Below are 1,153,433 nucleotides of genomic sequence, written 5' to 3'. Positions count from 1 at the left end.
CTAAATTTCTTGTGCATTTCTTTTTTCTGCCTATTGTTTTCTCTTGATTTTCAGTCAGTTCTTGTCTGTGTGACTGATTGTTTTTTTACAGAATGCCAGATACTATGGGAGAAAATTGAAGAGCTACTTTGAGGCTTGGAGATTATTATCTTCTTCCATATATAATTACTTTTCTTTCTAAGAGAAAGCTTTAGCCATTGAGTAATCAAACTGACTTATAGCTGGGCTTTAAATGCAATTATCCATTATACAAGTTGATGGAGAAATGTGTCCCCAAAAAGTAAGAGTTGAAAGGAATTAGCTGTTTAAAGAAAAGTTACACCTATTTGGGGCAGAATAATCAGTGACATTTTCATGAAGGAGGTGGGATTTGAATGGGCTGTGTATGAATAGTTAGGAGTTTGACATGTATACCTTAGATCAATAGACTAAACAACAGGATAAGAGGCAATGAGTTAGAAAAGGGACCTCAAAAAGTACTTTTGAGGTTGATCTAATGTATTCAAACACATACAGAAACAGCTATTTTATATCATTTGTTTTTTTATAGATACGCTGAGATCATTCTTAGAAACAAATATGCTTTATTGTAAACAAGTGAGAAATAAGAAATAGTGGTTTTCTGATTTTTCTCTTTCAATGCTGGATATTTTATAATATTGCCATTCCTAATTTGAAGAATATTGCTACCATTCTTTAGGCATTATCTCAGAGTGGAAATTTTCTTTCCTTTTAACAATGTACATGTGAATTTAAATGTTAACTATTCTAATCATACCAAAGCTTTTTCTCAAAAACTGATAATTTTTTTTTTTATGGAACCTAAATCCTCAGAACACATTCAATAAAATAACATTAGTCAACTTTTCCTTCACAGCTCAGAATCTTATCGGTAAAATGGGAATTTAATGATTCATGTATTATTCATTCAACAAATGTTAACAAAGTAACTTTATGCACTTTGCAAGTAACATAATAGAACTTCCACTGGAGGTTATTGTGAGAAACAAAGAAAATAATTATATACAGCACTTGCCTCAATGACTGGCATTAAAGGCATAATAAATGTCACAATTATTTTATTGTTAGCCATTTTTATATTTAGGGGTTTATCTGATGATTTATTTTTAAAGTTCATGGGAGTTCAGTAAAGAGAAATGAAGATATTTTCTGTGTTGATCTTCTTGAATAATTTAAGAATATTAAATTACAACACTTCTGTACCAAATGCTTACCACACATATGTGCACACACACATTTCTTCTCCCTGTGCCTCCACATCATACTTTTTTTTCTGAATGTCTAGGATGGCAAACATATCATGCACTTTGCCATAATGAGTGGTGCTTTGTAGGAAATACCTTTCTTTCTTTGCTTAAGTACGGAAAAGTATTTTATGAGATGATAAAAATGTGGAGGTTTTATTTACTTCGACCTTTTGTTTGTTAAAGGATACTCATCATCTCAGGTTCATGTTACCCACCTAGGTCTTATTATCCCAGATTAGTTCCTGATATATAAGGTTAATGCTCTATCTGGAAATGTATACTTCAGATGTTTTGTATACTTTATCCCCTTTCTAAGTTTCTCATTCTTATTTGACCAAAAGATTACTTTCATTTCATTTCAGAGGTATCTCTTTTATTTTTCCTTAACAAAGACAGCTGGAATTTTTTCATACTGGCAAAAGATTTCAGACAGTACTGAACAAAAGCCCTGGTGAGACACACCAGAGTGCCCTTCTAATCTGTTTCCCCCGAGAAAACGAGGGTGTCCTTAGCTTTAGGAAAGGTTTATTGCAATTTTTTTTCTGTAATGGTCTCCTGAAGATAATTTAACAGAAAATAAAAGTGTAAAATTTCATTTAAAATTCTTAATCCTTGACATAGTTATGTCACTCTATATTTTAGGTCTAGGAGGTGACAGACTTTTATTTCACATTTGAGATATCGGTGGCTCAGAGATAATCCAAGATTTAAGCTGATTTCAAGTAAAAAAATGTACTGATTTCCTACTACATGGGAAGTATTGTGATGTGCTCTGTGGGAGACAGAAGAACTTACAGATCTGGTCCTGGCCCTGTGGGAACTCAGAGCTTCAGGAAAGTGTGTTGGTTAATAATACTTAGCCTCTCAGTGCCAATACTACTCGTCTACACTTTTTCTGTGATGCTTACACTGGGCTGTGCAAACCATGTTCCTGCTTTGCCTGCAGCTTCCCTGCCAGTTCTGCTAATAAGGAGAGCTAGCGAAACATTAGAAGCTGCGTTCCATACTGTGCTGTTCTCTGCTCCTGTCCGTCCATCCCAACAGTCTATTCCGGCAGGGGCGGTTGATACCACGCTCCAGTTTTCTCTCTTCACTGCAGCAGCAACCTCACTGTGCTCCCTGAGGAACAGCGGTCGGACCCCGCCCCTCCTCACCGGTCTGGGTGCCACAGTTTCCTCCTCTGAGCTACTGAGCTCTCAGCCCAGCCGGGCAGCATCTCCTTGAAAGAGGTCTGGGTCTGTGCTCGAGGAAGGGAGTCACCTCCAAGTTACAGTGTTTTAAAAACTCTTGCCTCTTCTCATTTTTGACTTCATCTCCAGGGATGGTAGCTGCTTCCTATGGGAAATAGCTCTTTATTATTTCAATGTTTCTTGTTTTGCCTTTTCAATCTTCTAATATTGTGTAATCAATGATTCATATAATTTTTTCTGTTGAAACAATTGGTATATTGGACTCTGATTGATAGAGAACAATAGACACTCATAGAAATGATTCTAATATCACCAATGGAGGGTGTTATATAACAGATTATAACATATAATGGAAATAAAAGGAAAAAAGACAATTTCATGACTACTTAATAATCCAGGAGAGGTATCTAAGAAGACTTTAGGTTTGAACTGGGCTTGATGCATGCAAATGTGTTAAGCAGGTGTGAGGCTTGTAGGATGAAGACCAGGCCTTCCACAGGCAAGAAAGCATATGATTCTTTAAAACTGGTATGAAGTGTCCCAGGATGACTGTTCTATGAAGATGTAAGAAGGTGTGAGAAATTACTAGATGATAAGATTTTAAAAAGCATCACGGTGCCAACTCGTTGATCTTAATGTTAGGCTAAGGAACTGGACATATCTTGCATTCAGTAGAAGGCCATCCTTGCTTTTGTGACAGAGTCCCATGTCCCTGTCTATAATTTATAGTGTATCCAACATTCATGGATTGAACATTGAAGAGCTGGACTTCAGAAGCTTCTTGAAGAGAGCATTATATTAGTTTAGGGAACAGACAATAGTTTAAAACAGTAGCAGCAGTATAAGCAGGGCTGGTGGCATGAAAATAACAATACTAACCAAGCTCACTGAACTTTTGAAATAAATATGAGTAAAAATTTTTTGAAAAAGCTGTTTAGTACTATGGAATAATAAAAGTAAACATGGTATTCATAATCAATATATCATATAATTCAAAGCCTTTTTTGCTGTTCCTAACTTTCAGTCTGTTTTCCTTAATAATTTTCTTTCATTGGTCGGTGAACGTTGATTTTATTTTTATTCATTTGTTTTTCTTTAGTTTGAAGCTTCAGGCCAATAATTATGAACTCATAGTGGAATATTTAAAATAACAATAATCAACATGAAAGTCACATCTGAGGAGACAGCTGCAGGGAGGGCCCAGAGGGAGAGTCAGAGGTGAGGTACAATCTTCTTCCTCCACTGACTTGGTGTCTTCCCTCCAGCAAATACAGTTGGGCCTTATGCCCTGTGTATAAAGTAGGTATATTAATAACTATGTCTGTACCTTGGTTTCTTGGGAGTTTGGGGAACTTACTAATGCCTGTAGGACTATCACTATTTTCTACAAGAAGTGTATTATTTTCTTCCTTAGGAACTAAAGAGTAAACAATAAAATTATAGCATCTAATGCCATTAAAGTAGGCTGACTTATGTTGGGTTATCTTTGCACAAACTTCTCAAGAAATGGAAAGAAAAATGAAACAAAACACTTCTCCCACAAAAAAGAAATATGAACCAGCACACATACATTATTTTTAAAGTCTAGTTGAATTTTGTCTTTGTTGCATTCCTGTCATGAAGTGACAATCTCAAGATTGGAAGGAATTTAAAAGCCACCTAGAATTATTGGCTAGCATCCACCTCCCCTCACTGCAGCATTCTTTCCAACTGGTCAACTACACTTTGCAATCTTCTCGTTAAGAGAGTCCCCCCCAGGCTTCTCATTCTATTTTGAAACACAAGCAAAAGGTAGTTTGTAAAACAACCTATTTGACTTTTTTAAGTGTCCACTTTTCTTGATAGTTCTATCACCTGTAATCGAAAGTAAATGTAATTCCTCTCCTATTTGAGGGCTTTCAAGTCTTTAAATGATAATTTTCATGTCCCCTTCCATTTCCTTCACCCATTATACAGCTGGTATTGTTTCTTAGCTCTTTTATAACTATGTCTTTCACCAAAGGCCATGTGATGTTTTCCACGAATCTCTTACTATTTGGTATAAGACACAGGTGTCATACAGGAGTTGTATCCTTTATTCTAGCATCGAACATACATTGAAAGCCCTCTTGGTACAGGGTGATACTCACAATTGCATAGTAAATAGTCTTAAAAAGTAATGCACTTACCCATATGACCTTAATAGGACTCTGCTTCTTGCCGTCAAATTCCTAAACTCACATTGTCCTTCACTTCCTTCATAATGGAGAATATTTGAGGCCTCTCTTTTGGACCTTGTTGCCTTTGCAGCACATGCACCCTGTATAGCTCCCGTGCTGATCCTCTCCAATGAGTCTGAGCCTCATTTACGTGTACTGCTTCCCATTCTTCTGAGGTATGTACCCACCTGTGGCCCTGGTGGTCATTCACGATACTTGGATATTTGTGGACTCCTCTGTAATTGTGAAATCCCACAAAATCTTATCACAATCAGAATACATGTAAATTTCATGAGGGAAAAATCATAGTACACTTCTTTCATTGCCATCTTTTCTTGTCCCTGTTACCAACACTGGACCCTCCCTCCTCCTTCCACCTATACACACCCTCTCCCTTACAGCCCCATGGATTTTGCTACTGAAAAAAATGACTTTTTGTCCATCCTGGAGGCTTTTTTTTGTACATGGCTGTGGCAATGACAGCCATTGGCCAGTCTTCAACCTCATTTCTTCCCTGGTAGCTGGACATTTGGATACAGGTGATGCTCCATGCCCCAGCCTGCCACATAATTAGTCTGTGCTCCTGTAACCAGCGCAGTGCTCGCTAATGAAATGAGAGTAGATGTTATATGTGCTACTTTCTAGATTAGATGTATGGCTTCCTTAAGGCTGGTCGGTCACCATGTAGGTTCCCCGCCTGTCCCTTAGAACAGCCATTCAGGACCCAGATGTGTGCTCTTTAGGGCCACACCCAGTGTCACAGTAGCACATCTGTGTGTCACTAACCTTTCTGTCTCTTGTGCTTTGAAAAAAATGCTATCAACTTTTTTCATAGCACTATAAAGGAAGTAGTCACTATATGTTGTACAAGCATCAGTGAACATACGTAAAATAAAAGGTTACATAATCATTATAAAAAAAAGTTCCTCCCTGCTCTTTTCCCTCCCTTTGCAGAATGACAATGATGATGATGTGAGAAGACGCATATTCCAAACAGCAAAGCTTCAGTCAACTTAGGTCCACGATGACCATGTAGAGCAAAGTTTCCTTTTCTCCCTGACCCTGGGCATCACCATGAAGTGTTAAGAAGAAGGGGGAGGGAGTTCTTCTATGTTACTATGTTGAAACCTTTATACTCCCACTTGGAGTGTCTACTTCCGATGATGAGGCCAATCTCAGTGGCAGTCCTTGTGGGGCAAACTTGTTTCACTGCACAGCACCGCAGGGAAAACTACCAGTGAGCTGAAACTATAGCATTTCCCACTTACCTGATTGGACCCTCTTAACATGCTCAGGAAATGTAGATTATTGATCTGGAAGGAAACATCAAGTTTAGTTGTTTTAAAAGTTTTAAGCAACAGAAACCTTTCTTCAAATGACATTACGTTGAACCCTATATGAAGAATGGCTAAAGCTAAGACATTAATGACTGAAGCAGTATGAAGTGAGGATGTTGGGAGTGCACGGGTCCAGAAAGGGGCAACAGTGTTCTTTCCTTCAGTAGTCTCCACCACGGTGTCCCCTGGGGCACTTCTGTAGACCCTCTAGGTCTCTAAAAAATGGCTGTTCACAGCACACTTAAAGAGTGGCTAACTGAGGTTGTGAGGCTCAGTTTTATGAGACAAACTGAATTGGTTTTGTAACACACTTGAATTATTCTGCCTTTGTGTTATTACCTATACTTTACCCCTTGCCTGGAATGCCCTTCTCTTAGTCTCTTCATTTTGTAATGTTAACCATATATCAAAGTTCATGTCCATTGAAGTCTGTGTTAGTTTCTGTGCTGCCATAGAAGTTGCCACAAATTTAGAGGCTAAAGCAATCCAAAATTTAATGTCACGGTTCTGTAGGTAAGAAGTCTTGCTGGGCTTAGCTGGGTCCTCAGCTCCAGGTTTCACAAAGCCAAAACCAAGGTGTTGGCAGGGCTGTGATCAACACTCGAATCTCTGGGGAAGAATCTACTTCCAAATTCATACAAGTTGTTGGTAGAATTCATTTTCTTGAGGCTACAGGGCTGAGGTCTCCATTTCCTTAGTGCCTGTCAGCTGGGTGCTAATTTTTGCTGCTAGAAGCCACCCACGTTCATCATGTTCATGTCGCCCCCTCCAGCAATGGTGGGCTGTCCCTCATACTTCAGATGTCTTTGACTACCCCTTCTGCTGCTTCTCTTTGGACTTCCTCTCCTGCCCTCATCTGGGAGAAAGCTCTACTTTTAATATTTCATGTGTTTACATTGAGCCCACTTGGATAGCCCCAAATAATCTCCTAATTTAATGTTAACTGATGAGCAACCTTAATTACATCTGCAAAGTCTCTTTTGTTCATATACTATGACGCATGATACAAAGGGAGGTGTCATGGGGCCACAATCCTGTCTACCACAAAGCCTTTCCTGAAAACCATCCGAAGTGAGCTCGTCTGCATGAGAAACTGCATATGCCTTAGTATCTCCTGCAGTGCTCTTATGTTAAAGTCATTTATGTCATTGCCTTAATTCTCTTCTTTATTTGTAAGGCCTTTCTGTTGATGGTTACTCAAATTCTTCATCCCTTTAGTATCTGACAGATCTGGCACACTAAGGAAATTGCATGAATCGAATTGGATAACATAAGTTATTATATTATAAATGTTAGGAAGAAAAGGACTTGACTTGGTGTCGCAGGGAAGGTCAGATACAGTGAGATGAGAAACCAAAGCCAAGAAAGCAAAGTAAGTTTTACTGCCCTCTGCATGGAGTACCAGAGCAGGCCTGCCTAAGGTGAGACACACCCGATGCTCATTCTGAGGCTTCTTTTATGTGGTTTTGGCTGGGCGGAGAGGGCCATGATTGACAGCTCTTAGCTCTCTAGGCCCATTCGGACTGTTGAAATGAGGACCTGGGCTGTGCTGTGCCTGTGCCTCTAATGTTTATTATCTGGGGAGACGCTGGATATTTCCTGAGTCACTCTTGGACCTTGTGGCCCCATGTGATTAACTCTGAGTCATTTCTGGCTCTCTGGAACTATGTGATCAACTCCTTGAGTCATTTTTTGGGGTTCCCTCTCTCCTTTTCATTCCGCTCATTTCTGTCTTTCTTCCTAACAATAAAGGCACAAATGGGGCTAGAACCAGAGCTAGAACAGGACTCTCAGCCCAGCCTTTTCTCTGCAATGATAAACTTTTCTCTCAAACTTGATTGTGCCTTGCTCCTTTGTCTCAAGCTCGTCTACATAAACAGTGTTTTGTCTGTATATACAAATGCTAAGCACAGCACAGTGGCATTTCCTTTGATAGTTAAGGAGAGACAGAATATAAGAGGAAACATGGGTATGTGACACTTTTCACAAGTTCCAACCCGCACCTCTACCCCAAAATTGGACATCATCAATAGCCATAGATTTTTTTTTATTACATTTTAAGGAAACATCGGGTTTTTTTCAATAAAAGAATATATTGGCTCATGTAATAGCCTTTAAAAATCTTGATTTATCTCTAATCAGGGCTGAGCAATCTGGTACTCTCTTCCATTAAAAGCCTCAGTGAGCAGCCATATTCAAGTCTCAACAAGCCCCAATATGTTTCTTAGATACCTCCTTAATTTACCAACCTGACTTTAGCCTAAGGCCTTTTTTTTTCTCTTTTCTTTTTTAGTTGCTATCCTGCTGAGGTCCTATTTGTACATTCTAGAGGAGATTTATCATTGTGATGGAACGATTCTGCTCCCATGTGTGCCTGACACTATAAACATACAAAATATAACAAGTTGGTCTTCTGGGACTGAAAAAAGTCGGTAGAGGGGTGTACAGAAATGAAAATCATAGCTTACTCCTCTTCTGTATGAGAGAGCACATCTACAATCTTTCCACGCTATGGGCATAGCTCGGAGATAATGAGGTTCAGTTACAGACCATCACAATAAGGCAAATATTGCAATAAAGTGGGTCAAATGAAATTTCTGTTTTCCCAGTGCATAAAAGTCATGTTAACACTATATTGGAGTTGGTTATGTCTGCAATAACACTATTTCTAAAAAATGTATATACATTAACTTACAAAATTATTTTGCTAAAGAAATGCTCACCATCCTCTGAGCTTTCAGCAAGTGTAATCATTTTGCTATTGGAGGGTCTTGCCAAGGTATTGATGGCTGCTAACTGATCAGGGTGGTTGGGGTGAGTGTGGCAATTGTTTAAAATAAGACAACAGTGAAGCTTCTGTATCGATTGACTCTTTCCTTCATGAACAGTTTCTCTGCATGTGATGGGTGCTATGTGATAGTATTTTACCCACAGCAGAACTTTTCTCAAACTTAGTGTCAGTCCTTTCAAACCCTGCTATTGTTTTATCAACTAACTTTGTGCAGTATTCTAAATCCTTTGTTTTCATTCCAGCGATCTTCATTGCATCTTTACCAGGAGTAGATTCTATACCAAGAAACCCCCGCTTTTTTTTAGCTCATTCATAAGAAGCAACTTACCACACAAGTTGTACCATAAGATTGCAGCAATTCAGTCACATCTCCAGGCTCCACTTCTAATTCTAGTTCTCTTCCTATTTCCAACATATTTGCAGTTCCTTCCTCCACTGAAGTCATGAACCCTTCAAAGTCATCCATAAGGGTTGGAATCAATGTCATCTAAACCTCTATGAATGTTGATGTTTTGACCTCTTCCCATTAATCACTGGTGTTCTTAATCGCATCTAGAATGGCAAATCCTTTTCAGTAGTTTTTCAATTTATTTTACACAGATCCATCAGAGGAATCACTATCTATGGCAGCTATGGTCTTACAAAATGTACTTCTTAGATAATAACACTTGAAAGTTGAAATGACTACTCGATCCATGGGCTGCACAAATAGACATATGTTTACAGATATGAAAACAACAATAATCTCATTGTGCATATCTGTTAGTGCTTTTGGGTGACCAGGCACATTGTCAATGAACAGTAATATTTTGAAAGAAATCATTTTTTTTCTGAGCAGTTGTCTCAATAGTGGGCTTAAAATATTCAGTAAACCATGCTGTAAACAGATGTCCTGTCATCTAGGTTTTGTTGTTCCTTTTTTAGAGCTCAGGCAGAGTAGATTTAGCATGTTTCTGAAAGGCCCTAGGATTTTTGAATGATAACTGGCTTCAAGTGAAAGTCACCCACTACATTAGCCCCTAACAAGAGAGTCAGCATGTTCTTTGAAGCTTTTAAAACTAGGCATAGACTCTCTAGCCATGAAAGTCCTAGATGGCATGAAAGTCTAGATAGAAGGCTGTTTTACCTACTTTGAAAATCTGTTGTTTAGTGTAGCCATCTTCATTATTCATCTTAGCTAGATCTTCCAGATAATTTGCTGCAGGTTCTACTTCAGCACTCGCTGCTTCACTTCACATTTTATATTATAGAAATGGCTTCTTTCCTTAAACCTCTTGGATCAACCTCTGCTAGCTTCAAAGTTTCCTTCTGCAGCTTCCTCACCTCTCTCAGCCTTCATAGAATTGAAGAGCATTAGGGCCTTGCTCTGGATTAGGCTTTTGCTTAAGGAAAAGTTATGGCTGGTTCAATTGCTTATTCAGACCAGTAAAATTTTCCTCATATCAGCAGTAAGTCTATTTGGATTTCTTATCATTTGTGTGTTCACTGAAGTAACACTTTGAATTTCCTTGCAGAATTTTGCTTTCACAACCTGGCAAACTCTCAGGTTCAGGAGGCCTAGCCTTCAGCCCATTTAGGCTCTCGCCATTAAGCTTCTGCACCTCTGTTGTGTTCAGCTGTATTTTCTTCCTCTTATCTTCTGTCTCTTTTCCTCTCCCCACCTCATGCCTTCTTCCTGCTGGCCTCCTTTTATCTTTCTTTCCCTTTCTCAAATTATCCTTCCAGGTTTTCATAATAAATTTATATTTTGTAAAAGGATTTTGTTGTACCAGGTTTTGCATCCTCTGTGAATCTGACTGGCTTTTACTTTCCTCTCCAAAATCAGGTTTTTCTTCTCGAACATCTCTCCCCATCATGTCCAGTCACTGTTTGGTTTTGGCAACTGCCTAAGCTTAATCATTTCTAGCTCTTGATTGAAAATGAGAGATGTGTGGCTCTTCCTTTCACTTGAACACTTAGAGGTCATTTCATAGTTGGCCTGATTTCAATATTGTCCTGTTTTAGGGAATAGGAAGGCCTGAGGAGAGGGAGAGAGACAGGGGAATGCCAGTCAGAGGAGCAGTCAGAACACACACACCATTTATTGATTAAGTTTGTCATCTTATATGGGCACAGTCTGTGGCACCCCAAAACAACTTCAGCAGTATTGTCAAAGATCACTGGTCACAGGTCACTATAAATTATATCGTAATATTGAAACAGTTTGAAATATTGTGAGAATTACCAAAATGTGACACAGAGACATGAAGTGGGCAGATGCTGCTGGAAAACAGTGCTGATAGGTTTGTGGACACAGGGTTATCACAAATCTCTTTCAGTTTGTTAAAAAGGCTGTATGTGGGAAGCACAATAAAATGAGGCATCCCTGCAGCTACAACAGCAGTGTGTTATCCAAACCTTGAACCAGAATCAGAAGACATGAATTCCAGCATTGGCTCTGCAACCCTCTTCCTATTGACCTTTGGTAAATTACATACTCTCTCAGCCCCACTCACCTTAGTCACAGTGAAAAACACACATGCCTTCCTTGTTTGGGGTTCTTTTGAAAATGAGTGCACTTTGTGAGTTATAAAGAATAATACAAATTATTACCAAGATTATAGCCAAATCCATTTTAAGTGTACATAAACAGGAAAGAATCATCATCACCACCATCATCCCTCCTTTTCCAGAGAAGACTTAAGAACAGGTGGGCTCCAACACTGGCTTGAGGTTCGAGTCCAAAGGTTAGCATTTAACAGGCCACAGTTCTCATTAGATTCATTAATTCCTTGCCACTGCCCAAGCCAGACTGTTTCTCTACAAAATTATTACCAGTAGAACAGAATGTGCATTTTAATTGTAATTGCTCTGCATTTTGTCAGATATAAATGAAGAGCTTTTTTACTGACTTTTCCAAAATTATCTTAATTTTTAAAATATGCTAATTTTCATCACATCTTAATATTTCAACTCTCACCATACCCAGTGTTCAAGACTCCTGATTAATCTGTTGATGAAATTTGCCTCTGAGGATGATTTCTAGCATCTGCCATGTCTTTACTTACTTATTCACTAATGGGAAGAAGGATACAGTTTTGACTTCTATTGCCTTAATCTGGGACAGGTGTTAAACTAGAGCAGGCCAACTGTAAAACCTTTCTTCATTTCCACACCAAAGAAGTACACATTTTAAAAAATTATTATGATCAGTCTTATTTATATGATATCCCTTTAAAAGATAATGACTTTTTCTTTATAAGCAAACACACAGACAAAAGCTACCTGAAAAAAAAAAAAGCTACCTGAAAGGATTTTCTGCAAAATAATTCAGCCACCCAAGTGAGAGGTCACTGAGAAAAGGACAAATGGCAAGTGGGCTAAAAGTGAAACAAAATTGTCCAGCAGTTGATAATTGATGAAACTGGGGGGTTTCAATCTACTTTTTTACATTTGAAATTTTTCATAATTGATGCCAGATCAATCCATTTTATAAGAAAAGTTAAGAAACATACAAAAAATATATTGATATTATTATGGAGTATAAATACTTGATCTGAAGCATATCTGTCATGTTTACCAACATGGAAGTATTTTTAGCAGTTTTAAGTTGCATCCAGATGGAAAAACCACTTAATATTTTGATAGATTTAATAAATGATAAAGATCTTCAGTACAATTAAGTACTTTAAGGTTGACATCTAGTCCTACATCTAGATATTTCAGCTCAGAAATTGTCTTGATCTGTGACCTAACTTTGTGCTGGTATTTGGATGTGAATATAATTTTCCCCTTGTGAAGTCCATGTTCATTAAGGTTTTTATATGCTATTTGGAACTTTTGCTGCTCAAAATGTATCATATAATTTAAGCTACTAATAAATCGAGATGACCTGTTTTGGTTTCTGGGCTTAGAATTTAATAACATTTTATCTTTACTTTAAGACATTTCTTTTTTTGCATGGGTGATAAAAATAATTTCAAAAACATACATTTAACTAGCTGCAATGTTTTTATTAAAGAAGATATTGGGAATTTTGACAGGTGTTATTTTATAGTCTCTTTTTCAGAGTCACATTGATCCATCTTTTCCCGTGTCCTTTCCTCTAACTTTCACATCAATTCTTTTGCAAACTGACGACAATCAACAGTTCTACGTGTGCTGTAATAAATTCTCAAATAAAAGAATAAGCAGAATTGGAAGAATCATTCTTCAGGATAAATAGAAAGTGTCAGTGCTTAACAATCTTGACAGGGTATATGAAATGCCTTGGGAGACAGTGTGCCCAGAAGGAAAGCTCAAATTTGGTTGTCACATAATGTACTATACAAGGTTACAGCCAGATATTTTGTATAACTGTATCAGTGATATACTAACCACCTCAAAGAGACACAGATTAAGCATTATCAAAGTGCTTTTTATATCAATTTTTTTGCCTGAAGTTTTTTCAGGAAGAAAACATTAAAAAAATAAAAGTCAGAAAGTTTATAAGAAATTTTATTTTATGTGAGAAATGTCCCATATTTATCTCTTTCCTTTCATACAAAAATGTGTAATAACCACATATTGTGGCAGGCAGATAATGGTCTGTTGTGTTGTTAAATTTTTTTTTGAGATTTACTAAGAATAAAAATTATTCAGAATATTTGTGGCTGAGTTACGGCATAATTCGAATGGTTTTGTGTACTAAAAACTCATGATTTGCATGACAAAGCTCAAACACATCTCTTAATACCACAGGGAATCTGTCCCTACTAGAAGCTGATGGTCAAACAGTGACCTAAGCCAGTTACAGAAGCTGCTTCTGGGACTGAAGGCAGGATGTGCCTCATGTCAAAGGAGTATGTCTTAGCTAAAATTCTGAGAATGCTCAGCTCAACAGGAATCTAATATTACTGACAACTCAAAATAGGCTGACTATCTTCAAATGAAAGATACGTATTTGAGTTGCCAAGCTACCATATTTGGGTAAAAACACAAACTATCCTGGGACAAAAATGAAGAGAAGATGAGTGAATTGGACTCTGGCTATTAAGTTGATGTTCAAGACCTTCCTAGGACTCCATAACTGATTTATTCATTCATCCATTTATCCATTCAGAATGCAGACTAAAGGAGAGGCAAAATTTCTGATTCTGATCATGTTCAGGTCAAACAAGGAAGGCAAAGGGCAGAGCTATAACTGAGAAAAGAAAGAAAGGGAGAAGGAGACAGGGAGAGTGGAGGGGGAGAGAAAGACTTAAAAATGGTAAATCTTTAGTGTAGTAAAGAAACTGTACTGGAAGCAAAAGAAAAATAACCCTTGTCTTATGTATGTAGTCATACCAGATTTTGCGATTTAATTCCTCAACAAAAATATAGCCATCACACCATCCATGAATTTAATTTATGAACTGCCTTCAGAGCTTACAGAAGATGCAACTCCACCATTCAAAGATGATTTCAAGCTCTTTTCCTCCCATTTAAAAAAAAAACTTTTCAATAGGTTATTGTAGTTAATTCATAATGTACTATTTTAAATAAACTACACTGATCTATATTGATTATAAACTTCTAGGTCTTGCAAGTCTATTAGTTGGATACAAAATTATAAATTGTCTTGTGTGGCTCAGGGGAAAGAAATAACTACAAGTGGAATTCAGTTTAATGTGCGGATAGCTTTCTAAGACTGTAGTTGTCTGGCACAGAAATGATCTACCTTGGAACCAATGGGGCCACAGCCATTAGAGTCGTTCATCCAGATTGGAAAATGACTTAACAGTATGTTGTTAGAATTCTACTATGGTACAGGAGGTTCCTTTCTTCTGATGTCTCATCAATAATTTCGTGGTTGTCTAACATTTGGAAAATTGTCACAACCACAATTACAATGTAAAATGTAACACTGTAATACCAGTTTATAACACAGTATTCTGCTTACTAATACAAAAAGTAGCACCAGAGCTTTTAATCATAAGCTTCTACCAGTTCAACCCGGTTTGTTCTGATTTTGAAGATTTAAGGTCCTCAAAGAAAGCTAAATATATTTGACGTTAATTAGAAACCTGATTAAAATCTAAGAATTTCTAATGCCTAAATAAAAGTTAAAAAGTCCTACTCATCCCAATTTGTCTTCTAAGAAGCTAAATGGTCCACAGGAGTTTACATTTGGATATGATGTATATGACAATCCAATTTCCGTATCTTATTGTGAATAAGGGACACTGATTACAAAATCTAAATCCAGTGGAGATTGCCCATGAAGGAGACATATAAAATTATATACTGTACCTTTAAACCAGGACCCAAGGCCCAGAATTATTGTTGACTTCAAAACTTTCTGAGTGAAAGGGATCAATATTCAATTTCAACAAGATAATGCAATACCTTGGTGGGGGGGAACATGTTTATCAGAAAGTTTCCAAAGGATAAGATTTTGGGATATGGAATCAAACCTTGAGAATTCAAACAGCCAGAGAGATTTTGGGAGACTGTTGCTGGATTAAAGACAACTTCACTGAACTAACTGATGGCCCTGAAGGCTACCAGAACATTTTGAGTTCCCTAGTCTCTCCTATAATAGTGGAGACATTAAATACCCAGCTGCAGAATACTGACAGCCAGGTCACAAATGAATTGCCTCTTGAAATGAAATGCAGGGCCATTCTTTATTATAGGAAGCCAGATTCTTCCTTCTGTGATTCCAAATATAAAATTAAAGAAAGGACAATGATTTGGCTGACATTTTAAAATGACTTTAAAACATTTCAAATGAAATTGGACATCTTTACGGTAATGTTAAATAAATTATATGAGGTAAGGAATAATGGGCTTAAATAATTTTTAGATTTATGGGGAGGGAAAGATGTTTGCAGCAAGCTTCTTTGGTCAAGATTCACAAAAGGGAACCACAGTTTAAAAATCAGCCACAAGATCTAGAATTTCTGTCTTGGAAGGGACTTGAGAGATTGGTTGGTCCATTTTTCCATCTAGTGCCATATTCACCACAGAATACTGATATGCTGATGATAAATTTCTATTGTCAATGATATAGAGCTTTCTAAGCCCCTGAACAGTGGTTTGACCTTTATGAATCTTTGATTTTTATGCAGCTTTGATCAAATCTATCTTTCTAGAACTTTTACCCATTGTTTATAACTTTAGAATTAGTCTCATGTATTCAATCCAATGCCTCTTCTACATGCTAATCTTTCTATTTTTGTCAGTGCCAAGAATCCTCAGTCTATTCAGCTCTTCATCACGTACTTTTGTCTGCCTCTCATCACACTGGTAGATTTCCTTAGGACCCTTTCTAGTTATTAGCATCCTCTTTAAAGAAGGCTAGCCATAATTTAATGCAACACTCTAACCAGTACAGAGTAAATTATGTTTTAATCCCAACATTCTAGATCTCAGAGCTACATGAAAGTGACCATATACCACTTGAAACAGAGAAGATACACTGGGTTCAAACAAATCTCTTACTGTTTCTTTCCTCGGCACACAGCTAGACTACATTTCTCAGACTCCTGTGCAGTTAGGTAGAACTATGTGCCTCAGATCTGACCAATGAAATATGTGTAGAGTCATAAATTCGCATTTAGGTCTGAACTAAATACAGTTGAAACTATTCTCATGAGATTTTCTTTGCTCTCTCCCTTTGTCCCTGTCTCTTGGTTTAATGGAAAGCATTCAGTAGAGCCCTCAGAGGCCCAGTGGGATGGCAAAGCTATCAAATGAATGATTCTACATCCTTGAATAAAGTATTGCAGAAGTGACTCCACAATGCACTGACCACCCTCCTTAGACTGTTGAAGGAGCAAGGAATATATATTTTTGTAGGTGAATTTGGTATTTAACCTTATATTAGTTTCAAGTGTACAACGTAATAACTCGATATTTGTATACACTACAAAGAAGTCACTACAATAAGACTAGCTAACACCCAGCACCATACAGTTGATCCCCTTTATCCATTTTGCCCACCCCTAACCTCCTTCCCCTCTGATGACTATCAATCTATTCTCTATATGTATGAATTTGGTTTGCTCATTTTGTTTTATTTCAGACTCGATGTATAAATGAAATCATATGGTATCTTTCTCTGTCACACTTATTTCCTTTAGCATAACATCCTCAAGGTCCAACCATGTTGTCACAAATAGCAAGATTTCCTTCTTTTTATGGTTGAGCAGTATTCTGACATAATATCATATGTAATGGATATATTAGATAAACCGTTTTTTTTGTCCTTTCATCCATCCATTTCTGGATACTCAGGTTGTTTCCATGTCTTGATATTGTAAACAATGCTGCAGTTAACACAGGCGTGCATATATCTTTTCAGATTAGTGTTTTCATTGTCTTCAGTTAGGTATCCAGAAGTGGGATTGCTGGATCATATGGTAATTCTATTTTTAATTCTTTGAGGGCCTTCCATACTTTTTTCCATAGTGGCTGCAGAGGAATACACTTTTATTATGTTAAGCTACTCAGAATTTGGATAAGCTTATGAAAATCAAACTCAGATGGTCTCAGTAGAGAGACCACATGCTAACATATCTGATAGGGTAATAAAACCTAGGAAATAATTATGACAGCACTTGGAGTGATACGTTAATTAAGAAACTTTTTTTTATTATGGTATCACTGATATACACTCTTACGAAGGTTTCACATGAAAAACAGTGTGGTTACTACATTCACCCATATTATCAAGTCCCCCCATTCCCCATTGAAGTTACTGTCCATCAGGGTAGTAAGATGCCACAGAGTCACTCCTTGTCTTCTCGGTGCTACACTCTCTTCCCTGTGACCCCACACACACACACTTCACCTCTCCTTGTTGAATCTCTCAAGAGATAAGAATAAATCATGCCTAATCCCAAATGTTAGAAGAGTGGTGTCATCAACATTTTGGGTGTCATGACACACTTTCTAATTAATACTAGAACTTGTGCAGCACACAATTGAAGGTGTTAACAGACCCAAATCAGCACCAAACAAGTCAGCAGTTATTACGATACAATTACTAAAAAAAAAACAAACCAACAGTCTGTGTCTACAAAAGCTGTGTCAGTCACCGTACACTTTACTTATCTACTCCTCAATATCGTACCATTATTTGAATAAATTTCCTTATTACGCTCAAGCCCACCACCTTAAAATGATTCATATTTTGGTAAGCTGATCTTTCTTTAGTGCCCGAGTACCAGCTTCACTTGTGTTCTGTTCCCTACTCATTGGTTATAGGACACTTGTTGGCATGGTCTGCTAAGAACCACATTCTGTATGATAAATATTAAATCAGTTTTATTAAGTTGCAAAAATGAATTTTGCATGTTGATCTACATTTGCCACAACACTTGAGAAGGGTTTGGCATGCAATAATGTACCATAGCACACCTAACCTACTGAGAACCAACCAACTGCACTGTTGGGTATCTTTTTCTTCTAAGTTTTTTTCTAAGAATGAACAATTTTAAAAGATTTGTATTTCTGTCTTTTTATTGAATAAGTTTATTTTTGCCCTGTGTTTGTAGTAATGTGAAGTAGACCCTGTATAATAGGTATGCCAATATGATAAAATTTGGCAGTTACATATATGTACATCTACATATGTTTTAAGTATGCATGCACATACACATTGTTCAAATGAGACAAGTAGAATGACCATAATGTTATTGCTTTGTAACAGATGATTTCAACTAACTTCCATGATGTTTGGATAAATTGATGGTCGACCATACACTCTCCCAGGAGTGGAAGAGTTAATTTCAGCTGGCAGCCAGCTCAGCCAGGTGCTATATCCACCCCATTAGTAATGTTCTACATGATTCCAGCAGTCTCAAGAATCATTCCAACTGTCTCACATCCTAGAAATGCATTTGACCTATTCAGGCAGCTGTCTGTCTTTGATGGATTAATACTGAAATCAAGGTCCTCAAAGATCTTCAGTATTACATCTCACTACACTTGGCTGCATTGCATCATGCATCTTATCCATTCAGTCCACTCCCATGCCCAATCCACATCAAATTACTCATGCTTCAGGCCATCTCCGTCCACCTCCATGCTTTGGCTTCTGCTTATAACTGCTTAGAATGCCCTCCCCCGTGCTGCTTTATGAAGTTCTGTTGACTTTTCAGTGCCAGCACAAATGTCTACTCTTTTGTGAATTCTTATTTCTTCCCCCCAGTTAGAAATAATTCTTAGATTTTTGTTCCTTCACTTTCCTTTGTTTGTGTAGCTATTACAGCAGGACTTATAGTAGACTTTCCTGTGCCAGTTTATCATACTTACTGGACCACAACCTGCACAGAAAGAAGTGTCACATTTCATTCTTCTTATGTGGCCCGAAGGAGTTGTATATATTGTGCTCAATATATGTATAATGAAGCAAGTGAATGCCTCGACAATTGTGTGTCTGAATGTGTGTTTGGAGGAATTTTCAGATTCTATTTTGGAATTATTTTAAAATCTCAAGAAGAAGACACAAAAACAAGTCTCAATTTATTTTTAAAAATGATTTAGATGGACTGAAAAAAACTGACTTTATTTTTTTTTGACATTAAGTTTCTTCTTTAAAAAAATAGATGGAAATGCATCTGTGTCAATGCTTACTTAATAAGATCTCAATCTGGAATTCCAGGATTACCAGAAAAATGTTTAAACTGAAATAGTAGGAACATAAAAAAACACAAAATCTCTTCTTTAGATTTTTATTGGGAAATATTTTCATTGTAATAGTTAATTCTGGGATTCAAATGTTTAAGACCCAAGCTTCATGGTAATATTCCTTCATATTCTTTCTCACTTTGCATCATTACAAATTTTTGTGTAGATTTAGGAAAGGTTAGTTGTTACAATTAGAGGATAATCCAATCATAATAGTTATATTTGAGTAAAACTTCCTCTCATATTCCTGATTCAGTGAGAATGATATACTAAAAGCAAAAGAGCCTCCGGGTGAAATAGTTTGAATTTAATGTAATTGAATGGAAAATAGATGAAAAATTTATAATAGACATTTTGTATTTAAATGTGCCTTTCACTATCAATGGTCACTTAGGTTGCTTCCATACTGCAGCTATTATAAATAATGCTACAATATACATCTTTTTGAATTACCCTAATTCTTCAGGTAAATACCCAGAAGTGGAATTTCTGGGTCATATGGTAGTTCTAGTTTTAATTTTTTGAGGAACTTATGTTTTCGATTGTGGCTGTACCAATTTACCTTCCCACCAATGGTACATGAGGGTCCTGTTTCTCCACATCCTTGCCAACACTTGTTATTTCCTGTCTTTCTGAGTTAGCCTTTCTGACTGGTGTGAGGTGAAATCTCATGTGGCTTTAATTTTCGAATTCCCTGATAACTGTTAAACATCTATTTTCATGTGTCTGCTGGCCATCTCTATGTTTTTTGGAAAAATAAGATGTGGCACATATACACAATGGAATAATAGCCATAAAAAATAATGAAATCTTGTCTTTTGTAACAACATAAATGGACCTAGAGGGTATTATACTAAGTAAGATAAGTCAGAGAAAGACAAATACCATACAATTCCACTTATACATGGAATCTAAAACAAACAAACAAACAGAAATAGACTTAAAAATATAGAGAACAAACTGGTGGTTGCAGTCTAGGAGGGCCTTGGGGTGACAGGCAAGATAGGTAAAGGAGGTAAGAATTACAAACATTGAATTATAAAATAAATGTTGCAGGAATGCGAAATACAGCATAAGAAATGTAGTCAGTAATATTGTTATAGCTTTGTATGGTGACACACGGTAACTACACTTATTATGGTAGGCATGCTATAATGCATACAATTATTGAATCACTGTGTTGTATACCTGAAACCAGTAGTATATAAAATATGCCTCAATAAAAGAAATTAAATGTTCTTTCCAAGTTGCAAATTATAGCTACTCAAGCAATTACAAAAGAATGTAACAAAAAGTGAAAAAGCATATAATGTGAGAAAATGGTGTCTATGAGCTTGAAAATGAAGAGAATGTTAAATACTAATTAAAATAAGTTATTAATTAAAAAATATGTTAATTCAAGTACATCATGCTTACTTTAGTATCTGAAAATCGTTTACATACACACTGATGTTTATTTCATGAGTGAAATGGTCATTCTTTAAAAATAAATGACATGTATGAGAAGCATTTAATACTAAAAATAATCTCAAAAACATGTTTCCCATATTTAAAAATGTATCATTGTTACAGGAATTTTTCTTAAGTTTGGATTCCCTCAAAAACTGACTTTGAGATAGGATTTGAGATAGGATAGCACGTAGTTTATTTGCAAGGTCATCCCAGGAAGCACTGAAGAGCATGAGGATTCTGCAGAAACAGTGGGAAAGCTGACAAAGAATGCAGCTGGGGCTCCGTTTCTCTGGGACCCATGGAGACGTTATGTGAAACATCTCGGAAGGGTTCCACTGAAAGGCAAATATTCTGGGGCATTTATCCACCAGCCTGGTATCAAATTTCCTGGGTATCAAATTTCCAGGGAAGCTGAGCATGTTCTAGTGGCCAGACAGTGCCTTCAGCAGGAAGTTGTCCTGTTTGCGGGGGTACTAGAGTAAAACAACCCCAAAAGAAAAAACTGAACCATCAGGCACTAAAGTGAAAGAATGATTTTTTTCAGTACCTCTGCTAGCTAAAAAGAAACAGAATATTACTTCTGTGAGAACATCTGATCCACCATATGATCTATATTATAAAATTAGGCTTAAGAGCACATTGAGATGAGATGCCCATAAATGACATATTCCTTGATCTTAACAGGAGAAAGATGCCTATATACACATGTGTTTTCAATGTACACTATTTGTCTTTGGTTGACATGTTTCCTACATTTATCTTTTTCCTTACTATCTTTTGTTTCGAGTGCATCTTCCTACACTAATTATTTGGAGCATATTTATTTAATTCTACAATTATCTATATGCCTTTATTATGTGTTGGGCAATGCTTTGTGGATGCTAGGGATATAGGACAAATAAGTCATAATCCCTGTCTTAAAGAAAACATAATTCACAGGACAGATTTACAGTTCGCACCACATAAAATAAAACATTGGAGGGGTACATAACATGTGTTGTAGGAACGTGGGTGGGGGTCGGTATCTAAACCTGACTGGAGATTAACCAAAGATTCACAGAAGAAGTAGTGTTTCTTTTGGACCATGAAAAATAGGGGAGACTTCAATGCACAGACATAGGGTCAGGATAGGGATGTATCAAGGAGAGTAAACAGACTAAGTCAGATCATGGAGTGCTCATAGTGCACAGACTTTTGCAGAGAATGGGAGGCTTGGGAATGGTTGGTATATAGCATATTCATTGAGGTGGAGAGATACTATCCAGAAAATATTGGTTGAGTTTAGACTGGGAACGACTCACAAGAACTCACAAGACATTGTATTATTCTGTTTAGAACTCACAAATTCATTCTCTTAGCTGTGGTGAGAAATAAAATGTTTTGAGTAAATAAATCACAGGATCAATGGTATATGAAGAGAAGCAATTACGTAACTACTCCTCACGGAAATCACTCATACATGGATATGCCAATTGGGCAGGTGATTAGAGAGAAGAATTTAGAAACAGGTAGATTTATGCCCAAAATATGTAGGCTGCTGGAGTTAACCATGTTAGAGACAAAAGGATCCCAAACTACCACAGTAGCAATGGGAATAAAAGAGGAATGCCATTTCAGAGTACAAACTGCCAGCCACTTATGTCACAGCAGTGGATATAAAGGCAGCTAACACAGTGCACATTGTTGGTGCTCTGACACATTCCCCGAGTCCCGTGCCAGATCTGTGTGCTCTTACCGAGGCCCCACTCACCTTTGCACTCTCTTCTTTCTTTGAAGAACAGCAGAGGGTCCAAAATGCCTGAAAATGTCCAAATGATCCCTGTAGGATCACCTTAAAAATAACTGACTGTTAAGACAGTAGGAAAGGCTATCTTCCCTGCCTCAAACGGACCAACACTGAACGATGATTTACCATCTGCACTCCTGCGTGGGAATAAGGTGAGCTGGTATTTTGCCTGAAACGGCATCCTGGCTTGACCTTTCTGTTTTCTCTTTGTTGCTTCTCCCATGCCCCTACTCCTTCTATTTCTGGGACTCTTCCTTAAGAAATCACTTGCAAATGGAATCCTCATCACAGTGGCTCTTTCTGGGATTCTCATCTGAACAGGTTTTGAGATGGAAGGTTGTGATGCATCAGCTAATGTAGGGAACATGAATTCTAAACCTTCGACTCACTTCATTTGAGACTCCAAAGAACATAGCTCATTTAGTTTATGTTAGTGGAAAGAAGCTAATTACCTCCTGTTGGAATCTGAAGTAAAAGGTAAATAAGCAAAGGAGCTACTGAAATAACATGGTCAAAACTGAAAGAAAACAGACGAGTTGGGAAGGAATGGGAAAACCGTGAGATGGGAGAGGACTATGGCCAACCAGAGCTACATTCTGACCTGGTTTCAGCCTTTATTCTCTCTCGCACTGAATTTTCCTGAGAGCTTTGCAATTCCCTCCTCTCTGAAAGGGGGACATTGTGCATCAGTGCTTCCTACTGACGACCCTGGGTCCTCCTCCCTCAGAAGAGTGATTCTGTAGTCTGAGGGCGAAATGCGAGCACCTGAACTTCCTTTCCTAGCTTTATTGAGGAATAAATGATAAATAAATTGCAGGATATTTAAACTCTACAACATGATTATTTGGTATACTGTATATTGTGAAAGGATTCCCCCCATTGAGTTAATTAATATGTCCGTCACCTCACTTAAGACACTGAAGAAGTATTTATTCACAGTTGAGGTACTAAAGGAATTAATGGGCCACGAGTTCTCAAAGTGTGGGCCCTAGAATGGCAACATAAGTCTGTAAATTTTCATCGCCACCACAGACCTAGTGAATGAGAGAAGGCAGCAACCTGGGGAGGGGACAACAATCTGTGTTTAATAAGCACTCCTGGTAGTTTTGAAGAATTCTAAAGTTTGAGAACCACTGTAAATAGATGAATTCAATAACGATGTCTGTATTTTCAGATTTTACTTGGAAAAGAAGTTTCATATATGCGAATTTTTCACAGGGCAAAAACTTACTCAATTCTAAAGTGTGAAAAGACTGGGGCCTGGGAAGTAGAACTGGGTACAAATCTCAGCTTCTCCACATTAACAGTGTGTTCTTGTTGAAATCACAATCTTTGTGCATTTTACAATGTAAAAAAAAATCTATAAAACATATAAATAATTGTGGATAAAATGAAAGTTCCTGTGGCCAGGATTCTCACCTGGCCCTGGTTGGTTAGCTCACTATACACGTGTAGGCAATACATTGCTATTGACTCTGTATAGAGAGCTCTAGTCAGCGCTCTGGGTGTCATGGTGGCACCACTGCAAGGCCTCAGGAGAGCAGAGCGGAGGCTGTAGTGGTGGCAGCGCCGAGGACAGAGACTGGGGTGGCTGTGCAGGCATAGAGGCCCAGGGGCAGAGACCAGCTTGCTGAATGAAGTCTCGCTCTGAATGAATGGGATTTTAGTGATTGACCTGCCACTGTGATTGCAGGGGTTGAAACCCATTGGCAAGACAATAATATATAGAAAAGATGACAGTTTACCATAATGTCTGGCCCATGATAAATACTTAGTAAATGACAATTTGTTTTCTTTGGAAAAAACCCTTATTTTAATCTGTGTGAATAATTGCATTTCTGAAGTATTTCACATTATTTATAGTCTTATAAAAGGTCCTACTGATATTGAACTCTAAGTCACAAAATTATATTATTTATATCAGTCTATAAATATATTTTAAATAGAAATAATTTTAAAATACAGAATGAATAATACTTGTTCTCAAGAATGGAAATCGGCACTGAGTTTTAGAGAATGTTTTTGAGAAAACTGAGAGATACTGTTAAAGAAATAATACAGTAATTTTTCAAATATCCAAGACAGTTGGAATATGAGTTCCAAATAATTTTGTAGATAGCTCAAGTTTATCTATATGACATTAAAAGAAATGAAGTAAGAAAGGAAGGCCAACCAGTGCATTTCAATATAAAATTATCTAATATGGATCATCCCATTTTAGATATTCATTGAGTCCTTGAAGAGATGACATTGTAATTGAAGATTTGGGGTAGTATTAATTTCATGCCTTTTTAGGGCTTTCTGAGGAATATACGTTAGTCTTTTTCCTTTTCCATATGGGCCCAATTGTTCTACCCTTTGATTCTTTACAGCTACCACTTTAAAATACCTGCACCTTTGCAATCAAACTATCACATTTTATTCATTCTCTTATTAGCAAATTCAGTCTAATAATCTGTTTCTAAACCTTTATGAGCTGGGAAACCAAATACAGTAATTAAGACTTTTAACATTGCATGTAAAATAAAAGTGAAATATTTCTAATTGAGAGTCCAAGAGGATCTCCACCCCATAAAATTCACTGGCTGTAGAATATGAACTGTGTGAAAACTAAACTTGTCCCACTGGCTCTAGTTAATTTTTAAGTATAAATTTTTTCTAAGTTTTTTATTTCTTTTAAATTTTTATCTCTAAGTCTATAACCTAACATAGAGACTTGCTGTGGATAAAGTGAAGATTCGTATGGCCAGGAATCTCACCTGGCCCTGGTCAGCCAGCTCACTATGCACGTGTGGGCAATATGTTGTTATTGACTCTATATAAAGAGCTCTGCCCAGTGCTCTGGGCAACACGGTGGTTTGGTCACACGGCTGCATGGCTCCAGAAGAGCAGAGACAAGATTGGAGTGGTGGCACCACCGAGGACAGAGACTGAGATGGCTGTTGGGGCAGAAAGGCCCAGAGGCAGAGACTGGCTTGCAGACTACAGACTCACTTTGAGTGGACTGGATTCTAGTAACTGACCTGCCACTGTGGGAATACAGTTCGGTATAACCCTTTCACCCCAAGAACATTCTACTGCCATTTCTATGGTCTTATTGCATCCATGGTGAACTTGTCCAGGGCTGAGACCCATTGGCAAGACACTTGCATAGAACATGCAGCCTGTAAGTATGATCAAAACTGAAGAGAAATGACTTCTATCTTGGTTGAATGTGTATGTTTGTATATATGTGTCCATGACAAAAATAATTTTTTAAATCATAGATTTAGTAATATCTAACCAAGTTTATATTTCCATAACAGAGTAATGATAAAATATTAATCTTCACCCTTATCACATCTTAATGTACTTGATGGTCACTGAGTGCTAGAACAACCCGAGGGTCAGAAACCACCGTGCCTTTCACTGTACAGTCACTGCACTTCAGGCCCTATGTATGAGCACTTGTCTCATAGGGCCATTCATTGTATAAGTCTCATCACTGAAGTGAGAGTTCCTGGAGGGCAGAAATTGTTTCATTCATTTTACTTTTACAGTATCTATTTAATGTTGAAGAAAGGAAGGTAAAAAAAAATTAAATGGTTATAATAAAGGTATAAGCATAATGGAGGGAATAATAAATGTCACCTTGCATAGAGAAATAGAAATAGAGAAGACTTCTCAGGGGTGGCATATTCAAATTGGTTCTTGAAAGTTGAATTATAGTTTGATAGGCAAAGAAAAAAAGAACATTGCAGGTGCAGTAAAGTTCCTTCAGATGGGTTTAAAGGATAGTATTCTACAGACTCATAAACTGATTATATAATTTTATGTGTTTATACATTTGCTCCCAAGATTAGGGACCACAGTTTTCACTGTACTCTTAAAGTTGTCAGTGTCACAACAAAAAGTTAAGAACTACTGAGGCTGAGAGAAGATGAACAAAGAATGGGTCAGTCACAGCATAATTAAGGAGTAAAACCTTGTTATAACTGTACTGTGCTCACTCTGTACTTTAAAATCTGGAAAATCAGGAGTTCAATTTTTCTTCTGAGAAATAATAGAATTTTCTTATACTTCTGAACTCAATACAAACTAGCATTTGTAAATGCCAATGCCTAATATGTTATTAAATACAACTAAAGTACAGTCCAGAGGGAAGGAGGGTAAAAACCCAGTCATTCATTCAAAACTGTCCATTTATTGATTCACAGCAACTCTTTGAAGTTTTTTCGTGGTCTGATTTTCAATTCTCTAATTCTTAAACTGCAGGATTTTAAAGTTTGATTGTTTCCAACTGACACCTGGTGTCCTTCCCTGTAGTAGAGAACATCTGGTTGCCTACAGTAATCCCAGCAGTAAATGCCAAGCCAAAGATGAGGCTATAGAACACCGTGTTTAGAGAGTAAGATCCTCATTTTAACAGTCGAAATTGTTCCTGCAGTTGAAGATGGGAGTGATTACTATGCTGATTGCAATTTAGACTGGCTTTGCTTTTAATTTGTTTGTTTTGTTTTCCTTACAGTCAAACACTACTTAGATCTCTTCTTTATGCAACCCATTAAATCACTCAGAAATTATATAATCCACCACAAATCTTATAAGGAGTAGTGTGCTAGTGGGAACAGCCTCTTTCATATAAAGGTCTCTCCCAGGAATGGTCTGCTGAGTTATCTGGTAGACCAGTTATACCCCTTATATAACAATTTGGGACAGGCATCAGGCTTATATTTTCAGTAATGTTTTCACAAATTGGAAAGTCCTGTTCACTTGTTTAGCAAATTTGGGAGAAAGCTTCACTTTTAGCCTCATATAGCCCTCACCCATACAAATGTCTTATATAATTTCTTCTTGCTGGGCAAACTAAGATAACTGTAGTAGTGAGACAGACTAAAGGGGAGAAATAATGAATGTAGTAATGATGACCTTGTATACTTACAGCCGTTTGCAGTTTACAGAATACCTTCACAGAGAGTGATACACTAGAAAAAGGATAGATTTGGATTCAGAAAAATCTGCATTTGATTAGTGGTTCTAGAGGTTACTAGTGATGTAATATAATAACTACTTTGTAAGCTTCAGTGTTGTTGCCTTTATAAAGAGGGTCATCATCCCCATCAGCATTTTAGGGAGAACTGGTTGGAATTAAAGGAGACATGGCAAATAAAAACATTGGTAAGCAATGAGTGCTCTACTGAAGTTAAAATCAGTTACTGAAGGGACTATAACTTCTCATTTAACAAAGATGGAAATTTTAAAAATTGCATACTTATCATGATATTTTATTTTAAAGAGGCAATATTAAGAGAGTAAGATAAACATCATTTTGGTAAGGTTGATATCATGAAAATATAGCTCAGTGTGGGAAAAAGGAAAATTTAAGAGTGCAAAAATTATATAGGAGTTAGGGGTCCTGCACTGAAGAAAAAGTGAGACAGAACTATAGAATGAGTGGAGAAGTAATTCTTAATACACAAATATCTCTCAATGGGATCAGGGGATAAGGTTTGCCCGAAGCCTTCTCTGTGGCTGTCAAGGTGTGAAGGATAAAATTAGTAACCTCATTTGCTAGACATTCTTATTTTCTAAGGTTGAACTAAGTACTTACAAATAAAAGTGCCAGAGATAGGGAAAAAATAAAGAGAAGTGGAATATGGTTGATTTACAAGACTCTGAAAGAATTTTATATTATTGGAAAAAACATCCAAAACTTGGAAACAAGGCAAAATAGGATTGTATGTATTTTCATTGTAATACCTAACAGGATTTCCTAGAAATTAACTATCTAGGAGCCTGTCCCTTTGATTAGGCCCAGATTCTGAGAAGTTACCTGCCAATTATTTTTTTATTTTTTTATTTTTTGAGAGGGCATCTCTCATATTTATTGATCAAATGGTTGTTAACAACAATAAAATTCAGTATAGGGGGGTCAACGCTCAATGTACAATCATTAATCCATCTCAAGCCTAATTCTCGTCAGTCTCCAATCTTCTGAAGCATAACGAACAAGTTCTTACATGGTGAACGAATTCTTACATAGTGAATAAATTCTTACATGGTGAACAGTACAAGGGCATTCATCACAGAAACTTTCGGTTTTGATCACGCATTATGACCTATAAACAATCAGGTCAAATATGAATATTCGTTTGATTTTTGTACTTGATTTATATGTTGATCCCACATTTCTCCTATTGTTATTATTATTTTTATTTTTAATAAAATGCTGAAGTGGTAGGTAGATGCAAGATAAAGGTAGAAAACATAGTTTAGTGCTGTAAGAAGGCAAATGTAGATGATCAGATGATCAGGTGTGTGCCTATGGACTAAGTATTAATCCAGGCTAGACAAGGGCAGCAAGACATCCACGGATGCAGAAGATTTCTCTCAAAGCAGGGGGGGTTAGGTTCTGAGCCTCACCTCTGTTGATCCCCAAATTCTCACCTGATGGCCCCCCTGCGACTGTGCCTGTCTTAGGTTGTTCCTCCCTTGAGGAATCTTACCCGTCTCTGGCTAACCAGTCATCTTCCGGGGACATACAGGGAAATGTAAAGTTGGTAAGTGAGAGAGAAGCCATATTGTTTGCAAAGGTTAGCTTTTTTACTTCTTTGCAGATTTATGCCTTGTGGCTTCTATGCCCAGCACTTGTCTCGAGGTATCTTTACCACCTGGAGGAATTATGATACTCGGTAAATTCAATATGAGGCACAGATTCTATATAACGGTTGTAATTAGGAAGAAAGAAGAAAAGCTACAGATGTAGCATATGGAAGGAAACATGGATTGATTATTTCTTTGACATATCTTATTGTAGAGTACCTTAAGTATGTATAGGTTTTAAACTACTAACTAATTTGCACACACATATTAACATAATAGGAATACGGTGACATAAACAAAGCAGACCTATAATTACCATCCATCTCCAGTGAAGCCAAGAAAACCATTTAGGCACCCTAGGCATTTGTGAAAATTTATCTATGATATGATGGATATTGTCCAACTGTACTTGAACCATCAGACAAATTAAAGCAGCCCATTTCTGGGATCTGTTCACATCCCATATGTTCTTTTAACATAGATAGTCTATAGTCATGAGATTTTGGAGTGCTACAACTTGCACCCCTCCCAACTCCTGGTTGAGTTCCAACAGTACAGATTCGGTCAAATTCGTTGTCTCACTGTATGCACATGCCAGCCTAGACATCTCCCTCCTCATTCCTATGGCAAGTCCAGGAGACGGTGGGCTGGATGCAGCCACAACCGCAGCATCGTCTGGATCCCTGTAGAGGCTTTTTGATGATCATCCCCCGGCACGAGTCCTCCAGAGAGTGCTGATGCCGGAAGCTCCTCCTCATATCGTATCTTAGTTCATTTTCTGGGTATCCAAGCTAGGCCTTGATCTTCTGCATAGAAACAAACAGACCCTTTGCCCACACTTTGACATGCCCTCTATACCACTGTGCAGAACTCATTGGAGGTCAGCACACAGTAACTGCTTTTTTTTTTTTTTTTTAATTAAGAGAAAGGAATATTATCAGAAAAGAGTACCTCCATAGCTGATCATCTGACACCCTTTAAGTGATCAACATTAAGGATATTTAAAGCATGCGTTGATCTTTGATTTACCAATAGTTTTATCCTGTTAAGGAGTAATCCCCCTTTTCTTTCTTTCTTTCTTTTTTTTTTTTAATTTTTAATTTTTAATGCCAATTATTTTTTTAATCAGGTAGAAATACAAATAAGTTCTTCCCTTTAGAAAAGATAACTCCATACATTTTATTGCCCTTTAGGACTCCAACTTAGCATGACTTTCCCAACAGACTATATAAATCTCTGTTCCTCAAATGCTCTTTGAACCATGCTTTTATTTGTGAATCAATCTGTAACACACATTACTCCAAATTTATATGTCACATATTAAATTTTTTTAAAAATGACATTTTATATGTTTTTCCTAAAATTCAAGAACATGACAACAAATTTGGCAAGTCTGTGATTTTAATAGACTTTGTCATGTATTTTGCATTTACATAGCATAATTTTACCAACTCTTTTCCCTAACCTCATTGTCTTGACTATTGATAAGCAGTACCATTATTCACATGTGGTATGAAGTATTGCAGAAAAAGTTTGAAAATTTTGATGATGTTAAATTTTAAGCATCACAAAGAATATATGCATCAGAGAAGAAATTAGGTTTTTTTACCATATGGTAAAGTAATAAAATTTACAAACTCCCTTCTCAAATCCAAGTCTAGGATACACTAAAGATTTAAAATGGATTCGGTATAAATCTAATAACCTAATTTTTAAAAACAGTAGAGAAACCCTTGAATTGACAACAGTTGGTTCTCAGTTATTGCTGGAGGTGTAGTTGGAGAAGGTCTGAGGTAAGTTAGAAAGGCCCCAGACAGGAGGATTCGCAGAGGAGAGTGAGCTATGGCATTGCCTTTTGGAGAGAATAGAGAGCTAGAAGTTGGTAGTAACTATTGATAAATGTTTCAGTTACTGTTCTCCTGAAAGAGAAAATGAAGTTTCTCTTGAGAAATAGAGCAGGTGTCCTCCCTCTCTTTTCTCTCTATTGCCTCACAAGGGTATCAGAGAGCAGACTTATTACCATTTCTTGATTATTATTATCCTGGATATAGAAGAAACAATACATATGTTGGTTTCTAATTTAAACCATATAACAAGTCTTGAACGACATTACTCCAGCCCTACAAGGTGGCATTCCCTATCTGGCACCACAACTGTGGGTCTTCAAAAGGCCATTGCAGTTTTCTGTCAGGCCAGCAGTTTCAGGATAGTGGGAAATGTGGTAAGACTAATAAATTTCATAAGCATGACCTCATTGTCTTACTTTATTTGCTGTCAGATGAGTTTTGGTTTAGAGTCAATGCAGTGTGGAAAAGCATGAGAGTAAATAAGACATCCCATAAATCCACTGATAATGGTTTTGGCAGAAGCGTTGTGGGCAGGGAAAGTATATCCATATTCATAGTAAGTGCCTATTCCAGAGAAGATCAAAGACTGAAAGCTTCTTGATGGAAGTAGTCTTACATAATTATTCTGACACCAGGTGGCTGGCTGGGGAATGGTGCCATATCATTCCTTCAGAATTGGTTAATTTTGTTGGCATGTGAGGCATTTACTTAGAAGTGGCTGAAGCTAGATCAGTCTTAGTGAGTGGAAGTCTGTATTGCTAAGCTCAGGCAAAACCTCCATCTATGCCAGTGTGACCACCTTATCATGAGTCCTTGAGCAAAGGCAAGTTAGGTAAGTTACATATAACTACAGAATATGTCATGTTAACTACCTTTTTTTAAATCTAACTACCTTATTTTTAAGATCCTTTTTTACAAGTTGCTTTTTGATAAGAATCCACATGGGCATGAATTTCTTCAAACCCTGTGTTCATTCAAAAGTTCCATTTTTATACTTCATTTGTAGATCTTTTAACTAATTTCCCCATTGTGTTTCTTCTAAGTTCCTAACCATCAGCCAAACTATTAGCCACCACCTACTATTCAATGTAAATCCATGTCTCTAGCCTTTCAAGCAAAATACAAAATCTTGTGCATTGCTCAGTTTTGTACCTATTATTCTCATCTTGATCAATTGATGTAAAATAATTGCAATAAAAATCCAGCAAATTGTTTTGTGGATATTGACAAGCTGGTTCTAAAGCTTATATGGAAAGGCAAAGGACCCAGAATTCATAACACATTACTGGAAAAGGAGAACATCAGAGAACTGATACTAAGTGACTTAAATACTTATTACAAAGCTGCATTAATCAAGACAACATGGTATAGGTGAAAGACCAAACAAATAGGTCAATGCCACACAACTGAGAGTACAGGAATAGGCCCACAAATATAATCAATTGTTATATGATAAAAGAAGAAAAGCAATACAAAGGAGGAAGGATAGTCTTTTCAACAAATGGTGCTGGAAATTCCACATGCAAAAATTGTATCCTGAGGCTGACCTTCTACCTTTCACAAAAACTAACTGCAAGTTGATCACAGACCTAAATATAAAATGTAAAGTGATAAAAGTATAGAAGATAACACAGAGAAAATCTAGGTAACATTGGGTTTGGTGATATGTTTTCAGGTTCTACATCAAAGTATAATCCTTGAAAAAAATTTATAATTTCAATTTCATTAAAAATGGCTCAGCTCCATAAAAGATAGTATTAATAGAAAAAAGGCAAGTCATAGACTGGGAGGAAATCTGCAAAACAAATGTGTAATAGAGGACTGGCACCTAAACTATTCAAAGAACTTGTAAAACAGTAAAAAAATAGGCAAGATATCTGAAGAGACATGTTACCAAAGAAGATATACAGATGGCAAATAGGCATACCAAAAGGTGTTCAGTATCGTATGTGTCTTAGTTTAGGATGCTAAAATAAAGTATCATAGACTGGGTGGCTTACAAACATATAGATTTATTTTCCACAGTTCTGGAGGCTGAAGTCTGAAATTAAGGTTCTAGTAAAGATAAATTTTGGTGAGAATCCTCTTTCAGGTTGGAGATTCCTAAATTCTCAAAAAGCAGAAATCAGAGTAAGGAAGGCTTTTATGACTCTTACAAGGGCACTAATCCCATTCATGAGGGCTCCACCCTTGTTAACTCATCTAATCCTCATTACCTTCCGAAGGCCATATCTACCAATACCATTACATTGTGGTGTAGGCCTTCAGCATATGAATTTTATGGAGCCACAAACATTCAGTCCATAGCAATATGTAATTAGGGAATTGCAAATGAAAACAATGACTCCTACATACCTTTTAGAATGGCTAAAATCCAAAACACAGACAATAACAAATTCTGGAAAGGATATGGAGCAACAGGAACCCTCACTCATTGATGAAAATGCAGAATGGCACAATTACTGTGAAAGACAGTTTGGCAGTTTCTTACAAGCCAAATGTCGTCTCAACATATGATCCAGCCATCACCCTCCTAGGTATTTACTCAAATGAGCTGGCAATGTCTGTCCACACAAAAACCTGCACTTAAATGTTTATAACAACTTTATTCATAACTTACAAAATTAGAAGCAAGCAAAATGTTCTTCAAAAAGTGAATAGGTACACAAACTGGTACATCCATACAATGGAATATTATTCAATGATAAAATGAGTTACCAAGTCAAGAAAAGACATGGAGGAACTTTAAATGTGTTTTGAGGAGTCCATCTCCAGCCCAAAATCCTATGTGTTATCTTTCAATTTTTATCATAAACAATTACAAAGCTCTTATCCCTCAGGCCTGCTGAGGGAAAGCCACTCTCCCCACACCAGACTTAATACACAGTCTAAAGGGAGATGTAGTCAAAGAATCAGTACCTCCCCACCCCTGACCCTCGCTGGCTGTGCGTGCATAACTGCATTCCTAGCCCAAAGGCCTCAATTTGGAGACCTGCTTATAAGGTGCCTTATAAGGACCTGCAAAGATCTTTCTCAGGTACCTCTGTCATGACCACCTTATTGGAGGATCTTGAGACATTTTTCTCCACTCTGACTTGAAGTTCAGTACTTTTCCACTCCTAGACTTTTTTTCCCCTGCCTCCACCAGGTTCATTAAACAGCAGGAGGCTTTTGTTCAGGGCTCCCTCGGTAGATTTTTCCATCTGCACTGATACATTTGACCTTCCTCTGGCACAATTTCTTCAGGAAAAATGGAATTTTGAGGGAATTTGTGCTTTTTTTCTGGGTGGATTCTCCCTTCTCCATTGTAGTACATGATAAAATGCTTGACTCTCACTTTCTTTTTGGGTCTTTATCTTAACGGACCATTTTAACACCTGACAGCTCAGCTCTCTCCAGCTCAGCTCCTGCTTAGTAAAAGAAGCCTGTCTGAAAGGCTACATACATACTATGTAATTCCAACTGTAATACATTCTGGAACAGGCAAAAACTATAGAGACAGGAAAGTATCTGTGGTTTTTCTGGGATTCAAAGTAATGGGGGGAATAGGTAATCAGGGGATTTTTAAGGCAATGAAACTGTTCAATATAATATTGTAATGATGGATACATGACGTTATGCATTTGTCAAACCTGTGGAAGTGTTTAACACAGATCAACCTTCATTTAAACTATGATAGGCTTAGTTAAAAAAATGTATCAATATTGGTTCATCAAATAACAAATTTACCACACAAATGTGAGATGTTAATAATAGGGTTAACTGAGCAGGGTGAGGGGCAGGAGGAAAATCATTACCTGGAAAACTGTACTATCTCCTCCATTTTCTATAAACCTAAAACTGCTCCAAATATTGTCTGCTAATATTTTTTAAAAAGTATGTTCACTTGGAGAACTTTCCTTTAGGGCTGTTCTTCAGGGACACTGGTGGGACTATAGTGCTAGAGGTGCTTTCACAATTAAAATTCTTCTTCCTGTCATAGGTCATAGAGAATTCCCCTTGAGACCACAGATACCGGTTATGAGTGAAGAGGTCTGGGACATGAGCACAGGCATGGGCATCTCTGCTGTACGTTCACGAAACTTACGTTTTTAGAACTTTCTCAAGCTTCGCATATATGTACCCTTCTATTGGACGATGGAATGGTACTGTGTACATTCAATTTTATGGCTTAATAGGTCAGAAAATACCCGATTCCTATGGAGCATCCCAGGGTACATGGTAACTTGTTGGCCTGTGATGAAGTATTCTAAGTAAATACTGTAATAAGCCAAAAGCTGTTTTTCAAAATAGGTTATCTGTACAGAATTGTATAGCTTTTCTCTGTACCTCAAGGTCTCTGCTATGATTCACCTATAAATACCTGTGAAATAATCCATACCTCATCCATATCAGCCAGACAGTTCAAGAACTATGAGATTCATGGGGTCAAGTGATCTAACTTGACTCTTACTTTAATTTTGGGTCTTTGTCTTAACTGACCAACTGGCAAAACAACTTGCATGGCAATTTGGATGTATTGCAGATATTTTTCCTGTTCTGTGCTCTAACCAAAACTGGAAGCTTTTCAGATTATTCATTTTATTAGAACATTAAGTGGTATGCCCAAATGATATATTTCTGGCTCCAAAATCCTAAAAAGGTTATTAGGTATTATACCATGTTCTTACTTGCCAGATACAGGAACTTGTCTTTCACCTTGGAAGGGATGTCATTTTCTTTTCCCTTTTATTCTTTTTTATTGAAGTATAGTAGATATAAAATACTATGTTGATTTCAAGTACACCTCATAGTGATTGGACAGTTATCTACATTATTATGCTCACCCCAACTAGTGTAGTTCCTATGGGTTAGCATAGAAAGATGTTATAGAACTATTGACTATATTCTCTCTGCTGTACTTTAATCCCCATGCGTAATTTTTATTATGATTGAGATTTTGTGCCTCTTTATCATCTTTACCTATTTTACCCACACACCCCAACCCCTTCCCCATGTTAACCACCAATCACTTTTCAGTGTCAAAGAGTCTACTGCTATTTTGTTCATTTTGTTTTGTTTTGTTTTTACAGACCACATAAAGGAAAATATCTTTGCCTGGCTTATTTCACTGAGCATAATAACCTCTAGGTCCCTCCATGTTGTTGGAAATGGCAGGATTTCTTTCTTTTTATGGCTGAATAATATTCCATTGTGTATATGTACTTCCAAATTTTCCTTATCCATTCATCTACTGATGGACACTTTGGTGGCTTACATAGCTTGGCTATTGTAAGAAATATAGCAGTAAACATAGGGATGCATATATCTTTTTGATCAGAGATTTTGTTTTTCTTTGGGAAATTCATAGAAGTGGAATTATGGGGTCATATGGTATTTCTGTTTTTATTTTTTGAGGAACCTCCTTACTGCTTTCCATAGTGGCTGTACCAATTTACATTCCCACTAACAGTGTAGGAGGGTTCCCTTTTCTCCACATCCTTGCCAATACTTGTTATTTGGGGAGGGAATATCTTGATCACTGTGTTCCTTCAAATTTCACCAATATGAAAGGCCCCTGAATTTTTCTGAAATTTATTTTCAAGTGGCCAGTTAATCTGCTGAAGAAACTGTGTCCTGTTCGGGGCTCAATATTGGCCTCTGTTGCTGACAGGTTGAATATTTTGAGACAAATGTCACTAAATGTGCCTTGTAAATACAAGTGCATACTGGTGGGCCTATGTGTAGCTTTGGTCTCTGTCACTGTGGCCACTCCATCCATTTGAACATCAATTAGGCCAGCTTTGGGGTGGCTAGTGACAAATGTTGGATGACATCAGCTGGGAAAATCATTTTACCCACTTGCTTATGGTGGGTATTAAGAGATAATGAGGAAATTTTACTTTTCATGCTCATCCTCTTGAGTCTACCCACACGCCCTACCCCTGACTTCCTTGTCACTGATCACCCAGTCCATTTCCTTCCAGCTCTCCAGCAGATGACCAGGCTATTGGTGACCACCCATGAGCTTAAGTATATTTTCATTTTAATCTGCTTTCGTGTCTATACAAAATAAATAAGTAGATGTACTACTACAGTTCTGCCCCTTGGAAGTTGCATCCATTTTTGACTTGCAACCATGTACTGAACTAAAGCATCTGGAAACTGAGATTGGGTGCTTCCCTCCTCTTTCAGCTGCTCCCACTATGACACTACTAATTTTGTGCAAGTCCTGCTGCTATTTATGGTTTTCTGTTTATTTTTATTCTAGGTTTTCATAGGATATTCTGACCTCGAGATTGTAAAAAGTGCTGTTCATGGTTTTTTTTTTTTTTACTTTTGCTAAACTATTTGTACTTCTTGGTTTTCAGGAAGTGTTTAGCATATGCAAGTACTATAGTGATGGTATAGTCACATTGCTATTTATTTTTATTTTGCCAGAATCCATAAAAAAAGAAAGAAGTGGAAGTGATTGGTGTTCAATTGCTCGGTAGTTATATTGAAGGCAATTATAGTATAAGTGATGGCTTTATAAGGCTAGAATCATTTTAGAAATGTTTATATCATCTATGAATTGTTATGGAGCTTTAGTGTCCCTACTTCTCTACTGAAAATGTATAACCTGTACACAGTACCGAGTATTTCTTCCTAACTACTTATGTGGTCAAATATAAATGACTATCAGAAGAAAATTCTTCATTTACTTCTCTAGACAAGAGGGCAATTTATTGCTGAGATTTTCAGATTACCAATTTTATAGTGCAGATACTTTTGAGAAAGCTTAGATATCTCTAACATCATTTACAAAGCAATTGCATGTTAAATGAAATTCAGACAGTAAATAGAATGTATTCCAAATGTGAATATCTCACTTAACACTATCATTGACTTGTTTTAAATTTTAAAAAAAGGCATTCGGTTTCATTTGAAATTTCATAAGAATTCTTTATTGCTTTCTTACAAGGTGAATGTTACAGATATTTTACCAGGAGTCATTTATTTTCAAATTACATCATTCAGAGCAGGTTTCATGGAAATCCTTCCATTAATTTGTATAAGCAAAGGTGGAGTCCATTTTGCAGAAAGTGGAAGAATGAATAGGATAGGAGGAAATGAAACAGAGTATTAGGTATTCCTCTTAGAGGCTCCAAAAGAGAAAAACAAGGCAGTAGCAAGTGCTGACTTTCTGTGAAGGTTATGACTTTAAACTCCGAGACCAACATTTGCATGGATCTCTGTAGTACAGGGCGTCACTGAGAGGTGTGGAAAATTTCATGGAACCATTTCCATGTAAGAACCGTTGATAAATTCCCAAAGAGATCTTAGAAGAAAAGGCCTAAATAATCAAGTCCTTGTTCATTTGCAGATATTCTGTTTTTCATAATAAACATTGACTTGTGCCTAAACATGTATTTGTAATTTTCTATTTTCTTCTTCTTAAAGAGGCCCCACAAACTCTAATGAGTTTGAAACCTCACAAAATCTAGATCCATCCAACAGTGGTAGAATATAGGCATTTGTTTTGGAGAAATTCTTTTAGAATGGTAGAAATGTGATCATATTTGATAAATTAAAAAGAACTAGAAAGTTGGAAATTGTTGAAGACTCAAAAGAAAAGGAAGTGGTGGGACTTGAATATTTAACAGGCAGGGAGAAATGAAATACAGGATAAATACAAGGATTGGTGTTTGATAAAAGGAAAGATACCATTTCTTCTTGATAAATATTCTTTGTTTGACCAAACTTTAGTTAGGCCACTGAACCTTCTCTTAGGCTTATGTGCATTTACTTCTAAAACACAGTTTTAGCTGGAATCCTACTAGGCCAGTTTAACCAGAACACCCCCATTCTCAACTGCTCACCCTCTGTATATGATGGGATTTCTCATTCTGAACCCTCCCCACCCCGTGATGTTTGATCACCCTGGCCTGTCTTCAGCAAAGATTCCTGTTAGTATACAGAATACTCCTTTACCCATGATGTAATTTTTTCTTAGCAGTATTCCAGCCAACAACTCCTCAACCTGTTCCTTCATTATAAATTTTACTTTGTCCATGCTGTGTTGAGAGTTGAGCCCACTCTCTCTCTCTCTCTCTCTCTATTATAAAACCCCGTTGCAGTGGCCCCTTTACTATCATGATGGTCCTGAATAAACTCTGTCTTACCATCTTTAACAAGTGTCACTTACTATTTTTTTCTTTAACTCTGTAAAACTCACTAAAAGGGGGTAAGGAATTATTGGGGCAAAGGTAAGATAATTCATGGAGTGAGAGTGGATAGGGAGAAGAGGACAGAAAAGAATGTAAATTGAGGAGATTAATGTTAAAATGTATCTTGAAGATCATTCTATCTGTTTTTCATATTTTTAAAAGATGTGAAACTCCAACTCAGCTGGCCCCAGTAAATTAAGATTGTTGTTAACAGTGTATCCCCTGGCATGACTGCCTTTTTTAACAAAACAAGAAAAGAAATATTTATAGAAGTAAACAGTACCTTCTACAAAGAACTGAGGATGTGTTATCATTAATAATTAAGAACCAGAAATGCATTATTGGAAAATATCTTTGTTAGGATTAGTAAATGTGACTGTGCCACTTCATCTTTTTCTCAAGTGCTTACAATCTTTATAATTAATCAGACATTATTTCAGCAGAAGCTTGAAGTAGAATCTTATTAATTTTATTATCTACAGATACACAGAGGAACCATCCATGTACTGGCTGATGAGGCTCTCTGCAGTTGTGGTGTGTTAGAAGGAACACTGGACTTGAAGGTAGATATTCACTTTGGAGTCACAGATAAGCTATATACCTCTTTGTACAGTGAGTGTAAGTTTCTTTTTAAACGTCTCCAAATTTTAGAGGATAAATGATATATACACCTGCCTACCTCAAACAATATTAAGAGATTATTTGTTATTTACATTATGAGAAAAATCAGTGATAGCAGCTCTTAAATAAAAAAATTAAAACAACCAGAAAAAAAAAACAGGCCACTAAAATTTATAGTATATCAAAAAATCCTATGACAGGGCTGTAGGGAATTGGAACAACATATTTTTGAAATATCTGTGCTTTGACTAGTTTTGTTTAGATGGTTTCCTTTCAGGGTAGGAGATTTAAGCACTATCAATATCTGATATTTATAATATTAGAGATCTGACTCATTGTTTTTATGGAAGGATTTGTATTTGAGACTTCCCAATTACCTTGGCTATGCTTCAGTTTTAATATCTGCACAATGAAGATTCTTATCAAAACTATCTCAAATGAATAAATAGCCACCACCAAAGACAAACATGCCATTCTGTGTTTGAATGTTTTCCTGGCAAGTTCTGAAGTATTGTCCATATTGATGTTTATGAAATAAGGGAAACGAGCCATACAAATAAATAAATCAAAGTGCCTTATAAAAGCCTTGCATGGAGGGATGAGAAAGGCTGATGTAAACATTCGACCATGGTATACCGTGTTGCTTTGGACAACACTAATGAAAAACGAACAAGAACACTGAACATAGAACTTCTAAAGCTGCTAAAATTTCAGCACGTATAGAATTATTTCCTGAGCTATAATGCATATTAAATTGAAACTTTTGAAATGCAACCATGCCGAAGGCCCACTAGACATCAGCCAACCTTTGTGCCTGGATTCCAACCATTTAAAAAAATATTTAAGATATTACTCAAGGACGATAGTACTATTTGTTGGAATTGGCAATATGCAGTACCCAAAACAAGTACCCAGCCAAAACTAACATAAAGTTTTCTAAAAAAAAATAGATATGCCTATCAACATGTGACAAAAATGGTCAGAAAGGCTGCTCTCCTTCCCGATACCTACCACTTTTCCCTCTCATTTCTCTTCTAAGGTACCATGCTTGCTACTACTCAATCTGTGTTCCAAGAATATTTGTATTAGATGCCTTGGACATTCCTAGTCTCATCCTGTGGAAAGCGGGGTTTCCCTGAAGGTACTCCACCAAGTGTGTCTTTACTTTTTGCTGTCTCTGGGAACTCACTCCAGGAATACAAGTGGACCTCAGAAGTGGGAGAGACTGAAAAATTCCCAGGGCATCCCTGGACCCGTTGTGGACAGGAGCCAGTGAATATTGATTGTTCAGGCAGAATATTCTAGGAGGCATTTCTCAGAAGGTCCAGCCAGAAACAACTCCTTTTGCCCACAATGATGACCTCAATACTTAATATTTATGTTCTTCTTCCTCATTTCCTGCCTCACTTTTCCAGGAATCCCACTCTGGCTCTTTAAGACCATCTTGAAAATAAACAATGCATCACAAATCTGTTTCTCTGGCTCTGCTTTGGTGGAAAACCAAGGTAACAGAGGATCTTTGAAATACATAATTATGATTTTGGCCTTCCTTTTAAAGCCTTCAATGGCTTATCATTTCCCATGGCATATAGTCCAGGCTCCCTAGTGTGTGCATATAAAGTCTTTGAAGGCATAGGCCTTGCCTAATGAGCTTGTCTTTTCTGTCACAGTTGATCCTCAAAGACTACACTACCTTGGAATACTGGATTGCTAACATGCCTCATTATGCATATTGTTTCAAGCATCCACTCTTTGCAATTGCTTTTCACTGCAGTGTTTCCCCTACCTTCTGGAAAAGTCCTACATGGCCTCTTTTGTTTGGCCTTCCCTTACCCTTCTGATACAATATCTCCCTTACTCCTTTGTGTCTCCAGAGAATTCTTGCACACACCACAGTCCTGTTTATCTAATGCACTTGTGTATGCCTTTGTTTCCTCTTCTTAGCTCTACCAAAGACTGATGCTTTATTCCATTTTTTCATTCCAATGCACTCTGCAGTGTCTAATTCATAAAAGGAAGTTGTGTTTATGATCAGTCACATTGATTGTATGGTCAGCAAAGGTTAATCAGTAAGTTTCACTCAGTCACCTGTTTAGTGAATCAGTGTTCTACTTCCTGTTGATGTGACTAGTCTCATTTTCAAATTTGCCCAGTGGACCCTTGAGCAGATTTTAGCATCTTCTTCAGTAACTCCCGAGATGTAGTCATCCTGGATGATAGCAGGTTATGGCCATATTATCCTTGTCTAAGTAGGGCTTCATTGTTTACATAATTAGATGCTAATTGTACATGCCAGTTTGTAAGTGCTATATGAGTCTGGTACACTGCTTATTGAATATAGGCAAGTGGAGTGATCTCTTAAGGGAATTAATTTTAGCATTAGAATGAACATAATTAAAATTTAACTGATTTATGACACTGTTGCAATCTTCACTTTTATTTGAATTTTTTGTCATCATAGAGGTATTTTCCACATATAAAATAATGGGAGCAAATGAATTTCGAATTCACAGGCTTAAGGTTTGTGATGAGATGAGATGATATGACAGAGGCTCAGAGAATTATTCTAAACAGAGGTGTTTTTTTTTCTTTTTTATTATCAGAAAGATAACTTAGGGACAGAATGCATTCATTTTATTGGTTTAAGTAACATGTGGCAGAGTTGGACGTCAATGAGTGGCGAGTGGAAGCTGAGAGAGTTGGAATAACATGTAAGAATTCACTAACCTTTGTAAATCACTTTGATCTTAAGATATGAGCCAAACAGATCATAAAATATCGATAGGAAATTCCATTTTAAGTTGTTTCCAATTATAGGATTCTCCCCAAGAAGCTGTTAGTAAATTCAGAAGTTAGATATTCTGAAGTTTCCACCTTTCAGATGCAAATAGGCTTATTTTATTTAAAGTAACCTAAGTAATTTTAAAAATAATCAGATTGGAAAATTGCTCAATTTTTTTGGTGATTAAAGTTTGGGTGAATTTTCTAAATTAACATTAAAAATAATATACCTACATGCATGTTCATATATGTGTGTGTGTGTGTATATATATACACACACATTCTTTAATGTTATAATATTAAAGAACATTTGATTGTTTCCATTTTAGACTATAACAAATGGTACTGTTGTAAACAATGATTTACCTGTCTCTTGGTGCTCATACATATGCACATTTTTTTTTTAGTTTTTTTGCCCAAGGGTAGAATTGCTTGGTTAGAGGGTATATTATACCAAATGTATTGTCCTAAAACAAAAATAATTTATAATTTCACACAATTTCAGTTAATTAGGAATCCAAGAGCAGTTTAGCTGTGTATTCCTGGATCAAGCATATTTCATAAGACTGTAGTCAGAATGTTGGCCATGAATGCAGTGATCTGAAGGCTTGCTGTGTAAATCTTAGTGGTGTTATTTTTATTTATTTTTTTTAACTGTTTCATTTATTTTAGGTCCCTTGCATTTCTTTATACATTTTACCAATTTTGACAAGGACTTCATTGAATCTATAGAAAAATTGAACAGATTAGAATATTGAATCTTCAGTTCCATCATCATATGTCTGTATTTGCTTAGGATTTATTTGTTTTCTCAATAATATTTTATAATTTTGTATGATATATAGAAATGAAATTAGTTTGTTACATTAAGTTTATACCTAGCAAATTTAATTTATTAATTCTACTAATATATCTATAGATTATTTTGGATTTTCTATCAATAAAATTATTTTTTCTGTGAGAAATGGCAGTTATATTTCTTCCTTTCATATACTTATGATTTTATAAATACTTTAATAAACATTCATATCCTTTTCAGTTTATAGTTGCACTGCCTAGGATAATACAATGCTGCATTAAGAACAGTGGTTGTCAACATCCCTGTTATGTGTCTGTAATGTGTAAGACTTTTGATATGGTATCATTAAATGGGATATTTGTTATAGCTTTATTTTTCAGGATTCCCTGTGTCAAAGGAAATTCACTTATATCCCTGGTTGTCTAAATTTTTTTTATGATGATTTTAAATGTTATAACATGCTTCTCTTCACTTATTAAGATGACCATGATTTTCTCCCTTTTGAAAGTAAATGTGATTTATATTAATAATTCAGCATTATTTGGAATAAAAATAATTTGGTGGTAGTGTATTATTTTTATATAACACTGCTGAATACTATTTGATATTATTTTGCAAATTATTTTTTGCATTTATGCTCAAGAGAAATTAGTTTGAATTTTTTTTTTCCCTGAAGAGCCCTTGTCGGGTTTTAGTATCAAGGTCATGCTGGTCTCACAAGGTGAAAAACAGGAAATGTGTTCAGTCTTTTCTATTCTCTAGAATTGATTTTTTAATTATTTATGTTGTCACTTTCTTAAATATTTAGAAGAATTCATCAGTTAATATGTGAGGCTGAGGTTTTCATTTGGGGAAAGATTTTAAATATATGATAAATTAACGATTAGCAAGATTTTCTGCTTACTTGCTTCAGTTATGGTAATTGCTTAATTAGTATTTATTTATTTATTTTTAGTTTGATTCATAATGAAATATTTGGTTAGAATTTAAAAATCTTCCTTTTGTGATTTCATTTTTCTGGTGTATGCTTTTTTTTCTTTTTATTTATTTATTTATTTATTTATTATTCATTTTATTATTATTAATCTACAATTACATTATGGTTACTAGACTCCCCCCTTCACCAAGTCTCCCTCCACAAATCCATTACGGTCACTGTTCATCAGCATAGTAAGATGCTGTAGACTCACTACTTGTGTAAAGGAAACCAACTATATGGAAAACATGACCAAATATTTTAAAAAGCACATTTGTGGTAATTATAGATATAGCTGTGTCACTTTATATGTATATCAGGAGATAAACAATGTAAATATCAAGAGATAAATCTTACCCTTAAACCTTAGCAGGTAGAAGAGATCACCCTGAAGTGTGATAAAGGCTGTATTAACATAGTTCATTGAAAAGAACTCTGGGAACACAGATAAGAGTGGCATTCATTCTAACTTAAAGATTTCTGAAAGGCTCTTGAAGTAGAAGTATGTTGGCTATTACCTTTCTGAAATCCCTTCTGCTAGAGTCATTGAAGTCCTCAACGTGCAGGTTACCCTACCCAGTTCTTCAGTTAGCAGTCTAGGAAACATGAGTAGTCTCAGAAGTCTTAGTTTTATTAAGCTATGAGGCATGGTATCTGATGGGCTGATCATATCCATCCAGTCGAGATTGTTCTGGGTTTGGGCTAGATTATAATTTTAGTAAGACTCAGTCCAACTCTTATGCAAACCTTTTTGCAGACAGGCCTACTGGATTTTGGACCCAGAAAATGTGAGGTCTCATCTCCTAATCCCTGAAAAAGTACAGGAGCTTTAGTTCTTCCACTCAGAGATTTTCAGTTTATTTCTTTAGTCTCTTTTCTCACATAACTTGTTTTGTCTAATTTCTTGAGAGGAAGATGGGCCAAGTACTTATGCTTCCTCTAACTTGAATTTCTCTTTCACACAGTCAAGTTCTTCGGCCATGGACGAGCCCAATCTGTGGTCTAGCTGGAATTAGGAAATAAGCCAGAGAAGAAAACACTGGGGTTATTCATTTTACAAGGGCTCATTCTTTGTGAAACCTGGTACAACTAGTCCTTGCTCCTAAAATGCGCCAAAGCTCTAAAACTGTAGTTCTTGTGATTTATTCCCTTGGTTTATTCACCATCAGTGCTGGTCTGCCCTGACCTCTACCATCCTGAGCAGATGGGGGTCTCTGCCATGCACTCTCTGCACGTTTGCCTGCCTTCCTGGGCTGCCCTTTGCCTACTTAGAAACCTAAGGCCTCTGGAAGCAATTTTTAAAAGTAAGCTTTTCATAGCAGTTAGGCAACAGTTACCTCATAAATAAAGAACTGAGTTAGGTGACTTTGGTAGGTCCTGTCCTCAAGAAGGTTATCACTGCAGATTCCCCCTGAGGATATTTTTATGTTTATATGAGTCTATCAGTGGGACTCCTTTCCTGGCACTTTTTTTTTTTTTCGGTGACATCTGGTGTGTTGTTTATGTAGATTGCATATACTCTATTCTTGAACAATGTATATTTACTATTTTGATATTGTTTTATTAATATATTTTCCAATTCAGAGACCACTCACTTGGCAGTTGCTTTGATGAACTGAAAACTTTACAGTCTCTTTATTTGATTTCTATTAGATCTTACCAAATTTATTTCTGGTTGTGGGTTATTTGCCTTCTGGGCTTAAATGTATTTATATGGTTCTTTTTGTCTCCATGTACAATTTACTAAAGATGTTGAAGTCAAGTCATTGAACTCTCTGAAGTCTGTCTTCTCTACTGTTTTGTATGATATTCTCCTGATTAGGCAAAGAGGTTTTTTGATGTTCAGTGTTTTCATTTGAATTATTGTATAAAAAGGATAATTCTCTACATTAGAAATTCCTTTAAGTGGTAAGTAATCAGTGCTTGCCAATACCTTTTTTAGCATTTGAAGTCATTGGAGTGGCAGAAAAAAATATTTAACCTTAATATGCTTAGATTCTGCCACCTTATCAAGGGATACATTTTTGTCTTTGTCTACAAAGGGTTTGGTAGATAGAACTGGAACTTAGTAATAAAGATTGGTTAACATGCATGTCAATTAATTTTCAGATCTTTTGAAGCAGGATCAGCAACTGAAGTTAATATAAGGCCTAGACAGAGAATCTAAATTTAATAACAAGACCAGATAAAATGTCAGAGAGGCAGCAGTGATTGCTGGGGGCTGTGGAAAACTGTTGCATCTATGATCTTTTTTTATTGGGGACAGCATCATTTGATTTTCACTAACTTGTGTCTGTCTAGAATTGCAGATCTACTATTAAATATCTTTCTAAGATTTTAAAGATATTTCTTTAAAATGTATTTCTGAGATTTTCCTAAGAAGCCATATTTTTGTGTGATAGCTCCTGATTGTTTTTAAGAAATGGGCTCAGCTAACACACACACATACACACACACATATGTATTTGCTGGTTTGGAATAACCCGTGGGGTACTAGCTGGATTCTTCTGATTTGAAATGGCTTTATTAACTTTGAGTTTATTTAATCAGGGTGAGGAGATCTGGCATAGTTGAAAATTTGTTCTGCTATGTGTATGTTTATAATTAATCATAATTTTGCTTTTGAAAGCCCAAAAGTCTTATAATTTTGGATGAATTTTTGTGTTGATTACAATTTTCTTGTTATTGTAACTAATAGAACTTCTTAAGACCTTTCTATTTTCAACCCTATTCACTCATTCAGTAGATATTCAATGAATAATCTTGTATGAAAGCACTGGTCTATGTGATAGAGATACATTGTGAACAAAAGAGATAGTCCTACCTTTATTAGTATTTACAAGTGAATTTAGTTATTAAAATATATTTTTAAATATGCTACATAATTAAAGTAGGTTTTTTCCCTTGAGGCATTTTTTCAACATGAAAGTATTAAAACTCATTAATGTTATACATACAAAAAAATCTGAGAAGAGCTTCTGAAGATCTAGAATTAAGTGGAGAATTGGAAAATACTTGATAACTTTAGTTTTACCCTGTTTTGGTGAATCTATTTCTACATCTAAAAGCCCATGTGTGTAACTAAAATGAATATTGTCTAAATCTTGAATATCCCAGATATTGTTGAAAAGTACACAGGTTTTTTAAAACATATTTTCATATACATATTGCCTAAAGAGAGTTTCTCTAACTATGGCAAAATGTTGCCTCTCTGGAGGATTAAGACATTTGCTGAAATAGGTATTTTAAAGAGCTAGAGGCGAACTAACATAATTTCCTTTCTATCTTCCTCATAGATAAGATTTTATTCATCTCTGATATAATTTAAGGGGGATAGAATATCAGGGCTTAATGGCATTTACAATTCTCTTTTTTTTTTGAGAGGGCATCTCTCATGTTTATTGATCAAATGATTGTTAACAACAATAAAATTCTGTATAGGGGAGTCAATGTTCAATGTACAATCCTTAATCCATCTCAAGCCTAATTCTCGTCAGTCTCCAATCTTCTGAAGCATAACAAACAAGTTCTTACATGGTGAACGAATTCTTACATAGTGAGTAAGTTCTTACGTGGTGAACAGTACAAGGGCAGTCATCACAGAAACTTTCGGTTTTGATCATGCAATATGACCTATAAACAATCAGGTCAAATATGAATAGTCGCTTGATTTTTATATTGATTTATATGTGGATCCCACATTTCTCCCTTTATTATTATTATTTTTTTATTTTTAATAAAATGCTGAAGTGGTAGGTAGATGCAAGATAAAGGTAGAAAACATAGTTTAGTGTTGTAAGAGAGCAATTGTAGATGATCATGTGTATGCCTGTAGACTATGTGCTAATCCGAGCTAACAAGGGCAATAAAACATCCACGGATGCAGAAGCTTTCTCTCAAAACAGGGTGGGGTGAGGATCTAAGCTTCACCACTGTTCCCCGATTTCTCACCTGATGGCTCCCCTGTGACTGTACCTGTCTTAGGTTGTTCCTCCCTTGAGGAATCTTACCTGTCTCTGGCTAACCAGTCATCTTCTGGGGCCATACAGGGAAATGTAAAGTTGGTAACTGAGACAGAAGCCATATTGTTTGAAGAGGTTAGCTTTTTACTTCTTTGCAGATTTATGCCCTGTGGCTTCTATGCCCAGCATTTGTCTTGAGGTATCTTTACCACTTGGAGGAATTATGATACTCGGTAAATTCGATATGAGGTCCGAATTCTATTTAAGGGTTGTAATTAGGAAGGAAGAAGAAAAGCTATAGAGGTAGCAGATGGAAGAAAACATGGGAGGACTGATTATTTCTTTGACATATCTTCTTGTAGAGTAACTTAAGCATGTATAGGTTTTAACTACTAATTAAATTGCACACACACATTAACATAATAGGAATACAGTTTCATAACCAAAGCAGATCTATAATTACCAGCCATCTCCAGTGAAGCCAAGAAAACCATTTAGGCACCCTAGGCATTTGTGAAAATTTGTCTATGACGTGATGGATATTGTCCAACTGTACTTGAACAGTCTGAGAGAAATCAGACAAATTAGAACAACCCATTCCTGGGAACTGTTCACATCCCATATGTTCTTTTACCAGTAGATAGTCTGTAGTTGTAAGATTTTGGAGTGCTACAACTTGCACTTCTCCTAATTCTTGGTTGAGTTCCAACAGTATAGATCCAGTCAAATTTGTTGTTTTACTGTATGCACAGGCCAGCTTAGATACCTCCTTCTTCATTCCAATGGCAAGTCCAGGAACCGGTGGGATGAATGCAGCTACAACTGCAGCATTGTCTGGATCTTTGTTGAGGTTTTTTGATGATCATCTTCTGGTATGAGTCTTCCAGAGAGTGCTGATGTTGGAAGTTCTTCTTCATATCGTATCTTAGTTCATTTTCTGGGTAGCCAAATTAGGCTTTGATCCTCTGTATAAACACAAACAGACCCTTTGCCCACACTTTGATATGCCCTTTATCCCATTGTGTAGAACTCATTGGAGGTCACCACATAGAAACTGCTTTTTTTTTTTGTTATCATTAATCTACACTTACATGATGAATATAATGTTTACTAGGCTCTCTCCTATACCAGGTCCCCCCTATAAACCCCTTTAAAGTCACTGTCAATCAGCATAGCAAAATGTTGTAGAATCACTACTTGTCTTTTCTGTGTTTTACAGCCCTCCCCTTTCTCCCACCCCCCCATGCATGCCAATCTTAATATCCCCCTTCTTCTTCCCCCCCTTTATCCATCCCTACCCACCCATCCTCCCCAGTCCCTTTCCCTTTGGTACCTGTTAGTTCATTCTTGGGTTTTGTGATTCCGCTGCTGTTTTGTTCCTTCAGTTTTTCCTTTGTTCTTATACTCCACAGATGAGTGAAATCATTTGGTATTTCTCTTTCTCTGCTTGGCTTATTTCGCTGAGCATAATACCCTCCAACTCCATCCATGTTGCTGCAAATGGTAGGATTTGCCCTTTTCATATGGCTGAGTAGTATTCCATTGTGTATATGTACCACATCTTTATCCATTCATCTATCGATGGACATTTAGGTTGCTTCCAATTCTTGGCTATTGTAAATAGTGCTGAGATAAACATAGGGGTGCATCTGTCTTTCTCAAACTTGATTGCTGCATTCTTAGGGTAAATTCCTAGGAGTGGAATTCCTGGGTCAAATAGTAAGTCTGTTTTGAGCATTTTGATGTACCTCCACACTGATTTCCACAATGGTTGAACTAATTTACATTCCCACCAGCAGTGTAGGAGGGTTCCCCTTTCTCCACAGCCTCACCAACATTTGTTGTTGCCTGTCTTTTGGATGGCAGCCATCCTTACTGGTGTGAGGTGATACCTCATTGTAGTTTTAATTTGCATTTCTCTGATAACTAGCGATGTGGAGCATCTTTTCATGTGTCTGTTGGCCATCTGTATTTCCTTTTTAGAGAACTGTCTGTTCAGTTCCTCTGCCCATTTTTTAATTGGGTTATTTGTTTTTTGTTTGTTGAGGCGTGTGAGCTCTTTATATATTCTGGATGTCAAGCCTTTATCGGATCTGTCATTTTCAAATATATTCCCCCATACCGTAGGGTTCCTTTTTGTTCTATTGATGGTGTCCTTTGCTGTACAGAATCTTTTCAGCTTGATATAGTCCCACTTGGTCATTTTTGCTTTTGTTTCCCTTGCCCTGGGAGATATGTTCATGAAGAAGTCACTCATGTTTATGTCTAAGAGGTTTTTGCCTATGTTTTTTTCTTAGAGTTTTATGGTTTCATGACTTACATTCAGGTCTTTGATCCATTTTGAATTTACTTTTGTGTATGGGGTTAGACAATGGTCCAGTTTCATTCTCCTATATGTAGCTGTCCAGTTTTGCCAGCACCATCTGTTGAAGAGACTGTCATTTCGCCATTGTATGTCCATGGCTCCTTTATCAAATATTAATTGACCATATATGTTTGGGTTCATGTCTGGAGTCTCTAATGTGTTCCACTGGTCTGTGGCTCTGTTCTTGTGCCAGTACCAAATTGTCTTGATTACTATGGCTTTATAGTAGAGCTTGAAGTTGGGGAGTGAGATCCCCCCTACTTTATTCTTCTTTCTCAGGATTGCTTTGGCTATTCGGGGTCTTTGGTGTTTCCATATGAATTTTTGAATTATTTGTTCCAGTTCCTTGAAGAATGTTGCTGGTAATTTGATAGGGATTGCATCGAATCTGTATATTGCTTTGGGCAGGATGGCCATTTTGACAATATTAAATCTTCCTAGCCACGAGAATGGGATGAGTTTCCATTTGTTAGTGTCCCCTTTAATTACTCTTAGGAGTGACTTGTAGTTTTCAGGGTATAGGTCTTTCACTTCTTTGGTTAGGTTTATTCCTAGGTATTTTATTCTTTTTGATGCAATTGTGAATGGAATTGTTTTCCTGATTTCTCTTTCTATTGGTTCATTGTTAGTGTATAGGAAAACTACAGATTACTGTGTGTTAATTTTGTATCCTGCACCTTTGCTGTATTCTGATATCAGTTCTAGTAGTTTTGGAGTGGAGTCTTTAGGGTTTTTTATGTACAATATCATATCATCTGCAAATAGTGACAGTTTAACTTCTTCTTTACCAATTTGGATTCCTTGTATTTCTTCGTTTTGTCTCATTGCCATGGCTAGGACCTCTAGTACTATGTTAAATAACAGTGGGGAGAGTGGGCATCCCTGTCTGGTTCTCAATCTCAGGGGAAATGCTTTCAGCTTCTCGCTGTTCAGTATAATGCTGTCTGTGGGTTTATCATATATGGCCTTAATTATGTTGAGGTACTTGCCCTCTATTCCCATTTTGCAGAGAGTTTTTATCATGAATGGATGTTGAATTTGTCAATTGCTTTTTCAGCATCTATGGAGATGTTCATGTGGTTTTTGTCTTTCTTTTTGTTGATGTGGTGGATGATGTTGATGAATTTTCGAATGTTGTACCATCCTTGCATCCCTGGGATGAATCCCACTTGCTCATGGTGTATGATCCTTTTGATATGCTGTTGAATTCTGTTTGGTAATATTTTATTGAGTATTTTTGCATCTACATTCATCAGGGATATTGGTCTGTAATTTTCTTTTTTGGTGGGGTCTTTGCCTGGTTTTGGTATTAGGGTGATGTTGGCTTCATAGAATGAGTTTGGGAGTATTCCCTCCTCTTCTATTTTTTGGAACACTTTAAGGAGAATGGGTATTATGTCTGAAAAAATTCCGAGGTAAATCCATCTGGCCCAGGGGTTTTGTTCTTGGGTAGTTTTTTGATTACCATTTCAATTTCTTTGCTCGTAATTGGTTTGTTTAACTTTTGTGTCTCTTCCTTGGTCAGTCTTGGGAGGTTGTATTTTTCTAGGAAGTTGTCCATTTCTTCTAGGTTTTCCAGCTTGTTGGCATATAGGTTTTCATAGTAGTCTTTAATAATTCTTTGTATTTCTGTGGAGTCTGTCGTGATTTTTCCGTTCTCATTTCTGATTCTGTTGATTTGTGTTGATTCTCTTTTTCTCTTAATAAGTTTGGCCAGAGGCTTATCTATTTTGTTTATTTTCTCAAAGAACCAGCTCTTGGTTTCATTGATTTTTGCTATTGTTTTATTCTTCTCAATTTTGTTTATTTCTTCCCTGATCTTTATTATGTCCCTTCTTCTGCTGACTTTAGGCCTCATTTGTTCTTCTTTTTCCAGTTTCAATAATTGTGATGTTAGACTATTCATTTGGGATTGTTCTTCCTTCTTCAAGTGTGCCTGGATTGCTATATACTTTCCTCTTAAGACTACTTTTGCTGCGTCCCACAGAAGTTGGGGCCTTGTGTTGTTGTTGTCATTTGTTTCTATATATTCCTTGATCTCTATTTTGATTTGTTCATTGACCCATTGATTATTTAGTAGCATGTTGTTAAGCCTCCATGTGTTTGTGAGCCTTTTTGTTTTCTTTGTAGAATTTATTTCTAGTTTTATGCCTTTGTGGTCTGAAAAGTTGGTTGGTAGAATTTCAATATTTTAGAATTTACTGAGGCTCTTTTTGTGAGCTAGTATGTGGTCTATTCTGGAGAATGTTCCATGTGCACTTGAGAAGAATGTATATCCTGTTGCTTTTGGATGTAGACTTCTATAGATGTCTATAAGGTCCATCTGTTCTAGTGTGTTGTTCAGTGCCTCTGTGTCCTTACTTATTTTCTGCCCAGTGGATCTATCCTTTGGGGTGAGTGGTGTGTTGATGTCTCCTAAAATGAATGCATTGCAGTCTATTTCCGTCTTTAGTTCTTTTAGTATTTGCTTCACATATGCTGGTGCTCCTGTATTGGGTGCATATATATTTAGAATGGTTATATCCTCTTGTTGGACTGAGCCCTTTATCATTATGTAGTGTCCTTCTTTATCTCTTGTTACTTTCTTTGTTTTGAAGTCTATTTTGTCTGATATTAGTACTGCAACCCCTGCTTTCTTCTCACTGTTGTTTGCCTGAAATATGTTTTTCCATCCCTTGACTTTTTGTCTGTGCATGTCTTTGGGTTTAAGGTGAGTTTCTTGTAAGCAGCATATAGATGGGTCTTGCTTTTTTATCCATTCTATTACTCTGTGTCTTTTGATTGGTGCATTAAGTCCATTTACATTTAGGGTGGCTATTGAGAGATATGTACTTATTGCCATTGCAGGCTTTAAATTCATGGTTACCAAAGGTTCAGGGTTAGCCTCTTTATTATCTTACTGCCTAACTTAGCTTGCTTATTGAGCTGTTATATACACTGTCTGGAGATTCTTTTCTTCTCTCCCTTCTTATTCCTCCTCCTCCATTCTTCATATGTTGTGTGTTTTGTTCTGTGCTCTTTTTAGGAGTGCTCCCATCTAGAGCAGTCCCTGTAAGATGCCCTGTAGAGGTGGTTTGTGGGAAGCAAATTCCCTCAGCTTTTGCTTGTCTGGGAATTGTTTAATCCCGCCATCATATTTAAATGATAGTCATGCTGGATACAGTATCCTTGGTTCAAGTCCCTTCTGTTTCATTGCATTAAGTATATCATGCCATTCTCTTCTGGCCTGTAGGGTTTCTGTCGAGAAGTCTGATGTTAGCCTGATGGGTTTTCCTTTATAGGTGACCTTTTTCTCTCTAGCTGCCTTTCAAACTCTCTCCTTGTCCTTGATCCTTGCCATTTTAATTATTATGTGTCTTGGTGTTGTCCTCCTTGGATCCTTTCTGTTGGGGGTTCTGTGTATTTCTGTGGTCTGTTTGATTATTTCCTCCCCCAGTTTGGGGAAGTTTTCAGCAATTATTTCTTCAAAGACACTTTCTATCACTTTTCCTCTCTCTTCTTCTTCTGGTACCCCTATAATACGAATATTGTTCCTTTTGGATTGGTCACATAGTTCTCTTAGTATTGTTTCGTTCCTGGAGATCCTTTTATCTCTCTCTATGTCAGCTTCTATATGTTCCTGTTCTCTGGTTTCTGTTCCTTCAATGGCCTCTTGCATCTTATCCATTCTGCTTATAAATCCTTCCAGGGTTTGTTTCACTTCTGTGATCTCCTTCCTGGCATCTGTGATCTCCCTCCGGGCTTCATCCCTTAGCTCTTGCATATTTCTCTGCATCTCTGTCAGCATGTTTATGATTTTTATTTTGAATTCTTTTTCAGGAAGGCTGGTTAGTTCTATCTCCTTCTCAGGTGTTGACTCTGTGATCTTTGTCTGCCGGTAGTTTTGCCTTTTCATGGTGATAGAGATAGTTTGCAGAGCTGGTACGAGTGACAGCTGGAAGAGCTTTCCTTCTTGTTGGTTTGTGGCCTTCCTCTCCTGGGAGAATAGTGACCTCTAGTGGCTTGTGCTGGGCAGCTGTGTGCAGACAGGGCTTCTGCTTCCTGCCCGGCTGCTATGGAGTTTATCTCTGCTGTTGCTGTGGGCATGGCCTGGCTCAGGCCACTGCTCCAAAATGGTGGAGCCCCGTTGGAGGGGGAGTGGCCGGGAGGCTATTTATCTCCATAAGGGGCTTCTGTGCTCCCTGCTGCCCAGGGAGTTAGAGTGCCCAGAGAACCCGAGATTCCCTGCCTCTGGTCTAAGTGTCCTGCCCTGCCCCTTTAAGACTTCCAAAAAGCACTATCCAAACCAAAACAACAGCAACAACAACAACAACAACAACAAAATTACATAAATAGTTTTTTTAAAAAAAGAAAAAAGCACAATTTTCTTTGTCCTCAGGTGCCAGTCTCAGGCACCTGCTCACTGGTCTTGCTTCCCTGTTTCCCTAGTATTGGGGTCCCTGTCCCTTTAAGACTTCCAAAAAGCACTCGTCAAAAAAAAAAAAAAAAAAAAAAAAACAATGGCCGCTCCCGTTTCTTTGTTCTCCAGCGTCGGCCTCAGGTACCCGCTCACCAGTCCTGCTGCCCTGTTTCCCTAGTATCCAGGACCCCACGCATGCACTGTGTCTGCGCTCTGGTCCGGAACCCTGGGGCTGGGTGTTCAGCAGTCCTGGGCTCCTTCTCTCTCCCGCTCCAACTCTTCTCCTCTTGCTGGGAGCTGGGGGGAGGGGCACTCGGGTCCCACCGGGCCGGGGCTTGTATCTTACCCCCTTTGCTAGGTGCTGGGTTCTCACAGGTGTGGATGTGTTCTGGTTGTCCTGTGTCCTCTGGTCTCTATTTTAGGAAGAGTTGTCTTTGTTATATTTTCATAGATATATGTGGTTTTGGGAGGAGATTTCTGCTGCTCTACTCACGCCACCATCTTCCTTCGCAGTCTCTCGGCATTTACAATTTTTATTTATACAGACAAGCAACTTGGTCACTGTTCTACATATCCATATGCTCTGTGCTTTTGGTAATGGCCCTGTTATTTCAAAGCAAAGCAGTCAGGCTCAGAAATTCCATCTGTTCTAATAGCAAAATGCCATCTTCCATAACAATGAGTTGCCCTGGGATAGTTTTTCTGGCTAGTGGTTTGTTCCAAGGCAAAAAACTTGGCAAAAGTTACCGAGGGTGTTGATTTCAATGGTGAGGAAAATAAAGGTTGAGTCTGTCACTGCCTCTTATATAATGTTAGACACAGTATTGAAAGGCTTTCAGATGAAACTTCATGAGTTATAAAACTTAGAATAAACATACTGAGGAGATGGATCCACTATGTGATTCTAGGCAGCACTGAGTTAGGAAACAGGCACTGGAGTGTAAGTAAGGTACTTTGATGTTCTTTTCCTGAATCTGCCAATTATGTTTTGTGTATCCTTGCATAAACATCATTTTTAAGACCAAGACTGTCTATGTCATTTATAGGCCCAGTGCAAAATAAGAATGCAGGACTCCACATTCAACAATCCTTAGCAGTTTTAAGATGGCAACAGCAAAGTGTTAAACCCAAGTCATTTTAACAGAAGAGTGTTAAACCCTTCTAAGCACAGGACCCTGTGACACTGCACAGGACCACGAAGCTGGCCCTGCTTAAAATGTATGGTTTTTATATATGTAATCACTGTGGCTTAACATACCTAGCATGGGCTGTAGAACTTTTATGAGGCTCAAGACAGATGTGGGTACATTTGTAAATTACAAAACACAATGCAAATATAAAGAATTGCCATGGTTTCCTCTTCAGTTTATCTAGATAATCCACAGGAACATACTACTCACTCACGTGTGTGTGTGTTAGATTATTATCCACCATTTTCTTCTAGATATCATTAGCTGATTTAAAAATAATCACAATACATTCTGTAGGAGATTTTTCTTAAAAGCCAAATGTATTTCAAAATATAGAATGATCGTGTGTGTGTGTGTGTGTGTGTGTGTGTGTGTGTGTGTTTATATAGATCTAAAGGTCAAAAGAGAGATGTGAGCTTGAATGCAATGCTCATGTCATGGAAAATAGTGAGATCATTAAGGGGAGAATAAGTGACTGACTGACAGAATAGCTAATAAATATCTTGTTCCAAAAGATTTTGAGGGGGATAATAGTAAATAAGCATATGATAGAGAAACAAAATAAACGAAGGATTGCACTGGGATTACTTCTGATTTTCTGTGATATCTATTACCATTCTGAAACAATGCCACACCCGTAAAAGTGATGGTTTTATAAAAGATAAAGGGTGTTGGGCAGAAATCATATCATGTGTAAAATAAATCTAGTGACATTTGTCTTTCCTTAAATATCTTGATGGTATAGGGTATATTTTTTTCTCCTGTTTTTAATATCATTAGTTATCTAAGTTATCTAAACAGGAAAGTATAAGTTTGAAACACAGATTAAAACGAAATGAAGAACTGTGAAAAAAACTATCCATTTTTACATATACTTCCTTTAGAAATGACCAAATATCTGATTATTTTACTCTAGATCCTATAAATGTCTCAGCAGTAGTACAATAGTAAACTTCCTCCTGTTTGCAATCTTTTCACTGGTTAGTGGATCCGGCAAACTGCCTCCTGACTAAGCTTTATGCTGCCCAGGTCTGCTCAACCCAAACTTAATTTAAAGCTTGCTTTATTGGCCTACAGATAAATCCAAGATTGCTTTTAAGGCCCTCAGACTCTGTCCTGCTTAGCTTTCTTCATCTTGCGCTATTTTCACTCTCTTACTTCTCATTCCAGTGCCACTGAACTACTTACAATTCCTCAAACATTTCACATACCTTCTAGTCCCTAGGCCTTTGCATATGATATCCTTCTGCTCAGAATATTATGTTCCATTTCTCCAACCAGCAAACTACCTTTCCTTTAAAGCTTACACAAATGTTTCCTCTGTAGTTAAGTCTGCACTGAGTTTTCAAAGGAGAGTAGCTCCTATAGTTTTCATGATAATTGTACTAATACCATCTGTTACTAGTCAGGTTTGGTGTGGAAACAAACCACCCAATCCCTCGTTCTTATGAAAGACAAGAAATTTATTTCTTGCCCATATTTTGTGAGGGCTGAGAATCATCTGTAATTCTGCACCAGGCAGCAGTCAGTTGTCTGACTCCTTGTCTTCTTCCTTTAAGTTTCAGATAGTCGTTTTTTTTCCATGAGGAGATTGACAATAGGCCTGGTAACAGAAAATTCAAGTTGGGTCACTTTTGAATAGGTGTACTCAGTGAAGGCCTTTCTGAATAGGTGATTTTTAAAGCCAATGTCTTAATGAAAAGGAGAAGCCACCTTTATGAATATGGAAGAGAAAAGCATTCCAGGCAGAGGTAATAACAAATATAAGCTCTTTAAAACAGGGACCAGCCTAGAATGCATCACTACAGAGGAGTGGGATGAGGAGAGTGAAGAGACAAAGTAGAACAGGTAATCAAGGACCACCTCTCTCTCTCTCTTTTTTTAAATTAGAAGATTTTATATTTTACACTACTTGTGATGGAAAGTCATTGGATGGTTTTAAGCACGTGCGATGATCAATGTTTTTGAAAGGACACTGTCTGCTGGATAGTGAAGGTTTTACTGTGGGACCAGAGGACAGCGAAAATGGAGAAGCAGGGAGAAAGCAGTCAGGAAGCTATTGCAATAATCCAGGCAAGAGAGGATCATGGCTTATGTGAGGTGGTGGCAGCGGGTCTAGAGCACATGAGGAAGGGCGGAACCTTGGTAAGAGCAGGAACATTTCATCTTCCTAACGGGGAAGAGGATGACATGGAGAACTTCCCTTACCAATTGCTCATTCTTTCATAATGAAGTATGTGACAACTCTCTTAATCAGGGGATTCCTTCAAAATAGAAATCTGAGGAAAGAGAAGACATGAAATATTTGGGGGAGTAAGAAAAAAAAAGGCTTAAGAAAGCACACCAGAACCACCAGGCAATGTTAAAGACTTGCCTGAGATTTGTCGTCAGGAATGTGCAGTGAAACAGGGCAACTTGGTTTTGTTTTTTCATTCATCAATGTCCAGTTTTCCTGGAACTGATGAATAGTTAAATTTAACTACCATCTTAGGTTTTCCAAGCTTGTCCAACAGCGGAAGGAAAGGCAACAGAGCTATTTGCAAAGTGTTTGCAATTCTGAATTACATATTCTAAGAAAGGAAGAAAGTGATTAAAGAGGGTGAACAACAGTGAGGTGTCTTAGTGCATTCACGCAGTTTACCAAAAATACTATGAACTGGGAGGCTTGTAAACAACTTACATTTACTTCTCAAAGTTCTGGGCTTTGGAAAGTCCAAGGTCATGGCAGATTCCATGTCTGCTTAAGGCCAGCTTCCTTCCTGATGGCCGTCTTCTCACTGTGATCCTCAAATGGTGAGAGGGAGGAAGAGAGCTTTCTCGGGACCTTTTCATAAAGGTGCTAATCCCACACACAACTGTTCTGTCCTCATCCCTTAATCCCCTCCCAAAGGCCCCTCTTTCTCCTGCCATCACCCTGGGGGTTAAGATTCCAGCACATGAATTTTGGGGAGGATGCAAACATTCAGTTTATGGCATGAAGAAATGGTAGGATTAAACTGATTGAAGGTCTCAATGGAATTTTTAAAAATTTCAAAAAATGCTATAAAGGTGAGCATGAAGCCTAGAAGGTGTGGGTCTCAGTGTAGAAGGTATGAATCTGAGATTTTTCAAATAGTGAAGCTATTATTAGTAATCCTGAGGTTTTAAGTGTTACCAAAGGACTAGGTGGCAGAGGGTATAAAAAATTATTGGAGATTAGGAGGTTTAGGAACACAGAGACTAAAGTTTTGAATATTGAAAATCATATGTAGTGATAGAAATGAAAATGATAAATCATAAACTAAAGCCATCTCAGTGGATGAAGAGAATTGTAAGGTGAAAGTGACCCTGGGGAGCAGCAGCTAAAGTCTGACTGCATTTGCTTTAAGGAAGCTGAGGAGAAAAGACTTTGCAAACAGTTTTGCAGCAGGATAGGGAATGGAAGAGAACACAGATTTTTGTCTAGACCCTGAGGCACATGAAACTTAAACAATATTCCCTCCAAAGAACTGCATGGAAAATAATGATATTGGGGGAATGTTTTACAGGTCATGAATTCAAGAGATAAAGTGCAAATGTTCGGGAGGGAAAAATACTTGTGGATAACAAAGTCAGAGAAGTCAATGAATAAATAATCCCAAGAGTAGGATTGCAGTGATGATAATTCTGAAGAATAGATACTTTCAAGTATATAGATACTGAAGGATTTGGGTGTCTGACCATGAATGAGGTGACAAGGGAATCTGTGCAAATAGGAGGCAAACTATCTAGCATATCAGTCTGTAGATTTCTAGAACTGACAAAAATTTAGATAGTTTTTTCCCCCCCACCATTTTAGAGGACTCATCTGCTTCTATAACATTCCAGTATATGTCTAATTGTTTCCTAATGTGAAGCTCAGGATGCTTCTGGAGGCATCTTATAGATTTTTCTGAATATTTGTAAAGAAGAGTTTCTATTAATTGAGGGTTTTTTTGAATGTTCTAGTTAATGCATCTAATCTTAGATGCTGAAAATAATAATTTAGGATGCCTGAGATCCTCCACATCATTAACCTGGACTCTGCTATAACTTTCATGATTTCTAAACATAGAGACCCCCTTAAGTCAAGCAGCTGATTTAGAAGACAGCTGGGTCTATTAAACACTTGCAGTTGCATTTCAATAACTCTCAATTTCTAAAACAAAGGGTTTCTACAAATTCTAGATGGTTTTCAGTGTGTTTTATTTGTAAAGATTATTTTTTAAATTTTGAAATATTTCAAACATATAGAAAAGCATGGAAAATAACATGGAAAAGATATGTGTATGTAGGTTCCTCCCTAGATTTAGCAACTATTAACATTTTGCCTTATTTGCCTCAAATTTCTCTTTTTAATAAGATATTTTAGGTATAGATGAATACTCCCCATTCTTTCCCTCAACTTTATTGAGATATAATTGATATAATATCATGAAAGTTTAAGGTGCACTTTGTGATGAATTGATACACGTATATATTGCAAAATATTTACTGCAATAAGGTTAGTTAACACATTCTTCACTTCAAATAACTACCATTTTGTTATTGTTGTTATGGTGAGAACATTAAAACTCTGCACTCATAGCAACTTTCAACTATACAACTCAGTGTTATTAACTATAGTCACCATGCTATACTTTAGATCCCCAGAATGTATTAATCTTTTAACGGAATGTTTCTACCCTTTGACTCATATCTTCCCAGTGCCTTAACCCTGAGCCCTTGGCAACCACCATTCTGCTCTCCATGAGTTCAATGGTTTTAGATTCTACATGTGAGTGAGATCATACAAAGTTTGTCTTTCTCAGTCTCACTTATTTCACTTAGCATAATGCTCTTAATGTCTATCTATCTTGTCACAAATGGCAGGGTATCCTTCTTTTTTATGGCTCAATAATATTCCATTGTTTTTGTATACTACATTTTCTTTATCCATTCATCTGTCAGTGAAGACTTAGGTTGTTTCCATATGTTGACTATTGTAAATAATGCTGCAATGAACCTGTAAGTGCTGATGTCTCCTTGAGATAATGATTTCATTTCCTTTGGGTATATGTTTAGAAGTGGGACTGCTGGATCATATTGTAGTTCTATTTTTAACTTTTTGAAGAATCTGCTTACTCTTTTCATAGTGGCTGCTCCAATTTACATTCCCACCAACAGGGCACCAGAGCTCCCTTTTCTCCATATCCTCTCCACATTTGCTCTCTCTTGTCTTTTTGGTCACAGCTTTTCTAACGGGTGTGAGATGACATCTCATCACGGTTTTGATTTGCAGTTCCCTGATGATTAGTAATGTTGAGCATGTTTTCAAGTATCTGTTGCCCATTTGTATGTCTTCTCTTGAGAAATATCTATTCAAACCCTCTGCCTGTCTTTTAATTAGATTGTTTCTATGTTATTGAGTTGTATAAATTATTTATATATGTTGGATTTTAACCCCTTATCAAATATATGTTTTTGCAAATATTTTCTCCCATTCTGTAGTTGTCTTTTCATTTTGCTGTTTTTGTGCTATGCAGAAGTCTCTTAGTTTTATGTAGGTCCACTTGTTAATTTTTGCTTCTGATTCTTGTGCTTTTGGTGTCATACATATTCAAAGAATCATTGCCAAGACTGATATCAAGGAGCACTTACTCGATGCATTCTTCTAGGACTTTAAATTTTTGAGTTTTACATTTAAGTCCTCAATCCATGTCAGGTTAATTTTTGTGAGTGGTGTAAAATAGTGTTCCAATTTCATTCTTTTGCATGTGAATATCCAGTTTTCCCAACATTTCTTAAAGAGACTGTCCTTTCCCTATTAAGTATTCTTGGCTGCCCTGTCAAATATTAGTTGAACATAGGTTTATTTTTGGACTCTCAATTCTGTTCCACCAGTCTATTTGTCTGTTTTATGTCAGTACCATACTCTTTTGATTACTATAGTTTTGCAATATAGTTCGAAATCAGGAAGTATGATGTCTCCAGCTTAGTTCTTATTCCAGATTGCTTTGGCTAGTCAAGATTTTGTGGTTTTATAAGAATTATTAAAATGCTCACAATTGGATAGTTTTTTTTTTCATATATGTGAAAAATTGAGCTACCATATGGTCCAGCATTCTTCTTCTGGGTATTTTTTCCCAAAGAAAATGAAAACACTAATTCAAAAAGGTATTACCCCCATGTTCACTGCAGCATTATTTACAGTAGCCAGGGTGTAGAAATAATGTAGGTGTCCATCCATGGATGAATGGATAAAGAAAACACACACACACACATGAATATTATTCAGCCATAAAAGAGAATAAAATCTTACCATTTGCACCAATATGGATGGACCTTCAGGGCATTATGGTAAGTGAGATAAGTCAGACAAAGAAAGACAAATACCATATGATCACATGCATATGTCAAAACTAAATAAACAAGACCATAGATACAGAGAACGGATGGGTGGTTGCTAGTGGCAGGGGTGGAGGGTGAATGAAATGCATGAAAGGCACAAGCTCCCAGTTATAAAATAAGTCATGGGGATATAATGTACAGCATGATGACTACAGTTAATAATACTATATTGCATATTTGAAGGTTGCTAAGAGAATAAACCTTAAAAGTTCTCATCACAAAAAAAAATTCTAACTATGTATGTTAACCAGACTTCTGTGGTGATCATTTTGCAAAGTATACAAATATTGAATCATTATGTTGTATACCTGAGACTTACATAATGTTGTAGACTATACCTCAAAATAAATTATGAGAGTCACACAGAAGCAAAAAATATATGGAGAGGACAGAATCTGGGAAAATATTTTTTGATAGCCAAATATGACTAAGCAGTCCTACAAATAAGTAAGAAGTGCAATACAACTCCATTGGGGAAATTTCAAAAGATATAAATTGGCAGTTCACAGATTAAAAAAAAAACACAAAAACTAAAAGGCATGAGATAAGTTGTTCCAAAATCAATAATAACCAGAAAAATCCAAATTAAAACTATAATGGAAAGCCATTTCCCCTATTAGATTAATAAAAATTAGAAGATAATCAATATTGTTGATTATAGTAATGTCAATATTGTTGGGGGAATAAAATCCTTCATTAGAGACTAAGGTAGGCTTTCTGGTGAAGAATACTATCTCAGCAAAGTTCAGGGGCATACACTTTGACATTGCAATTCTGTTCTTACAGAGGTCCAAAAAGGGACATGTCCAAAAACGTTTTTCATGTCTTCATCCATGATGGTGATGCAGAGGTGAAGATTTAAGGCAATCTTTCTATCTATCATTCAGTGACCAGAGAGATAAAGCAGAGTGGATATTGACCAAGAGTATTATGCAGCAGTTAAGAGCAAAAGGTTAGCATAGCATAGCAAAGAGTTATTGGAAACATAAAGCTTGAAAAAATTTCAGTTGTATATAACACCACTTAACATATGCTTTCTGAGCATAAAAAACAAGAAAAAAGATTCAAATTAAATAAGATTGCCTATAGAGTACAGTAAGTGTGGGTCATGTTATAGGGATAAAGGAAGTGAGTAGATAAATTATTGTAAAGATCAGTGATGAGAAGTTACCATAAAGTGAATAGTGTAATTGACTCACCCCTCTAAAGCTGCAGTTTTCCCAAAAGTATTCATTGTACCCTTCTGAAATCACACACAAAAAAGTCTAATTCTTCCACACAACTGTCTTAATAGTATGTGGTCTTCTCTTTACTCACCTATGATTTCTTCAACTCCCATTGTTATTCCCTTGGCATGGTTTCTAGACTCTTTACTCTTCTGGAAAGTCTTCTTCTGCTCACGCCATCTTTCAGCATCTCTTTTGTACCTTGGCATCCAGAACTGTATGTAATTGCCAGGTGGAAATGGGCCAACAGTAATATGCTTGTCTAGACACTTTAAATCTATTAAGGCAAGAGTTCTTACTCTTCTTATTGTTTACTCAACCCTTTTTATGGATTTTCGTTTCTTTCATTATTGCTTATTTCATACATTTTAACTTCTTGAGTGCACATAATTTGTTTTCTTTGTTTTTTTTCACACTTTCCTTCTTCTTGTCATATGCCAAACACTGTCTTAGATTCTGGGGCCTGAGAAATGACTAAGGTGCAACTCAGCCCTGGATGTAGTACAGAGGGTGTTTCCCCTGAAAGAGTGCAAGAGTCAGGCTTATTTGGTATAATTGCCTAATCCAATTTTTTATGTTTGCTAAGGAGCTACAGCAGTATCATTTCTCACCCCCACTGCTATTTTAATCAGCCATTATTCTTTCTGAAATTTCTGTGAAATCAATAGACTCTCTGAAGCACCATTCTTCTTGATATGAAAACAAATTAATCTCTACTCCTCATGAAAGTGTTAAGATTTATCTCCAGAAAGTTATCTGCCAATATCATTTTAATGTACTAGAGAGATCTTCTAAATTAGAAACTATTGGATTTTTCTTTCCATGTACTTTATTTGTTAAGGAAAGCAATTCTGTAAAGACATGAAAAACTTAGAAGATAAGTTATAATTTTGTGAATTGCATAATTCATGTTCAGAATCATAGATGCAAGGGCAGGAAAGTACTTTAGACACAGTTCACAGATAGCATTAACAGATATGATAAGTAAGGCCATTTTTTTATGTGCTCAACCATAATTTGCACATATTTTCCTCCAAAAGCTAATTTTGCATACATGTACAGGCAAGCATAGACACAAACTTCTCCCAAGTGTAAATATGCCTGAACATGAATAGATGTATTTGTACTACCTTGATTTCCCATCCATCTTCCCCGAACTTATTGACACTAGCACTCAACCTTATCTCCTTCACTCCATTCTCCAAGAAAGCAGGGTTTAAGGTACCTTTAAAAACCAATTTTCTGAATATCAACCTCTCCTGATATTTACAAGGTTCTTGTTCCACCTGTTATCTCCTTCTTCTCCTTTACCTCCAAGCCCTTTCCCCACTGGTTTTCCTTTGACTATACCAGTCAAGGGTTTTCCTTTTCCAGCCAAAAAACCATAATCTTTTTGAACCTGTGTCTTCTCCCTACTCACCCCACCCCCACCCCAGCATGTAGTCATCATCTTTTCTCTCTTGCTTTTTCTGGCCATGCCTACATTTTGTATTACTAGTAAATTTCCCCCACCATTCCACAGCCCACTGGTAGCTTTTACAAAACTATTCCATTGAAACAAACAGCTTTCATTATGTCAATAATGGCCTCCCAGGTGCAAAATTCAATGAATACCCTCTAATCCTTGTCCTTGGTAGTACTTGACACTACTGACCAATTTTTCTCTCCTAAAACTTATTCCTCTGTTGAGTTCAGTAGGACCCTGCTTTCTCAATTTCTTTATTAACTATTCCGTCTAAGCCCTTGTCGCTGGATTTTCTTCCTCTGCCTACCTTAGTATCCTTCAGAGGGATTTTCCATTTTCTATGCTTTTTTCACTTCTCTTCCACTTAATAGTTTTAATCAGGATCTGTGTATAAATAACTTGAGTCTGTAAGTTTATTCCTGATGTTCCTCCAAGATTTACACACGTACACCTTAACGCCTACTGCATATTTCTACCTGAAAACCCCCAAAGACATATCCAGTTCAGAGTATTCAAATTGTCAATAAACCCCTTATCCTTTATCAAAAACTTGTTTTCTACCATAATTCCCATATAAATTATTAGTGCCACCTAGTACTCCAAACTTAAAACCTGGAAATATTCTTTAACATTTACTGTTTTAATCCCTTACCTCTATATCAAAACATTTACTCATTCTTATCAAGTTCATGTTCCCCATTTCTCTTTAATATATTTAATTTGTCTCCATTTCCACTGCCTTAGTTCACAACTTCTTATTCCTCCAAAAATGTGCTTATATTTCTAATACCACTTGTTTTAAAATGTTGCAGTTTTGTGTTTAAGGGTCTTTCTTTCCTTACCTTGGCCCCATTGAGCTGTCACTGGAGGCAAGTTTCTTACCATCCTGGGAAATCTCTCCCAGGTCTTCTTTCCTATCCCAAGTACTGCTAAGGTCTTATCATGCTCATGGCTAGAATCTTCTCCATTTTTTGATATTGGTAACAAAGCACAATTTTAAAACATTTTAAGCTAAGTGTCACACAAAGTCCTATAGCATTTAAATATTATATGTAATTAGTATATTAAAAAAATCTTATATTCAGACTTTCTAAATTCATAATTCTAATTAACCTTCACATTAATGTTTGAATAATTTATTTATATTCAGCTTGTGTTGTTCTTCTTTTTAGGTGTAATAAAGAAATGGTTTGGAATCTTAATTGCCTTCTACTTCAGAAGCAGATCTCCACAGTCATGACTCAGGATGCATTTTGACATTGCTTCCACAAAAGGGACAGCAACAGGATGACAGGAGACAGATCTTCTCCTGGCTTCTAAAATATACATTCTCTGAAACAATGGGCTGTGGCTCTGACACAGACAAACCCATATTATCATTTATTCAGAAACATACTATCCATGTCAGGAAGAAACTGTGTAAAAAACACTAATTACAATTGTAAGGCTGCATTCTGGAGACAATTAACACATTCACTGGGGTATATATTTTACATCAAATACCAGATGGGATAAAATGAGATGCCTTGCAATTTGAGGAAACGGTAAAAGTCTTAAGAGTGAGAAACTGTCACTTTATATGGTCTTTCTTTAGAAGACATCTTAGGAGAAAAAAAAAAGAAAAAGAAAAGAAACGTAAATATAAGCAAGTAAAGTAAGTCTCTAGGTAGATCATTTGAACAGGTAGGAAGAAAAGAACGATGAAATCTCTGCTTTATTCCAATGTAGTTATAGCATACTTCCCTTTTCTGAGGTCGCAGCTATAAAAGTAAAAATAATGTGAATTGGCAATTACATGTATATAATATAAAATATTATTTTCTTGTCATCCCCAAAGCAGACCCGTAGACAGTGCAGATGTTAGTTGCCCCTGTGTTTGAAGGGAGAAATGGAGCCTCAGGGAAATTGGGTGCCTCTATTAAAGTCAAACAGCTTGTAACTGATAGAACTGCAACTTCCTTTCAGACCTTCTGACTCCAAATTCCTTGCTCTTGTTCTTTCTGTTGAGCGATAGAGGCCGAGTAACAGTTCTCCTCTAGGCTTCGCACTCTAAAGAAAATTTAGCCTCATAAGTATTTTTCATGCCAAGGAATAGCAAAGGTCAGCCCACTCAGTGTGTTCTGTTGATCTGACCTGTCAGCCTATTGCCTCCATGCTTCCAAATCTAAGGGAGCTTGACCATAAATAAATCAATAAATGACCAGAAATAAATCCTAAACAAGGCTTACCCAAGAATGGCTTCTCTGGAACTCTGAAGGTGCTGAGGCAGGCGATTACAGAGGAAGCTCCTGCTCTGCTGAAATGATGCCCTCATTTATTATTATTAAAATAAATCTTCATGATTTATTTGAAATAATTTGTCTCATTGACACCAGCAGAAAATAGTTTACGTGCCACCCTAAAAACGTTCACAGCAACTGTTCCTTCCTCTTTTCTTTTAAATTAAGCTGCTTATTTAATGTGTCCCTAGGTTTTGGTTGAATGCCATTATGGATGAGCCCATGTTGGAGTTCATCCCTCTTCCAGGTGCTTTTTATTTCATGAGTCTCCAGGGGATGCAAAATGAGTCTGTGGCAAATATGACTCTGCTTCTACCAGTATGTAGAGCCCTGAAAGTCAAGGCAAGAAACTCCCAAACTAAGGTGCGCCTTCTGGAGTATTGAACTTATTATATACATTTACAACCCACATACTCTTTTTGCTCCAATTTCCCTGCTAAGATTTCGCATCCCCTTTTCAAATGCTGTCCTGCACTTGAAATTCACTAAGTTGCTGCTTTCTCTTGAAGCAATCCCGCATTGCCCCTGCTGTGAGCCATCATTCTCTGGTCTACACACCTACACTACACAAACCCTATATATAAGAGAATATGCTTATCACTTCTTGTGTGTGCTTTTCCTCTACTATCTTGATTGATTTACACTTGTAATTTCTATAGTAGTCAGCCCAGTATCATGCAAATTGTATGAATGAAAATGAGAAATGATACCATGCTTTTAGAAAATATGACTATTGCCTTGAATCTCAATTCACCTCACTGATTACTGTCTATTTTTAGTGATGAGATTCGTGATGGATTAATGAGTACTTTCTTGGCAGGTAGAGGTATTGCTTTCCACATCTGTTAGAGAGGACTACACATTTAAGAAAGGCAGAATAAGAGGCAGAAGTATTTGACTGGTATTGGAGGCACAAAATCATACCCTGCAACTCTTCTGGGTGTATGGTACGCCCAGCAAATAAACTGCTTGCTGTTAGCCCACCCTACCATGTGGACTTGCAACTTTGTGATTTGTGCCTACCAGTAACTCTGAGTGACAGTTCCTTTCGCCTTGGATGCAGTGATTTTTCAATTTTGAGACTCAGTTTATGTGTTACCTCCTATGCCAAGTCCGCCCTAATTCCTGAGAGTTAAAGAGTTGAACCTGTAAGTGCTGTCAGAGCACTCTGGAGGTACTGCTATTATAAAATTGTTACATTGTTTTATATACCTTTTGGTGTGCATGCCTGTAACTTCTTTTAGATTTGGTTGCTCTGGGAGAGGAATCCTATGTAATGCCGGGCTTCTCCATAGTACCTGACACAAAATTAATACTCAGTAACTACTTAATAGATTGATGATTTTTTAATACCAAAGTATTTATCATCTTTATAGGCAAATTAATTTACTAGACATTGATAGAATATTTTTTAAAAATATTCAAACATGGCCAAGTTCTATAAAAGCATCTATAGAGGGACAAGGGATATAAGGACGGAAGGAATAACTGGAGCAGGAACCTGAGTTGTGCCTCAAAATATGAGAATTTCCATGGACAAAGAAGTTAGTGGTGAGGAGAGTGGTAGGTGAGACAGGACATTCCAAACTGGGAGAAAGCAGGTTATCATAGGAAGCTTTCCTGAACAGAATTAAAGGTAAACTCTATTACATGTAAATAAAATGGCATGACTTTAAAGGAAACAATGCATAATAGATTAAGTTAGATTAAAATGAGAGACAACCCTCTGTGAGTTCAAACGTGTTTCCTGTAGTTTGAAATTAACTTAATGTACAAAAATTCAGACAAGTTGTCAAGGAAAAGAGAATAGCATTGGAATGGCATCTTTTAACCTCTCGTATTTAAAACTGCACTAGCTGGGCATACAATTACACTTTGCATGAATTTATGTTATTATTTATACCCATAATTCAGATTCATGATTAGAGCTTAAATTGAATATCTGCATTGGGAACTGTGATGCAAGCTCGACTTCATGTTTGAAACCCTGTCTAAGGTGGGCACCTCTGTGAAGGGCAGGAAGGAGCCTCCCTTAACTCTAGTATTTCAACTGAATTGAGATTCTTCAAATTGAGCCCCGCTCTGGTTTCCTAGAAAACATGAGTCCATGACATGGCCAGGAAGCAATAAAGGATGTAGGTTAAGCTCGTTGGGCAGAGTTTCTAGTGGTTGCACAGGAAAATACCAGTCTGTTTCCTGTATCAGCTCCAAAATGTCCCACCCAAGTTCTTCCATGAATATTACAGTGTAAAAGAGTCTCACAAGCACTGTAGAGAAGTGACCTCTAGCACTTTTACTGAAATGCTGTTACTCAGATTTCTAGTCATCAAATGACAAAGGAGCTGTTTGAAAAGAATGGATGTGGCGGGAGGGGGATCTTTAGAAACTGACACATGGATGTATCAAAAACAATTGGCAAACTGTTTGGCCTTGACCCACTGGAGAGACTACAGAAAGGGTCCTGGAATACACAGAAAGGCAGAGTAGAACTTTATTACATTGTGTGTATAGAGAATACATCGGTGGAAGGAGTCAAAGAGTGACTGAAGTGAGTGGTGGGGCTAGAAAAGGTGGGACATTGGAGGAAGACAGCAGTAAGGCTAGTGACGAGCAGCCACTAGACTCTGTTTCACTAAAGGGCCTCTCAAGAAGCCAGTCTCAACCACTGTTTTCAAGCGCACCTGGGGTATGCCAGAATTTGTTACCAATAAAATACCATGGTTGTTAAATGATTAATTTGTAAATAAAATAAATATAATATTATTCTTACAATAACATCACACTAAAAATTGTGCTTTCCAGTAGGGTTTCTAGAATGAAGGAGAAGTTGCAGCACTGTATCTGGAATACCACTTTATCTATACTAATGGTTCTCAAAGTGTTGTCTAAAGATCAGCAACATTTCCACCAACTGGAAACGTGTTAGAAATGCAAAGTCTCATGCAGACATAATGAATCGGCAAGTTTGGGAATGGAGGTCAGCAATCTATGTTCTGATAAACCCTCCAGGCAGTCCTAATGTGCACTACAGTGTTTGAGAACCACTGATCTATAAGCCTATAGATTGCTTAATGTTGACATACTTTTAATATTGACATGTGCACAAAGCATATATATTAATTCATACCAAAATTCTTTTTACAGTCCAGTCATATTTTTTTCAGTGTATTTTATTTATTTATTCATTCATTCATTCATTCATTCATTTTATCATTAATCTACAATTACATGAAGAACATTATGGTTTCTAGACTCCCCCCCCTCACCAAGTCCCCCCCCACAAACCACATTACAGTCACTGTCCATCAGTGTAGTAAGATGCTGTAGACTCACTACTTGTCTTCACTGTGTTGCACATCCCTCCCTATGCCCCCCCCACATTATACATGCCAATTGTAAGGCCCCCTTTCTTTTTCCCCGCCCTTATCCCTCCCTTCCCACCCATCCTCCCCAGTCCCTTTCCCTTTGGTAACTGTTAGTCCATTCTTGGGTTCTGTGATTCCGCCGCTGTTTTGTTCCTTCAGTTTTTCTTTGTTCTTATGCTCCACAGATGAGTGAAATCATTTGGTACTTGTCTTTCTCCACCTGGCTTATTTCACAGAGCATAATACCCTCTAGCTCCATCTATGTTGTTGCAAATGGTAGGATCTGTTTTTTTCTTATGGTTGAGTAATACTCCATTGGGTATATGTACCACATCTTCTTTATCCATTCATCTACTGATGGACACTTAGGTTGCTTCCATTTCTTGGCTATTGTAAATAGTGCTGCGATAAACATAGGGGTATACCTGTCTTTTTGAAACTGGAATGCTGCATTCTTAGGGTAAATTCCTAGAAGTGGAATTCCTGGGTCAAATGGTACTTCTATTTTGAGCCTTTGGGGGAACCTCCATACCACTTTCCACAATGGTTGAACTAATTCGCATTCCCACCAGCAGTGTAGGAGGGTTCCCCTTTCTCTGCAACCTCGCCAACATTTGTTGTTGTTTGTCTTTTGGATGGTGGTGATCCTTACTGGTGTGAGGTGATATCTCATTGTGGTTTTAATTTGCATTTCTCTAATGACTAGCGATGTGGAGCATCTTTTCATGTGTCTGTTGGCCATCTGAATTTCTTCTTTGGAGAACTGTCTGTTCAGCTCCTCTGCCCATTTTTTAATTGGATTATTTGCTTTTTGTTTGTTGAGGTGCGTGAGCTCTTTATATATTTTGGATGTCAACCTTTTATCGGATCTGTCATTTATGAATATATTTCCCATACTGTAGGGTACCTTTTTGTTCTATTGATGGTGTCCTTTGCTGTACAGAAGCTTTTCAGCTTGATATAGTCCCACTTGTTCATTTTTGCTTTTGTTTCCCTTGCCCGGGGAGATAAGTTCATGAAGAAGTCACTAATGTTTATGTCCAAGAGATTTTTGCCTATGTTTTTTTCTAAGAGTTTTATGGTTTCATGACTTACATTCAGGTCTTTGATCCATTTTGAATTTACTTTTCTGTATGGGGTTAGACAGTGATCCAGTTTCATTCTCTTATATGTAGCTGTCCAGTTTTTCCAGCACCATCTGTTGGAGAGACTGTCATCTCCCCATTGTATGTCCATGGCTCCTTTATCATATATTAATTGACCATAAATGTTTGGGTTAATATCTGGGGTCTCTATTCTGTTCCACTGGTCTGTGGCTTTGTTCTTGTGCCAGTACCAAACTATCTTGATTACTGTGGCTTTGTAGTAGAGCTAGTTGGGGAGCCAGATCCCCCCACTTTATTCTTCCTTCTCAGGATTGCTTTGGTTATTTGGGGTCTTTAGTGTTTCCATATGAATTTTTGAACTATTTGTTCTAGTTTGTTGAAGAATGTTGTTGGTAATTTGATAGGGATTGCATCAAATCTGTATATTGCTTTGGGCAGGATGACCATTTTGATTATATTAATTCTTCCTAGCCAAGAGCACAGGATGAGTTTCCATTTGTTATTGTCCTCTTTAATTTCTCTCACAAGTGTCTTATAGTTTTCAGGGTATAGGTCTTTCACTTCCTTGGTAAGGTTTATTCCTAAGTATTTTATTCTTTTTGATGCAATTGTGAATGAAATTATTTTCCTGATTTCTCTATTAGTTCATTGTTAGTGAAAAGGAAAGCCACAGCTTTCTGTGTGTTAATTTTGTATCCTGCAACTTTGCTGTATTCCAATATCAGTTCTAGTAGTTTTGGAGTGGAGTCTTTAGGGTTTTTTATGTACAATATCATGTCATCTGCAAATAGTGACAATTTCACTTCTTTTTTACCAATTTGGATTCCTTGTATTTATTTGTTTTGTCTAATTGCCGTGGCTAGGACCTCCAGTACTATGTTGAATAACAGTGGGGAGAGTGGGCATCCCTGCCTTGTTCCCAATCTCAGAGGAAAAGCTTTCAGCTTTTCACTGTTCAGTATGATGTTGGCTGGGGTTTATCATATATGGCATTTATTATGTTGAGATACTTGCCCTCTATACCCATTTTGTTGGGAATTTTTATCATGATTGGATGTTGAATTTTATCGAATGCTTTTTCAGCATCTATGGAGATGATCATGTGGTTTTTGTCCTCCCTTTTGTTGATGTGGTGGATGATGTTGATGGATTTTCAAATGTTGTACCATCCTTGCATCCCTGTGATGAATCCCACTTGCTCATGGTGTATGATCCTTTTGACGTATTTTTGAATTCGATTTGCTAATATTTTGTTGAGTATTTTTGCATCTATGTTCATCAGGGATATTGGTCTGTAATTTTCATTTTTGGTGGGGTCTTTGCCTGGTTTTGGTATTAGGATGATGTTGGCTTCATAGAATGAGTTTGGGAGTATTTCCTCCTCTTCTGTTTTTTGGAGAACTTTAAGGAGAATGGGAATTATGTCTTCTCTGATTAGGATGATGTTGGCTTCATAGAATGAGTTTGGGAGTATTTCCTCCTCTTCTGTTTTTTGGAGAACTTTAAGGAGAATGGGAATTATGTCTTCTCTGTATGTCTGATAAAATTCCGAGGTAAATCCATCTGGCCTAGAGGTTTCGTTCTTTGGTAGTTTTTTGATTACCATTTCAATTTCTTTGCTGGTAATTGGTTTGTTTAAATTTTGTGTTTCTTCCTTGGTCAGTCTTGGAAGGTTGTATTCTTCTAGGAGGTTGTCCATTTCTTCTAGGTTTTCCAGCTTCTTAGCATATAGGTTTTCATAGTATTCTCTAATAATTCTTTGTAATTCTTTTGGGTCCGTCATGATGTTTCCTTTCTCGTTTCTGATTCTGTTGATGTGTGTTGATTCTCTTTTTTTCTTAATAAGTCTGGCTAGAGGCTTATCTATTTTGTATATTTTCTCAAAGAACCAGCTCTTGGTTTCATTGATTTTTTTTATTGTTTTATTCTTCTCAATTTTATTTATTTCTTCTCTGATCTTTTTTATGTCCCTCCTTCTGCTGACTTTAGGCCTCATTTGTTCTTCTTTTTCCAATTTTAATAATTGTGACATTAGACTATTCATTTGGTTTTGTTCTTCCTTCTTCAAGTGTGCCTGGATCGCTATATACTTTCCTCTTAAGACTGCTTTCTCTGCGTCCCACAGAAGTTGGGGCTTTGTGTTGTTATTGTCATTTATTTCCATATATTGCTGAATCTCCATTTTAATTTGGTTGCTGATCCATTGACTATTTAGGAGCATGTTGTTTAAGCCTCCATGTGTTTGTGATCCTTTTTGCTTTCTTTGTACAATTTATTTCTAGTTTTACACCTTTGTGATCTGAAAAGTTGGTTGGTAGGATTTCAATCTTTTTGAATTTACTGAGGCTCTTTTTGTGGCCTAGTATGTGGTCTATTCTGGAGAATGTTCCATGTGCACTTGAGAAGAATGTGTATCCTGTTGCTTTTGGGTGTGGAGTTCTATAGATGTCTATTAGGTCCATCTGTTCTAGGGTGTTGTTCAGTGCCTCTGTGTCCTTACTTATTTTCTTTCTGGTGGATCTGTCCTTTGGAGTGAATGGTGTGTTGAAGTCTCCTAAAGTGAATGTATTGCATACTATTTCCTCCTTTAATTCTGTTAGTATTTCTTTCACATATGCTGATGCTCCTGTGTTGGGTGCATATATATTTGTGATGGTTATATCCTCTTGTTGGACTGAGCCCTTTATCATTATGTAATGTCCTTCTTTATTTCTTGTTACATTCTTTGTTTTGAAGTCTATTTTGTCTGCTCCTAGTACTGCAACCCCTGCTTTCTTCTCGCTGTTGTTTGCCTGAAATATGTTTTTTCATCCCTTGACTTTTAGTCTGTGCATGTCTTTGGGTTTGAGGTGAGTCTCTTGTAAGCTGCATATAGATGGGTCTTGTTTTTTTATCCATTCAGTGACTCTACGTCTTTTGATTGGTGCATTCAGTTCATTTACATTTAGGGTGATTATCGATAGGTATGTACTTATTGCCATTTCAGGCTTTAGATTCATGGTTACCATAGGTTCCAGGTTACTTTCCTTACTATCTAAGAGTCTAACTGAACTCACTTAGTATGCTGTTACAAACACAATCTAAAGTTTCTTTTGTATTTCTCCTCCTTTTTCTTCTTCCTTCATTCTTTATATATTAGATATCAAATTCTGTACTTTTTGTCTATCCCTTTATTGACTTTAAGGATAGTTAATTTAATTTTGCATTTACTTCGTAATTAGCTGTTCTACTTTCTTTACTGTGGTTTTATTATCTCTGGTGACAGCTATTCAACCTTAGGAACACTTCCATCTATAGCAGTCCCTCCAAAATAGACTGTAGAGATGGTTTGTGGGAGGTAAATTCTCTCAGCTTTTGCTTATCTGGAAATTGTTTAATCCCTCCTTCAAATTTAAATGATACTATTGCCGGATAAAGTAATCTTGATTCCAGGCCCTTCTGCTTCATGGCATTAAATGCATCATGCCACTCCCTTCTGGCCTGTAAGGTTTCTGCAGAGAAGTCTGATGTTAGCCTGATGGGCTTTCCTTTGTATGTGATCTTATTTCTCTCTCTGGCTTCTTTTTACAGTCTGTCTTTATCTTTGATCTTTTCCATTTTAATTACTATGTGTCTTGGTGTTGTCTTTCTTGGGTCCCTTGTGTTGGGAGACCTGTGGATCTCCATGGCCTAACAGACTATGTCCTTCCCCAGATTGGGGAAGTTTTCAGCAACTACCTCCTCAAAGACACTTTCTATCCCTTTCTCTCTCTCTTCTCCTTCTGGTATTCCTATAATGCAAATATTGTTCTGCTTGGATTGGTCACACAGTTCTCTCAATATTCTTTCATTCTTAGAGATCCTTTTTTCTCTCTGTGCCTCAGCTTCTTTGTATTCCTCTTCTCTAGTTTCTATTTCATTTATTGTCTCCTCCACAGTATCCAACCTGCTTTTAATACCCTCCATCATGCTCTTCAATGATTGGATCTCTGACCTGAATTCATTCCTGAGTTCTTGGATGTCTTTCTGTACCTCCATTAGAATGTTGATGATTTTTATTTTGAACTCCTTTTCAGGAAGAGTCACGAGGTCCATATCATTTAAATCTTTCTCAGGAGTTGTATTAATAATTTTACTCTGGACAAGGTTCCTTTGGCTGTTCATGTTTGTATATGGCGCCCTCTAGTGTCCAGAAGCTGTAGGCTCCAGAGCTGCTCAGCCCCTGAAGCAATGTCGGGGGTCGCAGGGGAGCGGTACTGGTGCCTGGGGGGAGGAAAGAGCTGTTCCCCACCTCCCAGCTGCTGTGCCTGTCTCCACTGCCTGAGCTGGTGGGCCAGTCAGTCACACAGGTATAAGTTTTTGTCCCAGAGCAGCTGGATGTGGATCCCTGCTTTCCACAAGTGGCCAGAATCCCAGTCTCCCCAGGAACTCTGCCTATATTAACTTTCCAACCCGGTAGTCATGCGAGTCTCTTGAAACCACCATGAAATGTAGCTTTGTGCTCCCAGAGCAGATCTCCAGAACTAGGTATTCAGCCGTCCCAAGCCTTCCACTCCCTCCCTGCTTTGTTTCTCTTCCTCCCTCCGGTGAGCTGGGGTGGGGGAAGGGCTCGGGTCCTGCAGAGCCACAGCTCTAGTACGCTACGGGTTCACTGAGGTCTGCTCTTTTCTCCAGGTGTGTGCAGCCTGGCGCCATACTCTTTCCTGTTGCTCTCTCAGGATTAGTTGTGCCAATTAAATTTTCTAATTGTATCCAGTTTTAGGAGGAAGCCTCTGTCTCTACTCTCACGCTGCCATCTTTAATCCATCTCCTGTTTCAGTGTATTTTATGTGCAACATGATCAGTTTTATTTCTCTGAAAAATTGCCTTGTGCATCTTAAAACTCTGGATAAACCCATGTAGACACCATTCTCTTTCTGTGGAAATGCTAGGAGTCCACTGCCCTTTTCTTTGCTGAAGTGAGCCATTGGAAAGCAAGAGAAGGGATGTAGCAATCATAGTTTTCTTGGACACTTATCACACTGAAACCTGAAAGATGATTTGCCATTAATAATCCTAATGGCATTAGAGGCCCAGATTTTACAGCCTCCTTTACCAACTCCAGAAATCCAGCTCTTCCATGAACAAAGACATGAAATGAAAAAGCATTAGCTTTTTTATGCCAAACTTCCAAATAAAATTTAAAAAATAAAGTCTCAGGGCAACCTGAAACTTACTTCAATTATAAAACCAGTTTTTACCGCTTCCAAGCAACTGCATAAAGCCAAAGTCTGATTAAAACTGAAAAATACTATGACCTAAAAAATTGAGCATGCAAGCATAACTCTGTGTATGTGTATGCAGTAATACACAAGAGCAAACACACTTAAAATGCCATAAAAGTTTCCTGTGGGTATACTGTGCTAAATGAAGTCAAAGGCTAAATGAATCTAGTCCCCAAGAGTTACATATAATTGGGAAATCTGCAGTGTATCACTGCAGTTAGAAAATAGTTATTTTAAAATTTGCCTATTCAAAGTCTCCTGACTGTGTGCATGTAAATCCCATTAAAGTTCATAGATGTTGCACATACAATCAGTGAGAGACATGCAGCCCCCTAATGTTTTCTCTAATGAACTCTGGCTCAGCAGGTAGGGAGTAATAATTACACAGCACAGAATCTGTCTCAGATTGTTTTCTCAGCTTATGACTATCTGATAACTGTGCAACACAGTGTATACCTTCTGTTTGAAGATGAGGGCTGGGATATTTTTACAAAATGAAATTTAAACATGGAGCTAAGTTCCTAGCTAATTTGTGGTCAAAGGATATGAATTGATAATTCTTCCAAAGGAAAAACAAACAGTAAGTTGGTATTTAAAGTAAAATTAAATTAAATTAAAAAAATAGTAATAGATTCCTTTTCATAACAGGAAAGATGTGATAAAATCAAATTTAGTTATGGCTACAGAGATACCACCATACATTTTTCCTGGGTAAATTTGATAAAAACTTGGTTTTCCTTAAGGAGAATATTCTGGCAATGTTTCAATGAAACCTGCAAAGTATTTTACATCTTCCATCTAGAAATTCACAGTCAGTAATTAATCCTAAATAAAATAATTTTAAAAAATTAAATAAAGATATGTATTGTGGTGACATTTTGGCTGTATCTACTTGATACAGCCTGATCACTTTCTCTTGGAGTATTTCTTCTATTGAAGCATAATAGAAAAACATGGAAAAATAAGGAGTATAAAATGCAATTAATTGTTAATAAACTGAATACACAAATATAATCAGCACCCATGTTAAGACACAAAACATTACAAGCACCCGAGAAGCTCCTCTCATTTCCCCTTCCAATGACAACACTGCACAAGATTAACAACTATTTTGACTTCTGACATAGAGAGCTTTTAGGTTGTTTTTAATTTCCTATGAATGAAATCATATGCTCTCTTATATCCAGCCTCTTTTCTCCACATTTTCTACATAAGAACAATTATGTTGTTGTAACTAACTGAGAATTATGCTTTTCATGGCTATATAGTGCATGAATACTCAATAATGTCGATGAGCTTTTCAACAAAGAGTGCTGTCCTAGTATTCACATGCACTTAAAAATAATGTAATAATGTAAATGCAGATGCACATTTTTGTTGGAAACATTTAAGCATGGAATTTCTGGACTATATGGGATCAAACAGGTCTCCAAAGTGTTACTCAAATTATACTTCTAACCTGCAGTGCACAAGATTTCCAGTTGTTCATAACCTGACTAAACTTTTTAGTATTATTTCCTTTTAAAAATTAGTCTATTTCAGTAGTTATATAGTTACTGTATTGCATTTGGGCTTTAATTTTCATTTCCTTTATGACTAAATGTTGAGCATCTTTCCATTTGGCTATCTTCTTTACTAAAATGACTTTCAAGGCTTTGCTCATTTTCCTGTTGGGTTGTCAGTCATTTTTACATTGTTTTGTTTTATATATTCTAGAGATAGTACCTCTGTCACATATATATGTATTGGAAATATTTCTCCCACCTTATGCCTTCCCTTCTCATTCTCTTACAGTGCTTTTTAATGACATATGGTCTTATTTTTAATTTGTCTATTTCATCTATTTTTTTTGTCTACCAGTTTTTGTGTGTCTTCTTTATGAAAACCTATCTCAATTCATCAATAAATTCTCCTGTGTTTTCTTCCAAAAGCTTCATCTTTATATTTTTATTGTAAACTTATCTATCATAAGTTAATATTTGTGTTGGCACAAGGTATTGAATTGTCCCAATATTGCTTACTAAGAATCACCTTTCCCCCACTTTACTATAGGGTTGCCTTTGTGATAAATTAGGTGACAAATATATGTCTGGACTCTTTTTTTTTTTGTCTACCTATTCTTTACCAATATAATACTATCATTATAGCTTTGTAATAAGCATTGATATTTGTTAATTTGGCTTCAAAATTATCTTGTAATTTTCTGATGTTTGCATTTCCACATAAATTTAGAATCAGTTTTTAATCACTCCCCACTAGTTACTAACTGGGGATTTTGTGTTTCTGATTGATACTGTATTTTTAATCTATGTATCAATTTGTGGAAAATTGAAATTTTTATTAATTGTATCTTCCAATCACTGAATATGGTATTTCATTACATTTCTTCAAGTTTTCTTTCACTTTTGTCTGCCATTTTGTAATTTTCTGGTAAGAGTCTTGCATATCCTTTGTTAGGTGATTCCCAAGTATTTTTTATGCCATTTTAAATAGCATCCATTTTTATATATTTTTTAAATGTTGTCACTGTACATTAACACAATTAATTTCAATTGACTTTGTGTGTAGCAATCTTACTAAATCCATTTAACAATTCTAATACTTAGTTTGCAGAATTTTTAGATTTTTTTCCATGCAGAACAGTCATCTGCACATAATGACAATATTTTTTCTTTTTCCATGCTTATACCTTTTATTCCATTTTTTCTAAATGCAGTCACTAGGATCTCCAGTAAATATTAAAAAATAAAGCTTATAGCAGGCATTATTGTCTGTGAGAAAAACTTTCAATAATTCATCATTAATATTATGCCTGCTATATGATATTTTTTTTTTTTTTTTTTTTTTGAGAGGGCATCTCTCATATTTATTGATCAAATGGTTGTTAACAACAATAAAATTCAGTATAGGGGGGTCAATGCTCAATGTACAATCATTAATCCATCTCAAGCCTAATTCTCGTCAGTCTCCAATCTTCTGAAGCATAATGAACAAGTTCTTACATGGTGAACGAATTCTTACAGAGTGAATAAATTCTTACATGGTGAACAGTACAAGGGCATTCATCACAGAAACTTTCGGTTTTGATCATGCAATATGACCTATAAACCATCAGGTCAAATATGAATATTCATTTGATTTTTGTACTTGATTTATATGTTGATCCCACATTTCTCCTATTATTATTATTATTTTTATTTTTAATAAAATGCTGAAGTGGTAGGTAGATGCAAGATAAAGGTAGAAAACATAGTTTAGTGCTGTAAGAAGGCAAATGTAGATGATCAGATGATCAGGTGTGTGCCTATGGAGTAAGTATTAATCCAGGCTAGACAAGGGCAGCAAGACATCCACGGATGCAGAAGATTTCTCTCAAAGCAGGGGGGGTGAGGTTCTGAGCCTCACCTCTGTTGATCCCCAAATTCTCACCTGATGGCCCCCCTGCGACTGTGCCTGTCTTAGGTTGTTCCTCCCTTGAGGAATCTTACCCGTCTCTGGCTAACCAGTCATCTTCCGGGGCCATACAGGGAAATGTAAAGTTGGTAAGTGAGAGAGAAGCCATATTGTTTGCAAAGGTTAGCTTTTTACTTCTTTGCAGATTTATGCCCTGTGGCTTCTATGCCCAGCACTTGTCTCGAGGTATCTTTACCACCTGGAGGAATTATGATACTCGGTAAATTCGATATGAGGCACGAATTCTATTTAAGGTTTGTAATTAGAAAGGAAGAAGAAAAGCTATAGATGTAGCATATGAAGGAAACTTGGGAGGATTGATTATTTCTTTGACATATCTTCTTGTATAGTACCTTAAGTATGTATAGGTTTTAAACTACTAACTAATTTGCACACACATATTAACATAATAGGAATACGGTGACATAAACAAAGCAAATCTATAATTACCAGAAATCTCCAGTGAAGCCAAGAAAACCATTTAGGCACCCTAGGCATTTGTGAAAATTTATCTATGATATGATGGATATTTTCCAACTGTACTTGAACCATCAGACAAATTAAAGCAGCCCATTTCTGGGATCTGTTCACATCCCATATGTTCTTTTAACCATAGATAGTCTATAGTCATGAGATTTTGGGGTGCTACAACTTGCACCCCTCCCAACTCCTGGTTGAGTTCCAACAGTACAGATCCAGTCAAATTCGTTGTCTCACTGTATGCACATGCCAGCCTAGACATCTCCCTCCTCCTTCTTATGGCAAGTCCAGGAGACGGTGGGCTGGATGCAGCCACAACCGCAGCATCGTCCGGATCCCTGTGGAGGCTTTTTGATGATCATCCCCCGGCACGAGTCCTCCAGAGAGTGCTGATGCCGGAAGCTCCTCCTCATATCGTATCTTATTTCATTTTCTGGGTATCCAAGCTAGGCCTTGATCTTCTGCGTAGAAACAAACAGACCCTTTGCCCACACTTTGACATGCCCTCTATACCACTGTGCAGAACTCATTGGAGGTCAGCACACAGTAACTGCTTTTTTTTTTTTTTTTTAATTAAGAGAAAGGAATATTATCAGAAAAGAGTACCTCCATAGCTGATCATCTGACACCCTTTAAGTGATCAACATTAAGGATATTTAAAGCATGCGTTGATCTTTGATTTACCAATAGTTTTATCCTGTTAACGAGTAATCCCCCTTTTCTTTCTTTCTTTCTTTCTTTCTTTTTTTTTTTTTTTTAATTTTTAATCTACCCTTACATGAAGAATACTATGTTTACAATGCTCTCCCCTATATCAGGTCCCCCCTAACAACCCCATTACGGTTACTGTCCATCAGCTTAGCAAAATGTGGTAGAGTCACTACTTGTCCTCTCTGTGTTGTGCAGCCCACCCTCCCCTTGCTCCCTCCCCCCCATGCATGCTAATCTTAATACCCCCCTTCTTCTTCCCCCCCCTTATCCCTCCCTGCCCACCCATCCTCCCCAGTTCCTTTCCCTTTGGTACCTGTTAGTCCATTTTTGGGTTCTGTAATTCTGCTGCTGCTTTGTTCCTTCAGTTTTTCCTTTGTTCCTATACTCCTCAGATGAGTGAAATCATTTAGTATTTCTCTTTCTCCGCTTGGCTTATTTCACTGAGCATAATACTCTCCAGCTCCATCCATGTTGCTGCAAATGGTTGGATTTTTCCACTTCTTATGGCTGAGTAGTATTCCATTGTGTATATGTACCACATCTTCTTTATCCATTCATCTACAGATGGACATTTAGGTTGCTTCCAATTCTTGGCTATTGTAAATAGTGCTGCGATAAACATAGGAGTGCATCTGTCTTTCTCAAACTTGATTGCTGCGTTCTTAGGGTAAATTCCTAGGAGTGGAATTCCTGGGTCAAATGGTAGGTCTGTTTTGAGCATTTTGATGCACCTCCATACTGCTTTCCACAATGGTTGAACTAATTTACATTCCCACCAGCAGTGTAGGAGGGTTCCCCTTTCTCCACAGCCTCGCCAACATTTGTTGTTGTTTGTCTTTTGGATGGCAGCTATCCTTACTGGTGTGAGGTGATACCTCATTGTAGTTTTAATTTGCATTTCTCTGATAATTAGCGATGTGGAGCATCTTTTCATGTGTCTCTTGGCCATCTGTATTTCTTTTTTGGAGAACTGTCTGTTCAGTTCCTCTGCCCATTTTTTAATTGGGTTATTTGTTTTTTGTTTGTTGAGGCGTGTGAGCTCTTTATATATTCTGGATGTCAAGCCTTTATCAGATCTGTCATTTTCAAATATATTCTCCCATACTGTAGGGTTCCTTTTTGTTCTATTGATGGTGTCTTTCGCTGTACAGAAGCTTTTCAGCTTAATGTAGTCCCACTTGCTCATTTTTGCTGTTGTTTTCCTTGCCCGGGGAGATATGTTCAAGAAGAGATCACTCATGTTTATGTCTAAGAGGTTTTTGCCTATGTTTTTTTCCAAGAGTTTAATGGTTTCGTGACTTACATTCAGGTCTTTGATCCATTTTGAGTTTACCTTTGTATATGGGGTTAGACAATGGTCCAGTTTCATTCTCCTACATGTAGCTGTCCAGTTTTGCCAGCACCATCTGTTGAAGAGACTGTCATTTTGCCATTGTATGTCCATGGCTCCTTTATCAAATATTAATTGACCATATATGTTTGGGTTAATTTCTGGGGTCTCTAATCTGTTCCACTGGTCTGTGGCTCTGTTCTTGTGCCAGTACCAAATTGTCTTGATTACTATGGCTTTGTAGTAGAGCTTGAAGTTGGGGAGTGAGATCCCCCCTACTTTATTCTTCTTTTTCAGGATTGCTTTGGCTATTCGGGGTCTTTGGTGTCTCCATATGAATTTTTGAATTATTTGTTCCAATTCATTGAAGAATGTTGCTGGTAATTTGAGAGGGATTGCATCAAATTTGTATATTGCTTTCGGCAGGATGGCCATTTTGACGACATTAATTCTTCCTAGCCATGAGCATGGGATGAGTTTCCATTTATTAGTGTCCCCTTTAATTTCTCTTAAGAGTGACTTGTAGTTTTCAGAGTATAAGTCTTTCACTTCCTTGGTTAGGTTTATTCCTAGGTATTTTATTCTTTTTGATGCAATGGTGAATGGAATTGTTTTCCTGATTTCTCTTTCTATTGATTCATTGTTAGTGTATAGGAAAGCTACAGATTTCTGTGTGTTAATTTTGTATCCTGCAACTTTGCTGTATTCCGATATCAGTTCTAGTAGTTTTGGAGTGGAATCTCTAGGGTTTTTTATATACAGTATCATATCCTCTGCAAATAGTGACAGTTTAACTTCTTCTTTACCAATCTGGATTCCTTGTATTTCTTTGTTTTGTCTGATTGCCGTGGCTAGGACCTCCAGTACTATGTTAAATAACAGTGGGGAGAGTGGGCATCCCTGTCTGGTTCCCGATCTCAGAGGAAATGCTTTCAGCTTCTCGCTGTTCAGTATAATGCTGGCTGTGGGTTTATCATATATGGCCTTTATTATGTTGAGGTACTTGCCCTCTATTCCCATTTTGCTGAGAGTTTTTATCATGAATGGATGTTGAATTTTGTCAAATGCTTTTTCAGCATCTATGGAGATGATCATGTGGTTTTTGTCTTTCTTTTTGTTGATGTGGTGGATGATGTTGATGGATTTTCGAATGTTGTACCATCCTTGCATCCCTGGGATGAACCCCACTTGGTCATGGTGTATGATCCTTTTGATATACTGTTGAATTCTGTTTGCTAATATTTTATTGAGTATTTTTGCATCTACATTCATCAGGGATATTGGTCTGTAATTTTCTTTTTTGGTGGGGTCTTTTCCTGGTTTTGGTATTAGGGTGATGTTGGCTTCATAGAATGAGTTTGGGAGTATTCCCTCTTCTTCTATTTTGTGGAACACTTTAAGGAGAATGGGTATTATGTCTTCTCTGTGTGTCTGATAAAATTCCGAGGTAAATCCGTCTGGCCCCGGGGTTTTGTTCTTGGGTAGTTTTTTGATTACTGTTTCAATTTCTTTGCTTGTAATTGGTTTGTTTAACTTTTGTGTTTCTTCCTTGGTCAGTCTTGGGAGGTTGTATTTTTCTAGGAAGTTGTCCATTTCTTCTAGGTTTTCCAGCTTGTTGGCATATAGGTTTTCATAGTAGTCTTTAATAATTCTTTGTATTTCTGTGGAGTCTGTCGTGATTTTTCCATTCTCATTTCTGATTATGTTGATTTGTGTTGACTCTCTTTTTCTCTTAATAAGTTGGGCTAGAGGCTTATCTATTTTGTTTATTTTCTCAAAGAACCAGCTCTTGGTTTCGTTGATTTTTGCTATTGTTTTATTCTTCTCAATTTTGTTTATTTCTTCTCTGATCTTTATTATGTCCCTCCTTCTGCTGACTTTAGGCCTCATTTGTTCTTCTTTTTCCAGTTTTAATAATTGTGATGTTAGACTATTCATTTGGGATTGTTCTTCCTTCTTCAAGTGTGCCTGGATTGCTATATACTTTCCTCTTAAGACTGCTTTCGCTGCATCCCACAGAAGTTGGGGCTTAGTGTTGTTGTTGTCATTTGTTTCTATATATTCCTTGATCTCTATTTTGATTTGTTCATTGATCCATTGATTATTTAGTAGCATGTTGTTAAGCCTCCATGTGTTTGTGAGCCTTTTTGTTTTCTTTGTAGAATTTATTTCTACTTTCATACCTTTGTGGTCTGAAAAATTGGTTGGTAGAATTTCAATATTGTGGAATTTACTGAGGCTCTTTTTGTGAGCTAGTATGTGGTCTATTCTGGAGAATGTTCCATGTGCACTTGAGAAGAATGTATATCCTGTTGCTTTTGGATGTAAAGTTCTATAGATGTCTATTAGGTCCATCTGTTCTAGTGTGTTGTTCAGTGCCTGTGTGTCTTTACTTATTTTCTGCCCGGTGGATCTATCCTTTGGGGTGAGTGGTGTGTTGAAGTCTCCTACAATGAATGCATTGCAGTCTATTTCCCTCTTTAGTTCTGTTAGTATTTGCTTCACATATGCTGGTGCTCCTGTATTGGGTGCATATATATTTAGAATGGTTATATCCTCTTGTTGGACTGAGCCCTTTATCATTATGTAGTGGCCTTCTTTATCTCTTGTTACTTTCTTTGTTTTGAAGTCTATTTTGTCTGATATTAGTACTGCAACCCCTGCTTTCTTCTCACTGTTGTTTGCCTGAAATATGTTTTTCCATCCCTTGACTTTTAGTCTATGCTTATCTTTGGGTTTAAGGTGAGTTTCTTGTAAGCAGCATATAGATGGGTCTTGCTTTTTTATCCATTCTATTACTCTATGTCTTTTGATTGGTGCATTAAGTCCATTTACATTTAGGGTGACTATTGAAAGATATGTACTTATTGCCATTGCAGGCTTTAGATTCGTGGTTACCAAAGGTTCAAGGTTAGCTTCTTTAGTATCTTACTGCCTAACTTAGCTCGCTTATTGAGCTGTTATATACACTGTCTGGAGAGTCTTTTCTTCTCTCCCTTCTTATTCCTCCTCCTCCATTCTTCATATGTTGTGTGTTTTGTTCTGTGCTCTTTTTAGGGGTGCTCCCATCTAGAGCAGTCCCTGTAGGATGCCCTGTAGAGGTGGTTTGTGGGAAGCAAATTCCCTCAGCTTTTGCTTGTCTGGGAATTGTTTAATCCCACCATCACATTTAAATGATAGTCGTGCTGGATACAGTATCCTTGGTTCAAGGCCCTTCTGTTTCATTGCATTAAGTATATCATGCCATTCTCTTCTGGCCTGTAGGGTTTCTGTTGAGAAGTCTGATGTTAGCCTGATTGGTTTTCCTTTATAGGTGACCTTTTTCTCTCTAGCTGCCTTTAAAACTCTTTCCTTGTCCTTGATCCTTGCCATTTTAATTATTATGTGTCTTGGTGTTGTCCTCCTTGGATCCTTTCTGTTGGGGGTTCTGTATAATTCCATGGTCTGTTCGATTATTTCCTCCCCCAGTTTGGGGAAGTTTTCAGCAATTATTTCTTCAAAGACACTTTCTATCCCTTTTCCTCTTTCTTCCTCTTCTGGTATCCCTATAATACGAATGTTTTTCCTTTTGTATTGGTCACATATTTCTCTTAGTGTTGTTTCATTCCTGGAGATCCTTTTATCTCTCTCTCTGTCAGCTTCTATACGTTCCTGTTCTCTGGCTTCTATTCCTTCAATGGCCTCTTGCATCTTATCCATTCTGCTTATAAATCCTTCCAGGGATTGTTTCACTTCTGTGATCTCTTTCCTGACATCTGTGATCTCCTTCCGGACTTCATCCCACTGCTCTTGCATTTTTCTCTGCATCTCATCCCACTGCTCTTGCATTTTTCTCTGCATCTCATCCCATTGCTCTTGCATTTTTTTCTGCATCTCTGTCAGCATGTTCATGATTTTTATTTTGAATTCTTTTTCAGGAGGACTAGTTAGGTCTGTCTCCTTCTCAGGTGTTGTCTCTGTGATCTTTGTCTGCCTGTAGTTTTGCCTTTTCATGGTGATAGAGATAGTTTGCAGAGCTGGTACAAGTGACCGCTGGAAGAGCTTCCCTTCTTGTTGGTTTGTAGCCTTTTCCTGGGAGAATAGCGACCTCTAGTGGCTTGTGCTGGGCAGCTGTGCGCAGACAGGGCTTCTGCTTCCTGCCCAGTTGCTTTGGGGTTTATCTCCGCTGTTACTGTGGGCTTGGCCTGGCTGGGGCTGTTCCTCCAAAATGGTGGAGCCCCGTTGGAGGGGGAGCAGCCAGGAGACTATTTATCTCCGTAAGGGGCCTCTGTGCTCCCTGCTGCCCAGGGGGTTAGAGTGCCCAGAGATCCCCAGATTCCCTGCTTCTGGTCTAAGTGACCTGTCCTGCCCCTTTAAGATTTCCAAAAAGCACTCTCCAAACCAAAACAACAACATCAACAATGAGAGAGGGAACAGAAAGAAAGAGAAAAAAAAAAAAGGAAAAAAAAGGAAAAAACAAGCGATTTTTTTTTTTTTTTTTTTTTTTGTCCTCAGGTGCCGGTCCCAGGCACCCGCTCACTGGTCCTGCTGCCCTGTCTCCCTAGCACCAGGGTCCCTGTCCTTTCAAGGCTTCCAAAAAGCACCCACCCACCGGTCCCGCAGGGAAGGAACGCTCAGTATTCTTTGTCCTCAGGCACTGGTCCCACGCACCCGCTCACCAGTCCCGCCGCCCTGCCTCCCTAGCACCGGGGTCCCTGTCCCTTCAAGGCTTCCAAAAAGCACTCGGCAAAAAGAGAGAAAAAAAAGGGGAAAAACGTGCGATTTCTTCCGTCCTCAGGTGCTGGTCTCAGGCACCCACCCACCGGTCCCACAGGGAAAAATGCGGGATATTCTTTGTCCTCAGGTGCCGGTCCCAGGCACCCGCTCACCAGTCCCGCCGCCCTGCCTCCCTAGCACCGGGGTCCCTGTCCCTTTTAGGCTTCCAAAAAGCACTCGCAGAAAAGAGAAAAAAAAAAGGGGAAAAACGCGCGATTTCCTCTGTCCTCAAGTGCCGGTCTCAGGCACCCACCCACCGGTCCCGCAGGGAAAAACGGGGGATATTCTTTGTCCTCAGGCGCCGGTCCCAGCCACCCGCTCACCAGTCCCGCCACCGTGCCTCCCTAGCACTGGGGTCCCCGTCCCTTCAAGGCTTCCAAAAAGCACTCGCCCAAAAGAGAAAAAAAAAAAAAAAAGGGGAAAAACGCGCGACCTCCTCCGTCCTCAGGCACCGGTCTCAGGCACCCGCCCCCAGGTCTCGCAGGGAGAAACGCGGGATATTCTTTGTCCTCCGGCACCGTTCCCAGGCACCTCCTCACCGGTCCCGCCACCCTGCCTCCCCAGCAACGGGGGCCCATCCCTCTAAGGCTTCCAAAAAGCGCTCGCCAAAAAAAAAACCGCTCCGGTTTCTCTCCACCCGCCGGGAGCCGGGGGGAGGGGCGCTCGGGTCCCGCCGGGCCGGGGCTTGTATCTTACCCCCTTCACAAGGCGCTGGGTTCTTGCAGGTATGGATGTGGTCTGGATGTTGTCCTGTGTCCTGTGGTCTCTATTTTAGGAAGATTTTTCTTTGTTATATTTTCATAGCTCTATGTGTTTTTGGGAGGAGATTTCCACTGCTCTACTCACGCCGCCATCTTGGCTCCGCCCCCTGCTATATGATGTTTTTAAGATTCTCTTCACAAATCAATGTAATTGCTTTTTTATTTTTAATTAGCAAAATTATTTGTCATGATTACATAAAGTTAACTTCCACTAATACATAATTTTCAAGAATGCAATATATAGTGTAACCTCTCTTTTGGCAGGTTTCTAAGTGTGTGAAAAACAAAAAAACTGAAGTGAATAAAATTGTGAATTTATGAAATCATAAAGATAAGACTTCTCTCATACTCTATCATTAATATCTTAATGGTCTAGAGAATATGTTCCTGTTTATACCTGTAGAGATCATTTTATTAACTTCAGTTGCACCAGTGTTATTTTACTCATGATTTTTCTAATTCTTACTACTTAAAGTATTTAGGTATTTTTTCCAATGTGTTTTTGATTTATCAGCATTGAAATGAGGATCTCACTGACTATTTTTTTCATAGAATAAAATGGCAAATTTTATTTTCACTACAAGTGTGGTAAATCTGCTTAAAGCAGGTAAAAGAAAATCTAAGTAAGACATCCAGTCAGACATTTTGGAGTCATGAAAACAAAACTTATGCACTGCAGGCATTTTTTAAAAAATTGACTTAATAAACAGATAATTTTGTTGTCCCAGATGTAACCTAAATTGATTAGTGCCATGAGATTTAGCATTTTTTCTCTAAAGTAATTTAAAGCTTAGTGTTCACCAGCATATAAACTTGCTATATTGGTTCTTTTTTGTATACTTTATAATTTATCATTTAATTCAAATGACTCAAATTTCAATGAAATTCCAATTTACTGTGACCTTACTTTGGTGATTTTCAAAATTACTTTGGCCTCATGCCAGTCTAAAAATGCTTACAAGGGACAGATTTTTTCTTCTCAGCACACTAAGGATAAGAAAAATCATTTGTTGATAGATTTTAAATCAAGAAAACAGTACAACTTTATAGTATCTGGATTCCTTTATATTATCTAATTTTATAGATGGAATTACAAAGTACCAAAGAGACCAAATGACCGCTGCAAGGTCATAAAATTTGTAACAGTCTTTATTTGATTTACCAAACTGATGACATTGAGATTTGTTTTCCAAAATTCTACACTATAATAAGATGAGGAGGCTTGAATTTGCAAAACCTGAGAATGCTGATGTTTCAAGATAAAGAACAGTACAAATGTTAATTACAATCCCAGATTCAGGACTTGAACTGTAGTTATTGCTTCCACAGATGTGTACATATATGCAAATACATATAATCATAAAATTAATTAAAATCATGTGTTAGAAGGGGACAATGGAAGGATGGAAATGTGGAAAGAAATGATGGATTTTATATTGAAATAAGTTGTAGTATAGAAACATCTAAGCCTCTTTTCTAGTCTATTTTAATTCAGTGACATAATTACAAAAGTATATCTTCTTTTCATTGGCTTTTACAAAATATGTATACATCTCTGTGCTAACAGAAAAATATTCACTCTAACATCCTGCTTTTCACTTAGGTGGATTTCAAAGGTGTACTGTCCTAACTCAGTTGTAAAAAAAAAAGAATCTTGAAATTTTAATTATTCAGGATCAAAGCAATGGGTTTTGGGAAAAGAATGAGGTTTGATGCGATATTAGACAATCAGCAGATCAAACATTAATAAGTATTTGAATGTTTTTATTACATATTACATTACAATATTTCAATAGGAATCTTTCTGCTATCCCTCCACATTAATAAGGACCAGTTAGTTGACTTAACGCTGAAAGCATTTTCCTATTGAAGTAGTGTCCAATATTATGAAATAGGAGCTTGCATTATCTGACACTGATAACAGTGACAAAACATTCCAAAACAAGTCTCATACAACCTAAGTATTCTTACAAGTTTCTTTCATCCTGTCCTTGCTCACATCCTGTCCTGTCCATTATTCTAATGTGAGCACTGATTGGACGATCATCTCATAGTAGTCATGTTCATATGTTCATAGTCAAGTACCAGAAGATGAAAATTTGCCAGTAGGACCAACCATCAAAATTATACCAAGTCCAAATTTTCAACTATAACACATGGACTCTCAACTCTATTCTTATATCTATATGTTCAAGAAATATGATGGTCATTTAATTAAATTATATACCTAAGATTAGTTATTTTTAACTGAAATTCAATAGGTATGAGAATAATCAAAAGTGACTGCAATATATCACTTTGGTTGTTTTGTGTTTTCTTAAATTCTGGATTTGATGGTCTAGATCCATCTAGCATTATCTTTTAGACCATCCAATACACACCATAGTACATCAAAAGTTTTATTTTAGAAGGACATGAAGTTAGAGTTATAATAAAGCCCATTAATAATCTTTTTAGAACATTTCTAGAGAAGATAATCATTTAATAGTTGATGTGAATATTTGTGTATCTGCTAAAATCTTCACATTTATTTTGGATATTTTTTAAACAATTTCTTCACTGACTCTGACTCCATTCTTTTTTTAAGTGATCATTAGCATTAAACTCTCTCCTGAGATGATCTGATAATTGATTTCATATAAAGATATTAAAATTCTGACCAATAATAAAATTCTGCTAATGAATTAATGTGACCAAGGTGCCAATTTCTCAATCGTTCAATGCAAATTCTATCCATTGACTTCCACTAGGTCTTATGACTTAATAATATAGAAATGTTTATATGTACACATATAATAACTATGGTGGGAGACATTGTTTAGAATGTTAAATTGTCATCAATATTTTAAAGCCTAATAGAAAGTGATTAATTTTGCCAAGAAATATTGGAAGCTGAGAGGTACCATTAAACTTGAAAGTAAACTTGACAATAAATCTGGTCAAGAAAAAGAAATCAGAGGAGAAAATATTTTCAAATCATTTATCTATGAGGGTCCATAATATATAAAGAACTCAACACAAAAAGACAAATAACCTAATTAAAAGATGTGCAAAGGATTAGAATAGATATTTTTCTAAAGAAGATTAAAAAACTGCCAATAAATACATGAAAAAATGCTCAGTCTTATTACCCCCTGGGGAAAAACTACAATGGGATGCCACTTCACACTCACTAGGAAGATAATAATAAAAGAGATGGATAATAATAAGTGTTGGGAAGGACATGGAGAAATTGGAACCATCAAACATTGCTGGTCAGATTGAGAAATGGCACAGCCACTGTGGAAAACGGTTCGGAAATTCTTTAAGGAGTTACAGTATAACCCAACAATTTCACTCCTGTATAAACCCAAGAGAAATGAAAAGGTTATGTCCACACAAATGTTTATAGCATCATTAATCATAATAGCTCAAAAGTGGAAAAAACTGAAATGCCCACTAACTGATAAATGGATAAACAAAATGGGCTTTATATCCATTCTATAAACTATTACTCAGCCACAAAAAGGAATGAAGTACAGCTACATTCTACAATATGGATGTACCTTGAAAACAAGATGTTAAGTGAAAGAAGCCAGATACAACAGGCCACATATTGTACTACCTTCTTTTTATAAAACATTAAGAATAGGCAAATCTATACACATAGAAGGTAGATTAAAGTTTTCTTGTGACTTGGGAGGGAGGTGAATGGGTAGTAATGACAAATGGGTACATATTTTTTTATGGGTGATGAAAATATTCTGGAATTAGTGGTGATTGTTCAACTTTGTGAGTACTAAAATACCCTGAATCATGCACCTATACAGAGTGAATATTACATCTGAAAATTATATCTTAAAAAAATCTTTAGAAGTAGATGATAAGGTGACTTGATACACATCCCAAATATTTGAACATAGAGCTGAAAACAGTTTACATGATCTAAGAAATAGTGAATATATCTGAATAAAATCCTCATGTAAACATGAAATCTAACTTAGAAAGTCCCACTGTTTAAGCAGAAATGGTAAGCAAATCTTATAATCCAGAAGCTGTATCACATGTTTCTTCTGAACAGGAAGTAGTTCTATAATTCTCTAGCTTGGCAGGAATTCCTGATTAAAATAAAATTGGCTCTATTGATCTCTTATGTTAAATGTTCACTACATTTTGGATCTCTGGAAAATAAATCATGTATTTATTTTTCAATGAAACCAACTAAGAAGTAAATGTTTATTCTAATCTTCAAACTCACTCAAACTGAGAGCATTGAGCTAAGTAGTAAGAACACATCAGATTTTGCCCCATTAAACTTTTAAGAATCTTAGATGGAGTAAGCCAAGACGGCAACATGGGAGTGTCCTGGCTTTCTCTCCTCCCAAGGACACATTGAATGTGCAGCTACACAAAGCAATTCCTTCTGAAAGAAATCAAGAAACTAGCTGAGTAACTCCTACACATAGCAAGAACGAGAAAATACCCACATCAAAACATAAAGGCAAGACTGAATTGTGAAGAAATAGAAAATCTGTACAGACCAATTACTAATAAGGAGATTGAATTGATAATCAAAAAACTCTCAACAAAACCCAGGACAAGAGGGTTTCACTGGTGAATTCTGCCAAACATTCAAATAATTGATACCAATTATTTGCAAACTCTTCCAAAATATAGAAGAGGCAGGGACGCTTCCAATTGCATTTTGTGAGGCCAGCATTACCTTGATACCCAAACCTGACAAGGACACTACAAATAATGAAAACTATAGGCCACTATCCCTAATGAACATAGAGGCAAAAATCCTCAACAAAATACTAGCAATACAATCAATACGAACAAATCAATTATTGTGATATAACACATTAACAAAATGAAGTACAAAAATTTTATGATCATCTCAGTAAGTGCAGAAAAAGTGTTTGACAAAATTCAACATCCACTCATGACAAAAAAAAAAACTCTCAACAAACTGAGTACAGCAGGGACAGACTTCAACACAATAAAGTCCATATATGTGACAAACCCATGGATAATATAACACTCAACTTTTTTTTCTGAAATCAGGAACGAGACAATGATGTCCAGTCTCACCACTTTTATTCCACATAGTACTGGAAGTCCTTGCCAGAGCAATTAAGCAAGAGAAATAAATAAATAAAAGGCATCTGTATCAGAAAGGAAGAAGTAAAGTTGTTTCTGTAGATGACATGATATTATATAAGGAAAATTTTAAAACCTTTACAAAAAAACATTAGAACTAATGAAAAAATTCAGTAGTTTCAAGATACAGAATCTATGTACAAAAATCATTTGCATTTCTATACATTAAAATGAACTATCCAAAATAAAAATTAAGAAAATCCCATCTACCATTTACAATTGCATTAATATTTGGGATAAAATATCTGGGAATAAATTTAACCAAGAAAAGATCTGTACATTGATAACTATAAAACATTGATGAAATAAGTTGAAAAAAGAAAACAAATTCATGGAAAGATATTCCATGCTCATGGGTTGAAAGAATTGTATTTTTTAAATGCCCAAACTGCCCAAAGAAATCTACAAATCTGATGCAATCCCTATCAAAATACCAATGGCAGTTTTAACAGAAATAAAAAATAAATCCTAAAATGTGTATTGAAACACAAAAGACCCCAAATAGCCAAAGCAATCTTGAGAAAGAAGAACAAAGCTGGAGACATCACATTTCCTGATTTCAAGCTATAGTAATCAAAGTAGTATGGTATTGGAATAAAAACAGACATATAGATCAATGGAACTGAATAGAAAGCCCAGAAAAAATCCATGCACATAATATCAATTAATTTATGACAAAAAAAAGCCAAAAATATACAACAGGGAAAGGACAGTCTCTTCAACAAATGGTGTTGGGAAAACTGGACAACTACATGCAAAAGAATGAAGCTGCATTCCTGTATTGCACCATACCAGAAAAAATCAACTTAAAATGGATTAAAGGCTGAACAGAATACCTGAAACTAAAACTCCTAGAAGACACCTTGGGTGTCAGCTCCTCTACAGTGGTCTTGGCAATGATTTTTTGGATATGACACCAATAGCAAAAGCAACAAAAGCCAAAATCAGTAAGTGGGGCTACATCAACTTTCTGCACAGCAAACAAATCCATCAAAGAAAAAAAGAAAAAGAAAAGAAAAAAAACCTGTGGAACCTAGGTAACCTACGGAATGGGAGAAATTATTTGCAAATCACATATCTAATAAGGGACTACTATCTAAAATTTTTAAGGAACTCACATAACTGAATTGCCAGAAAGCAAAATAACCTGATGTTTTTAAATGGGAAAAGGATTCAGTAGACATTTTTTTTCTAAAAAAGATATACAGATGGCCAACAGGTACATGAAAAGGTGCTCAACAAACATCAATAAATACTCAGGCAAATGCAAAACAAAACCACAAAGAGATGTCACCTCACATGTGATAAAATACCTATTTCTGGAAAGATAAGACAAGAGATAACAAATGTTGGTAAGAATGTGAAGAAAAGGGAACCCTTGTACACTGTTGGTGGGAATGTAAATTGGTGTAGCCACTATGGAGAACATTATAGTTTCCATAAAAACATTAAAAACAGAGCTATCCATCAACTCTACTTCTAGGTGTATATTTTTTTAAATGAAACCATTATTTTGAAGAAATAACTGTACTTGTATGTTCATTGTAGCATTACTCACAACATCCTAAGTGTCTGTGAATGGATGAATGGATAAAAAAATGTATAATGGAATATTATGTAGCTTTAAGAAAGGAGATCCTGCCATTTGCAGCAGGCAAACCCGGAGGGCATTATGCTGAGTATAATTATTGATATGCTAAGTGAAGACAAAAGACATATACATAGACATATACATATCATTGTTATGCAGTATCTTAAAAAAAAAAGAGAAGGAAAGAAAAAATCAAACTCACAGAAACAGAACAAAGAGTAGAAAAGTGGTTGCCAGGGCATAGAGAGTTGGAGCAGATAGGGAGAGGCTGGTCAAAGAGTACAAACTTTTAGTAATAAGATAAGTAAGTTCTGAGGATCTAATGTCTAGCATGGTAATTATAGGTTAATAACAGTGTATAGCATAATTAAAATTTGTTAAGAGAGTAGAACTTATATATTCTTACACACAAAAAAATTTGGGAGGCGAAAAGCATATTAATTAACTTGATATGGGAAATGATTTCACAATATCTTTGTATACCAAAGCATCATGCTGTACATTTTAAATATCATACAATTTGTCTATTGTACCTTGGTAAGGCTTGGGGGGAAGAAGCCTGTCCTCAATTTTTAAGGTTCTCTACAAAGCCATATATACAATAAATGTGGATAGGTTTTGCAGCAATTTAAATTAGCTGAGGAATAATGGCTGCATGGCATTTTATGCAACCTTTTCTAGTACAACTGTAAGATTTGGGACTGTGTAAAACTAATGGAACCCAGAGACACGAGCCCACAGCACCCTGGTCTGGTAAGCATAAGCAATCCCCTTGACAAAAGTGGACTCTGACTTGGTAGAAAACTTGAAACATTTCTTAAGAATTACCTAGTACTCACCTATCCTTTTAAAACTATCCAACCTCCACATTGGCACTTGAATTTTCTTTTGGGAATACAAATCTGATCATTGCAGAATAAATGCAGAACAGATCAAATCCAGAGAAGATTATCAGCTTTATATTATTTAGTTCCCACCTCTTATGTTGCTACACTAAGAGCCCTGGGCTCCTAGCAACAAGGCTCCTTCTTTTTCCTGGTTTTTCTTTCTCCTTTGAGCCCATGAGGCTTGAAGCTAACTCTCCTGCCAGAGAAGCCCAGGGGCTGGCTGTGTTGACCAGTTCACTGCTAAACCATGGGACAGCGGCTCTCTTGAGCCCTCTGTAGTTCTCTGTATCTAGTCCTCTAGTGAAAGCAGGGATTTTTTTTTTTTTTATCTGATCGAAGTTTTAAGTTCTAACATTTTGGTCTGAACTTAATGGGGAGAAAACTGTCTCACCCTCTATGCCCAATAAGAAACACTCTGTGTGATAAAAGTGACCTTACTAGAATACTGGGGCTCAGGTCCAAGCCTAGCTATTAAGAAAGTCTTGGTTTATTTATTAGCATTTGTTTCCTTTGTATATTTCTCTCCTTCAGGAAGTTTAGAGGAAAACAGGCTTGATGCAGGACAGACCTAGCACCTCCAGTGCCCCTTCTCTAGTAGTATTTAAATACTTAGGATCGTTGTATAGGGTGTCCTGATTCACTCAATAGCCAACACAGGCACTTTATAAATGCTGTATTGGAATGTTCTTCTCCCCTCTATCCAAGTGGAAAGCTACTCTTCTTTCTTCAAACATTAAATTACATGTACCTTCTCTGGGTGTCTCCCAGGAGAAAATGAGTTTCCCAGCAGCCTATCCAAAATGACATTTTAGCATTTGTTTAATAGTATTTTAGCGGTTTGCCTATATAGCTGTCTATCTCACTAAACTGCAGCTTTCATGAAGGGAGGAACTATTTCCTATACATCTCTAAATTCTCAATGACATAACTTACTGCATTTAGCAAAAAGCTTACCAAATGGTGGATAGTAAATAGTTTTGAATATGAAGTGTACATTTAAAAAAAAGAACAGATAAGTTGATTGAATGTTTAAGTGAGATGAGTCCAATTTCTAAACATAGCATTGCAATCAGAGCTACGGAGAGACGCAAGAGATGGACTTTCGAAAATTCAAACTCTTCTGTTTGCTTGTCAGTATCTATCCTGTTTCATTTTAAAGCCTATCTCCCACTATTCCTTTATATTCAAGCCCTACGACTGTATTTGCTTTTTTCTGTACACGCCCCCAAGTTTTGCTTCTGTGGTTTAGTTCATGCTTTCCCTTAAAATGCTTTCCCAAAATCTGATGCATTTTCCGGGCATTTCAAAGGCATTTTCCCTATAATTCCCTTGTTCCCTTCACCACCATACACAGCAAATGAGTAACATTTATATTTCATCCAAAATAACACTTTGAAATTTTTTGTAAAACATTTTACTTACTTACTCTTTTTTGCACTGTAGTCATTTGTAGTATTCACTGTGAAAGGACACACAAATGTCATTTGTGTATGTCTCTTAGCTTGCCTACTGCAAGGTAAATTCTAAACACCATTCGCTTCGTATCTGCATCCTTTATGGCCTAGGAACATAGGATGTATTAAGTAATTTTTATGAAATTTAATTCATGCAGCAGCCTATGTTGTGAGTCCTAAATAAAATACAAATTGACTATGTGATCTTGGTGAGTCATTTTTTTTTCCTGTGTAGGCTTTTATTATTCTCATTTGTAAATCAATAATATTGAATTCAAATGCTTTTAATGCTTCTTCAGTCTCTAATCTTCAAATATTTTTTTCAGCTATAAAAAGCATTGCATATCTTTCCTTTTTTAGTCTAAGATTGGAGTGTAAGTGTAGATGATGTACCATCTCCATATTATCTGAATTATTTTTCTATGACTGGGTCTGCCCTATAAAGATAAATTATTATTTTAACATTTAGCTATGAGTACCATGAACATTTGAGCAGCAGAAATAAATCAGCATAGAAACAAAGCTAAAACAGGCAGAATCAGATTACTTTTGTGAATAACAATAATGCTACAGAAAAAAAAATGGACCCTTTCCAGTGCTGCTTCTGTTTTCATTAGCATGATTGATTAATGACTTTTTGGGTGTTAATATTTTAAATAATTTTCATTTTTCATTAAAGGAGAAAGATGAATTTTGCTCAGCATATGAGTCTACGAATGATAGAAAATCACAGATCAATTAGTTTAGTCCCATGTTTCTTGACCTGTGTTGGTCTGTGACCTTGACAATTTTTGTTAATGACCTAATATATCCATTTTTACAAGGGATGATATTTGCTACTCTTATAGTCCCTGAATATTAGATTTAATTACATAAGGCAAAGAAGATTAAAACATCATAATGGAAAATATTCCTTTTAAAAGACACTGCTAATTCAGAAGGGAGTTGGCCCCCTAAATAAACTTAGGGGCTTTTTTTGCTGCTACTCTGAGCAACATTAATAACACAGTGTGAATCAATGCCTATCACTGCCCTTTCCATGCTCTTCAATCTGTATTTCTATACTTCTATTTGAAAATGATCATACGCATCCTCTGCCATCCCCTAATGCACCTCAAGAAATAAATAACTTTTTCTTAGGCCCGTATCTGCAATAGTTTATTGTAGTCAATGTCTGCTACTTCAGGCAATTCACCGATCAATATAAATATTAGTGGAGTCCTTTTCTTAACCTTCCCTGTTTTCCCAAGAACATGTAGCTAAAGATCTTAGAGTGGCAACTCAGTAGTTATTTGCTGAATTGAATCACTTTTAGATTGATGGATTTAAATACTGAAAGCTTTTAATTAATATGGAGGCAGATTCTTTTTCTTAACAGCTGATGAAGCAAACAAGCTTACTTGAAATTCACAAAGGCTTAAAATCTGCTGTCTATAAATCACCCAAAGTCATCTGAAGTACAAAATCCCCTCAGATTTATTGGTGTCTGTGAATAGGAGATGGAGCATGTAGAAGAGGGTGAGGAAAACCATTTACCTTCAGAACAGTGAAAATAAAAGAAAGGAATCCTGGGACTTTCTAAAATGGAAACTGTCAGAGATATTAATGATCCACTTTTTGTATCTGAGATTGAGTTCTCAAAGTGTGGTGCTTGGTGCAGCAGCATATGCCCCACCCCTAATCCTGTTGAATAGAAATTGCCGGACAGAAGCCCAGCCGTCTGTGCTTACAAGCCCATCAAATGACCATGATGCAGTTAAAGTTTGAGAACCTTTGTCCTAAGTCATAGAGATAGTCAGGACTTGAACCTAGACATCCAAGGCCAGGGAATTTAAAGAGATGAAACAAAAAATACACTATGCAATGTTATGTGCCACCTGAACTTGTGCTTTCTAAGTGGTAACTCTCCATGAAGCATTCCTGGAGATATGCATTTTAAATAGATCATTTAGAAAAAAAAAACTATTACTCTAAGCTCTATGGTCTGTGTGTTATTGGGAAAGTGACTTTTTTATTTTCCCAGAATAAATTATTGGTCCTGTTTCTTATGCCTCCCTGTATCCACCCTATGCCATGGCCTCATGGTGGACAAAGAGAGCTTCTCTGCTCCTTGACTGTAGCCTTGGCTACATGAATTGCTTTAACTAAGAGAATGCAGGTAGAAGTAAAGGTGTGCTACTTACAAAAATAGGCCTCAAGATACATATTTGGGTTTGCCTGATTTCTTCTGTTTCTGCCCCTGTTGTGAGAGGAACACGTTCAGTTCACCTGACGGTTAATGTAATCGTGTCAAGCTTAGCTGCTCTGCTCACCTACTGATAGCTGATAAGCAGAGTCAGGATACCCGCCACCATGTGAAGCAGAAATAGGTCAGCCAAGCTTCAGCCAGCCCTGAGATCTGTTATAACCTCTTGGGATTTTATGATTATTTAGCAGAGAAGGCTATCCAATAAACCCAGTTAGAGAAACTAGAGAGACAAGACAATGATTTTCAAAATATCTCTCATGTCTAACTTTCACTAACTATGAAATGGCCTTTAAATGGTGAATTTAGACATTCTTGTAGAAGGTAAATAAGATGATCAGCATGTAATAGAGATATTTTAGGGCACATCAACCTGCATGGTTACTGTCATAACACGCTATAAAGTTGGGTATGTTTATAATAGTAAAAATAAAGTCTAACTTCAAATATTATTAATATGGATTCTACTTTCTAAATCAGGAACATCAATATGTTTGAAAGGGTATACTGGATCTTTTTAAATGGAAATAAAAATATATGAATACTAAGCACAGTTCAGAAAATGTAATAATTTAATTCTTTATTATAATAATAGATCTGTCATAGTATATGCCCAAGGCAGTCGGTAGATGGCTGTAACAAGGGAAAATATTATTACGCTAGCAATTTCTCCAATTTGGCTCTTGTTTGTTTTATCAGAACATAATAACTGTTATTTGCTGTTTGTATTTAAATTTTTTTTAATTCTTGAACTTTCATAGGGAAGGGTGGGTAGGAATAGTTTTTCTAGCTTTGTAGCTCTTAGAGCTCTTAGTTGACCATATTAAAAATAAGGCAAGGACTCCCATTTTCTAAGATTTTACTACTCTGTGTCTCTTCCCTGCTTTTGTCTTCATCTACTTGAGGTTGTTACACATTTTTGTTCTTTGGTCAGTTACTATGTTGAATTGCATTGTTTCATTATCTGGTGTTATATCAATTTTACATTCCTAGGGTATATTACATGCTGTCATATTGTGTTGTACATTTTAATTATTTATTGGGTTCAGTTTTCCAATACTTTATTGAGAATTTCAGTGTATACATTCCTGAGTGTATATGGCCTGGAAGTGTCTTTTCTTGGAATGTCTTTTCTTCTATCAGCTTGCATTAAAACGCTGTAGTTTTTTAGCCTGTATTTACTTTTAGAATAACTTAGTCTCAGTAGTGTAGTATTTAATATGGGAAAAAGATATACTGGCATAGTTTTACATACAGTAACTTTTCTGTGAATAAAACAATATTATTACTTAAAAATAAGAATTTTCAAAATTATCACATCTTTATCCATTTATCATCTTTGCCATTGAACCATAGTTTGTAATGTTATACAGAGCTTCGATTATCTCCTATTTGTTTCAAATTGTTGAATTGCCACTTTGATTTTTTTATCCCCAGCAGAATGAGTTTGATGGTTGGTTGGTTGATTTGTTCATTGGTTGGCATTCCTTGAGAGAAAAAATGGTTTTCAAGCTGTATATAGTGAAGTTGTGCAGAAAAAAAAAAATTCCAATAAGAAGCCATTTTATTTATAAGGAGAAATCACTGTATCAGAAAATGACAGTGGTCTAAATCCTTCTGATCAATGAACTTTCACTGAGGATAGACATATAAGGGGGTACATTCTAATCAGAAGTTACATAGATGTGCAGGGAATTAGAACATTGTCAATTTGGTAACCTGAATTTGGAGTATCTCATTATTAATTTGTTCCTGCTAGTGATTAGAAATATTTCAAAGTGTTTTCTTCAACTCTGTTGAACACAGCCAAGTGTGAATCTCCCCACTAAACAGACAGACTCCCTTTGGACAGCAGAGGTGTTTTAGTCCAGTGACCAGTTGCCTTGTCTCTGAAGAGTATTTGGATAGACACTGCTTATATTTGCTTCAATAACTCCTTTTTATAGATTGTGTGACTAAGAAAGACTCCCTCTGAATCACAATTTTTATTTAGATATACCTAATATGTTAAAGATTACATATTCTACTGCACTGAGAAAAATCTTGTCTTTTCCAAATGGCTTTATACTTCCATAGACCTACAGTGAGATTCATTAGATGGTACAGTATCTTTTCAATTCTCAGACAAATAAACTTATTTTCCACATCTTCAAATTTTCAGAAAGACATCATATAATACCATATTCTTAAGGGTAGTTATCAGTAGTATATTCCTTTAAATTTTCTTATAAAATTGTGGCACAGAGAAGAAGTATTTAATGAATAGTGCTGAGCAAATTGTTAAGCTACTTGAAAAAATATGAATCTAGAGCTTAGTTAAATGCATTCACTAAAAATATTCCAAATGAATTAAAGAGATAAACACAACCAAATGAACAACAAACAAAATGTATAGACAGGTTTGTTTTGTTGCAAATGACGAAATCAACATTGGCCAACATAAAAATGCTTATCAGATATTGTCAAATTTAGAGGAAAAATGGATCCCCAGGTCTTGGGTAGGGCTGAACCTGGGAGAGCTGCAAATTTCTGTCAGGAACTCTTGAATGATCTCATTGGAACACTACAGCAAAGTCATTCAACTCCCCTCTCCTTTTATTTGCACATCATTCTGCTCAAAGTTCATATTCTATTGAGAAGTAATTGAGCATGTTTGACTTTGGTTTGGATACTCTTTTTGAGGTCAGCAACTTAACTGAATGAATACATTCTCTGCTGCTCCCATGTTCTAATTTACCAGTTGTAACTCTGGTGGGAAAATATTTTCCCAGCCAGGGGAAATATACCTTTGAAACCAAAATCAGTCAAAGAGAGAAATAAAGTGGGAGAAACCCATTTATTGCCTATAGTTGTCCACTTCTGCTTGCTGGTGTCTCTCGCAATCCAGCTGCCAAAAAAGACCCCACCCAACCTCTCTGGTCCATATGTGTCCTTGCTCCCCCTTGTAATTACCCGTTGATATGGATATGAACTACTTCTCTCCACCCCTCAGAAACACCTATGATATGGAGATGAACTAAGGCCAGGCGAGAGATTCTGAAAATAATGCAATTTTACCCACCTCCCACACCTCCAGAAATCTCACATCACAATCTACTTGCTCACCATCTTCCACAATGGCCCCTGTGTGAGAAAATACTAGAGCACTGTAACCAAATTAATAACATACAATAACAACAACAATGAAATCATGATAATCCTCAAGCAGGAGGATTCAGCTGAATTCAAAGTCCTGTGCAGATGTAGTCCAGTGCTCACCCATTCCACAGGCAGCTGGTATCGCAACAGGTAGGGAGTTCAGAGCAATCATCACAAGGCAGCTGCAGCCAGGGGGCGCGTCCAGGCCACAGGGACTGTAGAAGGAAATAACCTGAAGGGCGATAAGATGCATATTTTATTGATACCAACATAGGCAAATTTGGCTGGTTTTTTTCTCAGGCACATCTAAAAGTTGCAACTTTCGACTTCATATACAGCAAAGTTTTCTGCCACTACTGGACACCAGGTATTAACTAGTTACCCAATGTCTATAGTTAGTTGTTGCTCAGAGGCTCCAAATTGTACTTCTCTCTATGATACTTTTATTTTCATTCATGGCCAAAGACTAAGGAAGATACAGTAGATGGACTAGTCATTTAGGCACAATAATCGTACCATCCCCCATATGGCTTTAAGTTAGTTCTGGCTTTTTTAGTTACATAAGATTTATCTATGTGACCTTGGCTTTTTAAATTTTGGAGACCATTGTATAGCATCCCCTTGAGAAGATGGTTTAAAAAAACAAGTAATTAATCAATTTGCAGGAATATTACCTCTTATTCAGTTCCGATATGAGAGACAAGTGACATCAGCCACAGAGGTATAAAGCAAAACCATGTGTCGCAAGACAGAGTAGAGTCTCAGTTACCAGTCAAGCCCACTTTCAATGCAGAACCACAGTGTTTGAAGTTTGTAGCTACACAACCACTGTCAGAGAAAGGGGAAGTGCGCTCAAGTGGATTTCCTCCCAGATACAGGACACACATAATGCCAACATGAAACTGTTGCTGAAAAATTTCTCCCACAGATCATGGGTGCCTGGTATGACTGGCAGATTGGTGGGGTTGAAAAAAGATTTGCTTTGTCAACTGTTCTTTCCACAACTACTCTTGAGTCTCTGCTCTAGTAGCTGAAAAAAATAACAAGAACTTAAATTGCCTAGTGCCTTGGCTTCTGGGAACACTTCACTTTGGAATATGACTCAGGGATAAATATTGGTTTGTTTCTGAAATGATATAAGTTTGAGGCTGATAGGGTAAAATTTTAGATGCCTCCTTAACTTTTGGACTACTTAAAACCTGGATACAGAATCTAAAACGGTTTATAAGAACCTGTGTAATTCAAAATAATTATGGTGGACGATGGCCAGTTTTCAGTGATAAAGAAGACCAAACTGTGATTAGGCATCAGAGAGAAATGATTTTGATGAAATTGATGGTAAAAGGAGTTTGAAAGTTTATTTTCCTCAGACTTCAGTTCACAAAAGCAAGGATATTTGTCTTTAAGAGCTTTAGACTTTGATTTCTCTGAACTTTGAATCATAAATCAAAGTCATCTGAGTTATTTTGGTACTTAAATTTCTCCCTGGGAATTTGGTAATGGGAGTAGTTGTTATTTATAATTAAGGTTTCTTGATGGTAGTAGTTTGATGCATCCTTGTATTGTTCCTTTTTAAATTGGGGCTAGATATGTGATTTGTCCATGTGGTATTTGCAAATATGACATAAAGGCTTTAAAAATGCCTGCATATTGAGGCTAGCACCCCTTCTCTCTCAATCTTTCTCTCAGAACCCAGGCCTCTCGGTGAAGAAGCTCAGACTAGACTACAGGAGACACACAACCCAGCTGACAGCAGGCACCAACTGCCACACATGCCAGTAATGTTGAAAGATAAATTGCCTGTTAGTTGACCCAGAGAAAACAGAAATTTCCAACTGGAGATAACTCAATTAGCATAATCTCTGGCTTTTCTCTGTATGTTTACTTACTTTACTTAGGGAGAGTAGAGTGATTTACATGATTGGTAAACATCAGAAAAATAGGACATGTTTGACTCAACTCCAACATGCTTTCTCTCCAGAAATCAGCCTGACACAAGAAGCACAAATTTCCCCTTGTTCCTCCTGAGGAAGTTCATATCCTATGTGGACAGCTTGCACTGGTCCACCATAACCTGGGACTAGATGGGGATTTCTTGCATAATTCTGACATTCCATTAGCAGGGTCTTTTATTTTTCACACTAAGTTATGTTCTCTGATAATGTACAAAAATTAGTTCGAATTAATAGAGATACTTGAAAAAAAATCAGAGGGGTATTGTAAAAGCCTAAATCTGTAAGGTGAAAATCACATCGAGCCTCAGCTTTAGATCTCATATTAGAAGAAAAATACCAGATCCCTAAACTCAAATGTGAGCCTCTATTAACATTTAAAATATCTATAATTTTGAAAAATGCATTACAGAAAAATTTTCTGCACAAAGTAATCATGATGTACACAAAAATATGTGTATAAGTCAGTGTCATTTTAATAATAACCACAATAGGGGAAAATTAGAAGCCATCAAAATGCACATACTTAGGAAACTGTAAATAAATTATAGTACCTAAGTTGCAATACATCCATGTCATGATCTCCATATGGCAATTTTAAATAATGAGTTAGATCTGTGTATATCAGAATTTTTAAAAAACTGTATTAAGTTAAAAATATTATTTATTATTATTTTAAAGAACACTGTCATTATTTGCTACAACATGATTACATATGTTGAAATTAAATGAGAAAATATTGGAATTAAAAAAATAAATGTGCTAAGTTTATTTACATTCAGTTCACAGAAATCAAATGTGTATTTTATATCAGTGAAACACAAATATAAAATGAAATTTTAAACATATTTAAATGACATAAAAAATACCAAATATCTAGGAGTAAATCTGACAACACCCAAGACCTTCACGAAGAAACCTTCAAAATACTATTAGGAAAAGTTAAAGATTACCTAAGTAAATGGAAAGATATACCATATTTATGAATTGAACACTATGTATAAGTAATATTGCCAGTTCTTACCACATTGTTACTACCTACATTATTGTTGAAGAGACACCAGATTGAATGCAATCCCCAACAAACCCCAGATTTTTTTTTGGTAGAGATATATGTTAAGATGATTTTAATTGGTTTTGAAGCATAAAGTTTTCAAAGGAGCAAAGAAACTTTGAAGAAAAATTAAGCTGAGAGTTTATAATACTATATATCATAGTCTAAATATAACTACATAGTAGAAAGTTAATGTAATTAAGACATAGATAAAACTAAATAGAGAATACAGAGACTCCCATTTCAAGTCATCTGATTTATGACAAAGGTGGCACTGAAATTCAGTAAAGAGAGGATGGTGTTTTCATTAAATTATGCTAGGCGAATTAAATATCCAAAAAGAATAAAATTAATATTTACTCCATACTTTACACTAATATACAGAATTTCAATTCCACATAAATTGACAGACTATAGATGTAAATGTAAACATTTATGGGAAAAACTCTTAAAAGGATAAAGAAAACTTCCTCATAAACTTAATGTGGGCAAGATATCTCAAACACACACAAAAATTACTCATCAACAGAAAAAAGATTAATTTCAGCAAAATAAAGTTAGAAGTTTCTAGTCAGAAGAAGACACTATTAAGAGAATGAAAAAGCAAGCCACAGATTAGGATATTTATAATACCTGTAGTCAACAAATGCCTTGTATCACGAATATTAGAACTCTTAAAAGTCAGTAAGGAAATGACAAACAATCCAACTGGAAAATGGACAAAAGTGAGCATCGAGCTAAATACTATGGAGACTGGCAAAATCTTAAGTTTTTCTGAAAATACTTCCAACATTCTTCATATTCTTTAATCCTTATTATGAATATCTTTAAAAGTGTTTTAACAAAAATATTAAACTTAGTATCATTTTAAAAAACCTGTTAGCCTCTAATAAATATTCTAACACTGGGAAACACCAGAACACATAATTAGCTACTATTCTAATAACATAATATTCAGATCTCCCAGCTTTAAGACTTACTATAAAAATTCAATAATGAAGACGGTGTAGTTTGGGTGAAGGAAAAGACAAATATGTCAGTGTAACAGCCCAGATATAAGCTCCCGTGAATATAGTCAACTGATCTTTGACAGAGGACCAAAGGCAACACAACAGAGCGAAGGGAGCCTCTTTCACAAATGGTGCAGGAACAACTGGACATCCACATGCAAAAAAAAAAAAAAAAAAAAAAAGAGAATCTGGACAGACCTCACACACTTGACAAAAATTAACTCAAAATGGATCATGACCTAAATATAAAACATAAAATTATAAAACCCTTACAATATACGAAAGATCCATATGACCTTGGATAGGGCAATGATTTTTTTTTGATTCAACATAAAGGCATAATCCATGAAAGAAATAATAGATAAGCTGAACTTAATTAATATTACAAACTTGAGCTCTGTGCAAGACACGGTCAAAAGAATAAGACGAGCCACAGACCTGGAGAGAGTATTTGCAGAAGACGCTTCTGATAAAGGACTGTTATCCAAAATATACAAAGGACTCTTAAAACTCGAAAATAAAACAGACAACTGGGTTTTAAAAATAAGCCAAATTCTTAACAGATACTTCACTGAAGAAAGTCACACAGATGGCAAATAAACACATGAACAGATGCTCCACATCGTATGTTATCAGGGAAATGCAAATGAAAACAGCAAGGAGATCCTACTACACAACCTATTCAAATTTGAAGCACTAACACGTGAAGTGCTGTCAAGGATGTATGGCAACGGGATGTCTCATTCATTACAGTGGGAGTGCAAACTGGTTTAGCTACTCTGGAAAACACAGTTTTTGATAAAACTAAACATATTCTTACCATGTAATTCAGCAATCATGTTCCTTGGTATTTATCAAAAGGAGAAAAAGTTTATGTTGACACAAAAACCTGCACATGGGTGTTTATTATAGCAGCTTTATTTATACTTGCCAAAGTTTGAAAGCAACCAAGATGTAAGTAAATGGGTAAATAAACTATGGTGCATCCACTGTGAGATGTTATCAGCACTCAAATGCAATGAATTATCAAGCCATGAAAAGACACCAAGGAACCTTAAATGCATGATACTATGTAAAGGAAGCCAATATAGAAAGGCTACATACTGTGTGATTTCAACTATATGACATTCCTGAAAAGGCAAAACTATGGAGACAGCATGATACCATAATGATGGATATATGCCATTGTATATATGTCCAAACCCATAGGATGGTACAACACCAAGAGTGAGTTGTAATGTAAACTATGGGTTTTGGGTAATTTAATATGCCAGTATAGCATCATCAGTTGTAACACATGTACCTGTCTAGTGAAGATACTGATAATGGGGGATGCTATTTCTTTGTGAGGTTAGGGGTTATGTGGGAAATCTCTGTACCTTTCCCTCAGTTTTTCTGTAAACCTATAACAGCTCTAAAGTAGTCTAAACCTTTTAAAAAATGTCTACTCTGTCACAAACAGAATAATAAACCTGTAATTCTCAAATCTTTTCTCCCTACACTCACAATGCTCTATTCTCACCCTTTTTTTCCTTGTGCTGTTAGTACTCTGTCAACAAATGACCTATTCTGACATTTTCCATGTATTAGATAATAGGGTCATTGGGGCTGGAGAATCTCTTTGGCATTCATTTGAGACACCAGGGACACAATTAAGTCCCCATCACTTGAAAGTTCACCTAACTCAAGCCTATTGTTTTGAACTAAGGTATCAACTTCGTTATTTTTACAGGCTGACATGAGAAGCTCTTTAGAGTTTTCAAGCCTTAAGAATGAAAATTGCCCCACAATGAGCTCAAGGAAATTATATTCCTTTTTTACAAAGGTATCTATAATTATTTATGGAGAATAAATAAATATATGTCAGTGAAAAATATGACAAGATACTTGGAAAATTTTCTAAAATTTTACAATTTCTGCATTCACCCAGGGCACTCATACAAATGTCTAGTGAGGGTCTGCTAGGAAGGAGGAAGATTCATACAAAGGAGAATTCAGTCAGCCCATTCCCTAACTTTCAGTTCGTTGGGTGGGGCAAAAAATACATTTACATAATTTATTACAACTGCTTTAAAAGAACTGCACGACAAGGAAGAATTAAATATATGGTATAATCATGCTGTGCTATTGATGAGAAAGCATTTCTGATTCCTTGAGCTACTGTAGCATGTAAGCTAACGTGACTCCTCAGTGTCTAGGCATCAAGATACTGGAATCTGAGGTAGTCCTGGGCTTCCTCATCTAAGACTGTCTCACATGTTAGGTTTTCTAAGGCTGTAGCAAACCTACCTCAAGCTCTATTATTTGGTTCACTAGAAATAATAATTTGTTATAATAATTAAAATACAATTTTAGTAAGGTACTAAGCATTTTATATTTTTTATTTCATTTAATTCTCACAATAGACCTTCAAGATAGTTATTAATATTATCACTTCAACTTTATAGAAGATAAAATGAGAGTTAGGGAGGTTAAGGTACTTGTGAAAAATTACACAAGTTCAAAAGGTGTGTCGAGAATACATGCCCAGCAGCTGCCAGAGTCCCTGTGCTTCCCCAGGCCAGTCCTCTCCACTCTGTACTCCAGCGTGTGGGTCTCACATTCATGCTGGATACCTTCCTCCACCTCCCAGCCATTCTCCCCACCGCTCCCTTTATCCTGTAGAGAGGAAGCCTGTGGTGCTAAGAGCACAGACTTAAAATATAGACACACTAGGATCCAAATTCCTTGTTGTCTCACCCAGCAAGGAATTTTTTTTTTTGAGTGATGGAGGTAAATAATCTTTACTTTGCATGTTATTGTGAGGATTAAATGAGAAAATATATATTATGGACATGTAATCAAAAGGATATTGTGAGCTCTGTTTCCTTAATATACCTGAGCTTCTCAGTTCTGGGTCTTTTCTTCTCCTTTCTCCCTGGAAGATATTTCCAATCAAGTAATTTATCAAAACAGTCCCTATGTGGAAAACATTTTAAGTTATCAAAATCTTGACCATCCTTCAAATTCCAACTTGACTTTCCTCCCTCTGTGACTCCGTGACCCGTCTCTGCCTTGTCACTGAGGAATGAACATTCCTTCTGATGCACTGGTACCTATTCTTACCACTTACATAGTTTGCCTTGTATGAAATGTATGAGCTCATGGAGAGCTGAGGCCTTAGCTTTTATCATTTTGTCCTCCTTGCTCTCTTCACCAGAGCTTCGCATGGCAATTGGTTTAGAATAGATGTTCCATAGAGGTTTACTGAAGTGAGTTGTTTGGTCTTAAATCATTGGAAGTTGATATTGTAGGAAGATACATCCAAATTAAGATGCTCTTATCCGTATGGAAACTGTAGCTAACAGAACGAATTGTTAGAAGACAGTTCTTTAATTCGGCCATCTCTCTCACTTTGTGGATTTTAACAGTACAGAGGAACCTTGTTTATATTATCTTAGTATCCATCTTCACTGCTGTTATAGTCTGTGTAGAGGGAAAAGGGCATCAACAATAAGACCATTTACACAAAATAAGGCCTAACCTTGTTATGACCTACTCATCAGTCATTATTCTGAGTATTCCACAGAGTCATCCTGTCCTTCACAAAATGTGATTATGCAGCCTGTGGTCTTCTTAATATTATTTTCACTTTCAATATTTACTAAGCAATGCTACTAAATGTTTTCTTTGAAATGTGTGTGTGTGTGTGTGTGTGTGTGTGTGTGTGTGTGTGTGTGTGTTTGTACACGTGCATGCCTGGAGGACGTTAATGTGATCATTTCTGAAGGTTTATATAAAATATTCATAATATTTATTTAGTAAGGCTTTAAGTTTACTTAATATTGTAAAAGTTATGTGACCGGAAATCATATAGCAACCTACTTAAAATTCTGTAGAGAAAACAATCCAGTATCAGAGAGAGAGACACGCAATTAAACAGTGTTTGGGACGGATTGACATAAAAGGCTTTACACCCTCTTATCTCCATGTTTTCAGCCCCATTTCTCAGGATTTCTTCACATGAACCCCATGCTCCAAGTTAACTGCAATCCTCATGACTACTAGTTTTCCCGCCTGGGGCCTCAGAACACACAGAATGTCTGCTGCTGTCAAAAATTTTAAATCTCAAGGCCCAGTTCATTGCTTGAAATCCTCAGAAATAATTATAATTTAGGTCCTCTTCCCATAGCACTCTAAATCTCCCTTATTATGTCTCTTATAATAATAATAGTAAAGTTCTAGGCACTTTCAACTGACTGTCATTTAATACTTGCATTGACCCTACAAGGAATGTACTCTGATTCCGTTTATTTCCAATGAGAGAGCTGAGGGCGAGAAAGGTAAAATAACTTGCCCAGTGGTGCCCATGTTGTGATGAGCAGAGTTGGGCTCCAACCCTGGAACATCTGTCTCTGGAGACCAAAAAGTTAACACTATGTTCTACTAATATCCTTATAGTTTTACTGTGATCAATATATTTTATCCCTGCTACTAAACTCTGTGTTGTCCTGCAACAGAACCTCTGTTTTATTTTATTTGTTCTTTATATGTAAGTAATAAGTATTCTTAATTTATGTATAAATAATATGTATTCTTCATAATAAATTGTAACTTCATATTTCCTCTTGTCTCTCAAAGAATGCAAGGGAAAACAGGGATAAAATAAAGGAAATGATTCATTTGACAGTGGTTCCCAAGTAATTACATATTAAATGTATAAGTCGAATTGGAAAAATAAATGAATAAGTAAAGGAACTGTTGATTAGATCACAGACAGAATTCACAGTTCCTATAGTTGCCAGATGGCAGCCTACTCATTGCTATTAATTTATTATATTAAGTGTGTATTAGCATAATTAGAAATTTAATTTTTGAAAAGATTAAAAAGAGCAGAAAATACTCTAAAAAACAGAGTCAGAACATGCTAGCTAAACCTTGTTGAAATGAAACTTTACTCAAATGGGCAAATATATACATTTACTATACAAGTATTCAAATGACATTATGATATTATGTAGAGCATTTTAATTTGAAGAATTATGGAAAGTCAGAATTATAATAATAGAAGCATATCATAGGCTAAGATGTTGATTTTTTTTTACACCATACACATTGGCATAAATAATTTGGAGAAAGTTTATCTGAGGATATAAAAAATAAAAATGTGAAAAGATAAATAGAAAATGAACAATGATAAGAGAAAGAAATCAATATCCTTTACAGGTCATCATCTGAATATTTCGGTGTTCTGTACAAAAATAAGAACATGGCAAGCTATATGGATTTTTATCACAAAAGAAGTAACTTATCAATGCTTCAAGAAAAAGAAGTTAGTAGAACTAAATACTAAAATAGAAACTATTTGATATGTTATATAATTGATTTTTGAGAGTAAAAAATCTCGAGTAAAAATTTACAACAAATCCAAAATCTGACAATATGAAGATTTTTTAATGATTTCTTGTAAGACTGAAGAATACAAACAAAATTTCTCAGTTAAGGCTTCTACACGAACTGTGAACTGAGGGGAAGAAGGGAACGTGTTCCAAATATTAAACATACAGGATTTTATCATGTAATTTGAATCAAATTTAAACTTAGAATGTGTAGAAAAGAGAAGATCACTTCACCAATTTTCTCCAAATATCACAGTTCTCATTTCAGCTTTTATTAGAAATTTCCCAATTTATGCTCAATTAATCCTTTAGTCATCTTATCTTCTCCAACCAATATCTTATATTCCATACAAAAATACTTGCAATTGTCTAAATAGTCTTGTTATTTCCATGCTGCATGCTCATTTACATGGTTGTTTTTATGGAAGAAATGCCCATTGTCTACTATTGTCCTGTGGAATATTAATTACAGTCTCTGAAAATGTCTCTGGTACATGGATAAAATCAATTTGTTTATATATCTTAATGATGACCATTAAGGTAATTGCTTTCCTATTGGTTTCCTTGAAATGATCTGTATACCCAGGGGCATGTTGAACAAATGAATCAATTTCAGCTCATCAATAATTGAACAAATAGTAGAATGAATTATTAAGGAAGACTGGGCATAATATTAATCTTTGAAATGAATGTTAGGTAAAACTGAATGGTTCAGGAAAATGGATATAGTATGATACATTTGATGATAAAACTGAAAATACTAACTCATTTCTTGTTTTAGAATATGACCTTTGGATATGACTTTCAGAGTAATCTAAGGAAGTTACACGTTTCTGAGTCTTCTCCCTCAAGTTCCTCCATTTCTTGTAATATTCCATTCACCATATGTCTACTAAATTCCTTCTACATGTCATATACTCTACGTAGAAGAATCCCCCAGGCCACACCAAGGCATAATATGAGTGAAGGATAATTTTATAATCTACCAGATATAGCGGGTAGGTCAACATATTTGCTGATTATTTAGTCTAACCATTAACTTGATAAATCTTTTAAAAATATTTCTGAACAACCAAAAATAATTAGACTATCAGCACTATACTCCAAAGTTTGTTAGAGGATGATTGCCATAGAATCCCCATATGTCTCCCAACAGAAAAACAAAACTGAGAAATCCAAAGGCGTATACAAGACTGTTAGAAGCTAGCAACAACTCCCGTCTCCCGGAGTTCTTGCCTGTAAACACCACAAGAAAGGCAAAACAAAATAAATGAAATGAGGGGATACATAGAGAGAAGAGTTTCTTTAGGTGGCTTGAAAATGTTTAGTGAGTGCATCTGTTTAGTTATTTCCTTTGCTTTGCTAACCTTTACCTTTAGAAGCATTTCTCCTTTAAGTCAATCTCTGAAATAACCATTTTATTGATAGGTTGTTATCCTCCTCCCCAGGGTCTGCATGCACACAAGTTTGGACAAAGCTGTAGTGCACATAGAGATTAATAGGTTTTACTGCTCATCCTCTCCCTGGGGTATCCTGATGATTAGGGCTGTGGGGTAACTGCTTCAAGTGTGTAAAAGCACTTTTAAGAGATGAGTGCTATTCACTCACAGCAGATGTTCCATAAATGAAGGAGCTTGAGGGAGAAGACTCAGAAACATGTTACATCCTCAGATTATTCTGAAGGTCATATTTTTAAAAAATTACTATTTAGAGGATCCTCTAAATAAACTGGTTGGGTCTGACATTTTAAGGTTTACATTTAAGATTAATGTCAGAAATATGTTAATAATTATATTAATATCATTTTTTTACAAACATTGTAAGTAGCTTTCTACAAAGAAATCTTCAGGTTTCTCATTAGTTGTTTTTAATTATATTTAAAGTATACATAGTATAGCTAAAAAAACAGCTAACAATTCATAGATGTCAATATGTGCCAGATTCCAAGAGAACATAAAATTTGTGTATGTGTGCATATTGTTATAACTGTTTATAAGTGTTTTCCATAAGCAGTGTTTATATTATTTATAATTACATAAATAAATAAGCCTTACAGATAAAGAAGCCAAAAAAGAAAATGATGCCCTTAATAGAGAATCCAGTTGGTATAGACAATATTTCTTTAATTTACACTTTACAGAACCCTAAATGTTATGGTAGAAGGAACTTCTGACTCTGCATTTAATAGTAAAAACAGATAATACGAGACCCCAAATGGCAAAGGCTGAATATCAATCAATCATCAGGTCCAGCTCTAATAAAATCAATGCTTCATGTGCCTGTATTGTGCCTGTATCTACCTTCCCAAATACCTCTTTCCATACAAATAATAGTATCCTTTCATTTTATGGATTTGCATAACTTCTTTCATTTATTCCCCAGAACAGATTTTAAAAATAATTCCAGTTATCAACACATAAGAAATGGCAGTATTACTTTTCACAGGTTTTTTTTCACCAATTTTATAAGTATTCACAGCACATTCTAAGCCACCTAGTTTATATAATTTCAAGGTATCTTAATTTATGAATGTGTTCTAATCACTAGATGCTTATGAATATACTTAAGGGTAAAGAATAGCTTCATTAGTCTTAATCTTATTGTGGAAATGCCTTAAAAAGAGTCACCATTCCTTTGTCATTTCCACTGCATGTGGTCAGAAAACACTTAGACCAAACTTCTCTTCCACCCTCCACTCTAACTTTCCTATCCTATCGAATGGCAGAAGTTGTGAAGGCAAGTGTTTTGTCTGTTACCTTTAAGTCAAGCTGTTAAGAGTTCTGTATCCTCTTCGCTCAGCTGTGTGCTATCCTGAGGCAGTCTGAGAAACGGAAGTAACAAATAAACAGGGTGGAGAGTTATGTACCATCATTAGAATTTTCACATATGTTTCAGTCCTTCAGTGACAATTCTGTGAAAAGCAAGACAGTTCCAAAAGCAGCAGCAGGCTGCAGAACATTCGTTTGCTTCCCCAAAATGTATTGACTAAAATTTTACAGGAACTTGTTTGGTATTTGGGGGAAGGCTTTCCAGTCAATAACAAATGCCTGTAACGAAGATCAAATCTGGAGCTTGAGGATCTGCATGAAATGTTTTCCTACAAACAGAAATTCCTGTTGCTGGAGTGAATAAGCTGTGTTTATTTATACCTTGGCCACGAACATTTTGAAAGCTGCAGATTCAGCATTGACATATGGTGCATCCAAAAGGCCTTAAAACATATTTTTTCATTTTTTGTTTTAACATAGATGTGTCTTGTCTTTTTCTCACTGTTCATGCTGCTAGAGGCTGCAGTGAGTTTGCAGAATCTTAAAATAAAAATCTGATAAAATACTACTGTTTAGAAGTTCCTGTAATACTGTATTCTGTCTACTACTTCTGGAAATATGATTCAAATGAGAAGGTACATGGTTTAATATATACCTGCATCCCTCAGTAGTAAATAAATTTAAATTCCACACTTTTTTGCTAGTTTGAAACTCCCACACACTGTCCTAGTTCCTCTCTTGTAAATACGTAGGAACAGTAATTTTGAGATAGCTATTCCACTGAGATCTCAGATTATCAGAGGGTCAAATCTGGACTGCTATTACTGCTATTAATCTTCCTCTCTTGTTGACAGCATTCCTCCTGGCAGTCTCCAAATCCTGCAGATACACTGTAGTTCAATCACCCAAAGTGAGTTTCAATTTTAAAAATACATCTTTTTAGTGCAATGGAAGACTGTACTCTAATTTAGGGTGGAAGAGTGCAAGCCATTTTGTATGAGGTCATTTCAAATGGAAATCATTGTCAAAGTGGGAAGTCTTTTCTTCAGCTCCAAGAAACATCTTTATTTTTATGGCTACCATATCTCAACATACCAACTTCCCATTTTATCCATTTGACAAGTTTTAGTGTTGTCATGAAAAGCAGCAAGTCATCCTGAAATTGCAGAAAACATACTAGATTGGATAAAGACTACTCTACCTCAAAGTGGTTAGTAATCTATCTACCCTGATTTTTTTTGTTATTTAGTTGCTCATTTTATTTCAAAGAGAGTTTCATTGAATTATAGCATGTTAGACTGGAAAAGAATATTGAGGGCATCACACTACCAGTGAGAAAATAGACACATAGACTTGGAGTCCTTCGGCCAAAGGCAATTGGAGAATGTGGCTTTTTGTCATTAAACAGTGCAACATATATGCCTGTGATCTAAATAATTTCTAGACTTTAAACAACAATAAAACTGCTATTATGCAACTAACAAAGGCACTCAAATATCTTTGTTCCAATTGTCTCATTGTTTGCAGTTTTCCTAAATTATACACCTAATCCTGTATCCTTAGTCATTCTTAAACATCTTCACATTCTGTGGTCTGTGTCATTCTTGAATTTCAAAAAGCTAGTGCCTTTTTGGATTTTGGCATCATGAATAAACAAACCAATTTTTTTTTAAATCTCTCTTTTATTAGGGAAGGAACAGAGAGATTTAGTGATGGTATACTATTTTAGGATTTTTGATATACGTTTCAATCCTAGTTCAGCCACTTTCTAGCAATTTCCATGTAGAAGCAGCACACTATAAAAAGCAATAATTTGAGAGGAATTTATTATTATTATTTTTTATTATAATTCTTGATCCCTCAGTAAATATGTGAAACCCTCATTATCCCTGTTGATATTATTTTTAAATGATAATAATGATAACACTTCCCTTACCACATTTTTGAAGATTAAAGGAGTTAGTGAATTTAAAAACCCTTGGAAATATTTGCATCTATATTCTTAAAGCCAATATTCTGAAGTTTGAGTTAAGAATTTCACATAGTTTCTCAATTTTTCTATTATTTTCTTTCAAAGACTCTTTATTTTAATGCCTATTTCATATGTCAGGCACTAATGAGTTAGAGGATACTGAATTGAATAAAACATGGTTTCTACTCTCAAAAAGGGTATAATCTATACTTCTCAATGAGAGATATTTAAACAAATATGCAGTGTTAAATAAATAATTTCAGCAGGTTGCTACAAAAAGAATGTGTTGTAATCATGTGAATAAAACAATGTGACTGTTCTTTATTAATGTGTACTCATCACTTTCTATGCCAGATATAATACTAACCAAGTAGTATTCCTAATAACAGTAATGTTCCCCATTTTGCAAACAAAGATACTAAAGACTGTATAATTAGGCTCATACTAAGAGGTGATAGAACTTATCCAAAATCATACAGCATGTATATGGCAGAGGTAAGATTGAAATGAGCATAGCCTTATTCAAAAGCCTGCATACACAGATATCTTTGGTGAAAAAGACTGGTTGGAGCTAGTTTGTATAAATTGTTCATTGAGTCTTATATTAGGAAATTTAAATTTATTATTAGTTAAGGAATACAATATACAATATGATTTTCTTGTTCTGTGCTGTGATCAAGTTAAGGTTCAAATTTTGGAGATCAGAGATTGCATATAAAGCTATTCCAACAGAGAATTTAAAAACAGGAAATATTGTCAAAGGTAATGAAGCTACAAAGAAAGTATACATTCAGTTAATGAATTTTTCATAATGAGTACAGATTCATGTTGTAGTAGTGTTTCCCTGAAGTGTTTTTATTTTTTTTAACAAAATAAGATGACTTCAGGTGGGTTTTTTTTTCAAATTTTAACCAAAGTAATTGTGGGGAACTTAGAAGTTCCTATGGCCAGGATCCTCACCTGACCCTAAACTACTTGACGATGTAATTGTCCTACCGCTAGGCTAATTCTCCCACACCTGTTGGTAATGAGCTATTATTGACAGAGTCACTATATAAAGAACTCTACCCAGTGCTCTGGGCAGAGGCAGAGATGGAGGTGAATTATTGACCTGCAGACAGCTGAATGTGACATGATTCAAGTGCTTGAACTACCTCTGGGAGAATAGAGCCAGGTATAAACCCTTTCAGCCCAAGAACATTCCTTTATCATTTCTCGATCTCACTAAATCCATAGTAAACTTGTCTGGGGCCCAAACCTTCAGGAAAGATAGTAATTAACTCAGATAACTTTTAAAATCAAGTATTACAAAAGGGCTCATAGAAAAGCATTAATTCCCTGCCCTACTGGGTATTGTCACTTGTCTTGCTACTCACATGAACTTTTAGGCCTGAATGTTAGTTTTATTCTGTTTCTTGATTTAAAAGTACTGTCTCTTAACTAAGAGGTAAGGATTTACCTTACTTGTGCTACCACCCTATCTCTTTAGGTGTAGTAGATATCTTCCTATTCTAAATTTCTTCTCATATGAACACTTGGATAACATACCTAAACCTCAGTTTTTCCCTTTCAAAATCCATAGACTCCCCACTTGTTTCCCAGTCCAAGATACCCAAGTGGATCTCCATTAGTAAGCAACTGCATGGCACTTTCCAAGGCCTCTTAGCATTTATTTTTATATTCTTAGAGTGATTAATATTTACATTCTACTTTGAAACCATAACTACCTTTCAATATTCGACTAAAATCTACATCTAAAAATGGACAACCAATCCACATTATTTATATTATCTGGTAATTTAAATATTTTTCACTAAAAAGCCAAGCTTTATGGTAGAATTATCTTCCTTCTCCTCAGATGCAAAGTCACAATCCCTGTACTTTTCAGTTCTTACCACCAAATTTCATAAGAGTCTCCTGATTTATACTGTGTTAGTTGCCTTGAGCTCATTCATAAGTTTCCCTAAGCTAGCTCTAGGGTGTTCTAGGTGATTATGAAGAGAAGGACAATAGTTTACTTTTTAAAGATTTTCAATTAAACCACCTGTTTTCACTACCACTTTGCCACCATTATCTGGCTCATTGGTCTGCTCTAAGTCCAGAGCCTCACTATTGCTCAGTGGAGTAGACTAATTTTCAGTCTATAGTTCATCCTGGATACAGTCCATCTTTCACATTTCTCTGCTACTTATCAATCAAAATTTTTTCCATCTTTATTTTGTCTACTGAAATATACACTGAAATCTTTTATTTACCATTTCTCTCACTGTTGTTTTTATTTTAATAATTTTCTTTTATTTTAAGGCACAAAGAATAATACATGCACTAAGCTCACCATAATGAATCAGAACTAGTGTTAAATTTTTGATTAATTGAAGACACTTCTCCTATTCCTGCTTTTTTCATTTACAGCTTCCCCAATTTTTGCTTGTTCTGTAATTGAAATTTCCTTGGATGACTAATCCACAGAATGTCAGAGTTCCTTCAAATAATATTGCTATAAAATAAGAGAAAAATAAGGAATGCTTATAGTTTTCCATTGCTTCTCAGAGAGAAGCAGTAGTCTTTCCCCATTCTCTTTCTCTTCTTACACTATAAGGTATCCGAAGACTCACATGAGCCATAATGCTTGCAGTCTCCCTTTTAAATAGAATTTACTTTTAGAGCACTTTTCTTAGGAGATAAAATAGAATTTATTTTTAGAGCAGGTCCACATTAAAACTAAGCAATAATTACAGTACAATCTATGCTCTACCCCCACAGGCATAGGCTTTCCCACTATCAACGTTCTCCCCAGAGTGATACATCTGTTAAGATCAACAAGCCAACATTGGCACATCATAATCACCCAAAGCCCATAGTTACATTGGTATTCACTTGTACATGCTAAGAGTTTGGACAAATATATAATGACATGTATCCATCATTATGATATCATACAGAGTATTTTCACTGCCCTAAGAATCCTTTGTGCTCTGCCTATTCATCCCTGTACCAACCTCCCCATCCCAACTGATCTTCTTACTATCTTCATTTTGCTTTTTCCAAAATGTCAGTTTGTTGGAACCATATAGTTTGTAGCCTTTTTAGATTGGCTTCTTTTACTTGATAAGGTGCATTTAAGGTTCTTTCATGTCTTTTCATAGGTTAGTATCTCATTTCTTTTCAGTGCTGAATAATATTTCATTGTCTGGGTGTACAGCAGTTTATTTCCCCTACTGAAGGACATTTTGACTGCTTCCAAGTTTTGGCAATATGAATAAAACTGCTGTAAACAACCATGTGAAGGTTTATAATATTTGCAGCTTTTCCTTTGACATAAATCACTCAATATATGAACATTTGTTATGGAAAATGTTTCCAGGCTCTGAAGATAACAAACCAATAATGCTAAGATATATTTGTTTGAAAAGCACGGGCTTGGAATATCCTACATATGGAAATAAAGATATTTTCATGGCCTCCTTCAGCCATGAAGTGAAATTTTCACAATTCTTTCAAGGAAAACCTAGCAAAAGAGTTCAAAGGAGTATGTATTAGCCCCATTGGTACCACTGGAAAATAGCCGAAGTAGTTGTCTTACCAAAAAAGCCAAACTCATCCAAATTGAAAAACTCAAGGCTAGGTGATCTCTCCGCCAGTGTCTCCTTGAATGCATTCTGTTGGCTACTGAGCCTTTTGATCAATGCTTCAGCTACAGGCTGGCCATTCCATTTCACATTTTCATCTATTGTCCTTGGTCCATTTCCTTTGGGTTTGGGGACCCTCATTTACCGTCACTTAACCAAGTGGGTATTGTAATACCCCAATTGTGTGACTGAAAAAAATGATTCGCTTTTATTATGTTTCCACTGTGTATATAGATTTTGTATAACTTTTCATACTTGCTTCTGTAGGATATACTTAGAAGATAATTGGGTATAAAACCTGACATCTGCATAGTGTCCTTAAATTCCTCAAAACAGTGGCATAGGGTTCCTCCCTTTTCCTATGGTAATATTTCTAACTCTAATTGGTTGTGTCAGTCTACCTCATTCCTTATAGGTCTTCCAGTAAAATTTGGTCTTGGAAACACCTTTAAGATCCCATCCAGCTGTAAAATCCAAGACTTTCCATAAGTGTCAATTGCTTTCCAATGAGTGGCATCACAGTATTTTACCACTGAATTTTTTGGATGTGGATAGCTATTTCTCTTTACATTGTCTAAAAATAGTTGTAAAGTAAAATAATAAATAATTCATCTTTCATCTCTTTCAAACATGGAATACCTAGATCCATAATCTTATATCTGATCTTGCTTCTTTGTTGAACAGTAATTACCGACTGTTAATCAGAGCTCTATCCATAAAATCTAGCTTCTTTGCATGACTGAGCTAAAAGAGCTGTTTTAATATTGTGAAAAGGAAAAGAGAACGGTAACCTCAGCTCTCAGGACTTACTTGTTATTATTATACTTAACTTCTCTCAAAATGTTATTGATTCAGGCTGGGAGACCTTGAGATTACAGAGGTTCCTTTCAGCTCAAGACAAACTATTTATGTTCCAACTGAGAACAGTGAGTTTCTGGATGAAATTAAAACATGCTCCACTGAATGGAATTCTCCTCCTTGCTACTTTTGAGAAAGTCTTTTAAATATCTTATAGATGAGTACACATAATCCTATAATACCAATAGATTGATGTGTTAATATCTACTCAAAGAAATATATAAAGTCCCCTAAATGGGATCTTTCTACCCAGGAACAAAGGAAGACCTAAACTGATTATAAGACTGAATTACATATTTTTTTATAAGCACAAACAGGATTTTTAAGGGTTACTATGTTGGAAATTTTTTTCTCTAGTGTTATTCCTCCTTTAAGACTGTTCATTTGAAACACATGTGTATGAGAGTGACTATCATATACAGATGAAATTCTTACCTTAAATGCCTTGATATCATTCTTGTCTTCACTAGTTTTTAAGTGCATTGCAATGTATTTTTTAAATAATTTAAAGGTTCAAATTATCCCTACAATAATTTTATTCTACTTGTATTCCAATCTCTTTTACTTGAGTGAGAGACAAAGAGATGAAACACTAATAAATTCACTCATCCTATGGAATTGGTTAGAATTGAGTACATCACTTAGTAAAAGAGTAATATAAATGTATTAAATGGTATAGCATTATATACATTGATTTCATATTTGAACCCCCTTTATAGATGAGAAAAGGGGATTAAAAGAGGTTTGTTGAAGACTCCCAGTTAGTCGGGCTTCAAAATTAATTTTCTTAATTTTAAATACAATGAATCTCCTCTAGATGTTAATTGTTCTCACTCAAAACATGCAATGCTGATATTGCAATGACTGGAGGGCAATATCATTTCTAAGTGATTTTTTAAAAATAAACATAAAATATAAATACCATATTTCTTATAAACTAAGAGTTTTAATTTGTGGGTATTATTTATAATTGTATGAAACACTTCCTAAAAAAAATAAGTGATGAAATTTAATAAGAACATTATAGAGATGTCCCCCAAATTATTTTCCTAGTAAAGTATACAGCTTTTTTTTACATAAAAATTGTCCTTGATCCTAAATACCCTATTATCTTGAGCTCAATATGATATACAAAGGAACATTATTCCATTCATTGCATTTCTGAGGGTCATCCTTTTGAGAGAAATGAGTATCTTTAATTAACTCCTTGATTGAGAAGTGCTTGTTTGAGTCTATACAGGCTTTCACTCCAACACAAATGTTAGTAGCATTCTGGAAAAGTTAGAATAACAATTCTAAACTTGGGAGTACATATGGAGGCAGCATGGATATAAGCTGTTAATTCTTCAACTTTACTGCCCCCATTTGATGTTTGTTCTCTGAAAGTTAGGTCCCCTCTCCTTTCATCCTTGTTGGGTTGCATGATAGAATACTACTGGGCCAACAACACCTTTCATCACCAAAACCTTATTGAGAGCATGGGTTTTATTTTACTTAGTTTTTACTTGCTAAAGTACTATGAACAAATGTGAATGTAAATTATTCACATAAATTTGTCTGGAATCCAAAAGAGATTTATCTACCTTTGGACCTGATCCTGTTGGGGTATTCCAGACTTAGATCATTTTTTGAGCTTGCTGTCTTTTCAAGACAAAGTGAAGGGAATCACCAGGAACTATACCATCTTTCTTCCATGCAAGTTGACCCCATGCATTCTCAGCTGATTAATGAGTATCTTATTTTGATGGTTTCTGTCTTCTTATAAGCCAAATGTTTCTCTTTATTACCAATTACTCTGAGTTTTTTCTATGCAAGAGGATGATAACATTAAATGTTTTCCTCAAGGTTACATGGGGAGAATTTTTTTTATTCAAATTAATCTATGTCCTATTACCCCTGGAAAATGCAAACTAACTAAACAAAAGGAGATATTATAATAGCCTCTATACTGATTTGCTTTCCTTCCAGCTTCTTCTTTAGCTAATACATCTTAAATTTCCTGAAATGTTACATTGCATGTGTTAATATCCTGCAACAAAATCTTTGAGGCCTGCTCAGTATATATAAAATCAAGCCCCAAATTACAAGTTTGGCTTTGCAGGCTCCCTGGTTTGTATATGGTCTCTTGGATATTTCCCCATTCTTATCTAAATTCCTCAAAGACAGAAATTTAAAACCTCATTATTATTCATGTAAACATATTTAACTTAAGATTTTGCACTACAGATACGAATGCTCTTCATTTGCCATTTTCATATAAATAAAAACAATATCCTTCCTCAAAGAGTAATAATACCTTGTTGATTAGACATGGTGCTCATTCTGAAGTAGCTTAAGACAGGCATCTTCTAGCTCAGGAACTTGAACTTAACTATTCTTTGGAATCAGTTGGATAACAAGTAAATGGTCAAGGATATGGTCTAGTTTTGTGTATTTTCAATGTGTGCTTAAAAAGAGTAGTGCTGTCATGACAGTCATAAATTTGTCTATTATACAATGAGAGAGAGCACCATTCATTTTTATTTAATGAACGTTTCTTCTTTTAAAGTGGTGTAAGAAATTGAATACACAACCACATTTGGTGACTCTGTATTCTGAAGTTATCATGGCAGTGTCTAATATATATCAACTTCTTTCTGTTGATCAAACTGTTAACAGTTTTGGTATCCTTACCAAAATTCTTGTTTGCTTATTTTATCAGTTACTGGGAAAGATGTGTTAAAACTCTCCACTGTGATTTATGTTTCCTCTTGTAATCTTATCAATTTTGACTTATTTATTTTGAGGCTATGTTATTAAGAGTTTACCAATTTAAACCTGTTACATCTTTCTGAAGATTAGTCTTTGTCATTATGAAATGATTCTCTTTATATTTAAATACATTTTTTCTTGAAGCCTATTATTCAATCTTAATACAGTCTATCAACTTTCCCTTAGTTATTATTCACCTGGGAAGATTTTCTCTATGTTTTGTTTCTTACTCCTTCAGTGAACTTATGTATTACCTTTTTATAAATAGCATTTACTTAGAGTTTGAATTTGTTTGCAGTCCAATATAACAATTTCTTAATGATAAACAAAATATTTCCATTTCCAATTATTGCAAGGACATATTTTGGGGTTTATATCTATTCCCTTATTCTGTGTTTCTTTTGTATACTGCATTTCATTTCCTTTCTTTCCTTGTCTTTTTTATATTTTCTGATTGATCATTTTAACCTTATTGTTCCCATTGTTTACTATAATGGTTTGGAATTTATGCATTTACTAATCATGCAGTAGTACTCCAGGTATTTTAACATTTATAATTCATTTACCAATGTATAAAATTAATCTTCCCAACAATATAAAGACTTAGGACACTTTCATTTGCCCTCACTCCTGACCTACTATTGTACATTTTCATTCTGGTAAGTTTTAATACCTAAAAAAACATTGTTTTCTGCAGTCAGTATGCATTTACTTTTGTCTTCATATTTACCATTTGTTTGAGATTCACTTCTTGTTACATCCCAGGTCATATATCTAAGTGTGGATATTGTTTATTTATCATGCATGGAACTGGCTAGAATCCTTGAAGCTGTAGATTAAATTCTTTAGTCAATTCATGAAAATGCTTAGCCAGTTTCCTTTGACTTTGTTCTAATCTCTATCTTATTTGCTTTCAAAACTCTGATAAAAATGTTTTAGATTTCTCTCTCTTAACCTGTAACATCTTTCATTTTATTTCTGTCTATGTGAAACCAATTTACCAATTGTTTCTTTAGCTCTGTCAGATCTCCTATTCAATTCTTTCTGTTGAATTCTATTTGGGGTTTATTGGAGTTTTCTCATCCCTGGAAATTCTAGTGCTTAGTCATTATTTACTAATTTTCTATAAACTTATCATTGCTTCTATATTTACAAACTTGGTAAATACAGATCATTACTTGGGCCTATCCATGTGAAACACTTTTGGGGTTTGTTTTATTTATGGTATGTGTTTTCCTGTGTGCTTAGTTATATTTTACTCTGTTGCTTATTTTGCTAGAGTATATGTATGGAACTACTTAGAAACCTAGTAATCTTCAAAGTTCAATTGGGTTTTCATTCTCAAGCAGCCTAGAAGCACTGGCAGTCCCTCTGACACTTTAAACATATTGACTTTTTTCTTTCCAGACCATCTAGGTTTTGTGAATTTGAGTTGGCTGAACTTGTATGGGCAACATCCCAGCAATAGGTAGGTAAGTTTTATTTTTCCCCTTTGCTCTGTTGGGTTCCAAGGCCACTTTCCTCACATTCTGTTGTAACTGGGCTGGGGCAAGGTAATAGTTGACTGATCTTGAAGCCTTTGGATTCCCAGCTGTACCTAACAGTGTGCTTAGGGGTTCCCCATTGTGGGCCAGCTTCCCAAAGGATGAAACTCATGCTCTTCAGCTGAAGACCCAAATTCAAAAGGTTATTGAGTACTCTGCCTACCTCTAGTGTTATATCTTCATCACTATCTTACCCCCAAAATTCCTATGCTGACTTGGAACACCTTCTCATTTGAAAATCCTGTAATTCTGTAAGTAATCTGAACTCTGCTATGAGCCTTTGAAAGGTATGGAAACTTGGACTCTAGGAGTTGAAGGGAACTTTACAGTTCTTTTAGCAAAATGATTTAAGATTTTTACATTTATTTAAGGTTCCAGGCATGCATGTTTTAATTTTCCACAAATGTCAAAGAGCATCTCAAAAGTCGAGGGCTTTTCTCTTTCATCTCTGTTCTCATTCGTAGGGTGATTGGCGTGCAGCCTCCACATATTTTTATTTATTTAAATTCAGTAGTCTGAACTTCCTAAAAATATATTTCCATTGATTGAGAAGGTGAATACATCAAAGTAAATTTCAAAAGGCCTGAATATGTCACAATTAGCTTTTAAGAAGTTTGCTTTAATTAGCAAAACTGCAGAGGTAATTTGACATTTACTTTAATCAGAGAGAATGGTACTCTTAAAGTTGGTTCTGTATTTATCTCTAACACTTGGAAAGAACTCATCCAAATATTTCTAAATTTCCATCTTGTGGACACAGTCTGTTTTTATTTATGTGGCCCTCCCCTGTATATTCCCCTACATGTTGCAATATAACCCAAAATACACACATACACACAAAGAGACCATTTTGATTAAAATCAAGAAAAAGAATTCTATCTGGGTCAAACTTGTTATTTCAGAGAAAATGAAAATTTTCTTAAAGTGAAAATGTAAATGAGAGAGAGCATAGGTATGCAGGCTGAAGTTTACAGACTTAAAATTCTAATGCCAGTAATTTGTGTCCCCTAAGATAAATGACAAATCTGCCTCAACAAGCAGGGAATTGGAATACCATGGGGTGTTTTAAGAATAATGAATAAAAATTAGGTAACAATTTTTGTTTGCACAGTATTATGTAAATGCTGAAATATACAAATAAGTATTATCTGAAGATAATATACATTTAATGATATACCCTGAATATTTTTTACCAATTTATAACTTTTGCCTCCTGGGCAAATAAGATATGATAAAAATTTCCACCAGATGCATGGCTCACTTGAGAAGAAGTCTTGCAGTAGGGAACATCTGTGAAATTGCCTGTTTGAATTGTATTGACTTTCAGAAGTTGAGAGAAACATCTGACCTTTGAAGAACTTATCCTAATGGGATATTTAGAGGGATGTTCCATGAAGTCAGTAAAAATCAATACCAAAGTCCACTGCAGTTCCTTTTCTCTCCCACGACAGCCTATTTCTAAGTGTGAGAGGAGGATACAATGATGACTAGGCCCCCAGTGAGATTGCTAATCTCAATTCTCAAGATACGCTTCGAATTTTATTTTACCTTGCTTTAGGGATTTTTAATCTACCATGAGTATTAGTGATCTTTAATGCTTTATATCTGCCAGAGGATGAATCATTTGGCTTACACCTTGACAACTGAGAGTTGCTAGTAAATTTAGTCTGTACTTTAGGAAAAGTAAAAAAAATCAGTTAAACCCACTTAAAGTGATTAGATTTAAATTAATATATGTATTCTGTCACTTTTTAATTAAATGCTTTATTTTTTGGGTCCCAAAAGGCAACAATTATAGAATAGGTCTTAAAATCCTATAGCCACAATAGCCAGCTCATCTTCAGATAATTGATTAATGATGACAATATGCATGAAATAACATTCTGAATAAAAATTTAGCACTTAGTTTTGTGTGTATGTGTGTTGACTTGGTTTCCAACTTCCTTTCTTCCTTATCTGACTTTAAGTTTTCAATCCAGAGAAGTTGAAAAGCCTAATCACCTGGGACAGTTAAATATCAGACTTCACTCTCCACTTGGAATCACCTGAATGTGGTCTTGTACCCATCCTGGGAGAGACACCTAGACAAATCTTGTCCTTAGGAGCTGCAGGGCTAAGAGAGGAAACATGACTATGACACAAGTCTGAAAGTGATAACCACCACATACATACACAAATGTTCTGCAAATGTTTTGAGAGTTCTCACTTTTAGGGGCAACTTAAGAGTGGTTTCAAATACTTATAAGAGGAAAGATAGAATAGGTAGTACTTTGCAGGTAGACTAAGTAGCGTGAAAAATCCATAGACTAGAAAAACGCAGTTTGTAAAGGCAACACATGTGCTCAGATTTTAGGTGGAGAGTAGTGCCTAGGGAAATTAGTGAAAAGTTAGCCCAGAAAGCGGAATTTCTCTGTTATTCTGATAAATTGAGAAGTGTTATTTCTTTTCTGTACTTAAAATTTATGAAAGAAACAAAGCTTGTGAACTCTGACTCTTTAGAAGGTAAGAAGGTAATCATAACAGAATTCCCCCTTTTTTCTCTTAAAGGATAGCCTTGATAAGAATACTCCTCAATATTTTTAATATCTATGTTTTTAAGAGTTTCTCCAGAACAAGAAGAGCAGAGGATATTTTAGTATCAATCAGAACATTAAATACAAATGTTGGAGCTGTGGAGCTCAAGAATCTCCCATGAGAGGTGGAGCCCATGAATGTCTGCTGTGGGGTTAACGTTAGGCCTTGGCATCAAAGAAGGGAACATTTGGAATTGACTGGCACAAGGCAGATTGTTCAGGGAAATCCTGTACCTGGGACGGGAGAATGTCACAGCTGGCCTACTTTTGGTTTTCAGACTGAGCAACCTGTCTATTATTTCATCCATGTCCAAGGGGAACATTATGGGGGCTGGGGCTGGGTGAGCACAAGGAGGTAGTGGGCTGCTCACAGGTAACTGTCGGCAGCAAACTTCATGCTGTTATTTTTGACTCTAGTGAAAACTGTTGAATTTAGGATGAAAAGGAAATAGATTTGGATGCCAACCTCAGCTTAAGTTTGAATGACAGACCCGCTCCTTGCTATGTGGCCTTGAGCAAACCCAATGAATCTTGTGGGCTTCAGTTTCCTCACATTTCAAACAGGGATAATAATTCCTGACCTATTCCTCTCAAATGGAATTGTGTCAGACAAGATAGCAGGTGTGGAGGAACTTGAAAATTTTGAGATGCTATGATATATATAATTCGGTTCCGGTTACTTCAGTGGAAACTTGTATGTGAATGTGAGGGGCATCTCAACAAGGACCTGTGTGATTATGATGTGGGCAAGTTTCTTAAATTTTGTGCTTCAGTTTCCTCAGCTATAAAATGGAAATCATATTATCAACCTCTGGGGCTATTGGAATTGTATTGATTAGAAATTATACAGTGCTTATAATTGTACCATGTACATAATAAGCTCCAATAAGTTAAATATATACATACGTGCATAGCTAGGTAGGTAGGTAAGTAGTTAGATAGGTGTGTTTCCAGAAGGGTATAGAATAGGGAAACTTCAGTTACAATTAGGAGCTTATGAGATCAGACAGATGGGAAATGCAGGATTCGCCTCTGTTTCCTCTGTGCTTCATCTTCAGCTTAATTTTCCTCTCTACCTTTTAGAACCCTCATTCCTTTCTTCTTCTGGTTTATTACTTTTCTAGGCTTCTATGTTTTTCTTTCTCCATTTCAAGGAGGTGACTCAATTGAGATCAGTAGCTAAAAGAGCATATTTAACTACAGGGGGTCCTCCAACATGTCTTCAATAACTAAAGAGATTTAATTCACTTTTCATTTGATAAGGTTCACTGTAAATTTGTTCTAGATACAACAACCACTATTCACTGAAGTGAAATTTCCCTGAAATAAACATTTCTGGGCTGCTTTTCTGTCTGCCCTTTTTCTTTTTCTTGTCTGTTTTTAAATTTTTAATCCAGAGTAGTAAAAATATCCTAACCACCTGTGTCAGTTAAATATGAGACCTCACTCTTCTCTTGGAATCACCTGAATGTGGTCTTGTCCAAACCCTGGGAGAGACACCTAGACAATGCTCTCATCCATGCTAAAATGCAAGAAAAGAGTCATCTTTCTGGCCTGTTCAGACAAAATTAAAGTTTTCACTAAATTTCCATTATATCACCAAAACTAAGTATTGAATAGATAAACTCATTTTACTATCCATACTCTGGTTTAAGCTCCCGTTGCATCTTTATAGTTAATCAAAAATGACTTAATGTCTCATTTATGGGTATAAGGAATGTCAATGTTATCAAGACTATTCAAATTCCCGGTAGGGAATTGCAAATTACTCCTTCTTTCCCATGTCTGCAATGACTTGTCAGAATATGTCCCTAGTGGACCCAACAGATGAGACACAGGGTGAAATGCATATGTCTTTTGATGACTTAGTAATAAAAGAATAGTCTCCTTTGCCCCTCTTCCTTCTTACACTGACCTTGATACAAAATTATATGTGCTAAAATTAATACTTTAGTACTGTAGGTTGATAACCAACTAGAATGTTTTTCATTTAAAATATGTGGAAAATAGGTGAAAATGCAAAGAGATTTCAAATCTAAAACCTGCCATTTTTAAGCATCAACAAAGCAATAAATTTTAAATCAGTATTCTGGGCAAATTCTCTTCATGCTTTAATAACAAATATTTTGTGCAAGGCCTTTGGAAAACTTCCAGCCCATCTGTTTCTACACAGTTGTTATCGACCATGATTTTCTATCAAATTTATCACAAGTCTATCTTTCTGAAAGAAGCCCATTTGATGTAAATACCACATAATATAGAAATTAATGACTTCAGTTGTCTTTATAGTTAATCAAAAATGACTTAATGTCTCATTTATGGGTTTAAGGAATGTCTTTGTTGTGGTTTTTTTTTTTAGGACTTTTTGGTTAATTAGGAGAAGCCTGTACTTTTGCAACAGAATATTTCAGAAAATAAGCTCATATTTTAGTGTGACTGCATGAGAAATATTGACCCCTAACTGCAATACCAGATTTGTGTAATCTTGGTCAAAAACCACAGTTTATGTAACTACTACTTAATTATTATATAAGATTCAACAAAACATTTAAATGTACTAAAGTAAACATTTTCATAGTCTCTTTCTAATTAATCTTGGTCTGTCTCCCTCTCATTTTACTATCCATACTCTGGTTTAAGCTTCAGTTGCAGCTCATGCCAATGGTTGAGACTACTTCCTAAGTAGATTCTGTCTTCCAAAGCCCACACAACATGCTTCTGTTAGGATAATCATCGTAAACCATAACCTCTGCTCATATCTCCCCAGGTACAAATAACTTCAAACTTCCATTTGCCAATAGTGCAAGATTCCATCTCCTTGACCTGATTTTAAAGTTACTGCTTTATTGCAAACAGACTGGACTATTCAGTTATGTAAACATCTCCTTTACGTACATGTTTTAGTGCCTTTCTTTAATAATGGAATTGCTTGCTTTTTATCTCCCTTATCTTCCAGTCCCCCCACTTTTTTATGATGAAATCCTACCTAATTATCAAGTGATAATATTCAAGTACCACTTTTATGACAACTTTTTAGGTGATTCTCCTCTCCTTACAACTTATGATATACTTTTTTTTCACCTTATATTACATAAGCTTTATTTTACTTTCCTCATGCTATGTGGAATGTTTTGTGTTATGGTTATTTGTGTTGTAGACCATGAAATTCTGGAGGACAGAAATCTGTCTTAATTGTTTTCATATAAAAACACAGTATCATGAAGCACAGTGTTCATTTAATTGTTCATCTGTTAAGCATGTGTTGAGAGCCTCTTGAGTCACCTACCTATGGTGGACTATGGAACTATAAAGATTTGCACCATAGAATAAGGTTAGGTAGCCTATGTGATAAGGATTCATAGGTTCTGAAATTGGATAATCATGGCCTGAAAGCCTGATTCTGCTACTTGATATCTGTTTGCATTAGAGGTCCCACTTGCAGTCTTGTGAAGAGATTTGGAAATAACAATCAGATATTGTCAATATTTATTGGAGTATTCTATTTAAAACTTCTACTATTTAGTTATTAAATGAAAATTACATCCTTTCTTTTTTCAGTCTCAGACTGCACGCAGCTTGTCCATGGAGACACAGTCAGATACATTTAGGAAATAAGATGATAACTAGCATCATCTCACAACATGATTTTGGAATCCGAGAAATGGAATTTTTCGCAATTCTTCTCTAGATCAGAGAAGGCTTTACAGTGAGTTAAGCTTTACTAGATGATTAAGAGTTTACAAGATAGTGGGGCTATGTTCCAGGCATGGGTAGAAGATAGGGTGATCTACCATTCATATACAGAGAAAAACTTTTAACAAGTTAGTGTAGAAAGAAAATAAAGACATTTAGAGGACTGAAACTACAAATTCTGTACATCGAGAACAGAGTTCTATAATTCAGAGGAACAGAAGGCTCACAGGATGGAGCAGCCAGCTGGTGGAAGAAAGAGGTGTACACTTCATGTGTGTCTGTTTGTTTGGGGATATATTAAGTTATTTTATACACACTTTCATTTATTATTTTTAATTACAATTATAAAACATGTACAATATTCAAACACAAAAATATATAAATGAAAATTGAGCTCCCATCTCACATATGCACACTCCTCACAAGTAACCACTGTTATCCATTTAATGTTTCATACCAGAACTTTTCTAAGTACATACACATGTATAGTCTATGTATAAGAGGGTTTTCCCCCCACTCTTAGTTTGTTAAAAGTGTCTATAAACAGGTACTATAAGTATTTTTTCAACTTGCTTTTGTCACTTAAAGTTTCATAGAGATTCATTTATATTAGCCCACAAAAAACTACCTCATTCTTTCAAAAAAATGTTGTTATAGTATATATGTATGATAACATATTTCTTATCTGTGGACATTTTAGGATATTTCTAATTTTCACCAGTATCAAAGTGCTTCTTTTAGTGTTTCTTATAATATATGTTATAAGTACGTATATATCTAACATCTTTGCACTAGTATCAATATTATTGTAGTGGGAATTTCTAGATGTAAAATTCTGTTGGATTAAAGTTATTGAATTTAACAGATAATGCCAAAATGCTTCTGTTATGCACCTCCCCCACCCCATTTCATATGTTGAAATCCTAATCCCCATGTGGCAGTATTAGAAGGTAAGGCCTTTGGGAAGTAATAGGTCAGGAGGGTGGAGCCCTCATGAATGGGATTAATACTCTTACAGAAAAAACAGAGAGTTTGGTCGTCTTTCTCCCTCTTCTCTCCACCATGTGAGGATGCAAGGAGAAGATGGCCATCTGCAAACTAGGAAGTGGGTTCTTACAAAACACAGGATTTGCTGGCACCTTCATCTTGAACTTCCAAGACTCTAGAACTGAGAAATACATGACTGTTGTTTAAGCCATCCAATCTACGATAATTTGTTATAGCAGCCCAAACTAGCCAAGACACCCTCCAGAAATATTATATGCATACTATCTAAAATCTCACAAAAGTGCCCATTTTCACACATTTGAAATAATCAGTATTTTAAATACATGAAATTATGAAACATGAAAGTAGTGTATTTAATTTTATTTTCCCATTTCATTGTGAACTTGAACATTTTCTTGGCATTTATTGACATATTTTAAAAATTGATTCATAACCTGTGCAAACTTTTCTATTGCATTGACTCTTTCTTTGTCCCTATTAATTCTGTGTTAGGTAAGCCTTTGTCTATTACATGTACTGTATATATTTACATCCTGGTTCTCTTTTGTCCTTCAGATTTGATTATTGTATCTTTTACTTTGTGTAAATTTTGTTTTTCATTTTTCAACTAAGAGAAATCTGTCAAAATTTAGCCTTACAGTTTCTTGTTTAAGATTTTCCCAACTCCAAGATTATAAAAATATCCTCACAGATATCTGAAACAAAAAGAGCATCTTAAAAACATTTTTATGCTTTCGTCTCTGAGACAACTGAATAGATAAAAAGTACAATACATACATTAAAATATACCATGTTTAATGCAAATACCAAATATTTACCTCTTATAACTACAAACTGTAATGGATAATTCCCAAATAAAGTGAATGTAGAAATAATTAAAAGGAAGACAAGAATAAGCATATTCTCCAGGCACCATAGAGCACATTCAAAAGTGTGTGGGCTATAGTTCCTGCAGCCCAACTTATGTTGTCTTAATTGAAACAGCAGAATCTGGGATGCACATGTGGTCATGAAAATCCCAAGGGCCACATTCCACATTGATGATTGGCAGAGGCAAGAATCTACAAGCTAAACTGCTCTGATAAGCAATCTTTGCAGGAACCAGATTTAACTGTAGCAATGTAGAGGAAAAACAGTGGGTTTAATTAACTTTGCTGTTATTAATGACAGTCAGCTAAAGAGATGCAAACTAAGTCACATGTTTAAAAAAGATACAGAGGCTTTATAAGAAACGACTTCTACATATATGAAAGGTGGAAATATGGAATACTGATGCAGTGAGGAAATACAGTGATAGAATTGGTGAGAGAAATTAGTGAGAATTGGTGAGAATTGGTGAGAAAATTGATGATGAGAAATAATTATAAATGAACAAGGATTCATTATACGAGGGGTTCTCTTTTCTCCATATCCTTACCAACACTTGTTTTTTTTTTTTCCTTTTGTAATATTCAATCTGACATTGTGGAGGTGGTATGTCATTGTGGTTTTGATTTGCATTTCCCTGATGATTACTGATATTGAGCATCTTTTCAGATGTCTGTTAGCCAATGGTATGTCTTCTTTGGAAAAGTGTCAATTTGAGTTCTCTGCCCATTTTTTAATTATTTGGGTTTTTTAAAAATATTAAATTGTGTAAGTTCTTTATATATTTTGGATGTAACTCCCTATCAGATGCATGATTTCCAAGTATCTTCTTCTATTCAGTAGGTTGCTTTTATTGATGGCTTCCCTCACCGCCCAAAGGTTTTTAGTTTGAAATAATCCCATTTGTTTATTTCAACTGTTGTTGTCCCTGTCTGAGGAAGCCCCAAAAATATTGCTAAGACTGACATCAAAGAGCTTACTGCCTATACTTTCTTCTAGTTTTATGGGTGTCAGATCTTATATTCAAGTAATTCCCTTTGTATCTATCTGTATATATGATGTAAGACAGTGGTCCAGTTTCATTCTTTGGCATGTAGCTGCCCAGTTTTCCCAAAACCATTTATTGAAAGACTGTCTTTCTTATTGAAGAGACTCACCTCTTTTGTCATAGGTTAATTAACCATATATGCATGCATTTATTTCTAGGATCTCTATTCTGTTCTGTTGATCTGTGTCTATTTTCATGCCAGTGCCATACCATTTTGATTACTGTAGCTTTGTTGTATTGTTTGAAATCAGGGAGTGTAAAACCTACAGCTTTGTTCTCCTCTCTCAACATTGCTTTGGCTATTTGGAGTTTTGTGTTTCCATTCAAATTTTAGGATTCTCTGTTCTATTTCTGTGGAAAATACCATTGGTATTTTGATAGGGATTGCATTGAATCTGTACTTTGGGTGGTATGGGCAATTTAGCAGTATTTTTCCAATTCATGAGCATGGAATATCTTATTATTTCTTTGTTTCATCTTCAATTAATTTCATCAATGTCTTAAGGTTTTCAGAGTAAAGGTTTTTCATGCCCTTGGTTAAATTTATTTCTAGGTATTTTATTCTTTTTGATGAAATTATAAATGGACCTGATAGCTCATTATTAGTGTACAGGAACACAACTAATTTCTGTGTATTAGTTTTGTACCCTGTGACCTGACTGAATTCGTTTATTCATTCTAATAATTTTTTGGTGAAGTCTTTAGACTTTTCTATATATAGTATCATGTCATCTTTATTTTTAATTAATAGACTTTATTTTTAAATAGTTTTAGATTTACAGGAAAATTGAGTCGACAGTACAGAGAGCTCCCATATCAACATCCTCACCCCCAGACACACATACAGCTCCCTCTATTATTAACATTTTTCATTAGTGTAGTAGATTTGTTATAAGTAATAAACCCATACAACAAATGAAAAAATACATTATTAAATAAATCCATAGTTTATTTTAATGTGTATTCTTTGTGTTGTACAGTTCAATGGGTTTTGACACATATATATCATCATGGATTTACCATGTTCCCTCAGTTCAGATATTCTGCAAGCTTTGCCTTGGTTCGCCCTCCCTGTGCCACGTCCGGGAAGCTTCTACAAGGTGTAAGCTGCGGAACTCATAGGCTGTCCCAGGAATTACTGTCCTTAATTGCCTGGTGTCCAGTGTCTTGAAAACTGTCATTTTACATATTTGTCTGTTTTTTAGATTGTTTCTGGTAGGTAGGTAAATCAGCTTTCTGATGGTTCATCATGTCTGGGAGTAGACAATTCTTTGCCTCCGTTTTTAAATTGCTGTTTCCATTCTTCTCCATTAAAAAAAAAAACTCTTTAATTTATTCCTCTTTTTATACCTTAAAGGAAGGGTTGGCCACGTCCTTTTTTGATACCTGTATATATTTCAGCTCAGTGACATTTTCAGTTCACCTGAGATGTTAACATTTCTATGACCATAAATCAATTACTTAATCCCTTATTTTAATCTGCAAGTAAAAATGATAATGCTATTGGGATGTTATGGACTCACATAATACCAGCAGCACTAAAATTATTCCAGAGGGAAAATGTTTTTCTTCAGTTATCTTTTTTTTTAAACATTGTACTGGAGGGACATTGTACTGATTTTTTAATATATTCACAAAATTATCATATTCTCCAAATAATCCTAGATGTAAGACTCAACAAATCTAGTATTACTTTATATTAAATAGTAAACTAGATTTATAGAGATTTCTAGGTTATGTGACCAGGGAATTTAGTAGATATCTGCTCTTGGTTCTTTCAAAATGCATGTCAAAAGAAACAAAGGAAGAAAGAGCAACAGAGCTATAAACTAAATATGGAAGAAAACATATGCTGAAATCCAGAGGGACTTTACCCTAATTACATTAATTATGAGGGAAAGTTTAGAAATGCTATCATAAACTAGTAACCATATGTTCCATCTTCTGATAGAAAATAGTAGGGACAGCATCAAAGAAGTCAGAAAAAAAATCATTAAACTCTATTGTTGTATTTCTGGAATGGAAAGGCTTAACTAACCTGGGAATACTCTGCAGATCTTTAATTGCACAGAAACTCTAATGAGCTAATTGTAGCCAGGGAGTCTCATTTTCCCATCTATCTCCCCTTAAACCCCATCATCCTCTCTTTTAAAATCCCAGTAGAGATTACAGCTATAGGGATTTCAACTATTCAAACAATGATGAGCAGTTGTACAATGATTCTCTGAACATAGAACTTGGGAAAAAAAATCTTGTAAACTGGGTCATTGACAGGAAGAATTATAAAAGTAAGGCATACCAAGAAATAAAGTTTAGGCCCTGAGTGCAAGTTACAAACATCTTCTCTTACACCCTATTCCGTTTGCAAGCTACATTTGTTTTTGATACTTCTTATCTTCTCTCTGTCACTATTTCTTAATTTAATAAGGATATTGAAATTAATGAAATTAAATGAAAAAAATGTGAAAAGTTTAGCACAGGATAGTGTATATAGTAAACATTCAGTAAATTAAATTATAGTCATTTTCATCATTACCACCACCACCATCATCATCATGTCCTTTATATTGTATATAAAAAAATGAACTTAATAGTGACTCTATAGCATCTTACTATGCTGATGGACAGTGACTGCAATGGGGTGTGTGGTGGGGACTTGTTAATGGGGGGAATCTAGTAACCACAATGTTGCTCATGTGATTGTATATTAATGATACCAAAACAAAAAATGAACTTAGCAAGAGAAAGAACATCATGCAAGCTAAAACAGAGGACACTGAGTGGAAAGCCCTAGCTAATATGTAGAATGTGCAATTCACCTGAACAGTTTGGTCCACATATCTTCCTCAGAAACTTGTCATAACTGCACAGTTCCAGATATCTCCTCTAAAAAGATATGGCTAACAATGTGATTAAGAAATTTAGTTAAATTTAACAACCATTCCTTATTGAAATGCTAAGTGAATTGAAAATAGAAAGATATTTTCTTCCTATAATAAAGAATGTATGTCATTCTGAAATCCAGTAGCCAGTATTACACTTAACAAACATTGGTGGTACACCCTTCAGTCTGGAAGAGAAAGCAGTAAGACAAATAAATAAGGGCTCTCACTACTGGAAAGAGAGAGACATGATCCTCATTTTCCAATAATTTCTTTCATATCAAGATCCTAAAATTCCCTCTGAGAAGACTTTGGAATTGATAAAGGACATAAATATTATACTCATTTAAACCAAAATAATCCCTGGTGTACTCACTTCTGAAAATAAATTTTCTTGCCTGAACAAAAAGAAAATGTAAACTAATTTTCCCCAAGGTGAGGAAACATATTCTAAGCATGATACTAGTGTGAGAATCAGCAAGGATAAAATGCAAATATTTTGATAAATTAAAAATAATTGAAATCTGTCATCATAAAATAAAAACCTAAATGACAAATTCTAAAGTGGAAGAAATATTGCAAAACGTACTGCACTACAGTTATATTTCTTGATAATTAAGTAGTAGTGGAAATTCATAAGAATAAAAAATCATCCCTTTATGTCAGTGAGAAAGACATGGATTTCTGGTTTATAAAAATGTTCTGTTAATACATACATGAAAATAATAGTAATCAAAATAATTGAAAGTTAAAGTAAGAAAATAATTTTTACTTAGGATATTAGCAAAATATTATAAAATATATATATATTAATGTTCACAAGGGTATGCCATTAGAACAACACTCATTTTTATATCTGGCAAGCAGTTATTGTATTATATCTTTTGCATACAGCATATTTATAGAAATTATATCACTACATTGAATATTTGCAACATCCTTATGAAAGTATTAGCATCACTTTACAATAAATAAATAAATAAATAAATAAATAGAAACACACAGAGTGATTAAGAACCTATCCAAACGTGCAGTTTGCTGAAGTAAATTGAGGCTTTAATTCATGTGATCTGATTTAAGATTCCACCTAGTTAATCACAGCACTGCTGAAAATTAACACAAACTTTTCTGATAAGTGATTTAATCACATGCTATCAAAGATCTTAAAAATACATATTCTTTAATATCTTAATTTAGTGTCTAGATTTATGAGCCAAGTATTTAAAAAATAACAAAAGCTTATGCATAGAGATGACTAACATATCATTAAGTGAAAACAAAATGAATATCTAATATTAGTAATTAAGTAAATGATGATACACAATTTATGAAATATTCAATCTTCAGTGTCTTAATACAAATTTTCATATCACAAAAAAATGTTTGTGATAAATATATGGCAAAATTAAAAATAAAAATGATGCAAGAAAGTATGTCATGAGAGCAAAATTCAGAATAATTGTTATCTTAGATGAAGAGAGGAATTTATAATATCCTATTTAAGTTGAAAATTGGGTACAGGTTCTTCACCTCACTGTTATTATGTATAACTCTCACCAATACTATATTCATTTATATTTATTAGATGTCTTATAAAACAGTTTCAAGACAAAAATGCAGTATAAAGTGATACATTACATATGATAAAAATTTGAGTATTTTTTAATGCCCTATTAAAAACAGACAAAAATGGTCCAAAATTTTCATGAGATTTTTTTGGTAATGTTACAATGGTTCTCATTGTTCTGTGACTCAGTTTACCTGCCCAATTATTTATATTGAATGTGTCATATTTCCAGCTCCTGAGAATGGCAACTAGCCTCTTATTAAAAACAATGAAAAGTTCTGAAAAAGCCACAAAGAGCTAAAAATACAGGAAAAGATGACCAAGCTGGAACCTAAGAGAAAGGGAGAGACTAAAATGGTAGGTTGAGGACATAAGCTGCTTTTGCACTAAGGACATTATTTAACATGACAGGAAATTGACTTTTGTAGTAGGAAGGACAGAGGCCAAAGCCCAAGATCTACTAAAATTGGGGAATCTGATAGGGGATCCCCTAAGCAACAAACTATATGCCTTCAGAAAAAAACAACAAAAAATTCCAACCCATCTCCCAGCTACACGGCATCATGGAGGCTTGCGTTGGCTCCTATGTGTCACCTAATTTCTAGAAAAATTATATGACTTTTTCAAGGTAAAGGAAAAAGTCAGGAGCAAAACATTTTGTGGAACTCAAGTCTTAATCCTAATTCTATTTGCACTAACCCAAATTGTGGAAAATTGAAGATTATTTTATGGCAAAACATTTTGTTGAACTCAAGTTTTAATCCTAATTCTATTTGCACTAACCCAAATTGTGGAAAACTGAAGATTATTTTATGGCTGTTTATTTTGTTATTTCATGTTTCCTACAATGGCGTTTCCACCTGTTCCAGATGGATAGAACTGAGGCCCAAAGCTGAAATAATGTCCTCAAAAAACACATAATTGGATGCTTGTGAAAGAATGCAATAATGACAAGGGTGTCATTAATCATAGTGGCACCTGGATGTTTTTTCCTACCTACTTCCTTGTATAATAAGTATGGTCTTCTATCTCTGACAAAGAGGATTTTAAAAATATTTCATAAACCAAAGAATATCTTTCTAAACTAGGAAAGAATTGTGTATAATGAAATCCCATAGCATCCTCCTAGCTATCCAGCTATGAATGTCTTTTCTCAAATTTCAGGTCTACTATAGGTTATATTTCCCTCATTATAATAGACATGGTCTGAACCTAAAAAAAAAAAAAAGGTAGGGTAATACACCTGTAATGACTCATACATTATTACTTTAGAATGATTGACATGTATTAGATACCTGAAGTGATCAAAACGCCATAGTTCATAGCCCTCTCCAGTTAAGCCAATAGTTCTAATGGAAGGGAGGAGACAGGTGGGATTTCCCAGAAGAAATCTGACAATGCATTGAGACATTTTTGGATATCATAACTGGGGATATGACCTTGGCAGAGGCCACGGCTGTCAATGCACAAGCTAGGCCCCCTACAACAAAGAGTTATCTGGTCAGATATGTCATCAGTGCTGGAAGTGAAGAAACCCCACTTCTGATTGACTTTGTCACTGATCATTTCCTACATGCTAAAATTAAATAGAAGTCATTCTAGGATGATTTTGTTCTATTTCACTTGTTGCCAAGTCCATGTGTTTTCCTGTGGAGAAACTTCCCTAGAATCATCTTTTTGCCAAACCTTGGTCTCTTTCCTTACCCCATATTCTCCACTTGTCACAGGAAGAGAGGGATTTTCTGATTAGCAAATTTGGAGGAAGGTAATGAACATGCTTCTTTCAGCTCTATCTTCTCTTCTTTCTGCGAGACAGATTGCTCACAAATGCGTCCCCCATTTCTCCACATCTGGTTACCCAGCGCACAGGAGGGAGGCCTAAAGTTATCTAGTCATGCCAGTGACCCAGTGGGTAAGATTGATTCAAATACAGTAAGCTGATTGGCTGTACTCTGACTAAATCACAATTCCCAGCCATTAAGCATACTTATTGATTTAAGTTTAACCTGTACAACCTGCATCTGAAATCTACACTCCAATTTGGAACAATCACGATTCCCCTATATGCTTTATACATGCTCATCAGAAAGTGAATATAGTGTAAATTTAGACTCTTTCATATGACCATAGGCCAGTGACTTAAGCTAGCTCTCTATGCCTCTATTTTCTCATTTATAATAAAGGACTAATTGTCCCTCGATTTCTTTGTCACAGGATAATTATAAGAATTTAAAATATATATAGGAATGCTGTGTCAAGTTAATGCAAATGTTAGATGCTAATAACAATAAAGAAATATACATAGCACAAATGTATATACACAGTACTTGGACTATAATTGTCAATGATTGACAAGATCCCTTATAATTTTCTACATTTAATTTGCAAGAGGTTAATACTAACTTAAGATTGAATTCTAGCATTTATAATCATGTCATAAGTTTCGTGTTACATTAACTTTTTATCTTCTACTTTTAACAGAAAAGTGAAAAATTATAAATTGTCAGTGTTTATTAAGTGTGCTTTTATAGGGTTCATGTAGATTTGGAAGTTAATACTTCCTTTATGATGAATGATTCTGGGAGCCTTGAGCATTCACACATCAGTGCAGTGAATGATAACATCCTTTTATTTGCATAATGCTTTTTCTCTGAGAGCTCAACACACTTTACATATTACAAAATCATGCAAATTGATACTTACATATAAACTCAAAAAATAAGTACAATCAAGCAAAAATGTTAAGGAAGAAAATGGGCTGACAGCAATATTGTAACTTTTTCAGTCACAATGATAGCTGATAACTAGAAAGTAACTACTCTAGGCCACGAATTGAAGGGATGGGGGTCTTCAAATCTTCCCAATACCCATAAAAGTTAGTTACTATTATCCCATTGTCTCCATTCACAGAAGAATGAACTAGAATCTGAGAAGTTGTGTGATATGTTTAAGGCTTTCTAGCTACCAAATAATGACCCTAGATTTCATATCCCTCATGCATTACTCCATCACCCTCATGCATGTCCATAGGGATGCTAAATCTGTTAGGTTACACCTTCTGTTCTCCAAAGCTGTACCTAGAATGTACCCATAGGGTCTTTCAGCTTTGTAACTTCAATAATCAAAATTTCAACATATGTCAGCAAATGTCTCCATATCCCAGACAGAAGAGTTGAAGTCCAAAAAAAGGAGAAAAGGATGGAGCGAGAGAGGAAGAAAAAACTGTCATATATGAAAAGAACTCTACCTCATGGGAGACAGTCTTTTTGGTAACACTCAGCCAAAAGCATATTAATTCCTGCCTCAAGACCAGGAAATTAAAAACAGGTGTATCATCCCATATTTCTTTTACTTTTTTGGAAGCTATATAACACCTTCATAAGTCTTTCATAAAAAGAGTGTTGCCAGAGCTTCTTGGCCAGTTAAAGATATTTTCATTTGAGGGGGATACATCTCCTGAATTTGCAACATTGATCCAAATTTGTACAGACCTGTATAAGAGTTATTAAGAAGAAAGAATTGGAATAATAGAAATGCAGCTGATGAATTCTTGTATCTGTGGCAGAAAGACTTTCTTATGAAAGAACTTCGAGTAAATTCTGACCAAAACCTTGGGAACTATCCACAATAGTGAATCACAAAAGGATATAACTAGTCTGATGTGGGATATTGTGATAAACAGAGGGAGCAAAAAAGAAACAGAAACAAAAAAGACTGAACAATAACCATGAGAAATCAGTACTCTAACAAATTTAAACACAGGGCCTATTTACTGAGGTTGGGCTGATCATCAATAATAAAACCATATTATAGTATGGTTGAGTATTATTTATAAATGTATCTGTTATTATTGTAGATGGGTTCAGTCATTGGCTTAAAACTTATCTATAATTCCTTCCCATTCTTCTGATAGCTTTACATGTAGCAACCTCTTTAGATTTCTAAGAGAAACTAGAACAAGCGCACCCACATTTTAATCAGAGTCACAGTGTCTACATGAGGCAGACTCTAGGTCTGCATCCCAGGCACAGGATGGAGTCTCTGAAAGCAGATGCTAAGTCAGAGATTGAGGTGTAAGATGTTTTAAGGATCAATACTTGTGAAGGAAGGTGAAGGACTCAGGACTGAGTAGAGGAAGAAGTTAAACTGACATGCACATGAGATAAAGCCTGGCCAGTCTAGCAGGGAATTCTGAAGAATGGTTACCTTAGAATTTTCTCTGATGGGACCGAAGTGGCTGAGCCTTTCTACCAATTATGCATGTGGGTGGTCCAGGAAGGGTGAGACCTCAGGTAAGGCAGGAATCTATAGTAAAGGTAGACACTTACGGGAGTTGACAGCTGACCCCCTTGATGGGCAGCAGGTCCTTCCTTAAAGGGCTCTCCATAGAGTGCCATGCAGAACCATATTAGAGAGAGGCAGAAGGAAAATGTCACGGTATTTATCCTATTTTTATTGAAATGTTAATATTTGGTATATAATTTATTTTTGCATTAATTTTGACTTTAAAAAAGCATTACATTAAAGTATTTATCTTGGTCATCAAAATTTTTGGATTCCCCTTAGATTTTGCAACCCTACACTAAGCCCTACTTCGTTGTCTACCACAGTCCTTAGAGAAAGAGATGAAAAAGATATATCATTCCATGTGTTTTCTCTTCCAGGAAGCATTTTGTCTTCCAGAAACTTTCGATCCAATAGGAATGTAATCAACAGTTTGTTATAATAGAAAACCATGTTGAACAGAAACTCAAAAAAATGTTGATATCCTAATTCTATTGGCTGTGTGATACAAATCATTCTTCCTCCTGCGCAGATTTCCTGTGATACCTATACCACCAGCAGTCATTGCACCTGAGATAATTTAAAAGAGATAGATGCCATATGGTTTAAAGAATATTAGGGAATTTTATTGGCCATATAACATCTACCATATTAATAGATGTCAGGCAAGGGGCTGATATAAGCCTGACTGAGAAATAAAAATATTCACAAAGATTTTAGAAGTACCAATATCAGAATAATCTCTAGATACTCTCAAATTCCATGCAGTACGTCATCAGGCCAACTCATTTAATGAAAGTAGCAAGAATTTTCTAGTGCCATTATTTCTAGAACCTTTTCTATTTGAATACAACATGATTTTCAAACCCACACTTTTAACAACATATTTTAAAGCATGTAGAGACATTTGTTCCTATGAGGAAGAATGGATATTTGAGATAAAATGATTTTGAAACACCTCACAATCCAGGTTCCCTTATCAAGAAAGGCTACCTTTATCTTTTGTACCCTAGTCTCTACTAAAGCTTATCTTATGAGGCTAGAGTTAGAAAAGATGTCACCTGGAAGAAGGAAACCCCTAGCTTGTCTCTCCGATACACTAAGAAGAATTATGAGTATACAAAAAGAAACAAGAAAGAGAAAAATGCGATCTTCTGCTTAAGAGATTGTGGGAGAAGAAAGGACTCCATTTTATCAGTAAAATGAGGTTTCATTTTATCAGTGGGTAAGGCAGGTCTGCCTGTCTTCCATCTGCAGGGCAAAGTTCTGAGGAGAGAAACATGTTGGAGATTCTGATGGGAATACTGAAGGCAGAGCGGTCTCTGAAAAGAAACCACCACACTTCAGTCTGAGGCCAACCTGGAGCAACCCCAGCCAACTGTCCCCTGTGGCATGCACTGTTAGGACAGAGAGAGGACTTCTTTTTGGCTTTCTCAATAGTGTGATCAACTGTCCTGGTTTTCGCATTTAGCATTGAACTTCCCACTTCCTGGGAAATTCTTTAGGTCCAGGCCAAGCAAGATAGTTGGTCCTTATTCCCCAAACCACACTCATTTTCTCTGTATAGAAAGGATCCAAGATCCCTGTGTTCCCCTGGGAGTCTGGTGCACAGATTATAGCGATTTTTAATAGCACTTGTGCTTGCACGGAGTAGACCATGAGAGTGAAGAGTGAGGAAATACACGGCAATATATTGGCATGGACAGTTTAGGCTGCAAGATGGGGCATGTGGCAGACATACATAAGTTATGGGGCACTTACAAGAGCCCAGATGAGACTAAATCAGATAGGTAGAAGCAGCAAGCTGTCTACGACAAAAGAAAATAGATCAGAAGTTGTGCCATTGAGAGCCATGAGCTGCCAGTGCCAGCAGCCTTAACAGTAAGCCCACTAATGAAGAACACCCATTGTTAAGAGAATCTGGAAGTTTCCATGCCGATACAGACTTGATGGGCACACCCTTTCTGCACTCCATGTTCTTCAATGTACACTTCTTTTTTTAACTGGAATGTAGATGGGATTTCTGGTGCTACAGCAGTTATATTGATGTCAGCAGGGTCAGTAAACTAGAACGTGACAGCCAAATCTGGCACATCACCTGTCTTTGTAAATAAAACTTTTTTGGAACACAGTCACATTCTTTCATTTGCTATTGTCTCTGGCTACTTTCACACTACAAGGTCAAAGTTAAGCAATGGCAGCAGAGATGTTATGGCTCACGAAGGATAAATATTTATTCTCTGGCCCTTTACAGAGAAAAGTTTGCCAGCCCATGTACTAAGGATTCCAGAGCAAGAAGAGAAAGGGAATTTGAATCCCTGATGTCATCCTTAAATACCTATATAACCGGTGGTTGCCTTTTTTAGAGTTTTGATTGTTTTTAAGTAAGATAAACATTAAGCCTTATTTATACAAACCAGGCTAGCAGGTTGTATTACTTATAGCTGAGGCATTAGTTAATATATCTCCCTACAAACATTCTGAGCTACTGGAACACTAGCTATTATGCAGATCTTCAGAGAAAAACAGATACAGAGGTAAAATGATTTGTCTAAGCTCATGCAGCTATGTATTTGGTAGAGTCACTTCTATAGCCAAGAATATAGGTCCCCAGGTCAGAACACCATGTACATGCATTGCAATATATTTTTTTTGGCAAAATCTTGGGAAATACATCATCATTTTAAAGAAGTTACAAATAAAAACAAAGAAAATGATCATAGTGATGACAAGTTTTTGGAAGAGATAGTACTATAGATGCTTGAACATAAACACAAGAATATGCCTATTTTTAATTACATAAGATATAAGATCGAAGTATAAAAATAATGAAGACTGGATATGAAAAGGTGCAAGGTCTGGGGAATTTATACAATGAAATAGAGCACATATTTTTTTGAGAGTTTAATTTGTGCCAGGGATTTTTACAAAGAAGCATTATTTAGTTCTTAAAAGAGCTCATGTAATAGGGCATAATTTTTATGCCTCTTTACCCATCAGCAATCTGAGACTCAAACAATTGGAAAGATTTGGTTAAAGTCGCACAACTAGTTGAGAGTGAAGCTCAAATTAGAGTTCTTGTTGCTAATAGGTCATGTTTTTCTTGCTGCAGCTGTCTGGCTCTCTCTGGCTCCATCTCTCTGCCTCTGTCTGCCTCTGGCTCTGTTTCAAGTACAGCATGGTGTCAGACAGAACGGAGTGGACATGTCTAGGGGAGCTGGGTCTTTGCTGGCTGCTTCACTTCTAGATCCTTTCTCCTCCCGGGAGCTACAACTTCTTTAGAGTCTTGCCTTCCTAGGCAGTAATGTTCAACATGTCTCTGAATCAGAATCATCAGTATCGCTAGAAACTTGTTAGAAATGCAAATTCCTGTGCCTACCAGATTAGAGTATCAGAAAAGCTAGAGATCCCAGCCCAGAAATCTCTGGCATAAAAGCCTTCAGGTGATTCTGATGGAGTAAATGTTGCACCCTTGGGCACTGTATCCAGAGCACTCCTACTTCTCTGAGGTCCCAGCTGAACATCACTCTCACATGTAAAGCATTCTTAGAAAAGAAGGACGTAGCCTGTTTTAAATTGTTACTAACCTGGAGAATTTGATTTTAACAGAAGGTTCTGGGATCTGGATATATAATAAATGCACTGAATAAATCAACTAAGGAAGGGAAGAAGACTCTCCAAGATGTGATACAAAATATATATATATATTCCAGTGAGTTTGGTGGAGGTTGATAAGACTGAGTAAGCTACCTACACGCTGTGATAGGGGAGAGACAGAGTTCTTAAATCTGGACAAATGGTGATGGTGGCCTGAGGGTGGAAATGCTGACTTTGAGATTTGGTCATGCAGTCATTTCAAAAATAAAATTTTATTTAATGTGTACTAAGTTCTGGCCAATATACCAGTGAACCAAAAATAGCACTGGTGACTTCATAGAGCTTATATACTAGGAGAGGAAATAGAGTTTGATGAAATGATATGTGAGCACAGACCTAACTGCGGTGGGAATGAGCTATGCAAGTATCTAAGGAATGAACATTCTAAGCAGAGGAATAGCAAGGGTGAGACATTGTAGTGAGAATGTTTATAGATCAGCAAGGTCAGGATGATGAGAATGAAATGAGGAAGGGAAAGCATCTGCGAGATGAGGTAGCAAGACTTTTCAAAAGAAAGATGAAGGATTTTGGATTTTGTTCAAGTGTGATGAAGAGTCATTGGAAGTTTGAGATCAAAGGGTGACAGGCTCTAATTGACCTTTAAAAAGGATTCCTATTCCTCTGGGTGCTGTGGGAAGGATAGCCAGAGGGTGGGAAGGTGGGCTGAGGAAGAATGTTGTACGTGTAGACATGAGTAGAACACTTAAGAGACCAATGCAGTGATCCAGGTGGCCCAATGTGAGATGATGAGAGTAGAGGAGTGTAACTCCAGGGGAAAAATCCCGGGGCAAAATATCTCTAAAACCGAAATCAGTGAAAGGGAGAAATAAAGTTAAGAAACCCGTTTATTTCATACAAGCAGTCATTCTGTCTCTCTTGAGCAGGCCACAGCAGAAGAGAGCTCCACCCAATCTCTCTGGTCCAGATAAGCCCTTACCAGCCCTTGTCATTACTTCTTGATATGTGTAGATGCACTAATTCTCTTCAACCCTTGGAAACACCTATTGATATGCAGATGAACCAAAGCCAGGAAAGAGGTTCTGGAAATATTGCAATTTTACCCACAAGGAGGAGACATGCCATTGCAATTGGGTTATTTGAACACAGCGATGTATTTGTTGATGGTTTAGAGGTCAGTGTCAGAGAAATTGGGTTGAGAGAATTGCCTTGAAGATGTTTGGCCTGAGAAGCTGGGCCTCACAGTGGAATGCCATTTCCTGGGTCAGGAAAACCTGAATGAGATGCAGGCTTCTGGTGAGAAAAGATGACAAGAACCTAGACATCTTTTTTGGTAGAATATGCATAGTGATATCCAGAAAGGCACAGAGTCTGGAGCTCAGAGGAGAGCTTCTGCAACCTTGAGAATCCCTGGCATATAAATGGCAAAGGCCAAATAACTTCTCACGGGGAGAGATGGGGAGTGAAACTAGAAAAGGCTTTCCGATGCCTAAGCAAAAAAATAAAGTAAAAAGAGATGACAGCATGTGAAAAGCAAGAATGTGTGGTACCACACAATCCAAGGACACAAGGTTTTGAGAAGGGTTGATTAATAGTGGCATATACAGCCCAACAGGTCAAGCAAACTCCAACTGAAAAGACTTACTGGTTAAAGAGACATAGATGTCTTTCCTAATGACTATTTTGTTGTGGTGGTAGGACAGACAAATCAAGTTAGAGCTGTTTGCTAAGGGAGGAAGGAAGGAAAGATAGAGAAAGATAAAATGAAACTAGAACGCTTGCATCTTATTTTTCTTTAAACAACAATACAGAAATTTTGACAGGATATACAAAGCAGTTAATATTTTAAGGGAAAATGTATTTTAGGAAGAAAAGCAAGATACACTATACACTACAATTTGGATCATGTATTATTATTATTCATTTGCAGCCGCCTCCCAATTATATTTTCAAGGGGTATATATGCCCATGTTTTTACTGATTTTGTAAAAAAATAAAATTCTTTGAGGAAGGCTTTATTTAATAACCTAGGAGAATACCCATGTAAGCTCAGTTTTCTCATTTGTAAAATAGGGTTAATTTAAAACTACTCAATCTGTTGTGTGTATTAAATTCAAAAATCCATTCAAATCCAGAGCATAGAGCTTGAGCCATATTAGGCACTTGATAAATTCTAGCTGTAGTTATTTCATATTATCATTAGTATTTGTTAGCCTTCTTTCCTTGTTTCTGCCTCTCCCCTAGGACTATTAATTATGCATATGCTGTTGGTTTATTCACTGGCCATATCTTACATTTCATCTTTTACAGAAATTTGTCCTTTTTCTATTGATCTGATGGAGTTTCAAGTTTGTGAGCTCCATCATTGATTTGATACTTGCAGTGAAGTTTCATATTCTGCTCTTTGATTTTTCAGTTTCCTTTCCATCTTTGCTCCTGTCCATCATTTCTATCTCTATTTTCATCAGTCTAATTTCCCCTATGACTTTCAGGTCCATCAGCACAGAAGTAATGTCTTCTTCAATTCTGATGAAGATCTTAAAACAGATCCTTGACGTTTCCTCTGGGATCCCTCAGTAGCACATCTTCACAAGTGATGTTATTCTTTTGAACCTCCTGGCTGCTGTGTTTGCTCTCTTATTCTTTAGGTTTTCTATTAAAGTACGTAATGACTTTTTAAGGTTTTTTTTCCTACTCATCTTCAAAAAAAATGCCAGGCCTTTCATGTCACTGGACAACGATTCTCTCAGCTCTCTTAGGAGGCAGTGTAACCTTCCTCAGATCCTTAGCTGAGGAAAAAGCTGATGTGCACAGCTTCAGCATTTCAGCTGACTCTCACCCAACAATCTGAGGTAGCATTTTTCTCTCTCTCCTTCTGGATGGTTCTTCATTAATCTTAATTGATGGAACACGTGAAAAGCACAGTTCCTAGCAAGCATTGCTGCTTGGGGCCTGCTCATTTCTGTTGACATGTATGGCATTTTTCTTGTAAGGATTATCCCTCCCGGGTGCCACATGCCACCTCCTGACTCCAGATTCAGAGACAGAGTATGCAAATGCACCATAGGTGGCTGTATATAAAAATAGAACTCTGACCCACAACCTACAGTGACCAGTCCCCAAAGTCAAACTACTCTTTCTAGGAATCAATCCAGGAAGGCAGACTGCTGTCTGTAACAACCAATCCAAGAAACTGAATAACCCCCACTGCAAGCAGCCCCATGTGACCAGAACTTGATTAATAACTGAGAGCTTTCTTAATATTTGCTCTCACTTCCAATTTAGGGTCCAAGAAAGCCAAATATATCACCTAACCAACCACACAGACTTCTAGTCAGCCAGCCTACAGCTTCTGTACGCCAACAGTGTCCCAGTCAGAGCAGACCTGAGGCCTTTCCTGTTTCCACTATCAAGCTTCCCACTGCTCTGCCTGCTTTTGAGTCTCTGCCAAACACAAATGTTGGTGAATGACTCCCTTGCTGTAGTAAGCTCTGAATAAATAGCTTTTACTGGCTCTCATTTGAGTAGTCTTCATTTCTTTTCATACTAACGGCCCCGATGAATTCTGGGCTATATAGCTTCTACCTACATAGATAAGTATAAAGCAATTAATATTATAAGAAAAATGTATTTTAGGAAGAAAAGCAAGATACACTATACACTACAATTTGGATCATGTATTATTATTATTCATTCGCAGCTGCCTCCCAATTACACTGTTTGCTTTCTTATCGGTTTTAGTTTCCAAGATTTTTTTTGTCTTCATGCCTATCTCAACGAGTTGTGAGAGGGTGCTTGATTCTGGTAGTTACACCAGGAATAGCCATGCTACTCTTTGCAGGTATATTTTATTATGACACAAGTCTGACACACTAAATTCAAGGTTAATAAAATATTTCCCAATATGACAACTTTAACTATCTTTTCAAATACCACCCCCCCACACTGTTTCAGTGATTAATGAATCCCACTATCCAGATCATGTTGTTTTTTTTAATGTTTGCTCTCAAATGTACCCATATTTTAGATGACATTATTATTTTCCTTGGATTAACCATAAACTGATTCACTGAACCCCTTGACTGTCTAATAAATCTTCTGATTAATAGGATACCTTCTAATTCTTCAAAAAAATGTTTATCTCCCACATTATGCTGCTAATAGCTTTGTGGCTTTCATTAAAAAAAGTGAGGGCCTAGCACTCAACACATCCTTAAGAGAAGAAAGACATCAGCGATTTAAAAGCAATGAATAGGTCTTCTTTTAGTTCTATCAACTGAGAGAAGTTAAATTTCACAACTTGTGTTTGCTGTATGAGTAGTCTGTTTTTCTCTTACCTGCTTTTCACCTCTGCACACAGCCTCATGTCCTTGCGAGTAATTCAGAGTGACTCTTTGCTATTCCTGGTAATTTAGCCTTGTTTTTCTATTGCATACTCCAAAGCTCAGTGTGAGACATTTATCCTACTTCATCATGACAGTGTAGATGCCAAAAGGTACCGTGTAGAGTGACAGTGCAGCAAAGATCTGGCCTTGGTGACGAGAACCCTTGGTCCTTTGTTTTCCTGTTCAACTTCCACTGCATGTGCCCCTTTGATATCTTAATGGTTCCTTCAATAAGTTTACTGCTTTAAATTATCACTTTGCATTCTGTGCCAATCTAACATTATTTTTCTTTTTAGCCAAATCTCACAAATTTATTACTATAAATTTAACTATTTAAAGTTGATAGGATGATTTCTACATCTTTAATATTTATAGATTAATTCTGTATAGTTCATTTAAATCAATTGAACTCAAATTCATTTAAATGATGTTTACACATTATGTGCAGCTTTTGTCTTTAAGGATTCCAGGGAGACATACCTCCTATTTGAGTTGACCCTCAACACTGACTCAGAGAACAGCCTTCTCTAAAGCACATAGCTAGTTTAGGGTCAGCTACTTGAGCATCATGCTATGTCCTCTATCATTTGATTCCTTCCTCAGTGTTCTTTCTTCTACCAAACAAGGATACAGAACAGAAGTATTCATTTACTAAGCAATGATAGTTGAGTCACTGAACTCTTCATAATAATTACTGGCAATGCAAACTTAAATAATAATTATTGTCAGTGCCTGCTATGTGCCAGGCACTGTGCTGAAGAGTTGATGTCTCATAGTGCCTCCATGAAGAACTTACCAGTAATTATCTCCATTTGACAAAAGAAAAAGCTGACTCATCAAATACTGAAAGGATTTCTCAGGGCCACATAACTTTCAGTCCAAGTTCTTATTTTAAATGGGGTGTTACTTCTTTGATGATTCTTTAACAATTTCCATAATTGACAAAAGTCACATGTAAATTGTATTTCTTAAGCTTTATTTCTTATGTAAAAGTGTTCAAATAAAGTAGAAAGAAGAATGGGAAGGAGAGATGGCCTTGCATTCATGTACTATATATTTTCAAATGAATCACTTTAAATTCATCTAATATTTCTCTGTAGAAAGGATTGAAAGGTAAATCACAAAACATCTCACAATTCAGATCAATATACTCTAGGAAACAAGGTTGGCTGCCCCCAGCATCTCTTATGAGGACTCTGTATTGCTTCCCCATCACTTAAGCTCTGTGGACTTAATATCTTTGTTTCTGGAGGCAAGTTACTTAGATTCCATGATCCTCCATGTCTTCATCTGTTTAATAGAGATACTTAAAGGATTGTGAAGATGAAGATCATGGCTATAAAGTGCTTAGCGAAGTGCCCAGCACCTACTAAACTGTCCATAAATAGTAGCTACCAGCTGTAGAAGGCAAAGGATTGGCAGCCCATTCCTTTGCTTTATGTGATTTCTTCTCTACCACCATTTTATTGTGAGATGAAGGTGAAGATCTGAGTCAATATCTAGCATGGTATATCACAGAAGACACTAAGATGAGGGAAAAGAGGTCTGATTCTTATGCCAAGTTTTCTGCTAACACTGTATGACACTGGGAACATTACTAGGCCTCTTCATGCTCAAATTCACCTTTATGGAAAAATTAGGTAGGTACTAATGAACTGACACCAATTATCTGGTACTCGGCCAATACCACAGGTTAAGGGCACAGTCAGTCCCCCTCACTGCAAACACCAACCACAACTCTGGGAGTCATTAGACCATCCTTACTTCTGACCAGCTGGCTAAAAATTTAGGGGCCCCCGCTACACCCTCAGGTTTAATAGTATCTCACAGAATTTAGGAAAGCATTATACTTAAGATTATAACTTTATTATAGAAGAAAAGTATACACATCAGAATCAAAGGGAGAGATGCATAAGACAAGATCTGGGAGGCCCTTAAATGCAAAGGTTCCCATGTCCCCAAGGTCACACTACCCTCCAACACATTGATGTGTGACAATACCCAGAGTATTGCTAACCAGGATACCCACCTGAGTTTTGGTACCCAAAATTTTCTTGGTGTTTTGTTATGTAAGTATGATTGATTCAGTCATTGGCCACACAGTTGAACTCAGTCTCTAGTCCCCTCCCAGAGACTGGCCTGCTATAACGTGACTCAAAGTCCCAACCCTTCAATCACATGGCTGGTCTTCCTGGTATGACCAGCTCCCATCCTGAGTCATTTCCTTAGCAGAATTTATCTAGAAGCCCACTGTGAGCACCTTTTTAGTATAAACTATGAGATGTGGCCTGGAGGGTTCACCACGAATAATAAAGACATCCGGAAATTCTGAGGATTTGCAGGTTACCACCTAGGAAGTGGAGACAAAGGCCAGCCAATTCCTTTGCTACACGTGGGTGATATAAAGTATGCTCATTCTACTTCCTAACTCACGCACATGATCTTGAAAGAGTCTAGGAATTATTTTCATGAAATAATCAAAAAAAGAAAAGCAAAAGGAAGTGTGTATGAAGAAGAGCTCGGTACTACGTGTTGTCTTTCACAAAGTGGGCACAGAGGGAAAAAAATGACTTTGGCATCAGAACCATACTCTGGCTGAAAAAAAAGTGGCTGGAGAAACGGGCAGTGAATTAATGTGTCCAGTAGCTTATTGGTCCATTATTTTAATTTTACCTACATTCCATTATTAACTAATTAATCAGTCATATTCATAATACTATATGTTACAGACCTTTTAATTGTACACTAAAGGCCTTAGAACTACAGTATTGTGAGACTTGGTTGCCCCGCCTTTCATTCCTAAATCTTATTATCCAACCCCTTTCCCACACAAAGGTTATTGGGCATTAATATAATTTTCCACATATTAGACAAAAAATGACAACACAACATGCAAAACTTAAACACATTGCTTTGTTTGTGAGCCATTTCTGAAAGACTACAACCTGTTGCAAGAAAGTAAATATTTTAAGCATATCATTGTAACTTACTTCTTACCTCATACAGTCGTATAATAAAACATCAGACTCACTACTCTTTATTAACAAAAGATGTCTTCTCTCCTTTTCCTCCCAAGCAGATAGGTAGAATATCACCCAGTTTTAAGTGTGTATGTGTGTGTGTGTGTGTGTGTGTGTGTGTGTGTGTGTGTAGGACTATGTTCTTTGTAATAAGAACTGATTAAGATTGAAGGAAGAACATCTTTCACTGAGATGATTAATTAAAATGGAATGCTCTCACATACGTATAACCATGTGTGGTTACTTGTACAAAAGTGCAAGAGATTAATGTTCTCTGTACTTTTTCTTGTGACAGAATGATCTTCAGATATATACTCAACAGCTTTTTAAACATCAGTTTGCAGGTTAATAAACTCCTATTTTTGAAGAGAAAATATTCCTCAGATATAATGTAGAATAAAATAAAACTATATCCTCAGATTCCCCTTTTCAATCATTCATTTAGCCAATAAGTAGCCAGGCTAAATTAGATGAGGCCTTAAGAACAGAGATACAGAATCTCTTGTTCTCCTGGCACTCACCAGGTGTTGATGAAGTAGGGATGTTCTGTGATTGACGTAAGTCAGTTTGATGATGTTCTCATGTTCTATGAGGCATTTGACCGTAAGGATCCCACTCATATATCCCTCTTATTTGAGCCAGCATAGAATCACAGAGGTATATGATACAGAATGTTCTGAGAGTTTGGGGTGGACTAAGAGACTTATTCTGCCTATGTGCTGTGAGAAAATCCTTCACAGAGGAGTGTCATTTGAGGTGAATCTTGAAGGATGATCAGTCATTGTCTAAGCTAAGCAAGAGATGAAGCCTGTTTCAGTGAGCAGGAACTTGTAAGTAACATGAACATAAGACATTAAGGAATGAGCTATCAGATAAATACAGGGAAAGGAGATAAACTGGACAACCAGACACTAGCAGGGGTTGAGTTTAGATAACTCCTGCCTGAGGGAAGATGGAGAAATGGAAAGAGAATACCAGTGATAGAGAAAAGTCTCTGCTACTAATTAGCTGCAGGACTCACATGCCAGATTGCTCAGGACTTCCATCTCAGGTGAGCCCCTCCCACGAGCCGCCTCTGGAGCTTTCATGTGAGTGACCTACAGCTGCCCAGCAGTGAGTTCATTGAGTCGACAGTGACTGTAATGAAGCACCAGGCAGACACTTCCCTTCCTTCTACGTCTCTCTGTTTATTCCTACTTCATCGCCTCATCCAGTTACTCTCTCTCCAGGTTTACTTTGGACTCTCTTGTTTCTGGACACAATTTGTTCTCCTCCTTGGAATGCTCTGTTCACCTTGTATCACAAAGTCAACTTTTTAAACCATAACTCTCTTGAAAGCCTTTCTAAACTATTCAAGCTGAAATTAATGTTTCCCTCTCCTTCCATTTGTGCATCTATTTCAACAGCTTATTTTCAACCTTATGTCACACTTAGCATGTGTTTTCCCCATAGATGATAAACCCTTCAAGGGCAGTCACCATATTTGGATTCTTAATAGTCTCTACAACCATGTATGGCACATAATGGATACACAATATTCATTTGGTCGATAGAACTTAAATTGCAGAATAGTTTTAATAAAATGGCCAAAACAGAAATCAGCTATAATATGATTTTTTCTGTACATGTGAGATGACCATTCATAACATATATTAAGCTTTCTAAAATCTAGACTTTTACCCAAAATAGAAAACATGCTATCAGTCAATTGGAGACAAAATATTCAGGTACACTCTTATCTTTTTTTGGCACTTCAAGCTATAAATTCATTTTCTATCTTCAAAGCCATAAACTATGTTCTTTGATAACCAATCCAACCAGAAAGTCTTACTATACAATTTTAAACTCTTTGTTTAATGTACCTAGATAAGTTATTGCTTTATGAGCTATAGCCTATTAACAGGCATTCATATTGAGCATCTTCTTTTGCATAAAACATTCCTGAGGAAATAGAATTACGGCAACATTACTATTGAAGCAGCAAGGAAATTTATCACTTGAGAAAGGGAAAATTCTATACTACCTACATTCCTTGACATGACTTTTAACCAGTTAACAACTTCTTTAGCAAACTGGTTTCCCCATCTGTTTTTTTTTCCTTCATATAGGGTGTTTAAAAATATATGCAACCCTTGCTTTCTATTTCTTACTTTAATCATGTTCATAAGTGAACCTGACCTTTCTGTCTTCAGTTTCCTTTATTTAATGTGGTGATGAGTTATCCTTACTATTTGGTTTAGCAATTATATGGGAGATATACTTTTTAGAGACAGATATAGATTGTTTGCTGTTTAAGTCAAAATTACAGGCACCAATGATATAGTAATTTATAGATCTACCAAGTTAAATTATCTTCAAAATGACGAGTTGTCCCACAAATAAAAGTCAGTTATAATCATCATGAGATGATCCCAATGTTTTTATTCTCTTGATTTATACAACCCATTTTTGTATCATTCTCTGCTCCCCAAGAAACCACCATGAAAACCAGTCTTCTAGGAGAACACTCCATTATTCTCAAAGCCACGGTTATGTTTGGCCCCGTATAGAAGTAGAAAGAATGTCCTCTTTCAAAAGATGAGTCAGTTTTTGTCTTTGGACTAGGAAATAATGCTCTTTTTGCCCAGACTTACAAACTATTTTATGAAGTTTTATTCTTCAGCTTCAAAACTAATATTTTTTCTTTCTAGAGCATTAAATCCATTTGGGGTGGGAGACAAAACCTTTATGAACTTTCCTTTTATTCTCCTCTCTCCCTTCTTTTGCCTTTGGACTAGGTCAGATGAAGGTGGAAAAGTAGAAGCTTACTCTCTTCTCAGTTTTTAGGCCTCAAAACCAAAAGCCCTGCCATGTGTCAACTCAGTTTGGGCTCCTCTGGAACCTCTGCGAGTGGAAATTCTTACTGTTTTCATAACTGTTTATTTAAAAGAATGTCTCCAAATTGCCATGCACATGACATTTGGACTCTAAGTCCTTTGAACAACCATATTCCACATCTTCTAAGAATTGACTATATCTAATAGGCAGGATGTCCAGAATTATATTTAATGGCTAATAGAGCTAAATTTTAACTTTTGTTAGGTAAAAACAGCATAGGAGCCACCTAGTCAGTGACCTTACTTCTGGAGACTTTACCCCTCTTCAAAACAGCTTTGACCCCAAGTTAAAAAAATTAGATCATGAAGACAGGCAATTGTTTTCACAGTGTCTTGCCTACTATTCTTAAGCTCTTATTCAAAGACTTATACAATTACTGGCAATTATACAGCAATGAAAATATATCATACATGGAGTCACAAGGCTTTGGTTCAACTTGTATAATTAAAACTTACTGGCTGTTTGGAGTTCTGAAATGTGATCTACTTATCTGAGCTCCTAAGTACTTGTTTGTAAAGTATAGATAATATCTACCATGCAGATTTGCTCTAATAGTTAAATGAAATCATGTATATTAGAGTAATTTATAAATTGTGAACTGCCAAATGAAAGTAATTTTCCTCAATATAAAATATACATTCTTGATTTACTTGGTCACCTGTTTCTCAGCTTACAAAAGACAAAGGCAGGAAACAAGAAGAAAATGAGAGCAATAGCAATATTCTTAGTGGAAAGCAACTTATTATGAAAGAAATGCCAGCTGACCACTCAATATGAGAGGAGAAGTTGTTAAGGGCATCAAGGGTAAATTATATTGCTCTATGATAGCGTAAGGGATGTTCAACAATGATAACCCAAGGTAAGCAAAAAATAGACAAATGGCCTGTGCTATAGAAAATAACAAAGGGAATTATACATTTTCAAAAAGCTTTTTTAAAAAGAAAATTTTAGAGTACAAACTTGAACTATCTGGAAAATTCAATTATGTGACTCTAAATGCATTGGAATAAATGATGTCTTGTCTTGTTGAGTCTGGTTCCTGGTGATAAGTCACCTTTTAAAACTTCTCACAAGAGGACAGTTTTAGTTTCATTAAAATCATAATCATTTATGGAATATATGGTCATTGATATTGTCTTCCTTGTTAGAAATTATTTCCTTATGCCACATAGAAGTGAATTTGTTGGACAGATTTAAGGTCTAGGGGAGGAAAAAAGAGATAACAATAGAGAAATGAGCCTACTCTATCTATTTCTCACTTTAGTTAATGTGGCCTTCTTCATTTTTATCTGATATATTTTAGTGAATCATGATAGTTACCCTTATGGCCAGATGAAACACCATAGCTTAAAGAAGACTTATTTTAGAATGAACCTAGAAGTTGGTTCATCCCACCAGAGAGAAATTAACATATCAGCACAGTTATTCTAATATTAATAAATACTTGTCAGAACTGAAATAATCCCCCTTTGTGCTTAATAGTCAGTAGGGTGTGTGTGTGTGTGTGTGTGTGTGTGTGTGTGTGTTCATAATAAATGGCTAAAATCATTTTTAAAAGAGGTTTACTATGTAAACGTTTTTCAAGTTTGTTTTCAAGGCAGATAGTTAAAAGTCCTCTGATAGAAGACTTCTTAAACAATGGACCATAGTGTCAAAATATTAGAAACTTAGGGGAACTGAATATAAAATATAATAGAGGAATAATAGGAGGAAATTTGGGGGAAAATAAAAAGGGGACTTATAACTAGGTCATTTAGAAGTTTGAGTATCTGGCTATAGCACTGAAATTATATTATCAAAATGAAACTATTGAGAGATTTTGAGCAAAGTCAAAGCAACCTCCTGTTAGTATCGTTGGAACCGTAACCAGGTGGCTTACATGGATTAGACTGAGAAGATCTGGGAGAAATGGAAAACTGGATGGAGCTCTTCAGTTTCCCAAAGAAGCAATGGTATCTTCTTTAGAGAAATAGCTGATGAAATAGAAAGCAAATGATAAATCTCCCTGTCTCTCCATTTCCATTACAGTTGCCAAAATTTGGCAACAGATTAGATATCAGACTCTGGGGAGGTGACAAAGCCAAAGATTACATCAATATTTCAAGAATGGATGACTGGAAATGGTAACTCCATTGCAGTTTAGAGCTACCCACATTTAAAACCTTATGACTTAAATATGGAATGTATGATTTCCAAAGAGCTACAAGGTAAATGTCATTCTTATAATATGATCATATTGATTATTTCCAAGGCATTTATATGCATTCCTTGCAATATGCATTTGTTTGAACCCATCAGCCTCTAATGATGAAATTAGGGTATAAAATGACATGCATAGTACATGTATTAATTGTAGCTTAAAACCTCTGATACCCTACCCAACAAAAATAGTGCAGTTTTAGTGGTGCAAATTCATTTTCAGAAATACATATACCCATTGTTATTGTTTATATATCACTTATAAATGTGAGTGTGATGTGAAAGATTTCATAGCAGCATTTAAAATAGCATCTGTCAGGTTATTTGAATATCATATTTCTCTATTATTTCTTTGATCACATGTTTATTTCACATTGCAATCACAAGATTTTTGTTTTCCTCTTCGGTACAGTGCTCTTTTGTGATGCCTTGCCCTGCTTTTGTCTTCTTTTCCTTTACAACTGAGTAACTGAAACATCAGACTTGAGAGCAAAGGAAAAATAAGGGTGTGTTTTGGGACCCATGGGTTGCCAATTCTCTTTAAAGCAATTACCCTAAGGATCTGTTCTATGGTTCTGTCAGGTGAGAATAAAGAACCTCAGGCTTGTGGAAGCTTTTAGAAATATTAGGTCACTAATAGAAAAATAATTAGAACTGTCCAAAAAATTAAAAGCCTGCATTTTGAGGCAGTAAATTGCAAAAGAGTGTGATTAAAAAACCTTTTAGTGTGGATGTGCTTAATTTATTATTTGGAGGCTGTTGTTAGTTGGAAGCACATAGAAATATCAGCAGAATCAAAGAATCTTGATTTGAAATCTGCTCCAATGCCAGATAGTGTAAGATCTTGGGGAAGTCACTTACCCTGCAAGAACCTGTTTCTGCAAAATGTAATCTTAAAAATATCAAATATGAAAATAAAAATTAAATTGTTAAATCACTAATGGATATGGAAGTAAAAGTGTTAAAAGGATATTTTTCCAAACAAGAAAGGCATTGAATTAGTTTCTCTAAAGAATACTAAGATCAAAAATATATCAGAGTAAATTAAATACATACCCATACATATACATTCAGATACATCTGTACATATACACAAACACTATTTATTAAAAGCTAAAAATAATGTTATTTCATCAAAAGTTATGTGGAGAGTGAAAAGGCAATCACACACTGGGAAAGACATGTGTAGTACAAATATCTGGAAAGTAATTATATACAACTATATACACATTGTAAAGTATACAGCTATACTTTATATGCATTTATATGTAAGTACTGAAAAGTATGTAGACTTTACATATATACATATATATCATACTATATATAATTATATATAATTGTAAAGTATATATAATTGTAAAGTATATATACTTCATATTTATATGTAAAGTACTGGAAAGTACTTTATATATAACTATATATAAAGATCTTTTTCAGATTGTTAAATATAAAGCCACAATCCATGTTATAGAAAGAGCAAATGATCTGAATAAGTATATCACAAAAGAGGATATTCAAGTCCAATATGTATTAAGAAGTCTTTAGTCTTACTATTTATTATTTAATTATTCATTAAAACACAATTAGATACCAATAGGTGCCCAGTAGAAAAACTAATTTAGAAAAAAACTAACAATACTAAGTGTTGGTGAGGATGTAGAACAACTGGTGGGAATGTATATTGATAGAAGCATACTACAAAATTGCTTGGCAACATCTATTAAAGTTAATTATATGCTAACCCCATGACCCAGCAATTCTACTGGAGAACATTTTCAAGGGAAGAGTATATATTTTCATGAAAAGACATGAAAAGGATATTATGAATATCCTTTCATAAAGGATAAACTGGAAGTTTTATTTTTAATTGCCTCAAAGTAAAAAACAATCCACACATCTATCTAAAAAAGAACAGATTGGATATAATCATATAATGCATATATAATATGTTATAATCTATGCAAAAAAATAGTGAACTACTGTAACAAATATATTAACCTCACAGATTAATAATGAGAAAACGAGGCTGAATACAAAACATTATGATTCCATTTATTTGAATTTTAAGGGTAGACAAGAGTGAGAATTTCCCCTGTGACTATAAAGTACAAACTTGTAAAAGACAATTGCCCTCAGCCTGACAATAAGAACAAGCCAGATACGTAACAAAATTATAGGTTTTTTTAATCCCCCCCAGAAAACAGAGGATACGAAGAAACCTAAGTGAATTGAATTCCAAAGTAAAAAGCTTTATCTAGGAGCAAAGAGACCTATGGCTGCTTTCATCCCTTGCAGAGTAGAAGGAAGAGAAGACGACATGCCTTAATCGGGAATTCAGAAGAACAAAACAAATATTTTAGCAAACGATTAATAGGCAGGCATAGCCTGGTATGGTGGAACAAGAAGCTAAAGAGCCTTGTCGCAATGCTGGTTTGTACATATTTGCTGCTCTTTCTCAGTAAGGCTGTTCCTTGCCACAGGAATGTGGGGGCAGGCCAGAGAGCTAGGAGATCGCTAGGAAAGGCACAGCACAGTCTCTCTAGCCTGTGTCAGCAGTTTGCTGGAGGCTAAGTAAAGAGTAGGCAATCTCAGTCACTCTGCATCTTCACTAAACTCACTTCCATTCAAAAACTAAGATGGGACAGAAAACCTGAGGAAATGTGTGTGAAGCACTCTGGGCCTTCCTGTGATGCACTGAGGCAGTGCTCTGAAGACTGGTAGAGGGGCAGAAGGGAGTAGAGTTATCTGCACAGGTCCACAGAGCTTGAGGCAGAACTAAAGAACCAAGACAAGTCCAAAAGCCCAGAAAGATTGTCATCCAGGCTTTAATGCAGAGATATTCCCCCAACAGAAAGCTGGTGCCTAGGGTGTAAAGAAAAAGTGATCTCTGGAATTTTACCAATCCTAAGGCTGGTTAAAGGGAATGACTTATATAAGATACTTCCAAAGTTAAGTATTATTCTTGAAGAAATTTTTAAATAAAATACTCCCAAAGTAAAGTCTTACTCTCAAAGTCTCAATTAAAATACTTTCAAAATATGTGAAGCCAATGGCAAACTACATATTAGCAGAGCTGTAGAAAAGCTCAGACTAGATCAGCTACAGATTTTATTAGACTGCACACTAGCCCTATAATAGAATAAGGGGTATCACCTTTGGGGAAAGGGGTGGCGGTGATTATTTACTTGTAGCTCTAATGTTTTCTTGTACAAAATGTTCAACATAAAATTAAAAACTAGGAAATACAAGAGGAAGCAAGGAAATCTGACCATGGTCAGGAGAGGAAATAATCAATTGAAGTCAACTCAAAAAATGGTCTAGAAATTTGGCTGGCAAATAGGAGCCTGCAGGATCTAAATTTCTGAGGCAGGGTATCTTTTTCATACAGAAGGAATGTGGCTCCAAGAAGAGAGGGCTTGTCGTTTCTTTCTTTCTGCTTTCAGTACTTGGTCCTCAATTTAGTGAGGACACAGAATTGGGTACTTTCTAACCAAAGGACCAAAAAGGCGAATACAGTGTTTCCAAGGTCCCTAAGACCACTTTTAAGTTTCAATGATACACGAGGAGGACTCCCAGGACTCAGCATACAGGTGCACTCATGGCTATGATGTGTTGTAACAAAAGGATGCTAAGCAAGATCAGTAAAGGAAAAACACATGGGTAAAATCAGGAGGCCACCGAGTGTAAGATTCTAAGAGTCCTGTCCCAGTACAGCACACAGGACGTGCTTACTTCCCTCAGCAAAGAGTTACAGAAACATGTTTGAAATGTCTGCCAGGGAAGCTCACTAGAGACTTGGTTCCCGTGGATTTTGCTGGGGGCTGGTCACGTAAGCACTCTCGGCCTAGCATGTACTGAACTTCCAGAGCCCCAGAAGGAAAGCAGTTGTTTAGCATAAACTATGTTGTCTTAATGATAAATTTAATCCCAGTGAGCCATTCTTTTCAGGGAATAATGACAACTCTCTTGAAATCCAAGTTCTAAGATGTGAGCAGGACCACCTTTGAAAGCAAACCATTCTGAAAATAGCAAGATGCCATGTTAACTCCTTCCTGAAGTTCCAGAAAATAGAAAATAGAAAAGACTGTGGTTATTGCAGAGAGGGAGGATCTTTGGAAAGCAATCCAATCAGTTGTGTACAAACTCCTGGATTTGCTCTTAATCTGTACATATGTGAATCATATCCTAATCAGCATACCTGATACTTAGAAAACTGAACCAGCCTATCCAAACTGACTTCTAAAAAGTGAACATGCAGGAGAGATTTGAACAGCATTGCAAAAGTTTGAAAGCTGAACTATCAGAACCACATATAAGAGAAGATTGTTTGGAACATGGACATGAAGTTAGCCAGGGTAATTGCTGAAACAAAAATATGAACATACTCCATGGTATTTTAGCAATACCCAGAGTCATATAACTCAATGTTCAAAAAGTCCAGGAGAGAAAAAAAAAAGTACCCAGCATGTGAAGAACCACAAAAATATCAACTGGAAGGTGAAAATAGAATCAATAAACACCAACACTGAAATGATGCAGATTTTAGATTTTCCAACAAAGACTAAAAAACAGCTGCTAAAAAAATGGTTGAATGAGCAATTGCAAATGCATTTAAAACCAAAGTTAAAATAGAAGTTATTAAATAAATAGAATATATAAAAATTCAAACAGAAATTTCAAAATAGAAAAATACAGTAAACAAAATACAAAAATTTCCCAAAATGACTAAATAGCACAATGGAGATGAGAGAAGCAAGAGTCAGTATGATGATTAATTTTATGTATAGACATGGATGGGCTACATTACCCATATATTTGATTCAACATAATTTTGGATGTTTGAGTGATATTTACATTTAAATTGGTGGACTTTGAGTGAAGCAGATTTCCCTTCTTCATGTGAGTGAGGCTTATCCAAACAGTTGAGGATTTGAATAGAACAAAAGGCTGACTTCCCCCAAAGAGAAAAAGGGAATTCAGCCAGCAGACGGCCTTAAGATTTCAACTGCAATATTAGCTATTACTAGTCTCCAGCCTGACTGCTTTCAGAGTCAGACTACAACTTTTGGTCGTCCAGCCAATGAGTTACCACCATCAGATTTTCGATTCAATAAGACTCCACAATCAATCATGTAAACCAGTTCCTTAGAACAAACCTCTTCCTATGTATATACGTTGTATATGTTGTGTTTCTTTGGAGAACCTTAACACAATTAATAAAAACTTGAAGATAAATGAATGATAATTACCCAATCAGAACAACAGAGGGGGAAAAAAAGATTGAGAAAATGAATACATCAAAGGACATTATCAACAAAGTAAAATGATTATTAATTAATTCCTTCTAAAATCTTCTCTGATCCCAACTTAATAAAAAAAATACATAAGGCAAATACAGGCCTATAATCTGTGTAGATCTGAAAATTTGCCCTCATTCATGGCTCCCTCCAAATTCCACATTCAGTTTACCACGAAATGTTCCTGGACACAGTAGTGAGGCAGAGTAAAAGTTGTATTTAAAGTTATGCACTTAAAGAGAGAAAAAATGTGGGCAACTTCAAAGAGAGGCACTCCCTGAAAGGTTAAGAAAAAGTTTTATTTAAGGTTATTAAGGTTATTTCAGGTTAGAAAGTGCAGGTGACCTCAGAAAGAGGCCCTGAAAGGTTTAAGTTTTATTTAAAGAGGGAAAGTACACACTCAGAGAAAGGGGAGTGTGGGCTACCTTAGAGAAGAGGTACTCTGAAAGACTGGGAGTTCCCCCTTTTGAGGATTTTTCAGGAATGTGACAAAGGGCTGGGGGTGTGGACTTGTCAAGTGGTTCCAAGATGTTTATCTTTGATGAGAGACATCAAGTCTCTCCTATTATCAAGTCCTTTAGTGTGATTCTGAAAAATCAACACAAGAAATTTACTGCTCTGATTCCTTCCCAGGATAGCAGCTTCCCTCTGGAAGCATGTCAATCAAGACCACCTGCTCTGCCCCCAAGGTAGGCTGAGTTATTATCTGTTTGCTTAAGAGTACATTAAGAATCTTGCTTCTTAACTTCCTGGGTTTTAAAATGCAATCCTGGGGGCATACAAGATGGCAGCATGAGAGGTGAACAGAGAACTCCTCCCAAAACCACATATAGTATGAAAATATAGTTAATACAAATAATCCTAAAACAGCAACAGGAAAGAAGTCTGCACCAGACTGCATACACCTGGAGAACAGAGCAGACCTCAGGAAACAGGGAAACGTACCAAGGCCTTGATCCGGTGGGACCCAAGCCCTTCCTGCACCCTAGCTCACTGAAGGGAAGAAGAGAAATGGAGTGGGAAGGTGGTGGAAGCCTAGGACTGCTGAACACCCAGCCCTGGAGATCTGCTTTGGAGCACAAACCTAAACTGTGTGGAGCTCTGGAGGTTGGGGAGGTTGGGGAGCTGGGACAGGTGGAATGGTTGAGAGACTGAGATTCTGGCCATTTGTGGAGGATGAGGATCCACATCCAGCTGCTCTGGGACAAAGGAAAGGTATGCAGTCTGAGAGGCTTTCTAGCAGCGAGAGAGCTGCTGAAGGGGCAGGGACTGCATGGAGCTTGCTGCATGGGAGAATGGATAGCTGGACAAGGTTGTCTGGGCATGCTCTGCCCAGCAGGTTGGGAACTATGAGGAACTTCAGGTGGTCCATCCCCCTGGCTGGCTACTCAGCTCTGAGGTCCCCCACTGTGACACACAGCCTGCTGCACCTACCTCCTAGCCTGCCAGCAGCAGCTCACAAACTGGCAATCACTGTGCTGGCATCAGGCCAGCCAGAGGGAGGCCCTGCCTACAAAAGCTAGAGACACAAAGCACAGAGGCTTGCACACATTTGCTCAGCACACTGGCTCTTTCACTGGAGACAGGCACTGCAGCCAGGAAGCAGGAAACAGCTCTTTTCTCCCACCATGCACCAGTGTCACTCCCCTGAGACTACCAATCTCACTCCAGGGGCTAAGCAGCTCCAGATACTGGAGCTTCTGGACACTAGAGGGTGCCACATAGATATAAGAAATGTCAAAGGAACCTGGTTCAGACCTAAATCTCACAAACCCCAGAAAAATGGCCAAATGAAACTGAAATCACCAATCTTCCTGAAAGAGAGTTCAAAATAAAAATCATAAACATGCTTTTCTGTACCAAAGGTACAGAAAAATATTCAAGAACTGAGGAACGAATATAAGATGGAGATTCAATCATTAAGAAATACCACATCTGAAATGAAGCATACAATGGAGTGATTTAAAAGCAGATTAGATGTAGTAGAAGAGACTGTAAATGGAATAGAAATAAGGGAAGAGGAATACAAAGAAGCTGAGGCACAGAGAGAAAAAAGATCTCTAAGAATGAAAGAATATTGAGAGAACTATGTGACCAATCCAAATGGAACAATATTCACATTATAGGGGTACCAGAAGAAGCAGAGAGAGAAAAGGGTTAGAAGGTGTCATTGAGGAGGTAATTGCTAAAAACTTCCCCAATCTGGGGAAGGAGATAGTCCCTCAGGCCATGGAGATGCACAGATTTCCCAACACAAGGGACCCAAGGAAGACAACATCAAGACATATAATAATTAAAATGGCAAAGACAGACTTTTAAAAGCAGCTAGAGAGAAAAAAGATCACATACGAAGGAAAGCCCATCAGGCTATCATCAGATTTCTCAACAGAAACCTTACAGGCTAGAAGGGAGTGGCATGATATATTTAATGCAATGAAAAAGAAGGGCCTCAAACCAAGAATACTTTACCCAGCAAGGTTATCATTTAAATTTGAAGGAGGAATTAAATAATTTCCAGATAAGCAAAAGCTGAGAGAATTTACCTCCCACGAACCACCTCTACAGTGCGTTTTGGAGGGACTGCTATAGATGGAAATATTCCTACGGCTAAATAGCTGTCACCAGGGGAAATAAAATCACAGCAAAGTAGAACAATTAATTATTAATTGTATGTACAATTAATGCATGGAAAATCAAATCAACCACCCCCAAATTCAATCAAGGGATAGACAAAGAGTATAGAATATGATACGTAATATATAAAGGATAGAGGAGGAAGGTAAAGGAGGGAAAAAAAGAACCTTTAAGTTATGTTTGTAATAGCATACTAAGTGAGTTAAATTAGAGTGTTAGATTGTAAGAGAATTACCCTTGAACCTTTGCAACCATGAATCTAAAGCCTGCAATACCAATAAGTATATACCTATCGATAATCACCCTAAATGTAAATGGTCTGAATGTACCAATCAAAAGCCACAGAGTCACTGAATGGATAAAAAAATAAGACCCATCTATATGCTGCCTACAAGAGACTCACTTCAAACCCAAAGACATACACAGACTGAAAGTAAAGGGATGGAAAAAGATATTTTATGCAACTAATAGGGAGAAAAAAGCAGGAGTTGCAGTACTTGTATCAGACAAAATAGACATCAAAACAAAATAAGTCACAAGAAACAAAGAAGGACATTACATAATGATAAAGGGGTCAGTCCAACAAGAGGATATAACTATTATAAATATCTATGCACCCAACACAGGATGACCTACATATGTGAAACAAATACTAACAGAATTAAAGGGGGGAAATAGAATGCAATGCATTCATTTTAGGAGACTTCAACACACCACTCACTCCAAAGGACAGATCAACCAGACAGATAATAGGTAAGGAGACAGAGTCACTGAACAACACATTAGAACAGATGAAACTAACAGACATCTACAAAACACTTCATCCAAAAGGAACAGGATACACATTCTTCTCAAGTGCACATGGAATAGTTTCAAGAATAGATCATATACTAGGCCACAAAAAGAGCCTCAGTAAATTCAAAAAGATTGAAATTGTACCAACCAGCTTCTCAGATCACAAAGCTAAGGGACTACAGGTTGCAGATCATTTGATAAGGGGCTGGAAGAGGAAAAGATAGCATTTAGGTTAAGTTAAAGAATAAACTGGGCCTTTTAGGAGGCTAATGTAATCTTACAATGGCATGATCTAATTAATACAATGAAGACATGGGCTATGTGCTCAGACACTTTTCTTTATCTGAGGAATATTTGGACATTCGAAGTTACTCCTGGCCTTTGGAGCTTCAACTGATTAACTCATTAACTGTGGGAATTTTTTTGGCTCTCTGGTGTTAACTGGTTAACTCTTTGTGTCCCTTTTAGTGGATTTTACTGGCATTATTCTTTCTCCACCCTGATCATATCTATTTTCCTGTGTAACAGAATGACATACGTCAGTGCATAGAGGTGTGATACACACACATACATGGTAGACTCCTTCCCCTCTTACCACTTATACCAAAATAAAAGGATTTTCCTACTCTATCCTAAGCACATCTCTTTATCTCTTTGCATATTGTTTCTCCTACTTCAGCAAAGAGGCAAAGGGCCCAGTTAAAAATCAGTGATCAAAATCTCATCATATTTCAGTGGCACTTCTATTTTAACACAGTGAATTTCCTTCAATGAAATGGATGAACTGAAAAAATTGAATGACTATCAGATATTCCACTTTCAAAGGACTTAAAAGAAACTTAGAGTAACAAAGTTCTGACTTCTAAAAATTTGAGCACTAGAATAAATATTTCCTTTATTCATATAAATTGTTAAGTGCATGACAGTTTGTGGTAGGAATGAAGGAAAGAAGGAAGAGGAGAATAGTAATGCAATACTATTCTGTTGTTGGTTCCTGAGGGAGGGCCCTCTAGCAGATGGTGGAAGCTTGAAGGGTCTATTGTGTCCTTTTAGCACATTGTATACCACCCAAAACATAAACAAGGTAGAAATCCTGAAATCCAAATACTCTGTTGGTGAAATTTCATGCCACCAGAGACAATCTTAGGCCAGATTACTCTGCTAGTCTCAGATTCTCAATTTTGGGAGTGTGCCTGTTGGAAGTTGGAATCTTATTAAACAAAAGTATGGCAGGAAAATGTGATTATATGAATGTAAAAACTATACCAAAAATTTGTAGGACTCACTTTCTGTCATGCAACCCCAACAATTCCTTATCTTTAGGGCTTTATGAGATACAAAGGCTTTCATCATCCATTATCTTATTTGTGCTTCACAATATTTCTATGATGTATGAAAGATTTATATTGTCAAGTTTGTTCTATCAAAAAGGAAGAGATAACTAGTGAAACTATTAGGCAGAAAGACAGATATGAGCAGGATGAAAAGGGGGTGAAACCCACCAAGAACTCAGAGAGTTCATCAGATAAAGCCAGAAAGCTGAAAACACTCATAGTTAATGCCCTTTGGAATGTGAGTTCAGTCCACATGCTCTTATTCCAGCTGACCTTGAGACTTGCTCTAGCTAATGCAGGTGAGATAGGGCAAAGACATAAGACATGCATTATGATTAATTTTCCTAAAAATGCTGAGATTTGAATAATAGAGTGGGAACAACAAGGACTTATCTTGAGGCTAGGAGCAGAGAGTTGGGGGGTTAGCTTCCTAACATATTCTTTGGTAATCAGACAATTTGTCCTAAGGCAGGGCAAGCAGTCTTAACTGATGTGTTCCCAGTACTTGGGAGTGGCCACTATCTTGAAAAGGAACAAAAAGTTTGTCCTATACAGAATTACCGAGAGAAATGACTACAGACAATGACACCAGTGATAGACATCATGAAACTGCCTGACAAGCCTATGCCCCCCAACCCTTTACCTTTATCCTATTCTTGAAACTCCTTAAAAGACAGAATCCCAGATTTTAGGGGCTCCTCCTTTCTGAGGTTGCCCACACTTGTCTTTCTTCAAATGTTTCACTCTGTTATACTCCAGATAAGTAGGGAGGGGCTTCTGAGAGCTCTGATTTGGGCTTGCAAGTTCCCATCACCTGGGTGACCCAGAGGAGACTGCATCTATGATCATGCTCCTTAAAACCCTGCCTGAAGATCTCTTTGCCTTTGGGAAGTTTTCAGAACATGATCTCACCACATCCGGTGCTCTGTGGCTTCCCCAGCTCCTGGGGTGGTGGGGTTTAGTTCCCGTGCTGTGCAGATTCAAGTGGACACTGGACACCAGGTGGCACTGGCTTTAATAGTTGGCAAGGGATTATGCTCTGTGCCAAGCAGTAGTTCAATGAGCTTCCCTTTCCTCCCTCTGTTTTTCTTTCTGCTCTGTTTTATTCAAGTAAACCTGCCTTTGTCTATCTTGACTCTAGCCCACTCCTCCCTTGGAGTGTAATCAGAGAAACCTGACTTTTTCTACCTTGACTCTAGCCTGCTCCTCCTTTGGAGTGTATTTGAATAAAACTTCCATTCTGCGTCACTACTGTGTCTCTGCCCTTCACTTCTTTGTTGCAGTGGAAACAAGAACTGAGAACAAACTCAACAAACTCAAAACCCCAACAAAACTGAGTGATTTGGCCAAAGCTGTGGAAGTAGAAAGTGTTAAAATGAGTAAAGGAAACCCCATTTAAAATGGATTGAGGAAGCCCTGGAGGAGGAGCTTTCACCCACATGTCTCTGCTTCAGCCTGTATAACCAACAGGAAGAAGGAAAATAAAATTAAGTTGACAAGAGAAGACATTTTTCACATGGCAATTTTATCTCCTGCTATTAAGAAAAAGAAGGAAGATCCCTCCCTGTCACATTAACACATTACACATTAACACATTAACACATTAACTATTGTTAACACATTAACAATAGTTTGCAGCCAATGAGAAACCACCACAACCTTGAACTTTTGTTCAGAACAACACTCCCCAATTTCCTCTTCGAACCTAATAAAAACTAACCTTCCCTTTATCTCTTCAGTCTTGCCTGTGGTTTGCCACAGTTTGCTTGCTCTGAGTTCCAATGCCTCTGCTATTACCAAATACATTCATTTTACTAGTAAAACAGTTGGTTATTTTAGTTTTTAGGTTGACAAGAGTATTGAAGCCATAATTCTAACCCAATTCTATGAATATTGGTTCAACCTTTGGGAAGTACTCAGAACATGATCTCCCAACAGTATGTTGATTAAGTTTGATACATGAAGAATCAGCAAATCTTCTCTCAACAGTACAGTGAAAAATAGCTCAACAAACCCCAAAATACATATGCAACACAAGTGGGAATAGTCCAATAAAAATCTTAAGACTTTCAGTTGCCCCCTCAAATCTCTTTGTGGCCACAATTATCCTCAAGCCATTTTATTTTTTTTTCTCTTATTCCACATGTACAGCTGTCTTTCTCTCTGCCAGGATAAAACTCAGACATTCCCCAGATTTAACTGTGAGGTATTCAACCCAGGGCTTGTCCCTAAGCAGCAGGACCATGGCTTCATCTTTCAGTAAGACAGCAGGGATCTTCTTTCATCTCACTCTACTTGTTCAAAAGTCTAGAAACTGGAGATAAAGAATAAAAGGACAGACAAAAAGTAATCTCTCCTCCTATTTTCCCTTACCACCAGCTACAGTTTTCTGATTTGTTTCAACCTCTTTGTGCCACATGAAGGCATAGAAACTTCAACAAGACACGTAGTAGTAGTACAGGGGCAGGGGGCGCTTTTAAGCTTTATGATTTGTGCTGGTTTGGCATTTCCCAGAGGCATTCCTTTGGGGATCAGATACTTACCAAAAAGCCTGTATGCCCCACAGGGAAATCGGATGACTGAGCAGAACAAAGCTAAGTTTCAAAAGCTCATGTATCACTTTGGGGAAATCAAAATTTCTCGTGAAACTCTTCAGTCTGGAGCTTAGACTTAAGACAAGTCAGTTCAAACCCTACATTATAATCCTTGACTGACTCCTTTGGCATAGCAGTTGGTTTTAACATTTCTTGATAAGTAAAATATTGTTCTACAACATGGACACAGAAAATTGCCATTTCAAAAACCAGTCTTTGGCAATCTTGTTAGAACTTCATGATGACTGTTTTCTTTTTTGTGGTTACCATCTGTCAAACTTAATCACAAAGCCATAGTTCTCAATGGCAGCTAGTGCAGGCTTGGTATATATTTAACCACAAATACCTTTTAGAACTCTAGTTCAGTGATAACAGCCCTGGGCCGTTTCATCTTTCAAAAAAGTCCATCAGAAAATAAGTAAATAAGTGAAAGCAATAGTCAATGATAAATAAATGTATATTTATAAGAGCTGTTCCAATTCTTAAATTATATTGTTTTGTGAAACTATAGACATTATGGGTTTAGATACAGTATTGTGAATAAAAAAACTTCTACTTTAGACAAATTACTTAAGTTCAAATTTTTCATCAAATATTTCAGTAGCCTTTGGTGGGTCAGAACACATTTCTGTTTTCTATTTTACTCATCTGAAAAATTATATATGAAGCTAATTTTATTATAACTTAAATTCCTAAAAAACTTCTTGTAAGAACTGAATAAGAAAATTGATGTGAGTGGCTCTTCAGTGTTGTAAAGGGCTGTTTCAATGTATGGATATCTACTTGTTAGTTTAAGGCTCAAGGCCATGAAAAATTAGAATTTAAGCACCTGAAGAGGGAGGAGGGTGGAGTAATAGAACTTCAGGCTGATGTTATAAGCCAGAGTGCCTAAGTTAGTAAAAGCATGGTTTTGTGTCAGACATGATGAATGGTGCCAAGAAGTAAGTATGTAATGTCAAGTATAATGAAGTGGCAGGCAAAATGACAAGTGGCAAACAAAATGATAAGTTGGTGTCAGATCATGTAGTACCTCAGATGTGGTGCTCTTAGCCAACCCCAGATTTTTATATCACTAAGCCCAAGGATTACTTAAGGGCATGAGGTACTTCTCCATATTTGCAAAGGGCTGAAGAAATCAGACTGCTCTCAGGACATCTTTAACACATAGCTCATTGTATCCCATTCTAGGCTGACCATATTTGTGTCCCCTATTCCTGATATAAAGAGAAGCCCATAGGTAAGTGCTTAGTATAATTGTGAGTAAGCACAAAGATTATGTTTTTTTTAATGAAGAAAGTTGCAATGACCTTACCTACTGAATTAAAATTTGTATTTGACCACAATAGAAATAGTGTAAATTATGCATCAATTAACACTGTTAAAACTTATTTGTCTATATAACTGCTAAATTATTAAAAGGTAGCATGAGCATTGATATTGTATGCCAAACTAGGATAGCTCCCCAGAAGGGTAAAATATTATATGTAGAAGCTAAATCAGCATTAATATTTAAGGAATATTAGTATGTTATGAAAAAGGAGAAAATGCTCCTTGCAAATACCTTAATATTGAAATATGTTATTCTAGATTAACATATTTGTCAAGTGAATATAATTACTATGGCAGAATCAATACTAATAAGCAAAAGTTCTCTGAAACATTTTAAAATATGAAGACAAGCTAAGCTTTTCAGAAAAAAACAATTATTTTTTAGAATAGGACAATAGAAAAAATCTTGATGTTTCATTAATATTTAATTGTGGTTCCAAAATAATTGCCCTTTAATTACAGAATAATAGGTATTATTTAAAGAAAATATAATGCCTATACTTGATATAGAAAAATAAGATTAGGTAAGAATATAATTTCTTCAATTATGATGACAGACTATGCTTTTTATAGTATAGGACAAAAGAGATGATGTACAATGTTCTTAAAATTAAATATGCTTCTTTATGAGTTCTAGATTAATACTAAGAAAATACTGCAAATATTTTAACAAAATAATCCTGAAAATATTTTTACTAATATTTAACAAAGAAATTCTCAATTCTTACTAATATCAAATACAAAAGAGCAAGATAAAAAAATTCATAAATATTAAATGAAATATGTCCTCATATTTATGAAATAATTAAAAACCATCAATAAGGCATCACATTAACAGGAAAATTAATTTATAATTGTAGCATATCTTAATTTGAATAAAATAATTTTATCATATATAGTTGGTTATAATATTATTTGTAATTTTTTTACTTGTATTATTTCTAACCCACATTTAATCTCTTTGAGTGGACTACCAAAAAGTCTAGAATTAAATATAAAAATACTGATAGACATCCTGTTAGATAATTTTGAGTAAAATGTTCTGCTAAGGTAAGCTGTAAGCATTATAGGAAAATATTCCACATTAGTCAGAATCAGGTAGCCCAAGATGTGGTAACAAGCAAACTGAAATCACATTGATTTAATACAGCAAAGTTTATTTCACACTGAGTCAAAGTCTTTTAAAAGCCAAGTTTCTCTTAAGGGCAGCTCTCTTCTAAAAGTTACTCAAGAACCTAACCTAATTATGATTACTACCTGTTAGCCAGATGTAGTCACATGACCCACCAAAACAAAGAGTGGAAGTACAGCCTTTTGTTTACCCAGGACAGAGAAGAAAATAGGACATTAAGGAGCACTGGAAGTATTAAACACACCTCCCAACATGTTCTTTCCCCTTGCTTTGCCTTTTGTGATAATTTCTGTTCCCTATTGTTACCCAAACGATGCTTTCATACTACAAGATAATGTCTCAAGTTTTGGCTTCCTCATTACCCTGAATGCAATATAAGAGTAGAAGTTCTCATAACTAAATTTTCCTACAGCAATAAATGCTGACATAAGAGTTGGTGTATGATTATAATTAATAATATTAGCACCAACAGTTTGTCTTTTTCTACTTATTGAGTATATACCAAATGCTGGTCTGATAAAGACTGTTGTTTAGTTTATAATGCAAATCCATGTCATACATACTATTATCCCTATTTTAGAAATCAAAAAATTGATGTAGAGATGAGTAAAGACACCAATGTCACTTGGCCAATATGTGAGCAAACTGTGATTTGATCTTGGGTCTATTTGACTGCAAAGGTTGTGCTCCTCTTACTACACAAAACTTGCCATTGCTTTTCTAGTCCTCTCATGACCTTCCTCCACCATCAAATGAGCATGAAGTATAAATTCTTCTGGAAATTTGACCAAAACTACAATCTACAAAAGGAAAATTCAATACATTAGACCTTGTTAAAAATAAAAAATTTTAAAAACTTTTGCTCAGTTAAAGAGTATGTGAAGAAGATAAAAAAGAATATCTATGGATTGGAAAAACGTTTGCCAGCCACAGATCTGACAAGGATAAAGTACATAGGATATATAAAATATTGTCATAACTCAACATTTTATAATAATAATAATTTCTATTCAAAACTGGGTGAAAGATGAATAGAATGTCACAAAAGAAGCTATATAAATTCATAGAAAGATATCAAATAAGCTCAAGAAAAAATGTTTGACATATCACTACAAACCTATCAGAATAGCTAAAATAAAAAATAGTGACACCATCAAATGCTGCTGAGGATATGGAAAAACTAGATCATGTATACATTGCTAGTGGGAACTTAAAATCGTACAGCCACTCTAGAAAATAGTTTAATTCATCTAAGAAACAGAACAAAAGACCTAAATATACAATGGACAACTTTCAAACAACCCAACAATTGCATGCTTGATCATTTATCCTGGAGAAATGAAAACATAAATTCATATCAAAACCTGTACACACAGGCTCACAGAATATTTGAAATAGCCAAAACATTGAAACAATATGGATATCCTTCAGTGAATGAGTGGTTAAACAAATGTGGTATGTTGAATAATATGGTCAGAGGTACTGAGTCATTGGCCATGGCTAATGGTTTGAATTAATGGCCAGGCACATAGAAGAAATAAGATTGAAGATTATTGATAAAGAGGATTGGAAAAGAGATAAGAGCCAAAGGTCTTAGTATTCGTGCCTCATGCAAATACTTACCAAAAAAGACCCTTCTGCTCTAGAGTTAGAAAATGTGATAATAGTATTGTGGTTACAGTGAGTCCCTTTCCTCATTAACTCTGGTGTTTGCTCAAAGGGCTCATGAAAAAAGTGGGTATGAAGTCAGGGAAAGAGGTTGAATACTAACTCAACAACACAGACTTCATTTCATGAAGGTGAGGATACTATTGATGGTCCAGTTTGGCAGAATAATATAAAAATGTTAAACTCACAATAAGCTAGGGGGACTAGCAAGATGCTGGTGTGAAGTTGAGTATGATGGCCTGTTTCCAACATGGAAGGGGCCATGATTTGTCCTCACTTTAATAGATACTGGTATTAGGTTTGCTTTCTCACTGCTTAACCTCTATGTTTCTGACAGCAACACTAGGACTTAATTAATTCACTAGAGAAAGAAAGAAAAGCTGAAATAACTGAACATTGCTTCTGAACACAATTATATCAGAAGTAATATGATGAGCTTATGTTCATGATCATGGATATCTTACCATGTATCCAATCATACTGAAGCTTCTAGCATATAGGATGTGGAACTGCTTATTGAAGATGCAATTAGGGAACAAACTGGAAGGCATCACCATGAAAAGTTAAGGTGTTTTCTTTCAGAATGTGGTCCACTGATTAAACTAGTAGCTATTACATATACTGTCTGTGTCTCACATGGCCAGAATGTATGAGTAAAAAACTAAAGAGTTGAGATGCAAGTGGTATTCATTAATTTTTTTCCTCCTTAATGATGGGCTTTGCTGGCTTAGTGATCTTAATGCACAAGAAATAGATTTTTTTGTAGAAAGGGTCAACGATAATGACTTCAATTAATTCCAAGTTGACCTAGACACCAGTTATTTCAGGCTCCACTTATTACTGAATGCACAGGTAGAAAAGGAAAAAAAAAGACTGCTGCTACAGCAATTGATCCTGATTATCAAGGTGTGGGTGGCGGTGGGGGGAATGTTTGGTGCTACATGGTGCAAGTAGGAAGGAATTTGACTGAAATGCAAGAGATCCTCTGAAGGAACTCTTTATGTCTTCTATGTTCAGGGATAAAGATGATAGCAACCCCAAATAAGCAGAAGCCATGGATTTAGGAAATCTCCCTAGGTAAATACCCTGTCCCCTACCAGGTAAAGATGAGGTACTGACCAAGAGCAAAAGGGTAAGGAATGGTCGGTGCTGTAGGAAGGCAGCTGTCTGTGAATAGCAAGCACAATATTGGGACTGTAGACACAAAAGATGACTAGAAACTGACTAACTCTTTTCCTGTGTCATATAGATATTCACGGATAATGTTACCGTCTCCCCATACATTAAATACAGTAGCTTACAGTAGCTCTTTTAATAGATAATCCATAAATGAATCATGAAGTAGCTCAGTGAGTTAACACAATAAAGTTCTATTCTTTATTTGCACTGTCAGATACCTATGTTCTGTGCCAGGCAGCGCTCTTACTTGGCAGCTTTCCTCCCACCAGAGACCCAAGAGTGCAAGCAGTGTCCATCTCGAGGCTCTAACCATTAAGGGACTTGAAAGTTCTACTGTCCTCACCTAACCCACAGATGGGTAAAGAGCACGGGAAATTGGAAGATTCTGTACCTCACACTTATATAGTTCAGTCTTCATGGATAATCACACATAGTGTTTATCAAACCTGCTGAGAAGCAGAGGCAGTGCTATTTGTTTCTTAGGTGGCTTTCCTGGAGCTCTGAGCATGATGGACTATAAACATCAAGTGACTGCGACGGTGCACTGCTGTGACAGTCCCCTAGTGTTCCCCTTGGACGTGTGTTTCCTGGGCACGCTGCTCGTAGATATTTAGCATCTCAGCCTGGTCCTTGGCCCACACAAGTTTTCTCTTGCTACCTCATAGGCTCCAAGACAAATCTCTTCCTGCTCAAAGTAGTGGTGTGAGTTCTGTTGTTTGCAGTTAAGAGCTCTGAATAATTCATGTCTCAAATAGTGAACTAGTGGTGGTTCAGGGAAAGCAGTATTTTCAAGGGGTGGAATTTTCTTATAATTTTTTACATCAGATTCAGATTTGTTGTAACTGAAATCCCAGTTATTAGTGTCAATAAAAGAAAAAAAAGGATGAGGGACAAAAGATCACTCTCTTGTCAAGCAAGTATTATTTGAGAGAGGCAGTGTCCACTTTCCTCATGAATGTCAGATGTGCTCTTTTCTACTGTTTTTATAGTAACCTCTGACTGTCACTCCCTCTATTTATCTTCTAGCTTTCAAATTGTTTTCCCCTCAACACAGATTGCTATAAAAATCAAAGTTCTTTTTATCACAACTAGGTTTTATCATGAGTAAATTCTTTGGTATAGTACACATGCTGTGAGTCCAAGTTTTCTATTTTATTTTAATTCATAGAATGATATAACTGGAAAGAGCTTTAGAAATTACTAATTCAATTTCCTCAAATTATAGAAACACTGAAACCTAGAGAGAGAACATTAATTGCAATGATAGGTAAAGCTTAGCTCCAAATCGCAATCTCTTGGCATCTTACTCAATGACTTTTCAGTGTCCCTCTTAAATCAGAGGTTTTTATCACAACAGTTATTGCTCTGTAATTCCCCCATCATGGATCTCATATTATAATCCATATTCTCTCAAAGGCACAGAATCTAAGATTAATAAGTAATGCCAAGTTAAGTACTTCTGTGTTAAAAATGTATTATACCAAATAGTTGTTAAAATACTACTCACTCAAAAGTTGTACCCTATTTTGGCTTAGGTTGTGATATTTTGAATTCTAAATTTCCCTTACCCCATTAAATCCCCTCTTCAAATACCATTTTCCTTGCATTCTCACTGTTATAATTAAATTGTGTCAGTATAAAGATGCAAATTTTCCCACTAAATTAATTAGTCTCCATAATATGTTTTTAAAACATATTTAATGTATTCCTAGGAGTGATTTTGGTTATACTTTGCTGACAGACATCAGGGTCTATCATGCATAGCTAATTCCAGAGACATATTAATTGTCCCACTTAAGTAGCATACCCAGATACATCAATATTCTTCTCCTCAGAAAATTGCTGTTTTCATGGAGGCTATGTATTAATATGCTTTTTCTCAGAACATGAATTCCTGCCCTGGTCTATGCATTGGCAATTGAGTGATACAACAAATATATTTAAATACGAATCAAGTAATAGAGGTAGTAGAGCTCACCACATTTTAATATAGTTAGAAACCATTAGAATCACAAAACTCAAGTTGAAAGATTAATAATGAACAAAACCAGCCCTTTTCCTGGAGATTCATTGGCACATAATCCAATCCCATTTCATCCTCTTGACTCCAAAATGCTTGGCTTTTATACAAAAACACTGTCTTCAAATGAAAATACACTAGAAAACCAAGTATGTGAAAGAAGCCCGCGCAGAGTCGCTCTGGTCGAAGTGCCTGCCTGGCTTGAGCCCTCTCTCCTCATGTCCCGCGCTGAATCTGGGTGATGCTCAGAGGAACTCCGAGGACTCCAAAGAGCAGTTTGAAGTCACAGAAAACTTGAGAATGAATGGCAATTTAGAGATAATCTTGTCTAGACTTAGAAAAATAAAATAAAATATTCTGCTTGAATTAGAGCAAATAAAGTCAGCCAAGGACATCTAAGTCACCAGTGATTGTAGCGCCCCCTTCCGGTGCCCTCTCTGACAGTAGAGGCATTCCTGAACTGCATGGTCCAGAGGAATTCTTTTTATTAATGACACTGCATGGAATTTGGATACATGCCCTAGCATATTTGATATTTATATTCAAACATTAGTCACTTGCGGTTTCACCTCATCATTCTTCTATTAAGTATTTACTGAGAAGTAGAGTAAGATTTTAATTAGGGAAACATCAGAGAGTCACAAACAGATTAGATTCCATTCATATTGCTGCTAAAAAAGTACTTGTTCATTGGATGATAAATGCTAACACCAGAAAGAAAGAACCACTGGAAGTCCTACAAGCAAATCTTTTCATAGTCCTTGGTCATCCATACGACCACACCATGTTTTAAAAGTTTTTTACAAATTCATCATTTTGAGTGAGATTCATGGACACTTTAGCCAAGCAAGTAAATCCTTGCAACATTCAGATAACCATCAATTTGAACGTCTCAGTGAACTGTCTGGTTGCTTGGATTCCTGTTGTCACAGTTATCTAGAAACCCAAAGTGTCCTTTGCTTCTGCAGAATTAATTTGCCTTCCCCCCCACATGGTGTCACTTCACCCTCTGAGTGAGGACTAGTCTATACAGACTTGGCTAACAATCCAGACTTTGGCTGAAAGCAACATGAGGAGCTTTGCATAAGTACTAAAGAGACTCATGCTCAAGCCAAATTCTCTGTTGATTCATATTTCCCAACTCTAGTGAAAGAGCTCCTTTTTTTTTTTCTTTGAGAAGGCATCTCTCATATTTATTGATCAAATGGTTGTTAACAACAATAAAATTCTGTATAGGGGAGTCAATGCTCAATGCACAATCATTAATCCACCCCAAGCCTAATTCTTGTCAGTCTCCGATCTTCTGAAGCATAACAAACAAGTTCTTACATGGTGAACAGTACAAGGGCATTCATCACAGAAACTTTCGGTTTTGATCACACATTATGAACTATAAACAATCAGGTCAAATATGAATATTCGTTTGATTTTTATACTTGATTTATATGTGAATCCCACATTTCTCCCTTATTATTATTATTTTTTTAAAATAAAATGCTGAAGTGGTAGGTAGATGCAAGATAAAGGTAGAAAACATAGTTTAGTGTTGTAAGAGGGCAAATGTAGATGATCAGGTCTGTGCCTATCGGCTAAGCATTAATCCAAGCTAGACAAGGGCAACAAAACATCCACAGATGCAGAAGATTTCTCTCAAAACAGGGGGGGTGAGGTTCTAAGCCTCACCTCTGTTGATCCCCAATTTGAAAGAGCTCCTTCTTATTTCGAGAACACGAACTCAGATAAGTGGACTCTTAATTCATTTCCATGTGTCTGGATCCCCATGATAATAAACTGCCTCTTTTCCCAAGCTCCCCCTTCAGTATTTAGGCCCCATGTCCAGCCCTAAGGCATGCCAGGAACTGGGACTGTTCCCTATATAAAAGTGTTAGATATGCCTCAGAAGGAAAATCCACAGTGTCAGAATTTTATAAGGAAATAATGAAAATAATGTTCTGGCAGAGAATTTGTATATCTGAGGCTAGGAAACCTGGTTATTGTTCACAGAAGGCCAAGACAAACACAGTTCCCAGGCTCAGACACATTTAAGGAGACCCCGAGCTATAATCATCTCTGCCACTAGCAGCCTCAGCACCCTTATCTGCTGATTCCAAGGGTTCCAAAGGCCCAATTGCAGTGTCTCTGAAGCTCTCTTGATTTGTTTATTGCTGTAATCCGAAGAATATAGCCCAAAATATAGTTTATGAACAGCACTCAAAACATTTAGTTTATGAATGGCACTCAACACAAATTTTGTTGAGTATGAAAGGCCACCAATTTTGGGTTTAATATAAAAGTTTGTATTAAAAAAAACTTTTAACTGCTTGACTATTCCTGTTTTGCCTCCACCAATTTATAGCAGTTAATCTGTAAGCCTCACAGTAATTGAAGACCTTATCTATTGTATTCACCATTGCTTCCTTGCACATAGCATATGGTTAATACATATTATTAGGTGAATGACACTTTCCTAAGCCTTTCTATGCTTCTTCCCTCAGGAGTTACAGCCACTTACTGGTTTTCAGTTTCAACCTCTAAGGTTTAAATATGTAATTATAATATTGCTTATTGTCTTTTACCAAATCTCCTGAAACAGTCTCTTAATTGAATGAAACACTTCAACTAAGCATTCTCCTAAGAAACATTATACCAATATTATGTGAGTAAATAAAGATAATATGTAACTAGGACATGATCTCAGCTTTGTAAATAAGCATAGATTTTTTTTTAATGGGAAAAAGAAGCCAGAATGTCAGCAATGATTGCCTCTGGATAGTTAGATTATGCATAGTTTCCTTCTGACATCCATGTAATTTTACAATCAGAAAAAGAAACAAAAACATTTTACATAAAAGAAATTGAGAATTAATACATTTGATTCTCTTACAATTTTCCCCATAAGCCATTATCATTTTCCCACTTTCTCCTATAAGCTGCCATGGTCCTTAGGAAAAGAAAGTTTTGCCTATAATACTCAGAATATATTAAAGTATCTCATATGACTGTCTGAATAAAGGAGTGGTGACAAGCAAATGTCAGATGGGCTCATTTCTCTAACCATAATGTGCTAACTCTACATATAATTTCCAAGTTGAGACCCTCATCAATGTATGGTGATAAAAAACACAAATACTGGAGCCAGAAGGCTTGGACTTTATGAGTCTGACGCTTCCTAACAATGTAGCTTAAGGCAGATCCCTTCACCTTTCCAAGCCTTATTTCTGCATCTGTAAAGATATGTTTTTCAGAACTTCACATCATGAGAGATTACATTTGTTGTTAAACTGTTCTGTACCCTGGAAAAGTCAGACAAAATAAAGTATTATCTATTTAAATCATTTTTCTTCTAGGACTACTTTACCCAAAACTCTTAAATATCATTCCCTAAGCCTCTAAATTTTGGTCCAAATGATCCCTTTTCATAAATATACATTACAATACCATATTTTGAATACAAGAAATTACAAAAGTGTGCTTTTCCTGCAAGGAGCAATTGCCTTTTGTGAGTTCTCTCTCTCTCTCTCCTTTTCCTTGCTGTGGAATGAGGGTGTATCATCTAAACCTACAAGATGACATCCATAAACACAGACAAAACATTTGTTTAAGATGAAGGGCTGCATCCTACAAGTAAACTTCCCAATAAAGTAGGTTCCTGGAAGGTCTATATTGCTATAATATATCTTAATTGATCACCATCAGCATGTCATTTTAATGGCCTCATTATTCTAACCTTCCCCTGTTTGGGAATCTGAATTTTAAGAACATACTTCACAAAGCAGCTTTCACAAATACATTCAGTGTTAGTGCGACTGCTTGGCTGCTTTTATTGCCAATCCTGTTTTCACACAGGCATTACATTATTTGTAGAAAATGTTTTAATACTAATAATAAGACATAATAATTGTACTTAATCAATATTGAATTATTTTTATACTGTCACTTGACATTCAAACTGTTACCATGATTTTGATTGTATGGAGATCTGAGTATATTATCTCCTGAGCTCTTTGTAGAGAACTATAGTTATTAAGGTTGAGATAGTAAGAAAAAGTGAAGAATTCATTTCTCTTTTCCTATTTCAGACATAAGCCTACAAAACTAAAGCTGTGAGAGCTCTTCATGGTTATCCTTCTATTTCACACTTTGTCCCAGTACTGAAGTGCCTTCAACTGCATCTCAGATGGGGCCATGTCTTGAATATGTTTTTTTTAATATTCCCTGGAATGGAGTGCACATGCACATCAAGGAAGTCTGTTCTCTGATAGCTGCATCTAATTCCCTCACTCAAAGACTGAGCGCCCTCTGATATAAAGCTGTGAAGGAGGACAGATTAGATGAATCAAGGCATTTGCTGCCCAGAAAGTACCAAAGGATGACTTTAGTACCCTATTATAGTTCCAATCATACTCTACTACATAATGCGGTACTAACCTTTCCTCTGGAGTATAAATTTCATGAGAGTTAAGTATGTTTTAGTAATTTTCATACCCAACACTGAATAAATATTAGTTAATAAAGGAATAACAAATGAATAGGATTCAATAAAATATGCCTTGTTTAGATATCTCCTTTATACTGAACCGAAATAAAATTGCCCTTTAACTTGAACATAACTAGACCAGGTTTAACTTCTGAAACTACCCAGCATGAGCATAACCCATCTTTCCAAGGCCATTTTCTAGTGACCATAGATAGCTTCTAAAACACCCTCATCTTCTACAAACTATCTTCTGGCCCTTTATCCCTGCCCCATACATAATGAATTACTGACTCTTTACCTAATGATTATCCTTCTCTGAACGCATTTTAATTTGTCCACATCCCGACTTACCAAGGAATAAAAAATATGGGAGAGCATTTAGATGTTTTTCTCCAAACAAAAAGAATAATTTATCTACAAACTTAAAAATGTGTGTTTACCTGGGAAAGTCACCTAAAAATTGAAAATAAAAGAGGTCTCAATTTCAGGGGGAAAAAAAAATTAAGTTGGAAAACATAGGTCTTTTTCCTCAATTTAACATGGGTTATTTATTCTCCACTCTTGACTTGTTGGTTAACAAAGTCTACATCCCTAAATTCCAGTTCCATGCATTTCCTCCCATTTAGACAAATGAAGGGTACTTATAATGATTGAGTTGATTGTTGGCCTTGAACTCCATTAATTTGCAGACATATGTTTAATCCTCACTAAAATTTGGTTTCTTGGGGCCAGAAGAGTTTAGTGGTATTTCAGTGTGACACTCTAATGAAACAGTGGCATGTGTAACTGTTATTATCATCATTTACAAATTTGTTCCAAGCTAAGTCCGATAGAACTGTAAATGTACAGCCACTGAACCCAGTATCATAAATCATATCAGCAACAGGCCAGGCCACTTCATTCACTCATCCTGTAGCTCCACCTTTATCTCTACTGAGCCATCCTTTCTCTATGAAATCTCTTCTTACCTCCTCTCAAAGGTAATAGATTTTCCTTTTGTATATGACCTCTCCGTAAGATAAATAATCAAGCTTATAGATTGATAAATTACAAAAAAAATTCATGATCTATATGAGGAATATTGTTTTGCTTTGCAATGGGATAAGAAAAGTTAATTGACTGTGTAGAGAAGATTATACAAGTAGCTAAACAGTGCGTTTCTTAGAAAGATTGATGATACTAAGGTTATGTAATTTTTGGTTTTGTTTTGGAAGTTTTGCTATGGAGTCTATAGTTTCTTCTTCTTTCACTGCTATGGGAAACTAAGAGGACAGGGTGACTAGAATGTTTCCTTTACATTGAAGCACTGAATGCTGATAAGTAGTCATTATATTTACTTAGGTGCCAGAAGAGTTTAGTGGGATTTCAGTGTGAAACTCTAATGAAAACAGTGGCATGTATAATTGTTATTATCATCGTTTTTCCAAGCTAAGTCTGATAGAACTGTAAATGTGCAGCCACTGAGTATTTACAATACTCATTTATGGATGTATAAAAACATTGTTTTATAAATATGTTCCATAAACTCATTCTCTTTTTCTTCTCCATATGCAATAGGAGGCAATAAATTTCAAAAAAAAAAAGAGATCAACTTTGCTCAGGGAACTATGGGTGTATAATTTTTACAAAGACAGAAGTGTGGCTTAATAGATCCTTGCCTGCCACATTTAAAAATGAGTGTGACTTACAGGGAAATGGGAAATGAAAAAAGGAAAGGTGATAAGTAAATTTTATCATAACAATCCAAATAAGGAAAACAGATCAAAGTTTTTCAAATGAGGCATTTTTAATGCAAAAAAGACCAGTACTGAGAATACCATCCTTTACACATGAAAACAAAATCCAAGATACATTAAGTAATAAAACTCAAACTTCATAGGTGCACATTTCTATAGAGAATGATTCAGAAGCTGTGACAGAAGATCTAAGTTGTTCTGTTTCTCAATCATAGATGATTTCGATCCACTGTTAAAAATAAAGTCAATTCACATGAATCTATAAAATAATCCTGATTGTTAAAATGCATGCTAATATTTGTATTACAAAGGTTCTAGGAGAAGATTATTTCTTATTGAGATCGAGCTTTGAGAAAAGGAAAGCTTTTATCTCCCATAGTTTGACTAATATCTCCTTTTTCTCCATAATATATCCTTCAAATCCTCTTCACTCTTCAATAAATAAAGTATGTGAAAGAATCAAAGTGCTGTCAGTTAATCCATGTTGACCCAACCCACCTCAGAGAGATTAATTAAGAATTACAATTACAGGTGTGGGTAGTGGATGTTTGTTGTTTTAGACTGCCATAATCTTTCCCTCTTCTTGTTGATAAATGCATCTTAATTTTTGTGTAAGGAAACACCTCTACCACACTGTATGTGATTTTGGAGGCAAGGTCAACAAATGGACCCCCTCCTTGATAGGGAGAAGGTCTCCTGACAAAGCTGGGTCCACCAGCCCTTCCAAAGGATTGCTCTGTTATATTTTTCTTTTTGAGTGTTGGTTATTCAATTTTTCCTTTGATTTTTTTAAAGACTGCCCACCATATTACTACTAAATTATTTTTTAGTCTAACTACAGTGGGTTTCTGTTTCTTACAGTTTAGCTTATATACTATCTATTGTAACTAATATGTAACTGATTTAGTTAGAAAAGTAGTTATGTGGGTAAAACACAAATTAACTCTTAGAATATGAATCCAAATCCAGTATCTGGTATAAGGACACTGTTTGTATAGCACTATTGGTAGGAAATGATAAGATCATGATTACTGTTAAAATTTCCTCTATTCAACCCAATTTAAATAACATTTTCTTTCAAGTATAGAAATACATGAAGGATGAAAACACTGACCACTGAACCCTACTGCTCCCTGACAGACATAACAGATGCCTGTCTCTGAACCTAGTGCAACCATTCCTATTACTAGCCAAGAGGTCCTGAATTCTTGGCTGCTGATTCACAAAGCATGAATCTGGAGATTAATGAATCAGCTTCTGGCAATGGAACTTCCTCATCTCTGCAATTACCTTGACACATCTTTCCATATAGATCCCCCAAACACTCTGCAGGCTGAAGTGTGTTCTGTAGAGGTCAAAATAATTTATATCCGAATAGTGTCATAGAAAAGGGAAAAAAGGAAACTTATCAGGCAAATTCCACCACAAAACTGTCTAAAACTGTTGGTGCAAATTTTTCACTTCAAAGGTAGAGATGAATTATTTGCTAAAAAGATTAAAAGCATCTCAAATATATTCAAAGTTAAATTCCATAGTTTCTCAATCCCCACTTTTCTCAAGGAAAAGGGGTTTTAAAGAATTCAAGGTATTTTAAAGACTTGGAAATTCCTCTACTGCTTACAGACTCCGTCTAAGATGAGACAGCCAGGAAAAAAATAAAGGATCTAGACACCCCTGAATTCCATCCCCACTTCTGATCTTTCTTACCAAGGATCCATGTCCTTTTCTGTTATATTAGTCCATTTTTGTTCTTTTTGCCTTGACTGGCATTTATTAATTATGGGCAGTATAGGGAGAGTAACGACTTCCCTTATTCTTGGTACTAGAAGAATCCTATATGTAGCACAGAAAAGCTCATGAATATCACTTTTATACCAAGTTTGTTCTGCTTTGGCACACTAGTTAATTTTTTTTTCTACCAACATTCAACTGATGATATCCTGGTCATGTAGTGACAGAATACAGAACTTGTCAGGCGTTTCAACCATCCAAGTGGAGCACAAGTAAAAGCAAAGTAGAGGTATAGTCGATGAATATTGTCCCCATCCTAAACAGAAAGGAAAAATACACAATTCTCTTTAAAAAAACTTGGATTTCTTAAAGCATATCATCAACTATTCACTCAGGTCTTTAAGAAAACTGAGATCCTTCCAAGAGCCAGAATATGAAATCTCCACAGGCATCTGTTTATGAGATCCAGTCTGGATGATAAAGGTTGGAGGATTGTGAGTGTTGTAAGCCTTCAAGATTCTTTATAACATGTAAATTTTAGTGCAATGTAAACCTAGGAATATTATTTATAATCATTCAGTACTATGAAAAGTTCAGAAAAGTGTGTATTGCAATAGTATCCCATCAGAATGTATACAAATTTCTTTCATAATACCAAAGGAAGTACAAATTTTGATCCTTGTGTCCTAGGCCCCCATACATTCTTCAGATGGAAGAAGTAAATGAACAGGGAAGAACAGATCAACAATGCATTCTTATCAACAAGTTACATACGTTATCATAGATTCTCTGGGAAAGTTCATGAGTCATTTCTAAGAAGGATGCGGAGAGACTGCTCTCACCAACAATCTGCAAAGCAATAGCCTCTCACAATAATTCAAGTGTGTTCCATGAAGGGTTACCCATAGTTTCATAATACATGTTAGTAATAATGTGTGAAGGAGTTTGGGGCTCCAGGGTACATGTGGATGAAAACTTCTGCTTTACACACATGCTAACCTCTTGAAGGTATGGATGGCAGGCTTCCTTCTTCCCTCTTGTTCAGGTCTTTGAAGGTGGTGGGAGACCTAACCTAGGGATCAATGCTCTTCCCATATTGAACCTCCACAAGGCATTAGTGGATAAATTTGAATGATTTGGAAATCAATTTTAATCTCTCATATATCCATACTCTACTAAATGTCAGATACTATTTGACATTAATATCCTTGAGGATTAATAATTGAATATAGATCATTTTTTTCATAGCTATCTTTCTTCTTAGAATTTCTTCCTTTTGTCTGCTATTATTATTCTTTGGAAGTATCTAAGTCCCCAATTCCAAAGGGTGACCTGAAAAACAGCGCTCTCTTTTTGAGCAAGCATGAAGATTGTCCTAAGAGATTCCCCATGGAGCCTCCTTGTGGTATCTCATTTTCCTAAAGGTAAGATCAGATGAGATCCTGAGTGGATGCCTCAATCAAACTGGAGATTTAATTATACGACCTTAAAGCAATTTCCTATGCAGGGATTCTATGCCTTTATGAACTTACTCCTAATCATCTTTTACAAGGTCAATTAACTTCACCTTTTTCTGTATTTGCCAGCTGGCAGCAGTCTGTATGACCTTGACCACAGTGGGCCTGACTGAGTGATAAAGAGTTCAGTATTGCCAAAAACTGGAAATATAGTTGACAGTGCATAGCTTATTGAAGCTGAAGGAGCAGTGTCATTTCTGTCCTGGAGGGCAAGCACATTAAAACATATAGGCTAATCCATGGACTCACAGAGCCCTACTAATCCTCGCAAATCATAAACTGCTTTGCAAATTTTATCATGAACTTGCAAAACTGGTTTGCAGCTCTCTAAAAATCACAGATTCACCGAAATGTTTGGATAGAGGACCTAATAAGGTCATTCACTAACAGTGTTCCTTACCTTATCTCTAGTCAGCTTTCCTTAAAGCATTTCTGACAGAGAAGATTCTCTTAGTCTCAAATTTCTCAGGGGTAAGGCAATCCCTAAACTCTTTTGTAGTCCATTCCTTTTCTTAAAATACCTCAAAGCATAGATATGCTTCTTTTTGCTAACTTGCACCTCTATTAAATAAAAATGAATTTCTTAAAAAATTAAATATGACAACAGCCCATGGGATTAGAAGAAAAAGTAAATTCCATGTGGAAAACTGATCAAAACAATATATTAAGCCATATCCACCATTTTTATCTCAATTCTTGTTTTAAACACTTGAAATTTTGGTGTGATAGAACTTTATCCACATTGCACGTAAAGCTCTTTATATTTGGTCCCTGGCTATCTTTCCAGCCTTATTGCCCACTATACCACTTTTATTTCTATCACTATTCAGGCCAGTGTATTGATGGTATCTGAAGTTACCATCTTTTATTTCTCAATCTAGAAAACTAACATTGTTCCTTAAGACACACTTTCTCCCTTGTAACTCTTTCTTGATCTCACTACAATCCTCTTTGCCTAAATTATGTCCAAACACAGTCTTTTTTATATATTCATCTGGAATAGAATATACCACAAACATATGGTTAGTTCATATATATTCCTCTGGTATTAGGTCTACTCTCCTTCAATTTAAGAATCAGATCTTATTTTCTTTGGTATCATTAGTGTCTGGCAAATCATTTGTCCTCAAAAACACTAGCTAAACATTAAGAGTGTGTTTCTTTTAGTTATGGAACTAAAAGGAGTATTAATTTGATATGTTGTAAATACTCTTCTAAGAGTTTTCAATATCATTCAAGTTTCTCTAAAGCACTTAGATTCAGTGATGATGCCATGATATGAAACATTTAAGAAGGAGAGAACAGCACAATAATAAGAATTTTAGTCTCCTTTTTCTCTCTGATGGAAAAACAGATGGCTCAGTAGATAAAAAGAGCAATTAACATTAAGTGATTAAAAATATTCCATAGTTAAAGTTAAAATAATTAACTTTGACATGACATATAATATCTAGAGAAAACTCTTTTACTATACATGTTGTATTACTAATATAAAAAGTTTTAGAAATAGAAATTACAGTTTTTAATCCTGGGTCATATTTTTATCTTCTGTAGTACTCAAAAATGCTTTAGAACTGAAAGATGTATGGGTGAATGTCTCATGTAGGCATCAATTTAAATATGTCTTTCATATTGTGATATAGTGCATTACAAGAACTTCAGGACCCAGTGTTCTTTGATATATAAAGGTAAGAATGACTTCTCTAAATGTTTAGGGGTTATAATTATCACAAAACTTCACCTTCTACATTGAATAAATATTTTATAATATTATACATTTCTGAAGTTTTTTTTTTAACCAAAGTAAGTTGATTTCTCCTAAGATGTATTTAAGTCAACAAACAATCCAGGCAAAGATAAGTGAGTAAGAAAACTGAAGCTTACAGAGAGGTTACTGTGGTTTGCTCATAGATCACACTGGTCGTACATAGAGCTGTGCTTTGAAATTGAGTCTCCTAACTCTGTGCCTGATGCACATACTGCCATACATCATAGCTACCACTGCAGCTAGGGTATAAAGTTAGGATTTAATTTCAACAATAGAGAAAGAAATCTGAATTTCTTGTTTCAGCTCTGATACATAAAGGACTTGAGAGATGTTTCTCCTATTCCTATAAAAACAAATAGTTTTAGACAAACTAAAATCAGTTACTTTTCTTAGACAAGAATTGAGGTCACAGGCATTACCTCAAATTCTGGAAAGACAGGCATATCCAGAGATATAACCATGATCTGTTTGTTTGGAGCAAATACCACTGAAGACATGAACTGCTAAGAACACTTAAACGGCAATTTTGATGAATTGCTGGAGGCTGAGTGTGGACTAACTTGAGTGTGAGAATATCTTTGGGGCCACAGTCTTAGTGAATTCCCCATACTTTCATGCATTTTACCTCTAGGAACCCCACAAATTCTCAAATGAAGAGCCAATAAAAATTCTTTCCCAGTTTTGTCATGAGAAAGTAACCATTTTGAAATACACATAAGATATTCTCCATACCAAGGCCTATGCTCCCCAATGGTAAATACTAGTTTAACAATATCAACAATGACTTTAAAAGGAAATGGTCCATATATACCAATTAAATACAAAGACTACCAGAATGGATTAAAAAAAGAAAAAGACCAAACTATTTTTTGTCTATAAGAAGTTTTATATAGTAAAAACACAGGTAAAAAGTAAAGAGATAAGGAAAAATATGCCATGCTAACAATAATCAAAAGAAAGAAAAAGATCACTTCGGAGCAAGAAAAACTATCATGGATAACAAGGAGTATTGCATAATAATAAAGGTGTCAATTATCAAAGAAGATGTAACAGCTCTTAACATATATGCACCTAACAACAGGGCATCAAAATATTTGAAACAAAAATTGATATGCAATGAGAAAAACTTGAATGGCAGGAGAAATAGACAACTCCACTAATATAGTTGAAGACTTCAACATATCTCTACCAGTAATTGATAGTGTATCAAGCAAAAAATCAGCAAAGATATAGTTGAACTGAATAAACTAACAAACAACTTTATCTAACTGACATTCATAGAGAAAGAATCATCAGCCATCCTAGTAGAAGTATGAGATTGGGATAACTCATGTACCTCACCTTGCTGGTGTGAAGAAATACTAAGAGTGTATGTGTGTGTGTCTAGTCCTACACCTGGCATAAAATTAAAACAAAGTATGGATTAGTCAATATTTATTTAATCTGAATTTTTATTCTGATGCTTCATCTGGATTTATTGTTTAAAAGGTATTCTTTGTATTTTTATAGAAGTGATCCTATTTTCTGGTGCCACACTACTTATTGACAGGATTTATTGCTGTTACATGTCCAGAATTTAAAACAGTCACTGATTCATTCAGAGGCTGCTGATTAAACCCTTATACCTGCAGGAAGTTCCCACTGTTGTCTAGACCTGTTATATATATAGGCCATGCACGCTGAGTACTCTGCTCATCTGCCCTGTGGTTTTAGGTTGGACTCTCCATTTTTCCACTTAGACTGGGCTTCACCGTGACCCAGTAAATGTATCCAGCTCCAAACTCTCTCCTGCCCTTGCACCCCAAGCCTTCCATGCTTCATTATTTCATTCAAATTACTCTTTTACCACAATTAATAATTTTTAAATTAAAACAATTAAAAATCTTAGTGAGAGCCACTTTATCCAAAATTCTGTGACCCAAAAACTAGTGACCTTATTGGTCCACTTTGGACTGACAACTATATACACTACTGAAGTCAGGATAACTCAGGATAACCTATTATGTTTTCAGTATCCTCGTAGAATGCATTCCCTCTAAAGGTACATGAACAAGTTTCTCCATTTTATGCCATTTCCAACAGCAAGAGAAAAATCAAGAAAGTGAAATTTTAGTCCAACATCAATTATTCAGGACACTATTAAATTGCATTAGAACCAAAGAGAACATCATTTAAAATCTACACTATAAAGGGAAACTCAGGATATGTTGTCACATACTTATGACCTGCAATTTATCTCCTTGTTAGTATGAAGGAGTTGGATTGAATAAACAAAATCTATCCATTGGCCTGAAAAGGAGAAAACTGTTCCCTTTATTTTATATTTTCTTTACCAGCACATAAAACATGAAAGCCATATTCATGGGCTTTGGAATAAGACAAACTTGGAATCTTAAGTTTCTTATCCTCTCTAAACCTCAATTTTCTTATCTATAAAATATGAATATAAACTTATTGATGTTATAGGGTTCTTGTGTGAAGTAAGCAAAATAGCTCATGTAAAATATGTAGTCAGTGACTAGCACACAGGAAGCTCTCCATAGGTATCAGCTGTCTCACCATTTTCCACTCAGGAACCCAAGGCCCCAAGGTTAGAGTCCCTTTGTTACATCAACTCTGGGTGTGAATCAGATTGGCATCTGCTGCCCACAGGCATATCTGGCTGAGTAAAAACTATTCATGTTATTATATCTGCACTGTCAGTGCACATCTCTCCCCACTTCAGCTTCACTCTGCTGGCCCTGTGACTCCTCTGTGACACTAATTCCTACCCTATCCCCAAAGGCAGCTGAGATAGCCCTGCTACCATGACAGGAACAAGAACAGCAATCTTCCCCATCACTGCATCTTGTGTGTCTAGATTCCAGGCTTGAGGGCAGCTCAGATAACTTGGTAAGTTTCTTGGTGTCCGGCCTTGCTTCTCATCATGGAGCACCTAACATTCTCTACATGTAAATAAGCATTTTCTCAGAACATTGTTCTTACTTGTATCAGAGCCTTAAGATTCTTCTTTTGCAAACCAGACTAAAACATGGCATAATACTTCTGTTAATTAGAAGAAAATAAAACAGTTCTTCCCCTATGGCAAGGAGTATATTACTAGATGTTAATATAACTGGGATACTCTGGAAAAAGAAAATCCTTACTGCAATTGCCAAAGCTAAAGTTAACCATGATACTGATGGAGCTTTTTCCCATAATCTGGAAGCCTTCAAAACCTGAAGCTGTGTATTTCAAAGTTCACTGTGCATTTTAAAAAACCACCTGACTGTATTTATTGAAATGTATTAAACAAAAAGTTATTTATTGGCAATGGGTGTCAGACACAGAGCAGGTTCAGTTCTCAACAAATATTTCTTAATTGGTTGGACCACACAACTACTGGCACACTTGAGTATATTTTTATTATGTTTCTATGCTATGTAAAGCTGTTTGAGGTGCTTGAAGGGATATAAGAAAAATTAAGTGTCTGCTCTTACAACCTAGATCTAAACGTTAGTTCCACCACTAACTACTGTTAGTTTTAATTTTCCTATCAGCGTTTGCTCTAAAATCATAGAGCACTTTTTTTTTATTATAGCTATTTCTTATGCTACAAAGGGAACTAATACCATATCCCGGGCCTGTATAGGGGACCTTATCTGCTCCATACCTGACTCAAAACTGATACCTTCTATGTTACCAGGAAAAAGGACCTCAGCGGTATTCCCAAATATGAAAAATTCTATCTCTAGAACCCAAAAAGCCCTATAAGAGAGTATGCTTTCTTCTCAGTGGTAGGAGCTGCAAGATAAATTAATTTGTCCTTTACCTATTATTTATGGGCTGTCTCATTAGGCCGTCAGCACCAGAAATAGACAAACTGCAGGCCATGGGCCAAATCTAGCCTGCTGCCTGTTTTTGTGAGCAAAGTTTCATTTTTACATAGCTATGACCATTCACTTATGGATTATCTATAGCAGTTTTAATGCTACAATGGCAAAGTTGAATAGTTGTGCATCAAAGCTTAAAATATTTACTATCTGATCGTTTGCTGGAAAAATTTTCCAAGAGCTTCTCTAAGCCTCTGAACACTTCATAATTTGTCTAATCTGGCAGAAACCTGCATTTTTATAGGGTTTACATCCACATATTCCACCAAGCCTCTAACATACTTATCAAATTCTGCTCATCTAGCCTGATTAAATAAGTTTATAATTTGGCAAGGATAGCTCTGACTTTCAACTTCATCTTAAATTAACAATTAATCACATTTAGACTTCCGTGGTGTTTCTCCAATTCATGAATATGACCTAGCAATAGCCATCCAATTCCTAGTCCTTTATTGACCATTTTCTCTGTACCTCTTGGTCAATTAATGTGTTGTAACAGAGAAGCATTCTCATCCATTGGCAGGCTTTTCCAGTTGCCCACCAATGAACCTCTGGACAATTGCACTGCTGCAGCAGGCCAGGGCTGTCAGTTCTCCACCTACTCCCAGGATGCAACTCCTAGTTCCACTTTCGTGTCTGCCACATTGTCCTATACCTGGTACCCACTGTTTTAAATTGGATTCCTCAGAAAAGAAGGCAGTTTACATTCAACAGACATTTCTAGTGTGTGCCCTAAAAATCAACCCCCAGAGGTAAGACAGCAAGACTGGGAAGAGGGGAGATTTGAATGGTGCTGCAGTCACTGTGGTGGCCTCAGCTGATCACACAAGGAATTCTGGCACTGGAGCTGGATGGGCCCTTCAGTAAGACCCAGACTGAGACACAGGAGCCAGGTTTTTGCCCTTCCATATCAGTCAGTTTTGGACTTGGTGTCCCTCAAGGAGTGGGCTATAAGCTGGAGTAAGTCAGCTCTTTTTGGTCCAGAGTGATTCTTAGAGAAGAGTACACTTGTGAACTATCCACTACAAGGACGGCCTCAGAAAAATCTTCAAAGTGTAATTAGTGTAATTTCAGTTGTGAGATTGTACCAGGTCAATAGCAACAAAAGCTACTGGTTAAAGGCCCTTGCAGTGGCTTCCTTGGAAATGGTTTTGCATGCAGGGCCTCATATATATTGCTGATAAGAAACTCTGGAAGATGGTTTGATGGCTTCTTTAGAAAAACTAAACTTGCACGTAACACCCAGCAATGGAATCCTTGGTCATTTATACCAAAGAAATGTACATTCATATTCACACAAGAACCTGTAAAAAAGCATGCATAACAGCTTTATTTATTATAGCCAAAAAATAAACCCAGATATTTTTCAAGGAATGAATATTTAAACAAGAGTTGGGATATACATGCTATTGAATATTACTCAGCAATAAAAAAGGAACAAACTATTGAGTGGATCTTTATGGGAAATGAAAAAAAAGCCAGTCTCAAAACATTACATACTGTTTGATTCCATTTATATTACATTCTTGTAATGACAAAAGAGAACTGATAGTAGTGGCCACAGCTAAGTTTGGGGGAGAAGAAGGGAGTTGGCTACAGCTATAAAACAGTGGCTTGAGGGATCCTTGTGAGGGAAATGTTTGCTCTCCTGACTGTGGTAATACACACAAATGTGTGACATCTAAGTAAGAGGAATGTATTGTATTAGTGCTTATTTTCTGGTTACGATATTGTACATAGTAATGTAAGGAGTCACCATTGGGGGAAACTGGTGAAGAGTGTACAGGATAGGATCTCTCTGTATAATTTTTACAATTGCATGTGCATCTACAGTTATCTCAAAATAGAAAGTCTCAAAGAGCATCTTGTGATATTTTTTATATCCTAGAAAATATTCAAGGGGAAGTTTTAACAAACCCATAGTGTGGAAGCATCTTCCAAGTGTTTTTGTTGTCCTTAGTGGTGCTTGCTCATGTGACTGAGCTCTCGCGGGCCAGGCTTGCACTCACCAGGTCTGGCCTAGGCTTTATGGTCTACATGACAGGGAACTCATATATTGTCTGGGCAGAGGAGTGAACAGTAAGAAAATCTAAGAGTTCTCTCCGTGTAGAGGCAAAACAGAAGCATGGGGCAGCAGGAAGGATTAGAGTCTTATGACCTATGTTGACTTGTTTACTTATCTCTCCAATATTTGTTTCAAAGTAAGGCAAAACCCTTAAAAGGCTTATGTCTGGGCATAAATTTAATCCTCATGTTATAATTGGTACTTTACAAACATAGACAGATACTGTAGCGTCTTCAAGAGGAGGGCAGATGATTTCAGCCAAAACCCAATTGAATGTGAATTACCAGAAGGATCTAAGAATATTTTGTTTATTTTGCAAAAAGAAGATCCTCCTGAGGAGGATTAAATTATTTTTGTAAATCCTCAAGATTCAGAATTACACCTCCAGAAGCAAATGACAAGGAGAAGTATTTCAATTCAGTATAAGGAAGAACATTACTGCCCAAAATGGCCTCAGAGCATTATGGGTCTCCTCAGTGCCTGATGGATTCAAGCAGGAAATGGATGGCTGTTAGAGAAGTGGAATGGGTGTTATATTTAATAATCTTCTAAATTCCCTTTATATTGTTTGTAATGTATTTAGAATAATTGAAGGAATCATATTCAATGAAAAGAATTTACTTAAAATTCCTAAAGTAGAAAATAATTTTGGTACAAATTTCAGTTGGTAGTTTTCGATGCAACTGTTTTCTACCCAACTAAAGTGAAATAATCTGTTACCACAGCTTTTCTGTGTGCTGGACAGATTTTTTTTCTTTAAATAAGAATGGAAAGAATAATTTGAATTTTGTCATCGCTTGGGTTTAGAATACCAACTACATTCATTATCCAGTTTTCTATTTTTCTTCACAATGTAAAAGCAACAATTACATTTAATTCATTAATATATAATCTCATCATTGTGATTTAAAATTGTCATTTTTTTCCATCTGTCTCCCCTTGAGGAAGAAAGACTCTTTATTACCCTCTAATATTCTGGGGTAATATTCTGACTCTTTTGAAAGTAAATTTAGATTTGGTTGATGAAAAAAGATAAACCTTTACAGGAAAATGTTATTGCATTTATTTTTAAAATTGGAGAAACATAACATCTCTCAACAATATGCAATTGCATTTTATTTGTAACATATATAAACACATATTGAACAGTAACAGCAGGTATATCCAAGAATGATCAAAATAAGTATTTGCCCCATGAACTGTACAGATCAAAAAGCACACTAATTTTAGATTCACAGAACTGAATTATATTTTTAAAAATCTAGGTAGCAATTACTTATGGTATTTTTAAACAGTGCATGTAATACTGTGTACTAACTACTCTGGTTAAGAAATAATATATTAGTAAAATAGCTGAAGGCCACTGAAGGTAATTCACATTCAATTGGGTTTTGGCTGAAATCATCTGTCCTCCTCTTGAAGACGCTATAGTATCTGTCTATGTTTGTAAAGTACCAATTATAACATGAGGATTAAATTTATGCCCAGACATAAGCCTTTTAAGGGTTTTGCCTTACAATTAAATCCACAGCCCTGTCATTACATGTAACTGTATCATTCTCCTTCCCAGTCAGGAGATCATTATCATGAGTTTGGTTGTTAGTGTTCAGAAAAGATTTTATCTTTTAGAATACAGCCTAATTACCAAATTGAAAACATAACAACTCTTCCCAGAAGTAATATGTTAATTGGTTCAGCAACATGTTGACTTTGCATTTTGACTGATTATTTCAAAGGGAAGTCAGTGCATGGGATGGTTGTGTTTCCGGTGGGCGGTGGTTAATAAAATATCCAGATCTTTGGCTTGAGGCAGGGACCAGCTGTCCAAATTAATATGAAATTCACAGGCCCAGCACCTGACATAAGTGAGACTGAGAGGAAGGAGAAAGTTTAATGGAAACTGAAAGTAAATCCCATTGCCCCTGTACTGGGCTTTTTCATACAGTAACTATTCCCAGCTGCATCATTATGATGACTTTCTAAACAGTGAATTTGGCCCCTTAGGGTTCTTTTGTGGGGAGAAGGAGGAGGCAAGTTGAGACTGTGCATCATATTTTTACTCTATTGACAGGAGACCAATTTTTTTGATTGCTACATTATATAAAAGTAATTACAATTAAATTCATTTAATACTGAATGCAAATAAAATCTTCAGATAACTGAAATTATTTTAAATTTATTTGGTTTGATTTCATGTTAGCTGGGAGAAAAAATCATTTAAACTTAATCTTTAAAATAAAATAATGGGTTATAATTGTATCTGTATGTTCAAGAGAGACTACAAGTCTCTAATAGCTGAAAACCCCACAATTTAGATCCTTGCTAATCGAAGTGTGTTGCTTAGACTTCCAGCATCAGCATCTCCTGTGTGCTTTTCAGAAATGCAGAATCTCAGGCCCCACCCCCAGACTTGATGAATCAGACCTTTCATTTTAATAAAATTCCCAGGTGATTCAAATGGACATTAATGTTTTAAAATCACTATGATTTCTGATTTAGGCCATAAAATAAACTGCATCTCTTTAGCTGGTTTGAAGAACTACTTTAAGATTTTATTTTGCTGGGACCCTAGACCCCATGGACAAGGTATTATGCCACAACATGAAATGGTTTAGAACTGCAGGGGGTCTTTGAAACCATCTTAGCCAATCCTTCTTTTTTTATTGATTAGGAATCTGAATGCTCAAAAGATGAAATGGCAAGTTCAAGGTCATGCAGCTACTGCAGAACTGAAATGCAAGCTCAGAAATCTTTGCTTCCAACTCAAATGTAGAAGGAAAATCAAACTCGCGTGAAAATAGTAAGGAAAATTTGAATAATTTTTACAGATATACCAGAAAGAGAAGGATAATGTCTGACTGTCACTTTGGCCTACAGAAATACATGCATCTGTTTGTCTTTTTGTTTTCTCAATTTATACAGTAAGTGGGACAAGTTGTCATCTGTACCCAGAAGCAAATAAATTTAGAGTAATTTCAGTTATCTGAAGATTTTATTTGCATTCAGAATTAAATAAATTTAATTGTAATTACTTTTTATATAATGTAGCAATTTAAAAAGATGGACTGGTCTCCTGTCGATAGAGTAAAAATACGATGCACTGTCTCAACTAGCCTCCTCCTTATCCCCACAAAAGAACCCCAAGGTGCCAAGTTCACTCACTTTAATTTACAATTAAATTTCTCTTTATTCTAGAACCTCTCTTTTGCTAGTTCTGCTCATCTTGACCACTTGTCTTCTAGCAGTCATTTTAAATCCAATTTGTTCATCTGATGTCGGATGCGCTCACTAAATATACACACTTTTTGGGGACAATAGATTGCCAGCGACAACAGAAAAAGCCCCATTACAGGGTCTGAGAGCAAGGAAGAGTGGCCATGGAGTTTCTTTTGCAATGGTGGACAGTTAGCAGTTAGTTTGACCCTGGGCAGTCAGAGGCACGCTGGGTAAGCCCGGACCCCTGACTGCAGTTAAAGCCACACCCTGTTAACAGGGGGCGGATCTCCAACCTTACAAGCCAAAGAGTGAGTGTGCTGAGCTACTCAGGCATCTCACAGTCATGCCACAGGGGCTGTTTTACATGCTCATCTGCACAATATGCTGATCAAGCTATACAGGCAGTGGAAATTTTATTTAAAATATTTATGAAAATAAAAAATAGATAAAATAGATGCAGTTCTTAAAATGTATTATGCTAGAATTTTAAATTCTCTTGAGCATCTAAATCACACTTTATCAGTCAGTTATTGATGAAGATGGTTAAATAGCACCCTAACGTCTGAATGAGCTATGACTCTGGAGTTTTACCACTGGTCAACTTCACTACCTTACCTCCTAAGAGATTAAGATACCAGAGGATATAGAGATGAAGGGGAGGAGGGGGACAGGGAAGCCGACTTTCCGAGTTGAAAATATTCAGGCTCTATCTTCCAGACATAGGCATCAGACTTCTCTTCCCTTTTCCACCTACCCCTCTGTCCTTGGTGAGCTCATCTAGTCCCAAAGCTTTCAATACCATCTTAAGAGGGAAGACTCCCCAGTGTGCATCTCAGTTTGGACGTCACCCCTGAGCTCCATGTTTCAACACTCTTCTACATCTATATCTTCACTTGGTTAATTGGTGTCTCAAACTTAATGTGTCCTAAATGGACTTCTGATTTTTTCAAAACCTCCCTTTCAGGCATCTCCAAAAATGCTCCCCATTCTCAAGAAAGGCATCCTCAGCCTATCAGTTGCTTAGGCCAAAAACACTTGAGATTGGCCTTGATGTCCCACTTTCTCTAGAATTGCATCTACTGTCTCTCCTGATGAGATAATCACCATCTGTCCACTTGCCACCCCAGGCCAGCTGCCATCATCTCCTCACCCTGGGGTGAGAAGGAGGTTGACGAAGAAAAAAGGATAAAATAGAATGAGAAAAGAGAAAAAAGAAGTGCAGAGAAAAGAGAGATGAAAGCCACAACATTTAACCTGATTTTAAGTTTAAATAAACATGCTGATATGCAACTAAATTATGTATTTCTGTTCCTGACATCCTCTAACATTGATTTTTTTACATTGATATGTCCCATTCTATGCTTTTAAAAAATGATTTCTGAATATTATATTCCTCTTTCCCAGCACTCCAGTGAATACCAAGAATAAAAGATGGGTAAAGTAGCTGCAAGGGTATATGTATATGTAAGAAGCTCAGCACTATACCACACATTTGATAGCAAATGTATTTACTGAAAATAAATAAATGACAAAAATTCTTGAGCAACCTGGGTGTGCAACATGCACACAACACACCACAGAATATTTTTCAGCTGTAAGTGTGCCAGGTTCCTAGTATGTCCTTTAGTCCTCTGTATTTATTAAACCTTTCCATCCTACCTCAGTTAAAATAGAATCTCTTATCTACCCTCACTTTCTGTCTCTGGGATGCTACCAGCCAAAGAGTGCAGCTGTTTTTTGATGACTCTACAGCTAGTACACAAAATGCATTGTAACATCAGTGACATAGACTCTGTCTCAGATAGACCTAGGAGGAAATATAAAACCTTCTTGTGGACATTGTTTTGTTACTTTTCTTCTGTTTTAGTTTTTTTGTTGTTGTTTATCCATAAACTCATTTTTATTCTCCAGAATATAGATAGCTCCTTTTTTTCCTCTAGAACATAGATGACAATGCAGTTTTCAGAATGAAGGCTTGTAACATAAATGAAAATGCATTACTACAGAGGACTTCTGGTTCTAGGGATGGGGAAGAGAAAGCCAGAAATGTTCCACAAACAAACTAGGTACGTGCTAAAAATATAGCCAACATCCTTTTATAGGCATAGCTGGGGGTTTTGCAAGAAAGAGAAATCCCATGTGATGAAAAATACAGGGGTACCTGGTACCAAGGCAGGGAACTGATGAGCTGAAGCTGCCCTGCCCGAGAGGCGCTGTGGGCCTAATAGCACCGGGGCCTGGACTCCGACAGCCACACGTGTGGGGCAGAGGAGGCCATGGGCCCCACACAAAATAAAGGCTCAGAAATGAGAATTCCCTACATCATCCCTGGATTCATACCTGCCTGACCATTTCATAGAACAGTAATCTAAGAAAAATTGCTTGTTTCTAACCAGGTTTGGAGTGATAAAAATTTATCTCTTAAGATTTTATAGCCAGGGACCTGTGCCTCATGCTTATTTAACATAGTAATAAACGCACACACACGAAACATAAATTCAGGCTAGTGATTACCCCAACAACAGAAAGACAAGAAGGTAAGAAACTTAGTTGGATATGTACTTTTAAAAAATGTCTTAAAACTCGTGTTAGTTAAAGAGGGAGGTAAAGAGCATCTCAAGCAGAACAATCGTATGCAAAGGCTCTGTGGGAGGATGAAGCAGGGCATGTTTGGGGATCAAATGAGGTCCAGTGAAGAGGGAGGTAAGGAAGCAGGAGAAAGAATTGGAGAAACTGGAGGTAGATGAAATGTGAGACAATGCAAACAAACAACTGCAAATAAGCAGAGTTGTGCAGAGTGAGCAAATTTAAGAATTGACACAGTTGTCTATTGCTAATTATTAAAGGCTTTTTAATGGGTTGCTGTATTTTGCAAAGCGAAAGATCATCTTCCTATTATTTTCAACACATCTATGGCAAAGGACTACATTCATATCAGTATAATTTAACTCAAACACTAGGTCTTTGAGCTAGGATTAATACTATGTATAGTTACTGGTGAATTTTCTAGACTTAATCTTGTGTTGAACAGGTTGGATACTTTGGTATGTAGGATGCCTCCTGTAACTATGGCCATTTCTTGATTCCCCCAAACCTGGGGGAAAGTAAATATGGTCCTTTATATGGCTAAAAAGACTTTGAAGATGGAATTGAGTATATTGAGCTGGAAGGTTATCCTGGGTTATCCAGGTGAGTCCAGTGTAATTACAAGGTTCTTTGTAGGAAGGAAACACGGTAGGTAGAGTCCGAGGAGGTGTGACCATGGAAGTAGAGGTTGTAGTGACACTGCCACTAAGCAAAGAATATGGACAGACTAGAAGCTGAGAAAGACAAAGAACTGATTCTCCCCTAGAAGCTCCAGAAAGAACAAGTCTGCTGACCATTTTAGGTTTCTGACCTCAAGAACTGGAAGGCAGTAACTTTGTGTTATTTTAAGGCACTAAATTTGTGGAAATTTATTATGACAGCCATAGAAACCTAATACAAACTAAATCTAGCACAAACTAAATGAAGACATAAGGGTAAAGTAATGCAAAGAGTTTGTAATAGGTAATATTGACAATGACATGCAACTCCACAATTAACACAATTCACTGATAGAGAGCTATGCTGTCATGTACATTAGTCACTACCCATATGTGGCAGTTCAGCACTTGAACTGCCACTACCCCTAATTGAGATGAGCTAAAAGTATAAAATACATAGTGGATTTAAGAATCTTAGTATGAAAACAGAATGTAAAATAATAATTTTATATTGATTATATGTTGAAATTGTAATAGTTTGGATAGATTGAGTTAAATATGTTATTAAAATGGGTTTTACCAGTTTCTTTTTACTTTTGTAATGAGACTACTAGGACATTTAAATTACATATGTGATTATCATTATTTTTCTCTTGGATAATGCTAATACGGATATTTCCACAAGAGCTCCCCAATTAGACATCTCCACATATTTAGAACTTCTATAAACTGAAAGCCAAACTCAAAATTAAATACTGCAGATACTTAACAGATGTTATTAAACATATAAGCTTATGTGTAGTATATAAATATGTGCTAGTGCAGGATATTTTTCACAGATACTGAAATCACCAAGTAACCTTCAAGTAATTTCTATGATATTCCTATTAGTATCAATTTTGAAGTCTGATGTTCTTTGAAATATTGTTATAAAGCTTGGCTTTTCAATCTCACCTTTTATTTTATTTCACTGGATATGGCATTATTTTTCCCTTTCTCAAGTTAAATGAACCTCCATTGGATTGGAATAATGTATCTAAAGAATAAAGAATGGTTTTGTTCATCTTTGCATATACTTTGCATCAATTTTAATAATGATCTGTGTCACATATATGGCAAGAGAATAAATTGAGCACCAGCATAAATCAATGAAATTAATCTGTTAACTGGATAGAAAAATATTAATAGTTGTGAATTTTAACAAGTTCCTTAGAATTCTGAATTTTTAAATAAACCTTCACCAGTTGGAATATTTCTAAAGATATATTTCATAATTACTTAAAGCTTATTATAATCAGCTTAGGTTATTCTTGATGCTTAGTAAATTCTGTTATTCACTTAAGTAAAGTATAAATGCTTCCCCACCACCACCAAAAAAAACCCCATCAGGATTTGGTAATTATGTTGTATATCTTTATTTTTGACTCTGAATCATCCAAAAAAAATGAAATGATATCAAAGGTAAAGTGAGAAATTATGACTGCAAACAAATCATAATTACAACCTTGAATAAATGAGAGGTGGATCTGAAAGTCATTTCCCTGGCAGCCCATTTGTCGATTAAATTTATCTCATCTGTGAAAGTGTGGCGCCACAATTCTCATTATTCATGTAATGTACAAGGTTTCATTCTAAGTGCCATGTCTATCTCCTCTGCACTTATTCCAAATGCATTTAAAGGGCAATTGTTCTTAAAGGATAACTTAAATCAGCTTTCAAGTTCTATTTTCATTTGGAAAATCAGCTTAGAATCTAAATATCTTTTATTCACAAAATAAGTCCAGCAAAAATGATTGCACCACATTTGAAGTGTATGTCATACTTGAAATATTTATAAAATTTAGTCCTGTTGAAGTACAAAAGAAACCTCGCTCTCTTGTTTAGTAAACACCCCAGATATTCTGGCTTGCCTCTATCATAACCAGTAATCTGCTATAGAGCAAAATTGGTCCATAGACCAAAAGAAAATTTTTGAGATGCTCAAGACAGTTTTGCTTCTGTTTGTTTATTGTTTTTAATGGATAGGCACATAATAAATTGCAAGTTTTTTATACCAGGTCTAGTGAATAGATTAATAGTGTAACAAATAAGAGTATATTATTAAAATGAGGATAATTTATATATTAAAAAAGACATAGAGCCAATGGCTAAATTGGGGAGCATCATGGTTGTAAAGGGATTGCAGAAAAAGAGGGGCACATACAGGAAATAAGGAGAAAGCAGCCAAGGGATAGAAAAGAGCCCAGATAGGGAGAGTTGAGTCACAGAAGCCAAGAAAGCCCAACAGCATAACTTATGAAGGTGAATGTGGGCAAATGCGACAAAACCATCAAGTAGATCAGGATTAAAAAGGGTCTATTGGATACAGAAATTTGAAGATCTCTAGTGGTCTTACTGAGAGCAATTTTTGTTGGAAGTGAAAAGGAAATTAATATAGAATCTTGAAAAGTTTCAAGAGAATGTTTGTTGTTTATAATTTGTATAATGCATATTTATCTATATGAAGATTATTATGCTGATTTCCAAAATCATGGGAGACAAAAAGGAAAAGAACTATTGCTCCAGTTTTCACTCTCTACTTCTCTCCCATTTTCCTTGCAGAAAGTCATTCCAAAAAAAATATCATTGAGCTAGCAATAACTCAATATATTTCAATCCATTTTGGATTCCTCTGCTCCCCTTCCTGCCATCAACCTGCTCCAAAATAAGGGAGAAATGGCAAATTTGACATGGGAGGGTTAAGATGGTTCTATATTGGAATAGGTGGAATTAATGGAGGGATCTGTTTTCTAGGAACACTGTAGGTTGTAAACAGCTTTATGAAAACTCAACAGTTAAGAGACTTCAAGAATACTGAATTGGAGGAAATAATCAACTTAAAACATTTTAAAATGTATTTTTTGTTTCATCCATTGAAATAACTTAGAAACAAAGACATCTGTAGCAGTGAGCATCCCTTGGCAGATCTTGGTTTCTAAATGCCATCTCTATGTGAAGGAACAAGGCCAAAAAGGTGTCTTCTCCCAGACAACATTCAGGTGATGTGGAGATAGCTTACTTCACCGGAAAGAAGGGGGGTGCCCCAAAGGGATGTACCAAAGGGATACAGAAGCCAGCTGGACAGAGCTCCTTTTGAGGACATTTCGGAAAAGTTTAATGTCAAACAATTACTAACTTCAATTAATTAATTATAAAATACTGAGCAAATAAACATCAAGAATGGAGATAGTTAAAAAGAGAAGAAAAAAAGGAACTAATTTGCAATCAAGGGAGTGGACTATTTTAGCAAGACTTTATTCTGAAAAATTGCAATTAAGAGCATTTGTTTTATCTTTATATGAAGAAATTAGTTCTTCCTCATTTGATGACAAAAAGCTATTTATACAAGAATGCTAGCAAATACATGATTTACAATTTTAAAAGCACAATTTTGCATGGATCATCAATTGTTATAGCCATTGAGGATAAAAGTTGTTGCAAACAGTGCAAAAAAATCATCCCTTTTTCTATACAGGCTTCAAAAGTGTGTGTGTGTGTTTGTTGTGTGTATCTTTATAATGTAAAGACCTGTTCACTTAAAGGAATGATTAAATTTAACATGACCAGTAGTGAGGACTGAAATTGTGCTTTCTAATTATGACACAATATAAAGTACACAACCTCATCAATGAAGTCATTTTGCCCAATGTGTTTAACCCAAACAGAATGAAGACTGTAGACCTAATTCTCAGTTTACTGAAAACACAGGGGATATAAAAACAAAGTAATGACATAGTGAAAGAACAATTAGATAAATATGAGATAAGAGAAATTGTAAAAAAAAGCTGTTCTGGTCACTGGGAAAGTCAATGTCATGGCTTTGAATGTGAGGTAATTCTTCTTAATTAAAAGATACATAATAACCAAGAACAGTGTTTGAGACTTGACAATATTCTAATTTGGAGACAAAAAAGGTAACAGAAATACTTGGGACTCATGGAAAATTTCAATATGTTCTCGGTAATAAATAATATTGTGGAAATAAAATTTTTTTTAGGTTTGACATTGAAACTGTGGTTTTTATAGTAGAGTGCCCTTTTACTTAGGAAATTCATGTTTCAGTCCTTAGGGATATACTGCCTTAATGTCAGCAACAACTTTTCTGTATATTAGAAAAAAATTATAATAAAAAATTGGAGAAATGAATTTAAAATAATTGCTGGCAATTCTTAAATGTATATCCCCAGTCCAAATTGCTCACTGAGCTTCAGAGGCATGTTAACTACCTTTCTAAGATCCTAATAGTCATCTCCAACTTTCCATGACCAAACATAAACTCCTGATCTTTCCTTTCAAAATGTATCCATCTGCAGTCTTCTACATCTCAGATGACAGAAATTCCACCCTTCCTGTTGCTTATGCCAAAACCTTAGAACACATCTTTAACAGCATTTCTTCTCTCAAACTCCACATACAACATGTCAGGAAATCCCGTTGGCTCTACAATGAAAATACATTCAGAATCTGACTACTTCTCATCACCTCCACTGCTATTTCTCTTGCCCAAGTCACTATCTAATCTCTCACTCAGATTCCTAGAATAGCCTCCTAACTGCCTTGTTTCCATTCGTTGCCAATTTACAGGCTGTTCCTAACTCAACATTCAGAGTGATCCGTGTCAGTGTTCAGTATTCCTGGGACAGCAGCGAAGTGCTTCCATCTCAAACATGATACCTTGACATGTTTTTGCTATTTTCATAACCGATGAGGAGGGAAAAAAAGTCCAACAAAAGCATCTTTTCGGTTGTAATGTCAGAGTTCCTCTCATGTGCCATTGGCCAAAATTTGCTCACATGATCATAATTAGCAGTAAGATAGACTAGGAAACATAGTCTGTTGTTTGATATTAATGAGCCTACCTAAAAATTAGATTATCTGTTTCCAAAAGAAAGCATGGAAATTGTATACTAGAGGGATTCAGAATTTTCCCTAGTTCCAATCCAGTCTCCTAAGTATCCATGAGGTTATTGCATCCAACCCCAAATCCAGGATTTTATAATGCACAGCCCTCTTGATCACACCGGTGTTTGGCTCTTCAAATTCAAGTGCTCTGTTAACTAAATGACAAGATACCTGTTTCCCTAATCCTCGTATATATTGATAGAAAAGGAACACGTGACTGTAATAATATAAGCACCCAGAAAAGGGAAAGAATGGGAAACACAGAGTAGCCAGTGTTCCATAGCAGTTATAAAAGCTTGATAAATATCACAGACTCCCTCCCCAGCCTGTGTGGTACGTTACCTGTCTGGCTCCCCCTGGTTTCTACCTTCTGCAAAGAGCTGCTTTATCCATAGTTGACAATGGTCTCTGCTTATGGGACAATCTTGTCCTTTATCTTGTGTGACCAAATCTGAAGTAGGATGAGTTGGAGAGTGTCCTTTTTGGGGACTTGGTAGCTTTCACAGCCTACTTTCTGCCTGTGAAGCTCTGGTGGTTCAAGGGTCACTCCGGGGAATCAAACACGAACTCTGTTGCCGGAGAGTCTTGTGGTTCCATTGACAATTCCCCCCAGGGGTTAGCAGATGTCTGGTCTCTGCATCTAGTCCGCACACACAGAGGCAGCCCACCAAGAATCTCAACAGGTCATTATTGCTAAACTGCCATCCTTCTCTTTTCCTTATTCACTTTTATGGTATGTCCATCTCCTTTAGGCTGAAAATTAAAAACAACTGAAATAACAGAAAGACAGTGGATGCCTTTGATCTTATCGTTACATCTGGATAACCCTGGACATCATCTTATCTCTTAGTGTGTGAGGCACAGATATAATTAAGTGTTTTTAAGTAAGAAAGACTTCAGATTTCTGACTTTTCATCACTTTAGCTTTCTAGACCCTCTAAATTCTTTAGAGTGCTCTTCTGAAGTCCACCTCCACATGAAACCTGGTCATTTCCTGGTTATGTCCATTTCCTTCTTGCAGTCACTTGCTACAAACATAACAAGCAGCCAACATACAGAATCATTCTGAATTCAAAGTATTATCTGTAGTAATAAAGAGTGACTCAACTTTAGGGGTCTAGATTCTGTTCAAAATCGTATGAAACATTAGCTGTCATTGTAAAGTCATTGCCAACCTTGAAAAAGAGAGATGGATAAAGGACACATCCCTGGGAAAAAAAGGGAGAATCCAGCCTTGGGCATGAAAGTGGAGAAAAATAAAAGACTGGTAGAAAAGAGCTAGGAGAGGATGGAAGGGAAGAAGCATTCACTTGAGGATAAAATAATAAGTGAAAAATGATAGTGTCTCAATACCTCAGAGAAACAGGTAAAATTCAGAAGGGATAATTACTGTGCCTGTACATAGCAATGGACATGGGGTAACATACGTCCAAGGATGGGTGAATTGAAGGCTCAGTGGGTGAAGTGGGCGTCACAGTGAAGATTTCATTATCTAGACCAAACTAGTCTTACCTTTTGTTGTGTTGCCTCACCCGGATCTGCCTCTCAGGGTCCAGGCACACAGTGTTACCGCTGGTAGAAGATGTGTTGATTGTCAGGAGTTCACAACTCTGTCCTTCAGCAGACCGTCCTTGCTCTGATGGAGCTGCCAAAATCCACAAGCCTTCCCTAAAGGCAGCCCTCTTTGAATAACCACTTGTTGCCAGAATACAAAGTCAGAATGTTTGCCTATATTTGGGATGATACTTGGAGCTCCCCTCCTCCCCAGAGCCGCTCCTCCTGCACCCCAGGAGTAGATGGGACATCACAGGCTGACTTCTCCCTAGTTAATACTGCTCTTCTCACTCCCATGCTGCTGCTGTTTCTCATCTAACTACTGCCTCTCCCATGTTATGGAGCCCTGAAAATGGGTGAGCTTTACAGTGACAATCCAGTAATACTCTTTTAAGAATCTCACACTATTCTATGGTTTAATGTATTTTCAAGGCCATAGCTTACCAACAGATTAGGTTCTGGCCATAACTGCATTAGTCTTCATCAGTTTGCAAGAATTTATAGAATTCTAAAGTGTTATACATCCAAGTGCAAAATCTTCTTAATTTTATATTTAACAGATGAAGAATCTTAGCTCACTTAGGTGATACTCATATCACTTACTTGCTTAGATGTTTCTCTTTCTCTGTTCTCATCTGAGAGGGTAGGATCCTAAGTCATTGTCATATCCCCAATTTCTCTAGTACTTTGCATGCAGTAGTTGCTTAAAAAAATATTTGTTCATGGAACTTAGAAAAGCTTGGTGAAGTACTAAAATTAATCAAAATTGGGGAGCCATCTACATTCCTCTTTTTAAGTTATTTTCAATATCCAATTAGTTGTTAGCATTTGAAATTCTAATGCCTGTTCTTATAATTTATACCTCCCTCATACTTTATGTTGCTACTGCTTTAATAAAGATCCTCATCATTTTACATAAAAAATACTAAAATAGCCTCCTAACTGCTTACTTAATTCATCCTTTCCAATGTAACCAGAGAGGTCATTCTAAAATGAATAAACAAATGAGCAAAGAAATAATAAGGAAGTATAACGTCCCTACTTCACGTGCTTCCCATGAAGGCAAAAGTCCTTGTCAAAATTTCAATCCCCTTAACAGTGTGATCTCTGCCTACATCTCTACCCAATAGGTGCCACCTGTACAGGAGTCACGCCAACTACCTTCATCCCAAAGGAAGTACTTTCCTACTGAAATATTGTTCCCTTTGCTAGGAGTCCTCCTCTTTGGATTTTTCATTTAATTTCTAATCATCCTTACATTGAACTATCACCTCTTTAAAGGAACATTCTATGGATTTCTTTCCTTTGCCATACAGAGATTTAAAATGTCTTTTATAATGCTCTAGCTTCCTGAAAGATTAAATAGTGTGTTTCACAGTTCATAAGAAGCAATACTCTCAAATTTGGAGAAAACAATGAAGAAAAGAGAAAACCTTCCAGTTTCAGGTAAAGACACTTGTATTGGAAAGCTTTTTGGAGAGGTGGGAACTCAGAAACTTTAGAACAAAATGTAAACACATATATTAAAGAAAAAGTATTTGGTGTAGTACAAATGTTATGGGCTTCAAATTAGTTTCCTGCCCTCTCTCCTTTTATGTACATTCAGTCAGTTTTCATTACTCAGAGTGGTTATATTCTATAAAGTTGCAGCAAGCACTGAATTAGCAAAAACTGAACCATTGCTTCTAGGGAAAATATACAGCCTTAAGTTCTTGTGCACCCCGGTCACATTTTTGTCAACCCATCAATACATAACCTTTTTTTATATGTGTTTCTCTTTTAAAGACACCTTATTTAATATATTGTTGCTTCAGTCATGTTGAACTTACTATACCTCATGCATGAATGACGCTTATCTTCAAGGCAGCTTATAACACATTTATGCTCTTCTAAAGGCACATTGCAGCCTTCTTGCACTAGGCACATGAGACTGCACACCAGCACTACACTTGGGAGGCTATTTTAACAGTGAAATCACCAACAAAAGCACAAAATGCAAAAGCAGTGACAGTCAACAGACCAAGGAAAGGACACTTGTGTCTGATAGGCAAAACGAGAAGGCAGAATGTTGCTGTGTTCTACCTCAGCTAGGAACGTGGATGTTAGGCGACTCAAATTTTTGCTGTTCTTCTCTGTCTGAGAATGACCACCTATGAGCCGTGAGGATCTGTTTGGGGTTACAAATAAATTTTAGTGAATAGGCAAACTTGCAAATGCAGAATAGGTAAATAATGAGGACTGATTCTATCCAAGTCTCATCTGGGAGGACCTAGAAGAGAAATGGAGAATTGTCCTATCTTCTTTATTAACAAGCAGTGTTATTCCAAACTATAAAATACATTTGTTTGTTTGTTTTCTGGAAAGCTCAAGTGTGTTATGTGGAGATTATCCGAAGCAGGGCGGGGGATCTAGAGGGGAGTAAATATTCGTGAAGATGAACCTCGTCTCCCACAGGAGCACTTGCTGTTCTGCTGCTTGCAGTGAAAATGGCTGCTGCTGCCTGAATTTTCTCATAGCAAGTCTTCCTTTTCTCTTAATGCACCAATTCTTCTTTCATTTGCTCTAATCTCCTTTGAGAAATACCCTTTATTTCTATAGCTGTTTCTTTTTTAATTAAAGTGAGCCTAAAAAAACACTCTCATTTCTCCTTTAAAAATGTAGTATTGAATTTTAAAAAATATATCATTCTATGATTTTTATGTACCAAAATCCCATTTCTTCTCTTCTACACTTCCGTAGAGTGTCAATAAGTGGTGGTTACTCCCTCATGACTGATGTTCTTTCTGTCCTTCACTTCAGTGACAAAAATGAAAGGTCATCTCCTCCCTCAGATGGAACACTTGTCTCCCAATGTACTGGAAAAGAACCTTCCTACATGGCCTCACTGGATTTTCCTGTTCAGAGGTTAGCCTGGCACAGCTGAAGCCCACATGCTATCAACCACATGCTATCAATTCTCTGCAGAGAATTAGAGGCCCTATAATAACGGACAGCCAGGCCTCCTTAGAAGGAAGCATTCATGCAGGCTGATTTGCTGTCTGCTTTAGATCCTGGTAGCGTGAGGTAATTTACACCCTGTCGTTTCCAAACTGATTTGGAGACATTCTTCACTTGTCATCAATGACAGCACAATATAGTGTTTTTCTACTCTCCAGCATTTGGTTTCAATTTCCTGCAATCTCTGAAGGGAAAGGGCAATGCCTAAGTTTAAAAAAGAGAAAAAGCATAACATTGATGCTTCATTAATGTTGGCGGTAGTGAAGACAGTAGGAAAGTGAGGGAGGGAGTTGAGGAAATGCAGGAGCAGGAGGGTCAGCAGTGTCAGAGGCCATTGAAAAAAATAAGGACAACAAGGAATGGAAAGATTTTTGATTTGACAAGTAGGGTATTCATAAGGAAGGAGCAATAGTAGAATTGAGAAATGGTAGCCAAATTGCAAGGTTTAAAAAGTGAATGGGATAAGTTTCAGTAAAGATGGTATACTGAACACGTGTCTGATTCACTCTCTCCTGAAACCCCACTAAAACCCAAATCCCACTGAAATGTCAAATACCTTTTAAGACATTCATCTACAAGGATGGGGAGAATGGGAGCAGAGATGTCCGTAATAAACATGGCGATGCTAGAAAGCAGATGAAAGGGAGATGACTGACCTGCCGTGCTGAGACTGCAGAGGGAAGAATCAAGAACCAACTTGGGGAATGGACAGCAGCACATCACCTTGGGCGTGGTGGTGAACTCAAGTATGAGCTGTTGGGGACAGGGGGTGCTGGTGATCCCCTCTCCAGGAGTTCCATCTAGGAAGCCAGTTGTTTCTCAAATAGCTTACAACTGTCTCCTCTATTTTAACCCACCTCTGAGCAGAAGATGACAGGTTTAGCCCCTGAAGTGAATAGGTCTATCAGTCAAGGTTCAGACAGAGGAGCAGAGTGACTCTGTTATGTGATTAGGTGTGTGTCATAGGAATTAGACTTTACACAACTGTGGGAGTTGCTGGAGAATCAGGGAAATCATCACTTAGTTCAGCATGTCCAACAGCAAAGCGAACCAGCAGAGAGGGGGCTCATGGAGAAGTGAGCTGGAAGCTATTGCTTCTAGGGAGCCACTGGCAGTGGGCTGGCGGGGTCCACATGGTGAACACGTAGGAAGAAAAACTGGATGTGGAGCTCAGAGGAGTGAGGGCAAGTGGGAACCAGCCAACCCCTCAATGTCTGTCTGACTTATTAACTATGAAAAGAGCTTCAGTGTGTTTGCTAAGTGATGCTTCACTCCATCCTTTGGCTAAATCTAACCTGGAACAATACAGGGAAAGAGATTCTAGTAAATACATTTCCCAGCTTAATCAGCTTGACCGTGGAGGACATCTGGACTGACGAGCTCCAAACACAGTGGAAGCTTATGTAGCTTATACAAACAGGGATCAAAAATGATGCATGGAAAAGGCTGACCTTCTTCTCCCACTCCCCAAACACACACAATTAAGCCTTTACTGTCCAGACTAGAGATAGGAAGGTCCTCTCATGGAATCAGACTCCCAACAGAAGAAAAGCCTAAGATTTTCACCCTCAGGAATTCCCTAACAAATGACTCACCCAAGTCACATTACAGGGAAACTGCCTGTTTCACTCTTTGTCTTAACAGTCAGTTAAGACCCATCTACTTGCTCAGAGTTGCTAGTCAAATTTTTAGTTCACAAGCCTCTCAACTATGAAGAAACAAACACAATCACTAGATACCTGAGGAAAGCCTCTAACATAGAAGAAGTCCCAAACAATAGACGAAATAAAACAATTTAGAGGACACTGAAACCATTCAGAGAAAAAGAAAAAAATTTATAGTATCATTGATATTGTCAAAGAAATAAGACATTATATGGCATTCCTCAAACAATACTAGGATACTTTGAAAAAGGATATGTCATAAAACAAAAAATATCATGCAAAAATTTAATATGAGAAGCAAAATTTAAAAGACAATAGAATCTTTGTAAGATGAGGTTGAAGGTATCTCAAGAAAGTAGTCTCAAAATGATAAAGTAGAGCCGAAAAACAATGAAATCACTGAAAATTTTTCCAAAACTGGGTAAGATCTAATCAAATTATAATAAATCTCTACTGGGAGAATGATAACATGGAAGTTTATAAATATTTTTGGAGATGTGGAGTGGAGAGAAAGCTAAATTTTCATTTTTATAGTGTGGTGTCAATAGAGAATGCTCAAATCTAAAAAAAATGAAGTAGTGATACAACCATGGTATTTGAAGATACTAAAATATTCAGAGATATGAAAGTACATATAAAAAAGTTCATTGAAAGTGGTTATTTCTGAAAAAGGAGAAATGGGGAAGAAGGGTCTGAGGATCACTCTTTGTCTTAACAAGTCTGGTAAAATTAGTGACTGTGGCCTGACCACATGCTTAATTTATAAAATTCAACTTAAGAAAAGTGAACAGGTAGTGAGGAAGCAGATGTGTCAGACTTAATTTGATCTAAATAGGAAATATATTGATATGGGAATTGTGACAAGGAAGGGCGTGGGGGATGCGGGAGTAATAGGGAGATGTGTGATTATTGGTAGCTGTGGGACAGCAATGAGGAAAGAAGAAGAGAATGATTCCACAGGAGAAAGGACAATTATGGATGGATGTACTCAAGAGTTCTTGGGGAATTCAAAGCACACAAAAAAAGCTTATCTTTGAAAGATGAGAGACAAAATCTCCTGAGAACAAAGTAAAAGAAGAGAGAGATGTCAAATAAAAATCTGACGTAAAGAAGGAGATCCTTCTCTCAGAAGACCCTGAAGCAGTCATTCCAAAAGGTGAAGGAGCACATTATTGATGATGGAGGTATACACGTTGTCTGAGTACTCTGATCATAGGGCGCTGATGTGACCGTATATTGTGTCTCTATATTTTGAGGTAGACATATCATGTTCAAAAGAACAATTTATCATAAAACATATCCTTAAAAATTAATACAAGAGCACAGAGAAGACAAGTAGTGACGCTACAGCATCTTACTATGCTGATGGACAGTGACTGTAATGGGGTATGTAGTGGGGCCTTGATATTAAGGGGGAATGTAGTAACCACAATGTTGCTCATGTGAAACCTGAGCATAAGATTATATATCAATGATACCTTAATAGAAAAAATTAATACAAGTATGTGTATGTTTCTTTTTCCAGAAATCATGCAGAAATCAAGTGAGTGACATCTTTAAAGTGATAAAGAAAAAAAGAAATCTGTCAAACTGCAATGCCATACCAACAAAATTATTTTACAAGAATGAAGAAAAAATACTTTCTATAGAAAAACAACAGCCTCGAAATTTATGGCTAGTAAACATAACCTATAAGATATAAAAGAATCAAATACCTTCAAGGAACTCTGTATTCTTTTATTGGAAAATAATATTGAGAATCCATCCGTCTCACTATGTTCCATACTTTAGCAGAATTATATACAGAATATAGAAATGGACACTGAAGATGCCATTATTTGAAATGTTTATTTTTTCAAAATCTGTCACTCTGCTGTATGTCTAAACTAATATGATACTGTATACCAACTAGAATCCAATAAAAAAATGAGCACACACACACATACAAAATCTGCCTTTAATATTCCACTTTAACTAAAAAAAAGTATTTATTTGGAAAAGCAAATTTTGTCTCACTCTTAGAGTGTTTATGGAATATGCACGTGAATTATGCCAGCTGTGTACCTGAATGCAAAAGGAGCATGAATAATCGTACAACTGTGGCAGCATTCCCACTAACCCCAGAAACCACATTAGCCAAACCACTAGAGCTCAGTAGGCTTTCTAACAGGACTGTTTGTCTCAAAGAAGTTCAAAGTGACCTTGCTAATTGCTGAGTCTGTAAATAAGCAATTATTGAATTACAAAGCAAAGAGACTACAAAGTCTCCCTAGATTGAAAACAATATTAACATAGAAGAAAATTTGTTCCTTGCCACATACCCATTCCCTCCTGAAAATACCACCTAAGTGCCAACATCTTAGTAGAGATAAGACAGAAAGTACTATTGTTTGTCTGGTACTTTACAAATATAATTGCAAAGTGGGGACTTCCACCCATAAGAAATTACTCTCAACCATATAATTAACATGTTTGGTTGTAAGGAGGATTAAATGCATGTTGGACTCAGAACTACTCAGGGAAGAACACCGAGGAGACCACACAACCAAGAGCCAGGGACACATGCCTGGCTAAGGATGAAGTTTAATCATGACAGAGAATGCCCTTCCCTCACTTTCAGGCTTGTACATATTAAGTAACAAGTCACTTGCTAGTGCCAGGTCTTCTGGGAGGCACAACAAGCAAGGATCATGAACACCAAATACACACACACACACACTCCTGTAGCATACTGTGTTTGAATGGCTGGAAACAAAAAAAAAATAGAGAAATCTAGAAGACATGAAAAAAAAAGATACATTATCAAAGAGAAACAAAGATAAGAGTGATAGCAGACCTCTTTTTCCAGAAATCATGCAGAAATCAAGCGAATGACATCTTTAAAGTGATAAAAAAAATAAGAAATCTGTCAAACTACAATGCCATACCAACAAAATTATTTTACAAGAATGAAGAAAAAATACTTACTTTAGAAAACAACAGCCTTGGAATTTTTGGCTAGTAAACATAACCTTTAAGATAAAAGAAGAATTTATTCAGGCAGAGAAAATATGATACACGCAGAAACATGGACCAAAAAAGAGATACAGAGAACTAAAAATTGAATGAAGGTAATATAAAATTTTATTATTTCTTTTATTTAACTTCTTTAAAATATAACTGACAGTTGAAAGTAAAAATTGGTACCACTCTATTTAGTGTTTATGGCATATGTAGAAGACATAAAAGCAATGACACAGTGAATAGATCAGAGGCAATGAGAATATATACTTACAAAACAAGCCAAACAACAGATTATCATTTGAACATAGACTTAGATTTTATATATATACCCTAGTTCTGTCCTCTGGGAGGACCTAGAAGCAGGGACATCCATTAATAATAATACCTGGCACACACATCTTTGATTCTTAATATTATTTTCCAATAAAAGAATACAGAGTTCCTTGAAGGTATTTGATTCTAGGTCTGGGGCAGTAAAAGTACAAGATTAGCTTGAAGCATCTAGTGATGCCAGAGAAAGAAAGAAAGAAAAAGAAGAAAGAAAGGAAGAAGAAAGGAGGAAAGGAAGGAAGGAGGGGGGAGGGAGGGAGGGAAGGAAGGAAGGAAGAAAGAGAGAAAGAAGAAGAGAAAGAAGGAGAAACAGAAAGAGAGAAAGGAGAGAGAGATCAAGAGAGAGAGATTGAGAGAGAGAGAGGAAGGAAGGAAGGAAGGAAGGAAGGGAGAGAGGATGGAGGCATGTTGGGAAGTGTGCTGGAGCCACCTGAGTTGACACTGGTCAAATCTGGCACAAGTTGAGCAACACAAAAAATAACTGTCACATGGGATGATAATGCAAAGAAGGAAAAGAAATATGCATGATTCCATGCTGATGTAAACAAATGATTAAATAAATACCAGAAGGAGAAGTAGTACTGAGTCTCTTCCTTATAGAAGAATTTCCATTAGTAACATAGAATAAAAGAGGGAAATAGAAAATCACCATTAGGATCATCGCAGTACCAACCGCTGCAGGAGAGGCCCATAGAACACTGGAATGAGTAAATTAAAGGTGATGTAGAAACATGACATTTGTATAATCTCAATGTGCCTCATCCTAAATACTTATTAAGCATAATGAAAAGTAATAACAAGTTACCTAGCAGACATCACTGTACTCAAGTTGTCGATGTTAATAAAACCTGTAATAAAATATATTGGTACACTAAGAAGGGCACATTACCTCAGTGGTCATTTTGCCCACTCAGTCTAGTCTTGAGAAAATATCAAATAACACCAAATTGAGGAACATTCTCCAAAATATCTGACCGGAACTCTTCAAAAGTGGTGAGATTATGAAAGAGAAGGAAAGATTGAGAAAGTGTCACAGATGGGAGAACACTAACATAAGACATAAATAAAAAATGGATGTGGGATCCAGGACTTGATTTTGGAACAGAAAAAGGCCCAGTGGTGGACAAACTGATGACACTCAAGTAAAGCCTGTGATTTAAGTAATATTCACTCAATGTTGATACCTTTTTTCGAAACTGTATTATGATTACATAGGATATTAACATTAGGAGATGCTTGTAAAGGGTAATAGGAACTCCCTGTACTAATGTTGTAACTCCTACAGGTCTAAAATGATTTCAAATGAGGCAGGAGAGAAAGACAAACACTATGATTTTTGTATGTGGAATTTAAAAAACAGAACAAATGAACAAGCAAAACAGGAACAGACTCAGAGACACAGCTGCCAGAGGAAAGGGGGTGGAAGGAACAGGAAAAATAGGTGAAAGGGGTGAAGAAGTACAAACTTCTAGCTATAAAACAAATAAGTCACAAAGATGTAATGTACAGCAAAGGGAAGATAGTCAATAATATTGTAATAACTTTGTATGGTGACAGATGGTAACTAGACCCATTCAGGTGACCATTTCAAAATGTACAAAAATATAAAACCACTTGAAACTAAAATTATACTGTATGTCCATTAGAAACCGATACAAAATAAAATAAAATAAAATAATTTCAGAATGAAAACTTTTAAAAATGCCCATTCTTTCTCCAGATCCTATTGTATCTGCTGACCTGGGTCTTAGGCCTGGGCATCAGGATATTTTCTAACACTCACCCTGCCCCCTGTTGATTCTAATATCAGTGTTGACTGTACTGATTTAAAGGGGTTAAAAAACGAAGGGAAAGTGAGAAAATAATATAAAAGAGTCAAAAATAAATGAGCAAAATAAATAGCAATTTACTTATATTTGCCAGAAATTTTATATATATAAAATATGTTTATATAAAACTGTTTATTTTTGTTTCAGCAGGATTACTGATGTTATTATCAAAAGGGAATTAGACAAAAGAATAACTCGGTAATTGATATAGACAAAATGTTTCTGTTTCTTTATATTTTTTGCTTCTTTCAAAAACTATTTATAATTGCTCATTTTACAAACAGGAGTAATAAATTTAAAAGCTATGAAGAAAAATGTGTCTTCTGAGTGATTCTTAGCCACTTTACGTTTTGAGGACTTGGGCTCTGGAGCAGCTAATGTATCTGAGTGTCAGTGGGATATTGCCAGACAGCGCATGAGGACTTAGGCTGAAGAACTGAAATAACCCAACTTCTGTGTGACTTCTGGAATACTAAGACCCCCAACTTAACATATGCACAACTCTTTCAACTCTTTTCAAACCCTTTTAAAATTTCTTTGGGAAACTCACCTCATTTTTGGATTGCATTAAGTTACTAGAAAACAAAGCCAATACCCATGACTCCTTTCTATTCCTATCTACTTGACCCTTGAACCCAGGCCTTGAAACATCTCCATTTAAATTAGCTGTCACTTGGAGAATGGAGGACAAGAGTTGATGAGAAGAAAAGTTCAGGGCAGTCCTTAGCTTTTATATTGATTCAGTCACCCAAGGACCTCAAGTACAATAATGTAGACATATAAATCAGAAACTTTTATAAAATAAATTCGGGATCTTCTCACTTACTTCTCTGAGTCCCAAATCAGTATAATAAACACTTTGTAGACTTGCCAAGGTCACCTCACAGAAGTGTTTTGGTTTAAAGAAAATGAAACATTAAAAATGGGTGCTTTCTTATGAAAATGAAGCAGTCCAACCTCTCTGAACCCACTGGATCTCATGGTAAAATTCAGCCAGATACGTTATTAGCTACAGTCTAAATCACTCCATTTACCTTGCATTAGGGACCTTTTATTAATTTATATTATTTGCCTGGTCTTTATAGCTATATGAGTTTATCTTCAGGAAAGAGCATTCCTTGTTGATGAAAATGGTATATTGGCTAAAACAAAAATACTTAAGTAACTAACATAACGGTAAAGATCTTAGGATAAATTAAGTCAGAGAAATGAGTAAAGAGAGCTAATAATCTCTGAGCACCAAAATGTGGTAGGAATCGTGCTAAGTACATTTATTATTTTATTCCATTTACTATTTGCAATGATATGCACAGGTATTATTCATCCCACTTTATAGATGAGTTTTAGAGGGGAGAGAGCATATGCCCACTGGGACAGACACAAAGATGGCAACTCCTCATTCTCTCTGTCAGACATGGACATGGCCAATGCGAAGGATGAAAGGAGGAAACTGGGGAATCAAACTGAATGGCCTTCAGCTGCCATGTGCTGGGACATCTTGTTATAAGTGTTTGGGATGTTTTGTTCTCTAATGTATTATATTTAATCAGAATACTGAGCAGGACCACTGTATCCTGAAAGAGTCAGCACACTACAACCTAAACCTAAAATACTGATAATGGCCATCATAAGACTGCAAAACCAGAAGGAATTTAGGAAGCCGTTGGTCCAGTCATCTCCAAACCTTCTATGTTTGGAATGGAAGTAATCCAGAGAACGTTTTACCCAGAAGCCCCACATTTTGAGCAGATAACTATAGGGCTGCACTAGCTGCAGTGAGGTGGGCTCTAAGCCACTGTCCCTTCTTTGGTGACTTCTACCCAGGAGGCTGCTGGTGTGCATGTAACAGAAACATGGGAAAAAGGAAAGGAGACAAGATAAAAAATTCCTAAACCTTCCCTTTTCTGAAGAGGAAATTCAAAGTCTAAGGTTATACAGAAACTCAGTGACCATACTGGAAAATGAGGGAACTCGGGCCAAAACTGAGGCATTGCATCAGCCTGGGAGACTGCAAAAATAGTGACCAGGACCCCATCAAAACCTCAAATAACTTCAGCCCACAGAAAATGCCACAGCTGAAAAATCGTTCTTCCCTTCCACATTCAGTTTTATTTAGAAGATGATCTGTAGGACTTGGTGGTTAGGCTTCAGAACCGGCATTGAATGGACTGGTGGCCAGGGAACAACTGTGCTTTGAAGTTTCTGTTGATTCCAGGTCCTTCATCTGTACAAAAGGGCCAGTAATCCCTGCCCTACCAACCTCACAGGGCTGTGCGGAGACATAACTGGTTTTTCAATCTAGGAAGCTAAAGGAAAGGGAAATCCACCTTACTATTTTTTGATGGTTAAAGTTCTGTAGTTTGGCAATGTACTGTCAGCATCACCGCAGTGGGCTGAGCACGACTAGCAGCTATGATGTTGTCATCTCTGGCTATCACTGTTTTAATTTTCAGCCTGCATGTTTAGTGGTTCCTTTTTCAAAAGCCAATAATAAAATTAAGTGATCAGAACCCTTGACGCACCATGTTATTCTTTCAGAAGCCCCACTATTTCTGCCACCTTGAAAATTGCATTGACGCTTCCAAAAAACCTGGCCTGGCCAGTCCTTCCTCTGTGGTCTTGTTACAAAGCAGCAGGCCTGGGGCTGTTTGACGGGCCCAGAGGCAGCCTGGCTCTTCACAGCAGAGAGGTGCCTGTCAGCCCCGCCGCGCCAGGGCTCTGCTGCTCCCGCCCCGCGGCCCTCCGCTCCCGGGCAGCTGGAACCGGAGGCTGGAAGCTACTCCCTGGCACCTGGCTGTTTGGTCCGCCGCCCAGGACAACCCCAACTGAATCATGGCTCAGCAGTAGCTTTTCTCCAGAAAGGTCTAAGCAAGAGAAAAGAAAAGGCCATTCTGACCTCTGACCTACCTCCCCACCCTCCTGTAGAATGTTCCTTCTGATGGTTTTCCCATGTTAAGTAGGTGGTAGCAGAGTGAACATGTAAAGGAGGTTAGTGAATCCCTTCAGTCCTGGTCCTCCGACCCTTGAATTTAGAAAAGAACTGTACTACTCTGGAGAAGGCGAGGAGACAGGTTTGCTCCGGTGCTGCTGAATTAACCACAATAACATAAACGCATTACGCTTACCACCTGAACTTCTAAGGAAAAAAGGGAGTGCCAGGACTGATGGCGCAGCCACATTATCCTGGCCCAGGCTGCACCCGAGACTGGAGGTTGCCCAGTGGTGACCTGACTTCTCTTGTTCCTCCTGTCTCTCCCCCTGTCCCTCCTCCACTGATTAATTTTCTCCCCATTGCAACATGTCAACTGCTTGAAAACCACTTAGGTCAACACACAGGTTCGCGTGGATGTCAAGGCAAGTGCGCTGTGTGACCAGCTGTCCTAGGGCAGCCCGGGCCATCTAATCACAGACACCTCATGCTTGGCACACGGGGCGGTTGGGGAAGCAGCAGAAGTGCTCCAGGCCAAGGGCTGGAAGCTGCAGGTGGTACACAGCCCGTTCTTGTCTTTCCGGCTCTGCGAGGTCACCACTTGCCCTTGGAGAGTGCTAGTAACAACTGCATATAGCTGGTCCTTCTCTTTCCACTTTTCACTGCTACTTGTACTGTTTTTTCTCTTTTTTTTTCCCTTCACATTAATTTTTCTCTGAGCACTTTCTTAATTTACCTCCACCCTTCCACTTCTTTGCTCTTATTTTTCATTCCTTTTCTTTTTGTTTGCCAAAATAATTTATTATTTCTTCCCAAGTACACTTCCCTCCACTCAGTCGTCTGCCTTCCATCATGTGACGTAACGATATCTTAGTTCTTCACTTCTTTGCCCTCAAATTTTATTTAAAGAATTTTTTTCTGTAAGCGTATGTTTGCTCTTTTTTGGCTCCAGTTTTTGCTTTTGTCTCCAGAATAAGTGTTCACTCACCTGTCAATAGGCCAATGTGGACAAATATAAGGCACATTACCAATTATTTCACAACAGTGAAAGAACAGATAGTGGCCACTGTTAACGAAAGCTTCCGAGTCAGCTGTCCTCCCCATAGCATTAACTCTGCACTCCTAATCTTTTCTGATAAGCATGCCTTACAGGGAGATAAGAGAAATCAAAGGCTGCTTTTTCAGCCCTGTAGTTTTGAAGTTGGCTAGTGTAGCTCCTGGTTAGATGCCATTCTAACTCCCTTCCAGATAAAAACGTCTGAATCTCAAAATCAAATATTTCCTCACTGTTCCCTCAGGCTGCATTGTCAAACCCTCTGGCTGACTGAAACACCAAGCTTCACATCGTAAAACAAAATCTTTTCACCATTGAAGGATCAATGAACATTTTACCTGGAGAATATGTGTGGTTTGTGGATATGAGCAAATACCACAGCCAGGGCAGCCTTTCCCTTGATGCATTGTCTGCTCCCAGAAAAGATTAATGTGCATGAATATTTATGGAGTGAATCATATTTTGTCATAGTATGGCACTGTAACTGTGGAAGCCTAATATAAAGGTGAAAGAGGATTAGAGGCCAAATTTAAATATCATAGCATGCAATTTTAAAAAGGCTGGCTTTGATAATTTGCAATCAGTATATATTATTTCTCTCATACCAAAGCCCACAAAAAACTCAATCAAGATAATCTACACTTTCTTTGGGCATTCATTAAAGATACACAGTAAAACAAATCATTCCTTTACTTGCTACTTCATCAAGAATTCATTCTAGCTCCAGGAAACAAGGGCAAGTTAGATAACTTAAATAATAATTCCTGGAAGACTGTCAAATATACAATATGAATAGTATACATCATATATATATGAATGTTCATATTATTTATATTTATTTATAATAAGTAAATATATAAATATATTTTTATTAAATTTATTTAGTATGTATTATTTATTTTTATTAAAATAAATGAGTATATAAGTAATATTTATTATAATTTATATTATTTATATATAAATGTTTTACATTACTTGTAAACACTAAGGCCATAAATAGGTAAAGCCAATCACCCAAAGGCCCTAACTACAAAGCAAGCTCTCATAAGACATTGTGAGATAATCACACAAATTATATATTGACAAAGAACTTTGAGAAACAACATTTCTAGGGAAACATGAGGAGGATTTAAGTGTAGCAACAAAGCGAAAGCAGGAAGCAAGCAGCATGATTAATCTTTTCTTCTTAAGCATCACAGCTTTTTGTTTCCCCCAAATGGTCTCAGGGCCACCCACACTTATTAAATCAATACCAGCTTAAAAGAAAGCTGTTAATATCTTTAACGTTCCATTTTCTTCTAACCATGATTTCATTAATTCATTTATTTCTTCATTTGAGACAGGTGAAAATGGTGCTTGTTAGGAGGTTTTTAAAATAGTCCAGCAAGACCTGATGAAATGAAGACAGCTGCAGCAAACACACCAGGTGGAGAGAGCACAAAATAGAGAAGAAACTGTAGAATCAGAACTTGATGTTACATGAATTGTGGAGGGAGATGGGAAAGGGGAGAGTGACTCCTCAGTTTCTAGTTAGAGACCTGGAAGGATGATGTTTTGCAATAGTTGTTTAGTTTTGTAATGAACTTTAAATCTTAGAACAGTTTTAGACTTACAGGAAAATAGCAAAGATAGTTCAGAGCTCCCGTGCACCCACACTCAGTTTCCTCTATTATTAATAGCTTCCATTAGTATGGCATATGGATTAGAACTACTGAACAAATAATGATAATTTATTAATAGCTAAAATTCATGCTTTCTTCAGATTTCCTTAGTTTTTATTCCATGCCCTTTTTCTGTTCCAGTATTCGATGTGGGATACAAGGTTACAATTATTTATTAGATCCCCTTACGCTCCTTGTGGCTGTAGCAATTAATCAGTCTTGCCTTGTTTTTGATGACTTGACAGCTTTGAAATGTACTGAGATCAGGAGTTTTGCAGCATGTCTCTCAGTTAGGATTTGTCTAATGTTTTGTCATGATTAGACACTGGGGTTATGGGATTTTTTGAAAGGTAGAGAACTAAGGAAATACATCATTTACATCATATTATACCAAGAGTACATCTTATCGACGTGTTTATCGCTGTAATCAAGTAACCCAGTTGATTACTGGGAAGAAGTAGTGTTTTGTCAGGTTTCTCCACTCTATTAGGACACCCAGCCCCCAGTGCTGTAGCCCTTAGGAGGAGGAGTAACCAGCGTTACTACATAAATTATTTGGACCTCTGCATGGCAGATCTGTCTATTCTCTGCCATGCATTTATTTTTATTCAATCATTTATTTATATCAGTATGTACCCACAAACATTAATTGTGTACTTTGGGTTGTAATCTAATACTACTATAAAATAGTGTTTTTTGCTTAACTTATTGCAGATTTGGCCATTGGAAGTCCTCTCAGGTGATTCTTCCGGCACACCACTACCATTGTTTTGTTTTGTTTTGTTTTGTTTTGTTTTGTTTCTGAGCACTCCTTTGTTGTTGGCATTACAAGTTGCTCCAGATTCATCTTGTGTGTATCCTGCCCCAATTCTAGAATCAGCATTTCTCTAAGGAGCCCTGGCTCCTTTCACTGGATAATGGTATCAGTGATCAGACAGGGCACCAGTTGTACTCATTGCTCCTGTAGGGGATCTTTGCTTTAGGTCAGCTGACCCAGCAAGGAGTTATATGTGTGCTCTAACCTTCTATATACACAACCTACAAACACCTGTTTAAAATGTGTGCCTACATTAAGTTAAACGTAAGATTATTCTGATATTTCTATGACTGATCACCACATGGATCATTCTGTTCTCCTCTCATTGGTTATCTGTACCCTCTCCTCAAATAGTGAAAAATCTGGCTTTTACCATCTACCATCATTTACATAATCATTTCCAGTATAATCGATAGTCATTTCCAAATTGACAACCCATGTCCCCATGAGAAACAACTTTATCTAGAATATAGTCATGTTCAGTTTCTTGTGCTTTTAGTTTTACAGACTCCTCATTTCTGAAGTTACTTAAGTCAACACTTCTCCCCACCCCCCATTATTTTCAGTGGGGTTGATTCACACATTTTTAATACAGGTAGATTGTTTTGTAACATTCTGCATTATATCCTGGCATATTCCAATGTCCTAAATATTTTTTTATATTTGCATATATTAAGGTTCACTGCATGTAAATTTCTATGGGTTTGGACAAATGTGCAGTGTCATGTATGAACCAAAACACTATCACTCAGAATAGATTCACCACCCTAAAAGATACTCTGTGTTTCACCTGTTCCATCCTCCCCACTTCTCTGAGCCTCTGCAATCAGTCTCTATAGTTTACCATCTCTATACCATCTCTACAGTTTTATTTTTTCCAGAATGAGATGTAGTCTTTATTAAACAATTTGTAACCTTTTTTAGACTAACTTCTTACATTTAGCTATATGCATTACAATTCCTCCAAATGTTGTTTTGTTCATATTTTCTTGCTTACTATTCTCTGAGCTTCCTTGAACTGTGATTTGGTGTCTGTATTTATTTTGGGAAGTTCTCAGCGATGATTATTTCAAATATTTTCTGCTCTTTTTTCTCTTTCATTTCTTTCTAATACTTAAATTATTCATGTTATGCCTATTAAAATAATCTGGGAGTTTATGAATGTTCTGTTTTTAGTGTTTTTTGTTTTTGTTTTTCATTCCTTTTTCTCTTTACCCTTCAGTTTGGGAAGTTTTTACTGGCATGTCGTCAGGCTCACTGATTCTTTCCTGAAATGTTTCAAGTCTACTGATGAGTACATCAAAGAAATTCTTCATTTCTATTGTATTGGTTTTAATTTCTAGCATTTCCTTTTGATTTTTTGCTGAAGTCCTCAGCTCTCTGCTTGCATTACCCACCTGTTCTTGTACATTGTCTACTATTTTCATTAGCCCCCTTAACATATTAGTCATAGTGATCTTACATTCCCTGTCTGGTAATTCCAACATCTCTATCATGTCTGAATCTGGGTTTAATGACTGCTTTGTCTCTGCACACTGTGTTTCTTCTTACCTCTCAGCATCCCTTGCAATATGTTACAGAAACCTAAACATGCAATGCTGGGTAATAGATAAATAGGCCTTAGTGTTAGAGTTTATGTTAAGCTGGCTACGAGCTGGGTTGTGTTTAATGTTTCCATTAATGTTTCTAAAGTTGTAAGCGTCAGTGATTTCAAATTCGTCTACTGTCGTTATTTTTGTTTCCCTCTTGGCTCTGGGCTTGCTGATGTACTCCTTAGACACAGCCTGCACCATGAAACCCTTGCAACTGTATTCACTGTTGTTATACTGGAGCCCTATTTGGTGATAAAGTGTGAGAGAAGGGACGTGTTCTATAATTTTAGGATTAAATCCAGGTGGGCCTGTTTTTAGGGCTGTGACAATCACAAATGTCAATCCAGTGATATCATTTTCTTCCCCTTAGAGGAAGTAAGAAGGTTAGAGGGAGCTGGAGTAGGAGAAATGTCCTTGCCCAAGGCAGGATAAGGTCCTGATAAAATCTCTACTTCTGGAGGGTAGGTATTTGTTATGAAAAATGTTCTGGACTTATTACACAATAATTATTTTTACCTCCCCTTTGCCAGAAAAGTTCACCTTAAGCATCTTATGGCTATAAACCCATAAATGTGTGTCCCTTACCACAACTGTCTTACTTTCATGTTAGTCCTCATTCAATTTCCAGCAATTTGTCAAAGTTAATGGTTAAATGTTCTGACCAGTTTATGGCACCATGTCTTTCCACCACTATCCCTCCTTCTTTGCTATGAGATACTGTATTGGTTCAGGCTGCTGTAACAAAAAAAGACCATGGACTAGGAGGCTTAAATGACATTTATTTTTCAGTTCTGGAGACTGGACATCCAAGATCAGTTGCGAATATAGTTGGGTGTCTGGAAAAGGCCCTCTTCTAGCTTTCTAATTGTATCCTCACATGGCAGGGAGAGGGTGCTCTAGTTTCTCTTTCTTCTCATAAGGCCTCTAATCCCATCATGAGGGCTCCACCCTCATGACCTCATCTAAACCTACTTACCTCCCAAAGGCCCCACCTCCTAATACATCCCATTCAGAGTTAGGGTTTCAATATATGAAGTTTGAGGGGACTCGAAAATATAGTCCATAACAGATAGTTCACCCAGAACTATTCCATTAAAACATTGTTCTTAATAATCTCCAGTGAGAATCAGCATGATGTAAAGGAAAGAAGACTAGAATTACATGTTAGAACTGAATTCTAGTTCTGACCTGAACACTTAGTCTATTAGACATTAGACAAATTATTTCCTATGGGACTTGGTACTTTTTCTCTAGTAAAGGGACATATTTATAAGATTCTGAGTAACTATATCAGTATAAAAAAAGGCTACTGGAGAGTAAATGAGGATAAAAAATATCCTAGAGAGCAAGCCTGGATTTATAATTAAACACAAATCTCTGTATAATGAACATTAAAAATATGGAAAGGGAATGGTGGTTATTTTGAAACACAAGAAAATAAACACTCTTTTCTCATGTTTTTCACTTCATTCTTTTGTTTTCCTAATATTCATTTTACTACAATAATAATGCTCTTCCCCTTTTAGACCCTGTTGAAAACTGTCTAGTTAATAACTGAAAAATACTATTCCAACAATAGTGAATTTAAAGTGTATGATAATGAATGTGACTTAAAGGCAATACAATAATACCCAAATAAAATAATCTCTATTATATATATTTTCCAGCTTTATAGGTTTATGTCATCCTGATTTTGTAAGAGTACAATCAGGATGTTTAAGTAAGTTTAGTAAAGTCATATTATACAAGATCAATAATCAAAATTCAACTGTATTTCTATGTACTGTGACAAATTTCAACCAAGAAAACAATACTATTTCCAATAGCATCAAAAGTATGAAATGCTCAAAAAAATTTAACAAAATATGTGGAAGGCATCTATGCTAAAACTATACACATTACTCAGAGTAATTAAAGACCTAAATAAATGGTGAATATACCATGTATGCAGATTTGAACACCTAATACTGTCAAGATGGTAATTCTCCCCACATTTGTCTATAGATTCAATCTAAATCCAATCAAAATCTCAGTAGAATTTTAAGAATTTGACAAGTTGATTCCTATATTTATTAGGAAATCTTAATGTTCTTGGGTAAGCAAAATAATTTTGCAAAAATAGGAGACTTGCACTGCTTTATTACAAAATTTACTATAAAGCTGTAGTCACCAAGTCAGGGCTGTGTTGAAGAAAAGGTGAACTTACAGGTCAATTAAATGGAATAAAGATTTACATACATAGCCAAAAAAAGATGTACATATGACCAAGAAGCAAATATAGATTCTTAATATTATTAGGAGTTATGGAAACGTAAATCAAAACCCTAATGCAATACCACGGCACATCCACTTGAATGTCTAAAAAAGTGACTGACAAGAGCAAATGTTTGAGAAAATATAGAGCAACTGAAACTCTGGTACACTGCTGGAAGGAATGCAGAAGCCTAGAGAGACTTTTCTAGGAGAAAACAGTTTGGAAGTCTCTTATATAATTACTTATGTATTCCTATATAACCCAGCAATTCCACTCATAGGTATTGGATTTAATCAAGAAAAATGAAATCACATGTCCACATGAAGAATTGATTTCAAACACTTATGCAGCTTTACTCATATTAACCAAAACCTGAAAAATAATCAAATTTCCATCAACAAATAAATGAGTAAAAAAAATTATCATACACCCATACTTCACTATATAAAGAACCAACCATTGGTTCATGAGACAACATGGAAAAATCTCAAAAGGATTATGCTAAGTGAAAGAAGCCACACTCAAAAGGCTACATGCTATTCATATAACATTCTGGAAAAAACAAAATTATGAGACAGCCAGCTGCTGAAGGTGGATATGGTGAGTGCCTGAAAAGGGGCCCAGGGAAATCTGAGGGCTCTGTGTAAATGTTCTAATTGAATCTGAACTGTGATGATGGTTATCCTACTGTACACATCTGTCAAACTCACTGAAAAACTCAAAATGGATAAGCATTACTGTATGCAAATTATACCTAAAAAAAGCTGATTTAAAATTCTTACGATGATAATTTCAAATTTCTTTTCTCACTTTTGAGCAAAAGGCATGGTGTGATAAAAAGAACAATGGGTTTGCAGTCAGAGGGAAAAGGAAGAGAATATGGAAGAAAGTAGAAAGACAATGTATATGAAGCCCCTACTATAGTAAAGACATTAATGAGATTTTTCATGTTTACTCATCAATTTTCACAACATCTCTTTTACAAATGAAGAAAGAATTAAGAGTTTTTAAAATTAATTTACATAAAGCCATTACATCAGGAATTTGAACTCGAGGTCTAGTGTGCTTCTAGAGTTTGTATTCTGGACAATTCTACACATTGTATCTCTTACCCTGTAAAACAGACTGCCAGACCCAGCTCTAACCCTCATCCTCTGTGAAAATGTTTACATGTCACATAATCTCTCTAAGCATATTTTACTGTCTGCAAAATGAAGTAAAAAATATTTCCTAAATTTACAAAGTTGCTGTAAGAAACAAAAAAATTCATGCCTGTGATAGTGCTTTATAAACACTGTAAACTATTAAACACGATTGCTATGATTACAATTTTTCATTTTCTCCCTATTATGAATTATTGGAATTTAAATCCTGAACCTCATTACTCACTAAATTAATGAATGCTCAGGTCACTGGTTATATCAGAAAACACTATCAGGATTCAAAATTTTAACATAGTCAGAGAACAGCCCTGCCAGATTAAGCAAGGGTTATTTAGCAAACTCTTAAGTTCAGCCCTGTAATCAAAATGCAGAGCCATTGGAAAAAGAATAAGGCAGGTCAAATACTTCCCCCCATGAAAACACAGAACCAGGACCCAAGAATAATTCAGCTGTTAGAGGCATGTGGCTCTGCATGGATAATAGTCCACTCCTGGCAGCAGTGTCTGGAAGAATTTGTCAATACGGTTGTACTTCTCTTACTTTATTTACCTGAATCAAAAGGTAAAACCTGCATACATTTATCACCACATCAGCTCATCTGGAAATGAAATGGAAAATGTCAATAGATCTCAGAAAAAAAATAACTGCCTGCAAAAATCTTGCCATTTGGTTATGTTATTAAGGGTTTGCCTGTCATTGGTTACACATTTACAATCACAACACTGAAAAATAAATTTGAAAATCTAATAGTGATGATGAACATCAGTCTGCAGCGAATACAAACAAGGACCAAAGGGCCCATCTGTGGTGCTGATTTGGCAGTTTGCTCTTTCTTTTGCCTATAGAATTGTACTATCTCAACACCCATTGGCGATGGCATCTTTCATGTTCCCTGAAGCTTGACTAAACTTCAGACTACCTTCTTCCTGACTGTAGACCCTCACCTCTTTTTTTAGAGCATTTACTTTAGAAAACTTGCCATTGTAAATTCTTTCTCTGCCTCTTTGAGATGTGGAACATCTACCAGCCTCTTTCCCTTGAGATACAATCTTCAAGAAAGATAGGGTGTCTGTCTCCCAGTCTCTGTGGGGAAGATAGGAGCCTAGCTTCAATAAGTTCCAATTAGCAAACACAGATGGCTTAATCATATTGACCAATCTCTCCCCTACAGTCCTCCAGTACTTTTCCATTAGTGTACTGCGTCATTTAAAAATCCTCCTGCCCTTTTTTCAGTGGAATTGAGCTCAGTCTCTCTCCCCTTATTGCAATGACTTTGACACCTATTGCAACAGTTTCAAATAAAGTCTCCCTTGCCATTTTAACAAGTATCCAGTGCAATTTTTCTTTATCAACATACATATATGAACTATGTATAAAAATGTGCAACCATGCAAAGCATTTCAGTTTGCAAAGTGATTTTGATCTCATATATTATTGCAGCACTGTAAGACAAAGTTGTTATTCCTCTGTTCAAGAAAATACAGCTAATATTCATAGAACTTAATTCTTGGCTCATGTTACAATGATTAGTTAAGGGATCTAAAACTTGAATCCAGAGCATTTATGTCCAGGTCTAATGCTTTTCCACCTGTACCTCACTAACAGTTTTGCTCCGAGAAACATCTCAGCAACTTTATGTTCTGCAAAAATATGCAGATATTTTACTAAAATATCAAGACTTCTTGAGGCAGCAGGAGGATGAATTTTGAAATCTCCTGAGAGCAGGACTCATTTAGTGGTCTAATAAGGCTGAATAGAAAAATAGATGACATTGTTTTCGTATCATAGCAATGTTAAAACCAGGTTTAACATCCATGATAATGGCATCATACTTAATTTTAAATTAATATAAGTATCTGTGTTCTATTACATTGCATCGTACACACCACTTTGTAGCCTCATGGCGACTTTAAGTAGAAAAAGCCATCAGCCTTTTATTCGAACATAACAAGAGCTAAGATTTAAGTATGTTTCCATTAAAAATGTTTAAACAGTATATACCTTCCTTATGCAATACCTTCTTCACTGTTCCTTAAATAATGAAAAGCACAAGAGTTTGAAAAATATAATTTGTCTTGTTCTATCTCTTCCTCCATTCCCTACTGAATCCTCAAAGTAGAATTAGTTAAACCATGATTTTCTTGGGAAGTTCTAACCTTGATAATAAATGACTATGGAACTGCTGAAGCATGGTGTGCTAGTCTTTATCATGCTGTATGTGCAGTACCAGAGCTGTTTGAATAATTATGAGATTATCTGCCAGTTCATGAAGAAGACTAGGAGACAGACACAGAAAACGAAGGCTATATGATCAGCATCTATAATTAAGTAAAATGACTATCACATCTTTTGTCTCTGGCTTGAATGTTGGAACTTTAGACACTGACATAATGGAAAATAAACCCAAAACCTTCATTTTGGTAATTTGAACAGAATCCATGCTGAGAAAAGTACTGAAATGGACTATTTAGGAAAAATACAAATATACACACATACATTGGTACATAAAAACATTAAGCTGCCTTCAGACATATCCCAAGAATTGAGTATTCAGTCTAATAAAGTATTCTGATTATTTCAGAGTAATTGCATATGCCAGATCTAGGTTGAATATTTTTCAAATAGAAATGCTTTCCTTTTGACTTTTAACTTAGTTTGCATAATATTTTCCCTTAGAAGCTACTATGAGGTTTCTCAGTACCATAGGGTCAAACATCCAAAGCATTTGTCATTTGTTCAAAAAATGTGCAAAATTAATAGGAAGATTAAAGATTGCTATGGCATATTGATGTCATGCTTTTTGGTATACAGTTATCATAACTGGTAATTCCAGTCATTTCAAAGATCACTGTGAAAGTCTTTAGAAAAAATCAAGATAAGTTACATTTAAACCTGGGAAATCACAGCTTGAACTGTTATCAGAAATCCTGCGAGACAGGGTGCTTTAGCAATGAAGCTGCTAATTCAAAGAGATAATAGCTTCTGAGAGCATGACTCTTGTCTTATTTATCTCTTTATTTCACCAAATTGCTTAGCATGAGGCCTCATATAAAGTAAATGGCCAGTAAATGTTAAGTTGACAGTGTTAGACTTTTAAAGTCAGGAATTTTTCATCTAAATATAAGGTTGAAGTGTTGAGTAAGTCTAGTATCAGCAGGCATTTGCTTGCTAAACAATAAATGCCCATTTGACTTTGTATAGAAATTATTGTCCACTTTGCTGAATTTCTGCAAACACCTCCAACAGATTCCTTCTTATATATTGCAGTTCTCATAGCAGCAGGGCCTCCGTGGCATGTCAGATATTTAGGAGGTTTAGGACTTCACCTATGGTAATTACAGAAGGTATTTCGTGCTTTGCTTCAATCCTTCAAATGAAAAGGGCAAAGCTGAACTCATTACCAAAATACCAATACAAGATGTTCTCGAACTCACTCTCCCTGACCAATGCACATGTACCTGCTTCTGTGACCCCTGAGCAAAACTTCTGGTTGCTCCATCCAGTTAAAGTCTGCACGTACCAAAAAACTGAGGATCTCTGGGTACATTTCTAATATGCAGATTTTTAGGGGCTCAAGAGAACAGACATTCTATAGTAAATTCCTGCAGAGTTGGGAAAAAAACATGAATAAATTTCTCAAGTTGAATAAAATATATACGTAAAACTAGATGAAAGAAAGCCATCAGAAGAGCTTCAGAACAAATCTCATTCATGCATTTTTTATAAGAATGCCAAATATCCCTTGAATCAGTAATTCTATAGAAATCATCATTAGGGGACCTGTTGGCATTTCTCTTCTGCCTCAGATTTTAAAGCACAAAAGCTCTTGAAAAGGAGGGGATGGAAAAGGAATCAACTTCTAGGTTGAGTTAGGAGGGTTGGGAAAAAAATAGAGTTATTGCCTCATTTTTATTTGTAAATTTCTCTTCTTCATGAAGATGATATTAACATTTTTTTAATTCTACTTTTTAACTAGATAGAGATACCCTTACTTTTGTCAGTGACTGAACCAATAAATGCCTTTCTCTGTCATCAGCTGAAATGTACTTGTTTGAAGATGGTGTGAGAGAAGCCTCAGCTCAATAATGTCCTAGATGATTACTGATGTTCAGGCACCAGCTGTGCTAAACAACCTTTTCTTTTACTGGGACAATTTATTCCCCCCATGCCATCATCTCCTGCAGTTCAAGAGAAGGTGTATTTTATTTCAAAGGATGAAAAAGAGGGAAAAGATCTACAGATATGCATAAACTTTCAAATGATCACTTCTTTGGAGCAATAAAAAAATCTATTGCCTAGAAAAATGTCAAGTTTATTAACATATTTACATTTCAATCATAATAGAAAAGTAATTAAAGTAGGGAGACATGTTACCACGTTAAATCTGTTTTAACATTTGGCTTAGCAAAAGAAAAGAATAGTGGTTCCGTACTCTGGCTTTGTCATGACTCTGAGGGATTTTCTCCTTGGTAAACTCAGTTATTAACCTCTAATTTACTTCAATTAGATACCAAGAAGGAAGTGTAGGAGGTGAGCTTCAGGTACACATTGTATCTGTTGATGTCAGGAGTTCCTCCAACCAATCCTTTATAAATCTAGAGATTCATGTGATTGTGGAGTTGTATATCTCAACATAATTCTGGTTTCCCTTTTTTTCTTACCTACTATCCAATGTTCTTAAGATCTAATAAGGTGGGAAAAACAAGATTTTTATTGCTATAAGTGACCTGAATTGTATGATTTTTATCTTCTTTTTTAGAAGTAGTGGTAATAAACCATGGACAAATCCTACCTCTGTTCCTAGGACTATGGAGATGAATACAATCATTGGAAGCAAGCAGCCATTTGTTTTCACATTTAGTGTTCTGAAACCTTTCTCACACCGTTCATTTTTTGGAATGCCCTATTACAATCTTTGGAAATCTGTGCTCAAATTAGGGCAGGCCCTGAATGATTTAAAATTTGATAACTATGAGAAAGAAGATACTGGTTTCCTAGACTTGCCATAAAAAAGCACCACAATTTGGGTGCCTTAAAATAATATGAATTTCTCTCACAGTTCTGAGGATTAGATGTCTAAGATCAAGGTGTCCAGAGGGCCATCCTTTCTCTGAGACTCTGAGTAGAATTCTTCCTTGCCTTTTCCTATATTTTAGTGGTGACTGTAGATTCTTGGCATTCATTAGCTTGCAGCTACATCATTCCAATCTCTTCCTATTGTTTTTGGGCATTTTCCCTGTGTGTCTGTGACTTTTCAGGGCATTTTCTTCTTATAAGAATGCAGATCTTATTGGACTAGGGTCCACCCTAATGACCTCATCTTAACTTGATTATACCTGCCAAGACCTCATTTCCAAATAAAGACACATTCATAGGTACTAGGATTAAGACTTTAATAATTCTGTTAGGGAGATAGGACTCAACCTATAACAAGGGATTTTATTAAGCATATCATTAACATAGGCATTAGATATTGTTTTTCATATTTAAATTTCCCAAACTGCTTAGAATAATGCTTTGAACATAGTAGGATATTAAAATTCATGTTAATTTGAATGTAATTGAATTTTATACCCATGGTGACATAGCTTCATTGTATTTCCATTACATTACAGAATAAAGCACTAACTTAAAAAAAAGATGTCTGGTCCTAGTGATGACTCTAACAATCCAGTCAGATGAAAGGGATTTTTCTGGAAATCACAGTTAATTTCCTATTAAATTGAGCCTAAACTGTTGGAGTCAGGAAATTCTAGACTGTATTTCTCTGCAATTTTCTTTAGTTCCCAAATCAGTATTTCACCTATAGAGGCTCTCTTTATTTTCTTGTCATAGCTATGGAAACAAGAATTTGCTGCTAACATATAAAAGTTACCTAAGTTGCCAAATGAGAAGCCACTTACTTGGGTTTTGAAACAAGCTTGGCCGACTATCTAGACCTTTATTTTGGAGAACTCTGTGGAGGATTTTCTCATGGGTGGAACTAGAGGGTATTATGCTCAGTGAAATAAGCCAGGCGGAGAAAGACAAGTACCAAATGATTTCACTTATCTGTGGAGTATAAGAACAAAGCAATAACTGAAGGAACAAAACAGCAGCAGAATCACAGAACCCACAAATGGACTAACAGTTACCAAAGGGAAAGAAACTGGTGGGGGTGGGTGGGAAGGGAGAGAGAAGGAGAATAAGGGGCATTATGATTAGCACACACAATGTGGTGGTGGGTCACAGGGAAGGCAATATAGCACAGAGAACACAAGTAGTGACTCTATAGCATCTTACTATGCTGATGGACAGTGACTGTAATGGGGTATGTGGTGGGGACTTGAGAATGGGGGGAATCTAGTAACCACAATGTTGCTCATGTGATTGTATATTAATGATACCAAAAAAAAGTCTGAAAAAATAAACACATATTAAGAACATATATATTCACCACCCACTCTAAGTAGTCTTAAATCTTAAATTATATGAATATAAATATGTGAGGATTAAACTCCATATTTTCTGTTTTATACCTACTAATATGTGCAAAAGATTATTTTTCTGGATTGTGTAATAATAATGATATTTGTGATAATGCCCTTGATGAGTAAATAAGATTTTAATTCTATTTTATAATTTTAGTCCTAGAACTTGGGAATTCTGATTCTCAAGCCAGGATGTCTTGACAAGGTGGCATACTGAGGCTTAATTATTAGCTTTAGTGCTACATGCATGTTTATTATGTCTCAATTATTTTTAAAATATATTTTTGTTTGTTGCTACTTCTCACTTCAGTAGAGAAATCATCTGTCTTGTCTAACCACTCACCAATCCTTCTGCAATAGCAAGTGTCCATCACATTTATCACATGTAAACCCATACTTGACTGATGCCTGAAAGTTTTTCAAACTAAGGTCTGGCTTTAGTAAATTTTTACTTAATAAACCAATTAAGCTGTACTCATTATAATCCCTGGAGGGTTATCGGCCAAGACAATGTTCTTACAGCTAAATTGTCTACTTGAAATATGTTCATTCTGTCTGAAATTGCAATTGAAGCATTTTGCTGTTGCAGACCAGCACAACTTGGATAGGATTTGGATTCATCTAACAACTTGGGAGACAGATGGTATTAAAAAGGTACAGATGTAGCAGCTTGCATTGATTGTTAATATGCCCCTTTTTTGTTGTCCTTAGCATTTGCATCAGCAAATGAAACACCTATTTTGCTAACGTCGATGCATATTAAATTGATTCAATTCAGAGAGAAAAAACATAAGGCAATAACTAAAAAGTTGGGCCATTTCTGCTGCAGGGAGGAAATTTTCCAAAAGAAATGCTTCATTTTAGAAAGCATCATTGTATCATTACTCATGAATTCACAGTTATTTATCCAATAAATAATTTTAGCACCTGTCGTGGTGGACACCATGGTAGTCACTTTGAGAGGGTATATTTGTTAAGCCATGATTCCTGCTCTTAGAAAACCTCTTAAATAGAAAATGGATAATGAATGGGAAAACAAATTAAAAAGTGGGAAAAGCCATAAGAAATAAAATGTTATCAAAATTCAGACTTGAGAGAGACTCTCTGTAGCCAAATTAATGGGAAAACTAGTATTTGAAATAGAACTTGAATACCAGGTTGGATTCAATAAATAGACATGGAAGGTAGACAGATGTTGCAGTAATTGGAAACCTACAAAGACTAGAAATAAAGCAAAATGGAAGGAAAAGCAACTTTCTAGACCAAAGATAAATTGGGAAGTTTGATAGTTTTGAACAATGATTAAAAGGTCTGAACTTTATTCACTAAGCAATAGTAACCCATTTAATTTTTTAGAGTAGAAGAAGGTTATGTATAACAAGGTTTATTTAAAAATGGTATATGGGATAGTTCAAAGGAACAAGGAGCCTAAGGCTGAGAGATTTTAGACTCTGAAATTGTCTAGGACAAAAATGAAAACAAATGAAATTAAAGATAGAGTCAAGATAAGTCTAAAGAAAAAAAATTATGGGTCTGAATGATTGATTAAAAGGGGTCAAAGTTGAAATGACACAACGTGGTGGAGAAGGGTTGTGAGACAAGGAAGACCCAGAGCTACAGCCTAGGGGACAGGAAAAGAGCTACTGTCCAACCAAAATAAAAAATCAGCTGGAGGCCCTGGTGGTAGAAGGAATGTGTGAAATATTTTGAACAGCACTGTTCGATCAAAATATGTGATCTCATATTAATTTAAAATATGCCAGTACCCACATTCAAAAAAATAAAAATAAATAGGTAAGATTAATTTTCATAACATAATTTATGCAACCCAATGTATCTAAAATGTTTCAACATGCCATCAAAATAGAAATTATTAAGTATCATATATTAGCTTTTGTACAAACTGATGTGTATCATATAATTATTGCACATCTCAATTAATAGTAGGCACACTTCAAATGCTCAACAACCACATTTGGCTATTGAGTACCATTTGGGACAGATGAGCACTTTCAGAAACTTCATTGGAAAACATCCAAAAAGTTGAATTGAATGGAAAGTTGTCACCATGGATTGATTCATTTATATGGTGATGATTGATAAGATAGAAATCCGTAAAACCATTAAAAGTTTGAGGATACCATAGGCACATTCTTAGTAAGTATCCAAATTTCTATGCACAGGGTGAGTAAGAGGAGTGACTGGAGAATAAAAAATTTATTGAATAGGACAAGAAGAAACAACACAAGGAAGGGTCATGGAAGCCAAAGGGAATGGGGTATTTAAGAATTGAAAAGTGCAGAACAGTCAACTGATAAACATTACAAGGAATAAAGAGAATGAAAATTGGAAAACAACAGTAAAAAAAAACCAAAAACAATAATTTACCTGTATATTGTGCTTGGCAAGAGCAAGTCTAGTAGTAATTCCCAGTCACCTGACAGGAGTGTTTTGGAAGAATATAGACAGATTGAAGCAAATCATATTACCTGACTTCCAAAATCCAGTCTACAAATCTACAGTAACAAGTGAGGAAGGTAGGATGCAAAAGTGAAGGCCTGAGTGTGAGCTGAGGTCTTGGAGACAGGAAGTCAATGCTATTCCAAGTTGTTCAGTAGTAAAAATAGAAGGCTATTGTAATATTGTCAGCATCTATTAGAAATGAAGTTTTGCTGTGCATTGTTTGTTTAAGTCTGTTAGAGACATGAACATTTCAATAGGTAAAGGGACCAGGAAAGAATACAGATACAAGGGCGGAAAAAAAGAATAGAGGGAGAAAGCTGTCCTAAAGTAGAGGCATATTTCTTTCTCTTCTCAAGATAGGGGGAGAAAGCTTAATGGATGTATAAAAATATGTGTAAAACACAATGAAAAGAAGAGGTAACTAAAATAAGTTCCAATGGCTTTGAGCTTTCCCTCGTACAAGGCAGACAATCATTTGTACAAAATGTAGATACAGCAATAAGACTTTCATGGAAGTGGAAAAACTTTTCCATGGACTAGAGAGTCAATGGAGGAAAAAGGAAACACTGGGAAAGTAGCTGTAATATAACAGCATGAGTTTGCAGTGAAGTCAATTAGCAGCTTTATGAATTTCTTCATTTGCTTTTAGTTATAGATTTGGGAAATAGCCAAATTTGGCAGTTGACATGGCAGAAATTCATGAGGACTAGGGATTGACTGATTAATTAATTAATTAATTAATTTTAAAAAAAAGTTTGATACAAATATTCTGTGCACCTAGTATGTCCAAGACATAATGCTGGCTAGCTGAAATGCAGCAGTAAACAAGATATAGTTCCTGCCCTCATGGATCTTTCAAAACCTGAAGAGGCAGAATTACAAATATGTAGGCAAACACAGTATATTGTGCTGAGTGTTAGAATAGTGCACATGCACAGGGTGTTGTACAGCACATGTGAGTCCTGCAACGCTGACATGGAAAATTTCCTAAAGACAGCTAAACTGTGATTAACAAAGAATGAAGATGTATATGGGAAAAGCTCAAAAGAAAAAGTGAGACCAGAGTATTAAATGTGTCATCAATATATGAGGGAGGCTCCAGTATTTATTGAGGGTTTACTTTAGGCCCAGTTCTTTATGCCAAATTATGGCCAATAAACTCTATTTCTTTTGAGTTCAAAATATCAACATCTATGCTTTTAAAAACAAGACATCTATCAAGCAACTGAAGTTATATATTACTTATGTGATTAAAGTTGCATTTAATCAGAACCTACTAAAACAGACAGTGCTTAATAATTATCAGGTGGAAATATGGATCCTTGACTTCTCTCATACACCTACTTCTGATATGATTTCATTTGAAAATTCACAAAATTCTTTTGAATATACCTTCACAATGTATCCAGAATCCAGCCACTTATCACCTCCACTGCTACCAAGCTGACTCAAGCCACCATCAGTTCTTACCTTACCATGCAATAGATTTTTAGCTGGTGCCAAGGTGCAAAGCTTTGCCCTCCCCTTAACAGGTCAACCAGAGTCATCTTTGAGAATATGTCAGGTGTGTCACTCCTCGGCTTAAAATCTTCCACTAGTGACCTATTTTACACATATTAAAATTAAACTCTTCCAAAGGTTTTCAATATTCAATAGATCCTGCTCTAACCTATCTGGCGTCATCTTCTAATACTCTTCTCCCCCATTCTGACCTTCCCTCAGCCATAATAGCCTTCTTGCCATTCTACACGTTATCTAGACACACTCTGTTCCTTCAGTGATGCCTGAACTACCTGTATTTAAACTACAAATTACCCTCAAAACCTTCCTCTACTCACATACCAGCTCCTAATTCTCTCAGCTTTATTTTTTCCACTTAGCACCTTTTAACATATTTCACAATTGACCTGTTCATTATGTTTGATATCTAGTGTCTATCTTCCCTCATTAGAAAATAAGCTTCCCAAAGAAGTTATGTATCCAAGTACCTGGCAAAATGACTTCTTACGGCACATGATCCATAAATATTTATTGACTAAAATAATATTTACATTCAGTTGAACACAAATACTTTTTCCATAAATGTGCATACAATTTCATGTTCATGATGATGCCCTGTTGGTATAGAATTATGTACAGCACTGTCCCTGAACATGCCAATGATCTTAAGTAGTCTGACTTACATGTGGTGTAGCATTTAAATGATTATGTTGAGAGTATAGGCAGGAGGTTATAATCTTATTTCAATGAAGAGGAAAAATCTGTTTATGTAAAAATTACCACTGTAAACTATGTTGAGAATAATTCAGGTGTGTACAACATCAGGACTAGGAATTTAATCAGAATTTGCAAATTGTGACTCGGTAAGCATCTGTTCTGTGCCAGGAGCCAGGTTTGAAAATCAGAGGATTGAAGTGACCAACAAAAGTGTCTCTAACATCAAAGAAATTTATATTTCAAAGGGTAGAGAGGGTGTTGTCTGAGGAAATGATCCAATGGGAATAGCAGTAGAGATTCAGCTAAAATAGAAAAATTTGTAAAAACAGCAAGTTTGAAAGCTATCAAGGCTAGGCATCTTAGAAAACTTTTCTACTTACTGGTAGTGTACTTAGCTTGATTATCCATCCAAGAACGGTAGGCAAAAAAAGGTCAGCTGCTCTGTAAATTATATTTCTGGGTTGTGTACAACAAGGAAGCTTGGAATGGGTGCATTATGAATCCCTTGGCAATTAAAACGCATGCTGTAGCAGAAGCAGCCTCGTTTTCCCTTTCTGGGGCCTTCAGCTTCTCTGCCCTAAAGTCATTCTGTGTTCATCCCTCTCCCTGCTGCCTGAATGCTAATCACAATAATACTAATAATATAACAATAAAACTAGTATCGACAACAATAATAAAAATGTGACTTAGAAACATCTATGGTTTCTTGTATGTAGAAAGGGAATAAGATATTGTCAACAAATCCGTCATCTTTATCTTATCCTATATGGTCCCTTTCTGTGAGCTTCCATCCTGCCATATCCACTATGACTTGATTAGATTTTTCTTTCTGACTCTTCAAGTGGATTCCTTTTTATTTAAACAATATATATATCATCCATTTTTATCATCCATTGATTTTCATATATATAACATATATATAGTTTTTATGTTTTTAACTCTCAATTATTTTATCACTTTAAATCTATTTGTCTATATCTATTTAGACATTAAAAGCCAAACCATCTTGCTTTCATTTGATTCATCTCTATTGTAGCTATGTATACAGAGTCTCAGAAGTCTGATAAAGGTCATCTAGTATAATTCCTTCAGTTTCCAAATGAGGAAACAAATATGAAGAATGTTAAGTAATTTACCTAAAATCAATCAAGATATTTGGGAAAAAGTCAAGTTGAGCAAAAAATATACAAATATCCAATTTTTGTTATATTATTGTTCTTTTTTAACAAAATTTACCATTAGAGAAAATTAAATATAAATTTAACAGCAGAGGAAACACTTCATTCAAATAATCTAAAATGCTTAGATTTAAAGGCTCGTTTATTTATTTATTTAATTTATTGCAAGAATATTTTTCTCTTTCAACAATTCCCTTTCTGCACATTGTAGGCTAACACAAAGCTATGCTACAATTTTGCAAGAATACCTGATTATAGTTTTTCTCAGAGATATCCATTATTCCTGTGCCAAGAACAATCTATTTCAAAATAATATGCAAAATAGTCATCTGTTTACCATAGTTTCTTCTCCCTTCTCTTTGCACTTGAATGGATTTCAAGATTAGTAACTTGAAGAATGATAGTCTTGATAAATGTTTTCCTCAATACAAGAATTCTTCAAACACATCTTAAAAGAGCAATCAATATTCATTGCTCAAAATCAGAATTATTTAACCTTTACATGATGAATCCAATCACCCTTCCACCTTTCCCTTTATCATTTATAAAATGCTGGAATGGTATATCACTTAGTCAAAATAAATTTGAAATGGAGGTTTCTTACAAAATGTATGAGTAAGAAAGAGATTACTACACATCACCACGTTATGAAATGAAAATATGTGAACAGCCTCTGTGTACTATGTAGATCAGCTGTAAACACACAGGCCAGAAACCCAGGATTGCAAGCTCTTCTGCATTGTAAGGTCTGTAACTTGATCCTCAGTCAGAGACCACACATTTAACTTTAGGCAAATGCCTCAAAAATGAATACCTTTTCCATAGGTCTCATGGTGGTGGAAGAAGAGAATTTTATAAATTTGAACAACTGTGGGACAACAGAAATAAATGGCCTTGGAATCAAGTGACCCATCTTTCAGCCTTGACTTTGCCAACTAATTAGCTGGAAGGACACAGTAAACTAATTTATTTATCTATTCATTGTATCATGCCTTCAGATACTCATTAAATACCTATTAGCATATAGCATGTGCTACACACCACACTAGGTGCTAACAATACACTGATAAACAAATAGGGGCCACATTATTATGTGCAAGGACTGCCTATAGCTGTAGGAAGCTCTTTGAATTTTAACCACTCTGAGATAGGAAATTATTGAAACTTTTCAGCAGGGGAGTAATTGATTTAGTTTATCTTTTCTAAAGATCACACTTTATTCAATACACTATGGACTCTTATAGATTTAAGAGTGAAAGCAATTCCAGAACCATTTTCACAATTATTACCTTACTGGAATATGCAAAGAAGGCAGGGAGGTGATTATCAGACATCCTCTTATTGAAGGAACTGAAATTTTCTGAGAGAGAGTGCTCAGTTTATGGATATATGCTGATGAGCGACTGAGCAAAAGCCAGAGAACAGTTTATTGGTTCCTCCACTACAGCACAGCTGCATTTTCGTAGGCAGCTATGCATATATTCATTCAGCCAGTCACTGTATGCTTTAAGCCCTTTCACATAATCAATCTCACAATGTATTAAAGTGTCCTAGTTCCATCTTGGAGGAGTAAAGCCACACATTGTTACTGGGTTAAAGACCACTATTTCCCAGTGGATGGATTTGTACTTGAACTATTTTTCCTCCTATTAGGATCTTCAGCCAGATTGAAATTTCAGAACCATCTTTGGCTCTATCGTGGCTCTAGTCACCTAAGCACAAGAACCTCTAGAAATCTTTCCTGTCTATTTTAGACTCTTACTAGTTAATTTTTGAATTATCTAGGGTTATCTAGTCTCCCTATTATCTTATTTCATTCAGTGTACAAAAGTTTAGCTCTCTGTAGGTTTCTTACACCCTGGTACCAGGTCTGGAGAATCAGTTATCAAGAAATCTACCGAGCAGGAGCTGTGTGTAAAGAAATGGATTTAGAGCAGCACAGCTAAATATACTTAAATGCTTCCTAAGGAAGTATCACCCACAATGCATTAAGCTCCTGGAGGAGTCAGAAGGGCAAGTTTCAAAGAAAAGTAAGGTTTGATTTGGCTCTTAAAGCATCTTTCTTTTTTTTTTTCACCTCTTAACAGCAGTTTCTACAATTAAATTCACAAAATACAGTTCTGATCACGGCAAAAACGTTTACCATTCAATAAAGTCCAGTCCATACAATAGTATCCAAAGTCCTTGATGTGATGGTACCCCTGCCACCGGTTCCACCATGGGGTTTCTCAGTGTAGAGTAACACACCGCGCTTCAAGCCCAAGATTATTTTAGATGGGTAGGCCTTTTAATATTAATAGTTTCAGATAAATTTGATGTTATTAGGAAAAATGTCACTAGTATATTGAGCTCAAATGCTTAGAACAATTTTAACTTGAAAATAAAAATCATTAGAAAGTTAGTTAAGTAAAAAGTAAATAATGGTATGTTGATATATTTGGGCAAGCAAAAATGTGAATGTCTTTAATCACTAGGCCCTGAAAAACACCATTATAAAGGATAGTCCTAGGATATTCGCTATCCAGCAACACCACATATAATACTTCAAGCAACCTTGAGCATATCTTGCATTTTCATAACCCCATGTCCTTGTGCAGGCCATTTTTTCTGTCTAGAATTCTGATTTCCTCTACTCAGTTATCACCTCCTTTTCCAACATCTGGTGTATGTCTTTATTATGGCAGTTTATATACATTCTATAGTGCATTAAAATAATTTTGGGTATAGTTGTCATTTCTGCAGTGCTAGGAACTCTGAGAGGAAGGCTTACGAGGAATGCATCTCTTCTCTGATTGTACTGAGCAGAGAGCCTGTCTCACACGTCTCAATGAGTGAATGAATGTGAAAGTACAGTGTGGGTGTTCAGTTACAATCTGCTGAATTGAATTGATTAGGCCACTGAAAGATTTAGCTCCTTCAAGGTCTCCATTGTTAAATGTCACCTCAGACTTTTAGACAACAATGATGAATCATGGCTTCTGAAAAACCGTATCTAAAATAAGCATCTGTTGCCTGGGAACAGAGCAAGTCCTGTGGCGCTTTTATAGATTATTTTATCAAATTTGCTCATGTCAACAAGAAACCCCTATGAGTACAGGACAGAAAAAGTTACAGGACAGAAAAAGTGAAAAAAAAGCAAAGGGAAATGATCATAATCATAATTTGTATAGAATTTAACCAGTTCCATACTCATTCTTCATCACTGGATCATTTTATCCATTATAGATACTATCATTGTTGGTGATGGTATTATTATCAATTTAAATCATTTTTATTTACTTAAAATAAATTCATATTTTATTATTATATTATATATAAGTGAAATGTTGTTTATTTAAAATTAATTAATTATTATATTTATTATTTTCATATCCCATTGAAATGACATAGAATAAAGTGAAATTACAGAACTAATCTGCCTTCTTGCCTTTCTGCCTTCTTTTTTGTGTGGATTTTAACTTTTTATTTTATTGTATTAACTCACAAATCATAATTGATTTAGGTCAGGTTTTTATCAGAATGAAGACTAGTCTTAAACACAGGTGAGATACTCTTTCTGTTCATAAAGATGTCCCATCAGCTTTTCCATTTGACTAAACATTACTGTAATTCACTAAAGGAAATTAACTTCTACAATCATTTTAAAGTTAGTTTTTAAATTATCCTCTTTAGATATGTGTTTGAATTATATACACACTATGTATGCCTATCACCTTTAATAAACAGATTTGGATATGAGCTGGAAAATCATTTTGAGGACTAAAGTCTAATTCTAAGCACTTGATGTGTATTAGTGTCTACTTTTTTTTTCTAAAGCCAGTTAGTGAAGAAAAGTTGCAGGACATTTCATAGGGTATGTGTGTAATATTCTTTTCTTTATCCTACTCTGCCCTAATGAAAGTTTCATTGAACTGAATAAGTTTCTTCTAAGCCAAATGGTCAAAGGGATCAGGAGCTAAAGGAGACTCCATTAGTTAGAAGGAAAGTGCTCAGAGGAAAAACTGTTGCTTTTTTTTTTTTTTTAACTAAAAGGAGGAAAAATTACCCTTAAGTACTATATCAGTCAGGAGACAATCCAGGAAGTAGAAACAGTAGGAGTACTATGGAGTAAAGGCTTCACTATAGGAGTTGTATATTACACAGCTGTGGGAGAAGCTAGAGATCAATGTTTAAAATGTAGCAGCTAAAGATCAGGGTGCAGTTGCTAAGCTGCCCTCTTGAAGCGCTGGCAATGACGGACAAGTTAGGGTGTGCATGGGAATCTGGGAAGCCAGGCTGGCCCACACATTGGTGTGGTACCATGACAGGAGCTGCTGGGAACGTCTATGCAATGCTGTGAGCCTAGAGTCGCAGTTGGTCAGCAGGGCCAGCACTCAGAAAGTACTGGACACAAAGCAGGGGTCAGTGAGGACACACTGAAACACAACAGCCCCTCTATGTCTATTTCTCAATGCATCTAATTAATATGACCTTCAGAGATGAGTGACTCCTGCTTCACTTCTGCTGTTAAGATCCATGCAAATTTTGATTTTGGTCACCAGTGACTTGGAAGCACACAGGAAAGAAATCTTGGAAAATGTAATTCCAGCCAAATTGACTCTGAAAAAACAAAAGTCACAGACTTTTTAAATCCAAGTTTCTTTGAAGCATTAATTAGTATATCAAAGTCATCAAGTGAATAGAATATGTGTTCCAGATAGATTTTGATTCTAAAATATTTTGAGTAAAGCCTGATTTCTAAGGAGAAGAGAAATTATGACTAAAAAGTATTTTAGTTACTAAATTGAATATAATTGACAATATTTAGTAATCAGAGAGGAAGACTGATATCAACATCTCACATTTATATCAATATAACAAGAATCCATAGTAAGCAAGAAACCATGGTTATAAAAAACAATTGTTTGACTGATCTAATAGGTTAGTTTTCTCAGTTTGTCACATTTGGGTTAATCCTAATTACAGTTCAATTTATCGGCAACCAAGGACCAGCCTTTACCAGGGAGCAGATTTTTGAATTTCCACCATGAAAATCAAAAACAAATGACCCCTAGAACAGCCAGAATTGCAAGATGAAACTTATCCAACAGCAGGAAGTGGCAATGTCATTCATCTGGATTAGTACCACATACTGAGTAATTTTTATTCTCTCATATCTTAACGTAGAAAATTAAAATGCTCTTTAAGCCAGGTGTCAGGCCACTGAATATAAAAACACTAAATGGAGAGTTTGATTTAAGAAAATGTTCAAGAAATCTCAAGAACAGGCAGCACAGGTGGGGTGCTCCAAAAGGGAGCCAGGCAGCTTGGCTGACACAATCACTAATCACTTTGCCTTTACATGGAAAGGAAATCAGGAGTGCAGCAAAAGAATCCCTCAGCTATATAGTACCACCCAAAGGACGCTTTCTTGAGGATCGAAATGCTGTATAGGATGATTAAATGTGGTTTACACAGACAGACTTAATTTCTAATGTCCCTTTTTAACCAGTGCTATGATGTAGCATGGCCAGATTGTAGGTGTAGTCTAGGTACTAACACACAGATTTCCAGAATCTGGCACCAGTCTACACTACCATCAGCAGTTAATATTTCATGATATCTTCAGAAATGGGAAACTGTTCGTGACCAAAAATTCTAGAATACATGGATATTTTGGAACATGAATATCCTCCATACTGTAATGATTACATCTCCTTTGAGCTATAATCTATTTAAATGTTGGACTTTCATGAGCTCAGTTAGGCTAGGGTCCAGGACTGTCCCTGGCTGTCAATGAGACCTTTATTTAGCAAGTCACTTTCTCTTTCTGATCTTTCCATTCTTTCATTCATTTAATCAGTGATGCATCCATTCAAGCAGTACTAATTGAACACAAACAATGTACCCAGTTTATAACTGAATGCCCTGACATAAATGTTTGTTCACCAGAAAGGGAGCCCCCCTGTAAGTGCTATGATGATAAGAGTCAATCTTTTCCGCCATTCTTGCTCTCAGAAAACTCTTGGAGATTCAGGGACATCTTCCCTGAGAAAGATAAATTTAATGTGAGACCTGAAAGGGATTGATTACTCTAAAAAGCAGGAAGAAGAGATAATTTTTGGGTTGAGGATAGCGAGAGTACAATGGACATGGGGAAAAGATCCCCTGAGCCAGGACCCAGTGACAAAAAAAAAAAAAAAGGTGCCACAGGGCAAAGAGAGAAACGGCGGCATTCACATGAGGCTCAGAGGACCAGAAAGGCAGTGCCAGTCTATGTTGGGTACAGCAGGACTTGAAAAGCATTTGGATTACAGAAAAATATGTATGGATAGTATGGGAATGTTCATATATTCGATGAGGTAGAGTGAGAACTCCCGTGATCTCTTCTAACCCTTTCATTCTGTTTCTTTTAAATCTGTACTTCTGATTAGGCCACTACTAGCCACACATGACTACCAAGCCCTTGTAGCATAGCTAGTCTGACCTGAGATGTACTGCAGGTGAAAAGTACACACCAGATTTCAAAGTCCTAACATAAAAAAGATAAACTATCTTATCAATAATTCTTATATTGATTTTATATTGAATTATAATGTTTTAGATATATTGGGTAATACATATTGTATTATAGAATCTATTTATTTTCTTTTTACCTTTTTAATATAGCTATTAGAAAATTTAAAATCATTGGGGTTCTCATTATTTATGAGACAATGCTCTTCTAAATCATTTCCTTCCTGAGTAACCATAGAATGCTGAAGATTCAAGTGAAGATGCTGCTTTCAGAAAGGGGGAATTTTCTTTCTACTAAATCTGGACCCTACAGAAGGTTACATTTAGCCCTGAGATGATCTCACCCAGAATTCCAGGCAAAAACATCTAACTAGATTATATGCTGGACAAACTTCAGGAGAGTTGTTTAGATGATTATGTGGGAGTTAAAAAATATGCACATATCCCATTATATATCAACAAGAAACGTGCTCAGAGAAACTCCCACACACCACTTAGAATACTGGCTTAAATTTTTCCACCAGTAAAGAAACTTTGAATAAAGGAGGGGGGTAGAAACTAGCAGTAGTGCAATGAATACCACATACTGTGGTTAAATGGCAGGATTGTTCTGCAAGGAATAAATTTTTCATGAGTGTTCTTTAAAAAATGCCTTGCCAAGGTTTTTTTTCCTTTGATATGGCCAGCTAACAAAACTTCTTATTGAAATCTTATGATTTGTGTTTTGCATATCTGAAACAATTTGAAGAGCACTTATTAAACTCAGTTTTGTGGCAACTTAGCTAAACATACTTTATTTCTGACCTTCAAGGATCTCAAAGCCCATAGAAGAGATTGTTACACAAAGAACAAAACGGGGAAAAGCTGCAGTCAAATTATACCTAAAGGTGCAAGATGACACAATTCTGTGTGAGAGGAAGCATATTATTTACCTATATTGTCTATATTTTTCTTAAAAACTGGATGACTAGACTTATAATTCATAAAACCTTTAGCTATTTAAGAAAAAACTGTCTCAAATGAGTTAAATATAGGAACTCACCCTTAATTTGAATAAATTAGTATTTTCTTTAGAGCACCTGTCAAGAGTAAAGTATACGTGTGTTTTCACTGGCATTTTATATTTCATAATTAATATGTTAGTATTAGAAAAAATAATTTTTCACCAATCATTTTGAGTCTCTGTAAAAGGTATTTGCAGACTTCCCTTGTTGGTGTGACACTAACATGATTATGCATACAGAGTCATTGATTTGCAGAAAAAATGGACCATGAACGACAGCCACTGCAGATACGCTCCTCAGTGCCCTACTTACCCCAAGCCACAACGGTAGATTTTGCTGGGGAAAAGGACGCTGGGCATTTTGACTCTACATTTTCTATAGGTGGCCAGTTTTTATGTTTCTTTTGACAAACTTTGGAAGTGAAGGGTCATTTTATTCCAAGTTTCTAAATCTGAATCAGTAGACTAAACGGAAAGGATGAAATTAACTATTTATATCTTATTTTTTAAAATAGTCTTTCAAAACCCATATTTTGAAAGTCATACAATGTCACATTTTACATTGAGGTAGCTACTATCTTTGATGCAGCCAATTTACTTTTTTTTTTTTCAAATCATATAGGATTGGTAAAGTACTGGAATATTTGATATTTGATTTCCATTTCTCCTGGGTTTTGCATTTTTATATGGTACCAAGCCTTTGAGGGGAAAGGGAAAGATATTCAGCAAACTAAATGGGTAGGATAATTAAAATATAAATAAGTATCATTACATTTTCAGAGTTTTAAAGAATATCAGGAGTCCAATCTGTATAAGATGGAGTAAATAACAGTCACTCTATGTTCTGCACTGAATAAAATCTGCATAGAATACACAGAGAAGCTATTTGAGGACTCTGAAAAGTAACAGGCAAATTGAATTACTGATGAATTGGTGGTGACTTTACCATTTTTTTCCCCTCCAATATCCCCTAGCCAGAGAGCTCAGGAGAAGCTGTCTAAAACTGGCTCCAGGAGCAGGAAAATGAACTCAGACTGTCAGAGAGAATGTGGAACTACCCTATTGTATTCCCTCTCTTTTTTCTGTTCTCCCATGGCTGAGCTCCTAAGCAATTCTATGATTTAATGGGAGCCAACAGTAGCTAGCGCTCCGAGCAAGGGACTCTTCTCTATCTTCAGCAGAGGAGTTGTAGTTCTAAGAGGGTATCAACCACTATTGTTTTTTATCTTGCTTGTTCTTCCATTGTTTAGCTTGGGATGTGGGCACCCTTTAGAAGTGCACTGCAGAGCAGGAAAACTGAAATCCCAGCTTTCTAGAGGAAAGATAAAATAGAGAAGCCCCAAAGAACCAGAAAATACTGCGCAGTCAAGGAGAGGAAGGAACTCAGGAAATCAACCTCACCAATTGTTTGAAAGCTGGACTCATTCCCAAACTGGGCACACATGTGGATCCTATTTAACATACAAAAGACCTGAATAGATACACCATTGTCCATGTCCAAACCTGGCCACTAGGTGGCATCTACATTGGGCAGATACAAAGCTTTGAAAAGTATACTGGCACTGAACTGCACACACATGTGACTATTAGAAGTTCAGGTCTGAACCTTGCAAGTTTTCTTACAAAAACAAAAATGTCAACTCTCTTTTAGGATTTAAAGAAGACCCAGAGTTTCATGACATAATATTTTAAGTGTCCAGGAAAAATTTAAAAATTACTTGGCATACAAGAAAGTCTTAGTTGCATGGGAAAAGACAGTTAACAGACAACAATAGTGAGATGACAAAGATGTTGGAATTATCTGACTCTTGAAACCAAAGGAAAAATAGAAAGAGATGAATAAAAAGAGTTGTAAGAAAGAACCAAATGGAAATTTTAGAACTAAACACAATAACCAAAAAAGAAAACAAACAAAAAAGCAGACACCTCCCTTGACCAGCTCTGTAGCAGCATAGAGATGAGAGAGGAATCAATGAATTTGAAGATAAATCTATAAAAATTATTCAATCTTAACAACAGAGAAAGAGAAAAAAAATAGCTTGAAAAAGCAAGAAGAGCCTTAGAGATATTAGTGGGAAAATAACAACAACAAAACCCCAGCACCTATGTCATCAGAGCCTTAGAAGAAGAGAAAAAGTGCAGTGCAGAAAAAAATGTCATAAAATAATGTCTGAAAAAAACCCCAAATTTGATAAAAGAACTAAACCTACAAATTCATGAAGTTCAGTGGATGCCAAACAGGATAAACACAAATCCACATCCAGACATCAAAATCAAACCGTGGAAAATTAAAGGGAAATTTAAAAAATTCTGAAAGTACCCTGAAAGAAAGAGAAAAATGACACATTGCTAATAGGAGAACAACGGTGGAGACCAGAAGGAAGTGACACCACAGCTTAAAGTGCTGAAAGAGAGGAACTGTCAACTCGGAATTCTATACCCAGTGAACTCACACTTTAGGGATAAAGGTGAAATACAACCACTTTCAAAGGAAGGAAAACTAAGGGAATTTATTGTCTGCAGACCTGCAATAAAGAAATTGCCAAAGGAAGCTTTTTGAACCGAAAGGAAATAATATCAAAAGGAAACTTGGAACATTAGGAACAAAGAAAGAACAAAAAAAAGGACAAACATCTGAGTACATATGATTGATTATTCTGTTCTTGAGTTTTTAAAAATGTTTTGTAGGTTGAAAGCAAAAATGTTAAGATAGACATGTATGTATATGAAACATATACATACATGTCTATCTTAACATTTATATATGTAACATATATATATATGTAACATAAAGGGAGTAGCTGAAGGGCCTTACGTGCTTGTAAGGTTTCTACATTTCATCCATAGTGGTACAATTTTAAGTCTAATAGGCTGTAAAAAGTTAAAAGTGTGTACTGTAATCCATTGGGAAACCACCAAATAATGCAAAAAGTCAGGAAAGGGGAAACAGAGAAATGAAAAACAGTAGGTTAACAGAAAGCAAGTAATAAATTAGTAACCCTAAATCCAAACATGTCAATGATTACCTTAAATGAATGGTCAAAACATACTTATTCAAAGACAGAAATTCAGGATGGATAAGGAATATTAGGCAATCAAATTAATCCCTGCTTTGTAAACTATCCCCATTTTACAATGAGAAACATATTTAGAGGGGAAATAAATTGCTCAAGATCCTACACCAACTAGATTCAGGTGAGAATTTTTCTCACTCCCTATGTATAACTACCTATTAGTTTACCAAATACTCTATTCCAGCCCTCTAGGGTGTCGCTGAGATAAATAATAATAATAGTAGAATACTAGGGACAGCTAGGCTGCATCCTGTCAGGCCTGAATCTGAGTTCATTGGAATATGTCACTAGGACATCCATTGGAAAAACCACTAACCACCCAAGGAGAGAGTCAAACATAGATTAATTGGCTACAAGCCCTATAGAGATCTTACAAGGTCTGACCCAATTTCTGGTCTCCTTCTGTTGGAAAACAAAACAAAGGAGTACATTCCAGCGGGCTTTTTTTGAGAAGGGCTGGCTGGCATTCTGACCGAGGCAGAAAAGTGAGCAGATATCCAGGCATATTCTCTCTTTGCACACTCCTTGTGTTTAGCAGGTTCTGAACACTGGAACTCAGGGTGATCTGAAGTAAATTACAAACTCTTCCTTTCTCATGATTGGGACAGGTCAAGGAGGCTTATGAGCCTTGATAAGCTGTGTTTCTGTTAGAAAAGGTAATGGCAAGAACTGGAGAGATACAGGGTCAAAAAGCTTAAATGGTAAAATACAGAAACAAACACCACCGAGTTCCGCAACTTTGCTGAATAGACACGGAGCACTCTTCTTGCTTGTAACATGGCCAGTCAGTGTACGTGCAACAAAGGGAGAGTCACGTGTTGCCTCTTGCTTTCTGGGGTACAGTGCTGGGCAGAGAATAAAATATCAGGGGTGACTGTTTTGTTGCAGAGGACAATGTGCTCTGAGTGAGAGTGTGAAGAAGCCTGTTGTGACTTAATTCTGTCCTGGAATTGATGGTCTGATCCAAGAGAATATATCAGACAGACAACCATACTGAGACATCTCATAGTCAGCACCACACTGTTGGAGGAAAGTGAACTTCTTTCCAAGTAACAGAAGCCTGTCTCAGCATGCTTACCCTAAACAAAATGGAGTTGTGAGCCATGACAACAGAGGTAAGGAATAAAGCCGGTTTTCTGGAAAGGTCCAGGTACTTTATGGATGCCCTTGGTGACTTTGGGGACTACTATTTCATGACACCAGCCACACTTACTGACCTTATTCAGATCCAAATATCTTGTGCAGGAAGTAAGCACCCATTTTGTGGGGCTGTTTAAGCAGACATCCCTCTGGACTCAGACATAAGTAACTGTCCTTCAATCTACTGCAAATATATAGGCAAGAGTTTAATATAAGGAAATGCTCCTTGTCAAGAAATCTCTAAATATACAACTACACCCTATCTAGAAGATAAGGCAGAATGCGAGAATATGGCAGGGACATAGCCGTGACTTGGCATCTAGTATCAACTGCTTTTCAAGTTGTCTAAGCCTTGTCAAAAGGGAGTCTTTTTGTAACCCTTGTGGATATTTATAACCCACAATCTGTCTGGGAATCCAGATGCATCCAGCCTTGCCTTGAATAGGTACTTAGTAAATAGCAGCTATGTTCTTTTAGGTCATTTAGAGAATTAGTTCATTAGTTCATGCACAATCCTTACAGATGAGAATCACCAGTCTTCAAACCAGTAACATCAGGATTTCTAGGGGTGGGGTGCGAGGTGATGCAATCAAGATATAGACCCACTGAACTGAACTGAATTGGTCCCTTTGTTTCCTTAAATAAATGGAGAAGGCCTGAAAATCAAATCACCTCAGCATTTTGACTGATGATCTAATCGTTGGAGTCCTTCACCAGGAAGACAACAGACACATCCTCTTGACCAGACCCAGGCAATGGATGGGGGAAGCAGGAAGAAGCTCTGAAACTGCTTTTAAACCAAGTTCCAGAAAATTACATACTCTGTGCCAGAGGAGTAGGCTGCAAGTCCACAATTATACTGAGTATATTCTGACAGGCCACAGTCATTTGTTGAAAGGCAGGTCAGAAACAGCTCTTGCATGTAAGGTGGAGAGTGGGTTAGTTAAGAGGGGCAATGTCACCCTTGTCTGTAATTCCAAGCTTAGTTTGCATGTGTGCTGAGATGTGCCATCAGCCAATCTGATAATAGTGTGAGTGAGATTGTATCTTGGCGAGACCATTAAGTAGGGGTATTGTGATAGATGTTCTCCTGTTTAACCAGATAACATGTTGAGCCAAGAGAATGTTAGTTCATTCTAGGACCATCTGGCCAAGGGAAATAACTACTCAAAATATTAGAGAAAAAAATGTAAAGTAGTTCAGAGCTAAGTCAGTCACCCAAATAGTGTGACAATCTGGAAATGCAAAGGAATAAAAAGATGAAGAGACAAAAATGGGGTTGAGAGAAACAAGCCAAAGAATAGTGTAATTCATGTCTTGAAGACCTCCTCTTACAGTGTTCTCCTTGTTTATATCTGGGTGCTTTTCTGGGTAGAGGACATATTTTTGAAGACCACAAACTGCTGTGGAATGATAGGGTTAATACATGAGGATATATATAAGAAATATAGCACATTAATTAAGATATGTTTTTTTCTAGATAAGCTTATCAAAAAGGGTTAGAAAAATATGACAGTACTGATATTACTTTAAATAATTGTGAGTTCATGCTCAGAGAATGCATATTAATTTCAAATAAAGTATATTTTCTTCTCTGCAAAAAACAAAGCTGCAAGTCAGTGGAAAATCAAGAGAATTTTATGAAAAAGGGTCACCCATGGATTTGATGCCACCCACTTGTCACTCCTAGGCAAAGATACAAAAAACATCTCAGGCCCTCAAACCTTCAGAAATGTACCAGTTTACGAACTTTGAGAGTGTGCACTAGAACGCAGCAAGTTGTCTCAGAAAAAAAAATTTAATAGAAATTTGAAGAGATCTGAAAATCATTATCGAAACATGTAAGTAAAAAATTTAAATTATAGAATAAAAATGAAATCAGTGAGAAACCAATAATTGATAAGTCTAATTAATGTAATTATTTGGGGGTGCTAATTAGCAGAGAGAAAAGAGAGAAAATGTAACAAAATCATGTGTCTTCTGTAAAAGCACAAATTGCCTAGGATTTAAGACCTTGCATCTGAATGATCTTCTACAGCTTCACCCCAGGTAAGTCAGGTGAGATGAAGTGCATTGTGGTTAATCCCTGAAAACAGATTCAACATTAAGTAAGTATTCATTATTAATCATTGAATGGGAATCTACAGTGTGTCTGGAGAATTCTGAGCATGTGTCTATTGGAGTTTACACTTCTCCAAGACTTAATCAGATTAGAATTATTCTTATTAGTTTATTAATAATCCTCCATCTTGAGTCAGAGAAGAAAAGGTGAAAAATATATTTAGGTGTTTTAATAGAAATGAGCTTGAATGTTAAAAAGTTTGATGTTGTCAAAAAAATAAATTCAATCTTAATGTAATATTATTACAATATCAAGAATGAGGGGATGTCTGGACCAGCTAGATTAATATCAGGAATACCACGTTGGGTTGTGCACTCCAAGTTACTGGAGTTTATTCTAAGTAAAATAAACAGAATGGTAAAAAAACCCAAAATACTTAAAATATTTGAAAATATGTCACATGAGAATAAAGAGAACAGAAAGAAATGACAAAGATCTTCAAATACCATGTGGCTTTCTAGTAGGTGGAGGATTAAATTGACATTGAATAGCCCTAGGAGTGAAATTTGAAAAAATGGTTAGCTACAGCACAAGATACTTCTTATTAGGAAGAACATTATAAAACCAGTGTTGCCCACCAGTAGAATAAGCCACTTTTATAGATTAATATATTTATCAGCAAAATGTTTAAATATGTGCTATAATCTGTAGAAAAATTCAAGAATGAATGTATATTTCTCTCAGGTGATTTTGAAGTCCCAAATAGCCCTGAGTTTTAAGATCTGGAGTGATTGGTGATATTTTGAGAAGCATTTTCTAATGGCCTAATCCTGGCAGTTTTTTTATGCATATGAAAAGTAAAAATGATATAAACTAAATGATCTAAATTCTGATTTACAATAGCCAAGCTGCATTTTCTAGTCCTCTCTGTAACAGTCACCTAAAAGCATTTCCAGATATATTTATTGTCAAATGTACTGCTTTTCTTTAAAATTGTAGCTGTTTCTATCTTCCTCAGTGACCTACACAGTGCCTTTGCATAGCAGGCATTTAATAATGGTTGAGGAATTCAGTCTTCAATGCCTTCTCCTACGGTTTATGGCAGTAGCTTAAATTAATCAATATTTGCATTTTCTCTTGTCAGTTTTTAGAAAATCCAGTGAGCTGTGATTGGAAATATATTCATTAACAGAAAATGGAAATTTGCCAGTTTTGTTACTCACATTCATTTTCATTCCGTTTTAATAAATGGACTCTGAATTTCATCCAGTTATTCACCTTGATCTATGCAGACCTGCATTTTTAAGGAAGTACATCCAAACACAAGTCTAAGAACCTGGTTAACTTAGTTAACCCACCTCAAATTCCTGGCCACAGTGGTTCATTTAAGTATGGACACACGATCCAAATTGGGCCAAGGAGATTTAAGTTATCTTTCTGGGGGATTGTAAGAGAAAATAGATGGTACATATATATGGTGCCTTCGGCTTGCAAAAGAATATCTGACTCCAAGGAGGTTATTATACATGGAGGTGGGCCGAGCAGAGTGAACCAGACAAATCAAGCTTCTGTGCGATGCTATGAACCTCTAGAGGCAGTGCCATTTGGTTTGAGATTCTATGCTGAGCAACCAGAAGCATCCTAACACACAGAGTCTCTAACAAATCCAAAGAGCACATTGACAAAACTTTGAATGACTTTTCATTTTTACTAATCTCAATTCAGTTATTTTACCCACACCCTCCTCTGAGCCTTATTTCCTTTCATTTACAAGGATTTCCCAAGTGAGTCATATTTTCCCTGTCTCCATAATTTTTCTTCAAATTATTTCCTCTACTCAAGGAGCCCCTTGTCTTCTCTAATTACTAAGTGGATATCCTCTTTGCAACCTGTTTTCCCTCTAGGCTCCATTGTTGCATCATCATTATAGAAAATCTTAATGACATACGTATTGTAACACTTACTTTCAGGTGTTATTTATTTATGTCTCTGCTTTTCTTGGGATTTTTTTGAGACTGAAATTTAGTTGATCCCTAAAGTCAATCAAGTCTCTAGTTAGTAAGTTATGGATAAATGAATAAATGTATGTGCTGTAGTTCTTAATCCTCAAAAAGGAAGATGTTAGGTTTACCACAAGCGCCTTCTTAGAAAGTACTTTTTGCCTTTGACTTAGTGTTCAATAAAAATTTGACCTATTCCCCAAACATAAATCCATTTCTGATCTTTTTTATAAGATACAGCATGTTTTCAGTAATACATTATAGGATAAACATATTTTTAAAAAGGAGAGACTTCCCAAAGAAGTTTAATGTTAAAAAAAGTGCAAGTATTTTGTCTACATGCATGAGCTTCTCAAGATTTTAATTGCTTTTTACTTCAATAAGGTTGTGATGTATAAACAATTTACAAATCTGATCTCAAAAAAACAATGATTTGAATAATCCGTGCTTTAATGCAAAAATGAAACATTAATTTGCTTAGTTTCTCATACAACATGTTTATTAAACATTTCAGTGTCAATAATTTCTTAAAATTGTAACATTCAACCTTGTAATGGAGGCTAATACCAATTCTATTCATGGGACTATATTTTGGACTTTGAACAACTTTAAATAAAATGAATGCCTCTGTCTTTAAGTTGTGCTTGGAGCAAAGTCAAAAAAATACATTAATTCATTATTTCCAACTAATAGAACATCTAATGATGCAATTTTTATTATGACATTTTAATGCAATTATCACATTGTTGAATGTATTTTTGCTTCTGTTTTTTACTGAAGTTCAATATATCATTTCTGAACATTTCCAGTTTTCACTTAATTTATTTAAATGTTGAATTTTTACCTGGTCTCCAGGAAAAGTCTTTTAAAATAAAGATCTGTATTTAGCATCCTTTACCTATCCTCAACCATAAATTTTCATTATGATATGACTTATGGAATCAGTATCAGGAAGTATAGCTTTTAATATGACTTTTTAGAAAGAAAAAATACTTCTGCATCAAAGTATTTTTTCAGTGATCTGGAATCACTGAAATTCTGAGGAGCATTTGCTTTGTGTATTGTTTCCACCTGTTTCTTTTATTATAAAGTGGCGATTTATACTATCATTAGAAATATACATTTATATATAAAGTTTTGCATTCAAATCTCTTTATTTTTGACTACGACTGAAGACCACAAATCAAATAAAAACTCTATATATTCTTATTTCAGAAGCATATGTATATATACACATATATATTTGTAGAACAATCCACTGTTTTAAATGTGATTCTGATTTTAAAAAATGCTATTTACAATTTTATGACAGAGAAATAATCTCAGCCTTTTATGATATTAAAATGAGCAGAGAATTTTTGTTTGAATATGTTTCATCTTGTGCAGATGAAATTAAGCAGTATCATGGAAAACCTTCTCAGTGCAAGGCCTTGTAGACTAAGTCATGAAGGTGGAATAGCAGATTTGCTATTTCTGGGTCTGTGTTAAAAAAAAAAAATTACTGTTGATGTAGTCATGCTTCTTCACCAAGAAACCAGTGGTCCCAAAGTAGGACCTTCAAACTTTACAATACACAACAAGTCATTCCTCATACTTTACTTTTGTCTTAATATTCTCTTAGTAGTGGCCCCACAGGACCACAAATCTATACATAAATAACCCCTATGCACAGCATTGTCATTTTCTTAAATAGAAGAATTCTTCTAAAAAAACTATCTGGATTAGAATGAGGCCCATAAAGTATCACAATTTACATCAAATTGATGTCTATTGTGCTAATCCGTAGTGGCTAAAAATGTGCTAAGAAATTCATATGTAAAATTCAAAACCCAAACTATTACTGTGACCAAGAATAGGCTGGCTTGCTGTCCTCCAGGTTCCTGACTCACAAAAGTCTTTGAATCAGCAAATGGAACTTCAGCACCATTTTGTTTCTATACCTCAAATTCTAACCTGAAAATCAAGTAAGGTATATTGACCAGAAAATTATTTTGTGAAAGTCTCAGAATTCTGTTTTCCTTCTTAATTCCACTGATTTTGAAACATGTTACAATAAGGACTCTTAGAATAAACATGTCTTAACTTATATGTACATAGTCAATTACAAAGCTTTACTAAAAGTCATGTTTTTCCTGAGAATATCCCAATGAATTTTTTTTAAAAAAAGCTTATTTCACTTATAGGAGAACAAGTGATGGATGAACTGAGACCCAGAAATTGGAATGATGAAAATCAAACTAGTGGATCCTTTTACTTGGAATAAACCTGAATAACAAATTATTGAAACTGGCTTGTATTTTTGAAGGAAATAGGATTACTTATATGTTTATATTTGTTAATTTTATTAAAACCTAGACAGTGAGTATTGATTTTTTCTAGTAAAGGTTTTATGTACTTAAAAAGTAAGCAGCAGTTAAACAAACGTTCACCCTGTGCTCTAAAACACAGCTTTTTCAGGTTAATGCATCAAAGAAATATGAGGTTTCCAATTTAGCTTCTAAAATTAATTGTAAATATGGCAAAGGTAATTTCCAAAAACATTTTACTGTGGTGTACATTTGCTTAAATGATATGGAGAAAAACAATACACAAATTTGGGCGGCTAGAACTCTTGTTTCTTAAATGCTATTAGGAAAAAGACAAATGTGAGTCTAGATAATAAATGACGGACAGACACTGAAAAGATGAAGAATTCTGTTGCAGATTCACATCTCTCTTATATTTAACCAGGTTAGATGTGCTTTGTCATGAAATCATCAGTGCAATCGATAACAATTTGTGAAATGGTATATGTGTCACGGATGAGTCTGGCGTGTGTATGTGGCATGTGTATGTGTGTGTGTATATGAGTTTCACCACAAAAATCTCAGGTCATTTCATGCTAAATGAGCCTACAACCCATTTTGTGGAAGCCTCTTTTTTATCTTTACAAAGAAAACAAGGTTTTGTGCTTGGGATTTGTTTGGTCCTGGAAGTGACAGGTGCGTTTATAATCAAGTTGAATCAAGAGTGACAAGGAGAAAAAAATAGATTTGTATATTTTTTTACAAGGATGTTCTTTTCTTAGAATAGCAACATTCCTTTTCTTTTAAATTTAAAAGTCTTTGTTACTTTCTAAATATTCTAGTTAAGCAAACATCTCTTGCAAATATTTTGTCTAGATGCATAACTTTTACTCTTGCAACTGATTAGTCAAAGTACTCCATTTCATTTTCTGCTAACCTCCTGATAACAAAAATAGAATACTTGGTGAAGGACACCAACCACTACTGAAGAATAATGATTGTGTAGAGTGAGAAAAACTACACTGACTTTGAAGAGTACAGCAACCAGTGGCAAGATCATTGAAGTGAGGGCCAAGAGCTTCTGCAAAGTGTATATATCTTAGGGAGTCATATTTGGAACAATACATGCTGGACAGTAGAGCTATAGGAGAAGTAACATGCTAAGTCTTCTCATTGATAATATCCATAAATCTGCATACATTTTTTAACATTCTGTTTTATTTTGTTTTAATTTGGATGTCTCTACACCATTCCTGATTTGTAAAACTAAGTATATCTATTTCTTCCAAGGCAAATGTATAATGTTCATTTCTTTCCTTGTAGTTTTCTAATACTTTACCCTGCCTAATTGTGCATTTGCCTAGTCTTTACACTGAGTTTTTGTTTTTCTTGAGTACTTTAAGCTGCTCACACAACCTTGTATACTGGGGCGATAGCGGTTAATTCCATATTGTTTCTTTATGCCCCTTGTAAATTCAGCATATTCCAAGTTCCTCTCTCTGTTCTAAGAGACAGACTTATTGTTCAACTGACTGACAAGTGAGTTTATACAGCAACAAACAAGACATTAGCTTCGTAAGACAGTAAGTTAGGAATTTCACAGCCATCCCAGTTTCTTGGCAGAGTCTGGAATATGCTATACACATAAAACTCAGGTAAAGCACCAAAGGCAAATGCAATTTTCTTTAACCAATTTCCTAGGACTTATTTCCTTATGTAAAACCCCTCATCCTTCCTTCCTGCCACAAGAGATGGTATAAAACTCCCCAAGAGAGCTAGACACATACCTACACTCTCAAAGGTGTGCTCAAGTACAAAATCTGACTAAATGGTAACAGAAGCATTACTGTCCATCACTGCCCACGCAGGACAGTGACAACTCCCAGAAGTTACTTTAGCCTTAGGGAATCACTTTTCTTCCTGAATGACTAAAAAAACGAGATCCTAGATTAATACCTTTGATAAAAATATGATATTCTCCTAGGAGAATCTGAACCTCTTTCTAAGAAGGAGTAAAATCAGCTAAACCCATGAGATTCAACATAAGACTGTGTTTTACATTAAAGCACTATTAAATAACCTCAAGAATAAAATTTCAAAGTTTTCTTGATGTTAAATGATTCCTGGCTTATACCTTACAGGCATTAGAAGAATCTGTAAGTCATACATATTCAATAGTCAATATCATGGTTAAAAAAAAAAAAGTCCAGAAACAAGGATGTCAGTTCCAGATGCCCAAAGGGGAAAAAAATTCAAAACAAACCACACATCCCAACATTATCCAGAACTTAAGCTATTTAGCGTATTACATTGATTTGTGAGTCCAAATCTTTAAAATCCTTCTCTTTTAAGGTAACAACTTTATTTCCAATCAATTATAGTTATGTCTTCATTATAATTAGCCCTCTATTAACAACAACACAGTTTATTTTAATATCTGTGGAGTCTTGATTTATTTTTTCCCCCTGCTTTTAAAACTGCTCTAATCTTTGTTCATGTGCATTTTCTACCACATTGCAACAGGCAAGCTTTGGTTAAAATTTCTTGTCCTACACAAAGGAAGATTTTGAGTGCGGAATCTTAGCCACTAGGTCCTGGGTCGCCCTTTTATTTTCCTTTCCTTGGGTGGATTTACTGGAAGGAAACGGGTCAAAGGGCAGGGGGAGAAAGGGAAGGAATGCGAGAGGGACAGAGGGAAGAGTTCTCAGCTATGCTGAATCCTGATTCACGACTTTGCCTCCATTCATGGTTGGTGTTCCAGAACTTTTCCTCGAACGCCCTTGTTTTTCTCCAATTTCATGCAGCGATGGCTCTCTGTACATACACACTGGAAGGGAAAATTACATCAATTACTTATTACAGTAGTGGACATCAGTTTGAATGTCCATCTCAAATTCTATTTTATCATATTCTTCACTGTCATCATGAGCTCTTCTCCCGACTGTGAAAAAATGTTTTAACTTGATAACATACTTAGTGGTTACACGTGGCTCTCTTCCAGTTCTATCAGTCACAACCTTTTAAGGCTTCGTGAACTGCAGGCCTATGAGTGGTTTCTGTTCTCTTATAGATAAGGTTTGAGTCTTTACTGCCTACTTACCTACATAACAGGATTTCCTCTAGAGTTAGAGGATACACTGGTAGTATAAGGATAGAAATAGATACTTTGTTTTTTAGTCTTCAATTTAGTTTGGGTAGGAAATAAAATCCTTACCTGCTGCCTAGTCTTTACATTACTACAAGAAATATGACATTGTTGTATTAGATTGAGTTTAAACAAAGAGTTTAATCTTATGGACACCAAGTTATGAATGTACAGGGAAATCTATTCATTCACTATCTTTATCTAGGAATAGTCTATGTTGATAAGACAGGAATACAGCCAGTCAGATTAGTCAAGAAGAATCAGTCAAACTGAATACCTCTTCATGGACCCAGAAGAAATGGTTGGCAGCATTTGAAACTTTAATGAGTGGTCTGATGCCTTGCAAATGCAGTCTTAATAACAAACCTAGCTGAAGCACCACTATCAGTCAGACTTGTTGCTTATTTAATATATACAATATCTAATATACTCCAAGTACCGTGATTCTGACTGCAGTCGCAAGGCGGGGTCCACCCGGTCAAGCTAACCGACATTGTGAGAGGGGTCATTCTCTTGTTTTGTGGGAACCTTAGTTTAGCACTTAAAAAGACTGAACAACAAATGACAAATCAAGAATTACCAATTCCACATGTGAGAATCACATACACTTTACTGCAGTAAAAATTAATCACAATTTATACAGCTACTAGTACTAGAGTTTGGAGTTCTGGTTTGATTTCCAATCACATGCCATGAAGCCATCAGGGGAAACCTTTGAGAAATATGTCTAGAGAACTGTGTCGGTTCTGATCTTCAATACTTACATAAATTCTCTTAACTCCTAAAGTGTGCTTCTCAAGTCATTCCCATCCCATGCAAGTTAAGTTTTTCTCTTTTTAATAATCAGGTCCTTCGTGGTACCTAAGTATCTTCAATGTACGCCCATCTCTTGAAGTAGTTCAAAGTACAATGAGATTTAAGAAAGGGGCTTTTCTATGACTTGATGTTACAGTATGCTATTATTTCATTAGGAATAGATTTACTTTGCTTTAGGGGGCTCTACATTAAAAAAAATATCTTTGTTCTTGAATATTTTCTTATTGCACCCTCTGTTTTATGCATACTGGCCCATTACATCTCTAAGAGCAGTTTGATATTCTAACTCTTTTCATGAGGAGTAATTTCTAAACTGAGAATAAAGAACAAAACAACAAAAAAGCCAACTCCCTATTTTTCTTATTCTCCCATCTCTCTAATCCTGTTTTACCAGAAACTCACTGCCCATATAACAATTGCAAACAAGTCCTCTGATTTAGGCAACTTGGATGTTACTATCTAACCATAATCATAGCTAATATTAATTGAGCACTTACTATCTGCACTTTCTACACACTAAGATTATTTTAAATGACCCTGAGAGGTAGATACTTTTATTGGTCCCTTTTGCAGGGACCTTGTGTGCTACATTTGTGATACAGATTTTATGTTCAGTGGACATGATTTAGTTATTAGCTAGCATTTGGTATGGAATTGATTTCTGTGTTTCCTTCTGATTTTGTTTACATTATTTTTCCAACACATTTTCAAGAATTTTGGGTGTCCTGATGATGCAATACTTGAATGATAATAACATTACTTCTCTTTCATCTGGCTCTTCTGTTCTTGATCACATTGCTTTTCCTCTTTCCTCTTTAAAGGAGGAAAAAAATTACTTGCTTTATTTCATCCAACAGGATATTTTTTAGATAAACATCATCTTTCCTCTACACATGTGGTACCATAATAGTTTTAGATAAATAGTGAAAGGTGATAATGTTCTGAAAATGGAAGCACTTCCCTTTGGTTCTTTAGTATCCTTTCTTCAAATCAGGTTTTCTTCCTATTTTCCCTCTATTCTGATACATGTTTCAATTTCTTCCTCTTCTACCCTTTCCCCTCTCCCCACCTCTTCTTCTTCTACTGGATGTTTCTTTTTCTCATGACTTTTCTTGATCTGTAGTATCTTGACACGGAAGGATTCACCCCAGCTTCCAGAATAAAAATGAAGGAGAAAGATTTGAGGAGAGATTATTCTTCCTCATGTGCAGACACAGGGCAAGCTCAGGTTTCTAGTAAAGCAGCCCAAGTCATGCATCACTTTAAGACACACATTCACTAGGAATCGCTAGTTCAACCCTTTAATGTGAGCAGAACATGCCTGTATGGTGAACAGTAATCACTCGGTGACTCCCCCTAAGTCATTTTCACAGCTGCCTAAAATACACTGGCTGTATTTCCATAAAAAGCTCTGCAGTCCTAGTATCACTAATAAAATGCTACATTTGGTCATAACATGGCCATAAGCTACCAACTTTGTAATAATATATGGCATTTTTTGTTTTATTTTCATATGCAAGATTGTGCTATGAGAAAAGAGAAATATATCAGTGGACTTTGAAGTCTCATTAAAAATAAAATCCATCCTCTCTTTGTAAGATTAGGTATGGGTCTTTCCAGGGCAGGCTTTCCATTTGGTATTTTTCTGATATATTATTTTCACTGTCATCTCTGTCACAAACGCAGTTATCAGCATATACAGGCATTCCTAGCCATGATAATAGCTCAAATTCCCTATTTGTCACTTTTGACACTCAACTATCACTTTTATGTTAGTTATCAGAAATTTCTCTTAGAAAACTTAAACAAAAATAAGGCCACTACTACAAGTAGGAAAAAAGTGAAATCTCAGAAATTGCTGTCACTTATAAATCTGACAACTCTAATAAACAAGGCACCAGGCACCATCCTACAGTACTCTCCTCTGCAGCAGCATTGTCCACCTAATCATAGCTAATATTAATTGAGCACTTACTAAATATCTGCACTTTTCATATACTGAGATGATTTTAAGTGACCCCAAAGGGTAGACACTTTCAGTGGTCCTTTTTTGCAGTCATGGCAAATGAAGACCAACAACGGTAATTTGTTCAAAGTAGTACCCTGATTCAGGGCAGAATCAGAATCCGAGCGCAGGTGTGCCTGACTCCAGGGCTCCTGCTCTGAGCTTGTCATCAGAGAGTTTAATGTGTCTGGAGAAAAACATAAAACTTTATTGACTAGTCTCAAGACAAAATATCGACCATAACCTTAGCACGTTGTGGAATCCTACTACATTTCTCTATCCAATCTCCTCTCCCATTCTTCCCAAGTGACTAGTCTGTTCTTGCTCTTTCCTCCTCAAACTTCCAGCACCACCCCTCAAACCCTCCTCGGGCTCAGGTAGTAAGTGCTTGCTTTTTACTCTTTTCTTTCCTCTTTTCTAATTCTGTCTTCCAAATGGGGCAGTATAACTCCAGTTTCTGATAAAGCTCATAAATGACACTATAAAAGAACCCCCATCCTGTATCAGTTTCCATAAAAGAAGAATGAAATATGACTCATCTTTTACTACTACCAATTTAATTGAATTTTCCTTGGCCCTCTCTAATTTCCAAGAAGTGGAAAGGTTAGATTGCTCTGTGAGTTAATGTACCATTAAAGATATTTAATTGTCTTAATAGCAGATCATGGAAGGGTGTGAGCAATTAACATGAAGCAATTTCACACCTTAATTAATGTCACATGGAATTCCTTTGGAGCTGTAGGAGAATTTGAGGTGCTGGTTCAGCAGCCATGTATTATTGCCAAACGAATGCACCCAGTGTGCTGGAAGTATTTATTATAAAGAGTTAAGAGACTTTGTGAGCAAAAAGTTCTCTTATCTTCATTTATAAAAAGATCAGAAGTAACATTTGTGTGCAAAGGACAGAGAGATGTGGGAGGATAATGTGTCTGGGAAAGGTAGAAGAGTTTAGAATTAAAGACGAAATTCGAAGCCAGGATAAAGCTGCTGTGAGTGAGCTGCCTCGGGCTGGAGGAAGAAGGTGTCACAGGCTGACAGAGATCCACACGACAGAGATTGAGAGTTGCAGCCATTCTCTGTTCTGTAATCAAAATAACCAGGGGCATCAGATGTACTTTTTGCTCCATCTTTCTGTTTTTGACTTTTAGTAGGGTTGGGTCCAAAAGAGGACTTTGGAAGACAACTATTTAGTTCTCTTTCCAGTTAGTTAAAATAAAAGTACCATCCCTAGTATCCTCCCTATTGGAGCATTATGATGTCCAGATTCCTGATCTGTTCAGTTCCTTGGTATCTCATTATCTAGCTTTGGAAGAGATTATTTTCCCTAAATTCAATTTTTGTTGTCTCTAATCCTTTATCCAATACCACACCTCACAGCATTTCTCCAGTACATAACTCAGTGACACAGAGACCGGTTTCCAAGGGAAAATGGAAAAGACACTTTGCACTGATCTGACAGACTTAAGAAATCCAACTTTCATACAGTGTCGAATCTTCACATTATTCCTATGAAACAGATGCTATTTATAATCTTCATCTTTAGGGATGATTGATGTTGAAGAAGGTAAATTATTTTCTCAAAATTACACAGCAAATCATTGGCAGAATTTGTGTCAGAAGAATGACATTTATTTCTCCTTGGTTAATTCCTTTCTATTAGGTTACCACTTCTCCATGATCAGGGTAGTACAATAACTGGTATTACCTCTAGTAATTCCATATAATAATTTAACCCAGAACTCAAGGGCAACCATATGAATAGCAATAGGAAATGTAAAAATGTAACACGTTTCATGTTTTTGATTCCATGGTACCAGAGTGACAACTTACTTTTTATTAGATTAAGTTTAGCTCAGTATACTGATAACAATGATTTGAATAAATGTAAATAATTAATTGCCTAAGGTCAGATTTGACCAAAATAAGCCTAGAAACACCAAATTCAATTTAGAACACTGAGTCTCAAACCAGGTTGCCATCAGAGTCACTTGGACAATAAAATCAGAACATTTTAGAAATTTGATCTGAGAATTTGTTGCTCTTAAAAATACAGATGGTTCTGAGGCTGATGTTTAGGAAACACTGATGTACATTATACTGTTGGGACATAAATCAGCTTCTACTAGCTTAAAGCAACGGTTCTAACAGGGAAAATGGACCATTTGTAACCCCCTCACAGGTGTGTATGTATGTTTGATGTGAAGATATGTTAGTTTTATCTACCCACTAGAAAATAAATTGGTGAAAATTGGTAAATGTTCCAAGTTTAATATTTCTGTAGCAATGGACCTCAATTGATATTTACTAATTTTACTTTAGAAACGTTTCTCTCCCCAGAATTAAGTTCTTGAAAATTAAATTTTTACAAGTGCACACATTTTTTTCAGGGGGAAGGAATGGGTGTTTGAACAGCCAACCACCTGCAGGAGCTGAGTAATGAGCTTCTTGAAGGAGGAGGGAGGAGAAAAGGAGGAGATAGTATCTTGTTCTTTGTTAAAGAGTGTCTGGCTGCTGTATTTGAAGCTAAAGGGGGAGGTCACCACCAAGACAACTTAAGTCTGGGGGAGTTACCTATCTGTGGTGGGAACAATGCTCTGAAAGGGCAAAACTGGGAACTGTGAAGCCTGCACCGTTGTCTTATATTCCAGGGGAGGGGACTCGTGGAAGTAAAGGTTGATATGCAGTGCACATAGTAATGGGTTTAAATACCAAGTCCATCCATCTGCCTGAATAGATGCCCTTGCAACCCCTCATTAACACCTCCTGTGTTCTAAACACAGGATGGAGGATGGAGAATGAGGCTGTGAAGAAAAAGTGGCTGGTAGTTAATTATTATCATGCAATCAGTGCAGGCCTTAAAGGTCTTCAAACTGACAGAGCTTAATTTTGGGAATCCTGACATTCGAAATGGTATCACCATCAGGACTGGGGAGAAGCCAGCACTATCTGAAAAGCAAAACAAAAACAAAGCAAACCTTCTCTGACTTTTTTGCATAAGGGGCCAGTTCCCTTCACAGGGGAGGGAGGCATTTATGTCTGTAGTACTGGACTCTGTTGGTAACAGTAATGGGTGGCTTACAGGTTTACAAAAATTCCTTTAAAAACTAAAAATAATTAATAATCTTTTTGGTTAACCAGCAACCTGGCTAAACTCTTATGAAGCTAGCAATTTCTTTCTTTTCCAAAAATGTCTTCTAGTTATGTGCTTTATACGTGGCCTATGGAAAAAAAAATATCAAAAACTTCACGGCTAAAATACCTTTCATCCTATCCCTCTCAAAAAAAAAAATCACAATTCACTCATTATGTGAACAGCTCATAAAGTTGTATTCTGTTCATTCAAAAACTTAATGAAGGAAATGTGTTCAGATTCATTTAATATGTAAATCCTATCCTAATCTAGGAAGGAACATGGTTTTACAATAAAGAACTTATAAAAACTGTGTGAAATGGCACTGTCAAAGAACTTTAGGAATCACCAGGTCTAAATTGTTCTTTAACCAAGTAGGAAATAAAGCCTATTAAAATTAATCAGAAAAGAATGATGTATTCTTACCTAGTTTCTTGCCTTGTTTACACATAGCATTCCCTAACCTATCTGATCATCTACCAATAGAAACTTATTTCATCATATCATGCATACCTATCTCAGTTCTGCATGGTTAAGAACTAGTTTACTCTTCAGGTTGCATCATGATGTAACATTTCTACTTTGCTAAAACTGATCTTTCTGAGTATTAGCATAGCCACAGGCTTACTTCAGAGCAAGGGCAGTCCAACGTAGGGGTTAGGTGCATAGCCACTGGCACTAGGCTTCTTACACTGCAGTCTCAGGTCTCTATCTGTGATCTTGGACAGATTATTTAATTACTTCAAATATTAATTTCCTCATCTACAACATGAAAATAACAACATAGGGTTGTTCTGAGGTTTAACAAAGATAATGTGTGCAACCTTCCTAGCAAATGATAAATTGAAAAATTGTATATAGAAGTAGTAAGACTAGTAATAGAGTAATGATAGTGGTAACAAGAGTAGTTTTGGGATCCTGGCAGGGAGAAAGAAGGTCTCACTGCAGAGTAGGATAATGCCTAATAAAGCCTTAAGTGTACATACCTTTGACAATAAGGGTAACCTGTAAAAATCATTTAATAACAAAAAATATAACTGCATGCAGAATTATTGGGGATCACAAAGTAATAGCAAGGTGCAAATGAGGTGTATGAGGACTGACCAGTTTCATGTGTATCAGTTGCAATAAAAGAACATGAATCTGAAATGGCCCCTATATCTAAAAAGAAGTCTATTTTAGATTTAAAAAAGGAAAGAAGCAATTAGGAGGCATTTATCCTAGAGCATTTACTAAGGTCCTACTATGCTACATTGAGATCACATCTCAGATCTAAAACTAGCCAATCATACCAGTCTCTACAGAGATTAAGTACTATATTGCTCAAGTCAGAATACCTTGGTTTGAATTCTGCCTCTGCCACTTACAAGCTGTGTGATTTGGGACAAATTAATGTCTCTGTGCTCCATTTTCCACATTTATAAAATGGGGAGAATACTAATCTACTTCATAGAAATGGAATGAAAGAAAATAAGAGAGGCTATAATTGAAATATGCTCAGCACAATACCTGTACAAAATAGGCAGTTATAAAACTGTTGGCTAGTGTTGTTTTAAAAAGCGAACCCCCTAAAACAAAAGGCAAAGACGTTTCTGGGGAATTAAAAGGTCTTTGGTCTGAAACCAATTAAGTTTTGTTTTCATCTTTGGAAGAGAGTCTCATCATATTCTAAATACTTCACACACAGGTTTTCATTTCCATAATCTAAAGTTAGACAAAGAGCCTTGGAAGTAAATCCAAGTATAAGTGAATCTGATTCACAATGCACTTAATTTTTTTTTCCAAAACAAAACGAAAATCATTCTAAAGCATCAGTAAAAACAAGAAATAAAAACAAAACCATCAACCAAAAGCTGCCAGCGAGACATCTAAGGAAATCAGAGCTATTCTGAAGTTGAGACGATGGTTGGGCTAAAGAAGCTCTACATTGTCTCAGTCCCATTCTACCGTTTTCCCAAAATAACTGAAAATTTATTTGGTATTTAGCCATGCAGAAGAAAGACTACATTCCTAGACTACTCTGCATAGAAGTGTGCCCACCTTACTGGGCTGGGGGATGTGGTATCAAACGGCAGCTAGTGGGGATGATCTTGCCCACAATACTGACCCTGGTTCGCCTCCACCTGTTTCGTGCCTTCCTGGGCCCCATGACTGCAGTGAGGGTGCTGGTGGGCTCACGAGGATGGTGGCAGACCAGGGGCTGCTATGCCCAGCTTTGCTCATGGTGCAGTGCACAGGCACACAGCACACTACTGAGAGTGGCACTCAGGTAAGCAGCCCCTAGACAGCAGGTTTCCAGATTTGGTTTGGGAACAAATAAAACTTTGTATAATTAAACTGCTCTTAACATGGGTTTTGTGTTATATCAGCCAAACCTAATTCTAGCACATACAACTAGGAATGTCTAGTTGCCTCTTTCCACACTGGCATTAAAGTGCAGCAATAAATGTAGAATTAAGGCATCTCTGGAACCAGGAACATGGTCATATGGACCCAAAAGGAACCTGACTAGCCAAAGTGCAGATAGCAGTCATGATTAGCGGTATTTATTTTTTTTGTTTTTTGTTTTTGTGAGGGGGCAGAGGTAAGTATGGAATGCATTATTCATAAAAAGAATAAAAATGCACATGGACTTTTTTCCTTGTCCTTTATGCTTTTCTAAATTTTCCAAAAATTGTTAAAGGGCATATACTACTTTTATTACAATAAAAACTCAAACACATAAAAATGATGCAATAGTATTAATAATTAACTCTTCCACACCTAGCATATTCTTGTCTGCCTAATCCTCATCCCTCATCTCAAATGGTCTGAACCTGGGCTAGCCTGGAAGGTATGTTTAAGTAAGCAGTTTTTCAACATATTCCACCTTTGGTGGAAGTGATAGCTTTTTTCCTAAATTCCAATATGACTTACAGCAATGTGTAATATATCACTTTGTACATTATACTATTGTCATTCATAAACATATTTCATATCTCCAAGAATATTACGAAGTCATCTAGAGTATATAGCTCTTCTTTGTCTTTATGCTAACCATTCATTAATTCACACATTCACTTATTCAATTGACAACTGATTAGGTAACATCTCTCTCTGATATGCCAGATAATTATACAAAACACAAGGAGATACAAGGAAAAATAAAGCATATTATGTGCACCCAAAAAGTAAGAGGACAGAGTGGAAAATAGGTAAATTTAATACAATATGATAATTTCTAGGGGAGAGAAATGTATCCAATAATAAGGTGACAGCATATTTGATTCTACATGAAGGAAATTAAGGAAGACCTTGCAGAAATATTGACTCTTGAATTCATTCTTTACAAGAACTAACAGGCATTTTCCAGGCACATGAGTGGATGGAAACTGTGGGGCAAAGAGGATAAAACAAATGACAAGAGGTCTCAAACAGTTAAAATATATTACAAGAAGGAAAAGTTCAGTTTTATGTGGTTAATAGCACAGGGTCGGGGGGGGAGCCTTGAGAGGGACTAGGAGCTCTGAATGTCACATTTCCCCCTACGTTAACAAATGTCTGTTGACTATTATGGTCACTATACCCTGCAGCAGGCATTGTGTCCCTACACTGGTTGACCTGACCCCACCTTATAGACACTGAGGCTAAATCACAGAATTGCTGTACATTGCCTCAATTTTCTCATTTCCTCAAAGAAGCTGAACTAATGTTTTCAGTGATTATAATGTGACTTTTAGAGAATTTTACATTGATAAATATCCAGACCACTGCTGCTTTCTCAGCCTGTATTAAAAAGCTTGACCGCATACAGTAAATGTGGTCACCTCAGTGTTACATTTTCATCCTACCTAAGGAACAAATTGACAAAAACGGGTTTGTTCAGCATAAAATTATTCTGCTGACCAATTTGAAATAAGTGAACATTATATTGAATGATCAAGGGAGAAGTTATAGGTTCATTGAGGATAAAATTTAATACTATAAAATATTTATTAATCACAGTAAATAGCATACTAGTTTTTCTTTAAAAATACAAAGAAAAATTAATACATCATACTGCTAGATTTGCTCACAAAGATGTAGAGATCAGGATATAAATATATTTCTATAAGCTTTTTGCAAACCTTAAAGGTCTGCTATGTGTTATTGGTTTTTCAAGAGGATAGGCTGAGAAATTAAATCATGTTCAACAGAGAAGGAAATTACATTCCAACTGGTAACTATCACTATTTTTCTACTTTCAGGAATTTTCTAGCTTCTATAGTGAAGCAGTTTTTTTTCATAAATGCCAAATATTTGTAATAGAATTTCTTTGCCTTTTGACAGAAAGAGGTACTATTACATTGTCTGACTTTGTTCTGATCTGTTGTAGTTCAAGTAAACTCTACTAAGCAAAGGGACAAGGAGAATTGGCATCAACATACAGATCGGAGCTTAAAGAAAAGAAGTTCATATCATACCTTCAATAGGTTTTGGTACAAAATGTGATGAGGGCTTGGTTTTCTTCACTCTGTTCCCTTTCATAATTTGACCTTCCTTATTGAGTCCCAGAAACCACGCTCGGCCTGATTCTTGCTGACGGTACAGTGTGGAAGAATAAATCACATAGTAGTTTTCAAACACAGATTCTTTAAATTTGCACTCTGGAGTGAACACATCCTGCAGAAAAAGAAAAAAAGTATAGACAAAGAAAGAAAGGATTTGAAAATGAATCAGCAAATGTTTTAAACCAATGAGCCCCAAATACAGGTCTTCTGGTAAGAACAAATGTGAGGCAATTGCATACAATTTCTATTATCACTTGGTTAGAAAGATTCATCATACAAAATCAAGAAACAAGATTTCCTTTCTTGTTTAACAACTTATACTCCACAGAACACAACTGCTCAGGCTTGAATCACTCATTGGGCTAATATTTTAAGACTGTGCCCAGGTACAAACTCTGATCCCAATAAAATGGTTTGTAAGTTTAAGAGATTGGCCATTATGCATTTTAGTGGACCTTGGCATATAGAAGGTATCTCTGGGAATCAAAATCAAACACAAGCACAGCTACACAGGCTCACTGGATGTTCAGAAGGGATTATCCTGTATGTATACAAGTCTGTTACCACCAAGTATGTTCCACAGAGTCCCCAGAACCTCTTGCTTAATGTTAGTAACTTCCCCTTTAATTTCTTTGAAACTTTTTTTAACTTATAATCAAAATCTCAGGTAAAAATACCCAGGACTAAGAAGGAGAAAAAATATTACCATTACACTGTATGATTTTTCAATGAAACAGAATGTTTTAGTTCAAGAAAGAAATTTAAGAATCTTCAGCTTTAACTTCATCATTTGATAAGTAAAACAAGCAAAAGGTTATATGATTAATTCAAGTTACATTAAAAGAAAACAAACAAAACCACATCAATACCAGAACTCACATTTATTACTTTACAGTCACTGCCTGGTAAGCTCATGTTTGCTGCCTGACTCTTGTTTAGTGGCATACAATGAGTTTCTAATCAATCCAATAAAGTCAAATCTTAATGTTTTAAATGAACTAAATGTATTTCACATGAATAAGAAAATCTCCCCCTTCAGAGATCAGCAGAAGAAAAACAAATGTGATAACATCTTCTTCAGCTACAATAAGAACTGTACATGCAAAGATATTCACAGTCACTGTGTCTCCTCTATACAGTGAAAGAATCTCTTCCTTGTAACTCTTCCAATGCAAGATGATACAATGCAGTTACATGTAGAGTTAAGTTACTGGGGAATGTGAGACTAAAGCTGGCTGAAACCATTTTACTTGTTGATACTCCAAGACTAATCCCCAGCCTCACTTGCAGAGAGCTACAATAATACACTGCTAGTAGGAATGTAAATAATGCAGCAGTTGTAGAAAATAGTTTGGCAGTTCTGCAAAGCCTAAACATACAGTTGCCATATGATTCAGCAATTCTACTTCTAGGTGTATACCTAGAAGAAATGAAAACCTATGTCCACACAGAAACTTGCACACAGATGTTCACAGAAGTATTATTCATAATGTGGAAATAATTCAAACATCTATCAATGGCTGAATGTATAAACAAATTCTGCTTATATATATAAGTGGACTATTATTCGGGCATGAAAAAGAATGCAGTATTGATTCATGTAACAACACAGATGAATCTCAAAAATATGCTAAATGATAGAGGCCAGATACAATAGGCCACATATAAATGATTCCATTTAACCAAGCCTGTTTTTTGATGCCACACTGAATCAAGGTAAGCCATCATAAAAAACTACATCTGCCAGTCTACTAGGTATAATTACTATGCTGTCTTCTATACATGAGAAAAATGACTGTTTTATTTAATAAATGGTGGACTCCTAGGTTTCTGTTTAGTTTCACAATTATTTAGTTTCCTCCTCAAACACGAAAGATCTGGGATATTAGGCAGGGGCTGAAGTCCTGGGGGCCTGGACCAGGAATAGCATTAATTGGATTGGGCCTTGAATTTCTGAGTTGCAAATGGGGATCCCATATACATGCTGAGTAGCATCCAGGTCCTACTCAGAAATGAAAAGTCAAGTGGAGCATCCCATTTCATAGCATTGCAGAGGTGCTAGGCAGAATCAGAATCCTGAAATAAGGCAACTAATAATACCTAGCTAGAACAAAACATTTCAAAAGGAAAAAATAGCAGATGCTTAGTAGAGGCACTTCCGTGGGATATAGGGAGCCTCCTAGAAATGGGAAAGGAAACCTTAAGAACCCTGGGCCAGCTTGGACATTCATTCAAAGAGTAACAATTACAATTATCTACACAATCTTAATTTTAATATGGAGTTGAGCATCAAAGAATTTACAAATACTTGCTATTATCACTCTTTTTAGCATAGTGAGAAATCAAGAGTCCTTAATTTGCAGTAAGGAAGACCAGGTTTTGCTTCAGATCTATACTAGCTATGGACTTTGGGTAAGTAGTTAAACTTCTTTTGAGCTTCAGATTTTCAACTAAATTGAATTATCTTAAGGAAAACAAGATGATGGATATGGAAGCACATTATGAACTTTTAGAATTAACAAAAACTCCAACTCATTATTAATCTTAAGTTTTTTTCTTACAGCAAGAAAATTACAATAAATCATGTAAATCGATACTTAATTTTGTGTTTTTGTCATTGATGTTTATATCTGCTTCAATATCTAGGGCCCCATGACGTAAATTAAACTTCATCCTACACAGATTGTTTTTTCTATAGCTCAAACAAATTACACATATACATATACATGTTTTAAAAAATCATGTAACACTTTTGGCAAAGACTTGGGCAATCATATATATCCTTGGAGGTTCTGAGGTTATAAAAACTGTGTTTAAAATTACAATAAATCTAATGCATAAAGGTGACAGGCAGGCTTGGAGCCAAAAGTGATAAAATCCTAGACTATCTTAATCAAGTACACATAATGAAAGCAAAGTAAATAACTTGTATAATAAGGAGACTGTTTTTTTCCTTTTGAAAGACTAACCAGTGAGCATGTTGCATCTCATTAACTATATCTGTTTATATGTATAATCCTGTGTTCTCAGTTCAATGTAGATACAGAGCAAGCCACAGAATGTTTGTTGATGAAGTAGAATTTGCAGATATGTGAAATGCTAGGTATATTTTTCATATTTATCACTCTCAAATCTTTCCAAATCTGAGATTTGTTCAACTTAATCTTGATTTCAGTGGAATCTGAATATGGCTCGGTTTTCAAATTATTCTGAGTACTCATTTAACAACATGTGCACAATAATTTTTTCGTCATTGTTCCAGCATCGTGTCACCAATTCTTCATGGAGATGTCATTAGGTCACCAATTCCTTTTCACATTCTAAATACCTGTTCACAACAGCCTGAGCCTGGGAAGTTGAGAACACCCACCCATTTCAAATCAGAGGATGAGAGAGTGCTGCAACACCACCTAAGCCTACGGTGACAACCCAGGACCCCTACCAGGCCCTGCCCATCCATCTGATTCCAGTCTGTTTGCTCTAGAATTCTCTCTGATCCCCAGCTTCACAGTTTCACACTCTACCTTGATCTCTACCTTGATCCCTCCCTCATAGTGAACTTTTTCACGACTCCTCTCTGTGCTTAGATCCCCGATATCCTACACATTCTGGCTTCTTTCCTCCAGTCTCAAGGTCGGTTATTGCTCAGTATGAGACCTTTCTTCCTTGGCTAGCCTCTAGCTGTGCCAACCCTGGCCCTTCTCACCCCCACTTGAATAGCACTCTTCTTTAGATAAAAATATCATGAAGAACAAGGAGAAAGAAATTTAGGGATTTTGATGACTATATGGATAAAGGATTATATTTTTCATGACTGACTGTCATTGCCAACAGTGTTTTCATCTCATACTAATTCCTTGGCATGCCCACACTTCCTAGCCTTCCAATTGTACTTTATTCAGGTTATTCTCTCTACCTCTCTCTCCAATAGGACCATGACAAATGCTCTTCTCGGTCATTACAGGAAACTGTGAACCTTCCTTCATTCAGCTTCAAATAGCATTTGCTCTTTTGTTTTAGTATCTTCAGCGCTCTGCCTTGTATCAGGAGAATTTTTCTTGCTCTCTTCTACACACTGTGAGCTTTGACTCACAAAAACATTTTCCTCATCAGTGCTTATTAGGAAGCCCAGCACATTTAGCATTCAATTTATATTTTGTTGGAGTACATAATAAAAATATTTTAAGTTAAGGAAAGGGCAAAAACTGTAAGTCAGAAGTGAGTGACAGTACTGACTGTTTCTTTAGTTGTATATGATCTTGGATGTGTTGTTTAATTTTGATGACGTTTTGTTTTATCATCCATAAAGTGGGAACAAAAGTCCTCACATCAAAAATTTTGGCAAAGACACTTGTGATCTGCCTCCTTAGAAAATTTCAAGTATATAATACAACGCAGTTGGTCATAGTCACATCATCATACATTAGCTCTTCTGACCTTATTAATCTTGCATACATCCCCTCTGACCAATATCTCCCCATTTTCCCCTTCCCCAGTCCCTGGTAACTATCATTCTACTCTCTGCTTCTATGAGTTTGACTGTTTTAGATTCCATATAAAAGTAAGGTTAAGCAGTGTTTATCTTTCTGCATTTGGTTCAGTTCACTGAGCATGATGTCCACCAGGTTCACCCATGTTGTCACAAATGGCAGTATTTACTTCTTTTTTAAGGTTGAGTAATATTCCAATATACGTATTACATTTTTTAAATCCATCATCCTCCAACAAACACTTAAGCTGTTTCCATATCTTGGCTATTGTGAATAATGCTGAAATGAACATCACAGTGCAGATATTCCTTCAAGATCCTAATTTCTTTTTCTTTGGATATATCCCCAAGTGGGATTCTACGCTGTAAGGTAGTGTTATTACCACACACAATAAGGTAGTATATAAGGTGATAGATATGTTAGTATGTTTGTGATTAATATTTTACAATGTATATATATATTAAATCATCAAGTCATGTACCTTAAATAGATACAATTCTTAATTGTCAACTATATCTCACTAAAGCTGGGAAAAAACCCATTGTGGTTTACATTCAAGCATAGCTAAAATGAGAGGATAGATAATGTCAACTGTTGAGAAGAATATGGAACAACTGGACCTCTCCTACATAACTGAGGGGAATAAATTGTTAAAACAACTTTGGAAAACTGTTTTGCAATATTTATAAATATAAGTACAGCCTATGATCCAGCAATGTGCAAATTATGTACTATGGCCACCTATGGTCATTGCAGCACTATTCATAATAGCTCCAAAGGGGAAACCACCGAATGACCAATAGTAGAATGGATATGCAATATACTCCAACAATAAGGTACTACAGAGCAGTGACTATAAGCAACAATATGATTTTCACCAACATAATGTTGAGCACAAGGAGTCAAGCAACAACAAAAAGACAGCTATATACTATATAATACCATTTATATAAAGCTCAAAAGCAGATAAAACGAATCTATTATGACAGAACTCAGAATAGTGGTACCTTTGTTTAGGGAGGAAAGTTAGATTAAGTAAGGGGAGGACCTTGAGGTGCTGGTAATGATTTATTTTTTGAGCTTGGAGCTGGTTTCATGAGAGTGTCCACTTTATGAAACTTCACTGAATTCTATTATGATTTGCACATGCTATTTGTCAATAAAATCATCTATAGAAGGGTCAAAAATGTGGCAAAGATTAAGAAAATAACAAAAATTACTTCCCAAAGCCACTTTCTTTCAAAGTTAATTTGTTCCTACATAATTAGCTAACATATGATGCATGACAATTTTATACCAATAACAATCATTCATTTCATAGGTTGCGGACAATTTTTGTTCAAGATGAAAATATAACACTCTTGGATCATATTACTTGTTCAAAAAATGGTATTTTCCATTTCTCTCCATTCATTCTATTTCTCATTTTATTATTGCAGGCCATTATACAATGCACATGCTTACATATTTTATTTATAAATAGTGCTTGTAAAAGTGCTTAAGTTAAAACTAGCCATTAGCAAGTACCTATAATAATAATATCAAAACATAAAATGAACAGAATAAAAAAGAGAACTGCCCGCAACACATGGAAAAATGCACAATAAATATTTTCTGGAAAATCATTTGGATTCTCTAAATTTATTCTTGTTTATTCTCCATTAAAAAATTTCCAAATTGCCAAACCGACCTATGGCAAATAAATTAACCTCTCTGAACCTCAGCTTTCTCTACTGTAAACTGAAGACATGTTTACTACATATTCAAGATCAAATTATACAGCATATGTTCAAGCTCTTTGATATAAAAACCTACATGATTATTTGAGGTGTATCTTATATAGTAGACTTTGACATCATAATTTTGAAAGTTTCTATACTTCAGAGTGACATCTGCTTGGAAGGCTTTTTTTTATTACTAAATAATGTTATGTAATTCACTCACAACCACTTTTGTTCCTCTGAGCTTTACTTGCAAAATGTATGCTTTCCAATTCAAGAAAGAATATGCAACTTTTATAATCCTAGAGTTAATATAATTAAGTGGTACTTTAATTACGATTTATCTTTATCTCATGCTTTGCAGATCCCCGTTTCCTTCTTACCGTTCCGTCTGTAATAATCCGTGGGATGAAGGTGCCATGAATGAATGAACAAAACCATCGCACTGCTGCCACCAGTTTCCTTGCTGTTTCTCAAAAAACAAGCACGACCCATTTCAAGTCCTTACAATTTATGTCTTTATTCTTAAAAACCTCTTCAATAACATCTTAGCATGGTCTGACCTCTCATTTCATTCAGATCACTGCTCAAAGGTGACTATCTTAGAGACCTCCTTTGACTACATAATTTAGCAACTCCTTCATTTTCTAATCTTTCACTTTGCTTTTTTTCTTCAGAATTTAACCCTACCTGACAGTATGTTACAGAAAAATCTGTTTAAGCTTCATGAGGTAAGCTCCACGATTGCTATGTTCCCCTAGTATTCTCCACAGTTCTTGAAATTAAAAAAAATACAAAACTACTCCAACAAAATAATTTGGTATGAAGAGTTCATGAGACCTGAATTTTTATTCTTCTGTATCTTTAATTTGTATTCAAATGGGAAAATCACTTTCTTACAAGTTCCCTGTTCTCCTGAATGTAAATGTCTGTTGAACTAGGCAATCTCAAATAACCTCTTTTGACTAAAATCTTCTATGGCTTCATCTTACATATTAAATAATTAAATCATTTATTGAATTTTATTAAATAGTTAAGGAATTTCTTTGCATTTCTTCAATATCATTATTTAAAATAGTGTTTACCTACCAAAAATGGTGTTAATGTATTAAGAAGGCAAAATGTAAAAAGTAAGAGAAAATGTAATCAGAGAAAAATAAACCTTGCTATTATATAATAATCATGACTGATTCACCCTATGATATGCAAAACTTACTGATTTTTCAAATATGTGCTTCTTATTTTGATCTTTTCCTTTTCGATTAAAAACAAAAATCTAAACTCTTTTAAAGGTACAAATGCATCTTCCTTGTTTGCTGTGCAATCTTTTTATTGAGTTATATATCACTAAGAGAGAAATCAAAACCTTGCTGATTCTTGCAACACAATTTACATCCAACAACTCCAGGGATAGACAATTCCTTTGGTTATAACCCTTGAATATTTGGCTGTGAAGCTTCTGGTTTGCTAACTTTCTTTATGGCTTCAGATGTACAGGATTTGAAAATTCTTGATATATTAGCAGTTGCTTTGTTAACTGTGTGTCAGATATAATGATATTAAGTCAAGCAGGAGAACTATTGTTTTCCATCCTGACAAGAGGCAAAGCAAATGCCTGAATACATTATCTCAAATGAAACATTTTTAAAAAATTGGGTTGCCTTGACTAGAACAAAGTCTAATTGTATAACAACAACAAAAAAAATTGAACAAATATGGGAATCTTTACCTATATACATTTAAAATAATTTTTACTGGAAAATGAATGAGATAATTTCTCTAAAAATAAAGGTTCTTTGTTAACACATTCTTTGCAATACCTTACAAGGCAACAAGGTAAATTTATATCCTCATAAAATAACAAAAACTGTGGTGTATTAAAAACATAATTTTGGAGGCCCAGTATAGAACAGCTACGTCAGGAGGGACAGCTGAATGGAGACTCCAGAAGTTGTGCAGGACTAGGATATGATGGACTTTTAAACAAGCCAGAAAGGAGAGACCGCAATAAGCACATTGCACATTCCCTGGAGACCTCAGAAAGGCTGTGGTTTAATATAAGGACCACACCTATTCAAGGACCCCCATTTTCTGGACTAAAGACAGAAGCAAAATAGTCAAGACCTAAACACACAAACACACATATACAAATACAGCCTGATAAGATCAAGAAGATTTACTAATTATTTATTTAAATGCCAGGAACAAATACACACTCTTTATCAGAGGGTAATACCAATGTACTCTATGACATATCATACATATGTCCATCACACAATAAAAAATTACAAAACAGAGATACAAGCAAAGCAGCGTAACCCATAATCAGCCAAATAGACAATAGAATAGATCACAAGATGATCCAGAGGTTAGAATTAATAGACCAGGACTTTAAAACAGCCTCTGTAAATATTTTGTAAGACTAAAAGAAAAAGGAGGACATAATAATAAGAGAGAATAAGAAATATCAGCAGAAAAAATGAAAATGAGGGACAAAAAGAACCAAATGAAAATGTTAGAATTGAAAAAGGCAATATTTGAGGAAAAAAGGTACTGGATATCTCTATGGACAGACTGAGGACTGGCAAATGAAAGCACCAATGAACTTGGGACACAGGTTAATTAATATTATCCATGCTAAAATGCACAAATAAAGATTAAAAAAAACACACAAACTCAGTAATCTGTCAACAGTATCAAACAGTCTAAAATATGTGGAAAAAAAAGAAATAGAATAAAGCAGAAAAAAAATGAAAATAAAAAAGGTTAAAATTTGTCAAATATGGTAAAAAATTTCCTACAGATCCAGGTTGAAGAAGCTCAGCAAACTCCAAGCAGGACAAATACACACCAAAACTATACTTAGGCACTTATAATAAAACTTCTGAACAATAAAAATAAATTTTTAAAAATTTAAAATGAAACAGAGAAGGGAAAAAGACATATCAAACATAAGTGAACAATGGATGCTAGCAGACAATGGAATAAAGTCATTAAAGAACTAAAACAAAAACAAATTGAGTCCATAATTCTATATCCATATATATCCACATATATCCTTCAAAATTGGTAAGTTAAAGCAAATATATTTTCAGATAAACAAAACAAATGAACTCATTTCTAGCAGATTTGCATTGTAATATATGCTGAAAGATATTTCTCAGGCTGAAGGGATACTATATTAGATGGAAACTAGGTTATACAGGAAGGGATAAATAGCATCAGAAATCATTAATAAATTGATAAATATAAAAGAACATACTTTTTAATTTCTAAAGCACAAATAATAGTTCACTAAGAAGTCTAATTTAAAAACATCTATATGACATTGCAGATAGGACAGGGGTTCAAATGAAATATATTGTTTCCAGATTCTTATATTTTATGTGAAATGTCTTAATATTAATTCTAACAGACTGTTAAAAGTGAGAACCTCCACTGTACTCTCTATAGCAAAAATTATAAATATAAATACAAAGAGGTAGAAAAAAGAAGCCAATATTGTGATTAAAATGGAACATAAAAAGCATTAAACAAACAGGAGAAAATTCAAAAATATAAAAATCAGATGATATAAATTTAACAAAGAGCAAGATGGTACATTTAAACCCAAATATATCAATCATCATATTTAATGTAAATAAACACCCCAAGTAAAAGCAGAACTTAGCAGACTGAAAATGCAAAACTTAACAATATTCTGTCTAAAGGTGACACCCTGAAATCTCATAAAGGTTGAAAGTAAAAGTATGGAGAAGCTATACCCAAGTCAATATTAAGCATAAAGAAGTAGATATGGCTGTATTAGTATCAGACAAAGGAATACTTAAACCAAGGAGTATTACCGGAGGTAAAAAGGAGCATTTCACAATCATCAAGTGTCAGTGCATCAGGACCTAGGCATAAGAATATCCTACTATGTATATACCTAATAATAATAGTTCAAAATAGATGATGTAAAAAGTGACAGAACTAAAGAGAGATGACAAAATAATCCATAACCGTAACTAGAGATTTTAATTATCTTCTCTCAATGACTGTTAGAACACATAAGCAAAACTCAGTAAAGATACAGAAAATCTGGGCACTATTAAATAACATTAAAACAATATACTAAACAACAGCAGAATGACTATTTTTTTAGTGCATATGGAACATTCATTAAGATAAATGCTGGACCATAAGATATCAAAAGACTGACATCTTAGGGTGTGTTCACTGACAACAAAATTAAATTAGAAATTAATACAAATTAAATATCTTAAAAAGTCTTGAATATTTGGAATTAAACATCAGACTTATATAGAACCCATGGGTTAAATAAAAGATCACAAAAGATATTAACAATAGATGTAACTGAATGTGCAAAATGGAGTTACATTCAATATTATATTCATGGTAAAGATGTCTGTAACATCAAAATACCAAAAACAATCTAAATGCCTTTCAACAGGGGATTGGTTAAATGAATTCTGGCATGTCCGGACAATGGAATATTAGACAGCTGCTGAAGACAATAATTGCTATAGAAAGATCTCCAAGACACATTGTTAAATAAAAAAAGTGCACTGTAAGTATGTGTGTATTTGTACATATCACCATTTGTATTAAATATACACATACCCATAATGCATGTATTTTTACATGCTGACATTTGTGTTAAATGTGCATATATATGCATGTACACACAAAAAGGTATTAGCTTGTACTATGGTTAGAAAGTTTCTTAAAAAATACACAAAAAGCTCGTAATAGTATTTGCCTCCTGGGAAGGGATTTGGGTGGTTGGAAAACAGAGTTGTAAGAAATAGACTTACTCTTCTCTATGCATGTATTTATTGCTTCAAATAAACCAAGCAGAAATAAAATTGTTGGTCGAGAAAAATTAACCTGTTAGCTAAATGTGGCTTACAGGCCTCTGATATAGAATACAGCTACCAAAATAGTTCTATTTTAAGTCTGATAAAACTTAGATTCTGAAATGGAAATTTACTTACTCAGCCTCATACAACAAGCAAAAGCCTCATGACTACTGATTGCCCGATTCCACATGAAAGAGTGGTACTTTCTGTGAGAAATAACTGAAGGAAGATCAACGACACCCCATTAAATAAACCCTAAATGGACTAGTTGAGTGAAGGAAGGAGGGAATGAGAATAAACCTGTTTACTTACTGCACCTTTCACGTCCTGGTGATTCGACCACCAGACTAACCATCGAACTCAGTACAAGGATATACATTAAAAAAAAAAATGTCCTCATCCTTATTTGGACTCATTTCATTTTTCAGCATTTTTATGATTTGTATCAATCCCAACACGCAGAAGACTCCACGTTTTTCCTCCAGTACTACATAAATTCCTAATCAAAGCTGGCATGAACATTGTGGGCTTTCTGGAAAATGACATTTCACCTGTGCATCTGAAAGGCTTCTACTGGGGCTAATGTGTCACTGTAGGTATGCTATATAACTATCCCCACTGTTATTGAGGAGAACCAACCCCAGAATTTGCTTGCATTGCCTGCTCATTGAGTTTAAATTACACTTCATTTAAATATCTTCCTGGCAGTGATTACAATGCTCAGCAACTGAAACATTTCTCAGGGAGGAATCAGTCAATGGTCAATGAGTGAGAAATGCAGGCAGAGATGCACTGTGACTACAGAACGCCTGTGATGATGCTGCTGTAAGGTACCACAGACACCACAGACCCTTGTATAATCTGGAAGAAATGTGAGCTATTAAAAAAAAAAGGAAAGGAAAAGAATCTTGGTATCATGCAGGTAACTCAGCCAGTGAGAGTGCACTAAGACCTGACATTATATCCCTAGCAGTGTGATTAAACCACATCTCAGGTGTGTTCTGCTCAGTTTCAATCAGGCCTGCACACACTGCCACACCAGTCACTTTAATTTCAACAGCTTGAAAAGTCATCTGCTAGACAAACAGTTCTGACAGAAATGAAAAGTTAGAGTTGTGTTTTTCTTAAAGCGTTTTTGCTGCAATACTTGCTGCGATGAGGGGTCCTCAGAAGGATAATTCAAAGTAAGCAGATTCACCACTGAAAAGAAATGAAGAGATAAGGGCCTGGCTCACTTTATGCTTTTCTCTACAGTCCTGGGTTATTGAATATAATTTGCCTCTATCATGTTTTGAAAGCATGTGCTGTCATTCAGACAAAGAGATGACAAATACACTTGTTTGATTTCTTAACAGGTACTAAAAACAAGGGCAGTTCTTAAGTTCTGTCCTTATGATGAACATAGAATCTTTAAAATGTAGAGCTGCAAAAATGCTCTACTCTCCATCTCATGGAGGAAGAATTCAAGGTCTCGGAGGGAGGAAATGACACAATCAGTATCATGCCACTAGATAACAGCAGAGTGTCAGGATTAGAATAGAGTCACCAGTCCAGGGATCTTCCCACATTATGCCACAGTGCTTCAGTTATGATTTTATGCCCTTCCATGGACGAGAATGACCATGTAAAATAATGGCTTTTTCTTATAATTATGCATATTTTCCAGTAGTCAAATAACTTTAACCAATATGCTTCAATTACTATAATGGTTATTGTTTCTGTTTAGAAAGCACACTTTGTTTTAAGCCATCTTGTTTGTAGGCAAGTAGCATTTTGCTCTTTTGATTCTACAAAATGGGCATTGACAATATAACAGAAGGCAAAAGCAAAAAAAAGGTGAGCATGTTTATAGTCACAGGATAAAAACAGAGTAAGCTTGATTGATGGTTTTGACTAGAGATGGTGAATGCAGACAAGATTGTATTCTTTAAAGTGGAACTGGCATTTGGGGACAAAGAAAACACTGGAGCAGGAACAGTGGCAGGCCCATCCAACTGAAATTAATAGCCATCCTATGATAACAGTCCTATTAATACACATTTTGAGTTTGATTCATTTGTGATTCAGGACACATGACTTAATCCTAGAGGAAGTTTCTTTTGCATACTACAAGGTGGCAAGTTACTCAAAGCATCTTCTCAGAACTGACAAAAATGGCAGACTGATGGAATGGCTCTGCAAACATGAACATTTATCTACCTACCTAACTGTTTGTATAGTGTTTGATTAGAAACCCATAAAAAGAAAAGATTCAGACATATGTAGGATAATTCATGTTCTTTATCTTTAGCATCAGGTTGCTAAATCACCTCACACAAACGCATCTATCATAATAGGTTTTATAGTATGTATCTTTTCATTTTCCACAGATTCTGTCACAATTTGCATACATATGTCATTTGCTGTGTCTGCTATGCTTTCACATGTGGCAAATCCTCCCACCTGTATCAGCAAACCCAAATCTTGATTACTCTTAAAGACCTACTTCAAATTCAACTCCCCTCACAGAATTTTCTCATCCTGTCATCTGAAAATCATCTCTTCCTCTTCTGATCAGCACCACAGCAATTTATCTGTGGTTCTTTTAACATGACACTCATTTTTTATTTCAAATTACATGTATATTTGCAATTATGACCTTACTATGTATAGCTTGAGATCAGAGTCTCTTTTATTTCTCCCTTCATCTTGTGTAGTACCTGGCACCTGGTCGCTATAAATCTTTGTGAATGAGTGAACAAATGAATGAGCATAGCCTATTCCAAATACTTGGAATAGTTTCATGAATAGCCTTTGTAATGGTTCATCAAGCCTAGTATAGATATTTTCCAGAGCTAAGATTCCTTTGAACCGAAAAGCAAATGAAATTCAGAATCCAACGATTTATATTTTCTTATTTCTTTCTGTGTTTTATAACTGAAACTTAAAAATTACAGCTAATGATTAACAGCTCGATTGCTAAAAATGAAATACCAGTTATTCTTCCAGAAAATATCTGAAAAAGAGAGAAAAACATTAAAAAAAATAAACAGGAGTATATATTCTTAAGGAGGCTACAATATGACAATAAAAACAGGTATAAATCAACATCATTTTCACAATCTATGTTATTTTATAAAAGATAAAGATTTCATGTAGGGTGTCTATAAAAGACACTATTCCTTCTCTTGAATTGAGAACCAATTGTGTAGAAATTCAAATATATTTTAACTTGATAAAATCCATTATCAAATATGAAGCAAAGCAAACAAATGGGATTCTGGGTCTTGAAGAATATATGTAAAATGCTAATGCTTTTTGATATTAATGTTTTCAGACTTACATGTGAATCATTCAAGAGTAAACCCATTCTTTTGGTATACTCTCAAATATCACAATTCCTACTCAGTTCTTGTCTATATACCACCACTATTTTGCATAAAGTCTTATATAAAATACTGCTTAATACTTAGTGAAGTGTACATAACATATATATTTATGGTTCTTTACACATGAAACTGACTAATAATAAGGCTATACTTCCTCTGTTTATATAAATTCATTCTATTAAAGCTATTTAATAGCTTTAATTTTAGAAAATAACAAATGAACAAAGTTTTATTTTCAGATTACAGGCTATATAGCCATCAATTCAATTTTTCTTAAATTTAATTTTGTGGAATGCAACCTCATCTGAAAGGGAAATAATCTGGACTGATTTCCTGTTTTGATTTTCATGCTCTTATTGAAAAAAAAAATGGTTTGACAGTTTAAAAAACAACTAAAAAGCAATTGTCTACTATGAGGCATGTCTCCTTTTCTGTTAATCTAAAATTCTTTTTACCTGCGTACAATTTAGTTTCAAAGTTTGGGGTTCAATTATTGATAAGCAGCTACAGAGGTAGGGCAGAGACATGGGATAGGCATCATGATTAATGTTTCCTGCCTATGATGAAAAATGCTGAGATACAAATAGTATAGTAAGAACAGAAGGGACCCCATCTTAAGGCTAAGATTCCATTTTAAAAATCAGGGAGTTAGGAGGTAAGATTCCTAACATATTTTATGGTAATCAGCCAATAATCTACCCTATCTTAGGCAGGACAAGCAGTCCTAAATGATATGTCCCCACTGTTTGAGGGTAACCATTATCTTGGAGAACAGGATCAAGAAATTCCTGTGATAAGGTTATTGGACAGAATATCTAGAGGACTGCCTATGGATAATGACAAAATGTTTCTCACCAGAGAAAGACATCACAAGACCACATGTCAAGCCTATGCACCGTCCCCACTGCCCACCCTTTGCTCCATTCTTGAAAGCCTTAAAAGACACAAATCATAAGACTAAAGTGTGCCTCCTCTCTGAGGGCTACCTGCATATCCCTTTCAAGTGTGTACTTTGTCTTAAATAAAGGCTTCTTGCTTCTCAATTTACTACTTTTTGTTTTGCGCTCTTCCAAGCCTTTGGGAGGCTAATAAGAGACCCCCTTTTTCCAGTGGTGAGCATCTTTGTTACTTCACTATTTCATTCAATTTTCTAGACTTCAGCACAGTCTGCACTCCTTCTCTCTTACTTCAGGCAAGTAGGGAAGGGCTACTGAGACCTCTGATGTGGGCTTGCAAGTCTCATTACCTGCGTGACCTGGACAGGACTGCAGCTGTACAATCATGCTCTTTGGTAGCCTACCTGAAAATCTCCTCTCTTTGATTTTGAGAAGTTCTCAAACTTAATCTTACTCCATCTGGTGCTCTGTAGCTCCCCCAAAACCTGGGGTAGTAGGGGCTTAGTTCCCATACCATGCAGATTCAAGCGGACACTGGAGGCCATGTGACAGTAGTTTCAGGAATTGGCAAGGGATCTGCCCTATGCTGAGCAGGAGTTCATTGAACCTTCCTTTCCTTTCCTCCCTCTGCTCTTCCCTGCTCTCTAGAGCCTGCACAGCTGCTGCCATTCACTACGACTCTCACTTCAATGAATTCCTTCCTTACCTACACTCGTCTGACCCTGTTCAAGAATTCTTTCTCGATCAGAGTCAAGAACCCTCCCCTGTCCAGGTTGAGGTTTCACCTAATGTGCAGGGAGAGACCTCCCCAGACGCAGCTGCCCAACAAAACTACTAGTTGATTTTGGTTTCCACTGAAGTGTGTTCAACATGCATGGTCTTTGCTTGTGCAAAGATATTTTGCAGCTTGAAAATTTAATTTATTTTCTCCTTAGTAGAAGTTTAGATTATTAGAAATGAAGCTGAAAAGAAACCTGGAATTTTTCTGAACGATTTTATGAAAAGGAAAGACACAGCTTTGGAAGCCAACCTCAACACTGATGCTGTTCTCTTAACTCAAAGTCAAGAGGCAGTGTCACAGCATCTCCCCAATTTAGCTTGTTTTCGGCCTCCATAGACTCTGACCATTTTCTCTAGTAGAATCAGCATACAAATTTCTAGGATTCAGCTTTTAAAATGCTGTATTTCAAACCACTGTGTGGGAGAGCAGAACAATAAGTGAAGTAGATATAACTCTGGACTTGACAAGTTTTAGTTTCTGACACATACAGTCTTTACTTGAGCAAAGGCAAAAATTTATATAGTAAATCATTTTCATAATTTCTCATAAACAGGTCAATAAACCTGTGAGCATATGTTTGCCTGCATTCTCAAGTTCAGTGCATATTTTAGATGTAAAGCAGCTATAGACAGGACAGTATGGTAGGTAGAGAAAAAGAAGGTTAATCTGAGGAGCATTCTTGATGTTAATTCCTGGGTAGTCCCCTGAAATAAATATATAATTCATGTAATCTTTCAGCTAACATCTAAATTCTGTCTATGTTCTCATTAATTATACAGATATGAGCAGACAGAGTTTACAGCATTGTAAACCTTTTACTCAGAGTTTACAGTATCATGAGGCATAAGATTGAGTAATAAAATCTCCTTCAGCAAGGATCAGGGTCAAGAGCTTTCTGGAAGAGGCTGTATTTGACCCTTGATGAATGCATGGTAACTTAGTAGACACAGAATGAGGGAGGAGAAGAGAAGGGAAGGAAATACTTCATTAAACCAATAACCAACTTAAAATATTCTGATATTCCAATAATCATGAATCTATGAATGAAATCTAAAGTTGAAAGTCACTGGTGAGACAGACTGACCAAAAATATGGTCAAATGGCATGAATTGGAAGCATAGGACTTCCATGAGCCATACAACCTAGCATACTTAGGAGAAGACTATTCTGGCATTTCCAAAGGTTAGAGTGGGATTACAGACTGAAACTACGCATACATTTTCTTTTAATTTTAAGTTGTTTTCCAGAGGTGGTACTTAACCCCAATTAGAGAATACTGCCACTAGGGGGAGCAGTGGTGACTTGATCCAAAAAGGCTTACATTGGTGTGACTGAGAGTTATGAGCCCCATGATTCCTATTTCCATTTCTTTTTATTTTTCTCTCACAAACTGTGTCAATCAGTTAAGAAATATACTTCAAAAACAAGCTTTTGGAAATAATTAATTGTGCAAATATGACACCTGGACTAAAATACATTTTCTGAGAGGTAGAATGAAACAAAGGAAAACTCAGGGCTCTGAGATCAGACACAGGATTTTAATGCTACCTCTGCCATTCATTAGTTGGGTAAAAACCAGCAAGTTCTTTAATTTCTATGGGCCTTGATTTTCCCGTATGTAAAAGCTGAATCATCATACTTACTTTGCAAGTCTGTTAGAATATAAATAAATAAATAAAGCCATCTGATTCAATGTGCTTTGGAAAGAACATGGATAATAACCACCCAGCCATGACCCACAGACATGCTTGATTTAGTCCCAACACCTGTTTCAAATTCATAAAATTTCATACAGAAGTATGATTTTTAACTTCTGAAAAGTCTGGAGTTCAGGCCACACTGGGTCTTCATTCCCTTGCCGCAGCATTATGGGAATTATACTACCTAGGTGCCCCTCCCTCCACCAAGGGCTCTCAGCACTTAGCTTTGCTATCGTGGATTTAGGGTAGGCCTACCTGGGACTCTGGTACATTCATGTCAAAAAGCCACTTCAGCACTTACACAAGAGCCAAGAGCTTGTAGCCTGTCTGAGCCTCCATCTCAGGTTCATGAACTCTCCTGTGCTGTTTGAGCTATCAAAACGGAGCTTTTCAATCCCCGATTTCTCTGTTCTCCTTTCCCACCTCACTTTCCACATTTGGAGGAATCCAACGGAGAAAAACAATATTAATTAAAGAACCTGGTTAGGAGTAACATTTTCTTCTGTGACAAAGGCATATTTTTCAGTTCCAAAATGAGAGAGAAAATTGACCTGTCCAAGCAGGAATTAGCTGGTCATCAAATTCATTCAATTTGCCTATGAGTTTGACTTAAAAGCATAAATCTGAGCTGTTTGTTTCCTCTCTTTGTTCTCTGTACAGGCTGAATTGTATACTTTTCAAAATTCATATGTTGAAGCACTAAACCTGAGTACCTCGGACTGTGGCTGTATTTGGAGATAGGGCCTTTAGATGAGGTAATTCAATTAAAAGCAGCCTGTTAGGAAGGGGTCCTAATCCAATCTGACTGATGTCCTTCTAAGAAGAGGAAATTAGGATACAGAGAGGCACCAGGGCCTGTGATGTGCATGGCAGGACAACCATGTGAAGAGGCAGCAGGAAGATGGCCACCTGCAAGCCAAGTAGAGAGGAAACCAACCCTGCTGGCAACTTGATCTTGGATTTCCTACATCCAAAACTGTGATAAAATCAATTTCTGTGGTTTAAACCACCCAATCTGTGGTATTTTATTATTCTGGCATGTTGTGGGGTGTTTTGTTACGGAAGCTCTGGCAAACTAATTCATACTACAAAACACGAACAGTCTCCAAAGCACAGGATTCTGGTCTGGCTACTCGGTCTGTGCCACTCTTCTCTCCTAAGAGCAGGATGTGTTTGGGCCTTTTGTATTTCAAAGTCAGGAGCAAGGAGGGATGGGGGAAGACTATGTGAAGCACAGAAGGTCAAGGAGGAGTTTTCTATATTTCCTAGGTGAGGGCAAGTTGAAGAAAAGCACGGGAACACTTGGATGGGATACGTTTTTTACTATTGTTAAGGAAAATGGTTTGGTTGCTTTTTCAAGAAGAATAATCTTGAGCAAGGTAAAAAATCTATTATGAGCTTTTGCTGCATAGATTTTGCTTTTTTAATCTATGTCACTTCTCCAGGATCAAATGCAGGGATCAAAGTTTCACAATTATTATACAAATAATATATTTCTCAGTGACAACCAAACAAAAATGCTTTATACAAGTTGCAGCTGGCACAAAGGTCTATGTTTTAAAACTTCCCATATTTATCAAACACTATTTTAAAGGGCAAGTGATTAGTTCATTGAAAATACTTTTTAAAACAACCACATTTTTTAAGAAACAAATTTAAAGATTCTTTAACAGAGCTATGTTTTTTACATAAGCCAACTTAATACTGATGAATGGATTCTGACAAATGCTAATCCCAACTCTCTTTTTGAAATACTTTTTTCTAAATCCCAATAGGTCAATATCTTTCCCATGAAAAGCACCAGAATATAAATGTGATAATGTTAGTAAAAGAGCCTGTAAATTATAAAGAACAATATATGTGCAAGGAATTATTATTGATGCCATTACTCTGAAGAATGATGACCTCTTCAAAAATGTATTCATTTCTGTCCATCTCTTTAGGCTTTCATTAGAATGAGCCTCAGAGAAAGCAACAAAGGATCTTGTGACATTAGACAAGATTGTTGAAGTGGCACCCCAGGAACTTTTTCTGCAGACACATCTTCCTCATCCATACTTCCAGCCTTGATGACTCTTACATAATATGGAGAACTATACTAGTATTTGTATAAGTAAAATAATGAAGGCCTAACAAAACAACAGGGGTACAGAGAAATGCAAAAACAGGGTAGGAGAAAAGTTCTCCAGGAAATAAGAAGATTGTATTGAAAAATTTTCTAGGCCCTTCTTATTCTGTTTGTCACATGGGTTCAGGATGGTAACACCACATGGCTCTAAGCACACAAACTACACAATAGCGGTCATCTCTGCTGTCCTGACATTCATTTTCAGAAAAAACTCTGGTGAAATCATCCTTCAGCCTCGTTTAATACAAAAACCTCACATGCCAAAGGAAAATCTATTTCTAGAGCTTGAAGTCTTGGTCCACAAACTTTCACTGAGTGGAGAGAGAATCAGATGATTACTGGCTTTGTGATTTTCTGACACGCTGACCAAAAGGGATCCAGTTATGGGCTTTCTAGCACGAAGGGGAATCCTCTTATCTCTCCCTCTTATTGTTTCTTATGCTTACACACACATTTTTCCCAGAAAATGGAATATATATATATTTGAAACAAAAAAGGCAGGCAATAAGAAATATCTTCTCACTCAAAGGAGTTGCTTTTTTTTATTAGCAATGATTTTTCCCCTTCCATAGTACACTATGCATTTTTTTGATGAAGTCATAGAATCAAAGTATTCTAAAATATAAAGGGGAGACCATCTGACTTTACAAAGAAGCAAGGCCCTTCTTTAGTGAAGAAATGATTTCCTCAAGGTTCATTTTCAAACTGGAGGAAGCATATTTAATTTTACATGGTTCTACTGAGTGTAGGATCAACTGGTATTTATGACATCTGCAGCTATTTTTATCCACATGATACATCATGTATACATAATATGTGATTGTATAAATACAGCATTGAGATATTTGTCATTTTAGACAGGAAGTATTTTGTATCATGGAGCTGCCAGTAAAAAATGGAATTAATGACAATACTGTGATCCTTTAAACAGCAATGTCAAGAATACTTTCAGCAATCTACATGTTGAGTAGAATTGTATTAGATTTGGTTGTTATAATTGTGTCATTGGGAGGTGGGGTGTATATAGAGCAGGACATGATTTTCCCCAAGTAAATCAGAAATTTGGCCTCGATGAGCAGGGTTTCCATGACTCACATTTTTCAGAGACCAGAAAAGGTTTCATAAGTGCCACATGTAGTCTTAAATATTGTCAATATTTCAACCATTCCACATGATATGCTTTGATTTGCTTCATGGTCTTATTTGCCTTGCACTAAGTATGTTCTAGTTTGCCAACATTCCTATTAATATATGGCTCCAAGATATAATCTAATCTGAGGTGAGAAAAGAATAACTTTAACCCTCATACCTTGGATCCTCTCCTGCCATCATCCCTCTGCCACCGTTCTGGACACTGAGCTGGACTAAACTGCAGCGCACTCGGTAAACCTGCTCAATTTCTTCTTGAAGTGATAAAGGACCCACTCCTCACCAGTGCTTCAAGTTTCTTTTTCTTTTAAGTAGACTCCCAAAATCAGTATTCTTTCTCAACATTCCTAGAACTGTAATTTCTTTATTTGACTTTCTCTTACCTAAATCCTCCTTTTCTCTTCAAGACTCGGGATAAGAGTCTTGGGTGAAGACTGGGTAACATTTCAGGGCTGTTCCCTTATGCTTTCATACCTATGTCACCTCTTATTTTCAGTGCAACTGGATCTCCCATCATGATTCCAGGGAATGAGTTCCCAATCCATACAAAAACACTTTCAAATGCTCAGAAGGGGCCTCTGCCCTCCCTCCTCTTTAAAGGCATTTTGATTCCAAATATTATAATTTGTTCATGTACCATCACTGTGACTCCCAGGAGTGCTATTAGCCTGTCATACAAAGTAATTGCTGTTGGCTCACCCTCACTGCCCAAGTTTGGCTGTGAGTAAATGGCGTTGGTCTTTCTTAAGTTCTCTTCCTATCAAATGGGCCAGTAGGTGTGCATAGCATGTGGAAAAAGAAAAGCAGCATCGCTGTAGTTAGAACAACATCCCTGCTCCTCACTACTAACACAACCCTGGATTTGTGCTTCTTCTGACATAACTGTTGAAAATAAACTTGAGAATTTTAAAATAGAGGCATACTTTTAGAAAATGTATAGTTTTCTATTACTTCAAGAAGCTGATTTCTAAAAGGTAAAAATCCATTCAAATCAGTCAGAAATTCATAGAACGGATAGCAAGAGATCTAGCTCATTGTGCTTATCTCGTGGTCTGCCCAAATGGCCCAAGTATGTGCTTAAGAGTGCACAGAGCCTTCTCAGCACACCGGCCCAGAACTAGGCAAGGATAATGCATTCACATACACAGAGGAACCAGGTGGCAACCTAAATTAGAGCATCAGGCTAGTTGGAAGCTAGGGAATCCTGGAGACACTCCTTTCACCACTTGTAAAAATGACATCATGATCTAGAGTCTAGTTGACACTGATAATCCCATAGAGTTACTCATTCATATTACTCTGGATAAAATTTTTCTTCACAGTCTAAATATCAGGATGTTTATATGGGCTGATTTTCATACATGCAGACATTAAAAATAAAATACTAGATAATGGGGAAATTTTTCCCTTTTGCATGTATATCACATAGATGGATCTGGAGTGTGTGTCATTTTCTTACTGAGAACATAATCATAGAAATGCATCCTTCTCAAAAGTCTAAAAATCAGTACTATATTTGAAACCTCATCATCTCCATCCATTTCTCACTGTAGTCTGAGGTGCTCTAAAAAACAATAGGCATGCTTATTAGTAAGGAACTTGATCATTTTTATGTAACATATTTTTCAGATTTCTCACCAAAAGGAAAATAAATATTTGTGTTGCAACCAATGTTAGTTTTTAAGATTATTTGATTATTTCATTTACCAAGGACTTACAGGATTCCTACTTTGGGTCAGATACTATGCCAAGAGTTGGGGTAAACAAGTAATTGTGGCTGCCTCTGTCCTAATGTAGCTAAGAGTTTAATGGAGAGAGGCCCCCCTACCAGGTGTCCTCTCTGCCACTGTGGTTCCATTGAAGCCAGAGCTAGGATGAATGTTGGTAGTCCAACAAATGACCAGCAGGGTCCACCAACTGCATATCTATTTCAAAAAGACATCTTCAACTCTCGTTTTGAAGCAGGAACAAAACTTTGTCATTTTACATTTAATTTATGATTGGCCTTAAGCTTAACTTTTCATAAAGGTTTTATTTCAGCTATCGTAGATACCACTAAGTGCTCAAAGAGAAAAATCAGAGTCAGTTATTTTTTTAAATACCAAACCATTTCAAAGATAGTACCTAAAAAATTGAGATGAATACCACATTTTACAAATTGTGATAAATAACCACATTTTATAATGCCTCCAACAGATTTTTAAATGGGGGTGTTAGAACAAGATGTAGAACTCTGAAAGCAAGAGATCATTATAAACAGTAGATGAAATTCCAGATTTCTTTTTAAGTTCATATTTAGAGCTTATTAGGAAAGAATACTCGATGGTGCAATAGAATTTCTGAATTGACAAGACAGAAAAAAAAAACTCATCCATACCTGTAGTTGGTTAGCAACACATTTGGCCATTACATCAAATATAGATGGAATTAATAACTAAAATATTCTAGGCTGCACATTTCTTACTTTCCTTCAAGAATAACACTTAAATCTGAACCATCAAAGTAGACTTGACAGCACTTTATAGCATTCTTTTCCCCCTTTTGAGTCTATTTAGTTTTCTATGACAATTTGACAGTCTTAAGCACTCTTTCTTTAACACAAACTAGGATATGGAGGAAAATTAAAGGTTAATTTTTACAAGCCATATCTGCAAAGACAAGTATCTGCTTTTGCAATAAATAAAGTAAGCACTAATTACAGAAAATAATAACTTAAAATGTGACAGTGGGCTGAGCCTTAGGGAAAAAAACAGTATCTACTGCATGGACTTTGCCTTATGAACAGATATCAGATATGGGATCCTTGGGGTTTCTATTTTCATTTGATAAGGTGCACAATTACTAGAAATCTAAAGAAAGGTAATTTTCTAAAAATATTTTCCTTGGAAGTAGTTATCTAGAAATGATAGTAATGAATTACTGTTCTTATTGATTATTTAAACAGACCAAGCATGTTCTCCACCTTGAAAGTACATGTACAATTCTCTACAAATCTTCCTAAAAAGTCCTAGTGTGAAAGAAAAATGTATTTTTAGTGAAATTTTTGTTTGTAATTCTATACTCTTCTCAGTACTTACGTAAAACACTATGGATAGTTACTATTAACGTCAGGATGAGGCAGTCAACTTAAAAAATTTATCATGTGTCTTTCCTCACTAATCTTTAAAAATGTTTAATATCCAGTTGGAGTTTTTTATACTGGGGATGAAACTAAGTCTAAATATATGAAATTTTATTTTGAATGTAATATCTTTCAAAGAGCAGTTTCTTTGTTATATTTCTTTTCTTGCCAAATATAAATGTACTCTGAGGTAGGCACCACAGAGATCGTAAAGGACTTACTAGTTCTTGCATTTGAAAACAGTAGATGGAAAACTAAGGCAGCTTTACGACCCAAGGGCTCCCATAGTGTTCAGACTGACCAACTGGGACAGTATGGTAAAGGTGTTTATGGGAATAAGGGAGAGTATGACCTTTACAATTCTTTCAGGAGGTTCTAAATGCCAACCTAAAAAGCTACCTTTTTAATTTTAGCTCTCACAATATCTACATTTTGCTGTCAACAGATTTCTTAATGCTATAGCTTTGTTACAAATTTTGAATAGAAGGAAGAACCCAGAGATAATCCAGAAAAAAATGCATCAATTCCCAAGACATTTTGTATTATGGTGAAGAGACATGCTAAACAAATTCATCACATAAATAAGATTAGGAGAGAATGTCAGCTTTTTTAAGGCCAGAATGTTTCCAAGCACCTAATTACATATGAAATGTCCACTAATGGCCATTAGGGAATTAATGGCCTTTAAAACTGACAATACATTTTTTTCATTACTTTATTTACTTAATATTTATTCTCTAACCTGTAACCGGAGTAAAAATGAAACTGTGCATTAGAGTGAAGGTGGAAACCATCAGCAAATGGGGAAAAAAACCCACATTAGTAATAATGCCTACTGAATTTGTAAATGTTGAGATGTTACATTACCTCTCACGACCTCACATCATCTATAAAGGGAGGAGACAAGATAATCTCGAATAGCTGTTCTAGGGATAAGAGCCTATGATTCCCAAATGGAGTACTAACTATAGTGGAATGGAAAACTCGGTCAAAGTTGAATTATCAGGGGTAAAATAAAAGCTCAAAAAAAAAAAAAGCAGCTTTTAAATCTGATGGTCCTAAATTTCTGAGGCTTGTAATGACCAGTATCTTCATTCAACTAGCCAGATATTTATAAACAACTGAGGAATGTTTGCAGGAAATTCTGATTATTTATAATGAGGAAGTAAATGCGATCAGCATGTTAATGTCCATTCTCAAAGAGAATTTCATTTTGTTTAACCCAGCCCCTCTTTGGGAACTTTAATGGCACAAATCTTACTACCTTTTAAGGTAGTTTCTTCATTACCAGATAAAGTTCATTAACAGGCTATTACTAACTTACATAAGCTATCCATTCTGGTGAGTTTTACACATGTGCTTTTCAGATAAACTAGAATCAATTTAAGTAGTAAGCTAATTAAGCTTGCCCCAGCACATGATAGAGGAAAATATCTGCAAGATATGTGAACAAATGGGAAACAGATGAAATTAGTCAACAGTAACTTTAATTTAAACTGAAAATATTAAACTGTAAATATTGAGAAGTTACTTCACCTCTCTTGGCCTCACTGTGAAATGGGACAGGAGAAGAAAAGAGCAAAATAATCTCTTAAGATCCATTCCAGGGTAGGAGCCTACGACCTAAATGGAATGCTAGCAAGGCTGGAAGAGAAAAACTGAGTAGTTAACGTACCCAACTGTGCTCCTGTCCAACCTTTTCTATTTGTCCACCTTAAATTTCATCTAAGGCTAACATTTCATGTAAGACATAGATCAGATCAGATGTCTTCCTTATTTGGGATTTCTTATTCTTTATTGGTGGGAGATAGTTATGATAAAAAAAAAGACAAAGCCTTGTCTTAAAATACTAAGTAGCTTTCTGAAGTCAGCAGACGGAGGTCAGATGTATACACTGCCTTCCTTCAGAAGCATGCCATGGAATACAGATAGCCCACCTAAACAGTGACTGTTTTGAGAGTTGGAACAGAAGTTTATGAATAAAGAATTATTTGGCCATCTGAGAAAAGCTAACTCTTGTAAGTAGCTATTAAAAGCTACAATAAGTAATATTCTGTGTCAATAAAGCAAGGTGAAGAAAAAAGATAGTCTAGAGATCTAACTGTTCTGTCTCCTCCCCCTCTGAAAACAGCAAAGATGAAAGTAATCATACCATGTATGCTTAAGTCAGGAAAGCTCAAGAATACAACCATCACAGTCTAGAGGGAATGAAGGATATTTTCTTGGTTGATGACCAGAATGACTCATATGTCAAAGTTCAATCATATCTGTACTGGTTGAGGGATTATCAAGTCAATTTCCTACAGATGAAACAGTTTATTTCCTGACTCTAGGAAATGGCAGTGCTAAAGAGATCAATCAAGAAAGAAATGGAAATTACTCATGTTTTAGAACATTAGATATTAAAGTCACAATGAAAACGAGAATGCTAATCAAGCAGCAATGAAAACACTTGCTATGTACTATTTTTTCTTCTCAAATTTAATACACAAAAATACTAGACCCAAGAGATTTGCATGTAAGACATTAATTAAGAAAGAAACTTCAACATAGGAGGTCAAAAAAAATTTCCAAATTATTTTCTCCTTATGTGTACACCAATTCCCGTAAGCATGTTCACATGTCCAGTAATTACTAAAATGTCACAAATGTAGAATTACTAAATGTCACAAATGTGTCAACGAGTGCTTGGTGAGGTGGACCTAGGACTATCAGTAATATGCCATGTCCCTGGACAAAATATTCAGTCCCTGCGTTCTGGCCATTAAAGTGGGATAGGGAATGGAGGTCAACAAGATTGCATCTAGACTTTTTATAGTGCCATGAATTTAATTGTCTCTTAGTAGGCCGCATTCTTTAAGTTTTTTGATGTCAAGGAGAAGCTCACTGTTTTATATTACGGACCAGAAAATAAGTAATACACTCTGACTAGAACTAGAAGAACCAGGCATTTGTGCAGATAAAATTAGTAGGCAGACTACCTGAGTATTTTAATGGATGGTGAAAATATCTTATGAAAAAGCTAATAAAAGCATACAAAGTTTTTGTAAAAACTGCTATAGCCCTGGAAAGCCCCACACACTGTTAAGTATCAAAGTCCATCAGTATATATTAGTTTACAGAGTTAGCCAGTTGACACTTGGATACTTGGGAATGAAATGAAGATTATGCAAGATTCAAAGAGCTAAGCAGAGCTTAACATAGGGTTTAACATACAATAGATGGTCCGTAAATATTTGTGGTATGAATGGATGAATAGAAGTGGAAAACAACAGCTGGAATGGAGATATGGTGAAAGGGAACAAATACAAAGCTACAAAAGAAAATGTAATACTACTCCACAGATTTATACATTTATTATCATGCATTTAAATAACACTAGCCTTTAAAAAAATACATCAGTGCCTATTATTTAACTTGATCCTCATCACAACTCCATGAGTTAAGCACAGAGACTAAGGCTTAGAGAGCTGACATAGCTCAACTCTGGCCACAGATAGGTTAAGATACAGAGCTGGACCTGGAACTGTCTTATATTCATCCCTCTATGCATACTACCAATACTGGGCCATAAGTAGGGAAATTCTATTAGCATAGAAACTCATTAAAATCATGTTTACACTTATATTAACTTAATATCATATTTATGTAACTTGATGTCTCATTAGATTATTGAAGTCATTACTGCATGTCAGAAAGAGCAAATAAATGAATATCCTTCACAAGCAGGACTATAATTAATGACTTTGTTAATAATAACCTCATGTTCATGTACATTGATTTTCAGATAAGGAATATACACTTAGAGCCTCTGGAAAACAATATTCCCCTCTTCTAGTTAGCAAGAATAAATTTACTAACAGTTATTAAAAATACATTCTTTTAACAATTGGGTTCCTAATAACTTCTTATATATGAATATTCCTTCAGTGTCAATAACCTAACTGGCTTTGAATCATTTACATTGCCAACTTTTAGCATTTATCACATTCAGATAATAATAGATATATCAAAGGTGCTTCCTATGCATAAAGAGTTTCATTGCTGCAGTTTCTCTATAGCTGACCTGTCCCTGTTTTCTTTAATACACAGTGGCAAAATTAGAAAAAATTTAAATATATAACCTCATAAAGCCTGTTCCCATTAGAGGTTTTATATTAAAAATTCAAGTGAATTTTGAAAGTCTGAAATATCTATACTTTAGTGTCATATAGCATAATTCTCCATAAATCTTTATACAACAAATTAAAATTGGATTGAAAATTCAATTCTCCTCTATTTTATACCCCAACAAAAATTGTAAAACACAATATGTAAGTATGTCTCACCTATAAGTAGCATTTAATATGGGCTGTTGAAAGAAATCTAAAATACTTAACAAAAAGATCAGATGTAGAGAGGGCGCAAGATGGAAGGAATAGAAAGAGAAAACACAGAGATTAAGAAGATGGCATTTTTCCTAAGTACAGAGACTGCCCTTTTGGCTCTAATGAAAGAAGTACAGGAAAGACTTAAATAGAGTGATTGCAGGCTTTGGAAAGCCACAGGTATCTTGTCTTCATGAGAGTAAATATCCAATAATTGAAACTATATATAATTGTTCCCAAACTTTAAACCATAAAATTTCTGTGTTTGGATAAAGAATATTGACAAAAAACTTAAAGCTAACATCAGACTTAATGGTGAAAAATTCAAAGCTTTCCTGCTAAGAACAAGAACAGGGCAAGTATGTCCCCTCTCACCACTTCTTTTCAACATCCTATTGGAAATACTAGCTAATACAGTAATAAAATAAAATAAAATAAAATGTTTATAGATTGGGAAGGAAGAAATAAGACTGTCTTTGTTCTCAGATAAGATGATCATCTATGTAGAAGATCCAAAAGAATCAACAAAAAAACTCCTTGAACTAATAAGTATTATAGTAAGGCAGCAGCATACAATGTTAATATACAAAAGTCTATCACTTTCCTATATACCAGCAATGAGCAAATGGAATTTCAAATTAAAAATGCATCACTAAACTGTCCTAATAAGAAATGTTAAAGGGACTTCTTTAAACTGATAAGAAAGGACACTAACTGGTAACAACAAAACATAAGAGAGAATAAACCTCACTGGAAAGATAAGTGTATAGAAAAGATAGTGGATACATCTTATAGTGGATACTAGTTATAAAGCTAGTATGAAGGTTAAAAGACAAAAGCAATAAAAATAACTGATTACAATAATTAGTTAAGGGATACATCAATAAAATGTGACATCAAAAACAGAAAATGCAGCAGGGGGAGAGTAAAAATTTGAGCTTTAGAAAAGGATCAAACTTAAGTTGTTATCAACTCCAAACAAAGTGTTAGAGATATGTTAATATATGTAAGCATATATTAGTAAAGGGATGGAAAAAGATATTCCATGAAAATGGAAACCAAAAGAAAGATAAAATATTTATATATAACTATATCAGACAAGATAGAGTTTAAAACAAAAACTGTAAAAAGAGACAAAGATAGATGTTACATAGGAATAAAGGGGTCACTCCACCAAGAGGATATAACACTTCTAAATATTTATTCATCTAACATAGAAGCACCTAAATTTTATATAAAGAAAATATTAACAGACCTAAATGAAGAAATAGAAAGCAACACAATAATAGTAGGGGATTGAATGCCACACTTACACCAATGGATAGATCATCAGAACAGAATGTTGATAAGGAAAAATCAGCCTTAAACAACTAGATCACACGGACTTGACAGATATATACAGAATATTCCATTCAAAAGAAACATGGTACATATTGAACATTTTCCAGGATAGAGCATATGTTAGGCCACAAAATAAGTATTAATAAATTTAAGAGGATTGAAATCATATCAAGCATCTTTCACAATTACAATGGTATGAAACAACAAATTAATTATATAAAAAACTGAAAAATTCACAAATATGTAGAGATTAAACAACATGCTCCTGAACAACCAAGGGGTCAAAGAAAAAAAATCAAAAGAAAAAAATACCTTGAGGCAAATGAAAGTGAGTATATAAAATACCAAACTTTGTTGGATGAAGCAAAAGCAGTTCTAAGCGTGAAGTTCATAGTGATAAATACCTACCTCAAGAAACAAGAAACGTCTCAAATAAACAACCTAACTTAACAACTTGAGGAACTAGAAAAAGAATAATAAATGAAGCTCAAAGTTAGTAGAAGTAGGGAAATAACAAGGATTACAGCAGAAATGAGAGACTAAAAAGACAATAGAGAAGATAAATGAAACTAACAGCTGATTCTTTCAAAAGATAAACAAAATTGGAAAACCTTTATGTAGACTCACCAAGGAAAAAAGAGCAAAAACTCAAATAAATAAAATTAGATATGAAATAGATGTAACAACTAATACCATGGAATATTAAGGTTCTTAAGACACTACTATGAACAATTACATGCCAACAAATTGGACAATCTAGAAGAAGTGGATAAGTCCCTAGAAACATACAACCTACCAAGACCGAATCATGACAAAAAATTTAAACAGATCAATTACTAATAAGAGGATGGAATCAGTAATCAAAAACGTCTCAACAAACAAAAGTCTAGGACCAAGTGGCTTCACTAGTGAATTCTAACAACATTCAAAAATAATTAATATCAATGCTCTCAAACTATTCCAAAAAATAGAACCTGAGGGAACTTTTCCAAACTAATTTTATGAGGCCAGCAATACTGTGACACCAGAAACAGATAAGGACACCATAAGAAAAGAAAATTACAGGCCAATATCACTGAAGAACATGAATGAAAAATTCCTCAACAAACTATTAGCCAACTGATTCAAAAATACATTAAAAGGATCATATAGCATGATCAAGTGGGATTTTTTCCAGGGTTACAAGGATGGTTCAACATCCACAAATCAATCAATATGATAAGGATAAAATAATGTGATTATCTCAATAGTTTCAGAAAAAACATTTGACTAAATTCAACATCCATTTATGATAAAAACTCTCAACAAAGTGGGTATAGAGGGAACATACCTAAACTTCACATATAAAGCCCACAGTTAATATCATGCTCAATGGTAAAAAGCTGAAAGTCTTTCCTCTAGTATAAGAAAGAAGACAGGGATGCCCATTTCTATTCAACATAGTATTGGAAGTCCTGGCCAAAACAATTAAACAAGAAAAAGAAATAAAAGGAAATTGGAAAAGATGAAATAAAATTGTCATTATTTGCATATGACAAGGTATTACAATGGATAATTCTGTATACTCCACCAAAAACTGTAAGAATAAACAAATTCAGTAAAGCTGTAGGATGCCAAATCAATGCACAAAAATCTGTTGTGTTTTTATACACTAATAAGAAACTATCAGAAAGAGAAATAAAGAAAATAACCCCATTTATAATTGTATCAGAAAGTATAAAATAGCTAGGAAAAATTTAACTAAGAAAGTTAAAGACCTGTAATATTGAGAATTATAAGACATTAATCAAAGAAACTGAAAAAAAAAATGTGAAGATATTCTGTGTTCATGGATTGGAAGAATCAGTATTATTAAAATGTCTAGACTCTGGAAGGCAATCTATGGATACAATGTAATCCCTATCAAAATTCCAAAGGTATTTTTCAAAGAGATAGAACAAATAAATCTAAAATTTGTATGGAATCACAAAAAAAATTTGATCAACAAAGCAATTTTAAGAAAGAACAATGTTGGAGGTATCACACTCCCTGATTTCAAGCTATGTTACAAAGCTATCACAATTAAAACAGTATGGCACTGGCATAAAAATAGACACATACATAGATCAATGGAACAGAATATAGCCCCAAAACAAACCCATGCATACATGGTCAATTAATTTATAACAAGGGAGGCAAGAATAAGCAATGGATAAAGGACAGTCTCTTCAATAAATAATACTGGGAAATTTGGACAGCCATGTGCAAGAGAAAGAAACTTGAACATTATCTTGAAATATACATAAAAATTAACTCATAATGGATTAAGGATTTGAATAGAAGTCCTCAAACCATAAAACTACTGGAGGGAAACATAGGTGGTACACACCTTGACAATGATTTTTTGAATCTGATGTGAAAGGTAAAAGCAACAAAAGAAAACATAAATGAGACAACAGTGTACTATAAAACTTCAGCACAGCAAAGGACATTGTCCAAAAAAAAAGGTAAGCTGCTAATGGGAGAATTTGCAAATCTCATGTCTGATTAAGTGCTAATAGCCAAAACATAAAGAGCTCATACAATTCAACAGCAAAAAAGCAGTCCAATTAAAAAACAGGCAGAAAATATGAATATACATTTTTCCAAGCAAGAAATACAGATGACCAACAGGTACATGAAAAAATGCTTTTATCACTAATTATCAGGGAAATTCAAATCAAAACTACAATTAGATATCACCTCATTACCTGTTAGAATGACTATTATCAAAAAGACAAAAAATAACAAGTGTTGACATGGATGCAGAGAAAAGGAGACCCTCGTACACTGTTGGTAGGAATGTAAATTTGTGAGACTATTATGAAAAACAGTAAGAAGATTTCTCAAAAAATTAAAAACAGAGCTAACATATGACGAAAGCAATTGCACTTTTGGGTATTTAGCTGAAGAAAATGAAAACACTAATTTGAAAAGATATATTCAATCCCACATTCACTGCAGTATTATTTAAAATACCCAATATATGGAAACAACCTAGGTCCATCAGTAGATGACTAGATAAAGAATCTGTGGTAAAAATACACATGGAATATTATTCAGCCATAAAAAAGAATGAAATCTTGCCATTTTTGACAACATGCATGGACCTTGGGCATTCTGATAAGGGAAATAAGTCAGAGAAAGACAAATATATGATCTCTCTTACATACGGAATCAACAAAAACAAAAGAATTTAAAACTCAGGAACATAGGTACAGAGAACAGGTTGGTGGTTGCCAGACATAGGGAGTGAGGGATGGGAGAAATGGGTAAACAGAATATAAATTTATTTTTAAAATTTAAATAATAACCTAATTATATATTACACATGTATGACAAAGCTTCACTGAAGGGAATAGGAGAAAAATGTACTGAAATAACTTAGGAAATGAATAGAGACTATAAGACAAACAAAAATAATGACAACAATAAAAAACAGTGGATACTCATAGTAATGATTTAAAGTTTACACATGACATTAGGGTGCAGTCATCATAATGAGACTAGAGATCTGAACAGTGAATTTAGAGGCCTGTTCACCAAAAAAGAAATAAAGTGGACATATGAATGTGGATAAAAGTGGAAATGAAAACTGGTGAATTACTATTAGTTGGAATTAAATGACTTTTGAGAGAAAATTTGAAAAAACACAGCACCATTTACATTTGCATCCAAAAAATAAACATATTACATACCATTAGCATCCAAAAAGGTGAAATACTTAGTATAAATCTACCAGAATACTTACGATACTGATCTAAGTACAAAACTGATGAACAAGAAATTAAATAAATGGAGAGATATTCCATCTTCATGGAAAGGAAGACTCAATAACCCTTATCAGATCAACCTAGGCTACCCAACAACTGAGTTGGAAAAAAACTTGAAAAGTTATCCATCTGATCCATGTCAACCCTTGTTTGTTTTTCAGCCCCACACTCACAGATCTGAGCGCAGAGGTGGAAGAAAATTCCATTTAAATATCGTAAATAAGAATGAATCTGAACACAACAATGCTCTCCAATAGAACATTTTGAAGTGATAGAAATGTTCTATTTCTGCACTGTACCCATAAGCCACATGACTATTGAGCATTTGAAATGTTATTATGACTTAAGAACTAAATTTTTTATTTTATTTAATTAGTTAAGTTCAAATAACCATATATGTGTAATGTCTATCACATTGGCAGCTCAGCTTTACAGTATCAGACACTAATCACATTTCCTGAAGCTAAGACTATGAGGCACCATGCCTCAATCAGATAAATATACTACTTTTTAATTACCTGTGAAGTCAGACTGTTGTCTTTTACCCAGGTCCCATAACAGTTGGTCACTTTTTTTCAGATCTGCCCTGGGAATGACTATCACTCTTCAGAAGTATATACATCTCTGCTTTATTACCCGCTGCATTTGTCTTGGTTAGAGATTGTAACTCTTGGCCTTTCACTCTCCTAAATTTGGACTATTCCTTGCTCCCAATACAGATGCAGCCTAAGAGTGGATAGTGGCAGGAGGAACTTATGTTATCTTTGGGGAGGACTTATTATGATAGTCATTAGCAAAATAATTAATCTAATTTAAAAACCAAACTGTAACAGGTTGAATAGATTTTTGTGTGGTTCCAGATTTGTAGCTAAATACAAGATTAAAATATTCAGCATTAAACACCCTAAATTCTAAGTTAGCTACCTAGAATTAGTGCCATATACTCTTTATAGTGGTTACAATGAGATGGAAGAGTTATCACCAACTATTATCCCCAACCACCATCTAAGCCCTTCCTTCCATGTTAATGTAAGAAAAGGATTAGAGATAAGAGAGGGTTTTCTTAGAGCTAGACCTTTGGAGGAATGCAGGGGGTTCATGAAGACAACCAATTCCCTTCCTTCCTTTAGGTTGTGGGAAGGAGAATATATCCCCTTGCTGAAGCCAAGTGAGAGGGGCTTCAAGAACTCATAAAACTTGAGTTCCTGCTAAAAAGAGACTGGATTCTTACTGTTTGACTAGATACTTGCTAAAATGATCAGGTAAGTATCTCTGTCTTGATAGTGTAGCTAAAGGAAGGAGCTATTAAAGAGATCTTGGTAGAATGTAACTTGTGTCATCTTAAGTTTGATGCCCATGAAAATAGAGAAAATTGAGTTTATTTTTGATATAGAGATTTGGAAATTGTGTTGTTTTCTAGAATAGTTTAGGGAGGAGGTCTTACTAAAGTGTGGTGTGCAAGGAAAGAAGATGGGGTGACACTCACTCCATCTCAGTCTGTATATCCCAAAGACACAGAGAAAGACCACTGGATTCTTCCTAACTTTACATGTTGAAAGACCAGTGTTTGTGGGCAAAGAATGGGATGCTCTACCCAAAGAAACTGTTACTATTGTGTACCATTGATGGGGTCATTCAGAGGCATAGCTCTGCTCTGAGAGTCCTCAGCAGTAGAGGATCCCAGGAAGTTGAACATTACTCCAAAAAATCATGCATACTGCATATATGGAGACTACTACATCAGCTAAGTCCCTTCAGCAGACAGAACCAGGCTAATCCAGATCAATGCTGTGGACACCATGCTACCATTTTCATGTGTCCAGTCATAAGATCTCTGACTACCTTATCCTTTTTGATTCTAGGAACACAGCAGGTTAATAGGAGAAGCTACTACAGAGAACTCTTTTCTTCTACTTCACAAAGCTAAGGATCTTGGTTTTAGTCTCCAAAAGAGAGGAGCCACAGGCTGAAACCAGACATGAGATTGGAGTTTTAAGCTAAAGTGGACCAAGTGGCTGGAGAATCATAGAATCTACCCAGCATGTCATTAAGAAGCAGGGAAGGGGGATTTGACAAAGTAAAGTTAAAAAGTAGTGACAGGAAGAACAAAGCAAAACAAAACATAAATATGTTTCATGCAATATGCCCATCAAGTTGAGACTACTCAATTATGTAAGAAATCTGGATGTAATTCTTTGTTTATATATTTTGGTCCAGATTCCACAGCACTCAATCTTGATCTACATTAGTAAACAAATGTTTCCACACAATACCACAAATCTTTATCACATATCACTAGTATTTGACCGCACACTTTACCAAAAAGAAATTAACTTTTCAGTGATGCGGATGGACAATGGGGGAGCCCATCGTAAGTTTGATTTCTTCATTTGGAAAAACCTGCCTTGTTGATGTTGACACAAACTCTTGGGGAAATGAAGTAACAGTTTAATGTTTAATTTAAAGGGCAGCCTCATCTAACTCCAGAGCTCTGTCCCGGCTCTTAACACTCCTAGAAAGCCCCTCTGGAAACTGTCTCTGGAGTGTTCTTCAGACTAACCTCGGTAATAGGAAATCTTATCCCTGTGGACTAATATAATTTTTGGAGGCAGCCTAAACTCAATTTCATACATTTTTCACATATTATATATCAAGTATAGTGCTATACTTTTAAGGATGGAGCATGTTATATTAAGAAATAAATATCTAGGCTTTGGCACCAGACATGGGTTTAAATCCTGGCTATAGACTTTATTGGCAGTATGGCTATAGGGAAGCTCCTCAGAATCTTTGAACATCCATTTATTCATCAGTGAAGTGGAAATAATACTTTATAATTGTACAGAGATGATTTAATGATATATAATGTTAAAGTATATAGTGTCTGGGTTATAGTAAATATCCAAGTGTTATCCAACCTCAACAAAGAAAGACTTATTATGTCATGGCTCCTAAATTTAAAGCCTAGTTATGGAAAGAGGGACATATAATGATGATTGCAATAAAAGGTAACTAGTACTCTCATCTAGGAACAGATTGCTATGGAAATAAAGAGACTCTCCTTGGGGAACTGGAATGCCTTGCAGAAGGAGAAATTCTTCAGGTAGAAAAGGTGTTGGATGCAGAACAATCCAGGCATAGCCAAAGGCAAAAGCAGTGATGTATGAAATGTTCTGTGTATGTGAAGAGTGGGGAGAAGTGAAGTGTGGCTAAAGCATATGGCTTGTCGAGGGGAATGGCAAGATATGCCGCTGGAAAAGCAGTTGGGGTAAAAATGTCAAGGGCCATCAGTGTTCTGCTAAAGGGCTTGGCATCTATCTAGCAGGCAATGGGGATACAGCAGAGGGTTTTTAGCAGGCCAGTGAAATGAGCATATTTGTTTTTTAGGAAATATTTCTCTGGTATCACAGTGGCTGATTATTAGAGGGAAGAGAAAGAACCAGGTGTCAAGACGTACAGAAACAGCCTCCTAACTGGGCTCCCTGCCACCATTTTAGACATGTTAAAGTTGATGTGCCTGCGGGATATCCAGTGAAACCACACTCACAAAGCTAAACTTAGGAAAATCCCACTTAAGGCCAGATAAATTATGGGGTAATTATTTCCACTGCAAAAACATTCCTTGCTTTACAAAAGGATTCATTTCAGGATCCCAGAGCTCCTTTAAATAGAAAATTTTTCAGTGCATTTGGGCATTTCTTTACAGCTCATTAGCTATTAGATGGAGGGGAGAAAGTCAAGAAAATCTTAAAGATATAGTTTCTTATTAAAAGTCATTATGGAATGAAAATAAACTATTTTTGAAGTTACTATTAGCGGGGAAAAACAATCTGGTTCACAAAAGAATTTTGATGTAATTTATAGAAACAGCTATTTCTTAAAATAAGGACAATGTGTGTCATCATATTCCATAGAATGCATCCCACAAATTTCAACCACAACAGCTCAAAACATTATTGGGAAACCTCTTTGAGGAAAACCTTCAGAACATTCTTTGAACCTCCCCAACTTAGCTATTTGTCTATGAGTGTCTCTCTGTACATACATAAAGTGTAGAGAGTATGCCTTATAAATTTAGTAACTTACACTAGTTCAGAGAAATCCTTGTTGGTAAAGAAAATTATAAGGCAGAAACTGAAAGTTACCCATCAACAGTCATTCTTATTTTCTCCTCTGGTAACAAAACACATATTTTTAATAAGTGCTTTATAAGAAAAAAGAAGACATCCTTTACCAGCTTTTCTTGTAGATATATGTGGTCATCTGTTCAAATTTGGGCTAGTAGGATGTAAACAAAAATGCATTATGGACACTCAGAAAAGCTGATTAAAATTAGCTGATTGGGCTTGTAGTAAAACATTTTGTTAGCCTCTGCTTCTTCCTGCTGCCATCATGAAATGTAGATGCAATGGCTAGAATTCCAGCAGTTATTTTGAATCAAGAGATACTGAAAGCCATTACTGAAGATGGAAAAGCAGAAAAACAGAAATCAGGTCCCCAGTGACTGCTGAAATCCCTACGGCAGCTATGACTGTGTACCTTCATACCTCTTTGTTTCCATGGACTATATAGAAATAAACTTCTATCTTGTTTAAACTATTACTATTATGAATTTTGTTGTTATATTAAAGTGAAAATTAATCCTAACTGACACATGTTATATCAAAACAGAATGTATTCTTGTGTCCATAAGTTATCAGGATAAGCATGCATAGAATGAGCTAAGGAAAAATGTTCTATCATTCTGAATTTTCTAGTTTGACAGATAATGATGATGAGAATAAGAATATCCCCTCATATGAGTACAGGACTTTAGAGATAGGAATTTTTCTATTTATGACCACATTTAATCCTTGAGGTAACCTGTGATGTAGCAGCAGGACTTCTATTTCCCATGTAAACAGCTGATGAGATTAAAACTCAGTGTGACCTGCTCGAGGTCAAACAACTGCAGTTGATGGAGCTAGAAATCAAACACTTTGGCTTACAGTTTATTGCTTTTGTGAAGATAACCTGAAGATATCATAGAAATGTAGAAGATAACTACATGTGAAAATCAGTCATAATGTTTCATACCATTAATTACCTGATTCACTTATATGCTCCTTTGTTTAAAGGAAATAAAAAAGATTAGGCCTTAGTAGTTTCCCACTAGGCTTCTGGTTTGGCCATGTTGGAGTGACCTTGATTAGATCAGCCTTTCCACCATAAAGAACCAAAAACCAGACAATGGTTTTCACACATTGGAAAACATGCAGTGAACAAACGTCATCCTTGAGAGAAGGGAAACCAATACGGGAGCATTACCACTGCACCAGGAGGAAGCTTCTAAGCAGCAACCAAAAAGCAGAGGAGGAACCCAGACAGCCCATGAACTCACTGAACTGAGAAAACAGAAACTGGAGTTACAGGAGCTACAGCAGGTAGACTACTGGAGACCAGGAGGAAAACTCTGAAAGGACCCCTAAGTATTCTGATGGGTACTGACCTGTACATGTGTGAGAGGAATCTACCCGACTAGAGAGTCCAGATAGAATTCTTGGTGCTCACATAGACCTAGGAGGAGTTCATGTGCCCACATATCAGAATGGAAAGATCAGGGAAAAAAGAGGTTTGGAAAGTGCTCTAAAAAGAGAATTGATTTATACATTTTCATGTTAATAAAATTCTGGAACAGTCAACTCTATAGTCACAGAAAACAGGTGGAAGCATGATCAGTTACACAACCACCTAGGACTTTCTGAAGTTGAAAATAAATGACAATTGCAGGGTTTCTACTTGACCTTGGTAGCTATCATAGAATTAACCAAATAATTACTAGTCATTACCTCTGAACCAAGTACTGTTCTACATATTGGGATAGGAAAGAAAGAAAAATCTCTGTGCTCATGCACTATACATTCTGGCACAGAGTTGAAGGGATACAATTAATGTAATAAATATTATATTAGTGGAAATAAGAGCTATTAAAAATATAAATGGAGGTAAGATGCTTAGATATGCAGGGGGAAAGTTATACAATTTTAACAGATTCATAGATTCATCAAGGTAGATGAAACCAAAGACCAGAGAGGAGGCCAGGGTGGCTGGAGAACAATAAGGTAAGAGGTAAGCAACAAAGAGATGAGATCATAAACATAGTGAGGGATCAGATCCTTATAAAGCCATAAAGCCATTGTAGGATGTTTGCCTTTTACTGGAAAGGGGAAAGCCACCACACAGTTTAAAGCAGAGTTGCACACATTATGTTTTGTATATTTTGAAAGGATACTCTGGCTCTCTGGCTGCTATTTGGATTTGGCACCAAGTAGCCAATGGAAGAAATAGGAAGACCGGTGAGTAGGTTATTATGATACTCCAGAGATATTTGGTAGTTCAGATTGAATGGAAACTATGAACAAAGTGAGAAATCATCAGATTATGTTTCCAAAAATTGAGCCAAAGAATTTCCAAACAGATTATATGTAGTATATGAAAGAAGAAAGAGTTGATGGTTTCAAAACTCCTATTGTGTGTGTGTGTGTGTGTGTGTGTGTGTATGTGTGTGTGTGTATGTATTTAACCAACTAGATGGGTAGAGTTACGGTTAACTGAAAAGGAGAAGATAGTAGATTGAGTATACTGGGAACAAAAGATCAATTCTAGACATGCGATATCAATGACAGCTGAGTTAGTGTGCCACCAAATCTATTTCAAAAAGAAGTTATAAAGAAAGTATAAGATCTGCTCCACAGTAATTTCCAAATGCTCTAAAAAAGTCACAACACAAAATCATTTTTCCTTCCAAAAAACATAATACTCTCTAGATAGCTGCATATTTTAAAAGAAATAGAAAAACACTAAAGTTTAGACTCTTACTACAAAGTAAAGTCTCCCATGTAATATACAGGAACATTAAACAGCCTACAGTGTTCCCCCAGATAACCCATTGTGCCACTTGAAAAACCATGTATTTGCAATTTAACTTCTGTTTGGCCTTATTGTGTAAATGCATCCTCTTCATGTTGTGACACTGTCATTTACATAGACTTGCACAGCAGGGGCTACATTTAAATACTGAGCTCTCAGACAAGCTGATTCTCGGTGCATCATTTATTTGGCTGCAAGCTCCTGGGCTGTTGGCATGATTGACAGCTATTCTTCCATAGACAATAAAAATAGGAAGGTTATGTAGTCAAGATTTAGAGTTGGGAACAAATGTACTGGTCATTTTATACATGTGGAAACTGAAGGTTGGAGTAGGAAAGGCATTTGCCATAAAATGTCAAGGTCTGACTTAGCTCAGCCAGTTGCTTTCAGGAAAAAATTATATTTAAATGTGTTATGTAAAAGTGGTGTGGGGAGAATAATGGTTCAAACAACTTGTTATTTTGAAGACAGTAGGTGACAAAAAATACTTTTGCTGCTGTCTACCTGCCCCTTCCTTCTCCCTTGCTGTTTGAAATTTCAGAGAACTGGGCCAATAACTTACAGTACAAATTTTACAAGCTAAAATGAAGATTTCTGCTCAAGACCATTACATTCAAAGGTCACATTTAATACCAACATTTTTATCCTGCCTGGACTAAAGCAGTTTCAGGATTTGTCATTTAAAAGTCAGACTAATGTGCCTTCTTTTATGGCATCCTGGAGACTGATAGTATCTCCTTTCATATTTCCTTTAACACAAAAATTCACAGAAATGAGGAGTTTAAGAAAAAATGAAGAGAATGGTAGAATATATCTGTAAATGATTTATCTGATAAGGTAATATCCAAAATATATAAAGAACTCATATGACTTAACAACAAATAGGTGTTATTTTTAACTTGATTAAAAAATAGGCAGAGAACCTGAACAGACGCTTCTCTGAAGAAGAAATACAGATGGTCCACAGGCATATGAAAAGCTGCTCCATATCACTAATCATCAGGGGAATGCAAATCAAAACCACAATGAGTTATCACCTCACACCAGTGAGAATGGCCATAGTTCAAAATACAAGAAATAACAAGTGTTGGCGAGAATGTGTAAAAAAGGGAACCTTCCTACAGTGTTGGTTGGAATGTCAACTGGTGCAGCCACTGTGGAAAGCAGTATGGAGGTTCTGCTCAAAAACCTAAAAATAGAAATACCATTCAACCCAGCAATTCCAGGAATTTACTCAAAGAAAACAAAATCCCGGATTCAAAAAGATACAAGCACCCCTATGTATATTCCTGCATTTTTTACAATAGCCAAGATATGGAAACAATCAAAGTGTCCATCAATAGATGAATGAATAAACAAAATGTGGTACATGTACACAATGGAATATTATTCATCCATAAAAAGAAAGAAATCCTGCCATTTGCAACAACATGAAAGGACCTAGAGGGTATTATGCTCAGTGAAATAAACCAGATGGAGAACGACAAATACTGTATGATTCCACTTTTTTGTGGAATATAAAAATAAAACAAAATGAAATGAACAAAACAAAAAAACAAAATATATAAAGAACTCATATGACTTAACAACAAATAGGTGCTATTTTTAACTTGATTAAAAAATAGGCAGAGAACTTGAACAGATGCCTCTTTAGCAGTAGACTATAGACATAGTGAAGTGACTGGTGGTTACCATAGGGGAGGGTTTGGGGTGGATGGGTTGGGAGGGAAGGGGGAATAAAGGGATGCAAAAATTCTTAGTTATAATATAAGCTGGTCATGAAGTTGGTAGTACAGCATGGAAAGTGTAGCCAATGATTCTGTAACATTTTCTTGTGTTGACAGATAGCAATTGCACTAGTAGGGATGAGGATTTAAAAATATGGCTAACTGTTGAACCACTGTGTTATATACTTGAAACCAATATAAGATAATAAATCAACCATATTTCAATGAAAAATAATAATAAGGAAGGAAAAAGGGTAACTTGTCGATTTCTATTAATGATTTCAAAAGCTGATCCTTGAGCTTTGGTTGGGGATAAGATGCTTAGCATCAATGAAGTGTAATACAAAGAGAAATGTAGAAACAAACAACCTGTCTGCTGTGGCAATTGCTCTTGTTGGAGCTGTGTGCTCTGCCCCAGGCCTGGAAGTGTAATGATACCATGGTCCTTGTCCCATATTCTTCCTCCATCATAACTGACAGGAAGTGATGTGCCAATGCTTAATCAATGTTGAAAGTTCTGCAGAAAAGGGCTCCACACAGAACATTCTTATTTTAGCAAGGAAAAGCTGCATGCTGTCACTCTCCCTTCTTCCTTCAAAGCACAACTTCCTCAGCAAGCAGACCCAGACCTAAGAGGGTGCCTCCCATTTTTTTTTTTTTTTTGGAAGCTGCATTTGTAGTCTGTGAGAAGGCTCTGCATAAATCAGTAGAGGAACCACCCTTTGATAGGAAACGGCTTCTACACATGTGGAACTCCACAGCCACTATGAATATCCCCCCAATAAGAACTATTAAGCTCCTGTATTTTACAAATGCTCATCTCATTTTATGTCCTCATGTATAAATACCCACCTCATTTCATTCACAAAGCCTTTTTTAAGGTAAGTATTATTATGTCACTTTTGTGATAATGGAACAGTTTTCAATAAGTCAAGTGACTTATCCAAGATCATCCAGCTTGGAAGAGACAAGACCAGGTTGTAGGTCCAGTCTCGTTTTCCTTTTACCACATTTTATCTGCTTCATCTAAGGAACTTGGAGAATCTATTAGTATAGGATTTTATGTTCTGAAGAACTGATTTAGCAAATGTGGTCAACCATGAATCTCTGTGGCCCAGACAGATAGATAGAGAGCTTATGATGCATCTAAACTGTCCCTCCCTTAATGTGACTGGGGTGCCTCCCAATGGATTTCATGTTCATGGTCCATTTATCCCATTGGAGCTTCCAGTTCCACAGTTTGCTGTGGAGGCTATGGCCATGGGACTGTGAGTGAGCTCAGCCTGGTCTCCAAGAACGAGCCCAGGGTTGGGGAACCTCCCGGGGTACCAAGGCAAGATGAACCTAAAGCAAGCAAAGGGAGTGGCAGATCTCCTTAAACAGTTTCCTCCCTCCCTGTATATAAATGAAATTTGCAAATATGACGCATGTTACTAGACTGTCAAACTCTTAATTAGGTGATTTCTCAATCCACAGGCTGTCCTTTTCTTCAATGGAGTCAGGCTATAACATTTAAGAGGCACTTACATGATTGTGCATCATGCTTCAGAAGCATTTACTAATTCACTTTTTTTTTTCTTCACAATAACCATGTGAGATCAATGTTATATTTAACTTACTGGTGAGGAAACTAAGAGTCAGGAAAGGAAAAACATTTACACAATATTTCATATTTAATAAGTGAGGGAATCTAGAATCAAAGCTAAAAATGATAATTAAAGGTAATAGGTAATCTCTGAATAAGCACAGTAACTTCTCTTCCACAAATTGGTGCATTTTATTTCTTTTATTTGCAAATGCTCGGTTTGGGTGAGTCAATGGTACTGTCATATATTTTTGCTAAAGGAAAATCTGGGATGAGGGGAAGTAGCTACAAAAGACCAAGATCATCATACAATACACAGATTTATAATAACAGTAGAAAAAGGAGGTTGAACTACAGACTGACTTCCAGTTCAGTCACATTTTCCTATATTACGAAAATTTTAGTTGTTAGGATCACAGATACTTTTTATTTGTTTAACTTATACAAGAGTGGAAGCCAACAAACAGAAAGGGAGACAAATCACAAGTGTCATTAGATTATCCAGCTTAAAGGTGGGTCACAAGGCCAACAGTTGTCTTAATTTCAACATTAAGACAAAGCTAAATGACACGGATAAGCCATGAGTACATAAGAATGGTTGGAAAAGACTGATTTGAGGATCTTTCACTCTGTAAGGAATAATATGTGCCGATTTCAACCTAGTGCTATGAAAACAATGGTTTGGGATCCTGTCTGGTGCATGCCAGTTCCCTCCTCAGGAATGGAGAACTTATTTCCTGAGCTGCTGGCAGAAATTCCTCATGTTCTCACTTCCCCAAAGGTCAGTAGCCAAGAGATCCTTACCAAAGGTCACCGCGTCTTCAGTGACCAATGACTGATGGAGGTATGAAGACAGAGAGGTTCACAGACCCATCCTCCCCGCGCCTACTCAGAAGGGCTCAAAGGTGCGAAAGCGTCAGTACCCCTTGTGGGACTGGCTGAGGCCTACCATCAAAATTTCATCAAAACTCAACAGCTTCCTCTGCTCAATCTTGATTTCTTGGCTCCCCTATCTCAAGTGCTGATCCACTATCATTCTAGTGAACTTCCTACACGCTCATCTCCACTTCAGTCTGCTTTCCTGAGCCAATGCTAAAGGGAGAGGAGAGGAGTGCTTAGCATTTGTCCAGCAATTTAAGAAGTGCTTCTTACCCTCACTCCACTACGGCTGGTGCTAGCCCTTGGGATTATCATTGATGGATGTCACATGGTGCTGTTTCATCAGAATAGTTGTTTCTTCAGCTAAGGTTTTACTCACTGGTCATTACCCATAGCATTGGGCCCAAAACTTAAAAGCCTGACTCCTAGTCATATGGACCTTATAAGCTGCAAAACAAAAAATAAGTTCAAACCTATTTAATGCTGGGACCCCCCCTCACAACACTCTTGCTGATCTGTATCTATTCTCTCTTAGCAGGTCTCCCTAGACAGCCCAGGGTCACCTCTGGGCAGCTTAACCTGCTCTCCCTTATTTCCTCCAAAACATTTTTTCCAGTATAGAGGAAATTCTGCCAAGTCTTTCTTGTTCTGTTCCTTAAAGTCATATGAAACAAATCCAGCTCTTTGATACATTAATTCTTTGGCTACACAAAAGCAGCTTTCTATTTCCCTGAAAACTTCATCTAGCACTCCCAGATTTTTCAACTTTTCCTTACAGGACTTAATTTTAAAAATTCCTCCCATTCTGCTGCTCTCCTCCATATGCATCAGGATTAAATGATAAATCCTTATTATCAGGATTTAAGTGTTAAATGTAGTCAAGATTATTTCATTGCAAAATAATTTGACTTTCTATCATGTACTGCAAGACCGTAGGAAGAGAATCTGCAAGGAAGTCAGATTCCACAGTGAATTTAGGAAAATTCATTTTCCTCCCTGAAACCAATTTCCAGGCCATTGTTACAAGGACAGTGCAGTGTATTGTTGTGACAGAATAACCACAATTTTTTCCCACATGAAATCTGTAACTTATCTCCTTCTATATACATTCCACCAAGTGGCTCTTTTCTTTCCAGTCACAAAGAACTATTCCCAGATAACCATTAACCTGAACATCTTACAAATTGGACAGTGTCACATCAAGCCATTTGTTATCTATGCATGCAGGTAATGGAGGTTATTCCTTGCCAACCTTGATCCTCCCTGTTTTACTGTTCATTGTTTTAACAATGAGAGGGAAATTGTTTTCCTAGTTCTTATTCTGAAAGGCAGAACAGGATCCCTCTTGCATGGAAAGTAAATGAATTTACACATTGTTCTATAAAATGTAATATGTGTTGTATAATTTACATACATTTAAAAAATAACCCTCTCCATTAAAATACAAATGTCTTCATTAGCTAAAACAAACAACATCTTTAAAATGCCAGATAATCAGAAAATTCTCTTGTGAAAAGTTTCATATAAACAAAATTATTAACAAATTTTTCTAGACAATAATAAGGTAGAAAATGATTCTCAGCTAATGCTCTTGTCTGAAGAATCTGGACCTGAGTACTACCTTTAGAATAAGCACACCCGCCATCACAGAGAGACCTAGGTGTCATCTTACCTAGGCTACAAGCATTCTCCAGAGGGCACGTCAGCAAGCCACAAGCCCAGCTTTTTCCTGACCCCTCCCCTCAAAGAGCCCGCCAAAAAACCCTGGCCATAAAAAGCCTCTTGACCTGTTAGAGACCCCTTTTGCCTTTGTTCTGCTGGCCAGGACAGAGGGTCCCTCTCAGGTTCAGCAATAAACCTGCTTGGACTATTGAGTTAGCACCACATCTTTTTTCTTTAATCTATTCCTCTTTCCCTTTCATTGTCCTTTTTCATTTTATCTTAGAAATAAAGCTTGATTTACAAGATTTTGGAGCCTAAATAATCTTGAAGGCCATCCAGGCTAGAAAACAGGCCCAGAAAAATGCAGGACTTGTTTAATATACTACAGAGTATAGAGCAGACCTAGACATAAACTCTGGTTTTAACCCATCAGTTCATTTTAAAATAATGTTTTCTTTGACTGCACTGGGTGACAGATGTTTTAATAACTGAATATTAAGGGGTAAACAGATTAATTCATTGAAGAAGATAAGTTGATGTTTTATTGTGCTTTTCTTATTTTATAATCTATGAGTTAAAGAAAAATATATTGAATAAATGATACCTGCTCTACATTAAGAATATAGTAAGAAACTGGTTTAAGAACACTTGCTTTGAATCAGATGAATCAGAAACTTGGTTTCAAATCCCCACCCTACCACTTACTAGCTTCTTGACACTAAGCAAGTCACCACTTTTGGCTTGAGTTTCTTTATCCCTCATAGGTTTGTTACAGTGCCTGACACAGTAAACACTACAGGAGGGTCTGCTGTTATTTTTGTTGTTATTATTTTTAGACTCAAGAAGTAAAGTTTTTCACACTCTTCTACAAGTTCAGTTTTAATTGTCACTGTTTTCACTTGGCGCTAGCTGGTCCTCAATACCAAGTCAAAGCAAAGTTGCCTAGTCCAGGAGGAGAAGTCGGCACAGGAATATGACTCCACTTCTGAGGGTAAATGCTGTCCATTAGTGAAAAGACAAACAGAAATCAAAGAAAACACATGGAGTTGTACAACATTTTGTGGGCATGTCTGAATAACTATGAAATCTTCTTTTAAAGTGCTTTTTTTATCATCACTTTTGAAGTGTTTTTATGAATAACAAATTATTCCTTATTGTTTTATTAAGAAGAAGATGTAAGTGAACTCTAAGATATTTTTCTAAATGGCTTGACTATAAACAGTTCTGTAAATACACGTCTAGTTCTTTTTCCCATCATATTTTCAAGGGATCAAATTCTGATTGCCTTCACCAGTAATTCCCAATTTGTGTGACATATCAATGAGTTCTTGCTAATATTCTATGCCAGGAAACCAAATTGTATTAATAGACCTCAAAGGTGAAATTTATGCAGATAAATGGAAAACTAAATTTGAGTTCACCCCGTGGGAGGTCATTTGTGACATGTGGAAAGTACATGGAAAGGAGAGAGTAACATTGTTTGACCAGTTAGTCTGGATGATATAATTCATTGCTGCATATATAACAAGATACTCTTGGAGTGGGCAAAGGTAGAAAAGAAGGAGAGCTTTTTAAAATACTCATTTTATTTGAAAAATACAAAACCCTTTGGTTTTCACATGGTTGCGGGATATATTCTGTATTTATAAAGTTTTACACACATACGCAAATCTATGGCCACAGTGCAAACTCATCTGCGTTACATTTCAGCTGCCCATTGCATGTGTAAACTGGATACCACATCTAGTCATGCAGCTGGGCTGACAAACATGGAAGGGCACATTTGTTCTATTTAGATGATGCTACCTTGCAAAAATTGGAAAAATTTACAGAAAATTCAAATTTTTAATGTCTTAAATATCAGAAGATCTGACTAGAGGATTTTAGTCTGGCCATCCATTGAAATCACCTGAGGAGCTTAAGGGAAAAAAAGTCACCCAGAATTATGTAATGGATGTGATATGCCTTCCATGTGGTTCCAATGCACACTCAAGTTTTAGAAGCACTGCACTATAACATGGACCCCATGTGTCCCTCTTGGTTATCATAGCCTGTTTTCACTCAACTAAGTGACCTACCTGGTACCTGAGTTTGCATTTGAAGACCTTAATTGAGGTCCTTCTCATTTTCCCACCCTTAATATTTCTGTTTCTGACAGATGCATTTACATTCCTATTTCTGACTCTGAAAACCAAGCTTCAGAGATCATTGTCCTTTCCGGTGCTGAGACTATTTTCTCCAAATTACTCAAAATCATTCCTTTTCCAGTCCTACTACCACTGTTCCAGTTCAGGCTCTCATTACTTCTCATCTAGGCTATTGAAACTGTTTCCTAACTAGCTTCCCTGCCTCTAATACCTACTCACTCCAATCCATCATATATACTGCTGACAGTTTAATCTTCCTGAAGTGCAACTCCCTCAGCTCAGAATTCTTCAGTGACTCACCATTGAATAAGTTCAGTCTACTCTGTCCAGCATCAAAAACCCTCCATGACCTGGTTCCTACCTCTTTTCCTACACTTCCCTCTCACCATTTCATTTCCCTTCCAACTGTGAAGTCTAAATTATTTACTATTCCCTAAATTTTCCTACTCCATATTTATTTTTAACTTTATGTTTTAGCTTATGCTTTCTTTACACTTGGATTGTCCAAATTTTGTCTTCTATTATCATCTACTCCAAATTCTTTTCATACTCCGTCCCAAACATCAATTCTCCCTGAAATCTTCCTGACCTATAAAATCTAAAGTAATTTGTACCTTCTCTACCATACCTTAGGTTTTTTAATCTCACTTCTCATACATCATTTGATATACTAGGATATACACATGCACAACACACACACACACACACACACACACACACACACACACCATACTCACAGTCAATCAGCAACTGATTCAGTTAACATCTAGTCAGTTAAGAAAAATTATCATCTTCCATGAGCTAAGAGCTGTGCTAAGCTCTAGGTGATGGGTAATTATTGGTTCACTGATTAAACAATGTCCTAAAAACCTACTCACAGAAATATGTTTTCAAAAAAATCCTTTAAAGGATTAAAAAGCAACTGGAAACATGACAGTCAGTAGTTTTACTGAGGAAGACAACTTGGGAAAACCCTCCTTTCCATCTTTAAAATGGTTCCTCTATCATCACTCTCTTCAGCAGGCGAAATGAGACAAAAAGAAGTCCTCAGAACACAGTAAGTACCTTAAAAGATCTTGCTCCAAATATAAGGAGAAAACAAACATACTTATGGGATTCTGGGAGAAGCTGATCTGAAGGCAAGAGTACTGGGAAAGGGAAAAGACTGTGTCTTAGCCAAACCTGGCACTCTGCCTACCTTTGGTGCTGCTTAAATAATATCAAGAACATGCAATTCTCCAGATTCTCTCTTTATTTGAGTGACCTTTTCTCTTTGATAAAGTTCCACTTCTAACACTAAGCTCCCTAATCATACATAATTATGTTTACTTTCTTTCTAAACATTTTCCATATTTCAGAGATCAGTTAGTTGTTAAAAAGTTAACTGGGTTTAAATGCTAGGCTTACCTACGAGTAATGAGAGTTTAACAGGGCTTACTTCATAAACCATAGGCTTTATTCATATGAGAGAAACTAGTGTGTCTGTGGACATCATGACAGCTCCGGTAGCTATTTGCTATATTTAAACTATGACATGTCTACAAACAATAGTGATGCTGGAGAATGGGAGAGCTACCAACAGTAAGGGGACCAACCTTATGGATCTTAGAATATCAGAAATAGTCCTCAAAGAATAACCTTTTCAATGAAGTGAGTCAGGACAATTTAAAGAAGGAGCAAATTGGGGGAACCATGTACATGGATAATAGAATGAGATAAATATAGTCCAACTCTTAGAAATCTAAAAGTAAAATACAATTCATACGAATGGACATTTATTGATCCATAAACTATAGAAAAAACATTTACAAACTAATCTGAGATGTAATCCTTGTTTTCAATGATGACTAGCAGTATAAAGGTAGGCTGTAACAATTGCAATTGTGATTTAAATGCCATAAAGGCAAAATGGTGTGAGGATTTGGAGAAGTAAAAGACACACACACAAATACACACACCCCAACACCCCCACCATCACTGCTGAGCAAAAACCTTTTGGTAAAGGAGATAGGGATTTGATAAGCATTATAATTCGAACTCAGTTTTGACAAGACAAAGAGTAGTAAGAAGAAACCACAGAAGCAAAGAAGGAGAAAGAGAAATGCCAAATGTGATGCATATTCAGGCACTAGCCATAAATCTGGAGAGAATATAAGTAGATGGGACTGATAAACTCAGTGCGGCCATATTGAATAGGACATAAATGTGGAAATAACTTACAACTAATTGGGCAGGGGAAGGAAAGCCAGGTTTCTTATTCTTTTATGCTCAACAACTACCCAGAGATACATTATTCATGATAACCAACTCTATTAGAGAGACTAAGGCAAGATTCCTTGGCTGAGAATGGCTCATTAGAATGTCCCAAGAAAAACCAGCTTCCATTTCATACTTCTGCATCTACTCTGAGGAATTTTATAAACTTCTTGGGCATGACTATTTTTGGATCCCAGATTTCTTTTTTTAATACTTAAATGTCAGTATCTGGAATGCCACTGGGAAAAAATAATAATTAGTATTTGTTCCCACACTTCATATCTTACCTACTCTAATGTGATACTCCTTAGAAGTTAGGATTGGCAGATACCAACTGAATTGTGAAAATATGTCTTTTTTCTACACTCAAAGATAAAAAGGCTTTATCAGTACATGATACTTTTATGGTATATGACTCAGGCAAAAATTCAAATGCATTTTTATGATCATATTGGCTGGTACCTATCAAGTCACCCCAGTACAACAGGTTGGGAAATGGAAAATCTACTCAATCAACCAGTTTGACTATTATCACCTAACTGACTGCTTATTCTAGCTCTTTGGAAACAAAGGCAGATACTCAAAACACTTTTATGACCCTTCCTGCAAAAAGAACAAGACATTATAATTCAAAAAAGTTAATATTGAATCAAAACTCAGTATCTCCATTATAATACAGTTGAGAATCTCCTCCAGACATTTTCTTTCCTCTTCAGCTGAACAGACCTTTTACTTCCTATATATTCTGTGCTGCACCTCTGACCATACTTTCCCCTAGAGGTAGGTGGCTTATCAGAATGAATCTGAGATCATTAAAATTTTCAAATCACATTAAAGGAATCTTGGAATCATCTAAGATAAAACCATTTTCTTATAGCTAAGTACCTTCAACACATTTACTTACCAAAGATGCCTGAACACAGCATCTTACAAGTTACCTAGGAAACTTACAGTGACGACACTTAAAACAGCACAAAGCCTTCTTACTAAAGCAGAATGCTATTTTAAAAATTCTATTTTGGGAATGGTAAAAGAAATGGTTAACAAGTAAATATCAGCACATAGACACTGTCTTCTCCAGGTTTTTCTTTCTCACATTACTCTCCAGTTGCTATTTCTGCTACTGAGTTGCTCTTAAAATGAAGAGCTAAATATTGTAATAATGTATCAAGAGCAACAGTTTCTATTATCAGCTATGGTGCAGCTGTGGTTCCTCAAAGGATGTGATAAATACTTGTATGCCTATTTTTTAGCATTCATTAACTTAGAGTGACCATATAGACAATTTCCCTGGTATAATAATGGCAAAATTCTTAATGGTGCCCCATTTTACTTGAAAATAATCAAGGTTAGGATGATAAATTATATGGTTGCCTTAGTTATCCATTATTTGAAAAAATGTATTGAGGACTGTATAACTGAACCAATCTAATTGAAAAAATATAAACAGTAACACTTATATTAATTACAACATTAACTACTAAAATAACATAATGATATTATATTATGCTCTATTACCAAGTGACAAAAGTAACTTTTTCAAATCTTCCTGCCTAATGTAATTAGTGTTAAGAAGACATTTCCCTAATGCCCATAAAAGGAAGAAGGATAAAGCGTATACTGAGTAGGCTGTGATTCAGAAAGCCCACCGCAGCTTGGTTAGCAGCAAAAATCAAGGTCACCCAGCTGCTGCCCAGTCCTAAATCTACCAGAGAGACTGCCTAGGGCGGGGTTCTGTAAGACATCCTGAGAATTGTTGCAATGTTTTCTGAAATCCAATCACCAAGTCCATTATCACTACCAGGAAAACTGAGCATTTCTGCATTTGCAAGGTGCAGTGCACACAGCTGGGGACGGGACGAGGGGGCGCGAGGAGCGCTTCTGCGTGATGACGGCGGTGACGATGACGGTGATGGAGACTGCCATTTCTTTTAAATCTACAATTCTATTCTAGTCAGTTCAAAACAAATGTGAAGGACCCCCTGCCTACAGTTGCAAGAATATATTTTTCTATCCTTTTCTCAGCAATCCTTGTTACATATAGTAAATTAAAAATGATGCTCTAATGGCTTGGTAAAACTGAAAAGTCACATGAAGGCGGATGAGATTTTGCCCTTTTCTAATTCTGTGTCCTTCATCCTTCAAGATTAAGTTTCTCATTTTTGTCATGGAGATTAGAATAGTCCTTCCTCAAAAATATATTAGTATGCTGCGGTTGTGGCTGCATCCACCCCACCGTCTCCTGGACTTGCCATAGGAATGAGGAGGGAGATGTCTAGGCTGGCATGTGCATACAGTGAGACGAATTTGACCAGATCTGTACTGTTGGAACTCAACCAGGAGTTGGGAGGGGTGCAAGGTGTAGCACTCCAAAATCTTATGACTATAGACTATCTACGGTTAAAAGAACCTATGGGATGTGAACAGATCCCAGAAATGGGTTGCTTTAATTTGTCTGATTTCTCTCAGACTGTTCAAGTACAGTTGGACAATATCCATCATATCATAGACAAATTTTCACAAATGCCTAGGGTACCTAAATGGTTTTCTTGGCTTCACTGGAGATGGATGGTAATTATAGATGTGCTTTGTTTATGTCACCGTATTCCTATTATGTTAATATGTGTGTGCAAGTTAGTTAGTAGTTTAAAACCTATACATGCTTAAGGTACTCTACAAGAAGATATGTCAAAGAAATAATCAATCCTCCCATGTTTTCTTCCATATGCTACCTCTATAGCTTTTCTTCTTCCTTCCTAATTACAACCCTTAAATAGAATTCGTGCCTCATATCGAATTTACCGAGTATCATAATTCCTCCAGGTGGTAAAGATACCTTGAGACAAGTGCTGGGCATAGAAGCCACAGGGCATAAATCTGCAAAGAAGTAAAAAGCTAACCTTTTCAAACAATATGGCTTCTCTCTCACTTACCAACTTTACACTTCCCTGTATGGCCCCGGAAGATGACTGGTTAGCCAGAGACGGGTAAGGTTCCTCAAGGGAGGAACAACCTAAGACAGGCACAGTCGCAGGGGGGCCATCAGGTGAGAATTTGGGGATCAACAGAGGTGAGGCTCAGAACTTCACCCCCCCTGTTTTGAGAGAAATCTTCTGCATCTGTGGATGTTTTGCTGCCCTTGTCTAGCTTGGATTAATACTTAGTCCATAGGCACACACCTGATCATCTACATTTGCTCTCTTACAGCACTAAACTATTTTTCTACCTTTATCTTGCATCTATGTACCACTTCAGCATTTTATTAAAAATAAAAATAATAATAATAATAAAGGGAGAAATGTGGGATCCACAAAAAAAAAATGTATTAGTATGAAATGAAAAAAAAAAAGTGTGAAGTGTTGGCACGATGCTGGTCAAACCTGAACCTGAATGCCGGCTCTCAACCGGATCTCATCCCCAGAGGAGTCGGTCAGCATGGTCAAGGAGGTCCTTGCAACCACCTCTTCTTATGCTAGTAGGTTGCCGCAGTAATTTTTTAACTCTAGTATATAAGTGAATCAGTTGAAGTACTTGTTAAAATACCAATTTCTAATTCCACATGCAGAATTGATTTTCTATGGCCAGAAGAGGCCCCAGGACTTTTTGTTTCTTACTAGCACTAGCCCACTCATTCTGCAGACCACTCTTGCACCAAATTAGAGACCAAATTAGAGAAAATGAAGCTATGCCACAACTTCAGGGCTGAAAAGAAATCATAACTAACCACTGAGCATCTCTCTTTGGATATCGTACTAGCAAGTCAGTATGTCTCATACTGAATTTACCCTAAGCTTTAAAATCATTGCTGCTTCTGTACGTGACCCTTCTTCCCCGAACCTAGATCTGCTCATTCTCCCATGGGGATGTGGAAAAACTGAAACTCTCACATGTTGCTGGTGGGAATATAAAATGTAGCTACTTTGAAATCGATTTGACAATTCCTAAAGTCAAAAATGGAGTTACCGTATGACTAGTAATTATACTCCTGGATCTACACCTAAGAGAACTGAAAACGTAAGTTCATGCAAAAACTTGTTCACAAATGTTCATAACAGCATTATATAGAATAGCTGAGAAGTGGAAACAGATGAAATATGCATCAGTTGATTAGCACATAAGTAAAAGGTGGTATAGCCATACAATGGAATGCTATTTGGCCATGGAAAAGAATAAAATACTGACACATGCTACAACGTGGATGAACCTTGAAACATTACAGTAAGTGAAAGAAGCCAGAAATAAAAGGCCACACATTGCATAATTAATTTATATGAAAGAGCCAGAATAGGCAAACCCATAGAGACAGAAAGTAAATTAGTGGTGGCCAGGAAAAGGAGAGGATGGAATGGGAGCAACTCTGAGTGGGTATGGGATTTTCCGGGGGAGAATTAAATTTGTGTGAGATGGCATCCATCATGTCTCACTTACCACCATGGTAAAAATCTACTCTCTGAGTCCTGACATTGTCATTCTCCTAACACTTAGTCATGGCAACTGCATCACAGACATTAATGCCATGTAGAAATTAAAATAGGTTAAATGAAACTAAATCTGCTCTCACCACAATTCTATTCCACCTATCAGCAAGGCTTCCAAGTCAGCCTGCCAAGGCTCATCACCTTTGCACAGCACACACACAAGAGATCCTTAACAGTAATGGGAACTTATCACAGTCAGGATGCCCTCAGGTGTTTTCTTCCTCAGAACAATAAATTATACATCCTTGTAGTACTGAAGATACAAAAAAAAGAACCACTTTCACTATTTTAGGAAAAAAATTATACTAAAAATCGAATGTCATATTCTAAGGTGACCTATAAACCATGTTTGCTTAGGGGCACTAAAACATCAAGATTGATAGGAAAGAATTATCACTTTCTCCACCAATTTACATTCTACCGTTGGTTACAGGATTTAAATAATTAAATATACAACTGTGAAATGCTGTGTCTGAGAGAAAGGAAAGTGGGGGGGACCTGGCATTCTGAGAATCTACATTTCCAGTCACAGAACTCAATTATGTTTCTTAGGTTGACCTGGCCAATTCTCAATAATTTTGTGAGTTACATAGGTAGCATAATCCTCATTTTACAGTGGATCAAGTAACTTCCAGCTTTTTTGAGGTCTTTGAGAGTATGACCACGAGCTCTTTGAGAGTATGGACATCCCTACGCCAAGCATAAATAGACTAGCATCTGGCACACAGGTTGAAGCACAATACATTTTATGGATCTAAATGAATGAAATTACAAAAAACTGAGCCTTGGAGGGTTAAGCACACAGTACTGGTTGATAGAGGAATCTCATTTGAATCCTAAACAGTCTTTCTGTCTTACCAAACCATATTGGTACAGTGTTTACTTCCTGTATAAAATAAGAGTTGGTGAGAAAAGGAAAGAAGAGTTTTATCTTCTCCCAATTATGTGTAGGGAATCCTTTATATTTGGTTTTTAACTGACTGACTTCATTCACAGAAGGCAAGGAAGAGTTAAAATTTTTATGCAGTCTTTTGGCTCCAGTATTTTTCTACTACTTCATAGCTGCGTGTTAGGTAATCCTGTATGTCCTGATAATTATAGATTTTGATATTTTAAAAACTCTCAATTATTTTTATAGTAGTATTAACAGGTTAGAGATCAAACTAAATTACATAATGCAACAATTTGAAAATTAATAACTGATTCTGTAAACTGAGAAAATCAATATTAAAAGCATAAAATTAGATTGAAAAATTCCTATGAAAAATATGAAAATGACTATTATAAACAATTTGAATGATCAAGGAATATAAGCTATGGTATACAGCTCTTATACAGCTTTGGAACATTATATGAAAGGGACCTGTTTGTGGAGTCTAAAGAACAGAGTTCTTATATTATATTTACTAACTTGTGGTTCACACACTTGGAGACCTTGAAAAAGTCACATTACCTCTAGCTTTCTCATCTGTAATATAAATGCATCTCTGTCCAGATACTTAACAAAATTGTTGTAAAAATTAAATGATACATTACGTGAGAAGGAATGTTGTAAACTTTCAAGTGCTTTGCACATGGCCGAGCTTATTATCTAACGCCTTATTACACAAACTGTGGGCACAATGCAGCATCATCGACATCACTAGAAACTGAACTGAACTGAGGAATCGCAGACCCCATTCCAGACCTACTGAATCATAATGTACATTTTATCAATCTCATTGTCCAATTTTAGGAATTTGTGGATATCCCAACTATGTGATGGGAACTTTGGTAACTGCATGGATACATATTTGATATCACTCTTTCTATTCTAATTAGGCATTCCTCTGTTATTTAACATCAGACTGACCTAGAATTTTAGGTGGGGACAAAAAAAGCATTCTACCTTTTTACCCCTTTATTTTACCCTCCATGTATAATTTTGAAAGAACAGAAGAAAGGCCTGAAGTAGAAGGACTGACAAATCAGACTAATTTAGTGTATCAGGAGCAATGATCTCCAGGTTGTGGAAATAGAAATGAAAAATAAAGATAGTAGGTATAGTCACAGAATTTCCAAAATGAGAAATGAAAGCTTTAATAAAGCTAAACACTTTAAGTAAGAATGACCTACTTAAGAAAATCATTTACCGTTCTCATCTTTAAGCTCCCGAATTAAACAGTTTAGATTTATAGTCTCTAGACATTGCTGAATTCGATTAAATGTAAAAAACTAAAAGTTCACCTGGAATAATATCCCTGATTAATTTTATCTGTGAAGGGAAAATCCTATACTGGCCTTACCATATTCTCTGACAGAATCCTCAATTCTTCTCCTTATTTAAATGCAGTTAATACATTATTAATAAAGCTTTCAGTCATGCTGAACAAACTTTGAAATGCACAGAAAATCTCACAATGGCTATCTGGACAGGTAACAAGCCCCCTTTTTACTAAGCTAATACTTAAAAGTCAAGAGTCACAGAGCATCAATAGCAATGAAAGAAGATAAAAACTCAAGTTAGGAGGTACTCTGTGGAACTCAAAATAAGCACTTTAAATTTGTATTTTCATGTGTTTAAATCAGAGTTATAGTGAAAGGATATATATGTAAATCCAAAAAACAACCACACAGCAAGATTAATCTGTTTATATGATATGAATTACTGGTCAGCAGAAAACAGACACCAAACTTAGTACTGCCTACAACTTATAATACACAGAGCTAATTCCTATGATGAACTTCTAGATTCATTTCATTGCTCAATGCTTCACATAAAATTAATTCTCAACAAATATTCACTTGAAATAAATCCTGACAATGTCTTGGTAATATCTCCAGAATTCAATAGTAAATCAAATACATCTTTTTTTTTTTGTTGTGACTTCCCATCCACAAGGGCAAATCTTTGAAACCCAGACTTTAAGATGCATGCTGCTCTTTCCCACCACAATGAAGGCAATGGGTGGAAATGCATTTTTCTATTAATCTATTAGCCTTGGTTATTTCTCTAATGATCTGTTATCTCCTGAGTTGTTTTCTTCCTCCAGGCTTCAGGTTCGTTACCTGTAGAATAAGAGGACTGGACTTAAAAAAAAAATTTCTTTAAACAGGAAGACTTCAATTACGTTATTTGATGTGCATTACAACTCTGCCAGTAGACACCACTGTATATGGATACTCGGGGAATGAAGTGTTGTCTCTGGAAGGAAGTGGAACAGGGGATGGATCTGAGATCTTTGTTATGAGTATGTTGCTTTCCATCATCCTATAGCACCTTCAAAGGTTCCTTAGAGTTCCAAAGTTTGCTCTAACCCAGGAATTCCTCTGGTCATCTCACATCTAATCTTTCTGAAGAACATTATTAATGTCAGTCTTTGGATTGTGCTGGTACTCAGGCCAAGTCAAGCCCTCCTGATCTAATTCTTAAAAGTAAATTACCTACAAACAGTACTCAGTTGGGAAGGTAGCCCAGCATCCTAGAAAGAGCAGAGGTTTTAGACTAAATACAAAAATTCTAATCCCATAGAATGAGTAACTCATTACAGAACTTTTCCCAATCTTTTTACTTGCAAAATGATAGAATGTGCAAGGTAGCACCAGGAAAGTATGCATGGCTCAAAACATAAATGGATCCCAATAAATATCTGTGGGAAGAATAAAATAAAATACTAGTTCCTTTCCATTTGTCTTATATACAAATGATAGCCCTCATGCATTATAATACTATCAAAATTCAAAATAAGAAAAAAAAACATTCAAATAGGTTCATTTTGTTTCCACTGACTATCTCAGAACTACTGATTTCAGTAGATTTGTTCTTCCATCTAAGGGACTAAGGACAAATCCCTGAACTCCTGCACTGAAATTAGTGAAGAGATTGATGATGGGAGAAATTAGTGCAACTCAACCTGCTCTTTTAATACCAATTAGGGACAAAATGATTAATTATGTGAAGCTTATTCTAGCAAGAGCTAGTATGTGATAGACTATTAATCCTATTGAACATGTAACCCAAATCACAAAGAAGTTTAAGCAAATGATCTGAGGGCTTAGCGGGAATGGGTAAAATGAAATGTGAAGGTGATGCATTTGACAGTAAGTATGCAGGGGTGGAAATCTCAGAAATAGTAACATTTTTTCATGAAAGTTCAAGATCTGGCCTCAGTGGTAGAGCAGACTCAACAAGGAAACTTGTCTTATAAATTTTTCATAGACCTTGTGCTAGTTAAATTCCTACCCTTATGGAAATCCATTAGTGTGCTGAAGGCTCAGAGGAATAGGGAAAAACAGGTGCATTCAGGCTTGATTTTTCCATATGTTTGTTATTCAATAGAAGCACAATGAGTGATGAATCCTATTATCTAATTACCATATATTGGGAAAGTTCTTTGGATTTTCGTAGTTCGGCAGTGAAAATAATTGCCATTCAGAAAAGATAAGTGAAATCAATGTTAGAATAAGGCTAAGATGTCTTGCCTGATTTTCCCAAATATCCTACATCTACTTAGTAATACTGACTTTTCTCTGAATTAAGATGAGTTTCTGACGACAAAATCATTTCTTCCTCTGAAACCAAATTACATGTTTAACTGTTACAAATAAAGATAATATACAACAATAAATATTAATGTAGCTCTTACCACATGCAACAGATTGTGCTAGGAATTTCAAGGGATAAAAAGGCTCAGAATCTACTAAAATATGTGACCAAGTGAACAATGATTATATCACACAATTTCCCATTTTTATCCGCCTGAATACTGGTTCCTCCCAGTTTCTCTTGTCCTAATCCTTCAAGGCTCAGCTTAAATCCTAAGGACAACTGACCTGATAATTTGTCAGAAAAAAAAAAATCCTCCCTTCAATTTTTCAGAGCTTCTTATCTCTAGTTTTTATATTACTTATAATTTCTCATTTTATGATATTATCATTATGTTCTTGGTCAGGAAAAAGCCATATTCTTTTTTTTAAGATATATTCTTTTAAAGCAACCAACCTCAAGGATAAAGCAAGGATCCTTTGGAGCTGTCAAGAAATAAAAGCAAGTCAATTACCAGGAAGGAAAAATAAAGCTGACCTTAGATTATCTCCAGAGCAACATTCAGTTTTAGAAGGCAGTGGATCAATACCTACAAATGCCTCACAGGAAGAAAAGAATATCTAGTCACAGTGTTCAAGTACAAACACTAGCAAAAACAGTTTTTAACATGCCAGAATTCAGGGAATACTGTTTCCAGGAGTACTTCTTGAGAAACAATTTCACCCAGCAAAGAGATATTTCTAGAAAGACTATGTAAAAAGATTAGTGCTGAAAGTTGAATCTGTTTATTTGTACAACAAAGATTTAAGTATATGCAAAGATTAAGGTGACAGAAGAGAATGTAAATGTCACATACTGTGACCACAGGTGGGAGGATGAGTAAGTACAGTCATTTCTGCACCTCCAATACCAGGGTTAAAGGATATATTTAGTACTTAAAAATGAGTATATTTAACAGCTCAAAGTAAAATACTAAGAAAGATAACGTAATTAAATAAAATCAGGTAGAGAACTAGAGGAAAGGGAAATCTAAAGGAAGGGAAAGACACTAATTCCATCATTGGTTATAGTGGAAAACCAAGTATTGTTTAAAGAAATAGAGGACTGAGAGTATTTAGAACACAAAGGTTATATTAGGTCAAGAATACCAATTTCCCAATTATCAGAATTAACACACACACACATACACTCCAATAAGCAAAATCAGAGTACAGAAAGCTTTAAACACAGAAAAGCACAACATGAAATAATATGATACAATTAGAATTAGATACTGTATACTCCATATTAATAGTTCCCAGTGGGCAGGGTGGTCTGTTTTGTTCACTGCTATCTCCCAAGCACCTGGAATGGTGTCTTGGCTAATGACTGACATGAAAAAAAAAAATCTTTAAAGAATGAAATGCATATAGGCTAAATTCACATATTACAGAAAAAGACTTTCAGGTTGCATTGAACAGAGAAACACATCCTGTACTGTATAGAAGAAATGCACTTAAAATAAAGATCTTCCAAAATATTTAAAATAAAATAACGGCAAAAAAAATTACCAGGCAAATGCAAACAAAAGGAGAACAAAAGTCACTATCCTAATAATAGACAAGGCTGAATTCAGGGAGAAAAAGTTTTAAAAAAGGAAATAATTGCCATTTAAAGGGATAAAATAATATTTAGTGAAACTATGTAGATTGAAGAGCTGAGTAGCAAGGCACCAAATAACACAATAGCATCATTCATAAAATTAAATACATAATAAATAAGGTAGACCAAAATAAAAACCAAAATGGATCTTCTTTACTAGTGACCATAGAACATTCATCAGAACTGACTTATTTATGGTTATACACAAAATTTAAATGAAATCAAAACAGGAGAAAGAGTAAAGATAACATTTTCTGATCATATAGTGATGGAACTAGAAATAACTAATGAAATTGGAAAACTAAATCTGATATTTTAAAATATTAAGTACATTTTCAGTCAAAAAACAGATCAATACCAAAATTTTATGTTATCTAGCAGCCAATAATGAAAATATACTGCATCAGAGCCTATGGAACATAGCTGAGACATTGTTCAAAGTCATTGAATTAATCCTTATATAAGGAAACAAGGAAAATAAATAAGTTGAGCATCCATCTTTAGAAATTAAATGATTAATGAAATCTTAGAAAAACAGAAAGAAGACTATTTGGGTGATTAAGACAGAAATTAACAAATGAGAAAGGAAATGGTAGAATTAGTAAATCAATACAAAAGCAGATTCTTTGAACAATAACATAATATAAATGCATGAATACATATTTTAGCTGCCTGGATTTCTTGACTTCTACACTCAGGAAGTTGATTCTTTGTTGTGGGTGCTGTGTCCTGTGCATAACCATTGAGCAACCCCTGTGGCCACTGCCCAACAGAAGCCAGCAGGCATCCTTGTCTCCCACTGTAACAACCGAACATTGCCAACTGCCCCCTTGGGGAGGTAGGAGGCTGTCAAAATTACCTCAACTGAAACCATGGAACCAGCCCAATCAAAAATAAAGGGAAAAAGCACAAATGCCCAATATTAATAAGGAAGGAATGATCAATCAGAGAAAAGTAAAAGGGATCAAAAGAGACCATTTTTAAAAATTCAGCTAATTTAATAGGGAACTGGATAAAATTGATATATTACAGCAAAACACAATTAACAAAAATAGAAAATCTAATATATGGGCTATCAAGGAACAAAGAGAAAGTTATCAATATCTAACCATCTTAAAAAAACAAATTAACTATTGCTAGTTAAAACTTTTCCATTCTGGCTGTATTTGCCCACATAATTGAATAAGAGAAAAGTTTAGGAAAAAGATTAAAGAGATAAAATTAGCATTGTTATTAAGATACTGTTTTGCAGGTGATAGAATTGTTCATCTTAAAGAAAAGTGAATTTTACTGAGCAACTATTAAAAACAATCAGAGAGTTTTAGTAAGTTAGCACAGTATAAAATTAACATACAGAAGTCATTATCCTTTATGTACACAAATAAACTCCATTATCAGAGATCATGGGGAAAAAACATAAAACATCTAGGAATAATATGACAGTAAATTGTCAGGATCCATATTAACAAAATATCAAAATGCTTCTGGGAAAAACAAAAGAATACCATGTGCTTAAATATGCAGATTCAACATCATACAGATGTCAACAAACTTTAGGTCAATCTGTAAATCAAATACCAACAAAAATTTTGAGAGAACTGAAAAATCTGACTCCGTAATTCATATAGAAAAATATAAATCAGAAAGAAAATCTAGGACAGTTATGCAAAGGAAGAGTAATCAGCTGGTATGATATAATGAGTTGTAAGAAATACATGACCAAATATGTATTATCCAGGTATATTTGGTCTTCATCCACATATCCTGAAAACACTGCAGAGTGTTAAAGGTGAAATGCGTGTTTTGTCATGTTAATGAAAGACTTTTAGCTCCCACCCAAGGCAGGGTCTGGAGGCTGAATCAACCAATGGCCAGTAACTTAGTAATCAGGACTGTGCAATGAAGCCCTCACAAAACCCAAGAGGAGAGCTCTCTCTAACACTCTCTCTGCTCTGCTCGGATGGATCCTGCTTCTTGGCTGGAGAGAGCTTCTAAGCTTAGGGAGCCAGAAAACCTCCACATGCCACCCAGCCAGACCCCACCCTCCACAAGGATGGAAGCTCCTTTATTTGGGTCCTTGCCCTGTGTCTCTCTTCATCTGGCTGTTAACTTGTACCCTTTACAGTATCTTTATTCAACTGGTAAGCGTGTTTTTCTGAGTTCTGTGAAATGCTCTAGCAAATTAATTGAAACTAAGGGGTAGGTCGTGGGAACCTCCAGTTGTAGCCAGTAGGTCAGAAGTGCAGGTAAAACTGCCTGGAGCTTGTGACTAGTGTCTGGAGTTGGGGGTAGAGGGCAGTCTTGTAGGACAGAGCCCTTAACCTGGGAATCTGGTGCTGTCTCCAGGTAGATAGCATCAGAATTGAGTTGAGTTCTCCAATACCCTGCTGGTGTTCAGGAATTGCTTGGTATAAGTATGTGTGGGAGATCCCCTCCCACATATTTATACACATTGGAATTGGGTCCAGGTACCCACATGAAGTTAAACTACTATTACTGCTGTGCACAATATTGTTACTGTTATACATATATATAGGGAAAAAATATATCATTGCATTTGGTGTTGGAAGAGTGGGAACAACAGAGGGGGGAAAGGAGAGGTAGACTGATATTAAAAAATAATGTAAAGCTATAATAATTAAATCAGTGTGACACTGGGACTTGGACAGCCAGAGCAATGAGACATCTTGAAAGTACAGAAATCCAAGTAAGTAAGGAACATGTATATATATAAAGCAGTTTTTAATACCAATGGGGACAAGGAGAACTATTTAAGAAATTGGTTGAAACATCTGGGTAGCTCTATGAAAGAAAATTACCTCCAGATGAATTCACTTAGCATAATACCTTCTAGATCCATCTATTTTGTTGTAAATGGCAGGATCCTTTTTTTTAGTGGCTGAATAATATTCCATTGTATATATACACCATATCTGCTTTATCCATTCATCTACTGATGGACACTTAGGTTGCTTCCATACTTGTCCATTGTAAATGATGCAGCAATAAACACAGGGGGCATATATCTTTTTGAATCAGGGATTTTTGTTTTCTTTGGCCTGTGTCCTGATCTGGAATAATCTCCAAGCAATATAGTTAAATGGAAAGAGCAAAGTGGAGTGACAGTGAAAAGTTCCTACCTTTGTAATAAAGTGGGGGATAAACAGACATATTTGCTTATATCTGAAAAAGAAAAAGAATCTAGCCAACACAGAAAGAAATTATAACATTGGCAATCTATAGGAAAGAGTGGCTAAAGACAGGTGGAAAGGAGATTTTTTAGAGAATACTGCTTTGTATCACATGTTTTTTTTTTTTACTGAAGTATCACTGATATACAATTTCATATTGGTTTCAAGCATACAACACAATGGCTTGACAGTTACACACATTATTAAATACTACCACTAGTGTAGTTACTGTCAACACAGGAATATATTACTGAATCATTGGCCATATTCTCCATGCTCTACTACCATTCCCATGATCAACTTATATCATGATTGAGAACTTTGTGCCCTTTTATCCCCCTCCCTTACCCCAACCCAACCCAGTCCTTCTCTCATAGTAAGCACCAGTTACCTCTTAGTGTCTATGAGCCTACTGCTATTTTATTCATTCTGTTTTGCTTTGGTTTCAGATTCCACAAAAAAGTGAAATCATATAGTATATGTCTTGCTCAGCCTGGCTTATTTCACTTAATACCCTCTAGATCCATCCATGTTGTTGCTAATGGTAGGATTTCTTTTTTTAGGGCCGAAAAATATTCCATTGTGTGTATGTACCACATCTTCTTTACGCATTCATCTACTGGTGGACACTTAGGTTGCTTGCATATCTTGGCTACTATAAATAATGTGGCAATAAACATAGGGGTGTATATATCTTTCTGAATCATGAATTTTCTTCAAGTAAATTCCTAGAAGTAAAATTACTAGGTTGTGATTCAGAGCACTACAAGCCTAAATTTTCCCTAAACCTATGTGTATTTTCTCAATCATTTTTAGTTTTTTGAGGAGCCTCCATACTGGTTTTCCACAGTGGCTGCACCAATTTACATACCCACCAACAGTGCAGGAGGGTTCCCTTGTCTCCACATCCTAGCCAACATTTGTTATTTCTTGTCTTCTGGACGGTGGCCATGCTATCTGGTGTGAGGTAATATCTCACTGTGGTTCTGATTTGCATTTCCTTGTATATCATTTGGTTTTGAGATAAGTGCATATATTACCTCTTCAAAAGGAAATGAATCTTTTAAAAGTAGTTGACAAATGCTTAATTTGATAAACAGGAGAGAAGACATGTACAATAAGATCAAATGAAGTCAAAACAATTGCTGACTTTGAGATCCAGAATCCAAGTTATATGATTTATAATTTTTAAATTTAATATTCATTTTGACAGATAGACCTACCATTATAGCTTTGCCTTATTGATTCAGAGCACTACAAGCCTAAGTTTTCCCTGAACCTATGTGTATTTTCTCCACATATACAGGATTCTATCTCCCAAACAAATCAACCTTCTCCCTTTTTGAAGGTTATTATTCCAAGACTTGTATTATAACTGTAATTGATGCCCCTTTCTGCTAAGTGTGAACTTCAGGATATTTAAGCAGGCAGCAATTATGCATTTCTTCAGGTACATTATTCAGCAAACATTTATTAGGCAACAATGACATTCCAGGTTGGATGGAGGGCCCTGGAAACAGGAAGATGAGAAGACATGGTCCCTGCTCTTAAGGAATTCACATGGTAATCATACAGGAAGACAAGGAAATGGTAGAATTTAATGCAATTTGATCTGTTACAGAATAGTCATAAGCAATAAGTGTAAGGGGAGGTTAGGAGTGGAAGGCAATAACAATTCCTGAAGATTTAGAGGGGTTTCATAAACTAGAAGACATTTTACTTCCACCAGACCTCCTAGGTTTAAGAGTGACAACCAAATCCCTGGTTCATGGTACTTGAATACTAATAAAACTGAATAAATATAATAGTAAAAACAATGTGGTTAATAGGATAAATGGCATTTCAACTTCACAGTTGGAGACTTTCATTTCATATCTATTGTGCTATCAACTTCCAGTAAGTTTCCTTGAGAAGGTATGGTTATTGTATCCATAGCCATCAAAGCCAAAACATTAGGTACTTTGGGAAAACTCATATACAATTGTCTGGAATTCCCACCTCCTTGTAATCCCATGTCATTAGAAAATTCCATGTTATTTAATACTTTTAGAACATAAACATAACTTCAAAATATCTACCAGAAATTATCTTTATTTTTTAAATCATTCTTCAAAAACATGTTCAACCCAAGGTAAATACTCATGAATGAAAAGTATGACTATCATCATTTATCTTTGTAGAATTAATAACTATGAATATGACTTTACAAAAATATTAAAAGGAAAACAAAAGGACCACTATGACTAAGGGTGACATCAATGGTGAAAAATAAGGGAAAGAACTGATCTTTAACATAAATAGAGCAAGTCTAATTATATAATATGGGGCAAATACATAAATGAAACAAATCCTTTTATATAGTGGATCTTCAGGGGCTCACCACTAAGCATAATCATTGTAAATACAAATGATACTTAACCTTGTAGTGCTGTCCATGGAGTTCTGAAAGTCTTACTATTTTATAGATGGAGACATACTTTCCCTGACTGAAAATTTCAAGAACTCATTTTTCAGATATTATGACAGGCTTTTCCATGTAGCACTTGGTCCTAGTTGATATAAATGTTAAAGTGATACGGTAACCTAAAACAACTTGCAAGAAACAAAGCAGAGTACTGAGGATAGAAGCTTGATGCTGTGAGAGGGTGCTCAGGCATGCTGACAAACACTGCTTTCCCAATCCTGTAGCCACACTTCCAGTCTAATCTCAACTATTCAAGCAGATTTACTAATTTGACATCCCCAAAAGATTTCGGAACCGAGAAATTGTTTCTTCATTGTAAAGCATTAAATTTAATTGTAATAAGTAATTGTCTTTCTACCTGACTATAAAAACATTCATTCAGTCTATTAGCTTAAAGGTCATTGCATTTTGTAGTTACCCATGCATGCAATTGGATTTAGCTCAAGACTCTGCTCATCTCACAAGCATGCATACAACACTAAAGGTCAACCAATTTTCACTATCAAAGCAGTATCAGGAGAGAATACCAGTGATGTAGGTTTGCCTGACGGTACACATTTTACTAACAGGTTTCTGAAATCCACACCTAGGGATCAGTGGCGGGAGCTAACAATTCAGCACAAAGACTTAAAATTAAAGCTTTCATTAAATGTTTATTGATTCTACTATATTTAATGAGGAATGTATGAAAAGCTGAAGACATTAAAAATGGAAGGAATTTAAAGAAGAGACAGTCCACAACTTCTGTGTGGCATAATGGAGACATTAAGACCAAATGAGTGAGGTAGATTTTGGCTCCGAGTAAGGCCTTACCAATAATGAGGGAAGTTTAAAATAAAAAGTGTTTAGTTTCTGAAAATAGAGTTCCTGCAGTTAAAGATTTGTTTATTAGGACCCATACACTACTTAATAAATGTAACTATCTGATCTTTCAAGACTCTCTCCTTCTATATTCTATGATCAGTCATGAGAATTCTTAGGGAGGGATACTTTTTTTTCTGTTTCATACTACTATTTGGTACCAATGAAGCCAAGCTATCAACACCTACTTCACACAAGACAAATTTCATCCAACCATTAGGTATGATACACAGGTTCAAAAGGGGTTGAGATAAAAATCAGAAATAGGAAATTAATAGACCATCATTAAAGATACTGGAAATATTTAATATATATATTGAACTTGAAATAATATCATGGAGGACAACCTTGATAATTCTTAAATATGTACTTTGAAGCTATTTAAAGATGTGTACATGTGGCCCAATATGACAATTTTCATGTTCTCCATGCAACTCCTGTCTTCTGTCCTGATATCTTCAAGTTTTCTGATTATAGGAAGTATCACACTATTCATGTTACACAAGTATTAACACTGAATATACTTATCACTTTCTCTGGAATACAGCTTCAGGCTATCCTGAGTATTTCAGATAGTTAAAGGTTTTTAATTTATGTCCAGAAGTTACCCTTTAATTTTCTTCAATAGTCTTCTGGTAATCAGTCTGGCAATAGTCTTCATAGTAATTATGAAACCTTCAGAAGATAATTTTTAAAGGGTGCTGTAACATTGTGCCTAACATTGCCTAACATAATTAAACTGGTCTACTGACAAATCCTACCTAGTTGATGAACCATAGTTACTGTTGTCATTTTTTAATCTACTGTTATAATATCAGTGATTATTCATTTGTTAGCTAAGAGTTTTCAATACTTTAGTGTTAGCAGCCATTTTTTACTCCACATGAGACTTGGTTATCAAATGTACAAGTCATGATAAGTCAGTCAAGCATGACCAAAATGGAATGGCTCTAATTATTAAATAATGATTGTGGTGTTACTTTTTTATTGTAAAGTATAAATACAACACAGTGTGCAATTATAATTACAAACCTGAGTTCTTTGAGAGAAGCTCTGTGAGAGTTTTCATGGCCCTTTGCAGAGTATCTTTCACAAAGCAGACGTTCATTAAATGACAGCTGAATTAATTAAATACTATTTTAGGAAACTCAGATGTGAATTACAAGATGTTTTAAAAACCTGCCTGTAATTACACTTAAATACAACACTGCATACAGTAGGTACTCAGTACATATACATGAGTGAAAGATTAATTAAGCTTGATAAAACAATTGCTGAGTCAAATATGTGGTACAATTTCTTGACTCACCTTTCAGAGCACGTAAAATATAGTAATGTAGTAAAAGGATTTCCCTACACTTCATGGACAGTGGGTAGGGTCTAGAACACTATTTTTAGGTATGAAATACAGAGACCTCAGGAATTGAGATCTTTTTAATTCAACACACAGAATCTCGTTCTTATGAATGACTTGTGAAAACTCCAGCTTTCACTGCTAGGGAACATCGATTAGTTTGTGTGTTAGTTGAAAAGATATTATTTGCTCTGATTCTTCTGACAAGTTGAAACTGTCCACACGACATTTTCAGAATGGAAAGAACACAGCTTTCTCTTCCTTTGGTGGTACTGTGACTGAAAAGGGAGAGTTATATAAGGTGACCTTCTCAATATTGTCTGAACAATGAGGCAATCATTATAACTCACATTTTCTCCATGTTTATATCACACAGAACAAAGGCAATTTGGGGCTTCTTTCCAGATTCTGCATCAAAAAACACTGAAAGGCATCATTGCCTTGGCAATACTACAAACAAGATTTAACCAATGAGAGAGGCTAGGGTCCAAACAGAGCATGAGAATTTTTAAAGACATGGATGTCACTGCTCTGATATTTTAAAATACATTTTAAAACAAATTGTTGATTAATACACACACTCCATTCTCCATTCTTAGTACTTGAAGTGTGCACCCATGTGGATAATGCGAACCATTGAAAATTTAAATAACATTTCTACTAAATTTGGGCTTAAATTAAATCTGACACATAATCTAACTTTTTAGGGGATGCCAAAATGTGCTTTTCTATTCCTGTTTATTCTGATAACCTTTTAATTTTGGTTTTCTGGCCTTGAATATGGCACACTTGGCCAAGGAAAATCGTTCCCAGAAACATGCTTTTGAGTATAGAATGAATTCTAGCATTAAGCATTGCCTTGTTAAGAAGGCACACAGGAAACATAAGTCATGATTTTGATGGGTTTGATGTAAGTTACAGTCCAGACAGGTAAACGGAGTGCCTTCACCTAGGTCACCAGGAAATATCCATGTCATATACTTCAAGAGAAATAATCCCACAATTACCAGCATAAATGATTTTTTGGCAAATAAATAACATCAAAGTATTATAGAAATTAATTTATAAAGATTATTTCTACCTTAAAATTCTGATCATACCTTTACCTCAATTAATGAGAATAATTTTATTTCCAGCTAACACTAATAACAATAATAACTATATCTGGAAAATTGTTTTTTAGAAAATGTATCTAAAAATAGGGGATTATATCTAGTAGGGCATTATATCTTAGAATCTAAGCACAATGTAAAATGGATTCTTTCTTCATGCTTTAAATGATCCAACAAATTATGGGACAAATAACCCTATTTTGAAAGTTTTTTTTTGAATTTATAGTGGGCTACAAAGGAAAGATATTAACTTGAATGTTTGTTTATTTTAAATCAAATATAAAAGAGTAAATCTACAAGAACCAAAGACCTTGGTCCTTCTGGGGAGAATGAGAGTTCTATACGCAGAAATCAAGAAATTACCATATTTAATTATTGGTGTCTAGATACTGGTATTGAGAAAGAGCAAAAGCAGGAGATGCTGTTTCTTCTGGAAGAGAAGATGTCATTGCTCATGATAAAGGAAATTGGAGGTCTTAGCTGAATATAAGTCAACTATGGAAAGCTATTGGGACAGAAATTAACATATTTTGTATCCCTCTCAGGAAAGTCTTTTGTTTCACCACTGCACACATTTACTTCTGATCAAATATTCCAGGTCCATCCAACTCATACAACTTAGCACAAGATTCTCCTAGAATTATTCATCCTTTTTTAAAGGAAATTAAAATTATGTATATTTAAGGTAGACAACATGATGATTTGACATGAATATATGTAGCAAAATGATTACTGGTCAAGCTAATTAACTTATCTTCTCACATAGCTTTATGTGTGATGAGAGCACCTAAAATCTATCTCATCTTTTTTCTTTCTCTTTCTTGCAGTGGTGATTGTTTCATGTGAATACTGTCATTCATAAGAACCTATCCTGACTCTGCTAGAAAGTTGTATCTTTTTACCATCATCATGCAGTATATTGCCCTTAAATCCATTGATTTGACTGTAACATAGGAATATCAACTCATTCAACAACTTTGAAAATGTATTTGACACTACCTACTAAATATATGCTAACCTATGTATCAGAAATTCAATTCCAATGCAAATTCCAAAGACAAATAACTATACATGTCCACCAAAAGACAACGCCTAGAATGTGCCTTGCAGCTTTGTTCATAATGTCCCTGAACTGGAAATAACCCAAATGTCCATCATCAGGAGAATGGATAAACAAATTGTGATAAATTCATACAAAGGAGTACTACATAGCAGTAAAAATAAATTTATATTGTCTTCTAAATGGAAAAAATAAAGATAATTTAAAGGCAACACGTTGTCCTTATGAAGTGACGCTTAAAAGAAATACAATTGAATCTATAGAGGAAATATTTAAGGAGATAAGCCTATCTTCAAAATCATGATGTCAGTTTATAATGGGAATTATGACCAAATATTCCCTATGTCCAAAAATAAGCAAACCAAAGATATTTTAAATGGAGCCAAGGAAAATATTCTTCATCAGTAGGATAAAACACCTAATATCTTAAGAAAGGATATGGTATTTTCAGCCCTAGAGTAACAGAGGGAATAAAAATGTGAGTACCTAGGTTAGCTGCTTCTAACTAGAACCAATGGCTCTATCAAGGTGCTTTTTACTGGCAACTCTTTCAGAAATAATCTCTTGTCTTCAAATAATATTATGATCATTTTTATTTTGATCAATACCAATGGTAAAAAATTGTGACTGGATAATCAGGAACAATATTCTGAAAAATACTTAACTCACATGAGACACATATCTCAATGAAATTGAAAAGAAACCAAACCCAAGATAATAAAAACCACTGTATCAAGTGTGATTTTCATGTCATTGCCTTTCTCACATCATTCTTATTGTACCCTAAGGGAACTGATTTAGTTTTAATCTGAAGGAAAACAAAAAGGAATTACATCGTATTGACAAGTTATTTGTTTAGTAAATATTTCATTAGTGTGAAATATATTCCCTTGAAAATGTATTTATGAATTGAACAATGAACTCAGAGATCATTTCTGACCAATGACATATAAAATATTTTTAAAAAATTATCTGATCTCCCTACTTTTGCACCATTAGAGAAATATATCCTGATGCTGGATGAAAAGATATGGTCTGATTTCCCAGAGCTCCTGGAATCTGAAATCTCCCTCTCAATGACATACTTTATAAAAATGCTCAGTCACCTACTTTTAACCTCCAAAAGAAAACATTCCTGAGAGCAGATAAACCATGTCATTGATTCTGGATTTTGCTTCTAGACATGGAACTAACCCTATTGAGGGGAAGGGAAAGGGAAAGAAGAAATAAGGCAATATTGACAAATCATGAATTCTGGCAAGAGCTAGGTATATTACAGTATGTTTAATAAAAATGTGGCAACAGGGAGAGAGGGAGGAAAGTGGGAGGAACATAAGGAAGAGAGAAGGATGGAAAGATGGAAGGGAAAAAGGAATTCGTTAATTTAGCTTTCATCAATGGTAAGAAACCAAGACTTGGAGAAAATTAAGATGTTCTAGTGATTTTCTGAAAGATGTGTCCAGAAATACTAATTAAAGTCAATACATAACTTCCTAAAAAGGATTGGAAAAAAACACGTTTGGAAGCCTGAGGCTTGGAAGAGAAGATGGTGCTATTCAAATTATGTATTGAGCCCTGCCCTCTCATGTTAATCTACAGAATGTTTAAAGTTTTCCTGAGATTTCCCGAATAAAAAAATGCAAGAAATTTTCTTCAAAGAATGAGTTCAGCTATGAAAATTATTCACTTTATAAAGTAAGGAATCATGTATTATTGTTAGCATAATATTTATTATACATTTATAACTTTAAAACAGTTGTATGTAATATCGCCTTAGTATTGCAATGAATTTTTGTAAAAGAAATAATAGGCATTCAATTTCGTGTGTATGTTACAGCTATTTTCAGCACAGTGACATATAGTATAAGTTTCTACTTATACAGCATAAGTTTAAATAATCACTTAATCACTTAAAATAATCACAGAGGCTATAAGGAAACAACTGCATTGGATTTGATACTAGACTAGTAACAGTCTGTCATTAACCTTTACACTCAAAATGTCTGATTCTACAAATAGGCAAAAGCCAAGATTTTTGAGCTAATATATAAACATTAAAAGATCAAGTTGGAAGATATTAAATGTTTATATTAAAAAAATGGGTTAAACTTCTCTAACATTTTGCACAATGAAAAGAGGTTTAACAATTCAATCAAAAGGTATATAACAAGTAAATGAGCAAATATTTTTCTTATGATTTGGTTTATATAGAACACATATAAAACTCCTGCATAACTGCCTGGAATACTAAGTAACATTGTGCAATTATTGCTAAGGTTCTACTTCAGTGTGTATCATGCCACAGCCTAGGATAAATGAGAGGCGTTGATGTGAAATGGTAAGAGTTTAAACTCACGATGCACACTGATCAGGGTAGGAAGCATGAATCCGCCATGTACCTTTGGATGAAACCTTGGAAAAAACATTTTATCTGCTGAAGCTATGGTTTCCTCATCTGCTAAATGGAAGTTAATAACACATCCCTACCATAACCATAAAAGGTTGTGATAAGAATTAAAAGGAATACTGTACACAGAACACAGAAAATTTATCAGACTGCTGGGCACATTGTATTAAAGACCTCAGTAAAGGATTGTTATCAAAGTAATAGAAAAATTTCAATTATTAATATTACAAAGAGTGTGAACTTCTCCCACTTATAATCTTTCCAGCAAAGGCCAATCAAAGATTTGGGGGTTGACATAAACATATTAAAATTAGGATCTGAGGACAGAAACATTTTTTTCTATATTTCTGAGGTTTACTGTATTAGGTGCATTGTGAGTAGGTTGATATATAGAAGGAAAAACGGTTATGGTACCCAGTAAAGTTTGAAGTATCAATGTACTATAGGCACAATGTTCATGTGTATATCATAGTACAAAGTTTTACAATGGATTAAATTCACACTTACTGTGATAAAATTTGGAAAGAAGTCAGATTCTGTTTTACATTATCAAATATTAGCACAACTTTATTTCCTACTCTTTCTTTTTTACTTAGAACTTCTGATGAGTCATCAAAAGTAAACCAAACTTGATTGTTTAAAAGCAATTATTAAAAATTATATTTGTCGTGGGTTAAATTTACATATTTTTCATGTCTGACTCCAAGACAGTTTTTAACATAAAGAAGAGAAATCTCTTAACATTTAATCTAAACACAGCCAAGCACACAGATTTTTCCTAGAGAGCTATACATTAAGCCTATGGAGCTTCTCCAGGGGCCATGAATGTCCTTCCTGGGGTTATAGAGTATCTAATGAGTGCACCCACCAGGCAGGACTCTGGCTGGTACTCTACAAAGAGGCACAACACCCCATTAAGTGAGATTTATAGAGCTTCCTGACACGAGTTCTGGGGGAGGGAAACTTCACTTCACTTCTGTTATGGCTTGTCTGGTTGTGCTATTCCAATTGATGAATTCCTTGTCATAAATATTCAGGTTCAAGCCAGAGAACAGTGACACAGCTAGCTGGTACTTCTCCTGGCCTCATCTTCTATCGTAAGTATATCCAACTAGCTACAGTTAAGCAGGGTCTTAGGTACCAAGTGACTGAGTCATTCCTTAGTCATTCCTTTGACTTCTAGCTTTTGATTTATAAATTTATGCAATTTTATAATTAAATCATTAAAATTTTCAATAATCTGACCAAGTATTCATTTATTTTCTTTTAAGATTATATGAAAGTAGGAGAAATATTCCTTTAATTAGCTCACCCTATTTTGTGCAAAGTGTAACTTTGTAGTTTTATTATGAAATGTGGAGAAATCTAGTGTTTACTATGCAATAATTTATCCCCCTTTTGATCTCTATCCTCTATTCAAATCTAGCGCTGCATTAACTTACACACGTACACACAAATCCCTGCACCTGACTTGAAAATATGTAGCTATTTGTTTTTATTAAGGTATTATAAATATACACTTTTATGAAGGTTTCACATGAAAAAAAATGTGGTTACTACATTCACCCATATTATCGACTCCCCCCCAATACAAATTCATTTTCAAATATTTGATTTATATATATTTTGTTAAGTGAAGAAACTAGAATATGTATACATATCTGTTTACTTAAAAATGATGCATACTAATGTGCATGCTATATAGTATGTCATTGCTATACAGTTAATACATTTAATGTAAAATTTTAGGCATTTAGTGTAAAAGCTTTTTTCAACTTTTTTTTTGCTCCGTTCAATATGCTCTATCTCTGAACCATTTTAATTGGACCAAAATGAAATAAGTACTTGTGTAACAGCATATAAATAGTAAAGTAAGTTCTAAAACTCTCATTTGAGAATAATTTCCTTTATGGTTTCTTTGATATATTTATTTACGGATAGACGCACAGATGGAAAGATGGTAGTATATATGCATAATGAGCATTTCTGAACTCAAAGCAATTGGAACTGAGGCATCTTGAGCCTTCTGACTTTCATCTTACTAGCTTTGATCTGGTCAATGGATATATGGAAGTTAATATTAGTTTCCAATAACTCTAATTTTCAAGTGTGGATTTCAATCATTAGTGTCACTCAGAAAAATCTCACACTTCCATAGCTGTTTTCCATAAACTGATAAACTGTAATCATGCTCTGAAACATTAAAATATAAGATCCTTTAAGTGTGTGGTCCTTTTTAAACTACAAGCCACTATGTAAAGATAATATAATGTAACTCAGGTATCTTCCAAAATATTAAATCAATACCATTGTTGCTATATGCATTTTCTAGTTTTCAGGATTTTATTGAATTTAATAAAGTATTACTTAATCTCCTTTTGGGGGAATCTTACTGGAATTAAAAACCCTGTCAGAGTCTTAGCATTGGCACTTGGCTATAGAACCAGGATTTTCAACTTATGCCTCAGTTTTGCAATTGTGTTATTTAGACTTAATTTCCTATTTAGCAACAATGAAAATATAACCTATCACCTAAATGATCTCAATATCAATTCAGAGGGATAGGTAATACCCTAATCCCTATGTCAGTTGCATACACAGATATTTCCTGTCACCATGTGCAACCTGAACTTTCGAGGAATTTCTCATAAATCCTTATCAAAATTTATCCTAGGGTTTTGACTTATAAAATTTTCTTTCTCAGGGAATGGCTTTTACCATATCTTCTTCATCAGAGCCATTATGACTTCTGTCTTAAGTGCAGTGCTGATTGTGTGTAGTTCATCTATAACATGAAGGAATTTTTGGTGCTGGTTTTTTATGGTTGGTTAGAGTAACCAAATGTTAGTCACTTGACTAGGGAATTTTTCATGGTTAAGCAAAAAATATACTACTTTGCCAGCAGTACCTCTTTAAATAATGTCCCAGTGGTCAGAGTAAACACTAGCTTTCTGACATGTCATAACAAGAACTACAAAGCTACACTTTACACAAGATAGACTGAGCTGATTCTAAACACTGGTAAGTGTTTTATTTTAAAACCTTGACTTGACTACTGAGAGGACTTGAAATGTAGCGAATGTTTAGGAATCAAATTCCTGAATTCTAATCCTCAACCTATCCTGTGATTCAGGACCACTAAAGCTTTCATATTTGTAAGATAGCAGTAAAATACATAAAAATGACCAGAGACATTACAAATTAACTGTGTGCAAAGGTATATTTTTGGAACCAGGAAAATATTATATGAGGAAAAATATAATATACACATAATTGTGAATATAATGAAAAAATTTAAATGGCAGTTAATGTAATTAATTTAAGCAAAGTTTGGTTATAACAAAATGCATTTAACCTTTATGTAGGTAGGAGTTGATGCATTTTTTTAAAAGGTCTGGAAAGCTTAAATATTTCACCTTAGTCTTTGCTCTAATTCTTCTGTTGTAACACATATGAAGATTCAAATTCATTTGAAGTATTTTAGTTGTAGACCTTTAGAGAAAGTATAAAAATGTTCATGTGGCTCAAGAGCAGAAGAGCAAATTTGGCATATTGCTGGCTAAAAGTTACTCTAGCAATGATATATGAAAAAAATGTTTGTACTCTGAAAACTCTATGATTCTGGTGAGAGAAATTAATGAAGACACAAGTAAATGGAAATCAATCCCATGCTCATGGATAGAAAGAATTAATATTGTCAAAATGGCCATCAAGCCCAAAGCAATTTACAGATTCAGTGCAATTCCTATTGAAAACTAGAGCAAAAAACCCTAAAATTAATATGAAATCCTAAACTTTATATGGAACCCAAATAACCAAAACAATCTTGAGAATCTGGGGGTGTTATGCTCCCTGACTTCAATAAAAAGTATTTATTATCCTGACTTGTAATAAAAATAGATGTTGAGGCTACAAAGCTACAGTAATCAAAACAGTATAGTACTGACCTAAGAACAGAACCATGGATCAAAGGAAAAGATTTTAAAGCACAGATATAAATTCGTACATATATAATCAATTAGTATACAATAAAGGAGCCATCAATATACAATGGGGAAAAGAAGGTCTCTTCAATAAATTATATTGAGAAAACTGAACAGCTGCATGCAAGAGAATGAAACTGGATTACTGCCTAACCCCATACACGAAAGTAAACTTGAAATGGATTAAAGACCTAAATATAAGACATGAACCACAAAACTCTTAGAAGAAAATATAGGCAAAAATCTCTTGAACATAAGCATGAGCAATGTTTTCCTGAACACATCTCCCCAGGCAAGGGAAACAAAATAAAAATGAACAAGTGGGTCTACATCAAACTAAAAAGCTGTACAGCAAAGGACACCATCAACAGAATAAAAAGGCAACTTACAGTATGGGAGAATATAAATGATTTATCTGATAAGGGGTTAAAATCCAAAATATATAAAGAACTCATATGCCTCAACACCAAAAAAAAAAAAAAGATTAAAAAATGGGCAGAGGATCTGAATATTTTTCCAAAGAAGGTATACTGATGGCTAACAGGCACATGAAAAGACACTCCACATCAGTAACCATCAGGGAAATGCAAATCAAAAAACTACAATGAGGTATCACCTCACACCAGTTAGAATAGCCACTATCTGAAAGACAAGAAATAGCAAGTGTTGGCATGAGGATAAGAAAAGTGAACACTCCTACACTGTTGGTAGGAATGTAAATGGATGCAGCCACTATGGGAAGTAATATGGAGGTTCCCCAAAAAACTTAAAATAGAAATATCACATGGCCTAGTAACTGCACTTCTAGGAATTTACCCAATGAAAACAAAATCCCTGATTCAAAAAGATTACACACCCCTATGTTTACTGCCAAATTCTTTACAATAGCCAAGATATGGAAGCAACTTAAGTGTCCATGAATAGATGAATAGATAAAGAAGATGTGGTACATATACACAATGGACTATTATTCATCCATAAAGAGACAAGAAAATCTGCCATTTGCAACAACATGGGTGAATCTAGAGGGTATTACTCTCAGTGAAATAAGCCAGGCTGAGAAAGACAAATACCATATGATTTTACTTATTTGTGGAATTTAAAACCAAAGCAAAACAGAATGAACAAAAGAACAGTAGATGCATAGACACTGAGAAATAACTGGTGGTTGCCATCAGGGAGGGGTTTCAGTGGGTGGGTGGGGAGGGTGAGGGAGATAAAGGGGCACAAAAATCTCAACCATAATATAAGCTGATCATAAGGATAGTAGTGCATCATGGAGAATACAGCCAATAGGCTCTGTAACTTCTTTCCATGTTGCCAGATAGTAATTGCACTATTTGCAGTGCGGATTTAATAATGTGAGTAACTGTTGAACAATTGTGTTGTATACTTGAAACCAATATAACATTGTATATCAACTATACTTCAATTTAAAAAAATGTTTGTTCTATATAAAGAGAAAGAAGCAAATGAGAACTTAAGAAAAACTTTCGTGTCTCTAAATTAATTGAATACTGTATACTGTCATCAAAACTTAGCAACGTAAGAAATATCGGTGCTATTGATGAATCAGATTTTATCACATATATGTTTGATGTGTGTGTGTTTGCTTGTGTCTTTATCCACTTTATCTGCAACAACAGCAGTACTACTTATGTAACTGCAATTATTCAGCTGAATACATTCTAGGAGAGGATATAAAATTATTCTCTCAAGATTTCAAGCAGATTATTTTGTTGCATTTAAGATCCAAACAAAGTGCCTATTTTGTGCCAATTCATTATACTCAAGGGCATTTCTTCCATTTAGTCCCTTTTTCAAGGTCTCATAGTTGAGTTTGGATTAATATGGCTGCAAAACAGATATAGAAGGGGAAAATATTGGTCTAGTATCAAGAAGGTTTTGTTCTGAAATTGAAAAGGGGAAATCTCTATAATGAAAATATTGCAAATAAGCTAATTGCATTGTAATTTTATTTTTTTATTATCTCTGGATGATGAATAAAAACTGTAGTAAACACAGATGTTGAGGCTACAGCTGAATGGTTTTAAAGCAACTTCGTATATGTAAAATTCAGCTGCTTAAATGTCTATAAAATAGAGAAAGAAAAAAAGAATTGAGTGAGGTGAATACAATCATGTTATTACAAAACCCCAAAAACATTAGATTGGAGCAAGGAAGTTCTAAGTGCATCAATAAAAGTCAGTAAATCCCTGACATGCTATGTGTGAATATGTACACTTTATGGATGAGAGGAAAAAAAGGATTTCAAGTAAATGTTCATTAGTGGAGTGTGTATGTGGAGGTGGTTCATACTTTCTTCTCTAAGGAAAGCTGTAAATTAAGAGTAGTTTAAAAATATTTCATCAAAGGAAAACCATAATCAAAATTTTCCTTCTTTCCATATAAGGAATGAGTCATATGAATCTTTGTCACAAAGAAATGGAAATGGCTCAAGAAAATGGTTAAAAGCAATGGAAATGGTAAAAAGAAAAGTTTCCCTGAATGTGGAATACAGCAATGAAAATAAGCCAGGTGTCAGATTGCATGATGAAGCCAGGGATTCTCAACTAGGACTTTGGGTCTAATGCCAGAATTCTTAATTATTAGCCCATCTTGTAGGAGAGATTTTTCACGATGCTCCTTAGATATGTCTCTAATACCTAACTGCTTTGATGGTGGATGATTTTTGTAGACAGAAATTGCAGTAACTGTGTTAATACAAGTTGTTTATGATAGACTTCACATAAGTTTACTATACAACCAATAACCTATTCCAGATTAATTAACTTTTAGATTTTTTTTCTTTCTCCACCTTAATCTTTCATGTCTTGAAGGCTCTTTATAGGAATGATCAGTAACTTCACCAATTCCCAAACCAAAGTCATCCTATCAAAATGTCCCCATGTCTAACACAGTAGCCTTTCCCTTTGCCAAGTACCAAACTATCTGAATTGTCTAAGTACAAGAAGACGTATCATGTAGGTTCAAGGTCAAAAACAGGATTTTGGAGAAAACTGGTCATCGGGTTTCTCTGGAGAAAACTGTTGCCATACTGTGAATTCTCTTTTTCCCCACTACCATGGAGGAAGTGTTGAGAATTGTTACCCTTCTGCAGTGAAAGACACAAAGACCTGGAGCCTGACTCACATCTTAGAAAGTGAAATTTTACTAAGATTTAAGCTGTATCAGAAAAGTGGCGGGTTGGAGTCACCTTGGATAGGCTAAACTGGGATGCAGGGGTAGAGGCTGCTCACTGTAAAGAGACTGGACATGCACAGGGTACCCACGAGCTGAGAAAGGATCTACCTGCCATAGACATACAGAGAACTGCAGATGAGAGAATCTGGCAGGGAATGTATAGATGCCCTGACAGCACTCGTGAAAGAAAGACAGCTTTTATACTGGCCTGATCTATCCAAACACCTCAACTCTAAACATCTGCTCAGAGTTTATGAAGCCACCTAGACAAACAAGACAGGTACTGTGTTTAGACCTCTCCTCCCTCCACAGAACACCTCACTATTAGAGAAACTAGATAGTAAGGGACAGTAAGAGATGCTGAGCAGGAATGTTTTAACTGTTGATTAAGCAAGTACAGATGTTTGGTTTCATATTTTGGACTCTGTTCTAATTACTGAACTGACACTGTATCTGTGACTTAAAGTGCCTGTAAGGGCTGCAGAGATGCCCTGAGCCTACCAGAGGTGACATCCAGGAACAGACAGAAATTACCTACCATTGAATAAAGCATAAGGGGTGGAAGGCAGTAGGAGAAAAAAAAAATCTGTTTTGTTTACACTGTAAGATACATTTTTAAAACACTGGTTACACATAAATGAGACTTTAAGTTAGGAATTCTCCTTACCTACAGTCATTGTATGTAGAGACTACAGAAAATTCAGTAAGTCATTTCTCCAGCATCCTGTGCATAATCTGAATTGTTTGTCCTTTGCATCAAAAGGGTTATGTAAAGAGGAAAACAGTAGCACTGGCCCTAAGAAATTCTCAAAATTCTGCCTAAGAATTGAGTGAGGATTTCCTGAGAAGGTGACAAGCTGATTTTATTAGGAAGGGAGTTGAATGCCAAAGACAACAGGGGCTGTGGCCTTAATACTTGAAGATTAGGAAATGTATTCAGAAAATAGCTTGAAACCTGAAACATGCCAAGAGGAATGGAAAGAGCAGGCTCCCAAAGAGGCTCTTCAACAGTGTTGTTAAAATTCACACTCATTTGCTTAACATTAAAACCCTGCAATTAGCTAACAAACCTTGGTGACAGACTGCTATTAATTTTGTGCTGACTCTATACATGTAAATTAAACCATTCCAAGTTCCCCACTTGCTGCCTCTGACATTTATTTTGTACAAGACAGACGGCAGTGGGGAGGCATAAACTTTGCTCTTAATTCTCTTGGCAACTGAGCTTCTGATCACTTTGTTAATCTCTTGAAAGATATTCAAAAACTAATTTTTGAGGACAAAAAAAGTGAGTGACACAATGCCTTCAACTGAACAAGTCTTAAGCACTGGAAGTTGTACTATTCACACAAGTTTTTAGATCTGGCTGGAGCCACTTATATAATATTATATAATTACAGCATATAATCATATAAAATAATGCAAAACACATTATTTTAATTTTTCCCATGAAGTAATCCATATCTTGTATATTATAATCTATTCCTTACTAAACCCTAAAAGCACATTGGAGAGTTTTATTATTTCCTTTAGATCACCTGAAAATCCAAGACAGAGAAATAGCTGGCTTATTAAAAAATAAGGTAGTAACTTGGGAAGGTCTTATATTTAGAGAACTTTCTCATCAATGACCAAGAGAACTTTATAAGTATTCACAAAATTCCTGTGATCCTCTGTTCATTTAATTGATACAGGTTCAAAGTTTCCAGTAGAACAACTTAGGGTTCCAGACCCACAGCCTAAAACTGCTTAAACAAATCAACCTCAACCTTAGTTTCTGATGGATTTGGGGCACTTGATTATGATTACCTGATACATAAAGTGGGCAGAGTGAGATCTACTCCTCTGTATGGTTTTGAAATGCCTGATTTATAATAGGTGCTCTGCAAGTATCTTCTTACATTCCCCCCACAATAAAAATGTCCTAGGTGTGACATGGTATGTCAGGTTTCTCTGCCTTTACCATTGACTTCCTGTCACAGTGCCTGTTTCAAAAGTCACTGTCCTTGAATACTAGGTAGCCAGATACCTGTTACCAATCACTCATTCCACCCATAGTTATCAGTTTTTCAATCAAGCACTGTTCCATGTACTTAATCTATACACATCAACAAAATAGATGAAATTCCCTAAAAGCCACATACACATCCTTCAAAGAGAAAAAAACAAAAAACAGACTTTAGACTTCAAGAATTTCCAAAACCTGAAAAGGTCTCTAAAAAAAGGTATGACATCTCAAAATTAAGTGAAAAGTTTTCAAAATTGACTTCTTTTGTAATGCTTTTCACTTTGAATTATGGTCATTAGCATTAACCCTCTACTCCTCTTTGAGTTACTCAAGCATAGGGTTTGTATTTTTCTACTCTGCACATCCCTGCAAGCCTGGCACAATAGTGAGCATGGAACAGGTTGTTAAATAAATGTAGGATTGGATGGAACAATATGACAGTAAAATGGTTATTTTATAAGTAGATTGTGAAATAATTTTGAGTAATTAAGCAAAAGTTAATTATTTCATGGACAGAAGCTTTGTCAAGGTATTCATGGACAAAAAGCGTCCTAATAAAATTTGGGCCTTAATTTAGACTTCTTGTACTGAGAATGTTATCCTTAGACCAGCAACACTGTCAATGTCCCACCTGAAACCTACAGAAGAATCAGAGCCTGCATTTTAACAAACTCTTATAGGCACATTAAACTTTGAAAAATGCTAATTTATACGGCTGGTTTTTAACCAAAACTACATGTTAAAGTCACATCTTGTGATTTTTTAAAAAATAAGGAAAAAGGGGCAATCTGGGCCACACTCTAAGCCAGTTAAATATGCAAGTGGGTCCAGGAATAAGGTTTCTTCCTCTTTTAACTCTCCATATAGTTCTCAAGGGAAGCCAAGTTGAGGAACACTGATTTAAACAAAGCAGTAAGATGTAATGCTGGCTATGCCATGGAATTCTCTGAACTGAAATGAAAGAAATTGAGTTTTTAAATTCAAATCAGAGGGAATAAACTTTTAATATATAAAAACTCAGGTAAGACCCTACTTAATAGTCTAGTGATTTTAGGCTCAAATGGAGAAACACATTAGTCTAAAGATGTTTTCTGATGCTTTGATGCAGTCCAACAAAGCATCCTATTCCTATTTTCCTTTGATACAATATCATCTTAAGCAATGAGCATCAGTATGCACAGTGGGAATGAGCTGTAAAGCAAAGTGCTGCAGAATTACAACAATGTCTCATTACTGAGGCTAAACAGGACCTACCGTGCTGTATTTCATCTTTAAGACTGAAACACTTTTTCCCTTGGGGAAAATCAAATGAATCAATCCTCCCATCATGTAAACTACTATCTCATTTTCAGTTAGGCTCTTGCAAAGAATTTGGCACAAGATTCTCAGATTTGTTTTCGTAAAGCAGTATAATATAGCATATTCAGAAATCTGGAGAATGAATACATGTTCTCCTAACGCAACCAAATGCATCTATTATTTTGGGTTAATTCACCCCATTAACAAAATGATGACTTTCAAGAAAGGAAGGAAGCTTTTCTTAAAAGCCAAGGAATACAATTGGCTGGGTACATCATATTTTTTTGATGTTGGCAGAACAAAGATAGGAAATGATTTGTTCATATTAAAAGTAGAATGCAAAAGTCTAAGAAGAAAAACTCGAGTTCACAATGAACATAGCAGGGTACTAAAAAACTTGAATTACATTTTTAATCTTGTCATGGGTAAAGAGACAAATAAAAATTCTAAGAAAAAGGTTAAAATAAATAATACAATTCATTATCTCACTTAATCTCTGCAGCAACTCAAAGAAGAGGCTTCTATTACTCCACTCTCCTGAGGAGGGAAATGATCCAAAGAGAATACATGAAAGTTGCCAAGGCCACTCTTCAGGCTTTATTAAGTGGAATCTTCATAACTATTAGATTCTTAGAGCTTTTGAAGTTAGACCTACATGAAAAACTCTAAAATAACAGCAGTTATCAAGTCTCTACTTTTAGACGAACAAAGATAGAATTCTAGAAGTCTGCATAGGACCTTACAAAAAAATGTGTAATGAACTTTAAAATGTTCCTGGGATCCACTTTCAGACGCCAACAGTTTTGTCTGTTTCCATAAGATAACTGGTCAGCATCAAGAATATTCAGATGTATAGGCTCTTGCTGGCTATGTTCAAGCATACTGGATCTCATCAATGCTTGCTAAGGATACCAAACTTAAACATGTTCGCTTTATAAATAAGTCCACCTTCAGGGCTCTTATACTTTTTTAATTAAAAGGAAACCACTGAAGATAGCTCAGTTTTTAAAGGTGATAATACAAAAAGCCTTTCTCTTTCAAGATAGTTAAATAAGATGACCTGAGTATGACGTATCTTTGCTCATTTCAAGAGCAGGCCTGGAAATATTTCTTGGTTTAGTAATAGTATCAAAGCCTTATCTCAGCTGATTTCCCAATCTATTATTTTTCAGCAGATGCATCTCTATAAAGTGCAATGGTACTCAACATGACATTCCTTAGTGTGGGATTACAGGGCCACCAGTCGTTCAAGCTGCAGAGTCCCTGACTGCAGGCAGGGCCATTCACAGAGACATGGAGTCAAACGGAGGACACAGGAGTTATGTGATGCAACAGATGCTTCTTCTCCTATTAATTATTTTTCATGATAAATATTTATTAAGCACCTCTTGTGTGCCATCAGGGGTCAGCAAATTATGTCCCACAGGACAAATCCAACCCCACTACCCTGATTCTGTAGAGCCATGACCAAAGAATGCCTTTAACATTTGTAAATAGTTCAACAAAATAAAATTAAGAAGCAAATTTCATGAAATGTGAAAATTACGTAAAATTCAATTTTCAGTATCCAGTTAAGACGAGCTTAACTGAAACACAGTCACGTCCATTTGTTTATGCATGATCTACGGTTTGCTTTTGAGCTACAGCAGCAACATTGTGACAAGGATTAAAAGTACAAACCCTAAAATATTCATTGTCTGGCCCTTTAAGAAAGTTTGATCAACACTGTGGTAGACACAATGATGAACAGAAGAAATATGTCTGTCAGTATGCTCAGCACTGTCTGTCAGCTGCTCAGTAGTTCTGCTGGTCATACTCCCTTTTGGCCTAAAAGGAAAGTAAATGCCTACAGACTTCCATTTCTTTCTCTGTATAGTGGGGCATAAGAAAAGAACCTGGCTCAGAGGAAAGGATTCAGCAGTTTGTTAAACATAGAAAGCACCTCAAAATAGCAATGCTTTCCTCAAGCTGGAAGTCCTAGTGCCCTTTCCCCTTCTCTACCCCACTTCCTGACCTGTCCTTCAAAGTTGTGATGAAATGCTACCTTTGCATGCAAACTTTAATGACTTCTCAATTTAAAGTGCTCTCTCTGTGTTTCGACAGCATTCTGTTACGAGTCTGTTAATGTATGGTCCTCAAACTGCCATCTACTTTGGTTATTTATAAATCCCTCCTTAAAAGCTGGGATTATTTCTTATTAATTTTGTAACCCCCATAATATCAAGCATAAATAGGTTTATTACATCTAGGAGACAATGTTTGCTGAATAAATAACACCTGAGTGGGTACACAGGTGGGTAACCATGAGAGGGGTTTAAATAGGTTTATTGCCCTCTCAAATAACAGACAGCATATAAGCCAGGAGTCCCAGTCAAAAAATCTCAGCAAAAGACTTTCACCAACCAAAACGGTACTAGACTCTGCCAAGTATATAATCTTGCTATCTGTTCCTTACAAGAACATACATTCCACTCTAGGCCTATTGTCTAAATTATAAGATGTCAAGGCAACAGTAATTGTCAGATTCAGTGGAGGCATTAAGGGTAAAGAAAGGCAATCAATAAAGTTTGGATGTTAGAAACTTTGAGTACATTCCATTTCTTTTTGGCTGTATACATTTAATATTACTCCACTTTATATTACAAACCCAAGTGGTTCTCCTAACCACATTGTTCTCAAGTCAATTTGCTCTGTCCTTAAATACCACACACACACACACACACACACACACACACACACACACACTTTTTTACAGCTAATAAAAGGGAAAAGAAACTCAGGAAAAAATCAATGAGTGTGAATTATATCCCAGAAAAAGCTGTTATTAAAGTAAAAAGCAATAAACCCCAAGTTTAAAAGAGGACTAAATCTCTTCTCATTACTTGCTTCAAAATACTGATGCCTTGAGTAATCTGACAATGTCTTCACCTGAGGGCAGAGCAGGTCTCGCTGTCGATGAAGGCCACTTCAGGGAGGTAAACCTGACTGGCTGGCAGCACGGTACCCGCAGGAGGAGCTCCAGGACCTCAGCCCAAAGCCCTGAGCCATTTTTATGCCAAACACAAGGTGCAGGGTAGAGCTGTATCCCCCGTATAAAATTTCTATGCATTATGCTCCTCAATGGCCATAGAAAAGAGGTTTTTAAATGTTTGTTATCTATTTTCATTTTGACTGAGAGTCTCCAACATTTAGAAGATTTACAACATGAGGAGTCAACAAGACTCCAAATAAATACAGTATGTTCTATCTATCTATCATCTACAATTCCATCCAGCTTTCACTTATCCTGTAATGTATTAGTAGAGATGCTGTAGTAGTAAATTTGGCATCATAGACATTTAAGAATACTTGATCAAAAACCATAGGTGTTTCTTCTACCAAACTGCTTATATATAAACTTGCTGTAAAATTTCAGGGGGGTTGATGTAGCAATCAAAACCCATCCATGGACTTCAAGTTTAAAAAAAAGCTTTACAAGACCATTTTTAATTGTCAAATATAACTTTTATGCTATTTAAATTCATTAAAGAATGATTAGATAGTTTTGCACCAAAAATTACAAATTTCCCACAGTGCATCTTTAATAGGTTTAACATAAATCATGTTTCTCCTTTTCAGTCAGACCTTCCATATTCCACAAGCTACTACACTTCTCACCTTCATCTGTAAATAGTTTTTCCTTCTCTTTGTGAGCATTTCTGCTGTTCCAAGGGATGGGTGGCTGTAGGTTTTACAGATAAAGCTTTTATTTTAAAACATGCCAGTACAATGCTACTTAAGCTCCAAAGTTCTTCCTAACATTTAACTTACATTTTCATATGCCAGCTGTACCTACTATCCTTGTCACTTCTTCATTATGGATTAGAAGATTATGAACAGAGTATACAGACTACAATTCTCTGACCTACATTTTAGCCAACCCTGCTATTCCCGATTTTCCACAAATGCCTCATGGTTCAAGCATCTACTCTTCCATCCTCAGTGGCTATCAGTGGCTTTTAATCAACAGTAGACCTAACACCAGACCTATGGGAGTAAGTCTGCAAATAGGGCAAGTACCTACATGAGATGGAGATCTCCTGTCTTTTGTAATATGTGAATGGCCTATTTTAATACAGTTTGAACTTTGAACTCAAGTGTTACACATCACTAAGTCGTCTTTTTAATTAGTAAAACTATATGTTAGAACATTAAAGAAAATTTTAAATGGCTCTTCCAAAAACAGACAGCATTAACTAACTTTACTTCTGTATATTCTCTTCCAGCTTTTTACATGTACTTAGAGTATTACTAGGTATAATCAATGTGAATATACCCATTTGTTTGCTGATCTTATATAAAGTAATGACTGCGATCTTATATGAAGTAATGATTAAGACAGACTCCAGGTTTGACTCTCAGACCCAGCTTTGCAACTTTGCTCAATTTCTTCATGTGTACATTGAGGACTATAACAGTGTCCACCTCATAGAGTCACTGTGAGGATGAATAAATGTAAATGATTAAATAGTGCTCAGCACATGAAAAGAGCACAATAAATGTTAACTATACTGATTCACTTACCCTACATAATATTAGACTGGAAACAATTTTCTACACTTACATAGTCTACCTAATAACTTTTAATGGCTATAGAATTCTTTACCTCTGTATATCTGAATCTATTAAATAATTTCTATACTGCTGGGTATTTAAATTGTTTCTATCTTTTATAATTATAGTTAATATTGCAGAGAATATCTTCAGGTATATAGCTTTGTTTATCTTGCTTGAAATTATTTTATTAAGATAACTTTCTATGAGTTCAATAAATGGGTCAAAGTGCTTGAACACTGTTGTTGACTTCTGTGTGATAAACAGAAACAACACTCATTCAGGTTAGTGGCTGGGAGTTTCATTTACATAGAACATGAAATATTTGTAATACTGCCATATTACTAAAAAGGGATGATTTTCATGGGGTTGCAATTGCAATTCTGTGCTCCATACCCTTCTACCTCCTAAGGTCAATGGAGTCAAAACCTAGTGGTTTGTTGAGCATAAACCTTCCACGATGTAAAATTCAAGGCCCTTCTGCTCTAATGACCACAGAGCTTTTTTTCACAGAAATAAAGCTTTTCCCGATAGTCTTGGGACAGTTTCCCAGCTCATTGAAAAGTGAAAGCATTATTCTTCCCTCCAAGGAGCCTCAGGCTGCATGTAATATGGCATTTAATTTCCTGCACCTTCGTTGACAACTGTTAAATCAATTCATGAACAAAGAACTGTACCTTCTTGAAATTCTCTGCACATGCTATCCAATTATATAAACATTTCATAAAATTCCTTTTTTCCCCTTCTATCATGTGGCAAAGTGAGCTAAGAAAATAAAGATGGGGACTTCAATCTAAATTATTATGAACCATAGCAAGATTCATGAAAGGTCCTGGGAAAAAAATTAGATATGTGCTTTACCAGAGCTGGTGAACTAATTCTGGATGAGCGAAATCCCAAAGGCTCAAGAAAATCAATAATCTTACATTTTATATATCCTCCATAGTTTCAGCAAAGATAAACTAAAATGGCAAATATGTTTCCATACTTATATACCTGTACATTCTTCCAGATTATAGACAGGACAATGCTAGGCTAAAAATTAAAAAGCAAGATGAATGAATGGTACAGAATACAGGGTAAAGTAGTTCAACGGGAAGAATAACAGATATTCAACTGTTGTTGACAGGATAGTAAAACTTCTTTTAACATACCTCAAAGTCAATTCAAACTGAATTGATGAATAAATATTTCTTACCATTCTGAGTTTCTCCTCTGAATTATTGGCAGGCTACCTCATTCCATGTCATAGGGATGGTTCTTTTGGAAAAATGGACCATGATCAATCAAACATTGCTATAAACCTCTCTCCAAGTGTCATCTAAAAGTCATTAGCTTTCAGCACAACAGCCATTTTATAAGAGATCTATGCATCATTCTGGAATACCCAGGAAGAATGTGACTCGTGTTCAAAACTATTGGGCTTTCTTCGTGTCAGGACATTTGCTGACATCCAAAACTCTGCTGGCTTTTTATGAATTTAGAGGTTCAAATCTCTTTCAGTTCTTTTACCCTGTACTCTTATCATTCACTCATTAAACATTTCCTGAGCCAACATTAAATTCTGCATTATTGAATTCTATAATCACTTTAATCAGCCAGATATACTGTGACTAATTTTCAATCCATTTGCTGAAGTTACAAGAGCATGGCTGAAAAAGCCTGGTTTGACACCAAGTTAAAATTTCCATCAGGGCTTCCCACCAATGTTTGAAATCAGCCTACAAAACCCAACCTACCGTGTCCCGTCTACCTGCCCGACCCCAGTTATGCCCACCACCTTCTGTCTTCCCTCTCCTTGCTAATGGTACCTCCCAGCCTTTGCCTCCTGGACTCCTAGCTTTTCCTTCAGGTATCTACACACACCTTGCTACTTTGGAGAAGTCTTCCCCAATCCCCATCTCCAAGTTAGATCAATTCACTCTCATGTATCAGGTTTTGAATGTTTTAGAAATAAACACAGAAGCAATTCAATGCAGGAATCTGAAGGACTCTTAGTGTGTCCCAAGGAAGAGGTACAGAAGCTGGGGGCATCAGTTTTGAGGGACTATGGGAAGAACTACCCAAAGGAATCAGTTTCCCAAGCTATTCACTGACTACTTGGTTTTTAAAAACTGCTTTTAAATGGCTTTTAAAAACTGCTCTCCTAAAGGGGAACCCTCCTACACTGCTGGTAGGAATGTAAGCTAGTCCAACCATTGTGGAAAGCAATATGGAGGTTCGTCAAAAAACTAAAAATAGAAATACCATTTGACCCCGGAATCCCACTTCTTGGAATATACCCTAAGAATACAACTTCTCAGATTCAAAAAGACATATGCACCCCTATGTTCATCGCAGCACTTTTTACAATAGTCCAGATATGGAAGCAACCTAAGTGTTCATCAGTAGATGAATGGATAAAGAAGAGGTGGTACATATATACAATGGAATACCATTCAGCCATAAGAAACAAATCCTACCATTTGCAGCAACATGGAAAGAGCTGGAGGACATTATGTTCAGTGAAATAAGCTAAGTGGAGAAAGACAAATGTCAAATGATTTTCCTCATTTGTGGAGTATAACAATGAAGCAAAATTGAAGGAACAGAATGGCAGCCGACTCAGAGACTCCAAGAATGAACTAGTGGTTAACCAAAGGCGAGGGGTGTGGGAGGGCGGATGGGGAGGGAGGGAGAAGGGGACTGAGGGGTATTATGTTTAGTATACACGGGAGAACAGTGTATCACAGAGAAGGGACATAGTGGATCTCTGGCAACTTGCTGCACTGATGGACAGTGACTGCATTGGGGTATGGGTGGGGACTTGATAATATGGGTAAATGTAGTAAGCACATTGTTTTTTTCATGTGAAACCTTCAGAAGAGTGTGTATCAATCATACCTTAATAAAAAATTAAAAAACCAACAACAACAACAAAAAAAAAACTGCTCTCCTGAGGATAATTCTTATCTGGAATTTGACCTATCCTGACTTTTTTCTCTTCTTCAGATAGAGAGATTTCCAGATGGACAGGAGAGGGAAAAATATTGACTTTCCTCCGAGTGATCTTAGGAATGACAGATAAAAATGATAGCTGCATTCTGGAAAATTCAGAGGGCTGCACAAAAAATTAATGGCCCAAGTTCCTTGGAGCCATCTGAAAATGAAATAATCACGCAAGGACAAATCCAAAATGAAAAAAAAAAATTTCATACAAACACAATTTACTCCTGGAATTTTCAACAGGTGTTACTGCTTTCTTGTGGCAGCTAAGCTTCATGAGTGCTCATTTCCTTTCAAGCCTATCTTGTGCCTTTGCAGACTGGTAAAGGACAGGGCAGGGGAGGAGAGGTTATATGTATGCACAACCTGATTCTGTGAAATTGCTATGTCAAAATATAAATATGTCTATGAAATATTGCTGCATGATTACAGACAGAAACTTGAACCTAGTTATCAAAAAGTTATAACCACTCTGCTAAACAGATATAACCCTCAATAATGGAAAAGGGGGTTGTATGTGTCTATGGTATGCTTGCTACTGGTTTTAATGATGTTCCCTTATTTGAGGAAAATACAGAAGAAATTACATATAGATGAGACTAGATTTTTATGGCCTAATTGTGACAAAGTCCAAGTTGTCTGATGTTCCCCTGTGTGCCAGAGCACCAGCACACTGAGAGAGACAGCTCGCCATCACTGTGAGTGCCCAAGAAGAGCCTGGGGGACCACAGCCATTATGAACACATTCATGAGTTTGGTGGGAAGGTCCTTTCCTAGTCTGATGTCCTCTGACTTGTATTTTGCTAAATTTGAGAAGCTGTCACTTTCATATCCTGTTTTGCAGAGAAACTCAGTTCAGTTTTTGAAGGAAAGTATCATCTATCTTAATCTCCATCTCTTTTTCAGAACCTTCACAGCTGAGCAAGAAGGCAGTAATGAATAAATTTCAAGACTCATTTTCACTGGACTGGATTTAGCACAGGAAAAGGGCGAGTGAAATATACTGGGCCATGCTTCCCACAGATTGAAGAACAAGTTAATCACTTCTGTGCAGAACAAAGTAGATTCTCTATGAAGGGATTTTCTCTCTTCATAAGAATATCAATCTCCTTTCCTAACAAAGTTACTGAACCACTCACATTGTTACTTACACAAATTAGTGAACGGGGGAGTCCACTCAAACATTTGCATGAGGCACTTCACGTTTATAGGCATAGACAAGGTTGGGAGACACTGCCACTCCTGACATTAAAATGCACCCAGTGCAAAAGGGCAAATACATACAGCACTCTATGCCACAGGAAAAAGAAGAAAGCTACACAAAATACCAACTGGCTAAAAAAGGGAAAGAAGGACCAGGCTTCCCTTAAGCTGAAGGTAGGTTGTCAATACAGACACATCTGGAGCCTCTCAGAGAGCCCACATGCTGGGCTTTCTTTAGAGTCGTACTGCCTGGCCGCACTCAGATTTAAGCTCTGGAAGTCAAGCGGCATCTCCTCACATTACAGGTTGTCTCTGAGCCGTGTCTGTGGTTGGACAGCAACCATTCTCAGAGCAGAGAGCATTCTTTCCCAGGACTTCCCCAAGGCAGGCCCGCAGGAGATGAAAATGAATGGATGTCTTTCTGACACCGTGGGTATCAAGACTTTGAAAAATTTACTTCCACTTCTATAAAACTTTTTAAGTAATTCTAGCAACTTAAACTAATAGGTGAAGGGATTCACTCTCTGAGTACAACCTGAAGACAGCAGCGGGGAGGTTGGTTTGTCCGTTTGCTGCCCATGCCACTCCCACTCGGGGGACTGATTCAAGGATTTGAGTCTTCAGGATGTCAAGTAAATAATTTAAAAAAGTAGAACTGGAAACAATGAAAAATGCCTGTCATCAGCATCATAATGATTGATTACCACTAGCCAGATAATTACACAGGCTGAGGAAAACTGTTACAAACATAAAACCTCAAATAGATACCTCAAGGTTAACACATCCTAATTATCTTTTGTGATGTCCTATAAACACTTTTATACTCTATTTTTGAAGGTAAGTCTGGAAAAATAAGAGGAAATAGAATAAATAAGGATTATTTCTTATATCTGGAGAGAGATTGAAATTATAGGATAAATCTTCCCTAAACATTCTTGCCTAGCTAGACAGAACAGGGTAAAAAATCCCTAATAACAAATAAATTCAGTTATAAAATAACATTAATTCAGTAAGCACCTTACTGAAATATTATAGTGATGAATTCAGGAGTAAGTTTGTATGTATACATAATGTGTACAGTAAACTATACCAAAAACAAATGACATAGCAAAACATAAGATACTTCATATTTGCCAACTGTTTATATACTTCACAATTTTTCAAAATACATCTATTAACTCACTTGAGAGAAGCTACTTGGTAATACATATTGGGAAGTGCAAACCATACAAATCATTTGGTGGCAGCTAAGATAGTCAGGGTTTACGAACCTGGACTTGATGGTGGGAGCAGAGAGACAATGAGAATGAGAATGGAAAAAGGAAAGAACATTGACACCCTGATTTCCACTTATCTAATTGTTTTTTCTGAAGTTAAGGCCAATAACATGCAATTACTTTAAGTAGATATAAACATGTGCTCAAATTGGCAAGACTGATTTCAATTAGTGACATATCACAGACATGGTGTGGCCCTACAAAAATTAGTTGCTTAAAACATAGACCGTTTTCATTTAAACTCTGCTCCCTTAATATTAGTCACCATGCAGGGCTTCTCATTCTTTTTTCCACCAATACTATCAGTACTAAGTACCAGTCGAACTATTTCTCTGAAAGATATTATTAATGGTCTGGGAAATACTCCTTTGGTTGTTCTTAGTGGGAAAAGACATCCTTAAAAAGTGAAAACAGATCTGTTGGATAACATGGGTGATGAAGCTAGATGTTACTTTAGATTGAAGATTAGTATCTGTTATTACCTTTGTTCAGCCCTGGTACCAGAGCTTGCGTAAGGATGCAAGACTTTTGTATAGAACTGTACAAGAGAAAGTTAAACTATATCTACCTGTAGAAGCCGGAGAAGGCTTCTAATGGTGATGTTTTCTGAGTGGGATCTTGAAAGATAGAAATAACACAGGAAAATACAATAGGAAAAGAATGAGGAGTTGCTCAATGGTCATATATGGTCTGATACCATTTTCATTAGAAAGTTTAGTAAAGCTTAGTGTGAGAAGAACAACTAGAAATATACTTTGAGGGCAAAATGTGGAGAGAGATGAATGTCAGGCCAAGGGATTTAAACTTTATTTCTTGTTCTCTGGGAAATCACTAGAAGTTGTAGATCATGAAATTGGCTTGATTGTATTCCAGATAATTCCACATTTCAATCTCCTCGCTAAAGATTTCTCCTTACTGCCATTCTGTCAGAATGCACTGGAATCCCTGTTTCCCTAGAATGTGAAACTAACAGAAAATACATTACCAAAAGCATCTTGTATATAACAAAAACACTTTACAGAAACCTTAACAATAATGCCAGCACCTACTAATGAGAAATGCAACCACAGTTACTTACTTTTCTAGATTATAAATATTAAAAGTCAGCAATTCATTAAGAATCTTTAATTCCTGGAGTTAAAAGAGGTGCAGATATGCAGTAGTCAAAAGCAAAAACTTCAAAACTAGCCAAAAGCCCACTGACAGGAGAACTGATTCACCAGTCACAGTATATTTATTCTAGGGACTATGGTCCACACCTACACAACAAGCCCATCTGTCAGAGGCTTGTGTGGGGAAGATGAATGGACCCCAGGCCAATGCCACAATATGGATGGATTCTAGAAGTCTAGTGCTGAGTAAAATGAATAAATGTGTTTAAACTGTCATCCAAAGCACAAAATTCTGAATGTAGTCTGACAAGGTTTTAGAGTGTAGATTTAATTTTTTAACAAATATTAAATTAAAGTTTTATTTAAAATTTTTACTTTTATATTTTTTACATTTATTTTTTCTCATAAAGTCACAGGAAATCAATGTGCTATATGAAAAAGAGATTCTTATTTTAATGCGGTATCTATAGCAATAAAATAGTCCACCACTATTCCTATTGAAGAATATATTGCTTCTAAATAAAAGTGTTGCCTCAAGTTTATTCAGATATAACACATAAGCCTGGGCTAAAGAGAAAAAGATATAAGCTGTCAGGGAAGGCCAAATTTGAAGGGTCGTTATAAAACATCTATTAGTTTTCTTTGGCTCAATGAGAAAACACTCTGTAGATATCTCCATCCATATGCATAACTGTGACTGCAAAGCCGACAGAAGCTATAGACAGTTTCCAGAATTGAACAAAGTTTGCTCTGTAGTAGGGGCACTTGTTGGGCCAATACCCTTTGGGGTCTTCACATGAAGCTTTTTAAAAAATAAAAATTGTACACATTCAGGGTACACAACATGATTATTTGGTATATACACATACACAGTGAAATGATTACTAGTGTCAAACTAATTAACATAGCATCTCTTCACATAGTTACCATGTGTATGGGTGCGTGTGCATGTGTCTGCGTATGTGTATGTGCACAGTGAGGGCACCTAAAATCTATACCTTGGTTCAAAAGAGGAAAACTTTTACTGATTTAACTGGGTAACTAAGAGTGTTGCTTGCATTAACTATGACTGTGCTGCGGTACTCACTACTGGCTCCTTGGGTCTTTAATACCCCAGATAAACACATTTCTACCTTTGCAGTCCAATGTTGGGATAAATACTTCAGCTTATCTATGAACTGTATTCCAGACATTTACATTAACTGATACTTGGGAAACTGAAAACCATCAATTTGTTAACAAATGCTGATTGGATAGACACTGTATATAACAGGATTTTTTCAAACTGCAAATTTTAATTAAAGAATAGGATACAATGGAAGTGAATTCCAAAGTATGATGCCAAAAAAAATGGAAATTTAAGAACAGGTGTTAAAATTGGTTATATTGCTCTAAATTCCATAAGGAAGATACAGAAAAGTTTGAGGGTGGGTAGGACTTGATGATTTCTTCATGTCAATTCTAGAGAAAGGTCTTCAGCAGGACCATTTAGAGACCGTGATCTTCTTCCTACCATACTGGGGGCACAGTAGACCACTGTCAAAACATATCCCCACCTGGAAAAGTTACAGAACAAAGGAGAGGAGCTGACTGAGTGGGTATATTTTGACTGACCTGCTTTCCCAAAGTTGGTCAAGGTAAAGCAGATCAAGTGTTCCTCTTAGACTAGGTGAGGGCCTCATGGTGGAAGCCTAGAGGCATCTTGATTCCAACACAGCACAAACTGAAGGTTCATAGATCTCCAACATGGAAAGTCTCTGTAGAGTGGAAACTGGAAAACCAGGGGTTGACAAGGGAGTAGTGTTTTGAGCATTAGAAAATATCACTGACCTGACACAAATGCATTTCGAAAGCCCAGTAGGGGAAATGTCTGAAAAACCCATAAAAAAACAACCGGAAAGTAAGAGTCATCCCCAAATACCCTCTTACGGCAATACCAGTCCAGTAAGAACTCTCTGCCTCCCTTTCTGCTCCTCCCTTTCTACACTCTAACTAGCCCTGCAGGGATCAGTCACAGGGGGTGAGTGAAGGCAGTGGAGGTTAAGTATCCAGTTATGGAGCCTCCTGCTATCATGTCCCAGTTAGGGCCTGACTCGGTCCAAGAGGGGAATGCATAACCTTTGAAAACAGAAGTGCTTACATTGTAATGGACTAGGCAATTTTAATGTATTAAATGGAATGTTACACAACTTTTAAAAAAGTGATGGGTTTGATCCAGGCACGTGGGAAAAATTCTTCCCATTGTATAAGTTTTTAGAGGACAGTGAAATAAAAATCACGTTGTATTTTATCATATAACTCATGCTTCATGAATGAGTTCACATGTCTCCATAAACATTTTGTTTACATGCCCATAGAGACTCTTATTTATTTTGGCATTAGCTCTACAAGGTAAATGTGCCTCATTTTATAGCTGAGGAAACTGAGTCTGAGAGATCCTGTAAGACCATTAATCGCTCACTTAATTAAATGACTACATGCTGGACACCCTTCTAGGTATTTTACATATTTACCTCATCTAACTCTCACAGCAACATTATGAGACAGTCATTGTTCTAGCTCCCATTTTATAGATAAGAAAAGCGAGGCTGAGAAATTTTAAAATACACAGCCAGCAAGTGATATACAGGTAAGCAAACCCAACCAGCTGGCCCCTGAGCCCACAGTCCTGAGGCCTAGTCATGTGACATACAGAAACAGCAGCAAAGCCATAACCCGAACCAATGGTCCTGAGGGGCTTTCTCCCCTATCAGTTAGGAAGGACTCAGATGTATCAAGAATAAAGCAAAGAATACAAAGGAAGGGAAGGGAACACACCAGCTCTGTCACTACTTTGCTTCATGGTATGGAGTAAATAACCTCCCTTCTCTGGGCTTGAGTTTCCACATCAGTTATCTTAGGGGAGCTGAATTGGGGACTCTCCAAGGGTACCTTCCAGTTTGGGATTTGATTTCCAGCTCTGAAAGAATATGTGCGGGATGGGCAGGTAACGGATATTCAACTATGCAAACAATCTAGCTTAGCATCTGATATGGCTGATGTGACACTTAACATTTACATTTACCTAAGGATTCTTCTTCTGAAAAATGCTACCTTAACATAACATGCAATCAAACACCATTTTTTTATATCATGTCTATTGGATGAAAATATAAAACAGTTTCAAAGACTGAAGAAGTCTGAATGTAATTTTTTAAGAGAGTGGGACAGGGTTATACTTAGATTCATTATTATTATTTTTAGAACTCCACAGCTGTTTTGGCAGCTTGTTTTGTGGATCCTACTTTGCAAAAGTAACGAGTATTTTTTTTCCAGAACAAATTTTAGTTAATAGAGCAGATAACACATTTATTTCCTTGCCATAATTCAGCATTAAATAAGAATTGCAACAAGAATTCAGAGTTTAAAATTTGAAGTATGGTATTTGGTCTTTTTACTTGCTAGTGGTAAGAGTAGAAAAATAACTCAGTATTTTACTTTCTCCTCATGTGTCTTAATGATACTATTCATGATTCGGTAATATTGTGCTCATAAATTCACTGCCAATCATTTAAGTCTTTCCTTATTTTAGAATCAATAGTTATGATGCTACTGCCTCACCAAAACAAATCTTAAGTAGTTGGGCAGAAACCTACAATATCTAACATGTTTTAGAAGCTTCCTATATGCCAAGTACTGCTCTGAATGTTTTGTGTTTATCCTCAGAACAATCCTTTAATAATCCTTATACAACCCATTTGACAAGTGAAGAAACTGAGTCAGAAAGAATACCTTGCTCAGAGTTCATCAATGAGTTGAGCTAGGACCTGAGCCAATAAGTGCATAATAAAACTGAAAACAAAAGGAATAAAATAATAGATGCTGAAATATTCCAATTTTTAGTCAAAATGTTAAGTTTAGAAGTGATACATCCAATGGATTTCACTCAATGCATATCTTAAAAGTGTAAAATGCATGTCTTTTGTGAAGTTTTATTTATTTGGTGGGGGAGGGGGCGGTTCTGTTTCATTACAAAAAGGCTTCGGGAAGATCCTGCCTATAAGAGGAGCTTTGTTTTCAACTTCTTATTTACCACCTGAACGATGACGCCTCAGAATTTGGTTGCATGTTTTCCTTGTATTTTCTACACTTTCTCACATTTAGCACGTGTGGGTGTATTCGTTTCCTTAGGACTGCTGTAACAAATACTACAAACTGGGTAACTTAAAACAACAGATACGTATGCTTTCACAGTTCTGCAGGCTGAAAGTCCGAAATCAGTGTATCAAAAGGGCTATGCTCTTCTTAAAGCTCTAGGGAAGCATTTTTTTCCTTGCCTTTTCCTAACTTGTGGAGGATTTCTGACAATCCTTGGCTTGTAGCTGCACACTCTAAACCATGCTTCTTCACATGACCTAATTCCATATGTACCTCTGCATCCTCTCCTTTCCATACAAGGACACACCACTGGATTTGGGGCCTACCCTAAACTGAGTATGATAGTACCTCAAGATTCTTAACTAATTGAATCTGCAAAGACTCTATTTCTAAATAGGGTAACATTCTGAGGTTCCAGATGCACATGAATTTGAGAGGATACTGTTCAACCCAATACTGGAGATATTGTGGCTAGACTATGAGTTGTCAGTTTGTAACATCCCTGAGATTCCCTGGATCAGACACAGCACCTGAGTAATGACTTCACAAGGTCCCCATACTTGCTAAATGCAGTGCTGTGACCTCAGCCTGGGTAATTAGCAACACATGGGGAAAACAGGCTTCAGAGCTCTCACAGGACTGGAGTGGAGGGATTAGGGGTGTCCTCTGGGTGAAATACACCCAGGGCTCACCTAAAACATAACAAATACGTAGCTTCAGCTCCCCCAAATCTATTCCCTACTGTTCCTATGCAATCCTGGGGGAAAAAGGCTTCAATGTTTCCAGTCGTCATACTTTCTGTAATGGCTCCTGACTATGATGCCAATGCTGGTGTGGCGATAATTGTCTAGTTGGATATGTCACACAAAGCTCCTATAAATCTCCAGAAACAGTACTTGTTCATTTGCTGTCAGTCTTTCCTCTTTGTACACTTTAAGAACAGTAAGGGATATATGGTGCTTTTAATAAGGGATAAATTTTAAAAATGTGTATTTTCAATGAATATTTTCAACATTTATTTTTTTAATAGTTTAATGTATTTTAGTAGCAGTTACAGGAAAAGCACACAAAACAGACAACAGCAAAAACATTTAATTATATGTAAGACAACTCAGAAAGTACAGTAAGTGGATGGAATCTACTATATGTTAGAAATGTTACAAACACTACTTAGTTGCCATCAATTAGAAATTTAATTGTTTTACAAAAAATCCAAATGCTAGCATTGTCCAGAAAAATTTAACAGGTTTGTCACTGTTATAAAGTTAAACTACTGAAACTTGCTCACTGAAACATTTTGACTGGCATTTATGTTTTATATCCCCATATTTATATTAAAATTCACACACAAATGAAAATGGAAAAACTGCAATACCTGATTTCTGTTCCATGTTATTCCACATATAAACATATACTTAGTGACCCTTCGATCCCATGGAAAAAAGGTCACTGCTAAATATTTCTGAACAATTGATTAATTTACAAGGGTGTAAATATCATTTGTTGCCAGATGTATCCTAATATTTAAATAAATGGGGCAAAGTACATGCCCAACATTTTTGAATAAATGAATGAACTATTGAATCTAGAGGAAAAAGAGGCAAATACAAAATTACTAGATTCTTAAATATAAAACATGCCCCCACTCATTGTTAGAAATAGCCCCAAATAATTTCTATTAGTAGAGTTGTCTTTTGTTTGTGGATACTTTTCTTTTGTGGGTCATCATTCAATATTCCTCCAGGAAGAAGTTGTTTTAAAGTTTTCTTTAAGAATTAGCTACTTTTGTTACGTCCTTAAATTAAACAATAAGAACTACAAATAACCTTATCTCTGTGGCTTCCAACTAGCTCTGGGTCAATTTATTGTGTCAAATATGGAGGTTAACCTTTATGCCTAACAGGCTCTCATATCTGATTGGTCTTTACATATTAACTCCTATTTTAATCTTCAATTTTTATAATTTGATTTTTTTCACTTATGATTGACATGCTACTTTTTGCATTGTCAATTTCCACCAGCCAACTCAAAACTATTGTGGACTAAGACAAAGTAAAAGACCAAAAAACTCTCATACAGTCCTTCATAAAGTGACCTCAAATTAACTTGTCACTCTTATATTCTACATTCTTTTCACTTTTAGAAAGTTTTAGGTTCATGGAAACATTTCACAGAAAACATAAAGTCCTAATATGCTTACACATAATACACAGTTTCTTTCATTAATACCTTGTATTAGTGTGATGCATTTGTTACAGTTGTGAAGCAATATTGATTCATTACTATTAAAGTTCATAGTAAAGGTTTAATCCTTGTGTTGTACAGTTCTATTAAAACTGCATCATTAATGTAGCTAGTCACCATCAGTTTCATATATAATAGTTTCACTGACCTAAAAATCCTCTGTGCACAAACTTTTCACTCTTTCCTACCTCCCTCCACATGAAACTCTCCAAACTAATGATCTTTTTAATGTCTCTATATATTTGCCTTTTCTAGCAACAGATGTAGTTGGAATCATACTGTATACAGCCTTTTCAGACTGGTTTCTCTCACTCAGCAATAGGCATTTAAAGTTCCTCCATATCCTCTCTGTGGCTCATTTCCTCTTATCACTAATATTATTTATCTTACATATGATGTACCAGTTTTGTTTATTCATACACACAGGGAAGGATACTGTACAGCTTTTAAGTTTTGTCAAGTATCAATAAAGCCACTATAAACCTTCATGTACAGGTTTTCCTGTGGATGTGTTTTCAATTAATTTGGGTAAATACCTATAAATATGATTAATGTATTATATGTTAAACCCATGTTTAGCAATAAAACTATCTTCCCAAGCAGCTATACCATTTTGCATTCTCACCAGCAATGAAAAAGAGTTCCTATTGCTCCATATCCTCACCAATATTTAATAACACCAGTGTTTTGGATTTTAGCCATACTAATAGGTATGTTGTAGTATCGTTTAAATCTGAAACTCCCTAATATCATATTATGTTGACTACCTTTACATATACTTATATTCCACTATATATACATATATGTATATATGTGCATCAGAAATAAACAAAGAACTCTTAAAACTCATCAATAACAATCCAATTTAAAAATGGGCAAAGTTCTGAACATATATTCACCAAAGATTACATATATACATGTGTGTGTGTGTATATGTATATATATATATATATATATATATATATATATATGTAGTTGGAATCAGACAGTATATGGAATCATACAGCACATGAAGGTTTACAGCAGCTTTATCCATACTTGACAAAACTTGAAAGCTGTAAAATATCCTTCCCTTTATGTATGAATAAAACAAAACTGTGGTGTATCATCCAGTAAGAAAAATAATATTAGTGATAAGAAGAAATGAGCCAGAGAAAGGATATGGAGGAACTTTAAATGTCTATTGCTGAGTGAGGGAAACCAGTCTGAAAGTCTGTATACTGTGATTCCAACTACATATATATAAAATCTTTGGTGAATGTATGCTCAGAACTTTGCCCATGTTTTAATTGGATTGTTATTGATGAGTTTTAAGAGTTCTTTATTTCTGATACAAATCCTTTATCAGATACGTCATTTGCAAATATTTTCTTTAAGAGTGTAACTGGTTATTTTGTTCTTTTTTTAATAGTGTCTTTCACAGAGCAAAAGTTTTAATCTTAATGATCTCTAACTTAATAATTTTCTATTTCATGGATCTAGCTTTTGGAGTGTGTGTAAAAAATCATCACCAAAACCCAAGATCACCTAAGATCATTATCATCTTCTAAGAGTTTCAGAGGTTTGTGTTTTACTCTAAAGTCATTGATCCATTTTGAGTTCATTCCTACAAAAAGTTTGTGTCTGGTTTCTTTTTCTTTTTCTTTCTCTTCTTTTTGTTTTTTGATTGTGGATATTCAGGTGTTCTAGCAGCATTTGTTGAAAAGACTATCTTTGTACCACTGAAGTATCTTTACTTCTTTGTCAAAGGTCTGTTGACTATACTGATATTAATATTGTTAAAATTGATATTAACATAATTATAATTGATACATCAACTTATGACTATATTGATCTGTTGACTATTTCTTTATTCTGTTATATTGAGCTAGTTGCCTGTTCTTTCATTAACACCATTGCATTGATTACTGTAGCTTTATAATAAGTCTTGAAATTAGGTAGAGTAGATTTTGTTCTTCTCCAATATTATGTTGGCTACTCTGAGTCTTTTGCTTTTCAGTTTATTGATATATACAAAATAATTTGCCAGGATTTTGATTGAGATAGCACTGAATCTGCAGATGAGTTGGGAAGAAGTAGCAATTTAACAATACTGAATCTTCCTATACATAACTATGTAATATCACTCCATTTATTTAAAACTTCTTTGATTTCATCACAGCTTTGCAGTTTTGCTCATTTAGATCTTATACATATTTTCTTTGATTTATCCATAAGCATTTCATTTTGTTCTGTTGCTAATGTAATTGATATTTTATGTTTGATTTCAATTTCCAATTATTCATTATGGCATTAAAAAAAGCAATTGAATTTTGTATATTATTTTTATGTACCACAACCTTCTATAACTATTGATTAGATCTAGTTATTTTGTTGATTCTTTCAAAATTTTAGGTTTCTTTCAGATTTTCAGGTAATCATCATCTGCAAACAAAGTTTCATTTATTTTTCTCAATCTGTATATCTTTTATTTCCTTTTCTTGTCTTATTCCATTAGCTAAGACTTCAAGTATGGTATTTAATAAGAATGGTGAGGGGAGTCATCCTTGCATGGTTCCCAATCTTAGGAGGAAAGAATCTAGTTTCCCAACATTAAATATGATGTTAACTGTAGGATTCTTTTAGATGTCCTTTATCAAGTTGAGAAAGTTCGATTCTACTTGGATTGCTATAAGTTTTTGTTGTGAATTAGTGTTAGATTCATTTCACAGTTAGGAAAACTGAGGAGCAGAGAGAAAAAGCAAAGGCTCATGGAAGGAGATTGACAGAGGAGGGGAGTCCCTGAGTGTAGTGGAGCCCTGGCAGAGGTAATCCTAATTTAGCAGGATCAGAATTGAGATATATCAGCTATGGGCCCTCCAGCACAGCCCTCTCTGAAAACAATTACAGAAGAAATTAGAATGAAATGAATGTCAGAAGCCTCCCTGAAGGAAAGTGAAGTCCAAAAGTGAAGTGTAGCCTGAGAGGTGAGTGTGGAAGTCCCAGAAAACCCTGGGATATTTTGCCCCAACCAGTGAGGGTATGGCATATACTGATATACTGTTGCTTTTGTAGTAAAAATTGCAAGAGCTATCTCAGATTTTGTCAAATTCTTTTTAGTCATCATATGCTTTTTCATCTTTAGCCTGTTAATGTGATCAATTACATTAATTGATTTTCAATGTGAAATTTTAAATTTCACAGCTGGAATAAATTCTACTTGGTCATGGTGTATAATTCTTTTTATAAATGTTTGGATTCCATTTGATAATATTCTTATTGAGAATTTTTGCATCTTTATTCATGATACTGGTATTTATTTAGAGATATTGTTCTGGAATTTTCCTTTCTTGTAATACCTTTGTCTGCTCTTGGTATTTTAGGGGAATACTAGCTAGTTTCACTTAATGAGTTAGGGAGTATGCCTTTGCTTCTATTTTTCTGAGAGAGATGACAGAGATTTGAAAAAATTTCTTTCTTAAATGTTTGATAGAATGCACCAATGAAATGATAAGGTGTTTTCTGTTTTAGAAGTTGATTCATTTCATTTGTTTAATAAATATAGACCTATTCAAATTATCTCTATCTCCTCATATGAGTTTGGTAGTTTGTGCTTTTAAGAAATTCATCCTTTTCATCCAAGCTATCATTTATGGGCATAAAGCTGTTCATAATATCTTTTGTTTTTTTTTAATGTCCATGTAATTGGTAGTGATGGCCACAATTTCATTTCTGGTATTATTAATCTATGTCTTTTATTTTATTTTATTGTAAATTGGTCAGCCTAACTACAGGATCATCAGTTTAATGGATTTTTTTCAAAAACCTTGATTTTTGTTTTGTTAACTTTTTGCATTAATTCTGTTTTTAATTTCATTGATATCTGCTCTAAATTTTATTATTCTTTCCATCTGCTTACTTTGGATTTAATTTTCTCTTATTTTCCTAGTTTCCTAAGTTATAAGTTTAGTTTGTGACTTTAGATCTTTCTTCCTTTCTAATATATGCATTCAGTGCTATTAATTTCCTTCTAAGCATGGCTTTCACTGCATCTCATGAATTTTTGTAAGTTGCATTTTCATTTTCCTTTAGTTCAAAATATTTAAAAATATCTCAGGAGACTTCTTTGACCAATGTGGAGACCAACATCTCCAAGGATGTTGTAGTTTTTCCAGTTATCTTTCAGTTACTTATTTTTAATTCCATTGTAGTCTGACAGCATATTTTGTATGATTTCTGTTCTTTTAAATTTGTTAAGGTGTGTTTTATGGCCCTGCATGTGGTCTTTCTTGGTGACTGTTTAAATGTTTATGCTGCTGTTGTTGTGAAAAATAACAATGAAGTTTAGTTGACTTATGATGCTGTTTAATTCAAATACATCCACATATATATATATATATACTGATTTGTCTGCCTGCTGGATTTGTCCATTACTGATGGATACTGAAATCTCCATTTATAACAGTGGATTCATCTATTTCTCATTATAGTTCTATAAACTTTTGCCTCTGTGTTTTGATGTTCCGTTGTTTTAGTCACATATCACATTGAGTCTTGTTATATTTTCTTGGAGAATTATTACCTTTATTATTAGGTGGTGCTGCTCTTTACCCCTGATAATTTTCCATGCTCTGAGGTCTGCTGTGTCTGAAATGAAAATAGCTACCCCAACTTTCTTTTGATTAGTGTTAGCATAGTATCTCCTTTTTCATCCCCTTACTTTTAATCTGTATACATTTTTATATTTCAAATGTTTTTTTTACAACTGGCATATGGTTGGATCTTGTGTTGCTGCTTATTTTTTTAATTCACTCGGATAACTTTTGTCATTTAATTACTGTATTTAGACCATTCATATTTAAAGTGATTATTCACATAGTTGGATTAATATCAACTATATTTATAAATGTTTTCTTTTTGCTGCCTTTGTTTCCTTTTTAGTTTTTCATTCATTTCCTGTTTTCACTGTTTTAAACTGATAATTTTGATTGCATTTTCTTTCCCTTCTTAGCATATCAATCGTATTCCTTTAAAAAAATTAGAATGTTGTCCTATAGTTTATAATATACAATTAGAACTATCCAAATCTATTTTCAAAAAGGACTATAATACTTCATAGGTAGCTCAAGTACCTTATAACAGAGCATTCCCAACTCCTCCCTTCTACCCCTTATAACATTGCTTTCATTCATTTCATATATCCATAAACTATCAACTAATGCATCATTGCTATTATTAATTTTCACAAACTTAGATAAATTAGGAATAATAAAATATTTTATTTTGCCTTCACTCATTCTTCTCTAACGCTCTTTCTTTATTTATGTATACCTAAGTTTCTGATCTATATCATTTCCTTTCTCTCAGAAAAAATTAATATTTCTTTCAAGGCAGGTCTACTGGCAACAAACTTTGTCAATTTTTTTTTGTCTGAGAAAAACCTTTATTTCTCCTTCGATTTTGAAAGGTGACTTTGCTAGATGCAGAATTCCAGGTTGATGGTCATTTTATTCACACACTTTAAGTATATTACTCTATTTGATGGTCATTTTATTCACACACTTTAAGTATATTACTCTATTCCCTTCCTGCTTGTATGTTTTCTGAAGACAATTATTTGTTTGTTCCTTTATATGTAAGGTGTTCTTTTCTCATCTCCATATTCTTTCAAGACTTCCTTTTTTTCTTTGATTTTTCTGAAGTTTGAATATGATATGTCTAGAGGCAGATTTTTTTGGATTTTCCTGCTTGGTGCTTTCTGAGCTTCTGGATCTGTGATTTGTTCATATTGATTTGGGGAAGTTCTTAGATATCATTATGCCAAACAGGGCTTTTCTTCCTTTCTTTCTATCTTTTTCTGGCATTCCCATTACATGTACGTTATGCCTTTTATAACTGTCACACAGTTCTTGGATATTCTATTTTTTTTCCTCTTTATTTCTTAGTTTGAGAGGTTTGTATTGAAATATATTCAAACTCCTTGATTCTTTCCTTGGCCATGTCCAATCTACTAATGAACTTATCAAAGTAATTCTTCATTTCTGATAGTGTTTCATTTTTTGTTTTTTCCTAGCATTTTCTCTCGATTTTTTATTTCTTGGAGCTTCCATCTCTCTGCTTACATTACTCATATGTTCTTGCATACTGTCTACTTTTAACATTAGAGTCCATATCACATTAATCATAGTTATCATAAATTCCTTATCTGACTGTGCCAAAAGCTCTGCCATATCTGAGATTCTTTCTGATGTTTGATTTTCTCTTCTAATTGTGTTTTGCTTGTTAGTACACCTTGTGATTTTCCTCACAAGCCAGTAAAAGGAGCTGAGGTATATAGGCCATGTGAGGTTTTTCATTTATTTAGCTAGGAGTTAGGCTGTGCTATTTACTATAGTCGTAGGTTTTAGAGGCTAAAATTGACTTTTTTGTTCTTATTTTGTCTCCCCACTGTCTTTGGTTTTCCCTTGAGGGTCCTTCATAAAAAGAGTGTAAGCTTTGTTTTTCTTCTCAGCTATAATTTCATATTATCATAGGACCTCTGTAGATGTGGTGGAAGATGAGGGGAAGAAGGAAGATGTTCTGTATTCCTATGATTAGACCCCAGTTTTTAGTAGGACTGTGCCCCTGGGCTATGACCTTCTCAAGTGCTTCCCAGCTCCTCCCCCACCCTTATATGAGAGGGTTGGGAGGGGCTGGAGTTACACATTTCCCTTCCTCTTGATTAGGCTCTGGCAAAACCCATGTTGGTTAGGGTCTGGAATAACAGTTTCCCTTGAGGGCAGGCCTTTGTCAGTGAGAACAAATGCACTCAGCATACTTCGAAATGGCTACTTCTCCCTTCCTCCTACCACCTATAAGGGGACGTTTTTTCTTGAATTTTCACCCTGAGAACTTGGTGGGTCTCCTGAAGCTAAAAGTCCTCAGAGTGCATCCCCACAAAAGATGGTCCCCAGGAGTTTTTATCTCAAGCAAGTCTATGCTCAGTAGAGAGCAACTAATCAATTAACCTTTAAGTGTTCCCACTAGACTCCATCTGCCAGCTTCTGCTCTCAGTAAGCTCTGACTCTCTGTATTTTCCTGTCTCCTCAGTTTTCAGCTGGTGGTTTGCCCTGTGACCTCAAGTGTCTCTAATGGATCTAAGATAAGCTGTTGATTGTCAGTTTGCTCAGCTTTTTTTCTTGTTGTGAGGATGGCATTGATGACTTTCTGCAGCTCTCTACATTTAGGACCAGAAACCAGAAGTTAGCAGTTCACTTTTCACTGGTATTCCATATCACTTTTGTATTTTTTTCCTTTATATATGCTGTTCTTCTGCCTTAAATGCCCTTCCTCCTTTTCACAGAGAAATAAGACCCTTAACATTTCTCATTATCCACTTCATGTATTACTTCCACTCTGATGTCTCTAACTAAGGAGAATTTATTCAATTTTCAACTATGTGTTCTAATACTACTAGGAGCATAGGATGATTATATCACTTATCATATTATATTATATTTACATTATATTACTTAAAATGTTATCTATGTTATAGGCACATTGCATATGGGCAATGACTATAAGCTATGGTGACCTAAAATTAAATATGAATAGATAATTTACTTATTTATTAATTCCAGGGTTGTTCTCTCAGGTCTGGCTTTGATTCCCCTGATATTTCCTTTTAGCATGAGCTAGGTCAGATAGTCCCTGCAACAATAGTTTTTGAACTTACAATGGAACCCTGTGGTTCAGTCTTATTTCTTAAGTAAATGACATAGAAATTTAGTAAATTGTTCTGGAGAATAATGCAAATTAGTAACATATACTCATGAGATTTTGAAGACTGGTTACTGCTGCCCAGTGTTCATTAAATTTTTTGATAAGGTTAAAAAGGGTATGCAGATGATCCCAAACTTTGATGCTACATTAATGTGGGTTAACATCACTCATCTTGTTGTTTTAGTGGTTCCTCCCTTAGAATGTTTGAATCATTTTCTGTTTGAACAAATACATGAGAAAACAGACAGAGAGCTCTGAACCAAAGCTTGCCTAGTTTGGACATGAAGCAGAAGTTCCCTACCTGGAGACTTGCTTCCATGATGTTGATAGTTGCCCTTATAGTTACCCTGAAATACACTGTAACTAACTATTAATATCTTGGAAAAGCACAGTGTTTCCCATTTTGCAATCGAAACTTCTAGTCTGTAATTGCCATAACCATTGTATCTCAGGATCATATTCTGGTATATTAAACATGGAAGGATCCTGAGACATTTTCAGATCCTAATATTTCATTTTACCAAGTAGGGAATTTCTTTTATTGGGAGAAAGCCCAGAGGTAACTAGAATTTATACCCTAGAAAAGCAGAAATATGTGTATACTTTTCTCACTACAATATCTCTAGTCCAGAACAGTGACTGTTATACAATGATCATTTCATAAATGTTCATTGAATAAGAATGAAAAGACTTCCCAAAGTTATGGTATGAATTAAAGGCTAAAGTGGGAATACATCAAGGTTCCTGATTCCCAAATAAGTGACCTTTCAATCACATGATGCTTTCTCCCAGCGAATTTAATCTCTTTAGGATTATTCTACATATCTTGAAAGATGGAGATACTACAGAACAAAACTGTAGAAACAGAACTAATGTTTCTCAATTTAGGATTTGGTTATATAGAAAAATTTATTTGTCATGAATTGTACACTATCCAGTATGGAAGACCTAAACTGTTAAGTTAGTGCCAGAAATAAGTTGTTTTTCTGTGCATGAAAATGAAATATACTTTCCATATAATGAGATTAATTATGTGAATTAATGACATATTTAAATAAAAAATCACATTTTAATAATTAAATACTAATTTCTAATTCAGATATTAATGATCATTGAAGATTTATTGTATGTTAGGTATTAAGAGAGAGAGGATTGTGGGGAGAAAGTAGAGACATGTAGAGCTTCATTTCTGCTCATGAGGTAAGTGAGGTGTACATATAAGACATGTACATATAAACAGATAAAATGAATTCCTTGTGCTTTTGGATAAGTACTAACTATGTTTTGTAGGAAGTACCACAGGATTTCCAAGAACTAAGAAATAATGTAGGTGAGATAAAATTATGGAAGACTTCTCAGAGAAATAATTCCTGAACTGGCCATTGAAAATAATTTAAAGGTACAACAGAGATATGAGAGAATTTTTCATAAGGGGAGTGGAATAAAACATATCCTTGAGTGTTATTTTTAAACTTTGGATAAATGTAACCACCATATAACATTTAATACAGGTCTGGCATATATGGGGCCTCAGTGATAACTATCATTATTGTTTACATTATTTGTAATATTAATAAAAGTATGGAATGTTCTCTTTCAACCGTAATTCTTTATGAATAGAACCTGTGATTCACCTTGTTTTCTTCAGAAACAAAATACTATTTTTTTGTATTTCTTTGATATCAGAGAGACAACTGTACTCTTCATTAAAAGATGAGTATAAGTATTTATTTGGTTATTTATATCCAGCTTATTCAAAAGAGGATTTAAGGTCATTGCCACAAACACATATAATTAGTTATAATATTTAAATTTTTAGGAGACTTTTGTTAAATTAATTATCTGTATACACATTTTATCACTCCCTCTTAAGAGAGAATCCCATTTTCTCTTAGATTAAATTTTTGCCACCACTCACCTTATCACAGCAGAAAAAATAGTCTTTCAGTTCTTTCTACCTCTTCATTTCTTAGGAGGAATGGATTATCTTATTGTTCAGAATTTCATGTTCATTGGGACACATAAGAAATGTATAGGGCTATTTAGGTTCCAAGATAGGGAAAAAAGCATAATTCTATTTCACCGCTTACTTCCTGGAGACTAAGAATCTTCCTTCCTTTCCTATCCCCACGTGGTTAGCACTTCAGAAACGGAGTCTCCACATTTTCCCGTCTGAGGCAAATGTAGAGTTCTGCCATTCTTCCCTTCATCCCTGCTCTGCACACAGAACCTTTGTGTAGCTGAGTGAATAAGAACAGTTGAGGCCACTTTACTGGTGCAGCTCTCCTGTCTCTGAAGTCTACACTCAGAGACCCAGAAGTAAACCACATTTTTGTCTCAGGTCAACAATTCTTCATTGAGCTTTTGCAACTACTTGCCACTGATAACAAAACTGATTGCTTGGTTCCCATGTGCAATCTTGCCCTTCTTTTCTACTGGTTAGAACCTGGAAAAGAGATGGTAATCAATACTGCAAACTTCAACACCCTCTCTAAACTGGGAAGTTTTTGGTGGCAAGAAGCATAAAGTACTTGCCTTTTACCCTTGATAACATCTTGATGATCACGTGGCACCTTGCCTATCACAGATGATCAGTTAGTACTGCTAAAGGGACATCTGGCTATTTAAACACCATGAGATCATTCCTGAAATATTCTCCAATTAAAGTTCTTCCCTACCCTGTCCCTTAAATTTATACCAGAAATTTCCAACATAATAGTAAAAATATAGTATTAACTTTGCAATTTGGCTTCCCAATGATGCAAGTCTCTAGCTAGTTGCAAGGAATGGGGACAGAGCAGGGAAGGAGGTATAAAAAGGAAGAACAAAACGTACTGATCTATTTGGAATTTTGAGAATCTGGTCACACTGCAGAATTGTCTTTTATCTACCATTCCACAGGGAGAAGAGCATGTCGATCAGGACTCTCATGGCCGATCAATACCATTAGGGAGTAAAATGAACAAAATTCCAAATCTCAATTTCCCAATAACTTAGAAAATATTCAACTCTAGACAGACTCTATTGTAATAATATTGGCTTCCACAAAATCATAGAATCATTGGGCTGGAAGTCTTAAAATGAGTTCCTGAAGCCACTTAGAAAATTACATAATCATTGGGGAAGGTGTAAGTAGTTTATCCTTTGACTCACTGGTCATGTGTTACACAGAAATCTCTGAACTCCCACCAGATTAGTGGTGACACTAAAATTGTGTATGTTACCAGGATTTACCCTCTACAAGCTGAATGAACTGCTGGGAGCTACCCCAGTCAGGCTCCACCAATGTGTGAGTGGGGAAAATAACCTATATTCAAAGACACATACAGTATAAACATATAACAAGCTGTTACTACTTACTATGTGGGATTTAATATGACCTGGCAAATGCAAATGAAGTTGCTGTTCAAGCACTGAATTATGCACTGGTCTGCTATGACATGAAGTACAAGTCAGCCCATTTAATCCCCATGGCCCTTGGTGATAGGCAAGCAGTTAACTCCTGTAAGACTAGAATTATCTCCATTTTATAGATGAAGTATCTAGGCCTCAAAGAAATAGAAGTATTGGCCATAAACATATAATTCATAATGGGTCAAGACAGTACTACAACTCAAGCTTCCTGACTGCAAATCTAGAGGTGCTTTTTTCATAACAATCCCAAATAAATGTCAATATGACAGGGACTTATTTTGTAGATTCAGTGGGTTAGAGAAAGTAACAATTTATCATAGGGAATAAGCAAAATGAGTACATGAACTATTATTACATATAATTTGTTCCTTTTTTATGAAAAAAGTCTAAGCACTTCTCTAAGAATCCACCTGTGAATATAGTTTTGCTACTGTTATTTTCTCATAATAACTTGAAATTCTTTTAAATTCTGAGGCCCTTGCTTAATTTTCTACCTTACTCTAATAAAGCTGAAATATACTAGAACCTAATTATACTTTTATTTTTGGTGTTCATGCTGTGAACCACCTTTTGGGTCAGACCAGCAGAATTATTTTCATGGATACCCTTAGTAATTAAAGCTTCTTGCATGAAGTAAATGAAATACCACCTCTTTGCAAACACATCCTGTTGTGAGACTATTTAAAATAAGATTCTAGACTATTTCAAGGTTATATTGTTTTTCATGGAAATAACCAGAATCAGGCCAACTAATAACTAAGTGTGCTTACTGACTATGACAACAAATGTCTGAGCGTCTACGATGTGCTGGAGAAACAAAACTGAGCAAACCTAGTGCCTTGCCCTGCAGAGATCACAGCTTAGGAGAGATGGATACATATATACTCAATTAGGCAAAAATGCACCCTATTAACTGATAGAAGCGCACAATGGCTGCCTTAGAGAGGGGAAACCATTAATTGTGCTAATGAAAGTGAAGATTTCAAAGAGGATATGGCAATTAAAAGCAAATCTTAAAGTAAGAGATGCTTATATCACAGGATGAGCTTAAAGGAGGACAAGGATTAATCCCAGTGATCCGAATGGTATGTCTTTAGATGTCTGGCTGTATTTTCTATCACAGGCATTACTGGCACTCATCAGAGAGAAGTGAATTTTATGATGGAATTATTAGAATTCTTTTTTATCCCCCTCCAAGATGTCAGTTTCCTTATTTAAGGTTCTTGACAAAACATAAAACCCTCCAAGTCGAACATGCATCAGTGGTAGTCTTGATTGAAGAGTTTCCATTCACAGTTACTAGTGCTGAGCACTGTGGTTTATTACTGAGCTGGGAGAACTTAAAACATCCAGAAATCTGTTCTTTTTTTCAGTTACTTAGAGTGATCTACAGTTTGGCTGAATTACTCAATTTCTGGAATCATGAGCAGAGTTTCGGTTGTTGTATGTATGCATACTGACAGGGGACACAGATTTCCATCAAAGAATTTTTAAACAATCTTCAAAAAGGCACATATGAGAGGCTGGGATGGACATACTTATAAAGCCAAATGGAGAAAGAACTCATTAATTGTATAATTTATATTTTTAAAAACACTTAGCATAGTTTTTTATTGTTGTTTTAAATGTGCTCCTGAGATTGATTTTTTTTAAACAGTCTTCATTTTATCAGTAAACAATCAAGTAATACAATTGTTTCATGGGAGCAGAGGAGGTTTTGGCTATTTACAAGGGACCTTAAGGCATTACTCAGCTGCTGCTGGACCATGACACACCCACCTGAAATGTACAGAAGTGCTCCTGCTTATTGCAGAGATGTAAACCTTATGATCTGTGAACCAGCTCTGTGTGTAAAACATTATTATCCATTCTAAACTTTCAAAGCATTTTCTTTAGAATTTACATTCTATCCAAATCTAAATGATAAAGCAATGTACAAATACAAGTAACATTAAAATAGAAAATTAATGGTTAAACATAAATGGATTCCCTAGGTGAGCCAAAAGAAATTAGAGACTGTAGGTCTAAAATAAGAAAAATCTAATATTTGTATATTCTTGACTTTTTTCTCCAAATACCTTCAATACTATCAATTATCCTTTCTGTTCTCTTTGCTTAACTTTCAAGGCTTAGGTCTAATCACATAGCCCACCACAGTAATTTAAACCTTTCTTGATTTCCTAATTCCCTTACCCTTACTGTACTGTATGATTCAGTACTGAATATATATTGTCTCATTCCCCAGTTGTGTTCTCTTTTTACACATTGCCTTTCCAAATAAATTGGGGAGGAACTGTGTCTTGTATATTCTTTGTACTACCATGTTGCTTAATACAATGCTAAGCATATAGCTTTGTTCGAAAGTTGTTCAGAAGTTAACAGTCCATAAAATTTAGCTTATTGTTTTAATGTGCTTAGTTATCTGGTCTGTTGCATCAAAGAAAATTAGAAGCAGCAACCACGAGAAAGGCTCTGAAAACTAACACAAATGAGAATATATTACATGGGAAAAGCTAGCCAACACAGCAAAATCACTAAACCCCAGATAGACTAGGATCAGTGAGTGCGGGAGCAAGTAAATGCAAAATCTTAAATGCCTCTGCAAATGTATGTGAAAATATCAGTGTATTTATCCAAAGTACAGACCCATAAACTATTTAATACTATGTGCCAAGAACTATGCTAGAACCTGAGCTTACTAAAGTAGATATGGCATCTGGATCAAGAAACTCACTATTCATGGGAAGGGACACATTATATTGTTTTCAAAACAAAGTGGCAAATGCTAGGACAGATATAAGCACCCTATAGAAGCACAGATATGATACTTCCTTAACTCAGTATGAGCCAGAAAGGCTTTCCTGGTGGAGAAATTTTCCTTGATCACCCCAGTTATCCAGAAACTAAAGCTGTCGGTCACTAAGGCATTTTCATTTTTAGAAATAAATTTCTTAAAAGGTCTTTAGAATGAAAATTTTACCAAAACTGCTTCAGAATTTGGAGTGTTATAACAGGAATATCTTTAGGCAGAAGTGACAAACTTTCAAGCAAAGTATGGGTTCTGAAAAATAAGTTTGTAAACTGCAATACTATTCTGTGTGACAACGATCCATCATTCACAAAATATAATCATCTAACAGATGAAAAATATTTCACAGAAAGGAGCCAGAGCAATATATAGCAATTAATGCAGATCATACCTAGTTATCACAAAATATTATCAAAGTGGAAGCACTAGTACATAAACCATCTGGGTATCACTTAAAAAGAATAAAAAACAGAGAATCTGTTCTCCCAAGGGATTCATGAATCGTCCTTTAAAAATTAGATTTATACCTATGATTAATTTGTTTTATTTTTTTTACTATAGTATGATCATTTGTTATAGCTGGTACACCAATTAAATTTATGTAAAACTCAAAATAATATTTATCCTAATTGATGATTCTGCATTTTCAACTAAAAACCTGAAAGTTCATCCATGGTCATTCTCTAAATCATTAACTATAAAGTTTTCATAATTAGGATTTTAACTATGATAGATACATTCAAGCAAGTAAAATTTACTCTTTCAATAATGAGCTTTCAAATAACAAAGCAGACAAAACCTTCATTTAGTGAGTGTATCCCAATACTAGCTTGTGTTTGTTACTAAAGCACATGGACAATTTTTTTTATTGAAGTATAGTTGATATACAATATTATATTGGTTTCACGTATACAACACAGTGATTCCACAGTTATATACATTATTAAATCCTCATCCCAACTAATGTAGTTACTGTCCACATAGAAAGCTGTTCCAGAACTACTGACGATATTCCCTATGCTATACTTTCATCCCTATGATAATTTATATTATGATTGAGATTTTGCACCTTTTTATACCCTTCACCTACTTCACTATTTTTACAAATTCATTTTTCTATTTGGAACTGCACTTTAAAGATTGGCTGCAAGCTGTTCACTCAAAGTATAGGCATTCTCTTTGCATTTCAAATGTCTTCAAATCTTCCTTATAAGTTTTCATGTGTATCATGTCTTGTATGCTTTGCTTTATGTCATTGTCAAGAACTAACAGCTGCCAATCATGATGCCAAAAAAGACCCTATGCCAGAGTGCCCTTATATTCCCAGAACAGATTCAAACTATTCACCAATACTCAAGCCTATTAGCACCAAGAAATCTTTGTAGGAAATTAGGTGACATTCAGGGAAAACACTGATAATCATTCAGGAAACTGAAAGTTACATTTAAAATGATTTGATCAGCCTCAATATACACAGGAAATAGATTTTAAGAGACAGCTGATCATCACTCTTCATTCAACAATTACTGATTGTACACCTATTGTGCCAAGCCTACTCTTAAGTGCTGGGAGGAAAGAGCAAACAAGATAGACAAGGTCTCATGGAGCTTACACTCTACTAGGGGAGTCAACCAATCCTGGATACACATACAAATGATTTCAGACAGTGACAAGTGCTATAAAGAAAACAATAGGCAATGTGACTGGTGATTAGGAGAGGCAGGGCAGCACCTTTCATCTTTTGTGCCAAAAGAAAGGTAAGAGGAAAAGCAGGAAGGAGCAGCCATTGAAAGAGATGGAAAAAAAAAAAAAAGGCAGAGAATTCACACAGGCAAATACAAAGACCATTCAAAGTTGGCATGAGTGAAGAACAGACATCTGGGTGGGCATTTGCGGAGGCCTGCCTCCAACATGCAGGAGAAAAGAACAAAGTCAAAAGTACGATTGTTGGTTCTACACATTATTTGTATTATGTGAGAGAGGTAACCACTTCAAAACTTCTGTTCACTCACTACAAAATCTGCAAAATAAAATCTAATTTCAAAGTTTGTATGTTAATATTAATTAGTGTAAATAAAGCACTTGGTATATATTAGATGTTCAGTAACTATCAGTTCCCTCTTCACTGGGGGAATAAATAAAAATTTACCCAGTAGAGATTAAAAAGAAATACTAGGTCCAATTACAGTAACTTATTTGATAATACAGCTGACATAGCCTCATTCAATCTTCCAATAATCCTACAGAATGATTTTATCATCTTCCCATTGTAGACTTGAAAACTGAAGTTCAAAGAGATCAACTAACATTTGCGAGATGACTGGGTGAGAGCACCGACTTGGACCCAAGGTCTAGTATCTCATTCCAAGACTTTTGGCTACACCTCATCACCTATTCGTCATATTCTCTATGTTCATTAACAAATCAATGTGGCTTTACATAAAGGGATAAGTGCTGTGAATAAAAGGGAAGTTGTGGTATTTGCATGTGTCTGTGGAGGATAACACTTTGGTTCAATGTGATTTAGGGCAAGTCTTTTGAAGCCAGATAAGCCCAGCTCCGAGGCTTACCATTTATTAGGCATGCAACCCCAGATAAATTATTCTCTTAGAATTTTAGCTTCTCATCTATTAATGCTTATCTGGAATTCATAACAGTATTTACAGCACTAAAATGTACTAATGACTAAATAAAATAATGCATGTAAAACGCCTAACACACTCTGTGGTATATATCAAGTATTTGATAATTGGGAGCTGCAGTTATTACAATGCCACTTCAAATTTGCGAAAAGATTTCACCAATTTATAACTGGTGGTTTTAAAAAATGTATTTTTGGAATATCATCAAGTCATGATTTCTTATTTTTGCACAGTAGTATTTCCCTCATGAAGGAAATAAACATGTTCAACTTAAATAACATACCCTGTTTTTTCTTTTTAATTTGCATTAAGATTTCTAGTTTGCATGATATACAGAAGGAGTCAAAGGCCATCTAGGTTTGTAGATGATGGCTTGGACATAGGAGAGAAATCCATGACTTACTATCTAATGACTGACCTGTAAAAGTGACCACTGAATTTGCTAATGTTGCCCAGCACCAAGTATTAGAAGGTCAGTGTGATACACTGGGGTCTATACAGTGTTAATGGAGTCTCTGAGAAGGGTTACAAATCTCCTTATAATAGGGTATTTCTTGACAACGTACAAGAATTTTGAACAAAATAGGTATATTGTAGCTGAGTGTTGTGAATAACCTTCAAAGTTAGAGGACCCTGTATATTTTAACACACTATAATATACTGAGCACCAATACATTCAGTAACTGTATCACTATTTACCTGTCAGGAACATTTTAGGGCTTCCAGACTCCTTTCATGATAATTCCTTCATTTGATCTTCACAACATCTGATGAGGTGTCATAGTGAAGATCAGAATTCCTATTTTATAGACACTCTCAGAACTGATTTGCCCAAGAGCACTTAGCAAGTATCAGGGTCAGAACTTGACCTCTCAGATCTGCACCACATCATGACATCATACCAATTTCTTCATGTGATAAGCTGGAAAATTCCACTTGCTGTACAGAACAGACAGGTTGTTATGCTGTTATTTTAGTAAAGTGATTGTAAAAAATAAAAATGTCCCCACCTAGTTATACACAGATTGTATCTTTGTTAATAATTGCAGGGGCTTAGAATCAGCTCCACTTTGGCAAGCTATAAATATACACACACATATATAGATCTATATAGATATATAATAAATATGTATAGACATGTATGTGTGTCTACTATCTAGATCTAGCGAGCTATCTATTTATTCACTGTCATTAGCCTTTGCATATTAAATAGTATTAAATTATCATTTCTCTAGTTCATGGACTGTACATTATTTATATATGAATAAATAGCTTTTTCTATAACCATCTGGTAATTTAATACCATTGATTCAGACAGCTTTTTGGATATTAAAGACATCTGGAAATATTTGAATATATGAAATATTTAATTTATTAATTATTCTGTGGACATAAGAATTAGGGAATCTTGTGGGTTTTATTTTTTTTTAAAAACTAGCACTATAGACAGAAGTGTTCCAGGATAATTCCCCACAAATCTGACTTTTCTTCAAATTAATACTCTGGGAAGTACTGGCTTGCTAATACAGATCAAAAGTTATCTATTAATAGGAATGAATGTGAGAAAACTATGGAAATAAGGGAAAATAAATATACTGAAATAAATTAGCCATAGAGATGCATTTTTCCAAGTTTTAAGACAAAATGCTAAAATTATGTAACCTTTGACAATAGACTCCTGGAGGAACAGACAGTAAATCTTAATTAAAAGGAAGAAAGAAAAGGATTTTCCTCAAGTCCTCATAAATGCAAAGTGTGCTATAGTTGACAATTTTTGTATCAAATTAGCATTGGGACCATGTGTCTAACCCAATTCAACATACCATTTAAGGGGAAATAGGAAGACAATGAATAATGATTTCACAAAGCTCAAAATATAGGCAGTGACACCAACCAAAATATGAAAATGGCTAAAATTCAAACCAAATTTTAGTTGCACCCACATTAATTTTAAAACCACTATCATTGCTAAAAATCAGAATTTCATATCTGTGACTTCCTAGGGGCTGACTGTGTTCACATATTGACCCAACCAGTATTGCCAAACCATGTGTTTTCTTTCCAACTGTGTAGTAGCTTTATGTTGGGCATAGTATCCGTAGAAACCAATTTTTTTTTTCAGTGTTTGTAGACCCATCTGGCATCATACAGTCACAGACATAAAACAATATGTTCCACCCAGTCAGCATCTCCTTTTCCAATTTTTGTAAAGGAAATTATTAACAGGGGAATGTTACAGGAAAAAGTTCACTTATTCAAATATTTATACACTGTCCTAATGTCTAAGGTACTGGGCTAAATATGGGAGAAAATATTTTAAAGGTCTATGTAATTTTTTAGTTTGTAAAGTAAAACCCCCTCTCTTTCCGGCTGGCTTTGTCCATCTATCAAAAAACACATATATGTATATGCATGTGTACATGCATATATATGTATATATGCATGTACACACACACAAATTGAACAACTGATTTAAGAAGTGATTTTGATCAGATGTTCCCTCAAAATTTTATTTGAATTTCTCCCATAAAGAGAGGAAGAGAGATAAAAGTGGGAGAAGATTTCACTTTAAGTCAAAGCTTTCTCTGGTTAATCTAATTCTGTGCCCTTGTGATAGTTCCTGAAGGAAAAACAAAGGCAGGGTGTGGATGAGAGAAAAACCCTTCTCTTGGGAAATAAAAGAAAATTATGTGAAAAATTACTTGTTACAATTTTTGAAAAGAAGAGAAAATGAAGTGTAAGTCTCTGGGGATTTCCAGTCCTCTCTCCATTGCTAATTTATAACCTAATTTAAAAGTTTTTTTTTCTTTTAAATAAAACAACACATCTTTTCATCACTGCATCCCCAAACCTTCCATGCCAATTTGATGTAGGGATCATTCTACTGTTTTGATTTGCTACCACATGGGTATCTTCTCTATCAAAAAGAGTGCCAAATTCTGTGAGATTTTGACCAGAACAATTTGAGCAAAACCTCAGTCAACTGAACTTCTCAGGAGAGCAATATGTTGGATTATATTTATTAGTAATTAAAGATGTGAAGATTTCTGTACCTTTCAAATGCTCCCCCTTTTCTTGTAGAAGTTGTTCTGTAATCTGTACTTAAGACTCCCCTGCCTTTTCTTTTCATTCAGAGTTGCTTTTCCTAGCTCTCTTGCTGTTCCTGCTCTCTCTTTTCTCTTTCTCCTTTTTAGGTGTAGCTTCCTATCTCCCTAGACAAAGAAAACAAGATAGGTTGGTAGAACTACAGACATCAGATCACATGAGAGCAGAATAATTTCTTCATTTATAAGTAATGTACATAAGATTTTATATAAAAACTTTGTAATTTCTCTTTGGAATGTTTACAGTGTTTTGTTGTTTTTTATTTTTGCTTTCTTCCTGGTGTTCTAACATATTTTACTTTGTAATGAGTAATAATTGGATAGGTACAAGTTTTGCAGCTATTAAATAAAAGAATAAGATAAGCAACAGTAATCTTCCAAATGGAAAAGGGCAAAAGAACCTTAATGAAATTGGGTAACAACTGCCACATAAAACATAATACCTCTCCATAAATATATACTGTTTACCACTAAGACGGTTCCTTTAGGCACAAAGAATAAGCAAGTTATCAAGAGGCGGTTTCTTGGATCACAGACTCTCCAAATGTTGGCCATAGGAGTCGATCTTCAAACAATACAATGGAATCTAGCAGGTTAAATTCTATAAAGACTATGCAGATATAAGTATATTATTTATTAGTGATACGAAATGATGGGGCTTTGTGGCTCAGAGTGATCCCAAGAAGGGTGGCATGAACCCTGCCTTGCTTCCTTGCTGTCCTGCCAGGTCTCACTTACTCTCTCTTAGGTGTACAAATGCAGACCTGTCCAAGAGTATCTTGCCTACGGCTGTCGGCCAATGCACGGCTCTTTTTGGTCTGCATCAGTGGCGGGGCTGGAACTAGAAATCAAATTCCTCACTCCTGGTTCCCTTACCTATCCACTACACAACAAGAACATTGTATCAGCATTTACACTACTATATCATCATGACCTTTGAATAGCCATTGGCACCACTTGTATGACAAGCATCTACCGGTTACAATCAACTATAATCACTACCCTGTGACTCTACAGACTTCAGGTGCCATCAGCCCTGTAGAACTATCAAGAAATATAAGATCTTCCCCCCACCATGTTGCTCATGTGATTGTATATTAATGATACCACAATAAAAAAATATTTTTAAAAGATCTCTCCCCCAGAAAAAGGTGTTGAATCTAAGAATTCAAAGACAGAATATCCAAATGTGAATGGATCAGATTAAAGTCTACATTTCTTCCCTAATTTTCTGTTCAACTAAGAGGAGCTGAATATAATCACAGCATGGACACTATTGATTAGCTACTAATGAACATTTTAACAAGAAACTACAGCAAAATATAATAACCCAGAGGGATTGTTTTGATGGAATATTTTTCAATGTAAATCTCAATTTGCTATTTAAATAACAGTCAATCTCAGATAAAACAAAATCATTTCTTCCCTGAAATATTTGTCAAAATCAAGCAGTTGTACTGAGACTAATTTTATCACAAATATTCTCATATTTGACAGTCATTTCAAAATAAGTCTGGTTTATAAAAACAGTGACATACAGATATTTCATTCTACTTTTAAACCAACTCTTCAAAGAAATTATTGTGATTTAATAGAGAAACACAGTCTTAAACCATTAGAGATTAATGTTTATCTTTTTTTAGTTTCACAGATTCTTTAGTTCTTTGTAAAGAACATTATTATGCCTTCATAAGGTATGAAATAATTGTTCTTCACAAATGTAGTACACACGAGTAATCTGTAACTTTGTATGAAACTTTCATGATCCCTGAATAAATTTTTTACAAATTTGATGCGTACAAATATGAAAACAAAACAAAACAAAAAATTCTTTAAAGTCTCAACCCTATATTACAAAGAAGAACATGACTGAATATTGGAATAGTACAATCTAATCCTCTTATCTCATTTACACAGGTATCATTCTTCCTGAATGCCTTGTAGCCCCACCCCAGAGAACACAGGCTTACATACAGGTTTACAAACAGAATAAAATCCAGTTAGTCAGCAGAATGCCCGGAAATGAGACAGCCTAACTTCCTTCAAATGGCTTTGTGCAAGTTTAATTATCTTAGCTTCTTTTCGGCACAGCAAAGATATTGCTACTCTTTTACTATCCCTTTTACTAGCACATGTTATTAAGCACAATTAAAGTACTAAATTCACTGTATAGGTAAGCCTGCTTCAGAAAAAAAATGATAAAGAAAGAAACCTATTGAGCTAGAATTCTCCTGCAATCTGAGTCACTGCCAACAAACAGGAATGTTTCACTCATTTTTCTGAAAATATGCTATAAAGCAAAAATTTTTTAAAGTAAAAAAAGCAGTATTTTGGATTGCTAGGCTGTTTCAAATGCAATACTTGGTTTGAAGAGGGAAGAGAAGAGTTGTACCCTTTGGTAATTGGAACTCAAAGCCCCCATCCCATGTTGTTCAATGCAGATTGGCATCACACAGAGTACTGCAATATAATTACTTTTAATTGCCAATTCATGTATGTAAAGAAAAGAATGTATAAGGCTCCACAGAGGTACTGTTCTCCAGCAGGAGTTTAATACATCAATGCAAGCTTTAGCAACCAGGGGTTTTTGTCAATATTTCATTGGCACATCACCCACAATATAACAACACCACTTAGAATTTATGTAAGCCTTTCATTTGTAAAGTGCTTTGCAATAATTAATTCTCAGAATACTCACTTGTGGAGGGAAGGATAGATTATAAAATACAAGATTTCAAGTGAGAAATGGCTTGGATAACACGATATAGGAGCCTTGAGACTGAAATAGAATCTCTAGCATTCCCCAAATCAGTAGTACTGTTTTTTTAAATTAACTAATTAATTTACTTTTATTTTTTTATATTAAGGTATCATTGATATACACTCTTATGAAGGTTTCACATGAAAAGCAATGTGGTTACTACATTCACCCATATTATCAAGTCCCATCCCCACCCCATTGAAGTCACTGTCCGTCAGTGTAGTAAATGCCACAGAGTCACTACTTGTCTTCTCTGTGCTATACTGTCTTCCCCATGACCCCTCTCCACACCATGTGTACTAAACATAATACTCCTCAATCCCCTTCACCCTCCCCCACCCCTCCCCTTTGGTAACCACTAGTCCCTTCTTGGAGTCTGTGAGTCTGCTGCTGTTTTGTTCCTTCAGTTTTGCTTCATTGTTATACTCCACAAAAGAGGGAAATCATTTCACTTTCTTTCTCCGCCTGGCTTATTTCACTGAGCATAATACCCTCTAGCTCCATCCATGTTGTTGCAAATGGTAGGATTTGTTTCTTCCTTATGACTGAATAGTATTCCATTGTGTATATGTACCACATCTTCTTTATCCATTCATCTGCTGATGAACACTTGGATTGTTTCCATATCTTGGCCATTGTAAATAGTGCTGCGATAAACATAGGGGTGCATATGTATTTTTGAGTCTGAGAAGTTGTTTTCTTTGGGTAAATTCCTAGGAGTGGAATTCCTGGACCAAATGGTATTTCTATTTTTAGATTTTTGAGAAGTAGTACTGTTTTGACATGATTCCTATGTAGCAAGTATGTTTTAGGCTCTGATAGCAGAACTGCGTGGTTTTCTTTATGCCCACTATATTTTTCAAAAATTCACTTCCATACTTCAAAGAGTGTTACATTTTTAAGAGCCGCCAATTTTTCCATCTAGTCAGAAAAATGGCAGCATCTCCACATTTCTGGATATATATTCTTTAAGGCTGAGAGGACATTCATAAGTGTCATTATAACTTAAACCACCAGTGCTGTGGCAGCAGAGAGAGGTTCACTACAGGATGTACACTCAAGACTGAACAAAGGGCCTGGCACACAACAGCCTGGCAGTCATCCTCAAAATCTTTATTGAATAAATAACTAACATTCTTTCAACTTTATTCACTCATTTATTAATTCATTCATTACTAAATCATTATTTATTGAACACTGCTGTTTGGGAGATACTGAATTGATGATTTAGCAAAAAGAAGAAAAATAAATAAACCTGTCACTTGATCTCCTGGTATTTGTAATAGACCAGAGACAGGCAGATAAATGAAAACTAAAGATGATTAAGAATCACAATAGAGGGATGGGAGCACAAAAGAAGGAACCAATATTTATACGTGGTGAGGATTCAAAACAATGCTTTACAAAAGAGGTAGTTTCTACTTGCTTTTTGCATAAACATGGTTTTGACAGGCAGAAGAAATTGGGGAAAATTTATTGCACAGTAAGGGAAGGCTAAGATGTAGAAACAGCTTTCCTGCTCCCACTAACACGGGGAAATTTGTAGCTAAAATAATATCACTTTTGACAACACCCTGTAAATTCAAACTGGATTCACGTTGCTGAGAAATTCTGGATGAGAATGGCTTGTGATTACCATACAAATTGGTTACATGTAAATGTATGCTTCTACAGTGCTTTAGAATACAGTTTACTCTTTCATATATTTTAAATATTACTAAAATTGTTTCCCTTTCCAATGTATATTGTGCAAAAAATGGGGCATTTTATCTTCTTTTGATTATAAGGCTGAAAGAATAGGTGTAGGACACCATTTTTCCATATGTGGAAACATGCAGTAAGTCTATAGGAATTTCCCAAATACACACTGTATGCTTAACTTTGCACAAGGCATTATGCAGGATATCTAAAATGATGTCTTCACAGTGCTGACACACAGTAAATGTTTAATAAATGTTTATTAGACATTCCTGATGAGTGTACAGTCTAAGGCAAGTAGGGGTGATGCTAGACAAAGAATGACGGAATATCCTGTGAAGTTTTAAACAGAGCACTCTGCTCAATTACAAGGAATAAGCACTACGCCCATATCTGAACTCAACTCTTCCAGCTACAAGACTAAGGTTCTTTCCAATGCACCACAGATAGATCGGGGGACCTAATTTCAGTATCAGAATCACAAAACCTGCATTGGGTGTTTATGCTGTTTATTTTTCTTCCATGCACTCACCCTGTCACCTGTCCTATTGAGGCTCATTTCTCTGTGGTTTGTGTTTATCTCTCATAAAAGACAATGGAAACTCCAGCAAAGCCTAGGGGAGCACAGGCACTCCTCTCTGCCACCCCAGGACCGGCTCAAGAAGGCACTGGAACCACTGCTATCAGCACCTGCAGGCTGAGTGTCCTGGGATGGAAAACCTTAAGTACGATCATGTGGCAGCTCTCCTCTCTGCACTTGCCACCAGTGGCAATTATGGAATGATCATAATCCACTTTAATGACAATAAATGAGGTGTAACTGACTTTGAACTCCATTTCAATATTTGCTGGAACATATCTCTCACTAAGACTAATCATTAAGATTAACAATAGAGTTGTTTGGAAGAGACCTTACAGTTTACTTCGATTTTCAGCATAAACCCAGAACCCCGATTAGGTTTGCCCAACATCACAATCCTATAAAAAACCAACCTACCCACCTTTCATCTGTACCTGGTGTCTGGCCTTGAATGGGGTGGGAGGAGTCAATTTTGGTCAGACTAGGTCTTCCCTAGGGGCAGTCCTGAGAAGTGAGAGTTGTAGATAATTATATTTCAGTACAACCTTTTTTTTTTAATCTTATGTATTTTCTACTTAATCCATTAAAAAATTATTATTCTAAGAAAGGAACCCACAGGCTTCACAAGACTGCCAAGATGATCCATAGCATAAGTGGATTAAGAATCCCTAAATGTTGTCCAGATATCCATTAACATAAGAACATGCTGAATGCATGAGGCCAAAAAAAAGAAGTCAGTATTCATAAGGAAAATAAAGTGACATACTGAAGTCCAAAGGAACAGAGATCGGAAATTTTACTTTGGAAAATGAAACAACAACAACAAAAAAACCCTAAGGGCAATAGAAAGGAGTCTGTGATAACAAAAAGGGAGCAGATTAGACAAAGAAAAGGTAATTTTTGGACATGAAATGGGATCATTTTGGAAGGAGCCTCAGGGAAGTGAATGTTCTCCTTATCTTTCAGGTCAGGCCTTAAAGGAACAGGAGCCCACTAAAAAGTCACTAGGCAGTGAGGATAAGAACTAAGAATAATTGCTTCATTCATTCATTCAATAAAACTTTTCTGAGCACTTCTTGTGCATCAGGTACTATGTGTTCACTGTTGTATGTCGAATGGTGTGAATCACCACGAATGGTCTCCGAGCTTGTGGAACTTGCAGTCTAGTTGGAGAGAGAGACATTCAGTGGATAAGCACACATATGTCAAAAGTTAAAAATTAAAAATTATGGTAAATCCTGCAGAGAAAAAGAGCATTGTGGCAAAAAGGGCATCATATAGCCTGGGAGTGAGTGAAACATGAGCAAGCATTGGCCAGGCAGAACGGAGCGGGAGCTTCGAGGTAGAGGGAAGAGCCTGTAGGAAGACAAAGAGGTTAGTGCTGCTTATTATTTTAAATTACTATACTTTCCAACCTAATGGAAAATTTAGGTAGTTTACCCATCTTGAGAAGAGAAGAAGAGAGTCAGGAATTACAAAACAGCTCAGGAAGGGAGCAGGGGAAGATACAAAGATGAAGAGGCAAAATTTTGCCTCCTAGTCTTTTATTGGAGGGTAGGCAAACTTTTCATTTAGTCTCCAAAACAAAGCTATCTTTTCCTTTTCATGCCCTTTGTAATGAAGAGGTGATGAAGAGAATAAAAGAAACCCTATTTCATTTCAGTATTTACTGAGAATCCAAAATGGATGGAATGGACGGACAATGACAAAAGTGTGGTGGAAAATACAAAGGTAAGTAGAGAACAGCACTTACTTTGCAGAATAACCAGGAGGGAGAGAGAAGCGAGCTAGTAGAAAGCTCCCTAGGGGCTGGAGCACTGCTCAGCCACCAGCCCCTCTGGGTGGTGACCTTCGCGGGTCACATCTCCTCTGCAGCCTTTCTTTTCCACATCTGTCAAAGAGCATGTGGGCCAACGGACTCTGATATTCCTTCCAGTTTAAAAAGACTATGTTTCATTTCCCAGACTCTGTAATTAGAGAACATTCAAATTCCTCTAATCCTGGGTATGATTGGAGGCTGCTAATATATTATTTCAGAGGTCAAAAATATAAATATGCTCTTTTTTTTCCTTTTTCCTTCTAAGCCTGACTTTTGAGACTCCTGAACTTGAATTGTTTGAAGACTGAATAAAATGATATGTTTTAATGTGCACTTGCTAATTCACTACAAAGCTTGAAGCTGGTGTTGGAGCTTAGTGGAGGGGTGTCTACACGGTCCAGGCACGGTACGAGGTACTAAGAATTCAGAAGTGCATACAAAACGCTTCTCGAGCCTTTAGACATTTAACAGCTTAGTAATGGAAATGGTCATGCAGAAAATAGCAACTGTAAAGATAGTTTACTACTAGTAGTCCCAAAATAGGATATCAATGAAGTATTTTGAGGACACAAAGAAGGAAGTGAATAGGTGGGGGCAATACAGGTGCATATGGAAAGTTTTGCCGCAAGTCTTGCACCTAAGTCTGATTTTAAGGAGTGAAGAAACAGGGTGAAGAACTTTCCAGGCAGACATTTCATGATACGTAAAGGCAAGAAGGGGGAGAATGAACATAATGCTTTTCCTTCCCCAGCATCTATTTCAGTCACATTGCAGATAAACAGGATTTTATACATGGGAAGCCATCCAAATCGAACAATTCTCATGCTTTCATCAAAACCCTAAAGGGAACATTTTAAACTCCCTTTTGTAATTGCCAGGAAAATGATGTGTACCCTTATTTATAAGAAATAGCTCTTACTTCTTTTAATCAAACAACATATCACTCTCCCACTAGAGCTAGAAGCAAATTCTTCTGCATTTCAGACGTTAATTGGAATTTACTTATTCTTTTGTAAGGTGCATGAATATGGTCTGTCAGCAACTAAACAAATTTAAGCAAAGAAAGGAAGGAAAAGAGGACCAAAAAAGGCTTCGAGAAAAGCAATGAAATGCATCAAAATCAGGGCTTCTGTCAGCCTCGTTGACAAAAACATCGACTCAGAGGATGTCCTTGCCAGGGTAGGACACTTTCCTTTTCTAGCTACTGTTATCCTGGGCTCAGCTCCACTCAGAAATGCCTGCCTGGCTGGCAGCTACAGAGAGACGGCAGCTCCTCCTAGCAACAGATAAAGCCAATGGGAAGCCAGCAGCGGTGATCCCTGCTGTTAAGGGCAGTGACAATTCACTTACCTGGCAACTCCAGTGAAGACTGTATAAATTGCTAGGAGACTGAAATGTACATTCCCTAGTACCAGAAACTGTGAGATTGTAGCCAACTGGATTGGAAATTTGCCTAAATTGGACATGTCTATGTGGGTTTCGATTATGAACAGACATAAGTGCAGTGGACACTCTTTAGGTTTTGGAGTAAATAGACCTGAGGTTGGATGTTAGTTTATCACTTGCTACCCAGGTGTTCTTATGCATGCTAGTTTCCCTGGGCATGAGTGCTTTCATCTCTTAAAAGAGATTAAATAACCTTGATTAACATACTCAAGTGGGTGTAGTGTGCATCTTAAATAACAATGGATGTCAAAGCCCTTTGAAACTACCAAGCACCCTGTAAATAAATATTAATGGACATTTTCTTATTATTAGCCAGTATTTAATAGAGATAGAGCTTCATCTCCCAAATGGGTAATCTTGGGAAGTTAAATCACTTCATCTTTATTTCTTCACCTGTCCAAGGAAGATAATGTTAGGACATAATGTTGAGAGTCACTGTGATGATTGAGGAAATAAATTTACAGAGTTCAAACATGTAGTAAGCACTAAAAAAATGTTAACTAACATAATTATTATCAACATTTTCAGTCCATCATTTAACACTGTGAGAAACTGAGGTGTTGTTAAACCACAGAGAGCTATTATTCCCACTACATGGCCCCAAAGCAATGGGCTACAGAATAAAAACACACATGTCATGGGATATTGAGCAGCAGTCACAGCTCTTTGACACATGGGCCTGGGAGAGGTTTCTCTCCAAGCCTTCCACATGCCCTGCTGGTCATTAAGCACTGGCTGCTCTCACAAGTCTCCTCCCCATGAAACCCCTCCACTGTACCCTGAAATTACTTCCCCTCTTCTCCACACGTAAATATAAATATGGGATAGTCCTTGTGTGTTTGATTAGACAGCCCTGTCAAGCACATGGTTCCTCAGAGGTCTTTCTAAACAGAGTGTCTGTTTTTTATCTTACTGCCAATTTGCTCTCCTACCTAGGAAGGAGGGGGCAGGAGATTTTTATTAAGGGACCCAGAGTAGTCAGTTTTTCATTTCACATTCAGCTCCATTTGTACATGATGATTGTTAATGTAGAACAGTATTATATATATTATCACATATATCAATCATACTTTACATCATATAATAATAGAATCTTTTACATATAGTTCAGAACAGGTCACAGTGGTATTTTCCTGGATGCAAATCAATAGGATTTATTGACATGAACTATAATTCCAGGCCAAGATTTTAAATATTCTCTCCCTTCCATAACCCCACTATTCCACTTTTCATACCTGAAATATTGCTTATTCATACTCACAACCTCAGCAGATCCCATACTGATTGATTTTATCCACCTACCCTGCTAGACTATAAGCTCTTTGAAAGCATAAGCTTTATATCCTTCTTTGTATTACACGTATCCAAAGCATTTAGCCCTCCTTGCATACATGTTCAATAAAATGTCTCTTAAATAAGTATTATAACAGGAAGAGGAAAAAGGATGGCTTTGAGGGAAGGAGGGAAAGCAAGAACGATAGAAAAGGAGAAAGGGAGGGAAGGATGGGAGGAGAGGATGAAGAATGGAAATGGAAAAAGAACTTAAGAAGAGCAGTGACGCATTGGCAGAGATCTCAAAGACATTCAATTAGTTTAAGTAAAGTCCTCATATCTTTTCACCAGAGTATGACACTGTTTCCTTTTGCTATTCCTATATATCATCTCTGGCTGTTTAGGAGGATAGGCATCACTATGGGTATCAAAAAAGGGGAATTTAACACTCTTAATTCTCATAAAAACGAAAAAAGCTAAAATAGAAAACAGTTTTTAAGCGGAGAAAGGATTCTTTTGTTAGTTTTTGCCTTTCCTTCCCAGAGCACAGGTTGAATTTCCCTCCTTTCATCTCCCTCCCACTTAACTTCCTAGACAGACTCTTTTTCCATCTCTCACATCCTCAAAACACAGCACACACTTCTCCACATACACACCACAACCAATATTCTGGTCTCAAATGAAAAACAAATAAATAAAATTCTTAAATAGAAATCCTAAATGACTGCAGGCAATGGAACATTCACTTTGCAAATGAGGGAGAGAAAGGAGGCTTAGGTATATGTGGGTAAAATTGCAAATTTCCAGAATCTCTCACCTGGCCTTAGTGCATCTCCATATCAACAGGTGTTTCCAAGGGGTGGAGAGCAGTATCCATCTCCACATCAATGGGTAATTACAGGGGTGACCCAGGGCTTATCCGGACCTGAGAGGTTGGGGGGAGGATTCGCTTGCTTCTGTGGCAGCAGGAGAGAGAGATACGCCGGACAACTGCTTGTAAGCAATAAACGGGTTTTAAACTTTATTTCTCCCTTTGACTGATTTCGGTTTTTAAAGGTATTTTGCCCCGGGATTTCCCCTCCCAGAGTTCAGTATAAAATATGAAAATCTTAGATTGGACACTAGTATTGGTTACCCCTATCACCTTTCAATAACAACATGTTTCTAATACAGTGATAATTACACTGGTATAATCAACCTCTCTGGGGTTTTTATGAGGCCCCAACAACATTAGGAACATGAAAATTCTTGAACATAAATAAAAACCATGCACACAGACATTGCATAATTGCAAACATTTTCTGGATGAGTGTTTTTGTTTATCTCTATCATATGGTAAGAAAAAAAAGTGGGGAACTCCTGGAAAAATTGATCTATTATATAATCCTTAATTTAATAATCCCTACAACCTCCATCAGGTATATATAAAAATATGCCTCAGTCTTCAGGTGAGAGGAACTGGAGGTATTGATTCTCCAATGATGGAGAAAAGACATTCTGAGGAGGAGGATCAAAACGACCACCAAAAAACTGGCCAAGGAAATATCCTCCATATAAGCAGAGAATGAAACATTTGCAGAAAGATCCTATGGTGGAGATACAGAGAAATAATTAAATGAAACCTTGTGGAATTAGAAGGCTCTGATGGTAAGCGGAGCGGGTAAGAATAGTAAGTCGGGATTTGTCTGGGATGTAACGCAATGGGAAGCAAAGCAACTGCCACTGAAAGAAGGCTGGAGCCAGAGTTAGAGCCAAAAGGCACCCTGAGGAAGGGCCTAAAGAGACCGTGTGAGTGAGGGAAACCCTTCTACAGAAGCATGAAATTCTCCCTGGACTTACAGAAATGATTTCCAATGGAAGTAAAAGCACATATAATGAAAACTCTGCAGAAACACCATCTTGGCTCTCCTACTAATATGGCTGTACTTGGCATTGATTCAGCTTATGTAGTTCAAGTTACCCTTTGAAACATAATAAAGAACAAGGCTGCTACTGGGCAAGTATGAAGTCAATGAAAAATACATTTCTGTAGTTAATTACCTGTCAGAATGTCAGGTCAGCTAATGTTGGAGACCACCAGAATCATCATAAAACTGTTACCTTTTGGGGGAAAATTAATTAATGCTTTAAACAAAAGCAGCATCAAAGAATTTATCAAACACATATTTATTTCTAAGTGGCAAGTGAAAGAATGCAAATTCCCTAGCCCTGTATTGCTGACCAATGCATACTGACCATGAATGGTTTCTTGGTGGTCCGGGAGACTCCACTAATATTCAGCAAGAGCCGAACCTGAGCAGAAGCTAATGAAACATTACTTGCGCAGGTTATAATATCACATTTTAGGAGAGCTGTGTGTAATAAAAGAATGACTTCTGGATAATAAAGGGATGGAAAGAGTCAGGGTCTAAATTCCTGTTTCCTAATATGAATAAACGGAGGGCTTATACCAAATGATTTATAGGTTTCCTTCAATTTATAAAATTACAGATTCTATTGTTAATTAATTTATTAAATATTTATTAATGTTCATGTGAAACAACAAGAACTAGGTAATGTTCTTATGGAAACTATGATCACTTTCTATATTATTTAAATATTTTCAACAAACAGTTGAAAATGTGTTAGGTGAGAAAAAAATAATTTTTGCAAATGCTTTTAAAGCCTTTACTGGGTGTCAGGCATCATTCTAAGTGAGGGAAGCTAACACATATAGAAATGGATCTGGATAATGACTGAGAAAGAATGGACATAGAGATAGAAAAACTCATTTGAACTTCACAAAAGTAAACAGCTTTAGAACACTGTGTGCCAAGCATTTCTAAACAATTATCATACATTCTCTGTGACTCCAGATTGCAGAATAAGGATAAAAAAAGGCACAATAAGGAGATGATCCTAACAAGCACATTCAGTGTACAATGCAAGTAATAAAGCCCTCAGTCTTAGAGATGTTTCAGCAAAGACTGGACTCTAATTTTGTGACTATTAGAAAATGAGCCCTGATTTAGTCTGGCTGACACAGTCTATGATTGTTTTTAGTAACTAAGAATCCATAAAATTAAAGCTGGAGTGGATACAATGCTAGAGAGCAGACACAGAACTGACAGATTTGGAAAACCTCTCAATACTACAAGGAAAATTAAAACAACAAATAGCTGATTGTTGGGGGAAGCATTTGGGCTGGGCGTTAAGAGTTTTCAAGATGATTTGCAGAGACAGGTCCCCTTGGACTCCAGTGAAGTAGTCAAATAATAACAGTGTTTGAAGAGTTATATTTACTGCCACACAAGATGAATCATGGCTCTTTGGAGGTTTTATTTTTTTGAAACTTCATTTTCCATTTTGGAATACTGGATCAGTCTCTCAAAAGGGTTTGGGATGTAGCCAATTACTTTTCTCTGCATTTTTCATCTGAGACAAGAGCTGTACAACTCCATTTTCCATTCTCATACAATGCATCTTAGATAGTGGGGACCTTGCATGTGTCTCCATTTTGTAAAGAATAAGACATCAAAAACAAGGCCAATTTGTATATACAGATTTGAGACTGAGGACCAAGAAATACAGTTAAGAAGTCTCAAGAAAGGATGATTCTTATAATTATTTACTATGCTATACTCCATACCTACTAACTCAGAAAAAAATCCAGAAACCAATTTGCAACTATCTCAATCACATATTACCTCACGTATCACCGAAGCACTCAAACTCTAAACATGTGATATTAAACCAAGTTGGAGGGGTTAAGTGACCCTGGCAGGTGTAATGACAAAACAGACTACATAAAATAACAAAAAATAGTTCAAAAGAAATAAGGCCCATTAAAATACTAACCCTACAGCAACCAATTTTACTTTATGCAGCACGAGGAGGAAAGTGCAGGTAAATCATTTTAAGAAATCAAATTATGTGAATTCCTGAATATCCCAGCATTACACCATAGAAGATGTCTTAGAATGAGCATGAGGAAATTCTAAGATCTGGCGCCAGCTGTGACATTAGGTAAATCCCTTAAGCCCCCATAGCCAATGCTTCCTAATCCATAAAATAAGCACGGTATTCCTTGTCTTTGTCTACTTCACAGAGTAAGAATCAAATGCAATAACAGTTATAGACATGCTTTGTATTCCATAAAATATAAAGGGAATATTATATTTAATTTCTAGAAATATCACTGGCTTTTTGTAAATGGAAGAATCCTCCTCATTTTATCATGCAGGAAATAACTCTATTTGTGGGTATTATATATCATTTTAAAGCAAAGGTATAAACCATAACTATATCAAATAAGTCATAAAAGACAATAGGCAAAGGGAAAAGAAAGGAACAAAATAAAGAGTGCAGTACAGCTGCTAATGGAAAGAGAGTTTGCATCTGTGATTAAAAAACAAAACAGACCATTTTCGGGGGAAGAAAAACCAAAACAAGCCACAGCTTGTGTCCCTCTCATTAAGATTAAATCCCAAGTGTTCAATCTGATGTGGCTTCAAGAGTGGCTGCAGTCAGGCCACAAAGCCTTTCCATGTGCTTGAAGAGCACTGGAAGCTAAAGTGACTGTAGTAATAGACATTTCATAACCTCTGTGGAGGTACTGATGGTAGGTGATGGGGTGGGAGAGTTTGCAGGAAACTGGTAGACGGAAATTCAAGGACAAATTAGACACAAGCTTTGCCTTCAAGATGCTCAAAATTAGTCCTGGAGACAAAAAGTACAAACTGAACTGTAGGCAGAAAAAAAAGCTATAAAATAGGTTCAAGCAAAATGCTATGGAGAGAAAAGGTAGAATTGATTTCTTTAGTTTCAATATTCATGGCGGATGTGTATTGAATCTTAAAGAAGGAATAAGATATTGATAGGCAAAGATGACAAAATATACAGAATGACTCAGAGAAAGGGAACACATCAAAAAGGGAAAGGAAAATGTAGATGAAACCAGAGAGTTATGTTGGGGTCAAATTGTTGAAGGCCAACCAAAGAATTATAGGCTTTATAGTACTGGTTACTAGAAATCATTGAAGGTTTTGGAGGCAGTGAGTGGCTAGTTTATCTTTCAAGGAATGAAATACAAAACTGTGAGGGCAGCATAAGGCACCCTTCCAGAGTTTGCAGGGGTGGAGATTTGGGGGAAAGGAGAAAGGAGAGAGCAAAGAATAGAGGCAATGACGGTATTAAGAAGGAGGACAAACAAAAGTAGAAGCATCACTGTGTTTCTACTACAATCAAAGTAAAGAATAAAACTTTCAGATGCAAAACATATATACTACTCTGAGATGTACTGTATCTTACCACGTTTTGACATTTATAGGGGGTTGAAAGAAAATACTACATTTTTGGGGTACCCATTATTTGATCTGACTGTATTACCTATTATTTTATTTTTTAATTTCTCTAACAAAATTATAAAGTAGATATACTGCACTAGATTTAAACAGTCAAAATGTAGAACTGAAACATTAGGTAAATCACCCAAATTCAATCAGGAGCAAGAATGAAATTACAACCCAACCATGAGTGACCACAAGCCCTCTTTAGAGGACACCTGACTGCTCCACCACAGCATGAGGAGGCTTTTTAGGGGTGGGAGTGGGGGGATGGATGGGTCCCTGCAGAACTTGAGGTGTTCAAGCAGGGAATGGCTTTACAGGGAATCAACAAAAGTTATTTTAGGTCAAACTCTATTGGAAGTTTTCAACTCTCTTAAATCTTTATGCATCTTTGTATGTGTTTCAAAGCATTTCTGTTTTTTTCTTTCTTTTTTTAGAGGTCCTGGATTAAACTATGCAAGGCTAACTAGATATAGGATATTAAAAATGGTAAATTTTCTGAGAACAAAACCTCATCCAGTTCACTGCGTTAGAGTAATATTGACTGACCCAGCCACCAGCCTTAAAAACAGACATAATGAATGCTGTAATGAACATTCAAGAGTCAGGGTAAAATGACTGACAATGCCATGAGATAAAAGCTGGATTAATAGCTATGCTACACAAAGCAGGTTTCTGTTTTGTCATGCTTATTATGTCTAATGATGAAGTGAAACAAGCTAAACTGAGAAGAGAAAATATATGTTGCCCCCCCAACTGTATGCTACTTTGGTTTCTGAAAGATGATCTTCAAGTGATTCTATCATAACAAGCATTATAAAAACACATTAAATTATTAAAAGTATATCTCTATGTATATTTCTTTAAATATTCCAATGGACTACAAATTTCAGTTAAAGCCTATTTAAAATATTCATACCTAAAACTGCCCCATAATTTGAAATTTCCAAACATATATTAGGAAGTGATATGCTCTGCTGCAAAGTGCTAAAATGTGCATTGCTAAATAGATACATATATTTCAATACCTTTTTCCATTTAAATAGCCTCAAGATGCAATTTTAAAGAACAAAATATTCAAGAATACCTCACAAAATACTTACAAATTGAGCCAAAAAGAGGAAAAAATATATATTCTGTTATCTAAACATGCCTATCCAAATGTACCACCTCATTAGCAGATACATGTAAGTTTTTAAAGCCATATCAGCAATAATTTCAAAGCTAAGAAACCAATATAATATTGTATATCAACTACACTTCAATTTTTTAAAAAGTCAAGCTCAGTTAGTAAATTCAAATACCACCAATTCTAGCAAATATTAATCTTATTATAGAAACTATTCTTTCATAGCTAGGAATATTTGGTCAAAATCAGTGGTGTTCATAGTTGTAGGGCACAGCTTCACAATGTAAACTAGGTTCCTACTCTGTTTTCACTGCTTTTTACACTTCTTGTTCCAACACCAAAGTGTTAAAATTTTGTCACACCTCTCCAATTGTGAGGAAATTCACACCTTTGTGTTACTTTAAACAAACAAAAAATACAATTCAATTAATGTGTATTGACTCCGTTAGGGAAAAATGATCTCACATACTTTTTAATCTCTATTAAATCATTATTCAATTGGTATTTTAAACAGAATAAGCTTTTTTAAATAACAACACTGTTGAGATGTAATTCACATACCATATAGTTCACCCACTCAAAGTGTACAATTCAATAGTTTTTAGTATATTCACAGAATTGTACAACTATCACCATAATCAACTTTAAAACATTTTCAATACCCCCAGAATCAACCACACATCCTCTAGCAGTGACCCATCAACTTTCTGTCTCTACAGAGAGTTATCTATTCTGAATATTTCATATAAACAAATTATGCACTATGTTGTCTTTTGTGCCTGGCTTCTTTAATTAAATATAATCTTTTCTCGGTTCATCCATGTGGTAGCCCGGCTCAATGCTCCTTTTCATTGCTAAGTAACATTCCATTGAAGAAATCTACCACAATTTATCCATTTATCAGTTGATAAACATTTGGATTGTTTTTACTTTTTGGCTATTATCAATAATACTGCTGTGAATAAGTTAGTAATTAAGTTACTGTATAGTAAGTTTCTGCGTGGACATATTTTCACTTCTCTTGGGCGTATAGCTGGTAGTGGCATTGCTGGGTATATGGTAACTCTACGTTTAACCAGTTGAGGAACTGCCAGACTATTTTCCAAAGTGAGTACATCACTTACCTTCCTACTAGCAGTATGTAAGGGTTCCAATTTCTCCATATCCTCACCTACACTTGTTAATATAGCCATCCTAGTGGGTGTATGGTGGTGAGTCCCTGAGGTTTTGATTTTCATTTCCTTGACTATTAATGGTGCTGAGAATCTTTTCATATAGCTACTGACTATTTGTATATCTTCCTTGAAAATACATTTATTTAGATCCTTTGCATACTTTCCATTTTCAGTTTGAAGAGTTCTTATATATTCTAGATACACATTCCTAGTCAAATGTATGACTTGTAAACTCTTCTCCGCTTCTCTGGGCTGTCTTTTCACTTTCTTGATTGTGTCCTTGGAAGCACAAATGTTTTTAATTATGAAGAAAGCAAGCTTATCTATTTTTCTTTTGTTGCTTATGCTTCTGGTGTCATATCCATGAAACTACTGCTTAATGTAAAGTTATAAAGATTTAAACCTATGCTTTTGCCTAAGAGTTTTATAGTTGTACCTCTTACCCTTAAGTCCATAATCCATTTTGAGTTCCTTTTTTTAGATGTGATGTGGCACTGTTAAAATACATTTTTGGCAACACCCTACTAATCAGACTTCCAAGGTCTTATGATAATGACAATAAAGTGTTTTTACTGAAGTAGCTAAGAAAGTTCCTGAAAACCTCTGGGGAACATTAATAATGAAAAAGCATTCATTAAATAGTGCACAAAATTTTAAATATACATATAACTTATTCCTGGATTCTATGTAAAAACGGTCAAAATTCAAGAATACAAATAACAGAAAAAAATTCATGATGAGAGTTAATATAAATTAAATTTTTTTAATGACAAGACATAAAATGTACATATCATGTTTCTATACCCTGCTTCTTTTATGACCCTTAGCAATTCCATTCTTTTATTATAGTATGAAAGCAGTATTTTTCCTTTTCCTCTCTCATGATTACAGCACCCAAGATAGTACTCAGCACATGATAATTAAAAATATTTCAAATCAAACAGAAGAACAAATGAAAATGAATAAATATTAGAACTGCACTTCAGATGCAAGAATCATGATGGAAAGGGTGTAAGGTTGGCAAACATTTTTTCCTCCAACTGTTTTACACTTATTTCTTATTTTTTCCTCTTCAAGTATTGCTCTTTCCTTAGTTTGGTGTATTATTCTCTTTTCATCCTTTAGGTTTTAGCTTGCATATCATCTCCAGCAAGAAATGTTCATGGCATCCTGTCTAAGTTTGTTTCTTCTATTAGTTGTTACAGAAATGTATTTGTCTTTCACAGAAACAATCTTAAATGGTAAATTTGCACTTTTATTTCTTTACATGTTGTTTTGCTCTCCCACTACAATGGAAGTGTTTTTCATTTGATATCTAGTGCCTAAGCTAATACATGCCACACTGCCAATCGTAAGCAAATAAGTAGTACATCATTAGACAAGTGGAAGCAGGGAAAAACTGCTGACCCTGGGGCTTTCAGGAGCAGGTATATTGAAACCACAGGCAAACGTTCCCTTACAAGCAGTGCTATGGTCTCCACGGCAGCTTTCATTCCCAACAGCTTCTCATAATTCCCTACAGAGAGAACTTTTTACCATCCAGTGAAATGATGAATGAAAGTTTTAGTGGTAATAATGATTCATCTTCGCCTTAACTATAGAAGAAATTTCAGAGGAAAAATCCTGTGATGTACCATGAAAATTTAAGAAGCAGACAACTTCTGTCTCCAAATCCCAGGGGAGTTCTAATCTATTTGGATCTTAATAAAACTACAGGTAATCTCTCTTCTCCCTAGTCTCTAGAGTTCAATATTTAGCTTCATAGTATAAGTTCATAAAATTTCAGCTAGCATTTACAGTGATTCAAAAGATCTTATGCAATCTAGTGAAGAGACTACACATGCGTATCTGTTCTCCATCTGTTTGCTTGCTTTCCATCTCTCTGTCTCTCTTACCCTGAAGTCTTATACTGTGTACACTAAGATTTCAATCTGGAGAGGTCTGGCAATTGACAGGGGCCTACTGTTACTATTTTCCCTTTCATATTAACAGAACCATGGTTCTGTGGCTCAAAAATTGAAAGAAAAAAAACCAGACATTTACCTCTTTTCACATAGGGCTGACCATGTGACACAGTTGTGCAGTCATCGATGAACACTGCTGGCATTTCTGGGAAAATGTGTTTTCCTGATAAAAGCACCATCTCTTTCCCTATGCCCCTTTCCACTGCCCAGAATGTATACACGTTATCTGGGTATATCAGAGCCATCTTGTGCCATAAGGAAAAGGCCAAATAAACATAAAGGGGATGGAAGGGCAGCAAGGAGAAAACAGCCAATGGTTCTGCAATGTCTTTCTAGGTTGACAGAGAGTAACTAGTTGGGGTGAGGATTTAATAATGTGGGTAACTGTTGAACTACTGTGTTGTATACTTGAAACCAATATAATATCATGTATCAACTATACTTCAATGAAAATGAGAAAACAAAATAAAACATAAAATTGGCCTCAGTGGGTTTGTTAAGTAAATCGATTAACCAGCACCAGTAACTGTCTGTCTCCAGAAATCTGATTATGGAGAAAACTTAAGCCTGTTATGGGTGTCTCTTCTATTCACAGACAAACTCAATTCCTTGGATGAGTCAAGAAAATGAACATAAGAAATCTGTAATTAAGCATTGGTCTTGGGAAGTAAAATCAGAAGAAGGAATTTTCTAATTTTTTGGTGAGATTTTGTGCATACATTGACACCTCAGATCACCCACTGAGTCATATGCAGGATCATGCATAAGATGACTAAATGATTATTGGCCATATCCTCTTCCAGAACTCTTCTGATGGTCAAAAGGGTAGTCCCAAGAATGACAGCACACTAAGACATCCTGCATACACCGGAACTCTCTGGGAGGAGCCATGACATACAGTCGCCCATGGGAGACTGATGTTCTCAATGGCCTCAAAATAAAGTTCTTTCCTTCTAGTTGGAGGTAGCTGAGATACATGCTATTTTTGATATGTACCTTTCTATGTGGCTAAACCATTTCCCTAATTTAACTGTTAGCTTTTAAAATTTTGTGATGCATAAACAAACTTTAGGTGTACCATAAATGCTTGATGTCTCCTAAAAATGAGCACTTTTCTCACCTGGCCACCTATCACAGCATTTTGTTTTTTAATGTTCTTTTCCTCAGCACACTCTGTTCAGAGTCAACATTTCTGTGGATTAAGTCATAAGAATGACTTGCTTGTTTCTCAGATTCAGCACGTCTATTCCATTCAAATCACAGTTGAAGACCTACTAATTTTCACTTTGCATTTAGCATTCACAATTTCCTTCTCTTTTCCTCTCCCTGCAGTCTATGGAAGTCATGACCTGTAGACTTATTTTATGTAATATATTTCCCTCCAAGTGAGTTATATAGCAGATATGTTGAAGAAGGAAAATCCCCAGAAGATTTAAAAGCTGACTCATGCTAGGCCAAAAAAAGAAAAGAAAAACTGAGCCACATCTTTTGACGATGTTTTTGTTACAAACCCAAGAAACATTTACATATGAAAATTACTCATTCTTACATCTGTTTTGGAAGGCAACAAACAAGGGAAGGCAGAATGAAGAAGGGCAGCAATCTCTTGGGAAGCAGGCTGGCCCAGATAATTAGAGTAAAGTTCCAACTCTTCAGAAGGAGGCCACTGCGTAACCCTGGAGCAAGAACAACATGGAGAACACAGTGCAAATGGAACTTCAGCTTCTCAGAAAATCTGACTACTCTGAAAACTCGTTCATTTCTCTGTCAGTTGATCAGGTTAAAAAAGAAAAATACAACCCAAACTGATTCACACAAGGACAATTACTGGCTCACTAAACTGAAAACTGCAGAGATTAAGCTGGTTTCAGGTCCGTCTTTTTTACCTGCTTCAGAAGGATGTCAACAAGACCTGCTTTCTCCATCTTTTCACTTTGACCTCCTGTCTTCTGAATGTTGGAATCATTCAGAAGACAGGATTTCTCCTTATGCTTTTAAGATGGCTCTGGTCTTTTCATCCTCTCAGCTGTAAATACAGTTTTAAAAAACCAAACCAAAACAAGGCAACTCTCCTTCAACAGATAAAGCCAAGTCTTGTGCCTGAAACTAACTGGCTCTAATTAAATGAGGAAAAGCTCTAGAGCCAATCTCCCTGGACCAGAGTGGCTAAAGATAGTGGATTCGGCAAACCAGGAATCACCACCAAAACAAAGGTGGTAACACCCTACACGGACTTCATGACTGACGGTAAGGGACTGACTAAGGAAACACTGAGTATCATCTTTAATGTGTCTTCTACTGCTCCTACTATTACTACTTACAGCTGACACTGAGTACCGACTGTACCAGGCACAGTGCAAGGGTTGCCTGTGCATTGTTTCATTTACTCTTACTATAAGCTATATAGCAGGCATTTTCACTATTATTCCCATTTTGCATACATAAAAACTAGAAAGCTAAAGAATTTCTCCAATGACACAAAGGGATTAGGTTACAGAGCTATGATTCAAACCCAGTATCATTTCTAAAGTGTGCATTCTTAAATACTATCTAATACTGCCTGATTCACTAATGATTTATTAAAGGAACACAATCTAGAAATTTTTTATTTAAGACTACATGTTGGACCAATGTGCCTAATGGCAAGTTAGAAAAATTACAAGTTAGTATCATTTTCAATTGATTCAACCAAGGGTCCTCATTAGTGCTGCTCTTAGAAGCTTAATCTTATTTTTATTTTCCAATGAAAAATATTAGAAACATGTATGTTAATTTTCACAATTAAGGCTAGCCAGCCCTGTAGCTAAAGTATGAACATTTTCCAGAAGTTATAAATTCTTAGAATAAAACCAACACCATTTACCCACTTAATACTGAACACATTATACTAAGGTAAAATTAGATGTTTACCATTAATCGGTCCCTACTGAAACTGCAATTCCTCCCTCCCTCTCTCCTTCCCTCCCTCCTCCCTTCTTCCCTTCCTCTCTCTTTCTCTCTTTCTTTCTTTCTTTCTTTCTTTAGTTGAAAAGAATACCCCAGTTTAGTTAATTAATATATATAAGGGTAAAAAGAAATAGGCAAATAAGTAATTATTTTCTAAGTTCATTCTATGGCTGAAATTTAACCTATGATTAAAAAAACACTTACACAATTGAAGGAAACCACAAGTGTATGGAAGAAAAAAATTATGTAAATGACCTTAACAGAATACTTAACAACCAAATTTTTTAATTGATATGCCTATAATAAAATTTACAAATCTTGATGTACAGCTCAATTCATTTTGACACGTGTATACACTCACGTAACCATCACCCAGATCAAGACACCGAACATTCTCACTAATTTTTCCCTTACACATATTCCACCTCCACCTCCACTCCGCTCCCCTATTAGCAACCACCAGTCTGTTCTGTCTGTCTGTGGATCCATTTATGCTTTGTTTTCAGCCGTCTAATTTCTCAACAAGCCTCTGAGATTTTTGCCTTTGACTTCTCTATTCATTACTATTAACTTCAAAACTCTATGATGCACTTGGGATAAATGGCTAAAGTGTTATCTTTCTCTCTCTCTCTTCCTCTCTTACGATGTCAGAGAATTTTCAGATACCACTTGCCCGAAGAAATAGCTCTGCATGTACCTCAGATTTCAAAACATACCAGGAGGAATTCAGTTGATAAAGAAACTCATTCCAGAATGGATAACTATTGTGTACCTCTATTCTAGAGATGTTTGTTTAAAATATCTGCCATTTCTTTTCAACATGGAGTGGAAATCTTTCATTGAAAGATAAACTGTAATAACCAGATAGCTTCCCAGGAAGATGCCCTAGCTGAATTTTGCTTCACACCACCCCTTTTATAAGATGTATTTGTTACAGGAAGGAAAACATGACAACATCAGCTCTTAAAACTGTAACATGATATCAGCCTCAATACAGAGAACCATGAACAATAAGATTCTTTCAGCAAAGTTTCCACATTTTGACAAAATAGTTGTAGCCTATTCAAATGATAAAATTCCTGCCCACCAGAAAAACAGAAGTCAAATGCTGTGAAATTAAAGCAAAAGTTGCATCTAATTCTCAGCAATATAGGTAATGTAGAGAGATTATGTACCACTTAAGATTTGAACTGAGCTACAAGGAAGGTTAAGAATTACATAGGTATGGAACAAAAAGGCCGATATGACAGTGTCAGCAATGTGTCTATAGTAGTAGTATTGTTATTTATAGATTATATTATACATATGACTCTCTACAATAATTACCTGAAATATTAAAACCAATTTTTAACCACAGTTTGAAAATAATCTAGCCTTAAATCAAGCAATGCTTATCTGTACAAGTTTTATATCAAACAATGCTTATCTGTACAAGTTCAGTTCAAATTACTTAAATATAAAAAGATAACAAATCTTGTAGTAAATAACCAATCTTACAGTAAATTTACAGAGTATGGTAGAAAGAGGAGATTCATTCAGGCTTTACCCTCCCTGTATATGATGATGCCATCTCTTCACTCCCACCCGTGCTTTTTAAATACAATGAAAATCTGAGAAAATTTAGGTGGTTTTACAAGCCTTTCCAAAAATGTATAAACTTCAAAGAGAATGAAAGACCAAAGGACATTAAAATTTAAACCAGTTAGAACTGGTTAAATAGCATTTTTTTAAAATTCAGAACACAGTCTCAATAAGGTGAAATTTATAGGAAAATCTGTCTCAACAGATTGTGATACACAGTGTTATTTCCTGAACTACTGCAGAAGCTGTTTCAGCAACAGAAGTTTCTAACATTCATGAGTTTCTTTTGTTTGATAAAGTGATGACTTCTAGAACTTCTATTTTTTTTTAAAGTATTGCTTCCAAAACAACACAAAGAGTATAAAATTAACCAAGGAGGCAAAAGACTTATGCACCAAAATTTACAAAACATTGCTGAAAGAAATTAAAGAAGAAACAAATAAATGGAAAGACATTTTGAGGTTATGAATTGAAAGACTTGATATTGTATATTGTTAAAATGTCTATACTACCCAAAACAATCTTCAGACTCAATGTAATTGCTATAAATCCCAGTAGCATTTTTGGCAGAAATAGAAGAAAAAAAAAATCCTAAGATCCACATGGGATCTCAAAGGATCCTGAATAGACAAACTGATCTTGATAAAGAAAAACAAAACTGGAGACCTCACACTTCCTGAAAACATATTACAAGCCTAGAGTAATCAAAATAGTGTAGTACTAGCATTAAGATAGATAAACAGGCAACTGAAGCAGAAGAGAGAGCTCACGTGTATAGTCAAACGATCTTTGGCAAGGGTGCCAAGACTACACAATGAGAAAGGACAGCTTCCTCAACATGTGGTGATGGAAAAACTGAATATCTACATACAATAAATAAAATTGGATACTTACCATATACAACATATAAAAATTAAGTCATAATGGATTAAAAACCTAAATGTAAAACCTGAAATTGTACAACATCTAGAAGAAAACATAGGAGAAAAGCTTAACGGCATAGAATTTGGCAGTGGTCTGTTTGATGACACCTAATTCACAGGCAATGAAAGCAAAAATAGACAAATGGGATTAAATTAAAGTAAGTTCTACACAGAAAATGGAGCAATCAACAGAATGAAAAAGCAACTTACAGAATAAGAGAAAATATACCTGATCAGGAGTTAATATTCAGAATAAAGAACTCCTAAAACTCAACAGCCAAAAAATAAATTTAAAAATGGACAAAGGACTAATAGACATTTCTCCGAAGATATGCAAATGATCAACATGTGTATGAAGTGTTTAACATCACTAATCCTAGAGAAATGCAAATCAAAACCACAATACCATCTTGTATCTGTTAGGATGACCACTAGTGAGAATCTGAGAAACTGAAACCCTTGTACACTGATGGTGGGAATGCAAAATGATGCAGCTGCTATGGAAAACAATATGAGGGTTCCTCGAAAAAATTAAAAATAGAAGTACCATATGACCTAATGATCCCATTTCTGGTTATACATTTGAAAGAATTGAAAACGAATGACACCTAATTCACAGGCAATGAAAGCAAAAATAGACAAATGGGGTTGTACCTCTTAAGGAGATACTTGCACATCCGTGCTCATTTCACCATGATTCACCATAGCCTAGACATGGAAATAATCTGAATGTTCAGCACCCAATAAATGGCTGAAGAAAATGTGATATATACATATAATGAAATATTATTTAGTTTTTAAAGGAAGGAAATCCTGTCATATGCTACAACCTGGATGAATCTTGAAGACATTATGCTAAGTAAAATAAGCTAGTCACAAAAAGATAAATAATGCATGGTTCTCACTTATGTGAAGTTCTAAAGTAATCCAACTCAAAAACAGAAGGTAGAATGGTGTTTGCCAAAGACTGAGGGGAGAGGGTAAAAGGGAGTTGTTCAATGGGTACAGTTTCAGTTTTGCAAGATGAAAAAGTTCTAGAGATCTGTTGCATAACAATGTGCCTAAAGTTAACACCACAGTAATGTACACGTAAAAATGGTTAAGCTGATAAATTTTGTTACCTGTTTTTTTACTACAACAAAAAATAAAAGGGCAAAGAAGGCATAAGTTTAGACTATGATGCACCCACTGTGCTCAAAACAAATAGCCGTAATAAATACAACATAAATATGTAAGGTCCAAATGGCACAGCCAGGATCAAAGCAAGCTAAACATCCATTTGGAATAGAAACAGAGCATTGAGCATGTTGCAGCTGGAGGCCTACTGGGCTTCATGTCCTGAAAGAGGCAGTGTTTCCCTGAGTTCCACTCTGGCCAGGTCAATGGGAGCAAAAGCCCTCTGTGGAGGACAGGGAACCAGAGACAGGCTCCTGCTCATACCAATGGCTAGGGTAGTTTTCTTGCTCCAACTCTAAAAGGCTGAAATAAAAAGTGCTACTACTACTTTAAGCAAGAAGCAATGATACACATGGTCTAGTTCCTCTCATTGTGAGCCACACCCTAGCTCAGGCCCCCTTCCCTAGCCCCAAGGTTACCCTAGGATAGGTGCCTTGAAATGACTCTTAAAAATCTTATTTTAATGAAGGGCCACTGGAGGCTGGACAGCAGCAACCAAAAATTGCTAAAAAAAATGAGGGTACACCTCAGAGGGAGAAGATGGTGGTGAGAGAAAGAGGGAGCAAAATGTACAGAGCAAAATTCCAAACACAGGAAGAAATAATTCTAAATTCTAATGTAATCTCAATGTAATTCTAGAAATGACAGCCAACAAAATCAAGATTAAAACATGAATTCATTACAAAAGAAACTGACTTCATAGAAAAGGCTGACAGAGTATTACAAGAATATTCAAAGAGATAGGAGTTAATGGCTTTCTCTAAAAAATCCAGACAGTTAAACCAGAAAGAAATCAATCAGCATCAGGTAGACACTAAGTGGAAACCATCAGACATCTAAAGATGAAACACACAGTTACCGAAATCCCAAAATAGATGGCATCAGCTCGAGTAGACGAATTTCAAAGTTTCTAATGCAAGGCATTTAAGCATAATCCGCACGAGAGACTGGAAGTCATGACAGAGAAATGTGTGAGTTAAGAGTTAAAATTTTCCAGAATTGGAGAAATATTATTCTTTGGAATTGAAAGCGCATTTTCAACTTCTACCAAGATAAATTAAGAAAGATTTGCAACTACACATTATAGTGAGCCTGCAGACCATGAACTATTGAGAAAAACAATCCTTTAAATTTCTCATATAAATTACCTACAAAGGAAAGAAAATTAAAATGACAGCAAACTTCTCACTGTCAGCAGTAGATGTCATTAGTCAATGGTATGTAATTTCAAAGTTCTGGGGAAAATATAGGTCTAGTTAGAATTATATAACTATCTGAACCATAATCCAACAACAAGTGAAAGGAGGCATTTTCATGGATTCCAGGACCAAATGAATTCACCATCTACAAATTTTCACATACAAAACAAGTAAAGATTTCATTCAGAAGAAAAAGTAAGCTCAAAGGGACCAAATCTGATACACATACACATGCACACACACACATACAAAAGAATCCTATATGTATAGAAATTATTTTAAAGGTTAGTAAATTTAACTATTGGCTACAGAATAATAAATACTTGTGTGCAAGATTTTACTTCAAAGTGTGATGAGTGAAACTGGTGAGAAGGTTGGTGGTTTGTACTAGGCAAGAAAACATCCTAAGGTCTTTCAGCTGTTTGGAAGGAAGACAGAAAACACTAAATATATTTAGCAAACTATACACTTATGTATGTACCTTAAAAAAAATAATGTCAGGTCACTAAAGGAACAGAATTTTTACAAAGTGGCAAGAGAATAAAAATAGAAAAGAAAAAGGTTCAATAATGCAAGAAAATAAAAAAAGAAAACAAAACCACAATGGTAAAAACAAATCCAGATGCATCAGCAATCTCATTAAATACAATGATCGGGATTAAATTTGCCTTTTAAAACACAGATTTTCCAAATGGATCTTAAAACTTTAGCTCTACACTACCCAACAATCACTCTGTCTTTACCAATCTCTCTTGCCTTCTGGTGGGTGTGTATTGGTGGGGAGGGTGTCAGAGGTAATAAGGGAATTAATTTCTAGCTTAAATATGAATACAAAACAGGTAAATGACACAAGATAAGTGATGACACCTGTAAATTTGCCTTGGATTTTAAGTTAGCTTCTTTAGGACCTCTTGGGTTAACTACATACCACACATCCCCCTGCCCCCGCCATATATTCTAGTCATAGTCCTTAGTGGTGTGTGTGGATTACTCTACCCAAATAACTTCAAGATTTGATACACACTGAAAGCACCTCAAGAAGACTATGTTAGCCGCATGGCTCCTGGTTGCACTGGTGCTCTCCTGCTAGGTAGGCCCCACAGACAAGCAGGAGTAGAGGTGTGATGAAGCCTTGATACACAATTCTCTTTTGGGTCTGCCTGCTCCCAAATTGGCCTTCACTCCTGTAACAAAATCTTCAGGCCTATGCACACTATTTAACATTAAATCCCAGGATTTATTCTTATTAATCTTATCCAGAAAGGGTAATTCTGAAAGCAGGTACCCTGACGATCTATGTCAGTGACGCCATACTTATAATAACAGAAATTGCTTCCCAGCAACCTCACAATACCATAAGCATGGAAAAGCATAGTGAATATTGGTATGAGGTAAGTTTGATTTAAGCAAAAAGGAAACCTGAAAATCTAGGTTATCTAAAGTAACTCAACAGGTGATTATTGGCTTTACTGAGATGTTAGTGCCACTAAACAAAAGCAACTACGGTAAAATTTTCTAGTCAAGGATTTCTTAAGATCTCCTCCAGGGCTCAAGCCCCCACAGCGCCTGGACCCTAGTTCTGAGCAAGAAAGATCATCTGAAAATATTGCAAAATATGAATTTCACTTATACTGAATCCCCAGGCTCCCCTCCCAGGAACTTTGGCATTGAATCCAACAAGGTGAACCTCCCACCCCCACCACCTACACAGACATGTCTGTACACACACACACACACACACACTGCTATGCAACTTCCTTCTGCCTATAATGTTGTCATCAGGTTGTGTTTTTCTTCTTCCCAAATGAACTCTGGCCCAAATAGCTGAACACCATTTTGGTGGAATTACAGCATGAATTATGATCTTTTAAATAAATATAAAAATGAATAATGACCTTCTAAATATAAATAAAAATGTAATACAGTCTACCTGTAGCTGTCTATCTGAAGACTGGTAAAATCTTTACACTAGGTGAATATAGTGTACCAGGTTCACTCAATTATATAAGGAACAGTTTTAATAAAAGCTATTCATTAACTAAAAATTCAACATCCATTTATGATAAAAACTCTCAACAAAATGGGTATAGAGGGCAAGTACCTCAACATAATAAAGGCCATATGTGACAAACCCACAGCCAACATCATACTTAACAGTGAGAAGCTGAAGGCTTTTCCTTTAAGATCAGGAACAAGACAAGGATGCCCACCCTTTTTTTGAATAAAAGTGCTCCCCACTTTTATTCAACATAGTTCTGGAGGTCCTTGCTATGGCAATCAGACAACACAAAAAAATAAAAGGCATCCAGATTGGTAAAGAAGAAGTTAAACTCTCACTGTCTGAAGATGAGATGATATTGTACATGAAAAACCCTAAAGAATCCACTCCAAAACTACTAGATCTAATATCTGAATTCAGCAAAGTTGCAGGATACAAAATTAATACACACAAATCTGTAGCATTTCTATACACTAATGATGAACTAGCAGAAAAGAGAAATCAAGAAACAATTCCACTCACAATTGCATCAAAAAGAATAAAATACCTAGGCATGAACCTAAACAAGGAAGTGAAAGACATACATACTATGAAAACGACAACACACTCATGAGAGAAATTAAAGAAGATACCAATTAATGGAAATACATCCATGCTCATGGATAGGAAGAATTAATATTGTCAAAATGGCCATCCTGCCTAAAGCAATCTACAGATTCAATGCAATCCCTATCAAAATACCAACAGCATTCTTCAACAAACTGGAACAAATAGTTCAAAAATTCATATGGAACCACAAATTACCCCAAATAGCCAAAGCAATCCTGAGAAGAAAGAATAACGCTGGGGGGATTACACTCCCTGACTTCAAGCTTTACTACAAAGCCACAGTAATCAAGACAATTTGTACTGGTACAAGAACAGACCTATAGACCAATGGAATAGACTAGAGAGCCCAGATATAAACCCAAGCATATAAGGTCAATTAATATACAATAAAGGAGCCATGGACATACAATGGGGGAATGACAGCCTCTTCAACAACTGGTGTTGGCAAAACTGGACACCTCCATGCAAGAGAATGAAACTGAATCATTGCCTATCCCCATACACAAAAGTAAACTCAAAATGGATCAAAAACCTGAATGTAAGTCATGAAACCATAAAACTCTTAGAAGACAACATAGGCAAAAATCTTCTGAATATAAACATGAGCAACTTTTTCCTGAACACATCTCCTTGGGCAAGGGAAACAAAAGCAAAAATGAACACATGGGACTATATCAAACTAAAAAGCTTCTGTACAGCAAAGGACACCATCAACAGAACAAAAAAGCATCCTACAGTGTGGGAGAATATATTTGTAAATGACATGCCCAACATGGGGTTAACATTCAAAATATATAAAGAACTCGCATGCCTCAACAACCAAAAAGCAAATAACCCGATTAAAAAATGGGCGGAGGATATGAACAGACAATTCTCCAAAGAAGAATGGCCAATAGGCACATGAAAATATTCTCCACATCACTAATTATCAGGGAAATGAAAATAAAAACCACAGTGAGATACCACCTCACACCAGTTAGGACCATTGAAAAGACTAAGAACGACAAATGCTGGCGAGGAGGCAGAGAAAGGGGAACCCTCCTACACTGCTGGTGGGAATGTAAACTAGTTCAACCGTTGTGGAAAGCAATATGGAGGTTCCTCAAAAAATTAAAAATTGAAATACTATTTGACCCAGGAATTCTACTCCTATGAATTTACCCAAAGAATAAAATTTCTCAGATTCAAAAAGACATATGCACCCCTATGTTTATTGCAGCACTATTTATAATAGCCAAGATATAGAAGTAACCTAAGTTTCCATCAGTGGATGAATGAATAAAGAAGAGATGCTACATATACACAATAGAATACTATTCAGCCACAAGAAAGAAACAAATCCTACCATTTGCAGCAACATGGATGGAGCTGGAGGATATTATGCTCAGTGAAATAAGCCAGGTGGAGAGAGACAAGTACCATTTTCCCTCATTTGTGGAGTATAAGAACAAAGCAAAACTGAAGGAACAAAACAGCAACAGACTCCCAGACTCCAAGAAGGGACTAATGGTTACCAAAGGAGAGGGGTGGGGGAGGGTGGGTGGGGAGGGAGGGAGAAGGGGATTGAGGGGTATCATGATTGGCACACATGGTGTGGGGGGGATCATGGGGAAGACAGTGTAGCACAGAGAAGGCAAATAGTGACTCTCTGGCATCTTACTATACTGATGGGCAGTGGCTGCAGTGGGGTATGGAGGGGACATGATAATACAGGTGAATGTATTAATCACATTGTTTTTTCATGTGAAACCTTCATAAGAGTATATATCAATTATACGTTAATAAAAAAACAAAAACAGCTATTCATTAACTAATTTAGAATCTAGTTGGCATAAGGGAACTTCCTGAACAACTTTGTGTTATTTACTGAGATCACAGAAAGTAAGGGTGGAAATCTCTAACTATGATTTTCAGGGATATTTTTTCATGAACTACAGTATCCTTATGGAAGAACAAAAATTTTATATATACATATATGTGTGTATATACACACACAAACACCTATATATATGCACACACAGCTTATACATACATGCATACATCCCAAGATTCAGGGCAGTTGCATTCTCTCCATTCATAAATTATTATCTTGAGATTGACACAAGTATCAGAAGAGTATTAACTACTTTAAAATATTTCAGTGCTTATAATGTGGCCACTGATGCTACCTAATTGTGTCAGTTTTAGATATAAAAGAGGTCTTAGACAACATGGTGTCCAACACCCTAATTTTAAAGATCCAGAAATTAATCCAAAGAGGGGCAGTGACTCACCCAAAGGGAAATAGTAGCTAAAATACAAAGGGAACCCAAATATCCCAGCCCAGAGCTCAGTCCATAAATTCCCATCACCTTTTAGTGACACTTATCCCAGGAATCTGAAGTATTAAGTACTACACAGAGTTACTAAATATAAACAAAAACACAACCTATTCTGAAATTTTTTTCTCCACAGTAAGACAGAGGAGTCCCAAGTTGAAGAATTTAGCTTCCTGAAACATTATCTGAGCTTGAAAGGGAGGTAACAGGAGAATGGAACAATGTCTTAACCCTTGAAATGAAATAGAAAGATAAAATTCAAAAGATAGATTATCCACTAGAAGCAGAAGACAGACAAAGAGAATTTATATTGCATGGAAAGGAACTGGTTCTTTCTCAACAGGGCATGAACGTTAACATCCTAAATTATAAAATCTTCAGAATACCAGGTCAGAAAATAAAAAATGACCTCAACTTCTAATTTTCTTCCCTAGAATAGCAGTTACTCCATTACCTCTCAATACCAGTTTATGCGTGTGTGCACACACGCACATGACAAGGTACTTACTGAGCTGTAGAGATAGCCTTCACCGTTCATGGCCACGTAGAGGCTGGCTTTCACCCCTTGAATGGCCACCACACGCAGGCCCACGGGAATTAGATTGAAGAGGGCTGGAGGGGAAAAACAAAGATGGAGAAGAAAGGATCAGTGACCTTTTGAATAAGTTATCTTGCTTCTTATAATGCCTCTTGAGAATTAAAACCTATGAATTGAAATGAGTAGGGAAAGAGAGGAAAAGAAAAAGAGTTGGGGAGAATGAGGAGGTCTAAGAGTGAGGAGAACTGGAATCTTGTCTCTGAACCACCACTATTTTACCTGTGTGACTTTAGGTAAATCACATACATATACACTCATCTGTAGTAAAGGGGTTATATTAGGAGGTCTGTATGGGCCCCATGTAGATTTTAGAGAGTCCAGGATCTCTGCTCCACAAAATGAACATACATTCAAAGAGTGTAATATAGATGATTTTTTCCTAACAAATAATTTGAGCCAAAAATTCTCAATGAAAAGAAACATATTTGTAATCATAAATAATAATAAAATATGATCTTTATAACATATGCCAAAGCTTCTTGTTTTGATTCTTTGCCCTGTGGTCTTCAGCACTGGATTGAACAAGAAGATGAACACAAAACCACTGACTCCCTGTCAGCTGCACTGGGGCCAGGAGAACATTTCTCTTTATAGTTCAATTTTTTACCTGTAAATCTAGATAGATAAATAGATGGATTGATGATAGATAGACAGCTTAAGCTCTAATGGACATATTTTATATCTCAGAATATATATATATACATACATACATATATGCCCAAAGCCATTAAAACCATTAAAAATTAACTTGGTAAATTTAATTCAATATCATAAGATGCAATAGAGACGTGCTGCATGGATTGTCCATCGCTGAAAATATGCAGCCATCTATATGTCTACTTGTAGAAAGTATTTATACACTCAAAAAACATAAGGAGATTTTTTTTATTCTAACAATGTATTTCTATGAATTATATATCTCCAGCACTATTACTGTTGGGATTACAAAAGGAGCATAAGCATAAAACATTGCCTCTACCCTGAAAGAATTTATATTGCATAACGGAGGGAAGCAATCATCTAGTTAACTCTATGGATGGCACCACAGATATGAACTAAATTATTTCATGACTGCATGTGTAAGAAAGTGTCTCTTTAGTTCATTTTAACAGCTTGACTTAGAAGTTCTTATCCATCTTTTCTACTGATAAAATTTCCATCAGTTCTGGTTATCTTCTCAGTTTTGAATATGATATATACAAAAATTGACCCAAGGGCTACAGTTAATCAGGAATGCTTCTGTTTTTCTGGACTCTCTCAACCTGGGATAGTAAGCTAAACAACTACACACACACACACACACACACACACACACACACACACACACACACACACACACACACACACACACAGTATTTGGCCTTCAGTCAAATGTTTAATTGATAGCTGTAGAAGATCAAGACTTAGACCACAAATGTAGCATAACAGGATCTTTGACACTGGACCAGGACCTCTCTGAACCTGTTCTTCCTACGTTCTTACCATTGTCCTTGTGCTACCAAAATAATTTAAGAAGTACAAGACCTTAAAGTCTAATTAGGAAAAGAAAATGAAGACATATGGAATAATCTGATACAGCGTATAATTTATTTCTATAATTAAATGTAATATATGCATTCTATATATATTCTCTATGTTACAGAAGTTCAGGAAAATCGAAGATCTGTGTGGCCTTAAGTATTCAGGAAATGTGTCGCACAGAAGACAGGACCTGAGCTGACACTTAAAGAAAGGGCAGAAGTTGAGTGGTCCAAAACCAGAAGAACACTGTTGTGGGACAGGAAGTCAGGTGGTTCTGCAGGGTGATGTGTGAGTATCGGGAGGGGCTGGCAGAATGGAGGATTTGATTCATGCTGGGGAGAAATGAGAATGAAATAGGGACAAATGACTGAGAGTCTGTCACTCTAATCTTAGAGATCTAGACTTTACCAAGTGGACAAGACGAAGTGTGAGGAGTAAAGATTCAAGCAGCAGCAAAGATTACAAAGAAGTCTGAGAGATTTGCAGACAACATAGTTTCTACCCTCACCACTAAGAAGCTACGTGGTTTAGAGCCATTCATTTAACCTTGCTGCTTTAGTTTTCCCATCTGTAAAATGGGTGTAATAATCCTTCCTGCCCAGAGTTGAAGAATCAAATGCATTGTCATATTCTTGAAAGTGTTTCACAAACAGAAATGTTTTCTCTCTATATGAGGCATCTGTCATTAATACATGATTCCTCTGCTTGCCAAAAAGAGTCTGATGTAAAAACTGACAGGTCGCCCCACATATCCATTAAGTTTGCATTCAGATGATTGCTTAATACTTTAAAAACTAATACTTCATTTTTGTGTAATACTTAATTTTCAAAGTGCTAATAAATTCTTCTCTGCATTTGATCTTCAACCACAAACACTATGAATAATTTAGGACAGACTGATTTTTCTAATATTTAGAAGAGCAATCAGACATAGAGAGGTACTGAGTGAAACAGCATCTGAACAAAGGTTTTCTGGCTTTCTAATGTGGGCATCTCACCAAAATATCATATTTCTTCCTTCTTCACTTTTAATTTAAATTTCTAATATCCATTTCTACCTCCTCATAAAGTAATACATGATTTAGCTACATTTCCCTACATTTTCTGCAGTTTGCTTGGCTATGGACTCTGTACTGGCCAATAAGATGTAGGCAGAAGGGTCTTTGTATGAATGATGACTCCTTCCTTAAAGACAGCTCATAGACACACCCTTTGCCTTTTTGCTGTTTGGACTTGGGTGGGGGTGTGGTGGCTGGATCATCTCGGATCAGAAAACAAGGGATGCCCCTGAGGGAGTGGTGGCAGGCGAGCTGGAAGGCATCGGGTTCCCAGGGACTTTGTGGAGCAGTGGCACCAGTCCAGCATTCAATTACCTAGATCTGGCTCCGATCTGAGAAAAATAAGCCCTTGTTATTTTAGTGTGTGCAACACAGAGTCAACCCTATTTCTAACTGATAGAGATTGCTAACGAATGCAAAGTTAACATGTAAGGTACAAACTAAATATAAGGTGCTTATACACTGTAACCAAATGCAACTACGGAAAATACCAAGTTCAATGACAATTCTTGTAAGAAAGAATAGTGAAATCCCAAACTGCGCACAATGTCTTTCTAAAGTAAAGAGTTCACAGGACAAAGGCTAAGAACATTGGTTCACTTAACTGAGATAGAAGTAAAAAAAACAACTATAAAGCTTTTTTCCTATCTGAAAGTGAGAAAACTACTAAAGCTAGGCACACAAACAAGATACTTGTGTGAAAGTTTTATATGAACCAGAAGGTGATAATGGCTTTTAGATGGTATGCTTTGCAAACTTTAGCAAGTCTACAAAAAGAGAAAAAAAAGAAATCAGTAAACTATTCAGAATGAGACTTTTAGTGGTAAAAGCTAAAAATGATTCTGAAAGGGTCTGCTTCTGTGTCCTAAAATCTTGAAAAGCGGCAAATGACTTACCCCCATCTATCATTTATTTTCCTGGTAGCACCCTACCTCTAGCTCACAGGAACCCATTTGCCACTCAGGGAGAATTCCTCTTGTGTCTCCAGTCCTCCTCGCTAATCTCAAAGACACCATCCTAATTCACAGTAACTGTGCCATACCATTCTTCAAGTTCCTTGCATCTATCTACTCATGCCCTTGTCCTGCTTACAAACTCTAATGAATACTCACCGACTACAAGGTGGACCCACAGTCTTTACTGTGCTCCTCAATGCTCTTTACAACCTGGCCCAAACCACATTTCCAGTCTACCACTTATCACTCAGTCCATTTACCATAAGCAGTTTCACAGAGATTTCTGTTATTTCATAAGTTCCCCTTGACCTTTAACTAGGCTGTATTTTTTTTTCTTTTGTCCTCTCTTTTTAGAAAGTCTATCATCCCTATTTAACTGCACCATGAGTCTCACCTAAACCCTTCAAAGATGGCTGTTTCCTTTTCCATATTTATTTCATGGACCTATCTCTGTAATGGCATTTGGAACATGGTACTACAGTTATCTGTTTACACATCTATCTCCATCCCTAATGTGCAATACTCTTGAGGGTAGTTCTCTGTGATGTCTACACCAATTATATGTACATATCTTATATTCAATAAATGATATTGATTATAAGGTCATGAAAAGATACATTATTTTCAAGATATTCAGTTTTTTCTTATTGGAATAATACTGCTTTTTTAAGATTAAAAAATAACTCAAAATCTTAAAATATTTCAGCCTGATATTAAGGTTATGTATGCCAATAGCATACGTTCCTGCTATATGGCAGTATTCACTCTGATGTATTTATTTACTGATTCTGGTAATTTGATCTCCCTCCTCCAACCTTTTAACTCCATGTTTTTGCTTACTGCATTCCCTCTGCTTAGAATGTCACTCTCCTCATATTTTCACATTGATACTCCTGCCATGCGTAAATGACACACTAAACACCAAGGGCTTTTTCTCACTTCTCATTTGCTCTAGCCCTAGATCTAAACCATATACCACAGTTTATAATGTTGCTCCTTAAAAAATGTTTTCTTTCCTAATCACACACAACTGTGTTGCAAACTCCCTAAAACAAGGAGCACATCTAAACCACACTTGTATAATATGGAAAAAAGGAGGGAGTAAGAGAAGCAGAGAGAGACAGAGAAATTGAGAGAGAGAATAAGCAGGGTAGTATATATTCTATTTATATTCAGGATCCCAGCAAACATTTGCTGAATAAAGGCTGCAATTATAAGCCCAATAGAGTTCAACCATCTAATCTGACATTGGAGCATCTTCTCACTCTTGGCCTTTCCAAAAGGAGTATCTCATTGTAAACCTTTATCTGAACCCAACTCCTATATTTTGAAAAATGAAAACAATGGAGTTTGTGTTCTTACGATCAATAACAAACTCAATCACTGAACCACATGGGAAAAGGGTATGGAAAAAAGTAATGAAGGGGAAGGATAGTTTCTTCAACAAATGGTATTAGGAAAATCCACATCACATCCAAAGAATGAAGTCAGACCTTTATTTTATATCATAAACAAAAATCAACTCAAAATGGGTTAAAGATCTAAACATAAAACGTGAAACTATAAAACTCCTGGAAGAAAACATAGGGGAAAAGTTTTTTGAAATTGGTAGCAGTGTGATTTCTTGGATGGGATACCAGGTGCATAGGCAACAAAAGAAAAACTGGACAAGTGGGACTATATCAAACTGACAAGTTTCTGCACAGCAAAGGAAACAAAAGAATGAAAAGGCAACCTAGAGAGTGGGGAAAAAAATCTGTAAACCATATATCTGATAAAGAGTTAATATCCTAAATATATAAATAACTCCTACAACTCAATAGCAAAAACAAATAACTCAATTAAGAAAAATTGGCAAAAGATTTGCATAGCCATTTTCTCCAAAAATGATATAAAAATGACCAATGGGTACACGAAAAATGTTCAATACCACTAGTCATCAGGGAAATGTAAATCAAAACCACTATGAGGTGATACCTCATATCTCTGAGAGAATGACCACAATCAAACACCAAAAAAAAAACTGAGAACAGAAAATAACAAGTGTTGACAAGATGTGAAGAAATTTGAAACTTTGTGCACAACTGGTGGGAATGTAAAGTTTGAAACTTTGTGCACAACTGGTGGGAATGTAAAGTGGTACAGCCACTAAAGAAAAAAATATGGATATTCTTCAGAAAATTAAATATAGAACTACCATAAGACCTAGCAGTCCCTCTCCAGGGTTCTAGCCAAAAGAACTGAAGTCAGGATCTTGAGAATATATCTGCCCTCCCAAGTTCATTGCACCATTATTCACAATAGTCAAGATATAGAAACAACTTAAATGTCCAATGAGCAGATAAAGAAAACGTGATAAATATGAATACTATTCAGCATTTAAAAAGAAGGAAATCCTGTCAAATGTGACAAGATGGATGAGCCTGAAGGACACTATGCTAAGTGAAATAAGCCAGTCCTAGAAGGATAAATACTGTATTATTCCACTTACATGAAGTATCCAAAATAATCAAACATATGAAAGCAGAGAGTAGAATGTTAATAGCCAGAAGCTAGAGGGAAGGGGAAATCTTAGTTATTCAAAGGGTATGAAGCTTCAATTATGCAAGATGATTAAGTTCTAGAGATGTGCTGTACAACACAGTACCTACAGTTAATAATAATATATTGTGCACTTAAAGAACTTGTTCAAATGGATCCCATATTAAGTGTTCTTATCAAGGAAAAAAGAGAAAGGGACACAAGGAGAGGTTTGGAATTGATGAGTATGTTTATTACCTTGACTGTGGTGATGGTTTCATTCATGCATAATCCAAACTCATCAAATTGTATACATTAAATATGTACAGTATTTTTGTATGTCAATTATACTTCATAAAGCTGTTTTTGTAGTTAATGAAGGAAAATAGTTAAAAAGACATTAGTGAATGAATTGAATTGATACATTCCAATTCTCCACTTTCCCTGTATCTATGGACTATGCTATATAAACTTGCAATGGCCTGGAAGGATATTCTGCCATTTCCCTTGATACTGGGCTCAGCTATTTGACTAGTTGTGGCCAACACTTATTAAATACAAGCAGTCTAAAAAAAAGCTCATGTATTCCTGTTTTTCATCTCCCCTCTGTCACAGCACTGAGAAAAACATGCAAAAAGTAACCCACTGATCCCAAGAAGGAGGTAAGACATCTAGAGCATATCTAGCCAAGGCAATTCTAGATTGACTGATATCTGACCCCCAGATATATATCCCAGACAAGATCAGTAGAGCTGCCTAGCTGACCACCCCAGACACATGAGATATAAACACTTGCCACTGTATGCATCTGAGGCTACATGGCTTTTGGATGCATAGCATTATTGTAGCATATAAATGAGTAGCAAAAGTTATTTACTACGGGGAACAAGTGGTGGACTTGAAATGCCCTGAAATCTCATAACAAAAAAAATTCTCAAATATAACAATCCTCAACATGTCCATGAAATAACCAGTTATGAGCTATGAAGCTAAACTTTATAAAACAAAAAATAATAAGATCAATTTTGATTAATCATACTATAGGAAAGAGTACATTATGTTTTTCTACTGAAAACTGTATTATAAGATTGTTGTTCAGAGATTACACACATGAATAATGGAAAAGAAAAAATAGATATGTATCCATCACGTAATTAAAAATATTTTATTACTTCCCTGGACTTTATAATACTTGTGATAGAGTCCAGCTTTTTAAAATTTAATCTTTTGTGATATATTTTCTCACCCTACTCACTTTTGTACCTAATTTTCATGTCATCATGCAGTATTTATTTTCTCAAAGGAGATGCCCAAAATTGTGTAAGTTTTAGAACCTATAAAACTTAAGTCACTCTCAGGCTGAAATTTAACTTGAGGAAGAAAATAAAAGTAAAAAATGAAAAAGGAACAATTAAAAAAATTATATTATTGAGTGTCTACTTTTATTTCAGGCATCATGATGATCATTTTGACATATAAAATATCATTTTTAAAATAAACTAAATATCTGAGTACCTGGCTTTATTTTAGCTTATTAAAAGTCCTAACCTCTTTTTGGATACAAAATGAATAAGTAAAGGGAATGAAAAGTACCATCTTTAACTTTGACATAAGATTCTATACCTTAGTTAGTATTTAATAACTCTCTCACACAGCACCTTATAAATATCTCCATAATGTCCCCGATTCAAAAGGCATTTATTCTTCCCATAAGTATTTGTTGAGCACTTAGTATATGTCACATGTCATGGTTAGGCTAGGAAGAGAGTGATGTAGCCAACAGATGCAGTCTCTACGGAATAACACATCTGAAAATCTTTCTGACATGCTTGTTATTTTGTGGGCAAGTTGAAGGCACTGGAAGTTTTTATTTTTATCTTTGTTGCCTAGCATAGCACCTTGAACTTAGAAGCTGCTACTTAATATTTGCCAAATAAATAAATGAATCAGCAGTGATGTCTCTTTAAGTTTGCTTATTCATAGCTTTTCTAGGTCATTATTTCCATAATTAAGCATGCAAAACAAATTTGAAGATATTATTTACCAGGCAGAGAACATGTCCAAATGTGGTATTTAAAGGGAAAGTCAGAAAACCTAGATGACACAAAGTTTGAAAGGGCAGAAGAGTAGGATGCCTGGGGCTTCTGTGCAGGTGCAGGGTGATACAGGCTTTGAAGGGAATGAAAAGGAAGGGAAGAGTTTGGGGAATCTGTTACAACCAAGATATTAAACATCTTGTAAAATTATTCTGGACCAGAAAAATGCACAGTGTAAAAGCGTTATGTTCTTCTTCAATTTAATTTCTACCTGTTTATTATCTACACAAGTTATTCCAGTGACAATAAATCCAAAGCACAACACCAAAGAATCTACTGTGACAAGTGACGAAGATGCAAAAAAGAAAGAGGAAGAGAAAAAAAGAAAGAGGATAGGAGGGAGTTGAGGAAAGGAAAGAGGGAGAAAAGAGCATCTTATAAATTCTTCTTTACAACAAGTAAATCTAGTATATTCCCAAATAACTTCTAAGGACAGATTCCCTACTGCTTATAATCATGAGCAGATATAAAAGAGCTCAGTTGTATCTTGAAATTCTGGGTTGAATTTATAGAATGGGCAATGAAAAAAAGTACCATTTACACCCACTGAAAAAGCAAGTAAATTGATAGTGGAAGATACTGAAAGAGACTGCAGATACTCCGGTTTATAATCTGTGCAGTTTCAATATCAGTTGTCTTGAAAATTCAGTATCATTTTCCATACATCAAAATGTTCTCAATAAAGAAATTTTGAGCGAATAATACCATACGCTACAAAATCTTAACCTAAAATTAAGTTGGTACCAGGTTATTTTCCTTTTAATCCTATAGTCATTATCAATAACATTTGTAAATTGTAATATTTATGATCATGTTTCCAGGTCACTCAACTGGTTTTCCATTAGTCATGAAACTAATTTATTTCTACCATTTACTTATAATTTACTAAGGTCAACTCTTCCCTCTTCTCACTTTCAATAAGAAACATCTTATGAAATAGTCAACAAAATAGGAGATAACTTAAATTCTTAAACCCTCCAGCATACAGATGGCTGGATTAAAGATGGCGGCATGAAAGGAGAGACAGAGGCTTCCTCCTAAAACTGGATACAATTAGAAAATTTAATTGGTGAAACTAGTCCTGAGAGAGCAACAGGAAAGAGGACCCGTCAGACTGCACACACCTGGAGAAAAGAGCAGACCTCAGAGAACAGGGTAACATACCAGAGCTGTGGCTCCGTGGGACCCGAGCCCCTCCCCCACCCCAGCTCACTGGTGGGAGGAAGACAAACAGAGCAGGGAGGGAGTGGAAGTCTTGGGACTGCTGAATACCTAGCTCCAGAGATCTGTGCTGGGAGCACAAACCTACATTTCATGGTGCTTTCATGAGACTCGCATGACTACCAGGTTGGAAAGTTAATACAGGAAGAGTTCCTGGGGAGACTGGGATTCCGGCTGCTTGTGGAAAGCAGGGATCCATATCCGGCTGCTCTGGGACAAAAACTTATACCTGTGTGCCCGGCCCACAGGCTCAGGCAGTGGAGACGGGCACAGCAGCCAGGAGGGGGGAACAGCTCTTTCCTCCCCCCAGGCACCAGTACCGCTCCCCTACGACCCCCAACATTACATCAGGGGCTCAGCAGCTCCAGAATAGAGCTTCTGGACACTAGAGGATGCCATATACAAACATAAAACGCCAAAGGAACCTTGTCCAGAGTAAAATTATTAATACAACTCCCGAGAAAGATTTAAATGATGTGGACGTAGTGACTCTTCCTGAAAGGGAGTTCAAAATAAAAATCATCAACATCTTAATGGAGGTACGGAAAGACATCCAAGAACTCAGGAATGAATTCAGGTCAGAGATCCAATCGTTAAAGAACACGATGGAGGGTATTAAAAGCAGGTTGGATATGGTGGAGGAGACAATAAATGAAATAGAAACTAGAGAAGAGGAATACAAAGAAGCTGAGGCACAGAGAGAAAACAGGATCTCTAAAAATGAAAGAATATTGAGAGAACTGTGTGACCAATCCAAGCGGAACAATATTCACATTATAGGGATACCAGAAGAAGAAGAGAGAGAGAAAGGGATAGAAAGTATCTTTGAGGAGGTAGTTGCTGAAAACTTCCCCAATTTGGGGAAGGACAAAGTCTGTCAGGCCATGGAGATCCACAGATCCCCCAACACAAGGGACCCAAGGAAGACAACAGCAAGACACATAGTAATTAAAATCGGAAAGATCAAGGATAAGGACAGACTGTTATTCTCAGCAGAAACCTTACAGGCCAGAAGAGAGTGGCATGATGTATTAAATGCCATGAAGCAGAAGGGCCTGGAACCAAGGTTACTTTATCCAGCAAGATTATCATTTAAATTTGAAGGAGGGATTAAACAATTTCCAGATAAGCAAAAGCTGAGAGAGTTTACCTCCCACAAACCATCTTTGCAGTCTATTCTGGAGGGACTGCTATAGATGGAAGTGTTCCTAGGGTTGGATAGCTGTCACCAGAGGTAGTAAAATCACAGTAGGGAGGGTGGAGCAGCTGACTGCAAGGCAAATGCAAAATTAAATTGACTATCCCCAAAGTCAATCAAGGGATAGACAAAAAGTACAGAATTTGATACCTAATATATAAAGAATGAAGGAGGAAATAAAAGGAGGAGAAATAGAAAAGAACCTTTAGATTGTGTTTGTAACAGCATACTAAGTGAGTTAAGTTAGACTCTTAGATAGTAAGGAAAGTAATCTGGAACCTTTGGTAACCACGAATCTAAAGCCTGAAATGGCAATAAGTACATACCTATCAATAATCACCCTAAATGTAAATGGACTGAATACACCAATCAAAAGACACAGAGTCACTGAATGGATAAAAAAACAAGACCCATCTATATGCTGCTTACAAGAGACTCACCTCAAACCCAAAGACATGCGCAGACTAAAAGTCAAGGGATGGAAAAAGATATTTCATGCAAACAATAGGGAGAAAAAAGCAGGTGATGCAGTACTAGTATCAGACAAAATAGACTTCAAAACAAAGAAAGTAACAAGAAATAAAGAAGGACATTACATGATGATAAAGGGCTCAGTCCAACAAGAGGATATAACCATTATAAATATATATGCACCCAACACAGGAGCATATGTGAAACAAATACTAACAGAACTAAAGGAGGAAATAGACTGCAAAGCATTCATTTTAGGAGACTTCAACACACCATTTACTGCAAAGGACAGATCCAGAAGACAGAAAATAAGTAAGGACACAGAGGCACTGAACAACACACTAGAACAGATGGACCTAATAGACATCTACAGAGCTCTACACCAAAAGCAACAGGATACACATTCTTCTCAAGTGCACATGGAACATTCTCCAGAATAGAGCACATAATAGGCCACAAAAAGAGCCTCAGTAAATTCAGAAAGATTGAAATCCTACCAATCAACTTTTCAGACCACAAAGGTATAAAACTAGAAATAAATTGTACCAAGAAAGCAAAAAGGCTCACAAACACATGGAGGCTTAACAACACGCTTCTAAATAGTCAATGGATCAACGACCAAATTAAAATGGAGACCCAGCAATATAAGGAAACAAACGACAACAACAACACAAAGCCCCAACTTCTGTGGGATGCAGCAAAAGCAGTCTTAAGAGGAAAGTATATAGCAATCCAGGCATATTTAAAGAAGGAAGAACAAACCCAAATGAATAGTCTAATGTCACAATTATCAAAATTGGAAAAAGAAGAACAAATGAGGCCTAAAGCCAGCAGAAGGAGGGACATAATAAAGATCAGAGAAGAAATAAACAAAATTGAGAAGAATAAAACAATAGAAAAAAAATCAATGAAACCAACAGCTGGTTCTTCGAGAAAATAAACAAAATAGATAAGCCTCTAGCCAGACTTATTAAGAGGAAAAGAGAATCAAAACACATCAACAGAATCAGAAATGAGAAAGGAAACATTACAATGGACCCAACAGAAATACAAAGAATTATTAGAGACTACTATGAAAACCTATATGCTAAGAAGCTGGAAAACCTAGAAGAAATGGACAACTTCCTAGAAAAATACAACCTTCCAAGACTGACCAAGGAAGAAACACAAAATCTAAACAAACCAATTACCAGCAAAGAAATTGAAGCGGTGATCAAAGAACTACCCAAGAAAAAAACACCTGGGCCAGATGGATTTACCTCGGAATTTTATCAGACATGCAGAGAAGATATAATACCCATTCTCCTTAAAGTTTTCCAAAAAATAGAAGAGGAGGGAATACTCCCAAACTCATTCTATGAAGCCAACATCACCCTAATACCAAAACCAGGCAAAGACCCCACCAAAAAAGAAAATTACAGACCAATATCCCTGATGAACGTAGATGCAAAATACTCAACAAAATATTAGCAAACCGAATTCAAAAATATATCAAAAGGATCATACACCATGACCAAGTGGGATTCATCCCAGGGATGCAAGGATGGTACAACATTCGTAAATCCATCAACATCATCCACCACATAAACAAAAAGAAAGACTAAAACCACATGATCATCTCCATAGATGCTGAAAAAGCATTTGACAAAATTCAACATCTATTCATGATAAAAACTCTCAGCAAAATGGGAATAGAGGGCAAGTACCTCAACATAATAAAGGCCATATATCATAAACCCACAGCCAACATTATATTGAACAGCGAGAATCTGAAAGCTTTTCCTCTGAGATCGGGAACTAGACAGGTATGCCCACTCTCCCCACTGCTATTTAACATAGTACTGGAGGTCCTAGCCATGGCAATTAGACAAAACAAAGAAATACAAGGAATCCAGATTGGTAAAGAAGAAGTTAAACTGTCACTATTTGCAGATGACATGATATTGTACATAAAAAACCCTAAAGACTCCACTCCAAAACTACTAGAACTGATATTGGAATACAGTAAAGTTGCAGGACACAAAATTAACACACAGAAATCTGTGGCTTTCCTATACACTAAAAATGAGCCAATAGAAAGAAAATGAGGAAAACAATTCCATTCACAATTACATCAAAAAGAATAAAATACCTAGGAATAAACCTAACCAAAGAAGTGAAAGATGACCTATACCCTGAAAACTATAAGACACTCTTAAGAGAAATTAAAGAGGACCGTAACAAATGGAAACTCATCCCATGCTCTTGGCTAGGAAGAATTGCCAAAATGGCCATCATGCCCAAAGCAATATGCAGATTTGATGCAATCCCTATCAAATTACCAACAACATTCTTCAACGAACTGGAACAAAGAGTTCAAAAATTCATATGGGAATACCAAAGACCCCAAATAGCCAAAGCAATCCTGAGAAAGAAGAATAAAGTGGCGGGGATCTCACTCCTCAACTTCAAGCTCTACTACAAAGCCATAGTAATCAAGACAATCTGGTACTGGCACAAAAACAGAGCCAGAGACCACTGGAACAGATTAGAGACTCCAGACATTAACCCAAACATATATGGTCAATTAATATTTGATAAAGGAGCCAGGGACATACACTGGGGAAATGACAGTCTCTTCAACAGATGGTGCTGGCAGAACTGGACAGCTACATGTAAGAGAATGAAACTGGATCACTGTCTAACCCCATACACAAAAGTAAATTCAAAATGGATCAAAGACCTGAATGTAACTCATGAAACAATAAAACTCTTAGAAAAAAACATAGGCAAAAATCTCTTGGATGTGAACATTAGTGACTTCCTCATGAATATATCTCTCCAGGCAAGGAAAACAAAAGCAAAAATGAACAAGTGGGACTATATTAAGCTGAAAAGCTTCTGTACAGCAAAGGACACCATCAATAGAACAAAAAGGTACCCTACAGTATGGGAGAATATATTCATAAATGATAAAGGCTTGACATCCAAAATATATAAAGAGCTCACGCACCCTCAACAAACCAAAAGCAAATAATCCAATTAAAAAATGGGCAGAGGAGCTCAACAGACACTTCTCCAAAGAAGAAATTCAGATGGCAACAGACACATGAAAAGACGCTCCACATCACTAGTTATCAGAGAAATGCAAATTAAAACCACAATGAGATATCACCTCACACCAGTAAGGATGGCTACCATCCAAAAGACAAACAACAACAAATGTTGGCAAGGTTGTGGAGAAAGGGGAACCCTCCTACACTGCTGGTGGGAATGTAAATTAGTTCAACCTTTGTGGAAAGCAATATGGAGGTTCCTCAAAATGCTCAAAATAGACTTACCATTTGACCCAGGAATTCCACTTCTAGGAATTTACCCTAAGGATGCAGCACTCCAGTTTGAAAAAGACAGATGCACCCCTATGTTTACGGCAGCACTATTTATAATAGCCAAGAAATGGAAGCAACCTAAGTGTCCATCAGTAGATGAATGGATAAAGAAGATGTGGTACATATACACAATGGAATATTATTCAGCCATAAGAAGAAAACAAGTCCTACCATTTGCAACAACATGGATAGAGCTAGAGGGTATTATGCTCAGTGAAAGAAGCCAAGCGGAGAAAGACAAATGCCAAATGATTTCACTCATCTGTGGAGTATAAGAACAAAAGAAAAACTGAAGGAACGAAACAGCAGCAGAATCACAGAATCCAAGAATGGACTAACAGTTACTAAAGGGAAAGAGACTGGGGAGAATGGGAGGCTAGGGAGGGATAAAGGTGGAGAAGAAGAAAGGGGGTATTATGATTAGCATGTATAATGTGGGGGATGGGGGAAATCGGAGGGCTTTGCAACACAGAGAAGACAAGTCGTGATTCTACAACATCTTACTATGCTGATGAACAGTGACTGTAATGGGGTTTGTGGGGGGAACCTGGGGTAGGGGAGAGCCTAGTAAACATAATGCTCTTCATGTAATTGTAGATTAATGATAACAAAATAAAAAAAATAGGTATACAAATTATGGTACAATGAAATATTCATTCAGGTAAATCAATCATTCCCTCATCCCAATTCCACAGCACTCTATACACAGCATGCACCACACTGCTCTTCCACATCTGTGCATGAGCCTGAGTATCCCTGTGAACCAGGACTTCTTCAAGAATATGAAATACGTTTGTCTTTCTTCCTTTCTCATCCAGGGTTAGAAGCCTAAACTATGTGTCATTGAATTTAATTCTCGAAAACAGCACTTCTTAAAGAAATTAAGGAAAGATGTGATTATCCCTCTTTCTTTGGCTTTCAGGTCAAAGAAACAGGAGTGGTGTGAGGGCTGACCTTTAGGCGGGAGCACGCAGCTCTGAACGCTTTACTGACTTGTTCTAAAGATCAATTAACATAGTATTTTTTTAAAAATACTTGTTAAACTATAAAAGGAAAATACAAAGTATCATTAGTGGTGATGGTGTTAAGCCTCCAAATCTAAAGCTTTCATAATGAGGGTAGAGGGAAGGTGGTGAGGACCCTTGGACCTGGGTCATTATGTCATATTTTAAAGTAAATTTCTTAAAATACCATGGGAAAAACAAGCATTGTGTTTTATCGTATATGTTACAGAAAGCAAAAACAACTCTGTATTTTAAATAAAACAAAACGAATGTAAAAATCAACAACTTTAGAGGCTAGTTGCTTCAGTGCTTTCAGTCTGATGCCCTGTTTTATTAACCATTGCTCAAATTCCAACTGTCTGATTCATTTTCCCTCCAGAATTTACTAGCATATGGAACTGATTAGTGGTGCAGGGCTTGGAAACTCAGTAAGTACGGATGTCATCAAACCGTGGATTTTCAACATAGTGAAAATGAGCAACATGATGATCACTTTCTTTGACAAAAACTAGGAGAAATATTTGCCTTAGCACTGGCAGAAATCCTGTCAGTGGCTTTTAATCCTGACATTATCATATAACCTTTCCTCTGTTACTTCAGAGCTGTTTAAAAACTTGCATAATCAATGTGATTCTTTTCTTTTTTCCCTTAAGATGAAAAATGAAGTCCATCATTACCAAAAATAAAAGCTAATGCCTGTCATCACTCATCCTCTGCAGCCAATCTATCTCACACAGAAGACTTGTCTCACAGTCCATTTGAAGAATTCAGTGACCAGCACAGGTGTCAGTCCCTAAGACCAAAGGGTAAATCATCCTCCAAGAAATCTCACATGTTTTGAAAGTTTTGGATTTGTGTCTTCCACAAATCTTTCCTCAAACACTGCATTCCCAAAATCGGCACTGTGTTCTATTAGGTCTGTTCATTAATTCATTACATATACCCCAGACATTGTGCTAAGGACTTGTTAATACATTGGTGTAAAAGTCAGACATGGTACCTGCCATCATGGTGGTGAAAGTTTAAAATAGAAGAAAAAAAAACAGCTCAACATGCATACTCTGCACCCATCTTTACTGCTGAGGCTCAAAGGTATGGTTTTCCCCAGGGCATGGAGTCAGCCATGGAAGAACTGGGACTCTGAAGGTTCTGGTGGCTGTAAGGCTCTAATATATTGCTGGTATTAAGAAACAAAAGAGAATTTGTAGTAACCAGAATCCAAAAAGACAGTTGAGGGAAAAAAAATGGATCTACCATAAATAAATTTGAAGGCCTTTAGAGGAATTTTTCAGCCAAGCAAAAATGTCCCACCCAGAAGGTATAAAACCTTTAGTTCTTAGTTAAAATTACACATAGACAACACAAGCTAGCTTGCTTGAGATGGTTTAGACAGTTTCAACTAGAGCTTTGCACTTCATTATCATTAATTACCAAAACAAGAGAGCACTTTTGAAAATTTATACACATAATACTGATGAGAAATTATATTTAAATAGGGGAAAGTCAGTGAAAAAGCCACAAAGGAAATAGTAGTCATGATTCCACTCAAGTTATGACATTGGCACTCAAGTGTTATATTGACCGCTCACGATGTAAGAAAAAAATATATATATATACACACACACACACATACATATATGATGCTTCATTTCAAAAATATTAAATGGAGCTATAGAAATAAACGTGGTTAATATTTTTTTTAGAAATGAAGGGGGAAGAATTTGAAAATAAGATGGTGATTTTGTCATTATTTCTCTACCTGAAAATCTCTGTAACAATAATCCCTTGTTAGAAATTTTTTTCCAAAGCACCACATTTCACCTAGCATTCTATTGCAATTGCTCAATAACTTCTGTTGCTTTCCCATGTCCTAAAATATAAAGTTTAAACTCCTGTATGTGTCAGTTAAGTCACTCTAAAATATGGTCGTGAGACACTTCCATGTAATCTCTTTCCTTCATGCAAACTGGTCGGCTCATTTTTGTACAACACAGCAGAAGCTTTCTTCACTAGGTAATTTTGTGCCTTCTTATCTCAAATGCAATTCTCATCTTAGCTTGCATCTTTTACACCTGTTTTTCAAATTTAAAATCCACTTTCTTTGAGTACCATGGCTTTGGGGGGATCTCTCCCTTCTCTAAAACGTGGTAATTCTTCTAATCACTTCGCAGTAGCAGTGCTACCCTGAGTTAGTATATTTTGTTTTACATAAATATTCGACCTCCTCTATTACTCTGGGAGCAGTCAGAAAGCAGGAATTGTATGGGACACATCTTTGTAAACTAGTAACTAGAATGCAGTCTGCCCTCAATATGCTGGTATTAAAAAAGATGAAGCATGCACACAGCAGGCATATGTGGAACTCCAAGCATTTTGTTGTTAAGGCTCAGCCACAATGAATCTTGTAAGAATTTAGGGATGTCTGCTGTGGGCCCAGGAGTTGCTGTTTGTCATCTATGGCTTGAAGGCCTCCTTTTACAATAAAGTATCATGAAATATTCCATAAAAGGAGAGCAATGATTTGTGCTATGCTTTAAAACAACTGTCTTATTGTATAACTGTTTGTCTTGCCAATGGGTTTCAGCCCCGGGTAAGTTCACTATGGATTCAATGTGACCAAAGAAAATGACAGCAAAACGTTCTTGGGGTGAAAGGGTTATACGCAAGTTTATTTCCAGGTGGCAGGTCAGTCACTAGAATCCCATTCACTCAGAGGCAGTCTGCAGGCAGCAAGTCGGTCTCTGCCTCTGGGCCCCTCTGTCTGCACAGCCATCCTCTGGGCCTCTCTGTATAGTCGTCCTGCACAGCTATCCTCTGGGCCTCTGTCCTCGGTGCTGCCACCACTCCAGCCTCTGCTCTGCTCTCCTGCTGCCTTGCAGCCCTGGGTGAAGCTCTTCACATAGAGTCAACAACCATGTATTGCCCACAGGTGTGCAGTGAGCTAGTCAACCAGGGCCAGGTGAGAATCCTGGCCACAGGAACTCTCATTTTATCCACACTGTCTCAAAGTATTTTGGTCCATAATACAGTCTTTTGCAGTTTAAAAAAAAATTCTGATACCCTGGCCACACCCATACCAACTGAATAAAAATCTCCAGGGTTGAACATAGGCATTGACCTTTTCTGAAACTCCTGAGATGGTTCCAGCATGTAACACTCTTAAAAAGCAATTTCATATCCAATAGATCCGGGGTAGTTCTAACAAGCTCCCAGGTTAGGCTGTTGTGCCCCAAACCTTACCAGTCAGCAGGCCAAAGCTTGAAGTGGGCTGTCACGTCATCTCCCGCAGCTCATCAGAAAGGCAGAATCTCAGGCCCCATCCACCCAAAATCTACTGAATCAAAATTTGCATTTTAACAGTATCTCCCAAATGATCACTGTGCATTTAAGGTTTGAGAAGCACTGCTGTACAGCAGCTGTTCTCGAAGTGTGGTCTTACGGTAAACTTGCTAGAAATATGAACACTCCCTCCCTTCCTCCAGATCTATTGAATCAGAAACTCTGGAGGTAAGGCCCAGTAATGAGCAGTTTAACAAGTCCGCCAGGTGATTCTGACGCTCACTGAAAAACAAGAGGCAATGTCCTGGGAGAAATCACTGCTCTTACACCTCACTGCACTTGGAATCACCTGTTACTTCAAAAGCATACTGATGCTTTGGTTCCACCCTGAGTGGTTTTGACTGTGTTGATCTGGGCATCAGGTTTTTAAAAATTACCCACGTAATTCTAACATGCAAAACTTTTGGAGTCATTGTTCTGGAGGACTTGGATATGAGTGGGAGGTGGACTGTTGTCTTCCTTTGCGTACTGCAAATCCCCTACTTGGTTTATCAGCAGAATTAAAGGACTGAGAACAGTCCATGTGTAACTATTCATTTTAATCTCCTCAGAGAAATTCGAAGTGCAGCAGGTTTAATCCTGTCTAAATTAAACTCTGAAGGAATTCCCGCAAAGGTAAGAAGTCTGGGTGTAGGATTTATGCAGAGAAAATGAAAATTCCTATGGCCAGGATTCTCACCTGACCCTGGTCGGCTTGCTGACTGTACACATGTGGGCAATACATTATTACTGACTCTATTTAAAGAGCTCCGCCCAGGTCTCTGGGCTGCACCGCTGCAGGAGAGCAGGGGTTGGAGTGGTGGTGGCACTGAGGACGGAGACTGAGACGGCTGTGGGGGCCGAGAGACCCAGGGACACAGACTGGCTTTCTGTGTGCAGACTCGCTCTGAGGCAGACGGGATTTTTGTGCCTGACCTGCCACCATGGGAATAAAGTTGGGTAGAAATCCTTTCACTCCAAGAATGTTCCATGGTCATTTTTCGTTCTCACCAAATCAAGAGTGAACTTGCCCAGGGATGAAATCCACAGGCAAGAAAGCTTAGAAGAGTGCTGAAACTGCAGACGTGGCTCCCAAAAGGCATTTTACACAATTCTTCATAACTCTGCTCAGGTCCTACTCTTCCCCTGAAATTACTCTTGATCATACTTCAGGCAGCACTGATTTCTCCTCTTTAGACTTTACAAAGCATTTCCTTCTGAGGGTAAATTCAATACTATACTTTTTAAGTCTACATGTAATTCCCATTTTGTAGATAAGAAAGTATGGTTTCAAAGTGCTATGTAAATTGTCCAAGTTTATATAGCTGGTAAGTGGAGAAATGCGTATTTAATATCCACAAGAGTGTGTCTCTAAAATCCTATGGGCTGTTCACACACTGCTTCCCCAAGGGTGAGGACTAATCCTGGTACATACTGAAGTAACAATAAAAATGTCTTCTACCAGTATCTAAGCAAGAGGAAGTAAGGGGAAGCTGTGTTCAGGATATTTTCTAATTCAGTTATAATACTATGGAGTGTTAGTAATGCTGGCAGACGTATTTTGACATGGGTATGCGCTCCACATTCTGTCTCAGTGTCAAGGAAAGCAGATGTACGATGTGCAACCTCACTAGATCTTGGCAGGGTGCCTGCTCAATACCACTCTGTCTAGGCTACTGAATAGTACATGGAAATATATAGACACACAGAAACACACATATCCTACACACCTCCAACTTCCCAAGTTAGATATATGAAATAAGCAACCAGATTATTTAAGGTCTTTAAAATTATAGTATAGTGGTTTACTATTTCCACAAAAGGTTTTAATTTACAGTTAAATACATGAAACATAATGAAGTAAAATCCTTTCAAGTTTAATGTGTAGCCTGTCTAAACCACCATCACATTTTATAAGTAAACCATATTCCCATCTAAATACATTTTAAAAGTGTGAGAAAAAGGTAGTGATATGAGTTAAGGGAATGTTTATTATGTGCTAAGAAATAATAACCAGGAAAGGGAAATTGAGCAGTCAGTGCAGAGTGGGTAAAGGCATTAACTTCACAACTAAACTCACTGAGTTGAAGTAATGGTCTACCATGAAATAGCTGTGTGACCATGAGCTAATTATTTAAACTTCCTATGGCCCAGTTTACTCATCTTCAAAGTAGGAATGATTACAGTGCCTCTTTTCTAGGATTATTATAATACTTAAATGAGTAAAATCTGTAGGATTTCCACACCTTTTGTATGAAATTTTAAAAACATATTAGACATTTTAGAAAGTACTCAGTAAACATTAGGTACTATTATCTGATAGGCCCTAGACTCATAGGTTAAGAAATAATGCTTGGTACAGAGATGACCATTTTATTCCCCAAATCCCTCATTAAAAATACATAATTCTTTAACTTCATTGTAGCATGCCCTGGAAAATATCAATCCACATGAAAATAAAATTATGACTTATCCCTTATTTAGTTGGCTTATGTAAAGCCACCAATTAAATAATGCCTAATCGACATACCCACATCAAACAAATCCTACTGCCATTAATTACTACCTACATTAAGTTTGAGTATATAGGCAAATCTGTATAACCTCTCAAGCAATAACTTATATAGAGAAAGGAACACAGGATATGTATACAATGGAACTGAAATTTCCTTACTCAAACTTGAGCAAATCAATTCACATCCCAGAGCCTCAGAATCAGGTAATTTCTAAGGAGATTTTAATACAGTCCTACCTCACTTTATTGTTTTTCACTGTATTGCACTTCACAGATACTGCATTTTTTAAAAACTGAAGGTTTGTGGCAACTCTGTATCAAGTAAGCACATTGGCATCATTTTTCCAACAGCATTTGCTCACTTGGCATCTCTGTGTCACACTTGGTAACTCTTGCAATACTTCAAAATTTTCATTATTTTATTTGTTATGGTTCTCTTTGATCAGTGATCTTTGATATTACTGTTTTAATTATTTTGGAGTGCCACAAACCAAATGCATATAAGACAACAAACTTAATCAGTAAATGTGTGTATTCTGACTGCTCTACTGACCACCCATTTCCTCCATCACTTTCCCTCTTCTGGGGTCTCCCTCTTCCCTGAGAATAACAACACTGACATTAGGCCAATTAATAACCTTACAATGGCCTCTCAGTGTCCAAGTGAGAGGGATAACACATGATTCACTTTCAATTAAAAGTTAGAAATGATGAAGCTTAGTGAGGAAGGAATGTCGAAAGCCATGATAGGCTGCAAGCTGGGCCTCTGTTAATAAACAATTAGCCAAGTTGTGAATGCAAAGCAAAGGTTCTCAGAGGAACCTTAAAGTGCTCAGCAAACACATACATGATAAGAAAGTGAGCCTGATATACTGTTGATGTGGGGAAAATTTCAGTGGTCTGGCTAGATCAAACCAGCCACAACATTCCCTAACGCCAAAGCCTAATCCAGCACCAGGCCCTAACTCTTCAATTCTATGAAGGCTGAGAGTGGTGAGGAAGTTAGCAAAGAAAAGTTAGAAGCTAGCAGAGGCTGGTTCATGATTAAAGGACAGAAGCCATCTGCATAACATTAAGGTGCAAGGTGAAGCAGCAAGTGCTGATGGAGAAGCTGCAACAAGATATTCTGAAAGTCCAGTTAAGATATTTAGTAAAGGTGGCTTCAACAACAGATTTTTAAGGTAGACACATAAGCCTTATATTGAAAGAAGATGCCATCTAGGTGGGACTTTGATAGCCAGAGAGAAGTCAGTGCATGGCTTCAAAGCTTCAAAAGACAGCCTGACTATCTTGTTAGGGACTAATAGAGCCTGTGACTTTAAATGGAAGTAATGCTCATTTACCATCCCCAAATCCTATAGCCCTTCAGAATTATGCTAAATTTACTCCAACTGTACACTATAAATGAAATAACAAAGCCTGGATGACAGCACACTTAGTTAGAATATGGGCTTGCTGAATAAGTTAAGCCCACTGTTCAGAGCTACACTCAGGAAAAAAAAGATTCAAAATATGACTGCTCACTGACAATGCAAATGGTCATGTAAGAGCTCTAATAGAGATGGACATTAGTGTTGTTTCCATGCCTGCTAACAAAGCATCCATTCTGCATCCTGTGGACAAGGAGTCACTTTGACTTATAAGTATTATTATTTAACAAATAAATCTCATAAGGCTATAGTTGCCATATATACTGATTCCTCTAATGGATCTGGGCAAAGAGAATTAATAACTTTCTGGAAAGCATTCACCATTCTAGATGCCATTAAGAACATGCGGGATTCATGGGAAGAGCTCAAAAATATCAATATTAATATGAGTTTGGAAGAGATTGATTCCAACCTTCCTGGATGACTTTGAGGGGTTCAAGACTTGGAGGAAGTAACTGTAGATGTGGTGGAAACAGCAAGAGAACTAGAATTATAATTGGAGCCTGAAGATGTGACTGTATTGCTGCAATCTAAATGATAAAACTTGAATGGATGAGGAATTGCTTCTTATGGATGAGCAAAGAAAGTGGTTTCTTGAGATAGAATCTACCCCTGGTGAAGATGCTGTGAAGATTGTTGGAATAACAACAAAGGATTTAGAACATCACATAAACTTAGTTGATAAAGCAACATCAGTGCTGAGAGGTTGGACTGCACTTTTTTTTTTGGTATCATTAATATACAATTACATGAGCAACATTATGGTTACTAGAGTCCCCACCACATACCCCACTATAGTCACTGTCCATCAGCATAGTAAAATACTATAGAATCACTCTTTGTCTTCTCTGTGCTGTACAGCCCTGTGCATGCCCCCCCCTACATTATGTCTGCTAATCGTAATGCCCCTTTTTCCCCCTTGTCCCTCCCTTCCCACCCATCCTCCCCAGTCCTGTTCCCTTTGGTAACTGTTAGTCCATTCTTGGGTTCTGTGAGTCTGCTGCTGTTTTGTTCCTTCAGTTTTTGCTATGTTCTGATACTCCACAGATGAGTGAAATCATTTGATACTTGTCTTTCTCCGCCTGGCTTATTTCACTGAGCATAATACCCTCTAGTTCCATCCATGTTGTTGCAAATGGTGGGATTTGTTTTCTTCTTGGACTCCAATTTTGAAATAAGTTCTACTGTGGGTAAAATGTTATCAAACAGCATTGCACACTAAGAAATCATTCATGAAAGGAAAAGCCAATCGGTGTGCCAAATTTTATTGTTATCTTATTTTAATAAATTGCTATAACCACCCCAGCCTTCAGCAACGACCATCCTGATCAATTAGCAACCATCAACATGGAGGCAAGACCCTCTACCAGCAAAAAGATTATAATCTGCTGAAAGCTCAGATGAAGTTTAGTATTTTTTAGCAATTAAAAAGTGTTTTTTAATTAAGGTATGTATATTATTTTTAGGCCTAATGCTATTTCACATTTAACAGCTACAGTATAGTGTAATCATAACTTTTATATACACTAAAGAAACAAAAAATTCATTTAATTTGCTTTATTGCAGTGGTCTGGAACTGAACCTGCCATATCTGGGAGGTATGCCTATAATCTCTAACTCATGACAACTCTGATACCCTTTTCCATGACTTTAAGATCCTTCTTCTCCTGCTTTTTTTCTTACTATTAAAGCACCTGAGCATCTATTTTCTTTGTCCTTCAACATAAGCTTAAATTTAGCTGCTGGTCCTTGTTGAATAATAACAGCAATAGCTTCCTCTCTTATGGATAAAAGCACCATTTACATACTTGCAGAAAATGATGCCTCTGTAATTATCACCATGAATATACATTCACATAACACTTTGAAGATATATTTAAAACTGTGCAAGAGTGTATTCATTTACTATTATTGCTATAGAGTTGGCTTTTCCAGACTAAGCCCACTCAATTTTCTTCCTATTTTCATAATTGAAAATGACTTCCTTACCCATCTTTGGAAGTCTCTTATACTGTCTGTCATTCTCAAAACAAAATTCACACATGATCCAATTTGCATTAATCCTTCAAGCTGGGTATTGTTCAACAAAACCATACTCATTTGGGGGTTATTCTGAGAATTCACTTTCATCCATTTTTTTCAACAAATATTGAAAACCTAGTATGTGCCAGGCACTATTCTAGGTGCTGGAGATAAAACAATGTAAAATGCAAGCAAAGCTCTCTGCCCCTATGGAGCTTATGTTCTAAATAAGCCTTTAAATGGTAGTCAAATTATACTATTGTTACTATGAATTAACCCATCATATCCATTATTATTATCCATTATTGAAGTCTTATTATATGCCAACATAGAGATAAATCAGACATAGTCAATGACCTCAAGGAACTTATAACCTAATAGAAGCAAATAAGTCACATATAATAAATACAAACAGATGAAACTGCATAAATGTCTCAAGAGATGTACCATGTATGCAGAGGAAAAAGCAGGACTTCCAGTTAAAGAAGGCAGAAAAAGTTTTCAAAGACAAAATGAAAATTGATCTTGTTTCTAGAGGATGATAAAATTAGTGGAAAAAATAACATAAGCAAGTATGGATGAGGAAAACCTGTGGTACACATTTTAGTGGTGGGAGTATTTTAGTGGAGGAGAGATGTAATAAAATAAATAAGTGTATTAGACAGTGGTAATTGTTCCATAGAGAGAAAAAAAATCAAGTTGCCAAGGGAGAGTGGAAGTCTTGAAGTTAGGAAATTAAGTTTATACAGATTAACCGGAAAAGGCCTTGTTCTGGAATAAGGGAATGAATAAGATGAAAGTATCTATTCTATTTAGATACTCAGAGGAAGGACATTCTAGGAAGCCAGTGACAGCTGGTACTAATGCCCTGAGGGAGGAGCACTGCTGTGTTAGAACAACAACAAGACTAGTCAAAGATGTAGGAGAGTGAATGGTCAGGAGGTAATGGGCAGAATTATGTAAAACCTTATTGATCATACAATGAATCTGGCTTTTACTCTTAATGATTTGTGAAAAAAAAATTGAGCAAATAAGTGAGTTTATCTGACCAATGTTTAACTGGGTCACTCTGGCTGCTGTGTAGATTATAGATTAAGGGGAAAAGCCTTAAGTAATAAGATCAATTAGGAAGCTGTTGTAAAAGTGCAAAGATCAGAGTAGCTTGGACTTGGTAGTAGCAATAATGACATTACGAAGTGGTCAAATTCTGTATATATTTGAAAGTGGAGTGAATTTACTACTGTTTTCAAATTCAATGTAATAATTACTGTACCATCTGCTCTTGCAATTTTGTCCTTTTTTGTAACATATTTAAGAGGGAAAGCTTAAAAAGGATTAGCGAAATGGGTGAGGAGGGAACAAAATTCATGAGAATGTTTGATATCTTAATCTGGGTGATGTTTCTGTGAGTGTACACACATGTCAAAATTCATTGAGCTATACACTAAGGTTTGTGCATTTTATTGTTATGTACCTAATTTTTTAAAAAAAGAGTTTCAAGTTTTTCAAAGGTAAACAGAAATCATTGCCAATTTACAGGCTTTCAAAGTTTCAGATCTATCAGGGATATTGGAGATGGCCTTTCCAAATACCTCATTTTACAGGGTAGAAAACCAAGGAACAGAAAGCTTATGTGACTTAAACAAGACCACACAGCTCTTAGGGACAGAACCTGGACTGGACACCAGGCTATCTGAATAACTGTTAAGCTACTTTGTTTAACAGTTGGTGATATTCATATCGTTTCTACGCTTCCTTTGAAATTCTATTCAATTATTTTGATTTCACAAACACTGAGCGAGAGCCCCAGATATCCCAAATTGAAAAGCCTTCAGGGCCTAGGCAGGTAGACAGAAAACATGAGGGAAATAGGTGCATCTACTGATTGAACACACTCATTTTTTTCCCCTGAATTGTTCCAACTAAATGAAACATATCTACACAGCCCTCCAGTTTGGAATCTGGGAAAACATCCATGTCTATGCTAAGCAGAAGGACAAATAAGAATGTCAAGCTCTAATAGGGGAAACACAAATGCAGGTAAATAATTGCAGTATAATGTGACTTGTATAGCTATAAATGTACACTCAAGATTCAAATGCAGTAGAGCCACTTGAGTGATTAATGTGTGGCTTTGTGAGGGAGAAGCAGTTGAGAGGGACAGCTAGAGGAAACTTCACAAAGATGAGAAGAGTTCTAAAGGGTAAGTGGCTTACCAGGAGGATAAGACTGGTGAAGTCATTCTAAGCAAAAGGAATTAGTGTGTATAAAAGCTCTAAGACATAAAACTATGTGGTATAGGCTTACTTGTATCATTATGTATGTTTTTGTAATTCCCCCACACCTTTGTTTAATCATATATCTCTCTAGAATTGACCTCTGACTCCCTCCAGGTAATAAATCAAAATAGAACAGATTCCACATGTTTGAGATACAGAAAGTATGGATTTCCTTACTCTCTGTAGTATGCCTGCCAGACTATGCCTTGGAATCAGGTACCCAAAGAACTGGGTATGACATTCTAAGACAGTTACCTTAACTAGCAAATGTGAACACTCCAAATCCTAGGGGCAGAGAAGTTACCAGTTATATCTTCTGCAGTTCATCAGAATCATCTACAGGGCTTATCAAAGCACAGATTGCTGAGCCCAGTCCAGAGCTCTAACTCGGCACAATTAGGGTAAGGCTTAAGAATGCATATTTTGACAAGGTCCCAAAGGATGCTGACACCATGGCGACTGCACAGAAGGACTCTCTCACTCCTACTGATGAGAATAATACTAATAGCAACAACTACTGAGAGTATTTATTGAGAATGACTGCGTTTTAGGCACTATTTTAAGCACTTTTCATGAACCAATACATTTCATTTGCACAATAACTGTATGATCTAAGTATTATTATTATTCCCACTTAACAAATGAGGGAATTAAGATGTGAAGAGGTTAAATAACCTAAAGGCAAGGTTGGAAGTCAGGAAGCTTGGATTCAAATTCTGGCTCTATCATTTCTATGTGTGACTCTCCAGATCTTTATATACAACTTGAGAAATCCCACATAGGGACATGTAAACTGAAGATTTCCTGCTGGTAACATGCCTTTCAGAACAAAAGGCTATAGGGAAATGTAAGGTGTCAATCAGTTTTTCAGAGCATACATTCACTTCTATATGAGATTTAAAGGAAAGGCTATCAAAACTTGAGATTCTCTGTTGCTTTCGTTTTGTACAATCAGAAATTGTACAAATTGGACATTTTATGTGACTTGCCCGAGGCTAAAGCACTGGTCACTTCACAGAGGCAAAAACAGACTAAAGTCAATCTCAGTCTTAGGCTCTTTCTAGGAACATACTTGGTTAGGTAGTTCCCATAAGATTCTTAGCCACTATGTATATTGCCAATAAATATGCCCATAAATAATCATAGAGCAACTAGGAAGAAGGATAATTTCAAATGGCTCATGTTTTGCTTTACAATGACAAGAAATTAAGGTTGATAAAAAGGTAAAAGACAAAGGTTAAAAAAATTTAGGGCATTCTTCCCTTATGGTTTTATGTATGTGGGTAAGCTATTCAAGGAAATAATTGGTTCTTATCCATGCTTTCTACAAATACTGTTTGAAGGCACAGTCAACACATAGTCAACAAAAACAAATTTCTAACAAATGTCCATTACTTTTCTTCTAGTTATCAAGATCGAAGGCAGTATTTTTTTCCTTATTAAAGAAAATCAAGTGAAGTAACTGCATTCATAGGCCTAAAGCTAAGTATTAATTTTGATCTTGAAAAGATATGCCACTATAAGAGTAACAGCATGGCATTTACCAAAGCATTGCTCAAGATTATGTAAATAACACTGCTTAAAGAAAATCAGTCAGATAATACATGCAGTTCTTTTTCTTTTCATCCAACTTGTAGGTGTGATTTCACACACACACAAGCTGATGACATAGTCTTAAAGTATTGATGACACTTGAAAAATTAATATCCCTAAAACTGCATATGGCTTAGCCCTTACTCTCTCCTGAGAACTATAATGCGTATGCTTGGGTGGGTGAAAGAGATGAACTCTTTGTCCAGAAAGGCCCCTTGTTAGGGAGAAAGAACATCTTTATAATTCTTTGCGGCATTTCTTATGTTCTCGATAATTTTCCCCAGCTAACCATTTGGACCCTGTTTCTGTTCATAGTTTACCAATACAGAGCTTCTGTTGGTTTTGGCTTTGTCTACACACTTATGACTGGTGGTATCAAAACATCATATGTTTTGTATTGTATAGAGAATATAATCAGATGGCTAAATTTTTTAATTTCCAATTGAATTTCTGAAACTCAGATACAGACCAATTTGAAACATATTTCTTTATGCTAAATACATCAAGAATTTAATTCATTTATAAAATCTTAAATTACATTTGTATTCATAATCGGTAGTTAGGAAGACAAAATATTAGAAGTCTATAATCAAAAGATCTCAAGTAGACTCCACATTAATTAAGTACTAAGTATAAAAATGAAACAATATTTTACTAAAACAAAACATGGAAATTTTTTAATAACCTTGGCATGCATAGCATTTCTAAATAGGAAAGCAAAGCTGAAGGCATAAAAGCATATTTAAAATAGAGTATTGCAAAATAATTCAGAGACAAACAAAAAATGGGTAAAAATATTTGCAATTCATATAACAAAAAGCTGATTTTTAAAATAGAAACAGATTTCCTAAAATTATAAACAGGCATTTTATGGAAAAAGAAGTGTAGATGGCTCTTAAATATTAAGAACAAGTGCTCAACCTAAATCATAACAAGAAAAATAAAGTTTATGTTTTTAGGTAATAAAGAATCAAAAGTTAGATAATCCACTGTGTTAATTAGAGCATAAGTAAGGTGACACTCGTAAATCTGTATGATGGAGAGCAAACAGGTATTTTTCAAAATTTAAAAAAAAAAAGCATACTCTTGATCCAGCAGTTCCATTTCTAAGTATTCATCATTAAAACACAGTTTCACATGGGCAAAATTACGTATGTACAATAAATTCTTTATATTATTGTTTGCATTAGCAAAATATTAGAAATAATTGACATGTCCTGTCATAGAAAATAAATTATTCTATTTAAATATGTACTAATATGGAAAAATCTTATAATAATTTGTGTTTTTACAAAGGTGCTGAACAAGGCAGATTGATGATATGATATGACATTAGATATATACTACTGAATATGTTGATAAATGCATAGACCATAGAATACCAGGGGAGGCAAGGAGGAGAGAAACAGAAAATTTCTTTTGTATATGTCACTGACTTCCAGCCAAAGAAACAACTACTATTGTTGAAGATAATTGGGTTTAATGACTCACAGAAAGGAGAAAAATACACACAATTAACAAACAGGGATATCTTATAGTAAGAAGGTATGAGAAAGGACTTAAGAGGATTTAGTCCTATGTTAAGTGATTTTTAGGGAGGGCTCAAAAAAATTCAGATTTACTCCAGACTGGATATTCTAAGGAAAAAAGTGTAATTCTATGATTGGGTATCTTAATGGTTCTTATCTACAAGGCAAGAAGAAAAGAGTGAGGTTAATAGTGTGTTTGGTGAATTAGCAGCAGCCATTCATATAATCCAGGAGAGAGGAATATTTGGTCATTTTGTAGTTTGGACAATCCAGCTCCTTTTGTCTGAGTTCAGACATGGTTACAGAGTGGTCTTGTTTTTGTCCTGATCCATTAAGGTCACAGTGGCCTTGTTTGATTTGGTGTTCTGTGAAATTGTTTATATTCAACAGAAGCGCACCAAGGCCTGCTTGGAGTACCAAGCTAGCTCCTGGCTGACAGGGTTGTTTTGCTCTTTGTCAACTGTACACCCTTTGGTGTCTTTACACCTTTGTACTATATATTTATCTTACCTATTTCAAATAACTTTAAAAAGAAGCTCAGGGCTAAGGACCTTAAAACTCATGGAGTTCAGAGACATCCCAAACACCACCACCTTACTCCCCCTCCCACACTAAAGAGGTTCTCTTAAAGAACCCCTATAAGTAAGTGCCAGTACGGAATCTGCCTGACTATCTCCAGTTTCACCATTGTGCTAATTTCCCCAGCCGCTCATTCCACCAGCAAAGGCCTCTTCATCGTTTTGTTCAGAGGAAACGAGAACAATACATTTGGTTATAATATCTTAATTGTTCTCACCCCAGCATGTTTAACCTATTCAAATGTATCTTCTCCTATGGTAACTAGAGGAGCAGAATAATAACCGTTCTAATTTTATGTAAAATATTCCTATTAATATGCTCCAAACTGCAATTGTCTTTTTTGTACCAGTGTTCCAACACAGTTTTGAATCTTTTGTTATCATTCCATTTTCAGAAACTCTTATCTGTTGCTGCTGACAAACCCATTTGTTTTGTACTCAATTATATGTAATTAGTCTTTTCTTCATGAACAAAAGAACAGGTGTCTTTATCAATCAATCCAAGATAACATGGTAAGGTTGGATGTATCTAATGATGTCTAGTGAACCAAACAACACAATTCTGACAGATGCTCATAGTAACAAGATTTTTTTTTCAAACAATCAAATGCTTTTACTATTGCCCTCACAAAGTAGAGAAAGAAAAGGCATTTTAACATCTTAGAGGTTTATAATTTTCTATTTAAAAAAACATGAGTAGAGTTTAAATTCTTCTCTGACATTTTTACCCTTATCCAGTCCCCACTTCGAAAAAAGTATAAATAAAAATTATTGTTTTCATTGGAGATTTTTTCAATGAAAACTGGGGAGGGGGAATCAGAAGAAAGTACATTAGTAGAAAAACTGGTGACATCTGAATAAAGTCTACAGCTCAGTTAATGGTATCATACCAGTGTTAATTTCCTGGTTTTGGTAACTGTACTACTATTATATAAAATGGTACTAGTAGGAAGCAGAGGAAAGAGTACACAGAATTCTCTGTATTACTTTATAATTTTTCTAAAGTCTAAAATTATTTCAAAAGAAAAAAGTTAAAAAAATGGTTGGGTGGGTAGAGTATTTATTTACCCAATTACCTAGAGAATCTTTTGCACATTTGCATAAGAAAACATTCATTCATTCATTCCATTTTTGTTGACCACTTCCTCTGTACTAGCGAACATTCTCAGTTCTAAAGATACATCAAAGATCAAAACAAAAATGTCTTCTCTCATGGAACTTACATTCTGCTGAGAAAAAGATCAAAAATACATAAATGAATAAACAGCAACGGTATATGTCAGGTGGTCACAGGAGCTATGAATAGAAAAAAAGTGGGGTATCATAATAGAGAGGGCCAAGATGGGAAACAGTGTAATTTTATAAAGGATGGTCAAGGGAGGTCTCTTCAACATCTATATGAAATATCTTAACAGTACTGTTTACAATATCCTTGAAATAGAAGTGATAATTATCCACAAATAAGAGAAAGGATAAATATATTTGGGCATGTTCATGCAATGGAATACTTCACCAAAATGATATAAAGGAAATATATCACCATATATGCACCTCATAATCATAATATTGAGGAGGAGGAAATGTACATAAAAGTTATATACAGTAATGCTCTCACTTACAATAACGTTAAAAACAGGTAAAACAATATTATGAATATTGAAGTATACATATATGAAAACGTCTATTTTTTAAACTGCATGGAAATAAGAAATGCCCAGTTCAGGACAGTTGTTATGTCTGGCACTGAAAGAGCAGGACTCCACAGAAAGAGCACACAGGTGTTCAAATGTATTCATATTTTTAACTAAATTTTAGGGGTTGCATATCCAGATGAATTTATCCTAGTGTTATTATTTTGTACATTGAAACTGCCTTTAACATCAATATATCAAAAAGCGTGTACAGTAGTTTATTTCAACAAAAAATATTTTAAATTTGTGAATTCAGAGTTTCTAAAAGTATCTGACAAAATGTTTCACCCTCAGTGTATGTGTGTGTATGTGTGTTTGTGTTATGCATAATGCCATTATGTTTATATGTACTTTTATCATATATATATAGAAGCATATATATAGAAGCATATGTATATAAGCATAAGTATATAAATGTAAGTATGCATATATACTAGCCATTGCACCAGTATCAGCAGAGAAAGCAGTTTTTCCTAGAAACAATGAAGCAAGGATTTGTGTCGGTCGACTGCACCCTCTCACCCCTGCCCTTCTCCCGCTGCCCCACGATAAATGTCAGGCCTCTGCAGCAAAGCTGTCTGGGGCACAGCTACATCATGTGGAACTGAGCATTGCTTTTTGGCTTACTCGAGAACTAAATCTATCTTCATCAACTTAAAATTTTTTTTTAATTTGGGTGAATGGTGCTGACAGAGGATATTAATTTCATCATCTCCAGACAATGTCATGTCATAGAAAAAGAAAGTGAGATCAAGGGATACCTCAGAGATAGAACAGGTGACAAGCTAAGCAATCTCTCTGATTCTTTCCATCTATACTTCCAGCTTCACTAAATCTACATTCAAGTACAGATGCAATAAGTGAAAATCCTACACAGAGAGAAAAGCATCGCCTTTCTTCTGTATTCAGTTGAAAGAGTGAATCATTTAAAGAATGGGTTCCCAGAAACAAACAAAAATGCAAAGCACAATAAGCTAATCAACTACTTTGCAGGAAACTGCAATGAAATTCTGTATACATGTCTTTTCTTTATTGTAATTCATATTTTGTAATGTGTAATATTAAATGAACAAAGAACAATTAAGAAGGGTGGGCAAGGGCATTTTCACACTTTACGGATTATAGATCTTTTCTCAAATCTTAATTTTTAATTTAAAGATATTTTACCATATATTATCAGGCTTCTTAGATTACCTTAGGCAGTTGGTGGATTGTCAGTCGATCATAAAGTCGTATCAATGAGAAGATAACTCAAAGGGATGTGTATTTAATGAGCATTTACTATGTGCTAGACACTAAAGATCTAGAAGTGATTACAGACAAACTAGGAAACAACATAGCATAATTTTAGTATAACGCAAATTCTCCCCCTGGGGTTTATATATAATTATGCAGAAACTAAAAGATATGATGAGAGTGATCATTCTTGGCTCTGAGGTTTATATTCAATTTTTGTCTGAAATGTAAATGTATTCTCACAGCTTGTCAATTTTATTTAGTTATTAAACTTGTCAACTCTGTAGTTAAATTAGTTAAAAACTATTTCCAAGGATTTTTTAAATAATCTTTTAATATTTGACATTTTATTTAAAACATCATAAACAAAATTTCAAGTCTACTAGTCTTTATTATCATATTATAAGCATCAGATTTTAATATATTTTTCTTTTAAAATCAATAATTTTGTCCTCAAATTAAAATAATGTAATTTATGCATGTATGTATTCAATATTTACCTGAAGAAGTAATTTTGGTCTGCCAGAAATGACATTCTGAGAATTATTGTAACATGTTTACTATTTGGTTCTAGGATCAAAACACTATCTTGTGCTGAAGTTCTGCCTTGTTCCTATGAGTACTTATCATCATCTGACCACAAACACTGGAAAGGGAGGATATTCTTGTCCATTGACCAACATTCCTTCAAGCCTTCTATCTTCTCATTTAGTACATAGCCTCTCTGCCTTACCATCTTTCTTAAAAGAATCATAGCAAGAATGATAAAGCAAAAGGCACCAGCTTACTAGAAATTAAAGTCCATCAAAAGGCAGCCTTGCCTTGCCTTCAGCCTAGGATACACTGGGCCATATATTTTATTGTAATTGGATTGCAAGAAGCTAATGTTCCTTACTGTAGTCACTGTTTTCGTCCTTGGTCCCGTCAATGGTACCATCTGGGTGCATCTGCAGGAAATATCCCTGCTGGCTGAATAACCTTGTCACAATTCCTTTCAGCTGGGGTTCTGAAAAAAAAAAACGAAATGATTATTCAAGTTTTTATTTGTTTATAAAAATGCACCCTTGCAAATTGTCAAGAACATTCTCTAAGTAATGCAAAAATGCCATGGCTTAAATACTGAAATAAGTATTTGGAAAGGGGGTATTTTAGTAAAATGTCTTTACTTTTTTTTTTCCTTCTAGAGGCAGAACCATAACATTAGGCAGCAGTAAACCGAATGTAAATAAGTAAAACCTAACTATGATTAGGAAAATACAGAGGTGTGCTAAAAAGTGAATTCTTTCTCCCCTTCATGCATCTAGTGCCTGACTGCAGGATGCCACCAAGTTTATGGTCCCAGTCCAGAATCACTGTTTAGAGAAAACTGCGACTGTAATTCCTAAGCTTCCAGCAGTCATAACCTGGCCCAGTAAGACTTCTATTTCTTCTGAATATCAACTATTCATCAGAAACTCATAGGTTTTAAAATTCTAATCAATTTCAGCCAGAAAGAGTGGCTGGGATGAGAACTACAGGAAAAAACCAAAGCCCCATGCCCATGAGATGTCACTGGTAAGTATGTGAAAACAGTTTTGAGCTGCAGTGAATACCTCACCAGAAAGAAGTTCCAGTACTACGAAAGTCATTTTTCTAGTACAAAAAAAAAAGACAGAAAAAAATCCATATGTATTTTTCTAAGTATTTTAAACTAGAAGTGGTCCTTGGGTTTTTAAAACTCCCTACAAACTAACACCAACAAATAGAAGCCTGTATACTACATTAGGATTTTCATATACCAACGAACATAACTATCTAAAGCTTTCACATTGCGGTGCTGGCTGCCAGCAACGATCTATTTTCTATGGCATCACCACTATCTTTGTCTCTACTTTGTGTTGGACAAAAATCAGACTATTCAGTGCATTTTAGCCCTAATTATTTCATAAAAATGAGTAGAAAAAGAAAAATTCTGCTTCTGGTGATAAAAATTGAGGCAAAGATGGAAATCATATGATTGTTGATGTAGCAAAGTGCTATCCTCAAAAGGCAAACCACTGAATTTCAACTGACAGTCAATTTCATTCCTTCACCCATTTGTTTAACCACTATTTATTCTGAATTTCTTTTTTTGGTCAGGCAATATGTTAGGTACTCTGTGAAAATGATATATTTATTGATGTTTAGATCTAAATAGGAATTCTAGTTAAGACTTCCATGCACTTAACTCTTTGGGAATGGATCACTCCCTATAACATGGTTATGGCTAGACTTTTGCCCATGGGACTTCATCACACATATTCAGGAATATGAGGCAATGCCTATATAAACATGTCTTCCTCGAAGCAATCCTGAGGAAGAGAAAAGATGCCAAGAAAGTTGGAAATGAGGTAACAGGGTTATGAAAAAGACTGAACTGGAAACTGGCATTCTGATTGATAAGTATGTGTTATATTTGTGAGTTAAATAAATGTAATTTATTTGATTTGGGGGCCTTAATTTCCTTATCATTAATAATCTGTAATTTAAACTAAGTGATCTTTAGGTCCCTTCTGTGAGTCTTTACTAACTTGCAGCACATTAGAATCCTCTTCCCAGTGTGGTGGCAGAAACCAAGGGATGGGTTAATCTTCGAGGAGTTGCTTCCATCGGCCTATCCAATCTGACATCCCAAAGACATGTTGGAGGAGCACGTAGCTACCTAACCTCACTGCAAAATAAAATCCTGTACCCCTATTTACCATCTGTCAAATCCTACCAAACTTCCAGGCTCAGCTCAAGATCACCTCATCCTCGAAGGCTTGGCTATAATAAATGAGAATCACTTCTATAATTGAAATAAAAAGGGAAATAAAAAGAACATGTATGCCTCTGCCATGAGGCTAACTGGCTGACAGACAGGTGCTGATGAGGCATTCTCAGCTCTAGATGTGTAGTCAGAAGACCCAGCTTTGAATCACAATTGCCACATAGTCCTGAGAAGTAATTCAGCATCTGAGAGTCGGTTTTCACATCTGTACAATGGGAAAAATAATTTCTACACCAACTATACTTACTGAGAATTTCAAATGAATAAATACACATGAGAGTATGAATTGGAAAACCCTGTAAGAAAATAAATCTTAGCTAAGGTCAAGTTTTTCAACTACGAAAGCTGAGTTGCGGCATCAGGTAGAAGAGCATTCTGAGAACAGACTCTGCATCTCCTGATTTCTTTTTCATAAAATATTAATTGGGCTTGTAAAGTCACTAAAGTTAACAGTGGGCTGAAAATAGAGAAAAGAATAGAAGCAAAGGGACAACTGTCTGACAATTCATATTTTATTTCTAATAAGCTTGATAGGGTCACTTTAAGAGGTCATGTTTTGCTTGGTAATGAGATGCATGGCATCTGAGTCACTAATGCCTACAAATGATTGTTTGTTTTTTTCTGTTCCTCTTTCTGTAGCTGAGAAGTAATTAAACATTTCTTTTGCTATGGTGAAGCTATCTCCCTGTTGGGGCCCTGGGAAGTCAGGATGGTAACTCCTGATCAGGATAATGAGCATCAGGCTTTTATACCATCCCCCACTGCCCAGGAGCAGTGCTAGAATAAGCTTAGAGCCTGAGTTTTAATCATGTGATAACCTACAAAAGCCAATGTCTTGCATTATAGATATTTTGAAGGAGACCTGACCATCTATTGAATGAATGGGTGTGTCACAGAAAGTAGTACAGCCCCCCCACAGGCATGTATCCTGATTACCATCTATCAAACCTTTCCAACTCTTTGCAGCTCAAGACCACTCCTTCACGAATGCTGGGCTATCATAGTGAGGATCACTTTTATAGTTGATGGGGATCGGGGAGAACATGTTTTGTGTTATTTTACAGAAAGAGGTTAAAAAAAATGAAACCCACATTTTGGCACATCTAGCATCCTGGGTACATTCAACAAACATGCTTTTTATTTGTCAGACCATGCTCAGGGAATCTAAGAGATGAATAAAACCTGTGCTGCCTCCAGGAAGCACTCAGTAGAATGGTATAATATATAATATGTATTATACTATATATACTATGTGATATAAACTATATTATCCTATATACTGTATATACTATGTGACATATAGTATGTTATACTGTATGTATTATGTATATATACTATGTGACATATGGTATGTTTTACTGTATTATGTGATATATAATATAATAAATATTATATTTACATATAATACTAATGTGGGATAGCTGTTACATGAAGGATAGCAACAGAGTGACATGATGGCAGCAGGGAGCAAGGGACTAATTCTGCCTTGAGGTTGGGTAAAGGCACCTCATCTGTCCCTTGAAGAGTAGCATTTTCATAGGCAAAAAGCTCAGGAGTGGCATTCCAAGAAGACAAACAATGGATAGAGGCAGAAAACAGCATGGGGGACTCTGGGAATGATGCATAATCTGGAATAGACACAATGTATGGCAGAGGTTTTCAAATGCTGACACACACAACTGCCCACTCTCAACAAATGTACACAGGACAAGAGTAAAATTAAGAAAAAATAGGATTCATGGAATAAGTTTTTATTAAGTGAATTTTTTTTCAGTTTATATGACTTTCCTTGATTCAAAGATACTGTTCTTCCATTATTTTTCTCTTTTTTTATGAAATGATGGATGGAGGGGTGGCAGGGATTTGGTTTGTTAACTTTTGTACTCTAAAGTAATGTAGCAAATACTGCTAAGCTTTTCTTCCAAATCCATTTCCCCTATTTCCTGGGCACCCAGCTAGACCATATGTCCTAGCCTCCCTTGCAGTTAGGTTTGGCAGATGAATGAGTGTCATATGGAATCTAAATGGAAGTGATGAGTACCATTTTCAGGCTGAGACTTTGACAAGCAAACATTCTCCTCCATGTTCTATTTTCCTTAACACTGTCTGGATCTCAGTGACAAAGCCCTAGGGGGTCTCAATAAAACAGAAGAATGCTGGACCCCTAAATAACTAGTGGAGAAAAGACAACAGCCATCAGAAATACCTTCAAGGACAGTTAGATGAATAAAAAATAAAGTTACACTGGTTGTGCATAATGACTTGCATCCAAGAGTATAAAATGAAACTGGGTGGGGTAACATTATAGCAGAAAACCTGACAAACAAAACACTACCCCAGCCAGGTGATCAAGGGCAACATCAACAATAATAACTCATGCTGAGGCGGGTGATGGTGGGAGGCAGGCAGATAGTTTCAAGGCTCCTGAAAGTTTCACAGCCCTTTAAGTTTCAAAAAGCTCCAATCCAATTCAGCTTAGTTAGATATACCTTAGATAGATACAGCTCAGCTCTGATTGGTTATAACCTATGCAAATGAAGCATTGTACTTTCAGCCAATCTGGAGTGAGTTGTAATGTCCTTAGTTCGGTTCTCTATTAGCTCTGTGGGGCGGGACTTTCTCCTTTCCGGAAGATATATAAACTCTAGACACTACAGCTCAGACAGAATCCTTCCTCGGAGCCCCGCCTGATTAGCAGATTCTCCTTTCTTTTCACTCCTTATTAAAAGCTTTGCCGGTTGCTCCGTACTTTTACCTGCTGGCTTCATTCCTCCTTGCCTCTAAGACACGATCCTGGGAAAAAAAGCATCTCAGCCAGTAACAATCTAATAATAGTTACCCTTGCTATGATGAGATGAGAATGATACTTTGCCTCTTTGATTTTCCTCCCCAAAACCCAGAACCCCAGGATAAACATGAGAAAAACATAAATCCCAACAAAAAGACATTCTACAGAATAGCAGACTAGTACCCTTCAAAACTGCCAAGGTCATCAAAAACAAGGAAAGTCTGAGAAAATGTCACAGCTAAGAGGAGTCTATGGAGACATGATAACTAAATGAAATAAGGAATTCTGGGTGGGATTCTGGAACTGAAAAAGAACCTTAGGTAAAAACTAGGAAATCTGAATAAAGTATGGACTTTAGTTAATCAGAAAGAATCAGTACTATAATTATAACAAACTAATGTAAGATGTTAATATGGGAAATCGTGTGTAGGATATATGGGAACTCTTTGCACTACCTTAAGTTGTCTATAAATGTAGACCGTTAAAAATAAAAAGATTATTAACAATTACCACAAAAGCAAGTTAGAAATTTCATCTTCAAAGGGGTTGGGTGAGAAAAAAAAGGTAAAGAAAAGGAATTCACATTCAACACACTTCTCTTAAGGACGATAGAGCAACTTCAACAGAAGGTTTAAACTCAAAGCCACTAAGAAATGCTGAGACCTGAAAGAGCTATCTAGATATTCCTGCTGACTTAAAGTGTAGTGCTATGTAGCAGTTACCTAGAAACACAATGGGAACCCAGAATGGAGTCAAAACTATGGGGCCAGATCATACATTGCAGGATGAACACTAACTTCAGAAAATAAAATTAATTTTAGAATTGGAAAGGAACCTGAGAACCCAACACCTTCCTTCATCAACATCAAAGATTTCAAAAGAACCACTGAGGCTCAAAAGGAAAATGTCCTGTCCAGAGTCACCCAGCTGCCACACAGATGGGTTAGGACAAGAACTGCTCTCCTGAAGAACTGAACGAACTGAATGAACAGTGTCCTTCACTCTCTGAAAAGCAGACCAGCCTATTCAACATTGGCACCCAAACTTGGAGAAAGCGCCCCCATGTAAACTCCAATTTAAAATGAAAAATATGAGTGATTCAAACCTTGCTATAGAAGCCATATCCAGACAGTTAATAGTGCTTGTTGTGATACCAATGGCCATGTTTTGAACCCATCTGCCTTCTACCAGGTACTCCCCTGATGATAATTACTGGTTTTATTTAGTACTCACAACAACTGAATGTATAAAGTACTTTTTCTCATTTTTCATATGCGATTATCAAAATTGAGAGAAACTACATCACTTACTCAAGGTTACAGAAATCATAAATGAAGAGGTAGATCGAGTTTAAAATCCGTGGACCTAGCCCCTCTCCAGCACTGTTCGTTCAGGTTCAGAAGGCTGCTGGCAAAACTGGAACATGTCCCAAGGAAAGGGAGCCAAATAAAGAGAGTACAAAGGACTGTCATGCTTAGAACAGCCGAATGAACAGTACAGTGCAGCCTGGAGAAGGGAGCACTCAGGGGACGTGAGAGCTGTCCCCACTTTCTGGAGAGCAGACGGAAGTAAGAAGATGCCAGTTTGTTCTGAGCAGCTCCACAGGGATGGATCTTGGGCTAATGGGTGAAAGTTAGAGGGAAGAAGATAAAAAAAAGTACTTTCTGTAAATTGTATTTAAAGAAAGAACAGGCTGCCCATGGAAAGAGTGATTTTTCTATCACTGGACAGAGCAAACAGGAGAAGCAGAATAACTATGGGTCAGAACAGCTGTGAATGACCTGGGTGTCTCCAAAAGCTAGGGTACTGTGCATGACAATGCAAGGTTCTCTCCAACTCCTGGGAGGCTTGGGCACAAGGCAGATGGCCCTCTAAATACAAGCTGCCTCTTCTGTTGCTTAGTGTGTGCAGGGGACAGGGAATAACAAAGACTGTTTATCAGGCATCCTGAAAATGCAAAGTTCTTTGAGAATGTTAAACATGGATTGTAGAGTAATTTGATGGGGTTTTTTAATCAGTCCCTGTAGGTTTAACAAATGGGCCCTCAGTATTAAGGTTTAGTGTTGTCATTTAAAGGAGCTGAGATTGAAGAGGCTGTTAAATGTGATTCTTGTTAAGTGCTTTTGGGGCCTCATACTGTGGCAGATTTCAAAATTAGACTATTAGGGGTAGAAATTGTTGATAAACAGATACAATTCTGACCAATCACAGCTAAAGGGGATAGGCTGGGGCACATTCATATACCATAACTCAAAGTCCAAGACAAATCAGAAATGGGATACAGTAAGACATCTGGAAGAGGAAATAACTTATCTGGGCTTTTGAATACACTGCAAGAATTACAACCACACTGAGCTGTGGGAATTCGTTAAAAATACATGTGGCTTAGTAATAAAGAGACACAGGCCTAAGGGCCCTCACTCAGCAGACTGCAGTGGACACAGTGGAAGGAGCCCCTTGCAAAACCGAACACATGATGCCGAAGACATATCCTCATGGCCCAGCAGCATCTGCTCTGTGGGGGAAACACAGTCACGGTCTGTCCCCAGTCCTCAAGTGAAGGTGACATACGCCATGAGCAGTTACCTTCCTAAGGATCATGAAATCCCTGTGAAGTACTAATAATTTCAAGAGGACTCTGTATCTGTAAGTGCCCCAATCAACAAATACTAATGGCACATTTCATTCAAAAAACAAGAATTTATTGAGCACTGGGGGTTATTCTTCAAAGCACTGAGATAACTGGAGGTATGCTATTAAACCAGCACTCAAAAAAAAAAAATCCAGAACCTAATTTCCATGGGGCTGATTTCCTCAGTGTAAATATTCCCACCCAGGCTAATTAAAAAGTACTAGTGACACCACTGACTGCAGAGTTGGAGCTGGGAAGAGATGAGCACAATGGTGCCCCTGCACACCACTGAGTATAACAGAGAATAGGACAAGAAGCTTACATTCCAGTAGGAAAGACAGTGTGAACAGGTAAACAATGAACACAGAATAGAGCTAGTACAGGTGCCATATGCAAAACAAAGCAATGAAAAAAGACAGAGCGTATGGGAGACACACGAGGTTATTGTGCACAGAGTGGTCAGAAGATGACATCACTGAGACCCGATGAAGAGAAACAGCAAGCCACCGAGGATGACCTCACAAAAGAGCCCTGAGAGCACATTCCAGGCACAGGGAACAGCAAATGCAAAATAGCCTAAATGGAACACAGCCATATCCATTCATTCACACATGTGCCCATGGCTACTTTCATGCTACAACAGAGGTAACTAGATGAAACAGAGACTCTATAGCCTGCAGAGCCTAAAATACTGACTCACAGACTTTACAGAGATAATGTAGCCACTGTTGCTCTAGACTCTAGCTGATGTAGTTCCCTCAGCCTGAAATGCACAACCCCTGCCTTTCTCCTCTGCCCAGAACTCTTCCTCCTTCTGGGCTCAGCTGTCTTGCACAAGGCCTTCCCTGACACCCTGGGGCAAAATTAATCTCTCCCTGTGCAGAGCTGCCCGGCACAGAATTAGGAGAGGACTCCCCCATCCCACGGTTACAGCTGTGTGCTCAGCCATCTGTCTGCTGCTGAACAGTGAGCTCCTCAAGGGCAGGGGCCTGGAATTATTCATCACTTTGTCCCAGCAGCACCGTACAAGCTGCCAGGCACAGGGTAGGTGAGGAATGTTTGCATGCTGAAAGAAAGAAAATCAGTTTCATGTGGGATTTTTTTGTTGTCACCTGTGACTTTCAGAGAAGTATGTCATTTGGAGAAAGCTGTTAGCAGCCTTTTTGTATAATGCCTCCGGCCTTTAGTGCATTTCTCTCCAATTTCAATCTCGGCACCCCCACACTGAACACAGTCAAACAGTCTGACAAACGCAATGGTGTCCCCATAAAATGCACAGTCTCCAAAGCTCCGAGTTGCTGCACACTTCAACACGAATCAAGTGACCTTGAGATGGGTGATCCTTGACCTTCATGCTGCTTCAAAGCTAAACAGAAAAAAAGGCCAGGCTTTTCCAGAGTACCCTCATCACTCAAGCAGTGAGAGCTGGGGAAAACAGGAGAGGCAGGGCGGGAAAACTGAGCCAGGAAGTGAAATGTCAAGGGGATGGCATTTCTGCACTGAGCCAGTTTTGTTCCTCATACCATTAGCCCCTTTCCTAGCCCCTTTCCTCCCAGATTCTTCTCTATAAGACACTCTAGTAAAGTTAAAATAACACAACCACCATTTATTGACTTCCAACATGATCTAGACACTAGGTACAAGGAAGAATAAGATGTAAGTCCTGCCTTGAAGACACCCGTGGCCTCATTAGGGAAGCATAAACACAACTAATCATTAGAGCAGTGAGCATGAAAAGCGCTGTCATAGAGGAACAAACGGAATGCCATGGAAGCACAGAGAGGGACGCTGTTTTTGCCTGGGATGGTGGGTTCCGGGACAAGAGGCAGTTAGGAAAGGCTTCAAAGATGAAGCAACATTTGAGCCTTAGACTTGAACAGTCCAGGGGATTTTGCAGGAGCTGAGCATGTCCACGGTCTGGGCACAGATGACTGCAGTCAGGGTGTGGGGAAATAAGGGAGTATATGCAGTGGCTGGAGGTGACAGCAGAAGGGAAATATGGGTCCAGGACACTTGAGGTTCCTTAAGCAAAGTTAGTATGTTTTATTTATTCTTTAAACCAAGATCTCCAAACTCTTTGGTCATACATTCCCATCTATAAAACATTTTAAATGTATAGCCTCCATGTATGTATATTTATTATTTATAAGTTACAAGTATGGCCTTTTCCAAAAATTATGTGTATATCATAAATCAAAACTGAAGTGTTTAAATGAGACCAGTATTAAACACAAACAGAAATTAAAATAGTTTCTTTCCTCATGCCAAAGGATTGTCTTGCCCCACCCACTTCAAAAAGGAGAAGCATCAGGTGCCACTGCATTAGGCAATGGGGACACACTGAGGCATTTTAAGTCTGGGGATAAATTATGAAGACAGTATAATAGAAAGCCAAATCAGGGGACAGTAGGAAAGGATGAATTACAGTGGGTGGTACGTACTCATGGAAGTCACTTCTGGAGCTGTCACATATAATAAGGACCTTAGGTAGGCAGTAGTGATGAGGGTAGAGAGATGTCAGCCTGAGGACTGACTGCTCGGTGGTGTTTAGTGCATGACAGGATGTGTAGACTCCTTTCATTTCTAGAAAAATGTGTGACCTCTCTGTCCCTAAATCTAAATCTATCACTGGGTTTCTAAAGAAGCCCTGTTTAAGTGTAGAATATCATGGAATGTAAGGGTAAGGAAGCTTAGTGTGAGCGTTTCCAGGAAGCCCAATTATTTCTTTGTCTTTCTAAGGATCTCCATTCATAAAAGGGAGTTTGATTCAGGTCAGCCTCTCTGAGTCCGACACCCAGGGAGGTAGGCCTGGAATGAACATGGCTTCCAGGCAACTGAAGAATGATCTCTGGAGATGGCCAACCACAAGGTATTGCAAACATGAAAATAAGCCTAGAATTTTTGGATTTTAGAACCAGAATAGCCATTGAGGATGATCTAAGTCAAGGCTCACTGTACAGATACAGAAGCAGAACAGTAGGGAGAGGGGAAAGCCCTCTGGAGTCAGCACTCTGTAATTGCCTGTGATCCTTCTGCGCTAGGCCCCTAGAAATGAAAGCCATTTTTCATACCTCCCAGAGGTATCCTGACCTTGTCCCAAACTACCTGTATGGTATCTAGAAAGCTATTTAAATTCTTTGTGTACAGGTTTACTTTGCTGCATGTGAAAGGACTTGATTCTGAAGGCTGCTCTAAGGAATTACGAAGACACTTAATGGTGTGCTAATGACCAGGAGGTGGCCATGCTGGTATGGTTGACTTGACTTTCAGACAGAATTAAAGTCAATAGGAAGACATAGAAGCAGTAGCTTCTGAGTTTTGTTCACAGATAACAATTGCCAAGCATTTACCACATCTCAGGGATTTTACATGGATTATTACTCTAAATTCTCATGGAAAAAATTTAAGGTAGGCACTATCACTGAGACTTTTTTATAAACCAGGAAACTGAGTCTTGCAGAGGTTAAGTCACTTGCTCTAAATCAGACAGCTAATAAATGCCAGGAGCAGGTGTTGAAGCCAGATCTCTCTGCTCTTTACACTTTTCATTGCTAATCATCAGCTGTCCCTCGAAGAAGTCTAACATGCTGTACTTCTCTCATCTTCCTTAACCGTGAAGAGCCCATAAAAACAGTAGAAATCTGTGAAGCAAGGGACCAGGAAAGAACAGCAAACACTAAACTGGAGTTGAAGACATGGCTTTTGGCCTCCTGCTGCAAAAAAGGGGGGAAAATGTAAAACTCCAATGTATATAAAGGCCTTCTGTATGAAAGTATCCCCATAGAATTTGGCATAGAAAAATCTTCTCAGGTAATCTCAAGGTATCTTTTTCAAAAACACATGATCTGGCACCAGAATAAATGAACAGTACACATTACTTGGGAGAGAGCAGGCAGGACAGCCCCTAATGTCAGAGGGGCTGTACAACATTGGGCCTGTCCTAAAATTCCCTTGTACCTCAGAGATCTGTTCATCCAGTATGGCAAGCCTGGGGAATTCCCTCATACACCACAAACAAGAAATTATCTGCAGGGAAATTGCTATCGGTGTAAAATGTGATCTTTGTCTATCATCTTTTTTTACGGCATCCACCAAGAAAACTCTGCAGAGTCAACCAGAGTGAATTGAAGAGGTAATAATACTTCCTGTAAAAGAAACCCCAAGAGCCTATTAACTCAGCTCAGTGGCAAGTTCAGGCCAGGCAGTGTGGTGCAGGGGGAAGCATGGGCCGGGTGGATCCAGATTCTGGGATCTGATCTCAGCTGTTTGCTCCTCTTCACAGCTACTGGCACCCCTTTGTCCAGCCCATCAGCACCTCCTGGCTGGATTCCTCCAACAGCTTCTGCACTAACACTCACCTTTTTTCCCTTTCACATCACACTATAGAGAAGGTTGTATTTTATAGTACAAATTGGATCTTGTCACTCTCCTACTTAAACCCCTTAATAGCTTCCCATTCATTTACAATAAAATGTCAAACCCTTAGCATGGCCTGGAGAGCTTTGCACCATCTGGTTCCTGCCTACCATTCCATCATCATCTCAATTTACGCTCTCCCTAGCTCACTAAGCTCCTGGCACACATGCCTGCTTTCTCTTAAGACCTAAGGATCCTTGCACATGCATTTCCCTCTGCCTGGACTGAGTCCTTCAAGTCTCAGTTTAAATATTCCTTCATAGAGGTCTTGCCTAGGCCCCCAATCTAAATCCGCCTTCGTGTTCACATTCCCGTTCTGTTGTCAGCACGCTATGTTCTCCCCCTTCATAACACTTAGATTCTAAATACAATTGGGTTATTTTTCCTTATTTGTTTAATATCCATTTCCCCCTCCAGACTGTTGCATCTATGAGAGTGAGACCATGTTAGTTTTAACCATCACAATATAACCCACTACTTAGTATGATCCACTAACACAACATAGGAGGTAAACACGCTCATTCAGTAAACTGGTTTCCTCTCCATCTGAGTTTCATCTATAAAATGACAGTATTGGCTGCAAATTTAGAATTCCAGAAATGGAAGGGACTCATAAGTAGAAACAGATACACTTACAAGCTATTTTTAATGAATTAGAATTTAAAATGGAGAAAGTATTTTTAATAAGTTGCATCTCTCACACTGTATATTGTATTGTTAAAATTCCATTTTAAAATACAATGTACATGAACTATATATATAATAGTGCAGTTAACTTAATGATATTACAATACAGAAAAGAAAAGTAGTAATATATTTATCAAATGTGGATGGTACAGCCTGTGACGTAAATACAGATTGTAAATGTCCCCCAAATTCACTTTTGGGGGGCCCTCCAGAACAACTTGAAGGAAGTACAAAGAACTGCCCCTGTGACTGATAAGGAAGACCTGCTACAGATACAGAGATGAAATTTCCACAGAGACATGAAGCAGTGGTTTCAGACATGAGTGCCAAGACAATACTCTCAAAGGTAACCATTCTTATTCCAGACACCCATATACCCCCCACCAAAAATTTTAAAAAGCCTTCTTCTCTCCTAGCCAATTCAAGAAGCATAACTCAGGGCTAAAGATCCTCTTAAACTTTGCAGAGGAGGCCAGCTTGACTTTAACACCCATAACCTATTTAAAAAATTGTCAACAGTTTCCCATTTATCTGTGATACATCCTAGTAAGAAAAGGCATTATGTGTCAACAAATTAAATTTTAAACTGCCATATGTCTGTTTGGAAAAACAACTAAACATTAAAATATACATTAATTTTTATCTATGTGTTACAGAACAGTAATAGGGGAAAAAATCACTGTGTATTTGATGTTCAAAATTTTGCACTCTGTTCTATAAAAGACTGGTTGGTTTAATTTTAGAATCTCTGTTTTGTTTCTAAATGACAAGATAAGAGAATAAGTATGAAGCTCTTTACAAGAATGTACTCACACAAAAACCATTCTGCATATGGATCATCTCGATGGTCATACATGGAAAACCAAATTAGACAAAATGATCATGAAATTTGCTTTTAATTAGGAAACTGAGGCTCTCAAAATTTCTTGATGTGCCATGTCAGAATTTTGACCTGAGATTTTTAGTAATTTAAGTTCTGGTAAAGATTACCTTTATTACAATTTTCTGATTTACTATAGTTCTACATATTCATTAACTCCTTACTTTGAATCCTCTTTTAACTTGAAATATTCCCAAGAGGTAAAAAACAGAGAAAACAGCAGCCCTCGGTAAGTGCTTGCCATGAATGATTACATCATTTCTATGCATGGTATTTACTCATTCAATCTTTATGACAGCTCTTTGAGATTATTATTTACTTACTATTCTCATTTTACAGATGGTGAGACTGAGGCACAAAGAAATTAAGTTGCCCAGGGTCCAATATTTCATAAGTAGAGGGGCTTGCAGAATTTGAGCCCAGCAAGTCTGGCTCTAGAACCGCAGTGTAGGCTTCAATGCTTCACTGCCTCTCAAACATCCACAAACTCACCATCCACATTTAACAAATACTAACACTGGCCATAATTGTTTCAAATCCTTTTTACTTAATTAAAAGTCTAGTCATCTTCTCCATTCCATTCCATCACTTTCCTAACCAGACCTAGACATATTTCTGAATTAGGTATGGAGCCTTCTCATTTATATTTTTGCTCATTATTCCCTCTGTATCTATTCACAAAAATGCATAGTGCTATTTCATGTACTGTACATTTTTGCATTAAAAATATCATGGTGTAAGCAAAAAACTGAAGGAAGAAAACCGCAGTAGACTCAAGACTCCAAGGGACTAGCGGTTACCAAAGGGGAGGGGTGTGGGAGGGCAGGTGAGGAGGGAGGGAGAAGGGACTGAGGGGTATTATGTTTAGTACACATGGTGTGGGGGATCATAGGAGAACAGTGTAGCACAGAAAGGCAAATAGTGAATCTGTGGCATCTTACTACACTGATGGACAGTGACTGCAATGGGGTATGGGTGGGGACTTGATAATATGGATGAATGTAGTAACCACATTGTTTTTCATGTGAAACATTCATAAGAGTGTATATCAATAATACCTTAATTTAAAAAATCTTAAAAAAAATCATGCTGTACATGCCATTGAGCAATCTGATTATTTCATTTAGTGTATTAATAATATATATTTGGATTTTGAATTTTCATCTGATCTGAAACTCCCTTAATAGACAACTATAATCATTTTGCATTTATTGTAATTTCTGCTTTAGTTGTTTTTGTTTCTGTCATCTTAGTTCATGTTTTCAATTTATTTTTCATTCTTTGTTTCTTTACTTATCCTTATGGTCTTTCAGTTGTATTGATTTAGTTTTCCTTTTTCTCCCTCCCATTTTTTCCCCTTATCTTGGTTTGGAAATTACAGTTCTATTTCTATTATTTTAGCGGTTACTCTTAAATATTTAACATAAATTTGTAAATTAGCCAAATCCAAGTACAGCTGTTAACACTAAGCTCCTACCAAATAATGCAAGCACCTTAAAACTCTGAAATCCTCCCACTTCTACCACTGTCCAGTAGGTCTAGCTTCTTTTTAAACCCATGAAAGATTTATCATAGGATCTTTATCAGTAATTACATATTACAAATACCAACATGTTCACTGTCTCTTTTTGCTCACCATTGCATTTCAGCTCCTCTTCCCTCAGGAATTCAACCTCCTCGTTGTGAACCAATAAGGAGGGTGGGTCAATAGTAAAATTTCTCAGTCTTTGCCAGAATTTACATCTCTCTCTCCCTCTTGAATTGCAGTTGAATGGACATACTGTATCAAATTATGGTTATTTTGCCTCTCATTCTGAAAATATTATCTCATTGTTTTCTAGCAATGGTTATTGCTGATTACAAGTCTACATGACTCTGCCCACCTTTCATTCGTAATCTGTCTTTTCTCTCTGGCCACTTTTAAGACAGTCTGTCTTCATTACAATGTGGTTTTACTACAACAATTTCAGATGGAAATTTTTAAAGAATTTGATGGGACATGGTCACATGAATTGTTCAGCTCTGCAAATTATTTTCACCTTTTTTATTACAGGTAGCCTGGCATTGTCTCTCTCCTTTTACAAAACTCCTAGGAAATGCATGTTGCATCTTCTTCTATACTCTGTATCTTGTAAACTCTCATTTAATGTTTTCCATCTCTCAATATCTCAAAGAAGCACTCTGAGTGATTTCTCTGATTTCATTTCCAAATCAATCACTTTCTGTTCTATTGTGTATAGCCTAATTTTGAACTCATGCATAGATTTTCTTTCCTAATCCTGCAATTACTATATAATTATTCCTATATTTTTAATCTATTTTTTCTCCATACTGCTCTATTCCTATGGCTTCTGCTTCTTTCAATTATTAAACATTTAAAGTACTCTGGTTTAAAATTTATTTCAGATTGATCTGGCATCTACAGTTCGGAAGTATGACTTCCTCAATTTGTTGTGCTTTATCCTTATGTGGTTTCTATTATTGGACTATGAGTTTTTCTTGAGAGGGAGTTCTTTCATGCTGCCTTGGACTGTGAAACCTTCAGAAAGGGTTTACACTGGCCTCTCATGATAATTTGTGCATTTCTCCAACTGCAGAGAAGTTTTTATGGTTAACTCCTCAGACTGGAACTCCTGCTTAAGGAGGAGATATTGTTAACACTTTGCAATTTTCTATGGACCCTTGCCCCGGAAGTGATCCAGGTTTAGATTTCTAACCTCCTCACAGGCAACCCTTCCGACTGACTACCTTAGGTGGGCATGAAGCTGCATAGCAGGTGGGAAGTTTTCTTCTAACTCACAATTTCTCAGAAAGAATAAGTCTCTGTTACAGGTGTTCTGACTGCCTAATACAGGCCTGAGGCCTTATCTCCTGTACCTACATGAGGGCTAAGGCCAGTATCCATCTATTGATACCTGTGTCCCATTCTGAAAATCCCCCTTGATGCACATGAAATCAGTTTCTGCACATCTCTAGGAATGTAAATTTCCTCTTTATTTCTGGTTCTTGAGAATTCCCCTTTGATTTTGAACCCAACTACGAAGTTTCATTTTTGCTGTTGTTATATTCTCTCCATCAGATCCACCTCTTTTTAAGTGGGAAGCAGACTCTTTTTGTAACAGCTTAGATTATAATCATCAAAGTCTTATCATTTCAACAATGTTTCCTATGCCTTTAACAAGTGGTTACAGGGATAACATTAAAACTGTGTAATATGTGAAACCATCACTGCAGTTAGAACTGTGCAAGCAAACAGGACAAAAACAAGAAACACTTTGAAGGACCAAGTCAGGAACACACTTGTCTGATCCTTCCTAAGTGTCAGATGGCTACTTATTTAGTCACTAAGAGCCTACCAGGGCCAGGTACTATGCAAGGAGATTGGAGTACGGTAGGGAGCTCATTAGTTATATGTTCCCACACTTTAAATCATAAAGTAAAAATAATTTTTAAATGATTTATTTGATTGTCTTAAGGAAAATAATACATATAAAGAGATAGAGGACTGCAAACCCCCAGTTGGGAAAGCTATTCTTATTCCCCTTGTTCATTTTACAAGGGAGCAAATGGAGCCCTAGGGCAGGAAACATGACTTTTCTGATACTACACATTCATCCAAATTCAACCAGAACTCTTTCTCTGAACTATTGAAATAGCTTTTCTAAACATGGAAAGATATGGACCTAACTACTTTCACAGTTAGAAATCAAACAGGTATATGCCAGATTATCAATAAACATTATTATAGTAAACTTAAATTCAAGATTTCCAAAAGCAAGGAGCAAGGATTCATTATTTGCATTTTGGCAAAAGAGTTCTCTAAAAACATTCTCTGGCTGGCATTAATTTACATTCTAGTTTAATAAAAAACATTTATTTCTTCTTTCTTGTTGATTTTTAATATTTCTCCCAATTCCACAGAATCAGAAACACACTACCTACCTTCAATAAATCATACCTACCTTCCTCATTGACTATGTAATAAATACATGCATTTGACTATTTATTAAATACATTAATAAATAAATACATAACATGCATTCTGAGGATAACCAAGGCAAAATGACAAAAATGTCCCTTTGTACCCCAACATCTGGATAAAAGCAAGAACTATAAGGACATGAGAGAGCTCTGGTTCTTTTGGAAATATCTAACAAAGCAATGGACTCTACAAAGTGCCTACTTTCCAGAATGCTATGTTTCACACATATCACACACACACACACAAAATAAATAATAGTGCGTTTTTCTTACATTTCACATACTAAGATACTGTCTTATTTACCAAGTTTAACAATATTAATTTCTAGCACTACACTTTGACACCAACATGTTCTCAGCAAACATCAGTTGACAGAATGCTGGACTAGGAGTCAAAAGGTTTAATTCAAGTCCTTGTTCTGTCATTTGGGCAATTCACTTCACTTTTCAGTTTTCTAATGTACAGTTCAAAGAGTTGGATTGCCAAGATCTTTTTTAGATATTTTATAACATGGTCTTGATCAACATTGCCAGTAATTATAAGGCTTTTGACTTAAGATTTTATTATGTTTCAGTTATTGGGTACCATGAAATACCCAAATTTGAAGATTCAAACGCCACCATGGTATATAATAAAGACCTATTATAGCTGAGTGCTTGGGGGAAAAAAATAGCCAGAAATTAATAACAAGATTTAAATTAAAGGCTGTGCCAGAAATCTGTAAGAACACTAAATCAGTTCCAACTTTAAGCAATAATAATTAATATCCACTAATAATTAAGTAGTTGATGTGTGGTTTCAGTTCCAGGTGCCCAAGCATTCCTCTCTTGTCTCATTATTAAGAATTACAGTTGGCTATATTGCAGACACCTTTAGGCAAAGCATATTTCATCTGTTTGCTTAATGGACTGGCATCTTCTTGGAATTAAGAGTTCTGGAACTTAGTATTGATTGCGAGATTATTTATGGTTGACTTCAACATTCTCTTTCACACTGGGAAATCTCTCAGGCTATTTCAAAGACTGAAACTTCATTAATTTTCATTTGCTTAAATGAAAAAGCAAACCACATTCTAGAACCTAGCAGAGGAAACAAAGTTGGTGGCTATTAGAGAGAAATTCACAAAACAAATAATCTAAACTATGAAACTATGAGAAGAGAAGGTAACGATGCCATTACAAAAATTATGTTCTTGTTCAGAAATTCTATTTATGATAGTGAGACAATAAAAATAATCTGGGGACATCAGCCCCTAATTGTCTGGTAAGCTCTACAGTGGAACTTCTTAGAGTTCCTAGCAGTGTATTTTTTAAGACAGTTACCTCATTTCACCAGAATGGCTTCCCTCTCTCTCAGGGTCTAACAGCAAGGGAAGAAAGCTATGTTCTGTACCTCGGTTAGTGTTCTCCAATATAATGCAAGCTACATAGGTACTTTCAACTTTTCTAATAGTCACATTTAAGGAAGGAAACTAAATGACTGAAATTATTTTAATAACACATTTTATTTAACCTCAACAGCCAAAATACATAAGCAACATAAAAATTATTAATGAAATATTTTACATTCTTTTTCTTTATGCCGTCTTCAAAAATCCACAGTGTATTTCACAATTATAACACATCTCAATTCAAACTAGCCATTTTCAAGTGCTCAAAAGCCACATTAGCTAGTGACTATCATACTGTTCAGCATAGTTCTAGATGTTTCCATGCCTTGAGAGACATATTTCTCCAAACATCAACTATGTGCCTGCTACATAAAGCAGTAATTATCTCAGCGACCATAATGTGAATCCTCAGAATAACAAGGTAGAGATAACCAAAGACTGTATATGTTCTGAAAAATACACATCAGAGGAAGATACACAACAAAAAAATATATGCTGAACCTGCTGCATGCCTGCCTCTTTCCTTCTATCCTTTCACTGGCTCTTTCTTCTACCAACAGTCTGGCCTTGGTACTATGTCAAGAAATATAAGGTAAAGAAAAAAAAAAAAAAAAAAGAAAGAAAAGGCAGTTATGGTCAGTGCCCTCATGAAGTTGACTCTGTAGATGGAACCCTAACATCTTAGGAAGCAGTATCAGAAGGTGCGGCTTTGGGGAGGTGATGAGGTCCTGAGGGCAGAGCCCTCATGAATGGGATTAGTACCCTGAAAAGAGGACCCAGAGAGTTCCTTACCCCTTCAGCCAGGAGAGGTTACCAAGACGGCTGTTGGTGAGGAAGCAGGCCCCACCAGACACCAAATTTATGGGCACCATGATCTTAGGACTTCCCAGTCCCAAAACTATGAGAAATATTTGTTGTTTATGAGCCAACCAGTTTACAGCATTACTGTGATAGTAGCCTGGACGGACTAAGACAGGAGTCAAAAACATCTTCCATCAGGACAAGTCCTAAAGGACAAGGAGGAATCAGCTTGATGGAGCAGGTAGATGGAAGAAAATGTGAGAAGTGGAAAGTAATGACATTCCCATTCCCCACCAGAGCAGCAGTGTAAGAGAAAAGGATCAAGGACAGAAAAGACTTTGGTGAGTTTAACAATTGAAAGTGTGGCTGGAGTTTAGAGACAAAGAGTTTGGAAATCGGCCTAAGGCGAGTCCAGATAGTGCAGGATGTTACAGACCATTTTAAAAGACACACTGTGTCATCTGGGAAACTCTGGATTGAAAAAGCAGAAGATATATGAGGTACAAAGAAAGAAGAGTGTCAGGTACACTTTTCATTGCACTTGCCTATCAATCAACCACTGATACAGTGTCATCTTTATATCCAGGCTGGCCACTCCTTTCCTATTTATGCCAATGGTGCAGAATTTCAAATACAGCTGTAAAAAAAAAAAAAGCTGTAAAAACCTAAACACCACTGTACAAATCTAGCATTTGATTTTATGTACCTTTTGCCCAAGAATAATAGCCTTTCTTTTCCCACCAAATTATTAGTATGGTCTTCTTCTCTATTGCCTTTAGCAATAACAAAATGTATTCCTATAAAAACAAAGCACAGAGTAGCTCAAAGAAAGCAGCAGGTTTGCCCAACCAAATAGAATTATTTTTTCCTCCTGTGCTATTGCTAACCTTGGGCAAGTAATTAACCCAAATAAATTATAATTATGTAACATTTATAATTCTTAACTATGTAATTTATATGGATTATTTCCCAACAGTACTAATTCAATATATATAATTATAAAAATTACCCTATAGAAAGAATGTCTAAATTTTAAACTTTTAATTTTTGCAAGGAGTAATAGCAAGACATTAAAAGGTTTTAAGCATGAAGATGATATCATATAATGTATATTTTAAAAGCACAGTAGGGATGGCAAGAGATAGAATAGACAGAAGGACGGGCAGGGAGATAACTTAGAAAGTGACAACAGACCAATAAAGAGATAACAGACTTGGGTTTGAGTGTTCTGGAGACAGAAAGTAGTTTAAGATATAGAATTATCTTGACTTAGTTATTAATTATATGTGGGAAGAGGAGGAAATATGCGGGAGGTCACTAAGAATAGAAAGTGGAAATATGAAACCATGGCACAGCCAGAATATTCTTATAAAAAAATAGAGTAGGTCCTTAACTAATATATTCCACCCAAAATAACATACACTTCCTAACATGGCATGAAAGATAAAACAAGAGTTTTCACTTCCCTGACCTAATGAAGACCCCTCTCTCCTGTGACCACTGAGCTTAGAATGCCTCTGGGAGCTACTACCGAGGCAGTGGGGAGCTGCACATGTTAACTTGTATTCTTGCTTTTGTGGCTACCCTTTGCACTGTCATCTGCTGGTGTGAAAGTAAACCAACAGGGAAAAAGGCAATCTTAACATTGGTCATTCTCATCAGCCTTTGAACCCAGATAAACTTCTGTGGTCAGACCTAGCTTAACCTGTTGAGGATGAGCCCAATCTTTGTGATTCAAACAAGATGGATGTTGGTAACATTATTTGAGAAGAGGGAACACTAAAAGAGGAACAGATTTGGGAGTAAATCTTCTAATTCAGTTTGAGGTATTTTCAGTTTGAGACACTAACTGGAAGTTGGATATTCACGTTTAAAGCTCAGAAGAGAGTTCTTCATTGAGGATATACATGGGGTGGTGGTTGACTTTTGAGGAGTCAGGCCCTGAGAGTACAATGTGAATGTTTAGGAACCAAGACTGAACCTGGAGAATTTCCAAAGGTGGAATAAAAAAGGATAAGCTAATTAAGGAGACTAAGGAGAAACCAGAAAAACAGGAGTAAACAGTATTTCAAAAGGTGGGACTGACCAGGAATGTTGAGTGCTACCTGAAGGTAGTATAAATGAGGGTTGGAAAATACCCACTAGATTTAGTAAATTGGAGGTCTTTAGTAACTATGGCAAGAGCAGTTTTGTTGTATTGAGGGGAGAAGACAAATTAGAAAGACATCTGTGAGTGAGGGGTGAAGAAAAGTTGACTGTAAGTATAAAGGATTTTAAGTTTGAACATTAACAAGAAGTAAGCACGTGAACAAGGGACTGGGGATTGTGGTAAGATTGATTGTTTTAGAAAGACTTAAGCCCATTCAAGTGAAAACAGGAATCTCAGAGGGAGGGGTTAAAGGTAAAGAACCCTTCCTATAAAGGTGGAAGGGTATGAAATTTAGAATACAGAAAATTTGTCTCAGCCAGAAGAAAAAACTTCACTGTAACAAAAAGAAAGGATGATAGAAACAGATGTTAATTTGCTTATTTAGTTGCAAAAGTGTTGAGGAGCTCCCATATATGGTGGCTCTTTTATTTGTAGCAGGCTCTTATATACATATATATATATATAATATATATATTATACATTATTCAATAGATATTCAGTGTAGTTGAACATATGTACATATTCTCTTAAATTACACTGAATATCTATTGAGTAATGTCTTTATTACTGAGTCATTACAGGTTTCTCACTGCCAAGCTCCAGGGATACCATTCAGAGCACCATCTGCACTGATAGACTGGAGCCAGTTACCTACGTGTTCCTAAAGCAGCCTAGAAGAGTAAAAAGGGACTGCCTTCAGTGTCAGCAGAACTAACTCTGTCACTCTCATTTTGAATAAGTCACTTAACTTCTCTGCTTTATAATGCCCTCATCTGTATAGAGTAGCAACAGATGACAGATGACAGATAGACAGAGATTGATCTGGATAAGAAGACAGAAGAAATGGCTTTTTTCAGGAAGCATGTGCAAAGTCGCAAATATGAAAAGGCTTGTCACATTCAATGTATTTCATTGTGTCTGTGGCAGTGAGTTCCTACAGAGCACTGTGTACTGGGGTTGTAAGTATCAAGTCACTCATTACCATGGTACTTCTTCTGTTACTATTTATTTTTATACTGTGTCATAGGGTGGGGAAAATGGAACTTTCTGACTAGATTCCTGCCTAGCTTTAATAGGTACCCTGTTTGCACATCTATGGGATGCTTTACTGGGGGCAGAGCCACTGGTCAGTCACACTATTGCCAGTTCAGAGTAGGGGTGGAGAGGAAACCCATGTTCTCTCCTCACCTCTATTCCTGGTAGGTAGTTGGTCAGGCACCCACTAGTCACCAGGGACCCACCCACAGAGTCCCTCCCAGTATGGGAGGGGGTGGCAGGAGTGAGACTGTAGAGAGAGAGAGAATTTGGGAAAGGTACAAGAGGGGATCCTGACCAGTGAGAGGGAGGAGAGGCTGAGCCATGAGAATAAATCCTTTAATTCCCAACTTCTTGCCCTTCCCCTCCTTCATTCTCACCAAATTCATAAGGGACTTGCTCTGGGTGGGGAACCCCCTCATCCCGGGGTTCTACATAGTAATAACATAGCCTAAATTTGTGGAGATTTTTCCTAATTGAAATAGTATTTTGTTATATGTAGATCCTATTTGTTCCATGATATTTAAGGTAGGTATTTTCAAACCCACACCTAATATTTATGTGTAGGATCCAGGTTAAGAGAACAAATGGAGACCCCATACCATATGTCTAATAATTAAATTTGTAAGTCAAGGTAACTTAAGTGTTTAATACAACATATTTGGTTTTGAACCTGAAAATTTTATGTTTCTTATGATCCAGAAACTGAAGATCAAACTTAAATTTCTTGGGCTCCTCAGAGGCTCTTGCTAAACAGGGCAGCACTGGGAGAACCTGTCCTCCAGCTTGTCGCTCAGCTTTCTTCTTCCCCGCCACCAGCTGCTCAACCAGCATTGCCAGGGGCCTCACATGGATTATGTGGACACAGAGGCCTACATATCCATGCGTTATCCACACCTCCTGCAAACAGACTTGGTGACCTTCAGACCTAAGGGTAGACCTCCTACAAAGCAGTTTGCCCTAAGCACAGACCCCAAGAAGAGGTCCACACAACCACTAGCAAGGGGCCCAGTGATGTTGGGTAGTTAATTCTAGGGTTCCAGATACCCAGAATGTGGTATAGAGTGAGGAAGCACGGGCTCCAGGTGGACATGAACCTTTAGCCCCTTTGCCTCCTTGCTTCATGGAGAAAGGCTAGCCTAGAGGAAGGCCAGAGCAGAGTCCAGGAGAAAGGCCCTCTGTCTAAGAATTAGAAGATCATTAGCATTCTTACTAGATTCTTTCAGCATTAAGGTAACTGAGCATCAGTAAAATGAAGTAACTAATTGCTACTTAGCCTACATGGTGCAGGTGAGCAAATTTTACCACCCTAAAATATGCCTCTTTGGCACACTGATCATTTTAAACTAGTTACTTTTAAGAAACTGCAGATCGAAGAGAAGCTCTGAAAACTAAGTAATACCCTTTTATAAGATATTACATGATATTTACAAATCTTGTTTGTAAGGGGGTCTCCTATATCAGGAAAAGAGGGTGACTCTAAACCTATAGAAACTCTTATCCATGAAGAAGGCAAGCACTTAAATTTGCATAACAACCTTAATTTTTTTTTTGTATTGTGCTTTTCCTGGTGACTTCCCATAACTGACTCCCCACCCCCAATGTCATCTTTTGTCTTTAGGAGGCATATGTGTTATTTAAGTTTTGTTTGATTTTCTCCTGTTAATTTATTCATGTCAATTTAATTCTTTGACCAGCAAGATGAACCTTGAAGAGTAAAGGAAAACTTTTCCTCCCCAACAATGGTAAGCTTTCAATATGGGCCAAAAAAATGCAGAAAACAAAACACATACCTAGTAAGTGACATTCCTGAAACTGAACACGGTTTACTCTCTCCAGAGATAATTAATTCTATAGTTCCAAGCTACTTAAATACATATTGCCATGTGCGTCTTTCATGACTCTTTCTAATGGTTCATTTACTCACACATTTGTGTTTGTTAGTGTGTAAGTATACATGCACATATGCACACATATATACTATACACTAGCTGCAGTGTAACTTGGAAACATATATTAAATACGGTATGTGGCAATTACTGTTTGAGTCCTATTTCATTATTTTACTTTCCCCTATACAAATTCTATCTGTCTTAAGTTCTGACTGATTTGTGACTCATAGATGCAATGCTTTTATATCTCATCCTCCAAAACAACACTTAAATCTTATCACAAATTATTTTTTCATTTTCTTAAATTTATTGTAGACACAAAGTCCTATCATCCACTGAAATTCAAAAGAAGAAAAGTGAATGTGAAAGTTAGAGGAAGGCTGTAATATAATGACAAGTAGAGTGATTTATATATTTTTATTTTTTCTATTTTTCCTTCTTCATACATCGCAATGCATGAACAGAAACAAAAAAGTATGTAAAGAACACAAGTTGACAATGAACTGGTTAAGTGCAGAAACAAAACTATTTCTGATCTATCCATATAGAGGCTACTGAGAGAGACAAACTTGTATAATGTAAAGAACATTGGAATTAGAGTCAAGAGCTAATTCTGGACAAAAAGATATTAAAAGGTACTGGGCACTTAATGATGGTCCAGGCACAGGGCTACTGCTTTGATATACTTTGTCTTCTATTAAGGTTGATACCCATCTGTCTGGAGCTCCCTTATCTCTAAACACTGCAGTTCCCTGTAGTAGCTACTTATATGGCATCACAGAATTCTGTAACAATATGAATAACAATGATATGAATATGAAAAGGAGCAACTGCTAGGAGGGATATGCACTGTGTGAGAAATGTAAGGAAATATCCAGTGTTCCTGTCTCAGAACTGGGATAACTGCAATGCAAATCCTAGGACTGCAATTGGTTCCCATTATTATCTGCGGTCAGAACGTGCCCTGGCATGCCTGCCTGTGGCAAAGCCTTATAGAGAAGCTGGCCAATATTTATTATGATATCTCAGAGGAAGAACCTGAATAACACCACATAGTTGGCCCTTTTATGATTTCACAGAATAAATGTGATAAATATAAGACCAGATAGGAGTTACTCAGAAGCTTAGAATTTAAGGTTCAAATGAACTGAAAGTATATCTAACCATTATATTAGATGACTAAATGGTCCCAGGATTTTTTTTTAAAGGTTTGGAGAAGAAAAACGGCTTATTAATAAACTAATTCAGAAAGCCAAGTTCAGCTTGAATATTCTTCAATGAATTTTTTTAAATTAGACTTGTCTTACTTCATTCTTTCAATAAATCAAGATAATTTTCAATACATAGAGTAACAAAACAGAAATGACATAACTTTAAAGTTTGATCATAACTACTGTTAATTATTTGATGTAACTGAAAGTATGTAAAGCAAAAGTGTTTATGAAAATAAGCAAAGACAATCCAAACTGGTGTAATAGAATCTTAACTACAGAAAATCAATTGTTATATTGGAAAATGTCAAGATTTATATTGTATTTTATTTAAAATATGGGAAGTCATAGAAAATATGCAAAGGTGATATATGTTTTTGTCGAGGACAATAAAATGACATGATAGGTATTGTAGTAGTGGGGTGTGTGTATGGGGGGGTGAGGGGTGAGGGTGGTGTTAAAATTAGAAACCATGCACTCAAAACAAATCCAATCTACTAAGGGAGATATATGACCTAAATGTAATTTCAATACAGTGGTAAATGGAATCAAAGTTGGACATAAAGGGAATATGGAAGGAGAAATAAAAAATTAAAATTGAATACCATTTGTTTTGCAAGTAAAGGCATCATATGCTTCTATTTTTCAGATATTTTACATTTTAGTACCATTTGTTTTGTAATTAAAGGAATCATACATTTATATTTTTCAGATATTTTACATTTTGAAAGCAACTTGCTATACCTTATCAGATTGAGAAATACTATAAGTAATTGAGTTTGGAAAATATATTTTAAAAGAGATTCAATTTTTTACAAAATGAAACATATGAAAAAGAAGAGAAACAAGATGAGCAAAAACTTTTACTTATATCTAAGGAAATATAAAGCAGCAGTGTCAAAACCTTGTAATTTATTTCCTGATATTGATGTCTGTGATTCCCAGTTGTTAAAAAAAGAAGTCAAAAAATAAGGAGGAAACAAAGACAACCAAGTAAAAGAGAGAAATAAAGAAGATAATCTTATAATGAAACAGAATTGAATGACTAACAAATGTGAAAGATTTAATTTAACAATTCTGTCCACTCTTCCCCTGAGGTCTGGGACCATGTGGACTGAGTATTTCCTCAAGAGAAGGTTGGGAAATGCTTACATATATTTGAATGTTATCCTTCAGCATGAGCTTTTTTAATCCTCTTTTTAATCCTAGATTTTAAAAAGAAAACTGGGTACTACTAGTAGTTAGTGTTTGTTAATTTCATAAAGTGAAAAGAAACAAAAAACAAAACTTTATATCAATTGCAATTTTGATTCTACTTAAAATTAATTTGAAACCTTGACTTAACAAAAGGTTAACAAATTGGCATTCTTTTATGAGTGTATTCAGTATAAGACCCATTTTTCAAAATGCATTAGTTCTCTGAGAGATCATAAACCAGAGATGTCAAGTACAAGCTTCAATTAGACTAGATGATGGCAGAAAATTCAGCCCAAGGAACAAATGAATGAAATGAATACTGTATATCTGATTAATCATCCATAATATTCAGACAACAAAAAAGAAAAACTATCTATACTTTAACTGTTATATTCTAAGTATCTCATTTCAATTTTAAAATATCTAAGATAGGTGCTATGGTAACCCAGGTGTATAAAGAAAAGACCTCTTTCATAGGCTGACTCATAATCACTGACTTATTTCCCTTAATTTCTGAAAAACCTGAGCTTTCCTTCCACAGCACACATCCAAAACGGCTAATTAGATCACAAACTGCATGAAAAATTATTAAAATGGAGGGTTTTTGAATATCATTAACTGCTGGGAATGCAGACATACAATTTCCGGCTGGGACTGGATACAAGTCAAAGGTAAGGAGATCCTAACTTGACCAACAAGAAAACTGTTGACATAGAAAACTACCAACATTTGCCAAGAACCTCTTAGGTATCTTAAGTAGTGTTATTTACTGAGATGGGAAACTCTAGACACAAAGCCAACTGAGCTCTGGGGGACAATAACAAGAAATTCAAGATGAGGCAAGGTGCATTTGAGTTACCAGTGGAACCACATGGAGGTGTGTAGCATGCAGTTGGAAATTTGGATGAGAAGCTCAGAGTTCAGTCTGTGAGTCAGGAATATAGAGGAGACAGTGAAATCAATGAAGATGAGCTATCCAAGGAGAATCCATAGCAGAGAAAGGAGAAAAACCAACCAAACACCATCAAAAACAAAAACAAAAAAACCTCTATGAAAGAAGTAGTTCAGCAAACAATAATGTTCACAGAGGTGACTCTGGTCTCACCAATCCTGCTGTCAACAAGGTCAGACTCTAACTAGAGAACAAAAACTATAAGAAACAATTTCAATAAAGTGTTATGAGTATTATAATAAAAGTATCTACAGAGTAAATGAGTGCTTAAAGGAGAAGGTGGGGAATTTTATTTAGGAAATAGGCCGAATGATGAATGGGTCTTGCATGAGCACAGGAAGACCAAAGAATTGTCATGGGACCAGTAAAACGTCTATCTCTTCATTAGATTAGTGCTCAGACTGTAAGAGTGAAACTGTGAGCAAAGATAGGCTCAGAACCCTTAAAATTAGACATATTAAGGCCTGTGAGCATTTAGCTTACAAGCTGTGACATCTATCTGTGAAAGTGCCTGAATCAATTCAGATGAAGTCTAGACCAACTGGAGACAGTTTAAAATGCAGGCAAAAACCTCTCATGAAAATCTGAGGAGTTTGGTTAACATTAAAAAAAAATTAAATCCCTATTGTGAAATTATAAAGTTCTTCTCTCAAAGCACATTATAAACAGCAGTCGAAAGAACAGTTAACCAAATTTTACTGTGTGGAGAGATAAAGTGACCTTCTCAAGTCTTCACAGTAATTCTCATCTAGACTGAGGGTATTTTGCTCTGGGTTTATCACACCAAACCTGGATCATTATGTCTGATTCCAGGCAAAACCCTCTACAATGATTACTGATACTTTGGTGCTTGACAAAGTCAGGTAATCAGGATCACCAATACACCTACTATATGCCATGCGATTTCAGGTGCAATAAAATCCTAAAAGTGGCTGTGTTAAGACTTAAAATTCAGAGAACAGGCCAGGCTTATCTCTAGTGAAATAACATGGTCAACGGCTGAAAAGATAAAACTGAATTTCCCTATGTATGTTGTAACCATATTGCATGGATAAAGAAATGGGAAAAACTAAAGAAAAAGGCCAAATACCAATGATACCTATGGGAACAGAAGATACAGATGATAGACATAAAGGAAGCTCACAGAAATCTTAACATCTTATTTTAGGCAATATTTAATTATACTCTTTCTTTCTGAATCTTACAGTTTTACCACTAACAAACACAATTAAATTCCACCAACTGCCCACAATATAAATGTGATGATGGCTAAGAATATGTCAAGCCTGACAGTTAAGTGTTGGCTTTCCTCCTTCCATTACTGATGGAATCTTCGTGGTAATCACATTAAAAAAGTATATCCCAAGGTCTGGGAAATATAAAAACTTTATAATTAAGGCATGACTTCCTTTTCTATCATTCCAATTCCTATGTCACCCTACACTTTACCACATTTCCACTGCTTAATTTAAAACTCTTTTTAATATGACATTCCATGTTAGCTAATTCAGAAAAAAAGTCCCCAATTTTCACTCAACATCATATAGCTCCTTTTCCTGTCTATGCACTTTCCACTAGAACAAATCCAGTTCCACCGTCTTATTAAATCCCTTCAGTGTTGAAGTCCAAACTCATGTGAATAATCTATCTTGAATGCCCAATGAAATGCTAAAAACTAAAATAATACAAAGAAAATTTAGAAATAGTCTATTTGTGTTCAATTAATATGTTTAAGAATAAAGAATATGAAAGAGAGCAGTTAAATGAAAAAAATATATATATTTTTGCTATTCCATTTAATACACATGTCAAATCTTCTAGAATTTCATCTCCAACATATTATTAGGCAATTTTCTTATATCTGTCATAGAGATATCTTGGAATCCAACCAACCATCCTCTACAAGTATTAACACCAGAAATATATATATATCAAGAATGATAAAGGTAAAAGGACCTCAGAAACCATCTGATGCAACCTCTTTATTCTGAAAATGAGAAAACTAAGCTGAAAAGAGTAAAAAAGGATTTTCCAAAGGTCAGAAAGACTCTGACTCCCAGTCCAGTGTTATTTTTAATACACTATGTTACCTTAGACTGAATCAAAGACCTCTTTTACTCCTATCTTCTTAAGAATATGGCTAAGTTTCAAGCCAAGCAAATAAATAGAGGGTTGTAGCATACACAGAAGACTCAGTAAATGTTGCCATCAATAGCTTTAAGAGTAAGAGAAGAGGAAAGAAGAAAAGCCAATGAGGTATAAACAGTTGACAGAAAGAAGCTTTTTCATTAGACCCAATCGATATTATATTCCCCCATCATTTAGAGCTTTGCCAAGGAAAGTGAAACCAGAGTGAGTCTGTCCCCTCAAGGGTATTTAACACTAAATGCTTCCTTGGTCTCAACTGTAAATATAAGGACCAAGCATGAATGAATTTGAAATCAATGGCAAAGGTTATTCCTCATTAACTCAACATTAAGAAACCAAAGCCAGTCAAAACTAAAATGGGCCCTTTTCCAAACTGGCTACACCACCCACTTCCTCTCGATTTCTGAAAGAAAGACATAAATTAATATAAAATTATCTCTCTTTTAGCATTCCCATAAAACTGTCCCCTGTATAAACAGTTACTCTGCTGGGAAAAGGACAAAGGAAAGTAAATTCTGAGTGAAACAGGGGTGGCAGTGGCAATCGGGTTGGGGAGGAAGGGAAGGCATGAGATTTTAAGTATTTATCTGTCACATGGAAATGGATTCGTGATATTTTGAATTTAATATTAAATGTAAGGATATGAATATTAGCCTAAAATTCTAATTCCCTTTCTTTCTCAGCACGTTCACATTTATAGAGAAATTCCCTCGGAGCCTGACCGGTACTGATGCAATGAGCACATTAGTCACCAATGGCTTCATTTTATTTTGACGAGTTATTCCTGACCACCCACTATCGAGAGAGCTTTGAAAGGGCACAGTCCTTTCCATACAGGAATTCACACTCTAAAGGCAGAGCAAGTACTGATACAGAAAACACGAGACAAGATGACTGGACTGAAGGCAACAATACAGGTTCAAAGCCGAATAAAGCCTGGGGCAGGTAGTGATTCCTTCTGCCAGGATCTGAGGTCTGGCAGAAGAGCTGGGAGTTGAGCTGGATTTCAAATAATGGGCAGGACTGGATCGGGATGAAGAAATGAGGGGCTGTGGCTGTGTCAGGGTAAGTAAAAGGTGTAGAGGTTAATGGCATCCCTCATGGAAATAATAAGAACTATAAACTAAAGGAACTGAAATGGATAGGTGCAGTAAATGTTCTATGAATGTCAACAAGGTTGGGGCTGGTAGAGCCCTGTGTAAGGAGGAAAGCTGAAAGAATCTTGCTTGTGCAGTTCATTCATGTTGATGATGTATATATATATATATTAAAACAGCATGCCTCTGTCCAAACTTTGAATGTGCATGTGCATTTTTAAAAAGATAGATGGTGTCTAATTCTTTTAAATTAAGGAATTGCTATTTTTCTTGAAATATAGACATTAAAGGAGAAACTGTCCAAAAGAATACAGCAAAACTACAACTTGGAACACAGTAATACAAATCTTGGCCAGAGTTAACAAATCTTAATGACATATTGCACTATAGTAAAAGAACAGAGTCTTCTTCATATTGCTGTATTCCCTTCCCCAGCACATGACAAACAGATATTCAATAGTACCTGCCAATATAACTTGACTACAGATATTTAATAGCAATGACCCACATTTAAAATGATCAAGACAAAGAACAGGGGAGTGGATCTTGCTGCCAACACTGGGCAATGTCGTCCAGGAGACAGTAAGGCATAAACTTAAGGTGTTTCAGTCCTTCCTCTGCCTTTCATAGTTGTAGGAGGTAACTGACCCTTTGGAGTATCAGTTCCGTCCTCCACAAGGTGGATGATTGAATGAGCTCTTATGATGTCCAGTTCAAACCCACCAACACTTTAAGTCACGGTAAACCTCTCAAAACTGATGTCACAGATAGTCTCCTCAAATGCAGATATGTGATGGCATGAGACAAAGTCTTGAACAAAGTGCCAGTTCTCACAAGAATTTTAACCAACATTTCAGGCATCCTCTGGATTCAAATAATGAACCACAGTGTATGAACCTGGTGCCCTCCAGTTCTCTGCACGTATACCTATCAGCTCTATGGAAACAAGCTTCAGACTGAACATGGTTGCTCGGCATGAGAAAGAGAGTGAGTGGGCAGGACTGTGGCTTGGATGAAAGTAAGCAGCAGCCAAGGAAACTCGATCTTCAGGTTCCCAACCAAGATGGTGGTCCCATTAACAGAACCATAAAGAATGGAACTCTACCTGAAGAAGCTATGTAGTAACCCAGAAAATGTAGCTCAGAAACACCTCAAACAAGGGAATTTTGTGGAAATACTAGGAAAAGCATGATTTAAAAGTGAGTTTATTTCTTGGCACTGCTCTTCTCATGCCTTGCAAGTGGAGAGAGAGGAATAGGTAGACCTTTCCTGACACCAGAGCTGCAGAATATGGAGAGAGCCCAGCCAAAATGCTGGCAACTCCAGAGCAAAAGCTGCAAAGGAAAACGGCCCCAAGGCCTGTCAGGGAGAGACAGATTCAGCAAGGAGGCAAACAGGAACCACATTTACCCTTCTGAAGGGAAAGTAAATCTTCTCCAATCTCACAGAGAGATATCCCACAAGAAGAGGATGACAGAGGAACCCTGGTTTTCTGTGCACATGACCTCCTTTTCTAGAATTCTGTGCTTCTTTCTCGACCATCACCTCATATGTCACATACCCTTTACCTCATGGCTACATTCTGATGGCAAAAACCCCTCAGTCCTCCTCTGAAGCAACAAGGCATGACAACCGCACAGCTTCAACTTCCTCTATCGTGAGAAATTTGGGGTTTCTTGAAATTTGAGATCCTTCTTATCTTCCATCAATTCTTATTAATCACTCAGACATTGACTGTTCTTTTCTGTTCCAGCCTCTTGAGGTGATTTGGGGTGGCTGTCCTTTCTTAAAGTCTCTTCCCCAACAAAATATTGAATATGGGATGGATTTTATGTGGACAAGCTCAACTAGACCTATTTGTCTGAAAAGAGAATCTGACAGTTATTCTAACCAGGCAGTTTGAATATGGATCCCTACTTTTGATACTTACTTAAATTTTACCCCCCTGGTTCTTAGTTACTTGAGAAATATTATCTGATTCTAGGGCACTATAAAGGTGATCTGGGTCATCTTTTGAATTCCCATAATTAAAAGAAAACATTTAAGTCAAAAAACAAAGAAATTATTTTTTCTTTTTATAATAACTTACACAAGCTCACAACTTTTTCTCTCCTGAATCCCTTTCATTTCAATCCCCTTTTCGACCTTAGGTTCAAAAAAATCTAAACCACTGCAGTATACTGGATTTAATTTTTAATCCTTGAGGGAACACAACAGGTCTAAACTGGGGTCAAAAGAAATAAAGACTGGTATCTTAGACAAAGATATTTAATAGCACACTGCAGGTAGTTAAGCCATGGGACACGGCGAGGACCATCCTCAACAGCACACGGGGACAACGGTTTGGATACTTCCAGTGTAAGTGAGAAGCAGTGAGCAGATGTATATTTCATGTCTCCAGTCATGAATTATTTTCCTGGGAGGAGGGAAGCTATTTAAAGACTCTTCAAGCTAAAAAGGCCCTTAGATATCCTTTCATATAATTTCCTTGTTTTACAAAGTAAGAAACTGAGGTCCATTTCCAGTGCTGGCAGAATGGAAACAAAAATCGACTAGGAAAAACAAACGTGAGTTCAAACTCCAAAATTCCTTCAAACTAGTCTTGTTAAACTTGAGAAGCCCCAGGCTTGCAAGACCTCAGCATCCTTTATGTGAGAACTGGAGATACTATCTTAAGAATCCTTCTTCCTCTGAGGCTTGCTGTAAAGGTAAGATTCAGTGAGTCACTATGCCATTTACTTACGGCCTTAACAGTGACTGAGGAACTGCAGTGACACAGGCAAGATGCAAAGCTAGAGGCAGAGAATCTAGTGAGGATCAGGGCATAGGTCCTAACCTTAGGAGCTCACCCCCTAGTCAGGAAGATGAGGGACACAAACATATCACATAATGTAGCTTAGGTTTTAGATTTCATTAGACTCTTGAAAGATTCAGCAATAAAAAGAAGAGATCAGAATTATAATTAAAATTAGTGTACAGTTTCTAGGCATTATGAATGTGTACCTAAAGGCATTAATGAATGCAATAATTCTTTTTGTTTAAGGGCCACAAGGTTTAAAATGATGGTACTGAAACAGGTTGGTGATTCTCAACTCTGGCTTCACATTAGAATTTCCTCAGAGGTTAAGGACAAACAAACAAAACTGATGACTGATACCTGGGCCCCACAGTGGACACATTCAAGCAGGTTATCTGGGTGTGTGTCATTAGCACATTTTTAAAACTTATAGGCAATTTCATTTTGCAGCTAGGCTGAGGACCACTGGCTTATATAATCTCTAAGCACTAATATTTTGGGATTCATCTTAAGATCCTATCTGTTCTGTGTCATTTCTCTCTACAAAACCAAGTTTGGTCTTAGGCCTTGGCTCTCTCTACTGACCCATGAAAAGTCATTAGGAAAAGACTCTATATTCTTAAATCCCAATTAAGAGGCATTAATAGAAGTATGGTTAGAAGCTGGGAGCAGGGTGGGGAGGGGATGTATAAATATCACAAACTAATCAAATGACTAACAATAGACAAATATAGAGAACTGTACAGAGTTTGTCTTTTCAAAGCCACTTGATTATGCAAAGACCAGTGAACATGACCCTCATTCACTCACATACGAAATCTTAAATGCCACACATATGGAAGCCATATTAGGGCATATTCAGGACTGAACCAGGTCAAAGTCTCTGAAAGCCTATTAGATACCAATTGAAAATATCATGTTTCATTGTTAAAAGACTAGAAAATCTATTAGGGTTTTTTACTTTCCTTAATATTTTTCTCTGCCTAAAACACATATGCTTACAGGATTGCCCTTGCAAGGTAGTAGCTCTGAGTCAACAGCACAGGGTGAGTATCTAAAACATTTCCTTGAGAGTTCAAGAATAAAGTATGCAGCCTTATAGAGGTGGGTATTCAGGATCTTAATTGTATTGTAAAACTATTAAACAATAAATAATACCATTATCCAACTTTTCACCTTAGCATTCTATGGTGCTTTGTAGTTTGGGAATGATGTTTTTTATGCATATCAGCTTCTCTAGCTTCTTCCCTAGCTTCCCTCCATCTCAGCAAAAGAACCACCCACTATTGAGTTGTTCAGCCAGGAATCATCCAGGCATCTTACCCTCTTGACTCTTATCTACCTATGGTCAGGTTCTGCTCATTCTACCTCCCCTTACTATTTTCACATCCACAGCTACTACCATAATGTTTCATGTCAATATTACCTATAGCCTAGACTAGTGTTCTCAAACTTTTTGGTTTCAAAACTTTTTTATGCTTCTAAAAATTACTGAGTACCCCAAAATCTTTTCTTTAGTGGCTTATATTTTTCAACATTTACTGTATTTAGAAATTACAATGATTTTCAAATGTATGTTTATTAAAAATAACCCTAAGCCCATTGAATATTAATATAAATCACATGTTTAAATGAAACATATTTTCCAAAACAAAGCAAAAAAAAAAAAAAAGATTGATAAAGTGGTTTATATGTTTTCAAATCTCTTTAATGTCTGGCTTAATAGAAATTGGCTGGATTCTCAATTCTGCTTCTGCATTTAGTGTCTTGCTACATGTTGTGTGGTGGAAATAAATAAAGATAACCTGGCCCCACACAGACATACGGTTGAAAAGGGAAGAAAATTTTAATAGCCTTTTCAGATGATTGTGGGTATATTATATAATCTCTGGAAAACTCCACTGGACACGTGATAGAATGAGTGAAAAGATAAACATTTAGTATTTTTAGAAAATATTATTATGAAAATAGTTTTGGCCTTGTGGACCACTGAAAGGTTTTCAAGGAGCTCCCAGGGCCTCTATACCACACTTTAACTGCTGGCCCAGACTCCTATGGGCTCCCCTGTAATCCCTTCACCTCTCCAAAGCCAGACTGTCCATTTAAATATGCAAGTCACATTATGTCACCCCTACTTCTGACTCCTCTTTGGATCCCAGATTAAAACCTGAAATGCCTCAGAGGGTTTTACAGCCTGCATAACACAGACCTTGTCGAGCTTTCCAACATCACCTGTACCCTTTGCTCTCATTATTCCAGCTACACTTCAACTTCAAAAGCACCTAACTCCATCTCATTTTCAGGCAAGTTGTTCTCTTCTGCCTTAAATATTCTTCCATCCCTCTCTGAGTGCCTCATTCTTGAGAGCTCATCTTAACTGACTCTCCCTCAAAGAGACATTTACTGACCAAGCTAGAGGTAACATCTTGATTTTACAAATCAGTTAACTAAGGCTTAAGATATTAAGAAACTTGCCTAATATTCTTACAAATAATATATCCAGAATTTGAATTCAGATGCCACTCTGAATTCTATATACTTAATCACTCTGCTATGCTGTCACTTAAACAGAAATGGTAAAAGAAAAAAAAAAGGAGTAAGTCCTCCTGGGCTCTCCAGACTTGATATTAACCTCTTTACATTTGAAAACATCTGAAGCAACTGTTTATGTTTACAGTTAAGAAAGTCTGCTCCTCTGGACCCAAGTCTCCCAGTGAGCCCTCATGTGCCCCAGGTGACACTCTAATGTTTCTGAGGCTCCTGGCACACGGAGAGGGACATCCCAGCCAGGAGCCCAGGACAAGCACATAACAACATATGCCCCAGTCTTCCCACTTTGCTCCCCCTTGTCACGAGAGATTCACACACAGAGCCAAACAGAGCTGTCATCACACTCTACATTGCCTTGAACTGTTCATCATATTTCCCCTACCAAAAATTTCCCAGCTTCGAATCAAATTGAGTTATCCAGATGCAGCCTTCTTTGCTCAGCAGTGGGGAGGCTGGGGGCCATGTGACAGCTTAGCCATTTCCTGACTCTGTGAACCTGAACAAGTCTGCCACTTTGAAGCACAGTTTTCTTATTTCAAAGATGGAGCTAACTCTGTTAGTGGACTGCTGTAAGAATAAAAGGAGCAAAAGCTGTGAAGAAACTCTGGAAATACTCAAGTCATATAGTCAAGTTAGTTGTTATTATTAAAAGTTATGACTATATGTGATTAATTTCTAGACATTTTGCACCTACAGCTCCTTCTTCTCACAGATTCTTAGAAGATAGCCTTGGAATTGAAGCCTTTCAGATGCAGTGCCTCTTTCTTTGGACAACAAAGCTCTGGAGTTTGAGGGGTATGCCATAGGTAGAATCCAAAATGTAGTGTATTAATTAACTGGGTCCCCTATGTCTAATGATGCTGCCTTTGAGGAATCTTTATAAAATTCAGAATAATTATAGGAGGAAAAGTCAATAGCAAATATATGTTATTATGAATCACTCAAGGAAGAGGCAAGAAAAAATTAATCACTATTAACAAATTTCCCAATCCAAATCAATGCTGCAATATCCATGCATAAATATGATCTCACCAAGATAAAATCAATGCGGTGCTATACTAGTAAAATCAGTACTTCTGTCAAAATATAATTTAGTGAGACAGAGCTTTCATTTCTAAAGATCCTCCAAAATATTCCTATTGCTTCCTCAAATACAGAGACTGCCTCATTTCCTGCAAATCGTTTTTCTAATTCTGTTCAAGAATATCAACTTCATTAAAACTTTAAAGATTTAATCCTGAGTTATGGCTTGATGAGATCTCTGTGGGATGAAAGAAATCAAGAGATCACAGTACCTGCTATTTTAAAATGTTCTTACAATGAAAACATAATTTGTTGATGAGAATGTACTGCTGTAGAGAAAACAGGATTAAAACAACACATACAAAATATCAGTTTAAGCCCTAGGGTGGGTTTCTGAAGAAAAAAGCTTTTTTTCTTCTTTTTAGCAAACATCAAGCCAAATCATTTAATTAGGCTGATTTTGCAGTTCAGACATGACTCATATCTTTGAAAGAGAAAATACAGTAAAGGTACTTGCTGTAAATGTAAAATATCACCTCTCATATGAAGCTATTCTTGATCTACATATTGACCCAAAGTATTTCAATTTATACAAATCTAACAATATTCTATAGATCACATGATTAAGCATTATTTTCCCTTTTTTGTTGCTTTTCTTCTTGAAGTTTTATTTTCTGTAATTTTTTTCCTCATCTATGTAAAATGATGTGTTTAGTAGTAAAATGCTGAATGAGTGTACTGTTAAATACTATACATCTACCAAAACAAGTTGGAAGAGTACTGAGTTATTTTGAATAATCACAACTTTTATATCAGCAGAAACAAAGACCCAGAAAAATTAAATGAAAACAACAAAATTTAGTAAAAATTATAATCACTTATTTGATTTATTATATGCACTCAGTATAAATATGCTACATCATTTTAAAAAAGGGAACAGCATATAAAATCAAATACTTAAGTTATGAAAAATACCTAATGTCTTCTAAGGAAGGAATATTTCCTGAGTGCTGAGTTTTTTTTAAGCATTCTGGTTTGAGGGAAGAAATTAAATATTGTATGTAAAATTAATAATAACACAATATCACTTCTAATACATAGATTTAGGCTTATCTAGTTACTCTGTACTTTCCTGAAAGGCTCTCTCTTTGAAAAAGAGTGATAATAGTTTGTCTCCAAGGTTCATGGCAGCTCCAACATTCAGCAATTGTAATTCAGGAATTCTATCTTTCCCTTCTTGATTGTGAATCCTATCCTACCTAAGCAACTTCTTAGCCAAAACATAAATACTTTTCAAGTACAGGTGCTTCCATTCAAAAGTAAAACAAATGTTGGAAATGAGTAAGCTATGTAATTTACATGGATCTCCTATTTGCTAGACACAGCCAATTAAGTGGCACCAACATTTAAGCAAATATTCTATTTTAAAATTCTTACAATGGAAACAAAGCTGTGGTACATGGCTCATACTGGTATTTAGCCTATAAATGATTTAAATAATGACCATGAGAATGCTCCTTTATTTATTAGAAAAGGCATAAAAAGGAAAGTTCAGTGGCCTTTTATGGTTCAATGACCTCAGCCAACTTGTCAGATCAAGGTCTCCCTACAGCCCACATAGTGCCTTAGGGGCCAACTATTCCTGCACTGTCTGTATGCCTTCGCTATTGGATTTACATCTATAATGCATGCTAGCTAAAAGATGGTCATTTTAGAACCCCAGCTGCCTGAGAGAGCCAACACCACCTTCTACCAGTTAGCTCCTCTACCCTATTACTGTTCAAATTATAAAATAATAAAATAATAATAACAACAATCCGTGCAGGTAAAAATAAATAAATAATCCACAAAATTATTTCCATCCTTAAATAGAGGGACACCCAGTTCTTCATTCTACTGTTTTCAGTGTTGTGATGCAAAGAACACAGGCCAGAAAAATCAGTGTATCTAGTTCTAGTCCCAATTTTGCCCCAATCTAGGTGTGTAACCATCTATAGATCATCAACTTGCTCTGGTTCTAGGATTTCTCATCTAAGTAAGGGTTTTTGCACAATTTCAGAGTAAGCCATCACTTTGTGCTCCTGGGATGTCAATCACAAAGCATCTGAGGCGCACCGTGGCCCTGGAACCCCATGATGTGAGGACCTGCCCTGTCGGTTCTCACATTTTCATTCTGCAGTATCATGATTTTTAAACATGACACCTTTATAATGTAATTTCAGAGTTCTCACTGTGTTTGTCAATTGTCAACATTATACATATCAAAACTTGGGGAACTAAGACAAGCGATTGAGACACTCAATGTGTCAAACCCTGAAATCATAAATACAACCCTGGCCTTTCCCATCCAATATTTGACTTAGCTTCACTGCCTCAGCCTCACACCCTGGAAGCCTAATCAATGTGTCTCAATGACAGAACTTCAGAGTGGAAATTCTTTATCAGGACAACTTACTCCATTTCACCACTTCATCATTTGTGACTCAGCTTGTAGTTCACAGGATGTGGCTTAGAAAGGCTAGTTATTTCAAGAATAACTCAAATATTAAATGAACATAACATGAAATGCTTGTATAACAGATTCTCTCAAAGAGTTTTTCTTTTTGGTGTTTAGCAACTTCCTCCCAATTCAGCTAAAGAATCCTCTCTAGAATCGAGATGTGGAAGGTGCTATCTCTTTATAAATAGGCTCATCCCATGCTATGTGAATCATGGTTGTTGACAGCAAATCAACAGATTAATTATTTGGCTTTGTTAATAACGATAACAACACACTATCATTTTTCCAAAAGCTTTTCCGCACCTCACACTCCCATTGTTCTAAGCAAACCTTCAGACCAAACTGAAGTCCATAGTGTACAGATACACTCATGTGGCCTCTGCTCTGGGCATGTCTTAGCAGGTTCCATCCTCTTTCTGCCAGATTATTACCGTGACACTCAGCTAAAGGAAGTCTCCAACTAGGATCCTCTCTGCCAAGACCTACACTAAGTAGATGAAAAGGAGGAGCAGATTAAATAAACACTAAAGAAAACTGTAAACTCAGCAATTCCCTCAAATTCTATTTTCTAATGTGATGCTAAGGAAAGGGCTACAGGAAGTAATTTCCCCATGCAAATTTAAGCAATGCAAATTGTTCATCTTCAAATCAACTTCAACATAGATCAGGTGAGTTTACCTTTTACATTCACAAATATAATCCACCTGTCATTTCTATTGCCTCGTTAATAACTGAGGAGGCTGAGTGGGATCTATTCATAAATATCACATAATTATCCCAGCTAGAGCACAAGAAAAACACTTGAGACTGCGATGTAAGAGTCACATTGAATTCAAAGCTTTGAAGTTCCCTGTAGACCACATAAACCCTGAGAGAAAATGCCCCCCAGATGATCCCTACACAACAATACAAGGGATTTTATTTTCCTCTAATGTGAATTATATACTATGAAGAGGTAATTTTAACTTGAAAAAACCTTCACTTTATGAAATGAACAGGCTATATTAATTGTAGGTAAAAATAACACAGACTTTAGTAGCTCCTGACTTAGGATCATAATTATTTTCATTTACTCCTGAAATTTACGATTTTATCAACATAACAGAATTAGAAAATGAACCAACTATGGAGCGAATAATGTAATGAAAACCCAAAGGCAAGATGACATGAAAGGGCTTCTTCACATGGCTTAATCCCAAATTTCTAAACTAATTCTGAGTCCCACTTGTCCAAACTTTCCAAGTGTTTTCCTCACCCGTAGCCCACATGCCTCATTCCTGGAACCCAGGAGAACATGAGTTGGAGTTGCAAAGGTGCTAACCTAACCCAATCAGCTGATCACAGAGCAAGCTCTCTTTCTAGACAGTACTTCCTCTTCATTGTCCATAGTGAGGGTAGTGTGTTGGCAGTTTGCAAATGATCCTGGGGGGCCACACCCCGAGGATAATAAAGTCTGGTGGAAGCAAAGACCTTTCATTCTCTCAAACTGGCCTGGCTTGAGCTGGGAGCAATCACTCTGAAACTCAAGTTACTGATTTCCCTTTGTGAACAGAGACACATCAAAAACCACTGTTTGAGTTTAGGGCCAAAGAAGAGAATTAGCTTCAGAGAGGCCATGCTAAGCCGTGTGAAGAAGCCCTTTCATGTCATTTTGCCTTTGGGTTTTCATGACATTATTCACTCCACGGTTTTCTTTACACTCCCTGAGGCCAAGCTGCAGATACTATGTTGTTCCGTTCATGTGCCAGAAGTAAGTATGAGTGTGCAAAGGGCTGGGAATAACAGGACGGAGAAGTTAATGAGCAGAGCCCTTGGGAACCACAAGAGTAAGTGGAAGAAGAGAATAGGAATAGGAGGTCTGTGTAAAAGAAAGTGAAAGGGCATGTGGGAAAATGGGGAGGTGATAAATTGATCAGAATGTCTGAAAGATGCAATATCATGTGTTGCTGGAGAAAGAGTTAAAAAAGGAGAATAAATGTAAGTTCATCTGGTGTCTACTATTATGTGTCAAGAACTATGTTACATGTTATGAGAGATATAAGGAGAAAGGTTTGTTTATATTTACCTCCTTCGTTCTTAGGGTAAGCACCGGATGGATGGATGGATGGATGGATGGATGGATGGATGGATGGATGGATGGATGGATGGATGGATGATGGATGGATGAGAGGGAAGAGAATGAATGAGGTGGTCACTGCTCTCAAGGACTCGACAGGCTCTGTGGGACTAAACGCTCTATAGGCGTTAAGTCTCATCCTAATCAAATCTAGTCAAACTGTTTTCATCAAGGTATAAAGTGCTTTCCTGAATGTGGGACAAGAAGCTAGTAACTGACAGCGGGTGACTGAAAGAGAAATGTCTGGAGATTAGGAGAGAAGGGGGCCAGCAGGAAATTGGGCAATCCTCGTTCCCTTCCATGGGTGCCCCAGTTCCTCTGTGGAAGGGGAGCGGGAGTGTCAGCCTCTGGGGAGCCCACCGTCCGGGCTTCTACTGACCTGGTCTCCGCCTCACTGGCCTCTTGCGGCCGCTGCAGAAGCGCACTTTGCTGAATACCCCGAGGACGTGCCTCTCGCACAGGGAGCGCCCGTCTTTGCTGGGGCTGGAGCGGCGCTTGGAGGCCGACACCCGGTCGCTGTTGGACTCCCTCGCCTGTCGCTTCTGCCGGATCAAGGAGCTGGCTATCGCCGCAGCCATAGCTGCTCAGCGCGGGCCCCAGGCCCGGGCTCCAATGCGCCCTCGGGATCGCGCTTCGCCCGAGGTGAGGGCAGGACCTCGGCAGCCTGGAGGGATGGGGCAGGCTTGGGGAGGCAGTGCTAATACTTGAGGAGGCTGCAGTCCCGAAAACCCGACGCCTACCAGGTTAGTCAGAGTCTGGGCAGTGGCGACAAAATGTGTGAAAATCCAGATGTAAACTTCCCCAACCGCTGGTGGCGGGGGCGGGGCGGTCCCAGGCCTTCCTGTTCACTAGACTCTTGCACCCCAAACTTGAACCCCAAGGCGATCCGCGTCCAAGGGGCGGTGGGGAGTTTGGCCACACCGCGTTCGGAGTACCAAGAGCGAGGGGAAGAAGGCTGTCCAGAACAACAAGCCGTGCCCCGGCTGGAGAGCGCAAGCGTGGTAAGGTGTCCAAAGTGTATCCACACACACATACATATAAAACCCGTTTACAAAGCAGAGTCTGGACCGAGGCGGGTAGCGCGCCCCCGGTAGAAAATACTAAAAAGTGAATAAAACGTTCCTTTAGAAAACAAGCCACCAACCGCAAGAGAGAAGAGAGGAAGGCAGCAATTGAACTCCCTGCGGCCCGCAGTTCGGGAGATTAGGAGGTCCGTCCCGGCTGGGTGAGGTCTACGGGATGCATCGGCCCGGCTGCGGTTCTCCAGGGCCGGCCGCCGGAGTTCTGGAATTCCGGGAGGCGCGAAGTGGGAGCCGTTAGCGGGAGTCGGGGCGGGGACAGCTGTTTCCAGCTGCGGTGAGCGCGGCTCCCCACCAGCAGCGCCGCAAAGAGAGCGGGCGGCGAGCGAGGGGGGAGGGAGGGAGGAGGAGGAAAGGAGGGAGGGAGGGAGGGAGATCCCCAGGGGCCAGCACCCCTCAGGGAGAAACTCGCCAGAGGCGAGCGCGGGGGGTGCGCGGGTTCCCAAGAGCGGGCGCTCTTTCTCTTCCCGCTTGCTTTCTGGCACAAGACGGGCACAGTTGGTGATTATTTAGGGAATCCTAAATCTGGAATGACTCAGTAGTTTAAATAAGCCCCCTCAAAAGGCAGCGATGCCGAAGGTGTCCTCTCCAGCTCGGCGCCCACGCGCCTTTAACTGGAGGTCCCCGCCATGGTCCGCCCGGGGCCGCCGCACCGAACGGGTCTCCGCACTGGCTCAGAGGGAGCAAGGGGAGAGGGAAGGAGGGGGCGCCCTGGCGGGCTCCGGATCAGGTCATCGCCGCGGCGCCCGGGCCCCCCAGGCTCGCGCGGCCCGGCAGTCGGCAGCTCACAGGCAGCAGATCAGATGGGGATCGCCCGCCGGACGCGAGGCCGATCCCTCAGTCCCGCGCGGCCCATCCCGGCCACGGAAGGAAGTGACCGGCGCGCTGCGAACACCCGCGGGTCGGCTCGGGCGGGCCGGGGCTGCCTGCGGGCGACGTCGGCTCGAGGTGGCTGCGGCTCCCGGGGGGTGACGGCGGGAGGCGGCCGAGCGCGCAACCGGGGCCCTCGGGGCCGGACGCAGACTCTGCGGCCAGGGCCAGGAAGCAGGTACAGAATGCTGCCAACTCGCCCAACTTGCTGCGCCGGTGGCCGCTCAGAACCGTGGGCTAGCGGGGCGTCGGCCGCCGCCGCCTCCCCAGGCACCGGAAGGGGCGCTCAGGGCGGAGTCCCATTCACAGGCTGAGGCTCTGGGCGCGCCGAGCCTCACTGGCGCCCGGGCGCCGCCGCCGCCCCGCTGCTCGCTGGGCTGGAGCGTTAGCTTCACTGGAAACTCCAGACGGAGACAACCGCCACCGAGACAGAGGGTGGGACGAAGAGCTGGCGGCCGCCTGAGCACCTCCTGCACTGCTCACCCACCCCAGGAGCTCGGGAGCGCCCAGGTGGAGCCGCGCTGGGGGCCCGGCTTCCTGGGCGCAGAGGAGCGCCGCGCTCCCGGGTCCTCCTCCCCTCCCTCGCGCCCTCTGCTCCCAGACACTACTCCCTCCCTCCCTCCTGTCACCCCTCTTCCCCTTCTCGGTCTTCTGTCTCTCCCCATTTCTCTTCTCTACGCAATCCTACGTGATTGAGGTTTGGATGAGAAATTCTCAGAGGCAGAGCAAAGGAACTGCAGCTCGGGTCGGCTAGGTCCCATCCCTCCCCCAAGAGAAAACACAACCGCAGGTCGGTTAAAGGACCCTGGGTGCACAATGAAGGGATTGGAGCAGAGCAGCTGAGTGAAAGCAATCCACCCTCTCTCAGTAAGCTGGAGCACACAGAATTCTCTGTTTAGGAAGGCAGGCATGTGGACACTAGACAAAGGGACAATGGCCTCTTGGGCCCTTATGTTGGGCCCCACCTTCAGCTCATTTTGGAACAGAAAAAAGTGTTTTTCTGCATCCTGAGAACCCAGATTTCTTGGTTCTATCCGGAAGGCTGCAAAACAGGCTTTTTCCCTAAAATGACGGACCAAGTGAACACCCTGCACAGAGGAGAATGGAGGTGCAGAGAGAGGGTGACTATGGGCAAGGGCAGTCAACAACCATCTTTGGAGTACAAACCAGGTCTCCAGGAGTTCTGGCAATGACAACAGCGAATGAGATCATGTCACCCACATTAAAATGCAGCATGAAAGGTTTTGGAAATGTAAAAAGAGAAATCACCTTCCATTCATGCTAAGTTCTGAAAGTGGCTATCAGTTATATTTACAATCTCTCTACAACTTGTCTTCAAATATCCCTAATCCCTCCCTTCACAGACACTTCACTAAGCTGCAAGGGTAGTGCCAAATGATTAAATGGATGATTTCCAAGCAAAGACGGGTATCTGTTGGAAATACTATAATAGAGGCAAGGCTCTAGAGTTGTGGGTCCCCAAGGAGAAGCTAGGAACTCTCTAGATGTGGGCACAAACCTACAGGCTTAACAGAAATGCACTTCAGCTGTAAGAAGAGTTGAGGCCTGTGAGGCTGTTTAGATCAAGCACTGTGTCAAACAACCCTACTGTGTCCAAGAGCCTGGACTTTTCAAGCTGCCACGGGCCTAACACAGGCAGACCCAGGCTTATGGGCAGACAGTTGGAAGGAAGATTAATAGGCAAGGCATCCTAAGAAGGGGAAATCCCAGCTATTAGTTTGGGAGAACACATCTGCTGCAGCAATTCAGTGTGGCTGAATAAGGACAGTGAACTTGGGATTCTAATACTACAGAACAAGACAGGCGAAAAAGATACACACATATACACACACACACAAGCACACATCCCCCTCTTCTCCAGAAGTGAAACTAAATACATTTTCAAAAGTGCCTCTGGATGGGGCAAGGGGAATTACTTAATATCAATCGGTAACACCATCAATTAGAGAAATCTTCATATTCCACAGATAAAATTATTTTCCTTCCTTGGCTCCCAGAAGACTTGTCTCATTCTTGAGGAAGGAAGCACAGATAGGCTGGCTTTCAGGGCCCCTTGTCTTTTGCAGTTCTACACCCAAAAAGAAAAAGATCAGCTAAGGTGAGGAACAGAGAGAAATGAGCAAGAGAGGGGTGTATAGTGAGGCCTTGAGGAAATCATTACTGAATTCTATGTCTCCTTCTTATCCTCAAAATGAGAATAATTCCCATCTACCTCACAAAGCTGAATATGTATGCACAAGCACTTTGAAAACTGGAAAATGCCAAATGAAAAGAGATGATGACAGTGTTTGTTTTTGTTTTTTTTTTTAAAGAAAATGCATGTTATTCTGAGTGCTTTTTTAAGATGCAGATTCCTGATGGTGTCTCAGAATGTGAAGCAGAAATCTCTGTGAGGAAAGCCCAGGAATTTGAGTTGTTAACAAGTTCTTCAGGTGTCAAAAGTTTGAAAGAGAGATATATACAGACACACATATCTCTGTGTGTGTTTATGTGTACATATGTGTGTTTGTGTATATATATATAGATACATGCACACATGCATGCATGCACACACATAGCCACTACTAAAGGAAAAAATAAACTCCAACTCTCAGAATCTAGCACATTTCTCTAGCATTGCAGTCCTGTGCCCAAAATAAAGGTCTGGAAAGACACCATGTGTTCTTCAGTCTTTGAGTGTGCTGATTTTTTCCTATATTTTTATGAGAAATAAAGATGTTTTGACACAGAAGGTAACCAGTGTAGCAGCATGAAATAGGAGAAGTTGATAAGGGAAGAGATGAAAAAGCAGACAGTTGCTGTTTGAAGCTATCCTCTTTGTCTTGACATGACAGCATCAAGTTAGGCATTTAAGGAACCAAATGAAAACACTACATGCCAGCTTTCTGAGATTGCGATTACTCCTGTCTTAAGATCTCTATTAAAAGAATGTGGTGTGTTCGATTCAATCAGACAACAAAGACTCTACTTTTTCCCTTGCATTCCTGTGGCTATTGTCAGAGTGCTTTTAGGCCGTTTAGCACTTTAGGGCATCATCAGCATCATTTATTCCACTTCCTCAATGAGAAGAGGTACATAGAGGAAAATATGGGAACTTATGCAGGACCTATGTACATGACTGTTGAGCTTAGGATAATACCTACATTAATTTTGTGATATCTAAAATTTTGTAATTATCTTACCTGGGCCACTAAAATCTCATAAGTCTTCATTTTTGGTTACAAGGAAATTTCTGATATGTTTGTATTTGGGGTTCAGGAGTGAGATTAAATCAACCTATGAATCATTTAGGTAAAATGATCAGGTCATTTTAAAGGGCAGTATCTCAGGGATAACAACACCTTGGCTTTTACGCTTTCTTTGAACCTCTTGAGAATTTTCCCTTATAATTCTGAAGACATCATGGGTAAAAACAGTTCTAAATATTTTGGATAAAGTCACTAGATATACATCAAAATGACAATAATGTAATTACATCTCTGATCTCTAGTTAAACAAATAAAACATGGACAATCTTAATCATCTCCACATTTTAAAAAGAAAAAACACAGAACATTTAGTAGTCTTTCCCTTATTCATAAGCCAACCCTTCCAACTTCCAAATCAAACTACTAGGACCATTCAAGTGAATGAGTCATTCACTTGAAACCTTGAATGGATCGAGCACAGATTACATCCAAGACTCTGTTTTGGTTACCAAAAGGACCTCTATACACCTCTGCCTTGTCCCTGCCCCAGCGAATTTACAGTTCATCTGATCATGATCTTATTTGGCCTCTTGCCTTAACCACCCACGAGCTGCATGCTACTGGACAGGTTATTCAATCTCTCTAAACCATATCTGTAAAATAGATCGATGATAATAACACTAGTAATACCTCTCTAACTGGGCTGCTGCAAAGCTCAAGGAAGATGTGATAATAATATAAAGTATTAGAATGAGCATGCTGTCATTAAAATATCCATTTTTAATCAAGTTCCTGCTATAAAATCCAGACTTTCCCAAACAGGAAAACACACCTTGTGATTCATATACTTATCATCATCTGCTCCTGTACATAATGTATTTAACGAAGGCTAGAAATCCACTTAAAATAAATGATTAACTTTGACATTGTAATGCCCAACAGCAGTTTCATTAGGGGAATATTGTCACTGTCCTTGTCTGTTGGAAACAGAAAGGAGCCTACCTCTACACGTACATCATCGTGCTCTGAGATTGTGCCCCTAACTCAAACTCGCTGTGCTTTGACATAGCAAGGTGGATGGGCAGAAGGCCTTTCTTCCATGAATTTTATCCTATACGGCAGCTATACTTACATTTGCTTTTCTCTGACAGATTGTCAGTTAAAATAGGTTGACAAGAGCAATGTAAATACTTACTTATTAATGATTTGTGAATTCTTTTATACAGCAAATTCATTTATGGTGTTTTATTCCATAAATGTTCAACAATGGATCGGCTACATGTTATATGCTTTTCTGGTTTTGAACATCTCTCAAAATAGGAAAGACAATAGATTTAATTCTTCTTTATGACACAGATTAAGGGTGGTATCCTTATTGCCCAAGCAGAGAAATGATCACTGTTTTGGAGATGTCTGTTTTGATAAGAAATATAACATACAACTAATATAGCCAATACTAAGTTGCCTGCATATTTCCAAGTGCACTGCAAATTATCAAAACACTGAATCTTTATAACAACTATGAGGTAAGTTCTGTCATTATCCTCATTTTATAAATGAAGAAACTGGCATGAAGAGAGATTGAGTTGCTCAGTCAAGGTCACTAAGTTATAAATTGGTAAAGTTCAAATGTAAACCACGTAACTTATTTCTAGATCTGCCCTTTTATCCTCTGTGTGATGCTGTATGTTAATAAAAACATACTATTAATAATTATAATCATGTAGCAAAATGAATAAAATAAGAATATAATTATATATATTCATATAGTCTTTTACTAGCTAGCAATCATCTTCCCATGTATTATCTCACTGAGACTGTCAACAACCTTGAGAGGAAAGTTATAATGATGACCCAATTTTACATATAAACTGAGACCCTCCAATAAGTGATGTGATCTCCCAAGGCCAACAACAGATGAGTATCTGTGATATTAATCTAAGCCTTCTGACCTCACTTTCTTCCTAACTAAGGTCACATAGAGAAAAAATTGAAATTTTAAATGCCCTTTCATTCACCAATTTCTAGTGCTCTGCCTAGTGGGGCTTCACATCTTGTAAATGACCTTGAAGAGTTCATTCAGTGCTGGAAGGGAGGTGACCCAAGTGTCCAGAGTCTCCCTCTACTGCTTTTACTGCCCTCTAGGCCAGGGAGCTACCACGACGGTTTCCCACTCTGGGCCATGCCAGGGTGCCCTTTGGTTCTGAGAATACAGCCTGCAGATACTTTCCTCCTTAGTTCAGTAACTCAAGTTGAGCTTTGTAAGAAAACTATAGGGAAACTAAACCAAAACAGGAATTAGAGAAATTTGTAAGAAGTAAATAGACATTTCTTCCATTCCTGTTCCTAAAAAATCTACATTGGTTTTGTTTGAACCCCATGGTTAGTACTTGGTTATTTTCCTTCTCAGCTGGATTGAAGATGTCAGAAAAAATGCCTCAACTGACTCCCCATCATTTTAGCCCTTCTCTAACTTCCACTGTCACTGATCCAGTGATACCCCTTCCTTCTAGAAGGGAAATGTGGCCAGAAGATCCTCCTAGAATGTAAAACTTATAAGGGACAGAGAGGTTGTATATTTGTTTACTTTCCTAACTCCAGTGCCTAAACTACTATTTAGTATGTAGGAGATGCTCAATAAACACTTGAATTAATTCATTAATGAATTAATTCATCCATCTTTTTAAGTCAAAAATGAAAATACATTTTTATATCAAGAAACAAACTCAGCTAACTCAATTGTAACCTTCACATTTCCAAGTTGATTACTTTATTTTATCGATATGCTCTAAAATTATCTGCCTAAATTCAATCCATCTACTAAAGTCTGGTAGCCTGAGAAGGCACATAGTACCTAGATTTCTTCTCTGGCCAATCCCCATCCCCCATATTTAGTCCTATAGTTTTCAGTTATGATCTCTCTCTTTCTTTTTCTCTTTCTCTTTCTCCCTTTCTGTGTCATACACACACACACATATACACATTCATAGAAGACAAGGAATATAGCAATACGGAAGAAAGAGACCATGGAATCAGTTAAAATGAGTAGTCAATTTTTTAAACCTCTGAATATGATCAAAATCACCTTAAAATGGTTTGACAATCCTACCATTCATGCTGTCACCTATCTTTACTGAGCTGCTTTCTCCATGGGCCATTCCTAGTTGCTCTCATTCCTTAATTTGGATTCCAGATTTTCAGGGAGTGGATCTTGTTGAAATAGCAGTCTCTTCCAGCACCTACCAGATGACTGACACACAGGCTACCTTATTAAAATTGTAACAAATTATTATTTTTTGTCCTCTGTGTGTGCATATCCCCAGGTGCTCTGAAAATAAGAGTTAGTGAAAGATCCTGCTGATCCTGTACTTGTAGGTGTTTAATATTGAGTAAGATTTCATTGGAAATAAATGCACAAACTGGTTACAGCAGAGTGTCAGGGGATCAAATGAGAGTTTGGACAAGGTGACCAGTAAGGTTATCACTAGTCCTAAGTTTCTGGAATTCTCTAAATATAAATATGTAAAGTAGAAAGAGTATATAATTTACAGTAAATAATTTGCTCTTTGGACTCCATACAGGTTCTTTTACTTACTCCTCACAATAATCCCATAAGGCCGACAATGTTATCCACATAAAAGTGGATAAAATCCACATATCCAGAGAAAACTAAAGGTCGAAAGGTTAATTAATTGTCTGAAGTGTGGTCTGGTCAAGACTTCAAATCTAGTTTAGCTACCTCCAAATCTGAAGCTCTCTTCAGGACTGTTTTTAGATGATGAATCCACAATATGAATTTATAAGGGAACCACTTATATTCTTGAAGTGTTCAAAAAGTTATGATAACCCATGAGTTAAGGCCTCTCAGGAGCTAAGAGGTACCTGTACCCATGTGATTTGCTCCCCAGTGACGGTGACCTGAATTTTTAATTTATATAATTTATAATTATAAATATATAATTTACAATAAATAATTGGTCCAAATAATAAGTTATTTGGTCTGTCTGAGTCTTTGTTTATTTGCCTGTAAAATGACTGCTATCTAGTGCCTACATTCGTTAAAATAATATATTGAAAGAATTGCACTGTTTTTTTGAAACAAAGAGAATCATGAATGAGTGAATGAATAAATGGATGGATGGATGAAATATAGCATCTTTCATCTAAAAATTTCTAAATTTATATTCTTATGCTGAGCAAATTGTTCAGAACAAAAATAAAATATTCAGTGAGCTTCTTTTTAGAATACTGGGGAGGCAGACAAGAAAATGTTCAAGAATTCCAGGGCAGTAAATGAATGCACTTAGTAAAGTTCTCAGTCATTTGCTTAGCAATTACATAAAACTGTACTTTTCTGTGCCTAATTTTGCCCACTAATTTGGCATATGCAATATGAAATCACAGGGACATTGGTGAAGATGCCTGTGTGTTTATGAACTCTAAGCCAGGATAGATATGCATTTCAGTGTTCAGATATCTAGGAAGGGAGAAGATAATTGTATCAGGATATTTTTAAAACATTACTTAGAGCAAGAAGGAGCAACAATATTTTTCTAATGTTTTAGACAAGGTATTAGTATTTAAATTTGTAGTGTTAGCTAGAAGGGATCTCATGGGGTCATCAGCCCATTCTAGATAATGTATACATACTGTAATCAGCTAGAGGCCATAAGAAAAGAGACATCTTTAAAAGTAGGCTAGAAAATTGTCTCTAGTTGGTTGAGTATGCTGAGAATGGAAACGGAGAAGAGATGCTCCTTTCTCTTCGTTTTGACAGTTGTTTCTCTCATCCCTAAAGACAGACAAGGAAATAGCTATAGCTGGCCTATAAAAGATAAGTAACCAGAAGTATTTATTATTTACTGAACACAAAAGTTAGGGAAAGAATGTTGACTTCACACTAACATAAGTGGATCTTGTTATTAAAGACATTCTAAATCTCATCTATATATAAGATTAGAAATAGGATTAGGGAGCAGGAATCAGGACTTATATTTTTATTCTTGTAAGGATCTAGTACAGTACTTTGACTATAGTAGATACTCAGTAAACGTGTGGTCTTTTAATTTTGATTTGAAGGTAATCAGTGCTTAGGATGAATAAGAATAGTTTCAATTTTACCTTAAGTAAAACCTCAGGTATAATTTTATTAATAGTGGCATCACCTTTAGTCTCTAATAGCATCATTTAAATAGTGGGTATAGTAAACAAACAAACAAACATCTGATAAATATAGTGGAAACATATGGTCTTAATCTGAGAATGTTTCCCTTATCCCCTTTGTACATCTAGCTCAAATGCTGAACTACTGTTTTCTGATGATGCAATCCTGATAAAATGCTAGAGTAAACCCACACCATTGTCAGGAGGAGACAGGATATTCCCTAAAGTAAGTAGAAAGTCATAGTATCAGGTATCAGATAAGAAGAGATCTGGGCCTGGATAGGTACATCTAAAACTCAAGGAAAAGGGCGTGCCTTTCTCTCTTGCACCTGGATTTTGGGTAATCCATCCATTATTATGGTTGTTCTCATAGTCAAGGGAAGAAATCTTGTACCAAATAGAATTGGGCCAGAAACTATATAGGAAAACAATCTCAAAGAGGCTCCTAAAATATTAGTCTGTAGCTGTGGAGTCCCGAGAGCGGGCCATAGCAAGTTAACTAGATGTTAGTTGCAAATTACTATCCATAATGTTTGAAGTTTCTTTGTTACACATTGGTCTTCAGTAAAGTCTTACATTAACCTAAATTTTTATTTCAGTCAAGGAATCATTCAGTTTTCTTTATCAAGTCCTTATTTCAGATAAATCTTATACCTTTTAGTTTGACTTGTACAAAAACATCAACTGAAAACTCTGTCCAAGGTATAGGTTAAAAGTATTTGAGGGAAGGGAAGGTTAGGGTAGGAGAGAGAAGGGAATCTAAGACTTACTAGATACCAGCTATGCACCAGGCACCCTGCTGGGCTCTATACAGGTTCTTTTACTTACTCTTCACAATAATCCCATAAGGCTGACATTGTTATCCACATATTAAGAGAAAACTAAAGGTCAAAAGGTTAATTAATTGTCTGAAGTACAGGTCCAGTCAAGAATTCAAATCTAGTTACCTCTAAATCCAAAGCTCCCTTCAGGACTGTTTCTGTTTTTTTTAAATCAATCAATCTATCTATCTATCTATCTATCTATCTATCTATCTATCTATCTATCTATCTATCTATCTATCTATCATCTGTATAATTGATATACACTTTTATGAAGGTTTCACATGAAAAAACAATGTGGTTACTACATTTACCCATATTATCAAGTCCCCCCCCGTACCCCATTGCAGTCACTGTCCATCAGTGTAGCAAGATGCCACAGATCCACTATTTGCCTTCTCTGTGCTCCATTGTTCTTCCCGTGATCCCCCACACCATGTGTACTAAATACAGTACCCCTCAATCCCCTTCTCCCTCCCTCTCCACCAGCCCTCCCCTTTGGTAACCACTAGTTCCTTCTTGGCAGGACTGTTTTTAGATGATGAATCCACAATATGAATTTATAAGGGGACCACTTATATTCTCGCAGTGTTCAGAAAGTTAAGATAACCCATGAGCTCAGGCCTCTCAGGAGCTAAGAGGCATCCTTGTGATTTGCTCTTCAGTGAGTGTGGCCTCAACTGAAGTACCAGTTTAGTAATGAGAGTCAGGGAAAGAGAAATTGAGGATAGTGGTATCTGTCTTCAAGTGTCTGAGTTCTTATTTTAAAAAGAAACAGGCACCCCATGTGTCCAGGGGCAAACTTGGATTCAGTTAAGCAGTTATATATAAGGAAGTGCAGCCCAGCCAAGAAAGGACTTTCACAAAATGGGGAAGTGAGCTTCTCATCATCAGAGATTTTCAAGTCAAGATCAGGAGCAGCAGATACTCCAAGAGGAGGGTTCCCAATGAGTATTTCTGGGGTGGAGAATGAATCAAAATCACTGTAGACTGCATCCAAAGAAACACTGGGCAAAACCTTTTTTTTAAAGAAGGTAAAAAGTCAAGGATGAATGGTGAAATGGATTGCTAGTGGGAAAAAATGACAGTGGAGTGGAGCAAAAGTCAATATTCAAAGAGACAGTAAAGGGAAGCATATCAAGAAAACCATGTGAAGAAAGCAGAGGGCTAATGATTCTTTGACGTGATATTGATGTGTTGCAAAGGCTAGCATAGCTCATTAAAGGAGATGCTTCTTAATGAACAGGTGAAAGGTTAAATGATCATGCTCAGAATTGTGGAATTCTAGAGTAAGAAGAAGAAAACACAGGAACCTATTAAAAGGTTAAGAAGGGAAAGCTCCCGGAAAGACCCCGTAGGGCGTTAGAACCAGGGTAGATTTTTGTCGAAGATAGTCATTGACCCTTTGGATTCCTAGATAGGAAAGATCCCATACTGACGTAAGAGACTTTAAAATACCAAAAGCTAATAACTTAAAGGTGAACAGAGAACGAAAGGAAAAATGATTAGGAGGGCGAAAATAGTATTCAATCTCTAACAGCTCCCTGCACAGAGGCCCTCTTGTAGGTAAACTGTCAGGCTTGTAACGGAGAGTGTGAGAAATAAACGGTTACTTTGGTCTGCAGCTGTGGCTGCTGGTTGTGAGATCTACTGGCTCTACTATCAGTAACCAGAGAACTCTGGAGGCTCAATTTATAGTGAAAGGAGGAAATATTTAAATCTATGTACACATTCACAACTTTTAATGTAGTATCTTTGATTTCATTTTTTAGAAAGAAAAAGGAGCATCACCGTTCTGGAAAACTCAAAACCAATTTGAGAAAACTTTTACTACAAACTGAGAAAAATTTTTACAAAATGATTTATCAACTAAAGGATCCAAAATGCAATGAAGAAGATGACGAGAGATTAGATGGCAGACTGACAGTTGTCACATTCATGAAGTTAGAAATTTTGAAAGGCACCCATATCCTGTTTCCTGCTTGACAATTTTTAACTTACTGTACACACAGTAACTTAAAATGAAAAAGTAAGCACATGTTCCTCTAGGCAACATTTTTTAAAGCAAGGTTATGTGACCACTGAAGGTCTAAAGATTTTACTCAACTAAAAAATGAATAAAATTTAAAAGAATAACTGATGATCTTTATGTTTCAAGTGCTCTAATGGAAGGTTATTTTTGGAATGGTTTGGGACCAGGAGTAACATTCAGTTTTAGGGATTCTAAACAATAAGAAAAAGGTCATATCAAAGTACCCGAATATTTTTAAAGTGACCACCTACTTGAAAAAGAAAGGACATTAGTAGTTGTAGCAAAGACTGTCACAGGAATAAATGACTGTAATTCCAAAGGTACTTCTGAAGCTGTGAAATTCTCCCAATCATGGTTCAGACTAGGTCCTTCTACCCCTGCAGGAGCAGTGGTGGAGGAGGAATACGAATTGACCAAGTGGTCTGTTAATTGGGAAGATGGCACCACACAAAATAAAGTTGTCTCCATCTGAGTTGGACTTCAGAGGTTGTTTTTTTCCCACCCTGGGCACAATCATTTCTATATGAATCAGGAAACCTTAGAAGACTGTTAATAAGCATTCTTATAATTCAGAAAGCGAAATGTAGTTCTACATGATAAGAGTCAACAAAAGTAATACGTTCTCATAGGTCTACTCCAGGCCTGAGATGAAATCTCATTTTCATGCTATTTACTCAGTATGGAACCTTGGACAAGTGACTCCTCTCTAGGTCTCCATTTTCTCATTCTTAAAATGAAATTAAACAGGTGATTTTTAAGGTCTCTTCCCTCTCTAAAATTCTGAGCATTATAGTCATGTACAATCATCCCTTCATATTAGTTATATAAAACAAACTAGGATATTCCCTTTTATCTCCCCAACTAACCTCAGGGTAGTTAACTAAAATAAGAAGAGTGACTGGTTATTGTTCTGGCCCTGGTCCATGGCTCAATGCCCTCAGTCCTCAGGAGAGCTAACCCTGACTGGTTATCGTTTACCACAAAGCACTTCTCTATAGCTCTGGACAAAGGCAACAGTAATTAAAGCAGATATTTTTGAATGGTAATTATTTACCAGAAACTAGTCTAAGCATTTCATATGTATCAACTATTTAATTCTCATAATAATCCTGTGAAATAGGTATTATTATCAATGAGGAAAGAAAGGAACAAAAGAGTTAAGCAACTCAGCAACTCAGCTAAGGTTATGCAGCTGGTAAAAAGAATGACCAAGATTTGACCCAGCCTCTGACAGTTCAGTCACCTCCAGGCGTGTGGTGCTGGTAGCAGGGAAGGAAAAGGAAGGGGGTATGTGCTGGTGCCGGTGCTGGTCTCTGTATCTCTTCTTATCGCCCTATATGAAAGGATGTACAGGACAGGGTGGGAAAACCTGGTATGAAGAATAGCCTCAACTAAAAGAGGTTGGAAGAAACTGTGTTTTCTCCTTCTAAATAGGATGTGCATAAAGTGGGAGATTAGATTGAGAAAAAGTCATATTACACTTTATGATTTAAATGTTTTCAAGCATTTAATCCTCATGCTAATCCTATGTGATAAGCATGATAGTGTTATTACACTATTACAGAACAAAATATTGAAAAAGGAGTAAATTCAATAAAGATCATAGCTAAAAAAGTCATAAAACTAGTACTTAAATCCACTGGATTTCAAACGGATATCCTCTTCCCTCTGCCACATTGTTTCTACTGACCATTTTCAGGTCTGACAGTCTCATCTGATCCATTGAACAAATCATACTCTCTTAATCCTTCCTTATTGCTCAATCCAGAAACTCACCAAGGAGAGGATGCCGGCAGGTTTGAGTTTACACAGAATGCCTTCCCACGATTTGTGGTATGGCTACCTTTGTCAGATGGAACACTAACCAATATTACAATTGCTGTCCTGCAGTCATCAAAAAGTAATACTGACATCACCCTGAGTTTATAATCCTAACTGAGCCTGTAAAAGACTCACAGCATCTTACTTCTCTTTTCTTGAAAATTGTGAGCAAGACTCATTCTGCTGCAGAAGCCAAATTATGCCTCAATGTGCATCTCACTAATTTTCTTCATTGGAGAGCCCCCTGTTGCATAATCTGAGTAATTAAAGTGTGCATAGCTTTGCTAACCAATTCTCCTAGAGCCAGTAAAATTGTGCAAGACATAAAAAGAACTATACTGGCAGTATCCATAAAATGCCAACCTCTGGTTTTCTTTTCAGACTTACTCAATCTTAGAGAGCCACTGTATAAGTATGTATCTAGAAGAACAACAATAATGCAGCATTAAGTCTCTGAATTCTGGGGTTTTGCGTTTTAATACATAACTGCTATTAGCTTATTGAGAGAGCCTAGGCAAACAGCCTAACCTTTTCTGTTGCTTAGCATCATATGGACAATGGAAGTAGCAGACTTCTATTAAAAAGATTTAGAAATAGAATCACCAAACATAAGAACTGGAATGGTAGGATCCCTAAGAACCATCCAGGCCAATGCTCTTATTTTACAGATTATTAAACTGAAGACGAGAAAGACGTAGCATACCTTAGGTCACATAGTTACTGGCGGCTTAGGCTGAAATACACCTCGAGGCTTCCTGATCTTAAATTTAGTGTTCTCTCCAAAGTAAGGTGTAATTTTTCACTTAAAGACATACTTAGGCATAGTTTTAAAAGAAGACGAAGAAATAGAAATGGATCTGGATAGCATGCTTCCCATTCAATCTTTACAACCACCCAATTTGTTATTTATTATTATTAATATTATTACATGCCTTATTTCTATCTATATACACAGAATCTCAGACCTCTGAGCAAGTGGGCTAAGGTCACATTCCTGACAAATGATGGCACTGACACTCTAGCTCTGATCTTAATTTTAAATTCTTTTTTGTCCCTCTTAAGAGCTTTCTTTATCCTCACCTTTAAATTTACCTTTTTAGGTAAGATCAGATGATTTATAAAATGTTCAACAAAAATATTAATGCTTTGCCCAAAATGTCCTCAATTAGCATATGCCTCACTGCCCAGTTCCCCTCATCTTCACTCAACATCTATTTTCAAAGAAAACAGGATTCTTTAGAACCATAGGAATTTCTCTTACTGGTTTATTGCATAGGATAAAAGATTCATAATTCCCTTTGTAGCCCTATAAATAGTATAAAAATACGGAATTCTTTGTGATGCTAATAAGAACTTTGTTCACCAGGGAGCACTGCTTGCAAAACCTTGCTGCAGCATACCCAGAGCACAGGTACCAGCACAGCATACCAGAGCCGAAGGACAGGACACGAGCCTTGTCTCAGGGTCTTCACCAGGTGATTTCACACCGGGCACTGCCTTCAATACCTGTATTAGATGCTGCAGCATCTGAGAGTCATGAAATAAGTCAAGAAATAAATAATTGCATTAATTAGTTCACCCTTTGTGCTTACTTCTTTAGCTTCAAAGATTAAATTAAATGCAAAAAATTGCAAATCACTGCTGGAGTACTCATTAACTAACAAGTCATCTTTAAAAACAACCGTACTGAGGGGAAAATTTGGTGAGGAAACGAATTTGCCTACATCTTGGAGAGTCTGTAAATGGCCATGTGTATTCTCTACAAAACTCACCTCAAGTACCTATATATATGTATGTGTATACATACATGTGTATATACATATATATATGTGTGTGTGTGTATTAATTTATGTAATAACATTTATGTGATATCACTCAGATGAAACATGGTAATGGGAGGTGGGCTCTGTCTGGGCTGAGAAGTTCAGCAGAGAATGCTTCTCTTCTCAGCTGGGAGGGACCTTGCAAGCTTTCATCAGGGAGGGGCGTGAGAACTGCCCATTCCAGGGAAGTGGGATGTGGCTTCCCAGAAAAGGGGCTAAGAAAGACTTTTTAAACAGAGAAAAGGGAAGAAAAGCACAGAGGTGTCTAGTATCAGGGTTATATTAGGCTCTGAAGTCATCCAGGGCAGGGACCCTGTGGACCTTGTACATTATTTTATCACATGTACCAAGCTCATGCTTATTAAAACTTAATTGATAAAACAACAATAAATGAATGAACAGCATTTGAAGAGTATTATAGGCCATTGGGTTCAAAAAATAAAATGTATGGAGACATATTGTAAAAGTCAGTTTCCAAATGAAGTTTAGTGATACACCTAGGGGATAGAAGGTGTTGCTATGGAATTTGTGTCTCATCTTGAAGACAAAAGAAAGCTATTGAAAACTTTTAAAAATGGCTATGATACAATGCAATCAGTACAATCTTGTACTATCACATCTTTTAATAAAAGTGATTTGAATGACTGTGGTACAACAGAATTAGTAGTAGATCCAATTCATTACATTGAAATTAAATTACACTAAACTAAAATCCACTATGTTAAAATTATATGGGGATGGAAGTGTCTTACTACAACATTTTTCTTTTTTTTAATTGAAGTATAGTTGATATACAATATTATATTGCTTTCAAGTATGCAACACAATAATTCAACAGTTACCCACATTATTAAATCCTCACCCCCACCACTGAAGTTAATATCTTTTAACATAGGAAACTGTTACAGAACCATTGCCTATATTCTCCATGCTGCACTTCCATCCCCATGACCAACTTATATTATGATTGAGATTCACTACAACTTTCTTAAATCGATATAAATAACAAAAATAGCACTAAAGACAAATCTCTAAATAAGGAGACCAAGTTTTCAGGCATTACATTTACTCTCACCAACTTCTATAGTTTTCTACAAATGTTACTGAAAAGTCCCAAGTGGCCACATTTGTGTGTTTCTGTAAGTAGGAAAACAGGTATAGATATCCACAAGCTTCTCCATGATCACAGATGGGAAACAGCACAGGATCATTAATGTTGTGGATATGGATTGAATCCTACTTCCACCATTAACCTACTCTAAGACCCTCAACCTTTTTTCTCCTTTCTGGGCCCCAGTCCCCTCATCTATGAAAATAAGACTGGTACCCTCCATAGCCTGCTTGAGATCTGACGGTAGATGGGACCAATGAGGTAGCTACATGGGGAACTCAGCTATTGCCCCTTTAGTTCCCACACTTAGCAGGGCAGTTGGGGTATACCTAGTTAAGTGATGAACTCCATAATAATTTTGAGGGAAAAATAATACATCCTCTTCTTTGTTCATCCAAAAAAAGGTGTAAAGTGAAAGATGAGTCAGAAAGTATGATAGTATGTGAAGATGGGACTTTGAGAAGTGATTGCAAAAGATACCCCAGAGAGCTTCCTGGCCCCTTTCTTCTGCCGTGTGAGGTTCTAGCTAGAAGTCACCATTTATGAACTGGAAACTGGGCTTTCACCAGATGCCAAATGTGCTGACACCTTGAACTCAGACTTTCCAGTCTCCAGAACTATGAGAAATAATTTTCTACCCAGATATAAGCTGTGGTACTTTTGTTATAGCAACCCAAATGGACTAAGACAATTGAAAATATATTAGGCTTCATATTTAAAAATCTGTGTAGCTATTCAAACAGATGTTTCATTTTACCCTAGAAATGACCTCATCTCAGAGGATGCAATCCAGTATATAGCAATATTCCTTATTAACTTTATAAATTATTTCCTAATCATGGAAGATTGAAAATGTAATACAAAAGAAAGATGATAACACCCCAGTAACTGTACTAAGAGCTGGAGAGACAGTGAATGTACTTACTTTTTTTTTTTGGAACATACTTACTTTTATCTTTAGCTATGTCTGAAAGAGAGAGAGACTTACATAAGAATCAGGATTCAAAAGAACAAATGTCTCAAGAGTAGAAGGGTGTCTGACTTGTAATCAGAATCCTGATTTTAAATTTTAATTCTTTAACTAAGCAGCTATAACACCGTAGGTCAATTACTAATTTACTGTCCTTCAGTGTGGCAGTCACCTTGAGAATGGGAATAAAAATACTAATATGATTATTTTGAAGAATAAGTGAGAAAATACATTAAAGAAATTACTGTCATGGTTCATGCAACATACTATGTGCCGAATAAATGGTTGCCATTTTTATTATGATGTAATCACTTGGGACTTTTCAATAACATGTAGAGAGCTATCAGAGTAGTTGAGAGTAAGTATAACATTTTGCATAATGTATATGGTAGGGTCTAACATTGTTTAAGCACTAAATAAACATAAAAACACAAATAATACTTTAAATCAGCATGAGAATTTCAATCTTTAATTTGTGTTAAGTGGATGGAAAAAAGAAACACAATCCAAAATTAATTTTAATCAATATGATGGATATTTCCTTCATTTGGGAAAGAAATATAAATAATAGCATGGTAGTTCTAACATCATTTCATTTAGTGACCCGATAGTATGGTGTTTGTGAAAGGAGGTGTAAGCACCACATTGAGAAAACAAATTTTTTTCAAGAGGAGATGCGGAGTGGCTCTTTAACTGCACCCTCTGGTACAGCATAGCACAAGTGTAACTAAGACTCAGCACTGGGAGCCCAACTCTTCTGTATTATTTCCAAGCAGCAAAGACAGCCCACTTTCTGCAGCCACCTGCAGAGTAGCAGGTATAAGGGATATGACCTCTTCTTAGGCCTGATGGCATCTGAAAAAATATCCCTGTTAATTTTGTATTTGTTTGCACCATACTGCAGACCCAAAATGCTCCGGTAACCAACCACAGAGGAATGTCTCAGAATCTCAACTGTGCTTTCCCAAACAAAAACTAAAGAATGTTAATAGCGTAGAAAGTTGGGTCAGCTGGAAAAGGCTCTTTTTATTCAAGCTACTCAAGATCCTTTGCCACTGCAACTTCTCTTATGAACTCCTAACTGGACCATTCCACTCCCCCAACACCCACATGTACACACCCTTCTGAATGTTTAGGGCATTTTCTGGCTTTCTCATAAGCAAAGCCAGCTTTCTGCCTTGCTTATATTGACATGTTTCAGTCATGTCTTATCTCCTCTACCACACTATGATTTCCTAGAAGGCAGGGGATCTCATTTACTCATTTAGAAGAAGGCATTCTGATTAAACATGTGTTGGAAGGAAGGATGCAGGGGAGAAATGACGGAAGGGGGAATAAAAATTCACATGTATGAGCAAGAGGAAAAAATTATTGCAGCTGAAAACAACTTCTCTGATAATCATGTTGATTTTTACACTTCTGATTACCAAATAATTCCAAGTGAACCCCCTTTTTTACACAATACTCAGAGAATCAGGAATATAAAGAAAAAGAAAAAAAAGACTATTTGGAATGTTGTCAATATAGAAAGACCTAAACCTGTCAGTGAATCTCCTCTTTTGTTCTCATAATTGAGCAGGGTTTCAGGAGATAATAGAAGGAACTCCAAATGTAGGCAGAATCCCAAGTTTTCCCAACCTGGTAACATTGTCAGAGTTTAAAACAGTAAAATACAAGATAAAAACTGTTAGCCAATACTTCCATATTTTACAGACTCAGGAAGAACAAGAATGGATTTCAGGAATCAATTATTCCATCACCTTAACTTTGGAATGAAGAATCTGAGGTTATCCCTTTAAATTTTTCATATACCTTGAAACTTCTATGACTGCACAGGGCAATCCTTCTGCCAGGAATTATTGCTCCTCTGTTTGTCCAACTCAGATGTCACCTCTTCTTGACATCTCCCTGATTCTGTCACTTGACTTCAAGTCTCCTGAATTACTTTTATATACTTCATACACTAGTACATGCTGGTTTTCCCAACTAGATCATGAGTTCCTTTTGGGCAGGAACTATGGCTTACCCTTCAAACACCTAGCACAATGCCAAAAGAAAAAAAAAACTTCACAAATTGATATTGAATTGAAGTATCCAAGTGCACAAAAGAGTTTGAGGAAGAGGCTAACATCAGGCTCACCTCTTCATGCAGCCTAAGACGCCTGACTCTTACCTACAGCAGTCCCCACAGACTAGTCATTTCAAAGCATAAAACTCAGTACCACCTTCTTAAAGACAGGCCTGTGAGGGCTAACAGAGCAGTCCGCACTGTGAGGGGCGGAGGAGGAAGCTGGTCCTCTGCAGTACAGTATCGGGGAAAGACAGAGATTAGAAGAAACAATGCTTTCTCTCTTTCTTTCGCTCCCCTCTTTTCTCCTATCCTTCCTCCTTCCCTTTCTTCATGCGCTGCTTCTCCTTTGGATAAAGATAAGCATTAATAGCTGTATCTTAAAATATTATAAAACCTTCTCACTTTCTACCACCTTTACTCCTTCTCTGGAACCATGCGCCTGCACTTCACCCCAAAGACCAGCTAGCTGTACTTCCATGAGGGCTGCCAGGAAAACAAGAGAAAAGATAAGCTGGGCACATGTTGATACTTGCTGTTTTAAAAAACAATAGATATTACTTTTAATGGGGTTGGTATTTTAGCCTATGCTTTGGTATTTGTTGATCTTGACAAATGAGTAAAGCAGCTATGAATATTTATAGATTTGAGAGGATATCTGTTAATGTCACTGAAAAAAACTATTGTTGGTGTGTTGTGCCAGAAAACACTAACAAGAAAAAAAAATAAGGCTTTTAAGATACTCTTTGCAATAAGTAAACACACGAATAAATGTACCTAGATATAAATATTTCAGATGCTTCTTCAAAACCACAGTGGGTTTTCAATGCTAATAAAATTATTATATCAGTTGCTACTATGCCATTTTTGTTATGTAGCACTAGCAATTTTAAGATGAGCTCATTTTTTGAAGTATTATAATTACTTGAAGAATTGAGCCTTCCTTTACATGTTCATGTTCATAGCAGCATTATTAACAATAGCCAAAAGATGGAAGCAACCCAAGCGTCCATCAACAGATGAAAAACTAGATGATATGTGGTATATCCATACAATGAAATATTATTCAGCCTTAAAAAGGAAGGAAACTCTGTACATGTTGTATAACATGGGTGAACCTTCAGCATATTATGCCATGTGAAATCAACCAGTCACAAGAAGACAAAAACTGTATGATTGCTCTCATCTGAGGCACCTAGAGTAATCAAATTCATAGAGACAGAAAGTAGAATGGTAATTTCCAGGGGCTGGGAGAGGCGAGTGGGTGTACTGCTTGTTTTTTAAGTCGAAAAAGTTCTAGAGTTCTTTTGCACAACAATGTGAAAGTACTTAATACTCCTGAACTGGACACTTAAAAATGGTAAAGATGGTAAATTTTATGTTACATGTTTTTTACCACAATTAGAAATTTTTTAAAAAAGAATTGGCTCTTCCTTGAAACAAAATGTCTGAAACAATTTCAACCCCACCCCTGCCATTTATTTTTGATTGTTACTCTCTAAATACTTACTTTACAATATGCAAATATTTCTCAAAGTAATATATAAGTTGGATAGAAGGTTGCCCATTCATTTATTTAGCTTCTGTTTTGTGTAAGGTAATGTATTTGGAGCTGGGTGAAAAAGGGAAGGAAGGAAGGAAAGCATTTCACTAACTACTATCTCTTAATATAAAACAGAATCAGGAGGGCCATGTTGGATGAGTGAGTACAGGTAAGAAAAAACAAGATTCGTATTGATCCAGAATAAAGAAACCTGCTGTATACTGTAACCAGTATATTGGGGCATATTTGTTATGTGACTGTCGGAATTCCTGAAAGCTGAAGTTGCTTCAACAGTCGGCACTATGCCCAATATCAACAATTTCTAAATTCCATTGAAGACTTCTTTATTTCAAGAGATACGTGAGGTTGCCTATCAGCCCCTGCTACAAAACAGTCAAACCACTTGCCTCAACACCAGTGTTTTTAAGAAATCTTGTAAGCCAAAGGAATGAAGGTACAGATGATGACAGGAGTTATCTTCAGAATTCCAAATTATCTGGCTCACTAACAGAGGCAAACACTGCCTTTACCACCCATAGTGAGCCTCAGAGATGAGCTTTCTGCTCACGCAGGAGCTGGGTCTGATGAATAGAGACACTTTGGTAGCACCTGGAAGCAGTAAATAAAATCTTTCAACCTAAGGTTTGTATCAGGTTGGTTTTCTTCGAAGTAAAAATAGAAAGAAGCTGATTAGGTGTTAGCTAAAAGAGAGAAGCAAAGTAGCTTGTTTCCTTGATGGTGAAACTATTAAAAAAAAAGAGAGAGGGAGAATTTTCAAAGTATATACCATTTTATTCCAGTATTTCTATTGTGGATATGTCTAGAGAACTAATGACAACCAAGCCACTTATTTACACCATTACTGTACTTCCTATAATCAAAAATGACAGAGAAAGTGACAGATCAGTTCAAAATACCAAACTTGCTAAACAGAAAACAATTCTGATAGGATCACAGAATCCTAGGGTTGGAAGCCAAGTTGTCCAGCTCCTCATCAAGTAACAAGCATTTCTTGAAAATCTCCACTGATGGGCAGTTAGTTTCCTGAGCCCTCTCCTTTGTCTTCGTCAGCTAAGACTAAGAGAAATGGATCTGCCCTGGCCCCAGTTCCATCACGTGGGTGCGCTTGACGTTCCTCTAGTGCCTCTTCTGCAGGCAGCCTTTCAGATTTTTGCAGAGAGCAATGCTTTCCTTTCTGGCTTTTCTTGTCTCTCTTGACAAAACGTCCTTGGTTTCTTCAGCCATTCCTCACAGAACCAGGTTGGTCTCTCCCACCTGAATGAACTCTGGTTTGAAATACATTTCTTAATTTTAACATCTTTGTCACCTCTAAATAAGTTAGCCCTGAGTCCTAGACAATTTCAACTCTGCTCATTATAACATGACTTCAAAATTTCAAAGAAAAATTACTTCGAAAAAGCAAAAAAATGCTGTTAGGTAATAGTACTAACCTCCACCAGTCAATAAGCAGGAACATTGGGCGTTTTCTTTGAAAATAACCTCTCCTCCACATATCCCAGAGCAGCATGCACACCATTGCACACAGGTACTTTGCTCAGTGCTATCCCCACCATGTTTTTGTTGCCCCCTTTCTATCCCCACTGCTACGCCCTTATCCAGGCTTCCATCACACTCACCTGGGCAGCACCATTCAGATCAGGTCTGCCTCCTGCGGTCTCTCACCTGTGGTTCCCATTGCCCAGCAGACTGTTTCAGTGTTTACTGACACCAGTTACGCTCCAGGCCCTGCCCTAAGTGCTAACAGGATACAAATGAATGATGACCTTTGCCTTCAAATAATTGAGAGTCTAATGGAAATAACAAAACTTAATAAATGACTGTATTACAGGGTAGAATAAGCAAAAACTATCTTGTTCAAAGTAACTCAGATAGAGGAAGGGATGACGGTAAAGCCGGGCTTTAAAGAACAAGACACATTCTAAAAAATACAACTTAAAACAAGCTCCTTTCAGGTCACATTTTCAAAAGGAAAGACTAGAATTGTCCCTTTTCTCCTCACCAGACGGCATCCTTCTAATGCACAACCTCCAATGTTAGTCCCCTCCACCTGGACAGCCTCTCTTTCCTTCCTGCCCATTCAGTTCACACTACCTGCTGCTTCCAAAACTAACTTACTCCAAGAAGCCTTTCCTGACACCTCCAGGGAGAAAGATTTATATATATATATAAGCCTTCTTGGGGGCACACTGTGATACAATCCCCTGAACCAAACTCTGCTGCTTAAACAAAACAAAGCCAATTCTGTGGTTTGCTGGATTGCTTGTTTCTTCTACTTTGCTCATATGTTAATACCTTCTCTAACGTGCATAGATATCCATTCTACCATCATTTGCATTGTTTAATGGGAAAGACGTTTTTCTTTTTTTCATCTTACTAGGCAAGTATTGAGAAGGAAATGATTTTAAACTCTACTTCTTTGAAAAATTATTTTGATCTTGAATTTAAAAAACTATGCTTGGAAATGTCATGGAGGAGGGTACCCCAAATTGAAAGTCACTTAAGTGATCATCACTGTAATTACAGCGAGGTACCCAGTAAATTTTAAGTAATTAAATGGATCAGAGCTGCATAAGAAACACAGGTTTGCAGTACAGCAGAAATGACTCAATAGCCAGAGATATCTCTGTAAATATTGTCCAATTAAATGGCAAGCATTTACCCCATTCTACATAAGCCCTACTTTCTTTAAAGGGTCTTGAGATTTGAAAATAAGACCTAGCCTAAATTTAACGTCATACAAGAAACATCCCAAACCCCCAGTCAAGGAGAATCATCACTATCCTCATGCTTCTGTGATACCCTGAATAGCCTGTATTTGCAAACCTATACAGCTTGGGTTTTAATCATTTACAGTTTATACTGTGTTGTGTCATGAATTATTTCATTTGAACCTCACAAGTGTTGGTTGGAAAGCTGAAGTGAATGGTAAATGAAGGTACTGGCGCCCAGGTCTCCAGGCTGCATTCAGTGTTCTATGCACTGTGCCATGATGATTTTTATAAAAACTATTATTCATAACATGTTTATGATTTTTATCTTCACCACTGCTTTTCATATGGAAAGCTCAAGGAATATTTGCCAAATTAAAATGAAAATGGAAGGTTGGCCAAGTTGAAAACTGGGGAGGTGGTGGTGGTGAGGAGTGCTTAACATTTAAACTTTGCCTTGTGTTCTGCATTAATAAATTAATATGCACTCCTTATACTTACAAAGCCCTGGTCCCTAGGAGAGGTAGGACACATAATAAAATGATTGTATATTATTCCACGTGAGCTGATGTGTTCAGAGAGGCCAGAAAATGCCTTCTGCGCAGATAGGCCATCAGTTCCTGAGGCCATGGGGTATGCTGCAAAGACCTCAGGCTTTCAAGTGAGATAGGGCTGGATTCAAATCTACTTTTTTGAGTCCAGGAAAACTACCTGATTTCTCAAGTCTTAGTATGTTGGTCATTAAAAATGAGATTATCATATTTGTTTCACAAAATTATTCTGAGAAATAAAAGAATATAAACAAAGTAGCACATGGTTGGTACTCAGAAATATTGCCCTTTCCCTCCTATGACAGGCCCCATCCTCCCCTGAGGTATTATCTACTCCCCTTGAATATGAGTAGGACTATGCATATGATGGGATGGTCGCTCCCTGGCTCAGGTTTTGTTATATATGATGCCTCTTTAGCAGGAGAAAGAGAATCTCCTGTTGGTTTTGAGGAAGCACTGCCATGTCATGAACAGTCTATGGAGATGGTCATGTGTATGGTTCTGAGGGCAGCCTGTAGGACCGGAGAGCAGTCATGGCTGACAACAAGTGGGGAAATGGGGGCTTCAGTCTGGCAACCTCAAGGAACTGAATTCTGCCAACAACCTGAATGACCTTTGGAAGAGAATTCCAAGCTCCAAAAGAGAACTACAGACACAGTGACTACAGTCTAATGAGACCCTAAGCAGAGGACCCAGATAAGCTGTGTTAAGATTCCTGACCCACCAAAACATAAGTAAATGTTGTTTTAAGCCACTAAGTTTGTGACAATTTATTATGCAACATGAGAATACTAATATACCTTCCCTAAATGAAATGAACCAGACTCCTTGATAGGATTTATAAACTGCCTGAGGATGTCAAATCATTTTAACAATACTCTGATCACACACACAATTCCAAGGAATGACACCCTCCAGATCACCAAACACTGGAGAATCAACTATCATCAATCCCCCAAATGTTCCACTCAAGAAATTTCTAGGAGGGCACGGATTTATCATTCTTAGATTAATTATTCTCCAGGGTGATCTGGAGATTCTGGCACACTAGTCGTTGTGGAGAGAAGACAGAATCACAAAACTTTAGAGCTAACAGGATCCTTACAAATACTTAGGAGTAATCTTGTGCTATCTTCATTTTATAGATAAAAATAATAAAGCCCAGGGACTATCTTCCTCAACTTCTCAAAAGCAGTCAATTGTAAGAACACAGACAAGCTTTGTTTGGCCTGAAACTTATGCAATTTGGGGGACCCTCTTTCAAAAAAATACAAAATTTGAAATATAAAATTACCTAGCAAAGAAATATTTATTTAGAATAAGAAATCAGACCAAATTACATTTAAAAAATTACTAACATAATCATCACAACATCCAGAGACAGTCCTAGTAAGTATTCCTTACAACTTTTATATATACTTTCATTGTTTCTTCATGTAACAACTTTGCAATATTTTCTGTCGAGAAAATAGATGATTCAATCTTGCCTCTTACTTGATTGATTTACTTGTTTTTAATATTAAAAGTTGAAAGAGGTTTAATTCAAGTTTATCACTCATTATGGTTCATGCCATGTAAATATTTAGGATTATTGTCAAATTTGATTTAAAGACATGCTCAATTTCTGTTACACATGAGCTGTAAAATTTGGAAGTTATTTTCCACAGACCAATTTCTATACATTTCTCTTCCACGTGGGATAAATTTGTATCGCAATACAGTCTCTGGTCCTACACCTTTGTGTCATACCCCTCACTGAGTCAGCACCGTGAACAGGTGGAGTATCTCTGCCACTGATTTACTCAGGACTGTGAACATAAGGGATAATCATCCTACTGAACTCAGATTAAGTACATCCCTCACTCAACTCTTCAGCAGATCCCAAAACTGGCAGCGACAACTCCACTGTCGTTCAACGGGGAAAGAGTGATAGAGGAGATGGCTGGAAGGAGAAAGCTGGCAATCTGAATCAACTAACATATCTTCTTTTTGCAAGTTTACAGAAACTTACAAACATGTGAACCCAGGGCTTGGAAGGGTCTGTGCAAGGGAGGAATCTATGAAGCTGAAGCTGAATTACCATGTGATCAGTGGAGGTACAGGAGAGCAACAGGACAGCAGGTTTACCTTGAAAACTGTGAGACAAATCAAGCTTCTGTAGAATGAGGAAAATAAGGCATGGAAAGATTAAATAACTAAAGTCTCATAGTTAGTAAAGGGTAGAGGTGAACTTGGATCAGGCAGCCTAAACCCAGCTTTCATACTCTTCACCACTATACTATGAATATTGGAGCAAGCTTGTGGACTGCGTGTGTGTGTGTGTGTGTGTGTGTGTGTCTTTATCTTTGCATATATGCATGCATGTGTGCATGTGTGTGTGTGTGCGGCAGACAGGAAAGGAAGCAAGTGTTCTGTGACTCAATCGTAATGTGGAGTTGACTATTTTTGAATTATTTGTTCTACTTGATTACAGTTACAGCCTCTAGGAATAGAGAATGGGTTGTGGAGTTGATTTTAGAGACCATAAACAGCAATCACTGTTACCCCAAAACTGGTTTGGTTCAGCAGTGATTGGAAAGCCCATCTCAAGGCTTTTCCCTCCAGGTTATAGAGTGCTAAATAAACCCCCCATGATCAGGATATCAAAAGTAGAACAAATTATAATGGCTTCCTCCATTTAGTGGGGGCAGAAGTATTCTTTCACCCAACTTTTCAGATCTACGAGCAAGTCTCCCATGGTGACATCTTAGCCACTCAGGGGCTCAAAGAGCCATGGAAGAAGGAATCAGGAGGAATGGCTCTGTGTCACACTCTCACAGTTACTCCACATCGTGGATGGCTCCCATCCCTCTCTTAGTCTGTTTCCTCAATGGGATCAGGAGTTATGTTGCTTCTCCAATGTTCTGTGATCTATATTTTTATATTTAGACCACAAATTAAAAGCTTCAGAAGAGACAAACATTCAAGGTTGTAAAGAAGGGGGAATATCCTGGATTTATCTCAGATCTCATTCTGATTTAAAGCAATACGGGCTAAAACAAACCAACAAAAACTTAGTTGATTTCTTTGAATTCTAAATAGAGAATGGATTTTTAATTATTTTTAAAGATAAAACAATGAGAATTTCAATTCAGAAATTGAGAGCCACTTACTAGAGACAGGAAATCTTAGCCGAAGTCTCTGAAAGGTCCTTGGCCTCCTGGCTCTTTGGCTTCCTACTCCTAGAGCTTCTCTCTGTAATCATCCCCAGGCGTAGCATTCTCTTCCACTTGCAAGTTTCAAAGATTGAAATTTGCCTTTCAAGAAAGTCAGGGCAGCATTTCATTTCGGCCATGTGGCATGACAGGGGAAGTGCTGGCAATCAAATTCTTGTCCCAGCACAACATGGCTCAACAAGGGGCCATCAGTGAGTCTCCTGGGCCTTACTTTCCTCACCTATAAAGAAGGAAGCTTCACTACTTACTTCCTCAGGTCTTTCCATATCAGAAGCTCTTATTTCTAACTTATTTTTAAGTTGCTCTCAAAAGTGAAACAAGCTATTGCTTTTGCTGCTGAGGTAATATCAAGCCCTAATCAAAATAAACAACTTTTTTCTCTTTGTTCTGTTTGATCTCTGCTGTTGCGATCTGCTTCTGTTATTTTCCCTGGGCAGAGTAATTTTCAGTGTGTTACCACACTAAACCTCCTAATCACATTTTCAGAAGCACAAATGATAAATAACATTTGCTTTACTGAGTTGTATAACTCCCTGGCTTTTTAAACAGAATATTTATTTTAAAGAGTATTTTTACAACAACACAATTTAAGGAAAACAACACACCACAACTAATGCATCTCCTTCTGTCAGTTAGCCCGAGTAATCCCTGAACCTCTCTTCTTGCCCTTTCTGAACGCCTGCTTCATGCCAGCCCTGTGGAGGTGCTGGGTTCTGAGGGAAAGAAAAAACCATGAATCCAGGATGAAGCAGTCAATGTCCCCATCTTCAAGGAGCTCAATCTCATTCTAAACAGTGTTGCAACATAAACTGAGAAGAAGTAGAAGCTCCCTAGGCCCAAAATGATATATCTTGTTGTAGTAAGGTGCCAGAGAAAATACTCACCTTATTCTGTGTCTACTTTGCACCCAGTTACAGTTGGAGTCAGAGTTTAGTGCTGAAGATCACTGGTCCTCAAACATCCTCACACATCAGAATTGCCCACAGGACTTGTTAAACTGGATTGCTAGGACTCACTCCCAGATTTCTGATTCAGAAGGTTCAGGCTGGAGCTGAGCAGCTGCAATTCCAACAAATTCCCAGGCGATGCTGCTTCTGCTGTGGGCCCACAGCTGGAGGGTGAACCTCTGGTGAAGGGAATGATCATCAACTGAGCTAATTAGTCTGGGATGAGGCTCCAACTTTGGTGGGTTTTAAAAGCTCCCAGGTGTACTAAGGTGCAGCTGGGGTAGGAGAGCCACTGGAGTAGATTAGATGATGTTATGTTCCCAAAATAACTGCATTCAGAAGCTACTTTTAAGTTTATGTCTGATTCCAAGTAGCTTGCCTGATTAATGATTTCTTTCCCTGTAAGTTCAAACGTCCAGGTAAAGTTATGCTTGGAATAACATTTTCCAGAAAAGACTAGAATGCAGGCCATATTTTTTTATCACTGTCTACATAAAAGGTGCTGTGTCTCCCCACATTGTATTGGCCTGGAGAACACAAAGATGGTATGTGCTTACAGAGAAGATGAAAGTTCTATGGCCAGGATTCTCACCAGACCCTGGTCAGTTTGCCTGCTGCACAGGTGTGGGCAATGCACTGTTACTGACTCTATAAAAAGAGCTCTGCCTAGTGCTCTGGGCTGCTGCATGGCTGCGGGAGAACAGAGGCTACAGTGGTGACAGGGCTGATGACAGAGACTGAGAAGCCTGTGGGGGTGAAGAGAGTCAGAGGCAGAGACCAGCTTGCTGCATGCAGACTTGCTCTGAATGGAAGGGATTCTAGTGAATGACCTGCCACCATGGGAATAAAGTTGGGTATAAACCCTTTCACCCCAAGAACATTTCATTGTCATTTTTTGGTCTCACTGAATCAAGAGTGAACTTACCCAGGGCTAAACCCCATTGGTAAGACAGTGCTGAAGGATAAAAGATTAATTTATTAACTTATTCATTTACAAAACAGAGTGCCAAAGAGCTCAGGCTTTTCTCTTTAAAAATGGGAGATTATGGAGGCTTTTAAGGATGTGAGTGATAGAATCTGAGTGATATCTTTATAGTATGCACCTTAGATTCATTAGAAGGCCCTTGGAGTAAGAGATGCTGGGAGAAAGGGCCACAGATAAGTAAGCAGAGGGGAGGTGGAAGAACTCTCTGGGAAAAGGAGAAGGAAATAGAAGTTAGTAAGGAGGCTAGTGACAGGAGGAAGAGGCTGGCACAGCTGCAAAGATTACAATGAAACACTGACAACCCCAGTCTCAAGGTCATTAGGAAAACAGAAATATTCTTGTTGATATTAAAAGTCACCCATGAAATACAAGATGATAAAAGAGGAATATACTATTTGTAGAAGCATTGCCAGAAGTTTTAAGGAAAGGCCATTGGAATATCTAAGAATAGTGGGAGAATATTTGCTAGTAACTCCCTTTCCAAATGTACCTATTACTTCAGCCTATTAATTCAATCCCATAATCTGGAAAGAGTGTTGAATAACCAACCCGTCTACCTAAAATCCCCTGCTTCCTTAAGGAAGCTGCCTCCTGCTCTTTGCCATTCGCCCGTTCAGTTACATTGCCTGTCTCTCCTTCCTCTTGTCCCTGACTAAAAGGCATTCTCTGCATTCTATTCTGATTTAGCAGTCATGTCACCTCATTTGACTAAAAGAATCTTTCTGTAGTGATGAATCTGAACTTTTTCTCAAACACCTACAACTATCCTGAGTTCCAGTCTCTCATTTCCAGTTGCCCTCTGAATCTATGTTTCAAGTTAGGTCCCTTAGGTACCTAAAACTGGATCCTATTTTCTTCATTTTCACTCACTGATGAGATCCTATCCTTCTTTTAAAAAAATCTCAAATGTACTACAAAAGTAAATCTTTGATCCTAACTGGATATGATTATCAACTTTGTACATTCTTTATTCCTCTAACATTACAATGATGGCTCATGACCTTCTAGTTGTACCTCTCTTTCCAGATGTTAAAATCATTGGGGACAATGAGTATGCCTTGTTCATCTGCATATCTACAACCTGAAGCTTGCACTTACCATTTCTCAAATTGATTTGGGGAGATAAGAACTGCTACAAGTGCTTATATTAAGCCTCCCTGAAAACTTACAGTCAGTCGAGAAGAAACCATCCTCAGAAAACAGGAGAATAGATTTGGCTTGCTCTCCTCAGTCAAGAGGGTGAGCCAGGCATTCCTGGTCTTTTTATTCCCTGGTGTCAGATTGCTAGTTAGTAAGTCTCCTTCTGCTCCAGCCTCAGAAGGGTAAAAGCTAGAGAACCACACCCAGAGAAGTAACGGGTTTGCAGCTAAAATCAGACACTTATCACTAGGGAGAGGAAGGTTTATGTCAAAGATAGTCAGTTTATCATAATTCCAGCAAAAGAAGCTCACACTGGAACACAGTAACACCACAGCAGCATTTGCAGGCTCACTAAGGAAGTCAGTCTACAGGTGCTGCGACATTTCTGAGCTACTTAGGCCCAAAGGTATCTATAAAGCCCTTTGGTTTTAGAAGAATGGTGGGTGGCCTGAGAGACGCATCTCCACAGGGATGAATCTAAAACAAGGAAGTTAAGATCTGCGAGTCACAGAGTATTGGCAGCCCTCTAGGACTACTTTGTCTTGAACCACAACACTACATTTGTGGGTCTAGTCACAAGTGTGATGCTCTTTGCAGTGAGTCTTTGAGAATCATCCAAGACACAGAATAATCAACATGGGGTTATCTGTCTTGATCACTTTCTTATGGATGACTGTAAAGGCCAATCAGATTCAAACTTTAGGTCTTAGACTCAAGCAGGAATGTAAAATTGCCTGAAGGTTTTCATTGAAATAGTAACTTTGTTTACTACAATAGCCCCTTCAGGTGTACACTAATTCACCTTGTATTCTCTCCTGTTCTGCCACTATCAAAATTGTTCATATAGATTTTAGAGCCTCCAGTGGTAATCCATCCCAATATTTCTTTATGACCCACACAATGTAGAGCTATCTTACCAATTCTCAGTGGAGCTGAAAAGAACTTCAAACATTTCTCAGTGTAATGCACCTTCATATGGAGATCCTTTTAAGCCACACTTTAAACTTCCCTTCCCTGCCCATGGGAATGGGCAGCAGAACATTCCCATTTGTCTTGGATCAGTCACTCAACAAGTATTTAGTAATTTCCTTCTGTGTGTTGGGCATTGTGTTGTGCATTAGAATACAATGGTGAGCAAAAGCAGATCCAGTTCTCCTCATCTGAGATCAGAGTCTAGTGGTGGGAGAGACAGATGGGAATCAAATAATCACAAAAGTTAAGTGTGAAATGCATCTGTGATGAAGGAACGCTCCTTGGGCTCATGGGCTTCTATGACTATATAAGGCCCTTTAATTTCAGAGGAATGGTGGTTGGCCTGAGAGAAGCACCCCCACAATGCTGAATCTAACACCAGAGAGACAGATGGTTGTGTGGGAGTAAAATACAAGAAAAGGATAGTTGGGGAAGTCTTTACTGAAGACGTAAATGCTGAGCTGAAGTAGAAGGTCTGAGAGTGGAGGCACCTAAGTGAATAGTTATTCAGGTAGAGGTAACAATATACTGGAAGACTGTGGTATGAAAGTGTAAAGAATAAAAGAGGAAATTTTTTTTAAGACTGGCAAAAAAAATTCTTTGTTATAAGAGCAATGGGAAACCTACTGAAAGTTTTTAAAGAGTTAGTGAAACAAAATGAAAAATATTTTCATTTTGAAAAGGCATTCTGACTACAGTTTTGGGAAATATCAAATATTTCAAATATGGACATTTAGTCCATAGTGGAGTGGTTGGGAGTATTTTGCAATAGTCTAGGTGAAAGAAATCAGAGTAAAGTGGTAGCAGTGCAACATCTCATGATTAATCAGATAGAGTAGGGGGTAGGAGCAGGAGAAAGAGTCAAGGGTGATCTCTAAGTTTCTGAAATAACAGGACAGTCAGAGTACATTCACTGACTTTGTCAATATTGCCAACAAACACACTGTGATGGACAAGATCATAAGTTGGAACTTTGATGTGTTGAGCTTCAAGATTTTCTTTCACTAACCCTCTTCTTTTCTTAGTTTTTAAGCATCTTTTAAAATATTTCTTCTGGAATCTCTATAAATCAAAAAGAGGGCACAAAGAAAAAGGCAGCATCTCTTTTAATCTTCTGTTTTGCAGATGGTGAGAGGATTTCAAACACCTGCCACATCTGAAAAACCAACTCTATTTACTCTTCTAATACATGTTAATCACTCACCAAACTGAAAATAAAGCAAATGATGACTTACTCATCAGCCACACCATCTAACTCATCAGTTCTCATGGGCATCCATGATGAGTAACATTTCCCCATCCTATAAAATATTATATACTAATTTGATATGACATTTGACTTATATTTTTATTTAAATTTTAATGTATAGTCAACCCTGGAACAACACAAGTTTGAACTGCATGGGTCCACTTATATGTGTATTTTTAAAATAAATATATTGGAAAAATTTTTTGAGATTTGAGACAATTTGAATGACATTTTCTTTTCTCTAGCTTACTTTATTGTAGAACATAGTATATAATGCATATAACATACAAAATCTGTGTTGATCAACTGTAGGTCACCAGTAAGGCTTCTGTGCAACAGTAGTCTATTAGTAGTTAAGTTTGGGGGTAGTCAAATGTTACATGTGGCTTTTCCTCTGTGTTGGGGGTTGGCACTCCTAACCCCTACACTGTTCAAGAGTCAGCTCTTTATAGAATCTCTCTCCAAATTAAGTGCAAACTCACTGACAGTAAGAACGACATCTTACCTGTCTAGCAAATTTATAGAAAATTTGCTCTAGGATAAAGTATCTCAATCCAGATATAATAAATACCATATATTTCCCATCCTGGACACTGTTTTGAGCATGGCTAAGGATACAATGAATGGTATATGGTGTAATAAAAAGAAAATTGTATTTGGGGACTTGAATTCTAACGCCAGCATTACACTTAGCTTGCTATGCAAATCTGGGCAAATTACTTCACTTCCCAGGCCTTCAGGTGCCTCAATTATTAATCTCTGAAGATTCGGTTCAGTAGGATCCTGTACCTCAAAGCATAAACATTTATCACATAAGCTATAAAGCGTTATCTATCTTTATTGAGTAAATGCTGACTAAATAAAAATGTGAATCAATGGATATCTGCTGAGTGAAGCTGAGGGAGGACACAGTGAGTAGAACAGGTATTAACTATGTAGTCAGGAAACCAGGATCCTGGCCCCAGTTCAGCCACTGTCACCCCCTGATCCTAGGTCAGTCTCTTCTCCTCTGTGCTTAGGTTTCTTCCCCTATGAAACCTCTCCCAGTGATGCAGTACATTTTCTTGTGAAACCCCACTGACATAGACCCCCAGCCAGAGAGCGACAGAGAAGCACTTTACTTAATTATGTCCCTTTGAGAATGAAGTGAGGGACAATAAACCGAGAGCATTGTTCACTTCCAGTGTGAAAAGACCTCTTCAAACAGGAAATGACAGCACTTAGATCCAGTCTGTATTATTCTCTTCTTCTCCTTGCGCAAAGGATAGCAAGAGAAATCCTACTTCAGGAGACAAAGCATTTAACAAGTGAGTCCTCAGCAATTCTAAAACCAGAACCTTGCAGTGCAGAGACAGGCAGGTGCTAATTACCTCCTTGCCTCCCAATCACTGGCCTGGGCTTCCAGGTAACAATGCAGCAGTTATACAGTTCACAGCTCCAGGGTTGCACCAGAATTGTATTCTGTAGGGCCGATTAATGTAACACAACTCATTTTTCCCTGAGAAAGACAATGAAAAACTGCCTTTGCTGCTGACCTGCATTAATCCCACCAATTTTCCATACATTTTAGAAGCCTAATTTTGTACTACATATCACATAAATCGAAATTAGAGTATCATTGAATGGTGCCAAAATAATGCTGCCAGGAAACTGAGATGAGCCCGACCTAAAGAACCCAGTGTTTTTATCAGGTAACAAATAGAGCTTTCCGTTACTAAGGTGTAAAGATGAATTGCATTTAGGAGGACTACATTTTAACTAAGAGTTCTTACAGAGAAACACAGTCATTTGCAAAGATATCTACCCACTTTGTAACATATATAAACATTATAGTTACTCAGGAAGAACATGGAGTGAGGTTTTCCTTTGCTCTGTGCAGTTCTGCTACAGAAGCTCCTGAATCCAGAGTTGAGTCAACACTGGAATGTGATAGTCAGAATGGAATGTTCTCTGTTTCTCTTACATAAAAACCTTCAAAAACTAGATGATATTGTATGAGATATATATTTTATAAAAATATAAATAACTTGGAGGGCTGTACAAGACAGAGAAGACAAGTAGTGATTCTATGGCATTTTGCTGTGCTGATGGACAGTGACTGTAGGGGGATTTATGGGGTGGACCTGGTATAGGGGAGAGCCTAGTAAACATAATATTCTTCATGTAAGTGTAGATTAAATGCAACAAAAAAAAAAAAGAATGAATGAGAAGGGGGATTACTCCCTGATAGGATAAAACTAATTGTAAATCAATGATTAATGCATGCTTTAAATATCCTTAATTTTGATCACTTAAAGGGTGTCAGATGATCGGCTATGGAGGTACACTTTTCTGATAATATTCCTTTCTCTTAAAAAAAAAAAAAAAGCAGTTCTTGTGTGGTGACCTCCAATGAGTTCTACACAATGGTATAAAGGGCATATCAAAGTGTGGGCAAAGGGTCTGTTTGTGTTTATACAGAGGATCAAAGCCTAATTTGGCTACCCAGTAAATGAACTAAGATACGATATGAAGAAGAACTTCCAACATCAGCACTCTCTGGAAGAGTCATACCAGAAGATGATCATCAAAAAACCTCAACAAAGATCCAGGTAATGCTGCAGTTGTAGCTGCATTCATCTCACCAGTTCCTGGACTTGCCATGGGAATGAAGAAGGAGATATCTAAGCTGGCCTGTGCATACAGTAAAACAACAAATTTGACTGGATCTATACTGTTGGAACTCAACCAAGAATTAGGAAAAGTGCAAGTTGTAGCGCTCCAAAATCTTACAACTACAGACTATCTACTGTTAAAAGAACATATGGGATGTGAACAGTTCCCAGGAATGGGGTGTTATAATTTGTCTGATTTCTCTCAGACTGTTCAAGTACAGTTGGACAATATCCATTATATCATAAGACAAATTTTCACAAATGCCTAGGGTGCCTAACTGGTTTTCTTGGCTTCACTGGAGATGGCTGGTAATTATAGATCTGCTTTGGTTATGTAACTGTATTCCTATTATGTTAATGTGTGTGCACAATTTAATTAGTAGTTTAAAACCTATACATGCTTAAGTTACTCTACAAGAAGATATGTCAAAGTAATAATCAATCTTCCCATGTTTTCTTCCGTCTGCTACCTCTATAGCTTTTCTCTTCCTTCCTAATTACAACCCTTAAATAGAATTCATGCCTCATATCGAATTCACCGAGTATCATAATTCCTCCAAGTGGTAAAGATACCTCAAGACAAATGCTGGGCATAGAAGCCACAGGGCATAAATCTGCAAAGAAGTAAAAAGCTAACCTTTTCAAACAGTATGGCTTCTCTCTCACTTACCAACTTTACATTTCCCTGTATGGCCCCGGAAGATGACTGGTTAGCCAGAGACGGGTAAGATTCCTCAAGGGAGGAACAACCTAAGACAGGCACAGTCGCAGGGGGGCCATCAGGTGAGAAATTGGGCATCAAAAGAGGTGAGGCTTAAAACCTCACCCCCCCTATTTTGAGAGAAATCTTCTGCATCCGTGGATGTTTTATTGCCCTTGTCTAGCTTGGATTAACACATAGTCTACAGGCACACACCTGATCATCTACATTTGCTCTCTTACAACACTAAACAATGTTTTCTACCTTTATCTTGCATCTACCTACCACTTCAGCATTTTATTTAAAATAATAATAATAATAATAATAAAGGGAGAAATGTGGGATTCACATATAAATCAAGTATAAAAATCAAACAAATATTCATATTTGACCTGATTGTTTATAATTCATAATGAGTGATCAAAACCGGAAGCTTTTGTGATGACTGCCCTTGTACTGTTCACCATGTAAGAACTTATTCACTGTGTAAGAATTTGTTCACCATGTAAGAACTTATTCACTGTGTAAGAATTTGTTTACCATGTAAGAACTTGTTCGTATGCTTCAGAAGATTGGAGACTGACGAGAATTAGGCTTGGGGTGGATTAATGATTGTACATTGAGCATTGACTCCCCTATACAGAATTTTATTGTTGTTAACAACCATTTGATCAATAAATATGAGAGATGCCCTCTCAAAAAAAAAAATATATATATATATATAAATAACTTGAAATACATGGGGCAGTAATATGAAACAGGGCTGGCACTGTTAATGAAGAGCTTTGAATACTTAGTATCTAACTTTATCTTTTAGGCTACTAATGATTTTGAAAAGCAGGTCTGACATAATCAGTATTCTGCTTGGGCAAGTGCAGCTAATAATTTTATGTTGGCTTAATACTTCAAAGAACATTATGTTTAGCTCTGAAGTTCAAAATTTATTTCCATATTTTTATAAGCTTAGAAAACAAAAATTGTTTCACATATCATTTCTAACTCAGCAAAATCTGCATTTTGGTGTGGACCTCGCTTTATTTTTCATTCTCATATTTAAGGCATTTGCTTAGCACAAAATAAGTCTGGATGAAAATTCCCCCTCACGGTCAAGTGCTGCTCTGTGATGTATGTGCAAGGCTCTGCAGCTCATGGGAATCAGGAAAGCAGCAAGCCGTGCTGGTGTCAGTGAATGAGAGGGTTCAAACTGAGGGGCACAGTACCGGCACAATGCCCACGTCAGGCTCCTCCAAGGACTTGGACCTAACCTCACATTCAGGGACCATGGATTCCCAGAGTTCCGGAAGTCCCTGTAGTGTCCTATGAAGTAGTAAGTTTTTACTAGATCATAGACAGTTGCATGAACTTAACGAGTTGACTGTGAGAAAGAAATGGAAATGACCATCAAACTGACTGCCTGCTTTCTTTAGCCAAGCCTTAGACCGTGGATGAGCATGCCACTGCCCACAATCCCTCTAATTTGATCTGACCTTGAGTGCTGACCTTGGGCAAAGGGCAAAAAATATTTCAGTTCAATTTCTTTGAACCTGAATACACCATCTGTCACACTTCCTCTCCTCTTACCTCGCAATATTTCCATTTAATGTACTTATTGGAAGGATGATGTTTTTTCACTCTCAGACCTCATTTCATTTTTTTTGTTTTGTTTTGTCTTTTTCCCCCTGGCTTTGTGTGAGGTTGTTTTTGTGTTCTCAATTTAGCCAATTGATCTAAACATTATTTCTGGAAGAGGATAATGTGACCTTCAGCACTTAGACAAGACAGGAACAAGTGGGAAAAGAGCAGAGTATGTTATCATTCCTAATGTTCTGAGAATACTTCAAACAAGACTGCTCCAAAACGCTGTCAGGATGTCCCGATTGTCTGCTTTTCCACACACGACGGACGGGCCGCCTGCTAGGCAGGAGGCCAGGAATGGTAGGAGAGTGCCACCTCGTGGACCTAATGGAAAACGCTTCAGTCAGAACTAGGCTGAATTTCAGTTTAGCTTTCAAAACATGTTTAAGAGAATTGTATTTTTAAATGCCTGGAACACCTTCCAGTCACTGAAGTGAAGCCTGAATTTATGAATTCTCCATCCTAGCTATTCTCTGAGTAGCAGCAAAAACATCTGTACAATGAATCTGTCCTCAGATAAAACTTAAGGTGAAGGACAAATTCTAGTTTCCCTTCTTCAAATAAAGGATTTGGAGCAGTCAGAAATTTACAGGAAAAGGAGCACTAATTATGCAGATGAATTCAAATTAAAAGTTACATAGTATCTGAGCAGTAAATTCCACCCTTGCTTTAAAGTAGAGCATTAATTACTACTCCACTATTAAATCTTCCCTGAGGAAGCTTCTCCTTTCCTTGGAATTACCCATTTTGCCAAAACTGGTTACCTTTTCATATTTAACACCATATTGTCAAAGGAATGGTTTATGGACCATTTACATTGAAATCACCTATAATGTTTTCTTAAAGTGCAGTTTCTTGGCTCTTATCCTATGCCAATTAAATCAGAATTTCTGGGGCTGGAATTGAGGAATAAGCATTGAAGTCAGCACCCCAGCTTGCATATTGTGTCAGAGAGCTCAGTGCTTATTGCATTGGACCCAGAAATTAAGCAACTTAAGAAGAGAATTGCCCTTGTGCCTGCCTATTACACTTTTACTAGTTTGTCACAGCCCATCTTGGAAGACCTTGTCCAGGAAGCTTTCCCAATTTTACCAGAAAATTCTAACAGATGCCTCCTCCTCTGAGTCCTTTAGCCCAGCCACATAGTTGTTACACATGTGATAAGCAGTCATGTCATTCCACCATTTTACATTAGCTCATCAGAGATCCGTCTCTTTACCAAGACATCCTGCAAGATGAGGACTTTCGCTCACCTTTCCATGGGACCCCACAACACAACACACAGTGGCATACTGCACAAGGCAAGGTTTAAAGAGCTCATGCCAACTGTCTGAAACTGCATGTGGCATCTTCCGTCTTCAGATAATTATCCAGGCAGGAAGACTTGCCACACAGCCACTAGGAAACAGCATCCTACCCCCTGCTTTGCGGCAGCAGACTAACTGCCCTGAGTGTAAAGAGCCACTCGCCTCATTTCCACTCAGGCGTGGGGAGCACAGTTACCCAGACACACCAGTCATGTTGCAACTGCGTGGTTCTCTGCAGTGCCCCAGGGATTCTGAGGGACAAAGGAGACAGTCATCTGTTCCACAGACTAGCAATTGTGTCATTAAACAAATTGCTCCAAAACATCAAAAGAGGCATCCTTTGTGACAGCCAACTGATACAATTTGTCTTGATTCCAGACACTGGAGGCATCTGTCTGGAATCCGTGCATCCCATTTGATATTGTAGGTTTATCTACAGAAAAGTAAGATGATAGCCAGACATTGCACAGAAGTACCAACATTAAGTGGCTACTTAAAAAGCCACAGTTTTGCATTTTTCACACAGATGCATGGAAATTTTTTCTGAACTATGTTGCTGTATACAAAACGAAAAACACGGTTGTTATTCTCTAGACACAACAGCTTTCAAAATAGGCAAGTCAATTTGCCTGAACTTCTGGAACATAACAATAGTTTCGGGTTAAACACAGAGTTCATTCAGCTCAACATGTCCCTTTCTAATCATGTTCTCTCATGGAAGTATCAAACTCAGCAAATGTTTATTGAGCACCAACTCATGCAATGAGCCATCAGATGCTATGGAATCAAAGAAAGGAGGGCATGCACCAAACTGGGTAATTAAGGGATGGTCTGAGAGTATGAGTCACGTTTTCTGCTCGCCTTCAAAGATACACAGTCCGGGAGGGCCGAGGCATAGAAAATAGCAGGCACAACAGACCCAGGAGCAGAGATGCTCCTTTCTTTGTATCCTACCCACTGTCTTTCTCAGTGAGGTCAACATCCACATGTCTAACCCATCCAACACAAGCTCAGATCACTAGCATCCTCAACTTCAATGATCTTTTCCTCCATCCCACTCAGCAACCCACAAGGACATACATGGACTTGTCCCACCCCTGAAATCCTCATGTTAAACTTCCACTTGGACTCATTTCCTCTTATCCTTCTAGTACACCCCTCCACCACTCCCCAACAATTCCTCAGCTTTCTTGAGATCCATAAACCATTGTTCTCACCACTAACCACCATCCCATGTCCTATCCTGTCACAGCTGGCAAATTTCTACTCATCTTTGCAGTCTTCACATAAACAAAACTGTCTTTTCCAGCAATAATCCTGCCCCTTCAGATCAGATGTGGTCTCCCTGCTGTATATATTTTCAGAGTACCCTGGATTTCACCCATCCTCAACCTAATCAATCTTTAGGACAATTACTCATGTTTTGTCTTCCCAGTAGAAGGAACAGAAACCAAGAGAACAGAAATCATTGTTACTGTTATTTGGATTATATACCTCAAGTGCTTGGCAAATAATTAATGCTTAAAAATCATTTCCTGAGTCAATAAATAACATGATAAAGCCCAACAATGTGCCCAAGGCATAGAGGAGGCTTGGAGCAGCAGGGAAAATTCAGGCTACAAAGTCAGGTTGGAGCCATTTTGCAGAGATCTGGAGAATTCAGATAAGTAGATTTTGTTTATTGTCTAGGTAATGGAAAAACAGTGAGGTCTTTAAAGATGAAGAGCCTCCCCAAATATTCATTTTTCTCAATAAGTACTATAACTTATATTGAAAGCACTTACACATTTATTGCAAAACTGGGTGGAGTAGAGAGATTAGAAAAATCACCCATTTCAACATTACTGCCATTTGATGGGTTCTTTCTAGTCATTTTCTAGACATTTGTATTACACAGTGTGGATAATATAATGCAGTCAAGCTTGGACTAGATTTTGTTGCTTTGCAATGTTGTAAACTCAGCACTATTTTCTTTTCCTATAAAAACCTTTAGTAAGCTTTATTCAGTGACTATCTGACATTCAATCATATTACTGTATTGTTTTTTTACTTACTATTTTCCTATTTAAAAAATGTTTGATTCAACCATTTTTATTGAAATATAATATAGTCAAGCACAAACAGAACAGTTAAGACCATTCTGCTCTATGAAATTTACAAATACCTACTCCCTTATTAACTACTACTCGGATTAAGTATTTAACATTAACAGCATTGAAAAGCCTACCATGTGTACCCCTCAAAGATTTTATTCAGACTTATAACTCCATCAATTAGTTTTGCCTGGTTTTAAACTTCAGTTTTATGTGCCTGACTTCTCTTAGTCAATATTATGTCTGTGAGATGCATCCATGTTGCTGTGTGCGGCAGTACTTCATTCATTTTCACTTCTTTAAAGTATTTCATGATATGAATATACCACACTTTATTTATCCATTCCACTGCTGATGGACACATGAATTATTACTAGGTTAGGGCTATTACAGATATGTTCCTATGATTAACTATAATTTTTTTTATCATTAATATACAATTACATGAGCAACATTGTGGTTACTAGATTCCCCCCATTATCAAGTCTCTAGCACATACTGATTGACTGTAATTTAATCGGTCATATTTTTAGCCTAAAACATCTCTTTGTGGAATGTTTGCAGAAAGCCACCAATGCTGTGGAAGACTGGTTGTTTGCTCTTGAATATGCCTCATCCAGTTCTTTTCCACTCTGTAAATAAACCATTTTCTTATGTCAGAGGTGGGCAGCAAACTCTAAATCCACTTCTGCTTATCCGCTCTTTACTTCTAGTGTCAAATTCAGGAGTCAATGAAGAGCAACAAAATACAAAAGAAAACATTCACCGAAAGACAGGGGCACCATACAAGAATGGTAAGCAGCACAGAGACATCAAAAGTCCAAAGGAAATACACATTTTACACATAGCCCAGCACTTTGATACTAAGCTGGCTTTGGGATATACTGTGCTTTAGTGCTAAATTAGAATCATAGGTTTTAGAGGAAGAAAAACCTAGATTTGAATCCTGGTTCAACTCCTTCTCTCTGTATGCCCTTGGTAAGCTACTTTACCTCAGCTCTGCATTTTTAAATGGGACTAATAATATTAATATAAGCAGGAGTAAATGTATTTGTAATTCCAGCCATGTAATTACATTTCAATATTTTTTATACTGGCTGTTGTCCATAAACATGCAGTGCATTTTAGCTTAGGGTGGTCCAAATAACTTGAATTCTAGCTGCCACACTGCTCTAATTTAATCTCGAAATAAATCTCCTAAAAACCAGAATGGCAGATTTGCCTCATTACAATTTATGTAATGCAATTCTGGTGCTATAAATTTATGTCAGGATCATATTTAATTACAGGAAATCATAACTGTAGCAACAGTGACTTTTTGTATTCTGTTCGACAGTTTACAAAGTGCTTTTAAACTCAAATATAATTCTTTGGGGCTATCACCGCATTTGTGCAAGTTACCAATTTATTGCATCTCGGCTCAAATCCATTCTTCATTAGCTCTGTGATACAGCAGACTTGAGCCTTTTTAAGTTTCTCTCCTTTACATGAGCACAGTATTAACCTAGAGGGCCCTGGAAGAAGGGGTTTTTCTTCTTGCTTCCGGTGTGCTACTAGCCTGATTTCCTTCGTATTCATACTGCATGGCAGCCAGTAGCTAGTATGTGAGGGGCATCCAGTGGTTCTGTGCCTGAGTCATATGCCAGGCATGTGTAGTCCCTGAGTGAACTTGTGGCCCCAGACCCAACCCAGTGACCACACTGGCAGATCCATGCCAAGGTATCATGCACCCCAGGCCTCACACCACCCTACAGTTGAGCAAGCTCCTGACACCCAAGTCCTCTCAATGCACCCACCAGTGCTCAGCTCCTGCAGTACTATGCTCTCCCCAGCATTAGACTTCGGCCGAGTGCAGTAACTCCAGTGCACAGTCCTACAGAGGAGGCCCTCTCTGGCTTCTAGTTCTTGCAGCTTCTGATGGCTACCAGTTCCTAGAAGCAAGCAACTTCCTCTACCCCTGATGCCCACAACTGTGCGGACTGTCTTGGGAACCAGCACATCCCTGTGGACTGCTCTGCCAGTATCCCAGGAGGCAAGTTTCTAGCAAGTCTCAATGGTGAGGAACTTCAGGGACTTTTCCATCATCCAACAAGCTCTGGCCATGCCTCGTCCAAACAGGTAGGGATCTCAGCCTCGGGTAGGATGGGGGACTTCTCCTTAGCACCCTTCTTGTCCCTATGGATAGCAGCTGCTCCTTATATGTGCTATTTCTCTTCACTGGACCCTAACCAATAAACCATTTTACAAGATGATGAAATTTAAGTGAAGCCCAGACAAAGCCAAAACCAAAACACGGATCTTCTAATTCCAAAATGCCATGGTTTCTCCACTACACCATATAGGTACATATCATGTAAGAAAGGAAGACATACTTAATTCTATAAAATGATTAACCCCAGTGTCACCAACTCCTTCTCCTAGACACTCAAGGACAGAAGCATCACACCCATGGTGTATGTTATATTAGGACTACCCACTGCAGAAAGAGAAGCTTACAGGACCCTATTAAGGAGTAAAGAGTGAAAGGTGACACTCCCATCTGATTTTAATCACAAAGCAAATTCTAGAGGTCACAGGCAATACTCAGCACAGATAAAACTGAACAGAGGGTACCAAGAAAAACTCAACCCAGGTCACAGATAAAACTGAACAAAGGACACCAGGTAGATTAACATCCTAACTTTTGGTGAAATGACTACATAATCATAATGAACACAATGTAATCAAGTACTCATTTATGGCTACCCAAATAAACCAAACAGAATAGAAAAGACGCTTGACTCTTCATTGTTGTCAAGGTTCATTTGCCTAGCATATAATGAAAAACTGACTCCTAAAATGAGAATCTAAGGAAAACTCAATAAAACAGTTTAGTGGATTAAGCATCCAGAAATTACCAACCTGGCCATCATCCCATCTCAATTTCTGATAGTGAACAGATCATTTAGCCTGTATAGCTAATGGTATTAGCTAATTTCAATTCAAACACAGTAAAAATACCAAACTCTATATATCCTATAATTTCCTTCAGTCTTCAGAACCCTTATCCAAAGCATTCCCCTGGTTACAGCTTGTCATGTATGTTCAACACACCTCTGTACCTTTGTGCATGACCTTTCCCCTACCTGGAATGCATTTCCAACAGTGCTCAACCCCTGCTCTCTCACTCCCACTTCATACCGTCACCATGATGGAGTTTTCCTAGTCTCCACTGACAATACGAAATGCGGTTGCTCCCTCACAGGAAGCCCTATAGAACGAGCTGTGCTTCTCTTATAATGCGTACTGTACTCTGCTCTGTATGGTCACCACATATTACCTCCCTTCATCTCTCTGGGAGCTGTATGTTACTCCAGGACAGGAAATCTTTTATTATTATGTGTTATTGCCAAAACTGCAAACACAATTGTTGCCACGTTGACAATGCTCAGTGATAAATATTTAGATCATTTCCCATGGTCACACAGTAGGTATAGAAAAGGACCAGGAATAGAATCCAAGTCTCTTGACTTTCTAATAAACTCCTTCATATTATGCCATTGCAAGTGTCACAAGACAGGATTTAAAGATGACAACATCAAGCTTCGGCTGGGAAGACCTGAGAGAATGAAAGAACTACGAGAATGACCCATTTGACAGCACAGTATGTATTACTTGGCAACAGGAGCCACTTACAAGGCTGGGACAGTCAAACGGAGAATCGAAACCAACCTACAGTACTGGGAATTTATTTGGTGTCATCATGACCATTGAGCAGGGAGTGCCATAAAAAAGCTACGTTTATGATGATTATTAGGCCCTTAGGTATCCACTGGGCTGCAGATAAGTAATATTGGAGATTTAGGAGATTACAAAGTTAGGTGGTTACTAAAAAGCCCCCACACAAAGAATGTGTCAAGATCTGGTATAATATATACATGTACTTATTTCATTTAATCTCCTTCAATTGCTTTTCTACTCAAGACCCTGTCTCTAAGATTCATCCATGTAGTAACATATAGCCTTAGTTTGTTAAGTTTATGGCTCTATAGTATTCTATTGTGTTAATTCACAAAAATTTATTTCTCTATTACACTGTTGATGAAAATTGGTTTGTTCACAGACTCTTGCTAGTCTAAACAATGCTGACTAAACATTCTTGTATGAGTGTCTTGGTTATGTGCAAAAGCTTTATCTACAGCATTTGCCAAGAAGTGGAATCGATTATAAAACTTCTCTATTTTCAGAATTGTAGATTATTGTTTCATTTACTTGCCTTTCTATTTTGAGAAGGATCTCCAATACAATATCAGATAGAACTAGTAAAATTGGGCATCTTTTCCTTATGGCCAATTTTAGTCAGAAAGCATTAAATATTTAACCATTCATTTTGAAGTAAACTATATAGGTGTTTTTTTGTAGATGCCCTTTATCAAATTCAGAATGTTCTCTTTATTTCTAGTTTGATGAGAGGCTTTTTGTTTGGTCATGAATGGGTTCCATTTTGTCAAATGTTTTCTCCGTATATCTGTTGAGATGCTCATGTGATTTTTAAATCTTTGTTCTCTTAATATGGTAAATTATACTGACTGATGACTTCCAAGTGATAAACCAACCTTCTTTCTCAAGGGTAAATTCCACTTAGCTGTAGTTTATTATCCTTTTTATATATCACTGGATTTGATTAATCAATGTTTTGTTAAGGATTTTTTGTGGCTATGTGTCACAACTGTACTACTTTTCCTGTAATATTTTTGTTAGGCATTAGTGACAGGGTTACGTTGGCCTCATAAGTTGAGTTTAAAATTACTTCTTTCTCTACTTTATAAAAAATTTGGTGTTATTCTTGAAAGATAGTTTTGTTGGATCCTAAGTTCTATTTCTGTACATTGGTCAACTCCAGGAAGCACCATACACACTGGTACAAATGTGGTCTAGGCATGTTACACACTCAAAAAGAGAGCTATGCATAAAAGAAGGGAAGTAATTTAATGTCTGGTAGAAGGAAAAAGTAAAAATTCACAAATAGAAGGTCTATTTCAGAAACTTATAAAGAAATAAGGCTCATCAGAAATGAGAAGATGTAAAGGGATGTTGCATTTTGGAAATGTGGCATGAAAAAGTGGGAAAATTCCCTTGAGAGGCAGTAAGAATAGAAATGTAACAAAGCATGAAAGGCATGTTCACCAGACTACATGGTTCAACCCCTTTTCATATGGTACGGGAAAGTTCTAGAAAGTGATGAAGGATATCAGACCATTAGCTAGGACTTCACCAAAGTTAAGAAATGTTGCTGGTGTTTGATTTCTGCAAGTCTGAGAAGGGGAAGATGTCAGGACAGGGAAGGGGTCAGGTGACACTCAGAAGCTGTCTAGTACATAATCAGACAATCATTAATGAACACAAAAATGAAAGAGGCACTATACCCTCAGAACTAAATTACTGGATGTCTGTGGGCTTGGACACCTCTGTTCCAGATACTATGTCTCGTATTGATTGTCCTGGAACATATGCTAATATTTATTTTCATTTTAATTGTTATTAATTTGAAATGGAGAGGATAATCTTGAACTAATTCCCTTACCAACTCCATCAGTTCTTACTGGTAAGAAATTTACTTTCATTGAACATTTAACATCCAGGTTAAACCACGAGGCTTATTTCTTAGAAGGAGTGGGCAAGTACTTCCTAAAAGTTTATAGATAAGGAAAGGAGGATATGAGGTACAGAGGTTTATACCAGATGGAAAAGTGGACATAGAAACCTTCTGAAGAAGAAATTGGTTTCTTGGGGGAGACAAGAAAAGGGTCAAAAGCTCTGTGGGACTCCTCGGCTCTAAGTGCCTCCATCACTCTAGTCTCAGCTAAGGAGGGGGGGAAGGCAAGGAGATTGAAACTCACGATGAGGAGAAAACTGAAAGTATACAGGGCTTTGACCTCAGTTTTTGTTTGTGACTCTGGGAAGAGAACTGGTTGCAGGGAACCTCTGTGCCAACATGGTGTACCTCCAGCAAAACAACAGTGACACATAGTATGTTTACACAGATTGAAGCTCAGGATTAACTCCCACCCCCTTGCATTATCTCTTCTTAAGAAGGATATATAGTCTATTGTATTTATGACATGTATACCATTTTATAAATTTCTTATCTAACATTATATAATAAACATGTTTTGCTGTTACAAAGTTTACATTAGCAATTAGCAATAACTGAATAATATTTCAGTGAGTTGTTCTCCTAACTTTCTGAGTCTTTACCCTACTGTTGCATATTTGGATTGTTTTCAGTTTCTGCTGTCATAAATAACTCTGAAATTTTCTCTTCTGAATGAATAAACAGAATTGAGAATATGCTCTCAATAATCATATGCCTCCCAAATACTAAACGTCCACAGTTCCAACCTCCAAATGCAAGTCAATGCATATGCATTGCAAACCACAAAGATGGAAACATACTTCATACAACTCATGGGATGTTTAAGATAGAAGCCAAGTGTAATGTAGGCCACAGGGAATATAGTCTGTAATATTGTAATAACTTTGCATGGTGATGGACAGTAACTACAATGACTGTGGGGATCATTCGTAATGTAAAAAAGTACTGAATAACTATGATGTATATCTGAAACTAGTAAGACACTGTATATCTATTATACTTCAATTAAAAAAACAGAAGACAGATGACTAACAAGGCAGGACATTGCAGAGTGGTCACCAAAAGCCAGGAACTCCTCAGTCTTTCAGATCCATAATATGTTATCTGTTCAGCCTGACTCACCTTACCTAAAGTCTAAAAAAGATGGATACATTAGATGGCAATGTCTTCTAGTACCTATGTCTGACCAAAGCTTTTTCAAATACTTCTTGGTATAGGATGAAATCCAGGATATGCCAAAAACATGGTGTCATCTATGACATTTTCATTTTATAGAGAATACAAGATAGAATATTTGAAATTGTGCTCTAAAATTAGAGATGCAATATTATCATGCTAGAGATGAGTTCAGTTATCAGAAATTCACTTCTGCCTTCCAGGGCTATGTATAAAAGAATCTGGAAGGCCAAATTTGTTACACCACTAAGCAAACTTGGAATTAGGAGGCAGAGGTTGGCTGAGAAATAGCGATATCTTAATGAGAAGCCTGGTTCCAAGCGGAACTAGCAGACAGAATCTCAGTACAATTAGATCGTTCTGAATAATGCATTTAAAATTTTTTCAGAAGATAAATCATATTATAAATATGACACATCCTTATACAAGTTTAATGAGTATATTTATATATTTAAAGAACAAATGAAATCACTTAAACCTCTCCACCTAGATATAACCAGTGTTAACATTTACCATTGTACGTAAATCCTTCCAGTTAACTGCTTCATTCTCTCTCTCTCTCAGCACTAGGTATTTTCATTGGCACTTAGCATTTCCTTTTTTAAAAAACTTTACCTAACTACATACACAAAAATTAATATCTCACTTTTATTTTTATAATTCTTTGGTAAATAAAATGTAAGAAATTATTAGTAAACAAGTCATTCATAGCACACGTATTTACTGAGCACTTACTCTGTACCAGGCACAGATCTAATTATCCCAGTCAGAAAGAATCCCTTCCTCCTAGGATCCTCACTGTGTTCTTACTAAACCCATGCAGGTACTTCCTGGAGTCTGGTTTGTATTTTAGGTCATTTCGGGTTCCTATTTCCTATACTAGTCTGTGAACTCTTTGCAGCAAAAACAGCACCCCGCAGTATTTAGTTCTAAGTCTTGGTCAGATGCTTAGTAAGTTATCCTGGGGATTCAGTTAAACCATCACTCAGTGACAGGAGTCATCACTGTGGAAATGTACGATCCCTATAAAGGCAAACTATAGTCACTGTCCTCTGGACTATGAGATATAAAAATCCACGTGAGCAGGGATTCCATCTTATTTATTTTTGTAGCATAATTCCTTGTACCCCAGTTTAGAATTAAATTCTATAGTATGGTGGCTGCTTGGTTTCACCAACTCAGTTAAATTAATGCATTTCTCATCAGATCTAAAAGTTAAGCCAGTTCTTGCTGCAAATGCTATGGCAAGACCATAAATTTTGGCATTTTCTGTTTTGATTCTCCTCCACTTCAAGGGATCACCTGGCACATAGAAGACAAAAGTTTGTCAAAGTTGTGTCATGCCTGCTGATTGTCAATGCCACACTCAAAATGAAAGGATTTGAAAACTGACATGCAATAGCAACTATCACAAAACTATAAATCTTATTTTATCTCTTCTCTGTCTGTGGCTTGGTTCCTATGGAAACTAGACACATTTCAGACCTGTTTGTTTAAAAAAAATAAAAAGCACCATTCTATATGATCCTTATACTTAGGCACTCCATGTCCATTGATTCAAATGTCAAAATGGATTAATAATAGAACCAATTTTAGAATTGTTGCATGGTTTCCGAAAGGAAAATAAATTTTAAAGATGTATGTGCTTTTATCTGTGTTTAAAATGTTACATTTGTATTGTATTCTTTAAAATTTGTATTAATTCTAAATAATCTTCTATGTGTTTGTATGTGTTTCAATACCATTCAGAAAAACCTGTGTTTAGCACTGTCCATGTACGGAGGCCTGTGATACGCATTTAAAATACAAAGATGAACTAAATCAAATCCCACCTTCAAGCCTTGTAGGTTAAGGAGACACAGATCAATTTAGGATATGGAGACAATGGAAATACAAGGAACGGCTGGGAAATACAAGAAGGTGATATCAATTTGTGTATCAGAGAGACAGAGAATACTTTGGTCACTGTTAGGGACTTAATGGGAAAGGCAATCATTAGATCTTTGGCCAGATAGGCAAAGAAAATATAAGACACACACTAATCTTTCCTGCCTTGTTTGATTTCTTCCTTTTCCAAAAGAACTAGCTGCAGTAGCCACTTGGATCACTCAAATTTATTCTCAATCATCTTCGAGTTGGGCAGGAAGAGAGGGTTCTTTCTAAATTCAGAACCATGCCGGATTCTGTCTGAACTTTTGCCCAAAGACTCAGAACTGAGCCAGACAAATGACGACAAAGCCCAGAATGTCCACTGAAAAACACAGAAACCTGCTGGGCCACCCAGCTGGCAACAGGATCCAGAGCAGAGAGGCATTTCACCTCCTGACACAGAAGTAAAATAACCTATAAGTGAAGAGGTGGCTGATAGGATGCAAGGGTTGACAAGTCATATGTGGTGTCTTCCAGGGACACTTAAGCACAAGCTGTACTGTTGGGAAGGGTGCTTGTAAGCAGATGATATGATTATTAACCAGAAGAAACTGAAGCTTTCTGGATTAAAACTGTTTCACCTTTTCTGCTCAATAACTAGGGATACACAAACATGCAGCATGACCCACAGGACCACTTACAGCTCAATGCGGGGAAAGCAGGAATAAAAGACTTGTTTGTGTGTTAGATCTTTGGAGATCCCTTCTCAACAAATGGCACATAGCCTACTGTTCTTAGGCCCCACAGTATACACTCTGCAGCCAGCAAGCACAGGACCTCAGAAGCTCTCAGATCGGCCCTCTGACTCTCCCCGGCCACCCCTTTACCACATTCCTCTGACCCTATGTTTGTAGAAATGGCACCAATGTCCCTGTGGATCTGAGTCTTCTTCCACCGGACTCTGAGCTTTTTGAATTCAGGGACTATGCCTTTCAAGGTCTGTATAATCTTCCTCCTGTCTTCTCTTTCCGTCGACAACTACTGCAGTGCTCAGCAAATGCTTGTTGATTATGATAGTAAAAGGCGGAGAGAACTGGGAAGGAATTTTTTTTTGTCTCTCCTGTACATTTGAACAGTACCATTTTTTCTTATCCTAAAAGTTATCCACCTTGCATTTAGATAGTGTTTTACCATCAGCAACTTCTTTCCCATCTGCTATTTAACTTGAGTCTTATAAGAGCACTTCAAGGTGGTGAGGGCAAGGATGATGGTATTCAAAGAGATGAAATTCCCAGAGTCCCATGAATAGAATTGGAACAAGCCAAACATTTTAATTCCTATGTACTTCCTCCCTTACAGTGTTGTTACTAACCTTTTCTCTTCAACCAAAATGCATATATTTATTAAACACCTGGTATGCTTTGGTGTTAGTGCTAAATGACATGGTTAGGGAAAGGGCAGTTTGATAATCAGTAAGCCAGGATCTCTGCCTTAAAAAGGTTAATGCTTACTCAGTATGATAAAATATACACCAATAAGAACATATTTTTTATTAACTGAAGCTTACCCAGAAAATGCAATCATATAAACAATGTTTCTTTTAAAGTGAACATTGCAAAACATTTGTTATATTTTTTAATAACAAATGCAGCTTGACTTATATTTGCAGGGACACTTTAAAAACTGAAAACATGCCAAAAGTATGACTCACCTGCATCTTTCCAATTCACAAAATACAGACCTGAGGTTATACAAAAAACAAAAACAAAAACAAAACAGAATTTTCCTAGAACCAATTTGCCACCTTTATAATGACAACAGAAAATACTGGTATTGTGATATCAAAAGTGACACACTATAGAACTTATCCAAGTTCCAGTAAATACCCTAAAGTAAAAGAAAAAGAATGCCTTTGAAGGATTAATAGTGATGGTAATTTATTTTATTTATAAAGGCGATTACAAAGTGGTGGCTACCAAATCTTAACCGGTATTTTTATACCCATCTGTTTTCCAATTTCTTAATTTTTAACAAATTATGTTTCCATCCCTATGAAGTATATGACTGGGATTATAACTGAATTCACTTTCCAATTTTGCAACGATGTGACCCAGAATAGAAGTGTGTGTGACAAAGGTGTTTAAAATAAACAATCATTATTGGATGGTAAGGGAATAAATTAAATAAACATGGCTTTGTATCATTTTGAACTTGCGAAGATATATTTTTAAAACTCACTAGTAACCAAAATAATTCACATTAAGAGTATAATTACCAATTTTGAAATTAATAAGAATTCCTAATGCCAATAAAATGATGGGAATATTAACTGCTCTTGACAGAGGTCTTGACAGGGGCCTCTGCCTATTCAAGAAGGCATTACTAAGGTTCTCTAATATGACAGACAGTTCACTGAGAGCACGTTACAAAGGTCTCTGACTTTTGATCCAGGAGTCCACAAAGTTAATAGACTTTAGAGAAAAAAAAAAGTAACTTGATGTATGAAGTTGCACATGATAATGATATGTGTTAATTATACAAATAACTGATTTTTTAATGAAAACAATTCAAATGCCCAACCATGTATGAAAAGTTCTTTATAGAACCTACCTGGTGATAATGTTTATGAGAACCTTGCATGGGCATGAAAAACAAGGCATATGAAGAATTTGTGGAGGCATGAATTCACACTCATGCTATTGTGTTAGATGGAAAGAGGCCAGCTGTAAAACTGCAACTAGAATAAAATCCCAGGCATACAGGGGGGAAATAGAATCAAAAAGACAAGAAGGAATAGACCCAACTGCTCCAAACTGTTACCTTGTATGATAGATTTTGTTGTCGCTGGCCACTATCCTCCTTTTGCAGTTCTCAATATGCTCTCTACTAGAAAAGCAAACCTTATTTCCATTAACAGAAAAGGTTGGCTGTTGTTTCACCTTCTGAAAATGCACTCTTCTATTTCACCCAGTCATTCAGGAAAAGTAGCACCACCCATCCTAGGAGTTGCACGTGCCAGTTGGATATTTGATTTCCAAGAGCATGAGATGCCTTCTCAGTCTGACACCATGGGTGACTCTAACCTAGACGGGTGCCTGGGCAACTCTGCTTCGAGGCTCTAAGGAAGGTAAGGAATTACTTGAAAGGACGTTGGAAGAGGGAGAAGAGCCCTGGGGTCAAGCTTTAGCTCCTTAACTCACCTCAACCAGAGCAGCTACTAATCATGTGTTTGAATCTTTGGTTTCTTCTTGCAGAAAGGGTCTCTACTTTATACATCTGGGTTACAGTTCTTTCCAGTGGACTGGGGAAGGGAGGCGCAGATCCATTTGAGTGTGTTAAAGAAAGAGTGAGAAGTGTGGAAGTGGAGACAGTGGGTGGTGAAATGCCTGGGAGAGGTCTAGCTGTGAAGAAGAGAAATGTCCTGTAAAGGTTAAGTACAAAATGGGGGAAAAAAGGTTTCTAGTTCATGTTCGGAGTTCTGAGGTTAATGAGAAAAAGCCAAGTCCCCAGTGATTTTTAATTATGGATTTTTTTATTAAGAGATAAAATAAAGTAGGATTAATATAGCATATTGCAACTTCCACTTAACACAGTGACACTTCTGTGGGTGTGCATTAATGTAAATTCTCTTTCAGGATCTAAATTTGAACATATTAAATTCCCATTAAAGAGTACAAACTTCTACTTATAAGATGAATAAGTTCTGGGGAGCTAATGTACAGCCTGATAATGATAGTTAATAATGCTGTGTTATATACTTGAAAGTTGCTAAGAGAGAAGAGCTTAAATGTTCTCACCACAAAATAGAAATGGTAATTATGTGACATGAAGGAGATGTTCACTAAATCTATGGTGCTAATCATTTTGCAATACATGCAGTGCATCAAATCAACAAGGTGTACACCTTAAACATATACAATGTTATGTCAATTATATTTTAGTAAAACTTGAAAAAAATGTCCCAGTTATTCACTAAAGGCTATGGGAGTATTTTTATATTGCAGAACTTTCTCTTAAGGTAAATGCAAATTAGCTGGCTAAGAAGGCATTACAAAAGTTCTCTGATGGGTGAAGCCACTGAAAAATGTAACTTATCACAGAAGTACTCAGCATGGCAACTGAAATACTTAAACATCTTCCCCAAATCCCAAATTTTAAAACATTTCATACAAATACACAAATAATACAGACAGAAGCTAAGAATTCACATACATACATCATGTGAATACATAACCTTTCATGACACTAATGATAAAGAAACCCAAGACTTACACTGCATTCAGAATCTGTGGAAACGATCTCGACTAGGATGTTTCAGTTCTGTGCACTATACAGAAAAAAATTTAATGAAGCAGGCCTGAGGCTCAGCCACAGCTAGAGGCTGGCTTGCAAAGCTGGCCCTTGGCTGGCATGTGGGAACTTGGCTTTGGAGTGTTTCCTCCATTTTCTCATTGTTAAAAGTGGTTCCCTGTACATACACTGTTTATATATACAGTGTTATTTATGGTGAAAACCTACTTCCCTCTAGGAGCCTAGAATTTTGGTAGTTGCCAGGTAGAGAGTGCCAACATGACCAGTCCCACAAGAAAGTCCTTGGGTGCTGAGTCTCTCACGGACTTGTCTGGGCAAAAACTTTGCAACATGTTACTGCATTTTTCCCTGCTGGACAAAGGAGTGTCCTTGGTGTGTCCCCTCAGAGGAGAGGAAGTGTGTAAGAAGACCACATGGATTTCTGCAGACTCTGCCTGTCGTTTCCCCCTTTGGTCCTATCATCTATCCTTTCCCTGTAATATACAAGCCTCAGTGATAAGTGCTGAGCCCTATGAATGTTACTAGTGAATCACAGAATGTGTGGGTCGTTTTGAGGATCCTGAAACAGGCACCTAAACACTGGAAGACAAATTTAAGCATGTAATAAAGTCACTCATGTACAGCGCCCTGACAGCAGAGCACAATATGCCATGTACACCCCTATCATATGAGACCGGGTGAATTCATATTTACCAAAGGTTCCTTCCTCAGCAGGAGAGGAGGAGCAGTCCCTGAGGGCTTAATGTCTCTGGTGAATTTCTTGGCCTCATCTTCACGCAGTCCCATGATGAAAATAAAATCATAAGCATATTTATGGTGGCTTACTATCAATTTTACCTGAATTTTCCTAATTTTCACAAAACTCCAGTGAGGAAGGTAATACATTATTATCGATGAGGAAACGGAGGACCAGAGGAAGGAAATGAGTGCTTTGATCAAGGTTACGGTGCTTCACATTCACACAACATGACAGAGTCTAGATCAGATGCGGTTCTTCAAATCCCTGCCCCCTGCCTTCTCTTTCCTATCGCCAGTTCCCTCGAATGCAGTTTGCATAGGGGCAATTTTACCAGCAAACAAGTTGCCTTGTCTCCTAGAGGAATGAGGAAAAAATAAAGATGTAACATAAAGAATTATCATATATTCTTAGTTATATTTTGCCTTGTTAGGATTAAAATATCTATTCTGTTACAAGTTTGAACTAATAATAGATGGTGGCAGTCTTCAGTTATAATTTTTTTATTTTTTCCTTAATTATGTGTAACATCTTCATAGAGCAAAATAAAAGCAATTCTGTGTAGACCTACTCCAACAAGGTTTTAGAATTTTTTCAGCTTTTCAAATATCAAAGTGTAAGAATATTTCCCATGGTCATATATGTCTGACAGATTTATTTCCACAGCACTGGCTTGGGTTCAGCTCCTAGTTCTGTCACTGAGCACTAAGTGTCACAGGGCAGACCCCTGTCCCTCTGCGGGGCTCCACTTCCTTATTAACGAAGGGGTTCATTTAGGTGAATTCTGAAGGACCTTCCACCTCAGGTTTGTAATTCTGTGATTCCTCCATCTGTTCTCTTGGCAAGTTTCCTGGCCCTACAGTACTAGAATTAGCCACAGGGTGGCAGCAGAATGTTACTTTTGCCAGACGGTGGGCGTGGTGCGTGAGGGCACCCACAGAGCTATGAGGGAAGGGGGAAAATTAAAAAATGGAAGGTTGCCTTACAGTTAACCTTCATTAGGTGGTAAGCATTGACATCTTAGCTGCCTCCCACATGCTGTGTCAGGAAACACAGCTACATCCACAGAGAGGGTCTCTGTTTTTTAATTTAAAACTCCATGACTGTAAATTCATGGAAGTAAAAAGATGATTGTAAATTCATGGAAATAGAAGCTGAAAAAGGCCTTCAATATTCTGTGCTTTCCTAAAAGATAGATAGGCATCCAATGCATACAAGGAGCTGCTGCCTACCCAAAGCTGCATTGCTGGGTAATGGCAGGCAGAGCTCAGACTAAAATGCCATTCTTCTGAAGCCCAGGCCAAGATCCAGGACCCAACACGCAGTAAAGCTTTCTCAGAAAATATATTTGAACTGAAAATTCAAAGATGTTCACAGGGAAGTTCCGTGCCTTCAGCCTGCTGGACTTTGGGGCCCACTGAGGATGCCACTTGCAAGAATCCCACTTGGGAAAGTGGGCCAGTCCTGACATAGAGATTCAAACACTCCTTTCATACAAGTATACAGGAGACATGGAGTCTTGAAACTAAGAGGTCAAGGTTTCCTGTCTGGTGGGTTCAGGATAATCTCTTTTTTTCTCTGTTTGTTTTGGGCTAATTTTAGGCTTATAAAAATGTTTTAAAAAGTTAGTGGAGTAGTACAGAGAGGTTTCCTGTATGCCGTTTACATGTCATCCAGCTTAGCCAATGTTAACAAATTACACATCCACAGTAGTTACCAAAACTCGCAAGTTAAGATTGGTATCATATTATTCATTAAACTACAGACCTTATTAAAATTGTACTAGATTTCCTACTAATGTCCTTTTTCTATTCCAGAATCCTAGTTAGGACCCCATATTGCATTTAGTTGTATTTCTCCTTAATCTCCTGTCCAGTTGGTAAAGTTTCTCAGTCTTTCCTAATCTTGACACTTTTGAGAATATTGATCAGTTATTTTGGAGACTGTCCCACAATTTAGGCTTATCTGCTGTCTTCACATGATTAGATTGAGGTTCTGCTATTTTTAGAAAGAAGGCCAAAGAATAATGATCTGTCTCAGTGCCTCATATCAAGGAGTTAACGATGTCAAAATGTTTTATTACCAGTGACATTATTTGAACACTTGGTTAAGGTGACATCTGGGTATCTCTGTTATAAAGAATAAATAGTTTGGGAAAGATACTTTGAAATTATACATATATCCTCTTTCTTCGAGAACATTCACCCACTGAGTTTAGCATCCATCAGGCACCTTGCCTGCGGTCATTGTTATTGAGATGTCTGTCATCCAACAGTGATTGTTCTGTTTCCCTCTTTTCCGCTATAATGATTAATTGGAATTTCAAGGAAAGGCAATCGCTTCTCCCCCATTTACTTATTTATTTATTTGACCACTTATTTATATCCCTATGGACCATGGATATTTATTTTCTCCTATGAATTAAAATCTAATACTGTCATTATGTATTTTCTTGCTCAAACAGAGCAGCATTGGCCATTAAAAGCCCCCTTAGGTTGGCATCTATGTCCTCTTGACAAGCTCTCATCCCTTTTTGAATACTTCCACATTTGGGGTATCACGAGATGTCCCAGGCTCACCTTGTACTCGGCCTGCCCCCAGCCTGAGCGCTCACTTCTCCAAGACGTCTGGGCTCCGCATATTGGAGAATATTGTTTGGAAACTAAGGTCTGGGTGCTGAGTGTGCTCGCTGCCCATGGAGTGCCTTTGTTTCTAATACTTCTCAGTCAATAGATCTAGGAAATATGTGTACATTTATTACACATGTGTATTTACACATCTATAGTTCTTTATGAATATGTATATATATTAAGTACTATGAGTTCCTGCTGATACTTCTAAATCCAATCAACACCATACAGTGCACATCAGCCTTCCTTCTTTATTTGTAACTTCTTCTCCAGTGATGAGAGACCTGGTTCTCAGAGGACGATCATGCACAGAACCAGCCCTCCATGGCCACCTGAGCAGCCCAGACAAAGTGGTGTGTGTTCAGCAAACTGTATAGAATTAGGTGAGATGGAAGCTAAGCATAGTGAAACTGAGTAGTTATATGTCTAATGACACAAAAAATCCATTTTGTGCTATGTGCCCAGGTCCAAAAATGAATGTTATGTAGTAACAGTCGTTATGGTGTTGTTTCTAGTTGCCAGGACTGAAGACAACCTGAATGTCTATCACTGGGAGGATATAAAAGTAAAATGTAATGGACACAAAAAAGGGGCCACTGTGCAATAAAAAATCAGAAAGAAAGAAAGAAATAAGTTACCATTTACATAAATTAAAAATACATGCCTACATAAACATTACCTATGCTAAAAGATATGTGATATATATTTGACATTTATCAGATTCTGTATATCATGGTGGTAAGGGGAATGGGAGTGGGAATTGGATATAAAGGGGAAAAGTGTTTTAGGATAAAACAAAATGAGAGATGCATTTTCCTTGAACCAAGATGATAATGTGCAATGAGCTGAAGAATAAATTAATTCTAATTTCCTCATTTGAGATAAAAATAAAACAGGCACATAAGAAGTCAGTGAAATAATCAAAGGCCAATAACAAAGTAAACCATTTAATTTGAAAATAAAAATTTTCATTATATTAGTTGTATTGTCATTCAAGGCCTCAAGAAGCTAACGGGTAGAAAAATTTTTTTAAATTCAGCACTAAAGACATGTTAATGCAAAATGGCACATAAGAATTACTTAAATGTATTCCAGTGCTTTGAAAATCCAACATGAGCTCTAATAAGTATGTTGTTAAAATGGTGGAGTTTGATAACTATCACAAATAGTCATCATTATTGGATAGCATGCATTATTCCTCTAGCTCTAAAAGGACAGTTTCATTCTGTACAAGAAAACAAACTTCTTTTCCCCGTGTTCATTTTACCCCAACCTCTGTGACCTCTTTCTGGACAAACAAAGCCTATTATCCTTGCGCTTTTGCTGCAGCCGACCCTTCTGTCGGCAATTCACTTTGACCATATGTTCACATCGCTGGCTTCTCATCAAACGGCACTTCTCCTAAACTCTTGCCTTAAAATACTGCTCCCTCATTATTTCACCCCCACGCTGTTTTATTTTGTGTTCTAATGTAAGTATTTTATTGTACATGATTACTTTCATTCTCTCCCCACTAGAACGTATGGCCTCAGATTCGCTGTCACGCTGCCAGTTCTGGAAACAGTGCCTAGCAAGGACTGGGCGACCCAGAAATGCCTGCGCAAGTTGTGGAGATGTACTCCAGGGGGGGGGTTGCCCTCTGATGCACAGCCTCCATCCCTGGAACGGAGCTTGCCGAGTCCCCGCTTCTATCCTGGCTCCAATGCAGCTGAAACCCAGAGCAGATTCTTTTTTAAAGTTTCCCTTCTACATGCTACAGTATTATTATTAGTAGTAATAATGATATTAGAAAAAATTGCAAATGGCAAAAAAGTATTTTATTAATCCCTATGTAAAATCAAGCCAGTGGCAATATAAAAATATTACAATAAAATGATAACTACATTATATTAATGTACTTTTTTAAAAAGAGGAAAAGTGTACACCATAGCTTGTGTTCTATTTCACTGTTTTAAATTTTAGAGACAAAAACACTCCACAAGGTCACAGAATTAAAGTAACTCAGGGTGTTTCTTAAGCTTTATTAACCCAGTAACGGTTGTTTATTTCAAATATACTCTTTAAACCCAGGAATACAGAGACACATACTGCACCAAGAGCCAGCTGGGATATTCTGAACCATTACTAACTTACTCTCAAAATGCATATGTGCAGCTGACTTTACACCTATGGAGGGCTGACTATTATTGAGAGGTTTTCCAATTAACATCCATTTAGAATACAGTGTTTCAAAGGATAAGTAATTTTAAAATGTGTTAATTTCAAATGTGTTCAGTTAAAACAGTAAGCAACTGCGGCAGAAGGTTTTTTAGAGGAGGAGTAATATTATAACTGACAAGTGTTCAGCATGGCCTGCACACACTGATTATGGATGCACATGGACTTTATTTGGCTTTATTAATGTTTTTGAATCTTCTGTAGACACTGCACCTCTTGTTGCCTGTACTGGGACGGGCTTCCCCAGTCCACTCTCTTGCCGCACCATTGTGTAGGCCACAGTGGTGGGACGGAGCCTCATGTTTCCTTTGATAGCACTTTCCTTTTCACATGGAGCGTGGACAGCATTCCATGTTGTTGCCTGCCTCTTCTCCTTCTGGTTTCTACCATCCCCTAGGGTCCACAGGTCTCTAAAAGCCGAAAACTCAAAGGCGTCCAAAATAAAAACTCGAAGACTTAAAATCTTCCAGAAACTCCCCAGAGGCCAATAATTTCTAAAGAATGTCCAGCTGTTCCAAAGAAGAGAAAGAGACAGAAAAAATAGATGACAGGGGAGTGACCTCGTTTTCTCTGACTCTTGTGATCTCATGTTCCTCCTCATTCCTGTTTCCTCACCTCCTTCCACTGTATGTCCTTGATTCCTCCCAAAGGTGTTAAACATAAACAAACAGACAAAAAGTCTCTGTGTCTATGATTTCAAGTCTGTACTTGCTATTCCCACTACCTGGTACTTCCTACGCAGAAATTCAATTTCTACCTAAATAGTTGCTATTCACTGTTCACAGTTCTGCTCAGGTATCACATGTTCAGGAAGCCTTTCCCTGTCTCCATGCCTGCCCTCTCATACCAGACTCCAGGGAGATTTACTTACATTCTTTTTAATGCTGTTTTTGTACTTGAAAATTTTTCTATAATTTACATGCTATTTATTCTACTTAACTGTGATTTCTTTGAATGCAAGACCTAAGAGTTTACTCAACTGATCCCAACTCTTACTGTGTGTTCAACGAATGAATGTTTGTTTGGCTGAACAGAGGAGTTTAAGGACAGAGAATGTGTTTGGGGGCCAAATGAAACTTATTATTAGAGGAGAAATTCTCAACCACAACTCACTCTCCAAACCACAGAGGTGTGACCTAACTTTGGGAGTGACTGAGACTGATTCATGTATGCTTTTACTGACTTATTCCTATGACTATTTCTAACAAGTTTTGTAGACCAGCTGACGTTAGTTGAAATCCTTTATCACAAGTAGATGATTATTACTGAGTAGTTATCAATAATATAGTCATCAAAGCCTGCATACAAGGGTGGTGAATCCGGGAAACTAAATACAGAAGTGACACAGGTAGGCTGACTACATTCTATCCAGTCTCCATCCACTCTAAAGAAAAGTAGTAGTAACTTAATTATTTACCAGTATTTCATTTTTTTCAAACACATGTTAAGTGAGTAAGAGTAAAAGCCCAAGGTGCTTTGTAATGTGTAGCAGCTTGATTTACTGTCCTCAATTGTTTGCTCCCTCTCTGTAATGGGATTATACCTCTCTACTCACAGCTATCTGACTTGTCATGCATTCTGTAGGAAAAGACCACATTTTTACCTCAGTGATTTGGAGCTTGGCCATGTGGCATGTGTTAGCCAAAAGAATTGTGAGTATATGTTTGCTATGATTAAGCAGAAGCTTTCAATATAAAGCATAGCTTGGCCTGAGCTTTCCTGTTCCTGCTCTGCACCATGAGAATATCGTGTCTCAGAGAGGGGTTACTCTTTCAGTATGAGTTCCAGGATGTAAAGATAAATGGAGAAGAGCTTTGTGGACTCTGGGACTCATGACCTGTAGTACTCATGGAATGCAAGTATAAATTCACTATTTATTGTTATAAGCCACTGAGGTTTAGGACTGGTTGTTACACAGCATGTGGAAGAAAATCTGCTAATACATAAGCTGGATTACTGAAAAAAATATTTTCTAATTTTAAGGGTAGGGAACATATCATATTTGTCTTTTTTGATGTGGCACATAAAAAGTACTAAATAAATATTTTTAAAAAGACTATAACTGCAATAAGGTAAAACAGGTTTTGTTTAATCATGTAGAAATTAAAATTTAAGAAATTAACTTCCCTTTGTGTGCTGAACATCTGTTGTTTTTGTCAGTTCAGAATCTCTCCCCCTAATTCCAGTAGCAACATTCAACCCTTTTTAGGGGCAAGTGATTCTTGTAAAGCCTCAGTCATAGGACACTGACCTCCCAGGGCTCAGTAGTAGGCACACCACCCATATCTGGCCAGTCATGGTACCATGTTTTCTATGTCACAGTGATTGGTACATGGGCAGGAATATGAGCCAAGAAGATAGCTCTTTCTTGCATTTTCATATACAGAAGTGGTTAGAGAAAATTTTCATCTTTTTTTGTCCTATGCTCACAGCTGCAGCTGTCTGCAGTCATACCCAAACAACATGGAGAGAGAGAGAGAGAGAGAGAGAGAGAGAGAGAATGACACAAATGATAATGTTCTGATGACTCTTAAGTCCTCTGTCCAGTGTCTGAAATCCCACATCTAATCTCACTCATGCAGCTCTTCCTTTCTTGAACAATCCTAGTATCCTTCCAAAAAGTCCCTCTTTACTTACGCAAACTGAAATTGAGGTTCTGCATCTGTAACTAAAGGCAACTGAATACAACTCAAATTAAGTGAGCTTTCAACCATTGGTTTTGTAAACAAAACCAGAGCAAAACAATAAATTGACCCAATCTAAGAACTTGGGTTGTAGAACATGATGCTCTTGTGACCATGCCGGAGAACCCTAAGTCCATGGTCTGTTCTTGCCCAAAGTTAGTGAGGAGTGAAGGCAGGTTGCTCTTGCTCACTCCCAGAGTTTCCACACATACCGAGAAAAGAGCCTTTCCCCTCAATCTGTGAACTGAATGATCAGGACACAGAACTGACAAATTAAATGACGCACTTAAAAACATGCAACTTGTAAATCTCATTAAAGTGTATAAGGGAGTACAAAGGACATGGCTGCAAACCTCAGAGGACCTAGAATATCACCTTACTCCAAGATTTTGTTTCCAGGAATACTGAAATAAATTCAGAAAACATGAGGAAAGCATATATTCAAATCACTGAAGATGGTCTTGTGACAAGAAAGCTTGGAGGGACAGAACACAGCTACTATGTATCTGAAATATGATCCTGATTGAGCAGTCATAAACCATCCTTGCAGTAATTCACCACATGCAAGCCTAAAACCATTAAAGTAAATAACCAGATATACAGATAGCTAGATATGGATAAAATCCTGCTGAAAAATAGCCTAGGCAATTCAGCAAACAATGTTACAGTCTGTGAACTCTGCAATTATCATTAAACAATATAGAAATAGAATTATTTGACCCCCATAAGTTCAAGGTGACATGACTCCTGATACTTAACACTGAGACAGACCCAAGGTCACTCATCTGGACAAAGACCTTCCATAGATGGCCTAAATATTGCCTTAACGGCTCATATTCAAAGTTCCATAATTTAAAGGATAGGAAAATTAAAAAGTAATAATGATACCTATAATTTTGATGTTTGTTTCTATACACATTTATCAAAATGGTGCCTACCTCATTTCTTCCCCATAGAAACTTCTGAGGAAAATATTGCCTTTATTTAGAGATGAGAAAATGAAACTCAGAAGTTCTGAACTCAACTCATATGTGGTAGAATCCAGGTAAGAACCCAATCTCTTGAACTGAAAGCCCCCCTCTCACCACCACTCACCATGACCCTGATGAGTAACACACAGGAAGGGCTTGATACATAGCTGATGAATGAATGAATCAATGGTACTCGGTCTGAAGTCCTCAAGGCCCTCTGCAATATGCTTCCTCTTTTGACGGGCTTAATTCCCAAGCAGTCCACAAGTACTGCCATCATGTGAAAGTGCTGGAGAGAAGATTAAAGTTTAGGACCTGAGAACAAAGAGGTAGACTGACTTGCCCAAAGTGACTCACTGAGGATGGGAAAAGTAAAGCGCTCTCTAGCTTTGTTAGAATAGTGGGTATCCAGAGGAGGTTAGTAACAGTAAAGAAGGGAAGTCTGAATATAGCCAAATTGTAAGCAGGTTTGGATGGTCTTTATTTTGAAAGCAATAGGGAGACAGTGCAGCCTTACACCACCAAGGGCCCACCAGATGCCTTTGAATGGCTGACGTTATTATCAAACTGGATCCTCTAAGGAACCACACAGCACTCCTAAATTAGGATAATGTTAGTAGGGTTTACTTACAAAAGGATGAATTAGAAGAGAGAACGAGGTGTAGGGAGACAACAAGGATAGTGTAGGAACACAGGGCTGGGACAGCAGCGCTCTACTAACTTGAAGGGCCAAGAAGGAGGAGATAATCAAACCCAGAAGGAGAGAAAGTTGTGCCACCCACACTACCTGGAAATATAATGGCATTCTGTCACGGCTACTAGAGGTGGCCTCATAGGAAGGAACCAGAGCAATAAACCCTCTGATCTCACTCTCCCTTCCATTTCCTGCCTAGGCTCCCCATTCAACAAACCCAACAGACATTCAGAGCATAAAGAAACCCACTGAAGAATTCCCACAAGTTAGGCTCACAGGTAGAAAGCAGGGGTAGGAGAATGGAGAGGGGACGTAGAAGCACAAACGGAAGGTATCTGGCTCAAAGTCTTACAAATAATGAAGAAAAGTCTACTGGGGTATGGTTCACAGACAATTTTTACTTATCTGTATTAACAGAGATAAAAAGTAGCACCAATGATAGAATAGCTGGGATAATCACTAGTATACAAGACACTTTATTCCCAGTGATTATGTAACATAATTATATTTATTTTTAAATATTAGAATCATTTATACTGTATTTCAAATCTCTCTAAGTATACCTGCTGTTCAGATGGGAAATAAGCATGGGGACAGCAGAAGAATCAAGACTGGCTCAGAAGCAAACACAAGATAATTTGATCTAGTGTGAAAAATTAGCTAAGAATTATTCATAATAGACAACTAAGCATGGATAATTAAGAATTAACTTCACTTGAAGCTACACATTGATATTAATAGTTTAATATGCTGTTTAATTAATTATATCTTTCAAGTTCATGACAGAAAAGAAAGCGCCCATAAACAGAGATTTTGGTGTTTCTAATCAGGAGCTAAGTGACTGTACTTTCTATCATTTAATTACATACATGATTCAATTCCTGAGACATCTGCATGTGGAGATCTATAGGTTACACTTTCATGCTACCGATAAGCACACTGGCTGATGAGAAGTGTAAGTCAAAGTACTATCCTTAGCTTTGCTAAGAATTGATTAAATTAAAATATCCTTGGTAGGCAGTAGGTCCCATTTCAACTCTCTGATCTCGGGCAAATCTTCTGACCTTTCCAAGCTAATGTCTTTGCCCTATCTAACCTCTCATAGAAAATATATACTGAGTGCTTACTATATTCCAGGTACCATGTTTATTCCCTTACTTATCTCAACTCAAGAAGCAGGTACTCCTTTATATCCAACTTACCAATGAGAAAACTGAGTCTTGTTAACTTAGGTTAAGTAATTTACCTTTAGTCTTGCAGCTACTAACTGATAAAGTCAGGGACTGAACCGAACCCTGGACTGACTCCAAACTATACACTCTAACACTATGCTTTCCTACCCCGTGAGTGTCTTTGGGGGTTCAAATGAAAGACCATATGCTAAAGTAGTGTGTAAAGGTAAAGTATTATATAAATGCAATGATTTTTGTTTTATAAATTCCAACATCCATTACCATTCCATAGGTATAACTCTCCAAAGAGATCATGCTGCTCAATCTTCACATAAATATCTTTATCATATATTAACGGCTTCAGTCTTCCAGAGATTGAGGCAAAATTTTCAAATACTAGATTGTGTGACACTAATTTCATAGTATTTATTTAGTTGGTTTTCAGAATTAAGTCACTGTTTCACTATGACTGTTAACTTGCATAAACGCAAAAGAAATGTTCTCATATTCCAGTAAGCATGCAACATTTCAAAGGCATCATCTTGATGTTATGCTATGTATCTGATTTCTTATCACATATTTTCTCTTCTCAGAATCCACTTGGCCCACTTTTCTGTAAAACAGACATTATAAAACAGAATAAATCCCTAGTTGTACACATGGATCAAAATGCAGAAGCCTAAAAGAGGCTTGCTGTTTGAAACGCACTGTCAAACATCAGGCAGTTACATATTCTCATCTAAAGCTCGGTTCTGTCCTGCTGCTAGTTCTGCTTTTGCTGGATACAGGACATACATTCCCTTTTGAACAGACAATATGTATGGCCTCCCTTTTTCCCTTCACAATAAAGAGAATTATTCTACATCCATGTCTGTTTCAAGGACACAGGTACGTGTCTGTGTTTGTCGAGTCTTGAACTGTCATCCTTCTAGCGGGCAGCAGTAGCTACTTGGAGAGAGAAAGAGCAGTAGGATGGGTCCCTGAGCAGAGTAGATGCCCACTTGCCCAGAGTCCTCGTCTCCTCCCTCTGGGTCAGATGTTACGTGACCTCTATGACCCGATAAAGTACATATAGTCTTAGTAACACGTTTAGTCGATTATTTATTTAAGTTGTCCAACTTAAGAAAACAGGAAAAAGACTTAACGCATTAGCTAGTTTATTTTTCACCAAACAAAAAGTAATAAAAAAAGAATCTACAAATTCTCCTGTCTCTCACTAATAAACCAAAACAAATAAAGACATATGCCTTTCTCCTGATAGAGAGTATAAGAAGAAAAGAAAAGTTGAATAAGTCTATTAACCTTGTCTGGCTAAACAAAATCATGTTTTATATTCTCATAATAAGGCTGCATGGTTCATGTAGTCCATTTTAATTGAGGGCTTCCTGTGTACCCAGTTTTGGGGATTACAAACTTTAGATTCCCCATTTCCTAGAATATTAAGGTTTATAGAAAGAGTGAAATGGGCTAGGCTAAAGAATAAAAATTATGGGTTATGAAGATACTAAAGACAATAGTATACAAACCTAGAATGTGTTATAGGGTAATGGGAAAGGTTTTGGAGCACAGGCATGAGCCTGCCTGAGTTTAAAACACAGATAGAATTTGGATTGGGAACGAGAAGGGAGAAGGATTTTTCTGGGTTGTCATCCAGACAGTGGAAAGACAACAGCAGACAGAACATCAGTGCCCTGAGAATATTCAGCTGGCATCAGCATATAGAATTATTTTCTGTGGGTATGGGAAAAAAAATAAAGAAAGGAAATCAAAGAATCTAATGATGACCTGACTGAAACAATCTCCATGTCAAATGATGATGACAGAGACAGAGCGGAGAGGAGAGGAGAGAAAAAATCATGAGACTCAGAAAGAGAACTTCACTGTGCTTCTTAACCGTGTCCATAAAATCCATTCTTTCTCCAACAAAACTAGGACTACAGGATCCTACATTCTGTTTGTATAATTGTACTTTAAATCTCAGCATTAAATTCCTTCCATTCTCCTCTAGATATAACTAAGATACTGGCAGTCAGTATGAGAGGCCATGACTAATTCGAAGAAGTCACTCAGTGTAGAAAAGCCATAGGATTGCCATGCTCTCCAGTGGGAAAAGAATATGCTGATTAACAGAGAAGACAGTCCTCTCTTCCAAGAGGATTCTCAGGAAAATAGTGCTCCATGTATAGAAACAATAAAAGAACACGTTATGTTACAAAGTTGCTAAATGCATGGAGTTGCCAACTAGCAATATGGGACACAGCAAAGTCCTCTAGAGTTTTATGCAATACACAATGCACTCTACCTTAAAAAAAAAAAAGAAGTTAGTACATTTTGAAACTTAAAAGAGAATCCAATCTGCTCTAGCCGCATTCTTTTGACATTTGCCAATTGTTTTGATTGATCAAAGTGTATTCTTTGTCTACACATTGAGCTAACACAGATTAATTATTCCAGTACCCACTTAAAAATTAAATCAAAGGACATTGCATTATAATTGGTTAGATCTAATCATGAAAACAGGGAAGAGAATAGCACTGGTTAATGCTCCATATGCTTAATTTATTTTTCTAAAAGAACATGCTGAATTTAACCTCCCCCCACAAAATGAAGTAACTCTAATGTTGACAGATGAAATTTGTCATTCACTGCATGTCTTGTTCAGAATACTGTATGTAAAAGAAATTTCACTTCAAAGGCCTCTATCACTTGCTGTGTAATGGCTTCATCAGGATTCCCCACAATAAATTTCATATAAAGGTACATTGACATAGAATTTTTTCAAAAATGGTTTGAAACTGGAAAAGGCATAAATGACTTAAATGGTTAAAAGATGTCATTTCATTTATCTTACTTTTTCTTTTCAGCATCCACTGGGCAACAGCCATTTTGTTCTAACAGGATTTACTACTGCCCTCAGCTCTCAGGTAAGTCCTATTAATCTGCATGAGTCCAGGTAATCCTATTCACCTTGTCTGTTTAAGGTAAACTAGGTCTATACTAACCTATGAATGATAATTCTCTGGTCACAGAGATTTTTAAGTTTTTGCTCAGGGGTACCCAAACCGCCCCAGTTTGCTTCAGGCAGCATCCTTTCTAGAGCCACAAATGGAACCAGCCTAAGAATGAAGCCAGCAACACTGTAGATGACTGAGAAAGATGAAGAGAAATTAAATTCTTGATGGGAAAGTTGTACCATGTGACCAACCAATACTGAAGTCTCAAAGCCTATACTTATAGATCAAGAAAATGAATCTTAAAGCCTGCTGGGCATATTTTTATTTGGCCAAATATAAAGAGTCAAAGAGGCCATCTGAAGAAGGTAGGATGATTTTAGAATTTGCAACTAATGGTGTCTCCTGGGCCCAAGAGTTTAATCTTACGTCTTTATCACATAGCAGCCTCATCACCACTGAGAATGGTGAGGATGTAGCACTTCACTGTAAGGGTCATTATGAGTTTCCAAATTTAGGTCTTGAACCTCCATCATAGAAGCGATTGCATCCTTAAGTGTTTTAGTATTGGAAAGGACCTAAGCAAAATGCATGTGAGAAAAATAACATTTATAAATATATTTACATATTATTTCACATCTCTTTTATTAAATGAAGATCTAGGCTTTTACTGGAAGACTACAACTTCAACTGAGAAGGGGACAGATACCATGGTAAAGAAGAAAAGCATGGAGGGTGAATCTTAAGACATGGTACAATTTCTCATTCTGTGCCTTTTTTAGCTGTGTGACCTTGTGCAGGTTACTTAACCTTTCTGAAGCTTACTTTCCTCAGCAGTAAAAGAAAAGGATAATGATATAATTTTCAAAAACTATTAAGGATGATGTGAAAGCAAAAGAGCTCAATGAATTATTTATTATTTGTATAATATTATTTCCTCAAAATAAGCAATATCTAACCAAGTTGGAAAGACTGTGTTCAGAGTATTTAATGTTCCATTGTCTAAAGAATAAAGTTTAAATACTTTAGAATTTGGAGCCGTGTGCAACCTGTGACCTGGCTTCAGTTTACATTTCCAGTCTCATGTCCTACTAATTATCTTTACAAGCTCTACGTGCCAGTGAACCTGCATTCCTGCATTTCTAGACACCACATTGTTCTCTGCATACTCACATATAGCCACTTACATGTCTTTGCTCTCATTATTTCTCCTCTAAGAATACTCCCTTTCTGCATATGTAAAAACTTATCCATGTCTCGAAGCCCAGTTCAAATGTCACCTCCTTTATGGGGATTCACATACCAACCACTAACTCTAACCTCTCATTCTCTAAACTCCTTAGCCTTCTATATATAATTTCCTTGCCTTGAATAGCAAAACAAAATACAAAGCAAAACTTTATATCATAGTTGCATGTGAAAATATCTTAGTTTACTTACTGGCCTGTAAGCCTCTTGTGTGAATTATGTCTGATATGATTATATCTCCTTAAGATGCTAAAATGAGACAATTCACAAATAAGTATGTAGTGAATATCTGTTCAGTTAAAATACACAAATAATGGAAAGAGAAAATGATTCTAAAACTACAAGGATGAACTAATGTCATAAGCTTTGCATATAAAGGATGAGAAGAACTCACACCAAGGAACTATCACCCCAGTGTCAACGGCCACAGGCAGATGTATGGTTGAGGCCCAGCTTGAGAGAAGGATAGTATCTGGATTAACTGAGAGGAAGCCGAAAGGCATTACAGGTAGAAAAAAAAATACATAAGCAGTACAGAAATCTGAGGTGTGTACATGGCAAAGATAGAGGAGAGACCCATGTAACAATGGCTTGGGCTAATACTGGGGCAGCAGGAAGACATAACTGCTGTGAAGCCAAACTATGAGTCAGTCCGTTTTACCGTAGATATGAGGGAACCATTACATTCTAGAGAAGTCACTTATAGACTAGTATACACTGTAAGGAAAAAAGTGTCAGTTATACATGATTTATCAATAGCAAAGAAAAATAAAGTGAAGTACTAGGGAAAATCTAAGACTTTGAGGCTAGAAGATTAGAGAGCTGATTATATCCCTAAGACAACTGAAGAATACCCACAGGTGTATCAGTTGAAATAGGTGAGATGGCAAACTCTGTTTTGGTCTTACTGAACAGGAGAGGAGGGGCGGCGGGGGAGAAGTGGACAGAGCTGCGTCCCTCAGAGAGCTCTCGCTATGACTGCACCGAGGTATGAAGATTCTGATCTCCACACAAAAGAACACCTAACCAGCAGAGGCCCTTTAATCTGAAGGAGATCATTCCATTTCCCTAAGAAAGGAGACATCATTTTTCACTGATCCAGAACTTGTGGGTATAAACATAAAATCTGAAACACCACACAGACCCTTCAGTCTAGGCTCATGGTAGAAGTGTAAGTGATGCTGATCACCTCTCACAACTGCCCACAGAGAGCACAACACATCTTTGCCCTTCCATCTTCATTACTGTATGATGTAGATACTCATATACAGGAGTTAATTTTTAGCATGTGAATGCCTCTGTGAGAGGGATTCTCATTTAGACTAATACCAAAGCAAAGGGCTGACTGCAAGAGCTAAAACGTAAGAAGAGCAGGTTTCTCTAGGTGGCAGGAGAGGACGGCTGCCACAGAGATGGAAGAGGCTGTGTTCTCATCACTGAATGGACAGGCCCACACTGCACAGCTCCGGGGCACATTATTCATATCTTTATTTATGTGAATGGCATCTTTTGAAGCACAATTCCAGGAAATCAGACGAATGGTGTCCCAAGAACCATTGACTCTTCCCCAGACCAGAGTTCAGTTCAAAGACAACAATGTATTACTAGAGAGTTTCATCTTCTTATTTGTAGTTTTATTCTAAGCCTACATGTTTCAAGACTGGTTTTGAGACCCACCTTCCACAGTCAATGCTGAGGTCTTTGGGAGTTGAAACATAGTAGGATCTTCTAGTAAACCATTTCCCAGATAAGGTAAGGAGTGGAGTAGGGAGTGTCCATGGGAATTTACATTTTAAAGTGCATATGTATACACACACAAATATGTATAGCCATATATGTTACATATAAAATGTTTGTGTGCATATGTACATTTACCTACATATTTTCAGAAAGACATATTCTGGGGCATCTGGATGATGACTTTACAACTAGTCATTGACACAAAATTTTGGAATCCGTATTTCTGTTTTCGATGATCTGTTTAACTCAAGTAAAGATCATATGAAATCACCAAGAATCAAATAAACAACTTTCTGTGGTAGTTGAAAGAGAAAAATGAAGTAATCATCTGACATTTGAAAACTCAAAAGTATTTCTGCTTCAGCAATAAGAAGACATTTTATTTTGCAGACAGATGTATTAACAGAAATCCCAGCTCTGAGCACACCATTGTTGCAACAGCTCATTCACAGTAAGAATAAATAGCAAATGTGCAAGGAGAAATTTCTGTTCCCAGTTCCAGCAACTAGTTCACATAACATTTTAATGTAGTTTTCAGTAATGCTGCTGCCTTATTAACTCTACGTCAAGTGAAAAACAACAATTTTGGAGTGACAGGTAATTAAGTTTAACATTTTAGGATTTCCAATAGGCAAAGATATGGTTAGATATAAGGCCAAATATCCTCAGTTAACAAACAAAACAAGAAATTACTAATTCTGTCCAATGTACTTAGGAATTCTCTGCATAAGTATTATTGAAATTAAAGCTCATGATTGGGGCACATGGTGTGTGAGGGTCACAGGGAAGACAGTGTAGCACCAAGGCAAATAGTGAATCTGTGGCATCTTACTACACTGATGGACAGTGACTGCAATGGGGTATGGCGGGAGGACTTGATAATAAGGGTGAATGTAATAACCACATTGTTTTTTCTTGTGAAACCTTCATAACAGTGTATACCAATGATATATTAATTTAAAAAATTAAATAAATAAAAATTATCGAGAAGCAAAAAAAAATTGAAGCACAGAAACATTAAATATAACTACATCTCAACTGAGGCAATTTTATGCCACCAAAACATCACCCGAAACATTTAATAAATATTACTAATTTGAATTGAACTGTTTATGACTTGTTTTACTTAATTTGTAAACTTCCTAGTCTTATAATTTTATAAGAGAAACAAAGAAGTTTATGCCTAGATTGATGTGATTCATTTGTGTGAGTAAAAAAAATTTTAATTGCATTTCATGGTCATTAACATTGTGTTTCTTCAAGAGGTGAGTAACCTACCTAAATTTGCTGCACTTGAAGACCTAGGTCCAAAGAATCCAACACCAAATCAATATATGAAAGATAGAAATCTGTCAAGTCTTCTTACGCAGTGATCCATTCATTCACATTTATTAAATGCCATACTGTGTGTTAGACACAGAAATTGTATCAGTGATGGAGACAGACATGTTCCCTATCCTCAGGGAGCCTACAATCAAGTGAGTGAGACAGATAACATGGGTAGAAAATATTTGTTTAAAAATTCTAGCTGTATTCAGCATATGGTATGAGGGAAATATGATAAAAAGATTAACTTGGAGGAGCAGCTGAGATTAGATGAACAGTGGGAGTCTCTTAAACATATCATAAACATTATTGAAGATGATCCCCAGATAAAACAATGAAAGAGGGGCCATGAGTGGCAAGGGGAATTATTTCAAAAGAGGGAAAAAAAAGTTATACAACCCTAACATAGGAAACATTTCGCATGTCCTATGAAGTAAAAGAAGAATAATGTGTCTGGGAAATAGTGAGTGTGGGGAAAATGGGATGAGATGAGGTGCAGAGCTAGGCAAGGTACATCGTGCAGGGCATTAAAAGACATAGTAGAGTTTTTTATTTTATTCTGCGGGAAACAGGAAGCCATGGGGGAGTACAGAGGTAGAAAAATATGATCCAGTTTATATTTTTAAAATATCAGGCCAATTTTGGTAAAATAGCTAGATATGAGTTGCCAAAAATATTAAAATTATGAGCTATCTCCTAAATATATGGATCTTCTGCCTCTCCGGGTTTGCTGTTTTTAATTTCTGGAAAATCCAGTAACAACAAGCCTGCATTCCTGCCTAGAACCAATTGGATGGAGCTGAGTAGCAGCTGCTCCATTTCTCCATCTGGAAAGTGATGTTATTTCCTGTTTGTCATAGTTCTCCCCCCTTCTCTAAGAACTAGCTAGCTTCTTTCACTTTTTTCACCTGATAGGCATATCTAGATGCACGTACTTTGTCCCCTCCTCTTAGGGTCTACAGCAACTAACAGTTCCTACAACTAATTCCTTTGGGAGCTGTCCCTGGGTTTGCCTCAAAGCCTTGCTATAGATCATGCCTAAAGATATTTTTCCTACACCTGACCATTGTTGATTTATCAACCCCAGGTTCTTTGCCCACTTATCCCTCCAAGACCACACGTAGACATGAAATACCAGCTTATCCTGATTTCATGCTCTTCCATATCCTAATCTTTAACCTCCTTTCTGGGAGCCACTGCCCTAAGGCTTAAGCTCACCTGTTTAACCATGCTTCTCTCTGAAGATATTCATGCTTGGACTTGGCACTATTTACATCTACAGTCCAAGTCCCTGCTGGGCCTTTTGAGGGTGTTTCACTGTAAGAACAAGTGTTGCAGGGGAAAAATTGTGCTACTTAGCATGCTTATTTATAATTTAAATTTATAAGTAAGGAATATACAATTATTATTATATATCATGTGCAATCTTGGGTTGAGATTAACTGAAACCTGTTTCTAGTTTTATTCCTTTTCTTTCATCTGCAATGATCATCTGTAACAATCTGGGGAGAATTTCCTAATATGGATACATTCTAGAAAATATGGTTATTTGGTTAAGTCTTAAAATGTCCAAAAAAAAACCCCCACATGCTTTTATAAGAATGGGCGAGCATTAGATCAGACATTTTAATTTGTTTACTGCTTTACCTCTAAAACCTAGAAAAGTGGCAGATGGTAAACTCTTCAGTAAATATTCTGTTGAGTTAGTGAATGAATATCAGGGTATAAAACCCTCAGCCCAATATTGTGCTTGGGACAGATGAAGCCACAAAATGAAAAAACATGGTTGTACTTTGTGACAATATCTCAAAAATAGTAAGAGTATAATCTATACCACTGACCTGCCCATATACTTACTTACTTAACTGTGAGCTAAGGCTTTTAGCACATGCTGTTTTCTTATGCTTATTTATATTCTGAATCTGTAACATCCCTCAGAATAATGAAATTTGTTCATTAATTGCCTCCTGATAAAAGCAACATTTCTATTCCTTCTGTACATTGTCTTGAAACAGACCAAAGGACACTATAATTATGAAATGATGTAATAATTTGGGGAAGTTTTCCTAAAGTGGATACATTTTACTCATTACTACCAATCACACATGAAGTTATCCAAAAAGTGCTGAAGTGAAGTCTGTATTGTCGTCTTTGCCGTGTCTTCCCACCATACCCATTCCTTTCCTCTTCCTCCCCCTGAACAGAACTTCTCAGATATTCATTACACTCAGGATGGCATGAAATTCTCTCAGTCCATTAGCTCTACCTCTACCAATATCATATTGGAAATGAAACAGTTGTGATTCTGTTCTTTCTCTTTAGTTCTACCCAATACAGAAAACTTTAACCCTTGCTGAATTAATAATGCCACCATATCACCGAACAAAATAATGAACAACCAACCAAGAGACAGAGGTATGTTTTGTGAACCTCGACTGAATAAGCACCTTATTTTACTGTTGGTAGGAAATAAGTTGTCAAGAAACTGAATTTATTGACTGACCTGATTTCCAAGATTTGCTTAAAGCAAACAGTGCTTTATATGATGATGTTTCCCCCTTTAGGAAAACCCACATTAGTTTTTGAAACAACATCTGAATCAATATTCTGTTCTGAGCACTAACTCAACTGATTTTGTGACTAATTTGTCAGAAATCAACAACTGCAGGTTAGAGGTAAAGTCACATGAAAAACCAAATTGGGTCTATTTTGGATCTGTTAGCCTTATGATGGGATGTTTTAATTTATGCATAATAGAAATCTCTTTACACCATTGTGCTTGTAATTGCAGCAGTTCACAGTGTTTATCTGCTCTTTGGTTTCACTTTATTCTAGAAAATATGATTTAAAAAAATCACTTTAAGGATAATTTTCTAGGGCAAGCTCATATTAAGAAATACCTGATTATATATGATTGATTACCTTATCATCTCACTAGTAATAATAACAACAAAAGAATAATAATAAAAATGGTGAATTTTAAATCACCAAATGGAATGATATATTAATTTTCTCTATAATATTTCCTGTGTAAAGCTTTACATTACATAAAAACTCTTTCACCTGACCCATTCTTCTATCTGAAGCCATCATTGCTATGGAAGACCCATTTAATTGCCTAATAACCATTTCCTTTCCTTCTTTGCTAAGAAGAGTTCTAGTGTTCCTCAAGGAAACAATATGCTTAGACCCAGGCAATGGATGGTAATTGATAAAAGCCAATCCTAATAGTATTATGCTCAATTTTCCAGTCATACTTTTAGCCATGGGTCATTCACTTTTGCTAGTAAGACTTGGGAGGAAGTCTCTGGGAAGATGTTTGGGAAACTTTTACTCCCAAGAGTAAAAGAGAACTGATGTGGTTGACATCACTCTGTCACCCTTTGCTTTCAAATCTGACTTGGTATCTGGAACAATAGCAACTCTCTTGAGACTATAAAGCAGCAAGTTAGATTATGAATGACAATATACTAAGAATGCCACAGTGCAAAGACGGCACCTAGATACTGGATGGTTTCATTGAGTTTTGAATGAAAGTTTGCAAAATTCCTACTTCTAGACTTTTCAGTATTTGAGAAAAATCAACGCATCTGATTAAGAGACTTACTGAAGATTCCTGTGACTTTCAGTGAATGCCTTTCTAATATCTTTCTGTGAAAAAGTTCAGTGGTTCTCAGCAATCTTCCTTTTTTCCTTCTCACTCTCTCCAAATCTACATTCCACTATAGCTCTCAAACACAGTATATTCTGCCATCTAAAGGCTCATCAGTTTCTGAATTCTCTGACTATTCCTCCTCTTTCAGTGAAGTCCTTGGCCATCCTTGTTTATCCTCTTCAAAAGCTGCGTTAGTATAGGCATATGCCATGATTCAGAAAATCCACTCCTAGAACTATTCCCAAAAGAAATGCATACATATGCTCACAAAAAGACAGGTACCAGATTGTTCATAGCAGCCCTCTTCATAATGACCACAAACTGGAAACAACACAAATGAACATCAACAGTAGAATGGGTAATAAATGTGTAGTATATCTACAGAAACAAAGATGGATAAACTACAATAATAGCTACATGCAACAATATGGATAGATCTCACAAACATAACATTAAACAAAGCACCCAGACATAAAAGAACAAACTCTGTATTACTTCATTTGCAGTTTTAAAACAGGCAAACTCGTCTATGTGTCGCAGCAAGGTAACTGCTGCTGTTGGGGAAGTCAGTGATTGCAAGGCCTGGGAAGAGTTACCAGGATGCTGGCAATGTTCTGTTTCTAATCCACGTACGTGATGGTACATGTGCACATGTTCACTCTGTGAAATAATACCGAGCTGCAAATTTGTGATTTCAGCACTTCTGTATGTAATATTTACATTAAAATGTTTCAAAAACAAGCAAAAAAGCTTACCCATGTGAAAAAGAATCATTAACATAATCACATTTGTCCCCTAATGATTTCTCTGATTTCTTCTTCATTTCATTTTAACCTCTTTCTCTTCTATCCCTCTATTGAATTTTGTCTATACCTACCTTGAACACATATCCCAGGCTTCTTAGCATTAAGGTGTTTGTAATAAGGTGTTTGTAACTCCCTCCACCCCCATAAGACTGATGTCCCTAAGGCAAGGATCACATCTGTGTCATCCCACACCAAAGGCACAGATTAGGTCAGGAAACATGCCCGAATGAAGTTTTAATTCAAAGTAGTTTCCTGTGAAATATATATACCAAAGATCAGGTGTTGCTGTTTTGAGTTTTCATAATTTAACAATATGAAAATTTGAAATTCTGAAAGCTGTTGTAGTGTAGTAGAAGAGTCACTGGATTAAAAATGGAACAATTTCACTTGTAAATCTTCACTTTCCACTCATTTAATCTGTGGAAATTCATACAGGTAACTTCACCTGTCATATTGTAGTTTGCTTAATTGGAATATGGGAAAAATAATGTTTGCCTCTCAGAAACATTATGTGAGGTGATACATGTGTATTCTAAACTCCAAAGCACTAAATAGCTAAAGGTATTGTTCATTGTCTAGAATTTCCTAAACAACATCATGTCATGGCACACTTAGGAAAATACAATTATCTTACCATGCTAGAGTAAAATGATATGGCTCTTTAGGGCTGGAGAACAGTACCTATACACATTGGATAGAAAGCTCTATTCTAGAAAATCATTAATTCATTAGAATTAAAAATTTTGGCTCAGATGGGAGCAAGACTTTTTATGTCTCCTTCAGTGGGTGTCTCCTTTGGTAAATCAAGCTCAATCCCTAAAAATTGGGTCTATGAGACAGATTATCCCAACTATCATCTGAAACCAAAGAGGAGCATCACCTGTCATATAAAAGCATCCACACTGCACTCAAACTCCCAAAATTGAACTTACAATGCTGTGTTTATTTTTGTATGTAGAGCTTTTGGTGGCACTACAGGATGAAAAAATCCTCAAGCAACCTTGATCTATATCATACATCTCTAAGGAGAATTTGAGAATGTATCAGTATTTCAGCAGGAAGGAAATACTTCACACACTCTCTTAATTACCTTTTCAACTCAACAGATCTTTAACATTGATCAGTGTATGACAGTAACCTGATTTATTCATTTTCTAACAAATCTTTGTTAATTCTTCCTTCTCACTTCCTCCACTTTCATGAGGAGAAAAAAAAGTTTATATATACATAAACTTTTTGTATATATAAACAAGGATAGGATTTGGTGTTCTTTCTCTTAAATCACTGAGATATTGGTAGGGGGAAGGGGAAGATGGAGGAAGAAATGATTATCATCTATTATATTAGCAGAGTTTGTTGAAATAGTCTCATTTTGTCAGTGTTTCCCAAAACATGGTATGCAAAATAATTTTACGTGATATCCAGATGAAACCTTTTAAAATTACAGTTACAGTAAAATAGTTATTTTTATATTAGGAAAAAAACAGCATTAAAATCTTGCGATTTTACAGATGTAATTGCTAGGACAAGACTAAATTGAAATTTTTTAATTTGTTGATTTAAAGAAAAAAATAATAACCGGGAGCACACAGATGTAGCAAAAATCACACAAGAGGTACACGTATGTCTGGAGTTTGGCGCTACTAGTCTAGCTGATATTTGCTCTTTACGTGTCATTGAGTGTGGAACAAATCTCCTCAGGATGCGTTCTTTGAGTCAGTTCGAAAGACAAATTCATAAACAGGATAGTAGAGGTAAGAAGTGATAATGTAAAATAAATTTATTTCCAGTAAAATTTAAAAACTATCAGCTCAACATATGATGTTGGAACTTACAAATTTAGGAGAAAGATGGAAGTGTGGAGAGTTAGTACATGCCTGGGCTAAGGGGTGGCAGCAGTCCAGGGCCTTAGTCTCAGTTCTGAGACTGTGTGCCTTTGAACACTTTCCTTCCTTGAACCTCAGCTTGCTCATTTGTATAATGTCTAAACTGCCTCTAAGGTTCCCTCCAGTAACATCAGTCTATGAATCAAAGTACAAACACTAATTGCACATTAGGAGTACACTTAGCACATGTCAAATAGACTTAACTGTTAACTAAGTGGCCCATAAATCAAATTGTTACTTCTTTCACTCAATTTATCCACTTATTCAGAGCCATGTGTTACAGGTCTTTATTCTTTTACAGTAAATTGTACCTCTTGAAGGAGGATATGAAGAGGCCCCAGAGGCTGACATTCTTTCTGTCATTTTGAAGAGACCAAGCTAGACACCAATGACACCATTCTGAGGTCTGGGATAAGAACAGAATGACAGAACAACTTGTACCCAGGGGTTTACCTAAAGACTGGAGAACTCTAAGGACAAATTTTGCATTCCTCGGCACCTTCTGAAATAAACCCAAAATCCTTTCTACTGTTCTTTAGCATAACCAACCATTATTCATACCTCTGTCTTCCTCTGTAGCCTTCCCCCAACCTCCTTTAGAGCCCAGAAAATACACTGCTTCTCCCTCACATGAAGTCTTAGATCTAACACAGAGTGTTGGTGCTAGAAAAGACTTCATAGATCATCTGTTTCTGCTTCATATCAGATGTTTAAATCCCTCTGCAGTATCTCAAAAGTCATACAGCACCTGCTTGTATAGAAACAGTGACGGGAAAGCCATAAACTGGCAGAGCATTCACTGTGGGCTCTACAAGTGTAGCCAGTGTCGGATTCTACTCTGATCTCTTCTCTTTCCTAGGCTAAATATTTTCATGGCTGTTACCTGCTCCTTGTAAGTCATGATTTCAAATCTTGTTATTGTCCTGGTCATCGCCTCCTAGGTGTAATCTAGTACTTTGATACAATAATATGTCTTGTAAAGTATGCTACCCAAGACCAGATAGAATCTCCTCCTTCCCACCTCCAAGTGCCTTGTGACCAGCATGAAGTACAATGGCACAACTTGCTGTATCATTCTATTCCTTCTCGAATTTGTGATTTCTTCTTCAAATTTGTGGCACACAGATTGAAACTCGGCTGTAGTGTAGAGAAAGGGGCCCACGAAGCTCTAGGACTCGTGTCCATATTTGAAACTGCTGTAGGAAGAAATTGGGGGTTTAAACTAACACATAATTTCCAGTCTCCATAATCATAACCTAAAAACAAAATCACTGCCACCCTAATCTTTGAGGAAAACTAACAAAAATAATAGTAAACAAAGCTAGACACTGAAAAGTGCATTTATAAATGTGTATGTACATACATGCATACATATGTATACATATACATTTTAATCAGCCTTCCTTGCATCACAAACTGTAGTGGGATGTGAATGGTCACTTTTTCAAGATTTTGTGTCATGCACTGTAAAACTGTTTACAAAAGCTGTTTTTCACAATTCACATTAATAACTATAAACATATCTGTAAGTCTTTACCAATCATGAAATGTTTTCCAGCCAATTAATCTTCATAACTCTAGGATAGAAGCAGATAATGACTGGCATGCTCGTTTTCATATAAACACACAAATCTTGCCAAAATTCACATACTTTGTGAATTACAGAATCCAAACTATAACCCAGGCCTTTGGATTTCAGATCTAATTTCCCTAAACAGTATCATTCTTCTGCATAACGAAGGGTCTGAGTACCTAGTTTGGTTCTAAGACCCAATGCATCAGTTATAAATCCCAATGGTCCCCTTTAATCCCAAATCTTGGACATGCTTGTGCTAGGTTTGGAAGTCTCATGGCTATTTCTGTGTATTCTTACAAGAGAGGATAGTGCACGACCGTCAGTTTTTCAATGGATAACTATTTGCTTAACATCTTAATCAAAGGGTTTCTAATAGCAGACTGAGAGCCAGACACTTCCATTAATACCCTGAGAGAGAAACTGCATGGGCTCTAAAAATCATTAGCAGCCTCCAGTGCCCAGTGCTAATAGCATTCTTAGGAAGAGAAATCCATAAATAAGAAAAGTCAAAGCTGAGAGATTAATATTTATAAAAGGTCAAAATTTACAGCCCCATCTCCTGGCACCCCAAGTCAATGGACTCTTGCTACTACTGCAATATATTGCCTTGCCTAAAACAAGTTCCCAAATCCAGCTCCACACTATAACCACTAGGGGTGCTTTTCACAAACATAAGCATGGGACCTTTCTGACCTAAAGGAGATAACAGCGTGGAACAAGGCAATCTGCTTTTTTAACAAGTCTGATGTGACTATGCTACGGCTGGCCCACGCCTGGGATTTGTTGACCATGGAAGCCACTTACTCTTGCAATATCCCCATCTCTCTCCTGCCACAACAGCTTTCCATTTTCCTAGTTAATCATTCTCACCTTTTGAATATGCCACAATTATTGCTCACAGAAACACTGCTTCCATCATCCTACATTCCCTCATTCCTCTATACAACTTCATGACAAAACTCCTGGAAATATTTTTCTACACTCATTGTCTCTACTATTTCACCTTCTAATCACCCCAGCCCATTCCATTTCACCCCACCTCTCCACAGAAATTGCTCACCAAGGTCGCCAATGACCTCCACATTTCCCATGGTAAAGATCCATTTGCAGTCAGCATATTACTGATCTCTCATCAGCATCTGACCTCACTGGCCATTCCTTCTTGCCACTTTCTGCACATACCTCCTGTGCACACTCTCTTGAATTTCCTCCATTTCTGAAGCTACTTCTTCTGAGTCTCCTTGGCAGCATTTAGCTCCTAATGGCTAAGCACCACAGGTTTAGTCCTTAAATCTCTTCTTTTCCACATCAACCTGAACTCTTTATGTGACTGAATGCAGTTCTGGGGTTCTAAATAGCATCTGCATGCTGATGAACCACATATTCCTATTTCCAGCCCTCAACTCCCCTGAATTTCCAAATTTTAACTTTATATTCCATGTTTCTATGTTATTCTATGTCATAGTTAATATTCTGTAACATATTCAAAACAGAACAGTTGAGTTTATCTCCCCAAAGCAAGTCTACCCTTCTTGGTCTGCTAAAACAATACAAGATATCCCTCTTCACCTAGTTGCTAGGACATAATTACTTGAGTCAACATTGACCTCTCTTTCCCTCAATCGATTAGCAAATCCTGTCAGCTCTAACTCAAAATACACCCCAAATCAGACCATGTCTCACCACCTAACACATTATGACTCTATTCCAAGACTCTCACCAGAAATACTGTAATAGCCTCCTAAATAGTCTCCTTGATATAGTCTATTTTCATACTGCAGCAGACTGATCCACTTAAAATGTAAATTGCTTATCACCTCCCCCTCCAAACCCCTTTCACAACTCCCTATAATCCTCAAATTAAAAAATATTTGCCAGAGCCTACAAGACCACAAACTACCCCCTTTCCTGCCTTTCCCTTCACACTGCCCTTGCTCCTCTGTGAATATGTCAAGCCTGTTCCTGCTTCAGGACCTTTGCACTTGCACTTCCAGCTAGAGCAAGCTCTCCCTCAGTAATTACAGGCTTGCTGCCTCATACCCTTTGGTCTCTACTAAGAAGTCATTCCCTCAAGAAGACTGCTGTCTCTAAAGAGATCTTCCTTTCCCTCTCTATCCCCTGAGGCATTTATCTCTTTATAGTACCTACTGCCACCTGAAATAATAGTATATGCATGCTAGTTGTTTATTTATTTATTGTTTTGATTCTGCACTAGAAAATGAGCTCTTAAAATGGGTATGTTTTGCTCTCACTGAATCCCCAGCAATTAGAACAATACCTGGCAAAGAGTGAAGGAATGAAGGAAAGAATGAGCAAATTTTGCCAGAAACACATGCTCTTTCTTGGCCTTAGTGCATGTGACCCCCTTTACACCAAATGCCCTTCCTCAGCATTTTCTATGCAAGGTGTTTGACTATTTAGTCTTTAAAATGCATCTGGGATAGCCTATTCCCCTGAAGTCTTCCCAGGTAAGCCTCCCTGACTCTCACACACACACACACACACACACACACACACACACACACACACACACACACACAATCACCACCACAAGCAGTGGGAGCTGCGCTCATCTCACTCTGCTTCCAAGATAAATTGTTCTTACCTTCATTCTAGCACCTACCCTTTAAGATGTGTTTTTTGCTCTTATCATTGCTCCTTGACATACTGTGAATTCCTTGAGGCAGAAGTTGATCTAGCTCTGTATGACCAAGACCAAGCACATACCAGGAACCCAACTGTGTCTAGAATATATCTGATGGCCAGCACTCACAGGAGCTTTTACTATTGCCTTCCGTTTGTGCTAAGTTATTTTTATTAGAAGCTGCTTTCATTAATGTGGTTGCTATATCTACAAGTAGCTCATTTGTTCCTTCTGCCTCAGAGAAAAAGTGCCTGCAGATCCCAGGATTTAAACACTGACATAATGTATTACTCGCTACCACTGACTGAGAACAAAGTGATGCAAGCCTTCAATAATAATCATAAGTCGGGATACTGAAGCACACTACCACATCCTTTGTAAGACTCTAGTTACTAGTCACCAGTGAAAAAATTTGAAATTAGCTTCAATCAAGAAAATGCCCTAACCTGTGTCATGTTCTACTGCACAATGCAGACTGGAGAGTTTCTATATTGTTGATGGGAACAGCATCCTTTCCGAGCAGCATCATGATAGGGTAGACCAATTTGTGCACAACAAGATGTAATAGCTATTAGAAGATATAATTCTTATTCCAAAGAAACTATAAATTTCATGTTGATAAAACTGGTTTCTGTCATTAACTCTCACTCCAAGAAATTTAGATTTCAGACAATGCTTTAATGGAGACATGGATGACTAACACCCACCTTATAGATGAGGACTTTGAGACTCACAGAGGTTAAGAATTTGCCTAAGGCCATAAAATGGGTGAATGAGAGAAACAGATCCCACCAAATTCCAAGTACACTAAGAGTTAAAAGATTGAAAAATCCAGCCACTTTACACAGACATGGGTCTTTGAACAACTATCTCAAGTTCTACAGGCTTGTTTCTTCATCTTTCAAATAAAAGTGTGTATTCAATTCTTATAATTGTTGCTAGGGCCTAAATATTATGATTCTACATTTTGTATCACATATGCTCTATGCACAATATGATAATTAGTCCCTCCTCATTAGGAGATTACAACACAGGTATTGTTTGCTTCCTAATATCTGTGTTATGATAAAATAACAGCAAGGTACATAAAAGCATTGAAATTTGGTCATGCCAAAAAAGTTCATGAGATGGAAAGATCAATCAGAACAAAGCCTTAATATCTGCCTTAGAAATGCACTTTCATCTTTTTGAGAAAGCTGGCTATTTTCAGCTAAGAAGCCCAAGTGGCTTGGAAAGTAATAGTGACATAGATCTGAAGTCATGGCACAGTCTCTGCTCCACCTATTGTTTCATTTATTTTTCCTCTTAAACCTCTTGGGGATTTGCTTCAGTCTCAATCACTCACTCTAGTTCCAGCTCAACCAAGAACCACTCCTTTTCAATTCAAAAGGTGAGATGACAAAATGCATCTATTTACAGTTCCTGAGAGAGGGGAGGGGAAGGTGTAGCATACAAAGAAGGGAAATGGAAATGGACTTTAGATCATTTTCAGTTACCCTGTAGCCCCACTGATACAGTAAAACCCAACCACCGAATGGTAAGGCAGCTCTTGACAGATGCTGCAAATTCCTTTGAGGCCAGCCCACTGTGCCAGCCTCGTTCAAACGGCGAGGGCTTCTTATTGACTCAATAACCTCTCTGTGTTAGGCAACTTGCCATTCTGCCACGTTCAGTGCCTGATTGCCTCTGACAGGAAGCCAACTCTGGACACAGAGGGTTTTTTTCTAGTTAATGTGACTGGATGTAAAAACTCAGGGAACATGAGCCAAGCAAGGCCGCTTCTCTGAGTCAATACACATTCCCAAAGGAACATACAGATAATAATTTGCACTTAGAAAGTGTCAGAGAGTGTCGTAAGAGTTTCATATATATTAATTCATTTTACTTCTCACCCCTTTCCTGGAAGGTAGGTGCTATTGTCATTATTGCCTTACAGATGAGGGAATTAAGGCTCTGAGGGGCTAAGGAATTTGTCCAAGGTCACGTAACTAGAAAGTCTGAGAGTCAGGTCAAACCCAGGCAACTCTGAAATGTCACAGTCCATACTCTCAGCCACTAGATAGACTCCCGCACATCAGGCTGCATGATTCTGAACTAGATAAATTTTGTATTAACAGGGATGAATTTCAAAAATACAAAAGTGAATGAAAAAATAAGATGCACAGAGAGAAGTGCAGTTTAAGGCCATTCATATAAATTTAGGAACACTCAAAATAATATCACATATGACACATATTAAAAATATAAATACATGGACTGAAGGGACACACCCAAAACTCATTAGAGCTGTTATACCTGAGGAGCAAGGGCCTCAAATGGAGCTGCGGACAGTTCTAAGTGACTGATTTTTATCAGTAATGCTTGACTTCTTTATTTCAAAAAATTCTGTTTTTTTAATGATTTTTTATTCTGAGTCTTAAATATATTAGTGTTTGTTATATCAATCACTGATCATTTCTGTATTTTAACCTTAAAAACAAACAATACGAGGGCGGAGCCAAGATGGCGGCGTGAGTAGAGCAGTGGAAATCTCCTCCCAAAAACACATAGAGCTATGAAAATATAACAAAGAAAAATCTTCCTAAAATAGAGACCACAGGACACAGGACAACATCCAGACCACACCCACACCTGCAAGAACCCAGTGCCTTGTGAAGGGGGTAAGATACAAGCCCCAGCCCGGCGGGACCCGAGCGCCCCTCCCCCCGGCTCCCGGCGGGTGGAGAGAAACCGGAGCGGTTTTTTTTTGGCGAGCGCTTTTTGGAAGCCTTAGAGGGACGGGCCCCCGTTGCTGGGGAGGCAGGGTGGCGGGACCGGTGAGGAGGTGCCTGGGAACGGCGCCGGAGGACAAAGAATATCCCGCGTTTCTCCCTGCGAGACCTGGGGGCGGGTGCCTGAGACTGGTGCCTGAGAACGGAGGAGGTCGCGCGTTTTTCCCCTTTTTTTTTTCTCTCTTTTTGGCGAGCGCTTTTTGGAAGCCTTGAAGGGACGGGGACCCCAGTGCTAGGGAGGCACGGTGGCGGGACTGGTGAGCGGGTGGCTGGGACCGGCGCCTGAGGACAAAGAATATCCCCCGTTTTTCCCTGCGGGACCGGTGGGCGGGTGCCTGAGATCGGCACTTGAGGACAGAGGAAATCGCGCGTTTTTCCCCTTTTTTTTTTCTCTTTTCTGCGAGTGCTTTTTGGAAGCCTAAAAGGGACAGGGACCCCGGTGCTAGGGAGGCAGGGCGGCGGGACTGGTGAGCGGGTGCCTGGGACCAGCACCTGAGGACAAAGAATATCCCGCATTTTTCCCTGTGGGACCGGTGGGTGGGTGCCTGAGACCAGCACCTGAGGACGGAAGAAATCGCGCGTTTTTCCCCTTTTTTTTCTCTCTTTTTGCCGAGTGCTTTTTGGAAGCCTTGAAGGGACAGGGACCCCGGTGCTAGGGAGGCAGGGCGGCGGGACTGGTGAGCGGGTGCGTGGGACCAGTGCCTGAGGACAAAGAATATTGAGCGTTCCTTCCCTGCGGGACCGGTGGGTGGGTGCTTTTTGGAAGCCTTGAAAGGACAGGGACCCTGGTGCTAGGGAGACAGGGCAGCAGGACCAGTGAGCGGGTGCCTGGGACCGGCACCTGAGGACAAAAAAAAAAAAAAAAAAAAAATTGCTTGTTTTTTCCTTTTTTTTTCCTTTTTTTTTTTCTCTTTCTTTCTGTTCCTTCTCTCATTGTTGCTGTTGTTGTTTTGGTTTGGAGAGTGCTTTTTGGAAATCTTAAAGGGGCAGGACAGGTCACTTAGACCAGAAGCAGGGAATCTGGGGATCTCTGGGCACTCTAACCCCCTGGGCAGCAGGGAGCACAGAGGCCCCTTACGGAGATAAATAGTCTCCTGGCTGCTCCCCCTCCAACGGGGCTCCACCATTTTGGAGGAACAGCCCCAGCCAGGCCAAGCCCACAGCAACAGCGGAGATAAACCCCAAAGCAACTGGGCAGGAAGCAGAAGCCCTGTCTGCGCACAGCTGCCCAGCACAAGCCACTAGAGGTCGCTATTCTCCCAGGAAAAGGCTACAAACCAACAAGAAGGGAAGCTCTTCCAGCGGTCACTTGTACCAGCTCTGCAAACTATCTCTATCACCATGAAAAGGCAAAACTACAGGCAGACAAAGATCACAGAGACAACACCTGAGAAGGAGACAGACCTAACTAGTCCTCCTGAAAAAGAATTCAAAATAAAAATCATGAACATGCTGACAGAGATGCAGAAAAAAATGCAAGAGCAATGGGATGAGATGCAGAGAAAAATGCAAGAGCAGTGGGATGAGATGCAGAGAAAAATGCAAGAGCAGTGGGATGAAGTCCGGAAGGAGATCACAGATGTCAGGAAAGAGATCACAGAAGTGAAACAATCCCTGGAAGGATTTATAAGCAGAATGGATAAGATGCAAGAGGCCATTGAAGGAATAGAAGCCAGAGAACAGGAACGTATAGAAGCTGACAGAGAGAGAGATAAAAGGATCTCCAGGAATGAAACAACACTAAGAGAAATATGTGACCAATACAAAAGGAAAAACATTCGTATTATAGGGATACCAGAAGAGGAAGAAAGAGGAAAAGGGATAGAAAGTGTCTTTGAAGAAATAATTGCTGAAAACTTCCCCAAACTGGGGGAGGAAATAATCGAACAGACCATGGAATTATACAGAACCCCCAACAGAAAGGATCCAAGGAGGACAACACCAAGACACATAATAATTAAAATGGCAAGGATCAAGGACAAGGAAAGAGTTTTAAAGGCAGCTAGAGAGAAAAAGGTCACCTATAAAGGAAAACCAATCAGGCTAACATCAGACTTCTCAACAGAAACCCTACAGGCCAGAAGAGAATGGCATGATATACTTAATGCAATGAAACAGAAGGGCCTTGAACCAAGGATACTGTATCCAGCACGACTATCATTTAAATATGATGGTGGGATCAAACAATTCCCAGACAAGCAAAAGCTGAGGGAATTTGCTTCCCACAAACCACCTCTACAGGGCATCCTACAGGGACTGCTCTAGATGGGAGCACCCCTAAAAAGAGCACAGAACAAAACACACAACATATGAAGAATGGAGGAGGAGGAATAAGAAGGGAGAGAAGAAAAGACTCTCCAGACAGTGTATATAACAGCTCAATAAGCGAGCTAAGTTAGGCAGTAAGATACTAAAGAAGCTAACCTTGAACCTTTGGTAACCACGAATCTAAAGCCTGCAATGGCAATAAGTACATATCTTTCAATAGTCACCCTAAATGTAAATGGACTTAATGCACCAATCAAAAGACATAGAGTAATAGAATGGATAAAAAAGCAAGACCCATCTATATGCTGCTTACAAGAAACTCACCTTAAACCCAAAGATAAGCATAGACTAAAAGTCAAGGGATGGAAAAACATATTTCAGGCAAACAACAGTGAGAAGAAAGCAGGGGTTGCAGTACTAATATCAGACAAAATAGACTTCAAAACAAAGAAAGTAACAAGAGATAAAGAAGGCCACTACATAATGATAAAGGGCTTAGTCCAACAAGAGGATATAACCATTCTAAATATATATGCACCCAATACAGGAGCACCAGCATATGTGAAGCAAATACTAACAGAACTAAAGAGGGAAATAGACTGCAATGCATTCATTGTAGGAGACTTCAACACACCACTCACCCCAAAGGATAGATCCACCGGGCAGAAAATAAGCAAAGACACACAGGCACTGAACAACACACTAGAACAGATGGACCTAATAGACATCTATAGAACTTTACATCCAAAAGCAACAGGATATACATTCTTCTCAAGTGCACATGGAACATTCTCCAGAATAGACCACATACTAGCTCACAAAAAGAGCCTCAGTAAATTCCACAATATTGAAATTCTACCAACTAATTTTTCAGACCACAAAGGTATGAAAGTAGAAATAAATTCTACAAAGAAAACAAAAAGGCTCACAAACACATGGAGGCTTAACAACATGCTACTAAATAATCAATGGATCAATGAACAAATCAAAATAGAGATCAAGGAATATATAGAAACAAATGACAACAACAACACTAAGCCCCAACTTCTGTGGGATGCAGCGAAAGCAGTCTTAAGAGGAAAGTATATAGCAATCCAGGCACACTTGAAGAAGGAAGAACAATCCCAAATGAATAGTCTAACATCACAATTATTAAAACTGGAAAAAGAAGAACAAATGAGGCCTAAAGTCAGCAGAAGGAGGGACATAATAAAGATCAGAGAAGAAATAAACAAAATTGAGAAGAATAAAACAATAGCAAAAATCAACGAAACCAAGAGCTGGTTCTTTGAGAAAATAAACAAAATAGATAAGCCTCTAGCCCAACTTATTAAGAGAAAAAGAGAGTCAACACAAATCAACATAATCAGAAATGAGAATGGAAAAATCACGACAGACTCCACAGAAATACAAAGAATTATTAAAGACTACTATGAAAACCTATATGCCAACAAGCTGGAAAACCTAGAAGAAATGGACAACTTCCTAGAAAAATACAACCTCCCAAGACTGACCAAGGAAGAAACACAAAAGTTAAACAAACCAATTACAAGCAAAGAAATTGAAACAGTAATCAAAAAACTACCCAAGAACAAAACCCCGGGGCCGGACGGATTTACCTCGGAATTTTATCAGACACACAGAGAAGACATAATACCCATTCTCCTTAAAGTGTTCCACAAAATAGAAGAAGAGGGAATACTCCCAAACTCATTCTATGACGCCAACATCACCCTAATACCAAAACCAGGCAAAGACCCCACCAAAAAAGAAAATTACAGACCAATATCCCTGATGAATGTAGATGCAAAAATACTCAATAAAATATTAGCAAACAGAATTCAACAGTATATCAAAAGGATCATACACCATGACCAAGTGGGGTTCATCCCAGGGATGCAAGGATGGTACAACATTCGAAAATCCATCAACATCATCCACCACATCAACAAAAAGAAAGACAAAAACCACATGATCATCTCCATAGATGCTGAAAAAGCATTTGACAAAATTCAACATCCATTCATGATAAAAACTCTCAGCAAAATGGGAATAGAGGGCAAGTACCTCAACATAATAAAGGCCATCTATGATAAACCCACAGCCAGCATTATACTGAACAGCGAGAAGCTGAAAGCATTTCCACTGAGATCGGGAACCAGACAGGGATGCCCACTCTCCCCACTGTTATTTAACATAGTACTGGAGGTCCTAGCCACAGCAATCAGACAAAACAAAGAAATACAAGGAATCCAGATTGGTAAAGAAGAAGTTAAACTGTCACTATTTGCAGATGATATGATACTGTACATAAAAAACCCTAAAGACTCCACTCCAAAACTACTAGAACTGATATCGGAATACAGCAAAGTTGCAGGATACAAAATCAACACACAGAAATCTGTAGCTTTCCTATACACTAACAACGAATCAATAGAAAGAGAAATCAGGAAAACAATTCCATTCACCATTGCATCAAAAAGAATAAAATACCTAGGAATAAACCTAACCAAGGAAGTGAAAGACTTATACTCTGAAAACTACAAGTCACTCTTAAGAGAAATTAAAGGGGACACTAATAAATGGAAACTCATCCCATGCTCATGGCTAGGAAGAATTAATATCGTCAAAATGGCCATCCTGCCGAAAGCAATATACAAATTTGATGCAATCCCTCTCAAATTACCAGCAACATTCTTCAATGAATTGGAACAAATAATTCAAAAATTCATATGGAAACACCAAAGACCCCGAATAGCCAAAGCAATCCTGAAAAAGAAGAATAAAGTAGGGGGGATCTCACTCCCCAACTTCAAGCTCTACTACAAAGCCATAGTAATCAAGACAATTTGGTACTGGCACAAGAACAGAGCCACAGACCAGTGGAACAGATTAGAGACCCCAGAAATTAACCCAAACATATATGGTCAATTAATATTTGATAAAGGAGCCATGGACATACAATGGCAAAATGACAGTCTCTTCAACAGATGGTGCTGGCAAAACTGGACAGCTACATGTAGGAGAATGAAACTGGACCACTGTCTAACCCCATATACAAAGGTAAACTCAAAATGGATCAAAGACCTGAATGTAAGTCACGAAACCATTAAACTCTTGGAAAAAAACATAGGCAAAAACCTCTTAGACATAAACATGAGTGATCTCTTCTTGAACGTATCTCCCCGGGCAAGGAAAACAACAGCAAAAATGAGCAAGTGGGACTACATTAAGCTGAAAAGCTTCTGTACAGCGAAAGACACCATCAATAGAACAAAAAGGAACCCTACAGTATGGGAGAATATATTTGAAAATGACAGATCCGATAAAGGCTTGACGTCCAGAATATATAAAGAGCTCACACGCCTCAACAAACAAAAAACAAATAACCCAATTAAAAAATGGGCAGAGGAACTGAACAGACAGTTCTCCAAAAAAGAAATACAGATGGCCAAGAGACACATGAAAAGATGCTCCACATCGCTAATTATCAGAGAAATGCAAATTAAAACTACAATGAGGTATCACCTCACACCAGTAAGGATAGCTGCCATCCAAAAGACAAACAACAACAAATGTTGGCGAGGCTGTGGAGAAAGGGGAACCCTCCTACACTGCTGGTGGGAATGTAAATTAGTTCAACCATTGTGGAAAGCAGTATGGAGGTGCATCAAAATGCTCAAAACAGACCTACCATTTGACCCAGGAATTCCACTCCTAGGAATTTACCCTAAGAACGCAGCAATCAAGTTTGAGAAAGACAGATGCACTCCTATGTTTATCGCAGCACTATTTACAATAGCCAAGAATTGGAAGCAACCTAAATGTCCATCTGTAGATGAATGGATAAAGAAGATGTGGTACATATACACAATGGAATACTACTCAGCCATAAGAAGTGGAAAAATCCAACCATTTGCAGCAACATGGATGGAGCTGGAGAGTATTATGCTCAGTGAAATAAGCCAAGCGGAGAAAGAGAAATACCAAATGATGTCACTCATCTGAGGAGTATAGGAACAAAGGAAAAACTGAAGGAACAAAACAGCAGCAGAATTACAGAACCCAAAAATGGACTAACAGGTACCAAAGGGAAAGGAACTGGGGAGGATGGGTGGGCAGGGAGGGATAAGGGGGGGGAAGAAGAAGGGGGGTATTAAGATTAGCATGCATGGGGGGGAGGGAGAAAGGGGAGGGTGGGCCGCACATCACAGAGAGGACAAGTAGTGACTCTACCACATTTTGCTAAGCTGATGGACAGTAACCGTAATGGGGTTGTTAGGGGGGACCTGATATAGGGGAGAGCATAGTAAACATAGTATTCTTCATGTAAGGGTAGATTAAAAATTAAAAAAAAAAAAAAAAAAAGAAAGAAAGAAAGAAAGAAAAGGGGATTACTCGTTAACAGGATAAAACTATTGGTAAATCAAAGATCAACGCATGCTTTAAATATCCTTAATGTTGATCACTTAAAGGGTGTCAGATGATCAGCTATGGAGGTACTCTTTTCTGATAATATTCCTTTCTCTTAATTAAAAAAAAAAAAAAAAAAGCAGTTCCTGTGTGCTGACCTCCAATGAGTTCTGCACAGTGGTATAGAGGGCATGTCAAAGTGTGGGCAAAGGGTCTGTTTGTTTCTACGCAGAAGATCAAGGCATAGCTTGGATACCCAGAAAATGAAATAAGATACGATATGAGGAGGAGCTTCCGGCATCAGCACTCTCTGGAGGACTCGTGCCGGGGGATGATCATCAAAAAGCCTCCACAGGGATCCGGACGATGCTGCGGTTGTGGCTGCATCCAGCCCACCGTCTCCTGGACTTGCCATAAGAAGGAGGAGGGAGATGTCTAGGCTGGCATGTGCATACAGTGAGACAACGAATTTGACTGGATCTGTACTGTTGGAACTCAACCAGGAGTTGGGAGGGGTGCAAGTTGTAGCACCCCAAAATCTCATGACTATAGACTATCTATGGTTAAAAGAACATATGGGATGTGAACAGATCCCAGAAATGGGCTGCTTTAATTTGTCTGATGGTTCAAGTACAGTTGGACAATATCCATCATATCATAGATAACTTTTCACAAATGCCTAGGGTGCCTAAATGGTTTTCTTGGCTTCACTGGAGATGGCTGGTAATTATAGATTTGCTTTGTTTATGTCACCGTATTCCTATTATGTTAATATGTGTGTGCAAATTAGTTAGTAGTTTAAAACCTATACATACTTAAGGTACTATACAAGAAGATATGTCAAAGAAATAATCAATCCTCCCAAGTTTCCTTCATATGCTACATCTATAGCTTTTCTTCTTCCTTCCTAATTACAAACCTTAAATAAAATTCGTGCCTCATATCGAATTTACCGAGTATCATAATTCCTCCAGGTGGTAAAGATACCTCGAGACAAGTGCTGGGCATAGAAGCCACAGGGCATAAATCTGCAAAGAAGTAAAAAGCTAACCTTTGCAAACAATATGGCTTCTCTCTCACTTACCAACTTTACATTTCCCTGTATGGCCCCGGAAGATGACTGGTTAGCCAGAGACGGGTAAGATTCCTCAAGGGAGGAACAACCTAAGACAGGCACAGTCGCAGGGGGGCCATCAGGTGAGAATTTGGGGATCAACAGAGGTGAGGCTCAGAACCTCACCCCCCCTGCTTTGAGAGAAATCTTCTGCATCCGTGGATGTCTTGCTGCCCTTGTCTAGCCTGGATTAATACTTAGTCCATAGGCACACACCTGATCATCTGATCATCTACATTTGCCTTCTTACAGCACTAAACTATGTTTTCTACCTTTATCTTGCATCTACCTACCACTTCAGCATTTTATTAAAAATAAAAATAATAATAATAATAGGAGAAATGTGGGATCAACATATAAATCAAGTACAAAAATCAAATGAATATTCATATTTGACCTGATGGTTTATAGGTCATATTGCATGATCAAAACCGAAAGTTTCTGTGATGAATGCCCTTGTACTGTTCACCATGTAAGAATTTATTCACTCTGTAAGAATTCGTTCACCATGTAAGAACTTGTTCGTTATGCTTCAGAAGATTGGAGACTGACGAGAATTAGGCTTGAGATGGATTAATGATTGTACATTGAGCAATGACCCCCCTATACTGAATTTTATTGTTGTTAACAACCATTTGATCAATAAATATGAGAGATGCCCTCTCAAAAAAAAAAAATAAATAAATAAAAAAATAAAAATAAAAATAAAAATAATAATAATAATAGGAGAAATGTGGGATCAACATATAAATCAAGTACAAAAATCAAACGAATATTCATATTTGACCTGATTGTTTATAGGTCATATTGCATGATCAAAACCGAAAGTTTCTGTGATGACTGCCCTTGTACTGTTCACCATGTAAGAATTTATTCACTATGTAAGAATTCGTTCACCATGTAAGAACTTGTTCGTTATGCTTCAGAAGATTGGAGACTGACGAGAATTAGGCTTGAGATGGATTAATGATTGTACATTGAGCGTTGACCCCCCTATACTGAATTTTATTGTTGTTAACAACCATTTGATCAATAAATATGAGAGATGCCCTCTCAAAAAAAAAAAAAAAAAAAAAAAAAAAAACAAACAATACATATTTTTTTCTCCTATTCCTTCTTGTGCCCTCCCAATGCCACACCATTTCCAGTTGAGGTAACGGAATCCATTGTATGCATTTTGGAAAACAAAATCGTAATAATGATCCATCCAGGACTAGCTGCCTAATGTTAACTACAGCTAGAATATTTTCAGCTTAGAGTGCTGGGAACAAATTAACAACCCATCTACTCAACAAGAACTGAGCACATGCAAACAATCACAGTAGCAAACAGTGGCTGTCAGAGAAGATAACCTAAAAAACACTGAGGAGAACTTATCTGTACTACAAACACAGCAGTTGCTTCTAGAAGAAGGACACACCATGGATACCATTAACACCTTAATTGGGGTTAGTCTGCTCACATATTATCTTCCTTATCAAAGTATGAGTTCTTTTAGAATGGCTTCACAAAAGCCCACTGCTCGGCATATGGTATGGGTCTCGGTAAATGCAGGTTGAATAAACATGTGAAGGCAGTAATATTCCATAATGTCCTTGCTTTGATAAACCTAAAATATTCAATTCTTCAACCAGTAAGGCAGACAATGTGGCTGAATCTTAAAATTCTTATAATTAGATAGATACCATTTTGGTGGGAGGATGTTAGTAATTTTGTTCCCTTTGATAGAAATGAAGAAATTCCCATGAGGGAGAAACTCCTTTGTTTTCAGAAGGACTACCTTATGGAGCCCTTCTAATTAAACAAATAAAAGTCAATTCGTTTCTGTAAAGACCCTCCAACCATTGAAGCAGATGCTTCCATCTGAGATGTTAAGTATTTTGTTTAGTAACTTAAATTGGATATATTTGAGCGGAACCCAATTCATGCAGATTTAGAGAATTTTCCCCTACATTTAGGCTGCCCTATTTGAAAATGCTTTTTTATTCTTAGAAGACCTGTCTTATTTGTCTGTATTTTAACCTTAAAAATGTGCGAAGAGATCATTCCAAGAAGAGCATGCAAGACTAGTCCCCTCTGCAATTTACTTTGAAAGATGGTAGAAAGATGCAGTGCCACCTGGATATTTTGATCACATCCATTTTTTCTATGCCTTTATATATATTCTAGTTCTTTGATGAATATCCTTGCATAGAGGTGTTTGTATGTGATGGGCCAGGGGGATGGTAAGCAGTAATAACTTTCCTTTCTACTCCTTCCTTTCCCTCCTTCCATTCACTTAGTGTCCCTCATCTAGTACTATTTAAAATGGAATAGCCCAAACATTTAGAAATGTACTGATAAAAGATGTGATTGCTTTTTCTGGACCAGGAGTGGCCAGACCATACCCTGTGCTGGGAGTGAGTTTTTCACCTGCACGGTGGAGGACACAGATCCTCCACTCTGTCATCCTGCAATAAGAAAAGCAATGACCCTTGGATTGGGAAGGGGAATAATCTCACTGTCTCTCTGCACTCTGCAGGACTAGTTCTTAATTGCTGGAGGGAACAAAGAACATGGATCATGCAGAGATAGACTAGAGGTTAAAGAGAGACGACTAGGAGGCTGCCTTAGAAAAGGACATGGCCTATGCACTCTAGGGGCACTGACAGCTAATATCTGTCTTCAGATTTCTATTCTCTGCACTGTTATAACCTCTGCTTTTCTCACTACTCAGTAAATTACACTGAACACTCACAGTCTGGTTTTCCTTAGGATTGAAAGAGGAAGTGGCAAAGCTCCTACATCTCAGTGGTTCAGAGTGGAGAAAATTGATAGTGATGGTAAAGAAACATCAGGACAGATTTGTGGAATGTGTAAATGCTCTTCAGTATTTCCTAGAAATTATTTGGTGAGAGAAACACACAAAGGAATTGAAAATGGGAAACCCATTGAATGATGCTAGCTGCCAGGACTTGAAAATGAAAGTGAATTTACTTTTTAGCCCTTAGGAGGTCAGGAATTTTTTTCAGTTATACTGATTCTATAATGTTAAGATTTAATATGACTTCTTGTATTGATCTTCTAAATAATCTACCAACACAAGAGAGAGCTGAAACTCAAGCATCAGGAACTGCTAAGAATACAGTTAGTGCTACTAGGCTTAATTCCAAAAGTTCAATTATCAAAAGTCACTTAAAAGAGTATCATTCAAATTACCTATTACAGCCAAATTACTACCTAGTACCACTTTATATTTCTATCTCTTAATGAAATGAAATCCAAAATTTTTCTTAATGCTGTGGATATTATGGTGATAGGTAGTTTTAAATAAATAAACAGGAATCCTCACAAATGAAATTGGCTAGATACAGACTCTTACTGCTTTTTATTAGAATAAAGGTCTGTCTTAAACAATAGAAAAGCTAAAAAATACAGATTAAAAAAATTGAATATATCCTAAGATTTAGTATGGTGCACAATTTTATGTTAAGAGAACGAATAAGATGGGAAAAATCACACACTAACAGCATGCATTGGTATTTTATGACACCAGAAGGATGTCATAACATATCATAAAAAAACGGCATGAAAGACAAGAAAAAGAAGAGCAGAAAACACTAAATACTGACTACATGCCTTTTTCCAACGTATGGGAAGAGAGTCTTTGACCTCCCATCCACCCTGCCCAATCCTTTCTGAGGAAGGGAAAAATTTATCTTACTGGTGAGATTGAAGAGAAAAACCAGAAGCTTAGCCTGTTGTTTGTGTGTTTTTCTCTGTGTCGCTGTGGATCTGCCTCCCCACAGGCTGGACACAGTCTGAGCTGCTGGGTAGGCACAAATAAGTCAGGACCCATATCTGTCTTTTGAAGTAGATACAGAATCCACCTCTCTGACTTCGCTGCTGGGCTAAGGGGTGAGGTTGGATTTCTCAGCAGACGGCCCTCTCTGTGGACACGCACCTTCCCTCAGTGATGCATACGGCAAGATTTAGTTTGGGGAGAAAGGTGTTAAATTCATTTTTGACCATTCTTTAATCTAGTGTTCCAGTAATCTGGTAAGGAAGCAGGTATACTTAATAGCTATCATTTGACACTTTTGTCTATTTTCTCAATTGTTTTGATCTCCAGAGTAAGGAAGGAGGGAGAGGAAGGAGTAGAAAGATAAGTTATCACTGGTTACCATCCCCCTGGCCCATCACATACAAACACCTCTACGCAAGGATATTCATCAAAGAATTAAAAAATATATACATAAAGGCATAGAAAAATGGATGTGATCAAAATATCCAACAGCAGGCAGATGATAATTATAGACATGTGATGTCATTCTACAAAGTAATTTAAAATCATGTTTAATATTTTGTAAAAATGACATAGCTATTAGTATTTTTACTGCAGACAATTTTAAAAAAAGGATAATACAAATGGTCCACAGTTTTCTACCCATCTATACTCTGATTTATATGTAAAGTCATCATGTAAAGATCATTAAAAACAACACAGAAATGCACAAAACTAAAAAGAAAAAGCCTTTTTCCCTGCCTCAAAAGGATCTCTCCAACTAATCACTATTAACTGCTTCTTGTGACTAATTCTGGAATAAAGTATTTTCCACATATTTCAATAGGAGCATCTATTTCCATATTTAAAATTGTTTAAGCTCATAGGAAAAGAAACAAAGTATATAACTTTCATTTGGTAAGTGATAACTAACTTTTAAAAATCACACGCAAAGAATGGAAGGGATTATACTGGGGCTATGGTTTTGTAAGTGATTTTTTTTTATTCTACAGAGATTTTAGTTTTCAAAGTTTTTCTCCGAGAAGTAGAAAACTATATAACCTGAAATATTTATCACTAGCTTTTTATTATAAAAGGAACATATTTCCATAAGAATTCCAATATATAAAAATATGTGAAGCAAAAAAGCAAGTCTCTGCTATCAAGCTCCCTAAAGGTAATTGACATTAATAACTTTGAATACACACACACATACTGCACAGATATTGTAGAAAAATATAAATACACTTATAAATTTAAAAGATTTGGGAAGAAAATAAATATACATGGACATATAAAACTTCACCTGGACAAGCTTGTTTCCTTGATACAACTAAAAAGAGGAATGCAATCTTACCTCACAGTGCACACTGGAAACCAAAAGGCCAAAAGTAATGATTGATATCTTCTATTTTCCATACTGTGGCAGTTTTAGAAAATGCAACACCAACCTTTCACTCTGTTTCTCACCATTTCCATGTCATTCCCAGGCTGCCTGTGAACACAGGACTGTCACCAGGCTGGCACAGAGCACTGCTGCCTGGAATTCCTGATCTCAATTAATCTACTGGCTACAGCCTTTGGGCAGCTGGAACCATAGGCACATATACAATCTCTAGTCAAGGAGTTACTTACAGAGCGCTAAAAAAAGGTGGGGGCAAGGGGTTCACCACTGTCATTTTGAGAACAGTTTCATAAAGACTTTAACTCTGTATCGACCCACAAGCTCCTTACTGCCAAGGTCAGACACTGGGCCAACATGGCGATTCACTGATTCTCAAGTTCCTCCAAGTCAAGCAAATAATTAGTGCCTTAGAGAACGATCCAGCTAGCAACAAAACCCCTCCCCTCAAAAAAGAGATTCATTTTGTGCCACTAAGTTTTATTTAGAGAGCGCGCAATAGAAGCGCAGCTGGCTTCATTGAAGCAGCAACGTGGGCAATCAGTCACACCAACTGCAATGCTATCGCTTCTATAAACAGCAATGAGTGGAGGGGGTAGGACAGTACTAGAAGCTTATGTATAAACAAGAAAGATCATTTCAGCAAGAGATTGCCTTCTCAGATTCACAGTATCTCTGATTGACACCCTAGGAAATGCCAATGCCTTGCAACATTTGATGGCATTATAAGAAATAGTCGGACCTAGCATTCATAACACTGTGCAGTGAAAATAATATGGCATAAAGACAGCAGGTTCATACCTGAATTGTACGGACTGTATTGAAGCTGGCAAAAAAAAAGAGGTATAATATAGATAAGGAGGCAGGACATCTGAATAGGAGCAATGCTGGGTAGACTTGTACTGAGTTGTAGGGTAAGCACCTTTGGAAATGAACTGCATCTTATTTTTATTCAAACACATTCTTTTAGTAAAATATCCAGAGATATTATCCCTTTCCATTAGAGCCCCTCATCTGCCCAACCCCAGTCCTACCCGTTGAACTCCTAAATGAGTTTCAAGCTCAGGGAGATTAACACGAACCCTAGGCAGAATTAATTAGCCCTTCCTTGGGGTAATTATTATCATGCAACATTAACTCAGGTAAGAGGTTGTTCAACTGAAACAAACTGAGGCTCCCAGGTATCCCACTTTGGGTATATGTATCATATCCTGCCTAGTCCTATACCATTGCTTATGCCTACATCTCTCCCTGGTGGGTCTCCAATGCCTACCTAACACAGGACTTACATGCAGTTGGCGCTCAGAGAGTTTGCTAAATAGAAAAGTGGCAATCCCTGAAGCCGGGGACATGTTTGTTTGTTTGTTTGTTTGTTTAACTTTCTATTCTCAGACAGAGAAGGACAGAAAGAAGGGAGGAGAGTCAACTGTGGAGGGCTAGTATAAATGGCATGACACAAGTATCCCAGGCTTCAGAAAAAGTCTGGCTGCCATCTGCTCTTCTGCTGTATGTAACCCGAGCCAGGCAAATGACTGCTGGTCTGTGACCCAAATGAGAGCATTCACCCCAATCCTGTCACCATGAAGTTCTGCACTGGTTTTCCTCCCAGGCTCACAGTTCTTAGTTTATAAGTTGAGAGAAAAAAAACAATTTTTTATTTGCATTTTATTTGCAAAACTGCAGTAGAAATGAGAACTGCCACACTGTCACTGTTTTTCAGGTAATAAAGTTTAGCTCTTCTTCCAGGATATGCCTGGGCACATCAAAAGGTAGCTTGACTTGAGTCTTTAAGAGTCTTCCAATTAAAGTGTAACTTGGAAGGAATAATCTCAAACAACAGAGGAGCTAGATTACGTCTTTGGGGAAAAGATAAATATCATTTCATAAACAATGTGCCTGCTAGGCACACTGGATGGGACACACAGGACAAACTCTCACTTACCAGAAGGATGATGGTAAACCTCGCACTTTGGCATGCTAAACTAATTATTCATAAATTATTAAAGGAAACCAGTACTTCTATTCATTATATATTGCCGATGAGATCACAGAGAAATTGGAATGTTTGATTGGAAAGAATCTTAGCCATTGCCTATTAATCTCCCATTAAATTGTATTGTTCTAAACTGCACTGCCTTACTGTATCAATCAGGACAGGGCAGATAACAAATTACCTTAAAAATCTAATTTACTTACAAAAAGGTTTAACTTCTCATTTGTACCTACTGTCCAACACCGGTCCCAGAGTGGAACTTTTTTTATTATAGACACTCAGGGATGCAGGCTGAAGGAAGAACCACTACTTCAAACACCATCAGGTCAGAGCCTGAGATGAACTGCGTTCTGGCTATGAAAACTTACACATGGAAGTGAGGTGTGTCACTTCTGCTCACATTTCATTTGCTAATGCAAGTCACATGGCCGCATCTAACTTTAAGGGAACGGGGTAATTACATCCTACAATGTGCTCAAGAGGAGAACCGACAATACTGGGTGAAAAGTAGTAACACCTACCATATCACTTAGCAAATGGTTTTCTAAAAACACCATAAGATAATGAACTAATAATAAGCAACAACTTCTTGAATTTTCTGACATTATCACTGGAAACCATATACAAAATAACAAAATCTCTTTGAAATGAAAGCCATAAGAAAGTGTATTGTATAACTCATATTCATTTTAGCCACTGGAGCAAAATTGAAATAGTGAAGAACTTTAAGCTTATGACATAAAAACCAGCTCAGAGAAAGATTCTATAACAAAATAGTCATGTATAAATCATCAATTATCCCTTCATAAACATTTCCAAGATTGGATAACTGAAAGCAGTTACACACTGAAATCACCCGTGTTTGAAAACTAATACAGTATGAACAACAGAGTACCAGGCTTTAAAAGGTAGATTCTGTCATTTGCGTTTTGATTTACTGGATTTCTAAAGATTGAGTTTGAATCTAAAATAGCCTCAATTTATAAATACATTATTGTCATTTGTCTCAGTTTTTGGAGGGCACTTGTTACCTACATCTTTGAAAAAAAAGTAAAGAGATTAAAGCTCTGTATGGACACTTAGAAGTGAAGGTAGAGTGGAACTGTAAACAACTGTTCAATGCTCTTTTTGTAGAGGATCCCTTCCTGAGAAATAGGCTTAAGGCAATAATCACTTTGCAGCCAAGCATTCTTTCTTGGATCCCTTGACTGTCCTTTTAAGGCCTATATCCCTGAGACATACATTAGCTGATATAAACTGACTGTAAGTGAGCAGTTTTAAGTTGATGTGTTGAAAGTTTTGTAAGTTTTAAGTTGAAAGTAAGGGTGTGACTGGGTTTTAGTTGCATATTTTTATTAGGAATGATAAATTATTTTTGCCTGGAGTGTTTCAATCCCACATCAAGATCACTGGATGTGATTGTAGAGCTCCACCTCTAGACATCTGAAATCCCCATGCTACCAGGCTGAGCTACCTTAACTATCACAGTAGAGTTATGACTGTACACAGGAGGAGGACAGCCCAGTGGCTGAGTTTTGGACAAGCTTAGCGTGATCGACCAGCACAGTGGTTCCCCTTCCAGCTGTTTGTGCATGTACACACGTGCACACACACTCATATCAGTACTATTGCAGGGCCCTACTACGCTACTACTCTATAGCCTCCTCTATGAGGTTGATACCTAACGCAGATCCCTCAAGAGCCTCGTTGTTAGGACAGGAACTCCTCTTCTACAATATGAGAATGGTGTCTCCTACTGAAGTGATGAGAACCCTGTAATCTTAACACCGTTTTTTGAGAGAACACTTCTGCTTTCCTCTCAACTAGATCTTCAGAGGAATGGAGCAAGCACAGAAGCTATTGTTTTAATCCCTACTCTTCTGTAAGCTTGTTTCTTTGTAAAGGTCCCATCTTTAGAGAAAAATGAACCTGCTTTACTCACCCTTTGAACCAAAGTCTTAGTAGTTGACCAGGTGAATAAAAGTGCCACGTGGTCTGAGCAGCATTGTTTAGAATTTTAAACTTCTTGTTTGTCTTTTAATAGACAGGCAGCACATGCTAAAAAAAAAATCATTTAATTATGAGAAATTGAAAAAAAGGAGCATATGAGACTAAAAAATAGCCTTAAACAATCCACTTAACCTTGTTTAAGATTTTTTCTACTTAATAGCTCATGCTATCTCCATCCTCCTGAAGTACAAAAGATTTATAAATCAAAGTAATAGATAAATTAGACAAGATATTAATATTTTATATTGCAGAGGAAAAACAAGAGCAATAAAACATTTTAATTATACTAAGAAACTCAAAGGTTAGCAATGATTTTTTAAAATTTTTATCTCCATTTGTTCAATAAAACCTAAATAAAATATTTAAATGTTTACAATTCCGAAAGTTCACCAATACATTAGGAGAAACTCTTAATCTCTTATAACAAATTATGTCACTTCTCTCCTTTGGCCCTTAATTTTCCAACTGCAAAATAATGAGAAGAAGTAGCTAGCATAGAACTTTTTACTGCATGCTGATGTGGTTTAAAAGATTATTGTATTTCTTTTTAGGTAAGTTCAAAAAATTAAAATTGTGCATTCCAGCTGTATTTTTCTAAATTTGCTCCATGAAAATGTATCTGATGTATTTACCTCAGTCTGCTTCTCACACTGGGCAAAAAGCATTTCATGCAGAATTGCTATGATGTCATGCTACTGGTACAAGTCACATGAAAGAAATCACTTTAAAATGGAATACAGTAATAATAATATCTAAAATACACTGAGCATGTTGTATACAGTAGACTCAAAGTTCTTAGAATAATGCCTGGCATATAGTAAGAGTTCAATAAATCTTTAGCTATTAGTAATTCATATATTATTTACAATAGCCTATGAAGTACATACTATTACCATACTAATTTACTTTTCTACATAAATTGAGGGACAGCAAGGTCATGTATATTACCCAAGATCATAAGCTAGAAAAGCTACAATTCAAACAAAAACAATATAGTTTCCAGAGACAGTTTCTTAGTAACTCTCTGTATTAAATCTCTCTGTGGAAAGGGTGTGAGGAACCTTCATCTTCATTACTTGGGACTATACCATTCTAAAAGAATCCCCTAGAGCAATACTTCCCCAAAATAGCCAACTACTCCACTAAATAGAAATGCATATATGCAGTGCAACAGTTTTCACAGGATCATATGTTAAATATGATTAAATGAGATATAGGAACCAGGCTAGAATTATCATTATTTCTATTTTTTTTTCAGTTGAAAATACTGAGTTTAAAAAAGATTCTTAGTGATTTTATTAAGACTGGTTTATAAGTAGGTCTTCTGACTCTTAAGTCTCATGGTTTTGCAACAACCTACCCTGCCTCATCACATATGCTATCACTTCTATTTGGACCTTTCAATATTTGAGAGTTGGCTCTGCATGTACATTAACTTGTTACCTATTTTTACATGCAGTAGCAGCCTGTCTTATTACACACCATGCATACTTTAAAATTTTTCACATCTAGGAAATACATATCCAAGTTACAATCTATTCATGTTTTATTTAATGTAGACAAGGAAAATTGAAATAATATGAACATATATCTTCACTGGCTTTCTGAAATAAATATTTTCAAAACAAAACTTCAGCATCTTGCATATTATTTAGAATATATCAGCTTGACACCTTTTAGCACTTATAAATATAGTGGCAAAAGAATGTTTTAAATAAACTTTTGAATGGAATGAAAGGGAAAGTATGAATGAAAGAGGTCTTGTTGATTTTATTTCAAAAGAGTATGTTTTCATATTTCACATATAATTAAATTATCTAATCACTCTATTAAAATAATTTTACTTCTCATTTAGAATAGTGAGTAACCAGAAAGTCAGTTTTAGAAAGAATGAATGGAACCTATATATATTCTAATCTTTCCAAATACAATCTTCATAGCTCCAGAACAGGGTGAAAATAGGTACATGATCAAATGAATCAGATCCTCAGAATAACATACGAAGTTTTAAACATAAGACCTATTTTAACATTTTGAACATTAAGGTGATCTGGAATTTATGGGCAAAAATTGTTTAGACATAATAAGGGAATCTTCCCACTCTCTTCACACCCCACCCCCGTTTTGTAAAAAGAATACCAAAGCGACAAAAACTAGATTAGCACTTGGAAGATTAATAGACATAATCACCTTAAAGCAAACTTACACCTAAAAAAAGAGACATGGACAATGGAAAGTGTATGTGTAGAAAGGGCACACCACTTGCAATACTTAAACAGAAAAGAATCGCGCTCATTCCGTTTTAGATTGCTACTCTTTTCATTAAAATTTTTAATCGTTTTTCTTAATATCGCAGGTCATTAAAAGGGTCTGCTTTTCTTTCATTCCCTCCCTGAGCATTTCCTGAGGGACCTGGTAGGTTAAACCCATCGTTAACCTCTCATGTTTCAGCACCCAGGACAAAAATTGCTTGCTCTCCAGGGCAAAACGTACTCTGACGATGTGACCAGATGTCTACTTTTCAAACAAAGCAAGAAAAAATAAAAGATACCTGCCTCGCCAGCCACCTGTTTAAAAGTCCCCTCTTCTGTCGAATGCACCGGCAACTTCTCAGTCGGAGACATTGAGTAACTCCAAGTCGCACGCAGCCCTCTCAAGTCACAAGGAGAGAGAGTCGCGAGGAAGTGAGAAAGCAGGTCACTATGCACCCCTCTAAAAGAGACCCGCGGGTTCCAGTTCAGGAACTCGGCGAGAGCTAAAGGTTCTAGAAAGCGCTGATGACTTCAGGGATTTAGAAAACAAAAACAAACAAAACACACCCAAGGACAGAACTTGCGGCGGGGCCATTACCTCGCCCCAGTAAGGAAACGCCTTCCTTCCACCACTTACAGCGCTCAGTAGAGCAGGGAGGGAGGCGGAGAGGAGGGCAGGGTGGGGTGGGAGGCATTTGCAGGGCTAGGGAAAGGACATTTTCTCACCACTTAGGCTGTTGCTGGACCTCAGGCTCCTTCCACAGAGACACTGCAGCATATGCACTCCTTTCTTCAAAGAAAGCTCAAGAATCTTCATGGAGAAGCGCTCGTGTGGGGTTCATCAACTCCCCGCCCACCTCCGCTAATTGTCCAACCAAAAAGCGGCCTGTCTTTGGAAGCCGGGTCCCGAATGCATGGTGTGCGCTTCCCAGAGGGAGAGCAGTTGGCACCTCGGCGGGGCAGGAGCGGGGCAGGCACAGGAGGGGAGAGGGCCGTTCGGGAGCCCCCGCGGTAGCCGGAGGTGCGGCCACACCTCAGTGGGCTCGAACGTGACACTTTAGGACTTCCCGGAGGCTTCGGCTGGTCTGCGAGTGGGACGGTGAGTGGACCCGCTACGCGGAGGGCGCCGCCGCGGGTCGGTGCCCCTTTCCAGGTGCCGGCGCCCAGAAGGACGAGGGCAGGGTCCTGCGTCGGCCCTGGCCTCTCAGCTCCTGCTCCCGGCGTCTGGAGGTGAGCCGTGGGCGCGCGCCCGCCCCAGTGCCCCGCCGGGCGAGCGCGGAGAGGGAATGCGCGGGGCCCCGGGCGGCGCCGAGGAGCCCGGAAGGCAGCGCTCCCGCCGGCTGCGCGCGGGCCGAGGGGACTCCGGCGTGGGAATCCGGCGGAAGGGAAGCGCCCGCAGGAAGCTCTGGACCCTGGAGGCTGCCGAGCGTCAGAAGCGACTCCAGGGAACTGGGCGGCGGGGGTGGGGAGGCGGGGATGTGGAATAAAGCAAGCTCTTGGGTGCGGGCGCTGAGAACCAAGGTGTGCCTAGGCGTGGGCAGAGCACTCATGTGGGAGATGGACACCTGGATATTCTGATCGCGGCTCTGTGACCTTGGGTAAGTCACAGTCCATGCTGACCGTCACTATCCCCTTCCGGAAATCAGGACAGGGCAGAGGGTGTGGAATAGAGAATTGGCAGCTTCGCGGTTGTCTCAGTGTCTTGCTTTCTCCTGGAAAAGCTTAGCACAGGTGCACTGGGAAGGGGGCGGAGTGTGCAGCAGGCAGGCCAGAATGCAAAGCCAGAGGTAATGAGGGAGGAGTGGATGAGGCGGGAAATCTGGGAACAAAAGCGCCTGATTTAGGCGTGATATTCCGGTAGGCTCTGCCTCTGCCAACTGACCGCAGAGATTACCGGCAAGCTTCCCTGTTGGTCTAAAGTTCTCTCTTTTTTTTTTCCAGCAACCCCCTTGGCTTTGTTTGTTTCCGGAAGCCATCAATGCCTTTTTTGGAAGTCTTAAGAGTGAAGCATTTAAAGAAATGCTCGCAGTGAGACCAGACTCCACCCTACCTGGAATCTCAGGGCAAGAAGGGACTTTAGAAGACACAGCAATAGGCAAGTGGTTAAAAGCACAGAAGCTGGAGACAAGCAGACTAAGGTCAAATTCCTACTAGCTGTGTGACCTTGAACAAATTACTTAGCTTCTTCTTGTCTCAATTTCCTCATCTCTAAAAAAGAGTTAGTAATAGCATCTACCTTATATACCCGTTTCTGAGGGTTTAAAAAAAAGCACTTGCTATAAAGTAAATGCTGTAATAGTGTTAGCAATTATTATCACTTAGCCTCCCTAGGTAGGGTTTTTTATCGCATTCACTTTCTGATGAATGCCAGCATCCACAACAATGTCTGCACTTCTGCTTGAACAGTTCAGGTGGTAGAGAACTCACCAGCTCGGCAGGTGGTTCATTGCACAAAACCTGTTAGAAGGTTTACTCTGACATTAAACCAAAAACTTATTTTATTGTCCCAAGGCCACCTAAGCACTAGGTGGCTAGCTAGCTCTTCCCTGCAGGGAATAAAGCAGTTTTTCCTTGTTCTGTGCTCCAGGCTAACCCTTCACACTTCCTGTGATGCTCCCTAAAAGGTTGAAGTTGCCTAGAAAAAGTCTTTCGGAAGCTTCCTTCCTCTCAAATGTGATGGAAGAAAGCCAGAACATCTGGTGGGCCTCTTGAGTGCACAGCCACCACTGGCTCCACATTCTCTAACTCTTCAGAATTGATCCCTGGGCAAGAGCATTTGGGGTGGTTCTAAGACTCAAGAAGCTATGCCAGGCCTTCCTTCCAGTCACCTCTTCATCCTGTTGTTCAGTGGGATTGCCAAAGCTCTGAGGGCTCCAAGCTACTTGAAGATCTTGCTAAGTCCACTACACTGTCTTTATGGCATGGTTCTGAAGTCCCTGGGCAACCTGGGCCGTGGCCTTTGTCTTTCCGGTCTCTGCAAGAATTGGTGAGAAACTTGGCTCATCTGGGGATTCTACCCATAGAAATTCCCCATGGAGGGAGAGAAAATTAGTAAAAGGAAAACATCTAAAAATAGTCCTTCATGCTGCAGCAGAGGCAGAGAGCTTTCCCAGAGAGCTCTGCTACTCTAGAACCCAGTGCTGAGAGCTGTTTCTTTACTTTGAGAGAAATGCCATTCTTTGAAATGGCAAAGGAATAGGATAAGACCCTGGTTACCCTCAAGGAACTTAATAGAACAAGCAGGTCCATGTGTGATTTTAAAACACAAAGGACCTCTGGAGAATAAATTTTCACATTTATAATGAGCCTCTTTATGTACCTGGCAAGGTTGTTTCAATGTGAGACATATGCAAGTTCTCTGAAGGTTCTCATTAGCTCTGTAAAGTAAAGTGCTCTTACCAACTACCCTGGCTTCTAGGTGATCCTTAATGATCTAACATAGTGGCTCTTTTATTAGACTATCCAGTGGTTTATGTGTGAATCTTCTGTCTCCTCAACAGATTGTAAACTCTTAGAAAGCAGGGCAAGAAAGCCAACTCTGTCACAATTAATATTCACATGGTTTACTGTTCTTAAGCTGCTTTCATGGTGATTCTCATGGCCAAGTGTGTCCACCACAAAGGAAATGGGTCTTCACACCATGTGAAAAACAAACTGGGCATCATACTTATGGATCTTTTGTTGTTGTTACTGAACTTCCAGATAAGTTTAGATTAAAGAAAGCACATAACATTTTCATTCCAAATATTTTCTTACTATATATTATGGACATTTGATCAAAGGAGGTCTAAAAAGTAATTGATCACTGAAGTTTTATTACTTAGACTTAGTTTAAAAAAAAATAAAGGTTCTAATGCATATCAAGACTTCAGTGCACATGCTTGTTAAAGTGACTTCTAAGTGACACCCTGCTCCACAGTAGGCACACAGCTATAGTCGTCCTAAAGTGTCCTGTGCTGTAGTTAAGGAGAAAGCCTTTTTTATTGTTGATATAAAATCTTATATTGGTTTTAAGTATACAATAAGTGATTCAGCAGTTACCCATATTATGAAATCCTCACCCCCACCAGTGTAGTTACTATCTGTCAACATAGGAAGTGTTACAGAATCATTGACTAAGGAGAATGCAGTTTTACATGTACCAAAATATCGAAAAACAAGACAGAGCAAAATAAATAGTAAAAGCCAGGAGTACAACGGATGGATGGTAGGAAAGTGCACATTTTAGTTTAAGCAAAACTTTCACATTTCCTGCTGTGTATTATTTCATAAGATATTCCATATTGAAGATTTTACTGGCAATCACATCTTTAAGTTTTAAATTTAGGATATATCATTATATAATAAATTACGTTATCTGTCTCTAATGAAGAATTTTAAACGTAGGCATCTTTCTTTTTCTTTTTTTTTTTAATAGACTTTAGACCAATTCTAGCAAATGAATCACCAGTATGATTTCAAAATTAAATAATTTATCATTTTCTGAGAGGGACTGGGAAATCTGGTACATAATGACAGGGGAATTTGTTTAAATTCCTAGTCTCTGAACTTTTCCTTTTTATAAAGAGTTATTTACTCACAGCCTGTAGGAATTAGTAATTGTATGGAGGGAGTTCTGAGATTTTTAAGTGGTGACTTATCAAAGATATTTCCGGTTAATATTAAACAGGGATCTGTTGACTCTTGGCATCAGCTGTGCAGTTAATCAGTGTATTTATCTTCTTGGAAGCCTACACTGAATCAGTAATCACATATTCAGAATTTTTCCAGGCCCAGAAACTTAATGAGTACAGTAGTCCCTCTTTTCCACAGGGGATACATTCCAAGACTTCCAGTAGATGCCTGAAACCACAGATATACTGAACCCTATACAAATATACACTGCTTTTTCCTATACAGGCATACCTGTTTATAAACTATGCATATGATAAGGTTTAATTTATAAATTAGGCACAGTAAGAGATTAACTACAACTAATAGAATACCTATAACAATATACTATAAAAAAGTTATGCAAATGTGCTCTCTCTCTCAAAATGCCTTATTGTACTATACTCACCCTTCTTGTGCTGTTACAAGATGATAAAATGCTTATGTGATAAGATGAAGTGAGGTGAATGACTAGTCATTGTGATTTAGCACTTGGCAACTATTGTCTTTCTGTCAGTAGGTCAGAAGGAGCACCATTTGTTTCTGGATTGCAGTTGACAGGGGTAACTGAAACCACAGATAAGGGAGGACTACTGAATATTAATGGCAAAGTGTATGTCAGATGGAAACAACTTTATTTTTACAAAGAAACCAAATCAACACATAAATTAAAAGATCAAAACCAGTATGATAACTGCATAGTATCTTTGTTCTATGTTCTGTGTGTAGTCCGCTGACTGAGGGTTAAAAACCAGCCTGTATCTCATGTCTTAGAAATACCTTTAAATCCAATTTTGACAGGTATTTCTGTACTACTGTAGAATGAATGTTTGTATCCCCCCAAAATTCATATGTTGAAATCCTAACACCCATTGTATTGGGAAGTGGGGCCTTTGGGATACAGGCATCACACACCTGAATGGGATTAGTGCCCTTATAAAAGGGACCCTGGAGAACTCCCTCCCCCCTATCACCTTGTGAGGGAGGACACAGAGGAGACACCCATCTATGAGCTAGGAAGTGGCCCTCCCCAGACAACAGATCTGCCAGTGCTCTATCTTGGATTCCCCAACTTCAGAACAATGAGAAATAAATGCTTGTTGTTGAAGCCACTCAGTCTATGGTATTTTTGTTATAGCAGCCCAAACAAAGATAGCAACAAAATCAATCTCATTAGATAATGTGACGAGAACAGTCACTAGCAACTAACTTAATTTGCTAATGAATATGTGGTCCAAATAAGTTTTAACTATTCTCAAAAAAAGCAAATCTGTATTTTATTTGCCATCCCCTTCTTACTCTTTTTATTTGTTCTTCTATTTCTTCTTCTTCTCCAAACTTCTTAATTTCAAAATAAATTTAGGCTTACAGAAAAGTTGCCAAATAATGCAGAACTCACGTATACTTTTCACCGAACTTCTCCTAATGTTAACTCACATAACCAGTACAATCATCAAAACCAGAAAATTTACACCAGTACCATGCTATTAAACAAACTACAAGCTTTATTGAAATTTCACTATTTTTTTCTCCTTGTGCCTTTTTTCTGTTCCAGGATCCACCTTGCATTTAGTTGTATCCCATTAGTCTCCTTTAATTTCTGACAGTCCCTCCACCTCTCATCTCAGTCTTTCAGGACTTTGACTCTTCTAGTAAATATTGGTCAACTATTTTGTGAATGTCTGTCAATTCAGATTTGTCTGATGCTTTCTAATGATTAGTCTTGTGTTATTCATTTTGGCAAGAATGCCACAGAAGCAATGTTGTATCCTTCTCAGTAGATCATTTTCAAGGGCTACATGATGTCAGCTAGTGATATGAACATGGATCACTTGGTTAAACTTGTGTCTGCTAGGTTTCTGTACAGTAAAATTATTTTTTTTCCTTTAGTGTTGCTAAATGTCTTGAGGAAGAAACTTTTTGAAGCTATGCTAATATATTGTTTCCCCTTATACCTCCATTTTAGCATCCACTGGTACATCTCACTGGCAGCATTTACTATTGTGCTTTTTTCCTAATAGTGACTTTCTTTTTCCATCATTCCTTCTACAGTCAGGGGAATTCTTCCTGTAAGAGCCATCCCTTTTCTCTCACTTATTTATTTATTCAATTATTTCTTTATATAAGATAGCTTCATGGATATTTATTATCTGAGTCATAATCCCTGTACTATCATTATTCATTTTATGGCTCAGATTGTTCCAGTTTTAGCCATTGGGAGATCCTTCTGGTTGGTTTCATTGAGCAGTTCCTAAATTTTCCAGCATTATAAGATGTTCTGGGTTTACCTTTCATATTTCCTGGCCCAGCTCTGGAATCTACAATTCTCCAGTGATTTCTATTTTTTTATTGGAGACTAGTATTTAGGAACCAAAATCTGCATGCTTAATGTACTCTTTGTTACTGGGGTGTCATTGCTACTAGGCTCTACAAACCCATGTATATGCATCCATATTTATTTCTATATTATTTTTCTTGCTATTGGAGGGTAGATTAGATTCTTCCAACAAATGATTCTTAGAAATGGGAAGGCTTCAGGGTAGATTCTTAGAAATGGGAATGCTGGGTGTACAGGTACTGTTAGATATTGCCAGATTTCCCTTCAAAAGGCTTGTATGAATTTGGATTTCTACAAGCAATATGTGATAGTGCCTGTTTCCCCACAGCCTCATCAACAGAATATATTGCCCCCCTTTTTCATTTTTGTCTGTTTGATAGTAATGTCCTCTTAATCTGCATGTCTCTAATTATAAGAAAGTTTGAACATTCTTTCACCTGACAGCTTATATTTTTTGGAGAAATTGCCTGTTCATGTCATTTTCCTATTTTCTTTTGGGAAAAAACCACCTTTAAAAGACCAATATTTGCCACCAGGAGGGCACTGAAATTAAATTATTATTATTTTTTAAATTTTGAAATAGGAGTTCAAAATATGGTGATTGCCACTGAAACAGGGTATAAGGTTTTGAGATATCTTTTAACCCATTCACTCATCCAACCACCCTATCCACAGATATTTAGAACTAAAACTAACTCCTTGCCCTAAAAAGCTAGAAAAGGAAAAGGGATATGTAAACTATAAATGAAACACAGCTTTGTGGTATTGGTAGAACTGCAGAGTTAAGTGAAGGTACAAAAAAAAGAAGTGGTTCATTCTGTCTTTTGAGAATGGGATGTAAGCAGTTAGAAAAGCTTCAGACAGATTAAGAAAGTTGAGCTGAACTGGAGATACCTCCCATTTAAATATACAATGACCAATGCTTAGTAAATATTACCACCTTACTTTCTAGCCATGCTTAATAGATTCTGCCTCCACTAAAGAATGAACTCTGCTACCTTAAAAAGAACCAGTACCCAGAATTCAGCCTCTATAGTTCCCTACAACCCTGTCCTATGCTCCATTACATCACTATTAGATACAGGGCAGTTAACCACAGGTACGTCTTACCTTACCAGACTCAAAAACTCAGTCAAAGAATAATGTTATTTTGTACAGTACTTTTCTGATAAACCTGCTGGGTTCAAGTTAATGAATAAGACTGCCATGCATTTTCCTCTAATTTTCCCCACCTCTGACCCCAGTCTTCAAATAAATAGTACTTCAGGGTTTGACGCTGCAATTGGACATTTCCATTTTGTCTAATAGAACTATAACACAAGCTGTAGCAATACTACAAAAAGGTGTGTATACATTCTGTATTGTTTTGAATAAATGCAGAGATTGTAATCTATAATAAAATTTTAACTGTGCATTATCTGAGTCAAATATAAGGAAAATGTTTTTATTTATGATAGCCAAGTATGAGTCATGTATTGTGAAAAATATGAAATCAACCAATCCAAGATAGCTAATACTTACTGATTTTAAGGAAACAATATTTATCATAATCAAAATGCATTACAGAAATATAGGCACAGTACCAAGTGGGTGTTCTCCTATCACCTGTATACTTCTTTGACCCTAAAAATTCCACATGTTCCTTCAGAGCTACCACTAGGGCCACAGTGCTCCCTCTGGGAAATGTGCTCTGGTGTCTTCCCACTCCACCCCAAATTAACCACAACTTTCTGTAAAGCCACCTCAGCACATTATAATTCCTATACCATAGGATTTATTTAATTCTGTTTGTGCATATGTATTTTGGATGAGTGAATGATATAGAGATTATCAACCCCTTTACCTACAAATTTAGGTATCTGTAGCCTCCTTTTTTTAAATCATAGTACTTAGGGCATGTAATAAATAATTTATTAAATATTGAAGGAATGAAATGATCAAATTAACATTTAATATTAAATTTAATGCCTATTAAATATTGATGAAATAAAGTGCAAACTTCTATTGTGGATTTTCCATTGTGGGAAAAAATTTTGCAACTGTACATTAAATGACAAAGATTTTGAAATAAGGATATGAGCTATGCAGGAGATACAATTCATTTTTTTGAAAAGTGAAATGCTGTAAGATTCATTCATAATAAGAGAGCTACCAAATGTATTCAATACTAAGATACCACTTCTCAATTATTCAGATTTCAAGGATAAAAATGTCTGATAATTCAGTGTACTAGAAACAATATAAAGGAAATAGGAACTCCTACATTCTTTATAAGAGTACACATTGAAAGCTTTGATGAATGGCAATTTGTTTCTATCTTCTGAAATTTAAAAAGCCACTTCTCCCAAATGCCTTTTCTAAATATTAACTTACAGCTAAAGTTGCACAACTAGTGATGATTGCACAAGGTATCAATACAATATTGTTGGTAATGCTATTTGATACTAATGATAATAATCCATGATTAGGAAACTAGTTCATTTTGGCACATCCCTACAAAAGAATGTTTTATAATTTTTTTAATGTAGCAGCTGTATGTATTGAAATGGATCTCTGAAATTTATTAATAAATGTAACAAGCTTTAAAAATATTAGAGAATGCTACAATTTGCATGGTAGAGAAAAAAGAATGTACATACAGAGTCTCAGCTCTGTCATGTTTATAAATTCATAGACTTTCTGAGAAAGTACACAAGAAACTGTTATCTCATAGAGGGGAAAAATGGGAGAGAGGGAGACTTACTTGATTGCATTCCAGTTTTATCTTTTAAAACTTATTATGTGTATATATTACCTCTCCAAAATAAATAATATATTAAAGAAAAGTTAAATATATTTATTTTCTCTGTTAAAAATATTTATTACTAAACCTTATTAAAATACAGAAAGTGAAAGAGAGACCCTAGAACTAGAAACATAATTTCCAAGTTGCTAAAAGGGTATAGTGTAGGTGTTCTGAGAGTTGGAAGACTTAAGTCAGAATCATAACCTTCTTAGTGCCGTTCAGCAGAGCATTGGTCCAGAAGGAATTTAGGCATGATGAGCTTTCTCCTCTAAAATAAAGTGGGTACATGAAATAAAGGGGAAGAGCCCAAAGTGCCATAAATCTGAGATACTATTCCTACTTTAATTTTAAATTATGTACTCATTTTAAAAAATAAGGTCTGAAATTTAGGTGACATTTGGAAAAATAGTTATTATTACCCTACGACTGAAATGAGCTGTATCTGACTCCCCCATGCCCTCATGGAATTGCAACAATCCTGACTATTAAAGACACCAAAATAGTAATAAAGACCCCTTCAATTCCTGGAATAAAGATTCAACCAATCCCTTTTAGCTTCACATTATCTACTCTTGATAAATAAAAATTCCATTACATTTTATATTATATAGTATGTCTAACAGGTAAATGAATTTTTTTAAATTAATTTCTATTCAATGCATGTCTCACTGTACGGAGCACAAACTTCATATTATAAAGACAACCACTGCCCTCAGTGACCTCACTATCTAGAGGGCATGGGGAAGAACAGATAGCTGTACAAATAATGTTGAAAAGCTAGAGGCCTGTGAGAACTATTGTGGGAACCAGAATGACAGGGGGCAATTCCATCTGTCTGGGAGGGGAGCAGGGGATAGAAAACACTCCAGTATGGTGGCATTTGTCAAGAACAGAGTTTTTTCCGAAGACAGGTAAGAAAAGAAAATTTGTGGAATGACTTTATTCAGGGCTTAAGGGAATAACATTTCAGCATAAATCAAACCAAGACAGGTGATATCTAGCCCCATCCTTTAACAGAGAAGAAGACAAAAATGGGGACCGTGATTTCCCTTAAGTCACATGGCTCCATGCAGAGCTGAGACTCTAACTCAGGATGCCACCTCCCAGGTGTTCTACAAAACACTGTGTTGCTGCTTCTGATTTTAATAGCAAAAGTACAAATTTATTTTAGAAAGTGCATAGAAATGATTTCAGAGCATTTTTCTCTTAGAAATTGATTTTCTATCTGCAAATTGTCTGCTTTCCAGAAGTAGAGGGCGTCCCATTCATTTAAAGACCCGACAACCACAAAAGTAAGTATTGCCTTTACAGTAAACTATGAGGTTTTTATTAGTGTCAGCTGTCAGAATAGGGCATGGGAGAGTCTGAGCGTTTGGCTTGGGCTAACTCATAATGATGAGCTTGAACCCAGTACAAGTGGTTGTAGATCTAGGATCGGGGAAGGGGGAGGAGACAAAATGCCAACTGGATCCATTGATTAGAGTTATATTGAAGACTTAATGGAGATGTGGTAATCTGGAGAGTGAATATTTTAGCCCCTTTTATACACAAATATATCCACAAATATGCACACATGCATATCTTTGCGCCTGTGCAGAACAGTTTAAGGCCAAGAATGCTGCTCCCATGTACCAAGAAAGAGCCTCATGTCAAATTTTCCAAAGCTTCCCTTGACTCTGCGTCTTTCTATCCTTTCTTCCCTTCTGTAAACATACAAATGTCTTAAAATGAGTCTACATGTACTATCTCCACTTTATCACATTTTATTCTTCCCTAAACCTGTTGAATACTGCCTCTGCCCATAACACACCACTCAAGTTCTTATAAAATCACCATAAACTGGGCTATTCCAGATGCAATGGATACATTTTGTCCGAATTATACATAAAACAGTGTTCATGTGTATTAAAATTATTGATTACTCTTTTTCAAGAAACCCTTCTTGATTTCAGGGTCACCATATTCCTCTTTTTTTTTTAACTTCTCTATTAACTTCACAGTTTTCTTTCTGCCCATTCCCCAAGGATTACCAGTTCCCAGGGTTGCAGCTGCTAGTCTTTTTGCTCTCTTTACTTTTCTTGAGCATCCTCTTGTGTATTAAATTTCTTCAACTGTTGATGACTTTCTGGATTTGTGTTTGCTGACCAGATTTAATGGTTATATTTCCACTATGACCTCCCTAGCTTTAATGACATGTTTCCAAGCTTTCCTAGAAAACTCCACTTAAATGATTCACAAGTACTTCAAAGCAACAAATCTATAACTCTTTTCCCCAAACCTGATGAGCTCCACATTTTAGTAAAAGACTGCATTATCTACAGTTTCCAAATTCAAAAACTTGTGAGCCACCCTAGACTCCTTTTTCTAACTGACCCCAAACAGTCAGAGACTATTAGAGATAATTTCCTTAACATCTCATCCCCCTTGTTCCTGACTTCTTTCAGGTCCTCATCACTTCCTGCCTATTACTATAATACCCTTATGGAACAGCCCACCTAGCTTCAATTCTGCCTTCACATTGACAAAATAGTCACCCCAAATGCAAATCCTTGAAGGCTTTGTTCTTCAGAAATATTTCAAAGCATTCGAAATAAAGTTAACAATTTAAGCTCAGTCCAAAGACCCTTGATGATTTGAGTAACAATACTTGCATCAGACACAATAGACTTCAAAACAAAGAAAGTAACAAGACGCAAAGAAGGACATTACATAATGATACAAGGGTCAGTCCAACAAGAGGATGTAACAGTTGTAAACATCTATGCACCCAACATAGGAGCACCTAATTACATAAAGCAAACACTAACAGACCTAAAGGGAGAGATAGATAGCAACACGGTAATATTAAGGAATTTTAACACCTCACTTACATCAATGGATAGATCATCCAGACAGAAAATAAATAAGGAAACAGTGGCCCTGAACACCACATTAGACCAAGTGGACTTAACAGATATACACAACATTCCATCCCAAAGCAGCTGAATACACATTTTTCTCCAGTGCACCTGGGACGTTCTCCAGAATAGATCACACATTAGGTCACAAAAAAAAAGCCTCAATAAATGTAAAAAGATTGAGATTGTATCAACCATCTTTTCACACCACAATGGTATGAAACTAGAAATGATAGGATTTGCTTCATCCTCCTCCATCTCCCTATATGAGCTTAATTCTATACATATCCCTGAGGCATTGCTGTTCCACGTGTGTTTATCTTTGCACATGCTGTTCCCCTTGCCTGGATATGCTGCCTTCTTTCTTCTCCCAGTGAATACATATTCATCCTTTAAAAATTGGGTCCAGTATCACCTCCACAAAGAACCTTTCCCTAACCGGGTTAGATGCCCCTCTCTGGGGCTCACGCATATTTCTCAGCCTGGAACATTCAGAGTTATCTCTGATTTGTGTTACATACAGCCTTTATACTGATAGAGTTACAAAGAAACTAAAGTACCATTGAAAATTCAGCTATATAATCATGCAAAGCATTGCAAGTGTGATAGATGCAAAGAAGAAGAAAGTACATGGTGCTATTTTGTCTAGAGTAGGGGGTTGGGTTAATTTACCTGGAGGAATCTGGAAAAGCTGAGGCCCTTATCACATCATGCCTTGTATCACAATTAGTTAGGCATATGCTTTGTATGTATTTCTTCACTGCAAACACACACATATTTTATTCCCTTTCATGGCAATTCTGAGGGTTTATTCATCATGAAATACCACCACTAGCATCTTCCTCCATACACAGACTCTGCTCAAAAAAAAAGAGGAAATGGTGAATAAATAGCTGCTGAACTGAACTGAAAGTTTCACCCCAACTTGCAGAATAGTCATATGATTTTGCTCCTTTCAAGAATGAGTTAATCATAAAGGTCATTGCAGACGATGCCTTAACCAAATTTATTTTAAACTTATGTGGCACTTACTATACAAAAGCAACATATGTCATGTTTCCTGTCTTTCCTGAAAAATCAGTGACACACCTGCCAGATAGTTTCAGGTATAATAAAAATAAATGAGGTGGTCTTGAAAGAAGAGGAGAAAAGCAGCATTTTGAGTCCTTTCAATGGCTACACTAGTACAGTGATCCTGGAGACCAACAGACAGAGACCTGGGAGAAGAGGTTTCTATTTAGCACCAATCTGAAAGGTCTCAGACTCCCTGACTTTGCAGTTGTTTCCAATTCTGGTTTGATAGTTGAATTATCAAATAATGAAAAATGGAAGGACCAGGAAGATCTGGTTTTCATAGCTTTATGCAAGTATCTACTCTAAGAATCCAGTCATAGGATATGTGCATCACTGGGATCAGGATAACCAGGAACTAGCATTAGGTAACCTGAGCTTGTGTAAATTTTCCATCTGGATGCAAATGTTACTTTCATTTTAGATCTATGGTCCCTTTTGACCATTTCCTTTTACTTGGTAGCTCAGTGGTTAAGACTTGTGCTTTCTAGTCAAACAGGACCTGTTGTTTACTTCTCACCCCTGACACTTAGTAGGTGACTTCACTTCTCCAAACTTTAATTTTTCTTGCTTGCAAAATGTAATGGGTATTAACAATACTTAATAGTTGTCAGAATTAAATAAAATAGTGTATCTCAAACAGTGCCTGCCAGAGAGCAAATGCTTAATAAATGGTGGTAAATACGATAGTGATAGGGGAGGAGGACTTTGTTGACATTGATTACTTTTGAGAAACTTCCATTAATGATCCTTTTTATACTTAAAAATACTTAAAGATCTATTCAGCAGTAGCAAATCACTCATATGTTATATGAGATTATTTTTTATAGCTTTTTGCCTACATCTACATAAAAAACTAAACCCTTTTTGCTTGAGAGAAGAATCTAAGAAAATTGGCTTTTTGGAAGAAAGGTTTTGAAGATACGTGCTTCATCAAGACTCTATAACAAGTAACTGCTAATGAGAATAGAGTTTCTTTTTGGGCTGATGAAACTGTTCTGGAATTAGATAGTGATGATGGTTGCAGAGCCTTATGAATATACAAAAAAACACACACATTCAACTGTATACTTTAGAAGGATGAATTTTATGATATCTTAATTATATCTCAATTTTTTAAAATTCTGTAAGAAAAATAATTGGGATGCAGCAACATGTTGTACAACTACAAAACTAATTTTTTTTCCTCTTTCTCTTCCTATTTTAGTTGCCTTTCCTCTTTGGACAGAAGTCCACTCCAAATACTTAAGATTATGCTTGTCAAACCCTTCGGTGACACCACAGGAAACTAGAGACTTCAGAGCTGTACATTCCTGAGTTCGAATCCCAGGATTAGCAGTTCCCAGCTGTGTGTGTTCCTGGACAAATTTCTTAACTCCTTGAGCCTCATTTTCCTCATTTGCAAAATGAGGCCAATGACCTGCTTTGTAGAGTTGTTGTGGCAACAAAACTGGGGGCAAAAAAAAGGAAAAGGAGATGCTTAATGCAGAGCTTGGTACTTAGAGATTTTCCAGGAGTAAGAGTTTCTTGCCTCCTTCTTCCCATGACCTGTGATCTGCTTAACAAGGACTAGGACATTTGAGAAGAGACTTCGTTTTGTTTTGTCTAAATCAGGACATGGTATTTATATATCACCCACTGCCCATTCCTGTATTTAAAATTTATAATCTGTAAATGCAAATAAAAATATCATTCTTGAAGGTGTATTCTGAAACTTCAAAATTATTAACAATGTTTGGGTTCTTATATTTGGAAAGGAAAGGATATGAAGATAAAACTTGGAAAGTCAGTCCCCCTTCCATTTTTCGCCACATGCTGGATGCCGTCACTGACACCTCGAGCTGAGGAATATAAGCAGCTCTTGCCTAGGAGGAGGTGTTAGCATGATGCCTGCTTGTGCTGAGAGTGATCTTTGTTTGGTTTTTGTTTTTAATCCAAGTAAGCCACATAGACACTCAGCACCAGGGTGGTACTCTGGATTAGCAAGTACCAAGACCATGCCTTAGCCACTTTATTAATTAATAGGTTCAACTATCAAAAGACCAACATTGAAGGTGGAAAACAGCCTGTGCTGGAATTTCAATTATGTCTTAAAAATGTATACACACGGCAAAAAAAGACTGAAAGCATATATGCAAAAGTGTAACTGGCTTTTTCTAGGTGACTACTGAGTGGTTACTGGCAATTGATGGAGGCAGAGAGCACGGCTGTTCAAAGCCTGAATTCTGAAATTGGACATCCTGGGCTTCACGTCTGCTTGACCACTTACTGGCATTATGACATTGTGCAAGTCACTTAACTCTCTAGGCATCCATTTCTATTTATATAAAATGGGAACAATAATACATCCTAGGGTAAGGTTTAACTAAGGTAATATAGGTACAGCATGAGGGGTGGTGCCAGAGGAGCATTAAAATACTCAGTAGATATTACCATCAATTTCTATTCCTAAGTTTTTGTATTTTAAATTTTTCTACAATTAATATTAAATACTTTTAAAATCAGAAATAAATATTTGTTTTTAAAAATATCAACATCTTATTTTTTATAAGTGAGTTTTTTTAAACTTACAAGAATGTCAAATATTCAGTCTATAACTCGAGGTTACATCATCAAAAATAACTTTCATGGTCTAGTATGTGTGCTTCATCCTTGGACTCTAGTGAGAGGTATAAAATGTTTGTAAACATGCTCTTATTATTCATAGTTCTTCTTAAGTCAAATGTAGAGGTTTTCTGGAAAAGCATAAACTATGAGTTGGATGGAATTTTCTGATTCCCTAAACAGACTATTAGGGATTGAAATACCACTACTAGAAAGTGAATTTAATAATATCTCTAAGGCAGCTACCAATATTCTTTTTGAAATTTATTTTATTACATATGCCTACCTTTGCTTCCAGTCCCTCAAATGACATTTTAAAAATAAAAATTAAATGAGTCCTGAGGTCCCTGGGAATCAATTATTACAATCCTGAGAAAAATGAGTGAGCAACTAACTGACCAGATATTCTAAGAAAGAAAATCGGAGATGGGTACATTCCAGAGTCAATTTTTTTATTCCCAAACTTCTGCTGCCTGTTTCTAATGGCAGAGTTTGAAGACTTATTGTCACACACATTCGCTATTTTTAATCTTTCAATGAATTTTCTTAACCTAATTATAATAAAATAATTTTGAAGAGAAAGAGAATGAAATAAATTACTATTTCTTGTGGGTTTTGCTTGTTGTTGCTGTTTTCTTCCAGGAAGCAATTTTTGCGTTTTCAAAGCAAAGTCATTTAGGGACATCAAACCCTGACCATATTTGCTTGGTATGACACTTAACACACCAAAAACACAATCTGAAATTGCTTTTTCTAACCATATTTCTCCCACACACCTTCACAAGGAAACAAAAGCAAATGATGGGTGTAAATATCTATTTCCAACAGGCATTTCATCTGACATCATTATCTTACTCAAAGGAAAATATCTCAGGTTCCACAATTATTTGGGGAAACGAGTTTAAAATAGTGTGTGTTCAGGAAAACAAACTGATTTTGATACTCTATCTCACTCCCTACTTCAAAAACCTATATTGGTTTCTTTACAGCCTAAAGTAGAATTTCCAACATCTTTAACTTGGTATTCAAGAACCGGCACAATCTTCATGTAGCTGTCTGGCTGTAGTTTCTACAATATCCCTTCATCCATAATCAGTTCAGGTCACAGTCCTATCTGAAACACCTGGGGCTAGGTGTGTATTGTAATTCAGGTTTTGAGGGCATACAGTGGTAATCTCTTTTAAGTAATACTATAAATGTATAAAATATTGGCAAAAATTCTGTGTGTTAGGGCAGCACCTATACAAAAACACTAATTTCTGCAGCAAATTCTAGAATATTCTTATAAGTGGAATAAATACTAATTATTAACAGCGTCATGTCAATTCAGGTCAGGGTTGATGTAAATTTAAGAAAAAAAGGTTTTAGGGCTTCTTGAATTTAGAAACTATAGATAATGGATATGGTGACCCAGCACTTGCTTTACTTGGACACAGACTTTTGAACTTTTGAGTCTTTGCTCATTTTCTTTCTTTGCCAAGAACAATTTCTGTATGTCTTCTAGTTTATTAAACTCTGTCACAGCCACTGCAAATGTCAGTTCTCCATAAAGCCTGATGACGGAAGCACCCGTCCTTCCTGTTGTCTGCCTGTTAATTCCTCCCTCCAGACTAGAAACTCCTGAAGGCACAGCCCCATGCCTGCTTTACCTTTGAGTACTGTGACCACGCAGAGTGTTTTCTCCAAATAAATAAATTGAATGAAGCAAGCTTACTGAAAACAAAAATATTAGCAAAGCAAAACAAAGCATTCAGAGTCATATCTCCATTTCTCTTTATAGATGTGGATTTTTACAAGATGACAGGTTTTTGTTTTTTAATCTAGTTTTTACTTGGGATCTATCTTTTCTGGTCAAATATTTTCTAGTGACACTAAGAAACATTATAAGTAGTATGGTTATGGGCTCTCATTCCAGTTCAACACTCTGAGCAGACTTCAAAGAGATCAATATTAGGTTACCATAGTGCTCAGAAAATGTGAGTTAAAAGATTAGCTTTCTCATATGTTGTACTCTATATTATTTTCTAATTATTTAACCTTATTTGTATTATTTTCAGGAATAAGTTATAAGCTCTTTAGCGGATTAGAAATCTATTTTCTTATTTTATATTCTTTGTAATGCTCTTTGCAGACAATTGAGTTGTTAAATGAATTAATATATGACAGTAATAATTATGGATAAGGATAAATCATTTTTATACAAATATTTAGGTGAATGGGAGAACTATTTTTCTAATATTAAAGATTACAGAACATATCTCCATATGATACCATCCTATTAGCTTAAGTTTAAAGGATACAACATAGTTCCTTTGAGCCCAAGCCTAACTTTTACCTTATGCTGTTTATTTCATATTCTATTTCTATAGTTTAGTTGACTCTCATATGAAATATTTTGACTCTGTATTAAAACCATTATAGGATATTTAAAAAGCAAATAAATAAGAAATCAATGAAATAAATACTTCCTATAATGTGACTAATAGGACATTGAGTGTATTTTGGCTATGAAGATTGAAGAACAACCCTAAATAATTTCTAGATCATGAAATTAAAGCCAAATATAGGCTTTCCATATGTGGTATTATTCTTCACATGGAAAAGGAGTCCAAGTTTATAGTTCTGAATAACACTTGTCGAGGCATCCATCCATCCGTCCATCCATCCATCCATCCATTCACCCACTCAGTCATCTAAACACTCATGAGGGAAAAACGTTCTACATAGAATTTTAATTCCCTTCTTATGAGTTATTTCCACTGAAGAAGAGATCCTTTTTGTTGAGCAGAGCATCTTCATGAATTAGAAAATGTACAGAGGAATCAGAGAAGAGATTGGAAGTAAGGGTGGAGAAAATGGAATTAATCTGCATAACAAAGTGAGAAGAATTATAGAGTTCCTGGGCCCAACTGGAAGGAACTGTGCAAAGCTGAGAAATAACAGTAGAAGGATGTAGCCTGAGATATAGAAATGGTCAAGAAATTTTTTAGAACAGGGACATCCAGACAATCTCTACATGGAATTAATTTGTCAGAAGTAGAATTTCGAGCCAGAGGGATCAATAAAGTATAATCCACCTTGAAAATGTGCACAAACTTGGTAGTGTGAGTGGGGATACTGACCTTCCAAAATTCACAGAATGAGGACCAAACCAATCTTATCTAGGTCCTAACTGGTACAATGACTTTAGTTCTCTCCCTGAGATACATCAACACACACATGCACACATTCACATGGAGCAAGTGCATCTGCACTTCATTTATCCAATAACCTCAAATATCTGCACCAGAGACACAAGCCTGAAGAGACCAAGGAAGAGAGAAAAGGAAGGAAAGATATTTAAGTTCCTGAAACTCTGCCATAAAACCATGGCAAAAAATTTTATGAAATTTGTTGGTAGGTGCACATTAAGTCATTAGACATTTACTGACTTTTTAAAAAACTCAATATACTTTTTTATATATTGCCCTACTTCTATTTAGATTCAACAGTCTAGAACAGCGGTTAGTAAACCGTGACCCACAACCACATCGGGCTCATTGCCTGTTTTTGAAAATAAAGTTCTATTGGGACGCAGCCATGCCCGCTCATTCGCACGCTGTCTAAGGCCGCTGATGCTACGTCTGCAGAGCTGGGTGGCTGGGACAGAGCCTGTGTGGTCCAGAAGCCTGAAATAGTTATCTGTCTGTTCACAGAAAAAGTTGGCTGATCTTTGCTCTAGAAGGAAGAAAAAGGAAATTGAAAGATTTTTTTAGTGAGAAATACCAACTTTAAGGAGAAAAAGTAAACAACCAACCAAATCAATAAATATCAGACTCCCCCCAAAAAAATCCCAATAGTAAAGACTTTGACTTTTCCTGCTTCTGCTGGCTGGAGGGGAGATCAGATGAGGTAGCTCAGGATTGGGGATGGTCAGTGAGCATTTATGAAGGCTCACACTAGATCAGCAGACATGTTTGAAGGAAATCCCACCCTCCATCACTGCCCAAGGGGAGGGCCCCATGCTGATCAGGAGCAGCTATGATAAGTGGCAGTCCACAGGGTAGGATTATACAGGATTCCTGTGCTAACTGTAGCTGACTAAGGAACCAGATACTACAGGAGTAAGGATGCCTCGTGTAGGTGCCAACATTACACTTGCCCTCCAGCCCCCGCGAGTGACTCTGTATCAGCTCTAATTATCAAGACACATGTGCTGATTCATCATGACAAACACATTTTCCCTGGCATTGAATCCCAGGAGGTGTTTATCATGTGCATGCATAGAAAAAGGGCAGCGAGAGTTGTAACAGACACAGTCTTCAATTGCAATGTTTAGAATAATATTCCAATAAGCTCTGGAAAATCTTTCCTACAAGACCATCGATCTCTCTTTCCCACAGAAAACCCTGCCCAAATCTATGCTTGGCTTTTATGAATGGTTTCCTTTCAGGCTAAGTCGTGGATTCTGTCCCTCAGCTCTCCTTAGTTTCAACTGGCACCTGTCCAGAGGAGAGAGAACAGGTGATGCATGGTGAGAAGACTGGAATTGTGGCAGCTGGAGAAAGTAACTCCCAGGAGAAAATAAAATTGTGCATAAAATATCCAGAGAGCTCTTATATGGGCAAAATATAGTTGTTCAGTGTAGCAGTTTCCCCAACAAACTCAGGTCAAATTGCTGGTACTTTAAGTACACAATTCTCAACTCAATAAAAGAAAATCTTTCATTTCTCAAATCTGCTCTAAGCTTCCTGTCACCTTGAGAGGATATTTAAGCTCTGGGCAAAAGAAGTTGAACCACACATTCATCTCTGTCCTGAAAAGATTCTACCCAAGAAAATGAGAGAAAAATTCATAACCTAACTTGGGCTGGATAAAATGAGCTAGCCATAGCTATTGCCTACAAAATGATGAACAGAGTAAGATCCCTTTTGAGCCTGACTGACTTGGATTCAAATCCTGGTTCTGTCCCTTAGTTGAATGATCTTAGATAACTTATGTAACCTCTCTGAGTCTCAGTTCCTTCATCTAAGTATAGATAAGAATGCCTTATTACAGAGTACTTGAAGGAGCCTATGAGATAAAGTGCCTAGCACAGTGCTAGGCTTTGAATAGGAAATAAATAAATTGAAGTTCACATCATTCATACTGTAAGTATATACCACAACAATCTCAGCCGTTTAAAGATCACCAGTGGAAATACCTATTTCAGGTACATCATAAATAAAGGAGAAATTTAAGATAGTTTGTAATTTTAGAATTTGTAGTGTGATTATCATGGGAAACTACAGCCATTCCAAAAAAAATAAAGAAGTATGCTTTGGAGGATAAATATACCAAAACCACAACTGAAGTATAAGGTTTTGACAATAGTTCTCTGGTTTGATTCTTAAACTCCATCTACCTAGAATATGTTTCACGAGGGCAGGGACTTTATCGCATTCATCAATATATTTCCAGAGACCAGAACCATATCTGTCACATAGTCCATGCTCAATAAATACTTATTCATAAATGAACAAAAATGAGTGGTGTGTCCACTCCATATCTGATAACCATGAGGATTTGTAGACACTGGGGCAAGGAAAGGATAACTACCCAGATTCTAGCTCAGACTCCATAAATATTCCTTAGATATACCCAACCCTCTCTGCTAATAAGTACACATATTCCAAAAAAGGATGTGATTACTACTTTGGTTTTCCATGAACTCTACATGAAACCCTTTATAGAAAACAGACTGGCAATTTCCAATGGCAGTGGAGCAGGAAAGGTCTCCCTCCCAGGGCAAATGCACCCATTGACATCTGACTTACTAACCAAATGTTGTTTCTTGTGCATTAGTCCATGAATCAGAATTCCTAAAACTGGTCATCCTAGAGAAATCCCTGATCACACTACACTATCTCTGTCACTCCAGCAAGCCCCCAGTCTCTTCTTTTTCATCTGTACTAATTTATTTAGGGAAAGTTGTGTATAATTAATCATGACTCTACTTTATAATAGGCTAAAGTATTTGCAAAGGTATATTGTAACTGACAGACCTTGATATTTATACAAATTATAGCTTATATTGCAGTAACGGCCACATGGAATAATATTGAATTCCAGAAAACTTGCTAAGAACTGAATTCAAAACCAATAGGAAACATTTTCAAACTTACAGTTTATTCAAACTATTTGATGGAGATTCGTAAGACCAGCAGGTAGCAGTGAACAAGTATTCTGATGATTAGCTCTTGGTCACTGCAATTCCAACCGTCATTGTCTTCTCTACAGCCTCTGCAACCTTCTGTGTCAACACATGCCAGAAAAGAATGCTATATTCCCTGTAAAATACTTCCTAAGCATTACGTAGAAAACTTGCTGGAAGTCTTTTTTGAGGTCAGAAATAGATCACTAAAATTGGAAATAAAGTAAAAAATGAACTGAGATAAACTTTCAAATTATTATACAGGATTTGAGCTTGACTTCCTTAGTTATACTTCTGAGTAATTTTGAATGATATCCAAAACACACACTTTTCCAGTTCTGTGAGCATTAGGATATGCTGAGGGAGAAAGAGAGGTGATCTCTAATGTATAGAAAAAGGCCTTAGACTCCTTGTCAGTTGGATTGGCGACAAGAGATAACATTAAGCAATGTAAAGGCCCTAACTCCCAAAGCATTAATAGGTATTTAAAATACAAAGCATGAAGTAGAAATAGTCTTTACATTTTGAATTCAAATAAGTATAGATCATCAATTAGGAATTGATAGAGATTCCAGGTATTATACAGTCCAACACCTTCACTACACAATAAAAAAAACAAAACAAAACTGAGGCCCAGAGAAGGGAAATGAATCACGCAAGATAATTAACAAGAAGCAATGTAATGACCCAGCTTGGAGCAGACTTCAGGCCTTTCATTTCTAAACCCCTTTTCAAAGGATTGCACTTTCTTTCCTTGTATCTGTTTGCCTCCTGTGGAGCCCTCACCTGTATGTTCCTTGGTTCTACCATGAGTCATCCATCACATTTAAGTAAAGGTCAATCAATTCATCAAATTATGCATTAGTAAGATTCTGAGCATTAGTAATTCTGATGGCAGCTATTGTCTAATAAGTCACTATTCTATGCCAGAAACAGACAGATAGAAAGACAGGCATGTATTTACTGAGCTGTAGTGTTACATCCCTCCAAACACATGTACTGATATTCTTACTCATCAATAATAACAAACATTATTTTTTTAAAACTGGCACTATTAACCTAAAAATCAGAAAGTAAAACTAATTCCCATTTCTGATTTACCATATGTTCCTATGGCAATAACTCATTAAAATACAATCTTGGAACTTGAAGAAAAGTTCACTTGGCTTGTTTCCATAAAAAAATACTTTTATGATTCCTACTACAAACCACCAAACCACTGTTATTTTTCTTAATAGGCATTAAAAAGAATTCTTTACGTTATGCTTCCCTAAACTATGTCATGCAGGCTAAGTACACTAAGAGCTGGCCAGGCTAAGAAACTTGGATTTTTGTCATGTCAAAGCCACTGAAAGATTTTTATTCAGGGCTTGCTGTACTCAAATATGTTTTGAAAGGATTACTCTGGTACGAGTATTAAGATGGGGAAGACCAAGCTGTTTTGACAAGAGGTTGTCTGGCCTCAGCTATGGCAAATGCAGTGGAGATAAAGAGAACAGACTCAGATGGTAGTTGATAGAACTTAGTAACTGATAACATATAGGAAGTGAAAGAGTGGAAGAAGCAATATGTCCAAGTCCTAGCATTATACTAAGTAAAAAATTCACTCAAAATGAAAAAGGAAACTTGTGTAGACATTTTTTATTTATACTAGAGTAGAAAGGTTCTTCTCAGTAGAGTGTGTGAAGTGCCATATTTGGAAAACGAATTAGAAGTAGGGTAAAATCACATTTGAAAAAAGAGAAAGAGAAACAAATCATAAGGAATATAGTATGTGATATTTGTTAGGCCATAAAGAGAGGGAGAGGGTTTGTTTTTGAAAGAACAAATAGTCCAACACAACTAGAGCATCAGGTTAGACAGTGTAGGAGGAAAGGCAGAAAGGTGGGTTGGAGCTACACACTTGAGGATTTCTGATATGCAGCTAAAGAATTTAGAGTTAATTCAAGGAGTCAGTGAAGGTTTTGTAATGTGTTCAACAAAATGAAAATATTTCAAATATTTTAAAGAACATAAACATATTTTTTTCTTTCTTTAAGAAAAAAGCAATTTTTTTTGGCTCCACTGATTATAGCTTTCTCTCCCTAAAATGTAAGTAATTGCAAGATTTAGAAAGTAATTTAGGTGACAAGCCCTAGCAGCCAAAAATGTATTGTGATGCTTATTAAATAGAAACATAATGGATAAAGTTCTAGAACTTATACTTCTAGCCATGGCAAAGTATCTAGTATCAGACTAACCTTCCTGACACAATCAACAAATAAACTAAACAAACCTATTAGGAAACTATTCATAGACATTGGGTAACAGCAAAACTGTGATTCCTAAGAGAAAGAGGAAATATGAAATGAGCTCCATGTTAATTCCAGCTGGGACCAGCTTCCAGAGGAGATGTCAGTGGAGGATGTCAGTCTCACTGGGATAAGAAGGCATAAACCAGAGTTTGGAGCTGCTGAGGAGTCTGGAATTTGTGGAACAGAATGCTGGAGAGAAGTAGCTGCATGAAGTAGGGGAGACAAGAAATCTTCATAGAAGTTGCCCTCAGTCCTTGACCAAAATACGGACTACTCATGCAGTTAAAGACTCTGTGAGGCCCTCCAGGGAGCAGTCACTATAGTACTAGGTCCTCTGTTCATCTTAACGGAGCTGTAAGACATTAACCAGTGTCCAATATGTTTAAATTCTAACCCATCCAAAGTGGAAAAGCCTGTGAACAGCCAGGGGTAAAGACCCTGCCCTAGAGTAAGAGTCACAGCAAAGACTTAAGACAAAATTGAAATAAAGCATAAAACCAATTTTAACAAAATAAAGAGAAACCACTAGTAGTTTCACCACTTACGAGAACAAAATTAAACTCTTCAAAGAAAAACAACATACTCTAGGTTCCCTACAACACACCATCCATAATGTCAGCTTATAATCAAGTATTACTAGACATGCAAAGAAGTAGGAAAAATGTAACCCACAGTCCAAAGTAAAAGAAGTTAATAAAACAAGATCCCAAGATGACACAGATGTTGTAATTAGAAGACAAGGACTTTAAGGCAGCTATTATATATATGATACGGAATTTAAAGGAAATTACAGAAGCAATATTCACACAATGCTGAGGTGGGAAATCATGGCAGAGAAATGAAAGCTATAAAAAAGTACTAAGTGAAAATTCTAAAACTGAAAAATACTATTTCTGAATAAATTAACTGGATAAGCTGTACAGAAGATTGGACACTGCAAAAGAAAGGGTCAATAAACTTGAAGACATGAATAGAAATTAACCAATCTGAAGACAGAGGGGAAAAGAATAAAACAGGACCCTTGTACTTCAGGTAATACAATTCAGTGTAATTTAAATCCCTGAAGGATAGGAGATTGTGTGATTGCATGTTTGTGTGTGTAAGGGAGAGAGAGGTGATGGCAGGGAGAGAAAGAGAGAGAGGTACAGACAGAGACAGAAAGAGGTGGAAAAAAAGCTTAAAAAACTCTAAATTTGTTTTAAAAAAACATCTTACATATAGTAACCTAAATACCCAAACTTAAGCCATGTAAATAGAGAACTTCAACTAGGTACACCATAATCAAACTGCTGAAAATATGATAAAAAGAAAATCCTAAAAGCAACCATAAATACAGAAATATTACATACAGGAAAACAATAAGAAAGACGATTGACTTCTCATCAGAAAAAAAATAAAGGCTAGAAAATATCAGAACAAAAGTGCTGAAATTAAAAAAAAGTCAATCCAGAATTCTATAGAAATACAGAATTTTTTTGATAAAAGCAAGCAGAGAATTTATCATCAGCAGAAAGCACACTACAACAAGAAATGATAAACATCTATGTGCAGGTTTTTGTTGGACACAAATTTCCAATTCATTTGGGTAAATATCAAGGAGCATGATTGCTGGATTATGTATAGTTAAGAGTATATTTCATTTTGTAAGAATCTGTCCACCAAAGTGGCTGTACTATTCCACACTCCCAGCAGTGATGAATGAGATGCCAAAATTCGGATTTTTTTGCCAAAACCTGGCAGCAACCAAGATGTCCTTTAGTAGGTGGATCAATAAATAATCTGTGGTACATCCAGACAATAGAATATTATCCAGTGATAAAAAGAATGAGCTCTCAAGCCATGAAAAAGCATGGAAGAAACTTAAATGTGGATTACTAAGTGAAAGAAGCCAGTCTGAAAAGGCTACATACTGTGTAATTACAATTATATGACATTCTTGGAAAAAAGCAAAGATATGGTGACAATAAAAACATCAATGGTTAGGACGATACAGAAAATCTAAAAGGACCAATTACCAGCAACAAAATTGAAGTGGTAATCAAAAAACTACCCAAGAGCAAAACTCCAGGGTCAGATGGATTTACTGCAGTTTTAGCAGACATACTTAGAAGACATAATACCCATTCTCCTTAAAGTTTTCCAAAAAATAGAAGAGGAGGGAATACTTCCAGATTCATTCTATGAAGCCAGCATCACCCAAATACCAAAAACAGGCAAAGACCCCACCAAAAAAGAAAATTACAGACCAATATTCCTGATGAACATAGATGCAAAAATATTCAACAAAATATTAGCAAACCGAATTCAAATACATCAAGAGGATCATACACCATGACCAAGTGGGATTCATCTCAGGGATACAAGGATGGTACAACATTTGAAAATCCATCAACATCATCCACCACATAAACAAAAATGACAAAAATGACATGATCATCTTCATAGATGCTGAAAAAGCATTCGACAAAATTCAACATCCATTCATGATAAAAACTTTCACAAAATGGGCATAGAGGGCAAGTACCTCAACATAATAAAGGCCATATACAATAAACCCACAGCTAACATCACACTGAACAGCGAGAGGCTGAAAGCTTTTCCTCTAAGATCGGGAACAAGACAGGGATACCCACTCTCCCCACTGTTATTCAACATAGTACTGGAGGTCCTAGCCACAGCAATTAGACAAAACAAAGAAATACAATGAATCCAGATTGGTAAAGAAAAAGTCAAACTGTCACTATTTGCAGATGACATGATATTGTACATAAAAACCCCTAAAGACTCCACTCCAAAACTACTAGAACTGATACCAGAATATAGCAAAGTTGTAGGGTACAAAATTAATACACAGAAATCTGAGGCTTTCCTATACACTAGCAATGAACTAATAGAAAAGAGAAACCAGGAAAACAATTCCATTCACAATTGCATCAAAAAGAATAAAATACCTAGGAATAAACCTAACCAAGGAAGTGAAAGACCTATACCTCAAAAACTACAAGACATTCTTAAGAGAAATTAAAGAGGACACTAACAAATGGAATCTCATCCCATGCTCTTGGCTAGGAAGAATTAATATTATCAAAATGGCCATCCTGCCTAAAGCAATCTACAGATTGAATGCAATCCCTATCAAATTACCATCAGCATTCTTCAACTAACCGGAACAAATAGTTCTAAAATTCATATGGAAACACCAAAGACCCCAAACAGCCAAACCAATCCTGAGAAGGAAGAATAAAGTTGGAGGGATCTCACTCCCCAACTTCAAGCTCTACTACAAAGCCACAGTAATCAAGACAATTTGGTACTGGCACAAGAACAGAGCCACAGACCAGTGGAACAGAATAGAGACTACAGACATTAACCCAAACATATATGGTCAATTAATATTCAATAAACGAGCCATGGACATACAATGGGGAAATGACAATCTCTTCAACAGATGGTGCTGGAAAAACTGGACAGCTACATGTAAGAGAATGAAACTGGATCATTGTCTAACCCCATACACAAAAGTAAATTCGAAATGGATCAAAGACCTTAATGTAAACCATGAAACCATAAAACTCTTAGAAAAAAAACATAGGCAAAAATCTCTTTGATGTAAACATGAGCGACTTCTTCATGAACATATCTCCCCAGAGCAAGGGAAACAAAAGCAAAAATGAACAAGTAGGACTATATCAAGCTGAAAAGCTTCTGTACAGCAAAGGACGCCATCAATAGAACAAAAAGGCATCCTACAGTATGGGAGAATATATTCATAAATGACAGATCTGATAAAGGGTTGACATCCAAAATATATAAAGAGTGCACACACCTCAACAAACAAAAAGCAAATAATCCAATTAAAAAATGGGCAGAGGAGTTGAACAGTTCTCCAGAGAAGAAATTCAGATGGCCAGCAGGTACATGAAAAGATGCTCCACATCACTAGTTATCAGAGAAATGCAAATTAAAGCCACAATGAGATATCACCTCATACCAGTAAGGTTCGCCACCATCCAAAAGACAAACAACAACAAATGTTGGCAAGATTGTAGAGAACGGGGAACCCTCCTACACTGCTGGTGGGAATGTAAATTAGTTCAACCATTGTGGAAAGCAGTATGGAGGTTCCTCAAAAAGCTCAAAATAGAAATACCATTTGACCCAGGAATCCCACTTCTAGGAATTTACCCTAAGAATGCAGCAGCCCAGTTTGAAAAAGACAGATGTAACCCTATGTTTATCGCAGCACTATTTACAATAGCCAAGAAATGGAAGCAACCTAAGTGTCCATCAGTAAAGAAGAGGTGGTATATATACACAATGGAATATTATTCAGCCTTAAGAAGAAAACAAACCCTGATCATTTGCCACAACATGGATGGAACTAGAGAGTATTATGCTCAGTGAAATAAGCCAGGTGGAGAAAGAAAAACAAGTACCAAATGATTTCACTCTTATGTGGAGTATAAGAACAAAGGAAAAACTGAAGAAACAAAACAGTAGCAGAATCACAGAACCCAAGAATGGACTAACAGTTACCAAAGGGAAAGGGACTGGGGAGAATGGGTGGGAAGGGAGGGATAAGGGAGGGTAGAAGAAAGGGGCCTTACGATTAGCATTTATAATGTGGCAGGGGGCACGGGGAGGGCTGTGCAACACAGAGAAGACAAGTAGTGAGTCTACAGCATCTTACTATGCTGATGGACAGTGACTAATGGGGTATGTGGGGGGACTTGGGGAAGGAGGGAGACTAGTAGACATAATGTTCCTCATGTAATTGTAGATTAAGGATACCAAAACAAAACATGAGTGGTTGCCAGGGGTTCAGGAGAGGAAAGGATGAATAGGTAGACCATAGGATTTTTAGGGCAGTGAATTCTGTGATACTTTAGTAGTTACATGTCACTACACATTTTTCCAAACCCACATAATGTACACCACCAAGAGTGACCCCTAACATACGCTACAGACCTCATGTGAGATTGACGTGTCAGTGCAGACACATGGCAATGGTTGATTGGTTTGTTCATGGATTGGAATGAATGCACTACTGGGGGGTAAAGGATGGTGACTATGGGGGCAGCTGTGCAGGCATGGGAGCAGGGGATATGTGGGGTAGCTGTGTGCCTTCCTGTCAACTTTGGTGCAAATCTAAAGTTGCTCTAAAATATGAAGTGTATTAATTATTTTAAAAGTCAGTAAGTAAAAGATCTGAGCACTATCTCAACCAGTCTGACCTAATTGATATTTATAGGACACTGCTGCAGGAACTGCAGAATAAATATCCTTTCGATACTTAAAATGTTCAAGAAGATAGATTTGTGATAGTTCATATAAATCTCAGTAATTTTAAACATATTTAAATTTTATTATGTTTGTTATTGTATTAAATGGTATTAAATTAGAATTCAATAATAGTAAGATGAAGAAAATCTCCAGTATTTTGAAATTTAACAGCACACTTGTAAATAACCCAATCAAAAGAAGAAATCATAAGGGAAATTTGAAAATATTTGAAAATATTATGAAAATGAAAACCAATCAGTATACATTTGTATAATCCAGCTTCAGTGGGCCTTTGAAATAAATATTATGAACCTTAATATTCTCATATTGGGAAAGAAGTACATTTTTAAATTAAAAATCTAAGGTTTAATCTTTTTTATTGATGTATTGTTGATGTACAATCTTACATTGATTTCAAGTATATAACACAGTGGTTCAACAGTTATCCATATTATTAAATCCTCACCCCAACTAGGCCAGTTACTATCTGTCAGCACAGCAAGATGTTACAGAATCATTGGCTATATTCTCCATGTTGTACTACCATCTCTGTGACCAACTTTTACTATGACTGAGAATTTTTGGGCCCCTTTACTCTAGGGGAGGGATTGGGGTCAGTGGGCAGGGAGGGTGAGGATAATTAAGTCTTAATCTTAAGAAGATATAAAAAGTAGAGTAAATTGAACCCAAATAAATCAAAGAAAGGAAATAATTAATGATAGAAATCAATGAAGTATAAAAGAAACAAGAAAATTACAAAGCCAAAATTCTTTTGTAAAAAAAGTTATTAAATTGTTAAACCCTACCACCTAAGTAGATAAAAGGAGATAAAAATTACCAGTACTGGGGATAAAATATGGTATACTACTATAAATCTCCTAGGCATACAGCATGGGTAAATAGAGAATATTATAAGCACCTTCCTACTGGCATATCCACATTAGGTAAAAAGATGAATTTCAGCATAGTATCAATTCAAAATTGACAGAAAAAGAAAATGTGTATAACCCTATATATGAAAAAGAATTTTAATTTGTAAATAAAAACCTTCCCATAGAGAAAGGTACAGGACCAGTTTAGTGTAATTGCTGAACTAGATCAAACATTAAGGAAGGAAGAATATCAAATAACTAAGAGTACTTAAATAAACTATCCCATAAATTAGAGGAGGAAAGAAAACATCCCACTAAACTGACAAAAGCTATTAATAAAAAAGAAAGTGTACATCAATGTCTTCATAAACAAAGGTGCAAAAAATATCATTAATAAAATTCTACCAAATCAAATGTAGCTAAATATATTTAAAAATAAATGGATAAACAAAATGTAGCACATCCATACACTGGAATATTCCGCCACAAGAAGGAATAAAGTATTGATTCATACTACAATGTAGGCAAACCTTGAAAACATTGAAGTGAAAGAAGCCAGTCATAAAAAAACAGATATTGTATGATCCCATTCATATGACATCTCAGAATGGAAATCTAGAGATAGAAAGAGTAGTGGTTACCAGGGATTAGGGACTGAGGAGACGGGGAATGGCTGCTACTATACAATGACCAACTTTTCTACAAATTTGGGGACAGAAGACACATTTTGGGTAATATCAATCTTACCGCAAATTGTAATCCTTTGTAAAAATAATAATAGAAAAACAAACAACCCAATTAAAAAATAAACAAAATACCTCAAGTTACTTCTGAAAAGAAGATATACAAATGATCTATAAGCAATTGATAAGGTTTTCAACACCATTAGTCATCAGAGAAATAAAAATTAAAATGATACTGAGGTATTACTTCATTTCAGAAGGCTGAAAACACTATGTTGGTGAGGATGTGGACCATCTGGAACTCTCCTACATCAGAAGTGGACTATGTAATTAATGACTGGAAAATAGCACTTCTAAAAACTCTCTTACAACAGCATTAGTTGTCTGAAAAGTTGTTTGGCAGTTTTTAATAAAGTTAAACATACATTTACACTGTGACCCTACACTTCCACACCTAGGTTTTTACACAAGAGAACTGAAAACATAATACAACAGTTATTGTATGTGTTTCTATCAGATTTTTTCAAAATATTTAAAAACTGGAAATATTTGCAGTATCTAACAAAATAAAAATAGATGAATAAATTGGGATATTTATACAATAGAATCACATGCAGCAATTAAAAAGAATAAGCTACTGATACACAATAGCATGGATGAATCTCAAAAACACTACATTAAGTGAAAAAAGTCAGATATAAAATAGTATATCCTGTATGGATTCATTTATATGAAGCTCAAGATCAGGCCAAACTAATCTCTGATGATAAAACTTGCAAGATTGGTTGTTAGTGGGGGATGGTAGTGGTAACTACCTGAAAGGGGACATGAGGAAATTTTCATGAGTGATGGAAATGTTATATTTCATAATTGTTATGTTGGTTACATAGTTGTCAAATGTCAGTGAGTTATGTATTTAAGATTTCTGTGTTTTACTAAATTAAAATTTTACATTAAATAATTATAAACACAAAGAATGCAAGGATTTCTACTTGATGAAAACCTACCAAAATAAAAGCCTACAATGAATTAGAATTTTACTGGACATAGTTCTTATTATTAGACAAATAAAATCTACGTAGACCATCTTGTCACCAAATGATAAATAATTGCTTCGAATTATATATTACTTATATACAATAAAACTTATTTTTCATCAGCAAATAGATGTACCATTCATATGTCATCTAGTGTTTGGGGAAAGAAGATGCATTTGGGATGATATCAATTCTACCTCTAAGAGGCTTATTATGTTCTCTCCACTAATCTTCTCTTGCAAACAACGTATCTCTTGTACACTCAATTCTCATTTTAAACACTCCCCATCAGACACTCACTCCCACAGAGCTCCCATACTGAAATCAGTGTTGTTTGGTTGACATGCTCATAGACACAATGTTCTCCATATGACTACATTCACACTGAATGCACAGGCTAACAAACAACACTCAAAGTTCTGTTATAGAAATAGTCACAGGAGCTTGAGAGCTGAAGACCCATGCTGGACATATCAGAGGCCTTTACCTGCCACATAAAAGAAGACTGGGCTTGTTCATGGGATCCCAGGAATTTTAGGACTGGGACCTATGGCTGAAGTTGAAAGTAAAGAGATTTCATACCCAAAATATATAAAGAACTCATACAATTCAAATCAAAGAAAGGAAATAATAAATGATAGAAATCAATGAAGTATAAAAGAAACAAGAAAATTACAAAGCCATAATTCTTTTGTAAAAAAAGTAATTAAATTGTTAAACCCTACCACCTAAATAGATAAAAGGAGATAAAAATTACCAATAATGGGGATAAAATATGGTATACTACTATAAATCTCCTAGGCATACAACATGGGTAAATAGAGAATATTATAAGCACCTTTCTACCGCATATCCAAATTAGATAAAAAGATAAATTTCGGCATAGTATCAATTCAAAATTGACAGAAAAAGAAAATGTGTATAACCCTATATATGAAAAAGAATTTTAATTTGTAAATAAAAACCTTCCCATAGAGAAAGGTACAGGCCCAGTTTAGTGTAATTGCTGAAATAAAGAACTCATACAGTTCAACACCGAAAAATCTGATGAAAAAATGGGCAGAGGACCTGAACATTTTTCCAAAGAGAACATACAGATAGCCAAGAGACACAATGGAAAGATGCTCCACATCACTAATCACAAGGAAATATAAATCAAAACCACGATGAGATATCACCTCATACCAGTCAGAATGGCTACTATCCAAAAGATAAGAAATAACAAGTGTTGGCAATGATGTGGAGAAAATCTCTTACACTGCTGGTGGGATTACAAATTAGTACAACCATTATGGAAACCAGTATGGAGGTTCCTCAAAAAATTAAAAATAGAACTACCATATGACCCAGCAATTCTACTTCTGGGAATTTACCCAAAAAAACACTAGCTCCAAAAGATATATGCACTTCTATGTTGATTGCAGCATTATTTACCATAGCCAATATATGGAAATAGCCTAGATGTCCACTGAATGGGTAAAGTAGAGGTCATACACATATTCAATGGAATATTACTCAGCCATAAAAAATAATGAAATCTTGTCACTTGCAACAGCATGATGGGTCTAGAAGGTTTTATATTAAGTGAAATAAGTCAGACAAAGACAAATTCACTATGATTTCACTTATATATGGAATCTAAAAAACAAAACAAACAAAATTGAAATAGACTCATAGATACAGAGAACAGACTGGTTGTTATAAAGGGGAGAGGGTGTGGAAGATGGGTAAAATAGGTTAAGGAGGAAAAATATTACTGAGAATGTTTGATATCTTGATTTGGGTGATGGTTACATGCCTGTGTACACATGGCAAATTTCATCAAGCTGCACACTATATTGTAAGTACAATATTAAAAAGTTTTAAATGTTATTAAAGCATTAAAAAAGTGACCAAAACAGACAAGAGAAAGAGATTGAAAGAAAGAAAGAAGAAGAAAGAAAGAAAAAGAAAGAAGGAAGGAAGGAAGGAAGGAAGGAAGGAAGGAAGGAAGGAAGGAAGGAAGGAAAGAAAGAAAGAAAAAAAGAAAAAAAGAAAAAAAGAAAGAAAAAAAGAAAGAAAGAAAGAAAGAAAAAAAGAAAGAAAGAAAGAAAGAAAGAAAGAAAGAAAGAAAGAAAGAAAGAAAGAAAGAAAGAAAGAAAGAAAGAAAGAAAGAAAGAAAGAAAGAAAGAAAGAAAGAAGGAAGGAAGGAAGGAAGGAAGGAAGGAAGGAAGGAAGGAAGGAAGGAAGGAAAGAAGGAAGGAAGGAAAGAAGGAAGGAAGGAAGGAAAGAAGGAAGGAAAGAAGGAAGGAAGGAAGGAAAGAAGGAAGGAAAGAAGGAAGGAAGGAAAGAAGGAAGGAAAGAAGGAAAGAAACTTCAGTTCAAAATAACAAAGTTAGGTCTATCCAAGATTAATAGAGCACATCATCAAGACATGGTATAAACTGAAAATGATCAAATGGACAAAAATAAAACATCTGATAAATGGTCAGACCACATAAACTTTAAATCAGTCCCATCTCAAAATTATATGATCCTCAATTTGATGTTTCACCATGCTCTTTATCACTTCAAGGTCACCACTCACGTGTTCAGTGCCCACTCACACCGTGGTGACCTTGCACACACAATCCCATCTTCTCCCAGGTTTGCTTCTAATTGTAGCTAATGGCTTGATATTGGAGATTGAGGGAAGTCAGGCTAATTTCAATTTTTATTACTTCCTAAGAAGGAAACATCAAGCCTACCCCAAAGGGGAAGGAAGGCGATCCTTGGCAAGGTTAAATGTGTTAACACAATTACATCCAAAAGGAGGACATGGGTGGTATTTCATTAATAAGTATATGTCATTGTGTCTTGAAACAAAGGGAGAAACTATGTAATTCTTCAATATTTAACTCTGCTATTATCAGTAGGCAAATATAATGTTGAGTAGTATACCTTAACAGTGAAAGCATGGACTTCGCAGCCAGACTGTCTGGTTTGTAATCCAACCTCTCTATACCTCAGTTTTCTCATCTGAGAAAATAGGGAAGATAAGAATACCTGTATCATAGAATTGTAATAAGGATTAAATGAATTAATTCTTCTCAAGCTTAAGAACAGTGTATGCCAAAATACATGTATCTGTTATTATTTCTAAGGGATGATTACCATTTAGTGTGCCTAAATCATTCAAAGCTCTAGTTTTCTATGTAACAGGTAGAAACAACCAGGTTGTTTAATAGGAAAGGAAGTTTTCTTAAGAAGACAACTTTGTGGTTGGATTACATCTCCAAAGGCAACCGAGGATGCGGTCCTGAAGGAGGGGAGATGAGACGTGCGTGAAAAGCAAGCATGGAGTCGGCTGCAGTCGGCTCAGACCGCTGTACGCACACCACCGACATGATGGCTCATGCAACACACAGTTAATTTCTAAGGGTTCTCTGGGGGCTCAGAATTCCAAGACGACAGTGCCAGCATGGTGGAGTCTGGTGAGGGCCCACTTCTGGTTCACAGACCGCCTTCTCACTGCGTCCTCGTAGGGCGGAAGGGGAGGGCATGCTCTCTAGGGCCTTTTTTATAAGGGCATTGATCCCACCCCTGAGGGGAATGCCTCCCAAAGGCCCGCCTCCCAATAGCTTCCGAATAGGATTTCAGCATATTAATTTTGGGGAACACAAACATTCAGACCATAGCAGAGTCCCCACATCATGTAGTGTTTAGCTAAATCCGGTAGAGAAAAGAAGTTGATAAGAAATTAATTCAATGTGGCGTATTGGTGAAAGTAAGTTGTGACTATAAACCTCTCCCTTTCTCCCAAATCTTCAATAAAATTGAGCTACAATCTTAGTCTCATGTCAGCCATCCTTGGGTAACGTGAAGGAATGAGGTGGAACAAATGACTGGCAACAATGGGCGAAAAAAAAGTAATATATAAATTTAACTAATTCTGCAGAAGCATTGACTTAAGAGTTTGAGGTGTCTAGGGGAAACACAGCTCCCCTAGAAAATCACCAGAAATAAGACAAGGAATGAATGAGGGATAAAAATTTCATCCACTTTCATTCCCATCTCTAAAGAGAAAATGATATCTTTTATTATATTTAACATTTCTGATGCTACCTGGTGCCATTTTCTGTATAGTAGGTGATCACATGTAGTTATGAGTAAGCATTAAATAAATAAATAATTGTTAGTTATTAGATTCAGTAAGGTGTGTCCATTAGATGAGATTCCCCTTGGGGAAGTCACTAAGTCTATGTCACCTTAATGTCGTTTGAATTTAAAGGATGCTTAATAATTATTTATAGGATGGAAGAATGAGTGCACCATAAAAAGAGGTGCCTGTGGGCAACAAACCAGGACATCGGCCCATGTCTGAAACTGGCGCCGGTATATGGTCTTATTGGAACATCTAGAAACTCAGGCTGCCTCCCTTACTTCAGGAAATGTATTTTTTGAGGACTGCTTTCTGCTTCTGGGTCTTAGTATTCTCAGGAAGACTTTTCAACACAAAACAGCAGCTGGAACAGCAAATTGTTTGTGGTTATGTCAGACAATACGCTATCAGAATGGCTTCATTGTTTTACCTTCTGTAACAAGTCCAAAAGGCTTGGCCTTTGTGGCCTCGGGACCACACTTACAACAATCCAAGTACAACAGAAGCCAGAGACCACAGCATATTACCACAGAGAGCACTGTCCACAGGATCGGCTACCGCAGCTTGAATACAGCAGCAAGCGTGACACTGCATTCCACTGAGCATGAAATTTTTTTAATGTTCTCTGTGCTTTGATATTCAGAAGCACATCTCAGAATTGAATCTAGGCATTAGAGAAGAGGGGTGTATTCACAGTACAGAGACCACTTCAGAGTGTGAGCTCTTAAAACAAACTGTGCTGGTCCTAATTTAGTCTCCTCTTCTTACTGGCTATATGACTTCCCACACTTCTGTTCACTCTGTGTAAAATGGGAATGCTGGCGATACAACCACCCCTCAATGCTTTTGTGAGTACTAAATATGTTTGTCCAAATAAAGTACGTTGAATAGAGCTTATCACAGAGTAAATGCTCAATAAATGTTAAGCATTATTTATTAACAGTAAATACAGCAAGTTTGAAAATTATCTGTACATTCGATTTAAAAAATTGTAATATGGCCTTTGGCATTTTTTGAGGATGTGATGAGAGTTCCCAGAAGCAAACCAAATGGGTATCAAAGGCTCAGCACTTCTCTACCTGTGTGACCGAAGATATTGTCAAGTGACTGCAGTGTAAAGGTGACGTGAATTTCAAGTGAAGACAAAGTGAATACCGTCTTGTATTCAAGGAATTCACACTCAAGCAGGAAAGACAAATAAAAGTAAATATTAACTGAACACTAAATATTAGGCACTTCCTGGGAATTATCCCATTTAATCTTCATCGTGAATATACTAAGCAGGTACCAGTAGCATCATCATTATACACATAAGGGAATGGAAACACAGAGTGTTTAAGAAGTGCATCCCAAGATATCCAGTCAGAACCAAACTGATGGAGCTAAGACTCCAGCACTAGCAGTTTGGCTCCAGATCTTTCTCTTAATCACTATTCTGTGCTGCTTCTATAGTGTTTCATGAAAATTAATCTAGCACTGCGTGCAGGACAAAGGAAGAGGGAAGATTATGGAGAGAGGGAGACCGGTTATTGGTCTTACCTGGAAATGGTCCAGGTAAGAATGAACAAGGACCAGAAATGCACGCTAGCCATGAGGCTAGAGATTACACAAGACAGGACAGAGATACTGGAGGAAAGGAGCTGAGAAGACTTGGTGACTGCCTGCCTGTGGAGATACCAGGAGTATTTGAACTATTGCTGTCCATGCAGGAAATGTTGTGATCCCACAGTATTTGGCGGATGATCCTCGGATAGGACGAAGCTTTCAGCTTTCTAAAGTCCCCAACACTGTCTATAGTCTCTTTATCCAGCCTGAGTCTTCTCATCTCCAGATATATCAGCCACAATTTTTCAAATGATATTTCCAAGCCTAGTTTCTGTCAAATAAGAGAAAGACACTGGAAAATATCAGAATTGTGTTATACATTTTCCCTCTAAAATAAAAATTGCTGTTTTTTGCTGTTTCGGGGGGAAAAAAAATCTCTGAAAGTTTATCATTAGAAGGATCATAGCTAAAACTATGGACTATAAAAACCAATAACTCTGACAATTACCACGAAGGCCACAAGATGGCAGCAAAGTACAGGGTAAAAGCAGCCTGAGCCGAAAAGTCCTGGAGGGGGCATCTTGTTTTCAATACATTCAGATTCAACGTACTTTGTATTTTGTACATAGAAATCAACAGTTACAACATTAATAACATCATCTCCACATACACCTGACAGTTTACGAAACTCCGACAAATAATTTCTCATCTGATCCTCACGCCGCTCACTGAGGGCCACAGGACAGGGATGGTGTCCCCTGCGGAGAACGAGGGGCAGTTTTACCCAGAAGAATCCACGTAAAGGATCCAGGGAAGGTGCTGGACGTCTCTCAGAGACGCCAACGTGAGACAAAGCTCAAAACTGTCAGTTTCCAGTAGGATGGGCTCCAAGGGGCAGGAATGTGAATGACACACTGTACCTTCAACTTCAGCGGGGAGATGTCTAAGACCTTTGAGATAACCGGACCATTTGAAGGAATTGAGGGCTGTAAGGAATTCCTCGCCATAACTGGAGGAAAAAAGAAGGAAAGGAAAGGAGTTTCCTTTTTATTTTAATAAGAAAGTCTAAATAAATTGTCAAAGACTATTAGAGAGAACATAGCTGGAAAGAAATATGCCTGGGGGAACACAACCTCCCAGCGATACTTGTATTTGTCTCTGAGGGCTGTTGTAATAAGTGACAGAAACTTAGTGGCTGACAAGAGGGATGCTAGAGGCCAAAAAGGTCCAAAATCAAGTCATCCACAGGGCCCTGCTCCCTCCAAAGGCTCTAGGGAAGAATCTTCCCTTGCCCCTTCTGCTTCTGGCAGCCCAGGACTCCCATCTTTGCTTCCGCCGCTACGTGGTCTTGCCGTTTGTGCCTCTTCTCTCTGTGCCTCTTACAGGACAGTTGTCACTGGTCGAGGACCCATCCTGATAATGCAGGATGGTCACATCTCAAGAATTACAACTGCAGAGATCCTTTTTCCACCCAAAGTCACAGTCTCAGGTCAGGGGATAGCACTTGGACATATCTTTGGGGGGCCACCAGTTAATCCACTATAATACTCTTACAGTGTTTCCTCCACCTGCACGTGAGGGAGCTCACAGGTTTACATATTATGGACTCCCTGACTATTCCACACATTTAATTCCTACATAACGCCTGATTTCTGTTCCAGAGGCTGACACTTTCTTGCTGTGCCACCTGTATCCTCTCCTTGGGCTTATCCTCCTCACCTGTAAGACTAGCCAGCACTCACCAAGTCAAAAGCACACTGAGGCAGAGGGGGCTTCTTCAGACCAAAGAGAGCATTCCCACCTTACCCCAACCACTTGTCATATTATAGTGGATTGCTGGTTTTATTTCCCTCATTAGTTTTGGGGGTGCGTTATTTTTACAATATTTAAATATCTACTTTGTGGCAGGAACTGTTCTAGGTTCTGGGATGGTAGAGATGAACAAGGAGGAGTCCTTCTCTCAGAAACCCCACAACCCATCAAGAGAGGCAGGCATGTAATGAGATCTCTGCAGCCTAGTGTGAAAGGCTAAGGAGAGGTCCTCTGTATATCTGAGCATGAACACCCAGGTGACCAACTCGAGTAGGGGGCTTACCAAGATGGGCATGCAAGACAAGCATCAGGCTGGTTATGTTTGTTTTTGTTTTCAATGAGGACAGGGACACAGATGGTTCAAATGTGAACATGGTGCATTTGAGTTGCCTGTAGAGAGCCCCCACAGACATTTAGGCATGTGTACCTAAAAGTGATCAGAAAAAGGTTTGGTTATAGATAAATGTTTGGGGAAAAAAACCTGCAAAAGTGATTGTCCAAATCATAATTTTTGAAATTTCCAAGGAAGAGAGAGGGGGAAAAGAAAAAGTAAAGGATGGTGAAACCTCCTTTCAAATAAGCTCTGTTCAAATACAGAAGTTTAAAATGTGTCCTGAGGACGGATTCATTAGTGTCACCTTTGATCTGTCTGCCTAATTCAGGACCCTGACCACAAAACTTTCCCCAGAACAGATGGCTAAATACAGGAAACAGAAAACACACCAGAGGGTTCCCATCTGGAAATAAGACCCACTGTCTTCCCAGCACCCTATTATCTATATCTAGTAGAATGCAGGTCTGGAAATTTCACAATCTAGAAATTGACACACACACGTATCCTTTGATCTTTTTATAAAATATCCTTAATGCTTTTGGCTTATTATCTAAAGAATGTATGTTATTTTAAGTAAGAGTAATAAGTATGTCAGAAAGTAAAAGTGGTTGTAATCCTTGCACATCCATTCTTAATAACTATTCTACGCTGGAAGCTGGCTTTTTGGCATGAATCCGAGGAAAGCTAGGAAAGCAAAAGGCATAGTAACCTTTTGCGGCAGGGGGCGGCAGGGGAGTGCGATTCACGCAGGGTCCGGTGATTCATTAACCTTCTGATGCTTGAGAGCCTCTCCTCTCCTTCCAAATTAGTCTCCGCTTTCACTTCTACCATTGAAAAAAAATGTAGCTTATTAACCACACATAAACATCTCCCATTAAACTGCTCTGAAGCTATTGGTGTTAACGCAATTAATGGACTGTCAATGTCAAATGTGAAACCCTTTCTGCTGGAGAGGCAACAATGACTACGTGAAATTGTTTCCTGTGCTGTAGCAGAAAGGGAGGCACTCTGGGAAGTCACTTTCTGCAAACATCGCGGCCTGTGAAATATGCCCAAAAAAGAGCTGATCATATGCCTGTTATCCCAAAATAGCACCTTCCTCCATTATACCGAGGTTCGGCGCAAAACTGACTCATGCCGCTGCGGGCGCGCTGCCAGGGCGAGTGGCCGGGCGGAGCGGCCGCATCAACAGGCGGAGGCGCGGACGCGGCGCCCGACACTCCCCGGCGGGACCTCGAAGCGTTCGGTCCGCGCCTGATCAGAGGCCGGGCAGCTGCATAGGGTTCCCGGGGCCTTGTCAAAGAAGCTGCCGCTGCTGCGCTCCCCGGCCCGAGTGGCGCGCCCACGGCGGTGATTCGGAGCCACGCGCCCCTGCCCCGGGCCCTCCGCACTCCGGCAGCGCAGCAGCCGCGGCGACCCCGAGGCCGGCGCCCTGCCTCCTCCGCAGCGGCTCGGCAGCCGTCCGGGCGGCCGCCCTCTCGCCGTCTCCCAGGTGCTCCGGGGCCGCCGGCAGCCCCGCGCCTCTCCTCCCCGGAGCTCGCGCAGGCCCCGGCGGGCCTTCGCCCTGTTTTCTTTCATTCCGCCGAGGCATCCTAGTCTTAGCCATCTTCCTTCTGCATCTCGGCGTCTTCCACAATGCACAGCACGCGACGGACAATTGACCGAGCAAATGAATGAATAAACAGGAATGATTAGGATGAGGTCGGCAACTGGGGTTCATCCCGAACCCTCACGTACAGTAACCCACATCCTGCATGGAAGTTGGTGGGAAACACAATGGGTTTCCTTCTTTCTTGATTTCTGTTCTTCTTGGAAGACACTATTTTCTTTTAACTTGTAGAAAATGAGCTATTTTCCTTCTTCCATCCCCCAGATCATAAACCCAACAACCTTCTCTATGGGATTCTCGGTCTTCAACTCTTAACTAGATTTTCTTCCTTGGCACCCAGTGTATCTTCCGTTTGGGAGCCTCTTCCAGCAGGGGGTAAGTCCACCCTGATCACACGCAGATGCAGGCTGTGTGTATGCTTTGTTGTTTGATGATGGTGAGAAGCTTGCAGGCGATTTGGGAGAGGCGCATCAGAAGGACATAGTAAAGGAACATGCACCGTATGAAAGCGCCAAGTTTTATAAAGCCCAGCAAAACTCAAAGGAATGCAAAGTTGGCAAGTAGGGTATTTTAACCCGTTTATTTAAACTCCAGAGTCTTTGCGAAAATTATACACCAATGAACACCCCTCACTGGATCCAGCTACACAGTAACGTAATGCTATAAATTGGCCTCTTAGATTGTTTTAGAAAAGTCTCTACAAGGCTACCTTACTAAGAACTATAAAGGCTCACACTGCGGCTCATCATAACTTCACACCAACAATTCTGTTTCTTACATAAAATTAAGAATGCAGGAGAGACTCACTGACTCCACAATGCCACCTTACAGAACATTTTTAAAAGTCTACAGAGAAAAAATAAAGACTATTTCATATTCTATTACTTCTTAGTTTTTTTTTATTTTACATAGTTTTATTTTATAGTTTTATTACTTTAGATAGAATACATAATAAGTATTACAAGAAGGAAGACAGACAGAGGGCAGGATGATGACAGATAGCTCTAGGAATGAGCAATAGCATTTATAAAAAGTGTTTTGAGACTTTGACCAGCCAAGGTCTGAAATAATAAACATTTCAGGAGTTCACTAGGGTCCCACCCAACATCTGGTGGTCAGAAGTAGGAAGGTAATTCTGAGAAGACAGTGCCTTCTTCCAGGATAGCGGTTCTTGTTCTCAGTGTTTATGGAATATACCCTTGGATTGGCCTCAAAGAGTCTTGAGAATTGTGGGTGGTGGGAATGTAGTTTAAAAGAAAATAATATAGTCAATATACCAGTGCTGGTTAATTTTATGGGTCACCTTGACTGGGCCACAGGGTGCCCAGTATTTGATCTAACATTATTCTGGGTGTTTCTGTAAGAATATTTTAGAATACAAAGAACATGTAAATCAGTAGATTGAGTAGATTGCCCTCCACATGTGGTGGGCCTCATCCAGTCAGCGGAGGCCTGAATAGAACAAAAGGCTCCTCCCCAGTAAGAGAGAATTCTCCTGTCAGATGGCCTTTGAACTGACACATCAACTATTTTTTGTACTTTTGGACTTGAACTGGGACATCATCATTGTGGATTTTCAACTTGTCAACCTCCAAAATTGCATGAATATAGATACATAAACATATAAAGTTTATTTATAAATATTTATTATATATACAGAGACTATATTATATGTAGAGAGGATATATATATTTATAAAATGTATGTATGTAAATATATATATCTACTGGTTCTGTTTCTCTGGAGAACCCTGAATAATACAAAATGTATTACTTATATAATATCCACTAGAGAAAATAAACCTCAACGAAATTGTGATTTGCAAGGATACATAAAATCAACAGGGCAAGAGGACATTTTAAAGGTTATGAGTTTAAGAAGATCAGTGCTGCTGGTGTTCAGCAACGTTTATTGCCAGTATATCATGTCCTTCCTCTTACATTTTCAGTAAATCTCACTTAGTCCTCATTTGAGTTAGGAACAAAAGCACAATGACAGGTGTAACCTACGTCTCTCCTTTCCCAGGCTCTCCAGCCGGAGGTACCCCTGCAGCAAGGGCCCCTGCCTGGCCACATCCCGCGGAGGATCATAAGGCTGAGGCAAGTATCTGTGCATCCAGAATTACCAATGCTGTTGTGCCAGAAAGCTAGTGGATCCATCATTCTGTTCTTGGAACTGGTCACAAAAGGGAGTCAAGGAGTCAGATGTATGGGACTCATAGTTTGGTGAGTTCTCTGCAACTTATAACTCTACCTACTTCTCCTAATACAGAAGCCTAAAAACTTAAAAAGAGTGCAGCAGTTAGCTAGTCAACGATGTTTATTCTGGACATGGGAAAACCAAGGTCTGAGAGGAAAAACCGACCTGTTTCTACCACACAGCGATCCTCACCAAATCTGCAAAGCCTGATATACAATGAAGCCTGCACTCTTAATATGTCTTCAAGATTCAAGAATAAAAAAAAAGAGGCTCCAGGACCCCAGCACCCTAATCCATGTTTTGGATGCACGTGATTGGATGCATCATGAAATCTGATTCTGACTCTTTTCCAAAGAAACTTTTGCTCAACAGATAAGAGCAAACAAATACAATCCTGAACCTCTCTGAATAGCGCTGCCCATTTTGGTCACGCTTTGCCACCTTAAAACATGTGTCACCTCCTGTCACTGAAACCAGACTTCTGTAATGTAAATCATCATAGCATTTCCTGTTCAAACACCTGCACTGATTCTCCTTGGTTTGGAGTGGGGGAAGGGTGGAGGAACAAATGTTCACTTCACTTAGTCTGAAATTCAAGCATGTCCATAATCAGAGCTCCACCTACTCCAGCAACACACATTTAATGAATACATGGAAGTGCGATGCACAGTACTTGGGAAAGTATATTAAAAAGTCTTCAGAAGTGAATCCTCTGGGCCTGGAAAAGTTTTCACAAGATGGCAGACCTGGCTAACATCTTGAGAGCAATTTCAGGGGAGACCCTGAGCCAAAATTACCCAGCGAAGCCACTGCCAAATTTCTGGCTCAGAAACTGTGAGATAATGATGGTTTGTTTTAAGCTATTAAGTTTTGGAATAGTATGTTATGTTATCCCAACCAACATAACTACTGGTATGGATAACTAGTACATCCATCAACAGATGAATGGATAAGCGAAGTAAGAAAGGGTGGACATACAGCTTGCTTAAAAATCTCAAAGTAATTACATTGAGTGAAATACACTAGACAAGAAAAGGAGTACTTCTGAATGATTCTATTTATGAAATTCTAGAAAAGGTGAGCTAATCAATAATGACTGTAGGCAGATAGCAATTGCTTGGAGAGAGAGAGGAGGCAAAAGAAGGCGAGGAGGAGTTCAAACAGGGAGGGTATTACTGTTACATTCATTCATTTATTGTGGTGATAGTTTCTTGTTAAGTTGCAAAGTGTAAAATCTGTGCACCAACTCTAAAACACCAATATATTCGTTTAGCTTTAAAAAAGTAATTTTAAAAAGTGATCAAGGCATTGTCCTAGTGCACTCAGGTTCGGAATGAGGAAATGAGGGCACCCACTTAGCCCATAGCCCCAGCGCAGTGGGAGAAGGGTTAACACCAGGACCAGGAAGGGGGCGGAGTCCCGAGTTCTCCACCTCCTACTAAAGGACGTCCAGGCCAGGCTTTGTTTCACCTTTTCTTTTTTTAGTGACCCTTAGCCAGTGGGTTTGCCTTTGGGAAAGCCTATTAATTCTAGTTTCTTCCCAGTTAAGGCTGATATATTTAAGATCTACTCTGTATCTCTTTTTTAACTGACGTCCTACTGAAAGACTTTTCACCCTAGTATATGACTTTCAGGATGAAGAAGATTTAAGCTGATATATGAAACACCTAGCTGTCATGTCACTCTGTAGGTACTGAACACGTTGTAATTGGTATGTTAATAGTACTGTTACTACTGTAAAATTATATTCTATCATAGGATGAGAAAGGTAAATGGGAAGAAATAACTAAGGTTTTCCTAATGGATGTTTGAGAATTGTACATCTACCATCCAAGTAATCCTATTTTAAAATAATCAGGTCACTGTGGGAAAGGGGTGAGTTGGTAGTGAGGTCTCAAATCCTTTGGGTTAGAGAAGTCACAGGGAGAAGAGAATCCCTGGGTTTGTAATTTGTAGAACAGTTTCACATTCACCATCTCATTTCATCTGCACAGTCACTGTGTTCTGACAAAGGAAGGGAATGTCACTCCATCTTACAGATTTAAGAGAGCTGGAGGAAAGTCCAAGGAACTGACTTGCCTATTTCCACACAAGCTTGCATGAGAATAGCTGACCCTACATCCTGTACCTTTTCCACGATGAAGAGAGAATGATTGGAGAAGAACACGAGATAAAGAAATACTGTGTGACTCAAAGTAAAGAGTAATGTTCTTTAAAGGCACTAAGGGGAAACCATGTCAATGTATTATTTGAATTCTATGGCATCTGCTTATAAAAAGGAAGTGATTACATAAATCAGAAACACATCATAATTAACTTCATCAATGGATCCTTTAAGAATAATTTAGTGACATGAAAGTGCCCATATTTTAACAATATTAAGTTTGAAAAACAGGAAAGAACAACAGTTTGCTTCCAAATCTGTTAGGTGACAAGAGAGAAGAGACAAATATATCAAAATATAAACGGCAGCTATGTTCTTTCTGGTTTTGAAACTATAATATTTTTGTTTCTTTATTCTATTTTGTTCTTTCTTACTTTAGAACTATGAACATATATTACTGTCCTTAGTGCAAGAGAATTATATTTTACAATGAGCAGATAGGTCTGAGCATCATTGTGACTGATTTCTTAAATATTTGGCCCACTGTACTGTTGTATTCAATCCAACAGAATCCTCACAAAGGGTATTTGTAACAAAGTGGAAACCTGATCCTGCCAGATTTACCTGGAATACTGTGAGCATTTGGCAATGTCAGAGATGAGGCTGGAAGGCACTTAGAAAAAAGCTGGAACAGAGAACAATGGAAGAGGAAATTTTGCTATATGGCATAGAGGACTCATTTAAAAATTATGAATCTTAAATAGAGATAGATTAAGGTTAAGGGGATCTGAGTAAAGTGACAAAGCTTATAAAATTATCTTATATATGAATATATGAATGTCTGATCCCATTAGATTTTAATCTCTCTAATAACAACTATTGTATTCATTTTTCTAACCTCACAGTGACATGCATAGTACTGACAAACAGTAGGTGCCTGAACTGAATTGAGTTCATAGGTTGAATAAGCATGAATTTATCCAATAAATCTTAAAATACAAATGTGGGTTTATTAGGTAAACTCTAAAAGAATGTTTTATTTTTTTAAAAAAGCTCATTTTTGGCCATACTATCCAAGGCAATCAACAGATTCATTGCAGTCCCTATCAAAATTCGAGTGGTGTTTTTCACAGAGCTAGATCAAATAATTCTAAAATTTGCAAGGAACCAAAAAAAGATCCTGAACAGCTAAAGCAATCTTGAGAAAGATGAACAAAGGTGGGGGTACCATGCTCCCTGATTTCAAACTATACTACAAGGTTATGGTAATCAAAACTGTATGGCACTGGCACAATATAGGTCAATGGAACAAAACTGAGAGCCCAGAAATAAACCCACCCTTATCAATTAATACATGAAGGAGGCAAGAATATACATGAGGAAAAGACATTCTCTTCAATAAATGGTGTTGGGATAACTGGACAGCTACATGCAAAAAATGAAAATGGGCCACTGTCTTACACCATACACAAAACTAAATTTGAAATGGATTAGAGACTTAAACATAAGACCTGAAACCATAAAACTCCTGAAAGAAAACATAGGCAGTAAACTCTTGAACATCAGCATTAGTAATTATTTTCTGGATATGTCTCCCCAGACAAAGGAAACAAAAGCAAAAATAGACAAGTGGACTGCATCAAACCAAAAAGTTCTGCCCAGCAAAGGACACCATCAACAAAATGAAAAGGCAACCCACTGAATGGGAGAACATATTTGCAAGGGATACATCTCACAAGGGGTTAATATCCAAAATATATAAAGAACTCATACACCTCAACAACAACAACAAAAAGCCACAAATAATTCAGTCTAAAAATGGGCAGAGGACCTGAATAGACACTTTCTCAAAGAAGACATACAGATGCCAACAGGCAAGTGAAAAAATGCTCAATATCACTAATTGTCAGGCAAATGTAGATCAAAACCACAATGATATATCACTTCACACCAGTCAGAATGGCTACTATCCAGAAGACAAGTGTTTTTGAGGACATGGAGAAAAGAGAGCCCTAGTAAATCATTGATGGGAATGTAAAGTGGTATAGCCATTACAGAAACCAGTATGGGTGTTCCTCAAAAAATTAAAAATAGAAATACCATACATTCCAGTAATTATATTTCTGGGAATTTATCTGAAGAAAACAAAATCACTACTTCAAAAAGATACATGCACCCCTATGTTTATTGCAGCATGATTTACAATAGCCAAGGTATGGAAGCAACCCAAATGTCCATCAATAGATGAATGGATAAAGAAGACATGGTACATACAAACAATGGAATATTAGTCATAAAAAAATAATGAAATCTTGTCACTTTGTCAGTATGAATGCACCTATAAGGTATTAGGCTGAGTGAAATAAGTTAGTGAAAGACAAACACCATATGACTACACTTACATATGGATATAAAAAATAAAACAAATGGACAAACAAAACAGAAATAGACTCAAAAACATGGAGAACAAATTGGTGGGTGATATAATTACCTGTACTATATCAGAATAGTAACAAGTAAGTAGTGATAAATGCAATCACTATGTTTATATAGTAAATACACTGTGGCAGGCACTGCTCTAAATACTTTATATATATTAACTAATTTAATCCTCCCAAACATCCCTATCAATAGGTACTATTATTCTCCTCCTCATACCCTCCATTTCATTAATAAAGGAACTGAAGCACAGGAAGACTAAGTGACATACCCAAGGTCACCCAGGAAGGAAGCAGCAGAGCTAAGATCTAAACTCAAGTCTTTCAGCTACAAAGTCTGCATTCTTAACCCTCTACCATACCGTTTTTCAAGAGAAAAAAACGAGTTACACTTATGCACCTATGAGAAACCTATTTAATTGCTCTTATTTTTTAATGTCATGGTAGTTTTGCCTCTCAAACTGAATCTATGAGCAGGAAGTATGTCTCTGCTTTTGTCCCCCTTTAATTTCCATGACATCCAGTATTGTTAAAGCCACACAACAGATATAGTTCTGCTACGACATGTCTAATATTTATATACTTGATATTCAAATCCCTTTAGAAAATACTTATCTTTGTCAACCAAATTGTCAAATGTAAAGAAAGAACAACTCTCCAGACAATTAATAAGAAAATAAGAACTGGGTCACCATATGTGAAACACTTTTGGGATTTGATTTTAGCTTTCCTGTCATTGCAAAGTGAGTAAGCTCATATTATTCTCACCTACAAAGGAACAGCCTTCATGAACTACATTTTCATCACATAGACACACACACATCCACTTTCTATAAGAAAGCTCAGCCCATCTGCTCACATTTAAAAATATAAATTGAAGACCTCCCACGCTGCTTTGGTTTGTAAAATGTCTATCACCAAATCTTTATTCTAAGACTCCTTTAAGTCTATGATTTCTTTTCCTCTCTCTTTTCTTTTAATGGCTCTCACTAGTTCTCCTTCAAATAACTGATATTCGCACTAAGGTTTTCTATCATAGACAATGATCTTTAGAGTACAGGGTTTCAATGTTACTTCTATCTATGTGTCTTCAGTTTGAGGAATATTTTCATCATTTGGGAAAAGGCTACTTTGCAGCCTGGTACTAGCCTGTTTCCAGGAAGAAAAATTAGAATGCCCCATCTCTTCTCAAGGTACAACACTTGGTTGCAATAACACTGTGAAAAACAACCCTTAAAAACACAAAATAAGGAAAGACAAAATTGGGCAGACAACTCATATCTATTTAAAACTCATTTCCTAGAAATATGTGTAAGTGATCAAAAACTAAATCATACACACATATCCCTGAGCAAAAGGGTAGAGGTACTTTTTGGGGTGCATACCACCTCTATCACATGGAAATATCCTCTCATATTGACAGGCTAGGACATACAAGTACTATATCCACATTGCTATGGACCACGTTTTATTCTTCTAAAAGCCTCAGTCTTAACTCCCTCCCTCCCTTCTTCCTTCCTTCCTTCCTTCCTCCCTTCCTCCCTTCTTCTCTTCCTTTCTTCCTGCAACTCACTGACTCATTGCATTTAATTGTATTGCAGGCCGTTTGCTGGGCACTCCCATATGCAATAGAGGCACATAGAGATGGTAGGTCATGCTTCCTGACCTCAAAGGATTTACAATCTGAGGAGGGAGGACCCAGCACTGGGTCTTCTAACTTTCGATTCAGTGCTTTCTCTTTTCTCTTCCTTTTTTTAAAAAGCTGAGATATCCCATATTGTAGTCAATTTCTTTAATTGCTTATTTACTTACTTCCTTTTGTGAAGGTACTTCATGTAAAATCTTATGCAGCGAACCATTTCAAGTTCCAAACAGTGTGCCCTGCCCCTGGCTGCCTAGGTGACCTGCCAATGCATAGTACTGGAGCAAGCTCCTGAGATTTGTTGTGGAGTCAAGATTTCTGCACTTGCACATGTTACTAAAATCCTTATTGTTAAAAAAATGTTATCAGAAACTACAACTACTTCAAGCTTTCCTAAAGTCCAATTCAAGGATTGCTTTGTAAGGTACAGCTAGAGAATGCTAAACCATGGAGTAGGCTCTACTAAGGGAATATGTCATAATATTCAAATACTAGGGTCTTAGAGTATGGGTCCAAGTCAGTTTATGCCTGTTGAGGGCAACCAGTCTATGCCTCATACGTAAGGCTTTCAATAAATGCTTCCCAATAAAGACCCTTAAAGGACACTAATTTGTGTTGGTGAGTGTTTAATTAGGGGTGAGGTTGTTTATTTGAAATGCACAGCACATTTGATACTAAGGAAATAATCATATATGTGTGTGTGTTTATATACATATGTATATATATAATGTCTATTAAAATTTTCTCTTTATAATAGAGAAAAATTAGACACAGTATATCTAACAATACAGGACTGCTTAATTATGAGATTATAGTCACATAGATAATTGTGCTGCCATTTTAATATTATATAGAGGAATTTCAATGACATGAGTCAGTAAATGCAATTTTTGACTAAGTGATCAAGTAGGTAGAAAACTATGATCCAAAGTGTGTTAAAATATATTTCCAAACTTCTTTTTGAAGAGACAGAAATAATATATGCAAACATGTCAAGAATATTAACTCTGGTCAATTGGACAACCCTAGAATTCGTCAACTTTGTCATGCTCTCCCTAATCACGGTCTTCAAATGTTCCATCCCATTTGGCTGAAACACTCAACTCCCATCAACCTTTCATAAGAAATTCGTATTTATCCCTCAGGTGTCTCATTTACCACTGACTGGGCTCTGCCGTATCAGGTGCTGCTATTGTATTTACCATGGCACCCTGCACTCTGCCCCTCATACCACCATTGCACACTGTATTTCAATTGTTAGCTCACTTATTAGCTCCTCAAAGACTTCCATTACATCTGTCTTACACACATGATCTAACAAACATGGTTCATATTCAAAAACAAACTTACGAAAAGAGCAAATAAATGTTTTATTTTCTTCTTATCACTTTTCTGGATTATACACATTTTCTTCAATGAACATCCATTTCTTTTGCAAGTTGGAAAAGGATAAATGTTGTACATGTTACTGACTCTGAAGATCTTTGTTAAAATGTACATGAGAGCATTTTAGAAGAATTCAGAATTTCCTATCCTTCAGAACCGAAATGGTTCAATGGCTTCTTAATCCATCTGAAGAAACTATAATTCAAAATTTCTCCATGTCTTTCAGCAACTAAATGGCATGGTGAATTTTTGATCTACCAATGTGATGATAACACTTACCTCTAAAATACCATCATGATAAATAAACTAAAAGATTATGAACAGATATGTAAATCACTAAAACTATGAATGTCTTAGTCTCTTTGGGGTATTCGAATGTGCTGATGGACTCAACGTTTTACTCAGAGACAATATTTCTGCTATGTTTGTACTTGTTCAGGACGTGTGGAAAAATAAAGTAATGCTAGGTCCAGTAAAACAGAACCCTTCCAAACCCTTCACTATTAGGGAGCTATATATATATATATATAACAACCATGCAGATGCTAAACTGAGTTCAGCATAATTAACCTTTGTGTTGAGCTTTGCCATTATATATCAGAATTACTCAGATTATGACAGCTTTTAAAATAGCTTTAAGCTTTTAAAAATAACTATGGCTATGCATTTAGAATCTCTTTAAAGTTATTTTTAGGCTTCCAGCAGATCTGTCATAGACTATTAAAATAAAAAAATTTTGTTTTATTTTTTAATTTCCTTCTAAAGCACATTCCATAAATACAAATGGGAGTATTTGGCCTATAAAAGGGGAAAAGAAAGAAGATTTATCTTCTTACAGCTAAGGTGCATATCAATATCACGGTCGCTGATTCTTATTCCTGCATCACGATTTCCCAGCTTCATACACAGTTTAGCAAGTCATGAAGAAGACGAGCTGACCCTTGACATGGATGAAGCCTTCCAGCTACTAAGTATTGTAAGACCTGGTCTAGAACAAAGAGGAACAAAAGAAGAGTTCAAACGCCTTGTTAGAAGTGAGGGTGGTCGTAAAGGTCTGGAGCCAAGATGGCTTGCACAGCTTTAAAGCAAGGTGGTCTGGAATCTGAGTAATTCTGAAAGAAACCCCTTGTCTTACTGTCATTGTGAGCACTGACTAGAGAGGTTTGGGAGTGGGTGAGACTCAAGATCGAGACAAATGAAGTCGGTTCAAAGGCCTCTGCCTGCCTTCCAAGCTTCATTTGACCCCACCCAGCCTGAGCTCCCAAAGGACACCCCCAGCCCACCCCTCACACTCCTTCCCCTCCCCCCATCCCCAGCCTCAAACCAACACACACATTCTGTACTCTCCATTCTCAACTCTATAGTTTTCTCATTTTGTTCCTTTCCTTCCCCTCCCATTATATACAGCATGCCCTAAAATGAGATTTCATCTGTTCCTCTTCAATCTTTCCAGTCCCTCTCCTTCAAGGCCTAGTTCACAGCATATCACCCCCCATGAAGGGATCCCGCACTACTTCGGTGCACATTAATTTTTCCCACTTCTAAATTTCTATTTTACACATTGTTAAATGACACTCAATTTGCCATCTGATTACACACTTCTTCAAATAATGGGCATCTTTAATTTCTCTCCGAGTCACTGATGAATATTCCTCTCATCTTATTTCTGTTATATCCTCCACAGGGCCTTAGTGTACTGTGGAAAGCACAGAAGGTATATATGGTGTAAGGTAACACATGCTGATTGTTTAATGATATTATTGCTTAAAATAATTTCTCCTTTCCAAAGCATCTTCATCATATAATCATTTTCCATTTCTAGAGAAAATATTGCTGGTCTAAAAGGATAATTTTTAGCAATAACAGTGAGACTCTCACTGAAGTCAGTTTGGTTTGCTTTAGTTTTCAGCCCTTCTGAAATCTTTTCAAAAATTCAAGACTTAGATATTAACCACAGAAACAAATCAAGGCAGTTTTGAGTTTGCAAATGCCAAATCTGGCTCTTTCTAAGGTGGATTAAGAGGAAAAAAGAAGCCTTAACTTTCATCTGGCTTCCTCCTATTTCTAACTGTAGAGCCAGCCCCATGCCAGCCTGGGCACCCTGAACACGGCCTCGCATGCGCCCCCATGCAGACCCGGGTCCAGGGCTGACGCTGACGCCGGGATTCCTACCCCTCTAGGTATCCTCTCCAAAATGTGCTCTTCCAACCCTGAATTTAGCTTGTTTTGTAGGCCTTAAAAATCTGTTTCTGAAATCATCTTTTATCTTTTTCTCTGGTAATTTAAATCCTGGGGGAAATTTGGTCTAATTAGCTTCAGAAAGTCTGCTGAGCTGCTCTGAAAAATAAAGTTATGCTGACTTAAAAAAAATAATCTGAGCCCATAATCTTTAGAAATGCATAGGACCAGCAAACTGATGTGCCATTAAATCATGGAGCTGAATGATTAAGGGGTTTCTGAATTCAATGAGAAACCATTTAAGGGACCAGCTTTATCCCACACCTGTATCTGCTTTGACACCTATGTCCTTTTTTTAAAAGGAGTTGAAGAAATGAAAAGCTACAGGAAGATTAGACACAATGATTACTGTTCTTCTGATGCCTTTGTTAACCCTTCAAATTACGAGTCTTTTCCTGAGGCTATGACTCCAGATCCTCTCACTTGATATATGGAAGAATAGTGCCTGCCCCTTTACCTCATTACAAGGCAATTTCTTCTACCTCGTGTGAAATTACACCAGTCCCTACATGAAGAATATTATTTGCATTCATTTTGTTCCATCCATGAAGACATAACTGTAAAATTTTAGTCTAGAAGTTACATTAGAGATCCTGGGGGAAACAGAGTCCCAAAGAGATCTAGAAATCCATCCCAGGCCTCAACCCAAGTCAGAGGTACCCCTGAGTCCCAAAACAGACTCCAATCGGTGGGCTCAGAGATTGAGGCTCTGTACATCTAATGGGCCACCTTGCTGTTGTTCTCACATAGGAGATTTGACTTCTTCTAGTCATGCACTAGAATTTCAGCCACATTTTCTGTATTTATTCATCCCCCATCCCTGATCTTATCACCAAAATCTGTAGACAAAAATCTGATACCTCTGCCCTGCCCATCTAGGTTGTGTCAACCTGTCCTATACTTTCTGTTCCTCAAGTATCTTATCAACTTACATGATTCTTACCTTTCTCTGCTTCCTCTTCTCAGCTAAGTCATCTCCTTAGGTCCTGAGTATCTCTTGGGCTATTACTTAATATCGCTTTTCCTCTATCAATGAATCCTTGTAAAGCTGCCAATGAGATTCTGATCCTCCGCAGAGAATGTCATACCCATTTCCAGGCATCTCTGGAATACAACAGCCGCTTTTCAGCAGTACATGCCACACCCTAACTGGGTGCCTTGTTTAAGCCAGCAGATCAGTTAAAGACAAAATGGGGTTCCATTCTTTACAGATAATTCTCATTCTGGAAATATACTTGTTCTGCCGGATTCATCACCCAGTGAGAAAAGGTCACTCTACTTTCAATAAAGTAAGAGTGGCAACAGCAAACGTTAATTCATTATTTAAGGAGCCAAGTGGAGGCCAAGTCAGTTCTTTCTAGGTCAGCAACAAACAATGCATACGTATTGTGCCTAACAAATGCCGGGCATTGTGCTTCCTGCGGGTTCACACCAGCCTTATTATGTCATTTTAGACTTCACGACACCTTTGGGAGCAGGAAGATAAAACACAGCTTTGTCCAACTCCAAATCTCTATTTTCTACAATGGAAATTTGCCTTCTGCTAGCCGGGGACAGGGCCAGTTTCAGGAATAGAACCAAATCCAACTCAGTTGTGGTTTGGCGCCACCTGGTGGTCATTTTTCCTGCTTTATTTAAATGTCAGGGATTTTAGGCCCAGTGAGTGGTTAGGATCTCCAGTTAGCAGTAGTATTTCTGGTACTTGTCTCACCGGCTTGAGCCAGAGAGATTGGGCCTCTAGAATTCTGGAAACTCCAGGGCCCATTGTTAAATTCCCCACTTCCTGAGGAGAGGTCACCGGTCATTTCCTGACCCTCATGACATACCCCACCCCCAAGACCAAAAACCAGCAAAATAATATCTGTAGAAGGAAGACTGGAGCCAATAATAGTCAATTGCCTTGTATAGAGGTGAGCAAGGAGATTAACTGTTCCTTAAAGAAATGGAACACTATGTCTAAGAGTTCAGCTTCTCTGCTGAAACCCCATATTTTATCTATATTTATTTATATTTATATTTATTTGCATGTTTATATATATTTTGTTGAAACCCCATATTATATTTATATTTACTTGAATATGTTTACATATATTTTGTTGAAAACTGGCAACATTTATAAGAGCTAGTAAAGAAAACACACAGTAGTAGCTGCAATAATACAGGAAGATAAAATATTGTAATGGGCCTAAATTACCAAAAGACAGGAGCTTAATATTGGAATGGAAGGAAAAAAATAATCATTATCAGCATGATTACTGTACCTAAAAATTTGCCAAATGCATGTGTGAGAAGGCACCATATAAAAATAAAATGAATAGGTAACTGTCATTGCTTACTATGCACTTGTGATCATTTTTTTACAGGGTGGGGACATTTGACAACCAAGATGAGACAGGCACATGGAATAAACAGACAAATAACATGTAATACCCCTTAAAATTGATCCATAGAATTAGCCAGGTAGATTGGAATATTGAGGCAGACAGACTTACCTACATTAGATTGTTGGCTCTATTATTTACTAGCTCTGTAAATTTATAAAATTTAATTTTTTTTAATCCAAATTTCATCATCTATGTATAGGACATAGTAATATCTTTCTCATTGGCTGTTATGAAGGTCAAATAAAATAATGTAAATAAAGGACTCAGTAGAGTAAGTCCTTAAGAAATAGCAGTTGTATAATTAGCTGCTACTATTGACATTATTATTATTAATTCATTCAGTTATAGTGCTTGAAAAAGGGACTTTAATACCATTAGGAAGAGCTTGACTGCCTCTGACATATTCTCTGTTGCAGCATAACTTCACCTGAACTGGATAGGGAGAGGAAACCAGCATGTAGGGGTCTATTTTTCTCCAGATGAAGGTAACAAAGAATAAATTTCATCTTCACTTTAGTAGAAAAACTTTAGTAAATACACTTGCAAGTCTGTTTAACTCCATAGAGATACATCTGCAGACTAGATAAAACTCATTTTCACTTATTTTTAAATCATTCAAGTCTTGTTAAAGGTCTTCCTATTAAAATTCTGACAATTGTACTTTTTGTTAGTATGGTTTCCATTTACAGGTATTTCTCCCCAGGTTTCCTCTCTAAAAATCTAATAATTAATTATTTCAGAAAGAGTCCAACACAATCATTCTTAAACTTTTTTGGGGTCTCCTCAGAATAATGTGTATAATATTATACACATTATAAACACATAATATATACCTGCACTTTATATACTATGTAATACGTACATTATATATAGCACATTATATAAAATATATACATATATTACACACATACAAAATAGATATATGTGTTGTCTAAATTCTGGAGACTCAAACCCCATTTAAAAATTCCAAGTCTTAAATTAATTTCAGTATCTCATTAAATCTTTAAGATTAAAGCCAACAAGGTATTCAAAGGGAAAGTGCTACTCGTATTCTCTCCATCTGAGAATTTTATATCTTCGGACAACTTAGGGCAATCTGCTTGTATGAATGGTTTGTTACCCATTCCTGAAGCAATTATATTAGTTTCTAACAGTGAAATCTTAGGGACCCTATAGCTGACTTGTCTGTTTTAAACACAAAAGTACAACATATGAAATTTTTGAGATTTCCAGGGATCCCTACCACACCTCTATTAGTGTCAGAACTCGGGTATGAAAGATTCGGTGTCAGACCTCAAGAAGTGATAAAAAAAAATACATATAACTGCTAATAAAGTGATGTTTTATTCTTTTAGCCTCTAGAACACTATGAGTTACTTATTGACTTTCTATATAAAGAAAATACCAAGAATTCTAAGATGCTTTAATGTAGTGGAAAGACCTTAAATCAGAAGACCGAGGTATAAAACTGCCCCCCACTTTCTAGCTGTGTAGATTTGAGTGAGTTAATTTCGTGAACTTTAATATCCAGATAAAGTGAGATAATATAAATCCCTGTATCTTAGAAAAATGCATGGCTGAAAAGAGTTGATAAAAGAAAACTAACATGTAAAGTCTAAAGCATAAAAGTTGGCATTACAGTAACTTTTGTTTTTGTTAATAATAACATCAGTATTAATAAATTATTTTAAACTATTATGTAATGCTATATGCTGGATTCTTTAATATGCCACTGTTTTTAAAAAGTGCTATGAAAGCCAAGGAAATCATAAGCTCATGATTGTTAAGCTTAAGTCTTCTCAGCAGGCCCAGGGTGACTGATACAGAGCACCTATTATGTAAGTCACCCGGGCATGCAGTAGGATTCATGGGCTGCAGGGAGGGAGAGGCCAGCTGGGAAAAAGCTGAGCCAGGAGTCAGGTGAGATCCCCAAAGTCACTGGATCTCAGTGACAGAAGTTAAGGGCCCTTAGCGATCCCCTTTAGTCCCCTCATTTTAATGCCTAGAGGACAGAATTACTTCCTCCAGGTAACACAGTGGGTGGCAGTGAGAGTTTTTAGGAAAAGGGCTGGGTGAGCAAGTACTTTACATTTTCTAGTACTTACATACTTACAGGGAGGGAGAAGGGTGAGGATGGAGGGGTTAGGAAGGGAGAGGTGAGGAAGGGACACAAGGAAGAGAAGTCACTGATCAGCACCTAGAATACACCGGGTACACTGAGAGAAATCCGCACTTTTCTTCTCTACAAGCTGGAGGTTGGCTATTGTTTCTATTACTACACAGAAGAAAAAAATAATCTTGGGAGAGTTTTAAATAATTGCCCAAGCACTAGACTATTAAGTGTTACAGTAGGGATTCTGACCCTGGTTCTTCCATCTCCAAGGTTGCCCTTCCCACCCTACCACTATAATCTAAATCTCAAGCTACAGATACCCAATTCATGCAAAACTGGAATGAGTGTTAAAGTCTAGATACTCTAGTGATTTATTAAGGAACCAGTGTATGTTTAGAACCAGGAGGTGTATAGGGTATACAATGAGAAGACAGAGAGTCTAGAGAGAGAGAACATAAAGAGAAAAGCCTGAAATCATGAAAAAAAGAAATGTTTAGGCCTAAACTGCCTTGCATACTGTTGGTACTTTATCAATGAGTTAATCCATTCAGGAAACACGCATAGTTCTCAGAAAATTAAATCTTTACAATTCATATTCATTTATCCCTAACCATACTTTGTGTTAATTTGTCAATAGGAGCTCTAGAGAATGCAGAAAGATTTACAAAACTTTGAAGGTTTTTCATTTCAACAGCAAGACTTTTCTTTCCAGCAATAGAAAGAAATTGGATAACATAGACACATATTCATCCCCAAAACAAAGAGCCTGCAGAAGTTAAGTGCTCTTGAAATTTGTCAAGAATCATTTATACATCCATCTTTATTTAACACAAATTGTTTCCTTTGGCTTGAGGGCCAAAGATGGAGGTTCAGGTCGCAATCACTCATGTCCCACGACTCTCTGCACCACACACACAGCCAGCAGTTAAACACACGCACCTTGACACGTTTGCTTGAATTATTGACTTTGTGAAACACAGATCTCTTGGCTTCAGATTTTAAACCTTCGGGTGGCACCATCAATTTATGGTTCTGGCTTGATAAGGACCAAGATGAGATAAATGAGTGCTTTGATTACTTGCTCTTCCCTCTGTATACCTGCTCTTCCTCCCTCCCCTTCCACAGACTGCTTCTTCGGCAGTCCTCTGCACCTCCAGCTGCCCTCCCTATCACCTCCTAACACCAGCCCATCCATGCATCTCCTTAGGCCAGTGGGTCTCCTCACTCCATTTTCTATTCATCTCCTTTCCTATGTAGTATTAGAAAACACTTAGTGGGAGCCTGGGCATTTTACTTCATGTGGGGGGATAAATTCAGTGAGGTAAGTGGCATCTATAGAGACCAGGCAGAACGGGGTCCGTCACAGGCACAATCGGACCGATGCAGCAGCTTCTTTCTACGAAGGCTTCTTTGTATCTGCTCCCTGTGGAACCGATCCTGGGCGTGGAAGTCTAGCCAGCCTCTGGGTGACTGGAGAGAGCCCTTCCACATACTGTACAAAAAGAGAGACGGTGTCTGCCACCACCAGGCAGTGTTTAGCTTCAGGACATGTTCAGCCCCCAGTCTTAGTGCCTTAGCACAGCTGAGAGTGAAGGAAAAGGGAGGGGAGAAGAGTTCAAATGGGAGGAGTTCGAATGTTCTTGCTGTATTTTCTAAGGGACTGAACCAGGAGTCGCAAGGTGGTGGCGCTACACTCAGGGAAAAGGTTATGAAACAAGGCGGCCAGGGCTCCCAGCTTAATGTGCCCTCTTGCTCTCCCGTCCCCCACCCAGCGGGGCTCCGGCCTGGCCGGTCAGGCCCTTTACCCAGAGTGAGGCCCTGCAGTGGGCTCGGGGTGCCATCACTTTTTCCATCCATCGCTCATTCACAAGGTACAAAGTGATTTCAGACCCAGGATGGGCCCGGCCCTGTGTCAGACGCTGGGGCGAGTAACAGGGAAGGGTGCAGCGTGGCTGGAAAATGTTTAAGCTGCAGTAGCCAGAAGGACCAATGACTTAAGAGTCAAGGGGGTTACAAAGATTTTCTACACAAGCCCTTCCTTTACAGATGGTGAATTTAAGAACTTGGGAGAGGACAGGTGTAGGGGTATAAGTAGAAAAAAAGCTCAGACTCAACTGTTCCTACCACAGATACAATTGGAAGCTATTAATGCTTTTTTGTCACTGTACCTCATCACTGTGATTTAGCCAGAAAAAATTTATAAACAACTAAGTGACTCCTCTTCTCATTCCTATTTTGCTACAGGCTTTGTAGACAATAAAAATAGATTTGGCAGAGGGGTAAAAATCTCTACTGGTGCCAAGAGCCCCAGATGCTTGAATACCCCTCCCTGCTTGAGGACTTGGCAATGACCGGGCTCCCCTCAGTTCAGCCCTGATAGAGGGAACAGGGGTTTCATCTGGAGTTGGAGTTTTATCAGTATTGTCAAAAGACTGCCTGCATTTTACAAAGCTCTCTCAGGGTAAGTTCTCTTCTTTGGAATCAAAGACTGTGTCCTAACGAACTGCCCCGTCTTTGCTGGCATTTCCTGGGGGCAGAGTTTGAACTCCCTGGCCTGGGGTGTTAGAATCCAGTCCTTCTTCCTACACTTTTCCCCGCATCTCTGACTTGCTAGGTGAGCGATATTTACACATTGTCTTCTGGTACTGGCCACAGAGCCTGTGGGTTGCTGGCTTTCTTCCTCCTGTGTCTGTCTCAGGGTTGTGGCAAATTTCTGGTTGCTCATCGGGCAGGGTGCTTAAGAGTCTGAAAAGTGTCCTTCTGTCCATTTCACAGGCTCTTCACCAGCACCCATGGCATCCCAGCACGACAGGATGATATTCAGCACCTCTGCATGAGGAAGATAGCTGTCCCTGCAGGACAAAAGCCCTCCACTCCAGGAGCCCCTCAGATTCGTCCACAAGTTCCTAACCTCCCTGAACCCCCAGACCTTGGCCTTAGGCAGTGGGGAGAGGGCATCTCTTAGAGACTAAGTGCACATCAGCTCAACTCATGACTCCTCCAACTGCTCCTTCCTGCCCTTTTCCTTCATTGTTTTCTGGTTCTGACTTACTTATCAAAATGTGTCCAGAAGCTGTAATTCCCCAGCCCTCGACCATTGCCACGATGGTCTGAGCCACCTCATCCTTCACCTGTGGTACTGCAACTGCCTCCTTGCTGGCCCCTCCACTTTCTCCCGTGGGTCTCCACAATCCTTATTCAGAACAGCAGCCACAATGATTCCTTTAAAAAAACGAGTTACAAAATATCATTCCTCTGCCCTACAAAACCCTCTACTGGCTTCCCCTTCCAATTCCAAAGTTCTGATGTTGACCTGTGACACCCCATCACCCTGTGATCCACTCGTTTCTCCTCCTTGCCCTTCATACTGCTCCAGCCACCTTCCAACCCAGGCATTTATGCAGATGTTCCCTTTGCTCAGACCCCACATACCTGCACAACTTTTCCTTCACTGTCTTCAGAGCTGATCAGTTTTCACACACCAGAGAGACCTTCCTTCCTTCACAACCATATATAAAATAGCAACCATACCCCCTCTGTGACTTTCCTTGTTTATTTCTCTCTGTCCTTTCCTGCCTATGGCACTTACTGCCACCTGACTTGTTATTTATTCGTGATGTACTTATTGTCCAGCTCCACTCAACAGAATGTAACCTCCATGAGGACACTTTGTTTCATTCACTTCTGTGTCCCCAGTGCCTGGTATATTTTATATGTTCAATAAATAATTGTAGGATGAGTGAGTGAATATATGAATGAATGAATTCTAAACTAGGATTCCCCAAATCTTGGCTCTTTACTTGCAAATTCAATGTCTTGGAACTGAAAAAAAAAGAATCTCACAAGAAGTCTGGATTGGGTTTTAGTTTCAAGACTTTCCTCGTGCTGGGCACTTTTCAAAGTCTATTTTGAAATTTAAAACTGAGTATTGATTTCTTTGTTCTGGGTTGTATCTGCCCTCACACTCTGAGGCTTGAAAGATAGTGGCTCAGTGGGTAGAAGGTTCTGGAACAACAAGGGGAAACAGGAAGAAAAATCTTTCTATGAAAATCCTCAAATCTCCTCCGTCTGCCTAACACTATAAGGGTTTAAGTGGTTTTGGTTTTCACATTGCCTAGACACTTCTTTTATTCTCAGTCTTGCCTTGAACTCCTTCAACACTGATAGGGTGAGCAGCTTGTCTCTTAGGGTGAAGTTATGAAAGAAGGCAAACTGCACAAAAAAAGCTGCTAAAATTCTCTTAAGAACACGGTGGGAGCTGAGGACTGAAATACCTAGTAAGGACAAGAGAGTGCCCTATTAGCTCTGCTTTCAGAAATTGGACAATAGGCTTTAATAATGAAACAGAGTGCTTAACTGGACACGAAGGAGAAAATGAATAGAGTAAGTGGCATCAAATGATGAATAGAAGAATATTTTTGGAGTTTGCAAATTCAATAATGGTCTGCACCTGGGCTGCAGGGTGCCAATCCACAGTTATCTGTCCTTAAGCATGTTTTATTTCATCTACATTTGTTAATGAAAAAGTTTCACATATAAGTCCTGAACTGTCTCCTTTTAAAAATGAAAGGCCTGCCATACTTGTTAAGAAAAAGATTATACGAGCATTGGAAATAACTCAAAAAGATTCCTACATGCTCTTGAGCTCCTTCAGCCTTTATAGAGCATGTCTAATAAGCTTTCGTAACATTTATACAACTGTCTTGGCCTTAGACAATCTGCCCTGGATTCTGGGGATGCAATATTGTTTGATTTACTGTTTACTTTTGATTAGGGCCAAGTCTCTTTAAAGCTGGATATTTAGAAAACTGTTTAAAGTTAGTTGTAGAAAACTGATTGGCTACAAACTATTTCTGTCCAGAAAAAAAAAAATAAGTATATGGATAATAGCTTTATTGTTCTGTGGGGGTATTAACCAGTTTTGTAACTAATCTCATTTCACATTTTTCCTTCTGTTGACTATATATATGGCAGCCTCTCATTTTCTCCTTTGACCCAGCTTTATCATCTTGCTAGTTTTTCATTAATGAATTAAATTCATCTTTGACATGTGTTCTCTATGTGTTTGTAAAAGAAGCATGTTTTTACCTTTTTGAAAGTTATATTTGGACCTGCTTCACATTTCTAAATGACAAGCAGTGGCTGAAATCATCAGCAGCTGCTCCCATTTAGAAGGGATGGGTTTCCAGTTCTATAGTCTCCTACTCCCACTCCTTCTAATCTTATTCCCAGCCTCCTCCCTCATTCATGTATCCTTCCTGGCCTCACTTTGTTCATAACTTCTGACTTGTATTTGGAGGTTTAAGTAGAGCAGTAGTTTTTACACTCAAAACTTATACCAGAATCTCCAGGAGGCCTTGTTACAATACAGGCAATGGAGCCCCACCCCCAGAGCACCTGCCTCAGCAGGCCTGGGAGTTGGCTCGAGAATGCGCATTTCTCACAGGTTGCCAGGTGATGCTGAAGCTTCTGTGTAGGGACCACATTTGGCAAATCCTGGCTGTAGTCGGTGGTGGGACCTGCGTTTGGTCTTGATGGGTGAGGAGATATTCTCCATTGTAACAATCTGGCAAGTTAAATGCAAGACACGATAAAGTAAGCTTCCTTTAAAAAACTCAAAATGTGAAGTATAAAATATCAGATAATTGGCAGCTTTTCACATGATGCTTTCTCCTCTTGGGAGTCAACTGTTGGTGGTACTAAAGGAACAAAAAGAGCATTATAAATTCATTATAAAGTCAAGGCCCAGCTCAAAAACTGCGTTTTTGCTTGTCCTCATTTTAAATTCTTTGAAGGCAAGAAAGTTCTAGTAGCCACCCCAGGGCAGCTTCTAAGATCAACTCATAGTATGGTCCTGGCAAATACCTAGCGATTTATGCAGTCTATCGGTTCCAGAACTTTTCATAGTTGTTACCTCATTCAATACTCTCAACAATCCTATAGGGTAAATAGGGCATATGTTTGGCATAGTTTCATGGATAAATAAGTTGTGACTCAGGGCAATTACATGGCTTTCCCTAGGACACACAGCAAGCATGTGGCTACACCACAGCCAACACCGATTTTCTATTGCTCAGTGGGAATATTCATTAACACACAATTATGACCAGATCGATAACACCACGAAGGCTATAGCAACCTAAAAGATTCTTAAAATACAATTCAGTCCACAATGTATTACTCACAAATAGAAGAAAACATCTAGTTTACCAAAAATAGTATTATGGGTAACAGTTTGGAAGTGGCCACTGAGAATAAGATAAAAATAAAAAACAGATTTCATGTAACCAATTAATCAGTGTCAGAGAGCAAAGGAGTATGCCATATTTTCTGGAATTTAAAATTTTGCAAAGAAAGAAGATAGTGTGTGTGGAGAAGCTGGGGTTCCTATGACCAGGATCCTCACTGAACTTAAACCACCTGATGATGTAACTGGCCTGTTGCTAGGCTACCGCTTCCACACCTTCAGGCAATAAGCTATTATTGCGCTATATAGAGAGCTCAGCCCAGTGCTCTGGGTGGAGGCGGGATGTTAGTACTCGACCTACCGTCAGGCGAACAAACCGGTTAATAAACCCTTTGACCCCAAAGAACATTTTCTGTTATTTTCTTTGGTCACATTGAATCTATAGCAAACTTGTCCAGGGCTGAAACCCATTGGCAAGACAGTGTGTGGTAAGGGGAGACATACGGGAGTCAAACAAATCTCTACTCTGTCATTGACCAGCTGTAAAACCCTGAAAATTCATCTTACCTCTACGAATTTTAATTTTCTTGCCTATGACATAAATCATATGTATGTATTAAAACCTACATTTCTTATACAGATTAAGCAAAAATACATGTGAACATAAGAATGGACATATGCAGACTTCATCCACAGCCTTTAGCCCTGAGAGGATGCAATAACGGCTGACTCCTAACTCCACTCCAATTCCTTGGAAGGGAAGAATATGCTGGAACTGCTGGGATTTAAAACTTATGGAAGACGTTGAATGACTATCTATTGCTCATTCCCACTGAACCCCCACAATTTTACTGAATTGTTCAAGCATCAAGCCACAGCTTATTCCAGCAAAAGCAAATACAGGCCTATTACCATGGTGCTGATGCAATTCACCCTTGATGGCTAATCTAAGAAATCATCAGCACCTATTAGCACCGTGACAGGTGATCTAAATAGGTAAGTCAGGTGCAAGATATTGTATTTTCATTTGATTGTGTTGTGGGATGAGAATTAATGAGAAAGAACAAGGTAACAGCTTGAGTTACAGAGGAGAAAAGGGAGAGAACTGGAAGAATTGCATTCATCCTGGCTGCAGAAATGTTCTACAATTATAAGTGGCATGAAAGGAATTATACATAATTATAGTCCGCATAGAACTGGGAACAAATGGAAAGGGTGGCTGTCAGTGAGGGAGAAAGAGGAGAGAAATCTGAGAAACTAGCCGCTCTGCATTCCAGACACACGAAAATTTCGTCTGCAAACAGCGCCCTGGCTAGACTTGCCAGTTATGTGTATGACAAAGCAGAAAACAAACGCACTGATTAAAGTGCTGAATTCCTTCTCAGACTCAAATACAACTTACAAGGAAGTGCAAACGTCAGTTGGATGGCAGCCTGACATTCTGATGCAAACAATGCGGGATAGATAGCACTCCTGGAGCAGCTGAAGGCATTTCTCTGGTGTATATGCTCATTGCTCAGAAATGGTAAAGTGGGTGGTGAAGGTGGAATTTGATTGGAACAGTGATATTAGAAAACACACAACAGTTTGTTCCCTAGTGTAAGAACACAGCAGCCTACAGTTGTGCTAAAAACTGACCTCCCATAACTTCCCTGGTGGACATGCAGTAACACCTCTGTGATTTGTAGTAAAACACCAGCCTTCCCTGTCAATACTCATTACTACATGATTGCAGATATGCTGATATAAATTATATTACAGGAATTGAACCTTTTCTAACTTAGAAAAGCCTGATATCACACTGTCCTCCAGATACCAACACCACCACTGAATCACAGCAAGAGAAAAACTAGCTGCATTTCCTGTGCATTACTGGAAGAGAATATTTTATGCTGTTTGGGACCTAGAGACTGGCTTGTTCATGCTCAGCTATAATTAGCCTTTCTACCTGGCTGACATTTCATGACTTCTGTAATTTGTGATAGTTCAAAATATTTACTAAGTGCTTAAAACCTAGGGAACGGCATAAGCATTTTACATGGATGGCTGTTCTCCCTTCAAAGTACAAGGTGCTCTGAAAGCTGAAACTCTGGTTGATTCGTTAGCTGGGGACATGGGAGTTTTTGGGTCCTGATGTCCTCACAGAGTAGCATTTCTCAAACATGCGTATCTCACGCCTAGAGATCTCCCAGGGAATTTGTTAAAATGCAGACTCTCTGTCAGCAGGTCTAGAGTAGAGCCGGGGACTCTGCATTTGTAAGAATATCCATATGATGCCCTAGAGCACATAGCACAAGAAATGCTTAACAAAGAGTGGACCAGAGTGAAGGTCAGGGCATGTAGATTAGCTATGTTCCAAATTCAAGGAGAGGAATGGACTAACAGGGTTTCTTCCAGCTCTAAATTAGACTGTTTAAGAGCTTCAACTTTGTAATCCTATGGACCTGAGGTTGGGCCTTTTGTCATTTACTAACTGTGTGACCTTGGATAAACTAACTTCTCTGAACATTCTCTTACTTGTAAAATGGCTAGACTATCTATATATACAATCTATATTACCTGTTGAATTGTACCTACCTCAGAAAGTAATTATGAGGATGAAATTAAATAATATGCTTAAAGTACATAGCATAATGCCTTACATCTGCAGTATCATAAAAATCACAACCAATATTATTATTGCTGTTTGTGTGTCTCCAATTACAGTTTCTAACCTTAGCAGAAGGATGGAGTAATTTTTATGAGAGAAAGATTTACCCATTTACCAAACTAATATATATTTATTGAGGGCTATCCTGAACTAGGAATAGTCTAGCACTGAAAATACCACATTTAAAAAGTCAGAAAATGACCCTGCTTCCATGTAGTTGACATTCCGGTGGGAGGGAAAAACAATAAATAATGAAACACATAAATAGTGATAAATGTTTTTAAAAAATGAAGCATCTAACTACATGACATTCTGGAAAAAGCAAAACCATGGAGACAGTAAAAAGATCAGTGGTTGCCAGGGGTAAAGGGGAGAGAGGAATGAGTATGCAGAGCACAGATATTTAGGGCAGCATATTATTTATCATCGTGCATGTCATACATTTGTCAAAATCAATGGAATGTACATCACCAAGGGTGAACCTTAATATAGATTATGTTGTATCAATGTAGGTTTGTCAGTTACAAAAATTGTCCCAATCAGGTACAGGACATTAATAGTGGGGGAGGTGATATATGGGGGCCAGGGGTTATATGGGAAATCTTGGTACTTTATGCTCAATATTGCTGCAAACTGAAAACTGCTGTAAAAAATAGTCTATTTAAAACAAATAAATAAAGCAGAGTAAAGGGGAGAGAGCAGCTGGAAGCAGGTGGGTGTGGTAAAAGGTACTTAAGAAATTGTGGTCAGAGATGGCTTCACTGCTGAATTTTATCAAACATTTAGTGAAGACCTAATACCCATTCTCCTTAAAGTTTTCCAAAAAATAGAAGAGGAGGGAATACTTCCAAACTCATTCTATGAGGCCAGCATCACTCTAATACCAAAACCAGGCAAAGACACCACAAAAAAAGAAAATTACAGACCAATATCCCTGATGAACATAGATGCAAAAATACTCAACAAAATATTAGCAAACCAAATTCAAAAATAGATCAAAAAGATCATCCATCATGATCACGTTGGATTTATTCCAGGGATGCAAGGATGGTACAACATTCAAAAATCCATCAACATCATCTACCACATCAACAAAAAGGATAAAAACCACATAATCATCTCCATAGATGCTGAAAAAGCAATTGACAAAATTCAACATCCATTCATGATAAAAACTCTCCACAAAATGGGTATAGAGGGCAAGTACCTTGACATAATAAAGGCCATATATGACAAACCCACAGCCAACATTATACTTAACACTGAGAACCTGAAAGCTTTTCCTTTAAGATCAGGAACAAGACAAGGATGCCCACTCTCCCCACTTCTATTCAACACAGTACTGGAGGTCCTAGCCATGGCAATCAAACAACACAAAAAAATAAAAGAGATCCAGATTGGCAAGGAAGAAGTTAAACTGTCACTATTTGCAGATGACATGATATTGTACATAAAAAAACCCTAAAGACTCCACTCCAGAACTACTAGATCTAATATCTGAATTCAGCAAAGTTGAAGGATACAAAATTATTGCAAAGAAATCTGTGGCATTCCTATACACTAACAATGAACTAGCAGAGAGAGAAATCAGGAAAACAATTCCATTCACAATTGCATCAAAAAGAATAAAATACCTAGGAATAAACCTAACCAAGGAAGTGAAAGACCTATACTCCAAAAACTACAAGACACTCATGAGAGAAATTAAAGAAAATACCAATAAATGGAAACACATCACATGCTCATGGATAGGAAGAATTAATATTGTCAAAATGGCCATCCTGCCTAAAGCAATGTATGGATTCAATGCAATTCCTATCAAAATAACAACAGCATTCTTCAATGAACTGGAGAAAATCATCCTAAAATTCATATGGAACCACAAAAGACCTTGAATAGCCAAAGTAATCCTGAGAAGGAAGAATAAAGCAGGGAAAATTATGCTCCCCAACTTCAAGCTCTACTACAAAGCCACAGTAATCAAGACAATTTGGTACTGGCACAAGAACAGACCCATAGACCAATGTAACAGACTAGAGAGCCCTGATATAAACCCAACCATATATGGTCAATTAATATATGATAAAGGAGCTATGGACATACAATGGGGAAATGACAGCCTCTTCAACAGCTGGTGTTGGCAAAACTGGACAGCTACATGCAAGAGAATGAAACTGGATTGTTGTTTAACCCCATACACAAAAGTAAACTCAAAATGGATCAAAGACCTGAATGTAAGTCATGAAACCATAAAACTCTTAGAAGACAACATAGGCAAACATCTCCTGAATATAAGCATGAGCAACTTTTTCCTGAATGCATCTCCTTGAGAAAGGGAAACAAAAGCAAAAATGAACTCATGGGACTACATCAAACTAAAAAGGTTTTGTATGGCAAAGGACATCATCAACAAAACAAAAAGGCATCCTACATTATGGGAGAATATATTTGTAAATGATGTATCTGACAAGGGGTTAACATCCAAAATATATAAAGAACTTACACACCTCAACACCCAAAAAGCAAATAACCCAATCAACAAATGGGCAGAGGATATGAAGAGACAGTTCTCCAAAGAAGAAATTCAGATGGCCAACAGCCACATGAAAAGATGCTCCACATCACTAATCATCAGGGAAATGCAAATTAAAACCACAATGAGATATTACCTCATACCAGTAAGGATGGCCAGCATTGAAAAGACTAAAAACAACAAATGTTGGCAAGGATGTAGAGAAAGGGGAACCCTTCCTACACTGCTGGTGGGAATGTAAATTAGTTCAACCATTGTGGAAAGCAGTATGGAGGTTCTTCAAAAAACTAAAAGTAGAAATACCATTTGACCCTGGAATCCCACTCCTTGGAATATACCCAAAGAATACAACTTCTCAGATTCAAAAAGACATATGCACCCCTGTGTTCATCGCAGCACTTTCTACAATAGCAAAGATATGGAAGCAAACTAAGTGTCCATCTGTAGATGAATGGAGAAAGAAGATGTAGTACATTTACACAGTGGAATACTATTCAGCCATAAGAAAGAAACAAATCCTACCACTTGCAACAACATGGATGAAGCTGGAGGACATTATGTTCAGTGAGATAAGACAGGCAGAGAAAGACAAATGCCAAATGATTTCCCTCATTTGTGGAGTATAACAATGAGGCAAAACTGAAGGAACAAAATGGCAGCAGACTCAGAGACTCCAAGAATGAACTAGTGGTTACCAAAGGGGAGGGGTATGGGAGGGTGGGTGGGGAGGGAGGGAGAAGGGGACTAAGGGGTATTATGTTTAGTACACATGGTGTGGGGGACCATGGGGAGAACAGTGTATCACAGAGAAGGGACATAGTGGATCTCTGGCAACTTGCTGCACTGATGGACAGTGACTGCATTGGGGTATGGGTGGGGACTTGATAATATGGGTAAATGTAGTAACCACATTGTTTTTTCATGTGAAACCTTCATAAGAATGTATATCAATCATACCTTAATTAAAAAAAAAAGAAAGAAACTGTGGCGAGGAAGCTCCCTCTAAAGACGTGGTATTTGTGCAAAGCTTGAATGACGAGAAGGAGCCAGCTATCCAAGCCCATCCCTTACCTCTTTCCTTGCATCTTCAGCTCATGTTGTGTCTGAGGACATATTGAAGGTTACACTCAGTCTCACAGGTGTGAAGTTGAGTTAAATGACGTTGAGAAGTGTCTGCTCTGACAGGCGCACAGGTCGCTGCCAGAGTGTGTGTACAGCTCAGTTTCTAGAGGGTAAAATTTCAGTAGGTACTTCCTAAGGAGAGGATCTATGACCCTACTGTGTGTGTCCAGCACTGCTGCTTATGAATATCTAGCTTTTCTAGTTAAACCAGTTAACATGAGGAATAACTGCCATTCACTTCCTACTACTTAATTTATGTGCCAGGTATTCAAGTCTTATTACCTTACAGATCATCAGAGGCAACCTATAACAAGATACGGTTATTCTCCCTTTACACAGCAAGAAATGAGGCTTAAGAAGTTACATAAAAACCAAGGTCATACAATTTTTTAAAAACAGAAAAAATTGGAACAGGCCTGTGCCATTCCCAGGTCCTGGCCACCAAACAGCTTCCGACCAGGACCTTCCCCCCGGGTAACTTCAGTGTTCCTTCTGACTCAGGAGTATAAATCTTCCTCTCCCACAGTGGGCTATATCCTAGAGCAATCTCAGTAGCAAGCTGACTAAACTATGCCAATACAAATGTTTGCTCCTGGAATGTAATAAGAATGTGAAGACACAGCTTCAAGGACAGCATACACACACACAGACACACACACGTGCGCATGCAGACACATCTTTGGCCATAGTTTTGCCTTTCCCCTTCTGACTGCTTCTTCACAACTTTTGAAATGTTTTCATTGTGGAACCACAGAGTGAGTCCTTTGTTACCCATTGGCTATTGGACATAAGCCTGCTATTTGGATAAGGTTGGGAAAAAAGCCATAGCAGTCTGCCACAGCTCACAGCTGTCCCCACGAACCCACCTGTGTCCAGGGCGGCCCTCTCAGGGACCTCAGGGACAGTGTCAGGGGAGCAGCTCCACTAAGAAGGAGCACCAAGAGGGGGTACCTCAACATCACAGAGAGGAAATCAAGGCTTGGAACAAGATGGGGAGAAGGGAGAAATGGTGGTATTGGAGTCAGTGGAAGAGTAAGGGTTTCAGAGATGTTAGATGTGAGTTTCCCACCTGCCACTCCCTGAGCTCATTTCCTTATAAAAAGCAGAGAGCAACACCAGGGTGAGGGGCGGCTAAATGTGATGTGGTTGCTCTTATGCATGCCTGACACATACCACACTCCCCAAATATACTAGTTTTTCTGTTGGAGTAAAAGATTTTCTTCATTTTCAATCCATTACTTTAAAAAATGTTATTACTCTTGTTACTCCAGTGTAGGCATCATTTTATTTAGGCTCTTCATCTATTTCAATAGGACTGTGACAATTCAAAAAAAGAAAAAAAACATAAACCTTTTATTGGTGGAAATTTTCTTGTCAGATCTCCATTTAACACCAGCAAATAAGAATAGTTAACATTCCCTGAGCACTTTAGTCTGAGCTAGTCACCATTGCAAAGAGACTTAATTCAGCCTTACAGCAACCTTGCCAGGGAGGTGCCATTACTATCCCCATTTTATAGATGAGAAAACTGAGGCACCAAGGAACAAATAATTTGCTCAAGTTATACACTTAGTAGGTCTTAGAAGCAAGAATCAAAACATGACTCCATAGCTCCATAGCTTTATGGAGGAGTATTTACCAGAAGGAGAGGAATATATACCAAATTTGATGCTTTCTCCCCAGGAGGAGCCATGAGGAAGATGCACAGCCCTCCTTATAGATTTGTATAGAACCTATTCTCCTATGTCAGAACTCTCTCACATTTCTGGTCAAATAAACAGTTCAGGTTGGGCAGTGCCCAGACCACCCAGTAAACAGAAAAAGTTGCCAATTCCTTTTGGCCTTCTGTGAAGATGCTTTTACAACTAGAAGCAGGTAATTCCATTATTTCTCTTTACTGTGAACCTCAGAATTGCCAATGATTAAATAACTCAGCCCTCTGGGAGAATCTAGGTCCCAGTTTTAAGTCTCTAACCCCTATTCCAATTTGATAAGCATACAGACAAAACATGGCTCTTTAGGTTGTCTAAATTTACCAGTTCTGCGAGATGTAATGCAGAAGAAGCCCATTATGGCGTGGTCAGCTCCACATCTTCTGGCACTTAACCAGCTTAGCGAGGCAGGCCGAAGAGGAAGATACTAAAAAAGGTATTGGGCTGAGCTATAATGGGTATCAGCCAAAGGGACAGAATCTGTAGTTAGCTTACTTTGGGAGTTCTGTGTTCCTACTGGATCCAGCTTTTATCACTCCCTCCTGTTCCTAGGCTCCTTTTAACAACTGGGGTATAAATAGGTCACATAAACTAAAATTCTGTGAGCTTTCTATTTGTGATATTGGCCTGGTGTCTTGATTCTGGACAGTAGTCAGACCCTTGACCCAGATACCCACTTCAAGTGCTGAATGGGTGATGCTCACACAGCCTTTGAGCAAATTTGATCAGATCCCACACAACAAAGATTTGCCCAAAGCTAATCATGACTTGGGGGTGAAGCGGTGGAAAGGCTGCATTTACAGGACTGTCCTCCCACTCTCCTTACCCTTATCTCCTATCTCCATCTTGTGATGGCTGGTGCTTGTAGCACTGGGAAGCACCTGAACTAGAAGGGAGTCATGTGCATGTGTGGCTGCTGGCTAAGTTAGTGGGATGAACGCTGGCGTCAGACATGGAGCTTCTGCTCCCATGATGTCTACAAGCATAATGAAGTCAACTACATTCCCTAAAACTTTGCAAGTCAGCTTGCTTTTGTTCTTTCATTACACTACTCTGAAGGCTCAGCAAGGACACCACTAAGGTGCAGGTAAAGTGTTGGGAGGCCAAGAGTCTATAAAACTGTTACTGCATCGTATGTTGCATGATCTTCTATTTGTTCTGAATGCAAAGTGAAGTCTTTCAAAATGGATTAAAAGCACTCAGACCACAACTGTATCTTATATTTCCTTCATATTCCTCTCACAGTGCCAGACACAGACCTAGGCACAAAATCTGTGTTCACTATACTTGCTCAATTGAATTGGCTTAAACTTCCATGGACTTTGGTCAAATCGTGCCTGCTAAGGTATGGCTTAATTCACACCCAAGCATAAGCAGAACCAATATCCAGTTAGAAGCATGGCTGTACCTGGAGTTTTCAGTGGGCATCTGTTCTGATTGGGCAGTGCCTGTGCTGGGTGCTGTAAAGTATTTCCAGTATCATCCACGATCATTAGGACTCATTTCCAACTTACTGTGCCACTTTGTGCCACTATCACATGTAAGTTTTCAGTCCTTGCATATCCAGATAATTTTTGGTTATTAAGACTCACAAAATCATAGAACCTCAGTATTAGAAGGAATATTCAAACTCATCTATTCCCACTGTCTGTTCGGTACAGAAATCCCTCCTTTGGCTTTTCCATAAGAAAAGCATCCAAGAAATAGAAACTGAGTACTTGTTAAAAACAAATCATGTTTTTCCTCTTATTTTCCATTGTTTGCAATTGTAAAGAAGAAATCATAAAAGTTCATACTGGGCTCCAAGAAAATCTGAAGATTAGCATTGTTGCAACATAAGTCCAGAGAGAAAATTGCGTGTTCTCTCCAGTCTTATGACATTGGTCCATCAATGTAAGAGGAAATCGGTTCAACTCTGAACATTATCTCCCACCCTTAACACTCTGGTACAAACTGGCATCATCTCCTCTGGATTACTGCAAATGCTTCCTAACTGGTCTCCTTGTTTCCACCCATTACCCTCTTCTGTGTATGCAACATGGCAACCAGAGTGATCCTGTTAAAAGGTCGTCTGGTCATGCTGTGGCTCCTAACCCTCAATGGTTTTCCATCTCTTTAAGAATTAAAGACAATGTCCCTACTATACCCCACAAGGCCCCACAAGATCTGACCTCTCCATGTCTCCTCTGGCCTTATCTCCTACTCCTGCCTCCTGGCTACTCCTACAGTGCACCAGGTGTGTGCCCATACCCCAGGGCCTCTGCCCTTGCAGTTCCCATGGCCTGGCAAACTTGTCCCCCAGATATTTCTTCACCTCTTGCCCTTGTTTTCTCAAATATCACCTTCTCAGTAAGGCCTAAATTAGCCCGTCCAAAAATTGCAGCCTCACTCCACTCCTATCCCCTTTCCAGCTCTATTTTCCTCTTTAGGCCTTATCATTATCCTACATACATATTGTTTTCCCCAACTAGATTGGGACTTCTGTGAGGACCAGGACTTTTCTCCGATTTATTCACTGGCATATTTTCAAAGTCTAAAATAGTGTCCATCATACAGTAAACACTAATGAGCTATGGAAGGTAAAAAGGAAAGAAGGAAGAAAAAAAACCCCTCTCTCCCAGGTAATGTTATACCTAAAGGTTTTAGGAGGATTCTGCTTTGCTTGTGGAAAAAAATATGTAAAACTCTTCAGGCCTCTAAAAGATCAGAGTATCTTTAGGAAGCATTTCTGGTTACTTACTGAAATTATTCCTATCTTTTATATCCATGAGTAAGAAAAGGAAGCAGCCATCAGAGATCGTTTGCCTATCTCTGATATTAGACATTGCTTCCGTATTTACTGCAGCATATGTTTCAGGCTTGCAGTCATTCATTCAACAAAATATTTACTAAGACCCTACTATCTGCAAGGTCTCTGAATCAGCCTTAAAGCGATCTGAAGCTATACTAAACACACTCGCGAAATACATAAAGAAAAAGCATACTATCAGCCAGTAGTTCTTAACAAGCTACACAAGAAAATCACTTAAAACAAACCAATGCCCGGGGCTCACTTCCAGAAAATCTGAAGAGCAGGGGGGAATTTTTAAATCCTTCTGAGGTGATTCTAATGTTCACCCCAGGTTTTACCACTGCTGTGTAGAGAAGGGGTAGATACTAAGGGAGCAACAGACACAAGTGCTGAGGGTACGAGAGAGTAATCACTTCTAGTCAGAGCAGTGTTCCTCAGACTGTGTTCTAAAAACTAGTAATCATTTGTGAAATGTGAACATCTGAGTTTGGGGAAACCAGTGTCTCATGTTTGAGTAAATCTGGGTAATTATTTACTCCCCATTCTGCTTCTTGGAGATTCGGGGTCCCAGGGAATCTCTTTGCGCTCAAGTGAGTTAAAGGAGATGAGGTAGAGTCCCTCGGAGGAGTCTTCAGTTTAGCCCCTGTGAACAGCCATCAGGGTCTCTGGGATTACAGTCACACCCGGGCTTCATGCCACCACATAGCTCTGCATCTGCCCATTTATCTCAACCAGGCAGAGATACAACAAAGCCAGTCTTTGCCCTGAAAACAAACCAGCCAGAGAAATAGACTAATGGCTGCATTTTTTAAAAAATGCTTAAAGGGACTGAATCAAGTGTGTCCTGGTTTGCCTTCCACAACTTTTCCCTGGGAATACTCCCACATACCTAATTTTTATTCCCTCCCCCCCCCATTTTTGGACCAGCCTTTTGCAATTGTTAATTTATTGAGTTCATGCAAGGTTTCCTTTGTCTGCCTTTTAAATCATTTGGAAGAGAGAAAAGTCAAGTGTTGCTTTATCCTACTAAGTTAGGGTTTGTAATGGGCATTATCTGAATTCCATAAGTGTGTTTGGCCTACCTGACTTTTTATCCAACCAAAACTGTGCTTCCTAAACAAAAATAAGCAAACAGGTGATTAACAAAGGAGACCATGAAAATAAATTGTGGTGGATCTAGATGTTGGAACACTTTGCTGAATTAGAAATATAGAAAAGGTGTTCATCATATAATAAAAAATTTTTTGAGTGGAAGCTACAAAGGTACTTATAATATAATACAAAGTAAGACATAAAAGGTTGTATCTGTGGATTAAGAGTGCTATGTTCTTCTTTCACTCATTTTATTATTTCTTAAATCTTCTATAGTAAACACATATTAGTTTGGGAACAGAAAACAGTAAGACAATTTAAAGCCAATAATTTGTGATGCTTTTAATGGATGCCAAATAAATAGAAATCAGTTTCCTTTATACCTCTCTTCCAAGGAACATGCAACTTGCTTCCTACATATTACCCTGCATTTTAAATTGGCATCATTATTCAGATGTTTAAAGAAATGTTCCCAGAATTTTTTAAAGAAAAAAACTAATTAATGCTGATTAAATACTTCAGAAACCAAGAACTATAAGATAAGCAAATTATACCGAAAACACAAGATAGTGACCTTCCCTGCACATTTTTCTTGCTGAGAAAATGTATTCCTTCTGCTTTCTGCTCTTGTGCTGGTATCTATTTTGTTTGTTTTGTTTTCTTTTTTTTTTTACTCCCAAGCAAAAAAATTTTTTGCTGACCAGTAGAAAGCTTGTGGAAGTCAATTATTACTTGAAGACTTTCTTTGCACAGTTTCCTTGCTGAAAAATTTCTCAGGAAGGAGATTAGTAACTTTACTGTGCAATTTGTGCCTTATTGACTGCTCCCAAGCTCTTTCTAATTTTGAGCATTTTTATATTAATGGCTTTTATGGTAAAGTAAGTAACATAGACAACCTCCTCACAGGTGCACCACAGGTATCTTGCTCTGCTTTATGTTTCTAGAACAGTGTGATGAGAAGGTGTTTACTGCACAAATTTGACACTGGAAACTAAGCTCAAAACAATATGGGACCCACTTCATTTCTTCCGATCTGACTGGATCAGGAGTTTGGGTTCCAAATACATGCAACAGATAAATGTACAATAAATGACCCTTCTGTGGAACAAATGCTCTTTGATCCATAGACTTTAAATGAAATTTTCCAGAGATTTTACAAATATTTGCCAAGAGTTAGAACTTATTCAAAGAAAAGTCAGGTGTGGAGCAATTTCCCCAATCATTCTTCCAATAAGGGAAGTGGAAGATGAAATGACCCCAGGTGCACTGGACAAACTCAATGACACACTGACACATTGCCACTGATACTCATATGACTGGGAACATCCAAAATGGTATCTTTTATGAGTAAAATTCCAGCACTGTGTGCAGGCTTAAAAATGCAAATTTTTTCTCAGTAATTATGCATAAGGTTCCAAAACATCACTTATAAATTTACAATTGTAATAAGGCCATTAAATAAATAATGTAAATTAATTCATTTATCAGTAGCAAGAATGATCAACCTTGGAATGATGATGGGTTATGTACTGGATCAAAGTCACAGTGGTATGTGGTTCCCTGGCATCCTAGCACTCCTCTTTCCCCACTGCTCCCCACTAATGGAAGTATTGTTTACCTCCCCCACACATTGGGGCTTGCTCCCCAGAGTACAGGGGATAAGAAAATGTTAATGTGGGCCTCCATGCATCCCTACTACAGATCACTCTATTTCTAAAGTGTTCTTTCCCCCGTGCTTTTTGTATTTCGTTAACTGCATTTTAAGGATTTTTCTCCCTAAGGGTCAATATTCACAGTGGGTAAAGCTAAAATAATTTCCTGTGTAGCTTTTGTGTTCACTGACCCTTATATTTCTAGATCTAGACTAAAATGAAGATGCCGGCAATGAAAGTCTTAGTACTTAGAATGCTTAAAGTAACAAGAAGCGAGAAGCCTATAGCCCCTGGGCACTTTTTAACCCATAAAACACTTCAGTGATGGCTGAAAAGGATTTGTACCAGTTCAGGAAAGAGAGACTATTTAGTTTAATTTAAATCATCTGTCTTTACTGGTACTATTCCTTAAAATTTTTCATTACCTCGAATTGATTGACAGAGCAAAATATATTTTCCTCATGTTGCTATAGATGTTAATTAATTTTTTTAAGTAAAATTCATTTTTTTCCAGTACTGCCAAATTAAATTTTAAAAGAAAACACTTTAAAAGTGTTCCTGAATATTCTCCATGCTGTATTAAGAATAAGAGGGAAAACAGAGAGACTTCTGCCAACAGTTTCATTAACTTGCCCTTGAAAAGTGAGAGAGATAAAGGCTTTCTGTGAGTGCCCGGAAATTCCTCAATTCCATTTATCCCAAATGCTAAATGAAGCGGCACTTCCGGCCTTTGAGAGACCTCAAATTAAGATTGATCTTTTGTTTATTTATTTACAGAGATTTTTTTCTTCCATTATATTGCTCTCCACTAAGAAATTTTTACAACAATGTAATTATCCTGACCACATCTATCTTTTCACTCATATAATTACAAGAAGGAGATTCTCTATACTGTTAAAGTATCTGTTGTGTCCACTCCATGCACCAAGAGCTCTACTGGGTGCCAAGACAGACTTGCTAAAAGCTTCCATCTCTGCCTTCATGGAGTTTATAGTCTAGATTTCTGTGTCTTTGCTTTTATGACATGAGGAAAATATTATAAACCTTCTTTAAGGAATTTAAGAAGATTATTCAATATATGAATACTTAGTGTTGTGAAAAATGAACTGCTAATTACACACTTAAATGTGTGTGGGTGTGTGTTCTACTAGGAAACAAAAAGGTTGGGAATTCTCCCTTTTCTGTAATTACAGAACTTAGACTTCCCATTATAAAAATCATATTTTCAGAGTGTTTCTGATTAGTTAACTGGTAGTGTCTTGAATCATTTACTAACAAATGATTTTTTTCTTCCCTTAAAAATACGTAATTAATTCTCTACCTCCCTCCTATACACACACACTCACACACACACACACACACACACACACACACACACACACACACACACATCACACTACCCATTCCACTGAAACAGAAATTGTGATTATCAAATTATTTTAAAACTTCTATAATTAGTTATTAGTTTTATATTCAGAAAAATTTTATATTTTAAAATATAACACATAAAACCTTATAAGTACTCTATTGATTACTACATTGCATAATTGTCCACATGTAAACTCTTCCAATGGAGCAAATTTTACTGAAAGGATAAATTTAGGTTGTATTTGATTATCTGAATTGTCGGCAAAGAAAAGAAAGTGTGCCACATTTTCTCAGCCTCAGAAAAGTTTAAAAATCACTAATGATTGTTGAGTTATTTTGTCTTTGTTTTTGTTACTTCTAAGCATTATGATCTACAATTTGAGAAGTGAAAGAATATCATTGGTGATTCGTGCCTATGATCCTAAGATAGTTTACTGCTCACTTAGATACACACCATATCGATTTATAAAAGCTTCAGCCATCACAATTCTCACATCAGACTTCTTATGGTGCCTAAGTTCATTGTGTCTAATATTTAATAGCTTGAATAGACAGAGTCTTTGAAGAAGAGACTCCCAGAATTTTATTGAAGAATTCATAGAATGAACTCTGAGAAACTAAAATCTAGAATATAAATAAACTGGAAAAAGAGATGATATAAGCAATGATATTTTGCAAAGATAATATCAGTAGCTCATCTGCTTGATACATGAGAGGCAGTAAAGTAACAGAATTATTTTCAGCTTGGCTGCCAGTAAAAGTCTTCTGTGACATCATGTGCAGTCTCATTAATTATGAGAATATACTCTGTCATACTCGCTGCCTTCCACTATCTCCCGCTATGGTCATCAGTTTATTTTGTGATCAGTCTTTACCAACTGTTCTTAGAGTGCTAAGCTAAATTCTGAGGAAATAACTGAAAAACAAACATGAGAAAAAGTGAAAGAGATGGAAATGTTCAGGCTATAAATGAGAAGTTTTGGGAGATAGGGGCACAAAAATACTTTTCAAATACCTGAAGGCAGTTATATGAAAGAAGGATTTCAGGCATATATTTCATGGCTCCACAAGGCAGCAATTAGAAAATAGAGAAGTTTTGGGATGACGTATGGCATTTAAATATAACTAGTACGGGATGGTCCAGTTAAATCCAAAGAGAACTCACACTTGTTTATGTGTGTCTGATGTATTACTGAGAATTGGTGAATCCATAAGGGTCTGTTGGCATGAACTGATGTCTGGGTAGGCTTTTTGATTTACAGATTTTTGAAGGAGAAGGGGTAATGTACATAGTTGGAGCCTGAAGAGAAATTTGAAAAAAATCATTGTCAAGGACACGATAGTGTCAACTTAAAAACATAGATAACTTTTCTGGACTGTCTCTGAAGAAGGCAGCTGGGAGAGAGCGGGAGGCTGAAGGAACAGTCTTTATGAACAGCTCCATTGGAGAGGAGGGGCTTCTGCTTTGGGAGTCATCCCGCAGCATGCCTGTTACTCCTGGCACTGGTGCAACAGGCCACAGGCGTCAGAGTCGCCATCTAGATGGAGCGATGCTCCTCAAACTTGGATGTCCTTCCAACTCACCTGAGGATCTTATGAAAGTGCTCATCCAAATGCATGCATCTGAGGTGGGATACAAGGGTCCACATTTCAAATAAGCTCGTAGGCGGTACTGGTGGTGCTGGCCCAGAAACCACTACATATGACTTTGGTAGAGATTTTATGATGAAAGACACTGACAAGGAGAAGTCGGAGGGAGAGAGGAAGAACTGGAAGATGTTGAAAAACAGAATCTGAAACTCACATGGTGGTTTATGAACTACTCTGTAACTACTCCCCACACGTAACTATAATCCAGACACACTCAGAAACACTGGGAGTACTGGGGTCAGTCTGGGCATTTTAGGAACACATATATGGGAAAAGACAATAAATCTGGGTTGTTGATGTAGATATGATTCCATTTGTGTAACCAGGAGAGCAAAGAAGAATCAAACTAACAAAGCAATATGCTGACTTGGAAGATAATAAGTAACTATTAGGGAAGGTGGTTCAAATTGACAGAAAGTAAATTCTTATCATAGGAACTGCAGAAGACTCATTGAGATGACTCCCAAGATACTTTCTTTTTCTATTCTTTTCTGATTCTATCATGTAATCACCAAAGCTATGAAGAACACTCGTGCTTTGTTTGGAGAGAGCTCATGTTGAGGAACTCAAAACAAAATGCTAAACTGAGCTAAATTGAGCAGAGAATCTGCTAGAATTGGATTACAAATCCCTAGGCATCTCTGAACTCAATGTGCAACACATGACCTTAGATTAGACTCCATCCAATTTTGGCAATTAAATGTCATCATTTGTAAGGAAAGATGATAAATAGATGGATTTCAAAAATTAATTACCTTTGCTAAGTAGGTAGGGAAGGAGTAAGAAAGAAAATGAAAAAGAAAGAGGGAGGGAGGGAGGGAAGGAAGGAAGGAAGGAAGGAAGGAAGGGGAGAGAGAGAAAGAAAAAAGAAGGAAAGAAAGGAAGGCAAGGAAAGGCAGGAAGGGAAGGAGGAAGGGAGGGAGGAAGGAAGGAAGCAAAAGGGAGAAAAAGAAAGAAACCTTACAAAGTATGACATACAGTAAGATGAGAAGAGATAGGTGAAGTATAAGAAAGGCAGCACGTTAATGATAAATTTGAACATTCTTTTCCCCAGAAGTGGAGCCAAAAATATTCTGTCTAATCCTCTGGCCCAGAAATTGAAGCTTCCAAAAATCTTTGTTTCAGTCTCATTCAAAGCTGCTTAGGCTTTGAGATCAGATTCACAGATTGCAAAGGCAAAAGTGGTAAGCCTGTTCAACATCAAAGCTTGACTGTCCCACCAACATGCGCCCACATGCACACACACATAACTTTATCTGCTCTTTGTCTGAGAACGGTTTAAAAAATTGACCTCAAATGAGTAAAAGTTACGGAGACCCTGCTTGGTGTGAAGCACTTGCTATGGGCTGGGAATGCACAGGTAAGACTGAAAGGTTACAGACAGCTAGCCAATTAAAAAATAATACAAAATGCTAACTACTAAAAAGAGAATTATAATCTCGGATCACAGATGAGAGAGAAATTTAATCCTCCATCCTCCTGAAGGAGACTTTCTGGAATAGGGGACATTTGAGCTGGGCCTCAAAAAGAGAACAGATGTTTCCAGGCAGAGGAAAGGATACATGCAGAAGCAGAGTGCAGTACAAGCAAGGTGGGCAAGGGGGACGTGACCGAGCTTGTGCGGGGCAGGTGTGGGCTGAGGCTAGGGAAGTATGCTGGCCCTTCGCTGGCATCCCCGCCAGTCACTCTTGCCCAGTTTCCTCCGAGCACTTCCTGCTGACATCTTTGAGGACTTGCTGTCAAGGCTCTGGCCTTATCTACCTCAGAGGTCTTACTGGCAATTTCGTGCATGGTGTAATTTGAGGGTGACTACTTCCCCCTCCCATCCAGGCATGAGATTTTGGTATTCACATATAAAACCCAGTTCTGACACTTGCTTATGGCAAATCCTTTAGATTTGCTTGCTTAATTTTATCATCATGTGAGACATTTTAAATAAATTGTTCTACTCCAAACTTATTTTGGAATAATCATCATTTTGAAGAAGAAACTGGGAATATTTCTTAGAGCTATGCTTTCTTTTGTCATATTCTAAATTGGAAATTTGTCTCCAGCTGGGTGATTTTTTAGCAGGAGCAGAGGAATGGAGTTTAGCAACTCAGAATAATCAGCCCCCAGTTTCAACTAGGCAAGTCTCTATAACTATTGGGAGAGGTGGTTGAGGTATGTTGGGAGGACAGAAAAAATTTATTGAAAAACCCATTGATTGTTTCAGATTTGGATATTCTGTGGTTCTTTATGGTCAGTGGGTGGGGGGAAGAGCTTAATGGAGCTCTTCTTCTGAGCACTCATATCTACCCTGACCTCTCCGTGGCACCTGCTTCCTGTTACCACTTCATATTTGCCCATCCCATCCACGCCTCTAGCTGAGGGAGACATGAAGATTTGTTCTGGCTTTGAATTTAGAAAAAAATTCATGATTCAGTGCAACAGGATTAAATCAACATTCTCCATCTCTCTTTGTCTCTCTCTCACACACACATACACATACTTAAAGCCAAAAAAACATTTCAAGGTTTCAATAAACTAAAAAAGGGCTCACATTCTTCTTCTTTATAAGCATTCCTTGTGGTAACTGGGGAGTTGGCCAGAAAAGCTCCCAGGACCCATATTTTATTTATCCCAATGGGTGTAATACACAAGAAGTAAGCTGCATCCTTCCTGCTGAGAATCATTTGCTTGGTGTGTGCTCTGCTTAGGCTGGAGAAGTGCCACCCTGCCGAAGCTAGCCAGCATGCTTCCAAACTACTGGCCAAGCTCCCCGCCTGACGAGCTGCCAATAGGAGAGGCCACGTTGTCACTCAAAACCCAGGGGGCTGTTCTCTCTTGTGTATCATCCACTGGGAACTTTAGTCTATAAGCCCCACATTTATATTTTATTTACAATGTCTATTTGGTCCAAAAGTTTTTCCAGATGCATTTTTAGGTGAAAATGTCTAAATTGCCACACAGTTAGCTGGAACTCCAGATCAGTGTGGTGGACTCTGCATCCACCGTTGAGACAAGCCAAAAAAGCTGGGATATCTGCTTCCAAATTCTACCCCAGGATCCTATGACAGACAACTGGGCTCAAGATGAGGAGGCACAGGTTCTAGGGCCTCCAACAATAATATGGGCTCCAGAAGTACCCCCTGCCTCTCCCAGCCCCTATCTGTAAAGTTGGGGGGTGGACTCTCAGCACCATCTGACTCTTACATATTAATTTAATATTTCTGGTCAGGTAAACAAAGGAAATATATTATACATCACTTGAAGATTTCAAACATCCCCTCTCTTAAGCCTAACATTCTCTTCAAAGCAATCCATCATTCACTTTAAAGCCAACCATAGCTTTTGTTTTTATCCACTCTCACAATAATCTGTGCACTTTCCCCTCATATTTTCTGCCTGCATTTAGCTAGTTAATTTTTATAGAGAAATTTCTTTCCCCCAAATGCTAAGAGTTTTCTCCAATGGCTTGCAGGTTGAAAAAGTATAAGAAATTGTTACCTATTTTAGAACCAAGTTACTGTACAGTTTAGCTACCCGCTGTTGCATATGATGAGTATGGGCTTTGAAACCTGACCAGAAGAGGGTTGGAGTTCAAGTTCTGCTCTGTGGCCTTAGATAATATAGTATGTAGTCCCTCATTTTCCCCACTAGGTTTTGGGACTAATAGTGCCCACACTGCAGAGCTGTTTTAAAGATTAGAGATGAAGCAGATAACTCATGGAGCATAGAGCCTGTCACAAAACAGCATTTCTTACTGGTGGGAAAAGTGTGTCTCCAGTTTGGGGAAGCAGCAAGGTTAGGCAAAATAAGTAGATAAGATTTTAGGCAAAAACCAAATACAAACAAAGAAAAAAGACACACACACACAAAATCTCCTACCTCCAGCCCCAAGAATCATAATCTCAGGCCAGTGTTGTATACTTGAAACCAATATAATACTGTATACTTTAAAAGAGAGAGAGAGAGAGAGAGAGAGAACCAGAAAGGACTTCAAAAAATCTGGAAAAATTGGCAAGGTGTTGGCACTGCACTCCACTGCCAATATCAGAAATGATATGCTTGCAAATTCTCTGTGGGGCAATAGGAAAATGGGTACATATTTTTTATCCCAAATATTAATTCTGGGCAGAGAAGTCAAATATTGCCTGCTTCCATGAAGAGCGTTGTAGCTGACTAGGAGTGAAAAGTCGTATCTTTGCAGTGGTTGGTGAATAGCCCACTGAGAAAAAGGCCTCCTTGCCAATTCCCTCCCAAATGCAAGCCAAATTCTAAATCTTACTATTGTCAAGTAGCATTGGCACAAATAAATATGCACAGCATGGCTTCCTTGTGCCAGCTGGCATGTAGATGTCATCATGTCGCACAGCATGCCCTCCTTCAGCCCAAGGGCACTGGACAAAATGCAGCAACTGAAAAACAGGAAGGCTGTGGAACAGTGCAAAGGGGAACAGGGAAGCCTGGAACCGTGCAACCCAACAGAGTACTCCTTTCAGGCTCCCCAGAAGCCACTCTTTAGCATTACTGCCTAAGGGATGAGACAATAGCTAAGTTATTTGGTAGACAATGCTCTGAGCACAAAGCATGGAACTTGGAGTCCAGTCCTTGGGTCAGAGATTTTCAATCTTCACTCCATCCTAAAACACCCAAGATGCAACATGGTCTCCTGGAAACAGTGATGAGAGACAAGAGGGTGCGGGAGCCACCACTGAGTGGGGCACATATGTGAGGTTTGAAGGTCTCCTGGTAATTCTGAAATGTCATTCTTCCCTTTCCTCCAGAGTAACAGATCCAGAGGCCCTTACTAACTGGGAGAACCTGGGCAAGTCATTTAACAGCTCTGGAGCTCACTTACTTAATTATAAACTAGCAAAGTTATTTTCATATTGTTTTGAAATCAAATATGATCATGAGCAAGCAAAGATGTACTTTATCCATGAAAAAACAGGGTTGTCACTCTTCTCTACCAAGCGAGTGCCCAGACACACACACACACACACACACACACACAGGGTTGAAGAAGTTGGGGCTTGTTACATCCTCCAGTGGCCAGCCTAGTCAGCCCAAGAGGTGGGCAGGTGACCAAGCCAGTAGCATCTCTTCTCACAGACACACAGGGAGGCGACCAACATCCTTCTGGATTATGACACTTGAAGCTGGAACTTAATGTATGCAACATACAACGAACTGATATTTCATACTTAGCTTATCCCTTCCCACCTTTCCCCCGCTAGCTGCTTACATCTGCCTAACCAAAGTGTCACTCAACATTAACTTCAAATGAACCTTAACTGTGTAAAAACTATGTGCCAGGTCCCCTGAGAGAGAAACAGCATAGCCCTTGCCCTCAGCTTGCCCATATTTTAGTAGGGAGGGGAGACATGAGAACCACCACTGGTAATAAACCAAAAGCCAACTAAATACTGAATGGACCAGGAGGGGCCCCAGAGAAAGAGAGCACCTTTTTCTGACCAGATACAAGAAAACAATTTTTAAGACTCAAATATGGTTTTTAACAGCTCTGGGTCAAACTTCTAATCAGGAGATTAAATGTTTGCTCGAGTTACATTTTGATCCTTAGTAGCTGAAAACAAGATAAGGTGCTATTAATACCAATTTAGGTGTAATGCCACAAGGTCAACAGAATTCTTGCAAAGTTTCTCTAAACACTGTGCCCTAAAAATTATTGCTGTCCTTTTGTTTTGGGCAAAAGGGGATGGTATTTACTTTGTTTTGTATTCTGTTTTTTTTTTTTTATTGAGATGTGTTAGTGTTTCATAGGGAAAGCCTGATCCATTATGAATGTGCTAAGTCAGACTTGCATTACATTCTCCCTATATTTGGCCACAGTGGAAGGCCGGCCTCTCAGGTATAAAGAACATAAATGGGTCGCTCCTGGTGGAGGCGCAGCAAGAGAAGGGGAGGCTGCAAGAAAAATGGAGAAGGCAAGTGAAGTCTGATGACCACCTCCCTCCGCACTCTGAGGCCGTCAAGCACATCGGGTTCCAGCCTTCTTGGACAGTTCCTTATGGGAGGCTGAGAAGCAATTTTGACTATTTGCCAAAACTGCATGTTTGAAAATATAATTATTTTATGGAGTCCTGAAAGTATGTTCAAGAGTGTATAATCAGTTTAAAGATTGGGTTATCACAGTATAAGGCAGAAGATTAATTAAATATGAAAATACTGTATTTTGAGCTGGATCAAGATGGCTTTCTGAGGCTAAGTAGTTGAAGATCCTTTTTTCTTTATCTTCTATAAAATCGATAGCAAAAATTAGTGGAATGGGCTGATACATATATAGGGCACACAGCCACTTGGCAAAGTGGAATAATCCCCATATTAAAAAAGAAAGTTCACAAATGAAACTAAGCCAAGAACTAATAAACTCCCTACTACAATGAGATTGATATGTGCAGAAAGGTACTTCAGTCTTGTTTCTATTTATCTGAGCATGGAAACACAATTTAAACAAATATATAAATATTAATGCACATGAGCCATTCATGTATCCGTATTTTGGTGAATATATTTTGAAAATCCTTCAATCAGTGCTATGGGAAAGCTAATCAAGAATAGAAAAAGAATAATAAAGAGGACAAAAAGGAAAAAGAAAGGGAGGGAGAAGAAGAAGGGGTAGGAGGAAGGGTTTCATTTATTTATGTGTTTATATTTTTTTCACATATGGCTAAAAACAATAAAAGGACTACAAGACTGTAGAGCTCAATTCTCCTCTGTGAAGTTTTAAGAATAATTTCTCATCACAAAATTATATGGCATCTTTCTTTTTTAAGGAAGATATTGGAGAAAATTATAACAGGGAAAAAGTTTGTTTCAAGCAGTTTCATCAATTATAAACTATATATATGCATAAATTAAGTTTTATATTAATTTATTCTCTGATTAGGTGATATGTTCACATAGTTTAAAATTCAAAAGGTGCAAGAGACCTTTTAAAAAGTGTCTTATTCCTTATTCTCCTGCCAGTAGTACCCTCACAGAGAGAAACCATTTTATCATTTCTTCCAGAGATATTTTATGACTCTATTAGTCAAAAGCAAATACACTGCAGACTCCTCCTAAAGTCCTGTACTTTTGCTTTGTCTACATAACAAAGCAAATAGAAAGCTCTCTTGTGTTTCAGTTACATAGGGTTCCATTTTATGGATGTACCGTCATTTACCTAGTCACTGTTTTGTTTCATCTTTTGCCATTAAAAATGATGCTGTGATGACTTACTTTATATGCTCACCTTCCACATACCCAAGTGTATCTGGGATAAATTTCTGGGGATAGAATTGTTGGATTAAGTTTAGGTATATTGGTTAATTTTGACAGATATTGCCAAATTGCCCACAATAAAGATTATACCAGTTCATTCTTACACCAGTACTATATGATGGCCTGTTTTGTCCCCTGCAGCCCGGTGAGCAGTGTTCTACAACTTTCTCATCTTTGCAAATCTGAGGGTTTAAAAATGGTACATGAGTGTTTAATTTTTAACTTGCCTTCTTTTTTTTCTTATTGTGAATGAGATAGAGCATATTTCCAAATGTTTAAGAGACATTTGAATTTTCTTTGAAATTATAAATAACTGTTCTATATTAGAAATAAAAATGGGAAGCTAATAAATTCAGGCTCTTTTAATATCTTCTTAAAAGTTGGTAAGGAGAAACATTAGTGGCAAGCACTATTGATTTACCTAGAGGAACACAGATTTTATGTTCCTGAATGAACACAGAGAAAGAATGAATAGAGACAGAAAACAATCATTATTCTCCAAAAAACATATTCTTCTTAAAAACTGTATTTCTGCAAACACTTTGTGGACATGCATAGGTAGCTACATTATCCCAAGAATTCCAGTTATAAAATATTGAAGAAAACCCTCAAAGCCTTTTAAAAGAGAAAAGGAGAATGAATAAAAAAAGAGCAAATAATGGGCAAAGTAATTATTAAATATTATGTGTTTCTAACCTTTAGAAACCTAATGTTGCAATTGCCATTTTTCATAGGATCTTAAGTTTGGGTGAAGGATTAAAGATAGACCGATAGATTGATGGACAGCTTGGTGGATAAAATGAGATCTATTAGGTTTGAGTACCTGGATGAGTTAGTCCACTGTTTCATGTGCGTTCTGTGTTTTGGCTCTCAAGATCACCCTTTTCTCTGCCAGGGCTGCAATGCTTCAGGTTTACAGAATTTTCTATGGCTGCAATAATAATGGCTGCCATTTTTAAGGTAAACTAAAGCTCACTAAAAATAAGTGAATGACTAAATTCTTCAGAACATGACCCAGTGAATAGATGTGGTGGTCAACTCTAATCACCAATATCTCAGTCTTTTCCAAAGAACCAGCATATGTTATTTATTTCATGGTTACATCAGTGAGTGATTTTCCTAGAAGTAAATTATCTACTGCCAAATGAACAGTAAATAATTCTCAACACGTTATGTCTGCTTTTCAAGATCAAATTATATTTCTTAATTATAATCCCTAAAATTTCTCATAATTAAAACAAAAAATTTAAATACTCAGTTCAAAGATTCTCTCACTTTCCAAGAAGATCTCTAAGGAAATTTTCAGTTAGACGCAAGTTTGCAAAGTCGTTCTCAGAAATGGACTAGGTGTAGGTATTTGGTGTGTAAAACAAGCATCAGTAGCAATTAGTCATTATTTTAGTAAGAGTAAGCTTAAATTAAACACTTTATAATATGTGTATAACATTATTTTTAAAATACAAAGTGTCACACGAGCATTGTGGAGGAGCTTTAAAATTCAGAAGTGTGAAAAGATGGGTGGTATTACTGCCCAGTTAAAACTGCTGTTTAACATCAGCTAAAATTTCTGTGTAAGGATAGTCTTAAAGAAACTTTAATCATTTACCTAAAGAAAAAAAAACGATGATTTGGTACTTCTATGCCTATTGTAAAGATAAGAGGTCCACAGAGAGGATTAGTAATTTACCCAGCAGGATCACACAGATAATAAGTATTAGACTCAGGTAAATACATATATACGGGATTTGTGCTATGAAAAATAACATTATCTTACATTTTGTACTAAATATTATGTGATAAGCACTTTTTCCCAATTAAATAGTTTTAGGAAATACAATGTTAATGAAACATGAAAAAAAAACTTTTATTATGTGAGTTATATTTGGTTTCCTTGCTCCTGTAATACTACACTATACTGTATGCTACAGTAAAAATGTTTTTTCATAAATTTAATTCATATCTCTGGATATTTTTCTAGGACAATTTCATGGGTGTGAAATAATAAGGTCAAAAGATTTTAATATGTAAAATTAGTTTCAATAGTGTAGCAATTCATACTCCCAGAAGAACAGTATGGAAAAGTGTCCACTTACTCTATCCTCACCAAAATAGGAGTAACAAAAACAGTTTTGTCCATTTTGACAAAAGAAAAATACTAACATGTTTTTTTTAACTTGCTTATCTGAAGGAATACCTTTATTTAACTGAAATTTGTGTGAGACAAATGTAAATTCACATGCAACTTTAAGAAATAATACAGAGATTTCCCATATATACATTCCTAAATTCCCCCAATGGTAACATTTTTCAAAACTATTATAATATCACAACCAGAGTATTGATATACACATAACCCACAGATCTCCCAAATTTGATTTGTATTTGTTAGTGTATTTAGTTCTATACAATTTTATCACATGTAGAGGTTCACATGTTCACTACTATAATCAAGATATGAATAGTTTTATCATTACATGAATCTGTTGTATAACCTTTTTTTAACCACACCCATCTCCTTTCTGCCTACCCCTCCACTCTGTCCCTAAACCCGGGATATCACTAATCTCTTCTCCACTTCTAAAATGTTGTCATTTTAAAAAAATGTTATATAAACAGAACCATACAGTTTATAACCTTTGGGGACTGGCTGTTTTTCACTCAGCATAATTCCCTGGAGATTCATCTAGAATATGCATGTATCAATAGTTCGTAAGCCTTATTACTATGATGACAACTGTCCAGATGTTTGAGACTGGCCCACTCCAGAGCATCCATCACTACATTTAGCCCAACTAATGGAATATAATGCAAATTCATCCAATGTGTCACTCCCGGCTTCCCATGGCAACTGCTTAACTATAGCTAAGAATCTTGCTGACATTGTTTGCTCACCAGCTTGAGCCCCTGTTGCCCCAACCCCTAGTACCATACCAGTGGACTAGCACCTGGATGTTTTTATCTAGTCATTTCTGCCACACCTTGCTGACAGTAACTGGTCTCATGCAGCCAATCTTGAGCTCTGACAAATGTCCTGCCACTTCATATGCTGTGCTATAATAGCCTATATCCCCTCATAGAGATGGCACAGTGAAAGCAGAGGGCAGAGTACATTTTATTTAGCATTGCATTTCTAGATAGAAGGCAATGGAATAGAAACCAGGAGCCTCAAGAGAGATTTATTTACAATAAATGATGGAATGTAAGCCTAGAAAAATTCTTTGAACATTTGCACATGGTCAAAGGCGGTATGGGTGTGCATGGGGTCCACCCACATCAGCAGAACTTGTGAGCAGGAGCTCATCTGTGACTGGAATCCTAAAATTTCAGGAGTCCAGTGCCAGTAGCAACACCTACTCCTTTTATTCATTTGGTAAATCACTGAACTGCTCTATTTTAGCTGTGTCACAAAAGAACACAACTCAGAGTTCCTGCAGTAGAGCAACTGGAACAAAACAGCCAATATTTACCAAATCATCTGAAAATGAACTGAGCTACATAGCTTTACACATCCGTTTCCCCCAGGGACTCCAGACTATACTTACTCTATGGTACATGGAGTTCCTTTACCCTCATCTAATCCATATCAGGCAGGAATGAGAAGATGTGCTTTTACTAGGAAACAGTGAGTAGCAACTGAAAAGCCAAGCAAATACCCACTTAGATTTTTACTTTACCCTGCTGTACATATTTTACTTGTTAAATCATAGAAGAATAATTTTGCTTATCTGTGGGAAATGATTCTGACTGAATGAAAAATACTTTCAGAAAGTACACAGGCATTAGCCATTCCATTTTGGCCAAAGGACTCACTTTTCCCCTGGTACATAAATATCTGCAAAATTTTATTGCTATTTGGTTTCAAATGCCAAGGAGGTAAAATGACATGAGATTAGATAACTAAATATTGCTAATTCCACTGTGAGATAGTAGGCATAAGCTGCCAGGCACTTTCCTTGACACGTAGTTAATGCTCATTAACTGTTAGATACAGCTCATAATCCTAGAAAATTGACATTTAAGTTTGAAAATATTTGTAGAGCACTTTACAATTGACAAATCTTTTTAAAATTCAATTCTGGTTCATTTAATTCTCTCCCAAACTCTCAGAGGGTGAGCATCATCATGCCCAGTTTACAGTGAAGGAAATTAAGATTTAGAAGTGTCTTTGTTTGGGAAGGCTGCCATAACCAAGCATCCTGGACTGTGAGGCTTACAGCAAGGGAAATTTCATCTCTTACAGTTCTGGAGGCCGGAAGTCTGAATTCAAGATGCTGTCATGTTTAGGTCCTTCTGGAGGCTCTGCGGGAAGATCTGTTCGGTGCCTCTGTCCTACCTGCTGGTGGTGGCCAACAATCCTTTGTGTTCCTTGGGTTGTAGACCCATCACTTCAATCTCTGCCATTCCAATCTCTGTCTTCACATATCATTTTCCTCTGTGTATCCTCTCCTCTCCTTATGAAGACACTAGCCATTGGATTAAGGGCTCACTCTAATCTAGTACAACACATCACCTTAATTTAATAACATCTATAAAGACTCTAAGTAAGGTCACATTCTGAGGATCTAAATAGGCAGGGATTGGCAGAGAAACTGTTGAATATACTAAAAAAGGGTTAAATGAGTTTCATACATCATGCAGCTAATAGGTTGTAGAGCTGAGACCCAAACAAAGGTCTATAAAACTCATATCCAAATCACATACTTTTCCCATTACATGCTGCTGCTCAGGTCAAGTCCAGATGTGCAGCTGTAGCACAGTGGTCATTCTGTATCATTTTGCAGAAGGGCCCAATCTCATTCAACTTGTTCTCAACTACAGAAGTCAACACTGTTTGAAAGATCTGTACCATCCCCTACACAGCCTCCAACAGCTTCCCTCAGCCAACAGCAGAAAGCTCAGGGTCTTCACTCCATGATACTCCAGAGAGGTACTTGACCATCACTTCCAGTGACCTTCCCCTCATGTCTCAACATCCCTTTATAGGTCTTTCTGTTCAAAAAGATGAGTCATCTAACTACTCCCATCTTCCAGAACTTCATATCTTTGTTGCTTCTTCTGCAATATCCTTCCAGGCCATATCTGCATGCTCACAATCTGCTAAGTCCAAATTCATCCCTAAAGGCCCAGGGAAGATCTCAATCTTTCTGTCCCCTCAATTCCCAAGCACTGCCTCTTTGCTTTAAGATGGTACTAACCATAATTTAATTCGAATAATAGTTTATTCTTCCCTCCTTTTTTCCTTTCTTCTTCTCTTTCCCTCTCTCCTTTTCATCCTCTCTTCTATATATGTGTGTGCATACACACATGTGCAAATACACACATGTATATGTATACATATATGCATGTACACACACACACACACACACACACACACACACTCACCCTTAGTTCCAAAAGTAGAGGCCAAACTCAGGGGGAGAAATGTGCTTACATCTAACTACCTCTCAGAGTGTATATAATGCTGTATTTTCCACCAAAAAGAAGTTCAATCACTGATAAATAAATGAATGCATTTCTACATTTAAGAATGAAATAACTATGAGAGTTTTAAAAGAATAACTGATTTTAAGTATAAGCTCATAATTAAAAAGGAATGAGGATTGTTTTTAAAAAGACTTATTACTATGATCACAAAATAATTGGAAAATATTCTTACAATTTAAAAAATCAGAGTTATCCCATAATTTTAGGAGCTGTCAAATCACTTGGCTTCTGTTTCCGTGTTTAGAATGCTTGAAGTATTTTTCAAATACCTCCATACTTGCAACTCTTCTTTCTTGAAGCCAATCCTTCTTGTGTTTAAGAATATAGGAATATCATTGTCAAAATCATTAAAATCCCCACAGATGTGATGCTAAAATTGAGGTTATATATATACATATATATTTATCACATATATACCTATAAGTATGTACAACTTTTTATATATAATTTATAAGTACAACCTAGCAAAGCCCTGTTGATTTTGCAACATTACTTTACAATCCTAATGACCTGGCATGTATCCCCTGGGTGCACCAGGACCTAACAGTGCTTGACCTTAATAAATTTTTATGATGGCCATGACTTGGCCTGAGGCTGTGTATGTACTAAACCGGAGCCCAGAGAACAATCAATCATTTGATACCATTTAAGCCAATAAGTTGATTCTTTAAAACCTTTGCTGTACATTTTGTCTTTCTGTTTTATTTGTATGTAGGCAGAGGGGCTTTATGAGAAGCAGGGGGCCATCATCTTAGGGCTAGTTTCTCATAATCATCTATAAAAAAGTATGGATAAGATGTAGAGCTGACTCTATTTTAATTGACAGAATCATATAATCTCAAGACCTTAAAGATCATCTGGTCTTCAACTCTTAGTTAAAAATATCTATCACAGCCCATAGTACATTTTCTCCTTACCTCAAAGATGGCAAATAGGTTTCTCTCTCTTGACAAATTTGACTGCTTGGTACTAAATAGCTGGAGCAATGCACTGAAGAAGATTCTGAGACTGAGCCTGGGATCTGGAAGGTAAATGGCATGTATGTTCTTCCAATAAATATTTATAAAATCTAAGTCCATGATACACTCAGGATCTTTCTTCGCAACTTCAATCATGCACAGGAAGTCACTTTATAAAAGATGTTTGAAGACCCAGAAGACATCACACTAATATTAGCACTGGCAGACTAGGTCCTCCTAGATTACCAGTTCTGAATATTTGAATATTTTGATCCATAATTTCCCATCCTAAAAGGCAGCCACTACTCACCGTGCATACTTAAATTTCAATTAGATGAAATTAAATAAAATGGAAACTCATTTCCTCAGTCTCATTCCAAGTCACATATTTCAAGTGTTCACTTGCCACATGTGGCCAGGGGCTACCATGTGCAGAGAGGGGACACTTTCATCATTTCAGAAAGCTACTGAAAAACACTGCGAAATTTTCAACACCAATGTAAAATGCCACCACTTAATGATGCTACAATCTGCACAAGTCAACCCTTACCAAACGGGGTTCATAAATCTCTTCCAAGGTAATGTTTCTTTGTTCCTTCATGAGTTTAGGAAATGGTAGCAGCTGGTCTCCTGCAAATGAGTGTGGGTGTGTGGGGGTGCGTCTGAGTTTGGTGTGGGGGAGGGTGAAGAGTCCCAGCTATCGGCTGCTCTACCTGGTGAGTCCTTCTCTGCCATGAGGTGACTTAGTCATGCTGGTCTGCAGAGGCGACTTCAGGGAACTTCTCCCCAGTGACTCAGGTGTCCTGAAGAATAGAGATATTATCAGAAAGGCCTGTTCTAAAATTCTGCAGTTGTATAATACTAAACTGAAAGCACACATGGAAAGTAGGATACATTCTACGTGGGCAGGGTGTTAGGAAAGACAGAGAGAGGAGACAGCAATGGCAATGAGAGAGTGCTGCCGCTGAAGGAGGTGGGAGGCGGCCAAGGACCCACTGGGTTGCCCAGAATTACCTCATAAATACCCTTTAGCCTGACTGTCAGCTCAGTCCCACCGTGGGTGACTGAGAGCACAGCTGATAAATAGATGTTTCCCTTCTTCTTCTTTTTTATAACATCTCTCTCCTGCTCCTATTCCTTCAGATAAGGCAATGGAAATCTTGCTAAATGCTGACAATACTTTTGACTGAATTTGTAATGACACTTCGGTGGTGCCGAGTTCCTACTGCCCTCACCTCAGGACTCCCATAGCGGCCATGTTCTGTGCCTCTCCTTTGGACATCAATGCACGGGCTGCCCGGCATTTCTCTGAGCTCTTTCACTCCTATTTCTTCTCAGCTTAAATAAAACGGTAGCTCTTGGAGGACAGGAACTGTGTTGTGTTGGTCTTTGTGACTCCTGTCAGATCTGAGCATGGCACCCCAAACAGCTGGAGGCATCACGGCATGGCCATCTCACTGTGGGCTCTAGAGTCGATGTCCTAGGTTTAAACTTCACCTCTGCTACTCGTTAACTGAGCCTTTCAGAGAGTCACCTCACTGCTCAAAGCCTCGTTTTCCTCCTTTGTTAGATGGGGATAATAGCATCCTCAGAAAGTTATGGTAAAGTTTAAAAGAGATCATGAAAGTAAAGCTCTTAGCACAGTGTCCCATACAAGGCAAACACTCATAATGATCCTTGTTGGGCAATAAATAAATACTGAGTAAATGCAACAGCTTAAATTTGCTCTGTGCCTTATAAGAGAGATTTTAGAGGTCGGAGAGACCTTAACCATCTGCTTGTGCAACCTCTGCATTTTGCACGTAGGTTAACAGATGTACACAGGGAACAACACTTGCCCAAGTCCACAAACCAGTCAGCAGCTGAACAGAGGCTCCTTGGGGGCAGAGTCTCTGTTTCATCCACTGCCTCTTGAGATCCTTTGGATGTTCAGAGCTTGCCATAGGCATTGCATGCAGAAAAATGCCAGGCAAAGGATTCTCTTCATTGTATAAACCACTCAAAATAAGGCCTACAAAAAGTACCACATGTGGTCATGCCCTTGTCACAGCATCAGTGAATTCATCTCCCCAAATGACAAACAATGATGATGGCACCTTGGGAAGCCTGGCTTCCAGACAGACAATTTCAGGTGTCACACAAAATAATAAGGAGAGAGTCATTTTTCAAGCTAGAAGACCAAGGATCAAGAACTATCACATCAAAACAATTCGATGTACATTCCTGAGCACTTTATTTGTTTACTAAATGATCACATGTTTGCACAGCTTTTCTGCCTTATTTTATATATTTTATATTTCTATGCTACACCATTCTATTCTTTGTAGCAATTGAAGAGGCACCTCAGCCTTTAACACTTGCTTCTAAAATTATTTTTGTGGGTCAGAACTGAGGTTTCCATGGGGGACAAAAAAATAGACATTGGAACTAGCATTTGAAAAGCCTCTGCCTTGTGAGATGGGAAGTGCTCACAGAGCACAGATGACTAACTCCCATTCTCCTCCATACCCTAACTCACTTGCAAGGGCAGTAGGCACTTAGGCAGGCATGTTACAGCTCTTTCCTACGTGAGCCACACCTACATCACCTAGAGACCCTGGAGGTGAAAATTTGGCTATACCAAATACTCAGGAGGGGATAAGATAGGGAGAAAAATTAAGGCAGGTAGTTTGCCATTCACTCCATAGGAGTTTCATAGAGTATGCACCTCTCATATGCTATTTATTTATTTATTGAATATTTTATTTATTTAACAGAGCTTCTACAGTACATAAGTCTCAAAAATTAAACTTGTCTTTGCTCCCAGAGCCTATGGTTGAAATCTGCAAAGACTGTTTTTAATAACTGTGTGTGTGTGTGTGTGTGTGTGTGTGTGTGTGTGTGTGTGTGTTGTTCAGCCTCATTTGAGATGCAGGATCATAGGATACCAGAGCTGGAAGGGTTCTTCTGGACTACACTATCTTTGAGTTTTTCCTAAGCAATGAAAATCTTCAGATGTAAATTTAAAACAAATCTTAACATATATAAGAAGAAAAAGCAATTGAATGGGGTCCTTGGGTATATAATTCTGCAATGTTTATTAGAAAGTACTTAACTCTTGGTAGAAACCCTGAAATATCTCTTCTCAGACTTAAATAACAAGGACCATAGTTTGAAAATCAATGGCATAATCCAATTTTAGAGGGAGCCTGAGACCCAGAAAGAGGAGAAATTTGCAAAGAAGGCAAAGAGCTGGGTGTCTAAAGGAGCAGCTTGCCTCCAGCCCAGTGTTCTTTCTATTATAACATGCTAGCAAGTTCTCACATTTCTGCAAGTGGGCATTAAGCAGTGCAACATCTAAAAATTCAAGGTCTTCCAAGCTCATGTATATATTATGGAAGAATAACTTGGGACCTGTCTCTAATAGTTCTTATCTAAGCTTGTTGACCAACATAAAATATCAATCACAACTATTAGTAAAGTACTGGATGTGACTTATTTTTCCTTCCTTTAGACACAGTCTTACCATTAAGAAACCTATAGATGTAGATATGTTACTAAATCACTTGATAACAGGAAAAAATTTTTTCTATTGATTCTCTCATGCACTGATGGTGATGTCACAATTAAATACTAATAAACTGTATGAACTTCTAGGAGAAGGAGACTGTAGCTGTGCACCAAATGACTTTGAGGGGAGGGGGAGAAGATTTCATTAAATTGTGACCTGTAGCTTCATGTGCTCTGCAAACTCAAATGTCAACTGGTTTCAAATACACTGCCATTATATCCTAATAGCGAAGCACCTGCCAGGAGATACCTAGAGGACATAATAAACAATAATAGCTGTTAGCACTGAATAATACGGTTTACCCACAGATTTGAAAGTTCTCTAGAAGCATTAACTAATTAAGTTTCACCACATGCCCACAAGGTAGGCATTAGTTCTGTGTTTTGTAGTTGTGTTCATTTAGTATGAGTTACAGCCCACATTCGTGGGAGCATTGGAGAGGAAAAATCCCATTGAAATGAAATGTTTTCAGGTTCCCTGGGCAACGCAGTGGCAGCTTGGTAGCTCCCCAAGTGGCACCCAGGTGCCCCTGAAGAGCTCATGCAGGTCCAAAACATATTGAATACCGAAACCCTTGAGAACCTAGGAAAACTGAAACCCTCAAGATGCAGGAATCAATCTCTAGTTGTAAATGTGTCTGAAATAATAGAAACCAAAAGCTTCCTGGTAGAGAGCTTTCACAGGTGCATTTTCTATATCACATGTAAGTAGAGTTGGACTGCAACAGAAGGAGGTTATCCAAAACCTTAAACTGCGAGAAGTGAGAGAAGGGAAGTTCCTAAGAGACGGGCCGGGATATCTCACTGTCCTACAGGAAGGAGGAGGCTCAGAGGAGGCCTGCCCACCTTCACAGTCAGGGAAGTCTTGCATAGAACATGTTTAAAAGATAAGTAAATCAAAATTTTGGGTGGTAAAAGTCCATTTTTCTTTAGGCAAATTTGCTCTAAGTTAGTGGTAGGCAAACTATGGCCTAGGGGCCAAATTAGGCCTACAGCCTTTATATGTATGGGCTGAGAATTAAATACGGTTTTTATATTTTTAAATAGTTGAAAAATAGTAAAGGGAAGTGAACATGATATGAAATTCAAATTTCAGTGTCCATAAATAAAGTTCTACTGGAATACAGCTAGGCTCACCAGTGTGCCCATGTCTGTGTCTATAACAGGTGGTACTGACAGCACTTTTGTGCCATAATGACAGACTGAGTAGTGGCCCCAGAGACCACACAGTCCACTAAGCTTCAAATAATTGCTCACTAGTTTTTTACAGAACAAGTTGGCTGACTCCTTCCTTAAATGACAAATCTCAGAGTATGTTGTATATTTATGTGTCTGTAAGCAGACTATCATCTGTTTATAAACTAGAGATAATCAGAATTTGATTTATATCCTTCTGGGTTTTGTTTACACATCCATAAGCTTATCAAACTGTTTCACTGAAGATATCAAACATCTGAGAATGTTCCTGACTCCTCAATAATCACTACTCCTTTCTCAAACCATATTTATATAGTTCTTAATTGTTTAAAACATTTTCACATCCACTACTCCATTAATCTCTCACAAAAACTATTATGAGGTGCCCATGGAAAGAACTATTTCTGTTTTACAAGGGAGCAAGGGACTCGGGCTCAGAGCATTTAGGTGGCTTTCCTGAGGACATGGATCACTAGGCAAGATTCCTGCCCTGACCCGGAACCCAGGTACCCCTGGGGAAGCATCACTCCACCTAAAGGAACCAACCCAGGCATGGCTGAGATTGGAAAAGCCAAAAATCTAAGAAGGGATGTTATAAAAACACAAGTTCTATTTCTTTCCTATGAGTGGTTGTCTCTGGAAGTCTCCCTAGGAAGGATTTTATCCCTGGTTTACTTAAGAGGGAGTTAAGGGATATTTGCTATTTTTTGTTTGTTTGGAATTTGTACCATGTACATATTACTTATTCAAAAAATTAAGTTTTACATATTTAAACTAATATAAGATAAGCAAGTGGCAGCACCTCGTGCTGGTAAGAACTGCCTCTTTCTATTGGAGGAAAGATTTCACATGATTCCACTTGTCCCCAGGACAAGAGAATTTCCAATTAAATGTTAATCTAAGGTCAGTATAGCACTTGCCATGAAGTCCATTTTGATGGACTATTTACTTGGGAATTCTCTAGGCTAAATAGGTAGGTAGGTGATGAATGGAAGAAAGGAAGGAAGGAAGGAAGGAATCTAGAATCTCTAACTCTATCCCTAGCTAGCTGGGATATATATTATTTATTGATCCTGGGATACTGGAGATCATAAAATTAAAGAACCTAACATTGTATCTGGATGGAGTTCTACAGATCATCTAGTCCTATTGTCTTAATCTGTGAGGAAACTGCCACCAAAGGGGATTTTTATCCAATGTGAGCCTTGAGAGTAAAGATCATGCATACATTCAGTTTGCCTGCAATCTTGCCTCAACTTATATTTTTATTCTTACCACTCCTCAGCTTTGCTTCATGTATATTATAGTCACTGTCCCTCAACCCACTCCCAAACACTCATGGTATGTTTTTTCTTCCTTGCTCTTTCTAAATTATATGACTGCCCTTTCCTCTTATTTTTCATGTTCATATCCTGTCCAGTCTACAAAGCTCTACTCCTCTGAATTCCCAATGCATTTTATTGGTGGCCATTTCTAATAGCACTTATTTTTATTCACCCTTCTAGTTTTCACTGTTTTAATATGAGTGATAGGATCATGAATAATTTACACTTTTTAAAATCATAGCTAGCCCACATTTATAAATCAACAGAGAAGGCTGTCACATGATAGGGGGTTTTGGTACCTAACTTTGGTGAAACAATAGAAGATGAAAAGACATTTGAATCCTACACTATAATAAACAGCGTCAAATAGTTCTCACAAAATAAGTTGGGCCTTGATTGCTTGGGAGCTTTCTTGTTCAGAAATATCACTCACACCTTACTTGAAGAATAACTCAAGTAACTTTAGGACTTGAAAGTTTAAAAGAACCTAAAGGGACCTCCAGGCCAAACTTCTAGTCTTACACACAAAATATGGAGGTCTGAAGAGGTAATGACTTCCCCAGAGCTAAAACCTGAGTTTTCTGGTGCCTTATGCCCATACATTTCCCATATAATCATTTTTGGTTGGTGATGTCCATGGTCAAAATGTAAATATGTGTTTGGGTGTTTTGCTCCCCTTAGCATCATGTACATACATTCTTAGTGGATTCTTCAAGAAACCATTACTCCATTAAACAGCTTATCAGGGTGTACCTCAGGTGCCATAGAGTCTGCCTACTTCAGGGGTCATGGAACCTACCTCAGGGGCCATGGAGTCTTGCATGAATTCTCTAAAATGTTCAGATCTGGCTTCCAGAGAGTTGGGTGAAGCAAAGCACAGTTCACCCAGCCCTCTCGAAACACTGGAGTAAAACTCTTCTGTCATATCTCTTCCATTTGTATTTTACAGTTGTCTCTACGGGACCAGCTCTTAACTTTATGTTTACTCCTATTTCACTTTATTAGGTTTAATTATGATTGACCAAAAATGAAGTAAATTTTTATTATTAAATTTTTATCTAATCAATTCAACAAATGTTGGTGCCCTATGTCAGTAACTGTCCTACTCCTAAGACAATAACTTCTATTACTGTTACAAGTAATATTATCTATAAGTACTGTTAATGGTAAATGCCTACTGTATCTCAGGCACTGTACCAAGCAATTTCCACACATCTTCTCACTTAGACTGTTAAATGGCTCACCCAAGTGTCAGGACTTCAAGTAGGGATCTGAACCCATGGCTATTATCATCCGAAGCCTAAGTCCTCAAGAGAGCAGGGTGCCCTTACTGGGTTCATGTCTAGTAACAGGGAGGCACACCTACCAATGCCCTTACTGGGCTCATGTCTAGTAAGAGGGAGAGACACCTACCACAATGATCAAAGCAAGGTGACACAAGCTATTATGTAGGTAAGTACACGGTGCCATTGAGCATAGAGGAAGCAACTCTTCTGAGAGTAGCTAGACAACTCTTTGAGGAATATATGGCATTTGGGCAGAATCTTAAAGAACAACTGTAAGTTTGTTAAGCAAACAACAGAAAAAGGGCTTTGTGGATAGAGAGACCCCTGTGGGAAAGGGTACACTGTTTTAAAAATATAGCATGTTTGGGGGACTGAAAGCAGTGCGGCATGATTGGACTAAGTGAGAGAAAAGCTCCCATGAAGCTGAAGAGACAGGAGTGAGCTCGTAGGCCAAGCCACGGAGGTGAGACTCACCTGTAGGGAATGGATACTAATGAAAGGCTTTGAAACAGAGAGACATCGTCAAATTTTAGATTTAGAAAGATCACAGTGGTGTGCATGGATTCGATAAGACCAGGGAGAGAGATGGAGAGAGAGGAGTTAGGAAGATAACACAACTGCACATCTGAGAGAAAATGAGAACCTGATCTGTGGTATCGGTGGTGGAAATAAAAAATACAGTAAAGGAATGCTTAGTAGACTGAATCAACTGGACCTCATGACCAATTAGATAAAGAAAGAAGGGCTAAAGAAAGAACAAGCCGATGCTCAGGTCTAGCTTAGATAACAAGAAGCTATTAAACAGGACAGACAGAAGCAAAGTTGGAGAGAAAAGATAATGAGTCCAGTTTTGGAAATGCTGACTTTGGTGTTCATGAGGAACATTTGGATAGAGATGTCAAAATGACGGCCTGCACTGGAATGGAGTTCAGATGGGTCTGGGCAAGAGCTGCCAGGTAGAGAGTCATCAGGGCGCAGGTGATAATTAAAACCAATTGTCCAACAAATATTTATTGAATGCCTGTTGTGTGCCAGAAACTCATGTAGATGACAGCGATACAGAAGCTAACAAAAGTTTCTTTTTTAAAGTCCAGCCCTCTTGGGGCCAACATTCTAATGGAGGTTGTATTTTAGAGCACACAAAGAAATCCACAAATACAAATTGTGTTAAGTGCCAGAAAGGAAAAGTATAGAGTGCTATACAAACAAATGAATAAATAAGAGGGGACATGTAATCTAATCTGTATGGGTTGGAAGGTGAGGGATGGTCAGGGAAGGACTCTCAGTTTATGGGGTATTTAAGCAGACCTGGGGCTGGTTAGGTGAAGAAACCACCAAGGGGGAACAGCACGCGTGAAGGCCTGAAGCTAGAGGTAGGCGTATTCAAGATACTCAAAGGTCATTGTAGTTGCAATATAACGCATGAGCCCAGGGTGGAGAGGTAGAAAGAGGCCAGTTGAAGCAGATCTATTCATCCAGGAAAGTTCTCAGCTTAAGGCACAGTATCCGTCAATCAATCATTTGATCAGAGCATGGGATACAGCAAATCAACATTCAATTGGTGGGGGTTGGCCAGGGGAAGAAAAGCCTACAAAAGAAACCGAGATATTTATAATTTCTAGCACAATATGGTATCTACTAAATAGTTGCTTCCTCTCAATTAATATAAATAAAGGAGCCATTTCCAATGCCGATTGTCCACCAGAAGTGTTCTCTTCTGGGAGGTTGCCGGAGGGATCCATAAGGTCCTTTGGTGAGACTAAAGATCTCATGGAATGGATAAACAAATTTTGGCATATTCATACAACGGAATACTATTCAGGAATACAAGTAATGAAATACCACTGTATATTACAACATAGATGAACTTGAAGACATTATGATAAGTGAAATAAGCCAGACATGATAGGCAACATACTGTATGATTTTACCAATATGCAATGTTCATAATAGAAAGTCCTTAGAGACAAAAAGTAGGTTAATGGCTGCCAGGGGCTGGGTAAAGGGGAAATAGGGAATAATTGCTTAATGGATATATGGTTTTTCTCCTGAAATGATGAAAATGTTCAAGGAGTTGATAGTGGTGATCTACAACTCTATAAATATATTAAAAGCCACTGAACTGTACACTTCAAAAGGGTGACCTTTATGGCATGTGAACTGTGTATCAATAAAACTGGTACTACAATGATTCGAGGGGATACCTCCTTACATTCTATTAGTCTTAACAAATGATAGACAGACATAAAGATAGATCTAGATAGCTTGCTTATATAGGATTTTACCAGAATTAATTTTTTAAAGCTGATATTATCTTTGATGAGGTCTGGCTGAATGAGTTATGTCTATATTTAATGAGGACTTTGGAAGTTCAGTCCCATAAGATTAATTTTTGCCTGGAAACATACTGAAAAAGCTTTCAGCACTCTATCACACAAATAACATGAAAACAGAGTCCATGTGTCTTAAAAAACATTGCCATTTACTCCCTATAAAGGTACTGCCAAGGAGTCTCATTTTTGTGCTGAGTGATAAGGATGATAGATTAAAAAATGAGGCAGAGCTATACTACATTGGGACTTTAATAAGGCTTTGGATTCTATCCCATATGACATCTTTATCAATGAACCAGATGTGCTTCACGTACAACTTATGCTTCCAGTACTAATGTACTAGTTTATTTCAGTTAGGAAAATGGAGAGAGATTTAAGTTCACCCAATATTTTTAAAACAGCCAAGGTAAGATTTAAATTTTAATTTATTCCAATTTAGGAAACCCAGCAACTTATTAAGATGTTGAATCCTTATCATGTTCAAGTACTCAGGAAATGTTGAGAAATAAGTAGTAATATCAGATTTTCAGTTTTCCCTTGATAATTAATAATCAAAAATGGTTACCTAGAATTTATATCAACCTGGGTAATATGGCTTTACACTTTTACTATGAGAAAAATAGGTGTGTGAATATATGTGATAGAGATTTTCTTCCTTAGAAAAGATGCAAATAAATGAATGAATAAATAAATAAGTAAACAAGAAAGCAAACTAAGTAGAGGAGCTGCTCAAGACATTGACTGAAAATATTTACAAACAAAAAGCTTAGTATTTCATAGGCCTCAAAGGATTTGCATACCTGTTAACAAAGCTGATCTTCACCTCCACTCTATGAAAAAGGTAGTGCAGAGAGAAACCCCCACTTCACAGAAGGCTCAAGGGTAAGGCCACTTGGTGCAGACTCACACTTTCGTAGGTGACATACCCAGGTTTATACAAACTCACATCTTCTGACATTAAGTCTGGTGCATTTCTGATGTGATGCAGTATCCTATCATTAGCTTTAGTGTTATTATCGTTACTCTTATCATCACAGGATAAACAGGTATACACATATATCGGATACAAAGTGAATAATGGTTTATGGTATAACAAATATGGCCTGCGGTATAAAAACTGACTAATGGACTAGAAAATAATGTATTTTTAAAACACATTTGATTTTATTGGTTTTATTGACTTTGTCGTTGCTTTTGCTCATTTTATAAAGAAAGTCAAGGCACCAAGATACCTATATGTACACAAGACGAGAGGAGTGTTTCTCCTCCTAAATGGTCCAGTCTCAACCATCCATGGACTTATGGGAACAAAGAATATTTAGAATTTTTTAAAATCTCTCTGAATTTCAAATTCTCATATCATTGGGTGTTTCCCCTTTTGCCACCCCAAAACAAATTATTTTTAGAAACCCATGAAATTGCCAGCTTTGGCTGGTTTTCCTTCTTTTCCAACTAGATACGCATCTCCTAAATAAATGATAATTGCTTTGAGTTTTTCTGCTCGTGATGCTGCTCTGTGCTCCAAAATTTAGGTATGCATGAAAAATAAGAAACGGCATCAGAAGGGAGCAATAGAGGAGAGTACTGGGCGAAAAATAATGCTTGGAAAAAGCATAGTAATTTATCCTTGAGACAAGGCTTTCAACTGAGTAACGATGCAGTATAGGGATAGAATGCAGTTAGGGATTTCCTCCTACTTGGAGATGATTAATTTAAAATGGATTCTCAAGTAGTACAATGGACTCACTCCTGGAATTATTTCAAGTCATTATTATCTTTGGGAGGTGGAACAGATGCTATTGATTATGGAGGAAGGGAAATTACGATCTTGAGAGGTCACTGCATTATATTAAAAATCAGCACAACCAGTTTCCAAGTCAAAGGCTTTCAAGTTGCCCTACCCAGTCGCAGTTATTGCAGCTCTCTGGTCAATACACCTGTAAGTGGCTACCATATGATTTAACGGATAGTCCCCAGAGAGTGAAAAATTCATTACTGTGACCCAGCAAATGATCTCATCTATCCCTTACCCAGAAGCAGAGGGTTAATCCCAACGCCAAAACCTCAGCCACTCTACAAGCAGCTGTAACAAACACAGTGAATCAAATGTAATGTCTCTTCAATGGTCAGGAAGGGACCGGCTCTCCCGAAGTGCAGTAGATCTAGTTATTGACTGACTTCCTCCTTAAAGTTCTTTGCTTAATTAATAGCAGTTTTAATTCTTGATTCATAGACTACCTTGACCATTTAGATTTTTCCTTATTTTAAATTTGGGTTATAATACAGATCCTAAGTTTGTGTGTTTTTTAAATTATACTGAAATGTCATTTTAATATTTTCATTTATGCATCATTTTCATATAAAATTATAGTCATTTTTTAAAAATGCTACTTATCGTTATTCTGTGGTAAAGTCCACTCCTGCTATTTTTTCTCCTAAGCAGATTGAGGGGGAAAAATTGTTGATGCTGAAGGAAATGCTTTTCTTTGATAATTTGGCAACAGGCCCCTCTTCTTGTATACCTCACGTAGGAAACTATCTTCTACTCTCTTAGAGGCTGCAAGGAAGAGGAACCACAGAGAACCGTGAGGAAAGCCATAAAAAGAACAAAGCAACTTCTTTATTTTTTATTTATTTTTTTATTAGTTTTATTTTGGTATCATTAATCTACAATGATTACTAGGCTCCCCCCTTCACCAAGTCCCCCCCACATACCCGTTCACAGTCACTGTCCATCAACACAAAGCATCTTCTTTAAGTATCAATCTGACCATGTCACATGTCCCAGAATTATACACACTCAAAACTCTTCTTGCCTGAAGAATGAGGCTCAAATCCTTTAATGGTCTGTCCAAGCAAGGCCTTCCAGAAACTTGCCCCACCTCTCTCCATCCCGTTTCTGCCATTAATGTACACCAAGTCTGCATTTCAGAGACATTAACTGATTTATAGCCACCTGAATAGGCCATACTGTTCCACATTCATGCTTTTGCACCTGCTATTTCTGCTCCTCCTATTTCCCTATTTCCCACTTCTGATTAACTCCTACTCATTCTGAATGAGAGTTTCCATCTGTATTGCTTCCATGAGCCAAACAACTGCCCACTCCCTTTCGCGTATGCCAACCTTCTACCTATTATTTATTGCATTTATTATGCCTCACTGTAATAATATGTTTTAAAGTACATTTTCTCATCATTCTGCAAGTTTCTCCAAAACAAGACCTGTGTATTGTTCAACTCTGTATCACTAGCAATTTGCACAGTCGCTGGCACACAGATATTCCATAAAAGTTTCTGAATGAAGCTGAAGTATTCAAAACCACAATAATGAAATCACAGTTTAAAGAGCAATGTTTTTTTAATCTAAAATAATATGTGGTATATTAATATATGTCTAATGGGACATTCATGGTTTTGATATTCTGTACTATCATCAGACCATATATCCTAATTTTTTAATGAGAATATATGAACAGATTTTCAATTATTTCAAATTTAATTTCAAGTTCAGTTTCATCCTGCATTAATGCTCCCCTTCCCTCTGGTCATACAATTCATGCAAAGGATGCTGCTAAGTGAGAGGAAAAGGGATTAGGATTTTTTTATTTATTCAAGAAGGATTTGAGAGGCACCGATTCTGTGTGATACTTTGCTAGACCTCAGGGAGAACCAATCACCAGTCAAACCCTCTCCTTCTGGATTCTCAGCCCTAATTGGAGAGACTAAAGTGGATAAAACTGACTATATGTCATGCACAGATGTTACAAGTGCCTCATAAGGGTTTAAGCAAGGAGCTACGGGAGCACAGTGTTCAAACAATTCATTCTTTATAAGAGAGAGCCCCTGGCATTCAGCGGGACTGTGAAGAGTGAGTATGCCAATAGGTGGACACAGGGAGGCAAGGCACACAGTGTGCGCTCTGTGGGAGTGATGGCTGAGGGGTGAGAGTGGGAGGCTCATCTAGGCAGGCAGTTCTTTTGGTCAGTATGGCAAGACCAAGACTGAGGTGGCACTAGCTTCGTTCAGGGAAAGCCAAACCAGCTCTGAGGTTGCCATTTATCCTTCAAGCTTTCCCATAGAGGTTGCTTACTTGCGCTCGGCTTGGGAACATCCAGAAAGAATGGTGTGTGGTCCCCACATCAGCAGCACTGGCATCACCTGGCGACTCTGAGGAATGTAAATCCTCAGGCCCTGGCCACAAACCACCAAGTCAGAAACTCTGGGGTGGAGCCCAGCCCTCTGCATTCTAACAAGTGCTGCAGATGATCCCGCTGTCTTCATCTCCCAATTCTGACAATTCAGATGTTTACATCCTAAGGTGTCAGTTCTACTCCCAAAATTAGCCCACCTGCCTTTAAGTGTGCAGACTAACTGCATGTGTTTGGGGAGAGGGGAATGAGTCTGTTAATCAAAGGTAAAATGGACTGCTTGGGATGAACTAGAAATTTATGTTGAGGTATAGAGTCCCCACTCTTCAGAACTGTTGGAAAGGAGATTTTGGCATCTGTTCTTGGTTTGGGTACAGGCTATCTATGGCCCTACCCTCCCTGGGATAAACTTCTGTGGCACAGAACTTACTGTTTGTCAATATACAAAGTCCTATTTCAAATGACTCACAGATGGGAAGTATGAAATACTCGGTATGGAACACCCATATCACATCCAAGTATGGCAAATACAGAGGAGAGGGTGGGCACACCCATTTTTCTTCAGTCTTTCAGTTTGGCTTACACCTGGTTGCAAACCAATTTGTTAACCAATCACTAAGTCCTCTCTATGTTATCAGCATGACTAGGCTGGATGTGGTGATGGATAACAGTTGCAGTTCTTGTTTTCAAAGAGTGTACAGCTTATTTCTTTAGAATGATCAAAAATTCCTCTTACTTTTCCCCAATAATCCCCAAGAATTTCCCTGGTCTCTATTTTAGGAGTTTCTTCCTGGAGTACTCAGCCCAACTCACTTGCTCTGCCCACCTAAACTTGTCAAAGCTGAGCTCAAATGCCACCGTTTTTCCCTGAACCAGATACGATCTCTTCTTAGACAACACAGAACAAAGAGTGAATTATTTCTCTCTCTTTCAGAGCTCTGGCCTTCTGGGAATGCAGTACAGATCTGTATTATTAAAAATATTGTAATTAGTTCCTGTATGCCTGTAAGAAAACCTTGATGCAAATCATTTCCAATTAAGAAAAAGACAATGGATCAAAATTTTATTAAACTAGAATAAATACATAAAATTCTTCCTTTTTCAATATCTATTCCTCACATTGGACTCCTTAAGCAATGATGCCACCCAGATTTTACAAATACTGATGTTGCATAACAAATTTATGAAGGGCCTCAGGATTTTACTATTCACAAAGAGATAAAGAATAAGGTGTGTTACCTCGGAATTTTAGACTTGTAAGCGCTCATGAAGGAACATATTTTGTGGAAGTTTGTGGGGCTGGCAAGAGAGCTAGGAGTAAACTGTAGATTATCCTAGGTTCCCCTTAGTTAGTATTAATGGGTAATATATTGGTGTACTATCATACAGAGAAGAATTCTTTTTGAGATAATTCATTGCTACTAGGATATTTCTAAAGAAATAGAGTTTAGTTAGTATTAATGGGTAATATTTGTTGCACTATCACACAGAAAAGAATTCTTTTTGAGATAATTCATTGCTACTAGGATATTTTTAAAGAAATAGAGTTTAGTTAGTATTAATGGGTAATATATTGTTGCACTATCACACAGAAAAGAATTCTTTTTGAGCTAATTCATTGCTATTAGGATATTTTTAAAGAAATAGAGTTTATTTGTCAGCTTTTGTTGCCAAGGACTAAAACCTGATCTGGGTCTAAACAATAAAAAATCAACACTAGCAACACAACAGCATTTTGAATTTACATATGCTTTTCTGTATGATATTTCTTTTAAAATTCACAATAGTTCTGTCTTGCCATAGTGTCTTGCCATAGGTAGGCATTCAATACATCTCTGGGAAAGAACAAAACAAATAACAGGAAGGTTAAAGAGTATTAGTCCCATCTGGTTGGGGGCAAAGTGGAGCCTTAGAGTGACAGAACCAGAAATGGTCAAGTTAGAGCTGAACAGAGGATTCCTGAGCACAGTCTATTTCTTCTCTCCATCCTGCCTCACAGTTTGACAGACCCGAGTACCTCTCCTCCCCTTGTTTGTCAAAACTGTTTACGGTTTTCATACACACAACAGAAAGAGTGCCTTCATGATGCTGCTCTGATAAGCACTCACTGTGTATAAAAACCCATAGCCAATCAGCCATTTCTGACAAATGAATGGAGGGAGAAAAATATAGTCAGCTGGAATGACTGGCCATATATTTCACTTTTCAGAGGAATGTTACAGTTTTTTACCTCTTCCTCTGGTGCAATGACAAAGAATCCTTCCAGCTCTGAACTTAAGCACAAAAAACCTGTTAGGAATAACCACTCAGGACTAATAAGAACTCTTTAATTTACAGAAGGTGAAACAACTCACTGAAGTCCTGTTTCATGTATGGTGCTTATGACATCAAGGATATGAATTCTTCTCAAAACTCTCTGTATGGCCGAGATGTCTGCTGCCTGCCCAATTTCTGTTTTCACTCCCTCCTTATGAACACAATCTCTATATTATTAGCAGCAGTAACATGCCCAGCTTCATATCCCAGCAGCCTGCTTGTAGACTGATTTTAAAATTTAAACACAACTGTTTTAAGAGGGACTTACTGGAAAAGAAAACACCCCACCGGCAAGCCCCAGTCAATATGCCCTTCTCTTTTTCTCCGTATCTCTACATGAAATGCAGATGTGGCTGCTGGAGCTGCAACAGATGGACATCTTGGTCAGGAAGTGACCTTGAGGATGGAAACCACACAAGAGGAATGGCAGAGCCCAAGGCCAGGGGAAAGCTGAGAGACTGATGAAATCATACCAGCCTTGGGCTGCCTACTGATGCCTATGTTAAAGAAAAATTAATTCTATTTAGTTTAAGTCACCAGACTTTCAGATCTTTGTTACCGGTTGACCAATTTAACCAAAACTGATGAATCCCCCCAAATATGGACAAGATTAAGAGCCAGAAAATGTTGATTATGACTGAGTTTTAGAATTAAAGGTCAACTGTAATAGATGGATCAGTGTTCCGTACAAATGTGGGCTAAAAGAAGATGATTTTCTCTAATTGAGGCAACCAGAAATGGAACCTCATCAGGAGTCTGAGTCACGCCACAAAGAAGATGATAGTGCCTGGGACCCTGAAAAATGATGCAATAGGGGCTTGGGTAGAGGGCGGAGAGGTGAATTAAGGCATGAAGACATACAGTGAAAGATTCCTGGAGCTAGAGGGAAAGACACACTGTTTAGACCTGGAGGGGCTGGCCTCACTAGCCCCCAGACTTGGGACTGAAAAGACATGTTGCACATCAGATAAGAAATTCCCCTATCCAAGGGCCTCAGAAAAAATGTTTCTTTTCCCTCACAATATCTGGCCCAGGACTTAAGAAAAGGAATGTATTTATTAAATGTATATTGATGAATTTAAGGCCATCCAGAAAAATCAGTGATTGACATTCACCTGGGGCACTGCATTCTCAAAAGACTGCATGAGACATGCTGTTTTGCCCCAGTCCTTCCTCACTCTCCTCTCATTTTCACTAAAGAGCATCTAAATTATAAGGGGAAAAGATACACATTGAGGTAATTGAAATGAAAAAGATACATGTCATCAAAACCTCATAGCACAAAAGGAACAAAAACTTAAGAACACTTAGCATTAACCTGTGACTGCTGTTTAAAGCTGCACACTTGATATTTACACAGTTGTTTCTCTAACACAGTGGTTCTCACCCAAGGTGATCTTGCCCTGCAGGGGCATTTGACAGTGTTTCTTGAGTCAGTTTTGGTTGTTACAAGTGGGGTCAGGAGATACTACTGGCATCTAGTGCATACAGCCTGAGAGTGCTGCCCAACCATTGACCAATGCGTGGGACAGCCCCTGCCCCGGCCAGCTGCTTCAAGGCTATGGTGTGATGTCCCCAGTGGTGGCAGTCTTTTAGGTCATGTAATATTGCTCAGAGTATTCAACAAGAAAACACCTAACAGTTTGGATCATAAAAATGTGATATGTGGCCTATGATTCTTGCTGCTACTCAGCTTGCAATGTATTTCCTTGTTCACAAAAGATGGGAGATAAGTAATAGTCAAAATTATTAAATATATATTATTAGGGAGGCACCATGCAAGCAACTTAAAAATCTTATTAAATCTGCAGAACACACTTGAAGGCTAAATGTTATTATAATCATTTAATTGAAAAGAACTCTAAGGCTCTGAGAGATAAATCCCATGCCTAAGGTCACAGAAATTACATACATGACAAAGGGTTCCAGGGCCTACCAACCACAGGAAGCTTAATGTGTGATAGTGAAAAGGTTGATAGTCTGGATACCTATATTTTCTAGTGAGTTGAGAAGGGTTCTTTTTCCTTTTAAGTTCATGAAAACATTAACTTTCTTGCACAGAATGTTTTCTGAAATGCACTATACATTTCTGTTCCTTATTAGGCACACTATACTGAGCAAAATGTAATCTTTTCGTAACACGTCAGGATGAAAATGATGAATACCCACACTGTCCTGTACTGCAATGTCCTCTGGAACTAATGAAATATACAGGGCTTCCTGTCTCCTCCCTGGATGGCCTCAACACTTTTAGAGTTTTTCTGCCTGATTTTTATCATTTTTCTTTCTCTGCCTCTGCCGGCAGAGTCCTAACTGCCTCTTTCAATAGCCACTGTGCCTGCCTTCAGATTCTTCTTGTCTTCTATGGGATAAAAAAAGAGATCACCAGGTCTAGCAGAACTGTATCTAAAATTAGATCCTAAAAGAATTTCCCACAGGGTTAGGGGGACCCGGGGGGTACTGAGAACATGTAAGCATCAAGGTATCAACTTTATCTCTTCTAAATTCCTTTTGGTGTTATTTCACGGTTTGCAGCTGGGTTCTAGCCACCTGAGTTTGTGGGATCTGTGAGCTTCAGACTCAGAGGTATTACAATAATGGGCATTTTAATCATTGCAATTTAGAAAATTCTACACTTGGCTGTATCATAGTGGGATGTTGTGCAATGCTTCCACATGCTAAGTATGTCTATTAACCCTTTAACCCAAATTTAGCAGTGGAAACACATTTCCTGTATGTATCCAAACAATGCCTTTTGTTTTTAAATATGCAGCTCCCCATTTTTAAGTTGAAAAAGGATCAAAATACTAATAAAATTCTCAACACTAATAAATATGGCAAGATAATATGAAATTTCAAAGGTTGTCGAAGGAAAACCGTGTTTCTCCAGTGAGGTCCACAAGACCATTTGGGCTTTTTTTTTTTTTTTTTTTAATTTTCACTCCTTCATTGCTCCTTTAGAGAATGGAAAGGACTCATATTAGCACTTTGCAATTGCAGATGCAAAATCATGCACTCACAGAGATGCTGTGAGGTTTAACTAGGACAAAATACAATCACACACATCAGTGTTTCTTAAAGATTCCCCAAAAAACATGATAAATGTACTGGAACATCAATCAACCCATTGTCTTAAAAAAGACCACATTTAAGATTTACTGTATAGTTTTATATCAACAAAATGGATGGTAAATTGGATCCATGCTTTGCTGGGCTAAAATTTGGTAGTGAACTACCAGTGGTCAGGCATCCAGAACTTGGCATGTAAAAGCCCCGCATTGCTTCTATGGCTCACTACTCGCCTCTTTCAACTCCATATCAGCTGCTCATTTGCTAGAATGTTCCCTTGGGTACCCAAATGCTGCTACCAGCAGTTTTATTACATTCTGTCATGACTCTGAAGCTGAGCAAGCTGCAGACTTTGCATAGAATTGTAACAAAGAGTACAGTAAAGCAGGGTTTGGAGCATGTTAACTAGCAGATGAAATTTTAGGATGCATCAGTTTTACCCTAGAAAGCAGGGCATTTGGTTAATTTTGAAAATAAAAGGTTTATCTGTTGAGAAGAAATAGCAATTTGCTTTTCTCTTAAATCATGATTTTCATGTAACTGAACTTTTCAAAAAAAGTAATGTATTTCTCCAATGGAAGATTTAGTATGAAATTACCACTGCAGTTAAGATGATCAAAAAACTCACTAGCTACCTAAAAAGAGCTGTCCAGTTAGGGGCTGAAGATATAGTGATTGCAAAGGAGGTTGTGTTTTCTATTGAAATCTTTATAGGCTTCTGCACTTGCTCTATAGCAGCCATAATTCATTACATTCTAGAAACCCAGGTGCTAGGCCCTTTACAAAGTACTTAGGATGCAAAGATTAAATTATAATTGGTCCCTGTCTTCCACGGATTGGTGGTCTAGCCAGACACTGAGCTGCCTCTCTGTGTACCGTGAGTGGATCACAAAACAGGAAAAATCAGATTTGAAAATCACAAGATGGTTAGATTCAGCGACTGATGCTCAGTTTCACTGATAAAAGACACAAACTAAAGAATGGATAGCGTCTCTTCTGAAAGAACTCTAGGAAATCACAGCTCCTGCAGGTCAGTCTGCTGTGATGTACTAGTGTGACATCACAGGGATGAAGTCTTATATCTCACAGCCCTTCATTTCCTCCATGAACCATTAAAATACAAAAAACAAAAATATGATCTGAGATCACATTAGCAATAGAACTAACAACAATTTTTTAGCATCTGGGAGAAACTGATAATCATCTCTGTGGAATGTGCATGTGGCCCCATCCCCAGCTGATATGTGTACATAGGGCTAAAAAAGCAGCAGAAGGCATCACTGCCTCCCACCGTGTACTTCCATCTCACAGATGCAGAACTCAGAAGTCTGACATCCATCTCCCCACACAGACAGCAAGGAAATGGTTTACTATGCCATCCAAGTGATTTTCTTTCTCTGTTGACATTTACTCCTTTCCTAATACAGCATTAATGGGTTCTCCTATATGACAATTTGAAAACTGTAATGACCCGTGGTAGAAGAAGCCAAGCAAGGAACATATAGTTAGTAGCAGGCACTAGGGAAAATAGGACGAGTCTTGACAGTTGCATACACTGTTTCTGGAAAAATAAGAACTAGGAGTTATTTTAGATCACTTGGGGGAAAAAAATAACTTTTCACAAAGGATCAAGGTATAAAAGTTAATTTTATGTGTCAACTTGAGTGGGTCATGGATGCGCAGGTAGCTGGTAAAATGTTCTTACTGAGTGTGTCTGTGAGATAGTCTTTGCTTCTGGAAGAGAACAGCCTTTGAATTGTTAGACTGAGCAGTGCAGATGGGCCTCATCCAACCCATTGAGGGCCTGAATGCAACAAAAAGGCAAAGAGTGAATCTGCTCTTTGCATGGCCTGAGACATCCACCTTTTCCTTTTCCTGGCCTCAGACATCAGTGCTCCTGGTTCTCAGCCCTTCAGACTTGGACTGAGTCATACCACCAGCTTGAATCATAGGACTTCTTGGTCTGCATAATCATGTGAGCCAGTATATATTGTATTGGTCCTGTTTTTCTCAAGAACACTAACTAATACACAGACATTACAAGCGGAAGATGATTTCTCACTTAAGCAGAGCCTTACTAATTGATCTCCTAAAAATTAGTGAGCAGCTTTTCATATCAAATAAGCCTTCAGCTTAATGTCTGAGAGATGGAATCTATCATAGTCACATGGAAATTATTAAGGAACAGGGAAAACACAGAAACCTAGCTTGGGAAAACTCCAGGCATGGATCTATGATCAAGGGAGAAACAAGAACAGAAACAGTACAAGCAGACCCATGCTACAAAACTAGAATGAGGGACAAGTGCTCTGAAGGTGCAGAAGAAAATGGTACTTAAAAATAAAAAAAAAATTAGCTTCTTTTTAAAAAAGGAAAGACTTCGGAATATCTACTCTGTGCTTTTAAGTAAATACATGAAGTAATGGACTTGTTGGAGTACAGAATGACTGATCAGTTTAAAGGATAACTTACAGACATCCAGTCTGAAATTATCAAGGAACCTGGCTGAGAATAGCAAGGAAGCAAAATCTAAATTAATTCCACACTGGGAATGGGAAAGAACAAAATTGGCACTATAAAAAATTAAATCACCAATGTAAAGAAGAAATTCTTCCCCAAGTCAGAGAATATAGAAAGTTATGCAAGGGGACACCATAAATCAGTAGACGAAGACTGTAGATTTATCTTTACAAACAATTTTGAATTTGCAGAAACAAGCCTTGCTTAATGGGATACAAGTAACAATCAAGCAAATAAAGGAAAGAGTTCCTCAGTTAAAGACCAACCAGAGCCTGTAATTACCAAGTTCCACAAAATGTAACCAAATCCAGCAACTAAAACAGTGACTGACATTTAAGGGTCAGCCTCCTGCTATCCAAAAATCAATGAAAATCAGGCCTACTACTTTCTCGGGCCCTGCGCTCAAGCCAGACAGACCCAGTTCAAATCACAGCTTCACTACTAACAAGCTGCACAAATATGGGCAAGTAACAACATCAAGCTTGCCCTATTCGATGTTTTTGCTGCTTAACATTGAGTAGTAAAAATGTTGTTTCAGGAAGTGTTCGCATGTCAGCACATCCCTGTCCTTAGTGAAAAATTGCTTTCACTGATCTCCTACACAACTGACCTCAAAAGAGACTCACAACTCTTAGTAAAATGCCCCCCAAACAGGTTACCTGCATCCTCCAGAGGCACTATCCTTGACTTACTGTAAAGGCAGGTTTGCATTAACACTTTAAAATGATCTTTCCCCAACACTTACCTAAAAGCTACCAAGGTTAGAGTAAGCTTCTAGCACATTCCTTTCCTATGGGACAGGCTGACTTTCTATATAGGTTTTCACTTTCTAGAGGGATGACTTGGGTCCTCCACCAAGAGGAGCACTTAGTGTACTCAGACTCTCTTACAGACAGCCCAGACTACTCTATCCACTTCTGTAGAAATTCAATGCTAAAATTTGGGACTTCTACAAATAATGCAAACTTTGAGCAGTTTCTTCCCCTTTGTCTCCAAGTATCTTTTTCATTGTAGATTAGGACAAAACCTTTACAATAAACTTCTTTACCAATGTTTTCCCTTATCCTGCTTAAGTTCAATTTTATTTACTACCTGAAGCAATAAATCATAATTACAGCTTTAATTAAATAGTGACCTCAACAAATGAATACATACTAATCTGTGTAGTATGTTCTGTCCCTGAGATCTCTGGAAGATGTGGTTCTCAAGAAACCTGAGTTACACTCCAGAACCTCCCACCATCTAACTAGACTGAGGTAATCTTTCAGGGCTTGATGTAACAAAGCTCACTGGGCAGGAGGCAAGGCCAGACTTCCGGTCCCACCCAGCACTTTTTTCAGGAATGCCACCAGAGCTCAGAAAGAAACAACAACATCCATGGGTGCCAGGAAGGCTGGAGACAGGGAACTAGTGTAGGTACTTTGTATGGAAGTACTTTGTAAATTCAGTTACAAATACAGTTACATGTGGCCAGGAGTGGAGGTTGGGGCTGTAAAATGAAGCATACTGGATTTAGAACTAGAAGACCTGAGCAAATTATAGTTCAGGAAATGTCACCTCACTACTTTAAGCAACAGTTTTCCTAAATGTATCAGTATATACTAGTACTAAAAGAGATGTTCTGAAGGCAAATGTAATACTTCTGTGGAAGTGTTCACCACGGACAGTAGCACATAGTAGGCTCTCAATAAATGAAGTCCAAGGCTGGTAGGCGGCTTGGGCTCTGGTCTTGCACATGCCACACAGCTGACCTCCTTTGAAGTGTATGAATCCTTAGCCAGCCGAGCACCCTCGGCCAGCCACGCTAGTCCGACTTCACTTGCCCCGTTCCTGGTCATCTCCCTGAGAGCAGTCCTTCAGCAATTTATAGATTTCCTGACTCAGTGAGCTCTCATGTCAGAGAAGTCACTTAGAAGCTAAATTCTTATTATGAAACATAAAGAAACATGTTCAAGCTGCCAGAACACGAACCAGGCTCTGACTCCTGTGCAGTCATTTTCCCCCTCAGGATGGTTGCCTTCCAGCTGCAATCAATATACATTTTTGGCAAAAAGAAGGTAAAGAAAAAATCTTCCATGTTTGCAAGGCTTTCACGTTTGCCCGTACACATAGATCCTGCAATAATGGTAACCATGCCCAATTTTCCAGTGCTTTGCAATTAAACTAGCATTTTCACTGGCATTAGATAACCCTATGAGACAGACTGGCAGGTAATATTACCCCCACCTTGGAAGCTCCTGCAGGGCAGAGCAACCATGTGAGCTGCTCTAAGTCCTACCACTAGTAAGAGACAGAGCTTCCTGGGTACCTGTGGACATGGAGATTAAATGCTTTCCAAGACACTGCCTGCCTCTACTTCTTTTGATTTGTGGAAAGGAAGTAGTCAGAGTTTTGAAATTTGCCCAGTATCCTCCTCATTGTAATATTCTTTAACATTTCATTTTGTGCCAGGCAAATAAATCCATCATGACATATAAAAATAGACACCTTCATAATAAGATGAAGAGATGGTATGACCCAATAAAATTAGCGCTGCTTTAATCAGACGTATGGTAGCAACTGAGCGGCACTGAGCTCCTCCTGCTTTAAATAAGCAACAGACTTGCCAAGTGGTTAAAACCACTCCCCACAGTTGTCTGAGGAACCCATGGCTTCTGACTTCAAGTCTAGATCACAGCACTAAACTTACCACTGGCACTATTCCTTCAATTAATACAAGGGATTTTAAAAATCACCAGAAAGCAACCCACATCAATTTGATTGTCTGTTATTTCGCCAGCAGGGAATACAGAAACCAGTACAAATCTAAGTGATGCCTACTTTCTAAAATTTTAGTAACATTAGTTTTTGTCCAGCTCAATGATACCTACCTAGTGTAGAATTAAAAATACAGAAAATTATAAAGAAGCAAAACAAATTATCCTGAAATCTCACCAGAGTTCATTAGACTTTAAGTGCATTAGTTCTGAAAACCTAGCAAAATCAGGACCATATTGATGTAGAGTAACCATAAATGTAAGTTCTGTATTAAAGATCTTAACCTTTTTACTGAAATTTGGGAAGTTCCAAAATAGTCCCTGATGCATGCTGTATATTAGTAATAGGGCAGTGCGGGCAGGGAAAAGTAACAAGAGAAGAAATTAGTTATAATTTATCTTCATAGGATCTCACAGCTGACGAAGTATGAAAAAATCATTGCCCAAGTCATGGATTATGGGACAATCATGGAAAAAGGAAATGAAGACTGAACCAGAGATAAGCCACAAAAGGAGAATTACTATGCCATCACCATAGATGATAAATAAATGTGTATGGTTTGTCAAAGGTCTCAAATAGGTGGGACCAGTGCCTAAAACTCTGGTTCAGGGTATTTAACTCAGTTAATAATGGAAGAAGGCCTTTCACAGAGAAAACACAATTGATGGTAATGAAATTGAACTGGTTATCAAAAGGCTTGGTTTGTTGTTTTGTGTGTGTTTGTTTTTGTTTTTTTGGCTGAGTTCATACATCATATTCTAATAGCACTACGAAAAATTCTTCAGTTCCCATGCAATTATAACAAAGCCAATATAGACTAGCTGCAAAATAGGATAAATACAAAGATCTCTGGAAATAAATGAGCCAAAAATAATACCTCTCAATTGGATTAAAATAAAGTAAAAATTTTTTAAAAGGATGCCATGTCAGGGTGTAATTAATGCCTTCCTAGTCAATAACCATTTCAGGATGCTGTATTGAGATGTATGCCTATTTTCTACTCAGTTTTATTCAGCTTTGCTTAATTTAAGAATTTATTTTCACCTTCTGAACTTACTCTAGAAAGCAGCAAAATGTTTATCATTCTTGCTATTATTTCCAAATTCACCAGATATATAGGTGCATGCTCATTTGTAGTCAGCATATTTCAAGAAGAGTTTATGAGCTTTCTTCCCAGAACTTGCATAAGTCATTTCTCCAGATGTAAGTTGAAACATAAATACAAGTATCATGACTTCTCTTTTACCACTCTAAAAATATACTACAAAAAAGGGCTATATGAAACGTGGAGCACACTCATTTTTCATAGGACTGGAGCCATACTTTAGATTTAGGAGACGAAGAAAGGCTAGTAGAGCTGAGAGCTACCCTGGAGGTTTTCAAGTCCAGAGCTGTTGTTTACACCTAAGAAACTAAGAAAGGGAAAGGTGCTTATCCAAGCTGGATGTTGAGTGCAAATGTCCTGAGGGTTTGCATATAATGACCTGGAGCAGAACTCCACAGTACATTTTCTTCAATCTCACTAATATTGTAATTGTGCCTAATACTCAATCAAACAATAAATATTTAGAGCCAAGAATATGATTGACATTGGATTTGTAGATTAGAAATAAAAAGAGACTGCTGTAGACTAGATAATCATGGTACGGTTTTCACCCAAAACCCAAAACAAGTTTACTGTGCGGTTAGGGAAGAAATAAAAAGTACATGATTCAACATGCTATTCCTCACAAAGTTATATAATATTATTCATTCATCAATTATACATTAAGCAAGTACTTTCTATGTACCATGCATACTAAGTGTACTATGTACTAAGTGTTACAGTCCAACAATAGTATTTGAGGATTTCACAACCTAGTGGTGGACACAAGTGTGTAAACAACTGTAGTAAATGCTATAATAGAGAAGCTATAATAACAGAGAAGAGAGAAATGCTTTCTGGGAAATTCACAGAGGGCCCACCTGAGCAGTGTCTTAAAGGATGAGTAGGACATTGCTGTGCAACAAGATGGGGAGAAAGTATCACCCAATACAGGAAAACAACACAGGTAAAGACACGGGGGAATGAGAGAGCAGATCTATCTGCAGAATTGCAAGTGTTGTAAGTGGAGGAGAGTGGCAGGATAGGAGGCTAAAGAGGTCAGCAGGAGCTAGACATTGACACAGTATTAACAGCACACCAGGCTGTCATGGCTTTATCCTGAAGGCAATGAAAAGTCATGGTCAGACATGAATAATAAAAAGGTAAAAATCACCAGTAGTTTTAATTCTGAAAATGTCATCTAAAGATGTCATAATGGATGCATGCAAATATTTAGCTATAAAGATGTTCATTATTGTGATGTTTGTAATAAGAAGAAACTAGAAACAACCTAAATGTCCAAGAATAGTGACTAGGTTTAATAAATATTGATTCTTATAATGAATGAATGGTGATTAAGCATATACCAAAAATTTCCTCTTCCACTCTGAACTCAGAAACAACTGATAAAGAACAATAGAAAAGACAACAAAAATTATACATAAATAAAAATAGAATACTCCAAAGAATGGAAAAACTCTGCATGGTAGAAATAGAGAAGCAAACTACAATAATAACTGGGGATGAAGCAACTAGCCTACAGGATATTGGGAACAGATAGAGACACAGGGCCAGGATTCTTAATATCACACAATTGGAAACAAATATGACTACTATATGGTCGGAGGGCCAGAGATGGGCTCCTAAAATGAGTCCAGATGCTGGGATTATACTGCTCATCTATAAAGAGACGATGCAAAAGGCTTTACCACTCTCCTTGAGAAAGTGGCTTTCACATTTTTCTATTCCAAGGCAAAGGCAGAAGTATCGGTGCTAAAATAGGATCTGGGCCCGTGTGGCACATGGACGTAGGAGCTGGGATTGTATCGTCCCTGAAGGGGAAAACTCAAATTGAGCGGCTATCGTAAGATCTGATTCGGAGCTGTGTACTCTGCAGAGCCCTAAAACTCTACTACAGAACTGGAGAGAAATTCCCAAAGAAAAAGATATCCCAAATAAGAATTGTAAAGCATATAAGAAAGCCCAGCACTGTGATAGAAAATAATGAGACCCAACAAACAGGATAATTCATGCCCATGAAATAGAGAAAATACATAAATCTGAATAAGAGTTTTTAAAAGTAAGACTAAAACCCTCAGAGAGAAGAAAAGGATTAATAATCATGACACAAGAACAAAAATTCATGAAATAAGAACAGGTAATTAGGAAACTAGAATAGGCAAATAAAAAGATGAAATCTTAAAAAAGAAATATGGTTATCAGAATAAAAATCTCAGCCAATGAATTTTAATAGTACACAAGTTAGAGTAGAATTTAGCACTGGTAAAATGGAAGTTAGAATTAGTATGATAAAAAATGCAAAATGTGAAACAGATAAATGTGCCCTCATGTGCTTAATAGGTATTCCAAAAATTGATAATAGAAGAGAAGCAATGTTATAATGACTGAGAATCTTCCAGAATTGGACACTGACTTGAGTCTGACTGACAGATTGCCAAGACTTTTAAAGTGTGACCCTGGGAATTCTAGAGTTCTCTGGAATCTTTCCAGGGGGTCCATAAGGTCAAAACTATTTCCACAGCAATATTAAGGAGTTATTTGCCCTTTCTGTTATCAATCTCTTATGATAATTTGTTTTCTAGAGGCCCCATGACATGTAGTAACATTGTAAAATGAACTGTGTCAACATTTGGAAGATCTGCATGACTCATCATACATTAACAATGTATGATGTTAAAACCAAAATGATAATTGTATGATGCTAAAAAATGATACATGGATAAAAGATCCATTCACATTAGAAGGTTGGCTAACATGAGTATAAAAACTTTACTGGTGTGCTTCAAATTCCCTAATGCAACTAACCTTTAGGAAATCATCATGTGTTGAGTTTTGACATAGTGTTAAAGAAGAATATCCACAATTACTTGGAAGAACTATTAAAATATTCCTCCATTATCCAACTCTGTATCTGTGTGAGGCTGAATTTTTAAAATATGCTTTGGAAAAAAAATGCTTTGACCAAACAGTATTTACCAGATTGAATGCGGAAGCAGATATGAGAACCCAGCTGTCATCCATTAAGCCAGCCATTCAGGGAGATTTGCAGAAATGTAAAGCATCTTATTTTCATAGAATTATTTGTGTTTTGAAAAATGTTATTTTTGAGGCGGGAGCCAAGATGGCGGCGTGAGTAGAGCAGTGGAAATCTCCTCCCAAAAACACATAGAGCTATGAAAATATAACAAAGAAAAATCTTCCTAAAATAGAGACCACAGGACACAGGACAACATCCAGACCACATCCACACCTGCAAGAACCCAGCGCCTTGTGAAGGGGGTAAGATACAAGCCCCGGCCCGGCGGGACCCGAGCGCCCCTCCCCCCGGCTCCCGGCGGGTGGAGAGAAACCGGAGCAGTTTTTTTTTTTGGCGAGCGCTTTTTGGAAGCCTTAGAGGGACGGGCCCCCGTTGCTGGGGAGGCAGGGTGGCGGGACCGGTGAGGAGGTGCCTGGGAACAGCGCCGGAGGACAAAGAATATCCCGCGTTTCTCCCTGCGAGACCTGGGGGCGGGTGCCTGAGACCGGTGCCTGAGGACGGAGGAGGTCGCGCGTTTTTCCCCTTTTTTTTTTTCTCTTTATGGCGAGCGCTTTTTGGAAGCCTTGAAGGGACGGGGACCCCAGTGCTAGGGAGGCACGGTGGCGGGACTGGTGAGCGGGTGGCTGGGACCGGCGCCTGAGGACAAAGAATATCCCCCGTTTTTCCCTGCGGGACCGGTGGGCGGGTGCCTGAGACCGGCACTTGAGGACAGAGGAAATCGCGCGTTTTTCCCCTTTTTTTTTTCTCTTTTCTGCGAGTGCTTTTTGGAAGCCTAAAAGGGACAGGGACCCCGGTGCTAGGGAGGCAGGGCGGCGGAACTGGTGAGCGGGTGCCTGGGACCGGCACCTGAGGACAAAGAATATCCCGCATTTTTCCCTGTGGGACCGGTGGGTGGGTGCCTGAGACCAGCACCTGAGGACGGAAGAAATCGCGCGTTTTTCCCCTTTTTTTTCTCTCTTTTTGCCAAGTGCTTTTTGGAAGCCTTGAAGGGACAGGGACCCCGGTGCTAGGGAGGCAGGGCGGCAGGACTGGTGAGCGGGTGCGTGGGACCAGTGCCTGAGGACAAAGAATATTGAGCGTTCCTTCCCTGCGGGACCGGTGGGTGGGTGCTTTTTGGAAGCCTTGAAAGGACAGGGACCCTGGTGCTAGGGAGACAGGGCAGCAGGACCAGTGCGCGGGTGCCTGGGACCGGCACCTGAGGAAAAAAAAAAAAATCGCGTGTTTTTTCTTTTTTTTTTCCTTTCTCTTCCCTCTCTCATTGTTGCTGTTGTTGTTTTGGTTTGGAGAGTGCTTTTTGGAAATCTTAAAGGGGCAGGACAGGTCACTTAGACCAGAAGCAGGGAATCTGGGGATCTCTGGGCACTCTAACCCCCTGGGCAGCAGGGAGCACAGAGGCCCCTTACGGAGATAAATAGTCTCCTGGCTGCTCCCCCTCTAACGGGGCTCCACCATTTTGGAGGAACAGCCCCAGCCAGGCCAAGCCCACAGCAACAGTGGAGATAAACCCCAAAGCAACTGGGCAGGAAGCAGAAGCCCTGTCTGCGCACAGCTGCCCAGCACAAGCCACTAGAGGTCGCTATTCTCCCAGGAAAAGGCTACAAACCAACAAGAAGGGAAGCTCTTCCAGCGGTCACTTGTACCAGCTCTGCAGACTATCTCTATCACCATGAAAAGGCAAAACTACAGGCAGACAAAGATCACAGAGACAACACCTGAGAAGGAGACAGACCTAACTAGTCCTCCTGAAAAAGAATTCAAAATAAAAATCATGAACATGCTGACAGAGATGCAGAAAAAAATGCAAGAACAATGGGATGAGATGCAGAGAAAAATGCAAGAGCAGTGGGATGAGATGCAGAGAAAAATGCAAGAGCAGTGGGATGAAGTCCGGAAGGAGATCACAGATGTCAGGAAAGAGATCACAGAAGTGAAACAATCCCTGGAAGGATTTATAAGCAGAATGGATAAGATGCAAGAGGCCATTGAAGGAATAGAAGCCAGAGAACAGGAACGTATAGAAGCTGACATAGAGAGAGATAAAAGGATCTCCAGGAATGAAACAACACTAAGAGAAATATGTGACCAATACAAAAGGAAAAACATTCGTATTATAGGGATACCAGAAGAGGAAGAAAGAGGAAAAGGGATAGAAAGGGTCTTTGAAGAAATAATTGCTGAAAACTTCCCCAAACTGGGGGAGGAAATAATCGAACAGACCATGGAATTATACAGAACCCCCAACAGAAAGGATCCAAGGAGGACAACACCAAGACACATAATAATTAAAATGGCAAGGATCAAGGACAAGGAAAGAGTTTTAAAGGCAGCTAGAGAGAAAAAGGTCACCTATAAAGGAAAACCAATCAGGCTAACATCAGACTTCTCAACAGAAACCCTACAGGCCAGAAGAGAATGGCATGATATACTTAATGCAATGAAACAGAAGGGCCTTGAACCAAGGATACTGTATCCAGCACGACTATCATTTAAATATGATGGTGGGATCAAACAATTCCCAGACAAGCAAAAGCTGAGGGAATTTGCTTCCCACAAACCACCTCTACAGGGCATCCTACAGGGACTGCTCTAGATGGGAGCACCCCTAAAAAGAGCACAGAACAAAACACACAACATATGAAGAAGGGAGGAGGAGGAATAAGAAGGGAGAGAAGAAAAGACTCTCCAGACAGTGTATATAACAGCTCAATAAGCGAGCTAAGTTAGGCAGTAAGATACTAAAGAAGCTAACCTTGAACCTTTGGTAACCACGAATCTAAAGCCTGCAATGGCAATAAGTACATATCTTTCAATAGTCACCCTAAATGTAAATGGACTTAATGCACCAATCAAAAGACATAGAGTAATAGAATGGATAAAAAAGCAAGACCCATCTATATGCTGCTTACAAGAAACTCACCTTAAACCCAAAGATAAGCATAGACTAAAAGTCAAGGGATGGAAAAACATATTTCAGGCAAACAACAGTGAGAAGAAAGCAGGGGTTGCAGTACTAATATCAGACAAAATAGACTTCAAAACAAAGAAAGTAACAAGAGATAAAGAAGGCCACTACATAATGATAAAGGGCTTAGTCCAACAAGAGGATATAACCATTCTAAATATATATGCACCCAATACAGGAGCACCAGCATATGTGAAGCAAATACTAACAGAACTAAAGAGGGAAATAGACTGCAATGCATTCATTGTAGGAGACTTCAACACACCACTCACCCCAAAGGATAGATCCACCGGGCAGAAAATAAGTAAAGACACACAGGCACTGAACAACACACTAGAACAGATGGACCTAATAGACATCTATAGAACTTTACATCCAAAAGCAACAGGATATACATTCTTCTCAAGTGCACATGGAACATTCTCCAGAATAGACCACATACTAGCTCACAAAAAGAGCCTCAGTAAATTCCACAATATTGAAATTCTACCAACCAATTTTTCAGACCACAAAGGTATGAAAGTAGAAATAAATTCTACAAAGAAAACAAAAAGGCTCACAAACACATGGAGGCTTAACAACATGCTACTAAATAATCAATGGATCAATGAACAAATCAAAATAGAGATCAAGGAATATATAGAAACAAATGACAACAACAACACTAAGCCCCAACTTCTGTGGGATGCAGCGAAAGCAGTCTTAAGAGGAAAGTATATAGCAATCCAGGCACACTTGAAGAAGGAAGAACAATCCCAAATGAATAGTCTAACATCACAATTATTAAAACTGGAAAAAGAAGAACAAATGAGGCCTAAAGTCAGCAGAAGGAGGGACATAATAAAGATCAGAGAAGAAATAAACAAAATTGAGAAGAATAAAACAATAGCAAAAATCAACGAAACCAAGAGCTGGTTCTTTGAGAAAATAAACAAAATAGATAAGCCTCTAGCCCAACTTATTAAGAGAAAAAGAGAGTCAACACAAATCAACATAATCAGAAATGAGAATGGAAAAATCACGACAGACTCCACAGAAATACAAAGAATTATTAAAGACTACTATGAAAACCTATATGCCAACAAGCTGGAAAACCTAGAAGAAATGGACAACTTCCTAGAAAAATACAACCTCCCAAGACTGACCAAGGAAGAAACACAAAAGTTAAACAAACCAATTACAAGCAAAGAAATTGAAACAGTAATCAAAAAACTACCCAAGAACAAAACCCCGGGGCCGGACGGATTTACCTCGGAATTTTATCAGACACACAGAGAAGACATAATACCCATTCTCCTTAAAGTGTTCCACAAAATAGAAGAAGAGGGAATACTCCCAAACTCATTCTATGAAGCCAACATCACCCTAATACCAAAACCAGGCAAAGACCCCACCAAAAAAGAAAATTACAGACCAATATCCCTGATGAACGTAGATGCAAAAATACTCAATAAAATATTAGCAAACAGAATTCAACAGTATATCAAAAGGATCATACACCATGACCAAGTGGGGTTCATCCCAGGGATGCAAGGATGGTACAACATTCGAAAATCCATCAACATCATCCACCACATCAACAAAAAGAAAGACAAAAACCACATGATCATCTCCATAGATGCTGAAAAAGCATTTGACAAAATTCAACATCCATTCATGATAAAAACTCTCAGCAAAATGGGAATAGAGGGCAAGTACCTCAACATAATAAAGGCCATATATGATAAACCCACAGCCAGCATTATACTGAACAGCGAGAAGCTGAAAGCATTTCCACTGAGATCGGGAACCAGACAGGGATGCCCACTCTCCCCACTGTTATTTAACATAGTACTGGAGGTCCTAGCCACGGCAATCAGACAAAACAAAGAAATACAAGGAATCCAGATTGGTAAAGAAGAAGTTAAACTCTCACTATTTGCAGATGATATGATACTGTACATAAAAAACCCTAAAGACTCCACTCCAAAACTACTAGAACTGATATCGGAATACAGCAAAGTTGCAGGATACAAAATCAACACACAGAAATCTGTAGCTTTCCTATACACTAACAACGAATCAATAGAAAGAGAAATCAGGAAAACAATTCCATTCACCATTGCATCAAAAAGAATAAAATACCTAGGAATAAACCTAACCAAGGAAGTGAAAGACTTATACTCTGAAAACTACAAGTCACTCTTAAGAGAAATTAAAGGGGACACTAATAAATGGAAACTCATCCCATGCTCATGGCTAGGAAGAATTAATATCGTCAAAATGGCCATCCTGCCAAAAGCAATATACAAATTTGATGCAATCCCTCTCAAATTACCAGCAACATTCTTCAATGAATTGGAACAAATAATTCAAAAATTCATATGGAAACACCAAAGACCCCGAATAGCCAAAGCAATCCTGAAAAAGAAGAATAAAGTAGGGGGGATCTCACTCCCCAACTTCAAGCTCTACTACAAAGCCATAGTAATCAAGACAATTTGGTACTGGCACAAGAACAGAGCCACAGACCAGTGGAACAGATTAGAGACCCCAGAAATTAACCCAAACATATATGGTCAATTAATATTTGATAAAGGAGCCATGGACATACAATGGCAAAATGACAGTCTCTTCAACAGATGGTGCTGGCAAAACTGGACAGCTACATGTAGGAGAATGAAACTGGACCATTGTCTAACCCCATATACAAAGGTAAACTCAAAATGGATCAAAGACCTGAATGTAAGTCACGAAACCATTAAACTCTTGGAAAAAAACATAGGCAAAAACCTCTTAGACATAAACATGAGTGATCTCTTCTTGAACATATCTCCCCGGGCAAGGAAAACAACAGCAAAAATGAGCAAGTGGGACTACATTAAGCTGAAAAGCTTCTGTACAGCGAAAGACACCATCAATAGAACAAAAAGGAACCCTACAGTATGGGAGAATATATTTGAAAATGACAGATCTGATAAAGGCTTGACGTCCAGAATATATAAAGAGCTCACACGCCTCAACAAACAAAAAACAAATAACCCAATTAAAAAATGGGCAGAGGAACTGAACAGACAGTTCTCCAAAAAAGAAATACAGATGGCCAAGAGACACATGAAAAGATGCTCCACATCGCTAATTATCAGAGAAATGCAAATTAAAACTACAATGAGGTATCACCTCACACCAGTAAGGATAGCTGCCATCCAAAAGACAAACAACAACAAATGTTGGCGAGGCTGTGGAGAAAGGGGAACCCTCCTACACTGCTGGTGGGAATGTAAATTAGTTCAACCATTGTGGAAAGCAGTATGGAGGTGCATCAAAATGCTCAAAACAGACCTACCATTTGACCCAGGAATTCCACTCGTAGGAATTTACCCTAAGAACGCAGCAATCAAGTTTGAGAAAGACAGATGCACTCCTATGTTTATCGCAGCACTATTTACAATAGCCAAGAATTGGAAGCAACCTAAATGTCCATCTGTAGATGAATGGATAAAGAAGATGTGGTACATATACACAATGGAATACTACTCAGCCATAAGAAGTGGAAAAATCCAACCATTTGCAGCAACATGGATGGAGCTGGAGAGTATTATGCTCAGTGAAATAAGCCAAGCGGAGAAAGAGAAATACCAAATGATTTCACTCATCTGAGGAGTATAGGAACAAAGGAAAAACTGAAGGAAGAAAACAGCAGCAGAATTACAGAACCCAAAAATGGACTAACAGGTACCAAAGGGAAAGGAACTGGGGAGGATGGGTGGGCAGGGAGGGATAAGGGGGGGAAGAAGAAGGGGGGTATTAAGATTAGCATGCATGGGGGGGAGGGAGAAAGGGGAGGGTGGGCTGCACAACACAGAGAGGACAAGTAGTGACTCTACAACATTTTGCTAAGCTGATGGACAGTAACCGTAATGTGGTTGTTAGGGGGGACCTGATATAGGGGAGAGCATAGTAAACATAGTATTCTTCAGGTAAGTGTAGATTAAAAATTTAAAAAAAAAAAAAAAGAAAGAAAGAAAGAAAAGGGGGATTACTCCTTAACAGGATAAAACTATTGGTAAATCAAAGATCAACGCATGCTTTAAATATCCTTAATGTTGATCACTTAAAGGGTGTCAGATGATCAGCTATGGAGGTACTCTTTTCTGATAATATTCCTTTCTCTTAATTAAAAAAAAAAAAAAAAAGCAGTTACTGTGTGCTGACCTCCAATGAGTTCTGCACAGTGGTATAGAGGGCATGTCAAAGTGTGGGCAAAGGGTCTGTTTGTTTCTACGCAGAAGATCAAGGCCTAGCTTGGATACCCAGAAAATGAACTAAGATACGATATGAGGAGGAGCTTCCGGCATCAGCACTCTCTGGAGGACTCGTGCCGGGGGATGATCATCAAAAAGCCTCCACAGGGATCCGGACGATGCTGCGGTTGTGGCTGCATCCAGCCCACCATCTCCTGGACTTGCCATGAGAAGGAGGAGGGAGATGTCTAGGCTGGCATGTGCATACAGTGAGACAACGAATTTGACCGGATCTGTCTGTTGGAACTCAACCAGGAGTTGGGAGGGGTGCAAGTTGTAGCACCCCAAAATCTCATGACTATAGACTATCTATGGTTAAAAGAACATATGGGATGTGAACAGATCCCAGAAATGGGCTGCTTTAATTTGTCTGATGGTTCAAGTACAGTTGGAAAATATCCATCATATCATAGATAAATTTTCACAAATGCCTAGGGTGCCTAAATGGTTTTCTTGGCTTCACTGGAGATGGCTGGTAATTATAGATTTGCTTTGTTTATGTCACCGTATTCCTATTATGTCAATATGTGTGTGCAAATTAGTTAGTAGTTTAAAACCTATACATACTTAAGGTACTATACAAGAAGATATGTCAAAGAAATAATCAATCCTCCCAAGTTTCCTTCATATGCTACATCTATAGCTTTTCTTCTTCCTTCCTAATTACAAACTTTAAATAGAATTCGTGCCTCATATCGAATTTACCGAGTATCATAATTCCTCCAGGTGGTAAAGATACCTCGAGACAAGTGCTGGGCATAGAAGCCACAGGGCATAAATCTGCAAAGAAGTAAAAAGCTAACCTTTGCAAACAATATGGCTTCTCTCTCACTTACCAACTTTACATTTCCCTGTATGGCCCCGGAAGATGACTGGTTAGCCAGAGACGGGTAAGATTCCTCAAGGGAGGAACAACCTAAGACAGGCACAGTCGCAGGGGGGCCATCAGGTGAGAATTTGGGGATCAACAGAGGTGAGGCTCAGAACCTCACCCCCCCTGCTTTGAGAGAAATCTTCTGCATCCGTGGATGTCTTGCTGCCCTTGTCTAGCCTGGATTAATACTTAGTCCATAGGCACACACCTGATCATCTGATCATCTACATTTGCCTTCTTACAGCACTAAACTATGTTTTCTACCTTTATCTTGCATCTACCTACCACTTCAGCATTTTATTAAAAATAAAAATAATAATAATAATAGGAGAAATGTGGGATCAACATATAAATCAAGTACAAAAATCAAATGAATATTCATATTTGACCTGATGGTTTATAGGTCATATTGCATGATCAAAACCGAAAGTTTCTGTGATGACTGCCCTTGTACTGTTCACCATGTAAGAATTTATTCACTCTGTAAGAATTCGTTCACCATGTAAGAACTTGTTCGTTATGCTTCAGAAGATTGGAGACTGACGAGAATTAGGCTTGAGATGGATTAATGATTGTACATTGAGCATTGACCCCCCTATACTGAATTTTATTGTTGTTAACAACCATTTGATCAATAAATATGAGAGATGCCCTCTCAAAAAAAAAAAAGGAATATAATGAAGATCATCTCAGGCATTACAGAACAAGAATAAATGCCATAAGAAAAATGAGAAAAAAAGAATTATGAAAAGATATTGTATTTCTTCTTATGAAACTCTGATCTAACTTGGAATTGATAGCATTTTCTTATTTCTATAAATGAGAGAAGATTATGTTAATTCTTTTGATGTCCATAGAATGCTGTATAATAAAGAGCTTAAATTCCTAAAAAAAAAAAAAAATGTTATTTTTAATAAAATGGTATTTATATTAACATATAATCATACTTCATTGCTTATTTTTAAATTAATTAATTCCTTTCAAATTTCTTAGTTTTCATTTCCAATAAGGTAAATATCCATACCTATAACTCAAACAAAAGCTTGTTAGAATACTCATCAATTTTAAGTGTGTAGATCTGGAGTCCAAAATCTTTGAGAGCAGATGACATATGGATAATCTTTAAGAACAATAATTATTTAATGATAATGCAAATAATATATAGTGACATATAAAAAGATTATGACATATGATATATAAATGGCAAGTTAAACAGTACAGAGTGTATAATCCTATTCTTTTATAAATATTGATATCTATATACATATTAAATATGTATACATGATAAAAGTGTTTACATTGGTTATTTGATAATTTTTAGCCATTGGGTGATTTTTCCTCTATTCTTTACATGAATCTGAATTTTCTAAATTTTACATAATACACTTATTTAATAAATCTTATTAACAAATGTTATCTTAGTGCTAGGCTAGCTTAGTAGTGAACAGAAAAGACAATCTCTTTTCACACAGAACTCACAGTCTAGCAAAGAGTCAAGAATAAATCAAATCTATACACTATTTAAAATAGGATTGTAAATCTTGATTAGTTTTACAGAATAACTGGGGGGTGGGGAGATCATAATTTAGTTTGAGAATAAGGGAAGATAGCCAGGCAAACAGATGGTTGGATGACAGATCTCACCCTGTTATGGTGTGAAAAATTGATTAAATAAGCATGAAAACAAGACAGAAGGCTAATATATTGAGCATGCAAACTAGCAAAAATGAGTAGAATTCCAAAAAGTGTCACAAGTGCTATGGAGATATGGATACATTTAGAGATGGGTGGGGTTCATTAGGAAGGCAAAGGAGGTGAATTTGGGCCTGCATATGGAGAGTAACAGAATAGATTACCTCTCAACTGATTGCACAAGATTTATGTAGCAGCTGAATTCAGAGTAAAACATCTATTAGAAATGCAGGAATCCACAGTGTGGGATTCAATATCATGTGGAGACTGTATCTTCATCATTATCAAGTTTTCTGTTGTACTTTGGAAAAAGGAAAATAGGTTTGTACAGATTTACTGAATAATATACACTAGCAATAATGCCTTAGAAAGAATCTTGGTCAGATTTAAATTTTCAGTTTTTTATTCTGGCATTTTCATCCTCTCCTGCATTCAGGTATGCTATTAAAAAAATAAATTATTTTTAAAATCATAAATTAAAATCTTGGATACTTAATGAAGCTAGAATTGTATGTAAATGTTCATTTATTTTTTAAATTAGATAGTAGTAGATGATCTAAAATAACCTGATTTGGGCACAGGTATGGGCCATGTTATTCTCTCATTTATATGTCTGCAATAGGAAGATTTATATACAATGTAAATGTCTGTAGCCTACAGAAGGCTCTGGTTCACCCATCCACTATCTGCCACCTTCTGTGGTTCTCTGAAGGTTAACTCAAGCCAACAGTATCAGCCAAGAGTCTCAGCACATATCTGCTGAAATGGCAAATGATCTAGTATAGTATCTGACCTAACACAATGATAATACACTGGGATGTACATATAGGCAGATCAACCTTTCTAAAATAAAGTAAGCACAGTAAATGAACTGGTGTTCCTGGGCAAAGGTTTATTGATTGTGCAGCACTTTAAATCACAAACTATTAAAGCACTATATAAATTTTTATTAAGTTTCCTACCTTTAAAACATCTGCAATCTAGTATACCAATGAATATGGTTAGAGTGTTATCAGTGCTATCATGGAAAGACATACAGAATACAATCAGGTCCAAAAGGAAGATTAGTTCAGTTCTCTTTGAGACTCCAGGAAAGGCTCCATACAGGCACTGAAGATGAGTTCTGAAGATGAGCACGTTTGCCAGATGGAGGGAGGATGGATGAAATGAGAGGGCTGAGCAGTGTCCCACGCGTGGCATTTGACTCAGCTGGATTGTAGACTGTAGGTGATTCTCAGGGCGGCATGAGCTAGGTGTACCTCACTTACCAGCTGTCATGTCCGTCCAGTATGAAAACTGGAATACCATAAATGCAAAAGTTAGTTTTGACAAATAATCCGAGGGCATGGACATTGGGAAGGCGGTGCTATTGAGGAAGGCAAAGGCCAGATTATGAATAGTTTTATAGACCAAGGAAAGGAATTCACATTAACCCTACAGAATGTCTAAGAAGGTAGTAGTAGCAAAAGGTTAAAGGAGAGTGATATGATAGCTTTTGTACTTCAGGAAAAAATTTCTCTGGTTGTAGAAAATGTACTGGAGGAGACAGGAGTTGAGGTCAGGAGACTAGATGAACAGTTAAGGGACTCCTTAGAGATTATACACCCCCACTCATCATTTCTTCTGGATTATGAAAACAGGATCCATAGAAGTCAATTATTAAAGACAAAAAGTTTGTGGGGCTTTCAGGGGAACTCTACAGGTTGCTTACATCTCTAGCCACGAGTTTCCCAGCAATCAGAAGCTGACCCAGCAGTGTCTAGCAGAAGCCTGGATGAGTGGGTGGAAATACTCATCAGCACGTAGCAGCTGTGTGACTTTGGGCCGGCTGGGTAATTTATCCTTTTCCCTACAGTAAGAGGGACATGAAATGCCTTCTCTGATACCCCACACAGGTCAGGAGAGGGGATGCATGGAAATACTCCTCCAGTTAAGTGAGAAGCCAAAGGGTGTTGTGAAGTGGAGATACTCAGCAAAGCATTTTATGCTTCTTGGCCAACAAGAGAAATAAAATTCCAAGATGATGTAAGAAATTTGAAGATAACCAAGCCTACACCCAGAAGTAAAATCATGTGATTTTAAGTTAATTTTAAAGGAATAAATAACTTCTCATTATAAACTAGACTGATATAAAACTATCAACCCTTAGGCCACAAAGCAAGGAGTTCAGATAGATAAATTCCAGTATTTTATCAATGAAGAAACTGAGACCCGGGAGAAAGCTCAGCTAACTCAGTGCAGCCAAGCCAGGACTAGAACTGATCTTTCCTCACTTCCAGTCCAATAGTCTTCTGTAATGAATGCATGAAGGTGATAATGATGGGAAATGTGGGGACTTATGTGTTAGGGCCCTACAGTTGTGAGAAAGGCCTGGGATGGTGGGAGGAGATGATAAAGGGTGGCAACCTCCCTGCCCAGTTGCTTTGAAGAAAACTCTGGATTTTTTAAATAAAAGTACTGAAAAATAAGCTTCTGCTGCCAGCAAAAATAAATAAAAAATACAATCACTACAGAGTACAATGTTCTTTTTTTCTTAAAGTTTGATGTGAACAAACCTGACGATTCCAAGTTGAACACATATTAAAATTGTCACTCTAAGTTGACATCCATTCACCCATCTCTGTTAACTTCAAATTCCTGCATACATATTGCCAAGCAGCTTGGAAAGATGCATACAGCTTCCCCATGACTGATCATCACATTTTACCACTGCAAGCACAAGAGCACAGATCAATGAGAAGGCACAGTTACTTACCAATCTGCAGAAGTGATAACACAAACAGGCTTCTTTAAAAGAAATAGAACACAGGAGGAGAAGACCATGGGGGCTTCTTTTGGTCCCCTTTATTAATAATTTTGCTTAAATTTCCATCAACGTTTCAGTTGCAGAGCTTCTGCACTGCCAAGGAATCCATCAAGGCAATAGAAATATGCAGCCCCGGTACAGAGATGAAGGTGAGCCCTCTCGGCACTAATGAGAAGAGCTGGAAGTGGCTCACAAGAGTAAAGGGCTGGCCTGATCCCCTGGTTCCCTCACCCTTTCTCCCCTGCTCCACTCAATTTCAGTGTACATTTGGTGAGTCCCTGCTATGTATTAGTGTAAAAAGCACACTAGGAGATACAGAAGTAAATAAATACATAAGGCAGAGAGGGTAGAGCACAACATGAAAGGCAATAAGAGACCTGCATGCCCAAGAGAGGTGCAGCTGCCATGGAATAAGTGTGATCACTTCCAGTTGAAGTCTCTGGTGAGAAGGTGATATAGAACCAAGCCCTGGTAGGAAATTGAGGATTAGAAGAGTAGTTTTATTCCATGAAATGAGTAAATCCTGATGACTCACGTCCCTAGGCCTCCTGAGCATGACAGAGAACTCTCACCACTGATTTACTCTCTGCAGGTAGCATGCTCATACCAGCAGGTTGCCTGGAGGAGTTCTAGCAAAGGGGCGACTACTGGGAAGCCTATGGTGTTAGCAAGGCAAAGGCAGAGGATGCTATTGGGTAGAATTACAACAGAACTCTTACATTCATGGAGACTATATCCAGGGACCTTCCAAGTCACCCAATCCTTGAATCCAACTCATTCAAATGTCAGCACTGGGTGTTTTATGAATAGGCTCTCTCACTAAGTAATCACTCCTGCAGCCAGATTTGCAGACCAAGAGACTCACATTCTCACATTCATGCTCATGGTTTTCCGTGTCCTGGAACAACCTAAGTGGTTATTGTTCTTGTGAAAAATTCTTACATGCCATAATTATTACATGGTAATCACATAATAATTACATGACAAATTATTACATACACATAATACATAGATTGTGGTCAGTTGCTTTATAAATAACTAAAACACCATGAATGTTAAAAGTGCTGATGCTAAAATTTGGCCATTGTAATCCACAGAAGGAAGAGGCTCAGCATTTGTAATACACATTTAGAAACTATACACTCCATCAAGAATTTCATTATTCATTGGTAAACATTATATCCAATGCATCATGTAAAAACAAAATGATAAATAAATGACAGTAGTATGAGGAAGAACTCAAGCCTGGAGACCAAGCAGGAGGTCCACTCTGATTAAAGGAGAGTTGCTAATCTCTAAGTGTCCATTTTCTTCAACTGTAAAGGGGTGATAGAGCCCAGTAGATTTTGTGACCCCAGAGTTCCTTTCTACTGCTGAAAATTGTAATGGTAATAGTAATAAAAAAATACACAGTTAGATGAAAAGTCCATTTTAAATGAGTATTATCCAGTCTGTAAATCCTCAGAGAGGTAAATGCTCATTCAAGGAAAGGCTATAGACTATACTCAACATTAGTTGAGGGATACACTTTAAAGGAATCGTGCTTTTTCCCAAAGGAGACTACAGAGTCTAAGGAAAGGGAGAACTGTGGTGTGTTCCAGCCTTAGCCATAAATGGAAGATAGAAGCCCACTGAGGTTTGCAGTTACTGCCATAGCAAGGGAGTAGAGAAATATACACCAAGGACTTTGGAAGAACATCATATTCTTCCTTAAGCTTTGAAGTCTCTCCATGTTTTTTATTTCCCACCATCTGTCTACCAGTATGATCAGTGGTTTTATCCTCAAAATGAACAGGGCCTGTGTATTGTCTTTACGAAAAGCCAAGGAAGGGTGAACTCAAGACACCGGTATCATTATGTAGCCAGTCCTGGGAACAGTGTAAAGGGTAGGGGGATCAACTGAGTGACTGAAGCCTGGGGAACAGCCTGAGCACTGGCAGGGCTTGGCACAGTCCTGGGACAAAGTAGCAGCAGGACTCACCTGGGTGCCCCATGGCCCATGACATCAATTACGTGAATGGGCAGGGGTGTATTGAGCTCATATTAAGATGGTTATTCTGTCTTTCAAGGTAAGCAGAGAAAAAAGCCTCTCATTTTTTTTAAGTGAGACTATTTAAGAATCCAGAATTTAAGATTATCTATGTAGCAGCATGAATGATAAGACCAAGATGATAGTTTTATAGATTAGGAATCTGATGCTCAGAGAAGTGAAGCCCAAGACCCACAGATAATAAGCTTATACCACTTGAAAATTAACACTCTGGTAAAGTACACATATACGTGTAAAACATTAAAAATGAATTAAGAATCAAAAGGTTATATGTAAATATAAAAATAGGTTATAAAATATGCAAAATTCAACCTTTCCCAGATGTGCTTCATGAAGCACTCATGAATGGTTAAGTAGTTCAAAGAAAACAACCAAGGTGTGTACAGACGGCTCACCATCACATCCATTGTGGAGACGTGGTGAGATACAGCAGTGTCCGTACTCCAATAGGTTCCTACACTCAACACCCCACCTCAGTTGGTCAGGCTCATTCAGGTTCATTTATTCTAGGTAACATCAGATTGGACGGGTCATACTTTTGACATGGCCTTTTCATATGGATAATGCAGAAGATAATCAAGGCAGTGCTAGGAACCTATCAAACATCCACAAAACCAGAAGGTCATGCAAGTATTCTTGACAGTTCAAATTAAAGCACAAATCAGTCCTTCCTCCCCTATTGCGATAAGTGCTTGCAATTCTCTATTGGGGCAGTCCTGGCCAGCTCAAATCACTGCAAGCCAAAAAGACTAAGTGTGATACTAATAACTAACATAAGACTTCCGAGACGGGACAGGAGAACTTCTGAGAAAGAGATGCAGAGTCCTAGAAGATCAGAGAAGAAATCTAAGAGACACCAAGCCCTCTCTTAACAGAATGGGAAGAGGCCTCAGAGTTTATGTGTCTGAGTCACATTGCAGATGAGAGGTAAAACTGACATCACACGTCAGGCTTCCTGTTCCATGGTCCACCTCTCTCTCCATGTAATAGTATATGGGACTGAATTACAGTGGATTCATTACATGTGAGTGTGTGGTTTCACTGTATTTCTCTAAAACTCATATGTTGAAGTCCTAATTCCCAGTACCTTAAAATACAAGAGACAGGGTCTCTACAAAAGCAGCTGAGTTACAATGAGGCCATGAGGATGGGCCCTAAGTCCAATATGACTGGTGTCTTTATTAAAAGGGGAAATTTGGAGACAGACACATACTCTGAGAGAACACCGTGGGAAGATCAGGGCAGAGACAAGGTGAGGCTTCCATCCACCAAGAAACAGTGAAGACGAGCTGCAAGCCGCCAGAGGCTAGAGGAAAATCATGGGACAAATGTTCCCTCACAGCCCTCACAAGGAACCCCCTGCTAAGACCTTGATCTTGGACTTAACAATGCAATGAGCTTGGGATAGACACAGTGTTTCTCGAGTGCCTAACAGGTGCCTGGTCTGCAGTCTACATTTCTTCATTCTGTAGTGATAGGCGGTCTTCCTGAAGCCAGTCCAAATGTGCCACAGATGGCTTGGCTTTGTGTTGTATGAAAAGTCTGTCACCTCACCACACATGCACGAGATGGCAGTCCACATGTGGCCTCACTCATTCACCTTTCACACTATAACCCTCCAGACAATCAGCACGCAATGCCCTCAGCTCCCACACTGAGAGTTGACTAAGCCTAGTTCTGAACTTAGAGTTGACACGACTCCAGTCCTCCTCTCCATTCCTTACCTCCTCTCTGCAGAAGGCTCACCCAGAGAGAAATTCTGGAGGCCGTGGTCGGGCAAACTCTAGGATGTGCACTGATGCTCTCTGAGCTCTGGCCTAGGGCATTTCATACATACATATGACAGAATCCCCTTCTTTCTGAGCTGTATTTCCAATTGCTTCAATATAAATAATATTTTCTAATCATTTTACTAGCTAGCTCAATATATATTTTCTTTTTCTTCTAAAGGAAGCTGCAGATGACTCCAAAGAATTAGAAACTCTAAATTTGGAAATTGAAAAAAAGCCTCTTGGTCTGTGCCTGAGCAGAATGCCTTGGCACCAGTGGGTATGCAATGTGACCGCACTCACTCTTCATGTTTTTCAATGCAAGCCGACCCACCTAGAGGGCTGTGGATGATGCAAAAGACAGCTGATGGCATGTTTTTAAGCTTACACAGAGGTTATGCCCTAAGTGGACTACCTGAACGGGAAGTTCTGAATTAGGTAGTATTAGCCCATAAGTGTGGAACAACTGATTGAGACCCCCTTCACCAAAAAAGGAAACACTTGGAATCGTTTCCAGATTAAGTAAGCCCTGACACTGTATTCTTGACCAGTACAAACAATTCCATTGATCCCAGATGGGATTACTATCTAAATGCTTTCTAAAGCTTACTCTATAATTAATAGAACATCACAAGAGTTATGCCAGAGCACCCACTTCCATGTGTGCTATGCAAGTTGCTATCACAATCTTTAATGACAAAATCATAACTAACATCCAAGGAGCCCTTACCTGGGCCACACTAGATATTCCAAATGCTCTTTATCTATTGTGTGCTAATCTTCATGACTTTTTGAGGTAAGTAATTTTATTATTCCCACTTCACAGATGAGGGAATTGAGGCAGAGAGTAAACTGGTCAGATTCACCAAGCATTTGAGTAGATGATGCAGAGTGTGAGGCCCTGCTGGCTGTAGACCTCACACTTTTACCCACCATGCTAGACTGCTTCTCACCCCAGTGGCCATGACCTTAATGGCATCTTCTCCCAGCTGTGAAATTTGTGAGGTCAGAGACTCTTCTGCCCTCATCCTCTCATCGCCTGCATTAAATGATTGTGATTGAATGACTCAAACTCACCCATGTCACGAACCCTAACCAAGAAACATCCTCTCCCTTCTCTCAGCCTTCTCCCTTCCTCTTAGGTCATTTGACAACTTCGGCACTGTAGTCATCTGCAAGTCTTAAACCTCTCTCCTTTCCCTGTGGTTTATATGTGTGTAAAACTCTGGGCTGAGACACATCTGCAACGTCCCCAAAGCCCACCATATTCCCTCGTGAGGTTTTCTCCATAAACATTTAAGAAATAAATGAGAACAGGGTTATTTTGCTGGCATGATGGAGAACCCAGGCCTTCTTATAGCCAGCCCAGGCCCACCGTCTTACAGCCACTGACATAGGACCTTTGATGGTACTCACCGGGAATGGTGAGGACTTAAATTCACTCCAGAACATTGGTTCTTCAAACTGCAGTATGCTTCAGAACCCTCTGGAAGGCTTCTTAAAACACTGGTTGCTGGGCTATATCCCAGAGTTTCCGATTCAGGAGGTCTGGGATGGGGTCTGAGAGTTGCACTCTTAATATGATCCAGGGTGAGGCTAATGCTGCAGGATTGGGGACCCCACTTTTGAAAAGCACTGCTCTAGATACAGCTTTGGAGAATAGTATTTTAAGTCAAAAAGCAGGAAGTAAATAAGTAAGCAGCATCCTGGTAGAGTCAGGGTAGGGAGGGAATAAAGGAAGCATGGAGGGCCAGCCTCAGGTTGTGTAAGCTGCTGGGGAAGGCTGGAGTTTGTGGTGTACTAAGCAGGGCATGGGAAATATGCAGAAAATTTGGACTTGACCCAAGACATAAGCAGTTCTGCTCCATCTTGAGATCATGAAGAGATTTGCATCTTCTCATACATGGAGGCCCCCGCTCCCATCACCCCCCAACACCACTACAGCCAGGGATCACAACTAAAGGCCGAACATTCTTCTAAAGCTTCTAAACCAGAACAGTTGCTTTATGTGGCTTCTACATACAGCAGTGCGATATTGTGGGGCCCTGCTGAGCACGCAGTGGGCCTTCGGATGTGGAGCCTGAGCAGTATGTTTCCTAGAACAGGCCTGGAGAGAATAATTCTTCTTGAGCTGGAGGAGCATAAAAAGTCTCTCTCCCACCCATTTACCACCAGGTGCACATGTGCTAGTAAAATATCACATTTTAAAAGATGGAAATCACAAAAAAGAGCTTTTCTTTGGCTTCTGAGTTGGCAAAAGATTTTTTATACTGTGCATTTCTTCTGTAAAAAGGAAAAACAACTTACCCCATGTGTCCCATTCCATCCATGCTAAGAAAGCAGTTTTTAAAAGGCAGAGACAGAGATGCAGCAGGGGAGGGATTTTCTTGGACCATCAGCAAAACCTGGAAGTAAGCACCACTGCTCCAAGTCATCTTTTGAACAAAGAGTTAGAGGGAGTAAGGAGCAACGAGAAACTTTGTGCTGTGTCCAGGTGCAAAACAAAGCTGAAAGGGTGGTGACTGCTGAGATGGAGGGGGTGCAAAGAGGAGAAGAGACACTGCCAGGGCCCAGGATGAAGAGGGAGAGAAGTTGGAGGAGCTTAAACTCCAATGGACTCAGGTAGGAAATCAGCAGGGGGTGGCCTTTGGTTGGGAGGAGGTGGTAGAAAAGGAAAGTGGAGAAAAGGGCTAGTGCAGGCGGTATTCAGGTCATCCCCTGGCGAAAGCCAAAGCAGTCAGACTGCGAGGTGAGTTCTCATGCAGACAGAAGAAAACTCTGCAGCAGAAATGAGCAGCAATGGCACAGCAGGGAACCCAACCAGGGACGTGAGAGGCATCAGGAGGGCCCAGCCAGACAAACTCGGGTTCACAGTGCGACTTGCTTCCTCTCCTTTAGCCATAGCTTCTGCATTTATAAATGAATGAGTTCTGTACATTTTTTCTCAGGTCTAGAGCTAGAAGTAGCTTTCAAGTACATGAGGAAGTGCATTCTTGCATTCATTCAGTCCACAAAACACATAAACACCTATTATTTTCTAGATAGCTTGGTGCTAGATGCATAATGCTATAGAAAGTGACCCTACCTTTAAAGACCAGGCTCACAAGCCCCCAGGATTACAGAATGGGAGGATTGGGAGCCTGCCCTGTATAAGGCTAAATACCCCACACAAAGACATTTAATGAGGGCCTGGTATAGAGCTCAGCTGACCAAGCTGTCCAGTTACTCTTTTGTCAATGATGTAGTCACCTCAGGAACGCACTTGTGGACAGCTCATTCACTCAGTGCTGTTCCTGAATGCAAGCCACCTGGCTCAGCGTCACACAGGGTGGAGGATCTGTGCTTTACTGTAAATGGTAGAGGGGAGAAGGGGTATTGTCAGAAGAAGGGAGGGCAGTGAGGCATCTATCACAGGAGACAAGAGAAGAGGTGATGAGTGTCTGAACAGAGAGAGTAGGACTAGAGGGACACCATAATTTTAATGAGATATGATAAAGGGGTACACAGAGTCAGTGAGGAGAGAGGGCCCTAAGGGTGACTCTAGTTTCTGATTGTGGTACCATCTGACACATTGAGAAAGCAAGGCAAGGGGAGTGACTGGGGAGAAAATAAGGAGCTAAATATGAGCCAGCAGAATTTGAGGGACTTAGGGTCTAAAGGTCAAGAGAAAGTTCTGGACTGAAGACATACCGGTCACGGGAATATAGGAGGCAATTGAAGACAAAGTAGATACCCTTGGAGAGAGGGGTCAAGCCTCTAGCTTCCCTGCCCCTTCTCCAAAAAGCACAAGGCCTAGCAGCAGAAGGCACCTACTTTTAAAAGTTGCTTCCTGACCCAAGAGATTTAAAAAGGAAAAAAGGAAGTGCACATAGGAGAAAAAAAGGTCAGCTAGCTAGAAGACATACTATTTATTTTTTTCTTTCCCAAGCATTACAAAATCCTCTTTTTATTTTAAGCAAGTATTTATACAGAAAAACAGGGAGCAATGATGACTACCCACAGACTCCCTATAAAGGCTGGCTGGGATCACAAATATTAGCTACTCAGCCAATCCCCAAGTCTATGGGGGGGAGGAAAAGGACATACCCAGGGTCACAATGTGATGACTTCATGTTTACTTTACAGTTCCTTTTATTTGTACCTCAAAAACAAAAAAATCTCAGAATGTTTTATAGCCATTCGACGGCCACAGGTGATGCTTTCCTCTCCCCTTTCTTTTCATAAACATGGAGAAGCTAAGATCCTGGGAGATAGGATTGTTTTCCTGTCTTACCAATGAGTTTCAGCCCCGGGCAAATTCACTATGGATTCAATGTGACCAAAGAAATCGACAGCAAAACGTTCTTGGGGTGAAAGGGTTATACCCAACTTTATTTCCACGGTGGCAGGTCAATCACTAAAATCCAGCCCACTCAGAGCGAGTCTGTATGCAGCAAGCAAGTCTCTGCCCCTGGGTCCCTCTGTCTGCACAGCCATCCTCTGGGCCTCTGTCCTCCACACTACCACCACTCCAGCCTCTGCTCTGCTCTCCTGCAGCCTTGCAGCCATGACACCATGTCACCCAGAGCACTGGGCAGAGCTCTTTATAGAGTCAATAGCAACATATTGCCCACACGTGTGTAGTGAGCTAGCCAACCAGGGCCAGGTGAGAATCCTGGCCACAGGAACCTTCACTTAACCCACATTTCCCCACCATTCTTTCATGAGCTGACTGAGTATCAGAGCAAAGCCAGAAACCAGGCTCTTGATCTCCATCTTCTAACTAGGGTTACCTAGGTCAGGAGACATGGTGACATGCATCCAAGCTGTAGGCCTCAGTAATTCCCCCACAGGGGTCCGAAGAGTCCTCATTAACAGGTGGCAGGTCTCATACAAGCAAGGGAAACAGTCACTGCCCCATATTCTCTACCACAAGCCCAGCACGTTCACACGCCTGTGGGCACACAGACAGCCTTGTTTCCTTTCCCTCCCCTTCCTCAGTCCCCACTGTTTCTCACATGGATATATAGGTCTTATAGGACATTTTCCATCTCAGTCTCAAATCTCTGGTCCTGAGTTAAGAAAACCCAAACCTGGTCTGATGCATGTTCCACCTCTACTTTTACCAGTTACTGATGTGGGGAATGCTCTGCACTGGTTTCCTCATCTCTCAAGGGAGAGTTTGGACCAAACTATTTCTAAGGCTCATCCCTCCTCTATCGATGTACAAGGTTCCAATGGCTAAGACTTATTTCACCTGAAATACTGTTTTCTAGAAATTGTGGTGTTGTATAATAAAGAATGTGTCTGTTCTTCATCCTGGGTTCCAGGGAAGGAGATTCTGAATCCTTGGAATTTCCAAAATAATAGAAATGTCTGTTATTCCTGGTGGGCCCTTGAACTACACCTGAGTTTAAAGTAAAGCAATAATTCATGAATGGGGCTGGTTGTTCCAGAAAAGACCAACTACATGATTAGCAGTTTGGAGCTTTAAGCCACCATTCAAGAGGAGAGGAAAGGTGGAGATTAAGTCATTCACATGATCAATGATTCAATCAGTGATGCCTCTGTAATGAAACCCCAATTTAAAATTGTGAACTCAAAGCTCAGGTAAGCTTCCAGGTTGGAGAACAAATAGATATGTCATGGGTGACATATCCTGATTCCACAGAGAGTGCAAGGGAGTTTCATTTTGGGGACCCTCCTAGCCCTTGTTCTTTGTGTCTATTTGACTGGTTCTGATTTGCATTATTTGTAATGAAACTATGATCCTAAATGGCTTTCTTGCGTTCTGTGAATTGTTCTAGCAAATTACCTAATATGATGGGGACATAAGAAACCCCCTTGAATTTGTAGTCAATAGGTCAGAAGTGAAGGTGGGCTGGGGACCCCCAGATTTGTGGCTTGCATCCAAAATGAGGGTAGTCTGATTGGAGACTGTACCCTTAACCTGTGAAGTTGGTGCTAACTCCAGGTGGTTAGCGCCACAAAATTGCAGTATTGTATATGATATATATTGGACAGGAATTGTCCTTAGAAAAATGAATGGATCTTGAACACCTACAAGGGCTCTCTGGCTTACAATGGTGTGCGCTGGCAGTGGCATGGTGTTATATGATTACAGGAGATCAGCTGCTGCCATCATTTTAAAATCATGGTTTATGCTGGTGTGATGAATGAGACATGAAAACCTGTTCTGAGATGTCAAAGAGGGCACACTCATCTGCACTGGCTCCTCCTAACAGGACCTAGAAAAGAAATATTTCCTTGCTATATTAAGCAGCTGTTACAAAGTTCAAAAAAAAATTTCCGGGGGGCAGCAGCCATCATTCAGATATTGAGTTAAGCCCAGCCTAATACATCACCTCTTTAACCACTACTCTGCAGGGCTTTTTTTTTTTTTTTTCATTCTCAAGCAATTCAAACGTTGGCCATCCAGAAAATTCATGCCTTCTTTTCCTTCCTACAGGCACAAGGAAGAGAATTGAAATCACTAACATAGTTGAGCCAAAACGGATTTAAGAATATCTTTTTGTTCTAATGCACACTCAATCTCCCAGCTCCTGTACAGTTACAAACGTCAATTAATTGATCACAGCCGACAGAAAAGAAAGTATCTGGCATTCTTTCAGGAAAGGTCAAAGTAAGTTCAACAGCCATTTCCATCCTCTATGGCACAGTAAAAGATCACAGTTCCACCTCAGTGGTTGTAATGGGCTGAATATCTATATCTCTCTCAAAGTTCATGTTAAAACCCTGACCCCCAGGGTGATGGTATCTGAAGGTGGGGCCTTTGGAGGTAATTAGATTTAGGTGAAGTCATGACAGTGGAGCCCACATGGTGGGATTAATGCCCTTGAAAGAAGGCAGAGGGCTCACTTGAGCTCACTCTCTCTCTCCCTTCCGCCCTCTCTCTTTTCACACTCTTGCACTAAGGAAAGGCCCTGTGAGCCTACTGTGACAAGGTGGCTGTCTATGAGGCACTCAGCAGGCCCTTGTAGGAACTGATCTTGCTGGCATCTTTACCTGGGACTTCCCAGACTCTGTAACTGTGAGAAATCAGTCTGTTGTTTAAGTCACCCACCTATGGTGTTTTTTAAGGCAGCCCAAGCTGACTAAGACAATAGTACTCAAATTATGTTTTTACGAATCACCTTGGGGGTGTTTGCTCTCAAAGCAACATCTCAGAATCCTCTACCAGTGGTTCTGAACTTGTAGGTCCAAGTTGGGTTGCATTAACCTGCATGACTCAACCCTTCCAGGTAGTCCTAACACAGATGAAAGATGAAAACACTAAGAAACACTTTCTATTGCTTCTCTGCACGGGTCACCAGCAGCAGGGCACTAGCACATGCTATCCACAGCTGACTGTGTTTATGGAGCTAAAATGGAAACACACAGCTGACCTGCCAGAAGATCTGCAGTGCAATATTAGTGAGCAGTGAGTAATCATCACGGGTGATTTGTTATAAAAACCGATCAAAGACTCCTTGACTCTGCACATGCCAATCAAGACCAACTGATCAGAGTTTGCTTTTTCATTTGGAAAAAGGTCAAGCAGCTGCCTGTTTGCTTTTTTCTCTCCAGGGCCATTTTAGGAAGTTCATCTGCTCTAAACAGCTGCTCACAAGTAGAACTGATCCTTGCAGAAAAATCACTCTGGGACCACATTCCAAAGGTGACATATGTTAAACTATTTTCCACTTTTTCGTTTCCTTTGGTGGAAAAGAAAACACAAATAGTAGTTTCTTCTTTCAGTAATTTAAAATCAGGGTAAAAAAAGGATTTTTATGGTAATCATCAAATTTCTATACTGGGTTATGCTTATCAGGCCCTCTGTTCTTCACTGTCATGACACACATTCATAGGGCACTTTTAAAATGAATCAAAGAACTTACTCCCTTATTCAATCAACATTTTGCAGCGAATGAAGTTCACTTCTATCTTCCATAGTCTTCATAATAATCCTTCAAACAGACAAGGCATACAGTATTATCCCAGGGCAGATAGTATTAAATGCAGACATGGATGAGGGGATATGGCCTGGGTTTAACTCTCAGCTCCCCCATTTACTTGCCATTTGGCCTTGGGTGACTTAATTGCCCTGTGCCTCAGTTTCTTCATCTGTAGAATGAAGATAATACGGCCCACATCATAGGGTTGTTCTGAGGATTAAAAAATGAATATTTCTAAAGTTCCTGGCACATCATAAAGCACTACTAAAAAAGCTTGTGAAATAAAATAAAATTCAACAAGCTTTTGAGTGTTCATAATAGAGCAGGTCCTGAATGAGGACCTGGAGATGGGAGATTTATGCCACAGTCCCTGACCTCAAGGAGTGCCCAGGGTAGAGGAGAGGGAGGCAGAAGATCCAACAAACATAAGACAACTTGGTAGGTACCATGATAATAGTCAGAACATCAGAGACTAGGAGGAAGGGAAGGGAAGGAGGAGGAAGGGAAGGGAGGGGATGGGAGCAGGTACTAGACAGAGCTGAGTAGGCAAGTATGAGCAGGAATTTGCCAGATGAAATGAAGGGATGCAAGATGGAGACAGCAGATATTCATGCCAAGGGTGCAATATGTGTGAATCACAGCAACACTGCTGTATCTTCAGCATCTGTTGTATATCCAAGGATTATGCTAAATAATTTACCTACATTTTATTGAACCCTGGCAATAGTACTTCATGGTTGGCCTATGATCATGTTAGAAATTGAGAACTTGAGACTTAGATATGCTTACAGTCTATTTTTCTAGAATATACCGTAAGTGGCAGAGCCCATCTGTCTCCACAACTGGAGCTACACAGTCTGTTTCCCAGGCACTCCCCAGTCCCGGAGGCCAAGGTCTGTGTGCACAATCGGAGTTTTGTGAAGAAAGGAGAGAGTTAAGGAAGAGCTAGGAGGTAGAAGACAAAGACAAGGACCTTTCATATGCTGACTTTGTTTTAAGCAGGATAAACTTGAGCCTGTTGATAGGCTGAGAAGTCAGTGAAGAGAGAGAATGAAATACCAGACACTTAGGAGTGGGGCTAATTGCACACACCACAAGACACAGAGGAGATGGGATCCAGGGCCAAAGCTGGTCAAGTTGGCATGAAGACAGTGTTGCTCTTGTTTTGAACAAGAGGGAAAGTTAGGCACAGACAGAGGCAAGTTCATACATGATGAAAGGGGTTAGAAGGTGGGATGAGACCTAAAGATAGCACCTTAGGGTCCTCTTCAGTGAGGTCCCTGCGATCAGTACAGGGTGACCTTCCTCTCCCTGACCCAACACTCTCCGGGCTGAGCACACTCCATTCTCCTTCACCCACCTCCTGCCCCAGGCACTCTGTGACACTGTTGCTTATTAATATACTGCCTTACATTTGATCTTCCTCTTTTCCTTTGTTAGTTGGAGTAGGTCACTTGAGGTAATATTTCCTTGACTCACACATTTTTCTGGTAAGGAAAACAAAAGCTATCTGAACATCATAGCTCTTGAAAAAGACTGCATCATTAAGGAGACAATGAAAGGGGTCTCTGAAGAACATCTAGATGGTGAAATTTTTCCCTTGGGACTAAAATCGTCTGGAAGAGAGCTCTGAGGGGAGGCAGGGTGGAAGAGAGTAGGTACTCTGGGGAGTGAAGGCCACCTGGCTTGCCTGAGGAACAGAACCCCAGGGCAATGAAGATTCTCATGCCCCAGGCATAGCGCAGACTCCAAGACAGTGGCCACTGATGCAAGTGCTCTGAGGTTCAGAAGACACAGGCAAGATCCTGATTCCCCCGGGAAGGGTGGGTAAGGCCCCTTCATGAATCTACCCTCAAAGACAGAGAATCAAAGTCAGATTTAAGTTAGTTTAACTGCAAGAAAATAAAGACCTACTTTTTTTAAACTTCTGTGTTGATAAGTTACAAGTCATATTCAAAACACCATTTATTTGCTTCTCCAAATACAAACCTAGCATTTTCATCCTGGGCCTTTGCTCACTCTGTGACTTTCCCTACTCCGGACACTGAACGTCCAAAGCCTACCCTTTGTCCAGAAAGAACTCAAATGCTTTTTCCTAAATTGAGGCTTTGTTCTTTGGGTTGGGGGGAAGTGTCTTGGCCTCCCACTGTAGCTTCTCCTGTATGTGTATGTACATTCCATTTGCCTGCAGACTCTGAGTGAGATCTCATTCATTACCAAGCCCTTCCTACCACCCCCTCCAATGACCTTCATGCACAGAGTAGGTTCACAATGAACATATCATTTTTCACTGAACAAATCAAAGAAAAAAATAGGAAGATTCAACTTGAGATTAGTGAACTTTCATTAGCTTAACAAATTATAGCTGAGGCTCTATGAGTCAGATCTTTAAAATTGTATTAGAACTTCTGCTCACCCAAAGCATGATTCCTATAGATGAAGTGTTGTTTAGCCAGTAGACTCAGTGTTACCTGTCAGGTCAATTCATCAGCAACTGACTGAACGTCATCTCACTCAACCTTGCTAGGTGACATCTGTGTGACATCTAGGCAGTTTTATACCCTTAAAATAGGAATTCTAATATTTTTAAGACTGCAGTAAACCATGAAGAATGGTGGGCTGGGAAACTCTCCGCAGACACGAAAGAGCTTAATACATGTGTTTTTCTGTGGTACTAATGTAAACATCATCTGGCACCCTGTAACTGAGAGCAAGAGTGGAAAGACCCACTGGTACTCACCACAATGCCCCAGCTGTGTTCTCTCAGTTGGGTTGTTCTGAATTGGTACCCCTTTCTTTCAAAGAAGCTTGGAAAGCTTTTGCAGAGAAGCCCAGTACAACTGACTGAGGCCAGCGAATCTTGTCAGTGTCACCCATTATTGGGTACACGTGGGCAATGTTGCAGAGCTTTTCAAGGTGTTTGCATTTCTAGAACCAACAGGTAGATGAGAGAGGAGCCCAGGGCAGTTGGTAGAAAGAGTAAGAGAAGTGACAGTTTAGGTCCAGAGAAGAAGGGCTGCTTTTCTTTTGAAAGCTAGTACCTAGCATATAAGCCACACAGGGTCACAGAGTGGGGAAGCGGCGACTGCAGCTGTGAGACCACTGGGACAGGAAGTAGAAGGCCTGGGTGTGAGGCCCGACTTCACTGTCACTGAGGTGGGTGACCCTGCCTCAGTCCCCTGACCATGCTGGCCCTCCATTTCCTTACTGTAATCAGGATAAATGATTACCCTATAGAACTTGTAGCAACACTTCTTAACCTTTAAGGGGCTGAGAGTCTTAATAAATGTAAATTCTAGCTCAGGAGGTTTGGGTGGAGCATTTCTAACAAACTCCTGGGTCTGGATCTGCTAGTTTGTAGATCTCAGTTTAATAACAAGGCCATATAGCATTGCTGGGGAGCCTGAATGAGTAAGGGATAGGGAAATACTCTACAAAGTGCAATATATTAAAGAAAAAGATTATGACTAGCAATAATGGAAAGAGGTGCTTTCTCTGGATCTACATCAGTATAGCACTTCCTAGGAATGCATGCCCCCTACCCCACCCTGAAAATCTGAATCTGTTTTTAAGTGCTTTCCTGCCCTCCCAATTTGTTCTCAGTAAAGTTCTCAGTACAGTTGGTTCCAGCCCAAGGGCTGACTTCTCCTGCAGGCAGAAGCAGTGGGATTAGCTTCCTTCAGAAGGCAGCAGGCTGGTGCAGTGATTTAGCAATGCAGTGAATCCCCGGTGGTTACATGAGGGGGCTCTCAAGAACCTTGTGGGAACACACACAGCTCCCTTAAAAATGAAACAGGGTCTGGATCTCCAACAGTTCTTCAGCAGTATCCACTGGACCTGCACTGCTTTTGTGAAGACGATAGAGAGAATTTCACCTCTTGCTAACTCATTTGCATTTCTGTCTCTCCCACTGGCAATGGGAGGCTCTTGCAGCATCAGAAGAGATGTTCATATTTTCTAAGGGGAAATTATTAGTACTGTCCCAAATTTCTGGTATGCAAGGGCATTCATAGCAAGTCAACTCCCAGCTCCAGCTCAAAATGCCAGAGCAGTCATTATGAACCCAGCAGACTCAAATGTTAGTTGTCTGAAGGCACTGGTAATAGCAGAAACCACCCTACATTAGGGAAATGGTGGACTGACTAGACCAAGAGGTGAGATGTGACTACGATGGAAGCCACAGAAAAACAGGTCAGGAGAAATGGGGCATGAGGATGGAGATGTCCCGTGGCCTCACCAAACCTCATCTCCAGCACTCCTTCTTTCACTGTCTTCACAGACCTCTTTGCTCCTTGACAAACTTGCAGGCACATGTCCACCTCCGAGTATTTGCATTTGCTGTTCCCTTGCTTGCCTGTTGCTTGATTCCTAGCCAAAGTCAGGTGCTTGTCCAAATGCCACCTGTTCAGTGAGGCTTTCCATGACTTGCCTAATTAAAATTCTAAAGTAATCCCTCAGTGTCTCCAAGCATTCTCTACCTACCTTTCCTGCTTATTATTAGTTTTTTTGTCATGGTGCTTTTTACTATTTGACTTTAAATGTCTTACTCATTTGGTAGTGTCCCCCTACCACAGAAGACAAAGTCCATAAAATCAAGAAACTTTGTTGGTTTTCTTTGCTTTTCTATATAGACCAATATTGGTCTACAAATGTTTCAAGAAATATTGGTAAATGACCAAAAAAATCCTTTAACCAAGTATCTAATTCTATTAATAATGGAATTGCTAAAATCTTGACTCTCAAATAATGTAGATACTCATTACAACAATATATATGGGGGAGAATGGGTCAAGATGGCAGTACAGGAAGATCCTGAACTCACCTCCTTCCATGCACATACATGGGAAAAATATACAGCTACATATAGAACAATTCCCTCTGAAAAAGATCTGAAAACTAGCTGAACAGCTTCTCTACAACAAAGGATAAAAGGCCCACATCAAGACAGATATGAAATTCAGACGAAGTCTCACCAAAAATCCCACACCCAGTACAGCAACCCACAATTCAGAGAGATCTAAGAAATATGGAGCCTCTTCCTGAGTGAGAGGTTTGCCTCCAAATTCATTTTATGAGGCTAGCATTACTATGACACCAAAACCAGACAAAAACACCACAAAAAAAGCAAATTACAGGCTAATATCTGATGAACATAGATGCAAAAATCCTCAACAAAACATTAGCAAACCAAATTCAACAATACATTAAAAGATCATACACTGTGATCAAGTGGGATTTATTCCAGGGATGCAAGGATGGGTCAACATCAGAAAATTGATGTGACACACCACATTAACAAAAGGAAAGATAAAAATCATATAATCATCTCAATAGTTTCAGAGAAAGTATTTGACAAGATTGAACATCCAATTATGATAAAAACTCAACTGAGTGGGTATGGAGGGAATGTATTTCAGAATAAAGGCCATATATGAAAAGCCCACAACTAACACCATTTTTAATGGTGAAAAGCTGAAAATCTTTCCTCTAGGATCAGGAACAAGATAAAGATGTTCACTGTCACCACTTTTATTCAATGTAGTATTTTAAGTCCTAACCAGAGCAATGAGGTAAGAAAGAGAAATAAAAGTCATCCTAATTGGAAAGGAAGAAGTAAAACTGTCACTATTTGCAGATGACATGATTTTACAAATAGAAAACCCTAAACATTCCACAAAAAAAACTGTTAGAACAAATGAATTCAGTAAAGTTGCATGGTACAAAATTAATTTATACAAAAATGTGTTGCATTTCTATGCATTAACAATGAACTATTAGAGAAATGAAAATATCAATCCCATTTATAATTGAATCAAAAAGAATAAAATACCTAGGAATAAATTTAACCAAGAAGGCAAAACACCTGTATACTGAAAAACATAAGACATTGATGAAAGAAGCTGAAGAGGACACACAAATAAGTGGAAAGATATCTGTGCTCATGGATTGAAAGAATTAATATTGTTAAAATCTCCACACTACTCAAAGCAATCTATAGATTCAATAAAATTCTTATCAAAATTACAATGGCACTTATCACAGAAATAGAATGACTAATCCTAAAATTTGTATGAAACCACAAATCCAAAATAGCCAAAGCAAACCTGAGAAAAAAGAACAAAGCTGGAAGCATCATGCTCCCTGATTTCAAGCTATATCACAAAGCTACAGTAGTCAAAACAGTATGGGACTGGTCTAAAAACAGACGCAAAGATCAACGGAGCTAAAGAGAGAGCTCAGAACTAAACCTGCATATATATGGTCAATTAAGTTATGCAAAGAAAACAAGAATAAATATACAATGAAGAAAGGGGGCTCTTGTCAATAAACACTGTTGGAAAAACTGACCAGCCATGTGCAAAAGAATGAAATTAGACTATCTTACACCACACACAAGAATTAATTCAAAATGGATTAAAGATTTGAATGTAAGACTTGAAACCATAAAACTCCATAGGCAGTTAGCTATTTAACATCAGTCTTGGAAATAATTTTTTGGATCTGACTCCAAGAGCAAAGGCAACAAAAACAAACACGTGGGACAACATCAAACTAAAAATCTTTTGCACAGCAAAGGAAACCATCAACAAAATGAAAAGGTAACATACTGAATGAGAGAAAATATTTGCAAATCACATATCCAGTAAAGGGTTAATATCCAAATTATGTAAAGAACTCAGGTAACTCAATAACCAAAAATATAACAAGCAATCTGATTAAAAAATGGGGAGAGGACCTAAATAGACATTTTTCCAAAGACATACAGATGGCCAACAGACATTTGAAAAGATGCTTAACATCACTAATTATCAAGAAAATGCAAACTAAAACCACAATGAGGTATCACCCCACATCTGTTAGAATGTCTATTATCAAAACGACAAAGAATAGCAAGTGTTGCTCTCTCCTTTTCCGACCGTATGGTGTGTGCAATTGATGCTGTTCTTCACCATATCGCGTCTCACAAAAATTTCAGGATCAAGAGATTCCTGGACAAGAAACAAAAGCAGAATTGTCCCTTTCCCCAGTGGATTCAGATGAAAACTGGTAATAAAATCCAGCATAACTCCAAGAGAAGAAACTGGAGAACCACCAAGGTGTTATCTACAAGGAATCACACATGAAATGGCACACATATTTATGTTATATCAAGGTCACTTGCTCTTAACTTAGCACTGTAAATATCACTACTATCTGAATAGTTGGATGTGTTTTATTGGGAATATAATTTTTTCTTTGTATCTATGCCTCTACACTAGTCTGTTGGTTCAGTAATAAATACATGAAACCTTTTGTTTGAAGAAAAAAAACTGTTGAAGATGTGAAGAAAAAGGAACCCTCAGGCACTGTCAGTAGGAACCTAAACTGGTGTAACCACTGTGGATAACAAAACAGTAAGGAGATTCCTTAAAAAAAAATTAAAAATAGAACTACCATATGGCCCAGCAATTCCACTTTGGGGTATTTATTTGACAAAAACAAAAATACAAATTTGAAAAGATATATGTGCCCCTATGTTCATAGCAGCATTATTTATAATAGCCAAGATATGGACACCTAAGTGTTTATTGATGGATGATGAAAGGATAAGGAATATATATATATACACACACACATACTCTAGAGTATTAGCCATAAAAAAGAAGGAAGTCTTTCCATTTGCAACAATTTGGATGGACTTTGAGGGCATTATGGTAAGTGAATTAAGTCAGACATAGAAAGATAAATACCACATGATTTCACTTACATGTAGAATCTAAAAGAACAAAACAAATAAACAAAACAAAACAAAACAAAACTCTTAGTTACAAAGATTAGTGGTTACCAGATGAGAGGGAGTTGGTGGGCGGGGGGAGGGGCAAGAAATGGGTGAGGGGTCAAGAGGTACAAGCTTCTGGTTATTAAAGAAATAAGCAATGGGGATGTCATGTACAACAAGGTGACTATAGTCAATAATATAGTTTGCATATTTGGATATTGGTCAGAGGGTAGATATTAAAAGTTCTCATCATAGAAGAAAAAAATTTGTAGTTTTATATGGTTACATACCAGCTTTATATGGAGATGATCATTTCCCAGTGTATACACATAGTGAATCATTATGTTGTATACCTGAAACTAATATGTTATATGTCAATTTTATCTCCACTAAAAAAAACTATGAGCTTTTCTAACAAAATTTTAACCTAAAAATTTAACATTCTGGACTGGGAGATAAACAACATTGGTATAGCTATGTTACATTTATGATCTGCAGCTATGTAGCTATATAAATTTATATAGGCCCCTTTCCTAGCCTTGTTCTCTACTGTAAAATACAGGAATTACACCAAATTCTTCCAAGCACCAAGATTATATAATAATAAAAGTAAGAACAGCAGCAATTTCCTACACCGCAATAACAATCAAAATATTTACTGAGCGTGAACTGTTGCCATCCTAGGAACCTCAAGGCCATAAAGGTAACTAACTAAACACTGACTTTGCTCTAATAGAACTTCCTTACTAGCAAGAGTAGGATAGAAAAGACAAAAAAATAATGAAAAGTTAAATATTAATCCAAAAGATAGATTAGATCCCTACATTGAGCATGAATGATGCATTCTAATATTCCTGCCAGCTCAGTAATTCATGTTTGGTTGTCTGGAGATACGAACAGGTTAGATACTTGCCAACGACGATCAAAAGGCAACAGATTTCCTCCTATTTGTTTCATCTTCAAGAAGGTAATGATCACTCCCAATTTTCAAACAGAAACCCCAAAACACCAGTGAGAAGATATGAGTTGTCAGTAGCTCCTCAGCCTTTCAGAGTGCTCATGATAGCATTCTCTTCTTTTATATTTGTCTCTTTCAGAAAAACTTTTATGTTAATGCTGAAAGACAATTACATGTCATGAGAGAGACATCTTCCCTCATCCTGTCTAAAGATATGTATGATAACTTTGTCTCAGTCCTTAAAAAACTGGCAGCAGTATTTCCCCATGAAGTCCCATTACACATTTGTGACTTTCAAATTTTTTTTTCCTTTACATTTCTGGTTTCTGATCCACACCTACCACCAAATACCAGCTGCTTCAAGTTTTACATTTGTTAAATGAGGGATCAGACAAAATAATATCCATGCCATTGGCAGTTTATTATTTTATTATACCATAGTGTTTTCCACCAGGAAATTTGCTTGGGCCTCTCTGCCTTTCCTATGCTATTAGAAGTCATAGAAAAAGGAGTGAGTCAGTGGTGATCATAGAACTACACCTGCTAGGACATTAACACCATTGCTGGGTGTGAAGAATTCAAAGTAATAACTATTCAATTATGTGTGTGGGGGTGGTGGTGCAAGATACCCACTCCTACATATTTATTTCTAGCTTATAAGAGAAGAGCACAGTGATCTAGGGCACTTCACAAAAATTCATTAATTTCTAACTGCTGATCATCTACAGTCAACAAATCTATGCTTCCTTATTTACAATGGCAGAAAGCCACTAATATGACAGAATAAGCCATCACCCACAATACTTGGAAAGAGGTGCATTTACCAATTAGTACTTCAATTTTATGTAATGACCAATCAAATCCATTGTATGTTAGATCATGAAGTCAAGTATTCAGAAGTAGTGCAGGGGATGTAAAAAAATACAAAGCCCAGATGTCAGAGTCAGTAGACCTTGACATGAGTTTGCTCCCCACCGTCTCCAGGCTTCCAGCTCCGCGTCTGGAGGATGAGATGTTGGCAAGAAAACCCCCATGTCCTCTGAGTTAGTTACTTCATTGTACCACACCATTTTCTTTGCAAATGAAATCGTTTGAATCTCTCTGTCCCAAAGGTGACAACTCAACTTAAAGAGAACTTGAGAGACCATTTTATTCAGACAAAAGAAAATTTAAAAATCCAATGGTCATCAATTCTTATCTTGAGAGAAGAGCCCACCTTGCTGAATCCTTCCTGTGTCCCATTACCACAACATAGAACCAAAATTCTCCTTTCTGAGTGGGAAGGGAACCACAGTGCTCCTCACAAAATCACTTCAGGAGCCAGAGGGTGGTGACTAGCAGATTTCCTCAGCTCTCTCTTTTTCAGTTAGCGACTTCAATTCCTGAACCTGTCATTAAAGTGCTCATTTCATATGCAGGCTCTCTCTACTTTAACTAGGTTCTTCTGAACTGCAGAGTCCAAAAATGGACACAAGCCTTTAAAAATATCCAAATAAACAGCACCAAAGACCATATTCATGAACCCCAAAAATTATACTTCTCTAAATAAAATAAATTGTAGCGACAGTTACTGAAATTTAAGTTTGCCATATTTAATGTGCTCTGATAAAATAAAATTAGAATTTTAGTCTGCAATAACACACACCTAAATAAAGTCCTGTAACATCATAATAAAAAGATTAATTTCATTTTTTAAAGATTTGTCACTGAAAATGACAGATGAAGCAATGACTTCTCAGCACCATATTTCCTCATTTTATGAGAAGTCCTTTAACATATTTAAGTACATACATTATTGAAAGTTATTTTTAAATAATTAAAAATATTATTTTGGTGCCACAACACACTTCCTCAAAATATTAGCATTGCACAGTACCAGTAACTTTAGATACAGCATTAATTATTTTAAAAGGCATTCATGGGAAAATACTGTGTGAACAGCAAAACAGAGCTTCCAACCACTTCAGGAATCTCCCTTATCAAATGAAAGTCTACTTTATTGCCATCATTAAACAGACTCTGGACTGTGGTTATGGTGACAAGGAACTGGTCGAGTAAGCCATGATTCTAATCCAGATTTTATACTTGGGCAAGACACTTCATTTGTGAAAATACATATTTTTTAATGGGCATATTGTATTTGTTATCTGTAAAGCTAGGTCAGGACCTAACTAAGATTCCTCTTAGTTTTGTGATCACAAACCACTGTGCTGTAGGGTGGATGAATTCACCTTAAAATATACATGGAATTAAATACCTACATTATATAAGTTAGGAAGTTTCTTAAAGCCTTCTCATTTAATAAAACCGTGGCTAACAGGATAATATTCATACTCATATATGAAAAACAGTCCAAGTCACCTTGGGCAAAACTTAAGAGAATTTTGAAATTTCAAAGAGTTGACTGTTGGTACCCACCTTAATTTTAAAAAATAGCAGTATATCTTACTGGCACTTTCTCTGTATTGCTCAGGTTTTGGGAATGTTAGGGAACTTCAAGTTGATTTCCAAAAGATGATATCTTGTTCTATACCTGTCTAAGTCTGTGTAATATTTAAGCAGGATATGATACAGAAAAACATTTATCATCTATGAAGCATTTAAAGATGTATCTTTTACCTTCCCTCCATCTTCTCAGCAAAATCAATCTCTCCTCCCCCACCCCGTTCTCTTGGGAATTAATTTGACCTCTTATAATTTTTAATATATATTCTTTTCTACACTAGGTCAACCATCCTTTCTAATAGGAATGATCTTACTTGTGCATCTATAGTGCTTAGCAGAGAACTAGATCTTCAAATATTCAATAATGGTTTAGCTGAATGAAGAAAAAAAATTTGTTATTAGAGACTGACAACAAAATGAGCTTTAGGTGTTACAGATAGAACTGATTTCTCACACAGAATTCCACCTGTTGTTAATACTCAGGCTCCTCTTTAAATATACACCTTCCTCCCAGAGAACAGAAAATTCAGCACATAGGAGATTCCATTTGTTCATTTTTAGTACTTACAAGATTAAGCTTTGGCATTTTCTTTAAAATCATGTGTCCAAGATAGATTACTTGGGTTCATCATTAGTAAAATTTCTGATCTTAATCTAAACATGATAACACATTTAAAAAATAATAATTAAATGATACCATTAAATAATAATAGTTTATCAGCTAGCCTCAAAAATCCCTAGATTTTTTAAGCTGGAAGAGAATCTCTAGCTCATCATTTCTTTAGCTCACCTCACGTTACCGATGATGCTACAGAAGCACATGAGATAAAGTGACTTTGCTGAGGACACATCAAGTCAGTGACTGAGTGCTGAATGCCACCAGATGGACCCCAGATCACCTGATTCCCAGCTCAGTGCAGTTTTCTTCCTTCCTGTCCTTTCCTTTTATTCCTCCAGAACTAACTGACCAAGCAGAAACAATTGGGAATAGTCAGATCTCTATTAATAACAACTTGCTTTTATATAGTACTATATAGTTTACAAAGCACTTTCCTTATACTCTCTCTCCTTGAATCCTTCCCAAAGCACCAGAGACAGGACACTCACTTCCATTTACAATAAACTAAGGCCTAGAAAGGTAAAGTAAGATGACCAAGGTCACAGAGCTAAATTTGAACCCAGACTTTCTTACTACAAATGTAATTCTCTGTACCTAAATCCACAACAATTTCTGTTCCAGAGATACAATCTAGGTAAAAGAATTATTTTACTATGATCCTCATGTGCCTCCTATTAAACCAAGATGCCAAGAGGCCTGCTACAGTGACTTTGTGTGGGTTTTATAAACAGAAAAGCTGATTTCAAATGAACTTTAACATTAGCCGGATGAGTGATCTATGCAAAAGTAATCAATGACAAGAAAGACCTTTATTACTTACTTATTCCAGCACATACTTTTGAGCTGAGGGAACTGAGATACTTAGCCCAGCCCTCTAAAAGGAGAAAATCCCATGGAATCTTATAGAACAAAAAGTCAGGATGGTGATGACTCTGGAGGCGCCACCCCTCTGAATGGATATAGAAGTCTCTTTTTCAGCACTCACAAAAGGTCCTGAGAAGTACAGTCTGTATCTGAGTCACCAGGGTCAGGGATGTAACCAAAGATGAGAATTAGAAGGTGAGGAGGTGCTCAGAGCAGGCGCTGCTGGGAGGGAGGAGAACCAGAAGGCTGGTGACGGCACGTGCACAGATACTAATGAGGAACTTGCCACGCCCCAGCACACAGGAAACAGAGAAGACACGGTTTTGTTTCTCATCTTCAGAAATAACAGAGAAATTGCTTCTAGCAAGGTGGAGGAGGAAGTTTATATGCCTAACTAGATTTCCCAAGGTTCAAAGATCTCAATAGTTCTCTTCACGAGCAACAGGCAGTTAAGTCACAGCGATGTGGTCCATTATTTAGATGGCTATATCTAAGCTCAAGGTGAGATCTGAGTAATGTTCAAAAAAGAAGGAAAGAGAAATGGAGGCTGTGTGCTACATGTATGTCAACCCTGAGTCTTTGCTGCTTTATAACCAGGATATAATGTAAAGTGTTACAAAAATTAAATAAGTAAATATTATTATATATCAAGGGCTTTGTATTTTTATTCACTCAATTAACTTTCTCTTACATACATAATATATGCCAGGTCACTGGTAGTAGAAGAAGAAAGACAATGTCTTTGCCTTCATAATGCTCACAACCTGGGATATAAGCTCTGACCTATGCCCAAGGAGCTACACTATAGTATAGACCGAAATCAGCACTGCTGGAGGGTTCAGAGAGCCAGAGGAAGGACAGGCTTGTCTCAGCAGAGAAGGGCCAAGAATATCTTTATTGAGAAAATAACAAACTAATTATTTGTTGATATAAAAAGTTAATGTACTTCAGGAAGATATTACAAGATCTCTTTCAAGTTGTTTTATTTGTAATAAGCAATGTAATTATTGTTAGCATTATACTACTAATAAAGAACTAACTGTTGAACAATCTTTTATAGTTCTTGGCTTCCCCATAATATGCCATTTGCTAATAGTTAATTAAGTCATGAAACCATAAATTTAACAGAATACATTGCATTCTCAAGTGTACACTGAAGACAGCATTCTCCGCCTCTCCAAAATGCTTAAATTCTATGTTTGTACATCTGTTGTGTGCTTTCAAGACAATGTAAACATGGGAAAACCTCAAAAATATATTGCAAAATACAATAACCAAAGCTTCATTTGGAAAGCTGTTCTCCACAGTTGCTGGGTGAAATTAAATTCGATAAACAGTAACATATATAGATAAAAAGAATCCTGCACTTCCAGCTTAAGAACTGGCCCTGCATTCCAAAGAAATAATGAAAATCCATTCTGTCCTCATGACATCACAAGAGCTGGGAGCCTATACCTAGGTCCAAAGCATTCCCCCTTCATTTGAACTACTGTTTTTAAAGAAATCCTCAGGTTTTCAAATCTGGTACTTCTGGATCTCTGAGACTTAGAGTGACTGATTAAAATTTTCATCATACTTATAGATATCTGGGCTTTAGGGTGGGGGATCGGTATGATTTGCTGGATAGAAAATCAGGATGAGAATCAAGAAACATGAGTTTCAGTCCTAACTTCATCAAGATTGAGCCATTTCTTTTTTCTCTTAGTCTCAGTTTTTCCAAGTAAAAGAAGCAGCTAAAAATGACTTCCAAATTCCTTTCTGACCATAAAGACTCCATCACAGAATTGGGATGTTAGTAACTGTGCCAACTGCAAATTGACAAGAGAATTTTTCTGAGAAATTATTGCTTGAATTGTGAGAGCTGAGACACATTTTCAGTCACGAATTTGAAGACATACTTAATCATTCCCACTTTTTAGAGCCTCTAGCACTTGTTAATATCTCCAATATGCCATTTACCATACTGCATATTGAAAAGTGGTGTCTATCTTCCATGCTAGTGTGGAAGGTTCATGAAGTCAGAAATTGTCTCTTATTCAATGTTTTGCCAACACCCAATGATGCTGGACACAGGGTAAATGTCCAATGGATGCCTGCGTAGTGGAAAAATAAATGAATTAGTAAGTCAAGGCAACTTTTAAAAACTGTCTAGACATGATTTTCATAGGTCTCTTAACCTTGTAACCCTCTTGGGGTATTTACATGGTGTTTTCTAGTGGGAAGGCTACTTTAATGACCCTGATGTCTGACAGCCTAAGTGTGTTAGATAAACAGAGGAAGCCATCCAGGGCACTGCTGAGAACTGCAGGACCTCTGAGCTGAAAATATCTTTCTGTGAGATTATTTAGTACCTTTTGAAAGTAAAGAGAGTTTCAGATATGGGGAGGTTGAACATAAATTTTTAATTTCATTCCTACCTGAAACACTATTAACAATACAGACTAAAGGGCATGTCTGTGTGTTGTGGGGGAGGGGAGGGATTGGTGTCCACTTGTGATAAATTTATGAAGATGAAGCAAAAGGTAGAGTGGACAAAAATGGCCCAAATATACAAAGAGAAAACCAGCTGGTGAAGATATAAATGATTTAGCGACCTGAGAAAGCTGAATTTTAAGTCAGCAGTGGAGAAAGACAATAGGTAACCTAAATTAGACTATAGAATCTTCAAAAGTTTGGAAAGTAGGAAGCACCAGATTCCCCAACCCTAGAACTAGGGCAATGGGGAAGGGGACAAAATGTGCAGGATGGGTGGAAAGTTTGTTTTTGAGAACGTATAATGACCTCAAATCTCTCCTAAATGTTTAGCATCTAGACACCTGCCCTCCCCAATCCCAGTAGGAGACTGGGGATCTAGTCTTTGTTGAGGATGGAAAGGAAGCTCTTTGTATAGCAGACAGAGTGAGTACTGCACTGAAAACTGGGAGATTAAGGGAATATTTATACGCTGACTGCTAAGACCCAAAGAATGCTGGAAGCCACACCTTTACCATCCAGGCAGGAGAAAGAGTCTCCTTTGAAGAACCAGCTATACTAAGAGGCAAGACCTAAAGAAACTGGTGTCAGGAGTTTCACAGTGAAAAGCTAAGATTGTCTTACATCTAAGATCATTGTCAATAAGCCCCACCCATGTGCATAGAGCTTCCAGGCACCTTTTTAGACACTCCCCCCCACACATCCTTTCTTAAATATGAATAGGCAACATAATATAAAACATCCATAGAGAATCTCTAACATGAAAGATAGAAAGCAGAGCAAGCCAATCAAAAATAAAAAGCTAACTGCAAATGAAGGCTATGGAAGAACATGAATACTTCTAAAAATATATCACTAATATTTTCAATAAGGTATTAGAAAATATCTCAGTGAAACAAGACAGCACAATATAAATTTAACATTCAAAGACAATCAAACAATGAGGAAACAAAGTGTGATATCAAATATTAAAAACAAAACCTAACAGGAAGATTAGAAGATGAAGTTGAACCTATCATCTAGAAAATGCAAATAGAAAAGCAAAAGAATCACTCACACCAGTTAGGAGGCCACCATCCAAAAGACAAACAACAACAAATGTGGGCGAGGCTGTGGAGAAAGGGGAACCCTCCTACACTGCTGGTGGGAATGTAAACTAGTTCAACCATTGTGGAAAGCAGTATGGAGGGTCCTCAAAAAACTCAAAATAGAAATACCATTTGACCCAGGAATTCCACTTCTAGGAATTTACCCTAAGAATGCAGCAGCCCAGTTTGAAAAAGACAGATGCACCCCTATGTTTATTGCAGCACTATTTACAATAGCCAAGAAATGGAAGCAACCTAAGTGTCCATCAGTAGATGAATGGATAAAGAAGATGTGGTACATATACACAATGGAATATTATTCAGCCATGAAAAGAAAACAAATCCTACCATTTGCAACAACATGGGTGGAGCTAGAGGATATTATGCTCAGTGAAATAAGCCAGGTGGAGAAAGACAAGTACCAAATGATTTCACTCATCTGTGGAGTATAACAACAAAGAAAAAGCTGAAGGAACAAAACAGCAGCAGACTCACAGAACCCAAGAATGGACTAACAGTTACCAAAGGGAAAGGGACTGGGGAAGATGGGTGGGAAGGGAGAAGAAGGGGGAAAATGGGGCATTATGATTAGCACACATAATATAGGGGATTGGGGACATGGGGAAGGCAGTATATACAGAGAAGACAAGTAATGATTCTATAGCATCTTACTACACTGATGGACAGTGACTGTAATGGGGTATGAGGGGGGGACTTGATAATAGGGGGAGTCTAGTAACCATAGTGTTCAAATAATTGTACATTAATATCAAAATTTAAAAAAAAGAAAAGAAAAGCAAAAGAGATGGAAAATTGGAAAAAAATATGAAAAACAAAAATATTAAAAAAATAAACTCGAGATACCAATATCTAAGCTACAGATTTCCAAAAAGCTGGAGCCAAACAACAATAAATAAAAAAACAGGGAATAGGAAACCATTAAGAAAAAAAATTCAGGAAAATTTTCTAGGTGTACAGAATATGAGTCTCCACATTAAAGAAATCTCATAGGTACCCAGAGTAATGGTTGAAAGTGAAACAAAAGCAAGGAAAATTCTTCAAAATTTTCAGAACTCAGAAAAAAGAATAGATCTTGCAAGTTTTCAAAGAGAAAAAAATCAGGCATATGCAAAAAATGAGGAATCAGACCAGAACAACAAAACTGGAAGGGAGGAGACATTCTAATGGTAGCATCTAAATCTGAAGGAAAATTACTTTCAACCTAGAATTCTATTCCTAGCCAAATTATTGTTCAATATAAGGAAATAATGAAGATTTTTTAGATGCAAAGATACAGAAAATGTAACTACTATGTACTATTTTCATAGGAAGCTACTAGAAAATTTATTCCACCAAAATAAAGGCATGAACTAAGAAAGAAGAATGCATAGGATAAAGGAAAATAAGAGATCTGAGCAGAGACCTGCAGAGATTTCCCAGGTTCATGGAAAGAGAGACCCCAGGATCAAACCAATGCACAGGACATAGAAGGAAAAGAGCATGTAGACAACCAAGTCAGAAGGTACTGAGAGAGATTACTTCAAGAAGGTGAATTTGGTAAAATATCTATGCATCTGAATGTCTTGAGGCGACATTCAAAACATTGGCAGAGACTTGAAGTAATGAAAAGTATATAGAAATCTGAGGAAACAAAGAAGAAGAGGACTGTCAACCCAAAAAAAACACAAACTGTTAAGAGGAAGAGTAATCACAGTTTAACTTGGCTTAGGCATGAGAAGTTTTTACATAGTTACAATTATGTAACTACTACATTCTGATCTAACCAAAACAGCAGTGAGCCCCGGGAAGAGGTAAGATGGAAAGGATGCCTTTTGTATGAAAATGTGATGATGGAGGGAGATGAAAACCTCATTTCCACAGTGGGGTGTCAAAAACAGGGCTGAGAAATGTAGTCAGTAAGAAGAGAATGTTATCAAGTGTATACCACTGAGAGAAAGACTGATGATGATGGGAAGGCTGAAGACAAACGTATTTCCTCCATGAGTGAATGCAGAGGTAAATATATCAAAAACAGCTGCAAGTGACTGACTCTGGAGAGAAAACTGAGAGAGGCAACAAACTGTCTTTGATAATATACTTTCAAAAACTGTAACAAAAATAACAGGTAAAACAAGAAAAAGAAAAGGAAGAAATAAGCTCGAATTTTATTTATAAGGGATCATCTTTCTACCTCTCTTGCTCCAAAAAAACATTTCTGAGGCTGCAACGTGCTTGTTCCCTAACACCCTCACCTCTTTACTAAGACATGATTCAGAGGCCAATCCAGATCAAAAGAGGTTGCTCAGAGGAAATAAATGCAAGGCTATCCTTGCCATCTGTCTAACAGCTCCTTATGGTTATTAGATGAAAATCATCTGCTGACCTTCATTCTCAAAATCTTCTTCATAAATCTTTCACCATCCAGGCTGAGACCTTCTCTGTACAAGGCAGTATTCTAGATCTTCACCATTGATTATGGCTGTCAAGTTTGTCAGAGAGTGTCTTCCTGGCACAGTTTTAAGACTTTGATCCAAAAGCAACATTTTTGCAGGGTCACCATTTTTCACAGCTCTGTGTTGAGTTACAACTAAAGTCTCAGACTAAAGGAAGTATTATGCTTGAAATTCATTTAAACAATTAAGCAAACCTGAATCCATCAGACTCAGTAAAAGTCAAGGCTATGATTTGTACTGAAGGTTATAATGAGGCAGGGTTGAGATACTTAATGATAGCTACATTTTATTGAGTGTTTACTCTATGCCAGGTAGTGTGGTAAATACTTTCATAAAAATCTCATTTAATCTTCAAACAATTCTATGCATAAATACTATTATCTGCATTTATAAAGATGAGAAAATCTAGAGGTAGGGAGATTAGGAGCCCTGCACACAATAACTTCAGCTAGAAAGTAGACAGACAAAAATCAAAACCAGAATTGGATTCAAAACTGCTCTTTTTAATTTCTCTATGTTCTCTAAAGAAAGATAGCCAGAATATCAAAATACAGTTGACTCTAGAACAACATGGGGGTTAGTGGTGCCCCCACCCCCTGCCCCATTCAGTGAAAATCCACGAATAACTTTTGATTCCCCCAAAACTGTTGACTGGAAGCCTTACCAATAACACACTCAGTTAAGACACATTTTGTATGTTACATATATTATATGCCATATTCTGACAATAAAGTAAGCTAGAGAAAAGAAAATGTGTTTTCAATTCATTGAAAATCTCCAAGACTTTTCCTAATATATTTACTGAAAAAAATGTGCATGTACACACAATACAGATAGTTCACAGGGAAGGCAGTATAGCACAGAGAAGACAGGTAGTAACTCTATAGCATCTTACTATGCTGATGGACAGTAACTGCAATGGGGTGGGGGGGACTTGATAATATGTGTGAATGTTGAAACCCCTATGTTGCTCATGTGAGACCTTCATAGATTGCATATCAATGATACCTTAATTTAAAAAAAAAGAGAGGCTGACAGAAAAATAGAACGTGTTAACTGTGCTGTTCAAATTATGTCTTTACTGACTTAAAAAAATTACCTACTTGATTCATAAAATTCAAAAGAAGGTGTAATAAAGTCTCCTACAATGATTTTGATATTTCTAAGAAAAAAAACAATAAACAAAATGCATGTAAGTTGACCAAAGCAACTCAAAGCCATGTTTTTTAAGGGTCATCTGTAAACCACTGAAAGAAAGACTGATGATGATAAGGTTAAAGACAAACATATTTCTTCTGTGAGTTTCCATATACTTAAGAATAGGAGAGTTTGAGTAACTTTGTATAACATAGTTGCAAAATGCATGCATATTAGTGTTTCCATAGTTTTTGCCCTGTCATAATTCTGAGACTTGATAAGAACTTATAAATCTTCAGGGAGCAACTTTTGAGCCTGACACATTTCAGAAAGATCACTGGACGTTTACCCTAAAAAATACCCATCTGTAAGTTTAATGCAAAAGTTGCAAGGGATTGAGAGCCAAAAGTGAACAGAAATGAAGCTCACTGCCCCATTAAGCAGGGGAAGGGTGTCAACAGCAGAGGTTGGCAAAAGCCATAGAATGAAATGCTGGATCACAGCATGTCCTTTGGCTGTGAAACTGTGCTTACAGGTATGTTTTACTTTGTATAGAGATGTTTTCTTGAAAAGCTAGGGAATAATTAAAGCTTTGCAAGTAGAACCGTACTCTAAAAGCCCTGGGAATCTAATTTTTTAAAAAACAATTATATGAATCAATATTTTTGAAATGTAAGTTATCATCACTTATATAATTTGTAATAGGCCTCCATAATTCCCCCATCTTTCTTTTATGATTCATTATTCAATGTATCCTACCTGCTTCATTAGGACAGAAGCTTGTCTTGTCACTACTATGTTCAGCTCCTAGAATAGTGTCCAGCATAACAAATATTTGCTGGATGAACTGATTAATCAATCACTTCATCTTTTTCCAGTTGCTTCATGTATGTTAATGACTCTATACCTCTGCTTATACTATTCCATCAGACTGGAATACTTTTCCAATGTTTCAGTTCTATACCTTCTTCAAGACCAAGCTCAAATGTCAACTCCTTTCTCTGTCTTCCCACAGACCATATATCTATACCTGGTGTCATAGCAGAGGGTGTAAGTTTTGTCTTATTCATTGGTTACTGGCCTGTAACACCTAGACAGAGCAATCCACACAGAAGATACGGTATTAAACGTAAATTTAAAAATTAATCTAAAGTTTCACATGGATCACCAGCTGCCAGCTTTTTCTAGGCTTCTGTTTGTGTCTCTCTTCAAAAGCTACTCTGTGAGGTCTTTGGGAGGTCAGAAACGGGGTCCTTTTTCATTTCTAATCCTAGTAACGAGCAATGTGCATGGCACAGATAAATGGATAAGTGATATATCCAAACATGTATTATTTGTATACATGTATATAATATTTATATACATTAATAACATGTTTGTGTTAAGTAAGTGTTGTTGTAGGTCACAGCAGGGTGACTTTCTAGATGTGATCTTACTATTTTAAGCTATGCAGTTCCCTTCTAAGAATGATATCCCATGATCCTTTATTCTGATATTCCTCAATAATCAGCAAAATACAACCCTTATTTCTATATAAAATACCCAAGTACAAGAGAATCTTGGACTAGACTGTCTACACCTGTGGTTCTCAAAGTAAGATCCCTAGATGAGTGGCATCACCATCCCCTGGCAAATGCAAACTCCTGGGCCAAATCACACCCGCTGAATCAGCACCTTCATGAGTGAAACCTGGAAATCTATGTTTTAACAAACTTACAAGTCATTAGGATGCATATTTTAGTTTGAAAACCCCTGACTGGGTGCAACTGGGAAGGAAGTTACTCTCCCTGTGCTAACATGCAGGATGCAAGGTGTCCCGGACCTGGCCACCCATGCCCTCATTCCTATCACAGCAGTCAGCTTCTCATCTGAGGAAATGCACCTCCATTTGAGGCAAGACACTGAGAACAAGTTAGTAAAATTCTGACATAAAAGATCAGTGGATTAGCCAATTGATGTCATTACTCTTTGATTCTTATAGCATGACTTAAACCATATGTCTCTAAAACTATTGTTTTCAACCATACACCACAGCTGCATGGCATTGTAGTGGTTCGCATCAGAGCAAAATGAGTGAGCTAGAACTAGATAGGATGGGGGAGGAAATTAATCAGAGCAGCAAGGGTCAGCAGCCTAAAAAAACAAAGTATTAAGGAATGGAACTACACAGTGCTTGGTACATAGTAAAAATTACATAAGCATTATTTCAAAAGACAGTTATCTCCCCAGTTGTCCTTTCAGTGTTTCACATGAATAAAGCATGAAATCATAAAGCATGAAGAGATGTGCCAGAGTCCAGTTTAAGTAGAACTGTTTAAAAGTTTATAACTAAGCTCAATCCCCAGTGAACCTATGTTTATTTTAAAAACATAGATATTGATGAAAGATTTGGAAAAGAAAAAAATCTACCCATAATCTAGTCATCACCCAAATAATACCACTTTTTCCATATTACCACCTACCTTCGTTATGCACATGTAAATTTTACATTATTGTAGTCAGTACATATCCACATCACTGTAATAGGTATCGTATCATGACTATTTCTGATTAAAACTCATGTTGATTAACATGTTAATAGCTGTTAAATATTCTACCCCATCACTATATTTTATTCTTTGTGCAACCAAGAAATTGAGTTTATTCACCAAGAAATTCTTAGACTTTGGATAACTTTCATCTGAAAATAAAAAATGCTCTTCTACCCAAAATGATCAGAGCCAATCAAACATCAGAAGAGATAGATATTGGTTTTTAAATTGTTTGAAGACAACAAAGGACTGAGTGCAATTATTTCTGAATAATATATTACTGCTGATTGAGAACTAAAAGAAAATCAGATCTACTTTCTATAATGTCAGTAAAACACTCAGCACTTGGATTCCTTGGCATTATTCTGCTTATCTTCCCTTTTTTGTGGGGAAGGGGGAGGTGCAGATTAGATTTGGGAGAAAGCAGAAAAACTATACCCACCAAATCAGCTTCACATATGACTGATTAATAAACTAACTTAATGGTAAAGAAGACACATGTGAGGGTAAGAAAGTTACAAAAACATGATGTACAATCTGAACAAAATTGCCACAAGTTAGCCAAAGGGAGAGATGAAAGCATCAACCATACATCCTTACACAGAACACATTCACTGTAGTCCCTACAAAAACCTTACAATTATTTGTTCTTAGAATCCCAGATATAAGAAGGAGTTCATCTCTAATTCACCCTCATTCCACAGATAAAGAAACAAGGAGGAGAGAAAGGAAGGAACCAGCTCAAACTCAGGTGAGTTAGGCAGGTATCATGATTCAAACCCAAGTCTCCCGACTCTCAAGCCAGGGTTTTTTCCATAAGGCCACTGTAGCCACTCATCAGCTCAGACATGCCTGGGCCTGATAGTGCTCACAATCCTGCTGTCTATAAACCCCAGCCCAGCTTCAGTTTTACCCCAGTCTCTGTGCTTTCTCATGTGGAACCCAATTAATTGCTTAACCGGTTATAGACCAAAAACTTTAGTCACGCAACTCACAGCCTTAAAAAGCTACTTGAGACCTACATTAACATGGTAATTATGATGACCCTGTTTTATTTTCTGTAGGTGTTAAGTATAAAAAGAATCAAGTAAAGAAAAAAGAAAAGCTGAAAAAGCAGTTTTATTATAATAAGAAAGTAGAAATCAATAGGCAAGTAGAGTTAAAAAACAAAAAGGTTTTAGATACTGAACTCCAGAGAAGAGAAGGTAGATTTTCCTAAGATTTCTCCATTGAATAGAGGGACTAGAACCTGAACCCAGGTTTTCTAGCATCTTGTCTAATCTTTGTTTTATCTCATCAGAACACAAACCTCATAACCTATACCTCAGTGAATCACCCCATATACAATCTGAAGATCCCACCAGCATACATAACCCCAATATGACAAGCTCAGCCTTAGAGAATTCCGCAGAGTATGTACTCAAAAGATCCTGCTTATTAAATAAATCAACCGATCATCTTGTCCTAAAAACTGACTTGGTTTTCTCCCTTGCCTCAGTGTCATGGAGGGTTTTGCTAAATTTGCACATCAGTTTGCTTGTGATGCTGATGCTGATGTGAAGTCCTTAAGTAAGAAGTACTCAGGTCATCTCATTTTGAATTATTTGTAGGCTTGCAAATAAAGCAAGATTTACATGGCAAACTTTCTCTTGAACATAGCAAATATTTCCCCTTTAAATCCTAGAAGAGAAGAAAGAGTACACCAAATTCAACTTTAAATAGTGCTGGAATGTTAAAAATATTTTGAAATAAAAGAAGTGTCTGGAGAAAACTGTTCAAATAATCTAATTTTAAACTTCCCAGACTTCAAACAATTAGAATCATCATGTAATAAATCTTCTGAAATTCTCTTGTTTGTAGAACATTAAACCCAACTAAGCATGTGACTGGGACTAAGGACAAAAACACCTCAACATTTTTTTGAAGTCCAACAGATACCTAGATTTTTGGTTTCCAGAAGTTGAAAAGCAATTTCCCAATTTACCTTGTGCTGAGGTTTTCCTGATCTGTTTGAATGTTATCAGTGTTTGAGGATTTGAGAAAAACCACACTGTTTCACCTGGGTGATAATTATAGGGAGGAATGGGATAGGGAGAGATGGACATATTATTGGCTGATTGGCTTTGCTATTCTTCCTGCCTGCTAGTTGAGGGACTCTTCGATGTATCTTCTGAATGGCCTCTGAAAGCTTCTGGACTTTTTTCCCACAGTCTAGTCCCTTTGGGCTGCTTCTCAGGCTAATGGTCAGTCCACAAACAGAAGGGAAACAAAAACCTAACCACAGAATACGAGCTTCCCTTTCCTATTTTGCAGAGTTTGAAGCCCACGTTCAGTGATCAGTGCTCTCTGACTCACGGGGGGTGAGATTTATTTCAGGTAAAAAGCCAGGCACTATATATGCCCTAAAAAAAGAAAAGAAAAGAAAAGAAAAGAAAAGAAAAAGGTCTGTGGAGGGGCAACAGGGATCCTTTAGGACTTCAGCCAAGGTACCAATGGTTATTTCACAGCAGCAAGAAACCACGGCCTCACAGGGTAGGAATCCACATTCCAGAGAGAAGGACAAATAAAATTAGAGCTAAAGACATAGATACTGGAAGAAAAACCCACCGTGTTCTGCATACAAGGAAGCTAACAAGAAGATAAGGATGAAGATACTGCACATCTTCTTAGCCTCAGACTCTTGCCATCTATTACCTGTCTGTATTCTGTCCCAAGCCTGTAGTCCAGAATTAGGTGTCTCTTCTACATGCACTTGCTCTTAGCACTAAAGAAGGTGACAATAAAAGGCAAGTAGGAGTAGGCAGTAGGAGTCTGTAGTATGCCTGAAAAGGAACACAGGTGCATATTATAGTTTCATATTAACCATCCTGTAGCTTATCTATTTACTCATAATAGAGAGAACACATCCTAATGACCTGAATTGCTTCTTGAACATCTGATTCCCAGGTGCTGCAGGGTGCCCAGGGATTCTGATGTGTGCCCCAACTGAGAATGGTTAGTGGCTGGATTGCACACAGTCTGTTTTAAGGCATCCAAGGTATTACACTGGACCTAATACATCTCCATTCCCCAAACCAACAAAACGTTACATAATTGCCTCAAAACTAAGTCCAAGCAGCAAAAAAACAAATTCAGGTATTCAAGGAGTTACTATTAAAAACACAAAATAAGGGGGCGGAGCCAGGATGGCGGCGTGAGTAGAGCAGTGGAAATCTCCTCCCAAAAACACATAGAGCTATGAAAATATACCAAAAAAAAATCTTCCTAAAATAGAGACCACAGGACACAGGACAACATCCAGACCACATCCACACCTGCAAGAACCCAGCGCCTTGCTGAGGGAATTTGCTTCCCACAAACCACCTCTACAGGGCATCCTACAGGGACTGCTCTAGAAGGGAGCACCACTAAAAAGAGCACAGAACAAAACACACAACATATGAAGAATGGAGGAGGAGGAATAAGAAGGGAGAGAAGAAAAGAATCTCCAGACAGTGTATATAACAGCTCAGTAAGCGAGCTAAGTTAGGCAGTAAGATACTAAAGAAGCTAACCTTGAACCTTTGGTAACCACGAATCTAAAGCCTGCAACGGCAATAAGTACATATCTCTCAATAGTCACCCTAAATGTAAATGGACTTAATGCACCAATCAAAAGACATACAGTAATAGAATGGATAAAAAAGCAAAACCCATCTATATGCTGCTTACAAGAAACTCACCTTAAACCCAAAGATAAGCATACACTAAAAGTCAAGGGATGGAAAAACATATTTCAGGCAAACAACAGTGAGAAGAAAGCAGGGTTTGCAGTACTAATATCAAACAAAATAGACTTCAAAACAAAGAAAGTAACAAGAGATAAAAAAGGATACTACATAATGATAAAGGGCTCAGTCCAACAAGAGGATATAACCATTCTAAATATATATGCACCCAATACAGGAGCACCAGCATATGTGAAGCAAATACTAACAGAACTAAAGAGGGAAATAGACTGCAATGCATTCATTGTAGGAGACTTCAACACACCACTTACCCCAAAGGATAGATCCACCGGGCAGAAAATAAGTAAAGACACACAGGCACTGAACAACACACTAGAACAGATGGACCTAATAGACATCTATAGAACTCTACATCCAAAAGCAACAGGATATACATTCTTCTCAAGTGCACATGGAACATTCTCCAGAATAGACCACATACTAGCTCACAAAAAGAGCCTCAGTAAATTCCAAAATATTGAAATTCTACCAACCAATTTTTCAGACCACAAAGGTATGAAAGTAGAAATAAATTCTACAAAGAAAACAAAAAGGCTCACAAACACATGGAGGCTTAACAACATGCTACTAAATAATCAATGGATCAATGAACAAATCAAAATAGAGATCAAGGAATATATAGAAACAAATGACAACAACAACACTAAGCCCCAACTTCTGTGGGATGCAGTGAAAGCAGTCTTAAGAGGAAAGTATATAGCAATCCAGGCACACTTGAAGAAGGAAGAACAGTCCCAAATGAATAGTCTAACATCACAATTATTAAAACTGAAAAAAGAAGAACAAAGGAGGCCTAAAGTCAGCAGAAGGAGGGACATAATAAAGATCAGAGAAGAAATAAACAAATTGAGAAGAATAAAACAATAGCAAAAATCAACGAAACCAAGAGCTGGTTCTTCGAGAAAATAAACAAAATAGATAAGCCTCTAGCCCAACTTATTAAGAGAAAAAGAGAGTCAACACAAATCAACATAATCAGAAATGAGAATGGAAAAATCACGACAGACTCCACAGAAATACAAAGAATTATTAAAGACTACTATGAAAACCTATATGCCAACAAGCTGGAAAACCTAGAAGAAATGGACAACTTCCTAGAAAAATACAACCTCCCAAGACTGACCAAGGAAGAAACACAAAAGTTAAACAAACCAATTACAAGCAAAGAAATTGAAACAGTAATCAAAAAACTACCCAAGAACAAAACCCCGGGGCCGGACGGATTTACCTCGGAATTTTATCAGACACACAGAGAAGACATAATACCCATTCTCCTTAAAGTGTTCCACAAAATAGAAGAAGAGGGAATACTCCCAAACTCATTCTATGAAGCCAACATCACCCTAATACCAAAACCAGGCAAAGACGCCACCAAAAAAGAAAATTACAGACCAATATCCCTGATGAATGTAGATGCAAAAATACTCAATAAAATATTAGCAAACAGAATTCAACAGTATATCAAAAGGATCATACAGCATGACCAAGTGGGGTTCATCCCAGGGATGCAAGGATGGTACAACATTCGAAAATCCATCAACATCATCCACCACATCAACAAAAAGAAAGACAAAAACCACATGATCATCTCCATAGATGCTGAAAAAGCATTTGACAAAATTCAACATCCATTCATGATAAAAACTCTCAGCAAAATGGGAATAGAGGGCAAGTACCTCAACATAATAAAGACCATATATGATAAACCCACAGCCAGCATTATACTGAACAGCGAGAAGCTGAAAGCATTTCCTCTGAGATCGGGAACCAGACAGGGATGCCCACTCTCCCCACTGTTATTTAACATAGTACTGGAGGTCCTAGCCACGGCAATCAGACAAAACAAAGAAATACAAGGAATCCAGATTGGTAAAGAAGAAGTTAAACTGTCACTATTTGCAGATGATATGATACTGTACATAAAAAACCCTAAAGACTCCACTCCAAAACTACTAGAACTGATATCGGAATACAGCAAAGTTGCAGGATACAAAATTAACACACAGAAATCTGTAGCTTTCCTATACACTAACAACAAATCAATAGAAAGAGAAATCAGGAAAACAATTCCATTCACCATTGCATCAAAAAGAATAAAATACCTAGGAATAAACCTAACCAAAGAAGTGAAAGACTTATACTCTGAAAACTACAAGTCACTCTTAAGAGAAATTAAAGGGGACACTAACAAATGGAAACTCATCCCCTGCTCATGGCTAGGAAGAATTAATATCGTCAAAATGGCCATCCTGCCCAAAGCAATATACAGATTTGATGCAATCCCTCTCAAATTACCAGCAACATTCTTCAATGAATTGGAACAAATAATTCAAAAATTCATATGGAAACACCAAAGACCCCGAATAGCCAAAGCAATCCTGAAAAAGAAGAATAAAGTAGGGAGGATCTCACTCCCCAACTTCAAGCTCTACTACAAAGCCATAGTAATCAAGACAATTTGGTACTGGCACAAGAACAGAGCCACAGACCAGTGGAACAGATTAGAGACCCCAGAAATTAACCCAAACATATATGGTCAATTAATATTTGATAAAGGAGCCATGGACATACAATGGCAAAATGACAGTCTCTTCAACAGATGGTGCTGGCAAAACTGGACAGCTACATGTAGGAGAATGAAACTGGACCATTGTCTAACCCCATATACAAAGGTAAACTCAAAATGGATCAAAGACCTGAATGTAAGTCACGAAACCATTAAACTCTTGGAAAAAAACATAGGCAAAAACCTCTTAGATATAAACATGAGTGATCTCTTCTTGAACATATCTCCCCGGGCAAGGAAAACAACAGCAAAAATGAGCAAGTGGGACTACATTAAGCTGAAAAGCTTCTGTACAGTGAAAGACACCATCAATAGAACAAAAAGGAACCCTACAGTATGGGAGAATATATTTGAAAATGACAGATCCGATAAAGGCTTGACGTCCAGAATATATAAAGAGCTCACACGCCTCAACAAACAAAAAACAAATAACCCAATTAAAAAATGGGCAGAGGAACTGAACAGACAGTTCTCCAAAAAAGAAATACAGATGGCCAAGAGACACATGAAAAGATGCTCCACATCGCTAATTATCAGAGAAATGCAAATTAAAACTACAATGAGGTATCACCTCACACCAGTAAGGATAGCTGCCATCCAAAAGACAAACAACAACAAATGTTGGCGAGGCTGTGGAGAAAGGGGAACCCTCCTACACTGCTGGTGGGAATGTAAATTAGTTCAACCATTGTGGAAAGCAGTATGGAGGTGCATCAAAATGCTCAAAACAGACCTACCATTTGACCCAGGAATTCCACTCCTAGGAATTTACCCTAAGAACGCAGCAATCAAGTTTGAGAAAGACAGATGCACTCCTATGTTTATCGCAGCACTATTTACAATAGCCAAGAATTGGAAGCAACCTAAATGTCCATCGGTAGATGAATGGATAAAGAAGATGTGGTACATATACACAATGGAATACTACTCAGCCATAAGAAGTGGAAAAATCCAACCATTTGCAGCAACATGGATGGGGCTGGAGAGTATTATGCTCAGTGAAATAAGCCAAGCGGAGAAAGAGAAATACCAAATGATTTCACTCATCTGAGGAGTATAGGAACAAAGGAAAAACTGAAGGAACAAAACAGCAGTGGAATTACAGAACCCAAAAATGGACTAACAGGTACCAAAGGGAAAGGAACTGGGGAGGATGGGTGGGCAGGGAGGGATAAGGGGGGGGGAAGAAGAATGGGGGTATTAAGATTAGCATGCATGGGGGGGAGGGAGAAAGGGGAGGGTGGGCTGCACAACCCAGAGAGGACAAGTAGTGACTCTACAACATTTTGCTAAGCTGATGGACAGTAACCGTAATGTGGTTGTTAGGGGGGACCTGATATTGGGGAGAGCATAGTAAACATAGTATTCTTCATGTAAGTGTAGATTAAAAATTAAAAAAAAAAAAAAAAAAGAAAGAAAGAAAGAAAAGGGGGATTACTCCTTAACAGGTTAAAACTATTGGTAAATCAAAGATCAATGCATGCTTTAAATATCCTTAATGTTGATCACTTAAAGGGTGTCAGATGATCAGCTATGGAGGTACTCTTTTCTGATAATATTCCTTTCTCTTAATTAAAAAAAAAAAAAAAAAAAGCAGTTACTGTGTGCTGACCTCCAGTGAGTTCTGCACAGTGGTATAGAGGGCATGTCAAAGTGTGGGCAAAGGGTCTGTTTGTTTCTATGCAGAAGATCAAGGCCTAGCTTGGATACCCAGAAAATGAACTAAGATACGATATGAGGAGGAGCTTCCGGCATCAGCACTCTCTGGAGGACTTGTGCCGGGGGATGATCATCAAAAAGCCTCCACAGGGATCCGGATGATGCTGCAGTTGTGGCTGCATCCAGCCCACCGTCTCCTGGACTTGCCATAGGAATGAGGAGGGAGATGTCTAGGCTGGCATGTGCATACAGTGAGACAACGAATTTGACCAGATCTGTACTGTTGGAACTCAACCAGGAGTTGGGAGGGGTGCAAGTTGTAGCACTCCAAAATCTCATGACTATAGACTATCTATGGTTAAAAGAACATATGGATGTGAACAGATCCCAGAAATGGGCTGCTTTAATTTGTCTGATGGTTCAAGTACAGTTGGACAATATCCATCATATCATAGAAAATTTTTCACAAATGCCTAGGGTGCCTAAATGGTTTTCTTGGCTTCACTGGAGATGGATGGTAATTATAGATTTACTTTGTTTATGTCACCGTATTCCTATTATGTTAATATGTGTGTGCAAATTAGTTAGTAGTTTAAAACCTATACATACTTAAGGTACTATACAAGAAGATATGTCAAAGAAATAATCAATCCTCCCATGTTTCCTTCATATGCTACATCTATAGCTTTTCTTCTTCCTTCCTAATTACAACCCTTAAATAGAATTCGTGCCTCATATCGAATTTACCGAGTATCATAATTCCTCCAGGTGGTAAAGATACCTCGAGACAAGTGCTGGGCATAGAAGCCACAGGGCATAAATCTGCAAAGAAGTAAAAAGCTAACCTTTGCAAACAATATGGCTTCTCTCTCACTTACCAACTTTACATTTCCCTGTATGGCCCCAGAAGATGACTGGTTAGCCAGAGACGGGTAAGATTCCTCAAGGGAGGAACAACCTAAGACAGGCACAGTCGCAGGGGGGCCATCAGGTGAGAATTTGGGGATCAACAGAGGTGAGGCTCAGAACCTCATTCCCCCTGCTTTGAGAGAAATCTTCTGCATCTGTGGATGTCTTGCTGCCCTTGTCTAGCCTGGATTAATACTTAGTCCATAGGCACACACCTGATCATCTGATCATCTACATTTGCCTTCTTACAGCACTAAACTATGTTTTCTACCTTTATCTTGCATCTACCTACCACTTCAGCATTTTATTAACAATAAAAATAATAATAATAATAGGAGAAATGTGGGATCAACATATAAATCAAGTACAAAAATCAAATGAATATTCATATTTGACCTGATTGTTTATAGGTCATAATGCATGATCAAAACCGAAAGTTTCTGTGATGAATGCCCTTGTACGGTTCACCATGTAAGAATTTATTCACTACGTAAGAATTCGTTCACCATGTAAGAACTTGTTTGTTATGCTTCAGAAGATTGGAGACTGACGAGAATTAGGCTTGAGATGGATTAATGATTGTACATTGAGCGTTGTCCCCCCTATACTGAATTTTATTGTTGTTAACAACCATTTGATCAATAAATATGAGAGATGCCCTCTCAAAAAAAAAAAAAATACAAAATAAGCACCAAATGACAGCCTTTGCAGAAGCCAATGGAGATGCTGTGTTGAGGGTTTAGGCAGTACACTCAAAGCTAAAGTCCAAATACAGCAGAGCACCCTTTCTCCCCTTCAGGAGGTCAGTCTAGTGAAAAGACAAATATAGCTAATAATAATGAAAGATAAAAATAATAATTCTAAAGTACTCTAAAAATGCTTTATTGTTATGAGTTTGATTTCATAATCATGACACTATGTTGTGGGGCTTCAGGTGAGTACAGTAACTCTTATTTTACAGAGAAACAAAGGTAAGATGAGTTGCCTAAGCAATGAAGTCTTTCTGAACCTCTATTTTGTTATCTACAAAATGAAATTAAAATGCCTAACCACGGGGTTTTAAGTGAGATGATAAATATTGAAAGCCCTGTGAAAAAATACAAAGTGCCTCATGGATATTATTAATGACTGTTAATATGTGACAGGTCAGGAAACCCAATATTAACAAACCAAATATATCATTATTGGTCACTTACTAGCCACAAAAAACCATCCCTGATGGGATCAGCACTTCAGAAGCTCAAAGGCCTGAAAGAATAGAGATAAGGGAGTGACAGGAATAACTAGCTGGCCACCTTCAAACTCATTGCTAATGCTAACGAGCCTCACAATAAGCAGCTAAGTCAGGCAATAAGGTTACTAGCTAGGTAGCTAGCCAGTCAGAACAGCTTTTAGAGTAGATGCTTAGCTTGAGTTCAAATGTTCTCCCACACAATCATTTTGTTTAAAGAATCCAAAGGGGGAATAAAAAGACATTAGTGCTGGGGAATGTTAAGTGCCTAGATAGAGGTCATTACTCGCTGTACAGCTTTATATTCTAGTCTCCAGAAACTCTGAAAGATGAATGGAGAAGAGACACCTAAGGCCAAAAATCAACAGCTCTTGAGCCTGTTCATGTATCCCAAATTAACAATGTACCTGCAACACTGTAGCAACTCAGTGGGTATTTCCAACTAAATGAACTCCCTTTAGTATTTAAGAATCTGAGAAGGTGAGTTGTCCAAGTTTACACCATCACAGCTGAGGTAAGAATGGGGATCTCCTCTGCACAGTGCATGTTCCATTATGTTATATTTTTCACTTCACTCTATTTTACTTATGCCACCACAATAGCCTCAGATTTTAGTTATTCAAATTTTAACCACAAAGTACCTTTTTTTATAATCACTTCCCAGTTTTGCTAAACTAATTACTACACAGATATTTCCTTTCTCTTCTGCAGGGTGAACCATCCCGGTTTCAGATAAATAACTTTTCTATACCTTAATTATGTTGGTTCATGCCCCCGGATCATCTCTAATGGCTGGTGTGAAACCCAGAACAGAGTTGACTCTTCATTGAGAACACCTGTGCAGTTCTCTGTAGAGGAAGCAAGTCAGGTTACTTACTGCCTTCTGTGTTCTGGAATCAAACTGATGCTTCTGATAGTCAAACTTCTTTCACCTGTCCCAATATAAAATCTCCTGGATGCATGAACATGGCATGATAAGCTAATTAAGGCTATTTGATTCAACATATATAATCTGAGTCCCTGCTGTGTAAACAAAAATGTTTTATCCACCTGGGAAGCTGCAGGAATGTTAGAGGTTTGGATCATGCCAGCAAGAAAACCAATCTATTAGTGGAGATATGAGATTGAGATATTTAAGAACAGAGATAATTTTCTTTTATGTTCTCAGAACTAAGCACACTAGGAACATAGCAAGTGCTTAATAAATATTTGTTTAAATAAAGAACACAAATACTACAATGCTGATTTTAAGAAATGTAGTACATGAGAGACAAAGACTTTGGTCATATAAAGTATACCAATAAAATATTAATTAGATGTAAGGAAGGTCAAGGAAGAGTTTATGGAGCTAGGGGCACATCAAATGAATCTCAAAAGAATTGAACAGAGATATGTGGCAGCGGGAAGAGGGTAACATTATATTCACTCTGTTATGACATGCCATGACTTGAGCAGTCTAGTATCACACCACCATGGGTTAATACCAGAACAGTTCCAGGAGCTAAAAATGTACCTACAGAGTAAGTGTTCAAAGACAACTGGGAATGAAAGTAAATGGCTTGAGGAAGAGCAAAGAGGGTATTTAAAAGTGAGTCCATTTTCTGATCTGACCATGAGGCAAGCAACATGTTATGCATTTCATTTCCATTTTCTAAAAACTACCAAAGAAAACAGGATCACATATCCAGGAGCTTCCGTACTGATCAGTTAGATGACATCAAATCTTCTATACTGAGGCACCTGGAGTGGTGTCATTCTTTAGGTACAAGGAGTTCCTTAAGATTTAGACCAGTGCTTCTTAAACTTAAATGTGAATACAAATGACTAGCAGATTTTGTTAAAATGTAGATTTGACTCACTAAGTCTAGGGTGGTGCCTAAGATTCTGCACTTCGACCAAGTTCCCAGATGATGCTAATACTGCTATGGACCACACCTTGAGTAGGAAGGGCCGATACCAGTGGTTGACTCTGGCTATCCATTAGCATCACTTGGGGAGCTTTTTAAAAATACCTACACCTAGTTCCCATTCCAGAACCAATTGAAGGACAATGCATAGGTGTAGCCTAAGCATCTTTAGGCTCAAAAAGGTCCACAGGTGTTTCTAATATCCCAGGCTGACGTTAAGAACCTAGCTAGACAAAGAAAAGATGTTACAGGCAGGAGAGGGAAAAAGAGAAGAGCGAGAAACAATGTCTTTCCTCACTCTAAATCAATGCTTCTCAAAATTTATTGTGCTTATAAATCACCTTGGGATTTTGTTAAAAATCAGCTTCTAATTCAATAAGACTGGAGTAAAGATAAGATTCTGCAGTTCTAAAAAGCTAGCTTAAAACCCATATTTTGATTATCAAGAATCTAAATGAGTGGTTTCCAAACATTGCTGAACCTGGGATCTTGAAGAAATACCTATGCTTCTCTCCCACCCCAACATTCTGATGTAACTGGTATGAGATTTAGAGGCATGGAGATGTTTACAAAGCCTGCCAGATGATTCTAATGTGCAGCAAAGTTTGTGAACCACTGCAAGGAACCAATTCTGTCAAAGCTGTTCATAATGTGTACCAATCCAAATCTTTGAGGCAATATTAATTAATTACCATGGTGCATAAAGATCACTGAAATAAGACTGTAAATTGATTGCTAGGTCAATTGACTAATTTTCCTCTATTACTCTGAAAGACAGGAAGTAATGCAAAGCAACAAGAAAGGAAGCAAAAAATTAATATTATTTGTAAATAACTGATGTTCAGCTTACTGGAGATTCTGGACAAGGCCTCTAAGAAAGATTTTCAAATGCTAGAGATAATGTGAAGGTTGTCAAACGCTGTCAACAAGATTCAAGATTAATTGGGCTATTAGATTTTCTTTTCTGGGATGGGGAACTCTTGAGCCGTCAACTGAATCACGTAATAATACTTCTTTTAGGCAAACTCCAAAAAGAGCTTACAGTAAAAAAAATTATTATATGTACTTACATTTAAGAATGTCTTCCTAGAATTATATTTGAATCTGTCGGGGGAAGACATTTGTACATAACAACGTAAAGTAGGAAAGATGCACCAATTAGAATGGGATATGGATACACTCTTCTCAATACACTTTTTTCTATAATAAAGATTTCAAGTTAGTTACCATTTTCAGCTGTGCCATTTGTATCAACTTAGAAAGTGTAGCCAATGTCTGAACAACTAGCCATTCTCGATATGATCACTACCTGGCTAATTCAGTTTTATGAAGGAAGTTCAAGAACTAACAGGCGTAAGGACTTTCATCCTTTTTCCTGAGGCAATTATGGTACCTCTGTAACATGGCCACATATAGTCTTGGGGCAAAATTCTTCACTGTCTCTGGGTCAGTGCTGTGATTCACGCCTGTATCACTGCTATCTGGGTTGGCATAGAACTCCTGGCCTGATTCTCTCAAATATGTTTCTGAGATTCTTTCTCCTTTCTGAACTCCAAAGACTGGCAGGATGGCTAGAATGCTACTGTTATCAATCAGAGATGTAAATCACCTGAAACTCTGAGTGACATGTAGCATGTTTCATGGGCAAGGAATGGAAATAAAAAATTACTGCTAAGAAATACATCCTCTTTTTATGATGGAACAGGAATTGGTGTATAAATTGGAAGCCAAAATATTACCAAGAACCCTTGCCAAATAATCAAGTTAAATAACCAAATAGCAGGTGTCATCCAAGTACAAAAAAACTGCTTCATAGTAAAATGGTACTCCCTCTGACTGTTGTTAATCTTACGTTCCAGAAATATTTGATCAACTAGACTATTACAGACCTCTGTGAGTTAAGACTGGCTTCTCATTTTAAAATGGATTCTACAATAGAGTTAATAATATATACCTCATGTATATTTATACACATGGATTCTCTATGTGTACTTCATTGTTAGTCATGGAAAGGACCATCAGCAAAACATAAGAATAATTTGTCTAAACTGAAAATTGCCAGCTGGTCTGAATCCATGTTGATTCAGTTCTTTTCATACTGTAAATGCTTACTTAGGCTCAAATACTTAACTCTTCTAGTTAAATACTTAAAACACATTATTGAACATATACCTACTATCACTAGACATCCCAGTTTTAATAATCAGCCCAGAAATAGGTAACCCACCATCAGTCCCTCATTCTGAGCACATTATCATAATGACTGACATTCTTGGTTTAAAAATAAAACCTTGTTTCAAATATAGCTTCTCCAGTTCTGGGTAATGAATATAGTTTCATAAAAGTTGACATCATTTCTTCTGATTTCACCAGAATTAAATACATCCAGTATTCCTACTGGGTGTCTGATCACATCACTCAAGGCTCTTGCAACCTGGTGGGCGTTTTGAGAAGGAGGAGGAGGAGGAGGGAGACAAGAGAAGGGGGAAGAGACCTGCATAGATGGAGTTAAACCCAAAGGATATCCAGTCTTACAATTTTAATAGTCATTTTATTTATGTGCTTAAGATATACCATCAGAAGTTGATTTTTACAGTTCATTTACCAGTTGGCATGTGTACATTATGCAGATTTGCTTATGAGGAGAATATTAATATATACATGTCCAGAACTAGTAAATGCATCATGCTTGGGAGCCAAGCAGTACTCCGATTCACTGTTCTTCTTAGAGGTCAGTTCTAACACACGCTGTTTCAAATAGACCCAATTTCTCTGCTGATATATATACAAAATGCAGTAGGATGTGGTCATACACACCCAGAAATACCATCTTCATGAGGTGGGGGTGGAAAAATACAAATTTTTTATAGCATTGCATTATTGGATATGAGATACAAACGTGCTTGTCAGCAATTCTAAAGCAAATGAAATGTATTTATTTGAGCCCATCCATTCTACAGAAAAGAAATTGCTTTACCACATCTCTCCTCCCCCACCATCTAGACACTCTAACTCCCCCCCCCCCCAAAAAACTCATCACACTTCACTACGCAACTGATGGAGTATTAAACACTGTCGTCCAAGCTGTGGGAGTTAAAAGTCGCCTTCCTGCCACACTTCCTTGGTGCTGCAACGGACATAGCATCTCCTCCTATCGACCTAGTATGATGCTCGCTCCCCAGGCACTGCAGTCCCCTCGCTGAGGACTGCCCTGGCCACACGCACAAGCAGCGGGAAGTCCCCCAATGGGGACAGCCACATACCTTTGCTCTCCATTTCGGTCCCTTTCGAGTGCTGGGAAGTTCAATGGAAGTTGGCAGGAAGATGTGGGCCCGCTTCAGATTCCCAAATCTGGGAAGCCAATCTGATGATTTCGCCCGTATTTCCTTCCTTCCCCTCAGGCTTCCTGAAAGATGGGATTTCTTAAACCTTGAAGCTGCAATCAGCCACCAAAGGATACTTAGTAGCAGCAGACTGCTTCTAAAGCGGATAGGTAACGACGTGCACCTGGTATTGAAATGCATGCACGGTGCCCGCTCAGATTTTTTTACCTGGGTCTGGAAGCTGCAAGCGGGAGCTGTCCTCCGAGCGTGGTGCTGCAGGTGTAGTGACAGATCATCCCACTTTGCTCTCCGGATGTACAGCCGATTTGCATGGACGTTGGCACGCATGCGCAGGGCGTCCCCCTCCCCTTTTCACCGCCTCCCGCTTCCCCGCCCCCCTCAGCTTCTCTCCCCAATACGGTCCTCAGTTATCCCCGCTGAAGAGCGAGAGCGGTAGCATTCGGTCACAGCGAAGCGCTGCTAAAAATAAACGCCGGACCGGATTTTCCTTTGCAAACTAGGAAATGGATTGGATTGGGATTGAGCATCAGTCTCATAAGATTTTCCACGAAGGATTACGGAAGCCTTAGAGGAGACTAAGGTCTCCGAGCTAGGTATGGTTTTATTCAGAACCAGAGGGGAGGGCAGGGGATTGACGAATCCTATTTTATGGTCTCAATTTGGGGTTCTCTTCCCAGTTGCTGCAGTAACTGTCCAGGTGTATGTTTCCTCCTCCTCTATCCACTTCCCCCACTGACTTTATATTTCTCTTTGCATTCCTGCATTTGTGTTGTTTTGCTTTTTCAGGGAAGGAGCGGGAGTAGTTCTGGAGCTACTAAAGGTTAATACTCTCCGCTTCTTTGTTACTCAGACTCGGAGTTTTCTTGCCTCCCTGAGATCCCTTTGGCCTCCATCACAAAACTGCTCCATGAACAGACTCCAAGGATTCTCACGTTCTCAAAACCACTGAGGATATTTGGGAGTGCTCTTTTTAGCTACTTCCCAACAATCTACCAAGAAGCAGAGTCCCCAAAGGTGGGGAGTCACCTTACTGATAATAAGTTGCTTAAAACTGTATACATAATCTTATGAAAGTGCGGAGGAAGAGTGTTTTTCTTGTATAAGGCTCTAAGGAAGGTCACAAGCCAAAAACCCCTTGAAGTACTGCCTTCAAATCAGAGAATTTTTAAAGCCCACACTGTATTTTAGTTAATCTGCAAAATATTTAATAGGTTAAAAATGTGTACTTACTACCTTTCATTTTTCAATAACCCAAATTCTCCTGAGGAAATATTCTCTCCTTGAGCATAATAGTTATATTCTCAAGCATAAAAACAAATCTGGAAAATTCTATTATCTGGAATGGCTAAGGAAAGAAATATGCAGATTAATCACACACAGTAGGTTATACGAAGATCCCTCCACAGTATAATTCTAATCCCAATTTCCCAAACATTGAAATACAATAAAATGTACTCTTAACAAGAAACCCGAGGCAGACTGTAATTCAATCTTCTGGTGATTCAGAAGGCATCCTGGGATTTCCATTGCCCTAGGGCCATGATTACAAATATTAATCATGATGGCTCAGCCAGACATCGACATTTATTAGTTGGAGGACTCCCATTGAACCACTGTGGCTCAGCAAAGCCACATTCTGCCCTGGGGAATTAAAACACTGGACTGTGGATTACAGAGGCCACAACCTAGGGTCTACTAATCTTTAGGCCTTCCAATTCATTGCATGCCCAAGTAAAAATAGGAAAAAAATCACAAAACTCAGGATTTCCTTAAAATTTGATAGGTTTAAAAAGTAGGTTAAGGAGAAGACTAGAGCTGTTCCTTAAAAACAATAGCCTATTTTGTTAGGATAAATAAATTCTCATCCTAACACTGCACCTTAACATGCTTTTTTACTCTCAAAAGTTTTAGAAAAGGATATAACTTAGAGTCCATCTATATATACCTTCATGTTTTTTGTGTGTGATTTATTTATTTTTTAATTTTATTTTTTATTAAGGTATATTGATATAAACTCTTATGAAGGTTTCACATGAAAAATAATGTGGTTAATACATTCACGCATATTATCAAGTCCCCCACATACCCCATTGCGGCACTGTCCATCAGTGTAGTAAGATGCCACAGAGTCCCTATTTGCCTTCTCTGTGCTACACTGTCTTCCTGATGATCCCTCCAACACCATAAGTGCCAATCGTAATACTCCTCAATCCCATTCTCCTTCCTTCACCTTTCCTCTTTGGTAACCACTAGTCCCTTCTTGTAGTCTGTAAATCTGCTGCTGTTTTGTTCCTTCAGTTTTGCTTCATTGTTATACTCCACAAATGAGGGAAATCATTTGGCACTTGTCCTCTTCTGCCTGGCTTATTTCACTCAGTATAATATCCTCCAGCTCCATCCATGTTGTTGCAAATGGCAGGATTTGTTTCTTTCTTATGGCTGAATAGTATTCCATTGTGTATATGTACCACCTCTTGTTTATCCATGCATCTACTGATGGACACTTAGGTTACTTCCATTTCTTGGCTATTGTAAATAGTGCTGCAATAAACATAGGGGTGCATATGTCTTTTTGAATCTGAGAACTTGTATTCTTTGGGTAAATTCCTAGGAGTGAAATTCCCTAGTCAAATGGTATTTCTACTTTTAGTTTTTTGAGGAACCTCCATACTGCTTTCCACAATGGTTGAACTAGTTTACATTCCCACCAGCAGTGTAGAAGGGTTCCCCTTTCTCTGCATCCTCACCAGCATTTGCTGTTCCTTAGTCTTTTCGATGCTGGCCATCCTAACTGGTGTAAGATAACTACTAGATCTAATATCTGAATTCAGCAAAGTTGCAGGATACAAAATTAATACACAGAAATATGTTGCATTCCCTTATACTAACAATGAACTAGCAGAAAGAGAAATCAGAAAAACAATTCCATTCACAATTGCATCAAAAGGAATAAAATACCTAGGAATAAACCTAACCCAGGAAGCGAAAGACCTATACTTTGAAAACTACAAGACACTCATGAGAGAAATTAAAGAAGATACCAATAAATGGAAACACATCCTGTACTTACAGATAGGAAGAATTAATATTGTCAAATGGCCATCCTGCCTAAAGCAATCTACAGATTCAATGCAATCCCTATCAAAATACCAACAGCATTTTTCAAGAAACTAGAGTAAATAGTTCTAAAATTCATATGGAACCACAAAAGACCCCGAATAGCCAAAGCAATCCTGAGAAGGAAGAATAAGCTGGGGTGATTACGCTCCCCAACTTCAAGCTCCCCAACTACAAAGCCACAGTAATCAAGACAATTTGGTACTGGCACAAGAACAGACCCATAGACCAATGGAATAGACTAGAGAGCCCAGATATAAATCCAAGCATATATGGTTTAGTATACAATAAAGGAGCCATGGACATACAATGGGGAAATGACAGCCTCTTCAACAACTGGTGTTGGCAAAACTGGACAGCTACATGCAAGAGAATGAATCTGGATTATTGTCTAACCCCATACACAAAAGTAAACTCAAAATGGATCAAATACCTGAATGTAAGTCATGAAACCTTAAAACTCTTAGAAGAAAATATAGGCAAAAATCTCCTGAACATAAACATGAGCAACTTTATCCCAAACACATCTCCTCAGGTAAGGGAAACAAAGCAAAAATGAACACATAGGAAACAGGTTTTTAAAAGAATAGTTTTTCAATCACTTTCATCATAGTACCTAGTTCAAACTTCAGTTTGGAGGAATAATCTTTTTTGTAAGTCCCAGCTCAATACACATTTTTTTTCTGGTCAAATGTTAAACTCTTCCCCAAATAAGTACCAGTTGTATAATGGATTCTTTCCAGAAAACTTCACTCCACTTCCACCTGTTTACTGTGAGTGGCTCTTTCCTCTCACCTCCCTGTTCCTTGGCCTGCCACCCTCCTGAAGCTCCCTCAGGCATTCTCCTGGATTCCCAGAGCTCCACCTGGCTGACTCTCAGCCACGACTTCCTTCCAAAGGTATCGTGCTCCAGCATTACCATCATCCTTCTCATTTTCATGTAATCGAAACACTAACTCTTCTGTTAGGTTGAGTTCAGTCTCCTTGGTCCTTTGTCCCTGCTGCAACAAAGAATTGAAAGGCAGAGAGATAATAGTGAAAGAGGGGGAAAGTTGTACCTTGAACACACTCCAAGGAGGAGCGGGCCAGAATCAAGGTAGATAAAAACCCCCTTCATGTGTTTTATTTTTTCAAATGGAGAAGCAGGGAGGGCACTTGACTTGATAAGAATCATACAGTGGGGCAGAACTAGGCTCAGAACCTAAGCATCCTCCCTCATCAAGCAAGTTCATTGTAACAAGGTCAAATGATTTTTTATTAACACTTTCATGAAGCAATTCTGGCCTTAAATCTGCCATCTATCACAGGATAATTTTTTATATAACCACCTCCTCATTATCTATAGTGAATGCAAACAGGGTGATCCTCCTTCTTATGATTTTTCAACATTTTTATTCATAATTTTGAAAACTCATATGCTTTATTAAATAGAAAATGAATCACATTTAATGCAAAATCTCTGGTCTTTCAAGGTCTTTATATTATCTGGATCCAAACTACCTTTCAAATCTTCTCTAAGCTTAACTCCCAGACAATACTTCCCATTTTTCTAAGCAGACCTCAAGATTTTCCTTTTCCATACCTGTACTTATAGTTATCCTTAGAATATATTCATCTCCTTATACCAGTAACACAATGTCTACATATCCAAATATTTTATTTTCCTCAAGATTAAACTAAAATTCCATCTTACTCCTACAGTTTTCTCTGATTCTTTCAATCTTCTGTATTAGAAACCACAATGTTGCTGTATCTTTACCTGTCTTACATCACTTACTACTTCCTACTTTGTAGTATAATTGTTTATGAGCACATCTCATTCCTGTTCCCCATTCTTACTAGAAAACAGGTTCCTGAATCATCTTTGTATAGGGTACTTTGAATATAGGAAAACTAACAAATTAATAGTGCTTAGTATACATGTTTTTATGTATATGACATTGACTATAGGCACTATAACAAATAATGATGAAATAATATAGAACTAACACTAAGCACGTACTATATGCCAGGCACTATTACAAGGATTTCAAATATTTTAATAAACTTTATCTTTATAAAATTCCATGAGGTTAGTACAAGCAACCAGAGATGCAGAGTTTAAAGTATGAATATAACATGATCTCTGCCATAAAGAAGCATAAAGCTTATTAAAGATGATAGAAACAAAAGTAATTTTAAAAGATATGGTAAAGCAGAAGATAGAGATAATCACAGGTTGAGTGCAAGCACTGAAGGAGGCTGGGCAGTTAGTCAGCCTATAGAACTCAAGATTTAGAGTCTGGAAGCCTTCATGTTTCTCTCCCCATTTTTCATTTTTTTTTAAAGAAGAGGGTTTACCTCTCTCCCCCACCCCCCAAAAAAGTGGGAGAGGATTTAAGTCTAGAATTGCTTCAGGTAAATGTTAATAAAAATCATTTGACCTTGTTATAATGAACTTGCTTGATGATGAACTTGAAAAAGGGGAAATAGACTAGTAGTCTGATAATTTACCACTTCAAAATGCCAGAAATTAGGTTGGACTAGATCCTTTGTATTGGGGTGCCCCTTTCATAATCAAACACTGTCCTAGTTTGGACAATAAATGATATGACTGTATTACTTATACTACACAGTTGAGTGATAGTAGTGCCACTAACAGTGACTCTCCAGCCTAATTCTAGTTTACCCATGTAATTGGCTATGTGGGCATATTCAGATTTGCTAGCTTTGGTTCTTACTAGAATGTGCAGAAACAATATAAATGAGTGGTTTTAATTAGCAACAATGTACTACATTGCAATTAACAACTTCAAGAGCCTTGCTAATATGTCAAATCAATTACCAGCCCACAAAGATTTTTTCCCCATACATTCACGATGCTCTTCCACAAGTGCTGAATATAAATTGAGAAGAGTTCATGAACTTTTCTTTGTGCCTGGTTATTTTCTTACCGTATTATCTTTTATAACTGGTGATCCATTATAAAAAAATAACATTTGACTACTTAGAACTCTTTTGGGTAGGTCAACCTACCTGTATAAATGAATATTCACCATAAGATGGAACAGGTGATCACCTACAGCCTCTAGGAAGGGCATTAGCTCCAAACTGTCACCAGAATGTAAACTCCACAGGGACAAATATTGTGTCCATTTGTTCACTCTTTTATATTCAGCATCTAAAACGGTGTGAAACTTAGGTTTTATTTAACACCTGATGAGTAATCGAATGGGTGTGATGAAGTAAAACTTTTTCTACAAAGCCAGTTCACCTGGCAAATGAGAGGCATCAACAGCAATCCTGATGACTCAACAAGATCATATTTCTTGTCTTCATATCTTCACATCTTCATATCATATGAAGAGGCAGCAAGATTATCACAAGGCAGTTAACAAATGTGCTGTGTTTACTCTTGGGCAAAGGACTACAAACAATCAGGCCTAGGTTCAAACATCTCTTAGGTGGGCTAATAGGAGAGCCATGCCTTCACAAAGAATCTAGGAGGCTGAAAGAAACTGGTTACTGAAGAAGGAAGACTAAAGTAGATGACAAAAACTTCAAAGGGCAAAAAGATGGTGAGTCAACAAGGCAAAGCCATGCGAGAATGACAAGGCTGGGCAGATTAGGTAGTGTACCTCAGAGAGCACACTTTTCTTGATTACCTACTATGTGCAAGGATTCCATCTTCTTCCTTGAGTGAAGGTGATACAAGTCTTCCTATGAAAAAAATGGCAAGTGATTAAATTCCAATAGAAATGATTCAGGTTGCAGGTATACAATGAAGGTAAGGAACAGTTTCTGGAAAGATGGGAAATAGAAAAGGATGCAGGTTGTCTGGGTATATTTTGCCAAGTAATCACCTGTGCACATGGTTTCACAGTGATTTCTCTGGAGACTATTCAGAGTCTTAAGAGACTTGAAGAGTGGTGAGGCAGAGTAGGGACGCATGGGTAAGGCATCCGGAGGCCAACTGACAAACGTTTTTGAGATTTCTTGTTACGGACTTTGTCCACTTGACAATATTGGAGATTTAGACACAAGTTATCAACTGACAATTTCAAGACCCATCTGTTACACTGGCATAATGCCAACTTAAAAGGGGGTGCACCAATCTCATTAATGTTTGGATCCCTAGTAGACACAGGTTGAAATAATCAGTTCAGGAAATAACACTTCTCAGCTGATTGCCACTTCTCACTCTGGGTATGAGAAACATGGCAAAATGACATGCAAAAGTAACCTCTTGAATCTGGCTGTGATCATTATGAAGACCAACCTAATCCTTGAGTCCTGGTGGCAAGAGTAGACCAAATGTAATCATGTTTTAGTCTAAAGATGCAACATAAAAATGCTGCCTCAAAGGAATGTACGCATTTACAATAAAGCCATTTCCTCACCCTTTACTCCACACATTCCCCAAAAAATTTCAAAAACTGGATGCTCGATATTTTTTCTGGTAAGAAGAGCGCATGAATAAGTAGTCCTAAAAAGTCAACAGATATAACCAAAGTCTGTCATTAATTCATTAAATAAATATTTATTGAGAACTTACTATATACCAGGTACTATTCTAGGTATTGGGGTATACTAATAACATGTAGACTCAACAGTGTTTTCACTGTAGTTTCACTGCTGTAAGAAACTTCCTAAATCTTGTAGTCCAAACATTTATTGTACAAAAGTGAAAAGTGAGTTGAGGCGTTGAGTGGGGAAAAACTTTTCCCAAGTCAAGTGGCAAGGTACAAACAAGCTTAGAAGTCTGCCAATGCCGCATTTCATTAAGCTTTCTCCATAATGGTAGGTACATTTGTGTGAATTCTTTGGCTGGCGGGCTTGTTCTATTTGTATTACACTGCAAACTTATTTCAGAACTATTCATTTTACTACTGGAAGTTCTCGTTGAGGGGATAGAAAATGGTAACTGTAGTAAATGTGTTACCAGCAATAAATAACTTCCATAATGCATCCTACATGATGCCTGATTAATCTGGCACAAGTGTATCATGTGTGTGATGAATAATAACAAATAGTTCTGCTCTTACTTGGTGAAAATCTTTCTGGTTTATGTTTCTATTCAAATACACTTAGTGGCTGTAGCTACCCAGGCAAAGTAAAACGCAGAAATGAAGCAATTAGCCATGTTACTAGTGCCAAAAAAAAAAAATCTGCTACTAAAAGGAGTGGAAAAGATTAATGAGTAATTCAGCCAGCTGAAATTAAATAACAGCAGAATACAATAGCATAATGGATCCCACAGGTGTATTAACCCAAGGGCATTATTAACAGGGACCTGGAGGTTCACAACCAATTGCTGATAATACTGACACTCCACAATTTACCAAAAGAAAAGAGAAAAGAGAGAGACAAATGGGTTTTTACATTTGCTATATTTAACAAAAGTATTTTCCAGATATTTTCCATTGGCTTTTCTTCCTTTAATCATTTCCCCCCAGTGAGATGACTCTACCAGACTAGCTGTTAAGGAAGCAAAGACAAGACTTGTAGTTAGAGGTGGAAGCAAGGTTACTGCCCGGCACAGAGAATTCTCTTGTGTGCTGATTTCTAGGTGCTGAGGTAAAAATCCTGACGCTGCTGATGTTCTCAGGCCCTCTTTGAGTCACTTAAAGTCTGTCTCAATTTAAAAACGCTATTGCTTTTCATCTGATTTTACATGTATGCCTTTATTTATGACTGGCAAACCTTTCAATCAGCCTACTTAATCCCTTCCAAATTCATTCGACATTTTTTTCCTTCTCTCTGGAGAACTGCAAGATATAAATAACCAATAGCTGTTATAAGAAGGATACTGGGGAGGGTTGTGACTTGATCTTAGTTCCTCAGTCTGTGAAAGAAAGAATATGGACCAAACAGTCTGTATGGCCCCATCCGGCCCGGCCACCAGGGTTCCCTGTGTGAGGAGCAGAGCATTGCTGCTCCTCGCAGTGCCAGCCCTCAGCCGTCACCGGGAGGTCCCTGTCCTTTCAGCACCAGTGTCAGACCTGCAGGGGCCACTAGGGCTTCTCAACCTGAGGCCTGTGGAGGAGAGGATTCACGGATCTGAACTTGGAACTGTTTAAATCCAAAGTCAGTCTTTCAACCATCATCTGTCTGTCACCTGACGGCTCCCTATGTTGATGAAGTACAAAGCTCTTGGGTATAAAACAGAGACTAGGCTGAACTGAATAAAGAGAAGGCTGTTAGACCCCATTAAGCCCACTCAACCACTGAACAGAGATGTGGATCCCATCAGAAGAGTCTCCTTCCATCTGCCTCAAGACCCCTTTCTCCCCTCTCTCTTTTCAGTTATCTGTTTCATTTTCACCCCCTACCTCATGCCATTGACCCCAATTAGAAGATGGTTCAAGGCCATGGTAAATACAGGAGGAAAAAGTCAACTTCATAGAACTACAGGATTGGATGAAACATCAGGGCTCACTTTTTCTCAGCCTAAGAAACTTACTTATTCTTCAAACCCAGTTAAATCTTTCCCTGAGAAACCTTTGAATCCTCATAGTATTTTCAATATTTTTCATTCATGTCTATCATTATTTACATGTCTGTTCTCCATTAAGGTGGGGTATTCCTATCACAGAGCCTAGTAATCAGCACATAGTAGGTACAGATTAATTATATTGTGACTTCATTGATGAATCAGTGAGTGACTAAATGAATGAAGGAAAGTTCAGATTGTTCCCGCAACTTTCAATTCAGCTGAACTTTACTCCAGTTCACTTTACTCGGGAGCAAATAAAAGTGAACTTAGAATAGTGGGGCTTGTTCTACACTGGATCTACTGGGACCCTCAGTGCTGCTGGTCAATCTGCTTTATTCTTGCTCTTTTCTCTCTGAACCCCCAGGTTGGAAAAACCAACATCTTCATTTGATTTGAGATTTCTCTACTCTCCGTTTCTTCTTCCTCTGGTCTTGGGAGTTCCCACAGCCCTAACTGCCCATCTTCCTCCTCAGTACCACAGACACACCGACACAGACACAGACACACACACACACACACACACACACACACACACACACACACACACACACACGGTGGTCATTAAGAATCTTCTTGATTGGCTACATACATCCATGAGCTAACAAAGCATCCTGACTCAGTCAAGGGAAGAAGGTATGATTTGAACAAAGGAATGCATGAATGACAAATATTCCATATATTTTCATTTTCCAATTTCAAGTCCTGAATATAACTGAGTTACTCTTTGATCCTGTTACCCACTTCCTAATTTTTGTCCAAATCATTTAAGCAGAGAACTTAAAATACCTCAATTATTGGTTTTCTCCCTGAATATAGAATGTTTTTCTTTTCCCTGTCAAGTGAGATGTTAGATTCTAATGCTAAATATAGCAATCGTCTCTCAAGAATCCTTCCAGAATACAAAAAGCCACTCTACCTTTCCAATAATGTATGTGGTGTTTCCTCAGCTGAACATAAGTATGTTCGAGAAGCACATTTAAAAAGATTCTGTATTTTTGCAGGGCACATTACTGTGCATTTGTAAACCTTACTTCCACATTCATATACAGGCCAAATCATTTGCTATTATTGCATTCAGCATTATTTGCTCTATATAATAATGCCAAAAGAGTAAAGTCATATAAGCATAGAAAGAAGACATTTTTGGGCAGCACAGATGGAGATGGTTGAATCACCAACAGAATGGTGACTTCTTACACTCGAATTTCTGTTTTTAATTATTTTGAAGGGTGGAGACCATACAACAGATATAACCCAGGCTGTGAATGGAGGACCACAGGAGTCAGAATGTAATCAAGCTGAAAGAAAATGGAAAAAAAAGAAATGTAATAGTTCACCCATTTTAATGATGAACTAAAAATAAGAATTCAGAAGAGAAGTCAACACTAAGAAAATAAAATTAGTTAATAAAATTAACTTAAGCATCTTTCATAGGGGATTATATATATCCAGAAAGATTAAAATGTCAACATTTATCACTCCAGAAAAATTGCAAAGAGAGGAGAACAAATTGTTTTTGTTGGTATCAGAGAATTTATCAAAAGGCAGGGACTACCCTTCATGACCCTGCTATAAAGGTACATGACCAATTTATATTTGTGAATCCCATACACTGAATTTAACAAACATCTTAACTTTTCTCTAACACCATGCTGGGTGCTTTATATTCACTATCTTATGAACTCCCCATACTAATACTGATAAGGAACCTTAATTCTAAGAAGGTACATCATTTGCCCAGTAAACACAGCAAGTGAATTGCAGTTAGAAATCCAAACAGTCACCTTCAGAATTCAAATGCTCACTCAGCTTTGGCACATGCCTCTAGGATGTCCTCCACCACCAGGTATGGGTGAACTAATGCTACAGGAGCCCAAGAGGAGGAGTGCATTTCTTTAACAGTCAGAGAAGTGACAGGGAATGCTGAGATGAAATAGCCTTTCCAGCAAAGAAAAGAAAGCCAATGTTGGCAGAAATTTCAGCATTAAACTAACTGGAGAGAGAGCATGGGGTGAATTTGAGGTGGAGCAAATTATCTGGTGTTGCTAAAGTGGAGAGCAGATCAGGAGAAAAGGGTTGCTGAGTTGAGAATGGGTCCTTCATACTCCCAGCATTCCCATTAGAGCACCATTATTGTACCTGAGAGACCAATTTTAATTTATCCCCAGATGGCCTTGACCATCACATGTAGTCAGACAGTGTCAGAGTACACTGGACCCATCCAGTGTAACTTACTTGCCTCTATTAAAGCCCTGGGCCTGCACTCCCTTGGGCGTTAGCATAGGCTGCCTTCAGATTCGCTTACCCTACCATTCCTAGCTCTGCTGACTGTGAAGACCAAATCTTGCACATGTTTTCCCTCAGACCTACCCTTTCCAGTGCAGCTCCTTTGAGGGCCCAACCTTGACTTTCCTAGTTGTTGAGACTGCACGATGCAGTCTCCTGCATCTAGGCCACATGCAAATTTAGAGCTTCATCCTTTGACCTTACCCACTCAGCAGTTTGATCCTGGATTCTTTCTCTTCACTTTGCCACCAGCTTTGCATCTGACTTGCATTTTTTTCCTCACCTCCCGAATCAGCATGATGCAAGATCCAACTTCTGACCTTCCAGCTGTGCTTTTCTCTCTCTTCCTGAACTCATGAGTTCTAGAACAGCCTTCAAGAGAGCAGCCCTTCCAGTCTACCTCTCCTAGGCTTCCACTCCCACAGAAGTCCCACTAGCTCACCTCTCCCACCTGCCCTGCCCTGGAGGCAGGTCAAGAGAGCACTTGGCACAGAGCCAGAAAAGTGATGGTACAGTTTTTCTAACCACTTATCCTGTATACTATGCACTTTGTGTATGTTATTTCTAATTCTTACATCTCTTCCAGTTTGTGAGTGATTATTCCAAAGGTTCACAAGTTTACCAAGTAAATAAAACTAACAAAAGTGATTGAACTTCCCATGTGGTTGGAATTGGTAATCTTTGGTAAACTGAATTTCAACACTTCTCTTCCACAGCAATTTCTAATTTTAACCTTTTTTCTGTTTAGTTTTTAATATCTTACTGCTACAATAAACATGAAAAATTGTTTTAATTTGATTGTTCATAAAATTGTGCTGAGAAATGAAAAATATCCTGAATGTCTATGCTCAGGAAGACTAAGTAGGATAAATACTACAAAGTATTGAATTGTTATTATTCTCAAGAATATGCTAATATTTGGACTAGTTTATCAAAGCACTTTGGTGAATATTTAAATGAACAGTTGTAAAATTTCGTATCATGGAAGGTCATCATTTCCACACATCCTCATCTCTGACATTACTAACAGAAGATCTGTAAGTAAGCCAGCAGATAATTTTGTGTGTGTGTATGTGTTAATTTTTTTTTATTTTGGTATCATTAATGTACAATTACATCAGGAACATTATGTTTACTAGACTCCCCCCATCACCAAGTCCCCCCACATACCCCATTACAGTCACTGTCCATCAGCATAGTAAGATGCTGTAGAATCACTACTTGTCTTCTCTGTGTTATACAGCCCTCCCCGTGCCCCCTGCCCCACATTATGTCTGCTAATGATAATGCCCTTTTTTATTTCCCCCTTATCCCTCCCTTCCCACCCATCCTCCCCAGTCCCTTTTCCTTTGGTAACTATAAGTCCATTCGTGGGTTCTGTCAGTCCAGCAGATATTTTTTAGTGCTTGTTTACATTTGAGAAATGGTAGGATATGTACTTGAAATGATTATTTGGGAAAAAGCTACACACTCTGTAATACTGACTTTGCCAATCTTTAAAATCTACAAATACACTTAACTGGTATTTTCAAACCAGCCAACAAAAGGTAGTTATTAGCAGCAGCAATGGAGTTCTCACCCTAAAAGAACCTTCACTACCACATTTCCAGCCCCACAAGCCTTCAAGTACTTATTCCCGCAAGCACATCATGCTGTGTCATGCCTCTGTGCAGACATCCACGTGCTGTCCCTGCCTGTGAAGACTTCATGCTGCCTTTTCTCTCCAGCTCAGTTTAGCACAAGTGTCAGCCGCTCCAGGAAGCCTTCTCAGATCTCCCCTTGTGACTCGACACTTCCTCACCCTGGGCTTTCATAGAAGCCTGAACAGTCCTCTTTCATGACTTAAACTGCTGGATGACCTTGAATCTCCCTCTGCACACTTTAAGCTTTGAAAAAGCAACATGGAATCGAATGTACAGTACAACTGTATGTGGTATACAATGGTGCACCACATGGAACAGATATCAGTAAAACTCGCCGAGGGTAGGAAAGCAGGGGGAGAATTTTCCTAAAGAAAAACCTGAGGCTCACAGCAGATATATGACTTGCCAATATCACAAAGCTGATACATGGCTAAGTCCCTGGAGAATCCATTCCTCCTACAATCCACTATTCTACACTGCTCTGACTGTCACTGGTCTGGGGCTCTGGGTATTTTAGAATACACACACACACACACACACACACACATATGTGTATTCATTTGATGAGCATCTTAAGAATTTGAAACAAAAATACTAAAAAGTGAATATATTACTTTGATAAAAACCAGACAGCTAGGTAAATATACCAATCCCTAAATCACTGAGAATATTGTAACAATCAAGTGAAGAATGAAAGGAAATTACTTCCAAAAACACACCTGTGTATTTTCTTATGTTTAAGCCAAGGAGAAAGGTGATTCTGTGATTCAAAGAAATAAAGTCAAAAGGAAGATAGGGGATTTTTCTCTTTTTTCCTGTCTCATCCAAGCCAAAATATTACTTATCAAAATAAAACTAATGATCCATTATAATTATTAAATTTCTAAGGCTATTTTGCCAAAAGCAAGAAAATTATTCATGGTGTTCACACCAAATCCCAACTAAAGTAGCAGTTAGAAAAGCCATTGTCATAGATCTTTCTAAACCTTCATTCATCAGGAATTATAAAGTTACTTACTATTTAAAAAAAGGCCAGATTTCCAGTTGCTCAGAGCAATCTAGGATGAATAAAAAATTGGGTGAATTGTGAAATAGTAACCATAGACCAAGGATTTAGGTTGTACATGGGCAATCATTAAATGCTTCCAAATAGCACTTTCAAAGTTTTATAATATTTCCCATCCAATTAAACAGGAGCAAAGCCAGCTGTTGAGACAGATGACCTACAAGAACCTCTCCTTAGCATTGGCCTGTTATACCCTTCAATCTCTCTTAACAGGACTACTTTACAAACAGCTTCCAATTCCCTATCTCTAGAACATTGTTCACCTTTGGAATGTACCCTTCCCATTAGCTCTTTGAAAAAAAATTTTTAACAGCTTTACTGAGGTATAATTGAAATACAAAAGAACCTCATATATTTAATGTATGCAATTTGAGGAGTTTGGACATGTACATATACCCATGAAACCACACTATAATCAAGGTAATAAACATGTCCATTACCTCCAGAAGTTTCTTCATGCCCTTTTGTTTTTTTTTTTTGCTTGTGCTGGAGGTTTTTTGTGTAAAAACACTTAACAAGAAATCCACCCTCTTAACACTCAGCACACAATACAACATTGTTAATTATAGGTACTATGTTGTGCTGAAGATTTCTAAAAGTAATCTTGCATGACTGAAACTATATACCCATTGAATGATCTTTTTTCCCCCAAATTCTTTTTGGTTACCTGCAGAACTATCCCAAATACCATATTCTAGAAATAAAACAAAACAACAAACCTTTCCTGGTTACACCAAATGCTTTTTACTCTTTGAAGAGTATGATTTAGGTAAACAAATTCTGTCAAAAACTATTTGTTGTATGAGTGGCCTGTTCTAATTACTTTTGCATGTACTTAATCCATAGTGAACTTTTGAAGGGACAACATGCTGTCATTTCTGTGTCTTTCTCTAGGTCCATAATACATCAGCAAATGTGTCAAACTGACTATCAACAATCATTTCATTGAAAAACGGTACAAATGATATATGTTATTTGCCTGTTCTGGGTAAAACAGCTGAGGATATTCCAAAGCTGTGGAAGTTCTCAGAGCCCTGGGTAGGAAATATCTTTGAGAGGCAGAATATTGGAAATATGCCTCATGCTCCCTTGTAGCACCTTGGGCTGCTTTCCACATCCTTGCTGACTCCCTGCTCTCTGAGTCACCAGCACCTGAAAGGGGAGCTTTTATCCCAGCATCTTAAAAATCCTCCAGTTGGAAGAAAGAGGCTGTTCTCTCTAGAGGATTAAAGTGAAACTGCAATTCTGTAAAATGTGTCTGCAGCCAGGTGCAGGGCTCTGCAGGAGTCAGCTCTGGGGTAGACTGGAATCTCTCTCAATCAATAGCTGCATTTCAACTTCCCAAAGTGTCTGCGACCGAGCAGACCAAAGCAGCTCAGAAACCTCAGCCATGTAACTTGGGTCACACAATGTGCTTTTCAGCCGCCAACCTTATTTTTCCTTATGGGGAAATAGACAAAGGCACAGTTTGTTATGGATGAAGATAGGCCTCAAACCAAAGATGCTCAGCTTCAGCTATGAAGTACAATTATTCTTGGCACAATGTAGGCCACTCTCCACCCTAAGTTCTGAGCTGCTCCCCTGACCTCCACCCCGTATGAATGCAGCTTTGTAAAAACCCCTTTTCTTCTTCAGATCTGTAGTTTCCCACACTGTAACAGGACATTAATACCAGTGACCTGTTGATAGTCTAAAATACCGTCTGACACATAGTAGGAATACAGTAAACATCTGACTGAATGACTGAATGGAAATTGATTGAGGAATGACAAATCCAGCTTTTAACAGTTCTTGAGTGCGAGGAAAAGCACTCTGTAAATAAGCATCCAGGGCTATTAGCATTGACTGGCTGTTGTTCAACCCCCATATTGGTCATTAGATAAAACTTTTAAATATAGTCTGTACACTTAGAGGCTCGAAGGAGCTCTAGAGACCACATTTATATTCCATGAAAATGACTTCTAAAATAATAATGATAATAATAACCCCTATTATATGTGGAGTTCCTTTCAGTTTGTAAAGCACTCTCACATCCATTATCACATTAACTCTTCCCAACAATCCTGTGAAACAGATCTCATTATCTTCAGGCTGAAGAAATTAGACTCAGGAAAGTGACATGACTTGTCTAAAGTCACACAACTAGTAAGAAACAGAGCAGGATCTCAAAATTCACTCTCTCCAGAAAAAATCACCAGGCAGTATTTTTTCCTACTGCATGGTACTTGCCTTTGAATGGATTTCTTTGTAAAGAAACAGGAATAATTCAGTTAACAGTTTAGTTTTTGACTAGACAAGTGTCAATTATACTTTTGTAAAAAGCATCCTACTTCTAAGTGGATTCCTATTAACCTTGCTTCAGAACAGGTGTTACGTTGTTTTAAATCAGAGGTGGTGTCAGAAGGCACCTAGGATCTCATTCATCCTCTTGTTCTTTCAGACATTTATGAATCTCTTACTTCACTATAAGCACAGCTCTGGGGATGAGACAGGACCCAGTGATAGGCTTGTCTTCAAGGATCCAGTCAGGTGACAGCACGAGATATGTTAACAAACAACAATAGTATGAGGAAACTGTTCAGTATCATCTTCAAGGCAAACAAGTGGCTGGAAGGTTAGGAAGGAGTCCCGACCTCCAGTTGGGGAGTTCAGGGAAAGCTTCACGGCCATTGTGCTGGCCTTCAAAACAGGGAGAAGTAGAATCATGAGGAAAATAAATCGAAGAGCTTGAAGCTTAGAGAAGCAGCAGCAGAGTCAGTCTGCCTCGTGGGCAAGAGGAAGGACTTGTTTCTGGAGTGGAGTTTCCTGAGGCGGGGGGCCGCAGGACGTGGGAGCCGGAGGGCAGAGGGCCTTCACACAGGAGGAAACCAAAGCCCAGAGAGGCAGGACTCTCCTCTTTTTGTCCTTCTCTCTTACACATTTCTGACACTGCATCTGCCCATTATTTTCTCAGTTAGCAAGGAAAACCCGTTATCTTGACTAACGAAACCAAAAAGATTTCTCTGGCTAACTTCTCCCCAGATACAGTGCTGTCAAAATGTACGAAATGCTTAATGCTTGGCCCACACGATGCTTTACAAAATGTGGGGACAGGAGGCAGGTCACAAGTGTGTTTGCCCTGGGCGTGTCCCAGCTGTCTCCCCTTGACCACGGCGCCTGCCCCCACACCGAGCTGCCGCGCCTCCTGGCACTGCGCGGTTCCCTGGCGCCCTCACACGCAGGCCCTCTTCACATCTCCTGTAAGCTACCCAGTGCCCCTGCTCTCAGCCTGGCAACACGCACTGAGGTCCGAAACAACGTACAGGTGGCCCTTGAGCAATGCAGGGGTGAGCGGCGCTGACCACCCCTGCCATGGAGTGAAAAACCTATGTATAACTTTTGACTCCCCAAAACCTCAACTATTAACAGCCTACTGTTGACTGGAAGCCTTACCGACAACATAAATACTCAATAAACATCTATTTTGTATGTTACATATATTACATACTATATTCTTATCATACGGTAAACTAGAGAAAAGAAAATGGCATTAAGAAAATCATAAGGAAGAGAAAATACACTTACAGTTATATATTTTCTTTATTGAAACTGTGTTGTTCAAGGGTCAACTATATAAAGTAATTTCTCTGCCTACAACTAATCATAAATCATGTTCTTTTCTACTGTGAACACACAAGTGCACATGCATTTTTGTGATACTGTAGAGCCAGCCATCTCTGAAACTGGTGAAGCAGTGAGACAGAGTGGGAAGGACACAGGCTACGTTATTAGGAGGTCATAGGACCTGATCTGGCTCTTTTATTAGACTAGTTTGCTCTGACCTTGGCCAAGTAACTTCCCTTCTCTCTAAATGTCTTTGGAAGAGAAGAGTAATACCTAGTTGCCCAGCATATGTTAAGAGATTTGTTGTAAGTACCCAATGAGTTAATGGATATGAAAGTTGTCTATAAACTATAAATTGCCAAACAAACTGGGACCCTGTCATAATTATCATTATTCACCTTGTTATTTACAGGCTCAGAATTAATCTGAAAGAGACCTCAGAAATCATCAGTTCCCCCTTGTTTTCTAAGTAATGCAAGAAGTCTAGAGGAGGGAAGGGACATGCTCAAGATCGCACTGGTAATTAACGTCCAGGAGGAAACCAAAGTCAGGACTCCTGATTACCAGCCCAACCAAAGGCTGTGCTACCAAGTCACCTTATAAACAAGGCCCAAGTAGGACCTAGAATCCTTTTTAAATGATATTTTATGTAGTATTGATCCAGAACATGCTAAGGAAAGCTATTCTCACCATCCACACTTAAATGAAAAACAGGAGGCACATAGATCAAGAGATTTGGCCAAGTTCCAATAAGAAGAGATGAATAAGAAGGGAACAGCAGAAAGTCAGCTTCTCCCTGGAGGTCAACCTGCTAGATGAGACAGCACTGCCAAATTCCTGAAGCTCTTGCATTCTATTGCTGTTTCAAACCACCGTGGCTCTCCATCTAGAAGCCTGGATGATACAGAGCCATGTAATTTGACATAAAAATTTCATTTGAAGAATTCCATGACCCCACTTGCAGTAACTGGAGTCAGGCTGACGCAGGACTGGCAGTTCTGCACGGTTCAGTCACCTTCTCACTCAGGCCCATGCTGAGGGCTCCAGCATTGGCTCATGTTCTGGGAACTCTGAGCAAACAATCACTTCTGCTAACCTTTGCTTTTTTCCCCTCCCATATCGCATGTAATGCAACAAATATTCACTTTAGTACAGACTCTCATTTCCTTGTCTAAAACCTTTGGAGCCATATGTGTGTCAAGAATTTATACTCATTTGAATTTTGGAAAATTAGTAGTTTGGTATCTTTCTTAATATATTACAAATACCCGAGCAGGTTCTAGGGCAGGATCCCATAATCAAATGATTTAATGTTTCTTCAGCAAAAGATATGAATAATCTCAACAAGTGGGATCAGTACAGACTATAAACAGCCTCTCACATAAAGACAGGTTGAATTTTGTCACCCAATGAGTTTGCTGCAGATTTACAGAAAAACAATCAGATTTCAGAGCTTTTTAGATTTCGGAATTGCAGATGAGGACTTGTGGATTTGTATTACTACTCAGTTCAAATCAGTAAACATTAATGTTTTCCCTTTGTCTAAGACAGCCATCAATGTTGATTTTTTCCTATGAACCTCTTCTGTCTGCATAAGGAAACACTGCAGAAAATAAAATAGATGTCATGTGGTATTATTGATAGATACTTCTGCTTCCTTTTTCTTTTCAAAAGCAACATCTTTGTTATTGGCAGTGAGAGCAAGTACCTGCCTCTATGTAAACATCAGTGTGACTCTGGGGACATGCGAAATGCAAAAGGATGAGGGCTAGTCTGAAGATGATTGTTGCCATGGACTGAATTGTGTCCCTCCAAAATTCTTATGTTGAAGCCCTTACCCCATTGTGACTGTAGCTGGAGATAAAGCCTATAAGGAGGTAAGGTTAGATGAGCTGATAAGGGTGGGACCCTAAACTGATGGATTAGTGTCCTTATACAGAAGACACAAGAGCACTGGAGAACACACACACACACACTCTCTCTCTCTCTCTCTGTTTCTCTCTCTCCCCCTGCCATGTGAAGACACAGGAAGAAGGTGGTAGTCTGCTTGCAGTCCAGGAAGAGAGTCCTCATCACTGAGGAATAATTTCTGTTACTTAAGCTGACTAGTCTGTGATATTTTGTAATGGTAGCCGGAGCCAGATGAATACAATTGTTACAATTCTGCTTCTCATACTGGCCATCTTCTCATACCTTATACACAGTCATGAGTTTTACTAATGGTAATTTTGTTTCAGAAACACAGTACAATGCCTTGCTAGTTGCAGAGTACTTAACTTCACATAAGCTTGGTGTTGGGCTCTGCCACCACCTAAATGTGTGAACCTAGAGAGGTCACTTCCTTTCTCTGGGGCTCAGAGAGTTATGGACTGGATAATCTCTGCATTTTCTTCCTGCAATGGCATTCTAAGATACTGAGAATTTAACCACACCCAGTTTCCATTTCCCAGCAATGTTTTTGGCAAAGCCAGAAAACAACTCAAGAATCATTATGCCATCCCTTCTCCCCATTCTACCCCCAAGACAATTTTTATTGCTCTCACACTTACCTCTAGGGTGTTAGTAAAATCGATGGAGCTGTTTGTGCCTCTCAGATGGAAAGCCTTCTCACAAGCATCCTTGCAGCTTGACTGTGGTCAGAACTGCTCCATGAATTGCTGATGACCTATACTTCTGAAAGATGCTGAGCTAAATGTAAACCACAGCAGGGTCAATTTGGGTATGATATGGTTCCTCCCAAGATGCCCATCTCTCAACAGCCCAAGAAATCAGGAGACACAGATGAGGGGAATACTCTCTACATCTGTGACCACCTCGTCAGCAGAGGCCACGTCAAGGAGGGAGACACAAAGACGGGAAATGACATCTTCCATGAAAAGAGCTTCTGTCTTGCTTTCGCTTTTCCCCTTGCTTCTGGCCTGGGTGCTGTGTGCAGCGACTACCCCTGTGAGTCAGGTCAAGGAGGGACTCCACTTCCTCTGCACCCCCCACTCTTTACTTCTTTCTGACATAATGTCTTCCACTCTAATCTTCCACCAAATCCTTTATCCCCAAGTCTGATGGCATTGCCTTCTCTCTTTTCTTCATCTTACCACATCAAAGGAATCCTCACCCTGTAAGGAGAAATGTTTAACTTCACCATCTAATCCGTACTTAAACTGCAATGGGGCTGCTGTGTGTAACTGACATGACCTGCACCATATGTAGGTGACACTGTCATGTCCTCAAAACATATACAGAAGTACTGCTGCCACAGGTTTCCTATTCTGGCTGTAAATCAGAAGCATTTGAAAACACTGTTAAGAATACAGATTTCCAGGCCAAATCACAGACATCCTGAAATAGAACGTGGAGGGAGGTACCCCAGAATCTGCATCCTACAAGCTTCCTAGTACTGCAAGCAACTAGGTTAATATTAGTCATTTGGAAAATATTAATAGTAGTTTCTTACAGAGCAGACACCTTATGTCTTTAATCTTGATGTTGGTAGTAGTTCCAAATGTTTGCTGCATATAACAAAAATATAATTCTAACTAGTTTAACCAAAAAGGGATATTTATTGTAAGGACAATAAGGTGAATCATGAAACATCAATAAAGGATGCAGTTGGGCTTGAGGATAACTAGCAGTTCACCTCTAGAACTTTCTGTCTCACCTCTTGACTGGCTTCTGAATATCTGCTTAGTCTTCCTGTGTCACTCCAGACGGGCTTCCTCCTCCCCTCAACAGCAGAATGGGACTGCCACTATTTCCCAAGTGCTACATGTTTTAGTCTAAATACCTTCATAGTGTCCTCTTCTGTGATCTAGATTCTCAGGGAAAGGATTTGAATGGGCTTGGAAGCATCAGGTATCCACTCTCCCAAACCAAACACACACGCACACACACTCATCCATTCTCTCTCTCCCTGTCTCTGAGGAACTATGGCACGAAGTCTGTTAAAGGATTTCTGAATCTCCCATTTTTGTGTCAGGTAGTTCCTTTGGTCATTACAGCTGGGGAGAGGTTGACATGCAAGTACTTTATCACTCCCCATGGTTAGAGCTTGGTGGGTAGTGGCTGTGCTCAGAACATTCTGGGAAGTTCCTATAAAGGACATTAGGAGGGAGAAATGCTGGGTGAGCAAAACAATGGTTGCACACTACAGTATATCTCTCTTAGTGTCCATCATGGTCCTTTGATCCTAAGAAATGCTCAATAAACATTCATTAAATAGAGTACTGGGCCAGAAGCAGTCAGAAGGCCTGATTCAATTGTCATTACCAACACCAACTAGCTGTGTAAACACTACATCAAATCTCTAAATCAGTTTCTCCATCTAAAGATTGGAAATAATATGTTATTTAGTGGACAGAAAAAACTCAAAATTATACATACACAGTTTTACTTATATATGAAAGCATTGCAAACTGCAAACAACTCTATAAATATTAAGTACTGTTTTCAATAAGCTAGGTTATATGTTTGGACTGAAATTTTCCTACTCATTGTTAAAGACTGATGTGCTTGATTTAATAAGGTTATTTATTTATGAAAATCCAAACAGAAACTTGGAGTCCAACTTGGTTGCATGGTCTCCCTTTCATCAAAGTTACCTACTTTGTTATCTACAGAGTCTATCATAGGAGCAGCTACCGAACACTTAATACATGCCAAGCTCCATGCAAAGCACTTTTCACACATCATCTCATATAATATACACAATCATCCTTTGAATTAAGTATAAATAGTACCTCCATCTTCCAAAAAAGGGAGTTGAGTCTGAAAAAGATTGGGTAACTTGCCCAAGGACACACAGATAATAAGTCCTAGAACCTAGATTAAAACCAAAATCTCAATAAAATGTGTGTGGTCAAATTTGTATTTCTTAAAATATCATGGAAATTTCTATATCATCCAGAAACACATTATTGTTAATAGTCTCCAATAACTGGCTTTAAGATATGACTAATTCAATAGTATCATTATAGCTAAGCCTTTAAAAATATTATACATTTCATCTTCAAGGCTGAAGCTGTAAGTGTTCCTCACTAAATTATTCTCTGAGCCTGATTCTGATGTATTTGTAATTGAAAAACATTGTGCTTAGACTAAATGCAAAAAAGTAAATAGCAAAATCTGTTTTTAAACCAGATGTAAATGGCAAGATGACTCCTAAAGAGCCTATAAAAATTCAACTTGTAAATTGCCAACAAATAAATCAATTAAATTTTGGTTTTAATTTGTGCCACTCCTGGGTTTTCCTTCTGGCTAGCTCTTCTCCTCTTTCACAGTCTTTTATTTCTCTTTTCTAAGGAGAATTTCAATCCAGATTTTCAAACAAAATCAAACTCTTCTGACATTATATAAACATTGTATAATGGCTTTATGCATCATAAAATCATTGCATCATAGACTATTACAGCCAAAGTGAATCTTAGTGATTATCTGGTATAACCCATTCAGCTTTTAGAGGAGAAACTGAGGCCCCAAGAGAAAAGTTCATGTAGCCAGTTGTATTCTTTTTTTTCACAGAGAATTCCATAGAGAATGCTGATCTAGAAATCAAGAAACCACAGTCACATTGCTCATTAGTGTAAACTGATTCTCCATTTTTGTCGCAGTTGATCCATGTGGAAAAAAAAATGAGAAGCATGAATTAGATCATCTCTAAGAAAACCTCCAACATTAATGTATATTTTTCTCACCCCTAAAGAAATGTGCAACTATGTCACACACAGATTCATACCCACATTATATTTCTTCTTATGTTTGAATATTTATACCCACTATTCCTAGTTAACTCAATATTCAAAATGATGGACTTACTGATAAATAAGAAATTATTGTTAAACTATTTCTCATAATCTTCAGCTTTAATCTCAAGCCCATTCTGAAGAGATCATGCATATTACATAATACCACTTTCTAGTAACATGGCATTTCAGTCTAGTCCCATTAGACACAGTTGATGATCAGACATATGGTAAAAGGAAACTGTGTTAGATGCTGTGTGGAATAAGTGACAAAATCCCAGCAGACTTAAGCAAGATGATAATGCACTGGAAAAATAAATTATCTTATGAAATAACTGAATGACAAAGCTGTAACTGTCTTCAGGAATAGCTTCTACCTCTCTTCACTGCTTCTCTAAAAATGGCTTCATTCTTCTCTTACTATAGACCACCTTCTCCACATTTTAGAAAACGTTGCTGACACCAGTGATGCTGTACATGCTAATCTTTCAGCCCACAGAGAGATAATCACCCTGTCCTTAGCCCAGAGATCAAAAACTGCAGAAAGAAGTAACTCTGCCCTGCCTTGCATTATGTGTGCCTACTTCTGAACCAAACAATTGGGATCAGTGCTTAGTTAGGGTCATGAGGTACTAATGTAAGGATTCTCTTACTAAGCAAATTGATGATAAAAAGGGCAGTAATAGAAGAAAAGGGGTCCTTAGCAGACCATCTCTAGGTTTCCACTCCATCAATAAAGTTCTGGGTTCCCTGAGTACAAGGTTAATATTTAAAAATCAAGGGGAAAATTATTTTCTGGGGTGCCTGGAATAACTGAAAGACAGTTGTGAGCTTAGGATAATGCTACAATGGGAAAATTAATGGTCTGGTTAGAAGTTCAGCTCCAAGTATATTTCTACTCATATTTAATGTGGCAATACACTATGGAGATTGCAATCAATTTCACCCTTTTCTAAACAAAAATATTGATTCAGTGTACTGGAAGCACTGCTTTACATGGCAACACATTTTTACTTTATAATGATTGACAGTGGTGGAAAACTAGAATTTGTTTTATATAAATTCATCTTCAACACCTTCAATTTCAAGTGGTAAATACTTGTGTTTGTTCTCAAAAATATGATTTATATATTATATTTTCCATGTATTATTGATATTAATGTTGATTTATATATATTATTGATAGTGATAATAAAAGATATTTTATATATTATATACAGCACACTTCCCCACAGTTACCTAAACTTTCTCTTACTTCTTTCAACTTCCTTCCTAGTCCTAGTGCCATTACTGGTACTAGAGCATCCATACTTTCCAGTAATACCTAACCTTTTCCAGAGTTGTATGGGTTAAAGTAACTGCCAACTAGTGGTCAGGCAAGTGTAAAGAGAAGAGGAGACCAACACTATTTCCCTTGTGCCAAGAGTCACAATATTTTTTCCTGGGAGTTGAGTAATGAGGAAAGAGGTCCATTTCATGAATATTTACCAGCTGGCTGTTTTGAATTACCATAAACCAAATATGAGCTTTGTTTTTACTTTTCTGGAAATGCAATAAATTCATTGAAGATATTCTGAGTTTGAGACTTTTTTAAAGATTTATTTTCTTCTGAGCAGCTTAGGTTCACAGTCAAATTGAGAGGAAGGCACAGAGATTCCCCATATAGTCCCTGCCCACATACATGCATAACCTCCTCCATTATCAACTTCCCCCACCATAGTGGCACATCTGTTACAATTATTGAATGTATATAGAAACACCATTATCACCTAAAGTCCATAGTTTACACTGAGGTTCACTCCTGGTGTAGCACATTCTATGGGTTTGGGTAAATGCATCATGACATATATCAACTATTATAATATCATACAGCACAGGATATGCTGTATGATATAATATCAATGACACAGGATAGAGAACCCTGAAATAGACCCACAAAAATACAGTCAACTAATCTTTAATGATGGAGTACAGACAATATAACAGAGAAAATATAGGCTTTTCACCAAATGGTGTTGGAACACCTGGACAGCCACATACCAAACAAATGGATTTAGATATAGACCTTACACCCTTTACAAAAAGTAACTAAAAATAGATCACAGGCCTAAATGTTAAGGACAAAACAAAATCCCAGAAGATAGCATAGGAGAAAATTTAGATGGCTTTGGGTTTGGCAGTCACTTCTTGGGTACAATACCAAAAGCATGATCCATGTAAGAAGGAATTGATAAGCTGGACTTCATTAAAATTAAAAGTTTCTGCTCTGTGAAAGACTGTCAAGAGAATGAAAAGACAAGGCACAAACTGGAAAGTAATTGCAAAAGACATATCTGATAAAGGACGATTATGCAAAATATACAAACATCTCTTACAACTCAACAATAAGAAAAACAAGCCAGTTTAAAAAATGGACCAAAGACCTTAACATTCCTCACCAAAAAAAGATATACAGATGGCCAATAAGCATATGAAAAGATACTCCATATCCTATGTCATAAAATGTGAAGCTTTTGATCAAAGAAAAAGTTTTTTATCAAAAAAAAAAAAAGGTTGCTGAATTCCCAACAACACGTTTAGGTGACTATTAGATTTCTTGGTAACAATTGCAATAAATTAATACTCTGTCATATTTCAGAGTTAATCTGTTGAGACATTTATTTTACTTGTAAGATGTCTATTTACTAGGAACAGCATCTAAATGAATTCTCACTCTAAGAGAATATAGACAGTTTTGTACTAGTGAGTTAATTAAGGAAAATTGGTGGAGTCACAGCAGGTTAATTATTAGTTTTGGGCATGCACAATCTCCCATGGTAAACAGTTTAGGTTTTAAATAAATAAACACAGGATTCTACAACAAATATTTTTATCAAATATATTTAATTACAATAAATATGCTCTCAAGTAATCATTTCTCCTTAACTTCCATCAACAAATATAATGGTGAATTTTCTTATGGCTTGTAAGTGGGGTTTGAATGGGATAAAATTTTTTCTTATCAAGTATTTTAAAATAGGAAAATGCTTCAACTTTCAGATGGTGCTTGCCTTAGAGCAGTGACACTGGAGTTAGCTTAGACTCCACTAAAAGGGCACACTGGCCACAAAAATGACAAAAGTATCAGATATTAGTAAACACAGATTTGAAAACCGTATCACCGGGAGCCCACAGTCAGCCCTGCACGAACCATTACCAGCTGCACTCTGGACTATGTCTGCCATGCTTTTTAGTCCCTGGGAACATGAGTTCCCGCATCACCGTATGCCTCTTATGCAAATGGTCACGCATACCCTGCAGTTAGCAGCTGAGACAGAAATCTAGGTGGAGGATGGGAAAATTAATGAAGGGAAATATCATTAAAGTGGAGTGGAAGCTAGAAGGCAGAGCCCCATTGACACACTATGTCAGCTGCAGGAAAAGTTGTCAATTACAGACTCCAACAGAAGAATCTTCAGCAGGAAATCATAAATTACAGACCCCAAGAGGGAATGATGTACATGGCATTCCCTGCAAGAAACTGACTCCCTCTGCAACACTGCCAATGCTAAAGGCTAACTGAGAACGGTCACCACTCTGGACTCTTGCTCTACTTCAGTGGACTTTCATTCAAAACAACCCCTCCCAAATTCCTCCTTCTTCCCCATAAAATAGCACTCCTCTCCTTTGTGTGTTGGATTTGCCTGTGGGTTTGCTGGAGCTTGCATGTCCTGAATTGTCTCTGCTGTTCCTGAATAAACCCATTTTTCCTAGTAACAAAACTTTTTTTTAAGGTTAGCAAGACACACCTTTTGGACACTCACAGTTTTCCATCAGAGAATACCGGCTTTCACCTTTGAGTCTGTGACATACCCTCAAATTCTCCTCCAACCATGCTGCCCTCTAAGAAGCCTCAGATGATGCTATTTATGTCCTGAGCCAACCAGCTTAGGACCCTCAGCTGCTGTAGAACTGTTGTAACTTGATTAGTTGTAAACTGATCAGTTGTAAGTTGATTGGTTTCTTACCAAACACACATTCAACTTCACAGCTGAGAAGCCCTGCTTTAGAGGACAAGTAGCCAGTCTCTATGACTTTTCTTTCACAAGTATCAATGTTCTCAAGTTTTGTTTTTTTTTAGGCAGGTCTAGACACCAGCAAATTCAGGGCTAAGAATTCCACAAATGTCTTCGTTTTCATGTAGTCCAAATGATTAATGAGTTAATTCACCTGTTTATTTGACAACAGTTGACCAAGTGCTTATTCTATGCCAGGTACTAATGTTGCTCTAAATAGTGCTGCAAGTGGAATGAGGAGGGGTTCAAGGATCCTTCACTTAGGCACTGGGAGTCTGGAAGCTTAACTCTAGAATAAAGCAATGTTACTACTCCATCCCATGTTACATCATGTATCAAACAAGCTAACCAGTGATGACCTGCACTCAACATTTTTATAGAATGTGTGTCACCTCTCCACTAGTTTGATTTGTGACACTTAGTCTTTCTGCATATTTGTCTGATATGTTGATACTAAGTGAGGGGGAAGGACCCAAGGGTTAAATATCTAAAAAAATCTTGGATCCTTTACTACTTAAGGCATTAGAATTTCAAGATGCCTAGAGCTCACAAAGAGAGGCTGTGAGGGAAATAATGAACAAAGGTTGTATGATGAGTTGACATCTTTTATCTTTCTTGATAAAGTACTCCCTTCCCACAGCTGCATCCTTGCCTTGCAATGTTGTAGCAGAGGAAAGGGTCATACTGCACATTGCCTTTGGGGCTTTCTGTCTTCAACCAGTTAAAACCTCCCAATTTTCTCCAAACCAAGTTAGTCTTCATTCTTTAGAGAACCCCAAAGATCCATGAAAACCACTAATATTGATGAAGGGGTTTCATGGATCTTACCTTCAGAGAGGTATTAAAAGAGAGACCACGCTTCAGAGGGGAGAGACATAGATGGCAACACCCGGCTCACCATTGCCCAGAAGTGCAGTGCATACTGTAACTTCTCCCCATTCTTCTTCTGCTCTCCATTCTCTCCCGCCTGGTGTCAGTGTCACCCACATATGAAGCCCTCCTCACCACCACCTCCCTATCTCACTGTCACTGTTCTTGAATTCCCTCAGCACTTTGTGCATTTCTTCAAAGCACCTAACACATTGTACTGTGTGTTTATATGCCTTAACACCACGTTGAACAGGGTACTCCTTACTACACCCGTCAGGGGCCTGTTCCAGATAGGCACTCAGAAAACATTGGATAAAAAGGTAGTATTACCTTCTCTATTTAACTGTTGCAAACCCAGCTCTCACTCCTAGCTCAGTTATAGTTTTGCCCCCACAACACACCTGCCTTGATCCTGACATCCTGATACTTCTCCGCTCTTGTCTTCTAGTCTTCCTCTCAGGATGGGGCTTTTCCCCCACGACAGCCCGCCTCAGACTCCTCCAGTAAATGCCAAGTAACAGCAGCTGCTACTCTGCTGCCCCCTAGGGGTCCTTGGCCAACACAGACAGGCTTTGTTCTATGGGCTATGTAAGGAATTTCATCAAGGGAAGCATTCAAGGGATGGATGGATCTATGAAAATAGAAGGATGTTTGTTTCTGTGAACAATCACAAGCAAACAACGATTTAATGGTAGATGAAGTCTCAGAGTTGAAACTGTCTTCCACAGTACAGAGTTAATTTCTAAGCATCTCAGATATTATGGACAGTATTGCAATAAATTGATATCAATGGAGCTTCCTCACTATCTGAACATTTTCTTTGTGGTTAATCTTCAATATTTTCAAAAAGATTCTCCAAAATGCTTGATCTCAGGATAAGTATAAATGATAAAACACAAAATAAGTCTTTCAGCCTTCCTAAAACTTTAGATTCTTCTTCTTTTCCTGTTAGCCAGGAAAAAAGCACAGTGAAGCTATGTGGAAAGAATCCCAATTTTCTAATAATATTGTCTACCAGGAAATGTCCTATAAAGTGCTCTGAAAGTCTCTAATGAAAGTAATCACTGTACATAAATGCAAAATATTTTCTATACTACTATTAAGAGCTTTAAATAAATGCATTCCCATATCTGTCTCAGAAAGAACAGAAACCAAGGAATTAAATAGAGAGTGAAGACACTTTTTGTCACCAGAGGTTCACAATAAAGTTTGCAGAGAAATAAGTTAAATAGATTTTTGTGATGTTTAAAGTTACAGACCTGAGAAAATATTTTACTCTTATATTTGGTGTTACCTAAATTCTGAAGTGGCATAGGTGGCAGTCACTGAAGAAAACATACATACAGGAAAAACATATTCTGTGAAATCATTGCTCAAACCCAAGATTGTTTTTCTACAAATAAGAATATTACAGAATCATAAACCATAAAAACCCACTCTTGCTCCTAAAAGGACACTGTTTATTAATGAAACTATAAGTTAATGAATTGACAAAAGAGAACATAATTGAAAGAATCATACGTAAGAAACCTAAGAAGAAGCTAAACTCCTCAGATACTTCCTTTATTCAAACACTTGTCATCACTGGGTGAGGAAAATCTAATCTAAGACATTTTGAAAAGAACAGAAGCTGGCAGGCAACATCAATACAAAGCTATTATAAGAATAAAACAGGAAGTAAGAATCAAAATATTTACCTAATGAAAATTATTCACCAAAACAACAAGTACCAAAATGCTCCAGTATGAATCCAAACAATTAAGCAATAATTTGCAGATATGAAAGAGCATTTCAATTCAGAAATTGAAAAACCCAGAATAGAAGTAAACAAAGAAACAGGAAGATTGTGAAACAAAAGTAGACTGAAGGAAGGAAAGATTAGAAAAGACAAAGTCCTCTCAAACTAACTTTGTAATTCAGAGTGCCCATAGGAAGATTTAGCTGAAACCATAATAAGAAAATCATAACTGGGCAATCATATTTAAAACACAATACCATTTACAATTTATAGTAGCATCAGAAAAGCCTAATACTTCGGAATAAATCTAATAAAATATGTGCAAGGTCTCTAACTTAAAACTATAAAATATGGATGTGAGAAATTAAAGACCTTATAAATGCAGACATACAGTATATTTACAGATAAGATGCAATATTTTACATTGCATCTTCTCCCCAAATTATTAAATGTGCTTCTCCCCAGATTAATTTGAAGGTTCAACACCATCCCTATCAATCCCAGTAAGCTTTATGTATGTATGAAAATTGAAATTTGTAAGGAAATGCATAAAATGTAGAATAGCTTTTGAAGAAGAACAAACTTTAAGAACTTACACCTCCAAATTCAGGACTTACTTTAAAGCCACAGTAATTAAGACAGTATGGCACTGGGTATTGAGCTAAAGAAACCAACCAAGAAACAGAATAAAGTATCCAGAAATTGTGTGCACATTTGTGGGGGGTAGGGGGTGTAGTCACCTGTTTTTCAACAAAGATACCTTTGCAATTCAGAGGAGATAGGATGATCTTTGAATAAATGGTACTGGATCAACTGGAGAAACATATGGAAGAAAAAAAGAAACCCTCAACTCCCTGCCTCATACACATTTTAATTTAAGATAGATTATAAGCCTAAATGGCAAAAAAAAAAAATAGAAGAAAGAAAGAAATAGTAAAGCTTCTAGAAGAAACCAGAGAGTATCTTCACTACATTTTTGGTAGGTGAAGATTTTCTTTAACAGAACACAAGTAACAATAATCATAAAAGAAAAGAATTTGAGAACTTGTACTTTTTTACAGATAAGCTTCTGTTCATCAGACATCATTAGGAGAGTGAAAAGGCAAGATACGGACTGAGAAAGTTGTCGACATTTTTAAGATAAAAGACTTGTTTCTGGAATATAGAGAGAACATCTACATATTAATAAGGAAAAAACAAACAACCCAATTTCAAAAATGGGCAAGTAACTTAAACAGGTAATTTACCAAAGAAGATACACAAACATGAAATCAGCAGAAGAAAAATTATTCAACATTTTTAGCTATTAGAAAATGTAAATCACAATGGCAATGAGATACCAGTATACACCCACCAAAATGACCACAAATGAAAAGGTTAGCAATATTATGTGCTGACAAGGATGTGGAAAAACTGGAAATCTCATCTATTTGCTGGTGAAAGTGTAAACTGACACAGCACTTGAGATAACTGTTTGGAATTATCTACTATCTTCTGAACCAGAAATTCTATTCCTTGACATATACCCACGAGGAACAAGTACATATATTCAATAAAGAGATTTTACAAAATGTCCATAGGAGTTTTATTCCTAACCACTAAGATCTGCCAAGACAGGCAAAATTTTGAAACAACCCTAATGTTTCCAGATGGATAACAGACATAAATTTGAAGAGAAAATCTATAAAACTTTTAGAAGATAAAATGAGAGAATGGCTTCAACTATCAAGTTAGGAAGAAATTTCTAAACAGTGAATGGGTGTTCACTTGTAGAAAAATTTGTTAAAGTTAAGTTATATATTTACATTGCATGCATTTTTCTGAATGGTATTACATCTTATAATAAACAGTGTGAAAATGAACTCTATTTTCATTATCTGCCCATAATTATATGCTTACTATTTAAAGTATTATCTCACTCACTTAAAGACTCTAATTCCAACATTATGAAATATTTTTAAAGTTCTCTTTTCATTTTAAATACAAAATAGAACAGAAAATTATATCTCAATAATATAAACCATATCTCCCTATTTTTCTCATTACACAGACCTTTTTACTATCTTTTCCTCAGGAAAAAAATTTACAAATAATAAACTGGGATAAAACTGGACAAAGCTGTAAGTTTAGCAAGGTAGAACAAGATGTCTTCATGAAGAAGCAACTTCTATATTTTCTTTCAGGACACAAATGCTGATTTAGAAGACTGACACATGGCTCTTTCCAACAAATTTTTAAGAAGAAAGGATGGGAGCCATTGTTAGGAATAGAGGAACAACTATCCAGTTACAAGATAATTCAAAAGGGAATTTACTCACTATAGAATTTAGGCCCAAACAATCAGATCATCACTCCCTGTAGTAGAAACTATGTAAATAAAAAATTACTTTCCTCACATTTGGAGTGAAGAGACTGGATCCGTGCCTACTGACTTTGCAAACTGGCTCCGGAATTCAGAGGGCAAGGAGAGATGGAAGAAAGAGGCAGGCGCTCCAGATTGCTAGGTGGCAGGCTTAATAAGCATGGGATTTTACAAAGAGGTTTGTCTTGGGTGCTTCAAGGTGAATAGATCTCCGCACCGCCTGCCAGAATCTTAGTTTATATAGAGGACTTCACAGGTTTCAGTCATGTATCTAGTCCAGATGGTCTCACAACACCTCACTCTCTCAAGTCTATGTCTTTGAAAACAGATCCCACGGAGGGAATGGAGGGTGGATCTTACTTTCCAAGGCAGGGGAGGGTGTGAGGAGGTCGCAGGTCAATGGAAAGTCATGTTCTCTCAATGACTGCACCCAATCAGGCCTTTCACCACCACTCAAGGGCTGTGTGGCCTAGAAAAGTCATTCTTTTGAAGCCTCAGTTTTGTCAATTGTAAATGAAGGAAATAATCCTTGGCCCAACAATCCCATAGAATGTTTTAAAAAGTAAATGAAAAAATAATTGTGAATTTATCATATACAAAAGGATAAACATATGTAAGGGATTTGTGTGAGTTTTATAAGCTGTAAAAAAAGGTGACTTTGCATGTGTGGGATGGGTGGTGCAAAATCAACATAGGAATCTTCAGATAATTCAAAGGCTGACCTAAAAAATCAAGTGGCATTAATCATATTGCATAATATCTCTTGGATATGCAGGGTTGAAACAGAGATAATACTGACAAATGCTGCTCTAGAAATTATAGTGCAGACTTGAATAGAAGCTAACCAAGGACTCATTTTAAGATGATAGCCGTCAGCCTTCCAGATTGTTCAAGTAGCAGTAACATCAAAAGAAGGACTTGCCAAAAGAACTCAAACTTAGATTATTATGCTGATGTAAACATTATTTAATATCAGAATATTTGCCAGCTTTTTACAGTTAAATTAAATTCCTGAGAAATTAGGAAGCAAAGAACATGTCTTATCTCAGTATCCCCTACACTGCGCAGTGCCTGGCACATGCTGTTCATTAAATGATTGAGTTAAGTGGATGATTTTGTCTTTCTTATTCCCTATAAAATCTATCAAAAACTTTAAAAAATGCAAATGTAGCCCTCCCACAATATGGCATCAGTTCTAGTTGTTTTTAATGGAACTTGTTTAAATATTCAAAAATAGATAACTCTTAATATTTAAAACCTTTGAATGAACTTTTAATGTAAATCTTTCTAATTAATTTCACCAGGCCAGTTTTATCTTGATATTAGATTTTTCTCAATAGCTGTATTAACTATTAAAAAACTGTATAATAGAAGAAGGGTGGAAATGTAATTTGTAGTAATGGGAACTGTGAAGAAAATTAGAAAACTTTATTGATATTTTGACTAATGGAAGTGAATCCATGTTTCTATGAGGGTCCTTGAGGGTGTATAATATCAAATGATATAACAAAATGCCTCAAAAATAGTTGGAATAGCTAAGACAAATTTTGGAAAAATAAAGTGAGTGAGATAAGCAGATCATCTCTTATAATAAAACATGTATTCAAGATATAATAATTAAAATACTGTGGATCTGAAACAGAAACAGAATGACAGATGATTGGAATAGAATGGTACATTGAGCTCCAGAAAGTCTGCACCAGAATTTAATACATTTTTGTGGCATTTATAGTGGAGAAAGGATAGATATAAATAAATGGTAGAAGAAAATAGACCAACTATTCATAAAAATAAGTAAATTAAACACAAAGGTCAAACCTTACATAAAAATAAAGTCCCATAGGATTAAGGAATTAAATATTTTTAAGGGTACAGAATAAGACATTAAAAGAAAATACACATGAACATTCTTATAATCAAAGCCCTTTCTAACACTAACTTTAAAATTGGTGATCATAAATGAAAAGATTGGTAGTGCAAAGATTAACTAAGGGAAGCCTCACTCACAATGGCATTGGGAGGCCTGTGGGAGAACTCTCAGGCTCACCACTCCTTGTAAATCTCAGATTCCACCAGAACAGTTGTGCATACTGTTTAGCTAGTTTACCACTCAACAGAAAGAAAAAGGCTTCCACCTTCTGCCTTCCCACTATGGCCCAGCCAACAAGAGACTGTCTTATCTCAGCCAATGAGAAGCCATGATATGTGGGACTTGCAGTTTATTCCAATGGACTTCTTGCTTAGAACAGCCTTCCCACTCAGCATTTTCCTCTAAAAATGAGTATTCCTCTCCTTTGCTCTCTGGACATGCCTACGATTCTGCTGTATAACTTGAGTGTCCCAGACTGCAATTCTCTGCTACTCCTAAATAAACTGTTATGCTGGGAAGATAACTGTTTTAAGATCAACAGTAGATTTTAGGTAAAAAAAAAAGTCCCTACACTTCTATACATGAAAAAAATTAACAAATGCTGAAGAGTTGTGAAATGGTGAAGTTATGATATCTTTGCTCACTTCTTTCAGCAACTGATTAAAAGCAACAATAGATGTGAAAAAAAACACAAAAATCCTGTCTGAGACAAAACTATGAACAGCACTGCCCCAAATCATGTGTATTTGAAAAAGAGCTGCTGAGGATGGTGAAAACTGGACCAGGGAAGGGAAGATGTGGAGGGAGCATGCTCACTACAGAGCTCGAGTGGGAGCAGCTCCCCTAAAAAATAAGGGACATGAAAAGTGGCAAAATCGATGGCCTTCGTTTGGAAACAAGGGTGCAGCACCTGGGAGTATCTCTGGATCCTTTTCTACACCACAGAGAGGCAAAGGAATTAAGGCCAAATGAGGGAAGGAAAAAAAGAAAAGCTGCCAACATGCCACATCCTTGACCAGGGACAGCATAGGAGAGAATCTGGGATTTGCAAGAAACTCTACAGTTGTTCACCTTTCTTAGCCAAAATGAAGAACAGGACATAAGCCCTTACAGCCACAAACCTTGTTTCATGTGGGGTTTCGTTCTGAGAAAGAGAGAATTCCTGTCCCTTCCATACTCTCCTATTGCAAGTAGCTGGCCCAGGAAAAATTCACATCATTCAAAAACCAAGACACTTGAAGAGGGTTTGCACTGCATGACATAGTTTTAATTTCAACAAAACTTCCTGGAAAGGAAACACATGCACCAGTATGTAGGGGAAAAAAGACATGGATGTCTTCGACAAGATCTCCCTAAAAGTCATCTGTGACCAAACCATCAACAGCAGCAGGCCCTTCATAAAGTGGCTGTGTGTGGCGGAAATCCACCACTGTACCTAAAAATCTATCAAAACTAAAAAATCACCAAGTTCTCATCCACCAGAAGAGGAAATACTGTCCTAATGGAAAGCCCATGCAGAGTGTTCTGAGAAATACCAATACAGAAAGATGTTCACAAGGTCAGAGTTTTGATAAATACATATTTTTAAAAAGTCACATGGATTAAAAGGTGCTAAGACTGTTTGGGTCCTTGAAAATCTCAGAAATAACCAGCAGGCATTCTCTTCCAGAAGGATAAAGCCGCATCTTGAGGGAAGAGTACTGGAAACAAAACCAAACTGAGAAGAACAAGATCAGTGAAGATAAAAAAAGAGAAGGCTCTAAGCAAGCATATCCCAGGAAATACTGTGACAGCAAAACCCAGTCTAACGCAGAGAACACCAACCTGGAAGCAAGGCCGGTGAGGTGGAGGCTGGAGCACACAGGGTCAGAGGCAGAAAGTTTCTGAATCCAACTTAACCCCTGAATCCAGTGTTACTGAATTCAACTAGGCTGTACAGAAAGACCATATTTTAATTTTTACATGGTAATAACAGAGAAGGGAGTGGCTGAGTTCTGAAGCTAGGAAAGATATCCTACTTCATTCCTCCCATCCAACAGGAAACTCCTTTAATAGCTCAGAATAACCAAACTTACTCAAACGTGGGGGAAGGGGAAGGAATTCAGTTTATCCCCATAACACACAAATTATAAGAGAAAATATTAAAATGAACCTTACAATATTCTGACTATAAGAAGACAAGAAAATATGCCCACAAATTAGATGAAAACTAAGAATCCAAAATGAGCATTAAGGACATTAAGAAAATTACTGCACCTTTCAAAGAACAGCACAAATCAGAATTAGAAAACCTCAGAAGTGAGAAATTATAGGGAGGACAAGAAAGAGGAGTTGAGATCTTTGGAAATTATCAAGAAAGAAAAAAAATCCATCTCCCCAAACAATTCAGTCTGAAACTATGAGACAAGTCCAAGCATGATGGGCATCCATATGAAGTATGAGTGTGTATGTGCAAGGTGCAGGTTAGGCTGGAGAAACTGCACTAGCAGGTGAGGAGAGCATCTTGTGGGGGAGGTAGCAGCCTAGGCGGACATGCTGGAGCTCAAGTGGGATGAGTGGGGCATACACACTGGGGACTGGGAGTGGCTAAGGGGCAGCAGAAGGAGTAGATTAGTTATTACAGAAAGACTCATCAAATACATCAATATATTAAGGCCAATGTTCTCAGAGTAAAAGAGTATAAAAAGATGAAAAGGGAGAAAGCTAAAATGAACTCTGTGGAGGTAGATTGGAATTGGAAGCATTGGAATGACCTCATGATTTTCAAAATATAGGTAGGTATAGAAATACATGCAGGGGAGTATGTGTACAGCCTCTTTCTCTCTACTGAGACAACCTGGAAGAAGTGACATACCAGTGGCAGTTGGCACACCTGCATGCAGATCTTGGTTTCTAAATACCATTTTCCACTAAAAGGAACAGAATTCTTCAGAAAAATAAATGATTCCTAGGCTACGGAAGGGAGAGTACAAAATGAGCCTGGATCACCTTGTTGTGTATGAAAAACAAAAAAGTGCTCCAACAATGCTGGGATCAGTTCAAGAGGACAAAGAAACCATCATTAAGTAATGCTCAGTGGCCAAATCCAGGACAATTTGAACATCAAAATAAAGAATGATAATAATGGATTATAAACCATTAAATTAAAAAATACACAAGTTCATTATAATTTCAATAAATGAATTGAGTAATAATATGATGAGGAATAGGATGTTTACATAGCTTGTAAACATGTTTACAAAACACTTAAGAAAAAAGTTAACTTTACAATAGGGAAACTTGGTAAACAACATTTTAATCAAGTGGCCAACTTAACAATTTATCAGTAGTAGGAAAAGCTAAATAAAATGTCACAGGATGTAATGCATTAAGAGCTTAGTTTAGATCTTAGATCCTGTGTTATTTCTGCCAATGATGCAAACATTAATTCTAAATGTGAAAAAACTGACAAGTCAAAATTAAGGGGTAGTCTACAAGTTAACTGTTTAGTAATCTTCAAAAGAGTAAAACCCTAAAAGCTAAGGAAAGACTAATAAATGATTCTAGATAGCAGGAGACTAAAGAAACGTGACAACTAAATGCAATGTAAAAACCTGTATGGGATCCTTTTGCTGTAAAGGACATTATTAGGGATTTTGACCAAACTTGAATGCAACCTGAGGATTAGACAGTAATAATACATCAATGTCAAGTCTCCATTGATAGTTGCATTATGGTTATATAGGAAAATTTCCTTGACAGTAGGAAATATATGTAAGTATTTGGTGGTGATGAGGCATCATATCTACAACTTACTCTCAAAAGTTTTAGGGAAAAACCATCTTTCTATTATACTTTCCTTTTTTTTTGGTATCATTAATCTACAATTACATGAGGAACATTATGTTTACTGAACTCCCCCCATCACCAAGTTCCTCCCACATACCCCATTGCAGTCACTGTCCATCAGCATAGTAAGATGCTGTAGAATCCCTACTTGTCTTCTCTGTGTCGTACAGCCCTCCCCGTGCCCCCCCCCACACACATTATGCATGCTAATCGTAATGCCCTCTTTCTTCCCCCACCCTCTTATCCCTTCCTTCCCACCCATCCTCCCGAGTCCCTTTCCCTTTGGTAACTGTTAGTCCATTCTTGGGTTCTGTGAGTCTGCTGCTGTTTTGCTCCTTCAGTTTTTCTTTGTTCTTATACTCCACAGATGAGTGAAATCATTTGATACTTGTCTTTCTCTGCCTGGCTTATTTCACTGAGCATAATACCCTCTAACTCCATCCATGTTGTTGCAAATGGTAGGATTTGTTTTCTTCTTATGGCTGAATAATATTCCATTGTGTATATGTACCATATCTTCTTTACCCTTTCATCTACTGATGGACACTTAGGTTGCTTCCATTTCTTGGCTATTGTAAATAGTGCTGCGATAAACATAGGGGTGCATCTGTCTTTTTCAAGCTGGGCTGCTGCATTCTTAGGGTAAATTCCTAGGAGTGGAATTCCGGGTCGAATTGTATTTCTATTGTGAGGTTTTTGAGGAATCCCCATACTGCTTTCCACAATGGTTGAACAAATTTACATTCCCACCAGCAGTGTAGGAGGGTTCCCCTTTCTCCATAACCTCACCAACATTTGTTGTTGTTTGTCTTTTGGATGGTGGTGATTCTTACTGGTGTGAGGTGATATCTCATTGTGGTTTTAATTTTCATTTTTCTGATAACTAGCAATGTGGAGCATCTTTTCATGTGTCTGTTGGCCATCTGAATTTCTTCTTTGGAGTACTGTCTGTTCAGTTCCTCTGACCATTTTTTGATTGGATTATTTGCTTTTTGTTTGTTTATTATACTTTCAGTTTTTCTCTAAGTTTGACACTTACCACAAAAGAGAAAAGAGTAAATTAGAAGGAAATAAGAGTAGGTAGACAGGTAGAAAGCACAGCAAAGGAAATGAAGACTGCAAGAAATAAAAATAAAACAAGTAAAACAATATAAAAAAAGATTGTAAGACAATGACAGATATGGAACTTTAGCAAAAGAAATGGAATATGAGTTTTAATTAAGTCCCCAAAGAAACAAAACCAAAACAAAAATATTTAAAAATGTATCTTAAGAAAGCCTTCTTTAAAAAAAAAGTCAAATATATTTGGTGAAGTGAAACTCCAGGGAACTAGTAAATATTTCCCAACATGGTCAGCATCAAAACCTTTCCTAATATGGAACTTCAAGCTACAAAAAATTTTAAAAACATGGAAGCAGATAACCCAAACAGAAGACAAAATGACATCAAAAGTAAAATGAATAGTCAACTTAAAAACAAGACAAACGACAAAGATCTTGAGGACTTTGTAGGTATTATCAGTACTGTTCAGTTCTTGTTTATTTGAGGAATAAATGCAGAGTCTGACATAAGTAAAGAATTAGCCTCTTTTGATTTGTGTGGAAAAATTACAGGTCAGAACATTTTCAAAGAAGTTAAGAAAAAACTAATTCTGTACAATCTTAAGTGGAATCTGTCAAGATGTGTGACAATTGATGGTGGTAAAAGTATGTATGGAGCAGAACAAAACTTAGATGGGCAAATGTACAAAACTTGTGAAAGTATAATATCTAAACCTTTTATTACTCATTGTACTATTCATCAGCAGGTACTATGAGGACAATGTTCGATTATGTGTTGTGAACACAGTGGCATCAACAGTGAATTTCATGGGTTCTTGTAGATGTAACCATTGGCAATTTTGAGAAATTTTGTTTTCTGAAATAGAAGTTGAGTGTCCTTAACTGCCCAACCACACAGATAGTCAATAACTTAGCACTAGTAAACATATTTTGTGACTTTTAGGAGCACAGGACTGAGACTGAAATTTTTATGAATGAGAAGAACTGCCCTCAATGGCTATTGTTAAAATTTGAATGGCTTTGGAAAATAGCTGTTGTTACAAACTTGATATTTCTTTATTAATTCAACCAAAACTAATAGAGTAAAACAGTGCTTATATTGTAAAACTTATCCAGCAGTAAAATCATTTCATTGACAATTAACATTTGAACCTCAAATATTGTCAAACTACTTTATATACTTTATATACTTCTCACAAGAAGTGAGATTCCATTTTCACATGAATCTGCAGCAGATATATTTTGCAAGTTCAGACAGTTCAAACAGCATATTCTAGATCTCAATGTATGAAAGAATAGAACTACCTGTATTTCTTATCCATCATTCCCACATGTGGCCCCTCCACACCTCCCTCTCTAAAATTCTCCCTCCTTCTACAATACTTTCCCAACCATCTCTATAGTTTCATAAAGCCTCTTATCCATCAAAGCCTTCCCTAAATTTCCCAGCTCAAAATTTCTCCCTAAGAGGGGTGCAAGTTGTAGCACTCCAAAATCTCATGACTATAGACTATCTATGGTTAAAAGAACATATGGGATGTGAACAGATCCCAGAAATGGGCTGCTTTAATTTGTCTGATGGTTCAAGTACAGTTGGACAATATCCATCATATCGTAGATAAATTTTCACAAATGCCTAGGGTGCCTAAATGGTTTTCTTGGCTTCACTGGAGATGGATGGTAATTATAGATTTGCTTTGTTTATGTCCCCGTATTCCTACTATGTTAATATGTGTGTGCAAATTAGTTAGTAGTTTAAAACCTATACATACTTAAGGTACTATACAAGAAGATATGTCAAAGAAATAATCAATCCTCCCATGTTTCCTTCCATATGCTACATCTGTAGTTTTTCTTCTTTCTTCCTAATTACAACCCTTAAATAGAATTCGTGCCTCATATCGAATTTACCGAGTATCATAATTCCTCCAGGTGGTAAAGATACCTCGAGACAAGTGCTGGGCATAGAAGCCACAGGGCATAAATCTGCAAAGAAGTAAAAAGCTAACCTTTGCAAACAATATGGCTTCTCTCTCACTTATCAACTTTACATTTCCCTGTATGGCCCCAGAAGATGACTGGTTAGCCAGAGACGGGTAAGATTCCTCAAGGGAGGAACAACCTAAGACAGGCACAGTCGCAGGGGGGCCATCAGGTGAGATTTTGGGGATCAACAGAGGTGAGGCTCAGAACCTCACCCCCCCTGCTTTGAGAGAAATCTTCTGCATCCGTGGATGTCTTGCTGCCCTTGTCTAGCCTGGATTAATACTTAGTCCATAGGCACACACCTGATCATCTGATCATCTACATTTGCCTTCTTACAGCACTAAACTATGTTTTCTACCTTTATCTTGCATCTACCTACCACTTCAGCAATTTATTAAAAATAAAAATAATAATAATAATAGGAGAAATGTGGCATCAACATATAAATCAAGTACAAAAATCAAACGAATATTCATATTTGACCTGATTGTTTATAGGTCATAATGCATGATCAAAACCGAAAGTTTCTGTGATGACTGCCCTTGTACTGTTCACCATGTAAGAATTTATTCACTATGTAAGAATTCGTTCACCATGTAAGAACTTGTTCGTTATGCTTCAGAAGATTGGAAACTGACGAGAATTAGGCTTGAGATGGATTAATGATTGTACATTGAGCATTGACCCCCCTACACTGAATTTTATTGTTAACAACCATTTGATCAATAAATATGAGAGATGCCCTCAAAAAAAAAAAAAAATTTCTCCCTAAGCCTAGCTCCTGTGATAATTATTTATTCTTTCATCTGACCCTTTCTGTATACTCCTTGTTATGCTTATTTTATATCCACCTATACAAGTAATATTTCCCCATATACACTATAAGTTCCTACAGGGCAAAAAAGCTACATTTTAAAGAGCTAACCCACAGCCCCTGTTGGAAATACTTGCAACATTGGAAAATGTCAGTTGATTAACTATTTGAACAAGTATTTTGATAGTTACAAACATGAAAGTGATTAATGAAGGACTATTATAAAACTCATTAACACTTTGCTCTTACAAATTTAACTCAGCCAACATTTCCTAGATATTTACTTACTTTCAGCTAGTCATAGAAATTAACCTGAAATTGTCTCTGTCCCCAGGAGATAAAAGGTAAACCAGAATTATTGATTGCAGTGGTTCTTACCTAGAAGCAATTTTGCTCCTGGAGAGAACATTTGACAATGTCTGAAGACTTTTTTTGTCCCAACTGGGAAGGGCCAACTGCAGAGAATTATCTAGCCTAAAATGTCATAGTATCAAGGTTGAAAAACACTAACCTACTGTGCCAATGTGGGTGGACAGAAGGGAAAATAGTTTTTAATATATGTTTTCATCTTAATTATGAAATTTTCATATGACTTTTTTGTATATCTGAGAATCTAGGGCCAATGTCTTGCCCCACATTCATCCCCATTTTACTAGAGTAAAAACTTCACCAGGCTGGAAACTGGTCCTCTTCTTTGAGATGCTCAGTAAATATTCATTGAATGAATAATTAAGCATTGAAATGTTTTCCACTCTTCCTTCACTCCCCAGTGCATTGGTCTAACACTTGCTTTCTAGAACTACTGACCCTTCAGAAATCTATATGAACCTTTACAGGTAATCTTATCACATACATTTTAATATTTGTTAAGACAGTGACACTTTTTCTTCAAATAACTTCTCATGGAAAATTCTAATATATGAGGCAGAAAAAAAATAGAGATGCTCCAGAAATTAAGGATTTGGAGCCCAACCATCAGTGCACTGTGGCATCTGCTGAGGTGAGCACTGAAAAACCAACACACACAAATAACAATTGGCGAAACTGAAGTGGAGAGAAAAGGCAACCAAAATAAAGTCACATGGCAAGGCAGTGTTAGGTCACAAACTGAAGCTGCATACCCTGAAAGACAGGCACAGAGCAAAGGTTCCCATTTGTTCACCCTAATATCACACTAGCCCAGTGTGTGTGCCATGCATAAGTTTGACTCCTCACAACTCCTGTTTCTTTATATCTCAGCATCTAGGGCTGATGTTCTCCCCACATTGTTCACCTCATGACACCAGATTAAAAACTCCACGAGATCCCCTCCACCATGGCAATCAGAGATTTAAACAAAATCTGTGGACTAACTAGCTATAGAGAAATTTATCTGTGAATCATTCCAGTGAGACAGGTTTTTCTTTGAGATTAATCTAAACAAAAGACACTCAGGAAAGTCCTTCAACATCCAAGTGTCCTTCCACATAGAGAAATGTTTTTTAATAGAGAAACAATTGTTGCATAATGGTATTTGGGATTAGGAGAATGTGTAGTTTGTAAAGACGGTCTATAACTTTATGTTTAAATGCCCTAATACCTTATAAATTTCATAATACAAACCTAGGAAGCTCATCAAAATATTTTTGGCTGGCTGGTGGGAGTACAAAGATAGTGATTCTGTAATAAATAATAGGAACCTGAGAAGGGGTATCTAAGGGACACTTACAAAGTGAGTTGAAACATGAGACTTTTTTGTTTATCAAAAAGGTGGGAGGAATAAAACAGAATGTCATGTAATGACCTGGGGCTGTTCAACAACTACAAAGCTGTAGAACTGTGGAAAATAAATAGCAGCTAAGGCCAAAGTTCAGAGATCTCCTAGGCAAGGATCTGGGTTGTGAAGATGCGGAAACCACTCTTGGTCTATGTTACTCTGTTCTATTCTGTTATACTTCCTTATGATTCTTTACGCTGTCAGCATAACACAAGGTCAGTCGATGTAACCCCAAGGAGCTCTCCCACAGGCTGGAGTCACGTGTCATTTGTCAGTCACAGGGTGATGGGAGACAGTGCCCCGGTGTCCACAAGGTGAGCACATGAGAGGCAAAATTCATGCAGAGATAAACCCCATCTAGCCTTACCTTGTCACACAAGGAAGCCTTAGTGGCTTCCTTTCTCAGAATTTTCATATAAAAAAGCTAAACAAAACTGATATGTGAATTAGTTAAGTTTGAGCTTGAGCTATATTTAGTGACCTAAGAGTTAAAAAAAGGGTCAATTTTCCAGCAAAATCCTTTTGTAAGCAATAGCTTTATGAAACGCTGCCAACACAGCTGTCTGTGCAAAGGGCAGAGAGATCTGTCCTTCAGCCATGAGACTGGCCTTGGGAGATCCCAGAACAAGAATGTCACCCTGTTGTGAGGAGGAGGAGAGTACGGAAGAAAGAGGAGATAAGCAAGAGCAATATCCTTTCATTAATTTCCCCTTTGTAAGCACACCCCACCGCTTCCATCCACCTCCTTTCTTCTGGAGCCCCGTCTGCGTCTGAAAATCCCATTCACTAGTCATTAATTGCATTGATTAATCTTCCCTGTGTCCAGCTTCCATCTTTGTACTTTTTCTCCCTCTATATAGCCAAGAGTTCTTCATGGAAGAAGGGGTCCTTAGAGGTAACACATCTCACTCCTCAATTTACAAATGAGAAGAACAAAAACTCAGGGAAGAGAAGGTGTTGGCCCAGAGTCGCACAGCTAATGTCAGAACAGAGTGAATCCAGGCGGCTCAGCAGTTAGTCGAGCGCCGTCTTTGTTGGTGCAGTGGCCTCAGCCTTTCCTGCCCTCTGAAGACTGTTCTTTGTTTACCAGACCTCTTCAGGGCAGAGTCACTTGGTGAATTTCAGTAAGCATTATAGAAAGCACCTGCCAATCACCACAAAAAATCAGATGTGTTTAATTTTAATCATTCTAATCATCATGTGAAAGGGAAGGCTTTGTTGTATGTATTTATTCCCACACCTGAGGAGGAGTTTGGCTCACGACGACAGACACTTGCTTCGGTCCTCCAATCATGGACTGTATCTCACGAGGCTGGAAGAAACAAGGATCAGAAACAAACCTTTGTTTATTTCAAGATTGTCATAACTAAGGTATGTCACCTTGTCTCTTGGGTTCTTCACTTAAGTCATCATTAAAATCACCTCACAGTCTTTAATTTGCTGGTAGCCTATGTGAGTTGGTTTAAGATTCTGATTTCTGTGAAAAGCTTTATAAATGTAAGTGGTAAACGTGTAGGTTTATAAAACGTAAGTGGTAAGATTTTGTAGCCAGGTTTCATCAACCCAAATTTTAACAAATGCTCAGTTTTAAAAAGTACAATATTATGAAAAAAACCTAAATTACAGAAGTACTATTTTAAAAATACAAGATGGTCTATTTACTTATACTTTTTATCCTAAATAATAAGAATAGATTCTAATAGCAGAGGCAGGGTGGCATAGTACAAAGTTCTTACTTAATTTTAGAAACAGACAAATCACTTCAAATCCTGGCTCTGCTGTACCACTTAATTATCTATAGAACTTTGAACAAGTTATCTAACTTCTGAATCTTGGTTTAGAATTATTGTGAGACATAAGTAGGTTCATGAGTGTTAATCATTGAGCAAGAACATCTGTACCACAGAGAACACAATATCTGCTATGCCTTACTGTATACACTGGTGCCACTAGGATTTTTAAAATACTATTCTGCCAAAATGAACATTTTGGGGTGTCAATAGCTGGATTTATAGATCTATAGTTGAGATCATGTTTCCCATCTTAGATTGGGAAAGCCAGAAATAAAGGGAACAGCTACCCCAATTCTGCATTTCATAGGTAAGGTTGTAAAGTCAAAGAAACAAGTTTTAGCCTCTACTCGCTTCTAGGATTAATTGGTGGAGAAGATGGTGAATGACAAATATACCAATGTGCCTGCCTTTACCAAAGTCACATTGAGAGGCCATTCATTCTGAAAAGAGAAAGTGGTCTAGAGATACATTTTCATCTCAGCTACCATACCAAATTAAGGCTAAAAGTGTCTTTAAAGATCTTTGAAAAACAGAGTTTTTACACAGAGGATTAATATTTGACTCTTCTTAAATTTCTTCATTATTCTTAACCACACAGACCCAGACATATGGTCTCCCTTATGTCTTATGACTGTCAGGATCCAACTGTGGATAGAAAAGTGTCAACCCAAACTTAGAAAATCAGAGTCACACTACATTAGTATAGAAGTTCAGTGCCATACAGCAAATGGTGCAGTTTATGAAACATGCTGCTTTTGAATGCACTAATAGTATGTATCACTATAAAATGGGTATAAAGAAACACAATGATGTAATTATTACACCTTGATTTCTACTGCATATAATGTATATTTTCTTAAAAATAAATATTTTTTCCAGCTAATTAATAGAAGGTAGAATTTTAGACAAACTATAAATAATTCTCCATTGGAGATAAATATTCTAAACAATATTCAGATCACACATTCTCTGTTTATCTGTTGAGGAAACCACAGCATAAAAGGTACATTTTTTAAATTGGTTTTCCTCAGAGAGGAGTATTAAGTGCATTGATTCAATCAGTTAAAAAATATGTATTTACCTGATACTAATAAAATATCAGTAACAGGAAATGATGCGCATTCTTCCTTTGGTGTAAGTAGTTAGTGCTTCATTTAATGGCAAAATACTTTACCTTCCAAGTCAAAACGTATAGGAGTATGAAATAGTCTTTCCCTCACCCTTAATAATGACCAGGTGGGAAGTGAAACAGCCACATAAGCAGCCCCTTGGGCGACTCAAGGAAAGAGCTTCTGCAGGGAGTTTATCAGAGGGAAGAGGTACTTCTGCAAAAATTGGTGTAGAGCCACCTGACCCTAGGAATCCAGCAGCTGCTGCTAACTAAGCACACGCTTCCTTTTCCTTCCCAGCAATCCCACCTGAGACTAATTCCAAGTAAGGGAATTTTAAATAATCAACACTTAGCGGTGACCAGCCAATGAATGGGCTTACTTCTCCCAGAAAGTGTCATAAAACAGTAACCTTAAAGAAACCTCCAATCAGTGATGTGTGTGCGTGCGTGTGTGTGCGTAAAGGGGTGGTGCAGAAGTCATTAGGGGTTCTTCAACTAGGCCCAGAAGTTGGAGCTTCCTCACATCTCCACGTCAAAGTAAACGTAGCCACATACTCCTGCCTCCCATTTTCTCTGAAATAAATCTGTAATTTTAGGAAATTATTATTTTAAAATGTCTGGTCCTGGTTGGCTGCATTCACTCTGAAACCAACATAGAAAATCACCTAGCTCAAAATATGTGAAACCAGGTCCCATCAGAGAATTGAAATCCTGTAGTTACAGCTTGTAAATTCCCATAACCAGTCATAAGTTAGGCTGAAATTGTGACTCCAGCTTTACGGCACTTCACACTGTACTCCAAGCAGAAGCTGTTCTAACCAATCTTCCAGGCTTCAGAAGAAGAGGTTAGTAATTCAATGATCTGTTAAGGTTCACATAAGAAAAGGCATCAGACTACATCCCATTTCTACCCATCTTGAACAAAATCTGACCTGAGTCCTAGATTTATGGTACTGATAGCAAAGTCCAGGAATTTTTTAAAAAGTTAAAAATTACTAGATCTCAGGGGCCTCTGGATTTTTTTTATTAAGTTTAACCAAGAATTTGTGGACAGAGCTCTTCACTAAGACTAGAGGTGGCAAAAAGAAAAAAAATGTGACAAAAGGACCACTGAAACTAGATTCTAATCACACCTGTAATATAATTGTCTGTAAACACAGCAGTTCTAATATTGCAAATGTTGCTAATTGTATTTGAGATGCCAATTCAAAGCACAGTTGTAGCAGTTGATAGCTGACTTGAAAGGGAGCCAGTACCTTTATGTACACTTGCTACTTCACTGGTTTACAGTAATTTCCTTTAACCTAGGAAGTTCAGCATAATGGTCAAAGTATAATAAATTTTAACTGGCTTTACCAGGTGCATATTTATTAGTTATAGAAGTTATGATATTCTTTGTAATTAATCAAATCAGATAGCATTAACCAGCTTTTAGATCAACTATATGGATATCCTCGATATTTATCCCCAGAAAGAACAGAGACACACATCAACTGAAATAGTTTAACACACTGAAATGATTTGGTATACCTTAAGTATTTTGATGAACTGAATCAAATTCAAACTGGCTGAAAGAACGAAGTGTTGACTCATTGAACAAAAAAGTGCAGTGGGAGGAGAGGCCTCAGATTTGGAGTAGGAGAAGGCAGTGTCTGGTGGATCGTGTTTTCCCATCCCACCTCTGAATATTATCACCTGATGTCAGTTTCATCCTAAAGCTGGCTCTTGTCGTGGTTATGTGCTAGCTGTCAGAGCAGTAGAGGCCAAGAGCTGATCTTCCTCCATATCCAGACAGCATGCCTCTGCCCCACTTTTCCAAGCTAGAATCCTGAGCATGTCTCTGATTGGAACAGCTCACATCCCATGGCTAATCCCTAATTACTTATTGTGGCCAGGGAAATGATTCTATCAGTTGGTTTACACCAGTCAGGATGCATGTCTGAAGCTAGGAAATCATTTCCTGAGAAGGACACAGATTATGTGAAGGACAGGTAGATACTAGTAGGAAACCTGGGGAAAGGCAAGAATGAATACTGAAAGTTCAGTACATGGACATCTGGCTTGAAAGACAATAGCAAGTCCAGGGCTGTATTTACTGAAAATTATTGTTGGTGTTACTAATAAGAAAATAGTTTCCAGGTTACAAACTAACAACAAAATTTCATGGCCAGTATGTTTCTTTTATTATTTTTGTGTTTGACTTAAGATGGTTAGGATTTCATTTCCATTTATAAGCATTACACTAATTCCCATGCAAAAACCCAAGACCACATATGCCTGATTTCAATCAGCCAAAACCCAACCTGTGAGTCTGGATAATCAAGATCAAATCCACAATGTTGCTTGGCTTTTCCAACAGCAGACACCATGGTCATCCTTTGAGAGACCAGCAGACCCCCGGCCTCCAACAGCACAGTTCACCGTGAGTCCACACCAAAACTGGGAGCCACGGCCTTGTGGCACCTAAACCTGGCAAGTAATTTCATTTATGAAGACAGGATGTCTCTCCACCATGGCTACCCCCACAGATGTGTTCTGGTTCCTGCTCCATGGCAAAACCTGCTTTTAAACAGACATGGTACCTTCTACTTGGGGACTATCAGTTCTTTCTGATACTTTTCCTTAAAACTGTCAGTAGGAGCCAAGAGACTTTACCAGAATACCTTATCTCTATAGCCCAAAAGCAATACATGCAGTGACAACCTATCTATCAAGTATGTTTCCCCAGCTTCAGATAAAGTCATTAGCAGGTATAAAGCTTTAAAAATTTCCCTCAGTGACAGGAACCAGGAATATCAAAGGGGGCAAAACAGGACCCCACAATTAAAGGAGAACTAAACAAATGCAAAGAAATTCTATTGATTGAGAGAAATGGGCTAAATGAAAAAATGATAGCATTGCAACAGTGGATGTCAATTTGTATTGACACACACACACTGGGACTCTGATGGTGGCAAAGATTTCATCAGTGCAAATAACAATTATAATGGTGTATTCTTTAGTAGGATTTAAATAAGGCTTCAAATAATTACACACTCTAAAACTACCATTTGGAAACCTTAGTTGTTTGGAAAGTTGTTCCACACAGCTTCCAAACCATCCAGAGTTCTGATTTGAGGACAGTTACATTCAATGAAATTGCTCCAAAACACAATTTGTAGCATTATCACTTTCAAAGTCTACATTGTTTGGTGGAAAGGGGGAGACTATTCTGGCCACTGGTGAGAAGCAATAAATCCACCTAATGTGCCAGGAAGTTCCCAGGTTCAGATGACTCTCAAATATCTGCAGGGATGGAAGCACATTAAAAAACAAAGACACAAAACAAAACAAAACAAAACAATAATAGAATCCTGAAATGTCAGAAAGAAATTTGTTTCCCATCCCCATAAACAAATTTGCACAAAGTAGGAAACAGGCAAAAGCAAGAGAATTCATGGGCATTTTCATCTATGGCTCAAGTTCTCCTTAAAATCCCAAAACCAAAAACAAACAAGGTGACAATAACTACAAAAGTAAATAACAAAATCAGAGGCAGAATATGAAATAGTAATATACTGTTTCAGAGCCTGCACCGTCCTGCAGAACCAGGAAACTTAAAATGTGTTCTTAACAGATCCAATCTCGGCTGGATATGTAAAAAACAGAAAGACGGCATCACAAACCACACTACACCTTATGAGAGTTTTAGAACCAAGAGAAAGAAAAAAAGGCAGCACAGTGCTCAGAAAAATTTGTCATCGATTCTGAAATGGGGCCTTGTGACATCATCAGGGTTAATAAAGACAGAGATGGACTTTCCCGGGTTCTCAGTCACTAGCTGCTGCAGTTTTTTGGCCAAACGGTCATCAGGCTGGTTGGGGTCGCCGCCGTCGGACTGCGGAGATGGGATGCTGGTGGTGCTGCCTCGCCTCTGGAGCTCCAGTGTCAGCCGGTTGGCTGCCTTGACATGCTCAATGGCGGTGCGCAAGTGCTCTGCCGGGTCTGAGCGGACGGAGGAGAGCTTCCGCGCGTGGAGCATGACTGTCTCCTCTGACAGGTGCTCCAGCATGTTGCACTGGGGGATGAAATAATTGGGGCACATCTTGTTGACCAGACAGTGTTGCAGGTCATCAATGAGGCCCAGCAAGAAGTGGGCTGCATAGTCTTCTTGGGCCAAGTAGTTGGCAGGAAGTCTGTCGCAGGCCCAGAGCATCATGCTCCTCAGGTGATAGGGGCTGATAGCTTTGGGCCGGGAGAGGAGTTTAATGATGATGGCTTTGCAGGCCTGGTAGGCCTGCATGAGGCTGCTAGAGATGCACTTCTTCAACTGCACCTCGCTCCTGGCAAAGGACAGCCGCCATTCATTATCCTTCTTACCCTTGTAGGAGCAAGCAGGCACCAGGTAAAACCCACTGATGACCTCTTCCTCGGTGATCTTCCCATCCCAAAAGTGGTTCTCCATGAGCCAACTCTGGGCCACTGCAGGCCAACCTTTGAAAGATACCACAGGGACGATATCATACAACATGCGGCTGCTCCCCACACCCAGAATGATGGAGATGATGGTCCCATTCTTTTCTACCTTTTCCACCTTTGGCATCCCTCGCTGGGGTTTCTTCTGTATCTCTGATAGGACAATGCTGATGGAGTCATAGAACCAGTCAGCTACTTTGGTTGGGGAGAAGAAGTAGTTGGTGGCACCATTGATGTGATCTACAATGGTGCAGCAGTCTTTCCATTTGCTGATCGTCCCCTCATCAAAAAGCCGAAGGCTCAGCCAAGAATGGCACAAGGCTGAGTGGCGCATATCAAGTGTCACAGGCTGATTACGGTCATGCAGCTTAAGGGCTGGCACCAGAAGAGTAAAGTCCATATCATAGTCTGTGCCCCGGGCGTAGACATTAAGCTCATCTAAATCCAGGTCCACCACACCTTCCCGGACTCCTCCAGAGAGCAACAGGTACTCATTGGCCACTGGAAGTTTTTGGTCCAGCTTTTGCACCATTCCTAGAAACAGAAAGAGAAAACACTATTATAGGAAGCACAGACACACGAGTCTGATGCATCAATATAGAACGTGCTGAGCTTCCCAGAGTGACAGTTCATTATCCATAGGACACCAGATCCTAGGCTGCTGCCGGGCCCAGAGAGCAGCACTTTGTTCATCAGAGCTAGAATCCATCCTTTTCCAAGTGGGAAAATCATGGCAGCTTTTTCTTTCACAGTGAAAGCAGTCTCATTTTCAATCATAAACCAGGGCTCCTTTTCCTCCACTCATCAGCTCCATTAATGGCATTGCCATCCACTCAGCTATCCAGGCTGAAAACCTCAGAACGCTTCAACTCTTCCCTGCCCTTCTACAGCCAAATCTGTCTTTATAACCTCTGCAACATTTCTCACCCCTTCCCAGTTCTCCATCTCTGCTGCCCCCATAAAAAGCCAGGCTCTTACATGTCTTGCCAAAGCAATCTCCTACCCCAGCTCTCCCTGCTTAAACCTTCCTCTATACAGGCAATTCTCAATGTGGGCAGTGGGCACTGAAAGTGGGACACTTTGAGGGGGCAGTGAGGTCATAACTCTTATCATAATACTAACTCACTATTTGCCTTTTTCACTCTGTTGGCACTTGCACCTAATGGTACAAAAGCAATGGAGGGAAAAACTGCTGATGCCTCAGCATTAGTCAAGACAGCGGCACTGAACTGCACCAGCCATCACAGGATTCTTTATTACAAACATGCACTAGCATTTTAAAAAAATCCAGTTTCACTTAAGAAAATCCTTAATAGATATGAAAAATGAATTAATTTTATTAAATCACAAGTCTTGTGCCAGCCTTCTAATATTCTGTGTGACAGAACAGGTAGTAAGCACGAAGCACAAAAGTCCTCTTCAAGGAGGACACTCACGCTCGAGCTGTGGGCCCAGTTAGCAGCTTTCCTCATGCAACACCAGTTTTATTTTAAAGAACAACTGATAAACTGTGACTATTCAGACTTGGGTATCTGAAGACATTTTCCAAAAAAATGGACAAAATTGGCCTGTCTTCACAAAAACAACTGAAATATTTATTGCTAATGAAAAATTAAATTTTAGAAAACTCTTCTTTTGCACCATGAGCTTACCATCTTCCCAAATTGTGTACTTTCCTGATGAGATTGGTGGTGATAACAAATGTGGCTTTTAGATGATATTGGGAACTCTCAGGGAGTGACAACCATGTCTCAGATATGTACCAGACAGGCACAGGGGTCTGTACCCAATGAAGCTATGACTGAATAACAAAGGAGCAAACAGATGGAATTAAGAGCTTAAACATGAAATGCTTAAATAAAAACTAGACCTAAATGTCAGTTGCATGAGCTACATCTGCCCTACCAGTCTCCTGTCTTTGTATTATGTATTAACTGACGCTACATTATCCGTCAGTCTACCAGCATCGCTCCTTGTGACTAATTTAACAACTTTTCCCTAGAGGTTGCAAAGAACTACCACAAACTACAATTTCATTATTCATTACAATTGTCTTTAGTTAATATAGTTTATTATTCATAGGACAATCCCCATGTAAATAAACTGTATATGTGTTTGTACTATATACCATTATATTTCAAAATTTAACATTCTTTTATGAAAATTTTTTTTTAAAAAAAACTTGTTTTCCAAACCACATGAACCATGTAAAACTCTTTTATTTAGTACCATTTCCTTCCATATTGATAGGAATATAGCAAGCTACAGTTTTTGTTTTAAAGCAATCAACAAGTTATCTAATGTTAAAGAGTCCATAATTCATTAGAAAGAGAATCCAGTGTGTCTGACTTTTGGGTCTTTTTCTACCCCTGCCTGTGCTGTGCTATAGGTACCACCCAGATCCCCCTTCAATAAAGACTTCTGGTCTCAGCTGCTGGGAGTGCTGCCAGCACAATACCTTAAGGACTGTCTTGGCCACAAAGAACTACCTCAACCACGGTCACATCCTATGGTTGGGGTGGGCGCTGGGGTGCATATCCAGTAACTGATTAATGTAAGGGGGCCCTCGTTCAGGATGCTTTGAAGAATCATTCAAATCTTGAGTTCCCAGTGGGTTTAGCTAAGGCTGGCATTGTAGCAGCAAGAAAACCTGACTTCCCCCTCTGCCTGATCCTGCTTCCATGCCATCCCTTCCAGGGATGGTGATTGCAAGAGCATTCCTAAATAAATATCCTAACTCCAATTCAGGGGCTGTTTCCCGAGGAACCCAATCTAAGAATCACGCACTACCCAAGTAAAAACAGCTTTCACTACAAAGTCAGCATGGATATCTTATTTTCCTTTTAAACGTGGTTTTCAAAAGCCAGACTTACCAACCAGAATTCAAAGTTATCATAAACTTTAAGGCAAGGGCTCATTTCTCAATTGCCATCAGGTTTCAGTATTAATTTCATCTTTACAATGTAACAAATACTATTACTCCAAGTTTTAGCTATTAAGGTAAGATAGACTTCTCAGAATCCAAAATAGGTTCTGAAAATCATTCTCACTGTTTTATAAGGTCACATGTATGTGCAGTTACTTTCAAAGCAAAACATTTGTTAATGAAATAATTTACTAATTGTTATGGGCTTCTGTGTGTTCATTCTAGCATTTGGAGTGCCATAATATAATTGGGAAAATCGTGAAATGTTGCATTATGGTCACTAAATAAGATCTGAATCAATTAGACGTGGTATTACAATTTGCGTATCAGAACGTCCCATTTTGGGCATAAATAACTCAGAATTCTATACTTCTTTTGTCCTGGACAAGATTAAAGTGGCTCTTAGCACACTAGCTGGGACCTGTCTTTACAGCCATAGTAACTTATGCATTAACAGACTGGGTGTAATTTGTTTACAAACATGTCGCTGAATTTTGCTTTGGATCATCACAATTTTGTTTAGATAGTCATCGGAGGGAAAAGCTAAAACTCCCTTCTGCCCTCTGCTGGATTAAAGATGTTCTAATGTATTTTCATGTGTTAGTATATATACCAGCACATTCCTGCCAATAATAAAATATTCTTTTTTACTTCCAGTTACTTTTTATGCCTCTAGTGAGAATGTTGGCCCTTCTTTCAATAAAGTTGCATAAAGTATTTGGCTAAATTCTAATATTCAGGAGTTAGGGTGACGGGATATTTGTTACTTCTTTAAAGAGCAGAGAAAACTTTAGCAGCAGAGAGAATATTGCTGAGGCTCATTTTGCTAAGCCCCAGAAGTTAGAAACAAAGTCCCTAAGGCTGCATTGTTCCAGAAGCTCATCCCCTGTGACATCCATTGTTTTCATGTAGGCTGCCTGAGCCTTTCTGTTCTGTAGGAAGATAGACAGGAGCAGCTGGGGAGGGGAAGATAAAGTTAAGGAGAAACTGTCCAGACTGCCCAGGTAGGGGTCCCGTGTGAGGACAACACAGGCTTTGCAGGAGATAACTACTTACCTATGGACCAAGCCCATCCCAACCAGGCACAGGCACAATCCAACAAAACTACGAACCGCCCAAACCACACTTCCTCATAATCTCATTAAAATAAAACTGCAGTTTTGCTCACCGCCCCAAAGCCCACACCATGGGCTTCTGTGTGTGCATTTTGGGAAAAGACATGAGCACCAAGAGGAACGGTGTATAACTAGAGCTGTCAAGCAAATGGTCTCATCCTTTCAATCAAAGGAAGTACCTCCCCAGCTAAGTCATGATAAACACACCCTCCTCTAAAAGTTCCCTGCCTTAGTCTACCTTGACTCTGGCCCCCTCCTCACCTGGAGTGTATTCAAATAAAACTTTCGCTCTGCTTCCCTACTTACTGTGTTTCTGCTTTGCAATTCTTTGTTGCTGTGGGGTAAGAACTGAGAACAAACTCAACCTGTAACACTGTAGTCTGCAGTTCTATAAACGGAGCCTTCCTAGCATACACAAGCTTAAATGTCCTCCTTGAAAACTCTCCTGAGCTGAGCTTAAGTGAGAACAAGCTGACACCAGCTACCAGACACCAGCTATCATGTCAGATGGGTTGCCATGTAACTAAAACACAGCCAGGAGCTGGGAGGAAAAAGACAAAGGAAGGGAAAAAATTCAACTGCACACTTCGGCTGTGGGCATTGGTCCCGACAGGTGCCATCTCTGAACTGATCCAAGGACTTCTGTGTAATTACAGGAGAGTAAAATCAAGGGACTCTGGTGGTTTAGCTGTTGGTAAATTATCCAAAGTCATGAGTAGGAACAAAAGGAAGATGCACATATACCACTGAGCTTGTTAGCAGCAGAAGAGGGAGGGATGGGGAGATGGCCTAATGCCTGGGGGGTGGGGGGCTCTCTTCTTCTCATGGAAACATTGGCATGTTTGTTCTTAAAAACAAAAAGTAAAACTGCCTCTGAGCCTCCCTTCCTGTCACTGATTCCTTGATTCTGGTTTATTTCACCGTTTTTACTTAGAAGACCTTAATATTACTGGGACTTAATAATATTTAGTTCTTTGCTGATTATCTTTAGAATATTAAGTGAAAGTGGAACTCTACCCCTGATTCCCTTATATTCTAGTCAATTAAACTTTATCACATTCCATTGCATTCAAATTATTAAGCTCCAAGAACTAAGTATTCTTTGTTTCCTAGAGACAAAATACATTAGGAGTTGCCAGTGGCTGAGGGGAGGAGGGAATGGAGAGTAATTGCTGATGAGTTCTGGGCTTCTTTTTGGAATGATAAGAATGTTCTAAAATTAGAACATGGTAATTAATGGTTGTACAACTTTGTGAAAATAACAAAAATCACTGAGTTGTAAAAAGAAATTATTCGTCTTCTCCCATCTTCACAGCTTTATTCTAGTAGATATGTGAGAACTCAGGTAGGTATTTTAATAAATACTAGTAGATAAGTGAAATTAGTACTTGCATAGATCCCTTTAGAAAATATACTTATGTGGAGGGAAGAAAATCTATCAAAGAGATAAAACTTTTATGTCTTGTTATTAAAGCTATAGAATTAGATAAATTTTATCTCTATATATTTATGTATATAAAAGATTTCTATGAATATGAAGATAAAAAAGATTTTCTATGCAGATATATCTCACGTATATCCCACGTATCTCAATAATACTTATTGTTTCGTAAAAAGTTATCTTTTTTACCCCACCTCATGTGGCACAGCAATAACCATAGTAAGTGCCTCATTATGTGTGGTCCCCAATGGTAGTATTAGGCAGAAAAGTAGATATGAGCAGGTGAAGTGAGAATAGGCCAGTAAAGCCCACTAAAAGGGACTCAAAGAGTGAACCAGATAAAACTAGAGGGCCAGAACGGATTCACACAGTTAATAAGTTAATCAGTTGAAGTTCCAAAGGCCAGGAGTGACTTGGAATGTTCAGATATTCCCCAGGTAAAAAAAAGCATCTGGGCACAGCGTCTGTCTTCATTGTATCAATTAGATCATGCCATTGTTAAATCTACTTAGCCTGCAGAAAAGGCCCAGCATATTCTTTAACTTAACCTATATGCTGTTTTTTCTTCTTCCTCCAGCCCCTAATCAAGTAACTTTGTAACCAGGGCAGGAGACAGACCTCAGAAGTGTAAATAAACCTATGTGGACAAAGAATGCCAGGATCTAGGCTAACATAGTCACCTAAATAACCCTCTCCTTAAGACAAAACTTCAAAGGAATTATGAATCATTGTATACATCATGCCTTACACTAACTCCAAAAAATCCTATAAAACCCCAGACCTTATGCCTATACCCTTAAGCGTGCCTCCTCTCTGAGGCTGCCTGCACTCGCCCTTCTTCGAGAGTGTCACTCTCTCTGTCCTACTTCAGGTAAGTAGGGGGCACTGCTGAGAGCTCTGATTTGGATTTGCAAGTTCCTGTCGCCTGGGTGACCTGGACGGGACTGCAGCTGTACGTACAATCATGTTCCTTAGTTACCTGCCTGAAAATCTTTTCTTTGCCTTTGGGAAGTTCCTAGGACATAACCTTACTCCATCCAGTGCTCTGCAGCTTCCCCAAATCCTGGGGTGGGAGGGACTTAGTTCCCACACTGTAGAGATTCAAGTGGACACAGGATGCCAGGTGACACTGGCTTTAGGAGTTGGCAAGGAATTTGCCCTATGCTGCACAGCAGTTTAATGAGCTCCCTCTGTTTTTCCTTCCTCTCTGCTTTACTCAAGTAAACCTGCTTTTGTTTACCTTGACTCTGTCCCGCTCCTCCTTTACAGTGTATACAAATAACACTTTTACTTGCTTCACTTGGGTCTCTGCACTTCAACTCTTTGTTGTGGCGGGAACAAGAACTGAGGAGAGCAAACCAAACTCCCACTAACAGCAGCAATGGGATGATGTTGATAAAATCCTTCTGTGATTCTGTTAAGTCCCCTAGGGGAGCAGTCTCTTTGGTTGTTAATAAACAATATAAAACCTTCCTGTAAAAATATTGTGATTTATTCTTCAAAGGAGTAAAATTGTTTTTTTCAAGCTTACTTGACATTCTGAGAAACATTCTGGGAAGTAGGAGCAGCCACCTTCTTCTAAGAAAGCCACCCATCTATGGTATTTTAGTGACCCCAGTTTAGGGGGAGATTTTAGAATTTACCTCATTCATGGCCAGAAATCACATATATGAAGTCCCTTGCTTTATAGGTGAAAAAACTGAAGTTCAGAGAGGAGAAACAACGCATTCAAGGTCACACAGCCCTAGACATTAACAGCATCGTCTTATTCCCACACTTGTTGCAAAGTCAGAGGGGCACACATACTATTCTCCCTGTGGCAGTGACCTGATTTGACATTAGGCAGAATAGCTCAGAGGGGAAGTAGCAGAGGTTTCAGAGCAAAGTGCCAACTTTGTACCTTCACTGGTCAAAGCTTTAGTGTGAGCTTGGACAAGCAGCAGAACATGTCTGAGCATACGCATTTAGCCTGAGGAGGGATGGACCTGATCTGTCTTGCAAGAAGGTAGTAGTATTCCCAAATAACATACTACAAGAAAGAAGGAAATAGGAAATACAGAGGTAAGACAGTAATGGAGCTGCCAGCTTTTCAATAATTAACCAAGTGGTCACTAATATTAACAGTTATGTTTTATAAGTCAGAGTCTTTTATTTGGCATAACTTCTGAGATGACTGCATGCAACTTTATTTAAATCTTCTAGAAAACTGAATAATTCATGTATGATAATGACTTATTTGCCAAAGTTACATGTACGTGTGTGTATGTATGTATGTATGTATGTGTATATATATATGTATATATGCACGCACACACACACACATATAGGACTAATTCAATGTGTGTGTGTGTGTGTGTGTGTGTGTATGACTAATTCAAAAGATGCCTCCTTAAAGAATTCTTCCTTGTTCTTTCCCCATTTTGACACTAATATACGTGCAAGAGCATTGGAGTCAGAGTGACACAGGCTTGGGTTTAAACCTGGGTTTGTAATTACCAGTTGTGTAAGCCAGATAAGTTATTTAACCTAAGCTTCTAGTTCATCATCTATTTAAAACAAACTATAAAACCACCTTTATAGGGTTAATATGAAATGCGTAAGCACGTAGCAGATAAGTATCATTTCATCAGTTCATTTTCCCCATATGTTCTTCCCTTTTTACCATCTATAAAACTAGAATAGCAAGCCACACCTATTCCACAGTTGTTTTTAAGATTTAACTAACAAGATAACCTATCTAAAGCCTCTAGCACATGCAAGGCATACAAAACATGTTAGATGAAGGGAAATGAGTAGAACTTCCTCTCCTCTAGCTGCACCCAGACTGCTGCTGGGCCAGGATGCCTCCTCTGTGGCATGGCACAGAGCTGGGCAAGAAGAAGGCAGGCTGCATTTCAGCCCTTTCTCATTCCCTCTGGACTAAACAACCTGCACATCCCCCATGGAAGGCCTTATCTGAATTCTTACATTAGCACTTTCTACACCTATTCACACAGAGGGCTGCATTCATGGCTTCTTTTCCCTCCTAAAAAGATAACAATATAAAGCATTTGACACAGCAATTGGCAAAGCAGCTCAGCAAATAAAAGATACTATCACAGTCAAGTCTACAAGCTTCTATAGTCAAGGTTTTATTACTGAACAGGCTGATATAAACCTTGGAATCAGAAGGCAACTGCTTGTGGAGTCTATCACTTATCTCAGTCAATGCCGATTCCCCATTAACCATAATTCTGGGATCATGGAATATGTATACAATATATGAGATATGTTTGTAAATCACTTACTAATAATTCACATGTAAGGTTAAAAAAAAGCCTCTCTAATTTTCATTATTTTCCTTCTTAAAAGTTAAAACAAAAGTTCTAAAAATCAGTGGGGCTTTGTCAAAGCCTACTAAGCTATTTGAACAGAATGAACGTGAGTTAGGCCTAGGTTCAAGTCTGATTCACCCATGACCAACATAATTAGCCACAGTTTCCTTAAACGAAGCTGGGGAATAAGAACTAAAAGTTGGTTGGGTGACCACAAGTATAAAGTAGGAAAATGAACCTTAAATTACTATGTAATCTGAGTTTACTTGGCAGATCAATAAACAGAGGATTCTGGGCATGTGTGTGTACATGCATTATCAATATATTTTCCCCATCTAATAAGTCTTACCCTTTTTTTCTTTTATGTTCTTATGATAGTTCAAAAACTCATGGTTTTTGCCAATCAGAACTTACTGACAAGTCTATAAGCTGAGTCTTATTAGCCCCACCTCACAGCTTTCCACCCTCACAACAGGGCATGAAAGCTACAGATCGTCAATTTACAAGAGGAGTGTTCACTTTAGAAGGATCATTCTTGGAAGATGAAAACCACCTCAAGTGGAAAGCAGGTGCTGTGCCATTATGGTATCAAATGGCTACATAGGATACAGAAATGTACCAGTAATGGGCAGATTACCTCTTTGCTGATCTTCAGAAGTAGCAATAAGCTTGTAATGGAGATGTTCTGAATTAAGTCAACTGTACACCATTCACTTCTGCCTGAGAACCAGGAGAGTGTGGTTTGCATTCCTTTCTCATTTGGGGGATATATATGCCAGCTACTTAATTACTCTGAAACTGGAAAGCTGAGTTTGACTGGAGGGAGTGGGGTGGTATATACATTTTAGAAAAGAAATACTGAAGTAAACCAAGTCCAGAAACTTGCAAGGATGGAGATGGAATTCAAAACTCAATTTTTATTTATTCATGTATGCAACACAGAAGTGTCAGTGCCTTCTCTGAGCCAGTACTGTGCTTGATACTAAAGATTCAAAGGTGAAGAGAAACACACAGTCCCAACTGCATAATACTGTTCATTTAGTAAGAAACCAGATATAATTATTTTAATCTGGATAGGTGCCACTATGCTGAGTAACAAACCTAAAATATCAATGACTTAAAGCAACAAAGTCCTATTTTTTTCTCATCAGGGCTACATGACCATCAGGGGTCGGCTGGGGCCTCTTCTTTTCTGAATCCAGGACACAGGTGGATAGAGCAACCCATTATCTAGGAAGTCAAAGTCACTTTGGTGGAAGAAAAGAAAGCTCTGGAGGGTCTCTGCTCAGCAGTTCATCTCTGGCCTGGAGATATACATCAATTTCATTCACAAATCATTGGCCAAAACTAGTTGCACAGTCTCACCCAAACCCAGGGAAGAAAGTGCAATTCTACCTGGCACTGGGAAAGTGAAAAGCCAGAAATATTTGATAAGCAGTGTGACCAACTCCTACACTAATCAAATAACCACACACTAATGAACATACAATTATAAGCTGAGATAATAACACTGAAGGAAATGAATGAAGGTCCTAGCCAAATCAGAAGAGGAAGAGGGGGAGTGCAAATTGTTTAGTCTAGAGAACTGAAAATTCAAGAAGGCCCTGAGATTGACCTTCAAATGTCTCATGAGCTGTCCTGGTAAAGAAGAAATGGGCTTTACCTAAATGATTTCAGTAAGTAGAAGGTATAGAGAGAAATAGTCAGTCTAATCCATAAATGAAAGACTTGCCTATCAGGTAGAATTCTGTATGAAGGGAGGCTATTTCCTCTCCCAAGACGTGATCAATCAGAATCTCCAGCAGGGGCAAGATGTGATGGAGTCTGAAAGTCTGAGTATAGATGTCTTCTAACAAGGCTGCCCATCAGAAAAACCTGTTATGGAAGATAGACAACTAGAAGATGGACTCCTAAAGGCACCATGGCTGCCCAGTGTGGCCCCAGTAACAGCCGCAGTGAGAAAGCCAAGGGAGCATAAGGCTCGGAAGCTGACGCTGCTCTCTCCATCTCTGGGTCATCTCTCACCTGCAGCCCAGATGCTGTCACTTCCTCCAACCAACTCGGCTGATGTTAAAAGGAGAGAGCACAGTACTAGCAACAACACAAAAAGCAAAAAAAATGACTTTACTGAGCATGTTCTCAAAATGAGTGCATCTCATGTCAAAGGCTCTCTGGAAAAACACAAGCATTCATTGGCTCTGCTATGCATCAAGTAAGGCATAGGCTGAATGTTCTACCTATGGCAACTCATTTAATTGTCTTGGCCCTTTCAAATGGGTAGTATCATCCCCATTCTACAGAGGAGGAAATTGAGATAAAACAGTCAAAATAAATTGTTCATCATCCCAATAGCTGAGCTAGGATCCAAATTCAAGTTCGATTCCATATTCTTCTTACTGTCCCATGCTGCTTTCCAGCACTAAATGAGCTCTCCTAAGAAAATAGTATCTCTGGACCTTATAAGTTGCCACATGAAACTGTAAGAAACAGTGTAAGGTTATTTCTCTATCTAAACATGAAACAAATTCTATTTTGGATTGAAAAGATTTCTAAAGCAGGTTAAAAGCTGATCTTAGCCATCCCTGAGGAATGGACATATGGGCAAAATGGGTCATGGATCATAGGAAAGGCCTAATTATAAATGACTAAAAATAAAAATGAACATCTAGTGCTATGACACATAGCTATGCGTGCACATGTGTGTGTGTGTTGCATACTTTACTCTTAGACAATTTTCAAAGAACTTTCCACAAGTGTTTTAATCACAGTAGCACCCTTAGAATTTCTTTTTGTTTCCCAAGATAAACTCTGAGAATAATCCCATATAGTCAGATTTATAGTTTAATTTGCTTATTTCAATAAGCCTTCATTTTAAAGTCAGATCCCCTAAGTTTCTACTGCTTGGTTAGGGAGACGGATACAGGTGGCTGGGAATGTCATTACCAAAGGAAACACTGACCACAAAGCCAGGAGGTCTTACCGAGTCCTGAGGCAAGAAAGCCCTTCTCTCTCATGGACACAGTATCGACCACAGTCACATTTCTCCTCTGTGCAAAACTAAACTCAGTCATGGTAAACTATGGGGCAGGAACATGAAGAATTCTGTGCTTTCTCTTAAAAACAAAAACAAAAAAAGACCCCAGCTGGTATCCATGAGCCTATAATAAAAGTATCCTCCCTGTGACCCCGCAACCTAAGAAAAAATGGCACTGTTGATCAAAAAGGGCCTCGATAGCTGTGGTTTACACTACACACTCAGAGGTGCTATGTTAGCTCCAAATGATCCCAATTTATAAAAAGCCACCCTAAAGAGTTTTAAAGTTATCATTAGCTACCAACACCTTTTCTTAAAATTAGTTTACCTTGGAAATTTTCAAACATACCCAATAGTGAAGATAATACTATAATGAATAAAAAAAATAGTTTAATGAATCACCATGTACTCACTCCCCATTATGTTTGCCACTCGTTTCGTTTATCCCCACATTTTTCGCTGCAGTCTTTTAAAGTAAACCCAAGATATCATATAATTTCACCTGAAAACACTTTAAGATATTTGTCCAGCTGGCAAAGACCTTTTAAAAAATGTAACCACCATTCTCATATTCAAACAAAGGAGTAATTCCTCATTATTGACTTCACACTTGATTTCACTTCTTCCCTCACACATGCGAATATGAGTATGGTATGTGTGCACGTGTGTACAGGAGGTGCTTTTGATGGCCTGCCGTGTATGTGCAGCTCTGGAAGAAAGTTTCCACAGGCCGGCAGCTTCCCTTCTGAAGACCAGTGAATCTGCTCCTTTGCCTAAGGGCGATTTCAGCTCTGGCACTACTAGGAAGGGCAGGGGAGTGAAAGCAGGAGAGTGACACACTGGGGGCGACCCTCTGCCAGCGGAGGACAGGTACTGGTGGATGAATGCCCGCAGCCTCCCTAGACTCTGGTGAGACAATTCTAAGTTTCTATACAACTTCCTAGACAGTCCCCCACAGATTAATCTGCTCATTAGCTCATTAACAGACCCCTTATTGGCTTTTTCCCTTCTCCATTTCAATTACTCTATGCCCTCACACATGCTTCTTAGTATTACCTCCCAAATGAACCACCACACCAAAGGGGATCTTGCTTCTGGAGCTGTGTGTCTGTGACTAAACAGTCTCACCTCTGCTAATCATTCTGGATGAATTATAATCCCTTGGCTTTATAACTGGCCATGAGAACAGAAGTATAGGCTGATGATAATGAATTACTTGTTCTTTCTCACAATCAAGTTATAGATCTAATACATGTGTTTCATAAAACTAGCACAATTCTCACAAAGAGTTCATCAGCTTTCCCGACCATCAAGCTTATTTTTCCAGTGCATTTACAGTTAGTACCTTGAATAGTTATTCATTTTGTTGAAATTCCAATTCTAATTTCCCAAAAGACATTCTAAAACCTCTTTCAATTCTGGAAAACACTGAAGAGATGAAGATTAACACATAACTGAGAAACAGGAATTTCTTCAAAACTATGAAGAAAAAAATACAGAGTAAGGTTTGGGGAAAAAAATTAAACTGTATATAGGCCCAGCTTCCAAGTTTATTATAAGAATCAACCTTCAGAGCGGGGCTTTGTTCAAGTGGACTGGCCTTACTCAGATATAAAAGTCTCAAGCCAAACTCAAAAAACCAAAATAACATTTTCTTTCAGCTTCACCTTGGGATTATTCTGCCTCTGTTCCTCTAAATTGTACAGAAAGGATTCCAAATGACATTATTTAATCTCTCCTTTCAATGACTCATTACTTTCTTTAGTGTAGGGCTTTGACCAGTTATCAATTACTTGTTGACCTGTCAGTGTCCCTTCGATGACCTGTGAATCTCCTAACCAAACACAAGTTCCGCAAATGTCAGTCAGTTGACTGAATAGATGGCATAGCCTAAAGATAAGAGTTTAAGGGAATTTTTCCAGGATGAAAATTGTCAGGGTGATTGATAGTGTGAATCTGACACTGTCATTTCCAGACACAATGAGCCACTACAGAGTGACTATACCTGCAAGCAAGGGAATCATATTACATACTCAGAAGGGATGGAGGGGAGAAGCTAGGAACCTGTTAATGAGCTGACCATAAACCATAGGGTAAGTATAGAAAGACATCTCGAGTTCTCTAAGAATAATTTAACTCTAGGACATTTTCCAAAGCGCCAATTTTTAGCCAACAATCATAGCTGAGGACTAGAGGAAAAGATACTATATACAATTACAGGGTGCTCTAAAATCAGAGCGTAAGATCTGATTTTTTAAAAAGATGATAATTGTGCATTTTTCATTTGATGCACAAGAATAGACCCTGTAAATAAACCCCATCTTCCTAAGTAATTCCCAATAGCTGCCAGAAGATGGCACCCACATTTCATTAATTTATAGAGCATTTCCAGTGGGGATTCAGTCATAAAATCCTAGAATGAAAGCTGTGAGGAAACAGGATTAGCAATGGGTTAAGACTTGATAAATGATATTAAAAGCATCATGCTGCAGCCTATTCACCCTTGGGTACCACCTAGTGACTTGTAACTTTGCCTTTTGGGCTCTCAGAGGAAACCTGGTAATTTAAGAGTTGACAGGTTCCATCTAGTTTGAGCTAAGACTGAAAGATACTTTGTCTGGGTAGGCAAAGTGGTTGGCAATGAATTCTCAAACTATATGGAAGATCATGTTGCAAGGTACAGAGTTCCAGCTCTCATTTGCTGCAGTGAGATGGGGAAAAAAAAGAATAAAATGTCAGGTTTCAGGAATGAAGGGGAGAGAAGTCAAAGGAAATAGTCCTTGATGTTACAGGGTTAAGGCACAGCAAACTGTGGTGCCTTCCTGCAACACTGTTTGATCCTGACTACAAATAAATCAAGGAGCCAAGATGATTATTAAAAAGTAAATCAATATTTTAACCTGGCTTCAGTCAATAAAAACAAACATGCTTTACTTAGTACGGTGTTATGAAGTTCCCACTCATTTTCTCCTTTGCTTCCAGCAGTAATTCTAGGAAGCACACTGTAGCTCTTGCACACACGTGGAAACTGAGGCTCCCGGTGGCTAAGTGACAAGCCAATGTAAGTGCACTTAGAATAGCCACGTTGTCCTTTGGCCCAGACTAGATTAAAAACTGGTCGGATCACACATAATTATTTTGAAGGAAGGAAGGGTGTGTTATTTGGATTCTTTTCCAGGTTATTAATTTGTTTGCTGCAGGGTAGGCAGAAAGGGCTAGAAGGAACTCAAAATGTATATCTTGCTCTGCTGGGGTCAACTGACAGATGGCATACCTGGGGGGTCCCAGTTATGCCCAGACTGACCGTATGATTGCTATGAGGTCCCTCCTTCCTTACCTACACCAGCAAAATAAACATAGATCATTCCTAGAAAATAATTGTCTTAAACTGTCAAAGCAATAGTTATTTATCAATTTTCCATGTGGCTCACTGCTGTCATGTATTAAGTGACCTTGTGCCTATATTGCCTTTGTCTTCATTTAAATAAAAACATCTTATTTCAAATACTAACTCAATCAAATTCATAAACAAAGTAGTTCACCCTAAAAATCTGCTGTTTCAAAAAAAAACTGCTAGTGAACAAGCTTCAAAAGCCTTTCCATTGTGTAAAACTGGAATGTTCTACACAAAAATTCAGATTAGGACAACTACACCCATACCTACAATCTAAGGAAGGACTAAGGGATGAAGTAAGTGTTGTCAAGGAAAACAGACATAGGAAAAAAGTACTGGCAGCCAGACTGACTAACAGAGGGCAGGATCTACTGAGCTGCAACTGTCTACCTGATAATTACTCTCCGTATCTGGACAAAAACATACTTTATTGTTTGAGCTTGAAAATATTCACATCAAAAGTCAGTCTTAAAAAAACAACCAAAGCTCTGAGTGGAGGTTGATATTAATTTAAAAGCAGGAGTAGATGATTTGAAAGAGGGTCAAATTGTTGCAGTGTTTAAAATTGTTGCAGTGTTTTATTGTGTAAATTACATGCACAATAAGTAGGGGAATGTCAAAAAGTGAGTCTTTTAATGCTGAAATGGAAAAGGGACATTTTGAGAGATGGCTTCTTTTTCCTACTTCTCCTTCAACCATCAAAAAAATGGATCAGGAGTCAGTGATGTGGGTAGAAAATGGTGGCCATTAAAGGAGAAAGAAGAGGGTGGTTTTTTTTTTTTTAACTTTATAGTGTTGAAGGATGTTGTTCGAATTAGTTGCCAATTCTGTAACTCCTGGGCTCCAGGTAAATTCTGTGTGTACGCCACACAAATAATGAATCACAGATTTTTGGAGCCAGAACTGCCTTTCAAAGTTATGTACTCCACCTGTCATGGTACAGATAAGGGTGCTAAGGTCTAAAAGGCAGATGACACAGCACAGTACCTGGCCCACGTGCTGTGAACAGAACCCAAAATTCTGATCCTCAAGCCAGGGCTCTCTCCACTCCACATGTGGTTCTCTAACCAAGGACTTTGTAGAAAATACGAGTTCCTGTGTCCCATTCCAAGAAGGACTGTAACATCATCACCAAGGAGACATATGTGCTTTAAACCAGCCATGTTAAAATGCTTTTAAAAATGGCTACTGCTCCTTCCCTCGATTTCAAAGCAGAAAGCTGAATTGCAGGGACTCAAGAAAGGAAAAGCTGTTGAGTTAGAGGAAGAAGTTCACTGTACCATTACTTCTCTGAAATCTTGAAGAGCTGAAATGATCTATTTTTCAAATCAGGAAAGACACACTTGGGTGAAACTTTGGGAACTATGAGACATTGCCACTCAGGAAAGATACAGTGTCTCTGATTCCTCACAATTGGGAAATTCCTTAACACTTCCAACCTCTCAGCTATTCAAGGAAAAGGATAACAATTTTTGCAGATTTCTGCTAGTTACTTTTTCACACCCTCTGTCTCCCTCCACCTGTCAGACAGTGGCTGATCTTTGCCCTGTAATCCAATCTCAAATTGGACAAAGCAATTGTGTAATCACCTGACAATCCTTAAGGGCTCTTGATGCACACCACCCCTCACTCAGAAGCACATATGTGGGTCAGTGAATATCAGCTGTGGGGCTGCCTTGGCAGTCAAGCAATAAACCTGTGGTGATGGGTACAATCACAGATCAGTTCCTGAAACCAACAATCACACCGTTTGAACAGAAGTGTACAATTTCCAAAGCTATCAACTGTCCTGGGAGCAGATTTAGACACAGTGGATTAAATGCAGACATGCACACTCGTACAGTGTCTCTTCCAAAATCCCCGTCAGATTAAGTTTTATAGTTAAGTGGAGAAAAGACTAAATGATAAGAATGTTTTCAAAGAAAGACGGTGCTTGCTTGAGAAAGGTCATTAAAGGACTCAAACTCAATTGTGGTATATATTTGAGATGCAGAAATCTCATTTTTAAGGTAGTAACAAAAATGACACACGGGCACAGACCCAAGTCTTGTCATGAGAGTATAACTTGCAGATGAAAAATTCCATGATTCCCTTTTAACAGAGGGAGGGAGTGGTTTGGAGAGAAACTAACCAACAGAACCACATGAGGTTCTCGCTGTTTCCACTAGAGGTCGGGCCTTCCTCTTTTCCCTTTACAGATGTTGGACAGACTCCAACCAAAAATGGAGAGGAGCAAAAAGGCCTGAAGGTTGGATATAAATTTTTAAAATTCATATCTAATTTTACTGATCGGCTTTCAAAGTGAGTCAGAAATGGATTTGGTTTCAGAAAGAGTGATTTGTATGGATGAATCCGAATATCCACGAGCTGTCTGCAGCAATCCTATTGAACGACGTGATGTCATACATCCACAGATAAAATTCTGTAGTTTGGGGATGAAAAAGACATACAGAAAAGAAATATGCCCTAAGAGAGAGAATGTGTGTGATGTGTTGGAGAGACTGGGAATTAAGGGCATAGAAATGTTTGTGTGTGAACACAAGCTTCATGATTTATTTAGCTAAGTGACATTTGAATAAGTTACTTGACTTTTTAAAACTTTAGCTTCCTCATTTAAAAAAAAAAAAAAGGATAATACCACCTTTTCCAAAAGGCTATTATGAGATTTGACTGAAACAGCTCCATAAAGCTTCCAATACAGTTTCTGAAACTTCACTGATGTTGAGAAAACATAATATTCCTTTAAAAACAGCTTTCTGTTTCACACCTCTTAGGTCAACTAGTAACACTGGTTTTTCTCTTGTTTGGGCATGGGACTTTTTAAAAAATGTTCCATTATTTGTCTATTAAACAATCTTCCTTTCCTCCCTCATTTTTTTCCTTTTGATTTTAGTCTCCCTATGCTGTGTAAGTGTCCAATAATGTGGGTTGAATAAAAGTGAAGCTGGCAACAAATGCCAGTTTTGTGAGGGACAGTGAACACTTCTCATGACAAATCACCACGAAGTACATGGCTGGTAGGGGCGACAGCGGGAGGGTAAAAGGGGACGGAGAGAAACAGGAGAAAGAGGCAAGGATGGATACACTGATATTTATGGTCAGTTTTAGCCTAACACCATCTTTTCTGTTCTCTGATAAATTTGATAAATACGAGCAGTGAAGTAGTGAAATCCTAGATACTGAATAGATTCAGTTATCACAGTAGTTCTATAACGAGCATACAGAATCATCTGGAAAAATTATTAAAACACAGATTGCTGGGCTTCAGCTCTCAGTTTCTGATTTTGTGCAGCTCGAGAATTTGCATTTCCAACAAGTTTCCAGGTGATTCTGACTCTGCTGGCCCAGAACCACACTTTGAGAATTTACAATCCAATTATGGGAAAGAAAATGGAATCAGAATAAGAAACGTAGGCTCTAGTCCTGATCTTCCATTGATTCACTGTGTGGCAGGGAAAGTCATTACCTGTCTCATCCCCATTTGCTTACTTGTAAAGAGGAACAGTGTCTGTCTACCAATGAGGTCAAATGAGCGTCAAGGGGAAATCAGTAAATTAAAGCTCTAAAAAATTAGGAAATGCTCCATAAGAACAAAGCATCAATATCAATAATTCCAAATAGCCTATGATATAGTGCACTTGAGTTGTCAACTTGACTGTATCAGAGGATGCCCAGATTTTTGGTCAAGTATTTCTGGATGTGTCTGTGAGAGTGTTTCCAGATTGAAAATCAGATTGGTGGGACGCAGGAAAGCAGACTGAGCTCTCCAATGTGGTTGGGCTTTATTCAATCCCTAGAGGGCCTGAACAGAACAAAACTGGAGGAGGAGGAGGAATCTGCTCCTTTTTTCTACCTAATTGCTTGAGTTGAGTCATTTCTTCTCATCCTCTCCCACCTCAGACTGGGTTTACATCATCAGCTCCCCTGGTTCTCCGACCTTCAGACTCAGAACAAATCATACCACCAGCTTTCCTGGGTCTCCAGTTCACAGGCAACAGATAGTGGGACTTCTCAGTGTCCATAACTGCATGAGCGGATTCCTCCAAATAAATGTCCTTCTATATTCTATTGGTCTGTTTGATTTTATTAAGACTGATAAATGACAATTCTAGGTTCTAGTCTGGGTTGTTCCTGTGACTTACTCTGGATGCACACTTGACCTTTCTGGGTCATAGTTTTGCATCTAGCAAGGGGTTTAAAGATGATCTCTAAGTCTCTCAAGTTTAAAATGCTATGGACTTATGATCGGAACATGAGCGGATACTGGGGCCCAGGACAGGTAGGCAGTCTCAATACAGGGAACATTTTCCTTCCCAGAGCTGAGGGAAAGCTCTCTTATTTGGTCTGCGTGCATCACCCAGCAATAACCTGAGGGCACGAGCTTTGCCCACACTTCAGTACAGGCCAGGTGCAGAACACAGGCGGGCCACGGCCCTTGCCAGCCCTCATCACAAGCTTTCAAACATTCCAAAACCAAGCTCCATATTAGCAATTATTACTGAAAACAGCAAATTTGTCATCATTGGACAGGTACCACCACAGCCCTCTACCATCCATTTAGTTGATAAATGCTTAAGATTCTGTCTCCAAAATGTCTGGGAATTTTTTTTTTCTGCTTTTAAAAATTAATATTCCATTTATTGAAGTTACAGATTAATAAAATGTCTGCTGTGTCATGCCCTCCCCATACATCCCACTGCCACCGTGTGTCCTGTCACAGTCCAGCTCAGGCTCCCACATCCCTCCCAGGAACAACTACAGCATCTTACTTGGACTCTATCCCCCACCCCCACCATTCAGTATAAACTGCCAAAATGGAGATTTGTGAAGAGCGGCTTTAAACACATCACTCGCCTGCTTGAAACCCTTTGATGGTGCCCTCTTCCCTGTAGTCAAGGTTGCCCATATTCTGTGGCCAACTTTTGACTTACTGCTCCTTTATATTCCTCAGTGACTCCAGACCCAATGTGGAGTCCCACACTATACCAGCCTCCCAAATATGTCTGTTTCAACTCCCAAGCTTTTGCTTATTCTCTGTCTGCCCTCCATTCTTGGCTGGTGAAATCCTGCCAATTCTACGCCTAACAGCTTTTGCCTCTGAACCCTATGGTTGGACACATTATTTCCTTTCTCTCTTGCACAGCCTTCTGATGAAGCTATTTCATGAGATATACAGCGTGACTGGCATTACAGCTCTTTGAGTTCATTCCCATGTCTCACACAGGATCATGAATTTTTCGAGGACAGGGACTGGAGCCTTACTCAACTGTGTCCCTGAGTCCTCTGCCTTGGGATTAGGCTATTGGGATGGTGGAGCAAGCAGTCTACTGTGATTTAGCAGGTGGCACTTTAACGTGAACTAGCTTGTATTGGACTGGAAAACAGTGGGATTATGTCATCACAACGAAAGGAGTGTTACATATGTAATTTCCCAAGAATGTTAATGTTTTGTACAACCAAGTAATAACTACTAAAACAAAACATGCTCAAACACAGAAGAGAATATGCTCACATTCTTCTTCATTCAGACTGGCATGTGAGCTGTTGTGGAAATGCTTACCTTTTTATTGTTTTCTTTGATTTTAGTGCACTTTATCCTTACCTCCAAAATTCAACGACTTGTCCCTTCTTTTTATTCTAAAACCTTTTTATCAAGCCACGTTCAAACTTTTTTTAAAAGTGAAGTCCTACTGCAGTAACATTTTTGTATTTTTTTCAGTATTTCTATTGCTTTTGTTAATGTCCTGGTTGCAAAGTCAAATAGGTTTTGAATTATTTGCTCAGAATTCTATTTTTCCAACAAACCCTATTGTTTTTAAAAAGAACACAATTTTGAACAACATGAGGATTTTAAGGAATCCTTTATTCTGTAACTATTGTTATGTCAGTGCCTAGACCAGTACTCAATCAGGAATAGAAGGCAGACTGCTGCTGGGAAGAAAGGAATGATCACAAAGCCCTCAATATAAATGCCTTGCATGTCAATTATTCAGGCCAGCTATCAACGAACTGAAATTCTGAGGGGCGGGGATCATGCTCTCCCACTAGGATCTGGAGGTGCCGATGGAAAGGGTCTTGGGGATGACAGATCTGACCTGAGCTTACACTAAAATATAAGTGACTCACAGTTTTCCTAGAGACTTGAGCACGTCTAGGGAGCGTTAGCCCTAGAGGTCTCTGGGATCCTAAAGAGGGAGAGACCATCTATGGGAAAAAAGCACAGAGAGAAGGAAGGAAAAGAAAAAAAAAAAGATAAAAGGCAGGTGGAAGTCAACATTTACAGAGTGCCTGCTGTGAACCAAGCATTTTACTTGTTATCTCAATGTTTACATGCAAAAATCTTTCAGTCTGATGATTTATTCTCAATTTATAAGAAAAGAAAGCCAGGCGCAGTAGTTAAGGGGCTTGCCCAAGGTAACCAACATAGGGTTGTCTGAGTCCCAAACACTGGCTTTTCCCTGCCAGGGTGACTTCCACACTGAGCCCCCAGGGCAGAGCCTCCCTCAGACTCCCTTGACAGGAAGGTGAGACACATAACGGAGGCCGCCTGCCCCTACTTCAACCACTTTTACCTGCTTTGCATATCAGGCTTCTTCTGATGCTTCTATTTGAAGCAGGAGTCCTATAGCTTTAAAGGAGAGGGGGAAAAAAGGGTTGAAAAACACTGCATCATGTGAAGCTGGCCATTTCCCAATTCTGCCTGAGGCTGGCCTTCAGCAGAAAAATAAATCAGTGCTTACAAAAGAGCTGCTCTACAAAGAATGCTGTTGGGGGTCCCAAATTCCCTGCTCTAATCATTTCAAAGCTGTCTAAAAAGACTTCACTTTTTGCCAACTTCACTCGCTCATCTGACTAACCCGACCCCTGTGCACACACTGCAGGCAGGTCAGGAGCTTGCAGCCCTGCAGGCGGTGTGCAGAGCAGACCCTCCAGCCCCAAAGCTCTGTACCCAAATGAGGGGGCATCACCTCCCCTTCCCTGGCTGGTTCTGTGCTGCCACATGAGCTAGCTGGACTACCTGGTCTTCACCGTTTTTTCTGACTCTCAGGAGTCTATACAAAAAAAGTATTTGTGTTTCTGAGTTGAGGGAAAGGAGGGGGGACGTATTAAGAGTGAGTTTGTAGCACGTCAGAGCTAATAGAGGTAAAGCACACACCTTGCAGATATACAGGCAGAGGCAGACACAGACCCTTCAAACAGATTATTTCTCTAAAATTCATGAGTACAAAGAAACAGGTGGAAAAAAAGAAAGCAAAAGAAAGCTGATACAGAGTGCAGCAGAATACATCTTTAACTCCCCTGAAATAACAGCTCCTCACAGCACATAAGGTAATTTCAGATCTTGCCAACGACCTTTCCAAGTCCAGACTAGAGGCTGTGTGTTGTGGGGGAAAGACAAGTGGAAGTTTCTTTAAAGTGGTTGAAAAGAAAATAATGGGCCCTGGATTTATAGCCAGTCTCTGGACAATGAATGATTTGTCACCTTCTTCTGGTATTGATTCTCACCTCAGATGGATGACAAATGACTGCTGATGAAAGTGACTGCGGTCACTGAGGGCTCAGGCTGGGTGTGACAGGCTCCTCTAGCATCCTGCCCCAGGCTCTCTCTGCAAAGGCTACACCCACGACCTTTTCTGAAACAGCTCTGTGGACCTCATCTGCACACATCCGGGGTACCATGCCTGGGCTACCTACCTGGTAGCTTCACCACCTGTTTTCCATTCCTGGAAATCTATTTAAAACAAACAGAATAGTCTCTGACATTATGCCCCCTTCAAATAGCCATGTGCTTATCACTTAGTTGAAAATTCTTTTTGATGCTGCTATCTTCCACATATTGCTACTGCCGCTATCTAACCACCCCTGGCCTCTTAATATCATAACCCATTTACTGAGCATCTATGTTGGGCCAAGGGTTCTTTATGCATTATCATAATCTTTATGATGCTCCTGGGTACCATTAAGAATGGAGACTCTGGGGTTAAATAATTGCCGAAGTTACAGTCTGTGTACTTGGAACCCAGGTGTCTGACTCAAAAGACACAGCTGGCTTACAGACATCTCACATGAATAAGTGGTGACGACTCTCCACATCAGCTTTCCCCCATTACCCCTGTTTATCCTCACAACTCTGCTCCTGTCCAAGGAGAGGGCAAAGTGACTGAAGCTTTCAGACACTAGCGGGTCTAGAAATGAAAGCTGGGAATTCTAGAGGCAGACAAGGAGAACTGAACCTGGAGAAGGATTTTCAGGCCTCTCCTCTTGCCTGAAATTCTACCAATGAGGTTCATTTTCACAATTAAGAAAAGAAAATGGAAATTGCCTCCTGGAAGTAAAGGCTCTAATTGTGATTTACACCTTAGTATGAATGTATTCAATCACAGTGTGACATTGTCACCACAGTGGAGACCACCTGCCCTCACGGAATGCGAGTTGAGATTCAGAGCAGACTGAGTGAGTGATTTGCAGATTAACAAAGTACCACGGTGGGACGTCAGGCTGCTGGAAGGCCCGGAGGACACAAGGTAGAGACAGGGAGGCCTTGACAAGCTGCGACAAGGAGTTCATCTACTGATTCCAAACCTGTACTCGGTTCTTTTTTCCTTCTTTCCTCCTATACAGATTCCTACTCTCCAAACCCAAGCTAATGAGTTAATCAGCTGCAAATTGAGTTAAATAGCACCTGTGAACCTAGGCATTATTTGGGACGATTTTACATGGAATTACATGATCTGATTCTAAGTAAAAGATTATACATCCATCATATTCCTAAACATATACCAAAAGATATTGTTCACAGCAAGTCACACAGAAGCTAAACACATGAGACAAACAAGCTTAATATGAATCCAAAGGAAAGTGGGGGAGGGAAATCTGTTTAAATTCTTCATTACTAATAGGAGTTGTTATTGAATGTAGTTGAAGAGTGAGCCCACTGATACCCTGAAGGGTGGCTTCTCAGTTTCATTTTAGTATACATTTCTCCCCAAAATAATCTCTAATAGATAAGCTAATACAAGTTCATTTAAGACACCAATTTTGACTGTTGTAGTGGGAGAGGATTCACAGTTAACACTGGGATTTTGCCAACTAACTTTATTACTCTCGTGGCTTTTAAATACCCACGAGGAGTTACCCTAAGAGATGTAAGAGCAAATGCAAATGACCAGGCTTTGTAAACAATAAAGCACAATACCAGATAGGTGTTATCTGGGTGACTGTGAGGGAGAATGAGGTCCAAAGGTATGGAGAGGATCAAAAAGTTAAAAAGGAGCCTCACCTAATCCTATTGAGCTGTGACTCTCCCGATGGCCATAAGTAGGTTGCTTTACCTCTCATGGCTTTTGTTTCTGATGGAAGGAAACATTTCACCACTCACATTTATCGACCTCAAAAGTGCATAGGTACTTAGAACATCTTGTCATTCTGTAGATGACACCAGAGGCCAACGAGGTACGAGGCCACAGAGCTAGTGAGTATCAGAGTCACAAGATCAAGGTCTCCTGATTCTTAAACCGTAGCTGACACCCTGGTGTGAGTCAAGTCTTACCACAGGGCGGTGGTGAGAGGGGCCCTCACTGTAAAACAGTTAACGCACATTTGTTGGATGAAGAGAGAAAAAATAAATTGCTGAAGAATGTCAGGAGGTATAATAAGAGCTCAAATAATTTGGCAAAAACTTTGTTTTTTTTAATGAGGGTAAGCTTAAAGTTGGAGTTTACGAGAAAATAAGTGGGAAGGAGAACAGTATAGGAAAAAGCCCTCTGTAAGAGGTAATACCTTGTGTTGACCCCTGAAAGAAAAAGGTTTGGGGATGTGGGGTGAGTTCTAGGGCTGTTTCTACCGTGAAGCTGTCTGATTTCTGGGGAAAAAATGAACTTTTCTGGGCATCAACTGCTTCATGTATGAAACGATGAATATAGGAAACTTTTAAAATATTTTTCAACTCTTAACAATTTGATTAAAATACCTGATGTTCATGAAGATGTGTTTGAGTTCAACTGTGATCCACAGATGGTATTTAAGGAAGACATCCTGAAATGTATTTCTTTAAGATTTTCACTTAGAATTTTCAATCTTTTCACAATGTCAACACTTAGAGTGTTAACCTTTTGCCCTTCCTTCTCCCCAAACCATTCCTTTGTCTCTCGACTTTGTGGTCCCACACCAAGCAATGCCTGTTTTATAACATTCTCATATTCCCCTTCTAGAAGCCACATACAAAAAGGTGCTCAAAAAGTCCTGGGAGGTACACAGAAGTCCATCCAAACACCATTTTTTCCCCTACTCTTCATTCCAACAGCAACTTAAAATATTACATGCTCGGAACAGCCTTCCCTGATTATGTTAGCTTAGAGGCCCTCCTGTGCTGTGTGTCCCCTAGCATCTCTGACACACTCTCCTTACTTACCTATGCCCTTATTAGAATGTAAATTATTGGGAGTAGGGGCCTAGTGGTATTTTGGCCTATTCCCTTCTTTATTTCTAGTTCTTAGCACAGTAATTGGTACACAGTAAGCAATTAAAGTGCTTACTGAATGAATGAGAAAACGAATGGGAAATCGGAGGCCTGGATAAATGTATGTGTAGGGGAATGCAATTCATTTCAGGCAAATTTTCCTGGCAAGCAAGTCAAAAAATGGAACGTGGAAGAGACCTCAGAGATCCTCTGGTCCAACCCCCTCATTTTCCAGAAGCCAAGGAATCTTGGCATAGTGCCTCATGAAACATAAAAGAATATTTCAGGAAACATACAAAAGAATATTAGGAGAAGCAAACGTTCTCTCTAATAAATGAAGATACCAGCCCACATAATCTGCAAGTGGAACTTAAAATAATTAAAATTTTCACAGCACTTTATTAGTGCCTTTATTAGTGCCTTCAAATGTATCCACCTATTACCTAGCAGCGTCAAGTTCATATCACCAGGCTCAATTACTTAGTATGTAGATCAGGCAAGATTCTCCCTTGTCTCAGTCCTGTGTTTCTTTAGCCTTTCAATGCTCATTATCACCTCCAACAGAAGGCTGAGGAAATGAAACTGCAATTTATCAATGTCAACTGTTGAACCAGCAAATTGCATCAATCCCGCCCCCACATGGAAGTGTTTGGACAATTCTGAATCAACAAGATGTTGGCAGCTGTGTTCCTATGGTTCAGTAATTGCATTGTTTCCTACTGTGCTCCACTGGTTGTGAAATGAATTTATTAAATAACCTACACAAAGGGAATGCAGGGTGGGCTAGTGGAAAAAGCTCTGGGCTGGTGTTGGGAGACTTTCTTTATAATCTCCCACTTTTACCACTGCCCTTGACAATAGCTTTTCTGGTTGTCAGGCTCCTAACTATTTAAGAGGATAATTCTGCCCTGGGTAGTAAAGCAATCTCTGGCACCTATAACAACCTTGCTTTTCTCCCCATGTATCATACTACCCCTATATTGGAATGTAACATGCTTAGTTTCAGCCCAAATTATGCTCTTACAGTACAATATCCACAATACAATACAGTACACCATGCTTGACAGGATGCACTAGAATCTGGAAGTCTACCCGGTCACTTTGTACTGGAAGACCATGGTCAGGAAAGGAAAATTGAGTCCAGTCGCATGAAGCACCTAGTGGAGGGATTTAAACATATCAGTTTCATTGTCTTTGATAAATTTGCCATTGATATTTTGTCAGTTGCCTCAGGTTATTAAACTATATGGCATTTTTAAAATCTCAGTTTATAATGACTGCATGACAGAATAAGACATTTTCAAGTGCAGATGGAAAACTTCCTTGGTATATGACTACACTGTAGAAGAGGAAAAACAAGTAAATTGAATAAAATCAACCCTATTCAGTTAGTGTTAAGCCGGCCTCTCAATCTCAGAAGGCACACCGGGTTTGCGATTACAGAGAATGCCCCCGAGAGTCAGTGATGAGAGTCAGGGGATGTGCCCCTGGTGCCAGTTCTGTCTGGGTGCTAAACAGCACAAGGTCTTTCAGGCTGTTGGGGTATTTGTTTCCAGACAAATTCAGAGGAAGCTGAGTGAAGATGAGATTGAAGTTGTCACTCACTCAGAGCCCTAATTTTGGCCTCAATATTTTCTCCATTCTTTTGTTAAAAAAAAGTTTTGTTTTAAGGCTTTCTCTCAAATTAAGCAGAATTTCACTTCTTTCCAACCTCCCCAACCAATTATTTTATAAGTAGGGCTCAATTCAGATCCACATTCATTTAGTGAAACCCACACATAGCCCATGGTCTGGGCAGGGGGTTGAACTGCTGCCAGTTCACTGGCTCTGGGCTTGAGCGCCCCCACAGTGGGGAGTGTACTTGCTAAGGCATGTAAGTGATGTCCATAAAGCACACGGCCAGGTGATGAACTTATCAGCGAAGTTATCACAGCTGGGCTACATACCCTACTTCCCAGTCTCTGACTTAAGCCCTATGAGTCAGGAATGGTGGCCACTATCTTGCAGACGTGCAGCTACCGAAGGACATGAAGTTAGACAGTAAAAGACTCAGGAACTGAAACCACAGATGGCTCACTCCAAATCTTACCCATGTTCTGCAAAAAGATGTTGGTGTGACTCTCTGGAATATTTTCTTCTCTCAGGACTGACAGCAATGCTCTACAAGGCATGATTGCAAATGAATTAATGGTACCATTGCTTTCTTATTTTTCCCTCTCTCTCAAAAAGTAGAAGCGAATATGTACATAGGACCTCATCACTGGAACCTTACATTGTTTGATTCTGGCTGAAGGCAAATTTACTTTATTTTCTAGTTAGGATCCCTCTGATCAAAATGCAAGTCAACGGTCTGATGAAGAGCACAGCGGAGTGTGAATTTTTAAAAGACACCAAGGTGCTCACTAAGGTGAAGGATCAGTACTCTAGGCCTTCCAGGAATGTGCTCTGGGCAAAGACAGGGGGCCATGGTCCCAGCTCACTTCTGCCTTGGGACTGGGGCCAAGAAGCTGTATTCCCAACTCACAACTGCTGTAAGTACATCATTTCCTCATCTGGGCTGGGTTCCCATCTGGAGAATGGTGGGTTTGCACTAGTTGTATTCTTTTTAAAGTCATAAAGTCATGCTTATTGAGACATAGCCTATGCACAATTGAATTCACCCCTTTTAAAGTTTGATGAGTGTGACAAAGGTACACAGTTGTATCACTACAGCCACAATTGAGGCATAGAAGATTTCCATCACTCCCCCCAAATCTCTTCATGTGCTTTTGCACTCAGTCCCCTTCTCTAGCCCCAGGCAATTTCTAATTTGATGTCTATCCCTATAGTTTTGCCATTTCCTGAATGGCACATAAAGAAAAAGTACGCAGCCTTTCATGGCTGGTTCCTTCACTTAGCATGAGTCAAGATTCATCCGTATTGCTGAGCTCATCATATCCACAGCTGGCTCCTTGTTATGGCTGAGTGGTACCCACTGCACGGGTGGGACACACTTTCTTTGTCCACTCACCAATTGAGTCACAGTTGGGTTTCTAGGATTTTTTTTTTTTTGCTAATTTGAATAATACTGTTCTAAGTATCTGTGTATAGGCCTTGTGGGGACATAAATTCCATTTCTCTCGCACAAAAACTTAGGAGTGTGACTGCTGTGCTATTTGTTAAGTGTATGTATTGAACTTTCTTGTAAAGTGTCACACTGTTTTCCAAAGGGGCTGTACTATTCTGCGTTCCCACCAGCCATAAATGGATGGGTTGATACTAATGGGTAGCCTCAGATTATGACTGTGATTCCTAGTAATGTCCTATTAATGTGTAGACTGTTCTGGAAAAGAGGTCTCATGAAACACGTCTCAATACCCCCCACAGCACCAAGGGCAAAGGCACAGCAAGTACGAGGACTCCATATTGAGAGCCCTTTCAGAGATCACAGTCAGTCATTCTCTTTTTCCTTCTCTGGACATCTTGTTCTGGGACAGTGGATACTAAGTATCAACTGTAGGCAGCAAGCAGTCTGGGAGGGACTGCAAAACTACCACCTACTAGCTTCATAAGGTTAAGTGTTTTCGCCTCTCACAGGCTTGACTTCCCCCTCTGCTAACTGGGGGTGATGATTACCTTTCTGTCAGGTTGTTGGAAGATTAAATGATGGAATATTGTGTGTGTGGTAGCTAGTAAATACTCAGTAAAGGGCCACTAGTAGCTTCTACAGTTACAGGCTGGCATGACTGATAAAGAACTAGCAGGTGATAAGCTTGATCCCCTTCCAAATCTTAATTCCAACAGCCAGCAGAATGTGAAAACGGAGCTCCCTATCTTCTGCTGCAGAGACCCCACCACATTTTCCTTCTGGATTTACAAGGTTCAAGAGTTCCCTCTCACCACGTATTATGCTGGTTTATTCATTCTTCTACTGACTTAGAACGTGCATTTGTGTGTCTATTACATATTAGAGAAAGAGGAACAAAAAGACAGCTCCTCTTTTACTGAGCTCACAGTCTAGAACGTTCCTCCTAACTCATGTACAGAAAGACGGACGACTGAAGTTTTGCCATGGACAGTGAGTGTAGTGTGGCAGCCCTTTCGGGGTTGTTTCTGCTCTGATTTTCATTTTATCCAGAGAAATATATTGTGGTTCTAGAGTTTTTCTGAGTGCTCATGTGTGTCTGAGTGTGAGTGTGAGTGTGAGGAGAAAGAGGATGGGGAATCCACTCATGGGCGTCCAAAGTTGGAATAATGCATCAACACGTCTCCTTTTAAGCACTGTTTGTGTTCTATCCCATCCTACCCCCTGCAAGCTAATTATCTCGCCATTTTGAGCACCCAGCTGTTGCTATCAGAAACCTGACCTTCACTGTGGGGGCTAACAGCTGCAGGGAGCTGCCTACTTAAGAATGAGGGCTTTTACCTGCTTTATGCTTCTCTTTCCTTTAACCAACTTAGTGAGTAGGCTGGTTTCTCTCATTCCTTCTCCCAAACCATTTGTCTCTCCACCAGCATAAAAGAAGGAGGCAAGTCCCCTGTGCGGAAGGGGGTCTGGGCTGCAGTGCGGCCCTGCAGAGAGTGCCCCTGGAGGCCTGCCCGGCTACTCAACATGTGGCTCATGGGCCAGACCAAGAGCATCCATTGTGTGGGAGCTCATTAGAATACAGAATCTCAGGCTGCATTCCAGACCTGCTGAACAGGACACCCAGGGCATCTGTGGGCACATTAAAGTTTCAGAAGTGCTAGAATGGGACAGAAATACCAAAAAGTTTTCATTCATTCAGTTCAAGAACCTGACTTGAGAGTGTGAGATGGCCAAGCTGACCAGGACCAAACTGTACTGGAAAAGCAGTGTGGGGTCAAATAAACAGCCTGCCCCCCAGGGATCCTCACTTTCTAATATTTGTGCCCTGGGTAGTCCCCTCGAACACCAAGTCAGGTCTGGGTGGCAGTCGATGTGAAGGAGTGACAGGGTGGAGCTCTTGAAGTCATGACGGGCATTGCAATGTTTTCCTGTCTGGGTGCCTTGGATCACTTGCTCTGGGAGAACTGAGGCCTCTGATCAACACCAGCACAGCTTACAGTCATGTGAGTGGACAGGTCTATAAGCGGAGTCTCCAGCCCAGTCAAGATGACTTCAGGCCCAGCCAGCGCCCTTCCTACAACTTTAGGAGAGACCCCAAGCCAGCAACCACCAGATGAGCCACTCCCAAATAGAACGCCTGACCCCAAGAAACTGTGTATGGATGTTTAATGTTGCTTTGAGCCACTAAGTTGTGGGGTAACTGGTTACTCAACTATAAACAACTAGTACAAGGACAGATCGCCAGGTCTGAGCCTGGGCTCCCCCAGCTTGTTGTGGTTTCCACGTTCACATTGCCTTCTGAGTGTCTCAGCTGCCTCACCTGTAAAAGGAGCAACTATGGTTCAGCGAATCTTCAACGTATTTGACTATAAAGATGCGCTGCTATTTTATATATCGCTCAGACAGAAAAAAAAAGTGTCGCCAGATTCCTACATCACAGATTCTAAAACGTGTACTAGCTTTGGAGATGCAAAATTGCGGGCAAATGTACACCTTAAAAATTGATGAAATACAGTATTGTACTTGTTCTGCCCACCCCCGGAGATGATGTGAGGATCAGTGGCATACAGATGAGAAGGCACCTGCAGGGGATGGATGGGCAGCACCCTGAAGCACCAGTGCTTGAGAAAGAGAAATGACATTATGGTTCCAGACCAGCTAATTAAACAGGCTCTGCTGGGCTCCCTCATCGCAATTTTAATGTGACTGCCTCAGGCTCCTTTCACACTTTATGCTCAAAATGAAGGTTACAAAGCCCAGCTGAGAAGAAAAAATCATCACGGAAAACCGTCTATGGCAGAACCTCCTGAACTTGTCTGAGCATAAGCAATCACTTGGTGCATTTGTTAAATACACACTCAGGCCCCTTGCTAGACCCTTCGATTCAGTACGTCTGGGGTGGGCATTGGAATCTACACTTTAACAAGGACTCCAAGCAATTCTTGTGAACACATCTTACAACACTGATCTAAACAAGATAATATCCATTCACTTAATAATATTTCCCCTTCTATCAAATCATAATAGAAACTACAAGTCTGGATTGTCTCAGCTATGTCCTCACATAAAAAATGCCTCAACCCAGTGTAAGAGTTTACTAGAGGTCAATGTAAAACGAACAAAAGAAACTGTCTTACTGGAGAGTTTGCTATCCACTAGCAAACTTATTGAAATGGTGGAAAATCATACTATTCAATGTTTATAGTATAAAAATCTGCATAACAAATACATTAAAGAATATATCTCCTAACAGGCTTACTGTTTCCATTTTTATCAGTTAATAAAAGTTGCTAGGCAACCATGTTTTCTCTTTTTGCTTAGACAGCCAGGTATCTTTCATCTAAAATTCATGCCCTAAAACAAAACCAGTATTAACAACAGTTACATACCTTGTTCAAAAAAACAAAAACAAACCATAGTTGCTGCTGCACAAAACTTCTTGTGAGGTTTTGGCTTTGTCCTGCCTTTCAGTGGTCATGTCTTTTTTCTTAAGACCTTCAAGTCCTTTTGGAAGTACACAGGGAACAAATCACTATTGTCAGTTTAGTTCTGCTCTGTTTCTCGTCAAAGCAAGCGCAGTCCAATTTCTAGCGACGCTTCTACAAGTTGTGTGGGTTATTTTCTCTTGTTTCAATCCCTTGGCCATCTTTTAAAATACTGCAGGACCTCAAAAAGACTAGGAGCAACAAGTGCTGGTGAGGATGCGGAGAAAGGGGAACCCTCCTACACTGCTGGTGGGAATGTAAGCTAGTTCAACCATTGTGGAAAGCAATATGGAGGTTCCTCAAAAAACTAAAAATAGCAATACCATTTGACCCAGGAATTTCACTCCTAGGAATTTACCTAAAGAATACAAGTTCTCAGATTCAAGAAGACATATGCACCACTATGTTTAATGCAGCACTATTTACAATAGCCAAGAAATGGAAGCAATCTAAGTGTCCATCAGTAGATGAATGGATAAAGAAGAGGTGGTACATATACACAATGGAATACTATTCAGCCATAAGAAAGAAACAAATCCTACCCTTTGCAATAACATGAATGGAGTTGGAAGGTATTATGCTCAGTGAAATAAGCCATGTGGAGAAAGACAAGTGCCAAATGATTTCACTAATTCGTGGAGTATAACAACGAAGCAAAACTGAAGGAACAAAATAACAGCAGACTCACAGACTCCAAGAAGGGACTAGTGATTACCAAAGGGGAGGGGTGGGAGAGGGCAGGTGGGGAGGGAGGGAGAAGGGGATTTAGGGGTACTATGATTAGTACACATGGTATAGGGGGGTCATGGGAAAGACAGTATAGCACAGAGAAGACAAGTAGGGACTCTGTGGCATCTTACTACACTGATGGACAGTGACTGCAATGGGGTATGGGGGGAACTTGATAATACAGGTGAATGTAGTAACCACACTGTTTTTCATGTGAAACCTTCATAAGAGTGTATATCAATGATACCTTAAAAAAAAAGGAAAAAAACGAAAAACACTGCAGGAATGCTAACACTATCTTGGCAAGGCAACTCTATTTCCTATTCAAGCCAAATATTCAGGAGAATAAACAGAAAATAATTTTAGAGCAGCTCCTCAAAAGATTGTTCTCGTCTTTGGTGGATAACATTTATTTTCTGACAATCTGACAACAACTATGGCAGCACAGCCAGGCCATTAAGATCCTTTCCTGCAAAAACAAAACAAAACAAAACAAAAAAACCTTGCACTTCATTTTTAAACATCTTACTTGTGCACCTTCAATGTTGTTCAACAGAAATTTATCCTTGACTTGAACTTCTAAATATCCCACAAACAATAATTAAGTCACTAGAACCCTGCTGTGTAAAGGGCACTTCCTGACAGATGGAAGACAAGCCAGCGCACAGAAACCATCCCCGCTCTTTCCAGCCTTATGCAACAAGGAGACTCAGGGCAAGAATTTCTTTAAGTGACCTTGCAAACTGGGGTGCACACAGAATCTCAAAAGGACATGACTAAATCATCAATATTTTATAACCTGGAGTAGTGTTACTTATTGTTGTCTCAGTGAATATTTCTAACCTCCATGAAGTTTTTCATACTCTCCTGGCTGTGCCCAAGCTGACTTCACCCTTTTCGCTGGTGAAAGACCTTTCACTCCATGAAGTCCTCCCAGCTGCCCTCCCATCAGGACAAATCCCATTCTCGTTTGTCCTTCTATAACAGATTGTAGGACCCTTAAGATTACCTGGTCAATTTGTATAAATAAAAGAATCTAGTTCAGGGACTCTGAAGTCCCTCAGATTCTCTGATTCAAATCTAGTCATTATGCAAATAAGGACATGAAGCCCCAAAAAGTGAAGCGAGTTTTCTCAAAGTTACACAAAAAAAGGAAACAAGAGAGACAAAAATCCAAATTCTTGTATCCCCGGCGTGCTGCCTGTCCATCATGCCGCCTCTTTGCACGTGTTGTTGTTCCCGCTGATCCTTGTCTTCTGCCTCCGACTCTCAGACCTTCCAGCTTACTGAGGGCCCTCCGTTACTTCTCAGCCTGGGACGGGGGCGGGCTTCCCAGCCTGGGGCAGGCTCCTGTGCTATCTGCTCCTCTATCTCCTACAATCATGTTGTTTTTCTTTGGAGAATTTGTCCCAATTTACAGTTTTACTTTCAAAAGTGAAATTATTTTATGAAGGCCCATCTTTCCCACCAAAATATAAACTCCCTGAGAGAAGGAACATGTCTTTGTTGTTGCTGTTTTTCACTGTTAGATCCTTAGTGCCTAGCACAGAAAACCTCACCAAATATTTGTTGAATGAATAAATTATTTAGGAACTATGAAAAGAGGGAATGGGTCTGTGGTACAAATATTCTGTCTCACCAACAGCAGACATATATAAGAGGAAAATTGTTCTTATACAATATTAAAAGACACCTCTGCTTTTGTATTCAGATAATTCACTTTATAAATAACAGGTAGCTGATGCTTCAATTCAGATGTTGTTGTTTCAGACTCTGGGAAAAGGGCGGGCAGCCTCTCTCGCAGCAGGCCAACAAAGATAAGCTAGTTATTTTATGAGAGTGAGACAAACTGGGACCCCCCAGTGTAATGCCCCCAGAATCTCTTACCCAGAACAGAGTGAAATGTCTATTGGATTATGCAGATAATTGTTTTCTCCCATAGGTACAGATATTTGAGAAGTTTATTCTTTTTTTTATCTGCCCACATACCTTAAAGTTTCTTAAAAGCATACAACAATATTAGCAAATTTTATTCTACTTAACCCAGAGAAAAGGCCAGGTCACATCTCTGATTCCTTTCACTTATGTATTCCAGGAAGAAATTATGACATTTTGATATCATTTATTAAAACATTGTAATAGTCTCTTGGGTTTAAAACTACTTAATTAGACATCAAAAATCACTTCTAGTTCTAACTCTGGAATTAAACTAAAGAAGTAAATGGATCACTTCTACTATTATTGTCTCTGTTCTTCACCTGTTTAAATATAACAAAACTCTGCCAATTTTCAGATTTACTAGCTTTGATCTGACAACTCATGGTGAGAAACCTGCCCTCCTTTGGAAGACCAAGAAGGAAGTGTTGAAAAAAGCTATCCCTTGGATAAAAAGCTTTTGATTACAGGATGTCACTATTTTTAGAATGTTCTTAGCACATTTCCAGTGAAGTACCACTGTATCCTCTCCTCCTTGGAGCTTAAAAATGTCATACAACTCATAAGTTGGGGTATCTCAGAGGTATGGAGTGAGGCAATAATGAGGTCAGAAATTATGGATATATGCTCTGATTTGTCTTTAAGTGGATGGAACTGGGTTATAAATTAACAACTAATTACAAACAGCACAATCACTCCCTGGACCTCAGCTTCCTCTAACATTAAATAAGGGTCATTACTCAGTCCCCTTTATAAGCTAGCATGCTGTGACTCTACTAACATAGAGAGATGATCTCAGAGCCTGTTCCTGGAAAAGCAGGGGAAGGACCAGATGTCTTTAGGGGGTTTACTTTGTCCTACCTCTGCTATAGACACCCAAAGGTGCTCTGCACCCACCCCCAGCCATTGCCTCACAATGGACCTCTACTATCCAAAGGTAGTCTGGATGTTTTTTATGGACTGAATAGTGTTCCTGTCAAATTCATACTCTGGAGCTCTAACTCCAGGTATCTTCAAATTTGACTGTATTTGAAGATGGGGCCTTTAAAGAAGTGATGAAGTTAAAATTGGAGTGGGCCCTAATCCATCTGACTGGTGTCAGGGTAACAAGAAGAAATGGGATACAAAGAGACACCAGGAACGCACACATAGAGGAAAGGCCACGTGAGGACACAGTGAGAAGAAAGCCATCTACAAGCCAAGGAGAGAGGTCTCAGGGCAAACCAATCCTGCCGACCCCTTGATCTTGGATTTCCAGCCTCCAGAGCTATGAGAACATAAATGTCTGTTGTTTAAGCTACCCAGTCCGTGGTATTTTGTTATAGCAGCCCTAGTCAATTAACACAAAGCTAAACTGATTCACCTGTTTAGGTGAGAACTTGGCTCACCTTGTCTACATCTCTCCTTTCTCCAAAGAAAAGACTTCTTAGTTGTAAACAGGAAAGTAACTTTCCCAAGGTCACACAGTTACTTAGTGCCAGAAGAGATTCTAGAACAGAGCTCATGGGGAAAATAGGTAACCTCAACCACCTGGGCTTTTTCCATTTAAAAAATGCAGATCATAGAACAAAACACTGACAACCTGGCACAGACATCCAAATGGTGTGCATCACAGAAACCACACCCAGTATACAGACATAATGTCTGAAAAACCCATTTTAAATTAGGATTACGATACTGAAAAATGAAAAACACATATTTAAAATAGGTCGTTTGTGGCCAGAACTCTGTCAGCATCTATTGAGTCTGCCATTAGGACTTTTTCCTTCCCTCTAAAAGGCCGACAAGTTTCCTCCAAAGAGTGCTCACCATAGCTACTAACTCTCCTCTGTGCTCTTGTTCTTCCCAAAGGGGCCTTCTGAAGTCTGTATACATGCAGAGACACTAACACATAAACATGCCTGTTTTTTAGGCTAATGCGAGGCACTGGACTCAACATTTGCACTGGAATCTGTCTGTCTCCATTCTCTGCTCCTGGCCACGCGTAATCCCTGAGCAGGTAGTACCCCCACCCCTGGTCTGATGTGGGCTCTATGCCAAGCCCGAGTTATGGCTCGAGGGGGATGGAGCAGCAGATCTACCAATGGGCCATGATTCCAGGGCGAGCTCCCCTACCACAGAAAACCTTAAGATGAGGTCCTGAAAAAGAACTAAAATCCAAGTATCTACAGCAAGCCTTGATTATCAGAACTGAAATAAAGAAAGAGTATTCTAGTTCTGTGGTTCCCAAATGACATTCCTTGGACAAGCTCAAGCTGTCTGCATCTGAATCATCTCAAAAGGGTCCTTTTTAAAAAAATAAATACAAATTCTGGAACCCAAACCTGAGAACATTCTATTTCATAGGTCTGGGTAGGTCCTTGGATTGTATGTTTTCAAATGGTCCCCAGGAGATTATAGGTAGTTTGGAAAACAAAACTGCTGCATATTGTTGAGAGTTGAAAGCACACAATTGTGAAGAGTCGGTGTCCATAAACCACAGTTCATATAATTGAGTCATTAATGGTCAGAAATATGAGGCTGGAGTTTTTTGAGGTGCCATCCATCCATTTCTATGTTAGCTAGTGCATTTTTAAATAACAAAACACTGGAAAACTTGTAACAACTCTTTATCTTTCAGTTTCTGTATGTCAGGAATTCAGGCACGGTGGGGCTGGGTATTTCTAGTTCAGGATCATTCATGAGGCTGCAATTATGTCACTGGCTGGGGCTGCACTCATCTGAAGGCTTGATTGAGGCTGAATGACTCATTTCCAACTTGTCGGCCAGAGGCCTCAGTTTCTCCACATCATAAGTATCCTCATCACGTGGCAGCTAACTTCCACCACAGTGAGTGATCCAATAGAGAGAGCAAGTAGGTAGCCACAGTGCCTTTCATGATCTAGTCTCTGAAGTTATCCTCTGTCACTTTCACATTTTCTGTTCGTTAGAAATGAGTCACCAAGTCCAACATTCAAGGAGAATAGGCTCCATCTTTTAAAGGGAGTGTCAAAGAATTCATGGACGTATTTTAAACCACAACAACTTCTAATGTCTATCAGACTCTGGAAATAGAATAGAACCTAAAAATACAAAAACATCTGTGGTCTTAACACCAACCACCCTCATGAAATCTGGGAGCAGGGGCAGAAGAAAGATTGAGGGTACTCAATATATTATTCTCCTTTTATGAAGTCAAGCTACTGAATGCCCAGTTAGGTTAGGAGCAGAGGCACATAAATGTACTAAGTTAGAAGCCAAAAAGCCTTGGGTCTGAGACACGACTTTCCCAGTTTCAGCTATACATACATCACTTAGCCACTGAATTACTATCATCTCTCTTTAAAAAATGAAAATCATAAAGACACTTAATGGTGGTGAGGGGGTGGGGCTGGAGACAGGGATTCTGTGAAGCCAAGGAAGATAAAATTCATGACAGTGCTGGATAAATATCAATTTTACTACACATATTAATAATTATGGTTATTGGCATGTTTAGTACAAGCAAGGGTATACATATCAGAAGGTGAAGAGGCCAAAAAACCAGGTCACCTTAATTCTTTCTAATTATACTCTCTCTGGATTTGTGCACCTTCCTTCTAGGGCAAAGTCCCTCGACAACTTTGAGGTTTACTAAGGAAACCCTACCCATCTCCAATCCTGTTCATCTCCCGGCTCCAAACTGCTTTAGTTCTGGCGGTGTGTTTTACCTGTTGTGTTCCTAGCAATTATGTCTGGATGGGCCCTGAAAATGTACCTAAACTGCCCAAAGCTGCCTTACCAGGTGACTCCTCTCAAGAACTTACAATTGCTCCCCTGAATTTCTGCACATCCATTTATACTGGAGGGGAGAGTGAGAAGAAACTGCAAATAAATAGGGGCATTTCTGGAAATCCTTTGTGCTTGTGGGTATGGCTCCACACATATCTTAAGTATTACTTATATAAATATAGATAGAGATATATATGTAAAAATGAAAATAAAATGGTGAGACAGAATTCTGCTGTCCTCAGAATGTGAACTCCCTTAGAGCTCCAGAAAAAAAGAATTTGACTCACAGAGCAGCTGCTAAAGAAAAGGCTGATCTACACAGAAAACAATCTATGAGCACCTAGGAGCATGAAAATACCTGAGAAAGTGCATTCCCAATTGTCCAAATCTCTCTCATCTTTTCTTCCTCCCCAGTATTTTTTGGACTCTTTAAAATGATCCAAGAAATTCCAGTTTGGGGAAAACTCACTGTGGCAAGGCATGTAATATTAAACCACCCCACGGCCACTGCAGCAAAAAAATTAAAAGGAGATGCATCCCCATGCAGAGATAAGAAAAGAGCCTGGAAAACAATACTCAAAATGCTTCTAAGCATTGAGGGGTGGAGGACAAACCGAAACCAAAAATACTACTTTTTAAATGTATCTTTAGCCAATAAGTAAAAAATCCAAGGAACATTACAAGAATGAGTCTAACTGTCTCCTGCCAACATAAAAGGTGACCACGAGAGGGAACACAAAAGCCCAAGGTGTTTGAGGTTCAAAAAGCCACCTGCAGTGTTCCCCTTTTTGCAGAGAATAAAGGAAGAATGACTGAAATTAGAAACTTATGTTCATTCCACATTTTGAAAGTCAGCTAAAGGGGCCAGAGTTTCGTTCAAAATAGAAATGAAAATCAAAGCTCCTTTAATTCAACCGCCATGATTTTGTGCTTGAGGGTTCAGCAGGGACTTTTCTTTCTTTCTTTTCTTTCCTTTCCTGTCCTTTCCTTTCCTTTCCTTTCCTTCTCCCGCCACCCTCAACCCCTACCTGCCACCACCCCACCCACCCTGCAAACTGAGTCACAGTATCTGGGACAATTTAAATTATGGTTCAATCCCGCCGAACCTAGAAAACTCAAGAGTCTGTGCTCAAAGCCCTTATTTGTTTGAAACAGATAAGCAAGGTGTAGGGACCAAGGGCAGGCTGCCCTAAGTTGTGCCACTTTGGCATATTGATTACTTTGAATTAAAACGACTGGAGAAAGAGCGGAAGCAGGAGGGGTTCTCTGACCCCCACCTCTGTCCTCATCTCCTTGAAACCAGGACATAAATCTCCCATGTGAAGGGTGCCTTCCCTGCTCCTGGAGGTAGAGACAGCCTGATAGTCAGAGAAAGGGAATTCAAGACCAAAGAATCCCATATGAAAAAACCTTGCTACTTTTTACTAATTTACTACCCCCTGATGTTTAAAATTCCTTACTAACTGAAGCTCCCAAGCCTAAGTTTTCTTTGTCCTGCCAATTCCTCATAGATTTATGTTTATTTAAGATGTATAAAAAATTGTATGCCTTGGTCATTTCCTTGAGCCTTGCTTGATTATATTATTGGGCCTCTGTACATATGTAATTAAACTTTTGTTTTTCCTCCTGTTAATCTGTCTCATGTCAATTTGATTCCTAGATCAGCTAGAAGAACTTGAAGGGAAAGGGGAAATCCTTCCTCCCCAACAAAGGTTTGGTAGAAGGGAGTCTCTCCTTGTGGGAGGTAACAGGCTGGATCTCCCAAGATAACCAAGTATGAAAAAACCTGCTGAAGATTATGACATCTAATACATGGAGTGAGTACTTTTAGTTTGTGTTTGAAATAGAGCAATCAGCAATTTAATATAGACTGCTATATAGTCGGGAAGCTGTCCTTGAACTTTTGGTAACCACAAACCAAAAGCTTATAATAGATACACAAAAAAATTAAAAAGAAAAATCCAACCACAACACTAAAGAAAACCATCAAATAACAAGAGAATAATTTAAGAGAGGAATAAAGGAACACAGAGGAGGTATAAAAACAACCAGACAACAATTAATAAAATGGCAATATGTACATACCTATCAATAATTACCTTAAATGTAAATGGACTGAATGCACCAATCAAAAGACACAGAATGGCAGAATGGATAAAAAAAACAAAACCCATCTATATGCTGCCTACAGGAGACTCATTTCAGACCCAAAGGCATACACAGACTGAAAGTGAAGGAATGGAAAAAGATATTTCATGCAAATAACAGGGAGAAAAAATAGGAGTAGCAGTACTTACATCAGAGAAAATAGACTTCAAAACAAAGAAACTAACAAGAGACAAAGAAGTACATCATTAAAGGAGTCAGTCCAACATGAGGATATAACCATTATAAATGTCTATGCACCCAACATGGGAGAACCGAAATATATGAAAAAAAACTACTAACAGAATTAAAGGGGGAAACAGACTGTAACACATTCATTTTAGAGGAGACTTTAACACACCACTCACATCAATAGATCAACCAGACAAAAGATAAATAAGAAAACAGAGGCACTGAACAATACATGAGATCAGATGGACTTAACAGAATAACACAGAACATTCTAGCCAAAAGCAGCAGGATACATATTTTCTCAAGTGTACATGGAACATTCCCCAGAATAGATCATATACTAGGTCGCAAAAAGAGCCTCAATAAATTCAAAAAGTATAAAACTAGAAATAAATTACACAAAGAAAACAAAAAAGTCTACAAACACATGGAGGCTAAACAACATGCTTCTAAATAATCAATGGGTCAATGAACAAATTAAAACAGAAATCAAGCAATAAATGGAGACAAATGAAAACAAAAATTCAAAGTCCAAAATTTGTGGGATGCTGCAAAGGCCATTCTAAGAGGGAAGTACATAGCAATACAGGCCTACTTCAAGAACCAAGAACAATCCCAAATAAGCAGTCTAAATTCACAATTAAAGAAGCTAGAAAAAGAAGAACAAATGAAACACAAAGTTAGAAGAAGGAAGGACATAATAAAGATTGAAGCAGAAATAAGTAGAGAAGAATAAAACAACAGAAAAAAATCAATGAAACCAAAAGCTGGTTCTTTGAGAAAATAAACAAAATAGTTAGGCTCTATCCAGATATATCAAGAAAAAAGAGAGTATGCAAATAAACAAAATCAGAAATGAGGAAGGAATAGTCACAATGGATACCACAGAAATACAAAGAATTATTAGAGAATACTATGAAAAATATATGCCAGTAAATTGGACAGCCTAGAAGAAATGGACAAATTCTTAGAAAAATACAACCTTACAAAACTGATTCAGGAAGAAACAGAAAATCTGTATAGACCAATCACCAGCAATGAAATTGAATTGGCAATCAAAAAACTGCCAACAAACAGAAGTCCAATACCAAATAGTTTCATAGCTGAATTCCATCAAACGTTTAAAGAAGAGCTAATATCTATCCTTCTTAAAGTATTACAAAAAGTAGAAAATGAGGGAACACTTCCAAACTCATTCTATGAGGCCAGCATTACTCTAATACCAAAACCAGACAAAGACACTACAAGAAAAGTGTAGACCAATATTCCTGATGAACACAAATGCAAAACTCCTCAACAAAATATCAACAAATGGAATTTAAAAATACATCAAAAGGCTTATCATCAAGTGGGATTTATTCCAAGGATGCAAGGATGGTGTAATTTTCATAAATCAATCAATATCATATACCACATTAATGAAAAGAAGGATAAAAACCACATCATCAAAAAGCATTTGACAAAATTCAACATCCACTCATGATAAAACCTCTCAACCAAATGGGCATAGAGGACACGTACCTCAACATAATAAAGGCCATGTATGACAAAAGCACAGCTAACATCATACTAAATGGTGAAAAGCTGAAAGCTTTTCCTCTAAGATCAGGAACAAGACTTTTATTCAGCATAGTAGTGGAGGTCTTAGCCATGACAATCAGACAAGACAGAGATAAAAGGCATCTACACTGGTAAGGAAGAAGTTCAACTGTCATTAATAGCAGATGACATGATTTTACACATAGAAAACCCTAAAGTCTCCATCAAAAAAACTTAGAATAACTAGATTCAGGAAAATTAATACACATAAATATGCTGCATTCCTATATACTATTAACAAACTAGCAGAAAGAGAAATCAAGAAAACAACTCCATTTAAAATTGCATCAAAAAGAGTAAGATACATAGGAATAAACTAACCAAGGAGGTGAAAGGCCTGTACTCTGAAAACTGTAATATCTTACAATTACTCATGAGAGAAATTAAAGACAAATAAGTAGAAATCACATGTTCATGGATAGGAAGAATTAATATTGTCAAAATGGCCATCTTACCCAAAGCAATTTACAGATTCAGTGCAATCCCTATCAAAATACCAACAGCATTTTTCAATGAACTTGAACAAATAGTTCTAAAATTCATAAGGAACCACAAAAGACTCAAAGCGTTCCTAAGAAAGAAGAATAAAGCTGGGAGGATTATGATCCCTAACCTCAAACTATACTACAAAGCTACACTAAGTAAAACAGCATGGCAATGGCACAGAACAGACCCACAGATCCATGGAATGGATAGAGTGCCCAGATATAAACCCATGCATATATGGTCAATTAATATATGACAAAGGAGCCATGAATATACAATGGGGAAAAGACAGTCTTTAATAACTGGTGTTGGGAAAACTGGACAGCTACATATAAGAGAATGAAATTGGATACTGTATAACTCCATTCATAAAAGTAAACTTGAAATGGATCAAAGACCTGAATGTAAGACTTGAGACAATAAAACTCTTATAAGAAAACATACATAAGGCAAAAATCTTCTGAACATAAGCATGAGCAATTTTTTCCTGAACACATCTCCTCAGGAAAGGGAAACAAAATAAAAAATGAGCAAGTGAGACTCCATCAAACTAAAAAGTTTCTGTACAGCAAAGGACACCGTCAACTGAAGAAAAAGGCAATGTACAGTATGGGAGAATACATTCGTATACAATTCATCTAATAAGGGGTTAACATCCAAAATATATAAATCATATGCTTCACACCTGTAAAACAAATAACCTGATTAAAAAATGGGTGGAGGACCTGAACAGACATTTCTTCAAAGAAGAACTACACATGGCCAACAGGCACATGAAAAGATGCTCCACATTACTAATCAGGGAAATGCAAATCAAAACCTCAATGAGTTATCACCTCACACCAGTAAGAATGGCAACTGTCCAAAAGATAATAAATAATTATTGTTGACAAGGATGTGGAGAAATGGGAACCTTCCTATACTGTTGGTGGGAATGTAAATTGGTGCGATCATTGTGGAAAACAGTATGGAGGATCCTCAAAAAACTAAAAATAGAAACACCATTTGACCCAGTAATTGCACTTCTAGGTATTTACCTGAAGAAAACAAAATGCCTGACTCGAAAAGATATTTGCTCCCCTATGTTTACCACTGCATTATTTACAATAGCCAAGATATGGAAACACCCTAAGTGTCCATCAATAGATGAATGGATAAAGAAGATGTGGTACATATACACAATGGAATATTATTCAGCAATAAAATGAAAAGAAATCCTGTCACTTGCAACAACGTGGATGGATCTAGACAGTATTATACTCAGTGAAATAAGCCAGGGGGAGAAAGAGAAATACCATATGATTTCACTTATTTTTGATATATAAATACAAAGCAAAACTGAATAAACAGAACAGCAGTAGACTCCTATACACTGAGAAGTGACTGTGGTTACCATGAGGGAGAGGTTGGTGGGGAGTATGACGGGGATAAAGGGGCACAAAATTCTCGATCATAATATAAGTTGGTCACTGGGATAGTAGTACAGCATGGAATATAACCAATGATTCTATAACATCTTCCTATATCAACATTTACTGCCCTAGTGGGGGTGAGGATTTAATAATATGGGTGACGGTTGAACCACTGTATTGTACACCTGAAACCAATATAAGATTGTATATCAGTGATACTTCGGTAACAACAAAAAAACCCTGCTGAAATATAGCACTCACATGGGCCTCTTAAGCTCCCTAGTTCAGTAGAACAGTCAGATAAATCAGAGCGTTGATCAGGCAATTGCTGAATAAATTAAGTCCTGGAAGATGAGGTTTTAGCTGATCAGGACAACTCCTTAGAAACTTTTCCTATCTTGAAATTGTTTTATGAAAATACTTCCCTGCATTAGTGGGTGCTGCCTCATTGTTCCTCTTAACTACCACTAAAGCTAACAGATGGGAAGCAGGTTGTAAAAAATGTTTTACAGTAATCAAAATCAGCAAATCATTTGTAAAATGGAAAGAAAACAGGCTTTAGATCAGAAAGACCTAGGAGTGAATTCACAAACTTTGTCACATAGTAGCTGATTGAAGTAGATAACTAACCCCTCTGGGCCTTAGTTTCCTGCATCTGGTTTTGCTTTTGCTTTTAAAGCCTAACAGTTTATTGTGAAGACAAAATAAGTGTCTCCATGAAAAGCATGTTGAATGAAGTAGGGGAACCACAACTGTAAATGAGACCAGCCTCTGATCTCAAACTAGCTGGAAAAACAAAATATATGCATGCAAAAAGACAAGGCAGTTGTAGTAACCAGTCTCCAAGATGGCCCCCAAAGACCACACCTTCTGTTAGTCACATCTTTGAGTCATCTTCCACAGCGTACCAGGGCTGGTCAGTGTGACCAATAACAGTCACAGTTTTTACTTCCAAGATTAGGTTAGGCATTGCAGCTGCCCTCTTAGTCTTTCTGTCTCTCTCTCCCTCTCTCACTCCAATCACTCACTTTGCACTTTGGAAAAGTCCAACGCCAAGTCATTGAGCAGCCCCAGGGAAAGGAACAAATAAAGAAGATCTGAAGTTTTCTTGCCAAGTCTCCTGCATGAGTTTAGAAGTAAAACCTCCAGCCCCAGTCAAGCCTTCAGATGAATGCAAGCCCTTGCTGATAGTTTTGACTACAATCTCAGGAGAAATCTCAGAATTACCCACCTAAACCACTCCCATATCTTGATCCTCAGAAACTGCGGGAGATAATGTATGTTTGTTGTTTTAAGTTGTGTGGTAATCTATTACACAGCAATAAACACCTAGCACATTAGGCTACATTAAGATTTACAAGGTTTGAAAGATGAAGAAATCACTGAAGTCAGTCTTTATCAAAGAAGTCAGTTTTGAAGGAAGGCTGAGTTTTTAAGTGGTGAGAGAGTGCAACATGCAGTGGACTGAATGAACCAGACAGAGCAGCAGGAAAGCATCAGGCAAGTTCAATAGGCAAACAGAGAGGGACATGATGCCAGGCCAGACAGTTTACAAGTTCTAATTCAGGCAATGGAGAGCAAGTAAAGATCCTTGAGTTAGGAGATGATTAGGCAGTAACTAGGACTGGGAATTCTCACTGGTGGGCATGTAGAGGACGGATTAGCTATGTAAAAACAGAGAGTCAAACAGGAGCCTTTTGTAATGATTTAGGGGAGGAAATACGGATCTGAACCAGAGTGCAGCTGAAGTAGAAGAGAAAAAGATGAATGGGTGGTCCGCCATGAACATGGTCCACCATGCTGAACACTGGCCTCTCGTGCCTGCCTGCCAGAGCCTGAGGTTTCTGCACACTCAGTTGGTCACTTAATCTGTGTGCATATTTTGTTACATGCCTGAGGACAAAGCTGCCATGGGACACATACTTCAGTCAAAGCACCACCATTTGTGCATATATAACATGCTGTTCTGGTATACAACACATTGCAGTACAAAATTAATGCCATAAATACTGTAGATATTATAAACACAAAATCAGAGTAAATGCACAAGCTTTCTTCCCTCTTAAATCACCTCAGCTTCAAGAACTGACTCCAAATTACACTGTTATCTTCAATAAAATTAAGTCAAATACTAATAAAAGAAGACACACTGGAACTGATACACAGAACATTCAAAAACAATCCTTCACAATAGTGACAGGCCTAAGGAGGAAGGCACTGAGAAACAATATTAGTATTATCAATCTTGTCCAGTCATCCTATGGAACAGGAGAAAAATCACCAAAACGTCAACAGAGATTCACAGAATGTTTACATTATGGGATCTTTGGGATTCTGTGGGAAGTGGATACTGCCAATTCAGAGGCTGTCCAAGCTGCTGCTCATGTTAGTGCGATTAGAGCCATTCCACTGAAACCTTAGCAAGAAAACTGAAAAAAGGGCCCTGCCCCTTGGGCTGTCCTTGACTGACAGAGCCTTAGGGTCCGAAAGGAAGGAAGCTGCAGGCCAGTGGGGTGGAGGGAGCCCAATTGGCCTTTCCTGACCCCATACACAAGGCAAGTGCCCATCTGGTTTAGCATGCACAGGAGGTCATCTGTCCCACACTCATGTTATAGCGGGTGGAACTGCGGCTGAGAAACCTAAGGCTCCTGGCCTGAGTCACACAGGCTGGAGGATGGATCAGGACAAGCATCCTGGCTTCCCTAACCGCCGGCCCAGCGCTCTCCCTGTTCCACTCCACACTGTGGTGAAGAGGAAGATGAAGGAACATTCTTCCCAAGAGCCTCCAGGGAGTGTATATGCTCTGAGATTCCCTGATCTCATCCAGAAACAAAATGTGAACCTTTCAATTCAGCACACTTTGAGCATCCACTGTACACCCAGCACTCTGTGAGGTCCTGTGAGGTGGAGATGAGTAAGTAGCTAATGGAAGCAGGGCTTGAGGCAGTTTCTTAGAGATAGAAAATGGTTACCGCTGACTAACCAAAGGCTGACTATCAAGGGCAAAGGGGGAACAGCTCTAGAAGAGAAGGTGACATGCAAAAGGCAGTTAGTGTCCTGAGAGGGGAAGTGGTGGCAAAGGCCATTCAGAAAGCCTGGGAAGGCTGGGGCGCATGCCCAGAGAGGCCTGAGAGGGACATAACTGGAGACCCAGTACAAAGGGGGCTCAGGCTAGACTGCAGCAGCTTGGAATGCCAAAATAAGTGGGAACTGCACTGAGGACACATGGCTGCTTTTACTAAGGGTATAAGATGATTCAACCCCAGGGAGAGGCTCAAGCAGCCACATGCCTAGCTTGCTACAAGCTTGTATCAGTCAGTCAGTCCTTGCGTGGACCTCCCAAAGACAAGCACTGCAAGCAAGCTCCTTCCTTTCTGACATGCATGTGCCATCGTGGATGTGGGCCCAGCCTTCCTGCAAGGCAAGGAGAGGAGAACCCAGCCTCAGGACCCCATGCTTCTCTGCCTGGAAGGAGGAAACAGGACTGTCGCCCAGCATAGGGGCCAGCTCTGCAACACCATACTGCTCTGGACCCACAGAGGTGCTGAGCATCCTCCTCAGCTCAAAAACAACTCAGGCAGGAGATTCCCTCATGATAACTAGACTTGCTAAATTCACAGAAATATAATCTCTATTTGGGAAACAGAAATCTGTCACAGGAAGTGTGTACACTATGTACATATAAATGTCTGGAGCTGGGTGAGGGAAAAAGCTCTCTGGATCCTGGAACAGAACACCTGTATTCCCGCCCTGGCTCGGCAACCTACAGCTCTGTAAACTGCAGGCCACTTCACTTTCCTGAGCCTTGGTTTCCACATCAGTAAAACAGAAATAAATACCCTCTACTCTGCCCACCTGTCACAGAGACGACAGGAAAGCAGTCCCTAGCCAGGCTTGTAAACAGCCATGGCCACCCTCCAAGCAGAACCAGAAAGGAGCCTCCTGGCACATACTCCCCCTTTGCATACTGAGTTCAAACCATGAGGCTTGGGCCAGAGCTCCTGTCTCCCAGCTGCAGAACTACTGCTCCTCCCGCGGTACCTGCTCACTCCATCTGCTGATCAGGACGTTTGCTGTTATGGTCCAGAGTTCAATTTCTGCCCAGTTTGCCCCTCCTACTTCTGCCTCCCTTGGCCAGAAGCCTACACGGAAACCACCTGGCGCACTCTGCCCACCAATGAGCCAGCCCAGGAACACCCAGGGCAGCCAGGCCTTCTCATGTACCTGGCCCCTGCTTCTCTCATCATCTGGCCTGGATACACAATGCCCAGCAACCTTCAAGTTTACGTGTTCTTTCATATTCAAACTCTTTGGAGAGAATGGGGTTAGAGGGTTTTTGTGACCTCTGAATGCTAGTTAGTACTTGTGTGACTGAAACTCCCAGTCTTCCTTGCCTTGGCGAGACCTGGATGCCCTCACTAATGTGGTTATTTCAGAAGCAAAAGCACCTTCTCCCTAAACGCTCTGGCATCTCTACTCACCTCTCCCCGCTGCGGGGCTCCTCACCTACCCCTTCCTTTCCTTCCCTCACGTAGACGGATGGCTAAATTAGCAGATACGCCACACAGTTTTCATGATGTCCAAGCTTCAAAGGCGAGGAAGGTAAACAAAATGGCACCACCCACTTCAGTCCACAAGCAGATCTCCTTGTCACTTCTCTCCTCTGGCAAATGGATCCAGCAAAACCCACCGAGAGAGACTTTAGGTGGAGGTTTAAGACACCTCTACAACAGGGCTCCGAAATTCCAACTGGCTGGGGACTCCAGAGAGGGATGAATATTTCAGTGCCCTTCCCCCTGCCGCCCTCTTCCCCACATTCACTCCCAGGGCCTAAGTCCAGCCTGTTCCTTCACAAGGGCACCATTCACACGCAGCCGTATTTTGCCTAAAAAAGAGAAATGTGAAATGCAAAGAGTCCCCCCCTTTGATCTGCAGGAGAAAGCCTACTGCTGAGCCTCCCATCTCTCAGCCAGGCGGCTGGCAGCCTCTTTCCTCATTTCCTCCATCCAAAGGAAGGCCACGATTAAAGCTCTGACCCTTTAGTTCCCACTTGGAACTTTTACACTTGGTGATTAACAGCTCCTTGAACAAGAGTGATCCTCTACCCACTATACATTTGGCTGCTAAGTAAGTTCGATTCAAAATTAAAAGAAACACATGTATTCATTGTCCCATTTCCTCTGGAAGCAGACTAAGTGATGAAGACGCCTAAGGAATTGTAAGAGAAGGGTTACAGGGTGGGCGGCACATATTCTCCAAGCCACATCCTGAGTAAGGCTTTTTCCCTTTGTAATTAAGAGCCAGGAAAAAAGAAACTCCAACTGCTTTTATCAGTTACGAGTCCCAGAAAGAATGACGCACCATCCTGAACTCAGGCAAGCAGCCACGGCATCCACAAAGGCTTGCTTGTCACAGCACAGAGTCAATGGCGATCTTCGTGCGGGAGACCACTTGTGTCTGTCATCACAGTTGCCATTTAAACAATGTTTCCCCTCCATCTCCTGACTTGCTGAGCATCCTCATCTCTGCTCTAATCATAAATTCCCACAAGACATAAGAGTCGAAAAGGTGAGGAAATTCGTGGCCTCTTTAGTCCACAATTGGCATCTCAGCTGTTACTGTGTCCATCCTGCCAGGTTGATACTCTCTGCCATCCCCACCAAAGCAGTCCGAAGGGCCTAATGGGAAGGAGAGCACAGGGACCACAATGCCAAAGTTCACTCTGGCCCAGTCCCTTTTCCCTCCACTAGAGGCTTGGGACAAATGGCACACAAGAATCCACATTCACTTTATTGTCCAAGAAAATGCCTTTAGCCGAATGCTTGTAAAAGTGTATTAGATACCCGACCTTCTCTCTGTCCAGTTAAGATCCCAATCACAGTCCTCACCTAATTCTATCGGTTATCAATGCTATACAACTTATACAATGTACCTTATTAATCCATAAGCCTTTATCTCATGTGCATCAAAGATCTATAGAGTAACAGTAATAGAAGCAAAAGCAGTAACATTAAAAAAAATATTGAGTACTTACTATATGCCACGTGTAGAGCACTTCATAGATATTATTTAAAGAAATCTTCATAATAGTCCCATCATATATAGAGGCTGTTTCGGTATTTTGTTTTATTTTTATATCTAATTACCTGGTAACACCACTCTTTCTTTCTCCACTCGCCATGCCACAAATCACACACTTAGATCAAAGTGCTCACATGCACATACACAAACCCACACCACGGGGCCTGCTCCTAGCCCACTCATAGCATTACTCCTAAGGAACTCGGAGATTTGGGATCCCAGGCAAATCTCTTTGGATGGGAAACATGCCCAAAATACCCTGAACAAGAAAGCCATCCAGTGTCACTTAAAATCAGAGAAGCAGCCATCATTGGACCACACTGCATTCAGAACACTGCTGGAAAGAGCTCCCTGGAATAACAAAGCCACAGGGACCATCTATTATTCCAGCTCCACACTCCTTTTGGTCTGTGGTCTTTCTGGGACGTACTACCTTTACTTTTCTATCATCCCTGTGTCATGATGCAGGAGCGTGACACATGCACAGGCAACTGTGGCCATGGGCACCTTCATTCCTGCACAGTTTTATTAAATGCCAGTTAATTTATATCTGCCTCCTAGACGATCTGGTTTCAGAGTTCCCTGAACCTCTTTATTTGCAGGTAGCAATTAGAGCCCAGTTGGGGAAGGCTAACCATCATGTGGAGGCAGGGGTTCCGGAAACGCCCTGGGAGGAGCCACCCCTCAGTCCTCATGGTTTCTTCCAGTCACAGAGCTGGAAGGAACATAAGACTTCATTAGTCCTCAACATAATCAGACAATTATTTGTCAACTCAAGATCCAGAAGACTGGGTCCTGGAGGCCAAACATTACTTTGCTGATTTAGTGCTTAAAATAAATTCATCATCAGGTAAAGGCATCAGTCCTCCATTTAATTATCCAGAGATCATGAAACATTTGGTTTGTCAGACCAAATCCTTGGGACATGTTTGACAAACTCCACCTTGCTCTCCCCCTAGAGTCAATCAAAGACAGTAAAAAGTGCATGGGCTGTTCAGTAGATTAGAATTGGGTCCAAATTTGGCTCTGGTACTGACTAATAGTCAGAGATCCTGAGAACGCTATCTCTCAAAGACTAATTTTCCTCATTATAAAATAGGAATAAGATCAACTCGCATGAAGAGTCACGATTAAACATGATGGCATGTGACAGGGTGCTTCTTGACAGATAACAGGTGCTTTATCTTCCCTCATTTCCAGCTTGTTACAGTGGAATTCCATTCCCCGTTATCCCCCTAAAAATCAAAGTTACAGGACACACAATTCCATTTCAACACAGCAGCAGATTAGTTGCCCAGACTCTGCAAATTCACTAACCAACCTAGCCGATAATTTACTTTAACTACAATATCCCAAAGCTGCAGAGCACTTCCCCCCAGGAAACTAGAGATGGGAATGATTATTTGAACACTATGTGAAAAATATAAACAGGTGCATTCATTTCACATTGGGTTAAAATATTCTAGCCAATAGGGGCAAGTAAAATTGATACACAAATGAAAGCTCCATTAACAAAATTCAAATAAAAACTCAATTTGGGCTTAGCTTCAAAGTACTGAACACTCTCAAGAATAAAATATGGCCAACCAAAGTATATTTATGTCTACAGCTGTAACATTAACATTAGTGGCAGCTTGTTTACATCCATCAGCCAAGAAATGCTCTTCCATCTGGTCACATACCCAGCATTACACACATATTTTAAAGGTATTCAAATATTTCCTGTGTGAAAACAGAGAGGTTATTTCACGTAGACAATTTGGAAGAAGTCAAGTGCTAACTGAATACGTTGCAGAGATCCTGCTTAACCCACAGAAACTGACATTCTCCTCTCGGCCTGCCAGCTAAATGCCTACTCTGCTTTTTAACTCATTCACCCACCCCTACAAACGTTTGCATTGACATTTTGCCAAAGAGCTAACCAACAAATCTCTGACGGAGAAGGGAGAAGGGAGTACAACCGGCACACGGAGTTCAAACACTGAAGCCATCTCAGAAAACACCAGCCCAGAGAAGGCCCCACATCAGACCGGACAAAGTAAGTGGCATCAGTTCTCTTACACAACACTACCATGTATTTATGCCACAAGAGGCTATTCATTCACAGGGTAGACACGTGACTACCACCTGACCAACTTCCTACTCCCAGCGGAGTAAACTGGGATTGTATAATAGACCCAGTATTTGGCAGATTGGAAGTCTGAGCTCATACTTCCAACTTGAAGAAATGGAATAAACCAACCTGTACCAGTCTAATACACTAGCATCAGGAGCTAGATGATATATATATATATGATATGTGAAATGAATTATATATATTTCATCAAGTATGCACTTGTATGCAACTAATTCAGTACTAACTGCTTAAATCTTCCTAGAAGAAATAAAACCCAAAGCCTGGTCATACAGCTGGCAGCAGGAAAACCCATCCAGCATGACTGTGGCATAGCTAAGCTTCTGTTGATGTTCGCCTGCCCTTGAGGCTCTGATTGACCAAAGACAAGAAAAGAAGCAACTGCATTCAGGGAGCCCCTGAGAGCTGACAGAGGTGTCCAGAATCCCCATGTTTTTAGACCCACAGACAAGACTTTTTTTTTCTTGAGTAATCTGTTAATCCAAAGAAGTGTACTTAACATATTACAGATTCAGTATCATGGTAAGACTGTCAATGCTGCAGCCAGAGATCATTTTAAATCACATGTACAAATGTGCCACTGCTCTGGTCAGGCCTGAAATGCTGCCATTCCACTCAGACGAGTCCTCCTGAGGGCCAGGGGATGGCAAGCCTTGCTCCCACCACTGCCCCCATGCCCCACCAGCTGCACTTGTCTTCTCGCTGTTCCGTGAGCATCTTCAGAATTCAGGTCTGGGTGGCAGACTCTCCACCTGAGGTTCTGTGCTCATCTTTAAGCATATATAAGTTTTTGGCTCAGCATCACCATATTTTATTTAAAATTTCAACCTCTTCCCTTCCCCTTTTACCCTACCCTACTTTTTTTTTAATACTTAGTGTATTAAATAAAAAAACAAAATGATTATTATCATGTCAACTGCTTATTGTTTCTCCCTGTTGGAATGTTTAAGTTCTCAGAGATGGGGCTCCTTCTCCATTTTGCTCCATGACATGTGTTTCAAGTGCCTGCAGATTCCCATCTCCCGGGACACTCACTGTGCTGTGCTACAGGAAAGCCATGGACAGTGTTCCCACTCAGATGCCGGACAGAACTAAAGCAGAGCAAAAGAAATATGGTGAGCGAGACATACACCATCCAAAAAGCAAGTATCACACCACCACAGGTTTTGACACCTTCCAAGACATCCTACTGCATGGACTCTTCACTGGGGTGCAAAGGCTCTCTGATCTGGCACCCGCCCAGGGTATTTCCCATTTGCTCCACCACTCGTCATATGTATGGTGAGATAGATACCACCCTTAGCTCTGCATGTACTCCTCTACGTTCCAGCAGAAAAGAGCTGCTTGCTCTCAAGCCTCCACCTGCCCCAGCCCCACCCAGGTGCACACACTATCTGAAAACCTCTGGCCTCAGGCTCAGCCCCACCCACTACCTGAGTCAGCCATGACCAAACCTGGCAGTGAACTGGGAGCCTGATTCCATGTCCATGTGGCCTAGATAACTTTCACTGGCCTGAATCTACTGTGTACCGTAATCCAGAGGGCTTGTAGAATGGCTCAGAGCACAACACACACTATATCAGCCACACCCAAACCTTGGGCCACCCCCAGCTCTGAGCTACTGACCCCCACAAGTAGTTTATTTAAGACCTTTGTAACCTTCTCCCATGTTTATAATAATTTTTAAAAACATCTTATATCCTCTGCCTTTTAAGGGGTGGAGATGGTGTAGTGGCTAAGCGCACAAGTCTGCTCTGCCAATTATTAGCTGTGTGACCTATCTGGGCCTACTTCCAGAGGCGTAAAATAGTGATTTTAATTGTATCTACCAAGTAGGTTTAATGTAAGGACAAATGAATTGCAAAAGGTAAAGTTCATGTACCAATGAACATAGAAAATGCCCAAAGATCTCACTTCCATAAACAAAATGTGGCAAATACACACAACGGAATACTATTTGGCCAAAAAAAAGGAATGAATGAAGTACTATTACATGCTGCAACATGAATACCCTGAAAATATTCTGCTACTTGAAAGAAGCCAGATGCAAAAGCCATGTATTATATGTTTCCATTTGTCTAGAACTGGCAAATTCATAGATTCAGATAGTAGATTAGTGAATGCCAGAGGCTGTTGAAAGGGGGAATGGGGAGTGACTGCTAATGGGTTTGAGCTTTTTTTTTTTTAAACAATGAAAATGTTCTGGAATTAGATGGTGGTTATCACTGCACTACTGTGTAACTATACTAAGACCACAAAATTGCACAACTTATAAAAAAGGTATTATTCCTCCTCTTCCTCCTTTATGAGCTCCCCAGGACCATAGCCAAGTCTTAATCACTGTGTCCCCTGATATCCACAACAGAAAGCAAGACAAGCTACATGGCCAAATAAACTAAGTGAACCATGACAGTTGTGAAGCCAAATTTTTCTAGGAAATATCAACAGAGACTAGGACAACAGAGCAGTTCTAAGGAATGATTGGCCAACTTGGACAAAGTTTTGTCCCCCAGGCATTTGGAATAGTACCAGCATACACTCATTCACTGTGGCTGAGGGTCAAAGCCAGGTTCTGCCAACAGAGGAAGTAATCAAACAGCAGAACTTGGACAAACCAGTTCAGCAAGAGAAAAGGGGGGAAGCAAAACTTTTCTCATCCTTTCAGCTTGGTGCTGATGACCAGAGATGGTATTCAACATGCACAGCACCAATTTCCAACATGCATTAGTATTTATTACAGCCTCTCTTTAACTGATGTAATGGCTACAGAAATAAATGAACTGGAAAAGTGGGTTGTAAGGAGAGGAGAATGCCTTAGGAACCTAAGAGGCATATATTTCAAAGCAACTGTTTCTTTGCTTGAGCTGGCAGTCAGTGAAGAATTCTTAAATATAGTCAAGCACTCAGCTGAGCCATCCTTGCAGCCTGTTCCATAGACATGCTCCAGAGGTCATTCTCTTGGAAATTTTTAAAGGAGGGAAAACATAAGAAGAAAATAGTCTCTTTATTTTATGGTGGAGAGAAAAAATAAGTGTTCTTTCTTATATTTCCTAGAATCCAAAGACTATAAATATAGGAAATTCAAAACAATTAGAACAAAATAAAATGTATCAGTATGGCTGACATAAGTAGGAGATGTTTAAAGAAGCAGCTGAAGCCCAAGTGTCCAGCAAATCCTCAAATTGTGCCTTGGAGTTTTCAGCACTGACTCCCCACTAGACTGTCTGTATAGTCTTTCCAGGTCACTTTAATCAAGATGCCTGCTATTCTCTGCCAGTAGCACTCTTATTACATTTCCAAATTACTCGGGATTTGCCTGTTGTTACTTTCACAACACCCAGAAATCCAGATACTTGTAAGTACTCTTAAACCACCTCATCATCTTTGATTTTTTGTGGCAACTTTCCTTTCCCATTATCACCAGCCCTCTTGATGTCTCTCCTTCTGTGACCATTCTGATTGCCTCTGACCTGGTTCACCTTTGGCATACTGACTCTGATCCATCTTCAACATACCCCAGCATTGGAAGGAAGGGAGGGAGGGAGGGAGGGAGGAATTCACAAGTGGAAACTCCTCAGCCTGGCCTCTCAGACCAATCATACCCACCAACCACATCAGTCTTGCAGGTTTTTCTCCCACTTCAGGCTACTTCACTCCATTTCTCTACACCACCCAGCAGCCATTTTATTCCATGACGACCCTGTCAGAATTTAACACTCCTTTCTTTACAGGGCACTTCTGTGGCATGTGATCTTTGACACTGAACCACCATTTAATGCAATGTGACTTTTACCACTTCACCCTAACCAAGTTTTAGTTCACTACAAAGGTAACCATGTCTTATCTTCAATGCCTTATTGAGTACCTACGATGGACGAAGATAAGGGTCACAACAATAGTATTGGGGTTACAACTGGAGTGTCACTCAAGAAATGCACACTGAATATGAAAAAACTGACCCTAAAAGAAAAATAGTATCTGCAAATATTTATTTGGCACCATGTTAAATGCTTCACACACATTTCTGTTTTTTGGTTTTGTTTCTGTTTTTCATTAAACCTTCAAATGACCTTTCAGGTAGGTATCATCAACTCTATTTAACAAGTAAGGAAACTGAGGTTCACATTTCTAAGATGAGAGAGTTAAAAATATACCAGTGCCAGGATTCTGTACTAGATCTGATAACTCCAGAACCCAGACTCTGGAATATTAACCTCCTCTCCTTCTCTACCCCCTTGCATGTAACAGATAGACAACGAAGCTTCAGAGAAGTTGTAAAAGAAGACAAAGGCAGCGCCAGACATCTACATGCCTAAGGTTTCCAAGGCTCAGGCTAAAGGAAAAAAGGAGAGCCTCCCTCTGCACTCAGGAGAGACTGCTTCCACTGCATCTTATCAGAGGTCAAGTGGGAGGGAGTAAAGGCATGGGATAAGCTCCTTTAGCACACGGACTCTGGCACTAGTCCTGGAGCCTCCACACTCAGGCTTAAAACCCAGCTCGCTTCAATACTGTTCAGGTGCGTGCGCTCAGGCAGATCAATTCAGCGCTCTCAGTCTCAGTTTCCCACAGGGTAAATGAGCTGACAGTGCCTACCCCCCGGGAACAACGAAGGAGCACAGAAGAGTCCAGACTCTGAGCCCTGTGAGGAGAGAGACCCGATTTATCTTTTTCACAGCTCTACCCCAGCTCCTTGCACTTGGTGCCTTTTCTGAAGTCTGCAACCTGGTTTCCTGGGTGTTTCTCTTGTCCACAAATAACCTTTTGTTTACTGGAGACCTGAGTGTAGGAATGGATATCAGAAGGAAAAACTTAATCATAGTGACATCATCATCAATGCCATCCTAAATCAAAAGGAAAAAAGTTGAAGGAAAAAAATTAAAAATCATAAGCTATAGTGGGCAAAGGAAGAAAAGAAATAATTGCATTTTATTACGTTTACCCTGACGGCATGCTCTTCACAAGGAAGAGATTTAAATGGAGAAAAGAAAAAGGAAATATGAATGAGTAGATTAAGAAACCTAACTGATATCCTAAATGTGTAATCAAAAAGAACAGGCCTTAGAATATAAATTGAAAGATCTGTTCAGAGAGAACCAATTGACGGCCTAAATTGAACAGTCTCAGCCATTTGTGAAGAAGGGAGATTTTGCAATAGCAAAATGCAGGAACACAGAACAAAGCATTTTTATCTGGCTCCCAAACAATTAAATGAACCTGCCAATTCCATGTGGAAGATGGGCTTTAAAAAACTGCAGTCGAGTCGAGGGAACATTCAAAGTCAGTGAGAATTCATTAGATGCCAGAGGAGAAGCAGCTACAGATCTCTGAAGGGTGTCTCCAGTCCAGGCCGGGAGGGGACACAGTAGTGAGCATGGTGAAGACTCAAGGGGAAACCACTCTTTTACCATCCCACCCAGTATGGGCACTTATTTGCCCCACTTCTGGGCTCTTTCTTCCCACAGGCATTGTGAATCCACATACATGTATATAATCCCTGTGGAATTACAGAAATGAGGCTAAAGAGGAAAAAGCTCTGTTTGCAGATGCGGAAGGCGTGTAATCAAGTCTCACTGCCTCTCAGGTAGAGCAAGGAAGAAAAAGTACTCTGAGACCATTTCCTCATTTGTGGCATGGGGAAAAAGTGGGAATGCATTACACCAGGAACTTGGTTCCTAAGTCAATGGATAAGGCAAAAATTACATATGTTGAAAGCAGCTTGGAAATAAATCACCCAAAAGGTAGGGTCAACATGTTTTGAAGCATACACCATGAGAGGTACATGGGACCTAAGGCAGAGGGAAGAACACCCCTACATCTCCATCGGCCGTCACCTGCACCCAAGGACACCGCCTCCTGAAAGGACTCCAGACTCCGAGTCATCAGTACCCACATTTAAGTTGTTCTCTCAACCCCTCCTTCCTGCTCCCTCCACCACCCAATTTTTGCCCAGTCTTTTTACATTCCTGTAATTTAAAGGGCACAAACTACAACATTATATTCTAAGTCCAATCTCAATCATAGGGACATCTGAAGGTCAACAGGGCAAAAGACATGTGAAAACCTGATGAAAACAACAGAGTGCTCTACAAATGGTATTACTCATCTGACATGCTATGGATTTCTAGAAGACTCATGGACAAGCATTCCCAGTATCTAGTACAGGGTTTATCAGACTTTCCAGGCACTCAATAAATAAGGAGAGATGGATGCATGGAGCTATGAATCAACCAGCCCTGAGTACAGAGTCTGCTACTACAGGTTATAAAGTGGGTATGCTGTATTCCCAGGCATGTCATGTCAATGCTCATGATCTAGTTGGAGAGGATACTCTCGCTGAAGAGCATACACTTGTAGGTGCTACCTGAAGGGTACAGACCACAACAGAGCACTGGAGCTGTCTGAGAGCCAGAATCATCAGTAAAGGATCCTGCACAAGATGAGACTTGAACTTGGATTTCACAGAATGAAATGGAGGCACTTTGGGATGGGGAGAGGTCTCAGCAGTCAGGTCGGGAAAACTAAGCTTCTGTTATGGGCTCCTGGGTGCTGGGCTCACACTGCAGTGGTGGCACCAGAGGGAGTCAAGAATCCCTGATGCCTCCTTGAACAACACTGCACAACCCAAAGTAAATCTTGCTTCACTTCACTGGGAATGGCAGTAAATAAAGCCGGTCAAAAATATTCACTCCAAAGTTACTTGTCAAGTACCATGAGACAAAACGCTAGACGCATGGCCAGTGTGTGCACAGATACGTACACACTGTCTTGTATCCTTCTCCCCTGTCGGTCCCTGCCCACCGCACAGCTGACAGAGGGGCAGAAGGTCAGTCAGAGGAAGAAGACAGCACTTCCATGTTCAGATCTTAACTCAGGTATCACCTGCTCCTTTAGGCCTCCCTCCTGGGCTACTCTGTTTCAATGACAGCCCCATCCCTGCTCCACCATGTGACATCCTAGATACACTGTCTCTCTCTCTTGCCCTGAGTAGAATGTAAGTGCCATGGGCAGGGATCTTTGTCTGCTTTCTTCAGTGCTTCATTCAGAGCACCACATACAGAGATGAGCACATATGAGGTATTCTAGAAAATGCTGATGAAACTCAGTATGTAAATAAATGAATAAGAACAGAAATCAGAGAAAGCTTTATGCGGAAGACAGCCTTTTATTTCATCCTTAAAGGATGGATGGCATCCAGAGAAAAACTGACAGTGACCTGACGTGGAGACCAGAATAGGTATCACAGATGGAGGACAGTGCAACAGAGGGTGAGTCTCTTTTGTCCGAAATACAAGCTCTTTAAAACGAAGGCAGAGATAATGCAGAATGGAACCCCAAATGTCTGGTAAAGTGTATACACAAAATTCTACATAAATAGGAGTGGAAGGCTACCAGCCAATCTCAGGAAGTGGCTTTAGTGTCATCAAACTCACACAGGCCTGTTAGAAAGCAACTCAGCTGGGGATTTTGGGGGAGGGAATGATTCCTGAAAGCCAATGAATGTAGCACAAGCCTTCAAGCTGTCGCCCACACGGTCAGGCGGTTCCCTGATTCAACCCCAGCCTTCCTCTTTGCTCTGCCTTGGCTCAGTTGGCTGGCCCACAAAGGCCAGCCGGAGCCTCTCCCGCACTGCACAGCACTGTTTTATACTCCCATTCAGAATCATGCCACAAAAATCCAGGCAGAATCTTACCGTGATATATACAGCTTCCCCCCTTTTCTTTTTTTGTTATTTTATCTATCTATTGTTTAATGTTGCAAAGACTGACCTGGGATACAAGTACATTTCCAAAGTCATTAGCATGCATAAAAAATAAAAGCAGTAGAATACCAGTTGTGGCAATTTAGGAAAGCTGGCACAGTGCACCTCTCCAATTCACAGGAAACTGAGAGGAAATACAGTCCTCACTGCATATTAAATGGAGATAACATGGCCTCAGGATGGAGGCAGTTGCTGGATGTGCACGGACAACAGCCTCTGCACCTCGCCTGCCCGCCCAGGCCAGCACTGCCAGGCTGCCCGGCAGAACTGGGTGACGTTACCGAGGTCTGAGGCAACTTCTTCACTTATATCTCTGTCCCAGAGAGCAACTGCTTCCCCTGGGTAAGCCAGACACATCTGAAATAAATCCAAAGACACTATATCAAGGCACTCAATCAATGTTCTGGTGAGGACAGTTTTCAATACCAACTTTATTTCCTGTTCTTTATGCTGTAAACAAAAGCAGATGGCAAATAAATACCATAAGCTGATGATTTCTGAAGTGCTGGAGTGGTCTAGAGGAAAGAGCCTTGAACTAGAAACTAGGCTGACCTCCGTTCCTGGTTTGAGTGACCTTGGGCACATCTCCTGACTAGTTTAGGCCTCAGCTTCCCTTCCTGACTGGATTGTAGCAAAAATTAAATGGATAACTATTTTCATTTAATTCTAACAACCCCCTGAGTTGATACTACTACTAACCCCATTTTACAAAGTAATTTTTCCAAAGTCACAAACAAGAGGTAGAGCCAGAAATGCAAATCTGCCTGATTTCCAGGCTCATGTTCTTCATCCAGCACTTATACTGCCTTCAGGTTACCATCTGCAAATCCCTTCTGGTTCAGAGCATCTATGGCACTCATTCATCTGTGTAAATTCATTCAAAGAGAAAGGGTCAGGACCACCAGAGTCTACATGCATCCAACCAGCACCCACGTTCATCCAACTTCATACCCCACCCCCAGTGGCATGAAAGAGCTGCCCCCTACCTTGGTAGCCTAGAGTGACACTAGTAAATCCTAAAGCCTTTTCCACAGCTGGTCCCAAATCATACCTGGGTGCTGATTAGCTCTCTAGGGATGGAGAAGCAGGATGGTGGCCGCTAGCATAAACCCATTTCTAGTGATAGCCCTTCCTTCCACCCTCCCCCATAGAAATCCGTTATCACCCCATGTGCAATGACAGCTCTGTGATACAGTTGTTTCAAGAGGCCAGGGCAACAGGCCAAATGCCACAGAGAAAATAAGGGCCAGGCCCTGTTCTTGGGATCAAATGGTAAAAGGGAGGAACAGGGCTTAGCAGCATCACATGCAATCAAGAGTAGAGTCAAATGTTCCCAGGGTGTGTGCACTGGCTGCCAAGATTACTGTGACTGAACAGTGCATGAGCAGGAGTAAATTCCCTGGAAACAAGGTGTGTCTGCTTTGATCTATGCTCACACCACACCTGGGAGATTCTCATTTAGTTTCACTCAACACATTGGCAAACAAAGTTCCTCAGCGTGGAAGAAGCTTCGTAATGAAGCTGCATCCTGGATGAAGATTTAAGAAGCTGGAAAGATTTAGACAGGAGAAGCCTTGGAGGCCAGGAGTGCCATCTTCAAAACCTAAAAATTCTCCTTCCTCCCTAAAAAAGGAGTAAGTTTATTATTCTATAATTGCTCTAATTGCAGAATGATGGAGATGCCAGGCAGGTAGGGCTGGACCTAATTAGAGGTAAAATTTCCCCCAAAAACTACCATCCAAATACAGAAAATTTGCCTGTGAAGGAAATTACCCCCTGGTGCTAGAGACACTGAAGCAGACGCTGGGCAACCATGGGGAGGGTGGCTGAGGAGACAGGGAGTCACGACTCCACGATGAAAAGTCAGAGTGCTGCTGTGGGCGGAACTATGTTCCACAAAAAAGATACATTGAAGTCCCAACTCCCCCAACCCTCTACCTGTGAGGATGGCCTTGTTTGGAAACAAGGTCTTCGCAAACATAGTCAAGTTAAGATGAAGTCCTACTGAATCAGGGTGGACCCTGAGCCCAGTGACTGGTGCCCCTTAAAGAAGAGGGACATTTGGACAGAGACACAGAGAAGGAAAACAGCTGTGTTAAGAGGGAGGCAGAAACTGAAGTAATGTAGTTACAAGACAAGGAAAGCCAAGGCCTGCAGGCCACCTCCTAAATAGGAAGAGACAAGGAAAAGATCCTTGCGTCGAGCTGCCAGAGGATGCACAGCACTGCCAGCTCCGTGATGTCAGATCTAGCCTCTAGGATGGGGAGAGAGTAAATTTGTTTAAAGCCACCCAATTTGTGATTATGTGTTACTGCAGCCCTGTAAAACTAATGCATGTACCAATACCTGAACCTGGAGACATTCTGACTGTATCTTAGGAACTCAGAGTTGTTTTCCAAGTGGGAATTTGGATGGGGCACTGATATTAATTCCTGAATCAGAGGGAATGTTAAGAAACTAGTTTTGTGTTTTTAACTCATCTGTGTACATATTAAACATTCACTGAATAGTTAATATATGCCCCAAAATCTGCTAAGCTCTTGAGGACACAAAGATAAGGGAGACATGATTCCTGACTTCAAAGATCTCACTATCCAACTTCCACCCTAACTTGACAGATGTTTTTACATCAGTGATGGGCACTGTAACAGAGGCACTTATAAACACAGAGTAAGGAAAAGACAAGAATGGTCATTGTTGACAGTGGGTATCAGCAAAGACTTTTTGCAAAGGTTACATCTGCACTGGATCTTGAAAATGTAGGTGTTCTTCTGGTGAACAAGATATGGAAGTGCTTTCTAGACATGACAACCCACATTCAAAGGCCTTGGCTTAACTCCTCCAGATGGGTAGACGTAGAGTATGAGGAGAGACAAGAAATAAAACACAAGAGGTACATAGAGGCATGACAACCTGTCCAAGAACTAGTCCATGAAACCTCTTGGGTGCTGGGAACCCTCAACTCCAATTTTGAAGAGTCTATTCAGTGACTGCCCACATACCCAGAGGCACTATGTCTTCTTCATACTTCATTTTAGAGTGACTCGACCGCTGTATCCCTTCCCCTGCACTGATTATACACCCACCTTGCAGCTTCAATGCAGGTATCAGAACTTAAAACACTCACCCATGGAAAGCTAGACTAAAGACACATCAGATGGTATCCCCCAGCCTCAACAGATTTGTAATCCATTCGTTTATCCTCACTCTGGCATATGGAGAAGGGAGAGGCAGAAATGAATTTAACAGCTGCTTCCCAACAGTGGAGGAACATGAGAGGATTTCAGTGTGTCACACTTGACAGCTGTGAGTGTTCTCAGAATAGAATTCTGTAACCTCTTGCATACCGAGCATCCCCCCTTCCAAAGCACTCTCATGTGCCACTGGGTTTTATTCTTACAGCAACCAAGGGAGCTGAGCAGTGTCAATGAGGCAAGGAGGGGGCCCAGGGATTAGGTGAATTGCAGGTGAGAGGCTGACCCAAGATTCGATCTCCATTGTATATTGGGGAAATTATTAAGCAGGAGTAAATGCAGCTGCTCAAATAGGTGGATGAAGATTCCAATGGAAGGGCAAAAAGAGCAAATCCTACTTTCCTTCATCTTACAAGTAAGAGACATTTCATATACAGGATGAAAATAATCACACCTCTGCACTCAGAATTTGGGGTGGAGCTAGGAAATGAGTTGAGGATGAAGTAGGAAGTGAAGCTGGGGATGCAGGTAGCTGCCATGATGCTCAGGGTGTAGCCCCTTTAACTCCTCCCTTGGCCCCACCCCCACCCCCATTCTTCTGTATCAATATATGACTATACTGACTTCCTTTAAAAAGCAGGAGCCTAGAAGCTGCTGATACCAAGGGTACCAAATGAAATCAACTCATCAGGTAATGAGAACAGAGCCCCTGACCCTTGTGCCCCATGAATCTTTCCTTAAATACTACTATATTAAGCTAATTGTTCATCTCAAGGGCTCAAAACTTCTCCCCAATGTTCAGGTTAAAAAAGCAATTGCAAACTTTAAACACAGACGAAAGCAACAGTGTAGAAGTATAAGAAAAAATCACATTCTTCCTGAAAGAACTTTTAAAGCACAATTGGCATCAACCTTTTACTTGCAACAATTAAATAACAAAGGATATCAATTAGGTTGCATCTTCAGGTTACAAGATGACTCTGTGATTAAGAAGGAAATTAATGTAAAAAATAAATGGGGGTTATATTCAGTTAATCTCCTCACCTCATTCCACCCCCTAGCCCAGTATGTGTGTTATCTGGGGATTTCCTTTTCCTTAACCTATAATGTGAAAGCACATCTTAGTATGCATGTGTACATGCATATATACACATGCATATATATACACATATGATTCTGAATTGCAATTTATTCTTTTCCAGGTGCCTCCTGTTGTAAATGAATTCTAAACTAACATTACCATGCAGACAGTGATTGCTTTAGAGACATTTTGGGTGATCACAGGGAACATACGGATATAAAAAACAACCTGTCCTCACACCAGGTATAAGGTCAGAAAGAGAGAGAAGAAAATTCGCATCTTTAGAAAAGGAGAGTTCCCTGGTTTCCTGAGCTGCTGCTGAAATCCCTGGTACTACCATGCTCTCTGGCTCTCTCTCTCTCCCCCTGCCTTGTACACCTAGAAATAGACATTAACCTCTGTGAGAGGAGAGGTTGCAAATTTTCCCTCCTCCCAGAAGAGAGAAGAAATGGAGAAACTCTTTACCTTCCTTCATCTCCCCTTCTTTTCAGTGTATGCACGCACAACAGATGGTGCAAAGCCGCAGGTTGGTGGGAGATAATAAACCCAGAAAATACTGACAAATTAGGTTAGGCGATGACTGACTTTCACATAGGACTATGTCAGGGGCCCCCTAATTATAAGAGAAACACTGGAGAAGAAGAGGCAGCTCAGGCAAGCAAGGGAATCCTCAGTCCCTTTTGTAACCACCACAGCCCTTCCAGGCAGGAGAAACTCAACTAGCAATGGGACACTGCACACCCTGATGCACACAGGCTCCCTCTCTCTGCTTTTGGCTGAGGGGGGAGTCCCAGCACAGCCAAGCAGCCCAAGGCTGATGCGGAGCAGCTCCCTAAAAACTGACAAGCAGCATTTTGTCAGCATCTTATTTGCAAAACAGAAACTACATGCCTTGGCTCACCCTGTTCCAGGCCCCCATGGCTCACTGATGCTGAGTAAAAGGAGAAGGTAGCAAAGGGACGTGCAGGTGTTTGGGCTGGGCTGGGGAAGGTCTTGGCTCCTGGTTGTGGTTTGTTTTCATTTCATTTCTGAAAAGAAGGCCTGATGAATTACATCAATCACTGCTTCTCTCAGGGCATCAGGTATTGCATCAGTAAATAGAAGAGGTCCTTTCCCCTTGAATCTATGTTGAGCTCTGTGACTACTTGACCCACAGAATGTCATGGACTGGTGCTGTGCGGGTTCTCAAGCCCAGACCTTAGGTTGGCAGCTTCTAGTTCCTGCCTCTTGGAGCATTCTCTCTGGGATCACTATCTTCCACGTGAGAAGTCTAACTTCCACTGAGGCTACCATGCTAATATAAAGGCCAGAGTCACACAGAAAGACAGGAGGTGGGAGGAGAAACTGGGAGGAAGGGAGAGAGACACCTGGCCGGCTCCTAGCTGAGGTTCAGAAACCATAGAGCAATTATGAGCCATTCCCTCTGTGCCCTGGCTGAATTCCTGACTCACAGAATCACCAAATATATGTTATTATTTTAAGCTACTAGGTTTGGGGGTAGTTGTTATGCAGCAATCGGTAGCTGAAACGGGCCTATGGAAGCCCTTCTAGCTCTCTCAACTCTGATTCTGTGACCTTTCTGCACCCTGGAGTTCCTTCACCTCTTACTTCATCCTCACCAGGGCAGCCAAACCCAGAAGTTAGGAGGGCTTGGGCGCGTGCTTATGTTGGACATGAGTCTTCTGCATCCATCCTCTCCACAGCTCAGCAATAAGATATACACATGAGGAACAGCCCCCTCCTTACTCTCAGTGCACACAGAAGAAGGGGACTGCCTCCCACTGCTCCCGGGGTCTCTCAGCACTATGCTCATTGGTCTGAGCATCCTTCTGATCATGGAGATTGCTTCAGGGGTGGGTAAGTGATTTGTTCAGGGCCAGTGAGACAAAATGAGGTTATTGACAGGGTTGCTGGAGAAGAGGCAGCGCTTTCGTCACACTAGACTTGAAACAGAGAAGATGCAGGTGGGGCAACAGGGGAGAATTTCTCTGAAAATTAAGTCAACATAATGGGAGACAGAACCAGGGAAAGGAAAGAAATCAGAACTGATGACATCACATCATTTGATTCTCTTGAGTAAGCCAGGCTTAACCCTGGACTTTTCAGTGACACAGGGTAATAAATTCATATTTTGCTTAAGCAAGTTTGTCTTGCGTTTTCTGATACTTGGCTGCTGATGGAATTCCTTACCACCAGTTAATGGAGAAATGGGTATCACTGGCCCTGGCTTTCTTCTCTTCCTAGTCCATCAGTCATCAGTGACAAAGAAAGGCAACATCATAAAGTGGGAAAAACACATACAGGCAAAAGTTTTAAACATATTAGGAGTCCATTTTCTGGTCTTTTAAAGTGAAAAGAATGGACTGAGCTACGTCCTGGGAAGGAAGGGCTCTAACACCCCTAGGACTCTGTGAGTGCACCTCCTGCATGCTATTCCCTGCTACATATCACTGTGAGACACTGGCGTAACCCAGTGGATTGGGGCCAGTGACTAGCTAAGCAAACTACCATAGAAAGCACAAAGCACAATGATGGAGCCGATGACATGCTAAGTCTGGGGACTAGGCTACTAATTGAAAATGTGACAATGGTTAAGTAGGCCACAGACTAGTTATTAAAACAAATGTACTTCATTTAGTAGTGAAATAAAAAGTAACAATGTGGCAGAATTTTGTAGTGGAAGAAATGGCCATAGTGAATGAAACAGCCCAAAATCTGAAAGCTGGCTCTGGCTGCAGTCAGATGCCCTAACCATCCATAACAACAAACCCAAGTCCAGCTACCCAGAGCCACACACTGACAGCTGACCCTACCAAGCCCTCATCACAGGCAGGCTTCCTGGCTGTGCCTAAGGAGGGTCAAGGCTGCTAATTACCCAATTGAGACACTTTGCTCTGCAAGCCCCTTCCTTCCAACAGCCCTTGAGTTCAGCTTGCACAGGGGGCTCTGGCCAGTTGCACAGGAAGGGAGAGTAAGTGCACCTGCTGCCATCAGTGAGCCCATTCCAGCCTGCATGGGCCAAAGCAAGCGACCTGCCATGAAGATCATAAATAATGGAAAAGACCACTGCTCTCTGGGCAGCCACCAGCACTGTCTTCAATCTGCTGAACTGAGCTAGGAAAAGCATCGAACAGCAGGAAACAGGGCGGCTGCAGCCTTCACATTACATTAGAAGCATGTGGAGCAATTCCCAGAGGAAAATAAATTGTACAGCAATAGTACTTGGATGGATGATGCTGGAGTGGAGCGAGGGCCTGCAATTTATCAGAATGGCTCACTGAGGAAGGCTAATAATCATCATCATGGAATAAATTACATAACCAAACACTGCTGATCTAGGTCCCGGACTGCTTAGACACACAATGCTCCCCAAACCATGCAATCAGGGCTGCCCCTCACTCTCAGTGTACAGAGAGAACCTCCCCAAAATGAGTGAGGATCTGAATTCCAACTCCATTCCCCAGCTGAGGCTCCCTGGCAAATGACATCCTCTGATGCTCAGCTTCTCATCTATAAAATGGGTAAATAAACTAGAACACTGGAAGCATAATGGGTACAGAGAGCAAGGGCATTGGCTCAGCTGGGTGTTTTGGTCACACTACCCTTGTACCTAATGACACAAAAGCCACACTGAAACAGGCATGTCCCAAGATAACCACCTATCACGTGACTTGTTAAGGCCAACATATATTACTTCCAACCTGAGAACGGCCTCCTGTGGCTATTGTAACTCTACACTGCTCTCCTTCCAATCAGGGTGGCCTGGTAGGTCATCTCCAGCCTCACAGCAAATGTTCAGTACAATTTCTGGACTAGACACTATTTGGTCATTGTCAGGAATGTTTTAGTTGGAAGATGGGGATAAAGACTGTCAACTCTGCCAAGTTCAAGGTTATGATGAGACCATCAACAGAGATTACGCAAGTGAAAAATTTTAATTATAACGTTTCAGCTCCCAAGGAAGATGAGCATACTATGAAGGCAGGGGCTGAGTCAGTCACTTTCACCTTCCAGCACCCCTCACCTGTGCAAGGATCACCTCACATTAAAAGTTTGCAGACAGAAGGTATCCAGGCTTAGTGCATAAGGAAGGACACTAACTTTTTTAAAATGGTAGTTATTTAGAAGATGATGGGATCTACTAAATATAGATTACTAATGTCAAAAAAACTTGACTGTAAAGGACACATTTCATTGTCTTCAACAAGCCCTTCCTGAGCATACACTGTTTACCAGATACTGAGCAGGACCCTGGGATACGGCACTAACAAGAACACAGCATCAGTCCACATGGGGACTACCTTCTATGTTGAAAGACTGACATTTTATAAGCAATAATAAGTACAGGCACAGCTATGGGAGTCCAACAGAAGGACCTAGCCTGATCTACGGGATTGGGAATAAGCTGAAGAATAAGGAGAAGAAGAGGCAGAGAGAGCATGTTACAAGGTCTGAAGTCAAGAGTGACTGAGTCAGCCTAATGGATCTCAAAGGAGCCCAGGGTGGAGAGAGTGAAGAGGGCTGTGGCAAAAGATGAGGATGGGAGGTGGCAGAGGCCAGGTGGGCCTGACAGAGAGGCTACCAGACTGATTCCTAATTAATGATAATGGAAGCCATGGAACGTTTCAGGCTGGAGGGAGACAAAACTGTTTGTGGGGAGAGCAATTACTTAAGAGTCTCTAGGCTGATACAAAAGGTGCTTCACTAAGTAGAAATATCTTGGGGTACTAAATGAAAACATCATGTGGTGCTGAGATATAAAGAAAAACAATCAAACATTATAATAAATGGAGGTGAGGCTGATATAATCTGCCAATATCCTAGACACTTCACCCTTCTATTCTTTTTTTTAATAATCATGATCCAAATTTATCTCTCATAAAACTGGGGTTTGGAAATAATTCTCACCTAGCTTTCTGGCTGTTTGGATCAGATAAAGGAAAATTCACTTATTTATTACTCAGTAACTGAGTAAACTTCCACCTATGTCCAAAAAGGATTAGAGGCAATTTACAATGAAAAAGGTAAAGAGAGACAAACAAGGCAAAATGTACTCCAGGGTAAAAGCGGGGCTGACCACTGGCCTTCTGCACTGTCCCTGGGAGCCTCAGGTGAAAAGCCGCCAAGCTCTGACTTTACGGCTGAACATTTCAATACTGAGAAAAGAATCATAGGTAACAGATGGCTGGAATTAAGGAGCAGAATCGGTTTGCAGGTTCTTTCCAGGATCATCCCTGGATAAACCCCTCTTACTCCATCAGAACATAATAAAACAAAACAATGGAATACTCAGTAACTTGACATCAGGAAAGACCCAACACCAAATCCTTGAAAACAGAGGCCATGGCCAAGGTTTCATTCATTCAAAGACATACAGACACACACATAAACACACACAGGTACTGTTGAAGATACCATTCCAACCTCTATTCCCTTTTCCATTACAAGGCTCAGCATAAGTGATTCATTAGCTCCCCAAGCCCACCAGTTCCCCAGATTGGCAACACTCAGCAAAGCACCAAACATAAAATTCACAGGTTGAGAAAACACACACCCCGTAAGTTCTCTCCCACCCCTGCCTACACACCAATCAGCCAGGGAAGCGCTCATGGGCTTCCTTCACTCCCTCATCTCTCCAAAATGAAACCGTTCTCCGGGGCCCCATCTGCCTCCCCCGATCTTGACAAAGGCCAACGCACACACAATTACTGTTGCTATGATTACATTAGAGCTGAGTGATTGTCCCCAGTGCAAGCAGCTTCAGCCACTGCAGGGAGAATCTCAAGGATGTCAGTACTTGATAACTGGAAGAGTCCCTGGGCACTTTCCAACTTCATCATGTCACAGCACATGAAAGAGAGGGTGATATTTGTATGATGCTGGGATGAAGGGGAAGAGGCTTCCTAAGCCACAAGAAACCAGTCCTGGGAGGCCTTCCTGCCCATTTCCCATCCCCATCTATAACCCCATCCACGGCCCCAAACTAGAAATCTCTGCCTTAAGAACAACTGAGTTCGACTCAATCTTCCCTCCTTTCTCTTGTCCCCACACCCATCACTTAGCCAGTGTCACAGCTGGAGAAACCATGTGGCCTCTTCTGCACCTCTTCCCTCTCATCCCTCCTTCACCTCTACTCTCCGACCTGCTGGGAACTTCACTGTCTGCAGGCAGAAGACTCGCCTAATGCTTTACCTCCCTTCTCTTCTGCACTGACCACAGTGCCTGCCTAGCACACTGAAAGCACTATTAAAATGTTTGCTTTTTAAATGTCTCCCCACCTTACCCCTCTAGGTGAGATACTTTACAGTCACCGGCCACACTGGTGGTTTCCCTGCACTCTGACCACACCTGTGTAAACTGTCCCTATATGAAATCCTCCCCATTTGCCCCAATTTGGGTGTGCTGCCAGCTTCCTCCTGAGAACCTGATGGACACAAGACAGTAGTTATATTTCATATACAACAGGAAAACAAGTTTGATTATGTTCATTGATTTAACTGCAATTTTTTTCTATTAATTGTTACTTGTTACCTGTTAATATGTTTTCTAATAAACCATTTCCTTACTCTCCAAATGTCAGCTTCATGAGGAATGGCTCTACTATACCACCCCAAACCATGTAGAGTACCTGGCATCTAGAAGATACTCAGATGTTTGCCAAATGGAAGAACGAAGGAATGAATCAATCAATCAACCAATATATTATTAAAATATTTGAAGAAGAAAAAAGTAAGAAAAGTAAATTTAAATTAGGATTACCACATGGATGTGGACAGAAATGGAATAGAACATAAAGCTCGAATTTTGTTATTATGGGAAGACTGTGAGTGGATTTTTAATTTTTAATTAAATTTACTGTGTGTACAGCAATAATACCTTGAAAATAAAATATTTTTATGTCATTGAAATCTGGAATTGAAAATGGAAATGTAGCATATGCATGTATGTATTTTATGGGTAGGCAAATGGAATACTAAGATAAACTTTTTCAGGAGACAACAAAATGAGTAAACATTAAAGTTGTGTCTTCCTCTGTACACAGCTGTTAAAGAGTAATTAAGACTTGCCACTGTGTTAAGCAACCACTTGCCTAACAAAGTTGCTATAATCATGTTATGTCAGGGCAGGTAGAACCAAATGAGATGCAAACGGGGCATAGTCCCCACATGGATACGGGCCACACTTTTACTGTCAGCAGTTCTTCCCAAGCATGGGACAACATGGTGACATAACTTATTTCTACACGTTTTTCTGAGGCTACTAAAGTAACAATAGCAGTGGAAACATACCTAGACATACCCTGGAGACAGGCACTAAACAAGTTGTTCCACCTCTCTGTGCACCTAAACAAGTTGTTCCACCTCTCTGTGCTCCACTTTCCTCATACACAAAATTAGAGTTTCCTTGCCAAACTTGGGCATCCCCACAGTTGTGACATTTTACATTCACTAGTGTCAGGACACCCAACAGCAAAGATGAAATGTCAGTATCATTCCCCAGATGTTCCCCAGGCACTTCCAACTCAACAGGATCAATGCCAAGCTCTCCATCTCACCCTGCAACTTGCTCCCCTCTGCTCTCCATTCTTCTCTGTGAATGGTTCCACCGTGCGTTCTTGAGCCCAAGACAGCTATGTGGCCATCACCTTGGGTTTCTCACTCTCCTTTCACACCAGCATCAAAAACACTCATCCCTCATAATGAAGAGCAAGAAGCTGAAAGCTTTTCCTCTGAGATCGGGAACAACACAGGGATGCCCACTCTCCCCAATGTTATTTAACATAGTACTGGAGGTCCTACCCACAGCAATTAGACAAAGCAAAGAAATACAAGGAATCCAGATTGGTAAAGAAGAAGTTAAACTGTCACTATTTGCAGATGACATGATATTGTACATAAAAAACCCTAAAGACTCCACTCCAAAACTACTAGAACTGATATTGGAATACAGCAGTTGCAGGATACAAAATTAACACACAGGAATCTCTGGCTTTTCTATACACTAACAATGAACCAATAGAAAGAGAAATCAGGAAAACAATTCCATTCACAATTGCATCAAAAAGAATAAAATACCTAGGAATAAACCTAACCAAAGAAGTGAAAGACCTATACCCTGAAAACTATAAGACACTCTTAAGAGAAATTAAAGGGGACACTAACAAATGGAAACCCATCCCATGCTCTTGGCTAGGAAGAATTAATATCATCAAAATGGCCATCCTGCCCAAAACAATATACAGATCTGATGTAATCCCTATCAAATTACCAACAACATTCTTCAATGAACTGGAATAAATAGTTCAAAAATTCATATGGAAACACCAAAGTCCACGAATAGCCAAAGCAATCCTGAGAAGGAAGAATAAAGTGGGGGGGATCTCACTCCCCAACTTCAAGCTCTACTACAAAGCCATAGTAATCAAGACAATTTGGTACTGGCACAAGAACAGAGCCACGGACCAGTGGAACAGAATAGAGAGTCCAGACATTAACCCAAACATATATGCTCAATTAATATATGATAAAGGAGCAATGGACATACAATGGGGAAATGACAGTCTCTTCAACAGATGGTGCTGGCAAAACTGGACAGCTACATGTAAGAGAATGAAACTGGACCAATGTCTAACCCCATACACAAAAGTAAATTTGAAATAGATCAAAGACCTGAATGTAAGTCATGAAACCATAAAACTATTAGAAAAAACCATAGGCAAAAATCTCTTGGACATAAACATGAGTGACTTCTTCATGAACGTATCTCCCCAGGCAAGGAAAACAAAAGCAAAAATGAAAAATTGGGACTACATCAAGCTGAAAAGCTTCTGTACAGGAAAGGACACCATCAATAGAACAAAAAGGTACCCTACAGTATGGGAGAATATATTCGTAAATGACAGATCTGATAAAGACTTGACATTCAAAATATATAAAGAGCTCATGCACCTCAACAAACAAAAAGCAAATAATTCAATTACAAAATGGGCAGAGGAGCTGAGCAGACAGTTCTCCAAAGAAGAAATTCAGATGGCCAACACACACATGAAAAGATGCTCCACATTGCTGGTTATCAGAGAAATGCAAATTAAAACCACAATGAGGTATCACCTCACACCAGTAAGGATGGCTACCATCCAAAAGACAAGCAACAACAAATGTTGGCGAGGCTGTGGAGAAAGGGGAACCCTCCTACACTGCTGGTGGGGATGTAAATTAGTTCAACCATTGTGGAAAGCAGTATGGAGATTCCTCAAAATGCTCAAAATAGACATACCATTTGACCCAGGAATTCCACTTCTAGGAAGTTACCCTAAGAATGCAGCACTCCAGTTTGAAAAAGACAGATGCACCCCTATGTTTATCGCTGCACTATTTACAATAGCCAAGATATGGAAGCAACCTAAGTGTCCATCAGTAGATGAATGGATAAAGAAGATGTGGTACATATACACAATGGAATATTATTCAGCCATAAGAAGAAAACAAATCCTACAATTTGCAACAACATGGATGGAGCTAGAGGGAATTATGCTCAGTGAAATAAGCCAAGCGGAGACAGACAAATACCAAATGATTTCACTCATATGTAGAGTGTAAGAACAAAGAAAAACTGAAGGAACAAAACAGCAGCAGAATCATAGAACCCAAGAATGGACTAACAGTTACCAAAGGGAAAGGGATTGGGGAGGATGGGAGGGTAGGGAGCGATAAGGGCCAGGAAGAAGAAAGGGGGTATTACAATTAGCATGTATAATGTGGGGGGTGGGGCAATGGGGAGGGCTGTGCAACACAGAGAAGACAAGTAATGATTCTACAACATCTTACTATGCTTATAGACAGTGACTGTAATGGGGTGGGGGGGGGGACTTGGTGAAGGGGGGACCCTAGTAAACATGTAAACATGATGTTCTTCATGTAATTGTAGATTAATGATAACAAAATAAAAATAAAAATTAATTAATTAATTTTAAAAAAAAACACTCATCTGATCAACTGTACCTTCTAAGGATCCCTTGAACCTCTCCATAATGGTTTCTCCGTAATAGCCGCTCCTACTCCAGTTCAAGCTCCTACCATCTCTCTTAGATGACGGCAACACACTGTACCTGGTCTGCCTTCAGTTAGTCTCCTCATCTGTCCTCGGCATTGTGCCACAGTGCCCTTCCTGCAGTGGGTTTCACTTCCCTGCTTACAACCCGCCAATAGCCATGATCCTCTGTCCTGAGGGTAATGCCCTATATATTAAGTTGGTGCTCAGGCTTTTCATGATCTAACCTCTGTTTACTCTCAGGCTCATTCTTGCCACTTCCTCCTCTGTCAGTCACACTAAGGTACCTATGGTTCCCCTAAGGGCCATGTTTTCCTTGGTCTCTTGCCTTTGAACATAAAATGCTCTCTGGTTAGAATACTCCTCCTTTCCCTCTCTTTCCTCCTTGTTGGTCTAGACTGACCCTTCAGGCTTCAGCTTTCCCCAAAAACTTCCTTACGGCACCAAAAGTAGGTTAGGTGCTCTCCCGGTATGTGCTCTCACAGCACCAGATCCTTATTACTCAGAATTGTAAGTCTGTTTTCTGCGTGAAACTTGGGGTCAGAGGCTTGCTCACCATTTATTTCCAGGATCTATAGTGTCTGCCAATGGAAATTAATATATATTTATGGATGAATTCATGAAAGAGAAAAGAAAGAGAGAGAAGGGAAGAAAGGATGAAAAACAACTGATTTTTAAGCAAGCCCAAGACTCTGTGCTGCAGAGGACTTGTGTTTGCCAGGATGCCAAGGATTCCACAAAGGCTTTGGTTGTGCACTTACATATTCTTACTTTTCTAACTTAGATGGGAGAATTTCCAGATACAACCATATCTATTTTTCCTATTCAAGTGTAGTACTTTCAGATCATTCCAGGTGATTCCCAGCTCATCTTTAAAGGAGCACCCATATCTACCCAGCTCATAATTTTTAAAAAATCTGAAGTTAAACTTTCAAAGTAATGAAATCTGAGATTCATTCTGAATGTTCAGAACCATTTCAAACTGGTGGTCACCTTCCACCAAACAGGTCTTGCATGTACTTCCCCAATACCTGAACTTTTATTTACGCTTCCCACTTCTCTCCTCTGAGCTTTGCCCATCTCAAATATAACCTCACCCATATAACTTCCCTGGCCAATCATGTCAGTGGCACTAAAGGGAGGGTTAATCTTGCTGCCCTCTCACAAGGCTGCTTACATAGTATGGTAGAGATCTTCTCACGATCTACATTGTTCACCTGTAATTACTCACACATACATTGTTTATTTACATATTGTACATGTATATTGTACAACATTTATCTGTAGTTACTCAAGGAACCTAGCTCAAACTCCTAACCAATGAATCTTTATTAAGAAGAATAAGTAACAACTGAGTGACATCAGGTACCTGAGGGTTTGGTAAACTCACATGCCAGTATTCCAGATTGATGTATATGTTTTTCTCTCCAGAAGTATCCATATCTAAATTCTGATGGGGATTTTTGCTATCAGAAGTTGGAAGGGCCAAAGATACCAGTTGTTGGGAGTTTGAGGGTCCCAGGTAAATCATAACCTCCCTTTCATACAAACGATTGTAGGAAGAAAAAAAAAAGCCACTGAGGGGCAGCATAATGGAAGGAAGAAGACGTGGACTAAGTAGAAACTTCCCCTACCCAATGTTTGTTTTCAAACAGTCCCTCCCCTTCCTCCCGCCTCCCATCACCCATACTGAAGAAAATGACTTTCAGTGGCTTTTTGACTCTGTGGTGCATTATCTACTTAGGAGTTCTCTTCCCTCAGGCAGATTCAGAGGCAGGACTAAGTTATTAAAAAGGTGGACACAGATGAATGCCTTTATAGACTTTCCCCCTACAGAGAAAACTGGACAAGAAATAAAAAGCTTAACTCCTTTGATATCAGGTCTTTGCCTATTACCAACTACAGAATAAAGATTTATTCAGCAGTATCGTGTGGTCTAGTTTGCCCTTTCATGAAAAAATAACTTTTTTTATAGCTTTAAGAAACACCTATTTAGTCAAGTGAGGCTTTTGAATGTCTGCATTTAAATGAACTATGTCTTGCAGACACTACTATGAGAACCTCAATTCCTGGCTAATTGCACACTGATCACATGGTGGGCACTTCACGCTGAAGAGCAGCATCACTGTGCCAACAAAATTCTAAAGGAGAATCCACCCCCCTTTCCTCCCCCACAAAAAGAAAGAGGTGCTAAGGAAGCAAAGGCCAAACCTTCTGCCGACCTTTGTTACCTTGCTAACATTCACACAGATTCTAAAATGCACACAGCAGTTGCTGGTTAAAAGCACCTAAGTAAACTGAGTCTTGGGGAAGGATTAGGAGGGGAGATAAGAATGACTCTGCTTTCAGTGGTAGTTAATAAGGACAGAAGATAGTCCAAGGAACTACAGGGCATAAATAGCTCTCTTTAAGCCAGGTGCCACCAGCACAAGAGCTGGCAGCATAAAAAGCCTTGAAATGAAGGTCTCCAAGGGAACCTTGAAAAGATGGAGGGGCAAGGTCCATGGATGCCCCAGCATTAACCAACATCTCAAAGCATTTCAGCAAATGCAGGAGTGAGCAAGCCTGGGGAGTCCAAAACAAGGCATGCACGGCTGCTTTCCCCTTCCACCTCCATATCCCTTTTTAGCTGAGTAGTGGAAGCTAAAGAGTAACTAGGGAGTTTGCACAACTAGGGAACCTCAAGAGAGGGAACCCTTCATCCTGCAGCAGGTTTGAAGTAGGGCCAAAAAAGGGGCTTAATCTGTTGCAGGCAAAAAAAAAAAATATTCCGAACCAACTCTTTAGGCAGGTGCTTTCAACTGTTCTAGAGAAATTTCTCCCAAAGCAGTTCTTTAACTGCTTAATGCCATAAACAATTAAAACAGATCTTTATTGTAGAGAATACCCATAGCAAGAAAGCCTTTTAAGTAAGCTTTCCCTTAAAGGCACAGAGCAATCAGCTACAGTACCTGCCCCAGGCCAAATTCTTCAAATGCCAAACCTGTGACAGTGGGGTAGCCACTAGAGTGTAGCTCACTGAGAAGAGGGAAGGGTTAGGAGATCCTGAGCTCCCTTAGGTTCTGTGGGCTCCACAGCAGCAGGAGGAACTGCAGTAGGAGTTCCCGCTGCACTAATGGCTACTGAATCTCCTCAAAAACAATAAAATCCACAGTTGCAGGGTGGGGTCTCCAGAAGCAGAAGCTGAGAAAGACTTTGGAGTTCAGGATGTTTTTTAGGTATCAACTCTTGTAAAGGGAGGAGGAGGAAGAAGACAGGGCAGAGGAAGAGGTGGAACACCAAAGCAACCAGGCAGAGCCCCAGCCCATCAGCAGGGAGTTCTGGGTCCAGGGAGCCTGTAGACTCCCTTTTGTCAGATGGCACCAGATGCTGGTACCCCAGGAAGGGTGCGGACCAGATCGAGCAGCTTGCTGCGCAGCCACAGCCAAGGGGGACCCTCACAGGGCTGACAGCCAGCACAAGGCTGTCTGCAGACCATCCTCCCCACAAGGGTCAGCAAGCCCTTCCCTCCAAGGGAACCCGAGTGGGGCATCTCTGTCGCTAGCATGCCATCTCTCCCCAAGACAAACCCTGTCTTTATATTTATGGTTAAGAATACTGGAAGTTTAAGTTATATTGCTGGAGATATGTTAATATAAGTAAAATACAAACCAATAGGAAAATATTTCCATTTGTACTGACAATGACTATCATTTTTTCAGATTAAAGAAAAATCAATCATAAAGTTTTGCTCTTCCCATTTACTGAAAATTATAAAGAGATATATACATCTGTATCTTTACCCAGCTATAGATATAAATACATGTATTTATGTCGAGGTTTGTCTGGAAGGATGTTGAGTATCATTATCTCTGGAGGGCATGATTGCACAGGATTTTTGCTTTCTTCTCAACATCTTTCAGTATTAATTGAATTTTCTGTAACAAGCATTTACCTTTGTAAACAGATAACTCAAAATAAAAGCATTTGCTCTGGAGGACTTCTGTATTCCACCCTGGATGTGAATCCAGGTAAGAACAAACATTACAGACGAAGGAACCTAAGATAAGACAAAAGTCTCAGATCCAGTAGTGACTCCACACAAGAACGAAAGTTAACCTCTGGCCACTCCATACCTCAGTTTCCCCAAATGTCAGCTGTGGGAGGAGGAGGCTAGAAGATCTTTATGGCTCACTGCAGCTCCTTGTTTTACAGTTCTGGGACAAATGTCAGCCACTCCCTCTTCCCACTATTTTTTGAAATGGAAAGTAAATTTAACTGACAAACACCAGAAATGTCCTAAATAAATGTACATATGTGCTGTAAGAAAATTGTACTGACAGCCATAAAGTTTGAGCTATCAGGTACCAAAACCCTCTGCAGAAAAGCAGCCTCTCAGGCAGGTCTTTGTTGCTACAGATGTTGCTGAAATTTATGTCCCAAACTCACCTGACCAGGAGTAATGCCCATCTGTACCCGCACAGACAAACAGAGGGAAGCCTCTGAAGAAATCTGGCAGGTACATGGCAAAATCTTGATCCTGTGAAAGTTTATCACTAGAAAGGTTTAACTGCCTCATGAATAAAAAGAAGCACATGGGTGTTTGTCTGCTTTTGTCCCCAGAAGTACTGGGGTCTGGTGGTCATCCTCTGTGATATTTGCATTTTTATCCTACCTACCCCTATAAGTAATGAGACTCAAAGGGACTGGAGCCAAAAAAGAGGATTCCTGTTGCTTCTCCTACAATAAAACTGATTCTTGAAAAGAACTCCCTCCTTCATTTTAGGATGTTAACAAGAGTAGCCTTTGAGCTCTGTGAGAGCAAGAACCATCTGCCTCATTCAGTTACAAATCTTTAGTGCCTAAACTATTACTTGGCACAAAACTGAACATTCAATAATGATTAAACAAAATGAACAAATGAGTGAATACATACACTCTTTGGCTAAGTGCAATGACACTAGGATATGAGAAAACATAATGCAACACTTGCAAATGAGGCAAAAAGGAAGGCAGTTTGTACTTTCAATGCCATGCAGCAGGATTATCTAACAGGTGCACTGAAGGATTATTTGATTCTCTAGGAGCTATACCTGTGTTTGATTTGCTAATTAAACCACTGATTTGGGTTCAGACTTTGTGAAGTTACATGTGAACTTGTAGATATTCATCCATTATAGAAGGGTATGATTTCTGATTGGTAAAAATGAGAGGTACAAATGTTATTCTTTTATTGCCCTGTAGGATATTAACCAGTTTTTGTATCTAACCTAGCAATCTTATTCCAGTATTCTTCAGTGCCTGTAACTACACAGTTACTCAAATGCTTTTTGAATCAGCTTTATCCTCTACTGGTTCCCTCCATTCATGAGTTAAACACGTCTTTGACATGTGCTCATTTTGTATTTGTGTGAGAGTCATGTCTATAATTTAAAGAAAAATTGTACATTGACATGAGAAATACAAAGGAAAAATCATTTCTGGCAGGACATGGGGGTAAAGCATGTACATAAACATGTATATTTTAGGCTAGAAAAGGTAGTGCAGGAGCTAGAAATGAGCTGCCGAAGTGCAGGGACCTAGCTTTGTTCACAGCTAGGTTTAGTGTTTATTGTCAAGGACATTAATCCTTAACCATTCCCTAAAAGAAGGGGGGAAATGAGGTGATCCATTAGAAATTACCTAGTAATGAAACACGATAGGGAAGAGCTAGAGGGAATCCATTTTAAACCCAACTTTCATCTTGAGGCTTAAAGGTTAAAAGGTAAAAATTCCTAGAATGTCATGAAAAATAGAATTTCCATTAACTGTCCATATGACTAACAATCAATCGACCTTATCTTAAGCCAGAACAAACACTCCCAAGAATTTGTAACCAGTCCATTCTTACTAAAATCATTACCATGAGGAGTAAAGAATAATTAACAACATTCTTTTGTGTTAAGCTTATCCTATAGAAACATCAAAAAAGAATCCCTGATTGTATTTTGGGAAGGCCAGGGGACCAACGTCTGCTGACCATGGAGTGGTGCCACCAAAATGCAAATGATGGAAATGACATCATGAAGTAATTTGTCAGTGCCAGTCCACCCAAACCCCCTCACTCTCTGAAACTGCCTTTATAAGCCCTGGGCACAACCGCTCCAAGGAGCTGGCCATTCCTCTTCCCTGTTGGCCCCCTTGTATACCAAGCTATCTCTAACAAACTCCACCAGCTTGCTTTCTTTGGGATTCAGTATTCACTTCTGTAACACTGAAACTCAAGAACCTGGTCTTTGGGATTCTAGTAACAGTTTAGGGCTAAGATTAGCTAATAAATTCGCCTGGCCAGTCTGGGACCTCTGTAACAGAGGAGACACTCACCAGCTGCACAGGAAAATGGGACAAGAGTCTGAGGCAGCTGCTATTCCTGCAACAGAAACAACATGCAGTACCTGGGGTCTCTGTTATAGTTTAGTGGGAACGGTCAGTAGACTGAAATTTCAGTCCCAGGGAGGTCATTGTAATACTAGGAGAATCACTTTTCTCTGAATCCCAGTTTCCCAGCTGCAAAGCTACTGTTAATTCCCTGGCTTCAAAGAGTTAATTCACCTCTGTTCCAGCTACCTCCATTCCCCTTCAGAGGCACCTCACTGCAGGAAACCAAGACAGAAGAGTTCATTTGCTTTAAAGAAAAAAAAATCAGTTCTATTAATGGCTGCTGCCTGAAGGCAACATTCAAATCTGGATGAAATCTCAGAACTCTCTCACTTGGTCTGTTTGTATTGTATCTGGGCATCTAAAACTCCCTACCAGCAAAGGAGCCAGACGTGAGTTAAAACAGCTTAGATTCACAAGGACACAGGCTTACACACATGAAAAACCAGGTCCAAACCATGGCATGCGAACACATCAGATATATCAGATGAGACGTTCCCTTACCTTTCAAAGTTAGGGTCTGCTGTCTATACAATGATGTTAACATGAAATTATACTGCATTTCCTCAGCTAAACCAATCATTCCCTAATTTCTCTACCATTCAAACACAGTAAGTCATTCTGTGATTTTGTACTAACCTTCTATCCCTTTTAATTACCTGCAATTGAAAATAAAGTCAACTACAACAGTACAAGAACTCTGAGGCAAGCAGAGGTACATGGGTGGGTTCCTGATCCAAGTCAAATAAAACTTCTGCGGCTGCACTGAGGATCTCTCACAGCACGGGAGGTTATGTGTACACTTCCCTTCCCACAACACTGTCTCCCTGACACCATCTGCCACAGTACCCTACACACACACGAGGGGCTCAATATATGTGTGATGAATACCTGATCAGAGGACAAATTCCTTAATCATGTAGAGAAAGAAAAGGACAGAGTGTTTTTCCTACTCTGAAGAGGTAAAACCTGATACAAAAAGATTTAGTGTCATGCAAAAGCCAAGAAGCAATTCTTCTGCTACGTCTGGCACAATTCAGACCCTTAAAAGATAATTATATGTGTTTCTGGAAGATTAGAGATATTTGAGAGTTGAGATAAGAGCAATAAATATGATTAAAAAGACAAAAATCGGTTCTGTGAGGGCAATAAAATCACAGTAGCAAGGGTTACATTAGACCAGAGACAGACCTCCAGGGCTGTCTTCAGGTACCGATGTGACTACAGTTTTAAGCTCAGTTTAAATTACTACCAATAAAACATCCACAACTAAGAGACCTTGATGTTACACAACCCACAGAAATAGCACTTTATTTAACTGTTGGCAAGACACATTCTATCATTTTTGTTAATGTGGCTTAATTAACATTTCTGCTCCCCATCCCCAGCACACCTACTTTGGCTTAAAAGCCCAAATCTTCCCCCTTGTCCACAAGAACATCCACCACAGTGATTGGTTCTGGTTCTACACGCATGAATAAATAACACATCTGTATCCCTTCTCACACCCTGTAGGCAAGGATAATTATAGTGAGACTACTAATCAATGTCTCTACCTGAAGGGCAGGAAAAGCCAGATGTGGAAAGGAGAGATGATTAAATACACTCAGTCCTCTGAGAGGCTTCAAGAAGCCTCTTTCTCAGGGCTGTTTAAAACCACCATCTGTCCCAGAGGATGGAGAAGTAATGCGAGCTACGGACGGGGCCATAGCAAGTGAAAGCGAGAGCAGTGTGCAGGCTCTGTGAGTGTCTGATGCTCTCAAGGCCAGAGGCCTCAGTGGGGCTGGTACTCCGCCACCTCAAACCCTCCTTGGAGGCAGCAGGGCTATAAATTCCAATAACATAAAAAATGGTCCTGGCTCACCATTATAATAACTCTTTGGAACCTCACTAGAATCGACAACGTTCAGGTAGGAAGGGCACAGAAGATTTTGAAATTCTGGACAATCCCAAATACCTCGCAAGTAGCTTCTTTACATTTTTTTTTAAGTCTTTAACTCCACCAGTTGAATCAACCTCCTCATTTTTGTACGCAGCAACAAATTTTTTGCAATAAGCTGGGGGTACGAATAAATTATACTTACTGACATTTCTGAGTACTTGAGTTCACAAAATATTTACACATAAATTGACCAGTTTTAAAAAGTCTTTTGCAGTATTTCCAAACACTCATAACAGAAGCAACACCATGAAAACCCATGTAACCATCAGTCAGCTTCAGCAAATCCTGGTATTTTGCCACATTCCCTTCAGAGTTTTGAATAGTAAAAAAATTACAGATACAGTCATTCCACCTACTTTCCAGTCATTCAAAGAGGTGATTACTATCCTGAAGTGCAGTGTCATTCTCAGGCATGTGTTCATGCTTTTACTACAGATGTGTAGTCATAAACAATTGAGAGTATATTTTTTTAACATGAAGTAAATCATGTCATATACCAATCATTCTACAACTTGCTTCTTTTAAACTTTATGCTTTTGAGATTTACCCATGTTGGAAATATGATTCTAGGTCATTTGTTCTAATTGCTATATGGTGTTCCAATTTAATTCCATGTTCACAGTAATCTCGTGCCTGAAATGATGTAAGAGTAACTGTTTTGCTCAATTCTAAGAATCAGTGACTGACTCAGGCTTAGTTCTTCTTACTCAAAAGTCCATGCTTTTTTTACTGCAAAATTCTTGCTTTCTGAAATAGAAGACTGAACATTACAAAGTCTTCATACAAAATCCTGCCAGGCTGCAGGTTGGGGAAGGAGAAAAACCTCTGCTCTCACCACTCTCTCTAGATTCTTTACTGAACAAACAAGGCCACCAGCTTCATGCAGACAAGAGGCTGAACTAAATTCCTCGACTTCTTTAAGCTGAATGACCATGTGGGAAATTTGAACACCGCTGAGATATTTGATACTATTGAGGAACTAATGTTAACTTTTTTTTAGGTGTGACAGTACTATACGTCCATTATAAAGAAAAAAGATGTTTAATGATCACAGTTTCAGTTTTGCAAGATAAAAAGAGTTCTTGGGATCCATTGCACAGAAATATGAATGTACTTAACACCACTGAATGTGTACTTAAAAGTGGTGAAGATGCTAAATTTTGTTAAGTATATTTTACCACAAATTTTTGAAAAGGAAAAAAATAATTAGGGATAAATTATATGTCTGGGATTTGCTTTAAAATAATCCAAAGTGGGTGGGGGTTATTGATGAAACAAAATTAGTTGAGTTGATAACTGTTGAAGCTAGGTGATAGGTAAGTGGGATTCATTCCACTAGTTTCCTTACTTGTATGTTTGAAGTTCACCAAAATAAAAAGTCTTAAATAAGGGTTTAGCCCAATCAAAAAACCATTCACTAACAAGGTGTTTCATTTTTAAGTAGAAATGAAAAGCAACATGTTTTTCAAATGCTAAAGGTTCTGAAACCTGCTTCACCTGGTTGTAGAATAGATAGTGCTTCTCAAACTTGAGTTTGCATATGATTCACCTTGGGACCTTGTTGAAATGCAGCTTCTCTTCAGCAGGATGGGGTTGTGCCTGCAATGCTGCATTTCTGAGGAGTTTCCAGGCAAAGCTGCCATGGGTCATGCATTGAGCAGCCAGGCAATAGAGGACTTGCAGCAAGCAGGCGTTTGCAAAGGAGAAGCTAGCAAAGCTTTACTTAGATTGCTTCTCTGGGGCCTAGAAAGGCACCCCACACTGCTTCTCTGTTCTGGAGGTCTCCTTAACCTCTTTGTATCTCAGCACCAGGCCTCACTATTCACTTAGTTGGTAACCACCAAGCAGAGGACAGAACTAGAAATGAAGAATCCTAGCAATCAGGTTTGTTTTTCAGGGCCAACCTTGTACATCTAATCTCATTAAATAACAATGAAAAATTACTCTTCTCTTAGATTTTGGCTCCTAAATCTATTATGTAATAACTAAATCAAGGACACATGTCTAGGAATCAAAGTTCAGAGGCCAAGGCAAGACCTGGGAATCATTAACAAATGATTCCATAAAAAGGTTAAAAGAGCAAAACACCTTGGAAACTAGTAAATTCCACCTGTTAAAGAAATAAAATTGATTGAAACATGCACATTCCTAAACAACCATCAAATCTCTAAAGAGCCACCAAAAAAAAAGAATTTCTACCCATAAAAAATTTTGTCCACATAATACAATTCGTTCCTCTAATGTTTTATGGGCATCAAGGGAACTTGAGGGAAGTCTTCTGTCCTCCCAGACTGCTCTATCATCTGTTAGACTGGGTGTGCCCACAGGCAGGGATTATAATGGGGATTCCCTCCTTCGGCCAGTATGATGAGCCATTAAACCATTATCACACGATCTTATCTTCCCCATTTGTTGTGAGCTTGCTAAGTGCTAGGGAAGTGCCAAGCAGTTCCCATGAATTATTTCATTTAAAATGCTTGGTCTGCAACTCATTGTCTTTTGAAACCTAATTATCAGCTTCAAAATCCCTCCCCTCTTCACAAATATTTTTTCCTAAAATGTTAATTCTTACTTATCTCAGCAGAGACCTATCCAAAGTCTAGAGGACTGGCTCAGACCCTGGCCCTCCCTCCCACCCACACAGGCAGGAAAGGGCTAGCCAGAGGCCCCACAGAGGAAACCCACATGGACCCTGCTTTCAAACATAGAGCCCAGTGGAAAAGCCACCAGCAGAAAAAATGTAATGTTTATTTACTCAACACACACACACACACACACACACACACACACACATCCCCCTCTATAATTCCACTCAAAGTAGGCAGAGGAAATCCTTCGGACAAAAGGATTATGGAGGCCTCTGTTAACATGGTTCTCAGGCTGGGCCTTGGAAGTATGTACAATACATGAAGAAGGAAAGACATGAACTAAGGCATGAAGGCAGGTGAGAGCTGAACCCAAAGATTAGTAGCCTGGAATGGCAGGAATGCAGAGAGCCAGACTGCTGGCACTCCCTGGATGATAGAGTGCGATGGATTGGTTATTCCAAGAGGTTCCTTGGCTCTGAATCTCTAATTTTGCATTTAATACTTAATTTTTACATAACATATAGTGTTCTTTTAAAAAATCTCATTGTGCTTAGTCCCAGAAACATTTCCCTGAGATAGTAGCTTGCAGGGAAGCTACAAGGCACCTGGCCCTACCGTGTATCACAGGATGACAAAGAAACAAATGAGAAAACAGTTTCTAGAGGTTTGTTCCAGGGTGTCTCAAGCCCAAGCCAAACCGTCACCCAAAGTAACTCACAGAGAAGCAGAAATACAAGCATCCAGAGTTAAAAGACTTGAGAAGTATTTTGTGGCTTATCTGCAAAACATGCACTGTAACAGTAAAACATTACAATAAAAGTTTTCATCCACAATGAGAAATCACTGTACTATTCCTAAGATTAAATCCAGTCCAAAAAACCTCTAATAGAAAGTCTTCAGGTCCAGAACAGCCACATCCAGAGAATCAACATTTGGCTTAACAAAATAATTAAAATGCTGCTTAGTGAGAAACTCAAAAGAAACCAAATTTGACTTCAGAAACTTCCTGTCTTCTCTGTGAAGCATGAACTTCCAGAAATAAGAAATGTCTAATGCTATTTCTAAAACTACAGCTAGTCAGAAAACAATTCTTTTTGCTTTTTTTTATTCCCAGAATACACAGAAAAAAAGTAGCCTTTCCTGACATCTTCTGGTGTTTCTGGAAAAACACCTCCTTGGAATAAATAACTGAAGAATGTTCCTGCCTCTGTCATAGAAATATGAGAATCAAATATCTAAAAGTGACTTATTAACGGTAATGTGCTAACAAATAAAAAGGCTCATCATTGGGCAGTCTGAATTTTCACAGACCACAGTTGCCAGAGAAATTCCTCTCAGAAGTGTTACTATGAAGATTTTTCCTTGTGTTTTCAACCCCACAGATTTAGGGAAATCATACTTTGAGTGAATCTTGAAAATTCAAGACACCAGATCAACAAAGTGCTTATAATTGTCCTTCAAAGAAACCCTAGGTTTTAGAGGGTGGCAGCTTCAGCTTATAAAATCAGATGGGGAACTGTGAGCTTCCTGCATGTTAATATTAGAGGTATTGGAAAAGTCTGATGCAATCTGTTTTGTAAGTGATAATTAAAGAAAAAACCTTACCTATAAAGTTAACAGTTGGCACGCTAACAGATGCCTCTTCCTGACTGCACAGGTACAAACTCACAAATTCCGAAAGCCATGAAGCCAAGTGGTTGTGCTATCTTGTAAAAACCTTTGAAACAAGTAGATTTCAGCAAAAATAATATATGGAGTGAGAATATGGCATGAAGTCATGATGGCCACCCTCACATCCCTCATGGCAGGTGGTTACTCATGGAGAATGAGCATGCCTCTCAGAAGTCCCTAAATATTAGGTTTAGGCAGAGCAATGGGGAAAGGCAGAAAGAATGCCAATTTTAAAACATTAATAACAAAAATCTAAAGATTGTCTTGAGAAGGGGTAAAATCATGGTGCATGCTCAAAGCTGTTGTATTTCTGGAGGTCATTTTCATCATTTCCTAACAGTGTTATCTCAAAGAAAAACAACACCCCTCAGGGGATGATGAAACCAAAGATTTATTTAGTATACAAAACACATGTCATCTTCTGACTTACAGTAAAGTTGCTCTGGGAGCTTCCTGCTCACATTAACTGGCTGAGCCATTTTATCTCAAATAGGTAGGTAAGGTCCTGCCTTTATATTCCTAAAGCTGCTGTTTAGCTCACTCCCTAAAAGAGGCAACTCAATCTTGGCCATAATAAAAGCACATCTCCTCCTCACCTTTACCCTCTCCTCCCCACGACACACTCACCACAGGAAGCGTCCGCACCAGCTCCACATTCCGTAGCTGGTACCTGAGACCAACCGAGCTATCTTTCTGGTCTTCCGTTTCCTTGCCGGTAGCAATGCTGGCTGCCATTTCTCTTAGGTACCAACTACACGTCAGGCATTGTGCTAAGAATGTTGAATACTTAATTGAGGACTCATATACATCCATAGATTGACAGGTGAGCTAAGAAGTTAAGACTCATGGCAACAGGTAGCACACGGCAAAGCAGGGCTTCAGACCAAGGACAGTCCCTCTGCGTCATCTTTGCTTTTCGTTCTTTCCATGTCTCTATACAGTATTTATAAAAAAGGAAGTGCTGAACCTAATGACTGCCAAGGACCCTTCTAGATCTGACATTTTATTTCCAATAGTTTTAATTTTCAACTCCATGTCCAGAACTCCATCTGTCTAAAGTCATCTTGTTCCACCTAAGCTCTTGCCTGTGGACGCTCTGAACAGGAAAGGACAGGGATCAAAGCAACAGGGCAGCTCTGGCACTTGCATGAGTTTGCTTCCCTCCACCCAGTGTCTCACACGGGGCTGGAGCTCTGTGGCCTCCTGACACCTGTCTGCCAGCATACCTCCCAGCCCTATTTCCCTTCATCCAAGAACACAGGTCATCCCTCACCTGTGACCAGGAGAAAGTTTTAGAATAACAGCCTAAACTAAAAACTGCAAGCTGTCTAATATATGGTGACACTGTGCTTGATGTTTTATGGGCATTAGCTTAAAGGTCTCAAAAATCCCCATACCTACTTATTGATTCACTTATCCAGCATAAATATTGAGCACCTTCTCTGTGCCAGGCACTGTCCTGGGTGCTGGGAGATAGCATTAGCCACACTTTTTAAAAATGTATGCATGTACACTTATATATATGGAAAAGGCTCACAGAGGTTAAGTGGCTTGTTAAGCCAGGTACAAAGTGGCAGAAAGCAAAGATTTTAAAAGTCTGTCATAAGCTTGAAATGATAAGGTGAGGATGCTCTCAAAACATCTGCCATAACGTATTGGCTCAAAACCCAATAACATACAAAGTGCTTTCATATTGTCTCATTTAACTCATCAGATCAATTACTTGTTTTAAAGAAATATTGTTTCCTCATGTTCCCAAATGCTGGGTAGTACAGTAGAAGTAATTTTATCAAGAGTAGGTCTGAGTACGTCACCTTTTAACCTTTGGTGAGCCACTGACCCTCAAGGAAAGCGTAAGAGCTCTTCCTCCTTGCAGGCCAGATTCAGCCTCCTATGCCCACCTGCTCAGAAAGGAACATGAGAGCGAGTCACCTCACAAATAGCAAATATTCTGTTACCAAACTTAGCTTAATTCCTGAGCACCAACTTTAATTCAATTAAACATATACTTACAAAATTTCTTCTCTATGCCAAAGACTTTTTTTAGTTTGCTACTTACAGGAAGTATATATTCCTAGGGACCTCAGTCTGGTAGTTAGGTGAGAGATGAAGAAAGGAGATAGGGAGAAGACAAAGATAATTTCCAGTTTAAAGGAGTAGTTTTATGCTGGCATGTGGATAACCAGATCCTGTACTGACACAGTTTCATGAGAAATCATAAACCAAGTTTTTCTTTTTGTAATCACCTGGATTTTCAGATGTTGTCATCTCATTCAATTGCATGTTGTTTTTAATACAATCAGGGCCAAACATGATAGGCCTGCAAACCAAATTCAGGTTCCAGACAGCTGCTATATAACATCCATATCTGAATAATAGATACGAAAAGAAGGAATGTAAGGGAAACATCATAAGAGGCTCGGATTTTGCAGTTTCCCAATTGGTAAGAGAACAGCAAAAGGGGGATACTGCCAACTGACCGTGAGAGGGGGCATGACAGGAGTTTGCCACCTGTAAAACGTTTGCAAGAGCCTCCCTCACTGGGTAGTGTGCCACCAAGTGAGGTTCTCAATGGGCATTACTTAACACAGCACCTGGCCCCTGGTCCAGAACCAAGAAGTGTCGAAGATTTCAGTAGTAGTAGTGTAACAGTAGCATCAGAGGAGCTGGAATGGGCCTGCCACACTAGCTGTGTGACCTCTGGCAAGCTACTTCACCTCTCTGTGCCTCCCCTCCCTCACATGTAAAACATACTGGTAGGGACCAAGCTTCGGTAAATGTCAGCTATTAATTACTGCTATTGAGGTGATGGGAGGCCCTTCCTCAAGCACAATATGACACATGCAAAAAGAAAAGCCCCAAAAGCTTTTGTGTGAACACAGCCAAAAGTTTAAGCAACTGATTTTTGAATAGTTTAATCTGATTCTAGACTACATTCCATCTGCACCTTAACTGCTTGGTTGACAGGAAGGAAAAAAACAAAACCACTTCACTTTTTCAGGTAAAAGCACTTCATACACTATAATGTGTCAAACACAATAACATTTATTAGCCCAAATATTGAGTAGAAATTTTTTATTCCTCGAAACACATGCCTAAGACCACAGAGAAACACATGAGGAAGTGGCAGCTCTTTGTTGCTCACACCTCAGCAACTGTGCTAGTAAAACCATTCTGTTTATCGTACAGTCCATCATTTGAAGCTTCCACAACCAACACCCAGAAGGCTCTGTGGTTCGCATATCCACCAGTTACTGGGAATTCAGAAAGTTCTGCCCCCATTTTACAGATGAAGATTTAGAAACTGGGTCTCTTAACTCCTAACCTAAAGCACGTCCCCATGGATCACCCCGCCTGTCCATAGCAGCTCAGACGTGTGAGGCAGAAAGCCTCAGACAAATCTTAGTTTAGGAGTCTGCTAAATTGTTTTTCATTTTCAGTCATTCTTATTAATACAGCCAGTACAGACAGACTCAGGGCTAATATTACAGCAACTGAAAAACAGAAGCTCTATAATTACCCAAATGTTTCTAATAAAATTAACACAGTAGACCTAGAATTATGTACAGAGGGAGGAAAATTGTATTAGACACCTCTGAACATTTGAAACTGTGTTACTTAGAACCTTGGCAAATGAACAGTAAGTACTTAAAGATTAGGATGAATTCCCCATTTGATGTCCTACTTAATTTGCACAAAAATATTTGGCTGTCACCTTCAGTATAAACTACCTTCTTCATGCCTTCCTCTGAGCAGGCAGCCCTGAGCTTTTGTACCACCAGAGGCCCAGGTTACCAACCCCTAAAGGGTCAAACTCCCCTGGAGCTCATGAGTCACCCTTTTGACAACCACACAAGGGGACCCGGGCTTCCCTGGGTGTCCTGCAACTGACGCAGTGACTTCCTCACAAGAGAACAGAAACTGCTCTACAGACATTCCCTCAAAAAAGAAATAACTGGCCCCACATCAGCCACTGCGGCCAATCTCCACATCTATTCCAGGAACTTCAACAGTATAGCTATCTGATGCACATTTTGGTATCAGGAAAAGAGAGATGATTGTGCTTACAGATCCTAAAATCACAGACTAGAAGGACAGCCCAATTGCTCATTTTATAGATGGAGAAAAGAGTGGCCTGCCAGGAGAAGTGATGTGCTTAAGACAATCCAACAAGTCACAGAACGGGGAGTCAGACACCTGTGTCATTACAGGGCAACACCCTGCTTCCTGGAGCATCTGCAATCACCTGTAATGCGTCTTAGGCTTGCTGAAGCGAGCTTTGCTGTCCCTTTCTCAGGGCCCAGCCCTGGCATCTCCCATGCCCAGGCTCTTTCCTCTCCAACTGGCTTTGAGTAGAGCATGGTTCTCCCCCAGCATTTTGCCCAGCCCTCGGCCTGGCTCCCCTTGAAGACTACAGGCCCTTTTTCACCTCGAAGATCTCTACTTCTCATCACAACCGAGAGGCAATGGGTGATGGAAGCAACCAGCCCAAGACACATTTGCAAGCTACCAAAACCGTACAAACTTCTGGCCCATGGTTCATATGCAAAGACTCCTCTTTTTTTGTCCTGAGGGAGTTATCGGAGCTCCTGCTTCTGTTCCTGGAACTGCAGATAAAGCTCCTCCATCCATTCTTCAAGAAGCCCTCTTCTCCCTGACCAGCACCTCATTCATTCATCTCTGCCCTGAGCACAGGAACGGGCATTCTGAGGAGAGGTGCACCCATTTCACAGGGCAGCTGTCCCTCAAGGGATAGACACCCTTTCAGCTTCTTCTCATCCAATCCTAACAGAAACAGGTAGGGCTGATAAGAAAGATAAGCATTGGTAACAAATCTCCTCATCTAACATCTCAGAGCACATTCTCAAGCCCTTCTCGGTCTCTCCGGGATCTTTTATGTATCCAACTCAACCATCAACTCCAAGTTCATCAACCCGCTCCACACAACCAGCCAGTCACCGAGTCCAGTGGAGGCAGGAAACCAAAACAACAGGGTGGTGTTGTGTGAGTGGGGGACCTACCAGGGAATCTCTCCATGGCCCCCCCACTTCTCAAGGGACCTGGAAGAGCAGAAGTCTCTTCTTAATTCCTCTATTTCTGGTTCAGGGCCCACTTCCTTGCTTTCACCAGCAGGTGCACAATCGCCAGCACCACCCTGAATTCTCCGAAGGATTAGCGTCATCTTAAACTGCACATGCAGGCTGCTGAGTGGAGTTCCACATTCTCCCACCCCAAACATACACCCCTGCCTTCTCCAGGTCAGGTCTCCCCTACCTCATCTCCCCCTCTCTGCTACATGAGAATTAGTATCAGCATCAGATTTTAAACTTCAGCTTTAACTCAATTACTTCAATAAAAGGAAGAGGTTTTCAATCCATGCAGCCCATCAGTGTGGAGTGGGGAGCTCTGCTCCCCTCCTGAGGGCCCCTTGGGCTGGGTCTATCACATGGCTGGAATAAGCACCCTGCTTGATCAATCCTATACTTTTTGAAATGTCTGAGTAACTATTAAGAGGAGAAAAAAAATTATTCTTTATTCCCTGGAAAACCTACCCTTTGTTTATTTACAAAACAAAAAAAAATCACTAGGAGCTCCACTTTACATGCACAAAAATACTGAGCAAAAGTGTTTGCACAAACAACCACACTATAGCTTTTTTCAGACAATTTTATGCTGCTCTCTTCATGGGCTGACCCACTGATCCTACTTAGAGGAGGGGAAAAAATGGATTTTCAGCCGAAACATCGAAGAGAAGGACACTTCATGTAATGTATTGCTCATTTAACATACTGCACAGGCCCTGATATAATACTTAAAACAGCCCTCTGAAGTTGGCATTCTCTTCAGAGCCTTTAAAAACTAAAACAGAGTATACAATTAAAAGATGGAACATATTCCTTTATCCTGTTTTATTAATGAAGAACCAGGCTTAGAAAGGATCGTTTGCCCAAGGTTGCACTGCCATCTCATAACAGACTCAGAACTACTTAATTTCAAAGTCCATATTCTTTCGTTCTACTCTACCACCCTGCTCCCTGTAATCTCAGAAATTGATGTTCTTGTCTTACTTCCTCTCATGGCACTGATGCCTACCATCCCTTCCAGATCCAGAGCAAAAGCACTACTATTGTTTCTTTCCAACAATGAAATCTAACAAAGAACCACAAACTTCGCCTATGCGGACAATACTGCTGGAAATGAAAGCCTCCACGATAGCCCGTATCCTGTTAGCATATCGTTGATACTAGCAACACCACCCTGGGCTAGTTACTGCATATCTTGATGGGCAATAATACAGCTCCAATTGTTTGATATTTGGAGTTCACCTCTGAGGTGTCTTGGACGCTGCAGGAGCTCGGTTGTAGCTGTGGGACCCCAGCAGGCACAGAGGACATGGGAGGAAAGGAGTAGGGCAGCTTCCAGACATAGTGGGGGAAGAAATGGCTGGTGAGAACCAGTGGCATCCTCCTCATGTATCATGAACATCAAGGTGCAACAGTAAGTGATAAATCCCTCCATGAGAGAGAGACAGGAAAGATAAGACAGGGGGTTAATAGCAAACATGCTCTGTTATATGAAACAATTTTCCCTCAGTAGATCAAACCTCTCTGTGAGGTCCAGGAGGGTTAATTATACATTGATGACCGATGATAAAACTGAGGCTCAGGGAGAGTGCATAGCTTGTTCAAGGTTACCAAGCTAGTAAGTGACAGTGAGAAGACAAGGACCCAGAGTTCCTGGCTCAGGCCCCAGGCCTCCTGCCCATCTCCACAGCAGGCTTAGTGGTGAAGTCACTGAGTTTCCAGTTCCCATCCTACCAGCAGCTTGTGAGGCAGCAATGGAAGGAGGCAGCTGTTGTTCAGTACCAGGGGAGTATGGCCACAGGAAGTAAGGCCTAGTTCTTCCGATCTTGCAAGTTGGAAATTGGTTTTGTGAAAAATCTCCCAACTTTTAAATGGTTGCTCTAAATTTTTAGAAACACCTTGCTGGTCAAATCAAACACATATACTGAGGAAACTGAGCCCACAAGTAACCAGTTCTAAATCTGATGTAAATGTAAAATAAAGAGCCAGACCAAATGGCTGGTTCCTGACAGAGATCACAGGGGCATGAAGGTACTCTAAGCCCACATGTGCACCAAGCATTATCTCTCATGCATACATACTATTATTTTTCAAATTTACATAAAGCTTCTATGAGAAAATACAAAGTAATTTATATGGTTAACTGAACTCATAGTTTAGTTAACTAAAGTAGTACCATTTAACCCTCATAAATTTTTTCATTGAAAAAAAATCAAGGTGCATCAGTAAATGATAAACCCCTCCATGAGAAACAGAGACAGGAAAGAAAAGACAGGCGGTTAATAGCAAACATTTTCTGTTACGCAAAATAATTTAGAAAAGGTTGGAAATGAATGGACTAGATAATTTCTAAAGCCCAGTTTTATAAATCCATGGTTTATGCTGCAGAGAAGTGGGATACTAAGAGAGGAAGAGAAGCCACCTGAACATCCCAAGGTATAGACTTAAAACTTAGTATGCACGTGGCCATCATCACAAACTCATCATGACCTGTATACCACCTGACTGTTAAATTCGTGAACAACAGCAAAGTAGCCAACAATATCAACGTTACCTCTTGGGCTCCTGCCAGATAGTTAATGAACAGTCATGGTTCAGACAAGTAAAAGGAGATGAACAAAAACAGATACATGACAGACTGCCACTGAGCATTTATGGCAGTGGGAAAAGTCAGGCATCAATCACAAACAATTGCAAAGTCATAATGGATCAGTGTAGTTAAGAAACCTGTGTAGCTAGAATGTCAGCTAAGGAGAATTTGACCTGTTCTGGACTAGCCTGAAAGGCTTCCTTAAAAGTGTTGATTTGATTGAGCTGAGATCTTATGAGTAAGCAAAAGTTGCTGAGTTCTGTGGGCATATGGTAGGAGGGATGGGGTATTCCAGCCAAAGGCTTTAAGGTGGGGACACAGTATTTCCGAAGAACTGAAAGGCCAGTCTGACACCAAAAGAGTGAGGGTGTCTGAGGTTTAGATGAGGCTGAAGAAGCCACAGGAGACTGAGCCCTGGGGCCTCTGATCACATCTATGTTTATGTTTTTACTCCAAGAGATTACAATGTCAGTCCCTCCCAGAGTACACATCTCACAGAAGATGTACAGGAAATATATGGTAAAACTGAATTGGTGGCAGAGATGAAGCCAGAGACCACAGCAGGAGGTGGGTCTCAAAGGCCTTGTAAAATACACTAAGGAGTTGGAACTTCATGAGAAGAATGATGGGCTGCCCCTGAAGGGTTTAGGCATATTGAAGGAAGACTTAGCCTGGAGAATGGATTGAAAAGATTCAAGATTATAAGCAGAAAACCCAGTGAGAAGATTATTACAGCAATCCAGGAAACAGATGGTAGTGGCCCAGCAAGGGTAGTGACAGTGGGAATGGAGAGAAGGAAATGAAGTCTAAAGGAGGCAAGACTGACAACTGCAGCTCCTTTTCTGCTTTAGGAAGATGAGCGGGAAGCTCAGGATGACACCAAGTTCCTGTCTCAGGTACTTCAGTGAATGGTGGGGTGGCCAAGGAGGAGCGGGTCTGGAGCACAGACAATTGACTTTGGACACCTGACTTGTGGCACCCAAGTGGGATTGTCAAAGCAGCAGTTAGCAGACCCAGACTGGGACACAGGCTTGGGGAGGTGGTAGCAGATACAGAAAAGGGTGCTGTCGATAGCTCAGAGAGAGTATGAGGGGAGAAGAGAAAGAAGCAGTCACCAAGAGTCAGGCCAAAGAATACTAGTCTGTCCTTTACATGGACATGGAAAAAAAGGAGAAAACTAGGAAGAGTATGTTGCATAGAAGTCAAGGGAGGAGAACTTAGGAGAGAATGATAAACAATGTCAAGTTGGAGAGGAAATGGCAAATCACAGCACCATGTTCTGTTTTGTTTTGATTTTTCCTTCAGGGCATTGATCTTAATCCATACATTTTTTTTCCAACGTCCATCTCCACTTAAGACTTGTATCAATAACACGAAGGTTTGTTCTCTGATGTATTCCTACTGCTGACAGAGGGCTTGTGCACAGAAGTTCTCCAAGGTCTCGGCTGAAGGAGCATATGGAGAATGAAGGTGTGACTGTTTAGGAAGGAATCAGTAGTGAAGGAGAAATTGCAGGGATAATCCCCACAAGAGAAGGTTGAGCCAGCAGAGAGAATGGGATCCAGAAGACAGCAGGTGGTTGGTTCTGAAGGACACAAAGATACTGAATAAAATCATTTCCCATCAGTCCTCTTCCCCAAGCACCAGAGACGATACTATACTCTCTCATGGGCTTCTCCATTGTCCAGATGGGTTCACCAATCCAGGATGCTTCCATTCCCACTGGTGCTTTACCACAGGAAAACCGTGAGGAAGTAGGTTGGAAATGAGGCTTCTCTGAGGATTCCAGTTCCAAACTTCTGCATTACGAGCACTAGGATCTCGAGAAGTTCTTTCATCCCAATGACTGATTTTGTTTCATGATGCCATGTGCTTCAATGCTTCAAGACAAGTTAATGTACAGACATCTGCCCTTACAAAGTAGGCAAACTGGACAGGGCTTCTTATTTTTAACAAATAATTATTCACTTTTCAAACATGGTTACTTACAGCACTGAAGAGGCAGATCCTTAGTTAACATAAAACCCAATTCAATTTATAAATTTTAATTTCAAAGTTAACTTCCTTAAGGGTACTTTTGGTATCTGCCTTTCACTGAAAAAAGTTCTACTCCCCTGTCTCCCCATGATAGACTACATTAACTATGTCCTAATTATATGTTCTAAATCTAGAATAAAACCCATGGGGGAGGAGTGGGAAGGTTTGAGAAGAGAGAGGAAAAACCTATGCCTTCATAAGGCTGCCCTAATTTACTTTGCATCACCGGCCCAGCTGAACTTTATACAGCCTTAAATCAGTCACTTTGCTGAGACAAACCTTCTTAATGGTGAGCCTGTGGATAAGATGAGATTTCACGTAAAGGACTTTCAATAAACATAAACTACAAGCATCAAAAGAATGTTTGTCCTGAGGGCTTCCAAGGAAGGCTGAATGACAGAATACAATAGACTGGACTAGGAGCCAGAAGAACCCCATTAGCAACTGGCTTCCAGGACAGTAAAATCATCACCTTCTCCACTCTGCCCACTACTCCCTCCCTTCCATCCTTCCCTTCAATGTTTAGCACCACCTCATGTTTATATGCCAACAACTAACACAGAGCCTGACACAGTGATGGTACCCATATTTTGCAAAGATGCAAGGAGAGAGCCAGGCTGCCTAGATTCGAACCCAGCCTCTATCACCAGCTTCAGTGAGTAACTTAACTGCTTAGTCTTCTCATCAGTAAAGTGGGGATGGTAACAGTACCTTCATCCCTGGATTGAATGGGCTAATGAGTACAAAGCCCTTGGAACAATACCTGGGAAACAGTGGAGAAGGGTTTCCCTATATCATCATTATCATCACCACCACCAGACTGGCCTTGAGCAAGTCTCTGCCCACAATGGGGCTAAATTTCCCAAACAATCAAATGATGGGGTGGATGGACTGATCTCAGGAAGATTCCCCACTGGCTTAATTCCCCACAATTCTTGGAACTCTATCACAACTCTCTAAATCTTCCTAAGGCTCTGAACTCCAAGGAAGGACGGTAGAGCTGGCTCTCCGTCTGGTCCCAAGGAAGCTTACTGGCTCATGGAGCTTCAGCTCCTCCCAGCCATAGGCTGCCCCAGAGTCCTGTGCTCCCCCAAGCAAGCCCCCTTCCTTCAGAGATGGAAATATTCATCATGGCCCTCAAAGTTGTAAAAATAGTACATGTGTGTGAAAAGGACACATTTCACAGTGAAGAAATCAGAGAGGAAGACAAGGAATATCAAAAGACAAAAGCAAACACAATGGGTAAAGACCTAATACCCATCCCCCTTAAAGTTTTCCAAAGAGTAGAAGGGGGAATACTTCCAAACTCATTCTATGAGGCCAGCATCACTCTGATACCAAAATCAGGCAAAGACACCACAGAGAAAGAAAATTACAGGCCAATATCCCTGGTGAAGATGGATGCAAAAATACTCAACAAAATATTAGCAAACTGAATTAAAAAATATATCAAAAAGATCATCCACCATGATCAAGTAGGATTTATTCCAGGGATGCAAGGATGGTACAATATTAGAAAATCCATCAATATCATCTACCACATCAACAAAAAGGACAAAAACCACATGATCATCTCCATAGATGCCGAAAAAGCATTTGACAAAATTCAATATCCATTCATGATAAAAACTCTCAATAAAATGGGTATAGAGGGTAAGTACCTCAACATAATAAAGGCCATATATGACAAACCCACAGCCAGCATTATACTTAACAGAGAGAAGCTGAAAGCCTTTCCTTTAAGATTGGGAACAAGACAGGGATGCCTACTCTCCCTACTGTTATTCAACATAGTTCTGGAGGTCCTTGCCACAGCAATCAGACAACACAAAGAAATAAAGGGCATCAATATTGGTAAGAAAGAAGTTAAACTGTCACTGTTTGCAGATGACATGATATTGTAAATAAAAAACCCTAAAGAATCCACTCCAAAACTACTAGATCTAATATCTGACTTCAGCAAAGTTACAAGATACAAAATTAATACACAGAACTCTGTTGTATCATTCCTATACACTAAAGACAAACTAGCAGAAAGAGAAATCAGAAAAACAATTCCATTCACAACTGCATCAAAAGGAATAAAATACTTAGGAATAAACCTAACCAAGGAAGTGAAAGACCTGTACTCTGAAAACTACAAGACACTCATGAGAGAAATTAAAGAAGATACCAATAAATGGAAACCCATCCCGTGCTCATGGATAGGAAGAATCAATATTGTCAAAATGGCCATCCTGCCCAAAGCAATCTACAGATTCAGTGCAATTCCTATCAAAATACCAACAGCATTCCTCAATGAACTAGAGCAAATCATTATAAAATTCATATGGAACCACCTAAGACCCCAAATAGCCAAAGCAATCCTGAGAAGGAAGAATGAAGCTGGGGGGATTATGCTCCCCAACTTCAAGCTCTACTACAAAGCCACAGTAATCACGACAATTTGGTAGTGGCACAAGAACAGACCCACAGACCAGTGGAACAGACTAGAGAGCCCAGATATAAACCCAACCATATATGGTCAATTAATATGATAAAGGAGCTATAGACATACAGTGGGGAAATGACAGCTTCTTCAACAACTGGTGTTGGCAAAACTAGACAGCTACATGCAAGAGAATGAAACTGCATTATTGTTTAACCCCAAACACAAAAGTAAACTCAAAATGGATCAAAGACATGAATGTAAGTCATGAAACTATAAAACTCTTAGAAGACAACACAGGCAAAAATCTCCTGAATATAAACATGAGCAACTTCTTCCTGAACTCATTTCCTCGGGCAAGGGAAACAAAAGAAAAAATGAACACACAGGACTACATCAAACTAAAAAGCTTCTGTATGGCAAAGGACACCATCAACAGAATAGAAAGGCAACCTACAGTGTGGGATAATAGATTTGTAAACAACATATCTGACGAGGGGTTAAAATCCAAAATATATAAAGAACTCACATGCCTCAACACCCAAAAAGTAAATATCCTGATTAAAAAATGCATGGAAGATATGAAGAAACAATTCTCCAAAGAAGAAGTTCAGATGGTCAAGAGACACATGAAAAGATGTTCCACATCACTAATCATCAGGGAAATGCAAATTAAAACCACAATGAGATATCACCTCACACCAGTAAGGATGGCCAGCATCAAAAAGATTAAGAACAAATTCTAGAGAGGATGCGGAGAAAGGGGTACCCTCCTACACTGCTGGTGGGAATGTAAGCTAGTTCAACCATTGTGGAAAGCTGTATGGAGATTCCTCAAAAAACTAAAAATAGAAATACCAATTGACCTGGGAATCCCACTCCTAGGAATTTACCCAAAGAATACAAGTTCTCAGATTCAAAAAGATATATGCACCCCTCTGTTCACTGTAGCACTATTTTCAATAAGTGAAGATATGAAAGCAACCTAAGTGTCCATCAGTAGATGAATGGATAAAGAAGAGGTGGTACATGTACACAATGGAATACTATTCAGCCATAAGAAAGAAACAAATCCTACCATTTGCAACAACATGGATGGAGCTGGAGGATATTATGCTCAGTGAAATAAGCCAGGTGGAGAAAGACAAGTGCCAAATGATTCCCTCATTTGTGGATTATAACAATGAAGCAAAACTGAAGTAACAAAACAGCAGCAGACTCACAGACTCCAAGAAGGGACTAGTGGTTACCAAAGGGGAGGGGTGTGGGAGGCAGGGTGGGGAGGGAGGGAGAAGGGGATTGCGGGGTATTATGTTTAGTACACAGAGTGTGGGGGGTCACGGGGAAGACAGTGTAGCACAGAGAAGGCAAATAGTAAATCTCTGGCATCTTGCTACACTGATGGACAGTGACTGCAATGGGGTATGAGTGGGGACCTGATAATATGGGTGAATGTAGTAAACACATTGTTTTTCATATGAAACCTTCATAAGAGTGTATATTAATAATACCTTAATAAAAATAAAAATAAAAAAAGCAAACATGATGGACCAGAAATACTCTGTGCCCTCAAGGTTATTAGTTTAGCAGCCTTCATCGAATGCAAATAAGAGAACTCCAGACTACACAAGGCAGCTCAGGAACAGGGGAAATGTCCCCTATCTTGAAGCACAACCCTCTCCCCCAACCTCCAAGCCCAGGCAGACTCTCCCCAGAGAGCAAATGCTACTGAGTGGACCAGTCTTAAGTGCAAACACCTTTCTCCAGAAGCAGTCACTTAGTGGACATTTACCTAACCTCCACTTTATCCAAAAGTAAAATTAATATTCAGAGTTTTTCTTTCCGTTCTGGGCCTTAGTTCCACTTTCGTAAAATGGAGGAGGGATGAATTCAGGCCACCTAATTTCCTACCAGCATTAAAATTGTAGTATTCCATCAATGATTTCTATTTTGCAGGAAGAAAGGGATTTTTTTTAAGTGAGATAAAAATGAAGGTTTATAGTTATTTACTGTTTTCTTCCTGAGGCTAGACTTCCTGAGTTCCTCACTCTACCAGCAGCTTTTTGACTTTGGGAAAATTACTTAACCTCTCTGTGCTTTCAATTTCTCATCAGTAAATAAGAATAATCCTTCCTCATAGCACTGTTGTTAGTATTTAGTTAATATATACAAAGTATGAGGTACTGAGAACTGTGCCTGGACCATGATAAACATCTTAATGTGGATATTATATTCAAAGTTACACAGTCTTTCTACTCAAAGGGAAAATTTATTTGTAGACTGTGTATTAGAACTAAGACCAACATGCGAGCGAATGCGTAGGTGTGTGCGCATAACAGGATGCATTTGGCATGTAGATAGGAAACCTAGGTTCTACTCATGATTCTGCCGCAAAACTAGCTGTATTCTTATGGATGCTACTTCCCCTCTCTGGGCCACAGTTTCCAGAGCAGACAACTCAAGGATTTCCCTCAAAGTATTCAGATCAAAGGTGATACACTGGCAGCCACAATGTTCTATTTGGCCTACAATTTTAAACCACATTATGCTCCTTTAATATTTGATTTTATTCTCAATATTTAAAAATCGGGGGATTCACATAAAAATCCAAATTCCTTGGGTCTCTTAAAACATCAAAGTTGTATCAGCTCTGGCCCCTCTGCAGTGGTTCTTCAAGGGTAGGCTCTGGACCAGCAAGCACCTGCCTCACCTTAGAAATGCCAGTTCTCAGGATAGATCCCAGACCTTCTGAAACTCTGGGAGCAGGCCTGGAAATCTGCTTTAACAGTGTGGGTAAAATTATAATATTTCCAGAATCTCTTTCCTGGCTTTAGTACAACTCCATATCAATAGGTGTTTCCAAGGGGCAGAGAGAAGTAGTCCATCTCCGTATCAGTAGGTAATTACAAGGGCCAGGAGGGCTTATCTGGACTGGAGAGGTTGGATGGAGCTCTCTTCTTCTGCAGCCCAGTCCAGAGAAATGCAGGATGACCACTTGTAGACTGGTTTCTCCCACTTCATTTCTCCCTTCAACTGATTTCGGTTTCAAAGGTATTTTGCCCCAGGATTTTCCCCCTAGAGTTACAGACAGGCAGGAGGCTGATGCCCAGGAAAGTTGGAGAAGCAGGCTCTGCAACAAAGGAACAACTGGCAGGGGCTGAGCAGCAGCAACCCCGTTAGACTGAAGCAAGAGATGGTTTTGTGCACCCGCACTCCTCGGGGTCCCTGACTCCGACAGCAAGAACCAGTTGGCACTTACCAGGCTGCTCACCACACTCCTCTTCCTTACTGCTCTGCCCAGGCCCTGGGGAGCCTCCAGCTCACAGACTGCGATCTGGATGGACCACCCCCGATTACAATGGTCTATGAGCCCCTTAGGCACCACATGCCAGGATGACTGTGTGGTTCCAAGTGAGAAACAGCCTATATGAAAGCAGGCGGCACAAACCAAGGGCACAGTTGCAGGAACAAACTGTTGAGTTTCCTTTATTAATCACAACACAATCCACACCAGCAGCTGCTATTAAGAACAGCTGCAGCTCCTAAAACAGTGATCTTGAAACAGTCCAAAAAAGTGCTTACAAGTCGAATACCAATAACTGGCACTGCAGACTTGCATTCCATGAGCCTGGTTCTTCCCACAGGTCCTCAAGTGCCTCTCTTGGGACCAGAAACCCTCTTTCCACACCCTGGGAAAGGGTGGGGAGGGGAGAAAGTTTTTATAATTAGCATAATACAGGGCATTGGATCCCACCTCAACCATTTAGTGACCTTGAGTGAATTACTTAACTTCTCTTGACTATCAGTTTCTTCCTATGTTAAAATAGAGACAAAAATAATACCCACTTAAAAAGGTTCTTGCGAGCAGTCAAAATGAGATTATGGGTATTAAAGCATTTTGTAAACTGTGGAGGACCAGATACCAATAAAGGTTTATTATCCCATGAAATCAAGTTTGACCCATAAAGAATCTGACACAGGACACACTGTTTCTAGCCTACAGCTACCAGAGGTAAAATCACAGAACCATGTGGCTATAAAGGGCCTTTTGAGGATCTGTCACCCAACCTTTATACATGGCTCCCCACCCTCAAACCCCTAAAATCCCTGAACACTATGAATAAATGCCTAGCCAAGGGTGATCACCTGCAGAGCTTCCACCTCTAGAAGCTCACTACATTGCGGACTGGGCAGTCCATTCCTTCCACTACAGTCCTCATGTGCACATAGACACTCCTCATTGTGGAGGCCATATCAGACTTGCTATAATTGGGGCAGCCTTGAAAGCTGCTTTCAAATCTACCCCCACCTCAGGGCCTTTGCATATGCCGTTCTGCCTACCTGGAATATACTCATCTGTCTAGTCTTCAGATGGTCAACACCTTATCTTTCCATTTCAAATGTGTCTGCTTCAGAGAGACCTTCTTTACTATACTTCACTCCATCTTACCCAGTGTGGGGAAGCTGGGGTTCCTATGGCCAGGATCCTCACTGAACTTAAACCACCTGATGATGTAACTGGGCTGTTGCTAGGACACTGTTTCCACACCTATAGGCAATAAGCTATTATTGCACTATATAGAGACCTCGGCCCAGCGCTCTGGGCAGAGGCAGAGATGCTACTGATCAACCTACTGTTGGGAGAACAAGCCGGGTAATAAACCCTTTCACCCCAAGAAGGTTTTACTGTCATTTTCTTTGGTCACACTGAATCCATAGTGAACTTCCTGGGGCTGAAACCCACTGGCAAGACAACTGGCATAGGCGGTAGGATTCATTGCTGACCAAGGAAGCTGCCCTTATGGGAGGGGTGCTTCAGAGGGCCGCCCTGATGAATGAGGAGATAGTGGACTGTCCCCCAAAGGGTATGTGGTCTGAGGTCACTTGCCTCCTAGAGGGCTGAGCTCCACCCCAGGACTGGAGGCAAGTGGAGGTGACACCTGATGTAGCAGCGGTGGCCCTTGGTGTAATAAGCAGGTCTTTTGAGAGAGAGTGCCCGTGAGGCAGCGGGGACTGTAGGCTGGCTGCTTCTCACAGTATTAAAAAAAGTCTACAGAAGAGAAGGACAAGCTCCTGAAAAAGACCCAAGAAATGGCAGCATGAGAACACAAGCTGCAAACTACTATGGATTCACTGAAGAAGGAAATGGCACTGATGCAAGAGGCAGCACAAAAACGCCGGCAGTGAGGTGCCGTTGAAGAGGTAAAAGATTCCTTATAGAATGAGACAGCAGCATGGCCAGGTGCTCTGAAGGAGGAAGAGGCCATCAAGGAAAAAGACGAACTTCTGAGGGAAGCACAGGCGGAGGTGGCACAAGAACGTCAGCTGCGAAGCATTGAGGTGAAGGTAAGAGAGCTGCTGAAGACTGAGCTGGCATTGCTGTAAGGCACTGTAGCAGAGGAGGCACTTGGGGGAGTGGAGAGAAAGGTGCCATCAGCCCCAGAAATGGAGGAGCTGGGGAAGGACGAAGAGGTGATGCCAGGGGCACTAGCACCTCCTCTATTGAAAGCACACCCAGTGGTTGTAATGAAAATAAAGACCCAGCAGCTGAAAGTTCCCCAAGGAGAGGCACAGCCCCCTCCCCAGGTCGTGGAGCACTCTATGCTCTCCCCCTATACTCAGGCTGAGCTGGTGGATTTGGGCTCCCGGCTTAGGCAGAAGCTCTCAGTCAGTATCAGCTTGGCCCCTGCGTCTGTGGGATTTAAGAATGCATGGAACTGTTCTGTAGAGATCAGAGATGGGAAAAGTGGCTTCCCTGATGGTTCAGCCCGTCTTGAGGCAGTGGTTACAAAGTGTACATCAGACCCCAGGAAATCACTCCCTCCTTGATTGGCTTATGGCTGCACTTCATGCTGAGTGGCCCAATCAGGGTGACCTACCATCCTCTCCTGCTAGATGGCAGACATACGCTGAGATCCAACAGGTGTTACAGGAGCTAGGCATAAGAAATGCCATCTATAATCCAGAGAATCATGGCCCAGATGAAGAGACTTTCACTACAGGTATGAGAAATATTGCGCCTCAAAGGGCTCCCACATCCCTCTTTGGGTCTCAAGTGGCCATTCTTTCCCCTCACTTAGGGCATCCCATAAGCAAGGTGACATGTACAGTAGCAGACTTAGGAGAAGCTGAAGCAATGAGAACATGGAAAGAAATAAGGTCTGCTACTCACAAGAAGAATTTAAAGGGCCCCATGAAGGTTACAAGGACCCAGGTATGGGTTGATTTAATACAAGCAGGAGCTGATGGAAGGAAATTAGAAGGTAAGTCAAATAGGATCTTACAAGAGCTATGGCAACAGCTGAAACCAGAGCAGCAGTTCCAGTCATTAAGATCAAAGAGGCAGAGGTCAGAGACAGAGCCATGAGTCCAGCCTGTGTGTTTGCAAGACTTCCTGCTGGAGAGCGAGCCAAACTCACTCAAGCCCACACAGGAAGGTGACTAGGAAACATGGTTCGAATAAGGGAAGGTCAAGGTACCTGCCCTGAGGGACCAGGAGGGAATTGGAGGCCAAATGTTGAAATAGCTATCCATTGGTCCCCAGTGAACATACATGTCCTGGCTCTGGTGGACACAGGGGCTGAATGTTCACTGATTTACGGTAACCCTGAGCGGTTCCCCAGGATCCCCACTATCATAGATGGATACAGGGATAAGGATATCAGAGTGAAACAAGCCCAAATTCCTTTGGAAATAGGGTGTCTACGCCCAAGAGTATACTGTGTATATATCTCCTATCCCTGAGTATATTTTAGGGATTGATATCTGGCAGGGTCTATGGTTGCAGACCATTGCAGGTGAGTTCAGACTGAGAGTATGTGTGGTGAAGGCAGTTCTGAGGGGACATGCTAGGCACCCGCCCATAGCTTTGCCTGTGCCTCAGCAGGTGACTAATACCAAACAATACAAACACCCTGGAGGACATAAAGAGATTGGAGAAACTCTCCAGGAACTGGAAAAGGTGGGTATTATAAAGCCCACCCATAGTTCTTTCAATTTCCAGAGTGGCCAGTAAAAAAGCCAGATGGCTCCGCGTGCGACTGTGGATTACAGAGAAATGAATAAAGTCATACCCCCATGATGCTGTTGTCCCCTCTATTGCAGGCTTGATGGACACCCTCAACCATGAACTATGAACATACTATTATGTGGTAGATCTTACTAATACCTTATTTTCCATCGATATTGGGCAGGAAAGTCAGGAACAGCTTGCCTTCACGTGGGAAGGATGGCAATGGACTTTCACCGTCCTTCCACAGGGATACCTCCACAGTTCCACCATCTGTCATGGACTTGTAGCCCAGGACTTGTCTACATGGGAGAAACCGCCAACGGTGTGGCTGTACCATTATATTGATGATGTCATACTCACATCCAATTCTCTTTCAGATCTAGAAGGTGCAGCAGCTAGACTGCTGCAACATCTACAGGAGAAAGGATGGGCTGTGAACAGTACCAAGGTTCAGGGACCTGGTTTGTCTGTGAAATTCTTGGGGGTCATCTGGTCGGGTGAGACCAAAGTTACACCAGAAGCAGTTACAGATAAAGTCTGGGCCTTTCCTACCCCTACAATTGTAGCATTGCTACAAGAATCTTTGGGTCTTCTAGGCTACTGGTGAGTGTTTATCCTACACTTGGCACAAATTCTGAAGCCCTTATACCTGCTGGTACGAAAGGGCATCAGGTGGGACAGGGATGAGACATGTGCATCTGCCTTTACTACAGCAAAATGGGCAGTCAAGGCCATGCAGGCCTTAAGTGTGATAGACCCATCAAGGCCCTGTGAGCTGGATGTTCATGTGAATCAAGACAGTATGGCTGGGGTCTCTGGCAGTGGCTTGAATGAACACTCCAACCTATTGGTTCTGGTCACAACTCTGGAACGGGGCAGAGATATGACACACTTTGACAGAAAAACAGCTGGCTACTATGTATCATGCCTTGCTGACTATAGAACCCATCACTGGAATGGCCCCGATAAAGGTAATAATCACCTATCCCATCTTGGGGTGGGTATGAGCCTGGACCCAAAAGCCAAGGAGTGGTGTGGCACAAATGCCCACACTGGCCAAGTGGGGTGCTTACCTACAGCAGTGTAGTGCCCTCTCTAGTAGCCCCTTGAGTGAAGAACTCCAATGCTTATTGGGGCCGGTGACATATACTAGTGAAAAGCAGGAAGAACTTGCTTTTGAACCATTAGTAGCAGAGAGTCCCTATCGGGAGGGAAGAGCCCCATACCCGAAGATGCATGGTACACAGATGGCTCCAGCCATGGGCAGACCCCAAAATGGAGGGCCATAGCTTTCCTTCCTAAGACTGAGACAATACGGATGGAAGATGGTGAGGAGAAGAACAGCCAGTGGGCAGAGTTGTGGGCTGTGTGGCTTGTGATCACCCAAGAGCCCTCCCCTATAGTTGTCTGCACTGTCTTTGTGGATTGGGAACCTCCTCTGGCTTGAGGATTATTATAATTTTTGTTACCTGTATCAAAATCTTGTTGTATCTTAATTTTTGTGATTATCTCTAAGTTGCTGTTAGCTTCTGTTGCTGTTGTGGAATCTGGTTACAGTGCTTCAGCTTTCTCACACAGGGACCACTGGGGATGATTGAGAGTGTGTAGATTTTAAGGCGAGAATCCTGGAGAGGTGGAGTGTGGGAAAGTTGGGGTTCCTATGGCCAGGATCCTCACTGAACTTAAACCACTTGATGATGTAACTGGCCTGTTGCTAGGCTACTGCTTCCACACCTTTAGGCAATAAGCTATTATTGTGCTATATAGAGAGCTCGGCCCAGTGCTCTGGGCAGAGGTGGAGACGTCAGTGCTCAACCTACCACCAAGAGAGCAAGCCGGTAAGAAATCCTTTTACCCCAAGAATATTTTACTGTCATTTTCTTTGGTCACACTGAATCCATAGTGAACTTGCCCAGGGCTGAAACCCATTGGCAAGATACCAGTTATTCTCCATCATAGTATTCTGTGATTTTTAAAAAAAAATACCACATAACCCTATTTATTTGTGTGCTTAAACCTTGTTGAATCCCCCTGAGGATAGAAGTCCCATGGAGGCAGTTACCTTGCTTCTCTCACTCAATACTCTGTGCACTTATTACAGTAATAGTACCACAGTAATTCATACTAGTACATAGTAGACACTCTAATATATGTTGAATGAATTTATGAATGAATGAATGCTTAACACCATTCTATGCACACTGTAGATATCCAAGTACTAGTTAGAAAACCTAATAAACAAGACTTACACCAACTCCCACTACTGACTTGATGCAACTAATAAATAATAGTTATCTTTTTATGTTGAGGAAAAAATATAAAAAATAGACCAAATGGACAACAGCTCCCCATGCCAGCTTTATTCATAGCAGCACTGTTCCTGGTTATGTCTCTTTATCTTGTGCAGAGGGAATTTATGAAAACGCCCTTAAGTGGATGAAAACAGCTGTTTCCTGGAGAGAGGGCATCACATGATAGCATAATTATGAACTGATCACTCAGCTGGAAAGTACTTACCCAGATCTATTGTGAATAGACCCTAACAACCAGTTGGGCAAGACATAACAGTCAGGACTAGAGCATGCATGCCTATAGGGCATGTACCTACCCATTCCACTCATAGCCAGCCTCACCAACTATACACCCTCGGCTCAGGAGAAGAGCAGAAAAGCCCAGGGAGGAATGAAAATTGCTGCCCCTACTTCATCTGGGAATATAGACTTATCCCAGCAACCCATGAAAGATGTCTGAGGGTAGAAAAATGCACAAGCCCTTTGCAGCCATGTGCTGTAGCAGAAGAAACTCAAGATCTGGGTTAAGCCCTGTTCTACAACTCAAGTCTTTGACCTCCAACTAAGTCACATCAGGTCCCAGAGTCTCTGTACTCCCATCTGGAAATGAGGTTAATAGCAAAGGTCTGTACAAAGAATAATACCATACCACATCAGATGTAAATGTGTATTATAATTCATAAAGCACAGTGCAAAGATAAATTATTGTTACTGACAGCACATAACAGTAGCTTATAATAAAGAATTGCTACAGTTTGGGTCCTAGAGTAGGCATCTGAACACTTGGAGGTTGACTGATAAGCACATAGACCACCTGCATGGCAAAGATGATTTTGCCTTCTCTGCATTCTGTACAGCATGAGTGTAGGCATGCAGGAAGTCCTTGAGTACCCTAGATGCCCATGGAAGAAAAGTCAGGATCTGCAGGAAAGGAGACATCCACATGTGTCACAGTTTGCTGCTCTTGGTCAACAAGCTACAGCAATCACTTGGGACATTTCTTAAACCACCGTACCATAAGTCTGAAAATACTATTCTTGGAATATAGAAAAAACTCTAAACCAAAAAAGGAAGATCAGATCAATTTTCTTGACTCCAGAAAAGACCACATAGCATGGCTTTATGGAAGGGGAAATTCTTAAAGAGAAAATGTCAGAATATATACACTCCTTAAATAGAGATTAAAAGAAGAGTCACACAGAAGAGTTCTGTTAAAGTGAATTGAGTCACTTAACGTTTTGGGAGCACCTACTGTGTGCAAGACCACACTGGGAGCTGCAATGATCAGTAGGCCAGGGGGGAAGAATGTGTTAGGGGCTATCATAAAGGAAAAGGTATTAGGAGGACATAGAGGAAAGGTAAATTTTTTTTCTCCTTGGAGAAGTAAAGGAAAGCTTCATTTGTCAAGTGGCATTTGAGCTGGGATAAGAAAACAAAGACAGAGATAAGAGGCTCAGCTTCCAAAGACAGCAATGACATCTTCATGTCTGTATGACACAGATCTCCTTGACAGGCTGGATAAGCATATGGACCCCTGCAGAAAGTAGTATATTTAAGTAAAAATGATAAAATTACACAGGACTTTAAGGAAAATCGGTGCTAAAACACAAAATATATTTTAAAAGTAATGCTATGACACAGTACCATATGTGATTCTTTATTAATGCATTAAATAAAATCCAGCAGCAAGTCTAATAGCCACCATAATTTCAAAGCAGCAGTAAACGGTTTCTGAGGTATCTGCAACAACTGCCATGTGAAATGAAAGTATCTGTGATTTCTATTGGCAACAAAAGCAAAAAATATGGGCATACTGCTACTGTAGTCTGTTACCTACTTTTATAATGGAAGGAAATGCTATAATGCAATTAGAGGTTAATAAAAATAAAGATGTAATTTTTCCCATTCATGTTCACAGACTCCATGTTATTATTTCCATTCTTAACCCAGCTTGTTACCCATAGCTATTATTCTTCACCCGGGTTAAGAAATCCTGATAGAGAAAACAGCCTAAGCTAAGGAAGAAAGTAAGAATTATGGGCAGTACTATGTGCCGTGTAGAACATAGACAGGAGATGCCACTGAATGACAGGTAAAACCTGCAGAAGTCGCCAACATGAGGGTCCATCACCTCCAAGTATTAACCACAGAATGTGCTTTAAGTTCCTCAATAGTAGCCTCTTTTGGAAAAAAGATGAATGAAAGAAGCTAGGAAAACATCTTTCCACAGGTTTGAGATTATAGTAGCTCCTTTTTTTAAAGTGTGTAGATGATAGCATAGTGATACATTTTTTAAAAGTATCCAATATGATTCCTGTTCTGTAAAACTTCATGTAAGGATAGGTGGGTATTAGCATGTGTATAAACATAGATGTCTAGGAGAGATGCACAGCAAAATATTAATAGTGATTAGAATTAGCAGTGATTTTACTTTCTTTTTCATATTTTCTGTAATTGGAAAATGGGCAAAAAAGAGGCCCAGGGAAGGTTAGGCCTACTCATGGCAACACAAGTACTACAAAATACAAAATAGAGCTGGTCCTAGAACTCAGAAATGTCCTTCTTATGTGCTCCACAACAAATTCAGATTTAGAACAGAATGCACATGAACACATGAAATCAGTATAATTACTAGCCCCAACTTATCTATTCAGAAATCAAGGCTCAGAGTCTGTTTAGTGACTTGTCGACAGTCACATAGCAATAACAAGAGTGTTAGAATCCAGGCCTCCCACTAATGAGGGCAGAATAGTGTCATTGTTAAAAGAAGGGTTTTGCATCAGTCTGATACCAGTTAATTCCCAGCTATGCCACTTACTGGGGTGAACTTGGGAAATTCCTGAATTTTTCCAAACCCATGGTTCCAATGATGTGATGAAGCCCTATTATAGCTTCTGGTACAGAGTGAACACTAGTCATTGCATCACTGCCTCCCTGCCTGTGTCCTAAGTGGAAGGACTCCAGTTCCCAGAGCCAACAGACACATCTACTCATTAGTCTCAGCAGCCTGGTTTCAGTCTCAAAAGTCCACTGGGATCATGCTCATTGCTCACAGGAGCATCCCAACTGGACTGGGAACCCATGACACCAGGCCTAACACAGGACAGGACGCCAGAGTGCTGAGCAACCAGTTTGGGGATCTCTAGGGATTCTGATTCAATAGGTCTGAAATGGGACCGCACATTCCAAATTGTTTTTAAAAAAAAGCTCCAGGAAGGGTCTAAAGAGCCAATATTCAATGACAAAATTCTCAATTTGAAAAGAAAGAATCTAATATCCCTGTGAAAACCCAGGATAATTGCGAGCAATGCACCTTTCCCTGGGCAGCACGAGGCACCACTCAAGTGCCAGGATCACTAGCAGCTCCAGGGCTCTCTGCCAAGGACAAAGGACAGCAACTGCCCAGAACTATGGGAGGACAACCGAAACCAACTCACACTAGCAGCCACAAATGTTCAGAGGGGTCTCCCTGCCCTAGACGCACAGTGTTTTCAGAGCTGGAACGGATGATCTTGCCTGTTCAACAGATAGAGCAAACTAGTGACTAGACGTCTAAGGAACTTACAAAGACTTGGGGGCCCAGAGCAGAATGACTCACAATAAACCCTCAATGAATATTGCTGGAAGGATTCATTAAGAGAAAAGTGACATTCCAACACTGGAAAGACAGGGCTTCAAAATGTCCTAGTGTGAAGATTCGGAAAAGACCTAAAAATGTGGTAGGTCTGGCAGCATGCAAAAGCACCACACCGTAAGTTCAGAACTTTGAAGCAGCCACATGGTATTTATGGGCCTGAGAGGAGATATGAGCCCCAAACTATTTCCCTAGAGTTGGTGGGCAAAGAAAAAGAGGGAGGAGTGTCCAAAGGCCCTATTGCATCACTTTCTCAAAGTTTTTGCTTATTATTGTATCTTTAGGACCCTGCATACTTAACAAGCACTACAGCAATTCAGGAAATAATTGTCCAATGCATGAAAGCAAGAGAGAAAAAGAGACATAAGACAAACAGGTTAAGCAGGCTCTGCAGTGTAGTATTCCCCAGGGAGCAAAGGAAACTGATTTCTAGGACAGTGGAAGAAACATGAGCTTTTTCAGTCAGACATACCTGGGTTCAAATTCAAATACTGGTGTAAGTATTTGACCATTTTGAGCCTCAGTGTATCATCCTTACAATGGGATAATAGCACCTACTTCGCCTCCAATATAAGCATGATGATGCTTATCCTTACAATGTGGTTGGAAGAAAGTTACATGAACTAATGGATTTATGCAGAGTAGCCAGTACAATGGCCATCATACAGCATGAGCTTAACAACAGCAATGCATGTTGCTATCAGTCATGCCCTCTATAGCTGGAGCCTATGTTCTCCACAGTTCTTTCTCATACCAAGCTGCAGAAATAATTTCAGATTAAGTTCACAAGATTTTCTAATAACACCCATTTCTTTAAATAATAAAATCAAGTATATATTCCTTTTCAGTTCATAAAGTAACTTCATATTCACACATAATTCTGAAACCCCATTCATTGATTATTGTTATCCATATTTAATAGATTTAAAAAAAAAAAAACGACCACACAGCCAGCAAGAGGTGGACTAGGACTGGAATTACAGATTTTAACATTATAATGACCATTATTTTCTCAACCAGAATTTCAAACAAGTGATTTATTATGGAATAAAATACTTCAACTCAGACTGCTGATAGGATTACCCTAACATATATAGCTGAAATCAGAAACAAAATCCTAAAAGAATAGGTAGTAATTTTTTTTTTTGTAAACAAAGCCCCTCCTCTGGATTGAATGCATCCACGCTTAACAGTCTCAAGTAAGAGGACAGGAACATGTCTTAAAGTCGGGCCAATGTTAGTTTTAGGAACACCTCTACCATTTATTGGTACAGGACCCTAGGATTCTTAACCCCAGTAAATTTCAATACGCTCATCTGTGTAATGGGAAAGCAATACCTACTCCTAAGACTGTGTAGAGTTCCTGGCATGAAGAAGGCAACCAGTATGAGAGCTACTCTCACAACCACAGCATAGTATTAACCATTTGGACTGTAAGTGACTGTCTCCTTCCTGGCTTTTCTCGCTTCTGCATGCCCCCACCGCACCCCCCGTTCTACATCCGTTCAATGGGACACAACTAGCCTCTCTCTATCCGACCTCACCAGGGAATGAAGATAACAAAAGAGCTGGCAGAGACATTATGCAAATACCAAATATTATTAAAACATTAATGAACTCTGGCAATTTCCCTGAATTTTGATAAATGGTTTTTATTATGCACTGCCAGCTCCTCACACAATCTGGACTCTCAAATAGTAACAAGATAATAACAGCAATCATTCTCCTAAAAGACTAAGGTGTAGAGAAATAAGAAATGAGTCTAGATGCTTCCAGCTAACACCTGCCTCCAAAAGAATCAGAATCTCTGTACAAAGAATGTCACGCATACCAGAGTGAACACGGTGAGCACCAGCAGGCACAGACAGACTCAACAGCCTGTGAAAAACCCTGTTCTGATAGTGCAGTACTGACAGGTCACTGATTATGACAACTGTCTACTACCACTTTCCTCTTCTGCATAAAGTTGCCTCCAAACTAGACAAAACAAAAAGGGTCTGAGAAGCTGAGGACTTCAATGCAAGCTAACATTCTTATACAGAAAGTGACTACTTCCTGCCAACTGCCTAAAAACAGAGGTGGTGTTATCCACAGTCCATTAAAGAGGCTTGTGCCAAATTCTTCTGACATTTCCTTTCGAGCGAGGGGATAATGTTTTTAAGCTGCTGACAATCCTCAGGTACAGCTCAGAGAGGAGGCAGAACAAAGCCAAGAGGAACTGACCCCAACAGTTCCCAGAAATAAGGACCTAGTGCCACCGCCTCCCACCCGCCCCCCTCCCCCCAGTGACACCTTAACAAGCTGAGGGTCATTAAGACACCTCATTCACACATTCATGGCTGTGCCAAGTAAAACGAAGTACACAAGAAGAGATTTTGTTTTTTAAGCCAACTGAAAATCCGCTTTAGAAAAAAGCCACAAGGGGTCCCTTGCTGTCGCCAAACCTTCACTTGTCTAGAGCAGCCACCACCTCATTAAAGGAAAGCAAAGAACTCACAAATGAATGCAGCACCACACACAGGCAAGCTCATTTTGCCATTGGCCTTCCAGGGTCCATAGGGGCAAATGGCTTAAATGACACTCTCCTGAATTTTCTCTTCTGCAGGTGGAAATACCAAATTCCCAGGGGGGGCAAGAAAGACTTCTCTTGCAGGGTCAACTGGGTAAAAAGGAATATAAGAGGCTTTAGTTTACTGTCAACACAGTGTCACTCACGACATTAAATACATGTATAAATTAAGCGCCCTGGAATAATCTGCCTTTATATCTGGGTAAATGCTTTGCTAAATGAGTGTATCAGCTGTGGAGTTAGAACAGAAGTTCTTAAGGAGCTGGGCGTTTAAACTGACCCCTCCCCCCTATATTATTCCCATTTTCTGTTCCAGGTCCAGGACTATCCTGACTGATGATAAGCCAGCACCTTTCTTTCGGGAACCACCTAGTGCAAGAGATATCAGGACTGAAGTGGGAGCTATTACAACACAATGGCAGACTTTCCATTACTTAAGTCAAAGAGAAATACCTTGATTAAGCATCTTAAATAACTGCCCTGAGCCTTCTCTGTGTATCCCCACCCTCCTGACAATCACTGTGTTGGTTTTCACATCTGGAAGCCTTGCTAAGCTTCCCTCTAGAAGCTCACACACACCAGATTAGGGAAGTGTTTTTTTAAAAAAAGGCAACACATTTAATTTATCTAAATAGTTGAGTGGTGGTGGAATATTTGAATAGAGAGCTTTTCAACCCCATACACAATGTAGGATACACTTGGGAGCATGGAGCAAAAGGTAAAATCCAGCCCCAAGTTTTAACATGCTTCATCCAACTTCCCAAAGCATTACTACTACACGAGGCCACACGTTTAATTTGCATTGCCCGCCCTCCTCCCCACTTGAGCTGCGGGAGAGAAGAAAACCAAGAGGGAAGAATGTATCCTACGATAGAATCAGCAGCCGACAGCCGCTCAAATCCCAGCAGACATTAAGAGGAAGGCAAAGGCTGTCTTCTTATGCGGTCAAAGCCCTTTTTCAATAAAAATTTCCACTACCTGTAAAATTAGCTGAGGATGTATTTGTGAATCGCACGCGACACGCGTTAGGGCAGAGCTACACTCGCGTCCCAGTTCTGCGGAATGTTAACGGCTAGGCACAGACTGCATGACGGCCAGGGTTGCACTGGCGGAGCCAGCCGCAAGCTACGTGGGAGGCTCTCAAGAGCGCACCCTCATACTACACCTCAGGAGCAATAATCCGAACGCCGGGACACTTGAGGAAGGGTTCGGGCTCCCAGGCCTGCCTCAATTATTTTCCTTTACACAGCATTCAACAATCTGTTTAAGGACCTCTAGGTGTCGGGCTGGGGGGATGGGGGTGGTGGCATTATCCTAACCCGCCACATCTCCAGGATTCGAAGCTCAGGGCACCTCTTTGAGCCAGCACCTTAACAACACTCAGAGAGGACGGGACTGGCGCTCCGACTCTGAGGGTCGGAGCTCTGAGCAAGGTCATTTTCGAGCTGGGAATTAGGAATTCCGAGCTCAGCAAAAACCCTGGAGAAGCACCGGAAATGCTTCCGACTGCTTCAAAGGGAAATAGATTCGCAAATCAAAGTTGCAGAACTCCGGGCGCCCAGCCTACATCAGCGGGTTACTAGGAAACACCCCACAAGTTTGGTCACCGGGGGCTTAGCATGACAGCGCCGCGCCGCCACACTAGAGAAACAACTTGTCGCTCGGGCGACGAGCCAGAGCCCCGAGCGCAGGAGGGGACCCGAGACACGGCGCTGGGGAGGCGCAGTCCCAGCCTCCGGAGCCAAACTCCGTAAGGCGCCGCCGGGTCTCGCCTGGACCGCGCTGCTTCCAGGAGCTTCCCTCCAACACTGAGACGTTTGACCACGAACATCTCACCTGCCTACCAGCCCCTGGCCGGTGAGAAATTGACAAAAGAGCCGGAGGAGAAAAGGGGACCCGATGTAAAGTATACTACGGAGGGGAGCGAAGGCAGCTCAGCTTGCAGCCGGGAAAGAAGGAAAGAGGCGGAACAGATGGTTCTACCACTGGCACTCGGCTCCGGAGAGGGAACCAAGGAGGAGAGAGCGCGCGGGAAGGGGGAGTGCGTCCCCTACCCCGCTTTCCACCACACACACACACCTCCCCCCTTTTCCTCCTTACCCAGCATGGAAAAGATGAAATCCTTGGCTGTGTGAATCTCCAGCGCTCTCTGGTCGTCGTATTCCCGCTGGTCGTGCTTCGTGAATTCTTGGATGAGTTTGTTCAATTCCTCCACCCGAGCTCCGGACCTGAAATCCAGCTCCGGGAACGGAGGCTTGTTGTTACAGCCCAGGGACGCTGCCTTACTGGCGGTGGGAGCCGCCATCTTCATGCAAAACGCGCCGAGGAGCAGCTCCGCGGCGGCGGCGGCACCCACCCCCGCCCCCACTCCGCCCCCCTGGGCCTCCTCCCTCCGCCGGCTCCCGGGCTGTGGCCCCGGCTCGTGGGCGGGCTGGCTGGCGGGCGTCTAGACTGGCGGTCCCGGCTCGGTGCGCTCCGGGCGTCCCGACGTCGGGAGGACCTGGACTGCGGCGGGGGTGCGTGTGTGGCCCCGGCACCCTTTCCTGCGGCCCCACGCCGGCCGCGGTGCTGCGGGTCCTTGCCCAACTCTGGTCCTCGCTGGCAGCGGCGACAGCGGCTGTAGAGCCAACCGGAGCCTCCCCAGGAGCTAGGAAAGTGAAGTGGAAACAATGTGAAATTCACCAGCTCTGAAATCAACAAGCTGCCGGCTCCAGTGTTAGCGAGCCAGCACCAGCGTCCCCATTTAAAGGGACAGCGCACCCAGTGGAAAGGAAAATAAATAAATGACAGAGGTCTGCGCGCCTGTAGCATTTGCCAATCTGTACTGGCCAGACGTGCGAGTTGTGAACGTAGTCTTTCTCTACCTCCTCCCTTTTTGGGGGCAGGGCTTGCCAAGCGCAGTCAAGGAGAGGGGACTAGTCCTCTGATTTTAAGGGCGGAGTCCCGGGCGAGGACATTCCTACGGGAGCGTCTCCATGTCAAGAACTCCAATGTCTTTAGATAATGAAAGAACCTGCCTGAAGGAAAATGAAACCAGTTTTCTTCCCTTTTATACATAGACTGCTAAAAGTGATGGGATTAAACGCATCAAAACAGAGAGTGCCCACCTACTAAAGTATCCCTACCTTTGCTCTAGGTAATTAATTTTCCTGGATAACAACCTAATCAATGAGTTAGCATATAATGAGTTATTGAGGTTCTGCTTGGTCTAATATAAAAATAGGGAAATTGAAATGTGTTGTGGGTGAGGGGGAACAGAATGAATTGCCCCCGGTTTCAATGAATTTTGAATGATGAGGTTAAAATTCTCTCAACAAATACAGTCTGAGCACCCATTTTCTGCCAGGCAGAGTGCCAGGATCTGGGTGGACAATGATAAACCAAAGGACATGGTTTCTGCAGTGGATTATACTTGACAAGGCAGATCCATCTAAGTCATGATCCTTCAGACAAAATAGGATCTCAGAGGTGTTTTTAGTGTTCATTAGGTTTTTGGCTCACCACTTAGGAGGCCCATTAGTACTTAGAATGAAGGGCTATATCTTCCTGTCTAATTCTCCAAACTCTTATCTCTTTTCTATCCCACAGTCCCTGATTTATATAGAACCGTTCTCATTTTCTTTCCTGGTTCTCATGGCCAACCTCTGCCATACCTTCCTCTATAAAATGGAGATGATAATAATTCCCATCTCAGGTAGCATTAAGGGTTACATGAGATAAAGTAGGTAAAGCAGGTATGCAATACCTTCCATAATAAGAACTCAATTAAATGTTCACTGCTGCTAATGTTGTCACAAACTTAATTCTTTCCCTTTGATGTGGGGGCCCGGCCTATGGCCGAGGCTGAGCCCCACTCTAGCTGGACAACGCCCTAAAGATGGTGCCTGATTCCTAGACACCACCCTTCCTGGCCCTACAGCTCAGCGCATAAGGAAGTCCCCATGATTGGCTTGTCCCCATTTCCGTGCTCGTGCTCATAGCATGCTTTTCACATGTTTCCAATAAGACTGAACCTGGCGCATGATCAGTCAGCTGATTGGTTGGGATATGCTATATAAGCTTCTGCCCTGGAGGAAGTGGGTGTGCCTGGATGGTCGGACGCCCATAATAAAGATTCCTAACGAACCGGGCCTTAGGTGATCGTTCTGCCGTTCTCCTGCCGTCGCCCTAGGTGGCAGGACGCGATACTTTTCCAACCTATTCTCCACATTATTGCCATGGAGTCTTTACCAAAACACAGATTTGGCCATTGACATACTCCTGGAATTTTTCTCCTCTTTACTCCTCCAATTTACACCAAAGCCCATTTTATATCTGCCTTTTCCTGAAAGCCTTCGCTAAGACTCCTCCAAACAGGTGGCAACATCTCCCTCCTTAAAGCCTCCATTGTACACTTTCAGAAACTTTCATGTGGCATTGATGTATTTTGACTTTACTTCATCATTGTTAATGCAAGTTTCAAACTATGAGAGTCTTTAAGATAAGGACTTCTTCGTATTTCCCCCAGCATTTAGCCCTGTACAAAGATCTTCAATGTTTATTGAATCAAGTAACAAGTGAAGAACTTTGGCATAACCAGTCAATTTCTTTTGCTTTTGGTTTCCTTCTCTTTGAAATAAGCTTTCTCACCTACTCAGTATTAAAGGAGGATGCATGCCCAGGTGAATGTCAGTGGACTGATGAGTTAGCTACTCAAACATCTGACTTTTGAGATCTTCTTTGCTGCCCTGACTTCTCATCTGAGAGGGTATTACCATGACCTAGATGTTACCATTAGTGGTATAAGCTGTGCAAGTGGTTAAAACTACAACACAAATCAATCCACTCCCATATGCCAATGCTTCTCTCATGATCAATGGTAGGCATCTGTCAGACAGGTGGCTCAGGCACAGTCATTCCATGGATCAGAGAGATTCTAGTGCATCCATATAAGTAACAATGTCCAGCCTACCTAATACATTTTGAAATAATTCAGGGAAAAAAAAGTCAAGACACTTTTTCTTTGTTAATTTCCAAAAGTACAAAAGCAGCATTGCTCTTTCCTTGTTTCTCCCTTTTCCAGGAATACTTATACTCATGGAGAGAAAACAGATAGTTAGCAAGTATTGTTCTGATTGTGCCTTAGTTCTGGACCTTGGATGTTTTGAATTGAGTGAGTCAATAAATGATCTCTCTAATCTTCTACAGTGTCTGTTCTACTTTCCATCAGCCAGAGCAGACTTTAAATGAGCTATAAGAGAATGTTCTCAATAGTAAGCTAAATCCCTCTTATATGCTCTTACAGAACCCTGATAAATTGGCATAAATATCCCTTGTCAGATTGTCAGAATAAGGATAGAGGATCAGGAGCCATAATTTCCTAAATTGGTCCCTTGGGAGACTTTTTTAACTCCTGGTCTCTAATAGACTATGAGCTCCTCAAGGGCAAGTGCTATATCTCTTGCTCTTTGTAAACACTGCGTTTAATACAGTTCCCCATCCATCTTATGACCTTAATTAATATGTCTGAATGAATGAATAAATGAATGAATTAATACCATCTCTCAAAATCTAGGGAGTTAGCATTTAGATTTTTTGCTACAATTAAATGTCTCAACGTAAGCTATCTATGGGTCTCCCAACAATCACTCAAGAGTTGTTTTAAATGTAGGTATTTCTTCTTGAATTCTGTTAAATGCTTCTATTTGCATGCTTTTTTTTTTCCTGTGTATGTTATGTAGCCTAAGGAAGAGAAATGAGGAGGAAAGTGAAGAAAAAGAAAGAATAATTATTAGAAGATGCTAAAGAGCATCTCAGTTTTATAATGAAAGTGCACATTTATATCATCTTGACAAAAATGACTCAGGAAAGTTCAGTGTAGTTTGTCATCTAAATAAGCACTAAGGTGGGTCATGCCTTTTCTTGCTTCTGTAGCATCAAACAGACCAGAGAAACTTGCTGCCTTTCACAGCTGCTGTCCCACTTACAGGTAGAATTGCCCCTTGATTCTTCCACTCTCAGATTTTATTAGCTTGTGAAAGAAGACTTCTTGCTTCTCTGAAGCTGTTTGTTTTAAAATACAGCCCTGAAGTTCTGTGGCAAACTCTCAGCCATGAGTAACTGGGCTGTGCAGAGCATGTTTTAAAAATAGCAAGCTCAACATCCACATGATGGATTAACAAAACATAATTTTAAATAAAGATTCTCTGGTTTGACAGAGATTTAAATAGCAGCACAGGCTGCAAGATCGAGCCTTCTTGGGCAGTTGGGTTTTCAATAAAAGTCTAACGAATAGAAGGGGCCTGAGCATCTTACGATTTGAAAATGCAGGCAGGAAAAAGAGAAGCAAACATCATAGATATGTGGAATGTTGATGGTAGAAGGGACTTAGGGGTAAGTCCCACCCATGACTTTTCTTTTGCAGATGGGAAAACTGGGACACAGAAAGGAAGAGGAGACTTGCCTAAATAGTAGAGACAGTGCTGTTTCTATTTCTCATACTGACTTCAAATTTATGAAGTGTTCATTGTGTTTCCAGACTGCCAGAGAAGGCATGGAAAAATCCTACAGAATAGGCCAGAATCATAATAAAACACAAAGAGGAGAGTGGTCTCTGGGCAAAATATACTCACTGCTCTTAAAAGTTAAATCTCAATAAACCAGGAATTGCGGGCATTTGGAATTACTTGCTGCTTTTTTCCACCATGAGGACTAGTTAACTCTCCTCAGGATCTCACAGTCATTCAGGGCCACACAGGCTCTGCTTTGGGCAAGTCGAGCAATTTTACTTCGGGTGGAATTAGGCCATTGAAATGTTAGCAAGGTCCCCAGAACAGTGTGGATAACCATTTTGGCTCAGTCTGTTCAGTCCAAACAAGGGGAAACCCACCCCCTCTGACCCATTGACCTGGTTCAGGAGGTCTTGTTCCACCATCTCCTTCAACCCTGTGGTCTGTTATCCCCAAAGGCCTGGGCGCTTTACCTGTGAAAGAACTGTAGCAGTATAAATCTCTCCACCCAAATCTGTCCTTTTATTCTCTGCTCCTGCTATACTCAGGGGAACCAAATACGTTTGTGTGGAAAGAAAAAAATAGACTCTAGGAATGGAGATAAGAATACTGGATAACAGTTGTTTACAATTACCTTTCTGTGCAATGATAGAGCATTTTACAGTTCAACAGAGCAATTTAACACAAAAGTCTGTTTATGAATCCATACAACCTGCCACTAAAGCAGGTTAGTCAGGACTGTTATTATTATACCCATTTCAGAGATAAGAAACTGAGGCTCAGAGAGATGGTAATTTTTGTGAGGTCACCAGCCAGTAATTGTCATCTTCAGCTCTCTTTTAGATGTTATTTCTTGCAGACAGCTTTTCCTGAATCTCCTCTCCTTCACACCCAAATCAAGGTCTTCTCACTTCTTATAGGCTCTCTTTGCCTTTGGACCCATCACTGCTCCTTCTCATAAATCATTGTAGCTGCCTGATAACTTGTCCATGTCCTTCACAAAAATGTACATTCCATGTGTGTAGAGACTGCATTTATCTTGATCACAGATGTATTCTCAGTGCCTATTACTGGATCTGGCACATAGTAGGTGTTCAATAAATGTTTGATAAATGAAAGAGTAAATGAATGAACTAGGTGGCTGATTCAGGCTCTGAACTCAGATCTTTGATTTATGACCCAGGTTCTTTCTTTCAAACCTTACTGACTCTGTTGTTAGCAACCACTGAGTACCCAGAAATACACAAACAATTTCTTACAGTATAGAGAGCTTGACTTTTCACTCAACATTTCACATACACAATCTGATCCCAAAGCCTGATTCAAGTTTCCATCAGGGCAAACAAAATCTTTAATTCCTCTTTCATTGATCTTAAAATCTGAGCACAGCCTATTTGCTCAATAAAATTTATGACAAAACAACTTTAAAAAAAAATGTCCAAAGTTTCAATTCTTCCTTCTTTTGGGGGAACTTATTATTAGACCTCTTCACATCAAATAAGAAAAAGCCAACTGATTAATTAGTCCTAGAAATTCTTCTATACAAATGCCTTACACTCATGAACCGTTCTGGGGAAACTAACCAATCTTTTGACACTGCTCCATCCCCTTCTTACCCTTGAACTTGCTGAATGTATCAGCCTTACATCCTCTACACCAATACATAACCTGTCCTATGTGTACTGTGGGCACTGGGTCGTGCACTGAGCAAGGAATGTGATACCTTGTCAGTAAAGACCGGAGATATTAAGTTTATTTTCCTATGAGCAATTAAATATGAAGGGCTGACACAGGGGAAATTAATTTATATTTTTGCTGAATGGTTATAGAGGATAGAACCCAGAGAGATGGATGGCAGTTCCAGAAATACAGGCTTTCTCTAACAATGAGAGCCACCCTGCACAGAATATGCTGCCTTATGAATTAGTAAACTCCCCAGCACAGGAGGTATTCAGAGCTGTGTTACCCATCTGTCAGGTTACCCAGAGGAGGTTCCTAAGTTGGTAAAGAGCTTAGGCTCTGCCCCCTGAGGTGCTTCACAGCTCTGAGAAACTATGACTCTATGATTCTTTTTCAGTTAACGTAGTAAGTGAGAACTGATTGCCTACAAGGACCTGCCTCACAGCAGAACTATATTCTGCACTCTAAACATTTCACGTAAGGGCCCACAAGGTGTTTTATATCCATTTTCACATAAGGGCCCAGGATCAAAGATTGTATCTTTCTTTTTCTAGGCTTAAAATACATACATATTTCATAGTTTCAGGTTTTCTGTCCAATTCTAGCAGGCTATTTCATTCCAGCCCATATGAAGAAATCACATGCCACAGACATCCTACACATCCCACACCTAAATTTGCATTCAGAGAATTCAGTGAAGCTCCCAGAAAAAAGAAAGGAACTGCTTTGAACACATTTATTTACGTGCTCATCGTATAAGGACAGAAGCTGCTCTCTGAGCAGGGCCTGTACAGCCCAGCCCGGAATAGTAGTGATGCCTGTTCTGTTTTCTAAAGCTTGTCAAAGAAGGATTCACTAAACCCTACACTATAACAAGCTTATTTGAAAAACTTGGCTTTTTTTCCCCAATCCCAGCACAGTACATGAATAGAGGAGTTATTTCCCCTGATCCAAGACCTGGTGTATTGAGATGTGATCCAAAGCTCATTTTAAATTCCAAGTTGCAAAACCTGGAGAAAGGGCATTTGAGGAAAATGCTGACATTCCTTCAGCCTGACAGTATTATCACACAGCCATAAATATACTTCCTGGACCACACCTTCCAATTCTGCTTTCTCTATTAGTAATTTCTAAACAGAAAAAAAAAAGCAACCCTTAAACCCCTTAAGTGTCTCAGTGCTTCTATATAGTCTAGTAGAAAAAAAAAGGAAAGAAAGAAAAGAAAAACACACAGCTCCCTTACTCTATTTAATTTGATTTATGATGACTCACATCTATTTAAACTACCCTGGGGACATGAGTTTGTATGTTTTATTGTGATTTGCCTCATCCTCATAATTTTTTTTACAGGGTTGTGGGAGGTAGGGTATATAGATATACATTATGAATAAATAAATAATAAATATATTTTAAAATAAGTAATAAATTAATAATATTTGTTAAGAATGAATAAATTCATATAAAAGCAGTGGGCTGGAAGTTAGGAGACCAATTCTAGTCTGGCTTTCACCTTTAGTTAGTTCCACAATCAAAGAAAAATCCTCTCCTCTTCTCTGAGACTCTTTTTTCCTCAATTATAAGTGAACAGAGTCAGGTGTTACCTGGGCATGATTTTCTGAAATTGTGATTCTGACATGAAAAGACAATAAAGCAATCTTGTTCTCAGTACAATTTCTTAACACATTTTATTTATTTGTTGACTTTTCCCCAGTCTATCCTTGCACAGCTTGACATTCTTAGGACATTCTCAGAATTGTTTTAAGGATTTCAGCTCTAAAAGAATTAGTCTGAAATCTAGAGAAGGAGAATTTGTAAGTGCTTTAAGACCTTCAGCCCCCTGCCTGGGCACATTTTGGCAGATGGCCTCTTATTCTCTGCTGGTGGGCAATGAAGCACGGCCTGCTGCTGAAATTCACTCAGCAGCTTGGCCCTGGGGCATGGATACATGACCTCTGGGTTCTTCGGACCCAGCAAGGTCCCAGCAGGTATGTTCAGACTCTAGAAATCCTTCTCCCCACAGGATGTAAGGAAACAAAGGGTACCCAAAGGAAGTACTCCGGGAAGTATTTATAAGGGGCTACAAAAGCAAGTTATAAAATAATTTCCTGGCCCTAAAATTAGAAGCAAAGGTTTGAAGTTCTGAAGCCCAGGTGCAGGATGAATGTTTTTATGGGCCTTTATAGTCAGCTTATAAAAAAAGCACTTGGGGACAAGGAATTGTGGTTTTGGCAAAAGCCTTAAGGAGTCTTTTTAAACTTTTTTACAACCAAGTTATGGAGGAAGTCTGGTCCTAGAAATCTAGGCTGAAGTTTTCTTTAAGTGCCTTGGAAAACAGCATCATTATAAATCTTAGGTAGTAAATGGTGATAGCATGATTACTAATGAAAGAAATCACCATCATGATGCAATAAATACTATTCAAATAGGTATGATGACAAAGTAGATACAAAGTTAATTATAGCCATGCATAAAGATCACAGATATCAAAGGATAGGAGGGAGATCAGAAATCTACCACATCAAAATCTTAACCATTCAGATGAAGAAGAAGAGGTGTAGGATGGAAATTACTTCCCTATGGGAACATACAGAATGGTAGGACAGGGATTTTTTTCTGCCATACAGGTCAGCACAAAAGCCAAAGCATGTGAAGGCAAGTTCAAACCTAGTAAACAGCCAAAAGTTATATTTTCCACAAGGCTTCTTTTTTTATTCATTCATTCAACAGATATTTATTGAACTTCTATTATGTCAGGCACCGTTTAAGGCATTGGGCATACAGCAGAAGAAAAAGTAGAATTTCACATCCTCCTGGGGTTTAAAGTTCAAGTACATCTCTTAATTTAAATGATAAACTGGTTACAGTTGCTACAATTAATCTCTCCCTCTGTATCAGGGTTCTCTAGAGAAACAGAACAAGTAGCATAAACATAAGTCGATTTATTTCAAGGAACTGGCTCATGTACTTGCAAGGGCTCACACGCCCCAGATCTGCAGAGTAGGCAAATCCAAAATCTACAAGGTAGGCTAGCAGTCTGGAAACTCAAGCAGGAGTCTTGAGGCAGAATTTCTTCTAGAAAACTGTTTTTTTTTTCTTAAGACCTTTCAACTGATTGAATAAAGCCCATCCACATTATTGAGGGAAAAAGCTTTGAGGGAATTAACTTAAAGTCAATTGATCATAGATGTTAACCACACCTACAAAATACCTTCTCAGCAACACCTAGATTAGCATTTGATTAGTTAACTAGGTACGATGCCTTGCCAAGTTGACACATAAAACTAACCATCACACAATCTATCCAACAAACATTTATGAAGCGCTTATCATAAGCCAACTTCTGAGATAAATCATGCACAGTCCCCGCCCTCTAAAGGAAGGGCATATGTCATTTACTTGATTAAAAACATAAAAACATGTAGATCTACAAATCCACATGAGAAGTAGAGAACAAGAGCTAACTTGGAGGATTCAGAGGAAGAAAGAAACAGTATTTCCAGGTAAAGAAATCAGGAAAAACTGAAAACACAAAAGACAGTTGACCTTGTCCTTGGAGAATGAGTAAAATTAGAAGGAGGGCAGATTCCTAGTGCAAGAAAGGGCATAAACCAAAGTGAGGAGTCAGGAAAATGTGTGATGTGTATAGAAACATTGAGTGGTTCGCTTGGGCTGGAAATACAGAACATCTATCAAAACCTCTTTTATTTAGCCAGTGATTACGCAGGACTTGTTCAAGTACTCATTCCAAAGATACAACGACATTTGCAGATGAAACAGAGAGATCAAGAGACTCCTCCAAAGTCACATAGAAAAACCTTTACACAAAAGTCAAGGTCATTTTCTTTCAGAAGCTAAATACTGTTACCTCTTCAAAAATGAGCTTTGCCCGCTCTGAGAGAAGAGACTCTGCTTTATCTTTATTATTTCAGTTTAACTATTATTGAAAAAGTCATGTCATTCTTTGATAAATGGAAGAAATTTATTAGGCCCTAACTTTCAATGAACATATAGGTATCGATGCCCCAAATAAGATCAGGAGTTTGTAGATCATAAAATTAAAACCTTAGTGCTTTTACCACTCAGTAGAGGGTATTGATATTTGTGCCATAGTTAAATGCTATGGTCAGGGAAATGATATGCAGAGAGAAAATATATATAGGAGCCACAGGGTTCACAAGAAAGTAAAATTCATCCAGGACACTGTTATTTCCCAGTTTTGTGCTTTGTATATTCCTCATTACAATTCCTCCCAGCCATCTCATCTCCAGGCCCCAAGCCCTTCCCTCACTTCAAGGAAAAACTAGCTGTTGGTCCAGCAAGTCGCTATTAAATAGACATGGCCTGGACCTTATTCCACTACTACCAGCCTCCCCTGCATCAAACTCAAGCATCCTTCACCTACGTGGGAATTCATGTTTTCTACTACTGAACTTAAGAGCCATGGTTTATTCCCAGTGTGGATGGTTTTATGGCATTGGAAACAATGTGCCTGGCTTTGATGTTACTGTGACATTTTTAAAAATTAAGGTGATTATAGGAATTAGAGGATTCCAGACATCTTCCAAACAAGTCTTTATTCAGCTTCATTCACTGTGAATTGAGTGGAAGCAAATTGCACCTGTCTTCTCCCTCTGCCCCTCTTCCTTTCCACTTTATGAAAGGGGAGCTGAGGACCCAGACTAGGAAGTGACATCAGCAAGTGCTTGATTTCCTATCTCCATAAAGTGCATTACTTTAATTGAATCTATCAAAGAGGCTAGTAAAAGGGAGACTGGGGAGAAATGAGGTTATTGATCAGAGGTATTAAATAACTGGGCATCACCAAGGAGTGAATGTTCACAGATGTGTGGAATGCTCAAGGGGGATCAAAGGTCAACTTCCTCAGGGGGTAGCTGAATATTTGTGTTGCAGTGATGTTCTCCTATTATTTCCATTGGTAGGGAGCTCTAGAAAGTGTCTAAAGGTTTAGAAACATAATATTACTTCAAATGTACATAATGCTGTTGATTGATTGCATACTATCTCACTTTAATGCCAGTCCCCACAACCTACCTGTAGGGCAGGCAAACCAAAAATTCACAGACTGCTGAATCACATTTTTGGAGGTAGAGGTCAACCCTCCACAGCATATGAATAGCACCTTGGTAGGAGTGCCAGGAGGGTGCCTGCGTGCATTTCAGAAGGGCAGATGTGGAGAGATAGACGAAAAGCCTCTCAGTGAAGACAAATGGTAATCATACCAACTAATGGTCAAATAAAATTTCTCCTCCAAGAGTGGGTATCAATTTATTGTAACAAGGTTTAGTTTACTGTGTTTTTCACTCTAGTCTCAAGATAAGGTCACATCCCTTTGGAAAGAGAGCAGAGTCTTCCCTAAAAAAGAGTGGACATTCTCAGAGTTAATTGTCAGGGCAGAGGCAGGGCCTCAGAAAAGTGCCTGAGGCGGGTGGAGAAGCCTCACTTGCCTGGGATTGGAACATGAGAAATGAAAAGTCAAAATCACTTCCCGGTGAGCCAGGCTCCATTTGGCTGGTTGTGGGTGGGTGGGGAGTGTGTCCGCAGGGTAAGGCATCTATTTCTTCCAGGGCTTTACTACATCACAAGGAGGGGTGGGAAAAGTTGCAGGTATGGCTGGTCATTAAAGCAAAGAAAGTGCTGTCATGTGGGGAGAGTGCCCAAGTGTTTAGCAAGAAATTTATTTGGGAAATTCCTCAGAGGCACAGCATTAGCAGAGATCTAGTCCTCTTCTCCAGTATTCGAATCCTGTCATTGTCCTCCTTGGGAGACCTTTGAGTTTACTCGGTTGCATTCCCTCGCATAGTCACCCAGGGATAGTATTTCAATGAGAAACTCATGGAGCTGTGCGCAGAATGCCAGCAATCTCTTGATGTTCTCCAAAGAGGGAGCATTCCCCTCAGGCTGGTCCTTCACTGCACATTAAACAGACAAGATAACAAGTCTATTTAATCTAGTTAATCAACATAGAGCTCAAAGTCCAGTTTTCAGACCTGGCTAGCTTCCTATCTCCCTGACAACTTTGTTCTTAATAGTTAGCATTTTCTGGGCACTCATCAAGTCCTAGACACTGTGCCATTCAATCCTTATCATTTCCTTAGGAAGTTGTAAGATCATCCCTATTTTCAGCATAGGAAACTGAGGCTTGGATCGATGAGGTAGTTTGTCCAAGATCGCCTGGGAGTGAGCAGCACACCTGGAGTTTCACCCATGTCAGTCTCAATCCAAGCCTGTGGCCGTGACCAGCACGCTGGGCTGCCCTCCTCCCCGCCTCCCGAGCATGTGATGATATACTGGGAATTGACAACCACTGTGTCAGCAGGCCTCACACCTTGGGTCTGCTCCTTACCAGCTGTATGGCCAGTCAAGCTACCTGGCCTCTCTAAGCCTATTTTCTTCTCTGGAAAATGGCTAATATACTTCCCTCTTGTTACAAAGTTTTTGTGGAAGGCATGTGAAAAGACGGCATGAGTAAAAGCTATAAAATAGTAAAGTTTGAGGAATTACTATACCTTCATTTTACATTTTCCTAATATTTTTCAGGAGTCATTCACATCTGGGGTTGGAAGAAAGAATACAAGGAAAGGAGGGAATCATTCATTCATTCAACAAATACTGTACACCATGGTGTGCCAGGAATAATGAGCAGATATTTAACAGCTTCCGGATAGCTGATCTGTGAAGAGCTTAATTTCTTCTTTCACATTTAAGAAAGACTGCTGCTTAGATCAGTTACTGGGAGACCCTCTCTGAATTGCTGTCTGAGCTATAACTGTTGAAAATGAAATAAAGAAAAAGGTGACCTTAATGCTCTCCAAGACGACTTTGGTCAATTCAGCACCTTTTTCAAGCTATAAACTTACTCCCCAGATTGTCTACTTAGATAGTTTTTCCCTTCTCAGAAAGAAAAAAATGTAGACCGTTCAAAAATTAAAAGTCTGCTTTCAAAGAAATATCACTGTGGAAATGTAATTCAACAAGTATTTACTGAGTGTTTTATGAGTTCTGTACCATGCTAAGAATTGAACTGTTGCAAGAGGTAGGAGTGTAGATGGTAATGCTGACTATCATTTGTCTGTAAGGCATGCTTTCCTTCCTCAAAGCAGTAACGATTTCCATGGGAACAGTGCTAACATATGTGAAATTTTAGAGGTCGAAACAGGTTAAGACAGAACTGGACTAAAACCAGATGTGAATATGAGAAACAAGTGTCTGGGTAGGCTAAGGTTTATGTTCATTGATTAGGAAAGTGAGCCCTTTTTGTGGAAAGTTCTGAAAGTGAAGCAAAGGAGCTTGAAGTTAGCTTTGTGAGCAATAAATGAGCCCATTAGAGGTTTTACAATGCAACAGTAACATGATGAAAAGGTATGAAAATTTCAAGCCAAGTATCATAGTTAGGACCCTTTTAATTTTGAAGTTTTTGTTATCAGAAATAAATCAAATTAAACAAAGAAAAAAAAGTGTTAAGTGGAGAAATGGATTTTCCAGCCTAGGAAGTTCAAGGAGTAGACTTTGGTCACGGTTGTCTAGGCATTCAAATAATGTCATCGGCTCTTACTGGCTTCATTCTTAAGCTGTATCCAAGGAGTAGTAAAAAGGCTGTCGACAGCTCCAAGCATATATGGGTTTTAGAGAAAACTGTCCCAGAGAGAAAGCCTCTGGCGGAAAGGCACCAGAGAGCTGGGATCGGCCCAGCTGAGGTCACATGCACATACCTGAAAACTCGCCGAGGGTGCGGGAGGGAGGGAGGCGTTAAGAGAGCCTTTTAGCCAGGAATGGGTCATAGGCCTCCCTGAGGCAGGGACGTGACCCTGGTCAGTCCTTCCCCCATCTCCTTTCACTGTAATTATTAAGCCAGTTACAGAATGAGGGTGTTATAGTTTCTCAACAGAAGATACACTGGGCTCACACTCACACACAAACACAAACACACACACACACACACACACACACACACACACACACACACACACACACTACCCAAGTTTGACTTTACACATTTAAAATCTAAAACAGAAAACCTCTTTTCTTTAAACTGCAGTTTGTTCCTTTAAAAAGTGCTTTTATTCATTTTATAGGAGCTCAAGACTGTGAATCATAGCTCCTATTTTTGAGTACCTACCACAGAAGTTTCTCTGTTCCTCTATATGCAAATAGGTTAGGTTCTGAAAAGTTAGTCATAAATCTTTCTGTTCATAACTAACCAGAATGTGTAGCAGAGCTGGACAGCTGACCCCCAACCGAAGACTCCTTGGTAAAGTAGGGCGGTTGCTAGGACATGATGCCCAGCCTGGGATTCTATTTCCTGTTCCTTCTCTGGTGCATCTCAGGTGGGAGGCATCTGGCTAATTCTTGCCAATGGGAAGTGTGAAGAAAGGATGTGTGTCCCTCTGAGTGGGACGGTTGAGGGTGGGTGTGCCTTCCCCCAGCCCCTTTTTCTATCTGTTAGGGGAATGGAGAGGCTACCTAGGCCCTGAAGGAGGGTTGAAGCATGAGACGGAGTTCCAGTCCTTGGGCCTGTGGAATGTCACCCCAGAAGCACCACCCACATTGAATTCGTACACAACTGAGAAATATACCTTCACTGTGTTAAGCCAGTGAGAATTAGAGTCATAGAGAGGGGTTTAATCTTAATAGCTACATCCTCTCTTCCACCACAAAGAATTGTGACTGTGACCTTCAAAGCTGTAAAACCAGGTATTCATTTCTCCTCCATATAGATATGCCTTTCCTCCAACAGCCTTTTCAAAAATAACCAATTTATTTCATAAGTTGAGAATCTGTTGAGTCAGGTCACCTCCCTCCTTGATAATTCCTCTAAGCACTGTGCAGATATTTTAGTAGTTACTCTGCCTACACTCGCTTCCTCTTCACTGAGATTCTTAAACCCACAGACTACTCATAACTTGTGAGAGGTCTTATCAACAAGGTTACCATGTTTTGCCTTTAAAGTCTGTAACACACTGATGGCCTTCTCCTGCATGAACATGCTGCTGCTAATGCTAGAGTTGCACACTCAAATGGCATTCTGGTATCTCAATCACTCTTTTTTTGTTCTTAATGGTTATTGCTGATTGCCAAGGTATAGAGAGTTCTTTGCACCTGCTTCATGAATAGCTCTTTGTCTTCAGAAATTTTTCTGTGGTCTAGTGAATCACATCACTTGAAAGTTTTAAATACACCCTACCTTGTTTACATAATTATCATATGCCTCTTCTTATTAGCACTTTCCTTGCTTTCACATTTATTGGATATTATGGATTAATAAACATTGCAAAACAGCTCAAAACCTAGACACGTAAAGCTAATATGCAGTGGAGTATGATTAAAAAATGTGTTGGCTCCATGACCAAAGACAACAGCTGATGTCCCCTGTTAATGGTGAGCCCAGCTGACATATTTTTACATTGTTCTTAGCTTTATTAACATGCATGAGTGCTCTTAAGTTGTAGAATATTAGAATGCCAAGCCTAGAAGGGTTATCTCATTCAGTTAAATATCTATGCTTTACACATGAAAAAAGAGAGATTGGAAGAGGGGAGCAACAGAGTGCTGATCATATGTCTAGGATTTTAATGCAAATGTGAATGAAACAGAACTTAATAAAATGTGAGGGTTTTCCAGATTTCCTCCATTCTGCCCTGTCAACTTTTAATAAAGACATTTTGTTTTCCCCAGCACAGTTTCTCCCTCAAGTCCTCTATAAAAATACTATCTTTGTCTCACTCACAGGAGCAGGCGAAGAGAGATCCACTTACAGACACAGTATGTGATGTGGATTCTTGTAGGTTCCATCAATCCTTAGGCTCTGAGTAGTGTGGGGAAAAATAGAGGCTGAATAGATCTATATGATCAAGATCTGTGAAAGAGAAAAGGGGGAAATTGAGGTGTGGGGAAAGAAATCGAAGTTCTCTGAAGAAGCTGATGCTTCTGAGAGAATTCAAAAAATGAAACCTCTCACTTTCTCCTTTGATCTCAGAATCCAGTGCTAATTAGTTTGAAATACAGCCATTTCTGAGTCAGAGCCAATTATTCCCAGTATCACTGAATATTTTGAATGTCATTGAATCAGTTAAATTGTGTAAAGTGCTGCTCTTTTCAAACTTTTACCTGAAATAGCCCTAATGTCAATGTCAAGAGTTTTATTTCAGGCCTTGGGCATGAAACTCAAAGAGAAACATTTCTGTTATCTTTAAGATATATTGGTTCAACTGGAGGTAATTGACATTTTTATAAGCCAAAAATGGTTGGGTATTGGCAACTGCCTATGGTTCAACCTAATATAATAACTTCACTTTCTGTTCACAACATACAGGTATTTATTTTAATGTAGTGATAGGATTTAAAATTCCTTATCTTTGAGCAGAATTTATGGACCAGGAAGATATGCCACATTCAGCTGTGACACTGAGTACCCTCTGGCAGTTTGAAGGTGGGAGAAAAAGCAACAGAGTGCTCAGAGGCACCAAGAGAAAGCCGTTTAAGAGCCACCAGGAAGGGGTCGGCTTGATTCGCAAACTTGATGGTGGGGCTTGCAGGATGGCAGGAGATCAGAGTTAAAGAATGAGTAGAATGAAGTCCTTCCAAATAATCTGATCCCCTAATTAATTCAGTCTTATCACCTCCACAGCGCTATGTCCTGTATCACCTAAACCTAGGAAAAGTTCAGAGATACATGGCCCAGAGTTTTCTGAGATGAAAGGTATACTCATAAGAGCTGGGAATTTCTATTTTGTCTTGATTGCTTCTTCCTGTGTGTTCGTGTGTGTGTGCACGTGAAAGTGTCTGTGAGTGAGTGTGTGAGTGTAAGTGTGGTAGGGGAATTTCCCTGTGTGGAAGTTGCATAATGCTTTACTGGAATAATGAAAGCAAAGCATAGAAAGCAAAGGGTTAGGAACTCAGCTCTGGTTCTGAACACTGGCTCTACTTTGTCAGATGCTAGAAATTTTCCTCCTTTCTCATGTAATTTCCCTTAGCAGATAATCTGTTACCTCTTCTGATTGTTAGTAAAACTCTTAAAATTAGAGCCCTGGTGGCTTATCCAAGTGATAGAATTGGAAGTGGTGGTAACCTTTAGAAGGGGAGAAATTGTAGGTCAAGTTCTTGGAGGTCTAAGGCAATGAGATAAACAGATTCTAGGTCTGAGAAATGACCCTTGAACTTACTGTTAGAAAGAAACACATGGAGGATCAGGTTTCCTGAGAAGCCCATGAACACTTCTCCCCAGAACTCTGGTCACAAAAGTGGAAGTACACCCTCAAGAACATGACCGTTGCCAGCTGTGTGGGTGACCTAAAGCCCAGAAGGAGCCCTTTACAGGGAAGTCAGAGCAGCTCAGACAGCACTCTCAGCCCCTACAAAAATGCATACCCACACCCATAAAAGAACAGAGAAGGGCCCCCCATGGAAGGGAAAAAAGACAATTTGAAACCCAACTAATAAGAGAAGGAATCAATCACTGGCTTCTTTTTAAAGATACAGATAAATTCCAGAGGTGGGTATTTCCATTTTTCAGAGCTATCTCTTGATTTTTTTACCCAAATCTTAAAGAAGGGGTACCCCAGTCAAGAAATTATTGTATCTACTCCAGAGACATTTTATGAATTGAAGTACTTATTTTATTCCCAAATGAATGATTCTTGATTATTGGGAAAAATCTGATGTTTTTCCTGTAATACATTTTCTTGATCACTATCAGGAGCTTAGAAAGAGCTCTCATTTGATTTTAAAAAGGTAATTAGCAAACTGGATATCTATATAAAAGTAATTTTGTACCTCAGCAAAAGAATAGTCAGCAGATAACTCACTCTTGTGGCTTTTCATAAGCTAACTCTCCCTCAGGGCAAGACATTAAGGTCCTACTCATCCACTTTCTCAGCTGCTGTTAGAATTACTGCTGTAACTCACCAGCAGAGTCAAAAACTCATGACAACTCTTCCCAGAACCAGCCCTTATAAGCTAGGTAGATGTCACTTAGTAAGTGTCTCATATTTATTCATTTTAGGTGTATTATTGAATCTTCTCAACAGTCTTACGCGTTAGAGCTAACCTCTATTTTAATAAGAAAGAAACAAGTTTTGAGAAGTTAAGTGATTACCCCCAAACTGTAGAGTTAATAAATAGCAGAATTGTCATGGTCTTTGTGACTCCAAATTCCATGGAGTCTGCTTTGCTTCTTGGCCTTCCAGCATCCCTTTCCTTTAATCTCACATGTAGGATACAAAACCTCAACTATCCTTATGGCTTCTGGAATTAAGGGAATCTAAGAAGAAATATAAAAACATCTGCCAAGTGCAATACATGACCTCATTGCTGTAGTGATTTCATAACATTTTTAACGCAATAAAATCTTACCCCAAACCTGCTTATAAGATAGAAACACATTTTACTAATGTACATTTGTTTGGTAAGTTCAAATGTATAGCATTTGCTTAGCATAAAGAAGCAAACTAACTTATAAATATAAAATTTGAAATTAGCAGTAAAGGTGGCATTTTAATTTTTTATCAGCTTGACTATCAATGAAATACAAAATATTTGTACACCGCCTAAAGCAACTTCTGAAAATTATTACTTCATAATCCTTCCCCCTCCCTCCCTTCCTTCCTTCCTTCCTTCCGTCCGTCAAATGTACCAGTCATCTTCTCCTAAGAACCAGGAAGTGGGGGAATAAGAGAGGGACTTTCTCTTAAGATCCCATGCCTTAACCAGAAAGAGACAAAGCATGATCATAAATAATGTAAGAATGAAAAGTACCCAGTGAAGTACAAAATATGGGAATTTGGAGCAGGAGAGACTATTCTGGCTGTGCATGGGGTGGGGATTCTTGGTGGACTTTGGAAAAGCTGTAGCTTTTCAAAAGTGGTGGTAATAATATATACTGTGATAAAGAGGATGGTTTTCAGACAGAAGGAAAGACTTGATGGAGCTGGAAAAGGGCAGATAGAGCTGCAGAACAATTCAAGTTGCATGTGGAAGAGATTTGTGAAGGTAGAACTAGAAAGATGAGTTGGAGTCAAGGAGTAAAAATCTGTGAATGTCTTTCTGGAAGTGTGGCCCTTATGCTATAGGTAATAGGGGCCATCAAAAAGTTTTTGAGCAGGAAGTGAAGCTGCAGGCTCCTGTGGAACATGGTTTAAAGGAGGGAGAGCCTACTGTCACTGAGAACAATGAAAATGACTGTCATAACCCCAGTGAGGGGAATCATTCTGGGCAAGGATTCTTTGTGCAGGAGACAAAGTCCAGAGCTACGGGATGGGAGGAGTAAAGATATAGAGATGTCCTGGTGTGGGGAGTTGAATAGTGTTCCTCCAAATTCATGTGCACACAGGGCCTGTGAGTCGACCACATCTGGAAATTAGTTCTTTACAGATATAATCAAGTTAAATGAGGTCATAATGGTTTAGGTTGGGCCCTAAATCAAAAACCAGTGCTCTTACGTGGACAAGGGATATTTGGAGACATGAAAAGACACACCCACAGAGGGACAAAGGCCATGTGACAGTGAAGGCAGAGACTGGAGGGATGCAGCTGCACACCAACGTGCACCAAGGAAGAGGCAAGGAAAGGCACTTCCCTAGAGCCTTCAGAAAGCATGGCTCTATGGTTTCCTTGATTTCAGACTCCTAGATCCCAGAACCATGGGAGAACCTTACTGTTTTCTAGACTATTCTCTGGGATGTATTTTGTGACACTATTTCAATATCTATCAATTCAGAACAAAGACACATTCATAAAAATTCAGTATACTAAGGTGGACAGAGCACCTCTCTATGATAAACCTTATAGAGGGACTTTGTGGGGGGCCCAGAAATAAATCATTGCTCCTAACTCAAGAATATTACATACACAGTGGAAACTATAAATAATCAATACAAAAGGCTGTAATCCTGGGAAAAGATGAAAAAACTGAGATTCAATGAAGAGAAGTGACTTTCTAAAATCTACAGGGGTATAAAGTGGCAGCACTGGGCGTGAGCCCATCTTTCCTGCCCCGCCGTCCAGTTCTGAATCCAGGTTTCCACAGGAGAGTGAATGCAAAGAGGAGCACCACGGGAAAGAGAGAGAGAAAGGGACTTAGGAAAGGAGGCTGGAGCTCTTCCGGGAGGCCCCTGCCTTTAAAAAAAAAAAACTCTGTCCCAAGATGGAAACATGGCAATCTGCTTGCAGATTTCGAATTCCCCAGGGCCCTAACCCTCTCAGTGTGTGAGCGTGCTGTCCTTTTTCTCTTCAGTCTTTAAAGAATGATGATGATGACTTTTTTGTCCATTTTAATCTCAGCTGCTAAAAGATTGAAATTTATTCCACAAGTTCAGAACAAATGTGTCAAATGTTGCAGAAGCTCTACCATAGAGCCTATCTGGAAGTGTTAGCCAGCTGAGATAACCACGACCTTGGGAGATACGTTTGATATGCGTTCTCATCACACAATAATATTACCAACTGCTTAGGCTGGGGGGAAACAACCCGTGTGGGTCATTGATGTTCATCTCTTCTTTTAGGAAAGACTAAAATATGAGCTTTCCAGAAAGAAAAGACTGGTTTACCAAGACATTTCTTAAAGTCTCTGCTTCAGGGACATGCTTACTGTTTTCTAGACTCATAGAAATGCTGAAGATGGAAAAGCCCACACTTATTTATTTAGAGAATTAAGGTAAGTACTTCAGTAGGTACCATCTCAGTCCATACTCAGACAGCCTTAGAGATCTCAGTCCACTTTTCATTGAGCGATGATAAAGCTGATCCCTCAGAGAGGGAAAATAACCTACTGAAAATAAATTAACGCAAGAAGAAATGACAGAAGAGATGCTTGGGGGGATGTTTGACTTATTAGTCAGTGAAGTTACAGAAAAAACAATTTTGTGACACTATTTCAATATCTATCAATTCACCAAAAATTAAATATTTTACGCATAATTCAACTTTATTCCAATGATGATCAGGCAAGGAAAGAGGCACCTTCACACATTGAACATACCGTTAATATATTAAATTGGTAAGATTATTTTCAAAGACAATCTGCTAAATTAAACTAGGAGTCATAAAAATGGTTCTACCTTGTGACCCAGGAGTTTAACGTCTAGATTTATATCTTAAAGGTTTGTAAATTAGAAGAATATTATTTTGTTCAAAGGTTTTTAGAATAGTGTCATTCAGAATGTGAGACATCTAAGATCACGTAGTCTGAGCGCTTTCAAAATCATTGTTGCGGAGTCCACAATCTCGTGCCATTTGTTGCACAACATGCTAATAAGTGGAGAAACAAATGTTTGTGCAAGGCAAGTGACTTTGTTCAGGAAGCCAGCAGCCCGAGAAGATGGCAAACTAATGTCCTAAAGCACCGTCTTAGCTCAGGGTTGATGGCAAGCTTCTTTTATGCTAGGGACAGGGAGAACAGGCAGGAGAGCAGGCTCGGGACTGACTAAAGGTTGTGGATGTCTGGGTGCCAGCAAGGGTCAGAGGAGCACTGGGAAACTGTGTCCTTGCTTAGCTGACTCTCGCTGACCTAGGTCTAGTCACGGTGTTCCTAAAACTCTTTGGCAGGACAGTCATTATTTTCACATATATTTCCCTGTCTCTTGGAGGAGGCAAACTTTGGGTAAGTGCTATTTGCAGAAATTTCAAACTGTCAGCAAAATTCCTTTTGATGATTAACAAGTGTATGTGCAGCACCACAGGGCTGAGCAGAAGCTTTCTGACCCAAAGAGTAAGTAGGAGAGGAGACAGATACAGCATGAAGGTGGAGATGGCACTTCTCACTTGGTTATAATATAAGCAAAGTGAGACCCATAGGGAAATAATTTTCTAAGGTGCTGAGCCAAGATCAGAATCGAATATTTCTGTCCAGTAAACTTTCTGTTATGCTCTGACATATATGTCAGTGAAAAGCTAAAAACAACCGAGATTTCCCAAAATCAAATGGCTAGTTTAGCATAATTGTCAAGAGTCTGGCTTTTTGGTTTCAAATCAGGAGTCTACCAGTTAACTAGCTGAATGGTTAGGTACTTCATCTCTGTGTTCTCTCCGTAAAGCCAGTGCAATAATAGAGCCCCTTGTATATTCTAGCCATTGCTGCCACACCAGGTATACGTGGGCTGTGATCGACTTCATGACTGTGTGCAGGCAAACTGCAGAGTGCCTAGCCTCAAGCCGTCACGCTTGCCTCTCGTCACTCACCCTGTGGCTTTCCTGCTGACACTGGGGTGTGACAGGTGCCGACTCAGAAGAGTGTGCAGATAAAAAGTCTCAAAGGGCAGATAGGAACTGATGGGCAGTTCCTGTATGACTGTCTGAGATGCAGGTTACGCAGCTTTTTGCAGGATGGTCTCATGGGAGGACGAGAAGGAGGAATCGATCATACTTGGTGGCAACCAGCTTGATAACACACCTTCAAATGGACTCTCCCCCCTTCCTCGCCTCATTACTCTTTTCCCTCACCCCTGCTTCCTTGAGATTGCACCCTGAATGAGGTGGTACAGGGACCCCTTTGCTTCAGGCTTTGTTTTCTTTTGAAGCCAGACTAAGAGATGGTATCCACCTTGGAGGGTTGTAGGGAGGAAACATTAAATGAGTAAAAATAGGTAAAGTGCTTGCCTGACATATAGTCATTACTATGTAAGTGTGAGCTGTTCTTATTCTACCGTATCACTGGGTAGCTCTGTAAAACAGTAAATATTGAGACTGAGCTGTTATGTGGAAAGACATATGTGAAATAATGTTAAGCAAAAAGCAGAGCACGAGCAAGCAAACATCACGTGGGCTCTAATGCCACAGAAATCACACCTGCACACTGATGATGGAAGGGGTGACGTAGGGTTGGAAACTGTGACTCTGTAATGGGGAAGAGGTGCTATGTTTGTATTCCCCCTGAGATGGTTATTTAGCTCAAGTGAAGTTTAAATAAACAGAAAACATACAGTCTCTCAGGAACCCTGTACACACCTCTGCTCAGAAATACAATACAGTACGCAGAACTCCTCATAGTTGGAAAATCTTTCCATGCAGGACTTTTATTTTTGTATATTGCAGTTTTAAGCCAATTTCCTTTCATTTGTTGCCTATGAAGACTGGAAACTATGGCGCAGTAGCAGTGATGACACAACTCAGTCCACCTGAAACAAGGGTCTGTTTCTACTTTTCATGCCACTGTGACACTGGCAGACTCCCACCCCCACTCAGAGCCAGCATTCCTTGGCAGTGGGTGCTCAGCACACCGGGTCACTGAGACTGAGGGAGACTTCTCCCCTCTCCTCTAGAATCTAGGCTCGGTAGAGATGATATAAAAATTATGGGGACTGAATCCCTGAACTTGACTTCTTTAGATTCACACGCACTCCACCCTTGTGCCGAGAATCGCTTCATGTGGGCAGGGGACAGTTTTCTGTGGGGATGGGGATTGGACAGACTCCCTCTCCTCCTTATTGCTGTCTGTCTGAGGGCCCAGGGCTGTCTTTGGTCATGTGAGGCATCTTGGTTTAAATCTCTCATGTTTTCCCACAGTACTTAGAGTCAAACCCAGCTTCTTGCCCTGGTCGCAAAGCCCTTCTCCAACGTGCCCTTGCTGCCCCTCGGTCCCTGTTTCCCGCCTTTCTCCCTGGCTCACTTCTTCCTGGCTACACATGGTCATTTTTTTGTTTCTCAAACACATCAAGCTTGTTTTCATCCAAGGCTTTCAGACTAACAGTTGAGAATGCTCTTTCTCTGCTTTCTTCTTGAGCTCTCAGGGCTCACTGTAAATGTCACCTCTTCAGGGAAGCATTCCCTGACCATGCCATCTACGATAACTGAGCCACTCTTTTATATGCTACCCAGCTTTGGTTTTCTGGCGAACAGTCATCCAGTTTTGTTCCTATGTTGAGCTGTTACTTTTTTGACATTTGGCGTAAATCTCATAGGAGGAGAACCTTGTGTGTCCTGTTCCTCTGTTCTTCCTCAGAGCCTATAATGGTGCCCAACACAGAGACGGACTGAATAAATATATTACAGGAATACATAATACATAGTAAGCAGGGGCTTCCAGGTAGTTACGACAGAGAAAAACCTGTACATGACAGCCTTTCTACTCTATTGAGCTGGAAAGTAGGCCAGACACATTGCTTTCCTACCAGTGTGTGAACCAAAAAATAAAAATACCTTCCAGGTAGAAAAAGAAAAGAGGGCACTGTGGCCAGTCCACGTCTGCCATGTAGTTTGTTGGTTCAGAATAGAAACTAGTTGAAGAATCACACCCGGGTGCAGATTTAAAGACTATAAAGCTAGAGTAATAAAGACAGTGTGTTATAGGTGATAAGGTAGACACATTGACCAAAGGGACAGAATAGAGGGCCCCAAAACACCCATATAAATATGGCAAATTAATTTGAACAAAGTTTGACAAATCAGTGAAGAAGGGATTGTCTTCAATGCATGATATTAGAACAACTGGATATCCATATGCAAAAACATGAACTTTGATCTAAACTTCATACCATATACAAGGGAAATCTCAAAATGAATCATATAGTTAAATGTAAAACTTAAAACCATAAAATCTTTAGAAGAAATCATGGGATAAAATTCTTTTGGTCTGGATTTAGGCAGTCTTTTTTTTTTCTTTTAGTGGTTTGAAACAACACAAATTTGTCTTCTTGCATTCCTGAAGGGTTGAGGTCCTAAATGGGTTTCATTGGGGTAAAATCAAGGTGTCAGCAGGGCTGCAATCCTGGAAGTTTTAGAGGAAAAACTGTTTCCATCCCTTTCTCCAGCTTCTAGAGGATTCCTTGGCTTATGAGCCCTTAGTCCATGATCAGAGCCAGCACCATAGCATCTTCCAGTCCTCTTTCTCTGACCCTCCAGTTAGAGAGTTCTGAAACATGACACCAAAGGCATGACCCATACAAAAAGGTGATAATTGGATAAATTGGACTTCATCAAAATTAAAATTTATGCTTTGTGAGAAACACTATTAAGATAGTGATGGGCAAGCGACTGACTCTATGAAAAACAAACCACAATGAATCATTTTTCTGGCAAAGGGCTTGTAGTTAGAACACAGCTATACCAGTCTAAGTATTCTTAAAACTCAAAGTGCTGTACTTAAATACCAGTTTAAGTATTCTTAGAATTCAATTGTAAGAGAACAACAACAATTTTTAAAATGGGCAAGAAAGCCTTGAACAGATGCTTTGCTTAAGAGTAAATATAGGTGATAAGTAAACATAGAAGGAGATGCAATACGAAAATGCAAAAGGAAAATGCAAATTAAACAGACATGTGATACAGACAGAATGGCTAAAATTTAAACACATTTTAAAAACAACAGTTAACAATCCTAAGTGCTCATGAGCATGTGGAGCACCTGGAACTCTCTTAGTTTGCTGGAGAGAAGGCAAAGTGACACGGCCATTCTGGAAAAGAGTCTAGCAGTTTCTTCTAAGATTAAACAAACATTTACCATATGAGTCAATAACCCTATTCCTAGGTATTTCTCTTAAGGAAATAAAAACTTATGTTCATCACAAAAACCTGTAAATAAACTCTATTCATAATCACCAAAAACTGAAAATAATCCAGGTTTCTTTGAACAAATAAGTGGATAAACAAACGAGGTATATCCACACAGTGGAAAACTACTCAGTCGTGGGAGGAACAAACATGGAATCAATAAAGTGGATGAAGCTCAAAGGTATTATACAGAATGAAGGAAGCCAGTTTAAAAAGGGTACGTACTGCATCATTCCACTTGTACATCTTCTAAAAAGACAAAACTGTAGTGACAGACCAGGTCAGAGAGTGCAGAAGCTGGTGTGGGAGGAGCGTGTGACTACAAAGGAGTAAGGTGAGGGAAATTTTAGAGTGATGGAGCTGGTGACTACAGGAATCTATGCACATGTTAACATTCAAGGACTTTTATACCAAGAAGGTCAATTTTAGTATTCATAAATTTTAGAAAATAAAATTAAGAAAAATATGAACCAATAGAGAGATTTTGAATCTAGATTCCATTACTTCCTAGCTATGCTACACTGGATCACATACTACTTCCTTTAACTCTGGTTTTCTCATTATCTAAAATGCATATGAGAGTAGCCACAACTCATTGGGATGTTTGGTGAATCAAGTGAGGCAATGCATATAAATGTGCAATGGTCTACAGTGAACACACAATATATATTACCTATTAATATGGGGTCACTATTTTCAGAAGAAAAATCTTGAAAGGAGGCTGCATCTCATGGTAGGACCTTTAATTTCCTAATCCAAAAAACAGGTATAACAATATTCACTTTGTAAAACTATGGTAAGCATAACAATTAATACACGTATAATACCTGGTACTTGGTGCTCAATAAATGATAGCTGTAATTATGATTTAGAGTGTTTCAATAAGTAAAATATAATTTCTTCTGACACTGAAAAATTATGCTTACAAATGAATAATCCCAAATGATTAATTCTGCAAGCAAAGAAAGAGCTGATGTTATGCAAATATACTTTGTCCTGGACTGGCCATTCACACATATTTTCCTATTCATACCGAAAATACTAATTGGTTGAAATGAGCACTGTTGCATTTTAATGAGCTCTTAAAAGGACAGAAAGATTCCTCTAGCACAATGCGGAAGAGATTTCCTATGATGGTGTGTATTTATCCATTTTGTTGTTTTAATCTTCGAATGGAATCCACAGTTCAGCAAAGTGGCTTTCTTCATTTTACAATGCTTTCCATCTCTCATCCCAAGAGTGTGTTTCAAAGTAAATTAAAGCAGGATCCAAAGGCACCTAGAGTGAGCGAGGAGGGCCTAGCTGCCCCGGGGGCTGGGTCGGCCCCTTCTGGATGTACGTTTTCCTAGTTTGCTGTCACTGTCATCGTGACCGTTGTCATCAACCAGGCTTGGGTCGCCCCGGCAGGCTCTTTGGTTCTGCAGTCTCGCTAGTCTTCCTGAGTATTATTTAAGCCACTTTTTTTCTTAGCTTTTCTTCCTTTGTTCATTGATCCATGGAAAGGGAAACTGTTGCTTTAAGATGATAAAGGCTGCACATTTAAAGAAATAACATCACTCTGTCACCCAGGTGTATAAAAGCATCTCTTCAGCAAAAGACATATTTCATAACTTATATTATTTGTCAATGTGGATAAAAATGTTCTGAAATGGTTGATATGATTTTATTGTTGCCTGTGACATTATGGAGGTTATTGATTGGAAAGGAAGAATAGAGTACATGGAACACAAAGCTGGAGAAAATCTTAGAAATTCTAGCTACTATCTTTAGTCCATCAAAGGGGAAAACAGAAAACTAGAGAAAAACATCCTGGGCATGTGTGACCAAGTGAAAGGTGAGTCTGAAGTCAGTGGAGGAAAGGCAAGTTAAGTAATTCCTACTCGGTGATGTTTGAAATGCTCACTGATGGGTATGAAGGGGAGGGCTGCAGTTTCACCAGCTTGAAGCCCTTGGATCTAGAAGGGCTGAGGCTTCTTCTGAAGGATCTTGACCAGTTATAGGAGCCTGAGGCAGATGTGGGTCCTCTGCTTCCTGTCCCTTCATAAATCCAACAAAATGACTTCTGCCTGAAGTGCTGCCTCAGTGTGCTTAATCATTCATCATTCATGTGGTCAGTGTACATTGAACACCTACTATGTGCTAGGTACTATGACAGGGGCTGGGGGATCAATGAGGATGGGGGCTATGCATCAAGGGGGTTACAATTTGGTTTGGGGGGGCAGATAGGGAAATTGGCCACTGAAGGATTTCTGCTCAACAGGGCACTAAGTGACATGAAAGCAAGTAGGGAGGCAGGCTCATGTCCCATTGTGCATGAACTCTGGTAGCAGGTGGCCTCAGCTCACATCCCAGCTCTGCCACTTAGCTGTGTGATTTGGGGTAAGTTTCATCAACAGGCTGTGGCACTCTCCTCATCTGTAAAATGTGGGTTATGACACCAGCCTTGTAAATTTTTTTTTATGAACTAAATGAGTGAATATATGTGAAGTGCTTAGTACAGCATCCAAATGTACTCTGTGCTCCATTAAGATTAACAATTGTTATGATTTAGGTATTAAAGGAACACAGAAAAGGAGCACTAACTCATCTTGGGAGAGGTTTTAATTACTTAGAAAGAAAATCAGGATGTGTAGCCAGAACTTCTACTGTTGGGGGCCATCTTTCTCGCAGAGATCCTAAAACTCTTTACCAGGCCACAGAATGTTCTTCCATGAGTATGATCACAAGTAGCCCTCAGAAAACTGAAAGGACAAAGCTATTTTTCTAGCTGTACCTCTGACCATTGCTGACTGCCTTCAGGTCGTAGCTGAGTCCAGCAGTTTCTGGGTAAGATGAGGAAGAAACTGCAACTGTCATTTCCCCACCAAACTAAAGGGAAATGAGTGACTCACTCCAACTTCATGGAATGTCTGAAAGGGGATTTCTCTTTTTATCCAAAGGAAGTTTGGGCAGGAAAAGTAGGCTACAACTGTTCCTCAGTCTAGCAGCTCTTGTAAAAAAAAAAAGTATTCATTTAATATTTGTATGAACTTTATTAAATACTTACTGCATGCTAGGAACTGAGGGCTACAAGACAAGCCTGCATTTATTGTTCACCCCCTCTGTGCCAAGCACTGTAGAAAGTACCTTATATAGGCAATCTACGGTCCAAAACACATCCTTAGAAAGGTCGGTTCATTATTATTCAGAGGAAGAAACTGAAACATGGAGAGGTTAACAACTAACTTGCCCAAGATTCCACAACAAGGTTCTTATACAGCAAGATAGGAAATGGTGGAGCTGGAGTTCGAACTTATGGAGAAGGAGTTGAGAGTCCAAATGCCGAACGACTATTTCCCTTTCTCAAAAAGATAGTCACATTCCATGTGGAGCTCTCACTCTGGTGAAAGAGCCAGAAAAGTGAATGGAAAATTAGCAAACAGTGTAATCTGTGCTCCATTAAGGTGTGAACAGAACGATGTGACAACCCAGAGGAGGGAGTGAATCACTCTGCCTGGGAGAATCAGTTTTAGCTGTAATCAGCAAAGTACTTAAGATGGTACAAAATTTCCAAAATACGTATAAACCTGGGATGATAAAAAAATCTGTTGCAGTGAAAGAAAAGCTTAAAGTCTAAGATGACTAACGACTATAAACAAAGTAGGTAATCAGCCTTTAAATGAGTAAAAGTCAAACTTAAATTTTTAAGAGCCTATTATACCAGGTATTATGGGCTTACTACTGTTTCAGTGTGACAGAACCATGCTTCGCACTGCTGACTGTCAGAGTCATGCACTTCAAGCCCCAGCTCAAATTCTACCTCTTGGAGGGTAGTGCCCACGATTTTTTATCTTTATTCGTTTTAGCATCTCCTGTCACACCTTCTCTGGTACCTCGCTCACTGCCTGGTTCAAGATAGGAGCTCAAAAATATTCGTTCTGAATCCTTCGAAGTTGATTATTCTCTTTGTGGTTATTCCAAGACCTTATTTTTTTCCCCACACCTTTCTCTGTTTTCATGTCACATTTCATTTTTATTTTTCACAGATGTTGCAAGGAGGCAAACTCTAAAATTCATCCCTTTCAACATTTGGGAAGAAGTACATCAAAATGAGAGCCCAAGATAAATTCTGGTGGTAACTTTTGGATTTTTAAATCAACTTTTATAGGTTATTTTCATTAATTATCATAACTAACCAAAACTTAGCTTGAACGATGTGCACAGAAACTGGCTCCACGTTGTCTAAGATCTATTCTGCCTCCCTACTCTGATCTGATTCTGCGACAGTGCATACCTAGTGCACATCCTCCTCCAACCCTTTGCATCGTAATTCTCTGCTGAACAAGAGGCAGAAGGAGAAAGAGTAGAAAAAAGTGGAAAGGGATGAAGACAGTGAAAAAGATTCTGTTTAAGCTCAAAAATAAAAGGAGGAGACAAGGTTGTCCTGTAGAATGCTGCCCACCATGTTATATCCTCACTTCTTATGAAACCAACTGAATTGTATGCCCACAGAGAGTCAGTAAGGATTTGAGGGAAAATATCAATCCTCTGTAAACTTCATCCTGTTGAGTTCAGATCAGTGGGTAACATCGTGTCTGATCAATCCCAGGCCCAGGGAAGCTGAGAAACTAGCTGTTGCCTACAATATTGTAGGCATCAGATTTGTCAGTTACACTGCCCAGTCATTGCACAGCTGACTCGGGCTCTGCCTTGGGCATCCTTCAGACACATTCCGGGACATCCAAGAGGCATCCATTAATTCAGATCTCTCCTTGTGCTACCCAAACATGGCCCTAAACCATCTGTTGCCATAGACTTTCTTAGTTTTCCAGTAGTTGGTGTCAACTAATGAGATAGGGTCTCAGCATATCTCAGTATCTCATAAGTTGTAGGTTTATTTGTTAAATGTTTTTGTAGTAGTTGTAGGTTTATTTGTTAAATGTTTTTGTAGTATTTGCTGAGAAGAAAGGGATTTTTAAAAATACGTTATTTTAAAAATCCAAATTGATTAATGTGCTTTTATCTATTTTTGTTTGAAAATATTTCTTATTGCACTTTAGTGCCAGAATCTTTACAACCACCGAGATCACAGCACCAACTAATAGGCAATTTTGTTAAAAAGATGTTAAGTTTTTTTCTGGTTTTGAATGTTAATTTTTTAAAAATCAATGATTAATTAGGGGCTCATAAAAAATGAAGTTGGGATTTTAGATTGAAGGCCCCAATTGCTTTTTTCTGTTAATTGAGATGGAATTCATGCAACATAAAATTAGATATTTAGAGGGAAGAGTTCATCGATACCTAGTACATTCACATTTTGTTCAACCACCACCTCTACTTCAAAAACATTTTCATCCCCCTAAAAGGAGACCCTGGTACTCATCAAGCATGTCCTCCCCATTTTCTCTTCCCCACAGTTCCTGGTGACACCAATATACTTCCTGTCTCTGTTGATTTACCTACTCTGGATATTTCATATACATGGAATTATATAATAGGTAATCTTTTGTGTTTTGCTCCTTTCACTAGTCATAAAGCTTTTGACCATCATCACATTGTAGCATGTGTTAGTGAGCGTCATTCCTTTTTATGGCTTGGTGATATCCAGTTTTATGTATATACTCTAATTTGTTTATCCATTTATTTGAATTATTTCTGTTGTTTGGCTATTATAACTAGTGCTCCTATGAATATGCACATATATGTATTTTTTTGAGCATGTTTTCCATTCTTTTGGATACATACCTGGGAATGGAATTCTGGGTCATAAGGTAATTCTATGTTTGCTTTTTGAGGAACTGTCAAATTGCTTCCATAGCAGCTGCATCATTTTACATTCCTAACAGCAGTGTATGAGGGTTCTGATTTCCTCACATCCTCACCAACACTTGATATTTTGTGGAGTTTTTGTTTTTTTGTTTTTTTTTATTATAGTTATCCTACTGGATATGAAATGGTTTTGATCTGTAATTCCCTAATAACTAATGATGTTGAATATCTTTTTATGTGCCTTTGGCTATTTGTATATCTTCTTTTGTAAATGTCTTTTCAAGTCCATTTTTTGTCAGGTTGTCATTTTGTCATTGAGTTTTAAGATTTTTCAATATATTCTGCATACAGACCCTTATCACATGTGTAATTTGTAAATATTTTCTCCCATTCTTTGCCTCCTTATTGTCTTGATAATGTCCTTTGATGCAAAAAGCTTTTAACTTTGAAATACAATTTATTTGTTTCTTTTCTGTTGTAGCTTTTGGTGTCATACCTAAGAATCCATTGCCAAATCCAAGGTCATGAAGATTTATCCCTGTTTTCTTCTTAGAGGTTTATGGTGTTAGCTCTTATATTTAAGTTGTTGATTGAATCTGAATTAGTTTTCGTAAATGTTGTGAGGAAGGGGTCCAAATTTATTCTTTTGTCTAAGGACGTCCCAGCACAGAACTTCAGTTTTGTGTACACATATACGCTATGGAAAAACTTTCCATGAGGAGTTAATGAGCTTTATGGGGGTAGACAGAGACTGAGTAGGCCGGAGACAAAGTCTGGTCCTCGCCAGTAAGTAGCAGGTCTCCTGCTCTCCTCTCCACTCCTGCTAGTGGCCGACAAAGCACCCAAGAGGGAAGAAGCCTGTTCTGAGAAGAGAGAGAACAGTTAAACTAGTGTGATACGAGGAAAGTGGTTAAAAATAGAAAGGGCAGGCCACTGAGATTATCTTTCAACCAAGGGCCTCGGGTGTGTATTGTATGTCAGGACTTCAGTAATTATTAAACAAAACAATAAACAAATAAACAAAAATCCCAGACAATGAATCTAACTCCAGATGTGCCTCTGTGTGGTGGCCTATGGTTGGAGTGTTAGATGGGAAGGAGAAGAGAAGGGGACTGTGTCTTGCTTGCTGCCCCACCTTGACCAGCATGAGCCATTCTCTTCCTCCCCCAGGGGCACAGGGGCTAACGAGGCTTGGAGGAGCCCACTCTACTTGCCATGATCATGGCAATGATAACACAATGGGGGAGTGGCTATGGCAAGTTTAGATTGCCTGATGACAGATCTGAGAAGAAAAAATTAAAACAAGCATTAATTTAGTAAGTATTTGTTCAAATGTCTTTTGTACCAGGCAACAGGCTAAGTCCTGCAGATAGGGGGATCAACTCCTTGGGGAATTCACCATCTACTAGAGGAGAACTACATTACTCAGCACAGTTGTATAATAGTAGACTATGAGTTGCAATGAGAGAAATGGCAGAGAAATGTGAGACCAAATAATAAAGAACTTCATGTAGTTCAGGGTGGAGGTGGCAATGTTCAGGAAAGGCTTTTCTAAGGAAGTGTCATTTAAGGTCAGATTTGAATATCTATAAAGACAAGGATTTATTTTATTTTTACTTTTTAAGGAGCAGGGTGTGTTCCAACGGGAGAGAATGCATGAAGAGATCAAGAACTGGAAGAAGGCCTGTATATCTGCAACAGGGAAGTGAGGGGAAGAACAGTAAAGGATGAAATTAAAGAGGTGGAAGGGAACCCAGACCATGCCTAGCATGATAAGCCACATAAGGATTTTGACTTTTATTCCAAGAATGGTGTGAAATTATTTAGGCATTAAAGGAGAAGAAACAGAGTTTGTACTTAGAAATATTTTTATTTCTTTCTCCCCACTTTTTAATTTAGTCTTTCTTATTAACTTATAAAACAGTTTCATATTAATTTTTAAAATGTCTTCTAAATTAATAAAATGAACCTTATGCATTTTGTATTTTGCTGGTTTTTTTCTTGTCACTTGTTTTGACCTCATTCATGTTATTTTTCCAACTCCAGAAATCTTAATTTTTATATACTCAGATTTGTCACTCTCAGAATTTTGGGTTTGTTTCATACTTTAAAAGCTCTTCCCCACCTCAAAATTGTCTTTTGTATGAAGTTTACCATACAACTAAGTTTTTCTTAATGTATGTATAAAAGGTATAGAATTTGAAAGCACAATGAAATATAAATTTTTACATATGAAAAAGGCAAAGATCAAAATGTTTGATAATACATTGTGGAGAGGAGTAGACATTCCTATATGTTTGGTGGGTACCTAAACTGAAATGTTAGAATTTGGTAAACTGACTGTGGGAATGAGGGCAGTGCGCCAAGATGGCTTTCCTGTGTCCCAATCAGCCACATAAGGATTTTGACTTTTATTCCAAGAATGGTGTGAAATTATTTAGGCATTAAAGGAGAAGAAACAGAGTTTGTACTTAGAAATATTTTTATTTTTGGCCTGCTGCTGATCTGCAGCTACACCCATGGACAATTCCTTTTCCTGTCTATTCACACAAGGAGATTTGGCTCAGGGGTCTGACTTATGTTGGTCAAACACACAAGAAACCCCATTCAGATAACCTTTTGTTAATGATTCCAGAAGATTTTCTTTCTTTTTTTTTTTTTGGTATCATTAATATACAATTACATGAGCAACATTGTGGTTACTAGATTACCCCCATTATCAAGTCCCCACTACGTACCCCATTATAGTCACTGTCCATCATTGTAGTAAGATGCTAAAGAGTCACTACTTATCTCCTCTGTGCTGTACTGCCTTCCCTGTGCGCCCCCTATATTGTGTGCTAATCATAATGCCCCTTATTCTTATTCCCCTTGTCCCTCCCTCCAGAAGATATTTTAATTTATCAATAAAACTATAGGTCATTTCCATTATCGTGGATCCCCGCAGGCAGTGTCAAGTTGCTGAAAAGAAGAAAGGCTCTCCTTCCTGATCTTATTTCTTCCTAATTGGGGTGCAAGGCCCATTCCTCCAGCCAGGAGTGCATCCCACCCTGCTGGCCTGCACACCTACCCCACGCTCACCACGGGGTCCTTTCTGAGCCACATGAGCCTTGGTGGCCCATCCTGCATGCAGCAAGGCCCTGTGAAGGGAGGCACACTGAGGGGTGAGACGTGCCCATGAGTTTCCCCAGGAGGTATACCTCACCCTCCGCATCAGATCTGTCTGACTTAACATCCTTCCTCAGTATGTTTGGTTAAGGGGACGGGATGGGGTAAGGAGCTGGACTATCCTGTGCTTTTCTGTGCCAGAAACTTGCTTCTCTCCTCGGTTGTCATTTCCTGAGTTAATGGCATGGAGGTCATTTTCCTCCCTTGTTTCGTCACTGATTATGAACATTTTTCTGATTAAAAGAAATCTATTAAAAAAGTGATTAGGTAAGAGAACATCTGTTAGCTGGCTCCATTCTACCACTTTTACAGACAAGTCAGCTCCTCATACATAAGGATGTATCACATACATCAGAACATAATAAATAGTTTTTCTCCCTTTCCTTCTTTCCTTTCTGCCTTCCATATTTCATGTATCAGACATACTTTGGGATAAATGTAACTATTTCATAAACTGAAAGTACAACATATCCCTTTATCTAAAATTGCATATACTTTATATATTAACCTATTTGATATATGAAGGATGATTTTGAGTCCAATTAATAAATTTGTTTATTACATGGGGAGACATAACTTATCAAATAATTTAATGCAGATTTAGTGGAATGCTTGAAAAATATACATTGGTTACATCTGGGGTTTTATAAATCAAGAGAACAGGATCCAAGAAAAGTAAAAGAAATGCCATCCGATGATAGTTGAAGCCTGAAATGAAATAAGTTGAAAAGAAAAATAGAGAAGACAGAGAAGTCCCCTTAGTACATTAAGCGAGTCTTGCTTTCCACCCCACCGCAGAGGCCCGGCAGGCTCTGCCAGGGCTAGTTAGAGACCTCCCCAGGGAATCTGGCTCTCCAGTCTCTTGGCTCCCTCTGAAACAGCCCTGTGCTTTATTTTCCTTCACACACTGTTGAGATGCACTTTTAAAGACATTCAAATGTATATGGAGTAAAAGCCCTACAAACATGTAAAATTCTTAGTACTTGCTTTTCCCAATGGCACAACTTTCTCTGGCCTATTCAGCCTCTTCTAGGGACTGAAAATTCCTGCCCTTACTGTCCCTTCTCTGCTTTCTTCTATACTAATCCTGCCACTAGTCTGGCCCTTGACCACTGGCCGAAGGATATGGACAGAGAGTAACTCTCCAAAGAGTCGTGTGACAATCACTTTGCTGATTCTAACATTCCAGTGGTATCTATTTGTATTTCATTTCACATACAGATTATGTGATAAGGACATAAGAATTAAATCCTAGCCATAAAAAACACAGGTCTTTTCCAGACTGAAAACTCAATTATTCCAAGCATTGGAGAAATTTTCTCTTTCAGAACCAAGTACTGGACAAGGATTTGAATCAGTTGGCAATTTAAAGAAATGTATGTTTTCTCAGGTTCAGTTAACATTTTTTGAGGACCCAGGTATACAAGTGGCCATAGTAGGAACTGAAGGAAATACTTATAGTTCAATGGAGAGGCAGTAGCATACCTCAGCAACTCTTATCTAAAGCAGAAATGTGAGGAATATAATAGGGTGACCAAGAAAGAACTCTAGAAATATTGAAGAAAGTGCAACAGTTCAGTTTCCTTGCTTGCTTACAACAGAAACTTTAATCAGTAAGATGGGTAACCTACTGGGGGAAAGTGGATAGTACTCAAAACTGGAGGAGTTGATAATGGCAAGGTCTTGGAAGACAGGAATAGAAAGGCCGATCTTGTGAGCTTAGTGGGCTGAGGTCATGGAGTGTGGCTTTAGGATGCTGCTACTGAAATAACTCACGGCTCAAGAGCGCACAGCAGAAGGGCCCTCTGGCTTAGGACTGCAGTCCACATCCCAGCAGAGAGCCTTTTTGATTCGTTTGGATCACATGTCCAACTTTGGTGTCTGTATGCGGTGGTATAGAATTTGGCGGTGGGTATGGAGGGGAGAGAGAAACTGGGTACCGTGTTTAATAGTCCCACCAGGGCCATTTGGAAAAGAAGGCTTGTTGACACCATAAAGAGGAAGAAAGCATCTGGACAGGCAAACCTGCAGTGGTCCTCGACAGGCATCTGCTGTAGGAACCAGGGAGGCTTTTGGAAGAAAAAGACTCATTGAGGCCTTGGAAATTGGATAGGACTCTAAACGTTAGATTTGGGGAAGGCATGCCAGTTGAGGAAACAACTTGAGCAAAGGTATGGAGAAGGGAATAATAATACAAGTGTCAGTAGTGACTGTGATCTGGGAGTGGGAAAAAGAGCTGACATTTGGAGTGTAAGGACACATAATGACAAAATGAGAGGGTAAGTGAGAATGCCTAGAATCAGAGTTCTTATTCACTGTACAGGATGTACAGGATTATGAAAATGATTGGATGAGATAATGGATATAAAGTGTTTTGTAAATTATAAAGAGCTTTGAAAACTATTAAGAATTTTCACATCTGTGAATTGTTTTAAATGAAAACAATACACCTCAGTAAATTGAGTTTTCTACACTAATATTTTCTGCAGTGTGTTATCATTTGTGAACTGAGAGGTGTAAGTCAAAAATCTGGCCATAAAATTCTGTGATTACTATATATATACAAGCTTTGACATGAAATATGTCTATGCACAACCATGGAAGAGTTCAGAGATGATGATTTAGAATTTGTCTTTCTGAAAGAAACTTTTCAATAGTCAGTCCCTTCCCAGGGATACTGTTATTTATTTATATGGGTCTCTTTATTTTTTTTATTTTTTTGAGCATCTACTGTTATGCAGGTTACTTACAAACACCATGTCCTCAGTTATCCTCACCAACTCTGTGAAGTAGGCATTATTGCCCTCATCCTCCAGAGAAAGAAACTACAGCTCAGAAAAGTGAGTTCACTTTCCAAGGCCGCATAGCTAGAAAGTGGCAGAGCTAAGACTCAACACTGGACCTTCCTGTTTCTGAAGCCCGTGCTTCCTCCCTAGTCCCAACAGCCACTGCCGCTTCTACCCAATATGCCACCAAGTCCCATTATGACTGTCTAAAGCTACAGGAGGAATGCCAAGGCATCTAGCAGAAAGATGTGCAGTCCCTGGTGTGGTCTGAATTGATAAAGGAGTAGGATGACTGACAGATAGGTGTCTGTGTCACACATTTAGAGGAAGAGATCCAGGAGTCAGTGAGGGCCACCGTGGGCTCCAGGGCCGAGTCTGATATTTTCTCATATTATCTCATTTGATCCTCATAACATCCCTGTTATAAGGGAATTATTCTGCCCATTTTACAATAAGAAACCATGACTTAAAAGTATACTAATCATTCAAAGTAAGTTGTAGATCCAGATGTTATTCAGTTACTCATTCAAAATACGTCGCAATCTGGGTCCTTGATATGTCTATGTGCAATGAGCAGACAAAGATCCTTGGTGGAATTTACATTCTAGTGCAGGAGTTTCCTTCTCCACTCTGGTCTGATTTCCCCATCTGACAAATGAGCGTGTTGGCATCTCAGAGCAATCCCACAGCTAACACTTTGTGGCTATAAGTTTCTGCTGAAATTTTTCTAGGATGTCCCAGTTAAAATTGTTTCAGCAGAGAGATTGAGGCTCCTTGAGAAATTCATCTCTTCACATTTCCTGTTGAAATTTCAGCATCGAACTTGTCTTTTGAAATCACCCAGAAATATCAGCTGGCCCAGATCATGGTCCTGCCTTCTTCGGGATGAAGGTTAAGAGTAGGTGCTATGCCGCCGACTGAGCGGCCTAACAAGACTGCCTGTTCATTTCCAAGGGTAGCTCAAGGTGTTGGAATGACTCTGCAAAGCCCCGTATGGCTTGGGACCTGGTTACCTTAGCAATCAGTTCCCTCCCCGTGCAGTGTCAATTAACAGGCAATTAAAACTCTAGACTGCTCCAGCTAATGGTCCCCAGATCAGAATACCAGAAAATGAGAAGCAGGAGGTTTTTATTCTTTTTTTTCTTTCTTTCCTTTATTATACGTTTAAACTTCTAACATGTCCTTGGCTCTGGGACCTGCCACATTAAGACTTCTGTTATAGATATGTATTTGATCTTTTCTATTTATTTGGTTTGTACATTTATTATATTACCTACTTAAAAAACCATTAACGGTTTCCAATCATTCATGGAAACAAATATGAAAATTTCTGCCTAGCTTTCTCTAAACCCTCCTCATTATAGTCACACTCCTACTGCCCAGTCACATTCTCCACACATTTCAAACACTCATTATTTGCTCTCCCTTTAACCCCAAAGTCTTTTCTTTTGTCTACTAATCAACACCTGCCCATTTTGTAGAGCCTCACTTAGCCAATATTATCATCACTCCTGTTCTCAATTTATGATTCTGAATATCAAGTGTAGCTAGAATCAGAATAATTTCATTTCCCATTTATCCATGTTAGTTATCCATGTCAAATTTTCTGTGCACAAAGAGATTAGACTCACAGATTGTCAGCACTGGAAGAGAATGTAGGGAACATGGGAACATGGACCAAACCATTTCTTTCAAGAGATGGAGTTGGTTTCCAAAGAAGGGAAATGATTACCTATAGTCTTCATAGTTGATTAAGTTGGGGGCAGAAGGAGTAGAATAGTCTTCTGACTGTCAATCAAATGTCCTTTTTACCAAGAAACATGTCATAGGCACTAATATAGTAAAGATACAACAAATCTTAACTTCAATATTTAGCTAGATTATTAGCTCCTGAAGGGCTGTATCACCCATCTGTGCAACTACCGTGATAATCTAGATGCCCCACAATACAGAAGCATCTATAACACTCACTTAAACTCTGGGTAATCTGACGAATTACTTTACATCTGAGGCACTTAAAGGTAATTGAGGCTCAGAATTGATAAGGTAGGAATGTTTTGAATAAAGGTGGAACTTTCCAGGTATGGCAGTTTTTCTAGCCCCTTTCCAATCTTCCGTGTAAAATCTGTAGCCCAGTGTCTGACACACAGCAACTCTCAGTAGCTATTACTTTTAAGCACTTGCCTGTTAGGCCAAGATGTGATAATATAACTTGGTCACTAGTACAGAGGCCCTGCCAGGTTTGATTCGCTCTCCTTTATAGTTGTTGGCAGTTAGTGGTATGCAGGGGGATGTCTAACATGGCAGAAAGAGGTTGCAAGTAGGTGGTAAGCTGTTGCCCAAGTACTGGTCAGTGCCCCGCTTAACAGTAACTGATTGCTCCAGTATCAATAAAAAGTAATCAGTCCTGCAGGACTTCTCAGTCCATAGAGTCCTCTGCCCCTTTTTCAAGTTTTAAGATGTTGGTTTCCTGTAGACACTATTTTTATCCAGGGGGATCCCGTGGGGGGATTTTCACGTACTTTTCCTGTTAATTTTTCTTCCTGTTTCTCCAAACAGGAATTAAAAGATGAAGATGAACAATTGTAAAACACTTTGTAATGACCTTTACAAAATCATTACTAAATCTTTCCAGGTTTCCATCCTTGCCAGCCCCTTATCACATAACACTCAGTGGGCAGAGGAGAGGGACGGGCAGGAAGGTCTGAGGCTGCAGGGCTGCTGCAGAAACGTGCTCTGGCCTGCTCTGCATCCTTCATCCTGGTATTTCCTTTTCAGGGAGCATTTTATTCTCGACTGAGGAATTCAACTCACCCTATTTCTCACCCTACAACTTGGATAGCAAATGATTCCACTTTCCAGCCATGAGGTCTTAGGCAACTTTTCATGCCCTCTCTGAGCCTTAGCTCCTGTTGTGCATGTAGGAAGTGTTCTGTGGTGAAGAACTTAGGAGGAAAGAGGTAATGGGAGGAACAGAGAAGGCCAGAAGGCCATGAAGAGCTCAACACTGGTGGTCACACCTGGAGAACTGATGGCCAAGTCATTCCACTCAGATAGACTGGAGCTGAAACAGGCTCTTCCCCTCACCAGATCTCAGGCAAATTACTTACGTCTATTCCTAATCATCCATCTTGATTTCAACATCACATGCATTTCATGTAAATTTGCAGTCCACTCCTTCTTGTACCCCAATTCTAACAAATTTTCAACTCTACTAAGATCTATAATTATTGATCCTTCCACCTTTCTAATCTTTTTTATCCCATCATGATCTCTTCTCCCACTTTACTTAGTTTAATTTACCTAGTCCATCATTATAATCATTCCTTTGTCAGTATTTTCAATTCCCTTCTCATCTCTCCCTTCATCAAATTTGCCTGGCAAGACGCCAAAGCAGAATTTCCCAAAGACTTTTCCACATTAGCAGTCTTTGATTTCTCTTTCCCCATTTTCTCCCTTATACGTACTAAGGTTGAATTTTATTCCCACTGACTCACTAAAACAAAACAAAAATAAACAGAAATCTTAGAAAGGCATCTGTGACTTCCATGTTGTTAAGTTCAGTGGAGTATCTGGACTGAAGTCTCAAGGACTATTGACCCACTTAATCATTCCCTCCTGCTTCGAGCAGCTCTTTCCCTTGGCACCTGGAATACCCTTCTCTCCTGTTCTCCTCCCTCCCTGGATGCTCCTGTTCCCCACACTAAGGTATCCCTCACCTCTCCAACCTCTCTGTGCCGGATGCTCTGGCATCACTTCCCTGCCCTCGTCATGCCCTTCTCTACTGATACTCACTTCCACGGTGATATCATTCAGCTTCAAGGCTAGAAGTACCATCTATGTACTAACAATCCCCAAATATGTATCTGTAGTAAAGATTTCTGCATGAATTCAGTATTAATGCAGTCACTTGTCTGCTCAGTGTCCACCTGGATGACTAAGAATCACTCAGGCTTATGCGTCCCAAATCTAACTCTTAGTTCCCTTCTCTGATGTGCTTCTAGTCTTAAGACCTTTGAATGGCTCTCCATCTCACTGAGGATAGAAGCCTGAGTCCTTGCAGTGGTTCACAAAGCCCAAGGCCCTGTGTGATGTGAGTCCTCACCTCTTGGTAATCATCTCCTGCACTCTCTCTCTCCTAGAGCCATTCCAACCTCTTTGCTGTTTCTTGAACACACGAGCCACGTTCCAGCCTCGGGAACTTCGTCCTTTTTGCTTTTACCCCATAGCCTGGTGGTTTGCTCCTTCACTTCCTGCAGAATTGAACTCAGATATCTTCTTCTACATGAGGCCTTCTCTGTCCACACTCCATAAAATTGTGCATTGTGTGCACATACCTCACCCCCCACCCTTACTCTTGACATTGCTTTATTTGTTCCATGGTACTTTTCACTGTCTGAGGCACATTATGTTTCCTTGTTCATTCATCTTTTTTTCTTCTTTGATTATTTGGCTTATTAATATATACATATTATCTAAAACAGGGCCTAGAAAGCAGCACCATTCAATAAATATTTAATGAATAAAGGAATGAATGGGGCTGATGTGAATGTTAAATGAATTCACACGTGTGTGCAGGAATCAATGTTTTGTCTAGCATTTCCCAGCTTTGCCTGAAACTACTCTCCCCGTGCATGTAGCTGCTCCGGGACAGCCTTGCTGTATAATGCAATTCTGACCCCCGGCTACAGTTGATGGGCGAGATGGACATATTGTTTCTTCAGGAATTTGGTCTGGGGCATTGCTAAGGGAGCTGGGCCATTCACTGACAGTGCAACATAGCTTTCCACAGCTGTTGCAGATCTTGTTCTCAGCCAGGAGGCCCAGATGTTGAGGTATCTATCGGAAGGGGAGAAGAAAATGATGATGAGAGAGGCAGAGGTGGCAGATGGCCAGACGCTCTGCAGTGCTCTAGTTCCTACAGACAAATCCCTGCTTTTCCTGCAGGGAAAAGACCAGCTTCTCCCTTAGGGAGAAGATCAGCTCAATGTTTGCCTTTATAATAAGTTATTAATAAATATTAATTGAATTGGAATCTTGAGAGGGAGGGGATCATATCTACATCTGCTAATCTCAAAATCTTCACAGTAAATCAAACCAAGTAAAGTTGCAAAAATAAATGCTTTATGAACATTTGCCATCTCACCTACTTTGACAAAGAAGGGATTCCGTTCTGTATTTTGAAAGCAGCATGAGATAATGGAAAGACAAGTGTCCACACAGCAGGAAACTTGAGTTTTAGTCCAGCAGTGAACCTGGGCCAGTTATCACCCCTCTCTAAACCCCTGTTTTCTCATTTGTAAAACAAAGAGGCTGGATCTGGTGACCTGTAATCTGTTTTCCAGGTCTAGATTTTAGAAGTTGGAGTCCTTAATGATATGGGGCACTATATGGAGATGGGTTCTTTTCCTATTTATAAATACTTCAGACAGTTTTAAACATCAGCATTCGGTTATATGATGGCAGCGAGGGCGACTACATTTAGACTGAACTGGAAGCTTGTGACTAGCTGGGGTCAGGTGCAGCTGAGAACCTACTCACTTCAGAGGCAGGTTGCAGCAGCTGCTGCAGTTCCAGGGGTGACCGTTATGTCTCCTGTGTCAAGGGCAGAGGTTCCTCCAGTGTTCGTGGAGGGAGTGTGGGTCCTCAGGGCAGCAGATGGGTAACATGCTGACTGCGACCCCAGCTGACCCCTAGGTCCCACGTCCCCTCCTGCTTCTTTAGGCTTCTTGTGATTCTGTGAGGTGCTTACTATCCTTTCAATGAGCAACTTTTTAACTAAATTTGTCACAGGATTGTCCCCAAGCCCAGCTTCTGCAAATAAGAACCCTGATTAAAAAAACAGATTAAACAAGAGCAGGAGAGTCCTAAAACCACTTCCTGAATGCAGTGAATGTGATCAACAAATATGGTCAAAGGCTCCTTATGACTCCTGACTCTGTCACTGTAATAAGAAGAAAAATACCTGAGTTTCATAGGAAGAACAGACCCAGAGAGGATGTGAGATCATTTAATCCAAGTTTCTCATTTTTTCAAGAGTACAATCCTGTTGTAAAGAGAAATAATGTGTGTAGAATCACACAGGGAGGTCCAGAGGTCAACCTATGTATCTCTGACACCATTTTCAGGATTCTTCTTATTATCCAAACTATCTCTAGTTGGCTTGCACATTATTGTGTTTACTTTTTTTTTTTTTTCAATTTGAGTTTCTGTTTTGCACCTACGAACCCAGGGCTCCTGCTTACGTGCAGAATATTCCCTGCCCCCGATATTTCAATCTCTATAAATGGCATTTGCTTCTGTAAGGCATTTAGCCTGCAGGTTTCAAGAGAAAGCCAGTTTCCTTCGGCAAACCTCTAGGAAGTAAGGAGTTGAATGAGGCCCCATGTTCTCAGCAACACTGAGGGCTCCTCCTTCTGCCAGCTTCATTGCTAGCCTGGCTTCAGTATTAACATTGTTTAAACGCAGAAAAGATCTGAAACTGTGAGCCCTTCGAGGAAAAACACAAAGTCATCAGAATTCTTTAAATGTGCCTAGAATTATGCTTATTGGCTGCTCCCTCAGAAATGCCAACCCCGCCTGCTTTTCTGAGAGAAAGGCAAAAACAAAACCATCCTTAATGAAAGACAGCAAGCGAAATTGTTACCCGTGAAGCCGAGAGGGGGAAGACCTTAATGTTAGCAAGAGGCATGTCCTGGCACGAAAGGTATGGTCCCTTTCAGTTCTTTGGACTCAACCCCTAGCCTAGGACTCTGCTCTGATCAGTCCAGCCCAATTTAAGCTGTTCATTACCCAATCAGCACTGAACTCTGAGCTGCCTCACATTAAAAATAATGAAAACATCAGTACCTGTATATTCTTGAGTGAGTAATGTTTTAGTCATTTTTCTCTCTTGGGAATTCTGTAGTAGTTCTGAAGTAAGCAGGGTACGAATTGTCTACCTCTTAATCTTCCATTCATTAATTCAACCAATGGATTTTGACACCGGAGTACAGAAAAAACTGAGACAGTTCCTGCTCTCAAAAGTTTACAGTCTGTTAAAAGAGTAACTTTTTTTGTTATATGTATTTTTCCATGATTTAAGAACTGTTCTATATAATAGTCATATACTCTTTAAAAAGTTTATATGCTATAGGGAGACAGACAAATTTTATTATAGACAGTATCTGAGGATGAAAGAAACCTTACCTATGAACCTGCAAGGGTCTAGAAAGCTTCTCTGAGGAGGAGACTCGAAAGAGAAGAAGAGGCCAGTTATGTGGTGAGTAAACTGCTCCAGGCATAGAAACTGTGTGCTCATGATCACTGAGGCAAGGAAGAGCTCCGTGCATTGGAGAAACAGGAGGCCGGTGTGGCGGGGGCAGTCAGTGAGGGGCGCTGGGGAAACCGAGGGGCAGCAAGGTCAGAGGACTGCCCAGCTCGCATGTGCGGCAGGGTCTTCCGTTTAGTCGTGGTGTGTTGGGTAGTGCCGGCCTGGCTGCCTACCCAGATGGACATTCCTTTTTTCCTTTCCCTTCCTTTCTACACCTAGTGAGTGTGGTCTCTGCCTTCCTACAGCCAGAGACTTGGCTGACCAACGGGGGATATGAATCCAGAACTCATTGAACTTAAGATGGCTTCAGGGAAGTTAAATAAGTTCTATGGACTCCTTTATTCCAGTCTTCAAAACCAACGAATAAATTCACCATCTGTTTCCATCCAGGAGTGCAAATTAACCAGGGTGTTTTGCAGTCTGGTGCAACCTCTCTGGCTGCCTTGGGCAGGACTGGCTCAGCAGCCTCAGATCTTACTCGAGGTGAGTGTTGATGTCCACACAGGCATACCGGTCACTGGAAAACAGTAGAATTTATATTACACCCCATTGAGAAAATTTCTGAGAAATATTTCCCTGTTATTACAGTCTGTCTCTACTATAACTAACCTGGACTACCATTCAGGAATCATAGTTTCTTAGTAATGAGTAACATTGACTTAAATGTTACAGATCCAAACAGGTGGCCTGAGGACAACAGACACAGGTTACTGAGTTGGGAAAGCAAAATCGAAACTCGGGGGTTCTCTTCTGTGCTAGCACTTACCTATGACATTCCTGATATTCGATTGGTCTATTCCGTGAATTTTCAGCTTTCTCCAGTATTTACATATTGATGAATATATGTATGTATATACATATGTGTGTATTTGTAACAATTTTATTGTGGTAAAAATGATACTCAGTAAACTGCACAGATCTAAAGTGGGTAATTTGATAAGTCTGGACGTACCTGTACATCTGTGAAACTATCACCACAATCAAGAAAAGGAATGTTTGTCACCTCTATGGTGAAATGTCTATTTCAAAATCAGTTCATTTAAAAAAGTTAGGTTGTTTGCTTTTTTATTTTCAAATTTTGAGAGTCCTTTATGTATTTTGGATGCAAACTGGTGATCACATAGGTGATTTGCACTTCAAGTATATTTTTCCTAGTCTGTGGTTTGTCTCACTTCTTAGTATCTTTCAAAGAGTACAATTTCTTAATTTTGACAAGTGATTTTATAAAAAACTTTTTTTTGATAGATGTTGCACATGGTGTTATATCTAAGAAATCTGTACTGAATTTAAGGCTTCACAGATTTTTTTTTCCTGGATATTTTATAGTTTTAAGTTTTACATTTAGGTCTATAATACATTTTGAATTCATTTTTGTATGTTGCTAGGTATGGATCAAATTTCACTTTTTTCTTTGCCTGTGAATATTAAATTTTCCTGTACCATTTGTTGAAGATACTATCCTCTCTTCTCTGAATTACCTTCTCTCTATGTCAGAAATCAATTACTATGTACATGTAGGTCTATTTCTGGGCTCAACAGAAAAATGTTATTCTATTGATCTATTTTTACATTACTACTAGCCTGTCATGATTACTGTAACTTAATGATAAAAATTTTGAAGTCAGGTAGTATTAAGTCCTCCAATTTTGTTCTTCTTCAGTTGTTTTGACTATTCAGGTCATTTGCATTTCAATGGGAGTCAGCTTGTCAATTTTTAAAAAATTCCTGCTGGGATATTAATTGAAATTGCTCATAATTCATAGATTAATTTGGGAAAACTAACATCTTAACAATATTGAGACTTCCAGTCCATGAACAGAATATCTAACTCCATTTATTTATGTCTTCTTTCTTGCTCCTAGCAATATTTTATATTTTTCAGGGTATAAGTCTTGGACATCTTTATCAGATTTATCCTTAAGTATTTCATAAATACTGACACTATTGCACATGGCTTTTTTTCTTTAAATTTCAGTTTCCTATCGTTTATATCTAGCATACTAAAATGCAATTTATTTTTATATTTTTCTCTTGTAGCTTGAAACCTTGCAAAGCTATGCATTTTCTGTAAATGCCCTTTATCAGGTTGAGGAAAATCTCTCCTAATTTTACTCAGAATTTATCAGGAGTGAATGGTGGTTTTTATCAGATATGTTTTGGTGTATTTATTGAGATGGTTGTATGTTTTAAAAAATCTGTTAGTGTGGTGCTTTACTTTTAAATGTTAAATTTTCCTTCATTCCTGTAATAAACCCCACTTGATCACAATGTGTTATAGTTTGTGTATGTTCTGGCATTCAATTTGTTAAAAGTTATATTTAGAATTTTTGCTTCTATATTAATGAGGGATATAGGTCTGTATTTTTCTTTAGGTAAAATGGCTTCACCTGGTTTTAATGTCACTCTCTGAAATCTGGTCTTAGAGAATGAACTGGGAAATAGTTTTTACACTTCAGTTTTCCGGAAGAATTTGTATAAAACAAATTCTATGTCTGATAGAACTTACTAGTGAAGCCAGCTAGACCAGAGGTTTTTGTGGCTATGTTTTTTAACTACAAAAATAAATCTCTTTAATGGATATAGAGCTATTAGTTATATTTGTTGTTGCTCTTGTTCATATCAACTCAGTTGTTGAATTTATTGGCATAAAGTTCTCCATAATATTCTCTTATCATTTAATATAGTTAGAATCTATAGTTAGTGTCACTTCTTTCATCCCTGATGTTTGTAGCTGTCTTTTTTCCTGATTAGACTTGCTAGAGGTCTATCAGTTTTATTAATCATTTTAAAGAATGATCTTTTACTTTCCTTTAAGTTTTGTTTCTTTTTTTCTATTTTATTGATTTTTCTTATCATCTTATTTTCTTTATTCTGCTTACTTTGGATTTTATGTGCTTTTCTTTTTGTAATTTCTTAAGACAGGAGCTGAAGTCCTTAATTTGAAACTTTTCTTTCAAATTAAGCATTCATCTTAAACTTCTCCCAGACTATCTTTAAGTTATCTTATATCACTTCACATCAAGTATTCAAACCTTATGGGAGTATATTTCCACTTCTCCTCTCTTGGTCTTTGTACTATTGTTGCCACACACTTAAATTCCACCTCTGCTATAAGCCCCACAGTTTACTATTATTATTTTTGTTTTAAAACATCAATTATCTTTTTAGACATTTAAATAACAATACTAATGCTTTTATATGTACCCCTTGTTGTTACCGTTTCTCCTGTTTGGAGCCCTCCCTACTGACCACCTCTTTCAAAGCAGTCTTAGGAGTACGATTTAAAAATGATGGCTACAACTTTCTCTTCTTACTCTAGCCAAAGTTGGTTTATCTTGCCTTGTTGTCAATGAAACTGGGGAGCCATGACTACTAAAAGCACATTAAATGTGCTTTTAACTCAGTATTGTCGAAGGAGTAAAAGGATACCATCCTTCCTGGAATTATTGAACTCTTCATAATTTGCTGAATCATGTTGTATCTCCTTTGTTTGTTGAAATACATGATATTTGTAAAGTTCAATGCACCTGGAAAATCTTTCAGCTTTCTGTCAACACTGTGGCATTAAAACCTCTAAGAGGAGATGATGAGATCATTTGGACACTCATCACCCCTTCAGCTCTTGGCATTGCCATTATACCACTGGAGTGCCAAGCTCTTGGCAACCTCTGGATTTGGTTGTTTGAAGTGCAGGTGCTGTGGACAGACAGCCCAACAGATGACTTTTATGAACATGGCATTCACAGCCCAGCTTTTGTAAAGGAGAGAAGATACAGTCACTCCCTACTCTCAAGGTAGGCCTTGATTCAAATGTGAAACTGGCACAGAAAACTGATGTTAGGGCCAGGTGCCTGGTACCATTTTTTTCACATTTGCTAGCTACTTTTTCTTGGCTGGCATCACCAGAAAAGCCTGCCAATCCAATCAGACACACAGAGGCATGCAGACATGGTGAGCCTCTGGCACAAGTAACATACCTGAGCTGGCACAGCATCATGGGCAGAGGACAGGGTGCCCTTTCCCAGTCCTGCCTGCACAGTGAGTTGCCAGGCTTCAGGCTGACAATTCTAATACCATGGTTTCCAAAGGGGACACCTACAGCCATACAGACACTGACTAATGAGGATGACAGTTCATGCTGAAGTTGGGGAAGAAGCTACACCAAGCCCAGTTAACATTTGCTGACTGACAAGAGGCATTATGCCAGAGGGTAAGAGTAGTTCAAAGAATATGATCCATGTTCTCGTCCTCAAGATGTTCAATCAGACTGGTGAGACAGAACATAAATAACAAATGACCAGAGGTAAATTATAATAATAAAAGTAATGAGCTACTGAGGCACCACGTTCATTGCCAAATGAGAATTGTATAGTGAACTTATGGAGATCAGAGCAAATATAGACTGAGTCTTATACCTTAGTGGTTTTTAGAAGGAAGAGATGGGTTGACTTTTAAATAAGATAAAGTTTTCATAAGTGGTCAGTTAATGAAATTTGAAGGAGATAAAATCATTTATTTAGGACCAGAAACCAAATGTCTGAGACAATGGGAGGCCAGTAAGGGAGCTTGGAATCACTAGATTGCTTTGGGCAACTGAGACATTACTGCGGTACCACAGATGTAAAAAAATACGGGTTCTGAAGCTCTGTTGTTTACTTGCTGATGCAATGTTGAGAAAGGTACTTCACTCTTTAAATCTCAGTTTCTTTGTCTGTAAGATAGTAAGAATAGTACTTCTAAATTCCTTCAAAGGTTATTATAGGAAACAAATTAATTTAGACATAGTAATTAAACACATAGCAGTGTCTGACACAGTCAGTATTTTAGAAATATCAGTTCACAGTGGTGGTTGTACCAGTAGAAGTAAAGTTTGTTGGGACCATAGCTTAAATAGCTGTGAACTCTAAGGTCATTATATCTTCTTTTCACATGAGGTACCTGAGACTGGAAGATTACACAACCAGCTAGTGGCAGAACCTGCCAGCAAACTCAGGCGTTCTGACTTCCTGTCCTGTACCTTCCTCCCCACCACACTGCATCATAGCCTGCACTTGAAAGTCCAGGAATGGTGGATATGGGCAATTAGAGGCTGATCGGCCAGTTTGGAACTCAGTTTTACCTTAATATGTTATTACTCTTTTGATTTGGGTAAATTGTGATATTGTATGGAGGGTTCTTACACAGTTGCCCAGCAGCATCTGATAACCAGCTGGAGGGGCCGCAGCAAAAGTCCGGGATTTGACAGTGAAATCCGCCTTTACATCCCACAAGGTTCTGGCAGTCAGTCCACATCTCAGCCTAGGCCAAGCACTCCCTGGCCAGTCTTCAGGTCAGCAGAAAGTGATTTGTTTTGTTATGCATTTGAAGAAGCAGGAGAATCACAGGGCTTTAATGAGCATATTTAATTGTTTTTTTTTGTCAGAAGAGAACATGTTCTCTGGTGTCTGTCATCTGAAGAGGAAAGATGAGAGTCCTAATGACCTGGGCACAGCAGGGCTCCCTTTCCACCTCAGAAGACAGAGCTGTGGGGAAGCTCCAGGCTGTCAGGAAGAGACATTTCCAACAGGAAGGCTGCCTGACAAGAGGGGCTCTATCCTTTCAGGAAGCTGGAGAGGGAAGCATGGTCAAGGCAGCTTTCCTTGGGGCCAGGATACAGTACATGAGCTTGAAGTTTTCCATGTGACCAAAAGGACTGCAGAGGCCTCTGTTTTATTAGTTGGATAGCAGAGCATCCTCAGCTTGGTTTGGTATGCTTGGTCAAGAGATACTGCACATCTAATTCATTCAAACCCAGCAGTGCCCATTGGGTGTTCACTATACACAGGCAAGGAAGGTGCTTTAAAATCCTGTAGAAAGGTGAAGCTGACATAGTGGTTGCCTTCTAGGCACTCACAATCTATGTGGGGAGACACATAGTGGATGCAGTACACACCTCTTGGGGCAGCTGCTCTGCTCACAGGGATTCCCTGTTCTCTAAGTAGAGCCCGTCATGCCCAGGGGAGGGAAGTCTCTAGCAGAGCTATGCAATTTCCGACTCTCACAATTGCAAACTGGTCCATGGGTGACACGGGACCTGACCTGAGCCCTTCTATTTCCTCTGTGTCTTCTGTCTCCTGTAAAACTAAGAACAAAAGAGACAGACTGGGTATCACTGGAATCACATTACATTAATGGCAGTACTCTGGGCAGAAGGTCCAAAGAAACTTTACAGTTTATTTCCTTCATAAAGTCAACAATTCCTTCAGTTCTAGAAGATGTTTACCAGTGTTTCCCAACAATTTCCTTTTGCCTTAACAAACATGATTTGGTTTTATGTCACCTACATTTAAAGAGGACTGATTCATATAGTGATAGGATTTAAGAAGGTGTCCAGTAGGAAATCTGTGGAAATAACTAGGGTGGGAGGATGAAGGGAGAAAGGATAACCAGCATTTCTCTTAATGCCTTTAGCAAATGTAAAGAGAGGTTACACATCTGGTTACCTTCATAGAACAGCACGCAGAAATGCCAAAGATGTCACACACTGATGAAGTTTTGGTACCTATTAACAGTGGGGTAGAGTAAAAGGATTATTACTTGGAAGTCAGAAGTCACTTTGGGGTTCTAGTTCTTCTACTACAAACCTGGATGACCTTGACCATATTGCTGTCTCTCTCTAGGTCTTAGTTTCAATGTATGTAAAATACAGAGGATGCACTTAATCTCCAAGGTCCCTTCCAACTCTATGACCCTTCCAGCTGCCTCATAGAAATGATAGATTGTGATACCCATTCACATAAGCAATAGTAAGAGTAGGCCCAATATCCCAAAGGGTGTAGAAGTGTACTAAGTACTGTGTTATGCTCAAGAGATTGGGGGCTGGACTAAGGCAGAGTTCTGTCATCAATTGGAAGTTTTCTATTGTTCTTGCTCAACAGGTTATTTTGTCCATGTCCTTTCAGTGTATGTGCCTGATAATTTCCAATCGAACAGAGCATTGCCAGAAATCATTATTGAAGATAATATTAATAGCAACTAAATATTTTGAATGTTTCCTGCCATTCACTTCACTAAGTGCTTGGCTGGCATGATTTCATTTAATCCTCTCAACACTATAATGTAGGTGCTACTGTTTTCCACATTTTATGGATGAGGAAACTGAGGCTTAGAAAACAGTTTGCCGGAGGTCACCCTTCGTCTTAGGCCTGCCTGAACATCTGTAATCTTATTATACTAGGGTGAACTACTTCAGTATAGTACCCATGCCATACTTATTATTCAGCAAGTATTTGCTATGTGTGAGGAGGAAGGATAAGATTTTACAAATTAAGGTGACATTTTAGTACTAGGTAGGAACACAGATTTTGGACTCACAATTCCTAAGAACTTTCTAATCACTGGAGCTTCCCCAAAATGAAAGGGATTGACTCAAGAGGTCATGAGTTGCCTGCCACTTAGATGTGTTCCCCTAACTTGGATGATCCTTAGAGGAGAAGACAGTGAGAATCATTATGCTGGGAAAAGAGAGTTAACATGGGCAACCCGTGAGATCGCCCACATTCCTGAGCTCTTATGAAAATGCTGAGGTTGGCTGTTTAAGATATGGTCTAGCAGATAAAAATAACTCTTAGACCTATCAGAAAACCTGACAAGAAACATGGAGTATTACCAGGGTTAGCCCTACAATCACATGACTTTTGCCTTGCACAGACTGTAAATCAATAAAGTTAATGTAATGAATTTGAGCCCATTTTGTCTCTATGAGGAGTGCAATTTATCACATATGTGAATTGTACATGGATAGGCCTTCTGCAGCTCAAGTCAAGGACTGATTTTTGCTACTTTGCACTGCAAACTCCAGTTCTACTATTTCTTTTGCAACATGAATTTTCCCTGAGTGTCAGATAAAACCTAGTGCTTCAGTGTATTTTCTTAGCCAAGGAAAAGATCATGGCTGGAAACAGAAACAGTTCCTTGTATACTGAATTTCTACCACAGACTTGGATGTTCATCAGGAACAATAAATGCTGCTCCTAGTGAGTTCATTCTTAGTCCTTGGCTTTGTCTTAGTGTAGTAGGTGAGCATGCAGCAAGCCTTTTTCTTATCTCAAAAAGATATGAACAGGACTTCTCTCATTAGTATTCTTGGTTTGTGTGATTTGAAATGGGCTCAAGTTTTACATGAATGGGCATGGGATTATATGAGTCTGTCTGAATGATGAAATGAGACTAAACTGGGACCACAAAATTAATATTTAGTATTTACATTAGATAAGCTGTCATGTATTCTTAGTATGGTAACACGATCACCAGTTCCAACCACCTATGTACAGATGGGAAAACTAAGGAACAGAGAGAGGGAGTAACTTAATTTCCAAGATATTGCACAAACATAGCAGCAGCTCATGGGACTAGAGTGAGGGACCATGGAATTCACATTCACCCAGGGCTCCACTCAGTGCTCTCACATGCATTCATTAAGTACTACTCCACTGTGACTGATTCTGAACTTCAGAGTTGGGCATGACTTGCCTGCATGAGAACTGAGGTGGGACTGGAAGGGCAAGCTTCTCAGCCCCTAGGCTCAGAGCAGGATGAAGGATATGGTAATTTGGGGTGGCTTTTAAGTGGCTTTTGAGGCTTCTTGCTGTCTAGATAGCTTTAAGTCTAAGAAAAATGTCCGCTTTTCTTACCGAATCTGCCTTGATGTCACCCTGCAATATGTGCTTTCTCCTGCCTCAGTTCCTAAAATGTTTCCTTTGTATTGCTCAAGCCACTTAGCACAAACAGCCTTCTATGGCACCAGCTGTGAATATGTCTTCTCTCCCCTTTCTAGTGTGTGAGCTCCTGCAGGCCAGAGACCTTATCTTATTCATGGCTGTGTGTTTTGCAGCATCTATTATAGAGACTTGCAGTTCATAGACAGCAAGGAAATGCAATTTTAAAATGTTTAAAAGCAAACATATCATAACCAAAAAGCTTTGAGTTGATGGGAAATCATATCATGTACTTTTCTTCTCCATAGCCATTTATTTACATATTTAAAACTCAATGGACACCAAGGACAGTCTTAAAAAGGAGAAAGGATGTATAGGATGAGGCAGAGCCTAAAGCAAAGAATCACTGCTGTAGGCAGAGTTTCTGTGCAAAGGCTCGGGCACAGCTGAGGTAAGAGCAGGTTCTCCAAGCATGGATTTTCATGGGGGGTTTTCTAGGAAGAGGCACATGCCTCGGGCAGAAAGAGGAATGAGGAGAAAGAATGGGACTTCAGGCAGAAGGTCCTGATGTTCTCCAGGGGATAATGAACATAAGCCTCACTTCTTTGAACCTGAGTGGTGTGGTGTGGGAAATGTTTGCTCAGCATCTAGGAGGGTCCCTTAATCCCCTTACCCACCCGGGAGCTTGTGAGTGCAGCTTTGGTAGCCCTGAGAGAAAGGGCTTAGGAGCCCTGGCCAAGAACCGAGGCAGCAGTGCTACCAGGTGATCCTCAAGGGGCTCTATCAGGTTACTATTTACTGCTAGGAGTGTTTATGAGGTCATCTCAGATACCCATTTGGGAACAGCAGTGGAATGAGGATTTTGTAGGGGGATTTGTTCCTGGATCATGCTAGTGGGGTGCAAAAGCCTGAGAAATATGGGTTATTAAGTTTGAGAAATAATGAAAACATGAAATGATAGGACGAGAGGCACGGCCTCTCCCTCTTTCTATGCTTCTCAATTGCCCAAGGCTGTTCTTCAGGAATTTCTCTTCTCTTAAGACCGTCCTTGGTGTCTATTGAGTTTTAAATATGTAAATAAATGGCTATGGAGAGGAAAAGTACATGATATGATTTCCCATCAACTCAAAGCCTTTTGATTATGATCTGTTTGCTTTTAAACATTAAAATTGCATTTTCTTGCTATCTACAAATTGTAAGTTTCTGTAACAGATGCTGCAAAACACACAGCCATGAATAAGATAAGGTATCTGGCCTGCAGGAGCTCACACACTAGAAAAGGGAGAGAAGACATATTCACAGCTGGTGCCATAGAAGGCTGTTTGTGCTAAGAGGCTTGAGCAATAAAAAGGAAACATTTTAGGAACTGAGGCAGGAGAAAGCATATATTGCAAGGAGAATCAAAGCAGATTCAATGGAAGAGCTGACATTTTTCTTAAACTTCAAGCTATCCAGATACTAAGATTTATTTTCATTGTAATACAGATATTTTAGTTATATTAAGTGTACACAAATCTCTAATAATAACATAATATTTGCTTCAACATGACATATTTTCAGTAACCCCCCAAAATATGCTGTCTTCTGACTTGAATACTTCTTGGTAGTCTGTTGTCAGAATATATGCCCCCTACAAGGTCCCAAGTCCCAGCACCAAGTCCAGTTTGACTAGAGGACTGTTTCTTGCCGTTCCATGTATAGTTGCTCAGGTTCCAGCCTGCCCAATAAATAGCCCTCTCTTGTCCATCTGGGTTCTGAACCAAGGGGAGTGTAAGAATTAGGAGTAAAGCAGGTTGGAAGCCAGTATATTATTTTTATTATCAATGAAGCTGATGTCAGAGAATGTAGCTTCTATTTATGGGCTAACGGGTTTACTAATACTGAATTCTGGAAGTGGAAAGGCTTCCCACATGGACTGAGCCCTGTTACAAACATCTTCCTTTTTGAAACACAGGGCATGAAGAAGTAGAGCAGAAGGCATGCTTCCTGCAGAAGGTACAGGTCTCAAAGTGGAAAAGGGGAGGTGAAGGGACAAGACCAGGCAGGCTCATTTCTTGGTCTCCACCAGACACACCGCCTGCCCTCCACAGGGAGAAGCGAACAGAAGTTGAGGGAGGAGAGGGCTGCTCTGGCACGGAAACTCCCTCCTCCCAGAAGGGACAGAGCAGAAAGAGCGTCGCGCAGTCGCGCATTCCCCTTATGACAGCACCCCTGGGAAACTGATCCGAGTCAGTGAAGCAGAGATAATAGTTAGCTTATTCTTACCTGAGAGAGCCAGCCGCAGACTGGATGAAATGCAAGGAGAAAAAAGTCAAAACCACTGAGATGCACTTCTTTGTTCTCTTCTCTGCTTCCTGTCCCTTTGTGTCTCTGGGTCACGCTTCTCTATTCCCATGCCGATCAAATCGTGGCTACAGAAATACTGCCTCGGGTTACTATTTACTGCATTATATCTTAAAATCATTATTTAATGAGAAGTATAATGCTGAGGAATCATCTCCTAGGACATGATGGGGAGGAAACTCAATCTCTGAAGTCGGTTATTTCTTTAGGACATGTGGCTTGTCCATCACTTCACTTCACTCTGCAGTGTGTGTGTGTCATCCCAGGCTCTGAGCAGTCCTTCCTGTTAGTGGTGGTTTTTCTACTTATTCAAGAGCTCCCTGGCTTACTCTAAATTCTTTGGATCCATCTTTTCTTACTCCCACAACTAGAGAGAAATATGCATCCATTCTTTTCATATATACAATAGCTGCATACATCTTATCCTCAAAATCCATACATTATACTCAGATATATATTCAATAAATAAAACTAAACAGGCAAAATGCTAATGAAAGGGTTAGTGCATGTTGTTATGGATGAATGTTTGTGTCCCCCAAAATATGTTAAAACTAATTCCCAGTGTGTTAGTGTTTGAAGGTGGGACCTTTGGGAACTGATTAGGTCATTAGAGTGGAACCCTCCTAAATGGGACCAGTGCCCTTATAAAGGGTTCCCCAGAGACTTCTATTACCCCCCCTCTCCGCTTTCCACCACGTGGAATGAGAAGTCGGCAGTCTGCAACCCGGAAGACTGGCTTTCACCAGAAATCAATCGTGCCGGCACCCTGGTCTGGGATTTCCAGAGCTGGAGATATAAATTTCTGTTCTTTGTAAGCTCCCCAGTCTCGGGTATTCTTCTTAGCAGCTCAGACTGACTGAGACACATCTCAACATCTCTAAGAGCTAGGTAGCCTTGGCTATTAGGAAGCCAAGTCTCAACTAGTTGTGCAGTTTTGATGGGGTCCTTCAGCTTCTCTGGTCCTTGCTTTTGTCTTCTGTAAAATAAAAGAGTAGGATTCCATTGTTTTTTAGGTCAACGGGTAGGACTTACTGGTTTACGTATTATTTAAAACATAAAATTATGCATTATATATTTTTCTTGCAAAAATTCAAAAAGTACTTGAGTAGAATAAAGAGCCTGAGTCCTACTCCCCACCTACTCCCTCTCCTCCTCCCTGATGTAATTTTATGGAGTCATATTTTTATGGATTTGCTTACATATGTATGCACTTATCCTTGTGCATTACCATTTTTCCCCATAAGTGAGATTATATTATATGTAATTCTATAACTTGACTTTTTTTTTAACTTTAAAATATAACCTTGTGATCTTCTCATTTCATAACACTAGAGCTCTCCATCAACTACTGCCAGAGATTTTATGTTAGGATGTACTGTAGTTTATGAAGCACTCTCTCTTCTCTGAATACTTAAGTTGATATCAGTTTTGCTATCACAAGCAATGCTACAACAAATATCTTACTATGTGCCTTTTTTTACATGTATGTCAGTATTTCCTGGAAGAGAGACACCCAGAGGTGAAACTTTGCTCCAAGCATATAAACATTTAAATGTAGCTAAAAAACCAAATGGAAGGGGTTTCAGTTTCAGTAGCGGCGATTGGAACTCCCTCCCTGCTTTATGCTTCATTCATCCACAGACATTTCAGTGTCCAAAATCTGACTCCCGTTTCCTTCTCCAACTCTTTTTCTTGCCCATTCTTCCTCAGTTCATTAGATGGTGCCACCATCATCTCAGCTTTCAAGTCCCCAAATCACAAGTCATCTGGTATTTCTACCTTTCTTCTATCCCTCAGGACCAACAGTTCTGTAAGAATTGTAGATTCAACCTTCAAAATATAACTAGAATCCATTCACTTTCTTCAATCTCTACCATTGCCATCTTAGTCCAAGACACCATTCCCTCTTACCTGGTTTATGACAATAACTTCCTAACATCTCTTCCTACTTCTATTCCTCCCCCCACCACAACGTAAAGTGCTTTCTCTATACTGAGACCAGAGCAATATTTTTAAAATATACATTTGATTATATTATTCTTGTGCCTTAAATTCTTCAATGACTTCCCATCTCACTAAAATAAAATAGGAACTCGCTCCCTTGTAGATCCTACACATGACCCTCTTCAATTCCACCTCTTTGACTTCACTTGGGATCAGTTATGACATTCTGGCCATTCTGGTTTCAATTCAATTGCCTGAATTTATCAGTTCCATTCCCACTACAGAGCCTTCACATTTTTTCTCCCTCTTCCTGGGAAGCTCTTCTGTTCTTTGCCTGGCAGGCTTGCTTTTATTCTTCAGTTCTCAGCTTAATGTTATCTTTTTTCCTGATGCCCCATCTGCGTAAAGTATCCCTGCCTCTCTGCCCCAGCTACTCTCTATTACACTGCCCTATTGAGTTCCTTCATAGCACTCAGAATTCAAAATTATCTTGTTTGATTACTTGTTTACTTACCACCTGTCTCTCCCACTTAGCGTGGTACTCTATCAAGCCGAGGACCCTGTGTATCTTTTTCTCTGTCCTGGGCAGATAGCAGATGCTCACTGAACAGATGCCGGCTGCATGAGGAAGCCTTCCCAGCAGAGGTTAATACTTGCTATAGGAAGGGCACTGAGAGTGGAAAGCAGTGGTTGAGATCAGGACTGGAGAGAATCCAGGGTAACTGCAGGAGGAGAGCTAAACAGAAGATAGCAAGGAAAAGGCTGGAAGGAAAGTCCCTGCCAGGTAGCAGACGGTCTTCCATAACAGAGCTGATCTCCTGGGTCCCCTGGGCTCTCTAGCATGGCTCCCCATCCCATTACATTCTACTGCTGCCAGCAGGAGACTCATGCGTGAGGGGCTGCTTCTAGGGCATGCATCCTATGGTTAGAGACTTGGTCTGGGGTTTCATATTTGAAAGCAGCTCTTGGCACATCTGCTGTACTTTACTGCAATGAAGTTGATGTACAATATTATGTTGGTTTTAGATGTACAATACAGTGACTCCATAATTATACACATTAATAGATGCTTGAAACTATAGGTGTAGTTATGCCATTATCATATCAAGATATTACAATATTATTGGTGAAATTCTCTATGCTGTCCTTCCATTCTTACATCTAACTTCTTTTCCAATTTTCAGGTTGTGCCTCTGTATCCCCTCCACCTATTACCCATCCTTCTTCCCCTTCCCTTGGCACATCTGCTTTATATTTCACTTTCAAGATGGCTCAGTATCCCTTTAAATTTACAAATTATTTTGTTAATTTGTTATGATTTGCTTTATTTGATCACTTTGATTTGGAAGAATTTAATAAAATTGTTTTCCAATAACCTAGTGGAAAACTATCTGTTTTCTCTAATTCAGCCAAGGTACAGATTTCTCTAAGAATTAAAAAAAAAAATTCCACAGTGACTCTAGAACCATTAAGATATGTGATAATCTCATTAAATTTCTTAGTATAATTAGCTACTCCTTTTTCCCTAAGAGGTATTCATACTCTCTTCAATTAAAAGATATTTTTAGGTGTTTCTGAAGTACATAATTTCTGTTATCAAAGAAAAGGCTCTATTTCCTTCATGTTGTTTGAACAAAGCCCACTTATCCCTTTGAATACTTTTAGATGTATGCTTCTTATTAACTTGGAAATGTAAGTTATGAAATTTAAAGATCAAGGAGTGATTTATTTACAGCGCTGGTATCTCATGGAGAAGGAGCCAAGGCCTCTGAGCCCTGGCGCCTGTCATCGTCAAGAACATCACAAGGGGGAAGAACAATGAACCCTTACATCAGGCTCTGGGTTCAGGCTGAGGCCTGAGCCCACTGCCAGTCTTTGTGGGAAACTTCTAATCACCCCATTTCTCACTGGCAAGGACTCCTAGAACACACTTACATTTGTTGTTAACATGGAAATCAAAACGTGTTTTGCCTTATAGATCATTTCTCCAGAGAGCTTAGTCACAACAGAGATACCTATTTTTATTAGATATATTCATGAGGTTAGTATAGAAATTCCCTCTATAAAGGACTATTTTATTTTTGTTATATGAACCAATTTTAAGCAAAAGATAGTTTAAAATAGTCTGTAATTGACATTATAAACATATAAATATTCTAATCTCTAAAATTTAAGCTGCATTTTTTATTCTTATCCCAAAAGTTTGTTCTTTGTTGTTACTATATCACCATTAGATTAAAGGAACTAAAGTGGTTATAAAGGAGATTTTATTTGGTTCTTATTTTAGCCCAAAGTTAGCATATTAATAAAAGAGCATATGAATGTCCTGCTGTGTAACTTATAAACTGAATTTTCATAATGTACTTGCAGCCTAGTAACAGCAGACTTATTGGGATATCACTAACTTTTCTCTATTATCTGGGCCCTTTATTATTATAATTTCTTCTGTCTATTGTTTGGTATGATCTTAAAATGTGTTCTGCAAGCTGTACTTTTGGAAAAAAGATTAAGATGTGCAGGAAAAAATAGGAAAAAGTAAGAGAAAGAAAGAAAGGACAAAAGACAGGCAAGGGCAAGAGAAATAAGGGGAGATTAAAGGGCACCAAGGAAAACCAAGACATTTTTTATTATTCCTTTCAAGGTCCTAAACTGCCTTTTGAATCATAGTAATACTAGAATCACAGTGTTTCTTTTGTAACAATCTATTTTGGTTTATTTTGTTAGTTCATTTAAAAATCTTTTATTTTGAAATAATTATAGATTCTCAGGAATTTACAAAGAACAGAGAAGTCCAGTGTGTTATTCACTCAGTCTCTCCCATGGTTACATCTTACTTAACTGTAGTAGATTAAAACCAGGAAGTCGGCATTGGTCAGCATAAGTATGTCGTTCTGTGCTGATTTATCACATGTGGAGATTGGTACAAATTCTGCAATCAAGATTCAGGGCGAATCTGCAACCACAGGGATCTCATCTTTCTACCTTTTATATTCACACATTCTCTCCTTTCCACCCCTCATCCTTAGCCCCTAGAAACCTCTCATCTTGTTTTCTATAATTCTGTTATTTCAAGAACAGTATGTAAATGGTATCATAGAGTATTTAGTATTCTGATTGGCTATCGCCACTCAGCATTATTCCCTTGCGATCCATCCTTCTTGTTTGGTCCTTTTTGTTACTGGGTACTATCTCAAGAATTGTGTTTAAATAACTTGGTGAATGCCAAAATACTCCCTGTTCAATAAGGTATTGCTTTAATAATTCTGTGCTAACACTGAGAAAATCAGTAATCCTCTATGATACGGTCAGTTACTGTCAGCGAGGCTTCTGACCCTCTGCACATGCTCCATCAGGTCCTAGAAGTGCCCTTCTCACCCCGGCCCCAGTTCAGATCTTACCTTCCCCAAATTCCTTGCTGAACCGTGTAGTAGTCTGTTTCTCTTCCCCATGCCTTGTCATGGAGAAACAGCACTCTGGCCTTCTTCTGTGTCCTCATTGCATCTTGTTCTTATCTTTGTTAACTGTGTGTTGCCATGTTTCTTTCTTTCACTAGACTGGGTGCCTCTTGAGCAGCCTTTCTGCAGTTCCTGGTGACAAATGATCTGTTCTCAGTAAATGCTGCTCGTATTGATTTTGAGTTTAAAGTGAATTAGGCTAGGGGTTCTGACTTTTTTGCTACCTAAAAGTTACATGAGGAGATTAAAAAAGTATCTGAAGCCTGGTTTTACCTTCAGAGATGCTAACATAACTGATTAGAGGTGCTGTCGGGACACTAGGATTTTAAAATCTCCCCAGTTCGTTCCACTGTGCTGTCAAGCTCTAGAACCACTGCCTGGGCCAAGAACAAGAAACTCTGTATTAGATAGATGTAATCTATGTAGGAGACACTGTTCTTCTTCTTTACCTACCCATAATGTACTTATTTTTGTCAAAAATAAACATTTGCTTGCATTTTGATGCTCAGATGCCTCTTATAAGTTAAAATAAATGTTTTGAATCTGAATCTGAATATGACTTTACAAATTTTGCCTGTCACATTGATTCTGTAAATAGGAGAAGTGTGTTCTCTACTCTCCATAAAATTTAAATCAATTCAAAACACATTTCTGAGTCTTCTAAAGTAGTCATTAACCAGCGGTTCTCAACCTTGGCTGCACATTAGAGTCAGCTGGGGAGTTTTAAAAATCCCAGCGCCTGGGCTGCACCCCACACCAATTAAATGAGATTCCCTGGGGATGAGACCTAGGCATCAGCATTTTGAAAAGCTCCCTGGGTGATTGAAATATGCAGCCAAGGGCTAAGAACCATTGCCATAAAGGAATGTGGTTCCTGTTGGACATTCCTGATTTATCTTTGTAAACATATGCATTGATACTTCCTGTTTTCATGAATTAACTTGTATATTAATTGGATAAAAGTAGGAAGTATCACTTATTCTATCACTTATTCTACCTTCATGCTTTAAAAAAATCTTAGCTGTCATAAACTTGTGCATAGCATTTGCCTGTTGACAAAGTGCTTTCATGCCACTAGTTCATTTGCTTCTGAAGAAGCAAAGCAAAACACAAAAGCAAAATATAAAAGAGTAGTGATTAACTTTATACTCAAATTTTACAGATGAGAAAACCAAGGCGTGGATAGATAAAGTGATGCAGGCTGAGGAAGAAGCAAAAGTGTAAGGAGCTTAAAGTGTAAGGAAGCCTCACCATTAGGGCTGTGAGTGTACCGGCATCTGAGTGTCGGTACCAGCTCGCCTCTCCTCCCAAAGTGCCTCATCGGGCACAAGGCTCAGCTCTGAAGATGAGTTACCCAATCACCGAGGTGGGGGAGGGGAGAGGCTGAGATCGGAATCTGGGACACCCGTGCTTTCCTGACGCGGCCCTCTTTCTAGGTCAGGAGAGACACGCTTAGGCCACGAGGTGCCTTTGCTTTAACTTAGTGTAGGAGGCTGAATAAGGCCTCCTCCCCAAGAGGTCCTAATCCTTGAAACCTGTGACATCTTAAATGGTAAAAGGATTGAAATGATGTCATCGTTGAAAAGAGGCCATAAGCCAAGTGAAGCAGAGAGCCTGTAGAAGCTGGAAATTGAAGGAATGATTCTCGCCTAGCACCTCCAGAAGGATCGTATCCCTGATGACATACTGAGTTTGGCTCTCAGAGCCAAATTCATACTTCTGAACATTCAGAACGATAAGATAATACATTTGTGTTGGTTTAAGTACCTACGTTTGTGATAGTCTGTTAGAGCAGCAATAGAAAACCAATTAATTGTCTTGCCAATGGGTTTCAGCCCCAGACAAAAGAAATGACAATGGAACATTCTTGGGGTGAAAGAGTTATACCCAACTTTATTTCCACGGTGGCAGGTCAATCACTAGAATCCCGTCCACTCAGCGCGAGTCTGCATGCAGCAAGCCCGTCTCTGCCTTTGGGACTCTCTGTCCCTGCAGCCATCCTCAGTCTCTGTCCTTGGCAGTGCCACCACTCCAGCCTCTGCTCTCCTGCAGCCCTGCAGCTATGCCACTGTGTCCCCCAGAGCACTGGGTGGAGCTCTTTATATAGAGTGAATAACAATGTATTGCCCCCATGTGTGCAGTGAGATAGCCAACCAGGACCAGGTGAGAATCCTGGCCACAGGAACCTTCACTTCATTCACACCAATGCATTTAGTTTAAAATTCGTATTTGTTTGCCAAATGAAGTAGTTGGTTCATATTTGCTTGCCATTCCAAAAAAAAAAAAATCATCTTAAATACTTAAAGCATGGTCAGTGTGGTCAGTTGCCTTATTGTGGCAGATGCCTGGAACTGAGCCAGCAGGAGAAATAGATTCTTATCATGTCCCAGGATGCACACTCACTTGGGCAAATGGCTGACAGGATTACCAGCTTTATTTAGGATATTATTGCCCTTTCTCTTGCTTGCTGTTCTGGCTTGCTCTCTCTGTCTCTCTATTCCTCTTTCCCACCCCTCTCTGATAAGCACATGCAACTGAACTTGAAAAAATGAAACATTCAGTGTGATTATCAAGCTATTCCTTCATAAAATTAAACTTCCTTACAGATCAATATAGCATTAGGGTTATTAGATATTAGAGATATTATTGGTGGAAGGTAGAATTTAAAGAGGTAGGGGCTAGGAAGATGTGAGCTAGACATATTCTTGAGTCACTAAGGCTTGGAACTAGGACCAGTGGGTGGGAATAGGCACAGACTGATAAGTGCGAGAGCTAAGAGTTCAGATATTTTAGAAATAACAAGAAACTTTTTTTGGAGATGATGATCTCCCTAATTAAAGTAAAGATTAGGCAACTACAGTGTGGGGAAGAGATTAAAGCATTAAATAGAAGCTATGAGGGTTTTTAGACTCCTTTAAAACTGAAATCCCTCATTATGAGATTTATACTGTTCCATTTCTCTCTCAGATTTGGTTCTCTCTTTCCAAGGAGGTAAAGTGGCCACAAGTAAGAAAAAAACCACATATAATTCTCTCACGTCTTATTCTCTTGGTAAGATTATTTGCTTTGAATTTGAAGAAATCGCAAAATGAATTTGAACTTGAAGAAATTCCAACATGCTCCAGCACAATGCTTCTCATGTAAGACACGATGCCTTGTTAAACAACAGGTTTTTATAGGATGGAATTTAATACCAGATGTTTCTTTGCTAGTCCATCCAATGGGATCTCACATGAATTCCAACAAAGTTCCACTATTGTGAGGTCCAAATTCTAACACATAAGATGCTAAGGAAAGTATTATAGCAAGACTTTGAGGCCATCTCCTTTTCTTTCCTTTAAAGCAGGTTTCACAACATTTTCCGACCACTGGGTTTTGTGTTTAAGAGACCATGAAGGAGAAACTTTCTGCAAAGCCCTTGTGAAGCTGGCTACGGTCCATGTCTGCCAGGGTCCTGCCATGTGTAAATCACAACCCAAATACCTCCAGATAGAATGCATCCATCACATGCTGGTGGTGATGTGGGCTGCACTGTCTGTAAATCTGGGGAAAATAATGTATTTGTGCTGTGAGATGACATCCCATAATGAGACTGTGATATTCCACAGCACATGATTTGCTCTTTGTGACAAAGATGAATCTCCCAGTGAGCACAGCTTCCGAGAGGCTGCAGGGCTGGGCAGACACGTCTTAGGAAAGGTCCCTTGCAGGCCATCTGGCCACAGCTTCTCTGCTGGAAATGATTTCTCAGTATTGCCAAGAATAAATGGCTAAAGTGAATTTTCTCTAAAGGGTAGCTGAGAATTTAGGCAAAGCAAAATCTCGAAAGGAGCGAAACAATGTATAGAAGACTTTCACCAATACTACTTGATTATGTTTATGGTAACTGTACCCACAGTTCACAGCCAAGGTTATGTGACAGACTCCTGGGCCCTTGGCTCATGCAGTACATGCAAGCAAAAACTACCTTTACATTCAAAATAGGATAAATAACTTAAGATGTTCAGATTCTTACTCCCAGAGCCATATATGGAGGTTATTTAGACACTGAACACTTTTAAAGGGCTTAAGTTATCCTGAATCCTTGCTCCATAAAGCATGTTCCAGACCAGCAGTGCTGGCATGACCAGGGAGCTTATTAGAAATACAGACTCTTGGGTCCCATACAGACCTGCTGCATCAGAATCTGCATTTTAACAAGATCACCAGGTGGTTCCTATACATATACAGTAAACTTTCAGGAGCACTGTACTAAGTGATGTTTGAGGTGTGTCCACATGCTCATCAGCACCAGTAAGAATAACATTGGTAATATAACAGAATAATTCCAAATATCTATATATAAGTGTAATTTTTTGCATTTTTCCAAGCATTTTCACAGTCATTAGCAAACTTGGGCTTTCCAATAACTTGTAAAGTAGGTAGGTGCCATTATCCACATTTTACTGTTGAAGCAACTGAAATTCATTATGATTAACATTTTCATCCACAAAATATGCAGGTGCAGAGGGAGCCTAACTCAAACTCAAGTCCGTTCTCCCCAGGCCCAGTGTTCCTTCCTCATGACTAGTGGGGTGTGTGCTGTGAACTTGTGTTCTTCTGCCCCCAGGAGCGGAGACAGACTCTTTGAAGTGCCTCATACCTTTCTGTTATCCCAGTTGAAAACAAGAATAGGCATCTGCAAATGACCAGCTGGACCGAGGGTTACTGTGGGTGGCTGAGTCTATGCAGAGGTTTTCTGATTCCAGTAAGGTCACATCTGATCTCTGTCATATTCGTTCTGGATTCTGACAGGTTCAGCATCAGCCACCCCACATTATGGGTTGATTTAGGGTCGATGACACTGGTCAACTCGGTGGAACCCAGACCTGTGACAAACTATTAACTCCACAATTCCTTTAAGGGCCCAACTGCTCCAGAAAAATTTCCTAGGCCAGCCCTGAAACAGCACAGCAAGCACTCTGTGCTACATACTGCCTCTGGTAAGAGGCACTCAGAAATGCTTTTGATAATGATGGGATTACGTATTAGCTGCTAAGAATAATGTACAATGTAACTGTTGCTCTGGGGACTTCCATGCTTCGGCCCTGGCGTTCACATAGGCCCCGTGACAGGATGAAGCCAGGAGTCAGGGATGCTAATGAGACATGAGCTGAAAGAGTTCTCCAGCCTCTCTTGGCATTTGATACTCTGGAAAGCCTGAGGCTACTCAAGGACCTCCTGGGCTTGTGCATGCAGGGGCAGTGGGTGAAGAGGACCCATTTCAGGGTAGGGGTGCAAGGACAGACTAAGCGTGTCAGACACAGGTCTTGTGTTACTCTAGTGTGTAATATACAATTTTTTCCCATAAAAGCTTGATATGAAATTTTTAACCAAGAAGGTTTTGTGTCAAAGAGAATAAACTGAAGCACATTTTTGAGGGATGAGCTTCTCATTTAATATTCTCAAGTCACGTTTTTGAAAATCAATCAAACTTATCTGTATAATAGGCTAGATAGGCCCCTAAGGAGACTATAAAGTTAAAAAAGGAGCTGTGGACAACACTGAATTTTTCCCTGAACTGTGGAATGGATGTTGCAGAATATATGAGAATGGTAATGGGAAAAAGAAACTGATGCTGACTCTAAATTTCATCTGTGTTCTTATAGATCAGTGAATCTCCCATTTAGATTTTGGAAGATTCAATTCCAACATGCATAATTCATGCAAGGTACATTCTTAATTGTATACGATCTTGAATGGGTTTTTCTAAACATAAAGAATTCCTTTGGGAAACTGAACACTAATTCTTATGCTCTACCAGCTCACCATTTTGATCCTGTAATTCTGAGATAATAAAAATCAAATTCTGACTGCATTTCTATTGCTTTCCTCTTCATTTTCCAAAAGCCTAATCATGCAAAAACTCACAGGCACAACCTCTCTGGTTTATGGAATCACATTTTGTAATGAAGTGATTTATGCCAGCATCCTTGTTAAAATATTAAACATGGTTCCTGACTTCCATCTCACCTGCAGTCACACCGAGGGAAGGTCTGCTTTCTTATCTGGGAATGATTTTTTTCTTTGAAAGCTGACTTGCCTTATGAATTCTCATTAATCCTTTTCCCAAGTTCTTTCACTGAAGGTGCCTGATCTATAACAAATAAAAAAGAAAAGAAAGCTGTAGAAGCTTCTTTATAGATATCTTCCTTGACCAATCCCTGTGCATTAGGAGAACGTCCCTGCTCAGTGCAGTGTGTGTCTTTGCCTAACACAGATTCTAAAAAACGCTTGGTCCATTTAATATGTCATCACATGGCATCTCAGGCATCGTCAGATGTTAGTCATGTAAAAATAGTAATTGTTTTCATGATAGAATATTGGAAAATAGGGTGTTTTCATATAGAAGACATTATCCAGAATTTCAGAGTAGACTAGAAAGGTAAGAATACTCTAAAAGGGGTGCCAATGATTCAGGTTTTCCTCTCCTTTTTGGTTTTCTAGTTAAGATTTTAGTATAATAAGAAAGGTATTTTTATTAGCCGAATTTTAGAGATGAGAAAACAGATGCTCAGAGAGGTTTACATATCTTGCCAAAGTCACACAGCATAGCAAGTGGCAGTGCTGGGATTCAAATCCAGAGCTGATGCTTTTAAATCACTCCATTATAGTGCCATTCACATGAGATGCCAGGTGAAATGTGCTTTGTAAACTGTGAGTTTGCACTGCACAGATTGGAAATAGGCAAGACTTGTGAGTCCTTCCTGCTTATATGCTCCCGCGCGCGTTGTCACTGCTTTCCCTCCCTTCTGGAATGGCTGCCATTTGCCTCCACCTGCTGAAAACCTCCTGCTCATCTGTCTCGGGGCTGCTCTAAGCTTCTCTCCATTCTTTCCTCAGTTTCCTCATTGGTGTCCTACCTCTTGCAAGCAACACACAGATACACATTTCTAGAAGAAATTTTAAGAGTAAGAAAAAGCTGAAACCTCTCCTGTGCGCAATTCGAGACTCTTTCCCTGAGGTAATTTTTTTAATTAATTTTTTTTTTAGAGTTTTTGCTAGGCATTCACTTGCATTCATGTACATAGGGTTTGTTTTTTAAAAACATGGATATTTTCCTTTCATATTTTTCAGCAACTTCTTTTTTCTTTTTTCAATTTAAAATACCTTGAAGATATTTACATGTTGCTGTCCGTCAAACTGTCTTTTTCTTGCAACTGTCACCCAAATCTGCTTATTTACAATGAGTCTTCCCTTCTAGAAATACTATTTCTCTTTCTATGTATTCAGGTCTTTGTTGATGCATTTTAATAAGTCATGTAGTCCTTATTTTTCTAGCAATTTTATAGGTTTTTTCTGCTATTGTGATTGTAACTTTTATTTTATGACTTCTAACTGCTTTGCTCAAGATTAGGAAAGCTATTAGGATTAAATAAAGCAATATTGCTGAACTCTTAATCTTCATAATTGTCAAAACTGATTCTCATGGATTTTCTAGATATTATCTACAAACCGTGAGACTTTTTCACTTCTTTCCAAAAGCTAGTAGATTTGTTTGTTCCTTTATTTGTCTTATGTCATTTGGTAATGATACCAACGAAGTTGGTCCCCAGAAGATGGGGTCTGGCCCTGTTCAGTGTCATGGAGCCAATATACGAAACCAAAAGTGGGTGCCAAGCAGTGCAGGCTTTATTGAGCAGACAGAGAACAGAGGCGGGAAAAGGTCTTACAAATTACCTTCTCAGCCTGTGAGGTCTGGGAAGTTGTAGATACAGGGCAAACTGAATGAAGGGTTTTGACATTAAAAGCTAGGGAAGGAATATTCATGTTTTTTATTGCAATGGGCAGAGAACTCAAAACAGAAACACCGCCTTTCCTTTGTTCTCTTAACAGTTTCTTCTGGCCTCCCTCATGGTGATTGTCAACTATCAAGGCGCTGGTGGGAGGGTCATTTAGCACGAAAGTGCATTCCGATGAAGTTAGAGGTTCTTTTGAGGTTAAGTGAGCTGCCGTCTTGGATCCCATGAAGGGGACCTCCTGATGATAGGTATTCTATTTCTTAGTCAAAGTGGGGTGAAAGTTCAGATAGGACACACATACATTATACTGAGTACCTTCAGTATGATGCTGAATAAGAGTAGTGACTGCGATGTGCATCTTTAACTTGTTTCGTCTTTAACTGGGAAGTTTAGAATGTTTTATGACATTTATTTTAGGTTTTTGGCATTTGACCTTTTCCTAGTTTGTTAATGTGGTGAATTACATGGATATAGTCCCTACTCATGCCATCCTGTAGTCTTTTTATAAATTTATCAGGCTTAACCTTTTTAAATGTTATTTTTTCCTGCCTTCCACACTCCTATTCCCCTAAAACAACTTGAAGGGTCTTTGAAAAGCACATCACTTTCATATTCTGGAGTCTCAATTAATGCCAAATGACGCATCTTTGTAAAAACTCACATCTGTTCTGCCACCTGAGGAACATTGTATCTAATGCAGTTTGGTGGTATTCTGAAATTTTAAATGTGCATAAACTGGAGCTCAGGTCAAAGGACTCAAACTGAGTTAGCACCAGAGCTAGGTCTCAAATTTAAGCTCTATTACTCAGGGCAAATGTTCTTTTTTGATGATCCATAGATAATAATTGCCCTAGCTCTGTGCCCTTTCATCATCAGAGGCAGCATTCATGTTTTCCACATTTTTTGGAGACCCTGGGCAACTTAGAAATGGAGTTTTCACTACCTGCATCGTGTTCTTAACCAGAGAGAAATAGAGTAACTTGGTGGCAGAGTTTCCATGTTAGGCCCCATTACTGACCAGTGGCCAGTCAACCAGCCAATTTAGGAGCTGATAAAAATACATGCAGCAAAAAAGAGTGCATTTAAAAGACCCCTGTTGCTTTTTCAGGGGCATGAAATTGAATCTGGGTCAACTACCAGAGCTTGGCATATTTCAGAATCACAGAAGGTCAAAGCCGGCAGGGACCTCAGAGATCATCTATGCCATCTCCTGAGTCTAATGATATTCAGGAAAGAGAAATGACTTTCACAAGCCAACCTGTGTGTCAGCAGATGTCTCAGGCGGTCTAGAACTGCCTCTCTCTATATGGTTTCATGATTTGTTTATTCTCACAAATGAAAAGAAATGCCTGGCTAGATAAATCTTGGCTTGTTATTCTGTGATGGCAGGCCACATAAACTGGGTCTTGGCAAAAAAATCAGGTCAATTTTTAAACAATTTGAAAATGAAAATGGTGGCAGTGGTAATTATAAATACACAGGCTGTAGGAAAAATTATATAAACCTGGGCACTTTCCTAGCTCCTATCACTGAGGCACAGTGATCACAGAGCCTGAACTGTGAGTGGGGTCCTGTTCTCTTTCCTAATGAAACCAAATCTGATGTACTGGCAATTTTGGATTCACAGGTATAAATTATAGCTTCACGATACTGTGTATATAGTTCCTAAAATTAAAAAAAAATCTTTTGTTGCCCCAACATTTGATAAAATAAATAATAAGCATCAATTGAATAGTCAACTTGGGTTTCGTCACAGCACCAGCAATATTGTACCATCATCATTGTCAAGACAGAAAGCAAAATAAAGCCTAGGGAACACTGGTTATGCAAATAGATTATTGGAAAGTGATTTTTAAAAAGATGGTGAAAGCTGTTCCTAGCTTTGACATATATTGCATCTCTATATTGTCAATAAAACTACTTGCCACAAGCTAGTTAGTTTTACTAGACACACTACAGAGATATTTAGATAGATGTTGTCACTGTTCTTGGAAGCCCTAGTTTTGCAATATACCCAGGCAGTTGTCTAAAGTCATTACAGGAAATGAAAAATAATATATTTTAACAAGGTCAAAAGAAAATACTATTCTAAGAATATACACACATATACATAAATAGATCACTCTGGGGAATGGTGGTGTGTAGGGTCTGTTTTAGGGGTGTGTGTCGAGGGAAAGGTTGTGAAACATCACAAAGAAATTTTGATTTGAAGTAATAGGGAAAATAATTTCCTCCAGAAAGCCTTGTCAACTTTCTCATTCTGACCATTTCTGCATCTGCAGGGCCTCCAACATTCAACCAGTAGCAACTTTGTTTGTTCATACTTGGATGTTATTGTGCAGCTATGTTCAAGCTCTTTCATGCTTGGTCTTCTCAACAAGACCTATTGTAAGATCCTGAAGGACATGACCATTTTTGAAATTTCCTTCAGATCATCTCTGCAGTCAGAAAGTACTCAGTTAATGCGTGTGAGTATACTGATGTGGATTACTTGTAGGAGACAAGATAATCAGAGAAAAGCGTTAATCAGATCCACAAAACCAAAGCTTAAGTCCCAGTTTCACACACCAGGCAACAATGAAGGCATTTTAACAAGCCGCAAACAAATATGAAGCCTTGAATATTGCACACCCTGCAGGGGTGGAGCCAAAGAACAAATGCTTTTTCCTTAACTGAGCTTCTAAGAAGTCTTTGCTTCTTGTAACTTGTGTATATATTAATTGCCCTACAGTCTGCAATAAAATGAAAGAAGACAAAAAAGAAGAATCAGGGTCTTCAAATTCACATCCATTCCCTTGAGATTTCCATGGTTGCCTGAGGAAGCATCCAGAAAATACCGCCCCCCACCCCCGCCCCGTCCCCCCAACCCCGCCGAGTTAAAAGAGAGGATATGCTTAGCTGCCATGCTGCCACCTTCTGGTAAGATCATACAGAATATTTTCTGTCATACCTACTAAAAGAAAAAAGAGAATTATAATAACATTTGTAGTATGTATTATGCTTTAAAGCTAACAAACCCTTAGCTTCACATATGTTATCTCATTAAATACTTATAATGTCCTTATACGGTAAGTATTATTCCCCACATTAAACAGAAGAGAAAATTGAGGTTCAGAGAGGCTATGTAAGTTTCATAAAGTCACACCATGATAGGCAGATGCAGGACTTAAACCTTACAAATGAAGATACATTATGAATAAACACTAGTGAAGACTGACCCGTGACATGTCTTGACAACATATTAAACATGTCTGCCAAACACTCAGCAGAAATGTGTGGATCCTTTTGTCTGATCACCTTGTGCCATGGCCACATAGTGTGTGACTCTAGTGTGTCACTTTTTGGCTCTGCAGGGCACAACACCATCCTCCTGACCTGAGCTTTGGGATGGCGGGTGGACTGAGGCAGAGAGAAAATCACTCTTGAACCAGGCAATGTAAGTTTTCTTCTTTGTGGTTTTCTCAGTAATATTCCAATACAAAATGAATAAAAAACTTTTGATGGCTTCCTAATAATCCCCAATCCATACTATTATATTCATGGCTCCCACACCTAGGTTCATCTCCCATCTCCCACCACATGCACCCTTTCTCATCTGACCCCTGGATGCTCCATTCTATGTTAGGTATTTTTAGTAGCTTTTCCACCTGACTCTGCTTAGCAATACCTATTTATCCTTCAGTGCCATTTCCTCTATTAATGATGTCCTGATCTCTTTAATGCTTAGTCAGGACTTCCCCAGCCACTGATGGGGCTTATCTGCTTCAGTTTTTATGATGGCTGATTGTTGCCCTTTGCAGTAGTCTGTCTCATTAGTTTGTCCACCTAAAGGGTAGGGACTCATCCTTGTTCATTTCTGTAACCTCCAGCAATACTTTGCATATATTAAGTGTTTAGTAAATATTTGACTTCAAATGAATGGTCCTACTTCCAGAAAAACCCAAGAAGCACCATCCTGAGAAGAGCCTTGACAAGTTTTCATAATGTGGGGGGCACAGGGAGACAGTGCCCCTGGTCACTGTTTATCATATCAAGGAAGAGCCACCAAAGGCAGGACCCCCACCTCTACTCTTACATTTGCTCTTCTTTGTGCAGGAGCAATTTTTTAAAAGATATTTCTTGTAGAGTATCCTTTCCCCCATCCCTACTTACGTACTAAATTGTTAGTTCTGGCCAACAGAAAGCATGTATGTTAGGGTCCCTGTTTATTTTATGGTATTTGCAATCAGAATATTGGGTTCCAAGAGGCTAAATAATACAGGCTGCAGAATAATATTCACATAAATATTCTAGAGCTATGCTATATGCTCCTTTCTCTCTTTTTTTTACTTGTATTTTTTAAAAAATTTTAATTCAGAAAAGTTGTAAAAATAGTACAAAGAATTCTCATAGTTTATTCTCATTACAGTCCAGTTTGGAAAGCATTTTGCCTATAAAAAAAGATTTACTAACATACCAACATATTAGAAGCATTATTTATTATAACAAAAATTGACAATGACCTAAATATTCCCAAATAGAGGATTCATTACACAATTATATCAAAATGATGGATCTGTAGCCAGTAAAATTCACATTCTTTAACAATATTTAAAGGGAAATGTTCAAGGCATTAGTTTGCTAGGGCTGCCGTAACAAAGTCCCACAGATAGGGTGGCTTGAACAACAGAAATACATTTCTTACAGTTCTGGCTTACACATCCCTGGTATCTCTTCTGCTTCTTATAAATCACACCAGTCATACTGGGTAAGGGCCCCACACTTAGGACCTCCTTTAACCTTAATCCTTCATTAAAAAACCAGTCTCCAAATACATTGTGGCTTAGGACTTCAATAGATGAATTTTGGAGGAACATACTTCAGTCCATGACACTCATGATATCTTAAATGAAGGAAGTACACCATAAAACCATGTTTATAGTATGACTTCAACGTCTTAAACACACACACATATTCAGAGAAAAAATAGTATGAACGTTTCAATTTTAACAGGTGGTATTTCTGAATTGTAAGATTCTAAGTTATAGTAACTTACCACCTACTTTATTGCATTTTGCAGTTTTCCATAATAAAGTACCATTATTTTTACAATCAGGAAAAAAATGCATTCTAAGTAACACACAAAGCCTTAATACCTTACATTTTCTCTCATGTACATTAATGTATTTGATCTCTGCAACTATGCTGTGAGGCAGCAACAGGAATTAGATTTTTCAATTTACAGATGACAAAATTGAAGCTCAGAGGAGTTAAGTCTCATGGCCAGATATTCAGTCTAATAATCATAATGTGTCTTCTGACTATTAATCCAATATTTCTGCATTATACCACAATTCTCCAAAATACCTTCCTTCAATAAAGAAAAGCTTAAGAACACTCTAGGAGTATCCCCAACAATTTATTTATGATACTTGTGAAAGTAGAGGAAATAATGCTAACAATGACAGGGGCAATAACAGAGCAAGTGCTTGTCGGGGTTCAAGTCTTACTCTCCTGGAGAAAGATTCGCAATACACATAAATATAGTAATTAGGGTTAAAAATTGCCACTGACTTGTCTTATTCAACCTCTATTCTTATGATTGTTGTTTTATGTTTATGAAAATAAGACATAATTGTAAGATCAGAGACTCCATGGGGTGTTTTAACAGATACCAGTACACAAATCCTTTGGGTCATAGGCTCCTTATCTGTGATGAAGTTGGAGGAGGAGGAGGGAGAATGGAGGAGACTGGAAGTTATGGCAAAAATTCCAGAGATCTACAATTATAAAAATGCTTTGCCATTCTATGAATACTAAAACTATGACCACAGTTATGGGTGGGGTGATTTCTGAGTGTGAGGTGTCCTTTCATTGAACAAGTTGTGAATTATTGCTCTGGGTCCACAATAAAAAATCCTATTCAGAATATGGTTTCCCACTTAAGACTCCATTTCTATGATGAAATCAGTAACCGCAATAATCACCATCTAAGTGGATGTTTTGTAAGGTGAATTTTGTGCTGTAACGCTGAGTGAGTCGAACTCCACCAAGACACTGAACAGCTTTGACCTGCAGGGTGGGCTGCAGCCGCTATGGGTGTCACGCTGGGAAGTGGGTGTGCTGGAGAGTAAAGAACTACTGAAATGTGATAGAGAACTGCTTCTTCAACCCAGGAAGGGATGTTTTTCTAGCACCTACCATGCAACCAGGATGATGTAGTGAAAATCATTCGTACGTGCAGCCGTGTTCAGACCTCTGGGGTCACACATCAGGACCTAGTTCAGGGGCTGGCACCTCCTCGCTCTGTGTCAGTCTGACTTCATCCAGATGTGCCGTCCAATGAACTGCAGAATGACAGACAACTGGAGTGAAAGGAATGACTTTCAAAAAAGGTTCCAGCACTTGATGCCAATTGTCTTGAGACAAGTGATTGGGCAGCCTCTCCCAAGAAGGCTCATCTGGTTGAGAGATGAGAGAGTGACCCAGGGGTTAAAGGCTCAACTGTCTGCTGCAAACCCCCTGAGTCATCTAATCTGTCCAGAGGCACAGGCTTCCAGTACAGGAAGTGTTACTTTATAACGACCCTTTAACAAAGCGGAAACCAAAGCTGTTAGAAAATGCGGTAAGTAGTTGTCCTGAGATTATGTTGCCTAGGTAAATCCTGTAGAGATTTTTTGAACTTGGAAGGAACACATGAACATCTGGAAAGCCCCCACAGACTGCACGAGCAGCACTGTGCTGCAGTGTGGAGTATTGCCTGCATTCCTGAAGGGACGCACATGCACACACACACATGCACACACATGCACACACACACACACAAAACACACACACACACACACACACACACACACACACACACACACACAGAGGACACCACAAGCCTCAAGTCCTGTATATCGGCCAGCTGTCTCCAGCCAAAATTATGCTTGGGAGAATCAGTATCTCTGCAGTTCTTGTGGAAATTTGGGTTAAGTCCTTCTCTGGGTTTCAGTGTTCTCATCTGTAAAACCGAATAAACAGCCAAAAATAAAGGAGGGGACTTGGACTAGATGGTAAATCCTGGGCAGGCAATCACTTTTCATTCCTGTACCCATAATAGACATAATTAATTGATCACAGCATTTCCTCCAACCCCAAGGCAGTCTCGGATGTCTCAACAGCAATTGGTCTGAATTAGCATCTGAGATGAGACCTGTTTCATCTGCTTGTTCTGGACTGATGCTTGTGGTCCTCCTCGTCAGCAGTCTCAGTAGGCTTAGTGGCTTTGACTCATGGTGGCTCCTCTGGCACAATGTGGTATAATTGCCATCAGCAGGTCATAGGGCACCAAGGAAGATTTTGGAAGAATTCTTGTGTTTCAGAGGTGACATACGTGTGACTCCAGGGAAGAAGAGGGCACATCAGAAACAGACCTGAGAAAAGGGCAGAAAACCACTGGTGCCGAAAGGGGGCGTTTATGAGTGTATACCCAGAACCCTGGGAAAGGGGAATTGGAGGGTCTATAAAGAAAAGAAGGGGTCATAGAAAAGTTATATTGTTAGTGATATCTTCCCCCAACTCCCCTTTAAAAATCTAGCTTCCTATGCTCTGACAAAAAAGATGGCATTTAGATGACTATCTGTATTATTACTAACATAGGATTCACAGAACAAAATTCTTAAATCTAATTTTGAGAGCTGGAGAAGATGATGGAGATCATCTAGTCCCTTAGTTCCCAAATGCTTCTATCTGCACCCGATCCAGGCAGGCTTCATAAGATTCCTTGAGAGTTTAATAACACGATTCCAAGTCTAGTTCCCAAAGATTCTGAATCAGGAGGTTTGGTACAGTTTTAACAAGTTCCCTAGTTGATTGCAATGATTGCACAGGTTTAAAAATCAATGATCTAGTCCAACTTTATCATTTATAAGATGAGAAAAGTAAGTAAAATCAGAAGAAATGACTTGCCCAGTTTCACCTACCAACTTTGTGATATGTGTGCAGGGAAAACGGTGGTGTTCTGGATGCCAGTCCCATACCAATGGCGTACCAAAATCTTAATTCTTTTGTAGTTTCTTGAAACAAATGACCAATCATATCAGTGTGCTCTGAATCTCAATAATGCCAATAATGCTTGTTATTAATGTTAATGATGCCTTATGTGGTCATGCAGTCTTTGTCCATGCAGGTGCATAAGTATAGGCCAAATGCTACCTTGCAGGAAATCTGTAGGTAAATGCATCATGTGGTAGTTGGACTTTACCTTCTAGTTTAATGTAAATCTCTGCCAAGTCATTTGTGGAAAAATATGAGGGATGGAGGCTGTATGTCCTTTAACACAAAAGTTTAATCTCTGGGAAAGTATGTAAGGGCAACCAGGACAGATATGTGGCTCTTGGCAGTGATTTGCACCTTTAGACACCTGCTGCTCTTACCCTAACTGCACAGCATCCCCATGCCACAGAGCTACGGCATCAGCTTTCTCACTGGGTTCCCTCCCACCAATGTATCCCACACCCACTGCCAGGGTATTACACTGATTCTGATACATTCTGCTACAAACCTCCTATGACTTCCAGTGGGCAAAGGTCTAACTGTCACTATGTCCGTCAAAACCATTTCATGGTGTGACCCTTACATTCTATATCTAAATTTTTCTTCTACTTTGCTGAACAAACATGAACCCTGTTTGAGTTTAAATAAGTTTCTCATTGCTTCCACTTTCATTCACATTGCAACATATTTTTAATTGCCTATTCAAATTCCATTTACCCTAAAATGTTCTCCTATCATTTGTTCATTAAGAAATACTTTGCGCCCTGACTCTGTGCTAGGCTTTGGAGACTCTTACGTGAATAACCCAGATATGATCTGTACCTTACAATCTGGTGGAAAAGTCTGACATTAAATAACTAATTTCCAAGATGTGAAGAGTATTCTAAAAAAGAGAAGAGGTGCCATGCAAGCATCCAACAGGGAGAAATGACTTGATCTGTGAGCATTTTCCTCAGGGCAACTGTGATCTCAGCATTTGCTGAAATCTTTCCTGCCCTTGTTGTCTACACATTTTTGTATACAGATATACTCAGCTATTATTCAGCTATTTCCTTTGCATTTATTTCTCCAGTTAGATTAAAACCCCTTGTATGACAATATATCTTAAATGCTTTTTATACTTTGTTAAGTACTAATATAGTCTAAATCATGAGACTCAAAAACTGCTTCATAAAGACAGCATTTCATTATGCTTTACAACTTTAAGGTGTTTCCACTTTCATCATTTTATTTGATTCTCCCAAGAATTCTGCGAATTAGGGATTATGATCACTGATTGACAGCAGGGAACTGAAGCTCAGAGTATTTGAGTGACTTGTCTAAGGCAAAACAGCTAATATTATATGGACTCTGGACAAGAACCTAGATCCTTTCCTCCTTATTTAAAACCTTTTCCAGTGGAACATGATACCAAGGGAATGAATAAACGAATGACGCACTTACCATTTGTTACCAAATATTCTTCTTCCTCTTCTCTTCTGTCCTGCTGCTGTGCCCATCATTCTGCTTCATAGTCCTTATTTGCCTTTTATTATGCCTCCATCTTGTCTGTAACAACGCATTTCACTTCCAGGCCATGATCAGTTGTTTTTTTCAGGTTCAGGGACAAAGCGACTACTGACTCCATCCTGCTTGCACTCCACCCACATGCAGTTGTCCTAGGGCAGGTTCCTCAGAAGGAGACCTTACTGTCGGTGTAAGTGGATTATTAAGAAAGAACTCTCAGGATAATCCAGCAGAGCAGTGAGGGAAATAACGTTTGGAAAGAGAAGAAGCTCAGCAATTTCTGGTAAAGCTTCAGCATCAGCCTGATTCCACAGGCACTTGTGAGTGTAAAACACACAGCAGATTGCCTCCACTGGAGGCTTTCACACTTTTTCCACCAGTCTGTCATTGACCATGGGTCACCGCAGGAGGTTGTAAATACCAGGTATTCAGATTTCTGCTGAGTAAGCAAAGAGCTTCTGAAAAGAGTCACAGGTATGAGCCTTTATAAGCAAAACACAATGGAATTGAGGGATAGGTGTGCTGGAATTGTAAAAGGCGTCTGAGGGAATCTGGCCAGAGCACCAAGAGTATGTTCCATGGCAAGTCTAGGGTCCAGAACATAGGAATTTTTATGTTTTAGGGCATCCTTTTAATTTTTTTTAAGGTTTCAGATTGTGTATTGATGACTGTGAAAAAGCAATTATTCCTATAATTAAAATATGGACTTCAAAAAACAAATTTAAAGAAAATGGCAGCAGATTTCAAGAAGGTGCATTTCTGTCATGTTCAACCTGCATTCACAGGACAGCAGCCCACACAGCCAGGGGCTATGTGGTGTCAACATCCTCTGCTTCCCCTTCAAGAAGCTGCTTTTGACTTGTGAAAGGCTGGGCTGGGACCTGGGGTAGAGCTGTTGACTTATTTTCTTCAAGAACCAAATTCTGAAATTTTCTTTTCATGTCCTTGTCTTGAAGCCATAGGTGCCTTAAAGAGTCTCCTGCTGTAAAACATACCTTTGGATCCGCTATCAACAACTGCTTGAGGAGCTCTCTGAGGATCCAATGAATGCATTAGACGCCCACAAGATGTAAATGATTACAGCCGGTAGCATTCATATGTCCCCAGACCCATGGGTTCTGAGTTAAAAATAGCAATTCTGGTATGTCTGAGAGTCTTCAGTGAGGCTGGTCTACTTACAGACTAATTTCCTGGGGCTCCATTCTTATGACTCTGCTCTCCAAGGAAATGCCATATGCTGGGCTGCATAACCTCCCATTACTTTATTACGCTGGTAGTTACAGAGCAGAAGGAGAAGGCATTTTTCCAGCCTGCCTGATTCAAGGATGGATAGTACTGCCATGTGACCTCAGGAAAACCTCAGTCCTATTAACTAGAATGACATGAGGGTAATGAATAATAACCTCCGTTAGTTGAGAAATGTCCCTTGGGAGAGCAGGCACACAGACTCAAGACCCAGAGCATATGGATAGCAGGGCCCCTTGGAAAGTAGGGTGTGGACTCAGAAAATCAAAACCTACCCTGTGGGGTCTGCTGGCATGTATGTGGCAGTTTTCACCAGTCAGCTCTTTATAGCTCACTGATGGACTCCCTGGGCTCCACATCTATTTAATTAACAAAAGAGGCAACTTGACTTTCCTTCCTTTTTGTGGGGAAGTCCATGGAGCCTTGTCTTGACAGGTCAGGCACAAAATGACAGATGGGGTCAAGTCTGCCTCCCCCTCCCCCACACCATCAGCATTCCCCCACTGCCCTCCCTCCTGACCTTAGAGGACACAACCTTGTTATTAGGCTGCTGCCTGGAGGAGGGCTGGGCTCCACCTGACTGGAATCTTGATGGCAATTAAAGAAAAGACTATACCTTGTTATTTGTATTTGAATCTCTAGAATGATTTGTATCTGAATCATTTATCTTTTGTTGTTTGAAGGCTTTTATAAGCTTATATTGTTTCCACTATCATAAAAACTATTGATGTTAAAAACTAAAAAAATATATATATAACCAAAGGTAGAATATGGCTCCACTTATGGAGAAATATGTGTCATTATGCTTATATATGTATTAAAAATCTGAAATTATTCCAACAGTCTGCTAAAACTGGTTACCTCTTGGGGGCTGAGATTATATAGGATTTTTTACATGCTCTGCGTGGTTTGGGTTTTTAACAACAATGAGAAAAAGTACACTGATATTTTCATTAGAAAAATGATTTATTATTAAATCAGTTCTACAAGGAATTATATTTTTATGCTTTTTGCTTAAACAACTATTTTCATCTTTTCTTGGCCTGTTTTAAATCTTTCTACATGTTACCAATTATGGAATATATATAATAATTTTATTTGACTTTTCTGCTTAATGTTATTTCATTTGCACTTGCCTAAGAACTTAGTCTGCATATTTTTATTAATAGATGCTTAATTGTCCATTGATTTGCTGTCTGTTTTTATGGAATTTTCCCCTTCAGAAATTATATAGTAACTTTTTGCTGATAAAATGTGAGAAGGGTGGCCGATGAGAAGGTCTCAAATTTTTAGCAAGTCCCCTTAATTGTCACCAGAGAAAGAGTTGCCAGATCATTTCGTAAACTGCCATTGACTCATTTCAAGGACATCTTTCCTGATTTCATGTACTGGTTATTTTCTATGTACCTGCATTGTCCTTTGTACTTGATCTATATTTCTTGAATTGAAGCATCACAGGAATTTCCTCTGGAAATCTAACAGGTGAAGATTATCTGAGTCTAAGCAGCCTACCTGCCAGCCCCAAGAAGGAGCCTAAATTTGAAGAACAGCCTATAACCCCTTTTGCCAAGTAAGTGGAAGGAAAGGCAAGAATACAGTTCCCCAAAGAGTGGGGACAGATGGACATCAAGCCCTGTCCTCTCCTGGCTTTGGGCAGGATCTTGACACAATCAGGCTTGTAGAGGAACTTCCATCTTCTCTCAGCTCTACAAAATCCACCTTACCCTTCCTCTGCAACAGTTGCTCAGGAGTATATAACAGATTGCTCTTCCCTGCTCTGGATTGCATCTTCCTTTGGCAGCTGATCTGGCCAATTAGAATCTGAATGCAGAGCCTGTTTGTCTATTTAAAAGAATGTGCTATGGGCTATTACTTCCAATTTATAGGTATGAGAACAGGGTCAAAGAGAGAATATAATTTGCACAAGGACACAAAGCATCTGCCAGCCCTCTGTATGGTAGGGGCTGGGGGAGCCTTCTGAAATGTGTGAGGTATCCATGTTTCCCATCAGTTTGTATCTCCATTTTTACGTTTCTATATCAGGCTGTATTTGGCCAGTATTATAAAGATCCTCTGATCTCTGCAGGTGCAAGTTAATTCTCTGCTCAACAGACCTCATCTTACTTTTGTGATACTTACCATTTTTTGCTGTTATGATACCTTTGCATCTGTATAATCTCTATCCTTGGATCCCAAGTCCCTTAAAGAAAGGATGCATAATCTTATATATGCATTCCCTGGAGAGCCAGTAATTTATTTAGTTAATGTTGATTGAAGGAAATGTATAGCTTTTATTTTTGAAGGGCTCACAAAATTTTTTTGTAGAAAAGAAAAATAAACGCATAGAAAATGATCATACTGTATTAGTTAAGGCTTTGGAGTCTTAAAGACTCTATTGAGATGACAGTCTCACTTTTAGTCGCTGTATTACCTCAGGCAAGCTACTTAACTCTGTGTGTGCCTCGATGACCTAAGCTGAACATTGGAGGAAGTACCATCTACTTCATACGGGTTGTAACTGTCTTAGATAGAGTAAAATATGTTATGAGCACAGTTGTTTGCATATGTGTGTACTTATTAAATTATACTTACTATTAATTACCTTAGGGTGGTAGAATATTAGGCTCAAATGCTTAAAACAGAGAAAAAGGACAGGAAAGCAAGTGGTTCCTGTTCTAATACCCACTACTATCTGTCCTGGCCAGTCCCTTTGATTACAAACCTATTCTCTGAATTACCATTATAATGCTGACCATAGACCCCAAAGTAGTGGTGGGATGGAGAACTAGACTGGCAACTTGAGAGGAGGAACAAACAACTTTCCTGTCCTCTACCTGTACTATCATCCAACACATGCGCCGCATAGTATATGCTACCATGGGCAGAGATGAAATGGTCCCTCATCTGCTGGCTCCAAATGCTGGAAAACTCTTGCAAGAAATCGAGTTGGACAGCAGGCTCCTTTCTTTTCTTCTCATTCTCTTTGTAAGTGTCAGAGACAGACTGCCTGCTTAATGATAAATGAGTGTACCCTTCCTCCAATGTGAGAGAAGCATACATTTAATCCTAAAAATACTAGCGAAATTACTGAAGTGAAAATGTATTCCCTGGAAGAATAGAGATAAGAATGCTGATGCTCACTGAAGTGCTGTTGCTTGTGGATGTGTAAAGCTGATGGAATACTGATGTTTACAGTAAGAACAGCTTGCAACTGTATTGGAAACAAATGCTTACCCTTGCATTACTGAAATGAAGACATATGCAATAAAAATGTTCGGCATAGGAACCTACAGATACATAACAATTATTATCATTGTGGGAATTTAACTGCATGATTATGAAATTTCAAGTTTTAATAGACAATGAGAGTAAGAAACATAGTTATTATTTAAATTGTAATAAGCAATAACATTAGATATTAAAACATGGGAGTAAGAAGATTCCATTTAGCTAGCATAAGTGCTATACAATCTTCCATTATATAACAATTAAAAAAAAACAATCCTATATTTATACACAAAATTTAAAATCATCCCAGTAAACTATGACAGAGGAAGGGAAGTGACCAGAACCCAGGGTCCTTGCATCCTGCTCTCTTATAGCCCTTTCCTCTGTCTTTTCCTCTCACTGAAGAGGTTCCCCAAGGATCAGCAGGCAGAGGATCACCTGCCTTACTACCAGGAGTGTTTTCCTCCCAAGCCTCAGTGATTTCCTCCAAGCCTTATGATTTTGTTTCTCCAGACTCGAAGTAGACTGAAAATGTGCCTTTTTCATCTTGGCATCAGCAAGCTTTTTATGGGCATCAGTACATACATAGTGTCTGATAAATACTCTTTAATTAAGGTAAATAGAATATATATTATTTAAAAGTTTATAAGTTTTATTATATCAGTATAATGGACAAAATAGTTTTCCATCTTTCACTGAAGTGTCAGTACATGGATACCTGGCTCAGTGATGAACATCCCTTGAGCTGCCAGTCATGTTTCACATCTACTTGGTTTATTTAAAAAGTGTTTGAAAAAAATGAAAATAGAAAATCTTAATGTACAATCACAGGTCATCAGAAATGAAAGTGAGTGTTTGGTGACTCTCTCGGCCAACTTGTGGATGTTAGGGTCTGTGAAGAGCCCAGCAAGATAGAAAGATAGTTCATTGACAGCTGCTTTCAAATTTCTGTCATATATTAACTTGGAACATCATATCCCAAACTGGAAAGCCGGATGTTTTAACTTGAGAAATGACAGGACGTAGATTGATGATCTATTCTCTAGTTGCTTGAATTCTTAATGTCTTTATAGTCTTCTGCTATGGCATTTGGATGTGTTTTTAAAAGATTCTCAATTATACGTTACTGATTTGTTTTTCTGCTGGGAGGAAAAATCATCAAATTTGGGAAAGATCCAAACTCCTGATGACAAAGCTGGCTGCACCATAATTCAGTCTTCTTAATAAATGTGATCCATTTTCCTAAACGTTAAAAATTATATTTTATCTCTAAGATGCTAGATGCAAGGCATTCAGCTATTGACTATAATGCTGAAACATTCCATTTGAGTAAGCCACTTAAATTTATACAGACGGTCTTTGCTGATTTTAACAGTGCTATGAAAACAATGTTCCATTTCATACCATTCAACCACTCACTGTGAGCATTTCCCATTGACAGTCAGCAAACATATGTAGAGTCTCTTCCTTGCTGCTTCTTTGTACAGCAGGCTGGCTGAGGAGACATAAATTCAGTCTACAATTGCATCACAGTCACAGGTTTCACTATTTCTTTTAACACTGAATTAAGATTAGAAGGTATGTTGTTAACTGCCACCTGTTCTCTGTTGAGTACGTAGTCTGGCATCCAGGAGAAGTATCTTTTATCCTCACTTTCTTGCTGCCCACGTAGCCGGTGCACTTTCACCTCTGACCCTGATGCACCAGTCTATCTCAGGGTTCAAAAAACATGTCTAAATGACATATCTGTTTTCTGCACATGTGCTCTTAGGAATAAGCAGAATAAGAAGTTCTTGGACAGACTTGTCTTAACTGACCTACGCTCTGCTCAAAGATGTTTTCAGCTCAGGGTAAAGCACAGCCTTTCCTAGCATGCCCACGGGATGCTGAATGCTCTGTTCCATCATATGCCATTGACAGTATGTAACATCTAATAGGTGCCATTTCATAAGTTTGCCAAGAACTCATTCTGCTTTCTCTCCAAATAAAATATCATTAATGACTTTGTCTCTGGCTTCTTGAAAATAGAGTCACCTGTACCTATTTTTACTCTACATAATGAATATTACTTATTCTTATCCCTGAGTAGTTTAGATGCATGAGTAATATTGTCTCATATCTAACTTTAATAACAAGATTAATCAATTTGCTATTTGAAAACATTATTCTGTGCTCATTCCAAGAAAATGTGATTGGTGACCAGAGAGGCTGCTGTTTTCGAATTATGTGAAAATCTTCTGGCTTCATGCCACCAAATGACAGTTTCACTGACAACAAAACTGGAGACAGGGAGCAAATGGGTCACTTGGCCAGTAATATCCAATTTTCAAATATTCACTCTTCACTTCCCGTGTGTATCTTTCTTTCTTCAGGTGCTTGTGTAAAATCATCACACCTTCAGATGCATTAGAACTGTATTTGCATTAACTTTAAGTGCCTACTTTCATAATTTAGTGTCCCTCTTTGAGCCATTTCTGAGGAATGTAATGCAATATAGTAGAAATAATTAAAACCATTAATTTTATCAAAATGAACATGTAAATGGTGAGAAAATATTTTTTTAAAAAATGAACCCCACTGTTAACTGAAATAAATAACCAAAGTTGCCATTTAGAGTACATTGTGTAGAGGTTAAGAATGTAATTTGAATGTGAAAACATGATTTGTGGGAAAGATAGTAATTTCAAATACACGAAAAGTATACTCCTTTATCTCTTTCTTGGAAACGGCCAGCTTGGTAGATCTAAACAACTAGAGGTAGAGGCCAGCAGTGGTCCAAGGGTCCTATGCTGTTGCCTTAAGCCCATCCTGCTTACCAACGCTCCACCAAGAGGAAAGATGAGAAAAGCAAGCCAAGGAAAGGACTTTCTAAATTCTGGAGTAGGGCTAGCCACAGGGCGTGGGGAGCCATTGTCTGCCCCCTCTGGGTCAGGAGGAATATTTGATTACAGACATTGTTTAGAATTGCTGGTGCCTGGTGATAAAAAAAAAAAAAAAACCCAACAGATTTTAAGTTGCTCTTATTGCTTTGAAACCCTTTATAGATCTACAGATGATTCACACCTTTATTGTCTGTACCTGGGGCAGGGCTCTGTCACCTCCAGCCCTTGGTAAGCCACTTTGGCTGGCCAATGGAAGCACTCCAGGCAAAGTAGAACTGGAAGAGCACTCGCGTGATAATAATCCTAGGACTGTCCTCCTTTAGAAGACTTGTAAGTGGAGAATGAAAGAGACTGTCAAGAGGGAAAATGCACACACACACATATACACACTTGCATACACTCAAATAGATTGAGAGAGAGAGGTGTCCTGGTTAGCATAGGACCTCATAGATGACCTTGATCTTGACTCCTTCATTTCTTCACTATTCCTCCTCTTCTGGAAGTGAGGTAGGGCAGCTGAGCATCCAGCAGAAGAAAGGCAGCAGAGAGGAGCCTGGAGATTTTCTGAAAGACAGCAGGAGGAAGTCCTGTGCACTCTGAGTTCAGTGTGATTCCCAAACAAAATGTAGGCACTGATGTATCTTTCATATGATTTCAGAGATGCAGTGCCAACTTCACGGAAGTTGTGGTGGTGAGGATGTGTTTAGTCAATAGAGTGTATGAAAATCCTGCACTTAGATGAAACAGGGGAGTCAGGATGCTGTGTTGAAATGTGGGGGCAAGGCTGTGTGTCCAGGAAAGTTTCCATTTTAAACACAGATTCACAGAATCACAGAAGCCCCACATCCTTCTTATCATGTTACCGCTTATGCCAAACACAGTGCATATGACTGTACAATTAGTGGACTGTTCACAATGCACTCTGAAATCCAACTCACAAAATTTCCATTTTTGAAAAGCCTTTTATATTCAACCATTTCTACTTTAGTTTTCCTAAAGTGAGGTACTGTTGCACACTCAGAGCATTCACCAGTAAGTGAAGCTAAAGTAACTGGCACCATATGTATTTTCTTGGGGAAAACCGATGACCTAGGAAGTGGCTCGGTGATTAATGGGAAGATGCTTTACCTCCCTGGTGGAAGTGGTACAACCCTGTGGTGAGCAGACATTAAATCAGAGCTTTTGAACACCAAGTATGACCTCCCCACCGGGATTCTGTGTTTATTAAGGGAATTCAACAAATTCAATAAATAGTCACTGAGTGCCTGTTATAAGCCAGATTCTAGGCCAGAAACTAGAATTATGAAAATGTATTTCATAGTTTCTGCAACAGATTTACACAATTAAGTGTGTCAGAAGACAAAAATCTACTCATGCAGTAAGAAAGGAATGAGCAAAAGCTGCTGGATTGAGGGCTGTATGGGAGGCATTGCGTTATTTCCCAGCTTGGGTAATTAGCTCGACCCCTCTGTGAACATTTCTGTAAGTATGCAGGTAAGATTAACAACTTCTGTGAGGCTTAATGAGGTAATAGTGCATGGAAGTGGGGGTTCTTAAGGAATTAGGTTTTCTCGCTCCTCCTGTATCCATTCCTCCCACACTATTACCGTATTGCAGGCAGAGACTGGTTCTTGCTACAGTGTGTCCTGTACATCTATGCTAATGCCGTGCCTACATATGCTCAATAAATATGGATTTGAGTGGAATAGTTCATTGATTTAGCTTAGGAAAGGACTAAAAATGACAAATTAAGAAAAAAGAAGGAAAAATAAAGAGCTGGCTTAAGCACTGTCGGCAAAAGACAAGCAATCAGGTACAGTAGCTCTGCGATTGGAAGCACACCTTCTATCAGACACTCCCTACCTTTCTTAGTCTGTGTCTGCTTTCCTTGAGGTACTAAATGAGCCGCAGGTATTTAAAGTGAAATTGCCAAGTGTTATCAGATTATCCAAATAAATAGCAGAATTTGCAAAAATTGAAATAGCCCGAGGGTTATTATTATTTTTTTAATTTGTGATACCAAACAGTAAACCGGGCTGCTTTTACCTCCAGAATAAACTCATTATAGAAAAAGCATTTAATAGACTGATTTTTTTTCAGTGTTGCATAGACCTATTCTAAGAGGGTATTATCTTTCCTCTTAGCGAATATTGCAACCACCACCAAACCCTCACCTACCTGGATTACCCACACTAATCCTTATGAAAAATAAGTCAAAGCAACTCCGAACAGAAAGGCAGACAGAGCTCATTGCTCTTTCATGAGAGTGGTATTCTGATTTTTTTGAAGCCAATACTGAATTTTTTCAAGTTGCATTTTTTACAAAGCTGTATAAACTGGCCAAAAAAACATAAAAATTTTTATTGACCAGGGCCTGAAATCTACCCCTTTTGGGGCAGCATTCAGCGTGCATTTGGTTTGTAATCTTGTCCCAAACCTGGGTGGGCTCTGTAACACCCAGCAGGTCACAGGTTAGGATACTAGAGTAACCTCTTTGCTTCCTCCCACACACCTTTTTACCCCAGTTTCACCCTTGAGGCTGCTCAGTTCCCCCAGCAACTCATTTAGCAATCCCCTGGCCTAGCTGCCTTGAATTATTTATGTTGTTGTGTTCCTGACTAGAATGTAAGCTTTTTGGAGGACAGAAACCACATCTCATTCACCTTTATATTCCCCAATAGCCCTTTGCATAGAGATTTTGAAATATGAAAAGCATTTGTTAAATAAATATTCAGTAAAGCAGGCCAAGTAATGTACTATATCAGATTCCCAATTATACAACAGTATTTATTGTTAACTATGTTGCTACTCAAAAATTAATCCTAATTCAAGTTGGTATTATAGTTTGAAAAACCTTCAGAATAAAAACTAATCTGAAATTATATATAAATATTTGTAGGATATATCCAATACTGTTGAATCGGACTATTCCTGGCTCATTGTCCATATGTTCAAGTTGACTTCAGAGGAAAAGATAATGTAGAAAAGGTTTGATGTTTGCGATTTGTACTAACAAGATAACATTAAACTGCTATAAGCAAATTTCATTAGATAGAAGTAAATCCTAATTAGTTTAAAATTGCAACATGTTAAATGAATTATAATATTTATATTGTCAGATAAAGCTCCACTGAGGAAAAATTACCCGTGTTAACCAGATAAAAATACTGCATATATTACTGTAAATCCAGGGAGAGGAAATCCCAGGGCAAAATACCACTAAAAACCGAAATCAGTCAAAGAGAGAAATTAAGTTTAAAATACGTTTATTGCTTACAAAACTCCAGTCCAGCCCATCTCTCCCGCTCAAGCAGCAGCAAAACCGGCTCTCCCCCTCACCTCTCAGGTATGGATAAGCCCTCCTCACCCAGGTAATTACCCATTGATATGGAGATGAATTTCTCTCCACCCCTGAGGAATGATGCAAATGCACTAAAGCCATACTTCTTTCCACTTCTGACCGCCTATTGATATGCAGATGTATTAAAGCCAGGTGAGATATTCTGGAAATGTTACAATTTTACCCACAATTACTCAACATTGGGGATTCAAGATATGAGAGCTAAAATTCCCCTGAACATTAAACAGGAGCAGAAGTTCAAATGCCCATAGAGGCCAGGCCAGAAGCTCAATGCCTCTAAGTGGGGGTAGAATACGGGCAGGATCTGGGCCTCCTCCTGTAAAGGAGCAGCTGTTGGCAGTCTCAGGTTCTGATTGCCATGTGGAGATCAAGGTCTAGAAGAAGAGAAACTACTAGTTTAGATATTTGTGGGAAACATCTTGAGTTTTAAATGGCTTCAGATTTTGGGGGGGTCACAGTAGGTCAGATTTAATTTAATAGGTTGTCAATTCCCAGATAAACCACAAGATCTTTAAGATACTTTCTGACTCTGAGATTTAATCCTGTTGCCTAGAGCATGATATAGTTAGCAGGAATCCTTCCATATTTTCTGCCAGATGTTGCCTACCTTAGTCTTACTAAAATTATTTAGCTATTATGTAAACATGCATTGCAAGCTTTTTATGTAAGAAAAAAAAAAAAGATGTTCCCAGAGAACAACTGAAGGGCTCAGCTGTGTAAAAACCTGGCCAAATCTCGAGCACCTCTGCAGAGTCACTCACAGATTTTTATCTCTACATTTTGTGACTTTCTTGGGTTAGATCCATTCATTGTGAATGTTAAATGACATTTTGAAAACGAAACAGAAACCTGAAATGGTGTCCCTTTTCTTATTTAGGCCTCCCATTTTCTTTGGATCTCTATCAGAGATGTCATAACTGTAGATGTGCACCTGGAGACATCTTCTGGCTTTGATACAAGAATCAGTAATTTGCCTGGACTCAAATATATTCACTTCTTGACACTTACATTTGACAACACTCTATCTAAAAGCAGATGTCAATGAGCAATTAATGCCCTTAAATGCAATTATATTCTTAAGCCACACTAACATCTTACCACTTTGATAACTATTAATTTTTAGACATACACATAATAGCAAGTGTCTTCTCTGATCTCTTGGGAAGTTCATATGCCTGAGTCAAGAAAAGAAACTCCAAGGCTAGAGTTGATAGCATGAATTAGATTGAGCTTTATGAATGATTTGACTAGTCAAGTTGGTTTGGAAAATAGCTAGATGTCAAAAATGTCTTCAGTTTTTTCCAATTATTGAAATCATGCTTCCTGACAAAGCAGCAGCCCCTCAGAGCACACCTTATATATTCCATGCCATTCCACTGGGTTAATGTGATTTTGTGATCAAGTAATTGGGCATTCTTTCAGTTAACAGTCTCTGGGGATCTACAGGCACTGAGGAGAATGAGACAGGACACTTGTCCTCAAGCAGCTCAGAGCATGATGAGATATTCCTGCAGTGGGGTAGCAGGACCTTGACACCCTGCACCCTTCTTCTTCATTCAAGACGCCTGCCATGTGTGGGACTGTGATGGAGCAGACAGGCATGCCCTTGCCTCTACAGGACATGAAATGTATCTACCATAAAGTTGAATAAGTAATAAACTGGAGTATACATAAAATTAAACAAATAACAGTGTAGTTTTTGATTCTGTAAAGGGCTACAAGGAAACGCCTCATTTCTTGTCATGCCTCCTTAAATTTTATGTTCTCTCAAAACAGAACTGCTTATGGGTCTCTGAGCACAACCCATTGTTTCATGCCTTGGTTTCTTTCCATATGTTAGCAGGTCTACTTGGAGTCCCCTGGCCTGCCACCCCTTGTCTGCCTGGCAACTCCTACTCATCTTTGCAAAGCCATCTGCAATTTTTGTGTACCACTTGAAAATCTCTCAGCCTCCCCTGCCTCTCATCCCAATTGTTGCAGTGGTTCCAGGAGGGCTTCGACCAGCTTCACCCAGGTGCAATCGGACAGTGACTGGCCTCCGGGCCCCACCATGCCTTTCACTTGCCATGTCAGTGCCCAGGTGTGCAGACTCTAAAAGTGCCAGAGGTTAGTTCCCTGAGGAACAAACCCTGGGTGGTCCTGAGAGTCTGTACAGCTCCTCAAAAGGAAAAAGGAAAAGAAATGAAAAAGGGAGGAAGGAGGCGGGTGTGGGAGAAAAAAAGGGAGAGAGGAAAGGAGGGAGGCTGGAAGGGAGGAAGGAAGAGATCTGCACACGACTAACTGTAAGGCAAGATGCCATAAGAAAGATACTAACACAGGATGTCTACTGAGCATTTAGAAAAGAAATTCAAGTGTGATAATATGAATCCAATGTGATAATAGGTGTTAGCAAAACCATGGTAAAATAAAAGCGAAAATTAGAAATTAGCAAATATTATTGACTGGCTAGAAATTTTTGGTCTAAGAAAAAAGCCATCATCTCATGGTGTGAACATACCCAATCTGACTGAGGAGTCAGAGAGCTGGGAGGGATAAGCAAGCTCTGTTCTCAGGATTTGCACAGAGCAGTGACATTCCTAGTTCTACCTCTTTGGAGGTTCTTTCAAAGATGGCGCAGTGTGGAACCTATGAGCCAGTGATGGGGCGTGGAGATTGTCAAATGTCGCTTCAGACTATCTCAAGTGGTGTTACAATGCTCTAAAGTGGGGCTAAAATTTCACCATGACCAGCAATTCATTATGAATTCAGATACTTCTACTATACTGGTAAAATAGTATTTTCCAGGTTTTGATTTTTTGTCAACATTTAAAAAAAATCTTGACTTTTATCCCTGAGCATCTATAGTGAAAAAAAAAGTTGTGAATTTTTAAAGTGATAAATGTCCAACATGTGGAGAAGCCTCTAGCAGTGGTTCTCAAACATTGACACAATAAACACCAAGGAGCTTGTTAAAATGCAAATTTTTGAGCCCTAGGCTAGACCTTCTGAATCAGAATTTCTGGGGACATGACCAGGAATCTGTATTGTTAAAATGTACTGCATGTTACTGTGATATAATCTAAGTCCTCGGAATTTTGAAAAACACTGGCTCACATAAACAAGCAAAATTAATCCAAAGAATACATGTGTATATATGTATGTGTATTAGTCTGTTAAAAGTAAGCATGTGTAAAGACCAACAGCTTATAACTTTTACTATTGATCATAATTAGTCAAAGAAATGAAATACCTGTAATTCCAAAGAAAAGAAATATCTTCTTTGACTCTAGTATTAAAGAATAGATATTTGTTAAAAATATCAGTCTAATCAGATGGGGTGTATATCTGAAAAAATCATTTGCAATTTTAAAATAAAAATAGATCATTGTATTGTAAAAGAAAAAAGTTGAAGCAATAAAATTCCCAAAAGCATCATGGAAAAATGAAAAACATGGGTTTAAGTTTTTATTTTTACTCTGTAGTTCGCTGTTTTAACTCTGAGAGATTTCCTGTTGTGTTCTTGGACTACCCCAGCATTTTCCAGTCTGTGAGGTCCCAGTCACGCTATCGAGCGTCTGTGTTTACTTACCTACAGTAAGTCCAGACTCTCATGCCTACCCTTTCCAAGGTGTTCTGGAAACCCCCAGGGAATGCTTAGTTGTTCCCACTCTGTCCAGGTTCTCTGCCACTCCAGTTCACTGTCCAGTTCTCACCTTGGAGCATTGCTTCTCACAGTCCTGAAAAAAATTTGTTCAGTTGTTCAGGCTGTTGCTGCCCTTCCAGCACCCCTTCAGCCAGATCCTGGACAGAGAGCCTTCCATGAAAAGGGGAGAGCTGAGACCATGTTACAGCAATTGGAAGACTTTAGTAATAAAGGCCTGTTGATAACTGAAGGGAATCACAACACAAATAACTTAAACACGGTTATGCTGCCCTTAGAAAGTGACCAGAGGCATAAGACCCTTGTCACTGATCCCTTCCTATGCAAATTCTTGTCTAGCTGTCTGTGGTCTAGCTGGGTCAGGGAGTGGCCTGCTTTCCCCAGAAGAAGTTCCTCTGTCATAGTCTCTTTACCACAATCCTATCCCCATATCCTTGAATCCCAGAAAGAACATAATTTTCCTCTCCTTCAGTCAAAGGGCCACTATTCACTCTTACTTCTTCCAAGATGACAAACATTGGGGGTGTCATTTCCCTTGAGAGGGAATTCCAACTTTATACACAATGACCTTATTTTAGACTTTGACCCAAAATAAATCAGACCATAGATAACTTTTAATTTTTATCAATATGTATCTTAAATATACATATTCAACATCAGTATAATTCTCCAAGTCTAGGTCATTCAATCATGAATAACACCACCTGTCAGACTTTCTCTTTCATTCACTTTCAGCAGCAATACTTTTCCATTTCAACAACAGGCCCCAGTATGGGGTTATGACCAGACCTGCACAACCTTGTGAGTCTTTTTGAGATCTCATTCTGATCTCCTTTGAGCAACAGTTTGAATAACAGCAGTCACTTCTACCAGTATTCAGTAATAACGTATGAGCACAGAGTAAGCTAATGTAATTTGGAATGGCAAGATCTGCTAAAAAAATGAATCCTATTTACATTATTAAGCAGAACCTTAGTTTTTCATCCTGAAGCATCAGTATCTGGATTCTTAAACTGTGCGTGAAAACTCTTCCCCAATTATAATGCACAGACGCTTGTCTTGCCTAGTGGCAGATTCTCTACATTCCCTCCCCACCACCAAGGAGGCCATCTCCCTGGGGTTCAAGCCTCCATGCCTTAGAAAACAAACATTCTGCACTTTGTGAATAACATTTTTTTCCCAGTCTCTCTCTTCAGTGTTAAAAAAAAAAAAATCTTTACAGCTTTATAAAGATGAGATTTTTATTTGTTTATTTACTTGGTTTGGTTTGGCGATTTGGTTGTTTTAGATATTCAGAGACATGCATCCAAGAGGTAAGACGGTTGGTTATCCAGGCAGATCAACTTTTCTTCTTTCAGCTACTGCTCCTAATTCTTAGAGTTGATCTTTCTTTGTCTCCATTTTCCCTATTGTTATATGAGAACAAGATAATACTTGCCAAATGTGGATTAATCAATGTAAAGTACTAGTTGAGTGCTAAGTAGTTTTGCTCTTGTACTTATCTTCAATGAGAAATCATCTTAATATTGTGTAGTTGACAGTAACTTTTTGCAGTCTGATAAGAAATAGCACAGTAATACATGAAACAGACATATACATCGTGATCCATTTTTTATAGATGGCATATTTAGATGGGGTATTTATGTTGGAACTCTGATATTATGACCTCTAATTAATGTACTTAACTAATTGATTAATAAAGACATTATCTTGAAATTTTTATAAATTTCCATTCTTGGTGGGATAGTGGATAGAAGTTTGAAATAGTCTTCTTTCTATGATTCAGTTCATGTCTCTCTTTACATTTTACCTATTATCTATGTGTCTGTCTATCTATCTAGTTATCTATCAATCTACTTATCTATCATCTATCATAGCTAATGTTTTAACATATTTCTCTTAGTAACTCATAGAACAAGCAGATTTAAAAAGAACAATAGTAAAAGAAAAGATTTGAACAACACAGTTATTTAATTGAAGAAATGGACATTTGTAGAAACTATACCCATCAACGGAAGAATACACATTATTTTTCCAGGTACACATGAAACCTTTATGAAGAAGGGACCATATGTTGTGCCATAAAGCAAGTTTCACCAGATTTCAGAGGATTAAAATTAAGTAGAGTATGCTTTTAGACAACAGTAGAATTAAGCTATGTATCAATAACAAGATTTCCTAATTACTTGGATATTAGATCATACAGTTTTAAATACCTCATGTTTTAAAAAGAAAATAATGGAAATTAGAAAACATTTAAAAATGAGTAATAATGAAAATATGATATACCAAAACTTGTATGACTAAGTTAAAACAATATTTAGGAAGAAATTTGTGGATCTTAATGCATATATTTGAAAAGAAGATTGAAAATCAACTTTCTAACTTAATAAGCTAGAAAGAATAGCAAATCCTGCCCAAAGAAAATAGGAAGAAGAAAATATTAAAGATAACAGAAGTAATCAATGAAACAGAAAGCAGATGTACAAAGAAAAAAAAAGGCAAAAATTCTTTAATAAAATTAATGCAACTGATAAACTCTTAAGATTGTTCAAAAAAAAAGGACAGAAAATGCAGGTTGTAATATTAAGAATGCAGATGAGGACATGGCTATAAACCCTACAGATACTAAAAATACAGTAAAAATATTATGAACTATATGTTAATTTGACAATTTCATCGAATATAGAAATTCTTGAAAAACAGAACTTATCAAAACTGACCAGACAAGAAAGAGAACACCCAAATCCTCATATTTATCAAGAAAACAGAATGCATTTTGAAAAACCTTCCCGGAAAGAAATATACAGGCCTTGGTGGTTTCTCTGACAAATCTTCCAAGCATTTATGAAAGAAATAACAATCCTGTTTGATATCTTCCAGAGATGATACCCTTTTATTGCAGTGATATTAAAATAAAGGAAATTTATAGTCTATTTTCTCTTATAAACATAGAAATAAAAATCTTAAATCATTAGCAAAATGAATAAAGAGATACTCATGACGTAGAATTTATTTCAAGAATGCAAGGGTAGTTTAACAATAGAAAATCAATCAATATTGTTTACTGCATTAATACAGTCACAGAGGGAGATTTTAATATGCTTTCAGAATTGATAGCTCATGCAGAAAAATAATAGTAGCACCGTAATAATATGAATAATGCATTTAATTAGCTTAATCCAGCACCTATATACAACTTAGCATCAAACAAATAGAGAAATTATTTTCAAGTATACACAAAAATTGTTCTCCCAAATTGAACTTTTCTCATGGCACAGTTAGGGCTCCCAAAAGATTCCAAAGAGCTGATAAAATACACAGTACATTCCATTACCAAAAACAATTAAATAAAAAGTTAATTGAAAAGTTTTAAAAAATAAATTTATTTGAAAGCAAAGCAGCACTTGATTCATAAGTTAAAAAGGTAGTCATAATTGAAAATATGAAATATTCAGTTTTGAAAAAACAAAGGAATTACATATAAAACCTGTGTGATGTTGCACTTATTTAAAAAGCATAATGCAAATAAATGGGATAAGGTTTCAAGTCAAGGAGTTAAAAAAGAAAAGAACCAGAGCAAAGAGAAAGAGTATAGGATAAAATAAAAAATTATGAAATAAAGAATAAAAGAGAAATAAATTATCAAAAGTAAAAAGCTAATTATTTGAATAATAGCAAAAACATAATGATAAACTGAGCAAAGAAGTTTAAAAACTAACATATAGAAAACAAAAAAAAATTCTTTTGCCTATATGAGGCAGTTTTACAGGTGAATTTCTTCAAATCTAAATGGAATAAATATGCCCTTAATATGCAAACTGTTTCAGAGGAAAGAAAAAGGGGGTAAGTTACCTTACTCATTTTAAGGCTACAACCAGAGTTAACCAGTATTAACAATGCACATTAATGCACAAATTATAAATGATGCCAAACAAACAGAATTTAACACAGTACTACATACATACATATTTGAGCAAATAAGATTTATTCTAAGGAACAATAATTCAGCATTAAGAGTCTATTAATGTAATTTATCAGACAAGTTTAATGGGACTGTGGAGAAATATGGGTAAAAGGGAAATTCAACTTTAAAAGTAGTATTTATTTTATGTTTCTAAAAGGTCTGAGACAATTATGACAAAATCATATTCCATCTAGGTAATGAGTATATGTTCCTCTTCACATTATTTTCTGTACTTTTCTGATCTTGGAATTTTCTAGATTACAGCCAAGGGTTTCTATGTTAGCAATTGTTAAGTCCAGGAAGAGGAAATCCTGGAGCAAAATACCTCTAAAAATCTAAATCAAAGGGAGAAATAAAGTTTAAAACCTGGTTATTGCTTACAAACTGCAGTCCAGGGCCGGCTCTCTCCTTTGCTCCTGAAGAAGCAAGCAAGCAAGCAAGCAAGCAAGCCCCTCCCTTTAAACTCAGGTTCAGACACGCCCTCGGTTGCCCAGGTAATTACCCACTGACAGGGAGATGAACTTCTCTCCACCCCTGAGGCTATGCAGATGCACTAAAGCCAGGCGAGATTCTCTGGAAATGTTACAATTTTACCCACACAATAGATAAAGCTATTTCCTTAAGAAAGCCCATAAAAACCAGCCTCCTACTGCACTGATTTATTCAATTACAGTGCGTTTGCTTATAAAAAAATAAAAACCATATGTATTGCAGTGAATAAGAAACAGATAAACCTTAAAGGTCATGATTGACTTTCTGGGAGAAGGAGGAACCTGTCTTCCTCTGGGAAAGCTGCTGTCTGCGGTGTAAGGAACAAGCGGATCACAGCAGCTCAAGCAGGCACTGTGTTGTGAGGAGACGCCACAGCCTGCAACTCCCTGATACCTTCTCTTTTAATGCAAGTATTTAATTCCATTCTAGGCCACTGGCCTCATACAAAGCTGCCTCTGGGCCGTGTCAGAGATATGCATCTCCACATGATCTTTTGCTTGCCAGGGTAATCTGCCTCTCTCCTTAGAGAGACAGAGAAGCAAAGGTGGGATTTAATCACTGAGCTCTCTAGGCTACTGACTCTCAACTTCTGAGCTCCAGCTAAGCTCTTGGGTTATTTTGCTGTAAGAAGGAAGAAATGAGTGATTTTGGACTTCACTGAAACTGTACTAAGTTTTTAAATGATCAGGTCTCCATTGCAGGATTAGCATCATCATCATTTTAAATTAAAATGATGCTGTTGATAATAATGCTTCTTTTAAGCATGGGTACTAGACTTTTTCCTGTCTCCAGACTCGTCACCACATTTGCTTGCTTGACTCAGGTTTCTGCTGTTGACTAGAGATGGCATGAGGGGTTTGAACAAATAATACACTGAGAGACTTAGCACAGTGGTCTGACTCTGAGCAGGTGGTCAGTGTATATTAGTTTGTCCATGGCCTCTTGACCAGCCCATCCAAATCTTTGACTTGGAGGAGATCACAAAAGGTAGGATTAGAGTTGATTTCAGAGTGCCTGAAGGATTTTGGAGGAGGCAGCTAGGCTTTGAGTTGGCTCCATGATAGTTTAGAAGGATGCAGGTTATTGTAGGGTAGTACTGCCCTTAGATCAGAGTAAGAAGAAACCCACCCTGGGCCTTAGTGGAGGCGTGGGAAAAGCTTTTCTGTAAAGGGCAAGATAGTAAATATTTTGGGCTTTGTGGGCCACTTAGAATCTTTGCCCCATACTCTTTGTATTTTTTTTTTTACAACCCTTTAAAGATGTGAAAGCCATTCCTACATCAAAAGCTATACAAACAGGTTAGAGGCTGGATTTGGCCCACAGGCCCATGGTTCACCAACCCTTGCCACCCACCTGTGTGAGATTTCCTAGGCCCAAGGAGTGGCCAGAGGATGTTGCTCGAGGGGAGGTGTATGGGAAGAGTTTGTATGAGACCTGCATGCCCACATATGTGTGCAAGAAGCCCCCTGTGGTAGAGGGTGCTTTATAAGATGGGAAAAGATGGGGTGGGCTGTGGGTTAGGGTCTTATGGCCAGCTCTTCATGTGCTATCTTGTTCTGGGCTGGAACTTGAAGGTATCTGAGAACTTTCAATTTAAAACTAGACTTCACATAATGTAAATGCATTTGTCAATGGAACGTAGAGTCTTATTTTGTTTAATGGCCTATTAGCTGAAGTTTGGAACTTTTATTAAAGTTTAGGTATAGGGTACATGGGCCTTTATTTACATTGTTACTCAAGGCCCCACAAATGTTGAGAGCAAATCTGTCCCTAAATGTCTAGTACCCTCTCTTTGAAAAAACTCCTGCCAATTCCTAAGCCAGTTCCAGGGCATCCCGAATAAATCTGTTGTATCCTGATATGTATTCTCAGCAGTTTTCCTTTGCATAAATGATATCCAACCAGACAGGCTAAGAACTGATCCAGCCTCTAAGCAACCTGCCTGCATCTGTCCCAGAATTTCTGCCTTGGTATATGCAGTCTAGGGGTCACTATTCCCAGATCCCCTAATTCAGCGTCACAAACTCAAATGCCTTCAGGGGCCTGGGTAATTAAAATGAAAGGAGCAGATTGGTGTCAGAAAAAAAATACACACGGAGGAGGGAAGGCACCTTCTAAACAGGACAGCCATCTCTCATCTCCAGTGACGGCTGTCACAAAAGAATGATGGCTCAACATTGCCAAAGTTCCAGTTTTCCAAAAAAAGAAAGGGCAGAAAATCTCAGTTTACATATAAAATCTCAATTTAAATTTTTTAAAAATCCATTTGGTCAAGCAAACTTGTCTGGGGGGCTGGATTTAGTCCACAGAATGACAATTTATGCCTTCTCCAATTCTTCCTAATTGAATATGTGTGTCCTCCGAGGTGAAGCCCCTCTCCTATTCGTATTTACCCAGTGTGCATAGGTTTCCCACGTATGCTCTAGCAACTACAATTACAAAGCAAAGGAGGCCTGGCCTCTGCATCTTGAATTGCTTTCACTCTTCTGTGAGACTGGGAGCTGATTACTGTTGTCCTTGTTCCCTCAGTTGGGGAAACTAGCTAGGTGATATTTTAGTTATGTTTCAACATAAATATTTTTAAAAAGAAAATTGTAAGCAGAAATGTGACCTAAGTGAAATTTAAACATGCTAAACTTTGTTTGACAGCACTGTACCACTACAAATGTTATTATAAACCCATAATCTGTTTATCATGTTTTTCAGATTTGTATGGCAGTAAGAATTTGTTAAAGTTGAGTTTTCAAGTCATTTGCAATACAACATCATTTATTTTGAGTGTCAGTAGGAGATAATACCTTTATTTTCTCACTTTGCCATACAAAATATTATTCAATACACACAACCTCTAACGTCTGGAGAGCATTGTCCTTTCCCTTCCAGTGGGAAAAATACCCAAAGGCTACACAACAGGTATGTTACGACAGTACATTTTACATTGTTCCCTGTATTTTGTCCTTGAGATTAAGCCAAGAACAACACCTCTTGGTTTCTCTACATCTAGGATAGATTATAGTCAGGTGATCCTGCAGGTGTAATGGGATCGATTATATTTATAGAAATGTAACAATGTGCCACAGGGATAGTGCCACACTTCTATTAACAAAGGAGGAGACACAGAGCACATCTTAAAAATCCTGAACTAAGTTCCAGGAGATGTCAAAGAACAGCTCTGGAGGTAAGAAATTTTGGCGACATATACAAGGTGTCTGAACTGCCCTGGTGTGCTCAGGACTGAGGTACTTCCTGGGACATGGGACTTGCCGTGTTAACAGCAGGAGACCCAAATGTGTGTATGGGGGCACGGGGAGGGCTGTGCAACACAGAGAAGACAAGTAGTGATTCTACAGCATCTTACTACACTGATGGACAGTTACTGTAATAGGGTTTGTGGGGGGACTTGGTGAAGGGGGGAGCCTAGTAAACATAATGTTCTCTATGTAATTGTAGATTAATGATACCAAAAAAAAAAAAAAAAGCAGGAGACCCAGGTGAGCCAACACAGTTGGTTACCCTGTTAACAACATGGGGATTAAATGACACCCACCCAAAGACTGTTGTGAGGATTCTGAACCAGTGGAAATGCTAATCAAAATAAAATTTAAATAAATGCAAAATGTATTCATTCAACTCATTTCAATAGTCTCCCTACTTGGTTTTATCTACAATTGACATCTACTTCAACTGTTGAATCAAACCTTCCTGAAAATCAGAGATCAGTATGAATTGGTACTTCGTTTTTGCTTCCTTTTTAAGTGAAGGTTTTTTTTTTTAATTATGGTAAAGTACACATAATAAGAAAGTCATCATCTTAACCAGTTTAAGTGTATAGTTCAGTATGTTAAGTACACTCACATTGTTGTACAGTCAATCTCTAGAACTCTTTTCATCTTGCTAAATTGAAATCTATACCCATTAAACCACAATACTCCATTCCCCCCTCCCTCTGGTCCCTGGCAGCCATCATTCTACTTTTCATCTCTGTGAATTTGACTATAAATCACACAGTATTTGTCTGTGTCTAGCTTATATTACTTAGCATAATGTCTTCAGGGTTTATCCATATTACAGCATATGTCAGAATTTCCCTCCTTTTAAGACTGAATAATATTCCATAGTATATATGCATATATATGCATCACATTTTGTTTATCTGTTCATCCATCAATCGATACTTCAGCTGTTTCAACCTTCTAACTATTGTGAATAAAGCTACTCTGAGCATGGTATACAAATATCTCTTTGAGTTCCTACTTTCAATTCTTTTGGGTATATACCAGAAATAGAATTGTTGGGGGAGTGTTGTGTATTTTCCTCAGTTCTTATCCCCGTTGCAACAAAGAATTGAAGGGCAGAGACACAGTAGTGAAGCAGAATAAAAGTTTTATTTAAAGTTACTTAAAGAGAGAAAAAGTGCAGGTGACCTCAAAGAGAGAGAGGAGCGCCCTGAAAGGTTTAAGCTTTATTTAAAGAGAGCAAATTCACACCCGGAGAAAGGGGAGTGTGAACTACCACATAGAAGAGGCATGCTGAAAGGTGGAGATAAATTTTTAAGGCTATGCACTTAGAAAGTGTGGGTGACCTCAGAGAGAGGAGCTGAAAGGTTTAGGGTCTGGGGTTTTATAGGAGGTAGAGGATTTTCAGGAAAGCGACAAAGGGCCAGGTGCAGATCGGCCAAATTGTCCCAAAATGTTCATCTTTGATAAGACATTGTTTCGTTTTTTTTTTTTTTTTAACTCAACACAAGAAACATACTGCTTTGATTCCTTTCCAGGATATCAGCTTCTGTCTGGAAGCATATCAATCAAGACTGTCTGCCCTGCCTCCAAGGTGGGCTGAGCCACTGTCTGTCTGATTAAAATGCAATCTTAGCTTTAAGATAGAATTCTTCCTAAATAAGGTGAGCCTTTGAGCAGGCTAAAGTAAATCTTACAATGGCATGTTCTAATTGACACAGTGAAAACATAGGCTATGCTGAGATACTTTTCTTTATTTGGGGAGTATTCAAACTTCCAGGCCAAGTTGCTCCTGGCCTTCAAGCTTTTTATTTCAAACTGGTTAACTGTCTGAGTCCCTTCTAGTGGGCTTACTGGCCTTATTTTCTTTCCACCCTGCTCATATCTATTTTCCTGCCTACCAGAATTATTGGATGGATAAATACTTAAACTTTAATGCACATACAAATAAACTTGGAGTCTTGTTGTGATGCGGATTCTTATTCAGCAGATCTGAAGTAGGGCCTGAGATTCTGTATTTCTAACAAGCTCCCAGGTGATATCATTGCTGTTGGTGGGCAGACCACTTTGAAGAGCAAGAGCATAGAAAAAGTGATATACCTTAGAAGTGAAGACACCTGGGTTATATACAGTTCCAGCTCTGCCACTGATTGGAGGTACGACCATGGGTGGGTAAGTCCCCTAAATTCTCTGAGCCTGTTAGGTCATTTTCAAAATGAGGGACTTGGACTAAATGACTTCTAAGGTCATTTCCTTCTCTGATATTCTGTGTTATCATGTATGCCTACCGTAAGTTTTATTTTCTTTTATATACTTCCAATAAAATATATAGAAAATAATAACTCTGTTCCTGTGGAACTGGAAGGATTGCTGCTGGGTGTGGAGGTCCATGAAAATTAGATCAGTAGATCTAGAAATATCAGACCAGTGAGCAAACAGCAAATAGACTGCGTAGGAAATCGAATGTTTTCCTCAACCCTGTCATATTTATAAAGGCACTTATTGACTACTGTGGCAACCATTTTTATTTAAAAGAAGAGAAAGCAGAGAAATTTCATGGTGAGCTATAGGAAAACTTTTATCTGAAATAATATTAAAAGAAAAGTGCTTTTGGTTACATATAATTTCTGTTTCCAAGGCAAGCGAAGCAAAAGGGGAGGGAACTAAGGATTGGACCAGCGGTGTGCTGGTAAATGATTCACAATCGGCTGAGGGGCTGGGGACCCTGATTTGTAGTATTTGCCAGTAGGTAAATGCTCCTGTGTGACCTCTTTCAATCTACCAATGTGACACCAGCTGGCTAGCCAAATTTCTGAAATTTTAACAAACAGCTTTCATGAGCTGGCACAAGCCGATTCTAGCACACCACTGAAGAGTCAGAGTAAGTTTGAGTTACTGGGATTAGATAGGAGAAACTGTTCTAATCATCTCCCCTTTCCTTCTGTCACAGTGCTTCTCAATTTTGGTTGAATATTAAAATTTAAAAATTTTTAATTAAAACATTTTTTAAACATTGATAGAACACCAATGGTCAGGCATCAACCCAAAATAATTAAATCAGAAGTTCTTGGGGTAAAGGTACAGGCCAAAACTGTCTCAGAGGATTTAATGCATTTTCTAGGATGACAGCAACAACCAGGTATTGATACTCTGACATCAGATGATCTCATTACAGCCCATACTTCAGGTTCTTCCTCCTGCCAAAAAGGATTAATAAAGTCAAAGAGTAAAGTTTCTAAAAGTGAATGATGCCTTCCCAATCTATCCAATAAACTTTGTGTGGGCTGTGGGGATTTCAAGCCCACTGAGGGGCACTCATCTCTCGATCAGGCAATGGATGATCAGATGTGCTTCACCAGACTGTAGCCTCAAAGGCTGAGACACTAATAGGTAAAAACCGATGAGGCTGGTGGCAGTTATGTCCATTGAATGGTGGTCATGCTCTCCTGAATCCTACTCTTTATAAATAGACCTGCAGAGCTTTATGGAGAGCAGGTGATTTGGGAGTGGAGAAGTAGGAAGAAATGAAGTTGTGATTAAAGAGGTGAAATTTAGAATGAAAACTTTTAGAAAACAGTTGCTTTTAAGAAATGATTCAGCAAGTTGGAACTGAGGGCATGCTGCTAGAGAAGAGCAGAGGGAGAGATCACAGGAATAATGGGGTCATCCAAAGCCAGAGAGTTTTATGGAGCAAATAATGTATGAGCGACAGGCAATGGCCCCTGGATGATGGCGGGGATGAGTGCAAGAAGGAGAAGGGTGAGAAAGAGAATAATAATATAGACGCAATATTTATTGAGCATCTACCTTGCACCAGATACATCAGGAGATACTTTGTATTTTCTCATTTAATTCTCAAATCAGTCTTAGGAGGTGCTATTATTATCTTTTCTATTTTATAATTGAGGAATTAGGGCTTAGAGAAGTCAAGTATCTTACCTAAACATAGAACATTTGCTTGAAAATTGAGTCAAAAGGAAAAAGATACATCGCAATAGTCCTGTATCTATGAAAGGCATTCAATTTGTAAACTAAACCTTCCTGCACAGAAATCTCGAAGAAGATATTTTACTGGTAAAATCTCTTTAGCATTTAAGGAAGGAAAATATCAATCTTATACAAACAAATTCTTTCAAAAACTAGAGAAAGAGAAAATGCTTACCAATTCGCTTTATAAATTGTGAAAGAAAAGAAAAAAGAAAGGATGAGAGACAGAAATAGAGAGAGGGAGGCAGGGAAGGAAGGAAGGAAGAAAGGAAAGAAAGAAGAAAATTAGACTTTATGAAAATGTAAAACTTGGTTATAAAAAACATTGTTAAGAAAATGAAAAGATAAATCAGAGATTGGCAGAAACTATTTTTAATACATATGTATAACAGACAACTTGTATGCAAAATATGTAAAGAACTCAATTTAAAAAGACAAGCAAACCAATAAAAGTGGGTAAAAGGCTAGAATGAGCACCTTATAAAAGAAGATATACAGGTGGCCAATAAACACATGAAAAGATGATAAATATCATTAATCACTATTGGAAAAGTAAATTAAAATCAGCATGAGATATATTTTCATACTCCCTAAGATGGTTAAAATAAAATGCCTGATATATATGTATTAGTGGAGGTGTGGAACTATGAGAAGATTCATACATTACTGGTGGGTGTATAAAAGTGTACATCTACTTGGAAAACAATTTGCCAGTTTCTTTCAAAGTTAGACAGACACTTACCATATGATTCAGTAGTTCCATTTAAGTCCACAAAATATCTGTACACTAGGTACATAGCAATTTTTTTCCTAACAACCAAACATGGATCAACTCAAATGTCCATCAACAGGTGAAAGAATAAATTGTGGTATATGTATACAAGAGAATATTCTTTAGCAAGAAAAAGAAATAAATTATTGATATATTCCACAACACAGATAAATCTCAAAAATATTATGTTGAACTAAAGAAGTTTGACACAAAAGAGTATATACTATATGATTTCAGTAATAAGTTTTGAGATACGTATTATATGCATATGTTAATTACTTATTACTCCATAAAACCATCACTACAATTAAGATAATGAGCATGTATATGACCCCTATTTATCCATATTGTTGTCAATATTAATGAATTTGTTCCTTTTTATTGCTGAGTAGGATGCTGTTATATGGATGTATCATTTGTCTGCTCACCCCATGCTTACACTATTCAGTACTTAATTGAAGGACACTCACCAAAAATCTCTAAGTCCTTTTTCTCTTTAGCTTTCTCCTCTCTAGTACTCTGCTTTATAAACTCTAGGTACTTTAGTCTCCCTAAAATCCTAGCCCAGGGAGTTCATGGGGCTCCATCCAGGTTCACTCACCTGTGGGGCCACCCGGAAACTCTCCCGGCTATAAGATGGGGCATCACAGGGCTTACCTAATTTGTTTGCCATTCTCAGGAATCGTTGTCCTTGCTGGTCCGATTACTCACAACCATTGCTTCACTTCATATATTTTGTATATATATTTTTTCTTTCCCAAGAAGGAGAATAAATTGGTCCCCCTTATTTCATCTTGGATGGCAGTCTATGTCCCCTCAGTATGCACTGTATCAGAATTCGATCTTCTCTAACTTTCCAGCTGGGTCTCAGTTAAGCAACCACATGACTGTTTTTATCCCTGGGGTTCCTCAAAATCTTACAGTTGGTTGAAAGTCACTGTGTTATACCCGTCTCTATTCTCATTTAAGTATATATGGTTTGCAAAGGCACTGACATCTAGAATATGATTCCTCACATACTGCTTTTAAAAGCATATGCTTTCTGTTTCTTGTCCCATAAACCTGACGTGGCAACATGGTCTACTCAACACTGGGCTGGGAGCACATAACCACAGGTTCTCATGCCAATCCTGCCTTTAAAAGTCTGACCTTGGGCACTTTTCTTTGCCTCTTTTAGCCTCAAATTTCCCATTTATAAAATAATTTGGGGGTGGGTAGAGTAATGAAGTTCAATTTACTTTTCAAAGCTGGGATTCTACCATGTCTCAATCACTTTGATAGCTTCTGAAAAATGAGGCCTCTAGCAGTCTCAGTTCCCCCATCTGCTGTGAGCCAAGGCTGAGACCTTTTGAAGGACACAAGGTGATTCAATCTATCCTTACTTCCTCTACTCTCTTCTACTGTCTGCAAGGAATTGTGGTTTATGGCAGCTTTTATCTCCATGGTCCTCCAGGGACAGAAACAAGAGAGGATAGAGTTAGCAGGAAAAATCTTCTTTTGTGGCCTGCTTCATTGAGAATGACTGGCTTTCCATTTGTCTTTGTTGAAAGAGCCAATCAGCAGGCTTAGGACCCTGGGTTCTTTCATTCTTTCTTGGCTGATCAGTGATTCATAGAGTCCATTAAAATGCCTGGATGACCAAGAGCTCAATTTTCCCAGGCGAAGACTGCTTGGCAGCAAAGAGGCTATTTCTCCCCCTTAGCAACCACTGAAGAGTCAGCATTTGTAGCTCTGGGGGAAGTACATCTCAGCACACTATATTAACCTCTCTGACTTGGCCTGGTGGCCCAGGTCCAGCAGCTAGCCAGCCGATGTTAGGGTTTACGATTGCTCAGGCATTGATAAGTGGCCATACTGACAGTGCAGCAGGCTCAGGAAGGGGGCTTATTGCTTCTGGGCACTAGGAGGATACTTGAGAGCTGTTTATTGTGAGCCCTTTTCCCAAAGCTTGGAAGTCTAGGCAATGACATGCTTCCCTTTTCTAATAAACAGTTAGAGATATAGTGAGGTGATTTCTGAAACACGAAGGCTAAAAGTGTATATATCAGTGGGGTGTTCAGGTTTTTCCATTTTCTAACAGTGATTCTGTAGGCTATTACATGGGTTTGGGGATAGGTCTACCTCACTGTGACCTCATGGATGTGAATGTGCTCTGTACCCATGAAGTCCACATGGGACAGCTTAGAGTTATTACTGAGGACGTCCCTGATTTGCCGTATTGCCTAGTTTCTGATTCTACTAAGGAAGATCTTTGTAATGTCTTTCTCAGTTGCCCAGTGCTGTACCCAGCTCCATTCTTGATGTTTCTTTGACTTTCCTCTCCGTCATTTCTAGCCCTGTCATCTCAGAGGTTCTGCTCCAGCCCCGTCCTTCCTTCCTCTTGCCTGCATCCACTTTGCCAGCTCCATCCACGCATAGAGAGGTGGCTTCTGAGACCTCTCCACTCAAGTGTTCCCCTTGCCCTCAGTGCCCCCCGTTAAGAGCACCCATTTCAGGTCTGTCCCTGCTGACTTGTGACAGCTCAGTTCTAGCCATGTCCTAACAATAACAGCAATAGCTACTATTACCTGAGCACCTACCATGGACTGGATCTGTGTGTGCATTCCTTCTAAACCTCACAACACTATGTGGTAAGCACTGCCATTATAGTCATTGCATAACCCAGGAAACAAAAGCCCAGAGAAGTTAGATAACTTTCCCCAGGACACCGAGTTAATAAGCAGCAGAGCCAGGATTCCAAGAAGAGTCCATTAGCCTCCAGAGCTTGCTGCATTTCTATTATACCAAAGTGTTTCTCTTGGAGGTGGACATTTTGCATTTCATAGATGAGTAGTCAAATATCTACTCTGGGGTGATTAAGATTAGGTCAAAGAGAAGAAACTGTGATCAATAAATACCTTCATAATTAAGGTAAAGCTATTTTCTGAGCATAGATAGGCAGGCCCAAGGAGCATTTTCCTATATAGCTGGTGAAGGTAGACTGAATTTACTTCACTTATCTTCAGTATGGTTCTCATATATTTAAACATACGGTTAACCTTAATAGAATATTACCAGCTTCTGTGAATTGGGCACTGTCATAGAAATGTTCATATATAAGGCAGCATATAATAAAAAAATGATAAATACGCACAATCAGATTCAAAGACAGGTATATATAGGACACAGAATATCATTCAATAAGGGATACTTTTTCAATCATGTTTCATCAAAAGGCACAGAAAAATTGAATTGAAGTCAATAAATACAGGCATGTTTTTATTATTTAAATAAAGATCATTAAGTGGCTTGATCAAGACACCTAAAAACTGTGACCTTAGGTTGATAAATGAGGTTTCCTATTCAGTAATTCAAGTCGACCTTAACCTCCTATCTATATTTTGCATACATGAAGTGTCTCAGAAATATGTTATTAACAGATAGGGCAAGGGCCACAATAATGAAATCTACATAACTATTTTTATGACAGCTTTCACAAAGGCATTTTTGTTTTCTGAGAGGAGTGATTAGTCAGCCTATTTTGGGGTAGGTCAAACTCTCTTGACAAAAGGGCTTTCAGAGGTAAGCTCCTCAGTGGAAAAGTTTCTGATAAAACTGTTTCTTTTTGACATCAATTTGACATTATGTCTCAACCTTGATTCTTATCTCCATAGGACCAAACTTGCTGGGCAAGGTAAAATGTTTAGTGGCTAACATCAGAATGGTTACTGATTTCAAAGGTGCAGAGTGTCTAATAACATTAAGTATTTGGTTTTTCTGTTCCTATTATCCAATGTGCATTTTCTAGAAGGTCAACAGTAAAATTCGAAGAGCCCTTTTCTACTATTTTCTGTGCATATAAAATAAATGTTTTGGGTTTTCTTACCTAATGTATTGCATCATTCCTGGATATAGAGCGTAAATAACACATATTTCTTTAATCATTAATCTGCTGGCCTCTTAATTAAATACAATGGTAGTATCCAAATCAGATTTTCAGAAAACTTTATAATTTCCACTATATTCCTCAAAGCCACTCCAAATGGACTTCAAATCCTAGTAAAAACTGTGTTTGCTATACAAATTCAACATCAGGACCAAAATTGGAAAGCCATTTTTGTTATGATATGAATTCTAGAACTGCTACCAGTCACCTCAGATGCATTTATACTTTTGAAAAGATTATTAACATTAATTAACAGTGTACTCTGATTTACAATCAATATGTTTAGAGATTGAAGCAATATAAGCAGTCTATAATTAAAAACTAAAATATTCAAAGTAATAAGGCAGAAGTTTTAAATTGTCATCATATGTACCTTATCCTGGCATTCAGAGCTCTCCACCAATGACCCAGTCTATTTCTAGCAACCTCCCCCCTGTTATCACACATTACACAGTCCAGTCATAGTAGATGAGCTCATTACTCCACAGATAGAGCCTGTGCCTTTTGAGCTCTCCATTTTTGCCATTTCTGTTCCTTCCAACTATAATGTAATTTCCTGCCCATCCTCCTGTTGGGTACCTATTGAATTGTTACTGCTTTTAAGACTCAGTTCCAAATCTACATAAAATAGCCCCCAACCGTCTATCTCCCTGTGTCCCATGCCCCAACCTCAGTCAGTTGAAATGAAATGCTTCCTTTCATTTCTATCCCTTGTTTGCAGCTTAATAATTTCCTTAGGACAGAAGTTAATATAATTTATTTCAGAGCATATCTGTCTCTATCACCAGATAACAAGTTCAATGAGGGCAATGAATGCCTCAAGCATCTCTTTATCCCCAGGCCTGATATCAGCCTGTTAAGCTAAATTGAATTGATGATTCAACTTCTAGTGTGAACAAACTCTGTAAGAAGCAGTCACAGATAATAGCACAGAAATACTGCATAAGAGTTTGGCAGATTACTCCTGGTTTGCTAGTCACTTTTCTTTACATAAATCACAAAATCTGCAAAGTCAGTTTCTTTCATTCAAAAATTCTACAGTATATATGATACTTAGATAATCCAAATTGGCTGTCATTGAAAATGTCACTTCCAAAAAGAAAACCCTTATCATGATCAGCCTTAATGAGGTTTTATTTCTAAGGTTATTGCCTTTTTCTGAATTTCTCTTTCTTTAATTTGTAACATTATTTAACTATAAAAACACAGTTTTACTTCTACCATTCTTACATAGATGGAAGCCTTCATTAGCAATACCATTCCTTAACCTCTTCGGGGAGAAAAGGAACTTTAATCCTTACTATTCTTGTAGATGGGGTTGTGGTTTACTGAAAGCCAAGTAACCCAGGGTCGGAAGTTTTCATTCTCCACTCTCCTTTTGATATTATTTTTAAGATTGGGTCATCACTTTCAGATTCTTCCTTAATTCTCTTGAATCTTTCCTCCTGTTCAGTGGTTCCCAGGTGGGAGGGATTTTGCCTAGGTTTTGTCATGTCAGGGATTCACTCCAGCTTCTCCTTTTTTCCTCCTCAATCCTCCACATGGCCAACTCCATCTGCCTACCCGCTAGGGTACCTTCTGTAAGACCCCCACTCTGAGTGTCCTCATGCAATATTTGGGAGCCATTCTGATGGTCATGACGAGGAGATGCCACTGCTTGCATCTCGTGGGTAGAGTCCGAGGAGACAGTGTCCTACAGAGCACAAGGCAGCTCTCTGCAGCCAAGAACTAGTCCCAAATGCTAATAGTCCTGCTCTAGTTGTACCCTCTGTGTGACAGAAACCATTCAGTCATTTTCTGTATACTTATTCTCATGGATGAAAAGTATTCTATTGTATATATTATATATGCCACAACTTCTTTATCCATTCATCCATTGATGGGCAGTTAGGTTGTTTCCATGTCCTGGGGATTGTAAATAATTCTGCTATGAACATGGGGGTGCAGATGTCTTTTCAAGTTATTGTTTTCATTTCCTTTGGATATAGTCCCAGAACTGGAATTGCTGGATCATATAGTAGTTCTATTTTTAATTTTCTGAGGATCCTCCATACTGTTTTCCATGGTGGCTCTACCAATTGACACCCCCACCAGTAGTGCACAAGGGTTTCCTTTTCTCCACATCCATGCCAGCATTTGTTATTTGATTACTCCTGGGAGATGTTTTCCTCTTGCAACTCCAAACAAACAGGTTCACTTGCTGCTTCTTTAGATCCATGCATGGGGATTTTTAGTCCTCTTTTCACTGAGAGAAAGTCACCTATCTCAAATGGGTCTCAATTCTCACTCCCCAGCTTTGGCCAAGAATGTTGCTTTCTCTATAATGAGCATTAAAAACCTAGTCCTAAGCAATTGCAACTTAAATCTAAATCCAACTTGGAATTACAGTTTACAAACTTAACTTTTGACAATGTTAAACTTTATCTGAGCCTTGTGCTCCTGGAATATAGCAATGGTGAAGAAATCCCCATCCTTTTGTTTTCTGAGAAATGGCTAATGCACAAAGGACATCTAGCTCTTCCATATTCCAAGATAAGAGCCATCTCCACCTTTTCTCAATAAGTAATCTAAGATCCATCTTCATCTTTCTTCTCATTCTCATAAGAAACACAGATGACTCCCTTTTAACTTGCCTCTTCCTAGACCCCCTTTATTTTCTCTGAGATGATACTCATTACTAAACATTCTACCAATCACAACAGCCTGATTAACTATTTTCTTAGCTGTGAGGAATAGTTGTCTTTGATATTTTGGTGCTGTGACTCATGGGATTGAACCTCACCTTCAGATCGCTGTTTACTCTTGTCTCCATAACAAAGCCTCTCAGGGACCTTTGTGTTCTGTTCCTGGCTGGTGATCTGAGTACTCAATGGTGTCTGTTATTCCTGATTGTGTGTTGTGGAATCTTGTCTATCAGTAGCATGATAAGGATTTGATTTTGATTATTTCTGAGTACTTACTTGATTTTTGGAGCTGCTCCTTTTGATTTCATGGTCTGACAATTTGGCTACTTCTGTAAATGCATTGATTTGTAGAGATCTTATTTCTGTTGGGTGAAAGACAACAGGGAATCTGGGTTGTTAATCTGAAATTCAGACATGTCTTTACCTGTTATTGTGCGATTGTGTAATTTTTTTTTATCTCTGGATGGTATTAATAAATAAAAAGTCTTAAGGAACTCTATTCTGATTGAGAACTCTATTAAAGATAAATACTTACATTAATTGAATATATTTAAACTTCCCAGAATTAAAGAAATTGAACTTCCAAAACTTTCAATACTCTAAAAAAAATTCTAAAGGAAACTAACAAATATTTTTTAAAAATCAAGATCACATAATTTTGGGAAATGTTTGGCAAGTAAAACTAGTTTAATAATTTGGGTTTAATAAAAAACTATGTCTATTCTGATTTATCACTGTTAAATATAATATGTGTATAGATTTTATTTTACTTGGTTATGTTCTTCCTAAATGTACACAAGTTTACTTCTCAAATAAGATAGCATCACTTCTATTTAGCGTTTAAGGTTATACAGGATGGAAATTTGTATTTAACCAAATGGAATCATTCTAACAAACTTTATTTCAATGGTAATTTTAGTTTCTAGCATGTAGCTTGACAATAATTTCCAAGATCTTTAGGTAATCTTAAAATCTGGAACTGAAACTAAATTGGATTGATTAATGGATATTCGTTAAATATTTAGATCATTTCTAAGTAAGATGGAATACTTAGATATATTAATTTCAAGACATAATTTTAGGCTTATAGTTTATCTTTTATTTTTACACTGAAGCTATATATATTTGAATCTATTAGTGAAAGTATTCATTTTTGCCACTCTGAGGAGTTGTTTTATAAGAGGTATGTATAAATGCAGAAATCAGTAAAAGATTCATGGAAAGAGAACTTTGTCATGGTCAAAGCTATGGCTTGATGAGTTCATCTATGAGATTTTCAAAAAGATCTATAATAGCAAATATTACATTAATGCATTACTAGAATTTGGCTTTTTCTCTCTGAGGAAAAATGACCTTTTTCCTGAAGTAGTCTGCTCTTACTAAAAGTTTATAAAGATTATTTTTTATCTTTTGTGTAATTTGTCTAGATAGTTAATATTCTGTGTCTTACCAGAACACTTCTGCAGTCTGTATTGACTTTATTATGTCCTTGATTATTTAAGAAAACAAAAATTTCTCACATATGAAAGAATTAAAATTCTTTTCAGTCCTGTTACCTCCTAGGTTTACTTTCAAAATCTTTTATTGTCAGTTTAACAGTATTGTTTCTCAGTCACCCATGATCTCACCTTTTTTTTTTCTTTAAATTTTTCTACTTTTTAAATTTCACTATAGTAAGATCCATGATCCTGTCTTAATCAAGCTTAGATATGCTGACAACTTTGATGTTTTGCCTTCCAAATTGAATTTAAACTAATATCTTCTGGACCTAAAACTGTCTTTGATATTTCCCAGAAGGCCCCAGGAAAATCACAAAGGATATATTCTTCTACCCTATAAAATAGAGGTGCTAGACATAATTAGGTTTATCTGATATATTACCATTGATGACTTGCATGGGAAGAGTTGTCAGATCAGGAGTGATGATTAGCTTTCCCTAGATTAAGTTTGTGATGGAAAAATGTTATTAATATGAATATTTCAGAAATCATATGCTATATGGGAATTTCCTAGAGATTTGTCAATGCCCTCACTGTCCATGATGTGTTTCTCTTCATCAGAGTCCTGGTGCTGCTTTCCCTGATTTCAGACAATATAATGAATCATCATTTTAGGTGATTTTTAAAAAGTTAACTTAATCTCAATTTTACTTCTTAAACTTGAATCTATCATCATCTAGGATGGTGATTTTCACTTGGAGATCCACATAAACTTACTTATGTGAAATATACAGATGTTTAGGACCCATTGTAGACTTACAGAATCTCTTTACTTGTTATTCTTAATATAAGAATATTATATATATAGCTATACTGCTTCGTATAGCTATTGTACATTGTTTCTCAGGATTATTATGTTATATCTGACCATGTTTTTCTCTGTAAGAGTGTATTTTCATCTACTTTTACAGAGTAACTGTAACATCCACTTTTCTGTAAAAATAGGTTTAATCATTATGTGTAGAGAGATTTTGTCCAAGTTTTTTTGATTGATTTTTTAATCTTATTTTGCATGCCACAAAACAACCAGCTTTCCTGGTCAGTTGCATTATTCTTGAATACTCATCAGATTCCTACTTCTGAAAATCATCAGTAATAAGTTAACCACAGCTATTTTAAGCCTTTTGTCATCTATAGGCTGTTTTTTTATTTTACTCTGATGCTTCCCTGAAAGTATAACTGAAAGATTTTTCTCCAGTGACTTCATGGAATCCACTATACCAGCTACCTTCAGGGTTGAACTCTTTACTCTTACTTTAATATAGACTTTGATATTAATATTTCTCTTTTCCATTATAGGCATCCCTCTTTTAAGATGCCTGATCACCAGGACCCTAAAACAACTGACCTTTGCCACCACCTCTAGATAGCTATTTCAACTGATTTGAAGGAAAAATGCCAATAGCCGAAGACTATTATTAGACCCTATTTCACCCAATCAGCAGGTTTCTGATTGCCTTTGATTTGTTCTGAAAGGGAGTACTTACAATGAACTGCATCCCAGTCCTATGCTCCCAGAAAATAATGACAGTGATGAAATCCCCCAACCTTTTTATGTTTTGAAAGAAAAAGCTAACCACCCAACTGTAAAAGACTAGCAGGTGCTGGCATATTTCAATATAAAACTCACCTCCACCTTTCCTCAATGATCCATATAAGACCGGGCTCCATCCTTCTCATGGTCTCCCTAAGACTCAGGAACAAATCTTTGTTTTTGTGCTTCTGTAAGTCCCCAGACCCCTTTTCTTTCTTTCTTTTCTTTTTTTTTTGTAATGCTCCCCATTAGTAAATTTTCTCCCTTTTACAATAGCCTGAATAACATTTCTCTTCTTAACTCTTTGGTACATTTTTTCTTTCACACCTCTCTGACTTTTAAGTTCTATCTTGTTTCTGAATCCTGGAAAGTAATCTTTCTTTTTTCCAAGTTCAGCTGGATATTAAACATTTTCTGAATTTATGTAACATTTTTATAAGCTTTTAGCAGGAGAGAGCTCCTCAACAACCTCCTCATAGTGATGGGAGACTGATGTCACCTCTATTCTCTTTCCAGTCTTTTGTTGACAGGTATATTTTGTTCTCAGTTCCTTTAGGGCTTTGCCTTTTGATTTACAAAAATCTCTTTCTCTTTAAAATATAAAGCACCAAGCTTTGGCTTTCATAATTACTGCCTCTGAAGTAGGCATTAAGAACCTTTCTTGGAACTCAAAATCTGAACACCAGCTCTCCTTGCATTTCTATTACATCAGTCTTACCCCCAGTATTGGATGCCTCTGGATGAATAAAGGGAAGGTTCTGTATGATTAAATGCCAAAAAAAAATTTATTTTCAATTTAATTTTGATTCCATTTAAGAAATTATGTCAGTGTAGTCTCTGTCATTCCTACCTGTCACCCAGCAGAATATACTCCCTGAATTATTGCATTATGTAACTCTGGGGGAATAAGCCCAGGGCAAAATATCTTTGAAACCGAAATCAGTCAAAGGGAGAAATAAAGTGGGAGAAACCCATTTATTTCTTACAAGCAGTCCACTTCTGCTCTCCTGTGTCTCTTGTGACCTGGCTGCAGAAAAAGCAGCCCCCACCCAACCTCTCCAGTCTGGATAAGCCCTGGCTCCCTCTTGTAATTCCCTATTCATATGGACATGAACTACTTCTCTCCATCTCCTGGAAACACTTATTGTAGGGAGATGCACTAAAGCTGGTGAGAGATTCTGGAAATACTGCAATTTTACCCACACACAAGAACCCCAGAAGAGGGGATTCCTGTCGTGCACATTCATTCACAAGTCCTGAGCCACTGATCTGACCTTCACTTCAGGCTGTTTCCCCTCAGAGATGGCTGACTTTGCTACTTTCATAAACCTGCCTTGTTCTTTGAATCTGACTCACCCTGTTGCTTCCTGAGTTGCAATTTTGACTTCGTCCTTTTGTTAGGCATTTCAGACAACACAAGTGAGATCCATCCTAGGACAGACCTCCAGATGTTCTCACCATTTGTGAGAATAATACAATACCTAACTATTATCCTTGAGATGGTGCTGATGCACTACCAGCCAGACATAGAAAGAACCTAAACAACAAATCCAGTGGGAGAAGAAAAGACGCCATAATTTTAGCACCTTTTAAAGAAAATTTGTTACCCACATAATGTGATAACTACAGAAAAAACAGAAAGGAAAATAAAATAATACTATCTAGAGACAACCAGTTATGGAGATTTTATTTTCACCTACATCATTCTATATTTTGATTATATATATGTAAATAATTTATTCAAAATAATCCTAATATTGGGACATTTGAGTTCTTTGTAATTGTTGCTATTATAAACAAACAGTGATAATTCTTCCTCTCCAGTATCCAATTTTGTGCCTTTTGGTATGCATGTTTTGATGCTCTAGTTACATGTTCCTATATTATCTTCCATAAATATAAAGCAATTTTTGTACTTACTATTTGTTATAAAAACAATTGACAACTTGTTTTTTGAGAAATTACCAAAGGCCAGGCAATGTTCTAAATGCATTGCACAGATTATTTAAATTAATTCTCCATTCTATTCCATAACCCAGATACTAATATTATTTCTATTTTACAGATGAGGAAACTGAAACTTAAAGGGTAAGAAATTTGTCTAAGACCATGCAACTAGTAGGTGGCAGAAACTGAGTCCAGAGGATGAATTCTTAATCACATATACACACATATACACATATACACATATATACACATACATGTGTATACACATACACATATATGTATACACACACATATATATAAAATATACCAGATGAAGCAGCAAAGATTGGCATTTATCTTTTTCTTTTAAAAACCAAATTTAAATCACACTATAATTTGCCTAAGGGGAATGAACACCGATGACTGATTTAACATTTCATATAATTTTCTTGATCTTACAAAAATCATGTAAAGTAAGCAAAAAAAACATAATCAGGGCCAGTTAAAGATCTTTAAAGTCACTCTTCTCACAGACTGAAATACTCATTCACTCCCCCATCCTCATGTGGCCGTCAGTGTGAAAACATTGCTAAATAGTATGATAGGTATAAGAGGCTAACAAGTTCTGAATTTTCTCATAATTGCTACAGCATTCTTTCTCTACAAAATTGAATATGTCAGTTTTCCATTTCTCTGTCTCTCTTTGATGTTGTGGAAGCTGTGGCAGTGTTAGGGGAGCGTTGTGTATTTTCCTTGGTTCTTGTCCCCACTGCAACAAAGAACTGAAGGGCAGAGACACAGTAGTGAAGCAGAGTGAAAGTTTTATTTAAAGTTACTTAAAGAGAGAAAAAGTGCAGCAGGTGACCTCAGGGAGGAGAGGCGCCTCGAAAGGTTTAAGTTTTATTGAAAGAGAGAAAGTCTATGCACTTAGAAAGTGCTAGTGACCTTAGAGAGAGGAGCATACCTAAGGGTTTAGGGTCTGGGGTTTTATAGGCGGTTGAGGGTTTTCAGGAATGAGACACAGGACCAGGTATGGACCTGCCAAATTGTCCCAGAATCTTTATCTTTGTTAATACATTAGGTTTTTTTTTTTAACTTAACACAATAAATATATTACTTTGATTCTTTTCCAGAATATCAACTTCTGTCTGTAAGCATATCAATCAAGACTGTCTGCCTTGCCTCCAAGGTGAGCTGAGATACTATATGTTTGATTAAAATGCAATCTTAGTTTTAAGATAGAATTTTTAATAAGCTGCACTTTTTAGCAGGTGCTAAAGTAAATCTTACAATGGTATGTTCTAATTGACACAGTGAAAACATAGGCTATGCTGAGATACTTTTCTTTACCTAGGGAGCACTTCAAACTTCTAGGCCAAGTTGCTCCTGGCTTTTCTTTGAGCTTTAACTGATTAACTTATTAACTCTGGGTCTTCTTTAGTGGGCTTTCCTGATCTTATTTTCTTTCCACCCTGCTCATGTCTATTTTCCTGCCTAACAGCAGCATCCTTCCATTGCTATTATCTCAAGTACATGGGACACTTGCGTTTGCTCATGTGCATAAAGCCAGCATTAGGCACAATTGCTGTCGTTGTCATTTTAGTAGTGATTAGAGGCCGGGGAAGCTGCAGGCCCTGACCAGACTTGCTCACTAGCAAGAATAGAGCTGGAAGCAGATGGAGCTTTCACCCCTCCCACCCAGTGCTACTCCAGAGGTGCTGCACAGACCCATGTCAGTAGCCAAAGTGTTTATTTCTGGTCCTTAGTGTGTAGGCTCAAGAACTGAGAGTAAGTGTTTGGAGACTTTATAGCAATTTGGCATTGCCCTGACACCCAAGCCTGCGACCAGTGGACTCGTGTCTATAAAGTTGGCATAGACCAGTTGTCCTGCTCAGTGGGGAGTCACACAGGGTGAGCCCTTTCTGTACATGGGCAGTTGTCTCTGTGTTTCAGGTATTTTTTCATGATGAGCTGGGGTGGGAATAGGGTCATCATGTAAAACAAAGGACACCCAGTTAAATTTGAATTGCAAAAATCAGTGGATAATCTTTTAATAGAAGTGTGTCCCAAGAATTTTTAGGGATGTATTTCTGCTAAAAATTATTTTAGGATAATCTAAAATTCAGGTTTAATTGAGTGTCCTGTATTTTTATTGCTGTATCTGGAAACCTGAGGTGGACAACTGGTCCTCCCTTGGGGCTTCTGTGAGAAGCTCTGCTCTGCTCTGGGCTCCCCCAAAGCTCTGGGCCCCAGTGACTGAGTCGCAGGGAGCATGGGGTAAATCCTTGCTGTCTTTCTCTGCTTCATTGACTTGATCTACCAGACATGTGGGTTGAACACATTCATGCTCTCTTCTGTTCATCTGCTCAGTTATTTTTCAAATCTAGATTTTCAAAGGGATACTATTTCTTTCTTTTTCTTGCTATTCAGTGTTTTAGAAGAGTAGATGTTTCTGAATAAGAGTTTTGCACTACTCTGAGGATTAATGGCTGACAGCACTTTGAGAGATGCAAAGTGCTTTCTCCACAGCTCACTACACAATAAAACTGTTCCCAGTGTGCCTTGTTATTATCACCTAAGCTGTTTTGCTGTGTTTTCCACCATTATTCCAATCCATCTTTAAAATTCTCTCCTCAAAGATTAATGACAAAATACCCCACTATGTCCAATAATTTGTGTACAGGGAAAATGAGTATGTTCTGCTTTAAAAAGACATCTGAACAGTTCTGAAAAGTGAGTGATGACTTCAGTTTCCTCATTTATAAAATTGGGTTGTTGGGCTAGGTGGCTGTGGGGTTCCTTGGTAGCTTGAAAGCCCTGATTGTGAAAGTCGCCAGAGAGTCAAAACCGTGTAAAAAGGAAGAGCAGCAGATTGCCTCTTTCCTTGCTGAAGGGAGAAGTTGCACAGGCTGATAAATGCCCACGAATACCAGCTGGCAGAGATGCTTCCTTCTCCATTTCCTCAGTAAATCTGTCTCCCCAAATCAAGCTCTCTCAGTTTATGAACTGCATCAAGGTTCATTAATGCGGGAGAGGACGGACTGGGCTGGGAGTCAGGAGGAGTGGATTGGAATCTTGGCTTTGTCATTTTCTACCCATATGATCTGGGAGCCAATTTATAAACCAAATGACCACAGCTGCTTCTCCCTGCACAGGAGTAGCACTATCCACATCAAGATGGTAAGTTCTATTGATGAAATGGTCTTGAAGATCTCAATAGGCCTTCTTAGTTGTGAAAGGATAGGGTGGCTGGTACTAGTTTAGATGATCAGAGTTGCCTCCAAGAGAATGAAATGCTTTGCAAGAAAAAAGACAAGAATGCTAGGGCTGTTTGCTGGAAAAAGGAATTAGGCCCCTGGAAAAAGAAAGAAGGAAATTGTCGAATGAAAGTTACAAGCCATGCCTGGCCCATGTTGAAAACACAGCTGGGTGAACTCCTGAGGGAAGGGGTGCCAGCTCTGCAGGGCAAGGCCTGGTCAGGGGCAGCCGCTGCATTGTGCCAGTCAGCCACTGCCGTGCATAAATGGAGGTCCACACTCTCAGGTCTTCCTGTCTTTCAAGGGTGTCAGAAATTGGAAAACTCTTTATTTGAAAATGTTGGAAACTAATTTAAAAAATTTATTTAATTACTATAGTGGTCAAACAAAATATGTCTGTGGACTGTGTTTGGTCCATGAATTGCCATTTTAGAGTGTCTTGTCTAGAGAGAGAAGGGTTCCAAATAAGAGAGAAAAAAATAATTTTAGTACAGTCTAGCCTTTTCTCAGTTGACTTATTTTCTATTTGCCACAAGAATCTTAGAGTACTTCAAAATTTCAGTAAGAATATGATATACATAACAGTTTCACTTAGTGAGGATGTAAGATACTGAAGGAAGAAGTATGTTCCCCAAATAGGACAAAGTAGCATGAAAAGGGACAACAACTGAAAGAGTGAGATAAGATAAAGAATACAGAATTCAGGAAAAGAAATCTGAAGAGATGAAAAAGAGAAACCTCCCAAGAACACCGAAACATTTATCCATCTAGACAACAAGAATATTGGAGTGATGTCCTGATAAATGGAATGAGAACTGGTGCATTTCCAGTTTAATATAAAAATAAAGACTGATCCCAGAAAGCTGGAGAACTTGGAGCTATCTAGTGGCAGGTCCTTAATTTGCAGGAGGAAGAAAATGATTTGAAACCCCTCAGAGAGTAATGTCATACACACAAAAATATCTGCTGCAGGAGTGTTCTGAGGGTGTATGAGAATGGAAGCAAATGAAAATTTTGCTTCTGACAGGGTCTGGGACCAGAGGGAGGTGCTTTAGTGACCTGCCTACAAAGCTGGCTGCCCCAGTAGGCAGGAGAGGGAGAAGCAGGGAGACCCGCACCGCCTGGCTTGTCATCACAATAATTAGCGTGTACTGAAGAGAGGCCATGTGCTCAGCACCATCTGAGGAATCTGGAAGGGTGCCCAGCCTGGTCAGGGCCATCTAGCTAGATGAGGCATTGGGACTAAGAGGGCTCTGGGTCCTCCGGAAAGCTCACACTCAGTGCTGACATTTATGGAGCACTGCATTGAACACTGGACTTGAATTGTCTCATTTTTTTCTTCCTCAAATCTCAATGGCAGAGATATAGTGGTTACTACCAGTTCATAGGTGAGGAAACTGAGGCTTACAGAAATTAGGTGAAATGCCTGAGGCCACACAGCTAGTCAGTGGCAGAGCTAGGACTTGACTGCAGGTTAGTCCGAGCCAAAACCCAGCACCATAAGTCCCTGGCAATGCCATGGGTGACCACTGATCTGCATATGGCTAAGGTTATTGGATTCAAGTCTCTGTGGAAGTACAGGTGCCAAATCCACAGAGTACCACTTTGAGAACAAAGGCTCTCAAATTATCAACGGGCCATCAAAATAACTTCATAATGTTAGAGCTAGGCCATGAGAAATGACCAGAACACCCATGGGGCGTTTCCTCCTAACTCCTTCAGCCTCACACACAGTTACAGGGCTACCTTTCCACACCATCTGGACACCCAGACTTTAAGTCTCTGCATGAGTATCAGGGTGACCTAGAGCAACGTTATGTCCCATTCCAAATATCTCTGCTCCCCACCCAATGTAGTTGACCACCTATACCCGCAACCTCTCTAACCTATTTCTGGGCTGGACTGAACAGACCATGTTAAGAAAAAGGAGATAACCTAGAAACATAGGTACTCAGTGATAAATAAACTACCTTGGTATCTGGTGCAGCTGATAGGCAGAATTTCCTCCTTAATGTTTGTCTCTTTTGTTTTTTTATTTTTGTTTTTACCAAAGTAACCTATGCATACAATTAAAGCAAAATGAAATAATACTGACATAATTTTGATAAAGAACACCACCCCCTATCCCACAGTCCCACACCCCCAAAAGGAACACCTCTACTCTGAGTGGTTTCTTCTGGTAGTCACCTTTATTTTTTGTAAATGTACTGATACTGCATATTTCTTAATTTCTCCATTTTAAATGTTAACTCTTGATTTTCTATTATTCTTCATGAGTTTAGTGCTCTTATACACCCTCAATTTCCTCCCAACCTTATTTCCTTCATGTAGTTTTATAATGGGTTATTGTTTAAAAAGAAAACAAACCATTGTGACTATTTAAATTTTGACTCTATACATGAAAACTTTTCCAAACAGTCCACCCAATCTGGCACTTATGTTCTCCTGAGATACCTGTCCCCACTCCCTTTTTCCTGCAGCTCCCCGTCCTCTCGCCCCAGTAGGACTGTTTGCGCTCTGGGCCTGCTACACAGCAGCCATCCTCTTCTAATTTCCTGATTCTTAAGTCTTCCTTTTTCTTACTTCTCAGTGTTCATCCTTGTTTCTTTGTACAACGTCCTGTAGTTGCTTAATGGTGTCTTGGAAAGGAATGCATGTTGTCAGACTTTCAGCTTAACCAAAACACCTCTGGTGACAGGAAGCTCACTCTGTCACAGTGACAGGCTGGCTCTTCCGTCTAAATGCCAAAATGTTTTTTATTCATTCATAATACCAAAGCATTATTAATTCTCTGTTACCCCAACATTTATCCTCATGTATTCTCATGTTTTCTTACCTTCATTGTTAGTGTTCCACATGATGTCCAAATTAAAAGGCTGCCGTCCCACCTGGCTCACTGTGGCAAGCACAGTACATTCCTTGGCCACTGGTATTCTTGAAGTCAGGCTCCGCCTCTGTCCAGCACCACTGCAGCTCTTGATACTGAACTTCAGCTTCTCTGCTGGCTATGTGGACTCCCTTCCTGCAACCAACTGAGGGACAGCAGATCAGTGAGTCAATACCTTCCTCCTGGGGACTGGTAGAATTGGGATTAATCTTAGCACGTGAATTCAATAGCTCCCCAAAGTAGAAATCTCCCCACCACCAAAAAGTTTTCATGCCTTCTCCTGCTCTAGTCTCTTATGTACTTGGGTTTTCTCCATTTCCCCCAAAGCAGTGCCTAAGATAAAGGTCTAACCCCTGCCTAGACCAATTGTAGCCAGCCTTCATTGCCACTTGCCCCTGAGCCCCTGTGGATAACGTGAAGGTTCCTGTAGCCAGGATTCTCACCTGTCCCTGCCACTACCCAGGTGTGGGCAATGCATCATTATTGGCTCTATATAAATAGCCTTGCCCAGTGCTCTGGGCAACACGGTGGCAGGGCTGCAAGGCTGCAGGAGAGCAGAGCAGAGGCTGGAGTCATGGCAGCGCCGAGGACAGAGGCCCAGAGGCAGAGACTGGCTTGCTGCGTGCAGACTCTCTCTGAGTGAATCAGATTTTAGTGATTGACCTACCGCTGTGGAAATAATGAAGTTGGGTATAACCCTTTCACCCCAAGAACGTTCTACTGTCATTTTCTTTGGTCACCTTGAATCCATAGTGAACTTGCCCGGGGCTGAAACCCATTGGTAAGACAGTCCCGTTGCCATCATTCCCTCCTGCATACTTAGATGGAGTCCCAGATGAACTGATTTTGCCCTACATTCCTGTCATGTCCATCTTACATCCCTATCCTCTTCCCATAGGCTAACCTCATGCCTTTGAACCCAGCAGGATTCATGACCAGCTTTGGACTGATGTCTGGCTCCTTCTTTGAGATATCTTCTGTTGCTTCCATTTGTTCCAAGCTCTTATCAGCTCTTGGCCATGACCAAGTGGTAGAGTATTTTCAGCTCCCTCCTAAAACTCAACTGTGAATTTAATTCTCCTTCCAGAAACTCCTGAAAAAGAAATCTGTCATGTTAAATCTTACAGATTTTCAGCAAAACCCGTTTAGAACAGGGGCAGAGATGTAGGAGTTCAGGTTTGGGGGTGCCAGAAGAGCCCTGCCCAGAGAAATGTTACTCAGCAGTCAACCAAGCCCCCGAATTCAAACAGCCTTTAACCAGATGGTGGTCTTACCCCTGGCTGAGACTCTGAGACCCCTAGAATGAATGTGTAAGCAATGCGAATGCCCAGCTCCACGCTCTGAGATTCAGATTTAATGATTGGTGAGGGGCCTGTGCGTCTGTGGGAAGAGTTCCAGGTGATTCTAATGCACAGTGAGGCTGTAAACCACTTCACTAAGGATAAGAGTAAGGCTTACAGTATTGTTATCTCTTGAAGGAAAAACACACCGCCGGTGATACTAAGGCACAAGTGCCTGATATGTCCTCTGACTGAGGGCAGTGAAGTGGGAGAAGGAAAACAGAAGAGAAAGCATCACCAATAATAACTTGGCCAAGGATGGAGCCTTGTCTCCACCTAGAAATTAAACATATTTTCTTAGCCTTGATAACTTATATAGCCTCCCCCTACTAGCTGTTAGGCCTTCAGTTATGGGGCCAAGGGAGAAGAAAATGAGTTGGTACTGGGAGCAGGCTAAGTGTGGCCTTGGTGCTCTCTGTGGGGGAAAGCGGGCTTGATCAGGGGCTTGAATGTAACATCCAGAATGTGATAGCTTGTGTATAATCTGGACTTGTTTTCTTAACAGTCTGCATATAAACCACTCATGATGGCAGTTCGGAAGTGGTGGTGTTGGTTTTTGAATCTAGGGAATAGGGTATCTTTGAAGCAGGATCCTGCCACTGATTGGGATGATGGGGTAGAGTCCTTCCCTTGCCCTGCCCTGGCCCCTGGTGGGTGGCAAGCGCTAAGTAGATTCTCAGGGCTCCAAGCAAGCGGACTTGTCACATGGATTGGGAAAGTCTCAGAAAAGGAAGGGAGAATTATCACTCTGAGTATAAGATGGCTTGGGGAAAATAAGTGATAGGACCTGAGATGGCAAGACAAGCCCAGGTAATATTCTTAGATGCATCCTCATACTTTTAAATTTACTTTAAATTTACACTTAAAAGGAGCAGTAAAGACAAAAGGAGTCAGTAAAGGTGACAGATGTGAGAGTATGAAGCCTGTGGGCTGTGAGAGCCTTAAAATCCAAGCTCTGGATACAGACAGACCCAATACCGCACCAAGGGTCCAGGTCATAGCATGGTAGTGTTGTTAGACAGAAAGACAAGACATGAGCGGTGGAGGGAGAATAGGCCAGTGTAGTCCACTAAAAGGGACTTAAAGAGTTAACCAGATAAAACCAGAGAGCCCAGAAAGGACTCACAGAGTTAATGACTTAATTAGTTGAAGTTTCAAAGCCCAGGAGTGACTTGGAATGTCCGGATATTGCCCAGATAAAGAAAAGTATTTGAGCGCAGCCCATGTCTTCATTGTACCAGTTAGATCACGCCACCATAACATCTACTTAGCCTGAAAAACAGGCCCAGATTATTCTTTAACTTAACCTATATGCCATTCTTCCTCTTCTTCCAACCCCTTAAGCAAGTAACTTTGTGACCAGGGCAGGAGACAGATCCCCGAAGTGTAAATAAACCTGTGCAAAGACTGCTGCTGTCCAAACTAACACCATCACCTAAATAACCCTGTTCTTAGGACAGAACTTCAAAGGAATTATAAATCACCTGCATACCTCATGCCTTATGCTGACTCCTACCTGAAAAGCCCTATAAAATCCAATACCCTAAACCATTAGAGGTGCTCTTCTCTGAGATTGCTGCACTCCCCTTTCTTCGAGTGTGCACCTTTTTGCCTTAAATGAAAACTACTCACTGCTCAACTTACTATGTTTTGTCTCTGCACTCTTCCAGTGGTGTCTTTGTAACTTTGCTATTTCATTCTACTCTCTAGACTTAAGCATAAATCTTCACTCTGTCTCTGTCCTACATCAGGTAAGTAGGGAGGGGCTGGTGACAGCTCTGATTTGGGCTGGCAAGTTCCCCCGTCACCTGGGTGACCCAGACAGGACTGCAGCAGTATGATCTTACTCTTTAGTCGCCTGCCTGAAAATCTCTTTTCTTTGGCTTTGGGAAGTTTTCAGAACAATCTCACTCCATCCAGCGTGCTGTGGTTCCCCCAAATCCTGGAGTGGTAGGGACTTAGTTTCCATGCTGTGCAGATTCAAGCAGATGCTGGGCACCAGGGGACCCTGGCTTTAGAGTTGGCAAGGGACCTGCCCTGTGCCAAGCAGGAGTTCGATGGACTTCCCTATCCTACCTCTTTCCTGCCTCTATTCTCTGCTGCCTGCAAGGCAGCTGCCATTCATTGTTGTTCTCACTTTAATGAATTCTCTCCTCCCCTTGTACCCTGATTTCCTTGAGTCTCTGAACCGAATTCCTCTCAAGCAGTATATGGAATGGTTATTTTTCTTCACACTTTAAAGTTATAGTAGTTCTAGTGGTTAAGTTATTTCTGCTCTGTCTCCACTTCCTCAGCATAAAATGATGATGTTTTCAGATAATCTGTAAGGCTCTTTCACATATAGCATTCTATGAGTTTGTTTGCAAAACATAATGAGAAACACATGGAAAAAGTTACAGTCATGCTCAATCCTGGCTGTTCACAAGTATCTCCCGTTCAGCTGTAATTCTGTATTAGCCATTCTTGGAGCTTCTTGCCAGTCCTTTTTTAAGATCACATAATGCAATAAAATTACTCATAGTATATGTAAATTTTGTTGGAGAGGTTTCAAGGACTTTTGTTTCTAATTCAGGAGAGAAAGCTAGGTGACCAAAAGACCAACGAATCATAATTAACTGCAAAAAAGAGGAATTCTAAATAGCAAAAATGATCTAGCCCTCTCCTGGGCAAGAGCTATAGGAGTGCTGGGAAGCAGGTTAGGCAAGAAAGGAGGGAAACCAATTTCAGAGAAAGGTTTCTTTGAAAGAGAAGGTGTGGGGGCAGTCAGCTAAAAATAATGCTGATGGTAAGTACAGACCATTCTTTAACATACGGAAATTAGAGACAATTAAGGGATCCTATCTGTATCCTCTCCCTGAGGCCTCTGAGGATCATAAATTCTGAATGGCCACAAGTAATATTCTCAGGGGGATGGGGCAAAGCACAAATCATACTTTTCTGCTTCACCTTCAGTACTTTTGTACAGATGAAATCAGGTAAAAGGGGACAGTAAAAACAAAAGGAGTCAAAAAGGGTGGCAAACCTGGGACTATAAGGCCTCTGGGCTGTGAGGGTCTTGAAATCCCAGGCCACGTGGTGCTGACACACCCAATGCCTCTCCTGTGGCCCAGTTCTTAGCATGGTAGACATCCAAGAACGAGAGAATGAATCAATGAGTAGTTGATCCTATGAAATTTGCCTTAGGAAGGGTGAGGAAAAGGGAAGGTTTGACTGCAATTATATTATGGATGATATATGCATGAGCTAGATTTTAAAGTATTCTGGAAGGACTATTTCCATCTTAGCAACACTCATGGGTTACCATCCCTTGATCAGCTGTACGAGATGGCAGGTTACAGTGGGAAGAGCAGCCGGGCAAAGCTCGTGGCTTGAGGCTTGATGACGGTGATAGTTCCTCATTCTCAAGTCTAGTAGTATTCACTGGCTACTTTCCCAAAGGAATCAGCAGAGCAAATTAGATTTCAGAAGAAATTGAGTATATGATGCTAAATACTCAGTAATGTCTTCGATGGAAAATTTCTCTTAAGCCCAAGCTAAAGGCCCTCAGAGACTTAGAATCTCCTTCCGGATGGACCCACATGGTTGTAGGACTTAAATGGAGCTCCTGGGTTTTCCCTAAGAAACTAATCTCTTATACTTGGATGGGTGTTCTAGTCATCTCTTGCTGTACAGTTTTCCTCCTTTGCATATTTATTTCTACTCCCACCTTCATTAGATAGGGAAATAAGCCTAGACTTATTCAGAACTCTGAAAACTGGGATCTTGCTGCTTGTTAGTTGTGTATCTTTACACACATCTCTGAGTGTTAGGAGGTTTGCACCTATCTCACAGTGGGAAATAGAATTTCTTAAAACCCTGCACACTCATCCCATAACAATTAGAATACATATTAGTAGAATAGCCTAAAGGATCCCTTTTGGTCTGGCCCTTGCCTGTCTCCTCAGTATCATGTTCTATTTCTCTCCCCTTGCTCACTCTGTTCCTGTTATGGGCACCTTCGCTCTGTTGCTTAAATATAAATATTTCTCCCACTTCAGGGGAAAATAATCTTCTCCTTGACATCCCCTGCTTATTCCTTGCCATCCAGGTCTCAGCTCATATGACATCTTTTTCAAAGAAACTTTCTTGATCCACCCTCTGAAATGTTTCACACCTACACACACCCCATTCCTGCCCACAACTGGTCATGGCCTATTACATTATTCTGTTTTATTTTCATAAGAGCAACCATCACTATTTGAATTAATTTACTGATTTGTTTGCTTACGTGTTGATTAGTTGTATCCCTCCAATCAATAATATAAATGTTAATAAATCAGGAACCTTATTCACTTGTATTTGGAATAATATCTGGCAAGCACACAGTAGATGGTAATAAATATTTGAATTGAAATAGTGAATGCAGCACATGTTGAAATACTGTAATGAAAAGAATTATAAATCGTGAAGTGCTGTGCACAGGTAAGGTGGCATTTAGCTCCATTGAGAGGGTACCAGAGGGGGAAGAGCAGAAGGTAAAGAATACTAGATTTTTATTTTGCCTTTACTGCTTTCCAACAGTCTTGAGTAGGTCCAGTCATTCCTTTGCCTCTCTCTACATTGGTTTTCTCATCTGTAAAAGGAGAAAAATGGAATTTACCTCAGAGGTTATAAGACTCAATCCAATATTGACCAAATTACTGTGCACATTGAAGTTGCTCATATAAATTTTTATCTTTTTCTAACATATGATCCTAAACCAGGAGAATGAGGAAGTTCTTAACATCTTTCAAAAAAGCAGGAGTTATTTAAAAAAGTTGAGTTCTGTGTGGCATTAATGAGAAATTGTGGATGCAGTTTATTTTACTCAAACTCTTCCCCAAAGCATCAAAATTCTGTGATCCATGGCGTCATTTGCATAAGTATATTTGCATGTCCTAATTAGAACCCTTGGCAAGAATCCCTCAAAGGGATTTAGGCTTTTGCCCTCAAGGAAGAAGACAATGCTTTCGAAAAAGGCCACCACATTTTCATGCTGCAGAAGATAGGGGGCTAAGTCATTAACATTGCTTACACAAATTAGAAGGAGCAGTCAGACTAACATCAATTTACAAATGAAGCAGGATAAGCTATTTCAAACAAAGCACATTATATTTTATTTAGCAACAATTTCTTGCCTCTTCTAGCTCTGTGCAATGGCAACTGTTCTCATGTTTTCACAAACAAGGTTTCCCAAGAAGAAAGAGGAAAAGTGTGCCCATACTGGGTCTGAGTACACACACCACACTTCTCTGCTGAGGTACAGAGGTTCCTCAGAGACAGCACACAAGCAATCCCAACCTTCAGGTCACCCTTTGACTCTGGGGAAGCTCAGGACTGGTGTGATTCACAGCCCTCCAGCATGGGGCTTGGAATCAGAAAGTCTGGGCTTGAAGAGTAGGTCTGCCATTTATTATCCATGGGGGACGTTGGGCAAACCGTGGTCCATTCTCTTAACCTTTAATCCCTCTGCTGCACAATGGAGATAAAATTGACATGTCTCAGGGCATTGTTGGAGGTACTAAATAAGATCCTATGTGGTAAAAGTCCTTTGTAAAGGGCCAAGTGCTATATGAACGTCCCAAGTTTTAAATCCTGTCCTCCTTGGTCCCTGAGTCTTCTGCCACAAGGAATTATTATGTCGCTTCTCTTAGTAGAGGTTTGCAACACTCAAGGCCTTGAGTGCTCCCCAGGAGGGCACACATGGCGCAGATGCAGCTCTTCCCTTCTGCGCAGTCGCTCGCATTGCTAATGAATCACTTTGTCCTACTAAGATTGGACCCAGTCTCAAAATCTTCACCTTCACCTACCATCCATTGCTGGAGTTGGCCTGGGGGATAGAGCTGATTGGCCATTCCTATGAAGTCTTTAAGGCCTGTGGCCAAAGTGTCCCATACTCTCTTCACTGTTGTCCAGAGGGTATACATAATGCAACACAAGCGCAGACCCACTGGTTAGTTAACACACATATACAGGAAGCTACTCTGGCTCAAACATTCGTTTGTTAAGTCTGAGTTAATTTCATAGTGGAAAGAAAAGCAAATGTTCAGGGAAAAGTTGGCAACAGTACAATCTATGATAAATCAAATTGCCTGAAGAGATGTGCAAAAAGGTTTTGGAGAGAACAAAGGCTCTGGGACTGAGCAGCAAATGTCAAGTTAGCTGTGTAACTGACTAGTGGGAGTACGTACACCATGTAACTGCATCAGTTCCTTAATTGCTCTATGTTTGCCCATCAAATAGGATAATTAGAAGACATTTTGATTCTCAGTTGAATCGATTCTTTCCTTAGGCTTTGAGAAGAAGTGTGTCTTCTAGAGAATTCAGATGTTAATATTGAAATCTCTCCCTTCTGAAATCCTAAAGGTACGGTTTAGTTTCATTGTGTGGATCTGATCACAGGCCCATCCTCTGCAACCCAGACAGCAGTCCTGAGCAAACAGAAGCGACCTGCACATCTCAAGCTCCCTACTTGCAAATGGAAAACTGTGTCTTTCCGTCAGTCCCAGTGTGAGTTTGCCAGGTGTGAGATTACCCACTCTATTATATTTTACCAAGGTCAAGTCATCTCACATTTCATGGGAAAATGCACTTGGCTATGATCCAAACAGGATGAAAGCATCAGCTCTGCTTTGGTCATATCAGGGATTACGACCAAAGAAAGACTTACATTTAAACATGCTTTCTTAATTAAAATAAGAAAATGTGTTTTTTATGCAGAAATATAACCCATTTTACATCTTCACCAGCTTAATTTTCAAAGAGGCAAGTAACAATTTGCATGTTAATAAATATTTTAAGTCCTAGAAACTAAAAGTCTCATAATAAATAATACTAAGAACAAAAGTGGCAAAAGCTCTGATTCTTCTGAGCCTAGAGAGTTGCCTCTATTTGCTTTAAGGGTATGACATTAGGGCCCAACTCAAGAAATATATCTTAAGAAAAGTGGATCTTTGTTTTGGACAAGGGAGATTATAGCTCCTCTGAGACCTGCTGACCCTTTATTAGCCATCTTTTTTTTCGCTGTTGAATAGTTAACAATGACCTGGTAGTTTATCAGGACTCATTTTTTTTTGCATTTTTTTTATCTTATTTGATCCTCATATGACAGTTTTAGCAATATCAATACCAATCTTCAGAGGGAAAATGGAGACTCAAATGGGTTAAGCCACTTGGCCAAGATCACATAGCTAAAAAGTGCAAAAAACAGGACCTGAACCTAGCCAGGTAAGCTAGGATGATGTTCTTCCCTGCCACATGCATACCTAAAGAGGGATTTAAGACAGGGATTATGTTTTCTGTGGAGTTAGAACAGGGGATTTTTTTCTACCCAATAGAAACACCTGGGGCCAGGGGAGTCAGCCAAGATGAGGTCAACGTGGGAAATCTGAGACCTAAATATCAGCGAGAGCAGAGCCCAGGGAGCCGAAGATGAAAGTCTGAGGCTGGGTGAGGGTGACATCACAACAAGAGCAGTTGAGAATAAAGAAGACAACTGATCTGCCTATCAGCGGCTATTCGCAGTGACCTTAGAAACTGCAAGGTTTGGGATGCCTGAGTTAGGGGTTGGTGTAATAGGCCAGAAGCAAAGAGGGCAGTTTATAGTCTTCCCATGCTGGTGGAAACAAAGTGCCTACAACCATTGCAGGCTGGGCTTCTACTGGTTCTCCGCCTTTGCTGCAATGGGCTGGGTAGCGTTTGTGAGAAACTAAACAGTAAAAGACTGCCATTGAGGCAGAGTGACATGTTGACACATTTTAGATTGTTGTTTCCAATAATGCAGAATGTCATAATACTTACATTCTAGTTGGTGAAACTGGCCCTCCAGAACTGGACATATTTAAGAATGGAGCACATGTACCAGTGGCAGAGGACAGAGCCAAATAGTAAAGAGAAATCATTGCCCAAACATAAAACAAAAGGAGGGACACATCCCAGCAGCTGACCCATGGAGAGAGCCAGCCAGAGACCAGCCCAGCCCAGCCCAGAAGAAGGGGTGCAGAACAGGGCCCAAGCCTGAGCTTAGCCATCATAGCAGCAATTGCTGTAATTTAGTGCCCACTTAATAGGTGCCATGCATGTATACAGTGACATACTCTTTCATTCATCTTCAAAATGCTGCAAACTGGTTATTTTTAAGGATATTTTTGTAGATGAGAAAACCGTGGTTCAGAGATATGCAGTGACTTATTCAAGGTCAGACAGCTAGTGGAGATAGGCCAGGAATGAGCTAAGCGTCCTTCTCATCACACGCAGTGGTTGGACAGTAAGTTGCATGTTGAACTCTAATAGCCTTGCTCCAGGTCTTTCTTAGTTGTGTCAGCTACACACAGCGGGCTCTGCCAAGTGTTTTCTTTATGTTTATGTGCTGCTCTACTGGCTTAGAGCACCATTGACAACAACTATGAACCTACTGTCCTTTCTTCCTGAGCTTTAGGGACCTTCACTTAGTAGCTACCAACTCCCCAGGTGTCAGTGTCCAGCTAGCTTGTATAATCTTAGAAAATGCTATTGACCTCTTAGTGCCCACTGAGCATCAGGGGAGCAGGTGGTTCAATGTCTCAAGAACAGCTCCAAGGAGAAATCTTTCACAAAGATTTATATAGGCCATTGTCCATATTGTGACATCTTTTATATTCCTTTCCTGGTCATCCCCCTCCCTTCACCACAACCCACAGCTCATGACAGGCCACTAAGGGCACAGACAAAAGAGAAAGAGCAAACCTGTTGATGCAGCCCTAACTCTGCCAGTTTGAAGATGGATGTCTGTGGGAGTCTCATTTTGAATGTGAGTCTTCTTGTGGGCTTTTGGCATCACAACCCTGAAACACCCCACAGGGATCTGCCTGCCTTCTCCACACTGGGTCAAAGACATAGTGCTTCACTCATGCCCAGCAAACGCCGGGACTGCACAAGTGCTAAGGCCCATCTAACTACTCCGACTAACTGGAGGTTGTAACCTATTCTAAGACAAGAGGAATTCGGATGTTATCAAAACAGAGCATTTCACATTGAAAAACAAAGGGAAGGGAACTATAGGCCAACACGTCCAATGCCCCCTAAGCTTAGTTTCTGATATTTCTCACAGCCATTCTTTTTGGTGGACTCCAACCTTCCCCAAGAGTGTTTGTGCCTTAGAGGGTTGTTATTAGTGTAGGCAGTGTTTTAGTATTAGTGTTTTCGGTTTTCAGTAAGAAAAGCTGAATCGCTCTGATTTCTGCAGAACAGTAATGATACAAGAATATTGTGGAGTTATTAGGGAGGCTGGAGAAGCAGACCCAGAACAAAAGGAAAGACTAGTTTGGTGAGGATGCTGTGCTGGTACCACGATGGCCACAGATGACACCAGAACTCGTTCACTGTGCTCTCTGACTCTGAATGCAGCTCTGGCCGGCCCGCCCTGCTGCCAGTGAAATGGACTCTCACTAGGACCTATTTTTGCATCAACAGCTTCTGATTAGAATTCCCATGTGGGTGAACATGATCGTCCAGGTTAGAGTATGTGTTGGTATTCTCATTGCAAAGAAGACTGGGAGAATTACTATAGGGTCTTGTCAGCTTATATAGTGGAATGCTGGCTCTGTTTCCCTTCAAAATTCATAAGGTAGGAAACTCCCCTTTACTTGGGTTTGGAGGTGTTATGATGTTTGCTAGTCAAAAATGTGACACTTTTTGTCTCTACTACTTCTACATTTTCCAAATGACACCATCTCCAAACTCTGATGGTAGCTTGTGTTTTAAAGAACATTATTTGTTTAATATTTCAAGTCTTTAAAGAACTTTCTGAGATTCAGAATTATTCTTACATCATTCTTAAAATCTATTCAGGGACATTACTGGATAATCAGCATGTTCCTAAAACTAGGTAAGTCAAATTCCCAGCTCAATAAGCTTTATTTTTGTTTCTGGGTCATTTCTATTTAGCTCTATCAGTCAGAAAAATCCATGCTTGCTAATAAATAAATAAATAAATAAATGAAAAGGCAAGCAGGCAGATAAATTGACAAAATACCAAGTATTTAACAAATATCTACTACATAGGTATCCCTTTGTTTTGAATTGCAGCTATCTTGCAATAAAGAATACAAATGTAAACATTCAATAGAAATTCCAGAAAGAAATTGTTTAGAATAGCAGACACTCCATACTCTTAAACAACCCCCAAAAGAGTCATTCAGAATATGCCACTCTTTTTTCAATACCATGAAATCTGTTTAGAATCAAACCAGTGATTAAGCCCCTGACAGAGACCCTGATGCCTTGTGTACAACTCTCTGTACTTTGACACAGACATCTGTTTCTTCTGTTGAGTTAAAATTAATATAAATGTGTATGTGTGTGTGTTTACAGTTTTTTTCACCTGAAAGAGACCGTCATGTTTAGTTGTTGACCATATAGTACTCCCAGATATAGGACCAATAAATGGCTGCTTTCAAATCTAGTTGGTGAAACTTATTCATCAAAACTTTCAGTTAAGGTAGTGAATTGAACATACCTATCTCCACTCTTTCATGAAACCAACTTAACGAAGAAAGAAAAAGTATGCATTTTAAAAGACAAATCAAATTGGAAAGGAGACAACCATGGATACATTTGGGGAACCTAGAAGCTACATGGATGAATTTCCAACTTAGAAAGGCAGACAACGCTGAAATTTAAGTCAGCAGGGATGAGGTAAATAAGTAGGAAACTGGCCTATTTGCTTTGTAGACCCCTAAGAAGGTTCAAGAATGAGAGATACTAGGAATCTGTGAAGATAAAGGGGCACATTTGGGTTAAAAAAGGACTGGTTGGAAGTCTTTCTAAGGAACATTTAGAACTCCAGTATCCTTACTCTTCCTTGGAAGAAGAATAGAGGTCTGCCTTCTGGAGATGGAATATACAGGCTCTGGGCTAAGGGACACCAGGAACTCCAAAGGACAAAAGTAATGCCCTTTATAGACAATAAGGACAGTAAGGGGAAGGGGACACAAGTGAATGAGAGTGTCCATCCATCTCCATGTCTGGGCTCTTGGATGATGGCTAGGTGGTTTACATACATGAGAAATGCTCAGCAATCAGTACATCACAGTCACCAGTGTTGGCAAGAGAGAGCAGGATCTTAGTGGAATTGAGATTACTAGGACATGGTGAAATGGGGAGTCTGTGGCTTCTGGTATGTCTGTCAATATTTTTAAAATTGCTATGGCCATATCATTAAATACATGCTAAATAGCAACCTTGCTATATCCTCAGGCCAAAAAAGAAAAAAATAATAAGAAAGAAAATTACTCTATGCGTGTGTGGACTACTTTGACAGAAAAGAGCACAGGCACTGATATTTGGGGTTCCAAACAAAATGGCTAGACCCTACCTGATCACCCTACAGTGAAGCCTATTATGCAAGAAACCCCTCCCATATCCATTGTTTTCAGTCTATATTTTGGATCTTATTATTATATGAATCACCAAGGATATCCAGATATTAGATAACACCTCTGTTTATCTTTAAATAATTTTTAGAAAAAGGGAACTCAGAGGAAACAAATAGTTTAAAGAATAGAAGAAAACAATTGAAAAGCTGACTTCACATTCTCAGAGATACTTATTCATTAAAAAATATTTATGGAATATGGTAACAAACGCTCTTTTAGGTACTAGAGATATAACATTTAACAAAATAGACAAAGACCATTCTCTTGAGGAGCTTTTATAATGTGTACTATACTATATTACACTATGATATAGATAATATACTGGAATCATATTAAAAGTGATGAGACTAATAAAGAAAATATGGGAAGGGAAAGCAGTAGAGAATGTGGAGCAGATAGTGGTGAGCAAACACGGCTATTTTATGTAGTGTATCACGAAAGGCTGGTATTTAAAGCTATGGAAGTAGACTACATAAGGAGAGAATGTGACCAGAGAAGAGCAGAGATACGAGGGCTGAGTCCTGTTTTAAATGGCTAATTAGTTAAAACATTTAGACAGAGCAAGTGGACAAAACCATTTAAACAAAAGTGAAGTGTTTTAAGTAGTTAAAATGTTTAGACATTGAAAGGGGAAGCAAAGGAGATGAAGAAGGAGAGCTTGCATCCAGGGAAAGAAAAAGGGGCGATAAAAAAGAATATACAGAGCATAAGTGTTCTATCCAAAAGGTCTTTTGACAATGAAAAATTGACAGCAGAAATACAAAATTCAATAGATGACTGAGAGATAAGGTTGAAGAAGTTTGTCAGAAAGGAAAACATAAAGAAAGAAAGAAAAATGGGGAGAGATTAGAAATCTAGAAGATCGCATCAGTGGTACCACCGTCCAAATGATAGACATTTCAGGAAAAGAGAGCATGAAAGGAGGAGAGGAAATAGAGATGATACAATGGAATTTCCCAGAACTGAAGGACTTGAGTTCATGAGTTTATTTCTCATGTGAGGTGAAGGGATCTGCTGAGATCCTAGCATAATGAGAGTGTGTGTGTGTGTGTGTATGTGTGCGTGTGTGTACGTGTGTAGTTGTGCAGGAGCTCATCTAAGTATCAGGAATCACAATGCCACGAGATAACTCAACAACAAATTGAGAACTAGTAGTAAATGGAGCAGTTCTTTCAAAATTCTGAGGAAAACTAAAACGTGTATACAGCTAAGTTTGAGAAAAAGATATTGTAGAGGAGGAAATACTTCCTTTCTTCCCTTTTAGGCTCTTTGGCTGGTCTAGTAATTTAATTGACATAGGGCAGATAAACAAGAGAAAACCAAATTTAGTTTTGCATGTATATGAGCTCAAAAAAATATGAGACTAAAAGTGACCAAAGCAAGCAGTTTCGGTATCTTTTAGACAAAGAAACAATACATTTCTGAAGAACTGACAAAATAAAGGAGTTGGGCTTGGGGAGCAAATGATAAAGTAACAAGATTTGTTTATGTAGCCTTCTTGGCTGGGAACTGCCTATCTTGAGATAAGGATGCCTTTTACCCTTCAGGTGCAGGGACAGCAGGCTTCACCTGGGAGATTTATTTCCTGCCTTCAGGGCAACAAAGGGCCATCAGGGTGGCCTCCTTGCATCAGCTCTTTCTTATGTAACTTTAATTCAAAATAATCAATCTGCCACAGTGGCACATTTTGGGAAGGCCTGCCCTGAACTCCATCCATATCTTCAGACATGTAAAACCTCAACAATATTACCTTTTTCATAATGCTACTAGAAGATTTGTTTTAGCAAAACTGGAATATAAAGTATGAAAGTGGAGGACCCTATATACAAGCATTGAACGACAATGTTAAAATGATGGTAAAGGGACATCTCAGAATAACGCATTTGAACAGGTCTAGAGAGCAATCTGTTGAGAACAGAGAAAGGTCAAAGGGCTCCAGAATAATGTATCTAAGGAGGAAAAAATATCTAATAGAATGAGTACCCAATAGGCTTGAACAGATAGCGAGGTTTACAATTCTGTCAGTTTGGGAATAATTAAATAATAGGTAAATGAAAACAAGCAAAAAAGTAAGTCAATTTCAAAATTATATAAGAAAATATGGTCTAAAATAATACATGATTCCACTATTAATACTTTTTACTTAGTTTCAAAAATGCAAGTGGTGAATATTGATTGTACAGGACTCAGTTTGTATGGCTCCAGACTCGTTCTTCACCTCCCCTCAGCCCCATGCATTGGCTTCTGGCTCAGTGAAGAGTAATGGCCACCAGACTGTCCCCTGATCTTAGCCTCTCCCAGCGGTGACAGCTGGGCGCCTGCACACCTTCATCACATCCCCTGCGGAAGGTCGCACGACCTGGCAGTGTGGTGTAGTTAAGACCCCACTGGGCAAACTTTGATGACTCTTGAGAAACAGAACATGGGAGGGAGATAACAAATTCTCTACCCTTCCTTCTCTAGAGCAGGCAGTTGGGAGGTTAAGGCTTCTAATCTCCCTCTCCGGAGGGTTCATATATGGCCATTCTACTGGCTAGGTTTCTCGTGAGGTTGCAGCAAGTGCTCAGTAATGCATCACCTCTTACATTTGCTTCCCTTTTTTTTTTTAACCTTTGGCACCTTGGGTTTGCACCTGCAATACAGCATTAGCATGTAACCTTTGTCCTAGGAACTGTTCTCTGGGAACACAGGCTAAAACATTGAACCAAAAGAGTTCCTAGAACTAACTAAACTGGGGGAGAGGACATAAAGAATAAAATTCTCATCTTGTAGGAAAGCAGCTTACGTTCAAACAGAAAATCAAGTAATGATGCTATAATCTTGCAATTTAGGAAAACAGAGATGTGTGCTAAAAAGAGTAACTAAATTGTTTTTAAATGGTCCTTTCTGGAGTGAGAATCAGTGTGTCTATCAGGCATTCAGGAAACTAATGGTTTTCATTATAAGCATAGTAATACTATTTGACTTTTAAAACTATGGATGTTAAAAAATTAGGCAGAAAATAATATTCACAGTGTGTTGCAATTATTAAACAGATTTTAAGTGCAATATAACGTATGAGCAGGTCAGAAAACATGTATTGCAATTCTGTTATATCTGTATCTATATTTATATAGGTAAAATGTAGACAGTTACACAAAACAGTTTAATAGCTATTAACTCTGAATGATGAAATTTCCAGTGCTGTTTGTTTTCTTCTTCAGAGGCTTCTGAATATTTTGAACAACACTTGGATTATATTTACAGATAAAATGAATAATAAAGCCATTTCCAATTTTAAAACATTATCAGATGACTCAGTTTTTCATAACAATTTGTAACCTGACAAAGATAGCTAAAATATACTCTAAAACAAAAGAATAATCTGTGACACTAACACAAAACATTTGTATTAGTTATTGTCTCCCCAGAGAGGATGTAAATTACCTTGGGGGCAGTGCTCCCGTCTCAGCCATCATTCCGGACTCCACCGTTCAGTCGTGGCACCTGGAAAACCACACTTGTTCTCTTGTCTCTCTCTCTATCGCCCTATATAGATACATATGCCTATAAATAAACACATAAGTACATATAATATGTACACTATTAATTAACTATACATTATTAACTATATATGTTAATAACTATACATATATTAACTCAGAAAATATATGAGCAAAGACTATGTTGAAAGCATGACATTTACTTTGTTGAGCTGAAAAAGTATCAGTGAAATAGAATAATGGTTAAAGGAATGACGGACCCCTTCAGGTCTGTGGCAGTTAATTCTATGTGGCAACTTGACTAGACCACAAAGTGGCTAGACTTTTGGTCAAACATTATTTTGGGGGTGTCCGTGAGGGTATTTCTGGATGAGATCAACCTTTGAAGTGGTAGATGAGCACAGCTGATTGCCTGCCCGCCCGTGCATGGGCCCCACACACTCAGCTGAAGGCAAGAATGCAACAAGTGTGCTCTTCCCATGAGTAAGAGGGAACTTCTCCTGCCTGACTGTTAAGCTGGGATGCTGGTCTTTTCTTGCTTCTGGACTTGAACTGAAACATTGGCTTTTCTTGGGTCTCCAGCTGGCCAGCTTTCAGGTTAGAATTTACACTATTGGCTCTAGCTCTTAGGTGTTTAGATGCAGGCTGGAATTATGCCATCCACTCTGTAGGTCTCTGGCTTGCTTACTGCAGACCTTGGGGTTTTTCAGCCTCCATAGTCATTTTCTTGTAATAAATTCCTCTCTCTCTCTCTCTCTCTCTCTCTCTCTCTCTCTCTCTCTCTGCAGACCTTGGGGTTTTTCAGCCTCCATAGTCATTTTCTTGTAATAAATTCCTCTCTCTCTCTCTCTCTCTCTCTCTCTCTCTCCCCCCCACCCCTCTCTTTTTTCTCTGCCTGTCTGTCTTTCTGTCCTGTTGATTCTGTTTCTTTGGAGAATCCTGGCTAATTCAAGCATTACGCTAAATTAGGGTCAATATTTATCATTCTCTTTGTGACCCATGGCCATTTATGTTTCCCGTGCTGCAGCCTACTTACCATTATCATTCTAACTTTATAGATTGTTCTAAATATGACAACAAACTCCAGCTCCCTGAATTTTCAAGGGTAACAGGATAAAGTCAACTCTGTGTGAATAAATGTCTCTGACAAGCAGATGTTACCCTTACCCAAGTCTGTCTGGAGAGCGGTAGGACACTAGCAGGGTGGATAGAATTAGTTTATGGACTCAACACATAAGTAGATACTTATCAAGCACCTACTATGTGCAAAACATTATGCTAGGTTTTGTGGGAAATACTGAGATGGATAATCTCCAGTGCGTATCTGTAGACCATGAAGGCTGGGAATATAGAATGCAACATTCTGATGAGTTATACTGTACTTTCTTTTGACATGCCATCTTTATAATTTCTCTTTAAGTGAATCTGATTGAGGCATGATTCATGGGTGTTTTACTTCTCCAGAAAGAAAAAAATCTTTTTGTGAAAGATGAAAACTATGAGCAGCAGTTACAGGGTTAAAATTTAGATATCATGGTCTTATTGAGACAGGGACCATGGGTGTAGTCAGAGTAGGGTGAGGGCCTCTGGAAAAAGACCCCTACCAAAACTCTATATAAAACTGTTAAGCAAAGTCAGAGTCACATTAATCTAAAGTAAGATATCAAACTAGGAACATAAACATTCTTTGGTGAGATTAGTTAAAACTTAAAAGCCAGGAGTAACTTGACCTGTTTGAACATCCCCCAGATAAGAAAATACCTCAAAATAGCCCATGTCTTCATTGTGTCAATTAAATGAGGCTATTGTAAAATTAACTTTGGCCTATTAAAAAGCCCAGTTTATCTTTAAGTTCAACCAGATGCTGCTTTTCCTCCTCCAGCCCCTAATCAAGTAATACATAACCTGGGCGATTAATAGCAAGCAAGCCCAGCTGTAAACAACATGGCAAAAAGCAGAAAGGATTCCACCTTAAAGATAAGATTGCATTTTAACACCCAGGAAGTTAAGAAGTAAGATTCTTAACTTACTCTTTAGCAAACAGACAATAACCCAGCCCACCTTGGGAGCAGAACAGGCAGTCTTGATTGATGTGCTCCCAAACCAAGAAGCTGCTATCCTGGGAAAGAATCAGAGTTGTAAATTTCTTGTGTTAACTCTGCAAAATAATCCAGAAGACTGATAAGAAATTTAGTGTCTCTTCAAAGATAAACATTTGGGGACCATTTAGCAGGTCTGTATCTCTAGCCCTTTGTCTCTCAACTGCCTATAAATCCCCTAGACAACCCACCACCTGCTCTCTTGTCCCTCCTAGTGTGAGCCAGCAGCTCTGTCCTCTCACTGTATCTCTCAATAAAAGCCTCTCCTGCCTCTCCCACCGTGACTGTTTGCTAAGTTCATTCTTAGACTCTGCAAACAGGAAGCCCCGCATTATTATGACTTCAGTAGTTTTTTTCAAAATGTTGTTCTAGTTTTTCCAGTGGGCACATAATGCTCACAGGTAATCAAATAAAAAAAAATGCCCTTAACTACAATAATGTGTGACACCAAAATGAAAACCTTGATTTTATATTTTTCTGAGTTAGTAGCAATGATACTATGTGAACTATTGGGAAGTTCACAATTGTATGTTCAGCCAATTGAAGTCCACCCTAACATATAGGTAATGAATTCATTTTCTGTGCCATGATATATTTTGGAATCTCCTAGGTTCCTAGTCATAGTAAACAAAGCAACCATGTGGTGGCTAATGTTGACACCACACCATATTTCTCAGGAACTGAATATTTAATTCAAACATGTAGAGACTAAAGAAATTTGAATACATCTACTTAAAATAACAAGCATACAAAATAGGAAGCATACATAGAGAAAAAATATAAACCTATAGAAACAAGCTGAATCCTGTTCTTTGGTGCTTTTCGATAATTATTAGTTGGAGTTGAACACTCTTTAACCCCAGGGTGAATATATAACTGGTGCACCAGAGCTCCAATTTCAGGCAGTATTGAAAGCCTCTCCAATCTGGTGACAGAATAAAAGGGGAGAAATGAGTTAGGTTAAGGAATTTCCATTTTTATTAGCACTGTCACATCTATCTTTAAAAAAAAAAATTGTAGACCTTTGCCTCCCAAATTTAGACATGACAACAAATATTTATTTCTAATGTGAATTTTCAGTTTTAATGTGCATTTTATGTAAAAGAAGGCAGTCAACACAGTGAGACATCCCTGGTAATAGTTATCTGGGCAGTTGGAAAAATGGATAGCTGTTTTTTACATTTTTAGCAAATGGAATTTTTTTGCTTTAATATATAATATGGGTATCACTTTTGACAATGTATGGTTGTCATCAAATCAATCTCATCAGCATTAGTATTTCTATAAAACATACTCCATGCACAAAGTACCTCAAGTCTCAACTGCTTTGAACATGGACACCATAGTTATATAGACATAAATTATATATATTTATATGTAATTCTGTATACAGGTGTTCTATCTGAAAATTAAATTAAACCTTTGCATATATATTACATATATAAATGTATGTAATACATTTTACATATTTGTTTTAGAGAGACCGACATAGAGACACAGAGACAGAGAAAGAACAAAAACATACCTGACTTGACAACAGACTTCCAAAGGCTTCAGAGTTTTATTCATGTCCTTATAAGGGATAAAGAGCGCTGGCAACAGGAATTAAATGACAGGATTCTTCAATGTTGTTTTGTCATTTCTGAAATAAGCTGTATGTTACAGTATTGGTTATTTCTTTTGATGCCCTCTAATATCACAAATATCAAGGAGGATGTTCTTTTTTTTTTTTTAATAAAGAACATTTTAATATCATAACATTTATAATCCCATCACGTGAACAGTTTTCCCTTTCTGAATGTTGTCTCCAATGAACATAAATGATTTTACATATTGCAATTAGGGTATACATGCCATTTGGAATTCTACATTTTCTCTTGCCGTTGTATTATAAGTATGTTTTCATTTTTTTTTTTTTGAGAGGGCATCTCTCATATTTATTGATCAAATGGTTGTTAACAACAATAAAATTCAGTATAGGGGGGTCAACGCTCAATGTACAATCATTAATCCATCTCAAGCCTAATTCTCGTCAGTCTCCAATCTTCTGAAGCATAACGAACAAGTTCTTACATGGTGAACGAATTCTTACATAGTGAATAAGTTCTTACATGGTAAACAGTACAAGGGCATTCATCACAGAAACTTTCAGTTTTGATCATGCAATATGACCTATAAACAATCAAGTCAAATATGAATATTCATTTGATTTTTGTACTTGATTTATATGTTGATCCCACATTTCTCCTATTATTATTATTATTTTTATTTTTAATAAAATGCTGAAGTGGTAGGTAGATGCAAGATAAAGGTAGAAAACATAGTTTAGTGCTGTAATAAGGCAAATGTAGATGATCAGATGATCAGGTGCGTGCCTAAGGACTAAGTATTAATCCAGGCTAGACAAGGGCAGCAAGACATCCACGGATGCAGAAGATTTCTCTCAAAGCAGGGCGGGGTGAGGTTCTGAGCCTCACCTCTGTTGATCCCCAAATTCTCACCTGATGGCCCCCCTGCGACTGTGCCTGTCTTAGGTTGTTCCTCCCTTGAGGAATCTTACCCGTCTCTGGCTAACCAGTCATCTTCCGGGGCCATACAGGGAAATGTAAAGTTGGTAAGTGAGAGAGAAGCCATATTGTTTGCAAAGGTTAGCTTTTTACTTCTTTGCAGATTTATGCCTTGTGGCTTCTATGCCCAGCACTTGTCTCAAGGTATCTTTACCACCTGGAGGAATTATGATACTCAGTAAATTCGATATGAGGCACGAATTCTATTTAAGGGTTGTAATTAGGAAGGAAGAAGAAAAGCTATAGATGTAGCATATGAAGGAAACATGGGAGGATTGATTATTTCTTTGACATATCTTCTTGTATAGTACCTTAAGTATGTATAGGTTTTAAACTACTAACTAATTTGCACACACATATTAACATAATAGGAATACGGTGACATAAACAAAGCAAATCTATAATTACCATCCATCTCCAGTGAAGCCAAAAAAACCATTTAGGCACCCTAGGCATTTGTGAAAATTTATCTATGATATGATGGATATTTTCCAACTGTACTTGAACCATCAGACAAATTAAAGCAGCCCATTTCTGGGATCTGTTCACATCCCATATGTTCTTTTAACCATAGATAGTCTATAGTCATGAGATTTTGGAGTGCTACAACTTGCACCCCTCCCAACTCCTGGTTGAGTTCCAACAGTACAGATCCGGTCAAATTCGTTGTCTCACTGTATGCACATGCCAGCCTAGACATCTCCCTCCTCATTCCTATGGCAAGTCCAGGAGATGGTGGGCTGGATGCAGCCACAACCGCAGCATCGTCCGGATCCCTGTGGAGGCTTTCTGATGATCATCCCCCTGCACAAGTCCTCCAGAGAGTGCTGATGCCGGAAGCTCCTCCTCATATCATATCTTAGTTCATTTTCTGGGTATCCAAGCTAGGCCTTGATCTTCTGCATAGAAACAAACAGACCCTTTGCCCACACTTTGACATGCCCTCTATACCACTGTGCAGAACTCATTGGAGGTAAGCACACAGTAACTGCTTTTTTTTTTTTTTTTTTTTAATTAAGAGAAAGGAATATTATCAGAAAAGAGTACCTCCATAGCTGATCATCTGACACCCTTTAAGTGATCAACATTAAGGATATTTAAAGCATGCGTTGATCTTTGATTTACCAATAGTTTTATCCTGTTAAGAAGTAATCCCCCTTTTCTTTCTTTCTTTTTTTTTTTTTTTAATTTTTAATCTACACTTACATGAAGAATACTATGTTTACTATGCTCTCCCCTATATCAGGTCCCCCTTAACAACCACATTACGGTTACTGTCCCTCAGCTTAGCAAAATGTTGTAGAGTCACTACTTGTCCTCTCTGTGTTGTGCAGCCCACCCTCCCCTTTCTCCCTCCCCCCATGCATGCTAATCTTAATACCCCCCTTCTTCTTCCCCCCCCCTTATCCCTCCCTGCCCACCCATCCTCCCCAGTTCCTTTCCCTTTGGTACCTGTTAGTCCATTTTTGGGTTCTGTAATTCTGCTGCTGTTTTGTTCCTTCAGTTTTTCCTTTGTTCCTATACTCCTCAGATGAGTGAAATCATTTGGTATTTCTCTTTCTCCGCTTGGCTTATTTCACTGAGCATAATACTCTCCAGCTCCATCCATGTTGCTGCAAATGGTTGGATTTTTCCACTTCTTATGGCTGAGTAGTATTCCATTGTGTATATGTACCACATCTTCTTTATCCATTCATCTACCGATGGACATTTAGGTTGCTTCCAATTCTTGGCTATTGTAAATAGTGCTGCGTTAAACATAGGAGTGCATCTGTCTTCCTCAAACTTGATTGCTGCGTTCTTAGGGTAAATTCCTAGGAGTGGAATTCCTGGGTCAAATGGTAGGTCTGTTTTGAGCATTTTGATGCACCTCCATACTGCTTTCCACAATGGTTGAACTAATTTACATTCCCACCAGCAGTGTAGGAGGGTTCCCCTTTCTCCACAGCCTCGCCAACATTTGTCGTTGTTTGTCTTTTGGATGGCAGCTATCCTTACTGGTGTGAGGTGATACCTCATTGTAGTTTTAATTTGCATTTCTCTGATAATTAGCGATGTGGAGCATCTTTTCATGTGTCTCTTGGCCATCTGTATTTCTTTTTTGGAGAACTGTCTGTTCAGTTCCTTTGCCCATTTTTTAATTGGGTTATTTGTTTTTTGTTTGTTGAGGCGTGTGAGCTCTTTATATATTCTGGACGTCAAGCCTTTATCGGATCTGTCATTTTAAAATATATTCTCCCATACTGTAGGGTTCCTTTTTGTTCTATTGATGGTGTCTTTCGCTGTACAGAAGCTTTTCAGCTTAATGTAGTCCCACTTGCTCATTTTTGCTGTTGTTTTCCTTGCCCGGGGAGATATGTTCAAGAAGAGATCACTCATGTTTATGTCTAAGAGGTTTTTGCCTATGTTTTTTTCCAAGAGTTTAATGGTTTCATGACTTACATTCAGGTCTTTGATCCATTTTGAGTTTACCTTTGTATATGGGGTCAGACAATGGTCCAGTTTCATTCTCCTACATGTAGCTGTCCAGTTTTGCCAGCACCATCTGTTGAAGAGACTGTCATTTTGCCATTGTATGTCCATAGCTCCTTTATCAAATATTAATTGACCATATATGTTTGGGTTAATTTCTGGGGTCTCTAATCTGTTCCACTGGTCTGTGGCTCTGTTCTTGTGCCAGTACCAAATTGTCTTGATTACTATGGCTTTGTAGTAGAGCTTGAAGTTGGGGAGTGAGATCCCCCCTACTTTATTCTTCTTTTTCAGGATTGCTTTGGCTATTCGGGGTCTTTGGTGTTTCCATATGAATTTTTGAATTATTTGTTCCAATTCATTGAAGAATGTTGCTGGTAATTTGAGAGGGATTGCATCAAATCTGTATATTGCTTTGGGCAGGATGGCCATTTTGACGATATTAATTCTTCCTAGCCATGAGCAGGGGATGAGTTTCCATTTGTTAGTGTCCCCTTTAATTTCTCTTAAGAGTGACTTGTAGTTTTCAGAGTATAAGTCTTTCACTTCTTTGGTTAGGTTTATTCCTAGGTATTTTATTCTTTTTGATGCAATGGTGAATGGAATTGTTTTCCTGATTTCTCTTTCTATTGATTCGTTGTTAGTGTATAGGAAAGCTACAGATTTCTGTGTGTTAATTTTGTATCCTGCAACTTTGCTGTATTCCGATATCAGTTCTAGTAGTTTTGGAGTGGAGTCTTTAGGGTTTTTTATGTACAGTATAATATCATCTGCAAATAGTGACAGTTTAACTTCTTCTTTACCAATCTGGATTCCTTGTATTTCTTTGTTTTGTCTGATTGCCGTGGCTAGGACCTCCAGTACTATGTTAAATAACAGTGGGGAGAGTGGGCATCCCTGTCTGGTTCCCGATCTCAGAGGAAATGCTTTCAGCTTCTCACTGTTCAGTATAATGCTGGCTGTGGGTTTATCATATATGGCCTTTATTATGTTGAGGTACTTGCCCTCTATTCCCATTTTGCTGAGAGTTTTTATCATGAATGGATGTTGAATTTTGTCAAATGCTTTTTCAGCATCTATGGAGATGATCATGTGGTTTTTGTCTTTCTTTTTGTTGATGTGGTGGATGATGTTGATGGATTTTCGAATGTTGTACCATCCTTGCATCCCTGGGATGAACCCCACTTGGTCATGGTGTATGATCCTTTTGATAAACTGTTGAATTCTGTTTGCTAGTATTTTATTGAGTATTTTTGCATCTACATTCATCAGGGATATTGGTCTGTAATTTTCTTTTTTGGTGGTGTCTTTGCCTGGTTTTGGTATTAGGGTGATGTTGGCCTCATAGAATGAGTTTGGGAGTATTCCCTCTTCTTCTATTTTGTGGAACACTTTAAGGAGAATGGGTATTATGTCTTCTCTGTGTGTCTGATAAAATTCCGAGGTAAATCCGTCCGGCCCCGGGGTTTTGTTTTTGGGTAGTTTTTTGATTACTGTTTCAATTTCTTTGCTTGTAATTGGTTTGTTTAACTTTTGTGTTTCTTCCTTGGTCAGTCTTGGGAGGTTGTATTTTTCTAGGAAGTTGTCCATTTCTTCTAGGTTTTCCAGCTTGTTGGCATATAGGTTTTCATAGTAGTCTTTAATAATTCTTTGTATTTCTGTGGAGTCTGTCGTGATTTTTCCATTCTCATTTCTGATTATGTTGATTTGTGTTGACTCTCTTTTTCTCTTAATAAGTTGGGCTAGAGGCTTATCTATTTTGTTTAGTTTCTCAAAGAACTAGCTCTTGGTTTCGTTGATTTTTGCTATTGTTTTATTCTTCTCAATTTTGTTTATTTCTTCTCTGATCTTTATTATGTCCCTCCTTCTGCTGACTTTAGGCCTCCTTTCTTCTTCTTTTTCCAGTTTTAATAATTGTGATGTTAGACTATTCATTTGGGATTGTTCTTCCTTCTTCAAGTGTGCCTGGATTGCTATATACTTTCCTCTTAAGACTGCTTTCGCTGCATCCCACAGAAGTTGGGGCTTAGTGTTGTTGTTGTCATTTGTTTCTATATATTCCTTGATCTCTATTTTGATTTGTTCACTGATCCATTGATTATTTAGTAGCATGTTGTTAAGCCTCCATGTGTTTGTGAGCCTTTTTGTTTTCTTTGTAGAATTTATTTCTACTTTCATACCTTTGTGGTCTGAAAAATTGGTTGGTAGAATTTCAATATTTTGGAATTTACTGTGGCTCTTTTTGTGAGCTAGTATGTGGTCTATTCTGGAGAATGTTCCATGTGCACTTGAGAAGAATGTATATCCTGTTGCTTTTGGATGTAGAGTTCTATAGATGTCTATTAGGTCCATCTGTTCTAGTGTGTTGTTCAGTGCCTGTGTGTCTTTACTTATTTTCTGCCCGGTGGATCTAACCTTTGGGGTGAGTGGTGTGTTGAAGTCTCCTACAATGAATGTATTGCAGTCTATTTCCCTCTTTAGTTCTGTTAGTATTTGCTTCACATATGCTGGTGCTCCTGTATTGGGTGCATATATATTTAGAATGGTTATATCCTCTTGTTGGACTGAGCCCTTTATCATTATGTAGTGGCCTTCTTTATCTCTTGTTGCTTTCTTTGTTTTGAAGTCTATTTTGTCTGATATTAGTACTGCAACCCCAGCTTTCTTCTCACTGTTGTTTGCCTGAAATATGTTTTTCCATCCCTTGACTTTTAGTCTATGCTTATCTTTGTGTTTGAGGTGAGTTTCTTGTAAGCAGCATATAGATGGGTCTTGCTTTTTTATCCATTCTATTACTCTATGTCTTTTAATTGGTGCATTAAGTCCATTTACATTTAGGGTGACTATTGAGAGATATGTACTTATTGCCATTTCAGGCTTTAGATTCGTGGTTACCAAAGGTTCAAGGTTAGCTTCTTTAGTATCTTACTGCCTAACTTAGCTCGCTTATTGAGCTGTTATATACACTGTCTGGAGATTCTTTTCTTCTCTCCCTTCTTATTCCTCCTCCTCCATTCTTCATATGTTGTGTGTTTTGTTCTGTGCTCTTTTTAGGGGTGCTCCCATCTAGAGCAGTCCCTGTAGGATGCCCTGTAGAGGTGGTTTGTGGGAAGCAAATTCCCTCAGCTTTTGCTTGTCTGGGAATTGTTTAATCCCACCATCATATTTAAATGATAGTCGTGCTGGATACAGTATCCTTGGTTCAAGGCCCTTCTGTTTCATTGCATTAAGTATATCATGCCATTCTCTTCTGGCCTGTAGGGTTTCTGTTGAGAAGTCTGATGTTAGCCTGATTGGTTTTCCTTTATAGGTGACCTTTTTTCTCTCTAGCTGCCTTTAAAACTCTTTCCTTGTCCTTGATCCTTGCCATTTTAATTCCTATGTGTCTTGGTGTTGTCCTCCTTGGATCCTTTTTGTTGGGGGTTCTGTGTACTTCCATGGTCTGTTCGATTATTTCCTCCCCCAGTTTGGGGAAGTTTTCAGCAATTATTTCTTCAAAGACACTTTCTATCCCTTTTCCTCTTTCTTCCTCTTCTGGTATCCCTATAATACGAATGTTATTCCTTTTGTATTGGTCACATATTTCTCTTAGTGTTGTTTCATTCCTGGAGATCCTTTTATCTCTCTCTATGTCAGCTTCTATACGTTCCTGTTCTCTGGCTTCTATTCCTTCAATGGCCTCTTGCATCTTATCCATTCTGCTTATAAATCCTTCCAGGGATTGTTTCACTTCTGTGATCTCTTTCCTGACATCTGTGATCTCCTTCTGGACTTCATCCCACTGCTCTTGCATTTTTCTCTGCATCTCATCCCACTGCTCTTGCATTTTTCTCTGCATCTCATCCCATTGCTCTTGCATTTTTCTCTGCATCTCTGTCAGCATGTTCATGATTTTTATTTTGAATTCTTTTTCAGGAGGACTAGTTAGGTCTGTCTCCTTCTCAGGTGTTGTCTCTGTGATCTTTGTCTGCCTGTAGTTTTGCCTTTTCATGGTGATAGAGATAGTTTGCAGAGCTGGTACAAGTGACCACTGAAAGAGCTTCCCTTCTTGTTGGTTTGTAGCCTTTTCCTGGGAGAATAGCGACCTCTAGTTGCTTGTGCTGGGCAGCTGTGCACAGACAGGGCTTCTGCTTCCTGCTCAGTTGCTTTGGGGTTTATCTCCGCTGTTGCTGTGGGCTTGGTCTGGCTGGGGCTGTTCCTCCAAAATGGTGGAGCCCCGTTTGGAGGGGGAGCGGCCAGGAGGCTATTTATCTCCATAAGGGGTCTCTGTGCTCCCTGCTGCCCAGGGGGTTAGGGTGCCCAGAGATCCCCAGATTCCCTGCCTCTGGTCTAAGTGACCTGTCCTGCCCCTTTAAGACTTCCAAAAAGCACTCTCCAAACCAAAACAACAACAGCAACAATGAGAGAGGGAACAGAAAGAAAGAAAAAAAAAAAAAAGGAAAAAACAAGCGATTTTTTTTTCTTTTTTTTTGTCTTCAGGTGCTGGTCCCAGGCACCCGCTCGCTGGTCCTGCTGCCCTGTCTCCCTAGCACCAGGGTCCCTGTCCTTTCAAGGCTTCCAAAAAGCACCCACCCACCGGTCCCGCAGGGAAGGAACGCTCGATATTCTTTGTCCTCCGGCACTGGTCCCAGGCACCCGCTCACCAGTCCCGCCGCCCTGCCTCCCTAGCACCGGGGTCCCTGTCCCTTTTAGGCTTCCAAGAAGCACTCGCAGAAAAGAGAGAAAAAAAAAGAGGAAAAACGCGCGATTTCCTCTGTCCTCAAGTGCCGGTCTCAGGCACCCGCCCACCGGTCCCGCAGAGAAAAACGTGGGATATTCTTTGTCCTCAGGCGCCGGTCCCAGGCACCCGCTCACCAGTCTCACCACCCTGCCTCCCTAGCACTGGGGTCCCTGTCCCTTTAAGGCTTCCAAAAAGCGCTCGCCAAAAAGAGAAAAAGAAAAGGGGAAAAACGCGCGATTTCCTCCGTCCTCAGGCACCGGTCTCAGGCACCCGCCCGCCGGTCCCGCAGGGAGAAACACGGGATATTCTTTGTCCTCAGCCGCCGGTCCCAGGCACCTGCTCACCGGTCCCGCCACCCTGCCTCCCTAGCAACGGGGGCCCGTCCCTTTAAGGCTTCCAAAAAGCGCTCGCCAAAAAAAAAAAAAACCGCTCTGGTTTCTTTCCACCCGCCGGGAGCTGGGGGGAGGGGCGCTCAGGTCCCTCCGGGCCGGGGCTTGTATCTTACCCCCTTCGCAAGGTGCTGGGTTCTTGCAGGTGTGGATGTGGTCTGGATGTTGTCCTGTGTCCTGTGGTCTCTATTTTAGGAAGATTTTTCTTTGTTATATTTTCATAGCTCTATGTGTTTTTGGGAGGAGATTTCCACTGCTCTACTCACGCCGCCATCCTGGCTCCGCCCCCAGGATGTTCTTTTTTAAACTGTACATGTCTAATTGTTAATATTTAGTGCAAAGTTTGCTAGATTTGCAATGAAAATACTGTGGGACTCTGGAAGAGATGCTTGGTATTTCCATTTCTCTTGGCACCTTGGCATCTCCATCTTGGCATTTCTATTTCTTACTTATGAACTGGAGAGAACACCTAACTCTCACGGTTGTTACAAGCTTTGAGTGAGTCCAGGAAGAGTGCTTTGTATATCTCACCCAGCCAGGGATATTACTATTCATTTTCACAGTGTAAGTCACCTTCATCTATTTATGACCCATCATAGCATTTTGTAGCCTACATATTACCTCAACCAGCACTGCAGCATCTTGGATACGTGCCTCCTTTGCTGCTTCAGGCAGTAGAGAATGTAGACAAGCAGTGAAACAGTCAGATTTAGAATCATAAAATTTTATAGCAGAAGAGACCAGTGAGATTATCGTGTCTTGCATTGTGCTAAGCATTTTTGGGTCTAGAATGATGGGCAGATGATTTTGAGGGTGCTTACTTACAAGGCTGGTCTGTGCCTAAAATTTAGATAGCAAGTTTCAGTCATTTTTAAAATATGATCATGATTTTTTTCTTCTCTTCTCTTAGAGAAAATAATGTTCTAAGCAAATAGCTTCAAGTGCCCCACCTGCCCACTGACCTGCCCCCCACTACCTCTCTGTATAGGATAGGTTATATGTTTTTTTACCACCAAAAGAACACTGACATCGATTCAAAACATAAACAGCTGGTTGCTGGACTCATATAGCTTTTTAAAATTACTCCATGATTGTGTATATTTTTATTTGGAATGACATGGGTAAGTAAAAGTTTCTAATCAATGAAAAAATGAGGTTTAAACTAAAATTACAATTAGAAAAACATTCTTTCACACTGTAGCTATAAAACTGTACTATTTAAATATGAAAGAAAAATATGTAGAAGAGTATAGTGAAGCTTGAGCCCCTGGGTTCAAAGCATGGCTCTACCATTTCTTAGCTCTGTGACTGGGGCCACAGTTTCCTAACCAGTAGGTGGTCTAACACAAATAAAGCACTAAGAACTTTATCATAATAAATGTTAGCTATTTATCATCATCCCATCCTCCTCCTTTTTAGGAGAAACCTTTTTAAATACTCAAAATGCAGACTAATCATCTTACTGAACATTTAATCGACTCTTTTTCTTCTCAAACTGAAGGTTGAATTTCACCCAAATGACCTTTTATGTACATAAGAAGCAGTTCCAGGCACAAGAGCTCACCACCGATCTGCTGAGCTATGTTCCAGCACACTGAGAAAGCAGAATAATGGTCCTGGCTCATTAAATATAGGCAATGTTTAAAAACTCCAGAGCAATATACTTACTTGTCTTCAACCAAAAAAAAAAAAAAATTTTTTTTTTTAATTTAAATAACTCAGGAGAGGAATAGTCCTAGCAAATGAAGTTGGAGTATTAGTCAGGCTAAGAAGTAAACATGTAAGCAATTCTTTGTCTTGTAGGAAAGTCATCAAGAGGAATCAAAAGGAAAGTAGAGTGTTGAAATTGGGGAACTATATGAATGCCAGGGCTTACTTCTGGGGCCCTGGATTTTGCGTCAGTGAGGCGCTGGGAGTTTGGGCACACCACATCAAGTCCTATGGATCATTAAACAGCCCTCTGCTTTCCCTCCAGACCTGGTCTTTCTGAGCTCTCTGCTTCTCCTATGTTGGGGAAGTGGTCAGCCTTGTACTAGAAGATCCTCTACTAAACACTGCAAGATTTTAGTGGCAGAAGTACACCAAATACAGATGTGGGGCTAAACGTTAAAGCCAATGTAAAGTCGAATCCAAGTTTGAGGCTCACTTTAACCCCATCATCAGGGTCACCAACTCATTCCAGTGTGCCCTGGACTCTCCTGATTTGGGCACACCTATCCCATGTCCAGGCATCCCCTCAGTTGTGACAAACCAGGGTTTGCTGGTGACCCTAATCTTCATGGAATGAATATCTGACAACAATAAAACCTGAAATGTTATAAAAATTTTAATTGTTGACATTTTCAGAAGTCAAAATTTAAGAGTTTGACCTAGTGCAGGAACAATAATTTCTCAGCACTGTCAGCTTCTGGACTACATATATGGTCACTAAACTGCATATGTGGATTGGGAATAGATGTTTACTTTCAGCTGAAGTGAGAGGAGGAACAAGATTCTTTTGGCTAACTCTCACAGTATAGGCAACAGTTCAGGTGGTGTGGCAACCAGGATGTCTGACAGGCTGCTTTCTTAGAGTAACAACTGAAGTGAAGACTTCTTTTTCTCTTCAACTCCTGTACTTGACAATTTAGTCAGTGATGGCGACATAATTTCACTGAGGCAATTCCATGAGCTAAATATTTCTCTATTTAACTATTTGAAAAATCTTCAATTATTTTTATGTATACAAGGAACACATTCACAATCAATATGAATTATTACAGCATTTTACTCTGAATTCATAAATACATATTTATACTTCAACTGACAAAAATCTCAAAAACTAAAGCATACAAGGAAATTTTAATCCTACCTATATCTAAAATGCTTACCCATATTTGAAAGTGAATGTTCTGATGGTAACAATCTCAGTGACATGCCGTTTTATGTTCCTGATGCTGATACATTGACTAGACATGAGGGGTACTTATGCAATCTCATGATCATTGGTCACCCATAATTTCTGAGATGCCAAGAATGACACTATGGTTAGGCATTCAGCTATTTGTCCTCTCAAAGGCTGAGGCTGGAGCCAAAGCAGAAGGGCAGATATTGGCTAAATTCAGAGGCCGACGTCCTAGGTTGCAGCATACCTATCTGGAAATTAGTGACCATTTCAAGGAGGCTTTGAGGCCAAATCCTATGAGGTTCTGTTTGCAGTAGCAGCTCTTGATTGCTTTGAAGGCTACTTCTCCCATTGACTTGTCTACTCACTCACTCATATCATACCTGAGGGCATGCGGTAGGACATCGCCAAGGACATGGCTAAGTGAGCTCAGGACATACTGAGTGCAGATTCCCATGGCTAACCAGATTAGGGGATGACACAGGCATGCCGGGAGCAGCACATACGTAATGTCCACGTGTGTGCAGTAAGCATGTTAGCAGTCATTTGACTAGATCAGACAGGTTATTTGCAGAACTTTAAGTTATTTGAAGAATCCATTCACCCCACTGCTGGCCTTATAAGCCAGTGTTTATGAGGAATTGAACCCTGATAACCCTCTGATTCTTTCTTCCATGGCCCCTCATGGCTAGGTTCAGGAAGAGCCTCCATCTGGACCCTCAGGGAACAGGGATGATGCTTGCAACTCTGTCACTCTTGCCTCCCACAACCACCCGACCCCAATTCACCTTTTTTTAAAAGTTGTGTTAAAATTTACATAGCATAAAATCTGCTGTTTAATCATTTTTAAGTGTATGGGTCAGTGGCATTTGGTACAATGACAATTTAGTACAACCCCAAGGCTGTTCAACCATCACCTCCGTCCATCGTCAAGAGCTTTTAATCCTCTGACAGTATCTCTGTATCCATTAAACAATAACTTTCTATGTTCTCTCCTCACAGCCCCTGGAAACCATATCTCTATGAATTTGGCTAAAGATTTGATTAAAAATTAGTCCAGGCCTATCATACCCCATGGAATTGAAGAAACAAATGCAAAAACCTCAGCCCGGGCTACTCAGGATTTCTACTGCTAACAGGTGATAGTGAGATAATGGCTCGAGAGATATTAGGAATTGATGGAATCATTTCAGACTCACAAAAAACAATATTTTCTACTATATTGCTAACTCTTCTGCATAAGATTCCCACAAACATAATATAACCACATTTACAATCACAAGAGGAAAGTCACCACAGACAAGTTTACATCCCCTTTGTGTGCCCCTGAAGAACAATTATATTATCCTCTCTGGTTTAGCTATCAACAAATTAAGCCAAATGCCTTCCTCAATTATAGTTACTAGTTCTTATTAATTAATAGTATTGTCTGTGAATTCTCCTCTCTTCCTTTTCTCTCATATATATATATATATATTGAATTTTCATGTAAATTGCTTTTGGAAAGAGAAAGGAAAATGTTATGAAGGAAGGGGGGACTGTCTGGGACTCTTTGATATTCCTGTCCCTTCTCATGTTGAAGGCCCTGAAGATTCTGCAGCTAGCATCTGGGCTGTGGTCTGGCCCTCAGGGGACCTCCGAAGGTGTAGTGCCTCCCAGGTATCCTAATTATCTCGCTCAGGTGGCCGTTATCACCTCTTACCTCAATGCTGCCTCTTCCTTAGTCTTCAAATTGATCAGTTGGACTTTCCATCTGCCTTTTGCATTGTAAAGATGCTCTTTATCTTCTAACTCTGGGATCTATGAGTGGTACCTCCTGTCTCAGCTTAAAACACTAATTTCTAGGTGTTTATCAGAGAGGAGAGTTGGAACTATAAAAAAGAAATGACGAAATGATGAAAAGATTGGTTACCTCCTTGCTACATCCTCAAAACAATGTAACACATTTGCGGAGTGACAGTTGCGATGGTCATGAGCAGTGGCAGTTAAAATGGTAATAATGAACTCACAGCTTTATTCCTGGAGCTATAGATGAACAAGACAGATCACTACGTATAAGAAGCAGCACCCAGTTCAACTGTGGTTTGCTGCCTACAGAATCCTCCTCAGAAAAGCAGCAGTCACCGCAGGGAAATGCCGTTAATGCTCACCCGAGTGAGAAGAATCTACATCACGGGGAGAGAAATAGCTATAGAACACCAGATGTGTGGTAATTATTTTCAAACGAAATTGATTAGACTGAGTTTTAAGCAAAGATAATCTGGGAGGGTAAAATAATGTTGCTTCTTCCCTTGACTTTCATAAATAAGAGTAAAAGTACTCATCACTGTCTCTATGCCCGGTCCTGTCTCCAGTTATTAAGCCCTTCATTTTGCCGCAGGAATCACACTGGGTTCTGCTTGACTCAGGAATTCTGCAGTGTTCGCTTTCCTACTTCTCTTCTGCTCTCCAGTGTGAACAAGCTGTTCCTCATCTCAGCTGCTTTCTCTTGGCCCACTCTGTTGGCATTCAGTATAAAATATCTTAGGACTTCTCACCTCAAGGCTCACTGACAGTCACATAAGAGAATGCTTTCTGGGAAACTCAGAATTATTTCAGTGTTTGGGCAAGAAACCAGCAATTTTGACAGAATGGACCCTCTACTCTTCCTGGGAGATAAGCTAATTCTGGAAAGGGATAGGTTTTTTTATTGAGGAACAATCAGTAAAAGCATAGAGCTGGGCAGAATTAAAGCTGCAGTTCAAAGGAAATGGACCACACAGAAGGATGAGCATTGATCTCCACCTAAAACAGATGGGCTAAAAGAAACACACATTTATAAATTCCTTCATTCATGTTCTCCACACAAATCCAAATGTGTGCTCTATCTCTAAAACTAAAACAAACAGCCCTAAAAAGGGAACTACCTGATATCAAGTAGAATTGTGTGGAGGTTTAGGATCATTTCCAAGGTAAAAACTATGATAGAAACAGTGTTATGAAGTGAATCCTACTAAACATTGCATTTCTTAAGTGCTAAGACAAATATAAGAATATTTTCTCTTGACCTCAAATACAGCTTGGTATGGCATAGAATTTGAGGATGTATTTTCCCTTACCAACTCTGTTGACATTGTCCCAAAGGTTAGCATCCTTAAAACTCATTGAAAACAATGAAAAAAAATGACAAAACCAAAAAAGCTACAATCAGCAGTTTACAGATGCCTTAGCCTCTGAAAGCAGAGGCTGAAGTAGGACTTTTGTGCAAGTAACTTATTTAGGGGAGAGGGGGTAACCCCAGGGGTCAGAAGTGAGGAACCAAGCAGATTGAAGTTGGAGAGGAGGAAAAGCCAGCACAATGATGCGTAGCCGAGTTGGCCACCACCATGGCAGCTGAGGCCCAGTCCCACTGGGATGTGCTCAGGAGCACAGAGAATGTTTCACATTATCCCCCTTGTTCCCTACTAACAGAACTCAGGTTTTTTGTTTATTTCTGTTTGTTTGTTTTGTTTTTTTGGAGAGTACAGCAATTTGTATTTAGACCATGATTGGTCTAAGCCAAATCTGAAAGTCCTCTTCCTTGTTTTCCAGCATTCCTTGCAAATAGGATTGACAATACGACCAGGCTCTGGCCAGTGAGACCAAAAGAAAGTCAGTAGGGCTCCTGAGAAAGCTTTTGCTTTCCTGGTAAAAGAAGACAGATGGAGGTACTATGTGTATGTCCCCACCCCTTCTCTTGCTCTGTGCCTCAGACACAGATATGATGTGGTGCCCGGCTTTGCAAAGCTCCAGCCTTACATTTGACTAGCTTGGCAATTCCAATGCATCAGGGGGCCTCCCATCCAACGGGTTTCAGCATGTGCTTTTGCAGTCAGTCCTACTGGCCTCACTTAGGTAACTTTCAAGTAAGTAAACCAATCATGAGGAGCAGAGAGATGCAATACTCTGAACTATGCTCTGACCCCTGGAGTGTGGTGTTGATGTCAGTCTTACACAAACTACATGGAGTGAAAGTGGGGTCATGTAGGTCCCAAAAGGAAATCAAGGTGTGTGTTATACCCAAGGATAGAGGAATGGATGATGATCAGGTAAAACAACAATGACATTGTTCATTGATGTCTCTCACACCGAAATCCTACTTGTCCTTCAAGAGTCAGCTTGGCTATTACTTCCACCGTGAAGTTTTCCTGTCCTCCCCATGACATCCGTTCTAGACTGGCTGCCCCTATTCTGTTGTCCCATACCATCTTGCACTTTCTCTATCATAGCAGTTCTATACTGTTTTGTAATTGCCTATTTGCTTCTTTTTACTCTTCACTAGACTACAAAGGTCATTAAGGCAGAGAACTTGATTCCTATTCACCACTACATCTCCAGTGTTCACCAGAGGGCTTAGCACATAAACATACTTGATAAATATTTGCTGGATGAATGAATGAAATGCACATGATAGAAGACAAGCATAATTGAAAATGCTTTCAAGCCCTTGAACAAGATAGGTACTTTAGAGTACCTCAGTGTCCTCTCACCATGTCCATACCCTTGTGGTCTTCATTTCCTTGAGGGAGACAGAGTTGGCACATTGGTGAGAATATAGAACATTTAGTGGGCTACATTTATCAATATTCCTTAAAGACTAGCAACTCTGACTGTTGCACTCTCTTTTCCTTCTGCAGATGTAAACAGGGTCAGCATCTTTGATAAATACCAAACCAGGTTTCTTTCTCAAGACCTGCCTTGAAGATCTCTCTCTCTCTAAATGTATATACTGATCTCAGAATTTAGAGAAGGTGGAGTATTCGAATCTGCATTCTTATCTCAAAGTCCAGACCATGTATGCCAGCACAGTTTACAAGAAGGCCCTTGAATGAGAGTTACTGAACTCTCACATACCTACTAGGAAAGCAATATTTTATTTTCTATCTGCTAATGTTCTTTGTATCCAATTTCCTCTTTTGGGAACCTTACAGGTAGAAGTGGTTGTCACAGAATAGGATTTGGACAGTTCTTCATTTGGAGCTATAATGGGCATTGCAAACACAATCCTAACCTCACACTGATTCCTAAGAGGTAACAGCTCACACAGCACTTTCCATTTCCTCACACAACCCCTCAATCAGCACGAATGAGATGCCTTGCTGAGCAGAAAAGTCTACATGAGGTGGGTTTGGCATGGAAAAGAGATTGTCCAGTTCTTAAAGGCCACTGGTTAGTCTCAGGTTTACACTGATGGTGCCCAGTACAGTATTTTCCATCATTACTGACTCCATTAAAATACAGAAAACAATGTGGGGATCACTAAGCCTTCACAGAAATAACAGATATAATTTTTAGGTACTTTTATTTTGAACATGATTTTTGGTATAGCCTTAGTGAAACTTCATTAAGTAATTCCTAAGAAGAGATTTGTGGCATTAAAAATTTTTAGGAGCCTAATAGCCACCAGTTGATTAATTCAACAAATGTTTACTGAGAATGTATAATATGCCAGGTTCTTACTAAAAAAGTAAACTATAAACTGTTGCTGTAATCTTGCAAAATGAGTAAGTCATGATACCAATCCTGGAGGAGGTAATATTCAAAAGACACTTACATGAACAGTTACAGCATTGTTATAGAAGGTAGATAGCCATACATGAACAAGGAGAGGGCTAGGGACTTTGACCGGTGTTTACATTCAACTAGATGCTGTTTACATTCTAAACATTCTATGCAAACTGCTCTCTAGGTATGTGGGGAGTGAGAGTATAGATCACAGAACTGTCAAACCTGACCACTTCCCACGTGGAGGAGAAGCTGACCTTGACTTCAACTCACAGCATATTTTATGCTCATGAGCATACTAACAATCACACCCCCTGGTGGGGCCCTGAGAGTTCCAAGGAAGACTAAGGATACATCCCCCTATTTCCTGCAAAACCCCCTCCCTATTCCAAGAAAACCCCACCTATTCTGATGAATAGTTCACCCCTGCTTCAACTCCAGCTAACCTCACTGTGCTGCTCACCTCTGCAGCGTGCCCGCACTCCCTCAGGTGTATATTTCCGCTTTATTAAACTGCTCTTTGCTTGTACTTGTTCAACATGCTCATGAATTTTTTCTTCATCAGAGTTAAGAACCCTAGCATGCAGGGAGCTCTCCACTGACTGGATTTCCCTATAACAATATGATGAGATACTGGGGCATACACTCTAATTTGATTCTACCAGGATTGCCTTGCTTTATAAGATCCTACAAATCCTTTAGGGCCAACTCAAATCCTCCCTCCAGAAACTCCCTCCAAGGATTTCCTCCAAGAATCCTTAAATGCTCTTGATGGGGAAAAATTTACAAGGACAGCAGTTCTAGTCCAGGTGGCTCCCTTCTGCTGCTCTTCTTAGCAAAGACAACAGAATCCCCCCTGCCTTCACTTCCCGCTCTGCCAGGCACTCACTCCCTAGACTTACTCCCCCTTGCTTGCTTGTTTGCTGTGCACCTAGAAATGTTGCTGATACTGAAGCAGAAATATATATATTGCTCCCTTTGCCTTTGTTCGGGGCTCAGACCTTGGGAGATTACTCCCCTCTGAGCCCGCCGGTATAAAAATAAAACCTCAACATGCCACGACCTCCAAGTGCCACTTGGTTCCTCTGTCAGCGATCCAGTCCATGTTTTTCAGGTTTTTTCCGTAGCACTTGGTTCAGCCAAAAGCAATCTCTTTCATCTCTTTCCTCCTCCAGTTTATTAAGTATTAATTAGTATTTATGTTAGTAGGTCTTTCCTCCATTTGATTTTATATTTTTAAGGTTCATAGGCTGTATCTCAGCCATCTTTGTATTCTCCAATTTGACCTGTCTAGTCATTTTCATGTAGCAATCACTGAATGTTGAATTGAAATAACTTTATTACATTAGTCAGACTAGTGCTAATGGAGTTTCCAAGTACATGGTTCCTAGGTTATGCAACATATTTCTAGTTAATAGTCTTAATTTTGGTGAGAAATTATTTGCCTGGACTCAAGGAAGAGTACATAAGGGTTTTAATTGTAAAAACATGTGTTCTCTTAAAAACCCAAACAAACCAAAAACTGAGTTATTTGCCCCAGGACAGCAAACCAAGAATTATTACAGTTTCAAGTTATTTCAGGAATGTGACATTTTAACAGTCAATTTGAAATTTGCTGGTCAATGCAGTGAGGTAATCTGCACCACAAAACCTTACCTTTCCCTTCCCCACAAAGAGAAGATGTACTGGCTTCAAATAGTCCTTTCTTTTCTTTTGCCAGTAAATTTCTTGCCCCACCCTTCTTGCTTATAGAAACCTTTCAGTTCGTATACTTCCTCTACTTACTAGATGAAATGCTGCTCTATTCATGAATTGATTAATAAAGCCGATTAGCTCTTTTTTTTAATGCCCTTCATTTATTTCTAAAAAAAAAAGTAGTTTTTCTAGATAAAATGGTAAAGTATGTGTGGATAAAATGAGAGTTCCTGTGGCCAGGATTCTCACCTGGCCCTGGTTGACTAGCTCACTGCACACCTGCGGGCAATACATGGCTGTTGACTCTATAAAAAGAGTTCCACTCAGTGCTCTGGGCACGACATGGTGGCAAGGCTGCAAGGCTGCAGGAGAGCAGAGCAGAGGCTGGAGTGGTGGCAGCGCCAAAGACAGAGAGAGGTTCAGAGGATGACTGTGCGGGACGGCTGTGTGGATAGAGGGGCCCAGAAGCAGAGACTGGCTTGCTGCATACAGACTTGCTCTGAGTGAATAGGATTCTAGTGATTGACCTGCCACCTGGAAATAAAGTTGGGTATAACCCTTTCACCCCCAAGAACGTTTTGCTGTCAGTTTTTTTGGTCACACTGAATCCATAGCGAACTTGTCCGGGGCTGAAACTCATTGGCAAAACAGTATGTTTTGGGAAAATAAATAAGCTATAAAATGGATTAAAAGAAGAGATCTTGAGCATGAAGCCCCAATAGGAGCAGCTGTTTCTGTTTCATTAAGAGGAGGTGAAAGCAGAAATTCAGATGGAAGGAAGGAGGAGGGAACTGAGAATCACAAACAACTGAAGCTCTTCCATTTGCCAAGACATCAGGTTACCTCTGACAGTCTTGTCATTTACCAATGACTCATTTTGTCTTAGTTTTCTTTGGACTTCATTTTCCATTTGTTATTTCTGATTATAATAAAGCACTGATTTAGTACCCTCATCATATGGTAAGGCCTTAAAAACAAACATAAATGACAAAGATGTTTATTCTTTCAAAAGTTCTTTATGATGTTAATTTTTCAAACACTGATGGAATGTATCTGAAAGGACTGGTGATTAAGATAATTTAGTATTATTGTTTTTCCCATGCTCCTTTGGATTTTGAGGGTACTTAGACGTGGCATGCGCTATTCAGAGTACTCAGGTGTGAAAGGTTTGTTCACCACTTCCCAGTAGTTTCCTCATAATGGCTTGAAAAGATGGTCACATGTGCCCAAGCCAAAGGCTTTCCATCTTTTGGCGAGAAAAGCAAACCTGCCATATAAAATAAGTACCTGAGGAGATGGCTCTTACCTTCTAATGAAAGAGACACAATAGGGACTGAAATTTTCTTACTGAAATTTTGTAAATTTCACTTTTTACTACCAGGTGGCATTAACTTGTTAGAAATGTCTGAACAAAAGTTCATTTGAGGTAACATTTTGGGGTGTATTTTATTTTAGTCCATTCCTTTGTTTTCAGAAAACAAAAGTTACTGAAATACATGAAAAAAAAGAATATTCAGGACAACACTATAGAACAACTAGCTGCATTCAATTTTGGAATCAGGATTTTTAAAAAGACAAGCTGTTAAATTCTAGCTGCTCTTCTAGTATAATGTGTTGAGAAATAGAGTCTCTGGTTATTACATCCACAGCTAAAATTATTTCAAATAATTATTGTTCCACTATTTACAGTCCCCTGAAAATCTGCTTGAAGCCTAACCATTTCCCTTGTAGCAGAAGGTGAAGTGGTGTCTAATCCAGGGGGAGGTTTTGCTCTGTGCTTGGTGAGACCTCACCTGAGGAGATGGTTCTTGACTCCAATCAAGGAAGAATTCATGATCAGGTAGAGCAGGTGCAAGAAAAGAGTAGTTTAATAATGCGAAAACGAGACAGGGACCATGGGTGTAGTCAGAGTAGGGTGAGGGCCTCCGGAGAAAAAGCAGAGCAAGATAATTACAGTCAGAACAATGTAGCAATGTGCAAAGAAGTCCCTATTGAAACTCTGTGATGAGTATTATGCAAAGTCAGAGTCACAGTAACTCCCCAGGGTAAAGATACCAGACTAGGAATATAGACATCTTCAGTGAGATCAGTTAAAACTCAAAAGGTCAGCAGCAACTTAGCCTGGAATGTTTGAGTGTTCTGCAGATAAAAAAAAGTGTCTCAGCATAACCGGTGACTTCACTGTATCAATTTAAATCATGACACTGTAAAATTTACCTTAGCTTGCTAAAAGGCCCAATTTATTTTAACTGTACCTATGTGCTGTATTTCCTTCTCTGATCCTAACCAAGTAATCTGCAACCTAGGGAAAAGACTAATTTAGTAAGCAAGCCCAACTATAAACAGCCCAAGAAGTTAAGAAGTAAGATTCTTAACTTACTTCAGCAAACAGGCAACAACCCAGCCCACCTTGGGGGCAGGGTAGGTGGTTTTAATTGACATGATCCCAGAGGGAAACCGCTATCTTGAGAAAGAATCAGAGCAGAAAATTTCTTCTGTTATTCATCAAGAATGAGCATTCTAGGACCACTCAACAAGTCTGCACCCCTAACCCTTTACCCTCATTCCTGAAAATCCTCAACCATGCATTAAACCCCTAGACAATGAGCCAACCAGGAACTATCTTGTTCCCTCCTGGCGTGAGCTGGGAGCTCTGTCCTCTCACTTTGTCTCTAAATAAAAGCCTGTACCTTGCTCTCCTACCTGGAGTGTTTGTGAAGCTCATTCTTTGGCTTCGTGAACAAGAACCCCGGCATCAAAAGTACACATGCAAGAAGGGAGTGCAGGCATGCCTGAGAGGCGAGCAGCCTAGTGAGGGTTGGGTTGGGTGGTCTTATAATTGAAGTTTAAGCAGAGGGTGGAATATTCATTGGGATAGGTGGGGATTTCTCAGAATAGGGAACAGATTTTAGGGAAAACCAGTTTTTTCCTGATATGGTCAGCCTCAGAACTGTGATGGTGCAGGGAGGACTGATTTTTAGTATGCTAATGAGCATATAATGAGCTTTGGGATAACTGTAGGTTATTTTTTTCCCTATCCTGAATCTAGTAGGTTTGAACTGGTTAGAAACTACATTCTGTTTTGCCATAGTTGTTTTCCTAAAATCTAGCTAGTTTGTTTTCGTTTAACCTGTTCTGCCAGCTGGCCCCATGAACTGGCCTCAAGCTTTTCTTGACTCTCCCAGGGCCTGGCTCTTTTCCTGAAAGACATGGCCTGTGTCAATAATATTCAATAAAACATGACCCTGAGAAGTATCTTTGCTGAAGATAATTGCTTTGCCTTTGAAGATTCCTATCTTGCATCAGTAGTTTTCTCCCAGAAACTCTTCTTTTTCCCTGGGTTCCATTCCCTGAGTTCATGGAGCATCCTTCTACCATTTTCCTATGAATGACTAGTGAGTCAACTGAAGTATACAAATTGTGTTGTGACAGAATTGTGCTACTTAAACAAGGTGTAAATTAGGCAAATTGTAGACCTGGGCATTTCAGGATTCCATAGTCGATTACTAGTTCATCCTTATTGCTTCTCCAGTCCAAAGCCAGTACCTTTTTTTTTTCTTTTCTTTTTATTGGCAAATAAAATATACATGTTTAATGTGTACAACTTATATAGAGATATACATATGAATTATACATATACTTACACAAAGATTATGAAATAATGACCACAGATAATCAATACATCCTTTAGCACAGCTGGTACTATTTTCTTTTATCCCTATGATTTTTTTTTCCCCTTTCTTTTTCCCTGCCCTTGTCCCTCCCTTCCCACCCATCCTCCCCAGTCCCTTCCCCTTTGGTAACTATTAGTCCATTCTTGGGGTCTGTGAGTCTGCTGCTGTTTTGTCCCTTCAGTTTTCCTTTGTTCTTATACTCCACATATGAGTGAGCTCATTTGGTACTTGTCTTTCTCCGCCTGGCTTATTTCACTGAGCATAATACCCTCTAGCTCCATCCATGTTGCTGCAAATGGTAGGATCTGTTTTTTTCTTATGACTGAATAATATTCCATTGTGTATATGTACCACCTCTTCTTTATCCATTCATCTACTGATGGACACTTAGCTTGCTTCCATATCTTGGCTATTGTAAATAGTGCAGCGATAAACATAGGGGTTCATCTGTCTTTTTCAAATGGGAGTGCTGCATTCTTAGGGTAAATTCCTAGAAGTGGAATTCCTGGGTCAAATGGTAAGTCTATTTTGAGCATTCTGAGGACCCTCCATACTGCTTTCCACAATGATTGAACTAATTTACATCCCCACCAGCAGTGTAGGAGGGTTCCCCTTTCTCCACAACCTCGCCAACATTTGTTGTTGTTTGTCTTTTCAATGATGGCGATCCTTACTGGTGTGAGGTGATATCTCATTGTGGTTTTAATTTGCATTTCTCTGATGACAAGCAATGTGGAGCATCTTTTCATGTGCCTGTTGGCCATCTGGATTTCTCCTCTAGAGAACTGTCTATTCAGCTCCCCTGCCCATTTTTTAATTGAACTATTTGTTTTTTGTTTGTTGAGGCTCGTGAGCTCTTTATATATTTTGGATGTCAATCCTTTATTGGATCTGCCATTTATGAATATGTTCCCCCATACTGTAGGATACCTTTTTGTTCTATTGATGGTGTTCTTTGCTGTACAGAAGCTTTTTATCTTGATATAGTCCCACTTGTTCATTTTTGCCTTTGTTTCCCTTGCCTGGGGAGACATGTTCACGAAGAAGTCACTCATGTTTATGTCCATGAGATTTTTGCCTATGTTTTTTTCTAAGAGTTTTATGGTTTCATGACTTACATTCAGATCTTTGATCTATTTGGAGTTTACTTTTGTGTGTGGGGTCAGACAGTGATCCAGTTTCATTCTCTTACATGTAGCTGTCCAGTTTTGCCAGCACCATCTGTTGAAGAGACGGTCATTTCCCCATTGTATGTCCATGGCTCCTTTATCATATATTAATTGACCATATATGTTTGGGTTAATGTCTGGAGTCTCTATTCTGTTCCACTGGTCTGTGGCTCTGTTCTTGTGCCAGTACCAAATTGTCTTGATTACTGTGGCTTTGTAGTAGAGCTTGAAGTTGGGGAGTGAGATCCCCCCTACTTTATTCTTCCTTCTCAGGATTGCTTTGGCTATTTGGGTCTTTGGCCGTTCCATATGAATTTTTGAACTATTTGTTCCAGTTCATTGAAGAACGCTGTTGGCAATTTGATAGGGATTGCATCAAATCTGTATATTGCTTTGGGCAGGATGGCCATTTTGACGAAATTAATTCTTCCTAGCCAGGAGCATGGGATGAGTTTCCATTTGTTAGTGACCTCTTTAATTTCTCTTAAGAGTGTCTTGTAGTTTTCAGGGTATAGGTCTTTCACTTCCTTGGTTAAGTTTATTCCTAGGTATTTTATTCTTTTTGATGCTATTGTGAATGGATTGTTTTCCTGATTTCTCTTTCTATTAGTTCATTGTTGGTGTATAGGAAAGCCACAGATTTCTGTGTGTTACTTTTCTATCCTGCAACTTTGCTGAGTTCCGATATCAGTTCTAGTAGTTTTGCAGTGGAGTTTTTAGGGTTTTTTATGTACAATATCATGTCATCTGCAAATAGTGATAGTTTGACTTCTTTTTTACCAATCTGGATTCCTTGTATTTCTTTGTTTTGCCTAATTGCCATGACTAGGACCTCCAGTACTATGTTGAATAACAGTGGAGAGAGTGGGTATCCCTGTCTTGTTCTCGATCTCAGAGGAAAAGCTTTCAGCCTCTCGCTGTTCAGTATGATGTTAGCTGTGGGTTTATCATATATGGCCTTAATTATGTTGAGTTACTTGCCCTCTATGCCCATTTTGTTGAGAGTTTTTATCATGAATGGATGTTGAATTTTGTCAAATGCTTTTTCAGCATCTATGGAGATGATCATGTGGTTTTTGTCCTTCTTTTTGTTTATGTGGTGGATGATGTTGATGGATTTTCGAATGTTGTACCATCCTTGCATCCCTGGGATGAATCCCACTTGGTCATGGTGTATGACCCTTTTAATGTGTTTTTGAATTCGGTTTGCTAATATTTTGTTGAGTATTTTTGCATCTATGTTCATCAGGGATATTGGTCTTTAATTTTCTTTTTTGGTGGGGTCTTTGCCTGGTTTTGGTATTAGGGTGATGTTGGCTTCATAGAATGAGTTTTGGAGTATTCCCTCCTCTTCTATTTTTTGGAAAACTTTAAGGAGAATGGGTATTATGTCTTCTCTGTATGTCTGATAAAAATCTGAAGTAAATCCATCTGGCCTGGGGGTTTTGTTCTTGGGTAGTTTTTTGATTACTGCTTCAATTTTGTTGCTGGTAATTGGTCTGTTTAGATTTTCTGTTTCTTTCTGGGTCAGTCTTGGAAGGTTGTATTTTTCTAGGAAGTTGTCCATTTCTCCTAGGTTTTCTAGCTTGTTAGCATATAGGTTTTCATAGTATTCTCTAATAATTCTTTGTATTTCTGTGGGGTCTGTCATGATTTTTCCTTTCTCATTTCTTATTCCATTGATGTGTGTTGACTCTCTTTTACTCTTGATAAGTCTGTCTAGAGGCTTATCTATTTGGTTTATTCTCTCCAAGAACCAGCTTTTGGTTTCACTGATTTTTTCTATTGTTTTATTCTTCTCAATTTTATTTATTTCTTCTCTGATCTTTATTATGTCCCTCCTTCTGCTAACCTTAGGCCTCATTTGTTCTTCTTTTTCCAATTTCAATAATTGTGATGTTAGACTATTCATTTGGGATTGTTCTTCCTTCTTTAAATATACCTGAATTGCTATATACTTTCCTCTTAAGACTGCTTTTGCTGCATCCCACAGAAGTTGAGGCTTTGTGTTGTTGTTGTCATTTGTTTCCATATATTGCTGGATCTCCATTTTAATTTGATCGTTGATACATTGATTATTTAGGAGCATGTTGTTAAGCCTCCATGTGTTTGTGGGCCTTTTTGCTTTCTTTGTACAATTTATTTCTAGTTTTATACCTTTGTGGTCTGGAAAGTTGGTTGGTAGGATTTCAATCTTTTGGAATTTACTGAGGCTCTTTTTGTGGCCTAGTATGTGGTCTATTCTGGAGAATGTTCCATGTGCACTTGAGAAGAATGTGTGTCCTGTTGCTTTTGGATGTAGAGTTCTATAGATGTCTATTAGGTCCATCTGTTCTAGTGTGTTGTTCAGTGCCTCTGTGTCCTTACTTATTTTCTGTCTGGTGTATCTGTCCTTTGGAGTGAGTGGTGTGTTAAAGTCTCCCAAAATGAATGCATTGCGTTCTGTTTCCTCCTTTAATTCTGGTAGTATTTGTTTCACATATATTGGTGCTCCTGTATTGGGTGCATATATATTTGTAATGGTTATATCCTCTTGTTGGACTGAGCCCTTTATCATTATGTGGTGTCCTTCTTTATCTCTTGTTATTTTCTTGGTTTTGAAGTCTATTTTGTCTGAATTCCTGCTTTTTTCTCCCTATTGTTTGCATGAAATATCTTTTTCCATCCCTTGACTTTTAATCTGTGCATGTCTTTGGGTTTGAGGTGAGTCTCTTGTAAACAGCATATGGATGGGTCTTGCTTTTTTATCCATTCTATTACTCTGTGTCTTTTGATTGGTGCATTCAGTCCATTTACATTTAGGGTGATTATTGAAAGATATGTACTTATTGCCATTGCAGGCTTTAGATTCGTGGTTACCAAAGGTTCATGGTTAGCTTCTTTACTACCGTACTGTCTAACTTAACTCACTTATTGAGCTATTATAAATGCAGCCTGATGATTGTTTCTCTCCCTTTTTATTCCTCCTCCTCCATTCTTCATAGGTTGGGTGTTTTGTTCTGTGCTCTTTTTAGGAGTGCTGCCATCTAGAGCAGTCCGTGTAAAATCACAGGTATGGATGTAGCCCGGCTGTTGTCCTGTATCTTCTGGTTTCTCTTTTAGGGAGAGCTGTATTTTCAAAAATATATGTGGTTTTGGGAGGAGATTTCTGCTGCTCTACTCACGCCACCATCCTTGCTCACCTGCCAGTACCTTTTTTCCTTCCACTGAGATCGAAGCTTAATTTGGGTTAAAATTCTCCTGAAATTATGGGAATCTACTTTTTTGGGATCAGCTCTTGGAAGTTTCCCAATATATAACTTTTTCAGTGATAAACAGTTCCCTTTGGCTTTTATCCAAGCTTTTCCTTTTTCTGAATCTGCTATTTCTCTAAAAATGGCAAACATTTATAAGTGTTCTTATACTTCTCTTGTCAGCTATTCCAACCCCCTATATTGAATATCACATTTTCCCTGAAAGGACCAACTATTTTACTACATCTTGGTAACTTACTATGTTCCTTAGAAACCAAAGGAACATTAATTTTAGCATCTTAAATTTCAGTTACTACAGTCCAAAGAATTCAGGTGAACTTTACTCCCACAATGCAATCTGATCTCACTTAGGATTGCACAACCTATTTAAACACAGGCAATCTATCCAGTCCACTCTAGTAATTTCCCAAGTGAGTATAGGTTAAAATACTGTCAATTCAAGCTTCTATTCTCCTCTCCTCCTCCTTCGGGAATGGCATTTGGACTCGAAGTGATGTGCCTCATAGGGATAGGCAAAGGTAGTGAAGGTGAACTTGTGCTTCCTGACAGTATTTCCATGCTGTCTGCCACTAACATAACATGTAGTCTGTCTTCTACCCCTGGGTCTTGCACAGTCACAACTCTGGCAAGGAAAGAATATGACCTCCTTCCTTGACTCTGTGCCAGAAGTGGTCCTTAAAAGATTTCAGTTCTGTATTTCCCAGCTGGTGACTGAAATATCACACCCTTTTCAACATAAGTTTCCTCAGTTCTTTTAAGGAACTTTTTGGCAGGTAATGGTTCTCATGTTCAGTAAGTTTCCATATTCCATTTATGGACATGACATTTTGGATCTCTTTCTCACCATTTGTGAGTTACCATAAAAATTTAGGGAGGGGCTATCCTAGGGTCACTGCTGTCTATCTGTTTTCATTATTCTGACACCTAATTGCTTTCTCACATGACCAAGCAGTGAGGGACTACTGTCAGAAAGGACATTATTCTCAAAAAACCTTCATATAGAAGCTGATTCTGGGATCCCTCAGATTTCAAAAGAGAGTTTGTCCCTGTGTCACATGCTCACTATTTTAAATTTTCAATTATTTAAGCTTCTAACTTTCAACATTCTGATACTAGGGTTTTTATTGTTTTTTTGGTTTTGGGGGAAGAAGGTGAAGAAAAGTTCACCTTTGGGAAGAAGGTGAGAGAAAATAATTGATTTGGCTGGATGGTAACTGTTTTCAAATTCTCTCCCTCACTTTTCAATGCTTGACTATTTATCACAAAGCCCTCTCTTCCAAATTTGTTGTCTTTGTTCATTAGTCTTGATGACTTCTTTCAATGCATCCATCATAGAGACCTATGTACTTCAGGATTCAGAGAGGGGTCATAAAGGAGAAATGTGTGCTGATTAGTGTAATCAAAATGTATATTCTATCCCCAGCTGAGGTTTATGATGGAACCAAATAAGACTATTGGTGGAGATGCTGATGATAACAAATGAGTACTGCAGGATTCAGTTGAATGTCTAAGAAGGTAAATGCTGGTCTAGGTGAACGATGAGTTTTGGCTGTACTAAGGTCTAATTAGGAAAAAATAAATGTTGCTTTTGTAGCTAAATTGTGTCTCATACTTTAAAATGCTAACATAGTGGAAACTGTCAGTCAGGGAACTAAGGACATCATTTTGCATAGAACGCCAGAGCAGACTCTACCTACAGAATGGCAGAAAAGCTGTTCTCAAAAGAGGACATCATAAATCCATTAGGTGCTAACAGCATGCAAAAACTCCTTTCAGAAGAGAGATTTTGCACACAAACAGCCCCGAGGGAAGAAACGTCAGTGGAACATCCATCAAGTAAGGAAATGGTGTTCAGAAAATCACTCTTCGATGCCATCCATCATGCTATCAGAGACTTGCTGTGTTAATTCATTTACCACCACTGCCAAAGACAAAACGCTGAAGTATTCTTTGGGGAGAGCTTACAACAAAAGTTCTGTAGAGGCTAATGTGGGCAATGGAGATTTTCTCCATGTCACATCCAAGGCGTATTGAGTGCAGCTTCCACACCAACATGCAGCTGCAGGTGGTTTTCAACAGTCATTTCTGAATTCTCTGACCTAAGGAGCATTTTTTTTCTTCCCTCACAGCACAAGTTCTGAGCTGTGAATGTATGCCGTAGCTCCATCCCTGCCTCTTCAACAGCATATGAACATGCTATTATCCAAAGGGTTTAAAGCCAAATAAGGTCTTGCTTCTCTGAATGCTATTGCGGTTTATTAACACTCCATGTATAAACAAATAGGTATTAATTAGAAATGCTGCAGTGATTATAAAAAATCTTCACAGTATTACTTTTGTAGCTTCTATAATTGCCCAAAGTAAGAAAAGCAAATGTCAAGTGCTTACTGGGCTATTAAATGTTATCAGTTTCAATATTGATACCTTAATAATGAAAATAATTCCCTTTGGTGTTTACAGTGCTTTTCTCTTTTATGCTGCCTTCATACCTTTCCTCACATTTGATTCATTTATATGAATGTTCTGAAATTTAAACACTTCCTTACTTTAACAACTAATAGCTCATTCAAATGATTGAAAAAAAATGTCTACCTTTTTGGTGAAAAAACATAAAATTACAAGATGGAAATTATTTTTAAGTTCATTATGCTTTGATGGTTTCAGTGGCTTCTTAGTCATGTGTGACACTGAGTGAGAGGGCAAGACGCCAGGTCTTGTAAAATGGTCATGAGTTGCAACAGCTGCTTTAGAGAGCAAACTGTCAAGCCAGTAAATGTTACAATAGTAGAAAGGATCATTCCATCTAGAGTGATTCCATATAGTATAGGTGAACCATTGATCTACTTATGAGGGTAGATTCCCAGAAAGGAAGTTTAGCTTTAAATCCCTTCAAGAAATGGGTAGACTATTAAAAGCCATTTGCAGTAATGATCACAACACACTATGTTAATGTTAATATTTTCAAACTTATTTGAATAGAACCTGTGTTTAATACAAAATATTACACAGACATGATAAAATTTACATTTTTGTTATTTGATGACTGGGAGAATTGAGAGGACTCCAAGTTTTTATTGGTCCAGTAATATATCCTTTTATAAAATTTTACCCTTAAATAATGACAATGTCATCTATGTATGTAGTAGGTAAGAGTCTCTGTGTCTATGGCTGTGCTTGGTTAGCATATGGATTCTTATGCCTCCAAAGCCCTCAGGGATCTTCAACTTATTAGCTCAGAACCTCTATTATTTAACATCAAGTTACTATCCATAAATTGACTCATGTATTTATTAATTCATTCATTTAGAACAATTTTTAAAGCATTTCTCTAGGCATTGTATGATACTAGGTGCTATTTTAATAAATATATTAACTATAACACTGGGTAGAAAGTAATTCCAGGACTTGAATTTCCAGCAAAATGGTAGATTAGATATGCTAAATACCTTCCCTCATCTGCCAAATCATAAAATAAAGTGGGCCTGGATTTGTTGTAATTCTGTACTTCTGGAAAAGAAAAGAAAATGCTTTTCTGTAGGAATTCATCTTTAATCTAAGATTTCCACAGAGAAAATTCTAAACCTAAAGCCAAAACCATCAAATCCTCACAGAAAATAAGGTAAACCAAACTAGCAAAAAATAAGACAATTAAATCAGAAATAATTTCAAATATTACAATTATCACACAGACAGAGTAATAGCATGTTTAATATACATAATAACATTAGTAGGAAAGGAAAATCTGACTAAGGTAAAATAAACTATAAAACTGATCAGGCAGATTTAGGAATAAAAGAAATGAACTTTAAGGAATAGGCAATACTCACTGATATTTAAATGCTACTACATAAGTTATAAATCGGTATAAATCTCTGTGAACTTGAATTAGACAATGAATTATTAGATCTTATACCAGAACATAAGCAACCAAAGAAAAAAGAGATAAATCAAGCTTCAACAAATTAAAAAACTTCTGTGTCTCTTAAGAAAATGGTACTGAACTACTGGACAGCCACATGGAAAAGAATGAAGTTGAAGCTTTACCTCAGGCCTTACCCAAAAGTTCATTAAAAATGGATAGAACTAAATGTAAGAGTGAATATATAAAACCCTTAGAAGAAGACATAGGTGTAGTTCTTCATGACTCTGGATTTGATAATGGCACATGCAAAAAAGCACATGCAACAAAAGAAAAAATAGATAATTCGGTTTCATCAAAATAAAAACACTTCTCGGCATCAAAGGGTTATAATAAAATCCTGTTTGGAGGTATCTCTGCATGTAGGTGAGGCCTAAATCTGGGAGAGAGTTCTTGACTCTGATCAAGAAAGAATTCACGAGCAGGTCAAACAGGTATAAGCAAAAAGTAGTTTAATAAAGAGAAAGTACACACTCAAGGAGGGAGTGCAGGTATGCTCCAGAGGCAAGCAGCACAGTGCAGTTTGGGTTGGGTGGTCTTATAGCTGGAGTTTAAGCAGGGGGTGGGTGGGGTTTTCTCAGAATAGGGAGGGGACTGCGGGAGAACAGGATGATGCCCTCCTTTTGTCCTGATATGGTCTGCCTCAGATCCATCATGGTGTCAAGGGTGTGGTTTTTAGTATGCTAATTAGCATAGAATGTACTTTGAAATCAAGTCAGGGTCAACTTCTCCATGTTGGAAGTAGTCAGTTTTGGCAGTTCTATCGTCTATACCCTCACTCCTCACATCTTGCAAGAAAAGTTTACACAGAAAGTTTAGAATACAAACAAGCATCCAGCTGAATGTAAACACTAGCCAAAGTCCCAACACCATCCCAGATCATGTCTGGCTATCTACCCGCTATAACTAAAGGACACAATCAGGAAAGTGAAAATGCACAGAATGGGAGAAAGTGTTTTCCAATCACATATGTGATGAGGGGTCAGTATTCAGACTATGTACAGAAATAACAAAAATATGAACAACCCAGTTTAAAAAATGGGTGAAGCACCTGTAGAGTCACTTCTCCAGAGAAGATATACACATGGCCAATAAGCATATGAAAAGATGTTCAACATCATTAGTCATTAGGGAAACAAAATATCAAAACCACAATGAGATAACATTTCATGACCAGTAGTTGGCTTAAAAAAAGAGTGGCTTTAATAAAATAACCAGTGTTAGTAAGGATATAGAGAAATTGGAACCCTCATATACTGCTAGTGAGAATGTAAAAATATTCTGTGGAAAAGAGCCTAGCAGTTTCTTAAAAAGTTAAACATATTGTTACCATATGACCCAGGAATTGCATTCTTAGGAATATACTGAGAGAATTAAATACATATGACCACAAAAAACTTGTACATGAAGGTTCATAGCAGCAGTACTCATAATGGCTACAGTGGAAACAACCCCAGGGTCCATCAGCTGATGAATAAGTAAACAAAATGGGATAGAGCCTATACAACAGAATACTATTTAACAATAGAAGGAATGAAATTCTGATACATGGCTATTATCTTTGAAGTTATAGGGCTAAATGAAAGAAGTCAGTCACACAAGGCCATGGTTCCCTTCATAGGAAATGTCCAGAACAGTCAAATCCGTAGAATCAGGGAAAGGCTAGTGACTGCCAGGATCTGTGAGGGAGGAGAAAGAGAATTGATTGCTAATGGGCCTGAGGTTTCTTCTTGGGGCAGTGAAAGTTCTGGAATTGGAAAACAGTGATGGTTACACAACTCTGAGAATATACTGAAGACCACTGAGTTGTACACTTTTAAATGGTGACTTTTATGGCATGAGAATTCTGTCAATTTCAAAAACCTTTAATATATGTGAGATATTGTGATTTATAATAAGAATATGTATTTCCTCATTGACCCTGTTCTTCACACCAAGATTCTAAAATTTTGGGGATTTCCTAAGTGACGAAACTCATCTTGTGTCATGTTAATGAGGTGACCTCTGGATGGCACCTAAGGGTTGGAGGCTGTTTGCCAAGGGAACCAACCATGTGATCAGAAGGTGAGAATTTTTAATCCCATCCCTCTAACGTCTAAGGGAGGTTAGAGGGAAAGAAGGTGAATCAATTGTCAATGGCCAGTGATTTAATCAGTCATGCCTATGTAATGAAGTCTACATAAACACTCAAAAGGACGGGTTAGGAGAGCTTCGTGGCTAGTGAGCACATGGAGTGCCTGGGAGAGTGGTGCACCTGGAGCAGGCATGGGAGCTCTGGGCCCCTTTGCCTGTGTCTTGCCCTATGCTTCTCTTCCATCTGGCTGTTTCTGAGTTATATCTTTTTATAACAAACTGGTGATTTCTAGGTAAAATGTTTCTCTGCATTTATAAGCTACGCTAGCAAATTAAGCAAACCCAAGGAAGGCATTGTGGGAAACTCCCATCTATAGCCTTGTGGGCCAGAAGTACGGGTGACACCCTGGACTTGTGAATGGCATCTGAAGTGTGTGGGGTGGGAGGGAGGGGGAGGAAGTCTTGTGGGACTGATCCCTTAACCTGTGGAATCTTAACCTGTCAGAATTGTTCGATGATGTAGGAAAGCCCCACCTCCCACCTACACTTATTGAAATTATTGGGTGTAGGATTTGCTATGTTATTTCAGATTTAATATAAATGGGGAAAGAATAAGTAAACTGGAAGATAGAAAAAAGTGTTCAAAATGCTTCTCAGGGTGAAAAAGTATTAGAAAGTATGACGGTGAGAATAAGTGATATGGAAAAGGGTAAAACCAGGAATACACATAACTGGAGTTATGAAGGAACAACACAGAGGCAGTAGGAGAGTCGATACATAGGGAGTTAGTGGCCCAAATATTTCAAATGTATTAAGAAAACAGTCCTCATGTCAGGAAACTGAACAAATTCTGAAGAGTATCAATAATGAAAAAGAGAAATCCACAAGTAGATGCAGTATAGCAGAACACAAAGAGAAAAAGAAAGAAGACAAATTATTTATCTGCAGAGAAAAGACAGATTTTCTAAAAAGAACAAGTATTAAGAAGGCAGCTGGCTTTTCAAGAAAAAATAAAAATGGAAGCTAGAAAAGAAAAGAGTGAAATAACATCTTGAAGGTATTGAAAGGAAATAACTGTCAGTCCAGAATTGCATACTTCATAAAAAAATATCTTCTAATAATGAGAGCAAAATTAAAACATTCTTAGGAAAAAAGTGAGAAAATGTGCCAATAACTGATTCTCACTAAAAGACATTTGGAAAGATGGAAAATTTGAGGTGCAAGAAGGAATAGTGAGCAAAGATATAGGTAAATACATAAGTAAACTACACAAAAATCAACACTATAAAATAATAAGTAGTAGTAGTAATGTCTAATTTTCAGAGATAAGTAAAAGAGAACCAAAATTCTGTACAATAATAACATATAAATTGGGAACAAGCTGATCAGCATTAAAGTCATCTAATTTGTCTTGCATTGCTTATGAGGAGAGAAAAGATAATGATGAAACTTTATACACAAATTCTCAGAGGGAAATTCTAACAGGATAATAGAAAAATTAATAGAAAGTAATAGAGAATATAACTTTCCATTGCTAAGGGAAAAGTGAAATGAGAAAAAAAGCAAAAACAAAATCTTCTGTAATAGCTGTGTAACAAACAATCCTAAAACTTAGTGCTTTAAAGCAATAATCCTTTATCAATACTCAAGATCCTGTGGATTAATCAGGCAGTTCTGCTAACCTGGTCTAGTTCAGCTGTTCTTGGACGGATTCACTCACACAGTCTCATCAGGGGGCTGGGCCCCTGGGAGCTGGCTAGTCTAAGCCGGCCTGATCTAGAATAACAACCCATCTCTGCTCCGAGGGAACTCTTATAAGGGCTGACTACCTGCTCTTGTTCACATGGCAACTGGACAAGTTCTGAAAGAATGAGTGAAAGGTCTCTTGAGGCTTAGACTGAAGGATGGCAAACTTTTTTGGTAAAGGTCCACGCAGTGCATAATTTAGACTTTGTGAGCCACTTTGTCAAGAAAGCATCCATATCCAACTTGTAAATGGATGAGCATGTTTATTATAATAAAAGATTTACTTACAAAAATAGGCAGCACTTTGGCCAGGGGGCTGTAGTTTGCTGACTCCTGGCCCAGACTTGGAACTGACATTCACTTCTCTTTCACCTCTTGATAGAGGGAAATGCAGTCTTATTGTCGAAGGGATTTGCTTACAGGGAGAGAAATAATTGTATCCTATTTTTGACAAAAAAATCTATCACAATTTCAATAAATCAAAAAGAAGTCAAGAAAAGAGGGGGAAAGTACCACAGAAAAAGCAAAAATAGGACAGTATTCAGCAATATAGACAAATTTAAACATCACATTATTCACAAATTCACAATAAATATGAGGGGAATCATCTCTCATTTTAAAGCTATAACATCAAAATTGCTAGAACTCTGAAGAGAAATTCTAAAATTCATCAACACTGCAGGAGATTTTAGTTCATTTGTCTCAGTAACTCATTAAGCAAATGACATTATGGCGTGCCACTGAAGATGGACAGCCTGCACAACTCTGCAATTCTAGTCCCAGATACATATTCTCAAGTTACTCTCATATGTGTGCACCAAGATTCATGTACGAGGAGGTTCACAGAAGCATTGTGTATAAAGCAAAATACTGAAAACAACCAAAATATCAGTCAAAAACTGAACAAAAAAGAAAATGTGCATGAGGCCTATAGTAGAATCCTACACAATAGGGAACATGAATGAACTCCAGTCACACGGATGAATCTCAGGAACTGAGTGGAGTGTGCAAAGCACTTTGCAGAAGAGCACATACAATCTGACTTAATTTACCTAATGATCAAAATATCCTAAGTAAATAATATACCACATATATGTTAAGACTGAAGATGGAGCTCATCTTTGTAGGTTGGGGATGGGAATGGGGTGGGAAAGGGCATACAGGATGTTTCAAAACCTCTTAAGGAGGGTGTCAGTTTTATGTCTTTCCATAGAAACCAGGTAGGTTTCTCTGAGCTTCCTCTCCTCTCATCCATTACTTCATTTGCATAATGCATACCCCGTGAGGCCTAACTCATCTTAGTGGAGGGGAGAGAGAAAGGGGTTATGTGGCCTGTGACAGATGAAGCTGCTCTGGGTTCTCATATATAAACATTTCCCTTTCATCTGATAATTACATTATCCAGTAAGTGGAAATTGTATGTCATTCTACTAAGCAGAGAAACTTTACAAGCCATTTTGCAAATTCTTACTGTAAATTAAATTTATGCTCAGTAGCATATAATTTGATTTTTATTCTTTATTGATTCTGGTCTTTATACTTGATTTTAATAAATATGCATTTAAGAATTTTTGTATCACTTGAAAGACTCTTAAAGCTAAAGTCTGCAAACCATTTGGATTGTTTAATCCACCAAGTAAAGTATGTTATTGCAAAATTTAGTCTGGCTTGGGTATTTTCCCAAAGCTAATGCCATTAAACCAAATGGTCCACCTTTGAACCCTGAATCCTTCAGTAATGAAATGGAGTCTTGGGTACTCCCGCCCTCCTCCCTCCTATTATTTGTCAGGAATCCACTTGTTGACTCAATCACTCGACTGGGTAGGGTGGAAGGAGAGAAGGAACATTTTCTAATCTCAACAAAGACCTCCACTGTGCACATGATCTCCAGGGAAATATGACCTTCCTTTGAACATTAAAGGGACAGGAAGCCACAGTGCTTCGAAATGACTTATCTTCTAGAAGGGATGGGGCAGAAGCATGTACTTCATTCCTTCCCTTGCTTTGTCTGTAGTGCCCAAGCAGCTTTGGACTTGAGGCATTGACCCTTGTCCCGTTTCATGATTGCCCGTGGAACTTGATGGCAGAAGTGAATTTTTGTGTCTTGCTGCCCCACTCTCCTCAGCCCAGGGCTTTCCTCTGCCCTCTGGCTCCTCCTGTCACAGGATATTTCAGGGCACCCCACTCCCTGACCTGGATCCCCTGCTGGTCAGAGCTACTGTGATCCCTTGCAAGTGACGTTTACATGGCATGAAGGCTCAGTCTTCCTTTCTTTGTCACGCGCATTATATTACCCCTGTGGTTAAGAATGTTGTCTGTAGAGCAAGACTGCCTGAGTTGGTTCCCAGCTCTATCTCTTACTAGCTGTGTAGCCTGGGACATGTGATCATGTCTGTGTTTCTTGGTTCCCTTTTTATAAAATGACCACTAAAAAAGTACCCACTTCATAAGTTTGTTTGAGATGATTAAATTAGCTAAAATATTGTTAAACATTTAGGACAGATCTTTAATGTTATAAACTCTCAATGTTCATAATTCTTTCTGTTGTGTTTTAAGGTAAGTTCTGGATGCAAAGGGGATTTTATATATAGAGACCAAGTATGACTTTGAGAGTGCTTTAACATTAATGCTGGAGCAGCAGTGCTCAAACTTTCGATCACAAAATCCTTTACACCCTTAAAAATTGTGGAAGATCCAAATAACTTTTGTTTTGTGGGTTATATCTGTTGATATATACCATTAGAAATCAGTGCTGAACAAATTTTAAAATACTTATTAATTTGTTTAAAAGAACATTAATAACTCCCTTTTGTGCAAACATAAATAACGTGTTATGAAAAATAATTATTTTACTAAATAAAAATTTGGTGGCAAAGTAGCGTAACTTTCCATTTTTACAAATCTATTTAATGCCTGGCTTAATAGAAGGTAGCTGGATTCTCTTACCTGTTCTGCATTCAATCTTTTGTTATATCACATGCCTTGTAGCCTTTGGGAAACACTATACTCGTGAGAGAATTAGTATGAAAAAGAAAATATAATGGTTTAGTATTAGTATAGAATGAGTTCTGACCTTGTGGAGCCCCTGAAACGGTCTCACTCAACTCGGGTCCACAGATCACTCCTTGAAAATCATTGTACTATAGCAGGTAAAAGTAGGAAAAAAACAGGCTTGGGAGTTGGGCAGATGAGTTTACATCCTGGCTTTTCTGCTTTGCAGCCATGAGACATCAGGGCTGCTGTGTTTATTGGAGCCTTGGCCTGGAACAGTCCTACCCTGCACCTCTGTATAGAGGGCTCCTTCTCATTTTTGAGCCTTTATTTTAAATGCCACCTCCTCCGAGTAACCGTCCCTGACTACCCTAAAGAAAGCAGGTATCATCTGTTATTCTGAGGCATAGCATATATGAAAGATCTGTTGATATCAGCCTATTATACAAACGCAGTTTCCCTAACAATGACCTGCTCACTTGCAGATATATATCAGGTAGAATCTATCAGACCTCAGTACAAAACCATTAATCTTCCTGAAAATAGAATACCCTGATGCTCTGTAGATGGAGAATGCCATCCTCATGTAAGAACAGCACAATTTGGGTATAAACTTTATTTCTGTATATCCAACTACTGCTCATAATTCAAGGTCCAGGTCTCTGGTCAACCTCCTCTATGAAGTCTGTGCTAATCTCCCACTGAAAATCATTTTTTCCCCTCTTAGGACTCTGTTTCTCTCTGTGGCCCTGAAAATTTCTTCCTTCCATTACAGTCTTCTGGACCTGTGTTTCCTTTTCTTCCTTCCGGTTTTATTGAAATGTAATTAACATAAACATCATATTAATTTAAGACTCATGACATAATGATTTGATACATGTATATATTGTGAAATGGTTGGCCCAATAAGTTTAGTTAACATCCATCACCTCAGATAGTTACAATTATTTTCTTGTGATGAAAACTTTTAAGATCTACTCTCTTAGCAACTTTCAAATATGGAATTGAGTATTGTTAACTATAGTCACTATGCCATACATTTACACCCCAACTTACTTAAAACTGGAAGTTTGTACCTTTTGAACACCTTCACCCATTTCATCCTCCTCATCCCCACCCTCTGATGGCCTCCAATGTACTATTTTACCTATGAATTCTTTTTTTTTAGATCTCACATATAAGTGGATTTGGACCCATGTTTTCATTCTCCCACTAGACCCAGGAGCAGGCACTGCTGTAACTCTCACTGCCTCCTCAACAGAGCCCATTACCTGCCAAAGAGATGTTTGGCATATAGTAAATAGTAGAAAGTGAATGAATGAAGCATTTGTCTAGTATTTCAGAATTAAATATCCTTCTCATTTGGATGAACTCTACTTGATTCAGCTTTAGGAACTGATTTATACAAAAGTCCCTTAGGAACTAATTTATACAGAGACCATCTACTATGGCTTAGTAGATGGCACTAGGCCTAGAAGTTGGGAGATAATTCTTCCTGCTCATTTCCTCAGACCCTTGGGGGAAATACCTTATGATTTCTGTCCTGAAAGAGTAGAACTGAAAGGTCCATAAAGGTCATTTAGCTTGTTTGCTGAGACACGCAGTGGAAGAGGGACTTTATAGGTTGGCACTGTGCATTAATGGTCAAGTCACAGCTGGAGCCGGCTTCCTAACTTAATCTACGTGGTATAAGTCACAGTGCTGGTTACGGCTGCAGGACCTGGGCTGGAGAGGTTCATGAAAACTCTCCTAGGTAATAGATAGGCTCTAACTTAACCTGGAGGGTGGTTGCTGGAATGAAAAGTTCTCCCAGCTCTGCACTTAAGATTTATGCATTGTACCAAGTGTAGTATTATACTTCAGAAAAGAAGAAGAAAAAATATATTTTAATGAAATGACCTAGTTCTTCATCCATTATTTTACCATTTCTATTTCTTACATGTCTGCATTTTTTCTAACTATAAAATAATACATATTTAGTAAACATTCCAACCTATCAGAAATGTAAAAGCCTGGAAAATGAATGTTTTGAAAAGTACCATTCTCCAGAAGGAAAAAATATTAAAAAATCATTATCTCCAGGTTGTATTTTCATATGACAAAGCAGCCCTTTTGAGAGTAAGAAGTGCTAAGTGTTGTCACCCAGCTTATGATCTCTAGGAAACAGTAGCAAGGCTGTGAAGTGCTGCTGTCTGGGGCCTCACTCCCCGTGCTCGTAAGCTTCTCAAGACCTGGTCTCCTTTAGGTCCTGGACAAGTTTTGCTCCCATTGTTTGTTTTCCCCCAGACTAGAGTTTTGGGCTTGTTTACCTTTCATGGACTCCTCCAGTTTGCCCTACCTTTTGTGCTGCTTTCCCCAGCTGACATTGGAAAAGTATTAAAATGTTACCAGTGCTTCCATTATTGAGGCTCCCTGAACAGGTCCATGGTACTGCTCTGTTTCACAAATTTGTGGCAAAGTGGTGTAGAGGAATGAACCATAGGTAATGGACGTAAGTAACCAGTAAATGAACCTGAGTAACCAACCCAGAACTGACAAAGTCAGGGAGTCTGAACACAGGTCTCCCTCCCTGATAATCAACACGTAACCAGGGTTTACATTCCCTCACTCTTCCACTCGTACTAGCAGAGGGGAAGCCATGGATTCTGTCTCCATTGAAGTCCCACACATTGGATAGGAAGCAAAGAGGATAGAAATTTACTTGTTTGCATGAGCTTGAAATTTTGTAAGCTTTTCCTTTTCCCTTCTCTTCCCCTCCTGAATATTTCAGTCCTGAAGCCATTTAGTGGGGCTGAGCAGGGTAGGGTCAGTCAGAGCCTGGGGATCTTTGCCAAAAGGCTAAAGAAGTGCGCAAAGAAGATAGAGGCATATCGAAGATCACACAGAATGTCAAGATAAATAATGACAGCAAAGTATTATAGGAGAAATAGGAGACTAGGAGTTAACGAGTTAACAAATGAATAAACTGTGAGTGTGGGGAAGAACAGGATATTTACACAGAAATGTCCCTGCAAAATGCCTGCTAATTACAAAGGGGAAAAGTGTAACTTTACCATGGGCAAATCTGGCAGACTTTAATAGGTGATCTAAGTGAGCATCATCAGTAATGGAACAAAGTGAATGACTGGATGCAACGAGAACACAGCATCAATTCTGTGATATTCCTGCCGGAGATGAATAGCTTAGATCTAACTATGAGGAAACCTAAACCGGGATTTATTCCACCAAATAACTAGACTTTACTCTTCAAAAGCTTCAAGGCCATGAAAATGATCCAAATAGAAATATTTAAAAGAGACAGGTATCCTGCGATTCTGAACTGAATCCTTTTGCTATAAAGGATATTATTGTGACAGTTGGTGATATTTGATTGAAGCCTAAGGATGAAATGGAAATAACTTATCAATGTAAATGTCCTAATTTTAATGGTTGTGCTGTGGTCATGAGGGAGAATTTACTTATTTTTGGGAAATGGGATATGTTAAAGTATTTGGAAGTTAAAAAGTATCATGTCAACAGCTTATCCTCAAGTAGTTCAGGTGGGAGGGTAGTTTTTATACTGTATGTGCAACTCTTTTATAAAGTTTAATTATTTTTAAAAAATCCTCATCTGCTGCAATGATTTAAATAGTCTCTTCAGATAATGTTCTACTTGAAGGCAAAATACTCTACCTGCCTCTCCCTTCCTTCTGCTCCTCTAAGGTGGTCTGGGTGCTTGTGTGAGTGAAGAGTTTATGTGAATGGACTGGAGCAGATTAGGTGACATCCTGATACTGAGGAAGGCAGGGGAATCATCAGATCCACTTGGCTTCCTGGGACTGTCTGCTGCTTCTCTGTTCTCTGAGGCACTGTCTTGTCACTGGTCACAGCTAATATCTGCTGTCATCTGACCTCCCACTCTGGGCTTGCTTAAGCCTGGTGATGCTCCCCAGCTGTCTCCACCTTTCCTTACTCTTGCTGGCATTTAAACATCTCTAAGCCTCTTCTCTGTCTTCTATCTATCCTCTGGCCCATGCAGTCTAGCTTCTTCTGTGGAGCTTCCCCTCCCCTTGCTTGCTACATGGCCCTGTGGCAAGTCATCTTGCAAATCAATCATTTCTGAGACTTCTCTTTAGGGGGTAACACAGGTCTGTATTTATGATAAGCCTCTGGCCTCATGGGCCTCTGGGCTTCTTCAGATCATCTAAAAGTGCTTAGCACCTAAGTAGAATAATGTAGTGTATTTTAAATGAGAATTTAGAGCTGATTAGGCAAACTAAGTATCAAGGCCTCTTGCTATCTAATTGGGTTGCCAAATTCATTTTGACATGTTGGTGTAGGAAATTCAGCCCACCAGGAGATCTCTTTCCAGAGTCTTAACCATATGGGAATGGCACATTAGCTCTGCTCTCATGCCCATCATAGTTCACCTAATGCGCCTCCTCTCTACAGCCCTGAAGCCCTCAGGACACGTGGGCCTGCCCACTACTCACAACGGTCTCTCTGCCCTGACACCTTCTTTGCCTCCAGGTCATCACTTTACTACTCCTGCCACAAAGGCAGCCATACTTGTTGGGCCAGTCGCTCATCCACACAAGGGTCACTTCTGGGTTTAGTTGCTTAACCTTTGTTTTGGTGTAGAGTTTAACCTCTTGCCTTGGAACAATGAATTGCCGCTGGATCTAAGATACAACAAAGGAAAGACACTGGAAGATCTCATTTATAATGTCCATCTTATCCCTGGTGTACAATTCTCTTTCATCTAGGACTTATGGGAACCAATGATTCTTTTAGAGCCCAGAGTGGTCATGGTGCAATGGACAGAGTTCAGCCCCTGTATTCTAGGCCCTGTGCTGTCATCGAACCATCTGTCTTCTGCCAGTTGATTAATGTTCCTGAGCTTTGGCTTTCCTACTGGTTAAGTGGGAATGTTAAAGGTATAAATCTAAATTTACAAAATGCCTTCTTCATAGTCTCTTATTAAATGGGGCAATTAACTTCAGTAGACGTATAAATAATGTAGCCTAGTTGAGTAAAAAGAAAACAAAGCTAGGCTGTAGTAGAGTGGAGTCTAATTACTTTAGACAATCACTTCTGGGCTTTAGTTTCATCATGTGTCAAATGAAAATAGTCTGCCTATGTCTATAAGAGATTTAAATGAAGCAAATTTAAAAAACAATTTAGTTTCTATGTAAATATAACATTATTAAATTTACCATATTTTTCTATAAAACCATCCTCAGAATCAATGCATGGCAACATTTTATCTGTTGAGCAAAATTAAAACTAGGTCCATGTAATACAGATTAAAGCCTCTGGGGTATATCCACTCACTTAATGAAGTCCACTGTAGAGTACAGAGTTTAACAGCACTATACTCCAATTGATTATTTAATGT

At 38.1% G+C, this 1,153,433-nt stretch overlaps 2 protein-coding genes and 1 long non-coding RNA gene across 6 annotated transcripts; 1 reads left to right on the top strand and 2 right to left on the bottom strand.

Moving 5' to 3' along the window:
• Positions 1–262,886: 262,886 nt before the first annotated feature.
• On the bottom strand, positions 262,887–799,376 carry FGF12 (fibroblast growth factor 12). 4 transcript variants are annotated; one of them, XM_037024241.2, is made up of 6 exons: positions 799,242–799,376; positions 798,954–799,096; positions 464,476–464,586; positions 429,887–429,990; positions 275,643–275,841; positions 262,887–264,931 (listed from the first exon to the last, which is right to left on the bottom strand). In XM_037024241.2, exons 2-6 carry the CDS (start codon positions 798,964–798,966, stop codon positions 264,813–264,815), a joined length of 546 nt encoding a protein of 181 aa, XP_036880136.1. In that variant the 5' UTR covers positions 798,967–799,096; positions 799,242–799,376; the 3' UTR covers positions 262,887–264,812. The 4 variants fall into 4 exon arrangements, with proteins under 4 accessions (XP_036880136.1, XP_017527928.1, XP_036880138.1 ...); XM_017672439.3 differs by lacking the exons at positions 798,954–799,096; positions 799,242–799,376 and adding an exon at positions 613,938–614,591; XM_037024243.2 differs by lacking the exons at positions 798,954–799,096; positions 799,242–799,376 and adding an exon at positions 535,554–535,575.
• Positions 799,377–799,402: 26 nt separating this feature from the next.
• LOC140848437 (uncharacterized) lies at positions 799,403–809,954 on the top strand. The gene is made up of 3 exons (XR_012129290.1): positions 799,403–799,627; positions 799,885–800,048; positions 809,855–809,954. It is a non-coding gene; the product is annotated as an uncharacterized lncRNA (long non-coding RNA).
• Positions 809,955–848,362: 38,408 nt separating this feature from the next.
• On the bottom strand, positions 848,363–971,180 carry MB21D2 (Mab-21 domain containing 2). The gene is made up of 2 exons (XM_017659503.3): positions 967,783–971,180; positions 848,363–851,192 (listed from the first exon to the last, which is right to left on the bottom strand). The coding sequence occupies exons 1-2, from the start codon at positions 967,991–967,993 to the stop codon at positions 849,928–849,930; spliced, it is 1,476 nt and encodes a 491-aa protein (XP_017514992.2). The 5' UTR covers positions 967,994–971,180; the 3' UTR covers positions 848,363–849,927.
• Positions 971,181–1,153,433: the final 182,253 nt, after the last annotated feature.

Source organism: Manis javanica, chromosome 3 (assembly GCF_040802235.1).
Source record: "Manis javanica isolate MJ-LG chromosome 3, MJ_LKY, whole genome shotgun sequence".
Classification (NCBI taxonomy): domain Eukaryota; kingdom Metazoa; phylum Chordata; class Mammalia; order Pholidota; family Manidae; genus Manis; species Manis javanica.
This window is presented reverse-complemented; position numbering and strand designations above follow the sequence as displayed.

Coding starts and splice junctions, on each gene's coding strand:
- FGF12 (XM_017672438.3), bottom strand. CDS start 507,189: ATGGCTGCGGCGATAGCCAGCTCCTTGATCCGGCAGAAGCGACAGGCG. Junction 464,587..506,990: donor GCCAGTGAGGCGGAGACCAG/GTCAGTAGAAGC, acceptor TTTTTTTTTCAG/AACCCCAGCTGAAAGGAATT. Junction 264,932..275,642: donor TGTACCAAAACCTATTGAAG/GTATGATATGAA, acceptor TTTCCCTTCCAG/TGTGTATGTACAGAGAGCCA.
- MB21D2 (XM_017659503.3), bottom strand. CDS start 967,993: ATGAAGATGGCGGCTCCCACCGCCAGTAAGGCAGCGTCCCTGGGCTGT. Junction 851,193..967,782: donor TTTCATCTTTTCCATGCTGG/GTAAGGAGGAAA, acceptor TTCTGTTTCTAG/GAATGGTGCAAAAGCTGGAC.